General features: G+C 32.3%; 6 protein-coding genes, 1 long non-coding RNA gene and 1 pseudogene across 11 annotated transcripts; 3 read left to right on the top strand and 5 right to left on the bottom strand.

Moving 5' to 3' along the window:
- Positions 1-86,597: 86,597 nt before the first annotated feature.
- Positions 86,598-129,706, top strand: mav (TGF-beta domain-containing family member maverick). Of its 2 annotated transcripts, none has more exons than XM_075363454.1 (3): positions 86,598-86,804; positions 115,609-115,699; positions 124,866-129,706. In XM_075363454.1, the coding sequence occupies exons 1-3, from the start codon at positions 86,658-86,660 to the stop codon at positions 125,573-125,575; spliced, it is 948 nt and encodes a 315-aa protein (XP_075219569.1). In that variant the 5' UTR covers positions 86,598-86,657; the 3' UTR covers positions 125,576-129,706. The 2 variants fall into 2 exon arrangements, with proteins under 2 accessions (XP_075219569.1, XP_075219570.1); XM_075363455.1 differs by having other exon boundaries at positions 86,663-86,804; positions 115,576-115,699.
- A 144,736-nt stretch (positions 129,707-274,442) lies between these two features.
- Positions 274,443-292,005, top strand: LOC142323609 (uncharacterized). 2 transcript variants are annotated; one of them, XM_075363452.1, is made up of 3 exons: positions 274,443-274,715; positions 288,070-288,363; positions 291,819-292,005. In XM_075363452.1, exons 2-3 carry the CDS (start codon positions 288,075-288,077, stop codon positions 291,929-291,931), a joined length of 402 nt encoding a protein of 133 aa, XP_075219567.1. In that variant the 5' UTR covers positions 274,443-274,715; positions 288,070-288,074; the 3' UTR covers positions 291,932-292,005. The 2 variants fall into 2 exon arrangements, with proteins under 2 accessions (XP_075219567.1, XP_075219568.1); XM_075363453.1 differs by having other exon boundaries at positions 274,456-274,715; positions 288,070-288,252.
- Positions 292,006-315,298: 23,293 nt separating this feature from the next.
- LOC142323608 (uncharacterized) lies at positions 315,299-785,753 on the top strand. The gene is made up of 3 exons (XR_012756133.1): positions 315,299-315,545; positions 691,776-691,874; positions 785,665-785,753. It is a non-coding gene; the product is annotated as an uncharacterized LOC142323608 (long non-coding RNA).
- Positions 389,090-504,531, bottom strand: LOC142323606 (glucose dehydrogenase [FAD, quinone]-like). 2 transcript variants are annotated; one of them, XM_075363449.1, is made up of 6 exons: positions 504,467-504,531; positions 420,683-420,911; positions 411,178-411,319; positions 409,361-409,616; positions 406,009-406,108; positions 389,090-395,605 (listed from the first exon to the last, which is right to left on the bottom strand). In XM_075363449.1, the coding sequence occupies exons 2-6, from the start codon at positions 420,899-420,901 to the stop codon at positions 394,466-394,468; spliced, it is 1,857 nt and encodes a 618-aa protein (XP_075219564.1). In that variant the 5' UTR covers positions 420,902-420,911; positions 504,467-504,531; the 3' UTR covers positions 389,090-394,465. The 2 variants fall into 2 exon arrangements, with proteins under 2 accessions (XP_075219564.1, XP_075219563.1); XM_075363448.1 differs by lacking the exon at positions 504,467-504,531 and adding an exon at positions 446,092-446,273.
- On the bottom strand, positions 665,984-667,130 carry LOC142323128 (uncharacterized; annotated as a pseudogene).
- LOC142323607 (glucose dehydrogenase [FAD, quinone]-like) lies at positions 681,217-817,807 on the bottom strand. 2 transcript variants are annotated; one of them, XM_075363450.1, is made up of 9 exons: positions 817,469-817,807; positions 712,770-713,028; positions 709,958-710,251; positions 703,715-703,875; positions 700,731-700,940; positions 693,401-693,592; positions 689,613-689,813; positions 685,049-685,450; positions 681,217-683,797 (listed from the first exon to the last, which is right to left on the bottom strand). In XM_075363450.1, the coding sequence occupies exons 2-9, from the start codon at positions 712,831-712,833 to the stop codon at positions 683,438-683,440; spliced, it is 1,884 nt and encodes a 627-aa protein (XP_075219565.1). In that variant the 5' UTR covers positions 712,834-713,028; positions 817,469-817,807; the 3' UTR covers positions 681,217-683,437. The 2 variants fall into 2 exon arrangements, with proteins under 2 accessions (XP_075219565.1, XP_075219566.1); XM_075363451.1 differs by having other exon boundaries at positions 817,602-817,807.
- A 97,668-nt stretch (positions 817,808-915,475) lies between these two features.
- Positions 915,476-935,260, bottom strand: LOC142322886 (glucose dehydrogenase [FAD, quinone]). The gene is made up of 3 exons (XM_075361979.1): positions 935,111-935,260; positions 921,099-921,250; positions 915,476-917,030 (listed from the first exon to the last, which is right to left on the bottom strand). Exons 1-3 carry the CDS (start codon positions 935,258-935,260, stop codon positions 915,476-915,478), a joined length of 1,857 nt encoding a protein of 618 aa, XP_075218094.1.
- Positions 935,261-1,010,865: 75,605 nt separating this feature from the next.
- LOC142322885 (glucose dehydrogenase [FAD, quinone]) lies at positions 1,010,866-1,128,050 on the bottom strand. Its single transcript, XM_075361978.1, has 5 exons — positions 1,127,767-1,128,050; positions 1,029,193-1,030,321; positions 1,025,754-1,026,049; positions 1,022,604-1,022,936; positions 1,010,866-1,011,928 (listed from the first exon to the last, which is right to left on the bottom strand). Exons 2-5 carry the CDS (start codon positions 1,029,537-1,029,539, stop codon positions 1,011,000-1,011,002), a joined length of 1,905 nt encoding a protein of 634 aa, XP_075218093.1. The 5' UTR covers positions 1,029,540-1,030,321; positions 1,127,767-1,128,050; the 3' UTR covers positions 1,010,866-1,010,999.
- Positions 1,128,051-1,130,550: the final 2,500 nt, after the last annotated feature.

The following is a 1,130,550-nucleotide window of genomic DNA, read 5'->3' as shown; positions in this document are numbered from 1 at the left end:
CAAATAAATTTCAACATGCCAGGTGTGTAAATATGAAACCAGAATTTGCCCATAGCTGGTCCTAGCTGTCAATGTTGTTACCATCAAACTGCATCATTGGAACCATTTTCTTTCTTTGACAGCGACAAAGATTTTTAACTCACAACAATACAACTTTCATACAAGAGCATAGTTTTATATTAGTGTTGAACATGTTGAGTTTTGTACCTACAAACTATGATTGGCAGACAGCATTGATTTTCTGTTACTATTTAAAGAAAACTGCTGCAGAATCGCATCGAGTGCTTGTCGAAGCTTACGGTGAGCATGCTCTTGGCAAATCACAGTGCTTTGAAACCACAATTTTGTAGTTCAAAAAATTCAAAAGGGGTGATTTTGATGTGAGAGACAAAGAATGTGGAAGACCACCGAAAAAGTTTGAAGAGAGTGAATTGCAAGCATTGTTGGATGAGGATGACGCTCAATTGCTACAACTTAGAGATCAATTAAATTTAACATGAGAAGCTGTCTGCATACGTTTGAAAGCCATGGTAAAAATCCAGAAGATGGGAAAATGGGTTCCACATGAACTGAATGAAAGACAGCAAGAAAACCAAAAAACCACTTGTGAAATGCTGCTCGCCAGGTACAAAAGAAAGTAATTTCTCCATTGAATTGTGACAGGTGATGAAAAGTGGATATATTTCAAGAATCCTAAGCATAAAAGGTAACTCCAGGTGAAACATCGACATCAATTTCAAGGCCAAATCGCTATGGAAAGAAGACAATGCTCTGTGTTTGGTGGGATCAGAAGGATGTAATCTATTATGAGCTGCTAAAACCTGTCAAAACCATTAATACTGAATGCTACCGATAACAAATGATCGATTTGAATCAAGCATTGCATGAAAAACGACCAGAATATCAAAAAAGGTAACACAAAGTGATTTTGCTTCATGATTATGCACCACTCATACACAGCAAAACCGGTCAAGGAAATGATTGAGGTGCACAGTTGGGAATACTTTCGTATGCAGCTTACTCACCAGACTTGGCACCATGTGACTACTATTTATTTGCATCGATGGGACACGCATTTACTGAGCAGCGCTTCACTTCTTATGAAAATGGCTTGATAACTAGTTTGTCTCAAAAGAGCAACAGTTTTTTTGGTGTGGCATTCATAAATTGTCAGAGAAATAGGAAAAATGTATAGCTAGCGATGGACAATATTTCGAATAAAATATTTTTTATATTTTTCATACAATAAACATGTTTATTTTCTATACAAAAATTCCAGTTTCGTATTTACACACCTGGTACATACATACACTCAATAATTTTTTTAATCAGGATTTAAATAATTTTAAACTGGTACTTTAAAATATTGAGAAATACAAAAGTAATGAGGAGCCAAAACTAATACTTTATATTCTATTATATTTGGCAAAAAGTAATTAATTAAAAAGTACTTCTTTGTTGAACACACTGTTATAAAAAGACTGTTAAAAAAAATAATAATGTGTTACAGTCTTCTGTGCCCTATGAAAACATGTTTCTATAATAGAATGTTGATATCAGTAAATAAATAATTAGAATTATTTTTTAATCATTATTTTATGAATCTGAAATCATGATTTTAGCTTATACTTCTGATAACAAAACGTGTAACCAAGCGGTACATGAGTGTTTTTTATGTGAATAGTGATCGTTGTTCTCAACAGCACACTTAAAAATGAAAAAGTTTTGATTCAAATCCCTATCACCATAAAAACACAATAAAAATTAGAAATAAAATTACAATAAAATTTTGAAACGCTTTACAGTCACTGTTTTGTGATAAAAATGTGATTGTTTGATAAAAGTAACAATGTGCATAATCTTTTACTCAGGTGGTAAATTTCAAACTAAATACATTTAATGTATAATACTGCTGCTGTAAATATTATAACCATTCAATCAGATCCATTAGTTTTGCAATGAAAACTTTTGAATTTGAACACAGGCTTTTCTCATATAGCACATTCCTGTAAGACTTTGGTCAGAAAATGGCTCTATGGCTATAAAGTACCTCTATGGCTTTTAATATCTCTGTGCTTCCAGAGAATGGACTAAAGTGAAAATGTGGTGGGAAGAACCACTGTGAGAAAAATCCTTACAAAATACAAAAAAAATATTTTACTATCAGTTACAACTGGAACATTATTTTTCATTCTGTCATTTATTAGGACTGCCACCCATCAGTTGATTAGAATGACGCATCAGCAAGGATAAAAATCCAGGCTCCATGGTATACAATGGTCTAACGTATCTTTCAACATCTTTATGTTCTTTCCATTCTGAAAACTTTTGAAAATCCAAATTTACAGATTTTACATTACAATTGAAAAGTATTTCAATTATCTGTTTTAATTTTTAGTATGATTGAAAAATAACTATTATAAATAACAAGAAAAGTAATATTGTGGAGAGCATACAGAAAGTGAAAAGTTCAGCTGAAAAGGGGAATATGCAGATTGTTTAACATAAAGCACATCATGTAGTGAAATAAATGGGTTAGTTTTGAAAAAAATACACAGTGTTTACCATCTTCTTTAGGAATTTTTAAAACTACAAAACAAAAATACAAAATCATTCACATTCTAACAAAATGTACTCTGATAAACCCAGTAACATAAGAGTACTTATAGGTAAATTGTATTAACTACATCAAATATTATATCGGATAGACTGGATGCATATTCAGCCAAAGTTATAAAATAGACATGCAGACATTTCATATGACAGAATTTCTGTTTGAAAATTACCTTTCAGAAACAGAATATGGTAGAGATGAGGAAATGGAGAAGGAGATATTAAAACATCAAAACTGTACTGCATCTAGTGGACTTAACATCCAAAACTTGGAGGATTCTTTATTAACTTAACATTAAATGTGTGTCATTATATAAAATAACATTAAAAACAATACTGCTGACAAAGGAGCTGAATAAAACATCATAAAATATATTCTAGAACCATATTTCTGTATACTTGGAAAGATAGCTGTTTTATAAAATAAAACAGTATTACAATTAAATTTACAATATCATTTATAAATAAAAATATTTGTAACTTTTTAATAAAGAAGCAAACACCTGTTAAGAATGATGACTTGATATTTTCTGTTAAATTTGACCAGTAAGTGAAATTATATTTCCATTAATAATACAACTTCATTGGAAAAAACTTAATTGGTGAAGTACAAGATGCTGATTATAATTCCACACAATTAAGATGAATAAGAGTAAAGATGTGTGCTAGATGTATGAATGTATAAACCTGTTATTTCACCATGTTCATTTATCTGCATTGCTTAACCTAGTTCTCTTTTTTTTCATACACAAATAAAATCATTAGAAGAAAACATAATGGAAGTTATCTAGTAAAACAAAAATTTTATTCAATGTTATTTAACAACAGTTATCAAAGAATTGATTTACTAAACATGGCTTAGACCACCAGACTGTTGTCCTTTATATTATTTATTTTGTGTTACTTTTATGCCTGCATGGAAGCATAGATCCCACATTGTGGAACTTGAATATTATAAGTAAATAGGCTAAAAATTTAGGTTGAAATTGAAGTTTTTTAATAGTTTTCTTATGTTTTAAAAATAAAATATAAATTAAAAAAAAAACTCTCTTGGAATAGAACAATAAAAGAAATATTATGAAAACAAACTGATCAGGGTATTTCTATTTTGGAAAGGATTAGGAGGTCTGGTTTTACCTGACAGGCACTTAAGCCATTAGCCTTATTATAGGTTCCCTACCAGATAACCCCTCCTCTATGAATCATGAGACCTTGCCGTTGGTGAGGGGGCTTGAGTGCTCAATGATACAGAGTAGCTGGACCGAATGTGCAACCATATCGGAGAGGTATCTGTTGAGAGCCAGACTAAGGAATGCTTCCTGAAAGAGGGCAGCAGCTCTTTCAGTAGTTGTTAGGGACGTGAGTCAGGATGACTTAAATGGCCATATCAACATCACTCAGTCCTCTGAGTACTGCGCAGCTGAAAGCAATGGAAAACTACAGCTGCTTTTTTCCAAGAAAATGTGGCTCTCTGCATTTTCATATAGCAATGATGGAGGCGCCTTCCTTGGTAAAATATTCCGGAGGTAAACTAGTCCCCCGTTCGGATCTCCGGGTGGGGACTACTAAGGAAGGGGTCACCAGAAAATTAAAAAATAACATTCTACGAGTCGGAGCGTGGAATGTTAGAAGTTTAAAAAAGGTTGGTAGGCTAGAAAATTTAAAAAGGGAAATGGATAGGACAAATGTAGATGTAGTAGGAATTAGTGAGGTTCGGTGGGAAGAGGAAGGCGACTTTTGGTCAGGTGATTTTAGAATAATTAACTCAGCTTCAAATAATGGACAGGCAGGAGTAGGTTTCATAATGAACAAGAAGATAGGGAAGAGAGTAGAGTATTTCAAAACGCATAGCGATAGAATCATTGTAATAAGGATAAAATCAAAACCTAAACCGACAACGATTGTTAACGTCTATATGCCTACAAGCTCCCATGATGATGATGAGGTAGAGTGTGCATACGAAGAGATTGATGAAGCAATTAAACACGTAAAAGGAGATGAAAATTTAATAATAGTTGGAGATTGGAATGCAAGCATTGGAAAAGGCAAGGAAGAAAATATAGTGGGTGAATACGGGCTGGGCAAAAGGAACCAAAGAGGGGACTGACTTATAGAGTTTTGAACGAAGTATAATTTAGTAATTGCCAACACCCAATTTAAAAATCATAATAGAAGAATATACACTTGGAAAAAGCCAGGCGATACTGCAAGGTATCAGATAGATTATATCATGGTTAAGCAAAGATTTAGGAATCAACTCGTTGACTGCAAAACTTAAATTGGAGCAGACATTGATAGCGACCATAATTTCGTGATAATGAAATGTAGATTGGGTTTTAAAAACCTGAAGAAAAGGTGTCAGATGAATCGGTGGAATTTAGAGAAGCTTGAGGAAGAGGAGGTAAAGAAGATTTTTGAGGAGGACATCGCAAGAGGTCTGAGTAAAAAAGATAAGGTAGAAAATGTAGAAGAAGAATGGGAGAATGTTAAAAAGGAAATTCTTAAATCAGCAGAAGCAAACTTAGGCGGAATAAAGAGAACTGGTAGAAAACCTTGGGTTTTAGATGATATATTGCAGCTGATGGATAAACGTAGAAAATATAAGAATGCTAGTGATGAAGAAAGTAAAAGGAACTATTGACAATTAAGAAATGCTATAAACAGGAAGTGCAAACTAGCGAAAGAAGAGTGGATTAAAGAAAAGTGTTCAGAAGTGGAAAGAGAAATGAACATTGGTAAAATAGACGTAGCATACAGGAAAGTTAAGGAAAATTTTGGGGTACATAAATTAAAATCTAATAATGTGTTAAACAAAGATGGTACACCAATATATAATACGAAAGGTAAAGTCGATAGGTGGAAGTTATGTTTTTATTTCATGTTATGAATGTACTATGTGTATTAATAACTAATTGTTATTCAGATGTACAAAATGATTGATTAATACAATTCTAACATACAAAATTAAAAATATCACACAAAAAAACCCACATCAAAATTTATATTAATCACTAAAATTTACAGATAACAGAGTAATTTTAGAATAATAGACAATAGATATTTTGGAAATGTTTATAAAATTAGTAGGTAACATAAAAAAAAAATAGTAAATGAATCTTAATTTGTATTGAATTTCGTTAATGAAATGAATTGACATTGATACAGATTAATTAGAACAGAAGATAAATAAATTACCAGAAGATAGGGAGCATTAATATTTCAATAAATGATAAAGAAAAGAAAAGGATACAAAACGGATAAGGATACAAAGGAAATAAAAAAAAGGTAAAAATATAAATAAAAGGGTACAAAGGGATAAAAAGGAAAAGATACAAAGGTACAATAGAAGTTAATTTATACAGTAATAATTTATTACTTGTTTGAAAGAAAAAATATTTTCCTTTCATCAGATCATACAATCTTATGTAGGTGGCATACATAAGGGAACAGAAAACTAGTTTATTTTTCTATTTCTTGGTAATAATTAATTGTTCATTGTGAAATCTTCAACATAACAGTGTGGCATGCCCACGTTTGTGTACATAAATAAAGTGTACTGTGAATGTATGGTACATTATAAAATAACATACGATTAATAATAACACATGCAATTATGAAATATGTTTATAATATTAGATGATAAATTCTAGAATTTTCTTTGTTTCATAGTTTGTTTCTTACTTGTGTCACCTCTGAATTACTGAGTGAAGATACAAAGGACAAGGTAGAATGGTAAATAGCATGTTAGAAAACGTATATTACTAGTTCCAAACCAACAGTCTGATGTTTTAAGTTGATAAATCAAAATTTCTTAATTTCAATCTAAATAGAGTTATTTCTAATTTAGGAGTAAGTTATTTATTAAACTTTTTTTTTCAGAGTAGTTTCACAAAATTATTAGTTGTAGATATCGATGCAAATCTACAAGTTATTTTCAGCTCATTTTGCCTTACAAATTCTACCTCAAAAAGAGTTCTAGCAGCATATACCAACTGCTTATTATGTTTCTGTACATCTAAACCTTTAATGTGACATAATTTTTTGTAGTTCAGTTAATGCTAAACAAGTTTTTCTAATGTAAAAAAGGGATTGTAGTAATTACTGATTCATGATTTAATCTCCTGTACAAGGATCTATTTAAGGAATTATGACATCTTGATCTTACAATCACTTTATATAAAAGAATTCTTATTTTTGGAAATTAATTATAATGATTTTAATGACTACAGATATCAACATCCTAATAACTACCTCTAAATAGATATATTTTGTTGTTTCCTCAGCATAATTGACACTTTTTCAACAGAATACTTGTTATATTGATAAACAAGTTATAAGGGTTACTAGAAATATTTAAAAAAATAAGTAAATAGTACCCAGTATTGATGGACAATGCAGTTTACACAATTAATGAATAATTAGCATCCTGAGTTAATATTATGATCTATATGTGTATAAATATCTTTAGTGTATATATAAAACATTATATACTGTTTGTCCCACAAAGAGGATTCACTTTTGATTTAGTATCACTTGCCCATTCCCTCACCAGTTCTATTGAAACAGACCATTTAACAAAGGTTCTAAAAATGTTCTATGAACATTTCAACCTTCTAGGATTTATAGAAACAAAGTGGTGGTTTTCAATTAAAAACATAAATTTCAGATAAATCACATTTTTTATTCATTGTAAAATAGCTGGTAAGAATGGTTAAAAACAGATGATAATTAGAACAAGAATAATTAAAAACAGTTAGATAACTAGTCATAGTTATGACTAATTAATAGCTTGTTTCATTCAATTTGAACAGCTGTTTAACAATACATCTGCTTTTAATCATTTTAAAATATAAATATTATATTTATTACATATATATGAATCTTAGACATATTTCAACTACTATCACTTTGTCCTTTCACTTCTACTACTGAAGTTCAGTCATTCATAACAGTAAAGCACTTCATAAGAACCTTTTTGTGAATTACAAGCCTACTGCTCTTGCTATTCTATTGAATCTGCATTGTACAGCTTCAGTAAACCTTATCATGGACATTCATAAAAAAGGAGTTTGTCAAATTTTTCCTAAAACTGAGTAATGAAAAATTTCAACTTTAGTTTACAGTTGTATTGTATCTGACAATATATTCGTCATAAATTCTGGTCAATGTAGTCATTTATTTTGAGTAATTAGAGCACTCAAAAAATTTCTCTTAAGCAAAAATACTCCCAAAAACAATTTGACTTAATTATGCCCTACACAATGTGTAATTAACTAAAGCAACTTATTACAATATGTCTATATTTAAAAGAAAGTTATTCTGTTCATCATTGTTTTCTTTTTTCCCCAGCTGAATCTAATGCAGCTAACTAATGTACAGGATTACATTACCAATGCTGTGCATATTTATAATAAAATATAATGTTAAAACCATAACAAATATTTATAGTCAAGTTTTTAACACAAAATATTTAAATAAATTTTAAGCACCTTAGAAAGACTATTGTGAAATAAATCACTTTTGTTTGGCGTAAAGAATCCTCACAATGTTGGCTATTGTTTTAGAAATATTAACCAGATAGACATCTTAGCAAAGTACTGTTAAGTTTTTATTACTATAATCAGTTTAAAAATATATCTTACAAACTTGTCAAAAAGAAATGCTAAACTAATATATTTACACACATATGCGCATACGCAACACAAACATAAGAATAATTCAAAAGAATATTAAAAATAGACTGTGCTTCATCTGAAACAATAATTTTTAGATTGAGCATTTTAAAGAAATTTCAATTTTGTTTTGTACCAAAATTATCAGATATGCATCTTATTTATTCACAATGATTTTACCTGAAAATGAACATAAAATAGTATTCTGAAGTTCTAAACAAGGTTTCAAGTTTTGACAGAACAAAGAACTGATACTACTCGGTTATCTTTGTAGAGAACAAATTAGAAATATACATTTACCTACCAGAGTAGAACAAAAATTTTTGTTGTAGAACAGAGAGAATACAACAACAAAACTACACTGTGATTTACTACTTACTTTGTTGTACCCACAGTATTATAGAAAATGTGAAAAAAGTCACAACCTGGAATTAATAATAATTGAATATAGTTAATAAAATTGACTGATGAAAATGAAAAGATGATAAATTCTAATGAATAAAATCTTTGTGATTAACAAACCAAAATAATTAGTAGTGACACACTAAAATCAATAGCCTTAATTATGTTAGAATTCAAGTTCATATACCAACACCAAAGATAAGTAACATAGATAACTAGATAAGTACATTGTAAAGAAATAAATGTAAATCCATCACACCCTCTTATACTCTGAAATGCCTATCTGGCATCCTTTAGTAGACTGTTATAAGAAAAACTAACCAGCTGTAAAAATGACTACTCCCATGAAAGTGGGGGGAAATGAACTCTTTAAGTAAAAAAAGAATTACATACCTAGTAACTGTAAAAGAACAAAAAAAAAATTATTTCAATTAACACAAATTCATAACATTTACTTTATGGTTTATTGGATATATACTTAGTTAATGAAGCAAACTTCCCCAGTGTGTTCGTAACCTTTCAAAAAAATTCAAGATTATCCCAATTTTGCTGTACATTCAGTGCTTGAAAATTGTGTTTAGTATTATTATAATGTTTCTTAATGATTGTAACTAAGATTACAATCTTCAAAAATCTTAGTTACAATTATAATGTTTCTTAATGATTGTAACTAAGATTTTTTTTGCAAAGACTGTAATGAAATTAATAAGTGTTGAATAAAACCTAGTGGAGGAAATATAATGAAGTAGGTTGTTAATAGCTGTCATTCTTTTTCTATGTTTTTATTAAAAATTTAGAATACAGTCTAATTAGACTGTGATTCAATGTAGAATGAAGTGTCTATTTAAACCAGGTTATGGTGGGGTCAATTTTTAGCTTTCTAGGGTATGTATGTATGTCCTTTCTAAGACAGTAACTGTAGAGAAATTGGCCTATAGTTGTATGTACTGAGTAAATTTATTATAGAAAAATCTACGTACAATAGGACTTATATAACATGAAGGACTTGCATTGCTGAGTACTTGTATTCAACAATGTAAAAATTGCATTGTGGTTAACTTTCTAGGTTTATAGGGAAAAAAACTTTTTTTAACACACTGCTGAACTTAATTTCTTCATCGTAACTGTAGTTATAAATAGAATGATAACTAAAGAATAAAAGGATTAAAAGATAAAGCATTATGATATTAAATACTTTTCTCAACCTTATTTACTCTGATTATATCTTTAATGGAAGTCTATCTGAACAGCTATAATCCAGTTGTATTTTTCCACACATCACAATTTCCAGGGATGGGATAGGTGGGGTTGTTCCTTTGGGAATCTTGAACTCATTCTAGAGTGACTAATTTCTAGAAGAAATACAATTTCTGTTACAGCATATCTTTAAGCTGCTCAATGCAGAACCATAGATTAGAAACGTGTTACTTCCTGTTAGGTAAAAATGTCCCAAGATATTGCAGGAAAAATAGAGCCTGGAGGGTGTACTGAGCTCCCTCAGGGCAAGACTGCACATATTTTATTCCATTCCTTTTTTGGGTAGACTATTTATCCTCATCATCCAGTCTTGGTCTTTACTTGTCTTTTGTCTTTACTTGTCTTTGGTCACATCCTCCATTTTGGTTTCTTTAGTAGATAGGTCAGACCCACTGGATTTTTATTAAAGATGGTAGAACCTATAGAGCCAGTGAATCTATTGGGTGATCTGGTTTTTTTTTTTGTCTTCAGTCATTTGACTGGTTTGATACAGCTCTCCAAGATTCCCTATCTAGTGCTAGTCGTTTCATTTCAGTATACCCTCTACATCCTACATCCCTAACAATTTGTTTTACATATTCCAAACGTGGCCTGCCTACACAATTTTTTCCTTCTACCTGTCCTTCCAATATTAAAGCGGCTATTCCAGGATGCCTTAGTATGTGGCCTATAAGTCTGTCTCTTCTTTTAATTATATTTTTCCAAATGCTTCTTTCTACATCTATTTGCCGCAATACCACTTCATTTGTCACTTTATCCACCCATCTGATTTTTAACATTCTGCTGTAGCACCACATTTCAAAAGCTTCTAATCTTTTTTTCTCAGATACTCCGATTGTCCAAGCTTCACTTCCATATAAAGCGACACTCCAAACATATACTTTCAAAAATTTTTTCCTGACATTTAAATTAATTTTTGATCTAAACAAATTATATTTCTGACTGAAGGCTCGTTTCGCTTGTGCTATTCGGCATCTTATATCGCTCCTGCTTCGTCCATCTTTAGTAATTCTACTTCCCAAATAACAAAATTCTTCTACCTCCATAATCTTTTCTTCTCCTATTTTCACATTCAGTGGTCCATCTTTGTTATTTCTACTACATTTCATTACTTTTGTTTTGTTCTTGTTTATTTTCATGCGATAGTTCTTGCGTAGGACTTCATCTATGCCATTCATTGTTTCTTCTAAATCCTTTTTACTCTTGGCTAGAATTACTATATCATCAGCAAATCGTAGCATCTTTATCTTTTCACCTTGTACTGTTACTGCAAATCTAAATTGTTCTTTAACATCATTAACTGCTAGTTCCATGTAAAGATTAAAAAGTAACGGAGATAGGGAACATCCTTGTCAGACTCCCTTTCTTATTACGGCTTCTTTCTTATGTTCTTCAATTATTACTGTTGCTGTTTGGTTCCTGTACATGTTAGCAATTGTTCTTCTATCTCTGTATTTGAACCCTAATTCTTTTTAAATGCTGAAAATTTTATTCCAGTCTACGTTATCGAATGCCTTCTCTAGGTCTATAAACGCCAAGTATGTTGATTTGTTTTTCTTTAATCTTCCTTCTACTATTAATCTGAGGTCTAAAATTGCTTCCCTTGTCCCTATACTTTTCCTGAAACCAAATTGGTCTTCTCCTAACACTTCTTCCACTCTCCTCTCAATTCTTCTGTATAGAATTCTAGTTAAGATTTTTGATGCATGACTAGTTAAACTAATTGTTCTGTATTCTTCACATTTATCTGCCCCTGCTTTCTTTGGTATCATGAGTATAACACTTTTTTTGAAGTCTGACGTAACTTCCCCTTTTTCATAAATATTACACACCAGTTTGTATAATCTATCAATCGCTTCCTCACCTGCACTGCGCAGTAATTCTACAGGTATTCTGTCTATTCCAGGAGCCTTTCTGCCATTTAAATCTTTTAATGCTCTCTTAAATTCAGATCTCAGTATTGTTTCTCCCATTTCATCCTCCTCAACTTCCTCTTCTTCCTCTATAACACCATTTTCTAATTCATTTCCTCCGTATAACTCTTCAATATATTCCACCCATCGAGAAGAGCTGTTGGGTCCGGAAGATGGACTTCGGCGAAGTCGGGGAGTTGCGGCTCGTCCATTGAAGTCCGACCGGGCTTTCCCTCAGCGGCAGTTGGGTTCCCACTACAGCGTGGCAGTGGTAGCCCCCAGAGCCCCGAAGTGTCGGGTCGGCGTCGGTCGTCCTTCGCCGGCGCGGCCGAGGCGGTTCTCCCCGAGCGTTCTCACGCTGGGCCGGCTCCTTCTGCTGAGTCCGCCGCGGCCAGGGCGATTGAAGCCCGGCGAGCTGGAGCGGGAAGGTAACGTCCGTGTCCAGCGGCAGGGAGCCGCTGGACACGGACGCTAATAACTTATATATTTAGCAAAAACCCTTCACCACAGAAGAAGTGCCTTATACAGGAATGTTATCTAAACATGACCTCGGTAGAACCGCCTCACTACGATAGATACTTTAAAGTAGCTATAGATCGTTTAACATGTACGAACCCTCATTGACGGAGTCATTATTAAATTTTCTATAAAACGCGTGATTAAAAAAAATTTAATACAGTTCGGGAGATTTTTATAAAAATGGCTGCGCTTAGGGGTTTCTTCGTATCATTTTTTAAGTTTCCGGCTATTTAAATGCTAATTTTCCTTATTTATAGTTTGTAAGTGTGAGTTTTGCTATTCGGCCGTTCAAATGTCCTTTATATATCTACATCTTACACGTCGTTTTTAGACGATCCGTAAATCGTAATTTATGTTTTACAAGTCGGTGCGCGAGTTTTATTTAAAAATGTCTTTTTATTTAAAAATGGATCATGAACCTTTTATGTCGCACAAATACTTATTTAAGTACACTTCGACTACTTCTCCAGAGATTACTAAACTGTAAGTTAAATAACTGAATATGTACTAAGCAGATTATTAATATTAAAGTATTTACGTAAAGGTGTAAACCTTTTTTTGAGTAAAGGGCGTCGATACATCACTCCCGACTTAGAGTTTTATTACGCGTAAAAAGAAATATGTTTATGTAACTTTTAATAGTTGACACTGAAGACGGGTGTTAGAAGCGCAAAGTCGTTCTCGGACTCGGAGTCAGAGAACGACTTTGTTAAATTTTATTTATCGCATTCATGAAACCGATAAATATATTTTTTATCGGGTGTAGTAAAATTAAGTTCTTATTTTCTGTAGTGCAATTATTAAAGATCTTGCAAATTTTTTCCGTACTACCGGCTAAATTTACTTACCTAAATCGAAAGAGGAAAGTGACGATGAAATTTATTTAACGTTTTTACTGATCTTCGGATGAAATATTTCACATTTTGAATATTTTTACTATCGGTATGCATAAGTCGACGGCTTTTAAAATTCGTATAAGAATGTCAATCTAGGTTGTCATGTCGGAATAACGAATTTGTCTGTCGAGTTAAACGATAAATAATGAATTATTTATGTAAGACGCAGGTGTTTATTTTATTATACTCGTACGATCGGCAGAGGCTTTTAAGAAACCGAGACCGGAATTTCGGTATAGGTCGCAGGAAGCGTTACACTCTACAGATTTGCTTTATTTAGAGAGAAACGAAAGTCGGACTCAATAAGATTCAGTAAATTAAGGACAACGGTACAATTTTAATGAAATTATTAATTTTAGGGGATTTTTTGAACGCTTAGAAACAGGAAGAGGATTCACTACTAATAGTTATACCGCAAAAAGGTATCGCAAAAGAGATGCAACTAATGTCGCTTAACTTAAATTTAATAATCGATCCTTATCATTTAAATAGAAATATTATTTTTTATTTTGTATCGAGCATTAAAAACCGGATGGATTTTTAAAATATGAGGATTATTAATAGAATACAAGTCGGAAGAAGTGAAACCCTTACTTTTGCGTAACGTAACAGAGTGAACGGATGAATTTTATATTTAGCTTTTTTGTCGCATTCAGTCAACGTGTAATTAATTATACTTACATTTGAACGGTGTATTTTTAGAATTGTAAATCTTTCGTACGCTTTAAAAAAACTAGGTTTGGGGGGAAAGATCTACGTTTGAAAGGAGACATACATCAGATAGTTTTTCGTACATCCGAATCGGAACCGGACTAATAAATTTTTACTCATTTTATTTATATTTTGTGAAATCATAGTAAATCAGTTTTAATTTTACTGATTTTTCTAATAACGGTCTGAAATAATTTAATTTTCCTTTTTATCTTAAATCGATTGAAAAATAGCAGATTACGGCATATGTACTTTAAGCCGTAACAGTCGAGAGCGGGATGTGATACGAATCGCAGACCGTTTCAAAAAATGACAGGCGTTGACGAGAATAAGATCAACAGCATCCCGTGTCAGACTTTCTAGGAAAAATTAAGGAGCGAAACGGTTTTCTGTCGCCTTCTTCACCGAGCCCGAATATGCGGTAAAATTTCGGCACGCCGAGGCCACCGAAATTATAATAACCAGCCAACAAGTAACACTTTTGCTCCCTTTATGGTAGGAACTGGCAGTTTATAAAACATTACTACTCTAAGAGAAAGTAACTCTTCTATCTCGGGTGCTTTATACGAATCACAGTCGTAAGAAAGTTCGGAACAGATATTGAGGAGCAAAGAATTAACGTCCCCCCTCCATTTTTATTGTGAAACTATGCGCTGTACGCGCCACTTTTACTCGGATGAGAATAAAAAACTGAGAGCATTTTTACTATTAAAAACTTAAAAAAACTATATCAGAAACATTGTAACCTGTCCTTTAGAGTTATTCCCGATTGTGCAATCGAATGCGGGGAGACAACGTTATAACTTCTTAAAAAGTTATTACAGCGATCGCCTCACTTTCTTCCATACTAAATTTACACGTTTAAAGGACCGAAGACGAGTTAAAATTCTGGTAATACTTCTATAAGATAGGCGCGAACACTATGAAGACTTTGAAGATTTTCAAAGTTGAATTTATGAAAAACTACCTCATGATTTTTGTGTAACTTCAGTACGTTTATACTTGTACGATACTGTATTTATACATTTGCACCGGCATTCAGTTTTTCTTATAGTTATTTTTCTTCTCTTCTTTAACATGCTGAATCTCAAAAAAATGTTTGATTTTAATATTAAATTTTTACACATATTTTTAGCAGTTTCGGGAAATTTTAAAAAGTTATTAAAAAATATATTTCACTTTACAGTTCTTAATATTAATAGCCGTGATTTTGAAATGATATCGAGAGGGACCTAAAAATATATATCTCCACGTTTTGAGGTTCTTAAGTCAAGCCCGCAGCACTGAAATCATGATTAAAAACTTTCGTATGTATTTATCTACAGTCGGCCGATGATTAGAAGGGATTTCCTTCGCCCTTACGGTCTGCTGAGACGCTGATTTCATTTCGATCTGAAAACATTTACCCTAACGACACGTCTTCCACAAAATTTTTTGTGTTCTAACAGATTTATTCATATACGTCGTTTTTATACAAATATAAAATATTATTACTATTATTATAGGTTATTATAACCTAGACTAATATTATTGCTATTATTATGCGTACAAGAAAAGTTGCTTCTTCATCACTCAAGAAGCGGGTCGATTGTTTAATTTAAATTGTCTTTACGTTTGCCGCATGCTGGCGCTGTAAATTATTAAAAGTAATATTAATAACCGGTAAAGAAGTTAATTAATTTCTTTCGTTTGTAGTACTGTCGTTATTGCTGTAGTGAAACATATTTTTATTTGTTTGTTATCGTATTTATCGGTGTACTGTTTTAGTTGTATTTTGTAAAACGGTTCCACGATTAAATAATGGAAAATACGAGTACACCAAAGGGGAAGATTGTTTGCAGTAAGGAGAGGTAAATTATTTAAAACTTTGTAATATTGTAATGTTGCAGACAAAATGTCGAAGACAAGGAGCTTACTGTTCTACTCATAAAAGCAACGGAGAGAGCGGTGTAAATATACGAATGTAAGGAAAAACGTTATTGTGAATATTTTAACAAAAAAAATCATTAAAATTGAAGATCGTCAGAGGTAGATGACATTAACTTCGAAAAATGAATTTAAAATATAGCTTTATCAAAACTTTCCCGACATCTGACGTCATCACGGACGATACCCAGTATTATCGTATGCGAGTTGATAAACCACCGATAAAATATTCCACCAAAAATGTACGGTATCGCGATATTTAGAAAAAAAAATACAGTATGGCCTCATGAGAAAACAAATTCCTTTTTCGTTTATCGAGTCAAAAAACCCGGTCTGGAAACAAAACAGGATCTATTCGGTGTCGGAGGCTCGCGGTCGATCTGTATTAAGACTCCTCCCGTATAAGTACGAGTTAAAATCGATCGAGTCGGCTCGTGCAAAAATGAAGCGCATCTGACAGGATAATACGGTCGGTCTACGTTGTTCACAAGGCTGACACTATTTAAAGCAGGATGCCGATAAGGTTATTTCTGCTAGATATCGGGAAGGATACAGGAAAAATAGCTATAGAAAAAGACGAAAGGAATTACCGGGGAGAAGGTATATCAGTGGAGGAAGTCGTAGACAAACGATCATAAATTTGAGTGATGAGGAGCCTATGACGGCGAGAGTGCATGAATCGACCGACGGTGATCCCGATGATCATGACGATTCAGAAGTATTGATCATGCCGATGTACGAGTTACTGTCCGATCACGTTTAACAACATATAAACTAACAGAGCTCTACAACGATTCAAAAACGCGTTCATGGTAGCGTTTAAAATAATGAATTAAATGTAAATTTTATTCAATATCCATGAAGCATTTGGCAGATATTTTTTTTTTTTTTTGATGACATCAAATAATTTAAATGATTAAATTTTATTTCTCGAGTACAGTCCTTTTTTTTAAAATCACTTAATATTTTCTCCTAAGCGTTATAAATATTATCCTTTGGTAATAATCGTACCAAACCGTTAAATTACTTTTAAAGGTAAATCGATCATTACGTATTTTTACGGTTAGGGTCGCCTTACGTATTTGAAAATTTACTAAACACATGTTTTTATGAACATTGATTTTTTTTTATCTACGACTAAATTTTTGGAAGTTTTTAGTTTACAGCCGATCGATGTGAAACCATATTTATTTGTTTCTAGATGAGGCGTTGACAAAATCTGAACCGTTTTAAACTTTTTTACAGTAGATAAAATTAAAATTATTTTCCAAAAATAATTTTTCGTTTAAAATATTTTCATTTTAGGTGTTTTAAGAAGACGACTTATTTCGTTTCACTCGGTCAGATATTTACGGGTTTGTTTTATACACAGTGATGTAGTCTTTGGAGGATCTATAATACCGTAAAAATTAAGAAAAAAATGCGTGTAGGTAAAAAAATTCAAAATGTATGTGAAATATAAAATAGTAAAATATATTAAAAATTATTCTATATTTTTATAAACAAAGTTATTCCGGTATAATAGGGGATGGAAAATTGAAATTTAAACCTCGTTTCCGGGCGGCTTTCATAAAAGTACCGAATTTATTTCGGAAAGTTATCGGGGTAGTACGTTTAAAGAAAGGAGACCAAAATTCTTAACTCTACGACGTTGTCCTGCGGCTTCAGCGAACCGGCTCTGCTATACCCGTATCATTAAGAGTACGGTTTTGGGCGCTTACCGAAATAAAATGTAGGAAACTGAAATCTGATGTACCCAGGTTCCGCCTGGCAGCTGATGAGCTGTGCGTCAGCGGGGAGGTCCAGGCGAACGAACATATGAAGTTGGACTGCCCAGTTGTTGGGAGGGCCAGAACTCAGGCCACCCTGTAACTTAGAGGTCAAGGGGAAAATTGGCCATTCATAAGCGGCGAGTCAATGTGGCGTGAGCCGCATTGTCGGACCGTGTGGGTGTTCCTTGATGCCGTTGCTTTGTTCGATCGGCATCAGTAGTTTATTTAAAGGAAAGACTCCTACCTCACTGCTGTGGGAAGCTACCCGAGAGTTATGGCTGGTCATCAGCCAATTAAAGCTCCAAGCGCTTTAATATTGGTGGTCAGGTACTTGCGGCATTCAGCGACCTAGGCGTGGCAGCGAATTGCTGTATTGACGTGATAAATTTAATTTATTGAATGTCATATATATTTTAGTAGTTGACGGGGTGCGCCTACCCATTTTAGAATATATGACAAATGAGCGGTGGGACACGAAGCAAGTAGTGTATGGCACCGTGCTTAGTTCGCTCACGCAATTAGGTTAGCTCTAGGAGCTATTTAGGACACTGGTCGCTAAATTGATTCGAGGCTCAATAGCCGTTTGTGGCACAGACATTCGGTCTTATGCTTTAGGGCGACCGAAGGGGGTGGTGGTGGGAGAAATGCCATGCAATCAATCTGAAATACCCGTCTAAATTTTACGTCCTGATATATCCGATGTTTTAATGCGGTATTTTCTGATTTGTAACAGGCGAAACGATTTTAAAAAATGTGTTACTTTCGAGCTCTTCCGTATGCGTTTTATTTCGAATCACTGTGGTCGTTTCTTACGCAGCTATTTACTTCGAGAACGAACCGTCTTTTATTTCAGAACCGATATCAGCGTTTGAAATCGTAAAAAAGATTCAGAAATCGATTATGTAAATCGGTTACATGTACCGCATCGGTTGTTGTTTTAATGAAAAACAAAATGTAGATGATGTAACATAATGACGTAATAGAAGAGTGCATGTAGTTGTGGAATTCATTTTTAATGCGAACAGAATTTGTATGATGAAATTGCAGTATATTATGTTATCATGTTTCACCGGTCACTGCTTTACATGCGTGTATATATATATATATTTGAACCGACAAACTGACATCGTATTAACGTCGAAAGAAAAAAATCCGGAATAATTATCATAATAGCGCGGAGGGAAGGTCGTGATATAGAACTAGAGTGACAAAGACGGATCGAGGGGGAGGTGAGAGAATAACTAGACCGTAGTACGGTGAGGTAGACGAAGGAGAGTAGAACGAGAGTGAAGCTGTTAACCTGATTGACAAGGCTACATACACGTAGCTTCCGACGGGTTGCGACCACCGGAGCGCGTCGTGTTATATACACGTCATAACATTTGATTAGCGGTTCACGCGATCCGCATCATCAGCCGCCGATTTCTGGGAAGTCCGACTGCAGAGTATATATTAACGCGTTCCGAGAACCGCTTCCCGATAAACAACGACAGATCGATTTAGCGATTTATAATTTTTTTACTATTGTTATCGAACTATTCTGTCCCAGCTTATTTTTTCGGTACGCCGGTTTTATAACATGTTTTATCATTTAACGAACAAAGAACTGACGATGATGATTTCTTTTTCTTTCTCGTATCACACGTCGTTACGACTGCAGCTAAAGTATTTTTTCGGGGTAAAAGAGGATATCGGCGGAGCCATCATTAGTTTTTCAAAATCTGTTTTTTTTGGATTTGCTTCAAAGCCGATATCTTATAAAAAGAAACCGATTTATAGAAATTAACTTACGCGATATCAGATCGACGTAGCCTTCTCCTAGTTTACTTTAAGCGTAGATTTTATAAAGATTTTTCATTTAATTTTAGTCTAAAGTTAGCTATGTATTTAAAGATATTAATCGTGTAAATTAAGTTATTAAACGGAACGTACACAAACGAATCGCATCACGGTTAAATACAAACGCGCAATCGTTGTCACCATCGAGTTCACCTATAGTTCATAAAACGATTCTCGTCATATTAAATACCACGAACTTTGTTATAAAAGGTGACCCGCAGAGAAGGTTACGGTTACGCAGAGGCGTATACAGTTGTATAGCGTTAGTTTTAACGCTTTTATTTTTTTATATTTTTATTTAGTAAAATCAGGTTAATTTTCATTTTACTGTATAGAGGATTTAAAAGAGGATCACACCGACCGGTTTGAAGGAACGATTATAAGACTAATGTTTTCAGGTAAATTATCGAGTCCCCTTAAAATCCCTTTAATCTTTCTCTTCTATTTTACGCTCGTTTTTTTCAGTTTTCCTGAGCTGGATTTTAGGGCAGAAGGATTTTACAGAAGCGCGTTATGTAAATCGGCGGGCATCCGTCTGCTGATCCGCGATGTTTTTTGACTTCCTCGTTTATATGAGAACCGGTGTTAATGCGACTAAAATCGCTAAAATAAATTTAACGTAAATACTTTTACAGATCCTTTAGAAATTGCGACATGTTTGCGCGAGGGAGGAAAAATATCAGAACAACCGAAACCGGTGGCGAGGGAGCACGGTTCGATGATATGTTTTTCGTGCTTTCATAGTCGACGAATGAGTTAAAGAGATCTTTTTTAATTTTATTTAAAATAAAATTACAAGAATCTCTTTTACAGAAACAATGTTATACTTCTGTCTATGAATTTTTAAATAATAGTAATTGAAAAAATAAAAAATGAATAACCTTTTTATTTTCTGCATCTACGTGTACGATTCGTTCAATTATATGCATTCGAATAATTTTTATTAACGCCTTCTGAATTATAATTTATTTTGTTGTTATTTTATTAATTTAGTCACTTCATGCGTTTAAATAATTAATATGGACTTAATATTTTTTGTTTTATAATTATTCGAGCGTTTTGCAATGCTTCTCTGATCAAAGTTTTACCGCGGTTTCCCCCTTTCTATCCGCGCAGGCAGAAAAGGAATTGTGTATCGGTTCCTTTTTTACCGTGGAGCAGTATATCGATATACTCCTAATACGATCTATACGGTGTACTATTATATACTGATTGGAATAAAATAACATATATTTTTATGATTACATTTAACGACGCAATAAAACATAGGTTTTTGTTTTCGCTCGATTCTTTACGTTTTCATTGTTATATTTTAATCGAAGGCGTAAAATATTGAAAATTTGTATTACGTTTGTTGTCGCTGATGTAACATGATGGTTGTAGGAGAAACGCAGACGCGCAGACGAGCAAGGCTCGCAAACGAAGTAACCGTTCCCAGAGAAAATAACGAGCACTGTAAGCAAGGCTTACGGGGGAAAGTGAGATTTGAATCGGTTACTCGTGGTCTTCTTCACAGACTCGAATATGCTGTCTCGTATCAGCATACCGAACCGTCCAAAATGCGGGTGAAAGATACTTACATTAATGATTCGAACCGCCGGGTACGGTTTTATCGCATGCGTTATCAAAAATTAACGAGTAAAACTTAATCCTAACGCAAATATATCTATCTGAGCGTACTGTGGCTCGATTCGCCGATTCGCTTTTACCGGGCGTCTATTTTGAGAACGAGGCCCTAGTTATCATTCACGCGAAAGACAAAATGCATCCGGCTTTTGATACCATACGTTTTTCTACATATAATTTGGAAAAAATAATACAATTTTTTAATAACATTTACATACTTCTAATTAATGAGAATAAATTCTCTTTAATATCGATCGTATTTACAATCGTTATCTTTGATGTTACCGGAGGTAATATCAGAGATAATTAGGGATTATAAGGTAAACTTTAACGATTAAAAAATTAAACGATAATGATTAGGCTAATTACTAAATGGATGGACTAACCGCAATAGATAAAAGTATTCCTAGAATATGCTGTATAAGGGGGGAAACTATGTCTAACTAGCAGAATGTTCATATTCAAAAAATAAACGGTTAAATTTCAAATTCTTTTAATTTGAAGTCATTTAACTTCACCCTAAGGACAAATAGATCATAAAAATGAATAAAAAAAAAAAACAAACACCTGCTGCACTGTTCTGATGCAAGAGTACTGACCTCTTGTGCGACGTTGCCATACTTTTGTCTAACGAGAAAAGTGTGAAGGACACGTGATAAAACACTCTTTAGGGCAAATAAAATACACTTAAAATAACGCATCACGAATTTTTTTGGTAAAAGGCTAGGAGGCACTTATAGCGGCTCGATAGTAGCGAAACGAGCGAATTCCCGGAGTCTTTACCGTCGGTCTCCCCACCAGCGACTTTGCATTACATATTGTGAATAAATAAGCTGTTTACTATTATTTGAAAATTACCGCTTACCACCAAAATTAGTTATTTTGTAGAAGCGTAACGTTTAAATACAACAAAAATAAGTGGGTTTCCAGAAGACGTGATGTACAAAAAAGATCTTAAAAGAACTACAAAAAGAACTTAAAAAATCCCTGTTAAAAATGAAAAACTTATTTTACACGATGAAAAACACACCGATATTATACCAACAATATTGTGGTCGAAAATATTTTACATTTTCCGATATCGCTTCAAATAAGTCGACGCTTAGGGTTTCGTTTCGACAGCGCCACGAGTATTCGCATAGATTGAATCTAACGGTTAACGGTTAGTTCCACACTCTTTTCTGATCCGAAGCTTTTTAGCCGCCCGAATTGATTCCATCTTCAGGAGTGTGCACCCATTTTTGAAATTACAAAGCTATCCGAGCAGTTTCATACCAAATAATCGGGAAATGCCGTCGTACGACTGCTACATATCGAAAATAGTATTTGTGACCGGCTCGATCATCTCAAGAATAACCCCTAAAAGGGTTTCTGCTATACGGTCGAGAATGGATATAATGAAATAATAATTGTTCTTTCGTTATATACCTCCAAAGATCCGTCGACAGGGGTGTACTCCACCGGTACTATATTTATATCACGGGAAATGAATATCCATATTTACAGATAAATTAGGTTTGCTAATTTCCCTTTGAATTTTCAAAAGAGATGCGGCAAAAATCTCACGCGGATAATTCTTCCGATCTGATACCGTATTTTCACTCATTCCTAACTTGCCCAAGCAACATTTTTAATTCTAGTACCATTTCGACCAAGATTAAACGAATAGAATCATCGTTTATAAAGGAATGTGGCTATTTTGAATCAGTTTCTTCGTTGTTAAACCGATCTTGGATCTACAACTCCTTATACGTAGTTGCCGATGATTATTTTTAACCGACAGATGTAAAGCCACTTCATGCTCTTTTTGTTATACAAACGAACATCATGTAAAATTCTTTTCGGGAGGAGGAATTCGATTCGACTGCTTTTCCTTTAGAATCGATTTCGAGTGCTGAAGGGAACAGCGACAATGTGAATTAAAGACAAATCGAATGTTGAGTGGAAGTTGTATTCGCTGCGGTCTACAAAGTTCAAGTCGTGTTGAAACATGTCGCTAGCTAATGATAAATAATATTACAGCCAAAAGCATGCAAAGCCGTAAATGATATTGAAACAAGATAAGACAGCAATCATGTTCGACTGACTGTACATCTGTGTCGTAGCGATGTCGTTGTAATGTATAATAAATTACGGTTAATATTACGAAACATAAACTGTAAATGGATCGTAAATTAATGCATTCCGGTAATTATTTTTAACAGACAAACTTAAAAACATCTTTTAGCTGTCCCATTAACCGATAATAGTGACGGGGGACTGATGCAAAAGATCCGATTTTAGGTTCTTAATTTTTCCATTAATCGTAACAGAAGCTGATTATGAATTCCAATAACAAATTATGTGGACTTTTTTCAAAACGGTTATTTTAATTCCAGCTATGTACATTAAGTTTTTTGAAAACAACAATGCTGAAATTTGTTGCAGGTGTATTAATTTCCATTGTTAATTATTCTTGTCACATTTAAAATTGAAGACAATTGTGTACGTACCGAATGCATTAATTAATAAAACAAATATATTCAAATTCAAATGTATACATATAACACTTAAATTCATGCATCGTCAATTAATTGCTATTAACAAGTCTCATTAGTCCCTAACATGGTTATGCCGTAGTTTTACCGAAGTTATGTAGTTTTTCTGCTACAGTCTGTGTATAAAAAATTATTTTTGGTCACCAGTATTCCTAAAAATTATATTCGATTAAGCGCTTTAAGCTGAAAAATGTGGCTAAAATTTTGTTGAATTTTCCAGCATTAACTTTTGAATCTTACTTATTTTTTATCTATTAAATCATTTACTAAGTAATGAAAAATGATTTTAAAAAATTAAAATGAACGGTTAAATAAGTAAATAGAGTAAACAAGTTAAAATTATTCCCTTCAATTTCCTGGCTCAAAAGGGGTCTGGATCCTTTCGGCTCCTATGCACCTATTTAAAATGTCCTTTACTTAACGAATTCTATTTAAAATATCAAAAAACCTTTTAAACCCGGAAAATTTAATTGCTTTTTATTTTATCGGTATGGGGTGAATATAAGAGAAATATCTTTAAAAATTTTAATTAAGTTTTCACAAAATCGTACGCTGATGAAGTTAGTAATGAGTTCCAAAGGGATCACCAAACCTGTTATCTAATTTTGTATTAGTCTTGGTGAGAGGGGTAGGGAAATTATAAAAAACTACTTTTACCATCAGCAGCAGCAGCATTTCAGAGAATTACTTTTCAAAAGTTACAAGGTGAAGTTTAAGATGCATTTCGATGAAGCCTTCTTAAAAATGCACCTTCGAGATATGAATTGTACTTTAAAGGGAAGCTAACTTACAATTAAAAAAAAAAGATTAGTTTAATAGCATCAATTCCCATACCCACGAATCACCTAACCAAGTTTCATGATTGTACATAAAACGCTCATAAGTCTCACAGACACACACTTTTTTCATACAGTTAGAATTTTGCCTAGCATTTTTCAAACAGACTCAGAAACCCTCAAAACATTGAGAATAAAAAAAAAAACTGGTACTCCTTTTACCCACTTTATTAATGCAGTAGCCGGAAAAATAAAGCTTTTTCTCATAAAAATAGATATAGAGATTGTGTATTACAATAATAAACCGATTAAAATGTTATCAAATTGTAAAAAGCATTTTTTAAGGTATTAAATTATAAAGTTATATTGTTTCATTACGTTCAAACATTTAAACGTTTGATTATAAAGTTATTAATCTATAAAGGTTAATTATGGCCAACTCATTCTCTGGAGTTAAGCCCACCGGATGTTTACTTCTGGAGTTAAGTAAAAAGTAATGTTTATCTAGGAAACCCCCACAGCCTACAGGAACTTTAAACTGCTATTAGTGATTTCACCGAGAAGATTCCACACGAAAAACTTGCGAGAGTCTTTGAGAACAAGAAGAAACGTGTGCAGTTATGTCTGGGTATTCAAGGGGATGATTTCCAACATCAACTGTAAGTTAAGTCGACATTATATATCGTTGTATTAGTGCAGGACAGCTGTACAGTTAGTTACTTTTCGAAGGCGCTATATATTTAAGGATTTTAACTCTGAATAATTTTTTTGTTGTTGTACATATAAGCGTAGAAAAACTGGGTGGACGTAAAGTATAAAAATTGTCGATGCTGGAAAAAATGATGAACGGCTACTACAAGTGCTTTCGCAAACCGAAGGTGATTCCCAGGTAGTAAATCGACTTTGTTCTGAATTAATTAAAGGATTTTAGTAATAGACTGTATTCGTTAAATTAATTAGTATAGTAAATTAATTAATATTGATTTTTAAACATCAATTAATAATTAATTCGATGAGTTTTTTGCTATCTGGATCATATTCGGGAATGTTTAGGAAATTAACATTTATTATTCATTCGATGATGTAATCGTACCGACTGGTAATTTTCAAAATGAGCAGTTTGAAGAATGAATTTCGTGGAAAATATTACAAAATGTTTACCACGAACAGGTATCCTAGTAACGAACGAAATGGCTGCCGAATAATCAGAATTACCGCGTACTAACTCTACTTCCTAAATTGTTACGTAGAGTAAATTCATTCGCGATAACACTTTTATCTCGCACCTTTATTTTAAATGAAAGTTTGCTATCGTTCAAATAAATAAAAAAATAAGTAATAATAGTCATAGTCATGTCGTGGGTTTTAATAAGCCCGCGACATGACTTTCATGTAAATTAGATCAATAAAATGAAATTAAATACTTTTGCCCAATATTTTCTGCGAATTTCAATTGTTGCTTAAAATAATTCTTAATTAAATATTAATAATAATTAAAAACAATAAATATTAAAAATTATATAAATAATATAAATAAAAACCATCATCATGCAAAAACCTATTTGTTGTTTCAAGGCGTATTTGTTTTTACCTCCGTAAAATATAATCTAATAAATTACCGTTTGTTAGTGAATATTGTTTTATTTGAATAAACACCAATTTTTAATACCGCTTCTTTGAAATTTCTGTAACGAACTGTGTATGAAATTTTCTATTCCGTAAAATAAATTGTGAAAATAAGGATATACGTCATCGTAATAGATGAGGATACGTACGGTTACCACCCGACATCGACCGAATAAGAATAGGGATGGAAAAAATTACTACAAAATAATTCACAAACAGAAGGAGTTAGTAAAGTAATTTGAACATAAGTACACGTTAAAAGAAGTGCAAAAATTCAGTTGTTTTTAAATTTTAATTAGAGTTTTTTTAAATTCATCCACAGAGTAGTTAGTATTGTTTCTATAAAAGAAAATCTTTTTATAATACTTTTAATAAATTTTGTGAAGAATTTTTATACGATATGATAATTTATTAAAATGTTAATGGAAACATAATAAGGCCCGTTATTGGAAGACGAAGTGATTATATTGATTTATACGAAGGCAGCTGTTTTATCTGCTTTGGTAAAAGTAGGATACTGTTATTTTTTAAGAATAAGTGACTATTCTTTTTAGCAAAGATTGCACGTTCATTAATATAAACACAAGGATAAGTTAATGTATTTAATTTTCTTAATATAGGTATACACGATTCATACTTATGAACGTCAAACGATGATGTGATAACCCGTTTTTATAATATACGACTCTTCGAGGGAGCTTCACAAGATACTTAACACGAGAATATAAGTAAGAATGAAAATATTTAATAATGATAATAAGCTTAGCATTTATAAAGGCAATTAAAAAGTAAACAAATGTAATAAGGTTCCTGTTAAAAAAGTACTACCCTGTTTTTCAAAGTCAACTAATGCCGTAATAAACGTTTTTATTTATATTATAAGAAAAGTGTTTGAAGTAGATCTACTATTAAAATATAAATGTAACAAATAGAAAGAAAAAAGCCCAATTGTCAGAAAATATCAATCGAATAAAAAATTAATAGGAAAAACGCAATAAATCTAGAAATGAACTGCACTCTAACATAGAAAACTTACACTAGATTGTTGAATTACTTGCAAAGCACAGAAAAACTATTCCTCCTGCAGATGTGCGCGCATAGCAGCAAAACTGTTTTAAACGATCGTCATCGATAAACACAATAGAACAGGTAAAGGTAAATTAAAAAAAAGTAAAAATAATAAATAAATAAAAGAAATATAAACGATTATTTGTAACAATTTAAGTACAGCACTGCAAAAATAAAAAAAATAAAAAAAACATATTTCGAAAGCGTAGTTTTTTATTCGTTTATCATTAATTCTTACTTTTTTTAATATTAATTTTGTTTGGATATTAAAATGTAGGAGAACCCGGTATCAGTATCTTTCGTACCCGGTATCTTTCGTAGAAGCGGTAAATATTGTTTTTATAAAAACTTTATTACCCCAACGGATGCTAAGTACAATTTTTGTTGGATGAGGGACTGACCCTCTATAATAAATAATTCATGTTAAAAGAAACGAATACTTCATACTGTAACAAGACCGGTATAGAGGGCCTGAGTAACTGATTCCTACCGATTATTATGAAAGTAATAATTAATATAATAATTGGAGGAATCTAGAAAAGGACAACCCTTTTTGTAAAGAATAGGTCCGTTTTAAAATCGTAATTTGTTAGACTGCATGCTAACATACAATGAACACCTGCTGTACGATGAGAAGAGACAGGTTTGGAATTCACGGGAGCAAAAGTCTCGGTCAACTGTTCTCACGCTTCGATTTGGTCTGACAGGTAAAGAGGCTAGCAGTATAAATAGCCCAGTAAGATCTGCTAAAAAAGAGTTCTATTAGAACCAGTCTGCGAGGCGTTACGGCGTCGGTCCCGCAAGGGCAGTTCTGCGAGGAGAGGCTGCGAGTTGTATGGGTTCGGCGGACTTGTGCGAACCAGGCCAGCGAGACGTACGACGACGATCCAGCGAGGAGAGTCACGGGTGTGAGTCTGCGAGACGTCAGTCCGGCGAGGAGAGTCTTGAATCCAGTTCGATACGAGTAAGATGACGAGTAATTCCAGTAAACAAGAAATACTATCGGTGAGTTACAGTAAAACTATAAGTGTATAAATGAAAGAAATAATGCGATAAACTTCATTCGTAAACTGTTAGGGTAGATAACAAAGGTATTTGCAAGTTTGCACTATAAGATTGTTTGTTAATATAAGACTGGCGGTTTCTTTTGGTAATGCCTAGTTTATTATTTATCTGTCAGGAATAAATTCCGAACGATTATTTATTTTGAACTCTGTCTTGTATGTAATCTGTATTTATTATTTACTAATGACATTTATCACTGTTTGATGTGTAGTATTTTGATTGTCATTCTTTGTTGATTACGCCCTGGTTTTATGTCATGCTTACTGTTTTGATTATGTATTATGTCATGTGCATTGTTATGTATTAATGGTTGATTTGTTGTTACTGACATGTAATACTATTATCGTTTACTATTATTATCCTGATTATTATTGTGGTTGTAATTACTATTTTAATATTTGTGTTCATTAATTGTTTTATTATTGTCAATTATTATTATTATCATTATTGTATTTATCACCGTTGTTATTATTATTGATTTGTCTGGTTGTAATTATGAACATTTTAAACCAATAAACTGTAATTGTATAAACATTCTGAATTGTCAACCTCTCAATATCCTGATCCAGCCACGAAACACGCGACAATATACTTCATTCATAAACAGGAACAGGATAGTTCCTGTTTTTCATATACTTCATTCATGGTTATTATTAACGTCTCGTACATTTTTTTATTAAAACTGGAACCGTTGTTTTTTATATATATATATATAAATTAAAAATATTATTATTTTTATGCTAATTATGAGGCCCATCAGATTTCCATAATAGTAGGATACTGTGGGGAAGGGATACAAAGACGATCCATAAATGACAAACACAATTGAGTTTCTGTTCGCTCTAGGAATCAAAGATAATTAGAATAACAAAATATTATTTACCCGTATTCTCATAATACGAAGGCGAAAAATAATTAATTGAAAGCTTCGGTCAGTAAGGAGATCGTTATCCCTCTTTGACATCATTCAATTTTTCATATATCCTTGAAGAATGATGCGAGTTGAAAATAAATATTAAATATCACAAATATTTGATTTTTTTGTTGTTTGTTAATGAAGGAAGTAAATAAAAGTAACTTAACAGTGTGCGTCTAGTACTTTCAATATCGTAAAGTTTTTACTGATCCCGAGAAACATAACTCTTAAAAACGAGGAAATCGAATATGCTAATGTTTCTGTTTTGTCTTAAAGGGAGCTAAAACCCCTTGACGGGAGAGGAGGATAGAATCTATTGGGAAAACTTATGCTCTTAAAATTTTTCAGAAGATAGAGCACATCTTTAAAAAGAACTGTTCGAACATCACTAAATTTTTGTAACTTGAGGGGGCGTGAAAAGGGCTTGAGGGAAGAGTAAGAATATTCAAACCTTTTAGAAACCATTTCAAAAAAAAATATAAAACTATCTGAAATTTATTTTAAGTTTATTTAATCCTCATAGCAAGAAAGCTTGAATATCTTCTTTTCCTATACGATATTCAATTTTTTAACGGTAGAACACATTTTAAAAAAAGGGCTTTACCGATTAATTTAATTAAATGAGACTTTATTTTTTACCTATATGTTATTAATTACAGAGTAGCGCACGAAATGATCCAACATTTGGTTTTGCTAAAAAATATTTTTTTGAATCACAATACAGAAAAGTAATACACAACGTGTTTACTGTGTACCTGGAGATTACGTTCTACTTGCCACATGTTCAATATGACCACCATCGCGTCTAGCAACTTCTTCAACACGAACTCTTATGTTGTTAATAACTCGACGACACATATCCTCGGTTATCTCGTTACATGCCTTAATGACCCAAAGGATCTTTTTTCACACGAAAGGACATGATGATTGAAGAATTGTACAATTAGGGAAAGTAGTCGAGGAAAGTAGATGTAACAAAAGAAGTGTCCTACTTCACCAAGGAATGAGCTCGACCAGCTTAAAAGGCGAAGGAGATTGAGGCAAAATTGCAGAATGAACTTGCAGCTAAAAGTCAGACTGAAAAAATCCCAACTTCGGGAGCTGCGAAACAAGAAATCTTAGTTTTGGAAAAGGAAGATATAGAAAAAACTACAATGGAGCCTCTGAAATCACAGAGGCCTTTAGCTGAGAGACTGGACACTCGGCCGCCCCGCACGTTCTTGCAGTGAGTAGTGCATCCCGTCTCGACTGTAATGTACTTCTGACTGCGCCAATGGAGCCGGTGTCATCTGATGCCGGCAGCAGGAGATCCTCCGAGATTTCTACCGGAGGAAGTGAAGGATCGATCTCGGATGTATCAGAGACCGCAGAATTTGGCATCGAGGCCTACAGAAAAATGGAAAAGTGGAACAAAAAAGAATGGCCTAAAGGGAAAACAAGGCGATAGATTTGAATAAGAGAAAGGTCAGATATCTCAATCAACTCAATCAAGAAAATTATAATTAAATGTATTTTTAATTTTGTTATTGATATGTATTTTTTGAGGTTTTAATGTTCGTTAGTGTAAAAAGTTAAATGACAAGGGCCTTTTACATTCATGTCATACGTTGTTTAATAGATTTTTTAATGTGCGTTTTAATTTTCACCACAGACAAGATTTTTTTTGTTTTGAGAGTTTTGACTAAATTTAGTAAGAAATGGCAAGTGAGATTTTAAAATAACAAGGGCCTTTACACCTTTGTTATGTTGTGTTTTCGGGGTATCAATAACCATTACCCAATCTTTTTTAGATGCTCTTTATGACAAGACTAGTCCTTGACTATGTCACTTGTGTTCTGTTTTCTGGGGAGGATAAGATATTTTTGTTCCTTTTTTCTTTTTTGATGTGAAAGGGGCTAATGGCTATAGCAGTCGATGCCTCTAAAACTTAAAAAAAAAAATAATAATAATAATGCCCTGAGGTAGATAATCCTCACGATTGGAACATAACATCTACTTTCCTAGTCCAGGGCGGCAACAGTTGTACATACATACAATATATACAGCTGGTTAACGTGGCTCCGAGTATTTTCCTCGAAATTTGATCTTTTTTTTACCTGGCTTCCACCTTAAGGTCGCTGTTTGCGATTGGATTTTCTTGGCTACCTGCAGATCATGTACACTGAAAATGATTTGGTAATAGACTTACACCACATTTAGAGCTGGCGATGTGGCTGCCAGCGTCGATGTTATTGCAGGTGTAATGAAGACCCTTCCGTTGTTCACATGCCCCCTGCGATCGCAAACATGTAGCGAAGGTGCCCGTATATGTCGGTGCATGGGAGCTCTGAAAGCTTCGATGAGTAGGGGCCTGGAGCCGGTGCAGAGATTGCGCATCCGCTCTCTGCTAGGACATATGCCGGTTCCACCGGAGTACCGGTTCGGATCTCCAAGATTAGTAACCCTGGAGTGCAGGTGTACCCCGGGGGCTAGCCTTGCTACAGAAGGGATCAAACATAAAGCAACAACTTGAACAACTCAACGTGGCAGAAGGTGCATGTAAACACCCTCGTTTAGAAACAGCCGATTCGCCACAAGCGAAGAGAAAGTAGTAAAGAGACAGAGGGAATTAGAAAATATGCTGACAAAATCAGTAGAGATTTGAGGAAAACTTTGTTTAGCAACAATGGGTCCAAACCAAGACATTTAGTTATTACGAGGGGGAATAGGAACGTCCAGAAAGTCAGCCCTTTCTTAATCGGCAGAGAGATTATAAATTGTGCTGGTGGTCCTGTCAAGGATATTCGTAAGACTTTTAATAGATTGTACATCGAAACAGTAAACGATAGTCAAAGCCAAGAAGTTTAGTCTCTAAAGAGGATCGGTGAGTTCGCGGTGTCTGTACAACCTCACAGTACGCTTAACTCATCGAAAGGAGTTGCTGTTTGTCGCGTTCTTCTTAATTTCACCGATGAAGAAATAGCGGACGAAATGTCGAGTCGAGGAGTGATTCGATGCCATAGGTTAACCAAAGGAGAAACGGTGAGGTTATTCCTTCAGCGTCGCATGTGTTGACCTTTAATAGACCTAATTTGTCTGAGAAAGTGCTTGCTGGCATACATTGTCTGGACGTGCGCGCTTTCATCCCGCAACCTAAGCGATTTTTTTAAGGGCCAACGTTTCAGACATACTGCGATCAGATGTGAAAGGCAAGAAATCTGTGTATGCAAAATGGAAACTCATGAGAGCGATCCACGTAAAGACGACTCTCCAGTGTGCATTAACTGCAAAGGGCAACACAACTGCCGATCAAGAAACTGTCCAGTGTACAAATTGGAAACGGCCATTCAGGAGGTTAAAACGCTGCAAAAGGTAAATATCCTGAAGCGAAGAAAATCGTTAGCAATAGAACACCTCGACCGACAACGACTGATGCAGAAGCAGCTGCTGCTCCTTCGTCATCCAAATTTAACATAGACCAGTTGCTCTCTACGCTTGCACCGTCTTGCGACTATGATAGAGAAAATCATTGACACTAAGATTGAATCTAGTCAGCGGAAGGAATCAATTAAACCCGTGAAGACTCAAACACAGATGGACTCTAGGCTTGAATCTTATCAACGAAAAGAAGCAGTAAATCCGCGATAATGACACCACCGATTGATACTGTACGTCAAGATAAGGAAACGTCTGATAAAGACAAAAACATCACTCCTTCGACCAGTCATAAGAAGAAGGAGGGTATGGCAAGGATACAGAAAAAGTCTGAGAGTACTGCAATGGAGGTGCAAGTAAAAATAGAGAAAGCACCAGATATAGACTTTCTTGAACCCGCATCTACGGAACCTCCAAAAGCCCAGAGGACACTTAAGGAGAGGGTGAGTACTTCGGCTGCCCCAAGTATGTTTGGAGATTGAATCGAGTACTTCAGCCGTCGAGAGTATACCATTAGAGATCGAATCAAGTTTAGATTCATTAACAACCATGATAACCGCACCGTCTAAGTTGTCATCACCTGACGTCAGTCGCAGAACATCTCTGATATCTGAAAAGAAGGAAGCATCCATTTCAGACACTTTTTCATCAGAAGTACAGGCCGTAAGAGAATAGAAAAAAGATTCAAGAAAGGATGACCGAAAGGAAAGCTGATATGTTTAAGGAAAAGACTTTTAGTGATTGTGTTTCACTATTTAAGTTTAAAATAGAGAATGAATTAACAGTTTTTCAGTTTGAGTGAAGTGTAAGTAACTTAAGTGTTATTTTTCTTTTTTTTTTCTTTTTGAAGTGGAAGGGGCTAATGACCAAAATAGTTGATGCCCCTAAAACATAAAAAAAAAAAAAACAACAAAAAATTATAACGAACAGAAAACCCATAAAAATATCTACCTTTAAATCAACAGAAGTATCTTGTATGAATAATCTAATTTCAATTTAAAAAAACAACAGGAAAGGTATTTTTAACGAATTTGATTTGACTATTCCTGATAAATTTATAATGTAGTTATAACCTTTATAACCTCATTTTAACTTTGCCGATGAATTTGAAGCTTTATAATTCGCTTCATAATAACGTTAAAAATGGAGTGAACTACAGGTCATTCATCAATTATTCTTTTTTTAACCGATATCAAATAACATTTGATTGTTGGAAATTTTCTTTAATTCGATTCTAAGTCTGAGTGAAACGCGATGAATTGCAAATAAGTCGGTACCGGAAGAGAACTTCATTGTGTAATATCTGTTCTTCAAAACTTCTTAATAAATTTTATAATATTATATTTATTTAACTGATTTTCTTCGTTGAAGAAGGGTTCTTTAAAGTCGAATAAGTTATAAACGTAGACTTTAAAATGTAAATAAATATTTTATTCCAAATAGTTCGTAATCGAAATCTTCTCGTCAGGAAACAATTAAAGCACTGCACTGTTACTTAAATAACTGATCTGGTATTCGCCCAAAGAAATCGAGTCAAATGGAAGAAAACCTTGAAATCGAAGAAGTGTTAAAAAATAAGTAATTTAATAACAATAAATGAATAAAAACACTTTTATATAATATTCGATTTAATATATTATTCGTTTTCAATATTTAAAATATTTTCAATTTCAATTTTTCAAGTCAGATTTCATATAAAACCGCTAGATGACTCCTTAATTTGGGTCCCAACGATTACAGTCTGGGTTAATTTTACCGAAGGCGCATAAATTAGGACAAAATCTTTCACCAGCTAACGTTCGCTAACGAAGCGTTTCTGCCTATGTTTAAATGAGCTTTCTTTACCTTCACTGGTAGAACATGTTCTAGAAGTCTATTACATTCTTTGTGAATCATTCTGTATATGGAGATTAAAATTCGGTCAGATCGGGAAAAAAACAGAAAATTACATTAAAATATGACATAAAAAAAGTAATAATATATTTTTTTCAAAAAACCAAGTAAATAAGACGAATAAAGACAGTGGAAAATTTAGATATCACACGGCAGAATGAAGTAAACGAAAGGGAAATTACTGTACTATGTATGTAAGAACGTTAAATCTCTTTTTTGGACCTAAATTAGGAATAGTTTCAAAAAGTAACACTTTTTGTAACGGTGGTAATCCGTAATCGATTGGTATGGGCGTTTTTACAAATCGATAACGGGCAGGACCGCTTTTGTCATAGAGTAACTTCTCTATTGACGACGATTAGCTGAATGGGAGCCGAGTACAAATCTTTTCAAACGAAGCAGAACGTACCGTCCGCTTACATTTTAAAATACCATTAATTCCGTTAAGTTTTTTTTATAAAATGATATGAAATATTTCCGCCAAACAAATAAAAACATTATTAAAAGATGTTTTTGGATATCATGTTTCTGGTTGTACGTTTACACGCGACAGACTCGCACAACGATTTATTAACATTTTTCGAGTTAATTATCCATTTCATGTTGTAAAAGAAGTAGCAAAAACCTATGAAATGAAAACGTATGCGGCGGTTATTTGAGAATCTGAAGAAGAATGAGGTATATCATTTTAAGCCCGAATGGAGAAGGGAATTTCAGTTTTCCTCCAAAAATATTAATTTTAACTCAGAAGAAATTTATAGAGCAAAGCACAGGCAGATTTTGAAGTAGTTATCGATAAACATGAAGGTTCCACGATTCGAGTTCGGGCTTACCGAGCTTAAGTATCGTCGTGCCTTTATGTAAGTATACATTTTAATAACGTACAATTTCTTTTATGTTTCCAGTACGGATAAAATTAGTAACTTATATATAAACGGTATAGACTGCATTATTGTCCGAGAATAATTATTTCTGAAAGATTTAATAAAAATAATGCAAAAAGTTATATTTTTAATAACATTAAGTGATTTTTATTAAGAGAATCTGATATGACATTTTGTTATAGATTACCTGTTAATCTGAAACAACATGCCAGTTTTATTCGCTATTACCCTTATTTTAGCCATATTGTATTTTAGTCTGTTTACCATAAGATAATAATAGTAATAATAAATAGATAAAATCGAAGCGGACTGCTACTATTTTTATCTCTGGTACTCTATTCAGTTATCTAATTAACTAGTACATTTTACGGGTTAACTCGACATAGTTTAGCTTCCGTTTCAGTGTTATAGAAATAAAATAAAACATTCAACGTTAAAAAAAATAAAATAATAAAGTGAAAACTGTAATAATAGATAAATAGTAATAAAACCAAAATAAATAGAATTACCGACTTTCTATTTATGTCCCCCTTTACACCGTTACAAATTTACTTTCATCTTTGCCGTTACCTTTAATCAACTACTCGAAGTACCCATTCGTCGAGCGATTAAACACAGTTTTTTGGAAGCTTAGGAATTATCTTTTTAATTTCGTAACTTATCAAACCATTTGTTAATCGAAATATTTTTTCCTACTTTTCCTAAAGACCTGTTTAAGATACGCCAAATTTCATCTATCTAGCTCTTCCCGATGTATATTAGTGATAAATGACTCGGAGAGGGCTTTTCTGTTTATTTTGCATAGTTTCCAAGCGATTATAATATAAGAGCACACAGAGTTAATTCGTTTGTATGTTTTTTGGTTAGTCCGGGGTACTCTCAAGAGCTACTGATCCTATGTGAAACATTCTTGCTGTATATTAAACCTGATCTTGAGTATCATAATCCGCATATTAATTACGTCACCCTACCGTATACATTTAATTTTGCCTTCTTCGGTAATCCTTTGTGATAATATGACTAATAGTAAATAGATCTAGATAAGACTGTAAGCAAGCACTTCATCACACATTCAAGCAGTTCATTGCACATCCTGGGATCTTAGAATCTGGTTCTTTCGGTACAGAATAGTACCATCACCTAGATTTGAACGACTTCGTACTTCCGAACCCTTTTTAGACCCTGCCCCAAATTATATCGGGAAAAACTTAAATATTACATTATCTGAATAGTACGTCACTCCCGCACTCCAGCTTTCCTCAAATAACGAAAATTGAGATATTAAAACCGTGTTTCCTTTTCAAATATTTTCCATCTTTAGAAAAAATCAGTGATAACCAAGAGTTTGAGATCCTCACTAAAGCACTCAATGTATGAAACGTAGAGCTATGTAAAAAACGGTAAATGTAGAGAAGCAGGTTTAACATTGCGTTCTGGTCCATTCTTTTAGCAGAAGCGGGTGGTAGAGAAAATAGTTGAAAGAGATGGAATACATATTTCGAAAAACTTCTATATTTTTCTATAAATAGGCAACTTGTGCAAGATAGTAAATGTACAAGCTAGTAATGTACGGATAGTAAATCCTGCGTTTTATTTTTAGAAGGGATAGGGAGGTTCGGCTGGTCGTGCGGCCACCGTGAAAAGAAGTAACAGTGCAGCCGTGAAAAGAAGTTCCTGAGCCGGTTCACAGATGTCCCCTATAGAAAAATTCTGAAATTGAGAATTCACTTTCTCAATCGTCCAGGTTCCAGAATCCTGAGAGTAAGGAAGATCTAGCGGGGTTAGACTCTCGCCTACAGAACCGATAGGAAAAAAATTTCGAGACTAAGGCATCTGGGTGGGCGATAAGGAAGGACGATCCACCATTCAGACTAATTTACTGACTAGCCCGCCGAAAAATTATTTATTTTACGTTCATAAAACGATAGATCAATTCGAAATATATTCCAGATATCCAGAAAAGATTTAGAAATCACGGCCTATAGGCGGCCGTGTCTATTATTCGTGTTGTGACTGTAGAGATAGCTTATTACATGACTAGATCTTAATGTCAGGATGTGTCGTTAATTAGAACATAGCGATATAACGATGGCTAGAACCGAGAGCGCTAAAATATAAATCATACTATAAACCTTCCGTGCGGGAAAGCGAATGCCAACCCTTTGAACCGTCCCGACGCACACAAAGAGGTGTTGTACCGGGAATTCAGTGGAAACTTCCGCGAGAAAAACGAGTGTTCCGTAGCGCGAGTTCCAGACAGATCGTTTACCACAATTTCAAACGCGACGTGATTGGGAGTCAAAGGCGCTCGCAGTTCAGAGTGGTTTGTGATTCAAAACCCACGACATTGAGTACTGAAAGTGTAGGCGATTCAAGACGTTTGACTGAAGAGATGGACGTTGAGAAGAGGGCTGAGAAGGGGCAGAAACGTTCGAGATAGGTATCATCTGAGGAGGAAGAACTTCTCCCAGAGGCAGTAGAGACATTAACCTCACCATTGGGTGAATGTATTATTGCACTGCAATAGAATCTAGGCAGAGATATGGAAATGTATATTATAGACATCAAAAAATGCGAGATTTCGGACCCGATAACTGTCATTAGCCAAGCCAGTCAGACTGATGAGTTGAGAGTTGATGCTCAAATCGCCGGGGATTTGATAGATGTGGACTTGTTAGATCAACTGTCGTTGAGATGGTCATCGCCTTTTCTTAACGAGGTTAGAAAGGTGAAGAATATTGCTGAAGATAATAGTGATACGTGCTTATTTGTGGACCTTGCCCGGGCTGGGAGAAATGAGGAAGATAAATCCCGTAACGCTACATTCAAGCCAGGAGATGTCGTGTGTGAAGTGTCGTCACTTATGAGTGAAGATGTCGAGCTAATTCAGAGTAGCAAATACAGCATTTATTATAACTCTTCTGAAGGGGACCGAGGGGCGTCAGAATTAATCCTGAGGTCTATTAGGCGAGTGTTAGTAAAGTCTCCAGCTCCGGTGTTTGTGTTGCCAAGTGGCTCTATTGTGGTAATAAGAAAGATCTTAGTATTTTTATTTAAGAAGAGCGAGAAACCGGTGATCGTGGCTTTTCATAGCACTACCAAGAGATCAAGATCGAAATCGTTATCTGTAAGGAGATCGACTTCTCCCGCTGAGGACACCAGGGTGGTCATAGTCAAGGCACAAGGTAGATCCTACGTCGACCTACTTAAAACCATGAAGTCTTCTGTTACTGAGGAAGAAGCTGGTGAGGTTCTTCCACTTCGGAAGGGCAACAAGGACGAGTTACAAGTCAGAGTCAAAGGCTCTGAAAAGGCTGCTCAATTTACAGCTACACTCCGCGATAAGGCCGCGGATTTATAAGTGGACCTCCGATCTCGAGGCGGCAGACGCACTGTGGTGCATATAAGAGATATCGAAGATGATGACACAGAACAGGAGGTTAGAGAGGCCATTGAGAATGCTATTGGCAAGACAAAGGAGTTCCGCGTGACGTCATTTCGCCGGGCGTACGGGGATACGCGCAACGCGAAAATCGTGACGACATATCATTCGGCCTGTAATCCGGTGAGCAAACGCATCAAGATAGGCTGCGTCCATTGTCGCGCTTATATAAGCGAAGAAAGCGAACGATGTTTCCGATGCTCAAGCACCGCTCATAGGAGTACGGACTGTCATGGATCCAATTGGGCCGATCTCTGTTACAATTGTGGTGGCCGGAGTCACAAGATTCGAGAGTGTAGGGAAGGAATGAAATGTCTGGATTGTAGTAGTATTGATAATCGCACCGGAGGCTTGGCGTGCGCTTTACGGAAGCATGATTAGGGTTATTTTATCAAATGCAAATAGGAGTATTCTCTTCCACAATCTAGTGGGGGAACTGGCTAGTGGTCTGGGAGCTGATTTCTTGACCACGATGGAGCCTAATCGGTTTACTGCAGGCTATTCAGAAAGTGGTTAGCTGAACTGTTACGGAAAGAAGGTGCACCTGGAGGACCAGGAAAATACCCACGATCATTATGCTGGATGTACGCAATGCATTCGAGTCTGTTACTTGGGATTCAATAATGACAGCGCTTACGAGGAAGGGAATCGGTCCGTATCTAAGAAGACAAATAGGAGAGTACTTGACTGAGAGGTGGATTGAGGCCGACACATTGGGAGGTAAATTAAGATTCCAAGTCTTTGGCGGGGTGCCACAGGGGCCAGTCCTGGGCCCCCTATTATGGCTATTGGTGTACGATGGGGTTCTTAACCGTCCCACGCTGATAGATACCAAATTAGTGGCGTATGCCGACGATCTCATAGTCCTGTTGAGTGACAGGACGGAAGCAGATTAGAGGAACGTGGCAATATGGCGTTAACTAGTATTAGTAACTGGATGGTTAATCAAGGGCTGGAGCTTGCTCAACAAAAATTTATGTTCACCACCCTAAGGGGGAGAAGACCTATTGGCGGAATTGACCAGAGACTGGGTGACCAATCGTTGAAATTCAGTGAAAACATTAAATATTTGGGTGTCAGAATTGATAAATCCTGTAAGTTTGCGCGACACATTCTTGACTCTTGCGCGAGATCTGAGAAGACTTTAAGTCGTTGAACATGGTGCTTTCTACTCAATCTGCTCCGAGCATCCAAGAGAAGATTAACAGTGTCTACAGTTATGTCTTCTGTTCTGTATGCTGCACCGGTTTGGTGCGCCGCCGTAGTTGTTAGAAAGAAATTTAGCTCGTCTTCAAAGTTTACATCGCCTTACGTTGTTGGCCGTGATATGTAGATATCGGACTGTTTCATATGACGCAGCCTGTTTGCTAGCTTCAGTCCCGCCAATTGAGCTGCAAGTGAAAGAACGAATGAAGCGATATGAAGGTATGGGGAAACGTGATGCGATGGAGGCTAAGAGAAATTCCTGGAAAATGAAATGAACGACAAGTGGAGGTTCTAATTCAATCAGGCGGATAATTACAGACATAGATCTTTGGCTAAATAGGGGTCATAGCGAAATGAATTTCTTCATGACACAAATGTCAACAGATCATGGGACTTTCGAGTATTATCTGCATAGGTTCGGCAGACGTAGTTCCCCCTGCTGCATGTATTGTAGTAGGGTGGATACTGCGGAACATACAATCTTCGAGTGTGATGAATGGCGCGTTTTACGTAGGCAGGCTGGCCTGGATGAGCTCCAGCCAGAAACTTTAGTACGTTATATTTTGACATCAGATGAAAATTGGAGGGCTTTTAATTCGTTTTCCACTAAAGTGCTACGCAATAAAGTCGAGGAGTGGCGCCGGTGAGGATTTTAGAGTTAGTGAAGGGCGGATATCCCCGGTCGTGAGGCCCGACATGTCGAGGTGTGTCGGTGTCCGGGGTCCTTAGGCTGGAATGAGGCAAAATAAAAGATCCAGACCCGGCTGCCGAGTTGGGCGGCCGGGAGCGATTTGGTTATGTCCGGTTCTCCCTGCTCAGCGGTTAGAGACGTGAGGCATTAAAAGGTATAGACCGAGACCTGGTCTTTGGGGAGGGGCTCGGGAAAGGCATAGTCGGGTCCGGTACACCTCTTCTCGGAGATTAGAGACAGGCGATAAAACGATCCACCGGGGGGGGGGGGGGGCTGAACTGCCATGCCGAACGTACTGCCGGTAGGTAGGGAGGTCTTCTAAGAGTTGAAGGACGCTCTCCTGGGCTGAGCTTTACTCGATTGTATATCCAGCCTAGGAAAGTAAGGGATAATGAAAAAAATAATTAATAAAAAAAATATTGGTATTTCAAGCAGGTATTTTTGATAACGAAACCAAAACCCCTGGAATTTCATAATTTTTACGGAAATTTAAGATTTCATTTCGTCGATTCTCACAAGGACGTCGACACCTGAACGATCGCAACTATAAGTTGTACTCAAGCGACGATATACCTTGGAAAACTCATCAGAAATAGCTCTCCGTACCTAATTCGTACCTCAACGACAAGACCTGTTTGTTGCGTATTATAGATAATAACAGAGCTCTGGCAGTCGATTGATAAAACATTACCTAAAAATAAGCGGTCTACTAAACCTTAATCTTATTTTATATATACATGAAGTACAAAAAAATAGAGTTTTTAATAAAATGTTTTTATATGCAATACGCCACGCGAATAAATACCGTGGATATCGAACGCGAATAATTATTTATTAAAAATTAACCGTTATAGAAATAGTAATAAAAATTAGTAAAAGTAATTAGCTTTTTTTTTCATATAATTTGTGTTACTATCAGTTCAACGTGTAAAGAATTTGGATAGATGGTTATCGTTAACAGAAAGTGTTTATGGAATTTTTATAGACCAACACATTAATATAATAGCAATGGAATTTAACCTACATGAGTTTAGAATACGGTACGGTTTTAACAACGAGGGATGATGCAAGTTTCGTGCGTGTTGGTGTATTAGAGTCACGCACAATTAGATTATTATAGCTTGTCAAGTAAGAGTACAATAGAGAAAAAAAGAACTTGTTTGATTTGCGACTTTACAGTCAAGAATTTCTTCGAAAATATATCCATTGATCATTCTGCGTAAATTTCATTAAGAAAACATGTAAAAGGAGAGAAGTTTATACAATGATTAAAAAATTATAAAGAATACGTTCTTGATGTACACCGCTTTTTATTTATTTTTCTTGACTCATTATTTGAGTAAATAACCGTTTTACACGAAGCTTAAATTATGCCCGTATTCGCTGTGTAAATGAATGCGAGAGAATAATAATAATAACAATAATAAATTAAAAATAATTTTCACTTTTCGCGCAATATGTTCGAAAATATGAAAAATAATGCTGCAGTCATTCAATACTTTTTTACCGTATTTTCTTCTTTTTTTTTTGAGAAAACGTTAGTGCAGTCGAAATTTAATTTCCAAGATAAAACTATTATTACATAAAATAAAAAGAACTACGTTATGTTAAAACTCCTCACTTTATTTTGCCTTATCGATCTTTTTACGGTTTGGTCACAAACCGTAAACGTACGGTTTGTGACCAAACCGTGTACGTTTCTTACGGAAACGCGTAAGAAATACTATATAATGAAATAAATTCGAAGACTAGATAAATAGAAAAGAAGATATGAAGCGAAGTTATAAAAGTGAAATTTTTGAGATTAATGAAGGTCATCTCTTATGAAGTAAATAATGAATATCAGTTGACAAAGTAGCCTATGTCTGCGGCGGTTATCAGATTAATGAGGCAAAATGTAAAACAAGGAATTTTTAAATTATATATATATTGTAACAGAACCAGTACTTCGGAACAGGGTAACGAATTTCTTCCAGTTAAGAAGAAATAAAGAGAAAATAATAATGAAAAGCAGAATCCAGAAGGAACTAAAAGGGATTCTTTTAGTTAGAATAACGGGTCCGTTTAACAATCTGTTTTTGTAATACAGACAATGGCATCTCCAAAAGCTGTTGTTCAACCAGAAGGGTTGCCTGACCGGAATAAGAATTTATGGGAAAACGTAAGGGCTTGGACGATGAAAATTATTACGCTTTACCAATTTAAGGAACGAAGCGGATACTGGATCTGCAGTCAGGTGATATAAATACTTACAGGGACCAGCTTAGAGAGTCAGTAGTTCTGCGAGGCCGTGTTCGGTGTACTCGTGATAACAAGCGATAACAGAGTAGTTTCGCAAGCCCGAGTTCGATGCGGTTGCGGTGATGGCGGTATCAGTCACCGTATGGTATAAAGTGAAGTGTACGTCACGAGTATTCCAGTGTGGACAGTAGGTGAATACAAGAAATTGTTCCGTGAGTTATTTGTAATCATTAGTTGAAGTGACAGTATTCTACTCGCTCATAAAGTATATGGTAGTTCTATTGTAAACAGTAAAAGTAATAATATTTGCAGAAAATTGAATCGTATGAACTCTAAACTTTTCTAGTGTTAATGCAATATCAGGTTCTAGCGGTTATTATAAAGTTTTTAGTAAATTAGACTGTATTCTGATTTTTATGATTTACTACCTTTAAACAGAACTTGTCTTTTTTATTTAAATTACTGTTGTATATGCTGTTTTATATATACGTATTGTCATTATTATTATTTTTTTTTTGCTTTGTTTATATGGCTTTAAGATAATAAATTGGATTTGTTACAAATTTTTATGTTTGTTAGTGACTCAATACCTTGTCAAACCGTGAATACGCGACAATATAAGAAAAAATAAGCCAAAAATAAGAAAAAAAATCATATAAACATAGGTCAGTAAACGGTTCGTTAGCGAGTTTCGGCTCGCGAAATATTTAGCCTTGCTTTCTGCTTCCTCTGTGAACGTTAAACCGTACTAAAATTCTTGGGATAAAATCGAGGTAAATTTGGTGTTTCCTTATTTTCATTGATCTAAGAAATTGAATAAACGTGGTTTCAGATCTCTATCTTACTTAGATTTTAAGAAAAACGGGGTAAAACAAGAAAACGTTTTGTCGAAAAATACACTTTTTTAGGTTTGGAATAAAATAACTTTGTTAATTTACCAATAAACAAATAAAAATTTCTAATTAACTTTGTAGATAATTTAATTATGAGAAAACTGATGTAAATAAAGTCTATTAAAATTAAACATAAATTTGGAAGTTCAGTTTTAATTAGAAACAAAACGCACAAACTGAATCGGAATGATAAGTTTTTAAATAGAGCAATTTACATACAAATGTTAAAAATTATAAAAATAAATTTGAAAGAGATCCTTCTAAAACATATTAAATTTTTTTATTTTTCATACGTTGACAATAATAGCTGATTAACAATTAAGTTTAGTGCCTAGCATTTGAATATTCATTTGAGCGGTGTTTGTGCTGTTATTGTTCGATCAGTCAATCACAATGGATGATACCACAAATTTGTTTTCATTTTGAGAGTTGACGGACATGTTGTTAATTTATGGTAAAATAGATAAAAACGGATTGGTTGCTGTGCTTGAATACCGGAAAATTATCCAGATTGTAGAATACTGGATCGTAAAACATTTGAAGCTTTGGAGAGGCGAGTTCGAGAAATAAGTACGCTTAAACACGAAATTTAGATGCTGGTCGTGAATGATTTATGAGAAATGCTAACATTGAAAAAACAATGTTGAATACGCTACAAGTATCTCCCACCTCAAGCACCAGAATGTTGTCACATCGCTTTCTTATTTCGCAATCAAAAAATGAAATTCTGTCGATGGTTAATTAGAAAATATGAACATCATCCCGATTTCCTAATTAATATTTTAATTACTGATGAATCCTGTTCTACAAGAAATAACATTGTAAATTATCGAAACACTCGCACTTGGACAGAAGAAAATCCCCATGAAGCTCTCTCTCTTTTTCTGTATAGCCTCTGTAATCACCGTTAGGTATTACTTCAGAGGATGATATGTACGAATGTAAATGAAGTACAGTCTCTGAAGTACAGTAAATGAAGTCTTGTACAGTCTCAGGTCGACCATTCTTGAGATAGGGTGGTTAATTGAAACCCTCTCCATAAGGCTGCTACAAGTGATTGTCACGTACTTTTTCGTTTAATTTGTGGTGTGGTCTTCTTGGTGATAATCTCATAGGATGTTTTTTCTTACCGCTAAGGCGCAATGAAAAATTAAATGAAATTTTGCACATTACTAAGGTAGGGTGACAATACAATATTTCACCATTACTTTTGCAAACATATCCCCGTACCGGGGGTAAATTAAGGGTGGAAATTAGGAGTGCGGGTGTAAAGAATCTTTTAAAATCCAAATTAACCTATTAATTAAACTCATGCAATGTATGATAATAATTTGATTAAAGTATAAGTAAAAAGTATAAAGCAAGTTTTAAAATTTTTTAAAAATCTTGTAATATGATTAAAAATTCATTTTCATGTTTTGAATGATCATCTTTTGTAGAAAATGTATATCTATCGGGTTATTTAATCAAAATTCTTCTGATAAAACCATAAATTGATCCTCATCCATTCGGTCTACGTTTTCTGTCATCCTATGACCCTCGGATTTCTTCACGTTTTAAATTCTGTTATCTAGCACCTGTGGCGACGACCTGTTTTTCCCCTTTTCGGGTGTGGCAGAAGTATTAGCCGAAGATTTTCAAGAATCACTTAAACGAAGAAGTTATACAATTAACTTATTATTCTTTCAATTTTTTCCAATAGCAACATTCAAGTCAAATCGACAACCAATTGTTATATTAGAATTAATTATTTCACTAATGTTTAAAATATATATTGAGATGATAAAAAACTATATTTCTATTATAGTTTTTACTTCTAGGGGAACAAATCATTCGATTTTCCCATACAAATGACAACTGTAAATGCGGTCTAAAAATATGTAAAATCAAACGGTATTATTACAATTTCAATGAATAAAATGATAACTTCAAAACTAATAACATGACCGAAGGAACAAGTAAATTAATAAACTAAAAACAATATATTTTCTTTGTCTTGCAACATTTATCGATTGTAGAAACTGAAATAACCTTGACTTTGAAATCTATTTTTTAAACCAGTACGATACTTTACACTGACATATGGAAGAAAAATGTCAACACGAACAATTCATTGTCACTAACAAATTTTACATTATTTTTTGCCATTACCAATTAGTAAAAAAAGGTAATTATATCAAGTAAAAGGTATCATATCACTAACAGATATTAATAGAATGATTCCCTGAACGCAAATAAAACAAATATTTATTCCTATTTATTTTCCTTAAAAAAAATAAAAAATAAAATAAATTTACACCCTTCATTCGATCAAATCAGGATTGCCGGTCCCGTGTCATTTTTACATATAGAACTTATTGCTATGTACTGTCAGTAACGGCGGTCAAAATATAATTATTTCGTGTGATATCGCATTCACAATTATGTAAATAAAAAGTTTTCGAAAAGTAAAAATTTGCCGACACTTTTTGAAAAAGTGAAAACTTTTAGTAATCTTTTGAAATAAGTTTACTATGGAAGTGTGCTGAATATCTGTTCTTTGACACCAAATTTAAAATACCTGTTTCAATTCAAATACGATTTTCTGACTGAAAATTAGACGGAAAATGATATTTTTTTTAAGTCTTGGATTCTTTGAAACGGTTTTGGCGAAATTTTTCTGGACAGACAGACATGGTAACAAAGACACGAGTGCCCCAAAAAGGATTCCCGCAAACACTAAAAATAATAGTTAAAATAACCTCAAAACACGATGCGAATAATCACTTGATCTGTTGTATTTTTATGTCGCTGTCAGATTCCGATATGTGTGAAGCAGTTGATCGTCTCTCAGTTCGCCGGCAACTAAGACCGTCTTCGATTGCAGGACAACACTGTACCAAACTAATATAAATGAAAGGGGGAGTTAACACATTTGATTCAGGATCGAAAAATTCTTATAATGTTAGAAGTGAATATATATAGAGTGTTTCATTTTAATCGCCCAAACGATTTTCTCGTAAAATACGCACAATACAAAAAAATTACGTAAACAAAAGTTACTCAGAATGGAAGGGGACATCTCATGGTAATTTTGAACTTAACCTAGACTTTATTTCAAAGTTAACACGATTTTTTTTCAAATAAAATTACCTATTTTTGACCCCACCAATGAAAAGAGCAGGCAATTTTAAATTGGAATATATAGTCACACATATGACCTTGGACCTTTACTGAAGGTCATACGGCTAACCATCAGAGATAGTGTTATACGATAGTGTAGTCATTTTCTCCCATAGTTTACGAGATAAATGGCCTGGAATATAAATATTTTAGGAATATTGTATGACCTTCAAAAACGTGTAACTCGTATAACACTCTCCGTACAGTACTATCATCCGTATAACACTATCTCTGATGGTTAGCCGTATGGCCTTCAAAAAAAAAGTCCAACGACTTATGTGTGACTTCATATTCCAATGTAAAATTTTCTGCTCTTTTCATTCGTGGGGGTCAAAAATAGGTCATTCCATTTGAAAAAAACGTGTTTACCTTAAAATAACGGTCAAGATTAAACTCAAGGTCACCATGAGATATTCCCCTCCAATCTGAATAACTTTTGTTTAGGTAATTGTTTGCATTTTGCGTAATTTACGAGAAAATCGCCTGGGGCGATTAAAATGAAACACTGAAAAAATACCCAAGGTGATATTGTGACCTCATATTTCAATGAGAAAATTACGTGGGGCGATTATACTGAAACACTCTACATATAGTTCGGGAGGAAGTAAAAGGACTTCTTTACCAGATAATCACCTCGGCTGCAGACTGTACAATTCGTTAGGCTATCGGATAAGAAGCAGGAACCCAGGATTAGATCGGTTTAAATATATCCTAAAAGAGAATTTATTATCTTTCAGATACTAAAAAGCTATTGGAGTAAACTCCACCCGCGCTCGGAGTTGCCCGATTTGTAGATTATCCAAACGAACTGTGTAGACCGTTCAGTCAGACCCCCATCGAAAGCTCGATTTTATTTATTTGATAACTCGAATTAATTTTAAAAAAAGTTCTACTCAGGACAATAATGTTAATAGATTATTCAAGATAGTCTGAATTTGTTTTAATCTGCAGGCTAGCTGTTTTACTAGGATCGACATCTATTAATGGTTCTGTTAATGCCTTTCTGTGACGCTTACCCAGAGTTCAGATCCCGTTTAGTTGGTATAGTTACTTATTAATTGTATTTCGGTCGTAAAATTTTTATTCATAATATAACATCTAAAATAAATAAAAATAAGCGATTGCGATAAATATAACTGAATAAAGAAAGTGAGTTGACGGGTAAGTGAGTTCTGCACTTCTTGTGTAGCGTGATACTCGTACAATAAAACATGCGGTGTCAGTTCGGGTTTACTTGATCCGCTATGCGTCGTTTACATTCTTTATAAAACTTTCATTATCGTTTTTTTACGCATCTATATGTTGCTAGTGTACATCTACCGATTCACCGCAACGACCCGGGTGTCCTTTGTAACGTTAAGATATTTAATTAAGCGCTCGTTTTATAGATCTTAATGGCGGAAGGAGTAGGGAGAGATCTTCTTGTAATCGTTTCTTTCAATGTTCTCTATAATCTTACATTTCACGGGATTTAAAATATAACGAATGCGTAATAAAAATACGCACTTATGTACGTAGTAAATTTTGTGGATACTTCGAGTAATCATTCGGGTTATTCGGATATTTAATGTTTTCTTGTCGATGGAACAGCAAACATGAGATTACGTTCTTTTCTAAATTTAGAGGCAATGAAACTTCAAGAAATATTGTTCATAACGAAATTTACTGTTTTATTTTTATCTGAAAAACTGACCGAATTGTTAACGAGAAAGTGAACGTTATTTCCCTTCCTATCTGTGAGATCGTCGGCTGAAAAGAGTTTTCAAGAATTAATGATATAAATTGATAGATATATGGAGTTATAAAAAAAAACAAAAAAAGAAACTGATCACTCAAACGTTTTAAAATTTACGGCAGGTTCTGAACGAACGATATGTCTGTTCGTACATGTTAAACATTTAATTACGTACTTAGAGAAGGGAGCCCTTAACGCGCAATTTCAGTTACATTCAAAATGTGCGACAAACAGATTTTCATTTTTAACTGTACTTTAACGTTAGAAAATTTTCAAAACGTAACAAATCGGTCGAATTTTTTGAAAACATAATTATTTTAAAACGGGATATTTTTCCGGTATTCTCAGAAAATAATTGTACGGGCTCGACGAATCAAAATATTAATTGGAGTTTTAACAACGCTTTACTCCAGTCAGACGGACGAAAGTAATGAAGCTACGAAGGTGACGCCGTTTGAATATGTTTGAACAAGTTTTCTAACGAGTCTAAAATAATTACTAGTTTTTACAGGACTACTATTACGAAATAATATAAATACACAATAATAATTTATAATAATCTATATATTGCGTTAATTCGCTTATACCGACGTAACTCGAATAGAAATGTTACATACCTTTATTTATTTTTAAATAGCCGAAGAGGCTCTACGACCAAAACTTAAAGGGAAAGATTGTCTAAGAGTTTACTATAATTTTCAATAAACTTATCGTTTTCTTACGCGAACCGACAGAACATATTAGGAAAATTCCACACTTAACACGAGTTAATGGAAAGTAATGAAAGAGCCGGATATCTAACTTAGATTATGGATTAAGTTTTATTCTTGGAATTTATGAAAGTTTTTTTTTCAATTAAAGGAATTAAAAAAAACAAATTACTGCGTCGAAGTGAAACTCATTATTAAACATTGTAGCGTACAATGTAATTACTTATAAAGGTATATAACTTGGGATTGCATCTTGTATAAAACCGTTTGATTATAAGATTAAATCGACTTATACATTTAATACTTTCTTGACCGGTCATATATACGTCATGAATTAAAACACGTATACACTTTTTTTTAAATACATTCCATGAAGGCTGAAATGAAACATTTTATTTGTATAAGGTATATTTATTTATTTTTAATCGATTTTCAGAATTATATGTGATTAATTAGAATGCGATTTTAATTATTAATGAAAAAATAACAATAATTATTACTAGAAACAAATGAGGGTAGATGCTTATAAAACTTTTTGCGTGCGTGCGTGTGTGTGTGTTCACACGCGCTCACGCGTGTGTGCACACATTCAAGGCTGTATTTAAGCTACCGTATTGGAATAAATATGATGTATGTGAAATTACATCATTTCTTATTGAATGTTTAAATTAAAATTATTATTACCTGGAATTAATTTTTATTTAAAGTTACACGATTTACTTTTTTACGGTAATTGTTATAGAATTACATTAATTTATAACCACATTACATTGATAAACTTAATGCGATTACCTATAGCTAATAGAAACGTTGCATTTTAATTAGAAAGTTAACATTTTATTTAGAGACTGGCAAAATATACGGATTTAGTTTGCTTATTACGTTGCAAAGCATAATAAAAACCAAATAAAAAACTTAGGCTTCTAGTATCGTCCAGTTCTTTTGTGTTCTGACTCCGAGGTAACGTTCTTTACGCGGGTACATTATTAGGAGGTTTGATAAATAAAGAATTTTGAAGGAGGTATTCCGTTTGTGCCACTCGATCGTCGATTAACACTGATGATACGCTCGTACTTACTAGACATATCTTTGCTTTAATCGGCTCAAAAATTAGTCTGGTGTCGGTCAAACGAATACTTCGACTCCTATAAAACAGCGTCAGAGTTCGACCTTCGATGGAGATCTAGCCGAACGGTTGTATTGGGGGCAGAAATTTCTACACGTCACATAATTCCTCAGACGATAGAGGTATTTCCTTCAGGAAACCTGTTTTAGCGGTTCTTTAATTCCTAGGGAAAAACAATTTCTGGCAGCATATATTTAAGCCGGTTAACCCGAAATCGTTATTGGTAATATTCTGCTCCATACCGGGTAAAAAATCCCGATCTTCAGAGGGATTGTGGACTATGTGATCGGTAACTATCCGAAGCGGGCATTTGGTTATTCTACGGGCGTGATAGCCTCGAGCTAAGGTTCGTTGGCTAACAGAACATCCTCTCGCACCGTTCGCCTCTTATCGATGCATTTCCACCAGATTTGACAACTGTGTGTGCCGGTCAAAAGACCTTGCCGGGTCTGCGCCGACGATAACCAAACTTTTAGAGCCGATACATCCTTGCTGTAATCCGGTCGAGGTTGTTCAACAAGGACTCTTTTTTGCCGACCGATGACCGCACGATAAGTCTTAAGTATTCGCATCGGGTACAGACGAACCTCCTGATTAATTTAAAAATACCATCAGTAATATGAGTTCTAAAGGGTGGAGCAGAGGAAACGCATGTTTTTAAACCGCTAGTACTCAGCGGTGAGTGAGGGTATTGACCTTCGGCGACCTCTGGCGAACAGCTCACTCTACGCAGTTTCAGTCGCTATGGAGCGTTGAAACTTAGAACATCCTATGTTTGCTGTCGAGCAGTTTTCTAGAAACAATGATTTTGTGATCATGGTTCAACGTCTTTTCCGCAGAAATTTTAATGTCGAACGTCGAGGTGCAGTTCCAGATCGCAACACCAAACTCCGATGGGATGAGGCGTTTAGAAGTACTGGATCTATGACGAACCACCTGGCCTTCCCAGTTCCATCCGAACTTCGGAAAACGTAGACAAAGTGAGAAGGGCAGTTCTTGCCAGTCTGAAACGATCCGCTAGGCGACAGGCTGTAGTGCTGGGAATGTGACACCGTTCGCTTTACCGTATCTTGCACGGTTATCTAAAATTTCACCCGTACAAAATAATGATCGTCCAGCAGCTAACTGAAAGGGATTTTGTGCAACGCAAAGGATTTTGTGGTATAATGAACGCCGTTCTTACGGAAGATGCAAACGGAACTACACTAAAAATCTCTCCACAGATCAAAAGTAACAGTATGGTGCGGTGCTCCAAGATAGAGATTTTTGGTCCTTACTTTTTTGAAGAGAGGAACCGCAGTTACAATGACATCAGCGAGTTACATCGATATGTTAAACAACTTCCTGCGTCCAGAACTGGAAAGGCATCGGGTGAACATGAGAAAAATGTGGTTTCAACAAGATGGTGGCACAACTCACAAGGCGAGAGCATCGATTGAAATGGTTCGACAATGTTTCCTGGACATATGTCATCTCACGATTCGGCGATGTTTCTTGGTCTCACGTTCTCCCGATCTATTGATTTGTGATTCCTTTTTGTGGGGTTACCTGAAATGAAGAGTGTATGTAAACAAGCCACACACAATCGAAGACCTGAAAATTTCCATCTGTCAAAAAACTGAAACTATATCGAATGAAATTGGAGAAAGCCGTGCAGAGCTTGGAAGAGAGGCTCTGAATATGCGTCCCACACGAAGGACGTCATCTTACTGACATTATTTTCCGAACCTGATTAAGGTATGTTGATTTCAAAAATGCAATGAAAAATGTATTATTTAATGTAAAACTTTGTTTTCTATAATTAAAACAACCTAAGTTATTCAGTAAAGAAAAACAAGTGTTTCCTCTGCTCCATCCTTTATATCGAGTAGACTTCATCACTGCCTCTATAATTTTTAAAAAAATCTTGATACACTTCGCTTTACTAAAGAAAGTGCGGCGCATCGGCAGAAAACCGCTGTTGGAAAGTTAGGTGGTACAAATATAGGATTTACAATTAAAGAGAGCTCGAAGAATAAGTCTGATCATCGGTGAACACGCCGTACATAAACAGAAGTCATTTGAGAGGAGGCAGTGAAATAACACACAGGTAGGAGCTGTATCATGTGATTATAGCAACTACATGTATATATATTTATATATATACATACTCTATATATATATATATACATACTCTGAATGAGTAAATGCCTAAAAGGTCTTAAATTTAAGTATTTTAAGTTAGATACGGTTTGAATAACGATCAAATTTACGATTAATTCATCCCACAAATAATAATTAAATCACAAGTTTCTCTTAACCGGAAAAAATCGAAACGGATAATTCGCTTCAATGTTTCATAAAATGCAAGGATATTGCTCAATAAAGCGAAGACATTCGAATGAAAATAGTATATTCCGGACAATATACAGGAAAAACTTAGGCCTCAAATTTATTCAGAAAAGTCTTTTAAGATGCACAGTACACTAAAATTACCGTTTATAACATACGCTCATCTAGAATCGTCTTTAGTCCAATTGTTCCGTGTTAAAAAACCGCACAAGAAAATACCAATTATACGATTCGATATTCACACCGCATCCCGTCCGGGTTCTGTTATGCAATAATCTACCGACAAGAAGTCACATGACTTATCATACCTCGAAAACTGCTGAACCGATTTAAAAAAAACCCATATATGTTTTTATCGAGGGTGTCAAGCCGAGCACAGTTTTTCTGGAGATTTTTTCGGACATCTAGGTCAACAGTCCTCGATGCACCGAATAATGACCGCGGAAAACCAGGATGACCTTGGACTATGTTCCGATGACGTCACGGAGTCAAAGATGATGGTCGAGTGGCCACGCGATCAAGAGATAAAAAGATTACGGTTCTGCTTGAACCGTACATTTTGTAATACTTGTATTAATCGGCACCTCTTACTATCTTTACCGACGATTATAATTAGGCAAGCGTCCCGACGGGGCGCTGAGCTCATATCGGTTTAACTCTGAATCGGAACGGGAATGCTACTTGATTTCGCTTAATTTTTCGACCTGCAATAAAGTACAATCGCATTATGTGTTCGGAGACCAGTCTGTGCATCCTTTATATATATATAAGTAAAGTTGATTCAGGAACTTTCTTTAAATTTTCTTCAATCTTCTGAAGAAAAATTTGATTTATTTATAGGAATGAGATCGCATAGATTAAAGGAACGGTGATTAGCGAAGCAGTGGAGAATAAAATAAGATTATTCTTCATTTTTTACCATTAGTACGAAGCGTGTTATTATAATTCAAACTCGTGGGAAAAGATATAATACAACCGGTTAGGCTTTTCTTTTGTATGTTATTAGGACGATAAAGCCATAGTAAAATTCACTTACGTATTATATTAATACATTACGTAGACTTAAAATTTATATTTTTTAATCTCGATGCGCTTTTCTTGTTCGCGTAGAAATTGTTACGTCATAAAAAAAGACTATTTTATCTTCTGTTAAAAAAAAACCTTTTAAAAGAATCTGCTGCAAGGTCACTCTTACAACACAAAGACATACACGTCCACTTTCGCTCGCACACACTGAATATAAAGAGATAATTATTTATGAATAAACACGAACCAGACAGACGTTTGTGGACACGATCTAGAAATTCCAGTTAGTTTCATTTCGTCGAAGTTAATCAGCCGATTATACTTTTATTTAGATAAATAAAAAATGCGTACAGAAGTTACCTACTTAATCGGGCCAAGCGAATAAAAAGGTTTAAATTCTGCTCTTTGCAAAGATATAAAAAAAATGTGGGTATGACGAATATCGTTTTTACAGATATGCTTTCAAATAATCTAAAAATGTGTTCGATATTATATCGATTATTCTTTTGAAATATAAAATAATAGAAACAATTATAAAAATAAAAAACACGACTGCCAAAAAATAAAAAAATAAACTGAACTAAAAAAAGACAATAAATCGAACTAAAAAAAATAAAACAAGGTATAGAAATAAAGGACTAAACGTTGTTATGCTGTATTTAATTAAATAAAATAACGGGTGACCGATCAACTTTCAGACAGTTTTAATTTCTTTAAATATATTTTTCATGTTGTAGAAATAGCAGGCATTCAAGATTATCTAATGATTAATTTTTCTCCAGGTCTTACATCGAAAAAAAAATTTTGTCCTTCAACCAAAATATTTATATGCAGTTGGGGGGCTCTGAATATTAACTGTCCTATATTAAAGAGTTCTGATTAGTAATTATCCTATACTAAAGAGCCCCCCGACTGAATTTAAAACTTTTCGTTGAAGGAAAAAATTTTCTCATCGATGTAAGACCTGGTGAGAACTTAATCATTAGACAACCTTAAATGCCTGCTATTTCTACATGACAAATACATTTTTTTTGACCAAGATTAATACTTTCCCTCTGATATATTTTATACCTACCGGAAAAATAAAGGCCAAAGATGTTAAAAAATAATTCGATGCAAGGAACTTGACCGGATATGATCCTATACGAAATGAAATCATTTACGATTTAAATTAGCGAACTCTCATTATTGGCTACGATTAGTTCATAGGATATTTAAAATTAATAAAAACAAATCGTATTTTTATTTTTCAAAAAACCAAGTGGATATTTCTTAAAACGATTCGTTGGATTCATAGAAACCTTAAAAAAAAAGAGGTCGATCTTTAACTGTCGGGATCAAACGTTGACTAAGTCCGGTCATTGTTTATACCCTCACAGCTATCGACTTAAAGTAACATCGATTAAAAGTGACTTTTACGGTAATATGCTACACATTATTGCACACGCTATGTCGCCCTGCATAAAATAGTTTTAAGGCCAAATCGCATCGACATTAGCAACTTCGTTGTATTCGACTGGCCCGTTCATATCGTAGCTGCTCGTTTTTACATTATGTATACAAGTATTATATGCTAGCCGCTCGTCGTATTTATAAGTTGATGTCGATCAAAATTTTACAATCCAGTGTCTATTTCAGACATTAATCGTCAGGGCTAAAATATTATCGAGAATAGGAAATAGGAAAGTATGTGATGTAATAACTGAGAATCTATCAAATAAAAAAAAAAAAAAATTGTCAAAAACTAACAGCGGCTTCTTCGAGGTTTTAGAGGGAACTCGAGTTTAAAGATCGAAAAGAACAAATCAAAAGTTTAAGAATGTCTGTACCCACGTTTGAAAAGTTTCTCGAGCCGATTTCACCCGTTATAAAGAAGAATGACACTGGGATGAGGACCGCATAAACGAAACAAAACATCGGGTTTCTCTCCGATACCCGGCAAGCGGTGATAATTATAATTCCCTCTGGTATTTGTTTTGCGTACCGTACTATAATATTTCTAATTTTTCTTTTGTAAATCTGAAATCGGATCAGAATTTTTTGAGGAACCGGCCAGATAATGACGGCTTCTGCCTGAAAATATTTCTAATTCTTGTAAATAGATTTTAAGTCCTAAGCGAAACGCAAAACAGGGCTTTTCGTGTCAGAATCTGAACTCTTGAGAAAGGACGCTCAAAAATTGATCACCGTATACATTTTTATCATTCTGAATTCCTGGAATGAATAGAGTCTTTTCTCGAAAAGACTCATAATTTTTAAGCGATTCTTGAACATTCAACATCTAGTTAGGAAATGGAAGTTAGTTCATCGTTTAACATTTGCAAAATATTTACCACCACCGCTCTGTCTTAAAACAAGTCACTGCTCGAATATAGCCGATAAAGTAGAATCCTGTGATTTAAGTCCGTGAAGTTAGGTTGAAAGAAATTAAAATTTACAGTAATATTCTTCGCACTTTGTTTAAAACTATTAAATCTATATTATTAACTGAATGAACTGCGAGTTAAAATTGAGAATTTTAATGAAAAGATAAGCGCTTTTTAAATAATCTTTTTAAAATAAGTGAGGCCGACAGACAGATATAAGAAGGTAACATATTAGGAGGTCTTAAGTCCGTTTAGGTCTCTTTTACTCGTAAACTACCGAGAGCGTTTAATGTTCTATAGTTATAATCTCGGTCTGTAGTAGAAGATTAATTACTTAACTCAAAAACAAGTGGTTTATTTTTAAGGAAACTTGCAAGTAGCTTTATTTTAATCAAGATTCAACTTTCATAAAATGTAGATTATCGTCTTTATTCGACCTTATTCGGAGAATTCAATTCCCCTATCGATGCAATTAAAAAAATAAATAACTTCTAACCAGGAAAATACTGTTAAGTATTTTGACTAATTTCTGTCTTGTGGTGGGTGAATCTTAAAAAGATATTACAACAACAAACGTTAAAGCCGTAAAATTTGCCACGAGATTTCTCTAAAACTATCGTGAAATGTTGATGGAGAGTTTTACATCATCGATCCTTCTGGCGGATTTTATACCCCTTTAAAAAACTGATGCATTTAAACAAGTTACTAAGCGTTGTTAGAAAATAAATCCTATTGTAATACGACGACTAAGATATGATAAATTTATAATGTAAATGTTTAGCATTAATTTACGATAGTAAAATATTCACCAGAATTTGTTAAAATAATCTGATATTTTGACTGGATGTCTCCGTTCATCTGTCATTCGTATTCTTTAAAAAATATTTTGCTTAGGACGAGATTTATTAAAAACCCAACAAAAAATCAGATTCATAAAAATTTCTTTGTGTTTTCTCTGGGTTATATTATAAAATGTAAAAACGAAATTTTTAAGGGACTTATGACGATAGAATATTTAGTTCTTACTACTACTATTTATAGAAGATAAAATATTATCCAGCTGGCTCAAACACACAGAGACTCATGTATAATAGTCGAAGAAGGTGTCGGATGACTGGAAGTTAACAATTAAGATAAGTTAATTAACAATATGGAGATAATTTTTTGAGATTCCAAGATTAAAAAGCTTTCCTAATGGTATTCCGTTAATATTATAAATCGGTCAAAATAATTACTTTCAAAGAATAAATAATTCATTCACAAGGAAACATGCGTTGGCTGTAACTCAGAAAGTTTCGTATCATAGGAAACAAATTTTTTAAAAAGGTTTTTAGAAAATATTTACATTTTTTGTAATTAAAAAAGGTTATGACGTAAGTCTCATACCATTAGAATATAATATCTTCAAGAAATACATCTGAAGTATTATTACATAAAATTTCAAAGCTGAAATTCTCAAAAACGGTTTGAACGATTTTGACAATATTTTTAATTGATGAAATTGATACCCGCCGTCATTTTAATAATATTAATAGGAAAAAATTAATATGGATGCGATTTTTAGATTTAAAACAAAAATCCGCTAAAAACAATCAAATTCGATCCAAAAGAATTTCTATGGGAGCGGAAAAAATAAGCCTTCTGCACGGGTTGTCTACTTCTAAAAAAATTAAGTAACACAAGATAATTATACATTTTTTCACCGTTTGACGATTTACCCTTTTCGTAAGATTTTCCTAAGTAATAGTTTCTGAGTACAATTTTTAAGTACGAGTTCGAATCGGATATACATAATGACACCGTTATTAACTATCTTGTAGTATACTAACGATCGAAAAAAACGAATGTATATTATTTTTAATTTCGGTGTACAAAATGTGGGAGTTAAACTTCTGAAAGAGTGAAAAGTTTTAGCGGATTCGAATGAAAACGGATGATGAAAGACATAAATTTTACGGGACTCAGTTGAAGGATTTATAATATTTTTAATTAGTTTTAACGGAGTGAGATATTCTCGGAATTAATAACAACAATAATAGCCGTAACAGAGATAAATCAGCGTCTTTATTGTCTCGTTACGTACAGCAATAACGGCGGTTATGAATTAGCTGTAGACAATATTCTGCCTACTCTAGCTTCACTCCACCCACATCGGTCAACATGTCGCTACCGGCGCGCTACGACCGCACAGGAGGGAGGCTTCGCGCTCTTTCACTGTTCACCGTTATTAATTTGTGTTCGACAACGGATAACCTGCCACCGATGTTCGCGCGTAGGAGAGCACCCTGCGCAAACGAACGGCCCCGTTATATTCACGCGATGTCGCGACGATCGAGGGGCGGCTTCGTGGGACGAGGGAACTTCATTTATCCGCGTCGTCGATATATTGTTTGAAGAGAGTAAGTCGACACATTAAGGGATTACAAGTTACGTCACGCTCGTCGTGGTCGTTTAACCGTAACCCACGCTACGGTCGGTTCTTAGAAACGCATCGCTTTCCATTGACCGATCCCTCCCCGCTCTTATACAAACACACCCCTCATTCTAAAGCGTATATGAATGGCAAAGTCCATTCATAACACACCCTCTCCTGTATTCTCCTCGTCCGTGTAGTCACGGCATTGTACCGTAGAACTCGAGTCGAATCGATCGGGCGACTTTCATTAATGACATCAACCCGATGGTTCTGTTCTCTATGACCCGGTTGTTAGGTCTTGCACCATTTGCACTAATCCCCATCGTGTTAAATCGTCCGTCGTTATTATTATTAATAATGAAATAAGCTAAATAGGCCCGTGGATATACGATCAGAATAAATTATAAAAACGCTATTAATGTTATAAATCATCGATTATTATGAAGGTGAAATAATGTAAAATATATACGAACCGTTTATTAATTTTATACGAAACGACTATGCTATATGCCGAATACAACCGCTAAAAGATTAAAAATAAAAGTACAAGTAGTATAAATAAAAACGAATGCATATATATATAACCAAAATCGGGCATGTTCACTACATTATTAATAATTCATAACTGAAATATCTTGATCGCCCACCAAGAAATATTATTACCTTATAATATTTTAAACTGGATCGTGTGATTTACTCTAGTTTATTATACCCTCTCATCAACGGAAGCTCTCAACAAAGGAGTGATTCGATAACCTCTGGTTTTTCGGTTACAAAACGTGTCGGTAGTGGAAAGCTTTTTAGAAGAACATGATATACGAATACTGTTAACGTTTTTACGGTATACGAACACCGTGTGTTTTAGCTATCGATATTAGTCGGCGGTTAATAATAAAAATATAGAGTACTATGTAAGTAAACTAACATTTTTATTTCAGACTTAATTATACAGCCGCCTAATTTTTTTATAAGTGTGCAATACACAAAGGTGGGTCAAGGCACAATGAAGTCTTATTTCAACCCAAATCGCTCACAAAATTTACAGGTAAGAAAATTCCATATCACTGTCTGGTAAGGTACAGAGTTACCTTTTTAGTAACATGTTAGATGTTGTTATCAGGCACATTTCCTCAAAAACGTGTATAGAATATGAAATTAGATGTAAACGCTTAAGTAATATATAATTACAGGCCTAATTATACATATGTACTCGATGAATAGAAGAGCACACACACGCGCTCGCTCGCGCGCATACAGTACTTTTGATTGTTTGTCTATAAAGAATGGTTACGATTCTTCTAAATTAATTTTCTAGTATGCTGATTTGTTGTAAATTCAGCGGTCTATTTTTCACTTGCACAGTAATAATAATAACTTGAACAGGATAAATCTATTGAAGTTTAATTTTTCTAAGTGTCAGTAACTCAGTTGATTCTCGTTCGTGAAAAATAATCAACCGACGCAACGGCCTCGATATTCAAATATGTCGTAGTCAAGTCGCTTGGTTTTAGGATAGTAATCGATTTCTTAAATATTGTGAAATAAGTTTTGTTTAGGACAGAATATATTCGATACTAACGGTAAATTAGTGATCGGCACCATCGCCACTGAGCTGTTCTATGACGCTGCAAGATCCGGGTTTAAATCTCCCAAAAAACTAAAGTTACTTTTAATTGGATCGGAGATACGCATTTTTCTGTTTTCTTTGGAGAAAAGAAAACTTAATAAAATATTTCTAAAAATAATACAATTCTCAACTTATACATATTCGAGTATATTTAATGTTAGACGATACAACTTAAAAAAAAAAAAACTGAAATTAATTGAATTTAAAAAATAACAATTTAAATGCATAAATTAAATTCTTCGCCTGATAAATGGTGGTTTTTTTTTCAGAACGAAAAAGTAAAATCTTTCGTAACTTTCAAAACGCTTCTACTTCAAATACAGTCATTGTGAAAAAACAATAAAGAAAAATGAAAGATAAATTCATCGACTTTAAAAGAGAGCTTAACTTTTTTCGTTAAATTTATTGGTTTACGAGGTAGAGTAAAAAAATTGAAAAAGTAGTTGGTTTTTAAAACTTTTTATTTTTTTTGTAATATATTTAATTTGGTAATTAAATATATTTTGTTGTAATTACAGAACGTTGATTTTTTTTTATTCACCTCTATACTTAAAAATTACTATAAATACAGTATAATTTTGATAACTGGACACGACATGTCTCATTTTGTAAGATATTACCTTTGAAATTTATGGATCGTAGTTAACTAAGTTTAAAAATTAAAGGTAATTACTTAAAAGAAGATCTTTGTTAGCGCATTCTTTTTTATTTTATTAAAAATTCTTTTTTCGTCCAAAAAAAAATAAGTACCTAAAATTTTCCTTAACTGTGTGAAAAAGATCAGGTTTATTATTTTATTATTGGATGCATTTTTAACCACTTAAAGCAACTTCAGTTTTTCAAACATCAGCATTATTTAAGTACAATGTATTATTTTTGTGCGAATCGTGAAAAACAAGCGTAAAAATAAATACCTACCAAAATATGAAAATCAGTCAAAACTTGATAACATTTTATCAAAGTTAATTTTTATAGTGTTGGAACGAAAAGATTTTTACAAGTTTTAAAAGTACTGTTATGATTTTCAATTAATATTTTTCGACTTCTACGCAGAAAACCTCATTTTGGGTCAATTTCTCGCATTCGCTTTGTTCTCGTTTCAATGGTTCTTTATATTTTATTTATATTTTAATTTTATATCAAAATGAATAACAACCATATTAATGCAGATATTAGTGCAGAAAATCCAGATTTATCTGATTAATGTTATTTAAAAATCCGTAAAAGAATAAAATATCGTTACTGTAAAAGATACATTTTTGAATTTATTTTAAAGTAACTCGATAAGAAGGTATTTTAGACGGTATTTTGACGTAAAGGCATAACATCATCACCACCCGTCATAGGCACACTTCTCATTCACACCAGTGTTTACATAACGCATTCAGACACTATTTACACTCAATATTTATAACATATGCAGCTCAGAATTTACACTATAGCTATGCCGGCCTCAGACAACAGGAACGCGTCCCGCGGGAGCCATTGATGACGACAATGCCGAGGCACCTTCCGCCACCCGCCCCTGAAGGCTGGCGCCCATCGCTGTTCTCAACCGACATCTCCGCCTCGCAGTCCTCCTCCATTAGCTTCTGTTGTAGCACCCTTTTAAACCACCAGACACAAGCAGTTCATCCCTCACAGAAAGAGAGTATCAACCGCATGACTCCCTCCGGCGAGATCAAATCGCCACGTGGTATCTCCTGCCTCCATCTGAGTCACACAAAGAAGGTGTGCTCCTCCGTATCCACGTCATCGCAATACTGGTACAGTTCTGTGCGCCTCTTTCCGATCCTACAGAGGTAGACCCCGAACGACCCATGACCCGACAACCACTGAGCCGTCCAGAAGTCCACCTCTCCATGCAGTCTACTGACCCAGGCTGCCACCTCCGGGATCAAGGTGTAGGTCCAGTGCCCCTCCTTCGCACTCCACCACATCTCCTGCCAGTCAGCCAGCACGCGGCCCCTCGCCTCCTCACTACCATCTGCGGCTCTATTTCTTCTCTCTTTGGCCAGCAGGTCCAACGGCAGCATACCAACCACCCCCGGTGAGGCATCCAATGATACCGTCCGGTAGAGCTGCGCCACCCTTATTGCCAGCCTCCTAAATATGCCATTCCATCTCCGGGAATTTCTCCCCACTGCAAAGGCCTCCCACCATACCGGTGCCGCATACAATATCATCGAAACCACCGTGGTGTCGAGCGCGGAATGCTGGCGTCTACCGTAGACGCCATCATTCTGCGCTTGAATGTCCCAGAACCCCCGGCATTGGCCATAAGCCTCAGCAATGCCAGGGACATCCTTTCCACCTTCATGGTTATTTGCTGCGAAGTGAGAAGCCTTTTGACCTATGAAGCCAGACTCCCAAGTATTTTGCCGCTTCCTTCGGGGCGATCATTTATTTCTCCATCGACTTGGACAGCAAAAGGGGGTATTCGCCGCTTCCTCCAATATCAGTTTTCTTAGGTGACAGTTGCAGCCCCTGCATCTGAAGCCATGACTTGATCTTTTCAATGGTCCTCGTAGCTATCCTTACCACCTTCTCCAGCTCTTTCGCCGCCACTATTACTGCCAAATCATCGGCGTATGCCACTAATTGTACTTCCGGCGGCCACTCCTGCCGAAGGAAGTCTTCGTACACCACATTCCACAAGATGGGCCCCAAGATTGACCTCTGCAACACCCCACGCTGCATGGGCACGACGAATCCTCCCCCTCCTCAGACGCGATACTCAAGTTTCTTCCACTGAGATACAACTGGATCATCCTCAACAAGTAAGGTGAAATACCTCGCTCCTCCAACTGCCGCTATATGACCTCCCTCCTTACCGCATTGAATGCGTTAGCGACATCCATGAAAACGACCAGGGGAATCTTCCTCACGTTCCTGGACTCCCTGGCCGCATATTATACGACTTGAGTTGTTATTAAAGACATTTAACGTAGCTTGCGGCAGAGTACTTTGACAAAAGTTTAATTAGTGCCGATTTTCATTGCAATATTCTGGTATAACGAATCGATGTTAAACTTTTTTTTAAAATTATTTTTCATTAATTGGAAAATAAATAAGGCCAGAAGAGTAATAATTAATTTCAACTGTATCGACTAAAGAGAATTAAATCTCTAACTATATGTAAATGGGGAAGCTTAATATCAGCGTTGCCAGCATTTTTTTGTTTTTAAAACTTCTGATTTCTTACTTTTATTCTAATCGATTTATAAATAATTTATAAAACTTTTTATTTAATGCTGAAGGCTATTAGATATAGCAGCTTTAATCGTTAAAATGCATTTGGAAATATGTTTCGTTGAAGGTAAGCTGTAAATTTACAGCTAAAAATGCTTAATCGTTACGGATAGTATCTTATTCAAAAAAAAAAAAAAAAAAAAAATACAAGAGATAATCCGATGTAATAATATTAACATTTTCTGCGCGCGCCGGCAGGCACACGGATCGACGCAACGAAATTAATTACAGAACCGATTGTTTATTACGACTCACCGGTTATCTTGTCGCGTGACCTTGTAACCGTTACGGATATCGCCATGAATTTTAAAATTTATTAAATAATGGAAGTCTTCTCGTTCATTTAAAAGTTTTTCCCATCATATTTTTTGTTTATATGTGTATATCTTTCATATATGCAGATTTATGAATCTCTGACGTTCTAAAATACTATTCTGAAAATAAACAACGGAGTCCTCAAAAAATCTTACCGCTTAGAATTCGTGTGTTTGTCCTGCGTTTTGACTGGTTTTTCACTATTTTTTTTTATTTTTATGATGTTATTTGTAAAGGATAGACGTTTCTGTTGTTTATCTATTATGTAATTTTTTAATGATTAAGATGAAGCTTGTTCTTCGAAATCAATTTTAACGATTAAAACTTCTTGAAATGTGTGTAGACTTCCCGAGTAAATAAATACTTATATAATTTATCAATTACTGAAGAAATTCTCGACAAGTGTTTTTATTCGTTTGCGACTACCTTTTATTAAAAAAGTAAAAAACTGTTACTGATACTTCTATAAGTTAATTTGCAACGTAATTATGATTTTTGCTTTTAACCGACCTAAAAAATTGTACTCGCAAGTAATTTTTAACTTTAAACGGAACCCGCTATCGACGTGAAGCTTAATTTAATTAAATACTCCTGGCAAGTCTTACACACCCATTAGAAGCGGTGGACGATCAGGAACGGTATGCAGGAAACAACAAGGTTCGCAACAAGGTATGTATGCGAAGGACAAAACAGTGTTTGTATAATCTTCGGGGAGGCCGTACAATGATCCGGCTGTAAAAGACTTCTGAACCGGCGAAGGATATAACTATGTACCTAGTTCTCCGACGATGAAGCGGTGAGATTATATCGATGTAAATTTGATTCTTTGTTCATTTGTTCAGCAGCGTACATAAAGTCTAACGATAGCAAATAACTTGAGAATAGCAATGAATATTATTCATAATTACTTCTATACTGAATCTGATCTTACAGAGCATGGCTAACGTTTTCAACAAGGATGATAAAAAGCAAAATTTTCACTATTTTTCGATTCTATTTCATCGGTATTTTTGGACTCCATTACTAATATATGGACGTCATCGTTAGAACCTACAGGGAACCGATATCGGTACTCGATCCAGATAAACCGACAGTTACTCTATTTAATTATCCGATTTTTATCTACACTTAAGTATTTAAACACAATCTAAATAACTTGTCTGTTTAATGGACGATTTTCACGAAATTTAAAGTGAAACTTTACTAATAAAATAATATAGCCAAATACTAAAAATAAAGAAATGAAGAATTATAATACAATATTCCCTAAATTGTTTTTGGCTAATGTTTCTGAACTAAAATGAAATTTCTATCGCCTTTCTTTTCAGTTTGTTCTACGACCGTTAATTCAAATGCAACGAATTTAAAACTTTCCCTATTATCGGTACCGAATAGCGGTAGTTAAGTTTTAATTCGGCTAAAACGTGCAAAAATCGATCGAGAAGATTTTACCTACGTGAAAAATAGATTAAACTATCGGGTACGTTACGAAGCCGGACTTTATCTTTCGTTGTGCGCATACTGTCCATCTTTTATTTACGAAGTGAGGTATAACTTTTTTGGCGATAATTTTTATATCGAAGATATTAAAATTATCAGAATTTCAAGGATTTATACGGTCTTTGTTGTTGTGTCACCGACGCATTTCGGTGTACGATATACTTCCGGTAATACATTCTATATATTACGCTATAAAGTATATTTTTAATAAATTAAAATACTTTGAAAACTTATATTGAAAAAATATCAAAAGATTTATATTTTACCTTTAATTTTCCGATGTTTAAAAGGAAATTAAAAAGTAAGATTATTTAAGCTTTTAATGAAAATTGCGTTCAATAATAATTGTCGGTACGATTAAGCCAGTGTATTTTATTAAAAATAAATAAAATCGTTTTAGTAAACGTATCACAACCGATTTTAAAAATTAATATATCAGATTATTTTAGCAATAAATATAACATTTACCAGTTCGCGTTTCGACAAGGATATTGAGAAATAACACTCGTAAAAATTCGAACAAATACAATTTATTACTCTTAAATAACCTATAATGTACAAAATAGGTCGATTATAAATAGTAAAATGCAATTCTGATTTGCTATACACCTTGCAATAGCCGATACAAATTAATACTAAATTAATTAGAGGTTATAACAAAGATAACAATCACAAAATCAACGATTTAATTTATAGAAGAATTATTTAGTTTCGATGTTTAAAAAAAGAAACTAGATTATACCTTTATAACTGAATAATGTCACTTTGTCACCTGTTCGCAACGAACTCGCCGAACAGCTTTTCTTAGTTAACCGCTGTCCAAAACTGGAATACTCATGACGCACTCTTCGCACGTTCGTTTTCGCACGCTCACTCTGAATGTTCCCGCACATTGTCCTCGAATTTATCGCACCTAGAACGGAAAATAATACTGAAGTTCGGTCCTCGGCAATATTTATACTCTCGGCCTAGAGCTTGAACTGCAGTAGCCGACCTCCTTTTTGGTCTTTCAAGTGTAATGACTTCTATTGTCCGTACCTTCTACGATTTTCTATAAATTCTTTCTAGAAAGAATTTTTTTGATGTTTCTTCTGAATGTTTCGTTAATTTTCTCTCTTTTGCTAATTATGGAAGTTTCTCTACCCGTTATGATACATTAATGGCAGCATATACGTTACGTAATTTATCGATATGTAAAACGCATTAGCATGCTTCACGTATTTCCATACGATAAACCGGATATTATTAGAATAGATTCACGCATTACTCGATATTTATTTATATGCATAACATCGTTCTTCTATTTATTATTCTTTATTTAACATAATATTCAGATTATTTTCAATCCGTCTCGCTCGTGGCGCCGAACATAATTTTTCATATAATTCTCAAAAAGTTAAAAGTTTGGAGTTACAAATCGGATTTAAACTCATAGTAAATTTCAAATACGATGCGGCATAAATTTTAAAACATTCTTTCTAAACATTTGGATGTATTTATCATTAAAATCCGTTTTCAAAATGCTGAACACGAATTTTCAAAAATATTTGAGCTTTTTTTTGCTTATTTGATGGAAAACCTATAATAATAGACTAAAAATTACTATCATCGAAACCAAATGTACCAATATTCTGACGTTGGGCACTCATTCACACATTGTTTTACCACCTTCCATATTTTTATTTACTTTATATATATATACTCGTATATAGATGCGTGCTCTCTCTCTCTCACACACACACACACACACATACACACACACACACACACACACACACACATACATACACACACACACACACACACACACATGCACATACAAACAAAATAACTTACACAGACTGATTGATCACCAATTCCATATAAAATCCTTCCAAAATTAACGACACAAAGTATTTCTAGGTTTTCGAATAAAAAGAAGTCGGATTCTTAAGATTGTCTTTAAAAAAATATAGCAATCTCTAAAGTAGGAAAATACTATTTAACCATAAATTAGAGAAATTTGGCGCCTACTTCAAAAAGTAAAAATTAAAAGGTATTACGTTTCATTTTTTAGTGCGTTCTTTTGAAGTCTGCTTTATTATATCTTTTAAAGTTTACGGATGGATTCTAAAAACGACTAACGACTCGCCGTTTCGTTTCTACTAAGTCCATCTGTTCAAATTAAATCGCAGTAAAATTTCTTACGGGTTTTCTTTACCACCTTTTTAATATAAGAATAACAGTGCACCTGTGTCTCGGGAAAGGGATAAATCTGAACAATGAGATATTAATTTGGGTTTGGCTAATTTCGCGGTCCCTTTGAGGGTATATCATTCCTTTATCATCATTTTTTTCTTTGTATTTGATATTTTTTTCTCTGATGGTTTCTGTAAGCTTTGGCGGATGCCCATCGTTTACGCGTTGAGGGTACGGACACTTATTTGAATTTCTGAATTCTTGTTATTTTTGCGGTTTGATAGAGGCGGGTTTGTCTGGCTCGTACTGTACAAGGACTTTGTTACCTATACGAAATGGCTGTACAAAACGTCCGATCTGAGATCTGGACGGTTAAAAGGCAAAAGCGGGCTTTTTTTAAGTCTTCCTAGTTTTATACAAATATGATAGGTCGGCGTGGTTAGAGCTCTTTTTAATAACTGGAAGTAAACCATAATGATAATGTGATCTTTAGCACACATTTGTTTGGAAAAAGACACTGGAAGACCGTGATAAATATTTCTTTAAAACGACGGTAAATATAAAGAAATTCAGTAGAACAAACGGCTGAAGGGGATTATAAGAGTCTGCTTTCCAAAAGAGGATGACAAATAACATTTTGAGAAACTGAAACTCTGAAAGGATTTTACGGTCATCAAAAACAAATCAACGTGTTACAAAATAAACTTTTTGATGGATGCTTTTTGATATCTATATTAAGTCTCTGGATTCGTGCACGTTACCGGTTCTTAAATGTAGTATATTAAATGCTACTCCATTAATCCGGTGACGGCAAACTACATCGATTCAACGTTTAATGTTTGAAAAATGTAGTTTTATATGCGAAATAAAAAAGATTTATTAATTATCTACTACTTTTATTTTTAATACGGTTGTGATGCACGAAAATCGAAAACAAAAGCGAAATTACAATAGCTTAGTTAATTAATCTAGTAATATTATAGATCCTCTGCCTGAACTCCGTTCACCAATTCTTCCGATGAAGAGAATAAGTTGTCATTTGTTAAGGCCAAACGTCATTTAAAAGCGACGTGTATTCAAAACGAGGAAGAAGGCCATGGGGAAACATTCATTTTTTACTTTCCTCAGAATCCTGATACTGAATGCCCCGGTTATTCTTGAAAGTTGTTACGTTGTTTTTTGGAATGACTCGTGAATTGTTTCAAATCGCCCACAAACGTTACAGTTATGGAAAAAACGAACGAAAAACTTTCTCATTAGCGTTAAGAAAGAAAAATCTCTTCAAAATTTTTGTATTTTTAATATGTAAAAATGTAAGTGTAGACATACAAATGTCAAAATGTTTGCATATTAATGTATAAATTTTTTTTGCAGTTTCACTGTATAGTAATTTTATCCAAACATTAATATTTTTAAAACTTACAAAGACCGTAGAGTACGAGGTAATCGAGTTTTGATTTACAATTGACATACAGCAAATGTTTTTAAACCGATATCAAGTACTACATTAAACATTTTAGGATTTGCATCTGCATTTAGTGTTCCCACTAAAAACGAGAGCGTTTAGTAAATTATTATAAAAAATTATATAATAGTCAATTGTACAATTTATATATTGTAACTTTAAAATAGTAATTTTTAACTCATTTATCTATCGATTTAATTTAATTCTGAACTATTTTTTTTTAAACAGAGATCGCAATTTTTTTCAACAAAATAAAGAACCAATTTATCGGAAGGATATAAATTAAATATTTAAAAATCTTATTTCAAAATAAATATAGGATATACACCTCTGACAGCTGGATATGTTAGTCTTGCCGAAAAAAAGTGTTTATTTCTTAAAGTTAAGATTGAGTTCTAAATTTCTCGAAAAAGTTTTCCTACGATTATCATAATTTTAATAAAAAGACTAATTTTGAAAATACTTTTAGAACCTACAAACAATTTTCATAAGATTATTGCATTAAAGAATTATTTATTTCCAGGGAAAATAGCAAAACAAATGTTTAAGAACCATTTTATAAAAGTTGAACCTCTAACTAGATGCACCATTTCGACTGTTCATCCATTAGAGGATGTTTGAATAAGGATCCTCGGTGAATATTAAAATAGATACATGTATATATACAAAAGAAACTAAAGATAAATTAATAAATTAAGAGAAAATAACAAAAAATTAAAACACACACACCACGAAGCACTGCAGAAATGTTTTTCTGTATTCATAATTAAAAAAAAAGTTAAAAATATTTTTACAAAAATAACAACCAATTACAGACGGTACAAATCCACTGAAAGAAAAAAGCCACGCTAAAAATACAGACAATACTGATTTAGCTCTTCCTTACCCTTTTTTTTGTATTTCATTATTTTAATGTCTCAAAATTACAATATTTAAAAAGTTTTTTTGTAAAGATTTATTTATTTATTGTATCGTGTAATATAATTTTTAGAAACATGTTTAGTATCAGAAGAGAATTTCCAAGAAATATTACTAAAATTCACGGTTTTTCAGTTAGCACTCTAGCAGAAGTATTCTAGTTGGTTTTATCCACACTTTTTTTTTATCTACTACCAATTTAGGTATCGGTTGGAAGGATTTCATATCCATGCGATTGCATGAAGACGAAACTTCATTCGCTTCTAATTGCGGGAGTCCAAAAATAGATTAATAAAATCGATCTAAGGACTTTTACGCCGAGGAAGTTTCCAATCAGCCGAAACTACTTCTAAACTTTTTATTATTCTGCCGTTTTTAAGATAGTTTCATTTTTGATGATTCGTTGAGTTTAAGCCGCTCCTCATTTTTTTTCTTCTAAAAGTCGGAGTTTCATAAGAAAGAATGATCCTGAAGCGAAATTTATTTGGATTCTAATCTATACTTCAATGAACATAAGAGGAAAGGTGAAGATAAAGAAAAAAGCAAGTTGTTTTGATCAGAATAAATTTTTCTTAAAATTATGGATTAAACAGAAAATTTACTTTCTCTACTTTAATTTACACAATTAGATCAAAATTACATACCGAAATATTAAATATACGGGTTTTTTATATACGGATTTGAATACTAGATCGTGGATACCGGTGTCCTTTGGTGATTAGGTTTCAATTAACCACGTATCTCAGGAATGGTCGAACAGAGACTGTACAAGACTACAGTTCATTTATACATATCCTCATTCATCCTCTGAGGTAATACCTGAACGGCAATTCCCGAAGGCGAAACAGGAAAATAGAAGAAAGGAAGAAGATTAAGTGAAATAGAATTTATTTCATAGGTTTTTTTAGAAAATCCTATCCGACCGCTCATCTATTTTAATTACGATTAAATTTATGTAAAGTATAAATATACTTATAATAGGGTGGAACCCTATAATAGGGTGGAAAATACACATATTCGCCCTATCGGTAAAAATAAAAATATATTAACATTTACGTCCTTTCTCTACCCATACGCGCCGTGCCACCCGCCAAACGCAATCTGTGTGTCATTATTATTTTTTCGATGTCCGGTAATAAGTGGTTACCGCGTATATTCGGATATAAAATTTGTATAACTTTTTTTCTATTTGTTATAAGACCAAATGTTTTACGGAATTCTTCAGGTATATTATGTAAAACTGATTATTTAAAATAATATGAATAATGCATACATCAATGGAATAATTAATAATGCTTTTTATAATATTTTTTTTTGTCTTCAGTCGTTTGACTGGTTTGATGCAGCTCTCAAGATTTCCTATCTAGTGCTAGTCGTTTCATTTCGGTATACCCCCTACATCCTACATCCCTAACAACTTGTTTTACTTTATAAAAAAATCTTTTATGCATAAGTTATAATATTAATAAAAAATATAAAAAAAACAAATTCCATGATATATTTTACCCAAACTTAGGTAAAATTTTTAAATCGCAGCTAGAACAAATCCCATAAATTCTGGCAGAAACTGAAAATATGTCTAGAATTAAAATAATAGGGTCGACTCATTCGCAGGATTAAAACAAACTTTTAAATTTGTCTACGTCATTTGATAAAAATACGAATTGTAATATAAATTACCATTTTATTAAAAATAAAAGTGAAAAACATGAATAGTTTTTCAGCCGTAATTTTATACGGTTTTTATCAGTATTGTTACTGATTACTAAAAAATTGTTTTCTCGTTAATATTATTTCATATTATTCTCTGATTCGGTGTACAAATACTCATATCACATTTTGAACAAGGCAATTTACTTTTTCGGCAGTTATATTATGTACTGTAATAAGGAAAAAGAATGGTAATCGTGCCAAAAAATCATTTTCCCACTTTTTCGGTTTTCTGGGCTAAGAAAGTTATGAAACATCAAAAAGTGAAAAAGGGAATATATTCTGCTCGCGGATGTTTGTACGCATGTTTGTGATAGTAATGATTCTAGAGCTGATCGAGAAAAAATCTTAAAATTTAGTATTGTGACTTCCATATATTGATAACTGATGTTATTAAAGTTTGGAGTCACCGTCTCAAAGGGATAAGAATACAAAGGAGTAAGATTTATAATAACGGCCGTGGTTGGGTTAAATGGAAATTTTACTCCTCCGAGATTTGAGCTCTTTGTAAAAAATGAAGATTTTGTCTTTTAACGTTCTCCCTGAAATTTTCAATTTCATCCGGATTTGATGTTTTCTGATCTAAATCGTAATATATGCAAAAGTTATGTCGCTGCTATAATTTTAAACGCAAATAATTTTCCGGGAAAGTTAAGTAACATCGTTGTCGATTTTCTTTAAATTGCATTCATTTATCTATCGATCAGCAAGTCTAATACCAACAAGTACTATACCGTACTTGAGTTTCGCTTCAATGTCGTTTCAAAAATCTACAGCTTTTATTTTAAACGAAGAAAATTAATTCATACGTTTTACAACACTTATCGTTAAACAGATAAGATAAAAACTACATAAGCAAAATATATTTAAAAAAAATTTTAAATAGCTGTCTCGGATCATAAAAGCCTGATATATTCCACATCTCGAAGGAACGTGAACGAAGGCGACCTTGAAACTATCCTTGATAATGATATTTGTAAAATCCATCGAAATAAACAAGCCTCTGTTATTCTAGTATAGGCCGGGCTTAACGATTATGTTGTTATATTCACTCCTAGGAATATATAACATATATATGTAGTAGTATAATAAAAATAAAATATTATTAAATCAATACTACCAAAGAGTTAAAATGTGTAGGATTAGACAACTTTTGGAATCGGCGAAAGACGAAGTACAAATACAAGACATGAAGTAGGTCAATTATCTAATTAATATTTTCACCTACCCTGTTAAGAGTGTTTTAAATTAACTGGCTCATCTTATATTTATCTATACTAATAAATCGGCGATGAGTAATTTATCGAAAGCACTTCGAAGAAGTTGTTAAATGGTGCTCTGTCTTTTGTGGGTTTTCTGTAATAATAATAATAATATATTGTGTGTGTGTGTGTGTGTGTGTGTGGGGGGGGGGGGAGCAAATGTTTATTACACATTTATTAAAATTATATGCATTTAGTTTAAATGCAAGCAGATTACAGTGTAATAAAAAGTAAATATTTATGAATTGGAAAGGTTACTCTGATTACTTTAATCTGATTTAATAAAATATATGCAAGAATGTGTAAAAGAATTTACTAGAAATATTTTTATAAAGAAATTAAAGAGAATATTAAAAAAATATTCTTTTAGGTACACGCATAAGATTTATTTCAATTTTTGTGTGTATTACAGGTATACACTACTCCAGTACGCATGAAAAAACGCTCTAATTTGTATTTTATTAAACTAAAAATACTTTATTATAAAATACAAATAAATAAAATATACAAGTGATCTTATCCCTTCACTTCGTTATTTGTGTAAAATCTTCTTATATTATACAAGGGGAAAGGTACAGTAGAGATGTAATATTTTTTAGTGGTACTCTTAGCTACTAGCAAACGAAAATCTAATTTTGGAAACGCATCGATTAAGGGTTAACTTCAACGATCTAGCGATACGATATCAAAGCGAATTTTACCTGACAATACGTAAAAAGGATTTAAATATTCAATAACCCACTTATGTGCACGTATGCTGTAAAAAGTTATTTTCATAACTTGTATCGACAAAATAACTTTAAAAACTGGATTAATATAAACTATGTACCAACACGCCGAGACTTTTTGTTGTTTAATTATTGACATAAAATGGGGGTACGGGATGCTGACGTCGCAACCTATCGGTTGATAATTTACAGTCGACTTATTTACTCTTTCTGTAGGTGTGTCGACGTAATCTAGTAAACATCGAAGGCAAATGTGAATTTATTCCGGGACGGATTTTTACTTAACATAAACATCCATGCTTGTCATCGATTACGTCGACCGATAATCCCGCATAAAAAATACAATCTTAAAGAGCTTTACAAACAAGAACAACTTTTTCCTTCTTTAATTCTGAAATTTAACGGAAAATATGCTAGTTATAAGTATCGCTTTATAACCACTACTTTAAAACTCAAGTTGTCGTAATATATAATCTCACAAACGAAGCTTCTTTACACGATTGCCCAAAAAGGAGTCTGTATAAGTTTATGTCTGTCTGTTCCACAGTAGCAACTCAACGGCCGAACCGATTTAGATGTATGGCCCCGCGTTGGAATCCTTACATTACCGAGTGTTCCATGGGCTATATAAATATGTATATATGTTTTTACATAAATATATACGTAGTAGTGAAGATTTGGCGGTTGAAGAACAAACTTAAATGAATTGATTTAATGAACTGTGAACTGTGAGCCTCATCACTGTGGTGAGCTGGGTTTAAAACTGAATGATTTATATAAATGGAATGAATAATATTACAAAAATAATAGAATTAAATTTACGTTAAATAAAATAAACCAATATTAAATAAATTAAAAAAAATTCTGCTTAATAAAGATTTCTATTTAATAATAATGGGTTTGCCAAGAGGTACTGAGGGTGAGGCTAGAGCGGTGAGGTGATGGAAACACCTTGTGCGAGGCTAGACTAATCATCACTATCAATTGGTAACAAACGGGCTGCTCCTGGAGCGCTGTTTAAGGAGGTGCAATGGGGTCTCTTATAATATCTCTGCAAACAGTGGTCCGATTTTCAAAATTCAAACGGGGTATTTGTTAGTAGGTTGAAGGCTAAGTTATAATTTATAAGTTTATTTAGTTACAGTTATAATCTGCTCAAAATACGATACAAAAAAGACAAGTATACTTAATGAAAAAATTAAATAAAAAATTGACTGATTTTACACGACCTTTTTCCTAAAATAATTTTCCTAGTCTTTTTCCAAGTGCAAAATATACAAAGAAACATATTCCCGCCCAAATAGCCTGATCTGCCACATAAGGATCACAAAGGTAAATAAACGTAACATAGTTGGTAATATCCTCACTTTAGCGACTATAATCTCATGGTGTTATTAAATCCTACCGGTTACTTCAACCCTTCTAGTGTACATCACCAGCATTATAGTAACCTCTGCCAATCGGGTCTATTAAAAAGTGTCTCCACCTAACTATTACCCTCCGAATACCTAGATGGTACCGACTGTATTTTAAACGAAAAAAATTTAATTACAAATTACATTTTTTTAAATAACAATAAATAAATAACGTTAGTAATTCATAAACAGGGAAATAAATAATTTAATAACAAGTATCGAATAAATATTACAATTATAAAATTTGATGTATATACATTATTTTGACCGGCAATATCTCTTCGATTAAATATTGCGTCCTTACGTTTCTGATGCGTATCATTTCAAAACGAGTTCATTTGTTTACAGTCATTTTCCCTTTCACAATTTTTGCTTTTTATCAGAAGTGTTTCTCTTCTTTCTCTCTCGCGTATTTCGACAAAGTTGTAACTTCATAATTTTTATAGTCATATCCTTCCAATCGTCTGTTTAACGCACTCTTAGACTGACGTATTTGCTCTTGCGATCTTTACACGGTTTACCTTACAGTGTGTTTGAACGAATGATTTTTCTACAGGAGCTTTTAGTTTAGAAACAAAAAAATTTAGTTTATTGTAATTCCAGTGAGTGACGATAAAATTGTTTTTGATGACTAGAAATATTTACTTATGATACTAATGCATTCTATAAAGTGGAATAAATTTTCTTTTTTCGTTTTGTTTGTTGGTAGGTTTACATTTGATTTACATAATTGGATAATCATTTTTCAGTAGAATCTCTTTTATTACCGATCTTGAGCTTATTGTTTGTTCATGTAATATTAATGTTATTTTTGGACAATCGGGCAAAGAGAGAACTTAGATACTCGCGGATGTCGATTTTTTATAAACCATTTAGTATAAAACTATTAATTCAGTTGTGAGAATCGAAAATATATATGTATATATATATATATATATATATTAAATAGAATAAAAGAGAACCTTTTCTCGAGAAGTGTAAAATATTTTTTATGAACTGAGACATGAAACAAAATTTTTAAAATATATTTAATTTAATTTAACTGTTTTTTATTCAGGTATCACCATAATCATCATGATCATTAAAAAAAAAAATAATTTGTTTTTACTGAAAATTTTACCTGTAATCAAATACTTCATTCTGAGTTTGCCGCTCTGGTATTAGAATTTTACAACAAAAAGTTTAATGAGAATTTTAAGCAACGGTTTACGGAATCAGACGGTTTATCCGACCGTCCAGCCAATTGCATCTTCATTTCTGAATGGCTCATCCGATGGTTATGAAATTATCCTCACAAAATCCTGATCGATTCTTTATTTTTCTGGTTATCAAACTTAAAATGAGCCGAGTTAACTCTCAAATTAATGAATTTCAGCGAGCTCTATTTTGATTTTCGAAATAATTTTATGTAAATATCGATCAGATTATGGGTTTCGTAGAACGGATTTTTTTCGGTTAAAATAAGGTAACAAGTATTGTATACTGTTTGATAGAGAATTACGCAGGCTAAAAATTGGCGCTAAATTCTAAAATTATAAACAATACCATTAAAATTTCTTCCGTATCACGCTTTTACGAGAAGATAAATAACCAGTTTAATTTTAACTTTGTTCGAGTAATAAATTTTTCAGCAAAAATTTGGCACATCTCGTTTATTGCGTTAAAATATCTTTGCTACCTTTATTCAAATATTGGTTCATTAAATGGTGGAAGTCCAATATCGATTATTGAAGTGCAAGTAACGAGTAACGAACGAATATTTGTTACCTGCCGTCGAAGTAATATCTTGATAACTAATTTCCCTTTATGATTTGTAAGGAAAAAAGTTGTTTTCACGGAGGAGATAAAAATCACGTTTTCTTAATAAATAAATAGTTTATTTAGACCAGAAAAAGTTTATATGTTCATTATATAGCTATCGTCAAGAACAGTAGGCAGGCTCTTACGTGGGAAAATAAGGGAACGCCTCCAGCATTTATCTGAAAGGATGAAGGAAAACATCCTTCTATCGAAACAGAATCACAAAATTAATAAACGAAGCTAATAATATAGTCGCTACATCAGGTTTATACCCCGAAAAAAAAAGAAAATTATAAATTTATAAAATCATTCTAGAATAAAGTAACGATTTCGAAGGCATTAAAAATGATTTAAGTAGCCGTTAAACGAGGACGTAGAAACTAAGAAAACTATAGAAATTTTTTTAATTAACGAGTCGAAATAGCTTAAATAATCCACTGTTTCATATATAAAACGCTTAATATGCAAGAGGCATCAGGCAGAGTCCTTTCTCTTAGAGTAATAACGTTCATTATGTAGCAGATCGTATCCGGTGAACGGAATGAAGAATGTCACTGGTAGGACCGCAACAAAATTAACGACCGTATTTCAATAGCGTTCGTGTACTGCATTTTGGCGAGCTCAGCATGCCAATACGCAGGAGTATGTTGGTACAGTGAAAAAGACGTCCGGAAAAAAGCACTTCGCTAGTAATTTTCCAAAGTAAGTCCGGCATCTATACTTAAAAAAGACTATGCTGTTTTCACAAGCGGACTCGTGTCACCTGCAACGTTTATAGTTATAACGTGTAACAAAAATATAAATTTAAAACGTGTTAAATAAAATAATTTTTTTAAATATTTAATTATTTGCAACGACTTTACTTAAGAGAGAATCAATATTTACTGTCTTCGAACGATGCAGCAGAACCGTAAATATTGTAAGGAGTAAGGGTAAATTTCATAGGTACAATAGCACTGTACACCTACGATTTTACTGTAGCGCAAAACGTTCAGAATTTTACAAAATATTCCCTTTCTGCAACACTAACGTTTTATTATACTTAAGAATGACATAGAAAATAAATGGATATAAGGTGAAGATATAACGTATTTCTTAAGGAAATATTGAATAGAACCTGTACACCACGATTTATTAACCACTGTTGACAATCAAACGTGGGAAGGAACTTTAAAAGTTTTATAAGGGTTCTACTATGTCTAAAAAAAGTATTCTCTGAAACTGCACTTTAAATAGGTTGTTATATGTATTAAAAGTAAAAAAAATCATATTACAAACTTACATCGCCAATATAATGTAATGATCGAGCTTTTTAACGTAAAATTAATGTTACCGAGCACGATGGATACTGAAATACAGTTATATAATAGATATGTTTGAGTTAATAAAAAGTAAAACACCAGTACGGATATTTTTATTAATTGAAAAATTAAATTCTATTTAACGAAAAGCACTGTTTGCACCGCTATCCTGCATTCAGTGTGCACGAACGAGCTCGCACAAAACTGCAAGAGACGGTGAGATGGTGAGAAAGAAAGAGAAAAGCTCACGTTATACGTTTATATAAGTACAATTCCGAAATGCTCCGAGATTTTATTTTATGCTAATTTAAAACACCGCTGTACGTTTTTATGACTATATACACACACACACACACACACACACACACACACACACACACACACACACACACACACATATATATATATATATATATATATATATACCCTTATGTGCGTGCATAGGTGCGGTTCTTATTTATTAATACGTAATTACTTTTAAATTGATAGACGGATGGATTTCACGGGAAAAATGATTAAGAATATTAAAAACGTAATAAAGGAAGGAAAATTTTTTTCATAAATACGCGCATATATTAGTCGTTATTTCAAATCGCAATAAGTAAATACAGTTCAGTAAATGTTTTAATCAGGAAAATACAGAGTTGTTTTAAGAAATACTTTATCATTATAAGTTATATAACAATATTATCGAGTTTTATTACTGTTGTAATGTTTATAATGTTATATATCATAATAATATGAATTTACTTATTATCGCTCTTAATTCCTGGGAAATTTATTTAAGTATCAGTATTTAAACGCCCTATTTATTTCTATGACAAAAAGGTTCTCAGTAGAAACCCATTCCATCGAACCGGTTAAAAAAGAACCTTTCTTCATCGAACGAATCACAAATCGGTTCGTCGGTTGTCGTTAACTCTGAGGGAAGAACTATTCGTCAGAAAAATAAAAACTGTTATTGGATTAGAATTCCAGTCTTTCGGTGTACTTCAGCCGTCATAGCTAAATTAGTAATTACGATTCGATACCTATCGACTCGATTTACGAAAAGGCCAATTAAACTACGACTAGACTAAACAAAACCGTTACGAGAGAGAATAATCTTAAACTAAACGAATCGATACGATAAATTTATCGCTCTTAGAGCCTCGAAGCACTTCGAACAGGATCGTTCAACTCGATTTCCGGTTCTTTACGGATAAACTATTCCTTTCCACAATTCAACGGGATCTCTTTCTCGGTTTTTTCTAGACAACCACCGGATAGGAGCTAAGATTTTATGTGCGTGCTTCTAAGTTACTGCGTTCATGATATTCATGCGGTTAAGCGGGAAAGAGGCTTTGGCCGTAGAGCTATTATTATCCGAGTACTCCGTTTCCTAACAACGGCTGTTGTAAAAAAACCGACCTGAGGCCTAAGACGCTTACCTGATAAAATAGGGCCTTCTAATCCCTCCAAATACACATATACGTATGTAAATATATAGAAATAATAGTAATTATTATCGGAATTTTTTTTATTTATCGATCAAAGAATTGCATCAGTCACATTATAAACTGCATTGTTCGACACTCGTAACAACAGTACTGAGTTCGGGTGAATAATACAAACAACGAAATTAAACATAATTTGGTAGCGTTAAGTATGAATTCAACGTGCAATTTATATAATTTTTATAATAACGTATTATTAATATCGCTACTGAGAAACGTAAAGAGTTTGTAACAAGATGAATCATTCTGAGATATCGTTTAGAAAATTTATTCCTTGTAGTGCTATACTTAAAATAATAGCTTAATATTAGAAAATTAGACGGAATTAGCGTACGTTGAGAACGAGCAATAAATTTACATTTAAGTTACTTTATAGATAAATAACAGGTCTCTTATGTACTATTTTTCTGTGTACGTTTTTCAGCCGATATAAAAAAACGAATCGATGATTTCGTGAAACAAATAATTGAGAAAATGTATTCTTTAAGTTTAAATTCGTGAAAAAACAGATAGACAATGATGAAACACTTAAAAAAATAAATTAACGAGTTCAACCCTAAAATAAGTTCCATCGAGGTCGGGCTAAACGGTTTATTGTTTAATTCGATATTTCCAGAGGCTTTAATTAGGGGGATGTTTTCTGAAAACTTGAGAAAGGTAAATAAATAAATTTTTCAAAGATAAATAAATTACAGCAAAAATAAAGAACGGAATAATTTAATGTTACAGTACCGGCTTTATTATACAAAAATTACGAATTCGAATCCAGCCTCACCGATTTAAAAACATAGCTGGTCGTAAGCAAAAGGTGACTTCCCAGCCCGTGAAGGCATTATGTAAAATCATTTTTTTTTTATTTGAAAAAATTGAATAAAGTACAGTTTATATATCTTCAAACACCATTTATATCTTACAATAAATAAATACTCTTTTATCGGATGAAACCGATTATTTGTAATCGGTTATGAAACCTATATTTTTTTATAAATTATCGTTTATCATCTCAGAATCCGACAGAAAGAACATAACTTTAGTTATGATAGCTACATGTTTTATGTGTTACAAATATAATCGAGTAGTTTAATTTTAATATAAAAAGAGATCGTAATAATAAAACACGAGTTCTTAAATACCTCGTAAAAGTGGAGAAATTAAAATTTAATCGCCAGAACTAAACTTTTCATCAGAATAAAACTCAAAACTTTTTTTAAATTTAAGAAAAATGTTCATTATAAATTAGCTGGAAAGTATTTCAAACAGTTTTATTTTGAGAAAATTTATCTCTGTTCGACAGATTAATACTTCGAATTATAAACGTAACAAGAACTTAATATTTTATTTTATTCTTTTTCAGAAATAATCATAAAAGATTTTTATATAAAAGGATTTAAAGGAAAAGTATAGTGTAAGTGTAGTAGTGTATAGTGTAAGAACGGAATGGGACAAGGTAGTACACCTAGCAACTAGAATCCTAAAAACTAAAGCGAGAGAAGCTAGAGAATGGGATAGTGCCTGATTCAGGACCCAGATCAGTAAGAGGACTGAAGATCACCAGCAAGAAATCAGCGTTCCATACACAAGACCTGAGACTCAGGCGAAGGAAGTGATCTGAGGGTGAAGGGGCGAAGGACAGCCCCCTGTGGAGCCGTCGTGCGTTTGCACTTGTGCGGATGGGCGACGGTGATGAAGCACGGGGACTCTGGACCCTAAAGGCACCTCCTGGGCCCACGCAATGCTTAAACTGCAGGACCGATCCCGGAGGAGGAGAAAAGGTGAGATATGAGTTTTAGTCGGTAGGGTGCGGGTACACATAGGCTCTTAATAACATCTAGCCGAACCCGTGCGAGTCCTACACTCCCCGATTTATGGGGGGGTCCATAAATGGCATTTCTCTGACTCATCTATAACAGGAAAAAAAAATTGTGTAAGTTACATCGCTTGCTTTTTAATAAATAACAATACAGCCGTTGTGTTGCTAGTGTGAGGAGGTATAATCAGAGGGGTAACTTACAATATGTATAGTTTTCTATATATGTGGAGAATAATTTTTGAATTTTATACTATTTGGTGAAGGAAGAGTGTTAAAAGTACTTTTAAGGGGTCAACGCTTTGTATTCACCGAGAAAATTACGAAAAAATCAAAGTGTTTTGATGTATGTGTGACGATAGTCAAGTAGGCGATTTCTATTAATGATTTCTTTTAAGGAAAAACTACTTATCCGTCTCCTATTACGAAAATATCAATTTTGATAGAAACAAAAAACTTTACTATTCTGAAAATCTTCATTTCGTGCTACGTTTTACTAGGTACTACGTTCAAACCTTTCCTTTATAAAATCCCCTATTAAAGCGTTCGACATATTCTTTTATCTAAATTTTTATAGATTTAATTAGAATATTTCTGTTCTTCGTTTAATTTCGGTTCTAAAAATTTCATAACCTTTATTTTCTAAACTTACAGAAATTAATGCCCATTTATTTTCCATGTAAATTTTTAAACTTAATAGTTTATCGTTTCCATCTGTTAAAATTCTTTTTTGTATGGTAGTTTAAACACAATTTTTTTATATTTGTCTAAACTTACGTATTGTTCTAATTTTTCTCGGCGATTTATAACAATTTCTTGAAAGTCTACACCATCTATTATTTCTTGCAACTCTCATTTTTTATGCAGTACTTTAAAGCCATAAAAAGAAAATTCTACATTACGGTCTATTCTACCTATCTTTAGTCGACAAAGTGAAAGCCTTGCCTTTTGGATACTCCGGTATTAATTGCGGTATCACTGCTAAACCTACTTCTTGTAAATATATTTCAACATTTTTTAAATCCGTAAATTTAGCTTTTTTTAAATATGCTTGACATTTTTTAACATAACATGTCTGTTAGTAATTTAAACATAATGACTTTTCTGGATCTTCAAACATTTTTATAAAAAAGACCGGTTTTTCATTTAATCTAAATGCTTTTGTAAAATATTCTGTTTTTTTCGGTTTCAGGCGTATCCGATATTATCGGAAAACTTAATTCTGTAATTTTATTTGTTAAAAAATGACACCGATATTCAATAGATATATTGTCCTCTTGTACAAGTATGCAATTAAATTGTACAGTAAAATATAATTTCTCGCTTTGTATCAAAACACTAACAGAAAATACGGGTGATTTGATCCTTCTCTTTTCGTAATAGATTTCTCCAAAAATATATTGTTTTCTACCGCATCAACTACAGGATAACAGGATAACTAAAGGAAATTCCTTGTTTCAAAAATTGGATCTTGGATAGTTAAATAATAAAAATTTATTCTATAACTCGTATAACTAAACAAGGTAATTTATGATGTCATAATCCAAGTACTTTTTACCTGTTTTACTGGGAAATGTTTCTTTAAAATTTTTTCACGACGATCAATAAAGTCTAAAATGTTATGCTTTAGATTAGATCTAACTCCTGCAAATGTTAATCGGTAAATATATTTACTGCAAAGTTTAAATCTTAAACTTTTATGACACTAAGTTAAACAATTTTTTCCAAAATATTTATAATTTTCTATTATAGGGTTTTCAAACGGTTTGCCTTTAATATTAAATTTAAACTTATCCATATATGCATAAAAATATTCGCAACTTCTGTTTTTTTTTCAAAACTTTCTACAACGACCTCTGTAATGATTTAATTAAAATATAAAAAATATCTGACTTTTGCGTATTTTCACTTTTTGCTTTTAAAAGTTCAACTATTTTTTCAAAATTTACATCAGAAAGTCTTACTTTATAACAAACTTCCCCGAATTAAGAACTCTATTTTCTTTCTAAGTATTGTGTTTTATCTCTTGAAATGCTTATTATCACTTCCTTTTTACAAGAATTTGTAATCTTTAAAAATTTACTCTGTTTTAGTCGTTTAATTCCTTGACTTTCCGAAGTGTTTTAGGTATTTTAAATTTTCCTCTATATAATATGTTCTTTTCATTTTCGCCATCGCCGTTTAATACGAGTGGTGTTTGTCCGGAAACAGGTATACCTTTTCCAAATTCTTTAAAATGTCCTCTTAAATATGAATTATAACTATACTAAATCTTTCCATTTGTAACAATGCTTTTCTCAGTGTTTCTTTGACACAAAATAAGGGGAAACTCTTACAAAAAAAGGAATTATCGCAAAACACAACCGAAAGCGGTGAATTTAAAACGATTTCTAAATGTGGCTCGCCTTTGAAATAGTAATATCTACATTATCTGTTAAAAGTGTGTTATTAAATGTATTAGAACAGAAAAATCGTTTTCTAAATTTTTTTGGCAAAAAGCATTTGTTATTCAGAATATTAATCAAATCCAAACTTCCAGAACATTCTGGATACAATTCGTCTAATTTTTTAACAGTTTATTTTTTCAAAACCTTTACGCAGCTCTCAAAAGAAATCTGCTTTTTTCTTTGCCACTTTTCATTCCAGCTACTTTTAGTTTTGACTCCATTTTATCACAAGGAAAAAGAATAAGAAAAAACAATTACCATAAAGATTTCATTTATTTCAGATGCTTCTCTCTACTTAAAATCTCTACCAAAAATATTTTTGTATATTCTACATCGCTAATGAAAATTTCTCGCTGAGAAAAAATTCTATCTGCAAATATTTTTAATTGTAAATCAATGCCAACAAAAAAAAATTCCTACGAATGCTTTACAACTCCGATATCATCATGATTGCAAATTCCAAAATCTACAAACTACTTTTGTACCGTATCAATCAGTAGCTGAAGCAACACAAGGATATTTTTCGCCCCCTTTGAGAGACCTACAGCTATAAACGCTAACGTATGGTCCCGCGCGAGTGTTAACAAGTGAGCGAGTGATCGATGGGTATAGCAATATGGACTGATGCAAAAAGTTGAGAAATCAAAACCCGTTCGCGTCTTTCCTTTTGTAATTTTTTCCTAGATAATAAAAGAACGAATTTAATTAAAAATATATTAATGTTACAAATAACTTCATGGTGCTTGTTCGAGGTGTTAAAATCAGTAATTAAATTTACTTTTCAAAATGATAAAATTGTTTTTGATATAGAGAGATAGATCGAGTTATTTAATGTAGAATCAATTAATACATAACTTATAAGCGATTTAAATTTCAGTATTAATAAACACTCTTCAATTACCTTTAAATGAACTAAAGCTCATTAAAAATGCCAAAAGAATTTCTTTTTTTATATGTGATAATATTAATTATATCTACCAGGCGCGGGCTTCCCAGCGTCTGAAAAAGTTTAAATACTAAAACTTTTATAATAAGTGGAGAGGTAAGATTGCCAAATGAAAAATAACTAAATTTTGAATTCCAGGCGCGAGCTTCCAAAAACAAAAGAGTTTAAATAGCTGAATTTTTTATTTTAATTTGAATTTTATTAACAGATTAGTTTTGCTTGTATTCCAGGTCGATGTATGAAAAATTTATATCATATTAAGGTTCATTTTGAAAAGATGTTCAGTTTTGTAAGATGTTAAGGTAGATTTTTAAAATATTTAACAAAAAAGATTGTCAGGTCATTTGAAAATAGCATTCTCATTTTATTCACACTAACACACACGCAGGCTGAACGCGCGCGCACACGTCGATTCTGCTTGTAGTTTTAGTGTGTGATCTATGTACCCAATTGTTTAGAAACTATTGAAAATTGAAGAATATTTCAAATCAAATCCGTATTAATATTAATATGAATTCCATCAGTCTAATATTTCTGAAATTACAGCCGATAATTGAAGCGCTTTGAACTAAAATGTGTTTTTCAATAATTTTGTAAAAACTTCTTGCAGATTTTAACGGTTCGGTAAACCACATAACGGTAAACTTAATTATTGAGTTTATTAAAATCTTATGAACCTTTTCTGATAAATTCTGCTTAAAAATGTTTTCAGCCATAATTAAAAAATAATTTTTGCAGACAAAACTATTATTTTACGGTATGAGACGCGCGTTATATTTTAACAGTAAAAATTAAACTTTTCTTTAAAATATATTTTTTTAAAATGTTGTTTGACATAGAAATTAAATTTTATAAAAATTAACTTCTGTAATGTAAAATTTGTTGTATAGGCCGCTGGTCTCCTCCCATCATAGAAATTAATTTTTCTATTCGGTTAAGGTTGGTTTCTTTTGCTGAAAATACAAGTCACCTTTATTAGTTTCCAATAATATACTCGATGAAAATAATAATTCCAGTCCGAATTAATGCAAAGTGTATTAAAATTAAAGTGCGTTTATAAACAGAATTAATATCGGTGCCAGGTAAAATACCGTAGACCTATCCTATTTAAAAGAATGGTTAACAGATTTTAAAAGATAAAATCCATAAGCAAAGTTTAAATCAAAGCCGTTCCTGGAAAACTTAAAAGGAGGAAGCGGCTAATAACACATCTATTTGTTTAACTATGACGCAATATAATTAGTAAGAGGTTATCATGCCAGATACAACTAGCTTTTGCCGGGGTCTTAAAGTTTTGTGAAGTGTGTAATTGAGAAAATCACCATATTTTTAATAATCATTGACTGTACAATAATTAGAAAAGGTACAGTAAACGAGTATAATAAGTCATATAATGTTGTTGTTATTATTATTGTTATTATATTGCTGTAAATTAACATTAATGACCCGTTCGAAAATTTTGTTTAAACAGTAGCACGTCCCTGAGGTACTAACTCGACAGTTATCGGCCGCCCACGCCGGCGGGTGATTGTTACCTGCCGCGTGCCGTTCGACCTCACCGACGTATATTCATTATTTCATCGATCGTTCCCGCTACAGAATGAGTTCTTGGAGCCGGAGGAACTACTACTTCCGGCAACAGATCTCTTTAACAAGAGCAAGCCACGCCTCCCGGCCAATAGTAAAGCCGATCGACGGTCTTAGCGCGGGTTTCCCTGGTCGCACGCGATGCATTCGCATATAAAAGTATCGTACGGCACTCGAACGGACCACATGGCACGATGATGCTGCCGGAGGTGGTCGTGAAGTAGTGCATTGCTATGGGATTGTGTATACAGCTGTCGTTCTCGCTGCTGTTGCTTGCCTCTGCAACGACTGCCTCCTCGGGTTCTGACCTCCAGCTGACGCAGTTGCGCGAATACGTTCTACAAGGTTTAAATCTCTCCAGGATACCGGACGTTTCCAAGGTATGTCCACGTATTTCTTACAGATTGTTATGCAACAGTTGTAAAAATTAACTATCACACGATCTTGATTTAAATTTTAAATGTAAGGGAGACATGTAGCTTTACTCTTTTTTTTTTCTTAATGATAAAAAAAACACAGTTGTCAACAAATTTATAGAATTTAACGAGATAATAATACATATTATTCTTAAAAATAAAGATTTTTATTTTCATCTATTTCTTCTAAATTACATTTCTATAAAACTCAATAAATACAATTAAGTTTTAAAAGTATAAAATATATATATATATCCAGTCTCTGAATAAGATTTGCATTATAATAAACTGTAAAAAAAAAAAAACTATAAAATTATTGGATTTAGTAAAATAGTTAATTACCTATCATGTAAAGTTTTGTTATATCTCCCAGAAATAGAAGATTAAATTAACCGTTTAAAGTCAAGAAATTATAATTTTAATTTAAATTATTTGAATAATTAATTTAAATTAATTATAATTTTGTAATATATGTATATTACATTGTCGCGAGATATATATATAAAACAAATAACGGCAATTGATCGAATACGAATTTTTAAGTACCTCCCAAACACACACACATTTATTGTTTGTATGACATTATCTTGTTACTTTCTTCCAGTTGTCTTTTTTTTTTTAATTTCAATATCTACTAATAAATAAATGTCATTAGTACATATATATGAAAAGTTAGTTATAATAAAACCATAAATTAATTCTAGCGTACATAAAATATTATTGAACAATTATTTAGCACTACACTTTAAATGTATTTATATATATTAAAAAGAATTTTGTATTCAAATAACTTTTTTGTACGTGAAGACTTAAAAAATAAAAATAATAAAATGATTTTGTATGTAAGTAAAGTAACTATACAAAGTACTTACATACTTGTTGACCCAATTACCTATTTTTTGGTTTACTTTATTTATTTATATTTTTTTTAGACAATATTTTAAATTATATTTTTCTAATATAAATTTCTATTATTATTATACATTAATATTTTTTAATCACAATATAAAGGTCAACTGATAAGGCACATGGTTTTTGTTTTTATAATGAAATAAGAAAGAAGTAATAAGTTCGTATGAAGAACTAGAAGTAATAAGTTTTTATGAAGAATAAGTTTTTATAGTGAAATAAGAACTCCCAAGTGATTGATAATAATTTATTAATACCAAAATATATTAAAAAAAAAAATTATAATTAAAAGTATCGTAATTAATTTTAATGTTTAAAAAAATCTGCGTAAGACATGAATTAAGACAAAAAACACATAAACAAAAACATAAAACAATAATCGACTTCCAGTGAAAATTGCAGCGTTGAAATAAACAAAGGCCTGCTCAGTTGTTTGCACCAAGACAAAGTTATGTATCCCTAGAGAGATTATCAGCAGTTGTATACTACAGAGTATTAAAGCTCAGCTTATTAAAACTTATTTTTTCAAACTGAAATTCTATTAATAAATTTATTCAAGACGATAATTGTTCGTAAATTAACGATAAATAAATCTGATTGTTCGATACAATTTTTAATAGACGTTCTGTTCGTACCCGCTTTCTATATTTGAAAGCTGCCTATTAACACCATGTTCTGGCCGTCGAATAACATTAATTGTAGAATTAAATGGTTAAAAGACTTTTTTTAAAGGAAATATTCCTAATATTGTATTCTTACAATTTTTTCTTTTTTTAAGCTATGTGTTCTAGTCGAGAATAAAATGGTTACTATAAACTTAATTTTTCCCGTTATTACCATGATATTTTATGACATATTTCCGTATTTTAATTACGTTACCATCGACCAAGTTTTGAATGGTCGGTTGAAATAAAACATACGAGAAATAAAACCGACGTAACTGAACAGAAGTGTCTATTTCTAGAGCTGGGAGATAGGTGTCAAGATCCTTCCTTTCCTTTTAAATGTTTTATTACTATTTTAATTATATATTAAACAAATGATGGAATAATTTTTCTCTCTTTTTTTTTCTTCAATTTAAACCGCATATTTATTTAATTATTTATTTTTTTGTAATTTTAAAACTTAATTATTCATAAGATTGTTTTTCATTTGAATCGAATATTGTTCAAGGAAGACACAAAAAATGATTTAAATTTATTTGGTGTTTCAAAAGATTAATATTTATTTATATACTCGCATATTTACCTTTTAAAACTAAGCAAGGATTAGTATCTTATAAAAACGTATGCGATAGTAGAGGAAAAATGGAGATGTAAAAAATAAAACTTAAAATTTTTAAATTGATTAAAAAATACATAACAGCTTATTTTCATGTTAATTAAATCGTCTATCTTATTTTATTTTTTTACTTTTGACTGTTTTGAAAAACATAAAAAAAATATTTCGTGTTCCAGACATTATTATTTTACTTAAAGAGTTTATTTTCCCCTCTTAAAACGAGTTACATGAAATAAAATGAAAATCAATTTAAAAACGTAATGAAACATACAGTTTTTCGTGTAAACAAAATCTTTAAATTTCTTCCTTTTTTATAGTTTTGAAAACAAAATACATCTGGAATTTTAAGATTTTCGTGATTAATTTCCCTAATTTCTTTTTTATCATTTAATTGAGCTTTTTTTTTGATAAACGTCAGTCCTTATTTACGTCGAATTGAAAGCCCTATAGTCATAATTAAATTTTTTTTAAATTATTTACCCGTTGATTTTAAGTACTAAGGAAAACATTAGTAAATTTAATAAAGATTAATCGGGTCAGTACATGAGGGTGCGCTTGTCGGGAATATACGTCACACGCTGATATGCACGTGCATTTGTAATTTTATTTATAAACATATCACCACCGCAAAGTTTTTGCACAATCTTATGAAATTTGAAGTCGATGTTCTGTTTATAGTGAAATGTTCTACATTTCTGTTTGATTAGCTACGTGTTATATATATATATATATATATATATATATATATATATATATATAGGAATGTAACACGAAAGTTTTTTTATCGTGAAGTGATCGATAGATCGTACGAGCGGGGGTTTACCTACTTTACACCTATAGTACGATGACGTTCGCTGTTTATACATTCTTATGTAATACCTTAGGTAGATTCATGTTGTGAATTACAAGATGACAAATCATATTATAATTCAAGTGACTAATAAATAATAAATCAAAGAATTACCTTAGAACTTTAAATAAACAAATATTTTACGTTAACTGCTCGTAATATATTTAACTTTACGATGCGTTATAAACACGATAAGTTAACTATACTATAAATAAAAATATACGTATCATCGGTAATATGAATTTAATCTTTAAATAAATATAAATAAAAATCAAACTTTCTAATTTTAGTTATAAAATAAATACGATAACCTGATAACAAGGAAATCAATCATCTTAACCCGTTGTCGTAAATAATATTACTCGTAATACAAACGTTCTTCGCGTGTTAAACCGAAGATACTCGGATGAAAATTAAAGAACGATATTTTTTTTAAATAACCGATAAATTGTTACTGTTTTACATATTTTTAATAATTAATCGTTTTGCCACATTTAAAAAAAGGAGATTTTTATAACCAATTTGATTATCGCAACATTTTTGTAATGTAATAAACTTAGAAACAAATAAAATAATCAGTCTTATACAGTATAATTAATTTATGTACTTAATAAATATCCCCGAAGAAAAAGACGGACGTATCAGTTTTCTTTCGTTGGAACGTAAAATATATTTTCTCAAACGTTTTTTCGAGAGATCGCCGTCTTTCTTGAGCAGATTTTTATTTTAAAATTTTAAGCGGTAGCTTAAAATGTTACTCGGTAAAAAATTTTATTTATTTGCAAAACTCGATTTTCATTTTATAAATCAATTTTTTTTTTTTTAGAGGCTCATTATTCAAAGTAAAAGCTACTGAAACAAACTATTGTAAATATAATACTTAGAACTAATATAAAAATGATGTTGACTTTAAAAAAAAAACAAGGACTTTTGCCTTCTTCACGCCGTCAAAAACGACTTAAATGTATTTTTAATTAATTTATAAAAGAAGGTATTAAATCCTTCAAGGTAATTTAAGATTTTTGCTGTACAGATTTAAATTTTGTTATCGATTCATTTCCCCGAGTGATTAAAATGGTAAAGGAAATTTTATTTTTGAGTTATAAAAAAGAGATAATAAAAAAATATTAACCGTAAAAATATTATAAATAAAACTGCGGATTAAAAATGTACGGAAACGTTTACCGGCATTCTTTAGCAAACAAATTGTTGTAATGTTGGAAAACATGCGCTGACAAAAACGACCGGTAGTTATTGCTACAAGTAGTAACGAATAAATAAACAAATTTTAAAAATAACCGGCCGATGACTGTAGAACGATCTCGATATAGTATTTATTAAACGATTCATTCATGTACGTGTACATCATTATTAATATTCTTTCTCACGTGGCATGTCTATACTGTTATATAAAAAGGACGGTTTTTTTTTGTTCGGGATAAAAAAACACTTGATGTATCGCTAAAAAAATATTTTACACATGTTTCTTGGAATAACTGAGAAGGTTTTTGGATATATCTCACCCCGAAAAAAAAAAGTAAGTAGTAGTAAAGATTTGGCGGTTGAAGCACAAACTTTATGAATTGAATTACTGAACTGTGGACTGTGAGTGTCTTATCACTGCGTGAACTGGGCTTGAACTGATTGATTATGAACATCTAAAAACCAATTTCTAGATTTTTTGAGTTTCATTCCGAGTTTCAAAAATTAAAATTGATTTTTTTTTAAACTGTTATTTTTTAAATTTTTTGTAATAAATGAACAAATCAACCTGATTTTTGGTGAGTGTAACCCTCATGTCAATAAACCAATATCTAGATTTTTGATATTCAACCTTGAGATGGGGTGAAGAAAGGTAAAAAAAAATGTTGAACAATGATTGTAAATTTTACCAATCCCGATTATAGTAAACGAAACGTTCACTCGATTGGGGCTTGCAAATGCTCTTCAGATAAATATTTAAAAACTGTTTTCGGATTTTTTATAATTCTGATTTTTTTAAGGGGTGTGAAGGTATGTTATAATGTGTATGGGTATAAATCGCATGCAATTTTAAAGTCGCTTAACGGATGCGACTGACGACCGGCTGTTATGAATTCACAACGGAAAAATAATTTACATATGTCGGTTACTAACGTTATCGGTTCGAAGGGCGATTTAATTATTTATAAGTATAACCCTTTTACAATCATCTATCGTCATAAAAGTTTATACGGTACCGTTTGAGGCGTACTAAGCAGGGAGGTACGGGGCGAACCACTGATTCCTTTCTACCTTGTGAAACCCGACTGTATTACGAACGGTACGGTGACCGGCGATCGTGTGTAGGCCTATTACAAAATTTACGTAACATGTATTTTCCCTCGTCTAAGTATAATTCCGATAATATGCATGTCGTAGAATGTATTCTTGCCAGCCTCCGTTACGCGAGTGATAGCGTTTTGGCTTTTCATCCGGAGGTACCGGGTTCGAATTTCAGTCAGGCATGGCATTTTCACACACGCTACGAATCATTCATCTCATCCTCTGAAGCAATACCTAACGGTGGTCCTGGAGGTAAAAAAAATTCTTAATTTAGTTAAAATTTATTTTTAAGGAAATCCATAAGTCGAAATCATTAAATGACTAGGAAAACACTATTTTGATGATCGAAGGTTAAACAAATATTTAAGGAACGCGGAATCATCAAATATCGATGATAGTGGAACGGGTTTTTGAGAAATTACCTGACATAAGTTGCGTAATAATTACGTTTAATAATTTGAACTGTCGCTTCAAAATATAAGTATAAATTTGTTTTATGAATTTTTAGGTAAGTGAAGAATTTAAATAATACGCGCCGAACCGTAAAACTATGAAAAGGTAAAACGTGTTTCTATATTCGTGACTATTGTTTCTAAATTTAATTCTACGTGAATTCAATGTTTAAGTATTAATTAAAATATATTTAATAATACTTTTTAATTTTTATGAGATTTTATTTCGACCTCATAACAAATACCTATTGCGTTGTATTATAAAAAAATTATTATTATTATTACGGCTAAATTTCCCAAAGTCTATTAGATTATCGACTTTTAACTATTGTTATGAAATCGCTTTACCTGAAAAAAGATAATTTTATAGTTTTTTTTTTTTTTAATCGGACCAAACGGTTAATAAATTAAAGTTTTCTTATGCGCAACAGAATTGTGAAATGAACCAAAAAGTGCAGTATTTTAACAAATATTAGGTACATTCAAGTTTCTCTAATACAAAAAGTTTATACGCGACATAAGGCGCGCCCCAAACATCTCTAACGACAACAGACGATTCCCGCTTAGCAAAAGGGTTGCGTTCTGGAACCTTTGGGTAACTTAAATTTGGCCTACGTAGAATGCAAAATACAGTTTACGTAAAATTCAATAAGCTAAAATGACACTGAAATTCAGTTTTCTCAATATTTCTGTGAAATTGGAGTTAGAAATCTAAAATTTTGTGATCGGTTTTATACGTTAATAATAATTTAAGAACGGAGCATGAACACTAATCAAAATAAAGTACAGGGCATTATGATGACTAAATTTCTAGCTTTAAATTTCCAAAATTAAATTTTATTGTAAAATGATAAAAACAAATTAACGTACGTGTATAAAAACTTTTTAAAAATACAAAAACATAACGTCGGTAGCAATTTGGCATAGATTAAAAAGCCAAATCCGTGTTCAAAAGAAAGAACACGGAAAAAATACGATCTATATAATAAAGGTTTTAGTTTAGTTCAGTAAGTTTTTGTGAAATTATTAAATTTCAAAATTATTTATTAATAACTAGCACAAACGTGCCCAAATTATTTATGAAAAATAGAACATTAAGAATATGATCTTTTCCGAAATACAGTAAGCGGTATCATCACATAGAGAACAAAAATAAATAGGAAACATACGAGTAAGTTAATATGAGTTTGTATCAAGCTCCACTCTTCATTTGAGAATAGATTTATTGACAACGTTAGAAAAAATGAGTCGATCTTTGAAGATTTACTCTTTTGTTTCAATAAGTCTCTTTTTATAAAGATGTTTTGTGCACGCCGAGCGACTCCGAACAAAGCTTAACCGTAAAAGAGTAGAACACAATGAACAATATTTAAAACCTAACATAAAGATCATTTAATCGATAATAAAATTAGAAATCGGTATTTTGTTTCGGACAGCCAACTGGAGTACAGGTAATACTGCAGGAGTCTGTCGATTTAGAGAATCAAAACAATTATTAAAATATTGTACTTTTAATACGATATAAAAACTGCATAGCTAGAAATACATCTTGTCTCACTACTTTTTTCCTCTCTGAATTTACATAACTGGGATACGACATGAATTAAAAGCTCAAGGACGGTGAATTTGGCACCGATAAGATTTATTTTGTTTCGTGCTCGTCTTAACATATGGTACTTTAAAAATTAACCTTAGATTTCAATACTTAGAAAAAGTTAAGCGCTCCAATATATCCTTTCTTTAAATCATTCATATTATCGGCCCGCAAAATGATAACTATCTAAACTGCTAAATAACTATGCTAACTCTAACTATAACTGCTAAACGATAAGCTATAATATAGCTTGAAATCCAGAAAAAGCAACGAAAGAGCCTTATTACAAAAAAATAAAATAAATAATAGTAAATCAAACAATTATGTTAATTAAGCAGGACTATACTTAGAAATATCACTACAATTAAACATACTTATTATTAGAAGTCGAAAACATGAATTATGAACAAACTATGAATGAGATTAAATATACACATAGTCTAATTTATTACAACTTTAAATTCATATGTGCAACTGTCTGCAATGAAGCCTGAAGCGCGTTGTTAACACACGGTATAGATACACACACACACCCACACACACACAAACACACACACACACACACACACACACACATCTACGATACTATGACTAAACATAAAAAGAATCATAGGGAATGACATTTCTGACAAATTATGCTTGACATTTTTAATGACACGTACAATCCACTACACATCATAAGTTTCCCTCTAAAAAACGGTACATCAAATCTGCAAATCACTCTCTTGCGAACAAAGGTACAATACATATAGCATACTAACTAAACCATCCAGCATTCCTCCGAATACCAAGAATTATTTATTATCCGCAGTAAAAAAAGGAAATATTATTCAAAATTCGTTTTAAATTTTATTTGCTTCAGTTCATGTGCGTCTACGATCTTTAAAAATATTCACCTATAGCGTACAAAATGCAGAAAAAAACTTTCCCGCCGAACGGGCGAAGAAGTCCTCGCTTGAAATATCTGAAATCCTTTACATAAGTTATATACCATTCTGTTCGTCTTAATTGATACCGCTTGAAATATTTTGCTAAAATACGTCTGACGTGTAAATTAAACAAACCTTTACCGAAAGGTAAAATAAATTTTATGCTATTACTTCTAGTTTTTATAAAGCGTGTATCCTTAGCGAGCAGATGCCAAAAATCTATGTTTTCGTGAAGAGGGTGCGGCTCACAGACGAATATTTCGAGTGAAGAAGTAGTAGAAAATGCTAAGAATTTAATCGTGTATAAAATTACGTCCAGATGAAATAAGTTTAGTCGTCAAGTTTCGTTAAAACAGGTCATGTCATTTATTTGTACGCAGAAGCAATCGGTCGTGAGAGAGCCCTGTACAAGCAAACAAACAAGCAGAGATCTATTTAACGGGGAAAAATTAAAACAAAAAAGACATTGAAGCGAAAGTCGTGTTATTTTAGTTTTGTATAGAACGCAAAAATAACACGAAAATAAAACTCATCTTAGCTGTTATTTATAAACGTAAAATTAATTACAAAAATGCACCACACAGACGATTGGAACTATGAAAACTCATATCGCTCTTCTACCTACGAAAATTGTGGTGTAATAAAATTTTCTATTAAATATGTATTCGAGATATCTCGAGAATAGTTAAATAGATGTTAACGAGTAAAATTCAGTCTTATTCGTAAATGTCAACTATAAAGGAACTATAAAGCTATCTCTTATAGAAAACGATTTTTTCACGAGACTAAAAATAATAATAAACACGCTGTAAATAGAACACGCTATCTGTTTAAACTTACTACTGCTACTATTCAAAACTTACTACTAACTTAGTAGTAAGTGACTACTACTCACTTACTACTATTCAATAGTAGTTATCTAAATAAATTAAAGCCTAAAATTGGGCTCAAAGTTTAATAAATACATCGGTAGAAGAATCATTTTGATTGCCGTTGTTGAATTTCAAGTGGACATCGATAAAAACACACGCATGAAAACATACATATGGAAATTTGGATTTATATACATGTATTAAGATGATGTTTAGCTTTGCATCATTATATCCCCCGCGTTCTGTCCAGTATACTGTTTGTACCCACTACGATAACAGAATCGAATTCACCAACCCTAGATGTCCTTATACATGGTCACCTGCTTGTCCTTTTCACAAGAATTTACCGAAAACTACATTCTTCTCCGATTCCTCTTAAAACTTCTTCCATTTTTAGTCCACTAATCGTTCTTATTTTCAATATTCTCCGATAATAATCTTTACTTAACTGACTTCCCGATTTCTGTTTCGTTTTCATAAAGCGCTGCAATCGGTACAAACATTTTAAAGATATTCTGTCTAATTCTTAACATATATCGGATATCAGCAGATTTTTTCATTAATAAAAGCCGCTTTCGATGTCTTCCTTTCTCTGTACGTCCTTTATAATTTTATTATCTAGGTAATATTTGTATAACTACTGATATATTTTATTCTGCTGGCTTAATATTTAATACCTCGTTATTTCTTTATGAATATATCGATTCGTATCATGGGATCCCAGCAACGAACACACACACACACACACACACACACACACACACACACACACACACTTTTTTTTGTTTACAAAAATTGGTACGCAGACGGAGAAATACAAAAGGGAGGTTACGGATTACCCGAAACTAGTTTTTTGATTGGAAATAGCGTATAAAAAAATTCAATTTTTGATGATCGTAAGATAATAAAGCAGTTTTCTTACGTACGATTCTATTTTGTATGGCCTAAATATTCGTTTTCACTTATCACGTAACATTTGAAAGTAAGTCATACGCTTCCGGTGTTTTTTATTATTATTAAAAACGCAAAATTAAGTTTTCTATTTTTATAATTACTTAAATGACTATTAAACAGTATCAAAACGAAGTTAATTTTTATATTTACTTTTTTATTCGCTAACTGTTGTCATCAGATTTGTATCGTTGTAGGCTTTTATTTATTTATTTATTTTTTTAAAATCTGATTGTGAATGAACTTTAAAAGAATAACGAAATAAATCAATCGTGAATTACGAGAGAACAGAAACAGAACGAGAAAATATATGTAGTATAGTATTTATGATTTCGTTCTTACATTAATGTAAAAGTAAGAAATTCTGAACATCAGTAAAAGGAAGAAGTAAATAAGATGTTATTTACAAGCGAAACAGTGAGGAAAAATGAACAGAAATAAGTAATTATAAGACGGAAACGTGCGTATTTTTCGGGTCAAGAATGTATTACATGTGTTTACGAGTATGTGTATTCTACTCGCACGCGTGTCGGTGTCTGAATAATGCTGCTGCTATATAGCGCGAGGGTGGAAGCCAGGGCCAGACAGGCTAAATTTTAAAGAAGTTGTTGCCTCCAGCTGTTACACTTAAACATAGGATATAGGAAATACATATATATCTTTTATTATTTTTTTTTAGAGTCCTTTTGTTTTCGTTCTTTAATAACTTTTAGTTCGGTTTTACTACTGTAGAAAGCTCTCAAAAACACGATTAGAACTAAAAATGACCGCGAACTCATTTTTTGGCAACGATTCAATTTTAAAGTCGCACTGATATATAAATATATATTAAAGGAATACGGCCCGAGTTATGTACATCATGAAATATCCGAGTTTTCTTTTGCGTGTAAACACGGTCCAAAGATTTTTTTTTAATACTTAATTTATCATGCTATTTATTCTCCGCTCCGGATCGACAAATTATGTACGTGTCATTATATGCACATTATATGCAATGTCTACTGTCCTATCTACCGTTTAACAAATAAAAACCGAAACTTTCTTAACTTTTATGATCAGGAGGTCGAGTAAATGATTGTATTTTTGAGCTAAAATTTCTTCTTAAGAAATAATCTAAATAATCGATATGAACGTCAAAACATTATTTAGACTTACGAAAACATCGGATCGTTCTAAAAAAAAATTGATAAATAAAGGACGAAGTAACATACATGTTTCTGTGACCTCTTTTTAGAGAAGAAAGTCGCTTTGCAAAATTAATAATGACAAATTTTAAAATAAAAATGGTTTAAAATTTAAATTAACTTTTTGTCATTTTCATTGTTCGGGCCGATTTCATGCTCCTGTGTTTTCTACAGGAAGTTCCTCTGGGGGTTCAGTAGTAAGTTTTTTCACACTATTGAAGTGAACGATTTTTTAAACGAAAAACTGCGTTTCGATATTTATAATCGTTTTTTCATATCTAAAACTTATGCGATTACGCTACTGCGTAAGCTGCAAACGCGCGGGGGGGGGGGGGGTTTAATGAATAGCAACAATAATGAAACCTTTAATGGAATGTATTTATATACATATATGTATATAATTTTTATAGAATAGTTTTAATGTTAAATGTACACCGAAGGAACGTCCTTGAATGAAGATTATCTCGAATATTTTCTACGAATATTATCATATGTTTCGGAATACTAAGTGATAATATAGAATTAATCATATAAAAAAATTAATAAAGGCGGATCCTTTGATAAACCGCCGGCTTCGATATAAGGAATTAATAATTACTTTGAAATTTTAAAACGGGATCCTGTTTTAATAAGAAACTGTTTTAATAAGATTCATTCTGAACGTGTAAATCACACAAAACACTCCAATCAAGACCCTTTCTCGGCGTGCGTGTCTTTTTTAGAGCTTATGATAAAATTTAATGTTGTTTCCTTAAATTTTTTGCCACTTTTAATGACTGATTTTTAGTTTTTTAACTCTCAGCGAGTAAGTACAAAAAACAAATCCTCATAGAGAAAGAAAAGGGCTCTTATTTAATATTTTAAGTCGTTATGGCAAAAACTTTAGTCAAGATTCAGATAAATAAGTTCACCAGTAAGTTTTGTTAAAAATAACTTCGGCCGTTATTGCTTGACGCCTAGATAAAATAATTAAGAAAATATCCACACCGGAATAATTACCTGTTTTTCTTTAATTTTATATTAAACGCAAAAATATCACAAAAATAGTGGTACTACGAACGGTATGTTATATACGTTATATAAGGATTCAACCTAAAACGTGGATCGACAGGATAAATATTCCTAGAAAGTTGTTTTAAAAGAATTAGAATTTTAGAAAAGTAAGAACTTTTAGAAACAGTATGTAATGTATAAAAGTCAACATTTTAAAAGCGGTAAATTTGTTGACGGTTTTAATGATGATTTAAGTAAAATAAAGTAAAAACAATATTTTGCTTCTGTTATAAAATGTATTCCTGTTTCTAAAAACGACTGAAGGAACGGAATTAGCGTAAAGAACATGTTTAATTTCCGGTGAATGGAGTGCTTTTTAAAAGGATTTTGTGATGATAATAATAATTACAACATTAATAAATATAATTCTTTTACGCTTGTAAAAGACGTCTTTACTACAAAGAGAGTAGGTATAAACCGATTCGTTTATTTTTTACAGTAAGTCTACGTTTTCAAAAATCTGGTAAAAACCGATATTAACATTGTCGGTAACTATTGTTATTTTATTAAAATATAAATCTCTGGCCGACTGATGTGTGTGGTCTTTTAATCGTTTCAGAATATTTATCAACTTTTTTATTTACCACTAGATTATAAACAGAGCGCAGGTACTCAAATAAAATAAGTATAAAAATGATAATATAAATAAAATATTACAGATATTAATTTCATTTATTGAAATAAAATGAGATAAAATAAAACAAACACAACACGATACACGGTTTCAAGCTGCAGTCGAAAAAAGTCACATACTAGAAGGTTAATCGGGTAAACCGAAGGACAGACTCAATTAGAATTTAAAATTAAAGATATTAAATATATTTAAAAACGAGAAGATATAAGGAAAAACCGCGGTATCCTTGGCCGATAACTGTATCGATATGTATTATAAATGTAATTAATATAAGAATAAATATAATAGGCAAGAAAAACCTGTCAAACAGAAAAAGGTCATTCGATACACAAAAATTACAAATCCACGCCCGTTTAAAAATCGACCCGAACGAAGCATCATATATGAAAAAACCATCTAGCGACTATTTCGAGACCTATGCAAACTATTAGAATTTTTTACTTCTATAGAAAATCTTTTATACGAAAAAGGGCTGAGGAAAACGAAACGCCTTAATAACAACGCGTTCTCAGCTCCGAGAACATTAAACTCCGATTTACTCTCTGTACTGAAACCTATTACTGTAGGCGGCAGATTCGTGCTACGTACATATTCCCGCTATAGATGTAGTTTTGATTTTTATTACAACAAGTAAGTGAGGTAAAATATCAGTATACCGATAGATGCGTAGATATACATTTTTTTAATAAGTCAACTTTTTATTAAAAATTCCTTAATAATATTAATATCTTAACAAAGCCACTTATAATTCTACGAGAAAATAATATAATAAAAGAATAAATACGTCGTACTGGAAGGTATACAAGCTACAAGTTATGCTTATCTGTATCTGTGCGCGCACGTGCGTATGTAATTCGTTCTTAAAATTACGAGCTCATAAAACGTTATGTTATGCTTAATAAATAACACGTACCAGCAGGCTGCCGGCTAAATATATGCATACGTAGTCGTCTTACATAAATCACGTACTTTCACTTTTATTTAACGCAAATGAATATAAGTAGTAATTATTCGGCCGCACACGTTCGTAAACATATATAAATATATATAATACGTCGCATGTATTCATGTATTAAATTAAGTACAATGACTAAATACATACTGTCTAAGTATATGATGGTCTAAATTAGTAATTCTGTGGTATAAATTACAAAATTATTTATCTTTTTTCATGTGTATGCAGAATATTAATGATTTTATTAATGTAGGGAATCTTTATTTATTTCTATGGGTTTCACTTATATTTTTTGAAGCTGCGTCCCGTTTTTCCATTATAGAATATTGTTCAGACGTAGCAGTACAGTTTATGTATTTTAGTAACATGGTGATTCTATTATTATTATTATTGTTGTTTCCACTATTATACTGAGCGATTCGGTGTGAATATTTTTAAATCTGATATAAATTGGACACGAGCAAGAGAAGAAACTAATAATACTGAAATCACCAAAAACGGAAACTTGTTGAAAGTAAAACGTAGTCAAAATAAACTTGTTTTGAACGATCCGGAATCTGTCTTGAGTATTACTGTATTACTGTCTCCGTATGATCATCAGCGTGTTTCGAGTGACTGTACGTAATGTTATAATCGTGCACTGATTTTTTCTATATCGATTGTAATTTTTTAAACGCATGTGTCGTAATGAAAAATCTATATGAAGGTTCTGTAAACAATATTCCCAAACGGCAGCCGATTATGGGAAGAACTCTAAATGTTTTTCTTATTAAATTTATGCAAATTCAAATGAAAAATTCAATATTCTGAACAATATAATAATTAAAATAGTTATAGATATAAATAGTTATCTTTCCATATTTTGCGAAAATATAGAATTAATTATATCATTCTACACTACAAAAAACGTATAAATATTTTATAAAAAGAAATATTTCAGAGTTATTTTATAATGAAATTTATAAAAAAAAACGGTGGTACGTGTGATGCAAAAGTATTTTTTCCATTCTGTTTATGTTGTTTACCTCATTTAGGGAACCCGACGCCCGGTTCAGGTTCGTTTGCGGTTCTTATTCTGCGCAGTTCATTTTAACGTGTCTCCAATTCGTATAGCTGATGATCGCATAACCCGATTTGTATAGCCCGATGTATGAACGTAAACATTAAAAATAATCTAACATAAAGTATCGGTCTTTTACTAAAGCACATACATATTAAAAATTAAAATTTTATTAAAAATTGGTTAGCCATTTATACACAAACCGGTCGGCTGTGTACGCAAATAATTTTATGATTATTTGTAAAAATAAAAAATCAATACTCCAATAAATAAAATACATGTATGTTAAATACGTTAAACGGCATATTAAATACCTTAAAGCGTTTAAGATTTAGAAAAAAGAAAATGAAATAAATATAATGGAAGAAATTAATTTTATTTTGCATTTCAATTTCTGTAGCCGACATCGTAATTAAAAAAAAACGGCTTTTTGTTGGTGATGATAAATGCAAACTCCTTATTCAGTACATATGTACGGCATGTGTAACACGATAAATAAGATCAGTGATAGCGAGATTAATATTTTATTATATTACTCGTAAAAGCCGGCGAATCAGATCTTCTAATACACTACAGCCCACTAAAGTCTTGTTTAAAGCATTTAAATAGCGATCGCTTGCCGACAACATGACAATAAACACCTTTCCCACCATAACATTGCTTAATCAATTTACAATCAAATACACTTTGTGTGTATGTGTGTATATATATACATATATATAAATTTAGTACATAAGATATGATAACAATCTGATCGATCGTTGATTTTTTAATATAATTCAAAAAAAGGATTTTATCGATTCGCCTCATATTTTATGAATGCTCATACCTTACTCATCACCAAACAAAACGAATTCGGTGATGATTCTTTTGAGAAGTTCCTCCGACTGTTCCGGAGTAGTCTTCTTTTACATAACGTCAGCGGAAGATTTTTAAACGAAAAATTACGCGGTCACATACATTTAGATGAACTGTTCGGCTACAGGGCGAACAAATAAGTCACTATTTCATAGCATATGTCCTTTAATTAAAAGTCATATTAATTACAAGGAGTATGAAGCTTTATTTCTAACCGACACCGGTTTTACGAGTCGATCTCAGTATCAACTATCAGCAATCACTGTTAATTTTTTTCTCGTAACTTCCAGCAGGATGTTAAACGGTTTATCTTTTTCGGTCTGAATCGGTATTTATCTTATTTTTAATTAATGTATTTAACGAACGAATACCTTTAACGGGTAAAAGAAGATGCGATTATAATTCAGTTATCGATCGCTGCATTATAATTAAATGTTTATTTAGTTTTTAAATCTATTTTTAGTAGGTTTTTTGTTATGTAGCTATATAAAAGTAAAGCCGTACAAGGATCTTATCCTGCGCCAGTTCAATACCGATCAGGTTTCACAGATCGGTTTACGATTAACTGCATCATAAGTATGTGTACGGTGCGCGTATATGTGTGCTTGCGGATAAACGTAAGCACGAACCGACTTGAAAAATTAATTTTTAGATAAGTTCATTATCGTCTACATGTTATAAGAGTGTTTCATACTTATAATGTTTGAATCATAAAAAATGGATTTTTCTTGAAAACGGTTTCATTAAAACAAAATAAGTAAATAAAAAATGTATTTGTTAATCTTGTTAATCGCATCACCATTTCGGTATACCGAATTATTATTTTTATGTGTTAATATGGATTAGAACCGCTTCTCTTTATTATTCATAATTTTGAAGAACTCGTAACAGAACTCCGGTCGAAATTTAATATCCCTTTGTGCGAATACCAAAGCAGCTTCTTTTTTATTATTTACGAAAAAGAGTACCTACTTCGGGATGCTATCCATATTTCGCGCGATTGTGTTACGATCCCAGTAAAGAATTGGTTTAATACAGTACGGAGTGTCCATCTGTAAAATATAATACGATAAAGTGTGTATTATACACTGAAAAATAACAGATTAATATGTATAAGAATAAAATATGGAAATATATCGTAGAAAATGTTGGTATTATATTATAACGTTATCGATTAATTTGGGCTGTGGCCAGTTCCTTTACTTAACTTTGAGATCCGTTACTGTCAATATTATTTTAAGTTGCCGAATTATAATTCCGATCTATATTACCTAATAAGTAAACGTAGCGATTATATCGCAAACAATTATGAGGAACGGTAATTCATAGAATAAAGCTGGTCAAATTTTATCAAGAGATTTAATAAGGTAATAAAATCAAATTACATTATTAAAGAATTTTAATGGTGTGCATTATAATATATTTACTTATCCGGACCTCACGATTTAATAAGGCCCTACTTTACAATTAAATTAGACTGAACAAAATTTGCCTATTAATAGAACCTGTAAAATTATAATTTAATTTAGAGTAAAGGTCAATGTATGTATGTGTGTGTGTGTGTGAGTGTGTGTGTGTGTGTGTGTGTGTGTGTGTGTGTGTGTGTGTGTGTACATATATATTTATGTATAAAACAGTATTCGTAGTAGTGATAGTGATGGTTGTTTCGTAAATGTTAATAGTTTTGAGACAAATAATAATGACATTCACATCCGTCTAAGAGTTAACCTACCTATTAACAATGGGAAAAAAGAAAGGAGGAAAAAGTGAAATATTTCCTGTTCTAATAGGACAAGCCTCTCGTAATTTTTTAAAACTATTTTTAAATTTATACTTCACTGCAAACCAAATATCGATTTAATGACGTAATGCGTATTATGTAATGTAATACTATTAATATGATACGCGGGTAATAATGTTTTTGACATCCATAAAAAGCGTAAATAAAGGTATTTTCCGATGACAATTTAACGAGTGTCATCATTTTTTTTTAAGTCTTTATTTAAATTTGTCGTCATATCTGATCGCTTATGAGAAACAATTATCCCAGGAACGCGGGAATCCCCGTATGTTGCACAATGTATACCGTAAATTAACTGACAGATTATAATATTTCCACCGATTTTGATCAATTTGTCCACTATATTTTATAGGTTATTTTTTTTGTTTATAATTCTTAATATAATAACCATTACCCCTTGAAGAATTTCCATCATAAAGGAAATAATTTTTTACATTTTTTATACCAAAAGAATCTGCGATATATTAAATAATTTATGCTGTAGTCTGTAATTTGTTATTAAATATTAAGCGATCTTATTAGTAGAAATTTCAATACCTAAACGGATGCAGTTTTTACTGATAGAAATGATAAAAAAAGGTAACCATTTTTTTATCGACAATGCATAAATCATATTTTATATGGGTAGCGTTAAATAAATACTTTATTTAAATCGTAACGTCCTCGTACGGGTAGGTCGTATAATCATAAGAATTGTATTATTTCTGTAAATGTGATATGTATTATTCGTTGTGTAATAAATGAAATCGGGCTAAAATTAAGAGTTTTGTAACAAATTTTTTTTTTTTTTGTTTTACTGTATAGAACGCTTAAACGTTGTTTATTATTGTATATCTACTGTCTATTATATATATTTAACATGTATTTTTTTTAAAGAAAATTCTAAATTAATAACAGATTTTGATAATAGAAATGTAGTGTCTTACTTTTTTTGATATCAGTATCGTTTTGTTAAAAACTGTTTTATTTATATTATAGAAATTTTTATTTTTTGAGCGAAAGAAATTATATTTGCGAGACTCTTACCGGACGGTTAAAATTTCATTGTAATTTTTTTTTAATATCACTGCGTTTTGTTAGATTATTCTTAATTTTTTTTTTATGAATTACTGATTGCTATCTTTTGGATTTATGATTAAAATCTATTGCGTTTCTACAAGAAACAAATTGAATTTTACGGCCAATTTTTTTTTTTTGTTGATAGTCATATCATTCACTTCATACCACATTTTTCCCTTTTTAATAAAACCAGTATGACCTTTACGAATCAAAGATCCGTGATGTAATATTACACTTATTACTTTGTAAGTGTAACCCCCGAGTTTTATCGTTAAATTCGATTTTACCAATCGAATTTTGTTCTGTTTTATTTATTCATTTTTTAAATAAAACTAGTATAATCTCTTGTGAAAACTAATACTTTTATTTTTTTAAAGAAGTGATGGGAATTAAAAAAATTGTTTCATCTTCGGTACTTTCATTTACATAACAGCATTTACCAAACAAGCTGTAGTATATTTTCTTTTAAATTTTATTATTTCAAGTACATTATCAAGTTTTTGTACGCTGTCTATTACTATCAATCACTGCTATCTAGCGGCGCGATTCGTAAAGGTACATAATAAAATGACATATTCGAGTTCCGCGGTTCATCAAATGTAAAAAAAAACTTTTCTAACAATATTCGAGGTATTTTTTTAAACTAATCTTTATTACAAATCTAATTGAACTGAAATATAATATTTTTACGCTTTTTTTAATTATTTTTTCCCATTTTCATTTCACGGTTAGGTTTGGTCATGTTTAGATTTGTAAACGTAGTTCGTTGACTTCGTCGCCTCTTACCGACGAAGTTCTAACGAACTCCGTAATCAGGAAAGGAAGGTGGTGTATTCGACTTCTTCCGTGTCATTTTTCCGCGAATATCAAAAAGGAACTAATCCGGGATTCGTCCAGAAGGTTCAAGGAAGACGGTGAAAAATCGTCGATAGGAAAAACCTATCTAAATTTTTCAATTTATAAGAAATAAAAATTGACAAAAAGACATTCGGTTATTGTCTACATAAATATACAAGACTGATTACTTGTGTTTATTGTGGCGAAGGCAGCCTTTAAAGAAAAGGGTTTAATCGATAAATTTCTTAAATAACATAAATTTGAAAATTGTTTGAGCCGGAATAAAGTAAAAATTATTCGATCGACATCGCGAGTGAACTTTAATTTCCATTAATTTTTCAGACATTTGTTTTGTTTTATAAACCGAAGTAGAATTTTTTTCTTGCGCTTCGGAAGTGTCGGATTTTCATTATTACTATTTTTAATTCTTTTTTACTGATTGTTTTTCACCTAGTCTAGTTATATATTTCGGTATTTTGTCAAGTTCTTGAGAATTTCTATTTGTTTTATTTGAAAGAAACGTTTAGAACTGGTCTATTGTGTTTGTGTATGTGTGTTTATTGTTTTACAGTAAGTATGTTTTCAGCAACTGCAAGCGATTATCACGAAATTAGAGGAAAAATCTTCTTTTTTTTATAAAAGGCTTTACGTTATCGGTTGTCATTCTATAAGTGTTCGCGGATGTACTTCTTATCGGTTCGATGTTTTTACTGAAACAATCTGTTAAAAAATAAAATAATCAGAATCAGTTTGAAGAATCGTTTCATAAACGGATAAGTACTCTTAAATCAATGGACGAACGAAAAGACTCTCTGCAGAGTATTCCTCCATCCACCGTAAACTATTTTTGATTTTGAGAATTTATAATATTTGAAGAAATTCTGTTTTCATTTTATACAAGTGAGTATCTATAACTGTTACGCGAGCGATAACGGGTGTTATCACCAGATTCCGCCGGTAGTCCAATAAACCGTTTCTTTGAAATAATTTTATGAATAAATTTACCCGATTTTTTAGTACAATTTGGTCGATTTGTTTATGCTTTAAGTAAACCTCTCGGATATCGAATAAAACTAAAATTCAATCAGGATCGGATAGCCGGGTCACAAGTCAGAAGTATACTTTGGCACGGGAAGGTCGATGTATCGTTAATCGAGCTACGGTGGCCGGGGGAGAGAAACGAGGCGGCGTTAACGTTAAACCGTAACCGGCTCGGCTAGGTTTTGATCCGATGACCTTCCACTTCGTAAGGCGAGCGCTTTAAAGTCGCGTTATCACGACCTTTAATTTTTAATCGGCTAAATTGTACATTTAAAGAAGAAGAAGTTTTGTGTCCGTGACTTCTTATGTAATGTAGAAGAAGCTCATTGAGATGATATTATCGCGGGCGAAAATCAAGAGATCTACTTATGATGAGTTGAAGAAGAAGAAAATGATGATGATGATGACGATGATGATACGATGATGACGACCATGAAAAAAAAACAAGAAAGAAAATTGACTGGATCCCTCACATAGTTTATCGATACAAATTTTGATTGTCAACGGACATATAAGTATACACCAACACGTTTAAAACGTCCGTATACATTGTTAACAAGTCGATAATAATATTATTTCTTCATCTTCTTGTTAATGATATCAACAAGCATAAAGTACGATCGGAACAAATTATTTTGTTAGAAGAAAGTGTCTTTCTTTATAACACTCAAGAGTCACTCGAGAAATCAAACTAACCTTAGCCACTAGAATCTTGTTCGATCCAGATTATGAAGAGCAGGGGCAACATTGCAGTATCACGTATAAACATCGTTATCCTTTTAACTGCGATTTATTAATCGTTATAGTTTTTTAATCTACTACTTCAAATTCATTTTTTTTACTACTGGAACAAATATTTTTTTAAAATATTTCTTACGGTGTTTATTTTTGTTTACTTTAATTTTTTTTAATTTATAAAAAATAAAATTTAATATATAAAAAACTTAAAAAACCTAAAATAAGATTAAGACTCGAACCCAGATCCGTACATTAAAAAAAATAATATAAAACTAATATATTATAGTAAAAAATAGAATCGTCTAGAAATTAAATGAATCGAATCAATTTAGCCGGTCAGTCTGACAATGAAAACGCGCACGTAGCCTATTTGTGGCGAGTGGGTTCCTTTTAAAGTGCGAGTGTGTGTTTTATGAATTAAAGAAAGACATTAATTACGGCCGATTGTATTTTGATGATTTGTCACATCAGGTGGTAAATTATCACGCTTTTCTTACGATGTGTGTACTCTACTTTCTCCTGGCTAAAAATCACAGAATTTGCAAAAAAAATTATTTAAAGTATATTTTCCGTCTCCTTAAAATATCAATTATTTAATTTCGATTCTAACATCGATTGTTATTATTATTATTGTGAAAAAATCACTTTGATACGATATCGAGAGACGTAAAAGATGTGTCTGATTTTATTTTATTTTAAGTGCCTTCTTTTGCTAAAATAATAGTCGAAGCGCATTATTTCATTAAAAGCACAATAAACTCGGTAAGTGTAGAAAACATTTATGTTTTATTAAAATAGGTCCGCTACTTGACAGAACTGTGCTTTTAATCTTATACATTATAAGGGCATAGAAATCTTGTTTTTCTAACAATGAGTAAATGAGGCCTCCATATTAATTGATTTTTTATTAAAGTAACGCGGAAAATTACAAGCTGTAATTTCTGTTCGATACAACTTTTTACAAAAATTTAAAAAAGATTGTGTCGGCTCATACTTTGGTTTTTCTTTCGGTAGCCGAAACGTAGACAGAAATCATGCGAATAAAATACATTTCTTTTTAACATTTAAAAGGAAGATTTTAATAAAAATCGTAAACAAATAAAGAAAACGTTTTTAAGATTTTTAAGTCCGACCGCAAAAAGATATTCGGTGATTATAAAGTAGGAGGGTTGTAATGATGCAGATATAAGACGACTCGTTTCTTAAACCAGCGGTACGCAAACGAGTTGTTATGTCTAGTTACACGTGTAACCGCCATTAACTCTTCTCCCATCAATTATGGTGATTTACGAACTGACACTGCACTACGATTAGGGAGTCATCATTTACAAATTCTAACTGGTCTGATCAGGATTTGCACGTGGAACCCGTAAATTAGAAAATCGGCTCTCAATCGCTAGCGACGTATTCCCATACTCGAGTTAAACTTCGAGCGATTCGTCTTCAATTTAGTAAATTTTTAGTCTGTAAATAAAAAGAGAAATTTAAGATGAATTGAAGGTCAGTTTAATAATATGAAAATTGGACGTAATCTATTTATTATTTTCACACGGGAATTCGATTCGGATTTCCAAACTATAATAAATTTAGATAAACGTTAATGAATATTAAAAAAGTCTTAAAAAAAAAATAAAAAAGTTAATTTCTTTAAAAAAATCGTTTGTTTAAAATCTATCCATTTTATATATTAATTTTTTAATATAAAAAAATTGTCGTTCTACATTTCCGTTCCTGGCTTTCCCACTATTATGTTTCAATATATGTTCAAATCTAGTATCGAACAGCGTGAAAATATCACCGGTATGGTCGAAAATTTCCTACGTTCGGTGAACTGTGCCTGCTGATACACAACAGTATATTCGGCTCTGTAAAGTAGGCAACAGGAAACCGCTTAATTCCTCGTTTCCTAGCAAGGCTACCACGGGGTACTTGTTATTCTCGAGGACGGCTGTGCCGTTCTCAGGGTCGATCGTTCAGATATCAGCCGGGTCTCGTATACTACAACCGTTCGGTTACGACCCTTGATGGACTATTAAAAATTAAAAATAAAGTATAAAAAACCTAATTCAAAGATTAAAATTACGGAACGGTAAATAATTTTACAAAAACATATAGTCAGGTCGATGAAGCAAGCGCATAACCACAAACCGATCCTAAACTAGAAGGGGGAGCTTAATACAAAACCGCATCGTAACAAAACAACCTAAATTCATGTTTGAGCCCGGAGAAAAAACGGCTTAATTTCTGTTTTTGAGAATTTTGTAAGTGAGAAAACTTTCGACGAAAAGTCCGCATTTGTGTCGGTGATATGTTATGTATCCACTCGTAAAACGATTATTTTTTACCGATGTTATATCAGGATGAAATATAACTTCAATCTATATTTCTAAAATATCAACAGGTAAAGAGTTTACAACCGAAAAATGTGACATATTTTTGTTAATTTGTAAAAATTATTTATAGGTGTTATAAATTTACGCGTGCGTTTATTTTGCCGCTTGGCAATAAAGATATTAGCATTTAATTGGGACTGATTTAATCGGTTTTTTTTTCTAAATAAGTTCAATTTTGAAATTTATATTTTAAAAGAGACATACAGAAGCAATTATTTTTCAATAATTTCATGAAAATATATCGTAATTCCAATAAACTAATACTAAATATAGTATGCGGCTGTACAATCAATATTACAGTTTAATAAATATCGTACACACCATTTTCAGAAGTGGGTTTAAAATATTGCTGTTTCAAATATTAATTAATCTCTTAATATTTCAGTAAAAATTAAGAGATGAGTACTTTTTAAAGACTGCTTTGTTTAATAATGCAAAATATTTTACTATTTTACTGAAAATGGTGCTTAAAATGCAAAATAGTATAGCTTTTACGTTTGGCATAAAGCGGATTGTTTTTAATTACTAATTTACGATTTAAAAATAATTATATAAAAATAGACAAGGATTTAATATATATATATATATATATATATATATATATATATATATATATATATATATATATATATATGTATATATGTATATATATGTATATATATATATATATATATATATATATATATATATATATATATATATATATATATATATATATATATATGACGGAAGTCTAGATAGAAACACCCGTCATTAAGTAGCTATTTAAAAATATCTATTTATCTTTGATAGCATAACATTTATAAAAAAAGACATAAAGAACAAAACGGATAAAAAACGGAAACGATATCGAAACGAAGGCCGTCGTAATAAAATGGTAATACCCAGAAGGAACAATAACCTCTTGTCAGGGTTTTCCATATTCTCTCTAATTATACACCATATAATAATAATAATAATAATAATAATATTATTATTATTGTTATTATAAACGTACTCCTAATACTACTGCACTGTCACTTCTTTTGGAATGCATTTACACACCTTCCATTCCCAGAACTGGATTTATAACAATATCTTACATTTAATTGTGGGAATTTATGTTCCACTTTATCTTAAAAAAAAAAATAATTAAAAAATAATAATAAATAATATCCTTAGAGAATATTGTTGAGGTTATAGAGTAAACAATCAAAAGTTGTTTGTTTATCTTTTTATTTTACACCATTTACCTATTTAATAATATAATTAACATGTTTGGAAAAAATTATAACGATCGGATCATTCGGATTCGGGATAGGGCTAATAATCTAATAGAGTTAAAGACTGGATAGGCGGTAGTAGTGCGCTCTACAATATACAATATTGCAAGTATTATAATAACGAAAAGGAAGAATTAAATATTTTCATCGGCTTATTTATTTCTTCACAAGCTTTGTTTTACATCACGACTAAAATGTTTTACAGTTTTAATAAATTTTTACTCCATCGGTCGGATGAATATCTGAATTCTTTTCTACAGTAATCTTTTTCATCTCAAAACGTTTTTGCATTCTACTCGTATATAATATAGGGCGTATCCTGGCTAACGAAGACGATACGGCGTTCGCAACGATTAACGATCTACAGTCTCACCTCTCGGTAGATTACAGGCTATTTTCCGGCTACTTTACGTTATCGTGAGCCCAGGAACGAGATTTAACGCCTCGTTCATTCAACGTCATTTTCGACTGAATATACAGTATGCGTTCTGCAGGCTCGCCCGATCGGCACGTCTATCAGCTCTACCGGCAGTATGATTTATAAGATTCAGAGATGCTAATCGAGAGCAACGGAGGCTTTTTGTCGGCGCGTCTCTGATCCCAGCCCCATCATAGGTTTCACACGCGTTGAACCTCAGTCTGGTGTTATCCTACCTGTTACTCGATTTCATCGTTTCATTTTGATTCCGAACCGAATTAACGTTCTTCTAATTTTTCAGACGACACTAGCCTTCGCATTAAGAATGTTCACCTTCCTTTTATAAAACTTCCCCGCTTAAAAAACCGGTCGATCGGTATGATTACGGTAATGATTTGAAAACGGATAAGATTTTTTACAATAAATAGAATCACAATTTTTTTTTATATCGTTCGGTAATTTCACAATCGTTTAAACTTGAATTTAACAAGAATCCGCGCCTTTTCCCTTTACGCCGATAAAAATTAAACGTAGAACGCTAACAGATTTTATTTTATATTTTTGTTCAAAACTCGTCTTGTAGTCGAGTAATTTTAACAATATAATTAAATTTCTTGTATGAATTCTTTTTTAAATGGTACTGTAAAACACCGAATTCAGCTGCCGAATTCATCACCATTCTTTCGTTTCACCTAATTTTAAACGCTCTTGTATTCTGCCTTTCTATCTTTTTGTCGCCCATAAACCGACGTCTGAACGCTGAAAACACGAAGTTAATGTAATTTCTTTTTGACAACGAATTAAAATTTGTATATCATGGTTTTCTTATAGTGATTCGCATTTGTACTGTACAACAAACTAACAATCCATCTTTTACCTACGGATTACATAGTACTAATACGTTTAGCATGAGTATGGGTGTCAAGATTACGTGCCGAAGTGATTTTTAGAGATTTCTCTTACTTTCCAAGCTTTCTGAGTTTAACACACCTTAAGTAAATGAATATGTCTGCTTCATTTCTTTACTGCAATCTTTTCTCAATTTCCTAATTCAAATTTCGGGTCAGGGTATATTTTGACAATCACTATAATTATGTAAAATTGTAGTAAAATTATAATTATGTAAATTATTATTTATTTATATGTAGACATAGACACACTTCTCCGGTTTAGTGTGATGTATTGCATCGTGCCTGAAATTCGGCAACAGTGTATTTCATATAGGCCTATTTAACTCTGGAAGATGAGATGTATATAATATGTTGGAACAAACAAGTTTTTTCGTTGACTGGCTCAAATTAGTCTCAGCGCGCATCACACACAGAGACACATCCACACACACACACACACACACACACACACACATACACACACACACACACGTGGGGTAGTCGATATATTGAATACTCAATTACTTCTCTAGGTTCTATGGTTCGTTTTTTTATATAACAGTTATGATTTTTTTTAATAGAAACCAGTGTCATATTTCTCTGTTTTTTCTCATTCGAGAACTCTCTAATATTCTACTACTTACTACTACATAATAAAGCCTCATCGCAACATTATTTAGAATTTTGACCTCGAGATGTCGCTGAGAACACATCTCTTCGAGATTGAAATATTCGGTTGCAGCTTTTCGCGTCACTGGAGTCTGGAACCGGAGCCACCGTCATTCTTAGTCAAGGACATGATTCCCTTAATTAATTTCTTCGTATATAGTCGGATCTTTCTCACGCGATTAACGGTTAAATGCATCCGTCAGCCCTAAATATTATTTTTAGTTTGATACTTTCTTCGTACGATAATATCTACAGGAAGTCGGTCGGTTTCCTTCGCTTTACAAAGGAAGCGATACCCGTGTTTATGAGATAGGATGAATATCTTACGACATGCTTTAATGATCGTGAAACAGGCTTTATCTTTGTTATACGTAAAAGTAAACAAAGTTCTTCATTTTTTACGTTAATAAATAATCGAAAAGAGATAAACCTCATTTAAGACCGGTATCAGATCGATCGAACGAGATCTTTTTTGGGCAGGAGATGTCATTTACAAAAATGAATGTTGATGTAAATACTTATATACAGTTTAATATTACGCACGGGTCAACCTTAGATGAATCGGTTTTTACCAATAAATTACTAAAATTACGATTTGGTACAAGTTTTTGTAGATAATAGATTCAAAGAATTCCTTTCAAAATTTTACATCTCGTAAGTTTAATTTTTATTTTAAAGAAATAAGGATATGTTTTTACTTTTTAATATTACATTTTGTTTGCTGATTACCTGAAACTATATATTCAACAAATAATAAGCGTTTATTTCAATTTGTATTTTTCGTAATTCCGTAAATAAGGTATGAAGTACAAGTATGTGTCTTTTAATATTAGTTATTAGTATTAAACATTTTTTTTTTTAATTATGTGATGTAATGTCTAAACATTAACAAGAAATTTCAGCCGATTTAAAATGATTAAGAAAAAATACTAAAACGTTTAAAAAGTACTACAAAAAAAAAACAAAAAAAAAAAAAACTATAAAAATATAAATGTTTCATTACATTAAAAAAAAATGTATATCAAGTTTAAAATGCATAAATGCAAACATATTGCGATAAAATGCCATTAAGTAAAGAGAAACTGGTAAAAGTTAAAACTAATAAACGGTGTAATATTTTACCTTATTTTTTAAGATTATCTATTTATAATAAGTAAACCGCTCGTTTCAACAATATATCCGGTGCTTTTTTCCACTATTAAGTAAGATATTTTAACTTTCTGAACGATTTATAAACTGAACTAAGATGATTCACAGTTTAACAAGCAGGAGTTACTAACTAAGAAATAAAATCCGATAGCAAAAACAACCCCACCCCAGTCGATCTTTACTAAATTATATCAACATGTCTACCTAAGCAGTAAATAAACAATACCTAAGAAAAAACAGTACGATCGACAGGTCGTATTCACCATTTTGTTTTTAACAAAAATATTTACATTTTAAATAAATAATAGGAAAAAATATTACAGCTATATAGTAAGTCATTAGCCCTTGCCCGAAAATTAAAACATTCTCACGATACCCGAAAATAGCGACCAAGTCAGAAGAATAGTATAATATTATTATTACCAAGTACATAAAATTAAGCTTTTTTAATTATTATTTTTTTACAACGTTTTTTAACATGCTGTTTATAATTTATTTTTTACTTACTAAAAAAAAAAAAATACCGCGTGTTGCTTGAATAATAAACGATGATAACAAAATTTTAGATTACTTTATTTTATTTTTATTACAGCGGTGTGACTGACGGTGGACTATGATGTTGCAGATGAACGTTAGTCAAGAAGAATTCGGGAGGATGTTCGGAGTGTACATGGAAAGACAGTCCGGTGTTAACTTGCACACAATTACGCCAACAGGTAAAAACATGTTTATTTAATAAAATAACTTTTTTTATTAGGTACAGTACTCGACATAATAAATTTTATCTGTTTAAAAATCAACAGGTTTAATTCAATTTTAAGGATTACTCTATTTTGGAAACCTGAAAAATTTTCCGGGCTTCTGTAAGTACTTTTTGACTTAATGTTATTCGTTGAAAAATCAACTGCATTCAGTGAACCGTTGTGGTGAACTACTGTCTAATATTTCTCTATTCATGTTAAATATTTCTCTATTCTCTATCGGTTTACCTTTTTATTTATTTACTTATTAGATAGATGTATTTTAATAGAAATAAAATACATGTAGAACTAATTTATTATGACAACGTTCCTGTTTGGAAAACGAAAAGGAAGCTGGATTGTCATATACGTTCCTTATATCGCTCGATCCAGACGTTTAGGCCAGGTTGTCTTCTGAGAAATTGATTTTTTCAGTGTACTGAACGACTCGGGAAGCAACGTACTGGAAAATGTAAGGTAGAGATTGAGGATAAATATGAAAAGTTGATCCTACTTTTAAAAAGAGAAAAGATTCGATTTATAAACAAAATTAAATAAAAGGTACATACAGTTAGAGTTTGCCATTGAACGACCCTGATACAACAAACGACGACATTGATACATCCAAAAATTATATAAAAAAGAAGGAAATAACATTATCTCGGTTACTTAATTAAATTGCAATCTTATTAACCCATTTTTTTAACTTTATAAAAATTTCGGATTAATTCTTATTTGTATAGTTGGTTGGGAGAATTGTTGTTTCGCAAGAAAAATCGATTCTTAAGAAGTGTCTAATGAGCTTCAGGCGATACACCCCATGAGACAGATGGGTAGAACTGATACCTCCATTTGTACGGTAAATGAAGTAATATAATGACCCCACTCAATAAGAAAAAAATTTTGTACTATAGGCAGTGACAAAAAACCAGCAACGGCTAAGTTGGGAATAAGCGTCTTATTAATGTTTGAGGCGGTTCATATTTATATGTAAATTGTATAAATATTCTTATTTTAGGTATTAACCTCCTCGATGGCTCAGTCAGAAGCGTCACTGACTGAATAAAGTCTCTGGTTCGATTTCCGCCTAGGGTCTGGATTTCCACGGCAAGAGAGAACTACCTTAAAAAATTAATATTAACCGCAGTTTCACCTTTCACTAAATATAAATAATTGTTAATATTATTATTATTCGAACCCTCACATAAAGTAAAACTCCCTGTTAATATAATACAAGGCGAAATACCTTTTTGTTTTACATTCGTAGTCGCTCTTTAATTGTAGTAAAAAAAAAAGTTACTATCCTAAAACACAAAAATAAAATTTCCACAAATGTTTATTTTGGCATTAAATACTGAATTTTGACGAATATGTTTTGCATGCGGTGGCAATTTTGTAATAATCATTGCGAAGAATTCACTTCCCTCAATTAAAAGTACTTCAAATTATCTGTCGCAAAAATATTAAAACATTTGTCGGAAGGAGTTCATAATGCGATGTCGAGCTGTTACTGGAGCGATCCGTTCTGTATAAAAATCCATCAAAATCGGTAGAAAGGAATCTATAAACAAAATTAAATAAAAAATTAATAAACCAATTCAAAGACATACTCATTCAAACGAACTTCCTGTAGCGTAACCGAAGAAGGTGTGAGATCACCTGCTTTTATTTTTTTCAGTGACTGTTTTAAAAAATTGTATTTTTTTGCGATGATCCTTTGATCATAGTATGATAAAACGTGTACCGTTTATTCAGACGATGAAACAGCACTTCCGTTTACATTATGCCGAAAGATAGAATCTTACAGAGTGGTACAGTCGCTTTTATTGTATCTATACGATTCGGTTGGCCATTAATTAAGATTAATGGCCGATCTCATCAGAGAATACCAAAATAATGTTAATAGACGATATTTTTATTCGTAACTCGAGGTGTTTATTATCACATTTAAGAGGTATACTGATGTATTATTTTAATTCGATAGAATCGATGTTTAATAAATCGTGACGTCTCGTAATTACGAACCTACAAAAGTTGACGTTAATGCATTTAATAACGATTTTAAATGGATACAGTAACTTTAAACAACGTATACGTTAAAAAAGTTAACTTTATGCGATATACGTAATGCGTAGTGTTTCTGAGTGTTGTAAATAATAATAAATATTGCGAAATACATAATTAAAACATAAGTTACGTAATATAATTGAAAGATATCACGCACAACAAATTCTGCAGTCGTCTATTCGTCACGAGAAAATGTTACGTCCCAGATTCATATAAATAAGTTCAGTTCACCGAACGGCCTGTGGCTGGTCGGCTTTGCGATCCGGTACAAAGGACTCCTCGTGTTGTACTTATTTTTTAACATAGGTATTTTTATGACGTATCTAGATAATAAATTCCTTTAAAATTCCTCGGCACCACCCGCTAAACAGTAAGTACAGGAATAAAGTTTATGCGTCCTTCTGTCTACGTGTTAGTTTGAAAAGGGTAGCCTACAACAAAGCTGATAATAATGCCACACTTTACGCCTTTCCCAAAAAAGTAAAATCTGAAACTATTACGTATTATTTTTCTTTGAAGAATGAAATAAGTTTGGAAATTCAGTAAAATAAAAACCAATCGCACAACGGATTGAGAAAATTTAGTGTAAATTTAGTTTTCAAACCGATTACCTGTAAACCGGTTATTTAAATTTAACAAACCGATTATTTAAATTTTTTAAAAGCTGAAAAATCCCTAAAGTCACACACTGTACATACGCCTACGTACATATACGATTAATTTTTTTGAGTAGAAATAGTGATGAATGACTAACGTCACAAAAAAAATTTAATCTTGGTCTAAATAAAGTTTTAATTTCAATAATAAAACTTTCGATTAAGAGTCAAATTTCCTGTTATAGTTGGCTTTAGTTATATTTAGTTTTGAGACGGCTAATATTAGACACACGTTTTCTACACCTACCTACACTAGTTCACTGTTAAATTTATATACGAGACTAATGTAAACTAAAAATTAAACATAATGTTCGACAAATGCGTATTAAAAATTATTACGTGTGATTTTCAAAGTTTGGCGATGTATGCAATTTAAGGAAAACATAAAATTAGTACATGTATTTTAATATAAAATAATATATTTAATAAAATTAAAACAATTTTTGAACGAAGGTCATTTCTAGATTTATTAAATTTAAATATGATATATACGCGTAGCATGTACGACGTGATCATAGTTAAATGCTTTTTTAATTTCATATTTTAATATTGAAATTTCAGAAAAAAAATCACAGATAGAAAAGTAAGCTGTATCAAGAGGATTACAGTTCAAAATAATATTTTGGAAATTAGGAAAAATTGTGTAACAAATTTCTGAAAACAATTTCACTAAACTTACATACGATCTGAACTTTCCTGCCTTCTTCGACTACCAGTTATTGTCGATTTTCATAAGGAACCGTCGATAAAAATTCCATAAAATGTTTTCTTCAACATTTTTTTTCAAATTTTAATAATTTCTTCTTACCTAAAATCTGTCCCGAAAGAGTAAATCGAACAATTTTAATTTATTTCAGTTGAAATAAAAATCGTTTATGTTTCTTTTATTTTCATTTTATAAAAATGTTCGTTAAACTTAATCCAGCCAATAAATCAATAGCTAGTCGTTATTCTTTAACCGGTGACCGTAATCGGGGTAGTAATTTTCTCCTTGTACCGATGGAAATTTCCCGACGATCGTAATGTAAAGTATCGAATCTTAGATAGAAGCTAAATGTCATTTAAGGAGCCTGGAAGTCGGTTGGCCTTGAAATTTAGGATTTTCCGTGTACTTTACTTTTTAAAATTTATAATTTATTAAAAAAATAGTAAAACTCTCTTATATTTTTAATAATAATTTATATTAAAAAAACTTCCTGTTTTAAAAATTCCGGTTTTGACCACTCTTAGGGGAAAAAAGCAGATGGTTTTAAATTCGAAGGTAAAACCTTAAAATTACCTTTTTTTTAATGAAATGATCATTAAATCGGCTTTCTTATAAAATTTCCGTAGGTAACATTTCGGAAAAACAGCAAAAAACGGAATTCCTACCATTTTACATGAAACTTGGTCAAACAAACGGTTTGAGGAGAACGTTTATTTTTCTGCCACTCTAAAATCGGGATCTGTAACTACCCCTCCATCTCATAGTTTCATGCTTATTATAGAATTACAATGATATGCTATTACAGTATTTATTAACATCGATATGAATTATAGCAGAACGGTCGGCAAGTAATTTTATCTATTTATTAAATATCCTACCGTAAAACTTTACTTTCATCGAAAGAAAAGTTCCCTTTATCTTGTATGCGTGTCGATAATTTCGGAAAAAATAAACTTATTTTGATTTTCTTAGATTTCAAAATATTAACAGTTTCCGGTGAGACTAAATAAACGGGTTTACAATCCCGTAAATAAACAGTGAAATGATTGCTTATCGAGCGTATTATACCGCTAACGCTCCCATGACTCAGCGCGTGGAATTATTTTTAGTACCGGTGTGTATTTTTATTAAATCGGCTCATATCGATACGAGTTATCCAAAGACCGTCTAAGACGTAACAGATAAGAGCTGAACCGAGTGCCGATTAAAAAACAAATTTCTTTCTTTTTTTATCGGTAATATTTTATAATTTTATTTTTCTTTAAAAAGAAAACAGGTAACAAATTCTGATTATTATAAATAGAAGGACTTACCAGAACGAACGCGCATGTACATACAAATATACATTTTTCAGTTTAGTACGTTAATAAAATAAAATTTGTTCGTTATGGAGTCAATTTAAAGAGTAAAACCGCTCTATAATTAGAACAGAACGTGATCGGATCGGGCACGGTAAGATCGACTTGAATATACTTTTTTCTAAAAATGCTTATTTATTATTATCGCTAGCTTATCTTCATACTATTTCTAGTATTATAAAGTCATTTTAACTTCTGTTTTAACTTCTTTCTTTTTACATCTAGTTCTTTATAAAAATAAAACAAAAGTAAACAAAATTATACAAAAAATATAAATTTTCTAGACCGACTTACACGCACACGCGCATCCTGTAAAACGTCCAAGTAAATTATTATATTTAAAAAATCTAAAAATTCCTATAAGTGCCATAAAATTTATCTTGATGCGTTCGATTTAAATCCGCTGTTATTAATACATAGAAAAAAAGAAAATACTTATTATTACGTGTATTAGAAACCAAATTTTTCTTTTCGACAGACGACACTATACGCAACTAAATAATTAACGACTCCATGGCAATATAAACAAGCTTTCGGTAATATATCCTAACATACTATATCGAACTTACTTCTCTTTGTCGTTTTACACTTTTTAGATAATATTTTACAGAGATAAGAATACATTAATATCGCAGTGCATTAAGTATTAACATATTTGCGTAATAGATTTTACAAGATATAAAATGAATAAATAAAATATTAAAAAATAACAAATAAACTTTTACATCGTTATAAAATTACAATGTGAAAGCTAAATTTCAAAGTCGAGCTTTTTATAGACGATTAAAATTAAAGTTTTTTTCGATTAAAATTCAATATTTCTTTAACGTTTTTTAAAAATCGAATTTATCAAATATATTTGCCTGTTACTGCGAAGTTTTACTTGACGAATTAATAAAAGGAACTTTTTCAGAATAAATTTCTTTATACGTTATCGACTAAAATTTTAGAAAATAGTGAAAACAATCATTTTTGGAAAAATAGGATTTTTATGATTTGCTAGCCGAGGATACAATTTAAATAGCAAATTTTAAGTGATGAAAAGATGAAAATTAAAGCGAATTAAAGTTTCAATTACTTGAATAGAATATTTTTGAAATTTCAAATGGGAGCTGTCATCCACGGAAATAGTTTTTAGGATTTACTTGCTGGGGCTGCATTTTGGTAAAATATTTAAATGTAAGGAATTAAACTTGGTATTTCGAAAAAATGTTTATGTAAAATATTTTTTAAATTGGATACCCTTCCGAGAAATAGATAAGAAATAGTATTTAAAGTAATAACTCATTTTGCGCGCGTGCGCGTGTGTGTGTGTGTAAAACGCTCTTCGTCATTTAACGTTATAATAAGAAATGATACAATTATACAATTATCATACAATTATAAAAATTAAAAAACACGAGGGCAAAAAAAAAAGTAAATCGAACTAAAAAAAAGAAATCAAGGTACGGGAATACAGGATAAACATCGTTATGCAGTATTTTATTAAATAAAATAGCGGGCGACCGATCAGCTTTCAGACAATTTTAATTTGTTTAAATATATTTTTCATGTTGTAGAAATAGCAGGCATTTAATGTCGTCTAGTTTCCCCAGGTCTTACATCGATAAGAAAATTTTGTCCCTCAACAAAAATCTTTTAATGCAGTCGATGGTTCTTTAATATAGGATAATTACTATTCAGAAATATGCTAAGATTATTTTTATTTATATTTTATATTTGTATTTTTTTTACTTATTTATTAATTAATCTTATCTTTCTTAATTAATCTGTATTTATTTATTAATCTTATTTATTTTATTTTATTAACAAAAGAAAGGGATTATTAGTTAATATTTAGCAATAAAGAATGCTTACATGATCGAACATACTGCCTGTCAAAAAAGTATATGATTTTTTGTTAAATGTTTATAAATAATAAATTACAACAGCAATAATAATTATAAAATAAAATAATAAATTTTACTACCGTAATTAATTAATTCAATATCGTAGCAGATCTCAAAACACAACTATTTTCGATACAAATAATCGATACTGAAAACACTATTGATTATCCATTTAGAATCGTATATAAATTTTTTTGGCCTTGTAGTTACAATTAAACATACATATAAACATATTTATATAGCCTACGACACTCCCCGTTGTTCAGTTTCATGTCCTCCTTATTAATGATAAATAAACTATTTAACTCCTTTCTTCTTAATTACGTAAAGCATATAAATTTGTTTATCTAGTTGAGTTGAAAAGCTATTTTATATTATATATTTCGTCTTCTTAATAGTATTGTTAGTGTAAATCAAACGGTAAAATATGTAACTTAAAATGTGAAACTAAATATTAATACATTAATATTCTTTAAACGTAAATATTGTATATATACACCATTTTTAAATTCGATAATATAATATTTAAATAAGTGAGATTGTATCTAGGACTTTATTAAAAGACATTAACGATCCAGCGGCATAAGTTCTGAATAATTTTGAAGGTGCACTTAGGCAGAGTTATTCGAACTACCCGTAACGTACGGATTCTAATGCGGGGTCATATATCTAAATCGGTTTGGCCGTTGAAATGCTGTGATGGAACAAATATACCTACATATACACATTCATACATACACCCTAAAAACATTACACTCCTTTTTGGGCAGTCGTGTAAAAAAACTGTTTTGTCAACAAAACGAATAAGTTTGTATGACATTAACCCCTCTTCCCTTCTTAACGGTCAATTTTCTATCCAATCCACGTTATGCCACGCTTCTTTTTAGCCTTTTGAACAATTACTATCTACTGCATGTACATAGATTTTTTAATCTAATAATTATTATCTTATATTAAGTTTGCATTCTAAATTTATATTTTGTTATTTTGCTATGTATTTTAAGCGAATAAAAAAAGTAAAAGAAATTTTCTTCTAATAAATAATTTTATTACTGAAATGCATGATTTTAATTTTATCGGTCTTTATATTTGATGTGCTTTACCTTTGCCGATGAATTTGAAATGCAGTAACTCGGTTCATAATAAAGTAAAATGTTTTTACTTTCGGATATATTATCTTAAGTAATATAACTCTTACGGAACGCATAATAAAATTAAAAACAGGGAGCCGATTAACTGCGTAATAATAATTAACGTTTTCTTATTGTCATTGTGAAATTTGGCCTTTTTGTACAAAGGTTTTTGGGTTATCGTAAATTTTTCAATTAATAGCAAATTCAGTCAGTCATAATTCACGTTTAAACATTTTTTAAACGTATTATTTTTTAAGCGACTAATAAATGGAAAACTGTTTCAGTATTTCAAAAAACCTCAAAAAAATGGGAGAAGACAATGAAAAAATATACGCTATTAGATGATTAATTAAGAATATTTTTACAATCATTTCTGAGAGATTTTGTTAGGTTAAAAAGCGGTTAAAAAAAGCTATTTTTTCCATAGGTCTTTTTTTTATTTACTTTTTAATAATAATCGTTGTAATCAAATAGATAAACCGAAAAGTAGGCGGGATTGACTTTTATCTTTATTATGAAGCTAATTATTATATGCTTCGAACCGATCGAAAAAGGTATACCGCGCAAGTTATAGTAAATATTTCCGAATTCCTGGGCATCATTCTTTTTCTTTTATTCAGGCCGACATAAATTTGTGCTACGTGAGTTTATAACGGGATTTGACTATAGGGCGTTGATAAACGTTCACATCAAAATATTCACAAGTCTTTACCGTTAAACTATAGCAAGCGGATGGTTTACGAAGGACTAAAAGACCCGATACGAGTTGGATGAGGTAATAAATGTTTAACGTAGGAAAACATTCGTTATTTCCGATCACCTGAAAAAAATTCAGTAAAAATTGAGAAAGCGCGAGTTTCGTACCTCGATACCGATTAAGTGTAAAATTCTTCACTAACTATTAACAATATACAGTTATTTAACAGTTAAAATTGTTAAGCGAATTCGACCGATCGGCATTAATCAGTCCTTTTGTAAATCTGTAATCAACGGTAACTTAATTAAATATCTATAGATTTTAATATAATCGTACACGTTGAGTCGATGATTATATTCAATAATTTACAGCATTATTATTTTATTTTTTTCGCCCCTATAAATCGACTGAATACGTCTTCTGCCGGCTTCTGATTCGATAAGAAGGGGAAAAATTGATTCGTTTAATTTCCCCCTCCCTATGAAATTATTTCATATTTAAGCAGAAAAATGCCAATATTTCTTAAAATAGCTGAACCGTATCTTTTTAGATAATTTTTGTTATATAAATGTAAATTGTATATACTCGTTAAGCTAATGAAATCGGTATTAACTTAATTTTTATTTTTGTTTTCAGCGGATGAGATGGTGGATCGACGTCTTCGGTTTTCGTTGGAAAAAGTCAAAGATAGTGAGGTGCAACAAGCGACGTTAAGAATTCTAGTCGAAGGAGGTACAAGAATCGGTGTCAGGATATTAGGAAGCACACGGTTCGTACCGTCTTCTTTAATAAGTCGAAAAGTCGGACCGTCAAAATTTCCGAAATGGACAGAGTTGGATTTGACAGACGCTGTGCGTACCCGTTTAACAGAAGGCAGCAATCACATAGGAGTAGAATTAACGTGTCGTAGATGTTTATACCCGAGAGATATCGCATCTTCATCGGGTCCTAATCTTAATATAATAACTCGAGAGAATACCGGTTTAAGAAAGAAACGCTCGTCGCGTACCGACTGTTATAAAGACAATCATAGAAAAAGATGCTGTAGACACACGATGGATGTCGTTTTTAAAGATTTGCCGGGCTTTGAATTTATTATTCAACCGTATAGTTTTGACGCCGGTTATTGTAAAGGTCGATGTCCCGCACGTTACAATCCTGCGCACCATCACGCCCTTCTTCAGAGTCTCATATGGAAACAGGATCGTCAACGGGCTCCAAGACCTTGCTGTGCACCGAGTAAACTAGCGGATTTAGAGATATTACATTTGGACGAAGACGACCCTACCGTTCTTAAGGTATCCACGTGGAAAAATATGAGGGTTCTCGAGTGCGCCTGCTCTTAAAAAATAAACCTTCGGACATTCCTCATAAAATTCCAATCACAATACCAAAGTCTTATCGTATTGAAATTTCATATACTCGTTTATCGTTTACAGTATTTAATATATAGAATAAAATAGTTCTATTGTGTAATATAACAAAACCGACTCAAAATATATATATATATTTTTTTTCTTTTTTTTTGAGTATATACACATTTATATTTCCTCGAGTCCTTTTTAAAGACTCGAGGAAATATAAGCTTAAAGACTCGAGGAAATAAGATTTTTACAAGCAGAAAATTAAAATAAACAACGGAGAAAATGTTTAATAAAGTAGGTGAGGTTGGACGTGAGCTGTCGATCTGGGAAGACCATTAGCAAAAATAAACTTCTCATCGTTTGTTATTATATTCTTTTATATTTTCTTCGGTTACCCACAGCTCAGTCCATCTACACCTAGATACTGATAAATAACTAGAATTTTTCAAAATTAAAACAATCTTAAATTCCGCTATATTTTATTTTAATTTACCATTATTTGCTTTGTATGAAGACTTATAATTTCAGTTTACGAACAAATAAAGATTCCATATGATAACCGACTTATCATACTGTTTAAAACATATACGGGTTATTTATTGTAAAATGCGAGTTCTTATAAAGTTGATGTCGCCTGTACATTATTTTTAGTAAGCGAGCATACAGATTTTTTTTTGCTGATTACTGTGATATATATTTGTAGATTTAAGTATTATTTAGATTTTGTTTTGTCAATTTATTGTTGTTAATGTTACGATTGAAATAATTATAAATATTATTATTGTTGTCGAGAATGTAATTATGTATGAGTTTATATTATAACCGATAAGTTATTAATTAAAATACGAACACTTATGGAATAATATTTACGAGTTAATTTACATCGTTTGTATAACTGAACAGATTGTTTATGACGATTACTTACTTATTTCGTCAGCAAACAAAGTTATGTTTTTTCGTTTTTCAATTCTTTAAGGACTACTAAATATAAGTGGGTGTTATCATGATGCGTGTTAGGTGTACCGAGATTATTAAATTCTTCGGGCGTAATTTAAACGATTCAGTTATCCCGCATGTGTACATATTCATTTTCGTAGATCATTTTCTATTTAGGGTCGTTTACAAATAATGCGATTTAGTCTGGATCCGTTTCTTCGGGCGATATGCAGTGAAATATTTCCTTCACCCTATCTACTTATGTAACATTAAAATTTACGGAATTTAAATAGCGAATAAATAGCTTAATTTATTTCTTACGGCTTAGTTTATTTAACCTATTTAATCTAATTAAATAAATTTTTAATTTGATTCGTAATCGCATCGATTTTTTTTTTTGTACTGAGAAAATTATTTTTGAGGTTTTATCAGTGGTATTCCTTTCCTAAGTTGGGCGTACGCTTTTTATATTTAATCTCTTTAAATTGAATATCACGCGACGTACTTATAAATACATCAGTGCGTCTTAAAAGTATATTTTAAAAACATCTTAATAAATTGAAACAAAAATAAAACCTGATAAATTATTTATTTTAATTCTAATTAAAAACCCGTTTGTAAAACGCCAGAGAGCGTTTAAACTTGTCCGTTTAATAATTATTATTTTCATTAATATAACAAGAGACGTTTCCAATCGTAATGTATTAATATATAATATAATTCAAAATGTCGTTATATAAAATAATAATATGTTTGTGGACATAATTTTAACACCTGTAAGAAATCTTCACGGAAATATTAAACGATAATTTTTTATTAAGTATTAAGTTTCTGAAAAACAGATCGTACGATTTTTATAAAATTTTGAACCCAAGAGTACAACGCACGCGCCTCTTGTAATTAAAAAAAAAATTAACTTATTTTATTTTTAAAATGTAGATAAAGTTTCAACAGAAGGGTGCCTAAGCACCTCAACGAACCTAAAAACTTTGTACTAAATTTTGCAGTCAACATTCGGTATTGCGGTCTACAAATACCGATAACGCTCGAGACCGAACGAACCGGTCGTTTCTAGTAAAACAGTAAAAGAATAGCCTCTCCATTTATTTCCCTTCACATCGTAGAAACTGTGGACTTTGTTTTAACAGCATGTCTGATTTCAGATTTGCTTTCGCAACCAATTTTTTCATCTCCTTTTCAAAACTCGATTATTGAAATGAATTGATTTAACGAATACCGATAGTCCAGAACTCGAAGTGGCAGTTTGGAATCGATCGTGACCCAGGAATTCGCTTTATGAATATTTTCGTCCTCGAGACACTCCCTGACATTTCATTTTTACTAGCTGAGAATTTGACTATTTTAGTCCGATGTACAATTAATACTCCTACATCGCTAAAAAAGGTCATGATAATGCGTATTTCCCACTCGTTACTACATTATTGTACCAAAGATTTTGTAAATATGCGGTTTAATAAATATATATGTATGTATAAAATCATCTTTTATCGATGTAAATGACACAGTAATTTCAATGAAATATTGTATGTAATATTATATAATATTATAGTTACTTGTAAAATAATTAATTTATTGGTATTTTATATGTGCTATATGTATACATATAAATATATTTATTAAAAAAAAATTAGCATCGGTATGTATAAAAATATGTATTTATTCTTAAATAGAAAATTATTCTACTACGACATTCATGTTCTACTATTATAATATTACAATTTAAAACTATCAAAAGTTTAAAAGAAATATATTTCTAAATAAATAAAATGTTACAAATGTATTGGCTATTATTATAAGAAAGGTTAAACATAGAAAGTTAATTTGAACTAAAATACGTTCTTGGAATAAAATAAAAATAAATAAAATCCAAAATAATATTAAATTTAAACGAAAATATAAATAAACATAGTTTAACTCGATTATTTAACGGTTGACGTAAATTTAAAAAAAAATAAATTTTTTTTTAATAAAGTGATAAACTAAACAAATAAAATATATTTTAGTAGTGTTTGAGCGCACGCGCAAATCTTGTAATGCATACAAACCGGATTATATCAAATTATATTCTACTTACTTTAAAAAAAAAAAAAAAACATTAAGTCAAATGCAATTTTTTTGATGGAGTTATTTTTGTGGAGTATTACCTAATTAAATCGATTCATTAAAATAAATCAAATAGCATTACAATACTATAAAAAAATTAAATCTGTATTTAGAAGTTGAAATGATTAAATAAATGATTTAAAAATATATTCATAGGTATAAAAGCAGTGTCCGGGTAAAAGAAAAATTTCAAACAGTCGATCGTTTAACCGTGTAAAACAACTAAAAGAAGTTCGCTAATACTTGTAATTTCTTCTATCTTTGAAAAAAAATAAACGTATAATACACTTGATTTAATTAAACGAAATGAATTTATTTATATTTTTAAGAACTCTTTTTTAACCGATACAAAACAAAATAGCATTCCTGTTACATGTCACCTTGGCAGTTTTTTTAAAAAGGTAAATTTAGTAGACCAAAAAAATCGAATATTTTACATCATTGATATAAAAAAATATTGTGAATTTTTTTCCTTTTCTTTATAGTCATTTACATTTGAATTAGCATTTAATTTTTAAAATCTTTTTTACGTTTCTAAATACATAAATAAAAACACGCGGCGAGCAAGCTTATTCGGTGAAAAGGTTTGAAGGGGTGCGTAGCACACGAGGTCGGTAGAAAGCTACGGACTTGGAGCGCAGGATAATAGATATACTTTTTCAATCGATTTATAAATATTTGCTGATACCTAATTTTTAACTTAAATTACAAATATTACAAAATAAAACAATTTTTTACAAGATTTATTTAATTCGATATTTTAGCATCTCCCCGATGAAAATTGTTGAAATTATTTTATATTGCGTAGTTAACTTTCTGATTTTATTATAAATGTTAAATAAATAATTAATCGATTGAGTTATACGATTAGTATAGTTAAATGAGGTATAATAATAGCCTAACAAATTATGTAACATATTTGGTGAATATCCTAAAAAATAATTAGTAAGTAAATTTTTTCGAGATAATTTTGATGTTTAAACGTTATTAGTTAGATATGTGTGTCATTTAATGAACTGTATGATACTATTTCTTTATATAAATACACACTGAATTATATATATATATATATATATATATATATATATATATATATATATATATATATATGACTGAATTTACCGACGTTTTAATTGAACGTAGTAGTTTAATTGAAATTTTGTTTGTGATACACGGCTTATTTGTTTAAAAGTTACAAGAAAACACTGTACAAAAGTATTGCTACATAAAACGTAATGTCGTAACAACACATACAAGTATTTACAAACAGAACAGAAATATTAAAAACAGTTGTGTGAATGTCTGTTTATTCGTAGTATCATTTGATATCTTCGTACGAGTTAGATTTACTTTTAATTACTACAGTACAAATATATTTATATTTTTACGTTCTGACTTTATAATTTTTAGGCGGAAAATATTACAGTTCCTAGTGTATTTTATTGTATTTAGTTACTTTATACTATGTAAATTTATTTTATTATTGTATTATAGTATTTTATATTTATAAATATATGTATTTATTTTATATATGTAATTTTGTTTTGTTGTTCCGTGCCTGTTATTAATGTTATCGACTATTGAATGTATGAGAAAAATTATTTATGATGTTAAATATTTTACATTAATATATTTTTTTAAATGTATTACTATTTTTTATTTAATTTTTTAAATAAATATAAACCGTAATTCATATAAGTTTCACTTAATATGTATGTATTTTAACGCATCGATAGGTTTTTTGTTTTGTATTATGATCAACATTTTAGATTCATTTTTGTATTGTATAGAAAAAAAAATTAAGGATGATGACTTTTAAGCACTTAAAAAATTTTTTTGTGAAATTTTTCATTAATTTCTTCCAAACATTTTATACTAAAAATTTCAGTATAATACCTATAAAAATTGCCTAACGAATATAAAAATTAAATATCTTTAAAAAATGTAATATCTAGATAAAGAATAAATAAAATTTATACACATCGCAATTTTTTTTCATAATACCTCCATCCGTATCTTTTTAGTATTTATAGCTAATTTATGAACAAGACCGTTTCTCGGAGAGACATAGAGGTGAGACAGCTATATAAATTCGCAATCGAGAATATACAAAGGAGTGTCGAGGTCAGTAGTACATCTGAGCGCTTTAAAATTCTTTCCTCAGTAACATGTTGTCAACGACCATATTTACTTGCATCGAAATTATTTTTAATACACAAAAACGCATAATAACCGGTAAACCTTCACGGTTACACGGTTCCACGGTTTGGTGTATTTTACAATTGTTTCATGCAGTGGAATTTTTACGAGCGAAATCCTCAGAGTACAAAGTGCAGGAGTATCCGACACTTCGCATAACATCTGTGTTTATACGTTTACGTCGAAACGCTGTCGTTTAGACGACGCTCAAAGTCGCGTAACCAAAATATAGGACACCGATTTAACCTACTGTATTCGTCGTATAAGTACTTAATAAAGTAAAATATATCCTAGAGGTATAAGATTATCTTCCGCGGTGGGGGTCTAAAACTTTCATCTAGAAGTTCCCGGATCGGCTTTGTTGATTTACATTCCACAGTATTTCTATTCTGTACTCCCACGAGAATCTTCTGGCGTATACGGTTAATCGATCGTATATAAACGAAACGAAAACTGGAGATATTAAAAAAAAGTGAACATTTTTATATATACAATGTTATCGGACAAGTGTCGATCTCAAACAATGGTGTTTATAAATTATAATTTGAATTTAAGCGACGTGAAAAATTTTCCCTACGTAAACAAGATGGTAATTAAATAAAGTAATTTGATAACAGCGTTGGAGGTAGAGTGCATCAGAATTATTTTGAGAAAAAATGGATAGCGTTACAAAAACGAATACATTAATGTACGAAAAAATTTATAAAAGAAATCGAACGCGCATGGAAATTAATTTGAATACTACGAAATTAACAATATTATATATAGTTTTGTCTTAAAATTTATGCAAAGAATATGATATTTCTTTTAAACTTCGTTTAAATGTTTTTTTAAAGTCTAAAATCGGATGAAAAACTACCAGGAATTACTGATGCTTGCAGTTCGCTGTATACAATTCACTTTCAGTTATCATAATAAATACTTGAGATGAATCGTACAAAAACGTCGATCTTTTTCCATAATCTAATGCATCTTAAACAAATTCATCGAGTTCAAGTACTAAATACTTTGCCATCCATCGATATTCTGCACTCAGTATGTTTTGAAGAAGGGATTTTATTTTCCACAGTAACTTTTCTTAGAAATAAGTAACGTGCCGTTCTGAACAAGACGATAAACTGAACGAACTCCTTGCGACCTGCTATTCCGGAGACGGGCGAGGATTTTCCTTAAGGAAGCCAGAGCCGGTTTCTAGTGACATTTTAGTACTTTAAAGAAAAGCAATCGTTTCAACATATACTTGAGCCGCTGTAAGTTAAACTTTTCGTTGTAAATGAGTTCTTCCCGATCTAGGTAAAAATATTTCGATTTCCTGAGCAATTATGAGCGGGATTTTTACCTGCTCCGGAGAGATTCTTGAATCGTACTCCACTCTTGATTCGATGGGGATAGCTCTGCTACCTATCCGAATACTTTGTTTCCAATACAATGACTGCAGAAAAAGCCAGACATATCTATGTCTACAGGGTAAAGTCAGGCACCCTCAGCTCGCAAATACGCACAAAAAACCTTACGGTTTCACATCGCTTCGAACGTCTCAAAAAATAAAATATGTAACCGGTAAAGATGCCAAGGTTACAAAGAAAACCAATTTCGAATCGATTTCTATCCGGTTGCGTCATAGCGTACTACAGCCGTTATCAGTTAATGACTTCAAAATTCGATTCCTTTACAAAAACCGTGTCGTTATTGTTAGGTCATATACATAAAAGAAGAAAAATTAACCTAATATGCAAGACTAAAATTATAAAAGAATTGGGTTTTCACAAATATCTTTTTTCCAGAAAAAAATTTATCTTTTTGCAAACAGATATAGTAATTTATTGTTTTCCCAGTCTTATCAGAATGAGGCGGTGTGAAATATAATTTAGTTACGAAAGTTAACATCTTCCCTAAAATCTTATTTTCCATTATTTTTAAAATAAAAATATCGAAAAATAATTAGACTTTTACTTTTTTTTCTGCGTATAATTTTCATTGTGAAACGATAGTTTTATTAAGTTAGTGTTTTGTATGATGTGAAGCCAAAAATGATCTCTGCCAATGAAATTTATATATAAATGTTATGATGTAAACTAGGTCGACCGTCCGCCTTGCATTCTTCATAATTATTATTATTACTATAGTATGATTAACTGGATTAGGAAAACTCAGTTAATTAAAAATTTTCTTCCCTAAAAAAATTAATAAATATATTTGGAAAGAATTCAGGGTTATTACAGGAGAGATTCACACTACATTTCAAGTAGAACTATATTGTTCTTTAATCGAACCGTTAAAAATATTGTTTTCTCCTATCTGTGTAGCAATATCAATGACATCGTAATTGCAGAAAATGAAAAGTAGTATGCCTTGTCTTTCCTTTAACGATTACACTTGCGCTAAACGAGTGGAACGTGAATTACCTGATTTTGTTTTTTTAGTAACTCTATGTTTATGCTGAGACGTATTTTATTTTAAACGTTTTTAATTACACTCATACTCTACTCTAGCACAACTGTCGCAATAATTACACAGCGAGAATACGCAAATCGATCGAAATATTATAATACAACCGATCAAATTATCTATCAATTAATTTATTCCAGACCGTTGATGTCCATATTCGAAAAGTAGGGATTGAAAAAAGTAGTTCGTGGTTTCAACCTCGATACGTACTCGTTCCTCCTGTTTTTAATGTTTACTAAATTGTATTTTTGCTTTCGCGTAGAATAAAATTTGAAGTGGTGTCCAAATAACGAACGAGTAATAAAACATATTTATTTATGTCATTGAAAACATTTTGCGGTCGTTGAAAATTTTTCAACGGCCGAGAGAAAATTTATTTTTTTGGGCATTTATCTACATACTTATAAGTAGCATTGAGTGTTTCATAACAATAATCTTTTAAGCCCGCAAAAATTATAATGTAATCTTAAAAAAAGAAAGTTGAAATCGCATCTACTCGGACTGTTCTGAATGATGTAAGTATTTAAACGTAGTTATTTAGGGATATATTTATAAAAACAAAGAGGATCTGAACCGACCATATTTCGATTCTTTGCACGCTTATTACTTTTTTTACTGTAATGAATAGATACACCGGTTAAATTTTAAGCGTAACGCAGATTTAAAAAAAAAAGTTGAAAATACAATAGCGGAAACGTTGACGTAACATATCAAATTTCCACAAGTAACGTCAAAGTATTTACCGCCTGTAAGGATTTGGTCCCGACGAATTTTACTTCGGTCGGAAACTTCATCGTGATACACTTTTCTGGAAAAGTGTGAGTTCTTTTTGTACTCTTGTAACCGTTCTCCGGTGGCTCTTTAATTTTGGAGGGAAAGAAGTTTTGTTGTGATATATATATAAATATATATATATATATTTAAGTCGATCGACATTAGTACTCAATCGACGTTAGTATTCGGTCGATAATATACTGCTTCTATTTGTTTATTATCCCAAAACAATGACAATAGACATTATATGTAACGATACGACCAAAATATCATTAGTTTGTAATATTGATCGTTACTTGTTTAATTATATTTTATTTATCGACTTACTGGTAACATTACATTATTGTTTTGCACAATATTAGTTTAAACTTTGGAATATTTGGCCGTCTAAATTTAGTTTGTGTGTGTGTGTGTGAGAGAGTGAGAGAGAGAGAGAGTTCAGTTTTTATTAGCCAGCGTACGATGTTCCTTAAGAATAAGGAACATCGTACGTGCTTACAGTGTAAACAAAATTATAATCTTGCTTCGAAAAACGCAGCAGTAAAGTAAAATGCGGTTTTTTAATCAAACGGAAAACGAAATAACTTATTCAAAAATGAAATTTATAAATATTAAGTAAAAGTTCTTGATACAAAGATAATATTTGTTGTTTTTTTATGTAAAACTTTGTATCTTAAAGAATATTTTAGTAAATGGCGCCATAAAGGACTACTAGTGCTTGTGTGTAACGTGTATTATTATATGTAATACGGATCTGAAATATACACAATTCGCTCATATAATCCAGAGTACAAAAATAATTCCGAAAAAATTAATAGTAATGAGTATACATATTGTAGTAAAAATATCGCTTAATAGTTGTCACGATAGTAACCTGAATTCCACTACTAATAAACATAATTACTTTAATAATAAGCTAATACTAACGGTGCCCAATAATAAGGCTAAACTAGATTATACTATGAATCAGAAGATAAAATTACACTAAATTAACGTTTTACAAAATTTTTTTACTTAAAATCTAAACCTCAATGAGCATTTCGACTGTTAAACGATCATCATCAGTACATATTGCAGCAAAAACAAATAAAATAACAACAATAATATTAAAGAAGGAAATAAATCGATGAGAAAATAAGAAATAATCATAAAATCTATTACTAATCAAAGTTTATAAAACGTAAACAAATAGACGTTTAGTAATTCTACCTGAGGTAGTGTCGGCACTGCTAATAGTACAATGAAAGGAATAGTTTACCGCGACAAGATAGTTTACCGCGGTAGCTAGCAAAAAGCCAGTTGCCGGTCCAGCAGCCGCTTATCACACCTTGAGCTGTCTAAACTTTGACGAGTAATATTTGCTTGGAACACTACAAAATTACTGTTGTCATTCGGGCGCTCGCCATAAAAAACTCGGCTTGAAAATATCTATCTAAATTATTTAAACCTGCGACACAGAGTGCCCACTACGACTTAATGTAAACCTCGTTTATACGTTAAGCAGATAAAAACTTACTTTAAGAGAGAATGAACCTATCTCCGTCCGTGAACAAAATTTATGGGAGGAGGTTACCGTTAATGTTATAGGTGAAAATTTTCAGAAAAGTATATTTTTTATTTTAGAAGTCGGTCCACTATCATTATTCAATAAAAAATGTCTGCATCTTTATCGACGAAATAAAAATAAAAGCTACATAATTGTTTAATTCCTATTTATCACGTACATTTTTTTTAAATTTATTGTTTCTACATTTTGATACAGCTTTCTAAAATATTAGAATGCTCATTAAAGAAATCGATTTCAAGTCACCAGGTTTTACTTTAGAGTCAACTTTATTAACGGGGATAATTTTATTGGTGTTGAACTTAGCGGGATAAATGCCCTTTTCTAAACTTAAATTAAATATATGTTTTAATGAAAACGATACGTTATCTTAAAAAAAATCTACGCGTTATTTCATCTAAGCCCGGAACAGATTCGGAATTCAAAGATTAATTAACGATTTCTTTAATATTTTAATTATAATTAACTTTCATCCACGAATCGGGGTGAAAAAATAGATTCCTGGCCAGGTAAAATTCGACAATCCATCGGGTCACGGGCGGTACGGTGGCGAGTAGTGCATCCGTCTGGAAAAAAGCACCTCAAAAGATAACGGACCCTACTTATCTCGTGCAGGAGGGGTTGAGCTGCGATTCTTCCTTGGGCAAAGCGTTCCTTACTATCACTTTTCTCCGTTCTGGATTCTGCAGTCGTACTTGGTTCCCTAGAAGATCGACGCTCAGGATGCCGGGGTCTACAAAGTCGATGAAGGTGCATCCTAGGAGCGATACGGTGGAATTCTGTTTCCCATTCGACGATTACAAACCTAAAGACTGAATAGCCTATCGGCTAAAGCATGAACAGCTCATCGCTTCTAAAATATAATATTATAATATTAATTACCGTTTACGGGTGATAATAAAATCAAACTAAAAAAATTTATTTGCGCTGTTCTACAACAAAATTTAAATCATTTTCTTCGATATTAGTATATTATTAGTTTCTATTAGACACGAGTCATTTACGAAAACGGTATCACCAAAAATGATCATTATCTTACCTCAAACTTATTCGCAAAAGTAATACCGAACCAAATACACCGTACATCATTGTTATGTCATCGAAATGCAGGTGATAATCAGCAGTACAAGCGTTCTGTACAATAATTTCTTACCACTTTATAACTTTATGTTAAGTCCTGTATAGCCATAGGTTTAAAACATTGTCCAGGAATAATATATATATATATTTATATAAAATGTCATGCTCAGAATCCACCCTTATGGTTTATTCTACATTCTAAATCAATTTTATCCTATAAGGATCTAATTCTGGTTCGAAAGTTTCATTTTCACTAATCCGGTCAGATGTCAATGAATCAGGTCTTTTACACTGCATGTTCGTGTTGTTTATCGTTTACAAATGCGTGATTTACTAAATTCTGCGTTTGCAACTGAAAATAATTTTTCGAATAATACTTTTTCGTTTTTATTTTATATTTAGATTTCGATACCGACGAGTGGGTTTCCTTAGCGACAGAATTTATCTTAAATTTCTTAAAATAATAATGATATTAAAATCAATCGTTATAAATATTACATACGCGTTCTTTTTTTTAATTTATCATCAAGGGCGTTTAGATTTTGTTTTAATTTTGACTTTATTAAGTATATACATAATTAAATCTTGTATTACAAAATAAAGCGGTGGAAAGTATTTTCAAAACAGGAAAATACTTGGCAACACCATGATATTTACATTTGTATCGCAGTGAATTTACGGGCTGGAGCAATGTAGCAACATCGATGTATTATACGACCTAACTTTACACCGCTAGACGTAATCTTAATGGTAACAGAATGATTTTATACTACTTTTATAAATTTATTTTTATAACTGACCTGTAATTTTAATCTTACTCTTTTTTCATTAAAATTCATAAAATGTTTTAGATTAATCATTTTAATATAAAGTTCATGTAAATTAACGAACGATTTTGTTAAACGAGAAATAAAGGTTAAAAAATTATTAACTGTAATGAACTGACGCGATCGTTTTTCTGTAAAATAGAAAAAAACACCGTAAAACCTTAATCTCGAAAGTGACCTTACAATAGCTAAAAATGAAGTTAACATATCAGTCATATGATTATCATATCAGTCAGTCATATCATTAAAACATTCACTTTATTATTATTACACTGATATTAAGAAAAAAATAAGATAAAAAAATAGAAACGTGTAATGTTACTCTACGTGTAACATCCATCTCTACATAAAAGTTTTGTGCCGATTGTAGTTCCATAATTATAAATTTTCAACCGCTCCCAATTAAAAAGAAATAAAGCATTAAAATTGTTTTCATACTAAAGATAGGAAACGGTTTCATGTACTGACATTAAAACTTCCTAGTCCATGCTTTTGCAGTTTGTCTCAGGTACATCCCGAATTAATGTACAGCAGTAATTTGTTAGTACATTTGACTCCGTTTACATTCCTGAAGCGGTTTTCTATCACCGTTCATCGTGTTCAATCTTAATGCTACGAAGTTTAAAGGAAAAGATCCGGATGAGAGGCCGAAATGAATTTTTGGAGACGAATTGCATATCGTTGCGCAATATTAATTAATAGGTTTATCTACATCGTTCTGATAATTCTGTGATCCACTGACACGTAGAAAATGTTTGCATGTGTCTTTAAATACCATCAGAGCATTAAGTTCTACATCACTCGGGATTCGTCTTCGGCGAATCACCTTGTTTGGGGATGGATGAATATCCCTGCTTTAATTTTTCTTTCGCTTACATTTGGAAGTTTTTCCTAATGTACAGGAAATTACGACCTTTTTTCACTGGTGTTACAAAAAATTAATTAATCCCAATTTGATGGGAAGGAATTACAAAAATATATTTTTTTTCAGATTTAACTAGGAGCTTGTGAGAATGGTTTTCTTTTTCACCGCAATTAAATTATATCGTTTGTTCATGACATAACATAAATCCCGATCTTGACTGTCCTATTCACAAATAAAACACAATAGGTGTTTCCTAACTAAATTTCTAATTAAAGCGCTTCTAACTCATCCGCACTTTCCATCTATACTACCCATTATTTATTTTTTTCAATAACTTATTTCATAACATCGTATATCCTTTTCGTATCGATATCATAACCGACCGATATCTTTACACCGTATGTGAGTTCCATACGTAGTAGGACCGCTTTATACTGTACTTGGACTTAAACAGGCGTCACACCTCAGATTTACGAGCTCGCCTTGATTGAACACGAGATTTTCAGTATCGATATAAAAGATATAATTATTTTCTTCGGCGAAGTACTAAGTAATATCGCTAAGATTTTCTACATCATTAAGTAAAATCCGATATTGAAATCCGGATCGTAACAGTTCAGCTTTTTTTTTAAAGTTTAACCTTACCGATACGTTAAGCTCATCTCGTGAAAAAAAACGGTACGTCGGATTTTATTGCAATGTTTGTATCGTTTTCGTATTTTTCATAATCTCCACTTTCACATCGATATTTTAAATGAAAATATTTCTTCTGTAATCTCGGGAACAGGCAAGGCTTTGCTGTGAAGTAAAAGTCTGATCACCTTTGAGAATCAGGGATACGATACCGTTCGCTTAGATTTCTGAGAAATTCCTGTCGAATAGGTAACCAAAAATAGCGATCGGTAAGGAATTTTTTGGTTCAAACAGATTTTCTTTATCCTTAATGTATGTTTTCAAAACCTTGCATAAACATCGCGCGAGATACATGCTAAACTTTTTACTCCTACGACCAAGTAGTCGGTCCACAGAAGAGGATTGTTAAGAGATATTATACTGAAAAAAAAGTACAATTGCCGGCAAAAACTCAAATTGAAAGAAAAAAACAGCTTTAAAGTAGGAAAAAGTATTACGCGTGAACGTTATCCTTCGGCTTATCCAGAAAGTCCTTCGACGATCTTTGTTAATTCGAATGAAAAGGTAAAAAGTAATAAAAACAGTTATCGTGTCTTCCGACTAATCAAATGTAAAGCTTTGATTATGTATCAAGCGGTCTAGAAGATTTTTAGGAATTACGTCCTGAAATTAGAAAAAAGTAATACTTTACGGGCGAATTAAATTTAAGTTAATATTCTTCCGTCAAAAATCGGTTTCAAAATCTCTAGGTTATACTAAAAATTAAACGTAAATACATAAAATGAGTAGATATCTCAGAGTTTTATTTTTTGAAATAAACTAGTTTAATAGCGATTAGTTGAAAAATATATAAAAATATTTATAGAGTATTAAAAGGAATACGAACTTTTGAAAACAGATTTAAAAAAACAGTAATTACGCGAAATAAAAAACTTTCATTAGTTTTCACTTTCCAGCAACAACTTTCCGTACTATTACTAAAAGATTTTCTAATCAAAATATTTATTATTAAACATATTAACATTCGCTTCACATATGTACCTTTAACCGCACATACGCTATAAAACGTAGTTTCATGCGATCGAGAACCTTAGCATGAAGGCTGCATAACTTGACGCCTGAGTTCGGTACATTAGTTCAACATTAAAAATACTTTTTTTAAATATAATCAAATTTTTTAAGAGGTAAGTAATTTTACAAGTAAAAATTATAAAATATCATCTACTTATCGTTCTTGGCTTTTTTTTTCGGTAACGGTGTACGTGAAGATTTAAAAAAAAAATGAGTCCACAAAACGATAAATTGGTCGACAAATAACTGTAATTTTAGACAGTTTTTAACGACCGCAGTTTATAATTATCAAAACACTACTTTTCATATGCTGAAGGGGGTTTTTAAACGCCAATATAGAATTACTAAACGTAATATTAATTAAACGTATTATTAAACGCAATAATATCGTTTAATGTGATTAATTACGAGTACGTACGTTAGGGAGGTCGTAATTCCTTAAATAATAATAGTTACAGTCTGTGTTGTCGATACCCCATTACATCATGAAGTGTAATTTAAAGTCTTAAATTTTAATCGCCATTTTTTGCATAAATATTGAATATCGTTTAAACCGGTACTAAAGCTTGTATCGGAAGAACGTTCTCTGTTACTTCTAATCTATGAATTTTAATAATCCCTTTTATTTTATTTTTTTCACCTTTAACGTTCATTCTTTTTCGTATTACGTATTCATTTACGATTTAATCACAGTTATTTATGAGTACGAATAAGAATCAATAGTTCCACAGTGACATAATACCTTTTAACGCCTACGTTTTAACGTAGGTCGATCCGGTATTAAAAGGGTCGAAATTATGCGATAAAGCTTTTTTTATTTTTACCGTAATGCGGATTTATAAGGAATCTTTTCATTGTTTTCAGCTGCAATTCTATAAAGATGAATACGAATTTCATATTTAAAGTCTATTATTATCGATACTAATTTTTAAATAGAACGACATGATGTTTCACTTTTTTACAGTAAAGAAAATTTAAAAATTATCAAGTTTTAATTCAGAGTAAAATAAAGTAAAAAATGACTTCGTGTTTTTTATGCCTTTGGGCGAACTATTCTTATTTTGATACTAATGCTTTTATTCTTTTACGGCATAAATTTATCTGCAGATATCAAATATAAATCGGTTTCGGTGTATTAGCTTTTTGGTCTCGATACGTAAAACGTATTTTACGTACACACTTAATATTTTGTTGTTCGTGGTTTTGCGCTTCACTACATTTCTAAAGAACGCAATCGGTAACGTAAAACTATGAGACTGGGCGAATGTAATTTAATTCCCACATACTTCTCGGTAGCGGTTTATATTTGTAAATTATTTATTAAAACCTTCCCTAATTTTTTTCTTAAGCAGTTCGGAGAATACTGCTTAGCTTGTAAGTACAAAAATCGTATAGAGAAAAAAATAATCGGATATGAATCGTTAATCGGAACTAGAAGCGTCATGTTCTGTTCCGATAAAGATTTTGTAATCAGTATTAAAGTATCGATTATAAAATTCATTGTATTTCGAAAATTTACTGGTACGTAGATAGATCGTTCTTATAACGCACACAGACAAGAGAGAGCCGTCCCGGCCCGGGAGGCAAACGTCGCGATAGGTACGTTTTTCTACATACATAATAGGCCCTGTCACTCGTTACCTACCATTAAACAACATCCGCTAGAATACTGTAAATTTTCGAATTTTTATAGAAGTGACTATTTTTAATATATTTTTCGCGAGTCATTTCTTTTCGATGATTATCTGTAGGTCACAAATACAGCTATTGCCGCTACCCTTAAGGACAGTAAATAAATCTCGAGTACGATATGCAACAATAACGATATTTTGTAGTATATACTATTTATTTATAACAGTCAGGTTTTATCTTTACCGAAGAGTCGGAAGCCTAATAATTCTCTTAATAATAGTGAAAAAAGAGGGCGCTTTATATACTTCTAATCACTTTTTTGTTAATTTATTTCATTATTAAAATTTTTATTTAAAAAATTGAGTGAAAATTAAAGAAAAGTATCCTTTTTTACTACTTCTTAACCTTACTTGAATTTACTTCCGTGTAAAACGCGCAGAGACATTAATTAATTTGATATTAATTATGTATCGCAAATATTTATCGGTCCCCGGTGAATCGCTGTGTGAACGCACCATCGTAATTCGAAACGGCGTCAACAATTTAATCAAATTATCTGTTATTTGTTTGTTATTTATTCAAATAACAGTCGTTCGACAACACAAATTATTCTTTTAAAACTAAGTTTTGATGACCGCACGTCTTAAAATAAATTGCAATAATTTGATTTAAATGCGATAAACGAATTTTTATTAAATTTACATCTTGATAAAAAATCAATTTTTAATGATCCTGCTCATTAGAACAAAAAAAAACGACTAAAGCAATTTTAAACTTAAATCTATTTTATCGACCAGAAAATCGGTGCGGGGGAGAAGATGTAATTCAACTTCTTCAGATATGAAACAGATTATTTCTTCGACGGACCCTGGTGAGTCATAAAGACGCATGAACCTAATTTGAAATGGTTACAATAATTTATAATTTACTCGAATAACAGAGTCGCGCGACAACACAGCCTATTTTTATATCAAGCTTTGACGACTGCATCGCTTGAAACAAATTTATGCGTTTATTTTATTATATAAGATAATTCTTCCATTAACTATCTCTTCTCAGTAACGTTTTTAATTTCAGTTTTTGTCGTAACGTAATGATTTTGAAATTAGTACGATAGTGTCGTAAATTTCCACGAGCTGAAGGCGTTAAAAGTTTTACTTTATCGGTTTTTAAATACGATCGACCGTAATACGCTGAAAAATGACGTATTTATTAATAACCGGAAACAGAATTTTTATTTCTCTAAGAAAAACTCTTACTCACGACCGCTACACGGTCGGGTTAAATTAAACAGACTATACGATGAATGACTCACCGTAATTTGTATCTATTACCTACTTACACCGGTCAGAAAAACAACACGTCACTTTCCCCCTTTGACCTCGTGCATTATCTAAAGAAATATTCCGGATTATGGTTTTTAACACTGTATAAAACACCCAACACTTAGTAACATATCGCAAAATAACAGAAGAGGGCCCGATCTAAATGACCGTATTTCATTCTGTAAATACTTTTAAGTTAGCCGTTATTTAGAAGTTAATTAGACGTTATTTTATATAAATAAAAATATTTAGAATATTTTCTTTTAACAAAAAAATTTATAGAACGAACTAAATTATTTTTTAAAACGAAATACTTTTTCAGATAAATACGAGTGAGTATAGCTTTATTTCCTAAAACATATTTTATTTTAATTTACTTCTAAAACCGTATTATACATACCTCGATTCTAAATTCTTTCTTATATCGCTCTCATAAACGGTTTATTTATTTAATTATTTAATTTTTTACTTTCTCAGCCGTTATAATCTATAAAAGAGAAAACATAATTTTACCGGTCATCGAATATGATGTTTTAGTATTTCTGTTTTTTCGGCGTTTTCCCGAAGTTCAAAAATGTTAAAATGTTAAAATCTAGGTTGCAAAATTACATATGCAAGCTACCACGAGTATCGGCCTCTAATAAACTTTAATCTTGCAAACGGTTTAGTCTACGGTCCGCTTACAAGTAAATCGGTTCGATAGCTTGTATATTAAGGCTACTGTTCGTATTAATTCATTGAAAAATTCGGATGAGGGGGTAGGAAGATTGGGGTTTATAAAGAAAATCGGATGGGGCTGTGTCGGGGCGCACGGCCGTTGGTTTAACGCGAAACGTTACAGACCTTGGATGAAGTTCCTCGAGCTACAGACCAACCAAGTTATCTGTAGAGTTAAATAGGAGTCCCAGCATCGTATTTAAAAAAAAAAAAACTGAAAGTCTCCAATGGAAAATTTTAGTTCCTTCATTTGGCCGACTCTACAGATAAATTGGTCGGTCTGTATGTCAGCGAGTCACTTTTACTTTATTGGATTGAAATAAAGACGAGATATTTACTGCGTACTAAATTTAATTTTAACATAAAACAGACACTAAATGGTACATGATATTTATTTCGACTAATATTCGACAATTTTGTTCAACATCGGTCTGTGATCTGAGAAGAGATATAAGGCATAATAAGTAGAGGTGTTCGGGCCGTCGGTGTCGTTCATTGAGCGTGCCAGTTTTGCGACGCTCTCGAAACAGCCTCTCTCGCTCGGCACTGGACATTAGGATACCTGTGCGTGGCCCATAACTTCCCCTTTCCAACGATATGTGTAATTTATATTACCGGCTGGCTGTTGCACGAGCTGAGGCTGTATATTGAATTTTTATACTTTTTTACATGTTTACTTTAATTTTTTACACATAAATATTGTCTAAAATACACTTATTATTACTTAAATCGAACTATCTCTACAAACTCTAAACACAAACATACGAATCACCGCGTTATCACATCTAAGTCGTGAGCTACACTGAATGGAAATGAGCGAGAGCGCCAGTTTTGGCCGATCTACACTATGCCCTCTCCCGCTAACCCGCTCGCCAGTGACGCAAACTCAGTCGTAACGGCGAGCTGACCATGTAAGTTATAAAATGACACCGCCTTTACGTTTCTGACACTAATATTTAGGGTGTTATTAAGGAAAGACGACATAGACCTTTTCGTTAACGCTACAAATTTCTGTTTTGGAACCCGTTTGTTTCGGTGCGATTTTAAAGACGTTTCACGTCAAAATATTACTCGTGCGTAAAGTTTAGCTTATAATATCCGTCGGAGAAACACCATCAGAAATAAAGAAGCAGAACGTATATTGAAAAAACTTTTCTTCAAAAACGTATGAAAACCTCACCCCAAAAAATACGATTTATAAAATTTTTTTACAGTTCGACCAGTCGACAAGAAAGCCTTATAATTTTTCCCTGTAAAGGAAGCGTTATAAAAGTGGAAGTAATTTTCGGTTTATGTCGACTTTTTATTACGTCTTACTTGTCGGCTATATATGTTTTATTTATTTATAAGTCTTCTCCTACAGTTTCTATCTCTCTTGTATGCCAATTAGTCGATTTAATGTAAACGTCAGCGGCTTAATATATATATCACAGGATCACCAGTGGTGATCGGGTTGAACAATTTTATCACAGGATTACAAATCGTGCGATATTACTCCTTAATAACGGTGATACCGTCAGTTGATCATTTTTGTTTACTTCAAAACCGATTTCTATCATTACAATTAGGTTTATTTGAAAAGATTTTATAACGCGTTTCCTAGAACTCTATAAAACTTTCATTTATCTACAACAACACCTTTTCTAATTATCTTTTATTTGGAAAACTTAGTATGCTCGAAATCACTTACTTTTACCGGCTCGATAAAACTTACTCTCTTACACACTAAACTTCTGACTTATTTTCGAAAGAAAGTTTTAACCTGTTGCGCAGGTAGATCTCGAGCACATCATGTAAGCGTGAAATTTATTTATTTATTCGTTCTTCTGATTACGTCGCAGTGTTAAGTTTACTTAACGCTAACGTGAACCAAGGTTTGGGCACAGGCATGTGTTCGGTAAAAAGTAACAACTTAGATGATTAACCCTAATCGTAAACCGATCCGACCACGAAAATGCGATCGGTTTATCGTGTAATCCCTAATAAAATTGTACGGTTGTGCTCGAGACGTAATCAGCCGGTACAGTATCTTACCGCGGTATTAAGTCGGCACTAATTTAATCACCAGTTTCACGAATCACTTTAGAACTTATTTTGCATATTTTTTGCAAGGAAAAGGAAATAAAGAAAAAAATGAACAAGCTCGTAAGCGTAAAAATAATTTTAGTCTTATTAGTCTTTAGACAAAGGGTAATACTTTAAACTCTAAGCGAATACCAAGAAAATTTAGTGACTACATTGCCCCATTTTTTTCTGTAAAGCAGACCCTAGAGTTCATACAAGGATAGGAAGAGTAAAAGAAAACCTTCGAACAAAAAATGTGGTGATTATGTTATTACCTGAATATAACGTTTTTTAATAACCGATCAAATAGTGAGAGGAAACCATTTAAATCGACTGGATCGAGTGGTATTAGATTTTTTTTTTTAAATCATGCGAATTAAGTATTAATTATTTTTACTGTATTAAAAATATTACCTCGAGGAATTTATCCGCATACACGATGAGTTCTATCAAAATTCCCTTTAAATTATACCGTTAGAAATGAATCTGATACTTATTCTTCGCATTAGGATTGTAAACGTTTTACATTTTTTTACGATTAAAGTAAAAAGCGGTAGTAAAACGACTCCCTATTTTAATTAATTAATAACTTTTTTATATACGTCGATCGATTAAAATGAAACAAGCTCGTATTCGGAGAACGGTACCAGAAGCTATCTTTCTTTCTTTTTCCTGTTTAGCCTCCGGTAACTACCGTTTAGATAATACTTCAGAGGATGAATGAGGATGATATTTATGAGTGTAAATGAAGTGTAGTCTTGTACACTGACAGTTCGACCATTCCTGAGATATGTGGTTAATTAAAACACAACCACCAAAGAACACCGGTATCCACGATCTAGTATTCAAATCCGTGTAACATTAGCCTGTAAAAATACTAGGACTCGAACGCTGGAACTCTCGACTTCCAAATCAGCTGATTTGGGAAGACGCGTTCACCACTAGACCAACCCGATGGGTTACCAGAAGTTATCTGCTGCATTAAAATTTAACATTAGCGCCAGCGTTATTTACAGGCTTGTCAAATTTTGGGAGTTTCTGCAACGATTTCGGGGACCGAGGTCAGAGGTTGGAGCATATCGTCTATAGAGACTTCGATGATCCGGTCGAAAACACTTTTTTGACTGATTACACGTTTCCTTAGCGTTCCGATTTTTTAAAATATTTTTTTATTACGACTTCGTTCAAGCTTCTAACGCATTTTAATAAGAAAGATGAGGCGGAAAAAGGATGAGAAGATTCCACATCTTTGCCGGGAGTCGAACCCGAGATCGACCGATCCTGAAACCGGAAAGCTAACCTTTTTGTGAACCGGCAAGTCGAACCGAGGACCACTATCCGATGCGATTCTTGTACTAAACGTCTTCTCGCTGCTATTCTTGAGGCGATTAGGATCCGCCTTCGCACGAGATTAGCCGAACTCGTACCGCTGACCCTACGCTTAATCGTTGTACAGCCGTTCTCTAATGTGATATGAAGTAGAATGTTCTGGCGTAATTTCTTACGATTATTATAAACCGTAAGAAACGATATAAATTCTGTTTCTATAAAATCGATATAACAGTTAGTAGCGATTTACTTTAGGTACTTACTCTATTATCGTTTTGTTTTTACTGTGTATGTGTATATATATATATATATATATGTAAACGACAACATGTAAACGATGGAAAATCGAATGAGTTTGAGTTAGGAATTTCCTAAACGTGAGGAAGAACTTTTATGAAGAATTAAATAGGAATAATTTAGAAATAACATTTTCTAACGAAACTTCGGATTATGCTTATTCATAAACGCCTGCAAAACGTAATAATAAACTAAAAAAAATCTTTGTTTTATTAACATCACATTACGGAGAGGCATAACTTCTCATACTAGGCAGCTCGCAAAGTCATGTTAGAGGCCAAAGCCAATGCATGTGCTGTGTTCGATGCTTGTTTGGTGGTCGTGACCACACTTTAACATCTATGGTGACTTACCAGGCTTTCCGGATAGTCTGTTTCCTGATGCTCCGGAGGGTGAAGCAGAAGTCGGCGTTAGGGCGGGTGAGACACCATTCCCTGGCGCACGGGCTGTGGAACCCGTAGATATAGACCGAGTGATTTCTCGAATGGCACTGAGAAAGGCAGCTGGGATTGACCAACTTGACCCGGATATTTTGTATCATCTGCTGCCTGTCATAAGAGAGCCGCTTGGCAGACTGTTCTCGGGGTGCCTAAACTGGGGTTGCTTTCCGACTTGTTGGCGAGTGGCTTTGGTGAGGGTGTTCTTAAAATCAGGAAAGGATCCCAGTGAGGTCAGCAGTTATCGATCCATCAGCCTCTTGCCGGTAATCGGCAAGTTGCTTGAAAGGCTGGTTGTGGAACGGCTCTGGGAAAGCATCGATATAAACTTATTTCTAATTCGAGGCCAGTATGTCTTCATGAAAGGGGTTGGCACCGAGGATTCCATCTTAAATGCTCTTGCCGAGTTGGAAAGCGCCGACTGTAAATATGTTTTGGCAATTTTTATTGACATAGAGGCAGCATTTCCTTCCTTGTGTTGGAGTTCTGTCCTCTATGAGTTGCAACGCCGCAAGTTCCCGTAGCCCTGCAGACTGTAGTACGTGAATACTTGTCGGATCCCACGGCTCTGTTTAAGGATGTGCACCTAATTGTGGAAAATCCGTCACCAGGGGAAACCCGCAGCCGCAGGCCTCCGTTCTCGGTCCCTTGCTGTGGAATCTGGTATTCGACGGATTTTTGGGACTGACATCCCGGAAGGGGTCACGGCCCAGGCTTTCGCCGATAACTCTCTCCTGTTAGTTAGTGGTAATTCACGACCGCAGGTAGAAGACTGAGCGCAAGCGGCTTTGTCAACCGCAGAGGGCTGGATGGTCATTCAAAATTTAAGGATTTCTGTGCCCAAGACGAAGTTTATGCTTCTCAAGGGTGCACATAAATTATCATACAGTCGTAATCCCCGTATTAAGTATAAAGGCTGGGTAATCAGTCGAGTTCGAGTTCATAAGTACCTAGGGGTTTTGTTTGATGAGATGTTGTTGTTTAGTAACCACATTAAGCAAGTAGCGGCGGACGCTGTCTCAGTGATGAACAAACTTAGAAGGATTGCTCGGAAAGACTATGGGTTGTCGGGCTGTCAAATGTTCCCAGAGCCGTTCCACAAACAACCTTTCAAGCAACTTACCGATAATCGGCAAGAGGCTAATGGGTCGATAACTACTGACCTCACTAGGATCCTTTTCTGATTTTAAGAGCATCCTCACCAAAGCCATCTTCCAGCAAGCCGGAAAACAGCCCCAACTTAGGCACCCCGAGAACAGTCTGCCAAGCGGCTCTCTTATGATAGGCAGCAGATAATAAAATATATACGGGTCAAGCTGGTTAATCCCTGGTGCCTTCGTCTGTGCCATTCGAGAAACCACTCGCTCTATATCTACGGGATTCGCAGTCCGCACGCCAGGGAATGGTGTATCACCCGCCCTGACGCCGATCTCCGCTACACCCTCCAGAGCATCAGGAAACAGAGTATCCAGGAACGCCTGGTAAGTCGCTGCAGATGTTAAAGTTTGGTCTCGACCACCAAACCCAGAACAACCAGCACTCTGGTGTCCGGGAGACCGTCCAGAATCCTATCCAACTTCACCAGCAAGTCGTCGATACTCCCTCCAAGCTGGAAGTATCCCGACTCCAGTACGACATTCAGCGTACCCCTCGTGATTCGCACGACGGTGAATTGCTCATCGGACCAATGGGGCATCCAGAAAACACCCAACGCGTCTGAGCCAACCACAATCGCCGAGACTAGCCGTCCCCCACAAGAATGAATAACATCCACCCCGCGGAAGCCGACCACCCTATCCGCAACCGCGTACGGCTCCTGGACCAATAGGACCTCGAGGTCGTACTCCTCGAGGAGCCTCATGGCTTCGCTAGTGGCCGCCCAGGAGTGATGCAGATTTAACTGCCCCAGACGCAAGCGTTCTACATGGTGGAGATTGTCCTGAAAGGCTTCCCCCAATTCAGGCATCGCCAAAGGCTGTATTTTTTACAGCTGTCGTCCGAGAAATTTCGTACGCCTTGCACTGCCTACCCCCGACCCGGTGTCCAGCATCACTACCTTTCACCAGAATACAGGCGGCACACTTGGCAGGTGCAGACTTGGCAGGACAATTGGCTGCCTTGTGTCCCGAAAGAGCACAGTGCCCACACATCTCCGACTGCGCTCTGCAGCGGAGAGAGGTGTACCAAAAACCCTGACATTTGAAGCATTGGGCGACCTCTATATGTAGGGGCGACCCCTACATGCGGTCCACCCGAGAAAACCTTCCATCGGCCACCAAGACCTGCCGGATGTTTGGCGAGGTCTCCAACACCCAGTGACTCTTCGGTGAATTTTTACTCCCCAGCAGGCGAACCACCTTTGTTTGCTGAAGGAAATCTTCGACGGCCATATCCAGCAATGGAGTTTGACCGTGCAGCGCCTTGAGGATTTCGGGCTCCTCTACCCTAGTTCCTCTTGACATATCATATACCAATATATGCGGCTTCCGCTCGGCCAGCAGCTGAGCCTTCAGCCCGATCTTCACCAGAACGTCGGCCTCCAGCAGCTGCTTTGCCTGTCGTTCACTTACGACCTCCAAAATGACGCCATGGTCCCTTGTTTTGGTGACCCAGGAGACCTGGATCCTTTCTCTTGTCGGGTCCAGAACCTTTTCTAGGGTTAGCTCCATCTCTACTGATGAAGAACTCGGACCAGGTTTCAGTGGGACCACCTTAACAGTCACCCGCTTAATTTTGTTTTCCGGCGCCTGGGCTGTGCGTGGGCGGTGGACCTACCCGCTTAGGTGTAGGCGCGGCAGCTACCGCGGCGAAGGAGACAGGCTTCTTCACTTTCTCCTCCACCCGTTTAATCGATTTGTGGAGTTCGCCAAGCGCTTCACCCGTCACCGGTTTGAAGTCCCTAACTCCCTCTACAACCTGGTTGACCTTGCCGGACAGCCGTGTCACGACCGAGTCCAAGGCAAGGTTGGCGCCCTGGAGGCCTTCACATTTAAGTGCCAGACCCGAAACCAGCATAGCACATTCGCTCAAATAGGAGTCGACCAACTGCCGAAGCTCCAGAACAACCCTTGACTCCTTTTTAGAGGAGATTTTGGACCACTCGGCCCGCATCTCCTCGATATAAATTACAGATATGCAATTTAAAGGGAATTGAGATTTTTACAGCAACAGTAGAAATGAGAGAAGCTAGTGGTATCCTTGTAGTTGACAACTCATTCCACATGAAAATAGCAGCACCACCACTCTTTCTACTGTCTACAAGACAATCGTATCTTTCACAGACATAGCCTCTAACTGTTACTGAATCTTGTAATAGATGCGTTTCTTGGAAGCACATTCTTAATGGTTCATGTGCGCGCATCAACACTCATACATCTTCAATGAGGGACCGAAGACCTCTAACGTTCCAGTGAATAATGGTCGTGAATAAAGTTAGTTGGATACAGAATTACAGATAAATATATGACAAAATTAGTTATATATGATCCGGTTCTTCTTTTTCGAATTTTTTGTTTTAAGAAACTCCGATGCCCTGGGATCGGGCGGTTCCTCTACCTTATCCTTCAGTAGATGTGGCATGAAATAAAATCTGAACAAGCTTTTTCAGCTCACTGCAAGATCTGCACTGTTGGTTGCCTTCATTTACAGGAGCTTTACTTGATGTCGCAGCGGCGAAAGTGACATCTGGTTTAACGAGGTTTCGGGAGCTATTTGTTTTTTATGTTCTCTTTGGGCAGCTAGGAAAGAAAGCTTTTGCTCGATACAGATTTTTAGGATTGCCTTCTCATCTTTAAAATTTGGGCAATCTCGAGATCGAGCTGAATGTGTTCCCCCACAGTTTGCATAATTTTCTTCCTCCTGACAGTTAGTGTCCTTGTGGCCTTCTTTTACACATCTAGCACATATTACAGTGTTTGGGCAATAAGTTGTGGTATGGCCATATCTTTGACATTGGAAACAACGCCGTGGATAAGGGATGAATGATCGTACGGTAACCAGTAGGTATCCTTCTTTAATTTTCTTCGGGTGGTGTGCGAAGATGAAGGTTAAAGTAAGAGAGGGAGTAGGTTCTTTCATCCCACTCTGATGTTTTATTACTCTCTTCACCTTTGTTACCTTCTTGAACCCTTACTCTGAAACCCTTCCCATTTAAATAATAAGACGAATATTTAAAATGGCGGCCATTGTGTTATGCCCCAAAGGTGGACCCTCATACCTAATTTACGTTGGTTGTATCCAAATGTTTCATTTTCTTTACAACTTCTGAAATAATAGGCTGAACTGCGACTTTTGGACCACCCTTTCTTATACCGCCCATATTCGTCAGACGTAGGAGCGATCTATTTTGCTCATCACCGAAAGTTAATATTGATCCGCGTCTCAGTTTTCTTATGTTCTCAGGGCTTGAACCAGTTACTACCTTATTGATCAGGAGAAGAGACCTTATGAAGGAAATAATCAGGAAGCTACCTTCCTGGTTATTTCGGAGAACAACGAATCAAATATTTTTATATTTTAATTCTGATTCTTTGCAATTCTCTTCTGCAGGGTTTTATCCTCGTCAGACAAAGCTGACCGAGGCCTTTTCACTAGACAAAGATTGGTGGTTTTTTCAGATAGATCACCAACCATCATAGAATATAACGCGATATAACGGAGCACTCCAGCAGAGTGCACGCATACTGGAGCTAGAGCTAGATACAGCTGGGTTTGGCCAGGTGCCCAGAGGACATCGTTCGAGACTTACTACGTAGAGCCATTCACCCATCGGCACGATAGTTTCCACCTTGGGTTACGGTTGAGTTTCGTAAGGTGTCGCAACGTCACCGAGTGTAAGTGAAAGAGGAAATAGTGTAGAATGTTGTTGTGCAGTAGTGTAAGGGTGTATTTGTAATTTATGTATTATTCTTGGTCTAGTGTATATGTATAGTGTAAAGTGTTCTGCAGCTCTGGGTGTAATAGGAAGAAAGGCTGCAGACGCAACCCCGAAAGTCTTAAAGAATAAGACTCCCCGTTGGGGGAAAAGAAATCTTAGGTAAATTTTTCTTGATTTACTTTTTTCAGTGGAACCTTTTTTAGTTTCTTCCATTTAACTTAGTAAACGTAGAAGAATCAAACGATTTTTTGGTGATTTTGGAGGTGCGGACAAAAAGCTACCAATTTTTTGAACTTTTAAAATTATTTTTTGTTTATTTAAACATATGATGATAATTTTACAACAAAAGTTAATCATAAACTACTCCCACCCCAAAAAAAAATAAATTTTAGGTAACTTTTTTCATTTATAATAATTTTTCCACTTTATAAGAATAAATAACCGATGCCAGCAATGTATTACAACTTTGTTGTCAGGTTTTTAAATATAGAAAAGAAATGAACGATTCCAACCGGTATGTTGTCGAGATCGAAATCAATATTCCCGGTTTTTATCTCGATTTTTTAAACGGAATATTAACATTTTATAACCGAAATGAAATCAGCGTTTTTAAACACAGACTCATCAAATATAATTAAAAACCAACAATTTCAAACATTGTTTCTACAATTTAAATAATATTTTAAATAATATTTCCTTCAGTCTCAAGCAACTCATTAATTATTCCATTTTCCAATATTAATGATGAATTATGATCGATTTTGGAGTCAATCGATAAAACAAATTATATGAGATAAACAACTGAAACCGATAAAAGTCAAGACGGCTCGGTTTTCCCTTCGTTTGGTTTTCGATCCTGAAATGCGCAAATGAAATAAATCATTATCTTTTAGACATGTAGTAATCGGCAGAATAGAATAAAAGTGCTTTCCCGTAAATCTTTTTCGATCGTTTACGTCGGATATGAAATAAATTTTTCTTAAAGGTTTCTAGGTTCCTTTATTTCAGTTTAACTGTTAATATTAATAATACGTTATTAAAAATACGATAAGATATGCAAACAGCTTTAAACAGTTGTCAACGAATAAGGTTTTAAGGAAGTATACAACAAATTCCAATCGTCCTGTCATGCATATTAGTGGAACCCTGAAATAGAACAGCTGAGAAAAACGGCCAAGGCCTCCAGGCGAAGCTACCAGAGGGCAGTTAGACGAATCCCACAGCTGCAGCTAACAGCTGCACGTATTAGATTCAAAACAGCTAGCATGGCTTACAAAGTGGCCAAAAAGATCGCAAAGAACGCTTGCTGGAGGGAACTCGGCGAAGAAGTGGACCGAGACCCATGGAGGAAAGGTTACCGCATTGTGTCCAGGAAGTTCGGAAGGAGAGCCTCCTTCCTAACGACGCAGCAAGTTCAGGAGGCAGTTGAGATACTATTTTCGCAGCGAAACGACTGCGTCAGGGAGAAGATTGTAATAGGGGAAAAAGAATTGTTCAGCATGAAAGAACTTAAGACAGCAGGGAGAAATCTGAAACCTAAGACGAGTCCCGTCCGGATGGGATACCAGTGGAAGTAGTGCGAGTTTTAGTTGAGAAAACACCGGCGGAACTCCTTCACATATTTAACACCATGCTAACGGAAGATTATATACCATCAGAGTGGAAGGAGTTGGGACTTGTACTACTTCCGAAACCAGGAGCTCCAGCTAATGCTTACCGCCCAATATATCTAACAAACACATTGTGCAAGCTACTGGAAAAGATGATAGACGTCAGGCTGAAACAGGAGATAGAGAACAGTGGAGGCTTCTCAAAAAGCCAATACGGCTTTAGGAAAAGGAGATCTGCCCCAGACGCTGTAAACAAAGTCTTCAGCCTGGCATCAGAGGCAGCAGCTGGAACCAGGCGCACAAGGAAAATTCCAGTGGTCGTACTATTGGATGTGAAGAATGCATTCAACTCGCTGCGCTGGGAGGCCGTATTCTAGACTCTTAAGGATAGGGGTATCGATAATGACATTAGACGGCTCATACAAAGATACCTGGAGGATAGGTACCTGTTGTATGACACCGTTGACCAGAGGCTTCGCATTCCCATCACATGCGGGGTGCCACAAGGCTCGGTCTTAGGACTGGAAGCCGTCTTCGACGATGTCCTCCGCCTTCAACTACCTGAGCGAATAACTCCAGTAGCTTTCGCAGATGATCTCGCTCTTGTGGTCTCGGAGAGAACAGTTGACGACGGCTAACGATACCATAAGACGAGTACAGATGCGGTTGTTGGACAAGGGTCTAGCTCTCTCTGGGGCTAAAACGACTTTCGTCTGCTTGGCTGGAAGACGGCTACTACCGGCCATACCGATAAGAATTGATGACGCCTTAATTACCCAGGTCCACAGACGGGACCTGGGAAGGACCACAGAAGGTCGGTTTCGTCACATGTGAAGTAGTGTCAGGCAAAGCTGGAGAGACAGTGCGAGCTCTCAGCAGACTTCTAGGAAAAGTTACAGGTCCCAGAACGAGCAAAAAGAAGCTCTGCGGCCACGTCGTAAACTCCATACTACTCTATGGGGTGTCAGTATGGGGGAAGGCCTTAGATATAAGTAAGCATAGGTGTGTACTAGAAGGAGTGCAACGACGGATCGCTCTACCAGTAATCTCCGCGTGCTCCTCAGTTTCGTCTGAGGCTACACTAGTTTTGGCGGCATGCCTCCTCTTCAATAGATGGCGCATATGAGGAAGAATGTGGAAGAAGGAATGGACAAGACTGAGGCACTGAGACGAATGTTGTAGGAGTGGCAAGGAAGATGGGACCAGTCTTCAACAGGGCGATGGACTCATCGCCTTATAACGCAGATTGACCCGTCGGTCAACCCGAAGTTCGGAGAATTGAACTACTGGTTGATCCAACTACTGACAGGACATGGTGTGTTCAGGGCGTACCTATAAGGAAGAAGAAGGGCAGAAAATGACCTCTTCCGCTACTGTGGAGAAACAGACACCCCTGAACATGTCATGTTCGACTGTCAACGGTGGGAAGACAAGCGTCGTTGGTGCACTCAAATAACCGGACCTTTCACAGCTGATACTTTAATTGAAACCATGTTGAACAACGAGGAGAATTTTAAAGCCATTGCATTGCTTACTACATAAATCCTGCAGCAGAAGGCCAGGGAGGACGAAATGGCGAGGGGTGAGGGATAGCCCTGCAGACAATAACACACGCTGTTGAAGAAGGGCGATTCCAAACCCCTTGCAGGAAAGAAAAGACCCAGACCCACCACATCGTGGTGAGGTACGTGGTACGTGGTAGAGGCATGAGGCATAAAGACCGAGACCCGGCCTTTGGGGTGTGGCCCAGAAACGATATAGTCGGGCTTGGCCACCTCATTTCAAAGGTTAGATGGAGGCAAAAATAAAAGATACAAAGCGGCGAGCTGACCTGTCGTGCCGGACATACTGCCGGCGGACGGGAAGGGCCGTTTGAGTTAAAAGGACAACCTCCTGAGCTGTCCTAAGCTTAATCCTGTAGTATCCAGCTCAGGAGGTAGGAGAAAAAAAGAAGGTTTTAAGGAAACTTTATTAAGCTTTTAACAGCGGTAGGAGATAAACGATTCCAGCTATACGGCAGTCGTGGTCGAGCGGCTTTCCGGATTTGTCTTCAGCTTCTGTATTCTTAGACGTCCTTATTATTATTATTATTATTATTCGGCGTTCATTCTTCTTTTAATTTGATACCGAAGCCTCCATTTTCTAAATAAGTATACTCAATATACGGAAAGAGTGTGTTCGGGCACAGTATTAAAGAGTTCCATATTTATAACTTTTTAATAATCAATTTCTCTTTTCATTAAATTTTTGGCCTTAGAGTAGGTCAAGACTCGATGAAAAATCGTAAGAGGTCTTCTTAGAAGGTCGGTCTGAGCTATCGGTAAAAGAATAAAGATCTTTTATAATCGTTTATTAATGAGATCGATAATGAATGCTGATGATGATTCATCCTTCGGGAATAATCGACGACATTATCGATCCTAAACTTATTTCACCGGTAACTTTACTCGATCTCGCATAAATAATATGCAGAGTTATCATAAATTCTCGACGGGAATTTTAACAGTTCACAGCAAAGAATTAGGAACATTTTGAGTAATTATCTTTAAGATTTCGGTGGGTTTGCAGGAATTTTACGGGCCGCCTCTTCTACAAATAGAATGTCGGTACCGGACAGACTTAGAGGTCACCCGCACTTATACAAATCACGGCCGACATTATTCGATATATTTATTTACGCACAGTCGAATCCCTAACATCAGTATTTTCATTGTGTGTTTAAAAATTGTTTTGAATTTAAAATAAATCTATGGCACTGTAAATATTCTTACGTGATACGATTGTAATTGGTTGCAAAAAATTGTTGGTTAATTTTTCACTCGGGTTATGTAAATCTAATAAAATGTTTATGTAACGAAGTTTTATTGCGTTTAGGTAAACGTAACTTAAGAAAGTTGTAATATGTGAATAAATTAGCGATCACTACGTGTAGTAAAAATATTAATCTTTTTGTTCTGTACATATTTTAAAAATATTCACACATATTAAACGGTAAATATTGTTTCGGAAAAACAACATCGTACGGCGGCGTAGTAGAAATATACAATGCCGGTGTATAGTACGCCGGTGTACTAGCAGTAGTAGTAAAAAAATAATAATAATTTAATTTACTATAAAAAAAAAGAAAAAGTAAATGTACCATATCACACAATGCGTTGACAACGTGGGAAATTGGGAATTTCCACAGAAAAAGAAATAAATTTTTTTTATAAAAAGGTTTTTTTAAATATTAGATGTTCCAGTACATGCCGTTAGGAAATTCCACCTTTATGAAATTTGTTTATATGCTTTTGTGTTTCCTCATGCGTAGAAATTGTTTAGTAGTGACAGACGTAGAGTTTTTATTTTAAAATATTACGTATTATTATAATATCTTACAAGAATTAATTACCATAAATTTTCTTTTGTGTAAAAATTATTATTCATCAGGTCGACTACGACGAACTTAGGTTTATTTCTTTTTCTTTTCCAAGCGAATTTATAAATAATTATCGTATTGGGAATTTAAAAAAAAAATTTAATTATTAATATAATGTAATGAACTACTGAAAGCGATGAAAATTATAACAATAGTTTTAATAGTTTTTAAAGGAGTTGATTTACACGTTCCTCTTCTTTCATAATTATACATTAAAGCGGCCTCTCGAGTAAAATATTCGAACGTTATGAATACTCAAAACGATATGATAACGAAGCACTAAACCTTGCCTTCGTGTCGGAATATGAAATATCGGAAGTTTTGATGAGAGTAGCAGGCTAATTAATTTAATGCAAAGCATTGATAGGTTAATGCTGAATGTAGCTGGAGTCGATGCGATAAGATGAAAAGAGAAAATTTCATTTAGGACTTATAGGATAATTAACAAAAAATTAAATAACAGAAGTGTAGAGATAATTCTGAATATTTTATAAGAATACGGGGTTTAAACGTTATTATGAGAAAAGCAATGAGAGAATTAATTTGGTCAGGATAAAAACAAAAACCGAGTCGACATCGATAGTGCAGATTTATATGCGGACTCTTCAGCAAAAAATTAACCGGATTAAATATGTAGAACAGGATGAAAGTTAGATGAAATGCGAGACGGGAGTGCCATTCTAGGAGAATGACGAGAAGGAAATATATTTACAGGTGACAGGCTAGGTAAAGAAACGAAAAAGGAACTAAACTAGGAATTTTGCACCGAGTATAAAAATATATTCAGAGAATATACTACACCGGTAATAATATTAGTGATTGTGAATATTCTTTTTAAGAAATATCAAACAAGAAGCTAAATAGAAATGAGGCCAGAAGATACGTAACAGATAGACTACATAATGGTTTGGCACAGATTTCAAAACAAAGATATGGATTGTAAAATCTACAAAGAAGGTTACGCGGATAGAGATCGATCGACAATCTATTTGTGAAGGTTGATATAGGTTGTTTATAGGTCGAGGTTTAAGAAGCTGAAAAAAGCTTGTAGCAATAAGATATGAAGTGAAGAAATTATATTTTATTTAATAAATGTTTAACTTTCATTTCATAAAGTGGGGAGGAACCATAGTAAAACTACTAAAGGGGACTGCAAATCAGATACTGTAGAAGAACGGATAACTTTTTGAAAAGGGACTATTTATGGCGTGAAAGAGTCATCAGAATTGAAAGGAAACCCACGGATTATATTAAAATTAATGAATGAACGTAAGAATGTAAAAACGCAGAAAGGACGAAGGTGGGAAATCTAGAAGAAAAACTTATATATACAAAACGCAGAGCAGCGGAGAAAGATCAATCAAATAACAGATCTATTGAAGCCGAATCTGAGATAATTATTGCAAAGCCGGTGAAATAGGTCATATAAAATTAATAAAAACAAAATTTTATCAGAATGAAGCCAAAGCATATTAGTATCAGAAGTTGAACGTACTTATATCATTCTAAAAGTTTCAGTTCGCTGAACTTTTTCAACGTTTATCTTAGAGAACCATCGAAGAAACATCAACGATCGTTGAATGATCATATAAAAATGTGATTTCATGTAAAAATAAAACAAAACTAGAAAGCTGCGCGCCTTGGCCGCTTCGCGAACAGAATTTCAGTGTTTTTCTTATCATTCTATAATATAGGGAGAACCGATATACGCTCATATCGATTCAGAACTGAGGAAACATTTTGCGTGTGACCTCATTAAGTGTGACTTGATGCTTCGAGTTTTTTTAAGTCACTGCCCGTCCCACTAGATCAATTAGGTCTCGAGTTATTGCAATTTTCTTGTTTTCAACAATTTCACAAGCAAACCATAAGGACAAAAAGTGAACTGTAGTCAACGGTAATTGCGGTTCTATGAAATATAGAATTGTTTTTATTCTGAGGCAATCTGAGGGTTCTATCTACGAAAAATCGGTGCGAAAATTTTAGCGCTTACCGAACTACCAAAATAATCAGATCTATTTCGATGTAATTTTTCACTGGCATGAGGTCTCTTAATTGCGAACACGCTCACCTCGGCCCAGAATCATTAAACCCCATCTAAACGATTCTAGGAAAGAAAAAATTATTTTTTGGAAGAGCCTTCAGTATTCATCATTCTCAAGATAAGGTTTGTTCTTAGTGGAATGTAAAATATTATCATAAAATTTTGTGGACTTTTTGTAATAACCGGATCTAAATTTTAGTAATCCCTATTAAAAAAATCGGTATTTAGAAAGATCAAATCTTAGATATTTTGGTGTACGGATATTTTTATATAAATAATAAAGGTGTACACGATAATTTTAAGGGTTTTCCCCGCACGGTTTCATCTACGAATAATTATTCTCAAAATAAACTAAACCTCCCGTTACCGTTTCTCTAATTCCATCCTTCTTTTAAGAGAAAATAGAAATAACGTAAAGTAAAATAATAACCGGTACATCCGATTACCTATTTATTCTTGGTAAACTTACTCTAATTTAACTTGCTAGCCGGCAACCGAGTAAAAATGTCTTCAACCGCTTCCACACTAGGTCGATTAAGAAGTTTTTAATCTCGACTTTCTGAAAACATTGTAAGCCAGATATTTCAATAATTCACTCAATATTATACACTGCTTAGCATTATTTATAATAACCAAAAAATTTGTAATAATTTTTTATTTTTTGCGTAAACAACTGTTTAAAATTAATTTTTTATAATGGCATTATTTGATTTTATTATGTTGTACGATACTGTTAGGATTTAAAAAGAACGAATATAAATTATTATATTTTTATATGATAAAAATTGTTTTCAGAAGTTTTAAAAAATAATTATAAGTTCATAATAAATAAGTCTTATTTACGATCGAGAAGTTTGTTGAATCTTTTGTATGAATTAAATCGAATCGTTTATACTCCTAATAATTTATTATAACCTTTCGATTCGCAGTATCGATTTATACTAAATTTTCATTCGATATTATTAAATAAAATAAATATATATAATAAAACAAGACGAATTAGTAAATAATTTTTTTCGTGTTAGAAACAAAGTCTATTCGGTAATTCCAGTTTTACTACTATTATTGCACATCGTTATTCTTTATAGTTCTCGTCATTCATCGACTCGCATAAAACAAATAGCTAATTGTTCATTTTTGTTCAGTAGTTTTGTTCATCTGGCTTTCAATATCATAGCCGTCTCCTTTTTATTAATATAAATTTATATATATAGTTGGTCTACAGTTCATACATTAATTTATTTCCGATAAAGAAGCTATGGAAAAACTCTTACCAACCGCCCAAAAACTGCCGAGACAAATATTAGTCTGATTAGTAGTATCTCTCCAATTCTTTTTATTAGTAGTCGGACAGAGATTAGTTCGAATAATTCTATTTAAGTTCGCAATACACAAAAAAACCAACACAAACAAACAAAAAACAACACTGCATTCAAAATTTTTATTTTAATCCGGTCTAGCCAGAATGATATTCACCTTTCTAAAAAAACGTAGGTGTTTTCTATTAGCATTCTGGTCTACATATAGCTTACATGTAAACAAGTAAAAGGAAAGAGAGTCCTTGAATCGGAAACTTCGATCAAATTTTATCTTTCATTTAAAACAAATATAACCCGATGAATATTTTGGCGCAAATATTCTACTTTTATACATAATTCTTGTTTAACGCTTTACCTCAATAAAAAGAATGATTTTAATGTAAATGAAACTGTTTTAAACAATTTATGAGACATTTCTTACGAAACTTTCTGAAGATTTATAATCTATATTTTAAACTATATATTTGATAAACGAAAGTAAATGTTACAGATTTCAATTTGTTTACCTAGTAACTCTTATAATGTATGTGTATGTGAGGTTTTAAATTATAAAATTCTGTTGTTAGTGAATTTTTGTTTAACTTGGAATATTTCTGCAGTTATGATAGAATGAATTGAAATTACAGCATAATCTATGAACAAAAAAAAATATCATTGAACACACTGAATGCAAAAGATTACATGACTTAAAGATTGTAAAATAGACCAATATTTTGTGAAATTTTATACATTTGTTTTTAAAATAAAGTTGTAATTTTGCATTATTTTTAGAACCGGTGTGGAATTTTTAATAAACTTTAGAAAATAATCATTTTACATATTATTTTTTTTTAAACAGCAGGCATAAGATGAAAAACTCGATTTCAAAATTGAGTTTATCAAAAGTAGTAGTACAGAAAGACCGGTTTCGCGTCACTAGCCAATTGAATTGCCGTATTTTGGTCACGTGACGTCATATATCTTGGATTTTCCTCTCTACTCCGACATGAGCTAACAGGATTGCAGCAATTTAACTCAACTCCTCTCCTATCCTCCCCGATAGCTCCGCAATTCCTCAGTCGTTGATACTGGAAACCAATAGGACCGCAGCAATTCGGATAAGTGAAACTCGTCTTCTTTGATCTGCCATTTTGGAATTTCCCTTTTTTCAGCGGGAAATTCCCTTTTTTTAAATCGCTTTATGAACCGAAATACAAAATTTACAAGAAGTGTTATCACACTTTATCATTGAAGGTATTAATTATTATCCTTTGGATAACAATGAACAGATTTTTCCTCCCGAAGAAACGGAGCCAAATTCGGTAATGCTTTTTGATGATATTTTTTGTAAAAATCAAAACAATATTACGAATTAATTCACTATGGAACATCGTAATAATACCGACATATTCTATTTGTCAGTTGTACAGAAAAATTGCAAAACAGCTCGTACGAGTCAATACAAACTACCTTTTGGTATTACGGCAAGACGAGCGTAATATAAGTCATGTTTGTTATGGTCACATGGCCCGGACATGACATTAGACGAATTTAAACACTTATATGATTATGCGTGGAATCGAAACAAAAATAGCGTCTTAGTCATTGAAAAAGAAAGCGCAAAGACAGAAATCCGCTACTACTTTTATATCGACGTGTAAGTTACAGAATTTTTTACGGTTTAAAAGAGCCCGCAGCTAGCCTGCACGCTTTAAAAAGCGTGTGCGTTAGTCTGCACGCTAGCCTGTACGCTTCCGTTAGCGAACCAACTTACGTTTCCGCTATCGCTGGATGGTCCGCTGACGGATCCGCTTATGTTTCCGCTAGCTGGTCCAATTCCGCTGTTTGATTTTATCGCATATATATATATATGCGAGATATATTCTTGTATATATCATAACGTTTCGTAATTTACACGACGGAGGATCATGAGCGAATTGTTGAAGTGATAGTAGAAATTCGAAACAACATAAAGAGAAAACATGCGGCCCTGCAGCACGATTTGAGTGAAAGAGACCAGATGAATGCAAAGAAGTTTAAAAATATTTTCAAACCGAACAAAAACTGGTTGAGAAAATATCGACCGGTGAAATAATTGAACTGGGTAAGCCTAAACATGAAGCCGAATCTGCAATTCCGTTAGACAATCCACATCATGCGATGAAAGATAACGAAAGGTATTATGAACATTATGATGATGTACGCTTGGACGATTATTGAGCTAGAATGAAGAGATTAAAAAGAAAAGAAATGATTGATTCTGCTGAAGAGATTGAAAAAAACATGTATAATCCGAATTAACGAACAGATCCAAAGTTTGCATCACTTGCTGATTTACTGGAGGTGGCGATGCCGTAGCAAAGGATGGTTGGGCTTACACCTAAAAGGCTTATGTACTCACCGAAAAAGTATATTCCATCTCTTATAGTAGAAGAGACGCTCGAGACAATGACAGCAAAGCTGTAAGCCGTGGCATGGGTTAAGAATCAATTCGAAGGCGAACTAGCTAGGAAGCACAGGCTCGATTCCGTTAGCGACGTAAAAAGTTAGACCTATAATGTTTACGGTGATGATTTGAAAATCGGAAAATCTGTTCATCTCGATCAAAACAATGGAATTTTTGTAGCCGACATATTTCAAGGCAGACACAAATTACACGAGTTTCTTTTTAAGAAAAAACACGAGTCCGTACATGCCAGCGAAGACCTCAGAGAGCAACGAGATTCTTATGGATATTAATGCTCATAGAAAACAGAACTAGAGATACGGTATTATAAAATCGAATGTCGGTTCAAGATAATAAGGAAGTATTTCCGGAACAGATAAAACTGGTAGAGGGATAAGGACGCCGATGGATTTTGATGAGACCGAAAAACCTGATTATATCTAGAATTGCGGACCAGGAACCAAACTTCAAGAGAGGTTGAAAAGAGGTGACTTCAGAGTCAGTGAATGTTATTAAAAATTTATTTAAGAAGGAATTTAAGATTTAAAGGTCTTTCTATCAGTTCATACTCGGCTCCTGACTATTCAGCGGCTCCGTACACACTATATAAGTCGGCTCCGCACTACATTCAGGCAGTCTTCCAGCCTTCTTATATCAATCTTCACGGACTCAACGTACAAACTTAAAAATATAATTTTTTTTTCTTCAGTCATTTAGTTCACATAGTTTGATGCACCTCTCCAAGATTCCCTATCTAGTGCTAGTCGTTTCATTTCGGTATATCCCCTACATCCCTAACAATTTGTTTTACATATTCCAAACGTTGCTTGCCTACACAATTTTTTCCTTCTACCTGTCCCTCCAATATTAAAGCGACTATTCCAGGATGCCTTAATATGCATCCTGGAATAGTCGGCATCCAATAGGCAGGAAGAAGGGTGGAGGTAAATTACTGCAATGTTATTGGCTACTGACCGAGGTGGGAAATCCAAGATGATCGACATCACGTGACCATAATACTGCAATCTTATTGCTTCGTGACGCGAAACCGGCATTTCTGTAATACTTAAAGTGTTACTTATTTTCGTGAGGAATACTAGATTCTGCGCTTACATTTTTAGCATTTTCACAAAATTATTGAATAAAAATTCACTTTTAAAAAAATAGGATATAATTTATATTAATTATTGGTTATCATTTTATAGTACCGGCATGAAATTTGACGTTTCTTATTAATACATTTTACTGAAACAAAGATCACCAAAAATCCACCTATATGAACTGCAGCTCGGATGAATACACATATTAAAATACATGGACAGCAGACATGCAGACACTCAGTAGAGGAAGAGTATTCAGAGTCATCCAAAACTACTAAAATTTTTTAAAACTGACTAATTTTCAAGAACGGATAAACATTTTTAGTAATTCAAATCTTAAAAGTTAATCTCGAAGTTATATTTAAAAATTGTAAATAAATACCTTATTCAAATCCCAACGTAATTATAAATGATATCAATCGCTTCAGGAATAGTCGTTTGTGATTCTCAATGGATAATAAAATTGAATTATTCCATTGCTTGCCTGGAAGGATCATGGAAATGCGCAGTTTACAGTTTGTATTTAAACCGTAATTTACATATTTTTTGTAGAAATTAAAAAACCTTACCTTCGCTATGTGCAAAAAACTTAAATTTTGAGAATATGTTTACAACGAAAAATTATATTCCACATCCTCCTACCTAAGACGGGAAAGAAATAGAATATTTCATTAAATCTATACTACGTTATGAAAGAATATAAGATTCTTGTACATGAGGATTGAAATAATATTTATCTTCTAAATTCCACCCTCAGGGACCAGGTATGCGATTTAGTCATCGACTAAAAATATTACTACCTAGAAAATGTAACTATAAAATACTACGCTCATCAACTTTTGCAATTTAGAGTGAACTAAATAAATCGCTCGTAAAACTTTTTCAAAGTACAACAAATCAAAATACGTGTATTTAAGTCGATCTAACGAGCCAATTTTAATTTATAAAATTGGCTCGTTAAAGTTTGGAATAAAGTTTGGAAATTAGGAATTTCAAGCGTGAAGGGGGATTTTTTACAATACGAATAACGATGATAAGTTTAAAAATTTAACAAAAATATTATTTCTGTAATGTTTTGAACGATAAAATTAATCAGAATTAAAAATTAATTATCGTATACGTAATCTCAAAACATAACCGTTATCCGAATTATTTTCTCGTTAGGGTTAAATTAGTAACTACGAGCAAATGCATTATTTAAAAAAAAAAAATAGATCGACCTGGGTCCGGATAATACACTCATATTTCATATATCGAAATCGAATTCATATCCTAATTATCTATTAAAATAATTTCAAATTTCACTAGAAAAAATTAAAACGGAAAATAAGAAATTCATATTTCTTATTAATTAAACATGAGTTCTTAAATTTTAATTTATTATTATTTATTTTTCTTTTAAAGAAACACGTTTGACATCAGTAGTGCAATCAATACGAAAATCCCAAAAAGGTTAAAATGTACAGTTGTCATCCATAATTGGAACCTATTCCATTTTATACAAGATTAGATCTTCCTTGAAAAGTAGACTATAAAGGCGTACTTCATACACACATGCATACGTACATATATATATATATATATATATATATATATATATACATCACACAAAACAAATTCCACATTCTATGCAAATGAGACAAGCAAGTTCGGTTTACGTGGACATTATGTTCCAATGCCGATGACAATAATGCAGTTCATTTAACACAGATTTAAAATACTTTAGAAGATAAAAGAAGTTATTTATATATAGCCCTAGTTATACAATAATTTTAAAAAAAATAGTGTAATTATGAATTTCAGTATGGTTTTCTATTTTTAAATTCCTTCATTATTATAATGTCAATACGCTATTAAAAAAAAATCTGCCTTTATTTTTTCGCTTAGTTATCCTCTTTGCATTTTAATGCTTCTTCATATTATTAGTTGATAAATAACAATAAATTTGACAACTTCTATCTCTAAGTTTTCATTAAATTTTTTAATTTTTAGATGTTATTTTTCGTGTGTTATATGCTATATTTTCAATTCAAAAAGTGAAATCACTAAACTTTGAGCAATTATTACATAAATTAAATTGTAAAAATTATTATTTTGTAAAGGTCGTATTTTCGTTTATATATATATTCGGTCAGTTTGTTATTATAAAATTATTTAAATAGAAAGGTATTATGAACTAAATTTATTTTTACAAGAAAACCATGCCTCTTGCGTGTTACAATTGTATGCCCTATTTTCAAGCTTCATGATTCGGATAAAAATATTTTGTAAATATAAAATTAAAACAGTTTAAAATGCACTCCTTCAACTTTTCATCAAATTTTAAGTCGTTTTAGCGATAATTATGACATTGGTAATTTTTTACGCTTTTCTTTTAGAAAAAGTTGATACCTCTGTCCTCAGAAAACGCATTTAGCTTGGAAATCGCATGTACAGAAATAACGGACAGGAACATTTTTTAATAATTTTTCTAAAACAAAAACGGCCCTACCGTTTAAATGAGTTAATAGTATAAAAGTACATATTTAATTCGGTTAATATTACGAATTTTTAATAGGGTTTGTTACTTACGTATATAATAACTCGCTCTTCTGTTTTTATAAGAAATATAGGAAAACAAGAATTAATAAGAAATTTAATTTGATCGGTAACTACACATAATTTATTAGAAGACTGAACATTTGAGTACGGCCGTGAGAAAAAGCATACGATAGAGAAAATGTTTTAAATCTGACTTGATTTCACGAATCGAGTGTGAAAACGGTGGGCGATATTAAATGTACGTGATCGATCTGTAACCGGCCTACATAAATTTACATTTCAAAAAAAATAAAGAAATTTAGGTTTTCGAAGCAAAAAGATTACTAACATCATACTGAGACTGGATGCACAGGAGGTGGTTGGGGAACGGCCCCCATGGTGGGTGTCCCTTTGGTTGTAGATCTGTTAAACATATTTTAAACATATCTTCAAGATCTATTACACCGTTAAATATTTTTAAAATTACAACACACAAGATTATATAATTCAGTCACAACTATATTAATTAACTCACTACAACGCCGGAGAAACGTCATGAAATAGAAAGATGAAAACGTCGATGTAAATATATGAACATTTTAATAAAAGTATATGTCTATAATATTAAAAATATAAATAATAAAAAGAAGTGTTGTGAAATAAAATAATCCTGTGACCGTCGGTTAAACGAAACCGGTTAGTTCCAACAAAATATTAAGTAGAAAAAAAACTCTAGAAAATATAAAAATTTAAATTAATTTGAATTTTGAAAGATTTAAAATAAATAAACAATTAGAAGTTAAATTTAATTTTTCTTCATCCAGTCTGAATAAATTCTTTAAATCGATCATAACCTGCACGGATTATTTAACTGTAAGTAACCGATCAAAACGCCGGTCTGACCCGCAACAACAAACTGTTACTCAGACTAGGCCTATGCCTAAAAACATAAAAAAACCATTAAAAAAATATGTAATAAATGAAAAGATAGCTTTTTTCGATTTTTGGGGAAAGGGGGAATTTGGGGAAATTTTTTTTACATGGTAAGATAAGCATGCACGCGTGTACTGAGCTTAATATAAAATGGGGTTACGTTTGGAAAATTTTGAGAAAATTGACCCCTAAAAACTACCTGCCCCATCCCCTGCAGATATTGAACCCCAACATTTTATCAACAAATTGCCCTGTATAGACACGAGTCTCTCTCGCTCTCTCTGTAAAAAATTTCATCAAAATCGGTTCATCCAATCAAATTTATTGAGTTTCACACATGCCAACACACGTACATACGTATGTACGAGCTTCACCCCCCCCCACTTTATGTTTTTTGGGGTCCCGGGGTCATGAAACGTCGAGAAATGCAAAAAAATCCATATCCAATTTTTTATTGATTCCCATACCTACCTTCTTGCAACATGGCTCTAGATCTATGATGCCAGAAAAGTAGAAATGATACCTTTTTCATTCGTTTCATCCTTACCGTGATCGTTTAGTTTACTCGTAATCGGGCAGGACAACCAGGAGTGCCTTATAATCGTGAAATCACCAATAATAAAATATTTTTAAATACGATAACTTTTTATGATAAAAGAAAAATGTATTCTTGGGTGTAATAGTACAGGGTGATACAGTAATTGTATTTTGGGGTACTTTAGTATCGCATAAAGAGTACAAAATGTGCATGAATGTAACAGATTCGTGCAAAAACTATTTTAAAGATTATTTTAAACAAATTTCTGTATTAACTCTTTGATGTTTTACACTTTTTAACTGCAGCCAAACCATCTTTAAACTGTTATAATTATAATGAATTATCAAGAATTATAATTATGTGAAACTTGTCCGAAAAATGTAAAAATATACGTAAAAATGTAGTGTTTTTCATACAAAAATAAAAGCACTAAATCATTAAGGAAATCTTGTCAACCGTTTTAGAGAAATTCAACTTTTTACGAAAAATAAATAGATAAATATTTTTCAATAATTTCAGAAAAATTACTAGTAGGTGCTAAAATTTTGCAATAAATATAATATTTTACATAAAAATCAACATATCCAATTTTTTTGAAAATTCTACGCAACTTTGTTGAAAAATTCGGTTCAGATATTTTTCGAAGTAGTGATTAATATTACGAAAAACGTAATATTAATCACTATCAGCACTACCACTATTACTTGACAACATTATACTGATGCTTTTCAGCATCAGTATAATGTTGTCAAGCGATACATAATTACTTAAGAACATAATTCTAATTATGAAAAGAAACACTTTAAAATCAATTACCCTTACAAAAATAGTAATAAAACAGAATTTAAAAAAATCCTTTTCGGACCGCCGGAAGGTGGAGCTAGATTTCACCGGTGATAAGTAGGGGATAAAAAAGATTTTCACCTTGAATTTAAGAAAAACTTCAAATTTACTGAATACGACAACGGTTGCATGCAAAAAAGGTTTCACATGTTTAGCATACGACAAGCCTCATCTAACAATTCCAACAACATTTTGGTCATCCCATGCCGTAAGGGTTGGTCATATCAAACGTTGTTTCAGACAAGAGTTTTAGGTAATGTTTAGAGGACTAACGACCAATTTAAATCGATTCGATACTGTGCCTATTAAGGGAAGTATGATATTTTTGGTCTTCGAAACCCCATTTTTTCCACTCCCTGGGTCAATGGTTGGCGATATCAAAAAACTTTACTTATGTTAGTTTTAGGCCCTTATCCATAGAATAGTAGGAACTTTAAACGAATTCGATATTTTACTTAATAGGAATGTTATACTGATATTTATTTTCGAAAAAGCCCTCCATTTCCACTCCCATAGTCCGATTTTTTCATTAACGAACTCGACCGAGATTTTGAGTTGTTATATTTTATATATAAATTTGAGTGATTGGCGAAAAATTACGGCAGTTATCGTGTCCACAAGAGTGAAATATAAATATATATAAACTTTTAAATTGACGGTGGTTTTGGGGTCTGGGGGATGTGAAACGCGATATGTCGAAATTTTTCGGAAATCGAATCATGGTACCCATTACAATAAGTAGCTTTCTTATGAAGTCTACCTAATAACTGCACAAGAGGTAGATAACTGCATATCTGCATAGGTGCATAACTGCATATTCTTAATTTCTTTAAATTTTGTTTGATATAAATCAAAACCAAATTAAAAACGATTAAAAATATATAAACTATAATTTTATTCCCGGCTTCACGAAGTCAAAATTAAAAAAAATAATTAAACAAATTTTCTTTGTTCCCATGCGGTTTTTTAAAATTTGCTTTTTTTTAAATATTCTGTATTTCATTTTTAATGTAACTTTAAATTAAAACATGGGTATTCCTCTGAAAAAATCGTTTACTAAAAATCTGGCTCTTGATGAAAATAAGAAAAATCATTCTCTCTCATCTTTTGAAATGAAGTAAAGATTAACTATGTACAAATATTATTTTCCTCAGACGATCACGTTATTAAAATTAAAGTGATTACGATATTATTATCACGCTATGATAAAACAACACAGTGAAAGTATGCGAACGTTTCATCTTCATCTGTTCATAAAATAATTCATATAGTTCAATACCCTCTAAGGCAGTAACGTTCTCGCATTGTAACACACTTTTAAAATACCTCTGCGGGGATTGTTGTACGGCGACGTACAGTCCCAGCGACAGATCAACGACATATGTTGACGTGAAGTAACTTTTGTAAAAGATCGGTCATATAAGGAATCGCTTATAGGCGTCTCTGCACCAGCCGTTCTTATCTTGAATTTTCTTTAACTTGATCGATTTAATATTTTGCAAGTTACAATAACTTAAAATAACTTTTAGAAACGAATTTACTTAGCTTCAAACAGCGGTGATGGAAATGGTATGAATTTTTAGACCTATACGGTCGCTAAAATTCTCAACGACTTGCAGTAGGTATAATTATTCATAATAACTTACTTATTTCGATACACCAGACGGTTGACGGCTATTGACTACGCAAACCCGGTTTTATTTCTATCGGTCGAAATAAAATGCGCCTTAGGGTTAACAACGGTAGTAGTAAAACATTGATCTATTTGAATCGGGCGATTCCAACACATCGCTTTGACTCGACCGTTATGTACGACGCCCTAAATGATTACTGGATAACAATATTTAAGTCGGAGGAATAAAGACGTGTTGAAACAAGCGAAAATTATTTTATACCTTAAAATTGTAATATTTGCAGGTAAAATAATATTTGAAAGGCTTTTTAACGATAAACGGTAATGAAAGGGAATGGTAATAAACTCAACGCAAGTAGAACGAATCTGTAAAGGAAGAAGTTATGTTAAGCTGTCGGTTATACATAATAGAATAGCTAATAAAATATAATATTCGTCAAATAAATTAGTAAATAAATTTTATATTTTACAGTCAACTATGTATTCCGACTTCATATCTTGAAGAGACTGTAAATCACAAAACAAATTTAGTTAAATAAGTTTTAGGTTTTAGATTTTAGAGTTTTAAATACTATACCGGAAAGAAAGACTGTAGACAATTCGATGAACGATAAAGTAACTTTCATTCCGAACAAGACGTTACGTTTGAAAAACGACGTTAAACAAAGTTTAATTTACACTCTACATGTACTGTATGTTATATACGTAAATTGTTGTATTTATCGGTAAATATACAGACAAATCTTGTAACAACCAGTAAGATTATTCAAGTATAAAAAACTCATACGCACAAACACATAATTTTACCACATTAAAATATGACTTAACCTCTACAACGATGATTTATGCTAGTAACGGCCTCTGACGTCAAATTTCAGAATTATTTAAATTACAATCAACTGTTATTTTAAAATTCTATATTACATCAATCTATACAAAAATGTCATAGGCGACCTCTGTTTAACGATTTCAGATGATTTTAAACGAATTAACTGTTTACATAACAGTTTATATTATAATATAAAAACACATATTTTGTTCGTTTGTCTGGGATAATATTTTTAATTGTACGAACACATACGAAAAATTCCTTCACGGTTAAAAAGGGGACTTCTTCACGAATTACGTACACTGTAAGTAATCACTTCAATTTCCACTGTGTTTCCTCTCTAATTTTGCTCCTTTTTATTCCCATCAGTGGTAAAATATAAACAGTATATAAATATACGTAAAATATGGTCTGATTGTAAGTACATCATTTGTCATCTACCCGTGAAATTTTTGACTGACTTTTCGGGTCCAGAAGTAGATCTCAAAAGATACGGGTTAGCCGGTTCCGGTTAACCCCCCCTCCCCACCAGGGAAAGAAGTACATAAATTGAAATAATACGATACTTATACTATTGATTTTCAAAACACGTTCTACGCTCAGAGACAAATACAACTTTAATAGCGCCTAAGAGGTTCAGGCTCCCTACACCATCTCAATTTAAAAAAAGGAATTTTTTCCTTTTTTTAAAGGATAGTTTGGAAGTCCAAACAGTAATTTAAAAAAAACTGTTTGATGCTGGGGAAAGTAAGAAACTCAAGTCATAAGAGCTCGAGCTGCTTACATCCTAAGTACCCTTAATCCTCCTGATCCCCTTGATTTAAAAAAACTGAAATGCTACTCTTGCTAATCTAAAGATACAATGTTATGCACATTTGGGGTAATAAATATTTCCAAATCGCATTCCCTTTGTATAAATTACGTACAATCTAATACGGTATTTCATTACGGTTCGTCTACTTTTATTACGATGTTTCCCACTAGTATAGATTTTTTGTTGGCAATCATTATCGTGTTATAATGTGTTCTGATGCAGCTGTTTGCTTAAATATTATAAAGGTAAGTAATACATTTTTCCTAGCGTTATTTATTTCTAAGGAAGATTTCCGTACGATTTTAAAACGAGTAAACTTATATAATTAATCTCCTTTTAATTTTACTTCTAGTTTTTACCACTGTAAAATATCCAAAAGTCTTACGTCTTACGTCAATTATTCGAAATTCTCACAGATAGAGTTCATCGACTTCTGATCTAAGTGCTTCAGTAAACAGAAATTACAAAGTAAAGTTTAATTTTATTACACTTCCATAATTCCAGTGTACAGCAAACTTTCTGAACGTACTGTATTATATTATTCTGGCATTTAATCTATTCCGTTGTTTCTTACGTATACACATGTAAAGAACCCGAGCGTATGTCAATTAACAGTTGTATTTTCTGAGAGTAATTTTTTACTATACAGATCAGCAGCGATCAGAATGTGAGATCGGTTATCGTCTGAACTTTGATGGGCTTCGCACGCCGATAAGCAGCAGTGAAGGCGACGGGAAACCGATTCACCGATCGCTTTCCTTAGACTGGTACGGAATACCGATTATTGTCGTGACGGATTGTGCTAGTTTCGAGACACCCTCAGTCGTTATTGTTTTTTGATATTCCAGTCTATTTATTCTCCAGCTGTTAACGGATACACGACCTGTGATCCTGCGATGTCTATCTATACACGATAATGTACACTATATTTATACACTATATCGATCTATATACCTATCATGTACTATCATACACGACCTAGAAAACCTTTCATGTACTATCATACACGACCTTTACAAAATTATGCCGCAAATCTTTCTTTTCCCCGATAAATCATAAAACTCCTTCATTTAGAAGCTTATTGGCCCGCACGATTTCCGACGTACTCCACTCTTTGTATTTCCCGATTCAGGTATTGTACACGTTTCGCCGCAAAAATGTACTACACTTAAAGCAAATATGTTTTAAGAATATCTTTCTAATTTATAGACCACTATTCGGTAATAACAGTTTTATTTCGAGCGAAAGTTATCCGTGCTCTCACCAGTCTAATTTCGTTGTTTTCCTAATCTGTGCTTCCTTTATTATACACAAAATTCTGTAAATTTCGGTGTGTTATTTTCTCCGATCTTCGTATTTTATCCTCTCATCTGTTAGTTACTTTTTATTATGTTTCATCTTTCACGTAATGCCTTTGTTTTACCCTAATGCGTCGGCAAACTATTCTCTCGAATACTAAACGGAAAAACCGTTTACTACTTCAAACTTGAATTCGGATTCCTTAAATTTAAATAGAACAATTCTGTTAGATTTGTCCTCCGATTCCTTTATCGCTTCTTCTGTATACGAATTTTAAAAAGCGACTAGAGTAGACTGTGTCCTTGTCTTATTTCTTTCTGAAGCAGAGTTTTTTCTTTCCCTAATTTTATTTCAGTCACTCGTTTATTTTACATCTGGTAAATTTTGTTATAAACGATATTGATAATTTAAAAAAAAATAAATTCAGCATGTATAATTTTTAAAAAAATGTAATAATTCATGTAATAATTTTATTATTTTCTTGCTCGTTATAATTACATCGACCTTCACCGTAAGATGAACGAACAGGTTTTCGATGACTAAAATGAAAATTCCCGTGACCGTGTTTTAGGGTGAACAGTAATATTTGTTTCGGCTACTAAAAATATGTTGATTTTGTTATTTATTAATCATTCGGTTCACTGATGATCATCAAATAACCGAATTAAATAACTCTATACTTCGAAAGAGAACCGTTTAACTCGTAACATTTCTACTACACTCCGTCAGTGCCGCCTAAGTTCCTTTTTATTTATAACAATCGTTAGTGTGATCGGAGAGATAAAAACCGGCCTTCAGATTCGTACAAACTCTTTACACCGACACGAGCTTTTATTATTTCCGAGTAGAATCCAAACTGTCATACAACTTACCATTGTTAGTTCACGCTTCGCATTTGATTGTCCTCGCTACGGATAGCACTGTCAATGAAAAATATGTCGTTCGAGTCCATAAATAATGTATTCTTGCAATTTATGAAGGATTTGTGTTTATATCTAGCTGTAAGCTCGATACGAGATCAACATCGGATCTTTTTTTTTTTGCGAATAGTTTGAAATAAACATATACCCGCAGATAAAAATGTATCGGAAAACGTAAGTTTCGATGTGAAACATGAGTAATCGATTAAATCGATGTAAAAAAATTATTTATATTTAACAAACTTAAATAATTACGTCTAAATGGATTTTAAAAGGTGTGGTCGTAAGTATTCCAGACTGAAATCGTTCGGTTTGCTTCATTCATTATACCTTTCGACTAGTTTTATTTCTTTCACCGTATGTCATACATGTGCGTGTCATTCTCACATTCTACTACCGTTACATTGGTCGCGTTATATTTTTTCTGATGAGTATCAAGCTCAAAACTTGCTTCGTAATAACGGAAAAAATCATCACAGAAATTTCTCTTCAAAGGCCTTCGAAAATTAAGAAATAATATCCTTTTTGACTTTTACAATTTTACGCCCTTGGGAACTCCCAATAAAAATTCTACAAACATTTTCAACAGGCCGATAATTAATCGTTTATCACGTTCCTAATTGAATTCAATTGTTTTTGGACCGACTATTTTCCGGTTATTGGTCTTTTCCTATTATCTTGGCGCTGAAAATTTTTGGACGTACGGTTACGCTTTTCTAACTGTTAACGATTGGTTTTTACACACTTCCTGCTTTGTTTGGGTCTCAGCCCATTGATACCCGGTAATTTCGGACTCCCGAATTTAGCAATCCTGGTAGAAAACGGGGATATAAACAATTTAGAGAATAAAGCCAATAGAGCCTTGATCCAGATTGACGAATGGCTAAAGGACAATCAGCTGCAGATATCTACGGCAAAATCCCAATGCATTCTGTTCTCGGGCCGGAGAAGAATTAGGAATGTAAATGTGGAAATAAGAGGGGCGAGCATACAAGAAGTTAATAACACGAAATACTTGGGGGTTGTGTTGGACAAGAGCCTCAGGTTTAGTGCACATGTAGAAATGATTTGCAAAAGGATTGCTCCCACCACCAGAGCACTGAGGGGATTGTTCAATAATAATAACGCACCCAAAACGTCGATTAGGAGGTTGATAACCTCTGCGGTAATGTCATCGATGCTGTACGCTGCCCCAATTTGGGGAGAGACAATAAATGTACAGAGGAACATGCGAAAACTGAGGAGCATACACCGTCTAGCACTAATAAGAACAGTAGCAGGATATCGAACAATTTCATATGGTGCGTTGTGTGTTCTGGCGGAGGTGCCACCCATAGAATTATTAATAAAAAAGCGAAGATTGAGAACAGCAGGAATGCTAAATAGTGAGGTGGAAAACATTATTGTGAGTGAATGGCAGAATGAACGGGATGGATTGCAGATTGGGACATGGACTAGACAATTGATACCTAATTTAGATAACTGGCTAAACAAGGAAAAAGGAAACATGAATTTTTACATGACGCAGATAATGACCGGTCACGGGTCCTTCGGCCAGTATCTATACAGATTTGATAAGCGTACAAGCCCTCAATGTATCTATTGCCAAGAGGTAGATACCGTAGAACACACGGTTTTCACGTGCCGGAGATGGGAGAAATTAAGACAAGAAATAATAATAAACAACTTAAATGTGGAAAATCTAGTGAGTTGGCTAACTAGTAACAATAATAACTGAGATTGGTTTGCAAACTTCGCTGCAGTGGTTCTCCGGACGAAAGAGGAAGACGCGAAGCGTCAAGGACTTTAAGCACTGTGTAGGGTAGGGAGGACAGTCCATCCTCGCAGGGCCTGTATGCTAAGGTTTACGGGTTCCAATGAAGGGGATGGAACTCCTGGGGATACTGTGAGTGGGGAAGGAAAAAGAAAAGACCGAGTCCCGGCCGGCGGTGTTGGTACCGGGGCTCTTCGGAGATTCTGGGGCCGGCATCGTCGGTTAGAGGCAGGCATAATGACCGAGTCCCGGTTCCCCGTGGAGGGGGTGGGGGACGGCATAGCCGGACCTCGCCTTCGAAACGGGGAATTAGAGGCAGGCACTGAAAAGAAAAAAGAAAAAAAAAGATCCGAGACCGGGGAGGCTAACCTGCCGTGCCGGGCGCACAACCGGCGGGCGGGGGACGCCTCCTTAGAGTGTATGGACACTCTCCCCAACTGAGTATACTTAATTGGATATCCGGTTGGGGAGAGAAGGGGAAAAAACTGTTAACGATAAAAGGCCAAAAGGCTATCGGAAGGGGTTGACGTAAGAAGGCATAAAAAAAGAAGGCCTTGAAGAATACAGTTGAACGGTGTAAATAAAGACATAATCAAAAAGGTCTATTTAAAGATAATCGCTAATTCCTTTGCAATGAAAGATGAAAAGTGAAATCTTCACGATTTAAATCCGAATACTAAAAATATTTTAAAAATTGGAGTACTCTTCCTCCCGGTCAACCGAGTCGGTCTTACCGAGTCGGTCTTTCTCTATGAAGAGCGGCCTAAGAGTATCTAATAGAGGAGTTTTATTTATTCTGAACAGATAAGTACCCGCATCGTCCGTCCCTCGATCGTGAAGTAAAAGCGTTACGCGGTTGTGTTTTACCGTACCCAGTATCGTTACGGTAAGAGGAAGTATCGTAAATCGGCTGCTCGACAACAAACGCAGGGGGGAATAAAATTTATTCTCAAATATGATGAACCGTCAGAATTAATATTTAGGGGAGCACGTTCCTCTTGCCTTATGAACTCTTTTAAACTAGGTCTTACGTAATCGTAACGGCTGTAAAAGCCGAACCGTAATAATTTTCACCGATCCCAGAACGGCGGATCGGGTAAGAAGATATATTACAAACATTTTATGGAACATTTTTTTTAGTTAAAAAAAAATCATTTGGAAAGCGGATGACATACCTTGCCCGATAAACGATCGGCTTTAACCACAAGGCTATTTGTTACACCGCAGTAATAGTATACTTTGGTGTTATTGACTATATATTAAATTATGAACAAAAAATTATCTCACGAGTCATCAGAAATAAAAAAAAAAAAAACAAACTACCCGCTGAACATAAGTGTTATTTACATACGCGAATGTCCGTGTGTGTTAAAATACGGTATACTATTAATAGTGCTTTATTCTATTTGACATCTACTCATACTATTTTTATAAATGAAATAAATTAAAAACAAAACGATATTGTTTACGGATTTCCTTCGTTTCTAAATTGTACGGCAGCAAATTTGTTTTAAACAGGTTTGTCCGAACACCAAACGGCTGGCGCACGCGCGTCCTCGCGTTCGATACACGGCATAACAGCATTATATGCTACATCGTATAAAAAGAACTGATCCTTCGGTTTTCCCCGTAAACCGGTTTAATATTAATTTTTTAACGACAGTAATTGTCGATAAGAATTATTATATTCTTAAATAATGTCTTAAGTGGATACGCGCGATAGCATGTTACGTTATCGGTTAAAATTATATTTAATAACAGTGGCTACTTCCTTCGATCGGTCCTAATATACTAGAAAATACACAGTCTAATCTGTATTTATGTTATAAATTAATTTTTCGGCACCTATCACGGTTAGAAACTTAGAAACAGATTAATAACGTATCCGCACGCGTCAAAACATCGTTCGTTAATGTTTTCACATAGGTAATTATGTATTCATATACCAAGCCGATAGACCAACAATCAGTGATCCTAGCGACTACACCGGTTCCTTGTCCGGATATAAACTTTCAACGATCTTTTTTTAACATAAAATTATGACTGTCCTCGAACGAATTGACGATAAATATGCTTTAAAATAAGTTCACAAATCAGACATAAAAATACTTTTCAAATATTTTTTTAAAATTTTAACTTCAAAAAGTTGGCGCTTAGTTAAAAATGACTGCCGATAGACTGACAATTCGGTAAAAAATTAGAAATTAAAAAAAACTTAAAATTATTATTTTATGGATTACAATGCATATTTAACATATACATTATATATTAACGCACACACACACACACACACACACACACACACACACACACACACACACACACACACACACACACACACATATATATATATATATATATATATATATTTATTACATATTTAACATAGGTTTCATTATTATCATTTAGATTTATTTTATTCTCTTTTTTTAGTCGTAATTTTATTTAAAATGTAAGTGAATTAACGCGGGTGGTATGACAGACACTGTTTACAAGAAGTGCAAAGACGAGAAAAAGTGTAGAGTCACGAACTAAATACTTGATCTTATGTTGTTTTTCGATAAAAGTTTTTTATCGTTTATCCTCGGACACATTATTTTTTTTTTTTAAATAAAAACTACAAAAAACACTCCGGAATATAAAAATGGACGTAATTTTTCAGAAGTCATCTATCTAAAATCCGATCTAAATATCTGTTACCCCAAAAACGATATTTTTAATACAGCAAGTTTATTTTTGGCACTGGTAACTAAATATTTTGCAACCGGTTACGATTTTCTCATTAATTAAATTTTAACTTCATTAATTAATTTTGTTGTAAAGCTCAGTTTGTTAAGTTCAGGACAAATCGTGTGAGGTCTCTCATTCACCGAACTAATACTTTATTTAAAGCTTTTGGTGTAATTTCTGTTTTTTATTCTTAAATTTTTCGAGGGAGTAACTTACAAAAACCTAGAAGCAGCGGCTTAAGCCGAATTCGAAACGGTTAATTATGAATACTATTAACAACCGCTATTTCACAAAAGAAGTTAAATTTCTCAGAAACCATTCGCATGTTCGTTATAAAATGTTAATATGTTTTCTATTTACGGAATACTAAATCTTTAGATATATTTTTTCTTTAGATATATGTTTAGAAATTAGAGTTAATACTGTTTCAGAAGTAGAAGGAATGATTCCTATCTATGCGATAAACTCCTACAGAATCCACTTAGAAGAGGAATTAGATTTAGTCGAGAGGTTTGCTAAAAGAGTGTACAGTTTACACGCACCCACATGCACGTGCATGTGCACGCACGCAAAACCAAAACGACTTGTCTCTTTGAATAATAAGATTAACCCTTTTCAGGAGGTTCTTGAATATGTGTATTTCTTTGTTGTTTAATATTAAAAATTGGCACAAAGAAATTTGTTAATTTATTTAATTTACATAAAATAACAATTATCGTGGGAAAGAAAAATATCGAAAGAAGTAGCAGTTTTTATCATACATATTTTAACCGACTTCATATAAATGAGGAGGTTCTGAGTTCGACCACCGTTGTTTTAAATGATTTTCACCACCAAATGCACTGATTTTAGTAATTCTTGTTTTATTTTGAAAGGAAATTCCTTCGGTCGGTCACGTTCAAAGATATTAGGTACCTCTAACGGAGGTTATTTAAAAGAAAAATTACTTCTACGTCGACGATCGTGTTCCGAGGAGTTAAAATCAGGACTCCCACATCTTTTAAAGCTACTCCGTGACTGGGATCGGTTGTCTAATGCTGTATTTCCTTCAGGGTAGATTGTAGTGTTCTACATCAACCTCTTTTCCTTATTCTTAAAGGCACTTTGCTCACCGCTCTGGGTTCTGTGGGAGTAGGTTAGGACCCGGTAGTCCATGCGAGGATACAGATACCTAAGAACCCGGTGCGTCCAGGAACCGGATCGTGGAAGTTTCCGACTTAACTGTATTCTGTTATCAAAAAATGAAAATGAGCTTCTGAAAATGAGCTTCGGACTGAACCGAGGTAGGTTATTCGAAACAAAGAATTATCTCCGACTGTCCTTAACTACTTAACGCTTCCGATTGTTTTATTACCTTCTGCAATTTAATTCAATTTTACGAGTTAGCATTGACATTTAGAATGACAATAGCCGAAACGGCAGTACGTAAAAAGTAGCAGCTAGTTCTGATGTCAATCGCATATATTTGTCGGGTTTTCGACAAATGTATTGGTATCAGAGCGAGGAAAAATTAAAACTTTTATAATTGTTATGTATTTATAATCGTATTTTAATAAGGAATTGTAGACTCGGCTTTGCACCATTGGGACTTGAGCCGTTAGGGTTATTATGTAGCCGCCATACTAAAATAGAATTTACGGAAGTACACAGGCAACTTCTCATCGAGTCATAGAGACGACGTACCATCGCTACGGATTCCTTCTTCCTGAACATCACCCGAGCACAGACCTTGGACTAAGCTTACAGATCCTAAACCAGGAAAAAGGAATCAAAAATAAAGATGTCGGTAGGACGATTAGAAGAACACCGTCAAAAGGAGGAACCGCAGCGCAATATAAACTACCTCAACTACTGTGCTGTTTAAGCAACCGGCGCTTAATCTACCCGTAACCCCTCGGAAATTGGTCATTTTTTATTGAGGTCAGGGAATCATAACGTTATAACTCAAAGATTTCGCGTTGTTTGAATTAAATAGCCTTCAACGAGTTTGATTTTCCTCTAGAAACTATAATGATACACGCTACTTTAGAGATTAGAATGCTAACAGGGTCAGGATTACTGAAGGAAAACCCATGCCGAATCCCTAGATTTTGCGATTTTGTCGAAGTATCAAGCCGAACTAAAAACTAAAGATTTTACTACGGGTAAAATAAACCGTTCTAAATCTGTTTAAACCGCATGACCGGAGAATTTTTTTTCGGATTCGTTCAAACATTTAAGCGTAATCAAGTACAAACAGTTTTAATTTCGGTTTTCTGCTAATTACCGGGATTAATAATTGACGATTTGTTAGTTCGAAACCTGTTATACAAGTCGAGGTTCCTATATAATAATGCTCACAAAATAGTAATTAGGTTCCGTTCCACCATTTCAGTTCCGTTCAGAACAATAATTGTTCTGAAAGAAATAATAAAATTATTTATTGTCTTTAGATGATTTAATTGCGCTTAACGGATTAATTATAGAAGTTTTTAGAAGAAGAATAAGATACGTCAAATTAAATCTAGGAGCAGTGGCGGCTCGCATATAGGCACTGTGGAACCGCAACACTCCCTATTTCCACTTGATATTATGGATAAATTTAATATAATGAGTTCTTTTTTCTTTAATTCTTTCTTTATACTTGTACAATATATAAAGCTTAATGTCAGCAGCCATCCCCCAATTTATAAAAAAGATACAAAAATCTTTGTACGAAACTGTGCGCTTCACAGTTCCAGCGGCGTGGTGTTTGGCTGTTGTGCAGATGCGCACATAGGAAGCTGCACGCGAGGCTGCGAGGGAGAGACAGCACTGTGCCGACCCTGGCGTGCTGGTGGAAGGTAGTTTTTTTTTACTCCGTGTGTGTATGGAACGTTCCTTGTTCGTTTCCTTTTCTAGTTTAGTCGGTGGAAGAAACATGAAAGCGGTTTAGTTGTTTTTTCAATAGTGATCAGAAGATGGCGGAAAGCAAGGGCTCTTTGATTGCCAAATCTGTCCAAAAACACGCTGGAAGGGCAAAGGAGAAGGTAATTAGTAAAAACTAATTATGTATTTGTTTCTGTGTACATAGAGATTTAAATTAAGCACCGTTGGACTATATAGTTTTTAAGCGGACATTTTATTAAGTTATTATCTAATAATACTTAAAAATATTATCCGTATTGACATTTTATTACTTATTCGATTAAACTGAATACGGTTTTTAATATAATATAATATCATATAATGTGCTTAAACCCTTGTACCATATTCTTGAATGTGATAAAATGTAGAATTATATTATTGTCCTGCTTCCAGCTAATCTATTTGATTCATTTTTATCCGGTTCTCTTATTTTACAGAAAATATTAACCATGGGCTTGAAAAGGCCCAGAAAATAATTTTCTGGAGCAGTACCCCCATTAATTTTAACTACGAGCTCCCACTGCTGCGGAGTTCGGTAGTACAAGTACATAACATTTTTGGTAGAAAGAAAACATTCTTGTTTGTAAAACAGGGAGAGTGACTCATACCGTTATTGAATTCGTTTAATTTTTTACGATAGGGAAATACATCTCGGTAACTGCCGACTGTAAATTACATTTAATTAAACTAATATTTATGGCAAAAAACTCCATCTTCTTTCTTACAGCTGTAAGGCCTTGGCCGGTTATAAATTATAAGTTACATAATAAAATCACTTCAAAAATGTTACATTATCGCTTTTGTTTTTTCAGTGAATCGATAAGAACGTCTAGAATAGGTATCTTACGTTCATTAATCTTACTGTTAGCTAACGTTTGTTTCGTTATATTTTATGTTCGTATTAGAATGAAGATATATAATTCATTCAAGAAAACACGGAACATAGTTGAATCAGAAATGTTCCGACGTTTATACTTTCGAAACTACAGACGATTAAATATTATAAAAACTGTATTCGTTCTGGTCGCCAGCGGATGGAGCGATTCGAACATAAATTAACTTTAAACGAGATATGTACGTACAAATTTCTTGGATTTTCCAATCGGCATATCAGAAACGAAATTTACGGATATCGTACGGTATTTTAGCGATCAAAACAATTAAACTGTATCTAATTTTTATTGTAGATCTAAATTATACGGGAAAACCAGTAATAAGTTTTAAAAAGGGCGTATATCACCCGGTACGATTCAGAACAAGTTAAGCCTGCAAATTATTAGTAACTATTTGTTATTTTATATTTAACTTCATTATTTATTATGAATTTTACCGGAGTATAAACATTTACGTTGCGAGTTATATTTTTTTTAAATAGCTTATCATTTTTTATTTATTGTAACATATTTTGTAAAAATAATGAATACTTTTATTTCGATACCTACAACAGCAGTTGTACATTCTATTCTATAAAGAAAACGCTAAAGAACCGTTGAAAAAGTAATAATGTAGAACTAGATGCGCATTTCAGTAGTTAAATAATAATCATCAGTAGTTATAATAGAACTATTCAGAATAAATACGAATACAAAACGTAAAAAAAATTATCTGTGCAACAAATTAATTAAATTTTTTACTATTGTCTTTTATATAAAACAAAAGTTTGAAAAATAAAAATATAATTCATTTCACGATGAGCAGTCCAAAAGGAACGCTAAAGTGTTGCTTATAGTACAACCTACACTACCTGAACTCTCCACCACATCCTATTCTTCAATTTCCCCTTATATAAATTATTAAAAATTTCATTTATAATAATTGATGAAGATCATTTAACAATATAAATGTTTACGTTTTCAATGTTTTTAATGGTTTTGAGCGTTATCTTTGTTATTTTATTCCATTATCCGTTTAGGATAGTAGAATCCGCAATCAGTAACTGCTTAAAACCCAGGTTAATAAGGTCTTTTAAAATAAATACGTGTCAAATACAACCATCGTCGTATGTTTTATATTATATCAATTCGATAAGATAATGCGAATTTCAGATTGTGTATACGCAATTTCATATATATATATATATATATATATATATATATATATATATATATATAGCAGCGGGAATTTGACTCCCATTGAGAACCCCAAAGAAATATTTTATTTTTGTTAATTTCTTCTCTTATTTTAAGAGAAAATTTCTTTTCTTATTTTCTTCCCTAAAATTGCTTCCGTTGTCCCTATACTTTTTCTGAAACAAATTGGTCTTCTCCTAACACTTCTTCTACTCTCCTCTCAATTCTTGTGTAGAATTCTGGTTAAGATTTTTGAAGCATGGCTAGTTAAGCTAATGTTCTGTATTCTTCACATTTATCTGCTCCTGCTTTCTTTGGTATCATGACTATAACTCTCTTTTTGAAGTCTGATGAAACTTCCCCTTTTTCATAAATATTACACACCAGTTTAAATAATCTAGCAATCGCTTCCTCACCTGCACTGCGTAGTAATTCTACAGGTATTCCGTCTATTCCAGGAGCCTTTCTGCCATGTAAATCGTTTAATGCTCTCTTAAATTCAGATCTCAGTATTGTTTCATCCTCTTCTACTTCCTCTTCTTCCTCTATAACACATTTTCTAATTCATTTCCTCCGTATAACTTTTCAATATATTCCACCCACCTATCGACATTGTCAGTTGTATTACATATCAGTGTACCATCTTTATTTAACACATGATTAGACTTTAATTTAAGTATCCCAAAATTTTCCTTATCTTTCCTTTTTGCTCCATCTATTTTACCAATGCTCATTTCTCTTTCCACTTCTGAACACTTTTCTTTAATCCACTCTTCTTTCGCTAGTTTGCACTTCCTGTTTATAGTATTTATTATATTTCGATAGTTCCTTTTACTTTCTTCATCACTAGCATTCTTATATTTTCTACGTTCATCTATCGCTGCAATATATCGTCTGAAATCCAAGGTTTTCTACCAGTTCTCTTTGTTCCGTCTAAGTTCACTTCTGTTGATTTAAGATATTTCCTTTTTAACATTCTCCCATTCCTCTTTTACATTTTCTACCTTATCTTTTTTACTCAGACCTCTCGCGATGTCCTCCTCAAAAATCCTCTTTACCTCCTCTTCCACAAGCTTCTCTAAATTCCACCGATTCATCTGACACCTTTTCTTTAGGTTTTTAAATCCCAATCTACATTTCATTGACATTAAATTATGTCGCTATCAATGTCTGCTCCAGGGTAAGCTTTGCAGTCGATAGGTTGATTTCTAATCACACACGCTACAAATCATTCATCTCATCCTCTGAAGTAATGCTTAACTGTGGACTCGTAGGTTAAACAAAAAAAAAAAAAAGGTTGATTTCTAAATCTTTGCTTAACCATGATATAATCTATCTTATACCTTGCAGTATCACCTGGCTTTTTCCATGTGTATATTATTCTATTATAATTTTTAAACTGGGTGTTGGCAATTACTAAATTATACTTCGTGCAAAACTCTATAAGTCGGTCCCCTCTTTCATTCCTTTTGCCCAGCCGTATTCACTCACTATATTTCCTTCCTTGCCTTTTCCAATGCTTGCATTCCAGTCTCCAGCTACTATTAAATTTATTCGTATAATACATAGATTAATAAAAAAATTGTATTGATTGAGCCTTTTAAAAATGATTACTTTATGAAAATTCTGCAATGGCACAGAACAATACAATTAGTCATAACTTCTGGATAATGCAATTTAAAATGAGTCAGAAAATGGCTTTCTTACAGACTTAGTTATCATTGTTTGTCAAAGTGATCTCACAAGTAACATCTGTTTTGATTATGTCTGAATTACTGGTACAAGCCGTAGCCAGTCTGTGTTCTGTGTTCACTCTGCTGACATCTGTACATCTTTCATGTGTATGTGCTGATATAATATAGTTCAGTGAAAACTTTTCTCAATTACGGCGTATTCTAAATTTATATTTCATCTTTTGAATTCAAGACGTGTGAATTCAACACTACAAAAAATATTTTTGTAATGTTTTTATATTGTGTGATTTTGCAAAATGCCTAGAAATTGTGTAACCCTCCCGGACAGCTTTTGCTACGTTTGTGCTGAGGTAACATTTAAATTTTAAACACATAGTTTTACTCCTCTCATCAAAACGTTTTATGAACTTTATTTTGGCTACAAAGTTGGTGACCAAGACAAACACTGGACCCCTCATATTTGTTGTGCTACTTGTGTCATATTCCTTACAAGCGGCTCAAAGGGTTCTCGGAGCATGACTTTGCTGTTCCAATGATTTGGTGGGAACCAAAAGATCATACCACCGATTGTTACTTATGTCTGACTAATGTTGCAAGCATTAGTTCAAAATCAAAGTCACTATTTCATACCCTAATTTACCATCTGCTATGAGGCCTGTGGCTCACATTGAAGAACTGCCTGTGCATAAACCACCAGACAATATCATACTTAGCGATGATCAACAACACAAAGATTTGCCAGAGGATAATGATGATGTAAGGGTTGATCTAAATTATTAAGCTTCGTGTTCGTCTGGTGAAACACATTTACTGACACAAAGGGACCTCAATGACCTTATACGAGATCTGTATTTATGAAAAAAGGAGGCAGAACTTTTATGTTCATGATTAAAAGGTTGGAACCTCCTCCACCACGAAACAAAAGTAAGTGTTTTTAGAAATAGGCACAGTGACTTCAAGAATTTCTTGTATTTGAAGATGGACTTGTTTTTGTAATAATGTTTTGTCTGTAATGGAATCGTCTGGCCATGAGTACAAAACAGAGGAGTAGCGCTTGTTTATTGATTCGTCTGAAGCTAGTTTGAAAGTCGTGCTTCTGTACATCGGGAATAAGTTTCCATTAGCAGCACTAGCTTACGCTACGGATCTGAAAAAAACTTACGTGAACATGAAACTTTTGCTAGATAAAATAAAGTATGAAGGATTTCAGTGGAACATCTGTGATGACTTGAAAGTAATTACTCTCTTACTAGATCTTCAACTTGGTTTCACAAAATACTGTTGTTTTCTTTGCGATTGTACAGCAGGGATAGAAAAAATCATTACGTACAGAAAGAATGGCCAAACCGAACAGCATTAACGCCAGGAAAGAATAATGTAGTTAATGCACCACTTGTTGATTCAAAGAGATTGGATTTACCTCCACTCCATATAAAGCTGGGGCTTATGAAAAACTTCGCGAAAGCAATGAATCGAAGTGGGCTTGGATTCGCTTACTTAAAAAATAAGTTTCCAAAGATCAGTGAAGCAAAAGTCTAAGAAGGAATCTTTGTAGGACCTCAAATTAGAGATTTATTTAAAGATGACAACTTCGATAGTAAAATGTGGTTAAATGAGGTGGAGAAAGCTGCATGGAAGTCTTTTAAGAGCATTAGCTAGAACTTCTAAGGAAACCATAAATCCGAAAATTACAAAGAAATAGTGGACGATTTAATAAAATCATGGGATGTAACATGTCATTGAAGATTCACTTCGTGGACTCGCACTAGGATTTCTTACCATAAAATCTAGAAGCGGCCAGCTTCTAGAATAATGTTACTGCAATATAAATAATTGAAGTAATTTCTGTTAGAAAAACTAGTTATCGGAAAATAATTTCTGGCAAAAATCAGTCGTACTGAAGCGAAATATTAGATTGCGTTTTTATTTACAAATTTTTCTTCGAATATAAGATTTTTCACATTTCAAATGGGCTTAGGGTCGATTCGGGTTAAAAATTTGTAAAAGCAAGGTACTTTCTCCTACTTTACTTTGATTGTTTAAGCCATATCTTTGTAAAAAAATGAAATCATAGTTAAAAACAAAAAAATTGACTGAGGGGGCAAAATAAGACTACTCCTAACTTTTAATCGTTATTATGCAGCGAGTTAATTAGATTCAAACACCACGAGATAATGTAGTAACTAGACCCGTATGATACAGTTATTATGTCGTTAGATGCGCACCCGTTAATCGTTTATAAAAAATATTATTGAGACAGAAAAAAAACTAAAATAAAGCCGATGACCCAATTAAGATGAAGTATCGTAAAATATACAAAGGAGTAAAAATAATTGTAGATGTTTGTTAAAAAGATTACAAAGCTATTTATGCCGAACAAAATCGATCGTGATCTCGGACACGTGCGCAATCAGTGCAGTAATATTTTATCGCTTACTCTTATATTTTATGTAATAAATTACAAATTAAGATCGAGGGTTTACACGAGAAGAAAAACAGAATTGTCCGATTGTTATTGTTTTTGTTGTCGGAACGGATTCAGAGGCAGAAATATAAACTGAAAAGGGGAAACCCTTAGTTAGCTGCCGGCACGATAGGTGTATAGAGGTGGTTCTGTCTTTAGTAGGCGTTATTAACATTCCGATGACGCTAATACGGTGAGAATCCTGTAGCTAAAAATATATCCTAGAATGCTACTTCTGGACACGGCAAATCCAAAAATACCGAATTCCTTGCTAATTTCAGCTTTTGAGTAAGAAATATAACATTATAATAGTACTGAGTGATCGTTTCTGGACAGCTTTTAACACGTCATTTGATGGTATTCGCAATAAAATACACATTCACTCGTACACGTACACACAACACACCACATCACTTTGTTTACGTTTTGCATCAAGCGTTCCAAAAGCTCTTTTTTAAGAGTCAGTAAAAATTAACAATTAATTAACCGAAAGGTTTACAAGAATTTTTATATCATATATATATATATATATATATATATATATATAGGCGCGTGTGTGTGTACGTTTATAAAATATGAGTATATTCCCTGTAGCACAAATAACATAAGTTAATTTAGCCTACTGATGATCAAAGAAATGTTTTAGAAATTTAAAAAAATATATAAATAAATACAAATCTACGTCACTTTAAATTAATTTTGAAATTGAATTATAACTGTAAATATTTACATAGTTCGAATTAACGTAAAAATTTTTTTCTCTTTATTTACACTACTGAACTATATTGTTTAGGACTTAATGATCTTACAAAAGAAAAGAATAACTCGAGTCAAGTCCAATTATTTCAGTTTATAACCGCAATTGGGGAGACCCAATGAGGAAAGCGAGGATACTTTCTTTTACTAAGCGTTCAAAGTAATGTAGTCGCTATCTTGTATTAATCACTAAACGGCATAACATCAAGTGGAAATATATATATACACACAAATACACATATACAAAACAACCGTTAATAATGACTAAATAAACGACACAAAATGAATGATTCAAACGAACTATAAACATAAAAATAAAACCGTTGAAAAGAAATAGAACTATTCTCGAACACAGATTTGTAAATATTTATGTAAACATATACATAGTGATATTAAATATTTACGAAGGCTATAATATGAAAACGTCGATCTTTTGGGTCGATCGGTTACATCGCTCACTCTATTCTGTTTCCTCTATTTGAAAAGGAACCATTGACGTCATTCGCCCACTAATTCATCTGCGTTCCACGGTTAGAAGTAACAGAAATATAAAATATATACGTTTAATCACCTTATAAAGGCTCACATGAATAGCCGTTTATGTATACATACGTTAAATACAATCGGTGGAAAGAGAAACGTAACAATAAATATAAACGAATATTATGTATGATACGCTTCTTTAATAGTTTTTTCCTTTATAATAATAATAATTATTATTTGTTTTTTTCGGGGAAGGTGGAAATGCATTTACGCACGGAGTGTCGGCGTAAACTGAAGGTATTATAACAATCACTATCAGCAGACTACCGAATAAAACCACCCCCATTTCTACTAGGACTCGACCCGGAACCGTTTAACACATTACTTCCGCCCGAGTCCTCCTATACCAGCCTGAAAAGGTCGCTACCTAATTTTTAGGACTATCTAGGTCCCCTTTCTTGGTTCTGAGAATGCTGCCGACGAATCGGGCCACACTCTCCCAGCTGCTCAGGTTACGGAGCTTCATCTCAACCACTTTGTGAGGTCTCAGTGTCCCAAGATCCGCCTCTAGTGTCCCTTGATCTGCCGCCCACCAAACACGTTTGAAAAAGAAGTGCTCAACGTCGTCCCGTACACCGTGGCAATAGAGGCAGTCGGGGGACGGCGCCTTCCCTATGACATGAAGGTAAGCGCGGAAGTACCCGTGACCTATTAAAAACTGGGTCATGTAGTTCTCCACCTCTCCATGCCGCCGCTCCGTTCACGGTTTTACCAGAGGGATAAGCCTTGCGGTCCATCGCCCTCTGGCGTCGTGGTCCCAGGTCTCATGTCATGCGAGAAACGTGCGAGTGTGTTCCTCGTTGGCGATAGTCTCCCGGTCTTCGCCTCTTGTAGAATGCTTGGCGCTCCCTTGCCAAAAAAGAAATAGGTATGACGCCGGCGACCACCACTACTGCAAGCTCGGAAACCGTCCGATACGCGAAAGCGACTCGCAAGGCCGCAGTGCGTTGCACCTGCGTGAGCTGATTCCAGTTTCTTTCGACTCTTAATGCCCGGGCCCACATTTCCGCCCCGTATAACAGAATGGAATGCACCGTGAACATCAGCAGTCGCCATCTGCTGACCTTCGGTCCGCCGACATTCGCCATGAGTCGGCTGAGAGCATTTATGGCTCTCCCCGCTTTGTCGGCGGTTCAGCAAAGCTGAGTTCCCGGTCAATCATCATACCGAGGTACTTTGAGGCCGACTTGGTCTCAACGATCTCGACTCCAACCCGCAGGGAAAGCGATATGCTTCTACGTTAGAACCACGATCTCCGTTTTGGTGAGGACTAGAGACAACCCATGGTCGTCCAGCCAGGCACTGACACTGTGCATGGCTCGGCTGAGCCTCATTTGAGCGCGCTCCACGTCGCGGTCTGCGACAAGAAGCGCAACGTCTTCAGCGTCCCCAATCAAGACCGATTAAAGCGTTGATATAGCCTCAGTAGTATTTCTTTGCATCGATACAATCAATGCATTGTATAAAACAATAGTACAATCGAAGCTCGACTACGGCTGTATTGTATATTCATCCGCTGGAAAGTCGCATTTACGAAAGTTAGTCGGAATAAGAATTTACATAACAGCGGTATAAGATATGTCATAGGCGCTTTCCGTACAAGTCCGGCGACTAGTCTAATGGTGGAAGCCGGAATAATGCCACTACATTACAGAAGAGAGATCCTATTGCTAAGATATGCAGCAAATATATGGGCCTTCCCTACCCATATAAATAATAACACTTTCAACAATCATCCTTTGTCTTATCAACCGTCAGTGGTTACGAAGAATACATTTAAATTTATATTAGCGGTTGGATTAATTGTGTTGGATGCTCCATATATGTAAATGGAAAAGCCCATTTTTGGAAACCGCCAGATATGACCAGTGTTTATACGGCAGAACTTATTGCCATACAGCAAGGTCTTCACTACTCGGAACACTACTGAGAAGAAAGAGTGCTAATATGTTCCGACTCACTAAGTGCCCTTACTGCAATTCGGAACAAGAACATTAAGGATGTCCTTATTGCAAACATCCTGTTTATTTTGTACGTTTTATATCAACGAGGACAGCGATGTATATTTTTTTGGACTCCAGGGCATATTGGTATTGCAGGGAATAAAAATGCAGACGAAGCTGCCAGAAAGGCGACAGTCTGTGATAAGCTGGATACAATTCCTGTACGCGTGGCAGATGTTAAGAATTGTCTAACCAATACAATAAGAAACCGGTGGACTAATGATTCAAGAAGATTAGATACCAAACTAAACTCAGTTAAAACTTCTCCATATAAATGGAAGAGCGACGTGAAGCTGACTCGCCAAGAACAAGTGGCGGTGACCACAAAATGGAAATGAAGAAAAAATAGTTGCGTATCTGTACGCCAGTGGACTATTAACAAATCTATAAGGAAATTAAAGCCGTTTTAAGGAATCTCTAAGGGATGTAGTGGAATCTTGAAGGGTGACACGTATAGGGCAAAGAGCCCTCTTACCTGGGGCGCCCGGGCTCGATTGTATGCAAGCAATCGGGCCAGCAAATTGGGGAGTCGGGGCGTATCCGATGATGGCATGGGGGACCTTCGAGGGTTGACGGAGGGCGCAAGGCATGCCTGGAGCAAGGCACTTCAGGACCGGGAAGGACCGCCTCCGGCCGAGGGGTTCTTTGGCCATCCTGAACAGGTGGTCGAATTGCTCCTATGTCACGGGGGGACCCCGATGGGTTAAGTCCTACAGGACAATTTATAGGGGGTAGTCAACTGTCACGGCATCCTGCGGGAACTGATGTAATGCTTAATAGCGTTTTTGGTTGCTCCGGGGGTACTTAAAAATAACATAGGGGAGGAAAAGGAAAATTTTGGTATTGTGTGGCCGCTCTTGTTCATTTATAATTCTGTATTCAATTTGTATTTCGATTTTTAATGTCAGGGCCCTTTACACCCTGTAAGTGTTCTTAGTGTTAATATATGTGTGTGCCTAAATGTTTTGTGTTTCTTTTTAGTGTTTTTTAATAAAATGTAAGGGCCCTTTACACCCTTACATATGACGAATCTGATGATGATTTGAACCCCTTTTAAAGAATGTGACGAGGGTTAATGATCTTAGAAGTCGATGCTCATATAACACAAAAAAAAAATAACGATGACGAACGCAACCGAATTTGTTTGTCCCGACACACATCGGTGCAACATTCAGCGGTTGTACAAAGCCTACGCAGCGTTCCTGAAGTATACTACGTCTAGAATTGTGGCTTGAAACGACAAACAACGACTGCGTTCTCTACGTCATTTAGAAATTTAAGCAGATAGATAAGGAACGATTTAATATCTGGAAAATTATAAGTTCTTTGGACAAAATTATTTTGAGAAAGAGAAAGCTAGGAAATAACATACGGAGAACTTCTTTTTGAAATCATGTGTTATTTACGTCACCCTTTTTTATGATACCGTTCTCGTGATTATTTATTAATGTTTCTTAAAATATTTACGCCTCATATGTTAAATGTTAATTGTTCCTTTACATTTCTGAATATTCCTAAACTTCCAAAGCTGAATTTTTCAAATCTGGTTCGTATGATTTTAATAAAGACACCTAAGTTAAAACACTCACGTCATCGGTCACCAATTTAGAACCGTTTATTACAGGGGACTTCAAATCAATTACATAACATTCCAACTACAATAAAAAAATAAGAAAAAAAAATCGCCTAAGTAGGTCTAAAAAACCGGTCCGATACATAAATTACACAGATATGAATTCTCTTTATTGTACCAAGAAGGGTACAGGTATAAAACAAAATTGACAACTAACAAAAAAGGAAAACTGATGGTTTTTTTTTTATTTAACAGTGATTCCTATCATTATGTATAATTTTTTTTTTTCTACTCTACTCCCCTGGGCCGGTCCGACTGGTTAGTATTGCGCCACCCACGGAAGTGTCTGGTAAACTCTAACGAGCCTCCCCACCTACCGGCTGAACGTCCGGCATGGCAGGTCGGCTCGCCGGTGTCAGCTCTTTTGAGTGATTTTCTGTTTGCCCATTTGGTAACCACGACATACCTCGAATAGCCGTAACGTGGCACCGGATCTTTTCTTACTCTTCTTCTTCATCAGAACCTATCTAAACCCTTGGAGTCCTCAGTGGATCATTGAGAACGACACACCTCAGCGTGCCGTCTCTCGCCACTGAGGCTGTCCACCCTACCATATTCTACACTAGTAACCTAGTCGCCTTTCATCTATATCCTTCTCTGTTAATACTGCTACTATAAATTCCGTAACCTTCTTCCAGTTTATTTCGCTCCTCAACATGTACTCTAGGACCGCTGCTGGGCTCATACCTATTATGCCATAGTTCCTCCTTTTAATTGCCCACTTCTCGCAGCAGAAAAATGTGTGTTCTGCATTGTCAATTCTCTCACAGTACATACATTCTGGACCTGGCCTTCTTCCAACACGATGGAGGTACTCATTGAAATTGCCATGACCTGTAAAAAACTGCGTGATATGATAATTTAACTCACCGTGTTTCCTGTCTAACCATATTGCCAGATCTGGAATCAGCTCCTTCGTTCGTCTGGCTGGTCCATCCTCCTGCCATCTATTTTGCCATCTATGTCTAAGTCTATCTTTTGCTTCATTTGCTTCGAGGCCTTGCGCCCTCTCGACTCTATTTAGGGCCATTAAGTCTATTGGTGGCACCCCAGACAACACGCACAACGCCTCATAGAAGACCGTCCTGTAAGCTGAAACAACCCCCAGCAACAGCCTCCTATGAGTACTAACCAGTCTGTTCAAATTTCTTTAAACCCTGACTGAGTGCCACCACACTGGTACTGCATATAACATCATGGATGTCACTGTGGACGCTATCGCCCTTCGCTTAGAGGGTCTTGGAGCTCTCTGCGAAGACATTATTATATTCAAATTCTTAGTCATCTGTTCACCTTTGGCACATATGTCTATTATATGCTGGGTGAACCGGCAATTCCTCTCATAAGTCACACCCAGGTATTTAATCTTTTCGACCTCTGTTATATGTTGGTTTCCAATTTGGATGGCCGGACGGTCTAAAATCCTCTTCTCTGTGAACATAATATATTTACATTTCTCTATTGCCAGCTGGAGTCCCCTCTCTTTCAACTAATTATCTATCGTCCGTAACGTGTTGTTAGCACTCTCTTGTACATCGACAGTTGTTTTACACTTGATGAGTATCGCCAGGTCATCGGCATAGGAAATTACTTGTACCCTATCCTGATAGTCTAGTCTTAATATCCCATCGAAGGCCAGTATCCAGAGTAAGGGTCCCAGTACAGAGCCCTGTGGCACACCGCCATAAATATTGAAACGTAGGCACTCACTCTGCGTGTCCACCAAGCATTCTCTATTTGAGAGGTATTCCCCTATCTGCCTTCTTAAATAAGGACTGATACCTTTTTCCACTAATGCCCTATTTATTGATTCCCACTTGATAGAACCGAATGCATTTTTTACATCTAAAGCTATGAATAGGGGAATACGCCTCGTTCTCCATGTGCCGCTCCTAGTATCCTTAGCCCAGTCGATCACATTTGTCGCCACCTGTATCGTCGAACGACCCTTCATGAATCCAAACTGATTTCCACTAATGCCTATTCCTTCCTCAAGTTCCTTAATGATTCGGCCAGCGAGCATCTTCTCCACTACCTTCGCCATGGTATTTAAAAGACTCAATGGTCTGTATAAAGGTTCTCCATTGTCATTTGCGACTTTTGGGAGGAACCCCACCCTAGATTCCTTCCAGATTCCTGGAAATGTCTTGTTTTCTAATCCATGGCTGGCAACATCAAGCATTTCATAAGGAATTCTCTTTATCAGCCCTTTAAGGAGTGCCGCTGGAATTCCGTCTGGACCCAGGCTCTTCCTGTTACCCAGTTGTGCTACAGCCAAGTGCTGTTCAGAGAACGTGAAGCGTCTGGGTTCGCAATCTATAACATTTCCTGCAGTTTCTACTCTACCGGGGAATAGCTCATTAATTTGTTGTTCTACCTGCTCATTATTTAATACGGGCAGACGTCTTCCAAATTGCTTAGTGATTATTTTGTATGCCTCTCCCCAGGGGTCTCCGTCTAACTCCTCGCAGAGTCTGTGCCATTGTTTTTTCTTAGACATACGAATAGCTTTGATTAAGGCCCGTCTGGTCTCTTTATAAGCCAGAGATGCCTCCTCGTACTCCTGTCCGCATTCTGAGTCTCTGCTTCCTTCTTCTGCGCGATTGTAGGAGCCCTCTCAGTGTTTCAATCTCCATATTCCACCAATACACTGAGTGTCTATTAGCTCTTCTGTGAGCTACTCTGCCCATTTCTTGTCTTATAACGTTAGTCAGGGCAACTGGTATCAGATTCTCTATGTTGATAATCCTTTCGGCCGTTCTATCGATTATGATCTCGATCTGTTCCGTTGTAAAACTACTATAGGGCATTTTCTCTCTAGTCACATAGTCTGAGCCTTTTATGGTAATCATAGTGGCATGATGGTCACTCGCTACATCATGTGGTAACACTCGCCAGTCCCAGTGTTCCCTACTCCATCTATCGTCTATGATTGTTAAGTCCAAGACTGACGAGTGTTCTCTCGCCTCATATGTAGGGATGCCATCATTTACACAATGGCATCTAACTGCCCCCATCATATCCGTAAGGATCTCACCTCTGCTTGGTGTATGCGCTCCCTGCTGCAATCGCTTTACTATTGAAATCACCTAGAATAATGACTTTCTTCCTGGCGTTATTTACTATTCCTTGTATTATGTCTAGTCTTCTAGTAAATTCATGTATGTCACAGTTTGGAGACACATAGGCACCAATCGCTAGTGTTGAATCCGACTCCACCGCCAACATGCCTCCAGATCTGGACGTCAATCTCCATGCTATCCTGCCACTTACATCCATAATTGCCACGACACCATTTGTATCCACCATCCAGCCTGATCTAGCAACAACGTACTTGTTCAGCTCCGTGATTATCAATAAGTCAGCCCTTTGCTCTATGACCAGTTCACTAACCAAATCATGAGACATGGTGCTTCTGTTTGCGTTAACCATTATCACCCTAAGGATTTAAGTGTTTTGAGCACCCCCAGCCTCCGGTGCGGTGTTCTTGGCTCCCACAATCCAGGCAGCTACTATGCTCCCGGCATTCAGCAATCTTGTGGTCTCTGCCTCCACAATTGAAGCAGAGATCCATTCTGTCAGGGCCCTTGCACTCATGTTTACGATGTCCAGTACTCCAGCATCTGAAGCACTTTTCCTCTGATTCCCTACAGACAATTTACCCAGCCAATCCTCAACCTTTGTTCCACCAGCTTACAGGCAGCCCTATACGAGGTGATAACTGTAACATTTTGGGTCTCGGCGTACCCTTTTCTAATTGACGATATCTTGATGTCCTCATCAGTACCTACTCTTGCAGTAATAGCAGCAAAAGTTTCTGTCTCAGTGGTGTCATATTCTACATCCCTGATGTGAACTATTGTGCGCCTTCCCGCTCTTGTACGCAGGTCAACATTCAGATCTGCCGCCTTATCTCGTAGGTTACTTGTAAACTCTGGAGCTTTCTGCGCTCCCTGAATTCTCACGTGGAGTTCTTCATTCCTGCCCTTACGTAAGGAGATGACCTCTTTTGCATCTTCGCTACTTACTGCAGACTTCATCGTTTTAAGTAAATCAGAATAGAATTTTCCAGCTGCTTTGATAACCACAGTACGACTGTCAACTGCCGGTGGTGTCGACTTTTTAATATGGGCTTGTCCAGGCTTGCCTTGTATAGCTTTACCTTCAACTGGGATCGTAAGCACTTTAACCGCTACTTCCTCGTCTCTCCGCAAATAAGATATTCATTTCTTCATATAGTTTCCAATATTATTATTGGGGGACGACAAAAACTAAATTACCAGCCTGCTCTTCTCAGTAGCATCACCATAATAGTAGCTTTTGTATTTACTTTTCTTAATGTCGTCACAGTCTCCAAGAATTGATTGTTCATCTTTACGAATGTCGTCTACTTTGTATTTGGTACTAATACCTTCTTTTTCATCCCCTTGACTTGATTTATTTAAATCACTAACAGTATAATATGTATAATATTAATATTGAAATTATTCACGTTATTGTTACTGATGTTTGATTTGACTCTTAAAGTAAAAGTGGAACGAGTTTTCTAAAATGTGGCCTTTTTACAAAGTTTACAATTTAATCCCTCCTTCCCGACAAAGTAAAAAATTGATATAACCGTTATCGAAAATATTTTCATTATTTTAACACCCCTTTATTGAACAACTTCCAATAATTAAATATATAATAATATAAAAAAATCTTAAATGTAAAACTGTATTTTCATAAATTTAAATAATGTCATTTAATTTGTTTTTAACGTATATTTCGTATATTGAATAAAGTTATATCGTGTAAAATTTATGTAGTTTTTAATGAAATTATATTAAAATCAATTAAACATTGTTTATGAACTCTTTAATTTAAAATTACGTCAATATATTGATTCACAAATGTTCTTTAATAGTAATTAAAAAAAAAAGCAAACAGTAACTAGAAAACTAAAAACCAGGAAATCTGAATATTTTAATAAGAAACTAGACATACAAGTTGAAATTTTAATTTTAGAATGTTTTTGTTTTCTGTTTACTTTTTTATCTTTCTTTTAATCGGGATTTCGTTTCATTTCTGTTTTAATACAATGTGTAGTTGTTTTACCTTTTCTTCTAATTACAAAAATACGCGACTTACCTTAACGTAATTAATTATCTTTCCTTTGCGTCAATCGGGTCTTCCACTGCATTCGTAATATTTCTAGATCCTCACTAAGACAAAATTAAATTGTGATGGCTTAGTCCAAAAAGCCTTCGGAACATCTCATCGGTTTACAAATGAGTATCGATCGATGTCGCGCAATGTGATTTTTAAAAAGTTCACTCGACTTTGTTCTTAATGAAATCAATTTTACTGCTTCTGCATCTTCTTTTTCTTTGTCGACCGCATAACGCTACTGGTGTATCTAACTCCATTTTCCAGTAAACACACAGAATTACTTTGCACTGAGTACACTGCCGGAGCTCAGGGCAGATTAGCAATAACAGACAGGTAGCGTTGAGGCCTAGCAGTTTTAGCAAAATACGAGTAGCTTAACCGCAGTCAGTCGTTACTGCCCTACGCTACTGCCAATCTTCGTGACGGGCAGATTCAGTGAAATAGTCACATAAGGAATGAAAACATTTCCCGCCTTCATAACGACCGCTTTAGAGAAACAAATCACTCGTTCGTATTCGTTCATCAGATTAAATAAATTCAAGCCGATCGGTTAAAGAGTAAAGTTTTATAAAAATGAAAATTTTCTCTATTTTTCTTCATAAAAATCTTTTCGACGGTATTTTCTAAAAACGTTCATCAATTAAACTGAGATAAACTCGTGTTAGAGACCGCCTGGAGTCGGCCCACCTCTTCACCCGACTTTGCAAAAAATTTAATAGGCTCGATCTGTTTAGCTCTCAAGATTTTCCGCCGATCGAGTTTTGTGCATTACATCTTTCCGGTTCAAATATTGTTCGACGTATATATTTTTCAATACGTTTAAAATATTCCGGATGACGTAAAAAGAAATATCGCCAATTATTTTTAAAATTGAAAATATCTTTTATCCTCTATACGATAAAACGTTCAAAATGCTGTATACCGCACAGAACACAAAGCGTAGCTGATACCTCGATACGCTTTAGAAAAGCTCCCGGACCTCGGTAAAAATTCAAAACCTAGAATATGAAGATAATCGTATAATTCAATTATATTTCTTAATTTGAGTTAAAACGGATTTTTTTACACCTTAGAAATAATAATTCGTAGGAATAAAAATACCTATAACGGTCCTTCGGAGCTTTTTAAATTTAACAACAGCAGAAATTTTAATAAACTACGACTACCAAGCGGTAATGCGGTATAACCATGTGGTTAGTAGCTCGTTTTAGACTTATTTATTTGGATAGAGCTGAAAAATCTGTACGAATATATATATATATATTTTTTTTTTAATTCACCGATCTTAAAAGTTATCGGCGAGTATGAGATCATCTAAAATCCAGTCCAGTATCGGTGGTTTTTTTGAAGCTTATAATTTACTTATCTTTTATGAGCGTTTTACACTTACAGAAATGCGATCTGAAGAACTGCATCTTCTACTAAATCCTGTTGAGATTTATTTTAGATGTCGAGAAAATCGAGCGATAAAACCGAAAATTAGTTTTATTCTTATGAATTTACAAATTTTCTTATTTATTCCCTTATTTTTAATGTAAAGAAAGTTTATTAAAAAGTTTTGATTCGGAAAACATAATTACGTTCAAGAATTTTACTAAAAATCTCAGCTTAGTTATACGATTAAGCAATCCCGATAATGGGATTGTCTAAAACAAGAGCTATTTGTATTTTTATTCTTAGTATAAAAAAATTGTTAAAAGTAGTTTTTATCAGCGTTTCTTAAATACAACTTGTTTGTCAATTAATGTATTTTATTATACTATTAGTGTTTTTTTTAAATTTATTTATTTATTTAGTAATCTGTGTAAATTGCGGAAAATGTATCTTTTATATAGACATTTTCCTTGGGATCTATCGATGATGATCGTTTAACAATTTAAATGGCCATCTAGATTTAAATTTTAGGGAAAATAAAATTTAACAGTTTATGTGTGTAGTTTTCCCCACTTTATTAAACGCTAGTGCATCGATCATTTTAGGTTATAATATTTGTTAACTTTCAAAAAATCGGTTATTTTTTTTGGGGTATTTTTATGAGCGATTTAGTTCATAAATGTAAGTCGCAGTAAATGTAAATCGCATTAATTTATTCTGATAAATAGTTTTAATTATTCCAATGTTTTATAATATGTCATAATTTTATATATTATTGTACGACCATAATTTGTCAAATATTCACAAATTAATAAATTTATCGTTACCCGATAGTAAAATAAGTTTCAACGAAAAATCTTGAAGTCATTTTACTACAGACGACAATTATTTCCCTTCGTTATAGATTATAACAGCCGGGAATTACAAGTATATTCAGATAATATTAAATTAAATATTTTTTAGGACAGCGTCTAATCAACGGGCTCTGTAATATGTAAAATTAATTTACGGATCATAAAATAAACCTACTGAAATCGTAAGATATCTCGACACGGAATATAAACAATTGGCGTAATAAAAATAATTAAACGACATATAAAAATAAAATTGTTGAATAGATTTTTTTTTCTGAAAATTCTATTATCGATAAAATGGTATTACAAAAAATAAAGGAACGATTTCAAACCTACAATATTCCGACTAAAACTAACATAATATTTAATTATATTTTTAAAAACTCATAAAAATCATATTAAATTTGATTAAATAAAATTTAAATCGTTAAAAAATAAGAACAACGTTTACAAACATTCGATGAAATGATACCCGTCGAAAAAGGAATCGATAGGTATCATTAAATTGACGTTAGGAATGCGTATTGAAAAAAAAACATAACAGTAATAAATAAACCCGTAAAACCGATAGGCGCAGATGTAATTATATAACTATAAAGCTAGTCGAACCGAATATTAAAAACTTAAGTTATTTTAACAATATTTTTCTTATAGAATAAAGTAATCTAATTTTAAATGTTCCTTTACGCATCTCTGTATGCGCACATGCGAGCATAAATATGTGCATATGATAAAACCGATTAAAAATAAATCAAAATTGGAATTTTGTGGCTCATAAAATAATTTTATATGGTAGTTTTCCTGTTATCGCTTACAGAAATAACTCCTTAAACTTAACGCCGCTAATTATTTTTTCATTTTATATTAATTTAAAAGAAAAAATCTTCATAACAAGATATTATTTATTAAAAAATGTTACAATTTGATAAGATGTCAACATTTTAAAAAGTAAAAGGAATTTTATAAATTAAATTAAAGCTTGTTTCTATTCACAGCTAAGTGCGAAACTTTTCTTAAAAGAACTGCTGCTAGCTTACTGTACTCCTAAAGTTATTACATTTAATCGAGTTAGAAAGTTGTATATTATAATCAATATTTAGGAAAAGATCCTTTTTTTTATGAGTTACACAAATATAACAAAATTACCGTATCGTTCATTTGAATTTAAATTATCTTTTTAAAAATTATTATTATGATAAATATATATTATTAACTATAGGTATAGATCTAGAACTTTAGCTTTCCCTAATTTTTTTGGAAGAATAAAGCGAAAGTAAAACTTCAGTATTTATTTTATTTATTTTCCTCCGACTTCAAACAAATTCATAATGTAAAAATAAACAAATAAGACGTATTTTACTCGATCAAGTATTACGTACATACACCTCCTAATCACTCTCGGCGTATCTAAAAAAATAAATTTTTTTTTTACATAAAAGAATTCTAAATCGATCGATTTTAACATATTTATATCAGCTTAGTTTGCATTTCTTATGAATTACACAAAGAGAAACATAAGTAATTATATAGTTCTAAAACGTAAAATAAAAAGAAAACTAATGACAATAAAAGTTTAAATGACAGATTAATATAATTTTTATTACAGGATACGTATATGCGATAAAACACAGGATATTTCGAAGAAAGGAAAATAATTACATTTCGTAAAACATTGCGTGTTTATAAGTTGTATCGTTTAAAATACGAGTTTTTTTTTTTTATATGAATTTAATCTTATAATGCTAAGTTTTTAGTTTTTTTTTTAATAAATGACCGTTCAATTACTATAAATTACTATTATTATTATTATCATCATTATGTTAAATATTTCGGAAGTTAAAAATAAGGCAACAAAGAAGACAATACTAAAAGTAATACTTTTATTGTTACTTAATGAACTTAAATGTGGAGTACACAGAGTTATTGAAAATTACACGACAACACTTCGGTAGCTGAGCTAGACCATTTGTATAAACAGAAAGATTCTTATAAACATATTTCCGTAAACGCTTTATTTTCGAGTTACGGCTAGCAAAATATTTCACCTGGATTTCAAGGTAACATGAAGCTGAAGTTAAATCCTTGGGACCAAAACTAACGAAAAAATTTGGTGGTTTTACATGTTTTTTGATCAGAGAAACTGAATAAAACAGGTCCCACAACTTTAACTATTAATTTCCAACAAAACTGTTACAAAGACCAAAAAATTGGAGTCGATAAAACGCTTTTACGGAAAACCTATGCCGTAAATTAAATTCGTTGAAGTGAGAATAAACACTTTTAAATTTCTACCAAAATTTTTAGATAATTTAATTGTGAAAAAGTTGATGTAAAAAGGATCAACAGAAAGTAAATAATTTCACAAATTCGACTCGAATTCAAAATAGAAAAGATAAAAAATTAGTAGAAAAACGTTACAATTTTAAATACAACAAAAATGTTCTTATTGTTACAAATTTGTCGAAACAAGCTTAAAAATTGGTTTTCATGATATATAAAAAATAAACAAAATTAAATAATTCATTTTTATTTTAAAATCACTTATTAACAAAGTAATTATTTATGATTAATAGTATTAAAAAATATTCAAAGTTTGATGTAGTCACCGTTTTTTTTGTTTTTTTTTTTTTGTAGGATTCAGCACGACGAATAATGCGTGCTTCTCGAAAACGTCTAGCGTCAGGACCAATCTCAATAGTTCGGAAAGATTTTATAACGCGTTTCTTAGCTCTTATTGCGTTTCAGTATATGTATAATAAACCGACAACGTCATCCGATCCCGAAGGAAATATTCTGATCGGGACATCGTAGTGGCCATTTTACTACTTCGTTCGACCCTTCCATCGGTTACCGAATGTATTAATTCAGTAATTTCTGACATTACGAGAGAAGCGAATCGATGCACAATCATGCGTAACCATACCTATGCAATGACCATACAATCATTCAATGATTTTAACCATACAATCATGCGTACCAGTACCTAGGTGTATCTTCAGTCTGACTGTATGACTAAAGAAGTGCAGAATTAATCGTCGACAGAATTTTGTCCTTTTAATATGATTTGTCTTCTAAAAGTGTTATGTAGAACGGGTACAATTGATGCTTATCGATGTAAATTAGTATCGTTTAAAAACTCATCATCAAATCTTGTAGTCTATAAAATAGTTTATTTAAAACACCCGTTCAAGCGTAGGGTCCTTTCTTGTAGATCAAAGTATTATTTTGCGTAACACAAAAATAGCGCTTTTGCCCAGTTCGATAGACGTAATATTTTTTATGATATAAATTATTTTTTTCGTAGGTAGCACACGTAAAAATGAATGAAAATACGGGAAAGTGTTAGAAGGTCTTATTTATTAAATATCAATAAGAAGAATAAAACTAACAGCACATTTTTATACCCTGAAAACTTGTTTTGAGATTACAAAGTGGCTCCAATTTGTAATGTTAGACGTGAAGGTGTACGTAGATGTGAGTGTATGCAATAAAGATTGAATAAATGATATGTTTAACGACCGACTACGGTTTTTCATTAAATCACTTAAGCATTTTTACTATAATGCGAATAGAGAAAAAGATATCGAAGAAATAAATCGGTTTAAAGACCGGGCCACTAAATTTTAAACTTGGAGGCTCTAGAACTACATTGCAACCGACATGTTAAAGTAGCTATGTAGCTTCTAGAACAACTAATTCAGACGGTAACTGAACCTTAACTGTACTTTGTAATTAATAAAATGGATTCTAAGGTTTAAGCAAATATACCTACATCTCAGAGACTTTTTTGAAATCATATCAACAACCGAAATTTATCAAGTCAAAGATATGAATGAAAAATATCGATAAGCATAAGATTTTACAGGGTTCTCTCTTAATTCCATCGATTGAGCTATAAATCCTAAATAATAATTATTCTCTCCCAGTTGATTTCAACGATGTGCATCATGAAATGCAGATAAAATTTGGGAAAAAAGCCAAAACGATTCATTCTAAGTCGATCGGGAATCAATGTGCTCTCGGATCTTATATTTCAGTTAAAATAATTATTACAGTATTTATTCTATAATATAATATTAATACGGTTATATGCATACGGGTAGTACATACACACATGTTAGTATGAGTTATGCACTCGTACTAACAGACAACACATTAGATAAAATACTGAACAAAATCAAATACACATCTACATTAGAAACAGAAAATAACGTAAACATATACAGCTTAATCTTCATACAAATTCCCTTAAAATTTTAAGAATTAAGTTTACATTATTGTACAAAGCTACAAACAAGACTGTATGACAAAATAGCAAAACACACGCTAACAAAAACAGTAACGGGACTATACAATTGCAGTTGTTCCACCAAGCTTACTATGTACAGACCAAATGCACTTAATCTCAAATCTTATTCAAATAGGAAAACATGTGATGATTCAAGGGTCTATAACAATCGGAAGCGAACATTTTTCCACAATCTTTTGCTACGGAAAAAATTCCAATTTACTCTTACCAAGATCGGTTAGATCGTACGGTTATTTCAGAAAGGGAGATAAGAATTCAGGGAGAAGGATTCAGAATTCAAAGAATATTAGATTGTTAAATTCAGGTTATTAAATATGCTCTTTTTTATTTCAAGGCGAGTGCAAAAGATAATCGAGGCCATTACTGCTGAGAATTTCGGTAAGGGCAGACGTGTTTTTACTATCGGAAAACGATTGAAAAAAGAGGAGAATATCATCCGGAAAATCATTTAGTTTTTGTAGATTCAGAAAAGGCGTTTGATAGAGTGAATAGGGAAAGGTTGTGGGAAATAATGGAGCAGAAAGTTCATATTATCTGATTCTGATAGTATGGCGTTTAACATAGGCACTCGCATGCAAAGGATGAAGGGAAGGAACTGGATCATAACTAACAAGGAAGCACTACAAGGCTGCTCTTTGTCACCGATTTTAATTAACTTATATTTAAACGCAGTAGGTCCGTAGTGAAAAACAACCAGCTATCTCTGGGCGCATAAGTTTTAATAATTTTATAAAACATACTCCTTAATGCTGACGATCTGATTATTTTGGCATAGAGTGAAGGCGAATTCCAGACGCTTCGTACAAATTTAATAAACTGCCGAAAGAAATTATATTAGATTTCTGTTTCTAAATCGAAGCTGTTTGGCGGCCAGGAGCCGGTCGGATAAAAAATTTTAATTAACGATCAAATCGTGGAGCAAGTTATAGTCTTCAGACGTTTGAGGTCCAGTATTTTTTATAGCATCGAAAAGGACATTAAAAAATAAAATAATTTTCCCGGCATTTATACAGGACCGTAACTCCCTGTTAAGGAAAGAAATCGCGGTCGAATGTCATTATTAACTTATACAGTAACTCTGCAGATGCTCCTATACGGCGGTGAACACTGTACAGCGTCTCTAAAAGAGAGAATCAGATTCAGAAGCGCAGATGCAGTTTTTAAAAAGATTCAAAGAAATTACTGCCACGGTTAGATTCAGGAGTAAAGAAATAAGAAGCGAGTCGAATGTGAAGTCTATCGATAAGATACCACGTTATGGAGCCGAGTGAATGAAGCACCTGTAAAGGACGTTTGATAACCGAGTACTTAAGCCTTTGAACTGTACATCCATAGGAAGACAAAAGATTGGAAAACCGAGTCCGAGATGGAAGAAACACATTGAAGACCTAATCCTTCATGTTAATGATGATACTGATAATGCTATAAACTTAGAGCGATTAAAGAAACAATCTGAAAGATTGTAATAGTTTTAGGAGAATCGTCGTAAAAGACAGAAGGTATATTTACAGAAGATTAAAAAAACATTAACGGTTAACGATCAGTTAAAGAAAGCTAAAAATGGCATAAAATTAACTAAACGAAATTTTAATTAATCTTCTTTACTTAATAAAACAGAAATCTTTTATGGAAAAGTTACAAAAAAACTTCAGTTAATAAAATTATTATTATATAATTTATTATTCGCGTAAAAAAAATTAAAAATTACTATATTAATAATAGAATTTTATATATTTTGTGATAAAAAAAAATAATAATAAAGAAACAACAAAATACGTCACAGTTACAGTATGGAACGGTGTACAAGGGAATTCCCCAGAGGTAAGATGACCTCCAAACTGGTTACTGTATATTTTTACGTCCTTTTTAACTCATCACTCGATCAAGAAAAAGTTACTCGAACGTCCGGTTCAGTTTTATTATTAAATTTATTACGGGGTGATTATAGTAGAGGGGGGAACATGAAGGGCAGAGAACGAAGTGAGGTATCGTGTACAGTATCTAAGAAAGAAACTTAATAACATCAATAACAATATGAAATTTTCACATCGCCTTATCGCTAATACAGTAAAAAAATATATATGAATGTAAATAATAAAAATAAAAATCAAAAGCGCTACAAGAAATTAATGAAGTATCTACCTACAGTTATATGGAAAAATTACTATTTATTCATCATACTCATCGTGTTAAATAATTTCAAGTACAATAAATTAAAAATTTTATATAAAAACAATTTTAAAATAAATCATTTAAAGTAAATATTTAAAAATGGTTCCTTTCGATGCCAAATCGATTTTTATCCTGGAACAGTTTAGAATTTCAGACCGTTTTAATCCGGTTTAGATTTAGATTTTACGATTAGAAGGCCTGTTTGAACCCGATTTTCACCACCAAACAATCCCGCAAGCGATTATTATCATTTCTGACCCCTATAAAGAACCGACTAACCTACCGCTAACAGGAGGGTAGCCGTTTTAGAGGTAGAGTAAGCATGACGGTTTGCACAATTCTCATGGTACTTATCCGAATAAGAAGAGATAAAGAATAAGGAATGCGGGAGGGGAAAGAAAATAAACCCGCAAACTGACTGATTCTAATCGAATTTGTTTAAGATCTTGCCTAGAACTGATGTAGCCGGGTTGTAACCCGGTGAAAAGATGATAAACCTCCCTTACGAGTAAATTTTACATATTACAAAATTTTTAAGGCTTAGTTGTACCATGGTCATGACTTTTCGTAAAGGGATGCTTTATAATAATAAGATAAAAGTTAAATTTCTGATAAAGCGTTTACAAAAATTAAAAATCTAAAACCGATTGTGTGTTTTGACCGTTACACATTTTCATGACAAAAAACTATCAGTAAAAGTATAATTAAATAGAAAAGCAAAACTTAAAAAATAAATAATCGAGAAATATTAGCAACAAATGAAATTGATTCTATGAAACATTATGAAAAGAGTATTTCTATCTGCTTTGGAAAAAATTAAAAATAACTACAAAATGATCAAATATCGTTTTAGGCAGTCCGAGTCAAAAGTGTGTAAGCTTAAATATAGTCTAATCTTTTAAACTTCCATTCAGACTGAATTTTTTTTAAATTAATTTGTTTCATACTCGTATATCTTTATTATTTCTGAAAATTGCCTGTCGATGTTAAAAACGATTTAGTGTTCTACATTAGAATACAAACATTCTAATTTTATCAGTCGTTTTTAGGAAATTCGATTTCTAAATTTAGCATTTTTAAGGGTATAAAGAAATAATTTTTTCTGCAAGTTTGTACGAAGTCTGTTCAGCAAATAACCGAATTTTATTTTTGTAATCTTTATTATTAATTTGATCCTTGTCCCCTTCAAAGTACTCCCCACCACTATTCACACACTTTTCCCAGCGGTGTTTCCACTTCACGAAGCAATCCTGAATAGCTTCATACGAAATGACCTTTAAAGTCCATGATGGATTAGCTTTAATGTCATCAATAGTCTCAAAACGGCGTCCTTTCATCAATTATTTTATTTTCGAAAATAAGAAAAGATCGCAAGGAGCCAGGTCTGGCGAGTAGGAAGGCTGAGGGAGAACAGTCATCTGATTTTTGGCACAAAACTGACGAATTGACAAACCTGAGATAAATACAGCAACAGGAACCATGAGTTGTCTCACCACTACTCTGGTCTCTTTTTGCTTTTAACCTTTCACGTAACCTTTACAAAACGCCTTGCAAATAAGTAAGACGCCTTGATAGTAAGCACAGTTCACTGTTTCACCTTGAGGCAAGAATTCAAAATGTACAATTCCAATCGAAAAAACAGAGAGCATCACTTTGACACTGGATCGAGACTGACATGCTTTCTTGGAGCGTGGAGATTCTTTGTCAATCCATTGTGATGATTAAACTTTTATCTCAATGCCGTAAACGTAAACCCAGCTTTCGTCTCCCGTTATGACCTTATGCATGAATGTTCCATCATCATTGGCTTGTTCAATAAGTTGCCGACAAACGTCCACTCTATGTTCTTTCTGCTGATCGATCATCAAACAAGGAAAAACTTTGCTGCAATTCGATGCACGTTCAATTTTTCAGTCAAAATGTCATGGCATGATCTAATCGAGATGTAACCTCTTCTGCAAGTTCTCTGACAACCAATCTCCGAAAGCTTTTTTCAAAAGTTGAAACATTTCTGTGAAACCTTTTTCCAGTTTAACGCAAAATTTTACGTTGTATCGTCGATTCCGAAAGTCGTTCATTACAGAAATCACAACTAACACTTAAACACTTTGCACTAAAATAAAAAATAACACGAAAACTAAACAAGATACCAACACTCCAAGAACATGTCCTTACAGAGGAGTTTATGCGGAACATAATGCTGCCAACCGTACGTGACTAAAAATCTCCGTTGGTGCGTAATTAAAAATGTTTGGTTATTTTCTGAACAGACCTCGTATATACTGCTTGAAGCGACTAAAGAAAAATTATGTGCATCAAAATCATACGAGAGTCTAGGAATAGAAATTTTGCAAAGTTAATAATAATAATAATAATTTTCAAAAAAACCTGAAAGACTGTCAGATACGAGAAGGAAAAGACGAATTACATTTTACTCCCATTTATTTAGAATGAATAAAAATAGATTGACTAAACTAATTTTTGATTTCTTCCAAAGTAAAAAAAACTAAAGGCAAATGGTTCACACAAGTCCAAGAAGACCTAAAAGAACCGAAGAAATTAAAAGACAAAGAACGATTTTAAAGAGAATATTGAAAGATGAAAATAAAAGATTCTAAGAAGCGCCAAAAAGCAAGAATAACAGAGCTGAACATTTTGAAGAACGAAGGAAAGAGATATCAGAAAGAATAAAGAGGTACTGGCCAGACAGAAAAGCAGAAAAAAAGAGACAACCGCAAATAAATAAATGATCTAACGTGTTCCAAGATGAACTATTCGGAAAAAAATAATAGTAATTAGCAAATAATACGAACCTAAGTAAGATATTAAACTGGATTCCTTATGTTCCAGTGATTCTACTACATCCGGAATATTTTAGGGAGTTGCATCCTAGAAACTGAAGGATGTGAAGGAATGATAAAAATCAGAGGGTAAAGACATTTTAATCGATGCAGTTTTAATGCAAGTTAAAGACATTTATTAGTATGCAATAATTATAGCAATTGGTGAAACATAAAAATATAACTAAAAACTTTTTTATATAATTAATAATTAGAGAGGCAAATTTCTTAAAACCCATCCGTGCATGAAGATTTACAAAATTAGTACTTCCTTTAAAACGGTCAATTTTTATGAAAAAATTTGTTTCGGGTGATTAAGAACTTCCAAAGTGTACTCAACGGGAATTCTGTACGCGCGTCCGCAAGAATAATATATCTCTTGTACGACCATTGTTCAAAAAAAGGTTTAAGAAATAGTTGAAAGCGTTTATTGTAATAAAAACTCTAAAAACGCTTCGATGAGAAGTCCCTCTAACAAAGAAAAGTTGTTTTGTGTTAATGAAAAATATTGAATTTGCTTTCATACCTATTACAAAAAAATAGAAATTTCAATGAGGGTTAGTCGATAAGTAGAGAGGATCGCGTAGTTAAAGAAACAGCTAAATAAGATATACGATAACACATCGTAAACGTAAACTGCATCCTCATCAGCCGATTTAAAACAGCTGATCGATAACAATTTAACTTTACAGAACTATCATCTATCTTTCTATAACAGCAAATCCTCTCGAAGCATGCACTCTGAAATATAAAAACATTCAGCGATAACTTTTCTGGGTGTGTAAAATGTCTGATAATTACTCCCGTACGCTCAAACAATACGGTAATGAATCGTGAATATTTTTGCAAGATTCAAACGATTCAAAAGCCTTCGGCAAGCGACACGAAAGATGACCGTGTTTTGACTTTGGAATTCGGAATCGATGAACTCGTTCGAGGAGTTGTTCGATTACGATCGAACGAAACTCAGACAGTCGAAACGAAAGCATCGGTACTCTTTAATTATTCAAATTGAATCGAACTACCGTAAAAAATTTGCGAGATCGGGATTTCGAGACGGCTTACCGACGATCGTTAAAGAAACCCAAATTTTATGAGTATGGAAACTCAAAAATACTATTCGATCGAAAGAATTGATTCTTAGAAAGAACAATGCCTTGGGGTGAGATCCGGACCCGTTGTTACGAGTCGGAACCTAAGCGGCAGAATAATACGGAGTAAGAAGATTACAGTTCCTCGATCAGGAAAAAATATTCGATTTTGATCATCTGCCGGTAAATTGATGCTAATGATTTTTTGAGACGGTAATGATAAATTTTTTAATAATTTTTTGAAGGGGTATTAGTACTTTTAACTACAGAGGTCTTTTTAAAAATTAAGTGGTAACAAAAAAGATACAGTTTACGGTAATAAGGAGTCATTCTTCAGCGTATTGCTGAGCTACACACTGCAGCGCTTGAAACCGTTGACGAATTAGGCTGAAAACTTTTACTACATCGACATAAACAAACTTCAACTTGTGAGCAAGCCAACCCTCGCCACAACAATGAGCCCCCAATGATGAGAGGGAAGTGTTCGAGCCTCCTCGATGAGTCATCATATGGAATCAAATTTCATAGCAATGAAATATAAAACTAATGTAAACAACCGACTCAGATTCCAAAACGGCAAGGGATTCTTTGTTACAGGTATGTTATCGAGTAATCGTATTTTTTGTTACCGAATAATCTGGCGATAACATAAGTCGATGAGATATAAAATAGGGTTACGAATTTAAAGCTGTTTGAATATATGGTGTACGCATAAAGCCTTAGATCCCTTATTACTCGGTGGTTCTGTGACTACCGGAAAGTCCATAAAACGGCGTTCTGAAGATCAATCGGTTTGAAGTATTGCGATATCAAAAAGCCATCCGATGAACCGGTTCCCGTAGATCATTGAAGTTATGAACGGCGGTTGCAGTTAGCATTGATAGATAGTGGTCGATGACCGTATCAGTCGATATTACTTGAAATATTAACACGTAAGTTTTTTGTCTGCGATATAATTGTTGCTCAAGCTACAAATTGTATGTCCTTTTAAATCTCTCACTCCTTGCGTAAAAACTTACGTTTTGTTAATCATCGCTCGGTTTTACATAACCCTGCAACAATTTTCAGTCTCCAGTAAAAGATGTATATGATTTTCAAGGACTAGTAAATGACCGAGCAAATTTAATGAAGTATTAAGAATCAGAAAATAAATACTATAATTAGATAAACCGGTTTAAAACGCTTGATATAATAAAATTTCAAAACTATACTAATGCGTTATATAAATAAATAGAAAACCGAATAATTTTATCTTCAAGATATGTTTTATTTGACCAGTGAGTATTTCATTTTTTCTTTTATTCTTCTTTTTGCGATTAATTTATTTAAAACTACATCGGGTCCGTCCTGCTATAACTGATAAAACCAATAATTAGTTTATTTAGGATATATAAATGGACCGCCTGTGGATACTGTCGGACCACCTGGTGTATTTATGTGCAATCAAACCGCCTATAAAGTATTCAATTATATATCTGCAAGCAAACTATATATCTTACTGAAACAAAGGTCTTGTTTTACACATTTTCTGCTAAAAATATGTAAAGGCGATGCTATGTTATTATTTTTAAAATAAAGTCGAAGGATATTGAATGAAGTAATAATACCTCAAACGTAAAATAGTGTTCAGGAAACCCTAAAATTTTACTGAACGTTAACAGAAATCCTAATGTGCGCACACATCTGCATACACAGAGAAACACAAACCTACAACACAATAGATTAGTGGAAAAATAAGTTTTTAAGAGTTTTATAAAACTTTTTATGTTATATAGAGTAGTACACTTTTAATTGTTTCAGTCATTTCAAAATTTACTGAAAATAAATATACGTATATTTTTAACTCTAAATTCCAAAATTGAATTTCTCAAAGAAAATTATAAAATTTTTATACAATTTTAATAGGTATATCTATGATGTAGTATACCAAATTTTTAAGATGTTTTTAGCACCTGCTGAAAATTTTCACGAAATTAATGATAATTTTTTCAGTTTAAAGCACTTTAAATTATAAGCTCAATGAACGAAATTCATGAAGTCTATAAAAAAGTACCCTATCTAAAATCAGTCTACAAGAACTACAACACACACACATATATATTATCAACTATTTTACTTTCTTGGCTGTTACAGCATTTATCAGGAACAAAGTATTGTTATCAGACAAAAAAAACCCATGCGAGTTTTTAAACTTCTTTGCGTTTTGATGTGGTGCGAGTCTAAAAATACTGAGATATTTACAGTTAAAAAATTGTCTATTTATTCGTGTGTATCGGCCTCAATTTTTCTTATAGATCAAGATAGTTTAACCAACGATCAAGAATTCAGGTACGGCGACTCGTGTATCAGGTGGATTAACTCTATTAAACATTTAAAAATATGTAAGGAAGAAACAACATATAAAGAAGTTCTATAGGATTTTGGGCGAGAGATCATCTCCGAAGTAGATCGTGCTTTCTCTTAATCATCTAATTCTAAACTTATCCTGCATTCTTTCTTCCCCATTATCGGTTACGCTGATGTATTTTTTAGTTTCTCTATGTTCAGGATACCAGAATATTAACGAAGAGCCGATGCATCCTCAAAATCATCCGAAAAATGGGCTACTGCATATCAACTTAAGTACTCTATTTCCTGCTTGGTGATCCCACAAAAAGCTTTCTAGGCCCCCGATTCGCTCTATCTGAAAAGAGTACTCCATATTGAAGGTAATCGCCTAATTGAAAATTTCGCTTGTAAGCGTTTTTTAATTTTATCAAAAAATAGTATCATCAGAAATACTAGTGGGAATAAGGAATTCTATTATAGTTAACAAACGAAAGTAAAATACATAGAAATATTAAACCTATTAACTTAATATCAATGCTATTTTTTTTTAAATTCAAAATGCAACCTTATTGATAATACATTCCATTTAGCACAAACAAATGAAATTTCTCTTATACTTTAAGCGTGCATATTTAACGGTTATGTGTGCTACTCTACGCATAACAAAAAAGAATTACTCCGGCATTCGCCTAAAAAATCAGTAAAAATTGTGAGCATGTCTTCGCCAAAGTAGCATCACAAAACAATTTGATAAAAATGAAAACTGATTATTTTTATAGTAATACACAAATAAATTAGTATTTATTTGTGAGTCCATTGTTTGACAGTTTTCTCTCAGAATTCTTTCGGACAAAACCGATTGACGTGAAATTTGGACAATAATCAAGGAACAAAAGTTATATAGAACCGATGTGTTCTTTTACCCTGGGGTGGATGCCACCCCTTCTCGAGGTTGGAAATTATTGCATTCAAAATAACCGAATAATATAATTCTAAGCCAAAGATATTGTATAAAAATTTGTTGTAGTCAATACTTTTTGAGATATTCGTGATTGAAAATATTGAACTGTTTTATCCAACCATTGAACGATTTTTTATGAATAACTCAAAAACCTTATGTTTTATCGAAAAAATTATCAGCAAAAATGAAGCTTATAAAATAACAGAGATTGATTTTTTTTTTTTATATTTCTAATGCAATACGAACCGAGTTATGCCTCGTTGAAGGTAACTTTTTGTTCACCGAAAACTGAGGTCGAACCTTTCAACGTTAAATAACGGAAAAATGGAAAGTTTTTCGAGGAAAACTTATACAATAGTTTTCAAAGTAATTAAAAAGACCTTTAAAATTAGTCTGGCAAAATTCATTAGCATGAAAAATTACGGAGTTATGATGAAAATAAAATGGTTGTCTCCTTTTTTTAGGAGAAAATCAGCAATGAAACAAATGACTTTTCTGCAAGAATTGGAACTGAAAGTAATCCTTTTACAATTTACTTTATTTAAGTACTAACAATATGTACTAAAAGTTTAACCGGTTTGGAATGCCCAGATTGGAAAAAAAGGTTGATTCAAATTTGAAAAATATTTTATAATTTCTTGAAAAATTTCTTTTTCACAATAATTCAAAAACTAAAGAAAATACGTAAAAATTGCTACAGTACAAATATGTATTTATTTTTTTTTTTTTTACTGAATTTTTTTTTTTTTTATCTCTGTAGAATAAAAATTTATTGATATATCACCGTCAGAAGTTTGCATTTGAGTGCGAGGACCACCTTCCCCAAGCTCTTTAAAGTCAAAAATTTCAAAAACAAAGGACTCAAGGAATCTGAACTTTACTTGCCTTGTAGGCCTTGAAATTCCCTGAAAAATAGTTTTTGGAGCGATTGGATAGCTTAAAAATTAAGGAAGTTATCGTTGAAAAACCAATCGCATTTTTTCGATGAAATTTTCGGAGCATGAAAATTTTTATATTACCGACTGATTGGGATGGATGAATAATGAAGGCTCTTTACTACCAATTAAAATGCGGAAAATGCCTGCACTGGAAGAACTGCTCCAGATGATATTTTGCAATTGCAAAAGAGAATGCGGTAGTACTTGTGGCTGCAGAAAAGTTGGACTGTTTTGTAACCCTACGTGTGGATAATGCTACGGTGACAATTGTCAAAATTGTCCTCCAATTACTGACCAAGAGGAGGAGGTTGACAGTGATTACAGTTCTTGTGATGATCCATAGAGTTACAATAATAAAACGTAGTATTATAATATACATAAAGTTTTTATTTCTATCCTTTAATAATTTTATAATTTTAGTTTTTAATTTTAAGTAAACACGATTGTTAATTTTAATCACGAGGCCAGTTTGTCAGGTTTGGTACGTTGCAATAAATTATAAATTACATTAACAATTGTAAAAAGTTTATAACTCATTATAAATATACCATTAAAACATTTTAAGCTGTTGAAAACGGTTTTTTCCTCATTATGGTGGATTCTAAGGATTGCAACGTTGTAACACATCAAAAATTATGTTTCAGAATATGGAACAATGTTTATTCAACATATTTAAACGATTTTGAGCTACAAAACAGTTACATCTATAATTTTAACAATTATTTTCATAAGGGGTGGTTATTAAGGGTTAAAACGTTGCAATAGATCATAATTATATTATAAAGAGTAAAGGGATTTTAATTCATTATAAATGCACCATTAAACCATTTCAAACTGTTAAAAAATAATTTTTTTTTTAAATTTCATCATAACAGTTGGTGGTTTCTAAGGTTGAAATGTATAAAACATCATAAATTATATTCCACAACATAAAAGAATGTTTATTCTACATATTTTAACATGATTTCAACCTATGAAACGTTTAAATCTATAGTTTTTGAATTTTGTCTAACAAGGGGTAATTTTCACCCCCAAAAAACAAAACTCATACATCAGGAACATATAACTTTTGAAGCAGAGGGTTAGATAAACTTAATTACAAATTTTCATGAAAAACGATGTTGTCCGAAAGAATTCTGAGGTAATGCTCTATTTTTACCCTCAAACACTGGACTACTACCTGATCGGTAGGTAAAAAATACAGATCACGTGAATATAAGATAAATTGTAAATATAAAAACAAAATAAAATATAGTGTAATTAAAGTCCATATTAATTATTTAAATACAAACACATTAAATAATGTTAAATTAAATATAAACAATTCCCTCAAAGTAAATCACAATTCCAAGCCCGCTATTGAAAATTATTTTGAGCACATACTTATGCTCATGTTGAACGGGATACAGATAAGTCGGTTTTTAAAAATGTTTAATTAGTATTATTTAAAAATTCATCGACAAAATAGTAGTGTTTCCGTAAAAGAAAATGTTTTAATTGTATTTTAAATAAATCTGTGAGAAGATTTTTCAAATGGTTCGACAATTTATTAAAAACCGCAACGGTGTAGCATAATAAGACCATTTTTGAAGTACCGGATTATTCAAAAAGGACTTCACAACTTTTAAAGCTATAAAAATTTATTTAGATAACTTACAGATTCGGTTGAGGTCTCATTTCATAGTGTTTTGATTCGCGTAGTTCATTAGTAACGAATTCAGTTACCGGTGCTGTGACCAGTATAGTTAAAAATGGATACACTTACTGGTGCGGAACGTGCTCACTGTGTGTTTTGGTTTCATGATTTGTAGTCAGTAACTGCAGTTCAGCGTAATTTTCGTAGAGAGTATGGTAGGGACCCTCCTAGTAGGCATTCAGTTTACTCTTGGCATCAAACGCTCGTTGAGACTGGTTGTTCTGTTAAACATGCGATTCACCAGAACGCCCACGCGTGTCTGAAGCTGCTATGAGTCAACTTAAAGAAAACTTTGCACGTAGTCCGAAGAAATCAACTCGACGTGTGTCACGTGAGACTGGCATTCCACAAACGACTGTTTGGCGCACATCATCTAAAGATTGCACTTGAAGCTAAACAAACTAATCGTGGTTCAACACAACACAGATGATGACAAAGTTACCCGGCTGAAGTTTTGTGTGTAAATTATGGTTAGAATTGGAGACAACGATACATTTTTAGACGATGTAATTTTTAGTGATGAGTCAACGTTTCACATCAGTGGCAAGGTGAACACCCATAACTGCCGAATATGGGGTAGCGAAAACCCTCATGCAACTTTGCAGTACATTTGTGATAGCCCTAAGGTCAATTTTTTTTGTCCCCTAAGCAAACAAAGACTACGGCCCGTTCTTCTTCCAAGAGGCAACCGTAAATGACATAGCTTGTATGGACGTGCTTCAAAATTTTCTAAATTCATAGTTTTTTTTTTTTTTTTTTTTTGTTTAGCCTCCGAGTCCACAGTTAAGCATTACTTCAGAGGATGAGATGAATGAGTTGTAGCGTGTGTGAAAATGCCATGACTGACCGGGATTCGATGATGACCAAGATGGACGCCACTACTATCACCAAGACGGGGCATCACCTCACTACCGCCTAGAAGTCCGACATTTTTTTGATATTCCATTCCCAAGTCGGTGAACTGATCGTGAAGGTCACCTCGCTCCCCAGATTTGACCCCGCCAGAATTTTTCTTGTTGGGTTTCATTAAAAATCGGGTTTATTTACCATCTTTGCCTGCTGATCTTATTGAGCTAAGCTTTCATTTAACGACACAGCTGCAGACGTAACGCCCGGAGTTGAATGAAATCGACTTCAGGTGGGGTGTATGTCGCATTACAAATGGAAGCGATATCGAACAAAAGTGATTGTTGTGTGATAAACTTGATGTGTTTTAATGTGAAATGAGACATGACTGAATCTGTACGTTATCTCAATAATTTTTTTTGTATCTTAAAAACTCGTTCTAACTTTTTGAGGGAACTCCAAGAGATAACATTATACTTTATACGAGAATATATGTAGACATAGATATTTAATAACGACAAGCTTAGCATTTTATTAAGGCCTTTCAGAGCAAATCAGTACGGTTTTATTTGTTACAAGCAAAATCAGTTTGATCATCCACGAGAACTTGACATGTATTAAAACACACAGAAATTTCACTTTGTAAGCAACAGAAATACTGTTGCTCACAAAGCGGTAGTTATCATTATTGGGAATTTTATCACGCGATCAAAATAACTATAATAAGAAATAATAGTAATGGAACTGAATCGAGATAACAATTAGTACCGAATAATAAATCAATTCTGAAGGCATCAGTTGAAATATATTGGAGTAAGTTACATATTTTTTTTTTTTTGTCTTCAGTCATTTGACTGGATTGATGCACCTCTCCAAGATTCCCTATCTAGTGCTAGTCGTTTCATTTCAGTATTCCCCCTACATCCTACATCCCTAACAATTTGTTTTACATATTCCAAACGTTGTCTGCATGCACAATTTTTTCCTTCTACCTGTCCCTCCAATATTAAAGTGACTAATCCAGGATGCTTTAATATGTGACAGGCTATAAGCCTGTCTCTTCTTTTAACTATATTTTTCCAAATGCTTCTTTCTTCATCAATTTGCCGCAACACCTCTTCATTTGTCACTTTATCCACCCATCTGACTTTTAACATTCTCCTATAACAACACATTTCAAAAGCTTCTAATCTTCTCTTCTCAGGTACTCCAGTCGTCCAAGTTTCACTTCCACATAAAGCTACGCTCCAAACACATACTTTCAAAAATCTTTTCTTGACGTTTAAAATAATTTTTGATGTAAACAAATTATATTTCTAACTCAAGGCTCGTTTTGACTGTGCTATTCAGCATTTTATATTGCTCCTGCTTCGTCCATCTTTAGTAATTTTATTTCATTTGAAGAAAAAAAAGGACAAATAAAGCCAAAAGTTTTATTCAAATATAACAATGGAAGCTCTTTTATAAAGATGTATCCGACCAGTTAGCATCGTACAATTCAAGTCTAAGATGCTCACAAAAATGGTATTTGAAAATTGCCTTTAGAATTCCTGTTTACTACTTCAGTAGTGAATATGTTATTATTATACACAAAAGTTACTGAAAATAAAATTAGAATCACTAATTTCCAGGAGAGCACAGTGCGACATTGCTATAAATACCATCTACTCAAATTGAAACCCCAATAATTAAGCATTCAGTAGAAAAATGTAACAGAAGCAGATGTGTTTTATGTTACTGCAAAGTAGCTGCTGAAAAAGGACGAAATTATGCAGCTACACATTAGAAAAAGTGTCCACTAAATGTACAGCGTGTAATAAGCATTTGTATACACTGTTTATTTTAAAAACATATCCTGTAAAAGGAAAAGTATTTTTAGAATAAGGCCTTAAAAATTAAGTAGTTTTAATTTTTTTTATTATTACCAAGTTTTATTATTTTGTTAATGTGTTTTATATTTCATAATACTGAGTATATGTCCATTATTTGTATTAATAAACACTATTTAGCAAAATTTGTAAATTTAATATTTATGTAATTGTATTGTGCATTTATCTTATTTTTCTTTAGTTTATTTTAATTTTTGTTTACCAGATGTGTCCCAAATTTGGGACACACTGTTAATTTTGAATATAACAACAAATATTAGCAATAGATGTTTTAAAGTATCTTGTTATGTACTTACTTTCATTAAATAATCTAATCACTGTTATAGTAAAATTGATGAGACTAAATGTTTATAACAAAAGGGAACAAACTGTGACAGTATGGCTCATTTTTGGCCTGTAGGGCAGTCAACCTGTTAAAACAGTTCTTAAAGGATTAGTAGAAGGTGCAAAAGAGAAAGGTTATAAAGATCAGAAATGATAGATGCCCTAAATGAAAACAAGAGTGATCAAGATTGTATATGTTTAGCTGAAAGTGAAGGAAATGGAGATGAGCATCGTGCAAGGGATCTGCCTCAGCTCAGATAAATGTATGATGATAATCATCTGTATCAGTAAAACTTATAACCTTACATTATAACAAATTTTAATATCTAATAATTATATCATGTAGAATTACAGTTATTTCACATACTTACTGCTAACATAAATAAATCACAGTAAAATACTTTTATATACACATATGCAGCCATTTAATTCCTTAAACTGGGCTATTCATTAGTAAGTGAAAATAAATCCAAATTAATAAGGTTTTAAAGTAAAATGGTAAACAAGAAAATGGTTCTCATGTCACAATAGATAAATGAATAATAAATAATGTCATGACATAAGATATCACATGACAGGTATCAAGGATTAATGCTCTTAGGATTAATGGTCAATCATGTGAGCATGTTAGATGCCATAACTGAAATGGTTATAGGCAATCTGACAAGTTAAATACACTATGACCTAATGGTCATAAGATAAGATGTTCAAAAGAACAAAAGACTTTGTGGATATTCTTAAAATGACTGATATTATTAATTCATCCTGATATTAGAAATCAATAACAAGAAATTTGCTACTGGAAAGCTTGCTATAGCAAGAATTCTCAAGCGTCTTACTTAGTAAGACACTGTTACATAAAACAGCAATGAAAATATAATTAATGAGCGAGTAGAATTTTTTCATAATGATTTATTTAGATAAATACCTACATTTAATTTAAATTATTCAAATTTATATTTGAAAATAAATTCACATTGTGGTATCAAAAAACAAGTTTCATTATCTATTGGATGTAGATTGCAACAGCAGCAAATGACTTATTTTAAACCAATGACTGATGTGATAAAAATGCATCTAGATAATTTTAATGTCTTAAAGTATGTTTTTGATGAAATTTTATGAAATAATGTTCTGATGAAGCAGAAATTTCTACTAAAGTAAAAATGAGAATAATAAACAAAGCAGTATTTGCAAAAAAATTAATTATAATAAACATCTTATACAGAGCCAAAACTTATCAATGATATTTATTTTTATATTAAAACCTGTGGTAACACAAATATTTTTCTTAATATGAAAGGTAAATGTTGCTTTTAGCTGAAAAATTATAAACTCGATGGAAGAATCTGTTTTCATTTTCAATATCAGTAGAAGATGAGGATAACATCCAACACCCCACACTCGGTAGTCATATTAAAAAAATGTAAAGAAATTGATATTTGGGAAGACTCTTGATGCCATGAACCAGAAAGAACTGAAAATATAAATTTACAAAAAATGACTATAGTAGATGTATCTTTCAAGTACATGTTACTCCTGTGCTTCTCCTCAGCCAAAAACTTGAGCGACTCATGCTTGTTAGTTAGAATCTGTTGGAGGCAAACTTTTCTTGAAAGGTATATTTGTACCCAGCAAATATCAGCAGTTTTAGTCATTAGTTAGTTGTTACTGTGCACTTCTGAGGGAAAAAATTGACCACTAACCAATTAATTTTACCTTACTATACCCATGCTGCATAGGTTTTTACATGATTAATACATAGATTATTCATTAATAATATGTGAACATTTCTAAAGCACCACCTTCCCAGTAATTATTGGGGTAGTACACTTTTTCAATACTGCTTAGGCTTTGTATAACAATTGATACTAGAATTGGAAAGATCAAATAGCTTACTGGCTGATAACCAAACATTTATTTCTGCAACTTGATTCATAAGAAATATGAACCATTTTGTATGAATAAAAATAAAATTAATAAAAAGCAATATCCATTATGAAGAAGTAGGTAGTAAGTACAAATATCCTCTGTAGTTGAATCATGCATATACAACAGCTGGAAATTTGAATTATTCTGACCAATTCCTAAAAATTAAAATTCAGGTCTTTTTCTCCATAAAGTGGAGGGTGTCTTTGTGGGTAACTGTAAAGGGAGTGATGCATTAATTTTATGTTCAGTATTATTAAATTTTATTGTCTGTGTCCTGTTGTACTACATTCATTATATTATAGTTATCCAACAGCAATTAAGGTTAGGTATTTCTCACTGTCATGTTAGTATGTGAATTTTTTACTCATTTAAAAAGTGTTATATATCTAATGGAACCTCAGTTTTACCTCATGTTAGTATGTGAATTTTTTACTCATTTAAAAAGTGTTATATATCTAATGGAACCTCAGTTTTACCTGTTAAGTACCTCGCCCCAGGCTGGACTTTTTGCATGGCCACCAGATAGGAAATAGAGTCAATAGACTCTTGACACAGAGTCAGTAGACTTTGTGCAGTAGAGTTGTACCGCACAAATATCAAGAATATAATAACTAAAGATCTCCACATCCTTAGCAATGATCCAATAGATGTTTAACCAAAACCCACTGACCATGCTGGAAAAGAAGAACAAAGGATATGAGAAAGGGTGAAAAATTCTATTGACAGAGAAACGGTGAAAAAAAATATATGCATGTCCAGAATGTAATAACTATAGATCTCCACATCCTTAGCAATGATTCAATAGATGTTTGACCAAAACCTACAGATCATGCTGAAGAAGAAAAACGAAGGGTAAGAGAAAGGGAGGTTCTACTGAAAGAGAAACGGTGAAAAAAAAATGTATGTCTATTCAGAAGCATGTTTCAATGTTCCTTTGCAGTAGAGGGTGTTCATTCTGCTCATAGTTCAGCTCCTCAACTCAGGGTGGCTTCACCCAGGATAATAGCAGTGCATTACTGACCTATGATTTTGTATTTACCAGTCTAAAAATATCAAATTACTTTTCTTCACACCCTAAAGCACCATCCAAAAACGAGTTCAGCTTCCCTTGCTTATTGGAGAATTAAAGTACTCAAATAAACGATAAACTATTCACCAGATGACGGAGATGAATAGAGGGGTGAAATTGAACAGAGGAGGAACATACTCAACACTATATTGAGTATTCAAAACATTTTAGGGAGTGATGGTGTAATCTAATTTCAGTGATCATTCGATAATTGTTTTGACACTGAAGTGTATGACCGCTTCTATTCTCACATGTAAGTTTCAAGCCTTGTGGTGAAATCATCAAGCAAAAAAAAAAAAAACAAAACACTTCTGGTGCTGGGAAAAAGTTCTATGAATAGATTCAATATTAATCTAAAAGGACTGGAGCATTGAAAACTGTGTACACTCTAAAGGTGCCATATTAAAGCTAAAGTATTTTGCAAGAAGATACTCAAGCATCATCCATCTTAAATATATGGAGTAGCAGTTTAACAAACACTATTTCTTTTAATGAAAAAATAAAATGTTATTTATAATATAAAAATAAATGGTAGCATACGCAGGTGATGTAAAAAATATGTTGAGATTTAAACTCAGCTCAAAATAAATAAAATTAACAAGTGCACCAATCCAGTCAGATTATTGGCAAAATAAAAATATGAAATTTTTATAAAAAGTTTAGCTTAAACAAGGTGTAAGTACAAAAAAAAATACAGCACAATATTACAAACACATTAATTAAGAAATTATAATTAAAATTATTTAAATCTATAAGTCATATTTTAAAAGTACATTATAGAATAATTAAATAAATTATTCTATCATTAAGGTGTGTAAAGTGAGATTAATTACAAATTCTACGTATTAATATTCTAATAATATTTGATAAATACATGCAAAATTAATTTTGTTCAGATCCTAGTAAGTTATTTATGTAAGTGTTAATGCATATTAATTAAACTTGTTATAAATGACATCTTTAAGTACACTAGTCAAATGTAAACTAATGTTACACAACTAGAATGATTTAATGTTTTTTTGCTGGCAATTTACTGGCTAAATTGCTTAAGTTCACATAGTTTAGCTCATTAATATATATTCTATACATATATATATATATATAAGTTAATGAAAATTTTCTTATTTCAAATCTCACAGATAAATTTAAGCTTCACTGATACAGAAATTATGTGATAATGGTTTTATATATATATAATGGAAGTTTTTGGGAGTCGTCATTCAGTTATTTAAAGCTATATTGTGTTTTTATAACCTTAATTATCGATTTTATAATCTTCGATCTCCTTAATAGATTTTAACTTTAATATCTACTTCTACAATTAAATGAATAAACTCTGGATGCCATAATAAAAACATAATTCAGCCTTAAAGTTATCTCTCCTCCAATTCACCTTGACCTCTTTATTTTGAACTTTATTAACACACTTAAGTCACAAAACTCTGTAGAGAAAGCTTTCTTTGCTTTTTTTTAGAAATTAAGATTTTACTGTCATATAATGATAGCTTATGTGTGTGTGTGTGTGTTGTATGTCGATTTTAATGTTTTAAAAATTTTAATGTTGTATGTCGAGGTGCAATTCCAGATCACAACATCTAACTCCAGTAGGTTGAGGCGATTAGAAGTACTGGATCTGTGATGAACCACTTGGCCTTCCCCGTTCAATCCGAACTCCAGAAAACATAGACACAGTGAGGAGTGCAGTTCTTGCTAGTCTGAAACGATCCGCTAGGCAACAGACTGTATTGCTGGGTATGTCTCGTTGTTCACTTCATCACATCTTACATGATGATCTCAAATTTCATCCATACAAAATAATGATTGTCCAGCAGCTAATTGAAAGGGATTTTGTGCAATGCAAAAAATTTTGTGTCACAATGAACGCCATTCTTACGGAAGATGCAAATGCCCTAATAATAATCATGAGTGACAAAGCCCATTTCCATATGGATGGCTATGTTAACAAACAAAACTGTCTGTACTGGGCAGCAGAAAACTGAATTATACCAAAAACCTCTCCACAGCTGAAAAGTAACAGTATAGTGCAGTGTCTCCAAGATAGGGATTGTTGGTCCTTTTTTTTTTGAAGAGGGGGAACCATAGTTATAATGACATCAGCGCGCTATATCGACATGTTAACTTCCTGCATCCAGAACTGGAAGGGCATTGGGTGAACATTAGAAAAATGTGGTTCCAACAGGATGGTGCCACAGCTCACATGGCAAAAGCATCGATTGAAGTGGTTCGACAAATGTTTCCTGGACATGTCATTTCACAATTTGGCGATGTTTCTTGGCCTCATGCTCTCCTGATCTATTGATTTGTGACTTTTTTTTATGGGCTACCTGAAATGAAGAGTGTACATGAACAAGCCACACATAATCTAAGACCTGAAAATTTCCTTTCAACAAGAAATTGAAGCTGTGTCGAATGAAATGTTGGAGAAAACCATGCAGAGCTTTGAGGAGAGGCTGTGAATTTACATCCGACAAGAAGGACATCATCCTACTAACATTATTAAACCAAACCTAATTAAGGTATGTTGATTCCAAAAATGAAATAAAAATGTTATTATTTAATGTAAAACTTTATTTTCTGTAATTAAAACAACCGAAGTTATTCAGTAGTGAAAAACATGTGTTTCCTCTGGTCCATTCCTTATATTCAAGACACACAGGACAAAAATTACAAAAATATAATTTTGTTATAAAAAATGAAATAAACTTTCACAAAACAATATTTATAACAAGAAAATTGCTAAATAACCAAAGAACAATAACCTCACATTAGACAGACAACTTAATTAACTTATGGAGACTTATGGAGATGTATGTGTGAACCATATGTGATGTTAAGAGTGATATCAACATTTTAAATCAAGTTTACCAAAATCGTTCAAATGTGATTCAATGTTAGAATGAAATGGTTTCATTGATTATGAGTACATCCCACATGGTTATAACTATTTAAGAAAAACAGTTTTACTTGAAGTAATGCAGCAATTGAAGGAAACTGTGAAAAAGAAAAGAAGCATAGGAATGATGTATGGTGGCTGCATCATAACGATCCTCTCTCACTTTCAGTGTACCTTATTCAAGAACTTTTGATAATGCATGTAGCTGTGCATTTTTTGCACAAGAACTTTTTATAATGCAATGTAGCTGTTGTACTTCAACCCCTTGATTTATTCAATTTACTACCTGCTGACTCCAAAGATAAATGTCATCCTGAAAGGACATTGTTTCCAAACAATAGAAGAGTTTAAAGAACATTTTGCTGTGGGCTCAAAATGCAATTCATGAAATAATTACCAAAAGGCATGCCAACATAGAAAAAAATGGTGGGAGTTGTTATTAGTCGTGTAGGATACTACTTTAAGGGAGGATAAATTCAATTAAACAGGTAATTAGATAATTGTAAAGCACATTATTTTGTAATCTGTTGCCAAAAATGCATATAGAGAATCATAATCTATATACCAAATTTCCTTTATTATACAATTTATTCTACCACAAATTTAATTTCATACTTAGTGCTTAATCATATTATTTATTCTCTTTTATAGTTAGCCTACATAGTCATAATATTATTCAGTCCAATTCCGTATCACATGTCTCGATAAATTATTTCATACTTAACAAAAATACAGTAGGCTACTCTACTAATATTAATTTTTTTTGTTTCATTTGCAAAATGACTGAAATTAAGCAATTAATTAAAGAACATGGCCTAATTAAAGCTAAGTTAACAAGGTTAAAAACATATTTTGCTGCTGTATCAAATGTAAATGAGATTACACAATTAAAAGATAGACTCGCTAAGCTTGAAGAGTATTGGTCTGAGTTTGATAAAATTCAACTACAAATAGAATTACAGAATGATTCCAAGAGTCAAATTGAAGAAAGGGAAAATTTCAAGTCCGAATTTTTTTCTCATTAATGGCTGCAGCACAAGACCTTCTTAAATCATATGAAACCCCACTTAGCAGTGAAATCAAACCAACAAAAACTCAATCCGTGTCAGTTAAATTCCAGACATAAAACTTCCCACGTTCAGCGGAAATTGCGATGAATGGGTGTCATTTCATGACACGTTTGTGTCGCTCATTCATTCTAAAGAAATTCATAAATTTCATTACCTCCGATGTTCTTTAAAGGGTGAAACAGCTGAAATTTTATCGTCTTTAGAAAGTTCAACCGAAAATTATGAGGTTGCTTGGAAACTTTTAAAGGTTAGATATGGCAATAAAAGGTTTTTAATTAATAAACACATATTCAACCTCTCTAAAAATGATAAGAGAAAATTCTGTGTCATTACGAAACCTTCTAGACACTGCATTAAAACACATACGTGCTCTAGCAGGATTAGGACAACTAACTCAGCAATGGGGTACCATCTTATTTCATGTAATTATTACCAAATTAGATTCGGCTACCTTACGTGAATGGGAAAATTCTTTAAAAATAAATCAGTTGCCAACAATGTCCGAATTAGAAACATTTCTGCAACATAAATGTCAAGTTATGGAATCAGTTGAAATTAGCAAATCTCATAAATCGCATATGAACAATCAGTAACCAAATAATGTGCAACTATCAAAATCTAAATAATTTTCAGAAAATAATATAATATCCGAAAATCGTCATGTGTCTACAAAAACTTGTTCTTTATATAATCAATCGTAACACCCAATTTATTTTTGTGAAGCTTTCAAAATGTTATCAATTCCTAACCGTGAACTTGAGGTTAAAAAACGCGGTCTGTGCTTCAACTGTTTAAACAGTTAGCATAAAACTGTGGTCTGTTAAGCAGGCTCATGCAAACATTGTGGCAAAAAACATAATAGTTTGCCCCATTACATCAGACCTAATTCTACACAAAATAAGATTTCTGCTCGCGGCGATGAATCGTCCCCAGTAGTAATTCCACAATAAAAATAGTATCCGCATCAAATGTTAGTTCGAAGCAATCTAACCTTTTTGTCATGCTGTGAAAGCCATTGTTTTAGTGTTAAATATATACGGTAATTCTCAATGTTGTCGCGTGTTTCTTGACAGCGGTTCGCAGTCAAATATTATCACTGAGAAAACTGCTAAGATTTTAAGACTACCATCAAAGAAAAACATGTTACAAGTTAATGGTATAGGCAAGGCCGCAACCATTACAACTCATTCTGTGGAATGTGTTATTAAATCAAGAGTAAACGGATTCGCAGCGAATATCGAGTGTGTAGTTTTACCAACCATAACTAACAATTGCCCACAGTTCAAATCAGAAAATCAAGTTTGCAATTACCACAAACCAAGTGACATTGACATACTTCTTGGTGCAGAATTATTTTATGATGCCTTTTGTGAAAGAAACATTAAAGCAAGTGAATCAAATATCGATCTATGGAAGGCAGATACTGTGTGAAGATCCCTTTGAAAGGTGATGTAAACCAACTTAGTGAATCAAGGATTTAAAAAAAAAACCACTTAAAAGAATTAAGCGAAGGCTTCTTTCACTTGAGAAATGTTTGAATGCAAACACTGAATTGAAATTACAATACATAAACTTTATAAGAGAATACAAAAACCTAGGGCACATGACAGAAATATCAGATAAAGAAGTTGCAAGGTCTAAATCAATATTACATTCCAAACCATTGTGTTAAATGAGAAGATTCATCTACAACAAGAGCAAAGTAATTTTTGACACTTCCAGTAAGACAACATCTACCCACCGGGTTGGTCTAGTGGTGAATGCGTCTTCCCAAATCAGCTGATTTGGAAGCCGAGAGTTCCAGCGTTCAAGTCCTAGTAAAGCCAGTTATTTTTACATGGATTTGAATGCTAGATCGTGGATACCGGTGTTCTTTGGTGGTTGGGTTTTAATTAACCACACATCTCAGGATTGGTCGAACTGAGAATGTACAAGACTACACTTCATTTACACTCATACATATCATCCTCATTCATCCTCTAAAGTATTATCTAGATGGTAGTTACTGGAGGCTAAACAGGAAAAAGAAAAAAAGAAAGTAAGACAACATCTGGGAGTTCGCTAAACGACTTATCTATTGTTGGACCTACGGTACAATCAGATTTAATCAACATTATCATCAGATTCAGAACTCATGTATATGCTATGACAGCTGACATAGAAAAGATGTATAGGCAAATTGAAATTCATGCTTCTCAAACAAATCTGCAGTTAATTATATGGTGTGAAAACTTCAAGAAATAAAAAACATATAAGTTTTTAACCATGACGTATGGGACTTCAAGTGCACCGTACATAGTAACAAGAATATTAAAGCAACTAGCTCTAGATGAAAAGGAAACATTTCCTAGAGCTTCTCTTGTAATGATAGACGACTTTTATGTGGATGATCTTATGACAGGTGCATCTTCACTTCATAAGCAAAACAACTTCTAATTGAGATCTAATTGATCTTGCTAGTTGTGGAGGATTTCACCTCAGAAAGTGGTGTGCAAATAATCAAGAACTAGTGTCCAGTATTCCGTGAGAAGATGTACGTCAGATTACAACATCGATCAAGATTCTAGAGTTAAAATTTTAGGACTAATTTGGAATCCTGTGAAGGATGCATTTCAGTTCTTTTTCTGCAAGGAAATCCAAAGTCATAAACCAGCAAAACAAACAATCTTAGCTGCGATCGGACGAATATTTGATCCTTTGGGAATACTTGGGCCTGTCATAGTCATTGCAAAATTTATTATGCAAAATCTATGGTCTTGCCAGGTTAGTTGAGATGATGAGATTCCAAAGGATTTGCTAAACAAATGGAATTCATTTCAAGAATCAATTTAGTCATTGGCCACTCTGGAAATTCCCAGATGCCTCACAAACACAACAAAACCAATTCATCAAGTTGAAATACATGGTTTGTTGGATGCATCTGAATCTGTGTATGGTACATGTATTCATCTGAAATCCATTGATGCATCAAACAAGATCACGGTAAACTTAATTACATCAAAGTCAAGAGTAGCTCTGTTGAAAAAGGTATCATTACCGAAGTTAAAATTATGTGGTGCGTTGCTTTTATCCGAATTAACAAAAATTACCACAAGTCCATTATTACAACATAATGCCTTCTCTAAGGAAATCAGTGATCTCAAATCCTTGAAACGAGTTCAAAACAATAGTCAACAAAAACCATTTAAATACATATCTCGATGATAAGAATATACTAAGAGTCGAAGGTCGTTTACAAAATTCCAGCCTCCATTCTGACCAAAAGAACCCCATCATTTTACCAAAGAATCACATCTTGACTGATCTGATAACCCGACACATCCATGTCAAAAATCTGCATATTAGACCACAATCACTACTGAACGTGATTAGACAAAAATATTGCCTATTGAAGGAATAAACTTAGTTTGTAGAATATTTCATCTATGTGTAAAATGTTTCAAAGCAAATCCTAAGGGGACACCCAGATAATGGGAAACCTACCCAAATCACATGTAAATTCAAGTCTTAGACCATTTGTAAGCACTGGGATTGACTATTGCGAACCATTTTTTGTAAAATTACCCAGGAAATGTGGTGTCATAGCTCAGAAGTGTTAGTATCATTATTTGTTTGTTTCAGTACTAAAGCCATTCATTTAGAGTTGGCTGAAGATTTATTATCAGATTCTTTCATCTCGGTGCTGAACGCTTCATCGCGAGAAGAGGCAAACCTACTGAAATATATTCTGACAACAGAACAAATTTTGTCGGGGCCCAGAGAGAACTGACTCAGTTAGCGAAATTATTCAGAACTGAAAATGCTCAATTAAGTGTTGCAGAAGTTTCATCCATTGATGGTATTCAATCGCACTATCAACCTCCCAGTGCTCCACACATTGGCAGACTCTGGGAATCATCAGTCAAACTTGTTAAGAGTCGCATAAAAAGAGTAATTTGTACTAACAGTCTGATAATAGTAGAGTTCACCACTCTACTGACTCAGATCAAGGCATGTGTAAATTCTCAACCCTTAATTCCAATATCGGACGACCCTTCTAATCTTCTTCCTCTAACACTGGCACATTTCCTAATAGGTAATCTTTAGCAGCCTTCCAGAACCAAATTTACAACCTTTTCCTGTAAATAGACTTAATCACTGGCAACAGATTCAGCAACAAGTGCGGCACTTCTGGTCTCATTGGTCTAATGAGTACCTGAACAATCTTCAGCAACGATCAAAACGGAAAACTCTACTCCAGATCTGTAAGAAAACGATTGTCGTCATCAAACAACCTCCCTCCACTCCAGTGGAAAATGGCTTATCAATAAACATCCTGGAAATGATGGAAAAGTGCGTTTGGTGACACTTAAAACTTCAACCGGAACATTAAAAAGACCAATTTCAAAAATATGTCCATTACCAAAACAATAGGTTTATTGTTATATTATGATTTTCTTGTGTATTATGTGCATAGCTTACTTTTTTATTATGTAGTCTCATGGATTATTGACATTCATGTAATTAATTTTATTTTTTGAAGGTGTTCCTTCAAGGTGGGGGCATGTTGGATATTTTTCTGTGTGTGTGCGTGTCTGTGTGTTTGGTGTGGTGGGGAGTTCTCCCACTCCCTTATTCATGTGTGTTGCTCTCATAGTTGAGTTGAGTTGGGTTCATGAAGTGAAGATAACATCATCAGTTATGAATTAATCACAGATTCTTTAGTGTAATGGTGCACAATAGTGTCAGTCTATATAATAAAGATGTCAATCAGTTGTTTGGTGAATTTCTACACTGTTATGACGTAGGAACTATTTAGTTCTTACTATGGCCGCTTGGTCTCTTCTCTCTCCTCTCGAACGACAATATGTTGCAACAATTGTATATTTTTTATTCTTTTTTATGAACATTATGTATGTATTCAGTTACGTTTAAAATATAATGCTTTCAACACCACATTGTAAAAAATTATTTATCTTCCCAACGAATGAATTATCAAATTACAGTCCACTAGAAATATCAGTGTCAGTTACATTCAAAATGTATCATTTTACTATACAGTCCACTTAACCGATTTATAACCAGCATCCAGAAAGTGTCTCTTAGCATGTCCAAGTACTGCTCAGAATTAAGGGTTCCATCAATGAAGATTGGTCCAACCACACGGGTATCACACACCACACCATAATTTTAACATCTCCAACAACACTGGATGGGTCAATCCAGTGGGGATTTTCATCACACCCTTTTTTTTTTTTTGTCTTCAGTCATTTGACTGGTTTGATGCAGCTCTCCAAGATTCCCTATCTAGTGCTAGTCGTTTCATTTCAGTATACCCTCTACATCCTACATCCCTAACAATTTGTTTTACATATTCCAAACGTGGCCTGCCTACACAATTTTTCCCTTCTACCTGTCCTTCCAATATTAAAGCGACTATTCCAGGATGCCTTAGTATGTGGCCTATAAGTCTGTCTCTTCTTTTAACTAAATTTCCTCACACTTTTCATCACACCCACATCCGTGATTCTGCCAGTTCACCTCACCACTGACATAAAACATTGCCTTGTCACTGAATAGGATAGTCTTTGGGAATGTAGGGTTGTTCTGATATTGACATAATGCCCACGTACACAACTTGACACATCTGTCTGGGTCATCCTCAGAAAGTTTTGCATCATTTGCATCTTAAATGGGTGCCATTTGTTGTTATGAAGAATACACAGAATGGAGGAACACACCAGTTTCACTTGTAAGACGTTGAGTGCTGCGTTGTGGGCTCCTCGCAAAGGCAGCCAAGACCATCGTTGAGGTTGTCTCATCAGTGGAAGATTTGAGACAGCCACTATGTCGCCTGTCGGACACATTTCCAGTTTCCTTGAATTTGGACATCAGACATGCAATAGTATTATGCAAAATTGGTGGTCTCTCTGGGTGGCACCTGTTGAAATCTGCTGCAACGACTCAACTGCTTTGTTCACCAGACATCAGGATCACCTCAGTTTGCTCTTCCTTCATCAAAGCCACATGCAAAAGAATAAGATTTTCAAACTTTTGGATGCCAATAACTCCTACACCATAACAGTTATGTAAAATCTGATTGCAGAAATGAATTCCTGGTAAAATTTCAATCGGTTCTGATACATCACATGTGACCCCCCTTCCCATTTAAATAAATGGACGGTGATTCAAAATGGCGATTTTTAAAATGGCAGTCATTGTTGTGTTATGCCCCAAAGGTGGGCTCTCATACCTGATTTATGTTGGTGTATCCAAATGTTTCATTTTCTTTATAAATTCTGAAATAATTGGCTCTACTGCGACTTTTGGACCACTCTGTACAGTTGTCATGAACAGATCTTTATCAAGTAATGTTTTTGGAGAAGGCAGTGAATAACATAAAGAAACACCCTTTCAATTGTTTCTCTCTCGCACAGAGTGTATTTTATTGAATATTGCTTATTCTCTAGTCTGTGACAGGACCTGGAACTGGTGTTAGCTGCCAAGAAGCAATACCTTTTAACTACTGCCTGCTAAAAGACAGGCATTCTTGTTAAGTTAGAAATTTCATTACAAATTATACTGCATTTCCAAATCTGGCTGTCATTAACGCTTCCAGATATCACAGCTTCAATGCTTGTTATTTTCTTATTCGCATTACACATTGCCTGAGCAATAATACTGGCATAAATCTGTTTATGTAACATCACCAAGTATGCTTGGTTTTTTCTGCAGTCTAAGGTATTAATTACAGTTGGAATTTTGTATCTATTACTCCATTTTTCTTTAGCTTGAGCAATTCTGCTGCATTTCATGGAAAATCAATCTATTCTTCAGCTTCTCAATGACCTTTTCAAGTCGTTTTCAAGAACATAATTGAATGTTTTTGTAACAATACTTCTATATACACTGAAATGGTGTTAGCTCGCCAACACCATTTTAAAATTTCATTTCTGACAAATACCAAAAAAAAAAATGTAAATTTTTTTGTTGTGCACTTAAAGCACCTCCTCTAATTTCATTTGTTTCAGGGAAAAAAAGACTTGTGAAAAACTCAAAAGTTCTTTCTCAAAAGTAAAATTTTCTTGTACCGGTCATCACTGACTATTCTGCGCCCTATAGTTTTTTACATTACAAATGGTAAGAAATTCAGCCATTTTAGAAATCTGTACATATCTTCAGTACAATTACTGCTAACTGATCAATGACCCACTAATTAGTGACAAATTTAAATTAAAAGAACGTTTTTTTTTTTAACTAAATTTCAGTATTTACTTATTAGTTTCATTAAAAGAGTGTAATTTCAATAAATACCGATAGTGATAACTGAAATAGTGATTATCTTTTTATTCACAAATACTGAAAAGTTTAATGAAAAAGGACTAGTAAAGATAATTACTGATTTTTATTGACCTCTCTCAGTGTGATAATTTACATTTTCTCCCATTATTGTTATTCATTTTTATCTCCTATATAAAAATTGACTGCATTGGGATATTCTCAGTCCAATCTCATCCAAGGTATTTCACAGTAAAGATTAGAATGTAAAATTTTGTATTTGTACTTTTTTTTATTGTAGATCATAATGTCTCAGAAATAGTTATTTATTCAAATCACAGTTTATACAATAATCTTGTTTAATTTCAACCTATTCAATCCTAAGGCAGTGTTATTAATTAAAGTAATATGGAAATATAAATAAGTTTACTTGGTAATTAAATTACAGTATAATTATTTTTAAATTACATAACTTTCATTTGGTTTTAAATGAGAGACTCCATCTATTAAAGATAAGTAATAATGGCGAACTCACCAGGTTAACAAACATTTCATTATTTTATAAATCATATAAAACTTGTAAAAATATTTTATTTTTTTAACGTATCAATATTTTTTTAAAATGTAAATTTTTTCATCATTTTTTAATGTTCATAAAAGTCATATTTGGATTACCTTTACTTCCTCTATAGCATAGTGGTAACAGTAACTCTGTTTTTCATCCAGAAGTTTTTTGTACAAGACTACTACATGAGGCGTACTGAGTCTATTTTTGAAACTAGTGATAAAAAAATGTTAAATAACTGCAATGTGGTAAGGTAAAAACCATAATCTGGTAAAAACCTGAAGTTTTTTTTGTGTAGAAATTTTTGTTACACAATGAGCTTTAAAATGATGTTACAACCCTACCCTGTGTTTAAAGTTTTTTAGTTACCCTTTATGGGTGCTTGAGGGATGTGCTGGTCATTCTGAAAAAGTAAGTCATTTGAGGTAGGGACATTTGTAATTTTTTTTGTCTTTTTTGTTGTTTATACACCAATTTTGAAATTAACAATGAAAAAAATTAAATTTGCCCCATTTTGGTTACAGTTGATGTAGCCCAATTATTTTTACGTCAAAAATGTGTTTTTTTCAGTGCCTTTTAGAATGATGCATCACAATGCTTATATCATTTTGCAATATATCATTTTTTTTGCAATGCAATATATCATTTTGAAGTAGAAGCTTCTGTTAAATCTTATTTCTCTGTTTAATGTTAAAAGAAATATTTTAGGGGTTCCCATACTTTATTATTACTTGTTCATTAGTATATTTTTTTGAGTGGTCATAAAGATGACTGAAAATATCTTGAAGTAATTATAAAAATATTTAACTGTAAAGTTTACTAAACAGGTTGTTTAAATATAAAATCATTTCAAACTAGCTGTTTAACAGCTGATTTTTGAAGTTGATGGTTATGAAGCATACTGATGTATGCTTCACTAATCATAGTGAAAGGTAAGTTACTTTTATTCAAATTTGAATATTGAATACCAGTATACTTTGGTAGTCGGGATTCAATTAACCATATATCTCAGGAATGATCGACCTGAATCTATAAGACTATACCACATTACATATCATCCTCATTTCATTGGGCCATGGGGTTGCTTATTGTTCACAAGTTGAACAGATTAATATAACATATACATTAGGAATAAAAAATAAAAAATAATTATAAAGTCTGATAGGTAAAGTTTATGTTTTTAAATAATTTTTATCTATCAGAAGACCAAAAAAAACGTTATACTAAAAAATATATCTTTTTTTGCATATTGTTATTCAATTGGATGGTAAAAAGTTAATAGAAAACATAAAATCTGATTTGAGTTCATCTGTAAATTTTTTTTTAAAACTACCGGTATTCAAAGAATTTTTTTGTCAGTTAATGAATATCTCCAGGATCACCAGCTGGATTATATGACAATATTTTGTAAAGCACATACAAAGTATTATAAAAGAGGAATAGTTATAAGGGTAATTGAAGCTTTTAGAAAAATCAAGGATTTAGATTTTTCATCATTAACCCATTCGTAAATTTTATAAAAAAGATATTTTATTTATTTACAGTGGCATGACCAAGACTAACAATCCATCTTACCTTAACATTGCTAATAAAGTACTACCCACTGTTTAATAAATAAAACATAATAAAACAATACATCATAAATTAAATAGCTACTTTTACAATATATTGAAGAATTAGTTAATAAAGAAGGTAAGAAAATGAAGAAAGTTATTCTGTGTAATTTAATAATCTAATTATGTTATCGTGTATTAACATTGTTCTTCAAGTCAAAGTACGAGGGTCAAAAATTTATATAATTGAGGTAGATTAGACAATTTTAAATGATAAATGTATTGTTTAAAGTTTAATTTATCAAGAAATAATGTGGTGTACTATTATCAGGAAAAATGAACATTATTTTTGTTCAGGAAATTATAGGACAATTAGCACACAAAAAACCTAAAAATATAAACATAGGAACAGGGTAAAAATAAATAAAAAGGCATATGTTATTACAAGCAGCATAGTGAAAGAATTATCACAATCAGGTTAGATGTAAAGCTCAAGTCTGTCACAGTAGTATAGATTTCAATGACAAACTCTTCAACAGAAGACAAAAATGTAGAAAATATACATTAAGAAATAGAGGGTATAAAACATTTAAATAAAGGTGATTCTTTTTTTATAACAACAGGAGACTTGAATGTTATAGGAAAGAACAAAAAGGGAAAATAATTAGGGAATATGGGCTATTCTCAATAAATAGAAGAGAATAAGTTAACATAATTTTATAAAAAAATATAAACTAGTAACATCCAAAAACCCTTATTTAAAAATTATTAAGATGAAATTGATGGGAGAGGTCAGAAAATGTATAAAAGTATCAAATGGTTTATGAATGGTTAGGCAGAGATTTCAAAACCAAATTACAGATTGTAAAATGTACCCAGAAGAACATATAAATTCTGATAACAGTTTAGTAATGATGAAAAGTTCAAGAAACTAAAGAAAAAATTTAGCACAAAGAGATGAAATATGGTCATACTAAAAGAGCATTATGTGAAGTTAAAAGAATTTGAACAAAATGTACATTCAGATCTTGAAGTTTTTATCTCTTAATTATACAATAATAAGAAAAACATTGTACTGAATAAAAAAAGAATTTTGGGGGATTAAACCAAAATATAATAATAATAGAGGTCAAGATGAAGGAATGATGTGAGAGGGAGAGGAAAGAACTAATATGTGACTGAATGAATAGAAAGAACAAGAAAATCTGATAAAATGCAAGAGAGGAAGGGAAAAAATTGATGACTTCAGAGAAGATTCTACAATTTGAGTTCAACAAAGATTAAACAAAAGTAAATCTGTAAGAATTTATGATCTAATACCTAAACCATTGTGTTACCTGGGAGATGTAGGATTGAGTAGGCTGAACACATTGTTATGCAAAATTTATGAGCCTGACTTACTCATAGCCATCAATAAAAAACATTATTTAAACACACAAAAAAAAATTTAATCTGCTGAAAATCCAAATTAGAATAATTTATAGAAGTAGAAGCTGTAAATAAGTGAAAGCAAATTTTGTTTGACAAAAAAACATGGAAACACAAAAAGGAATTTTACCACTCTGATTAATTTTACAAGGTAGGCCAAAAAAAACAAAACTCTTCATAAACGTATTAAAAAGTTTTTCATAATTTTGAACAACATAGAATGTTTTTTGATAGTAAAAAAAGAAGGATTAAAATACACAAAATGAAAAATTATGTATGATTTTTATGAGAATTTGGTAGATGTAAATAAAAAGTGAAAAAACAAAAGGTTATAAAACAGAAAAGATTAAGAACATTATGTACCTTGTTTCCCCCTTTTCTTTTAAATTGATTATAGAAGAAGCAATAAAGAAGCAAAAGAAAACTCCACAGAAAACAGTAAAATGTTTAAAATACACCGATGATGTTACTACTCCATAGAGTAGTAACATCATTATTCATTATTTCTTCTAACTCATAAGTTAGGCTAACTCATAAGTTAGAAGAAATAATGAATTATAGACAGATTGTGTGTACAGAAATTCAAATTTGGAATTAAACTGAGTAAAAAATGGCAACAGAAAAGAGGATTAATCATTAAGAAAGGGGAACAACACATAGAGAAGTTAAGAATTTTGTTATTTAGATAATAAATTTACAAATTGTGCGTAAATTAATGAAGAAAAGAACTTGTACATGGATTTAAGTATTAAAAAGATTTTAAGATATTTGTACATAATGAAAAATATTATGACAGTCAATCAAGTACGATTATGAAAGTCATAAAAACAAATAGTAGAGGTTTTTGAGATTTAATTTAACAAGAAAATGTTTAAAATTTAGATGGTTAGTTAGGGTATGAAATGGAAAGGTTCTGAGATAAATTGTTGAAGTTTGAAGTTAATGGGAGAATTTTTTAAAAAAGGAGAAGATTGGTGGACCACATATTAAGGTATTCAACATCAATGAATTTGGTTATAGAAGATAAAAAGATAAAGTATAGAAGATAAAACAATAAATTAAGAAACGATTTTAATTTATGAAAAATACAATTTCATGATGTTGAAAGAAGAGAGAAGTATTTGACTAATGGACTGATGCAGAATAGAAAAGAACTGCATTAAACCAATCAAGTGACTGAAAACCTCCCAAAAACATTCCATTATCTATAAGATTTTATGGAATGGCGAGCTTTGCGGCCTGGTGTTGTTCTCATGGACCCAGAAAGCTGCAGGAGAACCCTGGAGCTGACCCTGGGGAGTCTTTGGGTCAGCCCTGGAGCTTGCCTGGGCCGCAGGGGTCCAGGCTAGATGGTTAGATGGTTGCCAAACCAGCTAGTACATTATGTAATATGATATTAATTCTCATATATGAATATAGCATGTAAAAAACTGTTCTAATCTTAAGAGAAATGAAACTAGATTTAAACATTTTAAGAAAGATGAAACCAGAAGAACAAATAAAAGTTAAATAGTAGAAAGAAGATGAAGAAAGATGAACTCTGATTTAGATAAAAGTTTACTTTGTTTTCTATTAATTTTCTATTTGTACATAGAAGTGACATTAAGAATTGAAGAGAAAATTTAAAACGGTATTAATTATTAGAAAAGAAAAAATAAATATGTTGAGATTTGTTCATAATAATGTTCGTTTAGCACAGATCAAAAGTGATTGAAAAGAATTACTGAAGGGCATGAATTAACTGCTAGGATAGAAACTCAGTTTGAAAGTAAAAAGATAAAACAGAATAGTAGTGAACAGTTAAGTTCTAAAAAAAACAGTACAAAACATATTGCAAGTTTTTAATATTTTAGTCATAAAATCACAATGGATGGACAAAGTAAGGAAGATGTCAGTAGTAGACTGGTACAAATGCAGAGTGTTCACGCAGAAAAATAAATTTGCTAGTATCGACTGCAGATCTGGGAGTTCTTGAAAATATTTATGTTGATAGTACTTTATAATAGCAAAATATTAACAATAATAAACAGATTATAGTAAAGAATGAAGGCTTTTGAAACATGGTATTGCAGGAGGATGTTGAAAATTATACGAATCTTTAAAATCCTATTGAAAAGGTTTTAAGAAAAAAGGAGTTGTTGAAAATTTGTGGCAAAATCTTTTAAAAGACAAACTAGGTTGATGGGCCATATATTAAAACTTAGAGTGGTCTGATGGTATTGTTGTGCAATTTCATATGCCGATTAATAAAGGTGACTTTAATAGTAATTCATGCTGGAGGAGAAATCACTTTTATTCCTAATGCATTACTAACTTGGAAAGCCAGTTTGAAAAGTGGCGACTACTATGACAACATGAATACAGACAATTTCATGAAATGGGCACGTGAAAAATTGTTTCCAAATCTTCCACCAATGTCAGTAGTAGTTGTTGATAACGTCCCTTATCACAATACAGGTATAAAGTGCCAAATTCTAACTTCAGAAGAAAAGATATGACTGTTTGGCTGCAGAAAACCCATATTCCGTCAATTTAAAAAAATCCTGAAACTACAGTTATATGAATTAGTAAAGTTACATAAAACTAAAATACAAAAATATCACTTGGGTGAACTTTTGAAAAAACATGGCCATCGTGTTCTTAGATTCCCATCGCACCATCCTGATTTGAATCTAATCGAATGGTATGGTCAGCCGTAAAAAGACATGTGGCGAGACATAGCACAATATTTTTTTTCACAAATGTTGAAAAATTAACTACGGTGAAAATTAATTCCATGAATGAAGATGACTGGAAACCCTACTGTGAAAAAGTAAAAAATATTGAAAAAGAGTATGAAAAACTGGAGCCACTGATAGATGAAATGACAGAATGTTATATTATGTGTGTAGACTATGATAGTGAAAGTGAAAATGAAAGTGACACTGATAGTGATTCGTTTAGCATGGATGGTGAACTTGCTAGAAGTTTAAATTAGATGCATGAAGAAATTCAAGTAAGCTTTTGTTTATTATTAAAAATTAATAATTCAGTACAAATAAAGGTTATAAAAGAATTAATTACGTATTATTTATAATTAGTAAATGTAAATATGATAGTTATTACTGCATACAATATGATAATAAGTAATACTTTGATTTGATACGCAGAGTTTATGTTTTCAGGCCAGTTAATACACAGTCTGCTCATGACATCACAAGCTCTTACATTGGCTGGGCCAATTTGATGATGGAGGGACTTAAAAAAAATAAAAACCATAAAGGAAGATAAAGATTGGAATACAGAAAATTGAAGATGTAAGATATAAATAAACCAAGATTAAAAGATTAGCCTAAAATAGAAAGGAATAGAGAATTGCAGTAAACCAGCCAGTAAATGGTCGAATAATTATATGTACATCATACTGCAATAATTTCATGTAAGTATATATTTACATACAGAATTTATTCATAAATTATTTGTATTTATTCAAAAAATAAAAAACACATTTAACTTGTAAGGAGATTAAATAATTAAGACGTAGATTAAAAGGTTGTTTCATATTTATGCGTAGTCTTGTCAGTTTAAAACCGAATAATTTTATAAAAAGTAATTAAGAAAATTACACTGGAATACAAAATTTTATTTATTTTTTGTCCCAGAAGTGAAAATGGGTAAATCTAACAGCATTTTTCATTTTAATTCAAATATGGTTTCAGAATTAGTCTATCACATAAGGATTTTTAGAGTTAATTATTTCAATTGTACATTATATATTTAAAATACATTCTTAGCATAATATAATCTTGCCTAAAAAGTAGTAATGTTTGATTTTCGACAATATTTTGCATCATGAACATCTCTCTTTAGGGTCCAAAAATAGCCAGCTAGCATACGGACCCCAGTTTCTTGTGGTACTGCTTTTCCATATCCAAAATATCCTGATGGAACCATTCACCATTTTCTCATCGCTGACTGCTCCTAGATTTAGTGGGAAGAAATCCAAGTCCAAGAAGTGAATCTTTAATGACATGTTGCATCCCATGATTTCATAAGATTTTAAAAGATCATCCACTATTTCTTTGTAATTTTCAGATTTATGGTTTCCTAAAAAGTTGTGGAAAATGCTCTTAAAAGACTTCCATGCAGCTTTCTCCATCTTAATTAATGTAGTATCAAAGTTGTCATCTTTAACTAAATCTCTAATTTGAGGCCCTACAAGGATTCCTTCTATGATGTTTGCTTCACTGATCTTTGGAAACTTATTTTTTAAGTAAGCTAATCCAAGCCCGCTTCAATCTATTGTTTTCACAAAGTTTTTCATAAGCCCAAGATTTATATGAAGTGGAGGTAAAAAAATATTTTTTTAATCAATAAGTGGTGCATTAACAACGTTATTCTTTCCTGGAGTTAATGCTGTTTGGTTTGGCCACTCTTTCTGTATATAATAATTTTTTCAGTCTCTTCTGCCCTACTTGGAAAGAAAACAGTAGTGTTTGGTGAAACCAAGCTGAAGACCTAGCAACAGAGCAGTTACTTTAAAGTCATCACAGATATTCCATTGAAATTATTCATACTTTATTTTATCTAGAAGTTTCATGTTCACGTAAATTTCTTTCAGATCCATAGTCTAATCTAGTGGCACTGATGGAAACTCATTCATTCCCAATATGCAGAAGCACAGCTTTCAGACTAGCTTTAGACAAATCAATAAACAAATATTATTCCTCTGTTTTGTTCTCATGGCCAAACGATTCCATTACAGACAAAACATTATTACAAAAAACAAGTCCCATCTTCAAATACAAAGAAATTGTTGAGGTCATTATGCCTATTTCTAAAAACACATACTTTTATTTCGTATTGGAAGAGGTTCCTACCTTTTAATTGTGAGCCTAAAAGTTCTGCCTCCTTTTTTGAAACATTCAGATCTCATACAAGTTAACTGAGGTCCCCTTGTGTTAGCAAATGTGGTTCACCAGACAAACACGAAGTTTCATAGTTTGCATCAACCCTTACATCATCATTATCCTCTCGATTCCCCCCCGAGGGGAGAAGATCCCACCTCGTAGCGTGTCCAGTCGCTACACCACCCCCTCCATTCCTAGCCAGCAGTGGCTTTAACGGAGGACATCTTCTCGCCCTCAAACTGATTTTGCCACACAGCTTTCAGTCCAGGCCCCGCAGAGATGCCACCAATGCAGATGCTCCGAAAGACATCTACATCGGTAAAAATTCACCCCGAGATAGATTTACATGTTTATGCCTTCAGAATGAAGACAACGGACACCTGCAGCTACACGTCGCCCTCAGGAACTAAGCTAGAAACCTAACCGCGGAAAGAAGACCCCGCGCCTAGATCAAACTATTAAAGAGCCACTTTCTGAATGTCTCAGATCCGTACTAACAACCTCAACAATAAACTTTCCCACTAAAGTTTGTACATCGAAATTTAGACCTAGTTCCCTTAAGAACCCCGCTTAATACTCAAAATGAGTTTCTATCTGACTCCGTTCCGGTCTGCCCGGGAGAGGAGAATTAACGCCTACTCCCGCACAGCGCCATCACGGAGTCCCGCGTGACATTCACCATCTTTCGCGGACTGCCGCAAAGACTCCCTTGCATACCACCAAAGCAGCACCCAGAGAAGCCCCGCTGACAGTGTTATTAGCTCATTAGTGCCCCCGTCGGAGCGCGACCGCACCCACCGGGCAAGAATAATCCCGCCCGCCGACAACGGCCGCAACTCAGCCGACAGCCTGATTTAATACATACCACCAGTACATCTAACCGAGGCACGCTGCCTAAGCGCCTACCTTCGGCCAGTCAACTGCCCAGGCGGTCCCTAGCCACCCAGGCTCCTATCACCTACTAGATCCCTTCGGCAGCCCTGCTCAGGGCGAGGAAGCGAAGGAAGCCAGCAACTATTGTCCACTCTCTACGATTCCTCCAGTTGACTCGTAGATCCAAAACAGAGTTTACTCTCTCGAGTTCCCTAGTAACTCTGGTACGTTCAGCTTCGTACCGGGGACATATGTAAAGGACATGGTCCACGGTGTCATCGACCCTACAGTCCGGACAGAAGCCGGAATCAACCAATCTAAACTTTGCCAATTTATCCCTAAATGCACCATGTCCTGAGAGGAACTGAGTGGTATGCCGATTGGGGGATACCCAGCTAATCGCTCGCAACTCTCTAACATCGGGAAATATACCATACGTATAACGACCTGTCAAAGAAGTGTTCCACCTATCTTGCCAAGAGTCGAAACCTTGGTCTTCGATCTCACGCATACGCCCAGCAGTAAGAAGGCCACCCTTCTTTGCAACATAATGCTGGCTACGTTCCGTAGCCGAAATATCCACAGGTTTGATGCCTGCGATCACAGTCACTGCCTCTCGCGAGACAGTCCTATAACCACCGACAACCGCTAACAAAAGAAGACGCTGGGCTCGTAAAAGTATGTCCCTATAACATTGGTGCCGCAAACGATGAGCCCAGACGGGCGCAGCGTACAACATAATGGCCTCACAAACGCCTTTATAAAGAACCCGCATGGTACGGAAATTCAACCCCCAATCGGGATGGACCACTCTACGGACGCCGAAGAAAGCATCAACTGCCTTCTTCGCCACATACTGAAGGTGCTCCTTGAAGAGAAGCCTCTCATCAAGGATAACATCCAGATACTTCTGAAGAGTGACATACCTAATTGAACGACCGTCCATCACAACCCGCGGATGGCGAGTTGCAGCTAAACGGCCCTTCAAAAACATCATAGTGGTTTTCTCCGCACTGAAAACCATCTTATGCTGAAGACTCCACAACCGCAAAACCCTACATGCCTGTGCCGCTCTGAGCTCGATCTCAGCACGCGAACTACCCTCAACCAGCAGCAGCCCATCGTCGGCATAAGCCACGACGCGACAGCCACCAGGCAAGCGCAGCCGCATGAGAGAGTCAAACTCGATGGTCCAGACGAGTGGACCTAATACACTGCCCTGCGGACATCCTTTTGACAGGGTCTTTCCTACTTGCGAACTGCCGTCACGAAGGACAACAGTTCTGTCGCTGAAATAACTCGAGAGAGTCCTAATTTCTTCCGGCGTGCAACCACGCTTCTGCAATTGCAACAAGGCAGAGGGCCACCACAAGTTATTAAATGCCCCGGATATGTCCAAAAAGACACCGAGTACATACTTGCACTCACTGCCCGAAGCCAGATTCAGGACCCTAACAATCGCATCCTCTGTACTCTTACCGGGTCTAAAGCCATACTGGTCGTCCATCAGCATGTGATTCAAAGTAAGCCTACTATTAATGCGGAGGTAAAGTGCCTTCTCGAAAAGTTTTCCAACAACTGGTAAGAGCGTCAGAGGACGGTAAGAAGAACTAACGGTGGGGTCCTTGTCGCCACCCTTGAACAACAGCTTCAACATTCCTCGCTTCCAGCAAGCCGGGAAATACCCGGCAAACAAACACCTATTGAACACCCTAGTCAACGGGCCAAGAATTACAGGCAGGGTGCGAACAAGGAGCTCCACCGTAATACCATCATATCCGGGGGCTTTCTTCCTAGCAAGGCTACAGATTACCTGGCGGACTTCCGCCTCAGTAATCTCCAAAGACACAGAGTCCGTATTGAAATTTACAACCGCCGCTCGAACTCTCCGGTGATACGAGGTCTCACCAACCTCAGTATTATCGGGGAGCAGATCGTCCATCAGAAGAGATAGAACACGATCTTTCTCAACAACAACGCCGTCCTGGGTCGAGAGAGCCGACAGAAGATTGTCCTTTTTATGTTTGTGACCAAGCACACGATAAACAACTCCCCAAGGGTCTTTATTCCCTTGCTCTTGGACAAAAGAGCGCCAGGAATCTCGTTTAGAAGTCCTAATTCTATGAAAATACTCGTTCCTTTTCTGACGATACTCCGCAAACAAGGCCTCGCGCCAGTCAGGATCACGCGCACGTTGTGCGGCTCTCCTGAGTCGGCCCACGGCCTGCTTTATCGCAGTCAAGTACCGAGACCACCAACCAGCTACTCTCTCTCGACCCGTACTTCGGGGGATTGAGAGTTCTGCGGCTTCAACCACCGCAGAGGAGAAATTCTCTGCCAGGTTATCTAGAGAGACCTCGTCCAGGGTACGAGTGAACACCCGCATCCTGGCCGCAAGAATGTTTGAAAACTTGGGCCAATCCGCCCGCCTGTGCAAGAAGCGCCCTTGCTGAACAGGGACGTCCGCCCTAAAGACATCGCGCAGCCCACCTAACCACTCAAAAACTATGAGCCGATGGTCGCTTTCGCAATCATCGACTACAGACCAGTTCTGAATCCTACCTGGGATATCCTTGCCTATGGTAACATCAATGTTGGTACCAAGGAAGGTCTTCCGCAATCCCACAGCGCCGGCGAACGTTGCCGACTCGCCGGCAACATTGAACACTTCTAAACGATGCTGCGCGATGAAGCCTTCTAGCAATTCTCCGCCGTCGTCTGTGATCCCACTGTGCCAAAGAAGCTATTTGGCATTCGCATCAACTCCTATAAGAATAGGACGACCCGCTACCAGCCTGATAATTCTATCCCATCTTTCCAAATGTAATTCAGTGGGATCTCTGTACTGAAAGTACGAACTAACCACAACTAGGTCGAAACCATCCACAGCAAGCTTAACAACGACATGATGCGTGTCAGAGGCCTGCCGTATAAAGACACTATCAATAGACTTCCTGCACAGAACGGCGGATTTACTATCACCTACGTGGAACTTATTCCAGCCTGAAAAACCTGGCAGGTCACCCTTGACAACATACGGGTATTGAAGGAGTAAAACATCGAGGCTCCGGTTTTCAACGACGTTACCTAACTCGACTTGGCCCGCATAGGCACCCTGGGCATTGAGTTGACCGAACCTAACCATCGAGCGAGTTGAAGTAGACCTCAACCGCTCTTAAGAAACTACCACACTCCCTACTGTTGATGGAGTGCCTATGATTTCTGCGTAACCGCTTGCAGTTCACGCAGACCGGAGCCTCCTTCTTTTGCGGACAATCTTCACGCTTGTGGCCCTCTTCACCACAATGCGCGCAGACCGACGCATATTTACAGAACTTGGCCCTATGGCCGAACCTACAACATTTGAAGCACCTCTGCACATCAAGGTATTCCTTGACGCGGCAAGAGGCAAAGTCAACGAAGACCCTACCCTCGGACAAAAACTTCTGGTGGAGACCAGCACCTAATTCAAAAACACCGTGATACCGAGGGGCATCACGCTTTCCAGTCTTAAAGACTAACCTACACTGTTCTTTGAACGTGGCCGCATCCAAATCAGTATTCTACTCTCGAATGAGAGACAGAACTTCCTCATCAGAGAGACCCCGCTCGATGTCATATATAATGACTCGGGGCTTCCTCAATCGCTTGGGGTCCACCTTGACCTCAAGCTTCTGCACCGCTGGAGAGTCCTTGATGACTTGGACTGTCTCCTTGTTATCCGCAACGACGACTAAACCCTTGCTGGTCTCCCTTATGTCTCGAATCCTAAGCCGATTCCGGTCGCCACGAAGGGCTTCTCGGAAATCGCGCTTCAATTCCTGACTGGTCTTGGAGCCCTCCGCCTTGTTCACAAAAATTACCTCCGGCTTTTTCACCGCTTTGCTGGCCTCTCGTTTGGTCTTCAGGACTTCAGCGTAGCGCCTGGGCTGCGCTGGGGCCTGAAAAACCACCTTGGGAGCCTTGACCTCTTGGGGCTTGGAGGCCAAGACCTCGAAACCCTCACTTACCGCCACAAAAGCTTCCCTCAGCTTACCTAGCCGGGGGAGAATTGTCTTCCTCACTCTCGAGCTGAATCCGCCGGGAAGTGAAAGAAAATCTACCAAGTAGTCCAGGTCCTCCTGGACTACCTTCAACAGCAGGGCAGAACTACCAGGTCTGCTCTTTCGAATTTTTGAAAGCCTCTACTACAGGGGAGGACCGCACCTGGGTGGGTGCCCCTGTGTCCATCGTTTCGCTGACCTCGTCCTCTGAGGAGCTAGTCGACGGCACCGGCGCTGGTTTCCTCTTCCGCCTGGACTGCTTAACAACTTGAAACTCCGACATGGCCGAAGTTTCCCTAAAATAACTGGACGCTAAAATTCTCGCTGTCTCCTATTAACTAGTTTGGGCAAGCCCACGATGTGACGACTGCCCGCAGCGAGTACGGGCAGCTGGAGACCCTTACGTTCTCCTGTCACTCTTTGTGCCTCTTGGCCGCTGCTGGATCGATTGATCGCAATACTATACGTACGGCGAAAAACCACAGATTACTGCCCTCGCTCTGAAAAGAGCGCAGAAGGACTAAAGGCTCGGCCTGTTCTGTTACGGGGGCTAACGACCAGCAGTCGTTGCCACCTTTCACCCCCGATGAGGCGGACACGCGTCACAGAAAACTTTCTCCTTTCACTCCCGCAACAAAGCGAGAAAAGATGAGTCTTAAATTATACCTTGTGCTAACTGTGATAGCAATCCTCAATCAGCTGACTTGATACCACTGGAAGGTCCACACTCGACCAGCAGTCAAAACACCAAAAGTAGACAAAACCACAGTACTCTGGACGCACTAAAGGAGACCAGAGTATCATCATTATCCTCTGCCAAATCTTTGTATTGTTAATCGTCGCTAAGTATGATATTGTTTGGTGGTTTAGACGCAGACAGTTCTTCACTGTGAGCCACAAGCCTCATGGCAGATGGTAAATTAGAGTACGAAATAGTGTGCTTTGATTTTGAACTAATGCCCACAATACTGGTCAGACAAAAACAGCAATGTAATGGTGGCATGATCTCTTGGTTCTCACCAAATCATTGGAACAGCAAAGTTCATGTGCCAAGAATCCTTTGACCAGATTGTAAGGAATCTGACACAAGTAGCATGTTTCTGAAATTTAAATGTTACCTCACTACAAATGTAGCAAAAGCTGTCTGGTTGAGGAGGTGGGTTGATTATACAATTTCTAGGCATTTTGCAAAATCATACAATATACAAACTACAAAAAATATTCACTGTACATCTTGAATTCAAAAGATGAAATGTAAATTTAGAATAATTGTAACTTAGAAATGTTTACACCAAACTATATTATATCAGCGCATACACATGAAATATACTAAACTGCACTACACTAGTGTAGTTTAGTGTAAGTCTGTAAGAAAATCTCTAAGTGTAGTGTAGTCTTACTCTAAGTTTGTAAGAAAACCATCTTCCAACTCATTTTAGAATTGCATCATCTAGCAGTTATGATTAATTATATTGTGCTATGCCAATGCATACCTTCTTTCATAACAAAATAATAATTTTTAAATGCTTAATCAATACAATCTTTTTATTCATTTATGTATTATAAATGCCTAATATCATAACATAATTTCATAATTTCCATAACGTGTATAACATTTAACAGGGTGTAACTTGAAAACTAAGGGTGATAAATTCTATTAACATTCTTGAATTCAAGGAGAAATACATATACAGAGGGGTCCAAAAAATGTACTCACTGCTTTTAGTTCATATGTCGTGACAAATTTGACTGGACGTGACAATTTTTGCACTGAAATAAGGTTATGGTATGTGTTCAAAATGACCACCAGCATCTTCTATAAAATGCCCATGTCACCAAACTATGGCTGTTAGTGCATCTGGCAGCATATGACTCTACAATTTTTTCATGTAGCTTGTCAATTTTTGCTGTTTTTTGTCGATACATGTCATTCCTGACAGTCCCAAATGAAGTCCAGAGGTGTCAAATCAGGAGATCAAGGTGGGTACTCAACAGCAGCTCTTCAACCCACCCACCATCTGGGTAGAGTTTTATCGAGGTACAACCAGACATCTCGATAGTAGTGAAGTGGGGCTCCATCTTGTTGCATGTAAAATAGTTCTTCACTATAAAGGTTTTGGATGGCAGGCAAAATCCTTGTCTGAGGCATATCAAAATACACCTCATCAGGTACCCTTGAAAAAGAAGAGAAGAGACCAATCAAACCATGCACTGATAGACCACACCACACAGCAACCGCTGGTAGATTCACAGACATTTAAAAAAAATTAAAAAAAAATTTTTTTTAAATATCTCTTTAATAATTATGGGATTCCCATGGGGACTGCATGTGAGGCTAGATTGGTGAGGTGATGCAAGCACCTCCTGTGAGGCTAGACCTATCATCACCATCAACCGGTAATAAACAGAGTGTCTTGGGGTGTTGTTTTAGAAGATGTAATGGGGTGCTCTTATAATATAATAATAATCATCCAATTTTCAAAATTCAAGCGGGGTATTTGCTAGTATAATTCAATAACTATTCTTTCAAGTATGGATATGTTCATCGAGAAAAATATTTTTTGAAAAAATATTTCATAAACCTATTAATACATGCACAAATGTAAAACATCTATTATACAAACTACTGGAAAGCATAAAAATATATGTCACAACATTAATATATTTTGTAATACTTATTCATTAAAGAAAATTATGAGGAATATTTTCACATGTTCTGCTAAAAATTGACCTATCATACCTGAATGTTCCAAAAGTTTGATTTGTTATATACAAGTACAGTAGTTGGCATGTTCTTTTTCTTGATTATTACTATTTAAAGTCTAGAAAGCATGAACATATAAATGTAGTTTTACCTGGCATATATATGTAACATATAAATGTAGCATCGATATGTGTGCTAGTAGTTTAATGGGAGGGGGATGATGTACTATGACAGGACATTGTAGGAAGCAAGAACCCAGTCAACAGTCCAGCAATTCATCCCCAGCCTGCAGTTCAACTGAGCTTTCTAAACTCTGACAGGTAATACAAATGTTAACATAAAAACAAGTTGCTTAATATGAAATAATTTTATGACAATAAGATTGAAATTACTATAAATGCCTGTAACTATGTAATTACTTACATAAAATGAATGTTAATTTGGTTCATATGAATTTAAATTAAATCAAACAATGCTGCTCAGACTAAAATGATTTGGGCACTTACAAAGAACACAAAGTGGAAGATTTGCAAAAGAAATTAAAAAATCTAACTGTAATTTGAAGATCTAGGATACGACCAAGAAACTGATGGTTAGGTTGTGTAAAGGAAGCCATAAAAAAGAACAGAAGTGGAGAAGGTTTTGGAGGAAGGACACACTTGAGCAGGGATTTATGATCTCCAGCCTGACTCAATATTGATTGGACAAAGGAAAGAGTAGAATATGATGAAAATAATAATGTGTTCTAGTATCATGAATTATGTCTTCATTTCAATTGATCAATATGAAAATGAAGTTTCACTTGTGCCATGCACAAGTGAACCTCAATAAACTGGTTTCAGTACCAGACATCTACACTGATATAGTATGCAAAGCAAAATGCTTTAATGAAGGAACATTAGAAGTACATCATGAAAGTTACACCACCACATCACATATCATAACACAAAATACCAAATCAACCAAAATATTGCAATCAAATACAGAGGAAAATTCACGTCCAAGATAGGTGTCATAGGTCTGCAACAGCATTGTTCTACACTAACCATTATGTGAACTTTAAAATAATTTCATCAATACAGAATCAATAATACCGGTCAGATTTTTCACTATATAGAATTTAATATTAATAAAGGTTACTGCTAAATATAAATGTGTAGGCAGTTTCAGGAAAATCTCTCAAATTTTTGAAAGCAAACCAGTATAATTATATTTGAATCGTTTATAGTTATAGTGTCGGTTAAAACACTGAATACATTTATACATTCTGATCTAAAGATCCCTTTAACTACCTCATAAGAGTATTGTTAAAATTAACCATAAAAGCAACTGCAGATAATACTACATAAACCTATTGTGACCAAAGTTTTGAGAGGAACAAATAAAAGTACACTTTTCAATTAACCTAATATTCATTATCGTACAGTTATATGCACTGAGGCAAGCTTCTCCACCATGTTTGTCTCAGCTGTCTTCTATTTCCAATAAACTTTTGAGTTCCTGATAATTTATTTTTATTTCCTTTTGGATCAATTATCATTTTTATTCTTATCTGACCTCTCTTTTCTGCACCTTCTGCTGATTCTTCTGTTTAGCTAACCCTTCTCCTCTCATGATGTTTCCCAACCAACGACTCTCCTATTCTGAAGCTTTCTGGTTAAGTTTTTAGTCTCATTTGCATATTCTCATTCTCATTTTGTTTTCAAATTGGACTACTTGACTATACAAAACGAAATGTTATATTTCGTTTTGCAGGCTTCTGGCAATCAGGATCAACTTTCCGAACAGACAAAAACAATCCAGGTAACTGCTCACCAGTCAACTGAGGGGGGGTGCAGCCGTTTCCGTTCTCAGAAGAAGTCCGCCGTTATAGTGCTGCAATTGCGGATTCAGCAACTGGCACAACATCCAACGCCTTGCTGCGCATTATTGGAGGAAGGAATTTACAGTAGATGAGCTGGCAACAGGCCCATTGTTGTGCGCCAGTCCTGCTTCATGGCCATAAACAAAAGAATAAATTTGTAAGTTTAAAACTGTAACCGAAACAGTATTAGTTGCATATGAGAAGCTAATTATAATATAATGTTAATTTATTCAAGAAACGGTCTAACTTTAAGGCAATCTACTACACCGTGACGGTTACCGTATACATATATACACACAGATTTTACATACTCTTTTGCATATACATTGTAATTCAACGACTGATGCTGTATGAGATTTTGTTAAATAAACCTTCTTTACCAGTCAAGTAGATATTCAGAAATATTTTTTCTGTTGCAAAGGGATTTACAAGTCTTTTGTCAATCAACACCTAATAAAAAAAATCAGCCGACTTCTAACGCTTAAGAGTACCCGTAAGACAAGGTTAATGTAGTGCTTTGTTCTCGATTCTCTTTTATGCCGAGTGCAATGCGCAATAACGACGGTCTGAAACTCGTACGAACACGTATATTTAACAAAGAGGTCGTAACATAATTTTCCTCCTCCAAGAAAAGCGATTACATTAATCGCTGAGAAAGTTAACTACGGATAAGGCTGATTCTGAATCTATGAATGTAGCCGTGTAGGATGTCAAATAGTTATTGAACGAGAAGAAACGCTTATTTGTACAAAATCTTTTTTCCTTGTGAGTATAGCAAATCGACCGATATGGGCCTATTTAGGTGTGTATCTAATAAGAAATATTCTCGATCTATCTAAAGAAGTTTGTCCTTCAAATCGCTCCCAAAAAATTCAGGAGTAATGGAAAATTTGTTTACACTTTTTCCTTAGAATATATCTATCAATATGCATTAAAGTGCATAATACGTGGTAGTGCAGTGCATTAACGCGTACACACGTTCCTAGCCGCTTTGTTATGCCAAAAACTTTAATATATTTTTATCGTGCGACTGACAAAAATAACAGTAGCATTCGTTCAGTGAATATAAAAACAGAGATAACAACAATATTCTTTAATATAGAAATCTTTATTTTAAATTTGGAAATTACTTTTCGATGATTTACTGATTTTCTATACTTTTCAAAGCAGGTTTTTATTATGTCTAAAAAAAAATAATAATAAACTATTTTCTATTTAAAAAGCGGTACTCCTATCGTTACAAGACCTGTATATGTTCAGTCTATTTGACCTGTGTTCTACATTTGGTAACCGACGCGTATTTTGCTTATTACAGCCGGAACACAACTGCCGTTCTTACGTAGATTACGTCAAGAATGTAGGTGTGCTATTCTGCAAATAAAAAAACTTACTCAAACATTTGTCAGAAAAGATGAAAAAACTTTAGAAAAAATCTTAATCAGATCGAAGTGTCGCGAAGTATAAAATGAACAAAATAGAAAATTCGCTATATCATTAATTATAAAATCGTAACAAAATAACAGTTTTGAAGGGAGTAATAAAAAGACATCTGAGAACATATTTAAATGCACGTTAAACGAAGTACGCAAAAAATTTATTTTCATCTAATTAGTATTTAAGAATTCATCCACACCGTAATATCGGTTTTATATAAGAAAATATATGAATAAAACGCAAATAACTCGGTTGAAAGATCTTTTAAATCATTAGGTAATTTAGTAAAAATAACGATGAAAGCGTAATAATGTCGTTCCTTTCGCGTAGGCTTAGTTAGTATTATGCCACATAATGACAAAAAAATAATTCAGTTTCTTAATCGATACGAGTAAATATTGTTATTTATTTTAAGAATAAATACCTATTTGTGGCAAGCGTACCACATTTCCGTCTAAACGGACTCGTTAGAATCTTTTGATTTACAAAAATCGCTCGACTAAGAAACGGTCCGTTTTTTAATTTACAGAGTCGTTCGTTTTATATTTATCGGCACCAAAGGTCTGATAGTTTATTTTTGTATTCCGAGTTTTTGAAGTCGCCCCAACATATTATATTCTAGACGGAGATATACTTACGGAGAGCGAATACTCAACAATATTGACAAACTTAGCGGTCGATCCGGGCTTAAAAGTTAAAAAGATGCGGTATGATTTTGTTTCGACCGAAACTTAATCTTTCCTTAAGAATTTACCGTTTGCAAGACAGTAAAAAATTTCACTCTACAAGCGATATACACGTAAATCCGTTTATTGCCGATCGGGAGTACATCCGATAGATTATCAGCGAGGTGTAGCTCTACGCGTATTAAGCGATACGACGACTGATTTTTTTTAATCCCTAACAGTTCGATCGGTATAAAAAAACCTTCAGTAACCGTTTTACAAAGACGTTAAATTAAAATGCGGTAGATTCAGATTACCAGCAAAATTCTCTAAATCAAAATTATCACATGATAATTCTACTTGATGATCATCGTTTAATGAATGTTAACACTATAACCGTGCCTAACAGTCATAATCGGGAAGTCGATTTGTAAACAAGTATTCATATTAAAGGAATATATTAGACAAATTTATCCGATTCTTCTCCGATGACTTATCTTAAAACTCTCCCGTAAAAATTCCAGATAAAAAATAATCGATGTTTTAATTGTTAACAATACTTTAAACGAACATTATAACCTGAAATATCAGTATACACTGCGAATCAATGTATATAAGAAAATTAGTTAAATAAATAAAATATATATATATAAAATAAATATTATTCGGTAGATGGTAGTAACGACACATTATAAATGAAAAGTATATTTAGCTGGGTTTTCATAAATAAATAATTGGGATAGAAAGAGACGGAGTCCTTCGAAAACCTTTATTATAAACTGAAAATTGTTGCGAACGTCGTACTCGTACATTGAGTAATAGCAGATCCACTTTTATGAAACCGTAGTACCCACATTGCTTTCTCCTGCACGGTAGCCGTTGCTCAACTGACGATCCCCCTGTCCTTAAAGCGCTTGTTCACTAAAGGTCGTATCAGCAATTCTTTGTTCATTTTTTATTAACCCCTTAAAATTTACTAAATAATTTATGTTCTCTTTGTACAATTATGTCCATATAGTTGGTTCCTTTTTCTAGATATTTTTTCTTTACTAGAAAGTTTTTTGCTGAAAAATCTTTTTTTATAAAAAATACACATAACATAAACTTATTTATTAGGTTTCCTTTCATTTTTTTAGAAATTCTCCCAAAGAAAAATAGTAGTTTTGAAAATTTACAGCGGTGCATTACAGTAGGATAACAATACAGCTATTTTATTTTTTTAAATTCTGCGATTTTAGCCTGTCATAGAAAGGTCACATTAATTTTACAAATTAAAAAATTCATATTTAAAAAACTCTTCAAATCAGGATACTTAAATGGTAAATATTTAATTTATTTTATAATTTATTATTACTTTTTGTACCCTAATATAGAAACATTGAAAAGGATATATTCCTATTTTATTCAAAGTAAATGCTATAATAATTATGACGCGCAAAATATAACAAAAGATTTATCAATTTTATTACACTGTAATGATTTTTTTTTTATTTATTATTATTAAACTGATTAATAGATGTATTTCTGAATCTTGAAATAATAGAACCAAAATCGAAAGAAAACGTTTTTTATTTACCACTAGGACGAGTTCATATTTAGTACGAAAATGAAGATTAGATATGTTATAGATTATATAGTAACAAATTTAAATAATAAAACTAGCCCAGTATAGAACTTAAGTGCATTAAACCAGTCAAACGACTGATCGTTTTTTAGTGACATTTTTAAACCGATGAATTAATTCACCACAGAAGCATACAAAGAAGTTTGTGCGTGGCAATATGAAAAATGCCATGCCTGACCGGGATTCGAACCTGGAACCTCCGGATGAAGCGGTAGTGTGGTATCGCTTCTTACAATAAATATTATCACTCATTTATGATTTTTTTCTTAAATTTTTATTTCTGTAAACTTTGTGAAGGATAATGTTTTAAATATGATACAAGCACGCATTTTTTTCTCTGGTAAAAAAATGAAACCTGTGACATTTTATAGAAATATCCGAACTTTCTTAGTTCTATTGCGTGATAGTTGTAGAAATATATTTTAAACTAGTCGTCATTCTTTAGCTGCAGTTTTTCAAAATTAATTTACCATCAAATTTAGTTTATAGCACCCAGTTCTATAAAAGAAATTATATATGTTATATATAATAAATACATTCTATTACGCTACTCTTGGTTTACTGTTTTATTGTAGCTATTACAAATATTCGCTGTAAAATTACGTTTTTATGAATCCTAAAGCAACCGAAAGTAATTTCAAAAAAATTAAATCTGTATTATAATAGTACAATATTAAGGATTCTGTATACAGTATTAAATACGTAAATATTTACGTACCTATATACGTTAATAATTATAACACGCTTACATTTATGCTTAATTGAAGTTAATGATTAATTTACAATCTATTAGTCGTAATTTAGCAGTACTATTAGGCCCGGGACAGACGGACTTTATTTTACGTGCGTTGTAGCGCATGTTGAAGCATTACTATACTTTCAATAGGACTAGTCACACAACAACGGACGTCTGGTTTAGCGTACGTTTCAAACGTACGTACAATCCTGACCGTCCATATCATGCTAGACGCACGTTGAAACTTGTCTACGTGCGTTGCAGCGTTCTGTTTGTACCAATATGAGCAAACGCACGAGTGCGTTTTCAACGGCCAACAATTAATAAAATTCCTATGTTTGTACGAGTAGAAACCTATTTTATTGTAGCGATGATAGAAGAAAGTAGAAATGATAGACTCCGAACTTTTGATTAGTAAAGTAGAAAAACGGGTTATTTTGTGAGATAATTCTTATGAAGATTACTAAGATAAAAATAAAAAAAACGCAGCTTGGATTGCAGTTGCTTCATCTTTATTTGAAACATTCGACAATAAAACAGAGGCCGAAAAAAAATACTAGGTCAGTATTCACATATTTTAACATAGTTTGTAATTCTAGATTCTGTTATGTTCCCAAGGCAATTGTCCAGCCTCACAAAATTATTTGTGAGTGCATCTCGGTAGCGATTAATAGATCTATTTACGTTTATATTATCATCATAATCAAAATCTCCTAATCCCAAGACGGTTAGGATATCGTCAAAATTATAACCATCGCGTTAGCAGATAAAGTTGTGCGATACACAACACTTTACAATGTCAACAGCAAAATCTACATTTACATCAATTAGCCTGTGAAATATACACTTGTTGATAAAAATTCCAAAGGTTCATTCCACATAAAACCTATCCCTTGACAACCTGTAGTTAAAGACTTTTCGGAACTGCTAATTGTTTGCCAGAGTAAGAGCGAAGAAGATTAAGTGATAGCTCAAATTCTTCATTCATCTCCCACAAACGCAAAAGGTAAAGGTATCGTAACACTCGGTACTTGTTTGGGTCTAGGAAGCATTAGTGTGTTAGTCACACTATATCTTTCTATATAAAGAAGAACTTCTAAAAATCGTAGAGTCCGCCACTTTTCCAAAAGATGTAATGTCGACGTAGATAAAATTGTAATTTGAATCGGCTACTGCTAATATTATGATAGAAAAATAAAGTTGGTAGTTCATATATGAAGATCCACTTGCAGTTGGTTTTATAATTCAAACGTGTTTTACATCTACAGCCACCACACGATTGGGAAAATGAGCTCGATTTTTAAACCCCTCCACTACACAGGAATACATTTTGGTTTCATCACATCCCACACTGTTCTGCGCACAGTTCTTACAATTTCACCTGCCGTTGAACGTCCAATCCTGAAGTTGTAGTGCAAATCCTTTAAACTGCATCCACTGCCAAGATACCTGAAAATAAATATAGCCTTTACAATTGAACAGCTCGGATGTTGTTATTATTTTTGCTTACGTTGTTATTATTTGCTCTTACAATTGAACAGCTCAGAAATGTAATTATTTTTTTATAATACAAGATGCAGAGAAGAAATGGAAAAGTATCAGAGATAACTTTGTCCGAAATCGCAAAAATAAAGTAGAAGCCAGTAGGTCGAGCTCTGAAGCAAAAAACATACGAAGTATGTATATGAAGAACAGCTATGTTTATTTAGAAAAGCCCGTGGAATTGCGAGCTACCAACAACAGTATTCTAGAAAATCCAGTACAGGAAAATAATAGTAGTATTGATAAGGAGATTGACAGTTGTGAAAATGATGTTGAGAGAATTGTAGATCAGTAAGTTACTCCAGCAACTTCAAAACAACCTGTGGGAGTAAATACTGCAAAGCGTGCTGGAGAAATTAATTATGTTGAAGATAAGTTGAACAGTTTTATGGATGCTCATCAACCAAAGCAAGATTTATGTGAAGAAGATGAGGATCTATCCTTTTTTTAAATCTGTTCTGCCTTCAGTTCGGAAATTAAATTCTGATCAAAAGTTTACATTTAGAATGCGTACACTGTAACTTGTGTAAAACTTGCTAAAATCTGCAGATACGGCAAATAGTGTAGGAACAAATAATTTAAATGTTTCTTATGCGCAACAACTACTGCCACGCAGGCTAATACAAATAACAATAATACTGTTTTTTCTGACCAATATTTCTCTCGAAATTTATCTAGACCGTCATCAACAGCTAGTTTTTTCAAATGTTTCTCCTACTACTCTGCTGGTGAATCACATGTCGAAGGTGGCTCACTCAGCCCGCATTATTCAAATTTATAATTTATAAATATTGTACTTATTATACCTACGTATTTGCGAGTTATCTTGTAGGCAGTTCATTAGTTCAGGTAGCAAGAATTTCTTCTGGTGGAACTGCGCTCCTCATATTGGTATCTTGCCTTGCTATGTGATTTCTTATAGAATGCAGCAGTTCATCAAAGAAATTTGTAGACATCCGAAAATAATTTTAAAATTTGTCAACTGCTCCAAGACATGTATACAGAGTATGGAAATGACCATACAGATATCTTTTACAATCTATAGGATGCACCCAACACCTTCTTTTTTGACGCTTCTTTTTATTTTTTAGGTAAAGTATCACCAAATACGAAAATTTACACCTCAATAGTGTCCATTATGTCTGAAGTGAATATAATTTCACTAAAAATATACATGTTTAAAGACATAAACTAAATGTTAAAGATACATGTTTGTAAATATACGACGTTCGTGTGACAGCTACTAAACCTGCGCTAAAACGTTCGCTAAAAACTACGTGCGTTACAACGCACGTAAAATAAACGCTCGTCTGTCCCGGGCCTTAAAGTTATTAATCTAATTGTTTTTTTTTTTCATATTTGTTACTTTATTTATATGATGTCAACCTAGTGATTCACTGTACATACTATGCATATTCATACACGTGCATATTGCGCACGTTCATACACGTCCGTATTTAGCCGGTTACAAGTCATCAATTAAACGACATCGTCCGATCTTGGTTTTTCTTTTCGTTGCCTATTTAGTTGAACGCATATAAAAATGATGCTGTTTCGTTTTTCCAGGAACACAGTATTCTACACAATCTGGGTGGAATCTCGACTCCGTGACCTCTAGAGGCACCGGGGATCCAGCCACTGGTTAGACGGTCGGGCGAGCGAAATGAGTTCCAACTGGCTACTACTATATATAATTCATTTAAACGCTATATTTACATGCAATTCTTTAAAAAACAAAAGAAATTCCGTCAGCAAGACATACTTTGGAATGCTTTTTGTACGTTAGAAAAGTTTTAAATTTTCTTTAGCCCAAGAAGCTCAAGAATTTTAGTTACAAAAAAAACCGTTTCTGAAACTATTAATTGAATAGAGTAAAACATGCCTACATTTTTCAGTAAAAAAAATACAGGAAAGTATTTATGGATTTTACGATATTATTCAGATTAGCCCATCGAAGATAAACACAGTGAAAAAAAGGTTCCGCTTTAGATTTTAGGAGATTTCGTAAGAAAGCTACCTATTGTAATGGGTACCATGATTAGGCTTCCGGAAAGTTTCGACATATCTTCGCGTTTCACATCCCCCAGACCCCAAAACCACCGTCAGTTCAAAAGTTTATATATATATATATACTTCACTTTCTTGTGGACAAGAAAGTGTCATTTTGCGCCAATCACTTTCAAATTGATACGTAAAATAAAATGACGCAAAATCTCAATGGAGTTCGTTAATGGGCAAGATCGGACCATGTGAGTGGGAATGGGGGGGGGGGGCTTTTTCGAAAAACAAAGTATCGTTATAACTTTCTTATTAAGTAAAATATCGAACTCGTTTAAAGTTTCTACTATTATTTGGATAAGAGCCTAAAACTTATCTACGTAAAGTCTTTTGATATCACCAACCATCGATAGAATGGTTGGTGATATCACCAACCATCGATAGAATATTTCTATCAGCCCAGCTGATAGAAATAAGGAGTTTTGAAGACAAAAAAAATCTTACTTCCCTTAATAGGCAGAGCATCGAATCGGTTCAAAGTGTTCGTTAGTCCTCTAAACATTACGTAAAACTTTTGTCCGAAACAATTTTTGATACGACCAACCCTTACGGCAAGGGATGACAAAAATGTTGCTGGAATTGCAAGACGATTGGGCTTGATGTATGTTAAACATGTGAAACTTTTTTCACACGCAACCATTGTCGTATTGAGTAAATTTGAAGTTTTTCTTAACTTTAAGGTGGAAATCTTTTTTATCCCCTACTTAGCACGGGTGAAATCTACGTCCGCCATCCGGCGTGCCAAAAGGGATTTTTTTAAAATTATATTTTCCTCTTCATTTGTTTCTTAGAAATTAAATTCTTAAAACTAACATTTGAATGCTTAAAAAAATTATTTTTTCATCCGTAGCCGAGTAATAAATCATACAAACTTAGATATTTAAATTCGATTATTGAAGTTACTCCCTCTACAGATGTAAACTTTATTTCTTGATTGAACACCATATGTTATTTGTGTTTACTTACTCTTAGATAAATAAATTTATATTTTTTTCTTTCTTACTAGGTCAATACATACTAGCATTACTGCAATAAAATTTACGTGCTGAAGCGCATGTAGATGTTAAGGAGTAAATGTTCCAATACGTACAATATTTATTTGAAAAATAATACTTATTTCTCAACGTGTTTAAGAGATTATTTAATTTTAACAAAAAGCGTTAATCATATTTAATAAATATTTTAATCATGACAACATTAAAAAATGTACGATCACTTGAAAATAATCAAATGTACTATATGAAAATGATATATTTTGAGAGTTTAAAATAGTTTTGGGTGATCTAGAATCTCCCTTCGGTAATTTACCAAAAATATATACAACCTATATAGGTATTCTTTTACACTGATTTTGTTAAACTTTTTTTTTTGCTATAGTGACAACTAAATCTCTTGTAAAAAATTCCTATTTGAGGTTTCCATGACATCGAGGAGGTACTGGGTAAATTAACTTAAAAGCATGTTGTTTTCCTGCAAAACTTCATAAACTAAATATTGAAGTTTGAAAAATTTAGTATTTTTTCTTTTCGAATACAGTAGCAGGTTTTTCTCCCGCGGCTGTTGCTGGATCAGCTATCGGATGCCGCCCCAGGCGATAGGATACGTTCGCCAATTATGGTTGGAGGGCACTGGGGAAATAAAACCAAAGGTGAACAAAAACCAATGAAGATGCATAACGGCCCTGAAGGCGGAAGAGAAAGACATTCCCAACGGCGGAGGGAACGGAAGAGGATAGGGGAGATAATCCGAATAAAATTCAGGATAGATAGATCTCTGTAATCCTACTAGGAAAAGGGAACTCTTATAAAAAAAATCCCCTGGTCCTCCAAGTTGGGGGTTAGAGGTAGAGTTAACAACCTGTCCCATAAAAAGAATCTTGGAACGAAACCCAACGAAAATCCTCGGATTGATAGGGCTGTTGGAATAAACACTGGAAATGAACATTGCAAAAGATTTAAGGATACGGACATAAAACTGACTACGGGGAATGTGAAGACGGTGTTAAAAACCCGAAAGATGTATGAAGTCGCCAAGGAAATTACTAAGTTTCCATTGGAGATAGTCGCTTTACAGGAAATAAGATGGTCAGGGTAGGGCAGATTAGACAAGAAGAAGTGTACACTTTTATACAGTGGCTCAGACACAAAAGAGGGGAGAAACGGAGTCCGATTTATGAATGCGCGTGGGCGGAGAGATAGCGTCCTTGGCTGGAATCCAAAAAAGTTGCCGAGTGATTCGAAAATGGGAATTATTTGTCCCATTTATAAAAAAAATGAAACAGATTAAATTGCGATTGCTACAGAGGTATAACGGTATTAAACATTGCGTATAAGATATTCTCCCCAGTTGTTTTGCAAAGCTTGATGGTCTATGACGAAGAAATAATAAGTGAATCACAATGTGGCATCAGGAAAAACAGAGGAAATATGCACCAAATATTTGTGGTGAGACAGTTGATGGTGCTACTAACACAATGCTAACCTGCATTGCATATTAGTTGATTTTCGGTAAGCTTTTGATAGCGTCAGTAGAAAATGCTTGCCTGAGCTAATGCTCAAAAATTGGATAGCAAATAAATTGGTAAAGCTTGTTATGATGACCGTGGAAAAGTCCATGGTTTGCGTAAAGGTTGAAAATAAGTGAACAGATTTTTGAAGTGAACAATGGAGTGAGAAAGGGTGACGCACTGGCTGCAGCAATTTTCAATTTTGCTATCGATAAGGTTTGATAAAAACACTGCAAGCAGGTGGGAATGTTTTCCATAAAGTGAAACAGGTGTGCGTTTAAGCTGATGATGTTGTTCTCATCTCAAGAAATGTTCAGACCGTAATAGAAATGTTTTAAGTTATTGCTGGATGAGGGAAAGACAGTGGGGGCTGGAAATTAATATGGAAAAGACAAAATATTTTAAAATTGCGGCAGAGGAAGGTAGAATACTAGTTAGAGATATCATATGACGATGTGACACTTGAAGCAGTAAAGGAGTTTAAATATTTAGGAATAAACCTGAATAATCAGAATTGGTTACAGGTTGAAGTAGAAAACCGGGTAGCAGCTGGAAATAAAGCGTATTTTGCCAACCTGAAACTCTTCAGATCAAAGTTCGTAACACATAACACAAAACTGAAGCTACGCAGAGTACTTATAAAGCCACTAGTAACATACGAGTCAGAGGCCTGGACGTCAATAAAAGAGATGAGATATCCCTACGGGTTTTTTTAAAGAAAGATCATCGGGAGAAATGCGGGACCTGTAAGAACTGAAGACGGGTAGCGTATAAGGAATAACGAGAAGATATATCGGTGAAGAGGATTTAGTGCGAGACACCAAGACACGCAGGATAAGATGGTCGGGACATATGGCAAGGATTGAGAGTGATAGAATGCCTTACGCCGTCCTGAGAGGGAAAATGTTCGGAACAAGAAGACGAGGAAGGCCTAGGAGAAGGTGCAAGAAGGATGCACAAAGAGATCTGCGAGTCCTGGGTGTCAGACAGTGGAGGATAGACGTGAAAGACAGAGATGTTTGGAAGCGTATCGTACGGAACGGGAGGCCAAGATTCACAATGGTCTGTAGCGCCGGTGAAAGAAGAAAGAAGCAAGTTTTTCTGTTGTTTTTTCAGACTTCCAGTAAAAGGGAATTTTCATATCACAAATTTTAATTTCGGAGAAATATCATTTCTTCAAGTTCTCTTTAGTAGATATCAGATCGGTTTAAATCGAAAAGAATATAAATACCCAGTCTTTTCTTACCCGCAACCAAAAGGCGCTTCTGTAGTCCGTAGGTAGTGTCCGATCCATAGGGTGGGGGTGTTCCAGTTATAAATTTTTATATTTTAATAACAGCGATAACTAAATGAATTTTAGTCTTTTATGAAAATAAAATACTTCCGATGCACATTATAATCATACGATTATGTGTTTATTAAAGAGTCTGATGAACATTCATAAAGAATTTGAAAACATTATTTTGACGAACAACTAAAATAAAATGTAATACTTTGGGAATGCGTTAAGGAAAAACTCATATTATGGGATCATTTTTATTCCGGAATATTTACAAATAAAATAGTTTTATTTAATCAATATATTCTATAAAATCAACGATCCCGTATTTGTATTTACACAAACTGCATTGCTCGGTGTTTCCGGAACACCGTTTTGTCACTACAATAATAATTTTTTATGAAGGTTATTAAAACATTACTCTTTAATTTTTGTCGCCTGAGATCTTTTGGTTTGTTCAAACTCTGTAAGCGAATTAGAAAAAATTAACTTTTTCCGTCGGAAACGGAATGAAAATCCCTCTTCAAAAATATATTTATATATATATATATATATATATATATATTGGAAAAATTGTAAAGTTTTACAGTAATAGTGGTTAGTTTAGGTGTAACGTTTTAGTAAAGGGAAAAATGCCGAGCGTAAATTAGCGCGATTACTGTTAATAAAGTTAGATAATAGGCGAGATGATAATTAAATCCTAAATTAAAAATTGTGAACTTGCCAAACGTTTAATAAACAATAATTTAATTTTCTAGTGAAGTTATAGAGTGGCTTTTCTGCGACAGCCATGTAGGAAGCATAATCACTACAGAATATTTTACCTATGACGAAAAAACAACGCATAATTCACACATAGGCAAGAGATATTTTCAGTCTATAGGTGGTGGTCTTAGTGGGACCAAATTACATATTACAAATAGCACGCGGAGGACGTACCTTGATATCAAAAAAGAAAAAAAATACTTAAAAAGAACATACACAATTCTCATTTAAAGATTTTTTCACTAAAAATTCACGAAAAAAATAATTTTTTTTTGAGTATATAATGAGGTTTCACTGGATTCATGCAAATTCTTCATAAATTAAAAAAAAAAAAGAAAAAAGGACAAAAACAAGAGTTTACAATGAGTAACAATTTTTCTACTTATAATCAATCCTGTATAATAGAAAGATATTTTAAAAGGTCACTAAAAAGTACACCGGATGAAAGAAATCATTTTTATATCCTTTTTTTCAAACGGTGTTACATTATTAAAAGAAACAGGTGCGTGCAAAACATTTACAAGCGATCGACAAATCGTATGTGTTGATATAAGCCGTACGAGTTACATAAATCGGTGTCGATCGACCTCGCAAACGAGTAACAGTCGCAACAAATGTTTCGTATTTGCACACGACTACAAATCGAATGTAGAAATAAAAAAATTGAAAACTTCTTTACGTATTCGACGAACATACGCTAAACATATACGAAATGTTACCGAAGTGTCCCGTAGAGGCTGTATACTGCATAAAACTTGCCTACTGAAATCAGCAAATCGGGTCGGTACAACCGTTAAATCGAGCCGTATTGGTTAAAATCTAATACTATCGATTCAATGAAATTTGTCTCCGGACCGTCGCTCATTTCTAATTAACGTGTGTCGACCCGGTGTATCTAAAATATAAAACTGTTATATTCTCGCCAATACGGACACAGAACGCAGATACCTAACGGCACCTAATAAATAAAGCTGTTATTAGTTCAAATAATCACCTCGAGGAAAATCTTGCGAGTGAAGAAAAGTACTGAAAAAACTTTTAATAAATTAAATAAATGTATTAAAAAATACCGAATTCATAGTTTTAATGAAAATAGTTTTGTAGATGGAACGTCATTAATCGAAATTCAGTAATCAGAACCGTCTTTGTTTTGACCGTAAACATTGTCTTAAATAAAATAAATTGTAAAACTACTTCTTGTTTTGTTTTACTGGTTTATATATCACAGTACAGAAATATTGTTTTTGTAACCGTATTTTGAATTTTAATGTCCTTTAAAATTTAATATCGGTGTTTGCTTATGTTTTATTAAAAGAAACACCCGATTGATGACGTACTTTACAGAATAACATTAAATTATGAATAAATAAAGACTTACTATGTTTCAACAGCGCACCGATTTAATTAAATTTAACGATTTAGATGTAACAATTTTAATTTAAAATATTATTAATGTAATGTAAATATATGCGAGATTATAAACTGTAAATATAAATTAATTCGTATTATATACTTTTCTTTACATGCAGTAAATTTAAAAATATTTACAGCAAACAGAGGATTAAAATAATATATTTTTTTTTTAAATGTATATTATAATTTCTTAATACAGTAAGCAAAAAATTATGTAAAAACATTGGTGAAGAAATTATTATCAGAACGTGCTCAGATCCCCAATTAGTGATCCTTAACAGTGCAGTAAATATGAGTACGAGTATGTATATACATTTTAGCGACTACTAAAACATTATTTTTTTGCCGTTTATTCATCTAAGTGTCATTGCACATTATCTATGAACAATGATCATCGCTCGTATTCTTTACATCTTGTATCGCCATCCAAACAATTAATTTTTCTTCATTTTAATAAACTATCAGGAAAAAAAGACGTCAAATAAAACTCTAAAAGAATTTATTAATCTGTAAAAAAAATAAAACAAATAACATTAAAATTTTATACCGATCCAGAAAATTTATACAATGAAAGTAAAACATTTTTTTGTACAATTGTTTTTATTAATTTTACCATTTCACTTTTTTATAAAATGAATTCTTATCGAAATTTACGAGTACGTTGTTCCTCGAAGTCAATTTGATAAATCTAAATTTAAAAAAATAGTTACGCCGATAAACTGGTGGAATAATTATTAAAATATTAGAAATAATTCGCACAAAATGTTTAAAAATTTATTCGCTTAAATTGTACTTTCTTGATATTTTTTGCTAAAATCTTCCTTAGCTGGTAAATCACAAAAATTTTGTTTTACGGGTTTCGACATCCCTCGGAATCGAGAAGTGTGTCGGAGCCCCTCTCCGAGATTCTACCAATGTTTCCTAAAATTTTAAGGAAGTATTGCTTCTTTTATTTTTACGTTTTATTTATAACGCATTTTAACAGACTACAGTTCGTAAAATTTTATTTCCATAAACGACAGGGACTTTCTTCTCCTGACATTTACTAATTAGATCTTCCCTGAAGGCAGCTTCTGTATCCGCTTCCAGTACACCGAACTTAGCAAATACGGCTAGCTTCTCGTACAAGAAAACTAACAAAATATGTGTTTCCTTAAATAAAAGGAAAATTGTTAACATCTTTTATGATTCTCGGAAATTAATTAAAACGGTAACGAATCTCGAAGCTTTTATAATTACACTTGTAGTAACAAGGAAATATATAATAGGGCACGTATAAATTAAAAAATGTTTAAAATATTCGCGTCCTTTGGAAATCAATGGACACTGTAAATAAAGGTGCCCCATCAAAAATTTATACTTTCATCTTTCAATTCTTTTTGGTTTTTACTAAAGAGTCGCGAGAGGTTTGAATTTCAACGTGGAAATTTTGCGTTTAGGACGCAAACACAGCCCGACTAAGTGGTCACTGGCCTCGATACGTATATACGCATCTCAAACCTGTCCTGATTGTATATCTCAAGACTGCATGTCACAATCTTGTCGGACCCGCGGGTCCGACAGGATTGAGACATACAGTCTTGCTAGCTGATCGGTCGGTAATAACTTAAATATAATAACGTAACTATTTACCTTACTAGAAAAACTTGATTTATAAAATTTTGAAGATTGTTTCGGAATTTCGTTTTCCCAGTAAATGAAAAAGTTTCGATTTATGAATTTGACTTTAAATATGTGTATGTCAAACGGTATTTGGATATTAGTTTACCTTTTTCAGCCACTAATAGGAAATTATAGGAAATAAATATTAAATGTTTATATTTTTTCACGTTAAAAAATTTATGTTAAACAATTTCTACGATTATCGAATTTAATAATCTGCTTATTTTCTTTTACGGTTTCTCTTTTTTAAGGATGTTTATTAGTTCATATTTAGAGCGTGAGAAAAAGCAGGGCCACCAGTTTACAAATATAATAAAATTAACGATAATTTTTTTATTACTGCGGGTCGGTTTGTGAACGCGCGGTTTTAATGTCTTAAATATCAGAAATCTCCTTGAAATCATTTTCCTCTTTGACTGTTAAAAACTGATTGATTTAAATTGAAAATATTGAGGGTAAATGAACATTTTACATGTGATAGCTTGAATCAGTTTCAAAAGTTCAACCGATGTAGTGTTACGCTGACAAATATAAGAGCGTGTGAAACGTTTTTAAAATTTGACTGCAAAGAAAAAGACGAATGTAATAGTTTACAAGACTACGAATATAATACAATTTTCCTTATAAATCCATCGAGAGCGAAAGATAGTCGTTACAATGTACTTTTACAGAAGGGACCGTAATACTTGGAAATATTTATTGTTAAAAATAGCATGTATTCCTAACTTTTTGATGGTGTAAAGTGCTGTCTAGTTCTATTAAGTTCATACTTTTAATGACTCTAATAAATATATTTACGTATTATTTGGATTTTACCGAACAAATGCTAGAATGGAAAAATCCAGATGATCGGAATAAATTTAAATGAATAAAACCTTTGTTCCAAAAAACATTTTAAAATACTGTAACAGGACCATTTAACGGGCCAGTGTAACGGATTCCTTCCAGTTAAGAAGAAATAATAATGATGAAAGGAATCGAGACGGAACTAAAAGGGATCGATCCTTTAATCAGGCTGACAGGTCCTTTTAATAATTTGTTCTTTGTAATACAGACAATGGCGCCTCCAACAGATGTTGTTCGACGAGAAGGGTTACCAGACCGGAATACGAATTTATGGGAAAATTTAAGGGCGCGAACGATGAGAAATTATCACGTTTCAACAGTTAAGGAATGAGGCGGGTACTGGTTCTGCAGGCCAGGAGATATAAATTCTACCTGTACCAGCGGGAAAAGTCAATAGTTAAGCTAGTAATTCTGTGAGGCCGTGTTCGACGCGAACGTGTGACGACGTTATCAATAGGCGTTTACTCTTCACAATGAACGAAGAGTATGTCACAAGCATTCCAGGTCGACCGTGTGGTTGAATGCGAAAGTTGTTCGGTGAGCTGTTGGTGAACAGTAGTGATAGTGAAAGTATTCTACTCATTCATAAAGTGTAGGATAGTTCTATTGTAAAAAGTAATAATATAAGCAAAAGTAATAATATTTTGCAGAAAATTGAATTGTATGAGCTTCAGACTTGTTTAACCTTAACTAGTTATTAATTCAATATTAGGTATTAATATTAGCGGTCATTATAATATTTTTAGTAAATTAGATTGTATTCTGTTTTTTATAGTTTAACTATCTGTAAACAAATCTTGTCCTTATTTGAATTACTATGTTGTATGTCACATATTCACTATTATTATTATTATTATTATTATTATTATTATTATTATTATTATTGTTGTTGGTATTACTATTATCATAATTCTTATTATTACTGTTGTTGTTATTGCTATTCCAATTGTTGTTGTTATTATTATTGCTTTTTATTCTTTTTTTTAAGTTTAGGGGCATCGACTGCTATGGTCATTATCCCTACCATATCAAAAAAAAATCTTTTCCTGCCCTAAAAGAACACACGCGACATAGTCAAGGACTAGTCTTGTCAAAAAGAGTATGTAAAGGTAGACTTGTAAATGGTTATTGAAACCCCAAAAACACAACATAACAAGCGTGTAGAACCCTTGTTATTTTAAAACCTTTCTAACCATTTCTTTCGAAACTTTGTTAAAACTATCTAACAACATTTCACTGTAATAAAAATTAAAACACACATTGAATAAAAGGCTTTAAACACAAGACGACAAGGGTGTAAAGGGTCCTTGCCACTTAGCATCACACAGATCACTTATAATGAAACATCAAAAACACATATCAAAACTATCATAATCAGAAATTAAAAAATACACCCTTTATTATAAAATTCTTCATGGAAACATACAATCAATCACTTCTTCTGTTCTAGCGCCTTGGTTTCCCTTTAGGCCATCTTTTATTACTTCTTTTTTTCATCTTCCTAAAGGCCTCGATGTCGAATTCCAAGGTATTTGAGGCCTCAGAGATGGATTCTTCAGATCCTCCGCATTAAGGTGTTGAGTATCTCCTGTTGCTGGCATCAGGTGACACCGGCTCCCCTGGCGCAGTCAGAAGTACATCACAGTCGAGACTGGATGCGTTCACCGCTAGAACATGTGGAGCGGCCGAAGTTCTCGCCTTCTCGGCTAAAGGCCTCCGTGCTTTCGGAGGCTCCATAATTGGTTGTTTAAAATCTTCCTTTTCCAGTACCTTCATATTTGGTTTCGTGGATCCCTCGATGGAGATTTTTTTCTACCTGCACTTTTACTTTAGATGTAGTTGGCTTAGTCTTCCTCTCAGTTACTGCTGCTTCTTTTGGCTTAACTTGTGTACTAGTTGTAGGCTCAAGGTTTGGCTCTACGGTGTTCTTTTCTTCGGAAACTTCTGCTTTCTTTTGCGTCGGCTTTGGAGTATTTTCTCTTGATGTTCGTCTCTTCATTTTTTGATTAATGATTTTTTCAACAGTATTTGCGAGGACTGGTGCTATTTCCAATATTATGTCCTTTGAAGCCACTGGAGCTGCAGCAACCTGCGAATACGACGCAATCTTTTGGCGTTCTTCCGATCACAAACTTCCAAGCTTCCAAGTAGATAACCTTCAAGTATCGTCTTGACTTCCTGAACAGCTACTTCTTCCTTGTAAACAGGACAATTTTGAGATCTCGCAGAGTGGTGTCCATGACGATTGACACATACAGAGTGGTCCCTGCATGGGTTATCAGAATGCAATGGCTCACCATACACGCAGATTTGTTTCCTGGTATATCTCGCCGCTGTATGTCCAAATCGTTGACATCCAAAGTATCACAGTGGAGTTGCTATAATAGGACGTACATCCAATCTATGAAATCCTGCCTTAATCTTTTCCGGACACTTCGGTTTATTGAAGGTCAGGAACAACTTCCCTGTGGAGAGAACAACTTCTCCGTTTCGTCGTTATTCAGTCGCCGACACGCAACTCCTTGAGCATGTAATTCTTCGACGATTTCCTCTTCGCTGCAATTCAATAAATCTCTACTTACAACACCCTTTGAGATATTTATGCACCATGCGACGCGACCTCAACGTCTAGCACTCCAATTTTCTTCGCTGTAAGTAACCATGATGATTATACGTCATTCACGGTTTCTACAAATAGTTCAACTGCAGTTTTGCCTAGAGCGATCACGAAAGAGCTAGTCTTCGTAAAATCGCCTTCCTTTTTCTCAATAATAAGATATTTCGGAATCGGTCCACTACTCTTCGGTCGAAACTTCGTTCGATCCGTCTTTTTCAAAACAATGAATTCTTCTTTGTCGACAAACTCTATCCATAATCTTATTCTTCGCCAGTCAATATGTCTCAAGGTGCAGGCGGAGAAACGGTTGGGCGTGCCCCGGATCATTGATCCTGCCTGGGTTTCCCCAGTTAGCCGCCTCCACAAATTTTGCCCGGGGAGTCAGGTACTTTCTTTTTCCTGTTAAGCATCCGGGAATTACCGTTCAGGTATTACTTCAGAGGACGAATGAGGATGATATGTATGAGTGTAAATGAAGTGTAGTCTTGTACAGTCTCAGTTCGACCGTTCCTGAGATATGTGGTTAATTGAAACCCAACCGCCAAAGGACACCGGTATCCACAATCTAGTATTAAAATCCGTATAAAAGTAACTGCCTTTACTAGGACTTGAACGCTGGAACTCTCAACTTCCAAATCGGCTGATTTGGGAAGACGCGTTCACCACTAGACCGACCCGGTTGGTTGGAGTCAGATAGTCTGACTCCTGACAGATAGTCTTATACTGTTACGTGGGTTGGCACGTAACAGTAAGAGCTCCAATACTTCACCTATGGAATCCGTAATTAAACCTTGGTCAGAGCAAAATCACAATGTATATGATTAACTGTAGATAAAAGATAGACGCGATTAAAGTCATGATTTTGAATGTAAACGTACGAAATAACGTTAAGAAAAAATTCATGAAGATAATAAATTAAAAAATAACTGCAAAGCAATTCACCATTCAAAAGGCGTTAATAATAAATATTTGAGCGCATATTTATGTTCAAGTTAAACGGAATTCAGAAAATTCAGCATTTTTAAAAATATTTTAATCGGCATTATTAAAAAATCGACAGCAATATTGTTTCCGTAAAAAAGATTTTTTAAATTGTATTTTAAATAAATCGGTGAGAAAATATTTTAAACGATTCGGTAATTCATTAAAAATGGCAATGGAATAAGACGAATGGTAATTCTCTTAAGCCGATTTATCGTACCGATTTATACGAAAACAGTGCGTTGCCGGGTTTAGTGGAGGCCAGTATTTCTATTTTTTTAAGAAAAAGAAACTATTTTTTTCAGCAAAGGTTGTAAATTCATTACTATAAATTCAAGAATAAAATGAAATAAAAGTCGTTAGAATAAACGATTACGAAACTTTGAATCATTAAAAGAAAAAAACAATAATTAACGCGATTAGAGAGAGTCCCTCTTTTAATTTTTCATTCCTTTCTTCAACCCTTTTCTTATCCTTCATCCGGTCTTTGTCGGATAAGTACAATAGAATGGCGTCCGTCACCGACCCGTCTCCCCCTGCAGAACCGCAGGTGCGGTCGCAGGCCGGTCCTCTATCAGGACCGGGCGAGTACCCGTGGGAGTCTCTGGAAATTCTGTTTCCTCTAGGACGACACACAAAATTAAACCGGGACCGATGTACCGTCTGATAAAGCCAAGCCTCCTCTCTTCCTAACACCTAAGCGGCACGATGCAGCTCGAATAGCGTGTTAACCGTATTAAGAAGACGTTAAAAAAAAGATAATTCAGAAAATTAAAAGAAGCTTTATTTAATATTCTGCGTTTGAAAATATTTTGTTTAACGGCAAAACAAATATCGAACATTTTTAAAACCGAACCGAGTCCGATTTAGTCCTACGCAAGACGGTAAACCGCATCTGCTAACAGTCATGTAATTTTTGGATGCTTCAGAGCAGTAGCGTCCCGGAAAATAAAAGAATAGGATGAACTGACAGACGCCCCTTCCCACGGTTCGACAAAGTTCGCGACGTCTGATGCTGTAGCCCTTTGGACGGGCGATCGCGCGCTGTCGACATTCAATATGAATCGACTGAAGAAAAGGCAAGACCGAGGAGCAACGCCCATATTAACTGCTAAACCACTTTTAAATCTAAAAGTAAGAAAACTTTTCGTAAAGTGCTTAATAATTTTAAAAAATGCAGTAGATGAACGAATTAAATCCTCAAGGTGAAATTATAAGCAGAGAAATGCAGGTGTAGCCCAAATGTTTAGATGAATAGCGAAAATTAGACGGATAGTGAGCGACAAGTTGCTGTAGTAAAGTATAAACGACAAAAAATATTATGAAAAAAGTAACGATAAATCGCTTCATTTTGAGTAAATACAATACAACAGCAGAATAGATCGAATTTAACGGTAACCGATAAGATCGTGAAGTTAAGATTGAATTAGATGAATTATTAAAGAAATAAGTCATATTAATAGTGTAATTAATTTTTATAGAAAAGATATATCGGCAGTTTAAAAGTAATGATAATTATAACAAAATAACTTTAAAACAATAAACATGAATAATATCGATAAAAATATATTCGTAATAAATAATGTTTTATTGTTTAAAGAAATAAAAATAAAAAATTAAATAGTACACAAAAGTTACAGGCAATTAATGTGAAATGTCATCATTACGAGTTGAGTATGGAACGATAAAATATGCCACATGAAACATTATTTCTAAATCAAATGCTTGTATACATACATACACAGTAAGTTACCGAGCGTAATCGTTCTAACACCTGTTCATGATAGACTGTTCTTATTTAACCATTATTTCTTTTTATGCGTACCGATAATAAGGTGTATAACGCGATGCTGTTATGAATTGTAAACGAATATAAATTTTCATCCGGTCTTAACGATTGATAATCATCTACAGTATTTATGAAAGTACTAATTACAGATTATAATTATATTTTTATCGAATTAACATATTTTGATAAGTATTGATTACAATAATTAGATACGGGTCATTTCATTTTTTAGGATCTGAAATCTTGACGATAATACACATCAGAAAAGAAGACCAGGTAATTTTTATAAATACTATGTGTATAAAATTTTAAGCTAAAATTTCTGAATATTAATAAAACATAGGTTTTTTTTATTTCTGACACGTACAGACGTGTAAAAACTTAAATATTATAATAGCGATCTCAGTAGTATTCCTGAGTGAAATATATTAACCTGTCTTACCGTAGATCAAACTGTAGACGATAAGATTAAAAATTTTACAACTAATATTTTTTAATCTCATCGCAAAAACAGAAAGCCGATGCGCACATTGACACTGAAAATTCTTTCTTTATACTTGTACGATATATAATCCCTAAGCTTAATGTCAGTAGCCATCACCCAGTTTATGAAAAAGATACAAAAATATTTGTATGAAACTGTGCGCTTCGCAGTTGCAGCGGCGTGGTGTTTGGCTGTTGCGCGCATACTCACGTACGAAGCTACAATAGCTTCGAGGCTGCGAGGGAGAGAGAGCACTGTCACTCACGCAGTGCTGACCCTGGCGTGCTGGTGGAAGGTAGTTTTATTTTTTTACTTCGTGTGTGTATGGAACGTTTTTTTGTTCGTTCCCTTTTCTAGTTTAGTCGGTGAAAGGAATGTGAAAGCGGTTTAGTTGTTTTTTCAGTATTAATAAGAAGATGGCGGAAAACAAGTCCTCTTTGATTGCCAAATCTGTCCAAAACCACACTGGAAGGGCAAAAGAGAAGGTAATTAGTAAAAACTAATATATTTATTTCTGTGTACATAGAAATTTAGATTAAGCACCATTGGACTGTAGTTTTTTTAAGCGGATATTTTATTAAGTTATTATCTAATAATACTAAAAAAATTATCTGTATGGACATTTTATTATTCATTTGGTTAAACCGAATATGGTTTTGAAGCACAATGTGCTTATTTACATAATACAACAATCATCCCATGTTAGGCTTATTAGGGGAGAAAAGAGGAGTGAAGTGGTTTTATTCATTGCCATATTCAATGAGCTAAATATACGATTGAAAATTTGCATGCTGAGCCAAATAGAAGGGACATTCAGCTCTATAGGTGACCTTCATTCTGCTTATCACAGGAACTATTTACAGCATAAATTAAACAAATAATAACAATTTATATCAAAATAGGGGATTCAAATTGATTCAGGTTCAACTTGGTTCAGTTTCTTATTAATATATATTAACTAATAATATATATAATATTATATTAATATATAATAAGTTGGTTCAGTTTCTTTATATATATATTACTTATGTCAACTAGTGCAGACCATTAACTATGCAATATATCAAAACGTGTGAGTTCTTTTAAAATTTCTTCCAGTTGCGAAAACCACTCATTCTCACATCAGGTAACAACTACAAGAAGAACAAGACACAGTAAAATATCTAGCCTGATTAATAACTAAACATGTCATTAATGGCAAATAACATGTTACACAAAATTACAGAACAAAAGCCAACTTGTATTTAACGATAGAGAATACATAGTGCTAATTTATGTACCAAAATTCACACAATGTTGCCAGCATTTTCAGCTACTCTACGCTTGAAACATTTTCATGAAAGAAGGTTACTATTTTAATCTTGAAACTACTTACAAAAACTCAAAATCATAAGATAAACAAGGAAAATGTACATCATCAGTAGTATTAAATGGATAAGTTGCATATTAGCTCTTTTAAATCGTCTGGAAGCAGATTTATTTAGAAAGTGATCTTTTTTAAGCTTTTTTTAATAGTAATTTATAAATGAATAAAATTTAATACAATGGTTAAATTATATGTTCGCCGTTTTATTTATGTAATATACATCATCTTCTCCGTTTTTCCACATTTTGACTGGACTTGGAAAAAAATTCAGCCTCTACCTATGTAAAGCCACATAAAATTTCATGTCCCTCTCTTGGCATCCTACATAAGACTTTCATAATTTACCATGTCCTTTTATAGATATTAACAACTGCGAACATATAAATTTCTTATTAAACCCGATTTATAACTTTTAAATTTTCTTCTGATATAACAGTGATGATGAATTAAACTTTAATATCTAACAATTTTGTTAAATTGGTGTCAATCGTCTTTACAAAGTATGGCGTGTTTGATTGAAAAAAAAAGAAGTTTTTTGCTTGTGCTATAGCATTTGAGATCTTTCAAAGGCAATATTATTATTTTATTTGACCGTCGCAGTAAACTCAAAGAGGAACACAATGTGACTTAACATGACCTCGTTCATGAATCCCTACCTTTTAAAATTAATATGCTGTAACCACCTCATACTGCTATCAGTTACAACAATAAATGTCATAAATATGAGCAGTCAACAGGTATAAGAGGTTGATAAATTGAAAACGAATGGTCTTGTTGTACACTGGTAACTTTTTATAACATGCTATATTTTAACATGGGAAACACTTCATTAAGTAAATAGACGAATTAATAAATTTTAAACAAATATGTTACCATATAAAACAATTCAAGTTATATACATGAATTTCAAAAGAGATTTTTAATATTTAGAATGAGGAAAAAACAGATTTATGTCACATTCTCATAAAACAAAAACCTTTATTCTTATAATGTATTTTGGTGCAGTCAAGATTATTTACCTTGTACATGAAGGGACAAGTAGAGGGTAAACATTATGAATGATTGCAAAGATTAGAGTATATGTAGCAGACACATGGAGACATAGAAAGTAATAAATGTAGAATTAAATGACAGATGAGAACAAAAAGCACAGACAACCATATCAAACAAGTTAAATGACATAGCAGAACAATAAGATAATATATGTATAAAAGAATAAATAATAATATATTTAAAAAAGCAAAAAAGCCACACACATGTGTTTGTGCATGCACACACACACACACACACACACACACACACACACACACACACACACACACACACACACACACACACACACACACACATATATATATATATATATATATACACACACACACACACACACACACACGTAAGAATTAATTAAGATATTAATTAATTCCAACAATTTGGTATTAACAAAATGTTTACATCTTCAAAATTGCTGCAAACTCGGCTAAAACTGCATCACAATGTACATTATTATACTTATAAACATTGTTTCTGTTTATGTGTACACACACAATCATTATTGTGTGAGTGTTTGTGTGTGTGTGTGTGTGTGTGTGTGCGCGCACACACACACACATGTGCATATATTTTAATGAAAACAATAATTTATAAAATAAACAATAATGACACAAATACTTTGCAAGTGAGTATTACATTAAAATTGGACACACATGCGTTGACACATGACTGTTACTGTACTTTTAATAATACTACTACTTCTTTTTACACTTCCCTATTATAATAAAGATTACTGGATGCAGTTTGTGTCATTCTTCCTTGCACCAAGAGGGTACTTCAATGAATGTATATTTCACTCTTTGATTTTTGTGCAGTGGGGGGGACAACTAAAAAATTTCTAATGGCACCAATAATCATTTGATATATCATTTTTAAGAGCTCATTGAGGTGAGAAAAATAACACAATTAAAACTAAATTCTGATCACCCAATCTGAAATGACAGCCAACAATGTGTTTTTTCAGAAATCTTCAACTACAGCCATATTGTCCCCTTTAATTTTTTTGTTATATTTATTATTTGAGGTATCTTGGTTTTGTCTTTAGAAATTTTCTCTGATAAGAGTGTCTAACTCAGTAAGCCCCAATTTAGAGTATTTGTCCTTCAGGGGTGACAGGGGGCAAGGGCAGTTCAAAAATGTTAAATGGGACATATGTTCATATAAATTGTTTTAAAGGTTTTTGCAAGACAAACAAAACAAACATTGCAAATTAAACAAATATATCAAACAAATTAAATTCTGACTATTTAAATCAAAATGGCAACCACAAATATCATTATGTAAATTAAAAATTGAAAAAATTAATTATTAAAATTTTTCAATATATAATATGTATGTTTAATTATACTTTCTAATTATTATAATTTTTTTTTACAAAATAACAAAGATATTAACAAATTTGAACTTGTGGAATTTATAAAATCAAATGTAACAATTATGATCATACATACATAGGTAAAACTACCAGATCCTTTATAAAAAGCACTAAACGATTATAAAAAAGGAAATATTAGATTTTTGAATGTTACTGAAGATCTTTAAAGAATAAACACTAGATTACCAATATTTATAATAATTTAGAAATATTAGAAATAAATAATAATAATAAACAAATCAATGTGCTGGAAAAACATTACATTAATAAATATAAAAATACATATAGACTTATAAATAAGCAAATTGAATAGGATAGTACAATGTTTAAATTGGTAGAACTAAACGATATAATATAAAACACCACTCATGCCATGGTAGCTAATAGAAGTTTTAATCTATTGACATAGTATGTACATACTGATGAAGTTTATTTTAATTGTATAATTTATATTTTTAACTGCTGAAGATGGAGTGACACCCTGAAAGCACTATAGTTAGGTAACTGTTTTTATTTTTTTATTCTGATTGTATCTGGTGGTTATAATATTGTCATGTGTTCATCAGGATATTAAGATATCGACAATTGAACATGTTTATATAATTACAATTTAGTAGTTTAAGAACATAAGTAAAACAAGACAAATCAGTAATAATAATGACACCAAACCGTTTCTTGTTTTCATGTACTGTCCGTATTGGAATTACTTGTGACGTCATCTTAATTGCATCAAATTGCAGTTCACTGGAAATTCGCTTCTTCACTGACCTCCTCGCAGAATACTCTCGCAGAACTCTCCTCACAGACTCACATCATAATGTCTCGCTTAGACTGATTTCGACTGGTCTTCCTCAAAGACCAGTTCCCATGCATTCCTAACCTGGGTCCAATAACTTTTTTCATGGAGCAAATATCTGTTTGGGTGTGTCAGTGGGCGGTATTAAAGAAGACAGTTGTTAAACGGACCTGTTACCTTTACTAAAAGGGTTTGTTTTGTTTTTTTAGCCCCTTTCTGGATTCCTCCCATTATTATATTTTCCATTACTTTCTTCTTAATTGGTAAGAATCTGTTACTCAGATTCATTATACCATCCTTATTACAATATTATAATTGTTTAAATATATATATATACAAATACTGTATTTGTGTGATAAAGAAATTAGGGAAATAGGTAAATTTTTAAAAGTCTTCTATTAATGAAAATCTTACCAATTATATAAAATGGAATTTACCAATCATTTGTTTAAACACACAAATAAAGTCAAACTGACTTCAATAAAATTTACTGAATTCGCTTATTTTAATCCTGACTAGATTTTTATTTCATATTTTAATTAAAAAAATACTTGTAGCACAAAAATTAAAACTAAATTCATTATAGATTTTTGCAATTTACATCATAAAAGTAATTGCGTGTAGTATTCTTCTAATTTTTTGTGGTTTTAGATTTGCATTATTTTATTTTTAAAACATATTTTCAGCAAATCAATGTAAAAAAAATAATAATTTATAGGAGTAAATAAATTTAAAAAATATTTTTATCTTTATGCCTACTCCCAAATGCGTTTGATATATAACAAATTTTAATGGCATAAATCAAATTATGAAATTCCTTTTTAAAAAATTTTGAATAATTACAATCTAATTATTTTTACTTTGTAAATTTTGATATTAGATTTTTTTTTAGTTGCATCAGATACTGATTATGAAATTCTTACATACACTGAAACTGCACCTGACAGTTCTTCAACTGCTCGACCATAGAAGCGATCAGTGGCAGCAGATTTATTAAATGTACCTTTGCCTGTAGGCATTATTCTTACTTCACATCCTTCACTTCCAGATACTACTCCTATCAAATTTCAGGTCATGGAACTATCACATTGTAAAAATGCAGTTTACCATCTTAATAAGAACTCAGTAGAATTTTTATTTTTCATAATTTTTTTTTATAAACCAACAGAACAAAAGTGTTGAGCATTGCCACGTATAAATATAATAATGCTACAATAAATAAATGAAGCAACAAGTACTTATTACTGTGAGGACACTGCTCAAAAGTATTAATTTTTTTTTAAAATGTTTCTATTGAAAGAACAGTTTTTGGTATTTTTTAGTATTGTCTCTTGAACAACATCTATCGTTAAACTAATTAATTTTATTTACAGAAACATGAACTTTCATAAATATATATTTCTTTTTTCCCCTGCAATAAAATATTTATTACAGAATTTCCGAATAAAAGTTTTTATAAGTTTCATTTAAAAAAATGAAGATTTCAGATGTGAATGCGATTAAATAGATATTAGTACAGTTCCTATAAGATAGCAGTGTACTTCTAAATCATAAATACACAATGATTCTACACATAAAGGATTGTGAGGTAAAGCACTGCAGTAAATGTATGTCTTACAAAAATTAGCATCTGTGACAGTAACTGATTGTCTGCTTTTAAACTGTCATTTATATTAGCTGCATATTCTATTTTTTCACGGTCACTAAATGACAATAAATATAAGCTCACTGCACATTGGTGAGCCCCATTTTGGATCATATTTCAGATCATATTTTAGAAACCAATGTATGGTTTCTATATAATAAACAAGAAGGAAGAGATTATACACTAGCCTACATTAAAAATATCCATTCTGATTCCAAAAGTCACAATACTTTTCATGTATATATATCCTAAAAATGCAGTAAACTAGACAGATTAATAATTATCGGGCTTTTTTTTAAATTTATAAACTAATAGATGAGATAAGACCAAATAATTATTTAAGATATTTTTTTAAAAACTATTTAGAACATACAAAACAGAATTGCAAAAGTCCTGGGTATGATGGTAAACTGGAACCCTTACAATCTGATGATTCTGCGATAACTGGAATGTTTCAGGAAATAACATCCTGAAAATTGAGATGTAAGATAAGTAAGGTAATATGCTTACAATCAAACCCGTGTCTAATAAACTGGTTTCCATAAATTATGTTTTTAAACATTAGATGGAATTTCAATGAATCCATCCATTTAAATTTAATAGTGTTAATGACCATAGGAGCCAATGCCTCTCGAAATTTATTAAAACATAAAAGAAGTACACAGTTATAAAAAAATTAATATAAATTAAATTTTATTTTTAGTAAAAATTAAAAGTATTGTGAAAAAACCTATGCATCATTTTCTACTGAAAATTTTAACACAATCCCTCTGAACTGAAAGTACCTAAAACTTCAAATACATCTAAATTTCTTGATCATTCAATTGAATAATAATTAACATGAAAGTCAAAATAAGCAAAATGTAACTTAAAAATCATGTAAAAACAAGAAAAATTATCACATTAATATGGTAGCCACAGAAACTAAGTAATCGCAACAAAAAATAAAAAATCTAGTAGAGTGCTGAACATTTTGATACACTTTGATACATTTTAATACATTTTGATACATAGTATACATAAGGAAAAAAGGAATCACTTTCATTTGAGATTAGTCTGTGAATATTTTCCCACCAACTTTATAAAAGCTTGGGATCATTTTCCACAATGTGATAAATAAAAATAAGATCGTAAAAATAATTATTTTTACATATGCTAATACTGGTATTGTCTAATAGAACACTCAGTTTATCTCCTTCAGGCATTTTTAGTATCACTGAACTATTAGATTACTAATCAATATATGGTTCAGCATAGAACTGGCCATATCTTTGCATGTACTATTGGTTGTGAAATGAGGAAAGTCTATCTGCTTTACCTCTATACCTCTGTTGAATAATATACTGCCTTAGTTCAATACCTTGGTTAGGTTTAATTATTCTAAATATTTTATTATTTGCTGGTTCATTCAAATAAACAAAAATGTTTATTTCGTTTGTAATATACATTATTTTTATTATAATCTTTGAACCTGTAATTCATATATATAAAACATTACTGTACTAATTAATTATACATTCGTAATAAGCCCACTTTGAGTTTTTGAAGGATGGAACAAGACTGATTAACAACAGAGCATTAGACAAATTCATTTAATATGAGTAAAAGAAAGAGTGAAAATTTATAAAGAGTAAGAAAAAAGTGAAAATTCTTATTTTTACAAATAAAAAAGGAGGAAATGAAACTTTTTTTTCTGGTGAGGAGGGGGAATACCAGTTACATACGTTCCATAAGGGGCAGTGTTGGACTCACCATATGATCCACAAGGTGTTAATTAAAGTGCATATGTGTTCCTGCACCCTACTGACTAAACCTAAACCCCTCACCAACTTCCCCTGTCCAGGGCAAGACCGGCATTGAAGCATTACCACAGCCCCGGCAGAAGCCTTCAGACTCAGGGGATTCAGAGTTCCCATGCATCATCACCATCGCTGATCCACGCAAGTGTGGACCAGCGGACAGCTCAGCAGGGAGCTGTCCTTTACCCCTTTATCCTCCGGTCATGCTCTTCTGTCTCTCTCTCAGAGGACTTTTTCCAAAAACTATCATTCCGCTGGCGACACTGTAGAAATCCTACCGAGTACCCAGCTCAGTCAGCCAGTATTCCAGTTCTCTCTTCTATTTCCTTTGTACTGAGAATATTTGCTACCATACTTGATAGTTTCTAGTTTCTTTCAACATAAATTCTACCATATTTTCCGGTGTCAAGCTGGCTAGTTCAAACAAGACCCTAAAAGCATTTCATCTGTCACAAACAAAGAACACATGTTCCACAGTATCTTCCGTTCCGAATGCTGTTTGGTATGCCATTGCTGACGTGATCGTCAGTCTGCGCTGGAATGACTGTAAAAGTCCACACCTCCTCTTAATTTCTCGAACTGATCTCCAGGCTGGGGCTGCATATAACAGTACAGATGTTGCTACTGATAAAATAAGCTCCCTTACACCAGCTCTGGGTCCAGACTTTGTCGGCATCAATTTCCTTAGACCAATTATGGTCCTCTCAGCTTTTGCAACAGCCTCTCAGACATGGGTAGTAAATTTCCTAGATCTCTCCAAGTATACCCCTAAGTTCTTAACTACCCTATCCTCCTTTATCATTTGTCCGTCTACTACAACAGCCATATCCCTCAATTTTCGTCAGCCAACCATCGGCAACACCGCCATCTTATTGGGAGCCAGCTTCATCCCCCTTTCTCTGAGCCAGCCACTGACTCTCCTTATAGATTCGTTGGCTAACTCTTCAACTCAGTCCTCTGTATTTGCAGCCACCAAACAGGGTCAAGCATACGCAACTATCTCGGAGCACCCCAGTAACTCCATGCACAGAAGGCTGTCGTATACCTCATTCCAAAGTATTGGCTTGAGGACCGAATCCTGTGAGAAGCCACCGAACATATAAAGTCTTCTCATCCTTCCTCTGTATCCACCAGTAGAGTTTGTTCGTGCAGATACCAACAAGTATCTGCTCACACCTTTTGCTTGCAGTGCATCCAACACCATACACCACAGAACGCTATTAAATGCATTCCGTATGTCCATGAAAATTAACAGGGGAATTTGTCTCTTCCTCCTTGTTCCAGTGGCCTTGTTTGCAGCTCATTGCATCACGTTGTTAATAGTATCAACAGTAGAGCACCCCTGGATGAAGCCGTACTGATTGTCTGAGAAACTCTAGAGATGAGAGCTCTATCTCCTAGAAGAATCCGTCTAGCAATCATCCGTTCGTACAGTTTTCCTGTTGAATTAATAAGACATATAGGTCTATAAGTCTTATTCTCCTGCATCCAGTTTCCGGATGCAACTCCCCTAGAGAGAACCTGTATACCTCATCACTGAGAATCTCAGTCCACCCCTTTTCCCCAACACAGAAAAGGGATAATATCACCTCTTTGTCTGCTCCCTAGACAAATGGGGAACCATCTTCCCAGCTTCTTAGTTGCTATCTGAAAGCCTCTTCCCTAGGGGTCGGAGTCCAATCAGAAATTAATTTATTCCAAGCATCTGATTTTGCTTTTTTAATTGCAGCGCTTAGTTTCTTCCTAGAGGTTTTATACTCCGCCTCAGCCAATACAATATTAACCAACTGTTTACCCCTCATCCTCTGTAGTATTCTTCTAGCTTAACTCTTATCAGGGATACCACCCTGGAAATTGTAGAATGTAAAATAATGACAGATTCTGCAGCCCACCCAAATCCTTATTTATAAATAGGTTCCCATAGATTACAAATTTAAATGATCCCAGCTGTAGTTTCACTGCAAGCTACTGGTAATTATTACTACCTAAGAAAAATACCGGTCGATGCCAGTTAACTTACAAAAAAATAGACTAAAAAATTATTTAAAATAGCATTCTTCTTCTAACAAGATTTACTTAGCTCACATCTTAAGCACTTCAGGCTGCTTTTGCTTGATGTGAAAATACATTCTTGCCACAGTTTTCAGTTTACATACAAAATATCTGACCATTTACTGAGTTATATGTCTATATAATCATAAATAAATATATAATCAATTTATTATAATCAATTTTTTATTTACTAATAACATTAAATTTCAATATTTCAATACAAATCCAAACAAAAAGTTAAAAATAAACTAACCAGAGGTCACCAGTCAGAAAGAGTAAATTTTTTTCACAAATTAATTCAAATTTCCATTAGATCAATTTATTTCCTCTCTATTGAATGGCCACATCACTTCTCAGCCAGCAACCAATTCAAAACAACCAGTCCCTTCATTACATCAGTCATTTTCTACATATGCAGTGATTCCAAGGAAGTTAAATAGAATTGTAAAAAAAACTCATTAAAAAGGCCTTTCCTTATCTAGATTTGAAACTTCAAATGCAGGATCTGAATGTTTATACACATTATATTTCCACTTACCACATGAATCCAAATCCAGGGAGGGGTGTTCTTTTGTGAAGCCTAAGTCTGTTCACAGGTGGCCATTTAATTTCTGGAAGAAAAAAAATTTTTGTCTGAGTATACTTTTAATTTTAAACAGTTTGTTCAAAATCATTGTAATATAATTTGTTCTTCTCATCTTGGATAAAAATGATCTGATCTCCTAAGAGATTATGTGATGGATGCAAAGTGACCTACTGCAAAGTGGAAAGTTTGAAGCTATTCTCTGGATAGAATTATTCGTCTTGTGTTACAGTTTCTCTCCAGTTAGGTCTTTCTCTCTCATCAACTAACCTTCCTTCTTGTAGTTAGTTCATTCTTCCTTGTTTCAGGTACAGTGGTTGTTAAACCCCAAACACACACTAAATCTCCGCTGAATTTCCCAGGACCTGCAGAGCACATGATCTAGTGCATCCTTTGTGTTATTTGTGGAGGGATTGCCTGTGGCAATATCCAAAGACTCTGTTTCATATTTGGCAGGTGTACAATAAAACCAACAGCTGAAGTACCTTACTGCTAAAGCCGGGGTTCCTGATCCCAGCTAATACAAACACAAGCAACTGCAATATGGAATGTTTAATTTCCATCCAACATAAACTAAATTTAATATGCATTAAGCTGTGGGATGATTTTATGTATTTCTAAAATTTTCAAAGTTAATGAATATCAGCCCTGCAGAAAGTCAATCTGATTAAAGTGAGACCTGCCATGGTATGATTTAAAAGAATCTACAGTAGCGTGCAAATTAATCCTAACACGGATGTTATTTAATAAAAAGTAACTTTATTTAGAAAAAAAATCACACCTGTACAATTTATAAATATCTACTAATTAATATGTCCTATATTCTTAACCACTTCACATACAATATTTGTTCATCATGAAACCATACCAATATTATTGCTTTAAAGAGGTCAATTTTTGTGGTATAATTCATTTTTGAGAGTTGTTTTTTTAATATTGTCCAAAGATTTTCAATTAGGTTTAAGTCTGGGGAGTTGCCTTGCCACGGGACCACTTTGTTTTTTCGTTCGTTTTTATGGCATGCTACCAAATCTTGTTGGAACACTCCTTTGCCTTGTAGGAATTTATTTTGAAGTTGTGTCACAACCCTTTCCTTCAGAATCATGATATAGCTATTACTTTTCAACATACCATCTACTGGACATAATGAACAAGGGCCTTCAAATGTGAAACAACCCCAAAAACCTTTTTTTGAGGATGTTTACTGATTGTTGGATATGAGTCAGTGTAATTTTTACCTGATGCTTTTCTAACGTGTGGAACATTTTGCCCCTAAACATAAAAATGTGATTCATGAGAAAACATAGCAATTTTAGTCGTTGGTCCAGTTAGTATGTGCTTTAGCCTACAAGAGCCTTTTTTTTTTGCACATTTCTGGTGTTGAAAATTGCTTTTTAGCTGACCAAAGAGCTTTTCGTTCAGCTGCAAGAAGTCAGCGTCTGACAGTTGTCATGTGTAAGTCTGTCTCACTGACTGCTAATTCTCAATTTAAGTCCATAGCAGATAATTTAGGATCAAGTTTACTTTTTCTCACTAATAACCAATCCAACCTGTGTTGGAGTAGTTTTACGGTCACACTTGACTTTCCTTTGAGGTGAAAAGGAACCAGTTCCTTTAAATTGTTTTAAAATACCATCACTGTCTGTAGTCCAGTACCACACTCAGAAGCTATTTGTTATGTCACATTGGTATGCTCAAAAAGAGAAACAGTTTTCAAACACTTTCTTGGAGTTACGTCCATTATTATATATTCAAGACAAACCAAATGAAAAATACGTAAATATGATTTTGTAAAAAAATGAAGTAAACTTTCACTAAACACTATTTATAACATTGCTAAATTAGCAAAGAACAATAACCTCACATTACACAGACAACTTTAAGAAAGGGTGTGGTCATACCCCCATTCTTAAATTGAATGTCATTGAATAGCAGTGTAGCTATAACATAAAATAAACAAAAAGTTTCCTGTGTTCAGATTAAGTTGCACGCTACTGTATTTGAAAGTCTGGCCAAAAATTATGTTATTAAATCAAGTTCTAGTTTTGTCAGATTGGCAGTATTGAAAGACTACTATAGAAAAGCAGAAATTTTTTGTACTGAATTTATATAATAATTTCTGTTACAACTAAATATCTAACTGAATATCATAATAATTGTGAGTATCATTGCATAACATAATATAGCTTAATGGTGATTTAAACCATAACAAGCATATGGCTTACCAATAAATAGATTTATTACCTATATTACCTCTTCACCTATTTTAAATAAATACTTCTAACAAAGAATAGGGCTTAAAACACAGTACACTACATCATAAACACCATTATTACTACAACAACCTAATTTAAGAAACTGCAAAACAAAAATAGTGCTGAAATATAACACTGTTACTGTTATAACTTGTTATAATTACCACCTAACATGTGTATTTTTAAATCATTACTCTAATAACGATTAATAAATAATTTCAGAAGCAATGAGGAAAATACGTTTGCCAAAAAAACCACCATCATCGTGGCCAGAAGGAGTAGATATAAAAGATGTCCTTACCAATCTGAATGACATAGACCCAGAAAAACTAAAAGAGTTGGTGAAAATTGTTGAGGGTATGACCAAGGAGGAAATGGAGTCATTCAAAAATTTCATTATGTCAGGTAATGATGATTTTATGTTGAATAATCCTTTTGCACCGGTACCGGTTCCAGGAAGTGGAAGAAATGTAATGTATCTTCTAGCTTGGCTTTTACCGATTCTCCTAATTTTAAGTAAGTGAATTTAAGCTGTGGAATCTTAAATTAGTTATCTTTCTAATTAAAGAATATATATAATACCATATTATTTGATTATAATTTATAATTATTATAACTCATTATTTAACTACACCTAAGTTAAAACAGTTGAATTTGACAGTTTTAATACTATTTAATAAAACATTTTTGAAAATTATTTTAAGATCAAGTAAAAACATAGATTTTAATTAGTTAATTTATTTACCTCTTTAGTATACCAAATGAAAAACGCCCACATAAGGTACAATTACATAAATAATAATTAAACAGCACAAGAATATATGAAGTAAACTGTCTTTAACTGATTTGAACAGAACCAAATCACGATCAGATCTGTATAATCAATTAATGAAATGTTCACATATGAATGTTCAGAATAAAGAAAAATGGTTGTGTAACCTGTCTGTTTATTATTACAGAAATGAATTGTTGATACATAGTTAACTGGCCTCAGCAAAATATACTTTATGAATGAATTATTTATTAATAATTACATCATACAAATTAATACAGGTTGATTACATGACCACTTTTGAGAAATTTGAAAGTTGTATTCTTAAAGAATAATACAATTTTTATAAATCTTTACTATGATTATTATAATACTGATTACTAAATCTTTAACAGACTTCAAAAAAGGAATTTCTCAGTTTAACCCACATACATATTTTACAGCGGTTCTAGAGTTTACACTAAATAAAACAAAAAATTAAATATCTACAAAGATGATTTGATGGTATTTGTAAATTTTTTGAAGAATTATATACAACCTGATGTCAGGCAATATTCAAAATAGTTTCATTCATGTGAAAATACACAAAAATTAATAAAAAAGCTTTGGGTAAAATATGAAATGTACTGTCACATTTGAAAATCTTAAATCATACTCAGTAACAGTCTCTTTATATCCTTTCTTTGCATTCCTTTTTTATTTTTATTAAGACCCAAGTTTCTTGCCCTTGTAGTTTTCTATCGGCTTTTTTCTTACAAATAATGTTTTTGTAGACTTATATAAATCAACCTTTAAAAAAATATTTTAGCATCAGTAGTAAATTTTCAAACAATTTTTCAAAATAAAAAGGTAGAAGTTTTTTTTAATACTTTTATTTTACATTATTGGTGCCCATTTAATAAATACTCGTTGCTAAGACTTCGTAGCATGTAACACTTGAGTTCTTATTATAACAAAAAAGATTCTTTAGGTACAAATCATCAATTCAGAAATTGATAGTTACAAGAATATGTGGTAATCTTGCAAAGTAATCAGGATTAAAATCACTTGAACAAGTAGTACTTTTTTTAAATTTTATTATTAATTTTACTGACAAGAAAGTTTCCTTTTTATGATTCCAAAATTACAAGCCACTTTGCAAACTTTTTTTTTCAAAAAATTGTCTAAGTTGTTAAAACAGAATTTTACACAATCGGATTTCCTGTATAATTTTAATGCTATCTATTTCATGCCAAGGATATTTTGAAGTGGCATTAGTTATAACAGTTGGTATTGTATTTTTATGGTATATTTTTTATGGCATCAACTTTTGCGATCAGTCATTAATGACTGCATATATTGAAAATACACTGAGCATTGTTTACCTTTAGTGATAATGGGAACTGATTAAATTTGCCTTTAATTATTGGAATTCTGACCATGTTTCACATCCCTCAGTTTCCAAGATGCTACTTCCTTAACATTCCAGGTGTTGCACAACCATCATGATGCAAAGAATACAGTTTATCTTATTTAAAACCTATTTAATTTTATCTGTTTTAATTGTTTATCATTATTTTAAATTTTGTTTTTTTTTTAGAGTATTAATTATGAATTAAATTTTTATGATGTGTTACATTTGTGTATTCACATTACTAAAATATCATCAGCGGACTTATATAAAAATTTTATCCTATGTATATTATCAGTTCAATTTACTGTTATATTGTTAAGGTGCTAAATATAATATGCAAATCCTTACTTAAACAAATACATTTTGGAGGAGATGAATTTTTAAGACCTCTTTCTGCCATCCACAGAAATAATTCTAAAGCATTACCTTAAATGATGTGTGATATTATCAGCTGATAAGGGTTGAGCATGCTAAAATTTAATAGTTTTATCTATTTCATTGATATCTGTGACTGTATTTTCCATTCCTGAAGAAGAAAAAAAATTCCAAAAATATTAGCTAAAAAAATAAATAACAGTACTAAAAGTTTAGTATGCATCATAGTATCTCATAACACAAATGGGTATGTCTTATCAATCTGCTTATAAGTAAGTTATTATTTTTCAATGTGATAAATGGGGAACAGATTTTTATCTGCTAAAAAAATTAAAAATATTTATTTTTTGGCCTGAGAAATGGAAAAACATCACTAAAAAAGGCAAAATGTTTTCTTTGTATTATCTTTCAATCAGTGTCATTCATTAAATGTAAACAATCATTGTAACTCATTAATCTAACCTCATAATTTGATGAGAATTTTTTAGCACTGTACCATATAATAACACCACTTCCAAGTTTAAAATAACAATACTTCTTTAGCCACAGACCTTGTTGTTATCACAGTGCCCAGTAATAACAATCACTGGACACTGTTATACATTATGTAACACGTATATTCATTTTTTATCATTTCCAATTTTATTAAAACCATATTTTGGTAATAAATATTTTGGGAATCCTGGTTTAATTGGTGAAATGCATTTGTTCACAACCCATGAAACACCTTGGGAGTACCATCCTGAAGATTGATGAGTGTAAAAAAAAATTAAGAAAGCCAATAACTCTGATTAATAAACCAGTTCCTGTGTATTTAAATGACATCGGATAAAGTTAGTGAGAGGAATTGTCACAATTTTTTATTTATGTAACATTTATTTTTGTGGTCATTATTGGCTAATGACGACAAAAATAAATGTCACCTAAAAAAATGGTTTTGTATACCAACTGAATAGTTGACTTTGAAGTAACTTAAAATTATATAATAAGATCTGCAGGAAATTTACACATTGAAGAACACAGCATGTGTATACTATTTATTAGTTTTATGACATTAATACAGATGGTTCTGACTTCAGTTTTTTCTTAAGTTTCACAGTAGATTGCACTTCTCACTTAGCTAAACAGTTGTAGAACATTATAGGGACAGAAGATTATAGAAAATAAGATTCATTCTTCTTTCATTAATAAAACTCAACTGATGAAGGAATTGTACAACAATTTATCTTTTGTAAATATATTTCCAAAACACCTGTGTTTAGAAAGGGAGTTTAATCTTTTTTGTTTTAATAAAGTTTAAAACAAATTTCATATTCATGAGCAATGAGAAAATTAAAAAGTAAATAATGGGAAACAGATAGAATGTATTTCTTTTTGCATTTACGCAGTATTCAAATACATTTTAAGAAATTTTTGGCATATCTGTTTCAGTATATCTGGCTTTTAAATTGTACAACAGCATAAAACGAAGGCAGATAAAGAAAGCAGATAAAAAAAAGAAGGAAGCTCAAGGTAAAAATACAGGAAAGAAGAAAATTATATAAATTGATGGCTATGTAGTTTTCATATTCTGTTAAGTTTACACAAGTAAAATTGTAATAAAGAAAATTATAAATCATTTTAGTGAGAATAATATTAATTTTTTATTACTTTTTGTAATTTCCTTCATAATTAGAAACAAATAAATATTTTTTAAAGATAAAAATTGTCATCAATAAGTTGATATTTTTCACAAAAATATTGATTTTTAGTAACCGACTTACTTGATGGTTTTTTACTAGACGGTTGTATCCATTAGTATCCATTTCTAGATTACTGTTACCCATTTACTAGATGGTAACTTTAGTAACCATCTTTGTATACATACTTAGTTTGTGCATGCAGTGATGTAATAACATAATTTCCTATACAAAGTTTGAAACTATTGTATCAAGAAATGTTGTCTACTCATAGAAAAGAATAATTATAGTATGACAGTCACATTTAACCTATATTATAATGTTTCTTTACAATTATAATTTTTACTACTTTACTCTTTCCCAGGATGTTTTAAGTAATAGGTATGACAGATTAAAGAAATTAATTAGTTTTAGTAAATAAATAAAAACCATTAAGGGAATGAAATTACTGAACAATAACAAATTTCTATTCACCAGGCTTACTGTTCCCACTGCTTTTTCTTCAGAGAAGGAAAGATTTTTCTTAAATTTTTATCAGTACTCATACTTTGCTTCCTTAATGCACAACTCCTTACCCTTTTATTCTGTGCTTATCTCTTATCTCAATATAACTACTACAACCTAAATCTTAAGTTACCTACTTTATATATCTAATAATCTTTGTTAGAGCTTTTATTCTCTGAAGTGAAATTTACTAGCCTTGGATTCCTTGTTATGCAGTCACCAAACTTTCCTTGGTTTACAAAATTCTGCAAAATGAATTTCTTTTTTCCATTTTGCCATAATACCTCCATGTTATACTTGGTCAAACCACCTAATTTTCAGTATTCATGTATAGAACCACTTTTAACACCCAGTTAAATAAATAAATAACATTCTTTGTTTTTTTAGATTTCCTATGTAGATGTTTTATTAACAAAAAGCAATAAACTCTAAATAAAAATTTTTTAACTGTTTTCTTTATATGTTAATTTTATTATTTTTTGTAGATTAGATGCTATAATTGATTCTTCTTGTGATATTATGATGCAATTTAAACAAAAATGAAGAAATAAATTATATACTCCTTAATTGTTTCTTATAAGAAATATGTTATGCTATTTTTTGTATTCATAACATCACATCTAATGATCATTTATAAAAAATTTAAAACAATTTTAAATTTTATTTTTAAATTAAAATTATTTGCTTTTTAATTTAAACTGTCATGTTATGGTTAACAATGCAACTATAGATCTTATTTTGTTTTGGTTACAAATATGTGTACATAGAGGTATATTATATATAAGGTAATAATGTGGGGTTTTAACAGTGAAATAATTATATTCTGCAGTAAGTATTAGTTAATATATATGTTCAAATGTCTTTGTGCTTATTTCATGAGAATTTACATGTAGTAATTTCAAGCCGTACATGAAAGATGTGGTAGTAGGAAGCAGAAGTGCAGGAGCACCCACAAGACATTAATTAATATACTTGTATTTTTATAAAGTAATATTTATTTGTTTCTGTTATACATTATAGAAAGGCATCCTTTCCTTTCTACAATATTTCAATTTCTATTTTTTATGTTTCCACAGTGTTAGGTATTCTCTATTGATGCAAAATAATAACACCACATTTAAATTTTTATACTGACTTTTACTTTTTACATAGAGATTTACTCTAGAGAAATTTAAATAACTTTCTTACCCTTCTGAAAACTTGAAATCTACATTTTTTGTTATGAATGATTTTTTACCAAACACATTAATGTAATTCATAATTTTGTATGTATTTCTAGAAGGTTATTAATAATTTCTTTTTTGAAATTTTATAAAAACTTCATGTTTTATTTTTGTTGTTTTAATTTACCTTAAAACGAGTAATGAAACTGAAGAGAAAAAATTAAGTAGATTTAAAAATTCATCTATTTTGTGAATAAATATTTTGAAAAAGGACCATCAATTTGTAATTGTTATTTTTTGTACTTAATTTTTATTTAGTATCTCGCTAAATAAATATTTATATGTTTATTATTTTATCCATAAATATTATTTAAACTACTTCAACTTTTGCTTATACATTTTGTATTTTTTATACTGTTCATATTAAAGTTTTCTCCTTAATTTTTCATGATCCCTCCAGACCAGTGCTGGGGAAATTCCTTTTTCGATCCGTGGAGTAGGCACACCTAACCTGTTCCTGACGTGATCTGTACGTGTAATTACACTGGTTGACACAATTTTTATTTCTTAACATGCGATACGTGAAACCGATCTGTTTAATTCTGAAAACGAATGTTAAGAGTCTTTCCATCACCCTACGTACGTGAAAAAATTTCAAAATCTAAATTTTGGTAATTGTTAATATTTTATGATGCATGATTATCACCTACATTTTTTTATTTTATACGATTACTTTACATTTTTAACTACGATAATCAGTGGTTAAACTTAAGTCATAACACAAACATCATATATCATGACATCATTCTGCTCTGTTGAAGCGTACTTGAAGAATAGGCATATGTTTTGTCTATACAATTCAAAACAAGACAAAAGCTTGTCGGTTTTCAGCCTACTGCTTTTAACGGTATAATCTCTTCAGTCAGTGTGATAAATGTATTAAGGTAATGCCTCGTAAGTGAGTAAATAATTCGGACAGTTTTTGTTACGTATGTGGTAAGTTCGCTAAAAAATCGCATAAGAAAAACTACACATTTAATTAAAAAAAACTTATGAATTGTATTTTGACTGCGGTTATGGGTAAGACTTTTATATGTGTTCCTCTTATGATTTATAGTAAACTGTGGGGTCGACTTAAGAGGATGACTAAAAGGCCTTACCGTTCGGTGTCCCTATGGTTTGGTGCTAACCGAAAGATCACTTAACCGATCGTTACTTCTGTTTAACTAATCCGTCTGAAATTTCTAAGAAGTATAAACACACTGAACTCTACCCTTCATTCCGATCTGTACTCAGACCTGCACCTCACAGTAAATCTTATTCCGGTTGCCGATGTTCCTGAAAACTTACTTCGTGTAAACAGTGAGTAAGAAGCGGACATTATGGAAGAAAACAATCGTGAATTAAAATTTTAATTACAATCCAGTGAGCCACATCTTATATCACAAGGTCAGCTAATGACTTGGTAAAAGATTTAATCTTAAAAAAAATGTTAAGCTGAGTTTTTAGACACAAGATTGCAAGTTTGCAAAACTTAAAAAAAAAATTACAAAACTCTCAGGCTATCGAAGCCGACAGAAAGATTTTTCTCAATACTTTGGTGAATAAAATTACTTATTTTGTTGTACAAATATTGACGAGCTTATGTTACAGTTAGGACAAGTTCATGAACCTGAGAAGTGGCGTCTTTTCATTGATTCCTCCAAATATAACTTAAAAGCAGTTCTCCTTCACATTAGTAATAAATGCATAATTCTGTACCGATCTGTAATAGAAGTAATATGATATAAACGTTTGCTGTTATGAAAACTGCTACTGAAAAAATGAAATATAAAAAACATAGTTTTAATAAGCATAGAAATAACACAAAAAAGAATAATTAGAATTATGGATTTCAAAAGCAGTTTCAACCCCTCTTGAAGTTTTCAAAAACTGAATATTTTACCCGTAAATAACCTATAATATACAAAGTATTAAGAGTATCTTTTTTATAATTGTAAAGATCATAACAGAAATAATGTGTACAATACAAGAAGTATAGATGCAGAAAATACACAAATCCCGGTCGGTTTCGCAAATCATTTTTCTAATAGGACCTAACATTTATAACATGTTAGACGATAGTATAAAGCGTATAACTGTTGAAAACATCTTCATTAGAGAGGTGAAGAAATGAGTTGCACAGTATTCAAGACACTAGTGTTTTCTAAATTAGAATGAATAAAATTAGCATAGAACGAATAAAATAAAAATAGTGTTCAAAATTTATAATATGATGAAGGTTTAACACTGCTATTGATGAATCGAACCGCACACCGCCTTATATGTAATGATTAGTAATACGAACTAGACTCGATGTAACAAACTTTAGCTTAATTATTAGGCTATATTTTAAGATCATTTACGTATTTTGATATCATTTACGATCCTGTTGAAGGGTGAGGAAGACTGAAAAGCTATTGATAGAAAAGTTACAGGAAAGCTACATGCAGCTGAGGAGTCCCGTGTAAGAAGGGGTCGTCGGGGGTGCCGGGCCGGATAGGCCTGTGGCTGAGTGCCTAGTGGTCTCCAGAACACGTGGAGGTCGCCTTGGCGCGATGAAGCTGTGAGCACTCCGTTTTGATGCCTGATGGCGTGCTCGTTACTTCGGAGAACGTCAGAACCGTAATTGGTAAGTGCTGTTCTGTGTCCTTTTTGTTGGGTGTGCTTGTCTGTAAGTTGTGCGGTGAGTGTGTGTGTGTGTGTGTGTGTGTGTGTGTGTGTGTGTGTGTGTGTGTGTGTGCTGATCAGCTGTGTCTGCTGCAGGTGTTTATTGTGACTGGTGGTTGCTGTATTGTGTTCTTCTTGATGAGCTGCATTGTATGATGCGTGTGTAATGATGACTATTGCGTGGATTTTGGGCATGTTGGAGCTTATTTTGTTGTGCCTATTTGTGGTCATTGTGCCTTCGGTTGTCTCGTGTGTTGTTGTGATGCGTTGTTCTTTGGATGTGTGCGTGTTTGGTGTTACTTTATTGTTAGTGGTGTCTGATTGTGTGTGTGAGCGTTTACCCCCTCAAGAAGTAATGTCACTTTAGCGGTTTCCAGGAGGGGTGGTTAGCCTGGGATGGAGGTTTAGTCGGTAGTGCGCAGATACACATACGCACTTAATAACATCTGTTAGCGAGCTCGATACTGCCTTGGCGCCCGTAAATGGGGTCCCTCTACCTCGTTAACAAAAAAAAAGTATTCCAGATAATGGAACTTTGTATGTCTATTTGTAAAATTATTATCGGAATAAATTTGAATTTTACTGTAGAGATTTAAAAGTAATAAATGTTTTGATAGGCGTGAAAATGCTATTGTTTATCTGTGAATGGGACAGCCGAGCTACGGATCAACATTACGTCTAAAACAGTGAAAGAAAAGTGAGAACTTACCTCCTGGTGAAAAAAAAAAAACATTATTCAGGAGCCTCTACTTAGACCAGAATATCTTTACTGTCGATTCATTTCAAACCGGAATAAAAAATTTGCAAAAGCTATGAAGGATTCTTATACATAAGGCAGAAATTTCCAGAAGTAAGTGAAGCAAAAATTAAAGAAGGGGTTTTTGTTGGTTCACAAATAAGGGAACTGATCGGAGATGAAATGTTTAACTCTGTGTCGACCGATGTAGAACTCGCTGCTTGGATGGCATTTAAAGACGCTCGCGAAAATTTTCTAATCGTTCATAAACCATAAAATTACCAGGATATTGTAGATAAACTTATAAATTCATACAGCGCTACGGGACGTAAAATGTCGCTAAAAGTCAATTTTCTGCATTCACATCTGGATTTCTTTCCGCCAAACCTCGGAGCAGTAAGTGACGAACACGGTGAACGCTTCCACCGAGGTATTTCAGTGTTAAAAAATCTTACAAAGGCAAACGGAGTGTTAATATCTAGCCGATTACTGTTGGACTTTTAATTTGAGGTGTATCTGAGGCTACCTACAAAAGGAGAGCATCTGCTAAGAAGTTTTAATGTAAGTAAATGAAATCCCGTAACATTAGTTATACTAACTTTTATACTTTTAATGTGCCGTTTCTATTAAACTGAAGGTGACTGAAAGATTTTATTTACAGATCTATAATCTACGCAAAAACACAATGCAGAAAAAGGCATTACGTTTAGAAAAGTATTAAAAAATTTTATTTTGCAATCAGAATTATGTACCTATCTGAATAAAATAGTTTTTTATTTTTTTATAATTTCAGTTAAGGCAACGTTTAGAATTTAGAGCAGAATATGTTTACACGTATGATCTGCTAGCCGTAAAAAACTAGCGTAAAGGTACATTTACAGAAAACGTCCACATCTATTTTTAACACATGACATTGTTTGCCTCGATCTTACTTCATCAGTGTTCACATTTCTACCTGTTTTCTAAATTGTATATTTCAAAAATAGAATCATGGAATTGTTGGAAATAGTCCTATAACACTCTTTTTTATGCATTTACGAGTACTGACGCACGCGCACACACTCTCACGTGCACATATCCTGTAAAGGTGGTAAATCTTTTTCCTGAATTCTTGAAAATTTTTCCATATAAATTCCGTTAAAATTCTTTTCGTATTATACAAAACTTTACCTCTAATTAAAAGTTTTCAAATTAAATTAGTCTTTTCCTTTATTAAAACATCTTTATTCTTGAATTACTAATATTATATATTATGATACAACAGCTTTCTTTTTTCCTGTTTAGCCTCCGGGAATTACCGTCAGGTATTACTTCAGAGGATGAATGAGGATAACATGTATGAGTGTAAGTGAAGTGTAGTCTTGTACAGTCTCAGGTAGACAATTTCTTATATCTGTGGTTAATTAAAACCCAACCACCAAAGAACACCGGTATACACGATCTAGTATTCAAATCCATGAAAAAATAACTGCCTTTATTAGAACTTGAACGCTGGAACTCTTGACTACCAAATCAGCTGATTTGCGAAGACGCGTTCACAACTAGATTAACCTGGTGGGTTAGGTACAAAATCTTTTCTTTTTTTCTCCTAAGACCATTGAAAATGGTCCAGCAGTTACGCATTGCGCATCCTCAGTGGTTGCCTGGCATCTAACCTCCCGGGGCCCCACAGGATCCGGCGATGCCATGCTCTGCGGAGGTCGCTCACCCAGCAAGCCAGAACTCGATCTTTTCTTTGTGCCATGCCTCAAACCAGTTCCCCTCCAAGGAGGGGATCAAGCCGGGTCACCGGTCTTTTCAATTTTCCCCGAACTCAAGGGATCCCCGGTCAATCATCGAGAACGACCCACCTCACCGAGCCACCCTCTCATGAGCAGGGCTGCCCTTGTATTTCACTACCTCCAGTATCTGCTCCATCCTACTCCCTAGCGTCTCTCTCCTTGATTTGTATTATTCCGGTTATCCCATTCATGTTTTCCTTTTAGCATGTACTGCAGCGTGTTTTCCGGATGCAATTAACTTATCCCAAATGAGTGCCTAATCTCGTCCCATCTATTAAATCTGTATATCGAGTGCTCTACCGAGTCAATTTCGTTACAGTACCGTTATTTCGTTACAGGTGCAACTTCTAAAAACAGTGAATATCTCTCCTTAGGGGAGAAGTGATATCTTGTCTATAATATGTCGATAAAAATAAATTTGTAAATAAATGGAAAAATGAAATCATATCATTTAAAACAAAGCATAGTATATACATTAAATATGTTATATCTCATAAATAAAAATATAATTTCTATTTTCTAAGACATAAATTTTTATACGAGGGATATTAGTTAATAATAAATTTTAAACTTGAAAAAGTAATTTTTCTTCTGTTTGTAATTTATAACTCTTACATTAAATACTATTTGTTATAATCGTCTATTTGTGATTAATTTTACGTACCGTTCGATAATAAAATTAGTTTTGAAAAAGCAAATTTATATAGCAATCTAAGAAATTATTTAATACACAGTTTACTTAGAAAATATAAAAGCGATTAAAAAAAAATCCTTTCGGCACGCCAGAAGGCGGAGGTAGATCTCACCGGTGCTAATAGGGCAATAATAAAAATTTATGGAGTGGTGGTGAAAAGGGGAAGAAGCCTCAGTGAAAGTCAAGACTCGACTGTCAGCTGGCAAGGTTCTTTCAACCGTTTTTTTTTCGACCGGCAAGGCATTTTTCTCATTGATTTTTTGCATGAGCGACGCACAATCAATGCTGCTTACTACTGCGAGCTGTTGAACTAGGTGAGGGCTGCATATCGCCGCAAAAGACGAGACCAACCTTCGAGAGGCCATCCTTCTCTGCCACAACGCCAGGCCCGATACTGCAGCTCTAACGGTCTCAAAACTAGAAGAAATACACTGGACTCAACTTGATCATTCTCCCTACAGCCTGGACCTATCGCCCTGTGATTTTCATTTGTTTGGGCCGCTTAAAAAGCTCTAGGAAGGCAACGATTTGAAGATGACGAGGGCGTGGAGGGATTCGTGCGAAATTGACTCCTGACGCAACCAGCTTCATTCTACGATGAAAACGTTCCTTCTCGCAGGAAAAATAGTATTTCTGAAAAAGGAAACTGTCTAGAAAAATAAATTATAGTTGCTTTTTATTATTTTTCAATAAATAATTTTTTTTAAGAATAAAATCCCCTTTGTACTTGATTTACCCTCGTACCACTGAATAAATCAAGGCAATATCATTTGCAAAGTTCTCCGATTCACCATTAAACTGTACATCACAAATACTGTTAAACATATATTGAAACGACAGAGTCTGTGGAACCCTAAATTTAATTAGCCTGTATGGCTTTTTATATTATTTATCTTTACACATTGTTGTCTGTTACGCCAATAACTGTTAAACCAACTATTAGCAATCCCTCTAACTCCTATTTTATTTAATTTTTCAATCAAAATCTCATACTCAACCGAGTCGAATGCTTTAGAAACATCTATAAAAAGGACAGTTAAAAAGATTTATTATTTAAACCACTATAAATATAATTTACATAATGCAATAAAGCAGATTCAGTACTCATTTTATCCAAGCAACCTTACTGACTTTTGTTAAAAAACTATACTTGTACAAAAAATTTAAAAGTCTATCCTTGATCAACTTTTCCAGTATCTTACAAAAGACAGAAAACAAAGTTATAGGTCTATAGTTTGCCATATTAAACGAGCTACCTCCTTTTGAGATCGCCAAACAATTCCTGTTTTTATATTTGTAGGAAAATTTTAGTAGAAAAATTAAGATTAGGTAAAAATGAAAGAACATCAACTATGTTCGGAATTATAGATTTAACGATATTATTAAGCAAATGATAAAAACCACAAGAATCGTTTGCTTTTAAACCATTAATAGTGTTAAGAATTTCAATATCTTCAACCGATATAAACAAAGGAATTATTAATAGCATTTTCAGAAACTTTTTCTTATAACTCGGCAACATCACCAAAAGAATCAATAGACTTTTTCACTTTAATGACACTATCCAAAAAGTTTTCATTCAACGCATAAGCTGTATCAACAGAAGATTTGAAAATTTTACCATCGCTTTCAATTCTTTTGACTTCAACCTTGCCGTTTGACTTCTGACCACTAATTTCATTTATCAATCATTGTTTCTGAAATCCATTAATCAAATCTAAAAACCATCAGAAGGACAATTACAACCGTAAATATTAAACCGATCACAAACTTTCAAATTACTCTTTAACATTTCAAATATAATTTTATCGGTTCAAGCAGACTTTAAATCTTCATCTTTATAAAGAAAAATTTAGTTGGATCATAATATACGGTAGATCTACATCGTTCAGTGTCAATATTTGATTATAGAAGGTTGTGTAGAGGCTGAAACATCTTGATGAAACAAAACATTAAAATATATAAACAGATAATTAATGTAAGATGTAATAAATATATACATATATTTTTTTTAAATTAGAAGAGTAGCACAAAAAATAAAGGATTGAAGAATAACATCGACCGGGAAATGATGAAGAAACAGTACAACTGGAACATCAACATACGGGTAGTCAAAGGCGATGGACGTCGAGGGGGTTCTTAAATTGTTCGGGTGCCTCGCATTACGATTTATAACACCTCGATCGATGTTTACATCCGCATAGTGTGCAAGTTGCAGGATGAATGAACCGGATGGCGGAATAGTACGAAGATTTCTGAACAACGGTCGATAAAATTAACTAGAGTTTATATCAGCGAATGACTTGATAGCTCTTTTTATCTACGAAAACTCGATGAAAATTAGTTCTTATCGCAACACAACAGAATACAATACCGTACGATAAAATTTACTGAAGCGCCTAAAGTAAAGGAGTTTTAATCCGACCGAATAAAAATAAAATCTTAAAAAGCAAGTTATAAAAACGGGTCGATCAAATCTTAGCATCGTTTGTTCGCAATGTGCTCTTCTGGAATCGTCAAATTATTTTTCAAATTTAAGCGTGTTGATTTCATCGAAAGGTAACGAAAAAGTAATCGTAATTCGATTTTTTTAACAAAATTAATTTTTTAAATCGTTTTTGTTTTAATTAATTTTTGAAGCGCCTCTGTCAATAAGATTTTTAAGTAACTTTGTTGCTCCTTTCGAGAGTTCCACGATAATTAATTCCACGATTTTATTATAGATTAAAAACAAATTAGAATTCAGCGTCTTGTTTTAAATTAAAACAAGGGTGTAGTTGAGCGGCGTAATAAAATGCATACGTAAAACTGTACCTGCCTTTAGGCCTCTTTTTCACCATAACTCTGTTATTATCATAATGCAAGGAAAAATTTGAAAACTACAAAATTTTCAAAAACCTTTTACAGAAAAAAATATCTATTAAATTTACACCCGTAAATCTACGTATATATAAAATAAAAGTATATTAAAAATTAAAATGAGAACACCGTTTATTGTAGTCATTCTATGTCACTTACAAATTAACGACATTTTTTCTTAAAAAAAAAATATATTTCTGGTTTTTTTCGTTATTATCTCATTAGCATTATAGCGGTATGAAATTACCTCACAAGTCTAAGCCACGCATATTAAGTTATGTATACTATTTATATTACTTTTTCACGAAATAACTTATGTTTCTTTTTTTAGCGTATTTAATAAAATGTTACTTTCCTAAATACCAATTATTTCACATTTACCGAATTTTCTTTCGTGAAAAAGGAGTTAGAAAAGGAAAAAACTGTGGCAAAAGAGGAAGAATGATGGAAATAATATAAAAGGAATTTTATATGTAATCTCATTTAAAAGACTGAAGAAGCTTCCATTACCGTAATTAATTACTCATTAAAAGAAACTCTGCCATCTGCTAAACGAATAAGAATTGTGTGTTATTCTTTATTGCAAGTTACTCGAACGATTAGATTCGCAAATCGACTTGACATACTCGTAAATATCGTGTTTTTTAATCTGGAATTTAAACCGACAGTTTTTTAACCGCTCTTCCATTTTATATATAAATTAATGTAGAACATCATCTGATGTAGATCATCTGCTGCTATGTTCACAAGAAATTAACGAATGATCCCGTATAATACTAGAATAATTAATTAAAGTTGTATGCTAATTTGAAATAGTTTTTTACCAGCAAGTTAAATTACATCAAAAATTTACTCTCTATTAACTTGTTTATTCTTCAGTTATTAATATTAAATACTATGATACAGTACTGCAAAAACTATGAATGAAGAGTCGAGAATGTTTAGAAAAAAGCTGAAGAAGTTATACGAGCGCAAACTACATTCGATAAACGGCATAAGTCATCCGGTATCACCTCTTGCAACAGGAATCGTGTTGTATAGAGTGATATTGTGAACGGTTTGTGTCTAAAATAGGCCGATAAAAATCATTTATAAATAACTGTTAAATAAAAGCATCTTTATAAACAGGGGACGATAAGAAGGTTATTATTTAAAAATGAAATGCAAGGTAGAAGTATGATTATTTATTAATCTAATTTTCATGAATTATTATACTTTTTTATGTTTATTCTCCAAGGAATTAATTTACGTAATCAAGGTAAGAAAATAACTATTTCATTTAATTTAAAAGATCGAGTTAAGAATACAAATAAATAATCTTTTTTTCAAGCCTGTATCAAATTAATTTGTCTTGCTATTCGAGTATTAGGAAACTGCTAAGTAATTTATCTGCTAACTTCTAATGATCATAGCGGCAGATAATTTTTTCAACTTCGATTTATTATCGTGCAGTATGTAAGAGTAGTTAATAAACAAATGCAAGGATAAATTACGGATTAAACCGGAGAATTTCCAGATAGGTCAAATCTATATGAACCTTTAATATCCTCAGTTTTTTAAGAGATCATTTGCTACACTAACCGCAGTATAACTTGGCGGTTGACTGCGAGATACCGTGTCGTTAAAAAATCGTTGAAAAAATTTAATTACACCATTAAATTCATCAATTTTTTCTGCTTTTTTTTTGTCTTCAGTCATTTGACTGGTTTGATGCCGCTCTCCAAGATTCCCTATCTAGTGCTAGTCGTTTCATTTCAGTATACCCCTCTACATCCTACACCCTAACAATTTGTTTTACATATTCCAAACGTGGCCTGCCTACACAATTTTTTCCTTCTACCTGTCCTTCCAATATTAAAGCGACTATTCCAGGATGCCTTAGTATGTGGCCTATAAGTCTGTCTCTCTTTTAACTATATTTTTCCAAATGTTTCTTTCTTCGTCTATTTGCCGCAATACCTCTTCATTTGTCACTTTATCCACCCATCTGATTTTTAACATTCTCCTATAGCACCACATTTCAAAAGCTTCTAATCTTTTCTTCTCAGATACTCTGATTGTCCAAGTTTCACTTCCATATAAAGCGACACTCCAAACATATACTTTCAAAAATCTTTTCCTGACATTTAAATTAATTTTTGATGTTAACAAATTATATTTCTGACTGAAGACTCGTTTCGCTTGTGCTATTCGTCATTTTATATCGCTCCTGCTTCGTCCATCTTTAGTAATTCTACTTCCCAAATAACAAAATTCTTCTACCTCCATAATCTTTTCTCCTCCTATTTTCACATTCAGTGGTCCATCTTTGTTATTTCTACTACATTTCATTACTTTTGTTTTGTTCTTGTTTATTTTCATGCGATAGTTCTTGCGTAGGACTTCATCTATGCCGTTCATTGTTTCTTCTAAATCCTTTGTACTCTCGGCTAGAATTACTATATCATCAGCAAATCGTAGCATCTTTATCTTTTCACCTTGTACTGTTACTCCGAATCTAAATTGTTCTTTAACATCATTAACTGCTAGTTCCATGTAAAGATTAAAAAGTAACGGAGATAGGGACCATCCTTATCGGACTCCCTTTCTTATTACGGCTTCTTTCTTATGTTCTTCAATTATTACTGTTGCTGTTTGGTTCCTGTACATGTTAGCAATTGTTCTTCTATCTCTGTATTTGAGCCCTAATTTTTTTAAAATGCTGAACATTTTATTCCAGTCTACGTTATCGAATGCCTTTTCTATGTCTATAAACGCTATGTTGGTTTGTTTTTCTTTAACCTCCCTTCTACTATTAATCTGAGGCTTAAAATTGCTTCCCTTGTCCCTATACTTTTCCTGAAACCAAATTGGTCTTCTCCTAACACTTCTTCCACTCGCCTCTCAATTCTTCTGTATAGAATTCTAGTTAAGATTTTTTATGCATGACTAGTTAAACTAATTGTTCTGTATTCTTCACATTTATCTGCCCCAGCTTTCTATGGTATCATGACTATAACACTTTTTTTGAAGTCAAACGGAAATTCCCCTTTTTCATAAATATTACACACCAGTTTGTATAATATATCAATCGCTTCCTCACCTGCACTGAGCAGTAATTCTACAGGTATTCCGTCTATTCCAGGAGCCTTTCTGCCATTTAAATATTTTAATGCTCTCTTAAATTCAGATCTCAGTATTGTTTCTCCTATTTCATCCTCCTCAACTTCCTCTTCTTCCTCTATAACACCATTTTCTAATTCATTTCCTCCGTATAACTCTTCAATATATTCCACCTATCTATCGACTTTACCTTTCGTATTATATATTGGTGTACCATCTTTGTTTAACACATTATTAGATTTTAATTTATGTACCCCAAAATTTTCCTTAACTTTCCTGTATGCTCCGTTTATTTTACCAATGTTCATTTCTCTTTCCACTTCTGAACACTTTTCTTTAATCCACTCTTCTTTCGCCAGTTTGCACTTCCTGTTTATAGCATTTCTTAATTTCCGATAGTTCCTTTTACTTTCTTCATCACTAGCATTCTTATATTTTTTACGTTCATCCATCAGCTGCAATATATCGTCTGAAACCCAAGGTTTTCTACCAGTTCTCTTTATTCAGCCTAAGTTTGCTTCTGCTGATTTAAGAATTTCCTTTTTAACATTCTCCCATTCTACTTCTACATTTTCTACCTTATCTTTTTTATTCAGACCTCTTGCGATGTCCTCCTCAAAAATCTTCTTTACCTCCTCTTCCTCAAACTTCTCTAAATTCCACCGATTCATCTGACACCTTTTCTTCAGGTTTTTAAACCCCAATCTACATTTCATTATCACCAAATTATGGTCGCTATCAATGTCTGCTCCAGGGTAAGTTTTGCAGTCAACGAGTTGATTTCTAAATCTTTGCTTAACCATGATATAATCTATCTGATACCTTGCAGTATCGCCTGGCTTTTTCCAAGTGTATATTCTTCTATTATGATTTTTAAATTGGATGTTGGCAATTACTAAATTATACTTCGTGCAAAACTCTATAAGTCGGTCCCCTCTTTCATTCCTTTTGCCCAGCCTGTAATCACCCACTATATTTCCTTCCTTGCCTTTTCCAATGCTTGCATTCCAATCTCCAACTATTATTAAATTTTCATCTCCTTTTACGTGTTTAATTGCTTCATCAATCTCTTCGTATGCACACTCTACCTCATCATCATCATGGGCGCTTGTAGGCATATAGACGTTAACAATCGTTGTCGGTTTAGGTTTTGATTTTATCCTTATTACAATGATTCTATCGCTATGCGTCTTGAAATACTCCACTCTCCTCCCTATCTTCTTGTTCACCACGAAACCTACTCCTGCCTGCCCAATATTTGACGCTGAGTTAATTACTCTAAAGTCACCTGTCCAAAAGTCGCCTTCCTCTTTCCACCGAACCTCACCAATTCCTACTATATCCACCATTACCCTATCCATTTCCCTTTTTAAATTTTCTAGCCTACCAACCTTTTTTAAACTTCTAACATTCCACGCCCCGAATCGTAGAATGTTATTTTTTAATTTTCTGGTGACACCTTCCTTAGTAGTCCCCACCCGGAGATCCGAACGGGGGACTAGTTTACCTCCGGAATATTTTACCAAGGAAGGCGCCTCCATCATTGCTATATGAAAATGCAGAGAGCCACATTTTCTTGGAAAAAAAGCAGCTGTAGTTTTCCATTGCTTTCAGCTGCGCAGTACTCAGAGGACTGAGTGATGTTGATATGGCCGTTTAAATCATTTAGACTCACGCCCCTAACAACTACTGAAAGAGCTGCTGCCCTCTTTCACGAATCATTCCGTAGTCTTGCTCTCAACAGATACCTCTCCGATATGGTTGCACCTTCGTTCCACCTACTCTGTATCCCTGAGCACTCAAGCCCCCTCACCAACGGCAAGGTCTCATGATTCATAGAGGAGGTTTTTCTGCTAAAAAACTTATAAAAGAAAACTTGCGTTTCGTTTTCCGTTTTATTTTTTTGGAATGAAAAAAACTCGGTTTTTAGGAGAATTTCGGAAAAGTAGACTTTATTCAGCTATAATTCATGAAATAACAAAAGCGATTAAAATTTAATATTCCAAAATTTCGTTAATGTAACCCTTATTTATAACTCTGCCGATTACCTGTTCGATTAAGCGATTTTTAAAATGCCCGGGATGGTTTTTTACAAAAGAACAGCATTCTGGAATTTGACGGGCGTTTGGCGATAGATTAGGTATCTTTGGTATCATTTTGCGCAACACTATTTCGACCGTAACAATTTGAAATCGAAATAAAATGATGGTCTATTGCACGGATATATCGATGGACGAAATAGCATAATGGATGTAGATTTTAAACCACTTTATAGATTAGAAATGTTCCCGGGACTACAGTTATTTCGCTCAAGTACAGTCTGATTGCAACGCGTTATGTAGCTGCAATTAACTCGTTTATATATTTGTCACGACATTATATTATCGTTCGGTTGACTGTGTGCATTTGAAAGAAAGAACTGCCGTTCCACTAAGCCATTTTAACTCGTAAAATATTTTCAAATCTACGTACATTGCGCATCTACATCATTTTATTTCGATTTAAAATTGTCAACAGAATATTATTATTGTTTATTAGAAGATGTTAGGTTGTTTTTGTTCTTTTTCGATCTATAAATGAAAGGTAATTTTTTTTTCGTAAAAAGATGAATTCGATAAAAAAAATTTTCTCGGTAAAACCACGAATAAAAGCGGGAAGTAATTTTTTCTTAATTATATGACGATTGAACGACATCTATATGGTTGGCCTAAAGAGCACGAAAAGATCCATATTATGTATGCATAGGTGAATTTACTGGAATTGTCGACGTTTCGCTGAATGGCGATGACTTGGATCTCTATCTTGTATCTTCAGCTAATTGTAGCGAATATGCGATTATTGTAAACAGCGGAAATTCTGCACACGTTGATATCTGTGACAATTTCGAACACATCGAATTGAGCGTAGACAGTTTTGAGAAAGGTTTCAGATAAAAACCATGTAAATATAATAAAAAAGTAATATTTTTATGAAAATAAAAATTACGTAAAAACAAAGAAAATAAAAAGCTCCGTAAGTAGAAATGACAAAATGAATCCTATAAATACTGTAAAGGAACGCTCGCTATGACTACTAGACGATTGCGCCGTGCGGTTCGTCACGATTCGGTTATCTACCTTCTTCCGGTTGATAGCTACTAGAGTCGTTGTTATGTATTACTTTTTTTTATAATTCTTAAATTTGTAAGAATACAAACTTATAGATTTGTATTCTTACCGCACAATTATCTTCTAAAGTGATTCAAATGTATACAAACAAGATTAGAACAATATAGCTGACCGTACATTTTTAAAACACACTATTCCTGCGTTTGCAGAAAAGAAAATTGTGTACAGTTGGCCTGCAAGACAAACAAAACGAGTTATACAGAGCTGCCTGCATGACGCTACAACAATTTATCGACTGATCTTTTATACAAATACGCATATCCGATTAATTTTTCTGCCATTTTTTATGTACCTGCTACGGAAATTATTCGATAAGAATATATTATACATCAATAAGTTCGTTTTTTTCTATTCCGTTAGATAGGGCATGGGATATTTTAAGTTGTACAGGATGAACCATCCTGTACAATAATTATTAGGAACAGTTCAGCGGACTTTATAGTTAAAAAAGTAAAATCATTAAAATTAGTCAGTTTCTTTCCGTATCTATTTGGTTTGATTATTACTATATTCTTTGGATACATTGTGAAATAGTTATCGACGGTTAAATTTTTCCCCCCGTTTAATTTTTTAACAAGCTTTACTCTTCTTTGTGTATAGTTTTTAATAGAATTCAAAATAAGGGAATAAATGTGGCTCCTTTGCTTTTCATTTTACAATAGAACAGCAAACGAGCTCCCGGGTCAAGACTTAGACAAAAATTGTTGTAAATTTTACGCATTAAAATTTATTTTATCAGTGTTTTTACAATTTCAAAATAATTAAAAATGTGGAAGGAAAACATTCTTCGCTAAGAGACGGACGAAGTTCCTGCCTGACATCTCAAAAATAATGTTTATGTAACAGTTTTAAAAATTATGTACGCTTTAAATTATTATTATTTTTTGACGGTATGAAAAATAAATGAGAAAACTGATTTCGAAAATATGTAGGTTCCGTTCCCAGCTGCCACTTTTTTGATCAAATATTATGCGGAGTAGCAAATTTTTTTGATAATCAAGCTTTCAAGACGTAAATGTTTCATTTAATTGAATTTAAAGTTCTTAAATTGCACATTAACAAATTCACAGGAAAAACTTTTAAAAACTTTTGAAAAATGATTTCCTATCGCAGAAATTACGTTTGTAGGCTAACCTGCTTAAACTGGATAGCAGTCCTCAAAAATAACAAATATTACATTCCAGGCTTACTCGGGAAATTGAGGAGTGAAATAATTTCACTATGTCTTTAGTAAGCCGGTTTACTAAAGTCGCACGATAGTTACTGATATTCGGTTCTAAAAGTGATACTTCAGTCTAAACTATTACTCTCAGAGAAAACGACTGGAGTAAGTAGCGTAAAGGAAGAAATGATAAAAAAGATGATATAATCTACGTTTAAAAAAAGGAACTTTAAAACCAAAATTTTGCACCCTTAGACGAGACATACTTTGAAATTTTACATACTAAGATATATGTATTTATATATAATTAACAGAAATAAATAATAATACTATAATGAGAGAAGAACTAAGTGCAGGAAAAAGACCGTCAATAAAATTTCATTTTTGTTTTTTTGTTTTTGCTGCAGATAGATTTCTTAGAAGATTTAAGGTTCAGATGTGCAATTTTCCTCAACACTCGGCATAATTATTCCAGTAACTTGTAAACCTAACTGCATAATGTTAGAAAATTAATATATAGAAGGTAAGATTACAATGACGACGGTGATGAAAAAAATTATTAAATAAATAAAACGTTTAATTGAGAAAAAAAGAAATCTTACATAAAAGATAAAGTATAAAAGATCTTTTATTCTTCATTTCTTTTATACTACATTTATATATATATATATATATATATAAATTGTTTTTTAAAATAAAAATTGATTTTTTTCTCAGGCTTTATTAATAAGTTTTTTCAGAATTAAATTCTCTGTAAGTTTCATTACAAAATGTAAGCATTTATTAGTCAGTTAAAAAGGTTATTGCACTTGTAACCTAAAAAAACGTGTTTTTCGTTACCGAATTTTTCTCTTTCGGATATCATGAAAACTACGGGAGATCCAGTTTTGGGACCTGTTTTATTCGATTTTTCAGGTCAAGAAACATAAGAAAACATCAATTTTACCCCTTACACTACGCTTTAAAAATTTCTGTATGACCCATTTCACCGGGGAACTGAAATCCCGTCGAAAGTGTTTTCACTAGCCGTATCTCGATAACAAAACGTTTTCGGATATATGTTTGTAAGAACTTTTTTCGTTATTTAAAAGCACTAGGATCAGTTCCTAAGTTATTTCCCTTAACTTCTGAATCATTCTGTTTATATATATATATATATATATATATATATATATATATATATATATATATGAATCATTCTGTTTATATATATATATATATATTACGGAGCGAGTTACTAATCGTTATATTCCTCCAGAAATATACAGTATAACACGACTAACATGGTTCGATCGTTTTTTATACTTTAAGGAAATTTCCAATTTATTATAAATTTTTAAGTTTTAAAATACTATGTAAGTTTATAATAACCGTATGAAAAAATTATATACTGTATACAGTAATTAAAAGTATACAATTAATATATATATATATATATATATATATATTTTTTTTTTTTTAATTTTATGAAACTTATTAGAGAAAAAACACACATTTATTATAAATTTACATAGTATTTTAAAACTTAAAAATTTATAATAAATTGGAAATTTCCTTAAAGTATGAAAGACGATCGAACCATATTAGTCGTGTTATACTGTATATTTCTGGAGGAATATAAAGATTAGTAACTCGCTCCGTAATAATAGTAAAAGTTGATGTCATTTTATTCTCCGATAATTTTTCTGGTTAACTTACATAAAATTTCATTTCATTAATGAAATTTGTCTTCAAAAAAACTACTGAAATAAGTAAAAAGATTTATTCATAGAGATAAAAAATAATCATAATAATTTCAAGGGAAGAACGGGTACCGGTACCCGTATAAGGTATCGGTATGAACGATATACTGCGATGAAATTTTTTATTCGGTCGAATAAAAAATCTATACGATTACAATTATGATGCGTGAAACATTTAAATCATTATATTTGTACAGTTTACATGAATAATGTATACAGAGTCTTTGTGCGATTTAAATTATAAATGAAGGTCGAACACACGCAAATAAAAAACACAATCGAATAATATTCATCAAAGACAACTAAAAATTACGTTCACCACAAAGTAATGCGGTAAACAATCCGTGGGTTTTATTAATTTTATTTTTGAAAATTTTACTTTAAGTCTAACATATCTTGCTTCCGGATTACCGACTGAAATAATTTTTAGAAGAATAGAACAAGAAAGTAGAAGGGTATTATACTAGATGAAGACCGATTCGTTTTCAGAGAAAACAGAGGAACATAAAAACCAAATTTAGCTTTAAAATTAATTTTAACGATACAGCTAACTACCTCGTACACGACATTTGTATACGTTGAAAAAATATTTATTTTGTGATATACAAGCGATATTTCTACTTTCCCGTATATACCTTTATTAGCCCGCCCGTCTCGCTAGAACCTGGACCTTCAGAACCCAGGGCGGCCTAGGCGAACCCCGAAGTCAACTCAGGGGCTCCTCGGGGCCTACTCCAGTGCCACATAGCTCGCCATTCCCGCGTTGTCAGGGGGACCGGCGCGCTGGACACCCGCACAGCTCGCTCGGTCGCCATTCCCATCTACCCAGAGGGCTACACTCCCTGGATCCCCGCACTGTTCGTTATCCTCATTGTTGTGAGAATAATACTGCTAAATAATAATTATAGTATTCAGACTTTATAGAAACCTGAAAAAGAAACAAAATTGCAAAAGACAGAATAATAGTAGCTGTAAGTACACAGACCTTTCACGATGAAAAATTTGTAACTTTTTTTTTGCTGTGGTGGCAAATGTAATAATGAAGTAAATGGATCAATCTCTTTTTTTCTTTAACGAATATCTTTAATTCACAACTTTACCCTCCAAGGGGGTGAAGAAATAATGAATATTTTTAATATCTTAACCTTTAAGGAAGCTAGGGCCTCATTCTATAGCTTCCCTGGGATAACATGAATGTATCCTGCAAATTTGAAAGCAATCGATGCTCGCACATCTCACCACTCTAACCTCACACGCAGTCCCCACGGGAAGCCTATTATTGTTAAATAGAATTTTTTAAATCTATTTAATATTATTTTATTTAACGTAAATTTAATTATATTATTTTTGTAATGTTATTCATTCGATTGATTCGAATTATTCAGTTGAAACCCAACTCATACAGTGATAGAGACTCTCAGTTCACTAATTCAATTCATTAAAGTTTGCGCTTCAACCGGCAAATCTCCACTGCTACCTATTATATAAATATATATATATATATTATAGATGAAATATACCTAAAACCTCAGTTATGGCAAGAAACGAAACATGGGTAAAAATTTGGTTGCGATAGATCGAGTAGTTTTTTGTTTATCCCGATAAAACAAAAACCCTCTTCCTCTTTATATAATAGTATAAATTGCTGCAACAGCATAGCTATAAAGAGAAAGAATTGCGGGCAGCCAAAATTTTGGGTACCGGGGTTATTATAAATATAGACATTTCAAGACCTCTTAATCAAAAAAACACAAAAACGTTATTACAAATTTCCGGAAAATCTATAAGTACGTGTGTTGACACGTACGAGTATTTTGATTGATATTTTCAGATTGGATCAACAGAAACTCTTCGAAAGAAGCTCAAAAAATTTTATAGATGGGACATTGATGGCATTAAATTTTGGACAGAGTAAGAAAAGGGGAGAGGGGTAGTTTCATCTTTTGAATTTCTGAATTTTTATGTAATGATAGAAAATTACGGTTTAGCATGATGAAAGTACTTATTATGTTATTTAAAATTCTTAAGTATTAAATGAACTGGATTTAGGGATGAAGGGATATTCAACATTAATTCTAAAGAGTTTTTGCCTCACATCTCGAACACCCGTGAACGAAAAAAGTTGAAATCTAGCTCACATATTTTCCTACATATATATATACTCGTGTACACTTATATCCCAGCTTTGGACAGATTTTTGACCGCATCAGACAAGGGCTCATTACGGTATCAATATATTTTTTTTTATTAAACTATTTTTTTTAGCCTTCTTAAATAATATTGCGCCACTTATTGAAATAAATAATTACTCTAATAAATAAACTTTGAAGTCTCACAAAAACAAGGGGGCCGTTGAGACTCGTATTTGAAACATCAATTTCTTTTACTTTAATTTTCCAGACTGAAAATATAATTATATCAAGAATTAGTGTACTCTTCGAAAAATTGTTTGTCGAGGAAGGGGGTCAAATAGGAAAAAGAAATACTTTCTTTTACAATATCTACACATTTTAGCATTTATTCACTAAATATAATTTCGATGATAAAAAAATTATTTGGTCAAGGAGGTTAGCTGGGACGCAAAAGTTTTTACTAAGGATTTTCATTTTTTCTCAATTATACTTTAAATATTTCATAATTTTTTTAAGATTAAATTGTCATTTGATCAAGAAGGTCAAAATTCAATTTCTTAAAATTGATTTTTTTTTTACTATTTCACAATTGTACTTTAAATACTGCATAATTAAATAACTAATATTTTTAAATCCCCGGCGTATTTTAAATAAAAATCTGTCAAAAGTAATAAACCTGGAAAGTTACGCAACCCTTTGCCGAAATTTTGAAATTAAATTTAAACTAATTTTTAAATGTGGAAATATATAATACGCAAAATGTCCTATTTTAAGATTTTGAAGAAAGAAAATTTTTTATTTCAGTCGGAGGATGGATATTAATCTGATATTTTTCATTAAAAAATAAGCATGGATCACGAAATCTTAAATTAGGATTGAATTTTCTAAAAATAAACATGATTTTCGTTTGCTTAAAGAATAAATGTTCCCGACTATAAAACAATTTGTCAGTGCATAATCTACATGAAACTTAAAAAAAAATATTACAAAATTATTAAACATGTTACTGGCAGTTTATTGAATACAATTTAAAATGAAAATTTTAATTCATCATTATTAGTCACCAAGATTCTATTGACTTGTTTCTTTTTTTAAAAACACTCTACTTTTGTATTTGCGCATAAATAAATATCAACACAAAAAATTGTACGTCGTTATAAAAATTATTTTTTTTGAATGGTTTTAAGGTACTTAAAAATACACCTATCCTAAAATAGAACTGGTGTTAACTTCTGCCCGATTATCGTGATTTTACTCATGTTTTTATTATATTATACATAAATTTATACATTATACGTAAATATAAATTATGTTAACTCTGCGAATACAAACCCCTCGCCTAGGAACGGGTAGGGTAAAATGCATCATACGGTATGCGTACGCCACATCCAGCGAGCTACTGATTCGAATATTGAATGCCGCGTTCGCAAGGGATTGTGGGTAATGTGGACGGCTGTACGCTGTGAACAGGCCAACAACAGTTCAGAATGCATGTAAACATAGTACTGCTTATTCCGAGGCTAGCGATAGGGAACGTTTTAGTTGCTGTGTGTTATTTTGTGTTTTCGTGTTTATAATTGTGAGTTATTAGTGTTTATTTTTGTGAATTAGTAGATATTTAGCGGTACGGTTATATCGCTGATATTAATCCTTTACGATAACGAATTCTTCACGAAACCATGGGAAATATATATACCGTTGGACCGAACCAGGCACTCATCGTGTCAGGTCTGTATCCTTTTTTATTTATACGTATCAATTATGTTATAAGCTTTTATTTACGATCTCTTGTACGATTCAATAATTACAAAATAACACGTCGCTTAATTCAAAATTCTGGCGATTATTTAATTGAACTTGCTGTGCCGGTCGGGTTGGTTGTGATATCGAATAATGCCTACGAAAGGTATTTCGAGTGTCAAATTATTCATAAAAAAAAACAACAAAAAAACATTTTTTAAATAACAAACCTACATTTCATAATTTTAATTTAACTGAAAAATTATTTTAATTCTGTAATCCATTTAATAAAAATTTTTCTAGAGAGAAATTTGATGTATAAAGCAAATATAGTTATCTCATAACAACGATGTTTTTGTAAGACATCGAATTATTTATTTTTCTTATCCATTTTAATCTCAAAAGAGTTTTTAATGAGTTTTAAAAATGTAATTTACCTTATGTTTACGTAAAAAGATATTATTATTTTCACGAAATAGCCTTATTTATTAAAACAAACAGTCGTATTATTATTATTGTTATTAATAAATTATTTTATATGCAGTCGTTTAGTACTGAAAATTTAGTGAACAAATTCGAGGTTATGGTCGCTTCATTATATTCTCATAATGTACGTCTTAATATTACATTTCTGCTAAATTTATGTTACAGGATTTAAAAATCGATGTTAATTTTTTACATAAAATCGAATAAAAAAGTGGAGAAGAGAATTGGTAGTATTAATTTTTATGAGAGTAATTAACATTAAAAACGATCTATGCTATACTAAATAAGCATCGTCATTAAAAAAGAATAAACGATGACATAACCTTATGAAATTTAGGTGATTCAGAAAAATAAACATAGATGTTGAATTTTATGGATTAAAATACTTAATTCAGTGAAAATAATGCAATGTTAAGAATAATAATCTAATCGTACATAAGTAAGAATATACTTACTTATTAGGGCTTCAAATCCGTTTTTTGTATTCGTTTACTGTATTTTATTTGATAGTTGAAAATGTTATTAATTTAATAGGGTTATTGTTATACCAGGATAATATAAAATATACACCAGAGTAGATTAACAATTTTTATTCTCTAAGATAGATCTACAAAGGTTCTGTATATTATTTCTATGAAAAATTTATTTAGTAATCTTTTCGCGTTATTTATTTTTAACGTATGTAATTCTGATAATCGGTAGCTTAAAACGTAGTCTAAATCTATTTCATTTTTATTTTTTTTACAGGAATAATCAAAATATCTTGATGTTACATTTTTAAGTTTTCTGAATTTTGTTATCTAGTTAATATTTTTAGGCCAAGGTTAACTAAATTATTTTTACATTTTGTTTAGAGATAACGAAATTCACTTTCTTGTTTAATTTTTATGAAGTCGCATTTTACCGTTGATTTCCTTACTATAACCCAACAACTTACCGGTTCCTAGGCTATGGTTTTCAAGGCTATATCTAATACAAACGAGTATTATATGAAAATACATAGCATTCGTTCTGTGTTAGATTAATAATGTTTTTTTCTTTTACTTGAAATGCAATAAAAGACCATTAATGTAAAAGAAATAAACTTAATTATTTAATAATACTAAATTACACCTGATTTCAGTTTTTTCTTTTTCAATTATTTTTTTTTTTTGTTATTATGAAAACTTATTTTTTTACTAGTAGTTAAATTACTATTTTAATTAGAAAATATTTCATTATTACCCATATTAACATAAATCTTATCATTTTTGTAAAATACATAAAATCCCTTTAAAAGTTTAATAATTTTATGTTTTTTAATTAATTTTGTAGCTTAATAGAAATTTTATAACGAAAATTATCAGGAAAGTTGTATGTTTTAATTCGATCATTCGTGCTGTGTACGGCTGTTGTGCGGTTAAGATAATCTTGTATTTATCTGTATTTGCGGTATGATTGTTACCAAACGGACTGAAATGTTTTACTGTGACGACATAGATGTTCTTTTCTTTTAAATCTTTTGTAAATCCATTGGTAACGTGAAGACCAAAAGCGCTCGAATAGTATTTTGGAATTTTGTCGGTAACAGATGGAATTTTATTATTGTTAATATCTGTTACAAACCGTTTACATTTTATTTTATTAACTTTTATTAAATAAATTGCATTCAGATATTTTGAGCTGTATATAAGTTTATAATTTGGCGCAGCGCTCTTATTTCAGCGATATGCAATAGTACCACCGTTCGTACCGAGTGTCGATTCGAAAAGCGGGATTGTACTCCGGTTATGTTATATACTAATTTTGAAAAAAAAATGTTTACGTTTTTTGTGGATTTAAAATTTGAAAAGTCTAATTTTGTTTTTGAACGGGTTAAAAGGTTTAAAGTAGTTAAGGGTACTTTTTTAATAACGTCTCCCGACTTTAACCTTACCCGTAACTTCTCTCCACGGAACGGATTATTATCCGAACAGATAACTCGCTAAATTGATAGCTAATCGACCGGAGCACTGATAATGTAGCGCGGACTTTGACCTCGCACCGGTTGACCGCTGTCCAAACCCGCATTCCGACAGTAGATCTTGCGTTTTCCAGATCCTAAGCGTATTTAATTAAAGTATGAAATAAATTTAAGTCGATCGAGTAATTATTCAGAATTACCGTTAAACGTTAAAATTAAAACTGAAATGTTTGAAAACGTGTATTATTTAAGAACGTTATCATACGATTCGAAATTAAATAAAATTACGCGTAAAGTTTACGTCGAAGATATTTTTTTTGTAAAATAATAGAATTTTTTGGTGTAGATAAACAATTGTGTTCAGTTAAATTATCGGAGGATATTTATTGTCACTGTTAACACTTCCTCCTCTGCTGTTGATTTTGTCAGTTTCGCTGATAAGATTTCGTCATCCTTGCAATATATAGAATCTGAAACGCAGCGCTTATAAATGTTTATTAAACCGATCCGTTTGAAATTCATCCCGTACTCTTAACAGTTCACTCGCGAATTAACTAACGAAACTTCAGAATTTTAATTAAACACTAAAGATTTGTTTCATATTCGTATTCCGCCGACCGGGTTCGTATAAAAATTCTATGTTTTTAAACGTCTGTTTATAAGTACGTCAAATATTTGTGACACTGACTAGCTGTGTGAGCTTCTCTCCTTCGTAAAACCTCCTTCGAAATAAATATAGAAGCTTGTACATCAGGCGAACTTAGTACTTCTAAATATACCAACATGCAGTCGTAACTCTTTTCACTCGTCGATACCATCAGCGTAACAGCAGAACATCTTTGCTTAACACTTCGTTCGTTCTACCTGTACGGTTTAGACCGATTTAATTCCGAACTTATTATCGATCGTTGCAGATGGCTTTCCAAAAAATATCAGGGTTTAAATTGCAGAACGGATATAATTAGCGTACCGATGTAGCATAATCGCAAAACCAACCGTCGTTTAAAACTTTCCTACGCGATTTATTTTATTCGTATAGATTCGGTAAAAATAAATTAACATATTGTGACTGCTGAACGAACTTAATATTATTATTATCAAAATTCGGTATTTTCAAGACAAAAGTAAGAAGTGCAAAATTTGCAGGCGACTCGTGACGAATGCTATTTTTGTTAATACTTTAAACAGTTTCAGTTATATATTCGCTCTAACTCAGAAACGGTTTCTTGAATATTAGTTAATTTTATTTTATGTATAGAATACGTTTCTGTACAACCTGTTCGACTGCAAAATGGTTTTTTCGTGTCGTTTCAGAAAATTTACAAATTTAATATTGGAAATTTCCTCGATACAAAAAAAAACACGCTTTGTCTTTTTTCGAAAGCATTTTATATGCTTCCAAGATATTTCTTAAAAGAAACGCCGTTATAAAAAGTAACGGTAATCAAGAGTCGATGGAAGTTTTTACTGTATTCGGAATATTGTTGTTTTATTAAAACAGTAAAAAAAAATAATTAAAAAGATTCGGGTTTTTCCTTTTTTTAAACAAACTATTATTTTTAGTAGGTTTTGTGAGAATATTTAATATTCTTACGCCGGTTAAAAAGCGATAATACAAGCCGTATTTATCTCACCGTTCGTGAGTCGATCTTATCTTAGATACCCAGTACACCTCTCGTTTCGGACGGGAAACATATATTGATTTTATTATGTGGAAGCTATCCAAAGCAATATTGACGTTAAGAAAGCTCCTTTGTCGTATCGATACGGTGGTGTTAAAGACCGTTTATTTTTCTCGTATACACTCGCGAGATCTATAGGACTCTAATTTTGGGGAATCTAATCCTCGGTTAAGAAACTTTTTGTATTGCAAAGACGGACGATTAAGTTCTCTGTAGTGTAAAAAAAGAATTCACTGTAAAAAACTGTTTTCAGGGAATTACGTATTTTATACGTTTCCTTCACCGTTTATATTCTTGCCCCTGATTTACGTAGTACGTAAAGAAGAATAAGACTGTTTATATTTATTATACACGGTTTTTATATACACTTTAGATGGGGAATCTTGGAGAGCTGCATCAAACCAGTCATATGGCTGAAGACAAAAAAAAATACACTATAGGACTTAACGAGTAAGGCTTCTCTATACTACCGGATGAATTACAATAACGTGTTGTACGACGATAATGATTTTACATTACAAAATAAATTATAATTATCACAAATAATAGCGATGTCCGTGAAACGATAAAAGAAAATACCGATAGACTTAAGTAACGATAATAATGAAGTGATTATGAAACCAGTAAATTTTTTAATGTTCTCTGTGGCATAAAATACTTACACTATATTCATAGATGAACTGATAATAACAGTAAACGAATGGAGCATTACAATCTGTTAAAAATTGGTTAGATGAGATACAACAATAGATTGTACGATAAGATAATGCTAATACGACGATACGGGTAAGACGATATTTCTAACCGGTAATAATCTTTGTAATCTTTTAACTAGAGAAATGCGAACTAGAAAAAAATCGATATTAGCTGGTAGATAAGCGATTCTGTCTAAAAAGAAAAAGTAGACATTTGATGAATTCGGTCGGTTGTGTTCAATGTTATTGGGTTTATTAAGCATAGTTGTAGTTGTAGGTTTAAAATATTTTACAAATACTACGAAACGTATAGATTTTTTTTTATAATAAAGGAGGAGTTATTGTATCGGTCATCAGTGTTATCGTGTGTTGTTTATACACGTAAGGAATATACAGGTCGCGCTGTATCTTCGCTGATGAAATTAAAGTTTTATAATTCACTTTATAACGCCGCTAAAAATTTGCATGCTGTCTTAATTTATTTCTCGATCGATTTTCTGTTGACCTATGAAATTTCATACCGTTACTAAAAATATTTTTAAAAAAACTGAAGAAAACTAAAAAGAAAAATACCCTTTTGTAGGTCGCTTTTCAATCCGATACGAATTTACGGCCTTGTGAAATACGAAAAATGAATTCTAAGAACATTCGCTATTAAATGCCTTGCGAAAAATTTTTCTGGGTGTTTTTAGATCGACGACTTTTAGTTTTCGGTTACAAATCAGATATAAAATCGGTGCGTTCATCTTAATAGGCAGATAAAAAAATTCGTATAGAAATAAAAAATAACCGTTATTTCAGCAGTTATATATGTATATAAATATTTTTCTCTTTAAATAACTGTTGTACTCTTATCAGTTTAATATTGACTGCAAACTGTCGGTTTGAAATGGCGGTCGTAAGACTGTGCCGGGTATTCATTTGATTGCCAGCTACTGTCCATCGGTCGCACTGCTGCAATATATTTAATCACTTTTTTATTTTAAAGTATCGATTCTAACGCTTCATTATTTTACTCTTTTTCTTAGTAAGGAAAAACCAGTGATCTAGGTACTTAAGAGAATATATAGATTATTTTTTTTTTTGCATATTTTACACGGTTGTAAATCGTGTCGATTTAAGAAGCAGCAAAAAACAGTATTATTCTTTAGTTTTGAAATAAAATTTCGTACTTCGACAGAAATATGTTTTTTTAGAGAGTAAAATAAAATTATCCTGGATGTTCCGTTACTAACCCACCGGGTTGGTCTAGTGGTGAACGCGTCTTCCCAAATCAGCTGATTTGGAAGTCGAGAGTTCCAGCGTTCAAGTCCTAGTAAAGCCAGTTATTTTTACACGGACTTGAATACTAGATCGTGGATACCGGTGTTCTTTGGTGGTTGGGCTTCAATTAACCACACATCTCAGGTATGGTCGAACTGAGAATGTACAAGGCTACACTTCATTCACACTCATACATATCATCCTCATTCATCCTCTGAAGTATTATCAAAAACGGTAGTTACTGGAGGCTAAACAGGAAAAAGAAAAAGGATGTTCCGTTACTATTAAGCGAGTTCTTAAGGTTTAAACTTGTAGGCAAAGATATAATGTGTACTTGTAGTACGGTGATGATAATGTTCGTGTATTGTTTTGTAAATTTTAATAACAGTAGGTACTGTTGATTATTTTTCGTGCAGTTAGCGCATACGTTGTAACATTTGTATTTAGTGACGATATCGGTGGCTTTAATATGAGATATGATGGAAATAATAATAAATAGATCACAATAGCGTAATATTAATAATAAATACGTATTAACCTTACCGTGTGTATATTAATGTTTTTAACCGTTTTTCCCCTCCGTATGTATTTATTAATATTTTCTGTGGTAATTATAGGTCTACGCTCGATTAAAGTTACCTTAGCTTTGTTTTTATGATGAGAAGTGAATTTTTTTGCGTAAAAAATGCAAAGCCTGACCCGGATTCAAATCCAGAATCTTCAGGATGAATAGCGAAGACGCTAATCTTCTGCAAAGTAGGTCGGCGCTGACCTTAATTAGTCGAATAAATTCTAATGTAGGTTAATATTAATATCGAAAGGTTTGAAATAGCTTAATTATCCGGATGGAATTTACTCGGGAATATAATAAAAAACATACGGAAAATTACATATCAAAATGTAATTGGAGTGGAATTTACCAAAATCGATTTAGAGATGCTGCAATTATCCGTACGTGACATCCCTGCTGCTTTTTATAGCTGTCGCTATAAACCTAGATCTTTATTTATTGAAGCTAAAATGGAATCACAGAAACCTTAACGCCAAAGAAAAAGCGAGTCGATAGATCAAACTATTTATACACGACGAACTGGAACTCGACTGGACTGTTGACAGTCGGTGTTATTGAAAACGCCGATATTACAAATAATAATTTTTAAAAAAATATATTTAAATTATCATCGACTAAATCAGAAAAAATACATTACTTGTAAAGAAATGAATGTCAAAATTAAAAAAGATAATTTTTAATTAAAAATATAAGCGTGAACCACATTAACGAACCATAAGAACGTATGAATGAATAAGCTGGGGGAAAGTCTTGTTTATAATCCTTTTCAGTTAATTAAAATTTATAATAAGCCCAGTTATCCGGATTAACCTCTTTTTGGTCGTAACCAGATCGTAGAAAACTTTTACTCTTAATTTATTGGGTAGTGATTTTTTCTAATTAAATAGGTACTGTAGAGTATTAAAATACGAAAAAATTAGTTAACTAAATTGAAAAATAGTTTAAAGAATAAATTTTTTTTTCTTTAAATCTTAGCTGTTTATAAATTTTATTATTAATAATTATCAAAATTACAACAAAAATGTTTAATTATACGTCTGTTTCCATAAAAAAATTATCGGTAATGACTGGAAAAAAAATAATTTGTGTACAGAGGTACCTCTACAAATTACATGCGATTTCTTTTTAAGAACATCTGCACGGGGCGTTTGCTTAACAGTTGATCTTCGTTAATATGCTTCATCATGGTGTAATATTTTAAACAGAGATTCTGAACAGATTTTTTTTCTTGTCTCTCGACCGATTTGTACTAATGCTAGCCGTATCGATTTAATATTTCCATACTCTTACTGTAAAAATCCATCATTTCTGCTACAAATGTACAACTAAAGATATCAACATTTTGTTTTATTTTTAAATTCCAATAGAAAAATTGATTACCTGTTGGAAGCAGTTTTATTAAAATATTTTCGAATTTTATATGCATATATATACAGTAGGCAGCAGGCACGGAACGTCGATTATCTAGATGATTCAGTTTTGTAACGCGTAATTTAAAAAAAATAAATTATAAAATAAAATATATATATATATATCGTCTATTGTGTGTCAATACTTTCGTCTGTTCATGCTTCAGGATAGTTTAGATTCATTCTTGGCATTTTTTTGCTGTTTAGCCTCCGGGAATTACCGTTCAGATATTACTTCAGAGGATGATATGTATGAGTGTAAATGAAGTGTAGTCTTGCACAGTCTCAGTTCGACCGTTCCTGAGATGTGTGGTTAATTGAAAACCAACCTCCAAAGAACACCGGTATCCACGATCTAGTATTCAAATCCGTATAAAAGTAACTGCCTTTATTAGGACTTGAACGCTGGAACTCTCGACTTCCAAATCAGCTGATTTGGGGAGACGCGTTTACCACTAGCCCAACCGGTGGGTTTCATTCTTTGGATTTACGATTTTTTAACGCGCCTTATTCGATTGAGGAGAAAGGGTTGCTATTGTGGATCCTTATGCGCGTTCTGGATGCTTTAAGAAACGCGTCGAATAAATTCTGAAGTTTTCGAATATCAGTATTCTAACAAAGAGTAGTATTGATGATTTTGTTAAAAAAAGGATTATAACGCGATCGGTTTCAAACGCAAAATGGAATAGGCGACTTTCCGTTAGGACTCCAGAGGCCGTAGCCTATATTCAAAGAAGAATTTCTATCGTTCCGAAAAGATCTATACGTAGGTTATCTCTACAAAGAGGTGTAAAGTAGACATTTTGCCGTAACATTCTTTACGATTTAAATTTGAATCTGTATCGTGAAACTACTATTCAACAACTTAAGATAAGACACAGACCGAAACATCCTAGTTGTTGTGATCGGCTTCCCAAAAAGATTGTCGACGGGTATATTCACCCGATGCCGTATTTCGTGTCAGATGAGGCGTGGTTTCATTTATCACGGCGTGTTAATTCGCACAACACCAGGTATGGGAAGTTTGAGCATCTACTTTATGAGAGAAAATCGGTGTGTAGTATGCTGTTTCTTGTAATCGTATATCGGGCGGTATTTTTTGGCCTAACTCTCAGTACAGAAGTATTCCGTACAATTTTCAAAGAATTCAAAGCTCGGTTAACAGATCGTGAAAAAAGAGTGAGGCTTCTTCCAACAAGACGGAGCAACGTGTCGCACATCAAACGATTCACTCCCTCGCGTTCCAGAGGTTTTTACACAACGAACTGTCAGCAGAGGGTGGTGGCCTCCGTATTCCCCACATCTAGTTGCGATTTTTACCTTCGGGTTGTTTGAAGGATAGAGTTTACGAATAAAATTTTCACATTATCGATGAACTGAAGGCGAACGTCCAACAAGAATTCGACGGCATTGACAAAGTTTTGCGTGAGATGATTCAATGTGGGCGTAAGAGCGGATCGCCGTGTAGGGCGCTCACTTCTAACATCTTTTGTAAAAATTTTGGTAAATCTGTAAAATTTGGCTAATGTAAATACATACAGAATTTAATTTAATTTGCGTATTCGTTTTTTCATTTCATTCATAAAACGATACATGTCGCGATGTCTTCAGTTTATAGCGGTTAGGTTCTAAGTTGCTCGCTGCGTGTTAACGTTGAAAGTAGAAATTATATCGGTGGTCTTGGGTAAGAACAGCCGGTGGGTAACAGTCTTTTGGGTGATTAGATGGAAATTTAAAAAAAAGAGTAAATATTTGAAGATAACATATCTAAACACTGTAATGTAATTTTAAATTTACCGACTGAAAAATGTGAAATTGTACAGTTATTAAAAGAATATTATGTTTATATTAATAAAAGCGGCTTAATTGCACTTCATTCCTCAGGATACCGTATTTTATTTATTAAATACGAAGGAAAATTAAAAGAATTAAGATTCCGAAATGTATTTCAGACGTAATTATTTTCTAATTCTTGTTCGCTGAAGTAGTTTTCTCAAAATATCTTCCTAAAGTGTGAATCTTAAAAAAATGTTACCACCGAAGGAGGATGGATATCTCGTTTAAAAAATACAACGATGTACGATTAAAATATTATTTGGTTTAATTCCATTCTCTGCGATTGAGTAAGAAGAAAACAATTTTATCCAACGGATAGAAAAAAAAAATTGTTTATATTCTTTATTTAAATTTTATTTTCGTCCGTTGAAATGTTTTTGTAATTTTTTTTATCAGATCCATAACCGGATGAAAGGGAGAGACTATACAATTCCGCGGAGGTCAGCAGCGTTGTCCTTTAATTAAATTTTTTATTAATTTTGATTTCTAGTTAATAATCGTTTAAGTTTTATTTGTAATCGCTGGTAATCTATTTCTATAGTATTTTTTGGCTTCTTAAAGACTGCCACCGTAAGTTGTCTTCTGAATCTCTTCGAACATTACTGTAACTCATCTTAATATTTTTTGGACCGTGTTTTGCCAACCGTTTGCTATTCGTTCGCACGAGTCACAGTTTTTTAATTTTTTCGATAAGAGTAAACCGTGATCTGCAGACGCATCCAGTCGTCGGTAATTAGTTAATCGGTTGTTAAAAATGATCGATTTCCGGATTTTGCGCGTAAATAGTTCTAAATTCTCTCTTTTCAATGGTGTATGAATCTCATTCTATGACGACTGGAAAACGTTTTATGAATTTTTTTACAGAATCTCGTTCGTGTTTTTTGAAAGCTTATTTTTCTGTGAAACTTAATGTTTTGTATTTTATAATCGGGGTATACTAAAAGGTTTTACAAAATGTATTATTATTACAATAGTATTATTATTATTATTGCTGTGTATTTGATTGATGGTACGCGGTAGAGGCGTGGCTGGACTTCGCAAAACGGTGCGGTCACGGCTAATTGTGGCGCGAACAAGGAAAGTTATAGGTATAGAAATCTTCTTTAAATACTGTCGATTTAAGATAGATCGGAAGGGCTTCATCGTGATAAGTGTACTTCAAGTTACTCTGGTTCAAGTGGCTCTGTAGAAGTAAACGGAGTAGTAAATATTTTTCAAAGATCAGAAACTCCTTACGGTATTAGATTACGTTACGTATTGCCTGGGCGACGGGCAGCCGAAGTCGTTTCCTACTTATCTGAATTGACGCCTTACGGTCCACACTTTCAAACTGAAAAATTAGAATCGGCGTGAAATATACAAAAACGGATGGGAACAAGCCTTCGAAAGAAAAATAATGAACCGAGATGTGTGACGCTTATCGATGGTAAAGACATTGGAAGACGAGGTCGTCTAACAACCGAGGCTGTTGCCATTAGACGAAATGCTTCAAGCCTGGAAGATATGAAAAAAGCAGTGCGGGCTACATATCTTGGAAGCACCAATGAAAACTCAGCGCACAGTTTGTACGCTACAGGGGATGAATCTCTGTGCAAATACCAGAAAGCTGTAGCGGGTTAAGAAATCTATGACCGTAATCAGGACTTTCATCTTCCTTCCTTTGTAATGACAGAAATAAAATCCATTTTTCAGGATTTATCTAACCCGGTTTTGCTTGAAAAATGTTTATACGGTGGTTCCCAAAATACTTGCGAGTCTCTCAATAATATTATATGGTCGTGGATACCCCCAAAAAAACCATTTTTAATGCTCGGAGCACTTGAACTGGGAGTGTATGAAGCTGTATCTTGTTTCAGAAAAGGGAATATAACAAGATGCTTAATACTGAGAAAGTTAGCCGTTACACCACGAAGTAATTTCATTGCAACAATGCAAAAACCGGATAAATTTCGAATCAGGAATTTGGAAAAAGCAGTCGAAGAAATTAGAAAAAAGTGCCGGCAGAAGAAAAGATTAGCTCAAAGACTGGAAGATATGTGTGAAAAAGATGACCAAGACAACCTGTCATATAAGCCTGGTTGTATTAATTTGTAAGTAGAAAAGATAAATCGCTAATTTATTTTGTTTTTATTTGTTTTCCGAAAATCACATTCTTTTTTACACAAAGGTACATTTTACTCGGGAACCGTAAAAGATATCTTCATGATTTTTTTTTTAATATTCATCTTGATGAGACAAACATTTTGATTAGTTCATTTTTATGATATATTCAATAACTTTTCAAATATTCCAATTTAACTGTGAAAGTTTTAGTCCGCTGAAGTTCAAAAGAAAAAATATAAAAAAAATCAGGGATAGATATTTTTACAAATTTTTTCCATCAAATCGAAGCGTAAAGTACACTAAAACGTAAAAAGGAAATTTATGCATCTAGCTGCGATAGTCTCTGAGAATGTACCTTAATTAACATTATTAGTATAGGACAACCGACTCCCCTGACTTTAAATAGTCTTTCAACATCTTGTAACGTTACATCTCCCACTACCAAACTTTTTTTTAAGTTTTTGATTTATGTTTTTCGTACTCTCGATTAAGTGTTTCAATTAAACCGACAATTCATCGATTAAGGTCTTTCCGTTTCAAGCCTTACCCGGCATACGGCGCACGTATTCTTAACGGGTGGAAGCTTCGTCTGTAGGCCTTTTTGTACTAAACGTTATTTCTGATGGAAACCTTTCTTTAGGGATCATTTTTATTTATAAAATAATATATTCCATTCGCTTGAACGTATAGTAGTTATTTCTTACGGGTTTTGTTTCCAGCAGTCCTCACATTGTTTACCTTTTCGTATTCTTTTTGTTATGTTTGACGACTTAGAAAAAAATACCGGCGTTCCTGTCCGCCGGTACTTTACCTGTCCGATGTAAAGAATCAAGAAATTGTTTCCTTATCTGTAAAACGGTTTAAAAAAATAATTTCAAGAATTTATCGTTAATCGGTTACAAACATATATTTGTAACCGTTAATCGCTTGAAATAATTTACGCAAATTATTTCAAGCGATTAAACCGATAAAGAGTACTTTTATTTGTATTGTATCGATTGCGATTATCGGTTAAATCCGGATCGGCTTTATCTGATATATCTCGATTTTTGGGTGGGAATTTTTGTGTAGTGACCGGATAGGAAACAGAATTCCCGGCTCGGTCTACATGAAGAGCCTTCTTCATCGTACACCGGGAAACGATCTACCCGCAGAGGGCCGTGACTTTTCAGATCAGGAAATGAAAAATCATCCAAATCAAACCGATCCAAATCATTTAAAAATAGATCTCTCTGTTAAATATGTAACACTCGGATAAAATAAAAAATTCTGTTTATGAATTCTGTTTCTGTTATTAACCGGTAGAATTTCCCTAAAAAAGGTTAAGAAACAAAAATTATATTTATTAGGAATGAAATTTTGTATTATCGATATTTCACTGTACCCCTATTATTAGTTGATAAAATTCATAATGTTTCATTAAAAGACAACACACTTGCACAAAAATTAGCGGTTACGATGTCGATGTAGGGCTGCATTCAATAGCCTGGATGTTCTATTACGGCAGCCTTTACAATTTAATAAGCTTTTGGCACGACTTGATGACTTTTATGATTGGTTTTTTACGTTTTCGTGTTTATGATTATTTTCTAAAATGTTTATAAAAAAAACTGTCCCTAAAGAACAGTTACTTCTTTGCGTGTATGTTAGGTACCGCAACATACACTAACGAAATTATTGATCGGCGATCTGCCACGCAACACTAACGTCATTCACAAAAACGGCTTAGCCACTCCCAAGAATAATAAGCAATCCGTTACTATCGAAGAGTGAAGGCGGTTTGTCGTTGTTTTCTTCACCGAATATATGTTTGATGTTGGTAAGCTGAGCCTACTAAAATGCAGGTGATGTTAGAGGTAGAGTTGACATCTTTTCTTTTTTCACCTAACAGAGTCGCTGTATAATAAATATCATTATTTTCAGATATTTCTTTCATCATAAGTAGAAATTCCTTTTCATAATAAAATATCGAAGGTGGTTTTATTTTTCTCCGTTATATCGTGAAATTTATTAATGAAATTTGTCTTCAAAACATTACATAAGTATAGTTTATCGAAAAATCAAAACCGAATGTAGAGAGATACTGGGAAATTCTCTTGTATTCACGATTATAACTGTATTATAGTGTTGCCAAAACGATACGTACCGATTCAGTTATCTACCTGCGATCGCTCAGTCGACTTATTTTGAATTTAAAATTTCTTGTAGTAATTATTTCCTTTTATTCCACTTACAGTTTTAAAACTCTTTTCTCTTTCTAACATTCAGACTTTTTGAGCGCATTTAAAAAAAACCTATTCAACGAAGAGAACATCGAAATATATGAATGAAACGAGCAGTTTAATCTAAACCAGACTTCCATAAATTAGTTTCCTGCGAATCAGCTCTCCTCCTGTATTAATTGACTATTTTATGTAACGTTATTGTTTCCGATGTAGGGGTTAAAAATATGTTTTAAAATGCCAAATTACATTCATGATAGCTGAATTCATTTAAATGCCGCATATAAAACGTCTGCATATCAAAAATATTTTGATAATGCTTTAGGAGACGCGGTTATATTATGGTATTATTGTATTGTTTACTAACATCGCCTACTCGGTTGTATTTTTAACCGATTTTTTCACACATTTCATCCGTTTAGTAATAATAGTTTTGTAACCGTGAATATACCAGAATTTGTTTTGATTACATTTTAAAAAAACTTCGTGAATGAAATTCTTATTCGAAAAACGACCGTTAACCGGAAAATTTCCAATTTACGTGACTATAACGAGAAAAGTTCGATCGTAAGAGCATTTTGTACGCGTTTCGCACAGGTGGTTTAGTAGAAAAACGATGAGTGAATAAAATAAGACCGTTTTCTATATTTTACCGTTATCGTGAAACGAATTATTAACAGGTAACACGGCGTAAATATTGTACAGGAACTCTTGAGTTACGTGGAAGTCTTAGTTTTATTTGTTGTTGAAAAAGTTAAACAGGCTTTATTTTTAATTAACGATTAAGGTTAAATTAGATTACTTTTTATGAGATAACACAAAGTATTTTATCGTTTTAAAAAGTTTAAATATGTGTCGAGTAAAAATAACTTTTTAAGTGGTTTATAAATGCTTGTTTCACTTCGTTTGTTTTTCTTAATTCGTTTAATATTTATTCTTAATTCTAAGTTTATCCTCAAATTTTTTTATTAGTATTAATTACGTAAGATATTTTGACAAATTCGAACACTATGATATCGTTTTTAAAGTTCGCTTTACCCGTAATTCGTACCGACATTTTATCGCTTAAATGAGATTATAATTTAGGCTTACATACGAACAAATATTTCTCTCGAAATCCTTAAAATATCGATAATATATACGTGTGACAGTACGTATTCGGTACGTTATTCGGTACGTAGACAGAGAATTTACGGATTATTTCTGGATGCCCGTACGTAAAACCGGTTGAAGTTTACCCTCGGTAAATGATTCCCTGACGGGATAATGTAGCGGTTTACTCGCATTCATTCTTAAAAACTCTTTGTAATGTTAATTCTCTTTCGGTATCGTTAGCTAAGTCCTATTGCTACCCACACGTTATAGACCTTTGTTTAGTATAAACTGTAATATTAGTTTTTATTCATCGAAGTAGCTCAAAATACGCTTTAATTTGTTACTTTTAAATTTTTTATTCTTCAACTCCGAGTGCTACTAATTGTGCATTGTAATCGATGGACTTAAAAAAAGAGAGAAAAAAGCAATACCTGTGTAAACTTTCGTACCATAAAGCACGCTAGTTATTGTTTTCTGAAGACTCTGAAACGGATTAAGTGGGAGTCGATCGTCTGAATAATTAATTTATACCAAAACTGTTCATTTGTTGTTGTAAATATAAATAATTCTAGTTTTAATTGAAATCCGGTTAACTTTTTATCCATTGTTACGCCAATATCTCTGTTCGGTAGCGTGTATTTACTTTAGCACCAACGGAATATAGCAGGTGAACTATCTTACAGTTATCAGAGATAGAGTAAAATAACGATAAGGGTTGTCTCTGTTAGTCGCATCGGATTAAATCCGTCTATCCGTGCTCAACTTATTTTGTCCATTCTTCTCCATATCCACGTGGCAAAAGCCTCGATCCAGTTCCTCTCCTTTTTTGTCATCGACCGTGCTTCACTTCCATACAACAAAACACTTGATGCATAGCATATTTGGATAACCTTTTTTTTTAACTCAAGTCCGGATTTTTACTGCATAGTAATCCCCATTTCTTACAGAAGGCTTTGTTTGCCGTCGCTATCCTTCCTTTTATTTCCGTTGCGCTCTTCTAGTGTTCTGTTACGATAGTCCCCAAATAACTGTATTTTTTTTTTTATGTTCTTCCTTCGTTTCTCCTTACCTCTAAATCCTCTTTGTTATTTACTTCCATTACTTAAGTTTTCCTATATGTATTTCCTTTCTTTCTTTACGGCTGTTAACAATCTTTGAATTGCGTGTGTGCTATCAGCTAGAATTACCATATCATTAGCAAATCTAACGCATCTTATTTTTCATCCTCTACTTATTAATTCTCTTTCTTTTAATACATTCCTTATCATAACTTCAATGTAAATGTTGTACAGTGTCGGTGAGAGGCAGCATCCTTGCCAATTACCTAAACTTAGACTCACTCGCTCGGTCATATTCTTATTTAATTCATTGCTGCTGTTTTTCTCATATTTAAGTCTTTACCTTCTGTTTTTTCATTGTCCTTTTTTCCTTTAAGAATCTCTATCATTCTCTTCCATTTGACTCTACCACATGCCTTCTCTAAATCTGTGAAACACAGCCTCATTCCTTTTCTTCTCTCAAAATATCTCTCTCCAACCATCCTTAGTAGCCCGATGGAATCTCTGGTTTCCTTTTACTTTCCTAAATCCAAACTGTTACTTTTCTCCAGTTTCTTCCATTCCTAACCTCCGGTTTATAACTCTTAGCAATATTTTAGCGGCGTAGGCTATTAATCTTTTTGTTCCGTGTTCTCTATATTTATTGGTACCATTTTTCTTTGGAACGGGTATCATTACTGTTTTCACAATATCTTCAGGCCATTCTCCCGTACGGTATCCTATTTTACAGTTAACCTCTTTCTTCCACTCTCCTTCCTCATTTAAGGATTAATAAAACGTTATAGGGAGTTCATCCACTCCAGTGATTTTTTGTTCTTAATTTTTTGCTTTCTGTACTTCACATTTTAATATCGACGGTCCTTCATGCTCTTCGGCTACTTCCCATTTCTTTTATGTTTTGCCCAACATGTTTCTCTCGTGTCATATAAAGGCCCTCTACGTATTCCTTCCATCTTTCTCTTCGTTAGCATTTTACCATCTTTATTCTTAATTTCTCTCATTTTACCATTCCCTTTCCAGATATCTCACGGTATGCTTTTCACCTTCCTACACATCATATCGTACTGCTCTTTCTTTTTTTAGATCCCCAGTATCGTTGCATTCTTCCTCCGACCAACTTTCTCTAACTTTTTGTGTTCCCCTCCTTAACTCGTTTTTTTGCGACGCATCGTTCTTTCATTTTCTCACGTCTTTTTCTTATACCGTCTTCTTTCTTTCAATTTCTTTAGAATCGCTATTGTTACTGCTTGTCGGTTTCTTGTTTCTATTTTCCTCATAAAAGATTACTTCTTCCTCTGCTATTTTTACTATGACATTTTTTATTTTCATTTAGGTTTTTTCTGTCCTCATTTGACTTTTTTTACCTTCTTTAATCGCCTTAGTTATTTTTTCCCGCTGTTTCCTCGTCCGATTTCTTCAATTTTTCTAAGTTCCATTTCTTAACTACCTTCGCTTTTTCTATTTTCTTCAAACTATTCTCATTCCCATCACGAGTAACACACGGACACTGTTGATATTTACGCCCGGCAATCCACTGGCGTTTTTAATAGCATTCCTATGCCTTTCATCTACAAAGATATGGTCTATCTGGTAGTGAGCTTTGTCCCAAGGGGATACCCGCATATAGTTTATTTTCCCTTTTATAATTTTTGAATCGAGTGTTGGTTATAAATAATTTTTTTTAAACAAAATTGTACTAATGTGTTCCACCTTTCATTTCTTACCGCTTAGTCAATTTTCCTATCACACTTCCCTCGTCACCTTCTTCAACCGCAGTGGAAACATCTCTTCAGTACTTCAATATCTCTTCAGTATCAATATTGAAGATCTCTACAATATCTTTTTCATAATTGATATTACCATATATATTTGTATTATAACTAAATCTTTAGGTAACGATCCAATCCTTAACGATATTAATCTATCATTTATATAACGTACTTTCTGCACCCGTTTTGCTACTTTATTTCTCATAGTTATTGCCGCTCCGTTTTTACCTTTCTTCTTCTAGAATAGAATACGGTAACTTATCCACTCTTCATTTCAACTTGTCTTTTCCATCTAACTTTACTCGATACTTATATACGCATTTTATTAATCTTCGTTTCCATCTTGAGATCCTCTAACTTTCTACTTCGTAACAAAGTCTTGACCTTCCGACTTCCGATACGCGGTTGGTCCTTTTGACTTCTTTTATCGCTTCTCTAGGAGATCCGAATGAGAAGCTGTTTTAACTCCGGAACATTTAACAAAAGAAGAGGCTTCATAACGTAATACAAGGAATTATCACTAGGATCTTTAATACCGCTGTAGTTCATTTCCCGTTGACTTCGTGAAGAAATTTTTGGGGAGAGTTACCCTCCCACAGGACAATAAAGTGCCCTGTATTCACCACTCCTCATCACCTCTCTGAGGAGGCCGTTGATACTTGTAACGGGAGGAGATCTTTATACCGGAAATAATTCGGTTCCTTCAGTCGTTATCCGCTTGTATGAACTAGAAGTTGTTAGTATGTAGCAGTAGTTGCCCCTTCTATACCACGGGAAACTGAGTATCAGGTGGTATAGAAGAATTTCTATACCACCCTTCGCTGAATTTCTGACTTCGAAAACATTTCTTAAATTCTCTGAGGCGTTTTGACAGTAACTACTTAAATTCTTTAAATAAATTTGTTTTTAAACCGCGGATCAACAAAATAATCGGTAACTTTTGGAAGTAAAAGAACGAATTAAATAAATATATTTCATAATTTTTATCGTATTTGAAAATGATTTTGGGAAAACGTTGCAAGAGAATAGACCTTTTCGGCTCGATTGACCCGTGGCGAACTATAACGGTCCCCGCTACGAAATGTTGTGACGTTTTAGTTATCGTTATGGTAATTGTTACCATAAGATACGTATTACGTATGAATATTGAATTCTATTATTACGCGTCAACATTTAGAAACCTCAGTCTCGGATGAGAATGTCGCAGTATACTATTCTTTCCCCTGTACTATTGGAAACTACTAACACTGCTCCAAACATCCCGGGTAGAACTGCTGCGCATTTATTTAACTACTGTATTAAAACTTCGATGAATTACACCGTCATTTTCCAACGACTGGTAAAGCAGGGATATCAGTCTTTCATTAAATCTTAACCGCAGTTTCCTTGTTTTGTACTTATTAAATGTTATTAAATTTCTGTAAGGAATCGGTAAAATATTTATCGTTCCGATTATATTTTATCTTTTACGTACAGCACTGAAGCGGTGTATTATTAACAATCATCTTTTACTTTAACCGCAGATAAATTCATAATGGAGTCGTAATTAGTTACGTTATAAACCGATAAAACAGGATTTTCTTTTGATTTGTAATTCTACATTTTATTAATCTAAAATTATCTAACGTTTATTCGTAAAAAGTATTTTAAATGTTATAAAAAAAATTAATAATTCGAAATAATAGATTTGTTTTTTAAAATATAAAATTACTTATTCAGCCTTATCTTATATAACAAAGCGAACTCAAAAAGCACTCGGATCTTGTTTGAGGGGTTTTTGGTGATGTATAAACAAGAGGAGTTATGAACTACGCAGAATAGCGATCTACGAATCTGTTAATATTTACTAAAGTTATCTTGGAAAATTCCTGCGATCAAAATAATAAATTTAATAATGATGATGTCGGAAATAGAATGAACAGATTTAGTTAATGGTTTAAATAACATTGAATTACGTGCTTTAAACGAACAGTACAACATTAAGGCTATATATATATATATATATATATATATATCTGGTAAGTATACTTGACGGCGTATATCTTATTCTATGAGGTTAATATATTTCTCTTATAATAACGGTAAACAAAATTTGCATCGGTTTTAATTTATTCCTGATAAATCAATTTACTTTCCTGTCATCGTATCTCTAGATATATGCGGCAAGAAGAAAATTATGGTAATCAGTCAAAAAATGAGTATGGGTTTTTTTTGGATTTCTTAGCATTTCATGACACAGTGATCCCAAAAACCAAAAATGGGGGGAATGTATGTACGTGTGTTGGGGTATTTGAAGGCTTAATAACGTTTCACTGGATAGACCGATTTTGATGAAACTTTGTACAGACTCGTGAATATGAGACAATTTTCTGGTAAAGCTTTGGAGTGAATACCTCCAGGGAGCCAGTAGATAATTTTTTGGGTCAATTTTCTGAAACTTTCCAGACATAACATCACTTTATATTAAGCTCAGTATTTGTATGGACGCTTACCGTTTAAAAAAAATTACCCTTTCACCAAAAATTGAAAAAATCTTTTTATTTAGTTTAAGATTTTAACCGATTCTTTTTGTCTTCTTTGGGGTAGTAGTGCAAGTGACCAAAAAAAAAAAAAAAATACTTTTGAGGTGATATTGGAGGGGGGAGAGAGCCGATCAAAGTTTAAAAATATAAATCTTTTGAATTTTTTAAAACGTTTTGGGTTTATTTAAACTTATAGTAATAAATCTTGCTAATATTAAAAGTTTAAATAATAAGCTTGTAATAATAATATTAAAATAAAATTTCATCATAATTCACCCCCACCCTCTAAAAAGGAATCTTATGTAACTTTTTTATCGGTTGTACATTTTTCAGTGGAATTTTTTTTGTTTCTTCCATTTAACATAGTACATGTAGAAAGATCAAAAACATATTTTGGAAGGTGATTTTGGAGGTGGGGAGCAGAAAAAATAAAACGATACCGATTTTTTGAACTTTTTGGTTTATTTAAACATTGATAATTTTTCAATAAAACCTCATAGTAAATTTCCCTCATCCCAAAAGTAATGTTTTTTCAAGTATCATTATTTTTCCACTATATAGAATAAATAACCGATGCCAGCAAAGTATTACAACTTTGTTATCAGCTTTTTTTCTTAACCTATCCGATTTCATTTCACTATTCAAATAAATCTTCAAACGACTGAAGAAAAAGTAAGATAATGTAGTTTTACTCTTCTTTTTTAAAATTAACTTCAGGGTGAAATTAGAATCTGATATACTTCCCGTTTTGTTCTTCTCCGAAATCCTTTATATTAAAAATAAAATATTTAAAATTCAACTTGTATCGTAAAGGGGTTCATTTTTCAATTTTACAAAACTTATCGTTTGTCTTAAAAAATTAATTCCAGTTTACGGTTTCCTGACTAATATTTTTGAACGTCGAAGATTTTTTTGAAAGCGTATTTAAATGTTAGTATTTTATTATAGTCTCTTAACGAAGATGCGGAACACTAAAATTACTCTACCGTTAAAACTGGTGAAAAACGGGGTGCATTTTGAAATAATACTCATAATTCCGAGTTTTTTTTCAAATAAATTGTAATAATAAAAGAAAAAGGTTAAGGAAAGCTGTAAAGCTTCGTTTTTTACATCGAGGGGTGCGATAACTTCAAATAAAATTTATTCTTCGTGACGCGTATTATTTAAACAGTTATTTTATGTTTTTTTCTACAAAGAATTTGCTTTGGGAATACTCATTTCATTTTGATTTCATTCATACCGATTACTTAATGTTTACGACTAATTATTACGTGTTATGATTTTGTAACAAATTATACGTGTTACCGGTCGATGAAAAATTCCGTATTCGTTCAGAGGTTTGTCATATTTATCGTGTAAGTTCAGAAGATAAATACTCGTATTATGCAACCTACTATAAATAAAGTAAAATTAATTAACGAGTAATATTTTTTACAGTCATTACTGTTGCTTTCATAATGACGAGGTTATGTTAATTTGTAGAGATAACAGTAAATACTTATTTTAGACTAGTCGTATCATTCGTGATACGATAGTCTTTTTTATTTATTCTTTTTTAATACTGTAAACCTTACAAGCGCTTTCTTCAACCGAAGTCTGAGAAGTACTAATGAATGATGTTAAAACAAAAGAAATGTATAAATTAGAAAAAAACGTTAACTACGACGATGCATCATAACCGTTTATAATATTCAATCCAACTACAGATGTAGCGGCTTTTTTCAACTTTCATGACTATGTGTTTATAAACTCTACCACTAGGAATTAAGGGAAGCTTACAAGCCTTTAACAAGCAACTTATTGTACCGAAGGTGGCAAAAAATGGATATCTACGGAAAGGGCGGACTATAACAGCATTATATTTTTGCCGACGAGTATAAAACTTTTTTTTTTAATAACATGTTTCGTAATAACTGTAAAAGGTCTAGAAAATCATCTTGTTTCATGCTTCGATCACTGTTCTAACGAATTGTTCAATTTTATTACGCAAATTAAATTCGTCTTTAAAATTAAAAAAAAGAAAAACTAATTAAGTAACATTTTCGTTTATTTAACTCGATTCGTTTTCACCCCTCGACTTTTTCGTGTAAAATGCGCAAAAAATGTTTAAATAAATTTTTACAACTGCCAGGTAAATAGTATTTCTTCTTTGTCCTCGCCTAATTTTGGCGAAATTATCGGTTTTCCAATTATTAACCCGTTTATTAAGTAACGCGTATTTCATAGTTGTGGTATGTTCATATCGATCAGCTTAATAAGAAAACGCGTACATTAATTAGAAATAACCGTTATTACGAGGACCGGGTAGATAGTGGTATTCGAAAAAGAATCTGTTAAAATAATAGCCACATTAACTTCTGCGGAATGTACTGTAAGGAGGAATACTTAACTTAATAATCGATGTTATTTACTGCTGCTGTGGATCGCCACTTTAATAAGAATAGGTGGTGCGATTCATTTTCGTGCAAAATTTACTGTGTACTTCGCTCGTACCGGTGTAAAAATATTAATCGCATATTTTAATTTCAAACATCGCTTTACCGGTGACGTAAAAAATATTTTTTCAAGATAACTTAGAAGATTTTTTTAAACGAAAAATTTATCTACGTAGATGATCTTTATAGGCCGATCGGTCGGTGTACGGTGTAATGTTGTCGCTTGGCAGGCCGGATTCCTGTACCCACCGGGTTGGTCTAGTGGTGAACGCGTCTTCCCAAATCAGCTGATGTGGAAGTCGTTCCAGCGTTCAAGTCCTAGTAAAGTCAATTATTTTTACACGGATTTGAATACTAGATCGTAGATACCGGTGTTCTTTGGTGGTTGGGTTTCAATTAACTAAACATCTCAGAAACGGTGGACCTTAGACTGTACAAGACTACACCTCGCTTACAATCATACAAATCATCCTCATTCATCCTCTGAAGTAATACCTGACGCTGATTCCCGGAGGCTAAATAGGAAAGAAAAAAAGGTCGGCTTCCTGATCGACCGAACTCGGGTTCGATTTCCGGCAAGGGCGCGGTATTTTTTTAATTTACCGTTTATCCATCTCATCGTCCTCGTTAAAATACGTATATAGTATGCCTTAGGTTCAATACCGAAATAAAATATGGAAACTTTCGTTTTTTGTTTGCTATCATCGCTTAACGAGGGGGTTGTTATAGCGTAATGACGTACAGACTGAAGTTTTTCTGATATCTGAAGGATTTTCACGCGGAACTTGTAGAAAATTGATAGAAAAACTTCGGTTAATTGAGTAAAAATGTAATACATATCGGGCATTCCGAAGAGCCTTATCATACGTTCGGCAGCCGGAAGTCTGTTAGTAATTTCTCCGAATTCCTTTTCTTATTTTTATTGCGACTCGGGTTTCTCGCCTTCGCGTTTTTCGCGAGTTGCTCGTTTCATACTATCGCCCCCAATTTTGTTTTTATTTCCAAATCTTATATAAAGCTAAAATATGTAAAATACATTTTAAAAACTCCCGTTTTAAAAGCCAAAACGTAGTATTTTCTTTAATTCTTTCAATTTCGACTTTTTGAGAGTATAGGAAAGTTAAAGTTAGTAACTCTGCGGTAGTAGTTTTTTTTAATTTGGTATCGACTTAAAAAAATTAAAACCGAAACAAGAATTGGAAAAGGAATTTTTTTGGGTGCTGCTTTAGTGTCTATTTATTTAATCGATTTTATTATTTTTTAAAAAGTTAATTTTCTTAAAAATAATCATTCCAGATTAAAATAATTATTACTTAAAAAACAGCCGATAACCGAAATCGTTTCGCCCAGAAACTTTTAAATTACGAAGGCACAACGAGAGAAAATTAGTTTTAAGTCGTTTAATTATATATTTTCAAAAGTGAATAAAAATATTGTTATTTTCAAAATAAGTTACAGTTTTAAAGTTGGAAGTCGAATTAAGTTGAGCTGTAGTAAATAAGTTACCTTCATATTTGTTAATATTATTAATGAGATTAAATTTGTAGATAGAATTTGTATTTAAAATAATAAAAAAACTGTAAGATAAAAGATAAGTAGCAACGCATGTATAATGCATATGAAGTATTATTTTTTTCATACTAGCTACATTTTAGGTTTTATTATGGAAAGGATGTCAGGGTTTTCTTTTTTACCACTAACTTTTATTTGGCATCGCTTCTGATATTTGTAGAGCTTTCTGACATGTTTATTCAGTAGGGAATTGTCATTAAACGCAAATCATATTGATTTTCGTCGTTATTATTAGTGAGCGATAAGATACCTGACACACTTGCTGATAAGACTAAACTTTTGACCTGGTCGTCTGGATGGTATCGGATTGGATGTTTATAATCAAATACGGCAGTAGACGTTTGCAATTACATAAAATAACGTCGCGTAATCTAACAGAATAAATGTTAAAAGAAGATTTTCAATTCTTTTTCTGTTGATATTTCCGATGTTATATTTTGGTAACGTAAAAAATAGGCACGAGTAAAATTTTTATGGAATCCAGTTTTTTCGAAGTAGAGTCCTCTTCATTACTTCCCCTTTCCTCCTCGTTTTAAAATGGATAGAATCGTTTGCCCTAATAAACGAGCTGCCGCAGTAAACTTCGTTATCGGAAGTAAGCCGTTCTTAAGATAAAAATTTTAAGACACCGAAACATATGTTTAACTGATTATGTAATTTTGTAAACGTTTTACCGGTTTCAGACTCTGGGGACCTAAACGCATGCGCAGGGCTCTTCTAGTGCAGCGGTAGTTCGGCAAACGAACGGCGAGTGATTTATATCCGACCCTTTGAGTTTTACCAAATCGTCTGCCGCTCCCTAAGCCCTGATCAAAACGACTCGATCACCGGCGTCCCCGGTAGTACCGAACCTGATGAATACGGCATCGTCTGTCATCTCGGTAGTCTACAGGCTATCCTCTTGCTAATGAAACGTCGCTGTCGATCTATAAACGAGATCTCATACCGTTCACCCGCCAGCATTTCCGATCGAAAATCGAAGCCCGGCTTGACACGACCGTTTAAAGTACGGACGAATACACCTACTCCGCCTTCAGTAGGCTTCGCTATGAGCGACTTATTTTCGTCAGGGACGATCCTGATCCGACGCCCATCAGGGTAAGGCGTTTCGACGGGCGAGGCCGAAACCGGGTTGAAATATGAGACCGCCAGAGTCGAGCAGACAACGCCCCGGATTTGAAAGTACGACTTTCCTGACTGTTCTGATTAAAAAGAGACACGATAATCGGATCGTTCTCGGCCGACGATCGGTCCACTTTTTTGTCATTATTTCACGTCACCGAGAATTAACAGCTACCCCTGAATGGAACAGGGCTTCGGGTCGGGCTACAGATTTAAAAATATCAAGACATACTACGATTTCGGACGGGTAATTTTTAATCTTGTAGCAGTAGAGTGCATTTCTTCTGGGAAACGGTCGGGAAAGTCACACTACTTGTTGTAAACCGTATCTCGTTAGAATATCCAAAGCGAACGTATTTCACTTCTAAATATCGCAGGAATAAATAGCATAATCTATAAAATCTGGCGGAAAAAATGTTCCGCTCCTGCTAACGAACAGCGGTAGAAATGTGAAACGGACGCGTCCAAATTAAAAAAGACTCAAATAAACGTTATCTGTATTTATGAACGTTTAACACGAATAGTTAATGTAGTATAATAATATTAATAAATATAAAAACAAATGAAAGAAAAACGATCGTATTGTTCTTACGAATTAACCGGCGACTAAGACGCCGTCTAGACAAAGAGCAGAAGGTCACCCGGTTCGTTGATGTCGCTATTCCATTGGCATTTGCAACAAGATAAATTGAACTCGTGAAGTTTACGAAGCGCACTGTACTACAGGAAGAGCTGGGGAATCGGGTTATAAATGTTCGGGTCCGCGAACGAGTAGTTGTAACACCAACCGTTGTCGGTGCTATACGGGAAATAACGTATCGGTCGTTACTGTTTTACATAGGGTAGCCGTAATCGGTTTTTTTAAAATAATCCCTTAAGATCCATATTGTCGGAAAGTAATAATGAAAACATCGTTGAACCGGTTAATCCCATTCAACTTTACGGGTTGCATAATATTGCTACTACGCCTCGCTTAAATTAGAGAGGTAGAGGTATTTATAAACGTGTATCCTAGAACGTGAAAAAATAATAATATATTAATTTTACGATTTGTTTTTATTATGATATTTTTAGTAATTCGTTAAAAAAAAATAAGTAAATTTAAAAATTAGTTTTTGTGTGGTGTATCTCGATTATTGTGAAGTATGTTTGTAACTCGTTTAATGTACAAACGCGTGACTCGGTTTTACGTCCGCTGTGGAACCTTTTAAGTTATTCAGCTGAGAGATATTACGTAAGGGAGATAGGTTTAATCGGGTAAAAGATTTGAAGATAGGGTGTGACAAAATCGCATGACCGATAGACCGACTAGTTGATTTATTAATATTATACTATAAAATGAACTGTTATCAATTTAGAACATCATTCCTATTTAAATTTATAATAAACGATTTAGTAATGTTACGAAGTTAAAAGATTGTCGATTAAACTTTATTATCGGATTTTAATGGACGTAGACGTTTAATTAGAAAATTAATATTTTTTTATGATTAACGAAAGAAATTTAAAGTGTGATGGAATCTTTATACTTGCTTCGAAACGTTTTTGGTTTCGCTAGGTTCACCGGCGACCGGCGCCAATGTTTTCATACTGTTGCAAACAAATAATTTTACTGACGGAGGCGAGATAAAAAGTTATGTTTGAATCGGAAAGTAGCGTTTATTTGATTTGATGAAAACATTAGAATCGAGTTCCATTTGTGTCGGTTCTATGTGTTATTGTGCATAACACGTCTTCTAACGCGTTTAGATTTGCTGTTTTTTTATGTTTACTTACGAATGCGTACGCGTCGTGAGAGATTAGGAGGCCTGGTTCTTTTATTCGGTATGCACCTCGAGTCTGGGTCGAGCTGTCGGCCACCGAATAACATGCCCCGGGTAAATTCGGTTTGCACAACTCCCAGAACCGCCCCGATAAATCTCACGAATACCGAGGAAGCGGGAGTTCTAAATATTTTTTCGACGTCTTTAGCGAGGATGCGGTGGGCGTCCGGCTAAAATCCGTACTTAATCGCGGGGGAGGAAAAGAGGAAAGGGACGATCTAGTCCCGTAAAGGTTAACCCACCGGGTTAGTCTAGTGGTGAACTCGTCATCGCAAATCAGCTGATTTCGAAGTTGAGAGTGCTAAGGTTCAAATCCTACAAAAGGAGTTACTTTTATACGGATTTGAATACTAGATCGTGGATACCGGTGTTCTTTGGTGGTTGGGTTTCAATTAACCATACATGTCAGGAACGGTCGACCTGAGACTATACAAGACTACACTTCATTTACATTCAAACATATCATCTTCATTCCTATGAAGTAATACCTTACGGTGGTTCCGAAAGTTAAACAGAAAAGAAAGAAAGTTGTGTAAAGGTTAGTTTAGGCTCTCGAGAAGCTATGAATAGTAATTATCCTATATTAAAGAGGCCCTCGAATACATTTAAAAATTTTCGTTGGACAACATTTTCATATCGATGTAAGACCTGGTGAGAACTTAATCATTAGAGAACTTTAAATTCGTGCTATTTCTACAACTTGAAAAATATATTTAAACAAATTAAAACTTTTCTGAAAGTTGATAGGTCACCCATTAATGTTTTTTTGATAGTCGTGTTTTTTAATTTGTATAATTGCTTTTATTATTTAATACTTTTTAGTGATATCGAGAAAAATTCACGATTCGAAAATGTATGGATATGTCGTATTTAAGCCAGATGTGGTAACTGTAAACATTTCAATTTATTTATTTAATTGGCGTATACCGATCTTATCTTACACACTTTTCAAGCGATTGAGTTTCTCGAGAAACCTTTCATCGTGCGGATCGTACAGCAATTTTCTGGGATCCAAACAATTAATGGCTAAACTCTCCGATTGCCTCAAGCGACGCAGTGCACGTAGGCCTGAGTCTTACCTATGTCTGACCCTTGGCAAAGATGCAAGTGCTCAGATCTACGACGACTATATCTAGGGTAGTCCGTTGTAGTTTATGCACCGTTATAGCCTAGCACAATATTAATGGTAGCATACGCCGTTCCGCTTTGCATTGTCCCCCTAAAGCATCAAATTCGTCAATAGTGGGCTCGATCCTCAATCCGATTCCGACGGCATTACCTCTAATCGTACTGCCATCAAATTCTACAAAGACCGTTTGCGGGTGCTCGCCGGGCTCAACCTGGTCTCGGCGACTACTCGTTTTTTCTGAAGTGTATCAGTTAATTTTGTTCTGGTTTGTTTCCATCGTGATTTTGTATTATACTAGAAAATACCCCTTTTCAATTTTGAAAATCGGAAGTTTGGTCGCGAAGATATAACATTTCCGAATAAATTTGATCTGAATGATCGAGAGTGTACCTGATGCGTGCAAAGGTAGCTTTCAACTTACTAACAAATACCACATTTGAATTTTGAAAATAGAACGATTGTTTGCAGATATATTGTAAAATCACTTCATCGCACCTCCCAAAACAGAGCCCCAGGGGCATCCCGTTTGTTACCATTTGAGGTGATGATCGGTCTAGCCTCGCACGAAGTACTCGCATCACCTCACCATTCTAGCCTCAGACGCAGTTCCCACGGGAAGCCCATTATTATTAACCAGAGGTTTTTATTAAAATAAAAACTATTATAAAATATTTTTGTAAATAAAAAAATTATTTAATATTACTTTATTTTATTTAACGTAAATTTAATTGTATTATCTTTGGAACATTCATTCGATTGATTTGAATCATTCAATTAAGGAGCTAAAGTACAGCTCAACGGCCCGTATTTAGCAGCCACATTCCTTACTAACAACTGGGTTTTCATGATTCGTATGCAATCTTTTACAGTTAGCATAGGCCGGAGCCTCGGATTATGGGAACAATCGTTACGCTTGTGGCCTTCCTCACCAAAATGCGCACACACCAACAAAATTTGGCCCGGTGACCGTATCTGCAGGACTTTAAACATCTTTGGACATCCACGTATTCTTTTACTCGGCAGGACTCAAAATCAATAAACAGTTTGCTCGCGGCTTCATCCAAATCAGTGTTCTGCTCCCTAATGAGGGACAAGACATCCTCATCAGTAAGGCTGCGGTCTATGTCATAGACAATAATGCGGGGCCTACGCATTCTCTTTGGGTCTACCTTTACATTCAATTGCTCAACCGCAGTGGAATATCTAATTGCCTTTATCGTCCGCTACTACAACTAACCCCTTATTGGTCTCTTTAATATTTTGGATTTTAAGACCTTTCCTGTCTTCCCGAAGGGCAACCTGGAAGTCCTTCTTCAGCTGACTGCTGGACACAGTCGAGCCCTCCGCCCTATTAACAAACGCAACCTCAGGTTTCTTAGAGGACTGGCTGGCTTCACGTCTGCCCCTGGCCACCTCAGTATACCTACACGGTTGCAGGTCCGTGTTAGGTCGGAGATTCCCTGACCTAACAGTATATGAAGAAATGTTCATTGTATTCCCTCTATCCAAATAGTGTTGGGAACAAGCCCACAAGTGTGACGACTACCCGCAGCGAGCCACGGGCAACTGGAAACCTTCTTTATTCTCCTGTCACTCTTTGCACCTCTTCGCCGCTACTGGATCAAATGCGTGAAATCAAAGATAAACAGTTACGGATTACGGCCATCGCTCTAAAAGAGCGCGAGCAGGACTAAGAGTAAAGGCCTCTTTGCTCGTAACAGCGACTTACGACCAGGAGTCGTTGCTACTTTTTTCGCCGCGATGAGGCGGGTGCTCGAACAAAACGTACGCCATAACACTCTGAATCCCTGTGAAATGGAGATGAATCGTCTCAACAATAAAGGCGCAAAACCGTTGTAACAGTTCTCAAACAGCAAGATTGTGGAAATTGGGGAAGGTACACACTCGACAACCAGCTCAAAAAATCCCTGAAAAAGATCTTATACAACGCAAATACTCTTCGTGAAAAGAGAGACCAGAGTATTTAAGTTCCGGTGGTGGTGTAGTGGTCACCCTAGTTGCCTTATAAATGTGAATCATTCAGTTCAAACCCAGCTAACGTAATCATAGAGGCTCAAAGTCCACAGTAAACATTAATTCAATTCATTTAAAGTTTGTACTTCAACCGGCAAATCTCCATATAAACACACACACACACACACACACACACACACATATATATATATATATATATATATATATTTATGTAGTCTATGACACTTGCGGTAAAGTAAGGATTCCAACGGGTCATATATCTAAATCGGTTCGGTCGTTGAGCTGCTGCAGTGGAACAAACATACATATATGCGTATACCCAAAAAACATTATACTCCTTTTTGGGCAGTCGTATAAAACATTTTTCCTACTTTTTTATTAACCAGTCGTTACCCGTAAACAAGCGTATAATTTTAAACGCCGTAAAATAGTTACGAGTCTAAATTTTGTTATTAAGCGAAATATATCCATCCGATGATTCTAGGCTAATTTAGGTGTTATGAAGAATCCTCTCTTAAGTACAGTAAGGAATAACGGTTAATAAAAAAAAATCTTGACCTTTAAAATTAAAAGCTAAAATAAGTCGAAAAAGTTGATGGAAAACTATTAATTTAGTATAATTCCAGATTATTTTCCTTAAGCGTAATCATACAGGTCATATATAAACATAATTAAACGACGCCTAATGCGCCAAGAAATATTTAATCACTATTTTTTACAAATATGGCTTTATCCATCTCGTAATAACAGTCGTTTTATTAACTATTTTAATTTTTTTACTCGGCTAAACAAAACGGTCATATTTTTTTTTTTAATTTATAAAAAAATTAAACATTCCTGACTGAAATTGTTGTTTCTTGAAAAAATAACCGATAAGTGAAAAACTGTCGATTAAAAAACGTCAAAATCAATCGAGAAACATGAAAAAAAAAACAGCTTACACATTTAATAGGGAGTATTATAATTTTTTTTCACGTTTCGCTCGCCCTTAAAGCCAAGTTAAATTAAAAAAATAGTAATACAAACTACTTCGGGTTAGTACTTATCGATTTATTTTTTGCCTTTATTATGAAGCCGTTAGTAAGCTTCAACCTCTTCGACAAAGACATACAATTAAGGTCGCGAATAATGTAGGCTGCACGTCGTATGCATTTAACGTCTGAATATTTCGCTGAATATTTTAAGAATTTGGTGATCGCTTGACGACCATTCTTGTCGACTGATTTTAAAAAAATTAAATTCATCTTTTAAGCAAAACTTCAAAACGCTTCTTTACGAAGTCGTAACGAATGTTACTGATGCGGGAACTGATATTTTAATTTTAAAAATCGATTTTGTTGTATAATTTTTACAATTACCGCTTGTAGTTACTTAATGTAGTAAACGTGGATTTCATTTAAAGATAGACTTATTTTAGTTATACCGAAATCATATTAAGTTTTAGAATTGAAGGTTTTGAAATCGTGATTTTTAAAATGTTATTTTATTCGATCGTCTTTGAAATCTTTGATCGATTTTTAATAAAATTGTACGATCAGGCATTTTTTCATGCTCTCAACTTCAATCGGTATTAAACGACGTTTTTAATGCAAGATATCGGTGAGTATTTTTCATTCGGTTAAGAATAATTTTAGTTAATAAATTATTTTTTGTGGTCTTCAGTCGTTCGGTTAGGTGCGCTTCTACATTCTTTCCTATTCCGTGCCGTTTTCTTAGCGTCTTATATCCTGCGTTCTATGTAATCGATTTTTCGTTTTATATATTCTAATTCTTTCTTTCTTTCTTTTATCTTCTGCGCTTCTAGAGATTCAAATCCGCTCCCCTCGATCGTATTAAAATACGGCTCACCCGCTTCGTCATTTACATACAAATAAAAAATTGCTATATCAAGAAAACATCGTAGTCGTACCTCGTATGGATTAATTCACGAACAGTAGTCGTGGTGTTTCACGGATAAGTAAAAAGGACTGCTAAAGAATTTCCCTGAGGGATCGAGGAAAACCGCGATCGGAGCAACCTCATTACAAACAATAATAACAAGTAAAAAAGGAAAGTTTTTAGTTCCTTCCATGTCGATTACGTGAAGAAAAATAAATAAAATCTGTACGGATTAAAACAGAATTTTGAAGGTGTTAGTAGAAAATTGTAAAAATACATCTTGAATTATTATCCTGAAAATTTAGTTTAACGTAATTAATTATTACTATTTAAAAATTCATCGGCCGAGCGATATTTTTTCGTAAAAGTGTTTTAATGTTCATTTACGACGGTCTTCGAGTCGATTAAATGTATTCAAAAACTTATTCGTATATATCTCGATTTAAATCTCTTGCGGGTTATTTTTATCGTCTATCGACTCGTTTTGGGAACGAGTTTCTCAACGTAGTAGTAGTTTGTGATAATATCAGTCGTTGCGTAGAGCGTGTGTCCACGAGTTCTCCACCTGTGTGATTGTGTGTTTAAAGTGTATTTGTGTTTTATTATAAAGTAATAAATACGGATATTTTAAAAATATTGCATCTTCATCACCGCTCTGTACGACAACGGACTAATATAATCAAAGCTGATGACAAATATTACTTCCTGAAACGGGAAGAAGTTTCTGCGTTGTAAGAATGCGTTTCGCACTCTTAGACGTAAAAAGAAGTCGCAAAAAAGATTTAAATCATGACCTTTATAAATATTTGTCATATTTTAATTTAATTTTTAATGCGTTGAAAATCTTTTTAGATCGTTAAAAACGTTTATTAAAAAACGGAAACGGTTGTCTAATAAGTGCTGCCTGCATCGGTAGGTGCTAAGTTTATGTTGTGTAACCCGAAAATAGTTTGTTTCAAGGTTATTGATATTTTTCTTTTCACGGGCTGTCTATTGCTGCCTACTTGTTGGGCGTGAACATCCGTCGTGTATACCATCTATGCGGATCTCATGAGATCCTTGTCATTTTATTGTGTCTAGATGTAGGTTTTCTATTTTCTTTGCATTTGTTCATGTTTTTTCCTGTCGTTATCCTATCGGGTCTTAACTCCATCGTGACTGATTTGAGCTTTAGGCTTTAGACTGTGATGTTTAATACCCAGGGTGTAATTATCTGGATGTGTGGATAGACAAAATAAAAAGTCGCCAGGGGTCAAATCGTGGACACGTGTAGGGACAAGGGAGGTAGTCTCATGGCTGAGGGCGTTTCTAGTCCATCTACATACATACAAGACTGGTTGGATTGGGGCGCTCAGATGACGCGTTAAGGACCCTCAAGGCATGTGAGGTGGGCGCGCGATTCGGAGGGGGTATGCATGGGGTGCATACCCAGACTCTGATTAGGATATAGGAACAGGAAGGGCAGCCCTTCTGAAGAGAGGCATCGGGGCAACTGGATACAGTTGTCATGATGTCTCAATGAACCAGGAGGGAACCCTATGGCCAGGGCAGCGGTTTTAGCTGTATGCACTATGGTGGGTTATTCTACAGCCGCGTCACTCAGGGCTGACCGAGGCAGCGTCTTCTAGGCGATCACCGGTTGCCCCTGGTATGGTTAAAAAACAAAAAGTTTGTTTCAAGACTCTGACCGATATAATTATGATACTTTTTAAAATCTCTTCGTTTCGTATTTTATTTTCAATATTCTACCGCGCATTGCATTTCAGAAGGCTCATTATTTTCTTTTTTAGCTTTTTCTGTCTGCTGTATTTCTAATTATTAAATCTACTCAGATATAAGAATATTATCTGCGTAAACTCTCTCCAGACTGGTCAGTTGTAATCGGAAGATTTGAAATCGACTCCTTTTGGAGGATCGATTGTCTCTTTTGATGTCTACTTCGTCCATCGTCTTGTAATACTACTTTGTAAGTAAATAAATTCTACAAGTTGCAGGTTATCGTGTTATACTATTTTATTATTAAAGTCCTAGTTGTTTTCGGTTTTTCTTTTTAATTCGCTAATATTACACTCCTGTTTTCTAATCGAATACTATCTTCGGCAATGAATCTATACCGTTTGTTACTTTACCTAAGTCGTTTCTAGTTAAAATAAATGTAATCGTTTTCTAAATATAATAAAATAATCTTTACATTTTTATTTATCGTTCCGGGACTGTTACTCCTCTCTCAACTTTTTTTTTTTAAATTCCATTATTACTTGTTCGGTGTACACATTAAAAAGCGAATGTTTGTCTCCCTTCTGTACTGCAGCATTCTTTTCTTCATTTTGTTTTTCTCAGAAACATCTTCATAATTCCAGTAAAAATGATTTTATTTCCTCATAATATTTTTTTCGATTATCAAAATCGTATTTGCAGTCGAATCCACCCGGTATTTTTTTAACCCCTCCCCCCCACGCTATACCTTATTCGGGAGTATGCGATCTAATTTACTCTAGTTATTCGGTTTCGGAATATCTCTAGTATTGTCGAGGATTTATGCACGGCCGATACGTAATGTTTGAAGACGGACATCCCGTACGCTATAAACGATGCTAATATCTCTGTGCCATTATATGAAATAAAATTTTTTCCGGTTAAAACACATCTATATGAAATTGTAATTTAAATAAACCTTGGCTTTGATTTTACTTTCTTTTTAATCACACAAAGTTTTGCATTTACCGAGTTTATTACATGGAAGTTTACGTTTATTATTGCAATAAAAATATAATGGTTCGCTATTACATAAATCGTTTAAGAATACACACACACATTTTTTTTTGAAAGCTATCTTGCTTATTGGAAAATAATATGTGTGTTTGTAACTGCTTCAGTCGGTAACAAATTGCATATATTAAGAACTTGACAAGACGTCAATGTTGCCATGACTTCAGGAGTTATTTTATATAAACATAAAATAAAATTTAATTCAGCTGGGCTAGTATATTTAAAATAACTATTTGTGCGTATGAATAATATCAAATTACATATATATTAATTTATAACTCGAAAGCTAATATATTTTCAACAACATAATGAATATTTTACTTGTTCGTATATTCGTAAAATTCAATTATTTTACTTTATGTATTTCCTTTATGTCGTACGCCTTGTCGCCGACAAAGCCTACGTCTACCGACACATGATAGTTCCATTTAAAAACATCTCTTGCCAGCCTATTAAACAGAACCGTTTGCAAAATATATATATACTACAGCCATTTGTAGGGGAGCGATTTTTTGGAAACGGTGGATATTCAGTAGGCGCATGCGCGCACTGACCGTCTGCGAACATTGCTTATTCTGCACTACGCAGTCCTTTACAACCTTGTGCCTTCTGCACTGCCACCGCACATCGTGTTTGTTGGTTGGATTATTAATTGTTTTTGATAGTCGATAAGTTATAGAAGATTTGGCGCCAATTATTGGAGAAATGTGTGCTCGTCCTGTAATTTGGGATTCTGCCGAGGAAGTCAGCAGAGACTCCGTTTTGAAGGACAAAACGGGATCGATGTCGTTTTAGGGAAAAGTAGGTAATTACTGGACAAAATTGTCGAATTTCGTAATAATATTACATTATTAAAATAAGATGGAAGTTATAATAGCTCTACAATAATTGTAAAAATCGAATAACAATTTTCTTTTTTAGTATCAGTACCCCCTCTCTTTTTCTTGTTTAGGCTCCGGTAACTACCGGTTAGATAATTCTTCAGAGGATGAATGAGGATGATATGTATGAGTGTAAATGAAGTGTAGTCTTGTACATTCTCAGTTCGACCGTTCCTGAGATGTGTGGTTAAATGAAACCCAACCACCAAAGAACACCGGTATCCACGATCTAGTATTCAAATCCGTGTAAAAATAACTGGCTTTACTAGGACTTGAACGCTGTAACTCTCGACTTTCCAAATCAGCTGATTTGGGAAGACGGGTTAACCACTAGACCAACCCGATGGTCCTAGTATCAGTACCCCGGAATCGGGGTAATGGATACTACCCCGATAACCCCGATTACCCCGGTAATCGGACACTAAGTCCGATTTTATCGAATTTCAAATTTTGAGGGTTTTTATAATTATTTTTTCATAGGTTTTGTCATTTTAAAATGTTCCCAGGTTATTTTAAGCATTTATTACAAAATGTTTTTATTCGTAATTCATTAAACGGGTTTTAGAAGTACGATATACATTAAATTTATATGAAAATTATTAATGATTTAATGAATACCGTCGTTACCATGACGAATCTTCACCTGAAATAAAGTAAGCAACGAAGCAATTCCTAATATCTATTGCTTCTTTAGCGGCTCGCGTTCCAACCCGAGGCAATGGTTTCCAGTAGGTTCGACAGACTTCTTGAATTTCTTCCGGAGAATGTACTGTTACCATGTCACCTAGCTTCTAGTTTTTGTTATTTTCTGGACCGTGTGAAGTTTACTGTCAACGGTCGAATAGGTAACACCACCTATCGTTTTTCAGCAAAGTTTTCACCATATTCTCTCCAAGATAAACCCAATAGTATACACAGATGGATCGAAACAAAATGATACATTGTAATGGGTACCATGATTCGACTTCCGGAAAATTTCGATATATCTTTGCGTTTCACATCCTCCAGACCCCAAAACCACGGTCAGCTCAAAAGTTTATATATATATATATATATATTTCACTTTCTTGTGGACACGATAACTGCCGTAATTTTGCGTCAATCAGTTTCAAAGTGTTCCTTAAAAATCTCGGTCGAGTTCGTTAACGGCCAAAATCGGACCATGGGGGTGGAAATGGAGGGCTTTTTCGAAAAAAACAAAATATCGTTATAACTCTTATTAAGTAAAATATTGAATTCGTTTAAAGTTCCTACTATTCTTCGGATAAGGGCTTAAAACGTATGAAAGTAAAGTGTTTTGATGTCACCAACCATTGGCCCAGGGGTTGGAAAAAATACGGTTTTGAAGACAAAAAAAATTATACCTCCCTTAATAGACACGGTATCGACTCTGTTAGTCCTCTAACATTACCTAAAACTTTTGTCTGAAATGAGTTTTGATATGATCAACCCTTACGGCAAGGGATGACCAAAATGTTGCTGGAATTGTAAGAAGATGTGGCTTATCGAATGCTAAGCATGTGAAATTTTTTCACATGCAACAATTATCGTATTGAATAAATTTGAAGTTTTTCTTAACTTTAAGGTGGAAATTTTTTTTTAACCCCTACTTAGCACCGGTAAAATCTACCTCCGCCTTCCGGCGTGGCGAAAGGGATTTTTTTTAATGTTTTTTTATTTTTTTATTTTATCGGTATTTTATTTATCGGCTATTTTATTAAAGTAATATTTCGGTGAGACTAAAAAGAAAAAACTCGTAAACCGAGTAAGGTAATTTTATAAAAATGTAAATCAGATGACCATTATTACTTCGGGGATGAAGTGATATTTGTGAAAAAACTGATAAAACCATTTATATTCGCTTATCGGTAAATTATGTGCTTAGCATTATCGGTTAAAATTATTTCTTTACCAAAACTCTAATCGTAGTTATTTTAATTTTTCACTCTTGAACTGAAATATCAGCGTCTACTCTACACCGAATGATCTGATTTAATATTCCTGTTTCCTTCACTTCTGTCGTAGACAATGGCGGACAGGTGTACATCTAAGTTTTTCGAACGCAGTGTATAAAGGAGCGCTGTGATAGTTGTTTTTGAATAGCATGTCCCTGTATGTTACTTTAAAAGTACCGCATTCTTTTTAATATTTTCAGGTTTTATAGTAACCGGAAGTATCTTTAAATATCGTATAACCCTCGACGGCATCGTAGCAAACTTCGATAGCAAAGTCGATAGTTCGATATCGTTATTCGCTCGATATTGTACAGTTTAGGTCGCTGAGGACGAGGAGGAACCTTCTCCTTTAAACCTGCACGGTCTTAATTAGACTAAAAGTTTTGAGAGTAATATCGGAATCGTCAGTTGCACATTTTCCCGGACGACTTTCTCTATCGCTATAAATTTAATAAAAATCCTAAGATTACATTATTTCATAATAGTATAACGTAATTTAACGTTAATCCACCGAAGACAAGAAGCGCGAAGATACCGTTACGAAACAGCCCTGTCCGTGTAGAAATAAGTTTTTTTTTTTTAAAGCTATTAATCTACAGATCTGTGTGATCTAAATTTTTCAAGTGTTTAATACGGTTTTTAATTCAGTTTTTATTAGAAAATAATCTCTCGGCTATCGACATATAGTAAAGAAATAGACAGAAATATAAGAAGCCGTGAAAATTAGTTTAAATTAAAACAAACGATATAACGAAGACTGAACTATGTTCAGAAAATCACGACTGACAGCTGGAGGCTATCGTTTCATTTACTTTAAGAAATACAGTCCTATTATAAGCGGGGCGTTATAATATTTTCGGCATAATTTTTATTACCGCTTCAGTCAGAGTTTTAACGTTATATTTGTTAATATTAATTTTAATGTAGAATTATAAAATACAGCGGCCAACGGTATTTCACGAACGTTTTTCGGTCGACGAATCGTATGAGATAGGGGTCGAAGAATTAAGGTACCAAGAGTAAATTGATTCGGTAACTGAAAAAAGTGTTGAAAATAAGCGACCGAGTGTCCGTAGAATCTGCAGGAGAAATCTCTAAGATCACTTAGAATCGGGATGTAGATTTATCGAAAATAAAGTTAGCTAAAGAGTAGGAAAGAATCGAGTGCGTCTAGTGAAGTCGTTTCGTGAACGACCGCATAAAAAATCTTGCAAAGATTATTCCGTATGTACTGTAGTCTCGTTGTATCTTTTTCGATGAGTTTGAAGTTTAATAAGTCGCTTCAAAATGACGTAAAAAATGGTGGTCAATTTCATTCCTCAGTTAATTCTGTCTTAACTTACGCGATACTGAAAAATATTAAATAAACAAATAACTATCAGTTTAACTACTATCAGACACTAATTTACCCGAGTAGGAAACAAGAAAAAAACCAAAAAAGTTTGCCCTTTTAAACGCATAATTGTGACGCATAATTTTTGAAGTTTTCATTGCTCTGATCCGATTCGGATGTTCTTCGGCGTAAAACTAAGAATCTAATGAAAGGGGTTTTAATGACTGGCGACACGTTCGACTTTATGGAAACGAACCGAGATACCTAAATATTTATTGATGAAAACCATCATCTGTCTGGTTTCGGTGTAAAGAGTAAGAACAGACTTACTTCGAACGCGATAGCGAAACGAACCGCTTGACGCGGAAGCGAGGAAGTCGACGTGTCCGAAACTGTTACGAATAACTATGCTAGCGAGGATTAAATATACTAGTTTACGGGATATTTAATTTATTGTAATGCAATTGTAAATATGGTACAGACACACATTTAAAAGTATGATGACTTTCGGGTGTCGGTCGGTCTATCCGTTTAACAGAAAATGTAATCGACCCGCTCGACCTAAAAATTTTAAATTTGACATGCCGGAATCGTTCGATCGAAAAGCAGGAAAAGTATTACCGAATAAATATTTTCGTTTCCTGAAAGAAATAATCCAATTATTATCATTAATAAAAAAATATTATTCAACAAAAAAAAACTTCCAAGTTATTGAACAAAACAGAGAAAAAATATCGTAGCGTGCAATCTGTAAAGAAAATCTGAATTGTAAGCCTATCGTTAACAAATTTCTGTAAGCTTTCGGACTTTGTGAGCCGTACTTCCGCGGTTTAATCGAAAATTAGCTTTCTGAGCGATATCCGGATAGGATACTGAGTTCTTCGGATTTTCCGCAGCTACAAATCGTCGAGGTTACCATCGATTACCGAAAAAGAAGCGGTTGCATTGCAGGCCACCAAACGACGCCACTTGACGCCTCAAATATATCCGGAGCAGCAGCGATCCCGCACCCGCGGTCCGATTGCGATCAAAGAAGAAGCAGGTCGATAGACTCGGAAAAGGGCCGCCTCGGATCGTAGTACTTTGCTTCTCGTTTGAAATTAGTTCCAGTAAAAAATAGCGGTTCGATATTACATTCCTTTCGACGGGGAAGATTGTTTTCTGAGAATTTTGATACTGTGTCGAGCAGTTTTTTACGTTCAATCTCGTGTAAACGTTCCTGTATGTGAGAACTGAAAAGAATAAAAAGAATATGTACATTTTTGTAATTTCCATCCAGTTCTGAAAATTTGTAGAAAAGACCTCTTACTGCCAGTAGCAGTAATATAACAAGAATTATTAACAGCTTGTTTAGCAAAGGAGGAAATAACGTAATTCATATTTTTTTCTATCTGTCTACCGAAATTTCCACTGTGTAACCTTTTACGCTTCGTGTGTTGTTACATCTTAACGTCAGATATTTTATCCTTAGTGTTAATTTTTAGAAATTATTAATTTTTTTTACTATAAAAAATAGCTTAGTGAATATATCCCATCGATTTTTTTCTTAAGGAAAAAACGAGTAAAATTCTTTTTCTTGAATATAATTAGTACGAAAATTATATTAACGATCAGGTATAGTTTTTAAAGCGACTCGTAGGTTATCTGGTTTGCTACCGCACGTGTAAGGAAAATGTGGAAATTAATCTTTATACCAGCCAAACTACACAGTCTGCGGATCGTGCTCGTATGATTACCGGTCTATCTTTTACTAACTAGGCAATTTTTTTTATCTTCTCGTTCTTTCATCGGCTTCCTTAATCTTGTACTTAATGCTAGTGTGTTAGCGGGATGCAACTTTGAGATTCTAAACGTTCGGATTACACCACATTATGTCATACGCTTGGAAAATTATATGTCGATTATTGTAAAAACATTTGCGTATTTTGATATAGCAGGAATCTGTAAATTAGTTTTTAAAGCTTCTAATTTGTCATTATTGTTGTCGAACGAACTTAAAATGAGATCTTAATTAAAGATCTCTGTATCGGTGAATTACTATACAGACAAACTTGACCTGTATAATAGAATAACGTAATAGCTCTGTCTGAAGAATTTGGAGTATACTGTCTGTCGCGACGACTCGTTTAAAATAAGTCGCTGAACTAAAACGTGTCGATTCACACTTTAATATAATTAATTTTTTTCTAAGAATATAAAATACTAAACTTAAAAAAGGAAAACTAAAAAGCAAAATTTTAATAATTCAAACCGTTAACTTATATGAAAATAATTTTTAATATTAGTAACCGGTAATGTCGATCGAGTGATGTAAACTGTCGCTGAAATATAACCTTACTTTTACAAAGATTTTTATCTCACGACTAAGAAGGGTGACTTTTTGAACAATTCTGGAGCTATACTCAAAATGATGCTGAACTGAAACGGGCCTTCTCGGCTCCAAATCTTGTTTTTCGGTCTCCCGGTAAGAATCCCATTTTATTATTTATTAGTTATGAGAATATTAGAGATTAACTAATACGAACTACTTTTATTTAATAGATGTTGGCTAACTACCGTATAAGAGATTCAGATGAACGACGAAAAGTTTTTAAATACCGCTTTGAGAATACCTTATAAATTTTTATTAGCGGGCCATCAAATTTATAGTACCTTGTCTATCGATTCGTAGTGTATAATCGACCGTACTTAACAGAGTGATCGGTACAAATTCTTGTACCCTAGTAAAAAATGTAGGTGATCGGAGGCGATCTCTTATTATTTTAATATATGATATTATTCTGCCGTATAATTTTTAATCTATATTAATCCTTAAGTATCAGGTGCTTTTGGTAATACGCCCGCGTCGATTAAAGGTATCCGTTTTTAAATAGATTTCCGAGACATTCTGCCGTCCTGCGGAATACTCTGAAAACGTTATGTAGCTAGATTTTTCTTTTAAATTTAACGTTAACTTATTATAATATCAAAAACCGATTCGATTCGATCGAACGTAATTAGGTACTTTTATGAATATTTTCCCGAGTTTTGACGGAAAGCCACTACACCGTGTTTCATTTTCAGAAGACATTGTATTCCCATCTGTTTGCGACTTGCGCGTTCCGTTCATATATATAATTAGCAAAATCGGTCCTAGTACGGACCCTTTGAAGAACAGTATATAGCTGTTAATGTATCGCGACACCTCCCCCGTTGTTGACGCTCTTCAAAATTAACTGAAACCGAATCGGAGCCGCGTCGCGAATGCCAACAGTTTACCGAAATCATTTAACGCCACGCCGCGTCGATTGCCTATGCCAAATCCAAAAATACTGCAATCGCTTTTTCCCCGGCGTTCAGAAAATCGTAAAGCAAACTGGTCTATTCCGTTATACCATCAGATGCGACTCGTTCCTGAAGAGAGCTTTACTATAATAGATGATTTTACTGTTTCCAATGTTCTAATAAAGTTATTTTAACGTGCTTTTCCAAGATTTTGGAAATTTTTGAAATCATACGGGCAATTTATAACTGCAGATTTATTTTCTGTAGACGGATATTGCGATAGATTTTAAAAATACACCGGGAAAGACATCTGTTGCCAGGCCAAGATTAATATGAGAGTAGGTTTCGATATGTATCGCTCGACTCGACCTGACGGTCGTAATATTATCTGTTTCCGGATTCGGGATGTAATACTATCGACTTGTCGAACCGTAACGGTTACGGTTTGAGAATTATTTCCTGTTCTCCTCCACTTTAAATGACCGGAGACTATCTGAATAATCTATGTTCGGCAGAATATCGGCTAAAGATTTCTTATTCAATCGGATTTACGTACCGTATACTTAACCGGACTGAACTGTGAAACCCTGACAACCGATTTGACCTGCGGATACCGTTTACTACCTATCGGAAACACCACGGGCCGTATTTCTATCGATATTGGGGCTAAAAAATTGTACAAATGACGTACGATCGCTTAGTGAATGCGTTCAAACGCGAATACCAATACATTTATAAGTAAATAAATACGAAAAAAATAATTTGTTTCTTCTGCAGTAGCATGTTTATTTACGAAACTTAGTAACATTTCATCATGTACTATTCTTTGTGAAAACCGATATATTTTCTCTTAACAGTAAAACAAACTGTAAGTGTAAATCGCGTTCCTTCAGAGTGCACGGAGCTCGGTCTCGTCCGATACGCTAAGTTAGCGGTTATATTGATACCGACCGACCTGCTGCATAATTTATTTCGTTTCACGAACGATTACATTCCCTGATTGAATAATAGAGTAATTTATTTAGGTATAAAATACTTATACCTCGTAAGTTTGTTATTTTTTCTTTTTTCGATCGATCGAGGGTCGTTGTTATCCGATCGGGGAGCTGGAAATAATCGAACATTCCTGTATCCATTTATATTTTACTGTGACATAATTCACACGGTATACGTGTTATAGAATAGGTTAGATTTAAACTATCGATCGGACTAGGTTTTTTCGTCTGGGCAATTTGCAGTAGAGGAGTGCCTGTTGCTTAGGATTAGCTGTTTATTCCTCGACTCACAAGACATTTGTTATTCCCGTGTGGCATTACATATTTATCGTTAGTGGCAAATTTTACATTCGGTGTTTTCATTAGGATCCGTATCGCCCTGCTGCTCTGATGTCTATACCTTTTTATTAGCAGACAAGATAAAGAGATTTGTCTTTTTAATAAAATAAAGTACAATTCTGTGTTAGTTAGCCTTCTAAAATTATCTTAGTTACTTTTGTTATTTTATGCTATTAAAAATAAGTAATACAAAAACAATACTAACGGGAGACAATTGTTAACTCTCCTGTTTATCGCTTAGGTTGAACGTCTGAATGATGAAGAAAAGGCGGTACGTTTAAACGAAATAATTCTACGGTTAGTTGCTCGATTGAAAATAATTGTATAGATCTCTTCTCAAGGCTAACTAAGCATTAATGTTACGTAACAGCTCTTAACGATTCATTTCAACACTCTTTTACAGATGAGTTACGGGATAATTAAGTGTAATAAAAAGTTCTTAGTATATGCAATTCACAACAAAAATTTAGACTAGTGAAGATTTTGGTTTTCTGGGTTTTGTTATCTTTTTTATTTTTTATTAATGCTTTGTAGAGCTATCGATTCTTTAACGATTAAAAGGGAATCGATTATAATTTTTTTTTGGAAATCGAATCTCGTCCTGAAACAGAAATCACAATATCTATCGTAAAAAAGTGGTCAAAAACGATTCAGGAAATACAGTGAAATACTTCGTAATTTATTCCTAATATTATAACATTAACGAAATATTTTGTTTAAAAATATTGTAGCTTAAGAATGTTAGTATATAATAGCTGTAAATAGAAACTGCATCGTTGAGCCGATCCGAATAGACTGATCCGGACCTAACGTTAATTCCGGATCGAGTGCGGTACCCTGAGGTCCGGATTGTGGGGTGTCTGTTATAAAAATATTTTTATTTAACTATTATTTATACTACTGCATAAAGACGCACGTTTGTTGCTGTAGGTGTACGGTAATCTCGAGAGTTATTTAAGCTATACGAAAAATTCCTGGATCGTTTTTTAGTTTACTCTTCTAGTATTATAGTACTTATGAAACCGCCGTCATATAACCCCTGATTTCGTTCCTTATTAATAATAAAGATTGTTAACATATATCGATCGATAAAAAGATTTCTGATTGTGAGAAAACCGGTTACTACGCGTCCGCCGAACTACAGAATCTGATTTTTTCGATCGAGCGTACCATCACCGGAAGTAAGTATTTCAAACAGCCTTATGCTCTTTCAAGATTCCCCAATTAAAACACGAAAGTCCTTTATTCCCTTAGCCCCTTGAGAATAAAAATTGAAATATTACGATATTTGAACCGCTATTTTTTAAAATGAGTTCTACCTTCATTAAAAATTAACAGAATAACGTTACCAAAGAGGTTCACGCCTCCTTACCCGTGAGGGACCTCTCGGTTAACGATAATTTAAATATTGTGTTATTCAAATAATTCTTTTTTCAAATGGGTTAACGATAACCGCCTAGAACCTCTACTTTTTTTATTAAAAAATACTGAGATTCTTCACTCGTCCTTTTACATTGTATATTTGTGTCGGTAAAAAAAAAATATTTTTCTTTAAAAAAACATCCATTTAAATGTATATTTAATAATATAAACACTGGACAAAACAAAATTTATTACCAAATGTTTGTTTGAATCGCTTCACATAATGAATGTTTGTATGTCTGAATCGCTTCATATAAAATATTTATACGCTTGCCTGTAAACATCATCCAGATTATTAAATAATTAATAAATTGATTTATTTTTGACGCGATTAATTTTTTCTTTCAACATATTATTTCATGAGATATCATTGTGATTAAAGCTTTTTTAAATTCGTGAATATCGAATGCTATTTTATCATTTATGTAGTCTGAAATTCTTAATTTAATTTTTCATCTTTATTAAATTAATTATATACCATTATAAATTACAATAAAAAATTTCTTTATAGAAAATTTGTCATATTTAATAAAAGAAATGATGCTGGCACGGAACAATCCAGCAGAATTACACCTCATTAAATAACTTACCGTTCGTACTGTACTGGAATTACGCAACGACAACCACAGAGGAACTCGCTATTGCAGCGCATATATGCGCCGTACCGCAGCGAACGTGTTAAGTAAAAATTGAAATTTTGTGATACTTAAAGTCTATTTTCTAATTACGTTATTTTTTAGAGACGTGAAAATTTAATTATGTCCACAGAGGTCAAGAACCCTTTACCGACCGAATTACTCAGATCGAGATTTCAATCGATTAAAATTGAAATCGATTATTTCCTTCTTTCAATTAATGTAAACGAATATTTTCAGCTTCTCATCATTATTTTTTTGAACGAGAGTAAAAAATGTCGATTAAGTTTGGGCTCTTAGTACACCCGCGATGCTTCAGTTATGAAAGATTTGATGAGATTTTCAATATCGATGTCAACAGTCGAGAAGATTAATCATTATTTAAATCATACGTACAAAACTCAACTTTTCAGTACGTATTTCTTTTGAAAAGTCTTTTCATGTCCTAATGTTTGAAGACAAATGATGTGAAAAAGACCGTTTCTAACCCGTTTTGCACTGTTTCTATCTGTTCTATTTTTTTTTATTTTTTTATCAGACCGGTAAAACTTTATTAATAACTTGCAAGGGAAAAGGTAAACCGTAATTACGTTTAGATAGATAAGATAGATAGATATTCTATCTTTAACATGAAATATTTACAGAAGGCGTTACTAATCTCATAATTTTCAAATGATCCCTCCTGCGTACGATAAAAGTTGCATTTGTTATAATTTTTTGCGAGAATGATATTTACTGCTCATACGAGTAGGTGACGGCGGTACATAACCGCCTTCCGGCTGAAGGGGGTATCCCTACGAATGTATTAATATTTTTATCGCACCTCAGGGAGAAGACTGTACCAATTCAAAAATTATCAACTTTTAGTTATAGTTTGTACTGTGAAGATTTTACGGGAACTATTAGAAAAACAAAAAAAAAAACTTTTACGATCATGTCGTGTGTCTGTTTCGTCACATAGAGTTCAGACATCAAAGAAAAACCGATCCGTTTGTCGTGAATGAAATTAACACACAAGAAGTGAAAGGCATACAAAACTAAAAATTGTGGCAGAGAAAAAACTATTTAAAAAAACAAAAGGCGAGGATATGAAATGGAGAGATATTATAATCCGTGCAGAAAATAAAATTCACATCTATTTTTTTTATAAATATAATTTTAAAGATTAAGTTCTAAATAAGGGAAAATATGAGAGGACGAATAGAAAAATTAAAACTAGAATTGGCGTACAACATCCAGCCAGGCATATCTAACGCTAAAAAAGGGATTTATTATCACGTTGCTCTTCTAACGTAATAAACGGTATCATTGTTTTTACGAGTCCGCTGCCGGTTCAAAAGTCAAATGACACTGATGAATGAAGCAGCTATTTGCTGCTTCTCTACTAATTACATTGTTTTAAAATTGTTATCGTATTAATTTTGTCAAATATTAGATTCATCGCTTTCATTTTTGTTTGTAGAACAGGGCATACCGTAATAAAACCGTTTTAGTATTGTAGTATTATCGTTGTTTCTTGTATGTTTTTGTGATTTTTAAGAATATCAAAACATTTTTATTTCGACACTGTTGCGCTTTAATTTTGATAATTTAATCGAATAAATTTACGTAAAAATATAGTCATTAGTTTGAAACCTTCCTTATAACAATTTTCAAAAAATAATTAGAAAAAGAATAATAAAGTAACTGAATAGTAGGTTAATAAAGGAAATGTTCACTACAATACAAAAATTGTGGGCATTTTGGCAAAAATACTGTACCGACTCGTATAAAGAGGTTTATTTATATCTTTACAAAAAAATTTATTTTAATAAAATTAAAAAAATTAGTTTCGTTCGGTAATTTTACGTCTAGATTACTTAAAACCAAAGATTTGATTTATTATTCAAATGTCCTTCTTGAAAAATGATATTTTTGTAGTTTGTGCAGTCCTCTTTTCGAGGTGCGATATATATATTATACGTGTATGATGCAAGCGTTGCTCAATAATTAATGCTTCTTAAAAAAAGTTCAAGTTGCTCATGTTACCTTTCTTTTTTATTTCATTTTTATATGGAGTATCTCCGTTACAGCGTATACGACTTCTTCATTTGTACGTGTGAATTTTATAATTTTTTTTACGTTGATATAAATTAATTTCTTTCGCATTTCAGATTTGTGCGTACTCGTAAGAAGTTGTTATTGCTATGGCGATAATCTATACAGACTTGTATAATAAAACTTTAACTAGTCTTTCATGTGCGCGCATCAAGGAAAAACTACCGGACAGTTTTTGATAAAACTTTGCGGATTTATACCTTAGAGGCTTGATCATTTGCTCCTGTTAGATTATCACGATGTTCCTGACGGTAGTTAAGATATTAAAGATATTTGTTAAAGAAAAAAAATTAATCCTTTTAGTTCATTATATTCCTGTTACAATGATAACGGCATTTTAATATGAATATCTGTAAAATATTTACTATTTTAAATATTTTATTAGTTTATATTACCAACTTATTATTATTGTAATCTGCTTAAATTAACACTTCTAACGAACTTTTTTAGGTTTTTGGTAGTTTATTTTGGCTGTTGATATTGGATTGTGAAAAATTAAAAATATAATCCTTCAAGAAACGGGTAGACAACTAGGGACGAACGAAGCGAGCCCTGACTGGTCGATCTGTTAATAAATAGTTACATCGCTAACACTATCATTAATAGATTTTGTTAACTGTGTTATGTTAAAGTAGGCAGATTTATTGTTGTCGTTTTACAACACAGGCTATATTTTTTTCTAGCGGATCATCATTTAGTTCCGATTAAGCATCAACGTTATTTTTATCGTAGAGGACAGTACTTTAATTCAGTCGATTCTGGTATACATAGACCCAGTATTCTTCTAGTAATAAACGTTCAACCCACCGGGTCGGTCTAGTGGTGAACGCGTCTTCCCAGATCAGCCGATTTGGAAGTCGAGAGTTCCAGCGTTCAAGTCCTAGTAAAGTCAGTTATTTTTACACGGATTTGAATACTAGATCGTGGATACCGGTGTTCTTTGGCGGTTGGGTTTTAATTAACCAGACATCAGGAACCCACCGGGTTGGTCTAGTGGTGAACGCGTCTTCCCAAATCAGCTGATTTGAAAGTTGAGAGTTCCAGCGTTCAAGTCCTAATAAAGCCAGCTATTTTTACACGGACTTGAATACTAGATCGTGGATACCGGTGCTCTTTGGTAGTTGGGTTTCAATTAACCACACATCTCAGGTATGGTCGAACTGAGAATGTACAAGACTACGCTTCATTTACACTCATACATATCATCCTCATTCATCCTCTGAAGTATTATCTGAAAGGTAATTACCGGAGGCTAAACAGGAAAATGAAAAAGTAATAAACTTTCGCATTTCTCCTTGTTCCTTGAGATATTACGGTTAAAAACCGTGCTTTTGCTCTCGCTTTTCTTTATCGCGCGCGCTCCTCGGTTTGTTATCTAAAATATTTCCGTAATTATTAATTTTCATCTAACTTCTTTCATCCGAGATAAGATATGACTTTCTGTAACGTTGTTTATATTCTCGTTCACTGCATTCCCTTATGTTTGCGCATGTAATGCAATCGAATTAAAATTTTGTTGCCTTTGTACGGTAACGATAATAAAACCTTTTTGTCGTACCTCGGTTGTTCTTACTTATTATTATTATTATTATTATTATTATTATTATTACACCCTTTCATTGAACATTATTATATTACTTTACCGACCCTTTTCTTTTACGTTCTTCTGAATTTCCTTATGAATTTAGTCTTTGTTACGTTAATATATTTAAGAAAAGTCGTGAAACGTTCTCTTATGTTTGTAAGTTTATATAAATAGGCCTGTACTCTCCGACCCGAAAAATGTTGGCAAATTTTATATTAATAACGAGTTTATTAATAAAAAAACACGATCTTTGAGCGTAACAGTTAGACTTTTCAGGAAACGTTTGTAATTCGGTTCAAAATTTTTATCCGTCGACTTCCATAATGTCGACAGGTTCATTTTTTGTCATCGTGTGCCGTTCGAAATTATTGTTTGTAAATTAGTCTGATGAAATTCTTTTAAACTTATCAAAATTTGCAAATGCGAATTCGTGACCTTTTACTCGGAGCCGAGCGCTCACAGCCTAATTAAAATTTTTTTATTATACATAATTTTAAGAACCGCTTACCAAAATTCCATTTGACTTCGTTAAGCGCTTTCGGCTAATCTGCCATCTTCAGGAGGAATTTATAATTAAAATATTTAAAAATGTAAAATTCGCATAGTAAAATTAAATACATAACAATCGATCGTCATTTTGTAACGTTAAAATCATAAGTTAACATACGTCGAATGACTTAAAATACTTACGTTAAAAATACTTAACATACGTCGATTGACTTTCATAAAAAATTACCGAACGGTACCGGACCAAAAAATAAAAATTCAAAATAATAAACATCGCAGAAAAAACTGTAAAATACAGTCATTAACATTACACCCTTTTAGTAGTTGTGTGGTGACAATGTAGATTAATTTTATTTCCACGTAATTAGATGCGACTGATATTCAAAAACGTTTTTAGAGATAAAAATTAAAAGTTTTTTCATATTAGTTTTTAAATTTCGCGGAAATTGTCGGGATTTCTCCTAAATTTTATTTCAAAATATTGTAGACCTATAATTAAAAGAAATATTTTTTAACTATTCGCTGTATGTGAATCTCTAAAATTTTTATACGCCTAATTTTTACCCCTTTATTCATTTCTGCGATGAATATTATAGAAATTTGTGTAATATTACAATCGCTTTTCGTTCGACTCGAAATTTCATTTATATTTGTATTACGTCTTTACCGTTGAGTGTGTATTTAATAGTAAAATAAAATTTCAACAGAAAGCTGATCAGGAAATAAAATAAAATACCTTCGGTTTTTTCCGTCGTTATAAAGCGAGTTATTCATAACGAGCTGTCAATAAAAATTTGTTTTTAGTCGACTGGTAGATTTTATACGTATGAATAAACGACTACTAAAAAATAAAAAAAATAAATTGAATTTAAAAAAAAACGACAATAAATCTTAACTAAAAAAAAAACGAAAACAAGGATGCATATAAAGAACTAAACATCTTTATGCTGTATTATTTAATTAATTAAAATTATGGTTTATCAACAACTTTCAGACAGTTTTAATTTGTTTAAATATATTTTTCATGTTTTAGAAGTAGCAGGAATTAAGGTTATGTAATGATTAATTTCTTACCTGGTCTTACATTGAAAAGAAAATTTTAACCTTCAATGAAATTATTTAAATGCAGTCGGGGAGTTCTGAATAATAATTTTCCTATATTAAAGAGCTCTAAATAGTAATTATTCTACATTAAAAAGTCTGAAAGTTGATCGGTCACCCATTATTTTACTTAATTAAATTATACTGCATAATAATGTTTAGTCCTTTATTTCCATACCTTGTTTTGTTTTTTAGTTCGATTTATTGTCGTTTTTAGTTCAGTTTGTTTATATTTTGGCATTCGTGTTTTTTAATTTTTATAATTGTTTTTATTATTTGATACTTTTTATTCTTCATCGAGAAAAATTCACGATCCGAAAACTTATGGATGTAACGTATTTAACGTACTGATCCAAATGAGGAACTGTAAATATTTCAATTTACTCGTATTTATTTAACTGGCGTATACCAATCAAAAATTACAGAATTTTCAAACTTTACAGAGTTCCTCGAGAGACTTTATCGTGCGGATCGTACAACAATTTTCTGGGATCCAAACAACTATGACTAATCTCACCGATTGTCTCACGCGATTCAGTGCTATGTAGGTATGGCCCTTGGCAAAGATGCAAGTGTTCAGTTCTACGACAGCTCTATCCAGGGTAGTCGCTTGTAGCTTATGCACTGTCACAGCCCAGAACAATATTAATGACAGCATATGCCGTTCCGCTTTGTCGTGTCCTTCTAAAGCATCAAATTCGACAACAGCGGGCTCGAGCCTCGATCCGATGGCGACAGCATTACATCTAATCGTACTGTTATCAAACTACAAAGACCGTGTGTGGGAGCTCGCCGGGCTCAAATTGGTCTCGGCGTAGCGCAGGCCACTCGATTTTTCTGATTATAACTCTTAATTGCTGTTCTGGTTTGGTTTTACCGTGATTTCTTTATTACACTAGCAAATACTCCGTATGAATTTTTAAAATCGGATCGGTTGCGAAGATATAACAACATTTTCTAATAACCCTGTTCTATTAGATCGAGAGTGTACCTGATGCGTGCGAAAGTTAACCTTCACCCTACTAACAAATATTCGGTTTGAATTTTGAAAATCGGACGGTTGTTTGCAGAGATATAAGAGCACCCCATCGCACCTCCCAGAACAGCGCTCCAGGGTCACCCCGTTTGTTACCAGTTGTCGGTGATAATTGGTCTGGCCTCGCACGAGGTGTTCACATCAACTCACCACTCTAGCCTCACACGCAGTCTCCATTATTAAGCCTTATTGTTTTGGCCCGTTATTAATAAACAGAAATTTTTATTAAACTAAAAATTATAAAAAAATTTATAAATATTAAATTTATTTAATTTAAATTTAATTCTATTATTTTTGTAGTATTATTCATTCGATTGATTTGAAACATTCTGTTTAAACCCAGTTCTTTGGTGGTCGGGTTTCAATTAACCACACGTCAGGAATGGTCAACCTAAGACTGTACAAGACTACAATTCATTTACACTCGCACATATCATCCTCTGAGGTAATACCTTATAGTGGTTCCGGAGGTTAAACACAAAAAAGAGTTCAAACCCAGCTCACAATAGTAATAATACAAGAGTAATAATTATACATTTTTATACGGTGTTAACCGATCTGAATAAATTAATTTCACGATCAAAATGCTCATCTTTTAAATAATAGTTAAGAGTTTACTACGTTAATTTTTCTGTATCTTTAATAGAATGTGTGGGTTTAACGGACTGTTAGCATTACGTGAAAACATTTGCATTATGTTTTATTCATTTATTTTTAATCATTACAGCAGCGAACATTTCTTTGTTTACGTAACAACAGTGAAATTCGTGGTTAGTCTGCCAGGTTACATCAGCCGACTGAGATTCCGGTCAAGGCCGGTTTTCATACTGTTTGTTGGTCAAGGCTAATACGCTGACCTTAACATTGATATAGTTGTTTTTGATCGGTTTCTTTTTCAGTTCGGTATCCTTTTTTTTTGTCTAAAAGAAAGTTTTTTGTTAATATCATTTGTTTAACGTTTTAAAATAACAAAAATAACCGGCGGTTTGGCCACCTTTTTGTTATTTTAAAGCTTTTTTAAGGATTATTTTGTTCGAGTAATTTTGTTCTTTTTTTGGGATTTCATTGAAAATGAAATTGTAACAGACATTCGTGTATTCGTCTGTCTGAGGAAAATTGTAATCAAATAGCTCGATTTATAAATACTAAATATCGCGTTCAGTTATACGGCTTGTATTCAGAATGTTAATTTGTGTTTTCAGAAGACAGTATTTCTACTTTTTTACTACTGCTCGAATTGAAAACATTTTCTTGTAAAATTTAAGAAGTTAAATAATTTTTGAAATTATGTTATTTGAAGTCGTGTCGGATTCGTGCAAAAAATATTTATTTGAGGAAAACCGTTATAAAAATACGCATTAAACTATGTTGGTGGAGTTATATCTTGTTCCATCAATTCGAAGCTTAGTAAAATAGCTGGTGGCTAAACAGAAAAAAAGGAGTCAAGTACGTGAAATTATCAATAATGTTTATGAATTTATGAAAAAAGAAGCTCTAAAAGTAGGTAAATTAACTGACGACAAACATATAATTGGCATTCAAAAATGTGAAGAACTGTTGCTGCTTGTGAGATTTAAGAACACAGGTTCAAAAATTCAGAAGAAAAAAAGACATGATTCTTCAATCAACATCCCAATTGTGTTCTCTCAGCACGCCGAAATAGTATAAACACATTCGAAACCTAGTGATTCGTTTAGCGAGGATGGTGAACTTGGAAGAAGTTTGAATTAGATGCATGAAGAAAATTCAAGTAAGCGTTTGATTACTATTAAAAACTGATAATTTAGTACAAATAAAGGCTTTAAGAGAATTAATTACGTATTGTTTATGATTAGTAAATGTAAATATGATAGTTATTACCGCGTACAATATGATAATAAGTAATACTTCGATTTGATATGCGGAGTTGATGTTTTCAGGTCGAGTAGTAATACACAATCTGCTCGTGACGTTACAAGCTCGTACATTGGCTGGACCAAGTATATACTGCTCGATACATTCCCGGAAAGTTATTGCAAATTCTGGAACTCCGTCCCTCGTTTAAACAGCCACATAGTCTTATCGCAAAATTTCTTTTTTATAATACATAGATGAATTAATTAAAAATATTACAAATTTTGTGCACGTTTATTTGAATGATGCTTTAAAATCCGTCTTTCGACTGTTTTACTGAATTCTGTGAGTCACGATGCGGTATACTCGCATATTGATTGTGCCGTATCGTATTTCCTGTAGCATGTAATTTTGCGACATCCTTTCAATACTTTGTACGTTAAGTATATTTCTAACTTTTTTTTTAAATACTGGAGAAATGAAATATACTTAACCGTGCACTGCTATGAGAGTAGATGAATCGACGGCGGGTGGTAAATTTTTCCTCGTAGGGATGTTGCAAAAAAAAATATTTACCGTCCGCTTTGTTCAAACCGCAAAAAAACTTAATCGGTGTAGTGTGAGAAAGGATTTATAAACCTTGTAAAAAAGTACTTTAAATTCACTCGTGAGAAAATGTTCATTTTTTTTATATATTTGATTTTCATAAAAAACCACTAACTCGTTTTAGTGTATTGTTTTGTTTGTAAATTATACCTTCTAATATTAATTATATATTATTATAATTTATTTATTTTCTATAATAATAAAGTTTGATTTTTTTTTTAATTTACGCCGTACACTCTTCTAATACCTGCCTTTCTTTAACATACCATAAACCTTCTCCCTCGTAAATTTCAGTATAATTTTTATCGCTGTTTTCCTGGTTACTTTTTCCTTTTACATTCGTAGAATTATTACCGTCAATATTCTTGAAAATAACTAGGCTTTAATATAGCCTACAGCAATCTAGTAAAATAAATTGCAGCCTTAATATAGAAACGAATCATTCGCATATTTTTATTGCTTGAAAAAGCTAACAGTTTAACCGAAGGAGGGGCGTAAAGTATTTTAGTTTACGTCATGCTGAAAAGAGATAGTTATATAAAGAGCGAGACTTCGCTTTTACCGTACTTGTAAGATGTTATGTCTTAATACACACTGCGGCCTCCGACGTAATTATTTCCTTAATAAAATATAAAAAAATCTGATTGCATCTAGCATAGTTAGTTTGCGATGATTCTGAAATTAAAAAGAAATGTCGCGTAATAAATAGTCGCATTAGAAATAACATTGTTGAAAGACAACAAATAGAAAAAAGTACGGTAGTCTTATATTCGTTATGAAAAGATTTTGCAAAATCACAGGAAGCAGAACGTTTCCTTTTTTCCTTAATAATCCCGAACCGCTTGAAGAGTCACAAATAGAAAAAATAGATGAAAAATGTATGATATAAATAAAAATGACGTCAAACTTCCTGAAAACCTAAGTATTTTAAACGATTTTCTATAATTTTATAAAATATCAGAATTGTTTAGATCCCTAGACCGGAAATTTTGTACCGTTCGAACAAGAAAAATTCGTGTTGCTTTTTTTTTTTAAATCGGGAAGGGAAAATTTCGATAAAGGTTTTCGTGTTATTTTTGAATATTAGGGGTGGATGCGTTAAAGGTTCGGAATTATTCGATCGAGTACAGTTCATAGATAATTATTTAAGCGACAACTTACATGGAATTCGAGAAAACTGTAACATCCCCTTTGACTTACACTAAATAGTTTTAAAAAAAAACTTTAACCGAAGAAAAAAATGAATTTTGATTATATTTGAATAAAATGACCGAATGTCGTTTATGTATTTCCGGTTCGAAAGTAGCTGCTGAAAGGTGGTTTACAAATACATAATTAATACGCGTGGGAAAGATCGATTAGGAATACCGGTAGATATTTCGAAGCAGAAAAGAAGTTAAAAATTAATATAAAATCTTGCAATCGTTTCGAAGACGTTTTAAATAATGAAAGCGTAAGACAGTGGTTTCCAAACTTTTCCGAGTCGCGGCGCCCTTTTTTATTTAAACTTTTTCCTTTGCGCCCTACCCTAAGTTAAAGTACGACTACTTGTATGTAAGAGATAAAAATAAATAAAACTCGTGTATCTTCATTATTTTTTTACTTTATTAATTTTAAATTAATAATTAAAATTGTCATGGTTCAATTAATTATGAAGCTTTTACAATATTTGGCGGCGCCCCTGTGAAGAGGTCGCGGCTCCCCGGAGCGCACAGTTTGGGAATCACGGGCGTAAGCGATTTCTTTTTTTAATAAAGTATTATTTTAACGATTTTATAACTTTTAAGCGATAAATGATCACGGTATTCAATATTCAGGTGTGATGTTTAATTTATTTCTTTTTTAAAATATCCATTGTGTTTCTCGTGTATGTGAGACAAGCCGAATCGTCCCTTTGTTCCTTCAGTATTTATTATTTTTTTTACCAAACTCATTTTGCAGCCGGTAAATTACAAAAACTGTTCCCGGAGACTATGAATAGAACCCTTGTTGTAAATTTCAAAAACGCTTTTTTGAATTTCGTTTACAATTTTACTCGCCTTAATTTTATTAGCTCGAAATTTTTCGTTTTAACGTATCCTCTACATGTTACCTTAAAAATATTTCCCATTGGAAGGTTAGAATCTCGTTTTCCGATCGAAAATAAAAAAACTTTCAAGGAAAGACATTTTTTAAATTTTAGTTAATCGAAATCATTCGCTAAAATGTATCCTGAGCGTGTAAATTAAAAATAGATTACCTAAAGGATTGCTACTCTATTTGCAAAATAATTGAAAAAAATTTCATTTAAAGGGGGAACACACTACAAAATATTACGAGTAAAAAAAATAGCAGACATCGCTAATATTTCGGTCGTGTATCTAGTTAAATAAAATTCGTTCGGCGTTTTCCCGTTCTTTAAGTTTTGTTAAATCAGATCCTATCGTTCGTAAGTAATCTCGTGCGAACGATAAAACAAACAAATCAGAATATTTGATACGAATTTAAATAAAGCCGTTTCGTTTTTAGTTTTGTACGGAACGCAAAGAAAACAAGTAAATAAAATGCATGTGCGAAGCGTCACAACAGAGTAGAATACGACTTTTTCCCGGCGAGTCAGTTTTGCGTCGCTCTTCCATTTATATGTTTCTGATAGTGTTAGACGACGTTTAACGTCTGCCACACGAATAGGAACTATGTCCGTATTCTCACAAATTGTTGCCGTTCTAGCACCGGTGCTTAGCTGTGTGATGTCATGTATTTCGTCTGGATCGGAAGCTGTATTGCCCGATTTCTCCAACGTTTTAATATTTTTACAAGTTCGTCTATTTTGAAAGATACGTTTTATGAAAATTTAATTTTGGTTCCAAAGTTTAGATGACCCTCAAGTTCCAGTATTAATTTTTAAAGCAGTCATCATAATACTGGCTTCTTCAAAGTGATTGGGTAATAATTCAACAATTTCGTTTGGCGTATCTATTAGATCAGGCAAGTTTTGGGGGTAAACTTTGTACGCCTAAGTAAAGTTATAGTTTGTATACCCATCACACTCTCTTCCAAACGTCTGTTGTAGTCGTATTTCTACTAATAGATGATACGTATTGTTGCCAGGATCTTTTTTTTAAACTATCATAAATCTTTTTGTATACGTCTTGCGTTTTTAAATTACAGTTACATTTTCTGATGTTGGAAGTTTCTTGAACGCGTTCTGTTATATGCTTTTTTCTTCCTTTTTATCACTTCACTGATTTCATCATTCCACCACGGAAAGGGTGGCTTCTTGAGTTTCCCCGTATATTCTGGGAATATATCTTGATGTCAAGTCAGATATAGCTTTGGTTTTAGCGTCGATATAATTTTCGATAATTCCAGTTGTTTCGGGAATTTTCTTATCGGCAGTTAAGCTTGTCCAATATGCCTTATCAAACAACTATCTCTTGGGGATGGATATATTTTCGTTGAGATATCAGTTGAAATTTGCACTGGAAAATGGTCACCTCCGTAGAAATCTTGTAAATCTTTGAAAGTGTACTTCGGTGCTATCGATGTTAACATTTTTACTATGCTAAATCTATACAGGATGCTAATGCTAAATTTGTACAGGACGTCGAGTTCCTGAGCCGTTGTTTAATATAACAAAGTTAAAATTTAAAAGGAATTTTTCAAGTTCTCTTCCCCGGGGATCAATTTGATCCGACCTCCAAATAGGATTGTGTGCAATGAAGTCACACATTAATAGTACGGGTGAGGGAAGCTGGGTGATTAAATGCATTATGTCATCCTTCTTTAAATCAGTATTCGTCATGTGTATATGCTGCAGATAACGATCTGCAGGGGACGCTTCATTCTTATTGTGAACGCTTGCAGATTTGTGTTTATCTAACCGCTTCGGTAGTAGATCTTGTCGACGCTAATATGGCTACACGACCTCTAACTCTTATATTTGGCGGTTGATCTCGCCGATAAATTTTATATCTGTTAAGTTTTTTACATCTTTTTAATATTTTAAATCTCGGCGAAAATGTGTTTCTTGCAGACATAAACAAACTGGGTCCACATCATGCATCTAGCGTTGGTGTTCAAGGATATTTGACAAACACCCGTTGATGTTCCATAGAAGAATTTATTATATTAATTAATTTCGGTGTTTGCCCTTTGGTCAACCCTTTTTTCTCTTCTTTCTCAACATCCGAACTGCTACATGCTCTAAACTTATGTCATCACCCGTGTAGCATACACCCTCCGAGTCGGAAACAAAGGAAGCGGCAGACGAGGACGTACATAGCTCGGCGCTCTGTGTAGCGCCGATTCAGAGGTGGTATAGGAGCGACACCCACGACAGGGGTCGTTTCGGCCGCCGCCTCGTAAAGGGGAAATAGGTCCCTCTTGTGTGGTTTTAGGTGGTCTCGTAGTTTTGGTTGTAAGAACATCGCTTCAAAGCCTTCTTAGAGGGTTCGAAGCCTTCTTAACAAATTTATCTGTCAAGACTATGTAGCTGAACCTTAATCTCAAGTCTTCTCTTTTGTTCTGTTCTGATGCGCTTCTATTTTAACTTGCTGCATTTCCTGATGGCTGTTACTTAGGCGGTCTCATAGCTTCTTTTTGAGAGAGGTATTTTATTTTACTATCGATTATTCTGCCTATCACTGTAGCTAACGTTGGAGTGAAGTTACTGAGAAGCTCATCTTCATCAACACTTGCGGTAAAAATAGTTACCGCTCCCTGAGCATATATTGTTGTTGCTCTAGGTTTACGACACTTTACAATTTTTTCAGCTTCAAAATAGCTGACGTGTAAGTTTGTAACTTCCTGAACAGTTACTTCTCTTTATCAGGAAATTTTCTTGATCGACATGAATGCCGTCTTTTGCAGTTGACGCAGATAGGAGGATCCTTGCACGGTTCCCCTTCGTGAATCTCTTCACAACTCACGCATTTTTGCGGTCTCTCGTATTGAACCGCGGTGTTGCCATGTCGCTGACACCTGAAGCATCCCAAGGGTTGCGGGACGAAAGCTCGCACATTCCTGATAGTGTCTACCAGCTCGCATTTTCTGCGGCATAGTAGGTCTATTAAAAGCGAGAACATAAGAGGCAGAAGTTAGAACTTCGCCAATCCTTCTCACGTTTAGTATTCGGCATTCTATTACTCCCTGCGGTGACAACTCCTCTACAATTTCTTGCTCAGAAAAATCTGTTAGATTTCTAGAAACTACAAAATCCTTTGAGGTATTGAGAGTGCTGTGAGAATCGATGCGTACACCAAAGACACCTAATTTGTTTAATCCAAGGATCTTCTGCGACTAGATGTCGTCGGTCGTCTTGATGTAAAGACCGTTGAAAGTTTTCCGTATTTATTTTACCGGGCCTTCGGCGCAATTAGTTATTTCACGAGCGATAAGAAAATGGCTTACCCTCGGGAAATTACCATCTTCCTTCGTGATCACAAAGTACATAGGTCCAGGTGAACCGTTCTTGAAGATAACTTTTTCAGACTGTTCACTTCACGTCGAATTATTCCTGATTCATGATTCTTCTTCCGACTGCGGAGGTCCGGTTCGTTACTCCGGTAGATGGAAATAAGGTCAAAAGAAAGTTAACATTTCCGAGGAAAACACTCGAAGCCCGTCAACCAGCTGTATGTATTGTACTTATGTTCGGCTGTTACCACCGCCCTGGACATGGACGCGATGTTTATTTATATTCAGCGTTCATTACGAAAAATTATCTACTGTCTACAACAGAATTTTCTATTTAACAGCTGATATTTTGAGAATAGTTTGTCTGATTATCGACCGATGAAATACTACATTCATTTTTTTACTTTCATTAACGGGAATCGTGAAGATTACTTGTTATAGAACGTAATTTAATCAACTAATCAAAATATTTTTACGCGAGAAAAGACGGTGTAATATACGAAACGCTATTTGTTTAATAATCCTTACTATTTACGCGGTAAAGTAGTTTTGTGCATAAATTTACGCTTAAACTTATCATCATAGCTCATTAAGAACGACATTTAAAGAATCAGTTCAGCGGTTTTGTTCTTTTTCAGTTTTAAGAGAACGCCAGTACTTAGAAACATACTCACAGACAATATGATTTAAGTATAAATAAAATAATGCAACTGAAATTGTATTTTGTTTAATTTGAGTCGAGAAATATATATATATATATATATATATATATATATATATATGGTGTATAATATATTCTTCTAGGTTGTATACGTTTTTACTTTAATAAAAATGTAGTGGATTTATTTCTATAAATCTGTTACGTTTAAAGAACAAATCGCGCTCTTTATGTTAAAAAGAAATTGCGTAAATGCGTATTTGTAAATAAACTTTTAAACCGCTTTTACTCTTTTGATGTATACGTTTCTATAAAAGCGTTTTCCCCCCACTAATCCGTAATAAAAATTGTAAAATAATTTTAATCAATATCTATATAAGAAACTTATAATCGAACGAGTTTGTTTTTTGAACGTGTTTGTTGTTTATAGATAAACAAAATTATTAAAGAAAAAAACGAATTTAAACAAATTTTAATTATTATAGGAAAAACTCGAAAATACTCTTGCATGGTTCACGGGTACGTTAAAAATTGTATAGGTTTAAATAAGCATACACCCATCTGAATTTGTATATACAGAACATAGTTGAGTAATTTCTGTACTCGGAGGGAAGTGGGCGTTGGCCATCTTCCTTGTATGTTATTTAATGGAACGAACATCTAACTCCGCCTAAAATGACATTCCTGATCACGTTTGATCTCCGACTCCGACCGTCTCCATCCGTACGATTAGGCTCGTTTATAGCTACTGCAGTGTTCTCGCATCGCGACCTGCAAATAACACTTCCCTTAACGTGGCTCCGTGACCGTTGTCAACTTGATTCAATGGAGTATCATATCCGTTACTACGAATATGAATTCGGGTCGAATTAATCCGACACCGAAAGCAAAATTATTACGTTTCATATTAAATTATATCGCATCGGTATTAGTTACTTCATTTTCGATCGTAAAAATATTTTTAATATCGCAAGTTGAGATTTCAATACTTTTTATTGGAATTCAATAAAAATTCTGAAATGTATTTATTATTTTTTTTTTTGTGTACAATAAGAGTTTTCTCCGGTTACCTATATATAAACCGATTCATCTGGTAAAAAAAAAGTTGAGTATAAGAAATTCGAATCTAGTGTAAAAGCTTCTATTTTTCGAAGACCTTTTGGTCCGAAATAGCAAAGACAAATCTTTTATCGATTTGTTAATCTTTTCGAAGATGAACATAAAAGATAGGCGGATGGATTCTCATTATATCTTAATAAAGTAGCGACTGGAAGTACTCTATAATCATCTGATTTGTAACGTTCTCATGTTACACCGCTCGCATCAAAAGCCTCTGTTTTGTGGTGTATCTGATCGTTTTACTCCTGTAAAGCTCTACACTCCGTACAAATATTTAAAGGAAATCCTTTCCGTTCCTAAATATACTGTCAATACAAAAGAGTGTTTTTCTTTTTAAAAGTCTGCACGTATCTCCTAGATCTTTTTTGGTAATAATTACTTTAATTCGTTCATACTTCGTAATTTTACTACTTAAACGAAATTCTGTGACTTCTAAGGTATTTTATTTTCCTACCTTAATAAAACTCCTCGTTCTCCTTTCCGTTGCGTTTAATTCAGTCGAGTTTCTTTTACACTTGTTTATTCCCGAATCGAATCTCTGCACCGGCAACGAATTCATACTTCTAGTGTCTTGGTTTTTACCGATCGTCAGGGATATTGACGTTTTAATTTTTTACTGCTACTTGGTTCTCAGTTCTTTTAGTTCTTTTATATGAAATTAAATTTTAAATGGGACAAGCTAAATCATCGTCGTTTCAGTTTTAAAATTTGGTTTATCATTTTTTACTTTTATTACAGTTATTCTTGAATAAATTACGTAAACCCATAATATTTTCTGCAGTATATTTTACTGCTTTTTTTAATGTTCTATTTCGTTTTTAAGTCTTCGAATGTTTTTTGAAGATTACAAATGTAGTAACCGTAGCTTTGTTTTTCTTGGCCCGGCGTTTTAAAATTAATTTGAGTGCTTCTAATGCTTCCGTGCTGTTTCTGAAACCGAATGGGTCTACATTTAACGACTTCCTCTCGTTCTATTTATATATTTTAAAAATTCTAAATTTTAAAGATTTTATTATTGAAAAATTTGTAGTGATTATGTTTATTTTTGGATGAAATATACGTATATGTATTTATAATGCGAGGATAGATTAATATCCATCCTCGCATTTTAAATACTAAACTACTCGCAGCTTCATAGAAGCTGCGAGTAGTTTTCATAAATTGTTGTAAATCGATTTTACCGCGTTATCACATTATTTTTATCCAAGTTTATTTCATTAAGCATTTTCTTCGTATTACCGGCTACCGTTTTGGAAATATTGTTAAGAAAATGTATAAAATCTGTTTGTAATCGGTTTTCCGCTCGATATTCGCTTGCAGTCCACCTCTTAAAACTCATATCCGAGGGGTTTTATCCTACAAATTGCAATGATTCTGTTATTAATGTGATTAATTTATTTTCAACTCTTGTAACCGGGCCGATAATAGAAATAACAGTATAAATCGAACAAACAGCGCGTATATTTTTATTCAAAACTTCAGAGTTTCGATAAAAATTATAGCATTTAATGCACGTGTAATTAAAAAATACTGGCGCGTTCGGTTACTGATATTACTTACGTAATCGGTCGTGTCGGGACGGCACAGAATGTTAGCGCTCGCCTTTTCGTACGTGAACTCGACAGTTCGAGTCCTGGCCGGACCTATTATATTTACGCTGTCCACTTCTCGATACTGTCTCCCGACCTCCGTTCTGTAGCCGGGTTCTAATTTATAGACCCCAATTTATAGAACTTACCACTCTTCTGAGAGATCGGGCAGCAGAACTTCAGGTGGACCTACGTTCTAGGGGCGACAGAAGGACTGTGGTCCATATTAAGGACCTCGACGTAGACACAACCGAAAAGGAGGTGAGAGAAGCGGTTTCCAGAATTGTCGGCGCGGGGGAGACATTCCAGGTCATTTCCCTCAGGAAAGCATTTCCTGAGATGACGCCGAACATACGCTGTTCGAGTGCCATAGATGGGCGCAACACCGCCAACGATTAGTAGATGAACGCATTGTGACGGGAAATCTTGTGGAGTGGATGTTGGCCTCTGAAAATAACTGGAAATGGTTCGCAAACTTCGCGAGAACAGTTCTCCGTACGAAGGTGGAGGAATATCGACGCCGGGGTTACTAGAGTGCTAAGTGTAGGGAAGGATGGACAGCCCAGTCTCGGAGGACCCGTATGCTTAGGTGTACGGGTTCCTGTGAGGGGACGGGGACTCCATGGGAAAGCCTTCGCGAGGGGTTAAGTTAAGACCGAGACCCGGTCGAAGATATTGATTTTCTGGGGGTGCTTGCGCCCTTGGTGCTGGCATCTTTGGTTTGAGGCAAGGCATAATGACCGAGACCCGGTTCCTGGTGGGGGGGGAGGGGCGCGGAACGGCATAGCAGGCCCTGTTTCCCCCGCCGGGGATTAGAGGCAGGCACAAAATATCCAGAACCGTGGGGGAGGGGTTGACCTGTCGTGCCGGATGTTAAGTCGGTGAATGGGGAGACCTCCTTAGAGTCGGAAGGATACGTCCCTGGGCTGAGTATTGGATGTCCGGCCCAGGGATGTAGGGAAAAAAAATTATATCAAAAGTCGTAATGAGGTACACTACCCTTGCTATTTGTACGAGGAATGCGAAGCCGCACTAAATTTTCAGAATATCTTAAGAGTCGGAAACATACTTATCTATTTAGGTTGATGGTTCCCCTTTTACGGGTTTTGAATTTTATCAGACGAAGAATTAATTATCTTCATCGTAAGAAATCTATATAACCGGATGTCTGTCTGTGGGGAATAAAAAAGTAAAAAATTGTACGGTATGTAGCCGGCTTTAATTATTTTTATCGGTGTAAAGTGTTGTTTTGTTTTTTTATGATATCATCACATAAGCTTGAAGCTTGTGCTTGGGATATGAAAGTGGAATTTTTTAGTGTATGAAAAACGCCATGCTTGACCTCGATTCGAAACCGGGACCTCCGGATGAAAGGCTGAGACGCTACCGCTCTACCACGGAGATCGGCAAAGTGTAATCTTAAAAATCGGTACTGATTTCTGGGAATTTCCGTTCTCCTTTAGTTCGTTAAACTGATTATTTTACAATATATTGTAATGTATTTAAAAATGTCTATTTAGCTTATACCCGTTAAAACGCATCTACCGAGCCGTCAAGTGCTTACCGTTTGCGGCTCTGCTTATGCCTGCCTATAAGTAGATCCGTCTAAAGGCTGAGGTTGAGGTAATTAAAAGGTCCTGAAGCTCCCTAATTTCTCCATATTAAGTACATAGACGCAAGATTCGAATTCTAGAAAGCAGAAAGCAGCGACGCCTCGACGCTTTCATATTAGCTCTAAAATGTTGATATGGTCTTATTTTTAATTTCCAAGTCGCCCTTTTAACAATTCATTTCATTATTCGAGTTGAATAGCCGCGAAAGCTTTTATAGGAATCTGATTAAACTTCCTTTTTTGATTGTTCGAATTTACGCCCGTGTTAAAATAGATACAAAATGTTTTGTTACTTTTTTTTATAGGCCTTAATCAATTTTAACATTTGAACCGGCGATTTGTTTTTTTGGTCAACGGTGAATTTTATTAATAAATAAAATCGTTGTATTAGCGGAATAACCACCAGGGAATAAAATTTGACCTTAGATTTTTATTGCCGCTGTAAGCGGAGTTATTATTATCAAGCTTCAGACTCGTAGACGAGGTTATGAGGCGACAACGATAATTCATACGCTTATTCACTCAGGGTCATTTGTTCCTTGTGATGAATCGTCTTCCATATACACATTCACACATATACGCTTTGATGTACAAGCAGGGCATTAGTGATTAAAATATGTAGTATTCTTCCGGTGTTAGTTTTTAGCCAGGTCACCAGATAGTGCTACTTGAAAGAATGATTAGTAAACGTACTTCAAATAGTGTGTTTGTATTATATTTTGTAAAACATATTTTTTATGAACCTTTTGTGAATTATTAAATTTTTGCGGCAGCGTGGAACTATAGTTTTTATAATATTGTAAATTAAAAAAAAAATGTACATGTATACTGACAAATTAACTTTTTAAATAAAAATGTATGTATTTTTTTATACCAAAATGTGGGGAATTTAAAAATTTTAAACACAATTCTTGTTAATATAATTCTTCATCACAATTAAAACACTGTCTAACTTTTCGGACCGTGGAACTTTTCTTTAAACTTTATTTATTATCATTTTTGGTCCGTTTATGATCGCTCGAAAGGTGCTTTTAGAACCGAAATCAAAAATTGTGGTTTTGAAATCGGATTGGGCCCTTTTTTAAAATTTGCCGATACTAAACGCCAGTGGCATGCGATAATCTTCCCTAGAGGCGACTGCACTTTGTATCGTTTACCTTCATTAAGCTATGGAAACCGGTTTATTAATGTTATTAAGTGCCATGGATCATCAGCATTTATTATTTTTATGTTTTATCTTCCTGTGATATCCTAGATTATTTTGGACCGTCACGATACATTTGTTTTTATATTTTAGCACGAATTTAGATGACTTAGTTTCAGCCGACAGGCATAACAGACGTAATGTTTATCAGACAGCCGGTAGTTAGGAAACAAGAGTTATTATTGTATGTAACAATACAGAGTTATCATAAAAGAATGGTGCGGTTTTGAACATGGTTTAAATTAAAACAGAATTACTTACAGTTTATGTTTTTTATTTTTCAAATTTGTCGTCTCAAACATTTTTTTACATAATAATAAATTTCAATATGTGCGCCCTTAGTCGCTCGACAAATGGTCAAACGATACTCAACTTCTCTCCAAACATTGGTTAACATTTCTTCGTTAATGGTTGTCATTGTTTCATTAATCCTGTTTTTTAAGCGGTTTAGGTCGCGAATTTTTTGTGTATAAACAACGCTTTTGATGTACCCCCACAAGAAAAAATCGCAAGGTGTCAGGTCTGGACTCCTTGGAGGCGAAAGTACGGGTCCTTGCCGGCCTATCCATCGATCTCCAAATTTTTCGTTCAAAGCGTCCGTGATCAATGCATTGAAGTGCGGGGGAGCACCATCTTGTTGGAAATGAAGTCGATGAATGTTTTCGAGTTCATCCGGCTGTGGAAAGCAATAGTCGGTTAACATGTCAAGATACACAACTCCATTAATTGTTTTTTCAGCAAAGAAGAAAGGCCCTATTACACGATTTTTCATCACACCACACCAAACATTAACTTTAGGCGAATCGCGTTGTTTCTCAATAATTGCGTGTGGGTTTTCAGAGCCCCCTATTCGTGAATTGTGTCTGTTAACACATCCATTCACATGGAATGTAGCTTCGTCTGTAAAAATTATATCCTCTAAAGTGGCCAGTGGAAGGTTGTTTTTTGGGTGGACAGCCTGTAGAGTTGTCGACCATATTCAGGTAGCCCGATGTTTCAAATGTCAGGGATTTGGGCACACCGCTCTCCGATGCCGTGCGCAGAAGGAGATGTGTGGCCACTGTGCCGCTCCGGGGCAAAAGGCAACCAACTGCCCTGACAAGTCGACGCCACCCAAGTGCGCCGCCTGCTGCCAGGTAAAAGGCAGTAATGCTGGACACAGGGTAGGGGGTAGGCTGTGTAAGGCGTACGACATAGCACGGGCTCGAGCTGTTAACAACACAGCTTATGGCGACGCTTGAACGGTCAGAAGCCCTTGGGGACATCTTCCACTTCAAACGCATACGCCTGGGGCAGATTAATCGGCATCATTCCCGGACAGCCACGTGCGAGGCCATGAGGCTCCTTGAGGAGTACAACCTTGAGGTCCTCTTGGTCCAGGAGCCGTACGCAGTCGCGGATAGGGTGGTCAGCTTCCACGGGGTGAAAGTTATTCATTCTCGTGGGGGACGGCCGCTCTCTGCGATTGTGGTTGGCTCTGACGATTTGGGTGTATTCTGGATGCCCCAGTGGTCAGATGAGCGGTTCACCGTCGTGCGAATCACGAGGGGTACGCTCGATGTTGTACTCGTGTCGGGATACTTCCAGCTTGGATGGAGTATCGATGACTTGTTGGCGAAGTTGGGCGGGATTCTGGACAGTCTCCCGGGCACCAGAGTGCTGGTTGCCCTGGATGCTAGTCTACCGCCGTCTAGATTGGTTGCAAGTCTACCGCCTGGGGTTCACCACTCACAGACCCCAGAGGCGCTGGTCTCGAACAGTTCGCAGAAGCCAGGAACCTCTACCTAATTAATGATGCGGAGCAGCCACCAACTTTCTCCAGCGAACTGGGGGAAAGTTATATAGACGTCACCTTGGTGACGGGTGGCCTGCTTCGAAGGATAGGTAGTTGGACTGTCTGGCCCGAGGCCAGTGTGAGCGATCATAGGCTTATAACCTATGAAATCGCTTACGGAGGCGGTCCAAGAGCACCAAATCCAGGTCGCTACAACCTAAGGGGCCTGGATCGACACAGGCTGAGGCGGGTGTGCGATGCTGCATTGCAGGGGTTGCGGTGGAGCATGGAGTCTAGGGAGGAGGTGGAATTGATGGCGGAGCTAATCGGCCGGGCCATCAAGACTGGTTGCGACGAGGTCCTATGGCGGCCTAGGCCAATGGACGGACCCGTCATAAGCAGCCAGTCCGCTGATCTGAGCGTGCCTGGAGCCGTCATGACCCCATTTTCCGGGGGGGTCGTCTGTGGAAGGCAGACGGAGGCCCGGCAAGAAATGGTGGTCCTCTGACCTTAGCGTGCTGCGCGCAAGAGTGAGGTCCGCTCGGGCAAGATACCAGCGCTGCCCCCTAACGGGGATTATCGTTAACGACGTGCGCGCTGAGCGTCTGCGGATCTACCGGCGTGCCCGAAACACATATGTTCACCCCATCAAGGAAGCCAAACTCAAGTTTTGGAAAGACTCCATGCGGGGATTGCAGCGCGATCCCTGGCAGCTCGCGAAGACTTGTTACCGACCGAAGCCATTGCACGTGTTGTCCAGTGTTCGGTGCGGGTTAGGTGGTCGTGACCACACGTTAACATCTGTGGCGACTTACCGGGCGTTCCTGGATACTCTGTTTCCAGATGCTCCGGAGGGGGAAGCGGAAATCGGCGTTAGGGCGGGTGAAACACCATTCCCTGGCGTTCGGACCGTGGAACCCGAAGATATAGACCGAGTGGTTTCTCGAATGGCACTAAGGAAGGCACCAGGGATTGACCAACTTGACCCGGATATTTTCCATCATTTATTGCCTGTCATAAGAGAGCCACTGGGCAGACTGTTCACGGGATGCCTAAACTGGGGCTGCTTTCCGGCTTGCTGGAAGGTGGCTTTGGTAAGGGTAATCCTGAAACCTGGAAAGGATCCTGGTGAGGTCGGCAGTTATCGACCCATCAGCCTCTTGCCGGTCCTCGGCAAGTTGCTGGAAAGGCTGGTTGTGGAACGGCTCGAAGAAGGCATCGATATGAGCTGTATTCTAAATCGAGGCCAATATGGCTTCATGAAAGGGGTTGGCACCGAGGATTGCATCTTAAATGCTCTTACCGAGGTGGAAAGCGCCGACTGCAAATATGTTTTGGCTATTTTTATTGATATAGAAGCAGCATTTCCTTCCTTGTGTTGGAGTTCTGTCCTGTATGCTTTGGAACGCCGCGATGTTCCCGAAGCCATACAGGCCGTGGTGCGAGACTATTTGTCTAACCGTACGGCCCTGTTTAAAGATGCGCACCTAGTTGTGTAAAAATCCGTCACCAGGGGAAGCCCGCAGGGTTCCGTTCTCGGTCCCCTGCTGTGGAACCTGGTGTTCGATGGATTTCTGGGGTTGACATTCCCAGAAGGAGTCACGGCCCAGGCTTTCGCCGATGACTGTCTCCTTTTAGTTCGTGGAAATTCACGACCACAGCTAGAAAGTAGAGCGCAGGCGGCCTTGTCAACCGCCGAAGGCTGGATGGACATACAAAATTTAAAGATTTCTGTGCCCAAGACGAAGTTTATGCTTCTAAAGGGCGCAGACAAATTATCATGCAGTCGAAACCCCCACATTAAGTATAAAGGCTGTGTAATCAGCCGAGTAAGGGTTCATAAGTACCTAGGTGTTTTGTTTGATGATAAGTTGCTTTTTAGCAACCACATTAAACAAGTTGCGGCGGACGCTGTCTCTGTGATGCACAAACTTAGAAGGATTGCTCGGAAAGACTACGGGCTTTCTGGTCGCCAAATGTACTTAGTGTACCGAGGTGTCTTCGAAAGTATGATCGCATACGCGGCGCCAGTTTGGGCGCATAGGTTGGACAGAAATAGAGCACTGCTTCTAAATTTAAGGAGTGCCCAGCGCAGAGCTTTAATTGTATGCACTGGTGTTTTTAAAACAACCTCCTATGAGGCTACTACCGTATTGGGAAAGGCTCTCCCAGTCGATTTAGTGGTGAAAGTTCGAGCAGCCATATGGAAGTTGCGAAGAGGTCGGGAAACCGAGGTATTTGGGATACGGTTTCGGGCCGGGCTAGAACTGGAACGGAACGGTGATCACAATGCACTGGGTCTAAATTTCGAACATTGCCCATTTCCCGCCTGCGGAAGAGGGTTTGGGGCCTCGCGATGGAGGCATGGCAGCATGAATGGCACACCACGTCTAAGGGAAGATCTCTGTATAGATTTATACAGGATCTGGGGGGATGGTATGCCTCAAGTTCATTTTTAAGGGCGGCGGGTGCCCAAGTGCTCACCAACCACGTGAATTTGATGCAATATCTGTTCAGGTTTCGCCTAGCGGCTGATGAGTTGTGCGTCTGTGGGGAGGTCCAGTCGAACGAACACCTAATGTTCGACTGCCCTGCTCTTGGGGGGGCCAGAGACCGGGCCACCCTGGAACTTAGAGGTCAGGGGGAAAACTGGCCGCTCATAAACGGCGAGTCAATGTGGCGTGAGCCGCATTGTCGGACCGTGTGGGAGTTCCTCGATGAGGTTGCGATGTTCAACCGTCATCGGTAGTTTAAGTTTAATTTTAATGGGGATTTATTGATTCCTGTGGCGTGTCGGTGGAAAACCTTCCTGGAAATAATGGCTGCCATCAGCCAATAAGCTCCAAGCGCTTTAATGGTGGACAGGCACTAGCTGGCAAACAGCGACCGAGGCGTGGCGGTTTAAATTGCCGTCTTTTTATTAATGTAACTTTTTTGTTTTTAATTGTAACAAGGGGTGCGCCTCCCCGATTTAGTTTTAATGTGACAAGTGAGCGGTAGGGACACATAGGTGGGTGCTGTACGGCGCCCAGCTTAACCGCTCACGCAAGATAGGAGCTCATTAGGAGCATTTAGGATAACGAGGTCGCAAATCTGTTTAGAGGCACAGTAGCCGTTTTTTGGCACGGTACATTTGGTCTATGCTCTAGGGCGACCGAATAGGGTGGCGGCGGGAGAAATGCCAGTTAACCAACAATATCCTCTAAAAATGATTCGTTTTCACTTATTCTGTCCAACATTTCAACAGCGAAATTGTAACGTTTTACACCATCATCGGGTTTCAATTCCTGCAGTATCTGGATTTTATAAGCGTGTAATTTCAGTTTTTTATGTGAAACTTTGTGAACTGTTGATTTTGGAATACTAATTCGACGCTTCGACGGGGGATAGACTTCCCAGGACTTCTAATTGCCGATTGTCTAATTAGTTCAACCGTTTCGTCTGGTATACTTGGTCGGCCGGTTGATTTCTGTTTCTTAACTGATCCAGTTTCTTCGAATTGTTTGAACCGACGTGTTATGTTATTTTGTGTGGTGGATCTCTTCCGAATTCACGTCGAAACGCAAGTTGAAAAAATTTTGTTGGACAAACCTTTCACAATAAACGACCGGGTTACTTGCTCCAATTTCTGAGGTTCAAAGAGCAACTATTGTTCTTGCTGGTAGAGGAAATATGTTCATTAACAACTCGTTATTGATTGTTAACTCCTGATAAATCTCTGACAAGATTCTATGCGATTTGCAAAAATTACGAAAACGATTGAAAAGCAACCCAATTCCTTATATGTCGATAAATTCGGTTTTAATCATTGACAAGCGCCGCATTGTATTTTCAGCTGAACTCTGCACCAAAATCAACGTCAAAAAGTGAAACGATTTGTAAGGCTTACTGAAAAGAATATAACTTTAAACGAAAACAAATTAAAACCAGAAACAAATTAATTTCCGTCACAATAGGTTAATAATGTATAAAATAAACACCTAACTTCCCGAACATGGTCATATACGGTTTCCACTTTATAAGCTGACTTGAACCTTATTGAGATGATTTGGATAAACAACCCCTCCGCCACATCACCGGATTTACAAGACTCGACAAACTGAGCGTGAATCCAGTAAGTTCTCGCCTGCATTAACAGTACCCAAAATCGACCCGTACGGTGCAACAAAAATTACTTTTCTTGTTAAATTAAAGACGTCTAAAAACGGTCTCCGGCTTCTACAAGTAAATCCCTTACGTAACTGGACCGTTATACGATGTGTGGAAGCATCAAACTGAATTTAAACCGTTCGGCCCGCGTTGCCATCAGATCAGATAATAAAGTTCAGTTATTTACCGGATACTTTACGGTAACTGCTGCTGTTTTATGTATGATTTATTTACTCGTTTCATGACGCATATGTACGTATGTAACTTATGAGGCCGAACACACGAGGCTCGGGAGAAAATCAAAATAAGAATTGCTTGACCGGTTCCTGCCCCCCCCCCCCCTCAGATGTATAATTGCGGGATAGTGAATTATATTTAGCCGGATAAAGATGTATGCGACAAAACTGATACTTTTATCGTGTAATTACTTATTATGTTATATTTGTGCGATCTTGTTCCATAATATATGACTTGTCTTTTTACAGACGGGTCGGCGTGTTTCTCTTTCAAACCCTCTTACTATTTATGAGGAAATTTAGCGTACTCTATCGCAAAAAGAATTATAACGAACTGATTTTATAAGCTACATTTTGTAACTTAAATGTAATTAATCTGATAGATAAATTTGGCGGTTTCCTATATCTAATTTTAAATACTTTTGAAAGGAAATTGTAGGAGAAAATGGATCGTTTAAATTTTTGGAATTGATTTAAGAAACACATTGTTTTTTTAATGAACAGGATATTTATTTGATTATTTCACCTCATACAGACAGCTACGTTATTAAATATTTTTGTAATAAGACAGAACAACAAGGAATTTTGCTAAATTAAGACTAGATTCTCTACATATTTATTTATCGATTAGATTATAATACACATTTTATTTTAAACTGATTGTACTTATATATATATGTATGTATATTTTAAAATTTATTGATTTGCTTTTGAAATAAGATATTTTTTTCATTTTTTTTTTTTTTTTATGTATTTGTAAGAGTCTAAAAATATTTTTTAAATATTTAAAATATTTTTAGACTCTTACAAATACTAGTTATTATATACATTGTTACGAATATTTACGAAGTAAAAACCTTGCACGAGTCATTTACTAGTGCGATAAAAAGAAGTCATCAGTTTTTGAACCAACTATTTCCAAAATGTTAAATTTTTTGAGTCATTACTACTCGGCTGATATATTATTCTTGTCTTTCTCGGACGTATTTCATTTTGTGAAGAAAATTGTTGACGATTCGGAATCAGATTTACTCGGTATAGAAAACTTTAGGTACTGTACCGTTTCTAGAGAAAGGCATGAGGTGTGTTCCATCAAATCGGTAATAAATATATTAAAATAATATTAAATATATAAAAATAAATGTTTTTAAATTATTCGGTATTATAAAATGTTTTGATTTTCCAAGTTTTGATTATTTTATTAGTTTATGTTATTACCGATACAATTTTGTATCGGGAACATCACCCTTTTTTTTTACTTAATTTTACATCGAATTCCTCCTCAAAACGGTTGGATCCGCCTCTGATTGGAAGTAGTTGATTTTGTTACTAATATTTTCTTTATGATTTATTAAAACAAGAAAGGGATGTTTAAACATTTCTTTCTTATTTTAATAAACGTGAAAACTTTTCTTGTTTCTGCAGGAAACATTATTATTTATTAATAATATTACATTATTAAACATTAATAAGTTTTTGATAATTTTTCCATATTACAGCAATTAGTTCATAAAAAATTACGTAAAAACATTCATAAATCATTCTCTTTCATTTATATTTCAATACATATTTAGACACTCATCGATATATTCGTACATTACGTTAAAGTTCTGAGTCGTATTTACGTGTGTGTTATCACAAAAGTTATCTGTAATTTGAATCTGTACAAATAAATAAATACATATATATGAGATGCATTTAAAAAAGCATTCCTCGTGACCCTCGCTACATATTTTAACTGTTTTTAGTAGTATTTACCCGTAATATGTTGACAGTCTAAATCTTAATAAATGTTATAATCTTATGATTTTTGAGCCGTTAATACAGACACGTAGTCTCTCAGACTACTTAGTTGTTTTACTCGTTTCCTAAACAAGAGATTTTTATAAATATTTAGATTTTTTCTGTTTATAGGCAGCATTTTCTGTTGCTGAATGTGTGTCTTTTTGTTGAAGTTGGACAGTACAATAGCCATCTTAAATCCCCGTTTACTTTCTTATTTCGTTATTACTTTCATTTATCTTTTTTCGCGTAGGGTAAAGATATTAGCTTATAATATTATACAGCTATATATTCCGATACGCATTCGTTCATCGAGGAGTTAAGTATTATTTTATCGAAACGCTCAGCATTGTTGCACCTTTATCGCATAAATTAAGTCTGATAGAAATTAATCGTTTGTTACCGTCTGGTCCGTTGAAAACCGCTACCTATGACTTCATTAAACTGCTGCTACTGAAAAAAAATTAATTTATAGCGGGCAGAAGTAGAAGTAGAGGAGGCACTTTGCGCCGGTGATTGCACTGTCGAGTCGAACAGGTTCGTTTACACGTTTTATGTACTTTTAGAAATGTTGCCTGTTAGTCCGGAATAAAACTTTTATTTAACGTTAGATATTTGTGTTTTTAAGGATTATTTTTACAATATTTTTTAAGAAATGGTTTTTTTTGGTCGAAAAATTATCGTTACATCATTATTCCTGACTTATAAATGATAAAAATCGACTTTATATTGCTTGTTTTCTTTCAAAACGTGCGTATTTTCACCGAGACCCAAATGCCACGTACGTCTTCAAATTTCAGAGCGATCGTACTAAGTTTAGATCACCCGGTCGGGTGTCCATTTATCGACACAAAGAACTTATGAACACCGAAAGTCTATTTCAGAGTGAATTTAGTGATAAAACTTTTTTTTTTCAATAACTTACAGAATGTTATTTTATGTAATCGTTATGCACCTTCCATCGATTAAGGTACTCATAAAAGGTTACCTTCCGAAATAACCTGTTGAAGATTTTAATTTTCTTTCAAGTTATTTATATTTTATATAAAATTGCTTAGAACAGCTCCACAAACAAGTGAATACAAAAAAAAATAATTATAAACAATTTTCTTAAGAGAATATATACATGACTGAAATAAAAACAAAACTTTTCAAACAGATACGTAATTAAAAATCATTATAACTAAAAATATATTTTTGTTATTAAATTACAATCTGTTTTATTGTAATAAGATAGCTTTAGAAAATTAAAATTAATAATAAAAAAACAAGAAAAAAATTGAATTAGAGTACTAAATTAAATTAAACACAATTTTTAGAAAAAAATTTTTATATGAAATTCACCAAACCGAAGAACAAATCCAGTCTTTCAGACACTGCGTTGAAAAGATGATGAACTGCTTGTCTAAATCTGTGATTTTGAAATTAATATTTACTCATCTCAGAGATGTATATACAATTAAAGGTCAAATTTTTCTTTACATCCAGCTACACAACTTATTAATAACATTTTAATATAAAATTTGAATAAAAATTATTAAGTCGTATACTTCGAGCAAATTTTATTAATATTACATTATAGCTGTTATTTTCATGTTACTTTTTTTTTCAGTTGTTCAGTTAATATCCACATAATAATAGTTTATATTACTTTGATTGTTAACATATGATTTTGTTTTTTTATTGTTATTCTGTAATTTAAATACAATACATAGTATATCTAATTTTCAGAACGATGCTAGCGACTAACTTTTTTACGATATTCATTCGACATTATAGCTGTAAAACATTATTTTATAGAATTGATTTTGTTAAAATTTTCGTTAAATAACATTATAATTATTAAAATATTTTACCTACAAAATTTTATCGTATAGTGATCGTATACGAAGTAGTCTTCCCTTATCCTTTGTGAAGCAAACAACTACATAAAAATTTGATGACGAATTTGTTAGTGACATTTTGTTTGAGGCGTAATTTAACAGGTTTAGATCGGCTTAACTTATCGGTTTAGTTGATTTTTTGTTCGATTCAGCATTATTATTGCTGTAGGGGGTTTATTTTTATCTTCTTGTGAGGAAGGTCAACGGTTTAAGGCCGCACCGTACAAGATCCATTTAACGCTAACGGCTCCTCTACTTCCGACCGTTGTTGTCTTATTAGGTTCTGATCGACGATCCTCGATTAAGAAATTTAACGAGTAACAATTTACAACTACGCACTACACAAACGAGGGGAAAATTACTTAGGGTCCGATTCAAGAGATCCGCGCCAGATATCCAGACGCTTCTAAAATATCGTAAGAATCGATCGGTTTTTTAAAAATTAATTAATTATTTTTTATACAGTTATGAGATAAAAGGACTGTAACGGCTTAAAATGTGGATTTTTTTTTTAAATTCCTTATTACGATGAGCATCGGGTATAAAGTTTCTCGTCTTAAAACTTCGGTGTTTATGTAGGCTACATATAATTTACTTAAATTATTTTTTTAACAGAATTTAAAACTATTATTTACCGTATAATTGTAAGTAACGTACGAGAGTAGTAACAGGAAGGTTAAAGCAAACATTTATAAGAATAATGTTATAACCGAAAAACCAATTAACGAATATTATAAAAGATCGATATATTTCCACCGCGTTCGTACTTGCTGACATAAGTCAGCCGTTGTTCACGGTCCGAGGGAAAAATTTGATTTCTGAAAGAATTATTTAATTCGCTCGGTAGATAACTGAAATACGCGTTAATATCGTTTTCAAAACCTACGATTTAATTTCTCCAGTTGAATTTTGAGTCGCTAGTCCTCCTCACCGGTTACTTTTATATTAATATTTCTTATTTAATATTTAAATAATCGTTTTTTCCTGTCCGTAAGTACTATTTTGCATCACATTTTTTACTTAGTTTAACGAGAGTGCAAAACGATACGATAATACCACTAACCTTTTTATGTTAGACTGTTTTAAATATATATTATCTAAATTAATACTAATTATCACAATTACATATTAAGGCTAATCGTCTAATAACTATAATAAATAATTAAGTATTATGTGTCTATGGCATATTTTCCGTTATCATTGAATAATAAAGATAATATAATCTGTAAAACCGTGTTTTGATTAGTAATTTAACAGATTTCATATCAAAATACATTTCTTTTTTTACAGTTAATGCTATATATTTTTGTAAAATGTATCTAAGTATTATAAGAAATGGCTAATTCGAATAACGATTCGATTTAAACTCGATTAAGGTTCATTAGTTACGTCAAAACGTTCCAAAATACATTTATAGTTTAATCGTTGATAAAGATTAAACCGTCGACACAGCGCTTCTTCATGCCGGGCAAAGGTTTATTAAGAATTAAAAAAATAATTTCAACCGGAAGCGCAGCCATAGCAATTCCGTTGCAATTTATGATTATTTTTATACATGTACTTTTCAAAACGTATTGATCTGACTAAAATACTTTTTAATTTTTTTTCATCGTCAAAGTTTACTAAATTTGTATAAATTTTCACTGCCCACCGTCATGGAAAATAAAATTATTTTAATTATTAATTAGGTCTAAATATTAACAACTATTACCTAGATTATATTATCCGACATTAATTTGAACTGTAATAAGGGTTTAAAAAAATATATATCTTATTTTTCCTATTAAAAAACTAGGTTTTTATAATCAAACGATTTATTTATCAAGACTATTTTTTTTAAAAATTAAATTGTACATTACGGTAGAATAATTAATGTAATACTAGAAATGATGTATGATCGTAAACTTTATTTATTTATTGACGAATTGTAAACCGATACGGTTTTATATTTACTTCAGCTCAGTTTATTTTAAGGTGAACGTTATATAAGCTTCAACGGATTCTGAGTTAGCTTTCGTTTTAAATAAAATTTCTTCTGAGACTGCTGTCGTGAACATCGCGGGTTATCTCATCATCTGGTGTGCCATAATAACAGTACGATAACCGGACGATATCCGACTGGTCTGTTGTACTCCGTACTTCCGCTGGCAGGCTCCGAGGAAATTTTATATAAAGCAAAGGTTAGTTGAAACTAAGGCAAATGTTTTATAACGTTTATCTTCAAATAAAGTGTACATTATTGTAAACAAAAGAGTTGTATACTTTTCTAAACGCAGTACATCTTGGATATCGAAATAAATCTTTGTATAAATTACAAACTAGCCGTATTAAATATATTGAAATAAAATTATATCCTTGTAGCAAAACCTCAATAATTACGGTAGGCCTAATTTTATTTACGTTAAATTAGATTTCTTAAATGTAATACAAATAATATAATAATAAAATTACAGAACTATTATATTTGACGTTTGAACGTGTTTTTATTTGAATTAAAACGATATATATTAAACAAATTATATCGTTTAATATATAACACCTTATTTAGGTATTACACCCCAGTCTTGTTTGATGAAATCGGATCCTCTCTCGCCGATCATAATCGTCGGACCGTTCGTATGAGCGGCCGGGATGGTCGGCATTATCGAAGCGTCTATGACTCGAAGCCCTTTAATTCCTATCACTCGAAGTCTTGAATCTACGACGGACGTTTTATCGGTGACCGGTCCCATCTTACACGTCCCTGATTGATGATAAATCGTGAAGGAAAGATGCCTCGCCTGACATTTCCAGTATTCGGCCGAATTGAACTTAAAATTTTTGCATCCGGGTATAATTGTCGGCATAAGATGCGTGTCGTATTTTTTGAAAGCTTTTGTTTTAGATAAATCTACGGCTTTTCGTACTCCTTCTACGAGTATATCCAAGTCGGCCGGATTCGAGAAATACCCCATATCTATTACAGGACTTTGCAAAGGGTTTTTGTCCCTCAACATCACTCTTCCTCTGCTTTTCGGTCTCAAAATCATCGGGAAAATCATGTATCCGTCGGCCTTCTCCTTATTTTTAAACATAGCTTTAAATACTTCGTTGGAAATCCCGAAGTTTTTTTGAAGAGTTCGCTCTGCCGTTAAAGTGCCTCCTATGAACAGCAGTTCTAAGTCGGGATATCCGTTAGGATCATTCGGTTTATTGATGTCGAGGAATGCGATCGCCTCGGTTCCCCCAGGTATCGCTAACCAGCCCTGGTGGTGTCGAACGTAATTGTTGAGAACGTTCGGATCCTCTAATATCCTGTCTACTTTGAGTGAAACCGTATCGTTTACCGTAAACGTAAGCCCTCCCAAAGCGACGTGATCCTGAAGGTTATATCCGACGGGTAAATCTTGAATGACCTTGACGCCAACGCTTTTGAGATGATCGGCGGGTCCTATGCCGGACACCATTAGAATTTGCGGAGAATTGATAGCGCCCGCAGATAATATTACTTCTTTCCTTGCTAAAACGGTGTATCTTCTACGGTTTTTGACGAATTCGACACCGTAAGCTCTTCTAGTGAAAGGATCGATTAGTACTTTTGTAACTTGGCTTCGTTTTTTAACATGTAAATTTTTTCGGTCTCTGATCGGATGAAGAAACGCTCGGGATGTACTCCAACGTGTTCCGTTTCTCATTGTAGCCTAAAAAATAAAATAATATAATGTAATCAAACGTATGCGATTAATCTTGCTTATGAGTACTACTAATTTATATAAATTAGCCTAGTTTCGCGATTAGATTTTACTTGGCTTCACCTAACGCATTAAATTTTTCATTACTTTAATGTAAAACAATTATTAATAAAAAAATAGTAAACATAATAAACTATTAATACATAAGACAAATAACTGATGCTTACAAAATGGTACAGAAATATTAATTTCCACTGGTATTTATAGTAGGATTAATGAAAACATTTACTACATTTATTAACTAAATACATTTCATTTTGCACTGTGCAAAATGAAATCGCATTAATTTAAAAAAAAAAATTATACTTTTTGGAAAATAAAATAAATAAATGTTTTTTTTTTATTCTTCTTTAATTTATTTAAGCGCTTTTCGTCTTTTTACTAATCCCTTTGATAATGACTATCATTTAATAATCAGAATTGTTATTTTTATTTCTATATTTTAATCTTTTATAAAAGGTTCCAGTGTATATTTAATATTTACTTATAAAAAAAGTAACTTTAAACTTGAATTTTTATACTTTAAATTCTACTTATCTAACTTAACGTTAAAATTTTTTTGTGTTCGGCTAACTCTAAAGAATTTTAAATATATTTGAAAAATAAAATATTGAAATAAGTTTATCGAACTGTGTTCTTTAAATAAAGAAGCAGAAAATTTTTAGACGCTAAGTAAAGGAAGTAAGAGATCGAAGTAGCGAACAGAACGGCTGTCTTAAGCGTATGATAGTCACTGTTAGGAATCGGATAAGGGGTTGAACTTGTTTGGTTTCTTTAACTGAATTGTTAACTGGGTGATATAAAGAAAGATCCTTTGAAACTTTGTCTGTATTTTGCTAGCTTTATCACCTTTATTTAATTGTGAAATTCAGGTAAAGTATAATTGTAGACCTAACAAATTAATTTGTTATTGTAGTTGATTTTTTTTTTTTTTGAGCGTGTTTATTTAGGAAACATATTCTAAGTATTTAAAAAAATAGATTTCTACATTTATAATTCGTTTAAATTTTATATTTAATTTCATGAATATAGCGCGATGAAGATTCTAATGTAATCTCATTCGTTGTTTTTTCTTACTGTTTCAAAGTAATTAGTTAGATCAGCTACTTATATCATTACTGTTTTATCAATATAATAATAATATAATGATAGTATTCCAGGCAAAGTTTTTGTTATTATTTTACTTATTAATTTTTTAAGAATTGAAACTTATTACAATATGAAATTAAAAGCGTAATTATTTTCACATTGATTCGTCCAGCATCAGGTAAATGAAACAAAAAGATTAAAAAAATAGGATTTTTTTGCTTTATACTAGGTCCAAGCGGTGGGGATTTCATTAAAAGGCATACATTTAATAAAATCAACTAGTTATTACAAAGTAAATTAAATGTGAAACAGAATTTTGTATTATCGAACGTACAAACAAACGTTTTTTGAAATTATTGCTGATACTGTTATCACCGTTTGCCTCCCATTTGCAACCGATAAAAACACGGGTAATTCAAATCGATTGTAGTATGAGAATAAATAACAGAAACGTATCTGTACATATCAGCGATACTAATTAATTAATTTTATTAAACGCACTAAAATTGCACGATAAAAGTTTCAGTCGGTAAAGAAATTTGTTCACATCATTTATATCATCGATAAGAAATAAAACTATGTGGAATGAGTTGAAATCATTTAAGTGCCAAATTTACATTACCCGATGTCTGATTTGTCCGTCCTGTAGAATGCTTGGCTTCAACACCGTGAGTTGAGTTTATACTTTGTTGTGCATCCTTTGCTTCAAAAATATTTATTTCAGTTAAATGTGTATAATTATTTTTAAATAATATAGATTATTTCATTAGAATAATAAATTTATTCTTTTTTTTTTTATTCATTAAAAGAGAATTCCCTTTTTTCTTTTTAAAATACGCAAATGCTTTTATATAAATCTAAGAATTCTGAGTTATTTCAATTTTTTGTTTGAATGTATAATTTGATGAGGATGAGGTTTGCTGATGAGGATCACATGCATGATCCAGGGTTAATATTATGGCCGCCTGCCTAGATTCAGTGTTCTGTATAGTAATATCTCTGTAGTATTACTTATATCTCGCTTCCTGTGACTGTAAACCTTGTGACGAGATTCGCCTTTTACGAGCAGAAGGATACAGCCCTGCTGAGATACAACGATTATGTTATGTTTGTGGTATAAATGTTACGAGTGAAAGCACCGTAATTAATCGTTGCTGGAAATTCAGAGAGATGCACACTGGTGTGGAAGGTATGGAAGGAAAGGATGATTCTTAATGATTACAGTCTTTACAGGGTCATGAAGGAATTTTGATGTTAGAATTTATGAAACCCAATGACCTAAGATCGTCGGTCCCTTGGACATCACTATAAACGATATTTACTGTATTTCATTTTAATATATATATATATATATATATATATATATATATATATATATATATACACGAGTTCTGTAAATTAAGTAATGAGACTATATTTTTGGCAGCCAAAGTAGCAACACTGTAAAGTTACTAGTAAACATATGGTTATATAAACATCTGATTTATATTAGGTATTAGTATTTTTTGTCTATTGTGCCCGCATGAGACATAAACAAACTTTTCGTGAAATGAGGTTTTGTTGTGCATTAAAAAATGAGTGATACTAATTATGTGCAATGTTTTGCAATAAAGTTTGGTGTTAAAATCGGTGAGAATGCTATACTGAAACTTTATCAAAAGTGAAAAGGGCATATGGAGATGACACTCTCACGAGCACAAGTTTTTAGTTGGTTTAAAGCATTTTCAGACGCCAGGAATCAGTTACATTCCAAAAAAGCAAAAATAAGCAAATCAAAAATCAAAATCATGCTAATTTGTTTCTTTGATAGTAATGACATTGTTCATAATGAGCTTTTGCCTACAGAACAAACTGTAACTCAATATGTTTACCAAGAAATTCTTGAAAGATTGCGGAAAAAAGTTGACCGCGTGAGACCAGCCATCAAAGACAACTGGATGCTGTATCATGACAATGCACTTTGTCACACTGCACTCTCAATTAATGAGTTTTTGGCAAAGAAAAACATTCCTGTAGTTCCTCAACCACCTTATTCACCTGGCTTGAGTCCTGCGACTTTTTCCTGTTCCTGACTTTAAAAAAACACTTCAAAAGACACCATTTTGGAACAGTAGAAAACATAAAATAAAATATAACTGACCATCTGAAGGATATTCCGGTTTCTGAGTTTCAACATTGCTATGAAGAGTGGGAAAACTATTTGAAGTGTTGCGTGGCTTCCCGAAGGAACTATTTTGAAGGTGATAAGAGTCTATGTTTAATTGGATTGCAAATAAAAAGTTTTTCTGAACCAATCTCATTATTTTATTTACACACCTCATATATAAAATTAATATACATATAATATATATATATATATATATATATATATATATATATATATATATGTATATATTAATTTTATAATTCTAATTACGAGTACTAAAACTATTTTGCTAAGAAGTGATTAATTTTTATTTCAATTCTTTAAGTTTGATACAACACTAACAGTATTTGAAATCAGTTCTAGTTTTGTGAATAAATGACAACTTTATTTTATTATACTGAAGTTTTATGTATTTATTTTTACCACAAAAAATGTTTATTGTAAAAGTTGTTACATTTTTTGATTTAATTGTATATGAACCATCTAAAATCATCCAAAGAACCATATAGAGCATGCAAAATGTTAAATTGTTTTATTTAAATTAGTCTAGCAGTTCACAGGTTACAAACACGTAAAAAACAAAACATATGTGAAGATTGAATTTAAAACATTTTTCCTTATTTTTAATCTGTAAAAATGTTAAAAACAGTTTTTGAGTTATTTATTTTCTGTATCAGGGTAATTAGAGCATATTTTTGTTCCTTGCATAAGTAGTAATGAATAGAAAAAAAGTGGAATACTAAGGAAAACTCAGAAATTTCTGTGATGCAAGAATTATTTTTTTAAGGTAACATTGCTTTTTAATACTAAATTCATTCCTGCTGATATCCTGAGGTATCTAAGTAAATATTATATTGATGTCTTTGTTTCTTACACTTATAGGACCACGTTAACTTATAAGCTTGCTTACGTACATGAGGTAGAATGAAGAACTGTAAATGATTTCCAGGGTCCAAAGGTTTTTCAACTCTATAGTGTGGTATCTGTAGTATAGAGCTATAGTTCTGTTCTACGATGTACTTGTAACAAATCAAATTTTTTTGTGCCATTTTGTGTTTATAGTTAGATGAAATACACTATCACCATATTATATGTTAAACATCTTCATTTGTTAAGGCGCGGGGGGGGGGGGGTTAACAACCATGAATTTTGGCTAGTGAAACTACTTCTGACCAAAACATTTCACAATGTTGTGTGACTTGAACCTACAAAACGAATCATTCATTAAAAAAAACAAAAAACAATGAATAATGTTCTTTAACGGTTTTTGTTCTTTCATGATACAAACAGGACAGAAAATCCATATTAAAATGGTCATAGAAACAAAAGTAAGTGAGAATCAGTTATTAGAATCTGTAATAAACTGTACAACATATAAGTGGTTTATTTGATATAAGTCAGCAGTATTGTTACCAAAAAGAAAAAAAATCTCCTGGGTGGCAGATAATTTTTAATTCTCATAAAATAAATTTCTAAACTTTGTATTTTTCTTTAAACTGGCAGCCAAAGAAAAGATACAAGCATTTGAATTAGTGCAAACATTTGATCAGTTTAGATCTTAATGAAGCACAGAGTATTATTTTCTTGGTTGTTTTGAGTATACTAACAAAAGAAAAACATTGCTACTGGTCAACAAAAGGACTCCATTCTAAATTTCTGTGTTTTTAGAAGTGAGAAGGTAATATTCAAGAGACTTTGTCCTTGAGATTCAAGTGTTGGGTAATTGGAAAAAATTTATTTACTTAGCCAAAGTACTTTTGAACTTGTGTATAATTAATATTCAGATTATTACACATTCTTAAAATAATTATTTAGAATTAAAATTTTGACATAGTCTTTTTTGACTGTCATGCTTGGACAATCTTTTTTGAATGGAATCTCATTGGACATAATTTTTTTATATAGCAATGTACTGTACATTCTATAGTTTATTAAGATATGGCAGTGTAACGGAAATATGTTTTAATTTTAAAAATCATAACTATTACCAAAATATGTAGAGTGTTGAAAATAAACATAGTAAAAAGCAGTTTTTATTAAAGTAAAACTGTTATACTGTAGATTAAAACACAACATGTAGTATAATAAACTCATAAAATCATAAAAAAATATGGAAATTATCAAAACACTACAGTAGTTTTTTTTTGCTTCAATATTAACTTACTAAGAGTAGGCCTAATTACTTTAATATTATCTAAACTAAAAAAAAATATTTTAAAAGTAAAGAAATAACTTTTCTGATCTTTAAACATGAAAACCGACATCTTCTTGAAGACAGTCACAAGCAGTTTCTTCCTGAGTCAGGACTGACTCTCTGAGGGCCTATCAATCAAAAGCTTTTTGTATGAGCTAGATCCTTTTGAGCAATCCAGTCCTTACCAAACAGCTTAGACATAGTTTATTCATATCATCTTTCTTTTAAGCTGAAACATCATGAACTGGCTGTATCTGTCATAGCTGATTAAAAATGGACTTACAACTGTCACTGCTCCCACCTCATGTTATTAGTGATTTATAGTCTTCTGTTTCAGATTCAAACCTGTAATTCAGTCATGCTTTAACCTTTATAATGCTTTGTTGATTTCGGGTGGTAGTATGCTTTATAATAATTAATTTCATTTCACTACTGCCATCTAATCTCTTAAAGCATCTGAACAAATCCTTCACATTTTGTAACTTCCAATCACAACTCAAAATTTCAGAAACTCCAACAGATTCATAAACTTCAATGTATTCTTCTTTTATTAAAATTGTAGGCTTTTTTCACAATTATGTTTCAATTTGGCCAAAAATGCAATCAGCAGGTATGTAACTATGGTCACGGAAGTGGGAATTTCAACTGTACAATAAGGTCATTAGTAGTACCAGAAAACAGGAAATACATAATAGTGTGTAAAACGTAATTTTTTTTATTTTGAGCACCACCAAAACCATCACAAAAAAGTCTGAATTTCTTCTTCCCTACCAAATCTAAAGAATTCAGATAGTGTAATAGTGCAAATGATACCTCAGTAGCACCTTTCCCTGATTGGTCTTCTGTCCAGACATAGAAAAACAAGAACGTTTTTTTTTATTAATCAACAATGCACAAATTGTAGAAGCACAGTTGTCTCCATGATTTCTCATGAAAAATCATAAAGTGTTTTTGACCAAGTGTTAAGGATCGTTTAGCAATCATGTGCTCAGATTTTTCAGGGTTCTCAGTATTTTTTAATTAAGAAGTCCAGTCTAGAAAATAACTGCGTACTCTGGTCACTTGCCAGCAGCTTAAATTCAATATTAAATTTATTCACAAAAATGCAGCAACACTTTAAACTCGATGCAAACATCTTTACCGTAAATTCGCCATAATTTTTTTACATTAAGTGATGAATTCAAGTAAATTTGTTCAGAGTTTTTCCAGTGGTACTTTCTCTCCCTTTCACAGTGTTTAAAAATTGGCAAACATACTCTTTTTTCAATAGAAATTTGCCAGATTCCGATCTTCACCACATTTTTTTTTTGTAAATAGGTCTCCAGATTTAATTCTTTGGACTATATTTCTCAAATGTGTTAACTTGACCATGAGAATTAATATTAAAAAAATTTTACAAACTGGAATGATTTTACCTGATTTTACTGGCAAATTAAATTTCAGACTGAAGTCATGTGGCTGCTTATTGTTATTAAACTACGGCCTTCGCCTTTTAACTTGCTGAATAGACAGTCTTGATGCTATAGAATTATCTTTAGAGACTTAAAGTATTTTGAAAAATATAAGAAAATAGTTTTGTTCTGATAAAAGTACAGTCTTGCAGTCTGAATTTATACAATTAAATCTTTTATTTGAATGTTTACATGGCACAAATAGGTTTTGTTCAAATAATAATCCATACTTTGCAGCTTTAGCATGATCTCTTTTTGTAACGTTTTCCTGTTTCTTCCTTGATCCTTGATTACTTTCCGTAACATTTACAAATCTGTCCACTTCCATATTTAACTTTAAATAAAACAATAAAATATTAATAAATAAACGTAACATGCAGTACAATTAAGAAAAGAAAACTGAAAATAGAAGATTCAATGCAAGCTGGGAAACAAACTCGCTGTCTGATTGGTCATTGAACAAAGTTTTGTTTGTTTGAATTAGCCATCCAGTTGAACAAAGTTGTTTTTGAATAAACTAGCCATTTTTAACAATCATTTTATGAGCGACATAATCTTTTTTTGGTCGAACAGACTGTGTTACTATATACAGAAGACAATCTAAATGAGCAATATAATAAATACTTTCTCCTTTTTATTTTTTGGAAAAGGTTTTACAGCTGCTATCCAATGTGTCATGCATCATGTTTATGCTACTAAGAGATGACTAATCATGGTTTGCCAATGTTTCAGATAATAGTAGTACAGCACTGGTGTGCAGATTTATCATCCAAGCTACAAAAGCATAAACCAGAAAAGCTGTATGTAGTCTCTAGTTGGCTTTACATCTCAGGAATAGTTCAATCTATGATCATAAAATAACATTGCTGCAAAAACTGAGACAAACATTTTTTTTTTAATAAAAGTCCACCATTCTTAAAACTTTTTATTTGATTCAACCTATCATCTAATTTTTTTTTATATAAGGTGTTATCAGGGTAGAAGCAGCTCTTATACATATCTGAAGGTTAAGGGTAATAAACCCCTGTCTTAAAAATAAGAGTGTATACATTTTTCCAATTTTCTACTTTTTCAACCTATTTGTTTCAAATATTTATAATATTTTTCTTTAAATGATGTGTTATTAAGGTGGGACCAAGTTATTAGGGTGTGAAATTGTTTGTAAGATCACCAACTTATAATTTATCATTTAGTGTACAGTTTTATTTATATTATTTATGATGATTAGTATTACGATATAATTACTAATTTATGTAGTTTGTTTAAAATTTTTGAAATTTTGATTTTAAATTAGCTTATAGCTTAGGTAAAGCTAAAATTTATAGTTTATGTGAATTTATCACATTCGATTTATTCTCATTTTTTAATTTAATTTTCATCATGTTTTCATGTGGCTTGCTTTATTTTGTTAGCGATGTATTAATATTTTATTGTACAGTACTCTCTATTATTTACCTTATTTATATGAGCCTATTTTACTGTTATTATGTGGTATACTGTTTGCGATCCAACACCTGGTGTGATAAACTGCTTCTAGTCATGCAATGTATAGTTTTGTTGTTAGCAAAATTGTATATGATTACTTGCTGTTATGGATGTTAGAATTAACTTCCTACATATTTTGGTTGCTTTTCATGCAAACTTTATGTAATTACATTTCTCTATAACAAAAATTTGCCAACATTAGATTAAATGACAAAGATTTGGTAAGGTTTTGATTTTCTTCAAAAGTAATCCGAAAAATAAAAATCCTTAACTATTTAAGGATTTTTATTTTCCTGTTCCAAACATATTTATCTTGAAAGAACAATAGTTAAGATAAATTTTATATTACATTTTACAAAGATTACTGGTAGATTTTACGCTGAAACATTTTATGTAACTTTTAATTTTTTAATGAGAAACTAAACCAAATTTCTTAAATATGATGTTTTAAAACTCATGTCAGGTGACACGGTGACTATAAAATATTACATGATTTAAAAATACTATAAGTAATAAATTACATACGGTTTATCAAAAAAATTATAGTTTTATATAACTTTCTCCACCAACCATGTTGGACAAAAAGTTTTAGTTATCTGATAATTCTCTTGAGGTAGGAAGTCGCATATTTAGGATATAATTGAAAAGTCTGCTGGATTTGAGATGTGCCATTTTACTTATTACATTATTGTTATGTATTTGTGCATTTCATAAAGTTCAAATGCATTAAGATTTGGTAATTTTTATCTGGATTGTTATCTGTGATGTTAAGTTATGATTTGTTTCTCTGCTTTGCAGGCCCTGTGATAGAAATTAGTCACAAGTTTACCGATATTAAAATACAACCTAAGTGAAAAAAGGGCCACATCTTGATCATTATAAAATAAAAAATACATATTGATGAATATTAAATGTAAACACGATTCATATCTAAAAAACCTTTTTGATTGCATGGAAAATACATGTTTTTTAACTTAAAAAAAGTTACAGGAAATAACACTGGTTAATGCCAAAATTAAAAACAATAGTATCAGTCACTGAAAATTGTTGTAAGACTAACTGAAACTGTTAAGTTATATGTATAACAAATGTTAATTTAAAGAAAATTTGATTTGGTGTACTGTTAAAAATGAATAAATTTAGTTAACCTACTTAATAATCTATTACTGACCGAATTGTACAGCGGAGAGTTTTCTTTTAAAAATACTGCTTCCTACTATATACAAATACAATATGTTTTATGCAGTAATCCTACAAAAATCATCCATTCCTACTGTATATTACAGGTGGAAAAGAAATTTAGAAAAAAGACATACAGACGTATTGAAAAATAAAATCAATTTTTATAAACAAATAAAATTACAGGTTTAGTAAATGCTTACTTAGTAAGCATCTAGTGAGTGATGTCGAATAAATGTTTTATTGGTTTAAAAATTTCATTGATAAATTGAACTAATATGAATGAACATATAACTTACAGTTTAAAAATATCTCATGTATAAAATGGTAAATATGAAGAGTAAATAATAGAGTCGTTTACAAATGTGCAAGCCAACTGAGATGCAGGCATAAGAAGATAATCTTCTTATTTATATTTTTTACGGGAAGTACTTTGTGACCGAGTTAAAATACTGAACTGTGATATCTAAATAATCTGTTAATTTGTTTACATTTCCTACTAAGGACTTATTTTAAAACTGATGCATACTTTTCAAGTAAATTCAATCTTATTTGCCTATTTAAAAAAAAAAAAAAATTAATGGAATGCAGTAACTTTAACAGAATATAATAATATAAATTATCAGGCAGCTATTGTATAGAATTTGTTTATTTTATATGAAATAGCTATTTCACATTATTATTTTTTTATTTTACATTCATCATCTAAGCTGTTGTTTATTTTAGAGAAAGATTATCGATGACTACAAAAGAAATTATTGTAAAGTCTAATTATGTATGTTGTTTACAATTCAACTTAAATATTTACCTGATGATATGAAAATCCAACTTGTGTGGGCCCATTGATATCAGTATTTTTGTATCCTAATTCAACTCCACCTTCTACAAACGCAGTTGCCAATGGAGATCTGAAAACAAATAATTTTAATTAAGATTCTATTTATATATAAATTATATGAGATGTTTTATTAAAAGTGTTTATTTATTTCTCTTTTTTTGTAGTCGTTTAGAAATCCTTTGCTACATAGTTTAATTTGAAGTAAATAGGAATTAAAAGAAATCTCACAATCACTGTGTTTAAGTAGAAAAATAATCCAAAAAATATTCTTGTGTTTTAATAATTTCTATAGTAATTTTGGTGGGAAAATTCTACTTGGAGAAATTTGGATATTACAAATAGATAATCACTTCATTAATGATCATTTAAGTAAAGGATTGCGGCTTAAAAATTCTTTAAATTAACATCTTTTAAATTTTGTACAATTTATCTAAAAGTAACATTTGCAATTGATTACAAAAGGAAACTGCATCTAGCATCGATCAGTGAAATGAGGAAATTTTTTAATCATGGTATTTTATGTTTTGATCCAAAACATCCATTATTTATAAAATCTGACTTGGTGTGTTTCAAAAATAGTTATTTTGTATAACTCTCAACTATTGTTTGTCATGGATATCAAAACCTTAGAAAGATTAAGCGCAGCTTATACTGTTGAGAGTTTTCACCTGTTTCATAGTTTATTTTATTCTCACTGCTTATGTTTGAAAATCAAATAGCATATTATTGTTTGTGAATATTCAGGTTTGTGCCCACAATATCTTAGAATTTTTAGGTAATTAATTCAGTACTTTACGTACTGAATAAGAGAATAAAATTCTCTATCTTTAATGATCTTTCCATTTTGGTGTTTTATACATTTAATGTCAAGGATTGTTTTTAATATGAAGTTATGTAGTATAAAAATATATGTGTAGTGCTAAACTCTGTGTTTATGCAGCTATAAAATTTAAATCCAGAGAGTTGTTGGTTTACATGCAGGAGATAGACAGTTTGAACCTGGACAGACCCGATATATTTTAATGATAATAACTACTCAGTCCTGTCTCTCAGCCAATATTTTGTTATAGGCTCTGAAGCCAAATCAGTAGATTTTGGTTTGAGAATCCAGGGATATAACAAGCTCACTTCAGTACATTCACTACATGAGCAGGGGATGTAGCTGCTTATGGACTCAAATTCAACAAGCTGTACTAGTTATCTGGAGACTGCCAGAGTATCGTACAAATCAAACAGTTCCAAATTTAACATTTCCAACATTTAACTTTCTCCTGTTGCATAAAAGCAGTGAATGTTATACATTATAGCTACATTAATTTGTTACTGTACATTATCAGTCCTAGTCTTTTGTATGACTGTGATATAAATTAGCACCTAAGCTACAAGGGCCACCAGTCAGAGTTGGTTCTCATTAGAGTATTGATGTTGCACTATGCAGCCAATCTCTCTTATAAGTACAATGAATAATACTGGTTGGGTTGAATGAATTATCATTTCTCGAGGCGAAGATTTACTTATTTGTAACAGTTTATTCATTTCTGTGAATAAGAAAACAGGAAATGTTGATTTAAGGAAAAAGGAAACATTGAGGGAAGGCTTCTCAATTTTCCTGGTAGGCTGGGATGAAACACAATTATTCTTGAGAATAGATATGAGAATTTTAGGAATAGCTTGCATCTTTTTAGATCATCTACTGTTTACCCACTGGGTTGGTCTAGTGGTGAACGCGTCTTCCCAAATCAGCTGATTTGGAAGTCGAGAGTTCCAGGGTTCAAGTCCTAGTAAAGCCAGCTATTTTTACATGGACTTGAATACTAGATCGTGGATACTGGTGTTCTTTGGTGGTTGGGTTTCAATTAACCACACATCTCAGGTATGGTCGAACTCAGAATGTACAAGACTACACTTCATTCACACTCATACATATCATCCTCTAAACGGTAGTTACCGGAGGCTAAATAGGAAAAAGAAAGAAAGGTCATTTACTGTTTGGTTATGATACCTAACAGATGCAATTTTAATATACTTACAAAATTATAAAAAGAAAGGGTCTTTCAGAAGGGGGCAGTCCCCCTTCTTTGTTCTTTAAATAAACTGAATAGAGTAAATTTGTAAGAGTTTAGGTTGTTAAGGAAAAATTGAGGTTAGTATTTATTAGTTATGTTGTGATATAGAAAATTGAGCTTATTTAACTGTAGATAATGTAAATTTTTCTTATTTTCACTTATTTTTTTATCAGGTTTGAATTTCTTCAATACTGTGTTAATCTGGACATTTTTAAGTAATACAGGTTATTAATTATGGAAATAAGCTGATTTAGATGATGTAATAAAATGTTTTTATGATTACTATGATCTGTGAGAAAGCTAAAAAAGAGTTTTAACAAAATATATTCTTCAGAAAATTGACTCAAATTCTGTCAGAACGGTTTTTTTTATATACGACATGGTACGTTATTTATACTTTTTTTGTCACCATTTTAACTTCTATTGCAATTTGAGCCTAGGAGGTGTTCAGAACTGTATATAATGAATTATATCTTTATTTTTGAGGTTTTGAATTTGCAGGTGAGAAACTTCTAGAAACTCTTTTTTGGAGCTTTTTACAGCTCCTCTGTCATAAGTATTGCTGTTGGTTAATGTGGCAACCTTATCAGCCAATAGCTGTAATTTAAAACTGAACACAATTGACTAGTGAGGAAATTCAAACGGTTATTCAGTTACACTTAAGGACAATATTTTAAATAAAATATTGAACAGAATCAAAAACATAGCTAGACAAAAACATGTAATGCTTTTGTATACTCTAACAACATTCATAAAAAATATCAAAATTTTTAGGATAGATGATGACTTGTTCCTCTGAAAACTGCAAACAAAATACGGAAGCTTATATGATAAACTAACTGCATGTATACTCATAAACACAAAACCCTGAATATTAAAATAAAATTCTATTTAAAATCATGCATATTTTACACCAGGACATAAAATCTATGAACTCAATACACTCAAACCATATGAAATTTATAAATGTACTAAATATTTAATTTAAATATATAAATAATAATTTATAAAATTTAAAAAGAGAGTAAATGTATATGTGTCCAGGCAAATATACTGCTCTTAACAAGTACCATTCCATACTACTTTAACAAGAAATAAAAACAGTGCTACCTAAAACACCATTACAAAAATGCTGAATAATTGCTCCATAAAAAGTTTCTGGAAGCACGTATATTCAGAAAGTGAATTTTTTCATAAAAAATGTAATATCAAGAAAATTGAAAAGAAATGTATTTTATTAAAGACTGATTAAATACCTAAATGGTGGATAGGATATTGTTAGATATCCACCTCTCTGATGATTTTCTACATCATCCATCATTTCCGGTATTTGAATGTCTTCAGATTTCATAAAATAACGATGTACATCTCTATATCCCCATCCAGGGTTTCCTTGTGCTTCCCATGCATCATAGTCACGGTAATTTCCACGTGTAAATATCATATAATTTAGTACACTACTGCCTCCCATTACTTTACCTCTTGGTATATTGCATTGGTGGTTCACCATCCCTGCAAAAAATTGTCAAATATTAGTAAAATTATATATAAATTTGCTTGGCAATACTAACCATGGCTATCGGTTAATGAGTTAGAACAATGGTAATTTATAATCACTTTTTTATAGTTGATTATCAGGTTAGTATATTGTGAAAATGTGTATAAATATGTAAAGCTATCTAGCATATTCAAATTTACAAGTACAGTGCTCAGTTATGCAAAGCCGTAGCAGAGACATGGGATGACCTGCATTATAGGCATAATACCTCTTTTAGATGATTAATTATTTAAGTTTACTGGTATTTTCTTTTAACTGTACGCAACATTTTTCTTTTATATAAGAATAATTATAATCTACAGTATTACAGGGAACATTTGCCTTTTCTTATAAATTGCAACTTGTTATCTTGTAATGAATATAGCCTATTATTTTTTTTGATGAGAAAATATTGAATATTACTGAAAGATTGTTATATCTGAAATTGCATTATGACTGAATACCTACGTATTAATTTTTCATATTTTTTTTTTTATCTTTTTAAATTATCCTATTATCTCTTTTAATAGAACGTGCAATGGGAACAGAATTTTTTTATTTTTTTAGTTTTCCCAAGGAATTCTGCACAATTAAACTTCATAATAGATTTTCTTGTGGAAGAAAATATTTTTCATAAAAAGAGAGATGTCTCCCATTTATCTTTTTATTATTTACTCAAATAAGACATAATTTATTTACAGTAAGTTATTGAGACATAATTACTTACAGTAAATTATATCTCAGTTTAAAATGAAATCTTTCTATTATTGATTTCATTTATTAGTAATTTTTGTGTCCTTAACTTCTATTTAGTGTTTAGCCACTAAAAAATGCCAATTGCAGTGATACTGCTCACAGCTTTCTTTAACTTTGGTAATCGGCAAAAATCAGTTTATTAAATGTGTTTTTTTAAACCATGTACTACCCTTTGGTATTTTATTCTTACAGCATGCATTTGATTTCCATCTCTTGAGACCGTTCCAAGTGTTGTGGAAACATTAGATTGTAAAATAATGCAGTTTTTGTCTTAGCAGAACTAAAATATTAAAATTATTTGTGCATTATGTTTGCATTCTTAAACAAATAAGCTGGTCAGTATGAAACAGTTATTCTAATATTTCCCATAAGTAATAGAAAGGCACTGTGGTCATTATCTATTAAAAATGCCAACAGCATGCAGTAAACCACACTCAGGATTCCTAATTTGAGTGTCGTCTGTGAACTGGTTTCACTGAGTATTGCTTTGGTTATTGGCATTTTATTTTATTATACCCTTTATTTTCCGAGTGCTTCCTGAGACATTGTAGCTATTGCAAAACCTTCAGATTGTAAGTAGTATAGTCAGCCATCTTACCAGGACCTAGATTGTTTTTTACTTTCTTTGATATTTATTTAGTGTTTCTTTTTATAGATAAAAATGTTTCATGAAATTAATTATCTACATAAAGGAAAAGAAATGTGTTTATTAAATTTTATACTTGGAATAGTTCAAGATAATTATGGTATTAAAAATTTAAAATTTTATAAAAAACTTACCTAAACAATAAGATTTAGATGGGACAGTCTTATATTTCCAATTGACATCTGAAAATTGAAGCATATTAGCCACTAATGGAATATCCATTATTATGCTCTCTTCTCTTCCAGCTTCAATTAAAAGTACTTTCCAATCAGGAACCTGTAATCAATAAATTATATTGTTAATAGATAAAAGTATAATTATTAATTTTCCTTTATAAAGAATTACAAAAATGGCTCGGTGGTAATTCTGTTATCGATCATTTCATCTGTATTTTATTTTGAAATAGGTTTAATATTTTAAAATATTTTTTACTATCTTAGGAGAAAAAATTAAAACTGATTTCACCATTAGATAAATCATTTTTTTCAATGAAGTTTTAAAATTAAATAGTAATTAAACATAGCTGGCATAATTTTACAAAATTAATTTCCTCCAAAATCCAAGCTCAATATATTTCTGGTATGAAGACAACACAGTATAAAACACATGATATACTACCATATACTCATATAAAGACAACCACTACTGCTATAAAGAGAGTTGTATTAAAACATTACTGATAGTTGTACTAAGACTGTATCAAAAAATCACTACTCCATTTCTGTCAAATAATCTGTCATTTTTATCCTTCAAAATATTCTTTTGTTTCACCTCATCTGATCTTTCTGATATCACTGTTTTTGGCACTAACACTTTTGACCTAACACTTTTTCTTTTCTGAATTACATTATGTTATTTTCTCTTACCATTTTACTTCATTTCTTGTTACTTTCTGTACCCACTTCTCAAGCGCCTTTTTCATTCTTTTTGTCTATTTTGTAACTTGAAGCTTTGTTTTCAGCTATAAAGAGATATCCTCTGTACACATTCACTATCTATTTCTTCACATTTATTTTCACTGTATTTATATACTTCTTTAAATGTTTATTTTGCCATTGTCATCCTTGTTAATTTCTTTTAGTACCCTTTTTTGCATTTTGCTCTTATATAGAATTTGTACCATGTTTTCTATTCAGTTCTCATTTGTGTACAATAAGTATTTAATTTAATTAATTTAAAACTGTGTAAAAGAAAATCTAAAATGCAAATTGACAAAAATAAAATTATAAAACTGTTTGTATAATGAAAAATATCTTTGCAAATGGATTATTTTAAACACATGAAAAAAATGAAGCGATGCAATTTAATTTTGTTGATTTTGTCAAGATCTAGCCAGAGCTCTCGTAGGCTAGTGTTGAAATAAGATTTAGATTGGTTCGAATAGTATTGCAACTAATTACTTTTAGTGTTTTAAAATGTTCAAACGAAACCATTTTTTTTAACAAAAAAAGGTTATCCTACTTTTGCGCCCCTCTCCCAGGAGTAAATATTGGCTACACCTATGCAGCTAATACTTCAGCTTACAAAAAATGACCTTGTTTAATTTCTGTTTTCATTTTGAATTAATTATGTAATGACATGAAATATCTTATCAATTTATTTTAATTAAATCAAAATAATTATTTCCACAGGAACACTATTACTCTGTCGATTTTTTAAATAGTAATAGATGAATGTTATCTGTACGCACAGTTTCTGCATACTCATTTTATACGTACCTAATTGCTTACTCAATATTTTTCATCTGTGCCATTAAAATTGTTATTACATTTTGTACTGATTTTATTTACTTAATAACATCACATAATTATATTGCTATTATTTTATGTAATTACTTTTATTTTTATATATTAATACTGACTATAACTGCTTCACATTTTGTTCTTTTTTTAATAAGTATGTTCTGCTCTGGAAAAAAATTAGTAATCTGTTTTGGTTTTCTTATATTTCTCTTTGTCAAATCTGTTTGTTGTGTAATTCTAAGTTTAACAAAACTGTTAGATATTAACAAGATTTAATTACTAGCTTACTAAAATTTAAATAGTATAATTGTAAGGATTTTTAAATACTTTTATATTGTCATATAAATAAACAAATAAATTTAACTATGCTGTTTGACATAAAGTACTTCATGATGATTACATATCAGTAACGAAGATTAAACATGTCAAAAATTTAAAACGTGTGTAATCAGACTGTTAAGCTTAAAGGTTTAATTGTCAGACTTACCTAATCACACACTATTGTTGTACATTTACTCTTTAGATGTTCCTTCTACAATTATACTGGTCGTGTGATTTTCATCGAACTGCAATAAAATATTTATTTATCTGTCTCATGTTGCAGTAACAGAGAGTGTCATTTTTATTGTGTCATGATTACATCTTTTTATAATTTCTCTTCTTAATGAACTATTTTAATCATTTAGTTTATTGATATTGAAAGGTACAATTTAGAAGATAATTCAATTTTTAGCATTAATTGCTACGTTGATAGACTACTCCAGACCTTCAACTTAAGTCATTCAGAAAGGATCTTACATTCTATAACTAAAGTTAATCGATATATGGGAAATTATTTTATTTATAGTCTCTAGTTTCATTTTTATATCTTTACCTCGCTTTCTTTTACATTTCAAGATTTGTATTTCTTCTTCTTCTTCTTTAGCTAATTTAATATACTGTAGCATCTAGCCATAAGGGAAACCAGATAGGTTAATTTTTTTTAAACCTTATGATCCCTATTATTGAATTTATTAATATATTTTTAGATAATCTTTATTAAATTAGTATACAACAGAACTCATTAATGTGAGAATCTTTATAATCTGACTATCTGCCTTTAGTGACCAATTTGTTCTTTTTGTTACAAAAGTATGGAATTTCCAAATTGAATGTTTGTAATATAAATGGAGTCTTGAAAGTTTGAAAACTGTAAAAGTAATATTTGAAACATAGCATCTTCCTTTCATAACAGTATTTTGTATTTTCTCTATCGTGGCTGCTTTTCTCTATCGTGTACTGTCAATTATTCCTATATAGACAGGCGCTACTCTATTTATGTTATTACATTTTTGTTTGATAATCAATGTGACTATGTTCATTTCAATACATAGCTTTTTTAGTATTTCATACACATATAAAAGAGATGATCTGATTGACCATACACTGCAGTCAGCATTAGAGTTGGCTAACATTCTTGTTTGTAATAGTGAGAAATACTGCACGTTATTTCATTGTAACATATAAAAACAAAGAAAGATGGCATGTTCATTGTTCATGAATATTGTGTATGTGTGTATATGTTAACAAAATATTTACTATAATAAATCTTATAATTATATGTTATCTTGTTTTATTTATTACTCATAATATAATAATACTTAATAAATATATTACTCATTACGTCTTTGAAGGACAAGTGCATATGTTGTAAAATACCAATTTTTTTATAACAGGATAGTCCTTATGCTACACATAATACTCAACATATACTTATAGCATATAACTATAGCACATAACATATAACTATAGCATATACTTATGCTAACACATAACACTCAATACTTTGATGCCACTGAAGACCGTATAGAAGAGCCTAATGATATTAAAATATCTAATATACAAGAATGTAAAAACAACACACTTTGTATACTCATTCATACATTTCTACATAAAAAAATGACAATAAAAAAAATGTATATTGGCTAACATGTATATAACAACAAATTAAAAATTTATTCGTAAATTAAAAAAAAACCTTAATATTATGTTGCTTTGAAATTTAGTAATTGTTTGCCTGTTACTTGTGATTTAAAATTAAACAGGCAATAGACTCAGTTAGAACCACAGTGTAAAATATCAGTATTAGTATCTCTGAAAAGAACAGAACAAAGACTAAAAATGTTTTGATAAAAATAAAAAACATTTTTCAAGTTTAAATGAAGTTTGATTCATTCCAAATACCAGTAAGTATAAAAACAATGAGTTTAACAATCTGCAATGATTTTCATTTAATTTTTTTGTATTTTCTTTTACTTGTCAGTTTTTATCACACATGAATAGCTGATCGATTGAGATTAGATTTAACGAATCAAATTTTTATTTTCATTTGTTTGGGATTCATTTTCATAAAACATTACAAATATAATAATCTCTTGGAAGATATTTGTAAAAAATATTTTTCTGAAATTTAAACAGCGAGTTTTCTCTTGTGACAATAAAAATTATTGGAAAATCTATTTTTAATCAATTTGGTTCTATTATGTATATGCACGTTTCCTGAACGTATGAGGAACAGTGCTTTGTCGCATTATAAGATGAATCGGTACCAAATTTGGTACCTAAGTTGGTACAGCTGGTAACAAGTAGATAAAGTATTATATTAAATTAATCAAAATGGTTTTGTTGTTTTAATTGTTTCTAAAATCATGCAATATGTTTTCAAGATCTAAAATATTTTGTATGGCAATCTGTTGCTGAATCTAAGTTTGTAAAATAATATTGAAAAATATTTCATATAGAATAAATAATGAGAGTGAGGTCAATAAGATAGCGTTATTGTAACAGTCTATAGTTTTCATTAAAATTCAACCGCAGGAATCTTGTACACTTTTAACTGAATGTATAATACCAAAAATGTAAAAGGAGAGATGATAGTGTAGGTTAATCCATTAATATAACTTAGTTTTGACAATATTTACTTGACAAATTAAATATGTTGATACTGAAATAACTTTATCTAAAAAAATGTTGTGATTTACTTATAGGTCATTTGGACAATGACATCGAAATTGATTGCATTTATGTAATATTTCATCAGGTGAAATCTAACTTAAGATTTACTTAGATAAGGTATATGTCATTTAATGAACTGGATAAATATTATATGTTAATTTTTTAACTAAATATTAACTTTATTTTAGAAAGAGTATACAGTTCCACAAACATTTTTTTCTATTCGCTGAGGTTTCGTAAACTAATATTGATATTTCAATTAAATATGTGTATTTATATTTACAATTAAACAGAAATATTTTATTAATCTGTTCATGCTGTAGAATTGAAGAAGAAATCTGTTTGTTATAAATGCAATTCAGAAAACTTTTGATTTCAAGTTACATTGGTGAAAAATTTAAACCAAATTTTGGTATTCGAGGTCTCTAAATAAAATAATGAGACTGGTTCAGAAAAACTTTTTATTTACAATCCAATTATACATGGACTCTATCACTTTCGAAATAGTTCCCTTGAGAAGCCACGCATTGCTTCAAACGGTTTTCCCTTTCTTCATAGCAGTGTTGAAACTCAGAAACTGGAATATCCTTCAGATATTCCAGTTTCTGAGTTTCATATATATTTTTTATATATGGTACGTTTTTATAATTTTTATTAGGTTATATTTTTTTTGTTTTCTACTGTTCCAAAATGGTGTCCTTTGAGGTCCTTTTTTAAAGTCGGGAGCAGGAAAAAGTTGCAGGGATTCAAGCCAGATGAATAAGGTGGTTGAGGAACTACAGGAATGTTTTTCTTTGCCAAAAACTCATTAATTGAGAGTGCATAGTGACAATGTGCATTGTCATGATGCAGCATCCAGTTGTCTTTGATGGCTGGTCTCACGCGGGCAACGTTTTTCCCCAAAAATATGTTTTGGTAAACATATTGATTTACAGTCTGTCCTGTAGGCAAAAGCTCCTTATGGATAATGCCATTACTGTCAAAAAAACAAATTAGCATGGTTTTGATTTGCTCATTTTTGTTTTTTGGGGAACAGTCTTACACAAATTTTTTCATGTCTAATTCATTTATCAAAATTTGATGGGCTGTGGTATGATTCAAATTCAATTGTTCTGCAATCATTCTGACAGTTAATTGCCGGTCGTACTATATTAAGTCTCTAATTCGCTCAACATTGTTGTCAATTTTTGACATTAATGGTCTTCCAGAGTGTGGATCGTTCGCAACTGATTCCCGGTCATCTGAAAATGATTTAAACCACCTAAAAACTTGGGCTCATAACACAGCATCATCTTCATACGCCCTTTTCAATTTTGAAAGTTTCAGTATCATTTTCAATGAATTTAACATAAAACTTGATTGCACAATGTCGCTCATAACACTGATAAACATTTTTTTTTCTAACATGTGATACATGATTTTAATCTATTTTTTAATGCTGAAAACGAATATGAACTCAGAATCTTTCTATCACCCACCATTTTTGAAAAACTTAAAAATTTTAATTAAAGGATTTTTTCATTTTTCAATGTATACTTATCATTTTAAGTTCCTATATTGTATTTTGTTAGCTCATTTTTTATTGTTTAACTTTGTTAACGTAATTAGTAAGCTATAAATAAACAATACTAGACAAACATTTAAATATCATAGTTACATATTATGATCTAATATAGAAGAGTGAGCCTTCATGGACATTATTAATCGTGTCTGTGCAGGTAAAAAGATGTAGCTGAAAACACAGCTGTGTTGTTTGTATTGAGCACTGGATTTAGGAATGAATTAATTTTGTTCAGTCTTATTGCTGTCTTAAGTTAAACAGTGCAGTGTCATAATGCTTCGAAATTGTGTAAATTGTGGATGCCTTTTGTTATGTATGTGGTGAGTTTACCGTAAAATCAAATAGAAAATACATTACACCTTTAATTAAAAAAGCATATCATTTGTACTTTCAGTGTAAAATTAGTGTTCAGGATAAGACGTGGGCTCCTCATATAGTATGTACTAATTGTTCGGTGTATTTAACAGGATGGCTGAAAGGTACACGGAAGGCTTTGCCATGTGGTGTACCTATGGTTTGGTGTGAACCAAAGGATCATATAACCGATTGTTACTTTTGTTTAACAAGTGTGTCTGGAATTTCTAAAAAATCTCAACATACTATAAAATACCCTTCATTGCAATCTGCAATCAGGCCTGTACCTCATAGTGAAATTATTCGAGTTCCTGAGCCACCTATGAATGTATGTTTTGAAAGCGGCGATGTAGAATCAGGCAGCACTGAAGAAGACAACAATGATTTTGAATTATCTTCCAATAAGCCACATCTTATATCACAAGGTGAATTAAATGACTTGGTTAGTGGTTTAAAAATATCAAGAAATCAAGCTGAGCTGTTAGGATCAAGAATGCAAAGTTGGAATTTACTTGAAAAAAATACAAAAATTATGGCCTTTTGAAGCTGACAAAAAGAACTTTCTCAGAACTTATTGATGAAAATAATTTGGTTTATTGCACAAATATTGATAAAATTATGGTGTACTTAGGACAAGTTCATAAACCTGAGGACTGGACCTTTTCATAGATTTATTCAAGTATAGTTTAAAAGTTGTTCTACAACACAACAGTAACAAAAACCTTCGGTACCAATCTCTAACGGTATTAATTTGAAAGAGACATACGATATGATGAAAGACGTTCTTGAAAAAATAAATTATAAAAAACATAGCTGGAACATATGTGATGATTTAAAAGTTATAACTATTTTGTTAGGTATGCAGTTAGGTTATACTAAGTACATGAGTTTTCTTTGTGAATGGGACACCTGAGCTAGGGATGAACATTATGTTACCAAAGAGTGGAAAAAATGAGACAACTTAACTCCAGATGGAAAAAATATTGATGAGTCCTTAGTTGAACCCAAAAAAATATTTTTACCCCTATCCATATCAAGCTTGGACTAATGAAAAATTTTGTAAAAGCAATGAAGAAGGATAGTCCTGGATTTTTGTACATCAGGCAGAAATTTCTGAATGTAAGTGAAGGAAAAATTAAAGAAGGAATATTTCTTGATCCTCAAATAAGAGAGTCGGTCAAAGATGATGTATTTAACTCGATGTTAAATTATGTAGAAAATACAGCTTGGGCTTCATTTAAAGATCTTTGCAAAAATTGTCTTGGCAAACAAAAATCTGACAATTGCCACAATATTGTTAATCAACTTCTTACTTTATACATAGCTATGAGATGTAGTGTGTCTTTGAAAATACATTTCCTCCACTCACATCTGGATTTTTTCCTGGAGAACCTTTGAGTTGTAAGTGAAGAACACGGCGAACGTTTCCACAAAGACATTTCAGTGATGGAAAGCTGCTATAAAGGGAAATGGAATACTAATGGACATTAATTCATAATGTTACTGAGGCTATTTATAAAAGAAAAGCATCAGCGAAATCATTCTAACACAGTTATGGCCATGCAAAATTATAAATTTTACAGATTTTAACTATATTTTCCCTTTTATTTTTTAAGTGTAATTTATTTAAAACTAAAAGTGATTGAAAAATTGTATTTACATATCTGTGATGTACACAAAAAAGCAATTCAAGAAATGGTATCACACTTAGAGAAACACAAAAACAATTTTTTTTTGTCTATCAATATAATTAGTCACTCATTTTTGTAATGTGCATCAAAAACTTGTTTCATGAAAAGTTTGTTTACGTCTCGCATGGCAACAATAGACTAAAAATATTAATACCTAATTTAAATCAGCTGTTCAAATAACCATATGTTTACTAGTAACTTTACAGTTTTGCCACTTTGGCTGCCAAAAATAACTAGTCTCATTACTTTATTTACAGATCTTGTATAACCAAATTCAGATTTTGAAAACTCAAATCTAATCTTACGGAGATGTTCATTATTTTACCTATAAGCTTAGTGGAATACTAGGTGGTGGTGCTTTGCATACAGTTTTAATTATTGTTCAATAAAAATTAAAAGTTTGCATTGACTGTTTGAAAATGATGTTAAAAATGTAATGTTTAAGGGGTAATGACCCGTTTCTAATGTTTAACATTGAATTATAAAGATTACTAAAGATGAGAAGTACTCTTACTAAATTTTGTAGAAAATTAAAATCCCTTTTTAATGTTGTAAATGAAGAAGCGAAAAAAATATTAAACACCAAAAATTCAGTGTTCATAAAACAAATATGTAACTAGGCCTTCAGGCTAAAAAATTTTAAGTTTGTAACACCAGTTCATTTTTTATTAATTTTATGCAGTTAAGTTATATTTCTCATAATTATTGTTAAATTTATAGACTATTTCAGCATTAACTAGTGTAGATTTATTTGCATCACTGTATTTTTTATGTGAAAGTTATAACCTTTACAGATGTCAATAAGAATCACTTATCACCATATAGCTGTGAAAAATACTAGTAGAAGTGAAATAACTGTGTGAAATTTTGTTGCAAACTTAAAAAAAAATATTGAATACTTCTTTTGACTTTCTTTTTTCCTGTTTAGCCTCTGGTAATTATCTATCAGATAATACTTCAGAGGATGAATGAGGATGATATGTATGAGTGTAAATGAAGTGTAGTCTTGTACAGTCTCAGTTCGACCATTCCTGAGATGTGTGGTTAATTGAAACCCAACCACCAAAGAACACCGGTATCCATGATCTAGTATACAAATCCATGTAAAAGTAACTGACTTTACTAGGACATGAACGCTGGAACTCTTGACTTCCAAATCAGCTGATTTGGGAAGACGCGTTCACTACTAGACCAACCCAGTGGATTTACTTCTTTTGACTATAAGATTAATTTATACTTGATATTCTAATGTTTTAATGAGTAGGGAACATTAAAAATATAATAAGATAGCAATTACCTCTGTAAGCCTGTTTGCGACAACACAACCTGCAGATCCTGCTCCAACGACAATGAAATCATATTCTCTGAGAACTGTTTTCACATCTTTTGGCTCGGTGTTCATCATGTTAATTCCTTCAGACATAAAACTTAGCATTGATTCCGTCAAGGGAGGAAAAGCAGTATTTACTGCTGCTATAAGGCTCAGTATAAAGAAGCACACACCAGTTCTAGCCATTTTTTATATTCTACAACAAAGAGTCGTGAAAAAAAATTTAAATAAGCATATGAAAATTAGAATAGTATTATAATGTACTTATGTAATGAATGTTACTTTATAAACTATTTTTTGACACCAGGGCACACTCTGTTTTGCACATATAAAATAGTCTACTGTACACTGAAGCATCATGACTTTCATTGTACTGTGCTGTGCTCGGTTCAATAACTTATCATAACATTTTTCAAAACCTAAACAGTTAGCTGAGTTTGGAAAGAGGAACCTATCTTTACTACCTATCAGTTAAAATATTAGGTATTGTGTTAGTCGAACAGTGCCATTTAAAAAAAAATGTGTGAAATAAAGTTTTATCGCAGAAGATACACATGAATATTCTATTGATTTGTTTTTACAAACTTTGTTTACTAGGTAGAGTAACTTATAAAGAAGTATGTACTCAGGTTTATTTTTATTGCAACTGGAGCAAAAAATTATATTGTTTGCAGCATTGTTGTACAATTTAACCTAGGGTGTTTTGGCTTAGTGTTCATTATGTTAATTCATTCAGACATAAAAGTTAAGAACAATTCCATCAAGGAAGGAAGATCAGTATTTATTGCTGCTATAAATCAGTATTTACTTCCCAAAATTGCCCTGTTTTACACTATGTAGTGAAGTGAAGCTTCTTTTACTATTACTTTATTTTCCATTTGTTTCATTTAAAAGAAGCATTTTCACTAAGCATCATTAAATGAGGCAAATCCAGTTGCATTTACACTCATTAAACAGTATAGTGTTCGGACTACTCACATAAGTTGTAACATTATACTTTGAATTTTTTTAAAGTATATATTTTTACTTCTGTTTTAAAGTGTTCTTCAGATCCAATTTTGTCTGGATTTTCAGATTAACTTCTCTGTTGTAACATTTTTATTATGCTTTGCGTTTTTAATAATTTTATTTATTGATTATTTGTTATGGTTGAGCTTTATCATTTGTTTTTTCTTATTTTCAAATGTCTTCTTTTGGTAGATCTTTTAATGTTTGTTCTTAGATGGGTGTTTACTGGTCATTGCTGCAATATTCAGCAGTTAATATCCAAGATTTCTTTATCAAAATACATAATTACTACTGTAATATCACACAGAACTTCATTTTTTTTTTTTTTTTTTGTCTTCAGTCATTTGACTGGTTTGATGCAGCTCTCCAAGATTCCCTATCTAGTGCTAGTCGTTTCATTTCAGTATACCCTCTACATCCTACATCCCCAACAATTTGATTTACATACTCCAAACGTGGCCTGCCTACACAATTTTTCCCTTCTACCTGTCCTTCCAATATTAAAGCGACTATTCCAGGATGCCTTAGTATGTGGCCTATAAGTCTGTCTCTTCTTTTAACTATATTTTTCCAAATGCTTCTTTCTTCATCTATTTGCCGCAATACCTCTTCATTTGTCACTTTATCCACCCATCTGATTTTTAACATTCTCCTATAGCACCACATTTCAAAAGCTTCTATTCTTTTCTTCTCAGATATTCCGATTGTCCAAGTTTCACTTCCATATAAAGCGACACTCCAAATATACACTTTCAAAAATCTTTTCCTGACATTTAAATTAATTTTTGATGTAAACAAATTATATTTCTTACTGAAGGCTCGTTTAGCTTGTGCTATTCGGCATTTTATATCGCTCCTGCTTCGTCCATCTTTAGTAATTTTACTTCCCAAATAACAAAATTCTTCTACCTCCATAATCTTTTCTCCTCCTATTTCCACATTTAGTGGTCCATCTTTGTTATTTCTACTACATTTCATTACTTTTGTTTTCTTCTTGTTTATTTTCATGCGATAGTTCTTGCGTAGGACTTCATCTATGCCATTCATTGTTTCTTCTAAATCCTTTTTACTCTCGGCTAGAATTACTATATCATCAGCAAATCGTAGCATCTTTATCTTTTCACCTTGTACTGTTACTCCGAATCTAAATTGTTCTTTCACATCATTAACTGCTAGTTCCATGTAAAGATTAAAAAGTAACGGAGATAGGGAACATCCTTGTCGGACTCCCTTTCTTATTAGGGCTTCTTTCTTATGTTCTTCAATTGTTATTGTTGCTGTTTGGTTCCTGTACATGTTAGCAATTGTTCTTCTATCTCTGTATTTGAACCCTAATTTTTTTAAAACGCTGAACATTATATTCCAATCTACGTTATCGAAAGCCTTTTCTAGGTCTATAAACGCCAAGTATGTTGGTTTGTTTTTCTTTAATCTTCCTTCTACTATTAATCTGAGGCCTAAAATTGCTTCCCTTGTCCCTATACTTTTTCTGAAACCAAATTGGTCTTCTCCTAACACTTCTTCCACTCTCCTCTCAATTCTTCTGTATAAAATTCTAGTTAAGATTTTTGATGCATGACTAGTTAAACTAATTGTTCTATATTCTTCACATTTATCTGCCCCTGCTTTCTTTGGTATCATAACTATAACACTTTTTTTGAAGTCTGATGGAAATTCCCCTTTTTCATAAATATTACACACCAGTTTGTATAATCTATCAATCGCTTCCTCACCTGCACTGCGCAGTAATTCTACAGGTATTCCGTCTATTCCAGGAGCCTTTCTGCCATTTAAATCTTTTAATGCTCTCTTAAATTCAGATCTCAGTATTGTTTCTCCCATTTCATCCTCCTCAACTTCCTCTTCTTCCTCTATAACACCATTTTCTAATTCATTTCCTCCGTATAACTCTTCAATATATTCCACCCATCTATCGACTTTACCTTTCGTATTATATATTGGTGTACCATCTTTGTTTAACACATTATTAGATTTTAATTTATGTACCCCAAAATTTTCCTTAACTTTCCTGTATGCTCCGTCTATTTTACCAATGTTCATTTCTCTTTCCACTTCTGAACACTTTTCTTTAATCCACTTTTCTTTCGCCAGTTTGCACTTCCTATTTATAGCATTTCTTAATTGCCGATAGTTCCTTTTACTTTCTTCATCATTAGCATTCTTATATTTTCTACGTTCATCCATCAGCTGCAATATATCGTCTGAAACCCAAGGTTTTCTACCAGTTCTCTTTATTCCGCCTAAGTTTGCTTCTGCTGATTTAAGAATTTCCTTTTTAACATTCTCCCATTCTTCTTCTACATTTTCTACCTTATCTTTTTTTCTCAGACCTCTTGCGATGTCCTCCTCAAAAATCTTCTTTACCCCCTCTTCCTCAAGCTTCTCTAAATTCCACCGATTCATCTGACAACTTTTCTTCAGGTTTTTAAACCCCAATCTACATTTCATTATCACCAAATTATGGTCGCTATCAATGTCTGCTCCAGGGTAAGTTTTGCAGTCAACGAGTTGATTTCTAAATCTTTGCTTAACCATGATATAATCTATCTGATACCTTGCAGTATCGCCTGGCTTTTTCCAAGTGTATATTCTTCTATTATGATTTTTAAATTGGGTGTTGGCAATTACTAAATTATACTTCGTGCAAAACTCTATAAGTCGGTCCCCTCTTTCATTCCTTTTGCCCAGCCCGTATTCACCCACTATATTTCCTTCCTTGCCTTTTCCAATGCTTGCATTCCAATCTCCAACTATTATTAAATTTTCATCTCCTTTTACGTGTTTAATTGCTTCATCAATCTCTTCGTATACACACTCTACCTCATCATCATCATGGGCGCTTGTAGGCATATAAACGTTAACAATCGTTGTCGGTTTAGGTTTTGATTTTATCCTTATTACAATGATTCTATCGCTATGCGTTTTGAAATACTCCACTCTCCTCCCTATCTTCTTGTTCATCACGAAACCTACTCCTGCCTGCCCATTATTTGACGCTGAATTAATTACTCTAAAATCACCCGACCAAAAGTCGCCTTCCTCTTCCCACCGAACCTCACTAATTCCTACTATATCCACATTCACCCTATCCATTTCCCTTTTTAAATTTTCTAGCCTACCAACCTTTTTGAAGCTTCTAACATTCCACGCTCCGACTCGTAGAATGTTATTTTTTAATTTTCTGGTGACCCCTTCCTTAGTAGTCCCCACCCGGAGATCCGAACGGGGGACTATTTTACCTCCGGAATATTTTACCAAGGAAGGCGCCTCCATTATTGCTATGTGAAAATGCAGAGAGCCACATTTTCTCGGAAAAAAAGCAGCTGTAGTTTTCCATTGCTTTCAGCTGCGCAGTACTCAGAGAACTGAGTGATGTTGATACGGCCGTTTAAGTCATTGTGACTCACGCCCCTAACAACTACTGAAAGAGCTGCTGCCCTCTTTCAGGAATCATTCCTTAGTCTGGCTCTCAACAGATACCTCTCCGATATGGTTGCACCTTCGGTCCAGCTACTCTGTATCCCTGAACACTCAAGCCCCCTCACCAACGGCAAGGTCTCATGATTCATAGAGGAGGAGAACTTCATTAAATAATAATATTAACAAATTTTATGATAGGAAAAACAGTAGAATTCTACATCAGTGTGCATTCCAGATCACCTAAATGAATCTCTAAAGCAGCCTGAGAGACTGGTTTGAGTAATAACTAGTTTATTACTGTATTAAAGATTAGGTTAAACTTAATTTTTTTTCTGTTTTGTGGTGTAAAAAAAAATTATAAATTGTCTACATTATTATTTATTTATTGTTTATCACTACCCCACAAATTAAATATTTTTCGTAATGATAATATGGTTAATTACATCGTTAATGTATAAACTTAGAATTTTCATAAAAATTTAGACATTATTTTAATGGTATTAGTTTTGAATCGACAATTTTATGGTTTTTTTCCTATTAACATCTCAATTTCACATAAAGTAATAACAGATCAGCGCAGTTTTGAATGTCCATGTAGTTGCTGTTTCTATTAATAGATAGCGATAGCGTCGCTCTATTCGGTAACTCGCTGTATTGATATAAACAGTACATCGTAAAATTGTTATATCATTTTTATCTTATCTATAAATTAAATATACATCAGTACTTCTGATAATTTTTTTTTTTGACAGATATTTTCTTCTATTGTTATAATGCCATAGAAATCTAAGTTTAACGTTATATTCGATTTATTTACCATGATCAAATAATATGAGAATACGTTTTATTAAAAATATCGCCTACCGTTTGAATTAATTTTACTTAACGTCTTTTCAAGATGCAAGAATAAATTGCTACGAAAAATCAGTAGGACACTTGTAGTAGATACATCAGTTCTCATCATAATGGGTTTAAGTTGTTCCCGATTACCTGCGTTATTAATAAAATAAACATAAGACGATGCAATTATAAGAAACGTTAACGGTAGATTACTCTATTTAAAATTTTTTTCATGGTATTTTATTTTTATGAAGAGTTGTACGCGCGTTACTCAAACGCTGTCGCACTTTCACAATGACTTAATTCACCTAAAGGGATTCAATACTTCTATTTCCATATTATAAGATTGGAATTTTTTGTCGCAACTCTTTTAGTCAAAACCGTAAATAAATTATGTAATTATTAAAGCCGAGTCGAACTAAGGCTAACACAACGGTTTTGACCGATGGGTTTATCGAGTCGGTTATGTCTAATTAGTATGTTTAACGAGTCAGTTGAAGCGGTACTTATGTACCGCTTGAAGCTATAAAACGGCTAAAAAACAGTAGCGATGGCTCATCTGTATGACTACCCAAATCTGTTTACTTTCGGTTGGTGTAAACCGCCGGTCGGCCCGCACTACAATGTGTCTTCGTGAATTAAAAAACAATGGAACGACCCAACGACTTGGTGTTAGACTTCATAAACGCTTCGGTCTAAACCGCTGTGTATGACATTAGCTTTAATGTAAAAATCTTCAATTTGACACGGTTTTGCTATCGTTATTTTAATACGTACACAGTAAGTATATATCTTGATTTGAAAAATATGCCGTGCGGTTTCATTATAAAAATAAAATCACCTGAAACCATCAAGTACGCAGATTACAGATATACCGCACATCATGCGCATTTGGAGTTTACTCGTAGCCCTGTAGGCTACCGTCGCGTAAAGCACAAAAATACAAGCACAGGTAAGTTTTTCAAGTTACGTTTGAACGATTCATCTTCGTACGCTATCTATTGGAGCGTCGATTTTTTATCGTAGAACACAAATACTTAACTGACCGTTTTTTTGATCGGCTCGACCAAAATGTTCGAACGATTTACGATTGAGAAATTGTTATTCGAAAGAGGCGAAATTCAAGCGAGGTTTAAAAGGAAGTCTGGTTAGAAGTTACAAGAGGAGGATTCACAAAATAAATCCCGGGTATTTAGTTAATTTAATTTTTTTTTAAATTGAAAGGTATAACGTTATTTTCTAAAAGAGCCGCTTAAGTAGATATATTGAAGAAATTAAACATATTTGCCGGCTATATAAAATGTTATTTTTCAGTAATTTTATTTTAAATTTATGTAACGGTCTTTCAAAACTTTTTTTGTTGGTTTTCAAAACGAGTTTTTTTGGTGATCATTGTTAAGTGTACAGTGTTTTATTACTCGGTGATGACTAAGGATGAGCGATAGTATCCCGGTTAATTGAGTCAGCTACCTCGGTTTTAAAATTGATGTGCTAAAATCCGTACCGTCCGATCCGTAATTTATTTTTGTAAATTATTTTATAGAAATTCCAAATCGTATTTATTTCAAATATTAAAATGTAGTTATAATTATTTCGGTTAATGTAAATTAATTACATTATGTATTTTTTTATCGTTTTATGCCTGTTGCTTAAAACGATATATCCGTATTTCTTTATTTGACCTTAAAATGTTTTAATAATAATAGTCTTCTAAAATTTACTTAATGTTTTGTATTACTTAAAATAATTATTATTAGCTTTGTTTCTTTAATATTATAGATGAAAGAAACGTTCATTTATTTTATTAATCCGACGTAAATTTTCCGCGTGCTGTACGACTATATATTATAATCTTTAAAAATGATTTGTGCAACTTATTGGATGATATCAGTGCGCGCTATGTTAATCGTTAACTGTTACAATTTAAGAATGTATTTTTACGGTAGATCAAAAGTATTAATGCGTGAAAAGAATACTTTCCCGCCGAAAGTCGTCGCTGGTCTGTACGTCGGAACACTCGGCAGGCGCGATTACCGACTTAACAGAAGATCGATCTTCAATTGAACAGTAATCAACGACGTCAGTGTGCTTACAATAAAACTTGTTAAACGTATCGAACTTATTTGAAAAGCTTCCATTCGGCACCACCTTAGTAAAACTTGAAAACATTTAAAAAATTTAAAACTGGAGGTCGACCTGTCTTTTGATATAACGAATCATTGTTGTGATTTACGAGTGAAGGATACCTGTTGAAATATTTTAGTAAATATTTGAACAGGTAGAATTTGAAACGACTGTAGAAAATGTCTTTAAATTTTTTAAAGTAATTTTTCAGTTACTCTTCCGATTAAATAATGTAAATTTTCTTTTCGTTTTTTTTGTAGTTCTCATCGGTAAGCGTTTTGAAATAATTTCAAGGGTTGAAGAATAAATAAAAATTTAGTTTTAAAGAATTTTCGTATAAAAATGTTTTGAATTTCGAATGTAGCGTCTTGTTTAGAAATAAACCGTAATTTTTTATCTCTTGAGATATATATACTCGTATATTTAAAAAGATTTTAGGGTTAGGATTTAAAAAAACTGAAATAACTTTCATACGAGACATTTATGCAATTCTGTCTTGGTTTTCTTTCGGGTAATAAGGTATTTTTGAAACCGGCTGACGATCGGGCTAGGGTCTTTTCGTTTACGTCTTTAAAAAAATAAGATAAATCCAAATCGACGTTTTAACTACAACATTTTATTTTGTGACGTTATGCGAAGTATTTTCTTGGAATAAATATTTCCGATCCTACGAGACGGATGTTTGTGACGACTAAAGAATAATATTTGTTTGTTGAACGAATTACACCCTTATCTCGACATGTTGAGCGCCGCGGCCGCCACGAGGCGCCAGCCGGTCAGTCACATCAGGAGTCGTCGGCACCATGTGGCGACCAGTGGATTGTCGCATCTAATGCATTCTACTGTTGTTGGCCTTTCAGTTTAGCTCTTGTTCTTTACTTGACGTTTACTTGAATGCATAGCGTTATAAAATTGTTTGCGGTTTCAATTTTTTTCCTTTATTTACGTAATGGACGTAATGGGTCCGATTCGATCAAAGTGACAACGATTAAATGTTAAAAAGATAATATCCGAAGAAGAAATAAAATATATTTTGGAAAATGAGAGTAGTAACGGTGAATATACTCCGAAAGTGACTCTGAATATGACTATTTAGTTGATAGTAAAATCGAATCGGATAGTTAAAGCGAACGAAGATCTTACCGACACCGTTGCAGACTGTAACCGGAGACGCTGAAACTAATGACGATGTTATTGAAATAAGTGTAAATAACATTGAAATAAATATACCTGTATCAAAAACCAACCAAAAGACTTCAAATGAGAAAGCGGGGAGTAATATTTTACGGGTGACAGGACCACCAAAATAAAAAAATAAAAACATTTATTTTGTTGAAAATCCTGCCTGGTCTTCGTAAACCTGGCGGTAAGCCGATAGGCTGTTCAACTACTGTTAACTGACGATAAGTATTTTAACTTAATTGTAAATGAAACAAATAATTATGCAGAAGGCTGTAAGACAATAATTAATCACACTAAATGTCGTTTATCAGCATAGAGACATGAAACAAAAGGCGAGGTGTTTCTGGAACTTCATTTACACGTGGGGAATGCTAAATTGAATAGAATAAAAACGATTGGTTTACCCATCACTTGTGTAATATTACCCGGCTTTTCGTAATTATACGAACCAAAATAGATACGAATTATGATAGATTTTTATTTTTGTAACAATGAACAAACAGCAGGTAACCGATTACATAAATTAAAACCTCTAATTGATTTTTTTAAATGTAAAAATGGCTAATTATCCTAAAAAAGGAATTATACGTAGACGAGGCTACGGTTTTGTGGCTTGGGCGCCTAGTATTTCGACAGTATCACCCGACGAAACGATATAAAAACACTCGTATACAGTGGCGCTACGGATTACGGCGGAAATAAAGGACACAGCTCTTATGCTGTATTGCATTTAATGAAAGAAAAAATAAACTTCGTACATTCACTTTATACGGACAGTTACTATATTACAATTTTTTAAAGAAATGATTAGAATTAAAAAGTTACACTACTGGCGCTCTGAGAGACGGTGGAAAAGGTACACCAAAAGAAGTTTTAAAATTAATCTGAATGTAGGTAAATCTGTTATGCAATCTTTAGGAGAAGTAATCGTTGGAAAATGGCGAGATAATAGACGTTTTTTTTTTTTTGTTCAGATATAATCGAATTCGAAAACGAATTTGTTGAGAATGCCGACATAGAGGAGAGAAAAAATTAAACCGAAGTAATTCAATATTACAAGCATATCTTTGCCATCGACCACCGAAACCAAATGCTGGGAGTAATATCCCAGTGTCAAGAAAATTATTCAGCGGTGTAAGAAACCTGGTATCCGTATCGTTGAAATTATGATTCTCAATGAGAACAAATTGTGTCGAAAATCGAATCCAAAAAAATATTTTTTGATTTCCGACTCTCAGTACATGATGTATTGTTCCCGAAAGATGAATCACGAGTGGAAAAATCTCGTCACGTACAGCTTTTGAGACTGCCATTTCACGGGAAAAGTGATGATGAGATTTTTCCGAAAAAAATTCGTCGGTGCGCTAAAGAATAAAATCGTAAGGACACAATATATTTTTGCAAGACTTATCCAGGTAATCCTGGCTTATATTTCAAAGTGTTTCAAGCCATATGGTATATAATAGTTTTCTATAACTTTTACTTCATTTTTCTATATATTTTATCTTTTGTTTTTCTATATTTGTAATGTACGTAATATTTTCAGTATGTAATTGTTTGTGCATTCGTGTATGTATGTGTGCGCACGCGGTAGTGTAGACATTATTTTCATAATAATTATGTATGTTTTTTAATAGTGATCCGTAATCTATGTTTTAAATATTAAAGTAATTATTTTACAAATAAAATATACTATAACAAACCATTAAGTTCACTCGGCGCCATACAGCGTACTGTGATCCCGAAGAACATGCATTCATTCAGGAGGCCGATGGCGCCAAAAAGCATCATATTTATTTACGGCTTTATAAGCGTCATTAGCATCAAAATACTAGTAAAACTCCTTTTTACATGCTTTTCTTTAGCTCACTTTCGTTCTACGGTTGTCGGATAGTACACATGCGCAGTAGGTTTTTGGAATGAACATCGATGTAGTCGGTCAACCAACGTAACGCTTCGAACACCCTTGTACGAGATATCGAGAACTCCCGTAAATATTTAAACATTTCTAATAGAAAGTATAAAATAACACATTTTTATAAAAACATGCTTTTAAAATAATCAAAAAAATTAATTACCCAATAAACATAAATAGAAGATAATTTTGTTTTCATCTAAATAATATGTATAAAGTTGTTTATTTTCGCATAAATGTTTTGAAGCTTTGACTTTCACATGATCTTACATATCACCATCAAAGCTCGTCAAATCCATTCTGAGATAACGTCCTAAAATTATTTTTTACATATTAGTGCGTTTAATTTAATAGTGGTGTTTTAAAAATGTTGTTATTTATTTATTTATGACATTGTTTTTCTTAGTAAAATCAACTATAACCAAAAAGTAGGGACCGTATTGTACGGATCACTAGCGGAGAATCCCGATTCGTTAGTTCAATTTCTAGAATTAAATTTTTAATTTAACTTTTTTATATCAATTTTCATCATTCAAAAAAAGTATTTTTACACAAGAGGTAATCAATTTTGGACACCTAATAATCCCATTCCGAAACGCCGCCCGCCAGAGCAACCCATCCGGAGGGCCTAGCTGCTAGTGTTTACATAAACCTTATACGGTACTTCTGTTTCACTGTATAGTGACCGTGCTCTAATCTATAGATAGTCGAAATTACCGACAGTTTTTTTTTTTTTTTACATAAATTCTTCTTTTCTCTATGACCCTTTTCCGATCCGTTGTTAAGTGAAATAATGAAACTGTACACGTATTGTAATATCGTTCTTAAAACAAGGTTCGGTTTAAAGAAATGTGCACGGTACCCGTAGACCAAATAGCAAGTTTTCTTACGTACCTTAAAACAAATTTTTATGTAAGTTATTAACGAAGTTATTTAACCTTGAAATTAAATTTCCGGGAAAACAGCCGAAAAACTGGATATATTTTATGCATAATTTTTCCTAATGCTTACGGCTTATTTTGAAATAAATTCCGACTCACAACACCGATGCGAAAAAGTATAAGTTTTTACGGTATAATACTCGGTTTTTCCTTCGAGTGGTCGGAAAAATATTCCAGTTTTTCCTTACGTGACGAATAGGGTTAGAAGCTCCGAGTTTTATTCGTAAGTTCTTCTGTGCGATGCAGAATATTTAATGCATTTTCATTCGTTCTTATTATAAAATGTGGGATATGAATGGTGTGAGTTTTTACGTGCGCGTATTTGTGTATGATTTAAAAAACAAATTATAATCTACCAAGAATTGTTTGTTATATTTAAAAAAATTAAGTTAAAATACTTTTTTTGCGGTAATTTTTACAACTGTTTCAATGTATATAATTTAAAAACTCATATTTTGGGATCAGCGTGAATTATTTTTTAGTTAAAATTTATGTTTAGACAGCAGTAACGAGCTATACAACTAAAAGATTTGGAATAGTGGCTAGTTCTTTTCCCTCTGTGAAGGATTCATCATATACCGTTCAGCGATTGATCGGCAACCTAGAAACTTATGATCCGAAAAATCACAGGAAAATAAATCGTCACATCAAACAGTTTTCTTGAAAATTTTTATTTTAACTTTCGATTTTCGGCGTGGAAAATATATAATTGGAAAGTTTGTTTTAAATATGACACGAGGGCTATCTTTTAAAGTCGTTTTTTCGTAAAGATATAAGTGCAGGTAGTAGAGTAGTACTGGTCAACTGGTAACAAGCTTTGAGTAGGAGCCGACTATTCTACATGACCTCGACTGTAGCGATTCGTGTGTGCTGCAACTTTTTTTGTCAATTCCTCTACACGAGTAAATATCGGATAGAAGAGAACTTGGACTTCGTGTAATGAAAAGGAGAGAACCTTGCACATTCGGTACACGCGTCGTGCAGTAGGAGGCGTGTTCGAATGCTTGAGAAGAAGGGAAAAATTATTTTAACTCTATTGATTGGGGACGCATAAGATTCGAGTGTTAACTTAGAGATTCGAGTCTTATTAGAGAAGTATCGGTAATTTTTCATCCAAAAAATGAAAAGATAATTTTCAGAAAAATCGGGAGCGCACACTAATCTTAGCCACCGAACCAGCGCGCTATTTTTAGAGATATAATTAATTTATATAACTTCACCTGCAATTAAAAATTAATTTTGTTAATCGCGCTAAGAATTGCGCATTAGGTAAATCGTTTAATTAATTATAGAATCGTTGTTGCCTATTCTTTTCTATATATCTTGATAGCTAAACAAGAAAAATCAAATAGTTGTATTTTGATTTTTTTCTCGTCTTTAGTAAAATAATTACATAAGAATGATGTTGCATATCGGCCAGGTTAGACGTCATCAGATAACGAAATCGCATGGAGAAAACGATTCGTCAGTGACGTGTAATATTAACGTTTGTTTTCTTAGAAGGTTAAGTTCGATCAGATATCGCGAAAAAATGGAAATATCACATCAGAAATAAATGATTAATCGGTATTCCCTCATAAAGATCGATATACAATTTAACAATTAGCTTAACTGATTTTTACCTATTCTCGCGATACGTAAAGTATATCGCGAGATACACTTTACGTATAAGATCCATTAAAGTTTAAAATAAAATTAGTTATAAACTTCATAACACCGGAGAGTGTTATGAAGTTTATAAAATTGGTTAACCTTGCATGGAGGTTATTCGTGTCATTTTTTATAGCTTTCATAAGACTGAATGAAGAAAAACATGTTTTTTTCATTTTCCATGTTGTTTTTATTTGAAATCTTGTGTGACAATATAATAAAATCGATACAAATTTACTTTTAATGCGATAATTGTCTATGTAATTGCGATTACCTTTCGAGTTTTTTTGTCTTACAACGTGATGTTTCGTTTTATTTGAGGTTTTTTTTCTTAAATCATTTTATTTGTAATTGGTTGTACATGATTTTTTCCGATCGGCACAGGCGATGCACTAAATGTAGTGGATAGTTTCTTTAAAGAAAGGGTTACTTTAATCTAATGTTTCCTTTCCCGGGTCTTCTCACGGCACTGACGCGATCAGAATCGTCCGTGAAAGTAATGATTTCCACTATACGGTGGGTCCCTCGGGCGAATAGGGTGAAGGTATCGTTCTTAGGGCCATAGAATATCATCTGCGTTTCGGCGCGCTTGACGTGTCGGTGTACGACAGTATATTGAATGACTGTAAAAAAAGGCGTTGGAACACCGATTCACTTCTTACTTTTTTCAGTAAGCCGCACATTGCATGTTTGTTATTCTTGAAAACCGTTACGCCGTTTCCGAAAACAATTTCTATCTCGTGTCACGTTAAGGCAACTAACAGAAAATAATTTACCCGTATTTGAAAATAAATGCCTGTTTTCCTAAATCACTGGATATCATAAAGATGTAGTTATTTTTTATTTTTTTTTGAAAAAAATAATTTCAAATCAAAATATTATGAAATAATATAATATTAAATAAAATAGAGACGTTTCATGATGAATATTAAATATAAAATTATGAACCGCAATGTGCCGATAGCAGTTGAGATTTTGTGTCAAAATCTGAACGAATAGATAAAAGTCGGTAGATCCAGAGAAACTACCCACTGGGTTGGTCTAGTGGTGAACGCGTCTTCCCAAATCAGCTGATTTGGAAGTTGAGAGTTCCAGCGTTCAAGTCCTAGTAAAGCCAGCTATTTTTACACGGACTTGAATACTAGATCGTGGATACCGGTGTTCTTTGGTGGTTGGGTTTCAATTAACCACACATCTTAGGTATGGTCGAACTGAGAATGTACAAGACTACACTTCATTCACACTCATACATATCACCCTCATTCATCCTCTGAAGTATTATCTAAACGGTAGTTACCGGAGGCTAAACAGGAAAAAGAAAGAAAGAAAAGAAAGATCCAGAGAAACTAAGAATTAATTAAATAAGAATAATTGTTTTTGTGAAATCAGTTTTTTTTCATATTTGAACTTAAATAAAGGATCGTTCAAACCGAATTTGGATATTGTTGGTATCGCTGTTTGTGATCGACATACGAGTATATAGATTTAATTTTTTTTTTTTTTTTCATTAAAACCTAGTTACATATCCTTTTTACATATTTGATCTTTTTTATAATAAATAAGGAATTAAAAATTATTTAAAAAATAGAATTAACTTTAAAAAAAAGTTGTAACAGACTCCAAAATACGCATTGAGAGTTAAAAATAGTAACATTTTAACCCACTTTATTAAATTTCGAATTTTAAACTCGGCGCAGATTTAAATAGAAATAAAACAACTTCCGGCAACTTATTAAAACTTAATTATTTTTTTTGACATATCAGTCGTTTTTTTTTTTTTACCTTTATTTGTATTTAAAATATGATTAGCCTTGTCAAAAATTCTACCTGTTTGCTAGAAACCTGTGTCGTATTAAAAATAAAATGAGATTGTAGGGATTGCTATCTAGTATGAGCTAATCTCTGGATTGTGGAAATATGCACTATCTTTTACCGTTCTGATTTTCTTAAATTTTCCCACAAAAATACTTTGAATATCGGAACACCGAGCTATATATCAATACGCTAATAACAGTCCGGTACCAAGGATTACAGTAAAAAACAATGAAAAACATATTTTGAAAAGTTTTTAAAGTCGACCGCAGTGCACTCCTTTTTAAAAAGTTTTCAGATTTTTAAAACACGGTACGCCAAGAATATAAAAACTTTAATTTTTGAAAAATATCTATAAATTGTTTACGTTTACCGTGTAATTAACATCTACAAAGTAATAATAAAATGATCGAATCGGTTAGTTCGGGGACGAGTTTGGCTTGTGAAAAAAGACAACTTATAAAAACTTCCGCATTTTGTGAATTTTATTGACAAATGGTATGAATTTTAATAACTATGTAACACATCTGGTGGTGGATTAGTCGCAAATTTTGTTTTGGAATTTTTTCCTTTTTTTCGAACTTTTTTGTTTGTAATTGATATTTTCGTAGGGATTGTGAACTTTTTTATTCGTCTTCCATTCTCTGTCCTTCCTGATCGGATCTTGCCGTCAAATTTTCACCCTCTCCCGATTATCAAAAATAATTAAATTTTTACTTATACCGTCAGTTTTATTTCCGGTGCGGATATGGTAATTAGTAGTTACTGAAATCGGTTAGTCGATAATTAATGAAATTATAATAAAATCAATTTTCATACGGAGTACAACATTTATTTCATCGGAACTGTGATGTACGGTCGTATATGTGATTTATGTTTATGTTAATACATATTTTTAACTCCTAAAGTAGAAATAGATGCATTAATCTTATTTATTTACTATTTTTTAAAGATATCTTTCAAAATGTTTGTTTAAAATGAAGTTCATTGGCTTTATTGGTTATATGACCACCAGTTCCAGCTAGCGCGTTATTCGACCGACCGACGTCGCTTATCGTTGTCTTCAATTGTTTGTTTTAATAATATTGTAATTCAGTCTTTACCACCGTCACCTTAATCGAGATACTTTACCGGGGAAGGTTTTTACCTGATACCGCTACCAGGATACTACGGAGTTGCTGACGGTTGATTTATGTTCGTTACGAATTCATTGGTTTTACTCGTGATTTCTTAAAAGTTATCTTATCCTAGTATCTGTCTAGGAAGAAGAAGGCTCGATAGAAATTACGAGATTTGTCTTAATTATCGTGAAGCAACTCGCTGTTGAAAATAACAAATTCACTGTTACAGAGTATTCTAGTATCAAATTATAAAGCTTATATACTATGATATCTTTATAAACAGAATTTTTTCAGATGTACATTAGAAATATTATTTTGATTAAAAAGAAATTAAATTGCAATTTTTTTTCAAAATAATTGTTTTAACTTTTGAAGAATTTGCAAAACTGTATGAAAGGTAAACCGAAATAATGAATGGCCATCTTTTCATGCGTCTGATCTCGACTAATTAGAAGGGAATTCTTTTAATTATTCTCATGTGAAAACGTGCCCGAAATGAACGTGACTGAAGTAGAATAAATAGCTTTGGAATTTTATTTGACTTTAGGTTAAACAGATATTAAAAAGTTTTTATAAACGATCGAACAATAAATGTGTTATTTTCTTACGTGTGAATTCTTGAACTATATATGTAGATTGACACCTATAGGTAATTGTTAAAATGACGTTGATAAAGATTTACATCGTAAAATTTGACTTGTTTAATGTTGGTTAAAATGTTGTTTAATGTTGGTTAAAAAACAAGCCAGTAGGCTTGTTTTTTTAACGATTTTAAAAATAAATTTTTTTTTCTGGACAGAAAATTATTTTATTTTATATTAATTGAATTTATTAACTGATGTTTTTTTCTAATCGACGACCGCTTTATTCAGTTAACAGTAATACAATTTACTTTGCTAAAACACAAAGAAATAAAAAACGTTTTTCACGTCGAGAAAATTTTTTTTCTGAATAATGAAGTAAGTATCAATTACTGTCATGACATTCTGCAAATACCTTTAACATCGTAGAATGTTTACTGACACTAGTAATAACACACCTGGCTACTGTGAACAGACAGTACAGCTGTTTATCTGGAATTTTTCCTTTTCTGTTTTTTTATCTGTTAGATTTGTTTTGTATAAACAAAAAGGCAATATTTACAGTAATAGTAATAAACAGGCTTTATAATTACTATAATAGAAGACATCAATATTTGTATGAAATTTGTTTTTAAGTTTGCTTAAAGAATTTTTTCTTGAGCTTACAAAAGTAAGTATCGGAGCATGAATCCATCTGATTTTTTTTTTTGTTGAAGATTTGTTGTTCGATAAGCAGATGCTTCAGATGCTTTTACACAACCGTCAGCTAGTTCACGAAATCCCCAGTTAGATCTGTAGAAGAGACCCCCCCCCCCTCAAAACGTGTAAATACCAAGTACGCATTATCTCTAAATGTTCATTATCTTTTACATTCGCCTAGCGAGCGTTTAAGAATAAGGGAAAGATACGGATAATAAAATGGAACTGTTTATTTACAGAGGAGTTACATAGCGAGATGGACAACTTTACCGAAAGAATATCTCAAGCTCCCTCTAGTTGGTTAGCGTCCATCTCGCCCGCAATCCTTCAGTACTAGCTAGGAACGTTTTCACCCGGAATTGGAGTAGCATACTGCTTACTGATGTAAGTTTTTACATCGAACGGCTCAAACATAAGCTGCATCAAATCGCTTTTTCTTCAGATACAAAGCTACCTGAAAACAGGATTAGTGTCCCTTAGCGAAACAGTCATCCGTACCGTATGGAGTGTAAAATTATTCTGCTGAACAATACAAACCGTTCGGCCAGATCCATCCGAATGGTATCTTATACGATTTCATAATTTAAAATGAAATACCAGGATTGTTATGAGAAAATGACTGTTGGAGCAGAGATCACATAACAAAACAAAATATTTCGATTCAGAATAGTTTTGCGGCCTATATTTACTTTCATTTTATAATAACATTAAGGAAAGTGAAAAAAAATTAACAACTTAAAATTATTTATTTAAAAATTTCTGTAAATGTTAAAGAAATTTTGCTGATAGATATATTAACAAGTTTAATAGGATTTAACTATCCGCAATAACTTTCATTGCGCTATAGTAATCAAAACAGAAAAACGAACCGTAATGAAGCAATAGGGAATGCAAAAATAAGTGACGCAAACAAACCCATCACATATAACGAATTTCAGTTAGATTGACCAACTCTCATATAAAAATTAAAAAAAAGGGCACGGTATCGGAAATTATTGAATATTTTTTCGATTTAAAAAAAAAATTTAGTGTATCTTTAGTTATATTTAGTTATTTAGTTATTTATTTATTTAGTTATTTAGTTATATTTAGTTATCTTGCATCATGTCCATTTCTATTCTGTTCAATTTCCAGCCAGACTTTTGATTTGATGATGGCTCGAGTTTTCTTTTAGACAGCATGTAACCTTAACTCTTTTCTGTCTTTTCTTTACATTCTCTCCGTTTTCTCCTTCTGCTTTATGTTTTGTCCAACCAATTTTTTTTTTAATTGTTCTGATAAGCTTCTGTTTTACTTTCTTCTTTACTTGATGTCTCGCCCTACGTGTCCGCGTAACTTTTTCAGATCTTTTCCGTTAATAGGCTTGCTTTGATATATATGGTTTTAATCGACCGCTTGCGACCGGAATGAAATTAACATATACATAACGAGATACTACATTTGGAGCGCTTACGTACATACCGAACCGCTCTCTCCCCGTCCAGCAGCCGGAGAATATCCGAACAGATTTTAACTTTCCACGGTCGCCGGTCGTCCGGTTTTTATTCCGGTTTAGCCGGTCGCTTCAGAGCAAATTCCTTCACAAGCGCCGGTTTAGGCCGACAGGTGGCGGATTTGAGTATACGTTGAAGACCAATTTTCCGGCCGTCTTGCGCAAGCAAGTCTTTCAGCAGAACATGCAAGTTGCACGACGATATAGCTGTAAGAAAATGAATTATATTTTTTAACGATATTCAAAAATTCTGAGATAAGCTGATAAGACGTAAACTGTAGTGTACGTTATATTATTTTATTTAAAAATCAGCGTTATTGTAGAGAAGTCGCTGCATAAATTCACTCGGGTACGAACCAATCGCATAACGGCGAGTTTCCCATTGCACTTGCTAAATACGATTTTGTTAAAAAATTGACCAACTCTCATATAAAAATTAAAAAAAAGGGCACGGTATCGGAAATTATTGAATATTTTTTCGATTTAAAAAAAAATTTAGTGTATCTTTATATAAGGCAGATCCTTGCATCATGTTCATTTCTATTCATTTGCATGTTAACAGAAAAAACTCGTTTTTTCCAGTCTACTTGCCCATATTTAAAACGCCTTCGATTTTACTTTAATATTATTAGCGCCCACGTTTCACATCCATAACGGAATGCACTCCGTAAATAAAATTCCACGAGACGCTTCTTCAAGTTTAACTCTACCTTATTACCAAAGCTTTTTTTAATGCTATTTCGGTTTTTATTTTATTTTCTCTTTTTTAAACTTCTGTTAATATATTTCCCAATTTTTGTACCGTCGTTCTTTTACTTCGTACATTTTCTGTCCTGTTTATACCTTTATTTATTCAATTTTTCTTTCTTTCGTGTAAAATGTCATTAGCTAATTGAAACCTGTCCTCATTAGTTTTGTATAATTTACATTCGTTTTCGTACCGTATTCTGTCGTAATGTATTCCGTCTTTTGAAATCTTTTGAATCCTCTGTGCTCGTTTGTTAAACACACCATGTAATCTGAGTACCATTACATCACTTTTAACGTTTTTATAACGTTTATAAAGCACAAAAAAACTGAAAATTCCGGACTTTATAAAATCCTTCTTGTTTCAAACAAAAACAAAGAATAAATAAAATAAGAAATGTTTAATCATACTTCTCTGCTTTTGTCCGGTGCGATTGTATTTTATTATTTAAGATCCCTGTTTTCATTTCTTCTTCATAACGCAATCTTATAATTCTATTCGTAATGCATTATTTTATATCGTTGTTTGCGTATTTCCGACTTTATCTGGGGTTTCTTCTTTGTTTTTTTCTTTCATAAAGTTATCTACTATTTTATTGTATTTTTACAGTTCTGGTTATTTGAGTCGTGATAATAGATTAAAATTCGTACAAGTAATGCAATTAAAGATGTATTTATTCTTATCAATACGACATAGAACTGTAAATACTATATCGGTTACATTTTATAGTTTATCGTTTACAGTATTAAAGAAAAAACAATCATTCGTAAAAAAAAAGTTATAAAATTAAGAAATAAAGGACATTGCTAATATTTCCACCATTGGCTTCATTTTAAGTCACCCGAGTGAGGTTACCACCGTTCACACCATATATGCATAGAAATTTAATAAAAGCAGCATCCCAACCCTGGGGAAGACACCTTGTGACGCTTCCGGTCGCTACATCACTCCCCCGTTCCTAGCCCTAATTGGTTTTAACGGGAGTCGTCTTTCGCCCTCTAACCTTTCACTTCTCATAGTAATATGCCAAGCCTTGTTGGGATGCCTGTGATGTAAATGCCTCGGTAGACATTTACATCAATATTTTATAAACACCAAAGAACACCGGCACCCACGAACTAGTATTCAAATTCGTATAAAAGTATAACTGCCTGTACAAGGACTTGAACGCTGGAACTCTCGATTTCCAAATCAGCTGATTTGGGAAGACGCGTTCACTACAAGACCAACACGGTGGGTTAAACGTAAGGTACTAGGGCCGGTTTTTTGTAACCTTATATTATGCGGTCGGTTTATTTTTCATTTAAAATTGAGTGTTTTATTCAAGAATAGATTTTCATAATTAATTTAAGTCCACCATTATTTGTATTTATGACTTAATATGCACGTACTGTCTGAAGTAATTTACAAAAAAAATGTAAAAAAACGCATTGTAAATACATATTAAATAAAACCTGCACTAGCCATTTTTTTCGTTCCGTACTTTCAATCGGTGAATAATATTAAAAGATAATTATACATTAATCGAGGACTGAGTTCTCGTTTGGTAAGATAAGGCGTATAAAGCAATCTAACTTCCAACTAGAGGGTACCTTGCTCGACTGTCATTTCATCCGATTTTAAGATGAATAATGTTTTTATATCTAATCAATTTAATAAAACAGGCGTTTTAACGTAACTTTATTTTATTTTCTAAGCCCATTAGGGTTTCTATCTTCTATTTTAATCGGTGATTCTTGCAAAATTATTAATCTTTATTTAATAATTTATTTGTTGCAGATTTTTCTTAATATAATTTTTCAACGTCTATCTGTGTGAACGCATAAATAATTTAAATTCCGTTCCATAAAATATTTATGATTTATTTTTTGTTTAACTTTTAATCTTGGTAATAGGTGATTATAGAACTAGTATCTGTTATTGTGTAACAAGATTATAAATAATTGTTATTTATACGCAAGGCCGCACATTGCGTATAAAATAATTATCTATTTGTTTATTAATGTATGTATTTATTTTATATTACTTCATTTATTATGTATTACAAATCAATAAATATGCTATAAAAAAATGTTTTCTAGTTTATAATAAAAATTTTAAAATGTAAACGATTTTTCTTCTAATTTTTTTTAAAGGAGTTTATATATCTCACATAAAGAACGAAAAAGGTATTACCTATTAAATTACTAGGCGAGAACAAACTGTCAGCTTCCCCAGAGAAATGCAAATTTTTTCAAAATGATGAGTTGTGCGTGCCCTACCCCATCATTTGGGATCGTGTTCGTTAATGTGACACTAATATTTTGTAGATAGAATTAAAATTAACATTAAATATTCTGCGCCGTTTTAAAAACTATGTAGCTATGCGGATTGTTTTTACATATATTACTTCGAACTAGTTGGCCGTGGAGATAAATTTTACTATCTTAAAAATTCCTGCAGTTAATTATCTATTAAGTCACGTACAAAAAATTGAAATTGAATATACGTAATCGTTTAATTCTTTAGTACGGTTTAATTTTACAGAACTTATGATCTTATTTTACGAGTATTAATATCGTACGATTTTTCTTGTAAGTACGACGTTAGTATTTGAACTCGAACGAGTTTAAATGCGACAAATCCAAACCGACGATTAAGTGTTTAACGCTCTTGATTCCCGTTTTTGGTACCTGCCGTAAAAATCTTAAAAATTTTCAGCACTCTTATCGAGAAATTAAATCCGATCGTATCCGTGTCGATGAAATATTAAAGAATTACCTAACAAGATGCTGGTCACGATATACGTGCCCTTCGCTCATACGGTCGTTCATTCTAGGAAACTGATTTCACTGAACGATCGTTTCGAGAAAACTATTATATTTTTATCGAATTTGAATGATCGATGTACTTGTATATCTTGAGTATTTTTATTTTATAATGTCAAGACCGCACGATTATTTTAAAAAGAGTTATAAAAGATTTGATGAAAATGAAAAATAACGGGTAAATAAAAATTTTCCAAAACAGATTTTTTGTTTATTTCTTTACTTTAAGTGCGTCTTAAATATTTTTATTTTTAACCAGACTAATAAAATATAATTTAGGGCTTGAATTCCGGTTGGATTTTACATTTTCCATTTGCGACTCGCTACTTCTACGTCGTTTGTGAAGTCGTGGACAAGTCTTAACTCGAGCGAAATTTACGAGTGAGTAAATAAATCTTTAAAACAAATATACAGTAATAATAATTTATAGTAATAACCATAAAAACCATATCTTTTACATTTTTATATTAAATTTATTTTTACACGTATTCTTTATTTTTGTCTTTTCAGTGCATATTTATTTAATTAAAATACTGAGGTCTTTTGGACCGCAAGGTTGAGTATCGGTTGTAGAATTTAAAGTCTCAAAAAACAATTCTGGAAGTAACGTATGAAATAAAATACCGATATGCTCCTGCGTACTACTAATGTATCCGTGTCATACAACGAACGGTTTTAATTTTTTACAGAGGCAGCAATGATGTTCTCTTTTTAAATTGGTATGTACAATAATCGTTTAAAGATTTATCGATCTTGTCGAAAATATGTAAATATTTGTTATGAAATGACAACTTATTAGTGATCTGTTATTTGTAAAGCATCAATATATTTTTATTTTATATATTAATTTATAAATAATATATAGGTATTATTTATTTACACATAGATCTATATATATATATATATATATATATGAAAGAACATGTCGTGAGTGATTCATAATTAATGCCCAGCAAAAAAGAACGATGAGAAATTGAAGAAAATTTATACACGTTTTTCTAACGGTGAAAAATGCACAATAAGGAAGAATTTTTTGAAATTCTGAGTTTAAAGGGTTAAAATGAATTTTTAAGTTCTAATTTCTTGGTAAAAAATAGAGATATCTTGATTTTTAGTGCGAATATCTAAAAACCGATTTATAAATTTTTCGAATTTCGACTTTCAAAGCGTTGAAGAAAATTAAAAAAATTTTGAATAATAATTGCAACTTGTTCCCGTTTCTGATTATACTAAAAGAGATATTCACTAGATTTGGGCTTGCAAAAAATCCTCACGTAAGTTTCTAAAAACCGTTTCCGGTTTTTTTTTAAATTTCGTTCTTTTAAGACGTACGACGGTGTTATGCCGCTGTTACTTATGTGCGACGCAACTGGCTGCACTTGCCTCCGATAAACAAAATAAAAAAATTAACTGCGACGGGAAAGACCACATAACGCGAGCGAAGCCGCGATGGGGATGCTAGTATTTAATATATATATTTATATATGTGTGTGTGTGTATGTGTTTTAAATAAAAACGGTTGTAGCTGTATTTGTATCAGGATAGAGTCAAGTTTTTTTTAGTGAGGTTATTTGCTCAAATTTAGAGATCCTTTTATTATTTTGAATAATAAAAATTTTAAATATTAAAAATAAATAAGTAGCTAGACGGCATTAATAGCGTTCTTAATAATAGGTAACGTTGTTTGCTTGTAAAATTGATTTATATTTGTAATTCTGATTTTTTGTCGAAAGAGATTTAAAATAAATAAAATTTAGTGTTTATTCAAACGTGCATATTTAAATGATTTCAGACAACTTGAAGTAAAAGTAACAAAATTAAATAAGTGAATAGTTTCGCGTGAAAAAACGTAATATTTTTTCATTAAACGTTAATTAATGTAAGTTTTCTTAAAAAATTATTATTTTTTAAAATAAAATTAGTAATTATTGTGTTAAAAAAATTGTTTGTTTAATAATTAAAATTTAACTAATTAATTTTATTCATTTAATTAAACACAACTAAATAAAATATTAAAGTTTTAATACATTTAAAAACAGTTTTTTGTTTTAATTTTAATTAATTAATAATACCTTTTCTTAATTATTTGTTTAATATTATTAAACCTGTTTAATATTATTTGTTTTATTTTATTTTGTTCTGCGATACACCAACATATCCGTCATCTTCAATTAATTACAATTACGTATTTTACTAGTTAAGGTACCTTACATCTGGTTTTCATTGGTTTTTTTTTAAATTGCATTTAGCATTAAACATTATTAACGTGGAAATTTAAATTTTAGGATTCAAAATGAATTATTGTTTTTAAACTTTTTTATGTAGTTCTTGTATCGATCGTCGAACGTTTTAGTTATTCTACAAATATTGTATATCTATTTATTAATAAAAAAACAGTTTAATTTGTACACTATTTTTCTTTGTATTAATTTACTCAAAATTTTATTCCCTACAGATTTTATTATTTTTTTTAGCGGTTTAATTAAATTTATGTACGCCGAATAAACATAAAGAAGCGTATTTTTGAATTTATAGTTTTATAAGAAGGTGTTTCATAGTAAATGAACTGACGGACACTTATTTTGAAGTTTTTCAAATTTAATATTTTGCTCGATAGTTATCATGTACAAGAATTTTTTATTTTATTTATCTACAAATGACCGTAAAATACGGTTTACACTTATATTTTTTATTATATTAGTATGAAGATATCTAACAGATAAAATTATGGATAAAAAGCAATATCAACGAGTAACTTATTTCATCGTCTCTTAATATATTAATATATCGATGAGAATTTACTTCTCGTTATAAAAAATATATTGTTAACTTGAACGATAAAGATTTTTTCCTATTTTAAATGTTAATTGGCGTTTAAACAAAAAAAATAGTTAGCTCGACTAGATCTGTTTAACCTTAATGTTATGTTAGTCAATTTCTAAGCGTGAATCCGATGTTTTATAACAAAACCGTTAAAAAATTACTAAGTATTTTTTTAATGAATATTTTATTTACCTGTGCCGGTTATGCCGGGTGAAGTTATCTCTGATTCCGATAAGATGCGACTGACTGCGATGCGAGACACACATTCACATTATATTTCGCATTTAATTGCGTGCGTGTGCGCGCGCACTTGAAAAATGTATTAGTGTGTTTGTGTTATCGTTAAGTTTTATATTAATATTGTGGTGAATGTTTTTGAATTGTCTCGATATGAGTTGAGAACGGGTAAAATAGGTATTTCCAACAGACCGCTAACTGTCGTAAGAAATTATACCCCCACCATCGACTTACAGGTTAAATGACAACAAACACCTCTCCTCTCTTCAACTACATCGGCATTGAACTCCAACCGGGTTCGTTGTAATGTTATGGATTTTTAAAATTTTGTTTCCTACGGCCTTTTTTTGTTGCCATTTACGTCTTTAAGTTAGGATTTTTAATCGATGAGCATAGTTTTTTGCGGGAATGCTGCAGAATTTCCCGTGAGTAATGCGGTTGTTACTGGAACCACATAAATTGTAGATCTTATAAATTGTGATTTTGTACTCAAATACACTTACATAATGTACGTATTAAATATCAGAAATTACAGCAAAATCGAATTAAAAAGGGGTTTAATTTTTCTAGGTTATTTTTGTGAATAACATATTTCATTAATATAATTTTGAATATTAAAAAAACATTTTCATAAAAATATTATATATATATATATATGTTACAGTAATCCGGTGATTATGGATAATTACCGGTGAATTTGATTAATCGCCTCCATTGTGGAAGAATTTAATAAATATGTAGCAATTTTTTATTAAATATACCGTCATTTTACATATTAACATATTTTACATATTAAAACAGCTACTCGACTATAAGCAGTAATTACTGAATTAACTATTTAAATAATCAAAATATTACTGTTAAAATTAGTCGAGGTTAGCGAGCGAATCGAGTGTAGGAACACTCGATTCTACTATGTCGATATAAATATATATATATATATATATATATATATATATATATATATCTACTGCGCTCGCTTCGCTCACTAACCTCATCTAATTAACGTTAAATATACAAAGTATATATATTATTCTCCAACATTGGAGGCAATTAACCAAATTCACCTGTAATTATGCATAATCACTGGAGGCGGGTCGATCTGCCCGTCTCGGGGTCCGTGCTGCAAGAAATCTCCCTCGTTACGCCTTTCGAGATCGGTTTACCCGTTTCGGACGCACACGGTCTTTTTTGTTATGTTTTACGCTGATTTTTCAACGAAGGAAGCAGGTTTTTATGTACGTTGTTTACAGTAGTTAAAACTACTGTATAACTCCGAAACCACAAAAAATTGTAAAATAATATTGTATTGTTCTCAACATTTCAAACGCAGCACAGTACAAAAAGAAACACATCTTAATACTTATATTTTCAACAACATAGAAACAGTACAGCTGAAATGAAATAATATTTACGTCTTTCAATTTCAGTTTTTTTAGTTTCTAAAGTAAGTTCAGGTGATCCGGTCGTAACCTGTCTGGTAACTCGAACGGTGGAAGATTTCTTATACAAAAATTATTCGGCCACGTAGCCGATTTGAAGATTTTTTTACTCGTTTTACCCACTGATATTTCAACAGAATTTAAAAAAAAAATCGTAGTGCTATTTTTCAACAGTTGAAGAGATCATAAATGCAAGCTAATTTATAACGTACTTAATTGTATAATAACGAAGACTCTTTTTTTCTGTTTTTGTCAAATCAGTTAGCATTGTATTTAATACAAATAAGTTTTTTTTTGAAATGCAAAAACAGTTTATGTAGGTCAGACTGTCCTTGTCTGTTTTGTCGTAAATTAGACCTCAGTTGTGCACTTTATGCAAATTGGACTTTTGGCTAGTTCCCATGTCATATAAATATCTTAGTACAGAATTTAAGTTCTTAACCTCATTACAGGAAATGGTTTTTTCTTCGTTGTTTCACAATTGTTATTTTAATAACATATAATAATAATCAATGATGAGAATTTTATATATATATATATATATATATATATATACAGAGTGTTTCTAAAATGATGGACTGGATATTCTTTTTCGGATTCTACTTGTAAAACTAAACAAAATATATCCTTGGGAAAAATGGCAATTTCTCCTTCGTTCTCCTCCTGTCTGCCATTTTCTGATTTTTATATAAAAATTTATATCTCGAGTTTGGATAGAGGAATCACATTAATATTTGATAAGTATCTTGGTAATAAGGTTTCAAAATTACCAAAAATCAGGACTTAAATATCTTCGAAAATTACAAAACGGCAGCCATGTTTATTTTTCAATCCGTTATATCTCCATAAATTCTAGTTTTATAAAAATGCATGTTTAGCTAAAATATTAAGCCTTTTATTTTGAATAAAGTGACATTTTATTCTTTGAAATCAGTTTACAAATAGCCGATTTATGGCAGAAAATTGATGTAATTTTGTGTCTGTTTTTATGCCTCCATTTTATTTCCAATTAGATTAAATATTAATTGTTTTTATTTAATGTTAATTTTAGTATTGTAAATTAGTATCAAATTAAGTAATAATTTTCTCACAATAAAATTTAATATTAAATAATAAAACAATCGATATTAATTTTTCAGTTTTGAATAATTCTACACAGCGACTATTACTGCTGATTATGTTAACAATGTAAAAATGCAGTGTACATTATTTATAAATAAAACCGTATGATTTTAAAGTAATTTAAACTTATCGTTTACTTTTGAGTCTTTGTTTAAAATTCAGTGTCATCGGTTTATTTTTAAGTTTTATTGTTTAATGATCATCGAGTTTGAATATTCTTTTGTGGAAATGTGTTGTGACATGCATTTAATGTACGGTTCAGCAAACTGCGTAAGGGCATAAGCAAAAAGATTGTATGAAAACAGGTTTCCTAATAGTGTGCCAAATGAAAAAAAACATTTGAAAGACTTCACATACGGCTTAGGAAAAAAACAGGTTCATTTACACCAGGGAATCATGACCGTGGTTGACCAAGGAGTACTAGGACTATTGAATTAGAAGAAAGTGTTCTAAATCGTGTGGAAGAATCCCTGATAAAATTACACGTACTCTGGCAATACAAGAAGATGTGTGCCACGTGACTACGTGGCGGATTTTAAATAGTAATTGTCGTTACTCTTATCACTTGCAGCGCGTACAGGGGCTGACTGCCGGTAATTTCCCACGTAGATTGGCTTTCTGTAACCGGTTTCGAAGAACATTAATTGAAAATCCTTTATTTTCGGCAAGGATTCTGTTCGCAGATTAAGCTTCTTTCAACAAGAATGTTTTCAAAACTATCACAACCAGCATATCTGGTGCGACGAGAATCCTCATCCGAAGTAGCCATCTACAAAGAGTTTCCCCGAACACATGGGCAGGTATTTTTAACGACTATCTTTTTGGTCCTGTCATTCTACCAAATCGTTTAAATGGAGAAAATTATCTTTTTCATTTTACGGAAGATCTTCCACATTTGTCGGAGGACCTACCTGTACAATTAAGAGGAAATATGTGGTTTCACCGCGATCGAGCTCCAGCACATTTCAGTCAGTCGGTATCAGATTTCCTGCACGAAACTTTACATGAAAAATGCATAGGCCGCGGAGGCCTGGCCTGCCCGATCGCTTGACTTAAACCCTCTTGACTTCTACCTTTGGGGCCATTTGAAACATATTGATTATTCAACTCCAATGTTCAACATTGAGGATCTTCAACAAAGGATCCAAAATGGATTTCAAGAAATTAGGAACTCTCCCGAAATTTTTGCAAACGGTTGCGACAATCTCACCGAAAAAGACTGGGACTCGTGTAATTTCTAATGGTGGTCACTTTGAACATCTCATAACTTTAACAATTGTTAACTGTTTATTTTTTTAAAAAATAACCCAACATTCTACAACAATTAACCTAAGATTGTCACAAGTAGTTGTTTATTTTTTTTATTATAAGGTTTATTATTGTGAGAAAATTAGTACGTAATTTGATACTAATTTATAATACTAAAATTAACAATAAATGAAAACAATTTAAATTTAATCGAATTGAACGTAAAGTGGAGGACATAAAAACAAAACACAAAATTACATCGATTTTCTGCTATAAATAGGCTGTTTGTAACCGACTTCAAAAAATAAATGTCATTTTGTTCAAAATAAAGGGCTTAATATTTTACCAAAACGTGCATTTTTATAAAACTAATATTTATGGAGGTAATGGATTGAAAAATAAACATGGCTGCTATTTTGTAATTTTCGAAGTTATTTAAGTCCTGATTTTTTGCTAATTTTGAAACTTTATTACCAAGATGCTTACCAAATATTATATTAATGTGATTCCTCTATACGAACTCGATATATAAATTTTTGTATAAAAATAAAAAAATGGCGGACAGTGGGAGAACGAAGGAGAAATTGCCGTTTTTCCTAAGGATATTTTTTTGTTTAGTTTTACAAGTAGAATCCGAAAAGAATAGCTAGCCTACCATTTTAGAACCACTATTATATATATATATACTTATTTTTCTCTCTAATGTATCTATGTAATGGTATTTCATTATGCAGAAAAATGTATCTGAAATGATCTAAGCTAAATATTGTTCTTTAAAATACACTTTAGTCAGTGTTTTCATTGAATTAATTCGATGAACAAATTTATATACTTTTCATAAATCAGCTTTGGAATTATTGTACTGACGTTTACTTTTGATTATGTTATGAAAAAAATCATCAGTTCTCTTAATAATAGTTAGGACTAATCTTTTTTTATTTTGTTTTTTCTATTTTTCCCGTGATATGAAAAATGAATTAAATAAAAAATGATGTAATTAGTTTGTATATTGAAATAATTTTTTTTTAATAGTTGTTTGACAATTTTTTTATAACAGTGGTTTATTTATTTATGCTATTTTAATTGTGTTAATTTTCGGAAACTATAATTTATTTGTTATTTAATATAATTATATTTTTATTCTATTATTCCTTTTTTATTGCTAAATAATAACGGCTTTAACGATCGATTTACGATTTATTAATTTAAGCACTGGCGAATCGCCTAATCCGTGACAGTTCTTACTAAAATTCATCCTCGGCTTGTAAATTACCAAAGTTTTTACCTCAAATTGGAGATTGAAAGCCGCATTTGTTATTTCAAAAGGTTTCAGTGAAAGTCGGTTCTATGAAACTTAATATAATAATTTTCATAGCTTGAAACTTATTTTCTAATCATCGTAAGCGTATAAATTAAACATTTAGTTATATTTTTAATTAAACTTTTTTTTTATGGGACAATTGATCTTCTTTCCTGTTATATATATATATATATATATATATATATATATATATATATATTCTAATTACACTCAAAGCAACCAAATACAAAAAAAATTATTTTTCGTCAAAAGGGATCGGTCCATTGTTAAAGATATCGAATTATAGTGAAGAAATAGCAGACATCGCTAAGAAAGTTCGGTCGTGTAAATTGCTGCACTTGCGTAAAATAAGATCATTCGGCTGTTTCCCGTTAAAACAGTTAGTATCGTTCGTGCGCAAAACTGTACTAACCGTACAAAAGACACAGATCGAGATAACGGTCAGATATTGAAATAAACAAATGAATTAAGCGTATGGGTGGGAATATGCGATGAAAATTTTGTAGGGTAATGAATATTTCTAACCGGGATTCGAACCGAGAACTGTCCGGTTGTGGAGTTCGGAGCGGTGTACCTTTGGAAGCCTTTTTCTTAGTTTCTTATAGATACGAAGACAGCACGAAGATAAAACGCATCTTAATTATTTACATACGTAACCTTATTTATTTATGCGATAAATATAGCGCTGACTTCGAAATATTTCGTCACTCTTCCTATACAGAAAAAGCGGTACAATAAATTTTGTTCTTAAACGTTGATGTCTCAAGAACGTTTCATTTGATGAATAAGTTACTTGGATTTTAATAAATAAAATATCCAAATCGGTTGTTTTTTCTAAATTTTACTTGCGGGAACCGTATAAAAATTAATTAAATCATTAAATTTATTTATTTATAATTTTTTTATTTATTTTATTTACTTAATTTAAGCATTAAATCAAATTGATTTAATCATTCTCGAGGTTATCTCGAGATTGATTAAATTAAAATCATAAAATTAGGAGTGGACTTCATGAAAATTTTTTCGTACATGTATTTTAGCTTATCCAAAAATATTAATATTAAGATAAATATTACCTTACACGGTTGAAAGCGGCGAAATAAATTTGTAAAAACATCTCTACAGCTGAAAACACATCTTCCGATTTCACCCTGACGATTTCAACTATTTTCTTGTAAATGAGACATTATCTGGGAGGCAACAGTTTTCAATCCTTATCTCAAGGGGACTGGGTAATATTCATTCTTTCATCCGTATAGATAAACAGACTTCAACGAAGCGGAAGGAAGAGGTTTGTCGATAGATACGTATGTATTTTCCATTTTTAAACGTAACCTTTCGATCGAATCGTCGATTTAGGTTTCGTTCGATTCGTCTCGGTCACGGACAAATTGTTTTAAAAAATCTTCTGGAAATCAAAAAATGGCGGTTAACTAAATACTCGGTCTTTTTTTAATAGTAGGCCGAATGCGACACCAAGTTTGAGGGAATAAAGTGGTGAAATCAAAGTTATACAATTTTTTGTTCATTAAACGTGAAGGTTGAGAACGGCAAACGATAACAGATTGAAAGCAAACCGGCACGCTTTCGTTCACAACTCGCCGTACCTAAATACAGTGGTAGAGTAATTATTAATAAAAATTATTTAATTTTTTTATAAATATTTCGAAATGATTTATTGAAGATCAACTTACGAGGATTTTTTTGTTCGGGTTTTCTATTAATTTTAACCTAATTGTGTTCCAAACTATGTATATACACGACGGAAGAAATTTTCAATCTTCATTACTAGCGTCAACCGTTAAATTATTAAATAAGAATTTGTTATTCTTATAACCCTAAATATTGTGATTTGACTCGGAGAATTTTTTAACCAGTCTAACATCGATTTTAAGCACGTTTAATAATTTGTTTTTAAATAAGTTCCTAAAATTAATGATAATTTATAATTTTATCAGCGAGTGAGGTTAAATATTAAGCTCTTTGTGAAGCTTAATAAAGTTTTTATTAAGTGTATACTTTTTTCCTTGAAACTACATATTTCTGCATAAATGAAAACAAATTATCACATAAACGGCCAGAGACGTAAAAAAAAAATTAGTGAATGCGGCCGGTTGCCTACCTCTAAATTTCACGGATCTTGTTTTCTTATCATTTCGTTTCATTTTTTAGTTATTGAATTTTTCTATTTTATTTTAATATTTGTTTTTTTTTCTTAAGTAATGTCAATGAATATCAATAATTAAAACTAGAGGGTCTTCAATAATAAAGATACTAATGGTAACAGCGGAAATACTATTCAGTAGAATAAACCGCAAGTGTCTAACAAGTCGGCACCCCTGACGTAGAAAATATCAGCTGTTCGAAAAAATATTTCCATTGTAATGTATCGTTTTTTTTCAAAATGTCGGCTCCGCTTGAAACGTGTACCCTGGAAAAACAGCTTGCTGTGATAAGTTTTGATTTTCTGAAGGTGTAAAACCGACAGAAATTCACTCGCGGATCGTAATAAAGTACTATAAAAAGACTATTAACTTTGCACATTTTTGTAAGTGGATTCAACGATTTAAATCGACCAGAAAAAATTCCACCGATTTTCCCCTTAGATTTTTATTGCGGAAGACCGGTGGAAGTTTCAACCGACGTTTTGTAAAATCGCATTAACGGTCTTATTGGTCTTATTCCTAACGACAGACGCATAAAATCTGGGAAATCGCTGAAACTTTTAGCGGAAGTATCGGCATTATCCACGATAAGCTGAATTATCGCATCGTTTTGGGCCTTTATAAGTATCAAAACAAATGAGATTACTGGGAAGAAAATCGTACAATTAACAAAGATTAGTACTATTGTAACGTGCTATAATAAAAGTGAAACCCGCAGTAAGGAGGAACTCCTGGTTTTCTCTCAAAATATGTAAATATTTTGCACGATAACGCCCGCCTACGTACGACTCAAAAGACAAGGGAAGCTATTCAAAAATCGGGTCGGGAAGTGTTGCGTGTCCACCTTACGGTCCTGATTTTGCCCCGTCAAAGTTTTTGTTTCTTTGTTTTCTCAAAAGAAATTTTACGTGCCACCAAGTTCGGCAATGAAAAACAACTCGAGAATGCGGTAAAAAACGGCTCAGATACCGAGATGAACGATTCTTTACGACTGGAATTAGAAAGTTCACAGAGAAACGAAACAAATACCTTAATGATTACGTTGAAAATTAGCGTTAGTTTCATTGTCGTCGAGTAAATAATAATCATCGTTTTCCGAAGCCGTTTGTCTCTTTAATCGTCGAACTACCTTCGTAATAAGAGGTTTAAGTCATAGTTTTTATTACAGCTTACTAACCGACCGCTACAGCTTTCCTCTACATAAACTACTTTCAAAGAGATTTCTGCTTTATCAGAACATTTTGAATTTTGATAAATATACCTCTTTCTATATTTTATATTAGCTATTATCTTAATCTAATTTAAAATTGAATATTCTGATGAACCGCTTCTCTATTAACGTATTAAACGGAGAAAGAAAACTTTATGCGATAAATGGAAAAACTATTATTTTGTATATATATGTTCATTGTTTTTATTAAAAGTAATGGTTGAATATAATTATTTAAATTCATTATGTCGCTTAGCCTGAAGCGAAAATGAGGTAGAACCTATTTTTATTTATTTTAGTTTAACATATAATCCGACAGAAGATCTATAATATAGTGTCTAATTCTCAGAATAGGACTGAAAATACACAACGCTGTCATTTATCGTTGATCAGGACTTTCCCGACGAAATTAGTATGAAAAAATAATAATTTTTATACTAGATGCAATGTATAATGCTTATAATCTTTTATTCATGATTCTATTTCTATAACAGATTCAGTAATTTAATTTTCCACACTTTTGAAGAATATGTGATTTTTTTTAATTTTCATCTGAAAGCAAACAACGTAGTCGCATAACCTGTAATTCCACTGTCGTAAATTATTTCATGACATGACATCGTAATTACCCCAAGATGTGTATTCCTATACTGATATTAAATGATATCGAATCGTTTAATCCCGTTTAAACAATTTTCCCCAAAAAATGCGTTTTATACGTCCAGTATAACATAAATATTTGTAATCTTTCCCTAATCGTACGATTTAAATGTATTTTCCGCATCGGACGTTACCGTTTCATTCGGTTATTGTTATCGTTTACTGCTTTTTAACATTTTTTGTCTTTCTTTACTCTACATTAACGTTATTTTTACCTTTCTTCATTCTCAAATCCGCTGACCTGGACGCCTTAATATATTATCCGACCACCGATTCTTTTTGCTATAAGATCTGTTGCAAACATTTTTTTTCTTCGTTTCGTCTTAAAACACTTTTTTTTACCTCTAAAAAGGATCTAGCAGAACACGATTGAAGGGACGAGATTTCGTGTTCCGTTAGGAAGCCTGATCCTTTTTTCGTGTAGCCGCATTTAATATCTGACGCTCTAATCGAGCGTAACCGTCGATCGGTAATGCGCCGATTACGTCCCGAATTAAACTTCACCGGTTTCTCCCGTTGTAGCCAGGAAGGCCATCCCGAACGGAGATGAAAGGATGAGATTTCATCTTGGTAAGGATTTTTTTCCTACACCGTGGCCTCCACGGTATAATCTCGTTTTGCGCAAAGCGGCAGCCGCATCAGTTACAGTAGCGTTCGGATCGATAGGCTGTAGATAAAAAATTTCCTTTTCTTGCACAGTTTTTCGTTCGATCTTGAAGTCGTTTCATACTGTTAATTTTTGAAGTATTATCTATATTGTACATAATGGCAATGGAATTCTATCGGTAAATATGTACAAGTAACCCATAAATTGTTCCCGTTTCACACATTCGGCTTTTTTCGTATTTTTTTATTTATTTTAATAAGCCTGTATTAAGAAAATTAGGGTATTGAAATCTGTCCACAGAATATTTAGTTTTGTTATCAAATTCAGCTCCTTTTATTTAAACAGGATACCGTATAATATCTGTAGTGCTAATGGGTAAAATTAAACTACGGCTCGTGTAAGTGTCTATACGGTAAATAATTTTAACCGCTATCGGGATAGTTTTTTGTTTCCTGCGTGACCTTTCTTCATTATAAACAGTTTTTCTGTAAGGTTTTATTAATTTTTAAATATTACCTTATGTCGCTGCAACGCTTCGTATTAAAATTCGTTTCAATACCCGGCTGCCGATCCCGATTTAACATGAGCCTGTATGCCGTGCCATTGTCAATACGGAAATTATAATTTACCTCATCCGGAATACGATCGGAGTTATACATCGTAAAAAAACGCAACAAACGGAAAACATATACGTTTAAGATCGACTAAATTTTTACCGTGAAGGATTTCGGTTTTAAGATTATTGCTCTACTATGCTAAATCAAATATGTTCGAAAATATCCGATCGCTAGTGATCGAATATTCTTCGATTTAAAACGGATATGCGATACGAAAAAAAAATTTAAATATCTTTTCTACGACAGGAAAATGTAATAGACATCTATCTCTATCGATAATATTGTTATAAATTTTAATGAAAGTGATTCGGATTCGCAGACCGTAAATAACGATGCAATTAAGACTAATAAGGGATGTTACTCCTCCTTTATAACGATGTGTAATCATTATTTAAAAAACAGATCAGTTGCAGCTGAATTTACAATAATTTTTTACTGATCTAATGATAAGTTTAAGAACTTGCTGTTTAAATGTTGTTTATTAATGATACAAATTTAATGTAACACTGTTTAAATACCGACTAATATTATTAATTATTTTTATAGTCGTATAGGGATTATATCATAACAGTGGCTGTTTAATCGTGATATTTGTACTTTTTCTTTCTTATAGCCGTTTTTTTTTTTTAAGCCAATTTAATTAAGGACATTGTTCTATATCAGTCATATTAAAACATTAAACGAGTAAATATTAAACTGTTACCCTAAATTATGTAAAGTAAAAATGAACTTTAATCAATTGTTAGAGTAAGTATAAAATAACTGAATGCAAAATTGCAGTGTAATCTGCAAAAATAACTAGAATGTAATATTAAATACAAAATTGTAATAAATAAACTACAACTTAACCGCAAAACATTTGTTTACTTTCCTTTCAAGTAACGGACGCCGTATACTACAAAGAATTAGCCGAGCGATTAAATGTAAGGCAAGAGTTGTACATGAAGTTTTGGTCTTCCGGGCCGGATAAATTTAAAAAGTATTATAGTGTATGTAAAATCTAAAGGCGGGTCCCCCTGAAAGCTCCCTCTACTTCCCTCCTCTAATCCATTCGTATAACTCGGCATGCGGAACACGTGTTACTGGTTACGACAAAATCAAGACCTCAAAATGATACAGCGTTGTATTATTATTATTTTTTTTAAATTTATTTATAATTTGTTTATTTTACCGTATTCATTTATTTTTGCTATTATTTTTTTATTTAAATTTGTCGTTTAATTATTTATTTCATGTGTTATTTATTTATTTTATTGTATGTATTTATTTGAGCAACTAAATAAATTATTTTGTATGAAATTATTTTCTGTTTTACGTTTATAAAATACAGTACGAATTAACGTTTGAATTATTAAATTAATTTTACTTTTATTATAGTACGAACTTAATATCTGTAGTATTCATAATTTCTTTTAGATTAAATTTAATAATGTTTATAACTATATTACTTTTATTCACGTTTCTTTAACACTTTATTTATTTATTTTGTACAACTGAATCTTTTTGTTTTTTAATTTTGTCGGCCTACAAAGCTCAAAAGAATATTAGTTATTGGTGCGTATGTACTGTTTAAATTCATATCATTGCCTATAATAAATAAACAGCTCATTTCATTCACTTCTCTATACGTCATTGTTATTGTTACTGCAAAACCTTAATTTAACATATTTGAAAAAAAAAACATTTACTTTAAAGAAATAAATAAATAATTACTAAAAAATATACATCTTCAGCAAAATATTAACTTTATTAATAATAACAAATTACCAGAACATATTTTGTTACTATAATAATGACGTCATAATTAGATACAGTGCAAGTCATTGCAAATTAATTTCTATGGCTACACTGGTGTGAGAAGTCGTCGCCGAGCGATATTGAGAGCAGTGGAGGGGATGCCATAGCGTACTACAGACCCGCTTTTCGATATTACATACACTATATCTAAATGGATATGTTTAAAAAAATCTAGCGATTGAAAAATTCTGTGTTTAAAAAATAAAATAAAGTGCTATGCCTGCGAGCGATAATAAATATGCGAATATGTTAAAGTTGTAATACAGTATCGGACGGTTATCAAATCGTCCTTTACTAGGATACAAAAAATTAGCTGTTTTGATCCGCTTATTAACGATAGCTATTCGCTGGAAATCAAATTAAGGAACTTAAAAGAGGTATCGCTAAAAATATGATTCGATTCGATCTAAAATCGAAGAATTAGATTCTGATGAAAATGTCTGTAATGAAAGGATCCAGATTGAGGATAACTTATGTTTATTAGAATGTAAGTTAAAGGCGTTAAGCGATTCTTACTTTCCTCTTTCCTGATAAACTAAATCGTAAACGGGTTTACTAATCCTATTCGATTACCACCGATCAAATTACCAGAATTTAGTGAAACATTCGTGAGCGGCGATATTACTGTTCACGATTCTAGAATACTTCATTCCAGTAGAACTGATGTCTAAAAATTCATTAATACACTTCCTTTAATTCTTCGCTAAAAGGTACTGCCTTTGACATAATAAAAAATTTACCCGTTACTAATGAGAATTATTTAGTGACCATCAGTTTACTAAAAAATATATATAACGATAAACTGCTCTTCGCCGTTTATCGTCTAGAAAATATATTTAACATCTCGATTCAACGGGAGTCTACATCTACCACTTCTCATTTTATTAATGCCATCTGTTCATCCGAAAATTCGCTTAAAACTATAAATTTACCGACTGACGTATCTGAATTTATTTTAACACGCTTTCTAATTTCCAAGGTGGACCCTATCGCATCCAGGTTGTTGAAGGAAAGATCGCCTCTTATACAGTTTCCTAATTTTTAGAAATTAGCCAAATTTCTCGCGAACAGAAGACAATTATTGGAAAACCGACTGTTCGGATTTCTAACCTACGTTTCATTCATCACCCGACAACTTACATAAATTTGATGTTATAACGAACTGCCTCCGTCGTTCTCGGTAGCGAAGGTACAACTGAAGCGAGCTTGCAGAATGTTATTAGGAATCTGCTTTCAATTGTACGAAGGAAACGTTTCGATATCGCATTTCCATGATCGTTTTATCGATCGGTTTCCTCGGTCGTTCGCATATATCTTTCGGTGAGGTTAGTTAGACTAGAATTTTCAGGAGACGGTTCGTATGTTTCGTTAACGGAAATTCGCCTAGGGATGCGATGTTCTAAAATATAGAATAGTGACAGATCAGAGTTGTTTCCGAACAAATAACTCGCTGAATAAACCGAAAACCGCTCGGTGAACGTTATTACTTACGTGAGGACGGGTTAGATTTGAGTTTTTATTTTTTCGCATAACAGTGTAAAACATAATTTACCCAAAAATATATTTGTTGGTTTTTATTATTTAAATATTAGTAGTCCTTTTACAGGTTAAAGCAGGTGTGTTACGTAATATTACATGATATTACGAATAACACATTTAACAATCTTTTATCGATATATTTAGCGGATCGAAAAATATTTATTGTTTTAATGAGTTACCAGGATATTTTTTTGTTTAGTAAGATAAGATAATTAACATCGTTGTAAAGTACATTTTTAATGTGTATGAGAATTTCTTTCGTTACTTTTAACGAGTTGAGATGTACATGTGATTAGCGTCATCGTAATTTTCATTATAATCTTATTCCATCGATTAAATTACTTGTGGTTAATAAGTTCACACCGAATGACATTCAAATAACTAAGTACTGGCCTTCATACTATCGTATCCTTCTTTATTATTATTGTAAATCACCGGAAAAACACACGTACGGACTCGAGATGTGTCGTTGATAGTATTATAATATTTATCCGGTGACAGGTTTTTCTTTACGAATAACTTTGTTGTTTTACAAGTCATTATTATACATTTCTACAAACGTTTCGAACATATGAATATGCAATGCGCGTAAACATAAAAAAGTTTGTTTTTCATATTTTTATTTTGCATCCTTTACGACCGTGTATCTCATGAAATATTCATGCGATCGACCTTCACCCGCACGGCTGGTGTTGTAGGTGCGGTCGAATAGTCGATGCACCTTGCTGAATCTTTCTGATAAACGCGTTAAAGTCAGAATATTTTTAAAATATCCTCCCTTAACCGTGAATAATATCGTTTACGAATATTCTTCATCGATTTGGAGTCGGTACCGATTCGTTTTCGACGAATAATCTTAATCGAAATTAACGTTAGGATCTGTTATGCTGCCGTAAATCGAAAATGAATCTCGAAATAAGTCAGTTTTCCATCCACTCAAAAATCTATCGCTTTAATTTTAGAAGCGTTTCGTGTAACATAGAGGTATATCGTTAATTTTTACGGTTCTAGACGACGAGTACACGCTAACGTTCATCGATACACCCGTATTTAGAAACTGAGTTTCGGTAATAATGTAAATCGTATCCCTACGTAAGTAAGTGAAAAGAGGAAACGTGTTCACAGCGCAGGAAAAGTTTGATAAGAAAACGTTTTGAAAAATACGATGAGGAGAGTTACCGTAAAAAATACTTTACTATCCTCTATCGGATTGCAGCTTGCTATAAAAATAAGAAATGTTAAAGACTTGAACTTGGCAAAGAAGAAGCTTCGACCTAAAGTTGGCAGTTTTATAGACAAGACTGAAAGAAATTTATGAAAAATTCATATCGTGGTTAATTATTTCATAGCGAACCGAGTTTTTTTACGGAAACCCTTCCCGAAATCGACATTTTTCGGTATTTCCATTGTTCGCTTCGTTCAAATCGCGTCCATCGATTTCAAAATAACATATTCTCTCTTGATTCTCTTTAGGCTTGGCTTATCCTAAGCATTTTTTTTTGCAAAATGTCGAGAAATTTTTCGCATCTCGTCTTGACACATCTCCATTCGGTTCCGTAGAAAAATTCACGCTTTCGATTTTATTCGATCGATAGCTTTCAGGACTTTTTGTCGCGGTATTTGAAAAAGAACAAATATTTTAATTTATTCCATTGTTTTTCGAAAATTTCTGCCCGTTTTTTAGCGTACTGTTAAACTTATTTTAAAAGCTCTATAGTGTAGCGCATTATTCTCTGTCAAAATCTATGAATTTTTAAAAATAACAAATCCCTGTGGAATTTAAAAAACACAGAAAGTGTTATAAATTCTTAAAACAGTAATATAATTAAAAAAGCTGACAACGCAATTATAGGACTTTCCCGCCTCGCGGTTTTTCTCTGACGCACGGCTTATACACACAACTTTATTTATAATTTTATTTAAATATAATTTTTTTTTTAAATTTAATTCAAGGATTCTAACTAAAGCGCGCGCGCGCATATCGTATTTCATTCGCTCGAGTGTGGAGGTAGTAGCGACCACTTTAAATACTTTTCTACACTTAAATATTATTCATTTATTTAATTCTACCGCTCACCTACTACGTTATAACACAGCTGGTGCCAGATGTTAAACAGAAAAATAAAAAACAAAGAAAGACGACTACAGCAGCTGTACGTCACTGCTATACTAGCGCTCCTTGTGGTGAGAGGAGGTACTAATAACACACTGTAGCCACTTAGCCACTTGTTTATTTAGAGCATTTTTTAGAGCGGAGGTGAGATTTTGAAAATATTATTTCTTTAATTGTTAAAAAATGTGCCTAAGAAAAATAATTAGACGAAATCTCGAGATACTGAGGGTGATCTTACTGTACAGCCTTACCCCCCTGAACTTTTAAGTTGAAAGTTTAATGGCATCAATGCCCCATATATGGAAGTAGCCTAAGTTTGGTCGAAATCGGTCGAGATATAAGGTGATTTAGAGGTCAACACCCTGAGAACACACACTTACATAAGAAAATCCAGAAAATTTCCATCCGGTTTTTTGGGTTGCTTAGGTGTTAAAAACGTAAAAAGCCGTGGAAAATCGCATATGCCCAAATTGGACCGATTACCATACCCGGGATAGTCAATAGGCGGGAAAGTAAAATTATATAATTCAACAGTTCGACGTCGGAAACTGAATTCGCTAGACGGTCCAGAATGAGATTATTAAAAACCCCTGTTAAAAGTTAGCTTTGGCTCTGATATGCGTACTCATCGTGAAATGTCGTTTCCTCTTTATATCTTACAAATACAAAGTAAAGCACAAATATGTTTGTTTTAGTACTTCTCGATAGAATTTTTTTAATCGTTGCATTCGTTAATGATTACGTTATGCCTATATAACATTCTTTCTGATAATTCTTCATTTTATGTGTTCCCGCGTAGTATGCTATGTAAAAGACGGCGGATGCTCGAGCGAGGAGAATGTTTTTACGGAGAGGGAGGTCTTATCGTTTGGGTTTTGCCTTCGTACGTGCCGAAAACGTTCGGCTAATTTATATTACCACCGAATTTAAAAATGATTATTCCGACTGGTAGAATTCGATCTAATATAGTTAATCTAATCGAACGAAGAAAGGAATTCTTCGATCGGTGTAATATTATCGATTAAAGCGTGTTTAATGATTTTTAATCTCTACAGACTTTTCACGATTTCTAAGGTTTTGTACTAGTTTAGCCGTTGTGTACAGTGAAGGCGTTCGAAATAACTTTAAATAACCTTGTTCGACGTGAATATCGGCCTTCTAATTCAATTATAATTATGGATGTCTTCTCTGTTAAGAATAAATATTTTACATTCATAAGGATTTCAGTATATACGAGTATATGGCTGGTAATTATAATCTGCTAATACAAAAAAACTGAAATAAAATATAGTTCTTTTACCGGATTAAAATTTTTATCAGAAATAAAACAAATTAACTATTAATTTATTATTATTAATTAATGAAAAATTCTGAATCGTTTTAAATTTGTCATCAATTTTGCAGTGATTTATTTACATGCGGAAAATTCATTTGTATTCATAGCGTATAACTTTTCATATAAATTTCAACAAAACCTCATTCTCTTAGGTATTATTAGTATTAGTAATATATAATATTACATATACGACGTATGTGTTAATGTAATTCTGCCATTTGTAAACGTGTAGCTGTGCATTCGATCGTGTTTTCCGAGTGACGACGGTTTATTAATCTCTAAATCCTTGTTTGTGAATTTATGTAGGTATCCGTGCTATAATTATTTTTCGTTAATGAAATTTAAATTACGATCCTGCCGAACGATGTTTTGATTAATCCTTTCTTTGTTAAAGATTCTACTGTTCCTTAATAACCCCGATCGAGGCTAAAGATCTCTGTATCTCTGTGGAAACAATATGATTTTCATAGTTTATATCTAAAGATAGGAATCATCCGTTTTCTTGATAATTCATTTTCAATGTAAAATTATTGTGGTAGCTTCTTACTAAAATGCGATTGTTAATGATTATTCTAAATTTGAACCGTTTTCTCGTACGTACCGTCGGTAATAGTCTTACACGGAGTATTAATGTAACGTATTTTATTAATATTGTTGCTATATTATACCGATATAATCATTGTAATTACGGATTATTACTGTTAGTGTGGTAAGTAGAAACTTATTAATTTTCTGAATTATCTTTATACACTTGAAGGCAAATTCGTGTAGCAAACCGGTTATTTGAACTACATTTGTTTACAGGGTCTGATAACGCTACCTTCTCAACAAAATAAAAGATTGCGAAATAATTTTTTAATTGTATCTTTCATTATTATTCAATCATTTTTAATTTGCACAGAATTATTATTATAGTTTCATATATAGTTAATATTAATTGTATTGAGTGTATAATTAAATTTTTTCTTTTGTTAGATAAGAATTTTATTACCGAATTTCTTGTAAAATTCTTTTATTTCGTATTCATATGACGTGTACTGTTTTTATAAAATAATAACGAGTTACAGTTTATTAATCGTCCGTTCTTCTGAAATGAAATAATAAGGTAAGCTAAGCGTGGTAAATAAACACATCATTACTTACAGTTCTATAATATCTATAATAAATATTATTACGTAATTTTAATCGTACAAAATTAGGGCTTTCTCTCTCTCTCTCTCTCACTCTCTCTCTCTCTCTCTCTCTCTCCCGTTCTTAGACAGAATTCCTGCCGCTTCGTCGTTTGGATGAGTATCGTCAAGCGGTGCAAAATAACTAAACGAGGGCCGCTTTATAAGTTTTTACAATAACAATGAAAGAAAAAAACATTTTTGGTACAAATAGTTTTATTGTTTCTCAATATATTCGCCTTTAAAACTGATACACTTCTGCATGCGTTCGAACCAGTTCTCGAAACGTTTTTTCAATCTGAAGTCGGTACATAAAACACGGTTCTGAAAGGATTTTACAGCTTCTTGAGGTGAAGAAAATCGCTGTCCATGCATTTTTTGTTTGACATTTGAGAACAAAAAGAAGTCGTTGGGCGATACATCAGGTGAATACGGGCAATAAGACTTTAAATCACTGTTTTTCTCCGTCAAATATTCAATTGTTGGACGTGCTGTCTGAGAGCGTTGTCATGATGAAGAATGATGAGAAGTGTTCGATTGTTTTTTCCGATTTCATTGATGACCTTTGGCAAACAAATTTTTGTATAACGTTCAGCAATAACTGTTCTTCGATCCTAGAAAGCAATGGTTGCTATATGTCCAGTATAACCGAAGAAACAGTCGACCGTTTCCGTGGAAGTGCTTCGCGAACGAACCGCTTTTGTGGATTCGGTTTATCTTGGAACAACCAAACGCTAGTTTCCGACTCGTACGATTGTATCCAAGTTTCGTCTCCCGTTACGATGTTGTATATGGATTTTGCAGTTTCTCGGTCGAATGTATGCATTTCCTTACACCGTTGGACACGAGCCTGTTTTTGGGCTTCGGTCAAATTATTCGGAATACATCGGGAACTGATATTTTTCACAGCTGAATTTTCATACAAAAACTAATGTACTGTGGCCTTCGATATGCCTAAGGATGCCTCTGTCTCACTGTAAGTTGGATGCCGATCCTGTTCCATCGTGTTGCGCACAACATCGATGTTTTTTGGAACGACAACCGATTTTGGTCGACTTCACGAAATACATCGCTGACGGAAGCACGACCACGACGAAATTCTGAAAACCGATTGAAAATAGTTTTTTTCTGATGTTGATTCATTATTAAAAGTTGAACGAAGCGATTTGAGGCAATGTTGTTGAGTTAGGCAGTTACTAAAATCGTAAAAAAATCATCCGACGAATACTTCACGTGAAATTTCCATTTTTTTACAAAAATGTATATTTTAAAAGCTCACTATATAAAAACTACTCGGCCGGTTTCTGAGCTGCCACTGTTGTAACAATAAAAATAGTCAAACTTTACTACAATAGTTATGTCGCATCTCAATAGCACCATCTAGCGGTCGTTTGTAAAAACGTAAAAGGCGACCTCCATGCAATGAATTTAAATTTATTAATACCTAGCGTAAAATAAAAAATGTTTATCTATTCAAAGGGTGAAGCCCCTATGCAAAAGACATCGGTTACAAAGATTTATTATACGATTGGCATCGAGTTCTTATAAAGTAAATTACAATTCGTGCGTAGCAGATGTGAAATATATCTCGTATTATACTTATAAAATATTAAAATATATTATTTTTTCGATAAGTAGAAATTTATTTATTTACACTCGTATATTGTATATGTTTTTATAAAGAACCTCGCTAACCGGTTATTGAAATAAATTGGAAAATAATAATATGTCCAAACTATTTAACGCGGTAGTTTACAGAACGAGCCGGATACCGATCTATGAGAAGCTTATCGTAGAGAAATGTATTTTATTAAAGATACAGCCGAATAAAATGTTTTTACTAGAAAGATCGTTGACAGCGTACAGAAAGAAACGACAAAAAACGTAAAATAATTACTCAAAAAACCACCTAACTTAAAAAAGAAAGAGAAGAAGGATCGGCGAAATAACGAGAAAAAGTCCATAATGCCCTCCGTATAGCAACAAGGTGAAGAACAATGTAAAAAAACCACAACTTTAACGGTAAGCACGTCTAAGAAATTCGTTATTATCCTCGGAAACGCTAAAGATAGATCTAAATCCGTCGAAAGAGCGGGCTTTTTTTTAATTGATTCGTAAAGACAAATGATTTGTAATTTAGGATACGTAGGCAAACTAAAAGAAAAATTGAAACTAAAACAAAATCAGCAAAGCAAATAGGGTAGCTCTATCTGTTTCATTCGTGCTGCATCCCCAAACCTGAACACCATACATCGATGCGGCTAAGATTAACGTCTAGTTCGACTTTCTTTTAGAGTTCCAAGACCTAGAGCCGATTTTAAGCGACTGCTGGAACCAAACGCATGAAAAAATTTATTTTCGATTTCAAAACCGTCTGTTTGCTTAATCGAAAAAAGTGGAAAAAATGTATTTGTTTCTGGAAATACCGGTTACATTGTGTCAGTTTCGATAACGTACCTGATATTTCATTATAAGTTCAGTTGTATTGACCGTGTCGAAAATTAGCACCTGTTAAATAACCTATAAGAGTGGATTTTTACTAAATCTTTTATATTAAATTAAGTCGCGAGTCTATGCGAAGTCTTGTAGGCCGATATTTAACATTTTTAATCGGTAACTGTATTCGATATCAGTATTTCCAAATTTAAAATATTTATTGAAACACTAAAAATATGAACATTTTTCTTTTATCTAATATCTTGTCTGGATAAAAATTCTCGGTTCAATCCTATTTACAAGCAATCTAAAATTTCCGTTTTCAATTCTAATTAAGTCATCAGTTTTATGTTTGAGGTTTTTAAAAAATATATTGCAGTTACGAAATTGTTTGTTTGCTAAATACCACAGTTTAAAACAATATAATTTAAAAAAATTTGTCTCAAACATGAGCGAGTGAATTAAATCGTTTGCAAGGTTTAACGGAAACAAATGTGTTTCAATTTACTTTCGGTTAAATATATAATCTATTGTACGAGATTATAATATCCAAACAGTCGTTACTGAATTTGAAAACGTAATAGCATATTCCGCGTTGGTTTAAACTGAAGAAAATATAGTTAGACTGTATCCAGTATATTACCTGTACTATACTGTTATGCGTTTTGCCAAAAATGAAGGAACATATAGCTCGTCGTTAGAGACGGACTATCTAATGATAGACCAAATCTCGGATGATTCTACCGCCATACGGTATTTTTTTCAATAAAATAATGCAAATTAATTATAAATCGATCAAAAAATGCGTTTACATATTTTAATAACAAAGATGTAATTATTACACGTTTTCGCTATTCTAAAAATTAACAAAAGAAAAAGTAATTAACAAAAAAATGTAAACGGTTGTTAAATAAATCACTATTAACTTGCAAAGTTTTTCAATTTTTTTTTTCATGTTTCTTCTCAAATCTTGCATCCGTAATTTAATATAATGCTTGACGTTGCCGATTGATGAAATTTTGCACAATTACCAAGGTCGGGTGAATATACAATATTCAACCATTACTTTTGCAAACATCCCCCCGTACGAGGACAAATTAAGGGTGCGGGTGTAAACAATTGTGAAATCTACAAAACGGCTATGCAGGTTTTAAATCCAATTCAATCTACTAAGTAAACGCGTGCAATGCATGATGATGATGATCAACCGCAGAGGGCTGGTTGGACATTCAAAATATAAAGATTTCTGTGCCCAAGACGAAGTTTATGCTTCTCAGGAGTGCAGACAAATTATCATACAGTTGTAACCGCCGTATTAAGTATAAAGGCTGTGTAATCAGCCGAGTTCGAGTTCATAAGTACCTAGACGTTTTGTTTGATGAAAACTTGCTGTTTAGCAACCACATTAGGCAAGTAGCGGCGGACACCGTCTCAGTGATGCACAAACTTAGAAGGATTGCTCGGAAAGATTATTGGTTGTCGGGCAGTCAAATGTACGTGCTGTACCGAGGTGTCTTGAAATTAATGACCTCATACGCGGCGCCCGTTTGGACGAATTGTTGGATATGAATATAGCACTTGTTCAAAATTTAAGGAGTGCCCGGCGCAGAGGCTTAATTATATGCACTAATGTTTTTAAAACCGCCTCGTACGACGCTACCACTGTATTGGGAAAGGCTCTGCCAATCGATTTAGTGGTGAAAGTTCCGGCAGCCATGTGGAGATTGCGAAGAGGCCGGGAGATCGAGGTATTTGGAATGCGGTTTTGGGCCGGGCCAGTAACGGAACGGAATTGTGATCACAGTGCACCGAATCTAAATTTTGTTCAGTCACCCATCTCCCGCCTGCGGAAGAGGCTGCAGAGCCTCGCGATGGAAACACGGCAGCTGGAATGGAATACCACGACTAAGGAAAGATCTCTGTACAAGTTTATACGGGATCTGGGGGGATGGTATGCCTCGAGTTCGTTTTTAAGGGCAACGGATGATCAGGGGCACACCAACCATATCAATTTGAACCAACATCTGTTTCGGTTCCGCATGGCAGCTGATGAGCTGTGCGTTTGCGGGAAGGTCCAGTCAAATGAAACCTGGAGTTTGACTGCCCTGCTCTTGGAAGGGTCAGAGACCGGGCCATCCTGGAAATTAGAGGTCAAGGGGAAAATTGGCCACCCACAAGCGGCGAGTCAGTGTAGCGAAAGCCGCATTGTCGGACCGTGTGGGAGTTCCTTGATGCGGTTGCGATGTTCAACCGACATCAGTGTACTTAAGGGAAAGACTCTTACCGTATTACCGTGGGAAGCTAAGCCTGAGTATGGCTGACCACCAGCCAATATTATGGTTCCAAGCCCTGTAAAATGGTGGACAAGTACTTACTGGCATTCAGCGACTTAGGCGTGGCAGCGAATTGCTGCCTAGACGAAGTAAATTTTAATTTATGGATGTCATATATATTTTTAGTAGTTGACGGGGTGCGTCTACTCATTTTAGTAAATATATGATAAGTGAGCGGTTGGGACACGTTAGCCGGTGGTGTATGGTACCGCGCTTAGTCCGCTCACGCTGTTAGGATAGCTCCAGGAGCTATTTAGGACACTGGTCGCTAAATTGTTTCTTCGCTCTGTAGCCGTTTGGGGCACAGACATTCGGTCTTATACCTTAGGGCGACCGATTGGGGTGGTGGCGGGAAAATCCCAAGCAAAAAAAAAAAGATGATGATTAATGTATGACTAAAAAGTGTAAAATAAGTTTTTTTTTAATGTTTGTCGGAGTTCAGTGTTGTTGGCAATACCACCTGTAACCGATATCACGTCGCTTCTGATGTTAAGTTTCTTCCACTACAGTACGATTTAAATCTGATCCCTTTTTATTTTTCAGATTATTTTCTTTTATCTTTATTGGATTTATATTTTTCGTTTACTACCTCACTTTTCATGGTTTTTTTTTTTTTTTAATTCATGTTTCAGTTTATACCCAGTATAAAATTATATATACGATGTATCGTATATTAAACAACATATTAAGTTGTATATATATATATATATATATATATATATATATACACATACATACAGGTTATTGTGTTTTTTATTTGTTTCTTTTGTTTGTTTTTTGTTGAGTTTCATACAACTCGAAAAATAAACAAATTACGCCGTTTATTTAGTAACAGGGAATTCAAATACTGGAATTGACGTGGAATATAAAACTCTGCTTTGATGTCATAATCAGTTTACTGGCGAGAAAATATGTAACAAAACCTCTAGTTTTTAGGAGATTTTCGGAAAATGTTTTTAGCTGCCGTAAAAAAAATAATGGACCGCGACAAAAATTTATATATTTATAACTTGTTCGTGTAATCCTTATTTGTCATTCTACCGAGTACCGATTCGATTAAACAGTAAAACTCCTGTTACTTTGTAGAAAATTGAACCGCATTTTGGTTATCTGGCGAACGTTTTGCGATAAATTTGGTATCGTTGAAATCGTCAGTACGACACAAATTCGACTATACAGATTTAAAATCTAAATATAATGAAGGACGAGTGTTGGTTGTAGATTTGGAACCGTTTTATTAATTAAACTATAGCTCTAGCGTCCGGTAAATTTATATGTAAATTAACGAATTACAGCTTCATAATTCATTGCGACCGGGTTATATTATACCGAACGATAATAGTCATCGTTCCATCTCTCGAGATGACACGAGGATATCAACCTGAACGTTGAAGAGTAGGATCTTTAAAAATATTTATACCCTTTCTTAGATTTTTATCTTTTTATTAACGATTTTTTATATTATTGATTTTTTTTGGTTATTTCAGTTATTTAATTTCTAATTTTTTTCATAGCAGATCATTTCTTTATTTAAAAATATAAATGGCTATCGTATAAGATCTGATGCGTTATATTTAAAGCTGTTTTCGTTTTAAAATAGAATTCTTTTAACGTTCAATGTGCGGCTAAAGTTATCTATATTATATAAAGAGGAAGAGTGTTTTTATTTGTTCGGGATAAACAAAAAAACTACTCCATCAATCGCAACCAAAGTTTTACCTGTGTTTTTTGGCATAACTGCGAAGGTTTATAGATATATTTCATTTCGAAAAAAAATATATATGTATGTTGTAGTGGAGATTTGCCGGTTGAAGCACAAACTTTAATAAATTGAATTAATGAACTGTGAACTGTGAGTCTCTATCACTGTGTGAGGTGTGTTTGAACTGAATGATTCGAACCAATAGAATGAATAATATTACAAAAATAATACGATTAAATTTGCATTAAATAAAATAATATTAAATAAATATTAAAAAATTTCCTTTAAAAATATTGGGCTTCCCGAGGGGACTCGTATGAGGTTAGAGTAGTGAGGCATGCAATCACTTCGTGGGAGGCTAGACCAATCACCATCAACTGTTAACAAAGGTGTGCCCCTAGGGCGCTGTTTAGGGAGGTGCAACGGGATCCTCTTATAATATCTCTGGAAACAATCGTCCGATTTTCAAAATTCAAACGGGGTATTTGTTACTAGGTTAAAGGACACCTTTTGCATGTATCATGTACACACTCGATCTAACTGATCACGGTTATTCGAAAATGTATATATATATATATTTGAAGTTTGTCTGTTTGTTTGTTAACAAATCACGCGAGAAGTAAACGACCGATTACGTTCAAATTTGCAGGATACATTCGTGCTATCCCAGTGAAGGTTTTAAGCGATCGACTGAGGTCCTAGCTTCCTTGAAGATTAAGATATTAAAAATATTCATTATCATTGGCTTCCAAGGAGGTAAAGTTGTGAATTAAAGATATTCATTTAGGAAATAATGGATTATTTCTTTTACTTCATTATTATATTTCTGCCACCATGACAAAGAAAGAAGTTATGAATTTTTCGCCGTCAAAGATGTATGTATTTTAGTGACCATAGCTACTATTATTCTATCTCTTGTAATTTAGTTTCTTTTTCAGGTTTCTATAAGGCCTGAATGCTGTAGTTATTATTTATCAGTATTATTCTCACAACCATGAGAATAACGTAAGTGCAGTGGTCCAGGGGGTGGGGTGGAGCACTCTGGGTAGATGGGAATGGCGAGCAAAGCGAGCTCTGCAGCCATAGGGTAGACTCCTTCGCCCTGAGAGGTCCCGAGGAGATCCTGAATTGGCTCTGGATTCGCCTCGGCTGACCTGAGCCCCGAAGGTTTAGGTTCTGGCTACACGGGCCGGCTAGTTAATTATAATGAAAAGTACCGTCGTAACAAAATAAACGTATAAAGAAACTGAATATTTAATACATTAGATATGATCTCAAATGACTTTCTTCTTTTTTTTAAATATTATTTTTAATATCGGTGGATAAATCGTTCCCATCATTCGGGATCGTTAACTACCAGCCGATTAATTGTATGTAAGTAATATATATATATATCTTTAAATGCTACTTACTCATTATATACGAGCTTTTGCGATCCAGTATTAAATTTACTCGCTTCCTCGTAAAAAAAAGAATAAGCTTTCAACTAATTTTACTATTTTTACCGAATCCATATAATTTATATTTATTGTTCTTTATTTTTGCTTTAATAACCTTGATATTTTATTAACGGACACGAATGTGTTATTGTATAATGGAATGTGTTACAAATAATGTGTTTACGTTTTTAGAATCGATTCGGTAGTCTTATCTAAACCGGTTTATATATATTTTCATATAAATTAGAATAAATTATTACAATTTCAATTTTATCTATTTGTTTTAAATTATTGGTAAAACGAATATTCAAACATTTGTGAAAAATACCTTTTCTCTCTGCGATAACTACAGTTCCTTAAATTACAATTGCCCTATTCTTTTTTTACGATGATAAGAAATTAATTATGTAGTCTGAAAAATGCAAAGCCTGACGGGGATTTGAACCCAGAATCTTCCGGATGAAAGACTGAGAAGCTACAGCGAAGGATTTCTTTTGTTATTAAAAAAAAACTCCACAAAGGATAGCCATGTACACACCCATTATAATGATTGTATTTATTCTGGTATTAAATGACTATGCAAAAAAATGATCAAACTTCTTCTTATTTATTTGAAATATAATTAAGTAAAGCAAACCGGTTTTTTTGCAACCTGTAATCTTAATAAATAAAAATTTTTTTAAATATATATTTAAATTAAAAAACATACCATTTACTGCTTAGAAATTGTGTAAAAACACATTTATCTGTCTACCCGTTTAATAATTAGCGGTTTTCCCTTTGAATAACTAAGTCGAACGATAAAGTTAATACATTTTTACGAATAGGTAAGAGCTTTATTTCTAATTTATTTTACAAATCGCATCGACCACATTCCAAAAGTTATTATTAATAAACTTATGCGAATACAGTATACGTACTCTAATATCGTATTTGTCTATTAATCCCTTTATGTTTAATAAGTTTAAGGAGTAATTCGCTGTTTTTAGAAATGTAGGACTTTGTACTATAATAATAAACGATTGATATAATAAAGATAAAAATTGCTGTTTATCTTACACTTTTTCCGTAATTTTTACCCGTTTTCTAAATAGTTGCTTTAATTACGAATTAACCGGCATTTTTTTATGTTATAAAAATATTTTTGCTTGTTACACTTGTAATTAAAAGGATCGTTATTGAAAGTATAACGAATAAATTTGGTACGAAGTTCGTTATGTTTACTGTTCGGTACCGTTTATATTTAAAGTCGGACAAAGAGTAATCGTTTAACTGCCGCGCTGTTCCGAAAACCAGAAACGATCTGTAAATCTACGAACCGAGTTTACAACGATACAGACTATTGTCGAGATAATTATCCAGTTATAGTTAAGGAAAATGCCCACGTGTTCCAATATTAATTAGTCGCCTGTACGATATCGCACGATTTATTATTATTAAGTACGGCTGTGCTTTGCATTACATTTTTCGATCTTTCTCATTATCATTTATAATTATTTTCCTAGTTCCATCCTTACGTAGACAAACAAGGAGGTACAGCCTGTTAGTATCGAAAACGACTTGTTCCTTCTAACACCCGATAGGCACGGTGTATATATTACGACCATTTATACGATGATTTTGACGGCATCAGCTCTACTTACGGAACGTGCGCTTACAGCATGCATTGTGCACGCTCTTGCTTCATGAGAAAACGTTTCCCGGAGTCATTCTGTTCACGAGATCTGGATAAAACTAAAAATAAGTAAGATTTAGTTAGTTCCGTTGTAGTTCCTAATCTTTTATTTTTTCAGACTTAAACGTTTATTTTTCTGTTAGAAGTAATATCGATATGCAAAAACCTATACGTAGCCACTTCCGTACTACATTTAATAAAATATTATTATTAAATAGGATGCGATGTGTAAATATGTCGTCGTAATTAGCTGTTATGTATTAAATTTTATAATCGAATCGATTTGGTTTTTGAATAGGTATTTTAGACTGCGTAAGAACGTTTGTTTTTGGATCGAAACGAAGGTTTTTTATGAAATAATGCGAGTAAAGTAAGTGTAAGCAACAATTTTAATCCGTGACGTGTAACCGAATTGTTATTAATTTACCTGAATATTTGAAACTGTTAATTACGGTACCGTCGAATCGAGTTTTTTTTTCATAATTGTTATCGACTAAATAAAGGATTTCCGCTAAAAACGTTACAGTAAAAGACAAAACAGACTAATTAAATCATACGATTAAATATTTTTAGAAACTTTTATTTGTTCTCTTATGTTTGTACCTCGCTGACTTTTAAGACTTAATTAATTGCGATGAACATGATTATGTAGAAAAGTAATTCACAAAAAAAGGACGGGAGCATATCTGTAATCGAACATGAGTCTGTAGTCATACAAGCGGACAAATCATTATTAAAAATCCGTAAGTATTAAGGTATTTGTTTATACGCGCAGTAATCACCGTTTTAATAATTTAAAAATTGAAAAACCTTGAATACATGAGGATACAATTAAATCGTAACTTAATGAGCAATAAATTTCTTTTATAAACTGTTGACGTAATATCTATTTACTTTACTATTTATTAATTTATTAACTATTAATTTAATATTTATTCTATCACAAGATTTTCTATGTAATGAAAAAAAAAACGTATTTTTATATATATATATATATATATTAGTAGTAGTATATATATATACTACTACTATACTACCTGACCTGGCACTGATTCGCCATTGCTAGATTTGAGTATATATATATATATATAGATTAAATTAACACAAATGAAATTCTGATAAAATATTAAAACACTGAACATTACGGGACTTCAAAAAATTTAACTTTCCCTTTTTCCCTTCTTCCCATTTTCCATTTTTCGCAAAGATATTTATTTTCACGTAACTAATATATATTCTGAATATGAGCTAAATCAGACTAAAAATACAATTTTATGAGATATCTCTACCCCAGCACCACCTAGCCGGTCCAAACTAATTCAGAAACCTTCGCGGGCGTGCGCACAACTCACGAAAGTTTCATCGCAATCGGATGAATGGTACAGGAACGCACACGGTACAAACAAACAAACATTAATTTATATATATATATATATATATATATGTAAAATATAAAGTATTGTCATTAGCTGTATTAAGAGCCGTCGAAAAATCGTTAATACGGAAGGAGTAAGTCTAATATGCGACCTTCAGCCGCCGATTGTTTTTAAAAAAAATTGTATCTTTCTACTAGGCTTAAGCCTCTCCATCTTCGACCTGAAAAGGTTAACCGCTTTGCTTTACCATAGAAATTAGATTTTTTATCGTACATCTGTGTTTTTTAACTTCAGAAAAAAATACGATTTATTAAAAACAAAAATACAAGATTTCTCCATAATTAATTGATTTTTTTCCACGAATCGGTAAGTATATCCATTCAATTTGTGTATAGCGTACGCGCTATAAATTGCATACATTAGAGTATTTTTATAGTCGACCGGCTTATTTACCTGTAATTTCCGCTCATTTTGAACCACCTGCAACAGATCGGTTTACTCAGCGGAATCGGTAGATCACCGCGAGTTAGTATTAATGTAGTATGATTAACAAAGGTTTACGATTTCGGGTAAATTACGATGATTAAAAACATTGTACCTATTTCTGGTTGGCGATAATATACGGATCTGTCTGAGCGGCAGGTTTACATAATACATCGGGTTTAGGGACGGAATATCGTAATCGCTGAACGCCACAGAATATTTAATCGCTCAAAAGATTCCTAACTTGATCTTTGAGTATCGTGTGTTAATCGGTAATAATTTGTAAAATTAAGATTTGACGAAACGGTATCGCGATCGGTCGTTAGGACATCGCAATTTTATAACCGATCGTTTAAAATTACGAGCCGAGATCGGCGAGAAAAAATCAATATTATCGGCATTAGAACGTCGTGTTACTAAAGGAGAATACTTTTCTACTTATCGGTTACATCGATGAGGTGTTTTGATTTGTTAAGAAACCGTAAACCGATTATTAGCGTGAATCTTTACGTTATAGTACGTGAATATTTCTTCGGTCGTAAACGATCGTAATATTCATAATAATAGGAGGTGTCCTGACGGAGTAAAAATTTGTCTGCATAATTTTCTCGACCTATAATAATTTAGTAATTAATAATTAATAGAATTCCATATCGTACTTAATAATTAATAGGGATTTGTGCTTTTTTTATTTTTATCAGACCATCTACATAACATTTAGATTGATTATAAAATGTTTATCGTTCTGAATTTTCTGTTTCTGCTGTCGATATATTAAATTCGCAATCGTTGTTTTTTTATTATGATTATCTATAACGTGCTGTTCAGTCGTAAAAAATTTTGAATTAATAATCGATAACTATGTTATTATCTTACTTTTAGGGTTTCATTAAAACCCTAACACTGATTTATCACAACAGCAACGGGTATGTGTGTCCGTGTGTCTGCTATAAAAATCTGACAACAAAGTTGGAATACTTTCTTGGAGTTACAAAGTTGAAAAATAATGATACGTGAAAAATGTTACCTAAGTACCTAAGATTTATTTTGGGTGGGGTTAATTTACGATGAAGATTTATTTTCAAATTATCGTTATAAATAAACCAAAAAAAGTTTTAAATTTTCAAAAAATCGGTATTTATTATTTTTTTCTGCTTCCCCAACTCCAAAATCACCTTCCAAGAATTCTTTTGATTTTTCTACTTTTCCTATGTTAAATGGAAGAAACTAAAAAAAATTCCACTGAGAATGTACAACCAATAAAAGGTTACCTAAGATTTTTTTTGTGGGAGGAGTGTGAATTATGATGAAATTTTTTTCTAATATTATTATTAAAAGTTATAACATTTTTTTTATAAAATAATAAGTTATAAAAAAAGTATTATTAAACATTTTTTTATAAACTTTTAATAATGTTAATGTTAAATTAAATTGTTAAACACGTTTTAAAAAATGTTTTTAAAAATTTATATTTTTGAATATTTATCGCCCTTTCCCCCAATATTGTCCTAAAGTATATTTTTATCTCATTGGCACTACTACTATGCCTAGGAAGACATAAAATCATTCTGTTAAAAAAATATGCATAAATATATTACTTTTTTCAATTTTTGGGAAAGGGAAATCTTTGGGTAAATTTTTTTTAAACTGTAAGAGAAGCGTGCACACATGTGCTGAGCTTGATATAAGGTGAGATTATGTTTACAAAATTTTGAGAAAATTGATCCCAAAAAACTATCTGTCCCACCACCTGGTGTCATCGACCCCAAAATTTTACCGACAAAGTAACTCATTTACACGAGTCTGTACCAAGTTTCACCAAATAATTTGTTTATTCGGTCAAAAGTTACTAAGCTTTTTACATGCCAACACACGTACGTACGTAACATTACCCTTCCTTTTTTTGTTTTTTTGGGGGGGATCCCAGGGTCATTGAGAAATGCGAAAGAACCCGTAATCCATTTTTTGATTGATTAACATACTTTCCATCTCGCAGCATAGCTTTAGAGCTACGGCCAGGAAAGTAAAAATGAAGGCAAATCGTATAAATATAAGTGCGAAATTTTGTATGAAATTTCACATTTTTTTTTGGCGTTATAAGAAAATTATTGCTGTCAAATTTCCGTTTCATAGAAAACAGAAATACGTGCTATGAAATTTTAGAAAAAATACATTGTCGATTAAGTTATTTGACGAAGGACGATGTATTTTGTTCACAATGAATACAGTGCACGCTATTAAAATTATTTGGGCAAATGATCACGTCGTTTTTTTTTTGTTAGATCGAATCGTACCTTTAAAGGTAGCTTCAGAATAAATAATGAGCACGGTCACGTGTACAAATAATGATCATCGTCTTGTTATAATTAAACAACTTTATTCTTTATTCTAAAATGATAACAAATATTAAATTTGTACAAAAACTTGATTCCCTTAATTAATTTTCTTTTTCGATCAACAAATACAGTATTTACTTAATCTATTTACGTCATAAAAAACGAAACATTGTTTAGCTGCTGACTATGATTAAAAATTCTATCCGGTCCCTTTACTGGTTTTTTTATGACAAAAAAAAAGTAAATTTACGAAACGTGTATTCGTTTTATTAATTATTTTTAGTTAAACCAGTACATAAATGGGCCTACATTCACTTATTTTTTAAACGTGTTTTTATATCAATTATCATTATGATATTGTTTTCTTGTGTATCGAGTAAGTATTTAAAACATTTCCTTTTGTGTAATTTACATAACAATTTTAATAACCTTGTAAAATGTAAAATACTGAATTATTGTAATTAAATTGAAAGTTTAAGTATGCAAATTTTAAAAATGGCATTTTTTAAAATTTATATTTACTTTATTAAATATTATTATGATATCTAAATCTGTGCGTTCCTTTTAACGAGCAGCCTTCTGTTTTATTATCTGCGGACGTCAATTCCTTAAACTACAGAAGTAGGTTCTGTATATGTATTCTTTAGTTAGATTAATTTTTGTAATCGTTATTTATTTGAGAAAAGAAAGAACTAAAAATAAAACCGTTCAGTTTTTCTTTTATGTGAAACTTTATAGTAAATTAACTTGCAATTTAGGATTAAAACTATATTTAAATCTTTAATTAAGGTAAAGTCTAGGTAAGATAAATTTTGATTTCTGATTCGGGATTCCTTTTTGTGATTATTTTTTCCGTCTTTAGTTTTTAAAACTGCGATCTTTGTATTATCGCATTCTACAGGGTACATCTCACTTGTAACGCTAATAGGTTTAAAGCTAAAAGCTAAACATCTACAAACGTGAAAAACGTTGAAAACATGAAAAATAATTCACGGAATTCATACTTAATAGGTTAAAATATGTTATGATTCTTTAAATATAATCCACCTGTTCAACAAGTTCTTTCCATTTATCGCGAATAATTTTTCTTTTCTTTTGTTTTTACACGCGTCTTATGATTTCGGGGTTGTGGAAAATGAATCTTGCTTGAAAAAGGAAAATTAAAAAAAAAAAACATCGCGTAATTCTGAAATTATGATACTTTCCGCGGGAAATCCGTGTCTTTTTTTGCGATTTCATTTATACGTATTCATTCGTACCTACTGTTTCTGAATATTTTTAAAAATTCAGCTTTTAAATATGAAATTGTTTTAAGTAATAATAAAGAAATGGGAATTATTTCTGACGGTAAGCGACTTGAGTTAAGATTTTAGGATTACTAAAACGTGTCTTCCTGTAAAATTTTGACGTCTGAGTCCAATGGGAAATTTTGTTTCGAACGATCCAGAATCTCCTCCAACGGATAACTCTATAAACTGTTTGTGCATGTGCGTATATGAAAGCGAACTATGTATCCTGTCGTACGTCTTATCTGTGTAGCGTTGCTTTCACCCGCATCCTTGTCATTCGTTTGCTCTCATTCCTAATTACGAAAGCTTGATGTCTGTCATTTTCAGAATTGAGCTGTTCTTGTTTCAGTTCCTGAAAATTCCTGAGGAACTACTTCGATGAAAGAGAGGTGGTACTGAGGCACGGAATGTTTGAATGGAAGAAACAGTTGAGCAAGGGTTGTCTGCAAGGAGGTGTTGGGGCCGTTGATATGGATTGTTGAATTTGATTCGTTTTTATGTCTTCGGTTGCCTACTGGATGCAAAGTTACAGCATATGCGGATGACGCGCAGCTGACTGTTGAAGCTGATTCGAGGTCTAAGCTAGAAGAACGAGCTGAGAGAGCGATTGAGATTTTGGGGAAGTGGAGTTCGCAGCATAAGATGCGATTTAGTGTGAATGGCTCGCTGCAGAGGAAACCATTGGTAAAGATAAGAGGTGTGAATATTAAGTATGCCAAAACCCAGAGGCATTTGGGCGTCATGATGGACGAAAGGAGAACATACAAAGAGAATGTTATGCAGGTGAGTGGAAGAGCGTTTGCTGCATTCAACCAAATTAGAAGAGTTGTTAACAGGAGTTGGGGACTGGATTTCCTCAAGCTGAGAATTTTGTATGAAGGTTTAGCGGAGAGAATAATACTGTATGCGGCGGCGGTGTGGACGCATAGGATGAACTTGGTACATTTTAGAAGAATACCATTGGGCGTGCAACGTTTGATCCTCCTAATTGTTATCATGGGGTATCGAACGATCTCAGGGGGATGCAATGTGTGTGATAGCGGGAGTCAAGCCAATTGATATCAAGGCGGGAGAGAGGAAGAAGCTGAGAGAGTGGAGGAAATCGAATGTTTGTGCAGTCGAGAAGATTACGCGTCAGCAAGAACGTCGTATCTTGGAAGAAGGGTATGAAGAGTGGCAGCGGCGCTGGGATGCGTCAGGAATGGGCGAAAGGAAACAGCTCATGCTGCAGCTTAGAGAGATAGATGTAAGGTTTAGTTTTTATGATATTTGTAGAAATAAGAACGCTTATAAGACTTTTGGTAGTTTTGTGAAGGATGTGTTGTTAAAGAAGGAGAATGCTAGGATATAAGGAAGGCAAAAGCTGAGTTTGAAAATCACCGATGTAAATGTCTACCTTATAGGCATTTACATCGGTGGCATCCCAACGAGGCCTGGCTTATTACTGTGAGATGTAAAAAGTTAGAGGGCGAATGACGACTCCCGTTAAAGCCCATCAGGGCTATGAACGGGGAGGAGGTGGTGTGGCGACCGGAAGCGTCACAAGGCGGATGTTTTCCCCTACGGGGTTGGGATGTGTGCTGTTTTGGGAGGTGCAGCAACAGGGTGCTCTTATAATATCTCTGCAAACAATCGTCCGATTTTCAAACTTCAAACAGGGTATTTGTTAGTAGGTTGAAAGCTAACTTTTACATGCATCAGGTACTCTCTCGAACTAACAGATCACGGTTATTCTTAAATGATAACTAAAAATAAAAAAATATTTATTAAAACGTGTAAATAATATATAATCCGCTACGGTGCTGCACTTCTCATTCGGGCCGCTAGGTGGCGAGCCGCTAAATTCTCAAGCTCCTTTCCTACAGTGAGCCGCTCCCGGGATATTTTTCAGTAGAAATATTTTCAATAGAGGTCTTATTGAAGTTGAACACCAACATATCGTGAGTGATTCATAATCAACTCCAAGCAATAACTACTGAAGATAAATTAACGAAAATTTTTATACATGTTCTTCTTATGGTGTAATTTCACACTAAAAAAGGATGTTTTGAAATTCCGAGTTTTAATTGGTAAAATGGAGTAACAGTGAAATTTACTATTTGTTTAATTTCTCGGTAATAAATGAAGATATCAGCTTGATTTTTTGTGAGTGTAATCTTCATGTGAATAAACCAATTCGTAGGTTTTTGAAATTCGACTTTGAAAGGGAGTGAAGAAAGGTAAACAAAATTTTGAATAATGATTGTAAATTTTCCCAATCCCGACTATACTAAACGAGATATTCAGTAGATTTGGGCTTACAAATACTCTTCAGATAAATATTTAAAAATCATTTTCGGGTTTTTTTGAAATCCGATTTTTTTAAAGGGTGCGAAGGTATACGGCGCTGTGGCTCAACCAACACAGCCACTGCCACCGTTACTATATATGTGACTGGCTGCACATGCCTCCGGTTACTTGACTGAAAAGCATATAATTGAACGATTGATCGCTACGCGAAACGCAAGTAACCGTGCAGTCCGGGCGAAGCTGTTACGGGGAGCTACTTAATACATAAAAACGATATTGTATGAAACAATAATGATGTAAATACTTGAAAATAAATAGATTAAACCGATGAAATAACAATTTTGGAGGCATCAAACGAAAAGTAATTTGAGTGCTTATTCAAGTATTATATGTAAAACGAATACCCGGAAAATTCAGGTTCATCTTATTATTATTATTATTATTATTATTAAAAACATATTGACAGTGAAATATTTATGTAAATCGAATTCTTAATTAAATACAATTTTGTGTGTATATGTGTGTGTACGCGCGCGCGTGTGAAGAATAATGGCAGCAACAGACAACTAAGCATCACCACACGTAGAATATAGAAATAATGAAAGTAATATTATTTTACCAAGTATTTCAAGCAAACCGCGAAACGGTGATGGATGGAAAGAACGAAATTAGAATTCAAAACGAATGCTATAATTTGAAGGGGTAACTAAACAATAAATTAAAAGTGCTGGTAAACCGAGTGTAGAAATACAACAGTTAAGCTGAGTGATTATTTGGGTAACTAGTTCCTGTTGAGTATTACTTATTCGGTTTCTGTTACAGGAAAGGAAAACACACTTATTCCAAAATATGTTTTGTATAACATTACATATATAAACGGTGAATGTTTTAAGTGAATGCTAAGGCAGTATAAATTCATAATAGTATTCAGTTGTCTTATGAATATTTCTTGTTCTTATCATACGTTATCTTACAATGTATCTTTTTTTATTTTTCCATAATGAAATTATTTTTTTCTCATTTTTTTTTAGATTATGAATTTATTGTATTTTATTTTATTTGATTTCAATGTAAACTTAAATAATTTTAAATTCTGATTCTATGCATTTTTCTTAACTTAATTTTTCAATTAATTTTTTTTTAATATTTACTATGCTACAAAAATCATGTATTTTTATATAACTAAATATTGTATTTTTAATTAGTTCTTTTATTAATCATCCTATTAAAATGATATGAACTCGCGGGTAGCGCTCAAAGTTTCTTTTGCAACCTGCGTCAGGGATAAATATGTTGAATAGAATTGTATATGTAACTTTCAATTGGTAATAAATAAAAGATTTTGTAAATTTTATTTGCTTTAATTCCTCTCCTCTTGAAATATTTTTACAAAAATTGATTCCCAGTGATAAAATCACAAACCATTGGTTTCACAAGATCGAAGAAAGAAACCCTGACAAAAAATGAAAAAATTCTAATGTTTAAAATTCTATTTTCCCTAATTTCAACACTTGAAATTTTTTTCTAGATGCACCTCCAACCAGTAAATCATAAAAAAAAGAAAAGTTTTGCCAAAATACGTTTGGAACCACGTCTTCGACGTTTCCCGATTTAAATTTTGTCTTCTTCCTTTGAGATGCTTGTTAAACTATATTCCGAGCATGTTAATTAATTATAATCGCACCTAACTGAGAGGAAGTGAAATTTCCTTTGTCCTATATTTTTTTTTTTTGTGAAGTTCATATTAAGTGAATTATTTTAAGAATCTACTTTTTGTCAAGAAATTTTTTTTTAATGGGAGGTAAATGGAATAAAAAATTGCAGACACCGCAAAGATTTTAATCGCATAAACTCTTTTATGTGGTTAAAATTAGTTCATTTCGCAAGTCTCGTTAAAACAGGATTTGCCGCCCTGGCGTAGTTCGTTTAATCGAGAGAAGTAACATGAATCGAGGTAATAACTGGACGTGGTAAGGGGAGTCAAAACGGCAGACTTTGGTCGCAGGGCTGTGTGTAACGAAGATAATATGAAGATAAAACACATTCTTTACAAGTTAAAGTAAAATTTTAAATTAAATTTAACGATATTTAGTTAGCCCTTGTTATATTAAACTGCATTAGTCGGCCGAATAAGATAAAATGTGTTGGAACAGCTGACGTCTCGATACGTCGACAGGGTAAACGGGTAAGCGACGGTTGTTTACCCGTTTTTAATTGAAGTAATATGAACGTAGAATTCAAATTATCTTTTAAGCTTCATTCGCAGAAACCATGTAGCTATCCGTAATTGAACAAGCCTTTCAAGCAAAAAACGACCTTGTAAAATAGACGTTCTTGATTCGGAGACCAATGTGAAGGCTTGAATGAAATTACAGCTAATTCTTACTCGCAGCGATATAAAAGATCATCGAATCGTTTAACACAATATTTGAAAAGTGTTTTCTCGTTAAAAAAATACCTTTTCCGGTAAAGGATTAACAGCGAGATTTTATACTACAACGAATTCATCGCAAAAAATTACTTCTTCATTCGGCTATAAAATATAAAATAATGGAATATTCTATTATCATTGTGCCATGTAGAACGGTTCGTTCTATTCCGATAAGTAAAATGCTGAAATAAAATTCCTTAATTTTCAAAGTACAATTATTTATTAAATTTGCTAGCGACAGCCGGCCTCCCTGGCGCGAGTGGTAGCGTTTCGGCCTTTCATCCGGAGGCCCCGGGTTTCGAATCTCGGTCAGGCATGACATTTTCACACGCTACAAAATCATTCATCTCATCTTCTGCAGAAATACCTAAAGGTAGTCTTGGAGGTTTAAAAAAAAAAAATTGCTGGCGATGCGAAATATTACCGTACGTAAATTAGCGGAGTAATGCGGGTACCAATATTTTTATTTATATAAAAATAAAGAATGATGTATCAAAAAGTGTTAATAGTAATAATAATAAATAAAAAGATCATTATCCTCATAGAAAAAAACTCTGATGATTTCGCTCGTATTCCAAACAGTTTGCAAGCTTCGCAGAAATAAAAAAAGATAAGTATAAACGGCTTAAGGCAAGACTAGCATCGACCGTCTAGTGGAAGAACCGTATTGTATAAATTGTCTCCGTACAGTAGGGAACGGCGTTCGAACCGTATAAAAAAGCCTAGAAACACTGTTTGAATATCTTGAAAAAAGTAAAGTATATTTTGAAAAATGGATATTAAACTAAAAAAAAAAGAAACGGCTGAAGTGAGAATTTGAAAATTAAAAGACATAACTGAAGCCTAGAAATTGGAGCTACAAAACTTAAAACTCTTTAAAACCAAATACTACATTTCGAGCTCTAAATTTTTGAAAACGGGATCAGAGGTATATTGTATCACTCGATCGTTATGGCTTTTTATTTTAGATATAACGAACTGAATATAGAATTATAATATATAACACTGACTTATAAAGTTTTTATTAGCATAATTAATGTAATCGAATTTTTAACCTTGAAAACTTATTAACGGTAGAAAATTGACGTGGATTTAGATTCAATTAATATTTTGTATAGTTGATTTTTTTAGGGGTTTAATCGTTGTCATTTAACAGTAACGACCTTCGTAAACGGTTGTACATTCGTAGACCTATAAGCCAAAAAAATGTTGTGTTTATTATTATACATAAATTAGTTCTTTTTTTTTTTGTAGAATGACAAATTGTAAAATTTTATGCTTCATACAAACGAAAATAGCCGGTACTGGAATAACCGGTTTACGAGAAAACTTTTCTTGATGGAATTTTATTTAACCCGAAATTGAATCGACAAACTTGTAATTCCACCACGGGCCCTGCAACTGGAGATACATGTATAGATGATATACGTGTAACTGGATTGGAACGATAACTCATATAGAGAGATTGTATTTAAGCTATGTAATTTCTAGACGTATACAGCAACATCATCGTCAGATTCTTTTCAAAACGATTTTTTTTTTATATTGAAATCAATTAAAAACTATTATCGGTTACGGAATGCTTTTTATCCCGTGTAGATAAAAATCAAAATTCTTTTTATCTCTTAAAATTATTAAGATTTCCGTGGAGCTATCGGGGATTCTCCGACCGTTTTTTTAAGAAATCAATAATGACATGATTAAAATTCTATAATTGTACAGATTTAGTATCGATTGTTGAACATGAATTATACTTCTTGCGATATTAACAGTCTCTCAGTTGATAATGAAAATATTATTCGGGTACCGTATTTAAATATGTATTTTTAAAAGAAAATTATAAATTCGGAAATTAAAATCTATTTATATTGATCCTATTACAAATAATTGAAACGTCTTTTGTAGTCTAGAAAACATAACTTTATAAATGGCTTGTGATAAATTCGTTACCGTCGAACAGTTCAAATGTAAAACACAGTAATAAAAAATAATTTTTTTTCACAAATTTATTACTATCCATTTATAAAGTTCTACTTTTTTCTTCCTTGTTCGAAGTAAAGGAAGTATTGTGATCGCGAAAAATTTCGGTTTTCAGATTTCAACGGAAATATATATTTTGACCATCCCTGAATCCGTTTTGACTAGTTTTCGGTGTAATGTATGTACGTATGTATCGCATAACTCAAAAACGATTAGCCGTAGAATGTTGAAATTTTGGATTTAGGACTGTTGTAACACTTAGTTGTGCACCTCCCCTTTTGATTGCAATCGACTGAACCAAAAACGTCCAAAAAAGCCCAAAATTCAAAACATTTAGATTTTGGACTTTTTCTTAACTGCAATATCGAGCCCTCATTGAGGGTTTTTCTACGATATTTCATAAGTGGTATTTATTTTCATTGGTCCCAGAGTTACAGCCAAATAAAACTTTAATTAATGAAATATTTGGATCTTACAGGGGGAAGGCACATCAGTTCGAATCCGACTTCATTTCCTTTTTTTTGACTTAAATATACTGATCTACTAATAATTATTAACTTGCGATTGTAAAAAAAACTTTATAATACATAATTATTCAATAAAAAAAAAAAAATATTAAAAAAAAATCAGAAGTTATTAGTGAAATAGAAGTTTATGTACTTTTAAAAAATGTATATATGTAATTTAATAGGTGTTCAAGGAAGACATGTGGTGTTCACATCAGATTTTTTTCACATGATCAACATATTAGATTTTTTTTAATTATTAATATGCTTCCAAATATTTCTCATGGCGGACTTTTTTTTGTTATTCCCACGTAGACACTACTTAATAATTTTGCGTAATCGATATTGCAGACATTTGTCTACATTAGAATTATTTTTTTTGTTTTTAATTAAAAAATTATTTTTTAATTAATTTTATTTAATAAATGTTGTGTTCTGAACTAGGATACGATTTCTTAATATATTTTTTTTAACGCTGAGTTTTTTTATTTAATCTTCCTGATATTTGTAAGTTGTAAAAATGCCATCTTAAAATTAATAAAAAAGTTTTTTGTCTAGGCCATATATAATGATTTTTTTTTTTGTTATTTATGAAAAACTTATCGTGATATTAGTTTAACTTTTAAATTTGTACTTTCATTTATGCTTTTCCTGTTCAATTTATTATTATTATATTTTTTGTTTGTTTCAGGTAATTACAAAGGACACCCATAATATTAAAAATCGTTTGATTTATGAAGCAATTAATTATTTTATAGTTCACGTAATTAGTATTACAGTGGGTATTTCAGTAAATAATTCACATAAAGGTAATTAAATGAATAACTTTCTAAAAATTCTTGGCTAGTTTTATATGACCGTGTCTGACCGGCAAAGTTGCCGTTAGGTATCATTTGTAAAGTGTTGTTTAACCGTAAGTAAAGTTGATTGATATATACTTCTGTTGGTTGATTCACAAGCCTTAAATTAATTTATGGATGTGTATATATATATATATATGTTTGAATAAGTTCCCATAGTCTGAAATCATGATTTTATAAAACTCTCTTAACTTTACTCAGAATTTCACATTTTTTATTATATTCATATAATACGGATATAAATCGTTATGTCGTCAGAAATTGTAGTAATTTATCACGTATCTCTTACGATAGTCTGTATTCTACGAAAACGTTAATTTTTACAATTTATTCACTATTTAGCCGATTTAAACAGAATAATAGTAGCAATCCTTACCGATAATATGTTTCATCGGGCTATTTCTAAATAGCACACTATTCCTCGGATCGCCGAGGTCGTTCCTTTAAGAATCATTATTCGTTTCTGGATGACTTTCAGATTTCTGGAAGAGAAGAATTTTTTTCAGCGCGTATTAAAGTCGGCTGACTTAGAATCTTGCCTTGTTATTCTTATCCAGTTTAAACTTCCCCGATCAAAGAAGGGATCGAGGGGCCTTCAGCTTCCTTTCAAATAGGATCTGCGTTTCGTTGCGTTTCCTTTGTGAGACGTCCTTTATTACCGGCCGTCCTTTTCCTTTATCTGCGATTCCTCATTCTCCTTTTTCGTTTCAGTAGGTTTGAAACCGAATCCTAGGGGCTCGTGCCTTTGATTCGTAAACGGCACAAAAGGGGCGTGGGAGCGGTATTGCTCGTGCGTTCTTTACGCGATGTGCGGCTTAGCGGATTCCGGTCTCAACAGAATACATAATGAGAGAAGAGATAGAAGAGGGATGGGCGGTGAAGAAGGACGATATACTCGACGGGAAGCGCGGATCGAGAACGACAACCGGTCCGGAAATCGGCTCGAGGCTCCTCCGCCCTGTGGGCGATCACCTGCCCGCATTACTTCGAGATAGTTATATTTTTATGAGGACGGGAGGAATGTGTGACACGGCAACGAGTTCGTGTTGATCGGCTTAAATGTATGCTGCGATGAAAATTATTTTCCTCCGGAAATAAAAAGGCCACTCTAGAACGATGTTAAGGCTTCTTAACGTTGAAACTTCATCCGTCGTCGGAATCGTGAACTGTTAGGAAGAATCCGATGGAACTCGGTTGTGTCATGTATAATGCCGATTTCACGGGCAGGCTGTTATAAGTTCGGGTAAAAGAGTGCCTCTATCCATTAATAAATAAGTAGAAGGTATTTTCCTGTCTTTTTTGTATCGTAATCTCTTTCGTTCGATCGCGAAGTGATATTTAACTAGATGTTGTAAGGGCCGATATCTGAATTTAGAGCAACGGTATAGAGTTTCCTAGCCGATTCGATCTTTTTAAATAAAGGGATCCGGGCGCGATATAAAGCAGAATCGACAACGATTAACCGAGTCGATGAAAGTCCGTTTCACCTGTAGAAACTACCGTATCAGAATATGTGCAAAACGTAATTGCGAAAGACGACGAGAACAGGATTACAACAGATTTTATAATGTAAGGAATTATTAATTTTATTATCGCTCGCGATCGTAAGTCGTACCTTGAATAACAACATGATTTTACACTTTATATAAAGCTTGTTTAATGAAATATTTAATCGGGTAGCTAATTACAGATTTAAGTCGATCTCTTTTTTTTCGTCGGTAGGTTTTGAAAGAGTTACAATAACGTAATAAATAGATCCGGCTTGTCGAATTTTGTCAGCGGTAATAGGAATAGACCCCTTTACCTTGGTCGAATTTAGCCGCTGGTCACACTATAAAACCGGTGCAAATCGGCCGACCGGTTATCTTGTCTCGATGTATATACTTTTTCTCTACGTTATTTTCTTATTGCCGAAAACTGACTCCTGCCTTTTTCAATCTAGAGGATTTAGCCTTCTTTTATCTAATTCATTCCGACTCTGCATACCCTAAGTATATGTATAGGATTTAAGAGTATGTTTTAGAATAACTAAGGAATATATCCAGAACGAGGCAAAAAACAACTAAAACAGAATATAATTTAAAAAAACTGATATAAAATGAAAAGAGAGTAAAAATAAATAGGTTAGCAAATAAATAAAATTAGAAAAAATAAAATGAAATGAGTAATTATTTTTTATAAATAAAAGTAATTTAAAAAAACATGTTTGTCGGTAAGAATAACAAGTATTATTTTAAAATGTAATTTTAATGTAACAAAATTAAAATTGCAATTTTTTTTTATTACATAACTAACAATTAATATGTATATATATATATATATATATATAACAAATTAACTGTTTAAAATAATTAATATTGAATTAATTAGAAATATTATCATTAATTTAATTACAAATCCGTATTTAATGCAGCAAGAAGTGATTCATTAATGATGTGGGATCAATTTTGGACTGAAAATTATACGACCGTTAGGAGAATTTTAGAATCGAGTGTCCGAAACTGTAAAAGACGATCTCTCAGTTCGAAGTTCCATTGCTGGAACCGTGAGGATGTACTCACGAGAAGGGTAACTTTTGAGTGATCTGACGACGTAGGCTGTATGTTTTGGATTTAATACCTGTGCGTAGGGCTGACGCCCGGGCTATCGAATTAAACGCGAAAAAGTAATTTTGGCGTGTTTGCCACTTTTTTTTGAACGGTGACCTGTTATTCCGATTTATATTTTTTTCATAAAATTAATTTAACATTTATTTAAGTTTAAATAAAACCTAAAACCTTTTCCTCTATTTTTTCATTAACATTCTCATACTACTCATATATTATTAACCGCTCGGTTTTGGGCGATCTTCGCTTATTACTTTGCGATACCGTTTGTACTAACGATAATATATACCAGTTATAGAGATTCGAGATTCAACATTCGTAAAAATAATAATACATCATTATCGACAGAGGGTTTCCCTCGAGCAAAAACAACATATACGCGGATTAAGTTAGGTTCTCGATCGATTTGCGTACACTAGCTCGAGACAAAACCGAGCATGTGTGCGGTCATTTCCGCTAATTTCAGCGTGGAAATTAACTAAAGGTTTATTATAACGTATTATAAGAAACATAGATACTCGGCCGGATACAATTCGGCCGTGTGGTTTTCCTGAGATAATTGCACAGTAATTTCATACTGCGCGATATTAATTTTTTCATGATTACGTCCGATCCGATACGTAAACGAAGTATGACTACGCTATATTTTTTAATTACATGTCTGCGGTTCGACGAAATAGATTCGAAAATAATTGTTACCTGAATTAATGACCGTGTACTAAGAAATTAAAGCACGTTAATTGTTAGTAAAGATAAATAAATAAAAAACAACATCGCGCTCAGCTATAATATAAGCTTATGTAAGTAGTATTTTAATCCACGAATAATAATTTTTGCGTCATAATTTATAATCGACTTGCCTCGTAAAATTTTATCACTATAAATTTTTGTCTCTGCATGTTATGTCGTGTACAATCTTAAAAACATGCGAAGAGATCGATCTTTATTCAAAGAATTACAAAGATTTTTGTTTGAAATTTAATCATGAAATTTTTATTCCACCCAGGAAATTTTGTACAAAAAATATTACGAATGTCATCTAAACAAATAAACCCGTCCAGTAATTATTTTATAAAATATTTTTCCCGTTTTTTTTTTACCATTTTTTATATTTTGTGAGAATAAAATCGTCACAATTTTTTTCTGTAGTTCGGATACAAAGTTCCTTTTCAAGGTACAAAGTTCCTTACTAATTTACGTACCTGTAAAATTATGAGATCCACTTTATTTGGGGTGTAAGACATTTTTTTAAAGTTAGAAATCATAACGCGGTAGAAATCTCACGCAATCGGTTCTGTATGTCGCGTTAAAAGATTTATGTTAAAATAGGTAGCGGAAAGTGTAATAATTAATTTTATTGTTATATTTTTAAGCCGATCACCGCAAAATCATCGATCGATAATGTGCTTTCCGATTCCGGGTTAAAACGCTTCTAGGGATGGTGGACAGACGGACACTCAGTGTCTAAAGAAAGCATCGAGCTGTCCTTCTTCGGTGCAGTCGCTCGTCTTCTGCTGCGGTTTTCAGGGATTCGATCTTCCTTTCTCAACCTCAACGTTTTTCAACGCTTTAACCCTTACTTCTCGATTTTTTGGTTCTACAGGGCTCGATCCGTGCCGAGGTTGCAAGGACGAAGCCATAGCCATTGTTGGTACGATGTGATATAGTTGTCTGCGGATCGGACCGAGGACCAAGGATTCATGTTTTCTGTTAGACGATCGCTTGATAACCGTAATAACTGAAGTATATCGAATGAAACCGGCTTCCAAATTATTTTCAAACTACTCGCGAATTGACTCATTTAGAATGAAATACCAGTAAGTATTAATAAACTAAGAAATTACATTTCTTATTTTATTCAGACCAGAGTTTGAATGAATAGCGGTAAAACCTTTTGAACGAAGTATCCCCGTTTATTTTCAAAAAAATTGTTATCTATCTTTAGCGCTCTATTCCTTAGCGTTATCACTGTCTTTAGTTTAAATTTAAATATTTACGATATCTTGTGTTCACGGCATAGTCGTCCGTTTCGATCCGAATGAGATGCTACGTTAAGATTAGATGTTTAAAAACAAGATGTGAAAAAATACTTGTGAAAATAAAGATGTGATAAAGATACTTGTTTCCAATGAAAATAAACGATGTAAACGTATAATTATTTTATTTGTTATTGATCTTCATATGTGATTAATGTACGCCTATGGGATCTGTAAATTAATAAAACTTAATGCTCGTGAATTTTATTGGGGTTTATCGTGTACGAGAAACCCCAACACTCGTATACGAGTATTGGGGTTTATACTCCGTAAACGATTTTAGATACGGATGCGAAAGAAAAGGTGCGACCGATTCGGCGCCCGAGTTAGCTAGTCCCCTCGTTCGTACGTCTTCCTTAGGATTAACCGCATTCCTTTTTTTTTTTTAATATCGTACGGACAATTTCATTATCTCTATTCATTACTGGTATATCGAAAGATTAATTTCTTATAGTTTGTTGGGTTTTCGACCTCCTAACCTTTATCCGGATGGTGCGATTCCCACTCTAGTCCGTACTATTAGATCGACTTTGACCCCTGTTTTTCTTTAACTTAATATAAATATCGGAATTAAACGGTGAACTTAGCCTTTATTAATTATGAAAAAAGTAACGAAAAAGATCTCAAATTTTGTAAAAAGGAAATAGTAATGTATCTAAAAGAGCTTCGTTAATCTTTTACGAATATTTTATTAATTTTATCGACGATCGTTTTAAATAATTCTTAATGCGGTGTTTAAAAAATTTTTACTTCTACTGTAAACCCGATAAACGATCTCGATTTTCGGATATCAGGTTCTTTAACGACAATACCGGTATAACAAAACCGGTACCGGGTCCGATCGTTCAATGCATATTTAGTTTGCGTATCTAACTCGTATTAATAATGCGTGTTGTGCGCTCGAGTATTCCATTCGCTCGGCTGCGGGACACAATAGATGACGAGACAATGGGTCCCTCCACTCAAAATCATAATGCTACCCGCCTCTTAAAACTCGCCTCATTGTATGCGGTTTATAAAACGATACCGACCGAAATAAAAATCTAATCAATATCCCGAGTATCATTAAATAACATCTGTGTTGTTTTAAAAAATAATTTCGCCCGCAGATAAATTGAGTTAATTATTCGGGATTTAATAAATAATTTTTTAACCTCGCTCGTTAAATAATAATTTCTGTTTTTTTAATTATTCCGATCTGAAATTAAGTAATATTACTTTAGAATAATGTTACACCGGGACTGATAATATATTGTCTTTTATTGCCGTACTTTGGTCGACTGATTAAATCGTATTTAAGGTTATCTAAAAAGGATTGAGCCTTTGGAGGCCAATATTGAGAATTTATTTATTTTTATTGGACCATTTTTCCGGCAACACCACAAGTTTGCTGTAGAACTACTGTGTTTCTGGTCAAAAAATTATGACTCGTGGTTATCATAGGCCTCTTTTGAAATTAACTTAACACCATTCAGGGAGTTCTGCAGAGACCGAAACGAATGATAATCTGATAATCTGCCAGGTCCGGGCTATACCGTGGACGCATTAAAATTTCCCGGTCAAGTTCTCTCGATATCTGAAGGGTCGTTAAAGACGTTCGTGGTCTGGCGTTCTCAGCGTGGTATACGACCCCCTTTCTGTTGACCGGTTCAGGCAGTTTCCTTTGAATTGCTAGATGGAATCGCGCAAATTGTCGACAGTACAGGTCTGAGTCTATCGTTCTGCTTGGGGGCAGCGGCTCGTGATGCACGATGCCCTTCCGATCCCACCAAACGCACAGTATAACCTTCTTGGGCGTCAATATGGGTTTGCCACAGACCGTGGAGCTTCTATTCGCTTCAACCGCGATCTTGTTTTCACATTTTTGTTGTAGATTATCCGCTTTTCATTACTCGTGGTCAACCTATTCAGAAATGGCTTGATTTCGATACGTTTCAGTAGAGATTCGCAGATAGAAATTCGATCGAGTTAATTTTTCTGGTTCAGATCATGCGGCATCCAAACGTCGAGCTTCTTTTTGTAGCCAGCCTCCTCCAAGTGGTTTAACGCTGTTTGTTGATGGATATTATGTCTCGGCAATGTCATGACTGCTTCCATGCAGATCTTCCTCGACTTTTTATCAGAATACGGTAACGCTATATTGCGCGTAAAACGCGTAAAACCTTTTAGAACATCTATTATTTTAGTGACTTTTTTTTGTATTGTCTTTAGTCATTTGACTGGTTTGATGCAGCTCTCCAAGATTCCCTATCTAGTGCTAGTCGTTTCATTTAGATATACTCCCTACATCTTACATCCCTAACAATTTGTTCTACATGTTCCAAACGTTGCCTGCCTGCACAATTGTTTCCTTCTACCTGTCCCTCCAATATTAAAGCGACTATTCCAGTATGCCTTAAGATGTGGTCTTTAACTCTGTCTCTTCTTTTAACTATATTTTTCCAAATGCTTTCTTCATCTATTTGCCGCAACACCTCTTCATTTGTCACTTTATCCACCCATCTGATTTTTAACATTCTTCTATAGCACCGCACCTCAAAAGCTTCTAATCTTTTCTTCTCAGGTACTCCGATCGTCCAAGTTTCACTTCCATATAAAGCTACGCTCCAAACATATACTTTCAAAAATCTTTTCCTGACGTTTAAATTAATTTTTGATGTAAAAAAATTATATTTCTGACTGAAGGCTCGTTTCGCTTGTGCTATTCGGCATTTTATATCGCGCCTGTTCGTCCATCTTTAGTAATTCTACTTTCCAAATAACAAAACTGTTTTACTTCCGTAATCTTTTCTCCTCCTATTTTCACATTCAGTGGTCCATCTTTGTTATTTCTACGTTTCATTAATTTTGTTTTGTTCTTGTTTATTTTCACGCGGTAGTTCTTGCGTAGGACTTCATCCATGCCGTTCATTGTTCTTCCTAAATCCTTTTTACTCCCGGCTAGAATTACTAATCATCAGCAAATCGTAGCATCTTTATATTTTCCCCTTGTACTGTTACTCCGGATCTAAATTGTTCTTTAACATCATTAACTGCTAGTTCTATGTAAAGATTAAAAACTAACGGGGATAGCGAACATCCTTGTTGGAATCCCTTTGTTATTACGGCTTCTTTCTTATGTTCTTCAATTATTACTGTTGCTGTTTGGTTCCTGTAAATGTTAGCAATCGTTCTTATATCTCTGTATTTGAACTCTAATTTTTTTTAAATGCTTAAGATTTTATTCCGGTCTACGTTTTACTCCTTCTCCTTCTACTAAAAAGTATAGCAAAAATTTATATTTTTTGTATTGTTATTTTTTTTTTTATGTTTAAGCGCTATTAATGATGATGCCCAAGCAAATAATCTGCAAATATATTTTAGTGCTACGCAGTTTCATATATATGATATAATTGTTTATTAGAATAATTATTCAAATTCATTTCCAAAAAGAGTAGTTTCTCTATAATATGTAATTGACTGAGATTATTTTCTTCCAAATAAATATTTTTCAACAAAATGTAATTATAAGTGTTTTAAGTTTTAATTTTATTAATAACATTAAAATTTAACGATTGTTTTATAATATATAATACATTTATAAAAAATATCGAAGTAAATGTTTGTGTTTTATGTGTTATAAGCTTAAAAAAATTAGTTAAAACATTTTTTAGGGTTTCTGAAATTATTTCTATCGATAAAAAAAATAATGATTATTATTGAAATTTTTCTAATTTGATTTTTAAATGAATTTACCGATTTATTCTTAATAAAAGTGTGTTGTCAAAAAAAAAACACTAATGATGATTAGTAATGAAAACTAATGACGATTTTTTGTATAATAATAAAAAGATTTACAAGAATATGTCATATTTTTTTTTGGAAAAAATAATAAGAAAATATTTCAAAAAGTTTTATTACCTCTAACCTCGGTTCTTGTTGCTGGAGTCAAGAACGGGCAAGATAAATAAGTACTTCATGTAGTGTACAGCATAGTATAGTAAACGGCGTAGCTACTAAAGATTGATGTAGACGCCAATAGAGCACTCTGTAAAAGTGTGCGTTCTTGGCGACGGGGACAAGAGCCGTCGTTTTGTAACTGCTTACCTCTTTACTCCGAGGATAAGAACCGGTTATAGTTTATTTCTGTTAATATCAAACAGCCATAGGGAACGTGTTAACAGCATACCAAACCGACCAAGAGACAAGTTCTTGGTCACTATATCCGATATTTTATTAAATCCGATGTCACGATAAACGGTACTTACTGTATATATATATATATAAAAATCCTTACCAACTCAAAATTAAACATTATCTTTTGTATTCGAAATTTCAACATAACTGAATAATTTTGACTTTTGAAGCACTAGCCTCCCCCCCCCTATCTTACACCGTTAAAAAGTGGAGAGAACGTGCCCTTCGCCTTAAGGTGGTCGACGGGTAACAGACAATTTAAATGGAAATTATACTTGAGTTCCACGGTTTTAACAGTTACCGTGATACGAATAAACTAATGTAAAAATAATAATCATCTCTCCTCTCGTTCTGAGCGAAGCGATGGTCTTTACATTTGGGTCCAAAAAATTACAGTAGGGCTTCTTTTTAATAGAAGAGCTAAATTCCGGGCAAAATGTTTCGCTAGCCGTAACTCGAAAACAAAGGGTTTCCAGCCCTATGTTCAGATGAACCTTTTTCATTATTTTTTTACCAGTAGAACAATTCTATTCTAAAATTAAGATATAAAATAAGAAAATTAAAATATCGCTGATTCACTTTATCATTACACGTCTAATGTATCGATACTTTTAAAGTGTTATTTTAAGCTTTAATAAGTCTCAGTAAAAAAAAAATCAAGTTGTCTGATTACTCACATTCGCCAATATTTTTAACTGAAAATCCTGAATACGTTAGCGGTTTTATAATATTATTATAACGTTACGAATCAGAGGGTACGTCGATGACCGCTAGTATTTAACAAGTAAAGTTGAAGGTTTCTTATGTAATTTGAGCTGGGAAATAGGATAAAACTGGTCCCAGAACGGTAACCCCAGTTTTTTTAAGATATTCGACGTAAAACACAAAATTTCGGTATCGAAAACCAAGTTTTTTTAGGTTTTTATTACGATAGCTTTGTTAAAAGACTAATAAATACGAAACATTTAGTAACAAAACTTGTAAGAATTTAATTCTGAGAAAATTAATTTAAATACAAGCAATAAAAAAGTAAATAAAAACTTTTAAATATATATATATATAACAATTTGTAGTTTGTAATCAAGTTATTTGTAAGTTGTTGCTCGGTGATATTCTTTAAACTAGTTACGAAAACCTAGCGCTGTAACGATGCGGCTTGGCATTTACTGTATCTGTTTCCTTTGTATTTCACATATTAACATCCGTTAAAACGAGATAGAAGTGCGGTCGGACACGCCCTCTGCATAGTTTAAAACGGTTGTAACTGTGACGTAATTTAAAAAAGTGCACTTTAAAAAATTATTTTCCTACATAACGTACGTAATTAATTTCCACGGAAATTCTTTTCTTAAATTAATTCCACTTCTGTTTTGAATTGCGCATCGATAAATTAAATGCATTTAGCTTTTATATCCGTGTTTCAGTTAGATAAATCGACTTAAAATTAAGGAAGGCGTAGCGTATTTAATTAATATTAAAATCTGGAAAACAGAGTCGGGATAAAATTTATGAATTTTCTATCGGTTAAATTTCTAAATGTAGTATAAGTTCATCATTATCTTATTCCGACTTAATACGTATATCCTTATTCCCCTAGGCGAATGAACTTTTTCTTTCGATTCTTCGTTCGGAAAAATAATTACCACGAGATCAGGAATTCGGCCAGTTTATTCTTAAAATTCACTACGTTTTAAGGAATTAAATCCATCTGTCGGTAAAAAAATTCAATTTCGGTAATAATAAAAATTAGTTTTATCTCTTTTCCGAGTTATGATTTCTTTCCGGCAACAAAATTGATTACGAAGTGAAGCAAAAAAACATTTCTCCGATTACTGCATGACAGTCGGTTGTTTTTTGTTATCTACGAAAGAAAATCGTTTTGGAATATTACGTTAAATATTTTTGCTGTAATGGATATACTCGTTAGATTGTAACAATCATAAAAAAAATGTTCGAATTCGACTTGATTCAATCTTTTTTGTACGAAGTATTTTATAAATTATGTTTTTACCGCTTTATTTTAAACTACATCGAATAGGAAATGTTATTAACAAATCTACGGCCCAGTCGACTAAATGCATGGGAGATTTTTCTATACAAATTTTTTTGCAGAATTATTTGTTTTTGTATGTATTGTTTTATAACGTGTAATTTTGTATTTTTTGTTAAACTACAAATAATGAAGACGCGTGATTTCGCTTTACCCGCGGATAAATCAGTGGTGTTAATATACCGGGGTAGTTTGGAATGTTCACGGCATGACATAGAGATGGTGAAAATATGACTGAATGATTACGATATTTGTCATGTATGATCATTTAGATGACTTGCTGAGAAGTTTTAGATGCATGAGTTTAGTCGCTTGTTTGTGGAGATCGAGTAAAGCGAACAAGTTTTGACGTTTTCTGAAAAACGGATAAAATTGAAGTTCGATCTGTTATAAAGTGATTTGTATTAAAAGGTTTAACACCGATAGACGTAAAAAATGAATTAGAGTCTTCGACGGTAAAAAATCGAGATGATGAAACGCTAGGACTTGCAAAAACCACTTCGACCGACGAAATTGTGCCAAAAATCAACAGTGACGTATTAAATATATCGTATTGAAAGGCGACTCGTTCAAAAATTAAAAAAAAAAATTCTGATATACTTGCGTTTTATTAGTTAACCCCTAACTTTTCGAACGACCCTAATAAAACAAAACAGCGACGTGTTAGTTCCGACGCAGTACAGCTTTCGACGAAGCAGAACTTTTTACGGCAAAAGAGTTCGACCCGTGCGAATCATGATCTTTATAACGACTTGTTATTACCGCATTCTTTCGTCTTAATCGTTTAGCAAAATGGGCAGCGCTGACTTCTAAACCGCAAGTTAATATAAACGCTCGACTATAATCGCATGACTTAATAATTATTTCATGCAAAAATGCGAAGGAATTTTTTTATTTTTAAGCAGGTATGGAATTATTTTTTTCTTCCGCTGTTCCGTTCAACCGCTCTAATTGAAGTGAATGTGATTCGTTACGTAACGGCTCAAAATATAAAACTAACTGAAAATCAGCGAGGTGATATTTTAAGAGGATTCTTTAATCGTTTTAACGATATCAAAAATATTATTTCAGTTTACCTTTGCTTACCGTGCCACGATTCAAATATATTTGTTGTTCGGCTTCGATGCTAAAAACAGTTGTATGACGTCTGCGTATTTGGGTTTTTACGTCGTAGCTCCACAAAATAGTCAAAGAATTTATATAAATATCCGTTTTGTAGAGCATCATCCATTATAATGAGCCGAGCGTCTTCGATTAGCTCGAGAGGTAAATAAACTAGCGCTTCGCACTCTTAACACCAGGATTTACTTCTTTAATTTTCTCTGTAATCGGTAATAAAATAACGAATACGATTCATACGTAAATCGAATGTAACGCTAGCGGCAATAATTGTTACATTATTTATTACCGATTAAGTCGTAAGTACTCGCACGGGTCAATCTCTTCTGCCCGAAGTATTATTTCGAAGCGATAACAAGTTAGTATTTTCAATGTGTCGTTCACACGGAACGGCCGTACTTATTCTTTGCGTAGCTGTGGTTCCGAACTCGCTCTATGAAGCGGTTCCCCAAACGGTTGTTCTCAACACAAATGTAGTTGAGGACCTATAAGGAAAGCGGTTATATTTCAGCGAATAAAAATTTTTATATATATTCACAGGAATCTTTTTAATTGTTTATCGTTAAAATCACAAAGTTGGACCTATAAAAAGACTTGAGTACGAAAAATTTAATGATATTAAAATACTTTTATAAAATATTCACAATTAAAGTGTGTATATATATATATATATATATATATATATGTTATTGCAAGCTGTAGTGCTGTAAATTAGGAAATTATAATACTTGAATCTATTAAAAAACAGATTAAATAAAAACAAATAAAAAAAAGAATAAATGAAATCAAAAGTAATAAATACTCTAAAGAAAAATAATGATTGCTTTTTTGCGCTAGTGCTATGAAGTGAAATAAAATAACTAAATAACCGGAAGAAAAAAATCTATATATCTATGTATATTAATGTGTCGTAAACGTTCCATTGTGTAAAAAAATTCTTCAACATTCTTTAAAACAAGAGAAAGAAGGTCGTCTTCTTACTCTTTATGGTTTTTATTAAACTTTACTATTTACTTTTAAATTATTCTAATTTGTTTAATTAATATATATATATAGAGTTTGTAATTTATTTATTATAAATGTTATTTACAAAAAAAAAGTTGTAGATATACAAATGTCAATTAGATTTTGAAGTAGAAAAAATATAAAAGGCGATAAATATAAAATAATTGTTAACCTTTGCGAGATATTAAATTAAAGTTGAAAAATTACGCAATAAGTTTTATTAACTTAAAAAAAACCAAAAAAACCGATGACTTGTGTAAAAGGATCCGTGAAATGTCATTTGAAATATAAAAAGTTCTTAAAATTCAGTTTTTGCAATGTAAGACCTCCAACAAACACCTAAAGTAACGAATATTGCCGCTGCGGTATATAACTCGTATTTATGCCAGAACGATATTACACAAAATTTTCGAAAACTGTTCCATTTTAACTTATATATATTATTATAACGAATGTGATGGTATAAAAACAACTTGTGATGAAATAAATATTAGCGAATTATTTTTTAATGAAGACATGAAGAAACTACGACACCGGTGGACGACTCTATTTATTACAAATTTTTGTCGTTTTGGTAAAGATAAATGGAGAGGGGAAATCCGGAGAGAAAAAAATCTATATTTTATTAATTTCTTAAACGTTTTACCTCGGGAGTACAGGGTTCGACAATTTTTTCTAGGAATGATTACGCAGAAATCTGTGTAGCTATTTAAAGAAAATAAGGTGGATTACTTTTGTAAAAATTACACTGATAGACATGTGATACCATTTCTTTAATTGCTTTTTGCGTGCATTACAAATCTTTAAATACAATTTTTCTATCACCCATAGTTTTAAATAAATTACGCTTCAAAAAGAAATTAAGGAAAATATAGGTAAAATTTATAATTTTGCATGGTCATACCCGTGTTACAATGATTTTGCTGATGCTTTTCTTTAATAAATAGCTTCAGGCACATCCCGAATTAATTTCCAACTGTAATCGGCTAGCATGTTAGTATTCCATTTCCCTTTATAGCGGCTTTCCATCACCGAAATGTCTTGGTGGAAACGTTCATCGTGTTCGTCACGTCTCCGAGGTTCCCCGGGAAAAATCCAGATGTGAGTGGAGGAAATGTATTTTTAAAGACGTATTACATTCCATTGCTCTGTTTGAAGTAAGAAGTTGATTAACAATATCGTTGTGATTATCGGATTTTTGTTTCCCGAGAAAATCTTTGCAAACGTCTTTAAATGAAGCCCAAGCTGTACAAACTACATTATTTAAAATCGAGTTGAATATATCATCTTGACCAGCTCTCTTATTTGTAGATCAAGAAATATTCCTTCTTTAATTTTTCCTTCACTTACATTCGGAAATTTCTGCCTGGTGTACAAAAATCCGAGATTATCCTTCGTCATTGCTTTTACAAAATTTGTATTAGTCCCAGATTGATATGGACAAGGGGTAAAAATATTTGTTTGGGTTCAACTAAGGGCTCGTGAATAATATTTTCCCATTTGGAGTTAAGTTGTTTCGTTTCTTCCACTCTTTGATAACATAATGTTTATCTCTAGCTCGATTGTCCCCTTCGCAAAGAAAAAACATGTACTTAGTATAGCCTAACTGCATGGCTAACAAAATAGCTATAACTTTCAAATCACCAAATATGTTCCAGCTATGTTTTTTATTATTTATTTTTTCAAGAACGTCTTTCATCACATCGTATGTCCCTTTCAAACTAATACCAAAGCGATTGGTATTGAAGGATACTTGTTATTGTTGTGTAGTAGAACCACTTTTATACTGTACTTGGACGAATCTATGAAAAGCCCCAGTCCTCAGGTTTATGAACTTATCCTAAGTACACCATAATTTCATCAATATTTGTGCGATAAACCAAATTATTTTCATCAATAAAGTACTGAGGAAGTTCTTTTTGTCGGCTTCGAAAGGCCAAAATTTTTGTATTTTTTTGAAGTAAATTCCAACCTTACATTCTTGATCCTAACAGTTCAGCTTGATTTTTTGAAAAATTTAATTCCCTAACAAAGTCATTTAATTTACATTGTGGTAAAAGATGTGGCTTATTGGAAGATAATTCAAAATCAAAATCATTGTTGTCTTCTTCAATACTGCCTGATTCTTCATCGCCGCTTCGAAACATACATTCACTGGTGGCTCAGGAACTGGAATAATTTCAGTATAAGGTACAGGCCTGATTGCAGTTTGCAATGAAGGACATTTTACAGTATGTTTAGATTTTTTAGAAATTCCAGACACACTTGTTAAACAAAAGTAACAATCGGTTGAGTGATCCTTTGGTTCACTCCAACCTATAGGTACACCAAATGGCAAAGCCTTCCGTATACCTTTCAGCCATCCTCTTAATATACAGAATTAGTAGTGCATGCTGTATGAGGAGCCCACGTCTTATCCTGATCACCAACTTTACATTGAAAGTACAAACGATGTGCTTTTTTAATTAAAGGTGTAATGTTTTTTCTATTTGATTTTACGGTAAACTCACCACATACGTAACAAAAGGCATCCACATCGTTTACACAATTTCGAAGCATTTTGACACTACACTGTTAAAATTAAGACAGCAATAAGACTGAACAAAATTAATTAATTCTTAAATCCAGTGCTCAATACAAACAACACAGCTGTGTTTTCAGCAACATGTTTTGACCTGCACAGACATGATTAATAATGTCTATGAAGGCTCACTCTTCAGTATTAGATATGATGTCAACAGAAAAAAAAAATAAACAAATATAAAAAATAAAATAAATTTTTATATGGATTAATGAAACGGGCTTAGAATTGGAATTGATATCAATGACGCTAAAGGGTACCAAAAATCGATCCGATCGTTGTAACAGACAAATCGATAAACAAGTCATTCTAACAGTTTTTAAAGTTTAAATTACAATATTTTTTATAATTAATGCAAAAATTGTTTAGTAAAATTTTATAAACTTTAAGTCTATTTTCAGTGAAAATAGATTGAAGAGTGATTATTTATTTATAACTTATTCCTTGATATATATTTTTTTAAATTTTAAATATTTATAGACATATGGATAGAATGCAAGTCATATTAGATTGCGAGATTTATTTTTATCCATTAATTTTAATTATTATTATTATTATTTTTTTTAAATAAAAGGCTTTTTATATCATTTTATATGTGGCTGTGATATGATTTAATTCTTTGTCTAGTATTGTTTATTTATAGCTTACAAATTATTTTAACAAAGTAAAATAATAAAAATGAGCTAACAAAATACAATATAGGAGCTTAAAGTGATAATTGTACGTTGTAAAATGAAAAAAATCCTTTAATTAAAATTACATTTTTTAAAAATAATGATGGGTGATAGAAATATTCTGAGTTCATATTCGTTTTCAGCATCAAAAAACAGATTAAAATCATGTATCGCATGTTGGGAAACAAAAAATTATGTTTATCAGTGTTATTATTGTTGTAACCTCCTATTCTTCTGAATAATCGTGTTTTTATTGTTAATAATATTTATGGCCGCATACCGCTCTATTCCGCTTAATGTATTTTATTCTAAACTGATTTTCTACTCTACCGTTTTATACCTTATTTTATAGATGTTTAACACTTTGTGCCCAGGGTTAACGATTCAGAACTAATAAGTAATGAAATCAGAGATTTAAAAAAAAAATTAGAATTTTTGTTAACTTCTCGATGGAAGATTATCGCTCCATTATTTTTATGAAATGTTCATGTATACCTGTATACGACACTTATTTAAAAACGTTTCGATTTTACAATTTATGTAATTATTATGTATCTGTAATTTTTTTTCCATATTGAAAAGAGATAACAGACAAAACTTACCAGACAAAAATTATGCGGCCGTATTAATTCTTCTTTTCACCGGATTCAGGAATCTTTTTCGGAACCTTAAAAAACAAATTAAAATCTATCATCAAAAAAACATAATTTTCAATCTTATCCTAAACTTCCACCTGTTTACTCGTTTGACGATAATTAATCTTAAATCTTGACAAATCGGTAATGGGAAACCGCGATGTACTTTTATTTAATTTTGTAATTGTATAAAAACTTAGAATAAATAAATAAACATAATTTACTATTTATTTTATTCATCTGAAATTATGATTTCCGAAGCGGAAACTCCCGCTTCTTTGAAAGGAGTCAAGAAAATTTGAGGAGGGAGGCGGATGATAAGACGGCGGTAGGTTCCTTAATTATTATTTTAGCGGAACGTATTTTACACGGTATCAAAGTTCAGTTTTCAAAACAAAAAATAAATATTAAAATAATAATAAAAATAAAAATAGACCTATTACTTACCCATCCAGAATACGACTAATATTAGTCGCATTATGCCGACTCGATAAAAGCCGGTTTAAAACACATTTATATTTTGACGAAGATAGATTAGAACGCTTCTCAGAGAAGTCACTTACGTGTTTTCGATAATATTTATATATACCTTTATCTTTGACGGTGTAAAAGCTGAAATCTCTTGAATTTTATTTTGTGTTATAACTGTAAGAGGTAAATTTTCATTATATTTAATTATATATTCTAATCTATACTTCGGACCGATTATGACGTAATAAAATAACTACACCAAAATAAATAACTGCCTTATTTTTAGTTCCCGAGTAAAATGTACGAATATTAATGTAGGCATATTTATTTAATGCGTAAGCTATTTGTATGACTACGATCCGGGGCGATCTTTAACCCATATCGGTGGATTTACTAGATCGTTTTGAAAAGAACACGTTTTTGTTAATTCACTTTATTCTAGACTGGAGAATTAACTTTTTCGGAATAGAACGCAAGGATATCGGGAGAGGTTTCATCTCCCTGTTAATCGCAGAACTTGAACGGATGTCCCTTGCTGCTGTGTCTTTCATTTTTCGGGCGGATCAGTGTTTATTTAGTGGCGGTTATAATTAATTTGTTTTATTTACGAATGGAATTGTTATTTGCGTTCCGATCCTGTAGATCGGTTAAAAATTGACGGGGGCTAATCGTGGGAGACAAGGCCCACATGAGCTTCGTTCTCCCGGCGTGACTCCATATCATTCCGTCCTCTGAAGTCCTTTCGGTACTATTGGTTTGCTTGAAACTTCTTTCCTTTCCTTCCATTCGGTTTCGGAAGAAACTTAACATCAGAGGCGACGTGATATCGGTTACAGATGGTATTGCCAACAACACTGAACTCCGACAAACATTAAAAAAAAACTTATTTTACACTTTTTAGTCATACATTAATCATCATTTTTTTTTTGCTTGGCATTTTCCCGCCACCACCCCATTCTGTCGCCCTAAAGCATAAGACTGAATGTCTGTGCCACAAACGGCTACTAAGCCACGGAACAGTTTACCGACCGTTGTCCTAAATAGCTCCTAGAGCTTACGTAACAGCGTGAGCGGACTAAGCACGGTGCCATACACCACCGGCTTAGTGTGCCAACCGCTCACTTGTCATATATTTACTAAAATGGGTAGGCGCACCCCATCAACTGCTAAAGATATATATATAACATCCACAAATTAAAATTAACTTCGTCTAAATACCAATTCGCTGCCACACATAGTTCGCTGAATGCCAGCAAGTACCTGTCCACCATTAAAGCGCTTGGAGCCTTAATTGGCTGGTGATCAGCCATGTATCTCTAGGTTAGCTTCCGACAGCAGTGCGGTAGGAATCTTTCCCGTAAGTAAACTACTGATGTAGGTTGAACATCGCAACCGCATCAAGGAACTCCCACACGGTCCGACAATGCGGCTTTCGCCCCATTGATTTGCCGCTTGTGAGTGGCCAATTTTCCCCTTGACCTCTAACTTCCAAGGTGGCCCGGTCACTGTCACCTAAGTACTTATGAAAACTCAGCTGATTACACAGACTTTATATTTAATATCGGGGTTACGATTGTACGATAATTTGACTGCACCCTTGAGAAACATAAACTTCGTCTTAGGCACAGTAATCTTTAAATTTTGAATGTCCATCCAGCTCTCTGCGGTTGACAAGGCCGCTTGCACTCAATCTTCCAGATGCGGTTGTGATTTACCACGAACTACAAGGAGGCAGTCATTGGCGAAAGCCTGGGCCGTGACCTCGGAATGTCAGTCTCAGAAACTTGTCAGATATCAGGTTCCATAGCAGAGGACCAAGAACGGAACCCTTCGCTTCCCCTGGTGACGGGTTTTTCCACAGCTACGTGCGCATGTTTAAACAGAGCCGTACGATTAGACAATAGTCACGTACTACGGTTTGCAGGGTACGGGAAAATTGGCGGCGTTCTATCTCATAGAGGACAGAACTCCAACACAAGGAAGGAAATGCTGCCTCTATGTCTATAAAAATTGTCAAAACATATTTACAGTCAACGCTTTCCCCTCGGCAAGAGCATTTAAGATCCAATCCTCGGTGCCAACCCTTTTTGTGAAGCCATACTGGCCTCGATTTAGAAAACAGTTCACCTCGATGCTTTCCCAGAGCCGTTCCACAACCAGCCTTTCAAGCAACTTGCCGATTACTGGCAAGAGGCTGATGGGCCGATAACTGCCGACCTCACTAGGATCCTTTCCTGATTTTAAGAACACTCTCACCAAAGCCACATTCCAACAAGCCGGGAAGTAGCCCCAGGCTAAGGCATCCCGTGAACAGCTTCCAAGCGGCAGACAGACAGCAGATGGTAGAACATATTCGGGTCAAGTTGGTCAATCCCCGGTGCCTTTTTCAGTGCCAGTCGAGAAAATACTTGGTCTGTATCTACGGGATCCACAGCCCGTACGCCAGGGAAGGGCGTACCCCCAGCCCGAATGCCGACCTCTGCTTCACCCTCCCGAGCTTCTGGAAATAGAGTATCCAGGAACGCCTGGTAAGTTGCCACAGATGTTAAAGTGTGGTCACGACCACCAAACTCGCATCGGAGCTAGTGCCTTCTGGCCTAATAGGAATACGCTTTTCGGGAGCCGTAGTGTTTGGAGGAAGCAGTGTCCTCCCAGTTTCCGGAGGGAGTCGCATGTGCTAGCCGAGACAATATTTTAAGTATAAAAAAAGGGTAGGAATCGATGATGTAAAAGAAACCGATCAACTCGCTAGTTTTAGATTTTTATATATTATCTACGTCATCGGGATTTCTTATACGATTCACGGAAAGGTAAGTCGCAGTAAGTGTAAAAGATATCTAATAAGTTGTTTATTGTAGTTTTTACTTTTTTTAACGTCGGTTTAATGCTATGTCTTTCTTTTCGTTCAGTAAAAATTAAAAGCTGTTATACGATACTTTTGGTAAACGTGCCTGTCTATGTTCTTTTTTTATATAAACTGTTTATGTTCTTATAAGTCGACTGTCAATGTTTTGGCGAAATTTAATAAAAGAATTGCTTTAAATTAACCCCGTTCGATAAAGGTTGAAAAGTATTACCGTCTTGGCATCTTCTCGTTAAAAGAAAAATATACAATAATTTTTCTTAAATCGTAATAGAAAAAGAATGGGAAAATTTCTAGAATGCGTTTCGTATGCGTATCATCCGAATTTTATCTTATCCTTATCTGATTTTTTCAGAAATTTAACCGAGTACGTCCCATAAGAGATAAATCACTCTGTCGATTATATTGTTATAATTGTTGCCGAGTTATAAAGCAAAACAGACTGTGATAAACGTAAAATGTAATGAATTTTTTAAACCAGATTGCAGCATTTTTAGACTCAGAGGCGCTCAAAATGTCCGTTATAATTTATTTTTTTTGGTTGAGGATGTGCTTCTGTTATTGCAAGGGGTTTTCAGAAAACGAAATAATTATATCGTCTGCATGAACGATATGAAGATATTTTTCATTTTTTGTCGCCATCCTTGCCTAGTACCGGATCGTAATCGCATAAAAAAATCCGGTTTGGGAAAATTAGAGTAAAAAAGTAAACGTATTCCCGCACCACAAAGAGATGAATTTCGCGCTCGTTACCCGTCTTTTCTCGTCGTTTCTCTGTATTCCTTTTCTTATTTTTTCAAGACGTTATTTCTCGGCTTTATGTTTCTTGCGAAGGCCTTGTCATACGAGCAGTGTTTTTTTCTTTTATTCTTACTCCTATTTGAAATAATAATAAAATTTTAAAATAAACGTAAAAAAATAAAATAACCTTAAAAATACCGCTTTAAAATCTTTAAAAAAGATACTTTATAAAGATTTTTTTTGTTGTGTGTTTTAGCTTGAAACCACCGGCTAAAATTCGGAATAAAAGAGGAATTAAAAAAGTATTTTTTTTACTTTAGTACTGTATTCTTTAATTCCGTTTCTTTTATTTAAAAGATTCTATTTTTTCGGCGTACTGATGTCCACATTACTAAAAAATAAATAGCCACCACACATGACTCCTTAAACGGTTACTCTTTCACGCGGACTCAATGGTATCCTTCAAAGTACACAAACGTACTTCTTACCCTGCGTAATTACGATCGTCAAATATTACATTTAGGAATTGCTGCGATGCGATTTTAAAACCTGTTTTGCTAATCGTTGTAAGTGGGATTCGTGATCGATCGCTAAACTTCACCTTATTACGTTAGCGTTATTACTTATTTAATTGTAAATAACAGTTTATTACTTCGTAATCGCTTTTGGTACGAGTAAAACACGATTAGCTTAGAATTGAAAAATAGGTTCGCCACGTACAAAAAAATGAAAGCAAATGCCCCCCTGGAACACAGCCGTATATGCTCTGCATTAAAAACTATCGAACCGGATTAGGGCGCGCGCCAAAGTTATTATTTATGTGACTGCCGGGTTTAAGAATGTCAAAGTCCAATTAAAAAAGAGGGTCGCATGATTTTCACGCGATTTGAATATATTTATTGTTGTACAATGTAATAAATGTCTACTCGTACTCTACCATCTTTGTACGGTTCTAACAAAATGATCGAAAAGAGGGAACAATTGAAGTACTGTTTTTACTAGAGTAAATACAACTTTTTAAGTCGTTTGTATGCAAGTATGCCCTTTTGAGTTTAAGAAAGCGTTTTGTACTGGAAAAATCGATATGCGATTTGTTTCGTAAGAAATCCGGTCTGGGAACAAAACGTACGAACGGTAAAAACGTTTAAACGTAGAGGAAGAGTTCTGTACAAAGAGTTGGGAATTCTTTTGAATTTTTCACCGCTTTCGAAAAACAAACCGGGTGTTCCCGGTAAAAAACTACTTTTTCACCGTCTTAAGACGTTTTTAATTTAAAACTTTTGACGTTTTCCATACAATTTCGTAGTCTGTCTCCTTGCCGAATTTTTAATTTTTATTCTACATGTTAGAAATATCTACGGGAATTAGGAAACCCGTATTTATCCCGTTTTATCTATTTAGCGGGGATTTATCGGAAAGCACCCAATTTTTATTTTCGGGTATCGTGACCAAATTATCACTTCCGTTACGATCGCATCACAATATTTATCGAAGCTATGAGGTCTAACCGTAATTCGGCTTCACTATTCGACTGTTTAAGGTTAAAACTTGAATCGTGTTTACAAATAAGTTGCCTCGGGTGCTAATTTCAAGTTTCTATAGAAATGGGTTTTGAATCTTTACAGATCTTAGGGAATATAACTAACTTTAGTTCTGTTTATCCTGTTTGGGTCGGTTTTAAGCAACATTCCTAAACTTAAAGTAAACATTACTCTCGGTATTTTCTAAACAAATATTTCAGTAAATTCTCAGCGTTGTATATTATCTGGAATGAGATTCGCCGTTTCCGAAAAATCGTTTGCATCCTTTTCCGCCCTTTACCCCTTACCGTTAGGTTGAAGTAAGGGAAAAACCTTTTCTTGGTGGTACGTTATTAGCTGAGGATAGCATCCCTTCCGGGGTTCAGTCTCAGCTCGTCCAGAGACTGGACACGCAATATTTCAACTTTGTTTTAATATGATACTTTTTCTAGACGAGGACGCTGCTGGTTACGTCAGAAGCGCCCTCGTCTAGAAAAACAGTACGGTTTGTCAGGTTATATTTATATATCAATTTGTTTGCGTGTAAATACGGTATATGCTATTATTTCGATATAATATATAATACCCGTATTTGTTTTTATTTCTTAAAATGCTAATTTCTCCAAAACTGTAGGCGGATGAAGCCGTAACATAATTACAAAACAATAAATTTTTGCGTTTAATCTTTGCATATAAACTCGCACGAACAATTTTTTTTTATATTTTTTAAAACAAATCGAAGTTTAATGCTAATAACGTTCTCGGCTACTGTTTTAGCAATATCTGTCTGGAGGATAATTCTAAGATGTTAATCACTTGTTTCATATTTTTATTATAAAAAAAAATACCGGCAAGATGTTCCAGAACTTTACCGAAATTTGAGTCGTACTCAAAACATAACGTTTCCGCAAGATGAAATCAGAAATCATTATTAAACGTATGCTTTGGCTAATAATGAAGATATGAAGTCTTTATATCTTAAATTTAAAAAAATTAAAAAATAACTTTCTGAAATGTTTTCTTAAGCCGGTAAAAATTACAAAAAATTGCAAAAATTCAGTCCATCTAAGTTACTCGGTTTAGTATAAGGTGACGTATACTCAACCAAGTCACTTGACTCACTATACTTAACCGTATACTTTACTCGTAATCACGAGTTATTTAGCCCAAATATTTTTGGATATGTAAAAAACCGTTAATCTATCTTCTTCCTCTCTGGTAAAACTTGAAAACTATTTCCTTGTTGATAACATGTTTAGAAATAATATATATTGTAATTCGATAGATTTAAACAGTAAAACATTATAAAAATAAATTTTTAGGTACTTAAACGAAGATGTTCCCAACGTTCGTCGAAATAAAAAATAAATGTCCATATAAACAAAATACACTATTTATAAATATCCCGAGTAAAATAGACAGTAAGTAACGTATATAAAAGTAAAATTATACAGTAGTTTATAAATATAACGATAATGGTATGCCTATAAATTCACGGAAATAAATAAAAGTATTATAAATGCGTTCTTCGGGAAATAAGTTGTAGCGATTAGATCACCTACACGTACCAAAAAAAAAATCGATCATTAAAACGGGTTTGCATAATATTTTAATTCGTTTTAGAATAAAAATAAAATCTTCGGATATTGCTGAAAATTTGATCGTAAATAATCATCACATAGATTTAATAGTAATCTACATCGGCAGTTGCATTCAGGTCTAATCTGACCGTGGTTGGCTATAGTTGATGAAATTTAATATAAAACTGTGTGTATTTATTTTGTATAAATTAAGTATTTTAAATTATAGTGAAAACAATTAAATCACTATCAGTTCGATCACTGTTAATAATAAATATACCGTCTTTGTGGTTTACACGTGAAAGAATAAGTTTTTTTTTGTTCGATTAAAATAAAGTTGCGGATATAGAACGTACGGTGCCGATCACAAGATGGTATAAAGCACGGCCCGCGTTCTCGTCGAAAAGTTTATCTCTTAATATTTTGGTATAAGTTGAATCGGCCAACGTGACTATACGTCATGTACGCCATGGTGCGATGAATAAATAGGTCGTAATATGTATGCATTCATACAAATTACAACAATAATTTTACACACTAATTAGCGCTAATATAATATTATTAATATAATATATATGTTTATGACATCGACCATTTACGGGAGATTTACTATTTAAAAATGTATAAATCACCTCTTTTCACTGTACTTCATCTAAACGATGATGAATCAGAACTGAGAATTTTTTTTCTTTTTTGTTACTTGAACTACTCGTATACTCGTTGCCGCCGCTCAAGCTTTGCTTTGCTGGCAACCCCGGTATTGTGAAAGAAATTATTAGCGATACTATTTTCTTTCTTATTATAATATACTGTTATTGTACCTGTAATCATGTTGTAAATTGTGGCAATTTAAATAAAAAGATTAAAAAAATTACATCACGCTGAGAATATCATACCTTTGGTATGTCCAAAGCCTACTGTTAAAATCGTTCGATGTCTGATACCTCGCGAAAACTTATTCAATAAGAAGATTCCGTCTTATATATTAAAGCTCTTCAAATACAGCTATGTTTTTATCTTCTTTTTCGTTACCGTTTATTCGGATGCGGCTCGGCTATTATTTAATTAGCGATTCTAATTGCAGTTTTCGCTGAATCGAAAAACATTTTATCATGTACTTTACTCTTTATGGTTTGTTATAAAAATTAATTAATCGTTATGGCGATTAAACTGCAGGTGTCATATGTTATAATCTCGGTAAAACAAGCGGACCATACGCGTAAAGGATGAGATTACAAGTTATTTTTAAGTATCGTATAGCTTTTGTACGAATGATTGCGTTTATTCATCTATATAAACAGTAATAGGTTTATTTGACTTTTTAGGTTTTTAAGTTAGGCACAAGTACCAGACCGAAAGGTTTCGTGACGTAGATATTTTTTGTGAATTACAACTTTCTTGCTGCTCTTTTGTATAACATTATCTGTGCGCTCTAAAGTTTTAAAAATGAGTAGGACAGTCACATTGCCGCCGTACTTAAAATTTAAAATTTTTTTAAATAATTTGTTGGGCTTTCGAAACATGATGCTATTTCAAATTTACATTGAGTGTGATTGAAAGGAGTGTGAAGAAAATATTTTAGGAATGTTTGTAGTTACACGATAATGCGACGTTCTGTTGCAAGATGATTTGTTTGATGCGAAAATTTATAAAATTGTCTGTTTACAATCACCCCGATGGAAAACGTCCGAGCGAGAAGCTTAAAAGTAGTACGGTAGGTTTTTTCGGTTCGGATCGGTCCCGTGACCTGCACGCGTGCCACAGCGTCAATGTCCCGTCCCGATTTCCCGCCATCTGTCGCATATTCTTCAACTCTATCGGAACCGAAATAGATTTAGTAAATTGTACACATTAGACGCTGCTTTTTGTGATTTTTAGCAAAATTTTAATACTTTTATTCATAAACATTTTAAAATTTTATTCGAATAAGATGAAAATTAATTTGTTCTAACTAAGCAAACTACCGTAGTTTTCATTTATTAACCGTAGACCGGCCTCTTTATTTATTTAAACGACATAATAACACTCCAAGATTTATAATTTAAAAGATAAGAATATCGGGTAAAAAGCAAATGTTCAGTAAAAAATATTTTATTATGATTTTCCATTTGTCTTTTAATTTCAGGTTTAAAATCGACCGATCCAAAAATTAAAATGGAAAAAAGAAGAAAAAGAGTTCTTGTATAAACGAGCGTAATATGGACTTGAAAATTTTCAGTGATAACCTATCGTTTAGAAAACGTCGTGAAATCCACAAATTAAAAAAACCGTTTATTACATGTTATGTTTTTTTTATTGTCTCTAAATGCAATTTTGGCTTCACGCAAATGTGAAAAAAAATTATTATTTTTTATGTTTTTTTAAATTAATGTGATGCGGTTTGGAACTGGAACATATTTCGCTATATTTACTTAAAAAGCAATTAAAAATTCGTAAAACATATAAACATTATTAAACGCAAATGTAGCGTGCAAATTAATACGAAAACGAGACATATTTTGTTTATTTCTATGTTGTGCCTACATTGCTTGACCACACCTGTTTTTAAGTTTCCTGTGTGATGTGAGGTTATTGTTCTTTGGTCGTTTAACAGTTTTCATGTTATATGTAATGTTTGTGAAAATTTATTTCATTTTTTTATTACAAAATCATATTTTCGTATTTTTTGTTCTGCGCGTCTTGAATTTATAATAATGGGCATAACTCCAAGAAAGCGTTTGAAAATTGTTTCTCTTTCTTGGCATGCAGTATGACACGACGACAGATAGCTTCTGAGTGGGGTGTGGACTACGAACAATGAATGATATTTTAAAACATTTAAACAAACCGGTTCTTTTTCACCTTAAAGATAAGGCAAATGCTGCCGGAAAAGAAAAACTACTCCGAGAAATGATCGGTTATTAAAGATAGAAAGTAAACTAGATCCAAAATTATCTACCAGTGGAACAGATTTACTCGTGATAACTGTTTGACGCAGACTTCTTGCAGCTAGACGGAAAGCTCATCGGCCAGCTAAAAAGCATTTTTTAATACCAGCAATGTGTTGGAAAAAGGCTCTTGTGGTCTTACTGGACCAACGACTGGAAAAATGTTATGTTTGCCGAGTCACATTTTTATATTCAGGGGCAAAGGTTTCCATACGTTAGAAAAGCATCAGATGAAAATACATCACTGGCTCATATCCAAAGATCGGTTAAACGTCCAAGAAAAAAAGTTTTTTTGGGGTTGTATTACATTTGAAGGTCCTTGTTCGTTACTTTTAGTAGATGATAGGTTGAAAAGTGATGGATATATCATAATTCTGACGGAAAGGGTTATGATACGGCTTCAAAATAAATTCCCACAAGGCAAAATAAATTCCCAAATTTGGCGCCATGTCGTACTGCCAAAAAAATGGAAAAAGGACAGAACATTAAAGGGATCCCGTGACCAGCGACTCCCCATACTTAAACCCGATTGAAAATCTTCAGGCAGTAGTCAAAAAACGACTCTCAAAAATTAATTATGCCCCAAATATTGACGTCATTAAAGCAGTAATATCGGTATGGTTTCATGAAGAAGAAATCAAAAACCATTTGTAGTACACTTGTTGAATCTAAGCCAGATCGTATCTGTGAAGTGGTTAAGATTAAAGGAGGACGTATTAATTACCAGATATTCACAAATTGTACAGATTTGCGATCTTTTTTCTAAATAATAACTTTTTATTAGATAACATCTGTGTTCGGATTGATTCGCACGCTACTGAACAAATACAAGTTAGTCCGCAAGTATTAACAAATTGAAATTAAATGAACAGGTTTTGAAATAAACGTCGTAAATGAATTTGCAATAAGGGAAAATAATACGGAAACCCACGATACCGGTTTTTTATTGGTTTTTTTTTTTTAATGAATGACTATTTTGACATTTAATAATTAATAATTTAGAAAACTATTACAAAATTAAATGAACATTATAGGTGGATTAATCCGTCCAGATGACAAAAAAAATTATTACCGGATTTGAATTTCATTTCAGTGAGAATAAATTACTGCTTTGTTTACTGAACGTTAATATATATAGGTGTTATTCTCGTAAGATTTATTTTAAGGTGTATACAAGACGGCTTGCCTGCTCTGCAGGATCATGTGGAAGCAAGTTGTTAATTGGATTGGTGTAGAAGGTGATTTAAAACCTTTATTTTACTTCTTTATTACGTCAATACGTTGTTCTTTTAACATTGACATCAAAACGTGTCGGCAACATATGAAACAGTATCGTTTTATTGTAGATATTTAAAAGTGATAACCGTAGTCTGGCTGCCAAAAGAAAATATCTGAGTTTTAGCTTTTATAATTTAGAAATGGAGAAGTGTTAAAAAGGGGGAGGAATACGCAGCTGCACACACATATATATAAAATCCTGTTCTATTTTACATTATTTTATTAAGTACCGGTTTTAACAGCTAGAAGTGTGTCTTTTACACTTGAATAAAAACATGACTATTACGCCTATTTTTCATTAATATGCAAATTCGCAGCTCGATAGCTTCCAAAAGATAAAATATTTTGTTAAAGTGTAGACATTTACTTTTATATTCTCATGAAATTTGAAGTAGTTTCATCGATTATTTTGTTTGTAGAAAAATATCTTTTCTTCCAATAATCGTAACAAAATCATTTTTTATCGAAATTTTTAAATTTTTGTAATAGAAATGAATAAATTTGTTCGTATATCAAATTAGTTAAATACATCTCGAAAACCATAAAAGTATATCAAAATTTTTTGTATACTTTCCGATGATTGTTCACTGATAGGGTAAACTGTATACTCCGTTCTGTGATAGCTGGAGAATATAATTATTCACATGGCAGCTTTTTAGGCGGGAATCGCCTGTCGTTTTGAGCGATGAATATTTTGCTTCTATGAACGGATTAACTCGCGTAGTATTTCTTTCAGTAGCCTGTAAAAATATAACGATCGTACTGATCTATGGTGAAAAGACATTTTTTTATGTCAGGAAATAAAACGATGAAATACGTACATTCCTAGTGTTAAAAAGATACATTTTTTGTTACGAAGAACGAATTTAAGGAATTGGAATTAACGTAATGTATCACATTTTATTTACATTTCGTGTACTTTAGGTCTGTTTGCTGTAATAAATTTATTTAGATATGATTTTTTGTAATTTTTCGCGTACAACGAATAAATTTTACTAACGACTTTATAGGTTCTTGCAGAGTATTTTTGAAGGGAATATGAAACTTAACAGCCATTCTAAGACTGCCTGGTTTATATAGAAAAAATCGTCGAAGAAGGCGCAGCTGAATGACTGTTGTCGAGGTCGATTCGGGCCTCGACTCGGAACACCGTATTCCACTGTATTCTATTTGAGGAAATCCGGGTTATCGTACCCGTATCGTTCCGGTTGACATTCCTCCTCCTTTTTATAGCTTGTTGGTGCCAAAGAAAATCAGCATTTGTGAAGACGTTCGGGTTTTAGAGCGTGGTTCCAGTCGGTTAAACCCCATTGTAACCGTTTCTATGTAAGTTATGGAATCCAATAAAGCGTTGCAGGACCGAACCGGTGACTTAATAATCGGCTTTCGTTCGTCGGGCGTAAATATTTTACCTAGCGATCGCATACGACTCTATTTTCACGCACGAAGTTTATGATTTTGATACGAAGCGTACGTGTTAAGTGAGTTCGTGATTAGGACTACACGGTCGTCCTTTATGGGTTTGACGTAAAAAATGAAACGAGTTAGCGGCTGTGTGAAAAAATCCGTCCGGATCCATCCTAAAAGTTGACATCCGAAATTCTGCCGGGTGGAGCTCTGTCGATCAGTTCTTATTTCTAGAAATATCGGTATCGGCAGAACGTAAATACTGAAGGCTGCCTCTCAAACAACAATTGTTACGAAACGGCCGCTCTTTTCGGAGTACAGTTTATGGATTGCTCGTTTACCTTCCAGGGACTACTTTCAAGTTCTGGCGTCAAATATTTATAACTCCCGTTTTATCTATATGGACTTCCGAGAAGGGTGAAATTTATGCTTTCGAGTTTCAAAACGCAAAAAACCGTCCTTATTTTCTCAAATAAAGCCTTTAATTCGAGTTAGATGTAGTGACTGAGATTTTCTCATCGACGATGCAGGATACGTTTTGTAAAAAGTCAGGCCAAATAATGTCTTTCCTGCACTCTTTTTTTCTTTAGAAAACTGGTGGCACATTATTTTATGATTACTTTTTCGACGGGTGTTACGTCATCCGTTTTAAATCTCTAGCAGTTAAACGAAATTTCGATTAGGAAACAGTATTCCAATAATTTTTTTATCTCTAGGGACGAGGAGTTGCACACCTGAGAGAGGAGAGATGTAACATTTTTGAAGCCAGTCAAGAGGTTTCTTAACCCAATTTCTTTTAACGTAGGCCGTAACGCAACTGAAGTCCTCAGTAAATCCGGTTCTTTATTATTCTTTGCACCTGTTACAGCCGCCTTTATCTTAACTTCATCCCAAAATTTTTGCTGCGACATTCGACTTTAAAAAAAAAAGCAACAGTTAAAAACATGTGTTTCAAATATCGCCTAGTGAACGTTAATCAAATCACTTTAGCGTGCAAAATCGGAAGCAATGCAACGTTCAAATATGAAATATCACAAGGCGGGGTAGACCGCCTCGTGGTATTTCATCCGGATTCCGTTAGATAACAATACCAGAGAGTTATTATTCGGGTGATATTAAGAATATGGCTGATGCTTAGTGTTATTGTACTTCGGTTTTAATACAGGGTCATTCACGGGAACCGGATGTTTTTGAAGTGGGTTGTACTCGGGCGTTCGTGGTGGAAGGGGCACGTGGCGGGTGTCTGACGTTTCCTTTGTTCATAGCATTTACATTTTAGTCGTTGAGATGGAGCCGTGGACGCTAGACCAACGCTTGTATGCGTATGACAGTTTTGTGCGAAATGACGAATCCGTAACTGCTATTCAGTGAGATTTCCGCCGTCAGTTTAATATCCATCGTAATGCAAGTGTCCCTTCTCGTAACACAATATTGCGATGGGTAAACAACCTTCGAACAAGCGGTTCAATATTGAAGAAAAAACCACCGGGTCCCCGACGAACTGCTAGCACTCCGGAGAACATAAAACGAGTAAGGGAAGCCATTGTCAGAAGCCCACGCCGCTCTATTCAGAGGCATTCAGCAGCGCTTCAAATGAGCACAAGTACGGTAAGACGAATTCTGCATACAGACCTGCATTTCCATCCTTACAAGATAGCCGTCGTGCAGCAGTTAAACGAGCAAGATTTCACGCAGCGATTACAATTTTGTCGACAAATGCTTACCATTTTTGAAGAAAATGAAAATTTGTTATTGTTAATGAGTGACGAAGCCGATTTTCATCTGAATGGCTTCGTCAACAAACAGAATTGCCGGTATTGGGCAAAAAGAAACCCACATCAGCTTCACGAGAGACCACTTCATAGCCCAAAGGTGACTGTCTGGTGTGCAATAGGAAAGGTCGGTGTTATTGGACCATATTTTTTTGAAGAAAATGACGCTGTCGTAACTGTAACAGCTGATCGTTACATTGCAATGTTGAATACGTTTTTCATCCCTGAGTTACTAAACCGGGGAATCGATTTTCAAAATGTGTTATTCCAGCAGGATGAAGCTACAGCGCACACAGCGAGGGCAACGATGGCTGTTCTCCGTAACTTGTTTCCGGGACGGATCGTTTCCAGATTCGGCGACATTCCTTGGCCCCCTCGGTCCCCCGACTTGAGTAGTTGGGGTTTTTTTTGTGTGGGGGTTTCTGAAATCGCGTATGTACGGCAATAAACCGCGTACATTGGAGGATCTAAAGATAGCAATTCGTCTTCACGTCACCCAGATTGATGTAGACATGCTGCAAAGAATTGAGGCCAGTTACCGTGAAAGGCTACAACAATGTATTGCCCAAAATGGACTTCACTTGCCGGACATAATTTTTCGTTCATGAGTAAGTAACAAATGCTTTGATTTAACAAGTGTTTCATTACCAATGAAACTTTTTTAAAGTAAATATTCAATTTTTTATGATTATTTTAAAAACATCCGGTTCCCGTGAATGACCCTGTATAAATAGAATTCGACAGTTTATTTACGAACTGTATTTTCTTTAAAAAAGATATACTAATATTCAATATAATTTTTTAATTGTTATAACAATTAATTGATAAAAGGGATTTTGGTTTACTTGGCATTTCTCCCGCCACCACTCCATTCGGTCGCTCTAAAGCATAAGACCGAATGTCTGTGCCACAAACGGATAAAAGGAATAATATTTGTTTCTTTAAATTCAGGTTAAAAAATGTGCTATTACATGCCTTGCCGTAATATGTTGCTACATTGGCATTGCAAAAACTGCAATGTCACAATACAGCATTAAAATTCCACAAACCGGTTTATTTTGTTACACAAACCTGATTATATTCTAGTTAAATCGATTTATTTATCAGTAAGAATGTACTTTTTCCGTAGTAGTGTGGCGATGAGCGGCGGGATTTATGGTGCTGCGATTCGGTTTGTTAGGGTTCGATTCTCAGAAACGATCTCGCACGGCGTTCTCTGGACTTATCATTTTATTCGTTTTATGCTCCTCATTAAAAGTATATATCGGGGTCGCTGTCGTAATAACTAAAATAAATAATTACCGGTAAGTTTTTAGTTTATAGCTGAATTTATGAAAATCTTTTCTTGCCGCTTAATTTTCTCATTTTTACATCTTAAATATTTTAGTCGATTTATGCGTTTAATAAAATTTCTCTGAAGGAAGTTCATGACACACATGGGGAAAAAGATGTCGCTTAAGCCACTGATTCAGGCCTCTGAATAATCTTATAGTAAACATGTAAAATTAAAAGCAAAAGCTAATAATTATTAAAAAAAATACGATCGATTCTATAAAAATTAATTAGATAACGTAACAAATAATCATGCCAAGGTAAATAAATCGTTTACCTAATTTCGCGAGAGGTACGAAAAGTGAAAGTATATGTCTGAAGCTAAATGATTGAATAAACGTTAAGTTAGTAGATTTTTAAACATTGTTCACAAAAACAACGCGATTGTGGTATCCGTAAAAAAATCTCTTGATATAATGAAAACCGAATGACATGTAGGTTTCGCTAGGAATTCATATTAATTTTTTTTTCTTTTTTTTATTATGAGAATACTACCATGGCTTCAATAGGGAGTGGGAAATGAAGAAATGAAATTAGTAGAAAAAAATTGTGGTCTTATTAATATTAGATAATAATATCTAATTAGATAATGTTTTGTTTATTTATTAAATCGGCTACTTCATTCCGGTGCGCATGCCAGCGCACGGGAGGTGTTTTTTTATTATTTTTATTACGTAAAAAACAATACAAAATTACATCACAATCTTCAACAATCGATAACTAGAAAATGTGGTTAAAAGTCGTTATTCCTACAGAAAAGATTAAAATTTTTAAATCTTTTCTATCCATTCAGTCGCCCAATTCAAACATACAAAACGTATCATTCATGCACAATTCACATCTTTTGATTTATCCTACGGTTCAATTGCAAGCGCACAGTATGGACATTTTTTTGGAATACCATAGAATACAAGTCAGCAGGGGCATTTAGTCGATAGCAGGTGAATAAATATTAATGATTATTTTTTTCGAAAGCAAAAATCGTTTTCGTAATTTTTTCCGATACTTCATGTATTATTTTTAAATTAATGAATTCACCGTAAACGAAGAACTGATTGACCGACTACGTCATCAGAATTTCCAATATGTTTTTACATTTGTAAAAATGTAACTTATAAAATTCGTTGAATCTGAACTGATAAAGAGATAGAAAACTGTGTGATTATACGAAATATTTTCGCTGGTGATGGATGTAAACAGTAATAACCTACACCAAATCTGCGGTCGAGATTAATCTTTTGATCACATAAGACGATTATATATATATATATATATATGAATTTAAATGTAATCTATTAAAGTTCATTTTCCTCTAGATTGGATTGAATTAAATATAATAACAAGACGTATTTTAGTTAAAAATATTATCTTTATTATTCTCTTGGGTTAAAAAATCAATTATACAAAGTTATAAATTAAATTCACTACGTTTCACTTTCCCCCCCCCCCCCCCCCCCGAGCCGGATATCCAATTAAGTATACTTAATTGGATGCCGGCTAATCGGGGACATGTCCTTTCCGGATCTTTTAATTGCCTGCTTCTAATCTCTGACGGAAAAAACCAGGCCCGGCTATGCCGTTCCCAGCCCCCTGCCGGAGACCAGGTCTCGGTCTTTCCTTTTGCCAGCCTCAAACCGACGGCGCAGGAGCCGAAGCCGCCTAAACGTATCCGGGAACCCACACCGCCGGCCTTTTTTTTTTCGATATCCCTTCTTTATCGGGTCGGTTATCCATTTAAGTATTCTCAACTCGGGGAAGTGCCCATTTACTCTAAGGAGGCCTTCCCGCCCACCGGCTAAACTTCCGGCACGGCAGGTCAGCCTCCCCGGTCGGATCTTTTGTTGTTGCCTGCCTCTAATCGTAACGGCGGAGACCGCTGTGGAACAGCTAAACAGGCTCTTTCCGGTACCTGAATCGGACCTTCTGGAATTGGTGAATTGCGAAGCTGGTCGTTTCACTCAGCAAGAAGTCGCCTTGGCTGTGTCAAGACTTAAGGAAAAAAAGAGCCCAAGTCCGGATGGCATTCCTGCCGCGATTCTCAAGGTACTTTTTAAAAGAGTCCCTTGGGAGATAACCGATGTGGCCAATTTTGGTGCACAGAATAAGACTTTTCCTAAGTGTTGGAAAGCCTCGCGGACGGTTTTTCTACTAAAGAATACTGCTGGTTCTTCTGAGATCGGATACCGTCCGCTCTGCCTCATTAATGGAATGGGCAAAGTGGCGGAACGACTTATCGCAAATAGGTTAATACAAGAATTGAAAAACAGCGATGGACTGCATAAGAATCAGTATGGTTTTATTAAAGGAAAATCCGCCATGGATGCCATGAACAAAATAATTCAATGGGCTATTACAGTCAGAAGCGGTACATGGCGGACCAGACAGATCCCGCTCTTGATAACTCTAGACGTTAAGAATGCCTTCGGTTCTGTCAGATGGGATGTAATTACGACAGCGCTCAGTAGAAGAAGTGTTAGTTCAGGTCTTCGGAGACAGATTGCTGAGTACCTTTCCGACAGATGGACCAGGGTAAATACGCTGGAGGGAACATTAGATTATCAAATTCATGGAGGAATTCCCCAAGGATCGGTCCTGGGGCCACTGTTGTGGCTTATTTCTTTCGACGGGGTACTACGATTGCAATTACCTGCCGGGGCCGAGGTCGTCGCATATGCGGACGACTTAGCGCCAAGACTGAGTCAGAACTTGAGAACTCTGGGAATAGAGCACTTGAAATGGTCAGTGAATGGCTAACAGAACAGAGACTGACGTTATCTTTGATTAAGGGTGAGTATTTAATGATCGCAGGCAGAAGACAACTACGAGACCTCGAACTGAGAATTGGAGATCATAGATTGAGAAGGGTAGTACAAACTAAATATCTTGGCTTGATTATAGATAAGTCTTTAAATTTTGGTCCCCACATCGTTGAAAGATGCAAAACTGCTGAAAAAACACTCAAGGCCATGTTATTGTTAATGAATAGACGTGAAGCCCCAAGTTCGTCCAAACGCAAGGTTTTAGTCTCCGCTTGCACTTCGGCCTTACTCAGTGGCAACAACAAAGTTGTACTCTCCAGTGTTAGCTGTCTTCTTCACCAAGTCATGGAAGAGGAGGCTTCGATGGTTATTGATTAATAAGACCCTAGGCATCGCGCTTCATTCCTCATTCAGTGCCTCCGGTGCGATGATTTAGGCTACGGCAATCCATACATTTGGAGATGCCTCTCTGCATTCCCGGATACGGTATCCAGCGCCACCGCAGTTATAACAGAGATTGGTTCTTTCCGGGTCCTTACAGTCTCTACTACCGTGTCTGGTGCCCCAACAACGGTAGCATAGCTCTCCTTCTACGCGAATATAAATCCTACAATGGACCCAGCCAACTCGTAGTCTTGATGCCACCAGCTTTGTGGCGCCTCTATGTATCGTGATGACGGTGGCGTTTTTAGTGTCACCATACGCTTTCCTGAGAGTGGTGACCTGGAATGACTCCCCCACACCGACAACTCTGGAGACCGCTTCTTTCACCTCCTTTTCGGTCGTATCTACATCGAGGTCCTTAATATGGACCACAGTCCTTCTGTCACCCCTAGAACGTAGGTTACCTGAAGTTCTGCTGCCCGATTTCTCAGAAGAGTGGTGAGTTCAACTGCCTTCTGCGCCCCTTTTATCCTAACCTCTAATTCTTCATTTCGGTCTTTCCGGAGGGAATGTACCTCGCCTTCCTGGGTGACTTTGTTTTTCATTTTTCTCAACAGGTCGGCGTAAGTCTTTCCCTCGGCCTTAATAACGATAGTCTTACTATCAATTGGCGGTGGTGTGCCCCTCCTGGTTGAAGTCGATCTTGAGCGAGCCCGGACCGAGTCCCCCAATCTGGGCAGGACCATCTTCGGAAGCACCTTCTCTTTTCTGGTCAGATATATGATCAGTTTCCTTATCGTTGTACCCATGGGTCCCGGTGGAAGCACGAAAACTGGAGCCCTGGTTTTCACCACGACTCGTTTCAACGCCCTAGGGAGAGTGGCGGCTGTAGCGCGGTCTCCTCTGATGTCTGATGAGTCGTAAAGGACCGTATATCTAGTCCAATTAGTTGAAACTCTATCTTCGTATAGAATGGTGGTATTATCTATGCTGATTGCACCCGGTTTAGCGTTAGCATATTTGCCGCTAGCAGCACTAGGTCTCATTTGCTTGTTCAAGTCTACAAAATTACATCTGTCAGCGCTATTAGATTGACGGTCAACGGAAGTTACTTTATTCGTGGTCCATGTGGACCAGCGACCAGGCAATCTATCGATTAATTGTTCGTCAGTCAGTTCGGATTCAAGAATGTCCGACAATTCTTCTGCCCTGGAGTTTTCGGTCTGTGTCCCCTGTGATTTAGTATCCACATCAGTCATTACGTCATTAAGATGCTGAAAAGACTTATATATCTCCGTCAGCTGCCTCTCGTGGACCTTTTGATAAGTCACCATAGACTTGCCCAGGTTTTTCCTAAATGTTATAAGGGCATGGCCCAGCCTATAAGTGAGATCCCACAATGAAGGGCTAGTCTTTTCTTCCTCGGAAGAAGAGACTACACTACGTTTCACTTGGAATTCTCTAAGCTTCCTCAGGTAACAATACACATCCATACACATATCATACAAAATTCAATTACATACTAAGAAGTTAACTGGTCTGCCCATCCTAGATAACAATATTTTATCCCTATCCTTGTTGTAATAGATCCCCCTACTCATACATTACTCATCTTATTTTTAGATAATTACATGTATCTCTTTATATAACTTAATTTCTATTTCCTGTGTATTGAAACCTTTACAATGCACATATTTTTCTCAAAAATTACAAACGCTAAACATTATTTTCCTTAAAACTTAAATTTACAATATAAATGTGATTTTTAAAATTAAATTAACATGTATGTTGCTTAATCTGTCCGTTCTATTGTTGACACCGTTTATATTTTTCTTGATATATATATCATTTCTCGAGTGGTCCATTTTTATGTCTTTTGTTCTTGTCTAATATTTTGGTGCTGTTGAAATCGAACGAGTGTTTATGTTCTATCGTATGTTTTGTGAGCGCTGTCACTTCCTTTTTTTATATTTATGGGCTTAGATTATTCTTTTAAGGTATTGAGATGTTTCTCCTATGTACACCGCGTCACAATCTTTACACGGAATGCTGCATGCTACGTTGGCTTGTTGAGTTTTATTTATCGGCGATTTTAATTTAGAAAACATCGTATTTAGAGTGTTGTAATTTTGGTGGGCTATTACGAAAATCCTTTTGTAGCAATTTTTTAATCTTTTTCTGACAGATCTGCAACATATGGTAAATGCATCATAATTCTCACTCTTATTATTTTTATTAGGATGATTAGCCTGATTTGTTATAGTGTTTATGAATTGTATTTTTAAATATTTTATTTATATTATTTTCCGGATAATTATTTATTAATAGATCTTTTGCTTTTTTTAATATATATGTTCTTATCTAAACAAGTTGCTGCTCCAAACAGCAACATTAATAATTGAAGAACATTAGAAAGAAGCCGTATTAACAAAGGGAGTCCGACAAGGATGTTCCTCTCCCCGTTACTTTTTAAACTTTACATCGAACTAGCAGTTAATGAGGTTAAAGAATAATTTAGATTCGGAATAACAGTACAAGGTGAAGCGATAAAGATGTTACGATTTGCTGATGATATAGTAATTCTAGCCGAGAGTAAAAAGGATTTAGAAGAAACAATGAATAGCATGTATGAAGTCCTACGGAAGAACTAACGCATGAAAATAAACAAGAACAAAACGAAAGTAATGAAATGTAGTAGAAATAACAAAGATGGACCACTGAATGTGAAAATAGGAGGAGAAAAGATTACGGAGGTAGAATAATTTTGTTATTTGGGAAGTAGAATTACTAAAGATGGACGAAGCAGGAGCGATGTAAAATACCGAATAGCACAGGCGAAACGAGCCTTCAGTCAGAAATATAATTTGTTTACATCAAAAATTAATCTAAACGTCAGGAAAAGATTTTTGAAAGTATATGTTTGGAGCGTCGCTTTATATGGTAGTGAAAAATGGACGATCGGAATATCTGAGAAGAAAAGATTAGAAGCTTTTGAAATGCGGTGCTGTAGGAGAATGTTAAAAATCAGATGGGTGGATAAAGCTACAAATGAAGAGGTGTTGCGGCAAATAGATGAGAAAGAAGCATTTGGAAAAATATAGCTAAAAGAAGAGACAGACTTATAGACCACATATTAAGGCATCCTGGAATAGTCGCTTTAATGTTGGTGGGACAGATAGATAGGAAAAATTGTGCAGGCAGGCAACGTTTGGAATATGTAAAAAAAAATTTTTAGTGATGTAGGATGTATGGGGTATACCGAAACAAAACGACTGGCACTAGATAGGGAATCTTGGAGAGCTGCATCAAACCAGTCAAATGACTGAAGACAAAAAAAATATATATTCTGGTCTCTCTTTGCGGTTTGTAAATTTTATTATTATAATAAAATATAATTATAATTTTATTACGATAGAATAAAGGAACAAAACGTATAGCATTATTATTAAGAAGAGTAAATATCACATAAAAATCTTTTTTTGTGTCTTTTATGTAGTATCTCTTTCTGGATCCACGCTGGTTGGTGGTCCTGTTTGTTAATAATACGCGATATGCTTCCCCTAAATATTTTCCTGGAAGTCCTTCAACTTCTAACAATTCGGTCTCTCACCTTCAGTTTTAGATATTTTTTTTTATTTATAGTTAATAGTAATTTCTTCTTAAGAGATAATTATTTCTGATATTAACATCATCATCTGCAACGAATTCCTCTGGATAGGTTTGTATTTGCTTTTCATAAATGATTTTGTGGACATTTACGACGAATTTAATTAAATTTGTCCTTTTTTGTCATTTCAGTAAGTATATATTTTTCTAATAACGGAATTTTTATAGGAGAGCATTACGCAGTCAAAGATAGGAGATCGGAACGGAAGTGAGACAGCAAATGATTAATCTTGGTACTGCCCATCGTTGAAAAAAAAATACGTGTTTCAAATAACAGTAGATGCCCAATAAGTTAATTTAAACCTTTAATGGGGAACAAAATTATTTATATATAATACCGAATATACCGGTATTTTACCTTAGAAAATACCGGTTCTACGAAATTGCAAAATAGCACGAAATACCCGTGTACCGGTATTGCAATCGCTAATTGTTTACTATTATGATGCGATCGAGCTTCGAACTCGACGGTAAGGAAATAGCACCACCGTAAAACAAATTTTTGTGCTTCAGATTATGAATCGCACTTACGAAAAAATTCGTATGTGTAACTCCACCTTTACTTTAATAGTTCTATCTATTTAATCTAAATAACCGAGGCCGTAAAACTAGTAAGGAAGCGTCGTAGCGTTAAGCTATATAGTGAACATAAGTGGGTGTATTTTAAGGTCCTGCTGAAGACTGGTTTGTTTAAAATAATAAAAGTATTATACGACAGATGTAATTTATCTTTAGTCCATGTACTCTGCGGATACTATTCGTAGATCTTCTTGGCTGTTTGCGTGTATGAATGTTTCGTAAATTCTTTGTTATTCTTTTTAAAATGACGGCGTATAATTATTTAAAAAAAAAAAATTACAGGACGTTCCTCGCAGTATAATTAATCCCTTTACTAAAATTCTTTGATTAGGCTTCTCGTTTGTTTTTTCTTTCATCCTATTAAAGAAAATAGTATCCAAACGATTCGGATACCTATCTCGATGTTAGATCGAGTCGGTTTCGTTTTTATAAAACTTTTCGTATTTTTATAAACCTATAAAGATTCATTTACAGCATCGTATATAATTTTACTTTGATTAATTACTTCCAAAAAATTAGCTTAAGTAATATTTTGATTCATCGGATTAAATAAAAAGGCTTCTAAGCATATTTCCAGCTGAAATATATTTATGAAATAATGTCATAGTTATTCAAAATATAACGTTTTGAATGAAACCTAGTTAATTAAAGATTGTATATTATCCATTTATATACGAATGCGATACCTTCGCTTATAAAAATTAAATAATCGGCGTCCATCAAACCAAAAGACTATTTTCGTGTAGCCAGGACGATGCTTCGACATATGAGATTGATATTATGCTTGCCGGCCATTTTTAATCGGTTACCGGCTCTTTTAAAAAATATTCTCATCGATTCGTAAAAAATAAATCACAAAAAATATCGTACCCCTAAAAAACATAATTTAAAAACTTCGCACGGCTTTCCTTTGTTCATTTTTGTTTTTGTCGTGGTCAGTAATTTTACATAGGCAAAAACATTTATTTTTTAAAAATAGTTCGTAGTTTTCTTTTTAAAACATTTACGTCGAAGTTACTTGATGAAGTGCGGTATAGGTTTCTGTTTTATATTTTAATTAATTTTTTGCTTCCTTTGTTTTATTTCCGTTCACGTAATACGAAGTTACTAATAGATTCGAGCACCATTTATTATCGTTCTGCTCCGAGTGATATTTTTTTAATGTATTATTCCTATTCAGAGTAGATACGACTAAAATAATTCCGTTCGAGCACGCTTATATGCGTTTATCCGTATTTGTCTTCGATAGAAATTTGGTAATCCCTTAAAGCCGCACTGCTCGCTCGTAAAACCGTTTAATATTGAATACGATTCTATCGGATTGCGCCGTTCACGTCGGTCGTTAGTCGTTACATTTACGCGCTGTAGACGTCTCATTCTTACGACATGTATGATCGTATTCGCCATTCTGTGAGCCGGTCGTATAATTTATCGTAGTGCTCGTATAGAAATATTAATTTTCTTGAATCGCTAATATACGATGCTCACTAGAATTTCGTAATTCAAGAAACGATAACTAAACTAATAACTGTTGTTCTTCAAGCCTTTAATATTTAATAAAGTTAAAAGTGAATCGCGTCTGTACCATTTTGCGTATGGTCGAACGTTTTACACACGCGCCGCATCGGTTCAGGAATAAACGCTAATTATTTACGCATATCACCTCGAATCCTAAAAATGATATGTATAACGAACATAAGCAGCGGTATTTAATAACCGGTCTATTCGTCGTATTGAAATTCATCGAATAGTAATACCGGTCAAGATTTAGAAACAGTAAAAACGTAGATGCGCTGTAGTTCTATCCGAGTCTTCTGAAGTAGAGTCTGTACTGTTAATAGTACAGCGAAGGGTAAGGGTATCTGTTTAGGACTAGTGGAACTCGGTAGGACGCCGTAGGTAGCAAAAAGCCAGTCGCCGGTCCAGCAATCCAACCCCGCTCTCACCGTCGACTTAGCTTTCTGAACTTTGATCGGTAATAGTATATCTTCTGCTCTAGCAAAACGCGTACGTAGCCGCTTAAATTCCAGTGAGATTCTCTTTCTACTTTTTTTCTGCGCTCGTGTAATCCCTAGTTGTATTATAGAATATATTCTTCGTTGTTACAACCTCGTAATTTATCTTTCGAAAATTTTTGCACGTTTAAAGATGTTACTCTTAAAATGCGGAACTTCCCGGGTACGGTAAACTTCGAGGGTACGATGGAACGCATACCCTGCTCTTTATCGCAATTTGAGCGTTTCTCGAATAAATTCTTCATTTTTTAAAATGACTTCCGAACTATTCGGAATAATTTAAATTACACTATTCCATAATCCGTCGGCAGGACGGGTTACTTTAATTCAAAGTGTGGTAATTCAGCTGTTAACATATATATTAATAAAATATTATTCCGCTCCTAACGGGCGGTCGGTGATTTTTGACTACTGGAGTTTAATACCGTAAAAGAAATTCCGATGTTACGTATAAATATACCGATGTCTAACAGAACTTTACTTTTACAATATCTTCTTATTTTGCGGATAGCTTCTTCGATCTAGACTCCACCAGAATCCAAAAATAAACTGAAAAGATTCAATCCATAGGTGACTGAAGATAATTAAAATATTTTTTCTCTTCATTATTTTTAGTATTCTACTATTTTTACTTTTTTTGCTTTTCTGTATTATTTTAGGTTTCAATTTTAGTTTATTTACCTATATATATATATATATATATATAAATAATTTTTTTTTTTCACTCAAGGATTATTATTCCTATGCGAATATTTTTTTAATTTATAAATTTTAAATTTCCAATTAAAGTTTTTGTTTTTTTTTTAAATTGTTATTAATTAAATAATTAAAAAAAAAATTGCTATGAATTTAATACTTTATTGATATGTGCTGCCACGAGAGGAGAACTGTTTAAGAGCAATTTTGCGAATAATATATTTGACTAAATTAAAATAGTTATGAGATACTTTTTTATTGTCGTTTAAGAAAATTTATTTGGGAAATATCTTATTTGTCCATTGTATTTTCTTTACGTGCCTTCTTTTAACAGACTAAAAAAGGTGATATAAAATTAAATAATGTACGGTTTATAAATAATTTAACAATGTATTAAATAATATAGATTTTATTCATTTATTTATCGTTTTATTTTAGTTCTATTTAAAAAAAAAAAAAAAAACAGAATGAATCAGTCTTACCACGCTTTTTTTCAGTGTCACTCTGTTCCTTACGGTTCTACCCGTACGCAACTAGTCTCCAATTAACTTTTAATGTGTGAAGGTAAAAGCTAACGGGTAAGTGAGTTTCGTTAAACGAAACGGGACCGACATCCGAGTGTACTTCTTAGCGAGATACTCAGTGAAGACGTTTTCATTCTGTTCTCGGATGAAAAAGCAATGTTTCGCAGGAGATGTTCAAGTCGGCTGACGCAAAATAGTCGCTTAGTAGTAATATTTGTTCCTCTCGTGCCTAGCAAAAATGTTTCGATCCCTCGAAAGGTAGGTTGAAAAGGTGCCCGCCGCCTGGGGTTAGTTGTCATCCGGGTCACGTTTTTGTGTCTCATAAGTCTTCTGACAATAGTCTTTTTCATAATCCATCCCTTTTTCTTATCGTCGGTTTATCGTTTTGCATATTGATTTCGGCGTGATTAAGTCGGATTCCATCCGGTCCTCCTGTGAGAACCTTTGGATTCAGAACACTTTCGGTACGATCCGCTGGAGGTAGGCCGTCTTTTGGCTGTTCGAGGTTGTTGTTTCCTGTCCGGTGGCTGCACGAAACTTTTAATCGACGATAATTTTTATTTTTGTTGTTTTAATTATTAGTTATGGACGGTATAATTTTGGAATACGTGCGTAGATAGAAATTTTAATAATTTATAAGTTGCTACGACACGAATTTCGAATCGGTAAAATAGGAATCAGATAACGACCGAATTCTGAATTTTCCAGACGTAGAATCGATATTTCGACTCTAATTAGGAAATTTGGTAAAGTACTTTTAAGAATAAAAATTTGTACGCGCAGGACTGTAAAAATAATCGGTAGGGTGACGAACTTTGTCGAGTAATCCTTTCCCTACTCGATCGCGAACGGTCGTACTAAGCTAGATTCCCCTCCACAGTGCTGTGACGTCCGCCATGAACGATTCCATATTACAAAATCCTCTATCCTTCGTGGCTTTCCTAATGTCTTCAGTATACGTTTATAATGTTTTTACGTATATGTTACATTTCGATGCTATGAAATGGCTCTCGCGATTCAAATATTCCTAAATTCATTACTTATGTCACATATTAGCATTTTCTTTCTGTTAAATTTATTATTATCGTCATCTTTTTAGAAATAAGAACTTTTAAAATGGTTTTACAAAAATAAGTTTTGTTTATAAAATTACCGACTAAATATTTGATTTAGTTTTGAACTCGTTTTGCCTTTCCCCCTTTTTTTTAGAAATCGTATTTTGATCGCGCTCAAAAAACGTTTGGATTAGTAAGACCCATTTATATAGTTTATTAAACTTAAGTAGAAGTCTACTAAATTTATGCATTTCACCCTAAAATTTCTACTTTTCTTTACGAAGAGAAGTTTTAAAACGGTTGTTAATGTAATCGTTCAGGATATAATTCTTTTAAAATAAAAAAGTACTGTTTTAGTTGCCGCTTTATTTAATCAGAAACATAAAGTGTTTGTTGATAATAACAATATGTGATATGTAATACCTTTTACGCGTTATATATGAACAAGGTTATTTAATTGTTCTTGGGGTTTTTTCTTCGTACATACACGCCTAATCGTAAGATTTATTAATCAATGTTATCCTTTTATGGCCTTCACCTATTACAGTATTAACTTTGACGCAAGGACTACGAAAGACAATTAACTGTTTAGATTTTTTGCATCGGGTTATAAGAATATTCTACTGTTTTGTTCTTCGGATCCTTACAATAAATAATGTAGAAGGTAACCGCTGTCAAATTAGATTTTTTACCTATTGTCTACGTACTTTTTAAAAATGTCATCGCATTCGTATTTGTTGCCAAATACTTATGAATAATTTTCTTTATTAAAATTATAAGTGAATAATTCGCCGGTGATGATTAAACACAAAATAGAAAATATTTCCTAGTTTTTATTGTAAGTATATGAGTTATTACGAAGGAAAGATATAAAAACAAAGTATATTTTATTTAATTTAAATGCGAAGTCTAAAAAAAACAGAATTTTTTCAAAATAATTTTTCATTCCTCAGTAAGGAAAATATTAAATAAAAGTTTAAAAATGTAAGGCTTTACCGAGTTCTGTTACATTTAATATAGATTGGCATTTTAACTATTGAATTATCTTCGTAAGTAGGCAAAGTAAACAAAATCGTGAAATATAATTATTTTATTTTTGTCTTCAGTAATTTGACTGGTTTGATGCAGCTCTCCAAGATTCCCTATCTAGTGCCAGTCGTTTTGTTTCGGTATACCCCGTACATCCTACATCACTAACAATTTTTTGTTACATATTCCAAACGTTGCCTGCCTGCACAATTTTTCCCTGTACCTCCAATATCAAAGCGACTATTCAAGGATGCCTTAATATGTAGCCTATAAGTCTGTCTCTTCTTTTAACTGTATTTTTCCAAATGCTTCTTTCTTCATCGATTTGCCGTAACGCCCCTTCATTGGTCACTTTATCCACCCATCTGATTTTTAACATTCTCCTGTAGCACCGCATTTCAAAAGCTTCTAATTGTTTCTTTTCTTAAACTCCGATCGTCCAAGTTTCACTTTCATATAAATCTATGCTCTAACATACTTTCAAAAATATTTAACTGTTGTTTAAATTAATTTTTGATGTAAGCAAATTATATAATAAATTACTAAACATGAAATTAACCGACTCTAACGAAATATTACGAAGTGTTTTTGCGGTATTTATGAGGTAAAATAAGAAAATTTTGAAAACAAAAAAACGAGTATGTACTAACAGGTACATATTGGGTACATAATAATACTTAGCTGCTGGCAGTACGTGCGAAAAGAAAACGGTCAGCTAAGAAAATGCAGTCTAAAAAAAGTCTATAAAAACGTCTCTGCCGAACCGGCCGCAATGCTCTTTTCCAGTTCTCCTACCGGTTAAAAACAGGATAAGATAAGATGTATCTCAACAAACACCGGTAGCAAGAATGTTTAAACGTCATTGAAGTATCTCTAATCTTTAAAAAAAAAAATATCGGCTATGGAAACGTATTTTGTTCGTCGTTGCTTACAATAAAGTAATAAAGTAAGTTTACCGAATATCTAATTACTATTTATTAAGGGCGTATTTTAAAACTAGGTCATAATAAATTTATTTTTCGACCGTTTTTGTAACCTTATATCGAGCGGGACGATCTTTTAGTTAATTTTTCTCTATGAGTTTGTTTTACAAATCCTGAATTACGTCTATTACGTTTACAAATTACTTTTAAATATAAATTTTTCTGTCTACGTTCTCGGTGTTAACTTGAGCGTTTCCGAGGGCAGAGAAATGTTTTCGTTGTTACCGCAATAATTACGTATACTTCGTTCAGATCTATGCGTAACCGGCCGACAACCGATGCGTCCTTTCCGGCCGGTTATTTATCTGAGCCATAAATTCTGTATGTTTAGGTGATATGAGACTCTCGAAAGCAGCACAGATACGTTCGTGGACAATAAAATCCCTTGCCGGGCGTACAACGTGTGAAATAATCTGTTTTTAGTCGATCTTTTGATAGAGTATAAGAAAATTGCTTATCGGTATCCTAAGCAGACCAAAACGCGAGTTACATAGAATCTTAAAAGCGAAATCTTTATTCTCTTCTCTGTAGGAACTGGGGGTATAGTTAATGTCATCACTCTTAGAAAAAATAGTCCTGTTTGATGTCCTTTTGCATCCTGGGCGTTTACGATCGCAGTCTTTATAAGTTCGGTAAAGACGTTTTAAAGCAAAACGTTAATAGAATTAATCTTCTCTATTGCGAAACGATGAATTAAATATGCTATTTGTTCTCGGTAGGGAAAAGTTTACGTTAAAATTAATATAGGCTACCTGTGGCGCTGACCGACATCAGCGACCGTTTGTGGACGCAGTTCGCTTAATTTCTATTGATAATTTATAACATAGAACTTTGATGTTTTGCTCGGAGTGAAAGCTGTTACCATTTAGATTAGTGTTTAGCCTTAATTGTGCACGTGTGTATTTATAAGTAGCGTAAATATAATTAATTATTAAGTAAATACACATTATCATCGGGTGTAATAAGTCTTATTCTTCTTCGATTCTTGCTTAATATCGAGACAGCCTACTTTCCAGTACAACAGTGAATAAACTACACAATGAACCTCATGTTTATAAACGTTTGTATACAGCTCGACGAATGCAGAACGGCATCTAATGCAATTCTTTTTTCATCGGTAATGATGTTTAAATATTTCATAATTTGCGTCTGTGTGTGTATATATATATATATATATATATATATATATATATATATATATAAAGAATTATTTTAACGTCATCTGTGTCTTGATGTACAAGTTCTAAATCTGTCGATTGTTAAATCGGCACGCAATAAAATGATGTCATAATTTATCAGCTTTTGTTTCGTGAACGTCATATTAGTATAAATGAACTAAGAAATGAAGAAATGTTCACCCTGTTATTTATTTATTTTTTTACCTATCGCTGTTGTATTCTCATACACAGATATTTTATTGAGGTTTATTAAGCCTATTCGTGGATTTAAGTAATTCTCATAACTTTCATCTGAAAAATATTTTTCTTAGAACTTCTAATAATTTCACGGCCGATTTCGTTCAAGTTGTAGCGGTATTTTATTTGTTTTTTCTTCCAAACTGTACAATACTTCATATTTTAATTAAAGGTAAACAAACCTAACGTGCAGTTAAATTATCTAATGATTGTTACATAATACTATTAATGCAATTATATTTTATCATTACTTCGTTTATTTATTTTTTGTGTTGTACATTACATTAAGACGAAAATGTTGCCTACTTTCTACTTTTAAAATGAAAAATACGAAATTAGATAAAATATACAAACCTACTGAAAAATGTATTTCAGAAAAAAGGTGTGTGCGCGCGCGCGATATATATTTTTTAAAGTTGAAAAACACAGTTAAATGGCAATTTATGCCATTACTACTCATACAATTACTGTTCATTTGGAGTAACCCGATATAACATAATTAGAAAGACAACTATTATTACTTGGGTTTTTTTTAATTATATTTACCGTTTTCGTTAGACCGACAACAGTCTTTGTTTCTGGAAAACTTTAAATTAATTTAATCGTTTTTTTATTTTCTGTATAATTGGAATTATCCGGAGTAAATCGTTTATTTGTATTTATTCATCGTCTTAATCTATGTCGGTGACATACATATTATTTTCATTGCGGTATCGTTTATAAGAAGAATAATAAATACTTATGGAATCTTTTATACATAAAAATTTATTTTAAACGGAAAAAAAAATTTATCGTCATTTTAGATTAATTAAAAAATAAGTTAAAGGTTTTTTGTTTTGTCCCCTAACTTTAATATGGATTTGTGAAGGTCAGGTCAAATTAATGCGTATTTTGTGGCCGTCTAACCTCTTAAAAACTGAAAATTTTTTTTTACATTTTACGTTAGTAATATGATTAGACGTTCTCGAATTTGTAAAACCGGTCGTTTATTTATGATTCATAGAAGTTACTGATAAGAACTTATTAAAAATTGTTATCGCATTACAAAAGTATGAATTTAAACATCGATAACGGTTATTTATTTCCTTTCTATATTCCGGTAACGTAATTTAATTTGACACTCCTCGTTGTGTCGATAACAGTGTCTATTATCAGTGCGACGAACCTCTTCAAATTTTAAAAAAGTTTAAAGATATCTAAAATGTCGACGTCGGTCGGCTTACGTTTAAAAAAGATTCACGGCGCTGATTAAAACCTTTAAATTTAAATGTATAACTTTTTAAATTTGAAGGTTTTATTCGGCGGCTTGGATTTTTTTAAACGTATGCTGACGACATCGTTATCTTTTCTAACTACCGAAATTTGTTTATCTTATCGCTTGCTCTATTGGACGATCCCTAGATGATTATAAATATCTTAAGATACGACGGATAACAAAATAGTCGGAGAATATTGGGTGCGTTAAGTTACAATTAATACGATTCATTAGGTCGTATCGTGTAGCGACTTATTCGTAATTTTTACGGTAAGAAAAACCGGTGCAAATACTTATAACGGAAATACAGGTCGAGTGAAATTCGACGATTTGCGTGCAGTCATATAATAATGATGTTAAGAGATGGATCAGATCGATTGGTTGCGGTATTACAAAGATACGTGCAGGGCAGAAACGGAAATACGAAAAGATACACAGCCGTAAGGCAGCAGATTGCTCTTCGGTCGTATAATATTTTTCATACGGTAGGTCAAAGGAATACGCGACAAAAAAAAACGGTGCAGTAAAGAAACGGTAAGTTACACCGTTATGATCGCAAACCGAAAAAATTATATTCACGAATTTTTCGTTTATAGTGTTTTAAACCGATAAATAATGATGCGCATTCCGAATGAGTCGTTTAAAAAATACGGGACAACGACGGAGGTTTGAAGGTCGTATACCGTGATACATCAGAGCTTATTTTGATAGATCCTACTAAATGAAATGCGAGCTCGTATCCGTCCCGACGGTATATTTATCCGTTTAAGCCGAACACAAAAGTATTACTTTTTTACGACGGACAATTCACTGTTACGCTAAGTTTTCAGTCGAATCGTTTAGATTCATTTCTTGCGATTTTCATAAAATTTTAACAAGTTTACATCTATGTCGAATACTTAATTTTGTTTGTATTTTTATTACGTACAGGAAATGTTAAAAGTGTTTAAAAAATAATCTTTCCATCTAGAAGCATTACGGGTTGTTATTTTACAAATTTTGTTAGAACAATTTGGTGCGATGCGTTGTCGAACTACATATTGGAATGATCCGTACAAAAAAATACGATCGATAATAACACTTAAAAATGTTAAAAATAAAAATCTTAAGGTTAAATGTTTTAAAGAATCATCGCTTAGGAGCGGGAACATATTCTCAGCCGCGAAGGCTCGTCTTAAAGTACGGAAGAAAATTCCCGATAATCCAAATCGACTTTTTATTTTTGTAAAGTTCGACCGTTCTTTTAAGAAATTTTAATCTTTTGTTGACACAAAGATCAGTATATCAGACACACCTGGTGGCCGTACCTAAAAATCGGAGGGAAACAAGGAAAATTCCTTTTTACTACTTTTTAATGCGAGAAGATTTAGCGACTGTATTTTAAATCCTACCTTCTGCTATAAGAAGTATAAATAATGTTTAATTATAGAACTGTTTTGATATGTTTTCACGGGTGTTAGAGTTGTGTTAAAAGGATTAAAACAAATCTACTTTTTATTGTTTCCTTTTTTTAGATAAATTTTATAGATGAAATAAAACTTTTATGATGAATAAAATAAAACCGTAAGACTTATCTCTTGATTTTTAGTTGGACTTGAAAATATAAAGCTAGTTTAATGTATAAAACTTGTTGGCAATGTTACAAGAATCTGTTTGTTACTTATCGAGTTCGAACGTTATTAAAACTCCCACTTGCAATGAAACGTAAAGTTCAAGAAGACAATGTCCATTGAAATCTACAGATTCACTTTCGCGGCTTTACATAATTCTCATTATAATATTACTTGCCGATTAAATAGCTTAGAAGTACCTTTAATGGAAAAAAGTAAAATTTTGGGTGAAATTTAAGAAAAAATTGAAAAAGTAGGAGGATTAAGTCGTCCATTCTTTGCTGTTAAAAAAAGTCAAGGACGACCGGGTTAAGATAAAGCAACCGGCCGGGGAATATTACATTTCTATCGGGTGGTTGACCGGTTGTTACGTCAAAAACGAATGTTAGAAAATAATATTCAGTGGAGCCTATAAGTTCTACCCATTACTTCGGTTAAATAGTACACGTGTAGTAATCTACCAGAAGTGTCAGATTTCTAAGTAAAAACGAATTAACTTTTTTTTGTGTGTTATTCTTTGGTTTTTCCATTCCCATAATTACGAATTATTTCGTTTTCAATTAGATCGATAATTATTGGTTTAGAATAACATAAAAGGTTGCACCCTTCTGAAATGTCATCGCTTTATAGTGATGAATACATTGTTTTTTAACGCAAAGAAAATAGGAGAATTATCGGTAAATTAAGGAGTATTATTTTGTATTCGTAATTTATTTAGAAAATAAATACTCTTTTACATGTTTTCAAATTCTTAGAACGTTTTGATTAAGCGCTGAAATTATCCACAACTAAAGCGTCGCATAATATATAAAGTCGTTAAAAATCGTTACTAGTCAAAAAATTTGCATATATCGGAATTTAAACATAATAATAAATTTACACGCGCTAGCGCACACACAATTTTAACCACCCATACAAACTATATTCTTTGTTTTATGTACGCGTGGATGTTAAATTTTCCTTATAACTATTATAGAAATGTAAAAAAAAAAGATAAAGAATAACTATAAATCTGTGTTCATAACTTAAGTAATAAAAGCTATATTTTTAATCGGATAGTAACAATTATAAATAAAATATACGTCAAAACAGTTGAATAATAATTTAATATCGGGTTATGTATTAAATATTATATTTCTGAAGATTTAAAAAAAATAGAATTATTAATACATTTTTCAATTTAACACTGATTACCCGTCCTCTTCGATTTACCCTTACTATACAGTACTATGTTTATACAAAACTACATATCGAATATACTTCATTAATGATGTGTATAATCTTAATTTTACATACATTTTATGTTACCGAAAGAGAATTTCGGAGAGCTATTATTTATACATATTTTTAGTTAAATCTACGCATTATCGATGACTACAAATTATTCTGTTAAGCTTCCACAAAATGGCCGCTTATCTATCTGAAAAACGAGTTTTCAGCTGCTTTCACGAAATTTATTTAACAGGTTTTCATAAAACAAACTGAGGTTTTAAATTTTATTTCCCATCGCTTATGTCTTTTTCATTTTTTCCCGTTTTGTAATCTAAAAAAAAAAAGCTGCTAATTTTTTTACTTTATTTTTCCATCCGTAAATAATGTTCACATAATTGTTAAATAGATAAGGTAAGCTCAGGATTTCATAATGTATGTAATATTTACGTATATCTTTGAAAATAAATCAGAATCTCTATGTATCCGTTTCTACCGGTATCTGCATAAAATTCACGCTCCTCCGGGCCGGTCTCAGCAACTCATTTTTCCCTGTATTTATTGAACTACTCCCTTACTACTTCCCTGTATTTATTTAGCGAAACGGCTTTGTCGTAAATTTATCTAGAAAATTTGGTTAATTAGTCGACAGTATAGTTTAAAAAAGGAGCTTGTCGTATTTTATTGCTTAATTTTTCTATATAATAATATTTTGATTTTTGATATTTGACATTTTGAAATTTCAAATATCAAAATTCAAAACCGGGTAAACTGTTCTCGAAAACTTTGTAATTTTGTAAAATTCTGTTGTTTCACAATCGTTGCAGCTAATCGACTGACGAAATTTTCTTAGCGAGCGCTATCTATTGATCGCATATTGTACCTGTAAGTAGCTATGAATGGGTCGTATTTTTTCTTTTCGTTTCGCACGTCATCTATACAAAAACTCATTTCGTCGATTTTGTACCCGCACATTATCTCCATTATTGTTTGTTTTTCTGATACATGTAAATAGCAGAACTTGGAATAAGAAAACTTGCAGAATGAAATTATTTTAATCGGGCGTTACAATTATCACGACCGACATCTTGTGTTTTCACTTGAAATATTAGCTCTTGTCGATGAAAATATTTCAGCGACATGAAAGACTTCATTGCGAAATATTAAGAAAATAATTGGAGTTACAATTTTTTTTAATCGCTTTGTTTTATAAAATACCTCTTAAAAATTCTGTTTAAATTCAGAAAAAGATTGATTATATTTAAAAAACTGATTTTTTTCTATAAAGGAAGTAGCAGTAATGATATAACATAATAATAAAACGGAAACCTTCACACCTGTTACATAGCCTACAAAAAGATATTTGATCCGGTTCCCACAGTTTGCTAATCAAAGTTATAGAAATTTACAAGATCTACCCATACCTCAGGCAATTTCTTACACAAATCATGCAGATATGGCGGACAAAAATCCGCCTGAAAACACAAACCGAACAAATTCAAACGGACGAATTCTGCACTTGCCGTGGCATTTTCCAAGGAGACTCACTCAGCGCCCTCTGGTTTTATCTCTGTCTCGACCCGTTATCAAATGTACTCAACGGTACAGATTACGGCTACTGCATCAGACACCAAAAAACAAACCAAAAAAATTTCCACCTCCTCTACATGAACAACATTAAATTATACGCAGCCACAGAGATGCAACTAATGGGATTCCTCAAAATCATAGAAACTTTCACCTCAATCGTCAATGTGGAGTTCGGAATAAGTAAATGCAAGGTACTCCGCAGTAACAAAGGTCGATGGAAAAATCTTCCCTAAACGGAAACTGTAAACGATGAAACGTTTGATAATATGCTCAAAAACGAAACATACAAATATCTAGGCTTCCATGACTATCAAAATCGATCACACACATGTAAAATGCAACTCAAAAACAAATTCTAAAACCTCCTTATTAAACCTCTAAACAGAAAACTAAACTCAAAAAAATCTCATCAAAGCCATCAACACATTTTCCATACCCGTCCTCACATACTTCTTTGGCATCATGAAATGCTCGCATTCAGATATAGAAAACATTTATATCCTCATCTGTTCGGAACTCGCTAAACGAAATATCACATCTCAACACATGCAAAGAAAGACTCACCGTAGACAGAAAATAGGAGGGAGAGGAATCACAGACGTACAGTCTACGCGTATGTCATATATGTACGCACAAAACAAATACAGACACTCAGGAATTTCTTTCTTTCGAAGCAAACCGGTCTACTTACAGCAGTAGTAAAAAGAATCAGAAATTAGAATCCCTCGCCCTATCCCACATAAGCCGCGCAACAGTCACGTACAACCTCGCACATTTACAAGAAATGATAAACAGCCGATCACAAACAACACTCCATGGAAAACACAGATGCCGCATCAACAAAAAAATCATACAATTGGTTACAAGAGGTCAGCTCTTCCCTGAAACAGGTTTCCTACTTGCGATCCAGGGTCAAGTCATAGCGATCTGAAATTACAAAAAGTACATAATCGGTGACCAATCTGGCACAAATGACACGTGCAGTACTGGGATGTCGACGTTCATATGGATAAAACAATCCCCGCCAATAGATCAGACATCAGCTTCTAATCCAAAAACGAAAGAAAATCACCTATTAATCGACATTGCCATCTCCGACACAAGCATCTAAACGAAATACACCGAAAAGTTATCCAGATACAGAGATCTAGCAATAGAAATTAAAAAAAAAAAATAAGAAAAAAAACCGGAAACAAGAATAAGCCATCATCATCGTATCAGCGTAGGCCTCACACCTTGCACATTTACACCACATGCAATACAGTTAGGATTCAATACACACGTTCGTAGAGACTTCCAGAAATTAGTCATACTCAAAACACGCAACATTGTCAAATCTTTCTTTAATACAGACTTATAATAATGTTTGTACTGACTTGACATTGTCCATCAGTGCAGATTAAGACTGCAGTCACGCGAGGGAGAAGAAAATAATAATTTTAATTATTTGAGATTTGCGAGTTAGTTGCGAAGGTACTTATTACCTTATAAAATGACGTGATATATAATCAAATAGATAAAAATCTGTTTGGAAGATAGATGTAACATCAATTACTCCGTAAATTACAATAATTACTTGTATGTAATAAAGAAACTTCACAGAAAAATATCTGAATTTATTTAAATTAGTAAATCATTGTAGGAGTGCCTTATTATTATATTGGATTGAATTATAAAAATACCACTTTTTTGGGCTTAATTTGTGTGTGCGCGCGTACCGCGTGGCTGAAAAGTACCTTATACCATCTTTAATTTTGTTTATAATTGAGATAACTGGATGCCGTTTGCGGGAATCCTTGTTGTACCAAGGGACTACTTCAATTATTTTTCACGCTTTTATTTATTTTAATTTTCACTGTTTTTGATTTTTGTGGAGCGGGGATGGGAAGCCAACTCAGAAATTTCAAATGGTCATTTGATATAGTTTTAAAGAGTTCGATGGGCGAGGAAAATGATTCAATTAAAACTAAATTCTGATCGCACGATTCAAAGTGGCGGCCAACAATGTGTTTGTTTCAGTTAGATAGAACTACGGTTGTATGCTCCCCTTTAATTAAGTTTAATTTGAGGTAACGTGACTCTCTTTGGAAATCTTCTCCGATAAGAGAAAGTAACTCAGTAAGTCCCAGTTTAGAGTATTCGGCCTTCAGGAGGGCGGGGTTCAGAGGCGTCTCAACATTTAAAAAAAAAATAATTTGTTTAAAATTAAATTTAAATTTTACTTTTTTTATTTAAATTTGTTAATAATTTGTTTGAAAGATCTTTGCGAGACAGGCAAAACGGTATAAAAAAAATTAAATTCTGACCATTTAAATCAAAATGGCGACCTCAAATGTCATTACGTTAATTAAAAATTAAAACATTAATATCAAAATTTTTTTAACGGTTCTTTTAATTAAATCAATACTGAGTTTAATTAATTACGACTTAAGTTTTCGTGTAAAACTTGGGAACCTATGACGTCTGTTAAACATTTCTTTAAAATTTATTGTGGATGAAATTCCCTGTAATGTATTAATTTAGAGCTATTCAATACTTGTTTTTGTGAAAAACTAACAAGCAAAATTAATATAAAAAAGTTCTTATTGTTTTAGTTAAATTAAGACGGTAAATTAATTAAAACATTATTTGAGAAATGTTAATAATTAATTTTTGGTCAATTACCATCGGTTCCATTTGAAACTTTTGAGTTGCCCCCTTTTTATCCCCGCCCCCTAAAAATCAAAAAGAGTGAAATATACGTTAATTGAAGTAGCCCCTCTATTCAATAAAGAATGCTGCAAACCGCATCCACTTATCTCAATTACAAAAAAGTTAGAGGGCGTGTAAGTTACTTTTCAGGGCGTGTAACAACTTTTAAGGTGTTATGTAACGAAAATTTGATGTTTTCTTATGTTTTTGAAAAATTTCTCATCCTGAAACGAATTTATATGTATTATGAATATACATATAAATCATATATGTATTGGTAAGGGTACTCCTGAAACCTGGAAAGGATCCTGGTGAGGTTGGCAGTTATCGACCCATCAGCCTCTTGCCGGTTCTCGGCAGGTTGCTTGAAAGGCTGGTTGTGGAACGGCTCGAGAAAAGCATTGATATGAGCTGTATTCTAAATCGAGGCCAATATGGCTTCATGAAAGGGGTTGGCACCGAGGATTGCATCTTAAATGCACTTACCGAGGTGGAAAGCGCCGACTGCAAATATGTTTTGGCTATTTTTATTGATATAGAGGCAGCATTTCCTTCCTTGTGTTGGAGTCTGTCCTCTATCCTTTGGAACGCCGCAGTGTTCCCAGAGCCCTGCAGGCCGTGGGAAGAGACTATTTGTCTAACCGTACGGCACTGTTTAAAGATGCGCACCTAGTTGTGGAAAAATCCGTCACCAGGGGAAGCCCGCAGGGTTCCGTTCTCGGTCCCCTGCTGTGGAACCGGGTGTTTGATGGATTTCTGGGGTTGACATTCCCAGAAGGGGTCACGGCCCAGGCTTTCGCCGATGACTGTCTCCTTTTAGTTCGTGGTAATTCACGACCGCAGCTAGAAAGTAGAGCGCAGGCGGCTTTGTCAACCGCCGAGGGCTGGATGGACATGCAAAATTTAATGATTTCTGTGCCCAAGACGAAGTTTATGCTTCTGAAGGGTGCAGACAAATTATCAACCAGTCGAAACCCCCACATTAAATATAAAGGCTGTGTAATCAGCCGAGTAAGGGTTCATAAGTACCTAGGTGTTTTGTTTGATGATAAGTTGCTTTTTAGCAACCACATTAAGCAAGTTGCGGCGGACGCTGTCTCTGTGATGCACAAACTTAGAAGGATTGCTCGGAAAGACTACGGGCTGTCGGGTTGCCAAATGTACTTGGTGTACCGAGGTGTCTTCGAGAGTATGATCGCATACGCGGCGCCAGTTTGGGCGCATAGGTTGGATAGAAATAGAGCACTGCTTCAAAATTTAAGGAGTGCCCAGCGCAGAGCCTTAATAGTATGCACTGGTGTTTTTAAAACAACCTCCTACGAGGCTACCACCGTATTGGGAAAGGCTCTCCCAATCGATTTATTGGTGAAAGTTCGAGCAGCCATGTGGAAGTTGCGAAGAGGTCGGAAACCGAGGTATTTGGGATGCGGTTTCGAGCCGGGCTAGAACCGGAGCGGAACGACTATCACAATGCACCGGGTTCAAATTTCGTTCAGTTGCCCATTTCCCGCCTGCGGAAGAGGCTATGGAGCCTCGCGATGGATGCATGGCAGCATGAATGGCACACCACGAATAAGGGAAGACCCCTGTATAGATTTATACAGGATCTGGGGGGATGGTATGCCTCGAATTAATTTTTAAGGGCGTCGGGTGCCCGAGTGCTCACCAACCATGTGAATTTGATGCAATATCTGTTTAGGTTTCGCCTAGCGGCTGATGAGTTGTGTGTCTGCGGGGAGGTCCAGTCGAACGAACACCTTATGTTCGACTGCCCTGCTCTTGGGGGGGCCAGACCGGGCCACCCTGGAACTTAGAGGTCAGGGGGAAAACTGGCCGCTCATAAACGGCGAGTCGATGTGGCGAGAGCCGCATTGTCGGACCGTGTGGGGGTTCCTCGATGAGGTTGCGATGTTCAACCGTCATCGTTAGATTTTTAATTTAAATGGGATTTATTGATTCCTTTAGCGGAGCTGTGGGAAGTCCTTATCCGAAATAATGGCTGGCCACCAGCCAGTAAAAGCTCCAAGCGCTTTAAATGGTGGACAGGCACTAGCTGGCTGACAGCGACTGAGGCGTGGCGGCTTAAATTGCCGTCTTTTTAACTTGTAACTTTTTTAGTTTTAATTTGTAACAAGGGGTGCGCCTCCCCGATCTAGTTTTAATTTGACAAGTGAGCGGTAGGGACACGTAAGCGGGTGCTATACGGCACCCAGCTTAACCGCTCACGCAAGATAGGAGCTCACTAGGAGCATTAGGAATAACGAGGTCGCAAATCTGTTTTGAGGCACAGTAGCCGTTTTTTGGCACGGAACATTTGGTCTATGCTCTAGGGCGACCGAATGGGGTGGTGGCGCGAGAGATGCCAGCTAACCTCCTGAATCAGTCTGCATATATCTATAGGTATGAGTGTGTTTATTTATTCTATAGTTTTCTTTTAAAAAAGTAACTGATTTTGTATAGTCTTAATAATCAATTACGAAATAAGTTCTCTTGTAAGACTTGGGAACCTTTGACGTCTGTTGAACGTTTTGTATAAAATCTATTGGGGAATAAATTCCCTGTAATGTATTAATTTTCAACGATTAATTACGTCTTTGTGAAAAATTAATTTTTGAATAAGTGCAGTTAATAAAAAAAATAAACAATTCATCCACTTTTATTATATATATATATATATATATATATATATATATATATATATATACATATATAAAGAATTATTTTAACATCATCTGTGTCTTGATGTACAAGTTCTGAATCTGTCGATTGTTAAAACGGCACGCAATAAAATGATGTCATAATTTATCAGCTTTTGTTTCGTGAACGTCATATTAGTATAAATGAACTAAGAAATGAAGAAATGCTCACCCTGTTATTTATTTATTTTTTTACCTATCGCTGTTGTATTATTATACACAGATATTTTATTGAGGTTTATTAAGCCTATTCGTGGGTTTAAGGAATTCTCATAACTTTCATCACAAATATATATATATATATATATATATATATATATATATATATAAATAAAAAACTCGATCGCTGAATTTCTTCTCAGAAATATTTCGAAATAGGTAGCCTACTGAAAATAATATATAATAAAACACACCGTAAGTTACAAATTAAATTCCGGTTTTTAATCTTGATTATTAATATAACGGTCTGAGAAAATTAAGTCGACTTTTTTAATAAACAGAAATGAAAAATCGTCGCATATAAGGAATTTATGTAAAAACAGTTCTTGTACTGTAATCGTTATGTTATCTAAATTACCAACCGAACCCGCATGCTCAGGGATATACCTCAAAAAAAGAAAAAGAAAACATAATTCTTAGCTATTCTATAATACAATTTTTAATTTTTCTATTTTTTTTTTTTTTTTTTTATTTTTTGTAGTTTATATATATATATATATATAAATAATTTGTGTTTTTAAGATGTATTTAATTCGTTTATCATCGTTCGTTTGGATTAATTTCATTATAAAGTAGATCGTTTTATTTTGTATACAGGTTTTTTAATGAAATACATAATTTGTTAATTATGTCTACGTAATAACATAGTTATAAATATAAATCTTGTTATAATACTTTTTTTATGGAATCGACAAAAATATTAATACATCGTAGAAGCGGAGTTATTTCGATTGTATTTATTTGGATTTTACCAAGAGCGAAAATTTTGTAGTCAGACGCGCGCAGTTGAAAACGCTAACCGTAAGATTAGATCTGCCTCTCGTTTCGTTATGATCTACTTTTTTTTTCTCGCTTCGTCATTTTCATAAAATACGCAATGTTATAATTTTTATTTTTAAACTCTGTAGTTTTTACACCGTACGGCAATACATTTTGAAGAATGTTATTATTTTTGAACTCGCTCATTAATTATTCCGAGGTCGAGATATAAAGGAATGTTTTGAAAGTTTCTGGGAAACCCGTAGCTTAACGTGTAGGTGTAGTAAGCAGTATCCAAGGCTTTATTAGACTATGTACATCAAATAGAATGACCTACTCCTATTATTTAAATGTTGCAATATTGCGAGATTTCAATACCGGGCGCTCAGGAAGGAAACATTTAGAAACCTTGGGGCGAAGTTCCAAATATGTTCACGACGGATGACTTGTCTTTTACGGTTCGTCGTGTTGATAACTGTGTGCGGTGTGTGTGCAAACAAGCAAGCTACGCGCAGTAATAATAAATTAATAGTTTTAATTACATATACATTATATTTTTGTACAGTTTTTTGGGAATATCAATATTTAAAAAAAAAATCTGATAAAAATATCAACCGAATTCGGTTGGAAAATCTCATTTACGAGAAAAGATAACTGTATAATATTTTCGCTTAGACGTACTTTATTTAATAATATTTCAGAGGAGTCCGAATTTAGCAACACGATTGTAAGCAACATAATCGACTCTACGCCTGCCACGAAACTGTAATGTTTTTACCTTTTGACCTGCACTCTCGACTTCAGATTTGCATACCGTTCATCAAAATTATTAACTCGCGTCGAATAACTTTTTTAAAATGTAATATTTAACTAAAATTTTTATAAAAAAGTAAAGTTCTGTAAGTTAACCGGTAACGTTGTCGTAGATTTATTTATATGCATCTTATAAAATAATGTCAAAGTTCAAAACGAAGCGTTTTAAGACCGATTAAAAATTGTATTATAGAATAGCTAAGAATTATGTTTTTTTTTTTTCTTTTTTTGAGGTATATCCCTGAGCATGCGGGTTCGGTTGGTAATTTACGTGATATAACGATTACAGTACAAGAACTGTTTTTACATAAATTCCTTATATGCAAGGATTTTTCATTTTTGTTTATTAAAAAAGTCGACTTAATTCTCTCAGACCGTTATATTAATAATCAAGATTAAAAACCGGAATTTAATTTGTAACTTACGGTGTGTTTTATTATATATTATTTTCAGTAGGCTACCGATTTCGAAATATTTCACTGAAGAAATTCAGCGATCGAGTTTAAATTTCTTTTAAGTTACCTTTTCGTATAGTTTTAATCCGCTTAAAAATTAAAAAAAAAATGAGTTTTACAATTAAAATGTTGTTTTTTTAAATACGTTCAACTCTTACTCACGACCGCAAAAACAGATCTTTGAATTCTTTTTTACTTTGTAAACGTGTTTACTCTTATCGTCCCTTCAGTAAGTTTTTTTGGATAACATTTATGAAAAATTAACAAAAAAAAATTACGCCTTCACGAAGACGATTTGAAAATAATTTTTATTTAATTTCATGTATTAAATTATAACGTGTTATTATGAATCCCACGAACTCATTTTATTATTCGAGGTATATCGCGGGATACTTTAAAAAATGTCAGCAGGAAAACAAGATTAAAAAAAATAATATATAATCAAGGTTGGTAGCCGTAGCTTGCGGTCGGTAGTAGTTAAATTCTTATCTTGTATATATACATTTTTTATCAAGACATAGGCCTCTTGCCTTTTGCGTTTCTAACAAACGTTTTTTTACAGAACAAAAAATTAAAACGTTTAAAATAAATAAAACGGTCTTCAAATAAGAACGAAGTGAAGAAAATAATATAATTCTAAATTTAATTTCTCGAAGTCTGTTCCAAATTACGGGTTAGTATGTTGAATATATGTTGTTAAGTTGGAAAAGACTTCAGTAAGTCGAGATTTAATGAAGAGTTAAATAATTCTGTTTACTTTTTTAGTACGGTTTTTGAAGTTATCATCTGTTATAATCTATTTTTATTGTTTTTCTCACCGTTTTTGTGATTACTTCTAATCAATTATACGTGTTTTTCTTTTGTAATTAGTTTTCATAAGTAATACTTTTACAAAACCCTCTTATATTGTATGTTTTGTTAGAAAGATGTGTTCGTGCGCGTGTGTGTCAGTCGTAAAATTGATACGAAGCATTTCATACTTGTTTTAAAATAAAATAATCGAGAAGTGCGGCCGTTACGTTTAGTTTCCCAGTTAGTACATTAATATACTCGGTAATCTTTCTTGTTTATTTTGTTCGAAACAGGTAACCGTGAAAAATGTTCTAGCTAGTTCGCAGAAGTTTTCCTTGCAATTATATCTTAGGTTTGGCAGTAACAGTTTCTTTTGAAAATGAATTCACGATATAATCGGCGAACGATTTCGATTTTTATAGATTATAAGATATAGTAACTTGTAAAAGTTACTTTCTGAGCTTTTACGGATAAAACTCCTATTATTCTTTGCGAACGGTTTTTTCCTTATTTTAATCTACCAGATGAAATCAGAAGAAATGACTATTACGGTTCATGTTCTGGTAGTATCCATCAAAACAGCTTCGAAACTCGGGTGTACCCAAGATCGTATTCGATTATCACAAGAAACTATTGTAGAAAAATTTGACGATCTTTTTGCCGATGAAACTAAACTTTTCAATTGTTTCAGAACTCGTCCGATTAGTTCTACGAAGTTTTTCGATAAACGTTGAAATAACGGATAAAAATATTAGGCAATGTATTTCAGCAAAATAATAAATAACAGTGACGGTACGAGCGGTCGGTGAAAAGAGTACTGTCCTTGAAAATTTAGTATGTAGGATGTAGAAGATTATGAAAGTTTACTTAACCGAAAACAGTAAAAAGAATGGAGAAACGCATCAAACTGCCGGCCTCCGTGGCGCGAGTGGTAGCGTCACGGCCTTTAATCCGGAGGTACCGGGTTCGAGTCGCGCTCAGGCGTGGCATTTTTCATACACTAAAAAAATTAAATTTTATATTCCTACGAACAAGCTTCGAGTTTCAGTTATGAATTTTTTAAAGCAAAAAAAAAATGAACGAATCGGTAAACACTTTATATCATAAAATTTTATATATAAAATGTTACGGTATCAAATGATATCAAGAATGATAGATATAGTATTCTAAAAAGAATAAAAAGCTATTGTAGGATTTGTCTGGATGTATCGAGGAAAATCGTGAGTAAACCTTGATCACCTTAGTTACTAAATGCAATATTAATAAACAAAAACTAGAATTGGATTTAGTCTGTATTAATATATGAAGTAGCCGTATGTAATAATACTGGCGGAACTTTGGGATATTTATTAAATAAATAGAACCGACACAGAATAAAGTAGAGTTTTAAATTTTTATAAAAGGAAATAAGTTTATTTAATATTAAATAAATCGTCGGAAGATGTATTACATCGTAAGGTAATTTATAAAAAAATGATAAGAGAAACGCGGTAAGGCCTTTTTACCTGTGCCGAAGTAATGCGAAAATAATTCTGTTATCCGGTTTGGTACGAGTGAATATTGTCATTTTTTTTTTAGAAGTAAGAGAATAATTTACCCGAGGTAATACATTACCTCGGGTATTATTACTGTTTTCAGGCATACTTCAACGCCTGGAAACAGTAGGATTTGTAACTTAATAAAATTCTTATACGCGATTTAGATTTATCCCCCACCCCACACGCAAGCGCGCACACACACACATACACACATACAAACTACATACACACTGCTGTATATGTTTATACACGATACAATAATGTTATTGTCACTATCATTATTATTATTATTAACCTGTAACCTACTCACTGACCTGTATAACTGTAGGAAATTGATTCAGGACAACGCAAGGACAGGATCCAGAATACCTTGGATCCTCTAAAATGGAGGCGTCAGCTACTGCCAACTCGAAATTTACGTACTTATTTGCAAATAGAAAAAAAATCGTACACCGTCTTAAATAGGTGTTTAATATTCGCTTTTTCGTTAAATTAAAAATTTGAAAAAATCTGACGCGTTAAATTAAAAAAAAAATTAAATGTTAATAATAACGTTCAGGCTAATAAATACATGGAGGAAATGGGTTCTAAGTAGAAAAAGAAATAGGATTAAAAAAAGGTTATGCGCTGTTTTAACTATACAGTTTCACATTAGTGTTAAACGTAACGGTAGGGTGTGGCTGTTTGCAAACAAAAAATTAACTATTAACTGATGCCTACAGTCAGAATAAAAACTGCATTAAATTATTTAATTAACAGAAGGATGGTAGGTAAATAACTAAAATAAGAATAATTCGAACAAAAGGTAATTCGACCGTTTATAATTAATGAAAAAAATTTCAAAAAAATAATTTTCATAAAGCAATGGTGAGGGTTTTTATAATTTTATAAATTTAGATAACCGATAACGAAACATAAAGAATATGCAAAAATTCAACTAAATGTTTTTTTTTGTTTTTTTTGAAAATGCTAGAAATGAATTGAAGAATGCTAGAAACACCTGAAGAAAAGGTGTCAGATGAATCGGTGGAATTTAGAGAAGCTTGAGGAAGAGGAGGTGAAGAAGATTTTTGAGGAGGACATCGCAAGAGGTCTGAATAAAAAAGATAAGGTAGAAAATGTAGAAGAAGAATGGGAGAATGTTAAAAAGGAAATTCTTAAAACAGCAGAAGCAAACTTAGGCGGAATAAAGAGAACCGGTAGAAAACCTTGGGTTTCAGACGATATATTGCAGCTGATGGATGAACGTAGAAAATATAAGAATGCTAGTGATGAAGAAAGTAAAAGGAACTATCGGCAATTAAGAAACGCTATAAACAGGAAGTGCAAACTGGCGAAAGAAGAGTGGATTAAAGAAAAGTGTTCAGAAGTGGAAAGAGAAATGAACATTGGTAAAATAGACGGAGCATACAGGAAAGTTAAGGAAAATTTTGGGGTACATAAATTAAAATCTAATAATGTGTTAAACAAAGATGGTACACCAATATATAATACGAAAGGTAAAGTCGATAGATGGGTGGAATATATTGAAGAGTTATACGGAGGAAATGAATTACAAAATGGTGTTATAGAGGAAGAAGAGGAAGTTGAGGAGGATGAAATGGGAGAAACAATACTGAGATCTGAATTTAAGAGAGCATTAAAAGATTTAAATGGCAGAAAGGCTCCTGGAATAGACGGAATACCTGTAGAATTACTGCGCAGTGCAGGTGAGGAAGCGATTGATAGATTATACAAACTGGTGTGTAATATTTATGAAAATGGGGAATTTCCATCAGACTTCAAAAAAAGTGTTATAGTTATGATACCAAAGAAAGCAGGGGCAGATAAATGTGAAGAATACAGAACAATTAGTTTAACTAGTCATGCATCAAAAATCTTAACTAGAATTTTATACAGAAGAATTGAGAGGAGAGTGGAAGAAGTGTTAGGAGAAGACCAATTTGGTTTCAGGAAAAGTATAGCGACAAGGGAAAATTTTAGGCCTCAGATTAATAGTACAAGGAAGATTAAAGAAAAACAAACCAACATACTTGGCGTTTATAGACCTAGAAAAGGCTTTCGATAACGTAGACTGGAATAAAATGTTCAGCATTTTAAAAAAATTAGGGTTCAAATACAGAGATAGAAGAACAATTGCTAACATGTACAGGAACCAAACAGCAACAATAACAATTGAAGAACATAAGAAAGAAGCCCTAATAAGAAAGGGAGTCCGACAAGGATGTTCCCTATCTCCGTTACTTTTTAATCTTTACATGGAACTAGCAGTTAATGATGTTAAAGAACAATTTAGATTCGGAGTAACAGTACAAGGTGAAAAGATAAAAATGCTACGATTTGCTGATGATATAGTAATTTTAGCCGAGAGTAAAAAGGATTTAGAAGAAACAATGAACGGCATACATGAAGTCCTACGCAAGAACTATCGCATGAAAATAAACAAGAACAAAACAAAAGTAATGAAATGTAGTAGAAATAACAAAGATGGACCGCTGAATGTGAAAATAGGAGGAGAAAAGATTATGGAGGTAGAAGAATTTTGTTATTTGGGAAGTAAAATCACTAAAGATGGACGAAGCAGGAGCGATATAAAATGCCGAATAGCACAAGCTAAACGAGCCTTCAGTAAGAAATATAATTTGTTTACATCAAAAATTAATTTAAATGTCAGGAAAAGATTTTTGAAAGTGTATGTTTGGAGTGTCGCTTTATATGGAAGTGAAACTTGGACAATCGGAGTATCTGAGAAGAAAAGATTAGAAGCTTTTGAAATGTGGTGCTATAGGAGAATGTTAAAAATCAGATGGGTGGATAAAGTGACAAATGAAGAGGTATTGCGGCAAATAGATGAAAAAAGAAGCATTTGGAAAAATATAGTTAAAAGAAGAGACAGACTTATAGGCCACATACTAAGGCATCCTGGAATAGTCGCTTTAATATTGGTGGGACAGGTAGAAGGGAAAACTTGTGTAGGCAGGCCACGTTTGGAGTATGTAAAACAAATTGTTGGGGATGTAGGATGTAGAGGGTATACTGAAATGAAACGACTAGCACTAGATAGGGAATCTTGGAGAGCTGCATCAAACCAGTCAAATGACTGAAGACAAAAAAAAAAAAAAGAAATGAATTATTCTATATGAAGAAATAATAAAAAATTTATTAAATACTAAAAGATTAAACGCTTGAACGAACCGCTGTAATGGTTTAACGTCCACGGTTGGCCAAAGTATATCGGAACAAAGTCTGTCGAATTATAGTAATAGATAATTTGCAAAATTTTACATTCTAACTGTTGAAACTATGACGAGTAGACAACTTACGAATATGAAAAGCGAAGTACCGACTTCCACAGCGGAGAGATAATCTGTCAGCCTTTCGTACGAAAGGATATTCCCGCACGTAAGCTTCAAACTTACACGATATACGGTTAGTAAAAAAAATGATTGCGAATGGAATAACGTATTATTGAAATAAAATTAGTACCCCGCTGTCGCCGAATGTTTAGCGAAGTGAAGAAGCATAAAGGTAGAGTAATTATTTATTTAAATGCCTGTCCGCTGAGCCAAAACGAAGAGAAAAGAATTTCTTCTGCGAAGGAAACGGGCACTTAAACGGAGAGATATCCGTATACTGGAGAGACGAAGAGAAGAGTCGACGCAAGAAATCTAAGCGACCGGATGGCCTCGCAATTTGTCACTTCCCTTCGCCTCGTACCGATCACACATTTTAAGGAGAACCGCAAAAAAGACCGATGGGTATTAGTAATACGTAGTACGTTTTTGTTATTATCGGGTGAACATCCGCTACGATGTCGCTCGATTTAAAAAAGATGTCGACTAAATTCCTTTATGTCCTGTGACGAAACGTTTTTTTCCTTCGATGCGCTTTGGTGATCGGATACATCCCTAAAATGGCACTTTTATCTCTTCACCGTATAAAGCAGACTTTTCTATTACGATTGATGCGATCAGTCTCTAGGAAATATTTCATTCACGATATTATACTACTTAATATTTTACTACTGTAATATGACAGTAGTAAAACGTTCCATTTTGGAAGATTACATTGTTACGTCTGACCCGAATTCAATCATTGTACTTTTAATTGCTGTTTCAGAAAAGATTCACAGGATTGTCGATTATACGTGAATTTAACTTATTAAAATGATTCGAGAACGATTATATTTATTGTTCGCGCTTTACAATGGTGGTTTGATTTTGCGGTCGAGTTTAAATAATTTATTTCGTGATTCTTTGTTATATCTCTTACGTCTTTACGTTAGATGTTTATAACTAAATAAAGAATTTGGCAATATTTGTTAGCAAATATCGACAATTTTAAGTGAAAAGTATATCGTGGTAAATAATAGATGAAAGTAATGTAACCACTGATAATTAAGCGTAAGATGTCGATCCCGATTTCATTATTTCCGCTAAATGAAACCAGATGAATTACCATAATTATTATTTTACATTGTGAAATATAATTTTTATAAAGCTACTAAATAACGAAATAATTACAATTAAATATAATATGCGGGCCGATCTTTATCAAAATAGCATGTCCTAGGACTGACGTACGTATCAATCTTACCTGCCGAAGTTAATAAAAAATTTTTCTCTTTATATCAAAAATGTTTTTAGTATGTTTGTCTGTAAAAGGTCTAGACAGAATTAAAACGCTTTGATCCGATTCCTGACCACTGCTTCCTGACGATGGAGGGGCCTCAATATCCGAGACTACACCTGCCTCATGTTAGGTACTTATTTTAAAGTCTTTGGCAATTAAATTATCGCCATCAAATTTAGAACGGTAACCGAAGGCGTTTGTTGAAATCTTTCACTAATAATCGTTGAAAGTTTGAAAGGATATCCGTCTTATATTTGTATAATTTTTATGTAACGTTCTTTTTACGTAAAGATATATGTAACGTTTAATAATGAGAAATATTAAACCGTCGAATGCTAAAATTTGTTGACTGAAATGATTTTTTGAAGTACGGATCGGGTCTCTGTCCCCGATGTGGATTTTATTTTTAAGTTAAGCTTTGAATAAATTTTACAAAAAACTAAGATTTTGTGTAAAGAGATCCGTTTGAAATACTTAAGGATAAATAAATCGATAATTTTGTACCGTATATCAAAAGCCTTTATCTTTTTTCTCTGCTTTCTATTTTATGGATTAGTTTAGCCGGATCAATGCCATCGAGTCCCGATGTTTTTTCTCTACCGCCATTTTTTGTTCCTTTCTTATCGACAATATGTCCCCGTCAGTGATCCTGGAAGACGTAACACGGCTTAACGTACTCGGTAGCAAAAGTACCGGGCCGACCGTTTGTTAGGTCGGCCCGACTATTATACTCGCCGTATGATATTTTGAAGCGATAAATAATTTGGTAGGCTAATGCTGTACGCGATGTCTTTCATAACTATTTGGTTATACCTAATTTAATTATTCGTTGTGTAACATTTATTTTGTTTTCAGAAACTAAATTTTATTACCGTATTCGGTTTAAGATTGTTCTGTTATATACTTAAAATGTGTAATGTTTTACTATAAAGTAATAAAAAGTTAAAATTTATTAACCGTCAGTTCTTCGAAATAAATTAACACGGTCGGTATAGCATACTAATGTATTTCACATGAAACATAATTATGTTATTTATGGTTATAACATTATTTATAGTCCACAGTAACTATTGAAGACATATTCTATTAGTATCTAAGCACTCTTTCTCTCTCTCACTCACTCAATCTCTCTTTCTCTCGCCTTCTCCCCTTTTCCCACCCCCCTCACAATCTATCTGGTACGTCATAAACAGATCTGCTGCTGCGTCGTCGTCCGATAAACAGTGCGTTTTGTCTCGTGTCACTTCTCGAATAAATTATAAAGGTCCCGACTGAATATAGTTATACGCGATATTTCGAAGATTTTGGACCGTTATTCGGTTCACGATTTAAATATTGCAGGCTATTTATCGGTTTTTAGTTTTGTCTAAAAGAACGACATAATCGATCGATCTTGACGTTATACGTTTTTCTCCTCGAATCGCTAATCTTGTGTCGAATTTTACGCTTCCTGTATTTTTATATTCATATTTTTTTATATCGAAACTATAATGCCATTGAAGGTTGCGAGTAGTTAATTTCCGTTTAATATTGTTTGTTATGAAAAAGGGAAGTTTAAAGGGTTGTAAACTCTTTGATATCCGTTACGCGGTATATCAATTAATTATTTGCTTGTTATTATTTTTACTTCCTTTATTTTTTTGAAGACGAATAAAATACTGGTATAGGCTTATGTAATAAAGGATCGTGTATATTGTGATATTATTTTATCGTATTTTTTTTAACGGAATAATGTGTTCTTCAGAATGAAATAATTGAACTTGACCTAGGATTATGATTGTCGGTGGCAAGAAGTCCTTGAACCGAACCGGACTGGCATTTAGGACGTTTGCTGGCATGTAGACACGATATTCTACTCTCTCCTTTGATCCTTCTTTTTATTATACTTCTTTCTTTTAACTGCCGTATAAAACGCTAAGTAAACAGGCGACGTGTGTTCGTGTTGCATAAACGTCGGGCGGACCTCGGCCTAGACGATAATATTAATTTTATTTTCACCGTTCAACTAATTTCCACTATATTTCACCATTAAGTCGAACGATTGCTTAAATTGCTTAATATTACATACGAGTACTACAAACCGACTAATACTGTCTTGCATTACATATAAGTGAAAATTTTACATCCGCAGTCTTTATTTATATGTACGTAATTGGGTTATTTATTTGGAAATTACTCGTTTACCCTGTAATTCTTAAAAATACCATAATATTTCTGTTTCCGATAAAAAGTTCGTAATAACTGATAATGTTTTAGTTTTTTCATAATCGTATTTTTCCTATAAAACCGGTAACTGGTTTTACGAGGATCAAGTTGTATGTTTACAAATATTTTTGATTAAATTTAATGGCCCTACATTTATCTAGATTTTAATACAGTACATTCAAAAAAACGAAGTTATCCCTCGATTTACGGGTTTGAATTGAATTAATAAGTAAGTCCTGCATGATGTATGAAATTAAAATTGCAGAACCACTAAATTAACACGTGTCTAAACATATACACTCACATTTTGCTGTTAATTAAATTCTATATATTTTAAAAATAAAATTCTTAAATTTTAGAGAAAAAAAATTATTCAGGTGGTATTCATTTTAGAACCGTGTTTTTTATTATTAACTTAAAAAAGAATGTATATATGATATAAAAACGAAATATTTGATAATATTGTTATAAACGTTTATTCATTTTTCTGAAGGTTATTTTTACTAAAAACATTAACGTAGAACGTTAATGTGTTAATGATTGTTTGCAATCGTCAGTTTTTTTCGAATTAACATATAATGATATCATTTTTATTAACGCTGAATCGGTCTGCGTTGTGTGAATATAAAAAATATATTAAGAGGAAGTAACAATAACAAATGAAATTATAGTAAAATTAAAATCAGGAAAACGTATTAGATCAAAGATAGATATAAATTTTTTTTTTTCCAAAAATGAATCGAATTTAAAAATAGCGAATTTATCATTACTAAAATATAAATAATTTTGATAACGTAGTGAAGAATTCAGTAAAAGCAAATAATTTTTAATTTCCCGTTTAGATAACTTTACACCAGAGCTATATCTCTAGAAGGGAAAGTACTGTAATGGGTCGAATTTGAGCATATGTGGTTTTCACTGGATTGTGACGTTTTGACATATAACGAACCCAAAAAACCGGATGGAGATTTTCCTGATGTTAATGTTCGTATGTATGTGTATGTCTTCGGTGTTGGCCTCTAAACCACCTTATACATATATATTCAGAACTACCGGACCGATTTTGACCAAACTTGGCCAGATTACTTCTATATATGGGGCATTGATGCCATTAAATTTCCAACTTAAAAGGTCAAGGGGGTGAGGCTGTAGATTATGGTCACCATCATTATCTCGAGATTTTCCCTAATAACGGTCGTATTTTTCTTAGGCACATTTGTTAACAATTAAAATAATTAAAACAATATCTTCAAAAAAAAGTTTTTGAAAAATCGCACTCCCACCCCAAAAATTTCTGTTGCAGTTGTCTGCTATGTTGTGACGTCACAGGTGAGCGGTAGAATTAAATAAATGAATAATATTTAAAGTTTAAATAAGCAACTTGGTCTGGCCAGGTTTCGAACTCGATCATCCGGTTGGCTCGGTACCTGGTGCGTTAAGACTCCCGGTTACACCGGTCTGCCGTCCGTATGAGCGAAATATGGCAAAAGTGCCGAAATATGGTAAAAGTCGTGGAGAGGCTCATCGCTAATAGACTAATTGAGGAGCTGGAAAACAACAACCTCATGAAAATCCATGAAAATCAGTTTGGCTTTAGGCGGGGGCGGTCAACTATTAACGCCATCAACAAAGTCGTTTCATGGGCTGCTGCGGTGAGGGCTGGGACTTGGAGAACCAGGCGTATCCCACTAATGATACTCCTGGATATAAGGAACGCCTTCGGTTCGGTACCTTGGCCAGCTATATTGAGGGCACTTCAAAGAATAAATATAAGCGAGTACATAGTGACGCAAGTAGCCAGCTATCTACCCGAGAGACGGACTGAAATTAATACGGTGGATGGTGTGGTAAGTCATCAGATCTTCGGTGGAGTCCCGCAGGTGTCTGTACTCGGACCATTACTTTGGAACATCTTCTATGATGAAATTTTCCGCCTTCAATTCCCGCCGGGGATGAATGTCGTAGGATACGCGGACGACAACTCGCTGCTAGTGGGGGCCAGTACCTTAGATGAAGTGGAGGACAAGGAGAATATTATCTTAGAATTAGTGAATGAATGGCTCGTCAACAACAGTTTGGAGGTCTCTCCTTCCAAATGCAAGTGTATCCTCTTCACTGGTAGGAGGATACTCACAAGATTAAATCTGTGCCTGAGAGCAGAGGTAATTGTCGAGGTGGAAAGTGCTAAATATCTAGGGGTGTTACTGGATAAACACCTCAAATACTCCAGTCATGTGGCCATGATCTGCGACAGAGTGGAAACAACAATCCGTGCCATGCGAGGTCTCTTTGCGGTGCAAGGAATTCCACGTGCGTCGAAGAGGCGACTTATCTCCTCGGTGATAAAGTCGTCTCTGTTGTATGCCGCCCCGGTTTAGGCCGATGCGGTTAATGTCCAGCGCAACAGAAGAAAATTAACTACCACTCATAGGAAATCGCTTCCGGGCGTGGTTTCGGGGTACTGAACCTTATCGTATGATGTACTGTGCGTGCTTCCTTCGGTGCCCCCGATAGAATTGCAGATTAAAGGACGAAAACTAAGGGCGTCCAGTGTAGGCAAAGATGAGGCCAATTCTATTATACGAGAACAATAGAAGGTGGCATGGGCGGGTTCAGCAGTGGCCTCATGGACCAGAAGAATTATCCCGGACCTGGATGCTTGGCTAGATCACTCTCATGGCGTATTAGATTACCACACAACGCAACTCATGTCGGGACATGGTGCGTTTGAACAATACCTGCATAGGTTTGGCAGGAGAGAGTCAGCAATCTGTTGTTACTGCGATGCGGTTGACGATGCCGAACACACTATTTTCGTGTGCAGACGATGGGAGGGGCATCGTATAAATGCAGGACTGATGCATACCCAACCGGAACAGCTCTCGGAGTGGCTCTTGGCTATGTCCGGAAACTGGAATAATTTTCCAATATTTGCAAGAGCAGTTCTCAGAATAAAAGAAGATGAGGCAAGACGACTGGGATACTGAGGGTTGTAGTTTATAGTAGGGCTGGGCGGACAGCCCCGTTCTTGGGGGCTCACATGCCCTGGTGTGTGGGTTCCCGTGATGTAGCGGGGACTCCTGGGGTCCGTTAGGTGTGAATGATTGAAAAGACCGAGTTCCCGGATACGCTTTGGCGGCTTCGGCTCCTGCGCCGTCGGTTTGAGGCTGGCAAAAGGAAAGACCGAGACCCGGTTTCCGGCGGGGGGTTGGGAACGGCATAGCCGGGCCTGGTTTCTTCCGTTGGAGATTAGAGGCAGGAAATTAAAAGATCCGGAAAGGACACGTCCCCGAGTCGAGTATACTTAATTGGATGTCCGGCTCCAGGATGTAGGGAAAAAAAGTTAATGACGACCGTCGCCGTTAGTGCCGCCACACCCGCGCGAATTAAATACGGTATGCGCACGCGCTTTAGTTAGAATCGCTGAATTAAATAAACGAACAATTTAAGTAAAATGGTAAGTATTTTAAATGCGAATGTGTGTGTAAACCGTGCATCGGAAGCACGCGGCCAAAGCCGCGTTCCGGGAACGTCCTGCAACTGTGTTGTCAGCGTTTTTTTTGTCTGTATCTAGCTCAGGATTTCACTTTTTTTTCTTTTTTTTTTTGGTTTTTTACAAAAAGCTTAGCGAGTTAACTGATTATCTAAACTCGCATCTACATACAAAGATAATCTTATTCTAAACATTTATTTAAATAAACTACAAAAGAGAACGATCAAGATTTGATTACAAAAAAAGTGAACATTAGGCGTATAAATAATGCACGTGTTTGTTCGGGTTTAATAATCATTAATGGATATTAAGGAAATAGTTTAGACAAAATGTAAAAAACATATATAAACGAAAAAAGATCTAGTATGAAGCACGAAAAAGTTATTTCTTATTTTGAAGAAAAACAATAGTAATTCAACCTGTGAGTAGTCCGAGTTCAAAGCAACATTTTTTCTTTTTGAATATAGTCTCGTAACATCTAGATGGGCAAACCAGAACGGAAAGAAAATTTTTTTTCTTTGTCTCTTATTTTGTAAGTTTTATTTTTTCAATATTGTTTTATATTCTCAATATTTATTTTACGTTATTTTTATTTATTTGAAAACTGACTAAATATATTTATATATGATACAGCTGACGACAAAAAATGTAGTTAAGAAAAGATCTCTTTAAATTATAAAACAATTAAGATTTTGCTACATAATGTTAATAACTTTATATATACATATATAATTAAAAATCTGTTTACTTTCATACTTGAACGTCAGTTAGAGATTTAAATAAACGATTAAAGTAATTCTTTTAAAATGTTATGTAATTTATTTGGTTACACGTCTACCAAGAAAGGACTAAATTTAAAAAAATGTTAAAAGAATGATTATTAAGCCTGTTTATGGCAGAGAAATACGTATAACGTTTGTTTTTATTAAATTAAAAATAAAAACATTTTTCTTTTTTTTAATCTGTATTTTTAGAAAGAGCCTTGCGCCGATCTAATGGGTTTCGTTTATGTTATTCTACTTCAATGAAAATTCATTTTTATTTACTATGCCGCACGGAATTTTTTGAAATTTCAAAAAATTAAGGTTCCATGTTGTTTTAAGATGTCATATTCTTGATTGACAAGAATTGTTCATTTACCCGCGATCGTACGTATTAGTTTGACTTGTTATATTTTGAAATTTCACTTCAGGAACTCCGTTCAAAATAGTAGATTTATGTAATTAAATTGTGTCGGTGAAAAATTGTTTAACGTTAAACTGTAATACGTGGTGAAGAATTGAACCGTCGTAAACATAATGACATAATGTTCTGAAGAATTGTCATTGTAACAATCTAATAAACCACTCGGTTTTCGAAACAATATTTGCGAACGTTTAAATAAATATTTGCGATAATTATTTTATTCGTAATATTTATTTTTTGAAGACTGAGATATTTTAATAAATTCGGGTCGAACTCTGCAACAGAAACGTTTTTTAAAAAATATTTTTTAGTTTGTAAAACGTGAAAATTAAAACCGCTATATTAATAACGTCAGATAATCACTTCCTGTTGTTCCATTCTTCGATGCTCTTAATAAAAGTCGAAAACGTCTAGCCGATGACAAACGTGTTAAAATATTAACGAGCTCGTACTAATTAATCGGTTCTCAATTAAAAGTCGATCCTGAAAATGATCGTTTTGAAAACTAACACTAAAAATAAATTCTTCCATAAATCATAAAGCTCGAAACAGAAGTAACCTCTTTAGACCTCGTGATCGGCTTAGCCGAAGAGAAATAGGAGCCTCGGCTAAGATTTGAATTCGGCTCAAATAAATCCCGACACGTGCGATGAAGGCTGCAGTCAGTCATTTTTTATAAATACCATTTCAACATTTTAATATTCATTGTAATCTTCCACTGTTATTATTATCTTTTTAATACTATAAATGAAATTTTTAGATAGCCGTACTCACTCGGTGATGAATAAGAGTTTTATTAGATTAATGAAATCATAGATTGAGAATTGTATTGAAATCAGATAAATCAGTACCGCTTCCTACCTGTTAAAAATGGAGACTGAATAATAAAAACGATAGGAGACTTATAAAAACAGGATAAAGTCCGTATTTTGTAAATTTGATAAAATTTTGTTAACGATTACCTTCTGTTAAATCAACCGGAACGCGCAAGGCTATGTTTTTTTCCGGGCTGTTGAAGCCTACGCCCAACATAAAAAAAATAGGAGCTATGTTTAAGAATATCTTCGTCATTAAGTTTAATAATGATTAAACTTAAAGATGATTTATTAAACTGTTATATTCGTTCGGTGGTCACAGACAAAATTCATTTCATCGCATTAATAAAATAGGAAATATTTCAAAGGTGTTACCTATCAATAAAGACTGAACGTTACTAAAACAGGAACTAATATTTTTGTGAATTTTTACTAATTTTTATTATTTAGAGATGAAATTTCATTATAAAATTTGTTTCTATACCAGAAATACACGCCTTATCCTACTGGTAAAATTCCAACGAGTTTCGTTTCCGAAAAAGCTATAATCTCCTCAACAGAAAAAGTCCATTAGCGCTTTATAATATATATAAATATGTATATTTGTTATTTCATTTGAAATAATTACGTAAGAAACATTATTTGAAATTACAAACCGAAAGATGTTTCCTTCCGTCTTTCGGTAAAACTGTGTTGTCTTTTCTATATTTTACACGCGCAGAATGCATTTTAGCAGAATAATTTAACAGACATAAAAAAAAATTTGAACTATAAGAATCTGTTTAATAAAGAAAAAGACACTTTTTTCCATTTTTTTTAGGGGTTTTTCCCCTATTTGTAAAACAGTCGTTTATAGTTTGCTCCATGAGAAGATCTAACAAGAATTACACCGAATAAAATTTGAATTAAATGCTACAGGAATAGTTTAATCGAATAATCAACTCCGGTAAACAGTTAAGAACACGGAGGGATGTATTCGGATATGTATTAAGGCAATGTATTCGACTATATTTCCTTTAATTGATTGCATTATCATAATAAGGCCAGTATGTTTGTTCGAAACATCGTTACTACTGATTACTAACATTACTAAGATCTATATAAATACTAATATAAGTTACAAGTTATTTGATATCCTAACGAACAAGAAATTCCAGGCAGCTCAATATTTTACGTAACCCTTACTCGGTGTCAAATAGGAACTTACCTTTCAAAAACATAATCTTGTCTACATGTTTAAGCACATCCACTGTTTATATATATATATATATATATATATATATATCTGTTCTTAGATCAGCAAATTGTAATCATTGTTACCGGACTGTTATCGTGAAAAGAATTATAGTCTTATCTAACGTTATTGAAACGAGGAACTTAACCAAAAAGAATCGATTCATTTTACTTTTACATTATAGATCGAGATTTTAAGGTGTAATAGGACTTATTTTTCATGGATAAACATCGAAGTTTTCATTCATTATATATTTAATGGTTTACTGTAACTTTCAGCGCTTAGTTGTAGATTCTTCACACCGTGTGTAGTAGTCGTCGATCCCACCTGGGAAACGAACCCTCGTTTATATCGTTGACGGTTTCAAAAACCGTTATAGAGGGCCGCTTTCGATAGACTTCATTTATTCGTTTTCAGTGATCAGCTTTAAGATCAAGTTTAGTTTTTAAACGATTAACTTTAAATTTCGTTTAGTTCCTTGTAATACATTAGTGTATAGGGTCGATTTGAAAAATTTTCTTAGTAACGAATGAATAAATTGCTTATTTTAAAGAAGATTTTCGGATTGAATTATTTGGTTCACTGAGTTCAACGCTTCCTTAATCGATCAAGTGCTTAGAAGCTGAGAATAACGACCGTCTCTGGTACGATATAGTATAAGTAGAAGATCCCTATCGGCATAAAAAAAAAACAAAAACAAATGAAAAATTTAAATAAAACAAAGAGCAGTGAAGAACTAAACTTCGACCTACTGTGAAAGGAAAATCATAAAAATATATAAAATAATAATACCTTTAATACATCAAAAGTAACAAAAAAACTGGAGACTTAATTGTTATGTATTTTAATATTACATGTATTTTTCGCGTGTAAAATGAAGTTACGAATAAATAAATATTTTATTTAGGTCATTACTTCGTAGTTATACATTATGTACGAAGGCTATCTCGAAAGCATAGTTTATTTTATTGTAATTGTTTTTAATATTATGTATTATTACATATTTATCCATTTCCTTTTTTTTAAATTGTACCAATCATCTATAATTAGTATCGAGTCAATTTTTATAACGATCCACGATTTTCAAAATATTCTCATCGTATTCCATTGCCGTCGACTCATTTAACTACTGGTGACGCCTTTTTTCTTTTCACTAGCCGTCACTCACGAGTAGTTTCACAAAAAGATTCCTTAAACTTTTTGAACGGGTGAAAATCATTCAAAGCTTATTTCAGACTGTACGGTGGGCGAATCCAAACTCTTTTGCGAAACTAACCTTACGACACTGATTATGAACGCGCGTTGTCTTGCGATGAGGCAACGCCAAATTTCGGATAACGAGGTCGGCGCAGTTTCTGTTGTTTTTCTCGATTAGATTCCGCAGTAATCGTTGTTCAGTGTAATAACAGGTAGATCGGAATGATACCGTATCGATTTAAAAAAAAAAAAAAAACAACTACATATCGACGCAAATTGTACCTAAACAGATTCTGGGTACACTTTAATGATTTTTTCTTCGACCGAGGGCGATTCCGTTCGACTGATGGCGCCTTTCCCAGTGATAACGATATCGACGTTTCGTTACGGTTAATGATCGAAAAAGTTCGTATAAGTTTCTGTATCAGGCGTCTAAATTTCCACTCCGATACAGTTTTTCGTTCTTTTGCGGTCTTCCGTTAACATGCGAACACCAGATTCGCATAAATTTTATAGAATGAATCTCGACCGACTGACGATTTTACCGGTAACCGATTCAAAAAGTTTCGTATAATCGATTTTTGTATCTGTGACGGTAGCTCGTCAATTTTTTATAGATTTTATCATCAACTCGCTTCCATAAGGTGTAGAAGTAGCAGTAATTTAGACGATCGAGATTCGACCGGACGGTCTCCTTCATGCTTGTTCGTTTTATCTTTTCTGAAATAATTAATTTCGTTTTCGTACTTTCGTTTCATTCATCGCACTAACACCGTGCACAGCGACCGGTTGGCTAAACATTTCAGTCAGTATTACATTTTGAAAGTCTAAAAGTACTATTTCATGCCCGATTTTCACAGTTGGAAGAATCGTCATATTATCATATAAAATTGTTCAGGTCGCGCTGAAATGATCTTACGGAGACGTGAAAAACGGTAGAATACAACTATATCGAAGTCAATCCGTCGATCGTAATCTCATGTCATGCGAACGTCGAGAAAAGTTGTTATATATCAAGGCAGTAACGGATAACTATGTTATTTATCTGATTATTCTTATTGTTATTAACATATTAATAAAAAGTAAATACATTTTTGTATATAAACATATATATAACTGTTTATATATACATATATATATATATATATATATATAGAATGCAAAATTATCCGTAACAAGTATGTTTATAAAACCCTCAAGAATACCCATTTATTATTCGGTACGTATAGCTCATCCCTTTTGTTTTATTAATTGTTGTGCAATGTTATTATTTTATACGACCCCATTGAGCGACTAAAAAAGACGGCACTCAAATCAGAAAGTGGAATTTCGTTGAAATTAATAGCAACAAATCCAATTTTGGTTCGATTCGTAACCTTTTTCGGTCCGCTGCTGATATTATGAATGCATATAAGATAAAAATTACAAATTGCCTTTTATTTTTTACCTTCATTATTTTCTTTACTGTTGTTTTATTTTTTGTGACAGCTGTCATACCTACGGACAGTTTAATTAATTAATGTAATTATCGTAAAGCGACTGCTAAAAAAAGGAGAATATCGAATAACACATCATGAAGATAAGTGACATCATCGGGTTACGATTAAGTCGATTTAGCTGTCTGTTTATGTTGTATGCTGATGAAGATAAACCTTCAGAAAGGCATTCGGCTGTAAAATTGTATTAAATTATTTTGACTTTACAATAGGAAAATTAAGAGATAAGATATAATATTTTAGCTATTCTTATTTTTTTCTTCGAAAAATTTTTATTAATTATTCTGAAAAAAATTTCAATCCCCACCGGATGCCGTAATTACGTGAGAATGTTTATTCCTACGGTTCCTATCGGTTTTAATCCTTAATTTTATAGTGTATCTATTACAGCAGTAATTACACTAGGTTATCCTATTATTTGATAACTGACCTGCTCTTTTTACATAAGCTTACTTCGTATCATGTATACTTCGTATCACTGGCTACAATAACTAAAATATATATTAAATCCTAAAATACACAAAAACTTAAACAAGACCGTATACATTAATCGTATTAGGGTTATTTACGGCGACACTCGCTTTCCTATATAACGTCTTTATGTCAGAAATAATACACCAGATCTTACTCGACGTAGAAATTTAAGAGCTTCTATTTTATAATAACTAATGTGTTCAAATCACATCAAACCTTCCTCTTTGTATTACAAAGTAATTTTTACAGTAAGTGTTAGTGTGATAGGAGAACGTATATTCCTAGCGCTCGTCTTTCTGTACCAAGTGTAGCTGTTTCCAGACTCGACCGAACCGGTTATATGTAAAGCTAGCGGTTTTTCAATGCATTCCTCGGGCGGTTTTATGTTGTGGGGTTCTGATCGACAACGCACCCCGGCCTGGTGATCCTCGGATACAAGAAGCTACAGGAAACTCGCTACACGAATAGCGCGCGAAACGGCCTACGGTTCCCGATTAGAAGAAGCAGGACTACGTATCTGGAAACTCTCCGTATTAACATACAGATCGAAGTACTTTTTGATTAGCGTTTTCAGGCAGCTGGATCCAAAAATATTATCTCTCACTTTTTGTACACCGTCGCATCTAAAATTGTACTAAAACATTTTAGCTTTTTCTTTCCGCTCAGGATTTTTCAGCCGGAATATATAACAGTAGTTTTTTATTTTGCAAAATACCTTATATTTTTGATGAAATACTTTACCGTATGATCTTTTTCGCTATTGTTTAAATTTTAGTTCCTTCTGTTCCTCTGTCCATTCAAAGTAGAACAGTTTCCCTTTGTTAAAGGGGAAAAATTCGGTTTATGGATAACGGTTTCGAAGTATATGCAGTACCTAAAAAATTATAAGAATTTTTAACCGAGATACCCAAACGTTTTTTGGGGAGAGTTTAAAATTATGTAACGCAAATTTGTTTTGCGTTTCGAAAGTTGGAATCTCGCTTAGAAATGCGAGTAACAAGGATTTATATTTTAGAAATTTAAGTTTAATTAAAAGTTTGAAGTTTCGTTTTACTATAATCCCCAAAAGTTTTCCTTCTCGTAGACTTCGAATTAACGTTTGTCGCTCAAATCGTGAATATTAAAAAAAAAAGATTGTACCGTAAAACCATTCGTTGTACGGTCGATCGACTCGCTTCCACGTCTTAAGTAGAAAATCAGATTGATTTTATGCTCTGTTTATAATCCATCTGTGGGTTTATATGAGGTTATATGTGTTTTTAAATCCATTTAGTGCCAGACACTTTAAAAAACAGTTTTTCTGAGAATACCGAAGTGATTTAGCACACTTTTTATACGGTATTGATTACTACATTCATCGACTAGTAATAAATGCCTACAACAACCCGTTTAACTTACCATATTTCTTTTAACTTCGGAAAACAAAGGCTTCCTATATACTTCCCGAGCCGAAGTACGTCGAGGTTCTATGTATTTTCAGGCATAGGCATTTTACATTACTCGACTTCTGCGATTTCCAGCACGACAGTCCCTGAAATGTTCTGTGTTGTGGAACCGTCAGATTATCTTTGTCTTATATTTGTGGACAAAAAATTTAGACGTCCGATATCTTTTTGGATTAAATAATTTATTTCGATATCTTTTCCTACATAAAATTTGAGATTATTCTCCATTAATTCAAGTAGTAAACTTTTTAATAAAAAACATCAGTATTTGTAGATATTAATAAAATGTTTAATATAGTTAGTAAACGTTGTATTACATTTATTTAACAGCAGGCCTACGTATAATGATAATTCTTGTACTATACAATATTTATCCGATCGTTAATTAAATAAAAACACAGTTGGAATTTATATTTTCTACTCTTTCTGTTGGTTCTTTAATTCTTTGTTTCATTCATTTGTTAATTAAATACATAATTGGAAAAAAACACGTGTGCTTTAATCGTTTAATTTAAGTCTTTTAGTTGTTCTTTTATAAATATATTCTGAATCTAATATATTTTATATATTAATTGATACAATAAAAGAAAAAAATTATGAAACCATAAAGTTAAAGTGTTAACCAAACGTGGCCGCAGTAACTGTTACACGGTAAATTTTATTAGTCACCAGGCTAATGCTCGGTTAACTATTATATAGTGCGAGAATTATTATAGTTATTATTTATCATCATAAGTAGACCCGTGACCGATTACGAGATTTTTGTTTGAACATCAAATTTCTCACTTTTCCAGTTAGTCTTCGTATAATTATGAAGTTAACGTTTAATCACGATTTTAGGATTTTAACACGTAAGATCACTTCGTTGTCAGTAATAAGATTTCAAGAAGTAAACAAAATTGTACGCTAATTGTTACCAAAAACACGGACATTGGATACGTTTGAGACTAATTATATACCGTTACTAAAAGCGATTAGCAGAAAAAAATTAGTAATAATAACAAAAAAATAACATTATAATTACTAGAATGATTGTATTAGAAATTTTAGTGCTTAAGATTTTATCGTGGATTGAAATTAATTTTGAAGAGTTACGATTATGAACCGATCTAGTTGCACATGCCAAATCTATGAGTAATTATACAAAATAGGTCAGTCGTCTTTCGCGCTAAAAGCGTTAGATTTTTTTCTGTTATCCGTTAGTATTTCAACAGTAAATGTTCCGTTAAGAACGTTTACATAGATAAGCAAGACTCGCTTTCAAATTTTATGAATATTGTTCTCCCGTAGGAACTTTCGGTAAAATTACTGGAAGAAGGAGCTCCGTATTTAGCTTTGAAAGATCCTCTGGAAGAACAATTTCCATACAATCTGAAAGCGAGTCGTTTATAACATTTAATAATTTCACATTTGTTATGGTTCAATGGTAAACAAGAAGAAATGTGACGACTGTGGGTTGTTTCTGATGCACGGCTTACGCACAAACTTAATTTAATATTTATCATATTATTAAAATAATACTTTTTCGTTTATTTAATTCGATGATTCTAACTAAAGTGCGCGCATACCGTATTTAATTCGCGCGGGTGTGGCGGTACTAGCGGCGACGGTCGGCACTAACTAAACTAATGTAATTTCACAACTTACATAGAATAAATTTCGTTCGTACGTTCGGCATACCGGTGTAGCTGCAAGGCTTAACGCACCAGGTACCGAGTCGACCGGGCAATCGAGTTCGAGACCCAGCTAGACGGAGTTACGTTTTTACCCTTTAAATTTATTCATTTATTTAATTTTACCGCTCACCTGTGGCGTCACAACATAGCAGACAACTGCAACAACACTTTTTAGGATTTCAAAAAAATTCTTTTTGAAAATATTGTTTTAATTATTTTAATTGTTAACAAATGTGCCTAAGAAAAATACGACCGTAATTAGGCAAAATCTCGAGATAATGATGGTCACAATACTCTACAGCCTCACCCCATTGACCTTTTAAGTTGAAAATTTAATGGCGTCAATGTCCCATATATAGAAGTAATCTGACCAAGTTTGATCAAAATCGGTCCAGTAGTTCTGAATATATATATAAGGTGGTTTAGAGGCCAACACCGAGCACACACACACGTGCATACGAACATGAACATCCGGAAAATTTCCATCCGGTTTTTTGGGTTCCTTAGGTGTTAAAAGGTCAAGTTCCGGTGAAAACTACGTATGCCCAAATTGGACCGATTACAATAGTTTTCCTTCTAGAGCTGTAGCGCTATCTAGACGGAAAAGTAAAAGAATAAATAAACTGTATTTTTATATATATATACACACCCACATACACATATTCCATCAGATTTGTCAAATATAATATGTTTGATTGGCTAAAAACATATTTCATATCAAGTTGCATCGATAAAGCTGTGTATATTTTCAAATACTAGTCACTATTTGGCAGTATGTATGTACATAAACGCATCGGTAGACATAAACATTTATGATTATTGCAACATTTAGTTTATTTCGGAAAATATTTGCACACACCGGGCTAGGTAGTAGGCCGACTAGAGAAATTTACTGTTATAAGTAATTCTTGTTAAGAATAAGATGTTATTTTGAGCCCGCCTGCAGGTGTAGCCGACGTATGCACAAGGCTGGTACTTAACACTCTTTACTGCTGACCTAATCATATGTCGAATATTCGTGTATAAGAAAAATTTAATTTTTATTGAAATTACTACAGTAATAAATATTAAGTCGTATAATTTAATGACATGGAAGGTTAAAGCGTTTAATAGGTGGTATATAATAAAAATTTAAAAAAACTTTGTAATGTTATTAAATATTTAAATGGGGTTTTTAGCGTTACGCTGCATTTTTTATTTTCCTTGCACACAGAGAGAGAGAGAGAGAGAGAGAGAGAGAGAGAGAGAGAGCGAGAGAGAGAGAGAGAGAGTGTGTGTGAGGGGTGGCAGAGATAGAAGACAGACTCTTTTTTTATTAATTGATAATTTAGCATTCGATGTAATATTATTTAAATTTGGCGTATAAAACTATTTTTATGAGCTTAATTAGGCCGATTCATTATAGTTGACATTTTATTTATCAGTTCTGGTCGGCATTAAGAGGATTTTACGCCCTGGACTGGTTAAATTTATTTGTTATTTACAAGTGTTTCAGTGTGTGACCTTAATTTTCGTAAACATAAAAAAATCGAGTGGAAAAAAATAGTTATTTGAATTACGAAACAAACGTCGGTCGCGTGAGCGACATATTATGTAGTTTTCAGAATTTGCGAATGTGTGCGTGATCGTCCACGATCGCACGTATATATACAAAGAAAAACATATGTATATGGCACGCTTATTTTAATTTAAACATTTCTATGTAATCGACTATTTTATTGTTTAAACAGTAAAATAAATAAAGCTTGGTGTAAAATAATTAATGATAATAAATTTCTTTTTACTTTGTAAATGTAATCGTTAAAAAAAAATTAAAAGTAAATGTAGTGTAAAATTGTACTAAATTTTATTTCTTCGAAAACTTTATTACATCTTTTGTTATCCTCGTTCTGCATTTAGGTAATTGCACATTTACTTGTAAATAATAAATAATATTATTGTAATCGACACGGATCATATTTTTTATGTTACCGTTTTTAAAATTGTGGAACTGTAAAATTAATAAAATACTCGCATAAATAATAATTTAGTAAACGTATCCCTTCCGACCTAACGGTTTTCCAAAAATACATGCACGCCTCAGAGAGAAGCATCCGATAATCCAAGAGCGTGAAGTAGTGTTAAAATACTACCGACCGAAGCTACCCTTAGATCAACGAAGTTAAAAAAATGTCGGGTACACTTTCACTTAGTATTGTTCGAATTTACTGGCGGCTAATGATCGTAGCGATCGATACTCCTTAAAAAATTTTTTTTTTTTTTAATTCACAGCCGTTTTAGATCGTTTATTCTATTTGTTCATAAGGAATATTAATCGTACTGTGTAAAAGAACTGCGTACATATAGTTTTATCCACTTCTATAGTTTCACGTTCAACATAGTTTCTACGTTTGCAGAAGAACGTACGGAGTGATCTTAAAAATTCTCGAATTTGACTTTATGTTGTTATCTTTATAGATATATTTAAATATTCATATTTATATAATATTAAATTATGCGCCATTAAAACCTACTGACTATCGATTAGGGATTTACGTTCGATTAGTATTTACTTATAATTTATTCAGGTGAATGTTGATGTTATTATTAGGTGGTTACTGTGTTCGGTCGGTTAATAAAATATGTTGAAGCTAATTAGATGTTTTATTATAACACGGACCTAACAGGTTAGCAGAACGTGGTTAGTAAACAAGATACATTTATTACGATGAATGACGATTAATTATAACTTAATAGAGAAACTCATCGGTGAAGGAAGTCGGGTGACGTGAAAAATTGTTATGAAAACTATTTTAGAATACGATGTAGTTTGTGGTACATTTATAAAACCTGAACTAGGTACTGAAGAAAACAAACTTAATAATACATTGAGAAAGGTAAACTCAAAACCGAAGAAACGTGTTGTTTTATCTATCGATATGAAGCCATTACTTCGTGTGACTGTATGTGATACTGCAGAAGATGCCTGTAATAAATTGAATCGATTTTATGATGTTCGGTCTACTGAAAATGTAGATTTATTGTGCCACCGGTTTCTTAATATCCGATGGCAATCTGCAGGCGGTGTGCGGAATCGTTTAGCAAAATTCGATGACGTATAAACAAAAATATTTTTACTTAGTAATGCAGTTGACGAAAGTGATCTATGCGCTCGATTGTTGCAAACTCTACCGAAAGATTTTCATTTTATTTGTTTCACTTGGCACGATCTACCTCATGCAGACAAAAGAAATGTCGGAATTATGAACTTCGATTGAAAGAGATGAAACCGATCTAAAATGAAAATCGAATGTACAGATTAAAAAACGAAGAAAATTGAAGGTTAATTAACAAAAAGTCTTTCCGTCAAAAGTTTTAAAACAAAACGGTCAGAAGCGATGTTCTCGTGCGGAAAAGTTGGGCATTTATCACACGATTGTAAGATTGGTTTAATTTGTTTCAAATGTAAAAAGAAGCTAATCGAACAAATCTTTATCCAAATCAAAATGAAAATATAGATATGCCATGATATCTGTTGAAAATCAAACGGAAGAAAATATTAAAAAAAAAAAAAATATCGAGAGGTATGTAAAATTTATTAATTTGATTTTTTGTTTAATCGATCAGGTTGACATTGAAAAATTGAATTGTGACGAGTGGTACATTGATAGCGGTGCCGCATACCGTATAATTTAAATCATCGTTACTTGTATGATAACCTTGAATCTTTTGAAGTGCCCAAAACTAACGGATAGTGCTCGTCAAGGAGTTAAATATAAAGCTCTTGGTACCGGTCGTATAAATGTTAAAACTTTGAACGGTCGAGATTGGTCCGATCGATATTTAGAATATGTTTGGTTCTGTCCGGATGGAATTTGCAATTTGTTCTCGGTTAAAAAGGCCGGACAAAAGGGAATGACCAATCGATTCAGAATAATGGAAATTTACTGATTTTCCATAGAAATGGAATACGCAATGTTATAGCCATTTCTAATTATGATAATGAGCTTTATCGGTCGGCATCGAGAGTCACTCGTGAAAAAAGATCTGAGGATACAGATAAACTACAAAGTCGGTATGAAAAATTTGCTCATCAAAATAAACACATGCGCAGAATATTTTGAAGGATTACGGAATACCAGTACAAATTGATAATGAATCTTGTTATGGATGTATGCTTGATATACAGCATCGACTTGGTTCTGGTGAAAGAATTGAAAAATCTATTAAACCGGGGGAATTGATTTTTTCTGATATATATGGCCCGACGAAGGAGAAAGATTTGAATGTTACATATCTATTACGTAAAAAGGATGAAGTAAATGAAATTAAACATTTTCATCGAATTAATGTAGACACAAGCCGGATCGATTATAAAAGAATTACGTACCGATGGAGAAAGAGAATTTGATAACAAGAATGTAAGAATGTACGCTGAGACTGTAGGACTAAAAGTTCGATAGCAGTTCCCTTGACTCCACAACAAAATGGAGTGGCCGAACGTGAAAATGGGATTATTCGTGAGATCGCGCGTTCATCGCTTCACTCAGCTGTTCATCTACCGAAGTTTATATGGAGTGAAACTGTACTTTCTGCGAGGTATACATTAAATAGAGCTGCACCGACAAATAAAGGAAAATCTCCCGTAGAATTATTTTTGATTAAAAAGAATTATTTTCACCGCTTAAGATTTTGGCGCAAAATGTTATGTACCCAATAGAAGCGAAGGAAATTTGATGCAAAATCTACTAGAGGATATAACGTTTGTTATGCCGATTGTGGTTATCGAATTTACTTTCCTCAAGAAAAATCCGTTTGTATTTCTAGGGATATAAATTTTCACAGAAACCAAACAAGATTAACGTGAGTAAATGAATATAAATTTCAATTGAAACCAAGATGAGACTGGTTTGCTGAATTCAAACGATACAGAAGATAAACAATCCGTGAAGACGCAAAAAAGCCATCTAAAATGCAATTTATTATGTAGTATAAAGTAGTTACACAGTTTTAATATACCGATAGCGCCGCGAGCTTAGTTTTTCTTACAAAAAGTGGAGCTTTATATATAAGTTTTTTCAAAAATCGTTTGTATGTTGTTCGCTATAATGCTTAATGATGTTGAATTAAAAAAATAAATATTGTATGTCGACTGTAAATAGAGATTCGATAGTTTTATGTGAAACGCTTTAGATAATTTCATAAAAGTAATAAAACTAGAGAATATTGTCGATTAATAAATATAAAAATGAAACATTTTATCTCTGTCCTCTGTTTATCCGTATGCGTTTAAAGCGGATATTTTCATAAGACTTGTATCCTTTTTTAATCCTAAGACTAAATTAGCGTACGTTACTATTTTAATGGGGTGTATTGAGAACGATGTACAAAATTAGGTTAATATGTTTTCGCAGAAATAATTGTAAATTACGTCGATCGTTTTTACTTTTACAGCACGAACTTTTTTTTTTTATAGAAAGATTAATGGTTTCAACAAAGCGATCCCTCATCAGAGCACCGGCTGTTTAGTATTTATATAAGTTTTTCTCTAAGTACAACCGACAGCCTTGTTTGCGGGATTTCAGCATACAACAACCGCTTAACCGGTTTGAGGTTATTTTGTTATTATTCTTTCTGTTATAACCTTTTAAAGGTAACAAAAATAAATAGATTATTGTTTTATTATCGATCATTTATATTATTGTTACTTTAATGGAATCTTTTTTTTATTATGACGTATGTACAAGCGTCACGTTCAAAGCTTAATTGCATAGGTAAATTTATAAATTTCATTATAATTTGTTTTAATAAATTAACTTCATTATGCCATTAGTTGAAGTTGATTAAAACTCATTTAACAAGTTTCAAGGTTAAAGGCCTAATGGATCTACGATATTATCATTAATAACAGGACAAATATTATTTTATTCTTATTATCATTATTAGAACTATATTTGGTGGGCCTGTATAATTTAAGCTCGCTAATCGTCGCTGAGTAATGATAATGTATCCCGTAATTCTTTAAATACCGGAACTTCGTTATTCTGAGTTTTTATAAAGGTTAGCCTTGCGTAATAGAGTAAAATTAAAATATTTTCGAAAAATTCTGCAAAGTTATTTTCGTTTTAATTTTACATATAAGAGTACTGATAAAAAATTTAAGAAAAATTATCAAGTAACTATTAAAGCGGGTCGAATTTATATTTTATAATTCTAAAGTCTTTTAATAGATTTTAAAGTTTTCCTAGGAAATTTGCCTTTTTGATCCTATTTTTTCTAATTTAGTTAATCGAAAAAAAGTTGCGCTTCCTAATCGGATTAGGAGATAACATCTGCTGCTTTATTCAGATCAACACGAAGCTTAATGTAAAGTAGATGAAATGACTTCGAAAAGATTACTTTCTTTTCGTTTATATCGATTGACGTTACAAAAACATAAATTTCCGATGATTTTATTTTTTGTCCGATACAATTTAATGTATCATTCGACCGTTTTTACTACGTCGATGAGATACAGAAATGTGTGATAATATTTTAAATTGTTACAAATAAATCCAAAAGTGTTCTTTTTTTGTTTTCATCTTATCTTATTCAATATCGATGAATATAATCCTGTTCGTTTCAGAAGGATTTTTTCCCGTTTTATATATCAAAATTTGCAATTTTACGAAATAAATATTTGCACGAGTAAAAATTAGAATTATGAATGCGCCAAATTGGCGTAAATCTAACTAAATCTTGTTCAAAAGAAACCGGGCTGAAACAAACCATTGCATATTTTATCAAGATCACTTCAAGAAACGAACGGACCGTAAAAAGAAACTTTAATCAAATCTAGGTTAATTAAGTTTATAAATTAGGATTGATTATTTGACGCAGATCGGTACGGATTTCAACAGAACGAATCACAAAAGACGCGTTAATTGATTTTACTACGATGATATTGAAAAATATGATTATTGGTAGAAAACGCCTAACGGCTTCGTAGATTTGAATAAAGCCTTACTCGATCGAAGGAAACCCAGAATAAACCTTGATGGATATAAAAAATACAAAATTAATTAGTTCATTAACTTAACGTATTAATTAACTAAGTATTAATTAGCTTAACGTATTAATTATACGAAATACAGCGATATAAATATACAAAGATATTACAATAAATAGAATCGGTACTGAATAACATAAAATTTCGCAGGTGTTTATTGAAAATTCGAGTGCAGAAGGCATGATTTATTTTGGTCGATGGATGACGTTACACACGAAACCAGTTAACTGTAGATATGGGGAAAGACGTTCTACGATACAGAAAGGAGCAAGACAAAAATCTAGCCTGTCTTATTTTTTTAAATTTCCACGGAAAAGCAATAAAAAAGTAAAAAAAATTGATAGCATCATGCAAAAGGAAAAAACAGAAATGTAAACATTCACTGGGTTACATCTGTATCTTGTATGAAACTGAGAAGAGGTAGAATAATGAACGGTTTGGACTTTTCTGAGAGGCAATTCAATTTGAAAAAAATAGTGAAAGGAAGATAAGGAAGTGCACAGAAAGTTCGGTAACGATGTTTTTAATTATTCAGACAGAGTAATAAAATGGGCCGAAGTTGTAGGATTAGTTATTTATTTAGTAAAATTACAAAGGACAGACGAACTAAAGAGGATATCAACAGCAAACTGACAAGAGCCAAGACTGCGTAGATATCTGCAGCTATCTACGCAGATAGCTGCAGATATCTACTATGAGTATATCTCTATGAGTCCTGAGACCTTGCATTAAATTGATTGGGATGAAAATTCGATTTTGACTCAAGTGTTGCAGACGTAAGCGTGAATGAAAATAAGAACCGCAGGTAAAGAGTGTTGAAAAATACTGTTTTTAATAAGTGGAACCGAAGCGATTAGCACTATTGCAACAAAGCGACTGGTTTCCTGACAAGAAAAACCCATCAGTGTTCTGAATTCATAACAGTTTCCGTATTTTAAATATATCTTCTCTTTCCTTTCTCCTATTTTATTAAAGTCATGATAAATATCAGACTTGTTTACACATTCTATATCCGTTTTCCCTCTATGAGTCATGAGACCTTGCCGTTGGTGAGGGGGCTTGAGTGTTCAGTGATACCGAGTAGCTGGACCGAAGGTGCAACCATATCGGAGAGGTGTCTGTTGACAGCCAGACTCTATTCCGAGAGTATCTGTTAATACTCTCGGTATCTCGTTTCGTTTTACCGGCCACCATTATCGTGTTCTATTTAAAACGTGTTCTTGGCCGGTTATTCGATATTGTGTTATACGACTGTATGTCTGGTTTCGGGTCCCGATTGAATTAGCTCTTGCGAATAAAATAGCTGCTCTACGAGTCCAGCTGCTCCGATTCAGATTCATCATAAAAACTACCATTATTATTGTTGTTGCTGTTATTAATATTATTATACGGCTATGTATAAGTTGATCTTTCATAAACGTTATAATAACCGTAAACCAGTAAACGCCTAATTTTGTTCGTTCTTATATGTATCTTTTCAAAAGTATGTACTCCCTTCGGATGAAATACGTTAAGTTTACCTATTGTTAAATGAAAGATTTAATATATGCGTCGATCTACCCGTTTTACAATAATGGTTACATGATACTATTACGACACTGTCGAGGTTTAATTACGCCATAACCAGGTCGTTCATTTTTAAAAAAGTTTATATATATATTTTTTAAAGATGTACTAATGGAATGAACTGTAAATTATTGGGGACAAGGTCAGTTGAGAACACTTGATTATATCTTTTGTATGTAGGAAATATTTAACTTGCAACAGACATAAAAAGAATTTAAAAATGTAAAATTCTCTAACGTCGCACCGATATGCTTAATCTTAAAAAAGAATAAAAACATCTGTTAATCTTTTCGTGATAAAATTTTGAAGAGCAAGAATTATTAGATGTAAACGGTGCGTTGTTTAATAAATAAGTATTGTTACAAGCAAAGCGTAAGAAAACATTTGTTTAGGTGTTTCGAAAACTTATCGAATTACGTAACAAAATCCGTAGCGCAAATGTATTCTTTCCTATTCGATGTAATTTATAGCTTAAAGCCAGCGCGTATTGTAATTTACGACAAAATAGTGTTTAGAAATAGTCGGATTCTATGAAGTCATTATGAATTATTCCTGTCATAGCTATTCGTATTCATTACACCGTATCGTATTCACCGTACCGTACATCGTATTCATTAAACCGAAAATTTTATTAAATTTTCGAGAATTTTTTAAAAACAAGATATAGTATGCATTTCAAACATAAGCGCGCGTGCACAGACTCTATCGGACACACCTATTTATTGTATTTTATATTTATATTTATATTTTCATCTTCATTAATAGGTATAGTTTTTTGACATTCCCTACGTAAATTCCATTCCGCTCTCGAATCAAATGATTTTTCTGGTTATTATTTGAACGCTCATGAGGAACCGTTTGAGCAAAAATAAACATTTTGACGGACAAAACAAGCTTAAAAAAGAACCGGTTTTGTTTTTGAAAATATTTAAAAATGATAAACAAGATACTTTAAAATAAAAAATTATAGGAATATAAGATACGGAAAACCAACACCAAATAAAATTCTGCACTTAAAAGAAGAAATCTTAAAAAACGAATTTTCTTTATTATCTGTGAAAAGATTATTCTTGTTCTCATTCCTAAGGTATTGATATAAGTTACTTAAATACTACTTAATCCTAAATACCCATTCCTAATATGCCTATTAACGCACGCATTATTAATAAAAAAGATTCTGTTTTATCAAAATTCAATATAATTCTAGCGGAACTGATTATGAGATCAATCGATGGTAAACCGGAATGAAATCTGTAAATATGATATAGATAATGATCATTGCTGTACTCAAGTCGAGTTCTACATTGTTCTATTTACCTGTAATTATGAAACGTTTTCGTAATTTTCGATAATTATTTTCGCGCAAAATAGCCATTTACATATTATTATTTTGCGCAAAACTCCTTCCGTTTAAAAAAATTCTGAAAATTAATAATCTTGTTAGTTTAAAAGCGTTCCTATTTTTTATGTTAACGTTTCTAAAATTACAAAATAGAATATTCAGTCGGGTAGTTATTTGATTTAATAATTTTGTTTTCGATTATTAAATGTTAAAATTTAATTAACTTAATAAAATGCTTTCTCCCCTGTACTATTAAATTATTAATAGATGAGAATAATTAATAATGTTAATTTGTTAAAATTAGTAAAAATTTGCTCCTTCAGCTGTTTAGTAATGACAGTAGGGAGTCCTGAGTCTTGCTCGTCGTGAACAGAGTTCTCCCTGCCGTAAATAACCGACACAGTTTCCTTACGTTTCCTTCATTCATTACACTGTCACCGTATTCGGCAGTAATTAACTATGAATTTCCACAGAACGAACACCTTGCGCGTTCAAAAAACATATGACCGGCGAGTTTTCCAATTTTTTGTTCGTTATAAACAAAAGCAAAATCACTACGTGTCAGAGTACAGCTACGAAATTTCGTAAAGCGCTAGCTGAACAACCGATACCGGCTGGCCTTGACCCGTTGTTGCGAGTGAAGCTGCGCTTATACGATGCGCAAACGGTTCTTAATTTCTGGACGACCTACGTATTTATAGCCTAATTTAAAGCCGGTTCGTGCTTATTAATCGGACTATCGAAGGCGCTAAGTCTAAATCGGTTTTAAATCTGTCTTTAATATATACAATTAATAATAGAGAAAAATTGTAACACCACATGCGAGATCACTTCTGGTATTTCACTTAAAACGAGCCGAGTTTTTGAACGCTGAAAAAAAAACTCATTTTTAATTTAACAGTCGCTTATCTGAATATCGCTATACTAAAATATTTACCGACTATTCCGAAGAGGAACCGACGAAAAAATTTTCTAAATTTCTACCGAAGCAGGGAAAAGTCTTCGAAAAATTTAGTTTTTTGCCGATCGTGATACGTTCGGGCGTTAAAAAACTGTGAAGTTCTATAAAGAAGATTCTATTTGTAGGCGTTTGTTCTTAGAATGTCAGAGATCAGAGACCAGAAAATATTTGCTCGGAAGACCTACAGATAAAATGGACCCTTGAGTACTTCGTTTTCAAGTGTAGTATCCGAACTAAGTCAAACTCCGTATACGTTTAAAGATCTAGAACCGAGCATTTATTTTTGAATTAGTGGATGTGCATAAAAAACATTTTAGGCTGTAGTACTCGGGTAACGTGCCGTTCCTTTTCTTTAATTAAAAGGTTTAATTAAAACAGAAGAGCTCAAATCGCAGAAATCTGTGAACTGAAATCGACCTATTAGATTCGTAATTAAGCGAGGCAAAAAACGTTTTATTGAATGTATAAATAAATTCTCATTGCAACAGACGTAAAAAACGGGTTTAATATCGTACCATGTTAAATTTATACGATTTTAACCCTACAGTTAATAAATTAATAACGATTATAAAAATTTTTTTCTTTAAACCTAGATTGTACTGATTACAAAATATATATTTGCAAGGTTATTTAGCATAATTCTAAATGTATTATTATATTTAAAATTCATACCTTGAATTTCAGTACAAAAAATATTATTAAAAATTCTTAATTATACTTAATCAATAGAATCCTGTAATAGAACGTGTTTTGCTACCTGGGTCTTGTATATAGCCTACTTACAGATGCATGTAAACAGACAACTAAACAGGATTATTAAAATTCGCTTTTATCGTGGATTCGGTAGTTTTGACGCATAAACGTAACCGTTACAGGTCCGACCTGTGACAAAGGTTAAAACCAAGTCTCCTGACACACACACACACACACACAAGTGCTCACCCGTGTGATATTAGCAGATTCTTTTCTAGATGAAACTGAACTTGATTAAGCCGATCTGGTTTTTCGTGTTTTAATTACTCTTCCCATTTAGTAAATATACGTCTCAAATTCCAAATAGCGAACTTTTAATTTTGTTTATAATAGGCCTAACGTGAATCGTTAAGATAGAATTTAATCGTTAAAAGTTTAAATCTGCAGTCTTTTAAACCCCTGTGGAGTAATTTTAAGATAAAGCCTTTCCACTGTAACATTTTTCTTATCGTTGTTAAATTTTATTTCAATATATAATAAATTTGATTAAATTTTAATACTTTTCAAAATTAATATTTTTCGTAAATAATGACTTGTAACTTTCGGTTTTTAACTTACTATGTTTTAGTTTTCACCCCGGTTCGATATCTTCACCGAAATTATCAAAGATTTAATTATTTTGAGACAGATAAGAAGGAAATCGAAATTAATTTTTTTATTTTCCCGGTCGTAAATTATATAAACGCCTGAAAATTGTTGGTGTCGTTCAAAAAATAATTTTCTCTCCTCTCTTTTATTTCGCGATGGTATCTTGAGTCCAAAAATACTAAAATCACGGTTAAAAATTTCACAGATGCGAGTTCGCATATGTTTGTACCTCAGGAACAGTTTAACTTGCATACAGTGAAATTTTGACTTGCTGAATATGTGTATTATAAGGGATTATTTTTATTAATATTTTTGAAAAATATAGGATTAGACGTTACATTGCTCTAAGGGTAGCCGGGGAAAAGCAGTATTTTATAAAAAAATTATCTCGCCCGTGTATGCTTTATAAAAATAATATTTCACCGTCAGTGACTGTATTTTAGCTTCCTTATCTGTAACCGGGTACAGGCGACTTGAAACGAGGCGCAAGTCGTTTCTAAAATATGGCACGACTCATCTCGAGAACGACTAACATTCCACGAGAGACTTAGGAAAAATGCGGACCGAGTTGTTTCCGTCGCCTTCTTCTCCAAGCCTAACACGCTGTAATATTTCGGCATGCTGATGCCCCTGAAATGCTAGTGATATTTAACTCCACAAACCGTTTTCCTCAAGAATCATCTATACAGTGAACATCATCCCTCATGAAGAAAGCGACAGCGATCGATGATTCTTGTACTATAGATGCTTTACGTGGGTCGCAACAGTAGTAAAGATAAGGACGAATAGTAAGAAACAATGTATTAACGTACCCCTTTCCAACCTGAAACAATGTAGGATTTGTCAGATTGGATTTCTGTTTGGGGAACAGTTTTGAAATATCATCGGAAATAATACCGTTAAAACTCTTTGACTCGCCAAAAACTTTAGATCCACAATTTTGCCTATCTTTTGGCTATTAAACCGACTACCTCGGTTTGTAACTTATACTGTATTTTTCTAAACGAGATCATCTTACGGTTAAATTGGATCTTTCCCGTAATTTCAGTGTAAGGAACGTGTACATGTACTCCTGCTTTTAAATAAATTATCTTAGGATATCTAGTGTAAGGTTCGAATCTGTGCTAAGGTTTTAAAAATTCTTATCCGGTTACGAAACCGATCTTAAACAACTTTTATGATTTTTCATTCGATAAAAAATCAGTCAGGTCGTTAAAAGGTGGGTTAAATTTTAATCTCTATGCAAATCGTTCAAAATTCCGCGACGTCGTTGTTATAGTATATTTTATATCCTGTAATTTTAAAATGAAATTAATTTCTTAGAAACTTACCTTTTTTTTTTAACGCGATTTCTAATTATGTAAGTCGTATGAAATGGTGCTGGATTACGACATTGTAGTACATAAAAAGCTTAAAAAGAGGCTATTTTACAGTGAAATTAACACCCTGTTGCTATCCTTTTAAGCGATTTAAGTCTGTTGTAATAGATCTCTTGTATTACGATAATTTAATTTCTGGTGAAGTATTTCGTGTACTTACAATTATAATTAAAACGTAATAACTTGTTTTTATGTGTATCGAAACTAGTTTTGGTGGTGGCCGGTTATTTCCTTTTTTATTTGAAAAAACTTAGTTATTATTTATTAATAATTTTCTAATTTATTTTTTTTACGATAAAAATTACGTAGTTCTAAATAGAAAATATTTTTATACGATAACGATATAAATGCCCCGGGTTCGATTTTCAGCTCGAACTCGGAATTGTTGGCTTTCATCGGTCGCTATTCATCGTATCATTTACGAGCAAGCTAACAATTATTCAGATTTAAAACTGCTAATACCATAAAAAAGGAGAATTTTTATGAAGAGCGATTGCTTTTTGGATTATATTCTTAATGTAATAGTATAAGATGAATAAAGTTTTTATTAAAGCATTTTATACATATTTTTTTCTGATTTGATTGCATATTTTTTAGCCATCTGAAAACGATGTAGTTAGCAATTAATTTTTTTTTATTCTTATACTAGTCGCGTTGTATGTTTTTCGATCGGTTTGAAGGTTAATAACTCGCTTAATAGCGACATAAAAACTCAAGAGTTGTCGTGTGATTTCTCCATCATATTTCTATTAACTTGTGATATTTAATTTCATTACTGAAATTCTTTTTCAAAAAACTGAAGAACTACTAAAGAAGTTATCCTCTTCGACTACTTTTTGTATTAAATCGATTTAGCAGTCGTGTAAACCCATTTTTAAAAAATATGCTATTGACTGCCTAATAAGCAGTCAAGGCAAAGTCATGCCTGTTAGTTTTTTTTTTTTTTAAATTACGTAATAAATAATTACAAATTAAATATTTTTGAAAAACCAATGGTTTGTCGGTTATAGTCTGTTCTTCAACAAACAGCTACTTAAACGGTTTATTCGTTTTCATAAGTCAAGTTAGAAAATGTATTATACGTATAATAACGGGGAAAAAAATTAATACATCGCACATGAATATATTTTTCTCGAATTGGGACGATGTACGCTAAACTGTAGAAGAAAATCATTATCTTGTGTTAGAAAGAGCAGTCCGCATTAGCGGTTACAAAGGCTATGTTATTAAGTTGTTGTTACAGCCTACCCTCTTCGGAGAGAAAAGTAAGAAAGACTGCGTTGTACTTCTCTCTCGTTGTATTAATTATTACATTTTATTTTTATACCGCTTTGTTCTCGTCCTAGCAATCGTAACTTGTAATCGTTAACCGAATTTCTTATTCGCCTTACCGAAATTGACATTGCAGATTTGTTAATTTTTAAAAATAACAATTCGTGGCTAAAGCAGCAGTTACTTAAGAAATTATCTATAACATAAAATCCGATACTGAAACTCTGAAATCGGACGAGGACGATGAGAAAAGATAAGTTTATACATTTTTTTTAGGTGTTTTGCCGGGAAGTAAAGTCGAGTTAGGTCAAAAGTAGTAACCCACCGGGTTGGTCTAGTGGTTAACGCGTCTTCCCAAATCAGCTGATTTGGAAGTCGAGAGTTACAGCGTTCAAGTCCTAGTAAAGCCAGTTGTTTTTACACAGATTTGAATACTAGATCGTGGATACCGGTGTTCTTTGGTGGTTGGGTTTCAATTAACCACACATCTCAGGAATGGTCGAACTGAGAATGTACAAGACTACACTTCATTTACACTCATACATATCATCCTCATTCATCCTCTGAAGAATTATCTAAACGGTAGTTACCGGAGGCTAAACAGGAAAAAGAAATAAAAAGAAAAGGTTAAAAGTAGTCAGAAAACTATACGTTTTTTGTTTTTCTTCAGATTTTTTAACAAAAAATCTTAATAACGAAATGAAATACCATCGGTTAATAGAAAAGGCATAAAGTAAGACCTTTAAAGTTATTATTAAGCTTAAAACTGATCGCTAAAGATTTGACGCCATCGGTATAAGATAATCGTACTTAAATTTCCTTCGCGTTACATAAACTGCTGCGTAAAAGTTTACTTAATATCCATTCCGTCAGTGATCGACGCACACGGCATTCGTGGCAACTTAATCTACTATCTGAGTTTGGTACCAACAGGTCAGAATAAGCTATTGAAGAGCTTAGAACAGTGAACGAAAATTTTTGTAGCGTATGGGTTAATGTAATGTAGTAAGTATATGACAGATAATGCTACGAAATGAATGTAATGTTAATATAAATATTGTATGGTGTTTTGTTTCATATTTTCTCCGTGAATAATTGTACGTTAATTTGCATGTATATGTACAAAATTATTTAACGTACAAAAGCAGTGTAATTTCGGGATACAAGCCGGAGCATTTAAACGAGCAAACTGTTCCCATCAACGTTTCTTCGAAAACGGTTCAATTTTTTATGGCTTTTAAGTAGAAATTCTTATCTAAGAACATATTTGAATACCGACTGAAATTCTGTATTCTTGTTTAATCGGATTCTTTCTACAAAAGAAATCTCCGAGTGTTTTACGTTTTAAAATGTCAAAATAGCGACCGCTTCATATTTTGAGTTATTTGTATTAAAATTGTCAAATTAATTAATGTCGGGTAAAATCTGTAGCGGTTTATTCTGATAAAAATTACGATTTACACGAGCAAATTTCAAAGAACGAGTTACGGCGGGAATCATAGCACGTTAACGCTCTACTTTTAAAACTGATAAATATCAGACTTATTTTTAACTTCGATTTCGTTTCCTCCTTACAAAAAAAAAAGTTTGTTAAGAGCTATACAAATTTAATATTAAAAGTGAATTTTTATTGCCAGACCGATTATGTAAATTACACTCTATCGAGAACAGCAGAAGTATTTTATCTTCATACATTGAATTCGTCGGTCAGAGCACTGTTATACAGTCAGAAGAACTCGTTTCAAGAAATCGTATAAACCTTAGAGCGAGAAGGACAAAACAGAAGAGGCCATGTCAATTATAGGGTGTGGGAGGGGCTTAACATCGCTAGTTATATGACGATCTCAACTCAGGGAGATTCGGTGGTAAAAATAATTTTGAGAATGGTGGTACACGAAACGTGTCAACTACAAATGTTAGAGCGACAATGCTAGGAAGGATAGAAAAAATAACACTCAAATCAATTACGATAATTCTAGCAGAAATATGAAATATTGTCATAATTTTATTTTTTTGAACTTTTATTGGCAATATTGCTTTCATTATTGTTTTTTTTATTATTTAGATTTTGTTTGTTTGCCAGTAGCTTTTTAAAATCGACGGTATGCAAGCGTAAACGTTTTAGGAACCGAAAAGAAGGTTAACGTCAAGAAATATTTTATTTCCATATTTTACAGATTTCCGTGTATTCATAATTTATTATTTTTCTATCCGTCTTTTGTACGAATAAGGGAAGAATAAATCTACTCGTATTCAAAATTTTAACTGTTTAGAATACGAAATAATTTTTATTTTAGAGATTGACGTTTTGGTTCTCCTACGGGAAACTTATTGTTTTATACGAATTTATTTGAGTAATTATTTCTACAAATAACAGTTTTCTGCGGCATATAACCGTTCCTACGGTACAAGTAAAGGAACTAAACGGTTGTTACAAAAAAATACTCGTGATGCGAATATTATTTAAAAAATGCCATTATTATTATTTATATACAAATAAAATAAATAAAATTCAACCTTACCAACAATTCGTCTGTGTTTTTCAAGTACTTTCGGTCATTCGACCATCATCAGGAAAAGTTTTCCTTCCATTTAAAAGTATTAAAATTATCTAATATTTTAATAAAATTATCGGATTATAATTGTGTTTATTCTGTGATATATGTTAAGCGTAATTTTATTTATCTAAATGGCCTTTCTTTGTGTTATTAATAAGTTCTTTGTCTCTAGTTGAAAAAAGACGGTTTTTCATACCTATATATTCTAAATGGCAATTCTCTCATTTTAAGCTATAGACTCCTTGTATATCTAAGTTATTTATATTTTTGGAGTTTGTTATTTTAGTATGATCGTAATTGTTTATAAAATTTATTGTTTTGTTAATTTTAGCTTATAGGTTTTATATATTTTATTAAAATATTTATAAAATGGATTAAATTCTATTTTTATATAAGATTTTTCTAAGTCATTATGTAACAGTTTTATGTATACTTTATTTTTAATTTTAAAGTATAATTTATCGATTAGTTCTTCATTCTAACCAGGCAATATTGCTATATTCTTTATAATGTTTATTTCGTTATTTAGAGTCAAATTTTTGTGTTTGAGACATTTGACAGCATTTTAGATTAAGGAGTTACAAGCTGCCATTTTTTGGTTCCACGGATGAGATGAATCAGCGGGTATTATAATATTATGTTGTGTTGGTTTCCTACATATGTTTATTTCTAAAATATTATTATTAAAATTTCTTCAATGGTCATATCTAAAAATTAATGCTTTATTAATATCTTAATTACGATAATTAATTATATTTGTATTATAATGAATATTTATTCAGCTCCTTTAGGTTTGTGTGTGTGAAATAGGTTAATAGTTTCGAATTTGTATTAAGAATTTTGACGTATACATATTTATATTAGTCTTTTTATCTTCTGATATTCCTGAGAAATATATTTAATAAACCGCTTCAATTAACGCATCGCTTCGCAACAAAATGGGTTAATTAATTTAATTTTTTCTTCATACTCTTTGTGCCGATCTTTCTTGTGGTCGTGACGCATCTAAAGCTTCTGAGATAAATACTGTATCGATCGGAGTCGCTTTCAGTGAGATTGATGTTAACGCCACCTGGTAAACGGAGAAGTTTCACGAGTTGAGAATAATATCATCGGCTTACTGCCCGACAGTATAATCAATGAAGGCTAGGGGACATCGTTTCGATTGTCATTTTTCCTACTATACATAATGCGTTCGAAAGTATTTTTATGCCGTTTTCCAACAACGATTCGTGCGTGTTTCAGACCGTATACAATAGTTATCGTTGTAGCGCTTAGTCGGGTGCATTATACGTAGTCAGTCATAATGACGGCAACAAGTGGCGGTTATTGTCACCGCTAGCAGCGACAATGACGGTAGCTACTAGGCGTGTTACGCCTTAGTAGTTTCTTCTAAATAAAAAAGTGATAACGCCAGTAATATTTATTAAATATATTTCTTAATGTTTTACGATAAAAACCTAAATTTGAATTAGGGTAATTAAAATGTTATTAAACTTTAATTAAAAATGTATTTAACAAAATTAGTAGTAATATTGAACAATCGTCCGATGTGAAACTTTTATAGTGTTCCTTGTCGGACAGACACATACATTTTATTTGTATTTATATGGGAGGTAAATTTATAGTCGTAAACGCTAAAGTATTTATTCTATTCCTTTACAACAGTTCATGCTAATTTAAAAATAACGTGTCTGTCGGAAACTCACACTATAAAAGTGTCAGATCGGACGATTCTTCAATATTACTACTAATTTTGTTAAATACGTTTTAAATTAAAGTTTAACAACATTTTAATTACCCGTAATTCAAATTTAGGTTTTATCGTTAAACAATACGAAATATTATTTATTAATATTACTAGCGTTATCACTTTTATTTACGAAGAAGTCTTAATATAATCTGGCAGGATTACTTTCGATTTGGTAAATAAAGAAACGACTAACGTGAACTTTTGTTAATATGAACTAATAAGGAGTTACAATTTATCGATTGTCAACGCGACTACGTAGAATTCAACACGTCTGTGTACCGTGTAAATCAAATTTTACATGCCCGATAAAGATTTTATTTATCGCCTTAGTTCACGAGGTAATGTAACGATTACGACAATCCAATCCCATAACTGAAGTTAAAGCGATCATTCTCCCCTGACAGCAATTAGCAAGATTATTCAAGATACCTTCTCGAGTAAATTAAGTCGTCCGAATGTAACTAAAAAAGTAAATAAATAAAGGTTATGAGGCGGAAAATTTTATATTTTATGAAAAAAATTCTATTATATTGCTGTCGGTATCGAAGGGAAAACGTGAATTTTTTCCTTCATTTTGGGATGACAATTTCGAAAATAGAAATGCAGTTACAATTTCTATTTACTGTTTTTCATAATGCCTGAAAATCGGCAATAATTAGATGTGTTTAGAATGTTGTTAACGTCAGCGCAAAGATCTTTCATTTACCGCCGATACGATTTTAAAGAGCACTACATTGATTTTTCGAAATTAAATGTTAGAAAACTCGCTTTAGTTTAAAAATCTTGATGGTTTTCTTGCCCGACGGGCAGTCTTACGCTTATGTGTATCGCTATAACATCTACAACAAAACTTGACTTTCAAGGTTTCTGCCGCTCTCGTGTTATCGTACTACTCTTACCTTATCGATAACAAAATATTTCGTTACATATTATCTTTTCCACGAAGAAAACTGTCACGTTTTTTAGACTAACACTTACGCACCGCACACCAGATTGCAGTCGTACTCGAAAACGGCGCAGTTATGTTCAAGAATAGCAGATATTTAATGCGAGGCGTGCTAGAAAAATAGACGAGTTAAGAAATTTTCTGATCCCTAATTTACTGGGCCGAATACAGGACTACAGATGGATTTTTTTAGCTTTCAAAGTCGACCGAAACGCGGCAGGCTGGGTTAAATTTAGTGGTACAACCGACATCTTCAGTATTTCAACCGCAGGTACTGAATCTACTCATTAAATGAGCAATGTCGGTGTGCTTCTACGAGATGATCTCGATTCTGGTTGGTGCTTTTTGTACCGAAGATTGTTTAAATTCATCACATCAGTGAAAAAACGGCTCAGGTAGTGTAAAACATAAACTTATAGTACCTGTATAACTTAATCGCATTTAAATTCCATCGATGATTTATTTAAACAAATAATAAAGAATATTTTTTTTAATTTTATTCAGACGGCTTACAGCGTTGATATAAGTCCCGAATAATTTGATCGGTCGTTTTGTGTAGTCTTAATAAATGTGGACCGTCTGTCCCTTGTTGGCAGAATACTACCTCATGAAATCTTAATACAGTGTTTCAAAGGCTTTCGTTTATTTCGAATCTATAACTAGTTTCACAAAGGGTAAGAATAAGCTTGTAGAAGTGTCGATACATCGGCTTTGTCGTAGTACGTACAGCGACAAAGCCGACGTATGCTCGATGGATCGATATACGGTCTATGTTTTATTTTTATGGAGCGATATAAGTTTTAACTTTATTTATTTGGTTGATAAATCTATTTTCTAGTCTCAGTTCCCGGTTTCATTTATAGAATTTTCCGCATCGTTCCGATTCATTAGCAACAAAAAGGTTAAAAAAATATATTCGAGTATATATAAGTTACATTACTGAGAACAGATGTGCATTACGTTCCATAAGCCAAGTGTGTTTCTTATCCCTAGTTTCCAGGAAAAGCCACCGTGAGAAAGAATAATACAGCTGCAACCTACGTTTTTTTTTTTTTTATTCTTAATTTAATAATAATTAGTCTCAAGTCTGGACCTGTGCAATGCATATCGTTATATTAAAGTTTTAGACTCGTTCGATATTATATCGTCCGATTTTATTACACATTAGCATGTACACATGATGATGTTAACATTTAATTATTTATGATTACATGTATACTAATTGTAATAAATAAAGTTCGTTTTTAAAAACGTATCTCGTTTAGTATCTCACTGAACTGGCGCAGTCGGTAGGACACCTTGAGGACGGTTAGCGCATATAATCGAACTTTGGTTTTCAAACCGTTAACAAGTTGTACCAAATAAATAAGTCATCTCGAAAATTAATGAATATAATTTCTTCGATCATCGTATCGTTAACGAGATGCAACGGACGACAAGAATAAGAGCATATTATTCGACAAAGTCCACATCGAAAGCAGCAATCGACAGTAGTTAGGAGAGCTATCAGATCGATTCAGTCTTCGTACTATAGCGACGTAGTAGAGAGGACATCTCTAAAAGCTGTTCCAGTCGGTAGAATTAGCGAATAATCCTGATCGCAAACCCGCTCATCGAAGGCACGACCAATCGATGACGGTAACAAACTACGAAGGCAACCCGATCGCCAAGTATATAATGTTAAAAGTAGTACTGTAAGTAAGAAAAACATTTAAATAGTGAACAAGAAATATTTCAGTAATTTTTGTAAGATATATAATTGTATGTATAATATAATAATTAATTAATAATATTCAGTATGGTAGTACCGGCATTAAAAAAGGATTTTTTGGATATGTTACCTGAATTTACAGGTGATCCATTAATATTACATCATTAATTTTACGTCGCCTATAATCCGGACGACTTTCAAAATATTTTTTCCCACGATTATTTCTAAAATAAAATTACCTGCATTAGAATTAGTAATAGGATAAGTAGTTGTAAATGGAACGATGTTAGACAAGTATTATTAAATGGTTATTTAGACAAAAGAGATTGTTTTACGTTTAAACAAAATTAGCTGAATTAAAACCGGAGAGTAGTGAAAATCCTTTTGATTTTTACGACCGTATACAAAATTTGCTAAACATGCAAATAAAGAGGAAGTAATAACAAATTTCTTAATTGAATACGTAAAAAATTAGCGTTAAGAGGCTTAAATGAACCGATAGGATCGCTAATGCGAACAAAAAATCCTGATTCTTTAGAAGAAGCATTAAGTATGTTAACTAATGATTTTCAATTTAAATTGAATAAGTATAATTTTAATAATAATAGTAATCGAATCGTTAAGTAAGCTGCTTCAACCAGTATTCCAAATACCTATAGACACTAAACACCAAGATATCCTAGTTATTACCAAAATTAAATTCCTAAAACCTCAAGCTTTCACAGCATTTTTTTACAGACAACCTTATAATCACACACAGCCCAATCATTATCAAAAAACTGTCTTCCAAAGTCCCGATCAACTATCATCGTTTAAACGAACACAAGAAATACCAATGAGTACAAATACAAGAAATTCGGTAGAACCACCGAATAAACACTTTAAACTATATCAACTGGCGAGTTATCCAGAAACGAAAGATTAAAGAAACCTTACGATAATATTACTAAACAAATGGGTACAATTAATTTAAAAAGTAATAATATTAACAAGTATTATAATAATATTTGTAATATAAATAAAAAATTTAACAGACAAGTAAATTTAAATCAGATGTCAGGAAGAAAAATAGGAACAAAAAATCGTTAGACCCTAGGAAAAATACTTTTGAAAAAGTAAGTAGAATTAATTCCGATAATGTTGAAGATGAAGACAATGAAGTACAAAATTTTAATTTGCCAAATGAAACTAGTTTAGGAGATTTTGAGATTAGTAATTTTTTCTACAATTTTGAAGATGAATATAATCAGTTAGGTATAGGTAATGAATCAGACGAAGAAACGGTCTCGCATTCCGTTTATCTAACAGATAATATTAATCTCCCAAGTGAATTTAATTTAGAAGACGAAAATAATGAGTTAATAGAAGAATTTTTTACCGATCCTTTTTTATGGGATACGATCCGCGGAACAGATGAATAAATAAAAATTTTATTACAGGAAAAGACCCTACCTTAAAATGATTAAAATCAAGGCATAATACTGAACCAATAAATGATGATAATAACTGGCCGATATGTAGTAATAATAGTAATAATAATGTAAAGACCAACGGTAGTAAAAATAAATTTAAGCGTAAAAGAAAAAACAGGACCGCTAGGAAAACGAAAAATAATTTTATTAATGATATTAAAAATAATGAAATGCAGGATAACACAAATAATAATTTACTAAATAAAAATTTTAAATTAAAAGTAAAGGATTCTAATACAAATAATAAAGTGAAGACAGAACACACAGCTGTTAATAGTAAAACTATACATCAGAAAGAAGCACGTACTACACGTAACATTAAAATTCCTGTAGGTATAAATCATCATAATAATAATAATAAATGTATAAAAGTGCCGAGTAATAATTATAAGAGTAATAAAGACAGGAAAGGGAATATAATGATAATGTTAATAATAAATGTAGTAGTATTAAATTTGACAAATATATTAAGCTAAATAATTCAGATATTATAAACGGGTTGCCAAACGTTAATAAAAATTATTAACGAAAATGCAGGTTTATATGTAAAGGAAAAATTATAAGAAAGATTAAGAAGGAAAATGTATATACGAGTAGTTGTATATTGCCAAATATTAATTATATTAATAAGAAGAAGAAAGGTAGAAATCAAATTTTACATTACGGAAATAATGAAAATAAGTTGCCTGAAATAAAATAAATATGATAAGTATATTATTGAGAAAATATATAATAATAATAGTGCTACAGATGAAAATAATAATGCTAATTTGTTGGCAAATAACAGTAAAGATAGTACTGAAATAAATAATGATGTTACTAAAATAATCACGAAGGATATTATAAAAAAAATTGCCAAAACCCTATGAGGCCAAAGAAAATAATAGAAGTGTTAGGAAGAAATATGATAGAAGTAATAGGAAAACGTTGCCGAAAATAAGCGAAGTTAATAAATTAATAAGTTAATAAAATATATTGATGAGAATAATGAAATACATAATGATAATAATGATGTTATAAATAATAATAGTAAAATTTCGCTGAAAAATATGGAAAATACGAGAAATAATGAAGATAATATTAAAATTAATAAAGAAGTTAATGGAATGACGATGGATAATATTAGGATAAAGTTGCCGAATAATATTGCAGTTAATGAAATATTAATAAATGATTATGGTAATAAATAAAATAAGGTTATTGAATATGATGTTAATATTGACAGTAAAAGTAATGGTGTTGATGAAGAAGACATTAAATATAATAATAAGAATATTAAGGATAAATCGTCGAAAATAAGAAGAAATACAAGAATAAGTGTATGTTGTCGAATATTATTAATGAAGAAGATAATACTAAAACTAATAATTACAGTAAAAGGAATCGTGCTAATAAGAAAAGAAATAGAGTTAATGATAATAAAATGTTGCCAGATAATAAATACGATATTACGAAAAAAACTTAGGTTGCCCAAAACTATAAAAATTAAGAAAGGTACCAGTGATAAAAATTATAATAATAATATAAATAAACGTGAAAGTGTTAGTAATAATTTTAATACGATTAATTACATGAAGAATTTGAGTATATTAGATATTAGAACCAATCAGAAGAATTGGAGGAGGAAGAAATTATTAAAATAAATAAACTTTGGATATTGGACTCTAAGGAAATAAAATAATTGGTTAACAAATTAAAGAAAATTAGAATATCAAATAATTACGAAGAAGAATTATTAATGATTAATGAATTTTTAAAGTTTTTATTGTATTGATCAATATACATTATGAAAAAATATATATTAATTTGAATTAATGATAATTATTAATTTTATTGAAATGTATACATATTAAGAAGAATAATTAGCGATTTCTGAATTTTTATAAATATTTAAAGGAATTAAATAGTATTAAAATATTAATGGTAGGAAGGATTTTTGTGTTGAAATAAAATAACGCTGATAGATAAAAAATGTTTTTTAATGTTTCTCTAACTGTGATACCATTTCTTGAATTGCTTTTTACGTGCATTACAAATATTTAAATACAATTTTTCTATCACCCTTAGTTTTAAAAAAAATTACGCTTCAAAAAAAAAAGGGAAAATATAGTTAAAATCTGAAAAATTTATAATTTTGCATGGCCGTACCTGTGTTAGAATTTTCACTGATGCTTTTCTTTAATAAATAGCCTCAGGCACATCCCGAATTAATGTCCAACAGTAATCGGCTAGCATGTTAGTATTCCATTTCCCTTTATAGCGGCTTTCAATCACCAAAATGTCTTGTTGGAATGTTCACAGTGTTCGTCAGTTATGTCTCCGAGGTTGATCGGGAAAAAATCCAGATGCGAGTGGAGTAAATGTATTTTCAAAGACGTATTGCATTCCGTAGCTCTGTATGAAGTAAGAAGTTGATTAACAATATCGTCGTAATTGTCGGATTTTTGTTTGCCGGAAAAATATTTACAAACGTCTTTAAATGAAGCCCAAGCTACACTTTTTACGTTATTTAACATCGAGTTAAATACATCATCTTTGACTGACTCTCTTAGTTGACGACCAACAAATATTCCTTCTTTAATTTTCCTTCACTTCATTCGGAAATTTCTGTCTGATGCACAAAAATCCGAGACTATTCTTCTTCATTGAATTTACAGACTTTTTTATTAGAACTAGCTTGATATGGAGAGGGATAAAAATATTTTTTTAGGTTCAACTAAGGGCTCGTGAATAATATTTTTTTAATTTGGAGTTATCGTTTCTATCACTATTTGGTAATATAATGTTTATCCCTAGCTCGGGTGTCCTATTCGCAAAGAAAACTCGTTTTCTTAGTATAACCTAACTGCGTGCCCTACAAAATAGCTATAACTTTCAAATCACCACATATGTTACAGCTACGCTTTTTATAATTTATTATTTCAAGAACGTCTTTCATTACATCGTATATCTCTTTCAAAATAATACCGTTAGAGATCGGTACCGAAGGTTTTTGTTACTGTTGTGTTGTAGAACAACTTTTAAACTATACTTGGAAAAATCTATGAAAAGGCCCAGCCTCAGGTTTATGAACTTGTCCTAAGTGCAACATAATTTCATCAATGTTTGTGCAATAAACCAAATTATTTTCATCAATAAAGTACTGACAAAGTTCTTTTTGTCGGCTTCGAAAGCCCGAAATTTTTGTATTTTATGAAGTAAATTTCAACCTTGCAGTTTTGATCCTAACAGTTCAGCTTGATTTTTTAATAAATTTTAATTTCTAACCAAGTCATTTAATTCACCTTGTGATATAAGATGTGGCTTATTGGAAGATAATTCAAAATCAAAATCATTGGCTTCTTCAGTTCTTTCTGATTCTTCATCGCTGCTTTCGAAACATATGTTCACAGGTGGCTCAGGAACTGGAATAATTTCACTGTGAGGTACAGGCCTGATCGCAGATTGCAGTGAAAAATATTTTACAGTATGTTTAGATTTTTTAGAAATTGCAGATAACTTGTTAAACAAAAGTAACAATCGGTTACATGATCCTTTGGTTCACGCCAAACCACAGGTACACCAAATGGCAAAGCCTTCCGTGTACCTTTCAGCCATCCTCTTAAATATACAGAACAATTAGTGCATACTATACGAGGAGCTCATGTCCTTTAATTAAAGGTGTAATGTTTTTTTCTATTTGATTTTACGGTAAGCTCACCACATACATAACAGAAGGCATCCGCATCATTTACACAATCACGCGACATTATGACACTGCCCTGTTAACAAACTTATGACAGCAATAAGACTGAACAAAATTAATTCATTCCTAAATCCAGTGCTTAATACAAACAACACAGCTGTGTTTTCAGCTACATGTTTTGACCTGCACAAATATGATTAATCTTGTCCATGAAAGCTTACTCTTCAGTATTAGATATGACGTCATAATATGTGACTATGATATATATGATTTAATTCTTTTCTGGTATTGTTTATTTATATCTTACAAATTATGTTAACAAAGTTAAACAATAAAAAATGAGCTAACAAAGTAAAATATAGGAGCTTAAAATGGAAACTTTACGTTGAATAATGAAAAATATCAATTAATTTAAATTAAAAAAAAATTTAAAAATTGTGGGTGATAAAAAGATTCTGATTTCATATTCGTTTTCAGCATCAAAAAACAGATTAAAATCATTTATCGCATGTTAGGTTTTTACGCGTGTAATTATTTGAATAAAAATTTGAAAAATGTTAAAATAAAAATAGAATTGCAATGTATTATGAAGCGAGATAATTTTCTTTATTATGTATATTATGTTAACAATGTTTCACAGCTGTGCGACAGAGATTAAGTCACGTACATTAGATAATAATATTAACGAGGATATATTAAAGTAAGAAATAACTGTAGTGCATAATAAATATAATGTTAGAAAATAATATTAATGCGAGAATTAAAATAAAAATACATATAAGTTATGCATCTAACATAATTATTTTAAATAAATGCATTACTATGAATAAATGTTATTACGAGGGTAACTATTTTATTATGTATTATTAATGAAGAAATGTTTGTATATTTTCAGAATTGTTATATGAATAATTGATTTTTAAATAATGGGAAATGATGCTATAATTGTAGATAACATTGAAAAAGTGTAGGTCAAGTTAAATAAACTATAGAATATAGTAAATGTTTAAACGATTTAAATATTGTGAATTACGTAAATTTTTATTTATTGAACCAGTACTCTTATATACAGATTTATTGAAACGTAAACGCCTGATAACGTTTAATTTAGCGTTTTTAATGTAGAAAAGGATAATATAACTGGCATTCAAAACCAACAGATATAATTATTAAATAGTGTATAAAAGGGAAAGTTAAAATACAAGTATTATTTGAAAAATACTAAGTCAAGAATTAACGCAGAAATATCTGAAAATAATTTGTTAATATAATTAATTTTGTCAGATATTATTTGGTACCTAATATAAAATATAGATTGTAGTTCGAAGATAATTTGCGAATTAATATATCGTTGTTTGAAAATAATGTTGTTATGCAAGTGATATATGAAATAATTGAATAGTAAAAATATTTTTAAGAATAAAAGTGTATGTAAGTCAAGTACAGCCTAGCTGTACAAACCAACTATCTAAGAAAATGGATAGCGGCACGTATTTTGAGATAAATAACGGATATTAAAAGATAAACTAGTGCAGTAAAGCAAGTAAACACGTATATGATAGAAATAAAATAAAATACACAATTAATTATAAAATATTAGCAGAATATTTTGAGAGTAGTCAACTATAATCGATTAAATGAAATAATTAATAAATAATTGTTATGAAGGAAAAACGAATCGCTGTGTAATACAAGAAATTGTAACTGGGACGGAATTATGTTAATAAATGCAAAACACGTTTGAAAAACAAAATAATTATATTCAGTAATTTTATATTAACAGTATTTTACTAATGGATTTAAAAACTTAACTGGAGCGTTAAAAATTTAAATATAAAGGTATACCCGAAATATATATTTAACTAGTGGTATTATAAAAAAAGGTATTTCAACAGATATGCTATTAAAATAAATTTTAATAAAAAAGTAAATATATAATTAAAACCGCAGAAAGTATACGTTACAGATCCAGAAACAAAGTAAAACGAATAAATAAAATAAAGAAAAAGGGTACTAGTACTAATCCTTATTTAAATCCTGTCGGTGATCCTTCCCATTCCTAAGAACAGAATGCATATCATAATTTTTGCATTGTTATAATATAAAGAATAGGTTGTTTTATAATATAGAATTGAATAATACTTATGTGAAAGAATTAAAATTATGTATATGAACTTGTATTAAAATATTAAGTACCAATGAATTGTATAATGTTAATAACGGAGAAAGTTATGTAATAGACGTTAGCAATAAGCGAAAATAAGAAATAATATTTTTAAGTGGTAATAATAATAATAATAATTATCGTAGAAAACGTGGTATAATAAATGGGATAGGTTCAACTGTAAAAATGATTACTTACCAGTACTCCTTAACAAATAGTTCCCATGTTACCGACGTTAATGACGAAATAATATTGAATGAGATAGAAAAATAAGAAAAAATAGTACGGTTGCCGAATAATAATAAAAAATAATGAAGTTAATATCGGAATAAAAGTGATGATAATGAAATAATAAATGATTATGAGATAATTAATTACAAATTTTAGTAAAACGGCATATATAATAAAATATGTTTTAATAATATGTTGATTATTATTTGAATTATTTTAAATATTTTACAGCATGTTTTAAAATAAGATGTATTATGTATCATTATAAAGGAATAAGGATTGTTTAAAATATCATGTATTATTTGTAAAGTAAAATGGATGTAATAACTAGAAGTGATATTGAATTTGAACCAGACTAGATATATTAAACGATACTAATTATAAAATATATAATTTAATGAATTATTATTAAAGGACTAGATTAAAATGAAACAATTTAGCTGGAATTTAAAAATTTAGAAAATACAATTATGAAGTACTTAACTAGAAATAATATAGTAATGTTGTGTGAAAATAATATTTATTATGCGGTATATAAATAAAGAATTTAATATTATGACTGTATAAAAAAATAAAAAAAATAATTATTTGTTAACACTTGTAGAACTGTACAGCATATTCGAATACGTGACAGATAAAAATACTAAGATTATATTACAACATATGTACAACGAAATAGAATAATACACACAACTATATATATAAATTAAAACCCTGCAATTATCATGTTAAAATAAGATATTAATTATAGTCGGCAAGTTTAAGAATAACTGTATTGAATGATTATTTTTATAATAATATACGATAAATATTTTATTGCTGTAAATGAATTGAATGTGTAAATGGTGCAGCATTCAGCCTTATCGATTAATCTAAATAGTTGGAATCAGAAAAAATGAATATAATAATTAATTACGTTAATTTTCGGGAAAAATAATATTGTCACAGGCGATATATCGATTTGAATTATAATATTGTATTGTATATCGATTGTAATTAATCTTTTTGTATTGTGCGTCAAAATATTTAGGAAATATACCTGTGGCCTCTGAGCGACCCCCGAATTTTTATCTGGACGGGAGTAGTTACATTACTGGAATAGATGATGCATTATATTCCATAAGCCACTTGTGTTGCCTACCCCTAGTTTCCAGGAAAAACCACCGTGAGAAAGAATGTAATGCAGCTGCAACCATTCTTTTTCCCGTTTAGCCTCCGGTAATTACCTTTCAGATAATACTTCAGAGGATGAATGAGAATGATATGTATGAGTGTAAATGAAGTGTAGTTTTGTGCAGCTGTTTCTTTATCCTTAATGCAGTTGTAATTAGTTAGTCTTAAATCTGGACCTGTACTATGCACATCGCTCTATTAAAGTCTTAGACTCGTTCAATATTATATAGTCCTATTTTATAACACATTAGCATGTACGCATAATGATATTAACAGTTAATTATTTATGATTACATGTATACTAATTGTAATGAATAAAATTCGTTTTTTAAAAACGTAATTCGTTTAGTATCGCACTTAACTTATGTATATATATATAACTTATATAAATATATATATACAAAACAAACAAAAGGGAAATAGTCATCGCGTAATACATAAATAATATATTTGTTCCTTTATATAAGTATATTTTGAAATATTTTTCAAAATATTTCTATTTTGAAAATCTTCGGTTTAATTTATTTATTTTATTTATTTAAGTTGTATCAGGCTGTCGGTTGATTATATCGTATTTTTTTTTCTACATGATAAGAAACTAAATTTGTAGAGAGTTAAAATGCCAAGTTTTACCTAGCTTCGATCTCAGAATCTACCGAATCTACGTTAACAAATCCGACGCAGAAATCGACGGATATTTTATAGCAGACGTATTGAACTCTTTTCAGATATAGTTCATCATTTAATCTAATTTATAAACTTTGAACCATCTTATAAAGAAATAAATGATTTAAAAAGACCCTTCAGACATTACCTCTTCGATGAAACAATAAGTCGTTTCATTATTACATCTTTTCTGGGGAAGGAAATATCTCACATTTAGGAAATCGGGAAATTTTTTTGTGCGGACTACCGAAGAACTGGAAATGTATATATGATTTAATTGTAAGTTTTATTGTTTTCATTATTTAAATGTTAATTTGTACATGATTAAAAAAATCAAAAAACAACTCAAACAAAAATGTAAGCGTTCAATTTAATTTAGTTGTACTTTTTTTGAGTAAAAAAATAATTCAATAGGCAAAGCATTATTTGTTTTTTTTTTTAATTCATTATTATTCTTTCTTTTTGTAAAACGTGTTTTATAATTATAATAAAATTATTTAATAATAAAATAATTAATTGTACTTACTTTATTATTGATGTTTATTGGTACTTGATGACGGTAATAATTTTAGAGGGCGGTTAACTGTTAAAGGTTTGAAATTCGCTTTAAGGTCGATACAGAATATCGTTAATAGTACACATAATAAATTTAAAAAAATATTAATTATTTGATTAAGATTATATACCCGAGATCGTGTATATGCGTGTGTAAGTTATTTATAAATAGGTTTCGCACTGTCTAGCCTAGTTACGGTAATACTTTCTTTTTAGTACGGATACGTGAGCCGAAGTATTAGTCCACGACCGAATGTTTTGAAACCTGGCGCGCTTTGCGAGGTTATCTTATTATATACTGTAACCGGTGCGATGTGCTACTGCCGAGAGTGCCACGATACCAGTTTAGTGAAAGGCCTAGGGTGGGGCCAAAACTGACCTTCGAGAATACACGTGGTGGTCGGGCGTACTTTAGACTGTAAACGAAGGAAGACACCTGTCATCAGCTCTCGTCTGACGCGTAAAACTATTTACCCCAATGCAAGAAATTTTACACGAATACCCGTGTGCAGCGCCGATGGAGGGTGATTAATATTTATGGTATTTTTAATAGAAACAATAAATTGTGCGATATAATTAAACAGAGGATATAATGATTTATTGATCGAGATCTAGCACAAATTATTTCTTTATGTGAATTCGGTGCAAGATATTTTGATGACCGGGGATTCTTCGTTGACGAGGAAAATTGAACAAAAGTGTTGAAAAAAAAACGAAAATTTTTACTGTTAGTTTTTTTTTTTATAATTCCATTATCTAATCGCCATATTCGTTTGATATTTTCTTTTTTATTCAAGGATTTATGCTAAGAAATTTTTTCCAGTAATTAAAGTATAAGTTCATAGGACAAACCTACTTGTACACTATTTCTCCTTTTTTATATTCATCTATATCGTAATGTCAATATCTGTTTATAAAAAATTGGAAATATATAAGTAGTTCGGCATTTACATTTCTAGGCTGCGAATATATCTTTTTTTAATTAAAACTAGACAAAAAAAATTACAGCTAGATATAAAAAAATTCATTAAAAATGAATTTTTTGCATTTTATTTATAGAAAGGCAAAACATAAAAAATAATTTAAAAAAATAACTTTAAAAAATAACGCAGCAGTACAGATACCGTATTTATTCAATAAAACAAAACATTAAAGATTATAAATTTTAGTTTGGAAAGCCAAAAAAACTACCCCTAAAAAGAACTAAACGAGATCATAAAATTGCATCTTCTGATCTCAGTTATATTCTTAAACTTTATTGTTTGAAGCGTGAAATTATCGCAGATGAGCGCTCCGATATTCTATGGAAAACATACCTCGGGGTTTTACTTTAAACTATTTCTATTATCGGTAAATCTGAATTTCAAAGTTTCCATATAATTTGTGGTCTAATCGGAATGAATTCGGCTCTGGAAATAACTTACCGATATCTGACAAAAGGAATTTGGGAGTTCCTTAATTTCCGTGAACTTGTCTAAACACGAATAAAATGTAAAAATTCGGTGTTGATGCTACCCTAAATGTTTATAAAGGCACATTTCGAAATTTCGCTTTAAATCTTCCTTGACAGGGTGAAAATAAATCAAAAGTAGCTTTTTATTTTCATTTTATATTCATAAGTGACCGGAATCATTTTTCTATTCTTATTTAATTTTTTCTTTTTGTCCTTAACCAGTTTAAAGGGTATTGGATCGTTAGTTTTCCACTTAAAACATTTTTCAAGCAATAACTATTTCTATTAATTCCAGTATTCTACATAGAGGTCGCATTGCACGGTGTGTTTATATTACCGACCTTTTAATTAATTTATTTAATGGGTTAATTAATTTTTTTTTCTCTGTTCGATATTAATTACTCAGCCGATCACAGCAAACATTTTTATTCAGTTACTGAATTTCTAGAAAATTTCCGTCGTTATGATGTTACTTGTAAGATTATTCTAATCGAGACTACTTTAGTTTTCGGTATTACTGCGTTTTTGTCTTTTTAATGCTCAGTATTACTATTTTTTTAATACCATTATTATTTTTAAATAAATAATCGTATTATTATTTATACTTTCTCGTTTAATAAACAAAATTTCTGCTCGCTGAGAATCATAGTTCGTACTGGGATTCATCGAATATTAGGAATTAATGCAAAAATTTAGCTAACATGTAAATTGATTATTTATACGGATGTTTCATCGAAAATCCGTTCCCTCTAGTCGATTCTTTGATCTCGCCTCTGTACCGGATTCTTGTTTTTAAGTATCGGCTCGCCGGTTAAATCGATACGTTGATTTAGTTTAACTATGCCCGAGTAGTCGGATGGAAATACTTGATACAGTATTCAGTATATATCAGTAACAGTATATGTCTCTGCTCAGGAGTTACGGAGTACTCGCTGCGCTGATTTTACTATTACAGTGAAATCTCGCTATACCGGCATCAAAGGGACAAGACAGTTTTTGCCACTATATCGAGATTGTCGTTTTAGAGAGAGTTAAATGCGGACTTTAATAAATCTATGCATTTTTGACCTATTTTGTAAACCGGGACAATATTTTAAAAGTTTAGTGTAAAGTAACTCTAATACAAATTTTTATTACGTAAATAAAATCTAAATATGAACAGAAATACTTATTTACTCCGAGAGAACTGAGGACACCAGCTTCTGGTCATATTTCCTTTTAAGCGAAATATTCTGGTACACAATACGGCATTGCGTAAAACACATTATAAAAATAAATTATTAAAAAAGAAATACACAATATATGCATCTATCCCCATATTTCGTCAAAGCAAACATTTTGTTAATTTCTGACAGTCCCAGAAAAACCTTTTGATTGATTAACCGTGTGCGTTTTGATTTTTTGTATATATCTTCAGTTGGACTTGCTGTTGTAGATCCTGTGGCTGCAAATATAATTCTAAATGCTCTTCCTATACCTTTCGTATTTCTCTCTATTCTAAACGAAATTTTCATTCTCATCTTTTATACCTTTTGTGAAGCGTCTGGACATTTTTTCCTCAGTAATTTATAAGTGTAGAATAGATTTTTCTTGTACAATTTCTGGCGTTTTCCTCGATTTTGTTGCAACACTCATCTCATGTCTCTGACTTTGTGTGCTTTACTCATCGCCCGGTTTTGTTACCTATACATGTAGGCGTTCCAATCTTCATCAAAACCCTTATTCTAATGTATTTCTTCCAAGCTTTCTTTTTCACTTTTACCTTCATTCTTACTCATCTTGTTCGTTTTTAGATTTATTGGAAACAATTTGCTTTACGGACACTTCCTTTGGCGCGTATATCAGTTTTTCTTTTAAAAAACGTTACTTCTCGTTAATATTGAGATTATGTTCATCCACCTTACTTGATTCTTCCCCTGCAGATTTGAGCTTTTCTAGTCTTATTCTAACGTGTCTCAGTTTTCTTTCTTTGGTATACTGAAAAGAGCCTTCAATACTAGAAGTTAATGCGCGCTACTGAATTCAGGACTTCAGTGAGTCCGTACATCATGAATAACATATCTAGTGTTTTTAAAATATAACAATTTTGTACCCCTTTTTTTCTGCTAAAATCTTACCCGATAGATTTTCTTGTGCTGAAAAAGACAATTCCCTATCAACATCTCGTTATCAAAATAGAAAATTAATTATTATTTTTCCTTTATCTGCAATCTTTTCTATTTAGTACTTTGTCTAGACAGCCTTTTCCCATTTCATCACAAACAGCTACAGCGTTTCAGTCCTCGTAATGACTACGTGCTCTGTTCTATTTGACCGTTTCCTGTAGATCATTGTAAAATTCAATTTTTCCACTCGCATCTTTATCCTCTGTAGATATGAAAAAAAAATGATTAGTGCCTTCTTTTGGAGCTTTCGACTTCCGAAAAATCACCCCGCCATTCAACTTCTCGCTCGCGACTATAATTACACTCTTTTTTAGCACGCTGGTCCTGTGAGAAATCACTGTATCTCGTAACATAATTTACATTCACTATAATTTCTTCACTTCGTCTCGTTATAAGTATCATATTTTCATACCGTTATTTCATATTTTTTATCAGAATCATTCCCATACGTGAAAGAGAAGAGATATACCGAGTCCAAAAGGTCAGTTTTTTTAGTTTCCATCTAAATTCTTTAAATTCAGTCAGTTTCCATTCCTTCGGGTTTTCTAAGATCTTTTACATGTGAGAGATTGTTACAGATCGTAGATTTAGCAAGGTGTGAACGATGTCTATTGACATAGTTCTGGATGAATGTCTGTTTACAAGGATTTATTTTGATAACCCTCACAAAAAAATGAAATAAGTATTACCCCGTGTGAGAATGAGAAGAATATTGGTCTTTTGAGATTCGAATTAGAGAGGTTGGACTGTATATATGTATTTTAGTTTTAATTAATACTTTTTAGATAGCGTAACATTTTTAAAAAAAATGAGATTGTTTATTTAAATTAAACTTTTGTTGATTTTTATTTGAAAAATTACAATACAGCGAAAAAAATACCGTGTAAGTCAAAAACTTGTCTGTGTTTGGCAGAAAATGAAGATATTACAAAATATATATATAGGCAATCATATGATCTAATTTAAAAAAAGTTATACGGAGATCTTTTAGTGTTAGACAAGTAATTAGAAAAAGGCAAGGTGGAACTAAAGTCCTTTCTTTTAGGTCTAACTATTCTGTAACGATTAAAACATTTTTGTTTCCTGGTTTGGTAGAAAAGAGTATTATTATTATTATTATTATTCTTTTCAAAAAAAATAAACATCAATATTTCTTAACAAAAATTGCGTATTTGTTAATTTAAAACTATGAAAAATGTTAATATACCGCACGAATTCGCTTCAGTTTGTTTGTTTAAATGTTATCATAAACATTTCAATTTTATTGAGATTTCTTACTACTAAACGGTGTAGCGGTCGCGAATATTATAGTCATTAGTGGATGATTACAGATATGAGTCTTTCCATCCTTCTCATCTTCTTCGTTTAAGTCCGTGGATAATGATGTTCGGTGTCTTAAGTAAATGAAAATAAAAAGTTTTGTAAGTTTTTCGTTTATATTTAACGGTATGTATGTATCCTGGCGCTACAGTCCGACTCGGCTTTTGGCCTCCTTCACGATTTGCCTCCAATCTTCTCTATTTTTCGCCGCTTTTCTCCATTTTCACCCCCGTCGCTGTCAGCCGATCTCGTTTGTTTTTGACATGTCCATTTTCATTATCCATAATTACAATCCTGATCCGAGGCTCGTCTTTTGGTTTCGTAACAGTTTTCTTTTTCTACTGTGAAATTGCTAACATCACGCTTTATCCCTAACCGGGAGGGACCAGTGGATTTTCTTCTAAGAGTTTCATTTTCCTAGTCAGACCGCTTCTTCACCAGCTTATAAAGTTCTATCCACACTGGAGTTTACTCGGACTGTCTTCCTACCCTCATCTGGCCCTTCAGCCTTAGAGAAGTCTTCCTCTTCGCTTTCAGTACCGTTGGCCATCTTCACTGGTTTTTGTCCACCACCCTGAATATTTTATTTCCCCAGTACCCTCCGACCGAAGCTGGCGAGCATACCCCATCGCCAGGAGCGGTCCCCGATAGCTGATCCGATATTTAACGGTAACGATCCAAAAAAAGGACACTCGCAGTCGATGTGCTGTTGGTTTCGGCAGAATAAATAAATAAAAGAAACATCTGTTGGAGAGTTGCCGGCCGATCGCTATTTCCCTTCTAATCTTGCTTCGCGGTAGCCTGCGTTTTACTCTGTAAATCTTCATGGGTTATTTTTTTTCGGTAACATTTCGACGTACACTACGCACAACATCCGCGCCGACACAACGCCTTTGGTATTACATCTATACATCTGAGATCACAACAACCTTTATTTGCAACGAGTTATTTTGCGTGACGCAGATTTAGAGAACATTTTCGTACGGATTCGTCCTCAGTTGGGAAGAAATCAGTAATTTTATATCGCTTTAGTTCTTAATGGCTGCCGTCTGTATTGTAAAACCGTGTAGACAAATTTCGTTCGCGTAATTTTTTTTCGGACGATCAAAGGAGCCGGACGATCAAACGATCGTCCGGCTTCTTCGTCGTGCGTAACACTTGTGCGACCGTTTTTGAATTTTTCAATCCGTTCGTAGACAATCCGTTGCGGCAACATACTTTTCTCGTACTGTACCGAATGTCTTTGGTGAATTTCGGCCCCTGATACACCTTCCGACCACAAAAAACGGATCACTGAACGTTGTTCTTTGGCGCAAACAGAAAGCGGAGCGCCGTGGTTAACGGCAGGGCAGCGATAATGGAACTAACCTAGCAGCATCAAACCTGCACAGACATAATAACAATTAAACCACGCATGCGTCATCTATGCAACACGACAGTACTACCAACATAAACAAAAATATAACTAAATTGCGGATAATAATTGACTTATCCTCGTATATGGAACAGAAATTAACTTCGGTCCCCTGGTGTTAACTGATTGTTTTTATGTTGTATTTACTTCTGATTTACGCGTCGTTAAAAATATTAATTCAATTAAAATAACAGTTAAAACATTATATATATATATATATAAAATGTGTGAGTATGTACGCGCGCGCGCAAGCGTAATTGTGTCTTTATAAGGGTGTATTTAAATTTTTCTGCAATAATTAGCTAGGGTTAAATGTTAAACTCTTCCACATCTATTTGTATGCATAAAACATAAACGAGCTGTACTTTTATTTGTACTTGAATTGATTTAGGAATATTAATTACTTTTAAGATTTCATTTACCGTCTAGGCTAATAGTTACGAAATTCAATTCATTGTTTCTATTGTATTCTTTAGACATTGCTTCTTTTTTAATTTAACCTTGCTTGTTTTTTGTGCCGTTATACCTCCTTTGAATAGTAATTCTTTTGTAATGTATGCAGTTATGTTGATCATTGTTTATTTTTACTTATACTCACAAAAAAAAAGAATCTCCATGTATAACATTTTCAGTTCCGGCGTACATCTGCACTTATTGTATTCCTCTTGAATTAATAATTACAATGAATATAAGTATTGGAGCTCTCCTTAAATTCTGTAAAAATGGGGGAAGATTTTAAGAAAATTTCCTTTCATTTTACATGCTGCGGAGAGGTAAATTACCGGTACACATTTTCAGATTACGCTCCTTTTGTACGCAATAATCGAATCGTGACAAAACAGATTTTTATTACTGACATTTTAATCTTCTATTTACATATATATATATATATATATATATATATATATATATATATTTATTTATTTATTTATTTATATATATATATATATATATATATATATAAATGAATGTTTATTTGTCCCGTATGCGTTCCTATACCATTCATTCGATTGCGATAAAACTTTGGTGAGTTGTGCGCACGCTCGCGAAGGTTTCTGAATTAGTTTAGACATGCTAGGTGGCGCTGGAATGGAGATATTTCGAAAAATTGTATTCATAGTCCGATTTGGCTCATATTCAGAATATTTGTTATATGGAAAGAAATACTTCTGCATAAAATGGAACCGCTAGATGGCGCAGTGGTTAAAATATTAGGAATATTTGCATTTATGGTCCGATTTGGCTCATATTCAAAATATATATTAGTTACATGAAAATAAATATTTTCGCGAAAAATGGACCCAGGTGACGCTGGGGTTGAGATATTTAGAAAAATCGTATTTATGGACCGATTTGGCTCATATGCAGAATATCAAGTACGTGAAAACAAAAGTTTTTGCAAAAACTATACCCGCTAGGTGGCGCCGATGTCAAGATATTTACGAAACAATCAAAGAAATATACAAACCGACTTTCTTCTTGTAATATAAAAGGCATTGTTCGTATGTGTGTCCGCTAAAGACTAAGAATCTACTGGACCGATTTTCGCGCGGCTTTTTGCAAAATGGTTCGCTTTGTTTGGAGAAGGTTTAAATTTATTTAAATCCTCGATCTGACCAGTAGAAAGAAAGTTAGGGGTATTTTGAACCGACTACTGTTTAGAGAGTAGTCTGAATTAAATCCGATAGGTAATGCCGTTTTGACTTTTATAAAGTGAAAGGTTAAATTTTATGAAGTTCCGTAATGTTCAGTTTTTTAATGTTTTTTTCAAACTTTCAATTGCGTTCATTTAATCCATATATACGAGAGATTATCTCTACAATAAAGACCGTTTCATTATAAAAACATTTTATTCTGAAAATGTTATATATACTTTTTATTTTAAACTACATATCTTATACTACTTCTCTATATAATCGCCACATGAATTAAGACATTTATCGTAGCGATACACCAGCTACAATATACCCTCGTCGAATTCTCATGCCGCCAGCCCATTTAGCCAACCGATTAACAGCATTTTTAAGTTCATCGTCACCCGCGAATTGCCTACCACTCAAAAGTTCTTTCAATATCCCAAACAAATGGCTATCAGAAGGAGCTAAGTCCGGACTATAAGGTGGGTTATCGTAAATTTCTCATTCAAATATTCTCAGTAAATCACGTGTTGGACCCGCAACATGTGAACCTGCATTGTCGTGCAGCAAGACGAGGCCGTCGGTCAGCCGCCCCCGTCGCCGATTTTGAAAGACACGCCGTAACTTACGTAGAGTTTCGCAGTAGGCTTCTGCATTTATAGTCTTCCACGTGGCATGAAATCAATCAGCAGTATGCCAAACCGATCCCAAAAGACTGTGGCCGTCAGTTTGCGTCCAAATGGCTGTGTCTTCACCTTTTTCGGTCTGGTTGGTGATTAAGGATGACGCCATTCACTTGACTGCAGTTTTCTCTCTGGCGTGTAATACGAAATCCACGTTTCGTCGCCTGTAGCAATTGAGTTAAGGAACTCATCACTTTTTTCTGTTTAGCGCATCAAAAATTCCAAAGCTGATCCCCTTCGGACTTTTTTGTGAAGTTCCGTTAAGACTTGTGGCACCCGACGTGCACAAATCTTTCTGAAGCCTAAATGGTCATGAACAATACGACTATTAACAGTTCTTGAACGATCAGAAAAAAGAAGTGCTTGGTCGCAAATGGTTGAGCCACGATCTTTTCTGATTTCATCATCGACGCGTTTCAAGAAGTCCTTGGTGATTATCGAGAGCCTCCCCAAACGATCTTCATCATGCATATTAATCCTGTTATTTGTAAACCTTTTACACCATTTTCGGACGTTTCTTTCATTCATTACATCATCACCGAACACAGCGACCAACTACCTATGAATTTCAGCCGACTTAACGTTTTGATGGTTTAAAAACGTATGGCTCCACGCATTTCAGAGTCGGCGGCAACATCGAATTTCCTATTCATTTTATAACGTAATAAGTCACATGTAATCAAAGATACTACAATGCGACAACTTACAGACACCAATGCAGAGAGTACATTACTAGCGTGGCCATGAACGACACAGGTTCGCCAACCTTAAGCAGAGAAATTTGCCAGCGGTCTTTACTTTAGAGATATCCATCGTATATACTCAAATCTAACAATAACGAAGCATTCTCGGGTCTGCTGGTTTAAAATAATTATAACCCATCATCAAAAATATTTTTAAAAAATCTACACATCGTTTCTTTGATTTGATTTTTATCTAAAAAAAAAAACTGATAAAATATTCATTGTATCGGAAATGTTTTGCCTTGTGTGTAACGCTGAAAAAATGAAAACAAAATTTTATATGTTAAAGTACGAACAGAATACGTAAACGCACTTTTATTAAAAATATCCCTGATGTTTAAGGAGTTCCTATTTTTACGGTTTAAAATATTCTTACACAATTATATTATGGGCAAGGAGTATACTGTTTGTTTAAAAGCGGCCTTTTTATATTAGAAAAAACCGCTGGTAATACGCGGTCTGTAAATAAAGTAATGAGACTAGTTTTTTCGGCAGCCAAAGTAGTAACACTGTAAAGTTACTAGTAAAAATATGGTTATTGAACAGCTGATTTTTATTAGGTATTAATATTTTTAGTTTATTGTTGCTACGTGAGACGTAAACAAACTTTTAGTGAAACGAGTTTTTGTTGTGCGTTACATAAAAATGAACGGTACTAATTATGAGCAGCGTTGTAAATTCAAGTTTTGTGTTAAACTCGGTAAGAATGACTGAAAATATTTAAAAATTGAGTAGAGCGTATGGAGATGACGTTCGGTCACATGACTTAGTTTTTAGGTTTTTTAAAGCATTTTCAAATGGCCGAGAATCAGTTGCAGACGATCCACTCTCTGGAAGACCGTTAACGTCAGAAATGACGACATTGTTGAGCAAAGCATATCAGAGACTTAATACGATACGACCGGCGATTAACTGTCAGAATGATTGTAGAACAGTTGAATTTGAACCATACCACAGTCCATCAAATTTTTACAAACGAATTGGATATGAAAGAATTTCAAGAAACCTCACTTGAACAAAAAAGCAACCGGGAGGAAGGGTGCCGCGATCTTCCAGGGCGAATTGAAAGTGATCCTGATTTTATATAAAACGTTTTTACTGGTGTTGAATCTTGTATATTTGAGTACGACCCAGAAACAAACTCTTCAAACTCCCCACGTCTCTAAAAAGCAGAAATGTGCAAATCAAAAATCAAAACCATGTTAATTTGTTTCTTTGATAGTAATGCCATTGTCCAGAACGAGATTTTCCCTACAGGACAGACTTTAAATCAATACGTTTACCGAGAAAGTCTGTATAGATTGCGGAAAAAATTGCCCTCGTGAAACCAGCCACCAGAAACAAATGGATGCTGCATCATGAAAATGCACCTTGTCACTCTGCACTCTCAATTAATTAGATTTTGGCAACTAAAACATTCCTGTAGTTCCTCAACGACCTTATTTACCTGATTTGAATCCCTCAAACATTTCTTGTACCCGACTTTACAAAAACACCTCAAAGGACATCATTTTGGAATAGTAGAAACCATAAAAAAAATGAAACCGACCATCTTAAAGATATTCCGGTTTCTGAGTCCCAACATTGCTATGATGAGTGGGAAAACCGTCTGAAGCTTTAAAAATAAATTAATTAAAAATAAAATAATATGTATAAATGTAGGAGTGAAATAACCTGAACGAGTTAAAAAAATATATTCTCGCCTATTTATTTAAAATACAATTAAGAAACTTTATACAAACAATATTACTCCGTTAAAGAATTTTTTAATAATGCTAATTAATAAAATAAAAACCCTCTTTTTGCAACGTGTGCATAAACACGTGTTCAAATTGTTATTTATTTTGTAGTATCTTTTTTATATTTAATACCTTCATGTATTTAATATCACTTCACCTTTTTATATTTCTCAAAATTAATCCGGACTTTAATCGCATTTGTTTTTTACTTTTTTTATTAATACAAATTTTTGGATTCTCCACAGTTAAGTGGTTTACCCCAGTTTTACTCGATTCAGCCTGAAATATGCCGGGACAATTTCTTGATTTTTTATTACAATTATGATTATAAACTTACGACTCGAAATGCATTACATTTTACTCAAAAATTATTGAAAGGAATTGTTCGATATTCTTCTAATTTTTTACAATCTCCTCCTTTTGTAAAAAAAGGACCTTTCGTGGAAATTTAATGCCGGAATAAAGCAAAAATCCAAACACTGGTCGGGCAGTTATAGTAATTTCACAGTACGTAACTATAATAAATAAGTTGAAAAACGTCTTAAAATTGCATAGTTGGTCAAATTTTATTACAGACTATCGTTTTCAATAAATCTTGTTCGATTAAAGGATCGGTTTTATTATGGGATAATACAGAAGAGGGATTTGTATACACAGCTGTGTCTACAAACCTTATGCTATGCGGTCGCAATTGCGTGTCATTTGATAATGGATTTTATTTTTCGTGTAAGTTATTAAAAAATGTTTCGAAAATTCTCTAATCTGTCCTATCTCAATACATTCGGTATCAAGATTGTTTTCACACGTGCTTGATTTCGGAATAAAAGAGAGAAATTTAAATCGAGGTAAAGCCTACAGTCTTTTGATTTTAAGCGCCGGCAGGATACGACTAATTTTTTGCTGCATGAAATAGCATGTAATTTTTTACGAGCTGTTCCGTATTATTTTCAAGTTCTTTATAAATATCGTACAGTGCAGTTACGATTTCAATACGGCGCTTTATTTTAACGGTTCATTCTACGGAAGCGTCCTCAGACTTTGATTATGCGATCGACCTGTCGACCTTGAAATTTTATCGGATTACTCGATAGTAGATTTCAGTTCGGCCGCGATGTTTTCCTGATTCATCTCCGGATTAAAATTAACCGATCGCCTCGTTATTAAATCCTCCAGATCTCCGAATTCGTTTGGTGTAGTCGTATAATATACACGATATCAGAGGGCTACACTTCATGAAATCCATTATCAACCGATTGTCGGCTCCTTTTCTCCGTCGACGTAAAGAGCACGCTTCATAATTTTTTCCGTAAGACGATTGTAAAGGACGATTTTGTTGATCGTCCGATCAGCAGCACCGCAATTTTTTCAATAACGGTTAACGGTTAAGTTGTGGCACTTTTCAATCGTAGTAAACAAACCTTCGAATGCGCGAATAGTACTCTTGGGAAAACAGCTATAACGCTTTCATCCGGCAAGGAATTATAACGTCGCCAGAACAAGGCGGTTGTAACAAAGATATTGATAGTGGCGGAAGAAACAGATTGTCAACGTTATAGAAAATATTATCGTTTCAAATAATTTTAAGTTTTTTTAGTCGGCCAAAAGAACCGACGCGAATAAGCAAAACTGGGGAAATAGAATCCGCGAGTTGCCGGCGCTTTAGCGACTGTACACGAACGAAATATTTTAAATTTTCAATATAAATGTTTATTTTATAATTAAAAATCGTCAATAAGCCGGTGACTAAAAAAAAGTAATAATTTTAAGCGGCACAGAACGCATAATTAAATTTAACATTTTACTCATCCGGTTTAAATATAGTGTAATACTTCATAATAATAATTTAAAGCGGAAAATCTTCGTTCCGGTGCCGGTTTCGTTAACGTTAAAAAGTAGTTAAAACTATTTACACGAACATGGTAGCGACCGCAACGATTTGGAAATACTGTAGAATAAAATACGATAAAGTAAAATTTATGCGGCACATAGATCACGCTTTAATTTTAATAAAGGTTTAGAAACAAACACATCTTAATAAATTCCATTACAAGTAGAAAATAGCGATAAAAACAATGAAATTATAAAAACAAAAAAGTAATAGAATAATTTACGTAACGAAATCATTAACTCGATCTTATTAAATAAAATAGCAGACAACCAGTCTATCTGTCGGTGATATCATGTGGCCGCTACGGTCGTAGACAGCCTGACCCGACTGCGTACCTATTCCATTAAATCGATGTATTTTTCGCGATAGAAAATAATACTAAAACGCCTGACATTATTCTCGATAAAAATTTAAATAATAAATGAAACGAAAAATAAACCCGGACGTAAAGACCCACCTAAAAAATTATAAATCGTAAAATTAATTAGCCCTATTAAATATCTACAACGCAACAGTTAAATAAAATAGCGCATGACAACCGGTAAAAAATATAATAAATAAATAAAAACAAGAATTAAGATCGATAAATGAAAATGGAACATCGGCTTCCAAATGTAAAAGTACGTTACCGAAATTAATGTATAACGATAACAAAAGGTAAAAGTAAGTTGTAGCATCTTAATTGAATTATCTAGAAAGAAACCAGAAAACAAACGATTTCCGTTTCTATTTTAGCTAAAATAGTATATTATCTATAGAAAAGAGTACGAAAATACTGAAAAAATATAAAAGGAGAATGATAGATGAAATATCGTCTGAAAAAAAATGATGTAGAACGCACTCTAAATATAATCCTCCTGTTTAAGCGTATGTAAAAAATAAAAATACTAATAATGGAATCGGTAATTATTTCGATTTAATACAGGTAATTATAATCTTCAGTTTAATTATTACAGGCGTAATTTAAACGTCTTATTTTTATAAATTTCTATTTTAAACATTTGCAAAGGGAAAGAAAGAGAGATAAATATTTAATTATTTTTAGGTACTATTTATTAAATTATCATTCTCGATCGGGTGAAGTTTCAACACGATCGAAAGTTACGAATAACTTAACCGAAATCTGTCTTTATAACCACGTACCTCGTTATAGCTAATAGATTATAAAATAAAATTAAAAAAAGCCCTCAAAGATAAAATGTATTAAACGATATTATTCAATCCTTCATCATTTTTTCATTTTTTCAAGCAGATGCCAGATCAGAAACAATTTAGCTTAAATTCGATCAGGAACGATAATTTGGTTCCTGACTGAAGAAGTAAAAATTAAAAATAGTCGCATATTTTAGCTCTTTTTAAACCATTATTATTACTATTATTGCAATTTGAATCAGATTTTTATTTTATACGTATAATTTATTTTTTATTTCAATTAAAGTTTAACTTTATTTTTGTTTAAAAGTTAGTTTATTCCGATAGGTTAGGTCTTTTCCTTATTTTGGTTGGTATAAAAATACTGTTTTCCAGTCGATCAAAAGTTTTCTTACTTGTAATCGGCTAAGTAGATGCGATATTATGACTGGTTGGAAATCGGTGTAATCTGATTTTCCTGAAGCTTTCCGTGTTGGAGGCGGTGAAATTTAAGTGTGTTAAACTAAAACTGTAATTTTAATTAAAATGTTAAAAAAAGTATTAAAAAAAACAAATTAACTATTAAAATAAATTTAAAAAAAAGTAAAAATAAAATCTTTTTTTAATGTATTATATAAAAAATAAATATAAATTAAACAAAACTAAATAAAAAATTATAATTAAGCTAAAATTAAAAGGTATTTCAAAATATTCGTTTATTTCAATTTTTTTTATTAATTTTATTTATATTTTAAAAATTGTTTATTTTTAATTTAATTTAAAATACATTGTAGCGATTTGATTATTTTAAAGAAGTGATCCTAGCGAAAAAATTCCATCGCACCGGATCGTACCCTCCCGGTTGAAACGAAAAAATAGAATTATAAGTTTGCTACCGAATCCATCCGGTCGCAGGAGGCAGCATCACCTTTTTGTACTTTATCTCCCGAAATTTGTGAAAAAATTAAAAATTTCGTGGGTGCAAAATTTAATCCTCCCGTTAATTGGAAACCCTAAACGTTTTCATCCGCGTAGATGCCTGAAATAAACACGTTGTACAAACGTTTTCTTTTCGACTTATCTTTAAACTTTCACCCGCCGCCGGCAGAATTACGATAAGAATTCTTATCGAGGCTGATCCGCGGATGAGAAAAATCTTTTAAAACTTTCACGTTCGCTTAGTGAATTCGACGATAAAATAATAACGCCTAATAGCGACTTCTTCCGAACGAGAAGTGCAGATGAATCGATAGGCCTCAGCCCTGTAGTCATAAACCTTGAAAGATTCATTTCGTCATCGCAATAGGTACGCGGCGTTTTTAACATGGAGAATGCCGTTTATTGCTTAAGATTAATGAAGCTAAGACTAACTGTATGAAGATATTGGCATCAGCAAGTAGAAGATAAGCAAGAGATATAGAAATAGGAAAATATATTTTCAAGTATGTCGAGAGCGTTGCGTAATCGGATGTGCCGATAGGTGGTAGTGGAAAAGTGACGAATGAGATAAGTAGGAGGGTAATGGTAAACCACCGGGTTGGTCTAGTGGGGAACGCCCCTTCGCAAATCAGCTGATTTCGAAGTCGAGAGTTTCAACGTTCAAATCCTACTTTCCATTCCTACTTTTATACGGATTTGAATACTAGATCGTGGATACCGGTGTTTTTTGGTGGTTGGGTTTCAATTAACCACACATCTCAGGAATGGTCGAACTGAGACTGTACAAGACTACACTTTATTTACCCTCATACATATCATCCTCATTCATCCCTCTGAAGTAATATCTGACTGTAATTCCCGGAGGCTAAGCAGGAAAAAAAGGAGGGTAATGCGGGGTATGAAGTTATTTAAGTCACGCCGCTTATTAAGAGCGACTAAGATTAAACTAAATGTTACTCTAGTACGGCCTGTGGTATGTTATGGTTCTGAAACGATTGTTTTGACGGTGAATGACGCGTCGAAGTTGAACATTTTTGATAGAAAGATAATGAGAAGAATCGCTGGATCGGTCTGTTACAATGAAGATTACGCCGAAATATTTTTTTTAAAAAGATATAAGCGAACTAAAAAAAAAATTCACGCAACGCCAGTGGGAGGTCTGACAGTAAACCTTCTCTTCTAAGCTCCCTGAAATGTTTTGTAAATTACATGGTTAATATTTATTATAGACAGAAATCACAGTCGTACGAGTTAAGAAATTTTTACCGATTAAGTATTGCAACATTTACGTTCCTTATTTGTTATTGAAATAATGTTATATGTAAATGTATGATGATTACACAGTAAAATTCACGGAATAATAAAACCGCAATTTTATATTAATTATGATATATATCAATAAACTGTATAGAACGATTGTTTTTTTCTTTTACTCTCTATTTAGAAATGACAAGGCATATTTTTCAACAAGGACTGTTTATTTGTAACGAGAAAGAAAGCCGGTTTCGTTGCAAGTAGTTAACCTTGCCAAAAGTCAGGTAGTACAAGAAAACGGAGGAACATCGGTCGATACAAAAACATTATAAGAGCACTACTTACCTAATAATCGAAATAATAATGATAATAGCGACGTAATATATCATTGTTTTCATTTTTTAAATGTATACAAATTACTGTTATGTGTTTAATATTAAAATAATAAAATTACATTTATTAATGAATTGTCATTACTATTATTCTTTTTTTTGTTTCATAATTCGATAAAAATGTACTGTCACTTTTTACGTAATTACAGTATAATGAATATTTAATATACATTCTTCTTTACAATCTTGAACTTTTATTATTACTTCTTTGAATTAAGTTATAATTACAGTTTGTTTTGTACGTTTTTTGTTTTTTTTTTAAACAAGCAACGAAAATATAATTACATATGGCATAATTATGCCCGCATTAATAGTTTAATTACTAAAATATATTTTTATGATAATTTTATTTATATGTTTGCTAACTGTCATTCTTCTAATCAACGTCGACGTTTATATTTTAATCCTTAATTTAGCGAGTAATTTTTAAATTTGCATTTAAAGACATTCATACGGCATAAGTGTAATATTTTTATTAAAATCTTACTTTCATTTTAATTTGGAAAGGAGGACTTCAACCGACATTAAAAAATTAATTACACGAATAAAAAAATTGACTTTCGCTTCATAAATGAGGGGTGGTGGATTTTTATCCGGACCACCCGTAAGATTTTATAAATAAATTTACTAAAATCGAAAAAATAATTGTAACTGAACTTAATCGTTACATTCGATCTATTTTTAGACCAAAAAATTAGACCAAATATTTAGACCAAATTTAGACCAAATATTATCAAAATTAATTTGAACTACAACACGACTTATAACTGGTGATTATAACAGTGCAAGAACTTTTATTTCGACTTAATCAAAAGTAAAATTAAAACTCAAGATCATACCGTTAAGAAACAATTTGGTATAACAGTAATGATAATTAAGAATCGTTCCAGAATTTTACTATAGTGTAAGTCTTGAAAGGTTGTAGACTGTTTTTCGTAAGCTTTCTTCTCGGTAACGCTAATCGAATAATAGGAAAGCGATTATTACCTTTCGTAATGCCTTACATCTTTACGCTAACAGTACGTTTTCGAAGGAAATTCGCTATCATCTTAAGAGACGGAGCGATCGGTAGAGCAAGGGGTAACTCGAGTACATGTTTTACAATCATCAAACGTGTCGAAAAACTGTCAAGAATTACAGTATAGGAACGTAAATCGGGTATTTAAATAGACCGGGCGTAAAAGTTGAATTTCTTTGCGAAGGACTATATGAGGAGAGAAACTTAAATTTTAATTATTGAGATAATTGTAACGATAAATGCATATATCGGTTACTTTAGTTATACCAGAAGCATTAGGAACAAGTTCAAATTCCAGCCGATACAAGTACAGTTAAAATACATATGTTTCTAAGATTGGTGTCGTTGTTAGTCCATTGTTGTTTGCCGTTATTTCGATTCGGTATAAGAGGTTAGTAAATTTTCATCTATTTATTGTTTATCATATCTTTCATGCTTATTCATATATATATATATTTGGTGTGTGTGTGTGGCGTGGTTTCGCGCGCGCACTCGGTTTTATGCTCAGTCTGTGAACTAAAAAATATTTATTCATTTAAACTAAAAATGTTTGATTTTTGAAAAAATACAAATACTAAAATGCGGTCTAAGTGCGATGTCAGTGAAAAGTAATTTCGTAATCGACGGAAAATTAGGGTGCTATAAAAATCTTCCATTAAACAAACATAAAACCGTAACATAAAACAAAAAAAAAATTTTTTTGTATTTTTTATGAAGTGAATCTGTGCAAGTACATTTACACAAATGAACTATTGTCTTATGTTTTATTGAGGAGATTCATTGGAAACTTATTAAGCGCTTATTGTAATAATATTTACTAACGGTTCGTTTTTGGAACCAATTGTAAATAAACGAATTGGAATATATAAAAAAAAAATTAAAACCCATTATATGACGTCGGTCTTCAAACCTAAGTATGTCGGCCTTCAAACCGAACGAAGTGGGACTTAGAAAACTTTCAAAGTCTCACGAGGGATTTTCATAGGGAAACAGCTGTTTCCCTATATCTAGTTGCTAGAGCCTCCGGTCCCAAAATCCTTAGGGTTCCAGATCGGACCCCTAAGCCACCCCATCCCCTCCAATTTTCGCGGACGACTTCTCCCCACCGAAAAAAAATCTTTTTTTCATCACTATCACCCCTCACCGTCAAATTTTTGCCCCTTCGTGCAAGGTGTCTACGGACTCACTAAGAGGTGTAGAACAACATGTTGACAGTTTAAAATCTCCGTGACAACAAAATGGAAGAGGACGGACTAATCCAACATATTGACATGGAGGCCACACCTGCGAAGATCAGTACAATTGCAACGATGTGTGATCCAACATCTAACGGGCTGACCCCTAACTGACTAAAGATAGCAAAAGAAGGACGGATAGGTAAAAAATTCAAAAAATCTCTTCAGTTGAAGAGAAACTTCCTCATCCCAAAGAGTTACTCAGCTTGCAACAGGAGAGCACGGAGATGACCATAACACAGACAATAGCTAATATGGTTGCTACATACCTAAGACGAGGAAACCCTCTACTTCTGAGGAGGTAGAGATCTCTGCACTAGAACAACTTGTCCAGAGATCCAAGAGACTGACGAAAGATCTTCCCAAAACATGGACAAAAATATAAAAAGAAAGATTAAGAAACTGGAGGCTAAAACTGGCATCGCGGTGAAGTACTTGAGAAAACTGGCCAATACTATGAAGGCTGGCATTGGAAACAGTCTTATAACGGAGTCGGCTACACAAACACAAGTAGATACTGACTGCCCCATACAGGATGTTTTAGAAAACGGGGTATATACGACTGAGCTTGTGGATCTCATAAAAAAGAACTGGGCCCAGACTTCCTTCAAGAAGACACGTGTAGGAATGCCGGACAGAAGGGATGGAACCCTTAACATTGTACCGGTAGTACACATACACGCGCGAAAGAGAGGAGGACAATGGACGTTTTCGCTGCTAGGCATTTACAAGTAGCCTGGCTTCTCCGCAAAGCGAACATAAGAGCTGAAAATGTGACCTCGGCAATGCTAGAAACACGCCTGACTAGTGATCCAGGAGATACAGGAGCTCCTGTATGGAATAAATATTACATTACACAAATTGATTCTGGTGGCGGTGATGAACTAGCTCAGGCCTTTAACAAAATTGGAAAGAAAAATGGAGGCAGTCTGGGCTGTGTGTTTACGAGCACCATTGTATTAGTTAGAAAAATTCTAGAACATGAGGGGAGACGAACTGGTTGTCAGTATCATATTGTTGCGCCGGCTGGAAGACCCAACGTAACGTGGAAAAACGATACGGTAAAGGAGGACAAACACAGGATCGAAACTATAGTGGTCAGACCAGGCACGTCGTATACCGATTTACTAAAAAGCTTTAAAAAAGACGTGCCTATCCCTGAGATGTCGGAGAATCTTTTCATAAGGAAAACTTGCAGCAATAACATGGAGATTAAGGTCAGAAAAGACAAGAACAATACTGGTACTCTCAAGAACCTGATTGCAGCCACCATTAAGGGAGGAAGTATCGCCAACAGGACGAGAACTGCCTTCCTTCGGGTTTGAGACTTAGAAAACATAATACAGACAGATGAGATTCTGCAAGGCCTTAAAACGGCTGCTGGACTAGAGATTCCGGAGGATACAAGACTGACAATTAGAGTGGTAAAACGGAATCGCTTGAAGGAAGTAATACATTGGGTGGTTTTTACATTATAGCTTTAGTAGCTAAGCTATTATTCCGTTATAGAAAATATTTATTTAATTATAATTATTGTGTTCTTGTGGACAGGTGGTCACTGTTATCTTGCGATAACATATTGTAGTATTGCAGATTTACAAACAACTACATTTTTATTTACATTTATAACATTATTATTAACATTTATTCTCTTATTAACATTTTTTGTTGTCTAATCTAATACGATAGTATTGTATAGTATTATTCATTATTACGGGAATTAATTTTTGTTTTAATTCTAGTATGTATATGTTTGTTTATCTACGGGATAGCTTTCTCCAGTAACTTAATCAATTAAGATATTATTATTGACATTTCAACTGAAGACTTAGGTCAAGAACTTGTGTGTGGTTAAGGCATTGTTGATTGTAATTTACTCCCATAGCTCCCCCTTATACTGGTAACGAAAATATGTCTGAAGACGATGATGGCGCTGAGGCTTCTCTACTCTTTACTAATGAGGAGCTGAAGGCCCCGATCATACGAACACCGTCTGACAAGGCTCCTGACCCGGACCTACTGCCAAACCTGGTGATCAAGATAGCGGCACTGGTGGCACCGAGGTCTTTCTCTAGATGTATAATACGTGTCTAAAGGAGGGGATCTTTCCGAGTAGGTGGAAGCGGCTAGTATTAATACCGAAGCCCGGGAAAGATCCTGAACTTCCCTCCTCATAGCGGCCATTGGCCATGATAGATGCTTTGGTACAAGTGCTTGAAAGAATGGTTCAAGCGCTGGAGGAGCATGGCGGGCTTTCTGCGAACCAATTTGGTTTTCGTAGGGGCAGGTCCGCACTTGACGCGGTGGCTGGCGTCTGTCAAGCGGCTGGAAGAGTATTGAGAGGAGGAAATGGCAGGATTTGCACCCTTGCCACTGTGGATGTCCGAAACGCTTTCAGTTCTATCCTGCACTCGACAATAATAAGATCGATGGAAGAACTGGGGATACCTGCATATTTGTGCCGGATGGTGAGATCCTATCTTACCGGCCGTAGGCTGATATGTGGGGTGTAGGATGGGACAGTTGAAAGGAGTTTGGATAGAGGGGTTCCACAAGGGTCTGTCCTTGGACCGACTGTTTGGACTACCGCATATAAAGGCGTATTCAGTGTTGTCCTCCAACCAGCGGTGACACTCTTTGGATATGCTGATGACCTCGCACTGGTTGTGGAGGCGGACACGCGCCACAACGCCGCTAACAAAATACGAACATCTTATGATAGGATAAGTAAGTGGATGGCTGGGGCTCGACTAACCCTGGCCCCGGAAAAACGGAGCTGGTTGCCATTTCCGCTAGTAAAAGGAGGTCAACACTGAGAGTGACACGAAATGACAAGGAAATAGTCTCCCAGCCTTCAATTAAATACCTGATTGTATGAGCAGACACTAGACTCCAATTTTGAGCCCACGCACTACGGGTCTGCGAGAAAAGGCTGAAAGGACGAGGGGACTGATTGCACGACTTTTATCGAACACAGGGGGCCAACGCAGCAAAGAAGGAGGCTGCTGACTGGAGTGGTGCGTTTAACACTCTTGTACAGGAAACAGCTGTAGTCGGGAGTTTTACGATAATTCAAAATATTGAGAAAGAATGGAATCCGTCCGTAAGAAATGTTGCCTTCGGGTAATATCGGCCTACAGGACGGTTTCAAGAGAAGCGGCGAAGGTCTTAGCAATCATTATGCAGCGCTATAAACTAAAAGAACTGGGACCGCTGCCTACAGACAAAAAGAAGCGTCGGACGCAGGAAATACAGGACGAGACGACACAAATGTGGCAGGAGCCATGGGATGGGGCCACGAATGGCAGATGGACACCAACTTATAGGAGATAACAAGGGATGGTGTCGTAGAGGCCATGGCTCGTTAGGAAAGTAACTTATACAATAAATGAAATCTGATGAAATGCTTAATCGAAACGATTAAGCTTCTATTTTCAAAAATAGAAATTTATAACAAACGTTACTAATCAAATTATTCCTTTGCTAATAAATAATAATATTAATAAAGTACAAGTGCTTTATGATGATGGGTTATTTCGATCTGAACTCTTCTGGTGTGGTATATGTATTTTCAGATGTGGATTTAATATATATCGTGAAAAATAATTAATGTAATTTTAAATTTAATTAATGTGTAGGAAGTACGAACTAAACAGGTCATGAGCCACATGTACATCATCGCACAATTTTAAACAAGATAGAAGCTTAATCGTTTCGATTAAGCTTCTATTTTCATACAAAGTATATTCTGTTAGTAGTAAGCGTATGGATTTATGGATTTTTGTATTTTTAACTTTTATCTAATTATTAAAGAAATAAAATATCTCTTCATACGTGCACGCGCGCGTGCGCGCAACACACACATACACACTGCATTAACTGCACGATTCACAATAGGGCGCTAAGAGAGAAATCCATTAGTACGGATCCCTGCCGAGTACGAAAAAAGATATGCCAAAGGTTGTGGTATTCGAACGCACTGATATACCCATCGGATAACTACCTTAACACTGAGAAAACTGACAATAAAGAAATCATTGAAAGAATTATATTTAGTAATAATAAATATTAATAGCAATTATATAAAAATAAATCTATAAAATAATTTTGTTTTTTTTACTTTTCTTTTAAGGGTACCTGGTACCTTTATTAAATCTTATTTTTTTCTTTGCATTTTTGCTTATTTCAAATGTTAGTTTACGCGTATAAAACAATAAAATAAGCAAAAATAATATTTTTAGAAGCAAAATTTATTTTTTCGTTAAGCACTACTCACCGAAAAACCCGAGGTTTGAAGTTTTTTCTAAAGATTACTTTTTTTTTCAGCATTGTCTAGCTATTATGAAAGGGAAATTTAGAGTTTATATAGGAGAATTTTGCAAAGTTTGGTTAAATTTGAAATTTTGGTCATATTCAGAAGCGGATTTTCTCACAATTGCGAAAACTCCGCGGAGACTTGAAGAATGTTTTGTTAGATGGTAAAAAAATTTCAGAAAAGGGTCAACTGACAAGTTATCAATGAAATTCAGGGCTACTATGATGTTGCTATAAGAAAAATACATATATTATAGAAGATATGGAACGTGCAATATGCATTCTTTATTTTCATAAAATCTCGACAGTTGAAAACCCTTAGAATGGGCTTTTTCCATGTGAAGGGTTTTCATCAGCTAGTTTGTATTTTTATTTTTCCCTACTTAGCCTCTGGGAATCACCGTCAGATATTACTTCAGAGGATGAATGAGGATGGTATGTATGAGTGTAAGTGAAGTGTAGTCTTGTACAGTCTCAGGTGGATCATTTCTGAGATATGTGGTTAAGTGAAACCCAACCACCAAAGAACATCGGTATCCACGATATAGTATGCAAATCCGTATAAAAGTAACTGCCTTTACTACGATTTGAACGTTGGAACTCTCGACTTCGAAATCAGCTGATTTGTGAAGACGCATTCACCACTAGACCAACCCGGTGGGTAAACGTTAGGTTGTATTTAAGTGGTATAAACATAACCTAGCTTAAATAAATGAAAAACAATATTCACATAAATCACGTACACTTAAACCGATTGCCACAATAATAAAACCAATTTTTCAGTCTAATTGTTGTTACTCTTCTAAGAAAATGTTTTTATGGTCTCTTGCAGAACCCCGATGAATTTTATAACAATGTTTTACGGCCGGAGTACCAAAACGTGTTTTTGTTGAGTTGAAAGCTTTATATTGTGGTGCTTATGATGCTGCTTTAACGTACAATGATGGTATTGTAGGACGTGTTAAAGTTATTCAAAGGTTTGAAATGGAACCAGGTGAAAACATGATGTTTGTGTTGAAAACAATGGCCTATCATCGAATAAAAATTGCTGATAAGGAAGCAAAAATAATTTATTAAGATGGAACAAAAAAACAAAAAAAGTACTCGACTAGAATATAAGAAGGATGAGGAAGAAGACCCTAGACAACGTAGAATATAGTGCTCGAATGCACTGACCTACAGTAAGTGATGTTTTTAATCGTTTTCCGAAAATTGCATGTTTTTAAACATAAGACCCGTTATCTCATGAACCGCTTAAAGTAGGGAAATTAAATTTTTACAGTGTGTTTGTGTATCCAAGACAGAACTATCGAGTTTTTTTACGACTTAATGATCTATAATAAAACCAATTTAAATACGTAACCATACATTCTAAGATACATAAGCTTTTGTGCAAAATATCAGCTTCAATAATAGGAAAATTGAATAAAAATTGTAAGTGAAACAATTTTGTAGTAAAGAATGAAAAAACTCGGAAACTAAAAGAAATACCTTAAAACAACTGCGCAAAATTTTCCTGCTGAATTCCTATTGTGTCCTGAAATAATGGAACTTAAAGTTATAAAAAATGACATTACTGAGATACAAGGTACCAGGTGCCCTTAAATAAAATGTGAACTATAATTTTCATTTAATCAATATACTTAGAAAATTTTAAATTTAAGCTTCGGTTGCTTGATTTTTTAAATTTATACTTGTATACTTGGTTCCGAAATTTCAAGTTATACCCTGGTATTACAAAATCGACGATCCCGATAATTATCGACTGTTTACTCGTAAATGAAGCGAACCGATGAAAGTTATTTTTATTTCTTGCTTTCATAAGTATTTTAGCGGGCGAGTGATCGACACTCGTGATAGTCTGAAGGTTATTTGATACAAATGTATTTAGACGGTGCCCTGATGTAAATAAGTCTCGCTTGTAAGGGGATAGAATATATTTAACCGCGTTACTCAGTAACTTCTGTTATTTAGGCGTGTTTTAAAATGAAAAACAAATAGCAGCCAGAAAATAACCGCAATTAAACTTAAGTAGAACGGCTAGATCTCGATCTCTGTCGACTTTCTACAACAAAAGACAAGTTATACTGCTTTCCTATCCCGCTAAAAGACAAATTTTATTAGAACTTCTAATATGAATATAAATATTGATGGACCGTCTATAAATTACGTGAAAAATAAATTTAAGTTTTAAGAATACTTCCGAGTTATTAAAGGGAAACTTTTTATTTGAGTTCCTAAATAAAGAAAGTTTTTTGCCAAAAAATTGGATTATTTTAAATTTCCTACTGTTTATCTTTTGCTGCAAACGGTAATTATTTTCATTTTTGCATTAGTTATCTCTACCAAAAATTTAAGTCGAATTAATTTCTTCTATTTCCAGAAGTACTCTTAAATAATAGAATAGAGAAATGTTTTCGTATTAATAAAACACGGAAAGGCAAAATTTTTCGTGCCAGTATACGAGGCCTATAAAGTAATGAGACTAGTTTTATTTAGCAGCCAAAGTGGTAACACTGTAAAGTTACTAGTAAACATATGGTTATATGAATAGCTGATTTGTATTAGGTATTAATATTTTTAGTTTATTATTGCTACGCGAGACGTAAACAAACAGTTCGTGAAATGAGTTTTTGTTTTGCGTTACAGATGAATGATACTAATTATGAGCAGGGTTGTGCAATCAAGTTTTGTATTAAACTCCGTGAGAATATTACTGAAAATATTTAAAACTTGAAGATGGCGTAAGGAGATGACGCTCTGACACGTACTTTAGTTTTTAGGTGGTTTAAAGTATTTTCAGATGGTGGGGAATCATTTGCGGACGATCCACTCTCTGAAAGACCGTTAACGTAAAAAATGACGAAAATCTTGAGAAAATGAGTTGATGCGGTTCGACCGGCGATTAACTGTCAGAATGACTGTAGAACAGTTGAATTTAAACCGTACCGCAGTACATCAAATTTTAAGAAAAGAATTAAACATGCAAAAAGTCTGTGTAAAATTTGTCCCAAAAACATCATTGTTGAACAATTAAACAACAGGAAACAAGTGTGCCGCGATCTTCTAGGGAGAATTGAAACCGATCCTGATATTCTCAAATATATTATTACTGGTGTTAAATCTTGTATATTTGAGTACGAACAAGAAACAAAACGCCAGAGCAAGTAGTAAATCTCTTCAAACTCACCACATCCCCAAAAAGCAAAAATGAGCAAAACAAAAATCTAAACCAGGTTAATTTGTTTCCTTGATAGTAATGGCATTGTCCAGAGGGCTTGCTTACAGGAAAAACTATGAATCAATATGTTTAAATTCTTGAAATACCGCGGAACACAGTCGCCGCGTGAGACCAGCCATCAAAAAGAACTATATACTGCATCATGACAATGCACCTCGTCACACTAAACTCTCAGTTAGAGAGTTATTGGCAAGGAAAAACATTCCTGTATTTTATCAACCACTTTATTCATTTCGCTTGAGCCTGAGACATTTTCTTGTTCCCGGTATAAAGAAAAAAAAAACACCTTAAAGAAGAAATTTTGGAACAGTAGGAACACATAAAAAAAAGATAATACGACCATCTGAAGCATCTTCCGGTTTCTGAGTTCTAATTACTTTATTTACACACTTATTCATCCTGCAATTTCGCAGATTACACTTCTCATTAACCGCCCTCACAGTTTTTTTTTCAGTTACTACGTAATCCGAATAAGAATGCCGATAAAAATTATATCGGTGACAACACTTACTCGTAAGTGTGGAAATTGCAGGATGAATATGTGTTGTCATTGGTATAATTTTTATCGGCTTTCCTATTCTGAATAGATACTGAAGTAATCTGTGAGGGCGGATAATAGTGTCATTTTTGAAATTGATTTGTGAATATGTGTTCATTGGTTAAACTTTTATCGGCTTTCTTATTGCGATTGGATAGTTACTGAAGAAATCTGTGAGGGCGGTTAATGAGAAGTGTAATCTGTAAAATTGCAGGATGAATATGAGGTCTGTAAATAACGTAATGAGACCGGTTAAGAAAAACTTTTTATTTACAATCCAATTATACATGAACTCTATCGCTTTCGAAATAGTTCCCTTGTGAAGTAACGCAACGCTTCAGAAGTTTCTTACTCTTCATAGCAGTGTTTGAACTCAGAAATCGGAATATTCTTCAGATGGTCGATTTATTTTTTTTTATGTGTTCCTACTGTTCCAAAATGGTGTCCTTTGAGGTGTTATTTTTTATATCGGGAACAGGAAAATTTCTCAAGGACTCAAGCCAGTTGAGTAAGGTTTTTTAGGAGGTGCAGGAATGTTTTTTTTTCTAATAACTCATTAATTGAGAGTGCAGTGAAAAAGGTGCATTGTCATGATGCAGCATTCAGTTGTTTTTGGTGGCTTGTCTCACACAGACAACTCTTTTCCGCAGTATTTCAAGAATTTAAACATATTGATTCATAGTTTTTCCTGTAAGCAAAACCTCCTTATGGAAAATGCCATTACTACGGAAGAAACAAATTAGCATGGTTTTGATTTTTGATTGCTCTGGCGTTTTGTTCGTACTCAAATGTACAAGATTCAACACCAGTAATAACGCTATTTAGAAATTCATGATCACGTTCAATTCGCCCTAAAAGATCCCGGCAGATTTCCACCCTGTTGTGTTTTTACTTAACAGTGAGGTTTTTTGGGACCAATTCTACACAAACTATTTTCGCTTCCAATTCATTTGTGGAAATTTGATGGATAGTCGTACGGTTTAGATTCCGTTGTTCTACAATCCTTCTGACAGTTAATCGCCGGTCGTAATATGTCAAGTCATTTCCTCAACATATTCGTTATTTTTTACGTTAACGGTCTTCCAGAGAGTGTATCGTCCGCAACAGATTCTCGGCCGTATGAAAATCCTTTAAAACCTAAAAACGTGGGCACGAGACAGAGTGTCACCCCTTACGCTCTTTTTAAGTTTTAAAAATTTTCAGTAGCATTCTCACCGTGTTAAAGTCAAAATTTGATTGCACAACGTTACTTACAATTAGTATCAGTCATTTTTGTAAAGTAACAAGAAATACTCGCTTCACGAAAAGTTTGTTTACGTCACACGTAGCAACAATAGACTAAAAATATTAATACCTAATATAAATCAGGTGTTTATATAACCATATTTTTACTAGTAACTTTACACTGTTACTACTTTCGCTGCCAAAAAAAGGCTAGTTTCATTACTTAATTTACAGACCTCGTGTATATACCAGGGTTATTTTTTTTTCAAGGTCCGGTCGGTCACGAAATTAAAATCACAGTGAAAATAAAAAAAAATTTATTTGTAACAAGTAGTTACATAGTTACGCTATTTCTCTACATAGTCGCCACTCAGATTTAGACATTGTCGTAGCGTGGTACTAACTTCCAATACCCTCGTCATAGAACGGAGCCGCCTGTGTTTTCAGCCATGTTTCTACGCTGGTCTGCAGCTCGATGTCTGTGCCAAATCGTTGTCCTCCTAGCCAGCATTTCATGTGAGCAAAGTTGTGAAAATCGGATGGAGCCAAGTCCGGGCTGTATGGTGGGTGATCAAACACTTCCCAACGAAAACGCTGCAGGAGCTTCTTTGTTACAGCTGCAGTGTGTGGCCGAGCATTGTCATGGAGAAAGACAATGCCTGATGACAACATTCCTCTCCGTTTATTCTGAATTGCCCTTCGTAGACGTTGAAGAGTCTCGCAGTATGAGGCTGCAGTGATGGTCGTGCCACGTTCCATGAATTCCACCACGAGCTGCAGACTAGCGTAGAAACATGGCTGAAAACACCGGCGGCTCCGTTCTATGACGAGGGTATTGGAAAGTTGGTACCATGCTACGACAAATGTCTAAATCGGAGTGGCGACTACGTAGAGAAATAGCGTAACTATGTACTTACATGGTTAGGTTACTTACGTCTTACAAATAAAAAGTTTTTTTATTTTCACTGTGGTTTTAATTTCGTGACCGATCGGACCTTGAAAAAAAATAACCCTCGTATATATGTGTGCGGTTTTGTAAACGATAAGACGTCACAGGTTTCTTAACCTGCTATAAAAGTACTGCTAGGAGTAGCCTTACCTAGAAATAATTAGAAATTTCGGGATTAGTCGGTTCTAGCATGTAACCAAAACGAAGCGAGGAAAGCGTAAGTATGATCGACTTCGAGGAGGGCCGCTTCAGAAACAGAATAATGTTCAGGAAGCCGTCCGGATGGAAAACCGAAACGGGAAGGGTGCCGCCGGTGACGTGGCGGAAGATAGAAGGAATTTGGGGAGCCTGTTAAATCTCTTCACCCGCTGGTAGAAGAGGTTTGTAATAAGAGAGTATATATAAAATCTGGATTTCAATCATTGTCCTCAAAAATAGGTCGTTTCAGTGATTAATTCAGTACATCAGGCCTTGTAAAACAAATTATCTCCTCCAACAATCTTGCCGAAAACACTTTAATCGTTCTAATGGACGGGTTTACGATAAAAAGTTCTTTATTCCCTTTCGATACCGATTCAAGTTTATAAACGGGTTATTTTTTATTACTCCTGCCAAACCGTTCGTTACTCTGGAAAAAAAAAATTCGATGCAATACCTCGGAAAGCGTTACAAATTTGTTATAAAACTTCTATCGTCGTTGAAAGAGTGGACAAAACGAAATTCAATAAAGGTTTAATATTACATCTAAAAATGTCTTCTATTTACCCGTTACAAAGACTAACGAAATTCGCTATTCTCTAACCTACAACGTGGTATTTATCGGTAATATTGTTGTTTCTGAACTCAGATATTTTGCAATAAAAAAGTCTTTGAATTTTTCCTAAAATGTTGCGCTAGACTGACATTACAGGAATACAAATAGTAAATTACCTGTAGCTGTTTCAGACATTATCATCTCTCTGACTGTAATTTATAAAAATGTACTCTTAAGCGCATTTTAATTATCTGATATTAACTATTATTTGTCCTGAACGATTGTAGTTAAAAATTTGTTCTATTACTCGATGTCAAGGTTGATTTTTTTTGTGTCGGTCAATTACGTCATTCTATTAGTTAACACGATAGTGCCTAAAGGGTTCACTCAAACGACTTGAAATTTTCTACACGTAATTATCTGCCAAGCAATTGTCGATCGACAGTTTGCCATTAAATTTCAAATTTTGCTTTTTTCATTTCTTGCGCTCAAAGATCTTTCGCTTTAAAAAAACTTTTCAGGCAGACTTGTCAACGGAATTAAGAACTGATAAGAAGATCGTTTTCAATAAATCTTGTTCGATAAAAGGATAGATTTTATTTTCGGGTAATACAGAATAGAAGGATTCGCATACACAGCTGTGTCTAACCTTATGCTGTGCGGTCGCAATTACTTATAGCCTATTATTTGATAATTAATCTTATTTATCGAGTAAGTTATTAAAATATGTTTGGAAACCTTTCTAATCTATCACATTTTTTTACGTTCGGTACCAAAATTATGTTTTCACGCGTACTTGATTTCGGAATAGAAGAGAGAAATTTAAATCTAGATAAAGGCTAGATTTTTCTTACAATTTGTATACTGTCGCTTATCAGATTGTTGATCCAACAGAAATATTAAATCTTGTTAAATTTCACGTTAGTCTGTTAACCATAGTAACTGCCTGTACAATGAAACTCATTACTCTCAGAGAAAGCGACTATAAGTTCTTTTTTACTTCAGGTGCCTTATAAGATAATGTTGTGTTTTGCGTAAGTAGCATGGTTCGGAACTATGCGCTGTATGATGTTTTGTTACATCTTTTGTAACCTTATTCGATTAGCAATATTTACAAGAGTACTTATATTTTACGTTACTCCCTACTGATTTCTTGGTCATCACACACATCTATCCATCCGTTCGCAGCAATCTCTGTCTTTTATTTCATACATACAGAATGTATCATGAAGTTCTCCCGGGACTTTCATAATCTATCCTATTCGGGAAATTAATGGAAAAAGTCCATGTAAACATATGTCATAAAATGCTTCATTTGCGAGTTACGGATAGTGAAAGTTTTCGCTCGGATTTCAGCTACCCCGGTGGAATGAGGTCTTACTGAAATTTGTAGGGCGTTAATTAAGGGACAGAATTAGTGATTTCTCATAGTTTTGAACTAAAAAATCGAGTAAAATAGGTCCCAGGACTGTATCTGCAGGAGGTTTTTAGAAATTTGGGGTGATAAACAATAAATATGGAAAAAACCCTGTTTTTTATGTTTGACGTACAATAACATTGTTAAATGGGTAATAAACACATAAAACCTGTCAACAAATCTTATAGAGAATTTCATTTTGAATAAATTGGTATAAGAAAAGTTGAATAAAACAAAGAAAAGTTAGAAAAATACGAACTTTATTTAGAAACAGCGCATTACTACATTTGTCAGAAAAGTACTTATTTAATGTAAACAACCAATTTTTTTTTGGTGATGTGAAAAATTTTTTAAAACAAAATTTACTATTAAAAAATTTAAAAAACCTGGAGATTACAGAATTGTAAAATAAAAAATTAAAACTTACATTGATGATAAATGTTTATCAGTGACAGAAATACAATAAATTATTTGAAAAATTATTGTTTCAAAGTTGGCAATAAAATAACAACAGCCGATCAGCAAGCCCAATACTTTATTAGTGTTTAAATCACGCTGTAATGTATATTAAGTACTTCGGGTTCTGTGAATTGTGATGTCGTTAGCGAAGGTTTTCTATGAATTTTATTTGATTGTGATCGATTTGTCATTGGAGTAATGCCGTACTTAATTACAGCAGAGGAATACTCTGATATGGTATTCATCTTTGGTGTGTGTAATGGTAATTCTACCGCTGCTCCAGTAGAATATGAAATACGTTTTTTCCGAATCGCAGGATTCGAGATCCCAAACAGTTAGCGAGTCTTATCGCAATTTTCGGGAAATAGGTTCAATACCTAATACTCATACCAGCTACGAACGATTTGTCCACCACGACGTTGGTATTGATGAAATTATTATCGATGCAGTTCAGCGCAGTCTAGGGGTCAGTAGACGACGTCTTTATAAGCGGATCTGAGTTTCGCATTCGACGATTTTGAGGTTAATTAAAAAAAACAAGTTTTATTTTTATCAAAAAGAGCCAGTTCAACATCTACATCCAGGAGACGGTCCGCTTCGCTTGGAGTCCTGCTACCGGTGGAATAAAAATCTACAACTTTATAAGTATGTTTTTCTTACCGATGATGCAAATTTCACTCGACATGGCGTCAACAACTTACGCAATGAGTATACATGGATAGAAGTAAATCCTCATAAAACAGTAGAAGGCAATTTTCAATCCCGATTTAGCGTCAATGTATGGTGCGGCCTTCTTCACAGTCAGCGGTTTGGACCGTTCATAATACCTATTTGGTCGGTTAAATGCTAAGATCTACTTGCACATTCTTCAAGTAGAATTGCCGCAGTTGCTTGAACATGTTCCTATAGTATTGATACGAAAAGTATACTTCCAGGACGATGGTGTGCCTTCCCGTTTCGCTTATGCCGCTTTCAATCAAAAAATCATCATTTTCCTGAGAAAACGGATCGGTAATGGAAGTCTACATTCCTGGCCATCAAGATCGCGTGATCTAACACCTTTAGATTTTTGCGTCTGGAGATGGATGAAAAATATTGCATAAAAAACAAAAATTCATTCTCGTAAGGAATTAATTGTGGGGCTGAGCAACTTAAGAACAGCCTTGAACAACTAACAAGAGCAAGAAAAGCAGTACAAAATCGTGTCAAGAAATTCTTTGAAAATAGCGCTCTCATTTTTCAACATTTTTTATAAACTGGTACGTAAATGCACTTTGATGAAGTGTAATATTTCGAAATAAAATTCGAACTTTTCTAAGTTTTCTTTGTTTTATTCAACTTATCTTTCACAATTTTGTTCAGAATTAATTCTCTACAAGTTTTTTTTAAAAATTTTTATGTGTTTGTTACCTATTTAACAAAGTTATTGTACGTCGTACATAAAATTGGGTTTTTAGCCCAATTTATTATTACCTATTTAACAAAGTTATTGTACGTCGTACATAAAATTGGGTTTTTAGCCCAATTTATTAATTTTCACCCCCAAATTTCTGAAAAACTACTGCAGATACGGTTCTGTGACCTATTTTATTCGATTTTTGAGGTTAAAAACCACGAGAAATCACTAATTCTGTTTCTTAATTAACGTCCTAAAAATTTCAGTACGACTTCATTTCACGGGGGTAGCTAAAATCCGACCGAAATCTTTCACTTGCCGTAACTCGCAAACGAAGCATTTTAGGACATACATCAACTTTTTATATTATTTTCACCAGTAGAATAGGCTATGAAAGTCCGGGGAGAACGTCGTGATACACTTGTATACATAAATATATATATAGTGCGCGTGTGTGTTAATGGACGTAATAAAGTTTTTTTTTATAAGTTAAATTTAATAAATATGCTTTTGCTGATCGGTATTAGACTCTTTAACATTAATTTACGGTTATTTATATTTATTTATGAGATATCACGATGTTCCGTTTACTTCGGATGAATACGAGGATAATCTTTACTTGCTAAGTTTTCATACAACAACGCATTTATTTCAGTAGTTTACTGCTTTTTTTTAAAAAAAATACGCTATTCATAGCGTTTAGATTACATTTCTGTAATCTTTTAAGTATTTTTACTCATTCAGATACTTGTTTGTGTATGTTTGGTTGTCAAACTATTTCCAGGAGGGATACAGGAAGAGTATTGATATTTTTAAATTTTCGAGTTTTCAGACAATAAATACATGCTGACGTGTAATTTTTTGGAATAAATTAACTCTTTGCAATAATTACCCTTTGTAATTTCTCAGTCAGTGTGGGATAAGTGCTTAACGATCTTATAAAATTGAATTGATTCATGCAGGCCATTACTGGGGAGTAGGTTACTTACTATCTGTATGCGAGTCGACCGACTTAGATTCTTTCTGTAAAAATCAAATTTTTAAATTTTGTGCATAGTAGCATACCAGTAAATTTTCAACGTTTCGCGCATAAAGGATTTAATTTTTTCTGGATCAGCTGAGAAATACTGGACTGGAAATGCATTTATGCAACATTCTGTTTAAAAATATAATTAATACATTAAATAAACGGTGTGTATTAAGGATTATTTTTTAACGTTTTGCAAAATTTCTAATTATACGATTACAGAAATATATTGCGGTTTGGAAAATTATTTTTACATCTTGACTATTCCGTACGGTTGATTATACGAAGGAAGTTGTACATAATTTTATCTAAATTAATTTAGATACATCTTATTCAGTTCTTTTTCTTTTTTTTATGTAATGGAAAACTTAGAAATACAAGTTGATTTTAAGATACAAAATTATTTTATATACGAAGTTATTTGTACGTTACTTTTTATTGTTGCAACTGTATATACAGCTCTGTGAAAAAAGCACCTCTCGCCTGACTTTCCTGAATAGTCCTTCTGGGTAATTCCTTATTATTCTAGAACGTTTTTGTGCGTTAACAGCCTTTTACGTCGAGTAACCTATAACATTTAATTTTTTAAAATTATATCTAAATGTTTTTCATTTTTATTATTTCAGACTCGATTTTAAGGCGAGAAATTAGAAAACAATCTTTTTGTAATATTTCGTTAGTCGATACTGCTTGAATTTTTTTCTGAATAACAATCTTTGTAGGACGATAAGCGATAGGTTCAACCGTCTGTTTTAAGTTGAGAACTCCACTGTAGGCGCATCAAATTTTTGATTTTTTGTATGACTACCTAGTACAAAGATGTCTAAGATAGCTATATTTTTAATTAGGAATTTACCTCAAATTTTGTTTCGAATAAACCGACTGCTTTGTTACTGATCGATTACGTTGACTACATCGTATTCTTTTCTTTGTTTTTTCTGTAAAGCAGTTTTGGTAGCTAATGTTAGTTAGCCGAACTCAAAATATAGCTTTGCGAATAAAGAGCCCGTGCAACTTCTGTCGAGTCCAGATTAGATAGAAATAATTACGAACGTCCACGGTAATCGTACGGCGGGAATAATGCCATTTCAGCCTCGTCTGGTAATAAAAGTCCCGCTCACCACTTTAACATCCTATTTTTTTTTACAATTTAATTTTTATATTATAATTATTATAGTTTATAATATTGCAGTTCATACAAAATAGATGCCGGGTTTAAACAATAAACAATCATTTAATCGGTCCCAACTTAGTTCTTCGATTTCAGATCGGTAAAAGTGTTCTAAATGTTGTATATTTTTCGTAATGAATGCGATTTTCCAAAAAAATATTATGATTTTAATTTATTTTTATGCTTGTATTACGTTTAAATGTAATTTTTTTACGATTAAGGAAGTAGTTTCATTATGTACTGGGAGCAATTCTACATCAAACGACTCAGGAAATTGAAAAAGTGTTTTCCTGAATAGTCGCAAAGTCGTCTTCAGAAGGACTTATCAAATAGTTATTCATCCTTATAATAAGTGGGCAGACTACCTATTAGTAATTTACAGTTCGGACGCTATTGTTTTCGGCGATATGATCTTTTATTCATCTTATCTTCGATAAAAAGTGTCACATATTTAATATATTTTACTCACTGACGTTATCGATTGTATATTATCGACCCTTCCGATGAACTTAATTGGAAATAAATTGACAATTTTTCATTTAAAACGAATTTTGCAGTTTTGCGATGCCGAACATTAAGAAAGTAAAAAAAAATAATTCATCGAAAAATACGTAACATTTTATTGTAAATAAGAAAATATTTCCCACGATTTCCCGAAAATAATTTTTATGTATATATATATATATATATAATATATCTTCTGTTCTTAAGACAGAGAAAAATGTACCGAACACCAGTGACGTACCGAGCTGCCCCGTCTTTCAAAGAAAATGAGAATATTTCTAAGCTAATCGAGCGATCGTGAAGTTTTATTACTTTAATATTTTCAGTTATACCGATAAATAGTCCATTTTAATTCGAGTCGTACGGATCGTAATCCCGTATCAAAAATAAATAATTAATAACAGAAATTATACGACTGAACCAATTCCGTTTACAGCTAAACGTACAGAAGTGTGAAGTTTAATCTCTGTAAGAAAAACGCCTGTGGATATCTTCTTGGTGAAATATCAAATTTTTCTTCCTTTTGTATTAAAGGAGAGCCGTTGTTTCTTATTTTTTTCATTTCGCAGAATGTAATGTGACGTTCGTTTTTGTTACCCCTCTTATTATTATAAACTACAGTATTATTATCGCGTTCAATGACGGTTCCATTGTTTGTAACCAGAAAAGGAAAAAGGTTGGGTAGCTAGATAGCTTACGTCGTCTGATTATTCGGTCGATTATTTATAGAAGTATTAGCCGATATATCTTTCATATCAAACTGGTATTTTGTTTGTACTTAGTTCAGATATTTTTAAATTTCAGATAACTTCTTTTTTTTTAATGCGATTCTTTCTTTAAGTTGTTTTTAATCGCTCGATATCAATCACGATAACATTACGAAAGATATCGGATAATTTTTATTAATCGTTCTTGGATATATGAATTTACTTATTTGAGAATAGTACATAGAGTTAAGGGTTCAGTTATTCTCTACGGAGTACTTACTACGATTTTATCGCTCTATTACGTCGCGTTACTTCCGTTTAAATTCGCAAAAAGAAATACTTTTCAGATGTGGAGATTATTACTTGTTTTGCAGAAAATTTCTTAACGTTTGTATTTAAAAGCACCCTGTGAGTAACACGACAGGCATCGATGCGGTAATCCGATTCATCCCAAACACCCGAAAGCATATCCTGTTCGACACTAGCTATGGCGTTTGTGATGGGTTGTTTAAAGTCGTCTACATAGACGGCAAGGAGAGATACGAAAACTTTCTCTTTTATACAAGTTCACAAAAATTAGTCGCAATTATCAAATCTGGACTTCTTGGTGGCCGACTTATAAACACCGTCTTTTTATCACCCGCATGGCCAGTCCGACCTCCTGGAAGGTGTTCGTCAAGATAATTTCGAACCTCTATGTGCCGGCGAAGCGGAGCTTCATCTTATACGACAAAATGAAGTTCTCAATGTTTTCCCCGAATCAGGGCATAAGCCGATCGCTTTAGTAGCACGTTTGTCGTCCTAACTTAAATTTGTACGAACTGTAATTTCTAAGGCGTCGTTTCCAACCGTTACTGCAAACTTTTACACACGGTTGGTTGCAGAATTCGTAATTCCAAACTCGCCGATCTAGTCGATTTACCTGGACTACGTCGGTACATGGCTTGAACACGATCGACTTTTTCTGACGCGGGAGGTCCTCCGGAGCTTTTCTTTTTGCAGACTATGTGTTTTCTGATCGCTTCTTCCAATTGTAGATCGATTATCTTGTCGGTGATCGTTTACCTTACTCTGTTCTGAAACGTCGCTGCACGATAGTAACGGAGGTTGTTTCGGCTAATTCGTGCACAAATTAAGCTTTCTTCACACGAGTAGCGGCCATCTTGCCAGACGGATCGAATAATGAATACTGACGTCGACAACAGCATTCGCACCGATTTAAAAACATTCCCTGTAAAATCATATTAATTACTGTCCTTACATATAAAAAGTTAATGTTTTTATAAACCATCAGATCTTTCATTTGTAATCACTCTATTTAAAAAATGTAGCTGTTTAAGTTATATGTTTTTAAAAGATAGTGAGAAAAAGAGAAAATATCGAAAAAATAATTAGTTTAATTTAAAAACATTCTATGAAGTGGCTATCGCACACTAACAGCTTACCGCACTCGCTGAATAAAGTCGCTGCCCGATGAAACACATATTCACGCAAATAAACCTACGAATCTGCAAAAAATATTTAATTATATTTTATATTTTCTTGATAAATATAATTCGGTTTTAATGCGTTTGATCAAAGATCTTTTTTCAAGCGTTTGTTACAAAAATGTAAAAAGTTTAACTTTTCTTCGTTAGCCGAGTTGCAGTCGTCATAACGAAGAAGTCCTAAAAGTTGAACCGATCACACCCACAATATTTTCACTTTTGCTGCTGATAGATCGATTTCTCAGCTACTTATGCGTGGAGAATTGTAAAATTTGATTATTTTCATTTTTCTTTACTTCTTTTTTTAAATGTACTTTTTCAGCGATTAGTTAGTCTTAGTCACATCTGTACAGAAGTTTGAATCGTTACGATCTAATGTGTTTCTGAAGAGTAATCGTAAATTGGGCTTGGTAAATCCTTGGTGAGTCCTTTATCCTGGGTATTACGCTGTTTCCCATTATTTCATCCATGTAACTTTTCTTGTTAAAAAAAGAAAAACAAAAACAAATTTGGAGTAGACAGTGTCAGTTAAAATATTTTAATCAAACAGATTCTTTATTTTATTATAAAGCGTAAAATCATGATTACACGGTCTATAGCGAAGCTAAACTCACACATATTCTTTTCTTCTTCCTCTAGGATCTTTAATTTGGTAGTTGACCGGCTGTGTTAAATTTTTTTTTATTTTCGGTATTACAAATTCACTAGTTTTTTTCTTCTTATTCGATTTATGTAAAATGGGATTGCACACTACGCATCACAACGCGTAGCAGATCCATAAAAACTACCTTCTATAAAATGTGATAAAAAAAGTTAACTAAATAATATAGACTATAAGAAAAAAGCTGATAACACAATTGTATCTGATGCACGGCTTACACATACATACACACACAACTTAATTTAAACCACGTATTTATCATTTTATTTAAATAAATTTTTTCGTTTATTTAATTCAATGATTCTAACTAAAGCGCGCGCGCTTTAATTCTCGTATTTAATTCGTGCGGGTGTCGCGGTACTAACGATGTCTCACCTGTGACATCACAGCATAACAGACGATTAAAACAACTTTTTTGGGGTGGGGGTGTGATGTTGCAAAATTTGTTATATTTGAATCGTTAACGAATGCACCTAAGAAAAATATGACTTTAGACTAAATCTCGAGATACTGAGGGTAACGTTGCTCTATAGCCTCACCCCCTTGAGCTTTTAAGTTGAAAATTTAATGGCATCAATGCCCCATATGTAGAAGGAATCCGACCAATCTTTTTTTTAAAAATTGGTCAAGTAGTTCTGGTGATGTAAGGTGATTTAGAGGCCATCACCGAACACACATACCTGCATACGAACATTAACATCAGGAAAATCTTCATCCGGTCTTTTGGGTTCGTTAGATGTCAAAACGTAACGATCCGGTGAAAATCGCATATGCCCAAAATGGACCGATTTCAAAACTATTGTAATCCCTCCTAGAGCTATAGCTGTGCTACATTGCTATCTAGACGGGAAAGTAAAACGACATAAGTTCATTTTTAAATCGCCACTGTAAAACTTCATTCGTGTGAAAATGCTGTATCAGGGTACAAAATTCTAGTTCCAGCGTTCAAGTCCTAGTAAAGTCAGTTATTTTTACACGGATTTGAATACTAGATCGGGGATACCGGTGTTCTTTGGTGGTTGGGTTTCAATTAACCACACATCTCAGGAACGGTCAAACTGAGACTGTACAAGACTACGCTTCATTTACACTCATACATGTCATCCTCATTCATCCTTTGAAGTATTATCTGAACGGTAATTACCGGAGGCTAAACAGGAAAAAGAAAAGGGTACAAAATACATTTAAATTGGAAGGAAGGAAGGTTGGGGTCAAGGGAGCTAATAAAAAATTCTAGTATTGTAAGAACACATACATATACAGCAATAAATATCCCTTTTCTTTGTTAAGATCAATCAATCATCTATTTATTGTAAATTACGGGGGTCATAATAGTGATGAACGTAAATCTAAATCAGAGGGCTGTACCATACGAGGTATTAATTTAATTTACAAAAATGTTTCTGTATGTACGATAAGTATCATTAGAAAAGTAGCTATCGGTGGGTATCATTGTAATAATGACACTCTGGTTAGTTTTTTCCGAAAAGTTGTAGTCGAATACGTATATGAATATCATATGTTTTGAGCATCTCTTTTGATTTTTCGAATCGTTTATTTTTATTAGCCATCTCTTCTTTGAGTTAGTGACGGCAACAGTATTTTAATCTTTAGTCCTCAATTCAGTTTTTTTTTTACCTGATTTTTTATAAGTTTGCAGTTAGTAAAAAGATTATAAATAATATTTGTTTTAAACGTCTTGTTATTTTAAACAGAATAAAACTTATCATCATTATTGTACGATAGTTGTAAATATAATTTTAAAAATTCAGTGTAAAAGTGTAGATAATTAAAAGCTTATTTTTTATATTCACGGCACAGTAAAAATAAAATGAATTATTGAGAAGAAGCCCTCAAGAACCGTTTAAAACGTTGTAACTAGATGTGCAATTTGACGATTAAACGGTACACGCTCAGTAGATATTAAAATTATTATAATCACCGAATACGTAACAAAAAATTATTAATATAAAAGCAGATTAGTTGTAAAAAAAAATCACCAACGTCTGTAAAGCACTAGGAAAACATTTTTCCCAGATTAATGAAAAACAAATTAAAACTACAACAAATGTAAAATACTATTAATGTGTATTAAAATAAAAAAATGTTCTTTTAACTGCTGAGGTGCGGATAAAACATATCGAAAGAATGAGGCTTTTCTTTTTTTTCTGTTTAGCCTCCGGAACCACCGTAGGGTATTACTTCAGAGGACGAATGAGGGTGATATGTGTGAATGTAAATGAAGTGTAGTCTTGTACAGTCTCAGGTTGACCGTTCCTGAGATGTGTGGTTAATTGAAACCCAACCGCCAAAGAACATCGGTATCCACGATCTAGTATTCGAAAAAAAGAGGATGGCCGTCGATATAGTCGTTATTTATACTAATTATTTACATATCCCGACTGTTAATTCGGAATTATAATACACATTTTTTTTTTGCAGCCTCCAACTCTATTCTGGTATTTCTGTTTATTAATAGATCGTATACATGTTATGTATTCTGAACTGTTATTATTCCCTTTGAAAATTAATTCATAGAAGCCTGTACTTATTTCAGGTTAGTTTTTTTACCTTTTGCATTGTTCAAGACAATAGTACAATTTTCTTCACGCGGCCACGATAACATCTAGTTATATTTTAATAAATTACGTCTTAAATCGTTGCTATAGAGAGGCGATGAATAAATTCTGTCCGTACTATATCCGATCCTGTTCGACCGCTAGCCAGTTTAATAAACGTTTTACTCATTTTTTTTTATTTTTATACGCTATCGATGGTTTCTTTAGTGAAACTATCGATTTCGGTTGTATTATTAATAAGGTCAATGTTTCCGTGATAGAAGTTTTTTATTGAAAAATAGTAATTCGATTTAACTCATCGGGAAAACATTATTTTAATGATTCATCGAAACGCTTTGGATTATTATTGTCGTTAATAAATCGGTTAACAAAATAATAATTTGTACGGAAAAAATGTCCTTGATTATTCAGCAACGGAGTCCATAACATGGGTAAACTCGAATCCTCTGATTCTCCAAAATATTATTACCGTTAAGGATAGCAACTAAACATTTGGAACGCACACATGCGTGTGCGTGCGCACGGTAACTACGCAGTTATATTATAAACATATTGGATGTCCCTATACCTAAACCTATATTGACAATTTTTAAACGTTTTACACGTATAAGGCACCAAAACTTTTTAACTTATTACCAGAAACCATAAAAACATAAAAAGTTAAAAGAAAGGTTTTGAAAGCTTTGCAAGACTTTCTTTTACGATTGGACGGTAACAGCCGTTTTTATCATTTTCTCTAGTTTCTATTCATTTACTTTTTCGTTTCATTTGTGTAGAAAGTTTACCGTAAAAATTTGTTGTTATATTGCTGGAAACGTTATCAAGTTAAACCGGTGGTTTCCAAACTTTTCGCAGTCGCGGCGCCCTTTTTCAATTAAAATTTTTCCATGGTGGACTACCTTACGTAAAATTACGACTACTTGTGAGAAAAATAAATAAAACTCTTGTATCTTCATTATTTTTTACTTTATTAACATTAAGTTAATAATTATAAATGTCTTGGTTCAATTAATTATGAACCTTTTACAATATTTCGCGGTGCCCCTGTGAAGAGGCCGCGGCGCACAGTTTGGAAATTGCTGGGTTAAACAATTATAGTCTTAAGTAATAATTACATCAGTATGTATCCGCTGATAGAAATAGTAATGTTAATATAATAATATCGCAATGATAAGGGAAGGTCATATCGAATCGATATATATAAAATACAGTAGTTTTATTTTGTGAAATAATGTTTTGGCTGGCCACAACTCACACCTCGGTGAATTTACTTTAAAATAAGTAAAATATGTACCACCAAAGTTTCCTTTATTTTTTTTTTTTTTCAGAGCGGCGCGCACAAAAATCAGTTGTGGCCAGAAAAGTATTCAAAAATCAATTCGCGCAAATTTTTTTTATTGATATATACATATGTATCAATTATACAACGTATTCATATATATATATATATTAGGTAACCTGTTTTATTTTAGATTAACATTTTTCTTAACCTTTTAAACTTTTTGTCTTTCATAGAGATCCATTCTTTGTAAATGTCATTTGTATTTACTTCTTGATCATCGGCTAAACGTAATTTAATTCTCATAAGGTCACCCGAGTGTTCGTTTTCGAGTCTATATCGGTATTTTGATTTTATGGAATTCATAACACAAAATCCACTTTCGCAGTCTGCGCTGGTTGCTTGAAAAACCTCCAAAATGTTATTTAGAAAGGAAGAAAGGTTAGATATCACGGTTAGTTTGGACAAAGGTTAATGTATCGCTAAAAGTCTTTAACAATCCTCCTAGTTTAGTTTCTCTAAAATTGTAAACTTCAATTTTGAATATTCGTTCCGTATTTTATTTTTATCAGCGTTTTTATTTGCCGTAAATTCTTAATAATTTTCTGGAAAGCTGTATTGTATTTTGCTTTACGAAATCAAATTTTTTTTCTTCCTGAATATAATAATTTCATTATCAAATGTTTGCCGATCTTTTAATTCTTAATTTAGAAATCTGCTCTCTAAGTAAACATACGGGTTCAATAAATCGAATTATAGCGGATGTATCGATATCATTTTTACATTCGGGTAATATTTCTCTTACAGTGTCGCTCGAAAAGATTTTGTCCCAAATATTGAGTTTTTAGTTTCTTAATTGTAATTTTTACATACCGATGAGCATCAATAATTGTTAAATCACATTTTTGTAGATATTAGCATAAACTCATCTAATACATCTTTCAGAGCAAATGTTGTTATCCGATATTCGGAATTAGTCAGAATTTTTTCACGTAATTTACAAACGGGGATCATTGCATTCTGCTATCTGACTTTTGTAATACTCGATTAGTGTATCGTAATTTTTTACTTAAGCACCGACTGCGAAATACCTGGATAACCATCTAACTTCATTTAACGGTTTAAATGATATAACATCGTACTCTGGCGCTTCAGCTTATTCTTAAACTTTTCCTTTTTGATGCTAGGTCGGTGAAACGTTGTGTACACAATTCTAATCAAATTTTCTATATCCTGCGTAATAGATACATTTTTCCACGCGTCATCTAATCCTAAATCTTCCCTGTGTACGACACAGTGTGTTCAGTTAAATTTGACATTTCTCTTTTGAGAATTGCTGCTACCCTGGCCATCTTTCTTTCCGAGCATAACACTGGCTCCATCACTCGTAAACATTACAATTTTTTGGGTGCCGATAACCGAATAGAATGTTTTTACGTACATAGTAGTTATAAACTCCTGTAACAAAATCACGGTGTAGGCTACTCCATAGTCTCAACTGAACGTGTCATCGAGTATACCTTACATATTTACAATAGCTGATTGTAGATGTGTGGGAAATGAATTTCTCTGTGCAGTTTATTGCAATACCTCTAAAATCATTGCGCGGCTGCACACCACTATAATAGAGGGATCTATGCGTACCACTTCCACAGGCTAAAGCCTCGAGGTGGATTTTGTTTATCTATAAATGTAAAATAGTTTGTAAAATATTGTAAATTGTATGAGACTAATAAATATTAAATAACAATAAAATATGAAAGCTAATTACAAGATATCCGATCTTTAAGACCGAAAAGTGTTTTTTTTTTTACCAGTTTATACTCCAAAAGAACTGGAAATATTAAATTAAAAAAAAGAAATACGTGAAGAATAAACCTTAAAATATAAGGCATTTGTTTATTCCGTTTGCAGATAAAATTTTAAATCGAATCGACTATACAAATTACAAATCGATTTGCCGATACAGAATTTTCTTTAAACTCGTAAAAACAAAGAAATATAAAACGGATTAGAAATTCAGCATTCATTCATTCGTTCTCGAAAGGCTTACTTCGACTTACATATACGAGTATAAGAACAGAGTGAAAATAATAAATCTTCCTACTATGTATACCTTTTAGTTGCAGTTCATGAAAAAGATGGTACGTTATTACCGTATCGATAGTAACGGATGATACGGTAGGTGTTGACCCGTACGAGATGATTTGTAACGAGATAATGCGGACAAGTGATGCAGATAGATAAAGTGTGGAACCGGATAAGCGTATACAGACGGATAAACAGTTACACGATAAAGAAATAATTTATATTTTTGGTTAGATAGATCGTAGTTTTATTAAATAATTAATTTCGGGTTATTACTTATAGGCTGTTATTGAAATTTTTAAATTTAATCAATATTAATTTTATAAATATTTATAAATCAATTTATTATCTCATATTATATTCACGACTTATAATCGTACGAAGTTTATGTAGTACCTGAACTTGATACAATTTAAAATTGTAGACCTTTTAAATACATTCTAAGTCCTTCGGTTTATCTTCTGGCGTTTCCTAATTTTTTTTCTGGTCGACAGTGTGAACATGAATCTATGTGTATAATAAAGTCTTACTACAAACCGGTCTTTATTAATAATAATAGTAATTATCATTAATTATCAATATCGTATTAATAATATAATATCTGTCGTAAAACTAGCTCAGAATTACTATTTAAAATATATATATATATATATTGCAGTTTAATGCAATAAACTTAACCCGGAAAATTTCTTTTGTGTTTTAGTTTTTTTTTTTTTATTAGTAAAGAAATTTCTTATTTTATTAATTCTTTACAAACCGGTTTTAATTAAATCATTATTCCATGGCTCTGTGTTTTTTTTTTCTAAATTAATTCATAAATTAGTCTAATTATAACTTGTTTGTTGTATACTGTTTATATTTTTTTAAAATAAATTGCCGATGCGTATTTAATAATTAATTTTTTTAAATAAATTGTCGATCCATATTTAATAATTAACATACGATTACGATTAAGCGTACCATATTTAATTCCGACAATTGGGACCTTGATGTGTTTAAAATTATTATAAATATTTTCTTTTTTATAAGTCAACATTTTTTTATAAAATAATGTTTGATGAAGTTTTGTTTAATTTGTTGTACTTTTGCGATCGAGAAGCCCGTGAAAAATCGTCTATCTGCACCCGTTTATGAAATTCAAACTCTTACGCATATTCGGCTGTTTCCTTTGTACTTTGGCTCTCTCCAAAATAAACAAATCGTTTCGGCTGTTAGATCGACGTTTCAATTTTACTATATTTTTACGTAGCGTTTACTGTAAGCGATAATTTAAATAATTTTTTTATTCGATTCACTTGTATTATTCGATAATATTTTGCAATAAATATGTTTCTCTTAAACCACGGTATTTAAGAAATCGATGGAATCATTCTCAGTGAATCGTTCTGCATGTAATACTGACGAATTAAGATTTTGCTTTACGAGGTAGTTAAGGTCGCAAAATCACGAAATCGCAGGAAAGCTTTTTTCTTTAGCAGGAAAACATTGATGAATTATTGAAAAATTTACACTCGCTCGCTTCAAACAGACAGATTTACTTTCGGCTCATGATATCTAAGTACATATGAACTTATTTTAGATGAAATAAAAGGTTTTATCAAATTTTAGGACGAATACGACGTATAAACAAAAAAATTAGACTATACAGTCGGTTACAGTGCACTGAATGAAAAGGATAATAGTAAATATTTAGAGGTTAACGTCAACAAAACGCCTGCGCGTTAGGAGTCTCGGCTCTTAAAGCGCAGGTTACTCGCGTTGGGAATTATGCTTCTTAAATTGTTAAAAATAACGTCTCCAACGTTAGGTTTTGACGCGATCATATTCGTACGTATGTCAGGTGCCAAACTGTTTTATACAACCGATAAATAACACGAGCCGCTCGCGGAAGCGACACGTTCCTTCTTCCAGACGGTAAAACGTATCCCTTAACCTGGTTTACAAAAGAAATCGAGGAACGAACGTCTTTTCCTATCGCTTTTTGTTAACCGAGTTGGATATATTATCGGGCAAGTTTGTGAAGCCCTCCGAAATTTAGGTGATATGGGGTATTGCAAGTTACACTTTTCACCGCATTAATGCATTACATATTGTACGTCATATATTTTGTAATGCGTCTCGGTCTGACTCCTCTTCTTCCTCAGGCGCTTTGTATTCAACACAGCCCGGACCGAGAGTGTAAAATAATATATTAACGTACTCGCTTTTCTATGGAAAATAATAAGGCGATTATTGAACTCGATATTTCAGTCGGTCGGGAATATTTCACGATAGATCATTAAGGGGTTTTATTCGACAGAATTAGCAGCGACCTTGTATTTAATATTTTTTTAGCAGATAAAAACTGTTGTAAGTTTTTTTTTGCTCTTTTGTGGTTTTATAAAGACTGTGGGAATCTCTTTAGAAAAAAATATTTGAAGATTAAGGTGTAATTTAGGGGATAACTTGTATTTTTCCTCAGTCCGAAAGCTCTGTCTGACGCTATAAAATAAGCCGTTCGCCATGATCGTACAAATTTCTCGAGTGTCTTAGTATTTATTTGAATATTATAAATTTCCCAGAGTAATGAAATGCTGCAATATTTTTACGTATTATATTTGCATCCGTGTAACTGAATGTTTTGTTCATGATTTACCAAGGAATTTTTGCGTTCTCTTTGATCGTAATGTAGCGAATAAAGTACTAAATATACTTATAGAATCTTTAAAATCAAAAATTGTAAATTTACCGGTAATAGAATATGTAATAATCATACATTATTTTTCTTCTTTCAACAATATTGTAATGTTATTTAGCAAACTGCCAGTTTTAATTTAATTAGGCTATAACAGTTAAAATTTTTTTAAAAATCACGATAACAAATTACGAGTAATTTTTAAAGCTATTAAAATGTTAGGTCGAGCTGAAAATTAATAATAACGCTTGAAAAGTTAAATTTTTCTTTGAAATAAAATTTCTTGTTATAATAAATTTTCCTTTAATGAAAATTGCGTGTGGAATTCATTTGGATGTGTATACGGTTCCGTACGGAGTGTAGTGTACATGTTAAATAAACTGTTTGACTTGTCGGTTATATTGTGATTTAATTATTTTAGTGAATTTTTTTATACAGTTTATATATATATATATATATATATAAATCTTATTTTACAAACCATCCATCTTGAATACGTAGGTGAACTCGATTGCGTACACAGTTTCTAGGACATTTCTATTAAAAACATTTCTCTTCATGCTTACATCATTAACTTTGCATTATTTAAACAAAGTCTGATTGTACCACTGAACTTACCGAAGATTCGCATTACTAGTGTAAAATGTAACTGGTTCCTGTTAAATAGTCAAAAAAATGATTACGAACATTATTTTCTTATTTATCTACTAGAAGAAAATTGAAAAAATAAAAAAAGTTTGAAATGATTCGCTCATTCGGCAAATTGTTACAATAATTCACACATTTGTAGATGTGCTAAGATGGGTTGTCTTAAGGTCATAAAATGTTGCTAAAAATTAAAACGCCACAATTAATTTTTTTTATCCACCATATAATTACAAATCATAGATACGTACAGAACTCCAAATGAATATACAAGATAGATACAAAGTGAAAAACACAAATATATATAATGGCACGACTGGAAAAAAACAAATTATTAAATGACAATGTTTAGGGCTATTTTATCAAAAATTAAACTTTTAATTCTTTATTCCCTTCAAGAACAAATGAATAAACTCACCCCCTGACCCGTATGAGATTTATTTTTCCCCGAATATTCCCCATTTATCGGTGTATAATTTAAATAAAAATGACACTTTAAAACGGTGTATTTCATCTTTTTCATAAGGAAAGATCGAAATAAAATTAAGATTCAACTTTTAAAAATAAACTATTTATCATTAAAAAACTAACATAAAAATATATTAACTTATAAACTATTGGAAATCGAAACCTTGTTTAGTAACAGCATTTTAAATTGTTTTTGCAATACATTTTTAAAATTTATTGCTATAAACTTGACATATGAAACCTTGAAGAATAGTAGAAACATTAATTCTAACAGTCTGTGTCTGTGAGATCATTCGTCGTGTAATTCTTTGCATTCTTGCACGTGTATTGATGATTTTCTTGACTTACTGGTGAATTAATTTTAATTACAGATGTAAATATCTCGATCGTAATTTCTTGGACGTCCTCCAAGAAGTCGTTTACTGAGTCTCTGGGTCGTCTCTGATTCCCTTTTCTGTACCTTATGTGATCTTTTTCTAATGTTAGACCTACTTTCTTAATAAAATTTCTCCTTTGATTGGTTTTCTCCTATTTTACTTTATTATTTAACATGTTTGTTACCACATTGTCGATATTCTGCATGATTTAGCGTACAACATAATAGGATGAGTGGCCAACGTTTAGAATTACGTGACGCGTCGCAGGTTCTTGCAAGTTTATCCGCAATAACGATCTCACTTAATTTTGTTTTTAGTGTAATCCGGTATAACGGACTTTTCCTTTTATCTACATTCTCTATTCTGCTCGTAGTGTAGAGTGGAAATTATACGTACGAATTTACCCGGTTTTGAAACGTGGGAGACAACATCTTTTTGAAATTCAGATATTGATTTTTTTCTTGCGTTTCTTTAATAAAGATGGAATGCGAGCTTTGTTTGGTCGCAAGATCTGACAGCTGCCGGTTGGTTTTTTCTTTTTTCGGCACTCATAAAAAATTTATCATCGCGACAGTTCTCTCCGAACGAGAAACTCATGGTAAGGTTTATTACTGCCTGTACGGGAACTATTTTCTGATGGATTCACATAATAAGTTTCGAGATTCAAAGTGTAGAAAGTCTTAGCGTCAGCCGATGTGCACATTTTCATAACGCGTTGAACAGGTTTGGATGGAATATACTGCTGAAAATTATCTCTTCCTCTGAAAACACTGGCTCCTCGCTTAAAATCTCGTATAATGTGATATTCGAGTGTGTGTAATTGTTATTCTTGTGGATCGAGATATAATGTCGTTTTCGTTTTTTATAAAAAGTAATTTTTTTTGTATATCACGTTACAAAGTATTTCAACTTGGTGTCGTCTGTAACCTACAAATAAAAAGATTTTATCGATCAAAAACGACTAAAATAAAAGACCAAGAACGGATTTGTGTTCTACTCTATTGGGTTCTAATCGGATGGAATCCAGCATAACTATTAGATGGTTTAAAGCAGCGTTTCTCAATCTCTCTCTTTTTTCTGTTTAGCCTTCGGGAATTACCATTCAGGTAATTTGCTTTTAAGGTGAATAATCCAGATATCAAACTTCTTAATGAAAGCGTGAGCTTTGTCTCATTATCAAAATGTTTCTATCACGTCCTTGTAAAATCAGATTCAAGTTGTTTATGCGATTATACAACAGCTAAGTAAGCCTACAGCAACATAAACTCATTAATCTGTATTAATATTGAGAATGGCGTTTATTTATCCTGGAAAAATAGTATTAATTCATTTTGCAATTCCAATAACCGGGATAACACTTTCCCCGCGATAACCGTCTGATTTCCGTATGGAAAAGAAGAGATTTTTTATTTTCGCCCGTTTCATCGCATAGTTTAGTAAGCAGCCTATTCTTTAAGGGTCAACTTTTTAAAAAAATTACTATTTTTCAGCTTTGCAAAGAATTTGTTTGAGATTCCCCGGCATATTTTTTGAGCCAAGAGCATATCTTTGAAGGCAGCAGAGCGTCCATTCCGCCCTCGATATAAGAGGATCTTTTAATTTTTTCAAAAATCTATTATTCTTTCCTGTTACCGCCTTCGCACTATCACTACAAGTACGTAGTGATAAACTTGAGATTGGACAGAATGTATTGCCTACTGCAATACATTCTGCCCGATCTATGTTATAGTTTTTAGTAGTTTCATAAAACATCAAAAAGATTTTGTCCTGTTGCATGACCAGGTACTGATTTGCAAAACAACGTATTTTCTGTCATCGATCTGTCCCTATCGCATTCATATCTCACAAAACATAAGAACTGAGAAACGTTTACCAAATCTTTTGATTCGTCACGTTGAATACCAAAAAATTCACTTGAACTCACTTGCTGAATTATATGATCCCGAACATCGGCAGCCATGTCATCGATTTGTCTTGATACTGTGTCGTTAGAAAGCAGAATTTTTTCAATTTTTTTTCTTTCACGCTTTTTAAAACGCTGACCATATCATTTTCTGTAGGCAATATGAGGTTTTCTGCGATTGTATGAAGTCTGGAGGTCTTAGCTACCTTTTATACTACGAGAAAAAATGCTTCAAATGTAGTTTTATCAGTACGGCTTGATTTACAAATAGAATCTTGTTGATTTCTCAAAGTGTCATTTTCTTTCGAAAAATTCCAAGACTTTTTTTTTATGATCCGGATTTTTAGTTTCTAAGTGTCAAATTAATTTTGATAGCTTCATACTTTCATCGGAGAGGACTTAAAAGCATACAACGCATTGTAGTTTTCCATCCGATGAGGTAAATCCATAATTTAAATAATTGACATTGTACAAGCTTGTTCTATTACCGATCGATTCACTGGATGTAGATGACTCACTTTTACCCACCGGGTTTGTCTAGTGGTGAACTCGTCATCGCAAATCTGCTAATTTCGAGGTCGAGAGTTCTAAGGTTCAAATCCTAGTAAAGGCAGTTACTTTTATACGGATTTGAATACTAGATCGTGGATACCGGTGTTCTTTGGTGGTTGGGTTTCAATTAATCACACATCTCAGGAATGGTCGAACTGAGACTGTACAAGACTACACTTTATTTACATTCATACATATCATCCTCATTCATCCTCTCAAGTAATACCTTACGGTGGTTCCGGAGGTTAAACAGAAAAAAAAACAAAAATGGCTCGTTTCGTTTTCTCACAAATTTATCTATTTTGGATAACATAATTACACCTTTGACCGCGCACTAAGAAACCGTAACCTCAATTATTATTTTTAATGAAACTACGCCTTTAAAAAGTTAAATATAGGCTCCAGGGACACGCTTCGCGTTCCAAACTAAACTGACGTTCTGCAATCTATTACGCTTCTTTTATTCTGCTGAGAGCACGACGTGTTAAAATGTATCATATGCATGTTCGAACATGACGCTTTCGCAGCGAATATTATGCTTTTTTTTGTCTTCAGTCATTTGACTGGTTTGATGCAGCTCTCCAAGATTCCCTATCTAGTGCTAGTCGTTTCATTTCAGTATACCCCCTACATCCTACATCCCTAACAATTTTTTTTACATATTCCAAACGTGGCCTGCCTACACAATTTTTTCCTTCTACTTGTCCTTCCAATATTAAAGCGACTATTCCAGGATGCCTTAGTGTGTGGCCTATAAGTCTGTCTCTTCTTTTAACTATATATTTCCAAATGCTTCTTTCTTCATCTATTTGCCGCAATACCTCTTCATTTGTCACTTTATCCACCCATCTGATTTTTAACATTCTCCTATAGCACTACATTTCAAAAGCTTCTAATCTTTCGGCTAGAATTACTATATCATCAGCAAATCGTAGCATCTTTATCTTTTCACCTTGTACTGTTACTCCGAATCTAAATTGTTCTTTAACATCATTAACTGCTAGTTCCATGTAAAGATTAAAAATTAACGGAGATAGGGAACATCCTTGTCGGACTCCCTTTCTTATTACGGCGTCTTTCTTATGTTCCTCAATTATTACTGTTGCTGTTTGGTTCCTGTACATGTTAGCAATTGTTCTTCTATCTCTGTATTTGAACCTTATTTTTTTTTAAATGCTGAACATTTTATTCCAGTCTACGTTATCGAATGCCTTTTCTAGGTCTATAAACGCCAAGTATGTTGGTTTGTTTTTCTTTAATCTTCCTTCTACTATTAATCTGAGGCCTAAAATTGCTTCCCTTGTCCCTACACTTTTCCTGAAACCAAATTGGTCATCTCCTAACACTTCTTCCAGTCTTCTCTCAATTCTTCTGTATAAAATTCTAGTTAAGATTTTTGATGCATGACTAGTTAAACTAATTGTTCTGTATTCTTCACATTTATCTGCCCCTGCTTTCTTTGGTATCATAACTATAACACTTTTTTTGAAGTCTGATGGAAATTCCCCATTTTCGTAAATATTACACACCAGTTTGTATAATCTATCAATCGCTTCCTCACCTGCACTGCGCAGTAATTCTACAGGTATTCCGTCTATTCCAGGAGCCTTTCTGCCATTTAAATCTTTTAATGCTCTCTTAAATTCAGATCTCAGTATTGTTTCTCCCATTTCATCCTCCTCAACTTCCTCTTCTTCCTCTATAACACCATTTTCTAATTCATTTCTTCCGTATAACTCTTCAATATATTCCACCCATCTATCGACTTTACCTTTCGTATTATATATTGGTGTTCCATCTTTGTTTAACACATTATTAGATTTTAATTTATGTACTCCAAAATTTTCCTTAACTTTCCTGTATGCTCCGTCTATTTTACCAATGTTCATTTCTCTTTCCACTTCTGAACACTTTTCTTTAATCCACTCTTCTTTCGCCAGTTTGCACTTCCTGTTTATAGCATTTCTTAATTGCCGATAGTTCCTTTTACTTTCTTCATCACTAGCATTCTTATATTTCCTACGTTCATCCATCAGCTGCAATATATCGTCTGAAACCCAAGGTTTTCTACCAGTTCTCTTTATTCCGCCTAAGTTTGCTTCTGCTGATTTAAGAATTTCCTTTTTAACATTCTCCCATTCTTCTTCTACATTTTCTACCTTATCTTTTTTACTCAGACCTCTTGCGATGTCCTCCTCAAAAATCTTCTTTACCTCCTCTTCCTCAAGCTTCCCTAAATTCCACCGATTCATCTGACATCTTTTCTTCAGGTTTTTAAACCCCAATCTACATTTCATTATCACCAAATTATGGTCGCTATCAATGTCTGCTCCAGGGTAAGTTTTGCAGTCAACGAGTTGATTTCTAAATCTTTGCTTAACCATGTTATAATCTATCTGATACCTTGCAGTATCGCCTGGCTTTTTCCAAGTGTATATTCTTCTATTATGATTTTTAAATTTGGGTGTTGGCAATTACTAAATTATACTTCGTGCAAAACTCTTTAAGTCGGTCCCCTCTTTCATTCCTTTTGCCCAGCCCGTATTCACCCACTATATTTCCTTCCTTGCCTTTTCCAATGCTTGCATTCCAATCTCCAATTATTATTAAATTTTCATCCCCTTTTATGTGTTTAATTGCTTCATCAATCTCTTCGTATACACACTCTACCTCATCATCATCATGGGCGCTTGTAGGCATATAGACGTTAACAATCGTTCTCGGTTTAGGTTTTGATTTTATCCTTATTACAATGATTCTATCGCTATGCGTTTTGAAATACTCCACTCTCCTCCCTATCTTCTTGTTCATCACGAAACCTACTCCTGCCTGCCCAATATTTGACGCTGAGTTAATTACTCTAAAGTCACCTGTCCAAAAGTCGCCTTTCTCTTTCCACCGAACCTCACTAATTCCTACTATATCCACCTTTACCCTATCCATTTCCCTTTTTAAATTTTCTAGCCTACCAACGTTTTTTAAGCTTCTAACATTCCACGCTCCGACTTGTAGAATATTATTTTTTACTTTTCTGGTGACCCCTTCCTTAGTAGTCCCCACCCGGAGATCCGAACGGGGGACTATTTTACCTCCGGAATATTTTACCAAGGAAGGCGCCTCCATTGTTGTTATGTGAAAATGCAGAGAGCCACATTTTCTTGGAAAAAAAACAGCTGTAGTTTTCCATTGCTTTCAGCTGCGCAGTACTCAGAGGACTGAGTGATGTTGATATGGCCGTTTAAATCATTCTGACTCACGCCCCTAACAACTACTGAAAGAGCTGCTGCCCTCTTTCAGGAATCATTCCTTAGTCTGGCTCTCAACAGATACCTCTCCGATATGGTTGCACCTTCGGTCCAGCTACTCTGTATCACTGAGCACTCAAGCCCCCTCACCAACGGCAAGGTCTCATGATTCATAGAGGAGGAACAAAATAATACACTTATATTTACAATCAGATTTCTGTGTTTTAGTCTTTGTATTCTACAGATCACGTCGAATACCCTATCCATATATGGATTGTATCTTAAATTTTTTTTCAGATTAAGAATGTTAAAAAGGTTTGCAGACGTAACAGTTAAACTGTGTCTTCGTACGTCATGGGTTTATCAATTTCAAATTACGCAAAAATATTTTTAATAATTGTCACGCTATCCTTACGTTCCATCATTTACGATAAAAAATTATTAATTTCATAAAAAAGATTCCATATGATTATTGATTTAATTTTAAAAAGCGAATGATGAATTGCCGAAGATTTTTTCTGCAATATTCTCAAATCACTGATCGACCCTAATCCGTTGTCATTCGGCACCGCATCGTCACTGTCCACAATATTTCCGTAGAATATTTTTCTCCGTAATTTTATAACATTTTTGTCGATTTTATGACACCTATACTTTTAATGACCGACTGTGTTGCAAATATTCCCTCGGTTATTCGGTCGGTATCGTATTCATTAATTTTTAATTATAACTATAAAAAAAGCATTATAAATATTTTGATAGTTTTTCGAATTCACGAGTAATATTTAAAAGTCACGTCTATTTGTATCGGTGTAAAAAATAAAGGTGAAACATGTATTATTAGAATCCTTTTGTTCTCGATTGTCAATAAAGTGGGAGTGTGTTATCTTAATCGATAACATTTCTTTAAAATTTTATCGTTCGCCAACTAATCAGTAGCAGTCATTTTCTGGACTTTTTGTTATACTTGTCGATTTTTACAAGTAAACAGTTGTGCAAAGTTTTGAGGCCACCCGTCTTTCGTGTCTTCGCACGTGGAGAATCGTTAATTACGATTATAGGAACTACAAAATTGGATGCAATATTACCCCATTCTGTATATTAATTGAATTTCCTTTTTGTATTTGCGTTCAGAACAGAAACGTAGAACGAAATCAGCCGCTGTCTAAAGTGCTGGTCGATCAGTAGCCGTGTGTATTCCTATAGTTTGTAGCCACGGTCAATAATATTTCTTAAATATATCATAATTCATGTGTATTCCATAAGCACATTTTCGTAAAAATGTTTTACGTACCTTTTTACGTTATCACTAAATAATAATCTTATATTTAGATGCAAATGTCTCTCTAGTCAATAGATCGCATCGTCGTTTATGGTGAACGTGTATTCATTTTTCGTTTCTAGTAATACAAATAAACTGTATTTTAATTAAAAATACAAACAAAATAGCAAAATTTATGTAAATATAATTAATGTAACGATTCTTTAATGATTTGAGGGAAATCTTTAAAAGTGATGGAAAATCGTTTAACATCTTGAAAATTACCAAGATACGCGGTAATTAGAAATGACAAACGCTAAATTAAATTATTGACTTAAAGTTACGGAAATTTTAAATCCTTTTCTCCACACAGCGAAGAATTTGAAAAATGTATCCCTACCTCGCTAAAATAGGTGGAATTCACGGTAATTAAAATCACTATCTGATGTTGACATATAGACTGAAGTGAATTAATTAATTCTAAAAAGGAATGTGGAATAATCGACTCGATGTAACAAAGTGGAAAGGAGTGTAAAGCTTTTGTTTAATGCATTAGATAATTGTGATTAAAATTAAACAAATATAGGTCTGCTCTTCATTGTACTTCGTTGCAGTTTATTTTATCTAGTTACGTACAAAAACATAATTTTTACGCTGGGCGTTTTTCACTTTACCTTATGAGAGACGGTTTTTTTTTAAAGGCAAAGATTAATCGGTTCTTCCCTTCTCTGCTGAATTTTTAAGTTAGTCGATGTCATTAATTTATATAGGCGTAGTAATAGTCAAATAAAAAGGTTTTGTTATAAATTGTATGCGAATAATTTAGTGAGCTGTGTTATATTTTATAGTTTTATGGATTCTCGTAAATAAATAACCTTCCTTGTTGCGCCTTCGTTTTACTTCAATCGAATCACGCGAACTGCTTATTAGGTAACGGCTTTAAACCTCTATCGAAGATTAAAGGTTATGATCTTATTAAAAATATTACTTTTTTACTGTAACTTATCGTCTTGTCCTGCTCACTTGATTTATCTGTGGGGAAGCATTTTTTTAATTTAGTCTTGATTCTTTCGTTCAATTTATAGTGTTTTTATTGTTTACGTCTTCATTTTCATCGACCGGTTTGATGGTATTCTCCATTCCTTTCTGTTTGTGCTAATATATTAATTTTACAACAAGTAGCTCGAAAATGTTCGTTCTGTGCCACTAGTAACAATTTATAACGTAAGACTGTTAGTTGAGAACGCTTCTGCCGCAAGCGGGATAATTAAATTGATTAATGAGTGCGAGATTTTGGCGGGACTTGTAAAAGTAATTTTGTGCTCGTCATCTCGTGAGTCGGACAGTTGTTTGATATCTTCGTCGTGCAGTGCTGCCGATTTAGGTAGTACCCACGGTAGTACCTCGATTTGGTCGCCGTTCAGTTTCGCCAACGGTGAAAGAGCGGATAGTCATGTTATGCATAGTACGGCAGAACTGTAGATCGGCTATTGTAATCCGTTTTTTCTAGATCCATCTTCATTACTATAAAAAATATCGAGTCCTAGATAAGACTGTAAACTACATCTCTTACAACTTGTTTCGTTATACCTGGAACTTCTCAGGGACATTTCAGGAAATAGTATTTTGAAAATTAAAGTTTTGTAGTAAGAGTAAATGCAAACAGCTGAAATCACGTGTAATAAATAAGTTCTGCAGATCACTGAAATTACGGAAAGTCTTGTACAGTTTTAGTGCCTGCTGTTAGCATTATAATATGATAATCAATATTTTATTTATAAATATATATCTTTATACGTAAAAAATATTTACTAAAATTACTTAAGTTGTGTGGTAAGATTTTTGCCGAATATTATCGTGTAAAGTTATGCATATTCACTAACCGGAATTTGCGATAATATAGATTGCTTGAGGCGTTATTTAAAAATAAACTACGTCATCAGTCGCTTCTAAAATAACGTGATAACATCCTTTAGCTTTGCTTCTACGACGTTTAGTCTAATAAATTCCATTACTGTATGAAAAAATAATTTATCTAATACTGCGTATTTACGTGCTAATATAGCGCTGAATTTACATTTCTTTTTTTTGTAATGAAATGTTCACAATAATTTTGATTTATTATTATTAATAAACGTACCTGTTTGATTTTTAACCTTTGACCAACTACTGATAATAATACTAATATAACCCAAGATTTTTCTCCAATAGAAAAAAAAAACCAGCATTAAAATAATCTTTAATTTAATTTGTATATACTTCGTCTAAATCCACGTTCCGATAAAGAACGATATTTGTGTTTAAGACTATTAATAATTGTTTATTAACCCAGGAAGATTTAATTTTTTAATAAGTTTTTTTTTGTGGTTTTGTGTAATATTTTGAGAGCAAATGTTTCATAAAATCTTTACGGTGTTTTTATAACGTTTCAATTTACAGTTCTTGTTATTAGTGTGCTATCTTGTGCTTTTAAGGTAAACTATCTTTAATAAACAGCTATATATAGCATGTTAGAAATAATTACATTTTATATATTTATTGGACATTCAGATTACTAATTTTTAACGCTATCAGTTTTGTTTTACTTACTTTGCTGTTTATGCTTAATCTTTTCTTTGTAAATTTTTAAAGGGAACGGAAAATCCTATCCAGGAATTCTACTTATTAAAATTGGCCAAAAAAATCAATATTGTGAGAAAAGAAAAAGAACAATTTTGCGTCACAGTTGAACTTGCAGCGCAATTCATTTAATCTTCCATTTTTTTAAGGAGAGTTGATAACTAATCACAATATACTACCTTTTATTATTTTTATTCAATTATTATTTATGTTTATTTGTTTGTTTATAATTAACTTAATTTGAATGGAGATTTATGACAAGTAACAACGAAGAATAATTATAAGAAATCAGGATACATTTTTGAAATTGTAACAAGAATTTTTTTAAATAATTTTTTTAGTGTATCATCAGGGATAAAAATTAAAAAAAAATTGGTTTCCCTTCATAACAGAATATATAAACTGATATATGACATATTGTTTCAGATTGGAACAAATTTTTACCTGTTAAAAGTAATTATTTTTTATTTACTCATTTTTTTTAGCTATGTAAGGAACTTTCATTAAAAGATCTCTGTAAAAATTTACTGTAATATCTATTATCTTTTTTCTATAAAAATCTTTCCAAAGAAGGAGAGATCCCTGCAAAATTATTAAATGAAGGTAACAGAGAAACAGTATGTGAAGAACAATTAATTTTTAACAGAATAATTGAATTCTTTCGCTTGGGTGCAATTTGCTAAACTACTTTTTATCCATAGTCGTGTATAAGTTGCATCACCAAGGATTTAAAAAATGTAGCTTCATCATTACAATTTTACTTTTGGTGAGATTGATGAAAAGCAAATGTAAAGATAGCATTCTGGATGATTAGTGGTTTCAAAACCAAGTCTATGAAAAGTATTTTTAAGTAAAACAAAAAATACACCTCAGAAGCTCAGAGCATCCAACTACACAAGCTGATTAGCCATCTCTGAGATGGTACGTAAGGGGAAAGGAGTAATTAATCAGCAGTGATCCCAAAGACCAAACTTTTTCTTACATATGCCTGAACTTTGGCCAAGATCATTCAGACCTTCAACAAATTCCAACAATCTTTAAATCTTTCTTTGTTTACAGATCCCCATTTATAATTTACCATAAATGGCGATTTTTGAAATTTTGTAAAGAAAGCTAACATAGAAGATACTTACTGTGCCAGTTCCATATGTCTGAAATGTAGTGTTAAAGGTGTACAGTTATTAGCACAGAACTCATTCTATTAAGCATTTGAGATGTTTTCAAATATATTCCATTAATAAAAAGCATAAAATCCTCTTTTCTGATAATGAAAAATTTGGCCGTTGCTTTAATCCATAATAAAATTTCAGTATGCTGAGAAAGTTGGCAATAATGTCTGATTTAAATGAACGATGACTATTTCAATTCAAGTTGTTATTTAACATCTGCGGGTAGAATAGAAAAAGACAAAAGGGGTATGGTGGAGTTAAATCAAGTCTGACAGAAGTGAAAGAAAATTATGAAAATTGGCAACAGAATCTTTTTTTTTTTGTTATGACAGAAATTGTTATCCAAGAATACAAAAACTGTCAAAACAGAATAATTGTAATTTTCTGTGGAAATAAGCGATACCAGATAGTATTACAGCTTTACAAATATACTCATATATTTTTGTGAAGTAATTGATTTAATACAGAATGTAATGTTATCATAAAATCAAGTCTACAAACAATATTGATATAAATGTATGTATTTATATTTAAGGCAATTAAGTATCATTAAGTTGTATTAGTTATTTAAAGTTCTGCATATTAGGAATAATTCGTGCCAGACATATTAATTAGAGTAATATTTATTTCTGTTTAAGTATTTTAGTTAAGAAATTTAATATATGGCTCACATTCGTTGATCAGCATGACAAAAAATTATAAACAACTTGTTTGTAGAACGCATGGAAATTTTTCTTTTGTAAGATTTTTAGAGCTAATTACACAGCTTCTGCATTGGAGTTAGTGGCAACACTGTTGTTAATGTTACTTGTCTAAAAGCAACTGAGAATTCCTTTTATATATAATCAAATCATATATTATGCCTGAGTTGTGTTTGTTCATTTATAATGTTGTTTCTATAAAAATTGATGCATTGGTAAATTTTTATTTTGACTTAAATTCACGCACACAGATAGTTTTAATACTACAAGGAAGAGAAAATTTCCTAAAAAAAAGTTACTAGTAATGTTAATTCAGTTTTTTATACAAAATGCAGAAGTTAGATTTAATTTATAAAGTTACAATACTTTTTATACTGTCATCAAAGAGTTCAGATTTTCATTTAAAAAAAATCAAAATAAGTAGAAAGTTTTTTTATTTTTTATTCATTACATATAGTGTATTGATAATTATAATTATATTAATAATACACAAGGTCAAAGCTTGTGCTTGGGAATATAATGTGTAATTTATCCAGAATACTATATAACTTTTCAACAAGGTTGTATAATTTTAACAATAATATGATAATTTTATATCATTATAAATACATTTTTACATTGAATATGCTCAGATTTTCCCATAAATTTATTGGTATACAAAAAATCTTTATTATGTATGTCATTTATTGGTGTTCGTGCAAATTTATTTTATTAATATTTATAATAAATCTTAATGTTATATAAAGAATTTAAATTCAATTAAAATAAAAAGCAAAACTCCAGTCGGTTGCAGAAAACTAATTTGAAACCAAATACAGGGTTATATTTCTTGTGACCAGAGACTTGATTTTTTTTTTTAACAGAGGATTCAATGTGTTAAATCTTCTCAAATTTTGTACATTTGAGTTATTTTATTGCTTTTGTTTTCTTATCTTCTTAAAACATAAAATTTAAGTATTTAAGAAAATAATTAATTTACGTGATAAAATTTTAAATATTTCCAGTTCTCACAATAAAAATCCCTAAATAAGGCTCAAAATGCAACTTCTTTTATTCTAATCTGAATTAAAAATTCTAAAAGAATTGTAATTTTTAGTTAAAAATATTTTTTTCGCTCTACTGAAGAATTCATCTCCCTACTGATACTAAGTAAGTTTAACTGAAGAAATGGTAGGTTAGATTCAGTTTAACTTCTTTCTTACTCCATCCTCAGGACTCGGTCATCGAGGGATGATGGAACAAAATTTACCCTAATTTAATCTAACCTGTCTAAGCCAGTAATGTTTATTTAAATTTAGTTAATTTGCACAATAAAATCAGGATGGTTTACAAGCTTTAACATGTACAAAATAGGCCCATAATTTCTTATAATCTGAGGTAAAAGAATATATATTATGATTTAGAGGGGAAACCATGAATAATTTTATTAGCAGATAGTTGTACTTTCCTGGCTATATAGTGATATTTGTTGCTGTAGAGGCTCTAGCTATAACGGAAAGTATACAAATCAGTAAAAAATTGTTGTTTTCAAGTTTTGTGCTTTAAAAAACATTGTATAATAAAAAAATTTAACAAAAAAGCAGATTTAAATAATTGTTAATAATCTGAAAAAAAATTGTTTATTCCAATGCTCCCAAGTCCAAGAAATTTATTTTTGTCAGACAGATAGATGTTTGAGGTGTATGTGCAAAAAATAGAAAAAGGTATGGGTATGTTTTGGCTGAAATAAAATTTCATATCTTTACTGGGGCACTTAAGCAAAAACCTTTTCTCACAAAAGTTGAAGCTTTTTTTTATCAGCACCACAAATTATCAAAACATTTTATTTAATATTCACCCCTCCCCAAAAAAATGACTATATATTTTTCTTTCTTTTTTTTTAAATTAATCTGGAAAAGGAGTTAATGGAAGTTTTTTGCATCTATATTTTCTACATTAATAGACCTTTAAAACACTATAATTTTTTTTTCCTTCCAATCTCAGTGATCTGTAATAACAAAAATTATTTTTTTAATTTTTAAAAAGGTTATTTAAACTTAAATCCATCTTGCAAGTTAGCTATTTCATTTGAAATATAAAGATATTAACTATTTTATAGCCCTTATTCTAGTATTTCGTGGAAAAAAATTTGCCAAAAATGTTCACCCCCTTTGCTACAAAATTACAACTCTTGTTTATTTAGAGTTATGGTTGTGTCTTTGTATTTTAAAAACAATTTAAAAAAATCTTTGTTAAATTTATTATCACCACTCGGTGATTATTTAAAAAAAAATTAATTTTACCAAATATTTCCCCATAAATATGGGAAACCCCTAAAAGAAAAAAAGCTTTTTTTTGTAATTTCAAATTTTTAATGTTGAAATCATATTTTGTTAAACATTAAAGTCACTAAAATAACTTAGTATCCCTCCTCTGATGGTAGAGTCCCAAATTTTTTTAAAATTGGCAAGTTTTTTCTTAAAGTATAATTTTAATTTATTTAAAATCAGTTTTAGGAAATATTGTAAACATTAAAAAAACCTCTCTGATGCATGAGTCCTCAGATTTTCAAAAAGTTGAAAACATATTTGAAATTGTGATGTTAGTATACTAATATTAAAAATGTTGGTTATTGCTTTATTTTGTTGAGCATCTTGACTCAAAAAATAATTTTATATTTAATAAAAAAAAAAAAAATAAATAAAATGTTTAAATCAATATTGTTAAAATTTATTACAATAACTGTTTTTTTAATATGTCAATGAAGAAATAACTGAAGCTGACTAATAAAACATTTTTGGTTGATATTTTGTAACAATTTGTACACGGAAAAAAGAATTGGTTATTGTTTTTCAATAACAAGGGGTTATTTTATCATAAAGATACAAGTAGAGCTTAAACCAATTGAAAAAGCTTTCTGACTTAAAAGTAACATAATTTGGTCGTAGCTGGGAAAGTTATGCAATTGATTGCTGGCTTTTTTTTATTAAATTATAATTTTAACAGAAATGTGTCTAATATTTCCCCTATTTCGGCTTTAACTTTACAGCTTACCCAGTCCTCCTTTATTAGATCTGCATCTTTTTCCCCTATCATAATTGTTGGTGTATTTGTATGAGCAGAAGAAATGACTGCCACTATTGATGCATCTATAACTGTAATGCCAGAATCACCATATCTTGAATCAACTACAGTTGAGTATCATTTTTCAGCCCTATTTTAAAGTCCCTAAATAATGGTTAATAGTTTGTGTAAAATGACTGTCAAAGATTTAAAATCTTCATCAGTATGAAATTCTAGGTATTTGCACTGGGGAAAGGGTATATTATGCAATTTCGAACCGTACTTTTATAATGCTTTTATTTTACTTAATTCAGTTATAAGCTTTAAGTATAACATCCATATCTTCTTTTTATTTTCTTTTTGTTTTGGACTGTTTAATACAATGTATTCAATGATATTAAATAAATCCTGCCTTTGCTTTTAGGTTAACACAGGAAACACTAGCCGATCTTTGTTCCTTAGAAGTTTGCAAACGGTGTTAAACGTTAATTCATCATACTGAATATTATTTAAAAAAATGAGATGGAAATGATCTGCTATTGAAAGTAGTTCTAAATCAGCTGATCCTACTGCTGAATTCAAATACTTTCTGTTATGAAAATCTAACACTTCAGTAGCAAATAACAGTCACTCCAACTGAGAGTGCCATTGTGGTAAATCATATAATTAATAATACCTGATGGATTTTTGATAACTGTAAATGGATGCATTAATCGAGTCATTCACCAAAACTGGATCTCTCAAAGCGATATTATCTTGTAAGTTATATCCGGCTTGAAGATCTATGTATGCAACGATACATAAACTTTATAAATTTTTTTGTTGGATTTATTCCTGATAGGATTAATATATGAGGTGAGTTTATTGCTCCAGTTGATAAAATAACTTCTTTTTGGGAATTTCACTTCATATATTTTCCTTTTCCTCTCAAATTCTACTCTGTTTGAATTTTTGAGTTTTATCATCTGTTACAATCTTTGTTACTATGGATATTTTTTAACATGAACATAAATTTTTGTTTGTTTTTTTCGGGATGAATAAAAGCTCTAGAAATGCTAAACCTGGTTCTATTTTTAATAGTAGTTTGAATTTAAGAGAATCCTGTTTGTATTTTGCCATTATAATCTATTATTTTTGTCCTGAATCTACTTTGGCATTTAGAAATGTAAAACCAAGTAGGGTACGAAAAGAGTGATAAGTTATTGCTAATGGTCCAACTGTTCTGTGATATGTAACAACAATGACCATATCCTCAGATTTTAGGAAATAAGGAGGGTACATCTTAATAACTTCACCTTCTATTTCCTATAACTTTCTAATCATGTAGCTCCTTCAATTTCCTCTTGTACTAATTATCTTCTGAAATACTCTGTTTTAATCCATCAGTTTTGCTGAAAAAAAAATTCTACAGCAATTAAATATCATCTTGAACACATTTATGTTATCTCTTCCTTGAGTTTATTCAAGTTTATTGATCGATTCCAATCTACATAATCTCATTTTATACAGATGATATATAATTTATTTATAGTAATAGATTTTCAGTTACTACTACTTTTTCTCTTGTTCTCTGGGTTGAGCATTTTCATAGAAATCTCTGTTTTGCCAGAATATATGATTAGGAAAGTTTTTGATTAAAAATATACTTAATAAATTTTGTATTTAGAGAGGTATACTAAAATTTACCTGAAGTATATCAACTACAATTTTTTTGTGTCAATGGTATAAAATGAACTATTCTGCTGCCATTCTATTCTATTATCTGTGACAGATAATAGAACTACTGTTTATCAGTACCATAATTTGAATATAGCTTTAATCTGAATTTGAAAAATTTAGATTTCAGTATAAAATCTTATTTAAAATATTATGATTTTTAAAACAAATTTAAATTCAAAAATTATCTTTGGGAACATTTACAAACTTATAAATAAAATAAAAAGAACTCAAATTATGCTGAACACATTAGAGATAATAAGGATACATTTTCCAGTATAGATAAAATGCAAATGTTAAAAATAAATTTAAATCTCTTATTTCTAAGAAAATAGAAAACAGCAAAAAAGACATAATAAATGAACGACTAAGGTTGCAACATAATAATTGGATTAGGGAAATAGTAGATTTAATTTAAATTATTTAATTTAAAATTTAAAAATATGTTCATTTTATAGTACCAATAAGCAATAGTTCTATTATCTGCCACAGATTTTATTAGTAGCAGAATATTTTAATTTATATCAGTAACAAGTTACCGATTTATACAACTCTATATTTTAAATCTTTTAAGTATGCTTTTAATCTAATATATTTAAATATTCTTATATTTTTGTGAAGTAGAGATTTCTGTAAAATAACTTGTTTTTTGTTCAACAAACGAGAAAAAAACTAATAAACAGTAAATAAATAAAAATTTATTTTTATAAATAATTATATCCTGCTGCTGGGATGTGATTTTCTAGAGAAAAGTGATGGCTTTTAGTACTAGAAGCCACTTTAATGATAACATTTTATTTTAAGAAAATATTTAAAAAAAATTTGAACCCAAAATACCTTTAGCCTGCAGTTAGTTTATAATAAATAATCTTATTTTACAATTTGGTTTTGTACAGTTAACATTTAATTTATATTAATAAATATTTAACCTTCAGGTATCAAAATTTCTGCAGTTTTTCTCATAGTTTGTACAATGATAAAAGAATTCTTTTATTCATGTATCTTACAAATCTGTTTAAAATACTGTATGTAGGAGCATAAAATATTTAGGTAACTCTAACTGATCTTCTGTTAAGTCAGTTTTTATAAACGCTGCAGAAATTCCTTGAAATAGTAAAATATTCTTTTTTTTTTCATTGTGTGTATGCTGAAATGGTATAAGGTTAAATTAGGTTTCATAGTATTTTTTTTATTAGGAACCTGATTCACCTGACAATAATCTCAACCCCTTTAAGCCTTTCTGTATAGCCTCTGGATAGGAAGCTAAGTTTCTGTATAGATCCAGCTTATAACACTCACTCATTTTGAGAATTGTGTGATGTATAAAACTGTGGTCTACTGAACAGTAAACCGTTCTCCTAGTACCCTCTCAAAAAATGGTTATTTAATTTAAGAATAACTGATATAATTTATAGCAAACAAAAAGCCTTTATTATGGGATTTCTTAAAATGATAACTAATTTAACATTTCCGCTACTTGGAACTTATAAAATGATCATTAAAACAAAGGGCCTGATCATTTTTGACTGGCTGTTGTGTGAAGTGAAAGGTATGTTAAGATTAGTTTTACATCATTTTAATGAGAAATAAATTTTGTTATTAAAATAATAGCTGTTAAGATACGTTATATTAGATCAAAACTATTCGGTCATTAGGTCTACTGTTTTAATTTAATGTTTTTGGTGATGTCGTGATTTTTTAATTATCTTTTAAATCCAATTTCAAGAAATATTCATTTATTAAAATTATTATATCGTCAAGTTGAATTGTGTGATCCGATTGTGTTATAACAAAAAATATAATTTAGATCACCCAGCTTGAATTTAATTTCTATTGATAGTAATTTGTTTTTATCATTACTAACACAGCTCTTCTTATGCAGTTAATCAAAATTACAATATTCCTCTGTACATTAATAGAAGAAATATAATTAATAAAGAAGATTAATACAGAGGATAAATCCTTCTGTTGTATATTATATATTTTTCCCCTCAAGGTGCCTTTCAGAAACGTGTATACATTTTAAACAATATTCTAGATGTATTGATTATATGTCAGTAAAGATGTTTGTTCGAAGTGGGACTACTCTGTATCAAGTGAAGATAAATAACCTCTTAAAATTTAGATGCTGAATATTCATTATTCTACTGCTTCTGACTAGACTGTTGTTTCAGCCTACTTTGTCTCTCACTAATCCAGTCCCATCACCTTCTGATCATGTTTTTCAACAACAGAATACTTATTACATCAGTATGATGAGTAAATATGAGTCACTCTTTTAGTTTTTTTAAATTTAATTTCTTACTATCATATGCTTTACTACTTTCTTAATAAATTAATCCACATTCATATATGCACACTCGCATGCACGCATGCATGCATGCAGTGCAAATATGCATATTTTTTCAAGAACACTGAATCTTGAGTGTTCTTGAAAAGCTATCACTTTTCCTTTTAAAAATATATATTTTTTTTTTTCATATTATTATGAATACATATTGCACCAATGTAATACCCATTGTAATGTTTAATACCTTTGGGCTATGGGCCACATCCATTTTTCATTGCTATGCGTGCAGATATTTGTGTTTCTGTATAATATCCTGTTTGCTCCTATTGTAATGCTGGAACAAGTAAAGTTACATCTATTGGAAAATTTTCAATTTTTCCACCTTTTAGAAGCAGTGTATTTGCTTCTATTTTTCCATCTATGGATGGAAAAATCATATTTCTTTTCCTTTTTTTTAAATATATATGTGTATATAACAGTTTTTACTGTTTAATACAGAGAAAACAAGAAATGTGCACTCCATGGATATTATGTGATTATGTGATGGATGTTACATGCTTTTAATAACAATAAAACCACATTTGGATTTTCTGAATGTTATTCAGTATTAGAAAGAAGTAACATATTCTTTTGATAGGGCAGTGTGCAATAAAATTTTTCTTTTTATAAAAATTTTAAATAGAAAATATTTTTACAAAAGTATTTTACTACTGGGTCCTGTTCAATGGCCACCTGAGACTCTGAAACTTGTATATTTAGATTTTTACCAAACTTCAAATCTGTTGTCTACCAAATGCACTTAAGAAATAATCATTAATGGAATGCAGTATAACTGGTGTGGAAACATTCCCTGTTCAGGAATGATGGAGTTACAGAATTGAAATCTGTTAACAAGCAGAAGGTGAACTATGAATAAACGGTATGAATAAACATACTGTATACCAAATTTCATTTGGTATGCGGTATGTTTATTCAAACATACCGCATACCAAATGAAATAATAATTGTGTGTAATAAGGATTTTTGCATAATAAAACCTATTTCTTTTACTTTTACATACTATTTTGTGTATATATTTGCATCTACAGTGCAGAATGTTTGGTTTATTTTGTGCATTAAGAAAAAGTACGAATATTATTTTCTGCTTCTAAAAACACTCCTTTCATGGAAATGATGTATACATGAAGTACCTATAAGAGCTGCTTAAGTTTTTTTCTTTTGGTACATACATAAATCTAATTTATAGTGTAATTTTTTTAATTTTCTCAGTAGTGCCTGTTGTAAACAGATCACTTATTGATCACATTTCATATTCTAAAGCAGAAAATTAAGTATGAGTGATCAATTAGAAGTTTAGTCTAATATCTGAATTTTCTTTACTTTGCTGAAAATGAAATTTTTCTGTCTAGAATTTTAATTTACTTTTTATTTTTTAAAAGTAGTATCAAAGAGTTTGGTAATCTTATTCATTATTTAAATACCAACAATATGCACTCAGTCTATCTTTTGAGAAATAGGATACAGTATTGTTTAACTACAGTGGCTATAGTTACTAGTTTATTAAAGTATTTTTGACTGTTGAGATTTTATCATTGTTCCATATCTCCAGAATGCCTACTGTATCAGAATTCCCAGTGTTGTGGGTCAATTAAATTTTAAGGAATTGCAGTTAGCTGCCTAATCCAACATCCTTAAAATGATTACTTTTAATGATGAATTTCATAGTAATATTTGTTTTTTTGTGTAAAAGTTTATAGAACTTTATTATATTTACTACCAATTTTGATTAAAATTGTAAAATTAATGAGTAATCTGCTTGCATTATTTATTTGACTGATAAATACTTATATGTTAGCCATTTTTTGCAAAATTTCATTGCTGAATTTCTTAAAGATTAATTATAATTTGGTAAAATATTAATATTATTATTCTTGAGTAGAATACAGGAGTTCTTTCCAGATAAAAAAATGAATGAAAAATCTTTATTATTTAAAAAAAAGTGTTTGTTATTTTTGTTTAAAACATTTCATTATTGGACGAAATTTTAGAAAGATTGATTGGAGGGGTCAGTTGAAGTGATGTACTATTTGTACTGTAACAGTTCATTAAAAAAAAATTGTTAGATTAGATATAAACATATTGCTATACAATGAGGCAGTGGCACTCATGCATATGAGCATATATACAAACTATTCATAAAGTATCATAGGAGGTTCAAGTTGATCAAAACAACTTTTTTTTTAAATTGATATAAATCTTGAAAAATCAAAATTTTTGGAATTTCCTATTATTTATAAGTAACCAGTAGTACCAGTAGTTAGCCTGAGAAGCTTTATTTGCATGTTGAGTACAGTAAAGTCTGGTTTATTGAGCCTCATTTTATTTGGCACTCAGGATTATCTGGCCGAGTTGGTTGAGGAAAAAAGTAAAAAAGTGACCACAAAAAGACTTGTTCTTGTACAGCGCCTGCAATGTCTCATGGATAACCTCAATACTTTCATGTTTGTGTGTAGTATCATAAAAATTGCAGGTGTTAAGTCATATAGTATTGTACTAGGCCTACTGTAACTCATTCTCTTGGGGTCAACAAGGAATGCTAGCATATGATCTGCATTTCATGCACTTTCTTCTGTTTACACCTGTTCAGTTGTCGTTGTGCTACTGTGTTCTAACTGAGGTTATGTTTTGTGTATTTAATGATTTAAGACTGTAGCGTGATAGGTTGTTTATTGTGAAAGTTAAACTTTTATGTTGAAAATTTGTAAGTGAAGATGAATGGTGGTAAGAGTAAAAAAAACTTGTGGTAATGATTGAACAGAAACTTAATGCTATTAGGAGACTTGATGCTGGAGAGTTGGCTAAGAAAATAGCTTCAGAATTGGGAGTAGGTAAGAGTACAGTTGGCAGCTGGAAGAAAAATCGTATTGAATTAGAGAAATGGTGCTCTCAGCAAGCCTGGGAAGTGGCATAAAAGTGTGTAAAAAAATTAAAAAAGACCCACATTGTAAAGTTATTGAGTCATTGTTTTTATGGCACAAAATGAGGGGAAAAGGTGTGTCCATATCAGAACCCTTACCGCAAGAAAAAGCACGGCAATTAAAAAATATGTTAGAAGACAAGAGCAGTGAATTTACAGTCTGCAGCAATTGGTTAGATCACTGGAAGAAGATTACGGCATATGCCAGATAACTATTGCCAGAGAATCTTTGTCCACCAAGAAAGTTGCTGTGAATGATTTTAAGGATTTCCATAAATTGATAGTTGGCGTGTCAGGTGACAAGATATATAATTGTGACGAGACGGGGCTTAATTACAAAATGATGCCTACAAAAACTCTAACTGCAAAACAAGAAGCAGGGGCAAGCGGCTACAAAAGAAGCAAAGAATGGATCATATTGCTTGTTTGTAGCAACGCAAGTGGCACCAAAAAATTGAGACTCACTTACTGGAAAGGCTATGAAGCCCAGCGTATTAAGAAATTAAGACATCAGAGTCACTCCCTCTGTGGTATACTGCACAAAAGAAAGCCTGAATGAATGGTTTTATTTTTAAAGCGTGGTTTTTTAAAGAGTGGGTTCCATCAGTGGAGAAGTTTTTAAAGGATAACAAGCTTCCAAGGAAAGCCTTGCTTCTTATGGACGATGCACCTTCACACCCTATCAATGACAAGTTGCTGGATGGCGACATTAAAGTGCTTTTTCTTCCTCCAAATGTAATATCTCTGTGCCAGCCTAAGCAGATTGACATCCTTGACGTGATTAGATGGAGTTCTGAAGCCTGGGAGGAGATCTCACAAATCGCACTTACTCGATCCTGGAAGATCTTACTTGATCACCAAGATGATAAATGTGAACTAATACAAACAGACGACAATGTTGAGATCGTTTCTCTTCTTCAAGTTATCCCCAGATGTGAAAGTGTGGACATTTCTGATATAAATGAGTGAATGTAAAATGATGAGAATGAAGAGATCATGGATGAAGACATAGCACATATGGTGTCCAGTGAACCTACAGAAGACGAAAATGACATTGTAATTTCAAGCTCAACTAAGGTCTATCATTCTGATGCCTTAAAAGCCATCGAAACCCTCCTCGATTATGTGCCACAACAGGATGAAGGGACTCCAGCTGACATCAACTGGTTACAAAGATGGAGAGAAACCACACCAAAAAGGAGGTCAGAAAACTAAAACAAAAAACTATAAAAGACTTTTTTTCTAAATGAGTAAGAATTAAAACAATATTTAAAAATATTATTTCACTATACAGTAATGGGATTTGAAAACATAAAACTGTAGTTGTAATTTTAAGAGATTTAATGACCAATTTAAGGATTAAAATTGCATTACAGTACTGTACTGTATTTTTATTTTTGACACTTTACCATAGTATATCAGGATGCACTGTATTAAATTTAACTTGGGAAGGCAAAGTTTTTTCAGTTGTTTAACGATCTACAACCAAATAATTTGTATTGTATTTCTGAACATTCCGGATTATCCGGCTTTTTCACTATCCGGGGCCAAGTACACCATCACATTAGGCCGGATAAACCGGACTTTACTGTACTTTTATTTTTATGAATCTCATCTGTCTACTATTACTTAAATCCCTGACTTTTGAGAAAAAGTAATAGTTTAAAAATAATGTTTACTCAACAAAAATAATGTTTTCTTACAGGAAAAAAAAACAAAAATAAAATTAAGATTTCTGTCAAAACTCAGTTGTTCTCCCCTACTAAGTAGAGATAATATATCTTATGCATGGTTTTCCGCAAAAGAGTATATTATCAGTTGCTTTTTACTATTTGTCTCATTCTTTCTTTTGGCTTTGGCGCATCTGAAGTACAAGCATTACCAGTCATTTTTTTCTAATGATAATAATGACATTCAATATATAAATAGTTCAGTGAACTTGTCTTGTCAGAGAGTCATATTTCTAGGGTTGAGTATAATATGCATTACAATTGCTTGGGCTGGCAAAGTATTTTTTACTCAGTAAAGAAGGCTGTATGAAGCCACTTCATTCTTCATTTTCCTCAGTAACCCTGGCATAGTATACTTGACATTGTTAAGAATTGCTGTGCAAATTTTAGTTGTGATTTTGTTTTATAGGTTATCTACATCCATTAAAGATATGGTATTTAACATACATATAACTTAGCCATTATATGTCACATTTAAACAGATGTGTTATTTTTAATATGCCTAAGATTCTCCATAACAAACTGCAATTTGATTAAACTAAAATTTACAGAGGTATTAATGGTTTAACATTTGAGACAGCTGTAGTGTTAAAATTTGGAAATTAAATCCATTTTATTTAATAGTGACGTATTTAGTGACACTTAGATATGTATATTATTTATTAGTAATATTTATTTCACTAAGTGACTGTCGCTTAGTAGTATATCACTTTTAATATGTATGTCACTTAGTAGTGACATACATATTAAGAGTAAATAATGACATTTAAATTTAAACTTTTTGGCTAAATTTCATTAAAATACATCTGCCTGTGTTTGAGATATGAATCATTAACAAAATGAATCATCAGCTCTGATAACAATACAAGGATAAAACATTTAGGTTGTAAGGTAAACCTCAAAGAGAAAAATTTCACTTACAAATACTGTAATTGTTTGTTTATGTTCTCTTGAGATATTATAAGGTTACAAGGAAATAGATAAAATTTAAAAGTTCATTAAATAAACAGAAAATTACATATCTAAAATTTAAAAATTTTCTTTGTCTACAATTCTTAATAACTGTCTACTTCTTTTTAAATTAATATTTTTTTTTTTTTTTTAATATATACTTATAGATACTGCCGATATTAGTTTGTATGAAACAAATATGAGGATCCCTTTATTGAATTAGTAGCACACAAAGCTAAGATTTTATGTGGTAAAATAAGTAAAATAATCCATTTTACTGCTGGGAAGAATATATATATATATATAAAATCTTAGCATTCAATCTTAGTTCTGTGTGTTACTAATTCAATAAAAGAATCTCATATTTGTTATAAAGTGGCAAATATGAATAAAAAATACAAAAAACTTCTAGCCGTTGGATTACGTCAATTTCAACGGTACTTTTTATTTTTGTAGCTTTTCCCATAGGAATAAAGTGAAATTTGAAGTTTATTTAATAAATAACTATCCGTCAAGTTACAAACATTTTGTATTTTCATGTTTAATTCTTTGATATTAAATGAAAATTAAGATCATTTTAATCTGCACTTGAAACTTTGCATATCATGCAATATGTACATCACATTTTCATTTATTTATGTATTCATACTAAGCAAATAAAGCTTATTAGCTAGAGTAAAATAAATAATTAAAAGCATTCTATAACGTATTCAACAACTGCCAACCACCTTGTAGGTGCATATCGCAACTAATTTTAACAATGACTTTGATATTCTACACATTTCTATAAAGGGTCGCATTTTAACATATGAAATATGAAACATACAAAAACAGTTAACAATGATGAACTAAATGAGCAAAACACAATCCATGCCTTACACTACTTTCTAAATACACATCTTTCTAACAGATGAAAATAACTAGCTATAACATCAATTGATGGCAAATTGAGAAACAACAATACTATTCGATGACAGCAAAAGTGACTTGATTTTATTATTATGCGTTTTTAACACATTTTATCAAATAAATCTGACTTTATTTGCTGTTAAAAAATTAATAGATTTACTTAATTATGCTGTTTTGTACAAAAATATTGTAAATTTATATATAATACCATTATTCATGATACATTGTATTTTGTACAGCACTGAACTAAATAGACAGAATATGTGTGTAGTTATTAGCTTCTGTTTAACCAATATATGTATAAAAAACTGCTGTATGTATACTTTTTTTGAGGGGGGAGAGGGGAATTTATGGATAAAAATTGTTTTCTTTGGATTACAATTAACTAACTTATTTGATTATTAATTTTAACTGGCAATGATACATAATCACCGGATTATTCAAATTTACCATAACATATACACGAATGAAACAAAATTATTAAATAAATACAATATTTATTTTGTATACTTACATAATACAAAACTGATTGTAAGATCCTGGACTTTTTACCTACCACTAACTTTGTAAAAAACTTTTGTTTTAAATTACTCCAGTTTTCTTATACACTGAGGAATAAATGTTTAGTTGAATGATAACATTGATTTAGATGTAAACGTACTGAGGGAAAATCTGGAATTTTTTATTTGACTGCACCTATTTAAGGTATCACAGCATCAAATACTTTTCAGTTGGTTCTTCTCCATTCAGTAATTAATAAATACATTTTTAACATTTATTATTATTTATAATTTTACGTTTTATATAGTCATTCTGATGTCATTTATTTTGTAACTTTTAATTAATCATTTCCATGAATCAAAGAATCATACATAGAGTGAGCAGTTGCCAGAGATTATAGAGTTCATCACTGGTACCAGTTAATCAGTCATCAGTGCATCAGTCACTAGGCACTTTATAGGAACCAGTTCATGGAACTGTAACATGGTTGCAGCCTTATCATTTAATTGTTAAATTATATTTTTTCTTTTTATTACTTATTTTTTCAGTGATATTACTACTTGAAATATTCTAGGTGTTGTAGAACTATAGATGGAGTTAATTGTTTTACCCAGGACCTAAGTATGTATTTTTATTTATTTATAGAAATTAATGTTTTTACGAGTCCTATTACGTGAAAGTGACTGTAAACGGATGTAATATGTTATACTATACTTAGTATGATTAGCCCTTTAGTGTGTTAATTCAAAAATGAATGTGTTTTAAATGTTTTCTATATTAGTTTTGTTTTTCCAAAACTGTATTTAGGATAGTTTATATTAGAATGAAATTATGACTTGGAAGTACTTCTACCACTATTCAGCATCTACCATAATCTTTTAAAGACTGTACTTTATTTTATCAGATTTAAACCTTAGTTACTTTATTAAAAACCATGGTTTCATCATCAATAACTTCAGCTTTGTTGAACTCCGCTTCCTTAGTTTATCAGTAGTGTAGTCTAGATATAAAAATAATGTTGACAGAAAAACACATTATTATTACATGTATAAAGCATTATTTGAATCATTTACTCATATAATCAGTTATATCAATAAACCATGAGTATAAGACACAAATTATAGAATCCAGAGCAAGAAGGTAAACTACTCTGATGTGTGATTATCCTTTCGTGCCACCCAATCTTTTTCCTCATCCTTAATCCCTTCTTCTTTTTCATCTGACCTGTGGGTGCTGGGCTGACCCTGTAAGACCTTCCATGCTGAGAATCCCGTATCATTTCATCTGGTAGCAAGGAGTGGCACGATAAAGTTTGTCCCCTTAAACAGGAGATAAATATTAAAAAATTAAAAAACACGACTCCCAAAATAAAAACATTCTGACAAACTGTGCTCTTTAATATAAGATAATTAAAGAGTGTGCTGGTGACAATTTTATAGTTAGGAATTGTATATAGTACAGTTTTGTTTTTTAATTTGTTAAATTTATTTAAACACACATATACATATTTATATGGCCTATGATACTCCCAGTAACATAAGGATTCCAACACAGGGCCATATGTATAAATCATACACCTGCTAACAAATACCTCGTTTGAATTTTGAAAATTAGATGACTTTACAGAGATATTATAAGAGCACCCCATTGCACCTCCCAAAACAGCGCCCCAGGGGCACCCTGTTTGTTAACAGTTGATGGTGATGATTGGTCTAGCCTTGCACAAGGTGCTCACATCACCTCACCACTCTAACTTCACATGCAATCCCCACAGAAAGCCCATTGTTATTAAAATAATTTTTTAAATGTATTTAATATTATTTTATTTTATTTATCGTAATTTTAATTCTATTATTTTTTGTAATATTACTCATTATATATAATATTACTCATTATTATACATCACTACATCACAAGCCTGTGTAACTTGATATATGTGTGGTGATTGGCAGGAAGATTTCATGACTATGAGGAATATAGGACCATTAGCCTTATATCGCATGCAGCTAAGATACTACTAAGAGGGTTTGAATGGGAGACTTTATGGAAGACTAGAGAGATCAATTGGGAAAGAGCCGTTTGGGTTTAGAAGGGGGGAAGGGAATAAGGGATGCAATAGGGTTAATAAGAGTGATTGGAGAAAGATATATTGAAAAGCAAAGAGATTTATATCAGGTCTTCATAGATCTGGAGAAGGCATTTGACAGGGTGGAATGGGATAAATTGCTGAGAATCTTAAAGGAAAAAGGAGTCGCTTGGAGGGAAAGGAAATTAATAAGAAATCTATATTTGTCACAGAAGGTAAAAATAAAGATTGGGGAATGAGTTATTGGAAGAAAGCAGACTTGGGAGAGGGGTGCGGTAGGGATGTTGCATGTCACCAACTGTTCAACTGTTACCTAGAAGTGATAATTAAAAAGAGTCTAACTGGTAATAAGGGTGTAAATATTGGAGGAAAAAGGATAGTGTGTTAGGTTTGCTGATGACATGGCAGTGTTGGCAGAGAGTGAGTACATGATGAATGAAATGTTGAGAAGAATAAATCAAACCTGCAAGGAGTATGGGATGAAGATAAATATAAAGAAGACAAAAAGCATGATAATTAGCAAATCAACCAAAGGGGCAACGATTAGAATTGGGGGAAATAAAGTTGAGCAAGTGGCATCCTTCAAGTACCTGGGATGCATCATTAAGGAAGATATGAATGAAGTGTGATCAGGAAGTTAAAGTACGAATTGCTAGAGCAAAGGAAGCATTCAGCAAAATAAGGAGAGTGCTATGTAGTAAACTAGATCTGCAACTAAGGAAAAAACTTGCGAAATGTTTTATGTGGAATGTGGCCTTTTATGAGCCGAGACATGGGCTATTAGAAAGGGAAAGGAGAGAAGATTGGAGGTCTTTAAAATGTGGGTTTGGAGGAGGATGGAAAAGATTAGCTGGATGGAGAGAGTTTGGAATGAGGAGGTGCTTCGTAGAGTAGGAGAAGAAAGGGCGATCATTGAAATAATAAAAAGAAGAAAATGCAGTTGGTTGGGACAATGGCTGAGATGTGACTGCCTGTTGGTGACGGCATTGGAAGGATTTGTAATGGGGAGGAAAGCAAGAGGTCGGAGACGAATGAAAATGATAGACAATATAAAAAGGGAAGGAAGTTACTATAAAATGAAATGGATGACACAGGATTGAGCAGAATGGAAGGCAGCCATGTGAAAATCTTCCTTTGAGCAGAACACTTATTATACAATATTATATCATTATAATATTACTCATTATATTTATATATATATATATATATATATATATATATATATATATAATACATATAATATTATATATATTATATTATATATATATTATTATACACACATATTTATATAGCCTATGATACTCTCAGTAACGTAAGGATTTCAATGTGGGGTAATACATCTAAATCGGTTCAGCCGTTGTGCTGCTTTGGTGGAACATACATACATACTTACACCCTAAATGTATTATACTCATTTTTGGGCAGTCTTGTAAAAAAAAAGCCTTCAATTAATTACACATGATGCACTCATTTATACTCAAGAATCACAGCGAAAATGAATATTACATAGGAAAAACTGTTTTGTTGTTAAATGTTACGTTGTATTAGAAAAAATGAATATAAAGAAAATTACTATAATTAAATTCATATATTATTGGTATATAATGCAAATTTTATAATATGTTTACAACAAACTAAAATACATTTCATAATTACATTTAAATAATTCTATGTGAACATTGGTACAGTATATACATGTTTGTTTTATAATTCCTAATGTAATTTTATACATTTTTTATGCAATTTAAGTTTATGTTAATTTTCAACATTAACTGTTAGCAGAAAATGAAAAATTATACCTCATTGATAATCTTTAAATAATATTATTTAAAATTAATTAGTAAATGTTATTGTTATTTAATATTTAACAATAAATATTTATAAATACTTCTACTGTAACAGTACTGGTATTTAATAAATTACACATTATAACATTTAACCTTTCATTTAAAGCTAATTTATTAAAAGTTTGTCTCATATTAAGTAAAGTAGAACCTAACAATTACAGATTGTTAATGTGATCGTTTACAGTCAATCACATAACAGATTTTTTTTTTAATAATAATTAACAGGGTTAATAAATTATGTTACTTTTTAATAGTACTAAAAATACTGATTATGAGGACTGAAAGATTCCTGAGTCATACATCAAAATATAGCTCAACTAATGGTAAATAATGTTTACAATTTATATATGAGGACATTTTTGGAAATAATAAACTGTCATTCTCAGGAGGTGTTGTAAGGAAGTGCCTGTCATTCTGTTCTTGAAGGTGTATATTTGGAATGTAGGAATGTACAATATGTCATACCATACTTCTAGTATACTACATTACATTGTTCAGAACTCAAGGGTAGACTCGCACAAAGATCTGGCATATCCGCTGCTTGTATTTTAATGTTTGTTATGGTATGAATATAATTTACTATATGCCAAAAACTTACAACCATCTACCTTAAGAGAAACTATAATTGGCTTAACCTCTTAATTTCAGCATCTAAAATAAATGTTTTTCATAATACTGGTAGAGTGGAATGATTGGTTGTAAAAAAATACAGTTTTATGATCTTGGCCAGAAGTTTAAATAGTTTTATTTTAATTGCAGATGTAAATTAATATTTTTAATTAAATTGTTTAGTTGTTATTTTTTTAAATATTCAATGAAGAGCTTTTAAATTGGGTACTAATTCAAAAGGATCAGAAGTTGCTTAAATGCGTTAAATTTTATCAAGTTTCAATAAAATTTATTTCCAAATACCATAACTTATTTGTTCTTCAGCAGAGATTACAAAAGAATATTGTACTTTTTTTAGTTCCAAAGTTAACAATTTAAAAGTTACTACAAAAGATCTTTTGTAGTAACAAAAGTTTATTTACTGTAATGATTTACTCCTTATACTCAACTTGAACCTCATACAAATCAATCAGATTTTGAATTTATTTTGATTTCTTTCCTTTTTTCATCATCATTATTTTGTTATTATGATGATTTTATACATATAACTTAAGATATAGTAATTAATTCTTTATTAAAAACAAGTTTCTCTTCAAAAGTAAATGTTAAGTAAAGTCGTGGCTTGACATTTACAGATTTATAGGAATAACTATTTCATCTGTTGCCATAAATAAAAAAGTACAAGAAAGCCAGTATTTAAGAAAGTCATAATTTGAGCACTGTCCTCAGTAACGATTTAAAGAAGAATCTATGACCAATTCTTTTTTTAAATCATCACTCGGGTTTTAATTTGAAATGAGTGAACCTGCACTATCAGCTGCATGAAGTGCTGGTTTGTTAGGGTCACATTGGAAGTTAACCTCAATGAGCAGTAAATGAAGTCTTTATTAATAAAAACAATAACAGATTAATATTCATGATCACCGTGTACCCATTTCAAATGTGTTTTTTGGTTGTGTTTTTTCTTGTAACAACTTAAGTTTTTACTGATAAAAGATAACATTAAAAAAATATCTTTTGAATCAATCACACAATTTAAACTATATTTTGCAATGGAAGTATATTGCAGAATAGTTATTTATTACAGTTAAAAGGCTGTCATTGAACACAATTTAAACTGTTCTAACCCACATAAATAATTGATAAATTTTATATCAGATGGCATTATTTATGTTATCCTGATTGTTCATCAATAAAAAATTAGTTTTCTTTTAAGTATTGTTTTGATAAATATTTTTTGTAAGCTTGTGTTTTCAGTAAAAATAGCATTGAACTGTATTTATTCCATAGAGCCTTGTCTTTTGTCCATTTCAGCTGCATTGTAAAGCAAAAATGTATGTTTTAATTAATACATGATATTGAAAAACTATTTATACATTTTACATTATCATAAAACTGGGGATCTATCTGCAGTTGGTAAGACTATTATTTTGGTATCCATTTTTAAACATTAGTTAGCGGAACCATTTTTATGATACTTTAAATGTTTAAACACTTAACTAATATTTTTTTCTTAACAAAAGATTAATTTTCTATGGTAAATTAAAAATGTATAACTGTTTAATTAAAGGATTAACACTTTGTCATCTTCCAATTCTGTAACTACCACTTAACCAGTCCTCTTTTATTAAGTCCGCTGCTTTTTCAGCTATCATTATTGTCGGTGCATTTGTATTTCCGCTAACAATTGTTGGCATAATCGATGCATCTGCTACTCTTAGATTTCCTATACCATGCACTCGTAATCTTGGATCAACAACAGCTGTTGGGTCTCCGTTTGGTCCCATCTTGCAGGTACCGACTGGATGGTATATGGTCATAGAGAAATGTCTGATGGCACATTCCCAGTAGCTGTCTGAAGCAAAAATGAATCTTTGGCATCCTGGAATCGGAATGCGATGAAGTCTTGAGTTGAATTGCTTAAATACAGATCCTTTACTTACCTGCAACATTTTAATTAAATTTAAAAAGTAGTGTACCTTTAATCAATAAATTAGTCTGTTTTTTTCTGTATGTATTATGTAGCTATCACTGTTTTATGGGCTATTCTTTTATGATTCTATTCTTGTATGATTATATTTTTAAGGTAAAATATGAAACATATGTCAAAAATATGCATATTTGACTACAATAAAAGTTTAATTTATTTTTTAAATTAAAATTCAATATTTTCTGATTAATTTTTGAAAGTCTGAATTTTAGTACCCATGATATACTAAAAATGTACCCATGTATAAAACAGTTTTTCAGTTAGCTGAGAAAAATTGTTTTAAATTAAAATTTATAAAACCTTTACCTAAGTCTGAACTACCTTTTGATCTAAATGAGGATTTTAAGAAACTGAAGCTTGATTCAGAGCTAACTCAGCTTCAGAGTTGCCTAAAAGTTTGTGTAAATTTTACTTTAAAATGAACTACATCGTTGGTTCAGAACTTGTTCTGTATTTAATTTTTGCTATTTTTTGTGATGTACAATTTTAAATATTAATTTTTTTATTAATTATTTTCTTTTTTGTTAGTTTGCAAATGAAAAATTAATATAACAGTATTTAATTTAGTAGTTTATACAGTCTATAATTTTCTAAAGCAATTACGTCTTTGTTATGTAGAGTATACAGTAAAACAAAGCAGCTCTGTAAACTTAAATAATAAATCTCAAAAGCAATATTTAGACATTAAGGATGGTAGATGTTTTATGATGATTACAAAGCACTGGTGGATAAAACATTGCCATTTTGACATTAACAAAATTTTTTATTTTAAAAGCGCAGAAAAGTTTTTTTTTGGAGTTGTCCAAAAAAAGAAAAGGATTTTGATTAAAATATTATATTCTGTACTTCCATACTATTACCGATTACTAATTACTTCTGTAACATTATATTTCTGTATTTCTGAACTTCTTAATCTGTTTTCTTTAAATTAGAAAACTTTCTGATACCAGTACCTTATTCTTTTTGGAAATTCTGAAAACCTGAATGCAGTATATACATTTTGATGTAGAGAGTTTTATAAGATTTTGCAAAATAAAGTTATGATTTTTAATAAAGTTTTTCTAATTTTTTTCTGAAAAATAGTGTTTTCTTCTATATCTCACCAAAAGTTAAATCTAATCGCTTGTTACGTGTGAACTGTTTGCATTGTAAACCATAATTAAATATAAAATTAGAAATAAATAGTTTGTTAATAGTGTCTTACCATTAAAGCCAGTTTTACTCCTTCGACTAGAGTAGCAATATCCCTCGGATCATCAAAATAATTGGGATTGATGATTGGATATAGAAATGGATTCTTAGACCGTAGACGAACATAACCTCTAGATCTCGGTCTGAGAAGTAATGGCATTATAGTCCATGAATCACGATTGGAGATTGGACGATATACTCTGTTGTAAATACGATCTTGTATGCCAAGAATCTTTCTGACACGTACTCCAGCGTCTGAATTTATGGAAGCCGGAGCCATGTGAAATTGAATATCTGGCCAATCTATCGACCTGTTTGCATATTTAGAACTGACAAAACCAAGACCTTCGACTCCTCCTAATGTAGTCATAGGACCCCTTTCATTAAGGATGTACTCCATTGTCACAGGTACTGCCTGTTAAAACGGAGTAAAAAGTATTCGTTAAACATTAGGTAATACCTGAAAAATTATTAATTTTGTTAGTGAAGCTTTTGTAGGTTTTTCATAACAGGATGAGTTTTTTCTACATCACTATTACATTTGTATGGTGCACGTATTTCCTTCTGTTTATCCACCATACAAGAGTGCTTCCATTATATACTAAACAAAGCTTACTTGTTTGTATATATACACACAAACACACACACACACACACACACACACACACACACACACACACACACACACACACACACATGCATACATACTTATATACAGTTTGCATTGCTAAGTGATCAGGATCACTGTTCTCTATTGCTGTTAAGCTGAACTGTTAAAGGAAACAGTGTTCTTATCGTTTTCGTAACTCCTGGTATACCTCTAAGTATATAGCAGAAATTTCATAAATTTGAATTAATTTTAGAAACATTTTTATTTTTCATATTTAAACTAAAAAGTTATTTAAATCAAAGGATTTTTTTCTGGTTCATTTTTGGGTTTGCTGTCAACTTCTTTGACATTTTAGATTGTATTAGATGACACCTTCAAAAGTCACGTTTTCTAACAAAGGGAAAAATTCTGTCGGCTTAATTTTTTATATGATGTGAAGTTACAATATTCATCACCGTTTTGGAATTTTGTTCAAGAAAAACCTTTGTTAATAAAATTTAGGTAATTACCTTCTTTATGATGATCCATACTTGCGGATGATATTTTATTCATATATATGATCCACTGGTCTGGGTTCAGTAGAATTATAGGAGAAAATAATTTTTATAAATAAACAAAAGTTGTGTAGTGTCTCTACTATATTTTTGATTAATTTAATTTAACTATTAAGAATAAGCCATAAGATTTTTCTATTCCTAAATTTAGACTATATTTTTTCTTGTTACCGCTTCTAAGAACAATGGAGGTGAAAGAATTCTACTGATGAATCAAGGGAAGTACTACTCTTAACTTTGTTGAAAACCAGATTGTTAAATGATTTTAATAGATGGATGAAGCCATTAGTAACATTTAGTAAAATCACACATTTCTGTCGGAAAACTACAGATCAGTGTTATTTATTTTGCAATTAGGTACTTAACATTTACTGGTATAACTTAGGAAATTTGTATGTAACATTTGCTGCTTGTTTGTCTTTGCCATTTAATCCTTATTTCAAATCGTTTCATTGATCAGGAGCCTACAGTCTGAATTTCTCAGGCTTATAAAAACTATAAATGAGGCCACAAGAGGTGCTTCAGTTTATCTTTCATGCCCAAGAACTACTTGAAAATTTGCTTTTTTTGTGATTAAAATTTATTAAAATATTTAGTGCTCTTTGGTTAAAAGATATGTAAATTATTCACCTTCACAAAAAAAAAAAATTCAAAATTGATTTTTATTTTAATAAAATTATAATTATTACAGAAATTATTTGAAAAACAAAAATATTGTTGTTAATAACATTCATTAATACTAAATTATTGTAGTAATAACATATTTTAATAACAAGGTATGTGTCATATTATTATGTTGATTTATAAATTTTCCAAATGCTATGACTGTAAGCTAGCTACAACTGCAGATTATGTAAAAATTAAACTGGAAATTATTGCAATACTAATAAAATATCAGTCTTAATTGTAGAATATCCCCTTAAGATGTTATGTAGTTTTTCTGAATCGCTGTTTAATACTAGTTTTTTAATTTAATTCCCCTTAATGGCTCTAACAATCCATGTACTCATTAACTTACAATTAACAATATTTTTCTACGAACTCAACTCCCATAATACACATGACATCATTAATCATAAGTACATTTTTTCTGTAATATTAGATGTTGCTAATGATTCTGATGTTGGTAATTTTCATCATATTTGTTAGGGGTTTTGTAGTTAATTGGAAGTTAGTTTATTAGCATCAGAAAACAGAAATGAGTCCTGGAGCCTTGTTATTGCAAGTCTTTCAGACATTAAAACAATGAATGAGATATCCACTACTGTCTTTTCTAGAATTAGGGTACATCTTTTATTTAATAAGTTTAATACCGAAAAAAGTTCATGCAAATACTGGCCTCAGTTAAAAAATTATTATCGCTTAAAAAAGTGCTTATTAAAAAAAATTACTATTAATTAAAAAATTGATATTAGCAATGAGCAATATATTAAATTAAATTGTCATAGAACCTTATAAATTAGTTAAAAACATTCTACATATTTATTATCTACTCTTATTAGAGGGAGTCCCTACATAGGTTGGCCCTTCCCTTCCACCCATTTCTTTATTCATCTTTGCTTCTTCCTTTGATAAGTATTTTGGAAATCAGGTCAGCCACTGGCGTGGCTCATTCAGCGGCATCATATTGATACATTCTAACAGCAGGTGGTTACTTTTATTGGTGCTCTTGGGGGTAGATGCTTTCTGTGGTACCATCTGGAGACTATTTCCTGCCAGCAGATTGTAAAAAAGCCATACTTGGTTGAGTAGCTGAGCGGTTAGATACCTATCAAGTGAAGCTTAGCCAGTTGCTCCTAAAATTAAATCTAGCGAGAGGGTCTGTCTGTGTGGTTTGCTAGTTCATTTGGATTTGTCCAGATGCCACAATTCTAGGAATGAAGAAGGATGTTCCTTTAAGAATGTTCCTGACATTGTTCTTGGTGGTTTTTTTTATTTTTGGAGGAAAATTGTTTTTGTTAAAACATACATTTAAGATCTTGTGTAAAAATCCCTATATCCCCTGAAGAGTTGCGACCAGTATGGGTGGCAGTTTAGAGAGTTCTTGATTTTGTTTGAGTTTAGAGAGGAGGTTTGTGTTGTGGTTCCTCCTGGTTACATCATCCTTTTTTCACTGCTCATCTCTTTATTCGTATCCTTATACTTTTTTCTTTATTCTCTGATTTTTTATTCCTCATTTTGGGTGCTGTAGGTGTAGATCAAATCCTGCTTGGTCCACAGTGAGGGCACAGTGACCTGTAAACCGGGGGGTCATGTAGGGGTCAACTGTTCGTTCCTATGTTCACTCTTCTCTCTTCTGTATGCAGTGGTTGCACAATAAATCTATTGGCCTACTTAATAAAGCCAAGTTTACTAAATCCTTCTAAAGTACAAAGACACAGTAATTACATACTTTGAATTTTTGCAGCCTTGTGCAACTGCTACATTTTGCAACCTCAGTCTTCATTAGTGTCTTATCATACCTATCGTGTTGTCAAACTCCATGCAGTAATGTCGTCTTTGTCGTCAGTTTGTCGTCTTTTCTTGTACATTCTTGTTTAAAACTCTCGATCAATAACCACACAAGAATCTTCCTCGGTTCCTCTTCCCTTTTATTTGATCCTTTTTGGCTTTTCTGTTCTATTCTGCGTATATAACCAAGCTGAATAATAATTGTTTCTTCTCTCAACATAATTTAGCCAGAAAATTTTAATAATCTTGCATTCTTATCAGGAATCTTGAGCCTCATCAAGATTATAACTGTTTTTGTATCAGTGAAAGTCTTAAGAGAGTTTTCAATGTTTGTTTCAACCCTTTTATGATGCTATTCTTGGAAAGAAAACTATTTTTTCTTTAGTAGACTACCAAATCTAGCCTGTTTATGATAAACATTTTAAGTGGTTAAAATTCTGTAATATACTTAAAACGATTGTGCAATACTTAAATGATTTTTTACTTATTAATGCCATTACCTTTTCACTCGGTAAAGTTTAGTATATATATTTATACATACATATGTATGAACTAGTATATATATTTATACAAGTGGGATAATTTTGAAAAAGAAGTAATATTAAAGACAGATATTATGAAGAAAATTATTTATAGTGGAATTAAGTGTTATATTTTTAGAAATAATAGAGGTATGAGTGTTACTATCCTTTGTTAAAATTACAACCAGTTTAAAATATTAGATGAATATTTTTATAATGAATAAGCACTAGTTACTGTAGAAAGGAAACTGAATAGTATGACAAAGAAAACCAGAACCATCTTTAGTTGTAAATAATATTTTTTAAAGTAAAAAAATCATAGAAACTGTGTGTAAAATATTAATCAGAAGAATTTTGATTTCCTAGATGCATGTGTATAGAATTTTGGAAGCTGTTATTAATTTAAAACCAAACAAAAGTTTTACTTCTCTGTTTAAATACCTGTAGTCTGTCTTGAACTATGGCAATCGGTTTATCAACTAGAAAAGTAAGTCCTGCCATTCCTACATGATCTTGTAAATTATCCCCAACAGGAAGATCTTGTATGACAGGAATTCCTAGTCGACGTAGATGATCTTGCGGTCCAACTCCCGATAACATCATTATCTGTGGAGTGTTTATTGCTCCAGCTGTCAGGACAACCTAAAAACAAGTATAAGTTTGAGTTCTATCCAGGTATGAAGAAGAGAGGAGTAATTTATACACAGTTGCTTAGCTAAAATGTGTGTGTGTGTGTGTGTGTGTGTGTGTGTGTGTGTGTGTGTGTGTGTGTGTGTGTGTGTATATAAAGAAAAATTCATGAATATTTATCTTATTCTCATTGACATCAGAAAAAGAATTTGGTATTGTTTGATTATAGATTTAGTTACTGCTGAAAATTACTTGCTGAAATAATGCAAGGAAAAATATTACATCCATGATACTACCGTACCTGAGATCAGTATCACTAAATGTGAATAGAGAATTAACTGTAACTGAACCTGTGCATATACATATTTCAGTAGATAGAGTTAACAGGTAGACAGATCAATACAAATTATAATCGGTTTTCATAACCTTAAAACCTGACTGTCCCAAAACACATTGAACATTTCAGGCATAACATCCAGTTAATGGATGGGTAAAGTGAGTGTAAAATTTCAATAGCTGAAAAGTACAGTTACTTAATAAACCATTTCCAGTAAAATTCTTTTCCTGTTTATCACCAGAGTGATGAATAAAGAATGCGGAGTTTAATTTCAGTGGATTCTGTTGGATTTGGTAGGGGGTAATCCACTAACCATTTTTATTGTTTTTGATGGCATATCACTCACTGTCTGGTCTTATCTAAAGGTGATGGACAGTAATAGATGGCCAGTTAGTATATAAATAATCATTTGTTTTCAATAAAATATCACTATTTACTTTTACCATTTACTCTGTATATATTTGCAAATTTTCACTACTGAACAAAACAATAATTATTAATTAGATCACAGATGATGAAATAGCTGAACTGTTTTGATGACTGTTGAATTAACAGTTGAATGCTTCTGCAGATTTAATCGGTGACAAGCTTTAAAAGTATCCTTTATCCATTTAAAGTATTGATTAACAATACAATGTGGGAATTATGTATGTGTTAACTAATTAAGGTTTTCAGTCAAAACTGGTGGTTGTCCCTGCTGTGGACATGGGCATGCACGTGTGAGTGTGTTACAGATGATTTCCTGATGATATGATGTAAATGATTTTATTCCGCACATTAGTTCTGAAAAAAGTTTAGTTTAAATCACATTTATTAGATAGCAGGGGATTTCTTAGTATGGTTTTTCAATACCATTCCAAGAAATCAACCATTTGGTTGTAAATAAGTAATTGAATTAAATCTGATGGAATAAATTTAACAATAATTTGCACTTAATAATGTGAGTCTTAGTATTACTTTTTCTTCATTAAATTTACTCGTAAATGTACATATAAGGAAAAATTCATGAACATATATATAAAATACAGAGTCAACTGATTATTTTCTTTATGATTATTAGATTATTATAATTATACTTTTTATTACTTACCTAATATTTTAATGTTTTTCAGTTAAGTATTATATTATAGTAATATATTAAGCATATTTTTATTATTTCAATATGTTGTATGTTTTTAATGAGTTGAAGTAACCATTCCTTTAGTTAAACTTAATTAGTTACTTTTCTTCATATATCAGGATAAATTTAAATATTTAGTAATTATTTGTTAGGAATACATATATTTGTTTCACATAAACAATGTTTTTGAGGTCGGTTATCTAATTTTTACGTATCTTGTTTTATATATATATATTTATATATACTTTCTAAATGTTATTTTTTCATTTCTTTCAATTGGTTTGTAGTGAAACATTAGAGGTATCATAAAATATGTTCATAATGAAATATGAGAAATATCATAAAATACGTGTGAAATATTTACTAATTGTTATGAAATAAATGTTACATGTGTAACATAATGACATTGTGATTAACATTGTGTAACATTGTGATTACTTGTGTAATCACAAGAGCTATATAGGATGAAATTTATATATTTTTTTTTTAGTAAATTTTGTGTTTTCTTTCTTTTTAGGTAAAATTTTTGGAATTTAAATGGCTACAGTACTGTATATGAAATGTGTTTTGAAGAAGATATTTTCTCCATCTGATAAAGTATTTTCATTTGGCACAGGTAAAATTAATTGTCTTTCTTTAATTATTTAGTTTTAAAAAGTTCGAATTGTAACTAATTCAGTCATGTTTATTGGATTTTATTGAATTTGTTGAAGTCAGTTAATTAAAAAGTTATAGTAATGAAACTTTTTTCTTTTTTTATAAAAAGCAGTTACGAATAAGAGAGTGATGAAAAGTGTGACGTTAATAATTTTTGTTACTCTTTGGTGTAACTAACAACTTCTGGTGACTAACTGTAAATCTGCTGACAAGAATTTTATAAAAAAGATACAATGTGTTGATTTTTATCTTCATTACATCTTTTGTAAGATGTATCTTAATTGTCTATAATGTAAGAAAAGTTGATTTTTATAAATTGATGGGAATTTGATGCTGTTTATAAACATTCTTTTTTAGATCAATGAAAATGTTCAAATTACTTGTTAATCGAATAACAAAGGAAGAATCATCTATATGATTCAGTTTTCTTCTTTTTTTTTTGGATAGAATTTTTAGCATTCTGTTGGCTTGTTGAAAGATAGAATACGATGATAAAATTATCTCATCGATTATGTTTCTAATGAAACATAATCTGTCAACATTAATATGTTGACAGATTTTATTTATTAAAATATCTACTGAGAGAGTAACAGAATAAATTTTTGATGACAAATATATGAAATGAAACCTGAAAGTTATATTGTGAAAAACTTACTTGAAATTAAATTAAAAATTAACCACTGGTAAAATGAATGGGATTAAAGACAGTATTATTTTTTTAAAAGAACCAATTATTTACTGAAGAAATTATTTACTTTTTCTGTCTTAATTGTACTTTCATTTTCAGTTTTTACAAAGCTGATTATGTATGAGCTGTTTTGTTAATTTTTTTGTGAAACAGCTAAATTATCCTTTTAAAATTTCAAAGCCTTTATTTCCCCCTTTATTTCTTTGATAAGCATTTGACTGAGTGAGTAACACATTTCACAGGATTCTGATTTAATAACATAATAGATTTTATACACCAACTGATCAGTATTATTGAAGTTCATATTATAATAATCCACTTCAAAATGTTTCGGTTCATGGCTTTCAAAGGCATTTCTTCATATAATTATATTTATATTTTTTTCATTTTTTATGTCTGACTTTAGATTAATCATTCACATTCAGTGCAATTTTTGCCTTGTTTTAATGTACAAAATCAAGTAATACAATTAGAGCTACAAGTAAATATTTACTAAGTATTAAAGAAAATATGGACTAACTTCTCTTTATTCTCATAACTTTTTGTTATCATAAGGAATATGCAATATTTTACAGAAAAGATAAACAGATTGAGTGTTTTAATTAATGTTAGCTGGGCTTGACTGCTACAGTCCAGAATTTTAACTTTGCAGTCTTTTATTTTCCAAGACAGGACTCTCTTAGACATTTGAATTATTGTGGAACCACTACCATTTGATTGAAAGGGCATAATTTGTTGTGTTTCCTCAGTCAGCATTTATAATACACTCTTTTACAAAGAACTAATTTGAAATTTACCTCTCTTCTAGCGAGTGCAGATTGTCGGATGCCATCCCTGAGAAACTGTACTCCATATGCACGCTTTGTTTTAGGATTTATTAAGATCTGTGTTACATGAGCATTCATAGCAATATGAAGGTTTCTTCGTAAACGAACTGGACGCAAGAATGCTTTTGCTGTACTACATCTGCTTCCTCGACGAATTGTTCCCTGAAAAGTAATAATTACAAATTATGCATATTAGTGTATGCCAGTTCAGTATTAAATTATATTTTTATTCAGCATCAATCAGAAATATAAAATCTTACAAAATTTTTTCATAATTATTGTATATTTACTATTTATTTTAATTTATGCTTTAAAAAAGTTAATTAAATATAGTTCATTACAATAAAATAAAAATGAATTATATGCAACAAATTGGCTTCTTTCTGAATATTTCTCCTACAGTGAAAAGTGTATTTTTTCTTAGAAGTAAAAAGTGCATGTGATGAATTTAGTTTCTAGGTTATAGAAATGGAAACCTATAGGTGGATATTGGACATAATTTTTTTTGTCTTCAGTCATTTGACTGGTTTGATGCAGCTCTCCAAGATTTCTTATCTAGTGCCAGTCATTTCATGTCTGTATATCCCCTACACACTGTATTCCTAACAGTTTGTTTTACATATTCCAAACACTGTCTGCCTGCACAATTTTTTTCTTCTACCTGTCCGTCCAATATCAAAGCGACTATTCCAGGGTGCCTTAACATGTGGCCTTTAAGTCTGTCTCTTCTTTTAGCTATATTTTTCCTAATGCTTCTTTCTTCATCAATTCACCGCACCACCTCTTCACTTGTCACTTTATTCACCCACCTAATTTTTAACATTCTCCTATAGCACCACATTTCAAAAGCTTCTAATCTTTTTTTCAGGTACTCCGATCGTCCAAATTCCACTTCCATATAAAGCTATGCTCCAGACATATACTTTCAAAAATATTTTCCTAACGTTTACATTAATTTTTGATGTAATTGAATTATATTTCTGACTGAAAGCTCATTTCGCCTGCGCTATTTGGCATTTTATATAACTCCTGCTTTCTTTAGTAATTCAACTTCCCAAATAACAAAATTCTTCTACCTCCATAATATTATCTCTTCCTATTTTTATATTCAACGGTCCATCTACATTTTTTTACTTTTGATTTGTTCTTATTTATTTTCATGCGGTAGTTCTTGCATGGACTTCATCCATGCCGTTCATTATTTCTTCTAAATCTTTTTTACTCTCCGCTAGAATTACTGTATCATCAGCAAAACGTAGCATCTTCTTTTCACTTTGCACTGTTACTCTGCATCTAAATTGTTCTTTAACATCATTAACTGCTAGTTCTACGTAAAGATTAAAAAGTAACAGGGATAAAGAACATCCTTGTCAGACTTCCTTTTTTATTATAGCTTCATTCTTTTGCTCTTTGATTATTATTGTTGCAGTTTGCAGTTTGGTTCCTGTAAATGTTAGCAATTGTTCTTCTATCTCTATATTTGAACCCTACATTTTTTTAATATTCTGAACATTTTATTCCAGTCTACATTAACCAAATACCTTTTTTATGTCTATAAATGCCATGTATATTGATTTGCTTTTCGTTAATCTTCCTTCTACTATTAATCTGAGCGCTAAAATTTCTTCCCTTGTCCCTATACTTTTTCTGAAACCAAATTGGTCTTCTAACACTTCTTCCATTCTCCTCTCAGTTCTTCTGTACAGAATTCTAGTTAAGATTTTTGATACATGAGTAGTTAAGCTAATTCTTCTGTATTCTTTACATTTATCTGCTTATGCTTACTTTGCTATCATGACAATAACACTCTTTTTAAAGTCTGATGGAACTTCCCCTTTTTCATAAATATTACATACCAGTTTGTATAATCTATCTAATCGCTTGCTCTCCTGCACTACGCAGTAATTCTGCAGGTATCCCGTCTATCCCAGGAGCCTTTCTGCCATTTAAATCTTGTAATGCTCTATTAAATTCAGATCCTAAGTATTGTATTTCCCTTTTCATGCTGTTTTTCCTATATAGCACCAACTTCTAATTCATTTCCTTTGTATAACTCTTCAATATATTCAACCCAACTATCGAGCCTTTCTTTTGTATTATAAATCAGTGTACCATCTTTATTTAACACATTATTAAATTTTAATATATGTACCACAAAATTCTCCTTAATTTTCCTGTATGCTCCATCTATTTTAGCAATGATCATTTTTCATTCTACTTCTGAACACTTTTCTTTAATCCACTCATCTTTTGCTAATTTGCACTTCCTGTTTACAGTATTTCTTAATTGTCGATAGTTTCTTTAACCTTCTTCATCACTAAAATTCTTATACTTTCTATGTTCATCCATCAGCTCCAATATATCCTTTGATATCCAAGGTTTTCTACCAGTTCTCTTTGTTCTGCCTAAGTTCACTTCTGCTGACTTAAGAATTTCCTTTTTAACATTCTCCCATTCTTCTTCTATAACCTGTTTTACTGAAACCTCTTGTGATGTCCTTCTCAAGAATCTTATTTACCTCCTCTTCCTCGAGCTTCTCTAAATTCCACAGATTTATCTGACACCTTTCCTTCAGGTTTTTAAACCCCAATCTACATTTCATTATCACTAAATTATGGATACCATCAATGTCTGCTCGTGGATATGCTTTGCAGTCGATGAGTTGATTTCTAAATCTTTGTTTAACCGTGACTATCTGATACCTTGCAGTATCACCTGGCTTTTTCCATGTATATATTCTTCTACTATGATTTTTAAACTTGGTGTTGGCAATTACTAAATTATACTTCATGCAAAACTCAATAAGTCTGTCCCCTCATTCATTCCTTTTGCCCAGCCTGTATTCACCCATAATATTTCCTTCCTTGCCTTTTCCGATGCTTGCATTCCAATCTCCAACTATTATTAAATTTTCATCCCCTTTTATGTGTTTAATTATTTCGTCAATTTCTTTATTATTTCACACTCTATCTCATGATCATCATTATCATGGGCAGTTTAGGCAAATACGTGTTAACAATCATTGTCAACTTAGGTTTTGATTTTATCCTTATTACAATGATTCTATCGCTAAGCCTTTTAAAATACTCTACTCTCTTCCCACCAATCTTCTTGTTCATTACGATACCTACTCCTGCCTGCTCAAAAATCACCTGACCAGAAGTTGTTTTCCTCTTTCCACCAAACCTCACTAATTCCTACTACATCTACATTTAACCTATCCATTTCCCTCTTTAAATTTAACCTACCAACCCTTTTTAGACTACACACCCTTTCCACGCTCCAACTCGTAGAATGTTATTTTTTAATTTTCTGGTGACCCCTTCCTTAGTAGTCCCCACCCGGAGATCCGTTTATAATAGTTTATAATAAAAACACAATTTATTTTCTTTTTAATGGTGAAATGGTTTTCATTGATATCTCCTCAGAACCTGGATAAAATATTGCTTCTTGTAAGTTATTACAAGAATTATAGAGTTATTCAGTTTGTCTATGTTAAAAGTATGAAGTAAGATCATCTAAATATTTTCTTCAATAGTCATATAAGATATTACAAGTTGAACCCACATTGACAATTATGGGTAAGTAGTAAAGTTTATGAATGATTAATGCGGAGCGACATTACCGCCGATTGTGAAATTCGGGCAGCAGTACGTTTTTTTGTTTTCCAAAACATGATAGCGGCCGAAATATAGGAAACTGCGTAGGTGTTACTGTATACGATGTTGATGCTTGAATAAAGAATTGCCCAAAAATGGTGTGAAATATTTACGAACAGTTTAACGAATATTGGAGGACGACCATTGACATGCGAATTCTACGACTTAAAGTAGCGCCTTGATAATGAAATAACAAAACGTGTTTTATCACCCGCAAGGATTTCCAATTTTTTCCCAGGAACTTCTAGAGCAGTTCTTGATAAAGATCGTTCGTCTAGATTTTGGACAAGGTTTAATCGTGTTAGGTACCGCACTGTTAAATCGAGTATACAAGTAATTCCGAATGAGGTCTGCGTTGGCATTTCTGACGAGTAAAAATACAGAGAAAGTAAGAAAACTATTTTTTCGATTTGGTTGTTGCTGATAATGAAACATGGGTGTTGTATAGGACACTGGAGACGAAAACCACTTTATTCACTGGCATCATATTTAGCTACGGAAAAAACAACGCAAGTGTAAGGAAAGTTTCTGTGCCTGAGTTGAAACTGTCCACGATCATTTGGGATCGATTTAGAGTAGTGTGATAATACAGGTTCTGGTTCATGCATCATCGCTGCCATCATGATCATGTGGCCAGGTCAAAGTTAAGAACTTTTGATTCTGCTTACCAAAACCCGTCTTTCCAAATATATCGCTTTATCGCTGTTATCAACAGCCAAATTTGAATGTTCTGAACTACTGGTCCGATCAAAAAGTGTTCAGGTAAAAATATTTTTGGGTGGATGCCTTGAATATAAATATATACGTTTCGTCAAAGTAGATTCAACGATTTGTGATGTATTATAGGAACTTTACCTGTTGCGGAACTCTTAGGTCATCGAAAAATGCTTATTACATACAAGTTTTTATTAATTTAGATTATTTTTACAGATTTATTCGATATAAATTCTAAAAACTGATTTTGAAATTGTCATTCTCAGAAATTATAAGCTAATAATAAAAAATTGGGGATAGAATTCCAGCCAACAAGATTCCCGACCGAAGTGTAAGTGTTTTTAATGATATAATGCATTAAATAAATATTTGAGCAAGATATATTGGAGGTATCTTTGACCGGTAACTTATACAATCTCTGGGTAGCGTCTTATTATATTGCGTTTGCAATGCTGTTGCGTCTTATTATGTATTTGTCAGCGAAGATTTGTTCCTCCCTTATCAGAATTATAAGTTGCAGAATAATAATTGTATTATTCCATTTTTGGGACAAAAATCTGTGCGCCATCTAGTTTAGAAGTAAAGATTATATACATAAGCATATAAAGATTGTACGCTATTTAGTAGCAATTTATCCGAACTAAGTGTGATTTATGGGCAAAATAAATTAACTTATCCGCCATCTTTTGAAGATTTGCTCCAACCTAATGCGATTTATGCGCCACGTACTGTTGACTTCCGCCATCTGTTGTACTTTACTGTAACCTAGCTCCGATTAATCTGCTATCTGGTGTAAGATTTAAAAACTAAATCAGAATTTCGCTGTACAGAGTTAATATCAATATATTATCAGGATAGTATATACTTACGAAAGTTTGTAACAATTCTGCCGATAAAAAATCCTATCCACTTAATGAAACTACCTCACATTGTTTCCTGATACTCTGATTAAATGAAATGCACTGAAGCCACGGTAAAAAAACTGCAATTAATAGGTATAAAATACTACAATGAAAGAATCAAATAAACTGTAGTATAATTTATAGTTACGAATTTCACGTACCTGTCTACAAAATTATGGATGACTTATTCCCATCTAACGGCAATTTACCAAATTTTAACTACTATTTATCCGTCCATCAGGTGGAAATTTTAAAAACTAAACTGGTTTTTTGTGGTTTAATTCATAGATCCCGGATTTTTACCAGGGTAGTTACTTACAAATAGGTTTTAAGTTATTTGCTAATTATTAAATAAAAAAAATTAATTAATTACCTTTATATACTCGTAAAGTTTTCTATAATATTTATGATATGTTTACTGTCCACAACAATAATATATTCAATGAAATCGTGTAGTAAAAGTAAATAAGAAGTGTATTTGTTGGATTGTATTTTATAGTAATTTCTTTAAGAATCACTCACTTACTTACATCTTACTTATCTGATGGGCTGTTCACGCACACTCATAATTCGTCACCCTTGTTAATACACATATCAGTTCCGTTGACTAATTTAGGCGACGGGTCGTGTGTGCTCTGTGTGTCTATTTGCCTGTCTTTTACTGACTAGAAAACGTTCAAAACATGACTTGCCATCCGTATAAAAATACTGCGTAACATATCATTAAGCGATTCAGAGAAACAAATGATCGTAAACGCGTTAAAAAGCGAATTACAGTTCATTCGTCCGTGGCAATATTCGACGTTGTCAGAAAAACCAGTTATGAACGAGAATTTGTGACCGGTCCGCGTATAACGTGGGCTTCCAGTCGAGGGCTGCTCGTGAGTTACTGACGTCTAATGAATCTAAATTGAGTTTAGTCGAATAAAATGTAGATGAATTTAATAAAAAACGCACAAAACATAAAAATCTGGAGATTGAGGACAACAATGATCTTCCGGGTTTTCGGAGAAAAACATTTTATAAACTGTTAAAACATATGAATTTTAGTTATAACCTATGAATTTCTAGTTAGTTATACATAAAAAGTGTTATTTGGCTAGATTGATTAATTTGTTTAAATTATTTCTCTTTTATTTAACACACTTAGAAAGTAGTTGTACTTCTTTTTTTAATGATATAGTGGTTTCTCAAATTTTGATTGACCATATATTGACGACGTAAACAAATGAAAAAAAGCTGGCAAAGCATTGCATTTCTTTCCCGGCTACGCCGGTGAAGGATAACATGATAAACTATAACTTTTATGAAAGTAAGAAAAAAAAATGCTTCTTATTTTGGGTGCGGAATATAATGTACACGCCAAACCTACTTTAATTTTAATAGCTCTCTAAGTGATGAAGAAAATAATAAATACTTTTTTTTAATAACAAATTGGAAGAATTACAGGCAAAAAATAAAACAGAATATATATTTTCTAGAGGTGGGGAATAGATTTTAAGAAAAGGTTTTCTAAAATTATTCATATGTAGGTTAAGCTTAACAAATTTTATTAAGTAAAGTTTTCTCTAAATCTAACACCCCTTCAATAAACGCTAAAATAAAAAAAAATTCAAAACAGCATTTTTGCAGTTTTCGGTGCGGGGTCTGTAATTGAAAAAAAAATTGTAGAAATTTCGTGATACCTCTATATATGAAGTATAAATTTTCAAAAAAACTTTGAAAAATAAAACTTTTCGTTTGACTTCATCGCCCGTCTAAGTACGTAAGAGAAAGAAATTTACTCAGCAATCCGAATAAACGGAAGTGGATTTTACTACTAAAATGTTGCACGTAGGGCAGCAAAAATTAGTAGATATGAAATGCAAATTTCAGGAGAGGGTAATGCCCTGCTGTCGGCATTCATGTTACTCCCTCTATCCAATTGAACTCGGTTTTATTACATTGTAAGATATCTTTAAAAATTAAACGTGCAGTTAAAATATTTATACTGAATATTCGTATCGATTCGTTACTGTTCTTACCTGAGCGATCATAAATCCGGTTTGTTGTTCACCATTTATATCTCGATTGGGGTAACCCATCTGTTCGCCGGCCTGAACGAATGCTAATACCAAAGGCGTCCTCCATGGTGCTTCTTGTACCGTTAAGTAACCGCCGGTACCGTGATACTTACGGTTTCTCGCTAGATACGGATTTCTGTTGTCTTCAGATTTTCTAAAATAATGAAGTACCTAATCGAATAAAAAGGAAGAAAAAAATATAATTTAGCCTTTATGGAAACAGATAAGAAAGGAATACAACATAAAACAGATAATAAAATATTTTAAGATGCGATAAATGCGTTAAAGTTCAGTAACGCAAAATACATAAGAATTCCGTAGCGATTTATCTGTGCAAGGAGGATAGGAGTGAACAGAACATCGTACTAAAACTGGAGGAAGACCAAGAGTAGGCCGAGGTACGACGGGTGGATTAGATTCGTTTAAAAAAACACACGAAGAAAAGGTGTAATGCGTGGGATAATGTAAAAAAGTAAAATGACTTACGATGCGACGTGTTAATGATTATGAAAATCGATTAAATACCTCGATCCGGTTACGAGTATTGTTACTTAGTGAGGATAATTTAAAAAGCAGTAAGAGTAGCATAGAAAACTGCATCAAAATCGGCAATTCAGTGACAAAAGAACCTTGCTAATAAAATTTGGTAACTGAATCTGTAATGGTTTTTGGTGAAATCAAGAGATCTAGGTATTTAGGCAAAAATATACCTTAATACATATTACCGGTATAATATAAGCTTACAGATGGTTACTTGCCGATTGATTTTGCAGGAAGGAAAATACGCGGTAAATAAACCCAACAACCCACCGGATTGGTCTAGTGGTGAACGCTTCTTCGCAAATCAGCTGATTTCGAAGTCGAGAGTTCCAACGTTCAAATCCTTGAAAAGGCAAATACTTTTATACGGATTCGAATACTAGATCGTGGATACCGGTGTTCTTTGGTGGTTGAAGAATCCTCTGAAGTAATACCTGACGGTGATTCCCGGAAGCTAAACAGATAAAACCCATCAAATGTGATCGAATTTTGCGGAAACGATCGTAATGAACTCTGAAGGTGATTCCGTTAATTAAATTCATTCATAAAAAAGAAAATTATACATTCTAATTAACAGGATAGTATGAAATCTGAATCGGTTCTTCTCGATTTAAAAGAGTATAAAGAGAATGTATAATTCCGCTTTTAAAAAAATTGAAATCGGTTATCAACGATGAATGAAATCTGATGATTGCATTACGCAGTATCTGATGCGTATACATAGAATATAAAACAAAACAACTAAGCAATCGCTATCAGAAAAAATAGTGCCAGTAGATACTGCAGGTAATTATGGAAAACTGCGTGGCAACGATTTACTTAAATAAAAATTTGTTGGGATTTATTTACTATAATAATTTTTTTTTCATGTAATGAACACACAGGGGATAGAATAATAATTTTTATTAATTCATATCTGAAGAGGAATAGTAGATACCACGAGCCAAGGTAATCTTGTTTTAGAAATATCAGTGTTATGTTTTAACATTAAAAAAAAAAAAAGATAAAGAATGTTATTAGTAATACAGTTTCTGACATCCGTTCAAAAACTTAATATTCCGACCCCAATGCGGCCTAGACTTCCGTTGTCAATTTCTTGTTATCGTTATATACTTAATCTCCATTTATTTCAACACCGTTCATCGGTGCCTCAGTGGTTCTAAGCATGTAAGTTTTTCCTGATTTCTAGCCGTTCGTTAACATTAAATATCGCATTCGAATCGAACTGAGATCGTACACCGATGAAGTTTTTCGATTGTGGAACGGGATGAAGTCACTCAGATACAAATCCGACTAGTACGGAGGATGTTTCGTATGTTTAAAATCTACTGCGACTATGGTAAAATTCGGTCGATGTGGTTTGTATCGTTCTTCTGAAAATAAACGCCTTCAGCCGACATTAATCGTCTCATCTTTTTTATTTCGTACTCAAAATTGAGAGGCATAATGCCGTACTATTACGATCTGACCACTCTTTTCCAAGAATTCTACCGTTTTACGTCTCTCATATCGCATAATAATTGTTTCAACACCTTTACGGTAGAATTGATGACACGAAAATTCAGTACAGTTCATCATACCGTGTCTTTTATGTCTCAGAATAAAAGTGCCTTAAAAAAACCCGTGCCGCAATCCCAGCAACGAATCTTGGCCAAAGTTTTTTTACTTTTACAAAGGCTTGTCGAATTAGATGGACGCACTCATCTTCCGTATGCCTTTTGATTTTAGGTCATTGTTTGTGGGATCATCGAGCTGTTAGCTTTTTATATTATACCGATCATTTATGATCGATTCCAGATCGCAGATCAAATACCTTAAGCTATTACGAACACTAACTTTTTCGATCGTCATCTTATTAGTGTTGTTATTGTTTTCAGTGATGATCGGGATCGTAGACTTTGGCCTTTTATCATCTTCTTATGACGTCTTCCCACGCCTAAACTTCCTACGCCACTTCACTTTCTTGTAAAATACTGTACCTTCCCTGAACTTCTTCCACTACTTCTTAATTTACTGAGGGAATTAAAATTTCGGGAAAAGATATTTTACCACTATTTAACGACTTTTATCCTTTTTAATTGCGTAATGCTTATCACATCGTTACAGAAAGCCTAATGTTTTACAGACCGGTTACAAAATACGTGTGATAAGTGGGAGTGAAGTTTTAAGCCCTTATTCCGTGCGCAGGTCGGTCAGAATATGAATTATTTGAACAGTCCTTGTTCGTTTTAAGAATATGGAAGGAAGAATAGTGAGAAAAACTAAACCGGAAGCGTGTGAAATGTTTAGTCGCCGATCGCAACGTGTTAATTTATTGGTTAATGGAATACAATCTTAAGATGCTTTATTGAAGTGCGAAAAAAATTATAAACACCTTAATTATTATTATATTATAATCTGTTTACCTCATCGTATCCCCATCCAGGATTTCCCATTCGTTCCCACTGATCATAATCATGACGATTGCCACGCACGTAAAGCATGTAGTTTAGCACCGAAGACCCTCCGAGTACCTTACCTCTTGGCCAACTGCAGCGTCCACCCTTAAATCCTAGACAAGCTCTACCTAAAACAATAAAAAAAAATTTGATTCGTTTATAAATCTCAATCGTTCAGGAGTTATTAGCTAATTAAAAATAATTACAAAAAATACTATCTTTTAGTATACAAAAAAAAATATTTTTAGTAAGTTGATGTTTAGTAAAATACAAATCAGATAGAAATTTAGAAGGTGCAACCATATCGGTGAGGTATCTGTTGAGAGCCAGACTAAGGAATGATTCCTGAAAGAGGGCAGCAGCCCTTTCAGTAGTTGTTAGGGGCGTGAGTCAGGACGACTTAAACGGCCATATCAACATCACTCAGTCCTCTGAGTACTGCGCAGCTGAAAGCAATGGAAAACTACAGCTACTTTTTTTTCCAAGAAAATGTGGCTCTCTGCATTTTCATATATCAATGATGGAGGCGCCTTCCTTGGTAAAATATTCCGGAGGTAAACTAGTCCCCCGTTCGGATCTCCGGGTGGGGACTACTAAGGAAGGGGTCACCAGAAAATTAAAAAGTTTCGTGATGAACAAGAAGATAGGGAAGAGAGTAGAGTATTTCAAAACGCATAGCGATAGAATCATTGTAATAAGGATAAAATCAAAACCTAAACCGACAACGATTGTTAACGTCTATATGCCTACAAGCGCCCATGATGGTGATGAGGTAGAGTGTGTATACGAAGAGATTGCTGAAGCAATTAAACACGTAAAAGGAGATGAAAATTTAATAATAGTTGGAGATTGGAATGCAAGCATTGGAAAAGGCAAGGAAGGAAATATAGTGGATGAATACGGGCTGGGCAAAAGGAATGAAAGAGGGGACCGACTTAAAGAGTTTTGCACGAAGTATAATTTAGTAATTGCCAACACCCAATTTAAAAATCATAATAGAAGAATACACACTTGGAAAAAGCCAGGCGATACTGCAAGGTATCAGATAGATTATATCATGGTTAAGCAAAGATTTAGAAATCAACTGGTTGACTGCAAAACTTACCCTGGAGCAGACATTGATAGCGACCATAATTTGGTGATAATGAAATGTAGATTGGGGTTTAAAAACCTGAAGAAAAGGTGTCAGATGAATCGGTGGAATTTAGAGAAGCTTGAGGAAGAGGAGGTAAAGAAGATTTTTGAGGAGGACATCGCAAGAGGTCTGAGTAAAAATGATAAGGTAGAGAATGTAGAAGAAGAATAGGAGAATGTTAAAAAGGAAATTCTTAAACTAGCAGAAGCAAACTTTGGCGGAATAAAGCGAACTGATAGAAAACCTTTGGTTTCAGACGATATATTGCAGCTGATGGATGAACGTAGAAAATATAAGAATGCTAGTGATGAAGAAAGTAAAAGGAACTACCGACAATTAAGAAATGCTATAAACAGGAAGTGCAGACTGGCGAAAGAAGAGTGGATTAAAGAAAAGTGTTCAGAAGTGGAAAGAGAAATGAACATTGGTAAAATAGACGGAGCATACAGGAAAGTTAAGGACAATTTTGGGGTACATAAAGTAAAATCTAATAATGTGTTAAACAAAGATGGAACACCAATATATAATACGAAAGGTAAAGTCGATAGATGGGTGGAATATATTGAAGAGTTATACGGAGGAAATGAATTAGATAATGGTGTTATTGAGGAAGAAGAGGAAGTTGAGGAGGATGAAATGGGAGAAACAATACTGAGATCGGAATTTAAGAGAGCATTAAAAGATTTAAATGGCAGAAAAGCTCCTGGAATAGACGGAATACCTGTAGAATTACTGCGGAGTGCAGGTGAGGAAGCGATTGATAGATTATACAAACTGGTGTGTAATATTTATGAAAAAGGGGAATTTCCGTCAGACTTAATAAAAAGTGTTATAGTAATGATACCAAAGAAAGCAGGGGCAGATAAATGTGAAGAATACAGAACAATTAGTTTAACTAGTCATGCATTAAAAATCTTAACTAGAATTCTATACAGAGGAGAGTGGAAGAAGTGTTAGGAGAAGAACAATTTGGTTTCAGGAAAATGATAGGGACAAGGGAAGCAATTTTAGGCCTCAGATTAATAGTAGAAGGCAGATTAAAGAAAAACAAACCAACATACTTGGCGTTTATAGATCTAGAAAAGGCTTTCGATAACGTAGACCGGAATAAAATGTTGAGAATTAAAAAAAAATTAGGGTTCAAATACAGACATAGAAGAGCAATTGCTAACATGTACAGGAACCAAACAGCAACAGTAATAATTGAAGAACATAAGAAAGAAGCCGTAATAAGAAAGGGAGTCCGATAAGGATGTTCCCTATCTCCGTTACTTTTTAATCTTTACATGGAACTACCAGTTAATGATGTTAAAGAACAATTTAGATTCGGAGTAACAGTACAAGGTGAAAAGATAAAGATGCTACGATTTGCTGATGATATAGTAATTCTAGCCGAGAGTAAAAAGGATTTAGAAGAAACAATGAAGGGGCATAGATGAAGTCCTACGCAAGAACTATCGCATGAAATTAAACAAGAACAAAACAAAAGTAATGAAGTGTAGTAGAAATAACAAAGATGGACCACTGAATGTGAAAATAGGAGGCGAAAAGATTATGGAGGTAGAAGAATTTTGTTATTTGGGAAGTAGAATTACTAAAGATGGACGAAGCAGGAGCGATATAAAATGCCGAATAGCACAAGCGAAATGAGCCTTCAGTAAGAAATATAATTTGTTTACATCAAAAATTAATTTAAATTTCAGGAAAAGATTTTTGAAAGTATATGTTTGGAGCGTCGCTTTATATGGAAGTGAAACTTGGACAATCGGAGTATCTGAGAAGAAAAGATTAGAAGCTTTTGAAATGTGGTGCTATAGGAGAATGTTAAAAATCAGATGGGTGGATAAAGTGACAAATGAAGAGGTATTGCGGCAAATAGATGAAGAAAGAAGCATTTGGAAAAATATAGTTAAAAGAAGAGACAGACTTATAGGCCACATACTAAGGCATTCTGGAATAGTCGCTTTAATGTTGGAAGGACAGGTAGAAGGAAAAAATTGTGTAGGCAGGCCACGTTTGGAATATATAAAACAAATTGTTAGGGATGTAGGATGTAGAGGGTATACTGAAATGAAACGACTAGCACTAGATAGAGATTCTAGGAGAGCTGCATCAAACCAGTCAAATGACTGAAGACAAAAAAAAAAAAGAAAAAATTTACCAAAAGGAAATTAAATTGTTTTTAAACCACAGGAAAGATGTAAATCTTTATCCTAAATAATAAAATAACATAACCAAGTTTAAATTATATATATATGTATATAGCATTTATAATATATAATATATTTATAATATAGCATTTAGTTGTATTATTAAATTACTAGCATCCCCATCGCGTCTTCGCCCGCGCTAAATGCGTATAGAACTTTAGGAAAAATTGGAAATACTTTTTTAGTAATTATGTATGGCTGTTGCTTTCAGAATTATCGCTATTCACAACTTACCGGGAAAAATAAAATGTTTAAATAAAAGAAGAGTTTCAAAAATCAAAATTTTAGTGAAATCTGGAGGGTATTGAACTCGTTCAAGAACTACTTTGCTCCCGACACAACAAAGTGTAGGAGTTTCATCATTCCACTTTTTTGGCATCGCGACGGCTATATATTCTAATCTTGTTATTTGTTTGAATATCTTTCAAATTCATATAGTCAATTTCAGGGCGATTATCAAAAGCTGATTTTAGACCTGATATATCTATCAAAGGTCGAATTAGATTTCGAGCCGAGCGTATACACGTTGCGCTTCAAGTCTTTGAGAATGCTCTGGCTTAGATTCAAAGTTATCTACGATCATAAATTCTGGTGGCCCTAGAAGTTCTTCCTATGTGTAACTTCCCCGACTTAAGCGTTATGAAAATATTAATATCGAATTAAAAGTCGACTCTGTGCCGATTATGTGTACGGCTTACCCCGATGGAACTTCTTAGTTCAGGATATAAAAATATACAGAGTCCTACTTTGTTCCCGTGAGGATAGTGCTTGCGGGCCGCGTCAGATTAGACGTTGACATTAAGTTTAATAAAACACACAATAACTTTATGAAGAGGTCGGTATAGACGATGGCAATAAATTTAACAAAAGAAGTTCTAGTTTTTTTATTTATGCTTTATATATTAGTGAGATCGGTGAGGTTTGAACTGCGGTAAGCATTCCGGAGGCCATAAGAAAGCTACAATTAAAGTTTCGTAATGATTGATTTGTAGTTTTCACAGTTATCGGGAACAAACGAAAAAAACCTCTCTATATGGTATTGAGATTACGTTATTGAATTATTGCATACACTGAAAGAGTTATAAGCTATATGTAATAAGTAAATTTAGAAAAAATATGTTTTCAAAATAAATGTCAGATATTGTAAGATTTTTTTGAGAAATAATAAATATAACTTTCATTTTTTGCGTTAGTTGTATATTTTCTATTGAGGTAGATATGCATACATGCATACACAAACAAACAAACAAACAAACACACACACACACACACACACAAATATATATATTACACACATTCACATACCAATGTGAAATTTTATAATGTTAAAATAAATTTGTTTTTATCTGAGAGATTATTTTGATGCTTAATATCTTATTTTATAATAGCTGGGGAAATGTGTATAATTAAATTATTTAATGGCTCGTGGATTATAGTTTAATACTTAAAACTCCAAAAATAATTAGGTCTAATGGTCCGTATCTTAATTAAGATGTGGTTTCCATTCACCATACATAAATTGGTTTTAAAAGAGAGCAAACTTAATGATTTATTCGAGTTTTCATTTTTTTTTTTTTTAATAAACATTAAATCGGTTTAATTGCAGTTCTTTCCAGTACTGAACGAGCTATAAGTGAATTTAAAACTTGAATTTGAAATTTATTGTAATTGTACCGATCCGATACATGTTAGCCTACATATAAACAATTAATTGATTTTTTTCTGACGTTATTGTGACCTAATTCTTATCAGCATCCAAAGAAAATCTTCGGTAAAAATTATGAATTGTTTTTCCTTTGTTATTTGCTGTAGTGTTTTTTCAAAAACTGTTTTGATAAAATGCATACTCGTCCAGTATATCGTATAAAATTGGTTTTCGCTAGAGATTGAACCCTGTTTGGAAACCATAACCTTCGTACTTTCATTAATTATAACCTTTTTTGTATTTTTTTTATCCCTTAATTTTCGTAAATGCATTCTCACCAAGTAAAACATCAAGAGACAAGTTTGGCTAAATAGCGAACGTTAAAGCTACCGGCGAAAATTAAAAAATAATATGTAATTCAGTGTAAATTTTATTTGTTTATGTCTTGGTGAATGCGTTATGATCGTGTAAATCATATTAAAAAAAAAATCAATTATAAAATATCGAAAACTACTAGAATTACAGTTCTCGCACGTAAAATAAAAATTTTATTCAATTTTTCCTGTTAAAAACCCACAAAACTTATTAAATTTTTCCATTAATTTGGACCCCCAAAAATTTCAGTATAGTTTTAGTTTACCATCTGAAAAAAAAATCACGATGAAATATTTCTTTAGCCGTAACTCAAAAACAAAGAGTTTCCGTACATATATTTATAGGAATGTTCATCTTCCATTAACGTCACAAATCAGCTTCCGAAGTATTGCCATTCGAATTTGAATCGCCTGTATTCATAGCGGTGTCGAACTATTACGTTTCTCAGGTCTTAATGAGGGAAGGGGCTGTTTTTTGATGAAGTAGTGGTGGAGTTAAGGGGCCGATAGGATTCTTCTTTATTACTTGTTCAGATGTATGATTAATGTCACAACACATTAATGCACTCTTCTATGAGAAAAAATTATGTATATTAAATATAGATATACTAAATATCTATACACGGATTAGACTTTCCGTGTTTAGGGTTTTCTCTGATCTTTGTGTATAGATCGCAAGGGAATGTTTATTGTATTTTGAATAAAATTTTAAATATTTATTGTTAATAAAAAAATTTAATTTATATTTTTGCTGTTTATGTCCTTTTTGGGTAAGTCTTATAATAATACTGACGTTCAGGACGTAACATTGTATGATGTAATTTAAACTAACTGTATTAAACGTACCTGTAGGTTCAGTTTTATACTGCCAGTCTAAACCCGACAGTTGAAGGTAAGCGGCTAAAGAAGGAACGTCGGATATCTCGTTTTCGTCCGGACCAGCTTCTAGAAGAAGAACGGACCAGTGCGGCACTTCTGATAAACGGCTGGCGATTACCGCTCCTGCTGATCCTCCGCCGATAACGATAAAGTCGTATTCTCTGTTCAGCTGTCGCTGATTTATCGGTCTTGATTCCGGATCGAAAGTGTCGTAGCGATAATACGCTAATCCTGCTATCAGCAATGGAATTAACCATATACCTGTAAAAAGTAAGTCTGTATCAAATTTTACTTTTTAATAAAATAAATTCGATCAAAAAATATTCCTGCTTGAGCTTGTATAGGTTAAAGACGGGTAACAAAGAAGAAGTTTTGAACCTTACGATTCTTTTAAATTCAATTAAATAAATGTAAAAGAATAGCATATTTAGTATCGTGGATCGGCTAACGAATCTATGAGAAATGTACGAATTAAAATTAAATCGATGAATTATTTAGAATTAATGTTTAGTAAAAGTTTAGTTACTGTGTAAACGCTCAGTCGAGCGACATTTGTTCGGCTTTTTTCTGAAAACATTATGGCTACGCTTTACGCATAATTCCATAAGGATTTTAATATTGAAGTTAAAATTACGAGTCTTGGGCCTCTCCTACCGACAAGGGAACGTCTCATTTTACAGGTTACGGCTTACGGACCAGGAAAGAATTTAAGTTCTCCCTTAAATTGCGTATTAACCTTCAAAAAGACGTATTTAAATCTTCTCCCTAAAACAAACATATAACATCATGGCGACAATTACTTATCCTTATATTTAACCACTTATAATTTTTAATCGAAATTTTTCGTGGAAGAAAATGTAAAGATTTGACGAATTCACATTCCTTAAGCGTTTAACGTGTTAATATCTGATTTAGTTTGAACGAAAAGGGAAGATTGTATTTTAATTGAAAAATATCAGATTAAAATCCGTTTTTCGATCTCGGGATATAAGAAATTATTTTTTCTCACTTCACGTAACGGTATAAAAATCAGAATTTAATCGATTAAATCTATTCGATTTCGATTTAATAAAATTATGTTGAATAAAGATTTTTAAAACTCTTCGCCCGCTTAATAAAAAAAGGTTTTTGTAAATCGGTAACCTGCTGCTACCGCCTCTATGAAAATGTCACGATCACTAATCACTACAAGAGATCGAGATGGAGCTCCTCGCCTGGGGGTGGTCTTGAGTTTTCCACCGGGTGGGGTCGTTCGCCTGGTACTGCGATTCCCCGATCAGGTAGATCGTCTTTTTTGTTATCCACCCTTTTTTTTATGCGCGATCCTTCCTTCCCGTTTTGCTTTTTGCAGTGTAAACGGGACCCTATTCGGTCTGTGCCGTGAGGATTCGCCTACGGACCGACCAGGGGAGATCGTTTCTTATTCGGTGATCGCATAATAATTCCAACAGCTGAAACCCCTACCGGGCAAATAATCGTCGTTTCTAAATTACATGTGCAGTACGAGGTAGAAAATTTTCAGATTTTTCTCCCCAAACTGTTATAATTATCATTTAAACATCCAGTAACGATCATTTAACCGTTCCAAGGTTTATATCGTGATATGGCCAGTTTAGCAGTTATTATTGTTATATTAGTATCTCAGGATACAGAATAATTCCCTCGGGTAATTTACCGCCAATTACACGCATTTTTCGAGCAAAATAAGATTCTGCTTTCGCTATTTTTTGTTGAATACTTTTCAACAAAATTCATTTCGTCTATTTACGTAATGGAACCGTCTCTTAATAAATTCAAGCGAAAAGAAACGCTTTCATGTCGCCTTCAAAATATTAGGGGCAAACTCCTTTTCAGCAAGGTGGTCGGTCAAACTTCTTCGATATTATTCTGCACTATTTGTCCATAAAAATATTTTATCGTCTTCCGTCGATTATTGAGAAAGAGATGGGGGTTAGAGGATATAGAAAAGCTTATAGAAGCGACTGTCGCTGGTAAAAAGCATAATTCTTTTACTGTCAAATTGGAATCTGTTAACCGTCGTTTTAATTACTTTTATTTATGTCATATAGATTTCTTTAAAGTTTATTATTATACGTTTGTTCGAATAATTCCTTTACGTTTTAAACACGTCGATACCGTTTGTACTGTTACAGACAACATTTTCTGTTAGGTGTCGTTTTTATACTCCGACGGAAATATTTTGACTACGTTATCAATTTAATAAAAGAAAATTCAGTGACATGGTGTGAGATAGACAAGCTATAAGCCGATAATGGGTGCGTAGATTAATGAATTGTTATTATGTTGAAATTAATTTAAACTTCAGGAAAGAATTTTCGAAAGTATATATTTCGAGCGTAGTTTTATATGGAAGTGAAACTTGGACGATCGAAGAACCTGAGAAGAAAAAATTAGAAGCTTTTTAAATGCGGTGCTGTAGGAAAAACTTAAAAATCAGCTGGGTGGATAAAGTGACAGATAAACAGGTAATGCGACAAATCGATGAAGAAAGAAGCATTTGGAAAATATGGCTAAAAGAAGAGACTGACTTATAGACCACATCTTAAGGTATCCTGGAATAGTCGCTTTGATAATGGAGGGACAGGTAGATGGGAAAAATTATGGCAGGAAGGCAAGATTTGGAATATGTAAAACAAATTGTTAGGGATGTAGGATGTAGAAGGTATACCGAAATGAAACGACTGGCACTAGATAGGTAATCTTGGAGAGCTGCGTCAAACCAGTCAAATGACTGAAGACAAAAAAAAATTTGTATTACCTGTTCCGACGATAGTAAGACCCGTTTTCAGTGCGGTTGTTACAGCAATCAGGGTGAATATCATTTTGCACTGTATGATGACATTCTACAAACGCACCCGCAGCCGAGCTCTGGAATCTTCTTCTGTCCCTGGGAGGGGAGCGGGTGCGCATTTTAAAATCAGTTGTCGCAATTTTCCAATTTCCTCGTCCTTATCGAAATTTTCATATTTTTTCACCGGACCCGTTGATTGTCTTCTTTCTCTTACCGGAAATCGTGCCTGAAAAATAAATTAGAATAAGCTTACAGAATCATGATAGTATTACGCATAAAATTTTAATATTATCAGCTACGAAATCGTAGGACGGTGACGTACTTTGGAAATCCGAAAACGATTTCTTTTGTCGAAAATTTATATCTTTTCCGTAATTTCCCGATTAATAAGTAATCTTATGCCCGTTACGCTTCAAAATCAGAATACTGTTTCTTTTGAAATTCAAAATATATATTATTTACGATGATATTTAAAAAAAAGTATTTCGCTTCCGGTATCGCTTGCTTACCTCGTTCCACCGAATAAGGTCGATCGGCTTCCTCTTGCCGGCATTAGATTCGAAAATGTAAAGACCAGATTTTATCCACAATTCACAATATAATAACTGTAACCGTCGTTATAATATATACACAACTTATAACCGTTGTAATATATATATACTTACTTAGGGTCAGAGACGTAAGCTTACGAACGGCCTATCGAAATTACCATTTACACAGGGCTTAAAATTTATTAAGATTTAAACTATTAAGCCCAACTTCATAAAATTCTTTATCTTTATTTCTCAACAAGTAATACGTTTCATAAGGTTTTGAGAATTGAAAAAGAACAACCGATTTCTTTAAACGTATGCTGCGTGCAGGCACCGATATTCCCGATAGGAGAAACGGATCCGCTGGTTATGCAAGTAGAAGTTATTTGAAAAGATGTTCCGACCGAATATTCAGATAAATGTACTTTCAAATTTGTGAGTCGGACGGAAAAATAAAATAAACGAATACGGTGATGACTTTATATCGTCGTAGAAACTACGTAGGTCAATCCAGGAGCAGGTTCGTATTTCGATTTCAAAAGCGTCTATGATTAACCGTCGGGTGTAAAAATATTTAGGACGGTATGAAGAAAGTCATATATATTTATGAATCTAAGATTGTTGTAAAAGTGACGATCTACAACGTCAAAACGTACACTAAATTGTATAAATAACGCATTATGCTGTCGTATTGTAAGCTTTATTTATTCTTTTTTTACTATTCCAGCTCAACTTTCATGATACGTTTGAAGCTAACTAACTCGATTCATAAAAACTGGAAAAATAAAAGGTAGTGGTATTTTACCCTCTGATCTTATATCCGATAATCTATGCGATTTTATTTCGTTACTCAAATTCGTCTTCATTAATCTGTAGGAAAATTAAAGAAAAGAATTCTTTATTGACCGCTTTTTACCCTAAAACGTCTTCACGACGGTACAAGATGAGAAAAAAATTGTAAATTTGCATTAACCGCGTAATAATTAATTTTTTTCATCGTTAATGCCAATTCGGTAGTTTTGGACCAAGTATTCCAGTTACCGGCCGTTTTTCAGAAGGTAGTTATTTCTGGTTAGAAACAATTACTGTTTTAAAATTAAAAACACAGTTTCGATAAACACAGTGCTGAATGAGAAAATTGTACGAAAATGATAAACAACTTTAGGGATGATTTATTTTTGTAAATAAAAAGATGAATTCATATTTCGAGTACGATACGGGTGATATATTCTAACTCTCGGAAGAAAAATGATCAGCCGCCGCAACGTCTTAACGAGAAGCTATCCAACAGCAGCCGTCCATACAGCAATTATGTTATTATGTGATCGTTATAGTAGGTTTCCTTCTTCTTAACTCTTATGTAAAGTAAGAGTTATTTGAAAATAATCACTTTCTTCCCGTAGTATTGTGTATGGGTGCGCGCAAGGGCGTGTGTGTGTGTGTATGTGTATAAAGTTTCTGTAGACAATCTCTTATTCGGCTTGCCAAAACAAACATGCGATTTTTTATTTTTAAAACTAACCATTCCGGAGTATTAAAATGACTATTATTTGAAGAAGAAAAGAAGTCTTAAAAACGTAACAATGGTCGAAAACACCAAAAGAGAGGAGAGCAATATGAATAATTGAGCGACTGAACAATTCAGTTAATAGGTTATATTTTCAGAATTTCTTTTGCGCGATTTACACAGATGTAGAGTCGGGATGTAAAAACATTTCACTTCTGTCTAGCAATAAATAAAAAAATTACGTTTTTGTAGAATAATAAACTAGCAATTTCCAGAAAATGCATCGTAATAAATGGATGTAGCTGTTACTTGATGAAAATCCATTTTGACAAAAGAAATATAACAATGTGTTATTTGATTTTCACAAAATTATTTTTAAAAAAACATTTATTTTTTTAATACTTTTTTGAAAATCAAATAACATATTAGTTTATTTTCTTTTGAGAAGATGCATCGTCCACTCTTCGATAACGCGTCGCAGTGGTCCGAAACAGTTTTTAATAATTTACACTCGGTCCAGATTAACGCTTGTAGTTTACTCTACTTCACTAAAATAGCTTTATTATTAAAACGACGATTTAAATACTAAACGGTGGAAGAATTATTTATTTCGATAACATTTTTATTTACTTTCCGTGGATTTCCTTTTTATCAGTTTTATATTTAAAATAATAACAGTAACGATTATTGTAAATTGTACTCGATTATGATAACGTAACGTTTATTATTACTTTCCCGCTCGGGAATACTTTCTAATGTTTGCTTATTAGAATTCTTATACCGGTTACCGCTTCACTTACAACTTGAACTCGCATCGCAGGTACACCGTAACATCTAGTATTGTTGTAAAAACAATAATTATCTTTGAGGAAAATGTAATTAAAAAATATAACTGTGTGCATGCTTTATAATGTATACTTATACTCGTGCACGTATACAGTTAGAAATACATTTATTAAACATTAATAATTTGCGAATGTAGCGTTTAAGTTAGTAAGAGTACGTACACGCACGGGAAGTATTTTCACATTTCAAATTTAATATTAGGTTGCATAAGCGTTTCTAAGGTTCTTGGTTTCACGGATATACGATATTCTCAAAGCTTATTTTTGAACTCTTATTCATTTACTCGGCGTTCTAATCGTACTTACTAAGCGGATAAAACGTTTATCGTTTTCTTATCAGGGAAAATTATCTTTCGTTTATGTGTAACGTTTCAGACAACATTACTAGCGATCTGAATAGAGCTATAAAACTGTTATTTTTATATGAAAATTACGCATCGATACAAAAAATAAGAAAAGTATTAATAATACTGACTTGTACTATTTAAATAACGTATCATTTCTCGTAATTTTTTTTTTTTTTTTTTTTTAACCTCCGAGTCCACAGTTAAGCATTACTTCAGAGGATGAGATGAATGATTTGTAGCGTGTGTGAAAATGCCATGCCTGACCGGGATTCGAACCAGGATTCTCGTAATATTTATTACGAGAACCATTATTCTCGTAATAAATATTACTCAAAAAATGTTATGAAAAGATTTGTTGCCTTTAAAACGCTAGGTTTTTGTGCTACTCGGACTCATCACTTAAAACTCAACTCCTGATCTCGATCAAATGTTCACAGGGAAAACCCTGGGGGTTTGATGCCTACAATAAACAGTCATCGCCAAGTAAGAGTTACTCTTAGGAAATCCTTAATCTAATTCTAATCCATTAACCGTAACACAAAATTAACATCATTGACACTTAAAAATATTGACATTTTGTTGGTGTCAATCATTTTTCTCCGTTTTCATGATCTTATCGAACATAAACGGTAGTAAAATGTTAAATCGTTACTTAATCGGTAAAAAAAATATATATTCAAATTATTAAAACAAATTTCTCCTTCATCGGAATTCTGGAAAGCTTTATGTTTTGTTTTATTATTCATATTATTATTCGATTGAAATTTGTTGGTATCAAATATCGTCAATAAATGTTTTCGATCGATTACTGAAAAATTAATCGATTACTATTAATAAAACAGCCGACCTGGAAATAATATTTGATCGAAGATAATTTATATATATATATATTTTTTTTCGAATAAAATTATCACGAAGACTTGTTAATTGTTATATCATGATGAATTGTTAAACTGTGTAATAATTTTTTTTTTTTTAATTTTATCGAATTTATAGAATAATAGATGTAAGAATACACAAAAAAATGAAAAAAACTCATTTGAATTTATATATAACTTATATAGTCTTATTTAAGACTATATAAGTTACCCTACTGAATTAAGTTTGTATATAAACTGTATATAAAATGCGACGATTCCCGCAGAAAGGTCGCATCGCTTTACTGCTGTCTCGGTAATAAAAAAATGTCTTTATTAAAAATATCTGTGTTACAAATCAGAGTTATTTTCTTTGGAATAATATTTTTTATTCGTCGAGTAGAAAGGCGTTCACTATCACGTGAATCTTGGTCCTGGACTCGGCGTGCCGATACGGGACACAATAAATTCGATTAAGTGAATAAGTCAACGGAAAATCACTCATTCCGAGCTTCCGCTTGAATTTTATTTATCGGAACAGCCGTTCCGTTTTTTGACGATGAAATCGGTGTCTCGTCGCCTACAACTAATGAGTTATTAATAATTCCTTGAAACAGCATTTAAAAAATAAGTAAACATATAAAAGGGAGCAAAGTGCTTATTACATCGTAATCCTGTGCAAAAATAGAATCATCAGAAGGCAGATCCCTGCATTCCCTTATTTTCCCTTGTTTATAAAATCTGGCACGGTACGCCTGTTATTCTTTGTATTGGGTATCTTATATTCGCGACTGACTTTGTCTCGTGTCATGTTGTCTTCACCGTTAGTTCAAGACGTTAACATATATATATATATATATATATATTATTAATTAAAGCGTTTATAAAATTAAAAATGAAAGAAATTTAAGCGAACTTATACATTAAAAATAATAAAAATCCCTTTCAGCACGCCGGAAGTCGGAGGTAGATTTCACCGGTGCTAAGTAGGGGATAAAAAAGATTTCCACCTTAAAGTTAAGAAAAACTTCAAATTTACTCAATACAACAATGGTTGCATTTGAAAAGAGTTTCACATACGACAAGCCCCATCTTCTTACAATTCCAGCAACATTTTGTTCATCCCTTGCCGTAAGGGTTGGTCATATCAAAAATTATTTCAGACAAAGGTTTTAGGTAATGTTTAGAGGAATAACGACCACTTTAAACCGATTCGATACTGTGTCTATTAAGGAGGTATGATTTTATTGTCTTCGAAACCACATTTTTCCCCCTCTGGGCCAATGGTTGGTGATATCAAAAAACTTTACTTTGATACGTTTTAGGCCCTTATCCCAAGAATAGTAAGAACTTTAAATGAATCCGATATTTTACCTAATAAGAAAGTTATAGCGATATTTTGTTTTTTCGAAAAAGCCCCCCCACCACTTCCACCGACATGATCCGATTTTGCCCATTAACGAACTCGACCGAGATTTTTGGTCGTTATATTTTATGTATCAATTTCGCCATATGAATTAAGATATTTATCGTAGCGATACGCCAGCATCAATATACCCTCGTTGTATTCTTCTGCTGTTAGTCCATTTAGCCACTGTTTAAACAGAATTTTTAAGCTCGTCACTCGCGAATTGCTTACCACACAAAATTCTTTCTATTTCCTAAAAAAATTGTAATCAGAAGGAGCTAAGTCCGGACTGTATGGTGGGTGATCGTAAATTTCCCATCCAAATATTCTCAGTAAATTACATGTCGGACCCGCAACATATGGACGTGCATTATCGTGCAGCAGGAAGATGCCGTTGGTCAGCCGCCCACGTTGTCAATTTTGAATGGCGCCCCGTAACTTACATAGAGTTTCGCAGTAGGCTTCTGCATTTATAGTCGTTTCATGTGGCATGAAATCAATCAGAAGTATGGCAAACCGATCCCAAAAGACTGTGGCCATCAGTTTGCGTACAAATGCCTGTGGCTTGACCTTTGTCGGTCTGGTTGGTAATTGAGGATGACGCCATTCACTTGACTATAGTTTTCTGCCTGGCGTGCTATACGAAATCCATGTTTCATCGCCGGTAACAATTGAATTAAGGAATTCATCACGTTTTTCTTTGTAGAGCACCAAAAATTTCAAAGCATATCCCATTCGGATTTTTTTGACATGTTTAGACGTGCGGCATCCAATGCGTACAAACCTTTCTGAAGCCTAAATGGTCGTGAAAAACGCGACCAATAACGGCTCTTGAAAGATCAAGAAAAAGAAGTGCCAGGTCGGAAATCGTTGAGCGACGATTTTTTCTGATTTCATCACCGACGCGTTTCAACAAGTCCTCGGTGATTATCGATGGTCTCCCCGAACGTTGTTCATCATGCACATTAATTCTGTTATTTCTAAACTTTACACATAATTTTCGGACGTTTCTTTCATTCATTACATTATCACCATACACAGCAACCAACTGCCTATGAATTTTAGCCGGCATAACCTTTGATGGTTTAAAAAACGTATGACTCCACGTATTTCACGGTCGGCGGCAACATTGATTTTCCTGTTCATCTTGTAACGTAATAACTCGCACGTAATCAAAGATACTACAACGCGAAAACTTACAGACAACAATGCAGTGTGTGCATTACTAGCGTGACCATGAACGACATAGGTTCGCCAACCTTAAAGAGAGAAATTTGCCAGCGGTCTTACTTTAGAGATATCCATCGTAGATAAATATGTATATAAAACTTTGAACCGAAAGTGGTTTTGGTGTCTGGGAGATGTGAAACGGGAAGATATCCGAAATTTTCCGGAAGTCGAATCATGGTGCCCATTACAATACGTAGCTTTCTTATGAAATCTGCCTGAATACATTATCGTGTAAAAATGAATTTGAATTCGGCGGTACACATTATAATGATATTAACAGAATGAAGAGTTAAGTATAAAATTTACTTATAAATGTTAATAAATCATTAATTATTATATAGTTAATAAACATTTTTTTATTAAAGGGTATAGGAAATAAGGATTGAAATCTCGACTGAGAAATTTACGATTAATTTTATTAACGCATAAACAACGATTCAGTTAAATAGTGACTTAAAAACCTTAGTTCTATATATATATATAAATATAAACCCTCGCGTGGTTTTGACGCCAGCGAAGTTACACCCTTCTATCCATTTACCGACGGCAGCTGTCAAAACAAAAATTACGTTGTAAGACGGGCGTTTAGGTTTTTAACCGAGGCGAAGTCGCACACAAACCCATATCGTTTGTCGTCGGATAGGAAACGAGAACACTACTCTGACCGTATCGTGGCGTCATGATCGCTATCGACTTAAAAACCAATAATTTCCTGTCGCGTTTACTGTTTTAAGCAAAAGGAACCGATTCCCGGAACATTTTTACTTGTATACGTGTTGTGTGCCATTGCGGAATCGTACTTTCTAGCATTATATTTCAAATATTAAAGTGATTAACTATCGCTTAAACGATCTACATCCTACAGAATAAATCGTAATTCAAATGTAAAAAAGTTTTAAAGATAAATTAAAACGTTTAACATTTCCTAATAAAGTACTTATTTCCCTATTTTATTAAATTTTCCATTACTCACGACTTTCTCTTTTTTTACTTAATCTTGTCTTAAAAAATAACTTTGCAGGTTGTTCTTTTTGTCCTCTGACGTCATGTGGGCGTTTTTTTTTTCACGTGCGTAGGTGCGTTTGTATTAAACACGTTCCTACAAAACACGCGTACGTCATTATTATTACAAGGAAGAATGATTAGATAGTTTTGATCCGAGTGAGTGAAACTTTTTTTTTAAAACGATGGCTTCTCAATCGCTTTTACAGTGACCTTGTTCCTGTTGTAGCAGTTTTGATAAGAGTGACGAGCAGTAACCGTAAAGATTATTAATCAATAGCGATTAATCGTCACAAACCGTTTTAAAATGACTCCTGAAATGTTAGCTTGTTTTTTATAAACTTCTTTCTTAGAGATGTATTAACCTTTAATATTTTATTTATATATTTTTTCATTTACTTTTAATTTTCATCGGGTATTGAGTGTCAGTTTCATTTATTACAAGTTCACACACCTTTAGTGCGGGTCCAATTTCTCTAAATATATCACACTTAAAAAAGTATCTTTTATAGTAAAGTAATTTTACTTGATTTTATTTATTTATTTTATCTAAAGAAGATGATTTTAAAAATATCAAATTCTACTTTTTAATAGAAACTGTAATTATATATTTTACTTATTATTATAATTATTTATTTGTCTAAGGAAAGAAAGAACTTCAAAGGGGTGCAAAATCAGAGCTCTAGAGCTTTGCTGCAAGAAGGAAAGTATGGTAATCGGTCAAAAAATGGGGTATGGTCTTTTGCATATCTCGACGTTTCACAACCTGGGACCCCAAAAAAAGAAAAAAGGGAGGGGTAATTTTCCTACATATGTACGTGTGTTTGTGTGTTTGAAGCTTAATAAATTTTGACTGGATAAACTGATTTTCACCAAAGTTTGTACAAAGACTCATGTATACGGGGACATTTGTTGATTAACTTTTGGGGTGGATATTTGTAGGGGGTGGGATAAATAGTTTATCAGGGTTCAGTTTTTCTCAAAATTTTGCGAACATAACCCCGCTTTATTTTAAGTTCAGTACTTGCGTACACGCTTATCTTACCATTTTTAAAACATTTTGCTCCGCAATTCCCCCTTCCCCAAAACTCGAAAAAAGAACTCTTTTTATTTTAATCGCATATTTTTTAACCGTACTTTTTTACGTCTTTCTAGACACAGTAGTAGTGCTGTTGACCCAGAAAAAATATATTTTGTGGGCAATATTGGGGGGTGTGGAGCCGATCAAAGTTTATAAATATTAATTTTCTGAATTTTTTAAAACTTTTTTGGTCTTTTTTAAGTATCACTTTTCCACTACATACGATTTAATAACCAGTGCCAGGAAAATATACTCCTGAGGCTGACAACAGAGTTATCTTAATGTTCCTATAAAATAAATTAATCTTGCAGAAAATAGTTCGTAATTTTTTACCAGTAAAATATTAATTAAATTTAATCGTTTAAAATGTATTTCAAAATGTCAATTTTATAATAAAAAATCTCAATAATTTCCTTTAAACAGAGATTATTATCGAAATTTCCATGGAAAAATAGTGGGCCCACGTAAATTTTTTGTATTGCACTAAGCATAAGGGAATTATTAATTGTGGGTTTCTATTTACTTTTTTAAATAATAGAATTTATTTAGCATTCTGATTAATATTTGGGTCTGGCATGAAAAATGCGTAAAAACGTTCGACCGTAAATAATTTTTACGCAAATGCAGAGGTGAAATTTTTGAAAATTGTGTAATTTTCTGTGGTAAAAACCATTCGAATCCGGTGGTCCGGATGTAGAGACGTTATTTCAAACGTCGGAAAGGGAAAATTATATTAAATGAGTAATTTGCAATACGTGTATTTTTAACCTATATCGGATTTTTCGGACAGTTTCCTGTATACGGTTTTATTTTTTAATGCTGAGATCGGTCTCATTTCGTTTCTAATGTAGAATAGAAATGCTTTTAAACCCTTTTTTGTGTTTACATCACGAACCGACTTGGACTGTGATAGATATTTCGTCGTTTGATAAAGTAAAAAATACTTATCGATTCTAAAGTTATATTATTCTTTAAAAAGAGTCTTCTTTTATTCCCCAAGTCAAAACAAATCAATGTCCTATATCTTATTGATGATTATTTTTGATAAAAAAATCGATTAAATAATCAGACATAATAAATTAACATATAAGCTAGATATACGTTTAATATAGATAAAACACTTCTATCAAATGTATTCAACTAAAGTTAATAATACTCATAAGTAAAACACCGATGTCTCATTGAATTATGTCTTATAATTTACTTACTATCTGATACAAAAAAATACGTCTCAAAATGAAAAGAATGCGAATGATATCTTCAGTAAGTATCTAAGGTAAATACCCTCCCAAAAACATTTTAGTTGAAAAGAGGCCCATAAAGCAATTGTTTGTCCTGAATACCAACAAAAACAGTGTGATATAAAAAAAGTTGTGAATAATACAAGCCCCCGAAAAATACAGAATGTGAAGGTATCCCCTAAAAACAATTGTTTGTCCCGAATCCGAAAAAAAAATTATTTACAAAGAAACTGAATGCTTTTTGCTATCTTCAAACTTCTCTAAAACACAATTTTTTCTTCAAATGCAGAGAAAAAATATTTAATAAATTAAGCCGTCAAAAACTTGTAAAGAATTACAAAAATTCACTCGCCACAGGGATGTTTCAATTATAAAATAATAAATTGCAAAAGAATGTTACTTTAAATAGATGTCGCTCTTACCGATTGAGTAGCTTACTAGCTTTTTTCGTGTTTTTTTCTAAACCGGTTATTTCTTATATTTTAAAACTGCCCCGTGGCGAGTGAATTTCTCTAAGAAAAATCTTTTGAATTTTTGGCTAGCTTTTTGTTTATGAATTCTTAAATTGTCTACCTGAATCCAATTCATCTTCTATTATATTTATTAAACAGTTTTTATCATAATAACATTTTGTTAGATATCCTAGTGTTTTCTTAATTCTGTAGTTTGCGCTATCCGACGAAACATACGCCTGCTTGCTGTTGGAGAAGAATAAATATGGCAGTTTCATTTTGCGTGATAAGAAAAGAGTAAAAATAGGTAAACGTGTCCATTAATGAATATATTTGATTACGAGAATAGTGTTTGTGTAAGGAAAAATGTATAACAAAGTGGTATTACCGGTTATCATGTTAGTGTATGTTTTTTTAGTGAATGAAAAGTTGCGACTTTTCGTAAGAAGCATAACATTTTCAATAAAATACTCTCTGTTTGCCGTTTTGTTGTGTTTTTACTCTCGTGTTTGAGCTTTAGGCGAAGATTCATTAGATTCCCAAATGGCGAGTCTTGATTAATTGCTGTTGTCAGGTAAGCGATAAAACAAGGCTGCGTATTTATTTTAATCATTTGTTGATCCTGAAGAATAACAAATAAAACCCCTTTTAAAAGCACTTCTATTTTTCATATTCTGATTTTTTAAGTTATGGAATGAACGATCTTAAAATAAAAGTGTGACCTGTATATATTGTATCTAACAATTTTGTAGGAGACGCCGCGTCACCTTCGGTGGACGTTGACCCAAACCGTCCTCCTTCGTCACTGTTTTATTTCAATGCGACTCCCTCATTCAATTCCATTCATCACTCATTATTTCTATTTTTTCATTTCGCGGTCAACTGTCATCATCAATGTAGTATCATCTTTACTCATTTACTTTATTTCAAAAGGACTCGAATAAAATCCAGCTTTAATTAAATTAATAAAAAAATATATAATTCATTTAAATACAAATAAATAACTGAATAAAGTTTAATTCTGTTAGATTGGTTTTATTAGAAACTATTTTATCTGATTGTGTTTTCAGAGAGAACTCGTAAGCTGACTTCCTTATTCCTCTTATTTTGCACCTTTTTTCCGCCGATCTCTAAAGCCTTCTCGAAGAGATTACTTAATATCAAATAATTTTAAAATATAGTATTAATTTTTAAATGTGTTATTAAATGTAGTATTATAATTTTTAGTATATTAATTGTTTGTTACATTTTTTCTGCAGTATTTTCTACTTAAGTTTTAGGAATTTTATTAAGTAATATATAATTTTAACGTCTTTGCATTCTATAGAATATTGTTCCGACATCGCTCTAAGTCGGTGCTTTTCTGTTCGATTACGAATTAGTAGAAGATTTTCCTGTATGCATACTCATTATTTTTCAATACTTATTTTAAAGAAACAAAAATTCGGAATTTAGCGTTCATGACGCAGGAGCTTTTTATTAATCGTATTTGCATTCTATTTTCATCCTCTTTTTAATTCTAATTCGTTTTTAAGAACTGATTTTTCTTTTACGTAAACAATTTTTTTTTAATATGAAGTCCGTGAAGTTAATTGTTACCAATAATTATTCTGTGTATTTTTACAAATTAATTCTTTAATTAGATTTCTATTTAAAATTGTAATTTATATTATAATTAAGTATTTTGGAGCATCCTAACTAATTAAAACATTTGAATCAGCATATCTACTAAATTCAGTATACTGGTATTATTTGAAATCTTATCTTGATTTATCTATTTGATTATTTTAAATTTAACTGTTTGTTTTTATGAGAAAATAAATATTATGTATTTTTTACTATTTATTTATCAATCTTGAATTTTCTTAATAATCCGGGGTTTAGAGTAAAATATAAGTAACTTGTAAAGGTGAATGAATATCAATCCTGATTGTGTTATTTAATTTTTACCCTGGCAGCCGGGCAATTATCTATACCTACCGTTTTCAATCTTTGAGTTTTTGCTTCGGTGTACACACACATATATATATATATATATATATATATATATATATATATATATATATAACTTATGTTAAAGCTTTTATATATGTATATAAGGGAGCTTATTCTTTTTATAAGATTAAGTCTTAAACCCATTTATTTATATAGTCATATTTTAATGAAACTATAGTATGGACAACAGAAAGATAAAGGAAAAATTAGGTAAATTTATTAGTACCGTTTAGGCCTACTGTTCTAAATATGCTCATTAATACGGAAAATAAATAAATACATTTATTCTTAACGAATATTTTCATTTATAATCGAAAATATATATAATATCATTAAAGATATAAAGCATAACAAAATAAACACATTACATGATTTTTTAGCACATAAATAACCGTAAAATTCTTCCATGTTCTTGAAGATATATATATATATATATATATATATATATATATTTCTATCACAAATATTACGAAGCACTTACAGTTATTTATCATTTTATTTTATAATTATTATTTTGACTTTTTTAAAATGCTTCTTCTAAATTTCACTGTTTATTACCTTTCTACTTTTAGAAAGGCTTACGAATATCAACATAATTGGCTTGGTAATTTCACCTCTCATTTTTTCCCCCTTCGCAGTTCTATTTTAGTAAGTGAGTATTAGAATAATAATTGCTGTAACGGAATATGGGGTTCTACGATCTTAAACGTAATCTTGATTAAATTCAATTTTTGATTTTATTTTTTAATAAAATTTTCCTTAGTTCACGACTTGTCACTGCATAGTATTAACTTAATACAAATAAGAATAATTTAAATTTAATATTCTTTTATAGTAGACTATATCTGCGGTAAAAAAAAAACAAGATTTCATAAATAAATAAAAAATAGAATTAATTATACATATTTTTGTATTATATATACAATATTCAATTATTAAGCTTAATATTGAACAATTACGGTGAAATAAAAATACATTTCAAGGTCGCTCGGATATTCAAAATAATTTCAAGCGAAAATTAAAGAAAACGATTTAAAAAACGAAAAGAAAACGTAAAATAAAGAGCCTTATCTCACGATCGATATTAATCTCAAAACGTTATTTTCTTACTTTCCTTTTCTGGGTTCCCTTTACATTTCCATCATATTCGGGCAACGTAACTTAAATTAAATAAATGTAATAAAAATTAAAATAGTACTATTTTATTTTTTATTACCTATATGGTTTACATTTATATTTTTGTTCGCATATTTTTTTGTCGGTAAATGATATTCACGTGAACCGATTTGTAAAAAATTAAAAATTCTAATATATCTGTGTTTGCTAAAAACATAATCGATTATTGCGATCTCCGTTTGTATCGAACTGAACTGTTTCCTAATTATATAGCGTAATATTAGAATATAGAATATAATAATAATTCCTAATTATATTCAGCCTAAAAGAAATAAGCCTATTATTCATCAGTTTTTATTTTTAATACCTTATTGAAAGGTACAAGATATTTGAATGACTTATTGAAAATTAAATTAAACGATTTCCTTTTAAGGTACGATGATTTTTTTCAGATACTGTGTTGCTAATCAGATGAACCTGAACTTTTTGCATTCTCATTTAGCTTCTTATTAAATGCGCAAACATACATCAGTTAACTCCTTTTAAATAGTACTTCTTATGAATCGTTTTCAATGAAAAAATTATTTTTATGTACGGTATGGTCTATAAATGGTTTTCTTTGTTATTCGATAATTGTTTACTTTGCTCCGATTAAAAGCTTTTCTTCGGCTTTGTAATTTATTGCACGTATCCATTAAATAGGTTTAATGTTAAGAAGGCTTTATTCTTTCCAATACATTATAAATGAATTTCGAGACGTAAGGTTGTACTTAAAATATTTGACCCGAAGCGTATTTAAAATTGTACTTTAAAAATAAGGTCGTTTTAAACACACGGCTAGCCCCTCCCACTGACTCAGATCTTTCATTTTTTTAGTCGTCTATATCAATTTTTCTTTCTCGTCCTTTTCTCGCTCTCTGAGATCGATTGGCGGCTTTTCATAAAACGCTAACTTACATTTATTTTTAATTACCTTAGAAAACCTTACTATTAACCTATATATTAAAATTAACTGATATGGACGAGATAAAAATTAAAAAAAAATAATAGTAATACCTTCCGCATGTAAAAAAAATCATAAAAATAATTTAACACGAATAACAGCCGAAATCAATTTTAATTTAATGACACGCATGTTTTCAGATAAAATGTTAATTCTAGTGAACGGCGTATTCTGATCGTTAATATACAAATCGATAATGAAGGCTGTAATACAACTATGCGATTATTTATTTATTTTTTGCATCCTTTTCGTATAGTCTAATATCATATAATGTATCGATTAATGACAATTTTTTAAATTCGTGTAATAGTCTTTTGTTTATAATTTTCAATTTACGTTAGAATTTTATGAAGTATTAGGATTTTTACTTTCCTAGCATCATAGTTGTAGAGCTGTGTTGCAAGAAGGAAAGCTTGGTGATCGGTCAAAAAAGTGGGGTATGGTTTTTTTCTGCATTTCTCGACGTTTCATGACCCAGGGACCCCAAAAGAACAAAAACGTTGGGGTAATTTTCGTATGTATGTACGTGTGTTTGAAGCTTAATAACTTTGGACTAAATAAACCGATTTTGATGAAGATTTTTTCAGAAACTCGGGAAGCCGATTACAGTTTAAAAATATAAATTTTTTGATTTTTTAAAACTTTTTTTGATTTATTTAAACGTATAATGATAATTTTACAATAAAACTTTATAACAAATTATCCTCATCCCCAAAAAAGAGATCTTAGGTAACTTTTTCCATGTATAATTAGTTTCCATTATATATGAATAAATAGTCGATGCTAGGAAAATATAACAACTTTGTTGTCAGCTTTTTGTTTGTTTTGCAAAATAATTTATCTCGGGAACATCGGAACGAAAATGTGAAAAAAACAATGAAAACAACAAATAAAATTGTGAAGAATTTATTTAAAAATTTATTTGTTTTTAGAGAATTGTATGCATCTTGTTTGGTTTATGCCGCTTTCAGACAAATAAATTATCGAAATAAATATCCGGTTTATGTCGTTTACGTTCAGAATAAACCGAGTTAAATTAAAGATTAACGATATTATTTAAACGTTTACTAAAATGAAAAACAAATATTGTGGACATATCGATAAGTAAACTCTGAGTTAATTATTTTTAATGAAAAAGAAAAGTTTATTATTAATTAAGAAGAAATAAGTACGCTATATTGTTACGATGTAGGAACAAGTATGATGAGGAATTTCGATAATTTATTTTTTAGGATGAGAATAATGGAATAAGATCCAAAAATAAATATCCGATCTTGATATTACTAAAAAAGGAGCATTATTAATGAAGATTGAACAACGGCCACAAGAGTTTTTGAAAATTCATAATTAAAATGTAATTTTCTTAGAAAATAACCATCTGCAGAACTGTAGCTCCCAGATAAGTCGGGAATTAAAGTCTTCTTCACGATTAATACTACCCCGTGTTATCATCTTAATTGAATAAAATTCAAATAGCACATTAAAAATTGAAATAGTTTTCCGCGATATATGAAGAGTGTAGAAACGCGGCGGTAACTTTTGCGTTCGGTTCAGGCCATTTCGTTATAACCTGTTTTTGTATTTTCGAATATTTCATTTAAAAAAATTTGAAATATTGCTTAAGATTATTCAAACCCGTGATGATTTAACATCCTGTATATAATTTTCGAAACATCAGGTGTAGTATTTAAAAACCGAGAATAATCTTGGATTTTCTGGTCGTTCGATAACTTAAATTTTAATGACAGCTTATCAATTACAAGAAACGCGTTTGATATATAATCGATAAGCATTTATTTCTGAAGTATTATAAACGGTGAAAACCCTTTGCACGTAGAAAATGATATAGAATCAGAAGATCGTTTACGACAAAGAAATGAATAAATATCTTAAACTATCTTTTTTTAGACTGTAATTTTTTGTTAAAAAAAGTTGAAACAAAGTTATAATAATTTCCTGGCATTAGTTATTTATTTTTATGTAGTGGGAAAATAAAGTTTTAAAGATTTCAATAAATCGATATTTTTAAATTTTGATAGGCTACCCCGCACCCAATATTTCTCCCATGTTTTTTTTGGGGTCGCTTGCATTACTACTAAGCCTATAAAGACATGAAAAAGTACGTTTAAAAAATGTGCAATAAATAAAAAGATAAGCTTTTTTATATTTTTGGAGAAGGAGGAATTTTGGGGCACATTTAAAAAGAAATTGTAATGGCAACATAATTGCAACATAATGTAATTGCAATGGCAACATAAGCGTACACGCATGTACTGAGCTTATTATAAAATGGGGTTATTTTTGTAAAATCTTTAGAAAAGTGATCCCCCTGGGGATATTCACCCTAAATGTTTACCAAAAGATTGCCTCATATATACGAGTTTCTGTACAAAGTTTCATGAAAATCAGTTTAACCAGTCAAAAGTTATTATTCTTCAAAACATGCTGACTCACGCACATACGTACATAAGTACGAACATTACTCCCCACTTTTTTTTCTTTTTTTGGGTCTGCGGGTCAAGAAACGTCGAGAAATACAAAAAATACCTCACTTTTCTGACCGATTACCGTTCTTTTCTTCTTGGAAAGTGAAAATCTTAATTGTAAATTAGTGAAAATCTTAATTGTAAATTATTTGGAAACACTTTCGATGAAACAACCGAAGGAACGTCCTCTGTATAATAAAAGTATCAAAATAAGTCAGTTCGGTACAGAACTGACTTCAGGTCTGAACTTACAAAAAAAAACCGTTCGTGTCGAATAAGAAGTTTTTTCTTTGATTCGATTCCGTTAAAAATTACTTTTTTTCAAAATGTAGACCATCATCTCATAAATTTATGTGCCTCGTTGCGACATACTTTTATCAGTATGTTTGTGCTTTAGTATTATTGCTGGGATACGAAAAACAACATCGTGATTATAATTAAGCCTATCGTATTATTTTTCTTTATCTTTTGTTTTTAATTTTTTTCACGCACGCCATACTATGCAGTTTATTAACCTGTAACAGGAGACAGTTTTCGCTCTTTTTTTTTGTTAAAAAAATGAGTCGACAATCTATAAGAAAGATAGTGCTTTACACGATGCAATTGAAGCTATTTCTTGTTTAAAATAATAATACAAAAAAAATCTAACAGATTTCAAATATTAATGTTACAATCTGTACCTAGCAGTTTAACGGATAAATGCATATCCATGTGATAAAGAGCAAAAAACAGAAATAATTCTGCAGTCGAACGGTACACTAAGATAATTGGCGTATTAACCCGTAAATTTAATTTTTAGGTAGAATATTTTTCAATTATCACATCTCGTATTGCACCGTAATAGGAAATCTTTATTATCTTTCCTAATTTTAACTATAAATCAGGGTTTAACGATTTTTTCGTACAGCGATCGGATAGGAGACGCGTCTCAAAACTGAAATTGATCGCGCCTCCCTTTTGTAACGCTTCGCTCTTTCTCGGCTTTACATCGCGGTTTCTTTAACTCGAAAGTACTGACATCGTCTTTGCAAACATAATATCCTGCAGGCATGAGACGATAATTTTTATCGTCTCGTTCCCGGTCTCATTACCACCCGTTCTAAATCGGCCACCTCGACCGGCGTCGAGTCATTGGTACCTGATCGAGTAACTTAAGAGATGATCGTCTGCGGTGTTAATCCGTTCATTTAAATGTTTATTTAATTCCTGTATGATAATTGTAAGAGATTTCTTCGGCGTCTTCGCGTAGCACTTATTTTTTACATTCCTGGCATCATAGCTCTAGAGCATTGATTCTCAAACTTTATCGCTCACCGCCCACTTTGAGAATCATAGATTTTCTAGCGCCCCCAACATTTTTAAACTTACCATCTATTAAAAATAACAATTACAATTGCTGTTTTTAAGAGCGCAAAATATAAAACTTATATTTTAAATGAGAACAATTAAAACGCATATTTAATCATATTTGGAAGTATTTTTATTAAAATTGCTTTCAATAGAATTACAATTGTATGTATACAGTTATATAACAGGAATAGAGATATCATATTCAATATAACAATACAATAATTAAAACAAAGTTTTCAATTGAAAAATTACAGTTACATTCATGTGAAGGATGAATCTGACGTGCTTTTTCCCCAGTTTTCTGTGGGCCTTCCCCCCTGAAGGCCTCCAGCGCCTGCAAGAGGGCGTTATCGCCCACTTTAAGAACGACTGCTGTAGAGCTGTGCAGCAAGAAGGAAGTATGGTAATGCGTCAAAAATAGAGCACGAGTTTTTGTTGTATTTCTCCACGTTTCACGATCCTGGGGCCCAAAAAACAAAAAAAAAGTAGGTGGTAATATTCGCACGTATGTACGTGTGTCGGCATGTTTGAAGCTTAATAACTTTTGACTGGATAAATCGATTTTCATGAAAGTATGTATAGAGACTGGTGTATGTGGGGCAATGCTTTTGGTAAACATTTGGGGTGAATATCTCCGGGGAGATCAATTTTCTCAAGGTTTTTCAAACATAACCCCACTTTATATTAAGAAACGTATTTGCGTGCGTGCTTATCTTACCTTTTCTTTAAAACAGTTTGCCCCAAAATTCCCCCTTTCACCAAAACTCTAAAAAGCTATCTTTTTATTTATTGTATATTTTTAACCGAATTTTTTTGTCTTCCTAGGTGTAGTAGTAGTAGTAGTACTACAAGTGAAACCAAATAAAATTTTTCCACTATATAAGAATAAATAACCGATGCCGAAAAATATTACAACTTTGTTGTCAGCTCTTATTTTAAATAGTTCTTGTCCTTATTTTTTTTTTTTTTTGTAATATAACTTATAGTCGAAAATTACATTCCGTTGCTATTTCATTTACATTCCTAACTTTCTTTTGATCAAAATTCCATTTTTTTCCTAAAGAAATCGCCTATGATTTTTTGAAGAGAGTGTCAATCTCCTCTCTTTTTACTGCCGATATATCACTGAAAAATTACATTCCTACGAAGATATGCTGACTGTGCCGCTATTTTACTCGATGTAAATTAAAAATTATGAAGTAGGACGATAATAAAGCAGATATTTAAATACGTACGTATAAATATAGAGCGAGAAACATTCGTTTTGTTTGTGCAGCCGGTCGATCACCTATTTTTAATAAATTATTTTACTACGGTCTTTATAGCGTCAGTCTTAAATCTACTGTAACATAAAATTACGATGACTGTATTCACACTCGCTTCTGTGGAAGGTGAATTTAACGTTAACGAAGGGTTTTCGATTGAAATCGAATGATACCGATTAAAATTAAACCCCGCTTCTAATTTTCATTGTACGTCATGAATTGAACTATATCGATTGATATACTGTTTTAAATAACATTTAATAAATGACGATATAACAAAAACGATTAAGTATTAATGCCGTAAACATATACGTTGTTACAATATGTATGGTGCAAGAATATGCGATATCATATATAGAGTTACACCGCAGTTTATTGCTGTGAAGTAACATACGCTCTATTGTATGTTGTTATGTCTAATCGGGAAGTAATTTATTAATCTTATTGAACAGTAATTAAAATTATAACTTTTTACGTATTGAGATATTCACATGGTTTTACTAGGATACTATAGTCTTTTAAAGTAGGTCGATAAGGAAAGTGAAACGTGACTGCTTAGTCGGATTTGAAATTGTATTCCCGAAACACTTGGCAGTATGTCTCCGTATTTTAAATGAATACATTTAATTTCGTTTAAATTTCAGTATTAATTATACTGTATTTATAATATTTTAACGCTTAATAATAATTATCCACGATATACAAATATAAATCATACATGATAATCTAGAAGAGGGGTAACTTCCGTTCTCTGTTTGATTCGGTAGTCGCTCAGAATCTTCGGGATGGAGTTAACCAGAAGAGCGATTCATATCTATCCGTCGATCGAGATGGAAATGACCTGTTATTCCGTAATACTGGCAATACCGTGTTGGTTTTTACTTTCGCGAGAATCGAGTGTTACGGTTTTGTGAAAAGAATTTTTATACTGTAATACTGACTATAATCATATCATTTTTATTGAATCGGTTTTCTTCGGATGAAAACTCAAAATAATTCCCTGTTTTTGAACATTTCTCAATATTTCAGTTCTTTTCTCTCTCTTCATTAAATCTTAACCAACCCTTTTCGCAGTACTTTGGATTTTGTCCCTTATATTTCTGATGCGATTTTTTTGTCTTAGTCATCTCTGTATAAGTATTATCATCATGTGATTATCATAACCCCGCGGTCTTGTCTTGCTTCTACGTTTCCGACGTATTCCGGTTTCAGGTCACGTTTGTAACTCTTCTAGTTTATATTTGTCGCTCCCTTTAAAAGCAATATATTATTACCACGAATAGGAAAGCAAACAAGATAGATATTTTACATTTTTCTCTCGGCTACGGCAGAGACCAAAATTAAGGGTTAAGATTTCGGCTCTATGTATATATGTTTCCTTCTAGAACTTAAACCGACTGAATCCAGTGTCAATCGGCTAACCCACCGGGTTGGTCTATTGGTGAACGCGTCTTCCCAAAACAGCTGATTTGGAAATCGAGAGTTCCAGCGTTCAAGTCCTAGTAAAGTCAGTTATTTTTACACGGATTTGAATACTAGATCGTGGATACCGGTGTTCTTTGGTGGTTGGGTTTCAATTAACCACACATCTTAGGAACGGTCAAACTGAGACTTTACAAGACTACACTTCATTTACACTCATACATATCATCCTCATTCATCCTGTGAAGCAGTACCTGAACGGTAATTACCGGAGGCTAAACAGGGAAAAAGAAAGTGTCAATCGGCTAGTCTCAGTCATGCGTAAGTTGCGGGCTACAAAAAACAATTATTGGAAATTCAAAATGGAAGCCAAAAAACAAAAAAAAGTGCGTTTTCTCGAAATAGGTCTAGCATTGTGTTAAATTCTACTCGTTAATGTGTCGAATCAGAAAATATATAGTTTGTAATGAATTAAACACAAAGTTGCCGAGAATTACAGACAATAATTGGCTGAAGGCAAACCGGAAGCTGTCGTCTCAAAGTCGCAACGAATCGTTATAAAGAACGACGTTATTCGCAATCAGTTTTTATTTTTTAACACTTCTTTTTGGAAGTCATTTTTAAAATCCGTATCTTATCGCCTAAGTTTTTTTTTTTTAATTTTATTACGTTTTAATACCGTTACTGAATTGAAGAGAATAATTTTAAGTCGTTCCAGAACATTTTAAAATAGCTTTTGAAGTTAAGTGTACGCACATTTTTGTAATTCCTTTTGAGTCGTATATTTTTTTAAAATCCACGACGTTTATTTCCTTTTACGCATCGTTTACTCTTTAGTAAAACGATTTTATTGGAGGCAAAACAACATAAAGTAAACTTACATAACTTTATAACATATTTGCGGTAAAATTCTTGTATCCGCAATCTATTCTGTTCTTTTAGATCACGTCGTGTGGTTCAGAATAATTTTTTTTTTAATACGGATACCTAAATAACGAGTAAAACGAGTATGAATTCAAACGAGTTACGAAATATTATCTCATTATTTCACTGTATACTATAGTATTTGTTCAGCTTACTGTGCCCAGATACTTTGTATTCTACGATACGCGCACCACGGCCTGCGTCGACCCGACAGACTAAATACGGTAAACTCCAGACGAGTCTGTCATGTTCGAGACGGACACGCTGTCGAAGAACGACTCGAGTCGAGAAGCAATAATAGACCGTAACGTTTGACTTTCATACGAAACCGACAAGCCGGCTCTCCTCAATAATGCCGCCTACCGTACACTGCGAAAAAAATATTCATTATCGGACTACCGCATCAAATCTACTGCTGCAGATTTTCTATTATATTAAGAGATATATTACTCGTTCGACAAACTTACCTCATAAATAACCATGTCTTAGTAAGTTACGACGGTGATGACAAAAATATAATGTATCTTAATGAGTTTTCCTGATTTTAATCGGCGGATATAGAAATTTTATACATAAAGGTGATATTTTGCAATGAAGATATACGAATAAGGTCGAACGTCGAGCTGTTAAAAAAATACAAATAGTTTTTTTAAGGGATACAATATATATTACATAAACCCTGTCGAAACACAGTAAGGATACAAAAAAATCACTAACGGAAACTTGATCAAACTATATTTCAGTTTATCGCGTATCTTTTCCCCGACCTCTAAAATTAACCCGGGAAAACTATATTAATTTACAAATTATTTTCTGAGTATTACATAAAGGAAATTAAAAATACATAGCAGTAAAAGTTCTAGGACTTACATAGTTTAACTAACAGTATAACTAATACATTACCATCAAATCTATCGTAGTGTTTGGGACCCGTTAAAAAATCGGTAGAAGATAAAAATGGTTCTTCCCTTTGGAAATTTCAGTTATTGTTATTTTCACTCTTGCATTTTTGTGTTATTCGAAGTGATATAATGTAAGATAATGTTTAAATTTTTTCTAATAAGCGGTTTTTGTATTCGTATTTTTTTTTATGATCGTTATATTTTATGTTCACTTAAATAGTTTTTCAGCCCGTTGGAATTCCTTTCTATGATTTTTTTTTACTTTGGAAGTCCTCCGGTAGAACAAATAAAGCTTGCCAAACGTTGGTCATTTCACATAAAGAAAATCTTAAATTTTTTTTCAAAGTTTCCACGTTGAAAACTGTAGAAAACTTCAGGGACACCGGAAATGTTTTTGAAAATTTAATATTTTCAATGAAATTCCAGTTTTGTGGAATCCAAAATTATAATCGTTTCTCGTTGTCTCGCCAAATACATGTGACAAAAAATAATAATTAGTCTTACTATATTCACTGATTTTTTTTTTTTTATTGGTTCTCAGAATGGTTCATGCGACTGCGCGTTAAAAATTCATTATATAATTCTACATACATTTTTCACCGGTGTAAATTATAGAAAAATCGGTTCGAACATGTACTACTGGAAAAACATATTTTTGCTATTATGACTTTTATTTGTTTTGTTAATAGGCAGTCTAAAATTATTGGTGTAAAGTGAATCGCATTATAGAACAATTATTCGCAAAAAAAAATATAGTTTTGAAATTTAACTTGGCCTTAAAAAAATAAAATTTAGTTTCATATTATAAAATAAAAATTACCTAATGAACGACCTGTAACAACCATATAGAAAAATATTTAATGATTAAACACAATTTTTTTAAACGAATAATATAATAACGATTAATTTTTATTCTACTACATTATTTATATCGTCTTCAACGTAAGAGGCATTTGAAGAAATCGTAACAAAAGTACATGATATTACCTTTATTTGGAACTTTAAAGTTTACTTCGATTTTATTGTGCGTCTAAATTTTAAATATCTAATTTTAGTCATAAGTAATAGAGCTTTAGAGGCGATCTAGTTATCAACATTTGAAAAGAACTAAGTTTTGATTTGAAGTAAAAAAATATTAAACGCATAAATTAAATTAATACTTTTTTTTAATATCTTTATTGGTTTTTATTTGTCCTTTACTCAGAAAATATTCTCCTTTACAAACAAAAATGTTTTTAAAATAAACTACATAATTTTTTTCTTAGATTAAAAGTAGTCTAATCCATTTACAGGTTTCACGGTTGTGTAGCGATTAAGCCTAAAGATAAGACGGAGTAACTTATCGAAATAGAATTAGCCGTTAAATTTCATTTAAAAACTGTGAAATACGTAAATATTTTTAAAATCTAAACTACAAATTATTATTTTTTTTTAAATTAGTTTAAAGTATGCGTTAAACACAGACTGCTCAAATTATTTTTTTCTTTGTAAATATTGTTTGTAAGATTTATAACTGATAATAATAGTTATACTTTTTAATCGCCCGTGTCTAATTAAAAAATGATGCTAAGTAATTAAATTCGTTTTGCGTGACCGTTTTTAATGTGTGCACGATCGTAATTCAGCAGCTTGGAGAATGTAATCTTTAATCAGACGCCGGACTAACAAAGGATAAGAAAAAGTAAAGCTGATTTATTTTACTTTAATTCTGTTTATGAGTTCTTTTATAATCGAAGCTGTAATCTCCTCCTAGGTTCCCTTATATCTAATCCCCCGTTACTGTCAGGACGAAACATTTTGCTTATAAAGGAGATAACTGCAAAATGGTTATAATTTTTAATAACGGGAGTAATATCGACGATAAAATAAATAAAAAAATAATCCGTGTGCATATGTCGCAACAGGTAAACGAATAAAAAATTCTGTAGAACTACACGCACAGAGAACAAAATTTTGCAAGCGTTTACGATACAAATATCCTAAAGTAATATGTAAAACATTAACCGACAGAATACAAACATTTTTTAAAAATTATCGAAGAATATTTAATAAAGAAGAATTAAGGATTTTTATCAAATTATACAACTGTGTTACTTTAACGGTAATTTTATATTTGTAGAAAAATTTAATATTTTAATACTTCGCATTTATTTATTTAAAATAAATTTAATTAACTACTGCAGCACTAGTCGCATCGAGTGTATGCGTTATTTTAATAGATTATTCAAATCTGTATGATATTAGCGCTTACGTAGTTTAGCTCTTATTGTCTTCTCGGAGGTCGTCGGGTAACAATAAAACGTCGACGATAATAACATTAACGTTCAGTACAGTTATACTTCAGGATTGTTTGCTTTATAGACACAAAACGTTATCGTAAATAAATTTTATTTTATATCGTATAAAGTTTAGTAATATATTTTATAAACAGTTGTCGGATTATTTCCATTCTGTCTAGAGCTAATCCTTATATTCCGAAGAATATAGTTCAAACAAAAAATTCCGAATAATTATTTCATAAAATATTTCTGAAAAAGCCATTAATTTTAGGCCTATAATACAAATTAACGATGAAAAGAGAAAAGTCCGAGAAAAATTTTGTAAAATGATGTTTTTCCTCTTGAATTTTTTTTCAAATCCATCTGTGGCTGTAGGTCACAAAAAAAATGACATCGACTAGATCGAAGTTACTCTCCAGAAAAAGTTCAAAAAATGATTTTTACGTAGCTTGTTTTGAACAAAGTTTAAATCCGTGAACATATTAATAAATTAATTATTAAAAAAAAAAATTAATTAATTTTGTTAGTCTTTTGTTTCTTTGTAACTTTTCTATCTGAATAACAAATTATTATTATTAAGTGTATGGATTTTACTTGTTTGCGTCCTATTGTACGCTTTAATTTTAATGGCTATCTGACGGTAGCGAAACCAAAAACCGGCTTATCTGTAATATTTATATATATATATATATATTTTTTTTTTTTTTTTTTAATTCGTTTTATTAATAAATAGCGATTCAGGAGTGCTAGATTACATCGATACTGCACTAGATACCTAGTTATTTGAATTGTAATTACATTTGAGCCGTATTATTTTTAGCGAAAGTTTTAGCACGCATCGCATTCTTTATCCCTTTAAAATAGTGTAATAGAAATGTATATTAGAAGATGAAAATGAGACAGGTCTTAACACCCGTAATCATCAGTTAAAGCACAGAAACCCGTTTTAACACGACTATAATTTTTTCTTTTTCAAATTCGATTTGAAATCGGTTTAAATTTTACGAACCGGAGAAGTTATCTGAAAGAAATCCTAATTACGATATCCTTTTAGATATGCCTGTACAAATAGAGGGTAAAGTATATCGCAGCTTTAGAATTTAATTTTTGGCCAGGATATATTTTTAAAATTTCTGTGTAGTTTTACAACCCTTCTTTTTTCGTGCGGTTGTATATTTTATTTCGTATAACGAGTTTATATTCTGATTAAAATGAAGTATTTATTCATTGGAAAATAACCGATTGAAATGAAAAGAACATTATTGTTATTAGTACTGTTGTTACAGTATTATAATAGTAATGGCCGAAAGTGAAAGCGTTTAACGTCGTTAAATATAATGATAGAGTAATTATTGTTTTTATATGAAAATCTACTCGCTATTGTTTTTGTTTGTTCCTAGTTTTAAAATGAAATAGTAGCTGTTTTAATAAACAATATTATTTACGACTTATATTCATCTTCCGCTTCCTTTTCATCTGTGTTAATTTATATTTCTCTAGGTTTTTATATCCTCTCCTACCGGATAAGTCTAGTGGTTAACGCGTCTTCCCAAATCAGCTGATTCCGAATTCGAGAGTTCTAAGGTTCAAATCCTAGTAAAGGCAGTTACTTTTATACGGATTTGAACACTAGATCGTGGATGCCGGTGTTCTTTGGTGATCGGGTTTCAATTAACCACACATCTCAGGAACGATCGACCTGAGACTGTACTGTACAAGACTACACTTCATTTTACATTCATGCATACCATCCTCATTCATCCTCTGAAGAAATACCTTACGGTGGTTCCGTGGAGGCTAATCAGAAAAAAGAGAGATTCTTATATTCTTTTAGCTAATTTACTGAGTTCGTTAATTATAATTTACTTTAGTTTTTTTTTTAACGATTATCGGTATGCGTATCGACGGCCTTTTCTGTTAGTCTGTTCCGAAAGCATTTTATACATCTGTTTTGAACGATTATAATAATAATTCACTTATTATAGACCAGTACTAAGGTATTTTCTTACTTTATGTTATATTATTACACTATATACATTACACAACAAAATTACGTATACTTAAAATAATAATATAAATAAAACTGAAGAAAAAATAACGTATACCAGGGTTTAGGTTAAAATATCATTCGATAAAAAAGTATTGACAAAAATAACAAAAGACTGGGATTAAAAAACCATCAGAACAACATGTTCTGCCACCGACTCGTGAAAAAATAAAAAAAAACCTATCGCAGGGAAGTTTAAAAATAGATAATAAACTTGAGGGTAGATAGGAAGTACGAAGCGAGGGTTGGAACAGCAGTAACTAGTGTAGATACAAGCTTTCTGCGAACATCGGATACTGCAACGGGCGAACTGAAAACATTAATGTTTTCGTCCACTATATTAATAATACGTGCTGTTCTTCGATGTGTTCGGTCGATCCGTATCGCTACATTACTGATATTACAATGGCGATGTCGTCCGAGTTCTCGGTGATCGATAAGGCGGTCAACGTTTTAACAGTTTCTTAAATTTGTTAACGTGTATGTAATTCTGAAGAATATCAAGTAGCATATACGTCACAGATCCCGGATAAGTAAACGATTTTTTAGAATAAGTTAGTTTGCTCTCAGAACTATTAATTCTTCCTAGGTTTGTTATTCGTTTAACTTTGGGTCGGCGTAGTCCAACGGTACATTATTTTCATTTCTGCATGAAAATTCGACGGGTCGAAACCTAAGCGGTCTAAGGTGTTAGCTCAGAAATATACCGTTATGTACTGCCTACGAACCTAAAGGGACGATGCTGAATTTGGCCCCGACTAGGCCCATCTGAAACTCCTTCGAGTATCCTGGAAAACATCAGATTATCATGCGATTCGCTCGCTTTTTTTAATTTTATAATGGCATTTACTATCAAAGTTTAAAAATATTAAACGCCTAGATGCGCCATAGCTCTGTCTCGGGTATGCGATGTAGTATCGGGATAGAATAGTACAGCGGGATTGTGCACCGCGACCGGAAGACGTAGGTAGCCTGTTGCAGTCGTTAATTTTGCGTTCTTCGTTTCCGCGTTTTACAAACAGTATTTTTCAGTGCGTGCGTCTATTTATTTGTTGATATTTCTCGTGCCTCCCCGCTGTTCCAGCGATCCGTGCTCGACCTGCGCGTCGACTGAGCTTTCCAAACTTTGATGAGTAATGTCGTGTTTGATGTTAAAGAAACAAAGAAATTTTTCAGGTATGTAACTGGAAAACGTAACATCGAATTCACCGCAGATTGTGTCTAGCATCTCTACTGTCGATTCTTTTCTGGTATTTAAACGTTTTAATGTTCTGCATTTCCGAACAGAAATATTGTCAGTAATCGAGTTAAATCGATTAAAAATTTCGAATACGAAAAGATACTTCGCACCGCTTTACAAATATCGTTGACTGACACTACAGAAATTTGCGAGAGTAGTCGCGACAGTGCGACTGCTAGCCTTCTGCGTGCGTGGAGTATGTTTAATGGCGTTAAAGAATAAGGTTATCGTGTTATCTGTAATGCTTGTTTATATTCATTGTTTTCCCACTACCGTATACGATTTGTGCAGAATTCTAACGTACACGTAATTGTTACCGCCTTATATAGAATATATTGCTAATAAATGAACGTTAAAATTTGCAATTTTTCTTTAAATAGTTTTTTGTTATTTTGTATTGAAAAATAATAACGTTAAAGACATGCATTTACTCTTATCTCACGTAAATCTTGAGCGATATTTACCTCTGGAAAAGAAAAGAAAATCTAATCTACTATTTAAAAAAAGGGTTTTTTAACTAAAAGAAAGAAACACTTTTTAAACGTTGTTTAAAATCTTCACGTACTGTAGTTGTACTTGGCATACATATCGAGTAATAATAATACGTATTATTGTTATTTAATAAAGATAAACTGAATATTAAACTTCATCGTTACATAATATATATAAAACAAATTATCTGTCTTAGAAACGCAAGTAGAATTTTTAATTATACATTTATATATAAAGGTATGAGGTTTTTTATTTATTTATTTTATTAAATAATTTTAGCGTTTATAGCTTATTTAGTTTGAAATAAGTTAATCGTATTTAGATATCGTACGAAAAAATTTGAAATTCTGTGTCATATAAAACGTCATCCGTTTGCGTTTTGAGTTATTAAGGACAGAAGTGGAATGCGGCATATGCGCGCAGAATAACTACTCGCTTTATAGAACGGGTTTGCATAAGCGATGTGCCTCACTTTATTATTGCCGTATTATAATTTCATCTAAGTTGTTATTCTGTTTTTTTATTGTTCTTGCCAAAATTATTCGTGAAATTATTTTTTAATCCTGTTTTCATTTTTTTTTTTTTGTAATTGTTATTCAAATCAAGACAAACTAGTAATCTTGTAATGATTCGGAGCAACATAAAACTGAAATTTTATTTCTTTTTTGCGCGGTTTCGAAATTACATTTTCTATTTACGATTAAAATCGATGCATATTGTACCGCAATTAAAGTTCATTTCGGAGTGCTCTTTATATGTTTTAACCGCTCGTCGCTTCGCATAACATAAAAATCCAGCGTAGCAACACTGCAGTATATTATCGTATGTCTTCGTCGCACAGAAAGTATCGCTTCTACGCATAACCGGAATAATTTATTTTTATTTTAACGGCTCTTCGATTCCGACTCCCCGACACTATTCTGTCGGGTTCTAATTAAAATAGTCTAATTAAAATAGTTCTAATTAAAGTCATCTACTCGTCAAAGTTTAAAAAGCGAAATCGTATAGATCCCCAGTATTTCTACCAGGGCTATCAGATGTAGTGTCGGCACTGCATATAGCGCACCGGAATCGATAGTATACAGCGATAGGACGTCGTAGGTAGCAAGAAGCCGGTCGACGGTCTGACGATCCACTCCCGTCCTGCGCGTCGACTTAGCTTTCTAAACTTTGACGAGAAATACGCGGTTCACGACTCCTTATAGAATGTCCTCGTTGTAACCGTTTGACGGTTTGTGTATCGTTACGTAAAGCGATGACAGATTATTGTATTCGTGTATCTTACAAAACATAAATCAAAATAACTGTGTATTACTCGTACCTGTGTTTGTATAACATTTTATTCGGTCGAATAATGCGTTAATGTATTATAGATAATTGTATTATCTATAATACATTGTAGAATATTTTTGCATCAGATATTCGTAAACGTCCGAGTTTAACTTTGTGTTTTCTTTCGAGGGTGGAAATAGAGGGGATAGAAGGTATTAAAAGAACTCGCTATTTCGTAAATACATTAATTAAATTACAGGGCACGGTTAGAAGATAATAATTAGTAAAATAGATATTTTCACGATCCCTTATTATTTATTATGTAAATCCGAACTTTTTTAAATCAGCCGGGGAACGGGTGCGCAGATGCAGCAACTTTCTTAACCGTTAGATTAAGAAAAAAATATAAAAAATACCTCATTGGAAAAAAATCTACTCTATTGTATATTTTATAAAATTAGACGTCATGTTTTTATCAATAACTTTTACTGTTTCGTTAAAAATCGTGCTGATGAATGCTGTAACTAACGTTTTCCCGTATTTTGATAGACATATTTTTAATTTTAAATTCTTTCTGTTAAAACAAATTAATAGTATTTAATGAAAAAATGTATATACTCGTACATGTTACACGGCTATCTACACTAGCCCAGGTTCCTTGCGTCGTGTACGACTTCATTTTCCGATATTTTTGGCTAAACCTTTATGTTCGAAAGACTTTAATTAAAAAATAATAATAGTAATAATATATATGAACAATTTTGAATATATTGCGTAAAATTTCTAATTTCTACGAACATTGTTATATAATTAACGTTTTTCTTCGGTGAATAATCTTTCATAGAATAATTAAGAAATCAAATCCATGAATCATTCGCATTAAAGTAAAAGCATAGAACTACTACAGATGCACATTTCGACTGTTAAATAGTCATCGTCGATAGTAAAAGAGACTGTTTCATATATATATATATATATATATATATATATATATATATAAACAAGAAAACAAATAATAAATAAAAATGACAAAACTAATATTCAAAAAGCGATAGAGATTTTAAAAAACTGTATAATAACCAAAACCTAAAATACTCAAACATGTTTACTAAGAAATAAATACGTATAGAAGTAAGCTTTATATGTATATATATAAATAACGTATTTATTTCGGTATGAGTATTCTGACTTATTTATTTTAAAAACAGCAAATCACCGTCTTTTAAATATAAATTTTAATTAAAAAATATGTAAATTAATTACAAAAAAAAAATTATTTCATTATAACAGAAATTATTATATGTAAATATTTCTGTTTAGATTTGTTTTTTGTTTTAATTTTTTTTTATAAATGAATGCACTTTATAAAAAAACTCGTTCATTTTTTCTTCTTTCAATTAAAAATAAAATGGCACGCTACCAGTTGTTAGTAACTGCTACTGATGGTAAACGAGGGAAAAAAGAATCCTTCTGAAAGCTTTCCTATGTTTCTTTAGTCTCGAATGAATTAAACTTTTTTCTATTGTATGTGTATAAAAGAGAGAGAGTGATAGGGACAACGAGGTTTTAAAGAAAGTTTTACTGTTTGTTACCACTTTTATTTCTACGCGAGCTGTGTCACGCTTCGAAGATAACAAGGCAAAAGTGATTCAGTTCGAATCTTGTATTGTTTTCCCATTTTATATCCGTAAATTCGTAAAAAAATTTGTATTTCACTTGTATTTGAAAAAAATATTTTGTTTTTATATTATTGTGGGTTTGTTTTGTTTTGTTATTAGGTTTGTTTTAGAAGAATGTGATTTTTTTTATGTTCCATAATTTTCTTGTTTAATTTATTTAAGTTTTACTGTTTTAAGTAAGAAATTACCTTATTTTCCGTTAGTTTAATTATAACCGGGCTGAACAAAGGAGATGTGCAATCATTCTTTTTTGCTATTAATATAACTTAAATCCAACGAGTTTAACGTTAAAATAAAAAATATGATTGAGAAAACGAAATATCTATTCAGTTCAGAAGTAAAACTTTTGATTTCCAACATTCATCAGTTTTCTATTCAAAATGAAAAACAAATGGCCTGTAATAGACAATGTATTCAAAAAGCAGTTTATTTTGTTATGAAAGACTTTGATAAATTTTAATTAGAATTGTAATCTATATTTTTATTTTAACTCCTTGCACTAAGTATGTAATAATCAGAAAGTTTCAGATGCCTGGCTTTATTTTACACTTGTTTTCGAGGTACGTTTGTCATAAAGATACAAAAGTTTTCATTAAACCGGACACTAAAACTATTTTCGTATGAAAACTATAGACTTTTTTTGGTGTAACCGTATTTCGGATTACGAAAAAGGGCTTTCTGTTGCTAATTTTAATAAACTACCGAACTATCTAAAAGAAGATCTTTCCACTGATTCGCTTAAAAATAAAATGAAACTATTTTCATTCAGAGAAAAAGTATTATTTTGTCTACGAGTGTTTGTGTAATACTAATTATAAAATAATAAAAATAAAAAAAAAATACTTTGGGCTTTTTGCGTATCCGTTGTTACGTAAAGATTAAGAGTACATGAATATTTTCAAAAGTGTGAATCGTTTTGTAATTATTTTTTATACTCATCGTATTTAGTATCATCATACCTTAATATTATTTCAGGTGTTTATATTTCAAATAATAATTAATATGAATTAAAATCGCATCAATTTTATAATCGATAGTGTATTTCGTTATGTCGCTGTGATCAAGGTTTCACCAGTTTTCCATAATCCGTCCAGGCAGATACTGGACCGGTCCATTTTTGAACTCCTGTAGTAAAAAAATAATAGCGATCTGTATAATGTAATTATTACGTACCGATCGGAATAAAATATTTATTTATTTGAATAACTCGATCTCGAGTCAGGGTTTACGTTCAGATATCGTATAGGAAACAGCACCGTCGGCTAGATCTAGATAGTGCCGCTTCTACCAAACCCCAAGAGTCTTAGTGCAGCGATAATCGGAACGAATCCTCGCAGCCTTAAGAAGGGTCTGAAAAGCGACTAAAGGAAATTACTAGGAAATAATAGATCAAGCAGAGAGGAAACGTTTAAATAGCGAAACAAGACGAGCGACTCCCGCCGAAAAAGCGGTTCAAAGTCCTCTCCAGGAAGCGGACATCCATCTCGCCCGTTAATTTTTCAGATCAGAGCATTTTTTCCCGCGTAGGAATAACGACTCGATTTTTTTTAGGAAAACATTCGCCCGATTATACATAATCGTAAGGTGCGTGAAAGTATTCGGCTCGACTATAAAACGTTTAGGCAAATTCTCACCGGATTGTTTTCTCACTTCGATTCGGGGTAACGATAATTAAAAATAACGATCTCTTAGATTCTGATAATCTGTAGTTAATGTATTTATCTTGTCGTCGATACACTTATCCGTGTTTCTACACGCACTTAAAAATATTATCTATGGGGAAGAAAGACAGACAATATTTCCAGTTCCTATTCAAAAATTTAGATTATATATAACGGCTTAAACGGATCTGAAATCGTTATTCAGATACGATCAGGATATTCGTTGACCGGAGTCGAATGTACGTAATAAGATTTCAGGTCTCTTTAAACACAGTAGCCGCCTCCTTCGCTCGTACGCAGAGGTCGAGAGGACAATCTATGAATTAACCTCAAAGGTTTAAAAGTTTCTCTTCTTTTGGTATGACGAATCAGCATATTAGAACGTAAATATTTACACTAGGAATTAAACTTTGCAAAAGTTTAATGACCTAAGCCTAAGGTAACATTAAACCGTTAGGATTATAACCGTAATAGCAATAATATATATTTTATAGATCGAGTATCGTAATAAAAACAGTGGCCGAGAGGGTTCATGTTCCGAATTCGTATGGAAAAGATTACGATATGAACTGATATTGTCATTTTTTGACGCGCTAGTCTGATATAAACTAACCTGTCTAAACTAAAAAGAATATGACATTGCTTTCGTATAATAGGCACGACATTCGTTATGTTAAAACTAAAAGTTGAATATTTCTTACAAACGGTTGCAAAATTTGGATAATACTCTCTCCCCTCTCTCACGCTTGTGTATGTGGACGGACTAATAAATAATATTAGTCCCATAACCTCCTTGTTCATTATCGCGAACAAATTATAAATGCGACGTGAAGATTTGATCCGATAATTTTGGTATTTGCAGCCGTAAAAGTTAAATTAAACAGTCTACTTTGAATCATTGTTTATTATTAAATTTAATTACTTGCTTAAATTAGCGAATGAAAGTATGAAATGCAGTCGAATTTCTTCATCGTGATTTGTGTGTTGTAAAAAAAGAAAATAGCTAAAGCGATTCCTTAATCGTACTTTTCCTTGAAAATTTATGCCTGCAAAGAGTACAAGGTACAAAGTAATGTATGTTTAGATACATTATGTAAATAAAGTATAGTAATAGTAATAATAATAAATATGTGAAGTTCAATCGGAACAATTATAACGATTTTTGCAAAAATAGTAAATTTTCACGCGTATAATTTTCAAGAAATGTACGCAATACATGAACTAATACAATCACTCGTATGTTCGACAGAAAAATAAATTACGGAAACTGGGAAACGGAGATTAGCAAAATTCTTTTAGATCTGTCCGTGTAGAAATATTCCGTTGAATTTCTAACGATATTTTCTCTTTACTCTCATATCGCGAATAGATGTTACAACTTTCCGAACCGAATTAAAAAAAAAATTAAAATTTTTATAACTACAAAACGCTTTCGCTTGTTCTTATTATCGTCTTCGACGACTTGTAAGAGCAAACCAAAATTTACATGGTAAACATTTTAAAATGTCTGTATGTTAAACTCTGTTCGGCTTGTCGTTTAAAATGTTGACATTTTCAAACAATGTTTATTGCCGACCGGCACGGATAAAAAGATTTAAAACGGACGTATATAATACAGTGAAAAATTTTTAATTAAATTAACACCGGATTCACGATGCGTTTCTTCAAATAAGATCACGTTTCTTAAAATTTATTAATGACGAATCACCGTATTTCTCTGGCGTGAGTGTACTTGCGTACGAAATTTGAAATTCAGCAATTATTGAACGATACTATAATTTTGTATTTTAATTTGTATTAATATTTTAAGCACACTTAGGTTCAGGAAAAATAGGAAAATAATTACCAAATTAGGAGAAAATAAGTATCTGATTAATTTAGGCAGAATATCGACCGAAGAACTTACTTCCGCGGTTGCGGATCCCACTGTAACTTCACTGTAATTGAATTTATGTAATACATACAAGAAAAATTGAACTAAAACAATTAGTAGTGGGAAATAAAAAATAATATTTGATTTATCGATGCGGTGATAGAAATTCATAAACAGCCCTATTTGTTAATTATATAATTCCTTAAATTATATCGGTTTAATTTTTATAACTAAAAGATTACTCGCCGCGAAATGACATTTAATCGCTCTACCGGTAAATTAGATTTGATGTGTACCAGGAATATATAAAATACTAGTAGTACCGCATTAAATGTAACGAACTAATATAAAAAAACTAAACAAATATTTACACTAAATAAAAACTAATATTAAGTAATAAATAATATTTACATTATCGATAGAGTATAGAAATTCATAATAAGCCCTGTTGATATTTATGTTATCCTGTTAAACATTTAGTATTTAAGATAATTAGCAAAAATACGAACTAGTGTTAAAAAAGACCATTCATTGGTTGGTGGTAGCAGATTGGTCATTCCATAGATAGCGTTAATACAGGTGGTAAATTCGGTTTGATAAGTAACAGAAAAACATAAAAAAACAAGAGATACCGAACTGAAACGATTAAAAGTTATAAACAGAACTTTTATTTCTTGTGCAGTATTTACTTCAACTCTAGAATTTTAAGATAACACTCACTGATCAACATGATTTTTGTTTCACGAGTACCAATAGGTGTACTTTATGCCGTTTTTTATCCTGTTTTCAAATATGTATTCGGAATTCCTCCATCACTCACAGTTTTTGTTATAAGTTTTTTAAATATTTTAAAACGTTTTTTCGTCCATTTATCCATTGTCAAATGAAAGCTGCTAGAGTATTGTAAATATGATGGAACCAAATGAGCTAACTCAAAGGGTAGCGTTGCTACTGTCGTGCAGGTTCAAACGTGTATAGACGTATACAAACGTGATCTAGTGTAACACACATTCATCAGAACGATGCTAGTTGTGAGGTAGTAGTGAACCGGTAAACACGTCATTGTGAGTGCTTTGTGTGTCTGAATTATTCTGTGTTACATATTACAACTTTATTTCTTTTAATTAGTCGTTAGTTACAAAAGCGTAGAGTTTGTTTAAATCATCCTAACGATCTTTGTTATATATTTGGTGAAGTGACCCTCAAGTCCTAAAGGTGAAACCTTACTCCATTAATAAAAACGTGTTATGAACTTTACTTCGGCTGTAAAGTCGGGACCACACAAGGGCCTGGGCTCCACGTATCTGTTGCTTATCGTGTTCTAGGCTTCTCACTGCATGGAAAAATGGCACATGTCACAAGCCATTTGCTATCCCTATGATTTGGAGGGAACTCAAAGATCACTCTTCTGACTGTTATTTCTGTTAACAAACATTAAAGGAATACGTCAAAATAAAACATACGGTGGTGTACTTCAACTTGCAATCTGCAATGAGACCAGTTCCACACTGCGAAGAATTGCCATTACCAAAGCCTTCAGAACATGTGGCATTAGATGAAGAGAGGTCAGAGTCTGATGGAAGTAAGGAAGAAAAAGAAACAGATTCTGGCGATAAAACTTTCAATAAAACAAAGAAGTTCATCTGAGCTTCATTTACAGACTCAAGAAAATCTTAACGATCTCATTTAAAGTTATCAAAAAACTATGAAATGCTTGCTTCCCTGCTAAAAGGATGGAATCTTCTTCAAAAGAATACAAAGATATGTACTTATCGTCATTCTGAATTTAGAGGCTATTTTTCTGATGAAAATGGCTTCGTGTTTTGTAATGACATTTCTTCTCTTATGGAGACACTTTGTAATAAACATAACCCAACAGAATGGCGCTTGTTCATCGATTCCTCTAAAGCTAGTTTAAAAACTGTGCTTCTGTATAATGACAATAAATATTCCTATCATTACCTGTAGCTCACTCTGCTAGTATGAATGAAACTTATGAAACCTTTAAATTTATATTGAAAAAACTTCAACATGCAGTGTATGAATGGAATATTTGCGGTGATGTGAAGGTAATTGCACTTATTCTTGATCTGCAGTTTGGTTACACAAAGTATTGTTGTTTCTTGTGCGAATGGGATAGTAGGGACAGAAAAACCATTTCATTAAAAACAGTGGCCTAAACGCGAATTATTTATACCTGAACAGAAAAATGTGAAACGACCCATTGTGTAATCCTAAAAATGGGTATCTACCTCCGTTACATATCAAACTAGGATTAATGAAGAATTTCGTCAAGACCATGAACAATACTCCTGGTTTCATTTACTTAAAACAGAAGTTTCCTAAAATTAGTGATGCAGAAGTTAAAGAAGGAATATTTATGGGTCCACAAATGCGATCGCAAATGCATGATGAAGAATTTGAAAAACTATTGAATCCACTGGAAAAAGCAATTTGGTAAGCATTCAAAAATGTTACTCAGACTTTTTTTGGGAAATTGAAAGGCGGAAAATTACCGTGATATTGTAACGATCTTATAACATCTTATAAAAATTTGGTTGTAATATGTCGTTAAAAGTACGCTTCCTGCACTGGGGCATAGATTTCTTCCCCTAACATCTTGGCGCAGTGAGCGATGAGCAGAGAGAAACAAAAAAAAGTTCTTTTTTGTTTCCCAGTGTAAATTAGCTCAAGGTTTAATTTTTAAAACAACACTAGATAGCAGTTGGTCGCCACTAAATAGAAATTTACCGCTAGATGGCTGATTGGTCGTTACAAGATGAGAGTTGAATTGCCGCTAGATGGCAGGTTAATTAAAACAAATTGATAACGCGTTTTATAATTATGTTATCCTGTTAAAAATATTATGATTGCGATAATTCTTGAAAGTCTGGGTTTTAGAATTTTAAACAGCCACTAGGTAGCAGGTTAATCGCCTACACGGTGTTTTTTTTTTGTTTTACAGGTGAATTCGATTTCACGTGTTAACAACAGGTTTTTTTTTCATCTTCAGTGTTATAAGAAATTCATAACAACGCCTTTTTATACTTATATTATCCTGATATAAATATGATTTAAGACAATTCGATTTAAGATAATTATTTCAATGACCCCTAGGTGGCAGATTGATCGTCACTAAATGAGAGTTACAAGTTGGTCATAAGAGATTTTATATGTAATCCATTTTATACTTTTATGTAATCCTGTTACAAACCTACCATTTAAGATAATTCTTAAATATATCGACAGTTCGTGACAGATTGATCGCTTCAAGATCGCAGGTTAAACGCCGCTAGATGGCAGGTTGGTCGTGAGAAATTGATGTCTACCTATTTTACACTTATGGTATCCTGTTAAAGATGTTTACAATAATTCGTCTGCTTCAAGGTTTAGTTTTTTAAATTACCACCAGATGGTACGTTAATCGTTTTACTGGTATATTCGATATGTGTAACAGGAAAATATAAAATAATAGACCTAATAAATTGAAACCATTAAAAGTATAAGATTTCTTTTCTGTGCAGTTATGTTATCTTGTTATTATCTACGAATTAGATAATTCGACTGCTAGTAGTTTAGTTATTTAAACGACTACTAGATGGCAGATAGATCGCCATCCTCCGATGGCAGCCGCTAGATGCATGTTAGTCGTAAGAAATCGATATGTAATCTATTTTACATTTATGTTATCCTGTATTAATATCATTATTTAGATAATTCATGAAAGTGTGGGATTTGTTTTTTTTAAATCACTATGTGGCAGGTTAATCGCTTCAATATGGCGTTTGAGTCATTCACAGTAAAGTCAACTTGATGTGCAATAGGAAAAGTAATAGAGCTACTTTTAATTGAAATGATTAAAAGTCTAAGTAAGGGTTTGTGTTCTGCAGAGATATTAAAAATTCATAACTGACGCTTATTATATTTATGTTATCCCAATCTACGACTTAAGACAATTCGATTATTACTTTAGTTGTTCAAGCGATTACTAGGTGGCAAATTGATCGCCACCAGATGGCAGGATATTCGTAAAAAATTTCTAACTAACCTATTTTATAATTAAGTTATCCTGTTACATATGTTATGATTTGCGATTCATGAAAGCTTCAGTTTATTTTTTTAAATTACCACTAAATGGCAGGCTAATCGCTTGTACATGCGGTATCAGCGTATTGCAGGTAAATTCGATTTGATGTGTGACAGGAAAACGTAAAATAATGAGCGTGTAACCATTGAAAGTATAAATAAGGTCTCTTTTCCCCAGCAGTTATAAATTCAAACCAAATTTGTAATTCAGAAAAGTATAAAGTGTTGTGTTATTCTGTAAAATTGTAACATTTACGGCAGAATTCTTTAAATTTTTCTTTATAATTTTTATAGGGCCACTAGGTGGCACGATAATCGCCGCTAGATGGCAGGTCAATCGTTTTTTCTGTATTTTCTATTTGGTGCGTTCATTACACTTTTTTTAGAAATTTAAAAAAGGCAATTTACTGCTATTTGTTCGTATAAATGTAAAAATAAATGTTTATCCCCTAAGCGTGTTTATAGTCATTTATCATAACAGCGCGTCCTTCTCTACATCGATGAGGGAAATAAAAATTATGTAATTATTTGGCTGGTTATCGCATAAATTTTTTTTGTTGTAAGTATGGATATAGAATTTTAGCGCATTTTTAAGATATTTTCCCTTTAGACTGCAGCGTTCTTAACATTTCCGTATTTTCTACCCAATTTTCAATCATAATTTTCATTGCGACTCTTCCTCTCCTACAATAATGATGTACGAGGGGTATCTGTAAAGTAAAGACCGCTGGTAAATTTCTCTCCTTAAGGTTGGCGAACCTTTGTCGTTCATGGCCACGCTAGTAATGTACATATTGCATTGTTGTCTGTAAGTTGTCGCGTTGTAGTATCTTTGATTACGTGCGAGTTATTAAGTTACGAAATGAATAAGAAAATCGATGTTGCCGCCGACTGTGAAATACGTGGAGTCATACATTTTAAGCCATCAAAGCGTTAAGCCGACTGAAATCCTTAGGCAATTGGTTGGTATGTACGGTGGTAATGTAATGAGTGAAAGAAACATCCGAAAATGGAGTGAAAGGTTTAGAAATAACAAAATTGATGTGCATGATGATGAACGTTTGGGGAGGCCCTCGATGATTTCCGAGGACTTGTTGAAACGCGTCGATGATGAAATAACAAAAAAACCATCGCTCAACGATTTCCGACCTTGCCCTTCTTTTTCCTGATCTTTCAAAGCTGTTATTGGTCGCACTGTTCTTGACCATTTAGGCTTCAGAAAGGTTTGTGCATGTTTGGTGCCGCACATCTTAACGAAACGTCACAAAAAAAAGCGAATGGGATCTGCTTTGGAATTTTTGTTGCGGTACACAGAAAAAGGGATGAGTTCCTTAATTCAGTAAAAAAATCGGCAATGAAACATGGATTTCGTATTACACACTAGACAGAAAATAGCAGTCATGTGTATGGCGTCATCCTCAATCATCAACCAGACCTATAAAGGTCAAGCCGCAGCCATTAGGAAGCAAACTGATGGGCAGTATTTTGGGATCGGTTTGCCATACTTCTGATTGATTTCATGCCACGTGGAACGACTATAAATGCAGAAGCCTATTGCGATACTCTACGTCATTTATGGCGCACCATTCAAAATCGGCGACGTGGGCGACTGACCGACGGCGTCGTCCTGATACACGATAATGCACGTCCACATGTTGCGGATCCGACACGTGATTTACTGAGAACATTTGGATGGGAAATTTACGATCACCCACCATACAGTTCGGACTTAGCTTCTTCTTATTACCATTTGTTTGAGAAATTGAAAAAAAAATTGTGTGGTAAGCGATTCGCGGGTGACGATGAACTTAAAAATGCTGTTAATTAGTGGCTAAATGGACTGGTGGCAGAATAATACGACAAGGGTGTATTGAATCTGTTGTGTCGCTAAGATGAATATCTTAATTGATGTGGCGATTATATAGAGAATTAGTATAAGGTATGTAGTTTAAGAGAAATAAAAAATATTTATAAAGTTTTCAGAATAATTTTTTTTACAATAAAATGGTCTTTTGTCGCTAAAGCTACATTACGACTTTAATTCCAAACCTTACAAATTACCAAGAATAAGTAAATTTATTGATACTTGGCAACACCGATTTACTGCATTGAGAAAACTAGACATTCTAGGACTATATCGGATATTCTCGGGGCTTCGCGAGAAGCCCGATTTATCTCGAGCATTCTGCGCAAACGTTATAAATGATGCACCTCGTTCAATTCCAACCAGTCTCAGTCGAGACGATCGATCCTTACTGACACTATCGAATTTTGTGTATTAGGTAATTTTCTTGTTAATTGCAATTCACGGTATATTCACAGCAGTAGATTTATGCAGAATCGTGGATAAACTTTTAAGTGGGTGTAAACGAACATTAGACGATAGTGAAGCATCAACAAATGCATAGACTAGCGTGGTTCCAAAAATAAAATGCATGAAACCAAATAAATTAGGCGTTTGGAAACGCTTTATAGTGAGTACGTTAAAAAAAACCGAGAATTAAAATTATATGAAAAGCAGAATTCATTTTTTTAAAAAAACTTTGTGAATGAAAAAGCTTTACTTGCTTCTTACAAAGTTTCATATAAAATAGTCAGATGTAAAGAGCCTCACACCATTAGTGAAGAGCTTATTTTTCTACCTGCAATTGAGATTGTAGAAACTATGTTTGGAGATAATTTTGCCAAACAATTGCAGACCATACTTCTATCAAACTATACCTTGCCCGTCGAATTGGTGATAGATGAAGATATACAGCATCGGGTTTTCGGGAAATTGCGTGACAAATTGTGGTTTTCAATTCAGCTTGATGAGGCAACAGATAGAAATAAAGATACTCATTTTATTGCCTATGTTCGATTTTTTTATGGTATGTCGCAGTAGAAGAACTACTCTGCAAACCAATAGAACTCAAAGCAACAGCACTCGCATTATTTGCTATTAATTTTATAAACGAGGCAAACATAGAGTGGAAAAATTGCGTCGGAAAATGCACCGATGGTGCTCGTTCAATTTCTGGAAGATTCCAAAGTATACAAGCACTTGCGAAACAAAAATCTCCACAGTGTGTCTGGACACAATGGATGATCCACAGAGAAGTTCTGGCTTCCAAAAAAATTAATCCTGGTCTGAATATTATGCTAACGACGGTTGTAACCGTAGTAAATTATATAAAAATGAGACCCCTAAAATCAAGAATCTTTTCTGCACTTTGTAAAGACATGGATATTGCGAGGCGAGATGGTTATCACGTGGGAAATTTTTGCAATGTGTTTATGAATTAAGAGATGAAATCGCTTTTTTTCTAGAAGAGAAAAACCAACCGGAAGCCGAGAAGTTTCGAGATGAATTATTTGTGATGGAATTGAGCTACTTGGTCGACATATTCGAAAAATTAAATACCTTGAATCTTCAACTCCTAGGATATTAGGTGCGTGCGATAAAGTTAATGCTTTTTGTATAAAATTAGAATTGTGGAGCAGAAATTTAAAGCAAAAAACCTAGAAATGTTTGCAAGTGTGGAAGAATGTGTTCAAACTTACAAGGCTGAAGAACATGTGAAAGTTGTTTTTGTAACCGTTGAAAATCATTTAGCCATGCCGGCAAAAAAATTTAAAAAGTATTTTCTTGCTGACGAAAACTTCAGCAAGTTACGAGCGGGTTAGGGATCCATTTCAAAATACTCCCAAAAGGCTCTCAACTGCCGAAGAAGAAATCTTCTTCACGGCAAGTGGCGAAATCAAAAGACAATTTAGTAATAAGTCACTCTTTCAATTTTGGGCAGTGGTTGATAATGAGTTTTCTCCGCTGAAAACAATAGCACTTTGTATACTATTACCGTTTTCAACATCCTACCTTTGCGAAACCGGATTTTCTGCGGTAACTGTTTTGAAGGCAAAATATAGATCTCCACTAAATATAGAAAAAGAACTCAGAATGTCTATTTCTAATATTAAACCTTCCTTCGAAAAACTTTACTCTGCAAGACAGGCCCAAGGGAGTCACCAATAATTATTAAACTTGTTTTTAATTTAGTATTGATAAGTTAAATAAATTGTACAGTACTGATACAATCCTATTAATAAGTGTATTATATCAGTGTAAATGTGTATTTTATTGTTTATTATGTCAGAATTTTTATTTATTTTTGTTTCGCTTTCCTTTTAGCAAATTAACAAATTTTTAAAATATTTTTTCGATATGCTGGCGTCCCCCATTTAGTGTTATCACGCCCACCAATGGGGGCGCGCCCCACAGGTTGAGAAACACTGGCTTACTGCCTTCTCAACTATTTTATTCTTTTCTTTTGTAGATGACACTTTTTTAAAGTGTATATTCCTTATTGTTAATAATATTAACGCGTCTAAACTACAAAATGTCTTTTCAGAGTTTTTTCCTTTCAACGTAATGGTTTTTTTTTCTATTCATCTAGTCCGTACGGTAAACAGAATAAAGCTATCTCTTGCTGGCTAAATATTTCTTATACGAAGTTTCGTAAAATAAATAACGAACATTTTTCATTCGGCGCGCTTTTTATTTTCGGCTGTTTGTCTTTTGTCAACTAATGCACTGTTTCTAATGTACATCAATATTTTCATCCATATTACACGCTTAGTGCAAATTTTTTCAGCCGAATAATTAGGATTGTTTTATTGCGAATGGGATTTATTTTGTTTGGAAATGACGACCAAAGCTTTTGCACTAAATTTTGCGTTAAAAGTGGAATAAAGAGCGTGAAATGGTGAAGACGTTAACGATAGCTTTTGGCGAGAAGGTTATATAAATACCAAAGATTTATGTATTGTACAAACGGTTTCAAGAAGGTCATGAAGTCGACAAATGGATTGGTACTAACCGATGAAAATATCACAAAATAAACATTGTGATTATTGATTTCGAATCCACGTTAAAAAAAATTGCTGACGATGTGGGAATCTCTTAAAGCGTTATCATTATGAATTTTTAGCATACGGTGATACGGTCAACAAACAGGATTACTTAGCAGTTTTTTGTCGTTTATGTGAGGTATACCGAAGAAAACGACCGGAAATGTGCGCAAACGATTCTTACATTCTTTCATCATGATAACGCTTCAGTTATTCACACTTCACCATTAATTGGTGATTTTTTAGCCAGATAACACCATACTAATTCCACATTTCCATATTCTCCTGACACGACACCCTGTGAGTCTTTCTGATTCTCGCTGATAAGAGAACATAAAAAAACATTACAACATAAGAGAACATTAAAAGGATCTCGATTTGCGACGATGGATGAAAAAAAAATCGTGAACTAAAGGCTAGAATAAAGCAAAGTGAACTCGAGACTACAAAAAAATCTTTCCACAAGTGTTTTGAAGTTTGTAAGAAACGCTGTCGCATTTCTGGGGAACTAGTTTGAAGGGGACTTATCGATATGGAAGAATACAAGATCGTTTTTGATAAAAACCAAAACTGTCGTTATTTTTTTTATAACACCTCGTTTTTATTTATGGCACGGTGACCCGCAGTCCTATGTTCGGCTTGAAGACAACGCCGAGAAAACCATCTAGCTATACCTGTGATGGAACGGATGCCCATCTTCGGTACGGTTGTATCTTCTACCGAGTATTCTATATTTAAGTTTAAAGAACATTTGCCCGTATTTGTATTCCCTAATTAAGATCGATAAGACCTTTTCATGTAGTTTTCGCGAGTTCAGAATATTTAAGATATTAATATTTAAATCGATGTGTTCAGAAAAGTATAAACCGTGCTGTCTACATAAAAGTGATATTATATTAATACATTATACATTATATCATATTATCATAAACCAATATAAATATCAATATTTATCAATAAAAATATTTTTAAAATATAAATAAAATAACGTTTAAAGTATAAATATCAGTATTTATTGAAATTTCAATGTCGAAGATTAAGAAGATTGTTACAATTGAAAAGAAGTGAGATGAAAATGATTTTCGTGTCGATATTTTTGAAAATCCGCATTGGAATGGTGAATTTTTTTCTCGTTTTATTTTTGTTATCTTTGAAATTATTATTGAGATTATTAGTATAAATAATATAATTATTACGTTTGTTAATATTATTTATTATTATAATAAAATCGTATAGTCCATATGATTTTTTTCAGTAAGAAATAATTTTTGTATTTAATTGTTAAACATAGTGAACATTTTACGAAATTTTATGAGTATTATTCTCTGTTATTTTAGGTTTACTTATATTCGTGTTGTGTATACATTTTTTTATATATTTATTGTATTCCTAAACCGACGAATTTTCTTATGCTTTTTTCACGTCCATTTAAATGTGTGTTGATGTATTTCATAATAAAGAAATTATGCCAAAGCGAAATTTTAAACCGGTTTCAATTTGTTTACTTATTTCTTGAAGATCGCAAATTAAAAATAAATAGCGAATATACTAGGTCAAGTATTTTTTTGACATTTTACGTAACATTTTTAATTCTTTTGGCGTAAACCGATAAAATTTACACGATGTTTGTATACAAAAGATATCGGCATAAATTCGGAGGGGTGAAGAACGTTATTATATTATACAGTGATGTATGTTGTAACGAACCGGTTATAAAACGCCTGTCGTATCGGTGCCACGGTATGGAAGATGAGCGAGCGGAGACGTGTTCTGTAAAGTAATAACTGGTTTCTTTCATCATTCGGGTTGTTTGTTACAATCAACTGTTGTTTCTTTTAAGTTACTTTCTTTGAACTTACGTAACACTTGGCCCGTGTCGTTTGTACCTTTCCCTTACCGAGCATTAAATGTTAACTAATAGTCTTAGATCGACCTTTTCTTCTTTACATTTTATTCTATTATGTATTTTAAAACTGTAGCTTAATTTCAAGTCATCTTTAAGATTGTCGTCATACCTTGTCGTAATTTCTAAGTTTATTATCGTTATGTAATGTACCCACAGAATTATAGATTCTTCTTTACGATTAATATTATGTAAAGATCAAAATACGTAGATCTTCACGATCCGTGTTGATACTCACGAAATTGAATATTTTTGTCGCAATAATGAATATATGTTATCGGAATATTTACACGTTTTCTGGTAAAAGAACCTTTTTTCGACCTATCCGCATTGAATTCAGAAACAAAAAAATGGATTTTTTCTGTGCGTTCTGAATTTTTTAAACTTATTTACAATTTAAGAATATCAAGACACAAATTAAGCATATCGGTAATAATATACAATATAAAGCATATATGGTAATAATATATAACCGTGAAGGGTATTACTGTGTAGTAAACGGTTTGATTTTTTATGTTTTCAAGAAACCGACTCGTGAGAAATTTTTTTAATATTATTTACCTAAACGAGCGAAGACATGACGACTTAGAAACCGGCGTAGATTATTTTACTGCTTAATTTCGATCGTAAAACTTGCAGTTTTTCTGATAGCAGTTCGATAAACCGTTTTTAAAAAGTACTTGGCCTTAGCAAAAAACCTCCAAAAAGAAATTATGTAAATGTATTAACTGAATAAGCTGCGGGCTGATTTTATTAGGTGAAAGAATACCACATAATAATAAATCAAAACAGGATGGTAGCGCCAAACGGTGTATGATATTTTACCTAATTTTAAAAGTATAAAATTTTCTTACCGATTTCAAATACGTACTTTCAATTGCACCGGTGCAAACTTATTGAAAAGTAACCTTAAAAATGTTAATAAGAAAAGACGATGTTTACACGATTTAGTAACTTTAACGATTATAAAATAATAAATATGATTTAAACAATTGAATGTCTTATTAAAATTAGTGAAAAATGATGCCAAAACATAACCCTAAAAAGTAAGAAATCTCTGAATTTTTATCATTCCTAAATATGAAATCGGTTTATTCTTATTGATCTTAGAAATAGCATATAATACTACCGCGCCAGAAATCTTAACTTTGTCATCGGGGTCCTTAATTAATGTATGTAAAATTATCATTTTTTATAAAGAGTTAATAAATTCGTCTATCTTATAATCATGTAACTGATTTACCGTTTAAATTAATAAAATAACTATTGCGAGGCCCGTTCGGAAAGTTCTCGGCTTGACAAAAAAAAGATTTTTCTTTCAGAAATTTATTTTTGTAATTTACTACGTAATCACCTTGAAATTCGATATATTTATACCGACGTCTTTAAAATTTTTGAACACGCTCAGTATAATGCGATTTATTCGACTCTGCAAAATAAGCTGTCGTCTCAGCTTTGGTCTTATCGTTTGAAGTGATTCTTCGTCCAGCGAGTCATTTTTTCAGATTCAGGGACAGACAGTAATCTCTGGAAGCCAAATCTGGCTCATATGAAAGCGCTTCTTAGGGTAGATCGTGGCGTTTTGCAGTAGTAACCTGAGTCGTCTGCGCTGGCGCATTTTCGAAAGAATTTCTTTTTGGCCAGATGCAGATGTTTAGCCTTAATAGCACTCTTCAATCGTGAAAGTAATACTCCCTGGTGATCGCTTCTCGGCTTCTGGCCGCGTGCTGGTCTCTGGGGCGAAGCCGTCTATAGGGAGGTCTAGCTCTGGGGCTGATGGTTTGGGGAGGATCGAGGAGATGCAGTCCGCATGGACTAAATTCTCCTCAAAGAAGAAGTCCCGGATTTCGATGGAGTGTCGGCAGATAGTTGACCTACCTGTCCGAGTGTAATTTGACGGTTGCTGAGCTGGATTTGAAGTACGAAAGTCTCCAGGGCGCCAACCGGGCTCTTGATACGGTGTTATCAAGGCTCTCGGGCAAGGGTGACTAGGTGGTGGAGGGAGTCAGAAGTTTCATGCCAGTGATGGGTGAAGCTCTTGGCGAGCTTCACAAAACTTTTAAACGGGTGGAGGAGAAAGTTAAGAAGCCTATCTCCTTCACCGCGGTAACATCCGCTCCTGGGCCTAAGCGGCCTATTCCAGCCACCGCTGCCAGTCCAGGTTCCGACTGTCAAAATTAAGAGAGCCACTGTCAAAGTAGTCATGATTCGGAAGCTTTGTCAGCAATGACTGAGGTAACCCTGGACCCGAGGAAAGAAAGGTTTTAGATTTCCTGGGTCACGAAAACAAGGGACAGTGGCGTCGTGCTGGAGGTTATAAATGAGCAGCAGGCGAAGCGGCTGCTGGAAGCCGACGTTCTTAATAAAAACGGGCTGAAGGCTCAGTTACTGCCCGAGCGGAGGCCGCAAATATTGATCTACAATTTGTATAGGGCAATGAGGGTAGAGGAGCTAGAAGACCGGGCGCAGACGGCTCTGTCAACCGCAGAGTGCTGAATGGATATGCAAAATTTAAAGATTTCTATACCCAAGACGAAGTATATGCTTATTAAGGGTGCAGAAAAATTATCGTATAATATAACCCCCATATTAAGTATAAAGGCTGTGTAATAAGCCGAGTTACAGTTCATAAGTACCTAGGTGTTTTGTTTGATGAAAAGTTTTTATCTAGCAACCACATTAGGCAAGTAGCAGCGGACGCCGTCTCTGTGATGATGAAATTTACGGGCTTTCGGGCAGTCATTTGTACGTGATGTACCGAGGTGTCTTCGAAAGTATGACCTCTTATGTTGCATCATGTTTGAGCGTATAGGTTAGAAAGAAATCGAGCACTTATTCAAAATTTATGGAGTCCCCAGCGCAGAGCCTTAGTCGTATGCACTGGTGTTTTTAAAACAACTTCCTACGTGGCTACCACCGTACTGGGAAAGACTCTCTCAGTCGATTTAGTGGTGAAAAGTTTGGCGGCCATGTGGAGATTGCGAAAAGGTAGGTATTTGGGATGCGGTTTCGAGCCGGGCATATACAGGAGCGGAACGGTGATCGCAGTGGACCGGTACTAATTTCGAACATTTGCCTTCTCCCGCCTGCGGAAGATGCTTTACAGCCTCGCGATGAAAGCATAGCAGCAATAATGGCACACCACGACTAAGGGTAGGTTCTTGTATAGATTTATATAGGGCTTGAGGGTGGTATGGTACGTTTCTAGTTCGTTTTTAAAGACAACGGAAGCCCAAGTGCTCTCCAACCACGTGAATTTGAGCCAATGTATTTTCGGTTCCGCCTGTTCCTTGATGCCGTTTCTTTGTTCAACCGGCATCAGTAGTTTAAGGGATATATGATTCCTACCACTTGTTGTTGGGATGCTACCCTCGAGAAATGGCTGGTTATCAGCCAAATATAGCTCCAAGCGCTATAATATGGTGGTCTGTCACTTGCTTGCATTCAGCGACCAAGGCGTGGCAGCAAATTGCTGTTATTGACGGAATAAATTTATGTATTGACAAGTCATATATTCTTGTATGTTGAAGCGGTGCGCCTACCCATTTTAGTACTACATGACAAGTTAGCGGCGGGACGCGCAAGCGAGTGGTGTAAGGCATCACACTTATTCCGCTCATGCAGTTACGTAAACTCTAGGAGTTAATTTAGTACATTGGTCGCTGAACTGTGTTGAGGCACAGTAGCCGATTTTGGCATGTACATTCGGTCTTCTGCTCTACGGCGACCGAATGAGCTGGTGGTAGAAATGCCAGACGAACTCCCCGGTGATGGTTCTGCCTTTTTCCAGTTAGTCTAGGAGCACCGCACCACAAAAATCCGAAAAACCGTAGCCATGACGTTTCCCGCAGGTGGAACCGTTTCGCTTTTTCGGTGCACTCTCATTAGCTTCCATCCGCTGTTTGATCTCTGGCGTGTAATGGTAATCCACGGTCCTTCTACTATTTTCAAACGTCGAATAAATTCAGCGGAATCGCGTTTACGTAAGGTTAAAAACTCTGGAGAACCCTTTATACCCAAAACGTTAAAATATATTGGATCCAGACCGTTGAGATGTCTGCGATGTCAGCAAACTCGAATACTTCAGTTGGCGATCGTTTTATACGACATTATGAATTTTTTTACGGTTTCGTCGGTCTTAACGGTCTTTAAACTTTCCGAGCGTTCATCATCTTGAATGGATGTATGACCACGGTTAAATTCAGCAGTCCACTTTTTTACAATGAAAATAAAGGAAAAGAATCCTTTAAAATAGAATCTGTCTCTTTTTATCCATCCGCTGTCGATTTAAACTTTTTAAATCAAAGTATAGCCGAGGGGTATAGCAACCGCTTGCGGAAGGGAGTTGTACGGCTGAAAGTAAATGAAAAAGCGCCTTGCTAGAACGGCTTTGCTGTACCTTACAATAGCTAGAAAACTTCATTTTTTCCATTTTTTTTTAGAAAATGTAAAAAGTTATCTTGTTTACTCGATCGCCACAAGCAAGCGACCAAGAACACACGTCTGATACTTAGCAACATGTCTTCCAGACGATCAAACTTGACAAATATTATAGTCATTTTATTATACTTGCGCCATCTTTGTGTTTGGTCGAGAACTTTCCGAACGGCCGTAGTATATTCGTTGTGGATTAACTATTATTATTGTTTCAGTCAATTTTATGTAGTTCGTTTAAAAATTAGTTGATACTTTTCTCAGTGTAACGGATTGTAAATTTTATTTGTTTTACCACCGTTGTATTTTTAGTATGTTTGTAAGAGATTGAAAGAATCAAAACTATCTTGCTTTAATTTTGAAATATATTATCCAGAGTTAGATGTAGTTTTATGCAAATTTTAATGTGTCTTCAGAAAATTTACTACCTCATAACTACCCCAAAATTTGAGAGAAGGATAGATTATATATATATATATACTGTATATGTAAAACGGAGACTCTATACTAGTGTAATATACCAGTGTTGAAATGGTAGTTTGTAACTAAGTCGGGGAACAGCAACCAAAAACAAGGCTTGAAAATGACTTGCGATTGATTTTATTTATATATATATATATAGTAAGATAGAAAGAGGCGGTTAAAAACACTAAATCATGAAAATATTTCAATCTGCAGACATTACTTTTTTATTGTAGTAGTTGGATAAAGAAGTGTTGGAAGAAAAAAAAATATTCCGTTGATATTGAAAGTCAGTCAAGTCACCATTGACCACAAAGAATTATGACAAAGTCTAACTTTCTTTTATCGATTATTAAATAAATTAAGTGTCTTTTTACTATAATATTTTATTCCAAGGAAAATCTTTATAACTAAACCTAATAAAATTTAAATTTAAAAAAAAAGAGTTTATCTTTTATTTCCTTCTTGACATTATTTTAAATATAATAGAATTAAAAATTTGATTTCCTTATTATAATAATTTATTTGTTACCGAATTAAGACCTTCTTTTGTTTTTCATATGGAGTTTCATTTGAATGTCTTTTCAATCGGGTTTGAAAAATAACTCATCTGCATAACCTGTATCCGATGATCTTTGTAAGAGAGAAAAAATAAAAAACCTCGACGTTCGAAAATTATAAACATTCTGTAACACATGTTTACATATTCATATAAATCAGAAAGCTCATGTATTTTTACCGATATTCGCTTCATACTTATGAACCGCTCCGCAGTTCTAATAAATTTGTTTTACCGTTTTACTCGGCGAACTTTAATAACGGGTTTAGGAGCTAACCTAATCACGTAACTTCATTATCAGATGGGCAATAAGGCTTAAACTAGTAGCGTATTCTGTTTTATGTTATTTTTCATTTACTAATGGACGACTCGAGTACTGCTAATATAGAGATTCAAATATTTTGAGTCGCTGACCGAATCACGTCCTGTTAGTGATAGATACGTGATTATCACCGAAGTTTAGGAAATACTCTATTTTATTTTGATATTTCATTTTTTTAAATCAGGTAAACTTTTCTCAATATATCAAAGATTTAACAGAAGATTTGATGGTTTTACAATGTTTGTATAGAACAAAGGTGTTATCTTTACTAACGAGTGTCTTAAATGTACGGTACATCGACTGTGATTTAAGCTTTTTCTGTACATTTCTAAAAGTTCACTGTAATTTTATGTTACGTCTGCATTCAATACAAAACTAAAGCAAAAGAGCTTTGATTCACTCTTTGGAACCGTTTAACGTGCTGTACGAAGTTTAAATGGTGTTAACTATCTTTATTGCTAGTAGACCTAAAAATTAATACGATTGAAATCTTATTGGTGTCTGGTATTTTTTCACTTTACACATTTACCTGCTCCCTCTTGACGAAATATATATTATCGGTTCTGGATGAACTTAGCCCCGTTTTCTTTCGATAAAACATTCTCTATTTCATTTGCGTTTTAACAGAAACGTTTGATGGATAAAATGAAATTTGAAACGACTTCCCTAGAATGTTCTTAATCGTTTCGAACGGGAAACGAGGGTTCCACGCTGTTATCGGCAGAACTGTTATTTATCATTTATTAGCCGCGGATTTAATTTAGCTTAAAATTTCGATCGATGAAAATTGAAAGTAAGACTTAATAGTAAATAAGTTTCAGAGAAACGTTTTTTAAATTTCAATCGGGAGCTCCCTTGCGTCATCTTGCAAGACCAGGATCAGTGATTTATTAGCTGCTGATGAATTTTATAATTAGAAACGACTTTCAAACGAAATATTGTTTTATAATTTTAAACGAGAGTTCCTTCCTGAGTAATAAATAAGGTATGATACTCCAGAAATGAGGTAGGTACTTTACACCTTGCCGGCCTCGGTGGCGCGAGTGGTAGCGTCTCGGCCTTTCACCCGGAGGTCCTGGGTTCAAATCCCGGTCAGGCATGGCATTTTTCACGCACGCTACAAAGCATTCATCTCATCCTCAGCGGAAAAAAACAATGCTTAACTGCGGACCCGGAGGTTAAACAAAACAAAAATTGTGCTTTACACCTTACAAATAAAATTCAGATTATGTGTAAAAGAGCTTTGCTGTTTTTTTATTTATAAAAAAGTACATTTTTAAGCGAGCGGTTCGGCCAATTTTTGTAAAATTCTTTTACAATTTTTCGTAAAGCGGACAACCGAATATGACCTCCCCCCCCCCCAATAGTTTCAGAAAACTCAAATTATAACATCTATAAGCGGTTTAATTTCCTGCTCTGAGTCAGGTTATACCGGCGTTCTGTTCCATTTGGTTTTAGAAGCGACACCACCGACGGGCGTTTCTGTCGAATGCCCGTCTTAGGTACGTCCATAAAATAGAACTGAGGAAAATGAGAGTGAATGTTAAAGAAGAGTTCTACCAAATCCGTTATCGCTATTATTATTTTAATCTGCGTTAATATAACTCTGTATAAATTAGAACACCTTTTGAAGTCATTCGTTAACCAACATAAATACTTTTCAAGTGATGTCCTAGTTGATTACGGTTATTAAAATACTATATTTTAGTATAATTTTAATCTCCGTAAGTACATATTCGATGTTCGAAGAGAAAGCCGTATAGAATACTTTTTTCAAATTTCGTACGACATAATAATATACATTTATAAAGATTTATTAAGAAATGTAATTACGGACATGTTATTGAGTTCTATTTCAGTAATCGATTATAACGGCCGGTATCATTATCGCTAAGCTTATTACCGAGTGATATAATTTTAAATTACTAAAACGCCAACAAAATTTTCGCTTTCACTGTTATGTTCCCCCTTTTCTTTCACATTTTATAAGTCGTAAATTGTCTAAATGATCGATGAATAAACGATAAAAAATATAAAGATTTAAGCTTAATTTTATTTATATATCATTTCCTGCCAGATAATCCAAGATATCTTTTAATCTCTAATCTGTTTAACACGTTTCTATAGTCTCGCTTATGTACAGTTACGCAACCTAATTACGTCTGAAATCAAAAAGTCGATTTTTTAAAAGATATATTTATGCTGAGTATTGAGTATTCGTTATTTCTAAGATATAACCTCAATAAATCGTATGAGGATGGCGTGTATTGACAAAATTTAATTTTTAGTTAATATCCGTAAAATAGTGAAATTTTTTGTAGTTTTTATTTATTTATCATCCAAATTTTAGGTTTTTTACATCCTTTGTTTTACCCTATTATACTTCAAGTAAATAACGCATAACAATTCAAATATAGACGTTGACGGTAAAACAAACGATTCTAACTGAATGTTTAATTCAGTAAGTAATATTTACTTTTTTACGATGTAATTTTATTCAAATAATCTACTGCCGATTAACAAAACTTACAGTTTAATTAATGACCGCTATAATTTTGTATAAAACCTTTGTGAAAATTCATATATAAAATTATCGATTGTTCTTTTACGTTACTTTATTAAAAAAAAATCTTCGTTAATATTTTTATAAAACTCAGCATACTCAGTTTTTATGGATTTCTTGTATGCACAATTATCTCCTTCCGTAAATTCAACAAAACATTGGTAAAATAAAATATAATTAACGCATGTTAAAATACATCGGTATGAAGGACGTTAAACCAAAAAAAAAGATTTTAAAAAACGTGCTGTAGGAAATTATGTTATTTCTTTTGAACATATTTTTATAAAACAAAACCCTGTACGCGAATCGGAATATTTTTAGTTACTTACATGAAGGAAGTAGAATAAAGTGAAAGGGTTCGATGAAATTGATTTTCTAGTAGACAAAAAAAAAACTGAAAACAGAATTTTATTTACGATGCAGGATAAAGTTTTGTGTTTATCTCCTTTCAAAAAATTTATTTTATAATTAATTCTATATAGATTCATTTATCCTCAAAAGTATAATAACGACGTTTAGCGGGTATTTTAAGTTCATCAAAATACGAATTTTATCTCTGGAAAATAGATTAAAAATATATAAATTGTTCATCAGCAAAACATTTGAAAAAGTTTATGTAATGAATTAAATATAAATAGAAAAAAGATTCATCCGAACACGTTTAAATGTTTTCTATAAAATTTGTGTAGATATTTCTCTCTTACCGATTAAAACAGAGGATCATCTACAGCGTGTATCGTTAATTAATGTAAAAAAAAAAAAACATTAAATATAACAAAAGAGCTAATTTGGCTAAAAACATGTAGTTTAGGAAAAAATAAAAATGATATAAACAAACAAATTCGTATATACGTATATATTAAACTGATGATGATTAATATGGAAAAAATGTGTAAATAATCTGACTTGTAGTGAATACGAGTAGTAACAATTCATCGCTCTAGGAATCGTAAGATCTTCGAGTGAGTGGCTGTAATCATTTGAGAGCACTTATCCAAACCGTAGGTATTTTAACGAGTACAATAAATCGCTGAAGGCTAACTAACTATTTCTGAAAGAAGGTTTTTTCGTTACTTGAAGAGGATTTCACTTCGAATAAAAGGTCTATGATAAATTTGCAATTAAATTCACTACCGCTGATACAAGACAACTGTATTTTCCTCGGAAATTCAAAGAAATTCTTCGATCCGTAAAATAAAACGTACGGGCATTTCCATGTGTATCGTATTTTTACGGTACTATGTTCCGATAGATAATCTCTGGTTCCGTATAACTTTAAAAGAAATAAAAAATTAGCGATCATCAAATCGCAACGTAAATTTTATCAAATAACTTAAAAATGGAAATGATTATTGAAGATATAGATTATAAAAAATACGCTTGCGTTGAAATAAAAAATATATAATTCATGCAGGAAAATATTCTTTTCGCCGTAGAACCGAAGTACCTATTATAGCGACCAAGAAGTGTATATATATATTTTTTTTTTTATTAAGTTCGATTTCAAAAAATACTGTGCAGCTGAACAGGTAAGCGTCTGATTTTGAAAGTAACGTCATTATTTGCAAACGTTTTATGAAGGATTGTTTATTCGCGGATATTTTATCGATGCGAAATCGCACGTCGTTGTTGAGCGTTTAGACAAGATTATGATATAAATATGCACGTGAAAGAAAGCCGGGTGCAAAAGAAGGTGAGGTTGTAATTTTTTCGCGAGGAGAAAAGTAGACAATTTACGTCTATCTTGTTTATAATAATGCGATGAAGATTATCGGGTGTTATATAGATAAACGCGGTAGTATAGTCATAGTATAAGACGGCGTCACCTTTCGGTTGTTATTGTAGCATGCCGCCGGCAGAAATGTGTAGGAAGTGCGCGGCTGTGTAGCTTCCTGTTTACCTGTGAGCCGCGGCCAAACGGTCGGTTGCTCGTTTATTAAACAAACGTCCTTGACATAGTCGACTTTCTCCTTGCAGTTCACTATTTACATTAACATCAGTATCTTCAACGTACAGAATAAACATCTTTCACCTTTCGCAGTCTTAATCGATAAACAAACAAAAAAAAGTTCCCGAAGGCTTAACCCCGACAAAACAATACAATTTTTTTATTGAATTTTTTCCAGCCGACACAAAGTTAAATAAATAGTAAACAAAACGTCAGTTTACACAAATAGAAGACGATTGAAACAAATATACGAATCAGGAAAGAGTAACTAAAAAATGCGATTTCTCCCAAACCTTGTGAGCTGAAGGCGCAGCTTCGGCACACGTTAGTACATACCGGTAATTCGAGTAAATCATACGACGGTCATTTTCAGCGCGGCTTAAGCTACACATATATATATATATATATATATATATATATATATATAAAATTGTCGATGTGCTAGAATTTCTAGTCGACAAATAGATACAGGATTCAGACTTTCATAAAATTGTACTTTTGCAAGAAATACTTTATCAAGCGATGTCGCACTCTTTCTACAATTTTAATATCGTTTTTATCTGAAGATTTTAAAATCTTACCTATAGAAAGAGTAACGGGCACGATTCCGTTATACCATCTAAGTAATTTATTTTTATTTTTCTAGAAGAAGTTTAAAAATTTTTTTTAGAATTAAGTTTTCTTTTAAAAATTTAGTTTTTTAAAAAGTATTTATTTCTTTTTTATACCGAGTCAAAAACCTTTTAATGCAACATGAACTCTTAAACGGTTTTATTTTTATAAGTTATGTAATTTTATATATATATATATATATATATATATATTTTTTTAAGTGAATCTAGGAAAAGTTAAAAATGGAACTTATTATTTATTTTATGTGAAATTTATATATATTCTAGCCATTTTCATTTAAAGGTGTTTCCTGTCAAGGGTTTAACAAAAGCTTGGTTTTTAAAATTTATAATTCCTTAAACTAAATTTTATTTCACCTTTTAAATTACTGTTTTGAATTTTAAATTCAAAACACCAGTAATTAATTTTGTTTAATTAAATTACATTTTTAAATCGTCTCGTATTTAAATACTCTACTAATTTCTGTCAAAATTTTTCAAGAACCTGTAAAAGCGGAAAATTTTTTGAAATATACAATTCATTGTAATTAAGCTTATTTTATTTAACAATAGAAATTATTACTGTATTTCTCTTTTGCATTCGAAAGTAAAAAAAAAAAAAAAACAGTTAAAACACACAAGGTACAAAATATGAGGAAACAAAAAAAAATTCTTTTAGAATGAAGAGATTACTTAGATTGTGTTTAGATGGTTAAAATTTGTAGAGTGAATATATTTTAATGATTTAAAAAATCTGCTTTCTAATAAAATTATTATGAAGCGAGTTTATTTCTGTCGAGTATCTGGTTAATCTTCTTCCTCTATCAACTGATTATTAGAGTATACGAATTGAGTTTATCGCTTAGAAATAAACTTACAAAATAATATTAATTCGGTGTAAACACTTTGATGTTACAATTTGTTTTTCGATCGGCCGAACGCTTTCATCAAACTCTGAAAAGCTTTCGAACCGAGATAATTCAATTTGTTACCGGCTGTAAAATAATAAAAAACAAATTTCAGATTATTAGAATATTTCTAATTTCGTCGACACGATGTTTGCTTTACAGAGTACTTTCCGTTCCGTGCAGAATCGAGTTAACAGTTCGTGAATTTTTAAAAAAATTTTAATTGTGCGGGATTCCCATTTCGCGTACATTTAATACTGTTCTGATCGTTTGAAAAATTATAAATTCTTAAAGGATGGAAAACGAAAAGAGATATGTAGGTAATTCGTAATAAAATTACAGTCCAAAAAGTGGAATGCGTTAACAGTTTTTAAAATCAAAGTTTCCCTCTTACTTTCATTATTTCTTGAAATCGTTACGGTTTATTAACGAGAATACGACCGTGAAAAATTCAAGAGAACGACCGGGTCGAGACGATCGGATTAGCATACCGAAGAATGATGAAACGGAAATTATCATCGGACTTTCCATTAACATCAAACCATATCACCACAAATCTAGCAAAAATTACCTACAAAACGACTATTAACCGTTGGAGAATACAAATTATCTTCATCGTAGAAAGTAAGGAATTGCTATCGCGAGAATTCCTCTAGCAGACGGGATAAATACAAGAATTCAGACTGTTTAGATAAATAAATATTTGAGCTTCAGCATAAATAAAATCATATCGCTTAAATCACGGTCTAAACCTCTATAGTTCGGTAAACGAAAAATATCTACCCGGATTTGTGATATAACGGTTCATTTCGTTCATTAATTTAAAGATTTTTTTTTATAGTAGCAAATAATTTTTGAAATAGTAATTTTAAAAAATTTAGCCGTCTATAAATATAATTCAGTTGTTGGAAGGAATAAAACATTAATCCAAAAAACATGAAAATACTCAAAAGCGTTCACCCGACTCCTGATCTTAACGATATATTGTACTCTCGTGCTTGATGTAGATTGTGAACTAATAAGGATTTTTTTTTTAACACGCACCTTTTCTAAAAGGAATTTATTGCCATATGTTCGTTCCATGAAGTCGACTTTTCCTGAGCCTAAGAAATCTCAAAATCTATACAAAAATGTTTAAATTATACTCCGTACTTTATCGTTAGGTATGATATTTTTTTATAATTTTGATTATTCATATTTATAGATTATAGATTTTAAACCGACTGATAACTATATAAAAAACTATAAAGAATAAATAAACTTTTAAATTTAAAAGATTAAATCCGTTTAAACACTTAAATCCGGTGTCATTTTAAAAAAAATCGTGAGGTATTTTCCTGACTAAAAGTAATCTTTTTCTACCTACCATGTGTCAAAAATGTATACCTACAAAATCTATACAAAAATGTTTAAATTATACTCCGTACTTTATCGTTAGGTATGATATTTTTTTATAATTTTGATTATTCATATTTATAGATTATAGATTTTAAACCGACTGATAACTATATAAAAAACTATAAAGAATAAATAAACTTTTAAATTTAAAAGATTAAATCCGTTTAAACACTTAAATCCGGTGTCATTTTAAAAAAAATCGTGAGGTATTTTCCTGACTAAAAGTAATCTTTTTCTACCTACCATGTGTCAAAAATGTATACCTACAAAATCTATACAAAAATGTTTAAATTATACTCCGTACTTTATCGTTAGGTATGATATTTTTTTATAATTTTGATTATTCATATTTATAGATTATAGATTTTAAACCGACTGATAACTATATAAAAAACTATAAAGAATAAATAAACTTTTAAATTTAAAAGATTAAATCCGTTTAAACACTTAAATCCGGTGTCATTTTAAAAAAAATCGTGAGGTATTTTCCTGACTAAAAGTAATCTTTTTCTACCTACCATGTGTCTTTGTTGTTTTTTTTCTTTTCTTCAAACACGCCTCGACCAAATATTTATTTATGCTACCCTACTAGCGTATAATTCACTAGTTTTCAACGATAATAAATATTTTTACTCATTTATTAATTATAATTATCGTAGTAATTAAGTAAATTTAACTATGAATGTCGAATGTGTTTAGGTCTATATTCAGCATTCTACTGCTACATACAATAGTGGGCTATTTTACCGCTGAGTTTGATAATTCTCTTTATAATTACAGTAAAAAGCTCAATCGCGGTATTATTTTATTACCCGTCGTTATTTTTCATGTTAACTTTTGATATTTTGTTTTTTTTTTTTAATTAAAGAAATCTTTTATCGACTACTTTTTAACCAGACTTGAATTTACGTCCATGTAGATCACAAAAAAAAGTAATAAATATTCCTTGTTATCTGCCTAATTACTAATAATTTTTCGTTGCCCTTCACCGATCTGGATGTTTTTCGAGTTACCCCGGTTAACACTACTCCATCTACCGGCCGTTTTTCAACCGATGGCTATTTTATTAGGAACGATTATTAAAAATTTGTTTGTTTTGATAAACCGAATAAGAAAACGATGAAGAAATAAAAAAAGAAACAATCATTATTACATCGAGGAACCGGTATCTGTAAGTAAAATAAATCTCAATTTTTTTCCTATGCGGGTAATGTACGCTAACAAAAATATTTTAAGAAAATAATCAGCCGGAGCACCGTTTTACGAAGAGCACTCTACAGTAGCAGCTTTGTAGCTACGTTATTATTTGTTCATACGATATATGTGTATTTTCCTTTCTACAGCGTATAATTTTGCGATTTTCTTAAAATAATTTTTTCCCTACACCATTCCATCGCTGTAATAATAACGGCCGTTTTGAATTATTTTATACAATTTGTATTCAGCTTATAGAAAGGATCATAATTAGAAATAAAAAAATTAAACAACCGTTCCCGACAGAAATAGCTGCCTGTAACAAAAAAAACCAAAAAACAGTTGATTGAATCCGAATCGGGCGAGGAACAGGGAAAAGATCAGTTACTGAACGTTTTTAAAATGTTTTTATGTGTTTCACGTCGGCGTAAATATTAGGTTAAAAAGTGGACTAATAAATAGAGGATAATTTCCTTTAGTTCTTCTTCAGATTTCTGGATACATTAAAAAAAAATAAATACATATATATACAGTACTTATATTTATATATATATATATATATATATATACTAAAATACGCATACCTGTAACTTAGAAAAAATTCTTGTAGGGTTTTACCTGTTTATTCGCTATACTGACAAGTTTGCCGATAAATAAAAAATATGTACATTATATTATGTATAATATTATATTCGCTATTGTTACATTTGAGTATATACATAGATTAAATGAACACAATTGAAATATTGATAAAACATTAAAAAACTGAACGTTACGGAACTTCACAAAATTTAACCTTTCACATTTCTCTATCTCCCTATTTCCCTTTCTTCCTTACTCCATTTTCCCTATCTCCCTTTTACCCGCAAGTAAATCGATCCATCATTTTTTTAGTCTATAGCGGACACACATATCGGAAACATTGAAATGGAATCGTAAAATATTTTGTATAGCGTGTGTTGCTTTTACATCCAACAGATAGTGCTGTTTTACAAAAACGCATGTTTTTATCTGTCACAGGTGTGACATCATCTTAGGTATATGCCTACTATTAGGTATATAAAACCTAAACGTTGTGTCAAAATTTCAAAGCAATCTGTGAAGAACTTTCGGAGATTTAAGATTTTGAACGAACGAACATTTACAGTTTTATTTATATATATACTCAGATAAAAAAAATAAAGAAAATCTAAAAGATCTATACTCAATATTGAAACTAGAGACCGATTCATACAAGCTGAAAAATCAAAAGTAGAACGATTAGTTTAGCAAAGAAAAATAAAAAATAAAGGAAAGAAAAACTCTAAGAATAATATAAATCAACTAAATTAAAATATTCACAATACAAAATAAAAAAAATAATAAAAAACCAACCTCCTAAGAAGTTCTCCGCATAGTTCATAGTTCTCAAGAATTCTTAAATTCTTTCTCTTAATTGTTTGATTATTTCTCTTATCGATACTGAATTATATTATTTTTAAAAGACTATCCTGTTATCCTGAAGGAGTAAAATCTATTTCGAAAAAAGGAAATTGTACATCAAGGAAATCAAAATTTTGTCTTTTAAAAGTTTATAGTTATTTGTTTTTGAACAATACGTAGTAAAAGCTTTAAAAAGCGACCTATTTGTTATTGTATTAAGAAGTTGATGTAAGGTATTAATTTTTTTTGTATGCACATAGAAGACTGGTTTCAAGAGCGTCCTACATAATATGTATATGATAATTTAATACGTTACATATTGTTTTAGTATTTAGATTTATTTAAATTTGTGTGACTTGCAATAAATCGATCGGTTTAGTGAAAGTATTTTTCTGTAACGCTAGACGTTAATCTACATTTGTCTTCGCCTAAAGAAACTAAGTATGAAACGGTTACATTTTTGTACGAGCGAATACGTAATGAAAACGTTTAATGGTACCGTATTAGGCGTCTGTAAATATCTGAATTTTGTTATATTTTTTTTTTTTTTCAATAAGTTACGCGTATTCGAGCTGAATTATAGGCGATGTAACGGACAAGAAAATTTTTGTTTTAGTTTTAACAAAGACTGTGATTTATAAAATTAACGAGTAGAACGCCGATCATCGGTATATTATTAATAAATTGTATTTCTTTTTAGTGTTCAACGCTTCATAAAGTTCTTCTAAAATGAATATTTTAGAATATTTTACTGCTTTTGCCATCTACACGAATCACAATAGTGGTGTGCGTATCGGTTGAACGACTCGTCCTTTAGGGTAAGGGCACCCGCTCAATAAAAGCGGGAAGTTATATTCAGATTACCGGCGCCGACAGTCGGCGTGAAGGGGTTCGGCGTGGGTTCACACAATAGTCAGATTTACAAACTCGTCATCGCAATAAAATTATCTATTTAGTCGCTATTTTATTATCGGAGTTCAGTTGTAAGGAAGATGTCTTGATACTATTAGCATCAGAAAACGTCAGTTTGAAATTAAAACAAGAGAAACATATGGTTTATGATATTATTAAGGCCAGGGGAGTATAGGAGAATACTATCACCTTTTTGACGATACAAAAAAAAAATCCTATCAAGTTCTTTGAATATTTTAGAATGGAAATTCAAACTTTCTATTACTTTCTAGAGAAAATTGACATCGGTATCGAAAGATTGGTGTAATTATCATCAAAAGTAAATTTTGGCAGAATAATGGCTAATGTTAACCGTCAGATAAAATAATTATACTAATATCGATTTTTCATAATTGTTATTGAAGTTATTTTTTTTATTTTTTATGTCAAATTAACATTAAAAATGTAAAGTAAAAAACAAATTTATGTCAAATGAAATCTTTACACAGTAGATCAATCGTTAAGAGTTACAGGGATTTTTACAGAGTTATGTATCTTGTAGTGTTGTAAAATACCAATAGTTCGGATAATTATCCATGTTATGTGGAAATAATGCAGATTGATCCGAGGATAGTATGGTACTCAGAGATGAATAGCTGTAGACGTCCGATGTCTGAGATGCAGTTGGCACCGTATTTAAACGCAACTCGTAATTTGAAGATACAGACTTGTACGTAAATTGCTCCACAACTTCTTGAACACGGTTTCTGAAAGACAACTTCATGTTGCCCGGTATTTTTGCAACGTGTTGTAGCAGGCTACGGAAATACAGTTCATCTTCATTTTCAGCCTTGCGCTTAGTAAAGATCTCCTCTAACACTTTTAACTTTTCTCTACTTCATGTCGATCATTGTCTCATTGTATTTATCGTTAGTCGGAATCCTCCGTCTCTTCTTCTCTTGTCGTCAAATATCCTCGTTTTCAATGTTTCCAGCTCCTGTTCTTAAACTGTTTGCTTTACGTGGAACGTGTGTCTTTTCTTTGATATTAGATTCATCAAATGTAACGGGATCTTCTTGAAAACCCTGGTTTTCAGCAGCATCGTTACCGATGTCTTCATTGACATTATAAATCTGTTGGCTTGTTTCATCGGGCGATGGAGCAGTTTTTGTCGCTGACAAATTACCTGAGGAGGCTCCTGGCGTCACAACGTTTCTTATAAACAATAGAGATTTAAAATGCGACTATTTTGGTTCAGGTGATTCGTTTGCTGGATTCCCTGTGTTATAGGCTTCAATTTCCCGAACTGTACAGCAAATGGATCTCTTAAATATTTCCATTTCTTTCTCAAAACAGTACCTGAAGCAAAGGATAAACCCTCATGTCACCTTCGAACGTGACTATTCTACATGGAATTAAATAAAATAATATAACTACAGGTTATTATTTTAACTTTGCTAACAATAGTTTAGTCCAAATGCGACTAATTGAATATGAAAACGCGATAAAATTATAAAAAAATTGTACCAAATCCTCCTATTGTTGCTTTCAGGTACCTTACCAGTGGCATGTAAATCCGGGCTTTGACCTCCCTTTTCGCATGGGAAATGTATGTAATGTAGTCAACAGTATTAAAGTATTATAAAAAAACCGTTCAAATACTTTGGAAAGAGCGACGACACCTTCTGCACGTGTCGGTACCGGCTGCGGAATCACTTAAAAATAATGCAGCAGAATTTGAAGAAGTCTGGAATTTCCCTCATGTTTTTGGTTGTTTAGATGGAAAATACGTTCGTGTTATTTGTCTAGATAATACTGACTCGATGTTCTATAATTACAAACATTTCTTTTCTCTGGTTCTTCAGGGGCTTGTGGATGGGAAAAAACAAGTTTATCGCTATTGACGTTGGTGGTTATGGAAAACAATGTGACGGGGGTCGCTTTCGGACTTATTTAATTTTATCAGTGGTAAACAAATACGTTTTCCAGAAGTTTGACGTTCTCCTTCATATTAACGGGAAAGTTCTCTACGTTATTTGGCAAATCAGGCTTGTCCTTTGCTTCCTTACCTTATGAAACCATATAAACGCAAGAATTTGACAAAAAAGAAGGCCAACTTTAACAGACGCTTGTCTAGGGCAAGAAAATCTGTAGAATGCGCTTTTGGAATTTTGTATTCAAAATGGCGTATTCTTCCAAAGCCATTCAAACAAAAATCGATTTAGCCGAAACAATTATCAAATGGGTTTGTGTTTTTCATTATACCATTATAGATAAAAAGGGTTTCACAGGCGCTTAACTCATGCTATTCATGGTGATTCAGTAACTTGGGAGGGACGTGGAAGGCTTTCAACTCAGACCAAAGATATAAGAAATATTTTTAGTTGTTGCATGGAAAAAGTTCCCGTATCATATGATGACTGAAAACTAGCAAAACACCGTATTATATGAAGTAATACTGAACTGGTATTAATATAACATTTATTGTAATTAACTGATACTGTTTTATTGCTCAACAGATAATAAAACAGAATTGCAAAAATATTACTGCAAGTATTGTATTCAAAAATTATTGGTTTTCTTATTTATTACTTTCCTTAAACACCAATATCTTTGGCTATTTCTTGCCGACAACGATCAACAACTATGTAAGAATGCAATTTAAGCTTTTTACTTCAAATTTCCTATTTCAACTTTACTTAGGAAATTAAGAGTTTCAATATCCATTATTTATGTTTACACAATATTACAGTTTGCAGGTTTTTGTTTATTACGAATACGATAATTACAGACCTATAAATTTTTTGTTGTAAAGTTTCTATATAAATAAAACAAAAAAACACCTTAAAAAGTTCAAAAACACACAATTATTAAAATATACTTTTTACCATTTAAACAAAAACAGTGCACTTATTAAACGTCCAAATTTCCTTTTCGTGCCGGATCTGAAACCAGAATGAACATATCATTCCAACAAATCGTCTGACTCAGACAACCTGCAAATCGGCACCGATGTCTACCGCTACTATGTGCAAAGTTAAACATACTATGTGCTTAAGTTTAAAAACATAGTAAATTTTCTCTCGTCGATCGGTGCCGGGTCTCTGAACCTGACTTCCTAGTTGCATTGAACGCGTAACTTCCATTGAACCGAATTGTATTTTGGTCTCAAGTTTGTACTTTTAGTGGAGCCGCGGGACAGAAAGAATAGTGTCTTTGTTGAACGCTACCGTCCACCATCATACTATAAAAATCCAAATATTTTTTGTTCTTTTTTTGTGTCTACTTTTAGTAGTATATTTTCTGTGAATGGATTTTTCTGGGTTTTATTCGTTCTTCAGTTCAGTTTGTAGCCGCTGCTTCCGCCATTTTTAAATTTGATTGTACAGTTATCGTTAATTGGACATCAAAATTAAGTACAGCGATTGTTTTTCAATATACTTTTGATACGGCGTTGGACCGTTTTGAGTTTTTCAGTTTATAATTGATTTCCGCCCTTAAATTTAAAGAAAAAACTTAATAAATAAATATTTTTATAAAGTTGATGGTTTCGTTCGTAAAGTACGGTACACTCGACCAACGTGTGTCCTTCAACCTTCCTTTAATAGATCTCAGTACTTCCTCTGTGATTTACAAACCAATTTGTAAAATGTGATTTATTTATTTTCATTATTTATATATCACATAAACGCTTTTTGTTTATCCGGAATTATTGTGACGCTAAGTTTGGGTACATCCTTATTATTCTCTTCGAAATAAAAAAAAAAGATTATAACTTCCCCCTTTTATCGACGATTGAAATTAGATTTCCTCTTTGCTTCCAAGTAAATAGAAATATTTTTCTTTCTACATGAAATACGGCTACCTTGTGGACTTTTTAATTTATTTGAAAAGTTATATTAATAATGCTCGCGTAATATTAGTTTAACGTATACGATAATGTACTTTGCGGTTAGTTACTCTTCAGAAACCTTTGATATCCACTACGCTGTCGGTAACTTTCTTCATTTAGTACCGTTCTTATTTCTAATGCTATTCGATTTCTAATAATGCTTCTCGGCTATGTTAAATTCTTTGTATTTTGCCTAATATTATTCAGAATGGAATTTAGATAAATTATATTGTAATTTTGTGTTCGTACGGTTATTTTTATTTAAATTGTTGTTTATATAGCCTTAACCTCCGTTTATTTGTGTCGTAAATATTCCGTAATCGTTTTAAATAGTAAAAAGGAAACCCTACCGGGTCGACTTAGGAAAACGAAGAGTAAAGCGATTTCACGTTGCCTTTTCTGAGCCGAATATACCGTTGCGTATGACGGTACCGAGCTTCCGATGCCGAAATGCAGATGATACTCGGCTGTACAAGATACACTTTTAAACTTCACCACCGAGACCGGCTGTTTAGTGAATATTACTGTTATAGAAACCGAGTAGAAGAAGAATGGGAGAATGTTAAAAAGGAAATTCTTAAATCAGCAGAAGCAAACTTAGGCGGAATAAAGAGAACTGGTAGAAAACCTTGGGTTTCAGACGATATATTGCAGCTGATGGATGAACGTAGAAAATATAAGAATGCTAGTGATGAAGAAAGTAAAAGGAACTATCGGCAATTAAGAAATGCTATAAACAGGAAGTGCAAACTGGCGAAAGAAGAGTGGATTAAAGAAAAGTGTTCAGAAGTGGAAAGAGAAATGAACATTGGTAAAATAGACGGAGCATACAGGAAAGTTAAGGAAAATTTTGGGGTACATAAATTAAAATCTAATAATGTGTTAAACAAAGATGGTGCACCAATATATAATACGAAAGGTAAAGTCGATAGATGGGTGGAATATATTGAAGAGTTATACGGAGGAAATGAATTAGAAAATGGTGTTATAGAGGAAAAAGAGGAAGTTGAGGAGGATGAAATGGGATAAAAAATACTGAGATCTGAATTTAAGAGAGCATTAAAAGATTTAAATGGCAGAAAGGCTCCTGGAATAGACGGAATACCTGTAGAATTACTGCGCAGTGCAGGTGAGGAAGCGATTGATAGATTATACAAACTGGTGTGTAATATTTATGAAAATGGGGAATTTCCATCAGACTTCAAAAAAAGTGTTATAGTTATGATACCAAAGAAAGCAGGGGCAGATAAACGTGAAGAATACAGAACAATTAGTTTAACTAGTCATGCATCAAAAATCTTAACTAGAATTTTATACAGAAGAATTGAGAGGAGAGTGGAAGAAGTGTTAGGAGAAGACCAATTTGGTTTCAGGAAAAGTATAGGGACAAGGGAAGCAATTTTAGGCTTCAGATTAATAGTAGAAGAAAGATTAAAGAAAAACAAACCAACATACTTGGCGTTTATAGACCTAGAAAAGGCTTTCGATAACGTAGACTGGAATAAAATGTTCAGCATTTAAAAAAAATTAGGGTTCAAATACAGAGATAGAAGAACAATTGCTAACATGTACAGGAACCAAACAGCAACAATAACAATTGAAGAACATAAGAAAGAAGCCCTAATAAGAAAGGGAGTCCGACAAGGATGTTCCCTATCGCCGTTACTTTTTAATCTTTACATGGAACTAGCAGTTAATGATGTTAAAGAACAATTTAGATTCGGAGTAACAGTACAAGGTGAAAAGATAAAGATGCTACGATTTGCTGATGATATAGTAATTCTAGCCGAGAGTAAAAAGGATTTAGAAGAAACAATGAACGGCATAGATGAAGTCCTACGCAAAAACTATCGCATGAAAATAAACAAGAACAAAACAAAAGTAATGAAATGTAGTAGAAATAACAAAGATGGACCGCTGAATGTGAAAATAGGAGGAGAAAAGATTATGGAGGTAGAAGAATTTTGTTATTTGGGAAGTAAAATTACTAAAGATGGACGAGGCAGGAGCGATATAAAATGCCGAATAGCACAAGCTAAACGAGCCTTCAGTAAGAAATATAATTTGTTTACATCAAAAATGAATTTAAATGTCAGGAAAAGATTTTTGAAAGTGTATGTTTGGAGTGTCGCTTTATATGGGAGTGAAACTTGGACAATCGGAGTATCTGAGAAGAAAAGATTAGAAGCTTTTGAAATGCGGTGCTATAGGAGAATGTTAAAAATCAGATGGGTGGATAAAGTGACAAATGAAGAGGTATTGCGGCAAATAGATGAAGAAAGTAGCATTTGGAAAAATATAGTTAAAAGAAGAGACAGACTTATAGGCCACATACTAAGGCATCCTGGAATAGTCGCTTTAATATTGGAAGGACAGGTAGAAGGGAAAAATTGTGTAGGCAGGCCACGTTTGGAGTATGTAAAACAAATTGTTGGGGATGTAGGATGTAGAGGGTATACTGAAATGAAACGACTAGCACTAGATAGGGAATCTTGGAGAGCTGCATCAAACCAGTCAAATGACTGAAGACAAAAAAAAAAAGAAACCGAGTGTTACTTTACCTCGTAGCGTTTCTTGTATCTCAGGTATTTTATGTGCTTTACAGCGATAAGAACGGTTGGGACAAATAGTTTTAAGCAACCGATTTATTTATCCCTTTCTGTTGTGAAACGACGGGTTACACACACCTCTTCTACGTGGCGAGGAAGGCTGTTATATAAATTGCAGATTACGCGTAAATTTAGAATGTATCTTGCTAATACGTTTTATGCGGTTTAACAGATCAGCAGGACTCATTTTAATGTTATCTATCTTTTTGCGGGAAAACAAATTAATCGATAAGAAAATAAGTAAGGTGTAAGCGTATTAAAAATTTCAACATTATTCCAGAGAAAGGTTACATTCAAACGTTCTATGCGAACGCTAGAAAAGTTAAACCGCATCGTTTTTAACCTTCTTTTTTAATTTCTTAGATGGCGAGTAGGATTAATAGTCTTTATGGTTGGGTAAAAAAGGGGCCTTTTGTGCGCACCCGAGCATATTTGTACACGGTTAATTATAAGTCGTTGAGAAACGAACGCACCTTTTCTATTTCCATTAAATAATGATCCCTTTTGTTAGTTCAGTTATACCGACATGTATTATTGTTTATTTATAATTAATAAATACTTAAATCGCCTTAGTCGGAATGAAATTTTAACTTCAGTTATCGGTTAACGAATGAAACAGGACGATGTAGGAGTAAGAGAGAGGGTGCATTTGAATACGACACGTTACGTATACGTGTAACATCGGTGTCAGTTCCTGTTTAATTGTATTCTTTATTAATATACCGTCGCTTACATGGTCGCAAGTGTGTTATTTTATTTAATTCCTTGGAATAAAAGTCACACGGAATAAAAAGCTTACACCTCTCATCAACTTTTATATAAAACCGACAAGGTAGTAATAAATTAAGTTAATTAACACTTAAAAAGTCACACTTTCTATTTATATAGTGGGTCTGGAAGGATTTCTCGATTTAAAAACACAAATGCGTATCGTCTCATTGTTCTGTAACGACCTGTTTCTTAATTTTATTGTATATATTTACGTAACAATATATCGTAACTATAGTAATATTACTGCATTGTTTGAATAATGAAATTAACAAAAATATTACATGAAAAAGTAATACCATCCTACGAATGCATATTTCATAACATACTGAAAGCTCACATAGACTTCTTAATGCGATCGTATTTACGAAACACTTTTACGTGCGTAATTTAATCTCCGAAAGATTTTTATTAGGATTTTAGAGAAGAGAAACGTTTGCGAAAAAATGAAGATAAAAAATCGAGTACCTAAAGCGATTAATTTGTGATACGGGATCTTTTAACTTCAAAAGATATTTTGCAGTCCATAAAATCAGATTTAAAAATCAGCATCGTACCGGTTAACGAGTAACGACCGAAACTTCATACGGTCTCGGGTAAGACTATATCCTTACGATCTGAAAGTTCCGTAGCGACTTCTGAAACGTCTGAAGAAATAGAATCGTCTAAATTGAAATTTTTGAGGTAAGGATAAAATGCGAACAGCTGAAACCGTCCTTTTAATTAACTGAATCCCGTAGTTCACAGAAGTTTATACCGCCAAGATTCGATAGTATTACATTTCATTTGCGAAGAAATTAAAGGAGGTAAGACTTAAGTTAAGACTACGCGCGTCAGGTGTACCGTGTACAAAGAAACGAGGCTTTGTTGCCGTCTGTATTTCGGTGTTTATTCGAGTTGAGTCTCTAAAGTAACGAATTATTATTTCATTATGTGTGTTTATTAATAAACAAACGGCTGAATCGTGACAAAAAGAAACTGTAAACCTTACTTTTTAATATAGATTGTTTATGAGGAATACACGTAGCGTTACATCTTACGTAATACATGAAATATAATTACTATTACATAATTTTTTCTAAATATGGTAACTGATATTTTAATTATTTTAAAAATATTTTTAGGCCAAACTTATCGTTAAGCAACTGTAAGATAAAAACATGAAACAGGTTTTTTAGACTTCTCTTTAATTTTTGTTTTTTTATTTGAAAAATTTTGTTATCTGTAATCAGAATTATACAATATATTAATATGTACATATATTTAAAATTATTAAAAAAAAAACGTTTAATTGTTTTACAATGTTGGCATCAAAAGAAATATGGTACGTCGTAACAAAAGAACCGAAAACCTGTTTTAAAAGTATTTTGTGTCACAGAAATATGTTAATTTTTTTTTTAAAGAAACATGAATTATGTTTATGGAATTAAAGCTACTTCTCTACATTAATTACAATATTTGTGTATAATGAAATATTTTTCGTAATTTTTTCGTCGTGAAATATTTGTTCATACATGATTATTATCTCTTTTCGTTGTTCGTGAGTTTGATCGATACGAATTAACCGTGTTAAAAGTTGAATTCATCTTAACCATAAAATAGGTTTCTGGTTTTTATGTAATCAAGATGCGCTTAATAAAAAAAAAATGATGCTAATTAAATTTGAAATAACATTTGCAGGTGTTATTTTTTCTAAATGCTAACGAGTGTTTCTGATTTTTCAGGATCAAAGTTTTGTACGCTTAAGACGGCAAAAATAATAAAAATAATTCAGGATTAACAAAATTAATAGAAACAAAATTTTTAAACAACTTTCATCGAAAACATATTTTTTTCATTTCGACCTGGAATCCGTTCTTTCCCGTCGAAAAATTTTGTTCTGATTTTAAAAAAAATCAAATAAATAAAAAAAAGTTTACAAAAACATATGTAAAATTTGTTTTTATACTTAATCATTATACGGGAGGCGACCTCAAAATTTTCTCTAATCGAAAGTAAGGATATGAGCATGTAATTGTTTCACGATCTAGGATTGGTACACATTTGACCCGGTTAACAAGTAGAATATTGTTATTTGAGGGTGGCCTATGAAAAATTATGATCCACCCAGAACAGCATTTTTCAAATACTTACACAGTTATAAACGTAAATTAATTCACGTTATCGTAGAATTTTGTAAATAGAGCTCGTAAAACAAAAAGTACCTTTTTTTCAAACGGAGCTGTATCGCTTCACAAAATATCTTTTTTGAAATTTCTTTGTCGTGAAGCATTTTAAACATTTCTAGGGATAAAAATTAAATTGAACAATTATTCAAGACGTCAAATTAAATCAACTTAACCCGATAGTTCCTTCCTTAGAATACAAAAATGCATAAGGCATATGTAAGAATAAGGCGTATTGGAGAAATTGATAGCCAGAACGGCTATTAATTATAATTCTGAATACAGATTTACAAAAAACATTACTGATCTTTGTTTCATTTTATTTTTTCAGGTTAGTTACTCCTCAGCTTCACTCGAATCGGTGTTTTTATTAGCGGTGGAATCTTTCTTTATGAAGTTATTTGCAGACTTGAAAGGTAGGAAAAATATGAAATTTTACAAAATTAAAAAGTTTATTTTGTAGGTGGATATCGGAAAATGCGCCTATTATATTGCAGCTGCAGTCTGCGGCCGGTATACTTGCTCGTTTACCGGTCTGTTCTGGGATCATAAGTGTGAATTTTGGCGTGGATGAGAAATTAAAAAAAAAAAAGGAAACATTACAGGTTATATTATCTCCTAAATAAGTTTACATTATAATTATTCATAAAGTCGTAACGAAATCTCTTTTCGAAGCGATAGAACATCGCTACTTTCAGATAAAGGAAATGTTCTTCTGTGATTCGAGTATCACCAATTTATATATTTTAAAAACGATAGCATATTGAGATACGATTTCATATCCCGTTTGGAGATTATAAAGCTAGTGTCAGGCCAGTAATTTATCAGTGTATTGCATTGAGAAATCTGACTCGTAATCGGTGTTTGCAGAAATAACGATTTCAGCTCCAGACCGAATGAGAAAGAAGTCCTTGTCGAACAATACTTAGAACGTAATGCATAAAGTTTGCTGCGCTATAAGTAGGCCCGCACGTTCACACACAAACACGCACACACTTATATACGTATTATATGCAGGGCATGTACTGATTAGGCAACAGTCTATTACGTTGGTGTTAAAAGAAGCTGACAGAACTAATCATAATATTTTATTGATTCATTTTCATTATAAACCGGAGTCTTGACATAAATACATTGAAATCGCAAGCGATCTAAATTATTCTATAATAGAATCGGTAACAAGCATTGATAATTATCAATTGTAGAAGAATAAACGACTTTTATTGCGTAATTTTTTTAAACTGTTTTTAAAAGGAAAATTTTGTTTAATCTGTAATACGGCATCGATAAATGTTCGGGTGAATTGATATCTGGATTCGTCTGTATAGTCGAGTAGTAGGTACCTCATTTTCGATCTCTTAAGTCTAATATTCTACATTTTATTCGATTAAAAGCGCTGGAAAAGAAATAAATAAAGAAACGACTAAACGGTTGTAATCTCCCCTTTTCTATGAGTCAGTTTTTTGCGAATCTCCTCTTCATTTGATCACGGAATCAATTATAGTTTTTATCGAAAAAGTAGATCTGTTTCTCTGATAAGCGAGGAATTATTTTAAAGAAACATCTTGATGTTTCCACGTTCTCAGGATTACGTGGATTTTATCATTAAAATATAATATTAAACCGCTAATTTAATAAATTTAAATCTTGCTGTTACCGTCTTAGGAATCGGCTTACCGGATCGGAAGAAACACAAATATTTCTCCCGATCCGGTTTCTTCGGGGCCTTTAAGCTATATAAGTTATTGAGAGTTCACGTTTAAATAAATTAAAACAACATTATCGTAAATGTAAATCTATTTCTTTTATTTAACTGCCAATTAAAATAATTAACTTTAAAAAGTGTATTAAAACCAAGCGGTTCTTGTAGAATTTAAATTCACGTTACCTAAATTCAATCGGCCTTTATCGCTTATTAGATTAATGTTAAATAATTTGACAGATTATGTTACTGAATAGATATATTCCGATAGTTCTTTCTGTCAGGATTCAATTAAAAATAACCGATATAAAAAATGATCGTTTTATACGATACGGCTAAATATCGATTACGAAAGACTTATTGGTTTTATTAATCTTAAAATATTTCCAGATGGATGTATTGTGAAGACATTTTCTCAATTTACGTATTCGTTATTACAGATTACAATACGTATGCAACGCACCGTTTATTTTTCGATCTCAAAAAGAATTCTCTCGGTTACGCTTCATAATTAATCTAGCTGAATTACTTCCTATTATTGTGTGTATTCAGAAGCAGAAGCGTTTTGTTTTATTTCCGGCTGTTGAATATTCTTCGTTCCTTGTTTTGTCATCTAATTATCTAATTAAAAAATAAAATGTAATATAACTGCCTTATCGCCGAATATAATCTCATTCTGTTTACGGACGTAAAACCCTTTTTAAAATTATACGTTTCCATTAATCTCTTCTTGTTTACCGTCGATTATATCTTTTTATTACCCGTAATAATCGCTTTTTCTCGCTTAATCGATAAATAGTTTACGTACATTATCGTTTAGTCGATTAATTGAATCCTACCCGTTAAAATTTAACGACGCTTTCTCATAAGAAAAAAAATCATAAATAAAATTCGGTTGTAGAAGAACTCTTCAAATGTTATTTTTAGATGTAGATCTAAAGTTACGTCTGTATTTTTTCAGTAAATGTGGATTAATGCTACTGTAAGCTACGTAGAGGAGCTTTTAAAGAATGGGAGCGAGCAGAGCCGGTACGGTAAATAATTTCGAAGGATACTGTCGGCAACACGGCTAAGTATGATCATTGGTAGCCGATAGTGTTTCCCAAAGAAAAATGCTCCTATACCCTTTCCGTAACTGAGTCTATAACAAACTCGAACTTTCGGAGAATCTCGTACAAATCGGCTATCTAATCCGATTGTTCTCACCCCTTAATTCGGGAGTAATACAGATACACGCCACCGTTGATGCAAAATGCTGCCTCATCTATGAAAATAGCACGATTTTCAAAAAATATCATCTCTCTCGCCTAGCGTAAAATTTTAAAGCCCGAACAAAGTAGGAAATATATTGAAACCGAAAGAACGTAACGGTGGGTGAATAAGTATGAAATTCATCGAGCCAATGAAGTATTCGATGAAAAAACATATGAAGCTATTAAAGTAGCCCGATTTTTTTTTTTACTTGGCAATATTTTAGCATAAGAACGTTCATTTCAGGTTGTAAAACCTTTGGTTCCAAATATTTTTCCCATAGTTAACTTCGATGAAATTTAGCGGTTGTGTTTTAAAAATAAAACCGTTATTTATATATGTATATTTTAAAATAACCACGGTGTAAAATGAGCTCTGTCAGGAATCTATTTTAATATTACAGTCTTGCGCGTGTAGATTGACAGCGGAAGATTATTGTAACTCGGCTTTTTCATTTCAATACGGTTTTTATGTGGTTCATAAAAAATTAAATTATAGTCGACATTAATCGCATTGCCATTTAAATGATTATCTATAAATGAAATACGCAACTTGTTTTTTTATGCAAATTATAGACATCATCATTCCGTTTTTACTTCCTCTATTCGTTAATTATACCGTAGGTTTAGCGGAAATGTACGTGCAAGTGTTTTACGGTATTTCGAGAATAAAACTTTCTTTTAATATTTTACTTCAATTTTTTTTATAATGTTTTGTCAACACCTGCATTATTTACGAGAAAATGTAACAGTCTGTCGGCTTATTTTCTTGATCGAAAAATTTTAGTATTTACTTTTTGTTTAGTGCGTTTTTATAAGATAGATGCGGTTCTTAGGTACCGAATAATTTTTTTTTCTTTTATTCCAGGCTGTTAAGGTGTGTTTAACGAAGAAAAAGTATTGCTAATATAAAAAAAATGTGTTGCGTTATTCAGCCTTTCGTTATTCCTGAATACAAAGATACTAAAATTTTTGTTATAAAATTTTGTGTTTGTGTCTACGTCGGTTCGGTTATGTATCATAAGAACGAGTTAACTTACAACCGTGAAATTTACTGTCGTCTTGTTTAATAGGTCGCTTCCGTCGAGGAGTTTTGGAGATATCGAGGAGGTGCTTTTAACGAATACGGTCTGGGCTTTATAAAAGTTTTACTCCTGTGATTTTTAGTTTAAAAAAATATCACCAAAAATATTATCGACAGTGATACCGTTGAAAAATCGTTTCACCCGTTAATTGTTTCATCCTACCTTTGTAGCATGAAGTTTTATTACGCGTTCTAACTTTTAACTCTTTGAACCTATCGGTTGTATGAAATCGATAGTTAAAATGTACACTAAATAGTAGAATTTAACTCCGCTGTAACATGCGTCAATGAAAAAAAAATGTTTATAAAACCTTCCGCGGTGTAAGTTACTGATGTTCGGTAACATTATACCGTCATAAAATCAACAAAATTATAAGCCGTTTGTTTTCTGTTTCGTTTAATGATGTGTTTTGATGCGTTCATTACATATGTATTAAATAATATTAATAATTTTTTTTTTACAGTTCTAGCAATAGTTTTTTATTTTTTTAAGATTCGGGTTTATAAAAACGTGTAAAAATTCCTGTTTGTTTATTGAAATTTATTAATCGTATTTTTCATTCGATTTATTTCTACTTTTTATCTGGGTATTCGACAATATGAGGTCAACGTCAGAAAACAACAAAACGGTAAAGTAATATCATCCGATTCGTGAATTATTATTGGATAGTGTTCTCTATTAGCCTTTAATCGTACGTTTGTGTTAAAAAGAAGATTTTCTGATAGCGTTTGAAGAAAGAAGCCCGTTACTATTAGCAGGGACGATTAGAAAGGTCAGCGGGACGTACGAGAAACGATAAAAGTATAACTGAAACGTTTTTCGACCGACTTGACTGACTGTTATACCGGTATTCCGCTATCCGTTCAGAAAGTAAATAGTACGCTCTTATTTTAGAGCTTTATATTTGAAAAACTCATTAGCAATATCGACTTTGGCCTCGCTTACTTTTTGTTTTAAATATTTTGTCTTATTTAATATTTTCCTGAAGAGAGAGCATAACTGGTTGTGCTCCCGTAAAGGACGAAAAAGAGAAAAAATACAGATTTTTTTTTGTGGCCGTGTGATCCTTGCGATCGGCTCGTGCGTTTTTCCAGTAATACCTTCAAACTAATTACTTTCTAAACAAATTTTACTTACCAGCCTCCGTGTCTAAACGATTATCTTTTTGAATTAGTAAATTTTTAGAAGGATGAGGGGAAGATAGTAGGAGGAGAACGTCGGCCGGGGCTAGCTACGACAGAGAGCAAGTTAAATTCAAGCGTAATTATTTTATCGACCGTTTATCATTTAAGTTTAACATTCTAATAATTTTTCCGAAATGATGTAAAAGTTTTGATAAAAATAAATATGTTTGTCCTTTCAAAATAATTAAAACTGTCTAGGATATTACATGATATTTAAGTACTTAAAAAACAGCTGAACGGCTGTATTCTCTGTTCAAAATACGCCTAAGAATAAACGAGTTGTCTGTATTTGAGCGTACTGGATAGGTCGATTTCTGTGTATAAAGCCAAAATTATTAACTATAATATAAATCCATGCTGTATGCGTTTTGCTTATTCGCTTGCTAACTTCTTGGCGGTTAACTTTCCTGGTAATAATCACGATACAAAGGATGAACTTTGATCCGGATGAGGTCTTCCTTCCGCGGTAGGTATTCAATAGAACGGCTGCGATAAACTAGAATCGTATAATAGACTGACTACACCTCTGACGTAGTACCGTGTTTAACTTTTACTTTTTTCTGTTTCAATCAAAACCGTGTTATTATTGTATAAAATTACGAATAAAAATAACTCCTTCGTTACGTGTTGCTTTTAAAATAAAATTTACATTCGGTGTAATTATAATGTGTGTAGAATTATTGTTATTGTACGGCATGTTGAAAGCAGATAGAAAGACGAGATAGTTTAAATTTTAATGGAAAACTAATAGTAATTCCATTCATTATTTAGAGAAAACATATAAATATGAAATATTCCAGTTAAAAAAATAAGGGCTGTGTCGGGTGATAATTAAATCTCTAGTCTTTAACTTTTTTGTTTTAAGGAATGAAAAAAGTCTTCTAAGAATTAAATAATAAAGTAATATGAAAATAGATAATTAAAAAATTAACTGGATGGTTTTTCTCAATCGGGTATTGTAGGTATACGCACTCGGAAATATATTTTTGTAATAAAAAGGTGTGCATTGAGTGGAAGTCACTCGCTGTATTATTAAATAGGCTATTTTACCTTTTATTACTTAATTTAAAAAAAAAAAAAACAATACTTGGATATCATCTCATAAAACGGTTCGTATTCTTGAATTATAATATTTTTAGATCGGTCTGTATATTTTAAATACCGTATTAGCTAAATTTAAATTAAGGTGTATTTAATTAAACCTTTACTTTCTGATATTCTAACGTGAAATTATAAAATTATTTTTCTTTGATCGGCTGTAGGCGTTACGAAACTGTACGCTTCAACGTGGATGCGCATGTATATTGTTTCCTTCTTAAATGTTTTAATAACAGTTTTGCATCTCTAAAGATATAATATGAAAAGATATTCAAAGTTTTTATTCTCTAATTGGTCGAGAAATGTTTGTATCGCTTGTTAACGTAACGTCGCCTGGGTAATATGACGTATGTTACGTTCTAGTCCAACAGAACCGATGCTTCCCGCCGAATAGAATACACAAAAAGCTTATTTTTGGAAAATCTACGCTTTTCTTCTTATGTGGATCTGATTCGTAGATTTCAGATCCTTTTCTATTCATTTTTCTGGAGATTTGGAAGCAAAAAAATGTTCAGTCCGGTTCAAAATATATGTTTGCTTAAGAACGCCTGCGTTTGGTTTTATGATAATTAACAATTTTTTATTTATTATATTTGATGTAATGGGAATATTTTTTCTGTACCGTTTTATTAAATAAAAATTTTGCTGGAATCAACATTTACATATATAATAAATTTATCAATAAATATTAAGAAATAAAATCTATTATAATTTTTGGAAAAAATATTAATTTATTTGTCCACATTTCTTCTGCGCAGATAAAGAAATTAATCTTTTTTTTAATCGTTGCTTAATAATGCATACTTCATGAACAAAAACCAATTTTTTCACTTCCTGGATTAATGGCAATTATTTGAGCGTATATTTATCTACATTTTGAATGGGATGCAGCTAATTCAGGGGTTTTGTTAAAAATATATTACTGAAATACTCATCGACAGACAGTATTGTTTGCGTTAAAGAAAATCTTTAACTTTAATTTTAAATAAATCAGTAGGAAGGTCTTTTAGATGGTTTGGTAATTTATTAGAAATGATTACAGCATTTTAATAATAATGAAGTCCTTATCGAGAGTCGAAGAACTGTACGAGAAATCTTAAAGTTAGTTGGATACTGTTTCTCGGATAGGATGAATCGGTGTGGTATTTTAAGATCAGAATCATCTTTTCTGCTGACATTATGTCTGTTAATATTAGAATTAGTGTATTTTTATGGACGGAGTTTTTAATTTTGCTAGTATTGTAAAAATCTTGTACATACACTACAAAACCATTTTTTCCACTAATTTTTAAAACGATTCAGCGTAAAGTTATTTTTTTTTAAAGAAAATATTCTTGTAAAAATAGTGAAGAATTGAAATATACACTATGAGAATAACAATTACTAGGTAACTATCGTTTCCTAACAAAACAAAACGGACAGTTTGTTGTTACGTTAAATATTTAATCAGCCTTCTCCAAAAAAAAGCTTTTCTTAATTATTCGATTAGAAACCAGTCATTTTAATGAAAGTACTGTAATATTACTAAAATTTAACCAACTAAAACACAACGTGCAGAATTTGGGACGGTCAAGTTTTCCGAAGTTACAGGGCTTTCTTCTTCTTTCTTTTTTTTCCTGTTTAGCCTCCGGTAATTACCGTTCAGATAATACTTCAGAGGAAGAATGAAGATGATATGTATGAGTGTAAATGAAGTCTAGTCTTGTACAGTCTCAGTTCGACCATTCCTCAGATGTGTGGTTAATTGAAACCCAACCACCAAAGAACACCGGTATCCACGATGTAGTATTCAAATCCGTGTAAAAATAACTGACTTTACTTGGACTTGAACGCTAGAACTCTCGATTTTCAAATCAGCTGATTTGGGAAGCCACGTTCACCACTAGGCCAACCCTGTGGGTCAAGTTATAGGGCTACCACATCTTTAAAACACCTTGAGATATTGTTTTTTTCCATAAAAGCATGCAAACTCTAACTTTAATTAGTAGTAGTCAAATTCTTAAATATATTTATAAACTACAGCTTCTATTTATTATATTTAATTTTATTTTATTTATTACATTTTATTTTATTTGACATCGGCAGGAAGGATTAAAGCAGGAAGTTACGTGTGTGGGTTGTATTTTTTTGAACTCTAATTCTACGACGTGTGATCGGAAAGTTTTAAGACAGGTGCCGCCACTGCACGATAGGAGGGGTGGTTTTGCCCACGGGTATGAAAGAGGAAATGTTTTTGTTCTTGAAACTTCAAAAGATCACCGCGATAACTTTGCTCAGCAGAGAGCGGCATTCTGGTTAGTGAAGACATGTCTCGGCAGATTATTGGTTTCACAAAATGGATAAAAAAAACGGATAAAAAACGTTTGAACTACGAGTTTGTGTCAAAGTTTGTTTGAAACACGGGAAATCAGCTTGGGAGACATAAACTCTTAAAAATAGCTTTCTAGGATAACGTCTGAGCCGGTCAAACGGTTTTATCTGGTTCAAGAGATTCATAGATGGGCGCGAATCAATCGAAGATGGCCCGGGTTCAACCGGCCATCCACTTCAAAAACCGACGAAAACATACCGCAAGTTCGCGATTTAGTGCGCTCTGACCGTAGACTTACAATTAGAGACATGGACGATGAACTGAATTTAATTTTCTATGCCGTTCGATTAATTGTAACTGAAAATTTGAACATGCATCGACTGTCCGTGAAAATTTATTCAAAGCATTTTGTCAGACCGATAGAAACAACACCGACTTGTGTTCCAAGAACTGATTAATTGGACCGAAACTGACCCAGTTTTGTTAAATAGGGTAATTACAGGGAACGATTTACGGGTATAATCAAGAAATAACGGCACAATCATCGCAGTGGAAGGGTCCAAGTTCATCACGAGTGAAAAAAGCGCGACATAGTCGGTCGAATGTGAAGTAAATGTTGCTGGTTTCTTTCGATTCTCTGGTCAATCTTAAATACTCCAGTCAACCAGAAATATTATAAATTCCTTCAGCGTTTGCGCAAAAATGTGAGTAGTACTGCACGCTGGCGAGACACAAATTGGGTCTTCCACCACGACAACGCACTGGCTCATCGTACGTTCTCTATCGCGGAATTCTTGGCCAAATTCAAAATTTCTGTGCTTCCGCAACCCTTCCTTATTTCCCTGATTTGCCCCTGCCGACCCTTTACCTGTTTCCTAAATTGAAAGTTTCGTGAAAGGGAATTAATTTGACATAATTGAAGACATCCATGCAAATACGGAGAGAGTTCTTAACACCCTTGAGAAAAAACTTCCAGGAACTGTTACAAAAGTGGATAAACCGTTGGAGTCGGTATGTCTGGTCAAAAGGGAACTACTTTGAAACAGATCCATCACAATAACCTGTAACTATTGCCGTTTTGAAGTTACAAGCCCAGTCTTAAGACTTTCCAGTCGTACCTTGTAGAACGGCTGCGCAGATTTTCGTGAAATACGAATAAATATCAAACAATTCGCCCCGATCACGCGAGTGATATTGGAATATATTACGACTCCGGGAAGAAAATATAATGTACGACTTTGACGCCATGTTATATAAAGCAAAAACTATTGTAATCTCGTCAAATGGGATATCTAAGGTAGATTTAAAATGTGTGTGTGCGTGTGTGTGTGTGTGTGTGTATATATATACACACACACACCCCATTGCATTGATAAATATGATGGTAAAATATGGTACAATAATAATAATAATAATATGATGGTGAAATATGGTACAATATGATAAATATGATTCGAGGTAAAATCTTTAATTAAAAAATAAATTGTTACGCAGATGATATGAATTACAAAAATATTAGAAGTTTCTTGAATTAAAATATATATATATATATAAAAGAAGTAAAATTTTGAAAAGAAAAGGAAATTGAATTATGATCATTAATATTGAAAGAAAAATTATAAAATTTCTTAAGTCTGAATTTTTTTAAAAAGAGAGACTAATAACAGAATAGGAATAATAATTTCAAGTTTCATTTGTGTGCTAGTATTAGTAAGTAGAAAAATAACCTACGAAAGACACAATAATATTATAATTAAAATAAGATAAGAAATTAAGAAAAATAATAACTTTTTTTTAAAAATTATCTGGACCTCTACGGGAGTCGAAATCCCCTTTAAAAAAAAAATATATATATATATGAGTAATCTAAAGTACAGAAATTTTGGAAATAACTACAAAAGCAGAAAAATAGATAATCATTTAGGTGTTTAGCTTGATAATATGATATCGTACTGTAAAAAGTCAACAGTCCATATTATTTGTTTGTACAAAAATATACTCGTTAAAATGTTTTATTTAATGCAAAAAAATCAAAATATTGTAGTATACATTATTCTATTTGAATACTACCAAAGAAAATTGTAATTTAAAGTTACCAGAAAAAAATATAAATTTTCCTAAAAATGGTACCGTAAAAATTCGTAAAATAGAATCGCAAAAATATACAAAATTTCTACTTGTAGAAATCTCTCTCATATTACATATCTTTTACTTGCACTTCCTTTTGTAGAGTAGATTATTGTGTTAGACTAACGATCGTTGTCGAAATAAATTTTTTTTGGGGTAAAAGCATCGATCGTTGGGAAATATTTAGAACGGTCCTTTAATTTTAGTTTTATATTCTTCCTGTAGGTTACATTTCGTAACAAGATTCAGGTAAGATTGTCAAAAAATACTACAATAGTACATAAAATGTCACTATTATTAATGCAGATAAAGAAAGAATGCACTTAAAAGATTAAGAAAAACATCACTTTTGTGAAGAAACAGGAATTACTACTCGCCGATAAAAAAAAATAGAAATATATTGGTGGATCATACAACAAAATTGAGCGACAGGTTCAAAACGATAAAACAATTTAGATACCGCTACAACTTCTTTAAGAGTTCCTTACAATTATAAGAACGTACAATTACTTTTAAAATATTTCTAAGGATGTTTAATCTGTTTACTCATCGTAACGTCTTCAGTTTAAATCAAAACAAAAAATAATTATTACATATATGTACACGATACGGTATAGTAAAATAAGTAGGAAGTGAAAGGCGTAATGTATGCGTCGAAATAATCCATTGTGCTCGATAACTTACTGGAATTAATCGACTATTATGTATAATTAAACATCTTAAAGTACTACAGGTGAATCTATAATAAGCTTTCACTATTCGGTTTACGAGTTACAGTAAGCTACATTTTATTTAAATGAGTAACCGCTGTAACAGTTAAAATACATAACCGCATATGTAAAATAAATATATACATATATAATACCGATAATAAACGATCTTTTGTTTCCGATTAAAACCGGGTTCAATGCGCTATATCCTATTGTAAGAGAACTTCCTCACGGAACGAATAAATTATTTGTAAAATTAAAACACTTCTAGGGCAAAATAATTCTTTAATTGATTTTCATTGATCAGAGGGCGCTAAAAAGTTTTAAATATTTCGATACAAAACCACGGCAAATTTAGATTTCTCAGAAAATTAATTTTTTTTAAAAATCACACGTTTTCAGTTCTCGACTTAAAATTATAATATTCGACAACGGAATAAACAATCATTAAAACTTTTTAAGTATATTTAGTATTCTACCCGAGTCATAATAATCGGTACCTAAGAGTTGGATCGACTTCTATGGAAAGCGCTATAATTCACGCGGATAAAAAATTAAAGAAAAATAAAATCAATCCGATCAAAACCATCTTAATCATTTAATTATGGACTACTTTGGATATAAAAAGGAACGGTTCATAGTCTGACAGCCACTGGAATTAATCCCACTTGCCATACCCATTCCGGCGACATGCGAAGTGGTTCTTTAGGAACTTTCTACAGTTTGTTGAATTTATCCTGGGACGTCCGGCGCGCACGTAGAAGTGGTGGCGTGTCAACGATTTAGGGTGGGATTACGCTAAGAGTTGTAAGCGGAAGGGAATTTCTCCCGCTACAGCGCACTCTGATCATTTCTTCCACTGCCCGCTTCTTCCTGCCGATTATTGACAAAGCCAAAAATATTTATTTTCTTGCCATTATCACTCGTAGTTTTCAAATAATGGTATACGACAAATAAATTAAATCCATCGATCGGAGAGAATGGACTTTTTAATCTTTTAAAAGTATTAGAGACCTAATTTTCAGTTAAAATCTATCTTAAGCGACAAAAGATTTAATTCTTATCACCACAAGAACAGCTAAATCCCTGCTTAAAATTTAAATTTAGACTTTTGAATGTTTGTCCTAATGAATGTTTTCATAGAACGTTTCGGACGTAGTATATAATAAATACATTGCGGCTTAAAGTTACCGCGAAACGGAAAGGAGAAGTGCAACAATAGGATAAGACAGGTCGAATGCTCGATAAAATTCGTTATCATTTTTTCAATAGAATTTTATTTTCATCGATTTAATAATTGAATATTCGAGGGATTGAATGGTGTCCCGAAAAGTTAACTTTTAACTTAAATTTTTTTTATTAACAATTACATTATTAACGTAAGTTAGATACCGCGTTAGACCGAGTTTTCTGTACTCGAAAGGATTGCGATTATTTACAGTGCCTAAGATACGAATGAGAGTACTGTTGAAACGTCCTAATTAAAACAATAAAGTATCGTGTTTTTTTATTATAGAAACAGATCGAATTGTCATCCTTAAATGAGAATCTTTCCAAAAATTATTGTCAGAAGACGAGCGGAAATGTAAATGTTTATTTCCTGTATAAAATAATGCTCCTGGAAATCATAAAACTGAAATTTTGATGACTGAAAAATTCATTAGATTTAAAAAATACTAAATTTTATTCGTATATAAAATAAACCGACCACGATCGGTAACAAGTTTGTTGAGAAGAACTTTGAATTTCATGTATCCGGAAGGGGTGTGTATACGGTATGAATGGAAATCATATTTATTACCGCAACTAAAAATATTTGCTACCAGAAAGTATGTGGAATGAAATAATATACCGTGGTATTCATTTTATGAGTACGAAATAAATTACGATTCTTTTTTTCTTGTTAAGAGAGTTGTTTAATATATTGACCTTAACGAATTCGATATGCGAATGCGAGTTTATAATCGGGTTTTCTGGATATTAATATTTGAAGTATCGCCAGTACCGTTTCGGTGGGAGAATACTCTTTTATTGCAGCTATTAGGGCTTCCGATCTCAGTCTCAGACAGTGAAATAGAATTATTAGAATTGTCACGTACTTTATTCGGAGTGAATGATTAGCGAAATAAAGCAATAAACAAAGAGATAAAAATCCTTTCTTTAATATTTAAGCGTAAGAAAAATAGCGATTTAATTTTTTTCTTTTTCATGACGGTCAGCGATGAAAATCAAAACTATTAATTTTCAGTGACATACCTAAACTGTACATACATGTTAAATTTAATTTAGTGTTTCTTAAATTCACGTGTAATTCGATCATTTTGCGGGCATGTTCAGTAATACGTGCTGCGATTTTGGTAGCATTAGTTACAGAACAATCAGCAGCACCAGTATCTGAAGATACTTACTAGAGCGACTAAAAGTCATATGAAGTCACTTTGAAGGATTTTCTTTGTGAATTCGGCTCGTTTCTATTATTATTGCCGGCTTCGAGATATATTATTATTGCTTGGCGCGAGTGGTAGCGTCTCGGCATTTCATCCGGAGGTCCCGGATTCGAATCCCGGTCAGTCATAGCTTTTTTACACGCTACAAAATTGTCATTTCATCTCATTCTCTGAAGCAACACCTAACGATGGTCCCGGAGGCTAAAAAAATGATTATTATTATTATAAATGAATAGTATAGTAGAATTAATTCTTTTATTTTATATTTTAGGTCCGAATTAAGTGTTTCTTGAGTTCGGGTTTTAACAGTAAAAGTAAACTTAGTAAAAAAAAAACAGTTTATTTATTTTTAGTTTCCCACTTAATTTTATAATATAGAATATCGCAATAAGTGTTGTATTGCGACAAAAAAAAATCTAGGCACAGTTCTGTAATTTTGCAGTTATATATATATATATATACACACACACACACACACACACACACACACACACACACACACAATCATATTTCTACATAAATACAAAATATATCCGTTTCAGATTTATTTTGCTTAATAGATCTGGAACGGGTGAAAGTATAACGATAAAATTTCGTATGGTAATTTGTATATAAGGAATAAAAACTTCATTCTAAAACTTTTAAAGACTTTTAGTAACAGTATAATTTTTTTTTAAATTTGTGTCGTCCCAAAAGAAAAAAAAAATCAGACCAAAAGTCACCCGAGCTGCAATCGGGTAAAATGTTTACTGGAATCGATAAACGCTATTATAATAGTAGAAGACAAAAGTCTCTCCTCCCAAATCAAATAAATTAAATATTCAGGTAAGTAGGGATCTGAGGGGGCACAGCTTCCCTCTTTAATCCAGTCGAGGTAGAAGGTACTTTTTAAAAATATTTTATAACTACAGAATTTAACAGTTTAACAAATTCTAGAATTTAAAAAATTTTCTTCGTTTAAGGAAATTAGTAAATTAGTAAGGAAGTTAGGAAGGGGTAAAAGGTAATATTTTTTTAATTCATCTTCGGGCGAAGTTACCCGTCTGCGAATTAAGGGTAAGTTCAAGGACATGATTTTCAGATGTTTTTAATGGTTAAGTGTATATTTTTTAATTTATTGCATCGTTCATTTTACGTAATTAAAATGTTAAAGTAAAAAAAATAATAAGAAAAAATATTGAAAATTATTTATTTTCCGCTAGGAGTAGATACTAATTAATTGTCCGCTAAGAATGTGTTATTAATGTAATCTTTAATGCAGTTTCTGGTCGATTAGGCTGATGAATATCCATTAAAGAAAATAATTGTTCCTAAACGAGGTTGCGGGTTCAATAACGAGTTAGTAATGCGGTTACAACCGGTAAACTGTCTTTAATAAGCGTTCAATTATTTTTTTGAATAAATTAATTAAATTAGGTAAAAACAAGTGCATATTTTATACAAAAAATAATCAATTATCGTAAACATAATATTATTCTGATATAAAAGTGAAATAAATTTAACTATAATAGATACGCTTGCGATGCGTTTACAATTACGGTGGGTTAGGAAATAACAATTGAAGGAATTATTCTTTTAAATATGCATCGGAATGCGAGTGATTTTTCCGTTTTTTTTCCTGTATTTAGCGTAATTGAAAATAGAGAAAAAATTTTTTTTCTTTCTTTCCTATTATATAAAAGATGGCATTAAAAATCTGCTCGGGTCCACCGCGTACGAATATAATAAAATTTCAATCATACACGAACAAATTCGGATATAACTCCGTGACTAAACCGATTCTTTGCCATGGGAATCTACGAACGATTTCCACATTTCAAACTAAATAGAAAGTTAAAACTATTCCCTACTCGCTTTGTACGACCGATTGGCTTCGGTCGATTCCGATTCATCTCGGATTGTGAGCTAAGTCGTTACATCGATAGGTTCCCATCCTTTTTTATTATTATTATTACTATTACTATTATAATTCCATTTAATGTGCGTATGTGAATCGTTTCGGTGTACATAATGTAGAAAAACAAAACCTACGCGGGCACACATGCGAGACGTACTGTGAACGAGATGTATACGAACGGCATACTTTCTGCGACCTCAGAGACACGCCTAACCGATGAGTACAGTGACATCGTTTAATTTTGTCGTTAAATACTTTTTAACCTCACCTGCGGTGCGGATAACGCACTGGATTCCGGTTTATATGTGGATGAAATCATTAATTAAAATTCCATCTCTAATTCTATACTGTATTTTTATAGCGACCGTAGAGTCATTTGATGTAGCGTTTAAATTACTAATCTAACGACGTAATATATAACATTAAACCTACTGTAAAGAATTAACTTCGTTACGCTTTTCCCGTTTCATTAATTATTACGGTTAAGATCTACGGTCATAATGATACATTTAATACGAACATCTGAAGAAGCTTCATCGTTTCGGCATAAGATTTCATTCATTTATCAAAAAACGAGTCATTTGTTTGTGCGCTAACTCGCGTGATGTCTGTACGTGTGTATAATTAATCTATTGTTTACGATACCGAAATCAACTATACATTTGTTAGCTATCCGTATTGGATACCGTAATCGAATGTTGTACAAATAATCACCGAAACGGCATTAACATTCTCAAGAATAATAAACATCTCGTCCTTGACTAACCGACTTAAAAAAGGAGTGAAGCGTTTTACCTTCGACTTCTTCATCGATCTAATATAACGTTGCGCGATCGCTACGGAAACGCAGGAAAAGTTCAGCCCTACAAGCTACATCATCGCTTTTTCACTCTAGGAGCTACTTTATTTTGAACATCGTTACTGTCATTACAGCGGCTGTGACTAATGCCGCTTGTACATACTTTACATAGCTTTTCTCTACTTATCAGAAGAAAATATTTCTGTGTCGGTAAATTAATTCGATAAGGTAAATAAAAATATAACCCGAACCGCTATGAAGTCTACCGTCATTCCCGCTCTGATAATGCCTTATCTACTAGAGGTTACCTCTAAAGTAAAGACCGTTTCATTCCAAAAACGTTTATCTCAAAACTACAGATATTTTTTATTTCTCTTAAACTGCAAACCTTATTCTACTTTTCTATGATCGCCACATGAATTAAGACATTTATCGTAGCGATACACAGCTTCAATATACCCTCGTCGAATTCTTCTACCGCCAGCCCATTTAGCCAACCGATTAACAGCATTTTTAAGTTCATCGTCACCCGCGAATCGCTTACCACACAATTTTTTTTTCAATTTCTCAAACAAATGGTAATAAGAAGAAGCTTAGTCCGAACTGTATGGTGGGTGATCGTAAATTTCCCATCCAAATGTTCTCAGTAAATCACATGTCGGATCCGCAACATGTGGACGTGCATTATCGTGTATCAGGACGACGCCGTCGGTCAGTCGCCCACGTCGCCGATTTTGAATGGTGCGCCATAAATTACGTAGAGTATCGCAATAGGCTTCTGTATTTATAGTCGTTCCACGTGGCATGAAATCAATCGGCAGTATGTCAAACCGATCCCAAAATACTGCCCATCAGTTTGCTTCCTAATGGCTGCGGCTTGACCTTTATCGGTCTGGTTGATGATTGAGGATGACGCCATTCACATGACTGCCATTTTCTGTCTAGTGTGTAATACGAAATCCATGTTTCATTGCCGATTTTTTTACTGAATTAAGGAACTCATCTCCTTTTTCTGTGTACTGCAACAAAAATTCCAAAGCAGATCCCATTCGCTTTTTTTGTGACGTTTCGTTAAGATGTGCGGCAGCAAACATGCACAAACCTTTCTGAAGCCTAAATTCTCAAGAACAGTGCGACCAATAACAGCTTTGAAAGATCAGGAAAAAGAAGGGCAAGGTCGGAAATCGTTGAGCGATGGTTTTTTTGTTATTTCATCATCGACGCGTTTCAACAAGTCCTCGGAGATTATCGAGGGCCTCCCCAAACGTTCATCATCATGCACATCAATTTTGTTATTTCTAAACCTTTTCGGATGTTTCTTTCACTCATTACATTACCACCGTACACAGCAACTAACTGCCTATGAATTTCAGCCGGCTTAACGTTTTGGTGGTTTAAAAACCGTATGACTCTATGTATTTCATAGTCGGCGGCAACATCGATTTTCCTACTCATTTTATAACGTAATAACTCACACGTAATCAAAGATACTACAACTCGACAACTTACAGGCAACAGTGCAATGTATACTTTACTAGCGTGCCCATGAACTACACAGCTTCGCCAACCTTAAGGAGAGAAATTTTCCAGCGGTCATTAATTTAGAAATATCCCTCGTAGATAAAAAAAAAAAATGAAACTCGATTTGTTAATTTAAAACGTTGACAATTGTCGATTACTATTTAAAACTTCATGCTGATTAAGTAGGTTTTTAGAAGTTAAATTAAAATTTTTCTGGTGTATAATAGGATTGGCGAAAGGTGATCACAAACGGGGAAGACTTAATCGCTTAGTCAGAGGTTAATCGCTATTATTAATTGGTGCGCGTGACTTTTTCAAAATTTTAAAACTCAGGTTTTACGGGCGTGATAAAGTTCTTAAAATCCGTTTTTCCGGTAGTGATGGTTTATTTTTTTCTAATTAGTTAAAGAAATGCATACCGGCAAAAAAGTTTTAGTTTTTTGGAGATGTTAGTCCGACTTTTCATCGTGTATCCCCACACGTGGGGATACACAAAGTATCAGTAATCATCACCTTCTTCCTCCTTCGGCATTGCACGAAACAATTAAGCCGAAATCCGGACACGCAGATGTGAATTAAAATGCTCAACGTACCCCCGTTGATATAGTGTACACCCGTTTATATAAGAAATATGTTTTGCACAATAAAATATATTTTCGTTTAATTTAAATTGTAATTCAAATACGGCCGCAAACATTACACGGTTAATTTATATGCTTATTGTAGTCCGATTAAAACTTAATTTTTCGATAAAATTTATCACAGTGTTTTTTTATGAAACGTATAATTCGAGTCGCACGTTCACTGTTACCTCCTAAATATTCTGGAAAGGTGTTTTTGTTGTATATTGGATAATTTTTTGATTACACCGATGAGGTCGAATTTTTCACAAGTCATAAATAAGGATTAATTCAAATAAGGTTCGGTAAATAAGCTTGTTTTTTGGTGAAACATCAGTCGTGAGATTTTCGCTAAGGTATCATCAATTTCCCTTTTAAAAAGATGGGTGTATGAGTTTTGTGCGATAAATCGGTCAGTCCCTTTTTGAAGGCGTCCTTCAAATCTTGAAGGACGCCTTTTTCAAAATTTGATAACTTACTTTTTGTAAAGAATAGAATACGGTATTTTTGAATCATTTTGGCTGGATCCTCGCTCATATATCATCAACATAATTATGTTTCAGGTACAATCTTTCAATTCTTATGTAGTTAATCTTACACCTACTCGTAGATCGGCACAATAAAACATCAGAAAATGAAACGCTTTTATGGAAGAGAAAATAGCTGCATTATTTTCATATATCTACTAATTCCATCCTTTTTAAAGCATGTAGATACAAATCTTAAAACCTGTCCTTAACTAGAATTTCCATCTAGAATAATATTGCGATTTTAGTTAATGTATTTTTTACTACCTTTAAAAAAAATTAGTATTATTATTTTCAGTATATTAACGGAGAAAAATTATGAACTAACAGATTGTAAATATATATTTATTTATTCCATTAAATTTATATAGGGTTCTAATCCTAAATGTAGTGAGATTTTGTCCTAATAATAATATTATTGTCGTCTAAAAAGTAATTAATTAAAAATAAATGTCGTTCTATAGCAAAAGCGTTAAATGTGTTTAGATCTTTTTTCCTTATTTAACGCATAAATGTTTGATGTTCTCAGTCGTGGTCTTTTTTATGTTTATTAAAGTTAAACGATGAGTTTATCAAATTATTATGTTATATAAGAAACGGTGTGAGTATTTAGCTCCGATAAAATAAATTTATAAATAAAATTTAATTCTACTTAGATTTCGGGTCGTAAATTAAATGAGGGAATCGCTTCTTAAAATTATTTGATCGTACTTATTTTTTAAATTTATCTCGGTCGGTTATATCAGCGGTTGTTTTTATCGAGTGATTTTATTCGATTTATCTTGTCGGTGTGACCGAATTCAAGTAGAATTAAAAATAAATACCGGCTTAAGCGATTGAAGTGGTGGTATTCGTTCCATTTTTTTTTCACGGTTTATTTGGTAAACGCATTAATTTTTACATGTAGGCCTATTATAATTGTCACTAGTTAAAGGTGTTTAAAACCTGTAATAATCGATTATTTTTGTAATCTTGATGATAAATGTAAGTTATTTTTACTTGTTATTGTTGTCGAGATAAGTGCACATCCGGTTTTACATTGCAGAAACGTATGTGCGCAACGAACGCGACTCGATACAGGAAGTAGAGACAGCGTGACGAACGGGCCGTTGCAGTAGTTGTAATTAGTTATTGGTAGTTAAAATCGCCCACCTTCTCTGAGCGGTTTTAATCGCTGTTTACTGCTCACACGTCAAGAAGAAAGTAATCGACGAAGGTCGGTTTCGCTCCGTTTTACTCGAACGACCACCAATAACCGAACGGACTGCAGTTTAAACGTACTCGACCGGTCGATCCTTTCTTCTTACCGATAAACCGGTTGTTTTATTTATATCGATGTATTTATTTACTTAATAAAATCACTATTCTATCCGAATCGACGTCGACAGAATTTTGCTACCGTTTTGAAACGTTATCGTTATCGAAATATTATTGCTACGGGACGAATTAATCGATGAATATTTAAGCGGGCCGGATTACAAGCTCGACTTCGTTTTCTGTTATTATCGATTACAACCCGCGGTCGGGTAATTGCATGGTATCGCAAGGGTTATCTATTATTAATCGTCGGGTAAATATTTCCCCTCAAAAAATCGGTACGGGCAAAATCGATTCTAAATATAATTTTCAACCGCTTATATTACGATTTTATAAAATTAAAACGGCTAAAAAAATTCTACAAAAATAGTTAATTTTTTCATGTCGAACTGCAGGAATCAGAACCGAACGGATAGTTAATACTTAGCATTCTACTGATAGGAGCGTTTCCAATCCGTTATTTCACAGGCTTTATTAATTATAATTCACAACTTAACCGCGTAAGAGATCAGAAAACACGGGATCGAATGTTATCGGAAGGCCGCGTCCAGGTCCTGATTTACTGACGGAAACGCTTGAATATCTGAAGCAACACAACTATATTTTTTCGGTCGGCATATTGAGGAATACATGTTTGTCTGTTTTTGCAAAAAACGTTACGGATTTTTTTTGTTGTTTCTATACTTTATACGAAGTTTATATTAAAAATAATAATAAATACTTCTGTGGCAGTGTATTAATACGATGTTTTCCCTCGAATAAGTTTATGTTTCTACAGATCTAATTTTATAACCTTTTCTACTGAATGAAATACAAAAGTTACTGGGTAATCGTTTATTTAATATAAAGAAAAGAAAGCGGATAACAAAGTTGTAATTTTTTCCTGATACCGGTTATTTATTCTTATAAAGCTGGAAAATAATGATACGTGAAAATAAACCAAAAAAAAAGTCTAAAAAATTCAAAAATCAATATTTTAAAATTTTAATCGGCTAGCCCACGCCCAATATTGTTTCTAAGGTAATTTTGTTTTTGAGTCGCTTGCGCTACTACTATCTGTAGGAAGACATAAAAAAGTACGGTTAGAAAATATGCGATCAATAAAAAGTAAACATTTTTCGAGTTTTGGGGAAGGGGGAATTATGGAGAAAAGTTTTTTAAAAATGGTCAGATAACCGTACACGCATGTACTGAACTTAAAATAAAGCGGAGTTATGTTTGCAAAATTTTGAGAGAAATTGACCCTCCAACTAACTCTCTACCCCACCACCTGGATGGATCAACCCCAAACATTTACAAAAAAAAATTGCTTAATATACACGAGTTTCTGTACAAAAGTTCCTCAAAATCGGTTTATCCCGTCACGTTATTAAACTTCAAACATGCCAACACACGTACGTACGTACTAACATTACCCCTCCACTTTATTTTTGTTTCCCGGGGTCCCTGGGTCGGGAAACATCGAGAAATACAGAATAACTCGTACCCCATTTTTGTTCGATTACCATAGTTTTTTTCTTGTAGCGTAGCTCTAGAGTTTTGACAGGAAAGTAATAACAATATTTTCATATAGGATCATTATAAAACAAGTTCCTCTGATTACGAAGTTATCTACGGATTATTACCGCGAGTAATAAATATTTCGTTAAATAATAGGAACTAACATGAGAAGGCCAAAGGGGCATTTGTTTTTCAAGTATTCAACCAAAAAATAAAATGAAACTGGTGTACTCACGTACAAATTAAAAACGTAGCGTAAAACGTAAAGGTAATTTTTTTAATAAATTCATTTATTTTGATACCGTCTTAAATTGACAGAACTTAACGATTTATGATTTATTTTCATTATTATTACGCGATTGGAAAAGCGAAAAAACAAACCCCCAAAAAAATGGATTTTTTAACTGAACTCATCCACTTTGATATTATTTATAAAAATTACTTTTTTGTTTGTAACAAACGAAAATCTAAATTCTTACAGTTTCAGTCTTTGTTATATACTTTTTTTAAATTGTGTGTAATACAATGTACGAGTTGATGCAGAAATAATTCTGTGAAGTATTTCTCACTAGTTATCGTATCATATTCAGTTCAGGGATTCTAGTTCAAACGTTTTTTTGGAATAAAGTAAAAGTAAAATATCCTTGATTCCTTCTCACGCTCCCAGATAACACAAAGTGAATTAATTGTGGGCGGTAAACATTGCCTTTCATCAGGGTACTTATAAGAATGTGTTAACTTCCCCTTTTGTTTCAACATCTGCAGAGTATGGGCCCCCCCCCCAAAAAAAAAAACCGAAGAGAAGTATTTACTACATTAAGTTAAAAGAAAAAAAAGATAGAAGAGATTTTTTGTAAATCTCATGTAATATTGTATTTTGTAACTGTAAATATATTTTTTGTAATTGTTGGACTTAGAAAGAAGCTGTCATTAAACAGTTTACACTAAGGAGGGAGCATATTCTCGATAATAACTTTATGAAGATGTCGTACCGAACAAAAACAATAACGAACCGTTTAAATATCAGTGTTTTATATGGCTTTTTTGTAATTAATTTGGAACGAAAAAAATTCGGTTAATTTTATGATGTTTATCTTTTATCCTTGTTTTCTGTTCTTTAAAATAAATTCAATATAAGAAATTACAGAAACATATCTTTTTGGCGACAAAATAGATTCCTCATGCAGAATTTTGAAAAACTAATCGTGCAGTATACGTCGATCGATTGTTAACACTTAAAATTTAATTTAATTTGTTTAATTTTGTAATAATTTTCCGATGTACTGAATTTTTAGTATTTATTTATGTAACATTTAAATTTTAGTCGACACTATTCCAGGATATAATAAAATAATTATAATGTTTTATCGCACCTGTAAAATGATCGAAAGACTTATCTAAAACTCACAGAACATCGATTAAACGCAAAATATTTTATAACGTGTTATATAAAACTTTAGAATATTATTATATAAAACTTATTATATTGTTATATAAAACTTTAGCATTTCTATGTTTTTGAAAATTAAACGTACTTCTGAACGTATCTTAGTAAATTTGATTGAAATACAAAAATCTGTTAAAATCATATTTAATTAATTTTTTTTATATTGTGTCTGTTAGAATATTAAGAAAAAATGAGTCATCGTGCACGGGGCTCCAACCGTCGAAAGATGAAGCCCGATTCTTGAAACGTTTCACTCGTCGGTTTAAAGTAATAAAACAGTATACACAGGTGATTTGTAAAATCTGCTTGACTGGTAACAGCTTAATCTTATATCAAATTACGAGAGACAAAAAAAAACCGCGCAAAAAGTCTTTCGTATTCTTTATACTTCCTTACAGCACTTGAACTACTATGCGGATGGAAATAGCTTCTTTTAAATCGTTTTGCTTCTTCTTGCGCTGAAAAAGGTAAACATTTTTTCATTTATTCAAAACGTATACGAAGATATAAATTAGTTCCACTGGCCCTCAAGTCAACCTATTAAGGTCAACAGCTGACAATCGTAGATTAAGTTTGCTTTTTCTTATTAGTAATCGATCCCGTGTAGGCGTGGTTTATTTTCCATCCACATTTTTTTTTTCTCTTTGGAGAGACGGAACCTGTTTCCCTAAGCCTTTTCACGATCTCATTCACAGTACCTAACACTCACTGAGTCTTTCTTTGAGTCATTTGTGTGTGCAAAACCGAGCAAACCCTTTTGACCGCTTTCGTGACAATGGATATTTAATACAATGGATATAAATCCATTGTATTAACTAGAAACTAATAACAAAGTTACAACAGAAACTCACAGGTCACCAAAAACTAATCGACAGTGAATTATAAAAGCACAAACTAATTCTGTTATTATATGAACTAACAACATAACCTGAAACACCAATCAGCAAGCAGTCTGCCACAGAATGAATAAAAATTCCCTTTGTTCGGATTAATTTGTTCGCTGCTGTACGCTAATAGGCTGTACTACCAATAGGTGCTCGTAAAACAGTGAGCCGGTTTATTTTCTTTCTACAGTTACAGTACACCATTCTAAACTTAAAAAATTCTACCGATATTTAAAAATATCAATTCATCCGCGACATAGCGATCGTTTCACTTGTTACGTACATATTCTCACTTAGCTTATCAAAACTTCTTTAACCTTTAAAAATAATCATTCCTAACTGAAATACTTATTACTTGAAAGCCGTGCTATTACGCTTATTAGTTGAAAAAATGCCCGAAAACGAACAAATTTGGCCAGGAGAATAAGAAAAAGTTAGTTGTTTCGTCTGTGGTTTTTTTTTCAGTAAAGGGAACGCAATTTTCGTAATATAGTTTCGTAGTCTAGCAGATAATAATTTGGTCTGATGTAATCCGGTTACAGTTGATTCATTTCTTTCTGATTAGATTATTGACTCGCGTTCGAATTTTATTTAACGTATAGTGTTAACACTTTAAAAAACCGACGTGCTCTCAATGTATTTCTAAAAATCATTAACCTGCTCGAATCATTGGGAAGACGCACAACATGTAGAATAATTTATTAGTCCGGTGTTCACCTTCGGAGCAGATATGTCTTGTACCGTTAAAAAAGTACACGATCGTGAGAAACATAATTAGAATAACTATATTCTATAGAGTTCAGTTATTATTTAAAAACGATTAAATAATTTATAAGCGAAATAAGTTTACTGACGAACATTGAGAATTGTTATTTTCTATTAATTATCCCAATGTCCGTTTTCACTTATACGAAGTAATTTAGTTAGAAATTAACAGTAATAACTGATTTTTAATCCCTTAAAAATATTTATTTAAATGTCGTTTAATTTAATGTTATACAAAGCAGCTCAGGTCTAAAATTTAATGCATCGCTGAGCCGATATGTTTGTTTTAATAAATACATAGAAAAATTGTCTTTTTCTGGTAATATTAAATAATACTTTTTAAAACGCTATTTTGGTGAATAGAATATGATTTATTTTATTTCTGGTAAATGGAGTTAGGGCGAATCGAAAATATTAGAACCGCCCTTTTGTAACATATATATATATATATATATATATATATATATATATAAAATACATATTTCATAAAGAGTAACAGATTCATTTTCTGAATACAAACGCAGGAACACGTCTTCACCGTGCAGTGACTATATGTTAAATATAAATGCACATGATTTTGATGGATAGCCCGGACAGAACAGGGTTAATGTGTAAAGTTACGTTTTGACTGTAAGCTGAGAATGCTAATATTAAATTACCTGGGTAGCGGTAATAGCATGAGACGTGTAGATATGAAAATACACGAATTACTTTAATTTTTTAATTTCTCCATTAAAGTAGAAAAATACTTCGTTGTTGCATCTGTAAATCAAACGAGTGCAGAATGTTGAAATAAACTTTTCGATTTTCTTTTCTAAAGCGATCCTTTGTCCTAAAAAAAAAATTAACTACTAATTAAATTATTTATCGAATAAAAAATGACTAAAATATCCTAATTTTTTTAAATTAAAAAAATCTTATTGAGCTAACAAAATTGATTTATTAGATATTTATGTTTTTATAACAAATTTTTGTAAAATATTTTTAAAAAATTATTTAAAATTTTTATAACAAATCTCTCTCAAAAGGAATAGATCACATTTCATTATCATGTATAACATTCAAAAATTAAACTCAGAACTTTATTCGTAATAATATTTTATTTTTTCTTAATTTCAACTAGTAGTCAATTATTTTTGAAAAGGTGTATGGTCCCAGAATCAATTAAATGCGAAAGATGTACCTTGGTTTACGCTTTTGGTGTACGTTGTACACACTGAACCGTGCCACAAGTATATCCGAAAAACATGTAGCAACGAAATCAGTGCGAGGAAATAACAATGTTTCTCGTTAATTAATTGTGTTACACAATATTAATTAGTTAATAGCTTTATATATATTTTTTTATGTTAGTTAGAGACAGAGAGATAGAAAGAGAGAAAGTGTTACGTTCTTATATTTTCTTAATTAATAAAATCTTACGTTAGAAAAATAATGTTAACAACAAATAGAAGATTTCGTCTTATTTGTCAATACTATTATTACGTTATTGCGACTAATACTTGTATTTATGATGTTTACTACCTTGAATACTTTATTATCAAATATCAGAAGTTATTGATGATAAGTTACTGATAAATTTTAGCCTCATTTTTATTGCCGATATTTGGTGTGAAGATAAAGCATTAAATAATGTTATTACTGTAAAGATTGTCTATGTACTATCTCGCTGCTGTAAAATCATATCCGAGGCGTAGATGTGTATGCCGGATGACAGATCGTTAGCTATTTCAACTCGGTTTCAGCAATTTATTTTTTTATGCCTCTTAATGCATCCCGCCGTTACTTAAATCACGGTTTGACTGCATTCGCTATTTTTCTGGTAATCGCTACCTATACGTTATCGCTCGTAAGAAATGTTATAAGTACCTCAAGGTATTAAAGAAAGAAAATACGTGGAGAATTAATTTTTTTTTTATTCCGGTCATGCTTTACGTAGTATTATAAGAATATTATTCTTTGAAATATGTAGTATAACTTTGCAAAAAGAAATGTATAATTTAATCTCAATTAAAATAACGTGTTCTAGAGACGGTGTGAATCGGTAAAAAAATGCTGTAATCGATGAAAAGTGACAATAATGATCGGTTTATCGCGGAAATACGTAGCAGTAGGAAAGAATTGTTTTCGTTCCCGATAAAAAAAGAAGGAAAATTCTGGCAGTAAAACGAAGGATAGATTTAAATAGACGTATAATTAACGGATGAAAAGCCCAGGAATTATTTTCGGATGAATTTTAATCGGAAAACATCAGTGCGCTGAAGATAAAGTAGTTTAATTCAAAAATATACGGGAAAGTTCTTTCTTTTAAGATAAATACGATTAAGACAAGATTAATGTCGAAGACATTGTCGAACAGAACAATATCTGGTAAGAAAACCCGGACGTAGAAGAAACTGTGGAAGAGTCGGTAGTAGACGACCCGAAAGAAAGGCAGGAGAACTTAAAAAACAGACCGCAAGACAGAATCAGCGAAGTAGATGATCTACGGAATGTCGGAATCGATTATGAATTTTCTAAAACAGTGTTACAAAAATGAACGATCCGGATCGGTTTTAAGTACGGCATATGGTGTAGATCGATTTCTGATTCGATCGTAAAAAAGCTTTAAAGAAGATTCGCTTAATCGTTTATCATCTGCCAATATCTCTTCTTTCTGTGAGTTGCGGTGGAGAAGAAACAGTATTTAACAGACTTCTAGGGAGGAATTAGCGAGGAGAAGGGCTTGTCGGGGAAAAACAGCATTTAACAGTTTTCTAGGAAGGAATTAGCGAGCAGATCGGTGTTAACTTGTCACATAGGTATAATCAACGACCAGACAGAGGAGTTTTATATTATATTGATTAATAACGTTGCAAGATATTTTGATCGGGTTTTGAATTTTTAATCTTGAATTCGTACGATCGTTCCAAAACATTGTCGACACTTAAAATTTCACAAAAAGATACCCGGCTCAAAATAAAACAAGATAAGATTAAATTTTTTTGCAGGTTTCCCTTTTTCAGTGTTTAGGTTGCAAATATAAATATTAGTCTAGAAAATAAAACGCGATATCGTTTAACCGTAAATAATGTCAAATATGTTCCGTAGTAAAAGATTAAATTCATGTATCAAAATATCGAATCTTTGATGTCTGTAGCGAAATTTATACAAACATTTAATTATAAAATAAAAGTTGAAACTGTAAATTACTGGAAGTAGCATGATTAAATAGGGAACAAATTCCAATTTTTTGGTTTTCTTTTTTAAGGTAAGGTGAACTTTTTTAAACGAAGGAGCAAATGAGTGTAATAAATATTTTTTTGTTTACTTTCCTGAGAAATTCTGTTTAAATGCTAAGTACGAGGATAAGGATTTTATGAAAAAAAAAAATATATATATATGTATTATGATATTTAAATTTTATTAAATAAACCGCAAACCACCTAGTACAGAAGAATAATAAGAGTCTTTAAAAGATTAATTTCAGTAAAAAAATATATTTATATATTAATATAATATATATTTTTAACCGATAAACGGATGTTCCAGTTGAAAAAAATATGTATCTTTTCGATAATTTTTACCGTTGTTTTTTAATATAATTTTAAAGTCTTAGTGAAATTGAACTGAAAGGTACTTCATTAACTCGAACCGTATCCTGACCTCGTATATTTCGAATTGAGCTTTTTCTTGGAACTACTTTATTATAACTGTAATGTCAACAACATACTCATACTTGTACGTATGGGTGTTTATAAATACTGCAAATTCTAACGTTATTTTTTAAATCTTTTTCTGTTTAATGTACTTTCAAAAGTCATTACTCTGTTTATAAATTACATCTTGATTGGATATTACATTTCTCTTAAATTGCCGTGTGTGTGTATATATATTTATATATACATACGTACGCACGCGCGCGCGCGCGCATACACACACTCCTATACTCGAGTATTATTTTTTCTCTTAGATTAATAATGCAGTAGACCTAGTTAATGAATACCCATCAAAGTGAGTAATACTTTTTTAAAATATATATATAATTTGAAAATTTTACTCCAAATTTTTTAAGTGTTTAATTTATGTATGTACCCAAACGGATTCATTTAAATATAACGCACTGACAGTCACATTAACGCTCGTTTAATCCAAATATTTTTCTGATGACAGTTATAATTTCGTTAAATTATTTATATATAAAAATATTGAACAGAGTAAATCTTAAAAATATATTATTTATTTTCTTCACTCTATTACCAAGTACATTTTTTAACTCGATCTTTTTTATAAGCAATAATTTTCGATTTCTTTTAAACGTTACGGTAATACTTGTTATATGTTACCATATTCGTTATATTAACTGTTACCCACCTTTCACTTATTTCTTTATTTTTGTACTTATGTGTAAACAAAAAAAAATTAAGGTTTACTTTCTTATTTTTATGTTTTCACGCGGGAAATATAAATCGTTTGCTATGCCAAGAAGCTTGATCTTGAGAGTTAAATGACGTAATCACGTCATTTATTGTAGAAGGTAATTTGTTATATAATTTACGGGTACGGGTCCATTAAAATCAACTTTGAAGAACCTCGTTCTAATCTCAGGACGCGACTGTCACATTTTCTTTTCATTATTTTTGTTTACTTTTCTTTTATCGCACTTTGTCAAGACCTTGTCTCTACGTTCCGTTCCGTTTCTTTTCTTATCTCATATACATTCAGAAATAAATTTTTTTCATAAAGTCTTTTTTAATCGGATTATAATTATTTTGATAAATTCCATCTCGTTCTAAATGACGTAATAGACATATTTTTTTTAAATTTATGTTCTTTTACTTTTTGTAGTCCTTTTAATACTACTTTTCTTAAACCCGATATAATATCCTATAAATAATGGGTAATAAATTACAGTTTATAATATTAAGGATGATTTTTATATACTCAAAAAAAAGAAAAGTGTATTGAGCAACGTGTAATAATTAGGTGGGAAATTATTAACCTCATTCTCTTCTACTTTTTAATTTTAATATAATTTTTGTTATAAAGTATTGTGGATATACATATCTTTAATTTATTTGTATTTTTAAAAACTATTTTAATAAATATGGTAATAAATCGTATATGATACCATGCCTTTCTTAATAACAGGATGTAATATACCTTGAACAAGGGCTTAATTGTACGTTTAATTTCTCACAAGATAACGTGATTTGTATGAGAAATTATAAATGTATAAATTTTCAATTATGGGAAATTTTTTTGTGTTATCTTAAGTTTTTCATGGTAAAATCATTGCCGTTTTCCTTACATATCTCGTATTGTTGATGCGTCCGGCTAATAAAATCTTATTGAAATTTTAGACTATCCCACTTTAAAATCTTAAATAAAAAACTGTAAAAGTATTTAATGTACTTATATAACTTATTATATAATAACTTATACTTATATAACTATAAAAAGTATTGAACGACCGGTCTTCTTCATATTTTTCTAAATTTTCCCAAACGCCCTTCGGAGTCAATTATCCCATAATAAGTAGTACTTCACCGATGAAGGCTAACAGTTCTTTGAAAAACTTTCGGGAAAAGTTACGTTAGTCTGAAAACGAGTTACCGTTTAATAATTGTAAAATCTTATAACGTTTCTTCATACTGTTCGACGAACAAAATTAAAATCTTTCGTTGCGTTCGGCCATAAATCTAAGTGTTGATGCCGTTCTATTACATTTCAACCGTCCTGGTTTAAGAAAAGCTTATTTATTTATTTTTTAAACATGTGCATCGCCTATACTGCAAACGGCCTCCGTATTAAATATTAAAAAACATCATTAATTTAATCTATATTGTTAATTTTTAACAGTCCGAAAAAATACTATGAAAGATTTTTTGACAAAAAACATAGAAGGTTTTATAATAATAAATGAATATTAAATATAGCTCTATACAGTTCCATAGGGATTTCAAGAAAGTTTTGCGGTAGAATTTTGACTCATTTTACAGTCGTCGAGTTCAAGGACTGACGGAAAAAAAATCATAATTTTTCCCTTAACTTGCGTATTACGTCTTAAAATATCTTATTTTGTTTTAACCTTCGCTTTTTTCACTCGGTAATAAATTTCTTTTGTTTAGTGAAATTCCGAGTCCGATAAAACAAGCCTGCTGAAAAAAACGTAAGTGTTCATGAATAAATTACTTTACGAGAAGGATATAGAATTTCGTTGTTATTTTTTTACAGTCAAAATCTATATTTGGTTTTTGAGGTACAGGTAATTAATTTTTTTTTCTTTCGTGGATTATTATATGAAAATTTGGATTTTGGTTATATCTGTTCGGCTTTGATTTACGAGTGAAAAATAGGAGATTGAAATATCTTAGTTGTTATTGTTTTGTGATAAATATTATTCAGGATGAAGTTTTTGTTTTTTTAATTTTTTGTACTTCAGTTTTTTCAAGGATGCATAGATACTATGTCCGAGGTTTTATTTATTTTTAACGTGTACGTTACCGACAAAAAATTGTACTCGTATTTCTTACATCGGGTCTTTGCTTCACCAAATCGCTGTAATATAAAACTATAAAAAAACTTCTTGATGGTTGATAAGCAACGTTATTTTAAAACAAAGAAACGTTTAGAATACACTTTATATCTATTTTTATCAGTAGTAGATAATATTCTTTACTTTGATTTTCAATACTGAAGTATTTTTTGTAACAGTGGTTTATGAAGAAAGCGGGAAATCGAGCCTAGATTCTTCAGCGTATCACTCAAGCGCTCTACCACCTGAGCTCTCAAGGTCGGTAATTCAGCTTGTTTATTGAATTTAAGATTAATTAATCTTTAATTAAAGATTAATTAATCTATAATTAAAGATATTTAATTAATTTTTTGTTAGGTGAAAAATGTTATCAATTATCTAAAAAATAATAATAATAATAAAATCTAAATAATAATAATAATAATACCTTCGTGTTCTGTGTATAATATGTAGATTTAAAACGAACCTGTGTATTTCTAATAGCAATAACAATTATATTAAAATTAATTACGTCATACTTAGAAGTTGTGATAAATAAAATAGTTCACATTTACACTTACACGAATATTGAAAACTGATTAAACACACCCAACAGTTAAATGCATTGAAAATAACACTTATTAAACGTAATTAGCTATAATATTTTTTAATAAGAATTTTTGTTTACAATAAAAAGGTCAGTTTAATTACGATTACTAGTACGCACGATAGCGGCCGGCGATAGACTAACATTACTTGTGAACTGTATACTACCATACAACCGATTCATTCCCCCAAACCCTTCGTCCACACTCCTTTCTTCCACATTTCTTTACTCGTTCTTTCATTACTTCCCCGTCGCTTCCCCCTCCCTCATTTCGTCCCTTTTTATTTTTATTTCTCCCACTTATACATTTATATATATATATACATATGTACATATACTCTCTCTTTCAATATTAACCGGTAGATGTTTTTGGCGCAAACTTGTTCTTTTTCTCTTTATTTATTTATTTATTCTTAAATGTTACGTCATTGAATACACAATTAAAATAAAATTTCCTGATGTGTACACATACAAACAGGCACACAAACGCGCGCGCGCGCGCGCGCACACACACACATATATATATATATATATATATATAATGAATAAATTTAATTAATTTATTGAATTTTATTTCAGTATAAATATATATATATATATATATATATTTTGTGACCTACAAATTAATATTTAAAATTCAATTTCTGTAAGTTACGATCTAATTCATCTATGTATCTTTCAGAGGAATGGATTTAAATGCTGTTTAAAAAACCTTTTAGTAGGTTAAAATTAACAAGAATGTTATTTATTACATTAACAATAATATAAAACAGTAATAATAATAATAATAATAATAATTGATTATTTTTGACATAAAAGTAAGTTAATAAAGCTTATGTGTTTAATGATTACCTTACATTTAACGTTTATATAAACCAGGTGTATCAAACTCAATTTAAACACGGGCCATTTAACACAATTGGTAAGATTCACGCGGGCCACATCACATTTACAAATTTTCTTAAAATTATATTTAGAAGTGAGGATTCAGGAATACGGATAGGATAATTAAAACACATTATGTAGTTAAGTGAACTTAAGGTAATAATTTATAATATTGCTATAAAATTGCTTTTATTTAAACATTTATTTAATTTAATGTATTTATAAAACTAACATTAATTTTTTTTTCCGGAAACTTCACAGTGCTTTTTTCCTACGTTTTCCAATATCTGGATTCAGACTGAGAACAGCCAATCATCATTTTAGCAGATAGATGTGTAACAACTGATTTTGATCTTCAAGCAGTTTTATTTAGTTTCATGAACGAAAATAGTTGCTCACACAAGTACGTACTCCCAAAATAGCATAAAATTTGTGCAGCAAACCGGTGCAGTTTCCGGGTATTTTTCACCTAAATAAGAATATATTTTGGGAATTCCTAGTCGCCGATATTTGTCTTTAAAAACCAAATCGTTCTGGAAATAAATTAATTCAGATGCATAAGCGGGAGCATTTTCAGCTTCATAGGAAAAAGACCCAATAAAAAAAAATATTTTTTTTAACTCTTTGAAATCATTATAACATCTATCGAATTCATTTTTGATTTCTTCAATTTTACCACAATATTGTGAAAATGAGTAATTTTGACTTTCTGCTTTTAACTCCTCACACGTAGGAAAATACGTCAAAACGTTTTTTTGCAGATGATTTTTAAACAAAGTGAATTTTTGCACAAAAATTTTAATTGCATCGTATATATTCGTATATTCGTTATTAATTGATCTTTTCCTTGTAATGTAATTATTATAATGTAAGCTCTTCAAGACTGTGTGGCTGGACAGCCAACGAACTTCTGTGTTATAAGGAATATCTTCGAATTCCGATTCTAATTTAGGAACGAAGTAAATTGGCGATGTTTAAGTACTCTCGATCGAATAAAGTTGACTGTCTTTGTTACTGTTTTAAGTACTTCGTCCATTTTTAATATTTTTTTAACAAAGAACTTGTTGGTGAATAAGGCAATGAAAAGTCCTGATTTTTGGTTTTTCTGGATATTCATCTTGTAATTTTCTTGTCAGTCTTGGCACAAATCTTTTAGTTTCACACCTCATCGATTTAGCGTTGTCAGTTGTTACAGAAACAAGCCTGTCAAGAGGAAGATTAAATTAAATTTTCCTAAAATGCTCCATACTGCATCAAAAATACCTTTAGTCAAAAATACCAGTTGTAGTTCCATAAAGGGAATAATTTCCAACAATTCTTCGGTGATCTTCATATTATTGTCGCAACCACGAAAAAAAAAAACGGCAAATTGTGCAGCATCTCTCACACCGTACTTTCATCAATCGCAATTGAAAAGAACTGGACTTTGTATTTATTTCTTGTAATTATGAACAAACGTTATCTACCATTTCAGTAATTCTGTCTACCACCGTATTTATTGATAATGATGTATCTCGAAATGACTGTATCTTTTCCTGTATCTAATACATTAACATTTTTTTTGACAAAAGTGCTTCAATTTAGAGAAAGAATATATGAGATCTATAACCTAATAAAGCAAATGAAAACAAATACCACCAACTTATTAATGTACTCTTTAAGATGCTTATAATTTAATGCAAACTTTTAAAGTCTAACTATACTCATTTTCACTTACCTCTTATGTTCTGACTTGTAAATATAACGAAGTAAAAAATAAAAAATGTTGCATAGCTGACAAACGTGATGCAATGAATCACTGATGCACAATTGTAATGGCTTCCCTCCAAAAATGTTAGCTAGCGCTGCCGCTAGGTAGCAGAACCATCCAGAGGCTTTAACTCATTTTTAACATGACGAAATTGTATGTACAGTATTGCCTCTGTCTCTTCTAAGTGCTATTTTCTTCGTAACATATGGTTCTGTTTTAATTTTATTTCGGAGCATCGTGGGCCACAAAAAATTACCTTAGGGCCGCGGGCTGCCCGTTTGACACTCCAGATATAAACTGTTGAATCGGAAGTAATATTATTCCTAATTTACTTTCAAACACGTGTGAGAATATTACAACTGATTTGGCCATCTGATAATCCAGTTATAACTCTTAAAAAGTCAATGATAAAAGTTTTTGATTGTTTGTCGTGAACGCATTAAATACAATCCTTGAACTGATTACGGATCAGTTTTCGTTTAGCGAATTAAACTTTATGATGTTCAAGTACGTAAATAGCCAATCCCATGTTTTTAATTTTTTGGTATTTCAAAAAATATTTTTATTCAGTTATCAAAATTACAGTCCTGTTTTTACACAACCTTCAATATAAATGAAATAGTCTGTGCTTTTTTTAATGATTTTGAAATAAAATGTTACTTAACATTTACGTTACAATTTTCCTTCGTTTACGTACATCAATGAATGTTTTAAATTCATACGAGGGGCAAAAATATACATTGAAATGTTGTTGTCATCGTTAAAGCGATCGCATAATAATAATAATAACTGTTATAAATATTAAGTTTTCTCTTGTTTCCAGTTATTGATGCTCGACGGTAATCGCCTTCTCTTTGTAACCTCGTATACTTTCATTAATGTTACGTAAAGGCATAAACTGGCAACGATAATCTTCATTCGTCGACGGGTTTCTCAATTAACTATCAAAACTAGAATTTAACGAATATTCTCGGTACAGTTTACGATGTTGTTTTTCGTGAAGGTCTGAGGTGAAGATTATGAAAAAAAAACTCGATTTCTATCGACTAATTGAATCAAATCTACTTTAAAAGAACGTTTTATTTCTTACCTCATAATATTTCGATAGCTCGTCCGACCTTCAGTGAATACTAAGGTCGTCTTTATCGAACAGGGAATGTAATGCTTTTTAAATGTATACGAAATAAATCGTTATCTATTTTTAGTACTACTCAAAAAAATAAAAATTTCCTTTTATTTAACGTTACGGTTATCACGGTATCTCTAAAAAGCACTTGTTTGTTAAGAATTTCTTTTGTTCGTTCTGGGCTTTAAACCTAAGATTAAAATTTTATTAAATATAGCGGGATAATTAAATATTCTACCGGTCAACTTTATCTTCTATAAATAAATCTGTAATTCAATGATTCAGAACAATAAAGGTGCTCTTCACCCATAGAAAGGAATAAAAGAGAAAAGAAGCTGTCGTTTTAACTATTATATGAGCCGTGATTAATTCGTTTTCGAGTCGGTGTAATAGAAGTTTACTCGGTAATTCCCGAAAAGTATAAATGATCAGCCGATTCGATTTTATATCTACTTATCGACCCGAATAGAACAGAAGCGAGGATTACTCCCCGCCGTTATCTTGCGATCTTTGAAGAAAAAATTCTGAATCCCCATCCCCTCAACAAAGAGACCTATTTAAAAGATAAGATATACATGTGCAATACGTGTCCCGAGTCTTAACGAAAGTCAGTTATGACGTGAGAATTTGAAAGAAAACCTTTTTCATAGCGCTTTATCAGATTCGTTTTAGATTGCATTATATAACATAGACTGAAGATAAAAAAAAATTGTAAAAGGATTTTTTAAGAAAAGAATACTATCGGTCGTGTATTAAGGCGTTTAAGGTTAAGTAATTCGGTTCTAGCAGAACGCATAGAGTGTAAAAACTATTAAGAGTCGCAAAAATTTAAATATTGAGAATAGATGTTTGAAGACGTGGATCGTAGAAAAACTGTGAGATCGAAAGTTCAGTTAAGAACCGAAAATAACAGATAAGTGCTTCAAACGTTTCAGATGACCGAAGGAAAAAATCAACGGGTAGAAGCTGCTAAAATCACTTTTAGAACTTTGTTATTATGAAACGGTCTGACGTAACGTTTGTTCATTTATTTCGTTCGGAATGATTATCCGATTTTCCATTACACGAGTACATTAAACTTAAAATATACGTAAGATTATTATTTTATACAGGATGGCTTATTCACATATTTAGCTCTGCATTAATACGTAGCCTGAATTTCCAGAAAATCGGTAAGGTATGATTAATGCTTGCTGCAACACTGTTATAAATATTAATGACTATTATTATTATTATTATTAATTATCTCGTGCAATTATTTTGGGCGCTTAATGGTTCTTCAGATTTATTATTTTAACATTATTACTAAAATTTCATCGATACAAAAATTTCAGTACGATTAATAAAAACGCGACGTTAACATTGTAGATTCATTAAAATTTTAAGAGTGAGATTATTCTCTTTTTAAGTAATTATTAATTTTATACTTTTTAACATTATGCTCTTACTTAAGCATATATGTGTACTTTTTAATTAATGCGTATAATTTGTATGCTTATGCTAGACAAGCCTAAATAAATATTTACATACGAAGTAAGTGCTTTTTAAATTTTATATTTGCGTGATTAAAATTTTTCGACTTATTTGCATATAATTTAACCGGTTATATCCGTATATTTTCGGGTCAACAAATTATATTCTTTCTTTTTAACTTGTGTAATTACGAGCACCGGCCCGAAAATCGATTTTATAACATGTAAAGACTAAATTGTACCGGAAAAGTTTCATCGGGTCTTATTTGAAATATTAGGTTAGGGTTTGATTTACGTTCGATTAAATTATTTTACTATTTATTAATACTTTTTAGTTAAAAATCGTCGTTTTAAGTTATTTATTTAACATCGATTTGTTACTAAACTTCGAAAACGTTTTAAGTTTAAGTGAAAGCGATTTTGAACCCATAATAATCACGATTATTAATAAATAAACACAGTATAATTGAATATGTAATAAAATTTAGGCGGCTGACATTAAAGGGAAAAGCTGCACTTTAACACCGTTATAATCATGGACTTATGGCCAGTTATATATTTTTTCGTTTTGAAGTTTTACATTTTAGTAGTCGTAAAGGCTCTTTAAATTATGATTTTACCGCTTCCTAAATTCTGATTTGCTTATTTTATACATCAGATTTCTAATTTCGGTTAATAAACGTAATTATTGATAAAATATAATTACTTAATTATGAATATTTAAACGAACGTCGTTCCGCGACTTAAGATTTATTTTAAAATGTTTTCGACGATTGTACGATTACAGATTTGTTAAAAACTTTTGAGAAGGAAAAAATTGAATATTCATCGGTTGAAAATACGCTTGTTTAAAATTCAAAAATAAGGAAGTAAAAGGCTTATATCTAATCTAAAATGTAATAAAAGTACGATCGCCTATTCTTATTTTTCTGAAAACTTGATTGATCTCCGTAACCCTATTGTATATCGAGAAAATTAATCGAGAATGTTATTTTTCGTTTTATATTTATACGTTTAGGTTAGATCGTTCCGCTGTTAAATATTTGTGATCGTTAGTACTACGGAGAACGTTTCAATCGAAGTCTAGTGACCATGCCGCACGATATTCTGCATTCGCTTCATCCGTTCAACGATTTTTCCCGCTGAGGTACAAAGAAGAAAAGCTAGGCATCATGACACGGCTTGTACGAACCCGTGATTTTTCTGCCAAGCGGCAGAATGTAAAAAAGGTTTCTGTCGTAAAAAATAAACAAAAATAAACTTAAAATATACAAAGGATTACAAAATCCAAATATTTCGGTTCTTCACTTCTACTCACCGCTGCACAGTGAAGCGAAAAGAAGCGACGTCGCTCGATCGCTTCCTAGATTTCTATTCTTACGGTTTACCCTTCTCCTCATCACGAGTTGCTGTAGTAAGCAGCACCCGAATGCGTTTAAGTTTCCTTTACGGAAAAAATTTTCTTCAACTTATCTCAGCGATCGAGCACTTTAATCTCTTCTTTTGACCCGTTTCTTCTTCGTCGGCTTCCTTTTCTGGGATTCCGGTTAATAACTGTTCATTATTCTACGTATCCATTCGGTCTGCTCAACGCCTCCCTGTATCCGCATCCCTACGCATGGTTATCTTTATTTCTCGTTTCTAAGCGCTCGTATTCTCTCATATAAATGTCTTTTCCGAACGATTTCACCGTCCGTCCTCCCTCAACACCGTCCAAAAAAATGAAAAACAGTTAATACTTCGGTATTGTCAAATAAAACCCACACGGTTTTTCAGGTCAAGCGATGGAATTAAGTCGATCGTAAAATCTATTACGCGTTACGCTACGTTATCGACTCTTATTAGTGATGTATCTTTCTTTAAATTGTATTGTACAATTGAATGTACAGTTTTAGAAAACTGTACTTCTGTAAATCGAATGTATAGTTTTATAAAACTATCGAACGAGGCCAAAAATCCGTTTTTCTCAAAAACTAGAGATAGATGAATTTTATTTGTATCAACATCGATGTTAGATACGTCTGGAACGCGCAAAATAAATATGCCGTTTTTTGTGTAGGGTTATCTAAAGAAAGATCTTCAGCTTTAGAGCGCCCGTTCGTAGAATCGCTACACTACACCTTTTTTTTAAACTTATTTTTTTTACAATCATATATGTGTTTTCGTGTGAGTAACATTAATACCGTTTTTTTAATCTTCAGTTTTCTCGCGTGACGAAATACTTTGAACGCTACCTTTTTATAATTTGTAAAACCAAATATACCTCTTTCACGAATTTATTAAGACAGATTGTCGTTTACCTTTTATTCTTCTTAATCAAATCTTTAAAGACTATCTATTTAATTTTTATTTTATCGATTGTACACTAGGTATATAAGAAAAAGAGAATATCACTTTTATTTTCTTTAATAAATCATTGTACGATTTCTTTATTAAAAAACATGATTTATCATTTTGACCGCAAGTCAAAATTAATTGTAATGATAATTAATGATTCGCTAGTAATTAATTTTAATGAAGGCGAAAAGCTGGCAGGTATCTTATAAGTCGGTTACGATTTGCGGTTCAGATGGCGGGAGGACGCCCACTCTCGGTAGGAGAAAGCCGAGAAAGGTCACAGGTTCGATGTCATAACTTTACCGGGATCTCTGTCTCGTTCGTTACTGCATACGATAGCTCACGACGAGAACGATCGACTCTCGCGATTAACCGATGCGACGTCTCGGTTGTCGTTTGTATACATCATCCGAAAGAAAGTAAAATCGTTCATTTAGTAACGATGTCTATCCGAAGTACACAGCAGTGTAACATAACATACGGCTTATGCTGGCGTCCACTTTTACTGAGCATAGTTTGTTTATTTTTGTTGAATCGTGTGTCACGTGATTTATGTATGATTATAATGGTTTCGGTAATTATCGTATGAAACGTACTGTAAATTTGGTCGTATTAACCGCACGAAAACGGTAATACTATGCGAAACAATCTATCGCACATCAGTTTTATTTATTCATTTTTATACCGAGAAATTTATAATAATAATAATAATAATAATAACAATAATAATAGATTTTGAGTGGAGACACTGTGTATAATGCGTTGTTCGCCCCAGAAAGGATAGTTAATTTGTTGCTTTACCACGAATCCTAAAACTCTTTCTTGACTGACTTTCTTATCAGCGCGCATCTGAGATAAAAATGGCGCTGATCGGAGTCGCTTTTTTAAGAGTAATCATGTTCATTATACAACCGTTTCCTGCGATGAACCGACTGAAGGTGTGTCACGTTTAGGACTAAATATTTCCCAAATTTTAGCGCTTCGGCATGCCGCTACGCGACGATCTATTCGAATCTGTGAAGAAGGCTTCCGGAAACCCAGCTTCACTCCTCGTGGCGTAGGACGCTAGTAATTCTTAGGAATGGTTATCACGCTTTTGGAAGTAATTTTTCTCGTTTTAGGTTACCGTCTGCCCTTAAGATTGTATATAGTACCTACATTCATATTTTCTTCGCGATAGCATCATTTTCCCGATTACAGATTATTATCTATTTATCTATTAACTATTATCTTATTATCACAGAATAATATTACGGCCTATAAGAAAGCCCTTGTAACATTTCTGTGTAATTTTTTATTATAAATTACTACTCCTTTGAAAGATCTTTGATATGTAAAATTAAATTAAAATACAGAACCGTTATTACGCTGCCGATAAGGTTTTAAGTAATACTGTTTAAACAAACTTAAATTTTCTTCATCCTTGATCGAGTGTAAAATATTTATACGAATATTTATTAACTTACCTTTTTTCAATTGTTAGTTTACGTCGAACAGATTTTATTATCTATACGTGCAGTATTAAATCGATGTTAAAATTTTTCACCGACGTAGTTTAAAAGATTCTTGTTTTTTTATTTATCGATTCTCATATTTTTTATACCGCTCCGACCAAGGTGTATCACTCCATCCGTCCAGCCAAATGCTGGGCAGTTTCTCTTTTTATCGTAAATAGCACCCCTGTACAAGTTTCTAACGATCAATTTGAAAAATAATTGTGTATTAATTAAAAAATGTATTTTTTTATACATGTCGTCGTGATTTTTCGACGTATAGAATGACACTCTATAAAAATTTATTAAAGATGTGTTTTCTAGAACCAAATCAGCCAAATTCAATTCGTTCTGAGTCCGTTATTAGAGTGTTCGTACATGAGTGAATCATAACCTCTTATAAATCGATATTGTCGGTTCGGGCATTAGAAGCCTGTTTTTTAAAAGTAGGTACATTTAATTAGAGGTATCGCTTTATAGAAGTAAAGTTTGCCTGAGGTCTCACTTGTTTGTTTTTGAATGTTCTATTCTAAATTTATCCCGGGTCAAATTTTGATTAAAAAAAAATACTTTTTGTTACTCGGGTAATTGTAATCTTACCTTATGTATAACCGGTCCTTTAATTTTAACTTTCCTACTTTTATGATGAAAAATATATGGATGAAAAATGTCGATATCGGTAAAAAAATGACTAGATATTGTATTTTTCGATACTGGAGATCTTCTGAGTCCAAAAATACTTAAGTAAAGTGAAAACATTCTGTATGATGTATGTGTGCGTTATCTACAATCATGAAATAGTCGTGTGTAACTGTCGTATTTGATTGTTCGAGGTGAAGGGGAGATATTGAGATGGTAATAAGTCTGGAAGAGGTGGAATTTTATGAAAATTTTACTCGTGGTTGTTTTTAGCGTATTAAAATATATCACCGAAATTATAATTAAAAATAATACCTTTGAATATTTTTTAAAACAATTTTAATTAAAACAACCCCTCTGCTAAAAGTTCCACTTTTACAAAATGTTGTACTAAAATTATTACTATTTACAAAGGTCTTAACAGAGTGAGACCAATTCTCCATCCTTGTAACAAGGACAGTTAAGGATTCTTTTACGGGTGGTTCCCACCACTAAGAATAGACATTTTGTAATTATTTTCAATATTTTACTTTTTTTTTTTTTTTGTCTTCAGTCATTTGACTGGTTTGATGCAGCTCTCCAAGATTCCCTATCTAGTGCTAGTCGTTTCATTTCAGTATACCCTCTACATCCTACATCCCCAACAATTTGTTTTATATAATCCAAACGTGGCCTGCCTACACAATTTTTCCCTTCTACCTGTCCTTCCAATATTAAAGCGACTATTCCAGGATGCCTTAGTATGTGGCCTATAAGTCTGTCTCTTCTTTTAACTATATTTTTCCAAATGCTTCTTTCTTCATCTATTTGCCGCAATACCTCTTCATTTGTCACTTTATCCACCCTTCTGATTTTTAACATTCTCCTATAGCACCGCATTTCAAAAGCTTCTAATCTTTTCTTCTCAGATACTCCGATTGTCCAAGTTTCACTTCCATATAAAGCGACACTCCAAACATACACTTTCAAAAATCTTTTCCTGACATTTAAATTAATTTTTGATGTAAACAAATTATATTTCTTACTGAAGGCTCGTTTAGCTTGTGCTATTCGGCATTTTATATCGCTCCTGCTTCGTCCATCTTTAGTAATTTTACTTCCCAAATAACAAAATTCTTCTACCTCCATAATCTTTTCTCCTCCTATTTTCACATTCAGCGGTCCATCTTTGTTATTTCTACTACATTTCATTACTTTTGTTTTGTTCTTGTTTATTTTCATGCGATAGTTCTTGCGTAGGACTTCATCTATGCCGTTCATTGTTTCTTCTAAATCCTTTTTACTCTCGGCTAGAATTACTATATCATCAGCAAATCGTAGCATCTTTATCTTTTCACCTTGTACTGTTACTCCGAATCTAAATTGTTCTTTAACATCATTAACAGCTAGTTCCATGTAAAGATTAAAAAGTAACGGAGATAGGGAACATCCTTGTCGGACTCCCTTTCTTATTAGGGCTTCTTTCTTATGTTCTTCAATTGTTATTGTTGCTGTTTGGTTCCTGTACATGTTAGCAATTGTTCTTCTATCTCTGTATTTGAACCCTAATTTTTTTTAAAATGCTGAACATTTTATTCCAGTCTACGTTATCGAAAGTCTTTTCTAGGTCTATAAACGCCAAGTATGGTTTGTTTTTCTTTAATCTTCCTTCTACTATTAATCTGAGGCCTAAAATTGCTTCCCTTGTCCCTATACTTTTCCTGAAACCAAATTGGTCTTCTCCTACCACTTCTTCCACTCTCCTCTCAATTCTTCTGTATAAAATTCTAGTTAAGATTTTTGATGCATGACTAGTTAAACTAATTGTTCTGTATTCTTCACATTTATCTGCCCTGCTTTCTTTGGTATCATAACTATAACACTTTTTTTGAAGTCTGATGGAAATTCCCCATTTTCATAAATATTACACACCAGTTTGTATAATCTATCAATCGCTTCCTCACCTGCACTGCGCAGTAATTTTACAGGTATTCCGTCTATTCCAGGAGCCTTTCTGCCATTTAAATGTTTTAATGCTCTCTTAAATTCAGATCTCAGTATTGTTTCTCCCATTTCATCCTCCTCAACTTCCTCTTCTTCCTCTATAACACCATTTTCTAATTCATTTCCTCCGTATAACTCTTCAATATATTCCACCCATCTATCGACTTTACCTTTCGTATTATATATTGGTGTACCATCTTTGTTTAACACATTATTAGATTTTAATTTATGTACCCCAAAATTTTCCTTAACTTTCCTGTATGCTCCGTCTATTTTACCAATGTTCATTTCTCTTTCCACTTCTGAACACTTTTCTTTAATCCACTCTTCTTTCACCAGTTTGCACTTCCTGTTTATAGCATTTCTTAATTTCCGATAGTTCCTTTTACTTTCTTCATCACTAGCATTCTTATATTTTCTACGTTCATCCATCAGCTGCAATATATCGTCTGAAACCCAAGGTTTTCTACCGGTTCTCTTTATTCCGCCTAAGTTTGCTTCTGCTGATTTAAGAATTTCCTTTTTAACATTCTCCCATTCTTCTTCTACATTTTCTACCTTATCTTTTTTACTCAGACCTCTTGCGATGTCCTCCTCAAAAATCTTCTTTACCTCCTCTTTCTCAAGCTTCTCTAAATTCCACCGATTCATCTGACACCTTTTCTTCAGGTTTTTAAACCCCAATCTACATTTCATTATCACCAAATTATGGTCGCTATCAATGTCTGCTCCAGGGTAAGTTTTGCAGTCAACGAGTTGATTTCTAAATCTTTGCTTAACCATGATATAATCTATCTGATACCTTGCAGTATCGCCTGGCTTTTTCCAAGTGTATATTCTTCTATTATGATTTTTAAATTGGGTGTTGGCAATTACTAAATTATACTTCGTGCAAAATTCTATAAGTCGGTCCCCTCTTTCATTCCTTTTGCCCAGTCCGTATTCACCCACTATATTTCCTTCCTTGCCTTTTCCAATGCTTGCATTCCAATCTCCAACTATTATTAAATTTTCATCTCCTTTTACGTGTTTAATTGCTTCATCAATCTCTTCGTATACACACTCTACCTCATCATCATCATGGGCGCTGTAGGCATATAGACGTTAACAATCGTTGTCGGTTTAGGTTTTGATTTTATCCTTATTTACTATTTATGGATTAATTTTTATAAGGCGCATCAAGATAGAAAACATTTTAATAGCCCAAAATTACTGTCAATTGAGGTGTTTTAAACAACGTTTTGTTATACCCAAGACAAAAAACAAAGTTACTGGATAACAGAATTGGTGCTAGATTTTTATAGTTTTACAAATTATTTCACTCTTTTTTTTATTTAATTTTTCTCGGTAAGGAAATACGTAATAAATAACTTTGAATTTATAAGTATTAATCATTTTTTAATTTATTTATTCGGAAGGATTAATTTTAAGCTCTGTTTAAATGTCGGGAACGTTCAGCAACATCTAGGTCAGCTCTTTTACATGGCTTTTATAATATTAATTTTTTTTTTTTTAAGTGTGGAAATGCTTTACGCACCATCAGGGGACTGGTTTGTCCCCCGGTGTGTGGTACTCTCCGTATTCGGCCAATGCACTGAAACCTACCTCCATTTCTCCAGCTGCACCCTGAACCTCTTTCGCATTTCTTCAGGGTGGCGCTATTTATCTCTTCAGCCTCATTGGGCTGCTCCTCGGCTCTCTTGGGCGTCTATGTCCAAGATAATCTGTTTCAGGCGGAGTTAACTGTCATAAAGTTGCGACTGTACTGCCGAGGGCATGGATCCCATGCAGCCGTGAGTTGTAGCGGCATCTTGACGATGGTTGAAGAAAGTAAATGTCACGCGGGACTCTGCGATGGAGCTGAGTGGGAGTAGGAGGTCTGTCCTCCTCCTTGTAGACCAGACCGGAGTCCTTAAATTAACCTAAAATCAAGGGTATGAACTGAAGTTTAGTTCACTAAGGGAACTAGGACTAAATTTCGTTGTTCTTGAATTAGAAGGCAAAAGCTGAGTTTAAAAGTCACCGATGTAAATATCTACCGAGGCATTTACATCGGTGGCATCCCAACGAGTCCTGGCTTATTACTATAAGATGTAAAAAGTTAGAGGGCGAAAGACGATTCCCGTTAAAGCCCATCACGCCTAGGAACAGGGGGGTGATGTGGCGACCGGAAGGGTTACAAGGCGGGTGTCTTCCCCTACGGGGTTGGGATGTCATAAATTTGACTGCTTCCACGTATGTCGAGACCTTCACCCGAGCGACTTATCTTCCCAGCACGACACCGACAGTATTGTCCGGTGTCAGGATACCGTATGGTGTTTGATTCAACGAAGCTTCGATGTGTCCTCCCACTCCATGCAATAAAAGAATGTGTGGAGGGCTTAATCGTTCGAGAAGCTTTAAAAAAACACAACTTTGCAGCTCGGTCCGGTTGTACCTTTCCCGTTTTTCTGGAGATAAGACCGGAAGAGACCAGTCCCGTCAGCATTTGAATTAGAAATACCTCACCGTGATGACTGTTCATTCGTATCTCTTTGCGAGGAATCACCGTCACTGTCCATCCGGCCCGGTCCTTCCCATCTTACCTATCAGATCTGCACGGTGTTCTGCCTGGCAAGCTCTCTGGTCTCTCTCTTCCCGATTTCTATAATATCGTGACGGACCGACTTCCGCTTCTGGGCCAGGAGGTCTAGATAATTATGATCCTCGTGACCACGAGAACCGCTGCTTCTGAGACTGTGTGGTAGGAGCGCTATACCCGAAGGCTCCTCTTCGTTGAACTGCGGCCGTGGGCTTGAGGTATTTTTCATAACGCAGTGCATCGCTCCAATTTTCGGGTTCGTACAGCATTATGGACTCGGCGATACATAACAGGAGTCGAATCTTTCAGGGCCGGGGTTCGGCAGTACTGATTATGACAGTGCTTAATACCGTGGTCACCGATGCCGCCTTATCCGCTCTTAATATTTCGTCCCAGAAAGTGAATCTATTATCAAGGTTCAACTTCCAGGTACTTAATAAAATAATAATAATAATAATACTTAAGGGTATTAAGTATAATAACAATAATAATAATAAGAGCTATATTTATTTCATCAAAGTAACGGATGTAATACTGGTTGTAACAATTCTTAGGCGTTATTGTATATGCAGTTACGAGTACTATTAATCGCTGGCGACGACCGGATTTACAGTAAGTTACTATACTTACGAGCCAAAATTTTGGGCTTTTTAAAGATTAAAATTTCACAAAGAAAAGCGAAAAGGTTTCTTACACCGGTCTTAAATTTCACGTTCACGTTCAAAGTAATTTAAACTCTTTTCACGAACACGGACTTCTGAAACGTCGACAAACATAACCGACCTTAAATGTACGCTATTTATTTGATAATATATATTCATGTATCGATTTCGACAATAAATCATTAAATCGTGTGAGGTCTGCTTTAGATAGTGTGACTTTTACATTTATCATAGCTAAACTATAGTAATAATTTTTATGCTCGACCGGATTTCATCGTCCTGTTCCACGTTTCTCTGCGTGTCACAATACTTTAAATTCTTTTTGCTATTATAAATAAAAAATAGTAATAGTAATTTATTTATTTTTATCGATCGGCCTAGCGAATATAACCCGCTGTTAAATCATCGTATTTATCGGGGTTATGTTACTTGTGAGTTACATTTTAGTTGAGAAATTGGTTTCACTAACTGCAGCTAATGACTTTTTGTTAGTTTTTGTCAACTCTGAAGTAGTGGCTGTAAGTGAAGCAACTTGGTCAGAAAGCATCTGAACAATTTTTTTAGCTCTTTGCAGGATCCGCACTGCTGATTACCTGCATTTGTAGGAACTTGTTTGGATGTAGTGGTGGCAAAAGATACATCTGGTTTAACCAGGTTCCGTGAGTTAATTATCTTTTTATATTCTCTGCGTGCAGCCGGAAAAGATAGCTTCTGCTCTGTACAGATTTTGAGAATTGCCTTTTCTTCTTTAAAAGTTGGGCAATCTCGGGAGCGGGCTGTAAGTGAACCATTGCAGTTCGCACATTTTTCGTCTTCCTGGTAGTTAGTGTCATTTTGGCGTTCCTTAGCACATCGAGCACAGATCTCCGTTTTCGAGCAAGATGTTGTAGTGTAACCACATCCTTAGCATCTGAAACATCGCACTGGGTTGGATATGAATGGTCGTACCCGAACTAATAGGTAACCCACTTTAATTTTTTGGTGGTATCGGGAGATTGAATGACAATATAACAGATGGTGTTGGTTCTTCCATTCCGCTCTGTCGTTTCATTATACGCTTTACTTCTACAACATATTGGGGACGAAGCTCATCAGCTATTTCAGTGATATCCATATCTAAAAGGCCTCGGCAAAAAATTACTTCCCGGCTCGTATTTAGAGTTTTGTGGCATTCTGCACTGATATTTATACCACCGATATTACAGAGACCTAAAGTAGATCGACTCGGTTCGTCATTAAATGTTTCAATCAGAATCAATCCGTCTCGCAATATTCTATTCCTTTTCGGGGAACCACATGAAGTTGTTATAACTTTGTTTATTAAGAAAGGCGAGACCTTTTGAAGGGAGCCACCTTCCTGATTATTGCGGAGAACAACGAATCTGATGTTTTTACATTTAAGATTTACTGCATCAGAATTTAATGCATTACCTTCTGCACGACTACTATCCTCGTCAGATACCGCTCAACGAGGCCTCTTCACAAGGCTATTAAATTTGGTGGTTTTTTCAGATAGACCACAACCATCATAGGAATTATTTTTGGAACTGAAATTTTAGTCCCGCGATTACCGGTGATATAACGGACCACTCCAGCAGAGCGCGCCCGTACTGGAGCTACAGCTAAATACAACTGGGTTCGCCCCGGTGCCTAGAGGACATCGTTCGAGACTTTCCGTTCGGTGCCCCTTATATCATCATACAGTAATAAATTTCAAAGGTACAAATGGCAGATGGAAGTAATATCGTTAAACGTTGGTGATTTGGTCGGTTATTTAACCCCTCCATTTTCATTCTACGAATTGTCACATGCACTTGTAAACTCACGTAACAACATTCCCCCCCCCCCTCCTGGATCTGGGCACATTCTTCTCAGTATGCTCTCACACCTTCCTAATTCGCCGCTACAACACCTATTGTGTATTTATGATATTCAGAAAACTCAGTCGAGAGGAAATAGTCCATTGTCGATTGCGGTTAAACTATACCAGAGTCACTCAGGGATATTTAATGTCAAAAATAAGTGCACCAACATGCGCCCGATGCAACTTCCGCTTGACTGTGAGCCACATTCTTGTGGATTGCATTTTTTATGCGGCCTTGCGTCGTAAATCTAAATTGCCCAGGAATATTCGTCAAATCCTGGGCAATGATAAAGAAATTTTGGACGGATGTTTCTATATCTTAGAACTATTAGTATGTTACACGCATTTTAATAGTGTTGTGTTTCATTTTACATTTTTATTTTCTTCTGTTATTGGAGAAGAATCCCTTTACACTCCTCTCGGAGTTCGTTAAATTTATTTTGTTTTTTGTTTTATATATATATAAAACATATACTATACATATTACATATAATATTACATTACATATAATATATATATATATATATAAAACATATATATATAATTGTTTTTATTTATTTTTAAATTTTTTATCTGTATTAGTAGTTATATTTATTTTTTTTAGTGATATTTTATTTGTGTTAATAGTTGTAAGTTTTAGCTTTTTAATCTTTTAGTTTTTAACCTTGGTTTAGTTTATGTTAATTTCTTAGTTTTCGTGTTTCCGAGTTGAGGCCCTTTACACTCCTCTTGGACTTTAATATATTCTTTTTATTTTTGTTAAATTTTGTGTTTTTAGTTTTACGTATATTTTACATTTTATATTTACGGCTGTGATATTAGTTTTAAGTTTTTTTTTTTAAGATAGAGATTTTAGTTGTGATTTTACTTTAAGTCTTTGTTTAATTTCTTAATTTTTAATGTAGTTCTAGTCCTTTTTAACTATTCATTTTAGTTTGTTTATTTTTGTTTTTTCTTTTACAAAATTTGATGATAATGCCAAAACGTTTTTTTACCCCCACCCCCCAAAAAAAATCTATCGCAATTTGTTTATATTATTATCTGTCGCTTTTTACTAGTCATTGATGAAATTCGCTAGAGGCATGAGAATTATTCATATATTTACGGAAGATAGCAAGAGTGAAAAAAAAAGAAAAATCGAACACAAAGACATGGGAAATAATAATATTAATACCGGTTACTACAGTAGACTATTGAAATTTCGCGAAAAAGAAGTTTAAAATAATAATAATAAGTACAAGGTAAAAACAGAACTTATATGTCGTTCGTTAAGAATAATTTTTTAACTATCAAAAAATTGAAATTTTTGTGACGCCGGACTAAGTCAGTGTGTAGCGACGAGTAAATCGTTTGGTTTCCACTTTTCCTAATGTGCCCAGTTGTACATTAGGAAGGTAAATGTAATATATATATATATATATATATATCTGAAATTTGCTTGTGAATTTGTAATAAATTACATAATATTTTGAAAATAAGCATTAAATAAATTTGTTGACAACTTTTAACAGGAATTATTTTAATTTGATGGTTTGAAAACTTTTAATATTTACAGTACTGTTTTGACTGTCAATTGACCATGTAAAACTGATTTCATTAGACCGAAAATCAAACAAACAAGGAATCTTTTAACGCTTGATCAGACATGTAAAAGCAATATCGTTTGTTCGATACAAATGTTCATCCTAATGCTCCATCGCATTTCAGTAAATTCACTGTAAACGGCAGAACTTCATTAACAGTCAAACTCGTTTTTGAACAATATATATATATATGTATATTTCACCGAATAGCATATTTATAAATATACAAAGAGGGGAACTTTAGAAAGTTATTAAATTTTAAGAAGTTTACCAAAATCTAAGTAGTTTTAATAAATTCCTGTCTATCTAATGTAATGCTTTATTTGAATATTTTTAAATTAAATGCTTTTAGTTATTTTTATTTGAAAATTTTTTAATTAATTATTTTTATATTAATATATTTTTTAATTAATATTTTCTGAATATTATAATTTTTAAACCGAAAAATTGTTTATTTTTATGCCGTTTAATTCACTGTGCTACAAGCATCGGCCGCACGGCTCGTATCAAGAAATAGTTCCTGAAGGCACTCGATCTACCTCTGTGACACAGAGATAGATATTTTTATTCCTTTACAGTATTAAAAAACTTCTTATTAATCAAATAATGATTATAAAGTAAAGATGAAAAAAATTAACGTTTAAAACTAATATTAAAAAAATCTATTTAATAAAATATTTAAAAATATTGTGTGACAAGCATTGTGTTAAAGTATTGCGTAAAAACCTCCTTGAGTTTACAAATATTCTTGACTGTTTTTTTTTTTTTTAATTTTGATGCAATACTATATAAAGAACGCAAATCGACCGATCTTCAAGGTTCTAGCAAATCAATTTTGTATAATTGGTTTTTTGTTCGATTATTGGGTCAGTTACTCTTCGGTAAATTTTCTACGGCTTCGTGTTTTGTCAAGGCATATGTTTTGGAAAAAAGTCATCGCTTTAAAATGACGAGAGATATTACAGAATAATATACCACCGAATATATGTTTTTTGCCGTTGAATCTAATCTGCCGTAACAAATCTTTAAAAAGACCACCTGATGCGGTTATAGTAAAAGAGAATTGTTCTGTGTGAGAAAACAATAGTTTTTTTTTGTCGATGAAAAACAAGTTTTTTTTTAAGACAGAGTAAAAGTTTTATTAAGAAAAGTTTATTTAAACCAAGCAATAAATCTTTAGGCAGGTATTAATCCTTTAAATTGTTACATTAATTTAGTTAAATTATTCAACTGTTTTTAATATTTTACTCTAACTTCTTTTTGGTTAAGTGAATGTATTAAAATGTTTATCTACTATAATTCTTTCGTAGATATTTTTAAGCGGTAATAAAACTTCCTGCGTTTTATCATTCATAACTGTCCAACTCTCTTTTATTTTAGGTTAACGTCTTTTTAAATAAAAACCTAATAATAATTTACCTAAACGACTTGATTTAGTTTATCCCTCGATTAAATTTAGTTAAATTTAACATGCCGCGTAAGAGTACAAATTAAAGTTAAATACCGTTTTCGTTGTGTACGTAAATCCTGGGATATAAGTTGAGATTTCGTGACCAAAAACATATAAGATTTACCATAACTAAATAACAAAAAAATTATAAAAGTAGGCTAAATAATTATAATTTGTTAAAAACTAAAAGAACGAATGAAGAGTGATATATTTTCATTTACAGTTTAAATGATAGGTAATATACAAAATAAAAAAATAAATTGTCGGTTAATAACTTAGTATAAGTTTGTATAGTGTTGAGGGATTTATTTTGTCCATTTCTAAGAATGCAAACCAGTAGCACCCGTAATAAGTAGCCGGTCGACTTGCCTTATGCATTTTACTACGCGGTACTCTGGTTCCGGCCGACAGCTTTACCCGTAGGTATAGTACATTTTACAAAAGACGTTTTTTTTTTTCAATTATGATTATTTTTTTTACTAATGTATACTTTTTTTACTATTTTTTTAATTTTATTATTATGAATAAGTTTTCAACTAAAACCAACAGGTTTTTTTTTTTATAAAATCTTTAACTTATATTTCACACGCATCTTATAGTACTGTAGGAACCAGAAACTAGGAAATTAAAATCGCTGTGAATAAACACGAAATTATTATACTGTAGTCTGTTTTAGAATCCATCGGTTCCCTTAGATCACAAAATCTTAATCGACGGGTCCAGGTGTAGGAAACAAGTATTCTAATAGATGCGGTCGCTAAAAGCGAACCGTGGGTAATAGTGATAGAGGAAGAATAGCTTCCTGAACTGAATCGGTATAATTTTGTTACTACTGCTCGATTAAATCTACCTTTTTTTGTACTTTTCTTCCCGTAAAGTATTTTAAACGGTGTCAGAAATGTGCCCGACAGAGTATGTCCCTAATTTGCTTAGTCGTATTATGACGATTCCATTTTGATCCGTTCTCCATAAGCCTTCTATAAGCCGATACCTGCAGGGTTCTAGCTGGATCGTGCTTTTAACTGTCCGGTCTTCAATGAATTTACACCCTCACTGTGAGGTAAGAAGCGTACGGTTCAGTTATTTAATCGACGTAAGGTGATCGTGCTGATTTCCTGAAAATGAAGCGGGTACGTAACCGTGTTCCACTACAAAAGTCCTTGAGCGTTTCCATCTCTTGATTTCAAGTTCCAGATCGCTTCTCACGTTTGATAATTTCCCTTTTCCTCGAATAAATGTCATAGTCGTGATGTCTTTTCCGTCACTCTTCTTTAACTCTCTTCTCTCGATCGTTTATTGCAGTCTTCTGTCTTCATTCGAACATGCACATACCTGCTTATTTCTTACCGTATTTAATTTCTCCGTCAATTCTCTCTGTTGATCTCAACTCTTCATTTCCAACGTCATCGGGCACTTTCGGATTCTTCTCGTTTGTTGTTTGTTACTCGTGAAGTAAGCTCTACGTTTCTACCTTTGTTACCCTTTCTTTTTAAAGGATAATTAATATTATCTTGTATTATAATAAATTTTAAACCTAAATTTTTAGCGTTTAAGTCAAGAGAAAAATTTATTAATAAATTATTAGCAAAAAGTTAACAGATTATTTTCCATTAACAGTTTTTTTTTTAGGCGTACAGATGTGGTGACCCCATTGCTCAGTGCTTTAACATTACACTCGATCAGCTGAGTAACTCCCGGGATAAAGGGTTTTCCTTGCTAAGTGACAACGACCGCGTGTAAGGGCGGATGAGCGGGTAGAAATCAGGGCATTCTATCGCCCTTGTGCGAGTAATCACCCATAAAGACGGAAGGACCGCATAGTTTGTCAACGCCATTAGGATGCAGAAGACGATAGAAATCCGCTGGATTAGGCAACAAATTGTAGTAGCCAAGGATCGACAGCGGTCATGTCACAGTAAGAAGAATAATAATTGTATCAGATTTATTTCATACTAGACAAAATTATAAACGTGCAGAAAAATTATATCGAGTTCAAGTTGTACGGTCGGCCTAACTGTAGTAAAATATTTTTCGATTTACGAATAAATGATTTTCCAAGCAACGATAAAGATTGTAAATTGAGGGATCAATATGCACAGATGTTCGGTTAAATATGAGGCGGAACTTTCTTTAACGGAATAGCGGGATCGACACGTAGTGAAATGCGTGTAAAAAAAGTGAAATTTTGTTTCAAAGAGCAGTAAATCTTTTCAAAAATACTTTTTATTCGACGCATACATGGTTACATGAAAATTTTATAGCGCATAAAAAACGGTAATCCGGATCACGATTTAAACTCGGAAATTTCGAAATAAAATGCTACGACGCTAGTTCCTTGCCGTGAGGGTCGTTGTTGGAAATTATGTGAAATATGTCATTACTGCAACTACATATATCATTCATCATAACCGTGTCGTAAAATCCTCCAAAGTGATCTAGATTTTTGAAGTCACTGTGCCTGAGTGATTACGTTTGAGGTGATGTAGCGGGGGAAAATAGTCAACCCGGGATTATGATTCGTATGCAACCTATAAATTAAACGAAAGTGTGGATTATTATAATTAAAACTCTATGAAAAAGAATTGTTAAATTGTTATCGCAGTAAAAGTTTTATTAGAATTTTTTTTTTTTTTGTCTTCAGTCATTTGACTGATTTGATGCAGCTCTCCAAGATTCCGTATCTAGTGCTAGTCGTTTCATTTCAGTATACCCCCTACATCCTACATCCCTAACAATTTGTTTTACATATTCCAAACGTGGTCTGCCTACACAATTTTTCCCTTCTACCTGTCCTTCCAATATTAAAGCGACTATTCCAGGATGCCCTAGTATGTGGCCTATAAGTCTGTCTCTTCTTTTAACTATATTTTTCCAAATGCTTCTTTCTTCATCTATTTGCCGCAATACCTCTTCATTTGTCACTTTATCCACCCATCTGATTTTTAACATTCTCCTATAGCACCACATTTCAAAAGCTTCTCTTTTCTTCTCAGATACTCCGATTGTCCAAGTTTCACTTCCATATAAAGCGACGCTCCAAACATATACTTTCAAAAATCTTTTCCTGAAATTTAAATTAATTTTTGATGTAAACAAATTATATTTCTTACTGAAGGCTCATTTCGCTTGTGCTATTCGGCATTTTATATCGCTCCTGCTTCGTCCATCTTTAGTAATTCTACTTCCCAAATAACAAAATTCTTCTACCTCCATAATCTTTTCTCCTCCTATTTTCACATTCATTGGTCCATCTTTGTTATTTCTAATACATTTCATTACTTTTGTTCTGTATTTGTTTATTTTCATGCGATAGTTCTTGCGTAGGACTTCATCTATGCCATTCATTGTTTCTTCTAAATCCTTTTTACTCTCGGCTAGAATTACTATATCATCAGAAAATCGTAGCATCTTTATCTTTTCACCTTGTACTGTTACTCCGAATCTAAATTGTTCTTTAACATCATTAACTGGTAGTTCCATGAAAAGATTAAAAAGTAACGGGGATAGGGAACATCCTTGTCGGACTCCCTTTCTTATTACGGCTTCTTTCTTATGTTCTTCGATTATTACTGTTGCTGTTTGGTTCCTGTACATGTTAGCAATTGTTCTTCTATCTCTGTATTTGAACCCTAATTTTTTTTAAATGCTGAACATTTTATTCCAGTCTACGTTAACGAATGCCTTTTCTAGGTCTATAAACGCCAAGTATGTTGGTTTGTTTTTCTTTAATCTTTCTTCTACTATTAATCTGAGGCCTAAAATTGCTTCCCTTGTCCCTATACTTTTCCTGAAACCAAATTGGTCTTCCCCTAACAGTTCTTCCACTCTCCTCTCAATTCTTCTGTATAGAATTCTAGTTAAGATTTTTAACGCATGACTAGTTAAACTAATTGTTCTCTATTCTTCACATTTATCTGCCCCTGCTTTCTTTGGTATCATGACTATAACACTTTTTTTGAAGTCTGACGGAAATTCCCCTTTTTCATAAATATTACACACCAGTTTGTATAATCTATTAATCGCTTCCTCACCTGCACTGCGCAGTAATTCTACAGGTATTCCGTATATTCCAGGAGCCTTTCTGCCATTTAAATCTTTTAATGCTCTCTTAAATTCAGATCTTAGTATTGTTTCTCCCATTTCATCCTCCTCAACTTCCTCTATAACACCATTTTCTAATTCATTTCCTCCATATAACTCTTCAATATATTCCACCCATCTATCGACTTTACCTTTCGTATTATATATTGGTGTACCATCTTTGTTTAACACATTATTAGATTTTAATTTATGTACCCCAAAATTTTCCTTAACTTTCCTGTATGCTCCATCTATTTTACCAATGTTCATTTCTCTTTCCACTTCTGAACACTTTTCTTTAATCCATTCTTCTTTCACCAGTTTGCACTTCCTGTTTATAGCATTTCTTAATTTCCGATAGTTCCTTTTACTTTCTTCATCACTAGCATTCTTATATTTTCTACGTTCATCCATCAGCTGCAATATATCGTCTGAAACCCAAGGTTTTCTACCGGTTCTCTTTATTCCGCCTAAGTTTGCTTCTGCTGATTTAAGAATTTCCTTTTTAACATTTTCCCATTCTTCTTCTACATTTTCTACCTTATCTTTTTTACTCAGACCTCTTGCGATGTCCTCCTCAAAAATCTTCTTTACCTCCTCTTCCTCAAGCTTCTCTAAATTCCACCGATTCATCTGACTTCACCGATTCTTTTCTTCAGGTTTTTAAACCCCAATCTACATTTCATTATCACCAAATTATGGTCGCTATCAATGTCTGCTCCAGGGTAAGTTTTGCAGTCAACGAGTTGATTTCTAAATCTTTGCTTAACCATGATATAATCTATCTGATATCTTCCAGTATCGCCTGGCTTTTTCCAAGTGTATATTCTTCTATTATGATTTTTAAATTGGGTTTTGGCAATTACTAAATTATACTTCGTGCAAAACTCTATAAGTCGGTCCCCTCTTTCATTCCTTTTGCCCAGCCCGTATTCCCTACTATATTTCCTTCCTTGCCCTTTCCAATGCTTGCATTCCAATCTTCAACTAATATTAAATTTTTAATCTCCTTTTACGTGTTTAATTGCTTCATCAATCTCTTCGTATACACACTCTACCTCATCATCATCATGGGCGCTTGTAGGCATATAGACGTTAACAATCGTTGTCGGCTTAGGTATTGATTTTATCCTTTTTACAATGATTCTTTCGCTATGCGTTTTGAAATATTCTACTCTCTTCCCTATCTTCTTGTTCATTATGAAACCTACTCCTGCCTACCCATTATTTGAAAGCTGAGTTTATTATTCTAAAATCACCTGACCAAAAGTCGCCTTCCTCTTCCCACCGAACCTCACTAATTCCTACTACATCCACATTTATCCTATCCATTTCTCTTTTTAAATTTTCCAGCCAACGAACCTTTTTTAAACTTCTAACATTCCACGCTCCGACTCGTAGAATGTTATTTTTTAATTTTCTGGTGACCCCCTCCTTAGTAGGCCCCACCCGGACATCCGAACGGGGGACTAGTTTACCTCCGGAATATTATACCAAGGAAGGCGCCTCCATCATTGCTATATGAAAATGCAGAGAGCCACATTTTCTTGGAAAAAAAGCAGCTGTAGTTTTCCATTGCTTTCAGCTGCGCAGTACTCAGAGGACTGAGTGATGTTAATATGGCCGTTTAAGTCGTCCTGACTCACGCCCCTAACAACTACTGAAAGAGCTGCTGCCCTCTTTCAGGAATCATTCCTTAGTCTGGCTCTCAACAGATACCTCTCCGATATGGTTGCACCTTCGGTCCAGCTACTCTGTATCACTGAGTACTCAAGCCCCCTCACCAACGGCAAGATCTCATGATTCATAGAGGAGGTTATTAGAATTATAAATTTCATAATTAATAAATAACGGGAAGCGAATAAAATATTGAAATTTGATAAATATTATTAAAATTTATAAAACGTAAAATATTTTATTTCTGAATATGTATTATACTTTAGCTTATTTTTCTTTAAGTCTGTTTTATATATTTATTAAAGGTTTTCTGTCTTAGATTTTTAGTTTTGTTTGTTTAAAATTTGGATCGGTAAAACCGTGCTTGTATGAAAAGATTCCCTCAGAAAAAAAGCAAAGGTGAGAAATATGTGTCTTGGTAAAAATAAGGAAAGGAATGCACAGAAACAATAAAGGGACTTATCGAGCTAAAGCTGTTTGGAATGCAGGAATAACTACTTATTTACTCCATATTTTCCAGTAGGTTTTTCTTCAACTTTCAATTTAAAAAATTTAAACATCCGATTCAAGTCATGTTTTTGTATAACAATCCGATCGATAAAAAGCGATGATAAGAAGTAAAAAGAATACAGAGCATATATTTTCGAATCACCTGCGTAAACAAAATATTTTTTTCATTGTAAAAATATCTTCCGTTACATTGAAAAAAATATACAATGGGATATTCCTTTAAAAAATAAGATCCATCGAAATCGGTCCGTTTGATTCAAAATAAGGCTTTAACATTCAGATAAAAATACATACGTAGGATTCGAGTTTACCGACACCTATTTTTATTGAATTAGATTAATATTTCCACGTTAGTAAATACTTCAGTTAAGATTCTGAAATATTTATTTCGTACTTCAAGTATGAAATAATTACTAGTCGGAATGCTACTCATCGGGTTTCTCCAACGGAATGATTCTTAAAAAAATGTTTATCTATAATAGTAACGTATTTACAAATCGTGTATATATATATATATATATATATATATATGTATGTGTAGTAAACTCGTTCATTCACTGTATCAAATAAGCATCATCGTTTCCTGTTTTCCAGTAAAAAAAAAAAAAAAACATAACGCTTCTTGAAGTTGATATGTAATTTACCAGTCACAAGTTTTCAGTAATCCTGGTTTATACACGTCATATTATAGATCTTTACAAAAAATTTTATTAAATAAAAACTCTTATTTTGCGCGAGTCACATTCAATCTCCTGCATGCGTGCGCGTGTATTCACTTAAAGTCATTACATCTGATTTTTTATGTGATTTTTTTTATATATTTTCAAAATAAAAATACCTTTTCCTTTGCTGAACATCATAGCATGTTCGCTGTTTTTCTCTTCCGGTTTATACTTTTTATCACCTACCTCCCTCTTTAACCTTATAATTTCTCCGCTGTTTTTTTTTAGAGACATTCATTTTTATAGGGAACCAGTTATAACACATAAATGATAATTGTATATATCGAACACAACCAGTTTTCTTTGGCAGCTACCGAACGATCTGGAAATCTACGATTGTTTTGGTTTTTAAATTAGTTCCCGGTGTTCAGATAAATGATTAATGGATGTAACGACTGATTTTTCCCGAGTTTATAATATACGATTTTGTTATTTTATGGATTACGTTATAAAAGCATACATTTTTTTGGGTGTTATGGGCAACGGCTACTATAGTAGCACATTTCCTAAACAAAAAAGAAAAATATCCCTTCCTTGATAAAATCACTAGCGAACTAGTCAGAAGATTAGTCTTGTCAGACAATTCATCCAGAAATAGACAAGTAATAGAACGTTAAAAACCCAAAAAGAATGCAAGATGACCAAGAGTGTTTAGGCCCTTGCCACTTAAAAACAAACAATCCATTTCCAGAGAAATATAGTGAAAATTGATCCTTAAATTCGATAAAAGCTCATAAAACTATTTACATTCTTATTTTCTATCGCCTAGGTTTACCCTTAGGCCATCCTTTTCTTGTTCTTTTTTCCATCTTCCTAACGGCCTCCACGTCGAATTCCAGGGTGTCTAAGGCCTAGGAGATAGAGTCTTCTGATCCTCCGGAGTAAATTACGGAGGATATTTTACTGCTGGTATTAAATAATGTTGGCTGAGATGGTGCGGTGAGCAACGCATTAAGAGTGAAACCGATGCCCTCCCGCTGAAGCTTGCGGAGCGGCTGAAATTCTCGCCCTCTCACTTAAAGGCCTCCTTGCTTTCGGGTGTTCCAATGTTGGTCGTCCAGTATTTTTATCTAACATCTTAATTTCTTTCTTCTCAATAAGGATTTTTCAATTTATACTTTGGCTTCAAGCTTCCTCCGCACGCTGGTTTCAATTTCCTTCACCTTTTAACTGATCGAAGGCTCATTCCCCAGTTTAGAAGAACTCTTTTGTTTAATGATGTCTGCTGTTTTATTTACCGGTTTTGGGCTTTCTTCCGTGGTTCAACGAGTTAAACATTTCGTATTAACAATACTTTTAACCATACTCGCTAACGCCGGTGCTAATTCCACAATTACATATTTCTCTTTGAAAGAATTTGTAGGAGCCGCACCATCCTGTGCTCACGACATTACATTCGGCGATCTATTTTGGACAGTTTCTTTCTCTTCAAAGAAGCTCACCTTTTGAATGTTCTCAACCCCTTGGAATGATACTTGTTCCTTCTACACGGACAGTTTCTCGATCTTGCAGAATGATTCCCATGACAGTGTACGCAGACAGGTGGATCCCTGCATGGATCACCAGGATGCAATGACTCACGGCAAACACAGATTTGTTCCCTTGTGAATCGTATCACTATGTGTCCAAATCTCTAGATATCAAAAACACCATAACGGGGTAGGAATAAACGGACGTAGTCTAATCTGTGGAATCCACCCTTTATTTTTTCCGAATGCTTCGGTTTATTTAAGGTCAGGACACGGGATGCGGAGGGTACAACTTCTCCGTTTCGTTGTCTGTTTAATCGATAAGCAGCAACTCCTTGTTCATGTAGCTCTTCGACGATTTTCTCTTCGGTGCAGTTTAACAAGTCCGTATATACAACCATACCATTTAAGGTATTTAGTGTACCGTGAGGCTTAACCTCAACGTCCAACGCTCCAATTTTCTTCATCTTGAGTAACCGTGACGGTTGTAAATCGTTGACGGTTTCAGCAAACAATTCAAAAGCGGTCTTTCTGATTTCCTTTACTGGTCCTCCAATAGCTACCGTGATGCCTGGATCTATCACGAGTAGGCTAATATTGCTTAAAATGTCCTTCTTTTCTTTTGATAACCAAATATTTTGGTATCGCTGCGCTGCCTTTCGGTCGAAAATCGGTTCGATCCGTCTTCTGTAATTCGTAAACTCTGTACTTTTCCATCGCTTCGGTTGCGAAAACCGAGGCTCTCCAAGAGGAGGGTTTTTATGTCGACCCTCTGGCGTAAAAATTGTGGAAGTAGATATTTCCATAAGAAAAAGTGTCGCCAGTCAATATGTCGTAAGGTGTGGCCTAAGAGACGCTTGGGCACATCCAGGATCACTGATCTTGGCTGGGTTCACCCGGTCAGCCGCCTCCCACAAATGTAACCCGAGCCGGGCATCAGATACAATCTGACCCGCTACACCGACATCACAGGGCTCGCAAGTAGCAGTAAGGGCTCCGATACCCTTACTCGTGGGAAAATATCTGCCTAAGACCGAAGCGACTAATTCACGCTGAGCGACTTAGTACTTCGTCAGAGCAAGCTCACATCAGATTAACCTCAACACTGTTCCACAACCGCGAAGAGGGATGAGCACTTCCCGTCCGCACACTGCTTAGCGTCGGAAAAAAAAACAGATCACGGTCATGCCTCCCGTCCCCGTTGCAAACAGCAAAACCGAGAAACACAACCGCAACCAGTTCGGACAACTCGGGACCGCCAATCCCGTACTCCCCTGGGGAATATTATTATAAAGGTATGGTTAATTTTCTACTAATTTAAGAAAAGCGTATCAATAATATCTAATATAGATTTTAAGGCTTTTTCTAGTAAACTGCGATGGTGAAATCTTGCTCAATCTTTCGGTCGATGTTATTTTTTTTAACAGGTCGTCAGCTGATATCATCAAAACAAAATTTGCATCGCCCTTTTGAAATTAAGATTCCTCCAAAATTAAAGTTAAATCTTAGTTAGTTACGTCATGTATGGTCGACCTAAATTATTGCGGTTTTACTATATATGCGGCTTATTGATCCTAATAAGCCCGACATACCTTTTGTTCCTATATATCCGAGCGGTTAGAGCTCCTTGTACTAAAGACATTTAACTAAGAATTTTTAAATATTTTTTTATGTTAAAATATTTTCGTTAAAAGTAAGTAAAAAAAAAACTACGTTGAAGAAAAATCTTTTTAATTTCTTAATTTTGTGATTTGAACGCTACCGCTAGTACGTAATGTTATTTTATTACGTTGTGTACAAATGTGTCTTGAAGTCGGTGCATCGTTTTTTTGTTATAGGGATGATTATTTTCATTTTTTAGCCGTCTTGTCTTTCAATTTCTATGATAATAAGCAAATAATAAAATCAATTCGGTTACGGTCATCTGATTGCGAGAAATCCATAGTGCTGTGAGTATTAAGAGATACAACGGCAGGCTCAATTTTGTTTTTTCTAATATCCGATTCCCAATAATTTTCAATAGTATCCGTTACATGTTTTATACGGTTTTTCAATTTCTGTTGGCCTGTTTTATCGATGGCTTTTAAGCGTAAATTTTAACATCAGATATTTTAAAATCAGTATTTTCTGACGCTACGAAACTTTTGATTTGTTTGCAAATTAACGCGATCGGGTTGAGTACAAAATGATAGGGAGGTAATCGAAACACGTTTTTGCCACTGAATCGTGTTAACTCATTAATTTTATACGCATGAAAATTACTTTTTATACTCGAAACCCTTTGCAATAATTGGACCTTAAGTTCATACTCTTCAAAAAGCACTCCTTTTGAAGTAAGCCACATTTTGATATTCTTTTTCCAAGGTACAACTGGAATTCTTTCGTTTTTACTCGAATGATAAGGGGCGTTGTCATAAGACTATAACCGAATTATCTTCCAGAGGAGGTAACACATCGTTAAACCATTTCTCAATAAATAAAATTCGTGTAATTTTTTATGAATCGCGTTTTTATCGAAATCGTCAACCCTTTTTTCAGTTGATCTGCGAGGTTTTGTTTTTTAGGAAACCGTAATTCATTAGTAGATTTATACTCTAAGAGCGAATCATATTGAACACTGAAACAGCAGAACTTCCACTTAGGTTAGCAGTTTATTAAAAACATCTGAAATCAACGCCGTTGGATTATTCTGTAATTCACTTTTGTAAGCATTTAAGATGATATGTTTTTCAGCACGACTTAAGGGCTTTTTTCGGAGGGGATATCAGTAATCGAGCACTATTGTCAGTTGAATCGGTGTTGACATGGTGTCAATATAATAGTATAACTGAAGTACAATCTAGGAATATACTTCACTCACATCTCAGTAAACTTAAAGAGAATGGATTATAGTAACTTTAAATAACATTAGAATAAATAAATAAGTAACAGAAACACAAAAATTGAACATGAAAACAAAAGAGTGGTCGTATGAAAAGATCAAGGGGTTTTAATAGAATTGAGAAGACATAACTTTATATAAACTTTTGATTACATCGATTACTATATGACAAATTAATTATACGTTGACTTTGATTATGATTAGTGTTGTATATAGATACGGCCGCGTTGTGAATCGGCACTGCTGATGCAAGGGACGTGACTCAGCAGAATCATGACGAACTCGCACAAAGACAACGTTATTTTATTCTTCACTCCAAAAGCTGAATGCAGTATAGACGGTTGTAGTTTAAAGTCGTAAGGTTAAAATAAATTTCAAGTTTATCTTTAAGAAAAGACTTAAATTTTAAGTCATATCCATATCCTGGGAAAGGTAAGGAAAGTCGTTCCTTCTTTTACTTTTTCATGATAATTTTCCTTCTACTACGCGAAACGGCTGTTAGAAGTGTTAATAATTTACATGAACGATTTAGAGTACGGTCGATACACAATGCGACAGTTAAATAATGAATATAAAGCTATGTAATTAAATATGCGATTACTAAGAATGTCGTAAGAAGGATTTATTATTAAATTCCTGACCCGATTAGGACGGCTATGAATTATTTATCGAAGTGTGATACGCGTATCTAGAAATGCAGCTGGGTCTAACCGGTTCGATAGCATTCTGTTTATAATATATGGAATATCGATTACGGAAGTGTCAAATTAACTCACAAAAAATTTAAAAAATATGTCCCCTTAATCGTGTAATTACTCTTTTTTCTTTGTCCCCGCCCGGCTTAGGCGGTTTTGGTCCGATGGCTGTCTATTTATGCCACGTTTTTTCAAGGAAAGAATATTGCGATCAAGAAATAGCGTTTTGAAAATTAAAACTAATTTTTACACCCGTTTTGATAATCTGATTAAGATAATTGTGAACGTTTATTGAAAATAACTATCATTACGACCTGGATGATCAAAATTTGTAAATAAAAATGCGATTAAAAGTTTTGGCCGGAGCGAAATATAAATATTTTTCGAAATAAAATTTTTAGTCGGCGCTTTGTCTTAACGGGCAGCAGCGCATGATATTAGTTATAAAGACTATGTTATAACGTAATTTTTAAAATATTTTTTAATTCTACTTATGCATCAGTTATTAACATTTTTTTGATTTCAATTGTCATTTCTCGTTATGCTAGTGATTGCCTTTATTTTTCTGCGGGTTTTTTATTTTATTTAGCTTATGACAATAAGTATTTACGTTTTAAATTTTACTTAGCTTATGACAGTCTATATTTTGAAAATGGCCGATAACTGGAAAATTATTGGTCCAAAATCTCCCAAATCGGGCGAAAACCATGAGAAAAGATAGGTCATTACGGAATTAGTAGACCTTTTTCTTTAAATTTATTTTGCACGTTTCCCTCAGTTGTAATGTATTATAAAGATTGTTTTTCATTACATTTTGTTCAGTTATTTTTTCTGAAAAATATCCGGGGTAAATGAAAGTTGGCAAAAAAATTATTCGGAGCAAAAATTTGGCCAATTTTATTCTTTAACAGTATTACCGTGCTTCAGACTCATCGGCAAAATTATTTCTCGCCGAATACAGTCGACGAGTTTCACGTTCGGCGGTTAATTCTAGTAAAACATTATATTCTGAATAAAGTCAGTTGTATGTTCTGAACAATTTTTGATTGCGATCAATTAAATATGCCGTCTCTATATTGTTATTATGTATTTTATTAGAATTATTTTGTATTAACGAAGTCCTCAGTGATTAATTTAAACAATAAACTGTTGAAGTAATGGACTTAGAAGAATGAATAGTATTGAAACTGAATAGTATTGAATAGTATGAGAGTATTGAAACTCGAACAGTACATTTGAATTTTCCTCAGCATGTGGATAACTCATCTATATTCATCCTCATCCTACCCTTAATGAACAGCTGCGAGGTGCTTATCGGGTTATTTATTAAGAGTTTTGATTTATTAGATATTGCAACTTGTTCCTGAAGCCAGCATTGAAATTTTATCCTGCAATAAATTCAAAACTGTTCGACGTGGTGGCAACAAACTGTTAATACGAAGGTTACATAGATCTTGATAACGCTGTGCTTTTTTTTACAATTTTCTTCAGTCCTTCTCCATCATTAATAAGCTCGTTCAATGTTTCTTCACTTCCTAAATTTTTAAAATTGAATTTTTACTTTTCTATCCGTCTAATCCTTGCTCTTCTCAGTTAAGGATATCAGGCGTTTAGAAATTATTACTATTTCTATTACCGATACATCTTATCTGTTTTTTTTTTTTTTGGTGAAAATTTGTCTTTTCGGTTTTATTCCTCAATGACATCTCGTTGATTCGATAGATCTTTCATTTTTGATTTCATATTTTCCACTGCTGATTATTTCTACGATAAAACTATTTTCATGCCTCCAACTTACTTGGAAAAACCCTTGTGGTATTTTATGTTATTCTACTACGGCATGCACGGTAGGCGCACTGACACCTAGGGAGTTCACGGCAATAGTACAGGACGAGTATGAAACATCAAGAGTATACAACAGATGCCAACCGTCCTGTCACGCATATTGGTGGACCAACAGAGCAGCTGAAGAAAACGACATGGGCCGCCAGGCGAAGTTATCAGAATGCAGCTAGATGAGTCCACAGCTGCAGCTAACAGCTGCACGTATTAGATTCAAAGCAGCTAGGGCGGTTTACAAAGCGGCCATAAAGATCGCAAAGAACGCTTGCTGGAGCGAACTCTGCGAAGAAGTGGACCAAGACCCATGGGGGAAGGGTTACCGCATTGTGTCCAGGAAGTTCGGGAGGAGAGCCTCGGTACTAATGATGCAGCAACTTCAGGTGGCAGTTGAGAGGCTATTTCCATAGCGAAACGACTTCGTCAGAGAGGAAATTGTAATAGGGGAAACAGAATTGTTCACCGTGGAAGAACTTAAGACAGCAGGGAGAAATCTGAAACCTAAGACGAGTCCCGGTCCGGATGGGATACCAGCGGAAGTAGCACGAGTTCTAATTGAGAAAATACCGGCGGAACTCCTTCAAATATTTAATACCATGCTCACAGAAGATTATATACCGAGTGGAAGGAGTCGCGACTTGTACTACTTCCGAAACCAGGAGCTCCAGCTACTGCTTACCGCCCAATATGTCTAACACAAATAATGTTTAACACATTGTGCAAGCTACTAGAAAAGATGATAGATGACAGGCTGAAACAGGACATAGATAACAGTGGAGGCTTTTCAAACAGCCAATACGGCTTTAGGAAAAGGAGATCTGCCCCACACGCTGTGAACACGTTTTTCAACAGTTAACCGCATTTTAACAAACACACAATGACGCAACCTTGTTCAAAAGCCAATGTTCGGAACAGGGTGGCAGTACTGAAATGTGCAGGTAGCAAACAGTCCTCCCCATTCTAGCTCCAGCCGTACCAACATCTTCCACATTATTTTACCCCATCTCACACCAATCGATGCACTTTCTCAAAAATATGCATTTAGTATAAACTACAGAGTGATCGGGCCTCTTTTTAAGTCGAACAATCTGTAATTATGGCAGCTATATTTTAAAATTACATCATTGTTGACAAAACCACGATGAACGATAAAGTATTTTATAAATATTTGTGAGGAGTATCAAAATGAATCACCCGGTACATTACTATTTTTTTTTTCTGTTTAGCCTCAGGGAATCACCGTCAGGTATTACTTCAGAGGATGAATGAGGATGACGTGTATGAGTATAAGTGAAGTGTAGTCTTGTACAGTCTCAGGTCGAATATTTCTGAGTTATGTGGTTAATTGAAACCCAACCACCAAAGAAGAAGTTAAGCGGAGGTCCCGGGTTCGAATCTCGGTCACGCATGGCATTTTCACACACGCTACAAATCATTCATCTCATCCTCTGAAACAATACCTAACGGTGGACCCGGAGGTTAAACACAAAAAAAGAACACCTGTATCCACGACTTAGTATTCAAATCCGTATAAAAGTAACTGTCTTTACTAGGATTTGACCGTTGGAACTCTCGCCTTCAAAATCAGCTGATTTGCGAAGACACATTCAGCACTAGACCAACCCGGTGGGTTCCCGGTACATTACTGTACTAACACAATCGCACACGCTGCAGTAAAATCTACTACAAGCAACAAACAGGTAGGATGCTCTTACGCGCAACACAATATGTATAGTGTCTTTCTACTTACTCACAGAGAATACAGCTGAATGAAATAGTTCCGTCGTTTAAGGCCGTTTTGAACTATCACCTCCACTGAAATACAGCACGGCAAGCAAAACGAGAAATATCCGATTACGGAAAATCACATCGCTTTATAATTTATCTCATTCAGTCGATTACTTTTTTGAGATGACGGGCTTCGACCGCTTTGGTGATTTTGCCGTATGATAATGGAAGTTTGAGCGTATGAAAAAGTCCATGCCTGACCGGGATTCGAACCCAGGACCTCCGGATGAAAGGCTGAGATGCTACCACCCCCTACAGAGATTGGCCGATTACTTACTGTTTTTGAATTTATATAATTTAGTGATCTTTTGTTACAACAGTGACAGATTTATAAATATATTAATGAATTAATTAAACACAATGGATGTATGTCACGAAGTTACTCTCGTACATTTATTACTTTGACATGTAAATAACAGATTAGTTTTTTTATTTTCAAAACGTAATTTATTTCAACCGTCATGTATTCATCTTTTATCGCTTCATAATATTAATCATTAACGATTGTTTGTTAAAATATACGTAATGCTTTGTTACTGGATTACCTCATATCGTACCTTTGTTCCGATAATTTCATTTATCCTTTTTCTTTTTCTGTTGCATATCTTTTGCGCCTGGTCCCTTTTGTAAGACACCGACTGAAGCAGTGGTCCCGTTAAACTATAAACAACACGACCGCATAGGTTAAAAATACTATTATCACTGAAATCGGTCCAGAAAAAAAAAAATGTAATCTAATAATATAATTATATAAATCTAAAGCATTCGGCTTGTGAAGTTTACAGACTAGTGTTCCTTCCGCATTTGCATTTATTTCGACTGCTTTTAACCCGGTTCATCGCAATATTTATTTCTCATTAAAAGAGTGAAGTTCTTTACGGATGGATTTGATCCAGTTTTTTCATAAAATATTAAAGGTCGAAGTTAAAAATTAATTTTGTATAGTGTGACCAAAACGTTTGCAATACAAAAAATAAAATGGAAACGTTTACGAATAATAATATAAAACTATTTATATTTAGAAGAAAGGTAAAACAGGGCTCGGTTATGGTAGTCGAACTGAGAAATTGACGTGACGTTTAACCGGAGATTGATTTCAGAAGTTGTACATCTCTATAGATGAATTTAAAGTTCAACGATTCTCTTTATAACGAAGAAAATATCGAGAGTGGTATTATTTTATTTTCCGATGTTATTTTTTTTTTAAGCTCCGAGGAATAATGACGGTAGTTGTTTTTCATTATTACATATATTTTCTTACACAGTTTATCGAAAAGAACATACAATATTTTTTTATTTTTTATTTTAAAAATTGCAATTTCTGACTGAAATAACTGTTTCTTGGGAAACGATCGATAATTTGTTCTCTGAACATTTGGTCCAAATAAGCCCTATTAGACAAGGATAATGAGATTATATTATTCGTAAAATGAATAATCTGGTATATTTTTCGAAAATTTTTTGGACGTTTCGTACGGACCGAAATCGAATAAGGTTAAAACGTGAGGAATAAGATCAGTCGGTATTCTCCAATTATTATTTGCATTTTACAGCAAGCGTAGGTAACGGGCGTTGTATTTATCATTTAAATAGATAGAAAAATATTATTTGGAATGCAACAGTACTACTCGAAAGGGTTATATATTAGTAATTTATTGATGTTATTATAATTATTTCAGTAACATATTGTCATTTTTTCACTCTTGATAAAATTTCATTTTCACTGGTGTCGAAAATTGTTGTATTTTTGGTAAATTTCACAAAAAAGCAATTCTGAGAAATTGAGATCCGGACTCCTGATACTCTTCAACCCTTTTTTAATTAATTTCCGTAGTGATTGTTAATCAAAGTAATTTCTACGTACCTTTTTAAAAACCCTTTTAGGAATATAATTTCCAAGTATCTTAGTATAGCAATTCAGGAAACCGGATAATTAGCGATGAGTTATATATATATTATTTCTGTAGGTAAATGAATTGTAAAGTATGTTGTTTGTAATCGTGCATATTTTATAACTGTTCAACCGGTAAGTCTGTTAGTAATATCACGTAATTACTTGTAAAATACGTATAACACTCCTGGGAAAAAAACAAACATTACTAAAAATTTCATTTTAATTAACACATACACATGAAAACCATGTAAGTGTCAGATTGAACTTGCGAAACGTTTGTAAGAAATAGTGTATCGTATTATAATTTCTCACACTTTTTTTTTCTTGTGGATAGTAATGGGTGGGAAGACGTAATAGAGATTCATAAAGTCGGACGTTATTTAAGTAAATTTTCAAAACACATTAGTAACGAACAATATATTTTTAAAAATACATCGCGTTGAACGTAATTATTTTGTTTAAATAACGAACAAATAATTACCACTGACTAGTAATAATAACCGACTTGTAATATTTACTGACTTGTAATAATAATTACAAGTGATCTGTAGCGTAACCGATGTTAGATGATTTACAGATAGAGTTCTTTTCATTTTTTATAACATTCCGCGCTGCTTTTACTTTCTTGTCGAGAACGTGATTATTATTGGCTAATTGTCGGTTTGAAGCAGTGGACTGTTAATTTTTTTTTATAAGTTAAGTATAATTTTGTAGCGTTGAACAAATACTAAGACATATAAACACTGAGTAATTGTGAACCTTTTCTCTTTACTTTGGATTCGGGCGTAAGCCGATTAATTTTACGCATTATAGAGTGCGTTCGGAAAGTCACTGTGCAGTCCGCTCTAGAATTATGTGGTGCATTGTATTCTTTCGGCGTTAGGTCGGTTGTTCTGTGGGTTTATTGGGCGTTGCTCAGTAATAAACCAAGACGTCAGTGGTCGAGTTGTGATCGAACCACTGTTTCGTTTCGTTATTGGAATCAATAGTTGGGAGAAATGTAACGGTTCTTTGTTTAGAGGAACGCATTTTTCTCGTCGAATACCTCTTTCGTGAAGGTTACAAGTATGATTTATTGAAGCGCAAGTTTTCTGAAAAGTTTCCAAACAAACACTCCTGTTCCTCACCGCAATGCAATTCGAACACTTATCGAAAAATTTCGGGTAACAGACTCTATCAAAGACGGCGATCGAAGCGGAAGACCACCTGAACTAAACGAACCAAAGCCTCTCGATACTTCGGATGCTATGGCCGAAAGTCCATCAAAATCAACGCGTCAGTTAGCACAGCAGCAATCGGACAGTATCGGACTTGCTACCGCACATAAAGCTGTAAGAAAACAATTGAAACTTTTCCCCTACAAAGTGATGTGCGTTCAAGAACTGAAATCTACAGATCGTGCTAAAAGACTAAATTATCGTCAACGGTTTAAACGTTTTACGGAGAAAATTTCCGTAGGTGTCTTCGACATTACTTTTTTACAGATGAAGCACGGTTTCATCCGGGGGTTATATTAATTTACAAAATATACGACTGCGGTCGACGACTAACCCTATGAATTACCCGAACTATCACACGAAGTGAAAATTGGAGTCCGAGTCGGTTCGAATAGAACACGCATCGAAGGTCTAAAAATACAGTTAATAGTGATCGTTATTGTGCTGTTTTAACAAACTTCATTAGTCGGTTAACAGAAGTGGGAAATCATTCACGGTCGGTTCCAACAAGATGGCGCCGCAGCACACATAGCTAACAGTCAGTAATGTTGTTACAAAACGTCTTCGGTGAACGAATCATTTCGAGGGGTTTGTGGCCTGCATGATTACCCGTTCTGACTCCTGTAGATTAATTTCTATTGGGGGGGGGGGGGGAGGCAGCGAAACAAGCAGCTTTCCGTAAAATAATGTGCAGTGGTTAAAAAAATTATAATGATCGATTAATACGTAAGAAAATAAATCTTTATTTTATGATAATTAAAAAATTCTCTTTATTTACAATTAAATTCTAAACTCAAACTATATAAATTAAAATTTCGAGTGTTATCATAAGACAAGCATGATATTTCATGTGTGTGTGTGTGTGTGTGTGTGTGTATATATATATATATATATACATATAAGTAAATCCTACTTCCCTCCTCAATTCTCTTTTAAGTTTATTTTATATATTTTATTGTACAATTAAAAAGTAGTGTAAATGGAATGCTTTTTGTTTTGCGACTTCGGATTTTTATGTTTTTGCACTTCTTTTATACGGACCCAGAATGATCATCCCTGGGCGATATAAAATCATGAGAAAATTAAGACTAACCTTGTAACTTTCTTACAAAATAAAAAAAATAAAAAGTAAAACCTGACATCTTGGTTTGTCGTTGGTGCCAGTTTCCTTGACGCATTAAACTTGCACCTAGGAAACCAAGTCAGTGACATTCCCTGGTGGGGATGGCTGTCCACGTTCTGTACGACTATGCGATAAGGATTTATGGATTTCCTCTAGATATACATACGCAATTATGCTCGAAGGAATTATATATATATATGTTTTTTTAACCTGTTTGCATTTGATTTCACTGGAAAAGTGCACGGTGATTTGTTTCAGAAATCTTTTTTTAGAAGTTTAAAGTTTCTTAATTCAGCAGGCATAGTAAACAAAGGTATTTCTTGACCGTTCTTTCGCATCCCTGCTCTGTTCTCGAATGGGTTTCCTTCTATACTTGGGTGTAGAAAGATAAAGAACGTATTGGATTGGGGAAGGAAGGACATCCGAATAAATAACCTAAATAGTTATTATATTTCATTTTTTTTTTTTTAATATAATTAAATATGTCCGTTTCATATTATTTTTATATAGATTTATGCGGATACTGAACTATTAAAAAAAAAAAAAAACGATTCCAGAAAATTTCTAAGCTTCATCCCGATAATCAAGTACCGATGTATTTTTAAGATAATTTATTAATTTTTTAGAATTATGGAATCCGTGTGGTATTCTTACTTGTACTGCCAGAATCTATATTTTCTTCTTTTTTTTCTTTCCGACTTTCAGATGATCACGTGATCGCTATTTCTTGTGTAAATCGAGTAACAGCTTCTACCGCTTTTTGAATACTAAAAATCTAGCCTCGCCTTGCCTTGCCGCTGGCTGAATAATATGTAGGTAGGTTAGATGAATAATTTCGTCATGAGGCGTCACTAGTAGCCGTTCGATGTACTGTTGAAAGTTGTTCGACTCTTGTTGGCCTCGTCCTGCAGTTGCGGTTGCGAATCGCTACTACTTATGCTAACACAAAAAAAGAAAAAAAAGAAAAGAACTTTCACAATTCTATCATTTATTGTAAAGAACTGTATAAAATTCTTCCGGCGAGGAAAATATCGTAATTTAAATGCGACCGGTTTGGTTATTATTATTTTCATATTTTTAGCGCGACGGTGAGGAATTTTTAAAGGAATGACGGGGGAGTGGTATTTATGGTTTTTAGGTTCTTTTAGTCATTAAATAACTGTGTAAGAGTTTCTCACTCGTTATACAGGCACCGGCTAAAAATTTACATATAACAGTAATAAATAAATTTTCGTATATACTCATATTTAAATGCCTCGGATGCTTTCGAGTTGCACGGTAAATGAGACAGGCTTTTAACTTTACTTATACGCGACGACGTACGCAAAATAACTGCAAATTACACTACCTAAGGCGATAAAAATATAAAAATAAATCGAACCTGTATTATAAAAATCACGTAATAAAGCATTATTAAAGAAGTGAATTACAGAAATAGGTCCTCAGTTCGATCTTGAAGATTACCAGTAAAATCTTAAATAATAACATAAATCTTACTTCCTCGAAGCAACATTCGTGTGGGGATACAGGAGCCGTTAAATTTTCTATTTCTTTCAAATGTAGAATTTTATTTAAAAGGTGATCGGTGACTATAACTGAATTTTCGAGTGTAAAGATCAAAATATATAGCCGAAGTAATCTCTTTCGTACTTTTAATATCGCTCTGAACACTAGAAATAACCTCAATGACTGTGTACGACGTAAGTTTTCATTTTTCAAGGTTATGATATAATTTTGCCTTGAAAAGTCTTCAAGTGTCGACCCCTTTTAGTAAATAAATACTCTTTATATTTGTAAATACGTATCAGAAGCGATTAGAAATAAGCGCTTAAGTCCAGTGTCAATTTTTTTTGACACGGTGAACTGTCCCTATCCGACAGCGTGAATACCGAGACCTTAATTATTCTAAAGGTCTCCGCGTCGTCTTCGATGAGGATCCGCCGAGTGTTTAATCAAAACTCGACTGGAAGAAAAACTCAGGATAAAGGAAAAAAGCTGGTAAGAGAGAAAGGGTTGACGTATCCCTAACGAGACGGCATCCGAAAAAGTGTTAAAAGGCTCTCTTTTTGGGAAGGGAACGATCCGCAACGATAGATGAGGATGTCTTTACTGCGTAGGGTTCGTCTCGTTCATATTTCACAGACTTAATTTCACAGACCGGAATCGTGCGTCTGTTTTCGACTATTCTACGAAGTAAAGGACAAATCGTATAAATCGTATTTTGCTTTTGATTGTGCCCTTGCCGGTAAGTGTTTAAATATATGTTTTCCTTATATATGAAAATGAAATTTAGCAGCGTGTAATCGGAAGGAATGCTGTTTTTTTAATCAATTTTTTTTATGATGTATGTCCAAGCCTCGTTGTTACACGGAAAATATTGATTTCGATGATGTTTTTATTTTTAGCGAAAGTCCTTTCAGCTATTCCCTTTTGAAACTGATTCTACATAACTAACACGGAAGGCGAAAAATTGTACGTTTTATAAGTTTAAACTATATTTTTCATTTTTTCCCGTTATAGTCGCATTGAATCAAATCGTTTTACCGTAATAATAAATAGTGTTATACTGTTATGATATTAACACTGATACAGCTTAAAAATTTAGAAAATCAACTCAAAAATTAGAGGTAAAAATAATATATATCCGCGACCGAAAGGTTTTAACTCTCGCTGTTCTTTGTTCATTTTTTCTGAATCGTCTTCTTATTCTTGTCAATAAGATTTGTTTGTCGCCTTTACGTTTCTCGTGACAGTTTTATTTTTTCCGGTCGCCATTTTACTTTATCATCCTAGCCATATTTTACATACAAATCGAAAATATAAAATAAATTAAAAAAAAAAAATGAAACGGACTACAAAAACTATACTAATAGGAAAAATACAATAGTTTTCGATAAATGTTTAAATTTTTAAAGTCAGCGCTAAGTTAAAAACAAGTGCGGGTATCAGTAATATCCTAATTCCTAATTTTTTTTTTGTGGATGAGGAATAGTTGAAATCGTTTTATTTTTTTAAATTATTCTTATACTATTTTTTTTTTTTTAAATCGTGCAAGCGTTCGATCGAGTTACGTAACTTTTGATAAAAGTATTCGAGGTATGCTTTTAACCTGATTGGCAAAAAAATAAAAAAAGGTAAATTAAAAAATTAAGGCGGATTATTTAATTAGAATAAAAAACCTGATTAATTTTTAAAAGTATAATATTCTTAAAGATATTTCTTGGAAGCATATTTCAGTGTATTAGAAAGCGAGTCTTAGTCTTTTTTTTGTTTTGTTTTTTAAGTTTAAGCCAAGTTTTTTAATATCGATAGAAAAGATTGTTATTTTACGAGAAAGAGCTATTCCATAATTTTTATTTTTTTATTAGCTAGTTAAAAAAACTAACTATATTAATAATAATTTACTTTTCCAAGATTACGTAGTTAATACTATATATTACATAATATTAAGAAATTAAAATTCTACCTGTAATATAATTTATTCTTACATTAACGTATTACGTTATTTCAGTAATCTTGTCCAGTAATCTTATTATGTTGCGCAACATTGAAATCTTGTAAAATATCATTTATTGACCGTATGGCTTTCTTATTATTTTTTGTAGGTACTTTATCGTAGTTAAATTAATAAAATTATGACCCGAAAACATTTTTACAAATTTTAAGGATTTTTTCGTTTTAATACTGAAGGAAATGATGAAGTAGAATTTATGAAATATTTAACTAAATACACCGGTTTAAATTTATCTGGAACTCGAAATTAGTAAAAATTGATGATTTTGAAATATGTGTGAAGGTTATTATTCCCTGTACGTACTTGAATTCAAAACGATCTTTAAAAGAAGTAACTATTGTAATTACGTTTGAAATTTTAAATTATAATTAACCATAATATTAAACTTTAAAAATAAGATTTTGATATCGTCTGAAATGTAACAACCTGGTGTAAACTTCCGAAATAATACAAATAAAAACGAATTAATTTTTTAAATTTGTTTTACAAGTATATTCCGCGTTCACGATTGTATGTATTTTACATTCGCTCTCCTTTTACGAAAAAAGTTTGTTTTAACGACTTTTTTAGAAAACATGTTTTTAGGGTTTTCTCTTTGGGTACCAAATAAGATCTGATAATCGGATGATCAGCAGGTATTACGTTCAACTGATAAACAGAAGCATTCGCTGCTTTATTTTCGTCTAATTTTTTAATGTGAATTAATTTTTTCTGAATAAATATAATTATTGTTATTATTAATATTATATCTAATTGATATTCATTCATAATTTTTCTATTTTATTCTTATATTGTTGTCGATCCTTAATTAAATAAGAATTTATGAGCAGTTGTATGATAGGATTCATTGTTATTTATTTATGGTCTGTAGTACTGTAGTTACAAAAAGACAAAAAAAATTAGAATACGATGTCGTTCTGTAAGTGTTTATATGCAACATCGTGTTTACGTAACGTCATTCCGTTGCCAACCAATTATTATAGTTATCGCATGCTAACATTGTTTACGTATGCGTGTTGCTACTTTTACCGATATAATTTAACATTAAAATTGTCGTATCCGAGAGTGCAGTTCACATTTAAAACAGCTGCTCGAATACGTTTACGTGGCAAGTATGTTATTCTATTTACGACAATATGAGTACTTCATTTTCGCAGTTAATCGACTTATACGTTCCATACGTGACGAAGGACCCGGTCCGGTGAGCATCGCGTACACGTCTACGCGTCTTGCTATAGAAATATTATTTCATCGTTTCATTTCACCGAGTTTTCATTCCTTTTATCTTCGTTAAAAAAATTAATTAACTATCGGGTAATCTATTTTATGAAGAAAAGAAGAACCAGGTGGTTAACCGTTTTTGAATTAAGGAGGAATTACATAATTTTATATTACATAAGTACGTTAACTTTCTTTCTTTCCTGTTTAGTAGTATGCTAAACAGTAGTATGTGTTTTTAGGTAGTGTGTGTTTAGTAGTATGTGTTTAGGTAGTTGCCTCCGGTAACTACCGTTTAGATAATTCTTCAGAGGATGAATGAGGATGATATGTATGAGTGTAAATGAAGTGTAGTCTTGTACATTCTCAGTTCGACCATTCCTAAGATGTGTGGTTAATTGAAACCCAACCACCAAAGAACACCGGTATCCACGATCTAGTATTCAAATCCATGTAAAAATAACTGGCTTTACTAGGATTTGAACGCTGGAACTCTCGACTTCCAAATCTGCTGATTTTGGAAGACGCGTTAACCACTAGACCAACCCGATGAGTCAAGTACGTTAACTACAAGCGGATGCTAGCTTATCTTTTTAAAACTCGTTCGCCGAGGTGATGAGAAGAGAAGAGAATCTTTTACCGGAGATATGTTTATGAAATAGACGCAGAGAAGCGAACCGAAGTAACTTTGGACATAAACCGGGTAATTTCGTTTCTACCTCTTCTCTTCGATGCTTGGTGACTAGCGGGTTGGAAAACGAAGAGTCAAATTATCTCATCTTTGGTGTTCTTCGGTACGGGTTACCTAACGTTAATCGGCGTCGAAGGACTCATTACTTTGCGAGCGCATTACTCCACTTTGTTTTCGTAGCCTCGCTTCGCTTTTTCATATTCCAGCGAGTGGATCCTTTTCCGACCTCATCCTCATCCGAATAGGCGAACATCTTTTATCGATCAGACGTTTCGCTTTAACAGGCTCTAACGTATTAGGTTTTGAATGCGAACGGTTTATTTAGTTCGCCGTGTCTGAAACCGGTACTCGTTGTTACACTTATACCGTCTTAAAGCTAAAACTTAAAGCTTAAACCTTTTCAAGTAAGTACGGCAAAAATGTTCTTACGTTTCCTAAGCTCTTTGTTATCCCACGTTGTTGTGATCGCTGTCGCGTCACTGATAGCTGTCAGTTTAGCATCGAGTTACTTAAATGCTGCTTTTGTTAGATTCCTCATTTACTATTTAAATCGAGCGTCATTCCGAAAATAAACATTAGTTTTACCTATAACCTTACGATTAATCTTATCCCTATTTACAACTTCTAACAGCTCAAAAATGAGCTTCTAAAGCTCATCCTTCTAACAGCTCAAAAATTTCCGCATACGATTTTTTTTTATCTTTTCTTTTGTCCACAAGGTCAAGGTCATCTACATACGTCTATTTATTATACAATTTAATTTTCATCACCTCACCACCCTGCTTTCTCGCTCTGATATTATCACTGCTTCTGACTTCATGTTATAAAAAAACAATAAAGGGAGAATATCCTCTTAACCAAGTCGTGAATTGTTTTTTTTTATTACCCGAAGGTTTGTCGCTCTTGATTTTTCTTCTTTTTTTACAACGACTTACGGTAATCATTGTGGTGGTTATTGGTAATATATTAATAATTATTGTTCTGATTAAGAATTAATGATAATAATTAATTAGAGCGACAGTAGTTTATGCACGTCTTGAAGTGATCCCGCTTTAATATTCCATTATTATACTTAGTGTCCGTAAGGCGGAGGTGAGCGGTGAAACGGTTGATAGTCAATTGTGATCAAAACTTAAAACAAAATCTTTTGTTTTATTTTTAGTTGTCACATCTTTTTTTAGATGTACGCATAATTTAACAGAAACTGTTTTAGTCCAAAAGTAGATAAATATTTAGCTATAAACAAAATATATGAAATACAATAGCACGTGTTACGCAATTAAATCAATAATATAGGAATTCGTATTAAAAAAAAAAAATAGTGTTTCCATTTAATTAACAACATTAATTAATAACGTATTAAGTGGAAAGTGTACGGGAGATTTTCGGATATCACAAAAAAAGGAAAGGTAAGATTTAAGTTTTTCGCTACGACGGTAGACTATCGACGCATGAAAAGAAAAAAAATCGTATAGACGGAAAATAATAGGCATATTTGTTTTTTTTTGCGTAGGAAAAATCAAATAACATTTTTAAATTGAAATTTAAGTAATACCATATTATAGATGAATGTATTGTTCACGGTTAAAATGAGAGCTGAAGTGTGCCGACAACTAAATCATACTGTCTGACGGTCAGGTGCTTCGTAAACATGGAATGGCGCGTGGAACACAGGGAGGTGGTGGAATTGACGGCTGAATAATTCGGCCGGGCCATCAAGACTGGCCGCGATAGGGTCCTACGGCGGCCTCGGCCAATGGACGGACCATTAGATAGCGGCCAGTCCGCTGATCGGAGAGTGCCTGGAGCCGTCATGACCGCTGCTTCGGCGGAGCCTTCTGTTAAACGCAGGCGGAAACCCGGGTGGTCCTCTGACCTTAACGTGCTGCGCGCAAGAGTTAGGTCCGCTTGGAGAAGATACCAGTGTCGCCCGCTAACGGGGATTATCGTTGATTACGTGCGCGCTGAGCGTCTGCGATCTACCGGCGCATCCATAATGAGTATGTTCATGCCATCAAGGAAGCAAGACTCAAGTTACGGCAAAAATCCATTCGCGAGTTGCAGCGCAGCCCCTGACAGCTCGCAAAATCATGTTACCGGCCAAAGCCATTGCACGTGGTGTCCAGTGTTCGATGCGAGTTTGGTGGTCGTGAACACACTTTAACATCTGTTGCTACTTACCAGACGTTCCTGAATGCTCTGTTTTCAGTTGCTCTGGAGGGTGAAGCAGAGGTCGGCATTAGGGTAGGGGCTATGCCCTTCCCTGTCGTACGGGGTGTGGATCCCGTTGATATAGACCGAGTGGTTTCTCAAATGGCACTGATAAAGGCACCGGGGGTTGACCAACTTGTCCCGGATATATTTTACATCTACTTTCTGTCATAAGAAAGCCGCTCGGCAGGCTGTTCTCGGGGTGCCTAAGCTGGGGTTACTTTCCGACTTGTTGGCAGGTGGCTTTGATGAGGGTGCTCTTAAAATCAGGAACGGATCCGAGTGAGGTCAGCAGTTCCAAAGCTGCTGCTACTACTACTATTATTATTATTACTGTTATTTATTAAATTATATATTAATCATAAATTTATATAATAAATATTATTATTATTATTATTATAATATAATAATAAAATAATATACGGAAAAATTTAATTTTTGTTTTGTATATATATATATATATATATATATATATATATATATATACAAAACAAAAATTAAATGTAATTTGCATTGATGAAAAATTATTCCTATTCTTTTATTACAACAGCATTCATTTAATCATTCGAAAATGAAACGACTATGATGATGATGATGAAATAATTTCCTTTTCCCGAAAATTTAAGAATAACGTAAATAAAACGAAAGATGAATGATTTAAACTTGTTTGATGATACAAACAAGTAAAATTGTATCGTACAGCGGAGTACTGTACTAATCTTTGTTGAAAAGCATTCCACGTATTGTAAAAGAAAAGAGAAGAAAAAGTTGATTTGTTTGTGTTGTAGCCTGTTAACGGTCTTTCTTTTCTCATAACGTGTAATACGGGTTATCTGTGTGTTATACCGCTGTACCGATTCACACAAATAACAAAGATTTGGTATCATACCGTACAAACTAATCATGTATAATTTTCTAAGCTCTCCCTAGTTAAGCGTATATACTCGGTCGCCTACAAATTACACTCGTAGAAATTCCACATATCATTGAGTTAATCGTTTTTTTATCACTTTTTTCTTTTTCAATGAATTTTCAAGTTACCTTTTTGTTTCCTGATCACATTCATCTTACATTGGAAAAATTTAATTTACGTAACACTACGGCATGCATTGTGAAAGAAAGATTAAAATTTTAAAGCCAGTAAAATTATATACTTAATAACTTTATTAGATAAAGAACCAGAATACTTAATCAAATTTAAAAAAAAAAATTAAATCAAAATTAATTAAAATAAATTAAATTAAAAAAATAAATAAATAACTTATCAATATTATTTCAAAAACTAAATATTATTCACTAGAATCGACAACAAATATAATCATTAAATTAACATCTTCAGCAAAATCACAAGTGAAATAATAAATTAAATGAGAACAAAATACGAGTATCATCAAATAATTTCTAGAATAAACACTGTAATTTAATAAAAGAAAAATGGATACGTAAAAATATTATACATAATAGTCAACAATAAATTGTATAAGGACCTGACCTCTCAAACCCTATGAGATGAATTTCGTAATCCAATTTAATTTTTAGTTGTAAACGGAGGCTATAAAAAGTAATTTAAGTCTTAAAATGTTTTCCTTAAGCCTTAAGGTTAAATTCTATACTTTATTAAACCTATCTTTTTTTCTGTTTATGTTATCCATTTGAACGATTTGATTTTATGAAACCTTTATCTTTTAAAAACATTACTACTGTGGGAAATGATATTGATAACAATCGGTTATTTATTTTAATTATTTATGTTGTACGCTAACTAATGAGTTAACGATTAATTTATTTTGCTGGTGAAACAACCCTTTACTACAAAGATATCATAATTAATAACTTTCATGAAATGATATGAGATGACTTACTTAGTCGATATAAGATAGCGGTTGTCAAGAAACGGAATTGTGTTAAATGTTATTATAACAAAGATCTAATATTCAAACAAGTAGATTAGGTAACTTAATAACATTGATAAACATAATTTTTGTTTCCTAACATGCAATACATTAATTTAATCTGGTTTTTGATGCTGGAAACGAATATGAACTCAGAATCTTTGTCACCCAACGTTTTTGGAAAAAATAAAAATTTTAATTAAAGGATTTTTTCCATTTTTCAACGTATAGTTAGCATTTTATGCTCCTATATTGTATTGTGCTAACTATATTTTACTCCTATATTTTACTTTGTTAGCTCATTTTTTATTGTTTAACTTCGTTAACATAATTTGTAAGCTAGAAATAAACAATACTAGACAAAAAATTAAATCATATCATAGTCACATATTATATGACATCATATCTAATACTGAAGAGTGAGCTTTCATGGCCAAGATTAATCATGTCTGTGCAGGTCAAAACATGTTGCTGAAAACACAGCTGTGTTGTTTGTATTAAGGACTAGATTTAGGAATGAATTAATTTTGTTCAGGCTTATTGGTGTCTTAAGTTTGTTAACAGTGCAGTGTCATAATGCTTCGAAATTGTGTAAATAATGTGGTTGCGTTTTGTTATGAATGTGGTGAGTTTACCGTAAAATCAAATAGAAAAAAAACATTTCACATTTAATTAAAAAAGCATATCGTTCATACTTTCAGTGTAAAATTGGTGATCAGGATAAGACGTTGGATCCTCATATAGTATGCACCAATTGTTTTGTATATTTAAGAGGATGGCTGAAAGGTACACGGAAGGCTTTGCCAAATTGTGTACCTATGGTTTGGCGTGAAAGGTTGGTTGCGTCAAGACTGCAAGGTTGGAATTTACTTCAAAAAAATTCAAAATTTCGGGCTTTCGAATCCGACAAAAAAAACTTTCTCAGTACTTTATTGATGAAAATAATTTGGTTTATTGTACAAATATTTATGAGTTTATGTTGCTCGTAGGACAAGTTCATAAACCCGAGGACTGGCGCCTTTTCATAAATTCGTCCAAGTATAGTTTACAAGTGGTTCTACTATACAACGTTAACAAATATCCTTCAATACCAATCGCTTATGGTATTAATTTGAAAGAGACATGCATACATTGTGTTGAAAGAAGTTCTTGAAAAGATAAATTATAAAAAAATAGCTGAAACATATGTGGTGATTTGAAAGTTATAAATGTTTTGTTAGGCATGCAGTTAGGCTATACTAAGTACATCTGTTTTCTTTGCGAATGGGACAGCTGAGCTAGGGATAAACATTATTTTACCAGAGTGGAAGAAACGAGACAACTTAACTCTAAATAGAAAAAGTATTATTTATGAGCCCTAAGTTGAACCCAAAAAAATATTTTTACCCCCTCTCCATATCAAGCTAGGACTAATGAAACATTTTGTAAAAACAATGAAGAAGGATAGTCCCGGATTTTTGTACATCAGGCAGAAATTTCCGAATATAAGTGAAGGAAAAATTAAAGAAGGAATATTTGTTGGTCCTCAAATAAGAGAGTTGGTCAAAGATGATGTATTTAACTCGTTGTTAAGTAATGTAGAAAGTGCAGCTTGGGCTTCATTTAAAGTCTTTTGTAAAACTTTTCTCGACAAATAAAAATCCTACAATTACCACGACATTGTTAATCAACTTCTTACTTCATACAGAGCTATGGGATGTAATGCATCTTTGAAAATACATTTCCTTCACTCACATATGGATTTTTTCCCGGAAAACCTCGGAGACGTGACGAACACGATGAACGTTTCCACCAAGACATTTCGGTGATGGAAAGCCGGTCTAAAGGGAAATGGAATACTAACATGCTAGCCGATTACTGTTGGACGTTAATTCGGGATGTGTCTAAAGCTATTTATAAAAGAAAAGCATCAGCGAAATCATTGTAACACGGGTATGACAATGCAAAATTATAAATTTTACCTATATTTTCCTTTTTCTTTTTTTTTGAAGCGTAATTTATTTAAAACTAAGGGTGATAGTAACATTGTATTTACTGATCTGTAATGTACGCAAAAAGCAATTCAAGAAATGGTATCACACTTAGAGAAACTTTAAAAAAAGTTTTTTTTTGTGTGTCAATGTAATTATTATTAAACGGCGTAAGTATCCTGTGTAATGACTGTTGCATTTGTGATAGAGTTAAATCACATTAATTATTTCGCGGTGACTGTCGATGCGAAATTATTGTGTTATATAACTTAATAAAAAAATTTTACGTTCTGAAAAAATCATGTATCGATTAAGGTACGCTATGGCCTTTGAAATAGCGTTTATTATACATAGGTACGTCGATTAGAATTTCACAAAAGCAAACAGTAAAGATCATTTCAAACGCTTGCCTATAAAAATACATTAATTCGCTTTGTTTGCGGTTTTATTAACCTTACCCTTGAGACGCTTGTACTTCGTAACGGATGCGACTCGACTTAGATTACTGAGAAACGATAGCGATTCTTTTACTTAGCCAAAACCAAAAGTATTTAGAAAATCCTTTTGTTATATATGCCCAAAGATATACTATCTGCTCCCATCTTCAGTGAAAAAAAGGTCAATAACGGAACGATTTAAATTTAATTGATATTTAAAAATTGACTGGTATTAAATTATAAAATAGTTTATTTATTTTTAAAAAATTATTATTTGCGTATTTATAACATTTTATGACTTTAATTACTTTATATAGCCTCCGTTTAAAATTAAAAATTAAGTTGGATTACGAAGTTCATGTAATCGGTTTTGAGAGATTAGGTCCTTATACAATATAATGTTGACTGTTGCGTATAATATTTTTAGGTATTCATTTTTCTTTTATCAAAACAACGTTGTTTATTCAAAAAAAATTATTTGATGATACTCGTATTTTGTTCTTATCTAACTTATAATTTCACTGTCGTGATTTTGCTAAAAATATTAATTTAATGATTATATTTGGTATCGATCGACCAATTGATTGACTGATATTTAATTTTTGAAATGTGTTGACAACTTATATATATTTTTTAATTTGATTAAAATCAAATTAAAAAATAAACAAGGGTAAAATAAACAAGAGTACTTAAGTACTCTTGTTCTTTATCTTATGAAGTATATAATTTTACTGGCTTTAATATTTAATGTTGAATTCGTATAAATATCTAATTTTCTTCTGATCGCATATTGTTTTTTAATTAATTATCTGTTCGTGTTGAATTGCCCCACAATATATTTTAAAATATCAATATTTGTTTGGTTGTATGTATTCGTATTACCTCATTTGTAATTAAAATAATTTAGAAAGTTCATTAATGTAACGGGTCTTAAATCATAACTATATTAATACTTATTACTATTTATTATTATTAGTTCTCTATTATTATATAAGTTCTCCCACGACTTTCGTAACCTATTCTCGTGAAAATAATGGAAGACGTTCATATAAACATTAGTCCTAAAATGCTTTGTTTGTGAGTTACGGCTGGTGAAAGATTTCGCCCGGATTTCAGCTGTCCTGTTGAATTGAGGTCGTACTAAAATTTTTAGGACGTTAATTGAGGAGCAGAATTACTGACTTTTTATGGTTTTTGATCTGAAAAATCGAATAAAATAGGTTCCTGAACCGTATCTGTAGTAGGTTTTGAGAAATCTAGAAATAAAATTTAAATAAAATTCGAATTTTTGTAACTTTTCTTTGTTTTACTCAACTTATCTTACAGAATTTTGTTTAGAATTAAATTCTCTACAAGTTGTTTAAAAGTTTTATATGCTTATTACCCGTTTAAAAAAGTTATTATACGTCAAACATAAATCACAGGGTTTTTTAGCCCAATTTATTGGTTTTCACTCCAGATTCTCAAAAACTACTGCAGTAACGGTTTTGGGATTTATTTAATAAATCTTTCAGGTCAAAACCCATAAGAAACCTCTTCTACCGTATCAGGTTTGCTAAAGATGGTACTTGTTTGCGTTTAATGAACAGTTACAATTTTATGCTAATTTTATTATAAAAATTATGCTAATGTATATAATTCTGTATAAATTATATTAACTTGTACTGTAGTAAGATTATTATGTTAGAGGTTCAATTTTAGAATCTTAATGTTGTATAATGTAGTATTAACTGTGTATATTTAATAAATGGAAAAATAGATTATTATTATTATTATTATTATTATTATATATGTATATATATATACATAAGATGAGAGGTGCAAAAGTAAGCATTCAGTTACGGAAAGTGCAATAAAAAGTAAATATAGTTTTATTTAGTGAAGTAAGTTAGTCTATTTATAATTAAGTAATAATAAGGATCGCATAGAAACTACAATTAAAAACATTCTCTTCTTGATTATTCAGATTGATTCCACACATTCCTGTAGTCTAGATTTTACCCTCCAGCACAATATGCCAGAAGGTTTTCTGTTTCACCGATTTCTCGGCATGCTTATCTAATGAACTGAATCGTGTCATCGAAATTACGTGGTTTTCTTGAAAATACGTATTCAGGATAACGCCCCAAAAGAAGAAATTCATTTAGTAAGATCAGAAGACCTTGGTGGCCATTCAGACCCTAGTAAACCTACCCGCCTGTTGGGAAGTTCTCGGTCGAGTAAGTCGCGCATACTCAGGGCGTATCGGGCGGGAACCCCTTTTGCTGAAAATCGTTACTTTTTCGTATTTGTGATGTAGCAGAATTCGGCACGTTAAGATTCACGTGTTGTTTTACATTTGCAACGTAAATGACAGGTTAACTATCCCTTTAAACGAAAAGCCGAACCAAATTGTAACCTAGGTCGTCCATTCAACTTTCCTCGATTGTGACGAGGGGATTTTCTGTCAAATAACAGACACAGTTGTGCAGTTAACGGCACCTGACAGTTTAAGGTTTGTCTCGTCTGACCGAATAAATTTTCGAATGATGGCATCACCTTTTTATCTTTCGTTCAAAAATACGTCACAGAATTGTAAACGACGATCCGGTTAATCCTCTAAAAAATCGTGCATTAATCTTGGCTTATATATTTTCAAAGTAAACGCTACATCAGATGACCCAAAGATCTGCGTTAAATGCCCAACTCACTAGACGTTCTCTTTTTTCTTTTTTTCGCGTTTTGAATAAACGGCTGAACAAATAACTCTTCATTTTCAGAAGTAGTAACGACTACTATGACACTCTTAAACATTAAGGTGGTTCCAGTCCGGTTAAATTTACTAATTATTCTGTAAACGGTTAGCCTAACGGCGAGTTGTATCAGCTTGTTCACGCCATTTGTTTTCAAACCTTTTCAGAATTCTCTGTCCAAGTACTCTTTCAATATCCATTTTTGCTGGTCGTTGGTTATGTTAACAGCTATAAGGAACACGGAAATCTATAAAGTTCTATAACAAACAACTATTAAGAGATGCAAATGTTATTGAAAATATTGTGTAAAGTAATGGGCAACGTGCACACGCGCGCACACACACACACACACAGTGTGTGTGTGTATGTTATCACATCGTGATAACATGTAATGTATGATATCACATCGTGTGTATGTTATCACGATGTGATAACATACACATATGTTTGTGTGTGCGCGCATGGGCAACGTGCACACACACACACACACAGTGTGTGTTTGTGTATGTTATCACATCGTGATAACATGTGATGTATGATATCACATCGTGTGTATGTTATCACGATGTGATAACATACACATATGTTTGTGTGTGCGCGCGCGTGCGACAAATTATGTGAATGGGTTAACATCCACGAAAAAATGACGCAAGTTATTTTTATTGTTTTTTCCTGCATTTAATCGGATTGTTCTTTTTATTGAAATTCTAATGATGTGATTAAGAGAGCTCATTGATTAATGAACTTGCACATCGGTATGACGAAAGCCGAAAAGGAAAACTCGTTAACTGTGATCGTATTGGAAATTCTACATTTAAAATTTCCCGTCAAAATGAACTGTTCATTAATGACGAAAATAATAGTTAAATCCGTTTTTTTAAAAAGTTGTATTTAAATTATTTAGTAGTTGAGTAACAGATGAATTAATATTATTAAAAGACTATCTAATTACTAGATTAATGTTATTCAAAAACATACTATCACTTCCCGAGTTAATTTATTGAATAAGCAATCTTTTTCATGTATAAGTTAACGGCTATATAAATTACCAATACACTTAAGTTTGTTTTCGTAGTTAAATATTAAAAATTAATCAATAATAAGATGAAAATATTATTTTAAAATTAATATTATTAAAATAGATTTAATGAATTAAATATAAATTTAAAAGAAAGAAAATTTCAGAAATCGTAAGCGTTTTTCTTTTCGTAGAAAAATCGTTACAATTTTGTCGACAGTTTTCGTACGGAAAATAAATTTCTATCCATAGATTTTGGAATTCATAAGGCTCTTTAAGATAATTGTATGAGATGTAGCGCTCGTCGGCAGCGAAAATGTTTATTATGAAACAAAAAAATATAAAAAGAGATTTTTAAATATAATGCAGCGGATTTTGGAATTCTCATCTTTGTACACAACCCTCCACGTTGATGTGAACTTGATTGCTGGGCGATTTAATTGGGCATAAAGAGAAGACTTCCGGCGAAATGTCAGTGACGGGTGACGAGATGTTAGTATTTCCGGTATGAAAATGCTTCGTATGTGTAAACACAACTTAATATTTATTATGATTACCGTTTTAGGTTATCCGTTTGTATTTGTTAGAATATATAATTATTTACTGCTTAGCATCAGATAGATAATTTAATTTCGCATTTCTATTAATTTTATAATAACAATAAACAATATTAAATTATAAAATCGCATGACCGCTGCAGTTACTTAACCGACATTATTTATTTCCACTGAATAGCAGTCGATTGAATATATTCTCGAATGCTTGTCATCGTTTATTAGTTTGTTATGGAAACGGATCGATAAAAAAAATTAATTTTGTTTTATTTTAAATGATATTTTCAATTAAAGTATTAGCTGATGTGTTCAGGACGGTTATTACCAGAAGTAATCTGTCGGTACGAGGAGTGCCCGGTTGTCGTTTGACCGCTGTAGGGAAGCGAAGTACAAAATGTAAAGTCGGTAGTGTGTGGTGGACAGTCTTTAAAAAAAAAAAAAAAAAAAAACATATAATTCGATAAAGAATGATTATAACAGAATGTAAAATTTAATAAACATTTTTCGATGAAGTTAAAAGATTAGTCTGAAACAGAAAGGATAGAAATAACAGCGGCCGACGATAAGAATACGTAACCGTTTACGTTTTAATCTTACGAATTTTAAAAAGCATTTCGAAGGAAATCTGCTTGTATAATTTGCATGAATTTAAGCAAAATCCAATTATCTTTGATAATCCAAAAATGTAAGATTTGCAATCGGTTTGACGTCGTATAAATTTTGTTTTTCTGTTTATGAACATCGAATTTAAAACGCAATGTAATAAAATAATTTAATTTTGGCTTTCTTTTGTTCGTTCAGTTATTTTCATCAGTCTATTTAACGCGTGTCATAATTTACTTTTATAATGCTTACCGAATAAATAATTAATTGAATGTTTCGACGTTACGTAATCATTCGAAGCATTAAAGTAATGACTGTAAGGAAGTGTTCTAGTAACAAAAGTGAAATGGTTTTAATAATTAATTACAAAATAATAAATAAAAGCTTTTATTGAAGAAAAGTTAACATAAATTATTTTAATTATTGTTATAATTTCAAACGAGTAACTCTAACTTTGTTTTGCATGATTTATTATCGTTGTTAAAAAAAACAAAAAAAAAAACTATTTGTTCGCCATTTTATCTATGCCATGTAATGAAATGGTGAAAGTGTTTGTTCAAAATGCAATGGTTTATTATTAAACGTTTTTATTATTAGTGTGTGACTGCATTAAAAGTGTTGACTACGTGTTTCTATTCATGTACTGCACATCGATGTATTATTAAAAACTTTTCGCTTCTTACGTATTAAAAAACTTAATTTGCATAAAATAATTATAGCTTGTACGAATAATTTTCTCTTAGAACTAGCCTGCTGATGTAGAAATTTAATATCTGTATAGTTTTTATGATTCACGATAAGATTCTTAGTTAGATAATGATTTTTCACAAAAAATAAAAAATAAAATAAAATTTTAAAACACAGTAAACCTGTGCGTATAAGTGTTCTGATTGATTAATTCTTGATATTCCGTAAACTTCCAGATATATCTCCGGCCACTTCGCTGTTGGCACCTCTGTCCTTGTTCAAATAGAGATTGTTCCAGTAACTTGTTATACACACGGATCACTAAACTAGATGAATTATCGATTAGAATCCGCCAACCCAGTAGCGGTCGGGACCCACCGGGTTAATCTAGTGATGAACGCGTCTTCGCAAATCAACTGATTTAGAATTCGAGAGTTCCAACGTTCAAATCCTAGTAAAGGCAGTTACTTTTATGCGGATTTGAATACTAGATCGTGGATACCGGTGTTCTTCGGTGGTTGGGTTACAATTAACCACTCATCTCAGAAACGGTCGACCTGAGACTGTACACGACTACACTTCACTTACGCTCATACATATCATCCTCATTCATCCTCTGAAGTAATACTTGACGGTGATTCCCGGAGGCTAAACAGGAAAAGAAGTAGGGGTCGGAAAATACTATCGAGGAATCGATTTAGTTTAATTGTAATCGGCTTCAAAAGCTTGATAAGGCAAGCGCCACCCGAATACAACGTTTATCTGGGTAAAGAAATGCTAGAGTGCATAGTTTGTCGAGTTATTAACTGCTGTTGGTGAAACATTGCGGTACTGACTGATATACGTTCATTTGAAACACGTGGATCGTTAAAATCCTGTATTACTGCAATGCTATATTTCTTTCAGTCGGGTGAAAATAATACACCAAAATCGACATAAGGAACCACATTTTATTTTATAGTATATAGATTTTTTAACTTCTTTTTCATCGATATTATTTTCGTCCTCGTGACTACTAAGACAGCATTAGAAGAGAAACAATCTTTTGGCCCGATAAATATTTTGGATTATTAGAAATAAACTCACCGTTAAATTGGTATGAATTACAATTAGTCACCGCCTCGGTACAGGCACTGCTACGCAGGAGAACGTACAATAAAAAAATTCTTCCCTTAACTTATATTTCAATTTTGAAGTACCGATTCGAAAAAACTGGTCTTTATAAAATTTCTAATAATTATCAATCCTTACACATAAAACAGGCAAGAAGGTGACTTTTAAAAAAAGTATATTTTTAACAACTGTCCCGATACCCTTGGCAGAGAGACAGCAACCGGTCTAGCCTTCAACCGAAGAACTCTAAATGAGGAAGAAGATATAAGATAATGAAAAGGGTGGGTGGTGAAAAAGGGCGGTTCTTCCATAGAGGAACCGCAACTTGAGGAAAACAAACCTATGCGGATGATACCTTCAAGTTCTCTAGAATTAAGCCCCGTCCCGTTCAACCCCTTCCTGAAAACGGGCGAATTTTTACCGAGAATGGGAGCAGCATACTAACGATTAATGATTTTGCATTGGCCCGCTAGCAACGAAAACCGTACACGGTTCACAGTTTGTTTTACAACATCAAAGGTCGACAGATTAAATTTTAAACTCGTAAAGTTGTATTTAAAGGTTTTCAGTTTCTCATTTTTTCTTCACGGTCATTATTTCCTGCTGTTTCTAATGAAGTATATATCCTTAGTCGGTGATGTTAGTCGTAACACGGATAGATACTTCTATGTTATCGCCAGTAAAAACAAGGCGAAACAGCACATCTGAAAGCCCCGAATATATAAAGATAGCAAGATATCCCAGATACTTCAGGATTATTATAAGTTACTCGTTCGCATTAATATACGCTACTGTAATAAAACTATTGTTGTGATCTTTCCTAGTTTAAAAATCAAATTTGTTACTATTTATTCCGGATTAAACTGTTTTAAATAAACTTGAAACACAATTAGAGTTCGGCTTTTAGTATTTTCCAATTTTAGGTCGACAAGTCCTGTTTACTGAGCCCCAACAATTGAACTAAAGAGACTTGAACTAAATTAAACTAAGAAATTGGATTAAATTTCAACATCAAAGTAAAAAAAACAATTTTTAATATAAGTGGATTTGAATCCTAGTCCTGCAGCATCATAGAACGGTTACAATAACGGTTGATGACTGACAAGGAGGTTGATTTTTAATCATTTATTTCTGAACCCGCGATCACAACACATGTTCAATCATTTTTTATTACGTTTTCCGTTTTTTGAACGAATAAAAATTGAAATGTATAATAATTGTTTTAACAAAATCGGCGGATAGCGGAAATCTATATTTATACAATCGCATTTTATTTTTTTACTTGAAATAGGAAAGTGCTAGGCTTACTTTTAAACTGATAATAGGGCCATCAAAAGAGGAAATAAAACAGGTAAAAAAAAGGACTATTGTCAAAATATTTAATTAACGAAGTAAAGCGTAATCTTGTACTAAAAATCCAAGTTGCCTCGTACTTTTTAATACGTTTGTAATTATGTAATCCGAGCTATGTTTTACATAAACAGTTTTTCTCTCTTTTAGAGTGCCCGCATAACAAAATTTTATTGTCTATGGCTTCTCTTCAAGATGAAGAGAAGCCACATAATATTTTTTACCCACCTGTAGTGGCCAAAAAATATTTTTTTATATTTTTAAAATTGTTTTTCTTGAGTCAACTGTTTTCTAATTCGCCAACAGGTAAAAACAGCCATTTTCGTCACTTTTTCCATGAGCTGTAGCATTCTTATTTCACATCGTACAGATGGTCAAAACAGGCTTTTTGGAAAGAGTAAAACATAATACATAATATATATAAATCGCATATATTATGAAACACATTTCAGGTGATTTTATTAAACCATCCCTTAAATGGTAAAAATAAATTCGTACTTCCCGAATAATTTTCGATCCAGTAATGATAAAATATAAAACTCGATTATAAAAATAACTTCGACTATCCTATTTTACATTGGGCTTTCATTTTACTAACTGTAAAGGTTTGTTTATTAATCGATGTCAAAGAAGACCTTATGCCTATTATAGTAATCTACAGTTCAGTTTTGAATTCGAAATCATTTCTGATGGCCTGAAATGATATTGTGAAGTAAAGTAAAAGTTAGAAAATTTAAAGTAGTCACGGAAGATTTCGTTGGTGTGATTTTCAGATAGAAAATGCGGCGTAATGTTGAGGAATGGTATTCACAGTTTAAGTAAGCATGTGAAATAAGTGTAAAGGACGTAATGGCAACATATGTATTTATACGTTCATTAAATTGCCTTAAAAAATAAAAGCGTTGTAGGAGAAAAGCGCGCGTAGGGAAAAGTAGGAGATGAGGAAATGAAGCAGGAAGTAATTGTCTGCACGCAACTATTCAACGAGCAGCCGGAAACAGATGGTAAAAAAGGTTATTCATGGAATCTCTAACTTTTGTGACCGTTTTTAACAATTTGAAAAGGAAATAAAAATTTGGTACGGTTGTCGCCTACGAAATTGTATGAAAATTTCGGGATGTTTTCCTGAAAACCATCCTCATGAAGATACTGTAAAAATCTGGATTAATATTTCCAGTTCATTTTCCGAAAGCACGGGAGATATTACAATAAAATATCATATGAATGAAAAAGAATTAACACCTGATCACCATTTTATCATTCCGTTTATTTATTTAGTTTGAACCGAATAAAATAAAAAATCGCATGTGGTTTTGTGCGGATATAAAATGATTCGTGGAGCTGGAAATAGCAATAATTAGAAAAGAAGGACCTTAAAAAATTGGTATTCGCAGGTGCGAAGAACAGTTGGTGCTTCTGCTAGTCAATAACAATATGTATTTAAAGAGACGAGAGTGTGAGTAAGAGAGAAATTTTTTTAAAGTATCCGTTTACATTTCACCATTTTTCCAGTTACCTTTACCAATCCTGATTTCTTAAAGCAAGTCTACGTACAAATATTCCTAAAAATTGTTTTTTTTTTTTTTACCGTCATATATCTAACATCCCATGCATTCTCGAAAGGCCGCTGACTTACCTAACTACATATAATAGACAATACTAGCCACTTAATCATTAATTACTCCTCTGGACAGAGAAACAATATAACATCTTTGATTATCTGCTACTCTCCTTTCGGTCGCCTTTTAAGACAAGCAAGAGAAAAAACAGGAGTTTATTTCACCAAACCTTCCAGTGAGGAGAAAAAAATGTTTATTATATATTTTTTTACCTTTACTTGAACAGTTTCAAAACTTTGGTGTATAAATGAGTAACAAATAAATGCCTTTTTTCAGGTTGTAATATAATTTTATATTGTATAAATCACGTTAGGAATAACACCCACGGCGGTATGCATTATCACGTATAACAGTGAACTTCATTTTCAGAAAACATTGTCTGAAAATTCTATTTTTCTACTCTAAAACGTTTCCACAACTGAACATAACACTTGTTATTAAATTGTATTTAAACTAAAAATCGTAATGGGGTATTCCATTTTAATTAACAAATGATCAGCATCGCTAATTTTGATTTTTTATGATATTTGGTATATAGCTACCCACCTTGTAGTGGCCAAAAAAGATTTTTTTATAATTTAAAATTTTTTTTCTTGAGTCAACTATTTTCTAATTTGCCAACAGGTAAAAACAGCCATTTTCGTCATTTTTTCCATGAGCTGTATAGCATTCTTATTTCACATCGTACAGATGGTCAAAACAGGCTTTTTGGAAAGAGTAAAGATGGAACTTCATCTTAGTGTACTCAAAATTATTTTGTTACTTAACCAAATCTTGTAATGTTTACTGAAGTTACGTTTACAAACTGTTTTTTTAAATTTTAGACCCAAAATAAATAATGAAAGGCTTAGGGTAACAGAACTGGTTTTTATCTTTTAACTCTTAGGTACTAGTAGTACTTATAAAAAAAAATTGGACTGTTACCAAGTGACCTTCATTAAAAACAATGGCCGCTAAATTATACGATTTTTAAAATGTCTCATTTTTGGGGCCCAAAAACCACATGTGGCACAGGTGGCAAAAATCTGATATGTTTACAGCAGTAAGTACTTTAAAACCATATAAAAAAATTTATTTTGTTACTCAAAGGAGTTGACGAGTAATGAAACCAACAAAACCACTAAAACACCGTTCCTTTTAATCATAAACAACGTATCCAAAAATACTAATGTTATGCATTTTTTCAGATAATAAAAATTACAACTAAATTCATTAGAATGAATAAATTGATAATTAATAAATAGTCAGTTACAGACGTTAAATAATAACTACAAAATGATAAACAATTCAAATAAAATAAGTTCTTCGCTTATTACCATATTTTCACTTTTACCATATTTTACTTCTGCTAATGGAAGTTATGAATAAATCTTGCACTTTTTGATAACAAACTTAACTAACTTAACTTAGTGCTCCTGCCATTTTTTTATTGAGTAGAACTGATAAGTCCTCATTCATCTTTGTTGTAATGTTGTGTCCTCTTCCAGTAGTTGATAGAAAAAGCTCAGAAGGCATGATAATCTTTAAAACATTTTCCAGTTGAACCCGTGTTTGATTATCCCTCAATGATTTTTTGAATGAACTACCAGGACCCAGCTGATGGAAAAAGTGTTTTGATGTTCCTCCTCATTTTCATGTATTTCGACTAACCACCACTTGCTATCGTATACACAGCAGACTAATTTATTTTCATTTTGGATTTGGTAAACTTATAAAACAATCAGAAACTATTGTCTTTGTTTACCGATACTAATGTAAATGTTTCTGATTCAGAGGTCACCCAGACTTTCAGAATACATTTCTGACTTGTTGGAACATAACTGTGAAATGTTCTTGTTTCTGGGACTGTTGTGATTACCTGATAACGAGAACTGAGGCATTCTTCAGTCTCTTGAACATTTTTATTAGAGGTGAAAATAAATTATATTTTTAATATTGTCTTTGCAATAATTGTACATATGAGAAGTTGTAAGAGTTTGATTGTTGACTGTCCGTTGAAGGCTTGCTTTAGCCACAGTCCTTTTTAAGTTCCACCAATACCATCATATGGTCCTTTTCCATGGTATGAGGCAAAAAATGCCATTTAGCTGCGATTTCAAAATCTTCTTGATGGTAGCACAAATTTATGAAATTTTTTGTTTTTATACTGGGCTGAGGAGCCATCAGATAAATAAAAAAATTGTTTAACTTGTGGTAACAGGGTTTTTACTTTATTTATAACTTTCTTTTGGAACCTAAAGAACAATATAGTATTGCTCTTCAAGTACTCACTAATCACACAGTAGCTTTGGCTTTATAATTTTCCTTCTTTTTTAAAATATGTGAGAAATGGATGTACTGTGACATAAGTTTTTGACCAGTGATATGACTGGACTTTATTCTGTATTACAAAAGGAAAATTTTGAGAGAAGTCTCCCATTATAATAACTTCACCCTCCAACAAGTTTTCCTTTTTAATATTGAGGAAATTAGCTTGTTTCTTTGCAACAAAATGATGCCTTTAGATTATTTAAATTTCCAGTAAGCTTATCTAAGTACTCTTGAAATGGAAGAATTTGAGTAGTTAGTTCACAACGGTCAACAGAAACCTACTGGTTGAAGATAATTTCAGAATCAAAATCATCCCAGCTCTCTTGCAGTAATCTGAGCACTTCATAAGTGCTGGGACATTTTTCACACTGTGATAGCATGCACGTTTAATTTTCTATAGCACATACCATGATTGAAAGGAGAATTTTATAATCAAATTTCATTTTTAGAGCATATAACATGAGTTTTACATTTTGGTGGGTGACATACACACAAACAGTGAGTACCTGACCCACCAGCCGGAAATTTAGGTCTTAAATCAGCAAATTTTGAAAAACCAATTTTTGAATTATGTTTTTCTTTGAAGACTGTGTACAATTCTTTTAAGTTACATAAGATAAGCTTTTTTTGAATATTAATTTTCTTCTCGGCAGCTCGTTTTAAAAAAGACACAATCATTCTTGCTAGGCATCATTCGGCTGTGCTCATCATTCTGGTAAAAATCTTGGACACATTTAATAACATTTTGATCAATTATGTGACTCGGTTTCTTTTTACCTATTTGTGGCAAAATTCCACTTGTATTAACTAATTGTTTGGATTAACGGGCTAAATATTGACAAACACTAAACTCACTTTGAATTTTTTGAATGCTCTAGCTGCTTGGTAATAAACTTAAAACATTAATTTTTTCCTGTGTTAATGTAACTGTTTTCATTGTATCCTTTTTTTAATGATTAATTCTTCATATTCTCTACCTAAATCAGCATAATTTTATGGTACTAAACTAGTTTATTCTGTAGAAATATTTAAATCAAAGGAATCGTTTAATTTACTGGTAACTGACTCGGCTATTTTTGTACCTTTATTTTTGAAAATTGGTTCTTTTGCGCTGTTACATAATTTTTTAACTTTAACAGGGGAAATTCCAAGGGCTGAACAAGCATTATTCACCAACTTAACTATAACACATTGAGATTCAAATATATCTTGACAATCGGTTGGCTTTCTGTATCATCTTGTGGTTTTTGTATTTTGTTTAAGCATTTTATACATGGTGCTCTATCTGGAATTAATTTTAAATTTGGAATAATTGTTGAAAGTGTCAAAGATATTTCTCGAAGAGATTTCTTAACCAGTTTAGTGTGACAGCTAAATGGGTCAGAGCAACTTTTCCCATTAATATGAAAATATTGATCTAAAAATTTGGTTTTTGGAAAAGTACAGATATTTTTTGTTTCAGTACATCCACTTCTTAAAGATATCAATGTTTATTTGCTGTTCAGTAGACTCTAAAATATCGTGCAGTACTGAAGATCTGTTGTAAGTCAATTGTACGTCATGCTTAAACATGAATGCCTTACTGGCATTCATGTTTAAGCATGAATGCCAGTTGAACACTCCATAATCTGTTTTTATAAAATGCAAGGGTTCTTACAATAACAATACAGTTAGTATAAATTATAAAACTACCAACTGCACCTCACTTTTTCTTATCCCAGTTTCACTACAGCGTGGTTGGGTTTCAATTAACCACACATCTCAGGTATGGTCGAACTGAGAATGTACAAGACTACACTTCATTCACACTCATACATATCATCCTCATTCATCCTCTGAAGTACAATCTAAACGGTAGTTACCGGAGGCTAAACAGGAAAAAGAAAGTTTCACTACTGCTAAAATAAAAATTTCTCTAATTAATAAAATCAAAAATAAAAGATATCGCTTAAAAGAGACGTTCACTGCTAATCAAATTACTTTATAAAAAAGGGTACATTACTTCAGAGGATGACATGTATCAGTGTAAATGAAGTGTAGTCTTGTACAGTCTCAGGTAGACCATTCCTGAGATGTAATTCATTGAAACCCAACCACTAAGGAACACCGGTATCCACGATCTAGTATTCAAATCCGTATAAAAGTAACTGTCTTTACTAGGATTTGAACGTTGGAACTCTCGACTTCGAAATCAGCTGATTTGCGAAGACGCGTTCACCACTAGACCAACCCAGTGAGTAAGTGTACATTATCTAACCACAGTATTAAAACTAGCAACAATACAACGTATAACAATGGAATCAAAATAGTAACTGAGCCTTCTACAATGTTTACATTCAGGATTACCCAAACATTTGTGTCCAAGCATGTCTATTCACTTTCATGTTTAAACATGAGTTTATGTGTATGAGTCATTCTTTAAGTAACAAATAATCTAGAATATAAGCTGTCTCATTATAGACATATCAAAATATTTTGTACAGTACGCCTACATTATTATTTGAAAAAATACATGACGTGAATTTTTTGGATACATTGTACACGGTTAGAAGGAACGGTGTTTTTAGCGGTTTTGATGGCTTCATTACTCGTCAATTCCTTTAAGTAACAAAATAAATTTTATATGGTTTTAAAGTATATAAAAAGTACTTCCTGCTGTAAACATTTCAGATTTTTTTCATCTGTCCCACATGTAGTTTTTGGGCCCCAAAAACCAGACATTTTCAAAATCTTATGATTTGGCGGCCATTATTTTAATGAAGGACACTCGTTAACAGTCCAATTTTTTTTTTATTAGTGCTACTAGTACCTAAGAGTTAATACGTAAAAAACAGGTCTGTTACCCTAAGCCTTTCATTATTTATTTTGGGCCCAAAATTTAAAAAAACAATAATTTGTAAAGTTTCATCTTTACTCTTTCCAATAAGCCCTTTTTGATTTCTGTACAGTGTAAAATAAGAATGCTACAGCTTATGGAAAAAGTAACAAAAGTGGTTGATTTTTACCTGTTGGTAAGTTAGATAATATTCTCGCTCAAGAAAAAAAAAAATTTAAACTATAAGAAAGTTTTTTTGGCCACTACAGTGAGGGTAGTTATCATATACCAAATATCATCAAAATCCAAAATAGTGATGCGATAAAATTTTTGAAAATTAGTAGAATTAAAATGGAATACCCCTACTAAAGAAATTAAAATATCTCTGAAATTAAAAAAAAAAAAAAAAATGGACTAAGAAGATTTAAATTGCCTCTGAAATAATTGGTTGTTTAGTTTCGCGTAAATTCATTTCCTAACGGATGTCTGTACCCATTTAAAATGTGGGATTAAAAAGTTATTACTTGCTTTGAATTAAAGTGAATTCTTTTTATTTGTGATTTAAAAATTATTGTGGTTAATTTGTATTGGGATATTTTAGTCAGAAATGGGGACGAAAGCTCCAAATTGGAAGATTTCACCGTATTTCGGATAAATTGGGAGCTTAGCGTGAAAATAACTAACGGGGCTTATTTTCAAGAATGAGCTACAAAATTATGGATTCATAAAATTAATATATCTACTTGTTTTTTGTAAAGGTAACTGCAAAAAATTAGTGACTCTACACAATAGTAGCAATCTAACTGGATGCGATAAAAGTTACTTCTCTTGTTTACTAGGAAGTAATTGCATAATTCGAATGTTTACGACTTCATCTGGCTGTATTTATTATGTTTTATACTATAGCTAAAACAGCGTCATCTTTTGGTGGCGTACACTATACATAACTATTTATATTTATGCAGAGGAATTTAAAAAGAGATCAAACATGCGGTAAAAATCCAATGTAAAACTTAATTTTTCTACGATGAACAAGATCTTTTATGTCGCAGTAATATGTGGACGTATTAAGTTGCGTATTCTTAATGATTATGTAATAAGTATTATGTAATTTTGTAAAAGCAAAGAAAGCGCAGGATTATGTATTTAACCCCATTTAAGTATAATATTTTAACAATACTCGTAACTGATCTCTCTTTAATCAATCTACTTCATGCTGCAGAATTTTTTAATATTAATTTTAATTGAAATATTAAATGTCATTATAAATCGATCAAACTGAAAATTCTAAATAATTATAACGCGCTGCATATAATATTGTAGTGTATCAGTGTCCCAATAAATTGTATTCACATTTCGAATAACTATTACGTCAGCAATTATTAACGTACAGCAATGTTTCATAACTTAATACAAATATAGAAGCTTGTCATTTACCACAAATTTTCGAATTGTTTGCCGTTATTGTCCAGGCCTTGCCGATAATGCCGACCGATGCATTGCAAACTTTGCTAATCATATAAATTTGTATTCGAGTGGATACATTCTCTTTCAACGGCTACTCTCAACTCATCGATTGTAGCCGACCTTGTAGCTATAAACATTATGTTTGAGGTGCACCCACAAAAAGTAATCCTTCCGGGTGGGACCCGGTCAGTGTGAGGGAATTCAATAGTACCTCTTCGTCCAATCATGTGTTCACTAGATTTCCATCAAGATAGGCACTCACATCGCATTGGTAAAGTGGAGGTGCTCTAGCTTGCTGGAAGTACCATTCTTCATTCCTAAGTATCTCTTGAATGCGTTGCCTGACGTATTCCTCTCGCGAGTTCAGGTAGATTTCACCAGTCGCTATTATCAAAGAAGAAAGGTATTCCAAACGCTGACAGAACACACCGTACTATAACACTTGGCAAGTTCGCATGGTGTTACATTGTCAAACGAGGATTATTAATCGCTCCCGGTAACTGCAGTTAATAAAGATTAATTGAGCCATTTAATTTAAATTTGATCTCGTCGCTCCAAACAATCTTGTTTGGAAATCGATTGTCCTCTTCACATTTTATGTGGTACCTTTCAAAAAATTGTACTCATCGTTAAGTTCCAGTGAAAGCGTGGACTACCGCGAAAATAAAACTTTCCATTCGGCACGATTCAAAATTCGATGGAAATCTCATTTTGAAAGTCCTGTCTCACGAGCCGCTTGCCGAACAGATTTTTCTAGGAGATCAAGTTATTTTTTTTCCTAAAAGTACTAACTGAGGGGATCATACTCGTCGAATTTTAGTGAACTTCAATGAACCGTAGTCCCCTATATTCGAGCCTATTGTCAAACTATGTTGATTTTGTATGGAGTACCGTACAGAAATAAGTTACCGTCTCAATTGAGCCAAAAAAAATTCATAAAACTAGTTTTTGAAAATCATAAAAATTCTTTAAAATATTACTATGCTATTGCATAAATCTTTCATTAAAAACCTAATTTTTAAAACTCAAATGAGACCGATAACGGTAACATTTTGTATATATCAGTAGTTTTTCCTTGAAATAAAGAGAACCCGATTATAGGACTGTAAAGTGTAGAAATACTCTTTCGTGTAAAAAAAAAAAAAATTTTTTTTTTTTTTTTTTTTTTTTTTTTTTTAAATGTTACGCGGGTTACTTAATATCAAACTTTAAAGCGAGTTAAATTTCCAATGAGTTCTACATGTAATCGAAGGTTATTTTTTTGTTAAATTAAAAAACTTCCTAAAATGTACTTAATAAATTTCACAATAATACAACGATAAAGAAAGCATGAGTGTTTAATGTAGTGCTTCTAATATTGAAGGTAATTGTCGCTCTTTTAATTTAAATTTAATTAATTTAATTGTATTGAAAATATTATAAAAATTGTGATCTACTTATTGCTCCAGTAATTCTTTCAATTAATTAACTGTTAAAATAACTAATTTTTTTTAATAGAAAATGAAAAATCCATGATTTTTGGACAAATTTTCCTTTCGAATTACTGCATTAATCGGATAAGTTATTTGTCAAAGTATGGAAAGCTTAGTTGACAAACAGGATGTAAGTGAATTGCTACTGGTCTTGCTACCTATGGCGTTTTGTTGCCGTATACTATCCCTCTTCGGTACTAGGTACTATTACTAGTTTCCTACACTAGAACTTGTTGCAAACCACAATAAGTTTGAAGGGGAAGTGATTGACGTAGGGGAAGGAAGAAAGAACAAAGAAGTATTATACTACGTAAAAAATTGATCTGAACTTATACCAGATAAAATCAAAATGTTTCAATTCTTAAAACTCATCATCGCTTATATCGTCACCGCTAATATATAAATCAAAACAGTCACTTAAATCATTATCATTGTTAATGCAATTTACGTAATAACGAGATTTTCAATGGCATTATCACTTAAAGGTTCTCAAGACAAATAAGATGTTTCTATTTTCTTGACGTGGTAGCACCTTGATTTTCAGTCGGCATTCGTAATTAAATTTGCTCGATCTTCAATTATTGTAATAGCATCATCTAATTTAAAATAAAAATTTTTTAGCGAAATACTCTTTTAAAACCTTCCAAATGTTTTCATTCGGTTTTAATTTCGGAGAATAAGAAAGCAATCTCAAAACACTGTAACCTTTCTCGGCTAAAACCGAATAGATTTTAAATAATGTAACACGCGGCTTATGCAGTTTTATTAAAGTTGTTTCTGGTTTCAACACAATACTCGTAAATGACTCGTTATTTTGTATAAGCCAATCGATCGTGTCTGCTTTTCACGTGTTCGAATTCGGAGCGCGGTTCAGGTGCACGTTGTGATACAAAGCATTATCTATGACGATGACCAAGTTAGAGGAAAGATTAGGAATTAATTTTTTGTTTTACCCATCGATCGTAATTAACATAATTCATATCGTCGTGGTAATCTCCTGTTTTGGCACCAAATTTAAATGTAAGAAGCGCGTTGTTAACAAAACCATTTTCGGAACCGGCATGAACAATGTAACCATGGTTGCCTTTAGAAATCGGAGCAGAAGGTTGCGGTCAGAGCCGTCACTCCACTATATTTTTTTGGTATGACTCGCTTGTATATAGGATTCGTTCGTATAAATTATAAGTCTGTTTTGGTTACGGTACTCTCTAACACTTCTTAAGTAACGTAGCCTCAGTTCCCGATTTTCTAATTTTTCTGCTAACTTTATTTATTACCTTATAGTGTTTTACTGTTGAACCCCATGTCCTTGATAATGCATCATAAAGACCAAAGGCTTCCTTGAAAATTGATTTTTCCTTTTACGACCGGCAGTAGTGATCTAAGAGTAAAGCGTTCACTATTATCGATGTGAAAATTATAAATCCTTTCAGGAATGACACTTTTATCAAAGTTATCTACGGATTTATTAGTTTTTTAATGTTTCGATTTTCTTAGGAATACTAAAGCCTTTATCGGAATTAGTTTTTTCTTCGTTTACGATTTTTTTTAACACTACTGAGTAAAATTCCCGTAGCTTGGGCACATCTCTAAACTTGTTTAAGAAATAAACAAGTTTATTTCGGTTTACCTTGTGCTTCCTCCTTTGTCATTAATTTAAAAACTTAAACATCACTTTTCTCGTCTGGCTAAAGGTAAGTTTACGACCCCCCTCCAATTTTTTTTCTTGTATATCCCCCTATTTTCACCTTCCATGATAACAATAAAGTGGAATTATAATACTCTCCTACGTTAAACTTATTGTAATCTAAAGAAATAGAATCCGTAAACACCAGAAAATGTAAAAATTAAACGAATGTAACGACGCCGATAATTTTCAAAACAAAACGCAACACGATGTTTTCATAAAACTAATATAATACACTCACACAGATACAGTAACAAACACAATACGACAGCGAATAAACGGCCGAACGAATGCATATCCCCACCGCCGAAAATGTGTTGTCTATCGAAACGCTTCAATGACAAACTTATTGTGGTTAGCTATAAGCTCTACTTCAGATAATTTCTTTAATTTTCTGTTTAGCTTCCGGAACCACCATAAGGTATTACTTCAGAGGATGATATGTATTGTAACAAGACCGTTATAGCGGACCTAAGTAACGGATTCCTACCAATTAAGAAGAAAGTAGTAGAAACTACTATAATGGGAGTAATCCAGAAAGAGGATAAAAAGAACTCTTTTAGTAAAGATAACAGGTCCATTTAACAATCTTTTGTAATACTGCCCACTGACACACCTAAAGAGATGTCCTTCCGTAAGAAGAGTTACCGGACCCAGGTTAGGAATGCATGGGAACGAAAGGGCTCGGTCGATCGTTCTCACGCTCAACTGGGGTCTGGTCCGGCAGAAGATAAAGAAGACAGGAGTATAAATACTCCGGGGAAGACTAGTTGAAATGAGTACCGTGAGATCAGTCTAAGCGAGCTGTTATGATGTGAGTCTGCGAGATGTCAGTCAGCGGGAGTATTCTGTGGAGGTCAGTGCGTACACGTTTGACGCGATTAAGGTGACGTCGCAAGTAATTCCAGTGTGGACAGTACATGAAAACAAGAAACGGTTCGGTGAGTTACTATTAGACTATAAGAGAATGAGATAATGTACTAAATTTCATTCATAAACTGTTAAAGTAGTTGTATTTGTGAGCAGCAAAGGTATTTGCAATAAAAGAACTTTATACTTGTCTTATCTATTGTACTATTGTTGTTAGTACAAGTCTAGTGGTTAAAACTGTTAAACCTAGCAGTCATGCTAATGTCTTTTGTCGATGGGACTGAATTCTTCTTTTCATTATTTATCTACTTGTAAATAAATCCTGACGATTACTTTTACTCTTTTGTATATAATCACTGTTTATTATTATTATGGGCATTTATTATTATTGTTGTGGGTGTGATTACTATTTTTATTATTATGGTTTAATATTATTATTATTTTTTTGTTTTTTTTTTTCTTTGAGGTTTTTAGGGGCATCGACTACTTTGGTCATTAGCCCCTTCCCACTTCAAAAAAATAAAAAAATAATCTGAAATTTTTCATGCTTTTAAAGGGACTTGGACTGTTAATTCTTTGCTACTAATAAAAACAAACAAATGCAGAAATTTAATCAGCTGTATTTGATTCTTTAGCATATCACTTTTTTTTTGTTTACCTCCTAGGCTTTCCTTTCTGCTATCCTTTCTTGCACCTTCTTTCCATTCTTCTTACGACCTCAACTTCTGATGACAACGTGTCTGATGCCTCGGACATGGCATCTTCCTCCCTTTTTTGATATTAATGATTTTCTGCGGCTGACATCAGGTGATGACAGCTTATATGGTGCAGTTAGCATCCTTGTTATTGAATCAAAACTCGCAAGTGATACATTTTCAGCAGCTGATGAAGTCGAGTCAATTTCTAAACGTATACTTGGGACGGCTGAAATACACGCCCTCCCCGTAGCTATCCTTTGGGCTTTAGCAGGTTCTATAGGTAGAGATTGTATATCGTCTGTGTCTGGTGCTTTCTCTATAATTACTTCACCTCCATTGCACTACTCTCAGATTTTTTCTGTACTCTTGCTACACCCTCCTTTGTCTTATTACTTATCGACGGAGGGATTTTTTGGCTTTTCCAGATATATCGTGATCTTTATATACTACATCGTTTGGTGGTGTCAGGGTCGCAGGTTTTGCAAATTCTTTACGCTTTTAAAGGGACTTGGACTGTTAATTCTTTGCTACTAATAAAAACAAACAAATGCAGAAATTTAATCAGCTGTATTTGATTCTTTAGCATATCACTTTTTTTTTGTTTACCTCCTAGGCTTTCCTTTCTGCTATCCTTTCTTGCACCTTCTTTCCATTCTTCTTACGACCTCAACTTCTGATGACAACGTGTCTGATGCCTCGGACATGGCATCTTCCTCCCTTTTTTGATATTAATGATTTTCTGCGGCTGACATCAGGTGATGACAGCTTATATGGTGCAGTTAGCATCCTTGTTATTGAATCAAAACTCGCAAGTGATACATTTTCAGCAGCTGATGAAGTCGAGTCAATTTCTAAACGTATACTTGGGACGGCTGAAATACACGCCCTCCCCGTAGCTATCCTTTGGGCTTTAGCAGGTTCTATAGGTAGAGATTGTATATCGTCTGTGTCTGGTGCTTTCTCTATAATTACTTCACCTCCATTGCACTACTCTCAGATTTTTTCTGTACTCTTGCTACACCCTCCTTTGTCTTATTACTTATCGACGGAGGGATTTTTTGGCTTTTCCAGATATATCGTGATCTTTATATACTACATCGTTTGGTGGTGTCAGGGTCGCAGGTTTTGCAAATTCTTTACGCTGCGCAGGTACGTTCTTTGTGTCAACGATGTCAGTCTGTGGATGCGTCATCATAAGTATTAATGGTTCTTTCCGCTGCCTACACTCAGTCTTACTATCAATTATTCTCTCTATCATTGTAGCAAGACTTGGTGCGATCGTAGTAAGCAACTGCTCCACGTTAACTTTAGATGATGAAGGGATAGCAGCTGCTTCTGCATAAGTAGTTGTCGGTCGAGGTGTTCTTTGGCTGATAGTTTCCTTCGCTTCAAGAGACTCTGTTCTCCTCTTGCATATAAAGAGTTTTTTTCTGATTTAATCGCTAGAAACGCTTTTAAACTGCGCTTGAGGAGTAAAAGGAAATCTGAATTTCATGTAAACCGACATTTTATTTTAATGCTTTTTTTTTTACAGGTCGCGATCAAATTTTTTTCTGCAGTTTAAAGATAATTCTTAACATCGCAATATTTTAATTTTTCTTTATTGCGACTGGGAGGTGCGTAGTGACCCTTCGAGACTAGATGCACATGATGGAACCGTTGTGTTTTGATTTCATTAGACGGTTGGATACTTCTGTCAAAAATGTGTTCAAATATTGGATTATTGCATTTTTCGTGAATTTTGGATGTAGGGAAAGCACTTTTTGACAAGACTTGGACGTACTTTTTTTTCAGGAGGTGGTATTCATTTAGAAAATGAGCTTCAGAATAAGATTCTACAGTTTGGTAGAATTCATACTGTATAAGGGTTTTGCAAAATCAGACTTTATTTTTTATCTATTACGTTAATCATATTACCATAAACGAGAACCAAAAGGGGCGAAATTAGGATGATTTGGGTAGGGGGTTGGCGAACTTACTACATAGCTTATGAGGCCTCAAAACGGGTAATTTTAAAATAAGAGTAGAAATTTTTCATATCTGTTTATTAATTCCTTAGTTCACTTTCGACAAATAAACGAAAACTTTAGTCTTTATGAAATAATATAATTAATACCTACAAATTTAATTTTTAATTTGACATATCACGATTTAACAGATTATTTAAGTATTACGTTATTGCATAAAATCTGAAATCTATTTCTTAAAATATCTGTTTCTATTTATGTGCAATAACTAATATAAGCCTACGAGTAGAAAAAGTTCGCGTATGCTTTGTTTATTATTTTGGGGAAATTTTTCTCCTTTTAATAATTCAGAGATTATAATATTGTAATAATTTATATATATATATATATACTAACTCCAAGCTTCTTTTTATTTGTATATGTATAAGTCTTTGTTGCGTAAGTCAAGGTAATTAACTGATCAGTGCTAATAAAAATCATTTCTTTTTTTTTCTTGCACTTAAAAAATACATCTTAAATGTCATATTCATTCGTAACTTCTTTTTGTTTGAGGGTGTAAAATGCTTTCACTTTTAGAAATTCCCACGATTCTGCTGACATTTAATTTGTTTTCACACGCACATGTCATCGACTGTCAGTCTGCTCTCTACTTTACCGTTCAAATGCGCACGCTACACTTTGGATTAAATTGCGAGTAAGATGTACCGGAGCTATTTTTGATTTACTTACTACTTGGCAAGGTCGCGTCCTACAATTACTTACGACTTTTATTTAATTATTGTGTTTATTTACCCCGCAACATTTCACAGAAAAGTAAATTTTGGCTATCGTAGTGTAATTTTTTTTCATAACAGTAGTGTGTTTTTCATGTAAAACACCATGTTAAAAATACAACAAAAAATTTAAAAAAACTTCAATATAATTTTATGAAAAACGTGAATACAACAAAATTTTTGTAAAATTTCCTGAATTTTAATAAAAACTATATTAAATTTCTATTACAGTGACCGTCGGTTAACAAGAAGATTAAAGGTGTTCATCTCGATGTTACAAATCAATGCAATTTTTTAAGCTTATTATTGAAGCTTACCGCTTAAATTGGGATTTTGGATTTCTTAAATTTCACACCAAAATTCATCTATCGATGATCTTTTCAAGAGGTCGCAAAAAAATGGACTATTTTGGTATTTATCTTCGTCGATCGTTGTTCTAGAATCGTTTCGGTGTAACATAATTAAAGTTCATACAACAGTTTCGAAATTTGATTCTGTTTATGTTCTTTTGTAAAGTTAAAGCTTTAGAAGACACTAAGAGCAGAATCTACAACGGTTTCAGCTTCATTTCTATTTCTAAAATTTAAATTTTCTTTAAACATCCGTAAACAATATAGATTGTTCAGCACGCGTAACAATTTAAAAGGCACCGTAATAATAAAAAATTTCTCCATTCCTTCTCGGCTATATTCGTAAGGCTAGGGGTATATCGTCAAGTAGCCTGTCTTATCCGCAACTCTTCCCGGCGATTACGGAGACCACACCCTTTTTTCTTCTTCCAGTTGATAATATGATTTTACTGATCTTCGGAAAATATTTTATTTTCCCTACGTGGCTTTATACATTATTGTATTGTAGTTCCGTATATTTTATATGAAAAATTGGGACACTCAACAGAAATAAAACAATTATGATGTAACGGGGTCATATACAAAATAAGATAGATAACATTGTCTTATAATTTAATTTTCTAATAATTAATTTAATAACCATGAGAACTAATTAATAAAATAGAATATCCTGTACTATTCAACGGTAACGTGGGAACAATAATATTACAACATATAAATACGAAAATTAACGACGATTGAATCAGCCTAATGAATTCCCATCGATCGAATTTCACCAAGGATTCAAAATTACAATATAAGTTATCAGAAAACATAGAACTTATTTAGCATTCTAAAAAAATTTTCCTGGACATCGGATCAAATTTGAGGAATACCGGGATTTCTGGAATCCCTTATAATATTTAAGAAAATTAAAGATGTTTATCTAGATGTTACAAATCAATGCAGTTTTTAACCTAATCATTTAAGCTCACCGCTTAAACAGGGATTTTTAGGTCTCTTAAATTTTGCACCAAAATTCATCTATTGATGATCTTTTTGAGAGGTCGCAATAATTTTATTGATCTATTGATAAAATTTATTATTGAAATAACTACAAGGGAAATGTTAAACTACATCTAAACTACTACTAAACTACATCTGGTCATAAAAATATTCCATACAAAAAAAACACAGGTAAAGTTGTTAACGGTTTAGCAGATAGAATAGTGATTATGTTGGATGGTTTCTGAAAACAGGAAAGTGTCTACTATTTTAATGAAAAATACTCTTTGTCATTTAATAAACCCAACGGTTTTGTATTCATCTATCTGAAAAATATGTTTGCATTGTTACCATACTGCAGTATGGAAATGGAGATTGCGTGGAAGTAATATTTTATAACTATGATAGAACAATTGGAGTAAAAATGGAAATACAGCAGACTTTGAGTAGTATGTGGGAGGCATCTCATGCTGTTGATCAGGTGGTTGAGCAGATATGATTACTTTTGTTACATAATTTTAAAAGTTCTAAAAAATCTAGAAATGGAAAGGATCGAAAATTTTTGTAGTTTCTATAAAAGTAAATTCAAATTATACATAAATGGAATAAATCATCTTACGGTAAGGTATATATTTAACTTTCAGATCTAATGTCTGTTTTACACATTATAGTTTTAAAAAATTACTTTTTTCCTAAAAAAACTATAATAATTGTTGCGGTAGTAGTAAGGTTTATCATAAAGAATGACATTATCCTTTACACTGAACAAAACAATGTAATGCCTTATTAATTTATGTTTTATTGTTGTGTTGTGGTTTTTTATATTATTATTTTTAATTATTTGTTACATTTAGTGTTATAAAACTTAACTTTTTAATTCATTTATTATTCAAGATTGCTTTACATCAGATCGTTCGTGAAGAGAAATGAAACAAAGATATATTAACAATTATTTGTTAGGTAACATTTCTCTCGCCATTTATATCATCAAATTTTTATTATATGAATAATCAACTGATACTGAAACATTAATGCGATATAGTTAATTATGTATTTACATAATTTGTCATTTTAACTGCATAACATAGGTTATGTTTAAGGCATAATAACAAAAGTTGTGCGGTTAGTGAATGAAATTTATAAATTTATGATACTTTTTCTTATTACCTTACTGTTCAGGTTAAGTCGATGAGATCACCAGCAGAGCCCTAAGTTCCTGATTGTTGTTTTCAAATTTTTTCCTACCTGTCTCTAAAAGTCTACAAACAACTATAATAGCTTAAAAGAATAGGAAGAAAGAAAATGCACTTATTATCAGCATAATAAATTGTTGAAAACTGAACATCTATGAATCTTTATTTATCTAACCTCCAGCGTGAGTACGGTGAAACGGTTCATAATTCAGTTTGATACTTCATGTCACACATTTTAAAGATTGGGAAGTTTGTAAGAAAAGCTGTACCTGTTATCGAGTGTCACTTCAATTACTGGAGGAGAAATTTTTGTTGCAGAATATATTTAAATTGATCGTTGCAAAATAATTAGTAGATAATGTGCCATCCCATCAACATTCCAACTCCCCTGTAATTGTCGTCAAAATGGATATTTGTTGCTTGGAGGTGCTCTCAAGCATTCTTCTGGGCAGGGAAGTTTATCTTGTACTTCTGATCCTTTCACGATAGATCATCTTTTCTCACCACCCACCCTTATTGTTAGTCCCTTCTTCTTCATTATCGGTTCTGCACTTCTTAGTCTGACCTTTCTAGCTCCTCCAAGCTGTGGGTGCCAGGATCCGAAGAGTCAATGCTTCCTTGAAGCTTCATATGGACTCCATGTCCTGTTTAATGGCTGTAGTGTCTGTTAAGTAAAAGTTGGTCCTCTAAACCCTACCAAAATACAAAAATGTTGATTTATTTATTACTTGATTTCATATACAGATGAAATATGAGAAAGGTAAGAACATTTCAAGCAAATGAATTTGTTATGTAATAGATCCATTGAAACAATATGTTTATTTAATTATATTAAATTAAACAATATTTATGAGTTTTAAAAATGATAAATAATTATATTGGTAAATCATAAATATTGTTTATATAAAATTGTACTTTTATGGCATTGTTAAATTGTAAATAATGTTATATTGTCAAAGGGTTTAGTATATTCAACTAAAATTACATAAAAATTAAGTAAAAGCAAAAAACTGTTGTGTGGTACAGTCTCTATTTATAATATGAATTAAGTGAAAAGAAAACACTAGGCTCTTCTAGTAAAGGACTCTATTCTTTCTAACTGAAAAGCAATTTCTTTAGGAGTCAGTTTGTTTTCGGGTAATGTATAAATCAAATCTTGCATTCACATATTGAGATGTAGCTATTCCAGTTAAACTTTAATACTGTCAGCTCCAAGGTTCTATTCCTGACTTTCATTTGTTTTTTAATTCTAATCAAACAAATTGTGGCCTTGTGAACTTAGGATATACACATTGAATGTACATGGTTATTTCATGAACAAGAGATTGAACTACCTATAAGTCCTGATGAAATAAAGACTGGAATAGATACCTTGGAGACTGCTAGATTATCAATTGATTTGCTTGTTCAAATAGTAATAAGTTTTTGGATTGTCGGTCATTTATAACTTTTGTTTTCTCTTTAATGTTGAGGCATTGTATGTAATTTGTTGTTTCATGGAAGTAAGTGCTTCATTTGTTTGTTACTTTACAGTATCTGCCTATTCTTTGTTATGGTTGAAACACATTTACAAGGTTTAAAAGGCATCAATCAGAGTTCTTTCTCTGAAACTATTAATATTCACTCTACAATCAGTTTTTTTTATGAACAGACTAAAGGTGTCACTTGCAGGGCTAAAAATCACCTGCATTTTGGTGAGTTTGGCATTCTAATAAACAACATGCTACTGTGTGTTCAGTTCACTGACAAATGCTGTGTGAAATCACTTTATTTCTCATTTTTCTTCATTAACCAGTCAGTGAATGCTTGTTTCAGAAGGCTGTAAAATTTTCAGGAACGATGTACGTATGGTATCATATCAAGTAGCTAACAATTGTTTTGTTACTCATTCACATAAACAGAAATATATTTAATTAATAAAAGTAGAACTAATTACTACATAATTTCAACACCTTTATTGCAAGATGTCTATTTTTTTAAATATATTCAATGTGACTAGGCACCTGATAATTAAGCAATTTTTTAATCTGGTGCAAGTGTGTTTTTTATGTTCATATGTATGTGTTCTTGTATAGTATTGTATTGTTACTAATGTGGTGATAGAACCTACCTGCTTTCTTCTTTGTACAGCCTACTTTTGTTATGTTTTATCTCTTTAAGAATTGACAGCCTAATTTCTAAGGATTATATGTTCAAAAATGACAATTTCTACAGTGCAAATGGATTTTCTGGTTGTTAAAAATTTGAAAAGAAAGAACACAATAATACACATAATAGGGGTTACAATTTTTTTTTTTAATCTGTACTATGCATGTATGTGTATACATATAAGAAGGATCTGTATTGTTGATACTCTAGAAGCTGTTAAAATTTTGATTTGTTTTAATGAATCTACTGTGAATACTTTCTCTAATTTATTAGTTTAAAACCATAATACTTTTTCTGCACAATTCAAACAGTTGCTCACATCTCATAAAATAACTTATGCAGAGTCAAATTATTATTATTTTTTTTAATGTGTTAATTTATTTAGCTTGAATAGATGACAACAAGCTGTACTGCAGTCTATATCAAATCAATTTTCCTCATGCAGTTTAAAAAAGAATATTGAATATGCTACATAAGATATAAAAATTGAATAATCATCAATAAATTGTTGTTATTATTATTTTATTTTTTAGTGTTACACATTATTGAAAGTGTAAATGTGCACGGATGATTTCCCTCAGGTATGAATGGAAATCTTCTATACAAATTGATTTAAACATTTCTCTTTAATTTAAAATTCTTCAACTTTATTGGCCACTGATGTCGCAAAGTTATTTTATTCATTTGTATCCGTGACCAGTTTATATCTATCTTCATTTTATACTATTGCTTTCATGTTTCTTCTTACATGAGATGTATAATGTGTCTTATAGTCTGCAATTTCCTAGTGGTCCTTCTGTGTTAAATCTGTTTTCAACTGATTATTTTTGATTTTCTTTCCAACCCCATTCTTTTTATATACTGTACCCATTTTATTTATGTCTTCTGTTAAAATAATGTAATCATTACTGCATTACTCGGCAAGATTGTTAAGCAGCATAAAATTATATTGTCTTTTAATTAATTTCAAGAAACACATGATAATAAGTAAAAAAAATATTGGGATTAATAAAGAAGCAAGGACTTCAAGGGAACTGATAATATCCACTAAAATATATTTAGAAAATGCAAAAGGTAAGTACTAATAGAAAGAACTGGTATGTTTTTTACTACCTCTTCATTCCTTTATCCAGCATCCTGGATCTGGCATTGGATCATAGACATGTTTTTCTATCCTTCCATTCCAAACCCTTTTCACATCTACACCTTACTAATAATATCCTTCTTATCTTTATCTGGCCACCTTTTCCTTGATCTTTCTTTTGGTCTTTTCCTTTTACCTCCCGATTCAACATTTTCAAAGTCCTTTTTTCTCATTCTCTTAATGTGCCCAAATCATCTTGAGTTTTCCACTCGTATTCAATCCAAAACACATTTTGTAATTACGTAAGCCATTACTTTACTTCCTCACATGATCTTTCTTTGTTTTGCTTGACATGCATGTAATAAATTTTATTTCTATTGCTTCTAGTTTACATTCCTCCTACCCTTTGGTGACCCAAGCCTTTGCACCATATGTCAGAGCTGACTTGCAGTACATATTATGTTACATTTCCTCATTCTGTACTAGTACTCTTACATGCTAATAAATATTTGTAGTCTATGCTCTTTTTGTTATTTCTCTACCGATCTTTCCATTCTCTGCCTGCTCGCTACCCAAATATTTAAAACTTTTTACCAGTTCAAACTTTGTCTTATATTTTAACCTTTCCTCTTTGTTATTTTTCTGTTCTGGCTACCACCTACTTCTTACTCTTCTCGTTATTTACTTTCATAGCAGACATCAAGTGTTCTTTGAACTTGATTTTCAACTTTCACTCCATATGATAGTGTCATTAGCAAAAAACCATCCTTTTCTTTCCTCCTAGTCTTGTGTTCCCTTCTTTACAAATTTTATCATGCTTTTATAAATAAAAGCAATGATAGTGCCCTCAATGTCTTGCCAGTAATAACAGCAACATCCTTTGAGAATCCCATTTTTCTTTGCATGCAAGTCTTACATGTTCAGTATGTTGAATCTCTGCTCTTACTACCTCCTTTCCATACTCTTTCTTTGTAAAGTTCATAATATTAATTTTCTTATCACACATACACTATCATATGCTTTTTGAATATCTGAAATACGATTAACAAATAATTTTCAAATTCTTGTATGTCTCTCCATCAGCATTTTTGCTGCAAAAATAATGAAGCTAATTGTGGATCTATTTTTTCAGAAACCATACATGTTCTTTCTGTAGCAGTTCCTCTACCACCGTTCTATTCACCGATACTTTTACTATGTACAAGAGCACCACACCTCAAATTTCCATTATTTTCTCTATTTCATATTTTTTTTTAAATCAATACGATAACACTATTCTCTCTGTGCAGCCTTCAGTACACAAGGTAACCTATTATCTATCTGGCTTCTTTGATAACTTATATGTAGAACTTATTCACAGCTAATTGCTTTTCTCACCTTCATTTTCTTAATGGCTTCCTCAATCTTTGCCATCGCTATTTGTTTGTTTACTTCTTTCCCTGCCATACCCCAACACAAATTTAGTAACTTAAAAGATTCTTCTCCACCTACCTTTAATTTCCTTGATGTATGCCTACATATTTACACTTTCATCTTTTTCTGAAATTCATTGTCTAGTTTCTTCTCTTAACATCTCTGAGAATGTAAATTAGTTCCTTTTTCGTAAAATACTACCCTCGCAAAATTCATCTTTGCTTCTACATACACATATTTTCATCCTTTTGATTTTTCCTTGCATCTTTTCTTTGTTTTATCACTTTTCTTACTGTATTATTCCATTATGGTTTTTTTTTATCGGAGTGTTATTCAGAACAGGTCAAACTTAATTTCTTTAAACAACACTTTTCATGTAATGTTCCAAAATTAATTAGTTAATGTAAGTCTGTTTAATATATTTATTTTATTTTGCTGAGTTATAATATACACAAATCTATTTTAAATATTTTTTTATGTATCTTACAGTGATGCAGTTTAAATTACTAACAATTTTTTTCTGTTTTCATTTCAGGTAAGTGTAAGAACGATCTGTAGCGCTAAATAATCGTCGTAAAGAGGTATTTATAAGTTTAGAAAACTATTATTTCATGTTTTAAACTCTAGCGCCATTAAAATAATTTTATAGCCGTACAATCTAAAATATTTCTTAATTTTCTAATTCTAGCCGCGATGTAAAGAGCGTTCGAACGTAAAATTCCGTTCGGGCAGTTGTAAGGACAATATTTTTTTTTATTTGTTGTATCGCACCTTCCCGTTCCCGGATTTGAATGGATAGAAAATTTCCTTCCATTAGGTTTTCTTGTTTAGTGTCGTATACAGTAGATCGGGTTTTTCGAATTTTTAAAATTTCCTTAAATAAAAGCAGTTCTTGTTTTTATTTCTGTGGTTCAAAATAAGTATTAAACGATGGTTCTACTGAGATTTTTGAACGTTTTGATTCTTCTATCGATTCCTTCTTTTTTTCTACAGTATCGAACTTTTTCAATTTTTATTATTTATTTTCATCCTAGATTTTTCATTTTTACTAATAATTTAAAACAAAAGTTTTCTACTAAGTTAATACCATCAAAAATCATGCGAAGTAAACATTCCACGAAAAAAATTAACTCCTTATATCCCCTCAAAAAGCCGTTTACATCCCTAAATTGTTTACGAGCGCTCAAATTACTCATACAATACACAGTTAGCCAATTCTCCTTTCGTTATCTCCTGCGATATAAATTTTGATGATCTTATGACTTAATTAAACCGCCAAACTGATTTGTATATTAATTTATCAGTTTGTGTTACACACTTTTATTGAACGGCACGTTACCCCGTCAGTACTCTTTCTGTTTCCATCCGGAAAGAGAAACAGGTTGTGGATCTCCCGACTTCAGAAGAATAAACTGTCGTTTTTTGAAAAAGCGCGAGATTCTACCCAGGAATCGAGTTTGTGAAAACCGTTATGAAATGAAATTGTATTTCGGTGAATACAGTTTTGGAAGTGCAGTGCCAAATTGTGCAAGCAAAAAACCGGAATGCGTGTGGGAACCCGTGAACCTTCCACCGGACGTAAATTTGATTTAATGTCAGTGTGAAGAGCTTATTTCTTTTACCTTTAATAATAGATACTGGCGATAGATCTTTTCTATCGCCAGTTGAATATGTGTAAGAGCACCGTTGTCGACTGTTATATGTATTTCGGGGAAATATGTCTTTACGCCTTGCAAAAATAGGTGACGTAAAAATTGGCGGTCTTGGATGTCGAAATCCGAAAGTAAATTCACTCGCCGAAAACCAAATGCAGAGTTCTGTCTCAACAGAAGTGTTCCTGCAAGAGTATGTTTAAGAAATTTGTGTGTGTGTGTGTATACATATATAATTATTATTATTACGTTTCGTTATGTCCACGATGAAGGATCACGAGCAGATCACTTAGGAAGTCCCAGAGATTCGAAAGAACATAAAGAAAAACATGCTCGTTAAGACGTATAGTGTTTACGGAATACACTTCGAAGGTGATGATTTTAAAATCGGAAGCAAATCTGTTCACTTCCATCAAGACGATGGAAATTTTATAGGGACTCAAGATTCCAAGGCGCGCGCGGATTATACGAGTTGCTTTTTATGAAAGAACCGAGCCATACGTATATGCCGACTAATGTTTGCTGACGAGATAGATGACGTCATGCCGATCACAGCTGACTTTGCTCCGTCGCGCTGCGTCCAACTGTTACCGAGATATAGCGTTTTCAAATTTCGATATTTTTTTTAAGTTTTGATGTGGCAGGGCTGTCATTGTGGAGGGGCCGAGACAAGATAGCGGATATTACTCATCTTATTTTTACGGTCTCAGTGATATCAGCTTTAATAATAGACATGTATTTTATAATCGACTATCGTTTTTAATTATAAGCTAATTTAAATAGTACCGAGTGGTATAAAAATCACGTACGATTTTCCTACATGAGCACTTTTACACTGTTGCAATGCATCTTAAGCCGGATGGAAAAAAGTGGTAAATTATATATAAACTATAATAAATTATTTGTGAAGTGAGAGTTTTTATTAAAATAAAATTTTACGTGTTTTTAAAATTCTGACTTTTCAGAATGGTATAATACGAAAGATGGTAAAAACGTGTGAGGTATTAATAAATTTGTTATTATTATAAGGTCGAGTTATATTATTTGTGTTTTTAACTTATTTTTATTTATTTTTTAATAAAGTGTGCTCACTGCACTATTTAATGTACCTTGTTTGTTATCTCACCTGAAGAAGCACTGAAATAGTGTAAAAATGTTCCCGGGGTTAAAATCTTAAGCGAATTAAAACTTAACAGTGATCATTTAAATTATCTGATAGTTAATTAATTTTACTTCTGCGCTATTGTTTTGGAATACTTTCTTTATGAGTGATGCCTGCATTGCTGTGGCTTGTGTAACACGGGTACAATTAATGATGAACTTTTTCATCAGAAATTGAACCAAAGAACTTGGGATATAAAAATTACAATGTTAGACATTAGATGCACTGAACAGCCATTTGAATACCATGTTGTAGAATAAAATTTCTGATTTTAAATTTTAATCGTTAGGTTTTTTAAATTAAACTGTAAAATGTGTTTAAAAATAAAGATCTGTTTCATAACGACATTAAAAACAAAGTAGCATCAAAATCTTTCAGCTACAGATTTAGTCAGAAAAGTAAAGATACTTATGAAAAGCTAGAATTATGTAATAGTGTTGATAATCATGAATTTGTTTATAATCAACGATATATATTAGCCGAAAATAAAATTACATGTTCTGAAGAAGATTAAATATTATCATTAGATATACTGCCACAACATAAGGTTTCATTCTAAAACACTTTAAAAAAAAAAAAACAATTACTGATGTAATTCCTAATTAGAAATATAATGAATGATACACTGATCCTTAAATTCACTTTATTTAATAAAAGTTTATTATTTGCTATATAGTGCCATGAATTTATTAATTTTGAAAACACTATGAATTACTTCTGATTTGAACATTAATAAGTCTTACATAATGTGAAGTTTCCTACTAGTCCAGTGAATTTCATTTACTATAAATATGGTATAAAAACTGCAGATAATTCAAAATTGTTTTGTTTATATGAGATATATTCGAAAACATTTCAGTGAAGGAATTTCCTCAAGATACTGCCAGTTGTGAACAGTAGTTGCAGCCTGATAAATAATATGAGGAAAATTCAAATACTTTGCTAATATGCTTGGTTCATCTTTTACTGTAGACTGTTTTTTTAATTACATTCTATACTGCATCAAACATATTTTCTTTTGAGGAACATTTGTACAATAAAATAATGCCAACTTTTCTCTATAAAAGTAGGCATAATTAACCATAAAGGGGACTAAAAGAAGACTGATTTACTGAGAGATGTGTTAGTAAATTATTGTTAATAAGATTTAATTCCTCTGTAGTTCATTAGATACATTAAAAAAAAAAAAGATTTGCTATGTTTTGTGATAACAGTTTTTTTTTAAATACAGAAGTCAATGCTTCTAATCTAGAAATAAATTAATTGTCTTAAATTATTTATTTTTGATGTTTGTGTAAACCAGAACTTAAATATCAATAATTTTATTTCATCAATAATTCAGCCCATTATGCTGGTTTGAATCATTTGCTTAAGAGAAGCAGAGAAACTGTAACAAAAACTTAATGTAGTGTACAACAATACCAAAATAAATTGAATTATTTGTGTTTATGATGAAAGGAATTCAATTAAATATGCCTTTAATAATCTTTTGAATGAACTTTCATTTATAGAATCTCAATTCTAGCCCTCTACTAGGAATTTTTATATTAATTTATTACCTGTTTACAAAATGAAGTCTTCTGAAATAATTTTAAATTTAATATTTGAATTTTAAATTTGATTTTCAATATGAATATTGCCCTTGCACCTTGATTATGATCATCCATATCTTCATTTTTATTTGAAGTTAAAAAAATACACTTGGATACTTCTAAATAATTCCAAGCAATGTGTGGTTGTTCCTTTAGAAATTCTACATTTATTTTGAGGTTATCCTTTTATTTCTGAAAGTTTAGTCATTTTTGTTGCAGGATATATTTTTCATCTATCTTGAGTAAAAATTGCGCAATCTCTAAGATTAAATTGCTTAATCTGTTTGAGGAATGGGCTTCCACCTCCTAAAGGGAGTCTTTAGCTTTCCTCTAGATGGATTTCTTATCTCATACTATAGTTCATCAGAGTGTAGATCATCTTTTCTTATTGCTTATTCCTTTTCCTTATTCTTAAACCTCTTCCACATTTTCAGTTCTGTGTGGTAGATCTGATCCTGCTACTTCTGTACTGAAATGCCTTGGCCGATGAAGAGAGGCCTAACATCCTTGTTTACAGTCTGATGGTTGCAAAATTAAAGTATCAGCTGAAGCACCTAAGAGGTAAAGTTGGCTTCATAATGCATGCTAAAATATTAACAGGAAAAATATTAGAGGTAAAAACAACTGTTCCTACTTATGGCATATTTCTGAATTTTAAGAATTCTTTGTAAATTAGAACATGATAAGGTATTATGCAGAACAGTTCCATACAAATATTTTACTGTAACAAACTGCTATATTTAATTTATTTTTTAGTCGACTAATTTTTCTTTAAACCTATCTAGAGTATTATTTTACTGTATAACTCATGAACATATATACTTTATGATAGTTGTCTGTTGGTGGTAAATACTAATAAATTTGCCAACATTTTCATTTATAGTTATTATTATTATTATTATTGAAAGATCTAAAAATACTATTCTTGGAGAAAATACATTTAGTAATATAATAAATAGAGTAATAATTTTGGAGAAATAATTATATTTATAGCTAATTGATTTTTTAATGATTTTTATAAGATTCAAGTATCCCCTGAATTTTGATTATTTGCATTTGTATGGTTAGAGAGAGTATAGTCAACTGATTTGATTTCATTGTTGATTGATTCATTTATTGATGAAATATTGGATTTACTTTTTTATCAGGCTAAATGTTTCTATCATCATAAGGCTGCTACAGTTTTTGTAGCAGCAATTTTTATAAGTAATGATTATGAATCAACAGATTTTTAAAAAAATTAACTCGAGTCTTGAAATAGAATGAATTTACTTAGAAATATTTTTTGATAACACTATCTTAATAAAATTCTTTACGGTTAGGGAATAATCAGTTTCTATCAAAACTTCTTTTCTATCATAAAGAGCCACTGTTAAATTAAAATTATTGCTAGTACTTAAAGTTCAAATTTCTTTCCATCAAGAATAATTCAACATTTTTATTCGCGTAATAAAAACTTTTGTTCTGTAAATAAATCCAGAGAGCAATGCCCCTGAGAAGAATGTTCAATCCAGTATGTGTATCTTAAAAAAAAAACATTAATGTCTTTTCCAAATTCTCCATGTTTATTTTTTAATTCTGCTCAATTCCAAAAGGGATTTCATTTTTTGTTTTAAATATAATAAAAGGGAAACCTATGGATATCAATTAGAATCTTATGCATTGTTTTAGTTTAAGTGTTTATTATTTCAAATGTAGTGGTATTTTTAATTAAAATGGCTAAGTTGCAATTTAAAATGAGTTAAGTTTTGATACATTTTTTTTTTAAATGCCTGAATTATATATAGGAAATACAGTAATTTATATCTAAAAATTTTAGGAAGTTAATAAACTTTTTGACTTTGCTCTTGTAACACATGTTCTTTTTCTTCAGGTAGTCCCTAGTAACCTATCTTTTATAGAATGATTTTAGCAACAATTTTATATTATATATATATTTTTTTAATATTAGTTGTTTTATATTGTGAAAATTATTTAAACTTAGAGAAAAATTATTACACAGTGTAATATAATGCAAAATATGTTTGTTTTTGTTTTTATATAATTTTTATTACATATTCTATTAGTATAATACATTTTTTTTTTTTATCGTTTGTTTTTATATAATGAACATTGTTTGCTTACAACTTTCTTTAACTAACAGTGTTGCTGACAAAACTGCCTTTCTTACAGTTTTAAAGTTAAAGTTAAATATAGTTAGTATTTAAATTTGGTTCTGTGATTCATAAAATAATGACATTTCATGAATTTAATTAAAACAATTGTATATACATTATGTGGTTTTTGATTTATTAAGTAAAGTTTATTTTCATTACTTAAAATCAGTCAGCATAATCATTATTTAGGCAATAAGCTGCATATTGATGTTAAATATGCAGCTTATTGCTAAGTATATAAATAAATATATTTTAGACAAATCAGTCACTGATTTTTGAAGTGCATACCGGTGAATTTAAGAAAGATTATAGATGACATGCTTTGTTTGTAAATTGAAGTAGGAATTAGTATAAATTTATGTGACAAGTTATTTCAATTTTAGTAGCATCACAACAAATTATACAAATGTATTATATTTGTATCTATTAAAATATTAGAGTTACCTTTTATGGAACAATTGTAAATATCTTCATTGTTTAGTAGAATTAACTTTTTTCATTTGATCTTCACTATTCATGTTACTTACCACTCATATAGTACTTTCAAAGAAATCTTTATAAGATATTTAACAGAATTTAATTAAAAATATAATTTAAAATATCAGAACTGTAGAGAGGCTTGTGTGGGTTTACCATCTCAATTTTTGATATAAAATGTAAATTCTTTTATTGATATACTCGTATTATATCCTTGCATTACATTTAATACTGGTATATTGTTTACATTAGTGATATAAATTTTCTTTTTATATCATATGTACTTCTACAGTTATATGCTCTGTTAATGTAAATTTATATAGGTGATGGTAAATATATATCTCTACAGTTTTAATATTTAAAATTATTTTCTAAATTATATTCTATAAAATTATGTTATAATCTGTGTAGTCTAAATGAATAATAAAATAAGCGAGTGAAAAAAAAACTAATTTTAATAAATATCTAATAATTATGTTTTGCTACTAGATTGTAATTCAGTAAGCTATTTATTAATAAATATCTTTTTATGATAATAGTTTTTGCATAATTTACCAAATTATCTAATAATATTAAACATTCAGTTTTGATGTTTTGTTTTGTTTGTTTTACATGCTTAATATCCTTAAGGTGAATAAACTCTTTTGCTCAACATTTCATTACCTACTTCATTGTTTTACTGGCTGAATTCCAAACAATTCGGATAGCCAATACAAGTAAAAGCTGTAGATATTCGGCCTATATTTTTTTCTATGAATTTAAAAGATTAAATATTAATTTACTCCCTTATCTGCAGATGAACTTTAAGTTGTATAGTGTATATGAATACAAATATGAATAATTGTTGAGAAATAACTCACGGTAGAGTTTATTTGAACGTTTGGAAGTTAGTTTGTTTTAGCTAGTTGCCATTGTTACTGATCATTTTAGCTCTATCTTGTATTCTCTAGTAGCCAAAACTGTATATTTACTCTTGTTTGACTCTCTATTAACATTATCTGTAATCTCAAACACAATTAATATAATTCATTAAAATAATGGTGCTGCAGTGATCGGGTATCTTTAAATAATTTGCTAGTAGTTTAAATATAAAGAAATTATAGGCAGTGAGGTCAAGTCAATTAGATATTTTGAATTAAAATATTTGATATATTTACTGCACTTCTGAACTTACGTGTAATTTTTTTATGGTTTATATTTTTTCATGAATTCTATAATATTCTATAATAATTATATTAATATTTCTATAATACTATAATGTTTTCTATAATATTTGTTATGTAAGAATTAGGTACCGTGTACTCATAGTTTTACGCTATCAGGAAAAATAATTTAGTATATAATCTTTCTTATTAATTTATTAACATCCTCTTTTCACATTTATATTAATTTTACAATTGTATAAACACTTACTAACTAAATATATAGATATATATTATATATAACTACAGTAAAATCCTGGCACAAATTTGAGCATAAATTATAAAATAATGCATGTTTGGAGAGCTACTTCTTTGGATTTATTTTACATTATTAGTTTCACAGTTCATTTCTCACAAGATAATGTATATAATGTTTATTTTTCCTCTTAATTACTTAAAGTAATTACATGGTTTGCATGATGCAAATTAATCATAAGAAATACACAGTATTTTTGAGCTTACATTAAACTTATGTCATAAATGAGTAACGTTTAATTATTTCTTGTATAACATTTTGATTAAGGCTGGTAATAAATTTTAAAATAAATACATTTTTATGATTCACTTTCTAAATTATGTAATACTAAATATCCTTCCCAGAAACACAGCTTATTTTCAGCCTGTTTGACTATAGGATAGACTCTATTTGTCATAGGTTTATTTGGCTCCATTTTTGAAATAGCCTTTAAAGCTTCCCAGTTTGTGATCAAAGAATATGTTTTGTATCTGATTTGTTCATTTATTAATTTGAATTCTTCATTCAGAGTGTTGGTACATTTAATGATATTTTATGCTGGATTAATTATGTGAATATACTTCTCATATTAAAAGTGTCCATGGAAAGATTTGTTCTTGAAAATGATAAGAAATCAGTAACCACACTATAACTGACAAAAATAACATTAATTGAATAAACATGAAGTGTTATGGCATCTGTGTAATGTTTTGCCAGGTTTTACAAACCGCAACACCAAACAATGAGAGAAACTATGAGGTATTTTTGTTTAATAGTAAAAAAATAAAATATTTTGAAATTTTACACTTTCTTTGAAGGACTTCTACTTTGTTAATGAAGTAATCAACACTATACATAACCTACTGTTGATAAAAGTACAGGAACTTTTGTGAGGATGAGAGGTAATATGTTACTTCTTTTAGCTGAGGCAGGAGGTGTTGGCTCCTAAGTTGTCAACTGTGGAAAACTAATGTATGTGGAATTCTGCATATTGTCCAGTAAACTGAGATAACTACTGTTTGTTCATTGTAATTCTCATTCAGGCTAGAAACACTGAGAATAAATTCATATCTGTTACCACATAATTTTAATATATCGTAACTTATTCTTTGATTGTGTACCACAAAGCTTTGCAAACTATTCAAATCAAGTATTGTATTCAGCAATACCTTTTTTTTTTTATAGAAGGACTGATCTTTAATCAACTGATACTAAATTGCTGAAAAAAGTAGTAGTACAACAAAATCCTTTGCATCAAATAATGTCAAAAGTGTGTAGTTTGAATCTATTTTCATGCTACTGCTTACTCATTCATGTAAAAAACCTTTGAAAAGAAAGCATTTATATGCTTCCAGAAGACACAAAAACAATTATTTTCATTAAAAATATGTCATGTTTAGTTTCAGTAATTATTTTTATTAAATTCTTCATATTTTGTTATGAATAACCAAGCATATTATTTTAATGAATAAATGCAAGGTATGTCATATCACCTATCATGAATTGTTTGGTTTACACTTGCTTTAACTCTTATTTTTTAACATTACATCTCATAATAAAACTTTGCACAGAAATATTTTCAGAACCGAAAATACCACACTAGTTACATACAACCAATTGCAATTTAAGGTTATTATCTGTTTATAGCATTTAATTATATTGAAGAAAGTATAATATTTTCAATATACCCTCATTTAAATAAAGCTTAGCAAGTGATGGATTTTGAATGTCTATATTTAGCCATTCATATTTGTAATAAATAGAGAATAAAAAAAATGTTAAATTTCTTTTCTAAATAACTGGAAATATACTTCTGTAAGATATTTTCAAGGCAATGATATTTGATCACTCTACAATTTGACGTACTGAACTGATTTTTCTAAATCAGTTTTAGCAACACTTAACAACATCTCGATTCCCCCCCGAGGGGAGAAGATCCCACCTCGTAGCGTGTCCGGTCTCTACACCACCCCCTCCGTTCCTAGCCAGTAGTGGCTTTAACGGAGGACATCTTCTCGCCCTCAAACTGATTGTGCCACACAGCTTTCAGTCCAGGCCCCGCAGAGATGCCACCGATGCAGATGCCCCGAGGGACACATCTACATCGGTAAAAATTCACCCCGAGATAGATTTACGTGTTTATGCCTTCAGAATGAAGACAACAGACACCTGCAGCTACCACGTCGCCCTCAAGAACTAAGCTAGGAAACCTAATCGCGGAAAGAAGACCCCGCGCCTAGATCCTACTATAAAGAGCCACTTCTGAATGTCTCAGATCCGCACTAAGAACCTCTTTAATAAACTTCCCACTAAAGTTTGTACAGCGAAATTTAGACCTAGTTCCCTTAAGAACCCCGCTTAAAACACTTAACAACAGTATCATCTGCAATATCACTGAGGACGAGAGTAGCATCACAGTCTTGAAAATATCTTATAATATTTAATAAAATAAATAATAGAAGCATATTTCAACTTACTTATAAATGAAGAATATAATACTCAGATAAATTTTATCAAAAAAGTTAAGACTAGGAATGAACCAAAAGACTTATAATTCTAAAATTTTTGTTAAAACTGTTTATTGATCAAGGATGTTTAATCAGTTATAGTACTTCTTAAACTGTAATTATTGCAATTTATTTTTATAGGCTCTAAATAGATTTATGCAATCAAACATATTATACTTAAAAATGACAAATATTATAAGAATTTTTTGTTGCATGTTTACTAATATTTCATTTTTAAACATAATTACAGTTGGTAATTTACTGAAACAAGTAGACTAGTCAGTTTCATGTGATTGGTGAAGGTAGGTTATATTTAGATCAAATTTTTATGTTCTGTTATTTTATGTAGCACATTATTTCAGGTAACCAAATGACACTTTAGAGAAGCTACATAAAAAAAAATATCAAAAAGATAGTAACAGAAAATACATAACACTGAGATAACCAACCAACAGTCATAAAATTTCTAGCATTTTCATGATAAAAGGTAACTTTGTTACTTCAGAACAATAAATAAAATACCCAAGATCATACAGAATACAAAAAAAAAATGCAGACTGTATACACAGAGACCCAAGTATATACCAATTAAACCAAACTGATAGCATTAGATCCTACATGCGACAGATTTGATGTACATTCATCCATAGACATAAGCAAACATGCAAGCACCAGACATAACAACAGAATCAGATTTTGCAGATAATGTCATAGAAAAAGGACACACTTACAAACATTAACCATAATGTGTAAATTTTATATATAGCATCTAAAAACTGACATCTCAATATGTTTCAACAACATAAAATTTGCAACCGCCCAATATTTAATGAAAACAGCATGTTAAACAAACAAATTCACCATAGATCAAATATATTAATAAAAAGTTTACATTATAAAAAATAAAATCCAGTAAAGAAAATTAGTTGCATGAAAATGTAATAGTAAAGCATTATACTGTTTTTTTCTTTTCATTTTTTTGTAAGTTAAAACTTTATATTAGTAAAAATCCCAGTAAAAAAAATTTAGCAATCAATTGCAAGTGATTTTTAATGTAGCTATTGAAATCATTATAGACCAGATAAAATGTTAACAGGGCATTTTTGCATTCACAGAATGGCATGATGAAACACAATGTAATATTAATAATGGGTTTACATTTCAAGTAATTATCATTGCAAATCATTTCTCAGTACTCATTATCATGCAAAAATGTCATTTACAAATGTGTCTGTTTTTAGTGATATGGCACTGATGCATCTTGTTTTCTTATCCCAACAATTCCCTTGAATAAAATTTAGTTTTAATTAGATTTTTCCCTCATATCTCGTGAACCAATTTCTTGATAAATAGATGGTAATGAAGAACTTTTTTATGTGGTGTGGTGAATACTCTACAATCTCATGCCTGTTGTACTCTGCTAGATTGTAAGGATTTCCCAGGACTGGATGTACTTCCATTTGTAAATATTTGTTTGAAATATGTATTTCAACATACGAAAATATTCTATTCAATATTCTCTTTCAGTTATGATGATTTATAAATATGTACTTATCTCTTGCAGTTCTGATATGTGTTACTGTACATTCAAATATGGAACAATGATTTTCCAATTTTGCTCATTATTTAGTATATTTTGTAAGTAATATTGATTCTCCAGTACATTTTCCATTTTTTCAAAAAAAATATAAACTTACTTTTAACTAACATACATGGCATGCCGTATACTTTTTCAGTTGTTCAAAAGGATGTGAAACAAAAAAAAATCTCAGTTCTTTTTAGAATATGTATAACAACATATATATGAAAAATGAACTCTGTATGGCACATAAGAACATTACATGAAAGATTCAAAGGTTACCTAGCTGAAGAAAGGAACTGATAAAACAAATAAAAATGAAAAAAGACACAAAGAAGTTGAAAAACCTAAATCACTACGTAAGAGTAAATATACTTAGTACAAAAAAAAAGGCCAAGATATAATGCGAGTATTGACCAGTAATTTGCACAGTAAATACAAATGCTTATTAACTATAAGTTTTATGTGTCCAGTATTGGGAGAAAATGTTTAAGTGATATGTAAGCATTTTCATTTAATTTTTTATTTTAATATCAAGTGTATTGTTAAACCTTAATTTCTTTATTCCACTAATTCATTTTGTGAACTTATATTTCATATAATTTAGGTAAACTATTTTTAATATATTTTCAGCAAAATTTGTAAACAAAAAAATTGCAAACGAAGTAGTATGTTAAGAATTAGAAATATTGATGTGAGAAAAGTATTAATAAGCAATCTTATAAACTATCCCAACTCTTTTCTTATTTACTTAAAAGTTCAGATATAGTTCCTGAAAGGAATATTTTTATTAGTTTTGAAACAAATAATGGATTCTTATGGTTGTGATTTTTGTAAGTATAAAATTTCCTTAATAATCAATATTTTAATTACTGAAATATCTTGCATTCTTCTGATATAACCAGATTGATTAGTGGAAGGTTCAACCTTCATTGAGTGAATCACTTACTGCAGTGATTAAAATAGATAATAAACCTAATTTACTTTACTCATACAATTTTATTCGTCGTAAATTGAACAGAGAAGACAAGGGTAGAATTGATTACAATTATTCAAGGTTTAGTTTCTAATGTGCTGAATAAAGAATGATAGTATCAGTTTGTTACATTAATAGCAGATTTATTGTTTATAATGAAATCTCAGAGAATGGATGACGGTCAAGTAGTCGATAAGAGAGTAAGACTGAAAAATACATCCCCTTATCTGATGATTGCAGAACATCTCAGAACATAGCCTTCTGGAAATTTGATGGTGTGTTTAAGGGTAAGTGTCGACTGTCGCAGTCGCTTTCAACAAACATTTCCTTTTGATCAATGAAGTTAAGTGATACTGGCAATGTTTCACTGCATTTTGTAGGTGGTGTACTGTGGCTAATGACCATAGATGTTGATGCAGCTTTGATCTAGTGTAATTTAGTTATCAGATCGATGTTAAGTAAAAATTAGAGGTTCTTTATTATTTAAAATTCTACAAAATCTGGATTTTAAGATTTATAAAAACCTTCATTGTAGATGAACAGTAGATGACAATATCTGTCTGATGGATAAATGAAGTGCTTTTTTAATGGAAAATAAAGATACATTTTTTTTATGTTTAAAATAATACTAGAAATAATTCTCTATTTATTAAGAATTGTTTAATATATTTATTAAGAATGGCATGGCAGTATATGATAAAACCTTTACATTCTTGGAACATGTTAAGTAGCATATACGTAGCCCCAAATGTGTTAAGAGAAACAAATTAAGTACCATTCACAGAAGTATTATATTAACAGAAGTAGATTGAGTTTGAAAAGTCTTAGTTCTTTTTTTACCTGTTCGACTAACTACTTAAAAATAATAACAGTGAAGCAATCATTATAATCCAGCATAATTGTTTATTTACCAATATGAGATTAAAGTTTTACAACTTCTGTAATTGAATGTACCCAGTTCACAAAAAAAATCTCAATAGATATAAGTATGATAATGATAATAATGATATTTACATATCCTTATTAAATTTTTATATCGCATTTTGAAATGATTAATTATTTTTATTATTGAAAACAAAGTTTTAGACAGGTGTGCAAAACCCCTAAAGGGAGGTTAGGCTGCTTTAACATTTTTTATGTAAAAAAAAGAAGTTATAAAAATAGTAGTTGTTTTAAAGTTTTGATTTCTCATGGCAGAATAAAATAAATGTTTTGTAAGACGTATAAATGGTGTATTAGTAACTGTAGTTGAATTAATTTTCATTTTAATTTGATTTAATCTCCATGATATAAAAACAATGAGTTGATTTGTATTAACCACCAAATTCTCAGAGTATATGATAAATAAATTTATTGCCGCAAATTATCCAATTTGCAGAAAGAACAGAAATAAATTAAATGCAGTTTATAAGAAATAACATTTCAGGAAATTGAGCTGTTAAAAATTTTGTAAATGTAAATACTTAAAAAAGTACAGGTTGCTTCATCAACAGCTTTTATTAATGGTTTTTTATTCTATTTTACTTTAATTTATGTAAAAATAATATGGAAAAAATCTCCCCTGTCATACATTAAAGAAAATGCACATGGATGCTAAGTCATACACAAAGGAGAAAAATGGTTGTGTGTGTGTGTGTGTGCGAGTGCGCATACACAGACACACTCGTACTAGCATGGACATACAACTGTTCAACAATCATTCTCATTGTCTCTCTATCATTAATTGAATTTATCAAATAAAAATAATGATTTATAACCAATCTTCTTTGATCATATCGGCTCCTTTTTCACCTATCATTATCGTAGGTGCATTGGGGTTTCCGCTCACGATCGTCGGCATTATGCTAGCATCAATAACTCTCAGTCTGTCGACACCGTGCACCCTCAATCTAGGATCGACTACAGCATCTGAGCCTAAGCCCATTTTACATGTTCCTGCAGGGTGGTAAATTGTAAAGGTAAAATGTCGTAATGCACATTCCCAATATTCATCCGTATCGAACGGATATTTATTGCATCCCGGCATCTGTGTTGTCAACGGACGCGATCCGAATTCCTGGAACGGTGAAGAATTTGATATGTTCATCGCTATTCTTATCCCTTCGATCAAAGTGTTGACATCTTCTTTATAAGAAAAATAATTAGGTTCTATTATCGGATGCGCCATCGGATTTTTACTTTTTAAACGGACCCATCCGGAACTTTTCGGCCGTAAAAGGAGCGGGAGTATCGTCCAGGTTTCAGAATTAACGAGCGGTTTGTACATGGTATTATACACTCTGTCGCGTAGATTTAAAATCTTTCTTATTTGTTCACCTCCGTCAGAATTGACCGAACTCGGGGCGAAGTGGAATTGGATATCCGGCCAATCGATACTTTTATTCGCGTATTTCGTATTTACAAAAGCGAGTCCTTCCACTCCACCCAGTGAAGTCATCGGGCCTTGCTCGTTAAGAATATAATCCAACGCTACAGAAAGCGTCTGATATCTTGATTTTTTGAAGGTTATGGGATCATCTATGATGAACGTTAAACCGCCTAAACCTACGTGGTCTTGCAGATTGTGACCCACTTTTAAGTCTTTAATTACAAAAATACCTAGATCGGATAAATGCTGCGCCGGACCTATTCCAGAAAGCATCAGTAACTGCGGAGAATTTATCGCACCCGCCGACAGAATAACTTCTCTTCTGGCACGAACCGTTTGCTTTTTACCGTCTCTTATAAATTGCACTCCGACCGCTTTTGGTTTTTCTCCTTTCTGTATAATTATTTTTGTCGCTTGGCTGTACATAGAAATGTGAATATTTTTTCTTAAGCGTATCGGTCTCAAAAAAGCTTTTGCCGTGCTACATCTTGAACCCCTTCTGATCGTGCCTTGAGCGATCATAAATCCTGTTTGACTCTCTCCATTGATGTCTCGGTTAAGATAACCTAATTCTTCTCCGGCTTTAACAAACGCGACGGCCATCGGTGTTTTCCAAGGCGATTCCTGTACCGTCAGATATCCACCGTTTTTGTGGTACGGTGTTCTAATTAAGTACGGATTACGATTGTCTTCTGATTTCAGAAAATACGGCAAAACCTCTTTGTAACTCCATCCTTTATTTCCCATAGCTTCCCAAAGGTCGTAGTCGTGTTTGTTTCCTCGAACGTAGATCATCGCGTTTAGAACGCTAGATCCTCCGAGCACTTTGCCGCGAGGCCAGAAGCAGCGGTTGCCGTTCATAGCGAGACAGTAGGTGGTATCTTCTGGCGGTGGAGATGTCTTATATTGCCAGTCTAAATCCGTCATCTGTAGGTACCTGAAAACACAATATATTTATTATGAATAAATTCGGCTATAAAATGAAAACTGCATTAGAGAATAGATTTTTAATTCGGTAATATTTTTCTAACTGGAGTAATCTGACGTTTTAAGAATTAAATCGCCCACCTAATCGGTCGGTATTTAAATAGTAAACGTTAAAAAGAAGCAGAGATGGTACACCGCTTGGTGAATTTAAACCGTATATATTTTGAAACTGTAATTATTTTATTAGTCGATTAAACTACTATGCTGATCATTTTTTATTTTAGTAAAAATAATAATGTGACTTTATATCGAATTACTTCACATTTCTAGTTCTTGTACAGTGTAAAAAAACATTATGTAAAAACATTTAATATAATAAAGTTCAGACGGTTACTTTTATTCTTCCAATAATTTAATTATTATTTTTCGTTTAGCTGTATCATTTAATTCAACGCCGCAGTAAAATAGAATGTTACGATTCAACAACTTATTTTATAGTGTAAAATTTAGAAATGCTTTTCACAGGTTTTTTTTTTTTGTTAAAATAATACGTAATCTTTACATTAGCATTTTCAGACTGAAAAAATTGTGTTTGAAAAGTTATCGGACAAAATTATTCGTGTAAATAACCGAGGCGAAGTTCTTGTATCTCTAAAAATTTTTAGTACGTAATTACATTAGTTCGTTAACTTTTATAAATTTATAAAGAACGTTGCAAACTCACCTTTAAGTTTTAACGAACGTTCATCTGGGTGAAATAACTTAACCGTGACGTAAAGTCTAAGTAAAGATACGTAAAAGAAATTATGAGAATTCCGGAGACCAAAACGTGATTACAGGCGATCAAATTTTCCGACTTAATATAATTTTATTTTGTGGTTGTTCATATAAAAGATAACACAAATATGATTTAAAATGGTCTCATTTAGTACGGCATCGGTGTGTCTTACTACGTCATACCGTAGAGTCGTAGAAAAATGGTTCGTTTGCGTACGGATATAGTTATTTCTTGCTTCAACTAACTACTCTTAAATGAAATAAAATAACTAAATTAAGATTTTTTAAAGACGAATAGATTTCTGTAGTAACGCAATAAACCGACTGGGTTAGACGTTTTTAGCAAGTGCGAGTACTTTTCGCCTAAGACCCGTTCATAAATTTTGCTTCAAGAAAGCACATTAAATTTAACGTAATTTTTTTTTAATTTCAAATTTAAAAACTTAAAAAAAAAAATGGTCTCGATCCGTCCAAATTCGCGGAGATAGAGCGGGTTTTTTCGCACTCCGCCGATTTGAAGTTACGAATTCAGCTTATTCGGGCGCGACTGTCGCAAACCGCTTCCCCCTCCACGACTACCGCGCGAGCACGCTCTATTTTTCGCTCATTTTTTCGAAGACGTTTAAGCAAGTTTTACATTAATTTTTGGTTTAAAACTTTTCACCATTTAGAAGTACAAGACTTGAAGATAGATAAAAAGATAGACAAGAAATAGATTGCACTTGAAATGGACACGAGAAAGGCCTTAAAAGCCAAACTATTTGCCGTTGTCTGAAGAGTCGTTTTATAAACTAATTGCAATATCTCAGCAATGAATAGACCAATTTTCTTATGTAACCACTCATTGAATTCGGAATTTTTAGACAGTAAAAATAGTAAAAACGTTATTTTTGCAATATATATTGGGTTTGCGAAAAACGGCCATTTTTAACGGGTTTTCGGCTTTTTTTCAATAACTAATTAACGAAATTCAACGTTCAAGAGCTCAAATTACAGGTTCTGCAAATGCCTACAACCTTTATTTAAAACTTTTTCGCCTAGGAACTTTACCTTGGCCTATAAAATTGAAAAACCGATTTTCGCCTTCTTTAAACGGCCGCCATTTTGCCAAATTAGCGAAAATTTTGTCCAGTCACATATAAACAAGTACTTACCCTAATCTACAATCCGATGTACGTTGCTAAACTCTACTAATAATTTAGAAAAAAAAATCTCTATTGACTGGATAACTTACTTGTAGTATACGGTTTTTTGGTTGATAACACGGTTTTATGACAGTTACTTATTTTATTAATCATATTATCAGATTTTTTTTTTTGTATCTTCTTACTATTTTTGTTTCATTTTATTAGCATTTTTGTTAATCTTAACCCCCGCTCGACCTGAATATTTAATTCACGAACATAATGAAATTCAGGTGTTATTACAAAACAATTTGTGACATTAGAATACATTTTACAGTATTATCTCGGTATAAGACATCGTTCCTGATATACGTCTTGTTCCAAAAACGGAATGGCGACTCGGAACTAAGAAAAGAGAAAATTATAAACTAGATATTTTATTGTTTATTAGTTTAGCAACAGTACTTTCTAAGCCGACTTACATGTACGTTAATTCAAATAAAATCGACTTGTGTAGTAGGCGGCTTATGATATATGAGAAATTTCATCTTTACCTAATAATCAGCCGAACTATTTATCATTCGAATTACGATTACTATTTTCGTTTACACAGTTATACTTTTCTATTTTAATTTACTCTAGGGCTATTTGAAGGGCTTTGCGTCCGCGTATCAAATAATTTTATTATCTTTTATTTGATGAGTATTAGGTACTTTTTATTTGTATTACGATGTAAATCGATTTTCGTATCGGCGTTAGATCTTTTAATCCGTTTCATAATCAATCATTTACTCGGTACGATCGGTCGATTGTATAACTGCCAGTGCAGAGATTTTCTCGAGTTTGTGTCATCCCCCAACGAGGAATTTTTTAGGCAAGCGATAAAGAGAATATGTTAACGAGTGGTTTGTAAACTGGTCACTAATGTATGTATATGTACACAATATACTATTAGAAATGAAAGTTAAAAAAAAAAAAGTATTATAAACAGGAATAATTACATAATATTAAACTTTATTGAAAGTCATGCACAAACTTCAGTGTTAAGTGAGATGGGGGACTTATATGTATAGTAGCATATAAAATTTTTAATTTATCAGTAATGCTTTTTAGCAGACTTAGTGATAGCAGACTTTAGTCTGCTATCACAAGAAGATTAAACTATAATCCCTCCTTAGATTTTGTTCACGGGAGAGAATGATCCTTATACTATTTCCATCCTTCTTGATATAAATTTAATCTTATCTAACCCTAGCTAAGGGATGCACATTAAGTTATGGTGTGCTCATCATTGTTCTGAGTGGAAGGTTTTCAGTTGTTTTTAGATATTTTAAGCTAACTTTCTCACTTAAATTGAAATTCCCTAAAATGAAACTAATTGCTTTATGATCGACAGTTGTTTTGATTTTAATTTGCTGGCAGAAATATCAGTTTTTTGTAAACTAATATTGCTTAATTATATTAACATCATTCCTTTTTTTTTTTAATATTACTTCCTCATTTATTAGTGATGATAATTGCTTAGCAAATGAAATGAGCACCTACTTTTAGATTTAAGTTTTTTTTAAATTTGTTTGGGCGATTTCATAACTGTGCAGCAGTTTTTCCTTTGAATTTTTACAATTTCAATAAAACTATGGCTGCAGTAATAATAATAATAATAATTGAATATTAATTACTACTTTCAATGTATTGTTATTTATGAAAAAATAAAATAATAGTAACTCTTGTTTTCATGGGGTTGCTTTGAAAACAGATTGTAAATAAGAAAATAAATAAAAGAAAAAGAATTACAACACAAGAAAGCCCATAGAATGTTATTTAAACATAAGCTGTCATTTTATTTTGTATTTGAAGAAAATCCATTTGTATTTTGAAGAAAACTTGTACATACAATAATTCATAACAATAGAACCTGTTGTAACAAACATTTTTTGATAAAGGTTTATGATAGTTTACTACTTACTAGGGGTGTCTGTATTTTCATCAGAATTGTTTTCAGAATTTTTACAATTCAAGTTACAGTTCTAAAATTGACATTATTGAAGCTCCATTAGTGGAGAAACATCTACTTGTTTTCATTAATGAAAAATATTTTCTTTTAAAACTTTTAATTGCTGAGTAATACAAACGAATTTATTTCATACTGATTTGTGTAAAATCTAGTCTATATTTACCCTGCGAGGGAAGGAACATCAGATATTTCTGTTTCATCACCTCCAGCTTCCAGTAATAGAACAGTCCAGTTTTTTTCTTCTGATAACCGATTAGCAACAACTGCTCCAGCAGAACCACCTCCAATCACAATGAAATCGTATTGTGGTAGCACCTGGTACATTTAATAGAACCGAATTATAGCAGACATAAAAACACAATTTTTTATGTAATACAGTAATTATTTTTATAATCAATAACAAATATATTAATTAAATAACATGATAAAACAGCTGGATTAACTTCAAAATACAATATAATGTGATTTTATATTTAATACTACTACTAGTAATACCATTACCAGATATAATGTCAATACAATTTATTGCATGACCAAATTAAATTGTATCAGAACTCAATTGACACAGCGCATTAATCAATACCTATCTACAGTACAATCAACTTAACTTCACATGAGGGGAAGATGTGAACTACCAGCTTGCAATTGAAGTAGATGAAGTAATCTATCTGATTTTTTTTCTCTTTATCAAAATATTATTTTTACCTTTGCTATGAATATACAGTTTTCTCATTCGTCTTGTCTTAATCATTGAAAAATAAATACAAAAAAAACCAGTAAGATAGAAAAGTTTTTAAAAAACCGGAAGACTAAATTTAATAACTGAAAGTTCTGTAATAAACAATGCAACATTAGATATTAATATCTACATTGAATAAAAATAATTATAATAATAAAAATTTGTTATATTTATTTGTAGTAATAAAAGAAAATAACAATGCTTAATACGCAACACATGAACAACTGTTATATATGCTAACAACCCATCTGTACTTGTAACATTATGACTGTTGAGTCAACTGGTGGTTTACAGATCTTTAGTTCACATATTTTCTTGCTACAATCTTAACTTGGTCATGCTGTTTGTCATACTAAATGCAATACAATCTTATATAAAGGGCCCCTACATGTACAATCTTATATGACTTGACTTGTATGTACAAACAAGATCAAGGAAGTAAAAACCAAATCACTAAATGCATCATGTATGAAATACTTACTTCCTGAAAGATGTTGGTGTCAACATGTATTGAAATTACACATGCTTATATGTTTTAAAATACTTACTTGTACAAACAAGATGACCAACATGTAAAAATAACTTTAACTTGTATGTGCATACTTACTTCTGGCATTTTGTTTGTACAAACATGTTAGATCACTACACTCATCATATTTTTTGGGTGTAATAAGTGTGTACATACAGTTTTATCCATCCAGGGATGATATCTGTATGACAGTTTTGCGTGTATAAACATGTTCGTGGTATCCAAGACAGATTTGGTTTTGTCACTCATACATTTACTGCATAGTACTTGGTGTGAAGTGGTTGGCTGTTTTCTCTAGTGATGTTTCAGATAAAGATCTGAAATACCATTTTTTTCTCATTAATTTTTTTTCTTTAATCAACAATTTAAAATGTGTGACATGAGAAATTATCCTAAAGAATTTATTGAGCTATATCACAGTTACCCTTGTCTTTGGAAGATGTAAAGTAAGGAATTTAGCAACAGGGATCTACAGAACACCGCCTATTCCAATATGGTAGAAAAAATTAAGGAAACTGAGCCAAGCGCCGATAAAGATCTGGTCATCTGAAAAATAAATTCTTTACTAACCACATTCAGAAGAGAATTGACTCAAAGCGCAGTGGAGCTTCTGCTGAAGATGTGTATGAGCCCCATCTCTGGTACTATGACCTTCTTTTATTTAATGGGGACCAGGAAATACAATGAGAAAGTATATCTTCTTTGGATCCCAATGGAGATGGACTAGAAGTACAAGAAGAGGAAGGAGACAATAACAGAGAAAACGTTAGTGAGGTTTTCTTATTTTAGTTAATCATTCTAAATATTTCAAAAAATACATTTACATTTTTTCTTTTTTTTTGTGTATACAATTATGTTGAAATATAATATATATTTCAATGATATTGTAAATTCTTTGAATTATTACTGTAATTAGAGAGTCGGTGGCAAAAATTATCTATAAAAGTTTCGTTAATTTTTTAATTTAATGGTGAATAAATAAAAAGTTTAGTTTTGTACTAAGTACAAAAAGTTATGCTATTTGATCTTGCCACAAAATATTTCCCTCATTATTAAAGTACTTTGAAAAATACAGTCGCAGCTGTTTGGCTTCCTCTGCAGCATGTAGTGGCTTACATGAAGACTCGTAAACTGATGATCATTCCTCCGATCACTCCTCCTTATTTCACTATTCTCTGTATTTTCTAAATCCAAACTTTATGGTGGAGTGTAGGATTGCCTGCCCTATGTCTTAGAAAGTTATGTAACACTCAAGAAGCTAATACGATGTCGTCAACAGTTTCGGCCTTAAATTAATTGTGGTATGAAAAATTCTGAACGTTGAAGCAAGTATGCCAAATCCGTTTTCCGAGACACATCTTAAATGAGATAATCGATAATTAAATATATGAAAAATTAAAATCAGATAAACAGATAAATTGTAATATTAAATGTTTTTATATTAAAAATATGTTTTTTATTACTATAAACTCACTAGCATGTATTTACTCCATAACATTTTGTATATAGCTCTGCATGTTTCTGGTATAATAATCTCTAGAGATTGGGGGGAAATTACACATGAAAATTTTAAATCTTTGAATGTTCTACCAGTCGCAAGAAACCTCAATGTTACTTTCTTTTGCACTGATTGCTTTTCTCATTACAGTATTTTTTTTAGTTATCATTGGTCTTCTTACATCCAGTTAATTTCAAAGCTTTCTTCATCCATTGACAAAAAGGTTTTCAGATCCTCTTGTGCAGAAACTTTTAATTCATTTAACAAATTCATATATGAAAAACTTGGTCATTTTTTCAACTGTTCTTTACACCTCTTGTTACATTTACTATATAAAATCAATATTATTACTGCAGCACTTACTTTTTTGTGTGGTGACATGATGGACAGAACAATACCATGTGGAGCAATCCTGTTAATATCCTAGTGCATACGGTTTAGTTGTTCAACTTATATGTACGAGTATGTGAATGTACATACAAATTGTACCTTCTCTGCTGCACACTAAACTTTCAGTATTGTTTGCACTTACATCGGAAACAAACAATAAACTTTGTATGAATGTTTTTGGTTATTACTTGTAGAATAGGTTGTCTAAACATTCCACCTCCCTACATCCCTACACTGTCATGAATGTTTGCACATACTTTTGCTTTCTAACAAGTCTCGGCTCAATGTAGGGGCTTTATATGTATGAACACAACTATTGTACATACAGGTTTGCATGTGTAGGGGGCCTTAACAACCTAGTTTTATGAATAAGGATATTCATCACTTGAATAGACCACATTATCAATTCAAAGGGTCTTTTTACTTTTCTGTAATGAAATATTCTATTAAACTGTTTTTGTAATATTGAACCACATAGTTTCTTTTATCTTATAAATAATTCCAAAAGTTTGTCTGTCTGTTTGTTTGTAACAGCATCATGTGAGAACAACCAACAGGTTGTTGTTAGGATACATTTGTTATCCCAGGGAAGGTTTTAAAGTCACAGATCGTGGCCCTAGCCCCCGTGGGGTTGAAGTTGTGAATTAAAAATATATTTTAAGAAAAAAAATTAATCCTTTTACTTCATTGTTAAAAATTCTGTTGCCATGACTACAGAAATAGGTTGGTGGAGTTTCCTAAACAAAAGTCTGTGTACTTTAGTTACTACTATTACTACTGTGTATCATAGTTACTACTATTCTGTCTTTTGTAATTTAGTTTCTTTTCAGGTTTCTATAAAGCCTGAATACTTTAATTATTATTTATCATTATTAAATTCTGTCCTTGGAGCCGAAGGTCCCTGGACTTGACGGTTAGGTGAGCAAAGCAAACTCCAACCAGCTAGTTTTTTTGCACAAAGTTTAAACCTTCATGTATGAATTAATGTTAAAATTTTAAGTAAATTAAAACCATTCAAAAGTTAACATGTGGCTTGTACCGCAGTTAGAATTTATCTACGTTAATTAATTAATTAATAATTAAAAAACCCATACCAACAATTCTTACTCTAAAAAATTGTTGGTAAATGGGTTTTTTAATTAAATTATATAATCGTACCAACAGGCCATGTTTGATAAAATTACTATAATTCATTTCTGGAAAAGTGCAATCTTCAGTAATTAAGTCTGACCATTGGAAATTTGATGAGACAAGTTACTTCAGCGAGCCACATTCAGGGAGTTTCAGAACTCCCAGAACATTCAGGGGTTTTCTAAAACTGATCCTCTGACTGCTGTATCTGAATATGTTTTAATCTCTTCTAGGATTATAGGAATGGTAATTGTATAACACTCCTAGTTTGGGGTTCTTGTTCCCATTTCAAGATTATTTACACTATTAATCTAATATTCAAACACGTATGTCATATAACCATTTTACATTTTGTTTATACTTCTTTATTCTTTATTTCTTATGATCCATATTTCACACTACTTTCTGTTTCTTTTGAATGAGTAGAAACTTTTATTACCAAAAGAACTTTTTTTATGGTGATATTTTCGTGATTTTTCCCATTGGAATTTAAATAATTATGGTGAAATGTATTTGTGATTCTTAGTTTCTTTTCATCATAGCTCAAAACTTCCATTCTAACTTATCCTTGATTATCCTTACCGCATCCAAATTGAAGAAAAGAAGAAACTTATACCTCTTAAATGTGATGTTCTTTTAAGAGCTTTTTGCGATTGAAAAACATTTTTATATCTTTATTATATCACATATATGTGATTTATGTTGGTGTTAGCGCAGAGAAGTGTTGCTGTCTATTTTTTTTTGGGGGGTTCTGACTGAGGTAATTATTTTAATGACATTCTGAACCAGTTTTAAAATGTTAAGGTAGTATTTTTGTATTTAATTTTTTTTTTTTTTAGTTGAAAACTACTGCTTTCATTGTTGCATTGTGGTTATGAGTTATTGCTGATGGTATTTTTATTCAAATCTGGAAGAGATATTTATGACTTGATCAGAAATACTATTAGATTTGATTTGTATCGATAATTATCACGTCAACGTTATATGTTGCTGATTACTTTTATGTTTCCTGTGAGTGCTGTTAAGAGTTAGTTGTATCTTTGTTTGGAAGTACTTCTTGTATGCCCTACAGAGAAATTTGGGTAATTAGAATAGCTGATACCACAAGAGGAGTGTGTGCTCCATCATTACATCTTTGGATGAACATTTGTTGAATACATTTACTGTGATGAATTAATTAAAAATCAATTTCAGCATTATATAACAAATATAAAAATGTTCTTCAATCACATAAGATTTGTTGTTATTCACTTATCCCTCACAGAAACGGTCAAAAATACAGACAGTTGCTTATAACAGTTGCTTATTTATAACAAATACCTATCAATAACATGTAGCGTACTGCAATTAATCTTTTATTGTATTAACAGTGTCGTGAATTTTTTACATTTTTCCAAATTTTGTGTCCTGAGTATTTCTTATGATTAGTTTTATATTTTGATTATATTTTTTACATGATTGAAAGTGTTATGTCTGCTTAAAAAAAACATAATGGGTTGCAGCAGATTCTATTTTGACTTCCATTTAGTGCCTTGCATCTTGTGCTTCATGTTGACACTATATTTCCACAAAGACATTACAAAGACAACAATACACTCCTAAATACTGCACAGCCGAATACCATATACTTTGATTATTCTGATAGATTTCCACTATCCTTTGTCTCAGATTTTAAAGAAAATTTGGTCACTGTATAAAAATACCCTGCTAGCAGACTATTTTTATCCAGTTTGTTGAAGTAGAATAACTATTTGTTTATTCCCTTTATTTTTTAAATAATAATATATAATCCAACATTTATATATTGTGTGTGTGTGTGTGTTTGTGCGTGCGTGCATTTGTGTGGATAGGGAAGTTGCAACTAGCTGCCAAAAGTTTTCATAGCTCAGAGTCTTAAATGTTTAAGGAAACTAGTTTTTGGCGTATTTTACTCTTTTGCTTTCTGCAAAGTGGTATTTATTTTCATTTTAAGTCTGTATATTACTAACTAGAGAATTAATAATACAAATAAAATTAGAATGCATAGCTTACAATAGCCACACTATTATTCCCTGTGCGGTATTTGTAAATCAATCATTTGAGAATTAAGAAGCATATTATCAACTTTGATGCCATTAAAGATTATTTATAAGTACAAATTACTTAAACATCTACTGCATTTCATTTGTAATGTTTCACTTATAAATAAATAAAATTATCTCATGCTACCTTTAATGAAATATAAAGATTATAATGCCAACATTCAACATTTTTTAATTTTTATTAATTGAACAATGAGTAAATGAAATAAACTACATTTGTAATATTATGGCCTATTTTCTTTTTTCTTTTTGCATTTCTATTTGCAAAAAAAATTAAAATATTTATGCAGACATATTAAACGAACTGAAACTTCTTAAATATATATATAAGCGTAGCATATTAACCACAGGCAGAGTACCAATTTTTTCATATTGTTATGGAAAGGTGATCTACAGGAAGTGTAGATATCTTTCTACTTCACCAACCATCAGGTGAGAGTGTTCATTGACTACGGTATGAAATATTCTCATTCTTTGGTTACTGAAATACTTCTCTGAGACATTTATAAGCCACCATCTCATTATACTTCGGCTATCAGACTCATTTATTTTGTGTATGCAGGGATTCACTTTGTAACATTATAGTTAAAAATAATTAAATACTAAGCAATCATCTTACTGTCCTCTTATACTGTTATTAGTATGATAGAATAACCATAAATGTGAAAATTTATCACATTTTTTTGAGTAAAACAAAAATCTCTCTTTTACAGAAAGCTATCGTAGTTTTTGATCAGCAATGGTTGTCTCTGGATTCTTTTCATCAGTGCAACATAAAACTGCTAGAATCGTTTATTTTTTAAGCGTACTGTGATTCAGATCCTGGAGGGATACTGCAGTGTTACATATAGAAAATTTCTAAACCAATCTTATTAAGATTGATATATCGTATTAAGCTCATAAGCTAAGCATCTTATTAAGGTTCATATTAAGCTCTCAAATCCATTTAAATTTCTGTATAAACCTTCTATAGAGTTCTCACTGCCATTTCAAAGAAATTTGCGCCATATCAATGAAGTAATTGAATACATATTCCGCTATCTTACATTTCTTTTCTACATTTCCTATATTCTGTGTAATCCATGATATTGGACTGTTTTTATTCTTTAGTCTGCAGAGTGTATATCATAAAAACCTTTTATGATAATTTTAAGTAATTATGCTTTTTGGTACATTTTAGTCCATTTCAGACAGTTTTAGTGAAATCTGTTCATGTGATTCTGAATGAAACTAAATCAGTGTTTATCTTAGCTCAAAAATTGAATTGAAAGATTTTGTGCAAAGTCTACCCAGTAATAAAATAATTGTGTGGTACTTCAGTAATAATTATGTTTCATAAAAAAATAAATAACTAGAATAAGTAACAATTATCAAATAACAAACTGTTAATATGAATGATTCTTTTCAGTGAATAGACTGGAATGCTAGCTGTAAACTGGCTAATTTTAGATGTTGTTCATGGGAGAAAAGGCAACACTTACATAAAGTTCACACAAGTTTTTTCAGGACTTCTGAGGATATCTACCGGGTTGGTCTAGTGGTGAACGCGTCTTCCCAAATCGGCTGATTTGGAAGTCGAGAGTTCCAGCGTTCAAGTCCTAGTAAAGCCAATTATTTTTACATGGATTTGAATACTAGATCGTGGATACTGGTGTTCTTTGGTGGTTGGGTTTCAATTAACCACACATCTCAGGAATGGTCGAACTGAGAATGTACAAGACTACACTTCATTTACACTCATACATATCATCCTCATTCATCCTCTGAAGTATTATCTAAACGGTAGTTACCGGAGGCTAAACAGGAAAACGAAGAAGGACTCCTGAGAATCATAAGTATAAACATCGGTAATACTTCTCTTAAGGATATTGTAAATAGAGATTAGTCCAAAAGTCTTAAGAATACTAAGTATATCTGCAGTCACCAGACATGTACTGGGATAAATTAGAGTAAAGCAAAAGTAGGAGGCTCAGATTTTTTTGATCAGAAACTTAGCCTTTATTTGGACCTTTGAGCCTTTATTAAAGAAATTCTTGCTCCATCGGCTACTGGTTTCCTGGTCTTACAAATGTAATGAATTATGTTGTGGGCTGATCAGATCTATTATCATTAGTAGAAGGATCATTATGTATACTGCAATGTGAGGGAAGGCAAAACAGGTAGCTACCCAAATTTCCCAAAGGCAGTCAGTCCTCTGCATGTTGATCATACTCACCTTGTTCCATCGTCCTTTCCTTTGTTTTCTACTTCCATCCAAAGTCCAAAGTTACTATGGGGTTTGTTTTGTTGTGTCAGTCACGTTAGTGTGGCATGTTTTTATTGGTCTGTTGCTATGTAAGCGTTTCTGTTTTGTAAGTGTTTCAGATTAAGTTAAGAAATTGTTTTTTACACGACTGCCCAAAAAGGAGTGTAATGTGTTTAGGGTGTATGTATGTATGTTGGTTCCATTGTAGCAGCTCAACGGCTGAACCGATTTAGATGTATGACCTCGCATTGGAATCCTTACGTTACTGGGAGTGTCATAGGCTGTATAAATATGTATATACATATATATGTTTAAATAAATTTTAAACAATTGAAAAATCTGTCAGATGAATAATTTGTTTTTGAATTAATGTATGAGATACAAGGTTTTGAATCATTCAGAATGAAGCGTTGAGATGCAAATTATTCAAAAACAACTCATTCATCTGATAGATTATTTGATAGATTTGATATCTGATAGATTTGAAATTATTCAAAAACAACTCATTCATCTGATAGATCTTTTTCAAATCTATCATTCGATAGATCAGATGATCAATTTTATTCATGTAACTAGTGTTTGTAGACAGCTATCCAAAAAGGAGTGTAATTGTTATTGTTTATATTTGTATGTACTTTATTCATCAAGATTTTTCATCAGAATATTATAGTATTTGATCCAGTATCATTCACTGAAATTCTTGACAAGTTGTAGCTTTAAACATTTTATTAATTATATTTAAGAGCTGTGTTAATAAAAAAACTACTTATTCATGATCAACGGCAGCTTTCCAAACTGTTGAATGAAACGGTTACTTACATTTACTCTAACAAAAGTAAGCAATATATGTAATGATTTTTACTCTCTAGCCTTTCCAAGCCAGTACAATCGGTTACATTAACAGTTTCTTCTAACATTTTTATTGATTTGTAGAAATTGATTTAGTTATTTGCAGTCTGTTGGAAAAACTGTCATTAAATAAATCGTATACCTTTCATAAATGCTTCATTCTTATCACCATAACCACCCATTCACAAAATTATTCTTTTAATTTCTCTTAAACAAGAGATTATTAGGAAAATAAAAAAGTTATTTCATTAAAAAATTAATTTAGAAATAAGATAGATTTGAATACACTTAAGAAAAATTAATTGATCTGCTACTGTGTAATTCTACAATATAGGATGTATGGAATTTATCGATTTTACAAAACGTCAGTGGTCACATCACAGTTGAATAAAATCAGAATGTAAATATAAAAATAAAAAAATATTGTTGAAAAGTATCGGTTGAAAAATAAACAGTTAATCCATCAAGGATATACTGATAAACACGGTTGTACTTCGATTTCAATTCAAATTTTGTCTAATTTTTATTTCATTTTTGTTAAGATTAATTTAAAAATCAAATTGGCGGTTCATTAATCTGTGCAACTGGAGTGCATTACAGGAAGAGATATAAACGACTGAAATCATATTTTAGTGAGGAAAATTAAGAGAAATAGATAAGAAGGTGGTCTACATCCCTTGCGACTTACGGCGCTAAAACGCCTGCATCACCGCAACCTGGCGCTACAACTACCAAACTTCTGTTATAGTTATCTTTTATATTTTAGCGGTTAATTGTTATTAATTTTGTATACTTTCTATAGTTATTTCAAATAAGTAATAGCGTTTAAAGAAATGTCAAACGAACTAATATCTAAATTGTCGACAACCTCTTAACCATAAATTTCGCCATTTGTATTCAGAAAATTATGTTATGTAACGAGTCAGGATGTTTGGAGCCGGTCTAACCATGTAACTGATCGGAAGATCTACTGCGCAAATTCGTCGCTTCAAAATCCTGCAACGGTTGGTGTAACCGGGAAAAAAGTTGAAATAGATAAATCCTGCTTCTCGGGCAGAAAACATGAGGTTAACCGTATATATTTTTATCCGCAACAGCGGCCGTTTGTCGGCGTATGCCGCAAGGATAAGGATTAATTTCTTATCTGTCGACCGGACAGAAACACCGAAAACTTGCTGAACACAAAAGAGCTCGCATACTGCCCCGAACTACTACTATACTACAACTACTATCACTCGGGATTTGAGGAGAGTCTACCGCAAATCATCATAATATGCAGAGATGAATTTCAAACATCTAACGGTTAATCAAAGCAAGAATATCGTTTTTCCTTTAACTGGGATGCACGCTTCTTTAAAGAACTTAAGTTGTTACGGAGCATTTACTCGTTAAAATTCCATTACACTACCTGTAAGATAACTTGGGTAGTATTTTGGTAGTTGAATTTTAAAAAAAAAGTCTCTTGTAGAATACGCGAAATTTCTGTACGTATTGATATTACAAATGAATACTGATAACCGAATATTTTCAGTAAAATTTTGAATTAGATCCCGCTTGTCAACTTTATTAGAATAATTTTTGAAAAGTTAATGTTTTTTTTCTAAAAAAAAAAAAAGTACTGGGTCACGTAAGAACTATACTGTTTGTTCGTACGATTAATTTTCTCGGTAATCTTTTAATAGACTAATCGGGTACATTTCTGTCGATGATTTTTTATGAAACACTTGTGTATAAAATATACAACCGTTTTCCCTGTGGTATAGAATCTATCATTACCCTTATGAAATAGGCATATAGAATTTTTTTTTGGTATTTTACACAGTTTCATACGGATATATCGTACATTCGACCGCTACATTGTGATCTGTAATTCCAACAGTTACTAGCAGGCTTTTTAATGGCTTTGTGATTATTTGGTTTCTGACGTGAAATAATACCGGATTACCGAAATCAGACTATCGATTTCAGTCCCTATGTTACCGCTGCATTTGAAGTAATCGTTCGGATAAATTACGCCATCGTACCTGAACCGGCCCGGTTCCGATTAAATAAACTCAGAAACCGTATACTTTTTTTGTGAATAGCATAATACGAAATTAAATAAAAGGAAGTTCAAAATTTTAGAGTTTTCAAAATTTATTTTAGTCTTACCGATGTAATTTTTTAAAAGCTTTATTGTGCGAGTTAGATTAATTTATATTAATTTTCACGGTTCTTGGTCTTAACAATAAAAAGATTATGTAGTCGCAGAATAGTAATTATGTAGAAATTTACTGTGTGCGGGCATATAAAGAATGTAAACACTGAACTCATTCGAAATTAATTATGATTTACGATGTATGACAGTAACCGTAATGTGAAGGTGAAAGTTATAATTATTTTTGCTGTATTATTATTTTTTCTCTGTGCAATTTCGGTCCAAATTTCATTCAACTGTCCGACTATCGCACATTTTTATTGCATATATTTTTCACCGGCTCCAGATAAAATATTAATACCAGTTAAAATATTTTTATATCCTTTCATTATTATATTACTCGCTAATTTATTAAAATATGAATATATTTTATATGTATGTATTTATATGTATAAATTTTAATTTTTGTAATTTTTTCTTGTTGTATCTTCGCTTTTAATATGTACGTATATGTTCGTATGTTTGTTGCCGTAACCACAAAGGTTGTAGGCGATTCTTCCCAACGCTCAAGTCACCTTAGTTATTTTCATGATAAAAACACGTAATACCGGGTTTGGTAATGAAAACGAGGAGTGAAGCGGTTTCCCGTTATCTTCATGGAGTCGGACCAATTGTCGCTCATCATCTGCGTACCAAGCCCGCAAAATTTCAGGAAATATTCTGCCCTACTAGTGACACCATTTACCGGTTGACCGCAGAAACTCGCTGTTCAGACGTGACATCAAGTAATGATTTTTTTTCTGTATTTTGTAGAGTCCTGTGAACCTATAATTTCTTTTATTCTTTATCTGATTATCGTTTTTTATTTCTTTAGTCTTGAACGAAACATCAAACGAATAACATGACTCGTCTTTATCAGGGTACTAAAAGTAAACCTACCTAAAGTTTTAAACAACGTAACAAAGCTTTACTAGCAACAATTTGTATTGTTACTAGCAGACTCCAAAATATTAAAATAACATTTTTTCAATTTAAATAAGTTACAGTTAGATATTTTGTTCGCTTCATTATTTACGCGACCGGGTATTCTGTACGATTCATTATCTAAGCGTTTAAAATGTTCGGAAATAATACTGTACCCTCGTTATAGAGTGATCGTTACTCTCAGAAAGTAGCTCGACTATTACGCTTTTACTAGCCACAGCCTACTAAAGACCGGGACTTTACTAGAAAGTACGAATTAATGTACCCGTTTTGTCAAGAAAAAATGTATTATACTCATTACCTTTGCTGGATAGGGTTTTAATGTAATGAAAGATTGTTAATGATTATTTACCGGGTTTGACATTTTTTTAAATTTTGTTACAAAAGTGTTTCTAGATCACTCAAATTGATACTGTCATAATATTGTACGTATGTGAACACGAATAAATATAATGCAAAGAATAAATGATACCTTGTAACACAGTCGATTTTTATAACATGTTTTAAATTTTTTTATCCAGTGTTCTTTGTATTGTCGTATTGTGATTTTTCTAATAATTATGAAGTAAATTGCATAAATTTCATTATATATTGTTACAGTAATATCATCACTTGAAGTAAGAATAAATAATTTATTACACTTCATGTTGTACCCTCCTGATCATAAATAATATTCTAATATTTGTTCATGTTTGATTTTCCCCTAGCACTGGTTCTGAATATCCGATGTAAAAAAAATTATTCTGAAGTAAATATATATGTATGTATGTATGTATATATATGGAAATTGATGAGGGCTGTAATAAATTGTGATAAAAACATGACTGTGTTATTGTCAGACAGGAAGTTATTTTATTTTACTACAATCACTTTGAATTTTCACCAAAGCATCTGAAACATCAGTCAAAGCAATGATTGTGACAAAAAAGGAGGAATCTCTACATGACAAATGTAGTAGCAGAACTAAATTTATCTTGCAAACATTCCTGTTATCCTTATAGAATCCTATACTGTTTTTTGTAACGATGGTTAAATTTTTAGCTGAAAGAGCTCTCCTGCTTAAACCTATTCTGCCCGGCTAACTGTGAGAACCTGCATGCCCTTAATTTAGACCTGGTATTTAAGAACATGGTTAAAGTTATATAAATTTTTAGAAATTTTTTACACAGCTAACATGCTAATCTAGAAAAGATGATTTTTCTTCTTTTTATAAGAAAATAGCTAAACTCCTAAGTGTAAAAATATTCTTCAACTTTTGTCATTTGATAAGAGGCTAAATTTTAAGCTCAATTTCTGGTAAGTTTACCGATATTGGTGATTAATTAATTTCACACTCGTCCTGTGAATGAGGTATGCAAAATGCATTTGCAAGGATTACTTAAATTTAAATGAGTTATTATTGGCTAAAATCATATAAATGAAATAATATACAAGAAAATTATAATACAAGGATAAATATTTAAAAGTATACTCTTGTGATATCCAAATTTCAGTGAATTCTTACCTTGTCATTTCTGAATGTTTTTGTACTTAGTTTTAATAAAAGAAAAAATGTAATAAATTTGTAAATATAATTAATTTACTTTTATTACCTGTTTAACATTAATTGGCCTTGATTCAGGATCCACATTTGTGTATCTTAGGAAGGTAAACGCCATGAAAAACAAAGGGACTAAAGAGACTGTCATCCATGCTGAAGTGCTGATCCCTCCAGCCCCGATCAGAGGCAGCATAGGTGGCATTCTTTTCTTTAATCCATTCTGCACATATATATAAATTATATAAATATATATATTACATACTACTTTATTAATATGAGTAAATGGTACTATATTAAAGGAATGTTATTTAATTCTATTTGTTTTTTGATACCCTTAATCATATATAAAAAAAAAACAACAATGGTTTAAAGAAAATCAAAAATAAAACTTATACCATACCTTACACTACTGTCAGTTTTCATTCAGAAGTGCGTAGAAATGTTTTGTCAGTTAATATATTACCACATATTTATTATTACTTGGAAATATGTTTTCTTTTGAAGTAATTTTGATCCCTTTAGCTTTTTCTAAATTTTCTCAAATCGTTCTCAAAATTATATATAATATAATATATTTGTTTTTGCAATCTACTTAGTTTACACTCTTTAATAAAAGAAAAAAACATTGTAATTGAATATCTATGATATCAACTTTTCTGTAATTCAAAATATCTTTAATTTTTTCTTCTTCTTTTATTATTTTCTTTTATATATATATTTACAGATGGAAATTTTTTGAGGAATGCGATTAATACTACTGGGGAATAAAAGATAACTAGAAAAAAAAGCATTTCCAGACCTATATTTATAAAAACATTTCTTCATTATTTTCACATGTTCAAGACAGTTATATAAGATATACATAAATACGCCGATGATTACTTAATTCGGTAATCGAGTGATCAGAAAATGAAATTTATAAAACAATGAATATTAAAATATACATTAGTACTCAGAACATTTTTAATTAATCTTTGTAAAAATATTATTTTTGTAAATTTGAACGTCTTCTTATTTCTTATTTTACGTTAATGACCCTTTTATAGTTTCCTTAAATTCTCTTTTTTACTCAGTCCATCAGTCTAAAGCATTTTTATTGATGATGATAGCAAATATGAGATTAATACTTTAAATTAAACAAGGAATTGTCATAAAAAAATCTTTCAAAAAAAAATTAAAATACAGAAAGTGATATTTAAATTTAATTACATTTAAGAGAACATGAAATGCAGGAATTATTTATATTTAATCCATTATCATAGGATGATGTATCTTAAAAAATGGCGCAGAATAATTATAACCGGTCAAGAACAAAAAAAAAGTATTTTAATCGGTAAATGTGAATAAATTAATTATACATATTAATTATGAATGACCAAATTTATTTATATTACAAACCCATTTAGTATACCTCAGCTCATGATGATGGCAGTAATGCGATTGAATGTTCTAATAATAATAATGATAGATCTTCATATCCATGCCGGATGCACTGCATGTTTTGTAAATTTATTGTTATAGTGTGAGAGTAATAACAGTGGAATGAAACTTTGCATTAAAAGAAGGTGAAGGCAAACCACACGTGATAAACAGATAAAATTAAGAAATTTAATGATAAGGGTGGTCATGAGATGCATGATACCACAGATTATGTATGCTGCAGGAATATTATTAAAATCATGTATCCTTAATAAGATGAAAGTTCTAATGTACAATAAAAACATATTTTTCATCGCTTGCATATAATGTTATATCTATAATTATGATTAAGCCAGTTCTCTTCATGTCATGTAAATCAGTCGGATTAATTTGTATTTATCATTTATTTTTTCTCTATAAGAATAATTATACTGATACGTTTATAATAATTTCCACAAACTAGATTTTTATGGTTTGTGTAATTTATTAGTAACTATCGACGATTATTATTCATTCATTATTACTTATAGTGTATTATTTTAAATTGCTGATCAAACATATATAATAATTATGATTATTAGTATTGACAATGAATCAATTTAAAGGCAATTATGACTCAGTTCACAAGATGTCCACAAAGGAGCCATGATGTAAACTACATAAAAAATTAAATTTGGAAATAATTTTAACTTTCAGGAGAAACAGGGTCAGTGACCTTGATACAGATTCTCTTCTAAAAAGAATTTACTATTTTTTTTTTAAGAGAATAAATTTCTTTAAAAAATTATTTTTGAAAAAAAAATCTGGAATGCAAGTGCATATATAAACTTAACTTAGAAAGTACTTTTAATTCATGTACCTGTGTACCAAAAAGCTTATTTCATGGTTTGTAGTAGTTTAAGTTGTTTATCTATATCTCTTATTTATTATTTTTTTTGAAGTTTTAGGCTTATTGTATTTTGCATTCTTGCAAATATCTTATTTCTGTTACAAAGTGTTTTGTGTTTTATCTATCCAAATTTTATATATAAGTAAAATTTTTTTAAATAAAATATTACTTTTTTTAATTCTTTAAATTCTGATTTTAAAGACTTTGTCAGATTAAATAAACTATTAGTTTTTGAAGCAAAAGGAACTTCAAGATGTTAACAGCTAAAGAATATATTGAAAAAAAATTAAATATTATTTAACTTTTTGTGAATTTTTGAAGTAGTTTTCATTTTTTTAACTTTATTTTATTAATTGTTTGTAAACTATTCTGCTTAATTCTGAACTCAGATAAATTTAGGAAATTCCTACCAATAATTTTCTAACATTGCTACTACTGTATTAATATAATGAATAGTATTTTATTTCTATTTATAATTAAAAAACAGTTCCAGTGTAACAATATTATTTTCATTATTATTGTTACTTTTTACTGAAGCATCATTACAATTGTAACAATAATAATAAGTCCATATTATGCACGGTAAAATTACTAGTAAAATATTGTAATCTTACGCTCTGTGTGTATTTATATGTATGTATACAAGTGTGCTGATGTAAAAACATACTAATTATCCCCTCACTAATATGTTTCCTTCCTTCCTGGCTGTCACAGATTCTTAACTAGATATCCAACTGTAATTTGTAAACATATTCAACAGGAAGTTGAAATAATGCACACAGTGTGGTTCTATGTTTGCCAGATCTACAGACTTTGTCTCATTTATTATTATTATGGTCATTAAAACATGTCATTATGAAAGTTTTCATGTAACAATGCCATCAGAAACCAAGAATAACTAATTGTTGTAATTTCTTTCATAATTACTGTAATTTTTTATTTTTAAATATGTAATTTATTGGTATTATGTTTATATATGTTTATTATGTTTGTGTGCACTCACACGCCCACTTTTATATATATATATATATATATATATATATATCATTATTCTTAATATATTTATTCATAATAAATATGATATATTTGATTAACTTTGTTTTAGAGTATATATTTCTTATTTAAGACTGAAAATCTTAATCTTGACATGCTGAAAAGAATTAATGTGTTGACATATTATGAAATAATGTGAAATTAACCTGTTTACATATTTTTTTTAAATTTTGTAAGAATGACACAATTTGACATTCACAGTATATTTTAGGATTGTATTTTCATTTCTATTATTAATTTTATAGATTGTTTGTACTAAACATATTTCTCTACTAACTTGTCATCAGTATGATAAAATATGATAACTCTTTGTTTTAAAATTATTAAAAATTATTTACGACACTTTCAAATCAATCAGAATTCTTCTTCTTCCAGATCTATTCTGAGTTAATTATGTACTTTCTTTGTGAATGATGTTTCCAGTGCTCATCCTGAAATGATGAAACTGTTTTTCTTTAAAGCGTTTTAATAAAACACTAAGCTTGTGACCTTTGTTAAATATTTATTGCGATTATGTTTATTCACGTCTAAAATATGTCATGTGGTTCCCTCAAAACAATTCTTCAGGATACAAAAAGCATTCTCAGATCATTGTTGGGGCTATAGGTATGAATTATATAACCGACATTTAGAAGATTAAATATGTTAACTTATCCTTGTGTTTATATTTACAAATGTGCTGTCTTTGTTAAATAGAATAATCACTTATTCTTAAAAAATTAACAGTATCCACTTTTATCAAATCAGACAACAGAACTGTTTTTGTTTAACTCAACAAAATATTTCAGCGTACAAAAAATGGGTCTTATCGTGCTTCCTTTGCCATTTTTAATAAATTACAGAACCATTTAAAAATCTTCTTACCAATTTATTTAAAATAGAATTAAAAGATGTTATTTTACAGAAATAACGTTATTTTGTCTATGAAGTTTTAAATAATACCAGTTAAATTGTTTAAAAAAACCTGAATTTTCTGCATTCTGTTGAATGTAGTACATAAGTATAATATCGTCAAATATTTTTCAACAATGCCTTCTGAATCATGAATTATTTTATAGTTTATTTTTCAATATTTATTATCTTCATGTATTTAATGTATTTATCTTAACATTATTTCACGTATTTATATTTTAAATAATTAACATGCACTTTAATCTTACCTTTTATGTCTTAAAATAAACTGTACAGATTCCTGATGTGATCAATATTTAATACATTATAATTTATTGATCAGAATAAAATATTTAAATCATTTATGTTAGGAAATCCCTTTAATATGCTGTCAAGTAATACCTATCTTTTGTTTGATGTAACTCCACTGATAAAGGAGATGGATGCATAAGTGGCTTTTAAAAGTTTTTCTGGAAAAACAATGTTCCTCTGTTTAGAAAGCAGGTAATTGATAATTTTTATCGTTTTATAATAATTTTTTATATTTTGTTTATTTATTAAAGTCTGGTAACATGTGAGAAATTGCTTATTTTTGTTTGCCGACATGATTAAAACAGATGGCAGAAAATACAAAACAGGATATAAATGTTGAATGAATCTGATCTGGAGTCCCTTATAGTAAAGTAGGTGAATAGTAGAATGTTCTCTTTTCTCAGGAATGGTCGAACTGAGACTGCAAGACTACACTTCATTTACACTCATACATATCATCCTCATTCATCCTCTAAAGTACAGGGTGATTCAAAGAAACGGGAAATTTAAAAAATTAAATAACGTTAATGAAAAAATTTTTTTTAGAAAATGAATTTTAGTTCATGTAATTGTACAAATGTTGCCATTTTAGGACACATACATTTTAGTTTATTTTTTTAAAGATGACATCTTGCAGGTGACCTCCCCTTCTACGTAAACACTCACGAAGTCTCTTCGTTAAATTGTTCATGGTTTGACGTAACATCTCAACTGGAATTTCCGCAATTGCTCCTCGGATCTTTGCCTTCAGTTCTTCCGTTGTAGCAGGTCTACTGTGGAACACTTTGCTTTTAAGGTGACCCCACAAAAAGTAATCGCAAGCTGAGAGATCAGGCGATCTGAGAGGCCATCTAATGTCACCATTTCGTGAAATGACACGTTGTCCAAACAATCGGCGTACAGCTGCCATCGATATTCGTGCAGTATGTGACGTTGTTCCGTCTTGTTGAAACCAGGCTGTGTTAAGAATCGGTGGAAATCTACCATGCGTGTAGCGACCTGCGGGGGATTCGTCCCACCTGGCCTGACAAGACGCAAGGCCCCGGTCTTCAATCTCCTGCTTTCTTTCTTACGTCAACAGGTTATTTACCTTGGAAATGTAGCGTTCCTTACGCTCATTAGCCAAGATGTCTATTGGCTTGAGTCCGGCTATAACACAGTCTGCCTTCCGCGAGGCTGTTCTATAACTGCCTGTAACAGTCACAAGAGGAGTCGCTGGGCCCGCAGAAAAATGTACGCGCAATACCTAAAAGCCGTGCGGTTAGCCCAGACAGGCGCAGCATACAGCATAATAGCTTCGCTGACACCTTTGTAAAGGATACGTATGGTACGGTAATTCAACTTCCAATCGGGATGAATGACTACATATTCCATAAAATGCATCAGCGGCCTTTTTTTCTTACATACTGTAGATGTTCCTTGAACCGAAAATTCTCATCAAGGATAACACCCAGGTATTTTTGAGCCGTTACGTACCGAATGGGGAGACCAGCCATCCAAACCCGGATTCTTCGGGAAGCAGCCAATCGGCCCTCAAGCTACATCATTGTGGTTTTCTTTGGGCTGAAAGTCATCTTATGTTGGAGACTCAACAGTCGGAGTATCTCACAAGCATGAGCAGTTCGGAACTCTATCTCGTTACGTGAATCTCCTTCAATCAGTAGCAGCGCGTCGTTAGCATAAGCGATGACACGACCACATGGCAACTTTAAACGCAACATGGAATGGAATTATATGATCCAAAGAAGGGGACTCAGAACACTGCCCGGAGGGCATCCTTTGGTTAAGGTCTTACGAACCTCCGAGCCGCCATCACGCAGGGAAACGGTCCGATGGCTGAAATAACTTGAGAGCACTTCTAATTCATTTCGTGTCCACTTACGCTTCTGCATCTGAAACAGGGCAGAGGTCCACCATAAGTTGTTAAATGCCCTGGATATGTCCAGAAAAATCCCTAATACATATTTACATGGACTAGAGGAAGCTATATCCATAACCTTTAGTACGGCATTCTCGGTGCTCTTGCCCGGTCGGAAACCATACTGGTTGTCCATTAGCAAATGATCAGTGGCCAATCTAACATTAATACGCAAATATAGGACCTTCTCAAAAACCTTACCAATCACAGGCAAGGGTGTTAGACTGTTAGAAGAACTAACAGGAGGATCTTTGTCGCCATCTTTGAACAACACCAAGTCTCCACGCTTCCAACACGCCGGAAAGGGGCCAACAAAGAGCAACCTATTATATATTCTAGTTAGAGGACCAAGGACAACTAGAAGCGCTCGGACGAGGAGCTCAACTGTGATGCAATCATATCCGGAGGTCTTGTGCCGTGCCATATTACAGATCATCTGGCGCATCTGGAGGTGCGTCAGGTGATCTGTAGTAACTTTACCAACAAGTTGCCCCATATACAAGAGTCTGTACAAAATTTCATGAAAATCAGTTTATCCAGTCAAAAGTTATTAAATTTCAAACATGCCGACACAAGTACATACGCACGAACATTACCATCCACTTTTTTATCTTTTTGGGGTTCCTAGGTCGTAAAACGTCGAGAAATGCAAAACACCCCGTACCCCATTTTTTGACTGATTACCATACTTTCCTGCTTCAGCACAGAACTAGATCTATGACGTCAGGTAAGTAATAATTTTTTCAGATCGTGTTTTTCCTTCCTCTTCAGTATTATCTAATTACCACCATGTCTTTTCTCTAGCAAATAATTGCACGCGTATATGTATGTGATGTGAGTTTAAATCATAAAAACTAACTTCCGTATTTCTACTTTTCAGCGTTTATTATTTAAGAAAACGTTATGTATGGACGTGTCGTTTTAATTCCAGTTCGTCGTTTAATATTATAGAATGTAAAATAAATTTAATGTTATTAATTTTTTGCCATTTAAGATTTAATGTTCCCCCACGTAGCTTTTCATTATATAAATCACATTATTTTATTATCGAGTTCATTACGTTAACGTGAGTGCGTACTTGCCCGCACGCTCACACTCAGCCGTTCCCAACTTATTACTTTCTATTTATTTAATCTCAATGTCAAGTTCGCTCGTTGTGAAACGGGAAGGATTCTTGCTTTCACTTTTGTTCTAACGACATGTCGACTGTAATGTAGCTTCTTATATTATATAACAATTGAATTAGTTATAAAACCTGTAATTTTTTCCGTATTCTCTTTTTTCATTCTTTTTTTGTAAATTATACTTAATATTTTTTATCGTTCCCTTGCGTGAGAATTGTTATACGTATTTAACGGAATGTAAGATCATTGAAATTTTACTGTTCTCTTTCACTGCGGAGAGTTTGATAGATTTTTTAATAAATGAACCCTCTGCTAAGGGTTTAATTAAAGAGATAGCCATAAGACTCTTACAGCTTTCAGCTTATAAACCTTTCTTTCATTTCACCTCTCTCTCTTTCTCTCTCTCCCTTTCTTTATCGCTCTATTTCTTATATATTGTAAATATTAAATCGATAGAGGTTTGTTCTGAAAAACGTCGCGATGGATAAGTTACTACTTTTCAGTAAATAAGCGATATTTTCAGTATAAGCGATTTCAGTAAAATTAAAGCATCATTTAGTGGAGAATATAAGTTACTTTTAGAAAATTGAAATCGGTTTTTCCGAATACCCTTTTTTCAAAAAAACATCCGTTGAAAGTGAAACAGAAATCGCAAAAGTGTAAATCGTAATCGCAAGTGAAATCGTAAACGACCGAGAGAGATGGAGAATTAATTATAGTTTGTGGTCGGGGAAAAGTTCCAATTAAATAAATTCTAGTTGAGAAAAAACATTTTTTTGTAGGTATGATTTGTATTTTTCGTAGTACGCATTATAAGGTTGCTTTTAGAAACTTAGGGCCTCCGATAAGCTTTATAGTAAAACATCTCATAAAATGATACGGATAAAAGTTTTTGAATAAACCCGATGAGGTAAGGTATTTTTACGTACCATGCACAAACGTTAGGATTTTGATGAACTGAAAACTGTAATTATTTTATGTCGCTGATCAGATCATTTTCTGTAAGAGCCAAGTTACGTTCCGACGAGTGAAAAAGAGAGTTTAGAAGAAAAACACTGAAATTTATTTTGATACTTCATTTCTTAAAATGTAGTAATCTGTTATCAAGCTATGTGATAGAATATTTTATTGTACTACAATTACGTAATTTTTCATCGATCTGTCTACATATAGCACCCTAATTATGTACTTTATATATACGATGTAAATTACATCTTTAAACGATTTCTAAAATCGTTTTTGTGTTTCACACAAAATTGAAGCAAAATGGATTTCTTCTACGTTTTTGTTCGTTTAAATCTGTGCCCATTTTCTCGATTTTTAACTCGTTTTGCTGTTGAATACGCACGACGACATAACTTATAACAAAACTTGAATGAACTTACTTTTATTAGACCTAACGACTGATAAGATTGAAATGTTAGCGACATCTGCTATTTCTTAACTAAAATATTTACCGGTGGCCGCCTTCTCAGGATGGAAAATAAATTTTTGTCTACTTTCTCGGGATGCACTTTTTAAAACCAGGACGGACCAAAAATTTGACCCTGCTTCTCTTTTGGTAAATGTGCTTTATTTAGACGTTAAGGGTGTATTTTATCGAAAAATTCCAAGCGATTAAAGTTAAAGCAAATAGAATTGTGTATAATTATCGCATAAATCTGTTTTATACTTTCATAGGAGGTTCATTCTCCCATCTTTTGGGTCAGATTTATGTTCAGCAGATGAATTTTATTAAACGATTTCAGGAGGTAGGGGGCAAGAATTAAGCTAAACGAAATTTACCGTCATATGAAATATTTATTTTTTGGAATTTTTGTAGCGGGTTAAAAAAAAGAAAATCTGATACCCCGAGAAAAACCGGGTAATTCAACCTGTAAATATTAAAATATTTTAAGTATATTAATTTTTGTTCTCATTTTCCTCTCCTTTTTTATTTTATTGCATATTATTTTTTAGTGCAAATTAAGAGTATTCTCTCTGTTTATACTCTGTTATAATAAAAGATAAATTTTTATATTTTTGTAAATTTTATATGAAATTGTGCGTGTAGGTGCACTGCAAGTGGATTTCCTCTGTCGTGTAACGATAAATAAATATATTTTATTTAATCTGCAGTTTACTGCTTTATAATTATGGGACCCTTTAAAAAAGTAAACGAAGTTAATCGGTCGTGATGTAGAAATTTCTTTATTTTAATTTCAGTTACTGTTGTTATTTGTTATTATTATTTTACATCCGTTTTTCATTATATTTTGTAAAAATTAATTTCACATAGTAACTTATACAGTGTATTGAAATAAATTGTTAAAAAGGACCAAATGTTTCTAAACTTGAACCGCATGTTTTCTTCATTTTATTCCTTTATTATAATTAGCTACTTTGAGTTGTGTTTACAAATTTGTACGTCTTTAGTGACAGTAAGCTAGTAAAGTATTTGTAGTCTGTTAAATTTTTGTCTCGATTTGAATGTTAGTAGATAATCAATATCGAGGGAAATTAAATTTTAAACAAAAACGTTTCTCACGAACCTTGTTACGTAAATTTCACTTGCGTTATAAATATCTGCTTTCTAATCTTTATATTTATACTTCAGTTTACACATTTTCACACGTTAATTACAGATAACAAAATTCTTGTTGTTAATTCATTTGTAGACATGTTTTTTGTGGTAAGAGTATTTTTTCATTTTTATTTTTATTTTAAGTGATAACTTACAGATCGTTAACGATCTAGAAAGTTAATATTATTTACTTACTAGATACAGAACAGTTTTATGAAAACATTTGTATGCAGATATTCTTGAGTGGGGTTGCACTTTATTGCACCCGACTGTTTTTAGGTATATTCAAAAGTATATTTTTTCCGGGTAGGGTTGAATTTCTGAATTATTTTGCTAAATTTCGAAACATAGTTTTCCAAAAACGGTTCGTAAATTTTTATAGAAATTTTTAAACTTATTTTTTTCTAGAATACTGTTCTTCATTTATTTTCACCACTTGAAAGAAACTTTCACAAAATTATTGAAAAAAAAGCAATAACTTTTTTCAATTTAAGTTGCTTTTCATTATTGTATGCCGTTTTTAGAAATATTGCTCGGAAAAAATAATTTATTAATTTACACTTCAAAATGAATTTTAAAAAATTGTTGTACGAACCGATACATATACTCATTCTCATGGGCACGCAACAGCCTTCTGGATCCCCGAAATTACTTTTCCCTTTGAAAATTGATCGGTTCTATAAAAGTTCCATTTTTAGTGATCTAAAATTCATCATGCTAAAGTTCATATCTGAAAAACAACTGTTGCAGAGAATTTGTTCGTTATGACTAGCCGCTTACAAAATAATTTCTCAAAGGCCCATCCGATCGTCATGAAGTTTCTTTTGTCGATAATTATTTCATCGATAACTTGATCGAATTAAATTATGTACCTGAAAATTTACTGACTTCTGGCTGACGGTTTCCTTATTTCTTATAGGATTTTCAACAAATATTACAAAAGTTTTCTCGGACTTAGAATAAACCTTAACTCTTATTTACCTTTCGGTAGAGAATTAACGTAAGCCTGAATTTTTGGGATTATATGTGGGAGTTAAAAATTGCTTTGTGTCGTGCTTTTAAGAAACGATAAAATACTTAAACCCTTTATCCGAATGATTTGGCTTTTTCTTCGTACAATTGGTATCATTTTTTTAAATAATTAACAGAAGTTGGTACTTCAAGTAAGAACTATCAAAAGGTATGTTTTGTTTCAAATTTCGCTATTGTTTTATTTCTAGAACTGTAAAAATCATCTAAGATTCACATTCCTCATCTTTTCAACAGTTAGGTTTAAGATTTATGTTTCGCATAACATATATATCTTATGTATAACTGTTTTATGTAAGTTCTAGTATTTCTCAATTCTTTTCGGTAGGATTTCTTGTTTGGGAATATTTTGTAAAAAACCCTACTTGGAATGATTTTGAAAAATTGTAAAAATAAGTGAGCTGAAACCGTTATAAAGTAACTGCCGCATCAAAATATTTTGAAAATTTCATCTTCACGGTTTTCTCTGATTTCGATAGACGTTGAGCAAGCAAAAATCTGATAGGCTGTAATCCAGTGGGATTCTTGATAAAATTTTCCTATCTGAATGGTACTAGATTTGCAAGTGAAGTTATACATCAAAACGATTCGTTTATAATTATCGGTTATATTAAAGTAAAACGGGACACAAATCGCTCCTTCTTCTGCATTTTGTGAAAATAGTGTTAATATTAGGGTTTTAAGCATTGGAAACGTTTTAGATTATTTTCTAAGAATATATATAAAGTGGACTATAAAAAACAACTCTAAAATGGATTTTAACGCGTAGAAATTTACTAGTTATTAATAAAGGTAAAAAATGTTGTTTACAGTATAAATAATGGAAATTAATAAGCTTAACTAAAGTTTTACTAAAAAAATGGTTTGAACCGAATTGATTTTGCAGCATTCCCTTGAAATAAACATGAGTACGCTTACCTAGTTTCTTTGTTTGGCTGCGTCTTCTTTAAAAACTGTAATCACACTTCATAAGAAATAGGGTAAATTCTACTTAATTCTGGTTCGTGTCACCAGAATTGGTCACTTTCTGATTCCCCTCACTATAAAATTGATACATTTATAAATTATATTAAAAACAAACGATTGTATTAAAAAGAAAATGTTCAAAATTGACTGTAAATACTAGATCAAAACCACCACAAAAGAAAACTAATTTATTAACGTAATATTGTGTATACTCCTACTACAAGTAATGAATCGTTGCATCGGATTACCGGTTTATTGCATATATGTGTTTCTTCGTATCTAACAATTTCAAGTTATTTGTTTCAATTTCTAAATTAAAATTTCGAAACAAATTCTTGCACATTTCAATGTTGCATATTAAATATTACTTTTATTATTATTATTATTTATTTCATTAAAATTTGTATTTACGTTACGGATGTCAATTTAAACTATAAGGTTAACTGAAATTAGTTTGGGCTAATTTATAACTTAAGAAATTTCAAAAAAAAAAACTTTTATTTAATCAAGAATTAAATTTGTTATATTATCCAGCTAAAATATGAATTTCCCTTCAGATTAAAGACAAAATACAAAGTACACCGTTTCAATACAGAGAAGGGGTACATGAATTTTTCGCTTTAAACATTTTGATTTAGTAATATGTAAAGCTTTAAAACGTGTTGAGATTCGATCAGCCTTGCTTTCTGTAGGAGTAATATGCAGTTCTGGTGAAGAGTAGTGTCAAGCCATTTCACTACATTTCTGTGAGCTTGGAAAGCATATGTGCCGTGAAGAAGGGTATAAGAAATCGATGCAATTACTTCTTGCCTCTGAATCGCTGATCAGGATACCTGTTGTACAAGTGTACAGGTGTATACTTATACCTATTTCGGATATGACATGTAATCTTTATGGCATTGACATATACGAGTACAGGCTACGTAGAATAGGTTTTCTTTAATTCTGAAATATTTTATTCGATTTGAAAATGCTAATCGGTACGTAAATTAAGCCTTCTGTCTAGCAATTTTATTGAAGAAGCTATCTATTAGACCCCGATTAGTAATTATACGAACTATGCTTATGCACATTTTTAACAATAAAATTATGTAACTTTCTAAAACATTCTTAAAGCATTTTCGTAGTTTTGCCCTAATTTTTATAACGGGAAGCGCTTTTTTGTAGTATACGTATTGAAAGTTAAAAGATTTATTAAACAAGCGGTAGTGTGTCTACAAACAAATATAGTACTCATGTGTATGATTTTTTGGCGCGAACTCAAGCATTCATTATAGTAGCCTACTCTAATAAAGTGAAATTTAAAAAGTTTGAAGCGTTATAAAGTGAACCGAAAGCAAAACACCATTATAAAAGAGAAAGCACGCATTTAAACTTCTGGTCTTCTCCAGTCCATTCGTGTATATATATATATATATATGTGTGTGTGTGTGTGTGTGTGATTACGTAAAGAAAGGTTGTCGGTCACATGTTCGGGCTCGATCGACTTCAATTTACCCACTGTTACTAGGATTAAATTAACGTATTTCTATATATAAATATATATTGTTTTTTAATAAAGATTTTAAATTCGTTAAAAAAAATAAAAAATGTAATGTTACGGTAATAAAATCAAAGTAGTTTAAATATTACAAACAATACTCCGAATTAGTTTTTCATGCCGATACAAATTTACGATCGCATTTATATACAAGATAATTGTTAATTTACATAATTTTTCTGTTTAGCCCCCGGAACCACGGGACCGTAAGGTTTTACTTCAGAGGATGAATGCGGATGATATGTATGAATGTAAATGAAGTATAGTCTTGTACAGTCTCAGGTCGACCGTTCCTGAGATGTGTGGTTAATTGAAACCCAACCACCAAAAAACACCGGTATCCACGATCTAGTACTGAAATACGTGTAAAAGTAACTGCCGTTACTAGGATTTGAACCTTACAACTGTCGACTTCGAAATTGGCTTATTTTCAATGATGAGTTCACCACTAGACCAACCCGGTGGGTTTAATTTATATAATCTCTCTGAACGTTAACGTTACGTCTACTAATTTACGAACGTAGCTAATTTTCTCTATTAAAAAATAAATAATTTCATTTTATACGAATAAACATGCATTCTAGAACTGTTTCCAATTTTTCAAGTGGGTTAATACATAGAGTTTCTTTTTTTTATTTATCGAATAGGGAACACAATTTACAGAAATCTTGTTTAATTCGGTTAATTTTTACTCAAGTTATTGCAGATAATTGAGAATTTTGAAGTGAATCAGTGAAAACTCGGTTAAACGTTTAAAAAAATATAAATTGTATATTTTAACATAATCGTCTGTTATTTTATAAATCAAGGGTTTTAACGATGACGTATATTATGCAAAATTACAGTTTTATTTTTATTTGTTATGAGATACTTCTTTTTCCGATATTTCTCGTTTCGTAAATATATATATACAGAAAATTTGCAAATGTACTTTTAATAACATTTCATCTGTTTTTATTCGATACTATTTTTAACATTTTAAGGAATAAAAGTTGGGAAATAGTAAACATAGGTTGAAATCTGTTGTCTTATATAGCAAGAATGTCGCACTCAACCGTTAAATTTGTATTAAAATGAAATATTTTGTAGATGCTCTAAAGTATGTGAAATAATATTGGTATATTTTAACTGGAATCGGCCAACAAGAATTTTTATTTATTTATAGATACATTATCGAGAATATTTATCGCTACTTACATACGAAATACACATCAATAGCATCATTAACTGCAAGCAGAGTAGATAATGAAAGTAATTTAACTGCAATACTACCTTTATAGTCGGGTGTACGCTTACAGTCGTGTAGGCTATAACTCTACAAGTCCTAGTAAAGCCAGTTATTTTTACACGGATTTGAATACTAGATCGTGGATACCGGTGTTCTTTGGTGGTTGGGTTTTCAATTAACCACACATCTCAGGAATGGTCGAACTGAGAATGTACAAGACTACACTTCATTTACACTCATACATATCATCCTCATTCATCCTCTGAAGAATTATCTAAACGGTAGTTACCGGAGGCTAAACAGGAAAAAGAAAGAAAGAAAAGGCTATAACTCTAAAATTAACCGTAAAATTTTATTTGTTAATTACCTTTTATTCATTCGGTATTTGTAAAGTGTTTCTGACACATATAGCGTTTTGATAATAAAATTGATTTACAAATATATAGCGTTTATACACATATATAAATTGATTTTCTGACACGTATAGCGTTTTGATAATCAAATTGATTTACAAAGAACCGTACATATAAATTGCCAGATTTGTCCTTTGTCGGAGAGTCCTTTATTTAAAGACAAAAAGACCTAAAAAAATGTATAAAAATTAAAAATTGTTTAATGACTTTCATAATCTTGTATATAAATATAATAGTTTTATAGCATATAATAGAATAACGCGATAGAATCAGCTTATCAAATTCGTTGTAGATTTTTTTGTATTCGTTTCGATTATTTCAAAGAAAAATTTTAGTCCGAATGACGATGTTCTGGGAGAAGCAATTGGTCTAATCTACTGACAAAATAATTCGCACAAGTAAAGTTTTAATTAATTATATAGTAACATAACTATTCGTTAGACCGAATGTAATTTCTTGTCAAGTATATCGAATCCATAGACTTCGCAGTGATTTACGGTGGGAATTTTTTTTACATTTTAAATAATGATTTTATATTTTCCTTAAAGATTGGTTTGTATGAAAACTGTTCATTCATGATATATCTTTTAGAGAAAAAAAGTTGAAGGAACAAAAGCTCATAATTTGAAATTAAATAATAAAAAAAATCTTTTGTTTGTAATTTGACCGCCGTTTTCAATAAAAATGATAGGAAATTGCAGTTAAAATCGATTTATTTACCTGCAATTATGTTTGTAGAATCACCCTGCAATTATGTTTGTAGAATCACCCTGCAATTATGTTTGTAGAATCACCATTTGCCAGTTTTTGTTATAAGATTTTTTTTGTTTGCCAGTTTTTGTGCTACGGGCACACTACGAGTAGCATCTGACCGAAGCTAGAATATCTGAAGGAGATTTATAATCACAGTGCAAACATAATCGCCTGCGTAAACGTTCCTACTTTTTCTCATATGACTCAGAAATATTATTATTTCTCCGAAACAAAAAATGACTTAATACAACTAAAACTACGAAAGCGGAGTGAAAGCCTTCATTATTATATTTATAACAAAATATTTCTTTTAAATTTTACTAGTTAAATAATTTTTACTACGTAAAATAAACTTTAAAAAAATTATTTACTTCGTAGTTAATAAATGTTTTAATTTTATTAGATTTTTTTAGTACAAATTACATTTGCTGTCTAAATTTTATAATTTTTTAGTTCACACACACCTCATTTTTATATATATATACTAGCTGACCCGGCAGTGCTTCGCTATTGCTAAATCTTATATATAAATATAAATCTTGTATATATATATATATATATATATATATATATATATATATATCTTTAATCTAGATTAAACGAACACAAATGAAAGTTTGATACTTTAAAAAACGGAACATTATGGAACACCAAAAAATTTAACCTTTCCTTTTTTCCCTCTTTCAATCCTCATTTCTTCCCCTCTTTATCTTTTTCCCTTCTTCCCTTTTTCGCAAAAATATTTCTTTTCACGTAACTAATATATATATTCTGAATACGAGCCAAATCGGACCATAAATACAATTTTCCGAAGTATCTCGACCCCCGCGCCACCTAGCGGGTCCAAACTAATTCAGAAACCTTCACGGGCGTGCGGACAACAACTCATGAAAGTTTCATTGCAATCGGATCAGTGTTATAAGAACATAAACGGGACAAACAAACATTCATTATTATATACATATATATATATATATATATATATATATATATATATATATATATATACACAAGATTTATATTTATATATAAGATTTGAATGATTTACCATAAAAAAAGAATTTCTATGTTTGAATAAACCGAAATTATCATATTTTTTTAGGTATTCTGTGTAGCGTTATAGCTTTTACTATTATATACTCTTTCTTTGTCTCTCTCTCTCTCTCTCTCTCTATATATATATATATATATATATATATATATATATATATATATATAGCTAATTAAATAGCGTATCTGTTGCCAATTAAAAAACTCATTCCAAAAATAAAAGAAAAGAAGTATTCCCCCTCTGATTATTATTAAAGTTAATAATCTGAATAATTCAGTTAACATAGTTATTGAGCGGTACATGTTAATTAGATAGGAAGGAAATCATAAATGTTAGATTACGATCGATAAAACTGAATGATGTTAATTTATTTATTCTTTGTAATATTGAGTTGTCATCATCGATTTTAATGTGAAGAAATTTTTAATTGACGTATGATTATTATATGGTGCCTGATGGTAATTTATTACGTATATAAACTACTACTCTCTTTATATATAAATTAGACACGTTGTTTGCAAAAGTTTCGCGACTGGAGGTAAGCGGTTCAATTTTAAATTATCAAGTTTAAATCTGTCTTTTTCTCTCGATAGATCAATCTTCTTCACGACCTCGCAGTACAATTTATTTCATCCTCAGAACGATACACTTTTAAACTTATTTATGTTATTGTCACGTGCCGCAACCGAGCGGTTAACAAGATTAACAAACACGTATGCCAGGTGTACTCTGCCAGGTGTAAAAAAATGAAACCGTTTTCCATCGCCTTATTCACCAAGCCGAATATGCAGTCGTACGTCAGCTTGCCGAAAGCATCGAAATCCAAGCGATAGTCAGCTACAGAAACTTCTCCACTCTGTTCATTATAAAGAACTGACAAGCGGTAGTGATTGTAATTTCTTTGAAAGAAAGTACTTCTGAAATGCGCCTCTTTTATCTTAGGTTCTTTAACATGTACCACAGCCGTAAGAAACTCTAGGATAGATAATGTGTAGTGCGGTTAATTAATTTTCGTATCCCTTTCTGTTATTAAATTAATGGTATTCCAGCAGTGTTTCTCAAACGTGTAAGACCCGCAGTCGCTTGATTTTCTGGCAGTTACAAATATATGGGACTTCCCTATTTTATATATATATATATATAATAATTTAATACTTATGTAATCAATATTATAAAATATTTAATATATATATATTTTTTGATCAGAAATTTTTATCGTATGGTATTACATTTTACTTTTTACTAAAAACAAATATTTGATTATAATCTTCTTACCATACATTTGGTATAGAAATAATTTCTCCTACATGTTTCATGATAGATTGATGCGGTTAAACATGTAGGAGAAAATATTCAAATGACAAGTGTATGGTAAGACGATAATAAAAGTTATATTTGTGTTTTTGTAAAAAAAAATATACACACACACACACGCATATTTAACATCTCTGTATTGGCTGTTATTATATTTGCATTAGTTTACAGGTAAGGATTTCTTTACACACCACTTGAGAATGTTTTAAAAAATTCTAGACAACAGCCGATATATGTTAAAACGATCAAGGCGCACGCCGATTACCTACCCGACTTGTACAAGGGTTTTGTCGTCTAGGAACGTATTCTTGGAAATAGAGAACGTCTACGATGTGCGCGTGGCATGAGTTAATGAACAGTCGTCATAACATGTTCCGCGTCCACCACTATTCATTAAAGTTTACTTTGTAATACTATTTGATCGAGAATAAAAAAGAACTAAAGGAAAATAAATTCTTACCTTCGGCTACAAAATTTAAACCAGAATTAAAATTCCATGACGGATGACATCAGACAGACTGCTATAATAAAATAATGGTTAATTCAGTAGTCGTGGCACATCCGACGCGGTTTCGGAACGGCTGCATTACAGTCTGTACACTACTAATCTGTGTGGAAAGATTATATTGTTACATCTTCAAACTTCGTTGCAACATTTATCCGTATAGTTAATTGAACAAAAATGTGCTTCCCTGAAGGTATAAAAAGGTTAACTTTCGCTTATAAAAATTTACGTTCTGTATGATATCGCGATTTTATATTTGGCAAAACTAACCGAGCGCTACAAACAATCGATCATTCATTTTATTTTCCCGGCTGTTATGATATATAACTGAAGGTATTTCTGTCCGTCAAAAATAAACTCTCAGGTTTTTTTATTTTTCGATAAATTGAAGTCCCGTGAGTTCGGAAATCTTGGTATACGTGAAGGTGTTAATTTATGTGTGGCAGCCTACATTTTGGTTTATATCTCAAATCGATTTAATCTGATTATGAAATTTGATATATTAGCTAATATATTAGAGGCTGTATCTTAGTAAACCTTTTTAAAAATTCGTATAAGTAAAGAGGTAGGTATTAAGGAGATTCTGAATACCGAAAAGTTGTGAACTAGGTGAAAAGTTTACTCGTATGTGTTTTTTAACGTACACAAAAATAATACCACGGAAACTTTAGCTAATTTGTTTCATTTTTCAGACAAATTTTGTGAGGAAAATTCTTGTTTGTGTGAGTCCGTCACTATGCGTGAATGTATAAATTTATTTAAAGGTATGTGTGTGTATATTTAATATTTATTGAACTTAAGTTTTTCTTTTTTTTATATAATCTGTATTTTGTTCTTGTAAAATAATGAGTTATTTTTATTTAAAGAAAAATGCAGATTTTAAAATTTACAAAATTTTTAACATGATATTTTTAATATTATCTGGAGAACGTTTTGGTACGACTAGTTACGTCATCATTTAGGATATATGTGTATCTCGTTACAGCAGAGAGTGTACGAGTATTATACCGATATTAGCACTCGTGGTTCGCTCGTTTCTCACAGCATGATGCTTTTTTAACAAGTAGTTTCGATGTAATTTTCATACAGTAAAAAATAACTTCCTTTAACGATTACTTATAATAGTTTAAACTAAATTTTTCTAAAAATATTACTTCCTAATTACTTAATGTAAAAAAAAAGTAATACTAAACAAACACGATTTTATAGAATCTGAAGACTTTTATGGAATATATATCGACTTATTTTTTGTTTATTTTGTCTTATTTAATTTTTTTCGATTATATGATACGTAATTATATATAGAAATAGATGATAAATAGAAACATTGCGCATAACAAGCATAGCGAACCGTTTTAAGGTAGCGCCTGGAATAACTAATCGGTAGTTGCGCCTCTTTAACTAGATTTCTGATAATAGCATAGCTGATTTAAAAAAAATATGATATTGAAACGTTTTAAGGTCATCTCTTATTTATTTCGTTTAATATCCATTTAATTATGATATGATGTCTGTAATTTATGCGACAGGAATTGGGTGTATCAGTAATAAAAAATGCAGTGGATTGTTTAACTTGAAAATAATTAATGTAGTTTATTCTAGAACGGAATTTCAAAACTAGCTCATTTTTGATTTTATAATTAAATTGTTTTTGTATTTAAAAAATAACATAAAAATCATACGCATACATACTCGAACACAAGTAACATTGCAGCACTGTGTTAACGTTTTTTGTCATTTACCTTACTATGTAGTTTTCAGAGTTTCTAATACAACTTTTAATTGTAATACGATATTATAAAATGTAACGGTAGAGGTAAATTTAATCTAATATCTAGGAAAACAAAGCAGAATGTTCGTATATATTTGCTGCACGTTTAAGTTAGGTTCGGGGATGGATGACATGACTTGCGAAACACACCGGTTTGGCTTCCAAATCCCCACGAGTCTTCCCAAATCAGCTTATTTAGAAGCCATAGAACTCATATTAAAAATAAATCGGTGATGTCGATTTCTACGCTTAATTAATCAATTGTGTTTAGTTATCGATGACAAGCACTAGTGTTCATGATTTTCTGATTTTTCCTAAATTCCTGATTTTTTTTTTACTTCGATTTTTTAACTCATCATCGCTAAGTCAATCGACTAATAACATATCTATACTATTATATAAAGAGAAAGAGGGCTTTTTGTTCGGGATAAACGAAAAGACTACCCGATTTATCGCTACTAAATTCTTACCCATGTTTCTTAGCATAACTGAGAAGGTTTTTGGATATTTCTACTCGATAAATTTATAATATATATTTATATATAATGTAGTATTGGAGATTTGCCGGTTAAAGCAAAAACTTTAATGAATTGAATTAATGAACTGTGAACAGGGTTTGAACTGAATGATTCAAAACAATGGAATGAATAATATTACATAATAATAGAATTAAATGTACATTAAATAAAGTAATCTATCTCTACTATTATATAAAGAGAGAGAGAGAGAGAGTTTTTTTGTTCGGGATAAACAAAAAAAGGTTTTTGAATATATTTCATCCCGAAAAATGTATAATATATATTTATACATAATGTAGTAGTGGAGATTTGCCGGTTGAAGTATAAACTTTAATGAATTCTGAACTGTGAGCCGGGTTTGAACCGATCGATTCTGAAAATCTAAAAATCAATTTCTAGACATTTTTGAGTTTCTTTCCGAGTTTCAAGGGTTAAAATTAATTTTTGAATTTGTTTTTAAAACCCTTTATTTTTTAATTTCTCGGTAACAAATGAAGAAATCACTTTGATTTATTTTAGGTGAGAGTAATCTTCATGTCAACAAAAGATTTTCTAGGGTTTTGAAATTCGACCTTGAAAGGTGAAGAAGAAAGGTAAAAAAATCTTTAAATAATGATTGTAAATTTTCCCAATCCCGACTACAGTAAACGAGATATTCAGTAGATTTTGGCTTGCAGATACTCTTCAGATAAATATTTAAAAACCATTTTCGAGTTTTTTTCTTAATTCCGATTTTTTTAAGGGATGCGAAGGTATACGACGCTGTGGCTCAACCACCACAACCGCTGCCACCGTTAATGTTTGTGTGACTGGCTGTACCTGCCTCCGGTTACTTGACTAAGAAACAGAAAATTAAAAGATTGTCTGTTACGGGAAACGCAAGTAACCGTATAATGTGCGGGAAGCTGCTACGGGGAACTAGTTGAAATATAAATCGGTTTTTCTTTCTTAATTTGACTTTTTAGTCGTTTTTAAGGGTTATAAATACAAAAACTGGCGTTGAAATAAAAATGATCTTGTCCGGTGAAGTTATTTTATTTTAATAAATTAATTACATCGATCGCATCATTTAATTTTTATCACTTTATTCTTATATTTATAATGCATCTTCCTATTCAACATTTTTACTGTTATTGTTTTTTTTTAAACGTAAAAGAAATTGTTTATTAAAATATAAATCCTTTCTCATTAATAAATCTCTTATTGCCAAGAATTAAGACGAATATCTTTTTCTTTTTATCATTAAAACAAGTCGAAAAGCAAAAGCTCTGAAAAAATCATAAAACCATATCAAAATACATGACGGCCACTGGTGTGTATAACTTATTTTAGACATCTTTAAATGTATTTAGTACACTTCTGATTTATTTTAAAATTTCGCTTAACATAGTGTACACATTTATTTTTTTTAGATAAATAAAAAAGTAAAAACGCTATTTTGACAATTTTTCCAGTACAAACGTTCCTACCTAGCAAAAAAAAAAATATATGAAAAAAAAAATTTAACAACGGGAATAAGTGACTTCATTTACGGCCTACCATATCTTCCATTATCGATCGTTTTTAAAATTTGTTTACATGTTACTGTTGACTGTACAAAACGTTTTGTAATAAAAAAAAGAATAATAAATGTATCGGTGTGTACGGTAGTTTATCTATTTGCAAGTATTTCTATTTGAAATTATTTTAATGCGCCTTGACCGGTGAGTGTTATCCATTTTATATTATTGTACTGAATTACGGAAGTGTAAGTTTGTTTACTATTATTCGACGAAAAAAATTGTAGGATCATTCGTTATGTTGTTACGCCTGTCTTTGAGTTCTTCATCGGTTTAATAGTTGTATAGTATAATATTTATAGTTACGTATTACGCTTTAGCACCTTTTCTATATTTGTACTATTAAATTTAGCGCTTATTTTGAATTCACTATGAGCCGAAAAATATTTAGGTTTTTTTAAATCTTGGTTTATTTTTATTGCGGAATATAACATTGAAAATCTTGTGAATTTTGTTTTAAGGTTTCCATTAATTAACATAATTCAGTCGTTTGGTCGATTCCAGGTGATGTTATTTTTCTTTAACTATCGATATAAATGCAGGAAATTTTTTTGTATTTTTTGGTGGATTTGAATGTAAATTGTGCAGAAAGGGAATATATAGGAAAGGACTCTTAGGTAAATAATTGCCGGTCGTAAAAATAACCGTTTTACATCTTACTTTACCTAAGACCTCGAGTAACTGAGGGATAAGTAAGTTATCTCAAGTCCCATTGAGCGCAGAGAGCTCGTATGACCGCGTTTCTTTTAGAAAATATCGAATAAATTAAATAATCTTCTATTAATTTTTTTGACCTGACGCCTGATAAAAATTATGCAGATGAAGAACATTTAGGTTAAGATTTTAAAAACTTTGTAGCACTACACATTTCAATTTACATATCGTAAAGAATTCTGCTTGCTATCTACGTTATAAAATGGTACGTGCTTCTGTTCAGATGATTATATCTTTTTTCGGTGACAAAACTTTACCGGGAACATAAGCGCGTGCTCTTCTAAGGTAAAAATAAATCTGGAGACGAAATTCCGTCTCTGAGTAATAAAAATTTGTAAAAATGTTAGGTGCTGTTTTGATAACGCTCAGTCTATTTTTACTCGGTAGGTGCCGGACCTGAAGAAATTAATTTCAGTGCGAATCCAAATTTTTTATTTATTTACAGGTACGATTATTAATTTGTTTACGTAATGAAATCGTAGAACGAATTCGGCGATCTATAAAGAACAATTTTTATTTTAATAGTATTATTTAAAAAATAATATTAATTATTATACGCGCGTATTTTAAAATGCTGTTTGAAATATTTGCTATTAATCGTGTTCATCGGGCGAGCCACGGCTTGTCCGACCCGAGTTCAAATCTTAGCCGCGCCCTCACACTCGCCTTCTATTTTTTACTCGCTTAGCCGGCCGCGAGATCTAAACAGATCGTTTCCGTTGCAAGCGATGCGATATCGTCAGCGTTTGATTTCAGTGCGGTCCTTTTTAGGTATGACTTTTAATTAACGACCGATTGAGTTTTACGAGTTCGTTAATATTTTAACGCGTTTGACATCTGGAGTGATATTTTCGAATCGTGTTCACATTCACAGACAGGCTTAATAACCGGTCATAGTATAAAACAAAAAAATTCAGAAGTTCTTTACTGACTTTTGCGATACACCGCTTAGTTTTTAATATATATATAGCGAAATAAATATGTCCTTTTAATTTCTATTATTATGTTTTTGCAGAATTACAATTTTTACCCGCGATTTCAAAAGATCAGTATTTCTACCTACTACAAACTAATAATTTTTAAATAAAATTTTTCTTCCGGAGATCGGTCCATTAAAAAAGTAACGAGATTAAATAATATATAATGCCGCTTAATCGTACCAGGACGATTTCAGTAACTTTCCCCTCCTGTATCTTTGCCTAGATTCAGAACCCTTCCCTTATTTATGCGCACCCATCCTAATCGAGTTATTAAATTAATATACCTCTTTAGTACCTTTCACCTCTCTTCACAACATTGTACAATCGTACACCTTTCTTTTATAGAACGTTTGATGTTTCATTGTCATCACTTTACATTCAAGTTATCTTTCGTTCGAGTTTATTTTGCTCGATTCAGACTACATCTAGATATTATATTTTCTTATGCAATTTAGTGTCGGGCCGAATCGATGATATTATTATAATTTTTCGTACCGAACAGAAGGATGATAATATGGCGCGAGGAGTTCTTTCTTTTTTTTTTTTAATCGGTATAAGACTACAATAATGTTTAATATTTAAACAGTAGTTTATCGCTACGTTTGGTTTAAAAATAATCTAGTCAGGTTATAAAAAGCATCTCCGATCAGCATCCAGTTAATGGAATAATCCGCTTAAGAGAATATTTCGCTTATTGAAATACGTATAACTGGTATTACCATGCGGTCGTTACCGTATAAATTAATGGAAAAATATCTTTATGTTGAAATACTAAGTAAAAAAATAATTCTGTTTATTTAATAATCTGTAACTTTTGTCTTTCATTTCTATTTTTATAAAAATATTTTTCATTTTTTCGTTTCGCTGTAAACTTACCGTTTCGAGGAATTCAGGTATTGCTATTTTCTGTATCACCGATTCAACTACGAATAAACGGCAGGAAAGATAATAGAAAACAAAGAAGTAATATCCTGTTGTAGGACGTAGTTCTCTCTCAAATATATCAATCTCTGTTTTTCGTTAAGCATCGTATATTTATATTCGTGTAATAATCAAAATAAGTAATCGATTAAAGTCGATAGAATTGTAAAATACATTACGATTATTGTACTCGGTCACTCGTATTTAGACGATAAACGTAATGAATATAATTCGAAATGCAATAAATCTGCTTTAATACATTTCTTTTTTCAACTACTGATACGACACTTATCCGTTAACAGAAGAGTTTTTTATTTGTAAAAACGCTTGCTTTATTAGTTGAATTTAACATTATTATCACCGTATACAACCTACGTTTAAAAACGGGTTAAACTACAATAAATTTTAAGCGGATTCTATGAAATCGTGCAGAGGGTTAGCGTTTTCTTTACCGTGTAGGAGATAGACGGTTCGATACCTACCGGACCATAGATCATTTAATATCGATATCACTCTGATACCTCTCCCGATTGCCGTTTTGATGTAGGGTTTAGATCCTGCGATCGGGAGATATAAAAAGCTGCAAATACACTTAGTACATTATTTATTTATTTATACGGACCCGGCCGGCTACGTGTCCCGAATCAACAAATCTATTGAAAAATAACTGGAGACTTTCGGAATATCATGCGAAGCTATCGTCCGATTTAAGCCGATTCGAGTGTCCGTGTTATCGGCTTCCTTCGGTTGTCGGTGACCGGTGGGGATAGATTTACCGTTTCAGTGCCGCTAGGGTTGTGGAAGGATCGGAAGGAAAAGAAAATCGTACATGAAAGGTTTAGAATTAACGAAGACCTTATAATAATTAATAACCTTTCTCCGTTTTTATGAAAAAATTCTTCGTTTTGATTATTCTACAACTTTTCTGATACCTTCCGTAGTTAATGTATCCTAAGCCTCGGTAAGTTGTTTTAGGGTCGACTGTAATTTACTCTCGATGAGCGTTTAATCTTAGCGTCTACAGCACTATAATTTTTATTGTGTTCTGTGGAATGTTATTTGACTAAGCTCTCCGGATTAAGGACATATAAATCTTCTACTAGGTCGTCCTACTCGACCGAATATCCACTTGTTCATGATCCGAAAGATTATTGATTCCAATAAATTTTATTTTTGTATACCAGAAGTTTAATTTTTATCTATGACTACCCTATTTTGGAATAGTTAAAGATTCGTTCACCTATTATATATATTGTATGGTTTTACAAGTAAACGAAAGTATCCACAATCAGATGGAAATGTTAAAATTTGACAACCAGTCCAGAGCATTCGGAGTCACTATTAAAAAAAAAAACAAAATAAAAGTCTCATTTCTAGGCAATTAAGCTGTTAAGATGAGTTTTGTTGACATCACGAGTGCGGTCTAACTTTTAATATACTTTTATTTTTAATAACGTTTCTTCACCGCTTCTTGACTACATCGCTTTTTGTTGATATCGAAAAGCCTTCTTCTCATATAAGAAGACTTTCACCCGGTTCTCGTGATTTTATTCTTTGTTAATTTTAGTTTGATTTCCATTTATGTTTTATTCCTACATGCTTAGACCATGTCGTGAATAATATTCTACTTTCACATTTGTTGTAGAATATTCATGGGGAAAATTAAAAAGACCGACCCAAATATTTTATTTCTCAACGTTTTAAGTGAAAAAAAAAAAAACAAAACATAAATTCCTCTCTCTCTCTCTCTCTCTCTCTCTCTCTCTCTCTCTCTCTCTCTCTCTCTCTCTCTCTCTCTCTCTCTCTCTCTCTCTCTCTCTCTCTCTCTCTGTGTGTGTGTGTGTGTGTGTGTGTGTGTGTGTGTGTGTGTGTGTGTGAGCGCGCTCGCTCGCGCGCGGTGTGTAAAAAATAAACTTTATCTTACAGTTTTATTTGATTAAACCGAAAATCTGTTATTTATATTTCTTAATATTAGATTATCCGTAGATTTTACCTTATTTCCTTTATTATCCTTTCGAATTGTAAGATAAAAAGTAATAGGTATAGTTTACTTTAAATACACAGATATCTTACTAATTGTAAAATTAAAATATATTGATAAATGTGTGTTAGGCTTATTATATTGTTAAAGCTAACGCTGTGAAAGTAAATTTATAAAAGATGTGCATTAATTATAGGTTTTATTTCAACATCTTAATTAAAAAGTCGATAGTTATTGTTACTTAAGATCCGTCCGGCGTATCCGGAACACATAGTAGAATTTAACTCTGCCTTTTCTGTAATCTTTTTTGGTTATTATAAGTAACTGCCTGCTTAATAATAGTAATAATAATAATGATAATTTGTTATTATTACTGTTGTTGCTTTCTTTTGAATGTTTTAAAATTACGATTTGGTCCCTAAGGGGTTCTTATAGAAATTGAAAAGAGAGATTGACGTCATCTTCCTACGATGATAATTAAAAAAAAATAACGATATAAAAAGAAAATAACAATATCGGATTACATAGTATGAAAAGAGTATAATTTATAAATTGAAATCGCACAAAACACTTTTCGAGTTTTAACGCTGATAGAAGAAATTGCTGTATTTTACAAAATTACTGAAGTTTTAAGTAGAATTATTGTATTTAGCGAAAATTGTTCAGTTTTATTTCGAGGATTATTTTATAATTCCTTAATTTTTAAAAGTTATCCTACATCTTATGTTTTTAATTTGTAAATTATGCATTATCCACACGTTTATATTATAATAGTCATACACAGTTGGATAAAATTACAGAGGCACTTGCCCGTACACAAAAACATACCGAAATCGTGTGTGCTTACAAGTACTGTTAAGTAAAAAATACGCGTCATTAACCAAATCTACATGTTATTAAACCTGGATAAAATAAATACGGTCGTAGTAATTAATATCAGTCCTTTAATTTAATATCATTAAAAACATCTGGAACTATTGTAGGCTTGTACGATTATGCTATTGGGAGAAAATCAAAACGAAAAAATTTTTTTATTTATTTAACGTAGCCGAAAGTTTTAAAATTATGACGTTTTATTGAAAGATTTGGATCGTTGAATTTGTTGTAAAAAAATTTTAAAGAAAAATAGGAAAAAGCAAGAATATATTCAAATATATACTATTAGTAAAATAATAAAAAAATTGGTGAATCGATATCAAATTGTTATTGTGAAATGAAGAGATTTCATGACGGCTACATCAAAACGATTATAGGAAAATCGTAGTTATCGATATAATAACAAGATTTTAAAGTCGTTTTTTTACATGTATATACTGTTCGCTGAACATGCGTGTTCAGCGAATTTGAAAAGCGTGTTCAGGTACATGTTTCCACACGAAAATTTAATTTTACTACAAAAATCCATTGCGGAATTTTAACCTTATTTATTTTAAACAGTTGTTGTAAATATATGTTTGGAATTGTACTTATCAGATAAGGCATAATTTCGTTCATAATTAAATACTTAAGAATTTAGCTGATGAAATATAATTTTAGCTCGCGATATTAACGAATTTAAGAAGTAACACGGCTGGAATTTTGAAATTTGAAAACTTAATTTTCATATTTATTTCTTCTGTAGAAAAATTAGATTTTAATACGAGTGTAAAATTTTATTTAAATATATATTTTAATCTGTTCTTGAGGTATGAATTTATTATAATTTTTTTTTTTTTAATTGTAGACAGATAGATAAAATTATTAAGAACAAAAACACTAACAAATATTTACATACGTCATAAACTTAAAGCTAAATTAAAAAATATATATCAATAACCAAAACTTAAAAAAAAAAAGTCAATAATTGTGTGTAATAAACTATATAACCAAATTTTTTAAAAAACAAATCATTAAAAAAGGCATTAACATTACAAATGTCCCTATTATAATTGTTTCATTTTCACTTTCAAAACCACAATTTGCTTTATTTTTTCAATATACTCAATAATCAATCTAATAATAATAAATACACTAAAAAAATATCAACTTGAAAGCCTAAATATAGGGCGTTTCACAACCTATATTTATTAAGATTCTTTTTATGTAGCGGCGTTAAGAACATTCTACTTTATGCGTCACGAACAAAAACCCCTTCTTTGTGAAAAGTAATGAATCATTATAAACCACTCCAAAAAAAAACTAGTTTGTTATCGTATTTGCCTTAGTTATTTTTGCGCGTTATTATTGTGAATAGTAATTTATTTGAGTAAAATTTGTAGGAATTACGGAAACTTACACAAAAATGGATTGCCGTTTTTCTGCACTATTTTCACATCAGTGCAGTTTCAACGTGGCAGAACTTTGTTAAAAACCCGCCGGGTTGGTCTAGTGGTGAACGCCTCTTCCCAAATCAGCTGATTTGGAAGCTGAGAGTTCCAGCGTTCAAGTCCTAGTAAAGCCAGTTACTTTTATACGTATTTGAATACTAGATCGTGGATACCGGTGTTCTTTTGGGTTTCAGTTAACCACACATCTCAGGAATGTGTCGAACTGAGAATATACAAGACTACACTTCATTCACACTCATACATATCATCCTCTGAAGTATTATCTGAAAGATAATTACCGGAGGTTAAACAGGAAAAAGAAAAGAACTTTGTTAAAAGATTACGTATAAAATTAATGTTAAAATATTTTGTTTGCCTCTTTTGGAAATGTTTTTTTAGAAATATTTCCGATCTTCGATTTCAATACGTCACGTAATCGTAGAATACAGTACAGAACTCGTATTCGTGTATCTGATTTTTCTTGAAATGATGTGTAGCGATTTACTGTTTTCTAATAGACGGTCTATCTGTTATACTGGAAATTGTTTCTATTACAATCCTTTTTTCGTATCATTGTTAATCGATACTATGAAACTGTTTGCGTACCGTAGTACGGTCCTCTGTAGAAAAATCTTACAAAACAAATTTTACTTAAAAATAAAAACCGTATTGAAAAAAATCAGAAATTTTGTTTTTACTTATTAAACCACGTACATACTTTTTCTTGCATACATATTAAAAACATATTTTTTAACTTTTTTTTTTAATCTCTTAAACGTTTAAAATATCGAAATTGCAGTTTTAGGAAAAAAAGCAATGAATATTTATTGATAATTTTCTGTTCAGGTTTCCTTCAAGTAAACTCCAACTCGAAATAATGCAGAAAATAAGTTTTAATGCAGTATACAACCCAATTTTTTTTCCATGTAGTTTATTGATATATCTCTTCGTATATGTCAAACGTTTTGTTGTTGGTTTTTTTTTTTGTAACGTACATTATACAGTACCATTATATCTATTCAATCTGTGTAATATTGATACATTAGGATATCTCACGATAAACGTTCCTCTTAGTTTGCTTGCGTTATCCACTAAAAAGAAACGAACTTCAGGTTCGCTGTCGATATATTTCTAGATCCACTGTTCAGCGAAACATGCCCATCTCTTAAACTCTTTTGTTGTTCTCGGTCTTCTTCCAGCATAATCCAACACTTTCATCGATTTTATTAAAGAAACATCCGTACGAGAAAGATATAATAATAAAAAAAAACGAGAAATGATTAAAGAGACAAATAATATCGAAGTTATTCAAATATAAAAGTTATTGTAACGGAGCAGGTAACGGGTCTCTTCCGATTAAGAAGAAACTAAAAATGAAGAAAGAAGAATCTGGAAGGAACTAAAAGGGGCTCTTTTCTTAGAATGACGGGTCCGTTTAACGATTTGTTCTTTGTAATACAGAGAACGTCCCCTCCAAAAGCTCCTGTTCGACCGGAAGGATTACTGGACCGGAATAAGAACTTTTAGAGAAAAGTAAGGGCGCGGACGATGAAAATTACTACGTTTCAATAATAATTAAAGGGACGAGTCGGGTACTGGTTCTGCATGCCAGTGGATAACGATACTACCAGGAACCAGCGGACAGCGAGTAGTTTTTCGAGGCCGTGTTCGGCGCATTCGTGATAACAAGCGATAACATTAAGTGTTTGGTAACAAGTGAAGAGTACGTCACGAGTATTCCAGTGTGGACAGTGGGTGAATACAAGAAATTGTTCGGTGAGTTATTGGCAAACAGTAGTGAAATTGATAGTATTATATTCATTCATAGAGTGTACGGTAGCTTTTTTATTAACAGTAAAAAAAAAATAATTCTTGCAAAAATTGAATTGTATGAACTTTAGACTTTTGTAATGTGATCTTGTTAATGCAATATAGTTTCTAGCGGTTATTATAACTTTTTATTAAATTAGACTGTATTTTGGTATTTATTGATTTAACTGTCATTAAATAAATCTTTTCCTTTTTATTTGAATTACTATTTTGTTTATTATACATACGTATTACCACTGTTATTACTATCGTCGTCATTATTATTATTTTTATTTATTTTGTTTATATGTATTTAAAGTAATAAGCTGCGTTTATAAGAAAATGTTACGTTTGTTAGTTTCTCAGCATCCTTGTGGAACCGCGAACACGTGTCAGTATGTATTACAACTAATATAAAATCTCTGCGTTACGGCAGAACCCCAATTCTGATGAATGCCTTTAATGTATATCTTTGGTATTTTAACAACAATTTTTTTGAAATTTAGCATTTGACCATTGAAATACATATATGTTAAAATTAATAAAAATAGGTATTCATTTCATAAGTATATTGTATTTATTATACTTACACGCGCACACTCGTATAAAAATTACTTAAACAGATATTTTGTAGAAAGTCTGTCTCGCTTTGTTTACGGAGAGTTAATTTCGAGAGCTATAGACTCACTCGTTTAACAGGAAAAATACCAGTCTTTAAATAGCAGAATTTTTTAATATAAAATTTCATTTATTAGCTTACAGGTCGATCGATATACAAGTATTTGCCAGTTGAATAACATAATGACAAACGTAACACATACAATATTATATAGTGTCAGTAAATTTAAATATTTAATTAAATCTAGAGTAAAATACATTATGGTGGAGTTGTTTGTATATTTTTTAAATAGATTCAACGGTTTCAATTTAGATACGTATTAAAAAAAAAAATGTATAGGCGGTTATGGTAAATTGAAGCATTGCAGAAATGAAAGTTATTTATTCGTTTGTTCATTTATTTATTGAAAGGTACATTACTCATAGAAAAGAAAGTGTGTACAACGGGAGAAAAAGATCTTGCACGTCACCTGTTGCATCTGTTTACATAAGTAAATGCATTTAAAATAAAAATGCATATAGGAATATTCAGTTGCAATGTATTGCAGTTTTTTTTTTCAAAGAAATTATTCATGTGAAATTGTTTTCACGTTATGGATGTATAGTACAATTTATCTTTTATTATCGGCATACCGCTATTGGCTTTTTTAAAACAATGTGATTTTTATACTTTTTTCAGAAAAGAAAAAAGGTGTGAAAAACGTGTCCTGTTATTTTGTTATTTGTTTCATTTTCATTTCCGCATTCGAAATAAAATGAAAGTATTTGAATTCTATCGAAGATTTCATAGAAGAATTACTTCGATTTATGATTCTTAGATTCGATCATTCTCTATCGATAAAAACGGTTGACAAAGTTCGTTATTGAAAAAGGTTTTTTTCTTCTTGAACCGGCTCCTTCCGTATTGTTTGAATGAACCTTTTTTATTGTACGAATGAACGAATGAACTTTTAGTGTACGCATGCGATCGTTTACAACAGTTCTTTTGGACCGCCTTTCATAATCTTTATTTCTTTTTTCAACGGATTGATGTAAAAAATAAACTCCATGATACTTGAATATTAAGTCTCTGTCATCAAAACTTTTAGAACGGTAGTCGAAAACACAAAGCGCAATAAACAAAGTGATGTTTGTTTTTAAATAATTTGGTTTCCAGTGTACAAAAATGTTGATATCTATATAAAAATTAAGACATTACAATTTTATGAGAATTACATGAATCGTTTTTAAGAAATTCAGCTTATAAAATTGGGAAAATAGTGGTTCTGTCTTTGTAGTAAAGTTGATTTTGAATTTGGCTTACCTTACGAACGGTGTTAATTCATTGCAATGGTAATTTTTATATTATTGATTGCTAGAGTTTAAAGTAATTTAAAAATAAATAACATTAATCTTCATTAGTGTTACAATTTGACAAATGAGGGAAAAATGAATTAAATTTTAAGACTATAACTATGTATATATATATTAATATCAGATATCTGTGTTTCCTTGTTTTTTATTGATGATCTCTTAAAACTTAGAAACCTCTTAGCTAATCTGAATAATATTTTTTCAAATGCATTTAGTGAACATAGTAGAAGGATTTAAATTTAAATAATAACTTATCCAGAATACCCCATTGTCGGATGAGCAGCAAGTATAAAATTGAGAATATTTACTACTTTACAGCGCGGGGTTTTTCACGAGATAATATTTTGTATTTTACATTACATAAACGGTAATGAAGTTTATAAAATAGAATGATTTTTATTTTGTTATTTAATTTATCGAAATTATGCGATCGGCAATTAAATATCAGAAATTTAGCTGAAAATTTTATTTTTCTACCTTTTCATAGGTACTCATGCGGCGTAATTTTTCTATAGCGAGATATTAATATATACTTCGTAAATAAAGTTTTGTCTATAAATGGTTATAAATCTGCGCCTGTAAGATATTACACGTAAATAGCAAAACCTGTTTTACGAAAGCTTTTGAAATTAACATTATACAACCTGATAGAGCAGTTTAAACATATGAAATCTTAGGTGTTATTGAACTGTTTCCACTTAAACTTTTTTTCAGTGAGCCGACAGTGTTAACAAAAAAATGTTTTTGGTATTTATTCACCGAGTATGTACGTACAAAAAAATAAGTAGGATAAAGAATTCAGTGCGCTCCCCTATGGTGGATGTTTTTGTTTACTTTCACGATACGGTCAAGAAATCTCAACCGATAAAAATAATATTTCAACAATTTTTCCCGTAATTTTTTTTTTCAATCAGAATTCTGAACGGAATTTCCATCCTACGTTATCTAACACTGGTTTTTAAGATTTACTCGGGAGATAATGTTTAGGGAAAAATTTTAATCTTTTATAATTAAATCGTAAACATTTTTGTATAACTTTACGTTTCAAACACAGTTTCCACCTTCATCTTCCAGAAGCAGTTTGTGATATTTTACTCGTGTTTATATTTTAATAAAATATTTTAGAGGTACAAAAAGCAAATAAAACGGGAAACAAATTGTAAAGAAACATGTTTTGGAATTTTGACGAAGAGTTCCTTTCCTAGTAATCTGTAACAACTAGTACCCGGAAAAACTCTGGAAATTTCTTTACTACTACATTTATATACGTAAAATATTATTTATATAACAAGTAGAAATTTTTCAAAATTTCTACTTACTTTAGTTTCCAAGAAAAATTTCTTCACCAGCATATACGCGAACGGATTCCACAAAACTTGTATCCAGGGCGAGTACCTTATCACTAGAAATAAATTCTTTTTCTTAATCGAACATTTAAATTAAGTTCCATTTTTGTTACCTCAACATAATAAGGCGCTCTTTTATTCCTATATATAAGAGAAAAATTACGTCAAATCCGTCATGCAGTTGAAATCAATAAGCTCTAAATCAGGGACATGTATGGTTTAAATTTAAGGTAAATGAGTTAATTTATTAAAAAATGTAAATTTATTAAAACGGTTTTTTGTTTCTTTGATCTCTTTAGTAAGTAATTTTATTCTGTTGACATTTTAAATTGGTCTTTAATCGTTTAAGCGTCATTATATTAATTGATATCATATCCGTAAATTGTTCATTCGTATAATTAATGTTTATTTTACCGAGATTATGCAATAAATTATTAATGTTTTAAAGTTTATACTCGGATTATGAAATAATGAATTTATGTTTTATATTGAGCAATAAAGCGTTTTGAAAAGGTTGCTTTAAGAAGTCGTGAGTTCATTACAGAATTAAGGCATCAATTGTTGTTCCACTATCTAATAGAATTCGTTCAGCTATGTCGTAACAGAATGTATTTATTTAATTAAATTTCTACGTTTATAAAATCTTACCTATGTAGATATAAATATTACAGATTTTTGTTAAAAATTTGCTTTAACTTTATAGTCATACTTTAATCAAATTATCATGCATTGTATGAGTTAAATTAATAGGTTAATTTGGATTTCAAAAGATAACATCATATATTAAAATTTATAATATATTTATAAAATATCAAACAAATTTTCAAACATTTACTATACAAAGTAACGAAATAGTGAAGTTTTTATTTCATTTACTTAATTAACAATCACAATTTTCGACAAACGTTTTTATAAAAGATTTCTCATTCGATCCATCTCTGATAATGCGTCATTATTGCATCGTTTTCCTCCTGTTATTTTTGAGTTGTCCAATTCTTCGATCCTAAGTCCATCGAGACTAATTTGGCTAAGGCTGACATATGCTTGACCTTCAGGAAAGAGCTTGTATTGTCACCCGACCTTAGTAACTGCAAAATTTCATCGATCGGCAATGTCAGGAAGTATGTTAAATTAAGGATGCAAGATTTGAAGACATCCCAACCCCGTAGGGGAAGACATCCGCCTAGTGACGATCCGGTCGCCAAACCATTCCCCCCCCCCCCGTTCCTTGCCCTGGGGTCATCTATCGCCCTCTGACTTTTTACATCTCATAGTAATAAGCCTACCCTCGTTGGGATGCCACCGATACAAATGCATCGGTGATTTAATAACTCAACTTATTGCCTTCGCTGTAGGCCTCGTTCGGACATCTTGAGTGTCCTAAGATTTGAGGACAAACGTGAAACCGCCAGGAGTTGTGTGCGGTACGGAGCCGAGTGACTCGTCAGGAGCTGTGTCTCGCCCATACTGCCTGGCAAAAATCATCTGTATATATATGTGTATATATATATATATATATATATATACAGATGATATATATGTATATATATGTGTATATATATATATATATATATATATATATATATATATATATATATATATATATATATATATATATATATATATATATATAAAAGAGTGATGACGAAATGTTGTCAATTTCGAAACCTCAAAAACTCCCGTACCAAGTTTTTGTCATTTTTTTATGTCAAACGGCTATTGGGTTTGTCATCTGCGACCCCAAAAACCCCGCATAGCCGTTTTGCAGTGTTTTACACCCGCATTAATACCTTAATTTACCTCCGTACGGGAGTATGTTTGCAAACGTAATGTTGGAATATTGTATTGCCACTCGACCTTAGTAACTGTGCAAAATTTCATCAATAGGCAATGTCAGAAAGTATGTTAAATTAAGGATGCAAGATTTGAGGGCAAACATGAAAAAAAGAACATTACGAGTTAAATAAAAGCAAATATGACTTCTCGATAAAAACAGTTCAGTGTATTCTTTGCGAACGAATGCTTGCTGTTCGACGACGGTAATTTTACGTTTTACTTCAGGTATAATAAGTTTTGTAGCTAAAAGTTTAAGAGAATATTTTTTGTGTTTAGAAAAGGATCAGACTTTACCCGGTGGGAGACTCAACCTTAGGCTCGTTCTACTCTCATCGGATAGGAAACTCTCAACGAGTTCAACAGCGCTCCCTATACCACACTGCTACACCCAGCCCGTTCTTTACGGCTGTGGAGGTTTGGGCATCGTATCGCTGGACGGAATTAGCCCGCTGCTGAATAAAGATTGACCGGAATAAATATCTGTTCCGACGAAATTGATTTTTCTCCAGAACCTGATCGCTTCCTGAGAACAGGTTCGAGAAAACCGTTCCTAGAATTGTTTGCGAGTGGAAGTACCTAAATGAATCGTAAAAAGGTATTTAAATATGTATGCGTGTGCGCGCACGCGCTCCTACATTTAGTTTTTTCAGTTTTTAATCTGTATTTTCATATTCCGTATATTTATTTTTTCTTTTGAACTCATTTTTACTTCTCCACATATTATAGCCTTAAATACAGGGAAAATATTGACATCGATAAAAAAAATTATCCCATCCGGGCTTTATTTTTAAGTATTTCATGTTCTTAAATCCAAAACTACTTAAATGTAGATTACGAAATCTGAATGGACGCATAAGTGTCAACTTCTGTGTAGTTTTATACATTAAGAACTGTTTAACCAACAATCATAGAATTTTATTATATTCCAATTTCATTCATCAATCATGAAGCTTTTATGATTCCGGAAGGATTCGGTTATTATTATTTTTTAATTTAGACGAACGGATGAATATGTATATGAGAACGGTACTTATGAAAAAGTTTCAGAAGTGCGGTTTTCCGCCTATAATTAAAAATTAGCAATCGAAATAATACTTTTCAATTAAAAAAATACTCTCATCCCAAAAATTTCGGTTTGAATAAATTTTAAATTAACTTAGACTTCTTTGGTATTAATTTATCTATTCGAATTTTTTTATTACTTTTTTCTAAATAAGGCGTTGTCTAAGTGGAAAAATTATTCTGTTTTTATAACATATTTAGGGGATAAATTTATACTTTTATGATATTTTCTTAAATACGAACTTTTTTTCTTTAGGAACAACTTATTATGATGAATTTTTTTTCAAAGCGTTAACAAACACTATTTTACATTTATGAGAACAAATCCCAAAGAAAATTAGGATAATTTGTGTAAAATAAATTAAAATTTTCAGAAAAAAAAAATATATATATATAGCTTTACAAAGAATTTGGAAGTTCAGTGGAGCCTTATATTTCAGAAAATTAGTTTAAATTAAGTTTTCCCACATATAAAAAAAAGTATATAATATTACCTGGACAACGGCAATAAGAAATCCATCCCATCTCTCAGTCGCTTTTATCCAGAAGGAAACTACCCCTGTTTAATTTAACAATGCGCATGTCAGTCAGATAAATCCTTAGCATAAATCTTCTGATTACTATACTGTTAGATAAATGATGTGCGTAATAATAGATGCGGGCGGTGCAGTAATATACCAGCTCTGATGATTTCAACAGAGGCCACAAACAAAAAGATCGTCAACGTAGTACGTCCAGCGGACAGAATGCACTGAAGAAACGGTAATGGATTACAGCTGTAACTGTGAGGACTGAAACCAGACGGACACAGACGCATCGGGGGAACGACTGTAGACCGGTTTGTTTGTTTGTTTAATTCACTTTCACCTCTTACTTCTCTCGTTTCCTTTCTTCCTCTTTAGTGGAATCCCACTCCCCCTTTATTCACCTTTCTATGTCCCCTCTATTCTTCTTGACTGCCTTTTTCTGTTTTATGTATTCAACCCGGGTCAGTGTTAGCACCTGCTTCATTAACTACGTGGCAGCATTCCCTCTGTTCCTATTTAATTACAGTTCATTAAAAACAAAAAAAGTAAAATTAAATAAGACAATATAAATAAGAAATAATGATATTCAGCGCGTGGAACTTAGTACTTTTCGTATCATGATTTTTTTTTAGATTACTTATTCTGTATTCACAGTCTAGGATTTATTAAGCAAATAATAGCCTATAACTGAACGACTAAAATAAGTACACGAATTGTAAAGCATAAAACCCCTTAAGAATGATATCAATCGAGGAAATTTTTCCAGCTTATTATCTAATAAATGATATCTAATCACTTCATTTTCAGTACTGATCAAGTTTTGAAAGGAAAAGTGTTTATTATATTTTTTTAATTTTTCAGCTGTAAAAGCTTTTACTGATTTTTCATCTCTACAATCTTTTACTCTGAATAAGTTTTTGTAATTTTAGATTCCCAATGTACGATTGAGTCTTTTGAAATAACCTTAAATTATCGTATTCGATACGGATGTTGTTCTTATTTCTTGTATTTTGATCGTTAAAATTTCATTCCTTTTTAATCGATTTCAAGATGGAAAGGATTTTCTCAATTCGACTCGTGTTAGATTTTTCCATTGAAATCTAAATGTAAAAACTTGATATAAAATCGATTAGTAAAAATGTTAATTTCATATTGCATTTAGTATAAACTAAAATTAAAAAAGTAGGAAAAAATTATTCCTCTATTTCGTTTCTTTTGGGGCTTTTTTCATACGGGCAATGCTTTCTGAAGGTCTACCATTATTTTAAATAAAAATAAAACGATTATAATCTTAACCGACTTAAAAAAAAACTGTAATATTATTAATAAAAAAAAAAATTATCGAGCATTTTTTAAATATCTTATATCAAAGTTTTTTCAAAGTTTCAAAGTTTTTTTGAGTATTGACTGATATTTATAAAACGCCAGCCGATGACTTAAGTTTTAAATCACAAAAATAATGGGCGATTTCAATCATTTTTAACGAATTTGTTTGCAGGTGTAAACAGTTTTGTGCATGTGTTTAATATTTTATATATATATAAAAAAAAAACAATAATATTTTATAAAAAGGTTTTGGAGAATTCATTTTAACAATCTATAAATTAATAGTTTCACTATCTCGCTAACGTAATAGCTTTTGCAGGTCAAGGTAGGTTGTTTTTTATAATCGTAATTTCCAATTTACGTTCTCATTTTAGTTGATAGAATATTGTTTGGTTGTTGTCTTTTCTCTTACGTTGAATGTATTTACACTTTTATTCAGGTTATTATTTTTTTTTAATGTTATGATCAACTATCAACTATTCATTGTTTTTTCTGATTTGGTAGATAGGAAATTTTGTCTGTATATTATAATTCGAAATGTTTAATAAAGGTAGTAGTAATCTAAGGATTTTTTATCCGTAAAATCTCCGCACTGAATATGAGAGAAGAAAACTACGTCTTTTTGCGGACTTTGATCTAATACACCACGTATCTCACAGATGAAAACTTGTTTCGAAACTGTGACTGTTTTACTTGAGTACGTGTGCTGTATAGTACATTTTTTCACATAAATACCCGTAGGTTAGAGAAATAAGTTTTCTCAAACGTATTTTGAGAATTTTTATGTGGCCAGAATCTTCTTGAAAATTATTCATTGTTCTTTATATAATGTTCGTGTGTTATCTTTTCCGATGAGTTTAAAACTTGCTAAATAACTCGCTTCATAATAACGATAATAGTGGAGGATGATCTTATATTATTCCGGTAACATTTTGTGACTTTATACAGAGTATCACGAAGTTCTTCCGAGACTTTTTTAACCTATTCTACTCGTGAAAATAATGAAAAAAGTCCATATAAATATGTGTCCTAAAATGCTTCGTTTACCAGTTACGGATAGTGAAAGAATTAGCTCGGATTCGACTACCCCATGAAATGAGGTCTTAACGAAGTTTTTAAGCCTGTGGCTGTTGCTGCATCAGCTATCGGGGACCGCCCCTGGCAGTAGGGTATGCTCGTCAACTTTAATTGGAGAATAAAATAATTCTCCCGTTACCGGGGAAATAAAATACCTTTGGTGAATGAAAACCAGTGAAGAAGGCTAACGGCTTTGAAGGCGGAAGGGACGGATGGGCGTAGGTAGATAACCCGGATAAAATCTAGGGTAGATAGAGCTATGCAAGCTGGAGAAGAAGCAGTCTGTCTAGGAGAATGGAACTCTTAGAAGAACATCCACTAATCCTCCTGGTCGGGGGTTGGACGTGGTGTTAGCAACTCCACCCTATAAAAATGAAAACTACTACGAAACCAAACGTTGAGCCTTATGACGAATCGAGGAGAAGGCCAAAGCCCCCGCTGGGCTGTTGCGCCAGGGTAAGAAGATGAAGTGAAATTTTTAGGACGTTAATTAAGGAGCAGAATTAGTGATTTATTATGGTTTTTGGTCTGAAAGATTTAATAAAATAGGTTCCAGAACCGTTACTTTTTTAACCTATTTACAGACTTTTTTAACCTTTTACAGACTTTTTTAACCTTTTACAGACTTTTTTAACCTATTCTACTCGTGAAAATAATGAAAAAAGTCCATATAAATATGTGTCCTAAAATGCTTCGTTTACCAGTTACGGATAGTGAAAGAATTAGCTCGGATTCGACTACCCCATGAAATGAGGTCTTAACGAAGTTTTTAAGCCTGTGGCTGTTGCTGCATCAGCTATCGGGGACCGCCCCTGGCAGTAGGGTATGCTCGTCAACTTTAATTGGAGAATAAAATAATTCTCCCGTTACCGGGGAAATAAAATACCTTTGGTGAATGAAAACCAGTGAAGAAGGCTAACGGCTTTGAAGGCGGAAGGGACGGATGGGCGTAGGTAGATAACCCGGATAAAATCTAGGGTAGATAGAGCTATGCAAGCTGGAGAAGAAGCAGTCTGTCTAGGAGAATGGAACTCTTAGAAGAACATCCACTAATCCTCCTGGTCGGGGGTTGGACGTGGTGTTAGCAACTCCACCCTATAAAAATGAAAACTACTACGAAACCAAACGTTGAGCCTTATGACGAATCGAGGAGAAGGCCAAAGCCCCCGCTGGGCTGTTGCGCCAGGGTAAGAAGATGAAGTGAAATTTTTAGGACGTTAATTAAGGAGCAGAATTAGTGATTTATTATGGTTTTTGGTCTGAAAGATTTAATAAAATAGGTTCCAGAACCGTTACTTTTTTAACCTATTTACAGACTTTTTTAACCTTTTACAGACTTTTTTAACCTTTTACAGACTTTTTTAACCTATTCTACTCGTGAAAATAATGAAAAAAGTCCATATAAATATGTGTCCTAAAATGCTTCGTTTACCAGTTACGGATAGTGAAAGAATTAGCTCGGATTCGACTACCCCATGAAATGAGGTCTTAACGAAGTTTTTAAGCCTGTGGCTGTTGCTGCATCAGCTATCGGGGACCGCCCCTGGCAGTAGGGTATGCTCGTCAACTTTAATTGGGAGAATAAAATAATTCTCCCGTTACCGGGGAAATAAAATACCTTTGGTGAATGAAAACCAGTGAAGAAGGCTAACGGCTTTGAAGGCGGAAGGGACGGATGGGCGTAGGTAGATAACCCGGATAAAATCTAGGGTAGATAGAGCTATGCAAGCTGGAGAAGAAGCAGTCTGTCTAGGAGAATGGAACTCTTAGAAGAACATCCACTAATCCTCCTGGTCGGGGGTTGGACGTGGTGTTAGCAACTCCACCCTATAAAAATGAAAACTACTACTAAACCAAACGTTGAGCCTTATGACGAATCGAGGAGAAGGCCAAAGCCCCCGCTGGGCTGTTGCGCCAGGGTAAGAAGATGAAGTGAAATTTTTAGGACGTTAATTAAGGAGCAGAATTAGTGATTTATTATGGTTTTTGGTCTGAAAGATTTAATAAAATAGGTTCCAGAACCGTTACTTTTTTAACCTATTTACAGACTTTTTTAACCTTTTACAGACTTTTTTAACCTTTTACAGACTTTTTTAACCTATTCTACTCGTGAAAATAATGAAAAAAGTCCATATAAATATGTGTCCTAAAATGCTTCGTTTACCAGTTACGGATAGTGAAAGAATTAGCTCGGATTCGACTACCCCATGAAATGAGGTCTTAACGAAGTTTTTAAGCCTGTGGCTGTTGCTGCATCAGCTATCGGGGACCGCCCCTGGCAGTAGGGTATGCTCGTCAACTTTAATTGGAGAATAAAATAATTCTCCCGTTACCGGGGAAATAAAATACCTTTGGTGAATGAAAACCAGTGAAGAAGGCTAACGGCTTTGAAGGCGGAAGGGACGGATGGGCGTAGGTAGATAACCCGGATAAAATCTAGGGTAGATAGAGCTATGCAAGCTGGAGAAGAAGCAGTCTGTCTAGGAGAATGGAACTCTTAGAAGAACATCCACTAATCCTCCTGGTCGGGGGTTGGACGTGGTGTTAGCAACTCCACCCTATAAAAATGAAAACTACTACGAAACCAAACGTTGAGCCTTATGACGAATCGAGGAGAAGGCCAAAGCCCCCGCTGGGCTGTTGCGCCAGGGTAAGAAGATGAAGTGAAATTTTTAGGACGTTAATTAAGGAGCAGAATTAGTGATTTATTATGGTTTTTGGTCTGAAAGATTTAATAAAATAGGTTCCAGAACCGTTACTTTTTTAACCTATTTACAGACTTTTTTAACCTTTTACAGACTTTTTTAACCTTTTACAGACTTTTTTAACCTATTCTACTCGTGAAAATAATGAAAAAAGTCCATATAAATATGTGTCCTAAAATGCTTCGTTTACCAGTTACGGATAGTGAAAGAATTAGCTCGGATTCGACTACCCCATGAAATGAGGTCTTAACGAAGTTTTTAAGCCTGTGGCTGTTGCTGCATCAGCTATCGGGGACCGCCCCTGGCAGTAGGGTATGCTCGTCAACTTTAATTGGAGAATAAAATAATTCTCCCGTTACCGGGGAAATAAAATACCTTTGGTGAATGAAAACCAGTGAAGAAGGCTAACGGCTTTGAAGGCGGAAGGGACGGATGGGCGTAGGTAGATAACCCGGATAAAATCTAGGGTAGATAGAGCTATGCAAGCTGGAGAAGAAGCAGTCTGTCTAGGAGAATGGAACTCTTAGAAGAACATCCACTAATCCTCCTGGTCGGGGGTTGGACGTGGTGTTAGCAACTCCACCCTATAAAAATGAAAACTACTACGAAACCAAACGTTGAGCCTTATGACGAATCGAGGAGAAGGCCAAAGCCCCCGCTGGGCTGTTGCGCCAGGGTAAGAAGATGAAGTGAAATTTTTAGGACGTTAATTAAGGAGCAGAATTAGTGATTTATTATGGTTTTTGGTCTGAAAGATTTAATAAAATAGGTTCCAGAACCGTTACTTTTTTAACCTATTTACAGACTTTTTTAACCTTTTACAGACTTTTTTAACCTTTTACAGACTTTTTTAACCTATTCTACTCGTGAAAATAATGAAAAAAGTCCATATAAATATGTGTCCTAAAATGCTTCGTTTACCAGTTACGGATAGTGAAAGAATTAGCTCGGATTCGACTACCCCATGAAATGAGGTCTTAACGAAGTTTTTAAGCCTGTGGCTGTTGCTGCATCAGCTATCGGGGACCGCCCCTGGCAGTAGGGTATGCTCGTCAACTTTAATTGGAGAATAAAATAATTCTCCCGTTACCGGGGAAATAAAATACCTTTGGTGAATGAAAACCAGTGAAGAAGGCTAACGGCTTTGAAGGCGGAAGGGACGGATGGGCGTAGGTAGATAACCCGGATAAAATCTAGGGTAGATAGAGCTATGCAAGCTGGAGAAGAAGCAGTCTGTCTAGGAGAATGGAACTCTTAGAAGAACATCCACTAATCCTCCTGGTCGGGGGTTGGACGTGGTGTTAGCAACTCCACCCTATAAAAATGAAAACTACTACGAAACCAAACGTTGAGCCTTATGACGAATCGAGGAGAAGGCCAAAGCCCCCGCTGGGCTGTTGCGCCAGGGTAAGAAGATGAAGTGAAATTTTTAGGACGTTAATTAAGGAGCAGAATTAGCGATTTATTATGGTTTTTGGTCTGAAAGATTTAATAAAATATGTTCCAGAACCGTATCTGCAGTAGTTTTTGAGAAATCTGGGGTGAAAATCAATAAATTGGCGTAAAAACCCTGTTTTTTATGTTTGACGTAGAATAACTTTGTTAAATGAATAGTAAACAAATTAAACGTTTAAACAAAACTTGTAGTGAATTTAATTCTCAACAAAATGGTATAAGATAAGTTGAATAAAACAAAGAAAAGTTAAAAAAATTTGAATTTTATTTAGAAACAGTACACTGGACTGAACCAGACACTGGACGTACCAGTTTACAATAAATGTTCAAAAATGAGCCCGCCATTTTCAACACTCTTTTGGCACGCTTCTGCATTGTTTTTTATGCTCTTTTTGGTTCTTCAGGGTTGTCCGTAAGTTGTTCAGCCTCATCCATAATGGGGACAATTAATTCCTCGCGAGAACGTATTTTTTTTTTGTAAACAATATTTTTCATCCGTTCCCAGATACAAAAAATAAAGGTGTTAGATCAGGCGATCTTGGAGGGCAGGAATATATACCTCCACGACCAATCTATTTCTCAGGGAAATGATGATTTAAGTGAGTGAAAACGATATGTTTCCAAGAGAAGGGGGGGGGAGGCGCGCCGCCGTACTGGAAGTATATTTTACGTTTCAGCTCTAGGGGAACATCTTCAAGCAGCTGCGGCAATTCTTCTGGGAGAAAGTGCAAGTAGACCTCAGCATTTAAGCGGCCAGCTAATATGAACGTAACAAACAGCTGATTATGAAGGTCGCACTATACATTGACGCTAAATCGGTGTTGAAAATTCCCTTCCGCCGTTTCATGAGGATTTACTTCTGCCTTTGTACGTTCAATGCGTAAGTTGTTGACGCCATCTCGAGTAAAATTTACCTCGTCGGTAAACAAAACATACTTGTTGAGTTATCTATTTGTATTCCACCAGTTGTAGAACACCAAGCGTAGCGGACCGGTTCTTGGATGTAGATTTTGAACCGGCCATTTATGATAAGGATAAAACTTGTTTTGTTTAAGCGTCCTTCAAACCGTTTCGTATGCGAAACTCCGATCCGCTTAGAAAGACGTCGTGTACTGATGACTGGACTGCGCCGAACTGCATCGATAATAATTTCATCAGTAACAGAACCCTTATTGACTGCTTTTTAACCTAACGTGAACTTTTACACCCGTGTAAAACGCATAGAAGATGTTGTAAACGTATGTTTTAAAATTCGAAAATAATTAAAGGTATTGACTCATGTAATCACAGAACGGTGGGGATTTTTGGACGAACGGTTTTATAATTATCAGCCAATTTTTCAAGTAACGATTATTTCCTTCTAGAATAGGTTATTTAAAAAAATGAAAAAGTCGGTGAATTTATTTATTTTTTCATTAACCGAATAAGAAATTGAGTGAAGTAATTAAAATTAGCCATTATTACATATGGGATAAAGTGATATTTAAAATATCTGCCATATGAAATTTTGCGGGTAAGAATAGTACTATAAAAATCATGAAATAACATAAACTACATACTGGACGGTTTTTCGTATGAAAATGCACCAACTGTTCATTTTTTGAAAGCGCACGTCTAGCTTACTGGCCCGAAATGTTTAATAAGATTTTTATTTAGACATATCACTCCAGCTGTAACCTAATAACAGTTTTTTATTTTTATTTCATATATTTTCAAATTATCAAAACCGACATACCCTTTTTTTGGTGATTTTCTTAAAAATCACCATTCATAACTGAAATAACGTCAGTTTGGAAAATTAACGAGCAAGTCTTGCGTTTACAATAAGAAAAAATTAATTGTTAGTTAAAAAGGACTTACGCACGTTTCGCGAAACGCACATAAAAATATCTTAACATAACAGAAAAATGTTCGGGAAGTAAAATACAACCACAATTTATTTTATATCGTTGTTATGAAGCCAGTTATTAAGGTTCAGACTCATCTTCACGTTGTGGGTTTTACTATTACTTTCCAGTCTAGATAGCGCTATAGCAGAGCTATAGCTCTGGAAGAGAAAATATTGTAATCGGTCCAATTTGGGTGCATGCGGTTTTCACCGGATCTTGACTTTTTGACACCTAAGGGACCCAAAAAACCAAAAAAAAGCGGATGGAAATTTTCCGGATATTCGTATGTACGTGTGTATGTTCGATGTCTCACTCTAAATCATCTTATATCTCCAGAACTATTGGACCGATTTTGACCAAACTCGGTCAGATTATTTCTGTATATGGGGCATTGTTGCCATTGAATTCTCAACTTAAAGGTCAAGGAAGTGAGGCTGTAGAGCAAGGTCACCCTCAGTGTTTCGGGATTTCGCCAAATTAAGGTCGTATTTTTCTTAGGCACATTTGTTAACGATTAAAAAATAACAATATTTGCAAAAAATCGCACCCCATCCCAAAAAATACTGTTAGTCGACTGCTATTTTGTGACGTCACAGGTGAACGGTAGAATTAAAGAAATTAATAATATTTAAAGTATAAAAAAATAACTCGGTCTGGCTGGGTCTTGAATCGATCGCCCAGTCGATTCGGTACGTGGTGCGTTAAGCCTCGCGGCTACACAGTCTGCCGACCGTACAAACAAAATTTGTTATATGTAAGTTGTGAAATTACATTACTTAAGTTAGCGCCAACCTTGGTCGCTAGTACAGCCACATTCCGCTCGAATTAAATACGGTACGCTCGCGTGCTTTCATTGAATAAAATAAAGGAAAAAATATATTTAAATAAAATGATAAAAAATGATATTTTAAATTAAGTCGTGTGTGTAAGCCGTACATCAGAAATAACTATGTTGTCAGCTTTTTTTAGGTTTTCCGCTTACTGTTTTCAAACGGTATTTTTTTGGTTTTTCGGAGTTTGATTATTTCGGCTTTATTCTGGTCATATAATTAACCGAAAAAGAATATACCTGAAAATAACTATATTTAATTCACCATTTAACATTTGGTCGGTCAGTTTCCACCCTTTAGAAAATTTATTTCTCCACTCGCTAATTTTAAATTTTACGTCAAATTAAATGTTCGGGAAATATTCTTATTTAATTTCCTTGAAATTTAATATATAAAAAAATAATAAATATTTAGCGGTTATATAAAATTTGCATTTCTTAGTACCACAGATTTTTGTCTCTAATACTTTTTCATTCGTTACGTCTCTCTAACAATTTTTGTGATTATTACACTTTCAAATAAATATTATTAAGAAAGCTAAATAGAATACTTAGTAAGGTGTTTGAAGTAACGCGATTGTAATCGTTTAATAAGCTTAATTATAATCTTATTACTGTAAACAATGTAACAATCAGGACGAATATTTTTGTAATTGGCTGTAAAAAGTTTATCACGTCACTTTTATTTAATGGAATCGCTTATGTCCTTAAATCATTAATATTAAGTTCGTAACATTCTTTCTCGTTTATGTTTCTTCTTGTATTTCTGTTATTATTATTATCTGTTTTATCGATGGCACTTAGTCACATACTGAACAAATAATAAAATATCTATAAAAGAAAATGAAAGTACAATTACCCTATTATTCAGTTTCTTACGTTGCGTAATCGTTATTTATATTATTAATTATGACCGACATCTTCGTAACTACGTTTTATCCGTTTCTTATTTTTTTAAACGTGATGTTTGTTTTTTTGTCTATAAAGTTACGTACCCGCTTGAATTTACGTCTGTATCAACGTCCTGTTGCATCAGGAACGACAGCATTACGTGTCGTGAAGTATAAACAGATATAAGTGTGGACCCATCTTTAAACACGTTTTATGATCGTGTAGCACACGTCGATTTTGTGTACGGTTTATTTATTTATTTTCACGTTTTTATCCTGTTTAGTAATGTCAACAGTTTCTCTGTAGAAGTGGCAATTGTGGCCAAAAAAAATCACAAGGAAGAATTTTTTTTGTCGATACTTTGAATATGAACACAGCCCAAGGGAAAATAAGGGGGAATTCACCGACGTATTTCCTTCGCCGTCTTTGTGCGGATAATCCTTACCGACATCTTCGACACCGTGCGCCACTCTTCGGTCGGCAGCACGGTGTTATCCGGTCGATGATGTTATCTGGGGTAAGCGTGGCGATATCTCTCAGACACGCTTCTCTGTGCTGCGAGAACTGGTTGCACTCGAACACCGTGCGTTCTGCGATGTTCTCCCTTCCGCAAAAGCCACACTCAATAAATAAAATGTACATATATCATGTAAACGGTTTAAGGCTGTTTGAATGATTAATATTGATCCATGAAGGGACTCAATGCCCGCGCGCATAGGTATGCTTTAAAGCAACTGTGACCGGTTAGTAACTGGATCAACTTGTACCCCGATTCCCGTTGCTTGTAGTCCAGCCGTCATTGAGGACCATCTTCCGTTTGTCAATAGATCAAACGACAAGGAAGAATAAAAAATTATGTCTACATATTCCTCATTTTGAAACTGAAAATATATTTTTAGAAAGTGATACTCAACCGAGTAATTTTCTCAATTTTGAAAGCATATAAACTACTCGACTTCAATACTAGAATTTCAGCTGTTGTTCAGATGTAAATATTGTCATCTTCGAAGATAAAAACTTTTTCAATATTTATTTTCAAATAGACAATTTTCGCTTTTTATTTTTAACGCGACACAATGAAATTTAAATATCGCTATTGAAATATAATCTTATTTAACTTACTTTATTTATTTTTAATAACCGATTTTGTTTATAGATATTTTACAGAATATTGAAATTATTTCTTTTTTCGGTTTAAAATTATAACAGTATTTTTCTGCCGCGTTTCGATCCGTTTTGTTTTTAATAAATATCAGATTTTGTTCGGTTGAAGATACTTGCATGGATTTTTCAGAATAAAATTCTCTACAAATTTTAGTGCAAGATTTATTATTTACAGGTAATTCTAAGAAGCTATTTTAAACGAAACCTAAAAACTTTGTGTTTTGTGACACCATTTTTTTTTTTTTTTTTTTTTGTATTTTCAATCATTCTCGAAAAACTTGTTAGAGATCAGTTCTAATACCTTTTTTATACAATTTTTCGGGTCATAAACTACATTTATGCACCAAATACAACTTAATTTAAGTATCATGAATTTCAGTACGGTTTCATTTTACCCTTGAACCAAATTTTTTGCAAGCTATAACTCGAAACCGAAGCCGATTGCTTTTCTTTATTTTTACTTTTAGAACATGTATTTACTAAAATCCTTGCCGTTTCTTTACAAGAGAACTTTACATACGTAATGTTTTAATGACTGTAACATAAGTTGATGAACGGTATGTTTTCTTTTGGGTAATATAAATCAATCCAAACACTACCTTAAACTCGCTACAGTATTATATCAAATTTTTTCTAATATTGTCAGTTTTGCATAAAAAACTGTGCATATTTTTTTGGAAGATATTCATTTTCTATTTCTTAAATAACTTTTATCGGTAAGGAGGGACGTTGTCCCCATCACTTTTTATTACGCCGAAATAAAAAAATATATTATTTTTACTTCTAACAATACCTTTTTTCATGAATTCAGTTCGATCTTTTGTCGTTTTTCGCAAATGCCTCTGAGTATTTGCGAAATGATATGTTTCCTTTTGTAAAAAAAAACCTTTCTACATTTTTCTACCGATTTCTTGATTTTGAAGGCGCTCTTTACGTAAATTTTCAACCTTAATTTTTAGTTTTTTCAGAGAGAATTTTTTATTTAAATTATCCGCCTCATAATTTTCTTTGATTTATTTTTAGTGTTGTACAAAAGATTAATTTAATTTTTGTTTACTGATTTTTAATAAAATGTTGTAAAATAAAATTAACATTTTAAAAGTTGTTAAATAGAATTGTCTTATTTCAACACTTTGTAAACAGGATTTTTTTATATTTGCAAACAGGTTTTAAGAGTATAACTAATAATATTTAAAAGCTTTCTAACTTAAATTGCGAGTAATATAGAATTACATAAAAATGTAATGAATTTTATTAAATATTGAATTGTAATGAAAACAGTCTTTAATTGTTTTCTTTTAATTCAGGTATTGTTTTTTTTATAGTTCTGTTGGTCAGGTGCATTTTTTAACGAACTTCGTCTTTTGCTGAAGAACCTTAACTTCAATCGGTTAAAAATGCGTTAGGAAAAATACGTTCAAGTCTCCTTAAAGTGTCGCTACGAAATTTAAAATTAATTTTGAATATTTATCCATTGAAAATATTAAATAAATAACAGGTCCTACTGAGTAGGCCCCGTTGTAACTGAACAGGCGAGTAGAAAAGATGTAAGATTCGTTACGATAAAAGATTCTTTATTTTTACCGCTTATTCTTTTTCCTGTTCTGTGAATACTTCGCTCTTATGAAGATGAGATATTTAAATATGAAATTTCACACTCGTAGGTATGTATATAAATTTTAAGAATAATTTCATATTATGTTGTTTTTAATTTTGTACGTAATTGCATTTTTATCATATGTATTTTATTTTATTAAAAAAATTGTTGTAAGTAAAATCAACTAGATCCACAGGTATAAAAATATATTTAATAAATTTTCTTTTATTAAAATTTTAACTTGATGTCGTTCGGAAACTACATTGTTTTAAATTTATTTAAAAGTTAAATAAATATAATGTGGGGTGTATGCTTCTATTATATGATAAACGGTTAATACAATATACTGAAAATATTTGGCTTTGTGGTTAAGTATATGTACAGATTACATCATTTTTTTGAGGTAATATGTCGAAGGGAGAGAGTGACATGACCGCGCGTAAACGATTTATAAAACTAGTATCACGTGATCGCAGGAACCCAGTAACAAATAAACGATCGAACAAATGCAATATATGTGTATACGCACACGTATGCAATTGACTTCAACTTGTACTGTTTAAATTAGTGTAGTAGTATTTGGACGTGTATTTGTTAATGAATTCAGTATTATACTAAACTAAGGTACAGACCGATAGTCTTTTTAATATTTATAAAGGTAGAATATTATATATAATAATTACACAAATATGCTTCAAAAGGTGAAATTATTCTTTGTTTGATAATAAACTCCATACATACAATTAAAGCGATGACTGATCATTTAAATGTAACGTATTTTAATGAGAGTCGACTGTTTTTATGTACGCACACTTACCTTATTTTGTTTTTGTGGTCGCAACTATTTATGATTGCAGTTATGATATATATAAAAACACCGTGGATTGGATTGCGTACGTGAAAGTTGCTCTTACTATCTTACGAATGAATTTAATGTTTGCGTCTAAGTGTTGCGGACGTGTCTATCCTCAATGCACGTGAGTTCCTTATTAATTTCACATTTCCTTTCTTTTTCTGTTCCTTCTGTTCTCTTCCTCTTTCCCACTATTTTTAAATCATGATGTTTCAGTTTTTTCTTTAGTTAATGTTCAGTTTCTTATTCCGGTCGCTATTCTTTTTATGAGAATTTTTTATTGTAGCCGTCATAGAATTTTATCTTACATTTTTATTTGGGTGCGTGTGTTTGCTTACTTATTTGTTTACGTTGTATTATACTGAATTTATTACCGCAATGAATATAGTCGAGAATATATAGATATATATATACTTTGTTTTCTCTCTGTTTACATGACTACATACGTGCGTTTACACACGTAACTTAAATTTGCAATTTTATTTTGTTTTCACACGAATGAGGATTTTCGTTTAGGTGTTACTTATTATAGTTAACGCAGACGGATGTGGGAAATTACATCTTCTTTATCTCAGTTATCTTGTATTAGATTTCATTCTATTTAAATACACAAAATTCAAACACGCGTGTGCTAGCACGAATACACTACATCCACGTATAACTGACAGTAAAAATCTAAATTTCAAATTTATGATTCTGAATTACGGTACAAATATGCACCGTAGGTAATGGATATCTTTAAGTGATGCAGATACGTTAAATATTTCGTTAATAATCATTCATAAATTGGTATTTATAGGAGGGGAACGTTAATTATTAATTAACGGTGCTCTTGGGGAGAAGGAATTATATGATCTTTCGTTTTCTTGCGGTGATATGAGACAGTCGCTTTATTTATACCAAGATAAATGTACTTTTCCAATACTCGGTAAATTTTCTCGGAATCCTGTACTATACGATTAAATATTACTGCAATCGAGTTTGAGGTTAAATATCGGAAAGTGACGTCAGATTTTCATGAAGTTTAGCTACATAAAAATTTAGCCCCTCTTTTAGATCTACGTTCGACGATTTACTTTAGGAATTTTTCAGTTACTTTTTTAAGACTTTTTTAGATGAATCCCAAAAAATACCCAATATTTAATGCCTTGCCGTCTTTGTCCAATTTTAATTCGAAACCCATAATCAGATTGTTTAAAATTTTTGGTATTAAATGGATATTCCGCATTTCAAGTCGTTAATTTTTATATTTTCCCATGTGTTAAAGCTTTTTATGAAGACGAGATATCTCTGCGACTAGAACTCGTTGAGGAATGAGACTCGACATGTCGGTTCATTACAAATAATTATGTATTTTCTCTAGAAAGTCCCTCGGTTGTTTCCCTGACTTTTATTAAATAATCGTCGCTAAATTGCAATTAAATTAACCCGGACCTTGTACCCTGCGAGATAGCAATTCAAATTCAAGTATATATAAGAACCGTAAAGTCGCGGGTAAAACGATAAACTTCAACTCTTACGGCCTGATCTGGAACGGAATTGAGAATCGGAAACTTAAATACGTAAAGCGAGGTAAAATGCCGACGGCCTAAACTACATTTAATAAATCGGTTCTTTTAGATCGATTGAACTTACAATGTAGGGTACGGTTTCCTGCGCGGGGTTGGAATTTATTAGTAATTAATGACGTAGCGGCTAATGCCGTTTAAAGAAAAAAGTAAAAAAAGAGAAAAAAGAAGAACCGCCGATCCGTCGATCGTTTTACTCAGTTCTTGGAATCTTTAGAAAAAAGTAAGCTGAAAAATTGTTCGCCAAGTTTGGAGATCGAGAATTAAGAAGTATCTAAATTTCTCTTCTACCTTGCCCTGGTACTCGAGACCCTCATTACAAATCAAAACTGTTATCGTTTGTTGGGAAATATTGTAGATTAAGTCAGATCATTTACGAATGAAATTATTTTTACGTTTCAATTAGTTATTTATTTTTATCGTTATAAAACTAAATGTGTTTTTTTGTCTATTACAGGTGAGGAAAATGTACATTACTGCAAGAATTCACTTTGCTCTTGATAAATGAACGTCCCTCGAAATTAATGTCCACAGCAGCATTCATTTACTTTGGATCATGTATTGATTTATTATTCTTTTGGCTATATATTTCTTTAAAATTTGTAGTGACAGGTAATTTCATCAGAAAAATTTCATTTATATATTAATGTTTTTCTAGTTTTATTCATTTTTATGATTTTATACCTTTTCTTTATCAATAAATTATGTGTTAATTATGTGTTATCAATAATTTAGTGTACAAAAATCTATAATTGCACAGTATTTGAGTGGTCCTTTTATTAAAATTTATTTTATTATAATTTATCACCATTTTGGTTGAAACTTTGAACAAGTTCATGTTATGACATTTGGAAATTATACATTTACAAATTCATATCTTTCAATCTATCAATAAGACACATTAGTGTCCACAAATCTATAACTCGTGTTTCTGATTTTTGTAAATAGCCTGTTATAAAAATATTTTTTTAAAAGCCACCAAGTTAAACTAAAGGTATTTTGTTTTCTTATCTCAAATGTGTTATTTTAATTGGAACCGAGGAGATTTAGCCCGTTGAATATTGCAGTATTAATTTTACTTTTAACAAATTTTATATTAATTAAAATAACATTAAATCTACTTTATCCTTGTTTTTATTAAAGGTGTTTTGTATCACACATGGCCCTATAAACGATAGCCTTCCTTGAGCGGTCAGCGTTGCTGCATATTTATATTAAAGACGGGACTGGGTGTAAAAAATTGAAAAATCTGCAAAACAGCAATGTGAGATTTTTGGGGTCATAGATGACAAATCCGATAGCCATTTGATGTAAAAAAACCGACAAAAACATGGTACGGGAGTTTTTGAGGTTTTGAGAAAGACATACCATCAGTAAGAATAGACTTCGGCAGAGATGAGTTTCACATAATACAGCCAAAAGCCATTCAATTTCCTGTCCTGTACAGCTACAGAACTGCTGAACGCTGAATTCTGAATGCTGCTGTTAATTTTATCATGGATATCAACCGTCCATAAAATTCAAGGCAGCACTGTAGATTATGCAGTTGTTTATCTGGGTCCAAAGCGCTTTGCTGAAGGTCAGGCGTATGTCAGCCTTAGCAAAGTTAGATCTCTCGATGGACTTAGGATCGAAGAATTGGACAACTCCAAATTAACAGGAAGAAAACGTTGCAATAGTGATCCATTATCAGAGATGGATCGAATGAGAAATCTTTTATAAAAACATTTTTCGAAAATTGTGATAGTTAATTAAATAAATTAATTAAAAACTTCACTACACAAAAACTTTACTATTTCATTACTTTGTATAGTAAATGTTTGATTGAAAATCTGTTTGATGTTTTATAAATATATGAGAAATATCAATATAAGACGATATCTTTTGAAATCCAAATTAACCTACTAATTAAACTCATGCAATGAATGATAATAATTTGATTAAAGTATGACTAAAAAGTATAAAGCAAGTTTTTAAGAATTTTGAAAAATCTTTGTAATATTATTTCTCTTCAAGGTTTGTTATCTTAAACAAGTCGTTTTAAATATATTTTTTTATGTTTGGTCATATCTAATATATTTTAAGTAATTTATCTGTTAAATGAGTGATCTAGGATAGGCATGTGAATACTCATAGAACAAGATGATTAGGATCTAGGAGGCTGTGTGACTATTTATGAATTTTCTTCCTACAAAAAGTTTAAAAAAAACTTGATTAAATTTCATTCATATTAGTTCTGCTTAGAAAACTTTGAATTGTTAATTCCAATGATTTATTTAAAAGATAGTCTATTTCATGAGGTGAATTTGTAGTTAGTCTGAATCAGTTTTTGATACCAATTTAACAAGTTGTTTCATTTCCATTCAGAAACACAAAATTTTCAGCAAGTTTAAATTTACAATTCTTTAGCAGGTATGACTTCTGCAGTTAAAAATTATTGCAGTAAAAATACTGCAGTTTTAAATTTAAAAATGTATAAAATGTTACAATACCACATGGTACCATTTGTTCTATAATGACAAGCCAAACCAGAATTTTACTTAATATATTTTTTTCACCTATAAAAGTGGCTTCAGTTGCTCTTTTTACTGGCAAAAGAAAAGCACTTTCAACTACTTTTAATTAACATTAAATAAAGATTTCATTTAGTTTAAAATTTATATTTCATTTAAAATAGATTATGTAATTTTTCATCACCAAACATTCTTAATGATATTGCTATTATATGAGGGTAGGCTGAAACATTTTCAGCCTGACAAATAAAACATTTTTTTTAATTTTTTTGATTTTATTTTTGAATATAATTTTCACAGAGATTAATACACTTTCCATAATGGTGCTCTAATGCAGTTATACCAACTTTATAATGTAATGCATCAAGCTCCTCAAAGTACCCATTTACAGCATCAATAAGTTGTTCTCAAATTGTTGCCCACCAAGCCATTTTTTAAGGTTAGGAGCTAAGTGCTAAATATGGCGAATAAGGTGGTTGGGAAAGCACCTGGAACTTCAGTTCACTGAATTTACCATTGTGATGATTGACAAATGTACTAGAGCACTATCATGACGAAACAAGATTATTTTCTGCTAGATGTGGTTGTTTTTTTTTTTTACTTCGTCGCTCAAATGTTGCAGTAAGTTTGAAGGAATAAGTTAGTGAAGGATACTACTATAGAATGCCTGTAAGAAATTACTGGCATTTTAGTAATTTTGGAAATTACTGGATTGCTGGTGCTATCTATGTGTCGGGTGAGAAACTTATCAGCCCATCCTCGTCTATTTACTTTGGATATATTTTGTGTTAGTGTATGCTAAGGTTAATTGTAATAAATGTATGTTATTTTTGTAAATGTAAACTTATTTACAAAAATATTATGCACAAGAAATGAAAATGTCATAAATCATTTATAAATAATAGTTTCCTCCACACTGAAAAATGAAATAATATGGTTGCCTGCCAGGATGGCAAAAAAAAGAAAAACGAAAAACATTTGTTATTATAATAATAATAATAATAAAATAATCAAATGCGGCACTAGGCTAGTAATTAAATGTCTTCCTGAATGACACTGCTTCCTCTATGTAAGTAACCAGTATTACCCGACCCATAACCTCATTCAGCCAATTCTCTATTAAATCTGTCACTAACATATCCTGTATCACCTAAATTAAGCCTATTGTGTATAGAATGGAATTTCATCCTTTTACTTCTGTCTAAACATTTTCACTTTGATTTCCCCTTAATTTTGTTTAAAATTGTTGCAAAGCTCCCAGGGCAGTCTTCCTTCTTCACTAAAATCCAAATTAACTCTATAACCGACTGCCAAATCCTTCCAACCTTACACCGTCTTCTATCTTTTCTAATCGTATCTACTGCTAATTGCTTATTTGGCTTGATATTTTGCAGAACTAAAATTTTAATTATGTACTTAAAATGTTGTTTTGTGGTATACACAAACAATTGATTTAATTTTGTTTCTGGATATAAAAAGTAGTAGTATTTCTGGATAAACAAAAATCTTCTTTAAGTAAGTAATTTGGAAGTTTTCTTCCATATTTAATATTCGTACCACTGCCTCATAGGTTACCAACAATTTATATGGCTCAAGTACACTATATTTTACATGTAGCTGATTGCTATCCCTAATCATCAAACATCTCCATACTCTGAATAATGCATATTTCCCAACCATTGCTCTTTCCGTACAGCGCTGACCAAATTTCAATTGAGATGGAAATATAACCCCTAGATATTTAGTCTTTTATTATTATTATAGGTGCCTCCACCATAAACTATTTCTCCTTTTTGCCTAGTGCTCCACTATATCTGAGCGCCATAATTATGGATCTGTCAAAATTTACTTCCAATTCCAATCTATCACAATAAATCTTTAGTTCATGTATGATATGCTACATTACCTACCACAGGTTCTACATTACTATACAGGTGGTAGGTGATGTATTGATATCTGTAATGTATTGATATAATGTAGGATATGTATTGATATGGTAGGTTAATGTATTGATATCTGCATACAGCAGCAGTCTGATAATTATAATCTGTATTTTAACATTTCCTCCCATAAAATTGTGTAGATCATTCACAAATTACACAAATAACAAAGGAAATAAGAACTGACCTTCGTATATCCCAGTCCTTGTAAAAGGCCCTGTAAGCTTCCTTCCAACCAAACCTGAGCAAAAGACATTTTTACACAAATATTTTAAAGATTTTGCCAAGAGAAGCCATTTTTACACAATTATTTAAAATTTTATTTAAAATCCCATGTTGTGCATTTTACATAACACAGCTGATGTTATGATGTAGTTGAAAGCAGTTCTAAGATCAATAGAAAGATATATATCTTTTTTCTTATCTTCTTTACATATATTATGCTGCTTAAATTTATTCACCCGGGAGTTGTGATGGACGGCCTTCCAATTAGGTATGTCACTCTTCAGAAGTATCTGGGTGTTATCCTTGATAAGAGGCTTCTCTTCAAGGAGCACTTGCAGTATGTGGCAAAGAAGGCTATTGATGCCATCCCGAGGGGGGGTTGAATTTCCGTACAATGCGTATTCTTTACAAAGGAGTCTTGGAGGCTATTATGTTGTACGCTGCACCCATCTGGGCCCATTGTATGCGGTACCAAGGTTATAGGGACATTCTATTACGAGCCCAGCATCTTCTTTTGTTAGCGGTTGTCGGTGGTTACAGGACTGTCTCGCGAGAGGCAGTAACTGTGATCGCAGGCATCAAACCTGGATATTTCGGCTACGGAACATAGCCAACGGTATGTTGCAAAGAAGGGAGGCCTTCTTACATCAGGGCGTATGCGTGAGATCGAACACCAAGGTTTTGACTCTTGGCAAGCTAGGTGGAACGATTCTTCTACTGGTCATTATACACATGGTATATTTCCTAATGTTAGAGAGTTGCGAGCGGTTAGTTGGGTATCCCCCAATCGGCACACAACGCAGTTTCTCTCCGGACATGGTGCCTTTAGGGAAAAATTGGCTAGGTTTAGGTTGGTTGACTCCGGCTTATGTCTGGACTGTAGGGTCGATGACACTGTGGACCATGTCCTACACATTTGTCCCAGGTACGAAGCTGAGCGTACCAGAGTTACTAGGGAACTCGAGAGAGTAAACTCCTTCTTGGATCTGCGAGTCAACTGGAGGACTCGCAGTGAGTGGACAATTTTTGCTGGCTTCCTTCGCTTCCTCGCCCTGTGCAGGACTGCCAAAGGGATTAGTAGGTGATAGGAACCTGGGTGGCTAGGGACCGCCTGGGCAGTTGACTGGCCGTAGGTAGGCGCTTTGGCAGCATGCCACGGTTAGATTTAAGAGGAGTCATTTAAATAATGGAATTAAGCTCTCGGCAGAGTTGCGGCCGCTGCCAACGGGCGTGGAATTCCTTGTCCCGGGGGGTGCGGTCGCGCTTCAACGGGAGCATTTGTATGAGCATACGACACTGTTGGCGGGACGTGGCTGCATGCTGCTTAGGTGACATGCAGCGGCGTTTTGACGGCGGTTAATGGAAGAAGGTGAATGTCATGCGGAACTCCGTGATGGAGCTGAGCGGGAGTAGGCGTTCATTCTCCTCTCCCCGGTAGACCAGACCGGAGTCTGTTAAATTGCACTCATGTATGAATTAACTTAGCGGGTTCTTTAAGGGAACTAGGTCTAAATTTTGTTGCGATTAACACTTTTAGTGGGAAAGTTGTTGTTTGTTGTTGGTTATTGCCTCAAATTCGAGACATTCAATGAAATTGGCCCATTTAATGGTTAGAACTAGGCACAGGGTCTTCAATCCGCGGTTAGATTTCTAGCTTAGTTCCTGAGGGCAATGTGGTAGCTTTAGGTGTCCGTTGTCTTCTTCAGAAAGCATAAATCTAAAACTACTATCTTGGGGTGAATTTACCGATGTAGATGTCCCTCGGGGCATCTGCATCGGTGGCATCTCAGCAGGGCCTGAACTGAATGCTGTGGTATGTGATCAGTTTGAGGGCGAGAAGATGTCCTCCGTTAAAGCCACTACTGGCTAGGAATGGAGGGGGTGGTGTAGTGACCAAACACGCTACGAGGCGGGATCTTCTCCCCTCGGGGGGGGAATCGAGATGCTTAAATTAATTACATATAAAGCCAGTCATTCATTATGTTATTTTTATTTACTGAACTTTTTATCTTTTTCATCCAGTAATTTTGAAATAATATCCATATTAAAGATATACTTCTATAATTCTCCACGTTACTAACAGCACATTTCTTTTGTGTAAGACATGTTGTAGGTGCAGTGAATGAGGCTGGGACCTTCCCTGTATTTAAAATAATGTTAAATTCAATAATAGTTATGATCCTCATGAGATGCACATTTTTAAATTTCAAAAGGGATCCCATCATCCCAAAGCAGTTTTTTTCTTTCCTGTTACAGCATGTAATTTTCTCATATAAAAATCTAACTCCAGGTCCTCTATATAAGGAAGAGCATAAGCTATTGGGTCTGTGTCATGGGTGTTTTTAGTATCTGTCCAAAATATTTTACTTATACCTTTGCCGTAATACTACTTCAAATGAAATACTTTAATTCTTAAAACCATTAACTAATTCTGAAAACCCCTTTGAACCCTTGTCTGTTCTAAAATTATCATTAAATTGTGTAAAATAAAGTTCCACTTATCAACAATTTTAAAAGTATATATCGAAGTACTTTTGGAGCCATTACTCCATCATCAGGGGGGATTTCTCAAAAGATGTTAATTCAAATTCAAACATATACTTGAATTTAAATTAAAATTCTTATGTTCATAATAGTTAGTCGTCAAGAAATAAAATTAAAGTGTATGTCAATAAGACCGTAACATCATTTTCATAAGATGTTTGCAACTACTATAAAATAGAGTTAATATTAAATGAAATATTACCAAGCTATTAATAATTAATTATTATATAATTTGTTAAAGGATATTATTATCTAATCTAACCTATTCATTCATCAATTTATTATTATTCAAATATATATGAAACTTTCCTAAAATACTGGTTTTATAATAATTATTATTGTATTCTAATATTTTAATATATTCATTAGGGTTATAATTATTTCCACTTTCTAAAATGTGTTTAACGAAATTAGATTTTTCTTTATTATGCTTAATAATACAATTAATATGTTCTTTAATTCTAATGGTGAATGAACGATTTGTCTTTGCAATATACTTTAAGTCACAATTTTTGCAATTAAGACTATACACTCCTTGTTTTTCTAAATTATATTTATTATCTTGATTTATTGTAATAGAAGGGTCTCATTGTTTATGTATTTTATTATTTTTTTGTATACACTGCTTTTAATTTAAAAATTTTAAATATTTTATTAGATTTATTGTAATTTATATTGTATTCAATTTTAGCATATTCATTTATTATATTATTGTTTGTTAGCTTTATTTTGTCCTTTATGTGTACTTTATTTTTTATTCTGTTGTATAATTTATTTATTAATTTAGTATCATATCCATTATTTAAAGCTATAAATTTAATATTTTTCAATTTTATATAATCATACTAACTATTTTAACGCTCTATAAATTAATGAATTAAAGGTTGCTATTTTTTGACCCCAAAGATGGAAAAATTTTAAATGTATTATAGTATTCTGTTTTGTTGGCTTTCTACAAATATTTATATCAAGTTTATTAGTGATAAAACTTTTCTTAAATTTTATTTCCAGGTGATCAGTACTGTTATTATTTTCTCTGTTTAAGGTGAATTTAATATTATTATTTAAAGAATTCGTTTCTTTAATTATTATATTTCCTTTATTGTTAAATTTTGGGTTATATATTATTAAGATGTCATCCACATATCTTTTATATAAAATAATTTGATGCTTATTAATTATATTGGATATCAGGGTGTTTTCTAGTTCATTCATAAAGATATCTGCTAAAATACTGGAAAGTGGACATCCCATATTTACACCCTTTTCTTGTTTATAATATTTATTATTAAATTTAAAGTAGTTGTATATAATACATAATTCTAATAGATTTGTTATTTCATAAATTATATTTTTATCTATTTTTAATTCGTTTAGTGTGTTATTAATTATATTTATGGTTTTATAAGTGTCGATGCTCATGTAAATATCTTTTATATCCATTGTTATAAATTTGGTTATATTATTTATATTTATATCATTGATCATATTTATTAATTCATAACTATTCTTTAAATTGTATTTATTCTCAATTTTAATATATTCTTTTAACCTATTAGATAAAAATTTTCTTAACTGATGTGTAGGATTATTAACGTAATTTATAAAGGGTCTTAGAGGCATGTCTTCTTTATGTATTTTGGTTAGTGCTTTTAATATTGGAGCATTAGTATTAGTTATTTTAAAATTACCGGAGATAAAATTTAACAAAAAATGTTATCACTAATAAAATCAATAATAGACATTTATAGAAAGCCAACAAAACATAATACTGTAATACATTTTAAATCTTTCCTTCCTTGGAGTCAAAAAATAACAACCTTTAATTCATTAATTTATAGAGCGTTAAAATAGTTAGTATGATTATATAAAATTGAAAAATATTAAATATATAGCTTTAAATAATGGATATGTTACTAAATTAATAAATAAATTATACAACAGAATAAAAAATAAAGTACACATAAAGGACAAAATAAAGCTAACAAACAATAATATAATAAATGATTTTGCTTAACCTGAATACAATATAAATTACAATAAATTTAATAAAATATTTAAAAGTTTTAAATTAAAAATAGTGTATACAACAAATAATAAAATACATTAATAATGAAGAAAGACCCTTCTATTACAAGAAATCAAGATAATAATTATAATTTAGAAAAACAAGGAGTATATAGTCTTAATTGTGAAAATTGTGAATTAAAGTATATTGGAATGGCAAATTGTTCATTTGCCATTAGAATTAAAGAACATATTAATTGTATTATTAAGAATAATAAAGAAAAATCTAATTTCGCTAAACACATTTTAGAAAGTGGACATAATTATAACAATAATGAATATATTAAAATATAAGAATGTAATAATAATTATTATAAAACCAGTACTTTAGAAAAATTTCATATATATTTGAATAATAATTAATTGATGAATGAACAGGTTAAATTCGATAATGATATCCTTTATAAACAAATTATATAATAATTTATTATTAATATGTTGGTAATATTTCAATTAATATTAACTCTATTTCATAATAGTCGCAAACATCTTACGAACATGACGTTATGGTCTTATTGACATACAATTTAATTTTATTTCTTGACGACTGACTATTATGAACGTAACAATTTTAATTTAAACAAAATTATACATTTGAATTTGAATTAACATCTTTTGGGAAATCCCTGATGATGGAGTAACGGCTCCAAAAGTACTTCGATATATACTTTTAAAATTGTTGGTAAGTGGAACTATATTTTATACAATTGTATTAATACCAACGGTGCCAAATGCTTAGTAAATTAGATCTATCATTAAATTGTGGAAAATCGTTTTAATCTCTTTTGTTTACATAATTTTTATAAATTTTACTGGCTGTAATATAATCGTTTTTAATCACCTCGGAAGTATACTCTCTAAACAGATTAAGAAATCTGAAAGCTGTCTTCCTCTCAACCTTCTTTGCATTTGCTGTCAAACCAGGACTTTCTCTCTTCTCCCTTTTACCCATTTTGTTATATGGGGCTTTGGGTATTGCAAAACATAAATGCATAATCAATTGCTGAATCTACACAGACAATACAGCTTACATAATAAAGGGAACATCTTCTTATTACTAAATATTATCATCTTAACTGTCACCTTAATAAGCTAGTAGTCTGAAAAAAACTTAAAACATTAAATTCCTAGACTATTTCAAGTGCATCAAAAAATACAAATCAATGGTTTATTACTAAGGAATAAGATTCCCCAGCATAAGTATACTAGCAACTGATGACCTTTCATTCTACCATTTAAGATTAGTAAATTAAAGTTTCTGATTAACTCTATAAATATGAGTATATGTACCCCTTCCTATTAATAATCAAATCATTTGAAGTCCCATCTGTACTAATTTTCTCTGGTCATCAATTTCTTGTGGAACTGTTTCAAAATCCCTGCCCTAGCCTTAGCATCTCCCAGCAAAATAATACTTTTATCTGCCAAATTTCTTTAAGCATATCACTTATATTAAAATAATCTATATTCCAGTTCCATGTCATTACCCCTACCTAATTAAATAAATAGATAGAGGAATATATTCTTTATTGTTTATTGTTATGTGAATCAGTTGCAAATTGTGATCATATATTATACATATATTATATTATATATATAATTATATACATATATTATATATCATATATATATACATATATAAATGTAATCATATATTATACATGATTACATGTAATTCTTGTCAGGTTGACTTCATATACTTATTGGATGCTCTTTTCTCTAATCATTACCAACTACTGTACTGTAAAATATCGTGCTAGTCAGGATTATTCTGATTTATTAAGTAGCACACTTTAAGAACGTTGGTTTGATAAAGTTGCACTCACACTCCCTACATCCTACATCCCTAACAATTTGTTTTTTATATTCCAAGCATTCCCTGCCTGCACAATTTTTCCCATCTACCTGTTCCTCTAATATCAAAGTGACTATTCCAGGTTGTCTTAAGATGTGGCCTATAAGACTGTCTCTTCTTTTAGCTATATTTTTCCAAATGCTTCTTTCTTCATCAATTTGCCACAACACCTCTTCATTTCTTACTTTATCCGTCCATCTGATTTTAGATAGATTTCATAAGAAAGGTACCTATTGTAATAGGTATCATGATTCGACTTCTAGAAAATTTTGACATATCTTCATGTTTCACATCCCCCCAGACCCCAAAACCAATGTCAGTTCAAAAGTTTATGTATACATTTATATGAGCTGGTTAGAATGAAAGTGGTGTAAGTAGAAAAAAAAAATCTTAGTTAAGCATAGATTTGCGTTCCTTTTTCATTCCTCTAGTCAGAGTGGTAATGTTGAGTCAATAGTACAAAAATTGGCCACCAGGAGCAGCACCAATATTTTCTACTAATCTAAACTGCTGTTGAGTTGAGAATGACAGTGGTGTAAGTCTGATTCAGATTTATATACAAAAAAAGAAAGTCTGTTTCCAGATCAGCTGATTGTTGTTTACTAGTGAGTGTATTTTCTTTCATAGTCGTTTTAAAGCTGTTTATGTGTTGTATTTATTTCACTTTAGTGCTTTTATCGACATTATTATACCTTTCTTTGTTTTTCTGTTTAGTCTCCGGAACCACCAGTAGGTATTACTTCAGAGAATGAATGAGTATGATATGTATGAACGTAAATGAAGTGTGGTCTTGTACAGTCTCAGGTCGACCGTTCCTGAGACGTGTCATTAATTGAAACCCAACCACCAAAGAACACCGGTATTCACGATCTAGTATTCAAATCTGTATAAAAGTAACAGCCTTTATTAGGATTTGAACCTTAGAACTCTCAAATTCAGAATCGGCTGATATACGATGACGAGTTCACCACTAGACCAACCCAGTGGGTTGACATTATTATATCAGATAGTTTAGTTTTACTTGTATAGTTTGTGTCGAAAGGTTTTGTAGTTTGTTTCATTTGCATAAACTTTTGTACATTATGTTTGAACTACAAAAAGCACTGAAAAATACTAAAATGGCATTTACAGCTAGGCTTAATAACAGGTTTGAGTTTTTAATTACTGATTCTGAGTTTGAAGACGATCCTGACTACATTGTAGCTGGACCAAGTAGGCCTAGGTTTAGCATTGTTCCCCCTAATAGAAGTATTGTCAGCTATTCCTCAACATCAGATTCCTTGGAATCTGTCAGTGCTCAAAGTAACAATGAACTTAATGGACCAATAAACAAAACTAAATCATATAAGAGGACCATAAATTGATTATTTGTTTAATAATCAATTATTAATTGTTTATGATTCTCAGGGAATCATAAACAAAAACAAAGCCAAGCAGCTTAGGAATACTGGCCAACGATACATAAACAAAACAGATAAAATTATCAATGAGAAAAAATTTTCTAGATTAACGCGCAATTTCAAACATAAGTGTAGCAAAAATTTTTCATTAGACGAATGTAAGTTAATCTTTGAGAACTAGTGGAAAAGAGGAGATTTTCAGATGCAAAATGCTTTTATTTGTAGCCTGATCCAGCGTCAAGAAATAAAACAAGGGAAACCAAGAAAAGAGAGTGGGTTAGCAAGAGGAGGGTCCAACAAGTATTTATCAAGTCAGAAAAGGATGTTCCTGGGCCATTTTGTAAAAAAATATTTTTTTAACACTCTCTGTGTGTCAGATGGAAAGGTAACCAGGATGTTTAAAAAGATGTTGGAAGGAAAGTTCTTCCCTGGGAAGACCTTGAGGTATTAAAGGCTGTCCCTCAAGAAAAATATCTGATAATGATACCCAAATTGTAATGGATCATATCAATTTATTCCCCTGTTATGAGAGATATTACACACAAAAAAACAATCCTAATATAAGATATCTGTGTGATGCCTTGAATATCTCAATAACGTACGAACTGTAACTAGAAAATTGTAATTCTTCTGGTAAAACTCCAGTAAAAAATCATTAATGCAGGTACATATTTAATACTACATTTAATTAAAATTTTTATATACCTAAGAAGTACACCTGCAAAAAATGTGACATTTTTAAAGTGAAATATTTTAACCCGGAACTGAGTGATGCAGAAAAAGTGAAGAAGTCTGAACATGGATTACAACTAAGAAAAGCCAGATTCGCTAGAGATAGTATGAAAAAATGATGCAGAATCTGAAAATAAGTGATCCAGAAAGTTATGTTTGCAGTATGGACTTGCAGAAAGCCCTTCCATTTCCAATACTTACTGTAAGTGATGTGTACTACAAAAGGAATTGTTTTTGCTCTAATTTCGGAGCCCACGACTTGATACAAAGGAACTCAAAGGAACTGTTCAAGATTTCATAGACTTTGAAAAACTTGATCTTAGCTCTACAGGAAAAAAAGGGAGACCAGTCTCCATAAAAAAGAAAGCTGATATGATGGATGTGTTACCTTACATCCATCCAGTGCACCATGGGTTTTTCAGTGATTTGAAAATTACCAAAATTGAAGAAATTGTAGGTCCCTTGGCATTACATTATGAAGAGGAAAGTAATGAAGCTGAGGAGGAATCTTAAAAAGTGAGTTTTAAAAACAAATTTTACGAAATAAACTTGTAATGTTTCTAAGGCAACAGTGAAAACAAAACTATGTTTTTCATTCTTTTTAGTTTAACTTTTATAAATTTTAACATTTGAAAGTTTGGAAGACCTCCTAAATAACGCAAATGTGTGTAGTAATAACAAAAAGTAAAGGAGTTCTGTAATATAAATAGCTTATTAGAATACCACTTAAAACTTCCTTTAATTAAAACCACTTCCAATATAGAATGACAGTGGTGTAAAAGCTATATAATACAAACTATACGTATATTTTTACAAAAAAAGTGCATCATAAGAAATAAGGTCTATGCTTGATTACAAATACATAACATCCAGTTAAATATATGCAATATTGATTTTTTTACTGATGATTTCACAGAACTTTCAATTACACAAAACACAGTTAGGATGACTTACATCACTTTCATTCTAACCAGCTATATATATATATTTCACTTTATTGTGGACACGATAACTGCTGTAATTTTGCACCAATCACTTTCAAATTGATACATAAAATATAACGGGACAAAATCTCAGTCAAGTTTGTCAATGGGCAAAATCAGACCATGGGGAGGCTTTATCAAAAAAACAAAACATCATTATAACTTTCTTATTAAGTAAATTATTGAATTCGTCTATACTTTCTACTATTTTTTGGATAAGGGCCTAAAACTTATCTAAATAAAGTTTTTTTAATATCACCAACCACTTGCCCAGGGGGTGGAACAAATAGGGTTTTGAAGACAAAAAAAAATCATACCTCCTTTAATAGGGACAGTATCAATCGGTTTTCCTAGTAAAGCCAGATATTTTTACATGGATTTGAATACTAGATCGTGGATACCGGTGTTCTTTGGTGGTTGGGTTTCAATTAACCACACATCTCAGGAATGGTCGAACTGAGAATGTACAAGACTAACACTTCATTTACACTCATACATATCATCCTCATTCATCCTCTGAAGAATTATCTAAACGGTAGTTACCGGAGGCTAAACAGGAAAAAGAAGAAGAAGAAGTATCAATCGGTTTAAAGTGGTCGGTAGTCCTCTAAACATTACCTAAAACTTTTGTCTGAAACAATTTTTGATATGACCAACCTTTATGGCAAGGGATGACCAAAATGTTGCTGGAATTGTAAGAAGATGGGACTTGTATGTTAAACATGTGAAAATTTTTTCACATGCAATCATTGTCATATTGAGTAAATTTGAAGTTTTTCTTAACTTTAAGGTAGAAATTATTTTTATCCCCTATTTAGCACCGCCCAGCGGTGCTAAATAGGGGATAAAAATCTCCACCTTCCAGCGTGCCAAAAGGGATTTTTTAATATTCTCCTGTAGCACACATTTCAAAAGTTTCTAATATTTCTTCTAAGGTACTCCGATCATCAAAGTTTCACTTCCATATAATGCTATGCTCCAAAGATATACTTTCAAAAACGTTTTCCTGATGTTTAAATTAATTTTTGATGTAAGTAAGTTTAATTTCTGACTGAAAGCTCATTACGCCTGTGCTATTTGGGATTTTATATCGCTCCTGCTTCATCCATTTTTAGTAATTCTGCTTTCCAAATAACAAAATTCTTCTATTATCATAGTCTTTTCTCATCTTATTCTTATATTCAATTATCCATCTACTTTATTTCTATTACATTTCATTACTTTTGTTTTGTTCTTGTTTATTTTCTTGTGGTAGGTCTTGTGTAGGACCATGCCATTCATTGTTTCTTCAAAATATTTTATACTCTCAGCTAGAATTACTATATCATCAGCAAATCATAGCATCTTTATCTTTTTACCGTGCACTGTTACTCCGGATCTAAATTGTTCTTTAATACCATTAACTGCTAGTTCTACGTAATGATTAAAACGTAACAGGGATGGGGAACATCCTTGAATGACTCCATTTTTTATTACTGCATCTTTTTTATGCTCTTTGATTTTTATTGTTGCAGTTTGGTTCCTGTAAATGTTAGCAATTGTTCTTCTATCTCTATTCTTGAACCTTAATCTTTTTTTAAAATGCTGTACATTTTATTCCTGTCTATGTTATCTTTGTTACATGAAAATGCAGAGAGCTACATTTTCTTGGAAAAAAAAAAAACAGCTGTTGTTTTCCATTGCTTTCAGCTGTAATAAGATGTACATATTTATAATTTTATTTAAGATGTATAGTTTTTTATACTATTACTCTTTATTTGTAAATATACATTAGAAATTAAATTTATGATTGAGTGGATCATCTGTGCACCTCAAATTAAAAGTCCTTTTTTAATTTTCTATCATTCTAATTCTTTTAGTCCAACTCTATGCTTTGCATACCAAATTAGAACATATGTTTGAAAGGAAAAGATGTTAAAAAATTTCATTCCTTTGGTTTTTGAGTTCAAATGCCTACCAAGAGTAAATGACTACTTATCTCATTGGATTGTCAACATATGTACATACTAGCTTTGGACAACAAAGGCTACAGTTTTTGAATTATTCCTTAATATACCATTTCTAGTTAGGTTAGCAATCACTTTCTTAAGATTTTCCCTTTTCAATCTATAAAGAAATATCCTAAGTTTTTTTAATGAATCGTTTAATGAGAAACCTGTAGAGTTTAGTTCATTTTTGGTTCTCTATTGTTTATTTATTTACTCAGAAATGCATCATTTGACTGTAGATTTATCTAGTATATTATTAACTTCACTGACTAGTTTTGAATCAATTATTGGTGACATAACATTCTTTTTGGCCAGAAGATCAGCATTTTCATTACCTTTCATCTCTGAAAATCCACCCAACCACTTAATCCTTTTATAAATATGAGTAGCATTAGAATTTTTATAGGTGTTTCAGATTTCTGTCAGAGGTTTTTTTCTTAATATCTGTGAAACAAATTTGTTAAATTTATAAAAGATATTTGTAAAATTGAAGAAAAACTAAACAAAGATAATTATTCTGTAACAACTGTAATTATTAATTTTATTTTTAAGTTATCAGATACTATAATATACCAGTAATGTACCATCCAAATAGAAATTCCACTCACATTATTTAACTTCTGGTATGTATGGGAGCCATTTTATAAAACAAGACCCAACTTCATATTCTCTGATCTTTAATACTCGTACAAAAATAGTTCAAAATGTCGTGGAAGTATCAAGTATTAAGGGAAACAGTTTACTGTATTTTTCTTAGGGTCTTTACAATTATTAATTTGTTTTTATTTATGATTATAAAATAACATTTGTTCAAATAAAAATGACAGTTTATTTTTTATATTCTGTTACATTCTAAGGCATACACAATATTCATGGTAGCATTGTTACTAGCTTGATACATCATGAGTTTACTGAATCAGGATTTGTTGTCAGTTAGAATCCAGCAACAGAATAATACCAGGAAATCGTAACAAAGACCCATTGACTTTAAATTATAAATCATTCGGCTGGGTTAGCACTTGCCTTTCATTTTTCAAATGCTGACTGTCTTCACCACTATGACATTCATTCAACTCAACATTGATATCAGACTTGATCCAACACCAGAACATACCTGTTGGAGAGGGATGAGAGGTGGTGAGGATGTTCTTTTTTGTCTTACTATTCAGACTGTTTGTTATGTTCTTTTTTTGGAATCTTGGTTGCTACTATAAAAGAGGTGGATACACTGAGAATTACATTAGTGTCTCTGAGGGCCAAATTGTCCAAGTAATTAGTAAACCTTCTTAGAAACATTAAACTATAGTAAATATTATTTCTGGTTTCTTACTGTAACATCTGTTTTTTGAAATACCAATGAGCAAAATATTTTCTTTCAGTAATTATTCGTTCGCCTTGTGCTTTTATCCTTTCCTATGTTTTAACCTTTCTGCAAGTAATCTTTTTTTTTCTGTAGTCAGTTCTTAGGCATATTTTCATTAATCTGTTCTAAACATTTAACTTAATTGCCTTATAATGTTTTTTTAGAGTCGGCATGTATTATAATTTTTAAAATTGTATTACCCTCAGCCAGTTAGTTTCCAATAATAACTGTTTTAAATCGTTTCTCAGAATCCCTTGTAAACTTTTAGATTAAATATAATCTATTTTAAGAATATTCTATATTAAAAATTTGAAGAATATTTAAGACATGTGTTAATTCTACTGTCAGGTGAGTGGTTGTAACTTAAAATGGTTTTCATTACCTTAAATTACTATTATCATTGTAACATTTTCTTTAAAAATGTTTAAAGAATATTATTCTATTGTCAGAATTTCTGAGGAAAGATTTCAATTAAAATAAAACTATTCAAGCCTTTAAACATACAGGCATTTCAATGTGTTCTTTTACCGCTAATTAGTTATGCATTAGATGCTACCCAATTCATTCATATAAGCTTAGTGTGTTCATTAATCTGTTTGGCATGATTAAAAATGAGTGATCTTAATGATGAACTCATAAGTAATTAGAATAACTGCACTGTCTGAAGGAAAATACATCCTGTTGTTCTCAACATTGTGGTTTCTCTTGTGAGAAATACAAGTAATATTTATCTGATTCTAATTTATTGAAATATCAGTTTCCAATATTTTCAATCTTTAAAAATTGCTTTTGTGTTTTATACACAACAGTGACTTATTTTCTCACTGATATTGTAGCAAAATTCATGGTAGCGTGCTACAGTGAACACATAAAATCACTTATTCCAGAGATAACACTATCTACTTTTACTAAACACTCCATAACAAACCATTTCTACACAGATGTAAACACAACTGTAAAAATATTCCATGTATTACATATAGGCATCAAATAAAACATTATTTATTTAATAAAATATACAGATGCACTAAAACACATTTTACTAATATCTCCAATGATGAACACCTCCATTGTAATCGTAAGTAGTAATTATTTGAATCGGTACTCAAAATAAGGATTTTAAATATTCTCTTGTACTTATATTGTTAACTTATCCTCATACTACTATTAAAAGTAATATTAAAGTGAAAATCATTATATTTGATTAACTTTTCTGTGTAATTCACAAAACTGTTTTGGAAAAAGTCTTCCTACTATATATATATATATATATATATAGATTTTTAATATATTTTCTTTAAACACATTATACTTTTTGTGTGGTATAATATGTTGTATTCACTTAAATCTTTATTAAAAATGATTAACTTATTTGAAATTGTGAGTGCTTTCAGTTTCCAGTCATAAAATCAAATGTTATAATTCGTTATTTATTTTATATGGCAACATATTTTATAATTAACATTTTATATATTATAATTATTTACCAGAAATTCCGTACACCTAAAATTGAACTGATTTACAGTATTATTCAAATCTGTTGAACAAAAAAGTGAAGCCAGTACTCTATTCTTGACAAAAAATAAGCTAAAATACACTTTTAAATTGATGCTCATTCCTATACTTCTGCTTTAACAATAGCATAATTTTATAGAGTATTATACAATAAAACATTCTGCCTCCCTACCATTAAATGCTGACTTGAATCTGATTGTTATATATTTTCATCACTGAAGGAATTTTTTAGAACAAAAATTTTACCATAAAGAATTGGTCATTGAAGAATTGGTTCAAGAAATGACTAAAATATCTCCTTTGAGATTGGATTTAAGAATTATTTAATAATAGATAAGATGTGTTATAGTTAAGGGAATTACGTTGAAAACTATTGGGCAGTGGATTTATATTATATTATAAACAAAATTTATAAAAATGAATTTTGTTAAAATCTCTATCACCCTTACATTTCAACTATTTATTTTTCATGAAATAGGACACCTAGCTATTCTTGATTTGATCTGTATAATATAAAATCATGTCTGAACCGAATAAAATATTTATTTATATTTTACACCAGGATAAAGTTTAGTAAATTCCATAAGCTGTAAGCATACAAATATCTTATCTTAGTTCTATTACTTTCCAACAACCTTTTATGTGACTAATAATAAGGAGTTTTTAAATTGAGCGCCAAAAATTGACAGATTGTGGTGGTGACATTGATTTTTTTAAAACTTTTCAAGCATCATTTGTTTCTAGTAGTTTATGACAAATCATCATGGAATGCTACATGCTTAAAAAATGTTTACCAGTCATAAAAATTTATTATCAAAGTTTGGAATCGGTTACGGCTATGCATCATGCACTTTACACTAACTACGGTGTGCATAGTCAGTCAAAAAAACGCACAATTCATCATTTTGTTAGAAAATTCAAGGAGAATTTTTTCTACTTGATGCTAAAACACCAATTCACAAAAGAAATGCAAGGAACCAAGAATACTGCTGCTGTAAGTGCAAGTGTTTATGAAAATCGAAATTTATTGGTTTCACATTTCACAAAAATTAGGCCTTTCTTCAACAACATGGTGTATTTTGCATCAAGATCTTGGTCTACGCCCACATAAGATTCAACTAACTCAAGGATTATAGCCATGGAACCAGTCTTTGCATAGATGGTTTGCTGATTGAACTCTAGAGCAGCTTGAAATGGATCCAAATTTTTATAAAAAAAAGAAGGAAATCATCTTTTCAAATGAGACTCATTTTTGGTTTGATGGTTTTGTAAATAAGCAAAATTGTCATATTTGGGATGATTCCAACCCACAAATTATTCAAAAATGAGTATTACATTTAAAAAAATCACTGCTTGGTATGAATTATGGGCTTGTGGCATCACGGGGCCACTTTTTTTGAAAATGAGGAGATGCTGTTACAGTAAATTGTGAACGCTGTAAAACTATGATTAGTGATTTTTTTTGTTTGCAAATTTGGAAAATTTTGATTTGAATGAGATGTAGTTTCAAAAGGATGGTGCCACATGTCACACAACTGCTGAAACAATTCAGTTATTGCATCAAACATTTGGTGATTCAATAATTTTATGAAATGGTAATGTCAGTCAGCCAGCAAAATTGTGTGATTTGACTCCATTAGACTTTTTTCCTGGGGTTATTAAGTCTCAAGTCTATAGTAACAAATTACTAACGATTGATGACTTGAAAGCAAATATTTGACATGATATTAATATTTGTGAAATTCTAGATGATTTGTGCAAAAGTTACACAAAATTTTGTTGATAGACGTGGGTATGTCAACCAAAACTATGGAGGGCATATGAATGATGTTCCTTTTAGAATATAATTAATGTTATAAGTTTAAAAAAGATGGTTGATATTACATATACTTTTGGTTTTTTTGCAATTTTACTTTTTGTGCTGAAAATGAAAGATCTTTTTTTGGTCATTGGTTTGTAGCAGATTCTTCACGTTGATCAACTTTGTGCTGTGTTTTATGTCTACATAAGAGTTGCAATTCACATCTTAATTAATTATTTGCTGTAAAATTAATATAACTTACATAAAATCTTTTGTATTTTTATTTTGCAGTTGTAGGTTTTAAAAAAAATAAAATCAATAAAGTATGGAGGACATCCCAATTATAATTTAGATCCTCCTCTATTGGTTTTAATAGAAAATAAAGCCGTGATAAAACACTAATGCATAGTACATAGTTTAACAGTAATTCTAACTAAAGTTATTATGTATATGTTAGATTTGATATAAAAATGACCACCACACAATAAAATTGAATATTGATTTAGCTGTCGCTTACCTAAGAGGTTCACTTACTTGGTCATTTAAAGCTATCAAAGCTGCTAACTTATCCTGCAATATGTAATAAATACTATAGTATTTCATTAAAGTTGCATTTAATATTTGGTAAGATGCATCTGAGAGATCTCACCCTAATGATTGCTTTTTCTTACCTATATGGTGACAGCAAATGAACTCCAGACTTGTATCTTCTGTGCATGCAGATGAAAAGTGATCAGAAATATTTAAGATAAATCAGCATCTGTTATTTGCCTAACATCTCTAGAAAGGTAGCCCATAGAAGTAAGTTTTCCAAGAGTATGTATTGTAATTGGTGTACTTATATTATAAATGTGTAATTAAATGTTTAAGAATTCTTATGTTATTACTCGGTTTCCTACTGTTCATGTGATAACTATTATTAGTGTTCATGTGATAATTATTATTAGTCACTAAGCATTTTCTTTCTATTTAAACATTTGTTACTATCTATATTTTTATGGATTGCATGAAAATTGAAAATTCTACTGAGAGTTAAAAAATGTTCGTTTGAGATTTTCACTAACTGATATTAATATATGAAAATAAAGTATAATTGAAAAGCAGCTGATTCCTCCACAGCATGTTCCATGTTCTATCAGCTCATAAAAGAGTTACAAAATTGATCACTATTATTTGTACTGCTAGTTTGTTTTACAGGGTTAAGTATAAAGATGTAAGGTGGTCTTTATTTTTATACCAAAAGTTTTAATATTTATTCTTTACATTAGAATTATTACATTTTTTCTTACATTTATTTATAGTTCACTTTACAGATATATTTTTTATTATTTTGATTTTACAATTAAAATTGTATATATTTAAATAAAATTAGTCTCTTATTAAAATTCCTAGTCATCTTTTTTTACTAGAACGTTTTTTCTTTTTTTCAAGTCCTGCCCAATAATTTTTGATTAAATCAGAACCTTTCTCGGCTATCATAATTACTGGAGCATTTATATTACCACTAGTTATTTGTGGCATAATGGAAGCATCAATAACCCTGAGTCCTTGAATTCCATATACTCGCAGTTCAGGATCTACCACTGCCATCAGGTCAGTAGAAGGGCCCATTTTGCATGTACCTGACATATGATAAATTGTCATGGTATATTGTCTTATAAAACATTCCCAATAATCATCAGTGAATAAAGGTAAATGCTTACAGCCAGGTATTGGTTTACGATAAAAGCGAGCTCCAAAACGTTTCATAGCGACCGTTTCACCTACTGCTAAAGCGGCTTTCACTCCTTCTCTTAGTACTCTAACATCATCAGGATGTGTAAGGTAATTGTGGTAAAGTAGGGGATGTTGTAGAGTATCACTAGTTCGTAACCTTATATAACCTCTACTTTTAGGTCGAAGAATCATGGGAAAGACTCCAAAAACATCCTTATTTGATATCTCTCCAAGAAATTCATTATAAAATTCTTTTGTAAGTCCATGAGCATTTGCTGCTGCTGTACCGCCATCAGAATTTGTGCTGGTGGATGTTAACATGAATTCCATATCAGGCCAGTCATCTGATACATTTCCATATTTAGTTGTAATAAATGCAACTGTTTCGAGTCCAACGCTCGATGTTAAAGGTCCATCACCATTAACTGCATATCGAAGAGCCGAATTCAGATTCACCACACGATTCATGACCAAACTTACTTGGTAATCAATAAGGAACACTACACCTCCAACTGCTATATGATCCATTAAGTTCATTCCTACTCCAGGAGAGTTGTACATTACTGGTATATTTAAATCACTCAGATGATCTGCTGGACCAACACCTAGAAACATCAATAGTAATTATTTTACACAAGATGTTTTTTAAAAATATTTTTTATATAAGTATTATAATTCAGTTAATATCAGTTATTTTGAGTTTGAAATACTTTATTCATTTAGTCACTCGACCAGCAATTACAGTTTGTGTATAAGTGTTTAGAGTACTTCCTATAACATAAATTTGTTAAAATTAATTATCATTACCTTTTTCATTATTTCCAATAAGTGCATTCCAGAGATTTCAGCATTTTCCAGATGGGTATTCTAAGGGATAATTCTAAAGGGAAAGTAAATATATATATCTAGGTACCATAAAACATCAGTACTAGTAATTAATAAATAGTACACATTCATATTTTGGCACTGTTAAAAATTATCAAAAAATAATTAATTTACTTGTGAAATTCAAACACAATGATTGTCTTATAGAAACATTTCATTGAAATTATTAAAAAAATTGTAATTCATATTTTAAAATATAGTGAAATTTGATAACAAATCATTAGTTTTATTATCTTCCAACAGATTTTAATAAGAGGCAAAATAATTCATTGTACTTCAGTCCCTAATAGTTACCATATACAGTCTACAGATTTTAATATTTTGAGTTTTTTTTAATAAGTAAATCCTTACTGAAGAAGCAGCAGAATCTTTTTGAAAGCAATAAATGGAAAACAACAGTAAATGCTAGTAATGCATTTTAAGAAAATAACTGGATGAAATTTACTAAGTTATTAAAAAATCCATATACCATATTTATTCACATAAGCCCCATAGTATTTTCATGATTTCATATTTAAAATTTTTTGGGGTGTGGGTCTTATTCTAATCATTATAATTGAATGATTATTACCAAATGAAAGATGTATTATATTTGATTATCATTTTATAAGCCAGGGTCATAAACAACTGTGATTAGGAAAGGTTATACAAAAACAGGTACAACACGTAAACAAAGATGAATTTTATTATAATACTCGTCTCTGCTACTAAAGAAAGAGTACGAGGAAAAATACTGTTGTGTCTTATATACTTTATTATATTAGTTTTATAGTATATTAATTTATTAGTAGATTAGTTCTTTATTCTGGAAAAAATAATTAGAATGAAATGAGTTTCTGGAAATATGGTACATTCCAGTTTTTAGCTTTCTTTACTTCAAGTGAAATTCCTTCACGCATTTAATTTTCCTTTCAGTACTCAGTTGATTTCAGACTTGTAAACGTGTGATATCTCGGTCACATTGCTTTTATTTTTTTAAAAATTACTTTTTGATTAAAATTTATGTTTGCAAACAAAAAAAAATTTTGTTAATAGGCAGTTGCCAAAAAATTAAAAGTCGTGTCAGAACTGAAATTATCAGCAACCGAGCAGCCAGTAAATAAAATGACATCAATGAGTCGTGTATTTGAGATTGGCAAAAGAAAAAGGATCTATTGCTTGAGATTTCTTAAAAAAGACGATTGTTTCATGGACTAGAAATTCACTGAATTAGAGCAAGAACTATCTTTGTTTGGTACAAATACGTTTAATAAACCTTTGTTAAAATAAAAAATATATAGAAAAAACTTTTTAAAAACCACTCTTATATTAAAATCACTTAAAAAGCACAAAATAAAAAATACGTAAAAAATATTTTAAAACACCACTCTTAAATTAAACACACCAAAAGGTAAAAAATAATTTTAGGATGATATCTCGGATTGGATTTGACAACAAGCTTTGATAGTGATATGTAAGATTATGTGAAAGTCATAGCTTCAAATTAAAAATTTGATGTTATTGCCAATTTTCTCATGTGCATGATGAATGGCCTAAACAGTGGGGAGCAAAGATTTGTACTTTGATATGAACTCCCCAGCTCCCCACTGGGGAGCTCATGACAAAGTATAAGCAAACTTGACCAGTCACATGTTCAAGTTCTGTCAGCAGCAAAATTACATTTTTTATTTTATTTTTTGTACTTTTTTGATTTTTTTTTGCAATTTTAAGGTGATTTTAATCTTAGTTTGTAATCTATGCGGGGAAAATTTGCACTTCTCACTTATGATCAAAGAGGAGTAATGACTTTTATTTACTAGCTCATAAGTAACATAAATCATCAGACATAAATATTGAATGTAATGGTTGTATGAAATTTAAATTTTTGCCTCAGCCGTAGTAAACATACTTTCGTACAATTTAATCATTTGAAATGACAGTATCACAAATAGATAATTCTTTCACTAAGAAAATATATGCATGTTAATGAGATTGCATAAGTTAAGGAGCATTTTTTTCACTAATTAACACATCTTTGCAACTTGAAAATATTGCTAAAATGAGTTGTCATCAGGAGCAAACCTGTAAGGAAACTTTCAGAGGGAATGGATAAGCGGAACTGCTTCAAAATTTGACTGAAAGGTTCCGTACCATGGATCTCACATACATAGTTCAAAAGCAAGTAAATATAAGAGTGATAAATAAGGTGAAAAATGTTTTGCAGTTTCTATAGAGATGTGCATTATAAAGGCAAAACATACGTTTATCAGGTAATATGAGAATTTTACAGCTGGAAGATGTTGGTTTCAAAAATTTATGTGTAGATTTGGTTTGGCTACAAGAAAACAGACAACTGTTTCTCAAAGATTGCCAGTTGCATACAAAGAAAAATTGATAAAATTTCAGTGATATGTTATTAGCTTGTGCAAAAAATTCAATTTTGAAGTATCACAAATATATAACGGTGATCAAATGACTGTATATTTTGAAATCCCGCATAATTCAACTATATGTTTGGTGAAAGAAGTTTTCCTACTCAAACTGATGGTTGTGAAAAACAAAGGTGCAGCTGTGCTTGGCATTTTAGCAGATGGAACTAAATTTTCACCTTTTTCTATTTTCAAATGAAAGACTTTGCACAAAGCAAATTCTCCAAATGGGATAATTGTTCGATGTAATGAAAATGGATGGATGGATATTTATTTAATGGATAAATGATTGAAATTTGTGTGGTTTTGTAAATTTCAAAAGCATGTGAAAGGTAAAAATCTATGCTCATCCTTGACAGCTGTTGGACATTTAACTGAAAAATGGTAAAAATTCATTATCAAAAAATAGTTCTGAATTAGTAATTATTCCAGGAGAATTAACTTCTCTGCTTCACCCTTTAGATTTATGTGATTTAATACAACAATTAATAAGCCTCTTAAAGACAGATTGAAAGAATTTTATTCATTTTATTTTATTTAGGGAGTTCATTAACATAATATTTAATTTTTCAGTAGAAGAAAGATGTGAAATAAAATGATGAAAATACATCTTCATTCTGTTTTGTATACTCTTGACTCTTTTCTTAAATTATATTAAGAGTGGAATTTTTTGTTGTGATTTGTTAGTAAAGTCTCTAAAAGTGTTTTATTTTAATTTATCATTTAGGTTTTCATTTTAAAGTTTTTACGCCTTTTTCTGATTTTAAATAGAATTAAATTTTGTATGATAGCTCTCAAATTAATACAATAGATTATCTATGAACATATTCATCTGTTGATCTGATATCCACTTTTTTATTAAAAATATTATTATAAATTATTTCTCCAACATGAGTTTTAACATTTTATTGATATCAGTTTTATAAAATTGTTATTGTGTAAATTGATTTTTTGATTTTCATTTAATTTTTTTGTGATAAATATTTCAGGTTAAGCAAAAATATAAGACAAAGAAATTTCGTATTATGTTGGTTCAGTGATAATAATTGAGAGTAAAACAACTGAGTAAAATATTAGTATGTCTGCAAAATTAGTGTTAAACTTTGACTGATATAAAACAGCGGAGGTAATGTAAAATGTTTAATAGAGTTTATAAAAATGAACAATGTGTACAATAACAAAAGAATTGCTCAACTACATGGAATTCTATCTATGCAGTATGGTGTGTGTGTATGTGTGCATGCATGCTTGTGGTGCACATACAACAAATTTGTTTGTAAGAAGGTCTTTGTTTACAAGGGTTCATGCACATGGTTGTGTTGCTGATGGAAAGGTGTGCACCATGGCTTGTTTAGAAATTATAGACTCAAAGATCTTCAAAAGACTTACTCTTACCAGGTTAATTTTATGTTTTTATAGAAATATTGGCATTCCAGGGAATGTAACAGTTGGCATTAAAGTGTACTATCTTGCTCTTAAAGTAAACCATTTGCAGAATTTTATTTCATATTACAAAATATATTACCTTTTTCTCTTTTTTAATTTAAGCACACTAGAAAATAGGCTCAGACTAGCAGTTAGAATTCAGTCAAATGTGAAGGTAGTCATTTGCTGCAAGTTATTGTCCCCTAGGTAAATTATAATGGGGGGTAGAGATTAGTACTTAATGCAAAAAGAGAGTTTGTCTCTGCTGAAGATATCTTTCACTTGTGAGTTATGCCACAGCTTACTGGAAATTACTTGGCTGTGTTTGATATTACTCTAAGATTGCTTGCTGCAAGTACCATCTCCTGTTAATGGGCTAGGTGATATACTTATATTCTTGTAAATAGAGAGTGTAAACTTCCATCTAAAATCATCTTAGTTTAAAATTTTGAAATTAAATTCAGTACAGTTGTTATTGTCTTTCCAAATAGATTTTTTATTAGTTATGCTAGAGGACAAGCCCGATTACTTGTGACTGAAATGCTTTATCCTTACCAGATTGCTTTATCCCTTTATCTTGCCATAACAAGAACATTTTGAGCATTATCCATGAGTTACACTCAGACATTAAATTAACACACACTGTCTATAACTCTATAATTTAATGATGTGTGTGTCTGTCGTAAACAGTAATCCTACAGCAGATAGTAAAATAAGGATGATACTGAAATTTGGGTAGTGAGTAACATGTAACTATTGGGTTGCTGAAAACCAATAATAGCCTTCATCTGTGAACAATGTTCGTGGTTATGTCATGCTGATGGCAAGATGATTATGATGTTACAAAAGAGTAGGAAGTGCTGAAATTTAGTTAATTGCCTACATATCCCACAATTTACTGGTTAATAATAATTATTAACCAGCTACGTTATTAAACGTATAATTCTTGTTTATCCTTGATATTATGTTCATTATTATATATTTAGTTATCAGTTTCATTGATAATGGAGAGTCCATCACTCCAGATATCCATCAATATACATGGCGCCAGGAAACTAAAAAATTTAAAATCTGTCATTGACTGTCAAACTCAGAAACAAAGTTCAAGACCTAGACAATAGCTGTAAGATCATTTAGGACTACATCATGCAGTAATGATAATTATTTAGTGTGATTAACGGTTTTTATCCCTTAAATGCCTTTTGTCAATTGGTAAACAGATCATCAAAACAAAGGGTGGAACTTGACAAAGGTTCACAACTGGTGCTAAAGAAATATAAGGTGGAATTTTTGAAGCAAGAGTCTACTGAATTTTTTTTAAATCATGGATGGCTTCCAAAATGAAGGATGGTATGGTAGTTAGTGTGGCTGAAATGTATGAATGACTAAAACTACATTACATGAAGCGGTGATGGGGTCTCTTGGTTAAGTGGATTTCACACGTAAATCTAAACGGTGGTGGGGCCCAGTAGTGGAAGAAAAAAAGAGATTATATAGGAAGTGGTTGATATGAAACCAAAAAGACAGGCATCAATGTGTCAAGCTAGTAGAGAGGTTAAAAAGGCAGTATCAAGAGCTAAAAGTAATGCCTGGGAGCAAAAGTTTGCAGAGGTTAAAGGATGCTTGGGAAGAGAAAGAGTGGTGAAGCCTGGAGAGTGATAAAAAGTGTAAGGAAAAATACATCAGAAAAAGTTAAATTATGGTCGATTGGTTTAAAGGAGTGGCAGGACTGTTATGAAAAACTTTTTCTGGAGGATAGAGGAATTCCAAGGAAAAGAGTTTGTTGTCGGTAGGGATCTGATTGAGAAAGTAGTGGGTAGAATTCTACAGTGGAAGAAGTATGCTGTGTGATTGCAAATACTAAAAGTAGAAAATCAACTGGCCCTGGAGATCTTCCAATTGAGCTCCTTAAGAAAAGCGCTGGATCAGTTATACAGATTATTATGGATATTTTTAATAAGTGTTTATTTGAAGATGACGAAATCCCAAATAAACGGAAACTATTTTTTATTAATCTGATATATAGAAAAGGAAAGAAGACCAATTGCCAAAATCATCAGTACATTAATGTAATGGCAATATTTGGAAGGTTGTATGGGTGTGTTTTTATGAATAAACTGGAAAGGGTAATAAGGATCTGAGAAGATCAGTTTATTGCTGGGAGATCAGGTGATAACATTTTTGCACTGATAATTTTTTTTGAAAAAAGGGTGAATATGAAATCACATTTGGTTTTTGTGAATTTGGAAAAAGCCTATGATACTATTACAGCATACACTTTTTGAAAGATTGGGTGGTAAAATACCAACAATCCTCCTCCAAGGCATAATACGTTTATATGAATGGCAAATCTCTTTTGTAAAGCTGGGAAATAGATATCTGTCTGAAACTGAAATAACCTAAGGCCTTTTGCAGGATTGCTGTTCAACTCCAAAGTCTCCAACTTTATTTAAGGTGTATATTGAAGAAGTTTTGAAGAAATGGGAAACAAAATGTGCCATGATTAGAATTAATGTGGGAGGAGACTACCTGTATACCCTTCTGTTTGTGGATGACCAAGTAGTTATTGCATCAGATGAATACAATGTTGAGTATATGATGAGGAAATTGATAAAGACATACAAGAAGTAGGGTCTGACCATAAATTGAAAAAATGAAGTATTTACCAATAGGAGTGACAGGATGAAATTTGCAAATAGAAGGACAAGTAATTGAGTTATGCCATGAGTACACGTATTTAGTAGTGTTGTTAAGTATGCAGGATGAAAGTCAAAGAGTTATGGAAGATAGACTTGTGCAAGAGAAAAGAGTCACCCAGCTATTGAATTCAGTTCTGTAGTCTAATGAAATCCAGAATGAGACAAAGATAAGGATAGGAAATTCCATCCAAATAATTGTACTCGCATTTGGTGCTGAAATGTGGGAGATAACAAAAAGGAATAAAAATAAAATTATAGCTGTTCAGTTGGATTTCTGGAGAAGAAGATTTTGGGTTTCAAGAGGAATATGTATGAAATGAGGAAATTAAGAGAAGGATGAATGTGACCAGTACAATAATAGATAATATTGAGAAAAAAAATTAAAATGGTGTGGTCATCTAGGAAGAATGGATGAAACAAATGGCCAAATAAGGTGTTTGAGTAGGTCCCTGTAGAGAGAAGAAGGAGAAGAGGATGACCGATTAGGAAGTGGATCAGAAGTGGCGTCATGGAGGCCATGAGAGGGCTGCAAGACCATGATTGGCAGAACAAAGCAAGGTGGCATTTAGGATGTGACACCGCACTGAAGCTGTACAACTCACAATAAAAAAATTATTTTTTTTGTTTTATTGGGTCTGTTATCTTTTAATTAATTTAAGTTTTTTTTTCCTATTTTTCTTTTTAGTTAAGAAATATTGATAAGAAAGAAGTAGCTTTCCTGCTGTAGATTTCTTAGAAAGGTTTTATTAATTTACTGAGACTACATTACTAAATTACCATAACTATCTATCAGATTTTTAAATTGGTATGGTTTTTGAGTACATACCTGTATTATAAACTGTTCTACATGACAACACCATTTCTGCTTCATTAGAACTGTGAAATCTAATGAATCTATATTATTCTAATTTTAATAATACTGTAATGGTTCATAGACAAACTTCCACAAATTTAATACATATGAGCTGTACATTTTGGTTTTCGTATTTATTATATTAATATTTTCTGAAGAGACAAAATGTATGCCAATTACTGTAGGGTTTTACTTTATGAAATATTTCAGAATAATTAAGCTAATATCTGCAGTTTATATTCTACTATGGTACTGGCTATAAACAAGTAGAACACGTTGTAACTGCTGTTCAGTGCCAAAGGTTGTAACCTCATTTACTCTCTTTTAAGTTCTTAAATAACAGTGTTTCATAATCTAGCGGTAAATAAAGTTACAACAATATTTTAGTGTTTCTATTGGAGCAAATTATTATTGTTTCACGATGTATTAAATAATCAAAATTACAGTAAAATTATAGTCATTAAAAGATGATTGACTTCCTGTCTTCATCCAATATTATTAATATTTAAATCATTTGTTGTATGATGATACTCTGTCATAACATTTGTTGCTAATAATTTTTTACTCTCACTTGTTAATTTCTGTTTCTGGACTGCAATACCAGTAGAAAACAAGATTTATTCTGATCGTGATATGATAGGGTTTGAGAATACATTTTCTGTGTTATATTCTGTATTCCTTATTATAAACAAAATATATTTTAATTCCACAACTTTAAATTTGGATTTTTCTTAAAATTGTAAACTACTTTTTTATTACCTGATTTTTCCAAAACACTTTAAGACCTATCTAATAAATGAATTTATTTGAAGATCACTAAAGTTAAATATTACTGAATATTATATCAAATATGTTGCTGGTATAAAATACTTTGTATATTACTAACAAATTTAACAATTTTAGTAATCACTGCACACTGTGCTTCAACTCTTTTCATCAACCACCTCATCATCAAGGTGGATTTTTGGTTGGCTGGCACCCAGCTAGGTATTTTGAAAAGCTCTTTGATAAGAGTCTGCAAAAGCTGTTGTCATAGTCCAATAAATGACAGAATATGGATGGTGTTATAATTTAGATATTTTGATAAAATATGCTCATGATAAATCTTTTTCTTTATTTTTTGTTTTTTTTTTATATGCCAATCAAAAGTCACTTTTGGAATAGACCTTATAGTTTTACTTCCATTTCAAAAATGTTAAAAACATAAAATAAAATGCTTAAGTATTTTTCTTTGAATTTAGTAACATTTTACAATTTATTCACTCAAATTTTATTTTTTCTTCTATTATGGAGTTAATGAGTAAAAGGAATTAATGTCTTTTATCATATTGTTACATGAAACAAAATTTACAAAGAGTAATTTTTGCAAAATTTTTAATAATGATACAGAGTTTATTATAACAGAATTTACTATTTACTTCATTTAAACAACAATAGGTTATCCAGTTACTATATTTTTGCATCTAATTTCCTATATTTTTCTTCTTCTACCTTTACATTATGTGGCCGAATGTAGCTTTTCACTTACTATGCTATAATGTTAAGTTCAAGCTTCTCATCACAGTCATAAGGATATTGTAATATGGTCATTTTAAACCAAACAGCATTCACTTTCTAAAAATGTGTTAATTTTTCATTAATGTAATTTTTAATAGGGTCATAAATTTTATAAAATGGATGGTTGTTGATTTTCTTAAGACACGTATGTAAAATTTTGTACTAAGCTTCATATAGATGAGCCAACATTTATGAAAATTAATGAATTTTCTGAAGAAAAATCACCTTCTAAAATATTTCCTAATTTGTAAGAAGGCAAGAAATTTCTTTCCCATCAAATGCTGGAAATGTTTTTCATGTGTGTATGTTATTATTATTTGGATAGTCACTGCAAGATACTTTGAAACTTCAATGTTCTACTTCAGTTGACTGAGTGTATACTCGAATGTGAGTTGTTCTTGAAGTTTTTCCTTTCCACATATCTCAAAATACAAATATCAGAGTGTTGTAATCTCACCAGAGATCGCTAGGTTTATTTTATTGGAGTTGTTTGATCTCTTAAAAAGTTGTACTACATAGACATTGTACCATACATTTTGTGCACTATTACACCACTTTGCTCCAGCCAGCAGTCTTGTTTATACTCTTTTGCAGTGCCATGAAATGCATGATAAATTTATAATAATGCTCAGCTGTTATTGTTTCAGCAATAAAGATTGAATCCACCAACCCCTTTTCTAAAATCACATATGAACATTCTGGGATCTATTTTTACAGGAGTTATCTACAGGTAACCCCTTTGATTTATCAGACTCTCAAAGTTGATGCTCAAAATGGATCCATCAAAGATTTTGATTTAGTTTGTAAATGCTACCATGAGCATTACTGAAAGACATTTCTAGTTTTTTTTCAATTTCTACCTTAAATTACCCAATGTTTGTCCCAAGGATTCATAAACACTTTCCAAGGACTCACCATTAACACCATAGACTCTCATAAACAGCACCAGGCGTTTTATTGAGAAGGAGGTAAAACATTCCTTAATAGTATACTTTATTGTATTGTGTACAATACTGTAGTAATATTATTTGTCCATTCTTTTGGTTTTTCTAACATATGTGTTTACAAAGGAAGTATTTATTTATAGGGTACCTTGATTAAGGAAAGATCTTAAATTTATTTTAATATTCTAAGAAGACCTCTGATTTTTAGTAACTTTCTAGAATTAATATGTATTGAGCATAATTAAAACATACGTTAATCTGCTAACAGTTCATGTTTCTCTGTCAACAAAAAAGTAGGTTACTTGCCATTCATTGTGTACATCAATCTTACCAAAATCTCACCTGTAGCTAATACCTTCATTTTTGTCAACCAAAAAGTAAATTTTTCACTGCATTAGATTTGTAACTGAGGATTGCATGACTTCTACTCTTTCTAACAAGCATTAGGGTCATTCTATGTGAATTTTTTATATAATGGAATTTTTTATATAAATTTTATTTGTAATTACCTGAAACCATTAAAAGCTGAGGAGATCCAATTGCACCAGCTGATAAAATAACTTCTCTTCTTGCAAGGACTTGTCGTTTCAATCCATTCTTTATAAATTCAACTCCGTAAGCTCTTTTTGTTGTAGGATCTATTAGGATTTTTGTAACGTGTGACCATAATGATGTATGTAAATTCTTTCTCAGTCTAACTGGTCGTAAGAATGCTTTAGCTGTGCTACAGCGGAAGCCTCTTCGCATTGTAAATTGATAAAATGCAAAACCAGTTTGATTTTCACCATTTACGTCAATTATTGGGTAACCCATCTCTTCTCCGGCTTGCAAAAATGCAACACCTGTAAATCATTATTTATACAGTTAGTTATTATTTTATATTAAAAAAAATCTGTTTAATAACAAATAGAGCCAGATTTACATGTAATGGATATTATTTTTAATCATTCTTGTTTTCATTTTTGTCAGACTGCAGCTGTTATTTTTCACTGTATCTGCAGTCAACATTATCAACAAACTATTTTGGTTGGATTATGATAGTTTTTCTTGAGTCAAGAAGTCCTGTATTTAGGATGTAAAAAGTATATTACATTTGAACGGTGTGTTTTTTTATTATTAGCGTTAGATATTTGTAAATTCATAATGTTAAAGCATGTTAAGATGTAATCTTTTTAGATTTCTATCTTGATACACTCTTCCTCGGCTATAAACACTGCTTTTCACAGTTGTTTCAGTAACTGATGTTATTACTAGGTTTTTATAAAATTATAAATTGTGTTTATTCTGATATTATAAATATTCTTACTGTATAAGTCATCTGAATATATAATGAACAACATTGTAAGAGAAGACATTTTTCAGATATTGGTGTGAAAAAAAGAACAAGGTCTTTTGTGAATAATTACTGGGTGATTTTACTTGATATCTTAGAATTAAAAAAAATGCTAGGGAGAATAATTCTAAATAGACTTGTATGATTTTCTTTAAAAAAAATAAATTGCTGAATGATATCAGCACAGTTTCAAAAACAGTAGGTCACCAAACAGGTATTGGTGAGTATAAATAATGTAAATTAATTAATGGATATCCATTTTTTTAAATTTTTTTTATAGAATTTAAAAAAGCTTTTGAGCTGTTTGATATTCCGTTCCATCAGATAACATGTATAAATATAGAATAAGAAGTGTAGGTTATAATGTAATTAGAACAAGCCTAATTAAAAGAGTATAAAACAACACTGTTATTTGTTGATAATACAAAGTCACATTTTTTGATCTTAGAGAGGTGAAATGTAATGTCCTGCATGATTCACTTCTCAGATATTCATTATATTGGTCTTAGTGTTATTAATTTATTCAAGTATAACTACACAAAAGCATATATATATATATATATATACTTTTGACTCTCTCTCTCTCTCTCTCTCTCTATATATATATATATATATAGAGACAGACTTATATATATATATATATATATGTAGAGAGAGAGAGAGAGAGAGAGAGTCCAAATTTGCTTCTAAGATACAGTATAATACAGAAAAGTATAATACAAATATATGCAATTCTATCATTACTAAGAAAGTAAAACAAAATGGAAAAAAGTAATAATAATCAGGCAAACAGTACAAAATTTTACAATTATGCACATTTACTCGCATCAATCTTAAACTTCAATAACAATATTATAAATCCATCTGTTTAATCCAAAACCATCTCTAAGAATGAGGATAAGATCAACTGTATATACTTATAAAAGAACAGTATGCCAGTCCCTGAATAAACTAGGCTGTTGGAAAAATATTTGAAGATAAAACGCAATATTTTAATCATTTGTGCAATATTACTGACAGTAAAATAATTATATTAGCTGATGTAACCGGTTTAATTATCTGTAGAAAAATATTATGACTTGGAAATTAATGCTGCTACCTAAATCAGGATAAATGCAGTCCAGCATTTTTTTTAAAATAAAAATTTGGTAATAAACCCACATAAACAATATATACTATTTAAAAATATGTGTGTTATTCTTACTCATGTTGATGTTCTCCTGTGATTATTATTTCATGGAAATAAGCAATACAAAATTTTTGGTGTTGTGATTGATGAAGACCACCGCATTAGCATGGTGATCAGAATAACTACATAAGCAGCATTTGTAAAGAATCAATAGAAATAATTTTCCAAATTTAAAAAGTTTCAGGTACCTTTACACAGAATATGGATAGGACTTAATGTTGTGATCTTATCTATCCTCTGTGTCAGTATGAAGTTAATGTGGTGGGATTCTTCTCTGATGGTGAACTCCAGTAGAGTTTTTGATTGCAAAATTATCCTAGAGATAAAAATTAAAAGTAAAATTTAGTTTTATCACAGTAATCTTTTAAATAAGTAACTTTTTTTTTTAAATTGGCCTTGTTCCAGAACAGTGTCAAACCACCACACATATACTTACATTACTACTTTGTTTAAAATGGCATCTCAAATTATGTTACAGTATAAACAGTTTTTTTTTTAGAACCCTTGTCAAGTAAAATAAATAATTTATTTATTACTATTTTTTTTTCATATTTACTTTCATTTTTATTGATGGTAAACTACCCTTGATCAATGGTTGTGCAGGTCGATCAACCCATCTCTCTCTTCTCTTCATCCCTTAATCTTTATTTCTTCTTCCTTGGATGAGAGCCATGGAATTTGGGTAAGTCCTCTGTCTGTCGTGCTGATCATTTTTTATTGGGGTTCAGTAGAGGTTGACTCTTTTTTTGTCCCTGTGAAATTGTCTAAGAACTTTGTTTCACATCAGGGGGAGGGGTTGCACTACAGAAACCTAAACTAGCAGGTGAGAAGCCAGCTTGGTAAAGCCAGGCTTTCTATTCCTCATAGAATCTAATCTATGTTTTATTGATTGTTATTATTTATTTTACATATTCTAACTATGCATGTAATTTAATGTAGTTAACTATTTTGCTTATAACTATCTGGTGTGAACCTTTACTTATACATGCAGTGTTTTTATTTTTACTTTTAGACTTGATCAGAACTCTGATATAGTTGAAATATAATTCAACGCTTGTGAATGTGCTATTTTGAAATTTGTTAACCCTGGATTCCAATTTGTAAAGTAATATTAAATAGAATTTTTAAAAATTATACCTAGAGGTGAATTCCACGGTGCATCTTGTATAGTCAAGTATCCCCCTGTAGAGTGGTACTTTGTATTTTTGGCAAGGTAGGGATTTCTTTGGTCTTCAGATTTCGTAAAATATGGCAGTACTTCTTCGTATGACCATCCATCATTTCCGAGTTGCGCCCAATTGTCATAATCTCTCCTATTTCCTCTAACATAGAGCATTGTATTAAGCACAGATGATCCTCCAATAACTTTTCCTCTTGTCCAGCAACACCGCTTATCTTTCATTGCCTGACAAGCTGTTGTTGACGGTTGCGTTCTGAAAAATTATACAGTATATAAGATAAAGTTAAGATATAAGATTTTGTCAATTAATTAAGTAGTGGCGAGTGATTTTCTGTAATAAATAATTTGTCAATGCTCTATGAATTCCTATCTCAAAACTGTAAGCTTGAAAAATAGTGTTATTAGTAATAAAATGTTCTATTGGGTCATGAAAGAGGTTTTATTTTACTTATTTTGATTGTATATATCATAAATCCTTATGATGTTACAATGTTCATGGAATTCTGAGTATTGTCACATTTCTAAAACTGATGTTGAATTTTATACAGTCTTTTATACATTTTATACATTCAAATATATCTCTGAATGACATGTAATTTCAGTAATGAGCACGGTTTTGTGATATAAACTTTTGAAAAGAAAAATTTAAATATCACTGTAGATTTTTGGCATGTCTTTAGTAGGACCATTTTGGTCTCTTTTTGCTCATTTATCCTTGTTGTAGGTAGAATAGTTACCTCAAAACAGATACCATCTTAATCTGAGGTAGTAAGAGCACTATCAATTCAGTAATCTTATATATGTGTGTATATATATATATAACTTTTTGAGAATTATAATAATTCATCAAAATATTGACCATTGTGCTAATTAAATTCAAAGAACAACAATTTAACTACCAAACATAGTAACAAAAAAAAACGAATACCAATAATTTAGATATTCACAGGATCCTGCATTATCAGTCAGTACATAATTCTATAATTACATCAACAGATAAAAAAGATATAAAAACTTAAAAATTTAGAAAACATAGCACTCTAATGACCACAAAATTTGTAACAACTTCACAACACGCTACCAAATTTAAAACGTTATAAATTTCAATCATTGCAATAATGACAGTATGTTGTGTTGCAAATTTTGTGGTAGTTAAAGTAACGTTTTCTAAATTTTTAAGTTTTTATTTCCTTTTTGTTATTTGTTGATGTAATTATAGAAGTATGTACCGACTGATGATGCAGGATCCAACAAAATTAGACTATTGGTATTAGTTTTTTTGTTACTATGCTTGGTAGTTAAGTTGTTTTTTGAATATATATATATAACTTTCTGAGCTGTTGTATAGCTGAATACAGCTTCTGAGCTGAAACAGTTTATATCAATATTATTTCAGTGTGTATGTATGTTATTTGTGTTCATACAGCTTTCAGTAGGGATCTGGCTAAAGATTTTATAGTTCAGTCTGATACTTTCACAAACCACATAATTCTGGGGATGACCAAAGTTAAGTTAGTGTAACCATTAAATGTTGTAAGACAGTTTAATTTCTCAGTGAAAAACTTAATTTTTTTGAAGTATACATTTAAAAGTTGACCGATGCTAATTGCTGATCGATCAGTTGTATACTTCTTTCACTAAAGCAGAAATCACCCATTTGTGTTGATTTTTACCTGAAATTTCATTGATGTTGGGTTGATTTTAAGCAACTGTTGTTGTGAATATGTACCCTGTATCTTGATTGAGCTTTCTTTTTGATGATTCTGTTTCTCTTATACTCAGTCTCTCTGAAGGTAGATTATGTTTTTCTTTACTATCCCTTATCTTTCTTTCTCATTTTCCTTCTACAATAGTAGGTCTGACCCTGCTAAGTCTGTACTAACTTAGGATGACAGGATTTGAAGCACCAGCGAAACATCAGTGTAATTCGGTCAGGCGATCAGGGTCTGCCATTAGATCGACCTAGGAATTTCATTTCCTGTCTGGTGGCTAGACAGTAAGTACTAACGTAAAACTGTTAAAGTTGAATCCCTTAAATCCTCTTAAATACAAATAAATACAAAATATATATTTATATTTTTATATATTATTGTTTCTACTAAATATACAGCGGTATTATGTTGTGTTATATAATATTAATTCAATATACTTACTATATGTTATTTTAAAACATTGATATTTATTTTGAAAAAACTGCACAACATCTGTAGATCTCTAGATCAGTATTAATATTATCAACTCATCTTAGTTCTATAAAGTTTCATAAAACAAAATGGAAATTGATTTTAAGTGATCTTTTTCATCACCAGAAATTTTTTTTCTATTTTAGATATAACAGGTACAACTAATATGAAAGCTGCCTTGAAAGTAGTCAGAGTTAAAAAAATACTGAAGAATTTAAAGTAATAACTGAATTAAGATTACTGTATATTTATAAACAGTAATACTGTACATTATATTTGTTAGAATGTTATTGTAAAACAATCAATTAAGTAGCAGCTTCCTCCTGAGGATTCATTTATTCATAGCGGTAAATCCCAAGATATTCAGGGCACATGAATAAAAAGTTAGTTTTAAATGGAAAAGTTATCTTCATTTCAACATTGTTGGACAAATATACTAAATTATAAATATTAGTTGACGAGATGTTTTAATTCATGTCGTATTTAATGAATTTCTAACGTAAAAAATAGTCGTAATTTGTTCACTGTATAATTTTTTTTTTTTTAATTTCATCATCGGACAATTTATATCTGGTTAAAAAATATAAATTTAAATAGTATAAAGTAATTCAATCAAAAAAAAATTATCAATATGAAGAATGTATCGATAAAAACAGTGAAGGAGTAAACCAGTGAAAAAGAAAAATGGCGAATCGCTGATTAAATCACTGATAGAATTATATTGGTTAAGCTATATTATAAAGATTTCACGTAACCGATTCTAAAATTAGTTATTTCATTGTCGTTCAGCTTATTTCTCACAGTTTTAATTGTAAAAAAGTATAGAAGTAAAATAATGTTTACTATTGCTTCTTATTTCTTGATTATTATTGATTCTTGTTTCTATTAACCTTATACAGACTACTTGTTGAACCCGTTTAGAAGTAAGCCGCAGCAAACGAAATTTTTAATTCGGTAGTCTTAGTGGGATATAAATGATATTTTTTCAGCTTTAAGAGGCATCTACTTTAATATTTTCGGCAAACACATCACTAGCCATCGAATTTCAACCCGTCCGAGGAATTCTTGCTCTTGTTGAATTTTAACATCACCGACCTACAGATAAATCGGTCCGATAAACCGCGTCGAGCGGCACGTTTGTCTCTACAGTAAATGTACTTCAACGGTTTAGTTTTTAATATAATATTTTGATGTTTGATATATTTGTACGTACCTGTATTTCCAGTCGAATTTGCTTTTATGAAGATATAAAGACAAGACCGGGACGTCTGTCAATTCGGTTTCTTGTCCTCCGGCTTCCAACAGCAGTACGGTCCAATCAGGAACCTCCGTCAAACGGTTGGCGATGACGCATCCTGCCGATCCACCGCCGATGACGATGAAGTCGTATTCTTCGCGAACGTTTTTCACATTTATGGGCTGATTTTCTGGATCGTATAGGTCGTAATTGTAATACGCTAGCGCAGCAAGAAACGTAGGTAGAAAAACGAATTTACTTATACCTACGATTCCAGATGCTGCTTTAAGCGCGCCGACCACAATACTGCTTATATCTACCATTATTTTTTCAACGATAAAACTACAGTTTTAATTAATTAAAAGATTAATTAATTATAGTCTATTTCTGTTTATAATAATAAATTAAAATAATTTATTGTAATTTTAACCGTTATTAAAATGTTAATTATTATTATTATATAATCTGCTTTGTTACACACAAACAATCGGTTTTATTTATTTATTGAAATATCATAAAAATTGAGCAAAAATTAAGTTAATAATAATTCTAATAATTCCAGGGTCTATTTGTCTCCGTGATCGATAGTTTGCATCGGTCGGATATAAACTCATTATTCATCTCGTTCCTTTAACTAGGAAAGATTCAACTGAAAAATAATCTATACACTTTGACACAAAATCACTAACGTTACAGCACTTTTGCTCTGCTGTTTTATAATAGATGTAATCCATCTTAGAACTGTGCGCTTAAAGTCGTAGTCGATTATATGTTAATTGGTTTTAATGAGACTTATCAATATTTATCTGTAATTTTAACTTTCAGCGGTACAAAAAGTTTCTTTTCGATTCATTTATTCACTTTCATTTCTATTGTGATTGCGTCGTACAGCTCTTTTTGTTTCATTTACATATGGATGTTATAATAGTTGTTTTTATTTCTTATTCCTATTCGTAACACTTTTTTGTATTGCAATCGATAAAAGATAATTAACTTCGTACTTAAGAGATATTCTTGTATTCTTGCCTAGTAGATGAACGAATCGAATAATTTTTAACGTCTACGATAAGGTTTCGTGTACACCGAATTGTGAACTTGAGTGTTCCTGCAACATAAATAAAAAAATAATTATTCTTAAATAATTAGGCTTTTTACATAAAATAATTATCATCGAGCTGAATTTGTCAATTTTTAAAAAAATACCGTCAAAACGTTTGAACGTAGTTGATAGCTAATTATACACAGTACCGACCGATAATTAATTTTAAAAAACTTAAGAGAGGAAAATAGATTAGATGTAAACTTTTTTATCACCCTGTTTGGTTCACTTCGGGTGCAGGATAACCGTGTCAAATCTTTATCTCATCGTTGCTTAATCCTATTTATAAGTTAGGGATGATAAAATATTTCTTTCCTGAACTAAAAAAATGCACTTTAAACAACGGCCAATACTTTAACGAAGTACAAGTTATCGGTAGTAGACTGCATTGAAATTTATAAATCGTTATTTTGGAATCGCTCGTTTAATATTTTTGGATCGCTGTAAACTGTGATTAAAGTGCGTACAAACGAAATAAGATACAAATTCTGTAAAACCTATGTTAAGTATAAATTAGGTCGGTTACAGGAAGCGTATAGAATTCTGTATTACTAATATTATTTTAAATATTCAAGTACGAAAATTCAAAATTAGATAATTAATCGCCTACGCTCTGAATCGATATTACAGTAATTAAAATGTATAACCGATAAATTACATTACTCTGTGTATACAGTAATTTATACATCTTGTTCTACAAGTACAAATACTCTCTGTTTTTGTAGCTTTAATCGTGAAGACTTACACATATTTTCCATTTGTTTTTGCTTTGATTTCGAATTTTTCGAGTACCATTATGAGCGCTAAGTGAGCGTCCCTGTTATACGTTTAAGTTGGTTTGTTATTTTGTAGCGGGCTTCTTAAAATAACAATTTAGCCTTCTTGACATAAACACAATTTCCGATAAATAAATAAACTAACCGATTCAATTTTCCTCTTTATACTCTTCTTATATATATGTATACATGTATATATATGAACTTGCATGACAAACGTATATTAAGTTGTTAAACAATTATTACTCACGTATAATTTGTTTTTTATTTAACACCGAACACTGTTGATAACTAGCCGACACGTTCATAAAGTTTTTTTTTTGTTTTATTTTATAGCGATTGGTTAAAAAATAAAAATTATTATTAAAAATGGTCAAATTATTAAAAATTATTATTTTGTTCATGTCTCATATTTCTGCATAAATTAGATTATACATCTGTTGATAATAATTTATTGATTTTATATGCTTTTGTTACTTTATTAACTTTCTCTTTGATAATAATTTATTATAAATAAATTTTTATATAAATTCGTTCTTGATCCTTTATCGACTTGTGTTATTTTTTAATTTAATTTGTATATAAATATATATATATATATATATATATATATATATATATATATATATATATGCAGGCAAATTATTTAATTTCATTAATGCACAAAGTAGCCGTATTGAATTAGATGTATTCGGTTTTAAAAAAGTGTTTTACGTTGTTTATTATGAAACAAAATCGGGAATCTGGATATTTTACGTATATTATATACTCCCGTCATTATTATTAGGTCGCTCTGATTTATTTTTTTTATTTTTTATTTAATGTGTACAATATATTTCTTTAAATTTTTTAACTATTTGAAAAAAGTTAATTTAGTTTAAACAAACCAGATATTTTTATCATTTTGATTTTTTTATACTGTAAAATTAACAAATTCATCTGAAGATGGTAGTCAGCCACTTAAAGCGCTGTAATCACTTGTAATCATAACCATCTAAAGCGTTTAATCAAGAAAATACCCGCATGTAACTATTTCTTTTTTTTATTATTTATTTTATTTTTTTATTAATTTCATATTTAAATTTTTTAACTATTTGAAAAAAGTTAATCTAGTTTAAACAAACCAGATATTTTTATCATTTTGATTTTTTTATACTGTAAAATTAACAAATTCATCTGAAGATGGTAGTCAGCCACTTAAAGCGCTGTAATCACTTGTAATCATAACCATCTAAAAAGTTTAATCAAGAAAATACCCGCATGTAACTATTTCTTTTTTTTATTATTTATTTTATTTTTTTATTAATTTCATATTTAGATGTGATGATGCTGAGAACTCTGTTTAATAAAAAAAAGTTGTGTTTCTACGTTTAATTCGACGGTTTAAGAATGAATTGTTGAAGGCCCATTACATTTATATTAATTAATTAGAGAGATGGTAGACGGATAGAGCATTACATTATATAACGTTTCATTATCTGTCACTTCAGTTTAGGAAAGAAAAGTTAAAACGCATCGAGCGTGTCGCCTCTTTCGTGTTTATCGAATAACAAAACATTTTAATGAAGAAAGTGAAAAGGCACTAAACATTTACGCTTAATAAGTTATTACAAGTCGCTTCGTTACTCGTTTTCATTACGCATTACCATGTACTGAACTTTTGATATTACAAAATGTTTTGTTACTCGATTTAATAAACAGTTCTTGTAATTTCTAGCCGAAAGATGAACGTGTCTTACTGTTAGGATTCGAGTTAGTTCCTATTGAATCGATTGGACGTTAGGAATCCAACTTTATAAGGTCGACATGTAAGGCCTTATTATAAAGTTGACCTTATTCTTGATTCCTTCCTCTCCGACGCTGTTCCGTGAATTTTGGCTAAACGTTAACCGGATCTTCGCTAAGAATGTGAGGTCCTTTACGCTTATTGGATTCTCTGTATACGTGCGGTTCGCTGTAAATAATCCTTGATGTATGACCTACCTGGTTGGTCTAGTGGTGAACGCGTCTTCGCAAATCAGCTGATTTCGAAGTTGAGAGTTCCATCGTTCAAATCCTAGTGAAGGCAGTTACTTTTATACGGATTTGAATACTAGATCGTGGATACCGGTGTTCTTTGGTGGTTGGGTTTCAATTAACCACACATCTCAGCAATTAACTCACACATCTCAGTCGACCTGAGACTGCACAAGACTACACTTCATTTACATTCATACATGTCATCCTCATTTATCCTCTGAAGTATTACCTGACGGTGATTCCCGGAGACTAAACAAGAAAAAAAAATTGATGTTTACAGGGATTTTTAAGGCTACGATGTAAAAAGCTGCGAAACAGGTCATTGTTTTGCGTTATAAACGCTTAACAACAACCTTTTACACGGGGTCAAAAAGCAGGGTTAATTTAATCGATCAGTTTTACTTCCGTAAAGGGTAACGCGTCGATCTTTTGTTGCTTAGTTTAAAACGACGAATCTTTAATCCGATCGAAAAACTTTCGTTTAAATACAACCGACTCGTTTACTGTTCTGCGTCTCCAGACGATGCGACTGTAACGATAAAAATACTTCGAAATATACATTTCAGTGACAAAGCGTTTGCTTCGATTTTAATAACAACTTACACAGAATATTTTTTATTAAAGTACGATTTAAAATTTATCTACTTTAATTCTAAATTCGAAACCTGAAATTCAGGAATGCGATTCGAATTTGACAGATCCAATCTTTTTGAATTATTTAGATTTCTTTCTCGAATAGAAACCGTTACGATTTAGACCCGTATATATTTCTCTCTGTTGATCTATCATCATTATTACTTTGTTAATCTATCAGGTAGGTGCTCCAAAAGTAATGAGAAAAATCAGTTACCGTCCGAGAATGACGTACAAAATAACTGCTGCGATGAATAGAGGACGGATATCTTATAACAAACTGAATTTACCGCTCTGCTAACGGCGATTAGATAGATATAAGAGGTACATATACCTCTTATATCGTATTTAAACGACGAGAAGTCTACATAGTAGGAATTATATACGATGTAGTAAAATATCCATTGTATTTATATTTATTATAACAAATTATTACGTAATATGCCGATAAGCAAATCCCGATTCAATTTAGTGAAAACGGCGTTGTCTCAAAGAAATAAAAAAAAAGCAGTAGATATTTCATCAAATCTTAATTCTTTACTTTAATTAATTATTTAATGACAAATACTATTAATTTATTATAAGACAAAGGAAATTACGAATGTACTTTTCTGCGAGTTGTAATCCTCTCTTATCTAATTTACTTCGTTTATGACTTAAATTAATAATTAATTACGGATGAGACATTAATTATAAAATATTATTTTTCTTTGTTACAATTATTATTTATAATATTTTAACCTATTTATCAGACTTACAGTTTTTAAATGTTACTTCGTCGAGGTTTAATTTTTGTTTTAATTTCGTAATATCTTTTAATTTATGAAAACTGAATAATTAAATGCAATTAATTTATATTATCGCTTAATTTCATTTCATTTGTTCCTCGCTATTATTGTTACGATCTAGAGTCATGCTTAAGAAGTTTATTAAAGCTTTCTATAAACCGATATGAATTCACATCTTTGTCGCAATTAATTATTTTTTAAATTATGTAAAAGATTAATTGTTTAAAATAAATACGGAAAAATTATTTTTTAGAAGTAGGCTACAGTAATAAAAATTTTAGAGATCTAGTCTTTAAAATTAATATTTCTATTCCCGGTGAAATAGCTTTAATATCGCTTACGTACGCCTAATCCTAATTCTTAGTTTTATTTCAAAGTATCGATCATGTGTATATTTTTTTGACTGATGGTGCAGTTGGAACGAGACCTTGCCACCAAATCCGTTAGAAACAAGGAAAAACGCGTTTGCAGCAGCTTTCTACCGTCTCCTCCAAAGAATAGCAAGTACAATTCGGTGTTTAATATTATAAGTTGACCGTATATTCTTATTGAAATATGGGACCGACCGTGCTGTACAGTGGCCCGATTTTCTCATATTATTGATTTTCGGCTGTTAGTTGTACAGTGGCCCAATCTAAGATAAATTAAAAAAAAAATCGTAAAATATTTTGAGTCAAAATTTTTAAAATTTTATAAAACGTGTTTAAAGTAAAATATTAATATAAAAAATATATTTGTATTAAAAAGTTCCGGGAAATATTACCTGAAAATTTTATCGTACTAAAATTAAAAAAAAAAAATTGAATAAAATGTGTCCATTAAATATTACACAAAAGTATTCGTAATTTAAACTAAAAAATAACCGAATAATAAATGATCAAACTAAATTATAACGCAAAAATAATAATATAATTAGAATTTAAGAATAATCGAATAAAAAACTGTGTAATAATACTTGAGTCTGTTTTGTTAAACAATAAATTGTGTAATGAAAATGTTACGCCAGAATATCCTGATATGACAAAAAAAAAAATTTTTTTTAAACTCAAATTATGATATCGCTTACTGATAATTTAACCTCGTGATGAATTTAAAAATAAAAATCTTTGAAATTCGTGTCCGGTTAATTTATCTACATGTACATTTATTTTCTACTGAATAATTTTTTAAGAAGGAAAAGCTTTTCTTAATGTGCTCGTGAAAATCAGAGCGATTAACGTCGAAATAATAAATTATAATTAAAATTCTTTTAAGGTGTCCTTTTTCGATTGAAATTTTTTATTTACTTAAATTTTGTTCATAAAGGCAAAGCTCTCACTGTTGGGACATTTGAACCGGTTAATACATGAAGAACTCTATAATTACCAATATGTTTGTGAACTTTATTTGATTTCGGAAAAAATATTGAAACATTTCACACCGTTTTTCATCAACGGGTGTCTCGTTATTTTCCCATTCTTGAAATTTTTCTTCGTTTACGTGTACCTTTAAACGGGGAAAAAATCATCGATTTGCTCTGTTTCGTCGACCGCTGTGTTAGATTTGATTGAATTAACGTAGTCAGGAGACTCTTCGGTTGCTTTCCACCCTGCTTTCTTACAAAGTGGTATCCATCGGTATTTTTCGACTTCTTTGAAGCGATTGTACATCAATCTGAATAGGCGATACAGCTGTCACTGCATCTGTTTTGAACAGCGACTAAACAATCATCCTTTCCACTACCAAATCCTTAATTTTTTTTCGAATAACGAGAGGTAAAAACTGTTCTGTTATCTTGATTAACGCTTTGTTTCTTAAATCGTAGAATGTGGCTGCTACTTCAACCGAAGAATTTTTTTTGTGATTCAGTTTTTAAAGTCGTAGCTTGAAAAATAGCTGGACTACGGAGAAAGTAAAGCCGTAGTTCAGATGATGAATCGTCAGAAAGTGACACTGGACTTAATCGCAGTAGGACACCGGTCTTGATTAAGAATGTAGGATTTGATCGGCTGGAAGATCTGGAATAGTGTATCGATATCAGAAAGGAAAGAAGATCACTTGATGGTACTGCACCGTGTCAGTTGGCGGCATTCGGTTTCAATAGTCGCACATAGCTTTCAAAACGTTTGTTCTTAATGTGTAAATATTAAAAAACGTTAAAGTTTTTCAAACACACGTTGGAAATCAATCGGTAGGTTTTTGAAGCTATGCTGCAGAAAATATAATTATATGCAATATTTATGAGCAGAGATGGTTAGCAGTAATATGAGCTGCACGATTAGGACCTACTAGAATTGTGTTAGACCTTTCTGACGCGTTGTACATACATTGTTGACACTTCATCTAGCAGAGTCGATAATTACAGTTTGTGATGTCAACACATAATGTAAGCAACTTGGTTTTTAGATCGGTAGATGCCATAGCATCCAAAAATACATTTGAAAATTATGTCAGAAGGTTGATCTGCTATTTTATGAACGTCTAAAACTTTCTCTTGAATTTATCAGGAAGAAAATATCTTATTTACGCAAGACATATTTTAATACCGCAATGATTTGAACAGTCAGAATTGACCGACACAAATGATTTTTATAAAGGTTCCTTCAAAGATCAAAGATCCGTCCAAGATTAAAAAATTCAACAGCATTCAGTTCAAAAACTGTACGCACGGTGCCTCACTTTTTCCCTTGCGCAAGAATAATTTTCTTCAAAACATTTCTTAATTAATTAAGAAATGCAAACTGTTGATCTAAATGTTTATTTACGAATGACAACGTGATAAGCCCGTATTCCTTTTACAGACGCGATTGATTTTGATTTAATGTAAAAAATTTGAGTTTTAAAAAAGAGATCTTACTTGTTGAATTGAAGTATACAAAATATGTACGCAAATGAATACACTAATGTGTACACATTATTTTTGTTGTGTACATTACATTAATTTGCACACAGTATTTACATATTTACACAAATATGTATATAAATTTTTACATTTAAGCACAAGTAAATGTACATATTTGTGTATGGCGTCGCAGTGACAGAAATATGAATTTATAAGTAGAATTAAAAACCTTAAAACCTTAAAAACTTCGTTAATAAACAACACGATAAGACTGGCTCAGCGAAACAGTCACCGGTCGCCACGACCACAAGATTTGCAAAATTGATTACGCTCGTAAACGACGTACATTTTCTTCAACGGTTAAAATATTCCTATTTTTACTTGAAAACCCGAATAAGAAAAATTATTTTTTTAATTTTAGTCATTTTATTTGTTAAACTAATCTTTCATTGTTAAGTGATAAATTTATTCCTTTAGAATTATTAAAGATGCCTAACAGAATTACCGGTAGTCACCTGTGACGATACCACAAAAGAAGATCCGATCGATAGCGAACGGATGAAGTTAAAAAAGGAAATAATTAAAACAGTAGAGAAGACAAAGTAGAAAAGTAATAATCGGTAGAAAATAAAAAATAATGAGAAATATAGTAAAGCTTACGGATGAATGCAAAAAGCAGAAAATTATTTCGATAAGTGAAATTAATAGGCGGTGCAAAGTTACAAAGAAAGACTGGTTGAAGGAGAAGTGTAATTAGATACAGAAATATATTATTAACGGAAACGTAAATATAACGTATAGAAATGTAAGAAAAAATTTAGTAGAATGTTAAAGTATCATAGCTGCAGATGGAAAAACTTTGTTAAAGGAAGGAGAAAGGACTGGCAGGTGACAGGAATACATAGAAGAACTACGAAGAGGAGAAAAATTTACAGTATAATCCCAGAGGAGGAAAAATAAACTGATGGCGATTTTAGAGAAGATTCTGCACAACGATCAGAGTTCCACAAGCTCCGAAAGGCTTAAAGAAGACTAAAGCAGTAGAAATTGGTACATTGATTGAATTAGTGTGCCGTCTGGAAAAGTAGGACTGTATAAGCTTTAAGCATTACAGTGGAAAATTTGACTAAAAAATATCTTGGGATTTTACAAATATTCTAATCGTTACCGATTCGAAGAATGGAGGGGAAGATAGGTGTGACGATTAACGACTTCTAGATCAGTCTAAAGAGTTCTCGCATAAAGGATAGTTTACAGGCAAATGTTCGTGATGTAGCAGGTGCATTAGATGAAGACCGGTTCTGTTTGAAAAAGAGTACGAGTACGGTAGAGACCGTTCTGGCTCTCCGATTAAGTTTAGAAGTCAGGCTTAAAAAGAATAGTCACCTACATGGCATTTGTACATGTGAAGAAAACATTTAATAACGTTTAAAATTTTAAAAAAATTCGGACATAAATAAGGGAAGAGAAGGGTATATAACCCGCATAAGAAACAGGTAGCAGTTAACAGTAATAGAAGATAAAGAAAATTGAGCTTTAATTAAGAAAGGAGTGAGACAACGACGCAGTATTTGTCCATTGCTTTTCTGCATGTAAATAAATGAAGCCGATAATAAATCGATAATAGAAAAGAAGTACCTAAAATTTTATCAAATTATCATAATATACCGTGGAAATTAGTAGTCCTCGCAATAATAAACATAATATTATCAACTTCTTTCGGATCATTTTATTTTTGTTATTCAGCTTCCAAATATTTTAAAATATTGGTCTTTCATACTATGGAAATATATGAGCTTTTACTTTCCGCTTGTAGGTCGGTTATGGCATGCGAAAATCTTATAAAATATTTAACAATTTATTTTTATTTTTTTTAATTTACTGATTTAGTAAAGCTCTCTTAAACTTTTTAAAGGAATTTTATATCCTACTTAAGTTTTCGTTAGAAAAAATTAAATATTTTACATTATAGAATTCGGGATTTTTTATTTTTATTATTAATTAATGTGTAGGTTGTAAAATTGATTATAACGTGTTTTGTTAGGCCGTTTATTATCTTACATGTGTACCCTTGTATGTATATATTTTTTAAAAATAAAAATAAAGGTGAAACTTTTTTTATGGTAAATTTTAGTTAATGGTCTTAGTAGTAATTATTATTACGTAAAATAATTTAGAAAGTTTCGATAAATTTGAAGAATTTTAATAAAAATTTTGTCGTACTAACCGGTTGTAAGAGATTACAAAATAATTTGTTTCAGTTAGAAAGGTGCAATCTTAAAAAAAAAATCGTCTAATAAATATTTGTAATTATGAAACTTTTTATCGAGAATTAAATATCGTAAAAGAATTACACTGTTTTGAAGTAAAAAGTTCATTAGCAAAACTGTTTTCCTTTCTTTTTATTTAGTTTAGCATTCAAAACTAAGTAGATAGAGATGTTCTATGTAAACGTTATAGAATAGTACTCAATTTTTCAGGTTCATCAGGGACTCGGACGTAAGGTGACTCTGTAACAAGTACAGTATTACAGTTTTAAAAAACCCTTCGCAGCGCTATCGGTCTTTATTAAATTATATCACTGTACTTCTGTGCAAATAAAATTCTGAAAAAAATTTAGAGCAAAATCTAGATAATATTATTACTAAACGGTTAGTCCCTGTTGGAAGCCTTAAAAATGGTTACATTGTCACGATACACCAAACTTATTATTTATAGTTACATTTAGGAATAAAAATAGGTCATTTGGGATATTTTTATCGTAACAGATTGTTGAGTTGTTAGGGAAAATAAGCATAAACTATATAATATTCACGCTGTTTACGCTACTTCGTTTTTACCAAAGCTATTTACGTTTACAACCGAAAAACAAATAATTTCGAGTTAGTTACAAAAAAAACGGCACACTCATATTCGCGTTATAGGACAATAGACATTTATCATTAAAAATATCAGAATTTTTACTATACTATATTTTACACGCACAAAACCTTAGAAAAATCCTACTGTTGGCACGCGTGTCTGCTATTTTACCCCAATTATATTTATATTGGGTAGAAATATGCGAATAAAAAAAGAATTGCACTTTGTTTTAATAAAATCGGTCCAGTGGCTCGACTTATTAAAAAATATTTCACTGTTTCCAATGTTGACGTTCAAACATCTCTATGATATAAACGTAACTATCATGGTTGGCGTGCAGTCGAATGATAAAACGGGCTCGTAACAAAATGGGCTTAACCCAAGTACTTTTAGTTGCCTCGGACTCAACTGCAAGAACTCTTGAAGCTGGCCATCGATTTCGATTTATTATTAGTAAAATAAACATCCAAAATTCTAATTTTAAAAAGCGGTGATTTTATTATACTTCACAATGATTTATGGTAATTTTATTTGAAAAATCTGTTGAATAAATTAAAACGTAATTATTTTACGCTTCATTCATCGAAATTCTTATAGGTTTATTCCATGTGAATTCACGGACCAAAAATCCAATTTAAGTGAATTTGAAGCAGAGAAGCATAATCTTTGATTTTTTATTAAATTTTTTTTCCATCGAGCTGTTCATAAAATATTCACATAATAAGTGATCTCTTTCCTCGTATAGACTACATTTGTTTTTAGAAATAACCTACACATCTGTACAAAATTTACCGTGGAGTTTCTTTTGGTCCATCAATAAAACTTATTTAGGAAATAAAAATACTAGAGGGTTGATGCATGTTTTACAAATTTCAACTGACAGTAGATTTCAAACAAGTAAATAAGAGGACGTCGTGATTACTGATTGTTCCTCTGTTACTATCGATATACTCGTAGCTATAACATCAATTTTAATAATTAATATAAATGTGTACGAACAGTCATAATACTGTGAAATTAGACGGGTCTGGAAAAAAGAGTCGATTCAAAGTGGTTCGGTGACCGTCTTGCTGTATACAGCCGGAGATATTTTATTAATAATAAATTGCTTTTACTTTCACTCGACAATTGGATGTATTAAATTATGTATGTATACAACTGAAATCCCAGCAAGAATTCGATTAGATAGTAGTTTTTAAACGGTAAATAACTGCAGTTAAACTGGTTTTTGAAAGCAGAACGTTTAAGGTAGCACGTGGTCTTTTTGTCCATCCGGTCTTGAAAGACAAATTTTCTTTCAGGTTTTACCAGCGTTATCGGTTGTACGTGATCGTACGTACGTGTGCACCCACTTGTTGCTTTATTATTTGCGTTAAACCGCTTTGACCTTAAACTGTCACCACCGGTTGATTTCACGGTTTACCTGTATTTTCTCTAACTCTTTATTGCTCTTAATTAAAAATGTTAGTATACTCGTATTTTTGTTTATTTCTGTTTTGTTGCTACACCGATTGACTGCACCCGTTATTTAAGTTGTCTGTGTAATGTGATGTTATTCTTTGGTTATTTTCACGTTATAAATAGCGTTTTGGAAAGTTTATTTCAGTTTTTATTACAAAATCATATTATAGTATTTTTTTTTCCGTGTATTGAATATATAATAATGGACATAACTCCTAGAAAGCGTTCGAAAATTATTTCTCTTTTTGAGGATACCAGAATGACACAACGGAAAATAGCTTCTGAGCGTGATGTTGGACTAGGGACAGTGAATGCTATTTTAAAATATAAATTTAAAGAAACCGGTACCTTTTTACCTCAAAGGAAAGACAAATGTGGCCGTAAAAGAAAAACTATTCCAACACAGGATCGGTTATTAGTGCGGAAAAGTAACCTTGATCAAAAATTATCTGCTGTGGACTTAAATTGAGAGTGTGCAGCTGGTGAAAAAAATTTACACTCGACAACTGTTAAACGCTGACTTCTTGTAGCTGGACGGATAGTTCGTCGCCCGCCTAAAAATCAGCTTTTAACACCAGCAATGTATAAAATTTTGGGTCAAAGCAGTGAACAAAACAAGATTGGAAAAATGTTATGTTTTCCAACGAGTCACATTTTTATGTTCAGAAACAAAGGGTTCCATACGTTAGAAGAACGTCAAATAAAAATACATCACCGGCTCATATCCAACAATCTGTTAAACTCTCCAGAAAAAATGTTTTGGGTATTTTTCACATTTGAAAGCCCTTGTTCATTACTTCCAGTGTTGAAAAGCGATGGATATATAAAGATCCTGAAGGAAAAGGTTGTGACACAACTTCCAGAAATTCCCACAAGGCAAGTGTTCCAACAAAATTTGGCGTCACGTCAAACTGTCAAAAAAGTAGAAAAAAATTTTCCAAAACGAAACATTAAAGTGCTCCCGTGGCCAGACAACTTCCCAGGCGGTCTGATTTGTTAAAATTTAGGTATATATTTTTTATCGGCTCATAATTTGTTAACGTATCTATAAAAATAAAAGTGAAGTGAGAGTAAGGAATAAAACCAAATAATTTTAATATCCACAAAAACATTTAATACATATGAACAGTTGAATAGCTTAACACTTAATAGTTGAAATAACAGAGTATCAAATGTTTTATACATTGAAATAGCCCGATTTTGATACGTCCACTTGCCCATACATTTAAAAAAAAAATTAGCAAATGAATTAGTAACTTTCAAAGTAATTGGTTTCGGTTGTCTCTTTCGGAAATTATCTGCAGTCCGGTGTTTTCAAAGCCATGTTTTTAGATATAGCTTTTTGTTCGATATAAGTAAACAAACGGGTCACTGACTCACAGCGCTTGCTCAGTATTTTAGAACGTGTTAAGGTAACAGCAGTGTCCGTCGCGCACCATTTAAGTAAGTGTGAAGTGATAATATTTTCCATTAAGAAATATGATAATAAATATTTAATGTTAACTTAAAACGTAGGCCAGACTTAAGTTAAAACAAATTTTACGTGAATGGAAAATTTGTTATTTCTTCCAAAAATTAGTACCGGACCGGTATGTTCCGGCGCCAGTGCACCCCTGCTTCTAACCTATAAAACGTTTTTTATGATATCTGAAACAGTATGAAGTAATTTTTCCAAAATTATTTGGTGCTATTTCATTACCTTTTATTTAACAAAAAAAGGCGCAGAATAGTTGATCGGATTATATTTTGATACCATAATGATCATATTTAAAGAGAAAATTAACTCCTCATGATTTGAAGATGAAAAGTCAGAATTTTATTAACTGAAAGCCGTAAGAAATATTTTTTTTCTAAATTTCTTTCCGAATAGAAACACCGTTTTGCTGTCTCTTAAAACAAATAAGTACGTACGCAAGTACTGAGTTTAATATGAAGTGGGGTTATGTTAGCAAAATTTTGAGAAGATTGACTCCAAAATACTATCTAATCCTCCCTGGAAATATTATATTGCCGTAAAATTTTACTAATAAATTGCCCCGTATTCAGGAGTCTGTGTACAAGATTACGTCAAAATCGATTTATCCAGTCAAGCGTCATTAAGCTTCAAACACGCCAACACACGTGCATACGTACGTAAATACGAACATTACTCAAAAAATTGTATCCAATTTTTTTACTGATAACCGTAGTTTCCTTCTTGCAGCGTAGCTCTATTACTTTCCTAGCTCTGCTACGATGGTAGGAAATTAAAAGTAAATAAACGAAGAATATCTTGTTTTCAATCGTTATAGGCTCAGAAGTTAGGGTTTTATTTGTTGGCGTTTGAGGTTAGGAATCGATATTTATAGCTATTACATTACAACATAATAGGATGCATTTTTTTTTTGGATTGGGGAACATAAAAGAGAATTTAAGACATTAATACACAACTTAAAGGGAAATATTTTTCTCCGATTCACGAGTCGATTCCTATACCTCCCATCGTACGACGATGGGAGGTAAATTTTTATTTTAATACCGAAATCCTTATCGACTTATTTATAAGGATTATTTTTATTAAAGTAATAGAATTAGAAAATTAAAGCTTAGTAATATTATCGACTTCGAACGGTTGTTTTGTATGGCGATATGACCTGTACGACTCATGAACTTCACATAGAATTGTACTTGACCCAGAACATTTATACAGGTTTCAAACTCTTAATATATATATAAGTGAAGAAAGAACGATTCATTTTAGAAAGTAGTCAAGTAATTTGTATTAATTAAATGGAATATTACTCCTTAATATTTCACAACTTCCAGATTTCTACGGTGATTATAATAAACAAGTAAAGTTTGTGGTGTACAGGGCTCGAGTCTAACTAAAACTACAGTATTTTAATCTGAAAGTAGATGATTTTGATCCTTCGGAAAGTTTTCAAAATCGTTTGATTTATCTTTTATGTATTTTATAATATAAAAATAAATACGCACTTATAATACGAGTACATTTATTTTAAGTTAATTATATGAGTATATTTATTACATATTATATTCGACTATATATGTCGGAACGTATAAGGTTGTGTACGGGTAACCTCTAGTTTACGTTTCTTTTAACCGTATAACAAGGAGTGTGGAACAAAAAGAAAATTTTCAGATGGCTATAAACGGGACATAATACGATTCAATCTTATATTTCATCCGTAAATTCACTTTTTTAGTTACTCACATTAACATCTCTCGCGAATTAATTTTTATTAAATATTCATTTTTTATATCGTTATGTACGTAATTTTGATTTTGTGTTTTAAATCTTTAAGATTTAGAAAAATTAATTTAAATTTCGGATAAAGTATATCCGAAAGGAAAGTACAGGCTATCGGTAAAAAATGACATCGGATTTTCATATTTCTTAATAATTTAAGGTTTGAGTTCAAAGTTACTAAAAATCTTGTAACAAAATACTTGTGCTGTTGGGCTTAATTTGACTATACATCCGAAGAACTGTTTAACGATAATCGTGAGATGTGATGAATTAACTTTTCGTTAGGGGTATTCATTTTATGAAATTAAGAAAACGAAATCGTATCAGGGTGCTATATACTGTAGGGGATTTACTGAAAAAAGTTTACTTTACCGTGTTTTTTAGCTTATAAAAAATTAAAAAAAAAAATCATCGGAATTAACATAGTGAAAATTTTACAAAAATAAAAAATTACCCCGCCTCTAAAACGTACTTCTAACTTTCGATTATTTTAACCTTTTTATTGTTTTTTTTTTCCACAATGAGGTACTATCATTTTATGTTCTTACAGTTGAAACCATTGTAATTTGAGATGAATATGACGGCATTTTATACTATCCTAAGTATCTTAAAATAGGATTGCAATCGTGGGAATTCTTGTAAATTCTTACCAATTAAAAAATCGGTCGAGACATTCTTTTAAAAATTAAATGATATCTACGTCTGTAAACGTAGTTCATTAAAAGATTTTTGAGATTTACCGATTAAAAATGTATGTTTTAAAATTGTTATTTTTATTATTACTTTTAAATAATTTATGGCTGTTCCTAGATTAGATTTTGTCATTTTTAAAGTGATAAATGTATTTTAATTATGTTTATTCTAAAGAAAAATAAGTTTTAATCCGAGAATCTATTATGTATTTGTGTACGAGTGCATAGATTAAAGAAAAATACTTTGCGCTAGTCAAGTGATTTTACATAACAATTGTATTGAATAAACGACAGAGATTATTTACCTCATCGATTTCTGCTCGACTATTGTTAGGTAGTGTAGATGTCTTTATTATTTTTTTTTTATATTTCTGTGCATTATCCGAGCGTAAGAAATTAGCATCGTGTTTCTCACATCGAGGAAGTTTGACGGCGGTTGCCATTCATGCCATGATCCATCCGTTCACCGTTCTGTCATAGTTCTTTTCATAATCTGTCATACACGGCGGTCAAGGTCGTTATTTTATCGTTTAATATTCGTTTCTGGCGATTACTTTACTTTTTCATTAGTTATATTTTTTATTTATTGTATATAGATTTATATATATTTTTTCTTTTGTTTTTCTGATAATCTTTTGTTACAGGAGGTTTCTGTTTATTTGTGTGTGTGTGTGTGTGTGTGTGTGCGCGCACGCGCAAATGGTTTCTTTTTAAAATTCTGTGGTGATGTTTTTTTTAAATATTTAACTGCACGCAAACGCATACGGATACAAAGGAGCATTAATTAATTTTGGCACAGCCACAGAATAGTTTTTCTCGATTAACTACAAAATTAAAATATTAATTAAAAATAATAATAATTGATAAAAAAAACTGAACGATAAGTTTGGAGAAATTATTCCCTTAAAATATCCCTTTTTTATCTTTACTGTATCTTGAGAACTGAGTTAATTAATATAAAATAGTCAAAATATGCAAGAAATCGACAATTTGTTTTTTTGATAATTCGGTTATTATATTAAGTAAAAATTCACATAATTTTTTTTTTAGAAAATAAATTTAAAAATTGTATTTTATATCAATTTTAAAATAAGATGTAAAAAATCATTTTTTCACAAAAAATATATCAATTTTTTCTAGTTGTTAATTTTTTTTTACGGCTGTATTATAACGTTTGAATTATTAATTATAACGTTTGAACGCGGATGGAACCTGTATCAGTATGAAACAGATTTTCATTATTATGCAAAAGTTCAAACGATCAAAAGCCTACTCTTTTCAGCCGCTGACCGATCAGAAGCGGGTATTGTTTAACGTATCGACTGTGTTTTTTTTTTACTTTGATTTTAATCCGATTTAGTAGACGTTAATTTGAAAGTATACTGATAGATAACTAAATTTCTATATTACACTGTTTATCCTTTTTTTAACTATGTCGAATCTGAGGAAGAAATATTTTTAACGCCGATAGATATTAAAGAAAAGGCAAAACTTATGACTAATAACCTATTGCCACAGAAATGTATTGTTTAATGTGTTTTTTGAAAAATTAAAAAAAATATTCCGTAAACATTGTACTCATTCTATCGTTGATTTAAATCCATAATCCCAATATTTTCTCAGCTGTAGAAAAATGCGGTATGCAACTCTACAATTATCGCCATTAATGCGAAGTTTACGACACGAGGCTTATAACTTACTTCCCACTCCTGCATTAATGGCTATCATTAGAGTCTCGTTGCGTAATTTTTTATTTTAATGTATAAATATGTATAATTAAAAATCACTACATCATAATAATACATGGTAATCGCTTTACAGAATTACTTTGACTTGTGTAATTTTACAGCGATTACATTATCGTCAGTTTGAACACATATTATTGCCAATAATTTTTACTGTCCGATACAATACATCACAATTCCTTTTAAATTTAGATGATTTTTAAATCTCTTTCTATAGATTCTCGCGTCGTCAGTCTCTTTTTCCATTCCTGATATTTAGTTGATAGTGCGACTATATTTCTACGCTTCCTTCTGCAGTTTCTCTTTCGCGTTACAGCTGCAAAACCAGGGTAAACAATCCGTTTCATTGTAGAAATTTGCTTACATTTCCGCAATTAAATTCGCTAACGTCTTCTGCTGCTGCATTTTCTGTTACTTTTTCATGAGAAAATTTAAGATTTATTTAATTTCTTAAAATTGCGGTTATGTAAAATTTCACTCTCATTTTACGTACTACCCCCAAAAATATTTTTCGTTTTCACCTGTAATTTTGATAAATACTAGCGCATAAAACAAGTTGTAATTCAGAAATAAGGCTCAATTATTCAAGATTTTTCTTCGGCGGTATAAATTAAAGCTCGTACAGATTACAAAGTAAAATAATATTTTAACGTGTTAATACAAAAACCTGTACCTGTATCAAAGTGACGCGACGTAAGAAAAATGTGTATACTATTTAATTCAAAATATTTTATTCTACAAAGAAAGATTAATTTTCAATGTTAAAAGAAATTAAATTATATTAATTATATTATACGCGTGTTTTACGCTATATCACATTTATATAACATTAAATCTGAACTAGAATAACATTCCCAGACTGATCTGTTTATGCAAAGACAGCCTGAACCTTCGATCGGAAGGATAACTTTTTCTCAATTCGACCAGTACGTTGGTGATTAGTTATTAGTATTTCCACAGAAACAGTTCGGACGTCTAATAAGGTTTTTTATATAACAGTCGAACAACACGTAATAAAAATTTAATTTATACATTTTTGAAGTCGGCACATATTCGGTTACATTACATAAAGCCTTTAGGCTTGACATTTATAATTATAACGTAAATAAAACATTAAGATATTAAACAAAATTAAGACCGTTCGTCGTATAATTTACCAAGAAAAGTATATATATATGATTTATGATCATTTGGAGTAATATCAATATGCTGCTTATTTTTTCTGTTTTAATGCGCAAGTGAAATTTTATTTACCTTCGATAATTAAACTCGATAAAATATTTATTATAATTTTGTTTTATTTATTCAGATGTAACTATCAATAAATGTCTCCAAATTGAATAAAAATAAAAATAATTAAAAAATATAATAACAAATTATAAATAAAATTCATTACTTGTTTTTGAAGCCCATCTTTTTTTAAGTTTTATAATTTAAAAACGTCGAATCTCGTTTGCATTATTTTAACCGAGCCAAGTAAATTAAAACGATGTTATTAATTTTAAACAGATAGAAGATTAATGGTATTCGCTGGAAATAATTTTGAGATGATTACTAAAAGTTGTTATTTCATAGTTGGTTTTTTTAAATCTCGCTGTTTTTATTATATATTTTTACTTGCTTGGTAATTTTCTTTAAGTTATATGAGCTATGAACTTCGTATGTTAGAAAATATTATTATTTTTAATCGTTCATCATTTCAATTGTAAATTTACTTCAAAAAAGTTTTAAAAAATGTAATGATCAAGTAGATCAAGAATTAGTTATTACGTGGATGCATTTGAATTCTAAGTTGTATACCGATGTAAAACGGCAGTTATCTTGTATTCATGTAGTTGTTTTTCGCTCAAACCCACCGGGTTGGTCTAGTAGTGAACGCGTCTTCCCAAATCAGCTGATTTGGAAGTCGAGAGTTTCAGCGTTCAAGTCCTAGAAAAGTCACTTATTTTTACACGGGTTTGAATACTAGACCGTGGATACCGGTGTTCTTTGGTGATTGGTTTTCAATTAACCACACATTTGAGGAATGGTCGAACTGTGTGAGACTGTGCAAGGACTACACTTCATTTACACTCATACATATCATCCTCATTCATCCTCTGAAGTATTATCTGAACGGTAATTTCCGGAGGCTAAACAGGGAAAAAAGAAAGAGTTGTTTTTCACTGTAAAAATTATTACATCGTATAAATTAATGTAAAATTAATTTTCGTCTCTATTTATTACTTTTATTTGTTCTTTTTTCTTCGATTATTACAGGTATACGTACTCTGCAAGTGTGTGTTTTTATATGTACCTATATAGAAATTTATGGATAGAGTATGCATTTTAACGTACTACTCGTATAAAGAGAAACTATAAGTAGAATTAACGTCCTCAAGATATTCATAAATATTAGTCTGAAAATCGCTTTGCCTTTAACTCGCACAAAGAAAGTATTTAAAACACGTAAGTTCTTCAGGTTTTTGGCTGTACCTGTGCGTGGACGTGACAGAGACAGTGGAGCAGCTAATTAGCGGTAGTAAAAATACAAATCGCTTTGAATTTTTTCAGAGGAATTTGACGTTTAGCGATTTGTTTTTAGTCAAAAGGCCGAGATCGACTTCATTGTATTCAACTTTTTTTTCTGTGAAGGTATGCGATTTCATTTCATTATTTAAATTTATCTTATAAAAAAATATGAATTACTAAAGAAAATTCCTTTAATATAACTCGACTATTTCTAACATATATGTCTGTGAAATGCCCAAAAAGCAATCACAATCCTTGCCTGAGTCGGGTGTTTTAGGTCTTCTGATTACCGAGTACTTTTTGAGTAACAGCAATTCGATCAAGAATTGATGTTTAAAAAAAATCATATATTTTCTTTCCGATAAGTAGAGTGTAAAATTTATTTGCAGTAATGATAACGGCCGAGATTACTTCTCTGAAGTAATACTTATAAATAAAAACGTGATTAATTACTTCGAGTCTGTACAGGCGATGTACAGAAGTATTCTGAGAAAACGATTAATCGGAGCCTTGTTTTTCGAGCAGAAATTCCCGTTATTAGCCTTATCTTACTAGACGGTCGTTACTTTATTTTCCTTAACTAATAAAGAGGTTAATTTTCTTTTTATACCACATCGTCGCTGTCGTAATAATTGCCATCATTAATTACTGTACATTCTTAGTTATCAAAACAAGTAGTTTTACCTTAAAAATGTCAAAGTTTTGAATAGTAGATTCTGAAGGTGGTCATCGATCTCTGTCCAAATGTTCTTCTAGTCGAGTTTTTATTTTCCATTACACGATACAACATAGTTACAGAGGTAACTTCTGTAATAATTTTTTATCCCAGTTCTACGTTTCGAGGGAACGGATCACTTTTATACCTCATTCTACAAATAGCTCTGCATGAAAAACTCGGATGTTATTTGATCCGGCGATCTCTCGGGCCGAAGAATAAATTTTGAATTTAGATACAACGTGGTTTTGTCTCGACCGGTTGCTTCATCTTCTCCAAAGCACATATCCGAACCAGATTCTCGCTATTTGATTAGATACAAATTCTTCAATCGTGCAGACGTATCTCTGAGGTGACGGCAATAGCCTTCCTATTATTGTCCCAAAGAAATACGGATCGATTGACGTAGACGATGATCACACAACATTGCAGTTTAGTACTGTGCAGTGGTTCTCAATAAATTTCATTTGGATTTTTGTCGCCCGATAAAGATAGTTTTTGTTTATTCGCATATTCACACGAACGGAGGTGCGATTCATTACTCGTTTATGGATGATCGCCCGTTTCAGTGGCTCGCTCTTTATTTAATAAAATTAAAATAAGTACTGTACCTATTAGTGTCCCTTTTTAGCACAAACATTTAATCGAACGATACTGCAATTAAGTAACTCGGACTTTGTTAATGGGGATATTTATACCTATACTAATTAATATGTATGTTACGAAATTAGAAAAAGGAATATAGTATTAGCGTCAAATTCAGTGAAAAGGTAATTAACTCGAACTATTCTTAAATATATTGCATAGTTTTATTATATTTTGCGTCACTCGATTGTCAACCTATCCGGATTCATTTTATTATAATTACTTTTTATTGCAATCAGTTAAGATGTCTAAATACTTCTCTTTTATAATTTAATACCACATATTTTCACCCGCAAACGCACGTTTTCTCGCCTTGTGTTTTCATGTCGCGTGGAATATGTGAAGGCTAAAAATATGAAGGGGATAGGTCCGTTTTTGACAAGTTTGCGGTATTAGCATCAAAAGGTGCATCGATTTAGGATACTTTAATGTGTTTATCGGTTTTGGTATGGAGTACGGTCCATTTAAAAACTACTTAAAAAAACAGCAAACGGGAAAAAGATCAGGCCAATGTAATATGTCGCTGAATTTCATAGTGACTATTCCAAAATAAGTCTAAATTTTTTTCCATTCTTCTCTAATATCCTTTTTTACGGTTTGATGTGAACTTTTATGTTCAAGAAATGTACCTACATCGAGCCCTTTAAACCAAAACTTTTTTCACCGTTTTTTCCTGTGTAATACATAACCAACGTTCAAATAAATGCCATTAGATAATGAAAATGTTTGGTTTCTCGAACTTTTTAAGAGAACGACTCGAACTTTTTAAGAGAACGAACACATGTTCGTTCTCTTAAAAAATTTTAATTCTCATGAAAAATAAAAGCAATAGATATCATCTTAAATTCATCGTAAACACGTTGTAACGCCTTATTATTTCTAAAGGTTTGATGATATTACTGTTTCAGGTCAATTACCAAATGTGCAGCAAAGGATGCTGATTTACAAATTCTAGGACAGTTTTGTGGAGATGAAGGAAACATATTTTTTTTTAAAATATACGTTACAAAATTTAATAAAAATAACATTTGTTATTTTATGGTTTGTTTTTTATCTTATTATTATGTGAATAACTTTTGTGTTTAAAGAATTGAGTTTTCGGTATCCGATTAAACCATAAGTAAAAGTGCTTTATTAATATAACTTCCCCTTTATTTCCAATAAAGTGGATAAGTGACTGAACACTTATTGACTTCCACTTAACAGTTATGTGATTGAAATATTTCGGTTTTTGGTTTCTTTTTAAAAAATATCAGTCTCATTTTTTATTAGACGTATTTATGTGAATTATAAATCTTTATCGATTTTACGAACAAATTAAAGCAATGTTATTAAAGTCACGTGAAAATAATAGAAAAAGTATTTTTCAAAATTTAAAAACGTTCTTAAAAATTATAAAAACTGTACTGATCTCATATATTCCTTTCACCTCTCATGTAGATTTTGTTTATTTAGAGAAGATGGGATTTTTCATTCGGACCGTTTTTGAAAGATTATTGTTTTTATTTATGTTTTTTTGGAAATGAATGTATTGATTTTCTCGTGAATACGTAAACATTTGTTTAATTTTCCATGTTTTTAATGTAGATATTTCATTTCCTGTCAGGAATGAATATTTTATCACGTGTTTTCCGCATTTATTTGTGTTTTATATAATATTGACGTAGTCTTTTTAAAAAAATTGGATACTACTATCATTATGTCAGTTATCGATTGCAAATAAACGGATAACAGGTTACATCGATACATTTTTTTAATAGGATTTATACAGATTGTATCAAGTTTCCCGATACTTTCTGCTGCTATAAGATGGCCTAATAAGCGACTAGATTATTTACGCGAGGTTTTGTTAATTATCGGTTTTGAAGTATTTGATAAATACAATTCTTTTCCATTTTGTGTCTTGTCTGTTACGTAAGTCTTTTGAAATTAAACAGATAACCCTGACCTCCACGGTGGGGTGGTAATATCTTCGATTTTCATTTGAAAGGTTTCGGTTCGAATTTCCGTCAGACATAGAATTTTTACAAAATTCAAATTTCCATATCGTATTCCTACGCAGAGGTTTCAAACCTATGTGTTTAATTAATCATCTGATACAGAAAAGAACTGTCTCCTAAATCGATATAGTAGTAATAGCAGTAGTGTAAATGCAGTACTTATGCTATATGAAAATCGGCTGCTGCACTACGTTAGCATTTTCTGTACGTTATACTCGCATTTCGTTTCTATGCATTGAAATAGGCAATGCTTCTAATCTGATGGTGTTTAGAATACTGTTAAATAGAAAAAAGAATTTTATATGTAGTCGACTGCATTTAATGAATTAACCAGTCCCGAATAAGTGGTAAATTGTATCTCATTATAACCTGATAGTCCCGTAAAACCTAGAATGCCTCTGGCGATACCGTACTCGAAACTGAAAGATTTAAAGTAGGAATATACTCCCATTGGCTGAAGTAATGTTTAATAAACGGGTTCCCGTTGAAAAATGAAGTTTAACTATGCTGATGCAGTTTTGCTGCATCCTGTTGGTATTTGCTGCTAATTACTACAATGACTAAAAAAAAAAAGTATATATATGTATACATATATTTATACGTATATTGAATAAATAATTTGTTTCACCCTTAGAGTTTCATGAATAATATTTAGTAACTAGAATTTAATGGAACGTAATTTTTTCGTGTGAATTTTACTCGCATTAATTTGTTATCCTTATTTGTAATAGAAAACGCTTACGATGTGGCTCGTTTTCTGTTTTGTAAAGAATGTTAAATTACAAATTACAAAGAAAATTAAGATCATTAAAAAAAGAAATGGTTTCTGCTTAAAAAAAGAGATCAAAACCAAAAAAGAAAAGACGAAACTAAAAATCCTGATTTATCAGAGAATGATTGTTACATGTTGAATTTGTTAACCTGTAAGGAGCTGTTGTTATTGCCAGCGACTTTCTACTCGTATTATGATTCACCATACTACAGTGACGTAGATGCGGAATCACTCTGTGTTTAATGTAGTTAAAAAAATATATATTTCACATCATTTGATAAAGGATAGAGAAGCATTATGATTCTACCGAAACTTCTGAAGATATATATGCACAGTGAGAATCATAATCGGCTACCTATATAAAATGATAAAATGTCTTTTAAAATTAACTAAGGCGAAAGCATTCGTAAAAAATTATATTTTCATTATATGCGGTATTTTAAAAGAAGCAGTAGGATTTTGTAGAACATAATGCGCCTTTATTCTCATTCGCTTACGTTTCTGATTTTGGTTAACACGTAAAGGACTCAACGTTTCGCTGAGTCTAAGAACCGAGGGAATCTAGTTTTGAAAACGAAATATTTTATGATTACTTTTTGTATTAATTAACTAAATCTTCTTTTATTGCGGTTAAATTATCATAACGTGGAGATAAAATACCTCAAATGGAAATATTTATATGTACTTAAAAAAATGAATTAAAATTTACAATAATCAATTTACCGTTAAAAATTTATAAAAGTTACAAACTTCATTTAAAAATGATAAAATTTAGTACAATTTGTAATAAACAGAATTTTACGGGGATGCTTTTCTGAACTATTTAAAAAACATTTATTGTATCTTTTCCAGTACTATTTTCGATGATATTGTCTTTCTATTACCTGAAAAACATGAATGAATAAAACTTTGTCAAAATCTCTCAAATAGTTTACTCCCTCAGGATTTTTTAATTCCTCATTCGTTTTTTTTCCAAAAGTATAATAGAATTAATCCCCTGGTTACAAGTTGCCGCACAAAATTTCTTGATTGTGACTTCAAACGTACCTGAGACATGAAACCTAATAGAGAACACTCACCCGCACGTGCGCATTCATAAATGAGTACTTAAAGATTTTTTGGAAGTTTTAGACATTTTTGTACTCAGATACCCTAAAATTTAAGAAATTCAAACGTTTTAGTAGCTTTGGTCTATGTAAAAATACATATATAAAGAACTCTTTTAAATATATATACATTCTTAAGAAATTAAAACATTAAAATACCATTGATTGGTATCTTTCTTCTGTTGCTATTCCACATTATATAACCAGCACAGCATTTTTGTGAAAGTTATTCATTTGAGCGTTAAACACCTATCTATTGCAATTTTTGTAAATATGAGTATATTTCACAGACATTTTGGAAGATTTACAATCGGTTTTTGTGATATAAACCTTTATTTTTTCCTAATTTTTTTAAGGGGAATCGAACAGAGTATCTTGGCCAGTTCGTTATGATATAGACTACATCGTAAAATGATCTTCAACTTATCCTCTTCGCGGAGAATTATACTGCTATTGTTTTTTGTTTATTTTTATAAGAACAAAAAGAGGTTTTTTATATAATTTCGCGAGTGATGTTTTTTACTAATTTTTTTTATTGTTTGTTTTCTTTTCATTTGTGTTTGAATATTTATATAAATTATATAATAATAATAAAACAATAAAACATTATTATTTGTTAATACAATATATAATGATGTTATGTATAATTTTTAACAATCTCAATGCCCAGCTATCAGTTCTAGATAAATTTTTATGTTAACGGTACTGCTTATTATTTTAATATAGTAATCGTTAATTTTTAATTATTTCTAACTGTAATTACAAACTTATTAATATTTCAAAATTTAAATGTAATTAGTATCTTGCCATTTGTATGCTTACTCTGAATGTAACGGTGCATCTGGAATCATACAAACATGATTCCAGATTTCATGTCATACAGACATGATGTAATCGGTCATTTATACGATACGTAATCGTACGTACATTGGAAGTCTGTGACTTTTTGGCATCCTTTTGTTCGTTCAATTAAAAAATTTCAGTGCTTTTAAAAAATAAATGTGTCACATCACTATCTTTATGACGACCCCATTTTAACAAAATATTTAAAAATTAAAATTTCAGACGAAAGTTTATCTGTTCAGTTTATTTCAAACTTTATGTCATACATTTATTCGTTTATTTATTTAAGTAATTTTTTTTGCGGTAACTGAATTTCACCGCATCTATACGATAGAGTTATTCAGTTTCGCTTTCGGAGTTATTTTTTGCGTTATTTAGTTATAATATTTAATTCTTACGGTAGTTAACGAATTAGATTTACGATTTAGCAGTTTCGAAACTAAGAATTTAATAGCTTCGAATCGAAAATTTAGTAGATTCGATTTAAACGCTTCGAAAAGCGTTTTTGGATGTTATTACACGTATATTTTTAGGTACATTTCATAAGAAAGCTACGTATTGTAATGGGTATCATGATTCGACTTTCGGAAAATTTCGACAAATCTTCGCGTTTCACATCACCCAGACCCCAAAACCAGCATCAGCTCTAAAGTTTACATATATACGAGTATATATATATATTTATTTATTTCACTTTCTTGTGGACACGATAACTGCCGTAATTTTGCGCCAATCACTTTGAAATTGTTCCCTAAAAAAAAAACTCGACCCAAAATCTCGGTCGAGTTTGTTAACGGCCAAAATCGGACCATGGGAATTGAAACGGGGGACTTTTTCAAAAAAACAAAATATCGCTATAACTTTCTTATTAAGTAAAATATCGATTTCGTTTAAAGTTAAAGTTAAAGTTCCTACTAGTCGGCGGATAAGGACCAAAAAACTTATCTAAGTAAAGTTTTTTTATATCACCAACCATTGTTTCAGGAGGTGGAAAAAATGGGGTTTTGAAGACAAAAAACATCATACCTTCCTTAATAGGAACAGTATCGAATCGGTTTAAAGTGGTCGTTAGTCCTCGAAACATTACCTAAAACATTTATCTGAAACAATTTTTGATATGACCAACCTTTACGGCAAGGAATGACCAAACCTTTGCTGGAATTGTAAGATGGGCTTGTCGTATGTTAAACATGTGAAGCCTTTTTTCACATGCAACTACTGTCGTATTGAGTAAATTTGATGTTTTTCTTAATTTTAAGGTGGAAATCTTTTTTAACCCTACTTAGCACCGGTGAAATATATCTCCCTCTTCCGGCCTGTCGAAAGGGATTTTTTTGTATTATACCGTTGTCTAATATTGTAATTGTTTAACTAAAATTAAGCTTATTCCTTTATGACGAGATTTTGCCTGTTCGATAAAACCGTTCGACCTGAAAGTTTGATATTTTACGTTACCGTAAATATCTGCCGTGGGTATGGGAAAAAAAGTTAAATAATTTTTTTCTTTAAAAAATATTTATTATGATTAGATTGTACATTTGTATAAATAAATAATAATAAAATATTAAATAAAAAATATTCCAAATTGAATGTATTTAACAAATGGCTAAAAAGTATGGTATGTAATAAAACCGTATATAACGTATGGTCTGTGAACCGTTTATATAATAAAAATTGTATCTGTAAGTTATCAAGATGTCTTTTATTTTCATGATAACCTTGTCTTTCATACGAAACTGAAACAAAAATCCGTTATTCCAATTCGTGTCTTTTATGTGAGCCCTTTATATCACGCTTCGTGTCTGTCATTATTTGTTTGTACGAAATTAAGCGTAGATAGAAAAATCCGATTTTTTAAATTTGTTAAATGATTTGAACTAGATTAGTTGTTTGTGCGGATAGAATCTTAGCATTGTGTTATGTCATCGCTTGAAATATTTACCGGTCCCTATTGACCAAAAAAGATACTTGACATTTACTCTTAAGATATTCTTAATAACAATAAGTAACAGGGCAAAAAATTAAATCCCCACGCTTTCGATAATTTTTTGTCTCGTACAGGTTGGATTTTATCAAAGAAAATTTTAACAGATAAAAATATCTGAAATTTTCCTCCTAAATTTTCATTTTGAGCAAGAATTAGGGGTTCCATCCTCTGCAACCGAAAGTGATTTTTTTATGATTTACCGGTTAAAAAGACATTTTAGTTTAAATTTAAATCTTTTAAAATAAATTAAAAAACGGAGTTTTAAACTGATTTCATAAAGACATTTTGAAATTGAAAAGGAGGTTCCTTTTCACATCTTGTAGGAAGTTTTGCTTCTCTGGCTGGATATTTAAGTAAATTATTTTATAGAGCAAGAAGTAAAAAGAATAAAATACGAAACGTTTTATTGGAATTTAGATTGACAATTCCTTTCCCGATATAAGAACCGGAATCAGGAGGAACATTGGGCAATTAATAAACCTTACACCAGATATATAGATTTTACAGACAGCGGGAATCGGAAATAAATTATGTTGTGAAATTATATTGATATTTTCTTTTATCGATGATACAATGTAATGCGAAATATATTTTAATCGGTATTAATAAATAATAGAAATCTGTTTATTGTTTACTTACGAAGGAAACATTCAGAATTTAATTTGTTACACTTAATAATGTTTTATATATATATACACGCGCGCGCGCGTGTGTGTGCATACAAATTCTCAAATCTCTCCCATTGAATTCTCAGTCAGTCCTACCATTACGTTGTGAATAATGTCCATACCGTAACTTATGTTCAGCCTAAAAACACATCATCGTGGTTTCGTTTTATCCATTACCGTAACTAATGTAACTTATTACGTATAAATGAGGTAAAAATAATTAACAACTTTCTATATTTTATTGTAAACCGGAGAATGAATTTTTATTATTTTCTTCTCTATATGTTTTTTTTAATAATTGAATATCTATTCTCTCTCTCTCTCTGTGTGTGTGTGTGTGTGTGTGTGTGTGTGTGTGTGTGTGTGCAAATACTTTTATTATCTTTGACATTTCTCCTTATTTTTACATCGAACGCTTTCTTAGACATCTAGCTGAACTTGGAAATATATAAGATTATATTTTTCTGTATAAGATTATTTTTTATTATTATTTTTTTTTTATTTAATCTTTTTGTAGAATCAGGAGCTTTAAGGATAATACTGCCGATACTTTTTACATTCAACACCAAATTACTATTTTATAATTGTAGTAGCAGTGGTTATAAAACCAAAATTTGGGTTACCATCAGTATGTATTAGCCCTCATCCGTAAACGTCCATCCACAAATAATAGAATCCATACCGTCTTCCTGTCGCAAGCCATGGTAAGGATTACGACGTCGATTAAGCTGTCCAAAAAATCCCCTTAAAGGCTTTAAGCAACAAGGACTTAGTCTGTTAACTAAAGTAACATAATACTACGTACAAAAAAAAACAGCTCGATTTTTACAGAAAAAATACATATTAATTATTATCTTATTTATTAATTTTCTAAAATAACAAATGCGAAGAACAAATATAATAAGTAAATAAATATTGGTGGAAATACACACACATATATATATAAATATTGAATATAAATTTCTGGAAAGAAATTAGTTAAGCCGCTAATAAAAAACCAACCCAGTAGTTTATTTCAACTGTTTATTTGCTACAAATATTGTCAAATAATGGTATGCTGGCTGCAATTAAAAGTTTTTTTTTTTATTCTAAAAGTTTTAAGTTCGAATTACCAGTAGGCACGTAAAAAATAAAGAAATTTGGGTGGGTATAAGTAATGACTGCTTTCATAATATACATTTTTACGCAGCTGTTACATCAAACCGTTTAGGAAGAAACAATAATTTTTAATATGTAACAAAACGGAGGCGATCAGAAGTGTTAAACACTCGCCACGGTAATACAACACACACGCACGTGTAAATGTGGATGTATAAACCGTTTTATAGCCCGGTTATTGTTTAATGGAACAGTTATTTTAGAGAGTGCAATTGTGTAACTATGCGGTACAATTATCTTATATCCAGTCATATACATTACGTGTTGGTTTATTATTTTTTTATACATGTATCTGGGCACTGAAAGGTTTGGTATACTTTTGAAACCGATGACGACTGTAATCGGTGTTTAAATAGTTTAGTGCACAATTCTTGCTTAACATTTGTGAATAAATGTAATATATATAGTTTCAGTTTTCTATTTTATGTAATTATACTTTTTATCTGAATGAAAATATATATGAAAAAATACCCGACAATTAATGAAAGCCCCTTAATTCATAAATACCTGATAATAAAAGTATAGGCAGTTTCAGTTGGCCTTCCCGACTCCTCGAATACCTCAGAGGATTTTAGAGCGTCACGCAGCCTTAGGGATATTAAAAATTGTAATTCGTTAATGCAATTATGTTATTAAAAAATATTTTTAATACAGGATAAGGTTATAATAAAATATATTTATCGGTGTAAACATCGAATTAAAATACTTTTAAAAAATCGAATATATTTTAAAAATTGTACGTGAATCGGGAAATCTTATATAGTTTTTAAGTACATCTGAAATATAAATTCGACTGAAACATCAAAATAAAACGTATTTGGAGGGACTTTCAAAATACTACATTTACCTTAATGCAGTAGAAAGTGTATGTTTATATGATTAAAACGGATTATTTTCTAACGGGTTGTTTTGCCAGTTTTTCAGATTCTATTTAAATTAATATTTCATAAAATGTTACCTCTGTTGTTCCTCTACAAACTCCATAATCGTTTTAAGTTGACGTCCCAGAATATTTCTAATACACCCGCCTTTTTGTTTCTTTTCCTGTTTAGCCTCCGGTAACTACCGTTTTGATAATACTTCAGAGGATGAATGAGGATGATGTGTATGAGTGTGAATGAAGTGTAAGTCTTGTACATTCTCAGTTCGACCATACCTGAGATGTGTGGTTAATTGAAGCCCGACCACCAAAGAACATCGGTATCCACAATCTAGTATTCAAATCCGTGTAAAAATAGCTGGCTTTACTAGGACTTGAACGCTGGAACTCTCGACTTCCAAATCAACTGATTTGGGAAGACGCGTTCACCACTAGACCAACCCGGTGGCTAATACACCCGCCTATCAGCTACACAAGCACAAGGTGTTAGCTGCCTTTGCCATTTCGTAAGTAGACTATTCATTAATCACCACTTACTGGTTACAACGGGCGGGCCTGAATTAATCAATGTACCCACCAATCTGTCGCACTCATTCCCGATCGGAAAATAGAAAATGGGTTGAAATCGATCTTAAAACAGAAAAAGTGTCTAAACAAACACCGTATGTAATACTCACCTAAATATTTTTGCATGATATTCACGGTTTTAAATGTAATATAGAAAAAATGATAGATATTACTATATGTTAGCGATAAAATCGTTTTTATTTGGATCTGTAATACTTCATCGATTGATAACTGCTCTGTGTACGAACTGCTATTATAAAGAGCACAGGTTAACTTTTGTTGATAATGCCTGGTCAGTATGAAATAAGACTTTAATAACATATTGTAATTTCTAACAAGAAAGATTAGAAAAATTTTTTAAATTTCTTAACGAAAAAGATTAGTTTTTATCTAGATATCGATGTTGTAATTATATATATTTTTTAATTTGTGTTAAAATTACATTTTAAATAGACTAAAAAATTAAGAAGCTTCTTGAAGTCCTATTATATGAAAGTCGTTTCGATATGGCAAAAAATGACGGATAGGTTTACACTGCTTTCCATAAGAATGTATTCGATAAATGTAACGTAAATAATTTTAATGTAAATAATATTATTTACGCGATCAGTTGGATTATATTTCTCGATTGTCGGGTGGATCACTGAGGTTTTTTTTGTGATGTAATGGTTGCATACTAGTAAAATAATGTCGAATCTTTTTTATGTAAATATGATCGAACAGGAATTCAATTCCATAGTATATACAGAACATCAGATATTAGTGAAATATGCACTAACAACGAAATCATTTAACCGTGTACAATTTAAAATATGCGGATTTAATATATCATAAACGATCATTCAGAAAAAATTCCCTTTATTGTATCTTCATTCATTCATTCCTTGTTATAAACAGGATTAAAACGGTTATAGGTTTACGTGTTTAATGTCACAGTTGCAGGTCATTCGTTAAGGCCGTAATAACTTTCTCTGAAACCTCTTCAGCCTTCTTCATTATTTCACATATTAGCATTTTCCTCACGTAATCATTTTGTTTATATTATTTTGTTTATTTACGCTTTTTTTAATACATTTTTATTACGGTTCCATTTAATAACAACGTAATGGTATTAATAAATATTATATACCTTAATAAAATTAGTACCGTATCGAAGGAATTGCGCGTGCCGTGATTACATGTTATTTGTTCTGAATATTTGCTTGTTGAATTCATAAACGAAATTCGAATGTTACAAAGTACTGAAGTAAATACCAAATATATATATACGTCTATATAACATAAAAACATATAGATAACATGTATTTATATATATATACTCGTACATAAACTATAATAAAGTAATTTAATTTATATATTAACTCTTTTTTAGTACAATATATTTGTAAGAAATAACTATTTTTGAAGCTTTTATAACCGTACACGTAAGTACTGGGTCAGAGAATTTCACTTAAGATGATTAAGTCAGGTGATGTAAAAGAACGATGTAGCGTTGCATTTAGGGAGGTGATTGAAAAAATACAAAATCATTAGCAGAAAAATTATAGCCCACCAAAAGTTACGCGGCATTAATAGACAGCTCCACACAATGAAGACTGTTATTATCCAAGAAGCAGATAAAAATAACTTTTTGAACGGATTTAGAAATTCATTTCGAAAAATTTTAACGAATTCAAAACGAGGTTTTTTAGTGTGAAAAAAATGAAAAATGGTGGAATTCAGACCGATACTTAATAATAACACCTCGAAAGATTATATTTTGACTGTGTGGGGGACCGGTAAAGGACAAACTGAGCACTGACATGTCACATCCATCTTCCGATCTGAAAGCTTATTATGTTAAGTAAATTTTTCAAATTTATTTAAAATGTACTAGTGCTGGGATATGGTGATCGATAGAACCGTAGAAATTTATAATTTTCATCTCGTAAAACTAAATTTTTTTATATTGTAATAATCTGAAGAAGAAAAAGAACTCATTGTCCGAACGTAAATTTATAAAATTCCTTAAATTGATTGCTTTTTTCCTACTCCCCTGGGTCGGACCAACAGTTAGTAAAACTCGGGCCCAGGAAAGTGTCCTTAAACTCAAACGAGCCTTCCAACCTATCGGCAGTTTGTCCGGCGTGGCAGGTCGACTCGCCGGTTGGATCTTAACTTCTTTTTTTTATGCGCAACTCTAATGAGGGTACACCATAAATGGCTTCCTTTCACCGGTACCGAGTCTTTTCTTTATTTTCCCACACCTACTCGCCCTGGATTCCCCAGCCGATCATTTGAACCAACACACCTCGCCATGCCGACCCTCACGACTGAGGCTGTCCACCCTGCCCTACTCTAAAATCCCCTGTTGCGTCCCTCCAAAACCTTGGCTCGTATAACCACCGACGCGATGTCTTCAACCGCCCTCCAGTTTGCAGGTGACTCAAGCATGTAAGCTACCAAATCTTCCGGCGTCAATCTATCGATTCCTGCTCTCAGTCGGTGTTCTCCACCGACAGTGGAAAAGAGTGTGCTCCACTGTATCTTCTGCTGTATAATACATGCAGTTAGGAGAGTCTCTCCTTCCTACCCTGCATAGGTAGGATTCAAAGCTACCATGGCCCGTAAATATCTGTGCTGTGTGGAAGCTTATCACCCCGTGCCGTCTGTTGCACAAGTCCGTCAAAGCACTGATTATCCGCTTCGTCCATGTTGTATTACTGCCAGTTCGCCATCTGTCCTTCCAGTCATTCAAGGTAGCCATGTGATCTCTCCTGTCTGGAGGTCTGTAGGGAGAACCGTTGTCATAACTTAAGCCGCCTCGTATGCGTTGCACGGTATGCCGACGTAATACCCAATAATGTCCTTCGGTGAATGCTGTGGAATCTCTCAAGATTGCGTTTAATTCTCGTAGCAGTTCCTCAGATCGGGGTTGTATATATCATCGAGGAGGTAACCGCAGACATGATCGATCTACGTTTCGACGATTTGGGCCCTCTCTGATTTGACATACGCCGATTGAGCGATTCAATCGATTGAGCGATTGAGTCTTCTCAGCCTTTTCACAAATCACCTGTACATGTTCGCTGAATCTACATGCACGGTCGATAACTACCATGAGATATTTGATCTTCCTTGCAGACTGCAGAGTATAATCGCCAATTCACAGTTTAATAGGTCCTACTTGCCTCCTGCCTGTCAGAATTGAATAAGTACACTTGTCCGGGGCCAGCGCCAGTCCTTGCTCGCCCATCCCAGTATCTATCAAGGCTAATGCTTCGTTCTTCCAGTTGCGATTATGTCTTACAACTCACTAGTACCGCGAGGTCATCGGCATAAGCGATGGTCTCGGTCCCCACAGGCAGCCGAATTCTGAACACTTCATCAGAGGTGAATTGATTACTTTATCGGTAAAGGTGGTTTACGGTAATCGAGAGAAATTGCGATAAGTAATCGATTTCTACACTTTTTAAAGTCATACTTGTTTAAAGTCATTAGTACCGTACTCGTTAATGTATGCTCAATAATAATCTTAGTCGAGCAGCTCGGCCTAGAAATCAAAAATTTTGGATGCGACTGTAAGTAATTAACAGCCATCAAAAAATATATAACGGTTTCAGAATTTTCAGGCATAAGAAATTCGTAATGTCTATAAACCGGAAAAAGAAGATTAAGCTCAAATAGTTTAACAAATTTGTATTTAAAATCTAAACCTTGATTGCTATTTCGATTGTAATAAGCTCCAACATCGATAGACATCGATGTTGGATGATACAGAAGAAGTATATATAAGAAGATATCGAGGAAGAAGTGTATATATAAGAAAATAAATAAATAAACGATAAAATATATTAATCGATAAAACTCTGATTTCAATCGCCTTTTCTTTTTCCTGTTTAGCCTCCGGTAATTACCTTTCAGATAATGCTTCAGAGGATGAATGAGGATGACATGTATGAATGTAAATGAAGTGTAGTCTTGTACAGTCTCAGTTCGACCGTTCCTGAGATGTGTGGTTAATTGAAACCGAACCATCAAAGAACAACGGTATCCACGATATAGTTTTCAAATCCGTATAACTGACTTTACTAGGACTTGAACGCTGGAACTCTCGGCTTCCAAATCAGCTGATATAGGAAGACGCGTTCACCAGTAGATGGGTTAACTTCAATCGCCTATCACGACTTAACGCTCACTCATCCACAGGTTCGATAGTTAAAACTTTATCTCAAAGAAAGATAAAGATTGAATGAACCTTAAAACTTTACTTAGTGTTGGTTTAATAACATCTTATTGTAAGTAATCATGAACAGATTATCTTGTAATAAATATTTTTTCAAGAAGTTGTTTATAATTTTAGTTCTGAATATAATTTTCAATACATCATTTGTTTTCTTTGCAGGGAAATATATTTTTTTTATTTTGTACAAAAAATAAAAAATAAAAACCCATCAAAGAGATGCCCCTTAAGTTTTGTTGATGGTCGAATAAACTTAAGGAAGGGGATAACCATTAAATGTTCTTTTGATTGAAGACGTTCAAAAAAGATTTTTAATATACTTATTTAAAATTTTAAAAGAAAGTTGTCGGTTCGCTATCGTCATTCAACAACAGAGTTTTTGAATCGCTATCGATAATTAAGTTTCCCGACCGTCCAGATATTTTTTATAACTTTTGTTTGCGATAAAATAATTTTATGACGGTTTGCGTACGGTGCCTGGTTTCATCGGATTTCTGTGGTCGTATATATTAATAACGAGCCGAGTGCTACTTTATTCCTGTTTCAGTCTTCTATTTTGCCTATGTATCCAGAATTGATATTATTTTCTTAAAAGATTAATGCATAAACACCCGTTCTTTTAACGGATTTAGTTTTATCCTGGTTTTAAACTTTACCGAGAACGGATGCCGGTTTTCTATATGTAGACACGTTAACGTTGAAGTTGGGACTTTTTAAAATACTTTTTTATTTGTTACTACGCTATCATACGGTGTCAAGATCATATAATGTAGGTATACACAGAGAATATTATACGTAATAAACACGTCCTAAATTTTAAGAATCGAATAACAATTTTAACTCTCCTCCTATTTTTTCTCCCGTCGGTCTTAAGAACCGTGAAAAAACTTCTTTTTTTTCACTTTTTCACTTTAACCACTAATTTAAATATATTTTTAGAAATTAAAAATATTTAATGTTTTTATAATATTTACACTTGAAATTCTGTATTTTATAGTTCAGAATATGTCTGTTCCACAATATTTTTATCTGTTTCATGGAAAACTGAAGCGGATCAGTCTGTTTTCTCGGCCAGTATTTTTGTCACACAAGAACGGCAGAAGCATTTTTTTGTTTTAAATCGCCAAGATAAATTTATAATCTTAATTTTCATGCAGCACATTAAATGTGCACCTCCTCCTTATATAGAATGGTACTTTTGGCTCAGAAAGTCTTTTTAAAAAAAAACAAAATCCCGCTAAAATTTCTCATCTTCCGCTTAGAGATTGAAATTTTACCTTTTCCCCAGTGTTAATAATTTTACAATCTTATTATTCTCGTAACTAAAGTAGTTATTAAATGATGTTCAAAAATCATTTTATAAACAAGGTAAAATTATGAAAATTAGTACAAATTTTACGCCCTTGATGCTAACGTTTTTTTTTAAACTTACAAAATCGATAATAAAACTGTCTTAAATTTCTGTGTTAGGCTGGATCCTGCCAAAAATTATTTTATAAACGTTTAACAAATTTACCCTTTGCATTAGCGATAAGTATTTGAATATTAAATAATACCCAATTTAGAATAATAAAAAAGTAAAAGTCTCAGTACGATAGGTTTACACAATTTAAACTACTCGTATTTTTAGCGGTAAGAAACACTGTAATCATACAGTAAGATAAGAAAAACTACAACCTTTTGAAACGCGCTCAAATTTCTATGAATTATTTACCTGTAGATTAATACCTAATTTATGATCTCTTTCTTACCGATATCATTCCTGTAGAGGTTGCATAGGGAACTGTGTGGGGCCGTATTTCAGGTACGATCAGAAATTGCTGACTTTCGTTTATAATTCCTGAAACGTAATGAATGAAAAATAGGGCGTTAACAATTTAAATATTGGTTGATTTATTGCAGAATTATGCATTTTTTCACTGTAAAATTTTTAAATAATCTTAATTATTCGGGTTAATAAGTCTTTTTATGATTATTAACTGGATAGTATTTTTTTAAATTTATTTATATATATTATTTTACCGGAAAATAAATAATAGTGCCCTTACAAACCTACAAAAAATATAAAAAATTAAGGTTGCGTCAAAAAATGATAAAGAAATATTACAACAGCCTAGTTACTCAACATTCATGAATAATATATTTACTGCAAATTAAACTAAATTATATAACTTCTTATTAAGTTATTATGCTGGCTTTGTTGGCCTAATTTTGTGGTGTTGTATACTCGTCATTATGTATAAGCTATATATTTGCAATCCATTTAAAATTTGCTCTCAAACTTATGTATATAAACACACGCACATTCACATACATTAAATGTTTCAAGCCATTAACCTTTGCTATTGTGTGAATACCTTTTCATCATTTCGCAATATAATAGGATACGTTGCGCACTTCCTACCTTAGTGTCGCAGTATATATATATATATATATATATATATATATATAGATATAGATACTCGTATTTGTTTAGATGTATATTTTCGTCTTCTTTTTGTGATTAATTATATTGCGTGATTTTTTTTAGAACTCGTAAAATATTTATTCACAGATTAAATGGAGAAATTATCCTTTCTGTAAATGAAAATTTTTGTCATTTTAAATTACCTTTCACGCAAGTTTTTCATAATAAGATAGATCAAAAGTATATATTTCATTCAGTTGCTTTATATAGCCTTTCTGTTTATTTATTTATTATTTCCATACAGTTCAATATAATCTGCTGTAGTTACCGTTGCTAAAAATATCATTTCTTCGGTTAATAGCATTTATATTTTACTTTATTATTCCTTCGATCCGATGGAATAATGTGAATAGATATTAATACGCGAATGCACGGATGATTAAAAAGTTGTTTTAGTTATATTCATAAAATAAATTTTATCTGAAAAAAAAATTACGAAACTATTATTTTAAAAAATGAAATTATTTTAAAAAATGAATTTATTTTTCATATAAATAAAGACTAAAAATTGAGTTTTTTCAGTTATCTTTTTTTTTTTTTAAAGAAAAAGAAGAATCCTTTTATTTGCTTTAATTTTATGATGGGCCAAAACGAACTCAATGTTTCGTAAAACGTGTTATCTATCCTCTTCGGAAACAACTTTCTCTAATTCAATCATTTCACCTGTAACCTTCATGGAGTATATATCAGTTTTGGATTTCATATAGCTTATTTATTGTATTTATTTGTATACACCTTATCCTTTTGTTATACTTACTTTCGGATTTCCGTCATTTATGTTTTACTCTTACGTAAGCCGTTTGTGTACTTCAAGAAACGTTAATCGTTTGTAACTTTTGCTTTACTATTAACGATGTGAATACGTTTTCCTTCTTTTTTGTAAAAAGTTAACGTCGCTTTAAAATTAAGTCTCTTTGATATATATTTATTGAATATATTTACTACACTTAGATTTCAGGTCAGCCTCCTTTTTTCGGTGAAGAAAGCAATTCTTTCTTTATTTAACCTTCAAGTAACTCTAAATATTTATATATATATATATTTTTTTTTTAATTTTGGACTCTCTTGTTTGTATACTTTATATATGTTTGTAGCCGAGCAGATTTACTTCAAAACTATTGTAATAATTTACATAAAGAAGGTATCAAATTCTTTGTCTCAGTCAGGGTGATAATGCTTATGCGATAATTAAAAGAAAAGTAAATGGCAAACTGTAGACGCTATTTTTCCACATCGTAAAGTTTATCGAGTTTGACATCGTTTGAATGTGAAATTTAATGAAACAGCTTGGAAAAGAGATTTCAGATACGGTAAATATACATTATAGGTTTTCATAAGAGTAAGTACGTAAAAAAAAACCTGAAATTTAAAAAAAAAAAGATTTTGTAATAATACAATCCGCAAAAAAATCAGATTTAAAAGGATTTTTTTTTTTTTAATTTTTAATCTAGTCGTGAAAATATTTAAATATAATAATAATAATATAATTGTAATATTAATATAATAATAATATATTTAAAATTTAAAAAAATATTTAAAATATTTTATAAAATGTAACATTTATTATATTTTAGTGAAAACATTATATGAATTATGCTAAACGATTATTGGCATAAAATAATGAAAAATGCGCTCAAGAACCGTTTGCATTAAATATGAATCCAGAACTTAAATACGCATTTCAATTTTTGAGCGATCAACATAAACTGTTCAACGGAATTAGTAAAAAATAAGCACAAAAAGAAAACAAAAGATTTACTTCTTAAGCGATACGAATAAAAGTTTACTTGTTTTAATAAAAGAAAAAATATATTAAAAAATTGGTTTAAACTGTTCTAAGCAAAAGGTTAATTTACAATTTTTTTACCCTACCCGAGCTCTCCATTTTGATTGTTACATCCAGGACGCATTTTGGCAAGTTTCAATGATTTTATTACGTATATTCGAATTTTTAGGTTAACGTATTTGTAATATCTATAATCTGAGAATAACCAAACAACCGAATTTTCCTTAAAATGATAAGTTTAAAAAGTAGTTATACCGAATTTTTTGACCGATTATAATTTTTTTTAATAGAATATTGTTTAAAGGATTCGACATAATACCCATGTGAAATTTCTCCGAGTAATATTATTAAAATGGCTAACTAAAAAATATTATTCATTTCATAACTTTTTGAGCAGCGTTACAGTTACTAATTTTTAAGCGAAAATAGTACTCGTATTACTCTATATATAAATCGATTAGACTATTGCGACCTATAAAAATCAGATCTATCGTTTTTGAGTAATTAAATTTTATAATTTAGTATTTTAAAGAAATAGATACTTTTAAAATGGTAAATTTATTAAAGATGCTAAAGAATATGATATTTGAACGTAACAAGATAAACATATTATAAATGCAAAAACTTAAGATGTTTCGAGTAATTCTGCTAAAAAGTTTACATAAAATATACAAAACTATCAACGATGAAATTTTCCTTATTTACTTATAAAAACAGGCTAAAAATTATAACTACGACCAACATCTTATTACTATTTATACGTTATAATATTTCACATAAAAATTTTATGACGTAGTAGTAATCGAATTATATTCTTTAATTAATGGTTAATGGTTGGTGGGAGGATTTCATAGAGGACAAGGCTAATTTTAGTAATAAAATTTTGAGGGAAAGGGTACAAGAATGTACAGTAAATAGAATTTCTAAAGCTTCCTATTAATAGCATTATTAACCTTTTTAATGCTTTCATAACACTCAATTTATAACACTACAACTTCCCTGATTAATCTACTGACATTTTGACTCTTTTTTTGTTCGGTAATGACATTACCGAACAAAAAACAAATTACAATAATATATATATATATTACCAGTATTTCACAAAAAATATACTTTAACCCAAAAGACCATATTTTTAATATTTTTTACCCTAAATAAATTAAGATCTTTACTTAATCTTAGTGAATTCGTAAAATATTTAGAAAAGGCTTCCTTTCCTGTTGCTGATTTTCTTTTTGTTTGCTTACCCAGAATGAATTAACTTCAATTCATTAACAACTAAAAGTGTTACCGGAGTAAAAATTTAAATCTATGAAATCTTGAACTGTAAGAAAGCCTGTATGAAAATTGATTTTGTAGTATAATCCCTTTCCTAAGGCAAAAACATCTTTTTTTTTTTTATGATTAACTGAAGAAATTTACATCTTAAATAAAAAAAATCTAAGGAAATTAAGAAAGTAAATAAAAGTTGAAAGAGTTTGTTGAAAAACGTTTTTTTTTGGAAACGAAAGTGAGAATCTAATTCTCTTAGATTGTAATTTTGTAGTTTGTGTCGGTTATGGATACATTTTAACGAAAGAAAAAATATAAATCATAAAAATGTAACGACTTACCTAGAACAGTAATTTTTAATTTCAAACGGAATCTTTTTTTTATGAAGCCACTTTTTTATGGCTTGTTGGATTTTTAGTAATTTATAAAAATGTCTATAGGAACAAAATTACAACGAAAAATTTAACAAAATTTTTAACAATTTCAAGAGGAAAATGTTTTTCAGAATTTAGTTCCGAGGTTCCTTTCCGAATAGTAGAATCAACTGATAATACGTGGTGAAACATCGGATAATTAAGCTTATAAATACGGTAGTTTCTTAAAGTTTGATTAGAATAATAATAGTTAAAGTCTGTCTAAATACTATTTTATTAGAAAAAAATTATAACTTAATTTTAACTTATAGAGAGCATTACGAATGACAAAAATCAGTCTGTCCGATTTAATAGTGTGTTCTAATAGTTCAATAATTGTTATATAACGTACTTTATCATTTTATTTTAAACGGGCTGAATGTAAATTATTTGTTTTTATTTACGTAGACATACATTCACACTTAAAAAGATTTTTTTTATTTCAAATGTAAATGAGAATAACCTATATTCGTTCATTGTTAGTCGATTTGAATGTAATGTCATTCTCTCTACGTAATCATCATTAAGAGGATCTTGCAATAGGGGGAACATTTATGTGAATTATATTAAATCATTATACGTAACGCTCATTATACGTAACGCTCTTTAAAACAGTAGGTGTTCGTATGTTGTCGTTATAAGTCCTTGAACCTGTTCGTCATTACTGGAGTATGTTTAACCGAAACTAACATTAAAATTATCGTATTGGACCGATGTCCTTAGACCTGACGGGAAAATCGCATCAACAGAGTAGAAACATTTCCGCTATATTTATATTCTGAGCCCGAGAACCGATGATTCACACCTGTTTAAATAGATAATTGCACACTTCCTAATTCGTCCCTAATCCTTCTGTTTCTTGTGTAGCTAGAAACCTGAAATTCCCATAACTATTTTTAAATGAGTATTAAGGAAAAGTAAAAATAATCTTCATTAAAATGTATGTGGTAAAAAAGGGGTTAATCCCCCTCTCAAGAAAATTACACCTATTTATGTAAATTGTGAAGCCCTTACCGAGTCGTCATCATAATTCTTCCATTCATTCTATATGCAAAAAGCTGAAATGTAGCAAATTATTCGTAAAGGGATCTTTAAAAAAAGTAAGGAAAACTTAGATCGATTGTAGGCTAGTAAATTTTAATCTATAAATTAAACGCATTTTTGTGACTTAGAATTTTAATTAGTTTAGAATGTTAATAGATTATAAGTAAATGTTGCAATATTATGTAAAACGAAAGACGAATCCGTATTTTGTACCCGTATCGTTTGTCAGTGCTGTTCATAAAAATTAATTCGTTCACATAAGTATAAAATTATCTAGGCGATTTATAGTTTTCAAAATCGGTTATGTTAAGACTGTAAAACGAGTGAATTCTCCAGCAACTTTGATTTTCCCCATTTTTTTTTTTTTTATAGCGACAAAGATTCGGTATTTAAATGAAAGAGTTTAGAAGTAAACGAATTACTTGAGTAAAACGTTTACTTCAAGCGGAAATTATTATTTTCGTTTCCTAAAATTTTTGTATAAACAAATTCTAAGAAAACAAGTAAATTAGAAATTTTTTCCGTACTTATGTACGTAACATCGAGGAAAGATAGCAATATTTTTGTATTAATTTTTACAAAAGGACGGGCGTAAAACCGAAAGCTGGCCGATGTACAGTCTCGATGTAATGGTAAAAATCGAAAAATCTAGAATTTTAGTCCTTTGTTTTGAAATAAAAAATTAATATACGCTTTTTTTAAAGAAATATTGTTAAACTATATTTTTTTATTTTCTCCGGGGATCATTAAAGTAACTTCACTATTTAAAGTAAAAGTAAAATAATTAGTCTAATGTGCTCGTACTCCTTTCAGTATTGCATCTTAATTCTAACATTTTTAAAACTATTATAATCTGAAAATATGTTCTTTTGAATCTTCATTTATTATTTACATATACGTAAGATATACGGTTGCGGCTTATATTTTTCTAATTTTAATTATATTTCATCGTAAAAGCTAATTATAATAATATCCCGTCATGTTAAATAAATGAAAGAAAGGTCAACAGGTTACTCCCGTACAACGGACGGAAGCCTTTATAATCAATCATTTTTAAGACAGGTTGTCAGAGTATGTTGTGACTGATTAAAATCGTTATATCTCACTTTTCGTCTATGATTATATTTTTTTTTTCTGCCAGAACAAGAAGCTATTAACATTATTAAGGTTATTTATATAATTTAATATTAAATCTAAATGTTAAATACAGTTGTAAAAGTTTATGTTCAGTGTATTTTCCCGAAGTTATCGTCTATAAGAGTTTGAATTATTTCCGATTGATGTTTTTACATGTATATTTTCTTTATTTCTAAATACATTCTAGGAAATTTATACCGTTGGAAAAGTCAAAATAAAAGTCAAATGTATAACGCTTCTTCATAAGAGTAGTCATCGAAGTATCTATAAAAGATAAGATCGTAGAAAGGAGTGACGTAGGATGCGGTCTATTCCCGTTGTCTTTTTATTCGGTTTAAAAGAAGGAATAAAGGAATTTAAATAAAATAAATTTTGAGATTAAAATAATAATTCGAAGAGGGGAAAAAATAAAAATCGTAGATTACATTGTTCTTTCAACCGAATACAAAACTGTGAACCAGAAAATTTTGAATGGTATGAACTAATTTTTAGAAACGAATTCAATTCTAAAATAAATAATCATAAAATGAAAGTAATTAAATGTAAATTAAAAATAAATACTAAAAATTAAAAAACACAACTGCCAAAAAAAAAACATTGTATCAAACATTGCTCTTTACTTTAGGATAATTAAAGAGCGTGCGTGCGGGTGACTATTTTGTACATAGTATTTGTATATAATATAATTTTTTTCCACTTTTTTAAATTTATTTAAACATATATATATATATATGTATACATACATATATTTATATATTCTGTGAAACTCCCGGTAACATAAGGATTCCAACGCGGGGTCATACATCTAAATCGGTTCAGCCGTTGAGATGCTACAGTGAAACAAACATACATACATCGTAAATACATTACACTTCTTTTTGGATAGTCGTGTAAAAATAGTAATGAATCGGACGTAATGAGAGAAGGTAATTTAGTATATAATGTTTTCGAGTAGAGAACAGTTTTAACGTTTGCCTATCCGTGGGAAGAATCGACAAATCAAGTCCAAGCCGTATCACTGTTCTTAGGTATAAATTCTTCGGATCTGTCTCCCGGAGACGTTTAGTTGCACAATTCGGTTCAAATCATGAGAGTGTACGCATTTTATGAAGAAGTTTTTATTTAATTTACCGTTTCGGAACGAGCAAACTAAGATTGAATGTTAATATCGTAGACTCCAAGTGTTTGCAGTTTACCGTACGGTCTAGCTTAGAATATTTTTATCAGACTATACTGATATTCCATTACAGAACGACAAAAAACAGAGAAAACTTAGAAATGTTCGATTTCTAAGAGATTTTCGATTTGCAAAGATCAGAAAGGAATGGGAAACAACATCAAATTGATCAAACGACTAATAAATTAAAAAAAAACAATTTGCAACTCTCTATCTGAAACGTTGTAGCTGCAAAATTAAACGATGTTAAATATTGTAATTGAAAAAAAAATGGAGCTGTAGTCGAAATCTCTTCATTAATATATTATTTAATTTCCGTTGCTGTATATAATCGTTGTAAAAAATAATTAAAGAATTTAAATTACTCCCATTTTGTAGAAAGTAATTTCTTTACAAACCTAGATAATTTTTTTGTGTCGTAGTGCATTTCACATCAACGACGATTGTTTAAGCGATAGTTTTCTTTAAGATATCGCAAGTTTCACTTTAAACAGAAAAAAATAAACTTTTTAATGATATATTAAGGCGAGATTATGTTTACCCTCCTTCAGAAAGTTTAATTTATTTTAGATGTTTCATTATTATATCATAGCAATTTTATATCTTTCAATTCACTGTACATTCTTTCCTTATTATTTTAGAATAATTATTTTTATAACATTGTTTGTAATATTATATTATAAAGCACAGTAGTTATCTACAATAAAAGATATATATCTTATAATCATAATAATGCTGGAAATATAACTTCCTTAATATTGGTGATTTGTAAAAGGAAAAAGTCTTTTTTTCTTTATTTTTGTTGGACCAGTTTTAATAAATGTAGGGCTCTTCCAAAAGAAGAAGGAGATTTTATGTATTTATTTCTAATGAACGACAGTAAATAGAGACACATATGATGCTTTACTGACTAGAGCAAAGTTCAAAATTTTATTTTATACATTCAACATGAGCACCATTTGTTATGCGAAAACGTCGAATCGGTAGTCCATTTCTTGCCGCACTCGAATTAACTGGTCCCTGGTTATTGAATTCACTGGTGTAACAATTCGATTTCGCAGATCTTGAGGAGTAGCAGGCGTAGTTGGTACGTACATTCTGTTTTTTATGTACCCCGAAAAGATAGAAATCGCAAGGGGTAAGATCTGGTGACCTTGGAGGCCACTTAGATGACCAAGATCACGTTCCCCACCTCTTCCAATCCATCGTCCTGGAATTGTTACATTCAGATACTGCCATACCTCGTCGGGGAAGTGAGGTGGAGCGTTGTATGAAGATAAAATCATCCCGATCTTGTTGAATTTGTGGAAAACCCCGATTGTGGAGCATGTCCAGATATGTTATTCCAGTCACAGTTCCCTCCATAAAAAAGAAAGGGCCATAAACTATGTTGACAGTAATGGCGCAAACACAATCGGCTTTTGAGAGTCTTTCATGCTTGATGATTACTTTTTTCTTCTTTTTTTTCTTTTTGTTAAGTTCATAGTCGCTTATATTAAACCTCCTGACTGTAAACATATTAAAATTGGCGAATTGTTTTTGATAAATTCAACGTAAACGAATGTAGGCCGTCTCAAGTTATGTACAGATAACCTAATCGGGCGGAAGTGGCGACTTTAAACCTCATCTAACAATCTACTTTAGTTACGGCTCATCGTTTGCTCCAAATTAAAATACGAATAGTTTATAATTATCTAAATTTAAAAAAATAACGCATACCAATTTCTTAAATTGTGCTTTCAAAACATTTTTTTTTATATGCCAATCAGCTAATTTTTTAATACTGAAGGATTAAAAATTGGCCGATTGACAAGAGTAAAGCAGCGTTTTGTACATACAGTTTAATAAATTAGGATAGTATGTTTAATTTTTCAAAAGTACAATTTTTTCATATTTTAACTGGAACGAGCGATAAGTTATAGTTGACTTGCGTTGTTAACGCTTGACTCCACTTAAGTTAAAACTGCCTACAGTAAAATTAATAAAGGTAAACTATACTGAATAATAATCGAGCCTGCCGTGCGAAAGAATTAATTATTTTATCAGACTAAACCTATAATAGTTTAATCCTAAGAATACATATTTTGTTTATCCTAAACTTATCGCATGTTCACAATGTGATTATATATGTTTTTTTCGTTTGTTTGACTTTTTTTTTATTAGCATTGTTTATAAACCGTGTGCATGTATAAACAAGTTTATACACCCACGCATGTGAAAAAAGAAATACAATCAAAACATAAAATTTAGCTGTTATTTGCATAAATTAATAAAATAACAGTAAAACATATTTCATGTTCAAATTAGCATTATGTTATGAAATGACGTAGGTTCATTTGAATGCGGTATATATTAATACTGTAAAGGACTACAGGTATTCGTAGATGAAACAAGAATATAAGACAGTCTGTTTTAAAAACCGCTGTATTTCATTTCGTTTTAATTTCATTAGAAAAAAAGAAAATTGATTTCTTTCTATGTCAATGAGGTTACAAATATCACGCGTAGGCACACGGACACGAATAATGTAATGAAATAAATTTAATTATTTTTTTCATAACCGACTAATCTGAGACATATGTAATAGTGACTTAATATTTAGATAAAATTATATTATTCTTTATTTTTATATTTTAAATTTTGAAATACGTAAAATTAAAAATATATTTAATATGTTTTAGAAAACGACTATATTATAAAAGAGAACTAACTGAGATCGTAATATTTATAATTTTTAAAAACGAATATTACATTTAAGTTTTCAGTAAATTTTCGTAACTGGATTATAAAAGATTTGGGTACTTTTCGATTATACGGGACTCCTACTGAAATCTTAGTTTTGAGGCATTCTTACACGAAATTTGTGTCTACTGGCCACCGAAATAGATAAAATATATATAATTTGTCTATTTAACGTTAATTAGACGAGGTTATGTTTATATTCGTGCACGATTCGTCATTACACGGAATCAGCATAATCTAATCAAACATAGCGTACGATCGCTTCGCTCGCTAACCTCGTCTGATTAAAGTTAAAAATAAAAATTATACACAATAAGTTATACATATATAAGTTTTTATCGTGTCGAGTTGCGTATAAAGAAACTTTATGAGGGGTCCCGTATAACCGGTAAAGCCAAGATTTGGAATAATACGAAACCAAACAAAATATTAGTTAAAATACTTTTATTAAAAATATAAAACAAGTTTTAAGTTATTTTTAAAAGTTATTATTAATGCCCTTCTAATAATTATTATGTAGATTTAATGCCAAATCTTTTAAACAATACAGTAATCATCTAAGAAATGTACTTCTATCTGATATTAAATGTATTTAATACAAGAACGAATGTTATCGGATCTCTCGATTTTTAGAAATAGAAATTTATTCCTTGTATTTATTTATCGGAAATCTGTAATTTTTATTTAGAAGTTGTAATAATTAAAAAATAACTCGTCCCGAATTTTAGCTCGTTTGCACACATACCGTTCCTGATACCTAGTAAGGCAAAAGTCATCGTACAAGTTATTTTTAGTATAATTAGAGCGGTAAGCCTGTGTGTTATTTATTCATATTTTATCAGATCGTATTGAGAGCCCTTGATTTGTTTTTTATTTCATGAGAATCATTGAAATTTATCTATTATAATTTAGTTTATGGTGATCGATATAAGATGTTACCGGTAGTTTTAATGTAACGAAATTTACTTTCAAAATTTTTGTTTTGAGTACTTAGCCTAACTCGATTTTACGTGTGAAACGCACAAAATGTGTCTTAACTTGTATTCTAGCTAAAAGGTTTGAAACTAATCTTTATTTACTGTCCTCGCTTGATTTGACCGTTTTTGGACGGTTTTCTATTTATTAATCATATTTTCAAGCAGAACATTTATTTAGATGAAGAACGAATATTTTAAATAAAAAATATTCAGCATATCACGAGGACGAAGCGGTATTTAAAAAAAGGATTTTTTTTTAGAGATGTAAATATATTTCGGATTAGGTTTATGTATTCTAACCCATCGGGTTAATCTAGTGGTAAACGTGTCTTCCCAAATCTGCTGATTTGGAAGTCGAGAGTTCCAGCATTCAAGTTCTAGTAAAGGCAGTTACTTTTATACGGTTTTGAATACTAGATCGTGGATACCGGTGTTCTTTGATGGCTGAGTTAACTACACATTAACTACACATCTCAGAAATGGTCGACCGGAGACTGTACAAGACAACACTTCATTTACTCAATATCATCCTTTGAAGTATTATCTAAACGGTAATTACCGGAGGCTAAACAGGAAAAAAGGTAGGATTATGTATTCTGGTTAACTTTATGCGAAGCAGGCATTACATTTTCTGTCATCTGGTAAACATTGGAAATCGTTAATATACTTTATTGTAGGCCTATTAAATGTCATATTAATTTTTTAACCCGTCTAGACGGTTTAAAAATGTTATACCTAGTGTTCCGTTCCACGTCGAGCCGTCCGGTGCTGCGATCTAGTGGATGCTAGCGCTAACCGGAAAGTGAAGCCGTACTAATATTCTCGGTTAGAATCCCGCCCAGTGCGGTCGCATTATTCATTTCGTCCGGATGGACAATTAGTGCTAGTTATATTCTACGCCAAGATCCCGCCAAGTGCGGTCGCATTATTCATTTCATCCGGATGAATAATTAGTGTTAGTTATATTCTACGTCAGGATCCCGCACAGTGCGGTCGTGTTTTCATTTCAGTCCAAGGGGACTCATAGTTTCTTGATAATGTTCAAGTTTAACTATGACTAAAGTATCATACATTCTTAAATTTCATGTAAATATTGTAATTAAATTAAAATGTCAAGGGTGACAACAAATTAAATATAACTTTTCAAGAAGAACATATCGTTGTTTCATTTCTACCATCTACCATCGCATCAAAAAATACAGTCCACACTACCTCTAAATTCTACCACCTAGTAAGTAACCCGTTTTTCTCGTTCGTTAACTTACCCTCGTTCATAAAATTCACGAATGAACTGAAGACACAGAAACGTCTTCCTCACGTTTAATACAGTTCTATTAAGAAGTAGTTAACTTTTAAGTTTTTTGTTCGTCTAAAACTGGTAGTTTCAATTTTTTCGTAGAAAAATGAACTGGAACTGTATTATTAGGCGTTCCTTGAGCTACTGAAAAATGTTTGTTTGTTGATATACACCTATTTTGACACTGTTAATACAGACTTCCACTCTTCTCACTCTCTCTTTCACTCTCACACCCTCACACACACACACACACACACACACACACACATATATATATATATATATATATATATATATATATATATATATATTATATAACTGAAGTTCAGTTTTAGTTTATTTCATTTATTTATTTTGTAATCTGATACTTAACTGGTTTGAACAATAATACATATTTGTAATTTTTCTAGTGATTTGATCATAGGAAAGTTGCTATTATGTTACGTATCGCAACCGAAAAGGCTTCAGGTCAGCTGACACGCGATACAAGGATGGAATTTGCATTTCATTAACATTGACACCCCGTTCGTAAAAGTAACATCTCTTGCAAGAGTTGGGAGGGAAAATTAAAAGTGAAAACGTTTTCGGTCGATTTCACAGTCAAGAACCATTACCAGTACGTTACTGAAACGGTATTATCAATAACTGCTTAATTTCTGTAGTACCAAAGGATCAGTATATAAATAACTGTGGAATAACGATTTTCAAAATATCTAAAATTAATAAATTCCTAAACTAGCGTAATAGGGCTTTGATATCAGACTTATGATAAGCATCCATACGGCATGCAGTAGTCGGGAAATTATTCATCGGGCCGATCGGTTTATTGGCCGATTTGGCACTGACATCAGAAAAGGACGGGTTAGTTTCATCTTTTCTGAGTTCTTCGGAAAGGAAGACATTTATATATTTAGTGTTTACCAATTAACTCATAACTTTGTTAAAGCTATGTCCTCATTAGTAATTTAACGTGTTTTGAACACTTTTACATCCAACTAGAAATTTGTATTTACGAATTATATAATTTAAATTAACAAGCATGAAAACAAACAAGCTGAAGATTATACAATAACAAAAATTTGATAAAATTAAAAAAGAAAGTTGTTTTCGTGGCATCGGTTATTTATTCTTATATAGTGGAAAAGTAATTATACTTGCAAATAAACAAAAAACGTTTAAGAAAATTGAAAAAAAAACGAAATTTTAAAAATTTTATCGGCTTCCCCCCAATATAGCCCTCAACGTATATTTTCGGATCACGTTCACTACTGCTATGCCTAGAAAGACATAAAAATATCAGCTAAAAAAATATGCAATAAAGATAGCATTTTTCGATTTTTGAAGGGGGATTATTGGGGTAAAATGTTTTAAAAATGGTATGATAAATGTACACGCATTGATTGAGTTTAATATAAAGTGGGATTACGTTTGCAAAACTTTTAGAAAATTGATCCCAGAATTCTATCTACCCCACCACGTGGAGAAATTGACCCCAAAATTTTACCAACAAATTGCCCAATATACGTGAGTCTGTGAAAAATTTCATAAAAATCGGTTTATAGGGTTAAAAGTTGTTAAGCTTCAAATAACGCCAACGCACGTATATACTACATACGTACGAACATTACCTCCCCCAATTTTTTTTTTTGGGTGGGTTCGTGGGGTCATGAAACGTCGAGAAATAAAAAAAACCCATAACCCATTTTTTGACTTTCCTTCTTTCACCATAGCCCTAGAGCTGTGATGCCAGAAAAGTCAACATAATGGGCGTATTAAAATCTCTTTTTTATTTTTAAGACCTACATCAGTATAAAATATTTACTGTATAAGACGTGATGTATATTACGCTATATTTTTATTTGATATCTATTATATATTTACTATATAAGTTCACCACCGTAATCCGTATGTATTCTCAATTGATAATATACAGATATGTTTTGTTATACATATTGATGTTATAATATTTTCCGTTAAAACAAATAGTTTTCGATTTAAGTATTATCTTATGAGTCTGCTCGCTACAAATTTATTTTCTAATTTGTGGTTTATTCCGTATATCAAAATAATTAACAGTTTCCGATACGGAAAGGAATGAAATAAGATGTATATCTCCGCGATATCTTAATCTGGATTCGGTTGAAGCTATAAAGAAATTACAGGTAGAATTTGTGAGCGAATTAACCATCAAAGGAAAAACTAATTCACATTTTCGGATGAAAATATTGTTTCAACGGAAGCCAGACATGAGCTAAAAAATCAATTGAGATATTGATACTAAGCGGTATCGCACTCATTTCTATTTGATAAATTCGATTTCAAAGTAAATAAGGTTAAAAAAAAATGATTAGAAAAGGAAATAGCTTCATTTAAAATTTGTCATTATGTTGTTGGTAAAATCATAAAATATTGACGAAGAAAGGAAAAAAGTAAATTTAATCGAGAAAGATAAGATTTCAAGCAGAAAAGTTCATTTATATCGAGTATAGATCAAAAAATTAGATTTATATTCATAAAAATATTCCCGTTCAGCTTGGCGCTTTATTCTGGCAAATTACACACTAAGGAAGAAAAAGAATAGACTTTTGAAATATGCTTTTTTTGCAGAAGAATGTTAAATGTAAGTGGATTGATAAACGAAATGAAGAGATTTTGAGAAGAATAGAGAGAAAAGAAGCTTGTAAAATTTCTCGAAATTCCAAACAATTGTGTATGGAATTCAATTCCGAACAGGCGGAAATAATGACTTCTTCCTGGAGGAAGCCTTGAAGCAATTCTTCGGGTGGGTCCTTTCGTATTCCCTTTCTCTATCGTTCCTTAATCGTTATTCACTCATTTTGGGTAGATACCTACGGTATTGGTAGTTAAATTTAGAGAATTATTTGGTTAGTGTGATCTAAGGGGAGCGGCTGTTAGTAAGAACCAATCTGGAGGCTATTTCACATCCATTGGCTGCATAAAAGTTCAGTGTCAAGTAGTGGTGCTTATCGGATAGTCAAGTCTTCTACTAATCTCTCAACTACTTATATACAATATTTAATAATATATATATAATATTTAGTAACTTCGTGCTTAAATTACATTTTATTACTAAAAATGTTTTCCCAAACAAACAAACAAACATTAAGGAAAATATAACAATGTCCAGTGTCCTCCTTGTTCTTGTTGAAAATTAAGTTTGAACATTTCTATAACATTTCCCAAAAACTATTTTCTGTTAAATCTGTTAATAACCCTTCCCTTTTTCACATTTCTTGCTCAGTTGATTTTTAGTGCTATTGGTTTTCCCATTATTGAAAATTTTCTAAGTAATTGCTATTTCAGACCGAAATGATTGTTTTTGAAAATTAAAAACGTTACGTTTGTGTTTGTTTTTTTGTGATTTAGATAAGGAATAGCATGCGATTAAAAATTTAAGGTGAAAAAAAAAAAATATTTGTTTAAAATAGAGTTTTCGCCGTTTCTTATATCAAGTAAAGCTCGATTATTCAATGTAGGGTTTTGTAAATAATGTCAGTTGTACTTTACCTGATACGTTATCTATTTATTCCGATGTTGTAGAAATAAATTAAAAACCTGTGAAAAAAAAACGTATTAATAATATATCTACGCAAAATTTTTATTACAGTACAGCTCATTCTGAACTGACTTTTTCTTTTCTTTTTCCTGTTTAGCCTCCGGTAACTAGCGTTTAGATAATTCTTCAGAGGATGAATGAGGATGATATGTGTGAGTGTAAATGAAGTGTAGTCTTGTAAATTGTCAGTTCGACCATTTCTGAGATGTGTGGTTAATTGAAACCCAACCACCAAAGAACACCGGTATCCACGATCTAGTATTCAAATCTGTGTGAAAATAACTGACTTTACTAGGAACGCTAGAACTCTCGACTTCCAAATCAGCTGATTTGGGAAGGCGCGTTCACCACTAGACCAACCCGGTGGGCTAATTCTAAACTGACTAGGACCAATGATTATTACAGTATAGTTTGAAATTTCTTAGTGTAATGTTAGAGGATAAAATCTCTTAGGATGATGACATTGATTTTGTCTTAAAATAAAAATAAAAAAAATATTTTATTTTGAAGCTCCTTAATGAAACGCTAAACTTAACATAATTATAAAATAAAATATCATTTTTGGGGGTCTTTCACAACGTCAACTGCGTTTTTATTCAAAAAGTCGACTGTCTAATCATTGTTTAGTATACAAATAAATATGAATCGTATAATCTAATATTTAGTAAATGAAAAATTTTAATTTACCTAAAACGTTGTATCTTCCTCTCTACCAAACCGTTCACTACAACTGCTTTCGTGTAACTCGGCACTCCGTACAGTGGTTGGCTGTATGGGAAGGAGCCTTTATTTTATTTCATTATTATTTTTTTATCTTTAAATTAATTACAGTGTTTGCGTACTTTGTACGCTGCTTTGATCAAAACGTTACCTCGGTCTCCCTCCATCCGTCCTGGCAGATTCCGGTGCACTACATTTTTTTCCGTTGTATCTACCCGATCGTGACGTAATTATGTAGTGTATTATTATATACCGATCAGAATAAAAGATTATTTATTTAATCGTTGAAAATTTACATTGAAGTATAATTTATCAGATTGTACACTAAGTTTGAACGATTCAAATCATCGAGTTAACAGAGTTTTATCGTATTTAATCATTTTATTGCGAGTACTTTAATCATGTCTTGTTTGCAAAATAGAACTATAGTATTTATTTATCGCAACATTGTAATGATACTATGACGTCTAGCTAATTATCTGCAATAAAATAGAAAAGACGTGTTAACAAACTTCACTAGGGATTTTGAAATTTCCGTTATTACATCGTAATGCTAACGTACAGGACGCGTTATCACCATTTAATTGACAGAAGCTGCTCTCTAAATGACTCGGATTATAAGCAGACGTAACCCATACGCGTAGCCACACTGACCGTGCTTCTTCGATTGCGTAACTGGGTCAAACTACGTACTTCTTTCAATGACCGTTTCTTTGGCGATAAAAAAATAAAATATTTAGTTACGCTGTTCAACGAGAAGTATAATGAACTAGGCCGGCCGTCCAAAAATGTTTTTTTTTTTTTTTTTTTTGTCTTCAGTCATTTGACTGGTTTGGTGCAGCTCTCCAAGATTCCCTATCTAGTGCTAGTCGGTTCATTTCAGTATACCCTCTACATCCTACATCCCTAACAATTTGTTTTACATATTCCAAACTTGGCCTGCCTACACAATTTTTTTCCTTCTACCTGTCCCTCCAATATTAAAGCGACTATTCCAGGATGCCTTAGTATGTGGCCTATAAGTCTGTCTCTTCTTTTAACTATATTTTTCCAAATGCTTCTTTAATAAAGAAGAATTTCTTTAATAAAGAAGCAATTTTGGAAAAAATAATTCATCTATTTGAATTATTATCATATGGAAAAATTCCGATTATAATGCAAATTATACGTACAGTAGGATAAGTTTAAAAAAAGTGTTTAAAAAGCGTGGACGTATTAGCGCTTCTAGGTTTCTTATACGTCAAATCCATTACATTTTATACACCGATATACAAATTCAGTTTTTTTGTAAATCACTATAATCCGTTCTCTACTAGTATATCTATGCATTACACTAAACTGTAATAAGTAAGCGGATTAAGATTTTGTAAAAAATCTTAGATTAACCGATTTTAAAAAAAATTATAGGAAGAACTTAACTCTAGCTCAAATTTTAGATTATATATTAAGTTGTAATATTTAAAGAGAAATCACCCTGTCCGGATAAAAAAAAATTATTCCACTTACTACCTTTGGAGACGCTGTATAATAAAGAAAAAAATATAAATATAAATATAAATATAAATATATATATATATATATATATATATAAATATAAATATATATATATATATATATATAAATATAAATATATATATATATATATATATATATATATATATAATGCTGGCAAATCAGAAACAATTTGCCAAAAATGGTTTGAGGAAATGTTTTTTAGATACGCGCTGAAGATACATTTTAGCAAAAGATTTCGAGGAACAGAATGAAGGTGTCGCTTGTAGGGGAGAATATGATCTGCATTTCATAAATAGGGCTGGCATTCACCGTTATATTCGGTTAAACGAAGAAAACCGTGAGGGAATCGGTCGATTCGCTCCTAACTTTTCCCAGTAATGCCGAAACGGAATGCTTGTTATTCTTAAGAAAGGCTACGATGGTTTCAGGAGTTATCTGCGCCTTATTTCGGGATTACGATTTGTGATTTCTGGAACTTTAGGTACTTAGAGGAACGTTTAAAAACAATTTAAAATGGCAGCTGTGATTTTGTATAGAGTAAATAGTTTTTGTAATTTACTATCTGAGAATACATTTAAAAAACAGATTACCGGAACAAGAATTAAATCTAAAAATTCAGTAACTTTAACAGTATTTTTTCTTTTTAATTTTTCACGATGGTCATTTTCGAGCAATAGATGAGATCATAAATTTTTCTTTGAGCGAATGATAATCCTTTACACCTGTATTCAAGTTATTTTGTTTATTCCACTTAAGTTAAACGTCGGTTTACCTTGTTAAACAATTTCCAAACTCTTATTTATTTATTTTATCGCTTAAATTATTCTTCGTTTTAAAGTGTTGCTTTTTAAAATTGTATTCGGCCGGAAATATTATTATTCTCCAAAATTTCGAGACGGCCGGTAACCTTGCACTCGATCAAATCGATATGCGTCAGACATCGAATCAACAAATAAATAAGAGAGCTCTTTACCGCCTACATCCGTTATTGCTTTCAGACCGGATAAAATCAAACATCGAGTGTGACAACATAACTCGGAAATTGTGTACTTACACGTATTGCTTTCGTTGCTTTCTATTACAACATAGTTCGCGTGCGGCAGTCAAGCGCAGTCGTTTGACGACATTGGCTTTACCTTATATTGATTTTTATCCGCTGGATTTTTACATTCGATGTAAATACTGTGTTAAACGTATCTATTTTACTTAAATAATAGTGTAAAATGGTTTTCTATATACAGTTTTTAATAGAGTTATATGAATTTAGCCGTGTTGAGTCATTCTGAGCATGTAGGTCGACCGATTACATCCAAGCAAAGCTTCAAGGAAGCTTTCTCGTCGTGTGTGTGATCGACCACGTGTTCACGAGTATGTACGTGAACATATACACGCAGTCATTATATGCTACATAATATATGGGCTACCGGAATCGTATAATGTATTAACATGTTCAGTCCTGCTTCGATTATCTACGTTTGTTACTCGATAGCTGAATTTACCACCGCATTCCGGATACGAATTCTTATCGGTTGTCTGGAAAGAAACCCTCGATCGTAATTCCGAAAAAAATTTACAGAAGAAAGTTACTTGAATTTTTGTCCCCGGTAATTATTTACGTAAAAGGTTATAAAGTAACAGCGACCTATTTCCGCGTTTCATGTGGAATGGGATCACAGCCCCCTTTTGAAATTTCAAAGCATTTTTCTTATGAATTTCGTTTAAAAATTCACAGGGGTCACGTTAGAAAAAAAAATGGTTTTCAAGGTAAGGCGTTTCAAATTAAATTTCATTTCCCTCGAAATGTTTTACTTAAGATACATTCGGAGCGTGTGGGTTACAAATCAACAGTTTGTCCCAAAGGTGGCGTGGCTCGTTTGAAATATATATATTTCTTACACCATTTTTAAAAATTGTACTCTAGTGTTTTAAACTTTAAATCGGTTTTTAACGCGTTCTCAATCTGTAAAACACAAAAAGAGATTCAGAAGGGGGTTTAGCTGCAGTTTGAGCTTTATAAAAAAAGATTGTTACAGAGGTTTTTGAAAATTCTTTAACGTTATCATCCATTCCCTTTTGTCTTGTCTTTTTCGGTTGATTACATCCAAAGTCAATAACCTAGACGTCAACAACTAATCTTCTTTACTGGTTAATGCAGTGTATTATAGAAACAGAATTTCTTAACTAATATATAACTTTTCCAATTAGAACAAAAATATAATTTTGAAAATCGATTGTCAACGTATTATTTAAAACCGAATTATACATTATATTTATGTCCATTTTCTTGATGATATAGAATTATTACATATCGATAAAAAATTAAATAAAGCTAGATATAATCACAATTCTTGAAAGTTAAAATTTTATAGCATTGTAGCTGACTTTTGAGATAAGCCATTTTTTTTTTTTAGTTGATTTCTTTGTAGGCTATGGCAAAATACTTACCGACTAATAGAAATTTGTTTGAACGTTTATTTACGGTTGCAATTGGAAGTATTAATCTAAATATACTATATATATATATATATTTTTTTTTTATATGATCTATTTAGTCTCAGATCGATCACGAAAAAAAAATTATGTCGTGACGGTTTACAATGTTAATAATATCCAAGATGTTTATAATGGAAATTATAGAATTCATTAATCCGTATTTTGCAGAACAATTTACAGTGTACAAAGTTAAATATATTAGAAAATGATATCGGGTCTTTTGTTTTATAAAAAAATAGGTTGAAGAGAAATCCTTAAGACCTAGATGAGACTCAGTGTTATATGGAGCGGAGATGCAAACGGTGACGAAGAATAGCGACAGAAGAGATTCGACTGTGATGAGAACGCTGAATTAATAGTACTTTGTAAGATTACTAGCTTGAATTTAGCTTTGTTATGTTACTAGCTGTTGGTGAATTACTGCTTTGAATTACTAGAACTGATAAAACTACAATAAACAATGTTAAACAGATCAAAATATCCGATCAAAAGAATTCAAGAGAAAAATGATGTGGTGTATTTAAGAAGATATGAAGCTTACGTAGGTAGAAGAGCGACAAAGTAGGAATCGTGAGAGGTACGGATAGATTAGAGAATCGAAAGAAATCTGAATTAACTCAAAGATTTGAAGGAAAACGATGGTCGGTCAAGTGATGATTAACGAATTTGATCTCGGTAACTATGTGGGTCTCTTGTGAGAGGAATCAGACGAAGAGACATCGATTCGTAACGATGAAATAAATGACAGCAGCTTAAATTTTATTCGTTAGATAATTCATTTATTTTTCTCTAAACATATGTAACGTGAACAGCGCAAAAGATCATGCGTGTCATTCAGCGGTCTTGTATGATTTTATCGATCACACAAGTGTAGGTTCACCTTGCTTTAATCCTTAAGCAAGGATTAAAGTGTCAATGTGTTTTTATTTTTTCATAGTATCAGGCAAACAACAATTATGCGTTCAAATTACGCTAAATATTAGTTGAAGATCCTGTTAAAAAACAAAATTACATGTCGATTTGAGCACCTATGTAACAAATACATGACAAACCCATTTTTTCCATTAACCTTTTTAATCAATAACCGCTTTTTTTCTCGCTTCTGCGTATGGTAGTGTATGTGGAAACAGCATAAATTTTTTTTTTACTTATTTTAAGCTTATGGTGCAGAAAACGGAGGGAAGTAATATTTTTTAATTTTCGCTAATGTCGATAGGTAACACAGACGTCAAATGGAATGGATTAGTTGTATTGGAACAGGAAAATATATAAAAGACTACAGTTTAGAAAATATTGAAAAGTTTTATTAAAATCGTGTAGTGATATTAAAAATCCATGAACAGTTGAAATAATATGTTATCCTGGTAATAATCTGTTTATGTAGCATTTTAACTACCAAATAGATATGTAGATTTTAGCCCACCTGGCCTATTGGGCTGGTCTATTGGTTAAATTGCCATCGCAAATCAGCTGATTTCGAAGTCGAGAGTTCTAAGGTTCAAATCCCAGTAAAGGCAGTTAATTTTATACGGATTTGAATAGTAGATCGTGGATACCGGTGTTCTTTGGTGGTTGGGTTTCAATTAACCACATATCTTAGGAACAGTCGACCTGAAACTGTACAAGACTACACTTCATTTGCATTCATACATATCATACTCTGAAGTAATATCTTACGGCGTTTCCGGAGGCTAAACAGAAAAAAAGAGACAGATATGTAGATCTTAAAATTATCCCTAGATGGTAGATAAATCGCCGCTAGATGGCGGGTTATTTGCCGTCAAATGCGGGTTAATTTTATTGGCGTGGAATTCAATTTGACGAGTTTTTTTACACGATCTAAAAACGAAAAAAATAAAGCTAAGCGAGGTATTTGTACCCATAAGTTATACATTTATATCAAAGTATATGGAATTTTTCTCCCGACAAAACTTTTAACAGAATTAAAATTATACTTCATAAAATTGGTTATTAGTCCTTAACGATTAATTTCGTATAACCAGAAGTAAATAATTCGATAAACGAATGAATCTAATTATTTTAACTGGAACATAATTAATTTACTTTAGGTACATTAAATTCATTGACTGTAGTGTAAACTGGAGGTTTTTGTTTTACGCGGTCGATTACAAAGAAAAAAAAATTAAAACAAATAATTTATTTTATTTAAGGAGGGTAGTATTCTACTTTAAAATGTTTTTAGTACGTCGGAAAATTATTAACTCCGAAATTAAATTGTACGACTTGTAAAAATTCTCCCCGTTTCTACACTATAGGGAGTAAAATACGTTCGCGGCCTAATTTTATCCTATTAATTAGGCTATAGTTCCTTTAAATTTTTTTAAGTTTACTTTTTATGTAAACCTTTTCGTTCCTGAAAGTTACGGGTTTCGTTTTACTCTGTTTTTTAAGAGTCAAGGGGGCCAATGCGTTACACATTGTTTGGATTAGTAACGATGCTCTTAGGGTCGTGCAAGCGTTTGAAATTCAGAATGTATTCCTTACCTTTCAACACTTTGCTTGCTTAAATCGTATTGTAGCATTGTTACTCCGTTTAGAAATGGTGATTACCGTAGTTTAAAATATTCCTGTAATGTAGATCTTGGAGACTAGTTTGGTTACAGATATATCTAAATCTCAGCAGTTGTATTTTGTTAGTGTAAATTGTAGTAAACTTATCTTTTAACATTAATACTGCAACGATTTCCTACGATTTAGTCAACCAATATAAAGTAAGAAAAGAGTGCGATCTATTCTTGTTTAGTACAATTTCCGTTGATCGTTTTCAAGCCGAGGAAAATCTGAAGCGTGCTTCTGGTAATTGGAGACGTTTCAAGGAAAATAATACTTTGTTACGAAGTGTATAGCATTGCGTTTAAAGTCAAGATTGAGCAGATAGGAAAAGTTTATAATTTCTGCCATTTTGAACTTTAGTGCTCCTCATCCCCTAGATCCGAAAATTCTATAAATAGTTTAGATATATAGGATCCTTTACAAAGATTTCCTCCTAAAATTATTTCCGACCCTTATGCGAGTCTAATAATACTTTTGACTCGGATTCTATTTACATGAAATAATTTCAACGGTTTGTACGTTCAAAAATAACAAGTCTTCTGGATGAGAGGTTATCCCTTATGAATTTTATTGTAATTAATTGCAACTCCTTGGTTCGTTATATTTGAAATATTTTCAGCGTTACTACAGGAGAAAACGTTCCGTGATATTGGTGAAGCATTAATATGAAAGTTGTTTATAAAAAGGTAGGTACAGATGATCCACGGAACTATAAGGTATTGCCTTTTTAGCTTCATTACATAAAGATTCTACCTCTATGTTGCTTAAACGGATACTGCTTGGGCCGAGGAAAACTCGCTACTGCTGTAGGAGCAGAACGTAAGATAAGAAGTCGCCAAGATAATTGACTAATTTTGTAATCGTATTGAAACCGCCCACGTTTTGCTGTCTACGTTGATTGTTGGAGGGCGTTTGATGCGGTAGACCTTGATTTATTACGGAGTAATGGATTTATTAAGTTTGGGATGAGATCCAAATTTGAATATGAGTTTGAATCAAAACGTTAACGTTTCTATACTTATAGTGACAGTGGAACTGATATTTTCGATGTTGTAACTGATTTTTACATTTGCTAATTCGAATTAAGATCACTGATATTAAAGAAAAGTGTTATTTTTCGGAGGAATATGTTTAATTCGCTGTCGGTAAATGTTGACAAGGCCGAGGCGATTTGTTTCTCATAAAAAGTTTAATAAATATAAATTTGGTTGCAATTTTGTCGAGTGATAAATTCATTCGCTTATTTAGAAATACCGTTCTCGTCGTCCGTAATTTCGAAAGGCTTGCTCTCACTTTATTGCAAATAAATAATTATAATGATGTAATTAATAATACAATATTGTAACTTAATATTAATTATAATATCTTATCGTTAATGAATTTTTGAATCCAAAATAAAATAAAATTTCGGTACCTAATTTTGGAACATTTTACTTCTGAGCAAAATATTCCGTTTTATCGTTGTATTTTACAGATTCATTTAAAAAAAATAATAGATAGATACCAAAACGTTCACATTAATATTAATATTTGTTTTCTCGACCAACTGAAACAAATCGGTTTTTTTTAATTTTTTTATTACTAACAAACCCAAGATGTCTTTTAAATACCCAAACTGGTATAAGAAATTAAATTAATGAATAATAAAATAGGTAATTAAATCGATTCCTTTTAGTTAATGACCAATCGGTAACATGAAGATACATGAAGGTAGCAAATAAAAAAATGTCCTAAAAGAAGCCTTTGTAAGATAATGCATTTTGCGAAATGAATCTTGGTACCAAATGTTATAAGATAAACTGGTCGTAGCTTCCCTTATAAAACTGCTAATTAGTCTGTCAAGTGTAATGTGTCCGTACCAAATTTCAGATAAGGAATCTAGCGTGTATTTAGGAATACATCTTGTAATTAATTGTGGATTAATTATGTCATCGTTTTAATTTGATTTATTTGGCTTCGATATGAAAGCGACTTTTACTGGAGAGAAGTTCTTAGCTTAAAATTTAAGCGAATTAATTGGGCTTTGTGTTTTTTTTTTTTTTTAATTAGTGATACGTTAGCGTTTAATTAGTATTTTTCATGGAAACATTGGCTAGAATTACATCAGTACTGAATTTAATTTTCAGTTATTTTTTTATATGAATACGCCTTCCTAAACTTACAAAATATTGGCAAAACATCAAGAAACCAATAATAATAATTGACGTTTTAACCAAAATTTCGTAAATATTTTCGACTAAAACCGTTGTAAGTTAAGTAAAACTTTTGTTTTTCGTTAAAATACTTCCTGAGCAAGAATTGTAAAAAAAATCATCCGGATTAAGCCATGTCCTACTCCAATTTTTTAAATTTTATTTTAAATATAATACTAATTTTTGGTTTTAATTTCATTTGGTTAGTTTTTAATCGATTTTCAAAAATAAATTCTAAACTATGAAAATAAACTCTGAAACTATGAAATTGAAATAAGTGTGGAGTTTATTACGTTTTAAGGGATAGCTATATTCTTGATTATTAGAAAAATCGGTTTGATGTTCATTAAATCCTACTTAAAAGTCCCACATTTTTCCTATCTACTTGTATTTTTGTAACTAGTATTTATTCTATTTTTTTCTTCCCTAGTTGATTTTACATTTCATTGTTTCTATAATCAAACTAGTTAAAATTAGATCACTTAATATAAGATCCGATCGACATATATTTAAAGAAAAAGACGATCCAAATGAAGACGAATGTGATAATTTGTGGCAGAAGAAACGTAAAAGAACTTTTACATTTTTTTATAAAGAAAAATAACCTTTAAAAAGTTCGCTACAAATTCTTTCTTCTCCCATTTGTTGTACAAATCTCTTCATTTTGTTATTTGACGACCGAACTAATTGCATCATCTTCTGTGATAACACATTTTATAAGTTTCTTAATATTTGTCTTTGTGGCTTTGTTTTTTCCCGTTCAATTTCCATGTATGAATATTTGTAGAAATTAAAAAATCTTTTTTTTGGAATTCTTGAATCAATGTTCGGTAAACTCCTAGACTATCCCTTCTTTCTTCCTGTTTAGCCTCCGGCAACTACCGTTTAGATAATTCTTCAGAGGATGAATGAGGATGATATGTATGAGCGTAAATGAAGTGTCTAGACTATCCCAGTTTAACTTTAACATCTATTCATCTAAGACATCAAGCATATTAACCAGACATCTTCCTATTTTCAATATGAAACCCTCATTACTTTGGTTGTTGCCTTTGATAACAATCGTATTGATTTTCTGTCTGGAGTTAAATTTAACTACTCGTATTTATTTCTTATTCTCGCCCTAATTTTAAACGAAACATTAATACCATCGATGAAGTGTTAGAGTATTAATAAATAAAAGCTTTTTTCTACATATTTTTACTGTAATCTGAAAATTTTTTTGCGTTTTATTTGCTGGTTTTCCATCTACCAGATAAAACAGAAAGGCACATCCTTTTCTGTACTTCATTTTATCATAGCTCTTTGTTCAAGAACAAATTGACGACTCTTCTTCTACATCTTAACCCGAGCAGTTGATACCTCCTGAAGAAGCTGTAAGTCGTCCAGAACATCGCCCTGAGGAACTCAGCTCTGCGCAGAGATGCCAGAATACAAACAGTCTGCGAGGTGGGACTGGAACAGGCGAGTCGATTCTTTAATTCAACACCTTCGTCCGAGTTCCAGCACATCCGAGACATATGCTGGAACGACCCGCAGCCACAAGAAGTCAGGAAACGGCCTCACGCAGTCTAGGTCGAACCACCATGAGGCAGCAGCCAACCAGGTGAAGTACAAAACTCCAAGGACAGCAAGAGAATAGTGTGTTTGACCAAACCCCACAAAACCCAACGCGGTCCATTTAATATGTGTGTATTGACGTGAATGTGTATGGATTTAAATTTTACAGTATATTGTGATTAGAACGGTTACTATTGGGTAACTAAGGAGGTGGGAGATGAAAATTATGATTCGTGGAGGTAAATCGTTTTATAATACAATAACCTGGATCGTTGATTTCAGGAACAGCTGTAAAAGTTCTTGTCTTCTGCGCAGTCCTTTAAAAGATTGCGGATACTGTCACGGTATTTTGCTAATTTTATATTTATTTAATTATAGTTAGTTAATTTTATATTTAGTTAACTTGTATTTAGTTACCCGGTTTTACGGATGAAGTTTATAGTTCAAAACAACCGAATCATTCAGTTTTGAACCGTTTCATTCAGTCCGTTTAATAAGATATTTTTATCGGTATGAAATTTATCATCGCTGTGTTTTATTTATGTTATCGTTATCCATTCGTAAAAGGTAAACATAATTATATTATTATAAGTTCTATTAAGGCTCGGCAATTCATAATAAATAAACTGACAGTGTATTATGAAGCAGGTCATAATTAGTATAACAAAAACTACAGTAATATTAATAATAACAATAATAAACGATATGCGATATTGTTTGTGTACTCGTTATTTTGATACGGCATATCACGCTCTTGTAATGTACTTCCACCGGTAATCGTAGCGTAAGTGAAAGTTATTATTTGTCTACAAACGCTACGATACGATTACATTTGTACATCTTATTTACTAGAAATGACTGACGTCTGTCAACCGTCTTCGTTGTATCATATTCTATGCCGGAAAATGTAAAGAGTAATGTATTTTATAATCTACGGAATACACATAACTTCATTTATTTTGTTATTATTATATCTTACTTTCTATTAAATCTTGCAGCGCACTAAAATATATGTAAACCTAAAAATAACTTTTAATTCTGAGATTATATTATTCCGGTTTTATTATACGCTTACATATTCGGATATTTTACGGCTGTAAATATTGCTGTTAAATACAGTTTTTATTTAATTATACTAAATAAAGTGCAAAATTGATTATCGGAAGATTAATTATCAGAAAGATCCGATTAACCGAATTACTCTTACTAGTATAAAAATAAATATTTGGGTTAATATCATCTATATTTTGTCAAAAACAGGTGAAAAAAAGAAAATTATCGGTTTAATTGGCCGATGTTAAAATTTATCTAAACATAACTCATTATAATTTTTCCCCTCAGAATTTTATCGTAGATATTTTTATCGGTAAATCTAAGATAAATGTTCTTATAAAGTAAAAAAAAATAATTGTTAACGCGGAGACAATTTTTGGTCAGTTTTACTTCAAATTTTATCGGTATAGAAGTCGACAAGAATCTTGTAATATGTTCGCGACTGATTTTTTTTATATCGACACCATTGTTGGAACAAACCTATTATCATTTTGGAAACGTCGGTTAACTATCGGCAGACTAAAAACATTTAAATTTCCGATTTGCTTACAACGATTAACGCCTGCTGCTAGACGGTGTTCTAATTCGTCTGTAGGGTACGTGAGATATGCGCTGTCGTGTCGATAGTTATCTTGCTCGTTAGTAATTAAACGATGCGTAGTTTTGTATATTTTTTCCGAGATAGTTTTAGGTTTCACGTGTAGGTTTTGAGTGGCTTATTATTATAACTGTAACGATGATCCTTTAGGCAATTTAGTCTTTATTCTTTTTGGAGGCTAGGTCGGGGTCAGCACTTCGTTTAAAGACGTAGGTAAAACATTTCAAACATCGTACCTACCACCCACTTACACCGATTAATAACGTTAAAAAAATGAAAACATATTAAAACATTCAGACGACTCTTTTAGTATTTAAAATATTCTATAGTAACATAAAATATAAATTGAAATGTACAAACAAATGTTAAAAAATTAAAACTTTATTTTTTAACATCAGAAAATGTTTTCAAATATTTGAGCGACCGTAAATTAAATAGAAACAAGGAATAGCGTGCTTGAATAACCTTTAATGAATTATAACTGCATAGAAAGTACATTTTTAATAACCCTTAGTTAAGAAAAATTACGCTTAATACTGAAATCTGTCGCTAGCAGAAGTAAATATATTATAGAGTAATATAAACATTAGTAAAACTCTCGATTCAATTTATTAGTTATAATTGTTTACGTAATCTGTATCGTTTTGCAGTAGCCATGTATTTGACGCGGCCTCTATTTTAATGTCAACCACTGAATCGTAAACAAAGCTGCATAAAAGTAAATGAATCTGTTCTGGTTTACTTTGATAGAATTTATCTTGACCGACGAAAAGAAAAAAACGGTCGTTTAAGATCCAAGAATTAATAATACAATATGAAGATAAAAAAAAAAAAATAATAATAACACTATCAAATAAAGTGGACTTTTACGTTTCCAATTCCTTTTTAAAATTTTTTGAAGTCTGTGATGAATTAAAGATAAGAAAAAAGCTCTTGTGTATTTATGTACGCACGTAAGAAGTTATACTTCTTTGGCGTGAATAAAAAAATAATTTTTTTACGCATTGAAACAAATTTGAACTGAGTCAAACGATCGATAGACGACATTAAATACCGTGAATAAAAGTTTAATTATATTAAATAATATTTATTTTATACAGTTTAAAAAGTATTGAAGTATTCGTTGTCATATAAAACAAAGTTCATTGAATATATTTCGATTAGTTTAGTTCCACTAATTCTTCGGATGACGATTGAATAGGCACGAGGGTTATCAGTGGCTTATGACATGAAAATATGATGCAAATAATTTTATTTTATAATAGTGTATTTTATAAAAAATTGTATTTTTTGTAAATTTAAAATTATTTACGCAAAATCAAGAATTTATTTGGTGTGCTATTTTCTGTGTTATTAAAAGGTATAATCTTACTCATAAAAAATAATACTTACATAAATATAACCTCAAATCTTCCTCACAAAAAAAAAAAAATATATATGCTGTAATATAAATAAAGTTTTATGAATATGAACAACAATATTCGTCTTCAGAAATTCGTGTATGTAAATACATATTTATTACGACTTAATATCCGTTATGTTTACAACACAGAGTGAATTACACTAAAACGCATGTGCGTGCAAACTGATTGACTTGGGCATGCGCAAATCTTCATGGTGTGTTACATCGACGCGCGCAATTTTCGTAACTTGCTGAACATACACTTTGATCAGTTTCTCATAACGCACCAAAAGAAGTATAACTTCAAAAAGTGCATTTCAATCGTTAAATTGTCATAATCGGTATTAATAACGGTGAAATAATATTGATTATTTATTTATTCCAGAAACAACACGCTGATGACCGGTGGTTCAGTTTCTTGATGTCATATGAATTTTGTAGCGTATGAAACGTATGCCAAGACCGATTGGGATTCGAACACAGAATCTTCCGGGTGAAAAGCAGACACTCCGCTAATTAGATCGACGGAGTGGTAATAGTAACAGTAACCATTAAATTTAAAAAAACCAAACGTAAAGTAGTACATTTATGATGAAATATAAAAAATTCAACTCCATTAAAAATATATATAAAAAAATACAGTTTACTACGAGTAAATTACCAAATCTCGTTTTAACAAAAAATGTTTCTTAACTTTTTTTAGATTTATAAAAATTACTATTTCCAGTGAATAATAAACATTTATCTTGCATAAATTTTGTAAAAATTAAAAAAATAAATATTTTTGGGAGAGCCGAATGATTTTCCCACTGATTAAACCGCCCGTCTTGTATAAATATTTTTATAAAAGTAATTTGACTTGGTGACCATTCGATGTAGAGTATTTTGGTGGTGTGGGTGGACCTACATTTTAAGTTAACTTTCTTCTTAAATTGATCATACGTTAACAGTTGTATTTTATATATATATATATATATATGTCATATATTCGTATGACATATTTTTTACAATTATTATTTTACAATCGAAATTCAAATTTAGTTGCTCTTTTTGGGTATGTAAACGGTGCTAGAGTGCATACTCAGTTAATTAAACGGTAGTAAATATTTTTCTTACTTAATCTGCTAGAAACTTGTAGTAGGCAATCAGTTAATATATTACCATTTCGAGCATTCTATTTGTAACCATCAAGCGTCGTTGGTTTATTATGTTTTTAATGACATCCCATTTCTATTAGCTAAGATACAAATTAAAGCTAAGCATGAACGGTTACCAACTTATATGCCATATCCAGCTTTCATTTTATCTATATAAATCATTTAAAATATTCATTCCTTACATAACGGCAGTGAAATAAATATATCATAGTCACGTTTCACATTCCTCGAATGTGTAAAATACTTACACCCAATTCTTTGTTTTTTCTGAAATTATTAGTTCTGATTTATTAAATGAATTTTTAATACTATTCATCATTAGAAATAGGTTAAAACAATCTGTTTTACGTTTTTTTTCTGAACAGTCTGAATTATCCAACATTCAATCGCGTATCATATCTTTATTACTTGAAAGGAACTTCCGGTCAAAATTAAAAAAAAAAAATGTTTTAATCCCTCTCCCGCCTGAATATTTTACTGTAATTTACCTATATCATGCGAATCATAAAATAGTAATACCGCAAGATTGGGGAAGGAACTCCGTGTTTGTAATTACAAGAACGTTTCAATGGATTTTGTAAACATTATATTTGTTTTAATTTTCATCGTTTAAAAGTTGTTTTTTTCTAAACTGTACTCTGAGCTCATAAATTAAAAGAGAATTAATTAAAAGGGGAGCAGGTGTAATATTTTGTTCAACTTATGTTTATTGCTTTGAAGCACATTCTGAGCGAGTAAAAGCCAAAATCTATTTTTCAACAGAAGGGGATCCCGTCAAGTAAAGCGATTACAGACGTCGCTTAGATTTCGATCACATTATACCACTGTTTCGTTAAAATTAATTCATTCTTGATTTTCGTTAAAACAGGTTTTGTCGTCGAGCCTAATCCCGTAGAAACGGTGGAATAGAGAAACATCGAGTTAGTAGGCGTAAATTGAAATAAACGATGCCATCGAAGCGAAAGCCTTTTTGTAACCAATGTAAAGGTGGTTTGGAAATAAAAGAAACCTAATAAATTACTTATAGAAGTAACTTTAATTATACCTATACAGCACATAAGCAGCAGTCGTTACGAAAAGTTTTGTCGATCTCTTACCTACGAAAACCGCGGTGCAGTCGATCATATGAGCTGTTAAAAAATCAGATTACCCAATTTTTATAAATGAGATACCAAAACAAAATTAGGTTTTTTTTTTTAAATTTGACTTGCGGGAACCGTGTAACTACATCCCACAGAACGTTATTTAGTCACCGAAATATTGCTGTATTAGTGACATCGTAAAATGTGGCGGTTCTACATTTATTGCCCCTGGATAATGGATTTATCCGAATATATTTACACCTAAAAATATCTTTAAATTTCATCGGTAAAAAGAATCATTCAGATCAGCCAACGGTTCTTAAGTATTTGGATAAATCGATATATACATACACTCATACTATCATTCCGATTAATATGTAACTATAATCTTCGAATATGTATATTTAATGCTATATATATCATCATTGTATATCTTATACATATGCATTCTTAATAAACATATTTCGTCTTCATTTGGACAAAATACTGGTGACTGTCAGTTTGTATTTAGTGTTTACTGAAGTAAACGTTTTGCTTACAGTAACAACAGCCATTATTCATATTATGCACTAAATCGTTGTGTAGTGAAGTATCGGGCCTATTAAAAAACTGATTTTCGATCTGTTGTTGAAAATAAACCGGTTGTAATAGCTACGTGTCGCGTACTTGTATTCTATTCGATGCTGATGAAACAGTTTTTTTTTCTAGTGGAGGAACAAGAGTCGATCGTCGCTTGACCCTTTGATGGTTGTGTCATGTTTGTTGTATTAATATTTGAGCGACAATACTGTGAAAGTTCGGTACCGAAAATTCCAACGGTCCTCAAAGGCGAGCACAAGGTTCTTTTACTCAAGAAGGGTTCAGTTCTGAATGACAATGAGCGGCATCACCTCGCAGATCGCATTGAGACCAGTTGAAGTGTGAAATTTTCGACTATATCTTCCACAGATTGGCGCTGTTACTGCTATTTCTTTTCAGAGAGAAGAAAAGCTTCTCTTACTGGAGAATAATAATTGCCGAGTTCAACGGGTTTTTTTCTTTCTAGAAGACGTAATAGTTTGATCATTACAACATTCTCATCTGAACACTCAGTAAATTATGTGATATATTTAATCATTTTTTATGTATAAAATTGTATATTTATTAATAACGTCATTATCTTATTTCTGTCTTAATATGGTAATTATCTCATTACTGTCAGTTCTTTTACTTCAAAATTACTTTATACTGTAAAAGGAAATAATACAAATTATTATAATTGTCTGTCAATTCAAAACCATCTGTTATGTATACTGCGATTAAAATACAACAGTTTTTTTTTCAAATAAATTGTTAGACGAAGAATGAATTTTTTATTTGCTAAAATCCCATTGTTCATTTACCGTACGGTACAAGATATTACGGTAACCAAATAGTTTTAGCGAGAGACGAGAATCGGGCCTTTATACTCGTAACTTACTCTGTTTTGCTTTACAAAAAGAGTCACCATAACTTAAACAACGGCCGTTTTAAAGCTCTCTAATTCGTATTCAGGCTCCATAATTTTACTACAGTCTCGCACTTAGACCATTATAATAAAGTCTATTGTAAGATTAAGCAGTGAAATTGTGTTGACTTAGAAAGCCTCAGAACGGCTGTTCATTATATATGTAATGCTTCCTGTAAAACAGAGTAACATTACAGACACATAATGTATTTGTTATAAAGTACGACTTATTAAAAATGTTTCGTTTCGGGATTATAATAATCACCTAATTATCTTTAAACGCGCAGCTAGTGTTATCAGAGAAAGGAAAAATGATGTAAGCTCGAGTTACGCAGCACTACTATTCATTTATTTTTATTGTACTTACCAGGATGCTACAGACTACCGTGTTCGATAACAAGCTTTTTACCCGCTGCTTATTTATTCTTATGCGGTTTTTGTGTCCTTTGAAAATTTAAAACATCTTTCTTTAATTTTTTGAAATTTATAATCTTTCATTTCGTGAAAACACTTTTTACGATGAAATTTATTTATTATATTCTCGGTTTTAAATCGGGTTAATCCGGCATGTCGAGGGCAGAAACGTCGAATGTCTGGAAGAGCTCCTCTAATTCCTTAGTCGGTGCCGGAAATTGAACATGTGTGTTAACCCGTTTATAAATTTGGACTCGACGTTAGAGAAAGAAGAGAAATTATATAAAATTAAATCCGATTAAAAACAGACTGTGATTTTAGATTTTTCTAATTTAAAACAAATTTTACTTAAAATCTAAATCTATACGGCCGTTTCGATCGTTAAACGATCATCATCAGTAGATACCGGAGATGAAGTATAAATATAAAAATAAGTAAATAAATAAAGGAAAAAATAATCAGTTTTAATTGCATGAAAAACAGTACTACGATAAACAAAAAACCGTTGTCATTTCAGACGATTCCAATATAGAAAGCTTAAATTTAGCTAAAAACTTTTAAATCATTTAAACCTGTTTATTTTTATCATTTCAAAACGTTCATAGTTCGTTCGTCACACCGTATCATCAATGCCCACTTCTATATCAACAAGTTTGGTCTCTGTGATAAAAATGTAAAAGATTTTTGGAGGTAGCATTAGCCTACTCACGATTTAATCGACAGTTCTTTTTTTAGTTATCACTGATTCGGGTGCTTTTTATTAGTCAAACAATAGAATCCTATAAAAATTTGGTAACCTGAAGTAACATTTTACTTAATTCAGCTACGCCTCGATCTGTTGAAGATCAATAAATACATTTTAAAGATTTTGTTGATTTTATTGATAACTTTTTTTAGGGTGGGGGGGGGGTAATTGCATTAATTATTATCCATCGCTGTTTTCTTCAGATGAAGAACACAAGTATCAAAGAAAAAGTGTTATTCTGTGTATGGGTCTTCCTCTCTCTGCGCGCGCGCGCGATATTGTTAAGTGATGATGAATGAACTGGCTGTACATTTCTGTAACTAAATTTAATTCATCTCGCCAAGGGTTACCTAGGTGTTATACAACTTCTAAGGTGAATGGAACCAGACTTATACCTGCGGAAAAATTCAATTTTTTATGGAAAGAAAGTTTTTCAGTTGTATTTCGAAACGAAACCCGTAATACTTTCTTATACTCTGTTTTAATTAGTTTATAATTATTAATAATCTTAAGCGATGACTAATTTAAAAGTGTTAATTTAGCTGGAAGACGTTTTACAGTTACACTTTTTATTATAATTTATTTATTTCTGTTTCAGGTAAGCCGATAGTGGAGTTTTATCTTCCATCGATTGACGATATTTATACACCTTCTTTGCTTAAGCATTTTGACGAATTTCAAAGTACTATTTCATCGGTAAGAACTATCCTACAACAGTCTATTTTTATCACTAGCCTAATAACGAATTTATATTTCATCGGTTTAGAATTAGGTATATTAAAGCGATAGTTTGTAACCTTCTATTTAAACATCATCCGCTTATTGTGGAACTGCTTTCAACAAACGCTTAAATCGATCGTTGTTGAGCCGTGCCTTCAAGCTCAATCGAAACGGTCAGCTCGATATTAAAATTATTTATAATATTAAAATAACGTACATTATTTATTTATGACTTGGTTGTCATTATCTTTCTTGTCGCTCTGACGCACGGTTGCATCGGGGACAGACTTTACAAATAGAATTTTTTTGGCTATGATAAAATGGTTTTACTAACCTAATCTTGAGCTGAACGGTTTTTTTACATTGATTTCAAACGTAAATGAAATGGAATATAATATTTACATGGCAAAATTTAGTCTACTGATGCTACAATTTCATTGAACCGTCAAAATTATTATAAAACCCTGTCGTATAATTAGTCGATAAGATAAAAATGACAGTAGCAACCCGCTCACACGAGACCCCTTATTGAAAAAATGGCTGTTTTAATAGAATAAGCGGGATTAAACAGCTTTGCTTATGTAAGCGGTATTTCTTTACCTATACCAATTCTAGCTCACAAGAACTCGCGGCAGATCGCTAAAATATGGTTAAGTTTCTGCATAAAGTAGATCTTAATCTATAATTGTTAGTTTCTTATTAGAATTCGGTTAAATCAATGTCATCTTGCAAGAATAAACTTTGAAAAAAAGCATGGTTCATGAAATTACGAGTATATTATTCTTAAAAGAATGGTTCGAGAATTTTTTTCACTTCTACATATAATATTAAAAAAAACTGATATTTATTTCCGAAAACATGTTTAGTAAACTCATTTTTTCCGTTTCAATTTTATTTGTTCGTGTTTTATAACGTTCTTTTTAGAGAAATTACAACAAAAATTCTTGTAATTATTATGAACTTATATAATTTTTATAAGATTAAAAAAAGTATAAAAACTTATATATATAGTACTTACAATAATGAAGATCATCAAAAAGGTTTCTTAATTAAAATTTGTATAATTAAATATTGGTTTAATATAAAGAAAAAAATGTTATCTATTTAATCGAAGACGGTGAAAAAAAATTACTTGTAAAAGAATGATACGAAATTAAATTTCAAAAAGGAATTTAAAAATATATATTAAATACTGAACTAATACAATGAATTTCTAGAAAAATAGACAACAGCGTTTTCAAGTATTTTGATTTGAAGAAAATACCATGCATTTGACAATTCGTTAGAACCAGTATTCGCAAGGCGTCGACTCACATTAGCGTCACCGTTTAGTTGTTGCTCGGTGTATTATTCATTCAGGAGAAGTTTGATCGAAATAGTATCTAACTTGAAGAGCTGTAAAGAAGAAAGATGCAAGTTCCGTAACATCATATCACTGAGCTAGAAAATTGAGAATCTGGTTCAGAAATATTCAAAATCTCGAAAAATTTCAGCGTTCTGCCAAAATCATCTTCACGAAGTGCATTAAATAATCTTGGCAGACTGTTCTTAAACTTCAATTCCTTAGAATCATTCGTAAAATTGGTTCGTAGCTCAAGCACAACGGAAGCCTTTCTGGTAGACGTTCGAGGAATCTTTACAAATGTCTCCGCAATAAGTAATTTATTTTTTATTGCACATCTAGTTCTTGGCCTACCTGATCGTGGAGCTTCTCCAACGCCTGAAGTATTTTCAAATTATGTATTCACCTTATACAGATGTTTACGGATCAGTAGTGAAGAACTGGGTTTTGTCGCGCGGTATTCTTCATGAATGGTAGGAGTGCCCGCCAACACTAAAAACTCGTCCTTATTTTTGTACTTAATCACCATTTTTTTTTTCAGTACTGATACAAAAATGAACGATTGAATAGTTACTATAACAACCGTTTACTATCAAGAACAAAATAAAAATTTGCCACCTGTAACAGAATTTGAATCTGAACGTAGAGAAAACTGAGATTTAGCATACCGATATTTGGTGTAGGACAGTGATTCTCAGCCTTTTTAGCTCCATGATCCCTTGACCCACCGGGTTGGTCTAGTGGTGAACGCGTCTTCCCAAATCAGCTGATTTGGAAGCCGAGAGTTCCAGCGTTCAAGTCCTAGTAAAGCCAGTTATTTTTACATGGATTTGAATACTAGATCGTGGATAACGGTGTTCTTTGGTGGTTGGGTTTCAATTAACCACACATCTCAGGATTGGTCGAATTGAGAATGTACAAGACTTACACTTCATTTACACTCATACATATCATCCTCATTCTTCCTCTGAAGTATTATCTAAACGGTAGTTACCGGAGGCTAAACAGGAAAAAGAAAGAAAGCTCCATGATCCCAAAAAATATATAATGAATATTTCACGACCCCTTAATCCCAACCCATTGAAACCTAGTTAAAACTAATTAGCTGCGTTGTGAGCGGCTATAACAAACTGCGTTGTTAGATGGATGTGAGCATGCATGTATGAAGTGTACAAATATGAGCAATTTATAGGTACCAACTTGATGTGTACTTGCTCTTGCAATTTGGTGTGCTTTCATATTATTCCCTGTGAGAGCGTCATGTTCGAACATGCATTTGAAACGTTCTAATACGTCTTGCTCTTTGCAGTACAAAAGAGTCGTAAGGGATTGCAGAACGTCATTTTAGTTTCGAATACTTGCGTCTGGTGCCTTTATTTAAGTTTTTGAAAGCGTAGCTTCATTGAAAATAATAATTGAGGTTTCCGTTGTTTAGTTTGCGGTCAAACGATGTAACCGTTTTATTACTTTTTTTTTTTCAATTAGATTCTTATCTTTTGCCAAATGGATCAGTTTGTGTAAAAATAAAGTGAGCCACCTACATCCAGTGAATCGATTGGTAAAAAGACAAGATAGTACAATGACAGTTACTTAATTTATGGTTTTATCTCATTGGATTGAAAGCCACATTGCTTTGCTGGCTTTGAAGTCCTTTCCGATTAAAGCATGAAGCCATCAAAATTAATTCGGCACTTGGAGACTAAACATCCGGATCATAAAAGCAAACCCTTGCAATTTTACGAAAGAAAATTACATAATTTGAGAAATCAACAAGCTTCTATTTGTAAATCAACTCATAATGATAAAGTACACTTGAAGCATCTTATCTCGTAGCATTAAGAGTAGCTAAGATATCTAAACCCCATACGATCGCAGAAATTGCCTGCTGCAATTGATATGAACAGTGTTTTAATAGGCTTGGAAGAAGAAAAAAAAACTGAAAAATATTCCGCTTTCTAACGACACAACACCAAGGCGAATCGATGACATTGTTACCGATGTTCGCGATTAGATAGTTCAGCAATTGAGTTCAAGTGAACCTTTTAATATTCAATTTGATGAATCGACAGTTGTAGTAAAAATTTGTCGGTTTTTTTTTGTTTTGAATGCGATACGGATAGATCAAGCAAAGAAATATTTTGTTTTCCAAATCAATACCTGGTCGTGCAACAGGACAATGACTTTTTGATGTTTTTTACTAAAACCTATAGCATAGATTGGACAAAATGTATCGAAGTATGTAGTGATGGTGCAAAGGCAATAACAGAAAGTAGTGTATTTCTGAAAAAAATTAAAAGTTCGTCTTTTACCAAGGACAAAATGGACACATTGCCTTCTTCACAGACATGCTCTTGACACAAAAAATACCCCGAAAAACTTGAAAAAAATTCATTGTAAAGCTGCATAAATGATTAATTTTATTAAAAGTCTACCGTTACAGAATAGGCTGTTTGCTAAACTACACGATGAAATCGACGAAAAGAAAAAATCGTTTCTTTTCCATTCAGAAGTCAGACGGTTATCGCTAGGAAAGTATTAACTCGGTTATTGGAATTACGAGCTGAATTAATAATATTTTTCCAGGATAAGTCAACGCCATTCTCAATGTTTTTTTACGAAATAATGAGTATAAGTTGCTGTTGGCTTACATAGCTGATGTATTTTCGCATTTAAACGACTTGAATGCGAATTTAGAAGAACGTGATAAAAACAATTCATTAATGACAGACGAAGTTCACGCTTTCATTAAGAAGCTTGATATCTGTATTATTCGCATTCAAAGCAAAAATTTATATGTTCCAGTCGCTTCCGACCACCACAGTTTGGATAGCATGAAGATATATTTGGGTGAGCTAAATAGTCAGCCGGCGGAGTATTTCCCGAAAGATAAAAATGATTTGTCGAAGAGATGGGTACTGAATCCATTTAGTGAAAGCTGCCGGTTGAGATTCACGACCGGCTTATCGAAGTGTTTGCCGGTAAAGCGTTACAACTACAATTCACATCTGAACATTTAGATACGTTTCGGGTTGCTCGTCGAAGTGAATATGGAAATTTAGTCACAGAAGCATTGAAAATATTTTACCCTTTCGCCACATTTTACCTCTGTGAAAATGGTTTTACGTCTATAGTTGTGCTAAAAACTAAATGTAGGAATCTTCATTTATCCCAAGAAAACGATCTGCTTTTATGCATTTCTAACATAGATCCACGTATGGAGAAACTTTTAAATGAAAAACAATTGAAACCATCTCATTAATTTATTTCCTTTACATGTATACGTATAAATGTAAGTAAAATGTTTGTAATAAATGTTTTTTTTCTCATGATTTCAATGTTTAAGTGTAAAGTTGTACGCAAATTCGCGACCCCTAGGTGTAGAAACGCTGGTGTAAGAGATGAAATTTGATATTGTTTAAATTAATGGTGAACCTACGTAAACGACTGAAATATTTAATGTGAAGTAAACTTGTTTGTATCAATCTGACATCATTACAAGTTTCTTCTTATGACAAAAAGACTACAAGAAACCCTTTATTTTTTTTTGTCATATTGCCTTTCAATTTTATGCTGTTATTTCTAATAAAGTTGTTTACCACGTGATATTCATTAACATTTTCATAAACACTAGGCATTAATTACATAAGATGTATGTATCTATTTTAAAATCTTATTATTTATAAAATGTGCTGTTATTTATTAATGTTAAATGATTTTATGGAAGTTGTAGTTTATTAATTAAATAACGTATTACGCTTGTTGCACGGCACATAAATGGATCTTTAACTACAAATAATTATTGCAGAAATTTTGAAAGTCTGTTGTATATAATGGTGATTAAAACATAACTAATATCGTAAATACATTAAAAGTGACTTTACTACTCGTTACGACTTTTCATTATCATTACGTAAACAATCCGATGCCACTTCCTCGTTAGGTTAAACGGTTGTCTTTATGAATAAATAACTATTAAACATTTTCTTGCCCTTCACGCAATGCTATATCCTGAGAGTTGTAAACGATAAGAATGACTGAACTGCCTTTCGGTATATCAAAGATGATTAATAAAAAAAATACATATATATATGTATATATGTATTTTACACACACACACACACACACACATATATATATATATATATATATATATATAAATAATAACATGAGTTCTCAACTTTCGGTCCCACAGACCCTTCTACTGATGAGGGTCCGTAAAACCTGCATTTAAGGTTGTGCTAAATCGTATATTCGTTTTTATTAATTTACTAATTGCTGGCTGACATTTAATACAATGTACGTATTTAAAAGATTAGTAAAAAATTTATTAAAATACATTGGCTTAATGAATTTTTTCCTGCAAATCGTTGTTTTGCTGGTAAAATATATTATTTTACGTTTAACATTTTTCGTGGTTTTATTTTATTTAAAAATTGTTATATATTCCAGTACCTCGTTTAATCCAAATTTATTTCCGTTTTGTTTAAGAATGAATTCATATTTTTCTAAATAGAATCCGCTTCTTTTCTTCAGAGTAAATTATTAATTTAATATTCATTTTATACGGAAAAAACAATTATTGGTATTTTAACGTCGAATTGACATTACTTTGCACTTTTTTTAATTATAACTTTGTATCTACAGTTTCTGAAAAATAACAATATGGATGGTATTCCTGAAATAAGGGAAATTATAGGTTTTATATTTTCTAATGAAATAAATAGTAAGATATTTTTTTTTTTAAACTCTATTTTTTTACTAAAGTAGAAACTTGTAAACGTTTTTAATTCTATGTCTAAGATTGACAATACGGTGACGCAAGACAAAACCTTTATTATTAGTCATTTGACCCGTGTGATGCATGTTTTTTACTACTGTTTTAATATCGATTTACTTTCTCCATTTGCATTTATTCATCTACAAAATTTAGGTTCGCGAAGTTTATGACGGGAAATGTAAGAAAGAAGTCGAGATCAGAATCGCTTTAGCCGATGAGACTTTTCGTGAGAAAAAAAGAGAATATTGTGGAATAAAACGAGTAAAAACTCGAAAAAAAGACTGAAAAATACATATGGTTAAATGTAAAGTTCAGAAAGTAAAATTAGTTACAAACGAAAAATAAAAAGAGAGGTGACATTCTAAGCTTGTAAATTGTGGACCGTAGAAACGGGAAAAGATAGAATGGACGGACGAAATAACAAATCATGAAATTTTCCAAAAAACGAACGAGGAAAAATGGATGCTCCGAATCGTTATTAAAAGAATTAACAAGAAGAAAATTCGGTTCGGTCTTCTGATTAATAAAGGGTAAGGTTTTGTTGGAATTGTTTCGGGGTAACTGTTAGAAGGAGGATAAAAAAGAGGAAAGAAAGAACTAAACAAACGATTGATCTCTAGAACATGAAGGTTATTATTTCTTTTTAATGATTTATTCACCATATAAGCTTGAAACTTGTACGTGGAAATATGAAATTGAAATTAATTTAATTTATACTTAATAAAAGAAAACACATAAAACAGAAAGAAGTGGAGAAAGTGGATGGATGAGCCAAGAATCTGTTTCTAGACGGAAAACAGAAGAAAAAACCACTTTTTCTGTGGAGGCACGCCGTACGACAGAAAAACTTGGATATTTTTCATTATGCTTTTCTATACTAAAAAACAGAATAAGTAAATAAATCGGGGATTTATTTACATAATTAAAATAGTTGTTTAATGTTTCGTTAAATGTTAATAATTATAATCATTTATATAAATAAACAATTATATTCTGCTGTTACTGTGCAACTTTCTAGATCTTTCTATGTAGTCTATAATGTAATTTAACATATTTATTAAATAATATTGTTTTAAAATTATTATTCTTTATTTACGAAAGTGACTATAATTTTTTATACACACCTTAAAAAGTAAAGTATTAATTAAGGCAAATAAAAGTTATATTTCTGCGTTTTTTTTCGTTTGTGTTAACTATTGGTTATCCATTACGGTCCGGAATGTAGTCGAATTACTTCCACGGATACGTTTCCGGTAGTGTTGTTGAAGAATCTACGATATTATTACTCGGTATTTTCGTGAAAGTTGTCACTTACTGCGTATGACGCATATTTCTGTCGGTTAGATATACAACGGTAACGTACAATTGTATCTTACCGGCGGTTTTTCTATAGTGTTATACTTTGTTAGTGATGTTTATTTGAAATACGATTTAAGTCTATCGGAAACCTTTATAATATATTTATTTTATAAAACTTACATATCGGAGCGGTATATGCGGGAAAATAATTTTTCATTTCGAAATTTAATGAGACGCAATTTACTCGTAAGAAGTTTATTCATTTTCAAAAACTTCATTTTTTATCGAGGTTAAAAACCTCTGCTAACTTGTGTTACAAAAACGTTATTATCATCTTCATCGTTAAAAAACTAGTTGTAACTTTATAAATTTAAATTATTTATTATGGTATTTTCTGTTTATTCCTGTCTGTAAATGTTATCCGTTGAAATAACCAATAAATATAATATATATTTTTAAATACAATAATTTTAACAATTTATTATTAAATTATACTTTAATAATCGGAACTATTATTTTAATTTTAGTAATTTCTTTTTAAATAAATATTTGTGTTACATCTATTTCTTTTAAACTGTTATCTGCCTTAGTTCGAATATTTCTTGCTGTGTAGCTCGCCGTATCACACAGTTAACGTACGCCCAAGGTCAGTATGATCGTATATTATTGTCGGGAAAAATAAAACTTATTTCGGTTTAAATTTAAATTTTTTTTAATTACGTAGGATAATATAAAATAGTGATAAAAACTAGTTCTCAGAAAAAGACGCAAGATTACAAAACACCTGTTTTACCTATCCGGTAGATCGATGGAAAGTGTAGTAGAAAGTGTAATTAAGTTAATATTCTTTCTTCACCGTTAATCTTTCTCCGGTTCTTGGAGTTAGTCCTTTCATAGAATTTCTAAGTTAATTAGTATATAAATGTAATACCGATTACGTTTACAAGTTGATTTTTGTACGATTACCTTATCAGGGCCGTTTTTTAGAATAAAAAGTAACGGCCGTAAAAAAGGATTTACTGAGAACAGTCGGAGTAGAATTTCTGGATATCTCTCGGATTTTTCGGTGGAAAGAAGTAAAATCATCGTGTGCTTTCAAAACATAGAAGGATCAAACAATAATATAGAATACTATACGCATATATCACCGAACGGAGTAAAATTATGAATCCTTTTTTTAAAGGACGTGCTTATTAATTAATTATGTCATGCTGAAACGTGTTATTACAATAGTGTAACGATGTGTTATGCATTTCCGACAATGTTTTTTATACTTCACGACCAACTGTATACACGGTTTTACTCGATAGAAAAGTAGCGGGAAGTAAAACAGTCGGTGGGTATTGTTACGATGTGTTTTGACTTTGATAATGTTTCTCGACGTATATGTATTCTGGGATTCTAAAAATATCGGAGGCCAAAACGAAGTTTTAAATACTAATATAGGAGAAGTTTACGAAAGGACCGACATCGTAAATTTGTTGGGTTATTAAAAGTTCAGATATTTTATCGTCTGATAATCAATGTTAAAAAAAAATTATAAAAATTAAAAAGAAAATTAATCAGTAATAATGGAAAAACGAAAATTCTGTGTGTTTAAAGTGTAATATAAATTTTCTACAAATAAACGGCTCATGTTGATTTACCGATGTTTATCGTTTTACACGGTAGATGTTTTACAGTTTTTTACTGTTGATGATATAAAAACATTAAATTACGAAATGCATGTAACATCATGTATCACTGGTTTGAAGACAAAAAAACTCATTACACAATTATATTATATAAATTGTTAAAAAAAGTATCAGATGTTGGTAAATTTTAACGATAACAAAAACAATAAAAAAACCAGAGCGACGTAATTCATTTATTTGTTTATTATTATTATTCTTTTTTTTTATAATTGATGAGCTTCTTTCTTTGACACGATTTACACGGTTTTTAGAGTTTTACGATTCATGTTAATCGTTAAAAAAGAAAGAAAACGGTAACCATGTTACTAAAAGAACTGTTTGCAATTCTCTGTCCTCATTAAAACAGGATTGCCCGTTAACTGAAAAAAAATCGTCTAATCGAGCACAAGTTTAATTGTTAATTTTACTTTAAATTAATCGATCCCTTAACCCGATTTGTTAGTTTCTAGTAAAATTATCTTTATAAATTGAAGTACATATTTATCATTATCAGGCTATCGTTCATTTGAAATTCTCTTTTAACATTGACTTAAATCGTTAGAATCGATTCACGTTCGGCATATCAACATTTCTCTCAAATTCTGTCCGGATCGTTTGAGTGTGTAATGCAATTCTGAAACTTTTACCACAAAGCAAACAACTTAATAATAATTTTCCTTCCTCAATAATTGAAAAAAATCTTATGATTAATTTTAAAATAGGAAATTTTATTATATAAATAATTTTCCTTTAATTTCACCTCCCACTCGGCACCATAACTTCATAGGTTCATTTTTACTTTAAAACGATTACAGTTATTATCATCACAGGTTTCAATAACAATAAAAATTGAGTTCGTTCACTATTATCCTTCGATACTCCTTACAAAAAAACGCGCCAGTCTTTGTCGTCGTCTTGCCAAACGTTTTGAGAATCTTTGGTGTAATGGATGAAACTATCCTGCTGTGGTTGTCTGGCTGAACAGTTTATAATTTACATTACAATTTACAGTTCATATCCATTTGAGTTAAAACAAATTCGATGATCGGTAATGTATTGCTCTCATCCTTGGTAAAGATAACTAGATCTTAGAATTCCCGCAGAATTATTGGTGGGATGGATGTATGGATGCTGGCTGACCGAAGGTGGTGCCTCCAACCACCCCTTCGGCTAGAGTTCGTTTGTATATTTTCGCGATCTCTGGGTAGATCACCTTTTAGAATATTTGTTCTTTCTCTTATTTTTGACACCTTCTTTCTTGGTTATTTTTATTGAATTTTAACCGGATGCTAACAAGATTTACGGTAAGAATCTTCACAGTTAGGCGTTCTACTGTTTTTGTTTCGTTGGAAGTGGTTGTACCTACAGGCTACCCCGACAATTCTCGTTCTCATCCGGTAGTCGTATAAAAATCTGAACTTGGAGATCAGTTATGTTGCGGGTAAAGGCGAATTTCTTTATCCCTTCTAATATAATAACGGATATAATGTACACAATGAAGTATCGATTATCTGAAAAATCGATTTACTGAACTCGATTTTATAGAGTAAATAAGGCAATGAATTAAGTTCTTCATTTCTACTGTGTAAAGATTTTACCCCGTATTAGCAGTCCCGATATTACTTCAGGCATTCCTGATAGAATTAACCCGTATTTTTTTTATAAACTTTATAAACCTTGACGAGTTAGTAACTGAATCGTTACTATACACGATTCAGACGATCGTGTATAGACCATCGTCTATACACTATACAAACATCGAGTCCCAGTGTGGCTTCGCTAACAAAGTAATAGTAGCTACTGAAGTACCAAGAACGAAAATTCTCACTATTGTAATAAACCGCCCGGTCGGTTTTTCATGTCTCGGTAATTCAGATAGACTTTTTACTCGATCACATATCTTATATTAAACGTGGCTATTTCTAAACAAAAAAATAATATTTTCATTTTTCTGTCGATCACGAATATTTTCGTTAACCTCGCTTCACTATTATTTGCAAAATGTTCAAATTTTAACTTAAATAAAGAATTGTGTTTCATTCGGTTCGCATTAATAAAAATATTACACACAACTTTTAAAAAAATAAATTATAATATTAAATGAACTAACATAAACTTCAAATTTAACGGCCCTTTCTATATAAAGGGTTAGGAAACGTACTCTAACAACGGCTAAGCTTTCACGAACGTTTGATGCCTTTATTGAACTTTAAATTTTTAATACTAGTAAGTCGAACTTATTACTTCTACTTCCGTGAGCGTATTTATGAGTAAAACGGCTCATTAATTTAAACTCGGCATAAAACTTATTCAAAACCGCAGTCAAAATTAAATTCGAATTACACACCGTAATACAACAGACTGTAACAAAGTAGATTTTTTCCGTTCCATTAATACTTCAACATTGCTTTCTACAATCTTGCTGTTATTTTTTATTGCTGTTATTGAATCTTTAACTTTTATTTTCTCAGTTTTATTTATTACAACATTACTTAATTTTAAATTAATTTATTTTACGAAAATCAAAACCAGTAAAGTAATGTTATCTACAAATGAAAAATCTACCCGTAATGTTTGCTTTTTCCTAGAAGAAATACTAGAAAAAAATCACGTTAAAATCGTAAGTAAAACTGAACTAGCCAAAGATTATTGCTATCTTTCATTATAGTAATATGTATTCTAGTCGCGGTCTAGCCTTGCCGACGAGTTTAAAAATTAATAACTCGCTTCGTAATGAGGTTAGAAATTATTCTCTTATCTGTAACGTATGTTGTTTCATTTGACTACTGAAATTAGCTTGAAGAAACTAAAGAAAATTACAAATTTATGTTACTTTTTAACGTAAAATGACTTTACGCCTTTGTAAAATTCGCAAAAAATTCTAAAAACTTATCTTAAAACTTTGAAATAAGCGATCATTTTCCATTGTCCTCGCTTGATCAGGGCATCTTCGGATTGACATTTTCCCGGTTTTTGGCCGTTTAAAAGAAATAGCTGTTTTTCAGCCAGTAATGTTTTTTTTTTTAAATTAAAAGAAACCGGTCTTTTCGTTTTGATAAGCCGAATGAGAAAAAGTAAATAATAATGAAAACAACCATTATAAAGTCATGGATGAAGCATGATATTAGTAAATTGAAAACTGATAAAATATGTCCCACAAGTACGGACATCGGACGGTAACACTAGTAACAAAATTATTAATATATATGTCATGTCTTACGAGTAGCAGGACGCCGTAGCGGTTTTAAAAACCGCCCGATATTACAGTAAAACGTATTTACCTGAACCGCGTAGTCTGATTGTTATGCAGATGTTTACAAAATTTTCCTTTTTGAGCGGTTATTTTAAAATACTTTTTGTAACTAATAATAATGAATATTATTAATTATTTCATATATTTTTTATTCTTCCAGACGAAATAAATTTACCAGTTTTTAGTTTATTTTGATTCTTTTAATAATTATTCCCGATTAAAAGTAGCCGTTAGAAAATTTAACGAAAACTGGAATGGCTTTCTTCGACGAAAACGCTCAAATAACGCATATAAAATGGATAACGCTCAAATAGCAACAATAGTAAGGCACAAATTAACTACCAGGCTGTTAGTAGAACACCCGTTTAGAATATTTTTACGTGCTTCACAAGAGCCTTAAGGTTAAAAAGCTGTCAAACAATTAAGTTTTCCTGATTTCTTCTTTTTTTTAATATAGTTAATGAAAAGAAATCAGATAAATTGACAGAAAAGTGATACGGAAATAAAATAAGACCATGTTCTTCATTGTCATTTTGAAGCGAGGTGTCAACTTTTAGTCATCAACAAAGATGTAGCGCTACTAGTAGTCTATCACAATATACTGATTAACCTCTAAGTCCGAAAATGATTAAAATTTATTTTCGGTCTAACGGAAAGTAAGCGTTATTATTTTTTTTAAATCTGAGTTTCGTGGTCGTTTATTATAGTTCATAAATACTGGCGAGTTAATGATTTAATACGTCGACATTGATATGTTAAATTTTAAACTATTTTATTAATTTATTACAGGTTCTTTGTAAATTGATTTTAATTAAAACTTCGACATCTCAGTGAGGAAACCTTTATTGTAGTATAACATTTCTTCAATTTATTTTACGTTTTCTTTTATAATAATTTGCATTACTTAATAATGATAAAAAATAAATTTTCTTCGTTATAATTTTACGACAGTTATACATTGTTTTGTTGTAAATTTCTCTAATTCGAATTCATTAAACGAAATAAATTATTATTTATATAGGATGTAACTGCTAGAATAACCGATAATAATTCTTTGGAAGAAAGTGACGATATAAATATTATTTAACTTCGTGTTTTCTCTTATATGAGACGTGAGAAATTGTCTCTAGATAAATCAAGCTTTCTGATTTACGGATCTGATGATAATATTATCAATAATTAAAAAAATGTACGTAGTCGCATTAAGTTACTATCATATCTCGATAAAAGACCATGACAGATGCGCCAAGTCTATTTAATTTTTATTGCATCACTCTTTACAGCCTTTTACCGAGAATTATTATTTTATTACTATTACTTGTAGACCGATCGATTCTAATTTCTACGTTAGCAATAGCAATAATATTTTTATTTAGTTTCAACTTGACCTGGAAAAACTAAGTCGACAGTATTTTTGTTAAATGTTGTATCAGAGGCCAGGTGTTCTGAAGAAGGGTGTTTCGTTTTTCTAGTCGAAAATATTTTAGTTCTGAGATTTTCAAATGTGGCTTTTATAAAGACCATAAACGTAAACATCTTTTAATATTTTTCTGCGAAGAACAATTTTCGATATAGTTTGATCTATAGGTTTAGTTCTGTATAACAATTGATCTACTAATATTCATTTACGCCTAAGTCTTAAAAAAATCGTTTGTTTCCCTCGTCCCCACAGATAATGCAAAAAAATCCCTAAGCATAGTATTGAACCTGAAGTTTTGGCTATCCGATGTCGGTTCAAAAGTTTGCTGAATTCGTATTTCCGAGTCGGATATCGCGCGGTGAGAGAGACTGTTAACGCATATTTTATTTATTAGAGCATTGTTACTAGAATTCCAACAAAAATGATCCTTAACATAAATTAAAAGTGTAGTTATCTTGTCTGCAGTACATACTTCCATATGTGTATCTTATACAACAGATATCGTTAAGTTAATAGTAATAAATTTCTACCGAAGAAAAAGTAGGGATATTGTAAAATTGTTATTCACCCCACTCGATTCTTTTAGCTGAATGGATATTAGTAAACACTTTTCCGATTGTTGTCACCGGCTCTAAGTTATTGTAACTTTCCTCGTTTTAAACCCTGAAATGAAGCGTACGTTTATATAGAGATGCTTTCTTTATGATCATTACCACCGGATTAATGTGATAGGATGAATCATTAATGTATACTGTTCGATAGAGTCGTAGCGATTTTATAATATTTTTATCGGAATAATTACTAGTACCGTCATAAAATTTGCCATTCTAGGCTTTTTAAGCACAATATATAAAGAACGTAAAGCTCCCTTACAAATGTCTACCCCGGTCCGTCTTATGAATGTGTGGTGTGTAGGCTTAAAATTTCTTAGGTACAAGCGGTATTAGTTAGTTACTTTCTTCTTGAGTAACTTAACTTAATTTCTCTGGAGTAAGTTCTTTGTACGACCGATATCCCTTTGCTGGTGAGAGTGAAGAAGTATAAGACTGAACGTAGCCGTTTTTATGAGTTTAGATGTTTTGATGTACCCACCGGGTTGGTCTAGTGGTGAATGCGTCTTCCCAAATCAGCCGATTTGAAAGTCGAGAGCTCCAGCGTTCAATTCCTAGTAAGGGCAGTTACTTTTATACGGATTTGAATACTAGATCGTGGATACCGGTGTTCCTTAGTGATTGGGTTTCAATTAACCACACATCTCAGGAATGGTCGAACTGAAACTGTACAAGACTACACTTCATTTACACTCATACATATCAACCTCATTCATCCTCTGAAGTAATACCTGAACGGCAATTCCCGGAGGCTAAACAGGAAAAAAGAAAGACGTTTTGTTGTGCAGACGTTCGACAGTAATTTCTTGCAGAAGAAAGCAACGTTAAATTACTTGACTCAAAGCTTTCTATAGCGAACCAAGCATTGACGGTCGCTTTTTGTAGAGCGGACTTTTCGTTTTTAGAAGCGACTTGTGTTTTACACGAGGTCAACTAAACCGTAGGATGCAGCGTCTTTTTTTCCCTTTTTTTTTTAAAGAGGTGGAGGAACCCCATTTACGGGCGCCTGAGCAGTGTCGGGCTCGCTAACAGGTTCCGCAAGATGTATCCAATAATGTTATCCGACGGTGTCAAAACCTGATACCAAGTAACGCGGAATTCTAGTTCCCTTCCTTTTTTTTTGCGCACCCAAAAAGAGTTATTTTTAATCAAGTACGGCCTTAAGTTATTATCTGACGAAAGAAAATAGACATCTTTCCTATATAGGGGAAATTCTTTACCGATAGTAGCGTCTTCTTACTTAATAATAGTTTAAATTAAATTACTTTTGAAAAGAAAAGTAGTTAAGAATTTTTTTTATTTCGAACAATATTTTTAAGCAAGACTTTTTCCCAAATATCCAACGAAAACAAAACTTTTACACTCGAATAAAAATGTAATTACAATAGTAATTACATTTTTAGAATCTTAAAGGCAAAACTGAATAGTTTTGTTGTTTCCGTACTTGATACGGGAAATGACCACCATGTTAGAATACGGTTGAAATAATTTTTTCGCTTTTATTCGTTAACAAAACCCTAAATTAAGCTATTATTTTTTCATAAATGTTTATTCTAATCACCATCAACTACGAATAAAAAAAACACATAAAATATATCAGTATTCCATGTTTTTCCCTAACAATGCTTTAAAAAAAATAATAAAAAAAGTAATGTAATTTTAGCGTTTGTTATGAAAAATAATTCCTTATTGTATTAAAAAAGCTCTTTTAGATTTTGTGGTTATCAGAGATTAAACTTGACCTGCGTGTAATCCCGCTGATTGCTCCGCCTGTTAGAAGGCAACAGCGAATGACCTTCAGTCTCGTAACTTCAATACGTGCATGGGGATTTTAATGGAAAGAGGAAAGACCAATCACTGTGTTTATTCGCCGAGTAAGACAAGGTATTTTCAAGAGAACTATAGGGTTATATTTGTAGCCTACGAATCACTATTCCCCAGAAAGATTATTAAAGTAAAAGAGGTGTTTGAGCAATATGTTGTATGAAATATATGTTTATATATGCAATATGCTATGTGATATATACAGCAAGTAATATTTTACAAAAAAATTTATTTTTTTTAACAAATTTAGTTCCACATCACTGACAATTGGTTTGTCTCAATCGAACACGTTTATGAAATTATCTTTCAGCATTCCTTTAATAAACTTTTCTGTAAAGAAAATCTGCGTCCTCTACAAATTTTGTTTCTTTTTCACCATTAATTTTTCCAAAAATAAAATATAATTACGTTGTTTGCAGTTGATGCTGATTTGTGGGAATCCTGATGCTGATTTTACGTACTTTATTGACAAAAACGCTTCTTTTTAGAAATAAAACAAGCTGAAAATAATTATTCTGTTCGGTCAGGTAAATTTATTTTACATGAAAAAATATCCTGATATGTGTGAGCAAATAACAGCCAACTCGTAATTTTATCTAAATTTAGAGCGTGCCAATTTTTACCGAACGTTTGGCCAGTAATTTTGCTATTAATTTCACTAATAATTTCCATTTAACTAGCACTTTTATGTAACATATAATACTTAAATTGACGGTCGAATAGACTAATTTCTTTGTTTACTTGGTCTGGTGTGCAGGAAAAATGTGTAATTTTATAGTTAGATGTGTATTTTTAATTATAAAATTGTTGTTATTATTCATTTAAATTTATATTTTCGTAAACCTTGTAGCAGATACGTTAAAAACAAAAAAAAAAATATTAATATCAGATTTAGTGGATATTATGTAATATTATTTGTCTTTAATACAGTGTGCCCCGGCCAAAGTTATCCAAAGGTAACAGCTTATATTAAGAGAACCAGTTAATATAATTTAATATTTTTTTGTAATAAATACAGGAACTCAACAATTTTTAATGTAAGTCAAATTCAATGCTCGCAGCATCTGCGGCGTTATTGGACCAACACCTTCAAACATTTTGCGTCTCGAACATTTCTTTAGTACACACAACTTTTAATAAATCCCCAAGCAAAAAAGTCAAAAGGAGTGATATCTAGGAATGTAGGTGGCCATGCAGTTGGACCTCCTCGTTCGATCCAACATCCGCGGAAACTGATGTTCAAGAACTCGGTAACATCTCGATGAAAGTGTGGTGGAGCACCATCCTGTTGGAAACTGAAGCCTGCAGTAACCTGAGGAACAGCGAAGTTCTCGAAGACGTCGAGATACGTGTGTCCTGTAACAGTGGGCTCCATGAAAAAAAAAAAACGGGCCGATGACACCATTTCTGTGTAATCCTAACCAGCCATTGACTTTCGGTGAGTCCCTTTCATTTTCGATTCCTGTATGAGGTTTTTCAGTACTCTAAATACGACAGTTGTGTTTGTTAACATTTTCGCTCGTACGAAAAGTTGTCTCATTGCTTAATACCAACGTATTAAGATAATTAAGATTGTTTTCGACACAGTGCATTACCTCTGCAGGAAACTGATGTCGTAGGCGGCGATCATTTAGTTTAAAGTGATGAAAGAGTTGTAATTTGTACGCTCGCAGACGGAGCCGCTTATGAACAATGCCGTGAACAGTAGAATGTGGAATATGCAGTTCATAACTAGCCCGCCTAATTGACTTTCCAGAACTGGCAGTGAATGCTTCGCGCACACGATCTGCAGTCTTGTTACTAACTGAACCTTATTGATGATCTCCAGTTCGTAAAATCAAGCCCCCGGTCTCTCTTAAAGTCGTATCCCGCTGACGAATAGACTTGGAAGTAGGAGGATCGATATTCCATTCGGTTTGTACACGCCGTTGAACACGCGTAACTGATTGAAACTCAGCTAACCAAAGCACGCATTGAACCTTCTGTTACAAAGTCGACCAACTATTATCGACCACAATCGCATTGGGAGTCAGCTTTATGCGCATGAGTATTCTACTAACTTTGAGAGTATGGAGAACAAATCTTGGAGATATTTCCTGTCGATTGAGCCAACGTTTAAGCGATTATGACGACTGGCTTTCTAAATATAGGTCATTACTTTTAGATACCTTTAACTCTGTATATTGTTTTCATCCTGCCTAAGAATCTTTTCGTGCGGTTATTTTTTTTTTATGAAATTTTCTTTTTGCTAAAAGAAAATATATGTCGGTTGAAAGTTTGGTTATTCGTATATCTTAAAAGATTGTTAGGTCCATTTTTAATTTTAAAGTAAACCTTTTTAAATATTTGAAGGAACTAATATTTTTATTCAGAAAACACGTTTTAAAAATACATATTTTTATTTTTTATTATTATAAGGGTGTAATAATAAATATAAATGGAACTTATAATAAATATTTTTTCGACGGTATTTACACTTCATGAAATAATAGAATTTTTTATGTAAATTTTTAACGCTGCCTCATTATTGGTAAAATTATAACTGCATGTGTAATTATAATCGGATTGAATTAATACTAAAATAATTACTTAATACCGTAAAAAGTTTGAAATAACGATAAGTAACGCAAAAGAAAGCGTATGATTTTTATTCTTACAGACGTAGATATAATAACTTGACAACCGTAAACTACAATTCGTGTGCCGAAATTGATGCGTCTGTATTTTGTACTTCTTTCCAACATGTAATACGTTATTAAATTACAAAGCCGAAGATTATATTAAACGTTCGAATAAATCAAAATATACATCCTGAACAACTCCGTCTAAAAACTTAAAAATGATTTAAAACCCTCAAAATAACCTCAGTACAAGCTGAGGAATTTACTATGTCTGTTTTTGTTTGCAAGAATAAGTTAAATTAGTAGATATTAAATTACGGATAATATTAATTATTACTTATTTTAAGTTATAAAAATGTTAGTCTATTTCATATAATACGTTCGTTTTCTTGTAAAAAAAATAATAAATAAATAAATAGGAATATTACATTAAAAGCTATTATTTTTTATCTTTAAATGTTGTCTTAAATATTAAATTTATGGTAATCGGTAGGCTTAAAATATATAGTTTTAATGAAAATGGGTGAGAGTTTTCTTTTCATTTTGTAGACGAAATTAATTTTTCAGACATGAATATTCTGATCCTAAAACATGATTTTTGTTACTAAATAGATGTATGCGCGCGCGTACACATGCACAGGGATTTAAATATTCAGTGGGAAATTTTTTTAATAATCTTACTATAAGCGTTTGAAAAAATCAAGTATAAAAAAAATCCTGTATCATTTTTTAACGATTTATCATCGGCGGTTCTGGTCGACTCGTTCGTGAATTAAGCGATTATCTACGGCAGGAAAATTTTGGGGATGGTAAAACTGAGACGGATAAAGAAACTCAAGAAATTTTACATGAAATAAAACAAAGCTAAAAATAAACAATTGAAAGGAGAAAGAATGTTTTCAGTATATTTCATTGCGATGTTACGTCCGTCTGCACGCAGAGAGTACCTCTTTTAGAGTTGAAAATCAAAATTTCAATATAAGGCGCTAGAGATAAATAATGTTTTAGTCTATAAATGATGATGATGATGATTATAGTGATTGTGGTGGTGTTGATGGTGATAATTTACGCTCATAAAACAAATGTAAACTGCATTTCTAAATATGTTAACATAAAAGAAGTTGAATTGATAACAGTGTATTAGTGCTATTAAATCGGATTGTGTGAAAAAAAATTAAAATGTAGTGACCGCTTTCTTTTTTAGTTTGCGTGGCTTCTTCGAGTTCAAGATCGTAAAATGACACTTAATTCGTTAAGTAAACGAAAATCTTTTGTCGAATTCGTAGGTTAAATATTTTATTTAGGTTAGAGTGATATTTATAAGTTTCTACTTCGTTATAAACAGATGCGTATCTATAATAATAATTAAGCATAATCGTTTAATTTTGAATTTTTACTGTTTTATTTAGAATTGTATGGTATCACCCAATCAGATTGACTTTTTCTTTCGTTTTCCTTTATACTGATATCATGACAACACATTTAAAATGATTAATTTCGTAGTTATTACAGCAGTTTATAATACAGGAGAAATATTGCTATCGATTATAAATGATTCCCTTTTCTAAGACTTTTGTTGAGGTTTGAAATCCTTCGGGCGTTGTAAAAAAAACAGATTTGTCGGTCACAAAATTTAGTGTATGTACTTCGTTTCACATCTCAAAAAAAATTAAAAATAATATCATGGAATCTGGTGTGGTAGCTTTTGTATCGGAAGGGAGAATTAATACTATTAAATTGTTTTAAAAATACGAAGCGGCGTGAAATATCCTAAGTACTAATAGAATTATGAAAATTTTACTATTACGTGGTTTTTTAGGTCTCCTCTAAAAATCTTAAAATTTTCTCTTTTGCCTATAGACTGGAAATTTATTATTTTTAATGAAACATTATTAGGACTGGAATTGTTCGAAATATAGATTAAATCTTTTCAATTTATAAAAAAAGTAACGTTTTGTTCAAATAACCCAAAATATTGTCATTCTTATGTAGATGATTATTTCACAAAATAAATTCGCAGCTTGTGAATAGGAATATGGAATAAAAATTTTGAAGGTAGTATGAAAAACGCAAGCCTGGCGGGATTCGAACCTGGGATCTTCGGATGTATAGCTGACGCTTTACCATTCCGTCGCGGAGGTCGGCGACTATGTTAATTAAATTTTTGTGATAACTGAAGACAGTTTATATCTTAATATGACTTTGAATCTGTTAAATTTTTACTAAATAATCTAAAGTATTCTACAAGTAAAAAAGTAAATAAATAAACGATAATGGCGTAACGGTAGAAATAATTTCCTTTTTTATCAGATTTATTAAAGGGGGTTGGATAAAAATTTAAAAACATACAGCCGAAAAATTACGGAGAAATTTAGTAACAGTCTTTTTTTCTTATTAAGCTTATTTTGATCTTTTAGGATTAGGTTAATTAGTAAAAACAAATACAGAAAAACGCTTGTAATTTTATGAACTAGTTTACCTTTAACTAATAATTATAATATTTTTAGTCTTACATATTGCAAATTTGTTGCCTAAATTTCTCTTATTTCTCAAATATTGTTATTTATTTGTCTTATTTACTTTTAAACAGTTTTATTTTAAATTTTTACGATTCTTTTCAGTATTAAAATATTTCTACGAATGAATGCTTGTATTTGCGGGTAATGAGCGATTGTCTAATGTAAATTGCCGTAGTAAATTTAGAAATTCATACCGATTTACGTCCATTTAATGAAGATCTTATAAAAATTGAGGTATGAAATTTATCGCTTGAATACATTTAACTGAATTTTAAATTGCCGTATCAAATAGATGTTTTAGATATAAATTAAAAAAATATATACAATTCATACGAGAATAAATATTTATTTAAGGTGCAAGCAACCTATTTTTCATTTAATTTCTAATAATCTAATCCAATTTTGTTAAAAACATCATATACGAGTATATATGTTAAATATAGCGAATTTAACGTGCTATTGGCTTATTTTAAACAAACAATTGTAAAAAATTTGTTCTTCTTTTTATTATTTTTTTTTAATGATCTTTAACAGTTTATAAGTATGGTTTATAACATGATTTATAAAAAAAAAAAATAAAAATAATAACCAAATTTTATTTTATATGTTACGTTCTATTACTTGCTATTACAAAAAGTTACGTATTCATTTTGCTGGCGAAGTCCGATGATTGTGGCAATGAATTTCAATGTTATTTGTTTTTAAAACAGCCGTCACGTTTTATTATAACATTACAGCTTTAGGCATGTATTGTAGTATTTACTCAGGTAAAATTCTAAAGCGTCAAACCGCCGCTTGAATTTTTACATCAATCATAAACCTAAATTTCGATACGGCATGTTTTAATGAGTTTGTTTTCCCTTCCTTTCCCGCAAGGTAAAATTAAAATCGCATAAAAATAATTTTCGCGTATAAATAGTACATTACTTTGTAGCTTTTCTTATGAATCGAAAGGTCAGCTATATTGTAATTTTTTTAAATTTAAACAAAATTAAATGATTTCGGTGTATTTTTTTTAGTTCATCAAAATTAAATAATTAAAAAACTCTCTTACATCTCGTTTGACACCCGTTAATATAAAATCGTGTTATTCGATTTTAGTAAATAATTTTTTTTCTAAATTTCATTCGTTTACATTTACGGAATAAACGGATCTTAAAACAATAACCATTTATTTGTAAAAAAAAAATAATAACGTCCACCTTTTATCGATGCAGACATAAAACTTGGGTCTACCAAAAATTTCCGTAATACGCTTAAGTTGTCTTTGTTAATGAATTACCGACTCGTTTAAAATAATTTCTTATGAATTTACTTTAAGTGAAAATTAAAAAATTCTCCTCTTCAAATTTGACCTATATTTACTAATTTTTAAGTAATAAATTTTTTAATTATATAAACCTAGATATTTTTTATTAATTTTAACGCGTACAAATAATGAGGATTTTGTTCTGATTTTATTTATTATTTCCACACATTTCTTTACTGTTATAGTATATTTATTATTTTTATGTACATTAACACAAGATTTAATTGCTTATCTTTTTATTTATTAATTTTATGGCGCTGATGAAGTTTTTTCCGCAATTTCCCTGATTCTTCGAGTAAATGCCGGGGCAGTTTCATTTTTTATCTGGAGATTACAATTTACTCGTAAATAATGTATAATTTATGTATGTGAATATTTCATTTGTAAATTATTTGATAATCGTAATTTTCTATTTCCTGTAATCTTTCCGTATAAAGTTTTTTTTATCGGTGGGAGTAATAAAAAAAAAGATCTATTAAAAATAGAAATTTAAATCCGTTAGATCATAAAATGAACTTTTATTCTTGACCGATAAAGCGTTACAATTTTATTATCCTAATTTGAAAAGCAAAATAATAGTCGAGAACTCTTAAACCACCTTATCAGCCTCGTCTGTATCAGCGACGAACAGTGTATTCTTTTCATTTAGGACGACTACTTACATAAAAATAAAGTTAATGGCAAAGCAGAGGGTTTGTTTGACACGTTTTGGTAGTACGTTCGTGAAAATATTTCTTGCCGTAAGAATACGTCTCATCAAATTTTACCAGTAGAACTTAAAAAATAAATAAATGTAAACAAAAAGGACGTACTGCTAAAATATTTATTAATTTACTAAATATTATATCTATTATTTATCACTTAGATCCGTGTAAATAACCTCAAATGTTTCGTTTTTATTATCGTTGGTATTACTGAGAAAAGATTTACCGTACGCAGAAGTTCTTCTTACGTAACTTTTATAATCGCTAGATAAATGACTACAACTTACTAAGTAAGTAGCATCGGCTTATAACTTTACGATTTATTATTATTTTAATAGGTTACAGTAATTTTAATTGATCTGTATCTTAACCCGTAAAATTTATCGTTTTTACTAAACAGTACATTAACCGTGTATCGATTAATTAATTTGTTGCAAAATTTTATTTAAAAAAATTATACTTAGGTGTTAATTATATTTACGCTACTGAGGCATTTTTGTCTTTTAGAAAGCAGAAAGATTTAAAAGAGTAATTTAATAAGATTTTTATACTTAAGCATTTGTAGTGTTAGTATTGTACGTAATTTGATAATAGACTTTTAATCCTGTAATTTTATCACAGCCTTGCATGCGAAAACCGATATCGCACGGAATATATTAGAATTATTTTCAGCAATTTAAATAATACTAGAAAAAATGTAATAGTTATTTAATTGTTTAATAAGTTTTCTAATTTTATAAATGAATAATTTTATTTTTAAGGTACCTACATAGCTATTTTAAGCTACATACTTTTCAAGCGTGGCTACATGTCTGAAAGAAGTCAAAAATACAAAGGTGACAGCGTAAGAATTCTTTTGACAAAAGTAAGGTTATATTATTAAATTCTTAAGGGTAATTACTAAGAGCAGACTAAAGAGTCTTTCGCGTTATTCCTTTTTATATAAAACATTTTTACGTATTATGAAATTAGTTTTCCGTTTACGTTTATTTTTTGATCGACTTGCATAGAAGAACTCTGTGAAGGCGGTCATTCCAGTAAATAAAACAAAAGAATCTTTCGCCCGGGATCAGATTTCACATAAATCGGTTCGTTATTTTACATGTAAAAAGTAAATTTTTACCGGTATTTATTTATATTTGCATAAGCGCGCCTTGGTGAGTTCTTATACTTTTATAATGAGTATTACTTTTTAAAAGATATAATATATTAATTTTTTAATATTCTTCAAGCTTTCAGGAGGATATAATGCCTATCGTTTGATTTATAAATACTTGTCCGTGAATCTGGTACAAACATTTTGTTAAATAATTATTAAAATTTCAATTGATATTTTGTTATTAAGCATTATAGGTACAATAAAACCATTGTTACTTACTATTCAAAATCTTCAGTGATAGCTGGCTGATTTAACGCGGTTATTTGTTACACAAATCCTATTTTACGTGAATTATCTATCGGTAAACACTATCTTCTTATTTTTTTAAATAATTATTAAATTTGATATATAACGGTTATATATGTTTTTTTATTATTAATAAAAAAATATATTTAAAAACGTACGTTACTTCGCGATTTCTATCAGTCTTCGTAACAGATAATACACGGCAGATGTAACTTAATCGGTGTTTGGTATATGAAATGCCCGACGAGTCACTGCTATTTTTTTCTTTGTTGTTGCACGCTTTAACAGACGACGAATACTGTCTTCCAATTCTGCTCGTTCTACTCTTGAAACAAGTGAGACCACTTTTACTCCGTTCAACCAACCGGTGACAGTGAAAGCATTACCCTTTCTTTCTCTCTTCGTCTATACGCGATCTCTCTTTATCTTTTAATTTTCTTTCTCTATTTCTTCATTTCTTTGTTTCATTCACTCTTTATTTATCTGTTATCCTACGTATTTCCCCACTATCATACATGTTTATTTTTTTGTATCAAATTTAGTCGGCTCAATTAAAATTTATATCGTATAACGCTTCAAAAAAAATTAAAAAGTGTAATTTAAGTTTTTTTAGTTTAGCCTACATAATACAAATTTTGTTGGTATGTGTTTATAAATAAAAATTAAAAGTAATTGTCGACTGTAATTGTAAATTCAAAGAGTTCGAAAAAAACGAACCGACCTTCCAAACGGTTCTTTTTTTTTGTTTTGTTCGATTGGTTAAATGCTACAACTGCTGTAAGCGACTCGAAACGAATTACAAGCCGCTTCTGAAAACGGTTCGTCTGTTCCCAAGAATAACATCAGTGCATACCGGGCTTAGTAGGAAAAATAAGAGACGAATGGGATCGATAGTGTATCGAAAGGTGTTTAATATATATTGTTACTTTAAAGAATGGCTAATATCGGTTGCACCTCAGCGGTTTTACGAGCGTCACGGATATAACAAAGACCGAGACAATTAATTAACACCGACGATTTACCTGACGATTTACCGACGAATTCAGCACTTGTTTTCAGATAACGATTTATATACATCGCCTCGATTCAACGGTTTTATCGGTTTGTCGTTTACGTTACCCACTCACACACATACACACACACACAGAGAGAGAGAGAGACACACACACCCACACTCTCACACACAGAGAGAGAGAGATAGAGAGTGAGAGAGAGAGAGCGACAGAGAGAGAGAGAGTTCGAGGGAGGCACATCCCTACTAGTTTGATTAGTAACATTTGACCTTTAAAGAGATATTCTTTAACGATGGTTGACAGAAATCACTATAATTAAAGGATAAAATAATTTAAAGTAATTATGAATTGTAATTTGTTTTTGTAGTCTGTTAAATATGTGCTTTGAATTCTGTTTATAAGGATATTTGGGATAAGACTATTCATAAAACTAATGAAAATTAAAAATTCCCTGTACCTAACGAAAAAAACTTCCCACGAAGAACACGCACACACTTATGCGAGCCAGACCTCTGTGTTCCGTGTAAAGTTCCGTGTTACATCAGTCTCTCTAACGATATTCACGATGTTAAATAAGTATACTGTTACATCATTTGAAATTTAATAATTTTTGCCTGAAACCTGTTTAAATCTACGCTGCTTTTTTCAGGAATGTGGTTTATTAAACTCTTATTGGACATTTTTAATACAGATACCTATGTATATATAGTTTTTTTGTGAGTCATATGCAGTACATGTGGTTTTTACTTTTTTTCAGTATTATGCCTAAAGCAAAACATGATCTGCTTGATAAAGTCGGATAGAATCGTTTATGTTTGTTCAATATTTTACTGTAATCTTTTCAAAACATTCCTTCAGTTACGTATAATATTACTGTAAAAAAATCCTTAGTGTAAACTGTAGCATTAACTTCCTATCTAGGTAAATTTATAAAACTAAGCGATTCCGGATGTGAGCTTAAAAATTTCTATCATCTGCTTCGAAGTAGCATAAAAGTAATATATTTTTATAGACAACATTTTCAAAGATTCTGAAAATTATTTTTAATTCTGTTTTTTTATTTTTTGAAGGAAACAGTTTCTTCTTAATTTTACGAATTGTCTTTTCTCTTCAGTTTCTTTACTGATAGTGTTCAAATTTCCTTACCTTATTAAAAAAAATACAGTTTTCGCAAATTCTAACATCAGTTATTTTCTGAGCATTCTATTGTATTTGCTTTCATTTCAGTTTTAGTAATAAAAATAAAGAATCTTAGTGTAAATTTTTTAGGAAAAACTATATATAATTAGTGGCGTATAATCTCCGAATAACAGAATACGAATCTATTTTCAAAATGATGAAATAAAAAACGAAGACAAGTTGTTTCGGGTAATAATCTGGAAACTTTCGCAAGCACTGTACAGAGAGTCTGGGTGTGCAATGTACGTGTCTGTTACTGTAACAATATTCTTTGGAACCTGTTTTGGTGATTATTTATTTTTATAAAAAAATAAATTTAAAATAAACCTATTTTCTAAATACCTGGTGATATACTTCTAGACGATCTTTTCAGACTAAAATACAGTTCTCTCCAAAATAGAAAAAGGAACTAGCCTACATTAGATTTCTGAAGAGAACTTCTGGAAGCGTGTTTGTAGATATTTAGAAACCGACTCGTATTTTACTGAGCTTAAACCTGTTGTGCTGATCTACGAATTATTACAGTATGTATATATATATATATATATATATATATATATATATA

This window comes from Lycorma delicatula, chromosome 4 (assembly GCF_047948215.1).
Source record: "Lycorma delicatula isolate Av1 chromosome 4, ASM4794821v1, whole genome shotgun sequence".
NCBI classification, from domain to species: Eukaryota; Metazoa; Arthropoda; class Insecta; order Hemiptera; family Fulgoridae; genus Lycorma; species Lycorma delicatula.
The sequence above is the reverse complement of the archived record's forward strand: the minus strand, read 5'-3'. Positions and strand labels throughout refer to the sequence as shown.

What these genes read in the sequence shown, in the direction of transcription:
- LOC142322885 (XM_075361978.1), bottom strand. Translation starts at nt 1,029,539, where the DNA reads ATGGTAGATATAAGCAGTATTGTGGTCGGCGCGCTTAAAGCAGCATCT. An exon ending in ACCGTGGAATTCACCTCTAG is followed by an intron (nt 1,022,937 to 1,025,753) that starts GTATAATTTTTA and finishes AATGATTTACAG; the next exon opens with GTGTTGCATTTTTGCAAGCC. An exon ending in TCAGCTTTTAATGGTTTCAG is followed by an intron (nt 1,011,929 to 1,022,603) that starts GTAATTACAAAT and finishes TGATGTTTCTAG; the next exon opens with GTGTTGGTCCAGCAGATCAT.
- LOC142323607 (XM_075363450.1), bottom strand. Translation starts at nt 712,833, where the DNA reads ATGATATTCACCCTGATTGCTGTAACAACCGCACTGAAAACGGGTCTT. An exon ending in CTGCACTCGCTAGAAGAGAG is followed by an intron (nt 689,814 to 693,400) that starts GTAAATTTCAAA and finishes ACTTGTTTTTAG; the next exon opens with GTTGTCCTGACAGCTGGAGC. An exon ending in TAGTTCAAGACAGACTACAG is followed by an intron (nt 685,451 to 689,612) that starts GTATTTAAACAG and finishes CCGTTTTAACAG; the next exon opens with GCAGTACCTGTGACAATGGA.
- LOC142323609 (XM_075363452.1), top strand. Translation starts at nt 288,075, where the DNA reads ATGAGGAAAATACGTTTGCCAAAAAAACCACCATCATCGTGGCCAGAA. An exon ending in ACCGATTCTCCTAATTTTAA is followed by an intron (nt 288,364 to 291,818) that starts GTAAGTGAATTT and finishes TATCTGTTTCAG; the next exon opens with TATATCTGGCTTTTAAATTG.
- LOC142322886 (XM_075361979.1), bottom strand. Translation starts at nt 935,260, where the DNA reads ATGCCACCTATGCTGCCTCTGATCGGGGCTGGAGGGATCAGCACTTCA. An exon ending in GGCCAATTAATGTTAAACAG is followed by an intron (nt 921,251 to 935,110) that starts GTAATAAAAGTA and finishes TAAATGTACCAG; the next exon opens with GTGCTACCACAATACGATTT. An exon ending in GATGTTCCTTCCCTCGCAGG is followed by an intron (nt 917,031 to 921,098) that starts GTAAATATAGAC and finishes TTGTGTTTTCAG; the next exon opens with GTACCTACAGATGACGGATT.
- mav (XM_075363454.1), top strand. Translation starts at nt 86,658, where the DNA reads ATGGGATTGTGTATACAGCTGTCGTTCTCGCTGCTGTTGCTTGCCTCT. An exon ending in GGATACCGGACGTTTCCAAG is followed by an intron (nt 86,805 to 115,608) that starts GTATGTCCACGT and finishes ATGATGTTGCAG; the next exon opens with ATGAACGTTAGTCAAGAAGA. An exon ending in GCACACAATTACGCCAACAG is followed by an intron (nt 115,700 to 124,865) that starts GTAAAAACATGT and finishes TTTTGTTTTCAG; the next exon opens with CGGATGAGATGGTGGATCGA.
- LOC142323606 (XM_075363449.1), bottom strand. Translation starts at nt 420,901, where the DNA reads ATGGCTAGAACTGGTGTGTGCTTCTTTATACTGAGCCTTATAGCAGCA. An exon ending in TCGCAAACAGGCTTACAGAG is followed by an intron (nt 411,320 to 420,682) that starts GTAATTGCTATC and finishes TATTGATTACAG; the next exon opens with GTTCCTGATTGGAAAGTACT. An exon ending in ATATCCTATCCACCATTTAG is followed by an intron (nt 406,109 to 409,360) that starts GTATTTAATCAG and finishes ATTTGTTTTCAG; the next exon opens with ATCTCCATTGGCAACTGCGT.